The sequence below is a fragment of the Ceratotherium simum genome, chromosome 8 (assembly GCF_057802395.1).
Source record: "Ceratotherium simum simum isolate JZ-2026a chromosome 8, ASM5780239v1, whole genome shotgun sequence".
In the NCBI taxonomy this organism is placed as follows: Eukaryota; Metazoa; Chordata; class Mammalia; order Perissodactyla; family Rhinocerotidae; genus Ceratotherium; species Ceratotherium simum.
This window is the reverse complement of record NC_141907.1, coordinates 65097555-66072729: the sequence shown is the minus strand read 5'-3', so window position 1 is coordinate 66072729 and position 975175 is coordinate 65097555. Positions and strand designations below refer to the sequence as shown.

General features: G+C 36.8%; 4 protein-coding genes and 1 pseudogene across 7 annotated transcripts; 2 read left to right on the top strand and 3 right to left on the bottom strand.

The window, feature by feature from the left end:
* Positions 1-6006: 6006 nt before the first annotated feature.
* CFAP299 (cilia and flagella associated protein 299) lies at positions 6007-560555 on the bottom strand. Of its 3 annotated transcripts, none has more exons than XM_087434482.1 (6): positions 560375-560554; positions 540000-540130; positions 337730-337814; positions 83859-84001; positions 22675-22804; positions 6057-6266 (listed from the first exon to the last, which is right to left on the bottom strand). In XM_087434482.1, the coding sequence occupies exons 1-6, from the start codon at positions 560483-560485 to the stop codon at positions 6171-6173; spliced, it is 696 nt and encodes a 231-aa protein (XP_087290608.1). In that variant the 5' UTR covers positions 560486-560554; the 3' UTR covers positions 6057-6170. The 3 variants fall into 3 exon arrangements, with proteins under 3 accessions (XP_087290609.1, XP_087290608.1, XP_004430935.1); XM_004430878.3 differs by having other exon boundaries at positions 337724-337814; positions 560375-560550; XM_087434483.1 differs by lacking the exon at positions 22675-22804 and having other exon boundaries at positions 6007-6266; positions 337724-337814; positions 560375-560555.
* Positions 560556-603097: 42542 nt separating this feature from the next.
* On the bottom strand, positions 603098-623885 carry FGF5 (fibroblast growth factor 5). Its single transcript, XM_004430875.3, has 3 exons — positions 623528-623885; positions 615709-615812; positions 603098-603445 (listed from the first exon to the last, which is right to left on the bottom strand). The coding sequence occupies exons 1-3, from the start codon at positions 623883-623885 to the stop codon at positions 603098-603100; spliced, it is 810 nt and encodes a 269-aa protein (XP_004430932.2).
* Positions 623886-679347: 55462 nt separating this feature from the next.
* Positions 679348-683567, bottom strand: PRDM8 (PR/SET domain 8). 2 transcript variants are annotated; one of them, XM_087434728.1, is made up of 3 exons: positions 683348-683567; positions 682090-682321; positions 679348-681693 (listed from the first exon to the last, which is right to left on the bottom strand). In XM_087434728.1, exons 1-3 carry the CDS (start codon positions 683564-683566, stop codon positions 680072-680074), a joined length of 2073 nt encoding a protein of 690 aa, XP_087290854.1. In that variant the 5' UTR covers position 683567; the 3' UTR covers positions 679348-680071. The 2 variants fall into 2 exon arrangements, with proteins under 2 accessions (XP_087290854.1, XP_087290853.1); XM_087434727.1 differs by having other exon boundaries at positions 679348-681690.
* A 104983-nt stretch (positions 683568-788550) lies between these two features.
* Positions 788551-929849, top strand: ANTXR2 (ANTXR cell adhesion molecule 2). The gene is made up of 17 exons (XM_004430873.3): positions 788551-789461; positions 790111-790182; positions 792263-792334; positions 806754-806835; positions 807306-807413; positions 807542-807610; positions 808397-808477; positions 826190-826250; positions 828364-828462; positions 830267-830336; positions 842270-842348; positions 852733-852828; positions 867345-867389; positions 868252-868344; positions 873623-873790; positions 874088-874168; positions 927952-929849. Exons 1-17 carry the CDS (start codon positions 789310-789312, stop codon positions 927988-927990), a joined length of 1467 nt encoding a protein of 488 aa, XP_004430930.1. The 5' UTR covers positions 788551-789309; the 3' UTR covers positions 927991-929849.
* LOC106801863 (10 kDa heat shock protein, mitochondrial pseudogene) lies at positions 844241-845478 on the top strand (annotated as a pseudogene).
* Positions 929850-975175: the final 45326 nt, after the last annotated feature.

Sequence of the window (975175 nt, the reverse complement as noted above, 5' to 3'; positions counted from 1 at the left end):
TGAAAAGGTTACATACTGTATGATTCCAACTATATGACATTCTGGAAAAGGCAAAACTATAGAGACAGTAAAAAGAGAAGTGATTGCAGAAGTTAAAGGAGGTAGAGGTGGAGGGATGAGTAGGGCGAGCACAGAGGATATTTAGGGCTTGATATTCGGATATTTGCTTTGACACTATCATGGGGAACACCAAACAGTATGCATTTGTCAAAACCCATAGATCTGAACCACACAAAGAGTGATCCCTAATGTAAACTATAGACCTCAGTTAATAATTTTTCAACATTGGTTCATCCATTGTAACAAATACAGCACACTAATGCAAGATGTTAAAAAACAGGGGAAACTGTGTAAATGTGGAGAGAAGAAGTATATGAAAACTATCTGTACTTTCTGCTCAATTTTTCTGTAAACCTAAAATTTATCTGAGAAAATAAAGTCTATTAATTAAAAAATTACATTAAATTCAATATCCAATGTCCATAAATAAAGTTTTATTGGCAAAGAGAAAAAAAAAACCCTACAAACACAGAAAGCACTCTCAGAAACAGAATTGCAAAAATCCCAAATAAGATATGAGCAAACCAGTTTGGACAGTTTATTGAAAAAATCAATCAAGAAGAATTTTACCCACAATGCATCTCAAAATTTATACACATAGCATACCACGTAACTTAATTTTACTTATAATAATAATTTTGATTGATGGCAAAACTGCATTTGGAAGGAAACATTGACATCCGTTCCTGGTTAAGTCTCAAAACAAAATTAGGAATAGGAGTATACTTTCCAACAAAATTAAAATATTAATATTAAATCAAGAGTCAACATCATACTTAATGGTTTTTGGAAAGTGTGTTTTATAGTCCTAGTTTCAAGAGATTTCATAGTAGATATTTCTTGGAGTGTCTTCTCAACTCATGATAATGCCTCTTTCTCTAGAAACAGCTCTTGAGACCCAGGGTGGGACCTCCAGATGTTATGTCTACCATCTGACCTTGACCATTGCTGACTGATCCAGAGATGGACACTTTACCCTAGTGTGGCTGATCGAGTTTCCTCGCCTGAGAATTGAAATTTGGAGTTGAGAGACAGAGACTGGAGAGTAGCTGGAGCTTAGCTTTATTACTGGCAGTGCTTGACAGAGAGGCTTCCAGAATTCCTCTGTATTCTTTCTTTCCTGAGTCTTGGTTATCAACTCTTCCTTGGATTCTAGTATATTCCTCTTTCTGCTTAAATGTGTGAGATTTGTTTTTTGTGGCCTGCAAACAACAACAACAAACCTCAAGTAACGCAGACACTAGTAGGTGTTTCATGGTGAAAATGGAGGGATGTTGATCAGTGGACAATTTGTTTGGGAACTTAGGTTAAACAACCTTCTAGAGCTCTTTTTATTTTGGAACTTCTCAGAGTCAATAAAATGTCACATTGTCTCTCTAGGAGAAAGCTGTGGTATGCAATTTCACAACTTTATTCGACCACGGATTTTTTTTTTCTTTGTCAGATACTTTAAAAAGACTAGTGTGCTGGAGAACATACTTTGCGAAATACTTCCCTAGTGGTACTCCTAATAAACCAGCATCATCATCCCCATGACTTAATATGGTTCTGGAAAGTCTTGGCCAATGCATGTAGTATCTACAACAATCTATTACTAGCTGTAATGAGAAGGAAAATCAATTCACAATAGCAGCAGTAACAGCAACAATAATAAAAACAGAAGATCTCTTAGATTCCTTTTTATTTCAAGCTGGTGAATTTCCTGAGGGAAACACTTATTCATTACTGTGCCCTGGAAGCATATCTGGGTCCTTCATATTATTTCCTTTTAATTTCCTTGAGATTAAGATAGTTTATGGTTATCGTCTACTTTGTAAATCATATTATTCTGGAAGATATAATAAAAATTAAAGAAGCTGGTCCTATATCAGGTAGCTTTTGATTATAAATTGCTTATCTTAGAAAACCGTGTTATAAAACAGGAAGCATATAAAGAGACTATTCATCCAGTCACACTGCCACTGCTGTTTTTCCTTTGTTGTCACCACCAGTGAAAAGAGGAAGAATGAATTGCTGCTCCAGTGACTGAGTACCCCAGCACCCCAGACTTCTCCCTCTCCTCTCACCTACTCCATCTCCCTACTCCATTGAACTGGATGCATTGTTTTGTCGCAGAATTACCTGTTTCTCTGAAGATTCTCATTCATTCACAAGGTTATCATAGTTACTATAATTATGGGGAACATAATTCTGCACAGCCTGACCATTTTAGATTTTAAATTTTAGTGGGGGCTACACTCCTAATTGAAAGTGAATCAAGTGTCCCTTCTCTGGAATTCTGGACTTGGTAAAAAGAAAGGAGAGAAAGAAGGAGGGCGAGAGGGAGGAAGAGAGAGGAGAGAGAGAGGTGTGTGTCTGGAGAAACAGAGAGGCTGTTTTGTAGACAGAGAATAATAAGGCACAGAGAAGAGCATAGTAATGAAATAGAGTGGGAGTTCTGATAGTGTTCAAGTGTTTGATTATGATTATTCCTGAGATGCAGACATATTCCTTTCTTTCAGTTCGGGAGCTGCCCCCATATTTTTATAATAAAGGTTCAAATTGAATTTCTGTCACTTGCAACCAGAGTCTTGGATAATACACTTAAAATATCACTTGGAGAAAATTACACTTAACTTGCAAAGCTATTCTATTCACCTGAGTCTATAAATATATTAGAAAAACAGCAAGGAGAAATCATAGATGTTTTCGATTTTGAAGGAGCCGTCAAGAGCCAAAGTCTGGAGAGATAAAGTGATTTGGCCAGTTACCAACATCAGCTTGCCAAATAGTCTGGCTCTTAATGCTCTTTACTCTTTATTGCATTGCTCAGTTTCTTGTTTCATTTCCTTTCGGTCGGCTAGCTCATTCTTTGGTCCAGTGTCTTTGGCCCACTGTTCTGCTGATTCTCAGATACATTTCACATATTCCCTTTCCTTGGCCCTGCATTCAACCATTAGCTTTAGGTTAAAATTACTTCTTTAGTGTACCCTGGACTCATGCATAAAAGTTCTCTAATTGCTCTGTCTTCTTTACTGTGCAAAAGTCACCTTAATGAGCTTCCATGAAGGGAATTTCCAATAGTTGCATTAATTTGACCTTAGAACAGTGACAACAGAGCAAGGCAAGACGAGAGAGATATCCTCAATACAATCAGATGTCATTTAAATATTTATAGGAGTTGTGGCTTTGCTGATAGAAAGATTATGAAAACAATTCAGAAAGAGAATGAAACCTTACCTAGACGCACTGAATATGAATCAACCCGGGTGGGTGTTGCAAACTCAAATCAGACGAAATTAGGTAATACGATATTTGAATCCAAGGCTCTTGGACAGCAAGACAACCCACATTTGAAAGGCATGAAATTGCAAAACTCAGAGATCTAGACTTGGCCTAGCATTGGCTGCTAAGCCACACCCCACATTATAGGCAGAATTGTCTATACTTTGAGATAGGGCCTTTAAAGAGGTAATTAAGGTAAAATGAGGTCATTAGGGTATACTCTAATCCAATCTGACTCGTGTTCCCATAAGAAGAAAACATTTTGACACATGGAGAGACACCAGGGATGCCTGCACAGAGGAAAGACCATGTGAAGACACAGTGAGAAGGCTGGCATCTGCAAGCCAAGGAGAGAGACCTTAGAAGAAATCAAACTTGATGACACCTTGATCTTGGACTTCCAGTCTGCAGAACTGTCAGAAAATAAATTTCTGTTGTTTAAGCCACTCAGTCTGTGGTATTTTTTTAATGGCAACCCTAGCAAACAAATACATCTCATAACCCAACTCAAATCTCCATTCAGTATTTACTATCATCAGTAAATTCAGTTCAGAAGCTAATTTAAAAATTACTTGTGATGATATAATTAATTTTTGTGTCGTAAACCTTGGCATTAAATATAGGAATAATCTGTAAATATATCAAGTATTTTTAAATACCTATACTTAAAATATTTAAAATAGTTAAACATTTAAGAAAAACTAGCATATTTAAAGGATAGAGTATCTAATAGGTAAGCCTTACTATTCCAATTTAAAATGTGATATTTGAATTACTAATTCAGGTATGATTTTAAATTGAAATTTTATAAATGTGTAAATCATATTGAAATTGTTAAGAGAACATAAGAGTCATTATAAGTTTAATTTATTAAATTTATGAGTTATTTAAATATATATGAAAGCTTATTTGTTAGTTGAAAATTTGAATTAGAAAATCGAATAAAGTTGATAAATGAAATTTAAAATGTTTAAAGGAATTTAATTAAACTATAGAAGAACTCATGAAAGTAGTTAAAATTTCATCAAATCTATAGAAAGAACAATAAGATTTATACATTGTACTTAAAGTACAAGGAACTAGGGTTTTGAATTTATAAATGTAACAAATCAAATATTTAACTTACGTCAAACAACCTCAGACTGACAGAAAAGTTGCAAGTACAGCACAAAGACCTTTTCCCTCTGGAATATTCATCAACAATTTGCTAACATGATGCCCCTTGACTCCCAAATGCTTTAGTGTAATTTTCTACAATCAAGGATATTTTCTTATATAACCACAACATAATCCTCTAGATCAGGACATAAACTATTTTACATTACTAACATCTAATGCTCAGAAACCATTCAACTTTCACCAACTGTCCCCAAATTCCCTTTATAGGAAAAGGACACAACTCAGAATTACGTGTTGCATTTGGTTGTCATGTCTCTCTAGTCTTCCTCAGTCTTTCCCTCTACTTTCATGATCTTGACACTTATGAAGATCTCAGGCCAGTTATTTTGTATAATGTCTCTGGATTTGAGTTTGTCTGACTTTTCTCTTGATTAGATTCCGGTTATGCAACTTTGGCAGGATTATTACAAAAGGAACGCTTTGTTCCTCTGTTGCATCTTATTTGGTGGGGAACAAATTCAGTTTGCCTCATTACTGATCATATTCTCTTTGATCACATCCTGAAAGTAGTGTCTTCCAGGCTTTTCCATTGCTCCTTCTGTAATTAATAAGTATTTTGTATGGAGATACTATGTAAATATCCCATTAGTCTTCAAACTTTACATTTATTCATTTATGTAGATCAGTATGGACTCACGGTTCCCTATTTTGCGCCTGTTGTTATCATTATTTATTTTGACACCCAAACTGCCCCAGATGTGGCCAGTGGGAAATCTTTCAAGGCAAATTCTGTGTCCTTTTGATGAATCCCCTTCATTTTTCGAGAACTTTGCTTTCTGGCACAAAAAGGTGTTCCAGACTCTTGTATTTTCCCTGCCTCAGTGCTGGGATCAGTCATTTTTCCAAGGATCCCTGCTTCCTTTTGATAGAAAACGGTGTTGAGAAAGTAAGAACTGGGAGCTAGGTATGCTCATTAATATTGGATGTTGCTGATCTGAGGCCCTCTTAGTGGACAGAGCGAGGGAATATGTATGCATACCCACATTAACATATATTCTGTATCTGTTGTATATATTGAAAATGATGAGATCACACCAATTATATCCAATGCTGATTTAACACCAGTCTACTCATCCTGATTGAGATCTGACACCTCATACCAGGCCATCACCTCTCCAATGAATACATCCCTCTCACCCCCTTGGGCCTCTGACATCCTGCTCTGGGCTCTCCCACCCACACACCTTGAGCAGACTTCTACCTTGCATGGCCCCACCTAATTGCCTTACTGCTGGACTGTTTAGAAAGGGAAGAGAAGAGAACGGGAAGGAGAAGAGGAAGAACCAAATATTAATTTTCAATCACGAGTCCATTATATTTGTCAACAGCAGGACTTGGAAAATTTTTGTTTTGGAAAATCTGAGCTACAAAATAAGTCACTGATTACTGTATTTTTGAAGAGGCAACACGATTTTCTCCCATGAACTGTTGCAATCAGCTTCAGTGTTTAGGGGGAAAAAATTAGAAAAACCTCAAATCAGACTAAGAGGCTCTGTGCCACAAAAAGACAGTCAAGATTATGGTTTTCTTTCTAATTTCTTTATTAAATTTTATTATTCTAATTTGCCTTCCAGCTACAGGACTTATTTATTATTCTAATTTGCTTTTGGTTACAGGATTCATTTAAATTTAGCAAACCATCAGGGAACCATCTAACATGTTGGTAGTTAAGTCTTTCTTCTGGAAATGTGGTCAAAAATGACAGCTTGTATGTAGAGTTCTGTCTGGATAGGGGTTCTAGTAGAGTTGTCACCTGGTTGAGCCTAAAACACATAAATTATATTGTTAGTCTAGCCCACGCAAATAATTTGCATTAAATGAATTTCTTCTTGCTTCAATATTGTAGCAAACAAAAGTAAAAAGGCTGTGGCCCTGGAGACGTTTTCATGTTTTCCCCCAGGTTCTTATTCTTAAGAAGGCGATAATTCCAATCAGGAGCTTTGAGGCCCTGGGTTGTGACATTACTGAAAATATCTAGCATCAAAGCAATGTCCCAGGCTTGTGCTTGTCTAGACTCTGCTGAACCCCATGGGTCACTAACTCTGCAAAATTCTTAGTGAAAGGCTTTGCAAAGACACGTGATTGCAGGTTAATAAAGCAAAAGAATCCTATCTTGATTTCAAGTTTGTCAAATAAAATGTTTCAAGTTTGGAATTGATTCAGATTGGTGGAAGTACCTGTCTGTGGGTTTCATGAAAAGCTTCTTATCACTTTAAAAACTATTTGATCTGCTTTTTTCCCTCTTCAAATTATAATCTGTGAAAAAAGATTTGTTCCTTTTACCTTTATTCAGGATAGTCTATCATACCTTTAGGCTGCTAGGGAGCTCCTATGGGAACAAGTATTCACTAATGTGGTGTTGATGAGAAAGAAGAGAGAGATACTAAAAGAGCTAGACATTATCTACAACTGGGAAATATTAGTCATTAGGCCTTTTCTATATTTGATGTACAGAAGAGTGGTGCTACTTGTTCTCTCTTCTTTTCTTGTAGGAAGAGATGATAAGAAATTTAGGTCTGGGATTAGAGAAGCTTTGGTATTGCCTTTTCCCGAGCAAGAAAGAATATATTGGAACCATCTTTTATTAAATAGAGTCAGTAAAACTGTAAAGACTTTGAAATGGGTAAAACAAAAAGAGTAAGTGTCCTGAGTGGCTCACCCATCCAAGTTTTTTCTGCTTTTCATTGTTTTCGTGCTATTTGACAACTATTTAAGTTGTAGAAAACTGATAATAACACAAAATATTCTTGTCTACAAAGATGCAAATTAATTGTGCCCAGCGGAACGCAATTAATTATTGCTCTGTGTTGGGAGCTGCTTTGCAGCTGTTTGTAAATTAATTTCAAATTTTCTCGTTCCCTATATATGTTCTGCTCTTTGGATTTGCCTTTGAATTGCTTATAATATTTTACTGGTTCCCTCTATAATTAATAAATTAAAATAAGTATTTGGCATATTCATTTCATATCTGTATGAGAGTCATGATTATATCCTTTTCAGAAAAATTATCTTGTAAACATTTTGGAAGTTCCACTGCAATGCCCAGAGAATTCACCTGATGGCTGAGTAACCTGCATTGCTGGAGGAGTGTTATACCTCATGGATGACTTAAACCCAGGCATTTCTTTTCTTGGCTCCAAGAGGTAAATTCTCAGTAGCAACAGAACTTTCACTTTGCTGATCCTCTATCTCTTTACATATTTTCCATCTTACTATTTTTGTGTTTTGCTTTTGTTTTCGGAAACTTCAGTCAATAAAGTGTTCCCCATTGGTGACAGTAATGATTCAGAATTTGGTTTTACAGTCTAACCTTTGTGATCTATGTAAATGGATTAATAGATTATAGAAATTTATTCTTTCTTGGGTGAGAGACAACAGAGAATCTGATTTGTTAGCATTTTATTTTCTTTATTTGTCTACTTGTCTATTTTGAGCTCAAATTAAGAATCTCTTGCCCACCAGGAAAGAGAACAACTGTTTTGATGTGTGGACTGATAATTTTTTTGTGTTTTCTTTTGACCTGTGGCTAATGTGTAGATCTGAAGCTATAAGCTCTCTATGTGTCTGTGTGTATATATGCTTATAATTTGGAAAGACCTTTACGTCTTTTTGTATGAGTATATAATATTTTCCTGTGGAGAGAACTAATAAATTAGATTAAAAAGTCTCCTAAATTAAAGAAACTCTGTTCTGACTGGCCTATAGAATTCTTATGTAAATAAGTTCTTTTATAAATCAAATATTCATAAAATTCCAAGAAAATGAGGAAATTAAAGTTTTGATACTTTAAATGTGGTATACTTAAAAAGTTATTCTTACAGAAACTCAGAAATGTTTTGAAAATTTAAGTTTATGTAATTAAGGTAAATTTTTGATAAATCAGACTAGTGAAATAATTTTGGTTTTTAATACAAATAGCTTGTTCTCTGATTTATCAGTGTTAGGTATAATATAAGCATACGTTTTTTTCTACTTGTGTTTGCTTTTCTTAAACTTATTCAAATCAAATAAGCTAACATTACTCCTATACAATATTTAAGATAATGAAAAATGTAAATCTGTATTCAACAAAATCAAATCATTATTCTGACAACTTTATTTCAACAGTAATTATGTTTTTTAGTATGTCAGCCTGAATATAATTCCCAAGATCTTTAGGTAACATAAAGCCTTAGACTACTATTAAGTTGAATTGTATAATGAATATTCATTTGATATCTAGATAATTTCTAACTAAGACTACTGAAAATCTGATGCCTAATTATTAGGCATAATTTTAAGATTATATTCTTTTGCTTATATCCCATGGAAAGTTCCTATCTTTGGGTCATGTTAATGTGTTCATTCTGTCTCTTTAAAAAGGTATGTGTGAGCCTGATGGCCTAGTGGTTCAAGTTAAGCGTGCTCCACTTTGGAGGCCTGGGTTCGGTTCCCGGGGTGTGGAACCACACCACTTATCTGTAAGTAGCCATGCTGTGGCGGTGGCTCACAGAGAAGAACCAGAAGAACATACAATTATACACAACTATGTACTGGGGCTTTGTGCAGAGATAAAAAGGAAGAAAAAAGGAGGAAGACTGGCAATAGACGTTAGCTTAGGGTGAATCTTCCCCTGCAAAGAAAAAAAAAGAAAGATATGTCTGCGGCTGTAGAAAGTTGCAATATAAGCTTTGCTAGACTGTTAAAATGCTTTTGGAACACAGACAGTTGTGAATTATCTACCTCTAGTTTTCTCTATGAAATAGGAGTTACTCTGGTTAAAAACCAGAATTAATATGAATGGTTGAGATTACTATGAGTAACAGAGACAGACTAATACCACTGTCTATGTGCTTTTGTGTTCCAAAGAGAAAGCAGTTTTGTCCTATAATGGAGGTTTTATAGAAGTGGTTATATATATACATATATATATATATATATATATATATATATATATATATATATATAGTAGTGTTTTTCAGGCCTTTGTTTTTGTTTCTTCTCAGAACCCCTGTACAATCTTGGGACCTTCTGAGGACCCCAAAGAACTTTCATGTAGGTTATAACTATCAATATTTACCATATTGGAAGTTGAAATTGAGAAATTTTTAAATACTTACTTATTGATTCATTTGACCAGAGCAATGATGAACATGCATTGAAATGTTAACACAAATAACATCTTAGTAGTAACATAAAAATTATTTTGAGCTCATGAATCCCCTGAGAATTGCTGTGATATAAAAAAGCAAAATGAAGGGCAAATTTGAAAGTAAATTTTACTTGCCTTGGTTTATGGTACTTGAGTCTAAAAAGAAGCGATGAAATGTGCTAAAATTTCAGTAAAGTTTGCCCCATCTTAATGGGCTTGCTCTCTTGGCTTAGTGGTTAATTCCTTTGCCTGCTACATGAAAAGCTTCTCTTTCTTTCTTTTTTTTCCTTAACCTTCCATGTAATCTGTCTACGTAGCAAATATTCTATGTCTTATAAGAATAATTTCCTGTGCTTTATGTTGGATTTATTACATCCTTGATTAAGAAAAAGAAAAAAATAATAAAAAATAAAAGAAAGCAAAGAACTAAGATTCCTCACATAAAGAACTAAAGATTTTTACAATCATGTTAACGTCTATGTTTCTTTTTTTTTTTTTTGATGTTTTAATAGTTTGTAACATTGTGAAATTTTGGGTTGTACATTTTTGTTTGTCCATCACCATATATATGTCTCCCTTCACCCCTTGTGCCCACCCCCTACCTCCATTGCCCCTGGTAACCACAATATAGTTTTCTCTGTCCATGTGTTGGTTTATATTCCACATATGAGTGAGATCATACAGTGTTGGTCTTTCTCTTTCTGGCTTATTTCACTTACCATAATACCCTCCAGGCCCACCCATGTTGTTGCAAATGGGACAATTTTGTCTTTTTTTATGGCTGAGTAGTATTCCATCGTATATATATATATCACATCTTCTTGATCCAATCATCAGTCGAGGGACATTTAGGTTGCTTCCACTTCTTGGCTATGTGAATAATGCTGCAATGAACATAGGGGTGCATAAGCCTCTTTGGATTGTTGATTTCAGATTCGTTGGATAGATTCCCAGTAGTGGGATAGCTGGATCATAGGGTATTTCTATTTTTAATTCTTTGAGGAGTCTCCATACTGTTTTCCATAGAGGCTGCACCAGTTTGCATTCCCACCAGCTGTGTATGAGGGTTCCTGTTTCTCCACATCTTCTCCAACATTTGTTGTTTTTTGTCTTGGTGATTATAGCCATTCTAGTCTATGTTTCATTTTAAACATTTTATTGTTTTATATGTTTATTTAATTAAATAGTTAACCCAGTGTTATTTCTCTAGCACCCTGATTCTATCCTCTGACAATTTTTCTTTATTTTTGCCTTTCCATAATTGGATCCAAAGTACAGAAAAAATTAAATACAACTTTCATGATACCTTTTACGCCTAAAACCACCTTTGAGATTTCCCAGAGGGCCCCTGGAAAAATCACAAAGATTTATTCTTTCACCTTTGAAAAGAGGTGCTGGGAATAATTAGGTTTGTGTCTAGAATCTATGAGAACAGTTGTCAAATCAGAAGAGGTACTCAGCCTTACCTAGGTAAATTTGTATAGGTATAATATCATTAACATAAATATTTCAGAAATTTTATATGCTTTATGAGAAGTCCCTAGAGTTATGTCATTGCCCTTGCTGTTTATAATATGGTTTTACCCTCAGGGAAAACACTGACTGCAACTCTTGGCATTATTTCCATCAGATTTTCCTATATTTATCAGAGTTCTGGCAACAGCAGAATAATGTTATCAGTCATAATTTCAGCTACTGTTTTTAAAAATACAAATGTTTAGGCCTTACTGCAGAGTTACTAAACCTCTTGATATTCTTGGTATAAACAACTACATCTCAGGATTATTTTAAGTCCTATCTCAAGAATTTTTTGCTCTATAAAATTTTTTTCATCCATTTCTTGAGTCAGATATAGCATTTGCAGACTTCTTTTAAAATAAATTTAATCATTATCATTTGACGGTTTGTCTAATTTTGGGGGTGGGGGCAGGGAATGGCTTTATTATCTTTGTTTTGCACGCCACAAAAAGAACTAAACTTCCTTGTCTGTTGCAGTATTCTTATTATGAACCCTCATTAGACTGTTCACATTTGAAAATTATTAGTAATAAATCACTCATAGCCATTTTAAGTCCCTATCATCTACAGATAATATTGTTTTACTCTGGGGCTTCTCTGAAGTCTCTTTTTTAGGTTACAGGTAAGAATTTGTGTTTTCAACAGAGAAGAATAGTCTCAGAATCTTGTGGACAAGGACTATACCAGGTACTTCAATTATTGACACTTCAAAGCTGAGCTGACATAGATTAGATAACTTTCAGACTACAGCACGAGTGGACTGAGTTAGGATTTACAGGATCTGTTTTAGGCCAAATGAGAGGACTGCATATGAGAGCTAACCCAAGATCCAGTGGAATATTGTTGATATTCCAAAATTCTGGAATATTATTGATATTTTTGAGTGGTGCATAGGTCCTCACCCAGGATCCAAACCTGCAAACCCCAGGCCGCTGAAGTGGAGCATGTGAACTTAACCACTGTGCCACCAGCCTGGCCCTGAAACCTTTTTAAATGATATCTGATTCCCACTTCTTTCCTCTAGGATTCAGAAATTTATAGTAAGTCTCCTTACTTTCCATGGCCGCTTAGCTATTTGCAAAGGTTCAATAAGAAGCTGTCATCTTTTTTACCAGAATGTAATTGTACAAATTGTAAAACCAAGGCCTTTCCTGGAATGTCATATTTGAAAATGATGCTCATTTAATCAAGTAGGAACAGCTACTCTTTAGAGATTAAGTTTGACCTCACTTATAGAAGCAATGCTAAGAAAGCACTGGCCTATTTCTTGGCTTAAAAAATCAAGAATATTATATATTATATATAAATAATCTGAGGATATTTGGGGACATTGAGAAGAAAGAAATTTACCCAAATTTTAGGTATTTCAGGTGAAATACGGTGGAGAGTATTTCTTTGGCTTGGTTTCCTAGCCTCAGGTCAACAAATAATGGAGGCTTTTAAAAATCCAATTTGAGACTCCTTATGAAAACTTCCAGGCACAATTTAATTTATTATTTGTTCAAAATTCTATGGTTTTTGAATTTACAAAGGATACTTAAGGTGTCCATATGGTAAAATAACACTTCTACTACATCTATGTAAATTATCAGGCAAAATAATGAGGCCAGCCTTATTTTATAAGGATAATCTTTCTTTGAAACTGTTATGATAAACAGAGGGGAGGAGACTGTCAGGGTAAACTGTGAGCGACTATGAAATGGGCAAAAATCAAATAGTGGCTATCTTGACTACTCACTTATCCAGCTTTTCTCATCTTTGGTTGATATTACAACTCTGTGAGTTGTAGAAATCTGATAATAATGCAAATAATTCTTGTCTGTATAAATGCAAAGTAATTGCATTCGATGGTATGCAACTTATTTTTGCATTGATTTTGATAGACCAGTTTTGCATCTATTTGTAAATTCACTTCAGAATTTCTTATTCCCTTTATATGTCTCTGCTCTTTGAATTCTTTGAACTAATTGTAACTGGTCCCCCATTAATTAATGAGTTAAAAATCTTTGACACATGTTCATTTTATGTCTATATGAGAATCATGATTCTACCTTCTTTTAAAAATTATTCCTTAATGGGCCAGCCCTGTTCACGCCCCTTAAGGAGTTTACACACTCTGCTTCAGCAGCCTGGAGTTTGCAGGTTCGGATCATGGCTCATCAAGCCATGCTGTGGCAGACATCCCACATATAAAGTAGAGGAAGATGGGCACAGATGTTAGTCCAGGGCCAATCTTCCTCAGCAAAAAGAGGAGGATTGGCAACAGATGTTAGCTTAGGTCTAATCTTCCTCACCAAAAAAAAAAAAAATAATAATAATAATTACTCCTTAACAGTAGATAACAAGAGTGCTAAAAACAATCTCACATACACAACAAAAACAACAAACAATGCAGTTGGTTGAGAAAATTCGGCACTTAGAAAACTCAGAAATTGTAAGCATCTGCTGTGGTGGTGCATGGTTAAGAAGAGTCATGGGAGTTGACTAGTTCAACCGTTGAGACCCAAAAGAAATCACGCTCTCTTTGCATTAGAAATAATCCCTTAACTGGGGTCTTGCACTTGCAACGACTCCATGCCTGACTCACGTGTTTTCTGGTGCCTGCTTCTGTTAATCAGTTGTTTGAAATCACGAAGGAAACAATTATTTTGTTTTAATTCAATCATTTCATTCAGCCAGGAAACTAACCTTCCACTCTTTCCCATATTCCTTGTCCTGATTCGCAACAGTAAATTTTGTGAAAAAGTGAGCATGAATTTGGGTAAAAGTAAGCATGAATTTCTCTTCCTCAAATTTCTCCATTCTCATCTCCCTAGCCTACAACAGGGACCATTTCCTTTGGCATAATATTTGATTAGGCTGCCCTTCTAATTAGAAGCTTAAAACAGCAATTTTGCTTTGTCATGCATGTTTTATTGGGATATGCACTTTTCTTTTCACTGCAGATATTCAACTTGGATGGTGAAGAGTTATCATTTATACTCTCTTATTACTAAGCACTGATATACATATAATAATTCAAAATTATATATTTAATTTTTTTATTTCCTCCAGCCCATCTTTGCTGTGCTACACTTTATATATGAGTTCATACACTGGACACTTCACGACAATGTGCTTATCTCTAGGGGTTGTTCCATAATACTGCGTATAAAATTAAAATCAGTTTTCCAGGTCAAGAGGAGGGCATAGCATTTAAGTTTTAGGAGTTTTAATTCATAAAAGCCAAGCTCTGTTATATAATTTTTAATGTATTCCTCAAGGCCATTGATTTTAGCAGCAGTTAGTTGAGTAAATACCTAATTTATATGTGGTGGGCTTTCAGTTCAGGTATACCAGGTGATTGCCCAGGGGAAAAGAGGTTTTAAAACCTTCTTAGTATGTGAGTGTTTTAGGGCTATAATCAACCAAACATTCAGTAATTTGGGCAGCAAAACCAGAAAGTTGGCAAAGTCTCAGCTTTGCTTAATCACTGTGACTGCGCCACAGTTAAAATGCAACGTTTACAAGAGGCCTCAGAGGAAAATTGAGGAGCCAAAAAGGAAAGTGTCCCCTGCCCCATGAATTCAAGTTTGCATGGAGTTTCAGGGAACACTGTTGGAGACTTTGAAGAATCCACAGCCTGGCTTAAACTATTCTATTCAGTATTTTTTTTTTTTTTTAATGTCCAATAGAAAATATACCTGGGCCCTGTAAAAAGGCAGATTGTAAAATTGAGGACCTTCACTGGGTGGGTGGAGCTTCCAGAGATTAAATTTGAACCGTCGGCGGAAAGGATATAGGAAGGTTATGTGCCGCCATTTTGAGAAGAGCAATTTCAAACCTGTGACAGGCTCCGTCTGATTAAAACGCCTGCGTGGCAAGGAAAATGAAGACCAGTCAATGAATTGGGAGACAGCGCTAAGAGGGCAATTAACACCTTTCCTACTAATAGTAACAAGTGCTTAGTGGGGGGTCGCTTGGGAGAAACAGAACAGAGGAGAGGAGCTGTGAGAAGGTACTGCTGGAATCTTCCCCTAAATTAAAACAACAAAATACCCACGAAAAGGCAAAAACGTGTTTTTATTGGTAAAGTTACTTTTACTTTTAAACTTTGTTCACCTAGATATTCTTTTGCTCATAGAAAAAGAAAGTGGACTTTGGCTTTTTTTTTTCCGTGGGTATAATATTCAATAAGGACTACACATTTATTTTAAAAAATAATAAAATAATTGCTTTTCTCATTCACCCATGGACCTAACGCATCGCCATTGCCCTGGACACCCAGGATCAGCAAAGAACCCCCAGGGTTACTTCACCTACCAAGGAGAGAAAAGCACTAGAGTCAATTACTCTGGTAATTTTTCAGCTAAAAATAGTGTTAGCTCTGCATATGTTTCTAGTGCCTAAGATCCTAAAATATTTTAAAGTTAACCTCAAAAGTTTCCAAGATTATTTTTGGCCCTACTATTCATTTCTTTAGCAAATATTTAATATTCAATTTACTCATTCCACGGATGTTTACTGAGCACCTACCATATGCTAGCACTAGAGACACAATGGTAAGACAACCAGAAAGAGTCTCTGCCCCACACTTCAGTTTATGCTTAACAAGTCTCTGTCCCACATACTGTTTCATCTGAGCCTCTGGACAAACCTACCTGACAAAGTAATTCTTGATGAGGCAGTGATAGCAAGAATGGGAACTGCCAACTCCACTCTATAATGATCCAAGTAAGTGAGGAAAAATAGCAACAATTTATCAGCGGAAGGATCTAATGCGGTCAGTGGTATTACTGTGGAGGTTATCTAGAAGTCTTTGGTATATGGTTTGTACATTCTAGTTTGTGCAGTCTCAGGAATGTGTAATTTAAACTACTTAAAATTAAGACTGTTGAATTAAAATTTGTTTTGGAGGAACAAAGTTTGATTACTTTATGGACACAGAGTAAGGTGAAGCAACAGCTAATAAAAAATTAGTATGAAAAGCAGTGGATGTCAAATCCAGGTAATCTTGAGGATCATCTGGGGAGACATTAAAAATACAGATTCCTGGGCCACGCCACAGACCGATTCAGTTTGAATCTCTAGGGATGGAGCCTCATGACTGACTAGTGCGAGGAGAGAGGAAGAGGAAATATTTACTGAATTGACAGAAATTGCTCTTAATCAAGCCATAGTAGGTTGGATGTTGATAAAGCGCTCTTGTGATAACATTTTGCATTCCAAAGTAACACGTTTCCATGTCTGAGCAATCGTAATTTTCAAAAAGACAAGTCTGAACAGGAGGGCTCCTGATGTACAGTGAGGAGTATTGATATGTAAAGAGAAAAGAGAGGCATCCTGCTAAATCAACGCACAGTCTGCACTGCACACGCCTTCCAAGTTCTGGGACACTCAGGATGGATCCAGAAAGGTTTGTTCTACAATAGTGTTTTTTGGTTCATCAATTTCCTACATCTAATAGGAACCACAGCATCTCTAAGATCTTTTAACATATTTTTTTGTTTGCTTGTTTTATCATCAGCCATTTATCAAGCAACTATATTCAAGGTGTACTCTATTTAGACACTAAACAAAGTAACAAAAAGGAGACTCTGTCTTATAGAAGTTCACATTTTTCATAAGTTGATTTTCTTTTGTGTATCAATGAAGTTTGGCCAAAAGAAAAATAACATCACCTCCTTTCAAAATGGCTTATGCATTTTCACACTTAGGAATTTTCATTCTAAGTCATGCCACAAATGGTATAGATTCTCATTGAACTGTGTAGAATGGCAAAAACTCATTAGATTTGACTTCCACAGTTGGAGTTCAGTTTTCTCTCAAAACTTTTCTGCCATTACTCTCCTTCCTGCACCTGGGTCTCAACCCTGATTTTGCATGCTAAACTCACCTGGGGAGCTTTTGAAACGTACAGATGCCCTTATCTTCCACCCAGACCAATTCAACCAGAATCTCTGGAGATGAGGCCAGGCTTCACAGATTTTAAAGCCTCCTGGGTGATTCAGATGTCAGGCCTGTACTGAGGACCACTTTCTATCAAAAAGAGGTCCTCTCCCTCCCATGCAGCCCCATGCTCTGTGCTTCCTTTAATGTGATATTCCTTCCTGCTTAGAATACCCCTTCTACGCCAGTCCCTGTGTCCTCACCATACCCATCCTTCAGATTCAGTTCAGATGCTCTCGCCTCCATTACTCATTTTTTAATGCATACCTTAGGTCCAAAGTAAATTCTGTCTCCTCTGAATTCTTATAGGGCTTTTTCTGTCCTCTCAGGTCACCTTCTAGCTTGTTATTTCTGTGCATATTATATTTTCCCACCTACTCACCAATTAACCTGGAAAGTTTTTAGGGCAAGAAACTCACCTTTCTGATTCACTTTTTATAACTCACAGTGTCCAGTAGGTGCATAGTAAACATCAAACGAGGAAGAGGAAGATGAAAGGAAGAATGAAGAGGCAACAGACTTACTGACATCCATCCAGCTCACCTTTTTCTATTCTCATCCAGCACTGGTCTCCCATTCTTCTCTCTTTCTCTCTTTTCTCAAGGTTGGGGTGAAGTGAGATCTCTCAACCACTTTTTCTAGATAGATATGCAACTCTAAGTTTGGTCTTTACCTATATGATCAGTAGTTGGAATATTAAAAACATCAACTCAGAAACTTGCCAACTACAGCAGGACCCCTAGTTCTAGTCCTCTTTGCTCTTCACCTGCCTTATTGTTACGCTCTCATCTTCTCCAGTTTTTCCTCCCCAGTCTGTCCTAATCTATACTCTGTCATCTCCTTAAAACATATCTTTCATCCTGTTATTTCCCTGCACAAAAGCCTTGGCATATATCCCCATTTCCTATCAAGTCCAGTCCAAGATCTTCATCAGTCCTGCATTCAAGACTTTTCCAAACTTAATTCCCACTCTCTCCTTCTTCAAGCCAGTGCAGCAGCCAAATTGAGATATTTAAATTTTCTGTTATCTGTTTTATGCTCTTCACTGTTATCTTTGCTAATAGGCTTTATTCCTGGTATTGCCTGCTTCTCTGTCTCTATGAGCTCAATTCCTAATCATTCTTCAAGTCCAGTGGAATGATCACCTCCTCCATTATCACCTAACATTATTCCCAATGCTGTCCCCTCACCATCCCTTCTCCACTGGCTCCTGCCTCAGATCAAAAGCCGTCTCTTCTTCCACTGAATTCCCAAAGCATTGCTCTTTTGCAACATATCACTTTCTGTCTTACACTGCAGTTATGTTTTTTACATGCCTGTGTCCCTAAAAATACCATAAGCACGTAAAGGGCAAAGGTTGAAATCTTGCTCGTCTTTACATCCCCTGTGGTATCTCATAATACTTAAATTTAAGCTCCATCGCTAGATTCTACTAATAATGAACTATGTGACCTTGCGCAAGTAATGTAACCTGTTTGAATCAATTTGTTCATAAATCAAAAACATGTTCTAATTTAACAGTCTTAATTTGAGACGGTTTAAATTACATATTCCTGGAACTGCACAAGAAGACTTGAAAGCACATAAGAAAGTAAAGATTTCTGCATAAACTCTACAAGACCTAAAATTATGGCTGTATTAGCTGTTTCCACTGATAAATTCCTGCAATTTTTTTTTCTGACTTATTTGGATCAATATTGAGTGGGGTGGCTGTACCCTTTCTGGCTATCATTGCTACATCAAGTGTCAGTGACATAATCCACTCCTTAACTCTTAATTAGTGTAGCATTATGTTTGTGTGTTTGGAGGGACTCATTCATTCACTCATTTATTCCATGAATATTTATTGAGTATCTATTAACCAGGCATGCTTCCAGGTGATGAGCTCTCACATTTAGTGAATGGAAGAGAGGAGGAGAGAAAAGCTGGTGTAACTAAAGGAAGATTTTTCCTATTTTAATTATTCTATACAATCTCTCTCTCATTAGTAGATCATGAAGGTTTTAGACCAACTATGTTACGCTAAGACTCAAAGCAAACTCTCCTATGGTTAATGTTTCCTAAAAGCAGAAGAAAAATGCCTATTTTTTTCATTTGTCCAGATAATGTAGGGGAGTGAGTGCAAAGTGCTTCCACTCAATCCTTCTAAAGATAATACACTGGAAACATTTTGATGGGTGTGAATCACTCAGACAAGCATTCTTCACTCAAAAATAGAAACTTGCCTTATTTGTTCCAGATGTTATACAGCTGCAGGGAAGTTGAAGCCAGTGGTCCTGTTTTCAATGCAACCAAACTCTTATTGCATTCGGAATTTCTTAACCAATGAACTCAGATTACTTGTTCTAAGACCTGCACAATTTTCTTTTTTCCACTGTTACCATTCACAAACAGCTAAGTTTCATGGGAACCATGCTTCAGAATTAATGAGTCTACAGCTGTGTTGTACAAAGAAAATACATCCTGTTTATCACTGTCTCCTCCTTTCATTTATCTTGACTTTAATTTTAAGCATAAAATATTTCAAAGAGAGTACTTGAAGGAAAAGAAAAGGAGAGTTGAGTTGTATTATTCTTATAATATTTTAGAGCACCTTAACTATGGAGTTATAAGAAGGTGCTCATCTTAGGAAGAATTTCTAGCAAAATTATTAACAAAAATATTGTGTATAAAAATGTATTTCTTATCATTGTGCATTTGTAGTTTTAAAAACTTGACATTTTAGCGTGTTTTTTAATTCTTCTGTAGGTCTGTAAGAGCTGCCTTGTGAATGTATGAAATATAAAAGGGTCATGACTCTTTGGAGAGGGTGAATAAGTTAAGAAAATACGTAGGAGATGTAAATGCTAATTTTATATCTAGTCCATAAAAATGAAAATACTTGTGTTCTGTTTTGTTTGAGAATACTTATGTTTGAGAACAGAGTGCCAGATCTCTTGAGATTATTGTCTCTTTATGGAGAAGGTTTTCTCAAATTGTGGTTCATGGACAATCTGTAGCACAATCACACTGGCTTGTTTATGAAAATATGTACTTCTGGGCCCAGTTCAGTCCGAATCTCTGGGAGTTGGACCTGGGGCTGTAGAGGGACCCTGGAGATCAGAAAACAACAATAACAACAACACTCTCATCTTCTAGATGTGACATTAAAGCCCAGGGAGGTTAAGTGAATTTCTCAAGGCCATGCAGTCAGTTAGTAGTAAAGTAAGGCCTAGAATTTCATTTATTGGTGCTGAGACCAACATTCTTTTCCAGCAAGTCAGCTATTAATTTTTATCTTCAAAAAGATAGAATTCCAATAGAATTTAAATAAATATGAGTATCCAAATATTTCAGGTGGTCCACCCAGTAATTCTTGACTCTTATCACCAATTAACTAAATCCTTGTTTTTTCTCCAGGATTTGGAAGTACCTTTCCTTCAGACTAATCGTGAATCTTTTGAATCATCATCAAAATCTTCCAGAAAAAAAGAGGAAAATGTTATATTTTATGTGTTGTTAGCTAATTCTTTGAAATCTCATGATTGATTATTTTGGAAGTGAGTGTTTTAGTTAAAGTTATTTGAACCATGTTCAAGTAATAGTTTGCATTCAATAACGATTCCATAAAGACTATAAAAACTATAATTCGCGACATACATTCTTGAAGTATTTATATTCCATTAGGTAAAACAGAGCCCTAAAATAGTTTGTGTGATGTCATTCAAAACGTATTCAAATATTTGTTTCACACATCTTAATGGAGCTATTAATAATTTTATATCTTTTCTTTTATGTATAGTTTTGCCTTCTAAAAGGAAAAGACTCTGTGAATGCTATTTATTAAGTTTTCTGTACTTTGCCTAAACTGATAATATTTTGATGCCTGTTTAGGATAAGTAAAGAGGCATCACTAGAGAAAAGTTGTGCTGTAAACTTCCCTGGTATTCATGGATTCATAATGAATATGGCGCTAAAGATTTTCAGGTCCAGTCCTTCATTTTACTACTGAGAAACCTGAGACCAAAACAAGAGTAGTGTTTTTTGAAGGAGATAGCATTGTGTCAGAAACTGCTAGTTGTCTACCCAAACCGCTCTTCTCCCTTTCCCAGAACTCCTGTTTTCAGGAGTTTCAAGGCCACCTGAATAAAGATTACATTTTCCTAGAGAAAGCAAAATACCATATGATTTCACTCATATGTGGAAGATAAAAAACAACAACAACAACCAAACACATAGTTATAAAGAATAGACTGGTGGTTACTAGAGGGGAAGTGGGAAGGGGGGAAGGTTGAAAAGAGTAAAAGGGCAAAAAAAAGATTACATTTCCCAGCCTTTTGTGTAGCTAGATATGGCCATATGACTAGGCTTTTGCCATGAAACATAAGTGGACATTTGTGTGGTAGCTTTTGGGAAACTTCCTTAAAAGGGATGTCCTTTGCACCCTCTGAGCTTCCTCCATGACTTCTGTTTGGAATGTGGTTGTTTTGGCTGGACATCTATTTTGGCCCATGAGGATGAGGGCCACCCTGGCCCAGATGACTGTGTAGCTGCCCTTCCAACTTTGGGCTGACACTATGTAGACTCACACATGGGAGAGAAAGAAGCTTCTGTTCTGTTTAAGTCACTGTCTTGGGGTTTCTGATATTTGGAGCTGTATGTGATTGCAGGCAATAATTCATTTCTTGCTACAGAATTTCATTCTTTGAGCACATAGTTATTGAGCGCTTTTTATGAGCAAGGAACTGTACCAAGTGGATATGAAGCAAAAATCATTTGATTTTTGATTGTGAATTTCTAAAAAGTTTTTGAAACCAGAATCCCCTTTTCTTTTGGTCCATCCTTGCCCCTATCCCAGGCATAGCACACAATTTCTATCCTTTCACTATGAAGGAATATTGCTCTTGACTTTGAATTTTAGATTGATGCTGTCATGTGAGTAACGAATTTTTCAAAAGTTAAAAAAAAAAAACCTGTGCAACTCATATGATTTTAAGTAAAGTTTTAACCTTCACCCCCAAACATATGACAAGTCAAGGTTAAAAAAATCATGATTCAATGCAGTCTTTGAAAATATGTAAAATATAAATATTGTCCTTGAACAAATTCAAAATATCATGGGACATGTCTTTAAAATATTTAAAGAAAATGTATTTTCTAAGTTAACACTTCGAAATACACGAAAGGCCATACTGTTCAGTGTTAGTCACATATAAAAAGGGATATTAGAATTCTGGGTACGTATGTGAGGTGAGGGTCTCCCTTCCCTAAATGACTCATCTCCCCATTTAGAGCAAGAAGTGACTGAACATCCCCAGGATCAGAGCAAACAAATGCATTGTCCACTAGCTCCCTGATCTAATTCTGCTACTAGGTATGGAGTAGTCTTCCTACTTGTAAATTCTATTTAAATTCCTCCCAAACTCTTCCTTATTGATTTCTGACAATTTATTGTTTTGTAGTTTTTTCTTTAATAGGACATACTCTAAGTTTCAACCTAGTTTTTCATTTCTAGATTTAAAAACTTAAGTGTGTCAAATATTTAATAGATTTTTGAATAATGATAGAAATACAATAAAATTTGGAGAGATATATAAACGTAAAACTAGACTTGCCTTTGGGTCCACATTGAGAATTTTTCTGTCTCTCTGGTATTTGAAAAGTAAGCCTTCTGGATTATCAGCAATCACTTGATAATTGGGAGTTGAATTCCAAACAGCAATATGACTGTCCCAGTTGTAAAAGCTATAGAGATAAATATTTATTAGGAATTAATATGACTAATACATTAAATTGACAAATATATTTCAGAAAATATTTGGGGCAGTTCAGTTTCAAGATAAATGGATGGGATATAGTCTGTATAATCAAGTAGAACACATGTGTGATTAAAATTCTTGCAGACGAGATTAGACTGGGTTATTCTCAAATCATTTAGATACATATTTATGACTATTTTGCATGATTTCCTGGTTTGGACACTCTAGGACTAGACCCTATTCCAATATTATATTCCCAGGAAGTCAAGAAGAAAATTGATGCAATTTAAAGCTATTTCTTCTAGCTCAGGCTCTTCAGGGTATTAAGAGTATTCAGGGTATTAAGAGACTGTTTACCAGAAGGAAAGGCAGGCTAAGTCACCTCTTTTCATTCAAAACAAATTAATTTATTTCTTTCAGGCTCTATTTTTCAATAATATGTTTCCTAGGGAGTGAGGAAACTATTGAGTTCGAGAGGTTACCATAGGCCAGGCATGATGTGATGTATTCTGTCACAATACCCACATGATGTTGCTCTCATTTCACAGACAAGGCAAGTAGACTGGGGAGGTCAACTAGCATGGTTAAGGCCCTGCAACTAATATGTCATAGGACTAATATTGCAACCCAGATCTGTGTGTTTCAAAGGACACATGTGCTCTGTCTAGTGTTTAACATTGCCTGCATTTTATCCTTTGTTTTGGTTGATCTTCTATGAAAACTTTCTATTTTTTCCATGTCTTCTTTTATACCTATTTGTCAAAAGTGAATATAATACTGTCTTATGAATTGGAAGAATCCTCAAAACAGTCATGTATCACTTAATGATGGGCATATGTTCTGAGAAATGCATCCTTAGGTGATTTCGTCGTTGTGCGAACATCATAGAGTGTACTTACACAAACCTACATGGTATAGCCTACTCCACACCTAGGCTATAGAGTACTAATCTTATGGGACCACCGTCATATATGTGGTCCCTTGTTGACTGAAACGTTGTTACGCGGTGTGTGACTGTATACTTATTTTACATATATTATTCCTGTTAACACATTTCTAATATAATGTTAACATGTTTAAATATTAACACATTTCTAATATGTCTAATGTTATCCTTTTTCTGGGTATTTTGCCCTCTATGACTCCCCTTCTTCATTTTTTTTTAAAAATTTTATTTGTTTATTTATTTTTTTCCCCCAAAGCCCCAGTAGATAGTTGTATGTCATAGCTGCACATCCTTCTAGTTGCTGTATGTGGGACATGGCCTCAGCATGGCCAGAGAAGCGGTGCGTTGGTGCGCGCCCGGGATCCGAACCCGGGCTGCCAGCGGCGGAGCGCGTGCACTTAACCCCTAAGCCACGGGGCCGGCCCCCCTTCTTCATTTTGAAAGAGTAGATTTCTTTGATTAAACTCACTCTGAATTATATCATTTTCTGAGGCATCAACTTTCATGCTTTTACCTGAAAATGTAATGTTTACCCTCAAATTTCTCAGTATTCAGAAAGGACTGATTACATAGATTATATATTTGTATAATTGGGGGTCGTGTTAGTGAGAACTACGGCTCTTTTGTCCGCTAGTACTCTTTCTATGGTCAGACATAGGAGTGCCTGCCCTTTCTGAGGCACAGAGTTAGGAAAAGTGGTTTTCCAAACATCTTTGTTCAGTCGATCCTCCCCAAGAGAGCGGGAATGACTATCTGATTGGTGAATTGAGGAAAGGAACTGAGCATTCATGGTCCTCCCTTTAGCTAGCTGTCATAAGTGAAGTATATCATGGCAGGCTCAGCCTCCAACAGGGCGATGGTAGGGTAGCAGCCTATAGTCCTGGTGATAAATTCAATCAGTGGTGAAGGTATTAGGAGCCAATTTGTCTATGCACCAAGCTGGGCTCTCCAATTCAGTTAAATCTATAATAAGAAGATAATTTGACCTCCATCTTTCTGGCTGTTCAGTTAGGAGACTGTCAAATTGCAATAGGGGAAAGGGGTATGATTCTAAACCTTACACAGAAGTCTCTTAAATAATTATTTCTGAGATATATAGATATAGATAATCCCAGTAAAATGCCTGAGTCATAGCTATGCTTAGAGTGGCATGGTTTATATCACACATTCCTATCTTGTTGCTCAGACTAAAAGCGTTATTGAAGTCCAGGCAGATTTTATATATCTAGTCTTTATATAAGAAAATTAATTTGTGTAGCACATGGTACTTTTTTTTCTATTGAGGTCTTAATAGTTTATAACATTGTGAAATTTTGGTTGTATATTTTTGTTTGTCAATCACCATATACATGTCTCCTTTCACCCCTTGTGCCCACTCCCTACCCCTCTTGCTCCTGGTAACCACAATACAGTTTTCTCTGTCCATGTATTGGTTTATATTCCACATATGAGTGAGATCATATGGTGTTTGTCTTTCTCTTTCTGGCTTATTTCACTTAACATAATACCCTCCAGGTCCATCCATGTTGTTGCAAATGAGACGATTTTGTCTTTTTTTATGGCCAAGTAGTATTCCATTGTGTATATATACCATATCTTCTTGATCCAATCATCAGTTGAGGGACACTTGGGTTACTTCCACTTCTTGGCTATAGTGAATAATGCTGCAATGAACATAGAGGTGCATAAGCCTCTTTGGATTGCTGATTTCAGGTTTGTTGGATAGATTCCCAGTAGGGAGATAGCTGGATCATAGGGTATTTCTATTTTTAACTTTTTTGAGGAATCTCCATACTGTTTTCCATAGAGGCTGTACCAGTTTGCATTCCCACCAGCTGTGTATGAGGGTTCCTGTTTCTCCACATCCTCTCCAATATTTGTTATTTTTTGGCTTGGTGATTATAGCCATTCTAACGGGTGTGAGGTGATATCTTAGTGTTGTTTTGATTTGCATTTCCCTGATGATTAGTGATGTTGAGCATCTTTTCATGTGCCCATTGGCCATCTGTATATCTTCTTTGGAGAAGTGTCTGTTCATTTCCTCTGCCCATTTTTTGATCGGGTTGTTTGTTTTTTGTTGTTCAGTTGTGTGAGTTTTTTATATATTATGGAGATTAACCTCTTGTCAGATATATGTTTTGCAAATATTTTCTCCCAGCTGGTGGGTTGTCTATTCATTTTGATCCTGGTTTCATTTGTCTTGTGGAAGCTCTTTAATCTGATGAAGTCCTTAGCATGTGGTACTTTTGATGAAGCAATTTGAATTGCTCGTCAATACTTTTGTTTTCCTAGGCAGGGATGGGAAAAGTTTCATTTCACATGCCAATTATAATAGCTAACAATTATTTAATAAAGAAACTAACATGTATTTAATAAGTACCATGTGCTGGGTACTGTTCTGAGCCTAATGAATTTATAATCTCATTTAATCTTATCACCAACCCCATGAGTAGGTATAAAATTGTCTCATTTTGTACATGCAGAGCTCAGGTGATCCTGAAGTGTACTTGTGGATGAAAATGAGGGACTGGATTTGAGAAGATACTAAAAAGTGGACTTAACGGTTATGAGAGAGAGAGCGACAAAATAAGAGTGTAGGATTCCTCTCAGATTTCTGGTTTGGATTCCTAAGTGTATGGAATTACTTACTAGGATATAAAATATAAGAGGAGGAACAGATTGCGGGTGGGGTAGGCGTTCTGTTTTGGATATGTTGAACTTGAAATCCCTGTGAAACATTCGAGAAAATGAAAGCGAGGATCTTGGTTTGTGTTGTTTACTGCCCTATTTCCAACACTTCCTCTCAGTCCATGCCTGACACGTGGTAGATGCTGAATGCATATTAATTGAATAAATAAATAACGGATGAACTTCTGAACTTTAGAAAGTTTTCTAAGATCAAGTAATAGATCTGGAAGTATCAGTGGTACTTAAATTCAAAGAGGTGGCTGAGATGGACAAAGGAGAACACAGAGGCAAGGATGAAATCTGGGGACATCAATTTATAGGGATGAATGAGGAATCAGCAAAGGAGAGTAAACAACAGTGATGTGAAGCATCAGAAAGGACCATGAGAGAGTTATTTTGTTGCAAAAACTGAAGAGAGGAGAATATATCAAGAAAGAGCACTTTAAGAAAGGCTACAGTGCCAAATGCTTCATAAATTACGTAAGGTATGAAAAGAGTCCATCAAAATTTGCACTCGGAACGATGTTACAGGGAGAGCAGTTGCAGTGGAATGGTGGAGCAAAATTCAGGTTATGAGAATTTAAGGGAAGATGAGAAAAGATTACTGGATAAAAATAATTCCTTAGAGAATTTAGTTGTGAAGGGAACAAGGAAACTAGGACAGCACTAGAGAGGGGGGAAAAAATTAAAGTCAGTTTTTGTGTGTTTTTTTAAGATGGAGTATTCTTGAATATGTTTCTATGGTGTGAAGAGGGAAAAGTAGAGAAAGCAGGACCCTAAAGGGGCAGGAGCCAGCCCTGGTGGTCCAGTGGTTAAGATTCGGTGCTCTTACTACTGCGGACTGGGTTCATTTCCTGGTCAGGGAATCACACACCAGCCTGTCGGTTGTCACACTGTGGTGGCTGTGTGTTGCTATGAGGCTGAAAGCTATGCCACCGGGATTTCAGATACCAGCTGGGTCACCCATGGTGGGCAGTTTTCAGCGGAGCTTCCAGACCACACAGACTAAGAAGAAGGACCTGGCCACCCACTTCCAAAACAACTGGCCATGAAAACCCTTCGAATAATAGCTGAGCATTGTCTGATGGAGCGCTGGAAGGTGAGAGGATGGTGCAAAAAGACCAGGCAGGGTTCCCTCTGCTACACAGGGTCACTAGGAGTCAGAATGGACTCCACAGCACTAACAACAAAAAAAGAGGCAGGAGCTGTAAAAAGGCCTTATCATAAAAAATTATATATGAGAAGATGTATCTCATATGCAACAGCACTATGTTATTCCTTTATCTATGTAAGCTAATCTGATTTTAGTAAGAGCCCTGCATATTATTTATTACTACTCATATTATATAGATAAGGGAACTGAAGCTGAGAGAAGATAATTAATTTTTTTACGTTTACATATCTAATAGTACTAGAATACAGTCTCAAACCCAAACTACAGAATCTAAAACAAGTGTTCTTTAAAAAAATGTTTTTTTCTATTGTGGTAAGAATACTAAACGTGTGATCTACCCTCTTAACAAATGTTTACGTCTACCACACAGCATTGTTGACTATAGGTACAATGTTGTAAAGCAGATCTCTAGCGCTTATTTATCTTGCTGAACTGAAACTTTATGCCCATGGTTAGTACCACCCCAATTCTCCTTCCCTGCAGCCCCAGGCAACCACCATTCTACTTGATTCTATGAATTTGACTATTTTAGATACCTCATATAAGTAAAATCATACAGTATTTGTCTTTCTGTGACTGGCTTATTTTACTTTCTGTAATGTCCTCAAGGTTCGTCCCATGTTGTCACATATTGCAGAATTTCCTTCTTTCTTAAGGCTCAATAAATATCCCATTTTATGTATATATCACATTTTCTTTATCCATTCATCTGTCAATGGACATTTAGGTAGTTTCCATACCTTGTCTATCGTGAATAGTTTCTTTTAGATCACATATATTTGAGTGGGTTTTTAAAATCCATTCAGCCACTCTATGTCTTTTGATTGAGGGGTTTAATCCACTTACACTTAAAGTAATTATTGATAGGGAAGGATTTTACTTTTGCCCTTTTATTGTTTCTGTTAGTCCTGGGGTTCTTTCACGTGTCTTTTTCTCTCTTGCTGTCTTCTTTTGTGTTTTGTTGATTTTTTATTGATATGGTTTGAATACTTTATCTTTTTCTTTTGTATATCTTCTATAAGTATTTTTTTGTAGCTATCTTGGGAGTCACATAAAATATCTTATAGTTGTAACAGTCAATTTTAAGCTAATAATAACTTAAGTTCAATCACATACACAAACTTTACACTTTAACTTCTCGCCCCCATGTACTTTATGTTGTCATGACACATCTATTCATACTGTGTATCTTTTAACTTTTTTAGTTATAGTTATTTTTAATGTTTGTCTTTTAACTTTTATAGTAGAATTAAAAATGATTTACTTACTAACATTACAGTATCATAGTACTCTGTATTTGTTTATACATTTACCTTTATCGATGTTTCATACTTCCTTATGCTATCATGTTTCTTTTTTTTTATTACAGTAACATTGGTTATAACATATATATATAATCACTCCTTTCACCCTCTTCCCTTCCCCCTTCCCCTCTGCTAACCACCAATCCAATCTCTGTCCCTATGTGTTTGTTTGTTGTTGTTTTTATCTTCTATTTATGAGTGAGATCAGATGACATTTGACTCTCTCTCTCTTACTTATTTTGCTTAGCATAATACCCTCAAAGTCCATCCATGTTGTCACAAATGGTCAGATTTCGCTCCTTTTTATGGCTGAGTAATATTCCATTGTGTATATATACCACATCTTCTTTCTCCCTTGATGAGCACTTAGGTTGCTTCCAAGTCTTGGCTATTGTGAATAATGCTGCAATGAACATAGGGGTACACATATCTTTATGCATTTGTGTTTTCATGTTCTCTGGATAAATACCCAGCAGTGGAATAGCTGGATTGTATGGTAGTTCTATTCTTCATTTTTTGAGGAATCTCCATACTGTTTTCCATAGTGGCTGCACCAGTTTGCACTCCCACCAGCAGTGTATGAGAGTTCCCTTCTCTCCACACCCTCTCCAACACTTGTTATTTCCTGTCTTGTTAGTTGTAGCCACTCAGATGGGCATAAGGTGATATCTCATTGTAGTTTTGATGTGCATTTCCCTGATAACTAGTGATGTTGAACATCTTTTCATGTGTCTGTTGGCCATCTGTATATCTTCTTTGGAGAAATTTCTGTTCAGATCTTTTGCCCATTTTTTAATTGGGTTGTTAGTTTTTCTGTTGTTGAGATGTATGAGTTCTTTATATATTTTGGATATTAACCGCTTATCAGATATATGGTTCGCAAATATCTTCTCCCAATTATTAGGTTGTCTTTTCGTTTGTTGATGGTTTCCTTTGCTGTGCAGAAGCTTTTCAGTTTTAGTTCTTATAAGGCAGATCTAGCAGTGATGAGTTCTCTCAGCTTTTCTCTGTCTGGGAAAGTCTTTTTCTCTCCTTCATTTTTGAAGGACAGTTTTGTTGGGTATAGTATTCTTGATTGGTAGCTCTTTTCCTTCAGAACTGTGAATATATCATCCCCACTCCCTTCTGGCCTGCAAGGTTTCTCCTGAAAATCTGCTGATTGTCTTATAAGGAAGGGATTCCCTTGGATGTGACAAGTTGCTTTTCTCTTGCTTCTTTCAAAATTCTATCTTTGTATTTGACTTTTGACAATTTGATTATAATGTGTCTTGATGTGGATTTCTTTGAATTTATCAAATTGGTGTCCTTTAAGCTTCCTGGATCTGGATATCCATTTCCTTCCACAGATTTTGGAAGTTTTCAGCCATTATTTCTTTGAATACATTTTCTGTTCCTTTATCTTTCTCTTCTCCTTCATACATAATGGGTATATTGGTTCCCTGATGGTGTCTTATGAGTCTCTTAAGCATTCTTCACTCTTTTTCATTCTCTTTTCTTTTCGCTCCTCTGCCTTAATTATTTCCAATGATCTGTCTTTGAGTTCACTGATCCTTTCTTCTGCTTGAGCTAGTCTTATGTTGAAACCCTCTAGTGAATTTTTTAAGTTAAGTTACTGTATTCTTTAGCTCCATAATTTCTTTTTTATATTCTTTAATATTTTCTATCTCTTTGTTGAATTTCTCACTTTGTTCATGCATTGTTCTCTTGACCTCAGTGAGCATCTTTATGATAGTTATTTTGAATTCTCTTTCAGGTAAATCATATTACTCCATTTCTTTAGGTCAATTTCTAGAGATTTATCTTGTTTCTTCTTTTGGAACATCTTTGCCTGATTCTTAATTTTTCTTGACTCTGTGTTGATGCCTGCACATTAGACAAAGCAAGCATCTCTTCCAGTCTTCATGGACTGGCCTCATACAGGAGAAGACCTCCACCAATCAATCAGCCTGGCTATAGATTCTAGGGGCCTCTTCCAACTTTCTCCCTCCCCAGGGAAAAGCAGGCAGCTGTGGGTTTTGTCTGCTTGCTCTGTGATGAGCAGAGGGTAGGATCTATGTTGTCTACCAGCCAAAGCTGCTGTCTCCATTCTCCCCTACATGGATAGACTATGCTCGGCCCATCAGAGCTCCAGAACTGGCAAGATAGAGGCCAGTGCTCTGGGGAGGACCCTCAGAACACTTAGGGGTCTGGATACACAAACCAACCCCTTCCTCCCCTGGGAGAAGCTGAGAGCTAGGGAGTTTCTTTTTGAGCATAATGTGCTGTGCCAGGGGTAGGGATTGTGGCAAGAAGGTGTCCCAAACCTCTATACTGGCTTTAGTGAGGCTAGTTTTGCAATCGCCTGGGGTGCAGGAGCCTTTCAATTAGTTTCTGGATTTCTCACAAAGGGAATTGGTCTGGGAATTGTTGCTGAATCTGTGTGTTTGTAGGGGGAAGGAGGTTCCAGAGCTTCCTACTCTGTTATCTTGCTGATGTCACCAATTGAAATGCTCTATCTGCTATTCCTTGATTACTTTTAAGTGGCAAAGTAATTGTCAATGCAGAATGGATTAATGTATATTTTAACCTTAATTCCACTCCTTTTAAGCCACCTATATGCAGATCCACATTCTAGATGTTGTCATAACTCATAACTTGATTTGAATTTTTATTGTCTATTAGTATTCCTTGTTAGTTCATTTACACTACCATTTTGACCTTATTGAGGCCTTCAATTTCCTTGGCTCACTCTTTTTATCCTAATTTACAACAACTAATTTCTTCATTTCTTTATTTATCCATGATTCACAAGAAACTTGCCAATAATCACAACTTTATTGCTCAATTGACCCTCTTTATATTGAAAAACACCAGCTCTAGATCGATTCAAATGTTTGCCTTCTCTGTTCCTGCATATGGTCTTCTGACAACTCTTGCTGAAAATAACATACTGTACCATTGATGTAATACTAAATTCCAAATCTCTAACCCCAGTTGGATTCCAGACACTGCAGAGTAATTTTTACACATCTCTAGTTATCTTTCTCTATCACTTATTACATTGTTCATGTCTTCTATTCCTCTACTTTCTTCCTTATTCTCAGAAGATGACCTCACTTCTTACTTTATTTTTTTTTTTATTTTTTTTTTTTTAAAGATTTTATTTATTTTTTCCCCCCAAAGCCCCAGTAGATAGTTGTATGTCATAGCTGCACATCCTTCTAGTTGCTGCATGTGGGACGCGGCCTCAGCACGGCTGGAGAAGCGGTGTGTCGGTGCGCGCCCTGCGCCCGGATCTGAACCCGGACCGCCAGCAGCAGAGCGCGCGCACTTAACCGCTAAGCCACGGGGCCGGCCCTCTTCTTACTTTATTAAGAGAATAAAGGATGTTAAATGGGAACATGATAAACATCCTGTCCCATCACCAGCAAATTTCTTTATATTGACAATGTTCCCTACCTCCTTCCATTCAACTCAGAAGAATAGGTGCCCCTCTTCCTTTCCAAGATAAAAGTCATCTCCATGTGTGTTCTGAATTACATCCTTTATTGCCTCTTTAGTTACTTCAAATAATTATCCAAAATTTCTCTAATATAATCAAACTCACCTCACCATAAGTTTTTCCTGGGAACTAACACACACAAATGATCCAAACTAAACAAGAAGCAGAAAGCAAGAAAAGAAATAACAAAAGATGGAAAGAGGGAAAGAAGTATAAAGAAGAGGGGTAAGAAGAGGAAAGGGAAGAAGAGAAAAGAAAAGATTGAAAAATCTCCCCAAATTCAGATTCTCTCTAGGTTGTCACAGTTTTCTTCTAATACATTACACTTAAACCCATCTTCTCTATGCCAACTTACTGCACCCCGTGCTCCCCCTCAGTTCTCTTGTCTGAGCTGCTGATCCACATCACCTGCTCAAATGTACTTAATGGGATAAATCACAGACTCCTCAATCTCAACATATCAAAAATTAAATTTTTCTTTCCCACCCTCCAAACCTATTTATCCTTGTTTTACTCTCCATATCACTAAGTGGCACTCAATAAATGTTTATTGATTAAATGAATGATATATGCCCATCTCTACTATTATTATTTATGATCCAATTGATTATATTATTGTCAGTTATTATAGAATTAAAATAAATAAGCAGCAAGAAGAATTATTTTAAAAGGAAATTAAGAGAATTGATCTAGAACATTGAACTGGGACTTAGGAAATCTAAACCCGGATACAATCATTTCAAATTTCTCTTATCTAAAGTTCAGAGGTTGAACTACATATTGCAAAGGTTCTTTATATGCTATTATTCTATGATTATAAAAGCCTTCTTTGATTTAGTGAGTTCTTACATGTTATATTGATTTATGTCTCAGTGTCCACATCTTGAAAATACTTGTAGAAAAGTTCAAATGTACTATATCTACAATAGATAGAAGAATAATAAGAGATGATTGATGTAAAATGATTTAAGATTTTTGGAATAAAAGAACAATTTTCCATTTGCTCCCTATAATAAATATCCTAGAAATTGGGCATTTTATTGCATAGGTATAACAGTATACTTACGTACAACTTATACAAATAAGTTGGAATAATGAAACAAAGTAAATATGTGTAAAGTCTGTTTATTAAGTGGTAAGGAGACCTCATTATGTTTTTGGAAACAATTACCTGTTTGTCATCTATTTTACATAACTCCTGATACCACAGAAAACACTTTGATGACAGCACAGGGCAACAGAGCTTTGGACCACCAGGGGGAGTAAATTTCAAAGCCATTGTCTCCCAAATACCTTGTTTGCCCTAGTTTTGCTCAATATCTTCCTTCAAATGGAACGGAAACGGCATACTTATGAAAATTACGAAAGCACAAAAGGGACAATGTTATTAATGATTTAAAACAATTGTACTTAAAAATACATTTAAAGGCAAGCTAAGGTCTTAGGGGTGAATATAGAACAAAAATAATGATTGTAACAACTCCAGTCTCCAATATGTAAAGCATAGAGAAAAAAATGAAATCACTACCATGTTCACATGCAATTTGACGTCACAGAGAACACATCAATGAAATTGAAGCTATTATCGTCTAAGAGAGTTTCTCCATGAATATACCCAATAGTTTATAATGATTAGGAAGGAGTTTTTGTTTCAATCTCCATTAATAATGAAATATTTTTGGATTTTATACATTTGGAACAGTAGGCATTGATAGCGCCTAAGACTTGCATATGGTTATAAAGTTAAAATGCATTTCACTTGAGAGAAAAAGAAAGAAAAAGTATTTATAAGATATAATTTTTAGGATAGAGAGATATTCATATTTAAAGGAATTTTGTAGAAACGGAAATAAACAATCTATAAAATTAGTTTTTGTGAAATCAAAAGATTTTATTGAAAATGAAAACTTAAGGGATTTCATATCAATCATGGGGACATTTAAGTGTTAAACATTATTGTCTCTTTTATTTTATCCCTGTATAGATAGACAGCCTGTAAGTAGGATCACCTTATAATTTTATTGTCCAAACTAGGATCCTTCTGAGAAAGAAGGGGCTGTTACTAATAATTGTGCCAAGACAACAAGAGTAAGCCCAAACAATGCCAGGCAAACTGAGACATGTGCTCTCCACACCTACAAACCGTGTAAACACTGCCATTTTAGAGTTGATTTATCCAATGTTTGTGTAAAATGTTTCCAAAGTTTTGCCATAGATTTGCCAGAAATATGATAAAGATGTTTAAACAATGCTAAAACATGTTTTCTTATGGTTGATCCTTCTTATTTTATTTTATTGCTGTGTAAAATTATATTATATGGAATTGCAGTTGTGGTATAGAGACATGAAATTTAATCTAGAATAATAAATATCCCCATTCTTTTTCTATTTTTTAAATAATACCAAAGCAGTACAACATTCTATAACAAACTAATTTTCTGAAATATCATATTCCATGTAAAAATACACGTTTGATCAGTTATTGTGGTTGGTAAGAATATGAAATCTAAAGTTTAGTGTTTCCATAAGTTAGTTAACTTGGCTCCTATTCATGGCTATATATTGTATCTCTAATTTCAATCAGCTATTTAATAAATGCATATGCCAGTTGGAAAATATAGATAACTGTTGAACAGCCCACTATAACTACTGAAATAATTGACAACATTAAAAGCCCTAGTGACAGACAGTCAGAAGGGTCATTCAATTCAATTGAACAAAATTTTGAGCATCTATTCTGTGCCAGGAATGGTCCTGAGTATTTAACAATCAAAAGAAACAATTCTTACCTTCAAGGAACTCATAGTCTATGGGACATGAAAAATGCAAACAAAGGATTATAATACAGTGAGAAAAATGATACAATAGAAATTTATATGAGGTGTTTTTGGACAGTAGGGGTCAAAAAAGAATATATGTCTTGGTAAAATATATTTCTAATGAGATTATCCTGATGGAAACCAGCAGGGTCAAGCATTCTAGGTAGAAATGATAGTAAAAGTTAGAATAGATAAGAACTGAAAAAAGTACATACATCAGTGTTAATCATTATGAGACATTTTCAGTAGTTCAATGAGAGATGAAGCAGAGGGTAAAGTGCTGTAGGTTGAGAATTAAATGTGAAATGTGACTCTTAACTCTCTCCTACCAAAATGCAGAAATGTTGGGTGTGCCTTCCCTTTGGAGCTGGAGTGGGCTTAGAGTGAAGTAAGCAAGGAGAGCTGGTAAGGTTGGTGTGGGATCACTTTAGGGCAGATAGATAGAAGGGAGTGTTCATTGCAGGCTAGCCACTGCTCCTAAATTTTCACTTGAGTAAGAAACAGGTGGGCAGCTGTCTGGCATGGTCACCATGTCATGTGCTCTCAACCAAAAGTGTGGCATCAAGTGGAGGGACTAGTTGTGGAAGGCTCTGTGGGAGAGGGGAATGGAATATAATACCTGGGATACTTGACTAATTGTAATAGATCCTCAAGGGTAGTGAATAATGTAACCCAATGAGCAGATTCCTTAAGTCACTACCAAGGAGCTCCTTGTTCAGAAGGACTCTTCTTATAGGTAGAGGTTCTGAGGAAGGATTCCATACCTGCTTCTTTACTCTTAAACTGTAAGCTGGCCTTCTCCCTGGGGACTCTAGCCCTCCTGTGAGGACTCTGGAATGCTTCAGTGGTAGCCCCAGGCAGCGGGAAAGGGGTGGGTGATAACAGATGTACCTATTACCAGATCTCCCCATGGTAGGGCAATGGAGATAGATTTATGAGTTACATGAGTTTTTCTATCAGAGCAAGTATTAGAAACATCCTGAAGTAACTTTCAGTTGCAAATCATAGAGTGAGAACATTAAGGTCAAGCAAGAATCCACCAACTAGTCCTATAGCAATTGGGCTATGTGGCCATTTGTGGTAAAGAGACTGAAGAGGAAGCACTTTCCCAAAGCAGAAACCTGAGGGGATGGTGCAGGGATGGGGTGGGTGTCACAGAGAGCCCTGCCTTAATCTCATTCATTTTCTGATATTATCGAAACAGTTGCTGCTAATGTTTATTTTGCATTGATATAGTGCTTTGTCATTTACAAAAAGCTTTCACCTTTATAATCTTGTTTAATGTCCAAAACAATCACGTGAGATAGGTAAGGTATAAATGTATTTATTATTATTATTATTTTACAGAAGAGAAAATTGAAGCTATAGAATGTTCTAGATATTATGTAGCAAAATCAGCATTCAATCTATGATTTTAAGATGATTATTTCATTGCTTGTCTTTGCTAACTATTACCGTATGTCAAGTTTCTCGGGCTAGGCAGAAGTCCTCTATGTCATGGAAGCAATAGTGTCCCCTGAGAGCAAACAATAGGGAGAGGAAGGGAAGGAATAAACTTCAAACAGGGGACTTTTTAAGCCAAATTGTCCCTTTACAGTAATAAAGCAGCTACAATGAAGGAGGTGTTTCATCTCAGGGAGTGTACAGAGTGACTCCTCCCCAAAATTGGGCTTAATTCACCATGTGCATTAGAGCAGGATTAGAAACCTCTGAGCTTTGTTTGAATTCACCAGGCCGGGTGTATATGGGGTGTGTGTGTTAAAATCCAACTTCGATTTCCTGACTAAACCAGGGTGATGATGGAAATAAAGCCTTTCTATGCAGTCTCTTTGTCTTCCAGAGACCCTTCTTGGCATGTTATGGATAATGTAATGAGTAGATCTTGTAGCAACAATTGCTTGTGTGAGTACCAGGGTTATCACCCGAGTGAGACACAGTGTGCTCTGAGATGAACAGGACTGGTCCAGGACATCTCCAAATACATGGCATCATTCATGGCAATTTTGCCAACTGTCTAGATTAAGGGGGTGCTCCCCATATCAGGCACCATCTCCTGTCTCTCTTCCCACCAAACTAGGCCATCTGAGAGTTCTAATAACGTAAATATTTAAGTAAATAAGGCTTTTGGAGGGTTTCTGGCTTCAAAGTACTTCTTTTGTCTAATTTTTTCCTGCAGGTCAAGAGGAAAATATGTTGTCTAGTGGCCACATTACTTAGAGCGAGGCAAGGAGCTGAGAGAAGTGTCTGTGAAGTCACTTTAATTCCTTCACTCATTCATTCATTTACTTTTTTTAACTTAACATTAGTGGAGAGGATATACTATACATCAAGCACAATTTTACATGTTTGGGAAAAAATGAGGAATAAGATACAATCCCTGCCCTATTGCATACAAATGTAGGAGGAGTGAGGATAGGACAGTGCCATGGGAACCAAAGGGAATAGAAGGTATGATAAAATATCGAGGAGATTCCCCTCATCAAATAAAGAAAAGAATGAAAAAATCAAGACCAAAATTTGATGGCTGTTATTGGTAACTTGGAGGCTAGAAGGTATTTATCTTAGGCTAAGGAGATTGTATAGATATGTAAACTTTGCTGCTTCTATTGGAATTATAAGATTAAAATTCTGTTCTTTAAAAAAACATTCTTTGACTTAACATATTCTTTCTCTCCTGGAAGGTCTTGGCAACTCAAATTTCGTGAATATGAAAATATTTTGAGCTATTGCATCAGCAACTTCATCACTCATTTTTACATTGTGAATATTGAGATGTTCTTTAGGCTCATTGATCTTTCTATGAGTAGTAGCAAACTCTGCATTGTAATACCCATACTTTTCCTTCATATCTGTGGATAAATTTCTAGAATTATAATTTTCCAGTCATGACTACGTGACAAGGTAAGGATTTTCATTAAAAGAAACGTCAGTATATTAGGGAGAGAAAATCATGGTGGTATTGGGTCCCAGGGATCAGGCAGAGAAGTCAGGAAGAAAAAACTGGGGCATAGGTATGTTGTGAGGGAGACTGGCCACTCCTCCAGGCTCAGCACTGTAGTTGTGCCTTAGGGTAAAAGGGCTCTGAATTTGTGTAAACTAAAAGAGATGTGCAATTTAGAGCCATCTTATACATGAGTATTATGGCACGAGGTTTAGGCAGCATGGATCTACGAGGGAGGAGCATAACATTGGAGGTGAGAGAATTCTTTCTCTGCTCCTGTCCCTGGAGAGACATCACCAGATTAGGAGTAGAACCCCAAGTCATTAAAGTGACTTTCTTAAGTGGACAAGAGTTTTCTAGGGGGATGTATTATCAAGTTCTGGCAGTATGCTCGTCTAGGAAATGGGATCATTTGGCAGTACAAGTAAGATGATTTTGAGAAGGCTGGAGTTTCTGTGTTTAGATTACAACCCTTTAGAAATGGAAGGCACTTGAGCTGCTAGGTGGCCGGGTTTCAACAGGGACAACTTGTTGAAAGAGGACTCCTTGGCTATTGGAAATAGTTTTGTGAGTTTGTCTTCTTCAAAGGGTAGTAAGCAAGACTTACTCCCTTGGGAACAGGTAGACTTCGTAGGTAGAATTCAAAATATCTTCTGTGATCTCTACTTCTGGTGCTGCACCTGCAATATGCTACGTTGCTTGGCAAAAAGGACTTTGCAGACATAACCAAGTTTACTAATTGTTTGACCTTAAAATAGGGAGAACATCCTGGATTTTCCAGATGGGCACAAGGTAATAACAAGAGTCCTTAAAAACAGAAAACAAAGCAGAAGAAGTCAGAGAAATTCAAATCATGAGACGGACTGCATGCACTGTTGCTGGCTTTAAGATGGAGGGGCTGTGGGGACTTCAGTCCCATAACTAGAAGGAACTGAATTCTGCCAATAATCTAAATGGACTTGGGAGTGGATTCTTCCCCAGAACATCCATAAAAGAATGCAGCTCTGCCAACAACTTACTCTCAGCCTTGTGAGACCCTGAACTGAGAATCCAGCGATGCCATGCTGGACTTCTGACCTAAAGACGGTGACACAATAAATGTGTGTTCTTTTAAGCTGGTAAATTTGTGGCAATTTGTTACTCAGCAAAAGAAAGCTAATATATTAGGCATTGAAGGGGTTTTGGAGTTACTTAAAGAGAGTGTGTTGAGAAGGAGTAAACATTTTATGACAGTTGAGATGCTGGGATGGACCAGAGGCTCAAAATTTATTTTGAATATTAAAAGGAACGTGACTTCATTTTGTATTCGAGATTGGAGAGGCAGGAATATAAGTTATAATTAGAATATGCTTAGGGAGAAATAACAAAAATAAGCCTGAAACAACATAGACTAAAGCAGTGAGAATCCACATAGTAGAAAAACAACCTTAGGCAAAAAGAGGAGCTAATGTTTAACAGCCTTTGACTTTTCTCTGGACAACTTTGTATTTCTGTACATGATGTGGAAAGCTATCTTTAAAACATGCCTGTCTACCTCAACCGTATAGAGCTAAACCAAGGCAAGATGTGCTGATTCCTCTGGGCCAGAATTAAAATGGGAGCAGCTATTTGTTGGGACCTATCGAGGCGGTGGTAGTAAGAAGCGAGGAGGGAAAACATTAAGTGGAAAGAATGAGAGCTGCTTCTCCAGCTATCCTTCCTCACCTGACATATCTCCTTCTGAAGGCCTGCTTCATTTAAATAATAGAGTGCTCAATGTTTTTATTTACAAGTGAGACCACTACCTTATGCTTGTTCCATAAACTCCTACCCCAGAACTCTTTCCACTACACTACAATGCTTAATCTCAGTCTTTTCCTTTGCGATTGATTCTTCTTCTCCTTCCTTTGCCATTTTTTAATGATGAAACAGAATAAGCAATGTCTTATCATGTTTATGAGTCATAATTTGATGAATATGAGTCATCAATAAGTGACATTACTATCCATCAAGTCACCGGAAGAAGCAACGTCTTATCACATTTATGAGTCATAACTTGATGAATGAGTCATCAGTAAGTGATACCACTATCCACCAAGTCACCCAAGCTAGAAATGTGGGTCATCTCAGGCTTTTCCCTCTCCCTTACCCTGAATCCTGTCTCTCATCAAGTCTTATAGATTCCATCTCCTTAATTTCTCATATCCCTCTACTTCTCTCCAAATCCTGCATCATACACCAATTCTTATCTGAATTAATACAGTAGCTTCACCGTCAGTCCCCTCCTTTGTCTGCATCCCCTCTCATCCATCATCCCCTTGCAATCACAATTATCTTTAAAAATATCACATCAGATATTACATCCCTGCTTAAAATTCTTTTCTAACACCAATGGCTTTCTAAATACACTCTGTAACTTAGCACACAAACTCTCCAAAACCTGGAAGCTGCCTCTCTATGCACTCCCAACCCCATATTTCTCTTGAGCTTTTTCCACTATGTGCATTTCTTTAAACATGCCATTCCAGGCCCTGCCAGTGTCTCCCCACCTGTGGACTGCCCTCTGCACAATTTTTTTTTCCATCTACCTAAGTCCGACTCATTCTTCAAATCTCACATCACATAATACCTCCTAAGAGAACCTACAACCCTCAGCTAGCCTAATTCATATTCTAGTCTCCGGGCTGAATAGATACCCCACTATAGAAACTGAAGTTCTCTCCTATAACAATTGATTTACTATTTTGTCTTCTCAACTAGCCTGTGAGTCCCATAAGAGTAGGACACAGGCTTTATTTGACTATTCCTAAAGCTTGCTGCAGCACCTGGCACTTGGTTAGTTCCAACAAATGTTCAGCTTATTCCTCCGCTACCATGAGACTGCCATGAGGGATGTGACTTGATATTCATCTTCAACATCAGCTTCTCTTTTGCTCTTGTGTCTACTATCACCTTCTTTCTCCTCTAGTCCTCTCCTGTCCCCGTAAGAGCCTGTGGTCAGGAGATTATCAGTCACTCATACATTAGTACAGAATAATCTGTCCCTTCTTTCGTTTGCCAATGTCATACATCTCTCACTGTGGGAGTGCATGCTCTGTCATTTTTAAGAGGAGATATTTTTGTGTGGGAGGTGAGGCAGTTTCCTGACTCTCCTTTAACCGCATCACAATCTCTTTTGTTTGTACAAAGCATAACTCTCTTGTCAGTATGACAGAAACATTGGGCAACCCATTGGAAATTGAATAGCAGAGATCATGACAGTTGGGTAAAACACACTGCATTTAAAAATTCATTGTTTTGCCCTTAAGAAACGGGTAAGATATGCCTTTGACACATATTTGAACTTGATAATGATGATAAAACATAAAAAGGTAAACCAGCAATATTTTATTCAGTAAATATAGAGTAAGAAGATTAAGAGAGAATACACATTGAATATTATAAAGCCTCCAAAGGAAATGAAGGGGAGGATATTAAGGCTACTGTTTATTTGATTGGCACATACTGAGGGACTTTCTAAGCTTAAAAGTAATGGAAGAAATCCTAAAGGAAAAGATAAATCAATTTAACTGCATAACAATTTAAAATATCTTCATGTCAAGAGAAGTCATAAATAAAAATAAAAGCAAACAACAAATAGGGAAAATGAATTATAAAATCTCTTATAAAGTAATTTAAAAAATTTCAGTGACCCTAACTTTAAACACTGGAAGAGAACAAGAACAGATAGATCACAGAAAATAAACTAATAGCCAACAAATAATTGAAATGAGCATAAGCTTCGCTAATAAAAGAAATTTGAGTAAAATAAAATGTTTTTGCCTTTTAAAATTAAAAAGCATATAATATGCTCTACTACCTAGAGTACTGTGAGACAAGCATGCTCATTGATAGCTCTGGGAGTGCAACTTATTACATTTTTGGAAAGCAATTTGGCAATGTGCATAACAAGCCTTATAAGTATTCATATCACTTGACCTTGCAATTCCACTTCTAGGAATTATAGACAAAGATATATGCACATAAAGACTCTTCACAGAATTATTTATAACAGTGATACTTTGGAATTTGCCTAAGTGGTCCAAACACCCATTCTAGGCAATTGGGAGGCCAAATTCAGACTTAAACTAGGTCTGTAACAAGCAGGAGCAACGAGGAGTTAGTAGTGAAAAGTGCTGACTAGGGGGTGGAACCTGGAGAGGATGGTGGTTTTAAATAGCAGATATCGTGGTCCTTTTCTTTTCTGATTATTATTATTGTTTTTTCTGAGGAAGGTTCGTGCTGAGCTAACATCCATTGCCAGTTCTCTTTTTTTGCTTGAGGAAGATTAGCCCTGAGCTAACATCTGTGCCAATCTTCCTCTATTTTTGTATGTGGGTCACCACCACAGCATGGCTTCATGAGTGGTGTAGGTCTGCACCCAGGATCTGAACCCATGTACCCAGGCCACCAAAGGGGAGCACGTGGAACATTAACCACTCGGCCATGGGGCCAGCTCCTTTTTTGAATTGCAACATCAATTTGGTGAGCCACAGCCAGAATGAAAATATTGAATAGTATAGAATAGAATAGAAAATAGAGGGCACTTCACTGGGTAAAGGCAAACAACAGTTTCAGAAAACGTTTATCCAGTGTATTTATTTAGAGGCTCAGGTCATCCCCTTTTCCCCTTTTAAAAAATGCATTGTGGAACATTTCAAACATACCTAAAAGTAGAGTGACTATAATAATGAATCCCCATATATCCATTATCCAGCTTCAACAGTTATTCACAAACGGTCCATAAGTTTCATCTCTCCCCTCCCACAAACTCACTCCCACCAACAAGATTAGCAAATCCTGGACATTATATCATTTCACCCGAAAAAACTTCAGTGTGGATCTCTGTGATATAAGAAATATATATTTGAGCTTCATCCCATTCCTGGCACTGAGCTCCTAAAACCCTTGTAATTTCCTGAGTGATAGTGTGAGAGGAGCATCTTTTGTTATTTATAATAAGCCCCTTTCAACCATACCTGAGTTTATGCTAACAAGTGACTCGGTGCAGCCCTAGATAACTTCAGGATGAGGGATGATTTCCAGAGGAACCAACCTTGTGATTAGAGGTTAGAACTTTCAGACCTCTGGGGAGAGGGGAGGGGCTGGAGGAGCTAGAGATTGAGTTAATCACCAATGGCCAATGATTTAATCATTCATGCCTATGTACTGGAACCTCCATAAAAACCCTAACCAATGGGGGTTTAGAGACCTTTTGGGGTGGTGAACACATCAATGGGCCAGGAAGGTTTTGTACCCCAAACTCCACCGGGACAGAAGCTTCTGCACTTGGGTCCCTTTCAGACCTTGCCCTATGAAACTTTCCTTCTGGCTGTTCATCAGCATCTGTTATAATATCTTTTATAATAAACCAGTAAACGTAAGTAAATATTTCCCTGAGTTTTGTGAGCTGTTCTAGCAAATTTTTTTTGAACCGGGTAGCAGGGGTGGTGGGAAGACATGGTAGCCCAGTTGGACAAAAGTGTGGGTACCCTGGGGATCCATTACTTGCAACTGGCAGCTGAAGGGAGGGCAGTCTTGTGGGACTGAGCCCTTAAACCTGTGGAGTCTGACACTAACTACCCAGAGTTAGTTGGGTAGTTAGCATCAGAACTGCATTAAATTATGGGATACCCATTTGGTGTCCTGAGAGTGGGAAAACTGATGTGGGGAAAACCCTCCACACATTTAGTGTCAGAAGTATTGTGAGTAGAGAAACAATTTTCCTTTAATCTCTCAAAGATGCCTCTTTTAAAAAATATAACTACAGTTCTATTATCATACTTTATAATAATTCTTCAATATCACCAAGTACCCAGTTAGCATCCAAATTTCACCAACTGTCTCAATATCTTTTTTATGTACAGTTTGCTCAACTTAGAATCCAAATAAGGTCCATATTTTGTAGGGGTCTTGAGACTTCAACCAGTGGAGGACAGAGAGCCCTAGAGGGCACTGAAATGATTTTGAAACAATGTTCAGTAATTGAAAATTGGTTAACTAAAGAACAGCACCATAAAATGAGATACTGGCAGCTGTTGTAATTGATATCCATGAAAAATGTTCAGAGAAAAGATAAAGTGCTCGCAATATAATAAGGTTCAGAGTTGTGTTTATTCAGTGAGACAGTAAATAAATACATTCATGATCGCACCTACACATATGGTTGACTATTTGCCAGTCACTGTCACTTTTTTTTTTCCCTCCAAAGCCCCAGTAGATAGTTGTATGTCATAGTTGCACAGCCTTCTAGTTGCTGTATGTGGGATGCGGCCTGGCGGGAGAAGCGGTGCCTCGGTGTGCGCCCGGCATCCGAACCCGGGCCGCCAGCAGGGGAGTGTGCGCACTTAACCGCTAAGCCACGGGGCCAGCCCCACTGTCACTTTTGATGAAACTCTTCCTCCTTATAGTAACATCACAGTGAAAATGGGTAAATACACTCTTGAATGCTTACTGGCACTTAGAGCAGCATATATACTTTATATTATATGTTATATATACATCCTGAGATACTACAATGAAAAACAAAAGTGAAAGGTTGTGGTGGAAGGGATAGTGATAGGTGTGGTGAGAAGTTCACAGCTTAGGCCTCAGTTGGATTCAACCCCAGCTCCACAAACGAGTGAGGCCTAAGAGTGTCAGTAACCCCTCCCCTGACTGGCCGGGGCAAACTTATATTAGCAGAAGGCCTTTAAAAGCAAAGCCCATAACAATCATAAAGGAAACTCTCTCTGAGCTCCTGACTTTTTCCTCTTGGAGCAGGTTATTTAAGGAAAGTGTAAATGTTTTGCTGCTCTCGCCTTTGTTTAGCAAGTAGCAGGCATGTAGCTGATTACATAGCTCACATCTGACCTACAGTCACTGAGCTGGTGAATACATCATTTTGCCCCATAGCCAATCTCCTCTCTCTCTCTAATATATATTTGTGTGTATGTTATATACAATCATGCGTCACTTAACGATGCAAATATGTTCTGAGAAATGTGTCCTTAGGCGATTTCGTCGTTATACAAACATCATAGGGTGTATTTACACAAACCTAGATGGTATAGCCTACTACACACCTAGGCGATAGGGTACTAATCTTATGGGACCACTGTTGTATGCTCGGTCTGTCATTGACCAAAACGTCATTATGTGGTGCCTGACTGTACATGTACATATGTTATATATGTATATATTTATATATATACCTACGATATTTATAATATTTAAAAATATTTATATTTGTAAAATTTTATATTTATAATATTTTAACGTTTATAACACTTTAAGATTTTGTGTTGGGAACTTAGGAGTGATTTCAATTTTCTCTTTTATACTTTATAGTCTTCTATAGTTTACGTATTTTCCACAATGAGTATGCACTACTTTTAAATCCAAAAAGAACAAAAATGTTTCTTTTTAAATAGAGGAAACAGAAAACCCTTTATTACCAGATGTGTATGGAGCAGGTAAATAAAATACTTGGTTTTCCTTTGGTTCTAAGTATCAGTCAGAATGTGATATGCTTTGTAAGATTATATGGAAAATCTTGGACTGTAAACTGGGGTTGATTTTGAGAAACAGTATCCTTGAGGTTTTTATCTGGGACAGTAAGGATTGACATGAAATCCATGTATAAACAGTAAGCTATTTTTTTACTTTTAAGAACAATTTTTAAAATTACCTCTCAAGTTTTTAGTCATAAAATCATGGAAAAGAATTGTACCTATTTTCTTACTTGTTTATATTTTAATTTGCAAGTAAAAGTTTAAGCATATCTTCCAACTGTATATCTCAAAAAATATATACTATTGGCAGATATACAAAATAATAATAGTCATTCTTCAAAAACAGTAAACAAAGCTGGTACTCCTGTAAAAAGAACATTATCACTGCTAATGGTAGAAAGACGATCTCCTTGGATAATTTCATCTTCTCTCATTGTTTTAGTTACTACTTATATTCAAAAAATTCCATGTCTGTTTCTCTGCCCAGACATCTCAGAGATTCACACTTACTGTCTGTCTTATATCTTATATCACACTTACTGCCACACTTATATCTGTCTACTGCATTCTAGATGTGCCACTGGCACTTGAATTGCAACATGTTCAGAACTGAGTCCTTGATCTTCCCCCTGAACTGCCGTCACCTTGAATTTTCTATCTTACATTTATTGGTACCTCTGTTTATGAAGACCCCCAGGTTTTAGACTTGAAACTGTGCTCAATTCTTCCCTCTCCTCATAGCCCGTTTCCACTCAGGCCTGCCAGTTTCTCTCTCTAAATATTTCTCATCTCCGGTCCTTATCACCACGTCTCGCTCCACCACCGCCCTGATCTGGGCCCTGAGCCACAGCTTGTTTGTTTCCTGCCTCCTGTTGTATATCTGTCCAAGCCATCTTCCACACAGCCTCCAGGGGTGCTTCTCACAGATTTGACCGCGTTTCTCCTTGATGCAAATCCCTTTGATGACTCACCATCACCTATAGCATAAATTCCAAGCTTCTTAATTTGGTTTGCATGGCCCTTCTTACAGCTCCCAGCTTATGGTTTGTGCTGTAGCAGCCCTGAACTGCTAATAGTTTCTCTTTCATATGTCATGCTGTTTTTCAGTTTTATGCCCTTGTTCATGCTGTCTTCTTTGCCTCAATGCCATTTCCCCATCTTCCATGCCTGGAAACGTCTATGCATTCCTTAAGAATGAGCTCTGTCAACACCTCCTCTAGGAACCTTGCCTTTTCCCTCACACTAATTCCTTCTCTAGTCTCCTCTATCTCACTGTATTTCCATATTGTTTTATAATTGTCTCTGTATGTCTGACTTTCTACTAGACAATGTGTTCCTTGAGGGAAGGAACTGTGTCTTATTTATGTTTTATCAAATCACTTAATACTATGCCCAACACATAGTAGGTTCATAAATAGAAATTTAGAAAATAAAGTAATAAATCAGGTGTGGGAGGATATACTGAACTGTTTTGCCCAAACTTCCTGGGGATTAAGGATATAAATCTGGGCTTGGTGCTCGGCTTTGCCAATTCACGTGGGGGAAACTGTCAGAAAAATTTAGACTAGAAGGAAACAAAATATACCTTTAGCAAATAAGAAAATGGGTATTAATTCATGAGGAATAGAATAAAAGTTAACAGGTTAATAGAAGGAATTTGTGTTTTTCATAAGGACCTGGTTGAGTAACCTCCAACAGGAAAATAATATTTTATTTATAAACTGGGTTTAATTTCAGTTGCATTTAGGAAATCAGCCACAGCCCGAAATAGAAGTCCTCACTCTTATCTTAACCATATCTCAACCCTTTCTTTCCCAAATCCTGTCATGTACCCCAAAAAGTAGTAGACATTGAGGCCAGAGGTCACCCCTTCCTGCTGCTGAAAGAAGTCATGGACATTCAGGGGAATTCTGGACATTATTAGTAAGCAACAAAAAGAAACTGAAGGTCGAGGCATCACTATTTTGTAGTAAAAGGTCATGTTTCTTTGGGCGGGCTGGCTCCGGGACATCGCATGGAAAGGAGCTAAAAAGAAGATGCGTTATGAGACGGGAAAGTAGGAGAAGGGGCTAGAATTAGAAGATAAGAGGGCATCCTTGTGGCATAACCTCTCAAGACCTAAGGACATGGTGTGAAGACTTGAGTCATGAGTCTCGGCCCCTTCTGTGGTACAGGAAGCAGGTTAGGTACACTGACACTACAGTCTGGCTCGAATCCTACATGACCACACTCCCATGGCTTGGCTTAGCTTTGGTTAAATTTGGTTCAGTTAGGAAATGCTTTCATCTCCAATAGAATCCAGCATGTATTCAATGGAGGGAAGATAGGTGAGTCATGTGTAGAGTGAGGAGCTAGTAGTCTAGCTCATATTATTCTGATGGATATTGACCAATCCTCATTATGACCTATTTATCAGGAAGGAACTCTGACCAGGATTATTTGTCTTGCCCCACAAGTTTGAAAGGGGTCACATATGGGTAGAAGCAACTTTAAGGCAAGATCCTGGGGTGAGGGTAGGGGTGGGGAAATGCATCATACAAGAGTAGTATTTTGCATAGAGGAGGATTTGCAAGGCCCAAGTTTTACTAAGAATTTAAAAAAACAGGTCAGATTGGGGCCGGCCCTGTGGCGTAGTGGTTAAGTTCGTATGCTCCACTTTGGTGACCATGGGTTCATGGGTTCAGATCCTAGGAGCGGACCTGCACACTGCTAATCAAGCCATGCTGTGGCAGTGTCCCATACAAAGTAGAGGAAGATGGGCACAGAAGTTAGCCCAGGGCCAGTCTTCCTCAGCAAAAAGAGGGTTAGCTCAGGGCTAATCTTCCTCACACACACACACACAAAACAGGTCAGATAATTCTCTGAGAGAAGCTATGTTTGTGGCCTATATTGTGGAGCTGGATGGGTATCCCATATATACTAGGGGTTCGTCAAAACCCTGTCTATGCAAATGACCTGGGGTAAGCACCCAACTTTTGACACCTGGGGGAGTTGGGTTCATGCAAGAAAATTACAGCTCCTTGTGATTCTATCTGGATAGTGAGTTTTGTAATAATAGCATCTAACATTGGCCTGGAATTAGTAGACACAATAAATTTTCCTTGAATGAACTCAGTGTTCTAATTCTATGTGAACCAGATAAATTTGGACTAAAGCAATAGAAAATGATGTCCATCTAGTAATGAAATGATCCAAACATATTGAATTTGTGAGTTATGGACTCAAAAGAAAAACAGTTTCTTATGTAGCTTGGAAAATGAAAGAACTGCTTAAGTTTATGTAATGGATAATTCAGCTTTACCTGAGGATCTCACACTAATAGTTGAAAATGGAAAACACTGCAATAGCCTGAAACTATAATAGAAAATTCTATCCACTTGAATCATTATGTGCTGAGAACTGCAGATGACTGCATTTCTGCCTTAGACATGATTATGACCAGAGGCTTAATTCTTGAACTTCATGTACCACATTTGTCCAATAAGTTGAATTAGAGGGTTGCATGGTAATTTAACACGGTTATTAAAACATATGGAGGCTAAAATACTGATACAATACACTGGATTTTAACCTGTATTGTAGAATCTGGAAACCATCTAACTAGGAATATTTCATTTTGTAATTTGCTCAACTTGTAGCATGCTTTAGGAACTAATATTTAGAACCAAATGTGCATTTACTGAAATAGTAAGAAGAAAATAAATTCAGTCCTCAGGGTTTTGGGTTCAGTGCCAAACTGTGGGAACTACAGATAGTCCCTGGCCCATACAACTTACAACCAACAGTTACACATGCTGTTCTGTGGGGCTCTTCCTTTATTCTCCTGAAGGAAAGAGAGGCTCCTGCTGCTGCCAGATACCTCAGCTACCATCGCAGTCTACAGACCTTTTACTTTCACTTAGCTTCCTTACAGATGAACCCTATAAATAGAACTTCATCCTCAGAAACCACCTCCCTGAACCCAGAGCTTCCCCAGATATAGCAGCTGCCATTGAAGCAACCCAAACACCAAACTGTAAGATTTGTAAGATCCGTCAGCCTCTCTTCCCTCCCTCTCCCCGTCTCTTCCTCTATTGGAGCTGCAATTGTACAGCCTGTGCCTGGGTAGGGTAGGAAAGTCTCCCTTTACCCTTAGGGTGGGGGAAGATGTATTATTGACAACAAATGTTAGCACTTATAAAACCTTTTTTACATAAAACCAGAATTATAGATAAAAGATAGTTATCAGTTTGCCCTTAAAAGTTTACACATATACACACACAAACACACTAGAGAAGTAAGAGTATCATTGAATTTACCTAACTGTGACATGTAGCATTGTTGGGGAAAAAAATAAATGTTTCTACTTGCCAGTTTGCAAACTTCTGGAACATAAATCATTGATAAGCTAGATATGATTAGTCATAAATCAGAATCTATTATTTGTTAGCTTTTCCCACCATTTTAAAGTAGGGAGAAAATTCACTTTGTTATTCATATCCATGGAAACTAAAAATTTATCTCATAATTAGAGTCAAGGCATGTAGTAACAAAAGAGATATAAGCAAAACGCTTGTTTTAGATGCGTTGTGAAACCAACTGAATCATTGCAGGCCAATTGGAGATTACCCAGTGTTACCCAGCTGCTTTATGAGTGTAATAGAAAACCAGGACAACATAAGATACTAACATTTAAGGTGAAAAATCAAAGAAATCATGCAATCATGCTTGATTGGCATCTTCCTATCTTGAGAGGCTTTTAAAAAATGTTCGAAAAGGAGCAGAGCTAATGGGACAGCATACAGCACTGAGCATAACATCAAGAACTTTAATTCTAGTTCTAACCGTGTTATTAATCTGAACTATATCTATCTTACCAACAATTTCTACGTCTACTCAATAAAGCATCTCGAGTAGGTGACTTCTAAAGTCCCCTAGAATGCTATAATTTATGTTTTTGTCTAATGATTAATTTAGAGTAGTAATGGTGAAGAGGTTACTACCCTAGGAATTGTTTGTAGAGAATATAAAATTGTGTGATGTGTCCTGGAAGTTGTCTGTATCATGAAACAAGCAAAATAATAATCTACTGTGTTTTTAGAGCCTATTTCTGCTGTATGAAATCTTTCCTCAAAATACAAAAGGCTCAGATTCTTTGGGAAATGTGCCATGGAAAGGAAATGAAAGCATTAGCCTGGCAACTGCTGGTGGTAACTATTGAACTATTTGGAGGCTTGTTTATCTGAAGGTTAGCCAAAATTCTGGTAAAGAATATGAGCTGGAGTTCCCTCAAACACAACACTTTATGTGAGGCTTCCAATACTTGTGTAAGTAATTACACAGGACAATAGCTTCCCTTGCATTATTATGATATTTCTAATTCCTTTTCAAATCTAGAAACCAAAAGGCATTCAAAATCTAAAACAGAGAAAATATTCTTATCAGTTTTTCTTTTACTAAAGTATGATTGACATGTGGGTAGAATTTTGAACAGTAACACAGTTGAGAAGCACCTGAACTCATCCATTTTGACCACATCTCTTTTTGTCCAGACTTGGGTCCCCTGTCCAGATGTATTATCTGTGAAACAGTAGTTATCTTTCAACAGCCTCCAGGACATTCTTACTTGGATGTGCTGCCTTCATCATAAAACACGAGTCCAAAATTTACTCATCATCTCCCGTTGAAAGCTATTTTTCCTTGCCTATTTCTTTTAGTATCACCCTGGCTAGAAATCTTGGATCATCTTTGACTCTTCCCTTTCCATTTCTAATATCATTCTATGCAGCTTGTCACCATACCTTTCCTTTCAAATAATTTCTTCCTTCCAAATGTTGCTCATACGGATTAACCATTTTCTTTCTTCCTATGCTCCTCATTATTGGGTACACCTGGATTACTTAATCAACTTCCTAGCTGATCTCCTTTTTTTCTTGAATACATGGAACATATTACTTCACCCCAGATTTTATTCCTTTGTATTGTGTCAGTTACATTCTCAAAAATCAATAACAGTTCCATCTTTACTTTTGAATAAGTTGTAACTTGGCTGTTCAGCTTGATTTTCAATGTCTTTTATAACTTATATTCTCCTACTTATACAATCCCAGCAATTTTAGAATTTTCTGGAACCTGCTCTGGCTAAATTGAAGAAATAAGGAATTTATTTTAAGTATCAAAGGAAGAGTTCCCAGAACCCACACAGAGTTGGAAGTAGTTCACGTTCCCCACAGCCAGAGGGTAGATCTAATAATACATGGGTTATTGGGCAGAGTCACTGGGACAACCTAGATCTAGACTTGAGGCTGCTCTGGATTTGTCCAAACACAGCTTAGAAACAAGTTTCAGAAGGATCTTACTGATTCCATGTAACTAATTACATTTCAGGACAAAGTGTTACATTCTTTAAAGGAATACAAAAATATCCAGCATGTAATGTAAATTCAACAATGCCTGGTATCCAATCAATATACTAGATATACAAAGAAGTGGAAATATATGATCCATAGCCAGAAGAAAATATTAATTAATGGAAATAGACTCAGAAGTGACAAAGGTGATGGGACTAGTAAACAATTATAAAATTGCTAGTATATGTCTCATAAATATGCTCAAAAACATACATAGTAAGTAGAAAACATGGAAGATGTGAAAATAACCCAAATGAAATTTCAGAGAGGAAAAATATCTGAAATAAAAAATACGCTTTATGGGATTAGTAGCAGATTAGACATTGCAGAAAGAAAACAAATCAGTGAACTTGAAGACATGGCAATAGAAGCTATCAAAAAAAAATTAACAGAAGCTCAGTGAGCTAACATATGTGTAACTGGAGTCCTTGAGGGAGAGAGGAGAGAGAGGGAGGATCCAGGAGGATAGTGGAGAGGGGATCAGAAAAAATACTTGAAGAAATAAAGACCTAAAATTTCCAAATTTAATGAAAACTATAAACCCACAGCTGTAAGAAATTCAATGAACTGCAAGCAGAGCAAGCATTAAAAAAAGTACACTGAAAATTTGGAAAATACACCACATTGTGGAAAATCAGTGACAAAAAGAAAAATCTTAAAAACCAGAGAAAAAGATACATTACATGCAGATACAAAAAAAAAGGATAAGAATGATAGACAATATCTCATCAGAAAATACGTAAGCTAGAGAAAATATAGTGACATCTTTAAAGTACTTAACAAAATCTGTCAATCTAGAATTCTATACTCAGTGAAAATATCTTTCAAAAATGAAGGTGAAATAAAAACACTTAAAAACAAAGATAATTGAGATAAATTTCCATACATTTTTAAATAACCCATGGATCAAAGCAAAAATCACGAGAGCATTTAGAAAATATTTGCAATATATGAAAATGAAAACCTACATTAAAATTTGTAAGATGAGGCTAAAGTAGTGCTTAGAGAAACATAGCAATAAAAGCGTATATTAGAAAAGAAAAAAGGTCTAAAATAAATGATCTAAGAAAAAAAAGAAAATAAAGATAAAAGTATAAATCAAAAAAATTGAGGACAGAAAAACAACAGAGAAAAATCTATGAAAAAAAAAGCTTATTTCTTAAGAAGTTCAACAAAATTGATAAGCCTCCAGTTGATTTGATCAAGAAAAGAGAGAGAAGACATATCTTACAGGGTAAAAAGCGTAATGAGGGAATATTATGAACAACTTCATGTTAATAAATTTGACAGCTTAGATACCACTGACAAATTCCTTGAAAGATACAAAGTATTAAAGCTTAATTGAGGAAAGAGATAACCTGAAGAGGGTTGCTACTGGCATCTAGGAGGTAGAGGACAGGGCATGCTTCTAAACACCCTACAATGAACAGAACAAAAAATTATCTGACCCCAAATGTCAATATTGCTGAGGTTAAGAAACCTGACACCACAAACACACTAGAATAGCTAAAATTAAAGACTTCAAACACCAGTGTTGGCAAGGATCTGGAGCAAACGGAACTCAAAATGCTGATAGAAGTAAAAAGTGTTACAGCATTTTTGGAAAAAAGTTTGGCAGTTTCTTATAATGTTAAATATGAGCTTATCATATCCAACAATCCTACTGATAGATATTTACCCAAGAAAAATGAAAACTTATGTCCACACAAAGACTTGTGTATGTTCATAGCCATTTTATACAGAGTAGCCACAAACTGGGAAGAATTCAAATGTCCATCAGCTAGTTAGTGAATAAACAGATTGTGGCATATCTATACAACAGAGCACTACTAAGCAATAAAAATGAACAAACTACTGATAGACGCAATAGCATGGATGAATCTCAAAAGCATTCATCTAAGTGAAAGAAGACAGACTCCAAAGACTGCATGCTGTTTAATTCCATTCATATGAAATTCAAGAAAAAACATACTATAGTACCAAAAGGCAGATCAATGGGGCCACCAGAGTGGGGGTTGAGGATTGACTCCAAAGGAGTAGAAAGTATATTTTAGGGGGTGATGAAAATGTCCTATATCTTGATTGTGGTGGTATTTGCGTGACTGTATACATTTGCCAGAACTCATGAATTACACATTTTAAAATCAGGAATTCTATTGTATGTAGATTATATCGCAAAATAAACTGATTAAAGGAAAAAGAAAGAAACTGCATGCCAAATGATGGAAACCGCTTCTACAACTATGAGTTTCAGAACCACTCAGCCTCTGTCATAATCAGGAAGCCCCTCCTGCCCTCCTACAGTGCCAGCTCTCCCTACCTTCTCAGCCACTGTGCACACCACCAAATCGGATGCTTACCACCTGCCTGTCTCTCCATAAACACACTTCCAAATTGAAGTAGGGAAACCTATTTCTCAGTCAGAATCCTAGCTGTGATGGAGTCTGAGCAACATGGTTTTTAGCTCCCCAGATTCCATAGTACATTTAGGCAAGTTAAATGGAAGTTGGACCCGAAAACAAATGAGCCATTCCAAAGTATCCACCGCAGACCTTCAGCCTGCCTTCCAGTAGTGACTGCCTAGTCTCTTCCCTGCTTCTCACATGTAATATGTATCTTTTCTTCTTTATTATTTGGGATCTTTTCTTGGCTGCCTCCTAAACTTTCCCTCTCGCTTCCTGTCAAGTGCTTCTTTCTTCCTATCTGGATCTTTACTCTCTTTCCAAGCCTAGCCCCAGTCCTCCTTTCTGACAGTACTGCCCTTAGGCCCAGGGAAGCCAGGCTGACATCTCAGGGGCCCGCATGCTTTGGAGGGCCTTCCTAGAAAACGCCTAAGTATCCTTACTGTGATACTTAGTAGTGGGGATCGACTGTGTTATGCAGTGCTGTATGGGTGGAGAATCAGACTGCACCAAGACCTGTGTTATCCCTAGTCCCTGTTTCTCCCCTTCAGGGTACTCTCTGACCCTCCAGCCCTGACTCTTGCTTGTGGGGTCCACTAGGAGACTCAGGAGCTCCAGGACTCTTGCCTCCAGAGTCTTCCTAGACCCTCCAGCTGGGCCAGGAGGGTGGCCTGGCAAGTGGATTGCTCCCACCGGCTGTCACAGCATTTCTTTCACGGGATCACAAGAGACTGCGTTGCCAGAATGGGGCTGAAGGTTGATTTTGAGTGATTCTCACTTATGCTGGACACAGGAAGTGTTCAGGACACTGGGTTATCCCTGATGGATGTGTCAGGTCTGTGTCTGTGTTGGGATTGCAGCCCTGCTCAGGTCTATAGCACCCCATGCCCTCCACGGGCCCCACACAATGAGGGAGCAGCATTCCAGGACTGGCCACACCTACCTCCTCCAAGGGCTTTTGACACCTTTGCTCAGCTGTGCCAGTTGGCTCTTCCAACTGATGTTCTGTATTGACTCTGACTGCTATGGTGACATCGTGTTCTCCTGGGTCTGCCTTAGGCCATGTGGGCCTAGAGTTGCAACTTCCTCATTCATTCTGACCATGAGCCCCTCGCCTGTCCTGCTGTAATGTGTGGAAGGCAGGGGTGTGGTGATAATTTGATGCCTAGGTTTCCTCTAACCACAGCCTAAATGTTAATTTTGCTAGTGGAGATAGAATAAGATTTTGGAGAAGAGGCATTGTATCTTAAATTTCTTTTGCATTTTTCACTACATCTAGCTCTGTTAGGTATTAGTAAGTGATTATTGTTTGTTTGTTTCTTTCTCTGAAAGATTGATTGAAAGGCCCACAGAATACTCAATCTTCTCAATAAATCAAACATTTCATTCAGGGGATCAGATGCCTAATATTTTCTCTATAAAAAAAGAAGCTATTAAATAATGTTGGCTTATTGCCTTGAGGTCAGCATTCCTCAAATAAAGAAAAGTAAAATATACAATTTTTCTTTGGGCCATTCTAGACAAATCCTGCTTTTGAAATTGAGTTTTAAGTTTGTTATAACGTCCAAGACTAAACCATTTTCGCATAGTATGAAAAAAGACCCAGTAAACGGACACAGGTTTCTTGAATATAAAGCAAGTGCCTCTTCCTTTTTGTAAATGATTCTCCCCTTCAAGAAGAACGTACGGCATCAGGTTGATCCTGACAGAAGCAATGCTGGTTTCCTTTCTCTGGTATGTGGTATGGTTTTAAAGGCTGGCGTGATGTACTTTAGTATGACATGAAAGTCATCATGAGATTTATGGAATTGACCAGAATCTTATTGCAGCCAGATTTTTTCCTAACAACCTGAATCTGACATCACTTTGGATGATGAATGCTCTCAATTTAAATTTCCTTTTAGTATACAGACAAATAAATGGTAAAAACAATCTGCCATTTGGAATAGATATCTGGTTCCAAATCTATCAAAATCCTGTGTTAGTAGTAAAATTAAACCGAAAAATGTTTTGATTCTGTTTTTAAATCAACATTTGACAATGACCTGTTCTAATGAAGTAAATAATTTATGTAAAATAAACTGTCTATTTGGAGATAAAGTTCAGGTGTAAACTTTGCTAATCTGCTAGGCTGAGGACTTTTTATGATCAAACACATGTTTAGTTATTCTGAACATTTCCTTGCATATTGAATTTAGATGTAAATATCAATTTGTGGACTTTTTAAAGCATGAATTAACTCAAGCAATTGTTATTAAAACATAGTTAATAACAGGTTGTTTGAATTCCATTTGGGTTTAAAAAAATTCAAGTATTTGACTAAATGGAAGCATGAAAAAAAACCGTTATTGTTGCAAACCTGTCTCAGAAAAATACTGAAAATAGAGTTTAAAGCATACTGTTTTCTAAATTTTACACAGACCATTTGTTCTTTTAAAATCACAGAGATTTTATTTATTGTTTAGAATATTGAAATATTTCAACTTGTAAAAGAGAATAAGAATTTAAAAATTATAGTAAATTCTTTTCCACTTGAAGTGTAAGAAAGGCAAGGTGTAATGAAAAAAAACTTTCTCAGAATAAAAAATTTAGACCTGCAAGGCATACATTGCATATCAAATTTATAGTTTGTTTTCTGGGACTCTAAAATTACATAGTACTGATATGTATCCCTCTAGAATCAATAGATGATTATATAATAGATAAACCATTAATGTAATAGACCATTACATAAAAGAAACCATATCACTTTAGAATAGCTAATTATGAACTTATTATTAAAATTATTATTACAATTAAATTACATAATTTAATCTGGTGCCAAAGCTAGAAACTAAATTTTGTAACAAATATCTGGATAAACTCTTCTAGAAAATAGTGAACTCTTTTTTACTGCAATGATGAACCACCCCAGCACTTATCGAAGTTTGGTGACTACTGAACCAAATATAGTTGATTGTTAGCATTCAAGTGGTGGAAAAAATAAAGGCAATGGGTAAGACAGATTTGAATCTAGATTCACAGCCACCACTGTAGATATTTGTTTTAAGTAAGTGATTACAGGTTTTGCATTTGTAAAATTGGGGAGCATCATGAGAATTAATGAAGTTTTGTATGTATTTTGTAGAGTACAGAGCCTTTATTATGTTATGAGACTTTCCAGAGGTTTGGGGGCATAAGTAAGTCAGTATAAGCATGTGACTCTCATTACCTGAGGGTTCAAATCAGGTGGAATTAAGGCAGAATGTGTGTGTGTGTGTGTGTGTGTGTGTGTATGTTCATGTGCACACGCCCACATGAATGTTTGTATAATTAAAATGCATTGCCAAGGGGTCGGCCTGGTGGTGTAGCGGTTAAGTTTGCATGCTCTGCTTTGGCGGCCCAGCGTTTGCAGGTTCAGATCCTGGGCTCGGACCTATGCACATCTTGTCAAGCCATGCTGTGGTCGTGTCCCATATAAAGTAGAGGAAGACGGGCACAGATGTTAGCCCAGGGCCAATCTTCCTCAGCAAAAAGAGGATTGGCAACAGGAGTTAGCTTAGGGCTAATCTTCCTCACACACACACAAAAATGCATTGCCAAAGATTTGGATTAAATCTAGACCTATGTTTTTCACACAGATCAAGCACAAGAGTAAAGTAGTGATGAGAGAGGTGAGCACAGGTACCTAAGGATAACATCAATGAACTTGCAATTGGGTTTAGCAAATATATCAGTGGACCCTTAAATAACCTGAGCAATATTACCTGAAGCATGGTACACCAATACCAACAAGGCAATTTGGCCTGCACACTTACTTCCAGAGGACATTTTGATCTGGAGATGTAACGATGTAATGAGAAGCAGTACTTAAGGAAATGCTTTCTCTCTGATGACTTGAATGTGGAGGGGCAGATGCATCACCAAAGCAGAGTATGGAAGAGTAAAATTCTGGCTTGGATCACTTCTCCACTAATTTTTTCCAAACCTTGTTACTTAAGCAGGTAGGAATGTCATACTAAATACATATTCTCAAAATATTAAACAAAGAAGTGGAGGAGAACAAAATCTGAACTAAAAAAAATGTTTTTGAAGTTTAAACTCTACGGGACATCCTATTAGCAAAATAAATTAAGTGTTATTGAGTTTGTGTTTTGCGGCTATTTTCACAGCTCTGATAAATGTAACCCGCAGGATTTGTCCACTACCTGCAGTCAAGTCACCATGGTATACAGATGTAAAGTGTCTCACTCTAACACCACAGTTCATCACACACTCTCTAACTTAGCAACTATTTTGGACCATTGAGAGAAAAGCACAAGAGTTTATGAGGGTTGAGAAATTCAAACACCAAAGAACAAGACACTTAGGCTCCCTGAACGAAGTTTGAAAACACTTTGCATTTGTCTCTTAATCTCAAGATGAAAAGCATGATGAAAAATTGCATTGACGAGCCTTCTGCCACAGGGAAACTGCACCGAAAGCCAATGGGAACTAACAGAACTGTTCCTCTGTTGCAGCAACAAGGTAATGGGACATGGAGTCCCTTAAGCTTCCTGGCGGGTTTCTCTTGGACTTGATGCTTTTTTGGCCCCATTCTCGGGAAGGGAGATTCAGAGTGAAAACACCGTTAGGAAATTTTCTTTGAGCACTAAGAATATTACTGCTGTGCACATCCAAGTCTTTACAATTCTAGTCTTTTTAAGAAAAATATATTTTCTGGTTAAAACTATTTTAGTGATTAGAAGGAACAATGGAAATCAGCCCAGCAGTCTCAGTTCACCCTATTTATGGGCAAACTCACCAATAAGTTTGGTCTAATAGCTGTTTTCTTTTCTTCTTGGATTTTTTACTGAATGGACTAGATTCAAGTATATTGACCATTAACTTGATGAACTGAAATGATCAAATGGTGGAAATGGTAAAAACTGGCAGCCAAATAATGCATAGGTTTGCATTGCAACCAAAGAGTATTCTATTAGTTTAATTAAACTTTCTCAGTTTTTCCCAATCTCAAGAAATGAGGACCTTTAATATAAAAAAGTATAGGGAGTGGCAGTATGGTGTCTTTTAAAAGTTGTTTTATTTTAACTTATAAAATTTGGATCATATTTTTATTACAAACTCATGTAAAACTTCATTATCTTACACATACTTTTAATTCTCACAAAGCTGGATATTTGAACAAAAGTTTATCATATTACAAAACCACTTTTTATTCATCTCCCAAAATACAATACTTTTTTCCTCATATTTAGCACATGGCTTTTATTGCCTGTGACAAAGGCTTAAGACACTCGTGTTTGCTTCTTATGACACATATCATAGAGTTCCCTGAGAATCGGTATCAGTTTCACTGCACATCAAAAGGTTCGGTTCTTCTCCTAAAATGTATACATGCATGCTTTTTATTATTAGGCTTTTGTCCTAAATCTCAATGTGTTCTCTCGGGAGCTAGGCTGAACCATGGGGAGCCACCGAGGATGGCTTTCCTTGGAGCAGGTTGAGCTAAGGCCTATATCAAACATGCTGAACAGCTTCCTTGTCCCTTTATCTAGGCAGAATCGGTAATATTAGTTCCTCCAGATCTCACCACACCAATTGTAAGGAAAGTCAAACCCCAAGGAAAAGACTTCAAGGAAAATGAGGGGGAAAAGAGCGTTCCCTTTGCCAGGGTATGAAACAAAAAGATGAAATTATCCAACATAGGGATTCTTAAGAAGGGTTCCCCATAGCACCCAAGCAAAAGGTCAATTTGACCAGGACCAGGGTGAGGTGGGGTGTAGAGAGGGAGGAGTTTTTATGTCTTTATTGCAGCAGGCCTCACTCACTGACTTGCTAACATGCAATCCAAGACTCTAAAAAGAGTTGAAGCTGTTCCGAGCCTGACTCTGAACCACTGTTTGAGAGCATTGCTTGGATCCAGCATTCCCCAGACCCAAAATGTTTATTCCTCCAATCAGATCATAAGATTAAGCCAGATAACATTAGCATCATGCTTGGCAGAGAGTAATGAATATAACATTTCCAAAAACAATATACTCAAAACTCGGAAACCTTTGATTTTACTTTAAATCCAAAGACAATCAGCTAATTGCACCTCACGTTTGTTGCTCTAAATAGAATCTAAAGCACATAAGTACATTATGAGAGTTATTTTAAAATAATGTTACCTCTATGAAGTATACTGTCAAACAAACAGTGATAGATTTTCTACTGAGTGTACATGGCTTTGGGCAGTTGAGAGAATGTTTCTCTACGCTCCTGATCAAGTATGAATTTAATTTTAACTTTACTTTTCTATGATGCCCTCAATTTTGATATTGCTAATTAAATACCACCACACATAAAGGAATACTAGAGGGAAAGAAATTCAATAATAATAACTCAAAGTGGTAAAATTATGGGTGATTTTAATTTCCTTTATACTTTTGTGTACTTCCTGTATTCTCTTCAATAAAGGTAAATTATGTTTATAATTACAACCAAAATAGTATTATAATAAAAATAATTTCTTATGAAAAAGTTCTTTACATTTGATTTCAATTTTTTTCTATCTAACTAGAAAAAACTAGTTAGTGATAGAACTAACTAGTGATAGAACTAGAAATGTGCCCTTCTGGATAATAAGTAGAGGTAAACTTCTCTCTTTTCCATTCCTCAATTTCTCTGGAATTTTAGGCTCTTTGTTGGGATGGTAGGAAAAATCTCTCCTTGGGCTATGCAGACTAATGCTAGGGGCATGGCCAATACTGAGGATCTCTCATCCCTGACCCATCTGCTGACAGACATGTGATCTCACTTCTGAGGTCAGGGTGTCCCAGTGTGGCAGCAGTGGTCAAAACGAAAGATGCTTTGAAACATTCCATCCTCTCCTCTACTGAAAAAGGTAGAGAACCTTCCAATATCATCTCACCAAAGATTTAGGTTTTCCTACTCTGTTTTTGCCAATAAATTCATTTAAAAGGCTCATCTTTGATTGAGGATTTCTAAAACTCTAGTATATTATAATGACCTAGTTATACTATAATGCTTTATAAGCAGTTACACTAAAATATTGAAATAATCTTAATTTCTTTGTAGCATAATAATATTCATTGATGTATATTTATGCTATGTATATATACATAGCATATTTATGTGTATATATTATTCAATAAGTCACTACCACAATGTCCTATAAATACCATTTACCTCTGTAAAAATAATTTATTCTCTGATTTGAACAGTTATAAAATCAAATTGGAGGTGAAAAGTAGTTTATTAATTTCTTTAAAAATTTATTCAAGAAGTCTGCACTTATAAAAAGTGATGTTCTCTTGAAACAATTTCTTCTGTGGTTAGCAAACCAACCTTGCCTTTTTTACCAAAGGCTGATGATATACTGCATTCCTAACTAGAGATTCCCTAAGTCAGATTTTTAAAAAAATGATACTAAAAAATAAGAGCCACCCTCTACCACAAATTTACTCTAGATATGCAGATGATCGGGACAGCTCTTATTTCCATCCTGGCCCAAGAGAATGAAAAGGCTCTGCATTAACATCCTGCTGCTTCTCCTACCTGAGGAAAAATGTTCAAACTTTTCTCAGAGAAGAAACATAACTTCAGGGCATCTCACAATGAGAAAAAGGGAGGCACCTGACTCTCATGAAAAATATCACAATTTTACTATTTAAAAGCGCACTCTTGAACTCTTTAACTGTTTTTCAGAAAGGTTGTATATATACATGCAAAAGTGTATACTTTTAGAGATGGGGAGATCAGAGTATGGGGAGAGGGTGAACACACATTCGCTAAGCCAGTGTTGGCCAGTTCAGGAGGAAGGAGAAGAACTCAATTGGCAATCCTCGGGAAGGAAAAATGAAAACTATTCTAAAACTTTAAAAGAAGATTTAATTTAGAATTCTCTTTGGAAATTTTATGCTTAATTAAGCCTCTAGTCATATTCAAGCTAAACTAGGTATCCATATCTGAGAGAAATCAGAGAGTTGGACAAATAGCTGGCAATGATCGGGCCAAGAGGATAAAACGTTAATAATTATTAAATCTGTGTCCAGAAACCTGCTATTCTAGACAGTGCAGTGAGATGAAAATTCACATAGTGACCCAATTTAAGTGGCTTTTAAAGATCCAAGAAGATAAAACAGCTTGTCATATACCTGTGGCAATACTTACAGGTCATGAGCATCTTAGAATTGACAAAGTAAAGCCAAATATCTTTCTTCAAAAATGTTTACTACTTTGGATGATATAAGAGCAAATGACTTCTGCTCTTTTTTTACCCTTAGAAGACCTGGAATGTTTAATAAGAGTATCTCATAACACCCATTATGTCATTATACTGCTTCATCCAAAGGAGAAGAGAATGTTTCTAGCAGATCCTGAGAGCTGCTGAAAAAAATCAACCCTTTGATAAAGCAATGGATTTCAAAATTTACTTAATATGTAATATGTGTGTGTGTGTACATGTTCTAGTCTGATTCTACAAGAACAGATTCTATACCTGAAATTATGTTTTACATTGCACTAGGTATATTCTGTTTACCCCCCCACAGCCCCTCTCCACCTTTCTTCATGCTCCAAGGGAGAGTCCTGCCTCAACGCAACCTTGCCGTCTGATTGTGCATAGTTGCTTACGATTTGTGATTTTACCCATGCTGTTCCACAGCAGTCCATTTTCCAGTTTTAGGACCAAAATTATTCCGGTACTTCATACATTTTTTCTTAAAGCTTAGTTCACATTATAGATGGTCTATGAAAATTTACATTTTTACTAGCCTTCACAAATACTTTTTATACCAACTTTTTTTTTGTTCTGCTCTGTTTTGTTTTTACCAACTTCACCACTCATTGATACTCAATACTTAATGAAGTGATTAACAATGCCTTAATATATTAAGCATCTACTATGGGTTAGTTTTCATAATATGTACTTTATATGCAATACCATATTGATCATATGATCCTCCACTAATGAGGAAGATATTATTATCAACTTTTGTAAGATGTAGGAACTAAGGGTCATCGAGGTCAAAACACTTGCCCAAGATGATTCATAGAACCAGAATTAGAAATGAGGTTTGAGTGATTCCAACGCCCAGGCTCTTTAAATATAAGGCAACAACCAGACAAGGGCATTGCTATTTTAATATTTTCCTTATTATATTAATTACATAGTTAGAGAAAGTGGACATGTGTTCATGTAAGATAATAAGAGAAAAACATGAAAGAATTGGTTTAGAATCCCACAGGATGAAATGATTTGAATGCCTTTCCACTTCCTTTTTGCTCTTACACATCCTATCATAAAAAAACTCTTTCTTAGTTCTCATATCTCTTTTCCATAATGGACTACTGTTCTCATCTACCCCTACCAATACACACACACACAGACACACACACACACAATTTCTTCCACTTTCATTTCATTTCTTTCCTCATCAAACTTCTAGAGTTTTCTACTCGTGTTATTTCTTTTTCTCCACCTCCAAGTCACCTTTCAACCCTCTACAATATAGTATCCCCCTGGCCCAATACCACCATCACTTGATGGAAACTGTTCTTACACAGGTCACTAATGTTCTCCACATTTCCAGATACAATGGACATTTTTTAATGCTCATTTTAATAAACAAATGGTAACTTTAATTCTTTTTTCCCCCACCTAATTGAGCTATAATTGACATAACACTACACATGTTTAAGGTGTACAGCGTGTTGATTTGATATGCTTATATATTGCAAAATGATTGCCACCATAGTGTTAGCTAACACCTGCATCACATCATTAATATTTCTTTTTTGTGGTGGTAACATTTATAATCTCTTAGCAACTTTCAAGTATATAATATAGTATTATTAACTATAATCACTATGCTGTACATTAGATCCCCAAGACTTATTCATCTTACAGCTGGAAGTTTGTACTCTTTGACCAACATTTCCCCTTCTCCCCACCTCTAGCCCATGGTAGCTAACATTCTAGTCTGTTTGTATGCATTTAGCTTTTTTAGATTCCACATATAAGTGAGATCATACAGTATTTGTCTTTGTCTGACTTATTTCACTTAGCATTATGCCCTCAAGTTCCATCTATGTTGTCACAAATGGCAAAGTGTCCTCCTTTCTCATGACTGAACAATATTCCATCACACACACCAACACACACACATACCTTCATTATCCATTCCTCTGTTGATGGACACTTGGGTTGTTTGTATATGTTGGCTATTGCGAATAATGCTGCAATGAAGGTGGGCATGTAGATAACTCTTTGATATCCTCTTTTCATTTCTTTTGGATATATCCCCAGAAGTGGGATTGCTGGATCATAGGGTAGTTCTATTTAGTTTTTAATTTTTTGAGGAAACTCCATACTGTTTTCCACTACTTCTTCATATCTGATATACTTTTATCTCTTGAATCCCATGATATGATTGTACTCTGCTTTTCCTCCCATGCCACTGTACCTTCCTTCTCAGTTTAGTTTACTGGGTTCTTTTCCTCTTTTCAACATCTAAAATTTGGTGTTCTCACATTATATCTCTTCTTTTCCCTTCCCTAGTTTGTAACATTCCTTTCCAGAGATTTAAGCACTAACTTTCTGCTGTGCACTTTCAAATTTGTATCTCCAGACTTTTCAACTCTAGACATATCGCATAGATAACTCAAACTCAGCAGGCTGAAAAAAGTTAGTGATAATAACAAACATTTTTATTGCATGTACTATGTGCCAGTCACTGTTGTAAGTGCTTTACATACTGTAACTCATATAATCCTCACTGTAACCTTCCTAGGTAGATATAATTATTATCTCCATTTTACAAACAGGGATAATAAGTTAGAGAGTTTGTAATTTGCCCAAGATCATAAAGTAAGTAAGAGGCAAAGAGAGTTTTTAACCCAATTTGGTTCCAGAGACCTTGCTGTGTAACTACCAGGCTCTGTATGATTTCTTTGCCTAAAATCATCTTTTCCTTACTCTTCACCTTACCCTTCCTTAGGCTCATCTTTTAGGAATGAGCCTAAATTTTATCTATTCAGAGAGGCTGTCTTTGATCATCTTGTCTAGAGTAGCTCCTGCCTGCTTATCCCAAGTCTTAGCCTCATTTATTTCCTTGAAATTACTTATTAAAAGTTGTGAGTCATGCAATTTACTCATTACTTTTGTCAGACACCACAGATTGTTTGCTCAATACCCACTCTAATCCCCCTTCTGGTGTGCCTTCCTGAACTGCAGAGGTGGGAGAGCTTGACTCCACTTTTCTAAGGTTACCTTGCAGCTGGGTTTTTTCCATGTGATTTAGTTTTCAGCAATCAGAAGCTCTGACAGGAGAAACCAATTTGGAACTAAGTTATGTGGGGAGAGACACAGAACATAAGGAACAATGTTGCTCAACAGATTTTGGCAGAAAAGGCACAATTCTAGAGCTGTCAGGTGTGGCAGAAGATTCCAGATCCTGATTGTTGCAGAAGCAGCATGTTTCTGGAGCTGTCAACAGTGGTGAAAGCTTCCTGATAATGTAGGATCCTGATTGTGGTGGAGGCTGCAGCTTCTTTGTCAGCTCAGTTCTGCAGTGTGGCTTAAGTGTGGAAACTCAATCTAGATTCTGTTTCTTCAGTCTTCCATTTTGTGAACTACTTATATCCTTATTAAATCTCTTTGTGCTTAAACCAGCTTCAATAGTCTCTGTTATCTGCAACTAAAAACCCTAATAAGTACATCTAACAATTTTTGTGTCTATCTTATCTTCCAGAATATAAGTTCTCCAGAGAAGTTAACCTTTTACTGTCAATTGCTGAATTCCCAATGTTAGGTACAGCTTAGCTCATAGTAGGTGTTAATATATAATTATTGAATTTCATAACAAAGTTTTAGAAAGGTTTAGTTTCTCCTGCAATGATAGAAACTGCTTTGGAATACCCTCTAAGAACTTCCTGCCAGCCCACCTAGCTCTTTCCCTATGTGTATTATATTTCATTTCAGCTTAGTCCTAGAATATGATATATCTAGGGGACTAAGGCTGCTGAATAGGTATCAGTTACTCACTGTTCCTAAAATTTGCCATGTTTTCTCATGCTTCTGCTCAGATTTGGAACAGCCTCTCCTCCACTTCTTTACTGAGTAGACTCCTACTCATTTTTCAATGACAAACCGAATTATTTTCTTGCAGGAGCCTTTCCTATACTTCCCCAAATGATTAATTAGTCATGACTTAATTTATGTTCTTGTAATACTTTGTAGATATTTTATTATAGCATTTGTAAAGTAATAGATTATGTTTTATTATTCTGAGTCATTGTGTTATAATTACTAGGTGAAATAAAATGTATAGGTGAAGAACATTAAAGTGACCTAATGCTTGTGAAAATGTGCTATAAACTCACAAATGTAAGTTATTATCTATATTATTACATGCAGAAGCAGAGAAAAATTACTGCTTAGTTTCCTTTATTTCTCTGTCCAGGTAGGTGAACTTCTGATTTATTGCATTTATTTTCTTTTTGTGGACTGACTTGCCTTACACATGACCTGACTCTTTTAAGCCCTGGAAAGAAGAGCCTGGAAGCCTTAGGAAGCCACTTGTTAAGATGTGCAGCTAACTTGAAGAGTAGAAATCTCCTTCAGAGTAGTTCCTCAGAAAATTAAGGAATAATTCACTTTGCAGCTAGTTCATTCCTGCATACAAACATTACAGTACTGTCCTCAAACAAATAAACATAAGTGAATCATTTTTACTTCCTTTTTCCTTTCAAATGAAGAATACTCACTTTGAAAATCATGCTGTATCGCAAGTATCCCAAAATAACTACTCCTCTCGTCATTCGGAGAACTTTTAATTTTTTTTGCTGAGGAAGATTGGCCCTGAGCTAACATCTGTGCCCGTCTTCCTCTACTTTATATGTGGGATGCCACCACAGCATGGCTTGATTAGCGGTGTGTAGGTCTGCGCCCGGGATCCAACCTGCGAACTCTGGGCTGCTGAAGCGGAGCACACGAACTTAACCACTACGCTACCGGGCTGGCCCCTAAGAACTTTTTTCATAGTATTTAATATATTAGGTTACTCATATTCAAACAATATAAATGCTTATTATTTCCAATATTTTCAGTTTTCTTCTTGAGAGACTTTTGTTAGTACATGTTAGAGAGCAGACAATATTTTGTATTTTGAATATTTTATTTGAAATATTTAGCATGTATAATATTAATACTACATCTCATCCTGATTTTTATTTTATTTTTGTTAATAAACCAAAATTTACACCAAGAATAAAATAAAAAATGAAAGAGGTAATATTTACAATATTAAACATAAGCCAGATGTGGAAGCATGCTTTTCCAGATTAAACATTTACTGAGTTGGCAGGAAAAGACTTTCTTCCTCATTCACCCAAGTTAGCTTTGTTTGAAAGGATTCTAATTTCTTATCCCTTTCCCTTTTTCACCATCCTTCTGTTGCTTTGTTTACCTAATAGTGGTTTCTCCTTACCGCTGCCTTCCACAGTTCTGCACAGCTGCTTCCCAGATGAGCTAAATAGCTCATTTTCATCTTTAGACAAGTTTAAACTATGGGCTAATCTTATATGGCTTCCTTAGAAACAGTGACTGAAATCTCTTTGTGACAGTTCTCATTGCTACACACTTTTTTTTTAGGGAGTATTCAAGGGAACTTGACTATAGAAAAACACTAAACATCATTATCTGGTTCCTCATCCTTCAAATCATATGTATATTTTGAAAACTAGTGGGGACAAGGCTAGATTTATGAAGAACATAAAGTATGCATTTGGAAAAAAAAGAAAGCATACCTTTCCAGAAAGTTTCTGATTTTGTTCTTATCTACTAAAGGTTGGTTAACCAACTTCTACAGAGTATTTCACCCAAATGCCTTTAAGGTGACTTCAATCAACATGCATTGAAGAACCAAAGCAATGATTCTTGTTTAATGGACTCATTTCATGTATTCACACATGAGATGAAAAGATTCAAGGAGAAGATTGTAAGAGATATTTCAATAAACTTCAAGCTATTTTTCCCTCCTTGCTTCCTTCTTTCCTTCCTTCTTTCCTTCTTTCCTCCCTCTCTCTTGCTCTTTCTCCCTTCTTTCCTTTTTCATTTCCTTTACATGTTTATTTTCTGCGCTTTCTTGACAGTGCGTCACAGTCAAAGGACTTAGGCACCCAGTGTCCTCTACAATTTAAACAGTAAAATCCCAAAGGTTTGACATTGCAGACTTCCACTCAGATGGATGATAACACACAGAGATTATGGGAACTAATAAGAAGGTATGTTGATATTCCCAATGACTTGCCTTTTCATGTTGGATTTATTTATTGCTTTCTTTATTTGAAGGTGGGAAAGGGAAATGAGAGGCTGGATTCTGGGTTATGACTAAAGAAGCTAAACTACTTAAGAAAGTGCCATTATTTCATTTCATCAAATTTTGGCACAGAGGTGCATGCACATGTTACCAGATTGTAAGGTGTGTTCATGAATCAGAATTACACAGCTTGAGGGCTTATCTGGTCCACATTCATCTTTAAAAAAATGATTATGTAAAAAACAAGTAAAAATCAAGTATAAATATTGATAGAAAGTAAACATGCTGAGTGTTAAAAGAATAAAAATATTGATATGGAGTTGTTAGATCCATGTCATCAACAAGTTAACTTCCCTTCTGTTGTGCCTTCTCAAATTTATGGGCGACTGAATGAGTAAATTCATAAATGACTCAGAACACTAATGTGTTAACAAGCCTTTACTATATTTGTGGGTGCACATGTGTGTGTGTGTAAGAGTTTGAATATGTATGTTGTACTGCTGTTTCCATAGCTAAGTAACATCTGATTTTGCTAATGTTGGAAAGATAGGCAATCAAAGAATTATATTAATTGTTCTTGAATTCAAATGCTCAGGAAAACTGCAGTTGGGTTTGACAACTTCAGTTGAGTGTGCTTAGGACCAGGTGTGAAATTTTTATATGTTCCTGGATCTCCTTATGGAAATAGACAAGGAGAAGGCATAATGGAATCAGGATTTCTTTTTCATTCTTCTCAAGTTTGTCCATGGATACAAACTGAGGGATCATCAAATTGAACTGAATTATTTGGTTCTTTTAAAATGACGGTTTTTACTCCGAAAAGTAAGGGGTAGGGAAAATATAAAATTACACACAGATTGTTTTCTTTACAACACAATCTTTAAGATCAATTTTATTTTTCAAATTGTTGTCCTGGTTTTGAAATCTATGTGATAAATGTTTAGTAATATTTGAAAATGAAGTCAAATATTGTTTGAAGAAACTGCCTGTACTGTGTTTTATTCAACTTCATAAATTAGTAGAAATAGAATGAATTCAATTTTATTAGTAATTTGGCAGTTGAAGTTCTAAAGTTTAAGCATAAGCTCTTGTGTCCCAACTTACCACTCAATACACTACTTTTATGTAACCAATTAGAACTCAGTGGGAATTTGATAAAATAAAGTCATTTCTATACTGAAACCCAAAGAAAATTCAGAGACTCTGTACATATCACACACTATACTCTTGGATATTTATGAAAGCAATGGAAGCAAGATTATACTAAAATTTTAATTATATTCTAACTTTTACTTCATATAGTGAGATGAAATTTGATCTGGAGAACACATATAAATGTTCTAATGACAGTTTGAAATCTAGTGAAAACTCTGTCCTACCACCAAAATAAATTTTGTGAATCAATGGTACATATCCAGACTTAAAAAACAACATAATAAAATAAGTACAATATAATAATCTTTTGACAGAATTGCTATAATATTGTCAGTACAGTTTCAAAAGTATTGTGCCATACACTTAGGGTTATTAAAAAATAAATATCAACTGTTAGTAAAAGTAATATACAACTTTTCTCTTTTACTTGAATAGCCTTCCACAATGCTAAACGTTTTTTATAAAGTTAAATATTTTAAGTGAAAACCACATTTCTGGAATCTTCCACAATTGGGTTAAAGTTTTCCTTAGTAAAAATCACTCATTTCATTCAACTTATTCATGTAATAGATTTTTAGTAAGTCTATAAGTGCAGAGACTTAGGTAGACACCAGGGGTACAAATATGTTATAAATACAAACATATTCTTCTACATTTTCACAGGAGAGGATTTCCATAGGAGAGGAAGGGTGGCAAACTGATTTGAATGGTGGCGTCCCGGCTTACTTCGGGCCATGTATTCCTAGGGGGAGGGTGCATGCATTGAGAAGTCAGCACAGAGCTACTTGGAGATCTCTCTTTCTCTTTCGCACATTGCCTTCAGGAGGTAGTGGTTAATGAGATAGGGCTGCAGGCCTATAAGGAGCTGAGGAAGAGTCCTCAGAGTCTGGTCTGCAGAGCCAGCTCTGGCAGCCCTGATGTCTACTGGGGGCGGGGGGGGGGGCGGAGTAGGAGCATCCTCCTAGACCAGTGGTTCTTAGAGTGTGGTCCCTGGACCAGCAGCATCACTTGGGAATTTGTTAGCAATACAAATTCCTAAGCCCCACCTCAACACTACTAAATTAAAAACTCTGGGAATGGGGCCAGAAATCTGGTTTTAACAAGTCATCCAGGTGATTCAGAAGCATGCTCAAGTTTGATAACCACAACTCAGACCAACTGTATCAGAAAACCAGTGCTTAGAATTATTGGACTGCCATCGAGAAAGCTGATACTTGGGTTCCAGTAGCCTCTGGTTTTTCCCGCTTCTATCTTTGCTCTCTCCACAGTTTTCTCTCAATTCTGTAGACAGTATGATTGTGTAAAAATTTAATTCACATCACATCACTCCACTGCTAAAAACTCTCCAGTGGCTTCCCATTTTACTTGGAATAAAAATGAAGTCCTTACAATGACCTGTAAGGCCCTGCGTGATCTGTCTCCTGTTCCCTCTCTGACCTCATTACCTAACCTGCTTCCCTTGGCCTCTCCACTGCAGTCACTATGGCCTCCCTGCTGCTCCTCACACAGACTGCCCCAGGCCTCTGCCTACGAAGCCCTCCCACCTTGTCTCTCCGTGGCTCACTTCCTTCAGGTCTCTGTGCAAATGCCAGCCTAGCAGTGCAGTCTGGTCTTCTATGACCAGATTAATTTAAGATGGCAACGAGAAATCCACTTCCCTGCTTTATTTTCCTCCATAGCACTCATCTTCCTCTGACATTTCATATAGATATATAGATGCTGAACTACTTAACGTAAATATATGTCATATATATTTGTATATATGTATATGCATACACACATATAGATGAATAGATAGATATATTTGTTGTTGTTGTTTATTTTCTCTCTCCTACTATTTGACCATAAACGCTGTGAGAAAATACTTCCTTTATTCTGGTAACTGTTGTATCCTCAATGCCTAGATCTTGGTACATTGAAGATGTGCAATAACTATGTGTTGAATGAATCCTCACTAGGCTTTTTATATTAGTTTTTTGCCAGTTATAGCCCTGAGAACAGAGGAAGTACAGGTATTTGGCACCCCAAACCTCCAACACCATGGTTGTTCCTGTATTGAAGAACTCAGAAAGTATGATAATATCGTGTTGTAATTGATGTGAAGGAAAAGAGGTGGACGCAATGACACAGAATCACATTGGTAAATTCAGTCCAGGGAATTGAAGAGTTTTAAAAAGGAAGTCACACTTGAATTGTGTCCTCAAGGAAGAGTTCACTGGGTAGAGAAGATGGGTACAGGTACTTCTGGTAGAGGGTCATGAAAGGGCATGATGTATCTAGAAAACAGTGAGTAGTTCTTTGTAATTAAAGCATGAGGAGAGGTGGGTAGACACATGAAACAAGACAGGAAAAGTTGATGGGAATCTTTCATTTAACACTGGAAGGTTTTAATTGTCTTGAATCTTAAAAAATGTTTATCTTTAGTTGTTTAAGTAGAATTCTATGTTACTGAATGCTAACCTCAACCCTGAAGTTTGAGATAATTTTTTTAACATGGAAAGTAGAATTTCTGGGGCAAATAGAAATCAGGATGGGGAGAGAGCAGTAAATCTCTCTGTTAAGTTCAATTCCAGAATGGCTCCAGAGTTTCCCCATAGGAAGTATTGTGGATAGATTTGGATATAGTCCATGTGGTTATATTCTCCACTTTTCTTTGCATGTTAATTCAGCCACAGTCAAGGGAAAATGTCATAGCTGATATGTAATTATAGTAATTAATTAGAAAAAGTGAACTAGTTTTTGCTTATCACCTGGGTTAAGCTAGTATCATTTTAAAAATAAAATAGAGTAAAGCAAAATAAAGAGATTCAAGTCATTTGTACAAATAGAAAACTATACAGCATGCTGGAATGTTAAAAGAATCTGGACTAGGGATTAGGAGACCTAGGATCTAGTCGCACTTCTCTTACATCCATCCTTTTGTCCTTAAGCAAGCTATTATTCCTCTTTCATTTGCGAGATTTATACTCAAGCATCCTTATATTTCTAGATTTCCAATTATCACTAGATTTGCAGTGTTCCTCAAGTTATGAATATTGGATTTTGAACAGAATCTACTTGGAATGCATTGACACATATATTCCAAGAATAGAAACTGATATCGCCTGCTACTCCAGAGGGTAAGATGTGTTCCCTGAAGCATCATGTTACTTTACTTTTTGATTCTGTGGTGGCCACAGATATGGTATCTGTAGAAAGATGATCATGGTGCATCCCTACTTATTTTATTAACCCAAATGAGATGGTCATCACATAGCTGAGACAGAGAAGTTGTAGGAAGATGGAGATATTTATTGGATGTCCTCAAGTTTCTTCTCGCTATATACAACAAAATTAATTTTTCAATGGAAATAATAGGTTTGGCATTTTGTAGGGTGGCCTGGAAGACTGACAAGTGCTCTAGGAAAATGGTTTTGAGTTCCAAACAATAAATAAGTGCAATATCGGTGCACAGTTTATTTGCACATTGGAAGTTGTTTATGATTCCTGCTAGCTCTACACTATAACTGTAACTCTATTCAAATTCCGTGATAACAGGGGCAGGCCCTGTGGCCTAGTGGTTAAGTTCGGCATGCTCCGCTTCGGCAGACTGGGTTTGTGGGTTCGGATCTCGGGCCCGGACATACACCACTCGTCAGCAATGCTGTGGCAGTGACCCACATACAAAATAAAGGAAGACTGGCACAGATGTTAGCTCAGGGCGAATCTTCCTCAAGCAAAAAGAGGAGGAATGGCAACAGATATTAGTTCAGGGTGAATCTTCCTCAAGGAAAATAAAATTCTGTCATAACAAGTACCATCCTTTCTTCTAATTTAGAATATTAAGTGAAAAAACTCTGGATATCAAGGTTAATTTATTACTAATATCTTTTCTTTTAAAAATGTAGATTTTCAACAGGAAATAGACAAATAGGTTTGTATAATACATAAATGTTAGTTCATACTAGTTTAGTTATTATAAAAATTTTGCCAAAGAAATGAAAATATATCTTTTTAGAGGAGATATTTAGTAATTATTCTTTAACTAAGGGGTCAAACTGAGCATCACTAATAATAGGACAACTAGACATTAGGTGCCTCCTGATACGATGCAATATATAGCTACTCACCCATAGAGAATTCTTGCTTAAAAAATATTTACACTTAATACAATCAAGCCTTTAGACTTATTTCCCAGTTTAAAGAAAATACATAGATGAGAGAAAACAGTCAAACGAGGATACAATCAGACAAATCCAGAATGCAGGACAATGTAAAAGGCAACTGGCCTTATCTCTTTAAAAAGTCAATGTCATGACCAAGAAAAAAAATATGCTATTGGGAAGAGGAAGGGAAAGGGCCACCTTAGATTAAAACTCTTATCTTAGCATAAAAGACAGTCAAGAGTCATAAGCAATGCAGTTTTTGTACATTGATCGGATGATGGTTCACAAAACCAGCTATAAAACACATTTTGGAACAATTAAGGAAATTTGAATATGAGCCAGATATTAGATGATAATAGGAAACAATTATTAATCTTCTTATATGATAATGGTAATGTCATATAGGAGAATATTCTTATTTCTAGGAGATTCATGGTGAAACATTTAGGGGTGAAATCTGCATGCTATTTTAAAATGGAACATATACACACACACACACACACACACATCAACATACTTTAGACAGTTGAAGCAAATTTGGAAAAATGTTAACAATTGTTTAGTCTAGGTTGTGAATATATTGGTATTTATTGTACTGTTCTTTGAACTTTTCCAAAAATTTTTGAATTTCATAATAAAAAGTTGGAAAAGTTGCACAATTTGAGTGTACTTAATGCCACTGAACAGTATACTTAAGAGTGGTTAAAATGGTAAATTTTATGTTATGTATATTTTACCAAAATTTTTTAAATGTTGGAACAAATTTTGTTTAAAGAACAATCCTGTCTTAACCACAGTAATTGTCAATAAACTAGAGGTTGTCTCAGATCTCTAATTATTCACTTAAGGTTTACCCAGAGACATAATCTTCAGGGAAGCACATTCTAGACAATTAAAGAGACCAACAGATGACTGTTCTGGGATTCTAATTTTTTTTTAAAGTAATGAGCCAAACAGGGCCATAGAATAATGCAGACAGGTATTTCAGTAGGAATTCGGTAGGAACTGTTAGTCTTGATATATTTGGGTTTTATAGACAGGAAGAAGGAGGTCCATCTGAATATAGCTGTTGGGACTTTTCTTGTCCATCCTTGAGTTTTCCATGAGAGAGAGTACTTAATGTTTACCTTGGGATAAGGAGAAGCTAAAATGAGTTAAGTATTGGAAAATTAAATTTATTTGCAAAAGAATTCCAAGTAAATATTACAAAAATTATGTGAACCACAGTTTAGAGGATATGAATAGATTCTAAAAGTATCCTGGGACATAACTGAGGTTCAACAAGTCAGGGCCAATTTTCCCTAAAGACTTTTAGGCTGAAGCCACAATTAAAGGCCACTTTTAGTTCTGTCCAGAGCTCTTCCACACACAAAGCTGTGGGACACTGTAATTCTTACTCACAGTGACTGAAAATAAAAGCCTGGTTAAGTACAAAAGGCTGTTTTTTGCCAAGCTCAATGAAAGGAGGAAGTGGCAAGGGTGGGTACAGGATGGCTGAAATTCTCCAGTCTTAACTGTGGATAGCAGGATTGCTTCAAATTCTGAAAAACAATCCCAAATTAGGTCTTGCCAAGTCAGATACACATCTGCAAAAGAAATATACGACCGAATAATGACTAGGATATGGATACTCATATTCCATTTCTCCAAAGGAGAAAATGGTATTTTTTCATGACAAAGTCCTAAAGTAGAATCATGTATTGATAAAAAAAAATCAATCATGGTATTTGGGGTTCCACAGATCCCTATTTGGTCCTGGATTTCTAGTTGTGAGTGCAAATGTGTCTTTCTGTGACTTTGGATAAACCAATTAATACCTCCACAATGCATGTTCTTTGATGTTCTTCAAAATGTGAAAAAGATCCCTAACTCATAAGGTTGTTGTAAAGAGTAAGTGAGATGATGTATATAAATTATTTAGTACAGTGCCTTGTGCATAGTAAGTGCTCAGTTAATTTTTAACAGTATCATAATCGTCTTAGACGTTGACTCAGTGCAGCCTTGTTAACCACAGTGGCAAGGAGCAACCTGAGAGAGCCCAAGGGCTGAAATTAAACCCACCCAGAATGGTTGGGCAAAGGAGATCACGACTGGGCTAATGGTAAATATGACTTCTAAAATCTAAGGCAGTAATTTAAACCAGAAGTCACAAACTCAATGCCTAAAAGAATCCGACAGGTACTATAAATGAGTGACTCATGGATGATGGTGCAGATGCTGGTATGTGTAAGTGGTCAAGTCTGTGTTAATCTGATGAGAATATACCCCACCTCAGGGAGCCGCCGCTATTTAATTCTAGATTACAGTTAAGATAAGAGAATGCAGACTCAGTATAGGAAGACCTTGTAAGTTTTTAAGAGAATCTGCAAATGCAAGATATTTTATCCAAGATATTTTTTCTTTCTAAAACATTGACACAATTTTTAAATACATTGCACAGGCCAAATAAAACATGTCTGCAGCCAGACACTACTAACTGGTGATCTCTTGTCTATACCTTCCCACATCACACCTATGTAAGATCAGTATTGATCCTAAAGACTGAGATGGCATCAAACCTCTGGATTGTGGACAAATAGACCAGAACAGTGCTGTCCAAGAGATATATATGGAGATATAATGTGAGCCATAAACGTCATTTTGAATTTTCTAGTAGCCACACTAAAAAAAAAGTTAAAAGAAATAGGTGAAAATAATTCTAATTTAACCCAACATATTATTATTTTAACATGTAATTAATGTGAATTTATTAATAAAGTATTTTATATTTTTTTATGTTAAGTCTTCAAAATCAGGTGTGTATTTTACACTTATAGCATATCTTAATTTGGGGTTAGTCACATTTCAAGTGCTCAATAGCCAAATGTGGCTAGTGGCTACCCTACTGGACAGCACAGCTCTGGAATAAGCTCCTCAAACTTTAATACACATATGGAAATTTTGGGGATCATGTTAAAATAACAATTTTGGAGCCAGCCCTGGTGGTCTAGTGGTTAAGATTTGGTGCTCTCACCACCATGGCCTGGGTTCGTTTCCCTGTTGTAGAATCACACTATCCGTCTGTCAGTTGTCATACTGTGGCAGTGGCTCACATAGAGAACTAAACTAACAACTAGGATACACAACCATGCATTGAAACTTTAAAAAAATAAAAAAATAACAATTCTGATTTATTGGTTGGGATAGAGCCTGAGATGCTTTGCTTCTTACAGGCTCTCAGGTGATTTCAGTGCTACTGGCCCATGGACCACACTTTGAATATCAAGGAGCTAGGTGAGTGTGGCAAGTCTTCCTCAATCAGCATCCTTTTTCACCCAAAGCATTCCTTCCTCCTTCAAATTCAGCCAATATCTGTTGAAGAGACTAAACTGATATTCTAATGGTTAGTCACCATATTTAGATGTGGAACAACATTAATACCTTTAAAAATAAGCAATATTTTACATACCACTTGCAGAAGTACTGTGGTCATTTACTGCTTTTGTTTTTTTTAAACTTGAGAACCTGCCAATATGTTACCAGATACTTTCATAAAAATGCACTTAAGCACAGGATAAGCACAACTTTATAATTCTAACATCAGAGGTTTGGCATGTTAAACATTTTAATAAAACAGACAATGGGATTGCAAGGGAAATTTGACCATAATATCTCTCAAAGCTTTAGTATTTAGGGGAATTCCTTGGTCAAGTGTATGAATATTTCATGGACTCTCCAAAGAGCAACACACAGAAAATTTTTTCATTTCCTCCTGACCAGCCTATTTGAGGGATGGGTAGAGCTCTACTGGCAGACCTTAGATCTTTATTCAACAACACATAAACATGGAAATTTAAGCATCTAAGTGTGGGGCAGAATATAACACAAGGATTCTATATGGTGTAATCGCCCTCAAGATATAAAAGCTTAAACATAGAATAGTGTCTTGTGGGTGAGCAGTGAATTATAATGCCTAAGAACATATTCTTGCTCAGCACTGTTTGGTTTGTGAATTTTAGCCAGCAGTTTACTCCATTTTCTCCTCTCTCGGATGGTAAGAATAATGCTCGTCGAACTTCTTTCATGAAGTTGTTGTAGAGGAGTGTAAAGGAACTGGTAAACTGTAATATGCTGTTCACGTGTAAGTTACTCACAAGTATGCTTGAGAAGAAGGTACTCAACCTTAAAGACATGGTGAGGTGGGAGTCTGGACTGACAAGATGACCAAGTTCTCAGCTGCATTTCAGATTAGTTGCAGCTGTCTGTTGACATTTATATTTTTCACCGTAAAAATAGAAAATAGGATTCTAATCACAGAACTAATGTCACTTCCTACATAGACTAAAATAGCATGTCAAAAGGTAAGCAAATAGACAGAGACTTTATGAAATCTTTAATTTTACAGTCTTTGTTTTAGTTCTGACTCAAACTAAGTATGGAAGAACATATACTAAAGGTATTTTTCCCCTTAGTAACAACTGTTTGAGTCATTTATTGGCACGAAATCTCTTCAGTGAAAAATCTAAAGTTTGATTCTGATAGATGGCCTAAATTAAACTCATGTGGTAAAAGTTATCCACTAGGATCACTGGAATAGAGCTAATTTTATTCAAAAGGTCAGAAATTATCTGGTTCTATGCAGAAATAGAAGTACAATGATGTACACCTGAAATTTTTACAATGTTATAAACCAATGTTACTGCAATAAACAAAAAATTTAAAAAAGAAAAAAAAAAAAAAAAAAGAAATTATCTGGTACCAAAGAGGAAAAAAACCCAAAATGATAGGACTTTCTGACAAAATTATAAAATATTATTAAAAGACATTAAAGGAGGCATAAATAAATGTATCTACAACATGTTTATAACGTGTTCATAGATAGGAATACTTACTATCATATAGATGTCAATTAACATTGATCATAACGCAAAAGTAATTCCAATCAAAATTACAACTTTTGTGTGTGTGTGAACTTCACAAGTTGACTCTAAAATATATGTGGAAAAGTAAAAGGCAAGCATAGCCTAGATACTCCTGAAGAAGAAAAACTAAGGTGAAGGAATTGGCTTTCTTCATATCAAGAATTATTATGAAAATACACCAAACAAGCAAGATGCTATTATTTCAAGGAGACACCAACAAAACAGAAGAGTGAGCCCAGAAACAAACTAACACAGATAGAACTTAACTTGTGACACAAACGGTGTTGCAGATGTGGGAGAGGAGATGGTGGACTTTTTAACAAATGTTGCAAGGACAAATGATTAGTCATATAGAAAAACAAAAACAAGAAGTGGACCCTAACCACCATACACCATATTAAATCCAAGTAGGTTAAAGAGATAAAACAAAAAGCAAAACTACAACACTCTATAAGACAATATCTTTTTTTTTTTGCGAGGGAGATCAGCCTTGAGCTAACATCCGATGCCAATCCTCCTATTTTTGCTGAGGAAGATTGGCCCTGGGCTAACATCCATGCCCATCTTCCTCTACTTTATATGGGATGCCGCCACAGCATGGCTTGACAGGCAATGCGTCGGTGTGCACCCGTGATCTGAACCCAAAAACCCCAGATACCAGGCCGGCCCCCTATAAGACAATATCTTTATGACCTCCAGAAGGTAGGGATTTGTTAAACAAAACACAAAAAGTGCAAACTGCAGAGGAAAAGATTAATAAAATGCAATAATCTATCAAAACTTCTGACTTCTGACCATCAATAGTCAATGTAGAGGAAATGAAAGGAGAATTACACACTGGAAGATGATATTTTTTAACACATATAAGAGGCAAAGGATTAATCAATATCCAAAAAATAAAAATAAAAAGAACTCCTATAATCTACAAGAAAAGGAAGAACAGGGGCCGGGTGGTGGTGTAGTGGTTAAGCTCCTGTGATCCGCTTCGGGGGCCCAGGATTCACGGGTTCAGACCCTGGGCGCAGACCTACACACCGCTCATCAAGCCACTGCTTGGCGGCATCCCACATACAAAATAGAGGAAGATGCTCAAGGCTAATCTTCCTCAGCAAAAAGAGGAAGATTGGCAATGGATGTTAGCTCAGGGCCAGTTTTCCTCACCAAAGAAAAGAAAAGGAAGAATAAATAACCAATAGATAAATGAGGAGAAGTCTTAAATAGACACTTCATAGAAAGGAAATCTGAACAACCAATAAAAGATGTTCAATATTATTAGTAATCATGGAAATGAAAATTAAAACCACAATGAGAGATCATTTATAACTCACCATAGTGGAAAAAACAAGTTTGTTAACATCATGTGTTGGTGAGGATGAAGTTTAACCAGAGCACTTATCTAGTACTTCTGTTGGGTACAAATTGGTATAACCACTGTTAAAAACAGTTTGGTATTATCTGTATACTCTTTTGTGCTTTTGGCTTTGCATTTTTTTCATAAATTAAGGAAAATTGTCAAATATTTATTTTGACTTTCTGCATGAATTGAATTCTAGTTCAGGGTAACGAAATAAATGACGAGGAAAAGTTATTCTCTGTGCAAGAATTCTGGCTAAAAAATGCAGGATGAATAGAATTAGAAAATCACCATTATACAACCCTTAGTAAAAGCATTTAAGTAGCCTTCATTATTGTGTGCTAAAACCATTGGCTGAAAATCGATGGGGAACTTTATAATGGAGTAATCAGATTGATACCACCTGAACCCACTGATCAAGTTCACAGAGCTTCACATATTAAAAATTCTTACCTAAAAAAAAAAATTGAAACAATTTCATCATGACAGTTGACAGGAAATAGGAGGATAGAGGTAGGGTATAACAAACAGCAGCACAAGAGAGATCAGTCGCATTTAGAATATGAGACATTTCTTCGGACAACTGACCTGGTTTCTCCAACAAATCAACAGCATAAAAGATAAAACGAAGGAAGAGGGCTGTTATAAAGTAAAAGATAGAATAAGAAAACACAACATTGTTTGGATTTTGATTTGGTCAAACCAACCGTGAAAAGATAACTTTAAGACAATCAATGAAATATGAATAAGGACTAACTAGGTATTGAAAATAATAAGGACTTATTTTGTTAAGTATGATAATGTCATAATGTATTCTTTTAAAATGTTATCAGATAAAGATTCATACTGAAGTGTTTACAGGTGAAATGACATATCTTGTATTTGCTTTAATATAAACAAAGCTCTTAAGGTAATAGAATCGAGTGTTTTTAGTAAATTAGCTATAGGGGTGGTGATGGAGAGGAAGAGGTCTAGGATAACATCTGGATTTTGCCTTGGGTTGCAAGGGTGGTGCCATTTACCAAGATAGGGGATACAGAAGCAAAAGCAGGCTTCAGGGATTAAAATGAGTTACATTTGAAAATAAGTTTTAGGTGTTAATGGGACAGCCAGAAGGTTCTCTGTAGTGAGCAGCAGGATAATTGAGTCTGAAGTAAAGAAGAGAGACCTGCACTAGGGTTGTAGTTTTGAAGACAACTCCACTCCAGAACACTGATCAAATAACCCAGGAGAATGGATATGGTAAGTAAAGAAGTCCAAGGATGAACTCTGGTGAATGCCAACATGCATGAAACAAACAAGGGAGAGTTCAATGAGGGATTCAGAGAATAAAAGGTTAGAGTACTTGAATAGCTTTGAGAAGACAGGATTAATCAACATGATGATTAATCAACACTAATCAAATAATGTAGAGAAGTTATTTTTAAGAAAATAATCCATAGGATTTTGAAACTGGCAGTCACTGGTGATTTTAGCAGGAGTCATGTCATTTGCACAATGGTAGCAGAGAACTAATTACAGTGAGTTAGTGTCTACCTGAGAAGTGAGAATTGGAGACACTTGTTTTATTTTGAAGAGCTTAGCTGGAAACTGAAAGAGACAGAGGGCAATAATTGGAGTACAGAGAGGATTCCATTTCTTTAATATAGAAATGGCTTCAGCATGTTTAGGGGAAAGATAAAAGAGCCAGTTGAGAGGGTCAGTTTGAGAATCTATTAAAAAAAGAGAGAACAACAGATGAAGTATAGCCTCAGTGGAAAGAGGGATGGAAAGCATCAGAAACAAGTTGTATAAATTAGCTCTAAACAAGACAAGGAGTTTTTTTCTCTGAATCTGGAAAAATGTGGTGAGAGTAGAAGCATGTATAAAGAAATAATTCACTTAGTAAGAATGAACTATTAATTTTGTTTTCCAGAAAAAAACTGTTTCTAAAAGTAGAAAGTGGAGCCACCTGGGGTCAGACCTATTTTGTTTCAAAAATGTTACCAGAAAAGCTTGAGTCACTCTTAGGGCATATATTCTCTCATGATTCTTGGGGAAGCCTGAGCCTTGCTGTGTTGGGGGAATGTGTACAAGTTTGCAGCAACTTGGCCCTCTCAGAGGTGGGCTTAGGGACAAGATGGCATGGTGGTGTTCCAACAGTCAGGAGCAGAAATGTTCTGAATGTAGATGGTGGGCCCAGGGGCCAATGGCTGCCAGAAAGGAATTGTGACCGGCAATAATCAGAAGGGTACTCTGAGGGGGGCACTGGCTAATGAGGAAGTTGATTTTGGCTGACAGAGAGACAGATCAGTGGTAGTTTCTATGTTTAGACCCACTATTCCTTGTGAAAAGTTAGGCAAATCACATATGGAGAGGAGTCAGGATCAGCAGTTGAGAATGGTTTTGAGAGAGTGGTGAAGCTTTAGAATATTTTTAGGTAGGAGGGTAAAATTAAGAGTAGAGAAAAAGCACATAAATGGGTGCCAGAGGACCCTAAAGAGCCCAGCTGAGTTTGAGATCATAAATTATTAGCAGCAGCCATCCACACCTTTGGGAAATTTCCTAAAATTTCCTTCAGCAGTACCCAGGTCCAGCTACAGGTGCAGGCAAGAAGATGTCTAGATCAATCTACCTTTGGGGGTTAGCAGGACAGATGCAATCAAAGCACAGTAAGACATAGGCAGTGGGGCTTACTGCAAAAGAGAAGTTAAATGATATGCCGTGCATCTAGTTTGCATAGGAAAAGGGGTAAATCCATGAAAGTAGTAATGGGTTGGCAAGTCTTTAGATAATGGCGATAAAGATGAGAAGATGGCAGGGATGTCAGAGAAATAGAGTGTTGTTACCAGTGTCAAATAATGATCCGGATACAGCAGTGGAGAGTTAAAGCAGAATGCTGCCACTACTTTTGTGTTCTATGGTAAGTAAGAGATAGTAGAATAAAAAGTTTAGCTTGAGAGCTATTCAGAAGGAGATAGAAGGATTGGATCTGTAAATAGATTGACAGTGTAGAGTAGATGCTGTGTGATGGGATGAGGGCTCCAGAGGAAAGGGTAGGGGTCAATAGTAAAAAGAATGATGGATGGAAGGAATCCCAGAACAGGCCAGTGATGAGAGTAAATGACAATGAGCTAGTCAGATGCCTGTACTTTGGTTGGTGGCCAAAGAAAAGTGGGGGGAGAATGTGTTAGATGGACTGCTCTTGAGGCTTCTAGACAGACCGAGTTCCAAGCGGTGCAAGAGCCTCATGAGGTTAGCAATATTTAGGCTCTACTTATCATTTAAAAGGAATGTCACTGAGAATTTACTTATCTCATCTCTGAAGAGTTCTCTTCCTCAGACTGCTAATGGAAATAAATGCATCTATGTTCATTCCACATTTTAAAGTTTACTTATTTTTTATTCAAATCACTCTTACCACATTCCTACTCTCTATACATTAGCATTCTAAGCGCAATGTAGAACATAAAAATAAAAATCCTTTATCCTGGCCTCTGAGGAGCTTGTTCTCTTATTGAAGGTGTGAGAAATGTACAATTTACCTCATATCTGTGGGTCTTGGAAGAAGTCTTCTTTTTCCATTAAAGTAGACTTCAAAATCTTCAATCTTTAGCCTGTGGGCATAGTCAATGTATCCTGACACCTCTTGTCCATGAGAATTTCTGTCACGAATAAAGATCACAGACTGGTAGCACAGAAAAATAGAGAATGGAGAAAGTAAATGAATAAAAGTCATTTGAGTAAATTATATATGAGAATAAAAGCTACCATTATTGAATGTTACATGTGCCAGATCCTGTTCTAAGTGCTGTACATTCATCCTTACAATGATCCTACGAGGTAGGTACTACTATTTTCTCCTGACAGATGAAGAAATTTATGAAAAGTTAACTGAGTGTGCATATAATGTGCATTTATAGTAATTTTATATAATAATATCAATAAATAAGGGCAGACATTATTGTGTTTATAATACATTAATTTCTTTGCTTCCCCCCCATCCTATTGTCTTCTCTTTGTCATCATTTTTTAGATTAAAAAACTGAGAAACAGAGAGGTTGGGTACGTCACTCAAGGTCTTACAGCTAGTAAATGCAAAAACTCACATTAAAACTCAGGCTCATGTGTTTGTCCTTCTAATCACTACATTCTTCTTCCATTTGAACTACTATGTATTTCTGTCATAGAGATATAAATTGGGTTCCTTCTTCGCATTACTGTGAGAGTCAAAAAAAATCTCTTTACAAAATTAAAATCTTTTTATAATTTAAAATTGCTTAACAAAATTAATTCCATAGGTCAAAATTATATAGCAAGTACATATTTCTCATTCATATTAATTCCTTCCCAAATATCATTGACCACATACTACATGTTAGGCATTGTTGTAAGTGCCAAGGATACAGTGATAAACAAGACAGTAAAGGTCCTGACCTCTCCGCACTTATGTTCTGGTGAGGGGAGACACACAATAGACATACATGAAAAGAAAAAAAATACTTCCAGTGAGTGATAAATACCACTAAGCAAATAAAGAAGATGGTTGGCTAGAGAATGAGTTGGTGGTGAAGGCTACTTCAGGCAGAGTAATCAGAAAAGACTTGAGGAGGTCACATTTAAGCCAAGACTTGAAGGATGAGAAGTGAGCCATGTAAAGATCTAGAATAGGACACTAGCAGGCAAAGAGAACAGCTCGTACAAAGGCCCTAAAGAAGAAACAAGGTAATACAAATGGATGAATTATAATCTTTTCCCTATCAAGCCAACAGACATTGATCTCAAGTTCTAGGAGAGAAAAAGAAAAAGAAGGAAAACCCCTATTGTAATTGAAAAAGGTCTTAAAGTATTTATTTCCAAATCTAGATCAAAGTGCAGAATTTCATGGCACAATTCTCTATTTACAGGAAGAACCTATAAACAAGCCTTCCTTTTCCTCTCCAGCAATCACTGGATTGTTACTTGTTGGGTCTTTGTGTTGTCAATTACAGGAAGCACTAATATGAATTACCTTACATAGCAGAGCTTCCAAAAGGGTGGTTAGAAAACTGAAAGAGTTCTTTTTCCTGCTGCAACTAAGAAAATCTATTGCTATCAATATCCCAATTGAAAAACCAAAGAACAGAGACACAATTTACAACCAGTTGTAATTCTGCTGATGTTTCATCTTCCTGCCTACGCTGGTTGTTTGGTATTGGTGCTGAGGATAGTGTGCTGAGAAGGATTCTCAGGCACGTTCGTGGCTCAAGGGGAGGAAGTGTTGTGATAGATTAGTAATATTTCCCATAGATATGGCTGGAGAACTAGCATTCATTGTTATTCCTGTGCTCTATCTTACATAGATTCAATTCTTAGTTCTTCTCATTTCCCCCACATAACTCCAGGCTAAATTTAGATAAATTTCTCCATGCTTTTAGGCACTTATTTTTTAGTTTTTATAGCACAAATTCTAAATAGATAGTAACTCAAAGAGACTTCTTAAGACTTTCACACCACTAAACCAATAACTAGCATTGCTGCTCCCGCTTAAACAAGGCCAGGAGGTAGAGCTATCAATATTTCATATGCAGTCCTAAAGGTACTTGAAATTTTTATTCCCTCAAGTCTGCTTCTGATGTTAGGCAAGGCATGCAGAGACAGAGAGAGGGGAAAAAAGGTGTAAAGTAAATCCTCTACTTTCAAAATGGAACTCTATTAAGAGAAAACTCCTCTGTTTCTGTCTTTGTCTCTGTTTCTGTCTCTCTCTCTTTTTAAATGAGAAATGGACCAGTCTTATTTTTCCAGCAGAATGGCATACCAGACATTGTGACTGAGCTTCCTGCTGAAAACAAATACAAATGTGGATGAAATCTAAAAAACAACTTGTAACATGCATTGATGCATTGGTGAGGAAATGAGGAATACTTAAAGAGTCCCAACACTAAGTGAAAACAGGAACCCAGAGAAGAAAGCAGAGCCCTAAAGTCATCTTTGTCCTGCAGAAATGTGCCCAACCCCAGGGAATCTCAGCAAGGATTTCATGACCTTGTGGAGTGGGAGTGACAGGAAACAAGATCCAGCCTTTCACGTGGAGAGAGTAACAAAACTTAGTGCCTCAAGATAAAGCTGAGAATCAAAAAATAATGAAAAAATATCTTCAATGTGTCCAGAGAAAAGAAGAATCATTCAGAATTATAGAAGAGAAAATATATTTCTAGTGAGCAAAATATAGACATTTTGAGACAAAAAAAGTGAAAGAATTGGATAACAACAGACTCTTGCTCAAAGAAATTCTGCAGGATGTATTTCAGGCAAAAGAAAGTGACTCCAGCTGGAAGGTCAGACATAAAGTACAGAATGATAATCAAATAAAGTAGTAAATATATAGGTAAATATAAACAAATAATGACTATAAAATAATAATAATAATGTCTTTTGTAATAAAAAAGAACAGCATGTCTAAAATTTTTTAAACAAACATCTATGTTTGGAGGGAATGATCAGAGTAAAAGTGTTGGACTGTCTTGGGATTTTTTAGAATGAGGGCAGCTATATTGACTTTAGAATTTGATAAATATGCATGTATAAATCTAGCACTACCATCAACAAATTGGAAATAGTGTATATGACGTTTAAATTATTAGAGGAAAAAATAAAATGAGAAAAAGTGATCAACCAATGAAACAGAAGGCAAGAAGGAAAAGAAAAGAAACCAAATTGATCTATCTTGGACTTCTAGCCTTGAGAACAGTGAGAATATAAATTTCTGTTGTTTAAGCTACCCAGTCTGTGATATTTTGTTGTGGAAGCCCTAGGAAACCAATATAGATAGTAATAAATTAAAATAATTAATTATATTATGATAAATGTAAATGGACAAATGTTTAAGTTTAAAGACAAAGATTATTAGAGCAGATACAAAAATATGATGTAACACTAACACATAAGGTTGAAAGTTAAATGATCAAAGAATATACATAATAAAATTTTTATCCAAAAGAGAGCTGGTATCAGTATATTGATATTAAACAAACTAGAGTTTAAGGCAAAAAACATTACTAGAGAGGGAGAGTCACTAGATAATGATAAAGGATTCAATTCACAGAAAAATATAACAATCTAAACCTAAATGAACCTTTGAAAACATAGCCTCAAAATATTTAAAGGAAAAATTGATAGAACTAAAAGGACAAATAGACGAGTCATCATTGCTGTGGTAAATTTCTCTCATTAAGTTCTAAATCAAACGTAATAAATACATAAATATTATAGAATTAATATAGATTGTAAATAACTAGAAATGCAAGCTGGAACGCTTGGTTTTTACCTTAGTTGAGTACCTAAACGTTTTTACTCTTCAATGTTTTTGTGGACAGAATGATGGTCTAATATATTTGGCCATAATTTCACTATTTTACATTATTATATATAGCCCTCCCATGTGAGTTAAAGCCCCCTATCCAGGGAAATCTGAGTAAATTTATTTCAAATCTCACTTCTCCAGCCTTGTGAGAGTTAAATGTCTGCTCTGCAGTTTTTGTGAATCCTGGGGTTTTCTGAAGTTGGAGAACTTCAAGTGAGGCCTAAATGTGTGTAAGTGTGGGTCCCTCTAGTGTCACTGTTATGTCCCTGGGTGGGTTGCTCAAACTCTTAATGTTTCTCTCTCTTCATAAGTCCTATGCTCTTACGTAGATCCCTACAAAATCCAGCAAGTTTCTACCAAACCAAAACAAACATCCCCAACACCAAAAAAACATAACAAAACAAACAAAAACCCAAAATCCTGCTTGGACCTAAGCATTTAGTTAGTTAAGCCTTCTTGCAGGCTCTCCCTTCTTTCTGTTTCTCCTTTGACTCTATAGAGCAACAGAATAATCTCTTTCTTTTGTCTTGCATGGAACTACTCAGCTCACATTCAGGTGCTGTGAGTGTCTTACCTCTGCTCTATGCACTCAATTTGTAAGCAGCACGCAAATACTGTTTCTCGATGGAAATTCTAGTGATCATATGCATGATTTCTTTTATTTTCAATAGAAACAAAATGTTTCATTAAAATTTCTATAATTTTAAATGTAAAAAAGGTAATCACAAGGAGCTGTTTTCAAATCTGTACAGGGAAAATGAAAATTACTTCATTCATATCTTTCTAAGTATGGCAACATATGTGTATAAGTGTATATTTAAAAAGAACTTTTAGTGAAATAAAAAAATTGCTAAAATAAAAAATCTTCCTAATGAACAGCATTCTTCATGAAATTATTTTAAAATTTTGATTAGAACTATTGATGTGTAGTAATTGGTGATAAATTGTCAGGAAATTATAAGTCAACATTTAGTTTTAGAAATACATCATCATTAAAGCACAGTGTAGGGTCATAGGAAAAAATAATAAGACAGAAGAGGTGAGAGATAGTTGTAAAGCACTTGAGGGCTGGTTGATATCTGTCTCTTGTTTATTTTGTATTATATGGATTGTCCTAGAACTAGAATGAAGTTAACACTCTTGATTAATTAATTTAATTTATTCATTCATAAAATGTATATTTTCCTCCAAGGTGAATACGAATTACTCCTACTATTAATACTACTAGCTATCATTTATTAAGAAGCCACTATGTTCTGAGCAAAATATTAGCAGCTTTACATTCATTTTCTTATTTAATTCTCTCAAAAATGTATAACGGCTAGGTAGCATTATTAACAGCATTTTATAGATGTGGGAGTTGAAGGCATTGAGAGTTTGAGTAACCTTCCCAAGGACATGCAGCTAGAAAGTGGGGCACCCACACTCCCACTCCTTTGAAGACCACGTTCCTAACCACTGCACAATGGACACACAGATCTGGATCCAAATGCTGGCCCTGCCACCTACTTACTCTGTGACACTGGTAAGTTGGTTGCCCTTTTTTAAGATTCAATTTCCTCTATTATAAAATGGGCATAATATCTGCCTCTCAGAGTTGCTGTGTGAATTAAATAAGACTACTTTTGATAAGCACTTAACAAAGTCTGGTACATAGTAAACACTAAGTAAATATTACCTACTGCTTCTAAAAATTTTACTATTACTGTTGTTATTGTATTTATACTATGTTAAGAGTTTTATCAGTTCCTTGGGGATAAGGAAATGGAAGAATCATATCAGAATTCCATTGTCTAGGTGTGTATAATTACGTTTAAGTTGCAGTACATGGTTCAATACCTTAAGTTTAGTCATTCTCAGTTAAAACTTTGGATGTATTTTGAAGTTAAAATTTAAACAATCTTCAGCTATTCTTTAAATAATCCAGGTATTATTATATACATACAGGATGGACCCACTTGACAATAAAGTCATGATTCTGGCATCTAGAACGGGCAGAATAGGTTGAGAGCCCTCTGAAGAATTAGGTTCATTTCAGCCTGAGTTTAACATATTTTAGTAGTTGAACGCTTTCTTATTTGGAGCCCTCTATTGTTTTAATAGGAACTGAAAAATGTTATGAATAATTGTTTTAAGTTTCTCTAATAACATTTCCTTATATTTTAAAAAATATAACAGCTTTATTGAGGTATAGTTTACATAACATAAAATTCACCCTAAAGTTTTAAGTGTACAATTCAATGATTTTTAGTAAATTTGCAGAGCTGTGCAACACAATCCAGTTTTAGAATATTTTCATCATCCCAAAGAGCTCCCTTGTGCCCTTTTGCAGTCATCCCTGTTCCCACCCCCAGTCCCAGGTAACCACTAATCTACTTTCTGTCGAAGATTTGCTTTTTCTGGATTTTTCATATAAATGAAATCATACAATATGTGGTCTTTTTCATTCTAATAACATTTTTTTATCACAGTTAATTCCCCAAAAGACACATGAAAACTATACTTTATATATTTAAGGGCTCTTTTAAATGATGATGTTATGTTTATAAAAGGAAAACTTCCAAAATGCTCATTGTCCTTAGATAAGACCCTTGAATCCTCTCTAGAACACGTCAAGGTATAACCAACACAAGTATTTCAGTAAGTCAAATGATATTCACTTGAAGCCATGAATATTGGTCTACATTTATTTGCAACCTAAGCAGAAAACACTAGTTTTTGTTTAAGTAATAACAACAACAACGAAAACACAAGAACAAGCTATTGATAAACATCAAGATGCAAGTATTCCTGATAGTAAGTGGGGGCTCAGACACCAAGGAGCATGTGGAATCTGAGATTTTGCTGAGGTGGTCTGTGACCTCAAGCGTGAACCAATGTTAGTTGAAAAGACATGGAATGCTTAGTTAGGTCCTCATTACTTCTCATGTGTTGGGAAAAGATGAATTAAAGTACAATTTAGACCATTAATCTATCATTTGGATCTTTGGCTGCTTATCTTTTCCCAGAAGTGGATTAAAATACAAATTCATAAACTTGTTATGAGTTGAGTACATGAGTTGTCTGATTTTTCTTGCCAAATGCTAATGAGGAGACATAAACCTGATACATTGAAACGGGACTTTTTCAACAGTGAAGCCAAGGTGACTCAAAAAAAAAAAGCATACTAAGCAGTATGTTGCTGCACTAAACTGAAACATCCATTTCAGGGTATGAGAGCTGTGAGACAAGCTCATTCTGTGCTACCCCTTGGAGACTGTCAGCATGCTCCCTGATGCAGACAGATGAAGAAAAAATTTTTATCTCCTAGAACTTTAAAACTCTGGAATGTTTTTATGAATCATTAGCTTTAGGGAATCTTCTTTTCAATTCAGAAAAGAAATGATTTTGCAAATGGAGTCTAAGTTCTGACAAACAATTGTTTTCTAACATTTCAAAAGGTCTGTCGTTATAAATTTCTCTGAAACCAGATATTTTCTGAAATGCTTTATGCTGATCGTTATTTTAGAATTCTGTATGCTCTTATTAGACACATATCTTTTCACTCTTCACACAATTCTCGGGGTTATGTTTAAGACAGTTCTTTGTCCTTCCTGTTAGAGGCTAGGCTCAGAACCAGTACAGCTCTACTTCCACATCCTGTTGGCCAGCGCAGGTCACAGCCAGCTCAGATGAAAGAGGCAGGGAAAGTGACCTCTTTTGATGGGAAGAGCTGCAAAGCATCATTGCAAAGGAGCATGGATACAGGACAAAGTGGAGAACTGTGGCCATTTTTGCAATCTATAGTTATTTACCATAAAGAACCTAAGAGTTTTCATGTAGCTGGTTTGTCCATTCTGCAACAGTTGGAGATTTGATTTCTGAGGGGAATCATTGACTTTGTTATTATTATTGTTATTATTTTTGCTGAGGAAGATTCACCCTGAGCTAACACCTGTCCCAATCTTCCTCTATTATGTATGTGGGTCACTGACACAGCATGACCGCCGACAAGTGGTGTAGGTCCGCACCTGGGAACCGAACCCAGGCTGCTGAAGTGGAGCACGCTGAACTTAACCACTAGGCCATGGGGATGGCCTTTTGTTATTTTTTTTCTCTCCCAGTTTATGAAACATACTCATATTTGAAAAGGCTTTTTTTGCATTACCAGTGAGGTTAAGAATAATTTAAGAATTTCTGATCTCACTATTAGTATCCAAAATGTTCTGGAAATTGTAGTGAATGAAGATAATATTAAAAGCTTAAGCTCTAAATACTGGAAAGATGAAAAGAAAATTATCGTATTTGTATATAAACTGATAATTTACTTAGAAAACCCAAGAGAGTTAACTGAAAAACTCCTAAGACACCTCAATAAATTGACCCAATACAAAATATCTATACAAAAAATAATAGCTTGGTTTTACACTAGCAATAACCTATGAGCTATTGTGCATGCAATCTTTATTTGCATTATGATTTTTTAAAATTATGACATTCCTCCAAACATTTTTTATAAAAAACTTTTCTAAAATATTATAAAAAACTAAACAAAGAGGTTACATTGCTAAAGAAAAGTTATTATTATAAAATAAATGTATTGGAATTCTAAGCAAAATACTAATGGGGTATTTTTGATTACTTAAAATTTTATCTTGAAGAATAAATGGTTAACGCTATCTAAGATAATTAAAAGGAGAAATAAGCAACACAACTTGCACTATTAGATATAAAGTTACAATAATTAAATCTTACATCATTGACACAGTGATACAGGGATAATGGAAAGTAATAACTTCAGAAACACACCGCTACACAAAAATATGTATGAAAATAGGGTACATGTATTTTCATAGAGTGACATTTTCTAAATTTTCTGTGATGAATATCCACTCTTTCTTTAACTACACAATCCTAAAATCTTGTCTTCAAAGATACCATTTTCTGACCTCCATCTTCTATCTTTGTAGCTTACATACTCTGGAAGCCCCAATTCAACAACCCTTTCAGATCTTCGGAGCTGTAAATCCATTAAATCACCACGTTTCACTGGTTATTACCCTCTTTATATACTCACTTCCTTCTTTACCCAGCTTAGATTCCATGGCGCAGCATCATAACTGTTCACTTGTGTACCCCTTCAATTTCCTTGCACACATCCTTCTGTTACACTCTTTGAAAAAATTCTAACACTATTTCAACCCAACTCTCCTTATATTCTGATTAGCAACAACTGAGTTTGGCTAAGGAAAAAGAAAACTATGATGACTGGTCTCACAAATATTAATGACCAAAACCTTGATTGGACCCATAGCCCTTGCATAATAATTGTCTATGATATGCTCTTCCTCCCTCCCACACTCCTAATTTTTTTCACATCTTCCTTCGTCACACTTTCAACAATATCCTTTTTCTCACATTCAATGACTTTCTGTCTGAAAATATAAGCAACCACATCAGGACCACCTCATCTTCCTCCCATCAAATCTACCTATGCATCTTCATGTGGACCTATGTTCTTCCTTCTATCTTGTTACTAGAGCTGGAATATCTAGGCTTCTATCCAAGGCCAGCCTTTTTTGTGCATTGAACCACAGTTCCTCTCTTGTTACTCTTGATTCATTGATTTTTTACTTTCTGTAAGATCATTACTATTGACATATAAACATGCTGCAAGACCTATTATATGAAAAAGAAACAGCTAGTTACAGTCCCAAGTTTCTGCTTCTCTTTACAATTCTCATGATCTCTTTAGCCAACACAATCAGTCTTTTTCCTGGAGTACTCTGCTGAACAGCTCCATCTCTCACATCTGCTATTCCCTCTTACCAAATCCCATGGTCAATTCTCATGCTTTATTTTACTTGCACTCCCTGCAGCATTCGACACGATTCTTCACCTTCCTCTGTCTCAAAACTTTTTTTATCTGGCTTCAGTGACATCACCTATTCCCCCAATTTTTTTCGGCTTCACCAATCTTTTCTTTACTGGCTCCTTCTCTTCTTTCTGATCTCTAACTTTTGGTATTCTTCGAAGCTCAGTCCTAATCTTTTCTCTATCTACATTCACTCACCAGTTGATCTTATCTAGTTTCATGGCTTTAAGTATCAGTTCTTATTGTTTCACGAACTTCAGACTCATATGGATAATTTCTCTTAAAATCTTTAGCTCCAGCCTTGAGGTTTCCCCTGAATTTCAACATTACTGTCTACTATATCATTCTAACTGGATGTAATCCAGGCATATTGGTTTGTAAAACCATATCATCATTCTATTAATCCACTTTTAATTATGCTTCATACAACAGCAAATAGCTTCACCATCAAAATGTAGAAGTATTAACTTTGATTTCTCTTTTACTTCCCACAGTTAATCAATCACTAAATTCTGTTTATTTTACCTTAAAGATCTATCTCAAACCATGCCTTGCTTTCTATGACCATTGCCAACATCTTATTTCAAACCTCATTATTTCTCTGCCGAGCTCTCATAACTACTTTCTTTGACACTATTCATACTTCACTCCAGCCATCTTCAAAAGTATCCCAGAATTTCCTCTCTAAAACAGAAATATGGATATGTTTCTCCTTGTTTTATTACCTACTTGGAGTTCTGAAGTGCAGCTTCTTAGTACTGTAGATTATCCATAATCTTATGCCAAACTACCATTCCAGGGCCCCTCTCACCCGCTCCTTTCATGTAACCACTTTTGAGCAAAATGTTTATGTTTAATTCCATATTTACTATTTATTTGTATTAAATAATACATTCATATATTTTCTAAGACTCAAATACTACCTCAAAGCTTATCAAGAAATATTGTTTTACCTTCTTCACTCTTCCCTAATCATGATATCTGTTCCTCAAAAGAACCTCATTTAACTCATTTAGCTGTTTCTAAATAACATATTAATACTGATATTTCTTAATTTTTTAACTTAGAATTTGTTTTTAACTTTTCCTCCTCCCATCTCCCCAATAGAGCAATATCATAATTTTAGGTTAAATGATTATGCAGTGTTTATAATTTTAAGACCATTTAAATATTAGCCACAGCTGAGGCATAGAATCAGAGAGGTCAAAGTATTTATTCCCCCAGCATGATTACATTTCATTTTTTTCAACAACTTTTTATTTTATAGGAGGTTTATTGCCTTGGCTTTCCACCCCCCTGAGTTTTCTATGTACCTATCACTAATCCACTCCAGAATTTCCAGTAGAACTATCACTGTTTCCTCAATGCATTCATAATCTGTCAGTTCTTATTTTTCTTGGAGACATGCCCTTGGGAGTTCACTGTCTCCTTTTACCTGTACTTGACTCTTTCTAGACTTCCACTAGAATTAAATCATTTTGGGGAACTCTTTTCACCATCATCTTGGGAATTTCCTCTGCTTTTCACCTGAGATCCCATAAAAGTTTTTAAAATATTTCTATTTTTGCACATACTACTTTATATTGTAGTGTTTGAGGTCCTTGTAGGCTTGAGACTGTATCTTTATCTAACTTTGTTTGTTTAATCTCTCTCCTGGCTCTTGGTTCAAGGCAAGTGTGTAACCAATATGGTTTTGGAATTGAGGTATTAAACAAAGTCCAACAAGATAATCTATCAGGGTGCTATTCATTTAATCTTCGCATGCTTCACAGAGAGTGTCACCATGCAACAGAACAATAATAGTGTTAAAGGTAACTTTTAATGAGTGCTTACTATATGCCAAGATTTTCTCTCATTTAATCCTAACACAAGTTCCATAATGTAGGTACCATTATTAATCCTATTTTATAGACAAGAAAACTGAAGCACAAGGAGGTGCTAGGACCTAGGCTTATACGGTTAGCGTGTCAGTCAGAATTCCAATGACAATGGCAACATTTGTTTATTTGCACAGGGGTTAATGGATGGCATTTAGGGTCACAACAAAGGATACTGCATGAAGCCAGGGACACTAGTATTTAAACTGACACCATTCCTACCACTGGCCTCTCCCTCAACCCCTAAGTGGGAGAGTTTATAAGAACCCAAAAGGAGAGAGAGATGTACAGATTGAGAGCATCCTGGAGAAGAGCAGAGACCCTATTTTAAGGGACATAGATAGCTGTAGATAATCCCACAGAAGGAGGATCAAGAGAATAAATATCCTCCTGCTGGAGCCTCCTATTGGCCAAATCTAACTAGGGCCAGGGACCTGATACCACATCCTCCCTAGAAGAAGTCTCCTTGGGTGGAGAGTAGGGTGGAGAAGAAAGGAAGAGGATCTGACGCAGCCAGACAAAGGTACTAGGAATAGTTAGTGATAATGCTGGAATTTGTACCCAAGCATTTGGCTACAAAGCCTATACCCTTACTACTACGTTATGCTTGTGGGGTGGCAGGCAGGAAGAGAGGTTTTGTTTTCAGTTCAGATTCCAAAAACAAAGTGATTCTTATAAACAAAGGGACTTTTATTTGCTTTTCACCATCAACATTGATGGGACACCCATCTTGCAGGGAGAATACAATTTATTAGGAGAATAAGAGACAATCTTGGAACCTAGCAGAAAAATGACTGTGACATTGCACAGGCATTCTCATTAGCAGGTGGATAGGCACTCAGCACTTTGCAGAGTGTACTGGTTTGAATCAAAGGGCTTTAGCAACAGCAAAGACTAAGAAATCAGTAATAAGAGAGGCTGAAAGAATGTGGTCATCCTAGCGGGATAACAGCATCCTGAGACACACAATAGAGGATATGACCAAGGCAGAAACGAGTCTCATCAATTAACAAAACTTATTATGGGTTAAAACCACTTCCTTAGTGAGGAGAAACAATAAATTGATACCCAAACACACTACATAGGCTTTGTAATTCATTAAATATTAATGTATAGTAAATTATTTATCATTCTCATTATAGACTGGGTTTTATCAATCTCAAAAAATCCTTTCATTGTCTCCATACAATTATGAAATAAAAAACTCATCTACATCTTTTAATGTAGGCTTCTGAATAGAGTAAATGATACTATGCTTTAGATAGGCTCATTCAAATATACTTAATGAGACACCAGTGTGTAATGGGTGCTGTCCTAGGTGCTGGAGATATAATATTGTACAAAATAAGACCCTGACCTCATGGAGTTCACAGTCTAGTGAAGAAGACAAACAACTTCTCCATCAGGAAATATGGAATGAAATTCCTCTCCTTTATCATCTGAGCATTTTCTCTTATCCTTTGAAACTCATCTTCTTGGAGGATTTTGTGGACCAACTCTCCCTCCTCCATTCAGTGTCCCCACAGAACCCATTTCTTAGCTCATCCCTAAACTATCACACTGTATCTTATTGGTCTCTTGACTGCTTTGTTCCCCTATTAGATTGTGAGCTGCTTGTTATCAGGGAAGCTATCATTTGTCTTGATTTCAGGGAAGGTATCATTTATCTTGGTTCCTCCATAGTCAAGCCTCATGCCCAACACAGAAGACATGTGATAATGTTTATTGATTAAACACATAAATGAACAAAAGAAAAGAGAGAATAAAAAATATCTTTCTTCTACTTACTTCCCATACTTTAACCTCAAAATGGGTATGAGTCATCTGCATGCTTGATGATGAGAAGTATAACCATCACAATTTATTGACAATCTTCTATGTGACAGGGGCTTTACTTGCACTTATGCTAAGTAAGTTAGGCATTTATATTTCCATTTTTTTAATCATATAAGAAAAACATTAAATATTTTTCCCAAGGACCCACAGTTAGGGGCCAAGTTGAGGCTTTAGATGAAGGTTTACTAACTCAAGTCTTTGTTCCCTCTAAATAACCAGTCTGCACTTCAGCAAGTTTGGAAGAATGTTTCAAAATTAGTTGTAAATTGTTGCTATGAGAATGAGCACATTCTCTGGGAAGATGTCCTCAACCCTATGTATAAATTAGGAACATAGTGGGGTTATGAAAACTCATACTGCCATACTTCCCCTTCTATACAAGACTGTGCATGGTCTAAAGGAATGACTCATATTCTTATTTCATTTTCCCTGTTTAATCACTGGGGGCTTCCACTTGGGTTCAGGATGACTTTTTTTCTTTAACCTAGAGAGAAAATAGTTGATGGAATAAACTTTTAAAACTCTGTAATCTAATTAGGGTAAAGATCAAAGGAAGTAGCTATTTTCCTGTGGCCTTAAATAGACCTTTTAAAAATGTTTCAGTTTAGGAAAAAGATCTTTAAAATGATATCAACACACCTGAATTTACAAATTACATGTTGTTTTGGGTTGGGAGGAGGAATAATGGCAGAACTTTGATGTTCTTGAGAGGTATTAGTGTATTATTGGCTTATTCAAGTTAATCTATATTTTGTAAGAAAATTCTAATATTAAAAATGATGGGGCATGCTGAACTCTTCTTTGTTACAGCTTGTCAATGTTTATATGAACACATAGCAGTATGTTTACTTAATAATTACTGAATATACCACAAGGTATTGAGTAAATCATGATTTAATTAAGAACACCATTCAGAATTCATATCTATCATGCCTACTTTACAACAAAATAAAATTTTAAGATTTAAGAATAAAGATAGACAATCAAAATAGATATATTGTATGTCTCAATATATTACATATGTTTACAACACATATAACATAATACATACTATAAATGTATTTTAAATTTATTTATTGCTGTCAACACCTACTAGAACGTATGCTACCTGAGGGCAGAGACTTTATCCTGTTCACTAGTATATTCCTAGGCTTTGAACAGTGTATGATACACACTAGGCACTCAATAAATATTTGTTGAATGAATAAATGAATGGCTAATTGAATTAAGGAAATTAGGCATGATAGAAAATCATGTTGATTGCCATATTTTCTTGCCTAAGTTATGGGGGGTGCTGTATTGAGGGACATAGAAAATGCAAACAAGAGTGGGAAAGAATAAATACGGTTATGAAGAATGGCATGACAATGCACAAATAAAGAATGTACGGATAAAGCAATGTGAAAATACAGTTGTAGTTTGGAACTGCCCAAAGGGCATAGGAGAAATTAAAATAATTTAAAGAGGTCTCTGTGTTTCCTGGGACTAGATATCTCCAAGTGACACTGCCTGGAAGTGAGTCCCTTCTGGTGGAAACTCTAGGGTCAATCCAAGGGTTTAATAAGTATCTCACCTCTCCCTCCCCAACCCAAAAAGAGAAGTGATGGTGCCCCACTCAGCAATCAGTGAGCAAATGAACAAGGGAAGATAGCAGTATTACCTGGAAGGTAAAATGCAGGGTGACCACATGGAGAGTTAAAGGGATTATATAAAAGATAGCTGTTATAAAGGTGGCAAAATCCTAAACATTATTATTCAGTGCTGAACAAATTTCAAAGATACAGAAAGGGGCATAGGTGGAGACCAGCCTACTTTAAAGGAAGACTTCATCCCATTCATTCATTCTCGCATTTAACGAATGTTTATTGATTGGCTCTGAGAAAGTCACTGTTCTAGACACTGATGAATAGTGAATAAGACAAGGTCCCTGCTCTCAATAGATTGCTTTTCAGAGGAGAAAGAAGAATCAAAAATATGTAAACAAATAATTGCATATAGAGCTATTGTGCTGTGAGAACAGTAAAGGCTGAATCAGGCCTCTCTCTGAGAAGGAAATGTTTTAATGGACACTTGAATAATGAGAAAGCAATGGGAAGATGCAAGGCAAGAACATTCCAGCAGAGAGAACAGCAAGTGCAATGGCCCTCATACAGGAAATAGCCTGGCTTGTTCAAGAAATAGAAAGAAGGTCAATGTGGCTGGGTTATAGTAAGGGCAGAGAAGTGGGTAGGGAAGGGATAACATGAGATAAATTTTGGGATTAGATAGGAGCCAGATTCTGTAGGCAAGTGGGCTCTAAGAATGACTTTCAATTTGATTTAAATGCAATAGGAAGTCATTGAGTAGCTTTACGCAACAGAGTACCAAGGTCAGATTTTTAATTTAAAGACATCACTGGGGAACTTGAAAAGTCTCCTGGAGAAGACAATGTGGGGCTCGAGCATATGGTGCTGTGAAGAGTGGAAGATAGAACAGAAGAGATGACTGAGAAGTACAAAGAGGGTGAAGACTTTGCCCTGACTCTTCAGGATCAGAGGACTGCTGCAACCAGTATGAGCACAATAGACACAAATTCTATTTATTCCCGTTTTAGAAAGGATGTTGGCATTTAAACTTTATTATGGTTAAAGGAATGGTAGTAAGATTGGATTAAGCAAGAATACTCCAGACCCTCAACCTTATCCACTACCCACTCCTGCAAAGAGTCTGAAGGAAATGAAAACTTAAGACTAGTGAACATTCAGGACTACTTGGAAGCTTTGTTGGCAATATCTGGAGGCATAGCCTAAGGACTTTGGCTGAATTATGGGAAGGCACAATTGTTATTTAGGTGCCCAAGGTAACCCTGAGTCTAAGATTCTACCTGGCTGAAAGGCCTCCTCTTTCCACATCCCACTTAAGCTCACATCCAAGTTTTGGCTATTGTTATGAAAATCTAATATCTATTGAATAATCGATCTGGGTGATGCACTGTACAGACTGGGTCATGCACTATGCTAAACACTTTATATGCATTATTCCATCTAACACTCACAAAGAACTTACTAAGCAAGCACACTTATCACTTTCATTTTACTTATTAGAAAGCTGTGACTTAAGCAATTTTCCAAAGTTATAGGTATATGTAACAGAGCTGGAATTAGAAGCCAAATTTGTCTGATTGCTGAGCCCACTTTCTTCACCATTACACTCTACTGCCCCTCTACTGTCCTGATAGTGAGGAAAGGCTGGAGGGATCAGCCAGTGATATGAAAATGGAAAGAGGTGCCATCCATTCCCCAAAGTCTAAGATAGAACCGGTAAATAATTTGGCCAAGTTCACCCATATAGTAGGTGGTGGAGCCAGGATTAGAACCCAGTAACCCATGGATATTGCCCAACAACATGCTGCAGCCTCTTCTCACCTATATGTAATTTGTTGTTTCTATCTAGAGGAAGATCCAGCCCTCCCAGCCCCAGCAGTCATCTCCCTCATACCACCCCCAAGGAGAAGTGATGAGTCAGGATATCTGTCCAGCAGAGGCCCTAGCATGCTGTCTCTTTTCCTTGTTCACACACTAAGACTAGGGTGAATAGATTAGGCTAATTTCCTCTTGGCCTTAGAAAAAAAATCGGGCTTGTTTTCTTGCCAAGACTTTCTTATTAGACTGGTAAATGAAGATTTATTTAGAGGAGGGCTTGGGTAAAAAGGAGGCAAGAAGGCCTCTCAATCTATTTCAAGTGCCTTAGGTCACTTAAGACAAAATCTAGTACAGACAAAAAGGCATCCTTCATGTAGTTTAGCTTAGCTCATCATGGGTCTACTTTGGGATTTGGGACAAAAGTCTCATTTTAAAGAGAGCACCCATTTGCCTGGATTATTGTCTATTGGAGAAGGTTGTTGTCACACAAGTTTTAGTTGTCTGGGGATCAAATATAATTTTTTGGATTTAGATCAAAATATAATTGTAATACTACCTTAGACATAACTTACATTACCCAGTGTGATTTTGTAATTTTTCAATTACTTACTTGGTTTCTAAAAATCTTGTTAAAGAACCCTATTGTGATAGAAATTGCTGAGCCTGTGTGGACTTGTCTGCTCCTCTGGGCAGTTTAACAATACAGTCAGGGACTGTGCTGGAACATCAACTTGGACGGTCGTAAAATGATATTTGCACAGGGAACTTTGTATGATCACTTTGAGCATTAGAATTTTTAAGACCAGTGCTCTAGAGGTTGTTATTTCCTCCTAGTTAGGAGGAGTTTATGCCCTTTATTGCTAGCAAGACCACAAAATCAAGGCTAACTGAACAGCTAGGTTTCAATTAAGATGCTTATCTAAGTCAAAGATGATGCACTGATTCCTACGCCATGTGATAGAGTGAAATGAGCACCAGTCAGCAGCTCTATTATTCAATATATATTTACAAAGTGTTTATTGTTATTGCATGCTAGGCACATGGATGAACAAGATACCATCCTTGCCCTCAGTGTCCCTCCATTCTAATGTATAATTACATATTTATCCTTGTTGGAAATATTTAGTAGTCATGAATGGCAGTTTGGTATAATAGAAAGAGTCTAGACTGGGTGGGAGTGAAAACGTTAAGGTCTACTTCTAGGTCTGCCATTAGCCAGCTACATGACCAGAGATAAACAATTTAAGCTCTTTGTGACTCAATTTCCTCATCTGTAGTAGGAAGGTAGCAGAATTGATTAGACATCTGAATCTAAAAATCTAAGAGGCCAATACATTTTTTGAGGCTATTTTATGGTGTTTTCCAAAAATTCTGGAATAACTTGTGTGCTTAATAAATATTAAATAAAAATAAGATCATCTTAATCCTCTTCTTCCTTTGCTCATAAGTCCAGAGGATCTTTAAAGAACTCAAAACTCTTATGTATCATGCTAGGGGAAAAAAAAATCAAAACAAACTCTGAGAATAAGCATTAGATAAAAAGAACTTCCCTTAATCCTAAAGTCTCTGAAATTCAAAACATGCAGGATGTGGTTTAAGGGTAATGTGCAAATACAAAATTGTGATCTCAAGATCAAAAAAATAATAAATGTGTATTTATCTTTGTTATCTGCCCATTTAAAATACTTTTGTTCTTAACCATGATAATGATAACCCAGCATTTACCTTTAAGACAAAACATCAACTTGTCTACTTATATTGACATTAATTTAAAATATCAAGTCATCCAAGTCCTTTCTGCCTGTATGATTTGTTTAAGCATTTTTAAGCCCATTAAAATGGTAAACATTTTTGTTAGACATAGCCATATAAGTAGTTAATGCTATACCTTATTAACTAATGAGGATCAGAACATAACATACACACCATCTAGTTCAAGTTACATATTTTAATTATGAGAAACACTAATTTGAATGTGAATCACTCAAAAATGAAATGTTAGATTTGTGAATTTTTTATAAAAATATACTTATTTGTTGCTTTGCAACAAAGCAAATAAATTAATAGATGAACATTTTCAATTTTCCTGAGTTAAGCATCTAAAAACAATAAGCCTTTGCATAAGGATTTTCACAAAAATTATCTCATTTGCAACTCACAACAATCCTGTAAGGCAGTTTTGTCATCTGTAGAGTGGAGACAACAGTAACAGTTCAGATATATTAGACTTTAGAGTGGGCTTGGTTTTTCCTTGCTGGGACCTTGATCATTCCTTGGCTGTTTCCCAGGAACTTCAAAGTCTCAGAAGCAAGGAAGGCAAATGAGTTGCTCTAGCGTAGCTCCACAAAGCAGAACAGGGGCTTTTATTACCTTGAAACACATTCAGGGGGATTTTTAAAGGGGAATTCCACAGAGAATGTCTCTTAAAACCATTTATCCCCTTGGGAATTCTTATCTGAGAATATGATTTTAAGATGACAATGAATAAAAATGTGTTTTTTATAAGGAATTTACCTTTTTAAAATGAATTATCTTCTATTTTCTTATTTTACCCACAATATAGCCTAGTGGTGTATACAGAAAAGAAACTGCTATAGTGGCAATTTTGCAGATGAGGAAATAGAGCAATGACCGAGATGACCTGGCTTGCCTCGAGCTAGTCTGCTAGTGAAGGCCTGAAGGAGTGGGAGGCAGAGCTCCTGATTTTTTTAATCCTTTAAAATTTCCATTAGCTCACACAGCCTTTTTGTGTTCATAACTGGCCCTTGAATTCACCAGTACAAGAGACAGTATTTCCTTTCCTGCGTATGATGCAAGAAAAATATGTGTTAAGCATTTTTGAGGACATTCTTTGCTGTTCTAGACATGATTTGTCATTTCTCAGTAAACGCTTACTGATGATGCTGATAATGATGGTGAGGGTGAGGATGTGATACTGTTGACCAACCAACAAATGTACTCTACCTACAATGGGCAGAACAGCATGATAAGCACAAAAGGAATAGGAAGAAAAATAATGTATATCATTTGTCACTATGTAATTCACAATTCATTTGGAAGAAAATGTTTACCCATATAAAAAGCAATGAATAATTCAAGGTAGCTCATATACGCCAAATGAACAATATACCACATAAGCAGTTTAAGTCTTTGGAAGAAGAACCACATCACTGCGGGCTGGGATGATCAGGACAGGCTCATTGGAAGAGAGGAATTTAATGGGTTTTGGTGAATTTGTGGATTTGAGACAGGCAGAAGTGTCCACATAACTAAAAAAAATCAGCAGGTGAGAGTTTGCTAATTTTCTCTAATGTTCAGGCAACATATCCAGTCAATATGTTAAAAAAAAAAAAAATGAATCAATAACTTGGTGACAATGAAATTTAAAGAAGTACAAAAAGAATTACAGGTAAAATATGCTACCTCTAATGTTAGCCTTTTTCTCCTTTTTGACAGGTACCGATAAAACCAATCTCCATCTCAGCTTGCTAATTTACAAAAATAAGGTAATTCTTACCATTCACCTCAAAAGAGATCATCTAATGAGTTACTAAGCAGTATATTTTTAAACAATATTATTAAACATTGTATGTACCCCTACAACAAACTATAAAAAAGAGAAGTTAAGTAAACAATCCCATTTACAATTGCATCAGAAAGAATAAAATACCTAGAAATAAAATTAACCAAGGAGGTGAAAGATCTGTACACTGAAAACTACAAGACATTGATGAAAGAAATTGAATAAGACACAAATAAATGTAAAGATCTTCCATGCTCAGGGGTTGGAAAAACTAACATTGTTAAATTGTTCATACTACACAAAGCAATTTACATATTCAATGCAACCTCTATCAAAATTCCAATGGTATTTTCCACAGAAATAGAAAAAAAAAATCCTAAAATTCGTGTGGAATCACAAAAGACCCTGAATAGCCAAAGAAATCTCAAGAAAGAAGAATAAAACTGGAGGCATCACACTTCTTGATTTCAAACCATAATACAAAGCTACAGTACTCAAAGCAGTAATGGTATTGGCATAAAAATAGACACATAGACCAATGGAACAGAATAGAGAGCCCAGAAATAAACCCACAAATATATGGTCAATTAATTTATGAGAAGGGAGCCAAGAACATATAGTGGGGAAAGTACAACCTCTTCAATAAATGGTGCTGGGAAAATTAGATATCCACACACAAAAGAAGAAAACTGGATTTCCATCTTACACCATACATAAAAATCAATTCAAAATGGATTAAAGACTTGAATGTGAGACCTGAAACCATAAAACTCTCTAGAAGAAAACATAGAGGGTAAGCTCCTTGACATCGGTCTTAGCAATGATTTTTGGGATTTGACTCCAAAAGCAAAGGCAACAAAAGCAAAAATAAAGAAGTGAGACTAAATCAAACTAAAAATCCTCTGCACAGAAAAATAAACCACCAACAAAATAAAAAGGCAACCTATGGAATGGAAGAAAATATTTGCAAACCATATATCTGATAAGGGGTTAATATTCAAAACATATTTAAAAAACTCATAAAACTCAATAGCAAAGAAAAACAAAAAACAAAAAAAAATCCAATCCTATTGAAAAATGGGCAGTGGAACTGAACAGACATTTTTCCAAAGAAGATATACAAGTGGCCAACAGATACTTGAAAAGGTGCTCAACATCACTAATTATCAGGGAAACACAAATCAAAACCACAATGAGCTATCACCTCACATCTGTTGGAATGGCTATTATCAAAAGGACAAGAGACAACAAGTGTTGGTGAGGATGTGGAGAAAAGGGAACCTTTGTACACTCTTGGTGGGAATGCAAACCGGTGCTGCCACTATGGAAAACAATATGGAGTTTCCTTAAAAAATTAAAAATAAAAACTACCACATGATCCAGTAATTCCATTTCCAGGTATATACCTGAAGGAAACAAAATCACTATCCAAAAAAGGTATCTGCATTCCCATGTTCATTGCAGCATTATTTACAGTAGCCAAGATGTAGAAACAACCCAAGTATCTAGTGACAGATGAATGGATAAAGAAGATGTGGTATATATAGACAATGGAATACTATTCACCCACAAAAAAGAAAGAAATCCTGCCATTTGTGACAACACGAATGAACCTTGAGGGCTTATGCTAAGTGAAAGAAGTCAGACAGAGAAAGACAAATACTGTCTGATCTCACTTATATGTGGACTCTAAAAAAATCAAACTCACAGAAACAGAGAACAGATTGGTGGTTGCCAGGGGTTGGAGTTGGGGAGGGCAAAATGAGTGAAGGTGGTCAAAAGGTACAAACTTCCAATTATAAGATAAATAAGTTCTGGCAATGTAACATACAGCATGGTGGCTATACTTTAAAAAATTACGTATCCCTAATTTAAGAAAAACAATAGGAAAAACTATTTGGAGAATCATTATTGTTAATGTAGTATACTATACAATACATTAGTAGCATTGTATAGTATAGTATACTATAATGTAGTATACTACATTAACAATAATGATCTCAAAATAGTTCAAAGCCTAGAATTGTATTTAGCAGCATTACACAAGGTACAATATTTGGATGAGTAATGCTTTAAATAAGAACTTTTTTTTAAGTTAATGACTTTAGAAAATATAGTTGAGATAAAAAATCAAAAAGGCTCTTTTGTTTTCTAGAGCTAATATGAAATATTAAAACCTTCTACATCATCAAAATTAGGTTGTGATCAGGGCGGGGGATGTGACTACTGAAGAAGGGTCAGATAGATGCAACGTTTCTGCTTTGACTATAGAGGAAGGGGGCCATGAGCCAAGGAAAGTGGGCAACCTCTAGAAGCTAGAAAAGGCAAGACAATCGATTTCCTCCATGAGTCTGCAGATAGGAACTCAGCCCAGCAGACACTTTGATTTTAGCCTGATAAGACCCATGTCAGATGTCTGACCTACAGAACTGTAAGATAATAAATTGTGTTGTTTTAAGCTTCTAACTTTGTGGTAATTTGTTATAAGCAGCACAGAAAACAATACAGCAAGAAATTTAGATTACTCACCTTACTTTTATATTAGAAAGGTTATTCAAATATTACTTATAACCAAGGATTATTTAGAAGAATCAAATGCTATAATTAATTATACATAAACATAGTGCAAAAGTGCTGAGCCAACTAAAGAACTGCAATAGTTAATAAATTAAGTAAATAGGCCCCCTTATTGAGATACAGAAATGTCTCAATGCTAAGTATGTAAGTGTATCTAAAAATTGAAAAGTAAAATGAGAACAATGAGCAAGTTATATCATGCTGTAATATGAAGATATCTTACAAGGAAATTTTTACCCATCTCCTTCTTTACCCACCTCCTAAAAAGTGTTCTCGGAAAAGGATATGAGTCCTAATGACACTGAAGGATGACGGCTATTTTATTTAAAAAGGAATTAAAGCTAGTATATTTTTTTCCTATAGCTGCTGTGAAAATTACCACAGACGTGGTGGCTTAAAGCAACAGAAGTTTATTCTCCCTCAGTCTGGAGGCTGGAAGTCCCAAATCAAGGTGTCAGCAGGTCTGCACTTTCTCTGGAGGCTTAGAGGGAGAATCTGTTCCTTGCCTCTTCCAGCTTCCTGTAGCTACATTCCTTGGCTTGTGGCTGCATCACTCCAATCTCTGCCTCTGTCTTCACACAGCCTTCTTTTTTGTGTGTCTAATTTCCCTCTGTCTCTCTAACACTTGTGATGGCATTTGGCGATAATCCAGGACAATCTTTTTATTTCAAGACTCTAATATAATTCTATCTACAGAAGCTTTACAATATAAGGTAACATGCACAAGTTCCAGAGATTAGGACCTGATATCTTTGGGGCCACCGTTCAGCCCACTACAGTTGATTTCTGGAGTGCTGGCAATAATCTGTTTTTTCATCTGGGTGCTATACTCAGTTGTATTTGGTTTATAAAATGTATCCGACTCCAGATCTACTGAAACAAAATCTGCATTTTAACAAGATCCCCAAGTGGTTTATGTGCACATAAAGTTTGAGAAGCACTGCTCAAGAAATGTTTGAAGGTAACATTGTCATAACTTGATAAGTGATTGGATGGGGTGACTAGCAGTGAAGGAAAGTAAGGAGTATGTGGCAAGGAAGCATATAAGACTTTATCAAAATTTTTATAAATTAAAGGAATAGACTTTTTTCTTTTTTGTGAGGAAGACTAGCCCTGTGCTAACGTCTGTTGCCAATCCTCCTCTTTTTTGCTGACGATGATTGTCCCTGGGCTAACATCCGTGCCCATCTTCCTCTACTTTATATGTGGGATGCCACCATAGCATGGCTTGATGAGCGGTGCGTAGGTCCGTGCCCAGGATCCGAACCCGAGAACCCCGGGCTGCCAAAGCGGAGCATGCGAACTTAACCACTATGCCACCGGGCTGGCCCCAAGGAATAAATTTTTAAACTAAAGGAACAAAGATTTTTAGTTCTAATGAACAAATTTCCAGAATTAGAGAAGAGTGGCAGAGATATCTGGAGTCAATTTGTCATTGAAGTCTCTGAAATTATTCTCCATAGGTAGCTGCCCATTGTCCAGAGGTGCGAGTCTCTCCTTCATCCAAGTACTGATGACAAGCTCCAAGCTCATCCAAAATGTTCCACAAAATTCGGCTCCTACTATGTGTGAAATTTGATAAGGATTGCTCTGTGAATTGATTACCAAGATTAGTAATAATTGTTAGTCTAATATAATGGGCATGATATTGTTATACCTATATTCTGAATATTTGTGTCCCTTCCTCTGTCATAGCAAGCCTAAACAGAAACTAGTCCAAGGAGCCACTGAATTGTTTGGCAGAAAAGTGGCACAATCAGATTGGACACTCTTAGTAAACATTCTTTTAGTCATAAAATTCAGAGCTTTCAAAACACTTTGGCCTCACATGAAGTATTAGCAGTTATAGCATTGATAATAACATAATGATCCTTGTAACCATTAACGGTTTATTTGGTGCCAGGCACAGTCTCCTAAAGAGCTTTTTGGTCTTAAATAATCCTCACAACAACCCAAGAGGTAGGAAGGCGCTTCACAAATGAGGAGAGTATGGCCTTCCTTGCACACCTGGCCCACGCTCACTTCTTCCTCAGGAGACCTCTGGATTACTCAGCATTGTCCAGTGCCTTTAATCACAAGCCAGTCTTAGAAATATGCTCCAGCTCATGCATTCAGTAAATATTTATTGAGTGCTAGGTAATGTGAGTGAACTGGGAATACACATCCACTTTAAGGAAAACCAAAAAGCCAAAAAACTAAGCATTCTGCTTCTTTAGATGCTCATACAGTTAGCAAATAGCAACCATTTCCTGTCTGAAATGACTGAAGGAGCTTTACCTTTTTATTCCTCTCTACCTGTGAATCTAACTTGTGAACTTATCACTTCTGTCTACTCTGTAATATGCCACTATTTGGGATGTTCTCTGCCAGCTTCCATTTCTAACTCTACTCTGGGCCAAAAATTAATTCCTGGATTTCATTGAGAAGGTTGAAATAGAGTTGTCTCATGTATCATTGTAGGTGTAATGTCAATGCTCAAGAGATCAAATGTTATTTCACAAATATCTACAAAGGCTGCTTTTTCCTGTGTTAGAATAGGCATACTCTGGTAGTCAGGTTTTCCATGCAGGGTAGGTTCCACTGTTTGCTTGCATTTGAAATTCTATATTCATAAAAATATCTCCAATAATCGAGCAGTCATACCTATTGTGGGAGAGTCAGAACGGATGTATGAAATATGGAAAAAAAATCCCCAAATATACTTTCAATCCATAATGTCATGTATTTCGTTAAAAATTAGAGCTGCCAAGTGGTGACAAAATTGTCTCATTTATGTTTTGCCTCTTCTCCTTCCCCTTGTGATCTCATTAAGGCGCCTGCCTCACACATCGTGTGGCTCATAGTAGGTCCAGGACATGATACTTCTCTCCCCGCTCACAGAACGGTTGATAAGGCTATGAAATAGCAATGGGGCACATAGCTGGGTGGGGCTCATGGGTTCTTAGATCCCAAATAAGCAAGTGTTGATTTTAACTATCAATATTCAATATATTTTTAGGTCCAAAAACATTAATATATTTGTCTTCACTACAATGTTGTGAAATTAAAATGACAGTACTTCATAAAATAAGTTTATGGGCTTGTAAATTGTGCCTATTATCTGAACTATTTGACTCACTTTTGGTCACTATGTTCAGTAAATACCAAAAAATCTGTTTTGCATAATCACATGCTAATTGAATAAAGTAAAATATTGTTAAAATATATGGTCAAGAAAATATAATTACTATAAACTCACAAAATTTAAAACGTAATACTCTCTTCTGGTTATGAATATTTCACACATTCTTTTATTTAGAAGATTCTTGGATTTAGAAGATTAAAAAAGCAAAACAAGTTAAAAGTTAAAGAGAAATACTTAATGTTTTTTACGAATTAGAATGTTTTTACACTAGACATTTCTAAATGGTAATAATTATGTCAAATTTCTTGAAACATTTGAGGCATACGATCTTCCTGTTCCAATGTAAATGTAATTTTTATATTGGAATGTCTGTTTGGTAAAAACATTTACTTAATCATCACAAAAGATATTTCTGTACTAGAAAACATTCTCTAAGTGGGACCTCAGCTTTTGTGATAACAAACACTTTTGCTCTGCAAATGAATTAAAAATCATCTACTTAACATTTGCTTAAACAGCCAAGATTAAAATAATCTTAAATCTTTACATTTTAAATTAAAGCCAAATCAAGGAAAAATCAGAACTTTATATTTACATTAAATTTTACTATTTTTGAAAATTGTATACACTTTTATTGTGACCAGCAGCCCCAGTCTTTATCACTTTTTTTCTGAATCAAATTAGCAATGACATTATCTTTAATGAATACGTCTTGCTTTTCTTTTATTTACCAATGTGCTTTGAAGTTATTTTAGTTAACAAAACTACCATTTCAAGTAATGTCCATTTTTTCCGACTCGATGTAATAGGAAATAGTAAAACGAGACTTCATTTAGAATTTAAAAATTCCCTTGGGGTATAATTATTGCCTCTGAGGACTGGCACCAGGTTGCACACCATAGACCACAATATGAATACAAATGGTGGCCCTTGGAATTATGCAGTGCTTATCCTGCATCACTATACATGACAGTCCTAACAGACACACGGGAGGCCAGCTCCAGGGGAGACTTAAAGTCTGTGAGCATCACTCAACAAATATTTTGCAGCATCAAAGGAGTACAAATCCATTCATATTGTGCTCATTGTTCTGACACAGAAAAACAAACATGACACGTTTTCTGTGGAAGCCTTATTTGGAAACAGCTCCTGTAAGCTTGCCATGGCTTAGATTTATTATGAATGAGCATAGTATAGTTCTGACATGCAAAATTGTTTGGAATACCATTAACGAGTTCCAGGTCCCACTGATTCAAGGCTTTGTGTTCTTTCACACAACAGTAACTGATTCGGGAATGATGAGAAATGAAGTATTATGTTTTTTAACAGTTAACAAGAAGGAACAGAAAATTATTAGATGCTGAAATGGTATGCCCTCAATGGACAGTATCAGTGTTACACATCTGGAAGACTAATGATATAGCTTTTATTATTAAAATAGCTCTGTAATATGAATGCGGATAAATGCTGTATACTAATAGTTGCCAAAATTTATTGTATATAACTGTTGCTTGGGAAGCCAGTTAACGTGCAGTTTCTGGGCCACACTCCCAGAGATTCTGATTTAGAAGCATGCAAAGGGGCTAGAATTTGCATTTTAATAAGTGCTCCCAAATTCCTAATGTCAGCAGTCTTGCTCTCCCATTTTGAAAAACACTGCCATAAACTGTATATACTGGTGGCTTGCAGCCCTGGCATCTCTGAGAAGTTTTAGAAAAATACAGATACTTCTCCATAGATTTATTACATGGGGTGAAGTCCAGACATGCCTAGATTTTAAAAGTTCCACAAGGTGATTCTGATTTGCAGCTAGGCTGAGAAACACTGGTAAATAGAATTAACTTCCATTTCCTGTTTATTATTATATGCTTTTAATAGAAGACCTATTTAACTTGAGAGAAATAGTAAAATTTCTTTCAACATTTAGATCTTGAAACTAATAAATAATATATAACATCCATTTCCATTAAAGTGTCTTAAAAATATTTCATGATCTTGATCCCCTCCCCCAACACATCCTCTCCCATTTTTCTTCAGTAAATGGCCACACCATCTATCCAGTTGAAGAGACTCTCTAGGTAGTGATTATGAGCCTGGGTTTGGAAGTGAACAGTCCTTGATCAAAGCCCCACTTCTGCTATTTCCTACATGCAACACTGGACATGTTACCCAGCATTTATAAAATGGTAAATACCTCATAGATTATTGTGAGAATTAAGTGAGATGATTTACGTAAAGTGCTTAATGCAATCCCTGGGCAGTGATGAGCCTTTTTAAAAAGTTAGCTATTATTATCTTTCTTAACTCCCTGTTCTTCCCATAGGTAGGGATCATTTTCTCACTCTTCCATGTGTTAATTAGCTCTAGTATTCTCCAGTTGGGTTCATTCTTGTTGCCACTACCCTAGTCCAGTTACCTCTTCCCTGGATTACCACAGTTAGCTGAGTTCCTTATTTTCAGGCTTGCTCCTTCCTGCTGCAGCCAGAGACATCTAACACACCAACTCCTACTCAACTCCTTCAACGGCTGACTTCTGCCCTTGAGATAAAGTCTGAACTTCCTAACATGACTTACAAGATCTTCCTCGTTCTAGTTCCTGCCCAAGTCTCCAGTCTTATCTCTTGCTACACATCTGCTTCACACTTAATTTCCCACAATATTGAACATTTTTCATTCCTGGAATATTCAGACTTTCTTTTGCTTCTGGGTCTATGTACATATATTCCTTCTGCCTAAAACACGTATCCATCTCTCCTCATCATCTTTACCTTCCTCTGGAAGGTCATCCTTTCCTTTGACTATGCTTGAACACTTTTCTACAAACCTGTCCCCTTCATTTATTGTTATTAGTGCAGTTGAGTCCATTTTGACTCCTAGTGACCCTGTGTACAGCTGAGTGAAACCCTGCCCAGTTTTTTGGACCATCGTCTCACCTTCCTGGTGCTGTATCAGACAATGCTCTATTGTCTGCTATTCATAGGGTTATCATGGCCAACTTTTTGGAAGTGGGTGGCCAGGTCCTTCTTCCTAGCTCCATTGAAGCCTGTCCACCATGGGTGACCCTGCTGGTATTTGAAATACCGGTGGCATAGCTTTCAGCATCACAGCAACATGCAGCAATCACAGTATGACAACCAACAGACTGGTGGTGTGGCTCCCTGACTGGGAAATGAACCCAGGCCATGATGGTGACAGTGCTGAATCTTACTCACTAGACCACCAGGGCAGTTCGCCCCCCTCATAAAACATATCGTATTTTATTGTGATTATTTAGTTGAGTGTTTTTCATGCTGGAATAAGGGGGTCTGGATGGTCCTCACATGCATTATTTGACTGGGAATCCTGTAATATTTTTTAAAATTTGATGACAATCTGTAAAAATAAAATAAGCATATTCTGGAATAGCTGGATATGACTATGCATTTTAGTGTCCTATTTTCAATTTTTTTATTGTAACATACACATACCATAAAATTTGCCATCTTAGCCATTTTTAAGTGTACAGTTCAGTGGTATCATGTATATTCCTAGCGATGTGCAACCATTACCACCATTCATCCCCAGAACTCTTTTCATCTTGCAAAACTGAACATCTATATCCATTAAACAATAACTCTCCATTCCCTCCTCCCTCTAGCCTCTGGTAGCCACTATTCTACTTTCTGTATCTATAATTTTCACTACTCCATGTACCTCATATAAGAAGAATCATACAGTATTTGTCTTTTTGTGACCGGCTTATTTCACTTAGCATAATGTCTTCAAAGTTCATCCACGTTATGTCATATTTCCTTCCTTTGTCAGAATTTCCTTCCTTTTTAATAATAATAATATTCCATTGTAGGTATATACAACATTTTGCTTATCTATTCATCAGTCAATGGACATTTGAGTTGCTTCCACCTTTTAACTATTGTAAAAAATGCTGCTAAGAACATGAGTGTACAAATATCTCTTTGAGACTCTGCTTTCAATCCTTTTGGGTATATACTCAGAAGTGGAATTGCTGGATCATACGGTAATTCTATTTTTAATTTTTTTAGGAACTGTCATATTGTCTTCTATAGCAACTGTACCGTTTTAATTTCCATCAACAGTGCACAAGGGTTCCAATTTCTCCACATCGTTGCCAACATCTTTTATTTTGTTTTTTGATTGTAGCCATCCTAATGGGTGTGAGGTGGTATTTCACTGCAGTTTTAATTTGCATTTCCCTAATGATTAATGATGTTGAGCATCTTTCATGTGTTTATTGGCCATTTGTATTTGTTCTTTGAAGAATGTTTAGTTAAGTCTTTTGGTGATTTTTGAATCCAGTTGTTCGTTTTTTGTTGTTGAATTTTAGGAATTCTGTATATATTCTGGACATTGATCTTTTATCATATATGATTTGCAAATATTTTCTCTAATTCTGTAGGTTGCTTTTTTATTCTGTTGATAGAGTCTTTTGATGAACAAAATTTTTTAATCTTATGAAGTCCAGTTTGTCTATTTTTTCTTTTTTGCCTGTGTCTTGAGTGTCATATCCAAAAATCATTGCCAAATCTTATATATGAAGCTTTTGTCCTATGTTTTCTTCTGAGAGTTTTAAAGTTTCAGATCTTAAGTTTAGGTCTTGAATCCATTTTGAGTTAATTTTTGTATATGGTAGGTAAGGGTCTAATTTCATTCTTGTGCATGTAGATATCCAGTTTCACCAGTACCAGTCATTGAAAAGACTCTCCTTTCCCCATTGAATGGTCTTGGCATCCTATTTGAAAATCATTGACCATATATGAGGGTTTATTTCTGGGCTCTCTGTTCTATTCCACTGGTCTATATGTCTGTCTTTGTTCCACACTGCTTTGCTTATTATAGCTTTGTAATAAGTGTTGAAGTCAGGGAGTCCTCCAACTTTGTTCCTCTTTTTCAAGATTGTTTTGTCTATTTGGGGTCCCTTGAGAGTCTCTGTAAATTTTAGGATTAATTTTTCTATATATTGAAAAAATGTCATTGGGGTTTTAACAGGGATTGCATAAAATCTGTAGATCACTTTTGGTAGTATGAACATTTTAATAATATTAAGTCTTCTAATCCATGAACATGGAATATCTTTCCATTTTTTTATGTCTTCTTTAATTTCTTTTAGCAATGTTTTATAGTTTTCAGTGTACAAATTTTTTACCTCCTTGATTAAGTTAATTCCTGAGTATTTTATTCTTTGTGATGCTGTGGTAAATAGAATTGTTTTCGCAACTTCCTTTTCAGATTGTTCATTATTAGTGTATAGAAATGCAATTATTTTTGTGAGTTGACTTTGTATCCTGATACTTGGCTGAATTTGTTTATTAGTTCTAAGAGTTTTTTGTGGAATCTTTAGGGTTTTCTATATATAAGATCATATCATCTGTGAAAAGAGATAATTTTATTTCTTCCTTTCTAATTTGGGTGCCTTTTACTTCTTTTTCTTGCCTAATTCTTTTGGGTAAGACTTCCAGTACTATGCTGAATAGAAGTGATGAGAGTGGGCACCCTCACCTTGTTTCTGATATTAGAGGAAAAGCTTTCAGTCCTTCACCATTGAGTGTGATGCCCACTGTGGGATTTTCATAAATGGCTTTTATCATGTTCAAGCAGTTTCCCTCTATTCTTAGCTTGTTGAGTGTTCTTATCATGAAAGAATGTTGAATTTTGTCAAACGCTTTTTCTGCATCAATCGAGATGATCATGTGGTTTTTTTCCCTCCATTCTGTTAATGTGGTGTAGTATATGGATTGATTTTCATATGTTGAACCATCCTTGCATTCAGGAATACATCTCACTTGGTCAAGATGTATAATCCTTTTAATTCAGTTCGACAAAGTTTTGTAAAGATCGCAGCATTGATGTCCATATATACCTTTACTGAGATCTTTATTTCTTCACATGGCTTCAAATTACTGTTTAGTGTACTTTCATTTCAACTTGCAGGATTTCTTGCAGGGCAGGTCTAGTGGTAATGAACTCCCTCAGCTTTGTTATCTGGGAACATCTTAATTTTGCATTAGTGTTTTTAATGTGGCTCAAAATGAATATCAAATGAATCATGATATGATGTATCAACAAAAGCTTCATGAGAATGAAAATAAGAGATTTTCTTCCTGACATTTTATTATGAAAATTTACAAATGCAGAAAAGTTGAAAGAATTATACAGTGAACCCTCATACACTTGGTGCCTAGATTTTATAATTCACATTTTTGCAAGAGACTTTATTCAAATATTAGTTATGTAACTTCTTAGCTGAGTAACCTTGGGAAAGTTACTTAATCTCTTTGAACCTCAGTTTCCTTAACTAGAAAAGGGGGATAATGATAGTACTTACTTTATGCACTGCTGAAAGCTTAAATGATATAATCTATGCAGAGTACTTAACCCATTACCAGGCACAAGGTAAATATATACACTCAGTGTAAGCTATAGTAATTAGTATTTTTTGAATAAATGAATGAAAGAAGACATAATAAAATTTCTGAATCTTCTAAAGGAACTTTAATATCTATATTTCAGCTGTTGGATGTAGAACAGTGGTGTCTCTACTTAAGTGTAAGCCTTATGAAGAATATAAACACAGAAATTTTTTCTTAATAGCTGAACCAATGTACCTATATAAGAACTGTACCAGCCCAGTTATATACTATTTAAATTGTTCTGGTTACATGCAATGAAAGAAGGTCTCCAGTATATCCCTTGGATTTCTTTCATAAAAACAATAAAAAGACAATATGGGAGAAATGTTATAGTTTCTGATTTACTAATATATAGCAGTGACTACTGGCTATACTGAGTTTCAATTGTCTGCTGGAGCAAAGAGGAGAGGTATGAGGCAGGTGAAGGGCCAAACCAGGGTGAAGCAGGAAATAGAAGGACCTTGGAACAATCTTGCCAACACAAACTAAGACTAAGCCTCTTGCTCTCTCCAGGTTCCATTTCTGTCCCTGAGGAGTCCAAGGGCTTGTGTTTAGGGTGAGGGCAAGGAAGGAGGTGCTAAGTAGGTCCAGGTGGAATTCTTTAAGGCAAACTGGCTTTTCTCCAGCTTCAGATCTCACTCACATTCTTTCTACAGCTGCATTGCTGCTTAAACCACAGCTGGTGTGTTCTCTCCTGTCCAAGAATGGTTTGGACTATTCCTAAGACTTGATGTAAGTGATTTTAAAGACCATCAGAAAGACGCATTTTGCTAATGAGAAAAAAATGAGACAAAAAAGATTTTGATATACTAGAATCTCTAAACAATTTAGAGACAGTATTCAATTTTTTACTCATTTTTCTTACGGAAGGTTGCTGTTTCATTGACAAATTCAGAAAGAAGACATGCACAAGATAGGCTGCACAATATTCTAGGAAGAGCACATTTTATTAGAGGTTTGAAATCTAGTTTCTGTGTTAACTCTGTTTCTACCTGAGGTGGCCCTTAGTTTTATTATCTCACATCTTTGGGTTCAACTTTTTTCTATTCTTATGCCCTGTCATAGATCTTATCCAGTTAAAAAATACTACAGTAAAAGTGAACTGAATCTTAGGTTTTTGGAGCAGTTATAAAAATCAGGTTTCCTTTATTTCTCCTGTCATGAATAAGCATTTGTCAAAAAACACTGAGTGTACTGAATATTTAAAATACCAAGAAGTCTCCTTAAAGATGTTAATTATTGTATTTGAATGTGTTTGAAATAAGTTACTTTCATAACATGGTGAATGTTATTATATATATTCCTATTGATCCATTACCAACTTAAATCATATTTTCTGAATTATTTAGAAAAATATTTCACACTTGAATTCATGGAAGAAAAAAAGACCTTTGTTGTCAATTCCAAGAAACCCAGTTCTGAAAAGTTCTCAAATGTTAGTGAAGCCTTTTCAGGTTACTTGAATGCACCTGCTTGATCAGACCTTCAACAAAGTATTTTCATTGGCAAATATGTAATTTATGAATAAATAAGAAGTTGGATCCTGAGAGACTGGACTAATAAGCTCCATGCCTTAAAGTCTTTGTGCAAAGGCTTGCATGCAGTCTCTACCAAACTTTTGCAAAATTAATTTCAGCAAGTCCAAGGATACAAGGGGATGACTGCATACAGAGGTCTTTTCACACATTGCTCCCCACAGTCAGCGGTTCTTTTCTATTAGCTCTCTTGGCAGACCAGCAGGCCCTCAGGAGGGTCTTTGGTAAACTTGTTTCAGGCGCGCAAGTGCGTGTGTGTGTGTATATGTGTGCATGTGTGTACTCAGCCAGTGGATGGCTACCCATCCACCCCCAGTCAAAATGTTTCCCCTTGGATGAACAATCCTGCACTGTGAGTGTTCTGCAGGTGTCTCTGGGTGTCAGCTGGCCTCTGTTTATTATTGGTGTGCTGTGTACAGGGAGGCCAAGCGGGCCATCAGTAACAACTCTCTGCAAATGGGTCAAGGAAATGCAAATAAAGCCTGTGCAGCAGGAACTTTTAGGGTCTGGGGTTTTGCTGGCAAACTCTGCCCGAGTTCCTCTTTAGGTGCTACTTTAAAATTGCTCCTTGTTTGACTTGGACGAGACTTCACGTGGCGAGGCCGGGTGAGATACGTGAGGGGGGGACTAGCTGGAAGCAGGTGTGCTGTTTTTTCATCTTAGCTTTTACCAGAAGAACACATCCTCTGCTTGGTTCTGAGGCATTTCTCTTCTTCAGAAGTTTGTTTGTATAATTTGTTTTCCAAAAATGAAGGGGGAGGTACCTGTTAAAAAAGTTAGATCATCCGCATGATTTTGAACTATTTTGTTTTTCAAGTCTGTTACTCACAGTTGAGAAAAAGAAACAAGCATCTTTTAAAATTTGAAGCGTTCTCCTCCTCAACTTACGTTTTCAGTGACCAAAGAATAAGAATGGAAATTTCTTATCAAGATGCTCTGTGACGAATTTCCAAATTCCACTTAATACACGGAAGGTCACTGGTTTACCTACTAGGCTCACTCATAGCAAAGTGTATCAAGTTTGATATCTTAACACACTATTCAAAAACAATTTCTGCTGAAAGATTTGGTAATTTATAGAAGTTACTTAGCACAATTGTTTTATGATAAATCAGTTCTGTGGTCATCTTTGCCATCTTTCCCTGTAACTGCTCTAATAATATTGTGGACTCTATTCACTACAGTTACAGGGATGTGGTAAAGTTAAAAGTGGTTCTGGATTATTAGTCTGGGAATCTTTCAACTGGTTCTCAGTGCTTAAAAAAATTTCTCTCTGCCTAATGACCTATATTATTCAAAATGACAGCTTATATTATTTGAGAAGTTGCTATTTATTTTATTCGTAAAATCTATAATCAGCCATAAACATCTTCATTTATTCACTCACTCAATGAGCATTGACTGAACCAACAATGTGTGCCAGGCAATGTGCCAGGCAAGGGAAAGTGACACAAAGAGAATAATGATGTCCTTCCAGCCCTCTGTCTGCCCACCCTCCACACTGACATGAAGCAACCAGAGGGATCCTTTTAAAACATGAGCCAGATCACATCACCCCTCTGCCTATAACTGCTATGATCACCTCTAAGGCTAGCTCCTAACTCCCTGCCTCCCCTCATGCCCCGTCCCACCCCTGCCCTCACTTGGCTCCAGCAACACTGGGCTTCTTGCTGTTCCTCAAACACACCAAGCACCTGCCCCCAACTTCCTGTCTACAAATTGTAGTTGCATATTTCTCTATTATCTCTGCAGTATTTATCTCCTGATCTGATTCTGTTCTCATTAATCTCTTGCTTTGGTCTGATCTCGTTTAAGTTTCATGAGGGCGGAGCTTTTTGCTGTTTCATTTTTTTCTCTCTTGTATCCCCTATGTCTGAAACAGTCCTTCATACAGTAGAAATTCAATACATATTTGTTCGATGTAGAATGAATGCCTGAATACCTTTAGTCTAATTAGAAAGAGAGATATGTGAATAACCAATCATAATATATCACCATAAATCATTATAGTGTTATGGTACCACATGTTACAGTGATCATATACCTGTCTACATTTCTTATAATGTAAATTTCCTAAACTATAGACCCACATGATATTACAGGTGTGTTTAGAAGTCAAGGAAAGCATCGTCTGTTTCAAGCTTTCTTACTAATATTTCTTTTGGCTATTGTGATAGAGCAACTGCCATCTGTAATTCTCTTATCAGTTCTCAAACTGTCTGGAGGGCAAAAAGGAAAAAAAAAAGAGAGAAAAAGAGAAAGAGAGAAAGAAAGAAAGAAAGAAAGAGAGAAGGAAAAGAGAGGGAGAGAGGGAGAGAAGGGGAGAAAGAGAGAAAGAAAAAAAGAAAGAAAAGAAAAACTATTTTCCAAGAATTTTCAGCTGGTTCTCAAGAACTTTGGCAGGAATTTTGGAGTTAATCTTAGGAAAACTCCTCTTGAGGCTTTGACTACCCATGAGAATGGAGCCTTTTTAAAGGTCTCTAAATAGCAGGAGCATGATGTTGACAACATTGTTGTATTTGTTTTAGTGAGTTTTATATTAAGACTTTCACAGTACTTACTCAAGCTAAAAGCTTTTTTGGATTTTATGAGTTGGGATGTTTCCCAATAGATTTTTTTCAGTTTAGGTAAATAGAAAAGAAATGATGAAGGTCAGTGTTCATAGAGATGGTTCTTGTAGCTGGAAATAAGTAAGTCTATTGCTCCCGTACTTATTGAGGTCATAAGTTATACAATTTCCTCCTCCACCAGTTTGCTATTTTCTTTTTCACTTGTCTAGAAATCAAGTTAATTCTGACCACCTACCTGGCTTATTTGACCTGAACACTTAGTTATTTCTTGTGGATGTGGTTAGCTCATTAGTATAGCTTTTGTCTAATTCCATTCTCTCGACATTTTCCAAAACCTACCAGTTGATTTGATCTCATCTTTCAGCTAACACACTCTTAACACTCCTAACCAGAAGTCTGAGGTCGCCTGCACTCCTGACAATGCTTGGCCTTTAGTCAGCATTTTTATATCAAAGCTGTTCTAAAAACCTCCAGTGATTTTTCTGAAGCCCTCAGACATTTCATTTTTACTCTGAATTCTTTGTTGCCTACATGAAGCCCTCAAAAATCCTACATAGCTTCTTCTCCTAGCTGAGGACTGACTGCTCAAATGTTGTCACTTTCAACTTTCTCTTGCCATACATTAAATCAACGTCATATACGATGACTTCCTGATATACCTAAATCAAAGAAAATTACATTTCCTCAGTTCTTCTTTCATTGCACGTGTCCATCAATTCTTCTAAGCAGTATTCTGTCTCACTCTGAGTTACATTATACACTTTCCAAACCTAGCTTATAACACTGTGAAGTTAAAGGATTTTCCTTCCCCTACAGGCCATTTTTTGTTGAGAGAGAACCTTTCAGCGTACCTCCCTTCAATGTGCTTCAGTAATTTAGGTGTTTTTTCTTTGCTTTTTTTTTTTTAAAAGATATTTAGTGAGTGAGTTTTACTTAATTCAATTGAAATAATGCCATGATGACTTAATAAGCCAACATTTAAAAGGGTGAGTTAAAGGACAGCATTTCAGAACAGGAAATGTGAAGCCTGAGGGAGGGGGAGTGGCAGAGAGAGGGGATGGTTCACCCCCATCATTTGCCAGGATAGCATCTAATCTGTTTGGTTTAGTGGAACAGACGTTTTATGTGTAATATATTTCCCAATACCAAATTAGGGACTACTAGGTCATCTTTTTTTTTTTTTTTAATAAAAATTATATGTATTTAAGGTGTACAACATGATGATTTGATATAGATATACACAGTAAAGTGATTACTACAGTCAAGCTAATTAATACATTATCTCTCACATATTTACCTTTTTTTTGTGATGAGAGCACCTGAAATCTACTTTCTTAGCCTAATTCCAGTATTCAGTAAAGTATTACTAACTATAGTCATTGTGCCTGTACATTAGGTCTCTAGACTTATTCATCCTACATAACTTCAAATTTGTACCCTTTGACCAACATCTCCCCATCCTCCTCCCCAAAGCCTCTGGTAACCACTGTTCTACACTCTACTTCTACGAGTTTGACTTTTTTTTTTTTTTGGATTTCACATATAAGTGAGATCATTCAGTATTTGTCTTTTTCTGACTGGCTTATAAATTAATTGTTTCTGATTCTATTCATGCTTACAGGTTCTGTTTGGAGGACTCAAAAATCATTTTGAGGTAAATGGTACATTTCTACGGTCCTAGGTGACACTTTAATGTGACAACTCAGTATTTTTAGTTCCTCGTGCAAACTGTTTTCAAGGTTCTCTAAATCTCTAGTTTGATACTCTCTTTGATCTGCTTTTTCCAATATTGGCAAATTATTGTACCTCTAGATTTCTCTTTTTCTTTTTTTTGTGGGTGAAGGAGATTTGATAAAACAGTTCCTTATATTCCCTTGAAAGAATGTAAGAGAATCTAACGATATGTTAAAGAGGAGAACAATGAGGCACGTGTGGCTAAACTTTACTATTCTATTAATACCCAAGATGTTGTCAGATAGAGCAACAGAACCAAATATAATAGAATAGACCTAAGTACATATAAAATAATTTCGTATATGAAAAAGTAGTGTTTCAAAGCAGTGGTGAAACGACAGTTTATTCAATAAAAACTCTCGGAAAAAATTGGCAGACTATTTGGATCCAAATGAAAGAAAGTAAAAAACAAAATAGTTACCTACTAAAATTGAAATAGATTACATATAAATGAAAGATGATTAAAATATGAAAGGAAACTATAAAAGCACTAGAAGAAAATAATGGCACTAGAAGAAAGTTGGGATGTGGTGAACATACTGAACATGCCACCAAAGCCATAATTGGGAAAACTATTCCATCATAAAAACCTTTTTTTAAAACCTTGATTTCAAAACAGATAAAATTAAGAGGCAAAGAAAAATTTGAGAAAAAATATTTTGAACCAACCTATAAAAATGCTTTTGAGCAAGAGATAATTCTAATTACACACTATGCACCAGATGCCTCCTAAATGCAAATTATTGATTGTCTCTACTCTCATAAACTTTCCAGTCTAGTGAGATTAAACAAACTCTTATTTTATTAAACAAATATCCACACAGATGAATATACAGTTAGAATCTATGATAAGATCTGTGAAGAAAAACTTCATGATGGTATAAGAAATAATACCACGGGAATCTAATTCGTGTTTTGGGGTCTAGAAGACCACATTAAGGTAGCTGCATTTGTACTGTAATTTTAGTATATTCATATTAATATCATAAAATCAATTAATTTTAATTTATTTTTATATTTGTACTCATAAAATATATAGACTATGAACATTTCCATGTCAATTACATCAGTATCATTATTTATCAGCTCTTATTTTAATATACTATGTATTGTATTCTTAATATATAGAGAACGCTTCGATTTAATAGGAAAACTAGATTTAACCTGACAGACAAAAATGGGCAGCAAATGAATATGTAGCTCATCAAAGAAATTCACATATAACAAATAACCAAATGAAAAATATTCAGTCTTACTTGTTATGAAAAAATGCAAATTAAAACAGATATATTTTCAGAGCTTAATGAAAGATATCTTCCAAGTAGAGTAAGCACTCTCAAACATGTCTGGTTGCCAAATTAGTGCAATCTTTCTGGAGGGAAATTGAACAATAAGAACCTTAAATTTGTGCATGCCCTTTGCTCCGAGAATTCTACACTGAGAAAATTGTCCTAAGGAAATTATCACGAGTCTGCACGAACATGTATGCACAAGGATATTTTCTGCAGAATCATTTTAATAGCTGAATTTTTTCAAACAAGTAAAAGTCCATAAGTAAATTTATAGCGCCTTCTTTCACTGAAACATCATGCAGCAGTCCAAAAGGACATAAAGATACATAATAAGATAGAAAATATTTATAATTTATTAAGGTAAAAATAGAGATTATGAAACATTTTTATTAAATGATACTATTTTTGAAGTAAATATAATAATATATGGAAAATGTTAATAGTAGCCATATTTATGTACTTATTAAAAAATATATTTTTGCTTTTCTGCTGTATTTTTTTACATTTTATTATAAAGTTATTACCTTTGTAAAAATGTTACTTTCAATGAAAATATTTATATAAAGGAAGAAAACTGGAAAAAAGTAAATTGAATATAAAGAACTTAATAGATATAGAATAATAGAATAGAATATATCTATATAATAGATACAGAATATCTATATAATAGATATAGAATATATAGAATATCTATATAATAGATATAGAATAATAGAATAGAATGGGTTAAAAGGCTGATTGGCTTAGATTGGCTTTCCCAGTAAGCAGATTCTGAGATGAATATTTACATGGAGGAGATTTTGGGGGGCATGCTCTAGGGATCAACACCAGTGAAGGGTAAGGGAGGCAGGACCGGGCAGAGGGAGAAGTTGAACAGTAATGCTGTTGCAACAGATAACTCAACCAATGGATTACTCTGGGGAGCTCTGGAGCTGGCATGGTCTTCAGAGATGTCCTAATTGAGGCAAAGGGGACAGGTCTTTTAACCCCCCATCTCCCAATAGGGATCAGTCATTAGATATAGGCTGTTTCCAGGAACAGTGTCTTATCTGGGACAAAGCAGCTTCTTTTGGCTGAGAGCATTCTTGGGGAGAGAGTCAACTGCTGTTAGTTTGGGAAGTGAGTGCCTTGGGTCTGAAGGGGAATGGGGTGCAGCACCACAGCGTCCATCATACTGATGGTTTCTTGTTGGGAATTACATGGTATCTGCACAGAGTTATCAAGGGTCTGGAGTTTTATTCTCCTTTTGAATTTATCAATTTCTCCCTTGATGAAAACAAAAGGAATGGATTCACATTAACACGATTCATAAGAGAGTGATATACATCAAAACTCCAATTTATTAATTTTCACTGAGATATATAGCTGACATGAGACAAAATATTGTCTTGGCTGACAGTATATTCTCTACTAAGTTGGAAAAAATCTTGTGAAACCAAATTGATACTACAAGGTTTCTTGATTTGTATGGGGTCAGGAAAAAAGTGATGGTATTAAAAGATATCTGCTTTCAAATTGAGATAGTTCCATTATACCGTTTTCTATATTAGAAAGATTTATTTTCATTTACTGCTGAAGATACACTGATAAATTCTTCTTTCTCAAAATTTTTTCCAGACTTAATGTAGAGTCTACATTTTATTTTATCTTTCTTATAGTTTGTATCTTGGTTCTAGATTTGAAAGAATCTTATCTACAACTATTTACAAGTCATCTGCAAAGTGTGTTGCTCTTGGGAAAATTTCAAATATATATTATATGAATTATTATTCCAAAGATGATGTCGTTTTTTTAAAACCTTATTCTCAAATTCTGACGTACTCTACTATTTCATTGACTTTACAAGTTACTTTGTAGAAATGGTTTGTCAAATATGACTATTATAATTATATATGTAACAATTTTTTTTCTGAGTTCAAAATGTTTTTTATTGATAGAATTATCATTGGAAAGTAGAAAAATCTTTCTTATTTTTAATGTTATAAGTATTGTAAAAATTTTTATTGGAAAAAATTATTCACTGCAGTTTTTCCTTCCCTATCCCAACCCTATTTCAATTCCTACCCCAGAGGGAAACATCATTAAAAACTTGGTATGTACCTTTTTAGCCCTTTACCTAAGCATTCACATTTATACATGTGTATTTATATGCAATGCTCAAACACAGTTGTGATCATAATCTACATTTTGTTCTGCTACTTGCTATATTTTATTTTTATGATTGATTTGGAGAAATCTTCATAGCTCCACAGTATGCTTATAACAAACTGATCGATACAGTATCATTTCAATATATAAATTTAATAAATTCACATTTATTGTGATTAGCAATATGTTTGCTACCTTATTTTTCCTGCCATCTTATTAATTTTTAAACTAATGTCTCACCACTCAATGCCACTGTTTATATGATGTCTTCCTCTTTCTTGAGTTCATTCATATTTATTATTTCAACCTTATTATAGTAACTGTAAGTAATTAGAATAAAAAGAGTCCGTAGTTAGTGACTGCCTGAGACTTGACTCTGAAAACTGTTTTCAATATTGGGAATTTCTTTTTATGTCTTTGTTTATTTCTTCCCCTGCATTTTCTTAGTCTTATCCTTTTGGCACTCCTATTAGACAAATGGTAGAACTTATAAATTTATCTTTTGTGTTTCAGCTTTTCTTTCATATTTTCCATCTCCAGGTCTTTTTGTGTTACATTTTAGAGATTATTTTAGTTTGATATTCCAGCTCACTAATTTAATCCTCAAATATATCTATTTTGTGTTTTAACCCGAATATATTAAGCTGTATTACTTAGATGACCACATATCAATCAGGGTTCAGCGGCACTCGGGCTAGTTTAAGCAGAAAAAATTTAACAGACGGAATTAGATGTTTACAAAATCATCTGAAGGTCGAGAGGAGCAGTGTTTAATTGGAAAGTCCAGGAACAACTCCCAGAACATGACAGAACTGGCCAGGCAGGGGGCTGCTGCGTCTGCTGCTATGAAGATTCTGCCACCACGATTGCTGGCTCCATGTCCAAATGCCTCAGCCACGATCCAGGGAGAAGGTGCCATTATATTACATTTCTGCTGGCTACAAGACCATACAGCCTCAGTGCTGACATGTACCAGTAAACAGATGTCACATGCTGCTTCTGAATGCCCACAAAGCCAGAGAACAGACACTTGGACCTCTGCTGGAGCTGCCGCAGAAGAGCCAAATGCCTCCCTGATTGTACTTGCCAGCAGACACAACGAAAGCAGCTAAAGTGTGGCCTCCACCTCAGCATGTTCACTTCTGCCTTCCAAACCTCACACATTGCATTCTCCTTTCAAGAAGCTAGCTTAAGCCCCACACAGAACCCAAGCGGTAGAGGAGTTTGAGAAATGCAGACTTTCCAGTCTCTAGCACGCAATAGGGTATGCCACAAAGGAGTGGGAATAGAGTCGAGAGAAAACCTGCAGCATTTGCCACATTATAGTTTTAATTTTACAAATTTTTATTTCTTTTTCATAGTAGCATGACTTTATTTTATAGATGCAATATCTTCTCAACTCTAAGTACATTAAACACCAATTTTAAAGTTTTTCTCTGCTTTTACTACTAACTCTTTTTGGTTACTAATTCTTCTGTTTGTTGAGTTTGGCCCTTCTCTTTGGCTATTGGTTTTCATCAAATGTTTGGCAAGTTTGGTTTATTTGTTCATAATGGTTCTTGATAACTCTAGTTTGCCTTTGGCAAATGTAGGGGCTGATTGCATTGGCTGACTTCTTGCGACTGGAGAGAGTGTGTGTGTGTGTGTGTGTGTGTGTGTGTGTGTACTGAATATGTATTCATTTGAGATGTATGAGTGGCATGTCTTCTGGCACTGTCCTTATATCTGGGTCAGAATTTTCAATGCAGACTTTATCCAGGAGCAAATCTTGTTCCTTAATTTTTTTTTTCTCCCTCAACTGTCCTTAGGGAGATAAGGGTTACCTCGAGCTTCACCCTGCTTATTTTTCTAGTGTCAGTATTCACTTGGGAGTCCCCTCAGCCAACTGTTTAATTTATTAAGAAATGAAACCAAGATTTTTTTAACCTTTATTTTAAATTAATAGCTGAAAGCAAGTAAAAGTAACTAATTTTGCTAAATACTCCAAGGAAATATTTTAAATCACATACTCAGAGCTTAAACTAGTTGGAGACATTAAAATTACTCCCAAATTACAAAGAATCTTAGAAAAAAATCATATGAACACAAAACTCACTGGGGAGTTGATTTCTTGCATATTTTTCTATGCCATGTGTGTTCTGGCTTTAGTATTCCCCTTTCATTGAAACTATCTAAAGGCCTTGAAAAATCCACTATAAACATGGAAAAATGCCTTTCTTATGGGTTTACTGATGACATGATGACACTCACGTCTATCTCCGTTTGATTCCAAGTGCCCACATCAAGTACACTTCCAGAGCACATGCTTTTAACGAGTCTGGGGGTTTCTGAGGACCATGTGTGGATGTCTCAACAAACATTTTAAAAGGAAAGGACATCATTAGCTCACTTGTTTAAGGGAAGTGATGAAGTGTAACAGTTCAACCTGTTCAAACACACTTTACAAAGCTTTGAGCAATAGTGTTCCACATCTTAGAGTTTTGGGAGAGAGCAATGACAGAAGACAGAACACAGAAGAGGGAAAATAATTGTGCTAAATAAAACTTTCCAGTACTTTTGAGAGGTATCTTTCTAACATAGAAGCAATCACAGCAGATTGGAGCATGTCAAATAAGATATACTAACTTTTAAAAACATAGTTTATTAATTAGAAAAGGGAAAATAAACAAGATCAAATGCAGCCTATCTTTATTTAGCAGTAACCATAAATTCGGACAAACTCACCAAACTAATTTCATGATAAGCTAAGGACTTTTCAAATACTCCTTCAAATTTGCTTTTATTTTTTTCTTTTCTTTTCTGAGTAAGAAATTATATTAAATTTTTGGCTGCCTGGGGTTTTGTCTCAAATTTATATTTATACTTCTGGCAATGATTTGATGGTGTTATTTTTATCTGTTTTGTTTGTCTTTTAACACTTGTTATAGCTACTCATATATATTTTTTCCACCCAAAATAGATGTTTAAATGAACTCCAGTTTCCTAAACTTCTGAATTCTATGTGAATTTAATTAAAGTCTTGATTCATGTATGTTCTGTCTCTTTGGTATAGAGTTGATGAGCCATCAGTTTTATTCACGAGTCCAGAACGTATATTATTTGTACAAGATACCTCACTCCAATAAATACATTAGGAGAAACAGAAGAAGATGGCTTTTCTGTAAATATAGAACAAGAACTACTTTGCCCCATTGTTTACTATCTTATATACAAATTTCCTTGATTTTCACAAAAATACTTTGAAGAATTTAACATGATTTTAAGAATAAATTTCTAAACTCCGGGAAAATTCCTTTGTTCACGGGAAAAAATCTACCTTTCATAAATCTAGTTGTTAAGTAATAGAAAATTGCGTCTCAATTTATTAGGCCAAAGACCCAAGATGATAATTTTTCTCATATATTTAATGAGATTCTAAACTTTGATGATATAAACTTTTTTCTCTGTGCTAATAAGTGTACTTTAATTAAGTAGATTTTTACATGTATATCACATTTGTGCATATAGGCAGAAAAAGCATTTTATATGTCTGCTGGACACTATAATTTAATATGTGATAGATTTTCACATTATTCTTATATTATGAAGTGTTCAGTCAAAATATTTTAAAGTAACACATTTTTCCTCTAATTTAACATTTTCTAAAAGTTTATTAATAAAAAACTGTGATAGAAAATAACATTTCATGTGAAATGTCAATAATCTTTTATCGAAGCGTCCACAGACTTCAATGAGTATGCCTATAAATACATTAGTGATGTCGTCGGACTCAAATGTGAAATATGAAACCAACATGCATTGTAATAAGTAATACAACAGTCTCAACCATATTTTAGCCAGTCTTTAGGATAAAGTGATCTGAAAATTATTTATTAAATTATGACCAACTAAAGAATTTCCTCTGTAGCCATTCCATTTTTAATATGAACGCTCTATTGTTTCTAGGTAAAAGTTTTTATCAGTTGAAAGTAATGTAACAACTCTTGCTGCTAATTTGAGCACACTGATTGTCTGCACTGGACGTCAAGGTCCAGTTTAGACTGTAAAAGCTCTAAAGGTTTTTCAAGCCCTCTGCAGTGTCTTGAAAATAGTAAGTGGTTTAATAAATAACAAATGCTAGCTACTTTTCATGACAGATTTTAGTGTTTCCAACACTTTTTAGAGCTTCCTTCTTCAGTTTAAGTGTCATCTCATCTGGAACTTTCCTTGCTCAATCCCAGGATAATGGAGGGGACTCTTATGTAATGTGTACCTGCTCTGCATACAAACCTCTGTCAAAACACTTGTCGCCTGTACTTTAATACTGTTACTGTGTCTACCCACCTCTGCAGTCTCGTGGGAGGGAGGGACTATGCCTGCAGAGAAGCTTTTGGCACATAACAGATGATCAATAAATGTTGAAGGAAGAAAAAAAATCAAAGCAATCAGAAAACAGTTCATTCCAGCTGTGACTCATTGGTCAACTTATCTCACTAGCTACAGATGATGGACATATATTATTTACCATTTTTACAGGCTTAATTTCTGGAATTTTGGAATGTATGAATACATTACTCTGTCTCATTAAAAAGAGACTTCATATCCCATTGTTGATACTATGTGGCTGCTAATGCAATCTCCTTTGACATAACCCTTTGATTTTTCAGCTACTTCATATATTGCATTTTATGTATTTATTAACTTCCATAATCCTGCTTTATTCCAGATTTGTTCAATTCCCCAATTCTTTCCAAATTTCTCCCTTTGTGTTTTGTTGTGCTTTTACATCTGCTCTCCTTTCCATCCATTTCTGGCTCTGAGCCTTCAGTTTACACCAAGATGAACCTCTCAAGTCTGAAGTGCCAGATGCTGTATCTTCAGTCTTTGAAGTCCTTTACAGCCGCTTTCCAGCAATGCAGCTTCTCAACTCACTGCCCTTTGAACACAAAGCAGACACAACTGACCCAGCATTGGTAGGTCACTTCTCTGAGTGACCACAAATTTGTGAGTCAGCCAGCTGTGTTGGAGGGGATAGTCTGTAGCTGCAAAACTAACCAGACCATACGGAGATCAAACTCATGGCCTTACCCATGATCCTTAAAGCGCTAATTATTAACAACTCAGTGAAACAGTCACCAATACACCCTTATTATTAACTAGATGTCAAATCTGCGTTACATGTTTTCAAGCATGCAAACATTTTTATCTAATCAATAAAAAATGTACATGAGAAACAAATTATTATCATAGCTGTTCACAATTTATATGATGAAGTCATGTTTTAAATAGCTACACTATGATGGCTACATATTATATACAATATGTATATTTGTTTGGGGAATAAACTATATTTTTTCAATTGATGTTGGATACATATGCTTCTGGCTATCAGTGTGACATGATATCCCTGAAAAGGTATTTAAATGTACATTTTATATATTTTAAATATACAAGTTGTATACTAACAATATTTTTGTAAAAGATAATAGCAATTTAAGTGAATTGTCTACGGCAGATTTTTCTGTAAATGTAGAGGACCACATTACTTATAAAGTTCAGAGGCGATTTGGATCAATCAATTAACGTTTAGCATAGCCTACGGTCTTTTTTTTTTTTTTTTTTAAAGATTTTATTTATTTTATTTTTTCCCCCCAAAGCCCCAGCAGATAGTTGTATGTCATAGCTGCATATCCTTCTAGTTGCGGCATGTGGGACTCGGCCTCAGGATGGACGGAGAAGTGGCGCCTCGATGCGCACCCGGGATCCGAACCCGGGCCGCCAGCATTGCAGCGCGCGCACTTAACCACCAAGCCACAGGGCCGGCCCTAGCCTACGGTCTTGAAGTTACTCTAAGGGGTACAAAAATGTGTGGGGCTCAGTTTTCATCCTTACAAAGTTTATAGTCCTGCTGTGGAACCAAGACATAAGCATGTGCAAAGGCAACGAAGTAACACAGACAGGAACCAAATGAGTGGGGCAGATGGCTCGTTTCAGGGTAGGTTCACAACAGGGAGCATTTGTATCAGGATAGAGTGATTTAATCAGTGGAGATTTCTCCACATAGGTGGAAGTGAACTGGGACTTGAAAGACGGATAGAACGATGCTCACGTATTAGTTTCCTGAGGCTGCCACAACAAATCACCACAAACTGGGTGGCTTAAAACAACAGGAATTTATTCTCTCACATTTCTGGAGGCCAGAAGTCCAAAATCAATGTGTGTGCATGGTCAGCTCCTTCTGGAGGGTCTAAGTGAGAAACTGTCCCATGCTTCTCAACTAGCTTCTGGTGTTGCGACAATCCTTGGTGTTCCCTGCCTTGTAAACACATCCCTCAAATCTCTGCCTGTCTTCACACGGCCTTCTTCTTTGTATCTCTCTGTGTTCTCTCTTCTTAGAAGGACACCAATCAATCGATTTAGAGCTGACCGTAAATCTGAGATGATTTCAAGTCAGGATTCTTAAGCAATTATATCTACAAAGCCGCTATTTCCAAATAAGGTCACATTCTGACGTTCAGGATGAACATGAATTTTAGGGGGACACTGTTCAATTTATTGTAGATAGGTAGAATAACGCTCACAGAGGCAGAGGACTCTGACTAAATTCCTTCAAGGGCTGGGCAGGTAACATTAAAAGAATGTAAAGAGTAAGTTATTAGCAAGATCAGTCTAAAAAATATGAAAATTCAAAAAATAATTAAAACATGGCTTGCCAGATAATACATTTCCGAAGGAAAGATGCCGCCAGAGGATACACAGAGTGTGTCCTCCGATAAACAACAGTAATAAAAAGCAGCTGTCAATTTCTGAGCACTTACTATGTGCCAGGCACTGTCATAAGTGTTTTATATGTATTATTAATATGTTAAATTTTCATTAAAACCCTAAAATGTAGGTGCAACGGTTAGACCCACTTTATAGACGAAGATATTGAGCCCTGGAGTTGTTAAACCACTGGCCCCCAGTCATATAACTGGTAAGTGATGTGACTGGACCTCAGACTTGGACAATCTGAATTCAGGAGGCCATGGGCATTTCCAAACATGATATTGATATAGCACTACAGGAAAGGATACAGCTACAAGAGAAGTTGGGGGCAGCTTTTGAGGTTTGTGAAAGCCGGGTAAGGGAATCTGGTCTCTGTTCTATATGGAATGGGAATCACTTAAGTTGAGAGGATGTGGAACATGGTAGAAACAGTAAGGTGGGAAGATTGTGCCAATGATGAGTGTTCAGGAGAGATTGAAGAATAGGGGTCTTGCAGTCTGTTAGGAGGCATTTGCACTGAAAAGCTTTTGCAATAAATAGTCAAGAGGTGATAAGGGCCTGAACTAGGGTGGTGGCAATTATGACTCATTTCAAACATATGCTGGAGGGAATAATCCTGGCTGTGTAAAGATCCCTCTTTTCCTCTCTCTCTTTCTGTTTCATAGAATTTAAAGATTTTCTTTATGCAGTTAAGAAAAAGTAGGAAACATTATCATAGAACACATACATGGTTTATTCTGTGGACAATTTTACTTCCTCAAAGGTTTCACTTTTTGTCACCTAGATTGAAACAATGCAATCCTTCTGTTCCCACCCAAAGGATTTAGCTATAATACGCTATCAACAAAATCCTGAGCGATCTCTTCCCGTATAATTACAGGGTGTGCCACAGTGCAGATGTCTCCATGCAAAGCAGGAGTAGCCTGCAATTAGCCAGAAGAATTCTGCAGCAAATGTGGTTAGAGGCAAAAGGTTTACTCTAAATTTGACAGTTTGAGCTATAACTATAAATAGTTTGTTGGTTTTTTTTTTTTTGTCTTTGTCAAGGACATTTTTGCTTCATCTGAACATTTTCTGCAAAATAATGTTATAGCTATAGATGCCATATGTAAAAGCTGTTTTTGCTTTGGATTGGTTTCTCCCCACTCAAAATGGTCTGAATAATCCATTATGAAAATGTCTCTGCATTTCCCCTGCATCTGGAAGGGATGCATATGAATTTATAACGCTTATGTGAGGCATAAGTCAGTGGTTAATTCATCTGATTGTAAATCATGTGACCATGTACCATGACCACATTAAAACTTAACCACAAAGAAAAAGGGAGAGTGGGCTCTAACCTATAATTGTGGCTCTTAGAATCAAGACTCGCACAAGCGTTTAGTCCTAAATGTGTCACATGTAAGAGATGCTTGAAAAATCACATTAGTTAATGTCTAACATGTGCAGCACATGGAATGGTAGGTTAGCAGCTTTTGAAATACTTATTTTATGGAAAGACAGAAAGGATCACTATATACTCAATGCAAAGGCATTATGGCTGGCCACGTGACATATACTGAAATCAAAGATCTTTACTTCACAAAACTCAATAAATTTCCCTGCACGTCAGAATTAAGAACCTATTTTAGAGCATTATGAAGCCTACATTTGAATTCAAAATTAAGTTCAACACTTTCTTGTGTGTAAAATTATGGTGCTGTTCTGTAGGAAAATAAACTTAAAATAAACTTAAAATACAGATTGATAACACATCACTACATTTGCTATTTCAGGTTAAATTAATGCTTCTACCCTTATGCATGCAAATACTTTCACAGAGGTCACCCAGGGTAGCAGTATATTATGATCTATGAATGCCAAATTCCTTCTTCAAATAGAATTTTGATTAGTAACCAAAAGAACTCGGAACGAATATGGTTTTGTCATAATGGTAAACATATGCACCTTAGAAAAATTTAACAGCCAAATAAATTGGTTTAACTCAATAATTCAGTTTTAGGTCAAAATGGAAAAACTGATATGTTGTTTTATGAACTTTTGAATATTTATATATAAAATCCCTTAATTTAAGTATAAATTAAGTTTCTAAAAGTTCCATAGTATAAAATAAAATGCTTATTTCCCCTTTCTCTTCTTTGCTCCTCACTAATGGTGTGTAAATTGCTCACAGTCCATGGGCAGGTTCTCTTCTTGGTTTTTCTTGTTTGTGATATCTGCATGAAAATTTTAGAAATGGGATGATTCAACCAATGAGGTCTCCTCACTTCTCCCAACCCTGACTTTTAACTATGACACACAGTGAAATGAGTTATGTTTCTATTTTAATTCCAAGATACATCACTACTGAACTGAGGCTCCCTAGCATGTAAGCTTTGAAATGTCTGAGAAAAGTCATCAGTCAGGGAATATAGTAAATTATTATGGGAATGGTTTTTGTTTTTTGTTTTTTTAATGAACGCTCTTTGTCATGTTTATTCAATGTGAAAGCTCTTCTTTAAACCTGTTAGGGCAAAAGAACAACATTTTTCAGTAAATTGTGCCTTGGGACATTTATTAAAGATCAGATTTTAAGAGTGTATTTTCCTACTAAAGCCTCTTCATTAAAAATTGACTCATTTTATGTATTGTATTTGAGTCATTGAATTTTTTAAAGCATTAAATAAATGTCCCTGAATAATTGCTGATTTTCCTCTAGTGCTTCTTTATGATAAATGAGTATAACCTAAAATGTGCATGGTATGGCATAGTGCAATATCAATTACTCCACAGCTGGCAGATGTATGTATTAATTTTGAATCTAAACCAAATTAACTCCAAAAATCACAATGTATTCCTACCTTGTGATTCTTGAGATGGTTGTGAATTTACAACATACATCATATATTTCATTGTAAAGATAATTTTTATTTAAAATATTTGGCTTTATCTGTAGGCAAAATGGAGTGCCAAACTGTATCATATTTATTTATCACCCTCATTACAACTACTACTTTCCCAAATAAGTTTATACATTTAAGGAAAAAAAAAATCACTTCTTTAAAGTACAGAACCCTGTTTCAGGTGGATAATTTGCTTCTAAGAGAAGAAGCACTTGGTGCAACTTTATAAACTGCCATCCTTCAGTTGACAATCTCGACACCTCATGAATGAGTCCAAAGGTAATTCTTTCTTATTTTCAAAGTATACTTAACATAATTGGGTCTATAGTTTTACAATTATTAACAGAAAAGCTAACATCTTCAGATGATTAAAAATTAACAAGATACACCCTAGAGATGTCCTGGCATTTTCTACCATCTGATAGGATTTAACTTCCTTAATATCTTACCATCTAAGAGGAAGCAAGTGTTGTGTGTGAACAGATATTGTGGTACTCTGTCTCCCTCAGTGCCTTTGGAAAGGCACTTCTACCAGTGATGACCAACACCTATTTGTTGACCCAGCAAATGCCAGTGCATCCTTTGAGGCCCACCTGAATGTCCCGGCCCTCTGTAGTTTCTACTGACTCTTCACGATCACTGAAATTAATTCTCCCGTCACTGAAGTTTCAACGGCACTGGAAAATGAACTCCCTAGGGCAAGGGCTTTTTCTTATTTTGTTTGTAATGCATCTCCAGTGATGTATCCCTAGAACATTATGGTAGGAGCTCAATAACATTTGTTGAATGAATCTCTCTTTGCAAATTCCTTAGTTATGGAGGTATTCTCACATTATATTTTGGTTCTGTATCTGTTAACTGCCATTAGAAAACTCTTCAAGGACACCTTTACAACTCCAGACCATAGCACAGGGCCTGCCACATAGTAAGTGCTCAATAAATACCTAATGGATTGAAGTTTAGTAACATGGATTTAGAATGCAAGCAAAAGGTCTTTGTTCTGAATTGTAAACAGAGGTAGAATATGAGGATTAATCTCTTTAACAGGATGTTAAATAATAACATCTGCAGTATGCTCATCAATGACTGGAACACAAAATGCATTCAGTAAACCACCCATTTTCAATCATTAAATAAATCAGCATGGATACTTTTTACTTTCTTTTTTTTGGATATAATATCCTCTCATCACTCATTTTTTTTTTATTGAAGTATAATCGACATATAACATTGTATTAGTTTCAGGTGTACAATATAATGATTCAATATTCGTTTATATTGCAAAATGATCACCACAATAGTCCAGTTAACCTCTAGCACCATACATAGTTACAAATTTTTTTTTTATTGTGATGAGAATTACCTTCTTTTTAAGAATGCACAGGGAGAGGTGAGTCCACAACCTCCCTTAGTTACTATTTAGTATTTTATTGTTCTGGCATTTAAGATATCCTTTTTATAGCTAATTTATTATTATTCTACATGTTATTAATTAGTATAATTCTACCCAAGTATGCTATAGGATCCTTGAGTGCAGAGATTGTTACATTTGTTTGTATTCTCAGAATGTTATGCTCTGAATAGGTGTTCAAAACCTAATTGCTACACTATTTGCTAAATATATTCTTGCTTTAATTTAAAATCATTTATTTTGTGAATTAAAGAGATATGGTCCCTGCTTTCATGAAGCTTTATAATTCAGTGGAAAGACCCTATTTATATCACTTTCCCCTGAAGGTTTGTGATTCTTTTCTTTTTTAAAATATGTGGTGACAAAAACTATATTCTCATATGAGTTAGAGTTACAAAGAGCGTAGTGCAAATTCATAAATGTGATTTTTTTATCTCTCAATATTATCTATAACAGATCTCATTCACAAAATTTCTTTCATATATGCTACCTAAATATTGCACCCTGAAGTTTATGCTTGTGTTCTCAAAATGAAAATTTCAATGATGATACTGGACAGTTCAGCTTCTCTCTGCCTCAGTTTCCTATGTGTAAAATGGAAATAATGATAATAATGGGATTAATGTGAAGATTAAGTGATAATACAGTAAACTCTCAAACACAGCAGCTATCATTAGCATCATATTTTCTCTAAGTTTGACTATTTTCAATACATCAAGGTCATTTGGAATTTAACAGTACTCTAAGACATTATTGTTCCTTGAAGTTATCTAGAGATAAGTTATGTGAATAAAGACAAGGAACATGTAAAATAATAACAAACCAGTAGAAATAACATCTAGAGAGTAGAGAAGCATGGAAGAGGCAATGGTTGGATGATTAAATTTATGTATAACCTGCATGAAAATTTTACAAACCACAACAGAAGTCTATGTAACTATATGGATAAGAATAAGGTAAATTTTCTTAAGTTCAATCATATTTGCTAATTTACTGACAAATAAGTATGCCTCCATTATACTCACAAAATGGTTTACAATAATACCATTTAAAAAGTATTTTTCCTAGTATCTTTAATGATTCCACTATTAAATGTAAAGGTGAAAAACAGATCAGCAAATTCTCATTTATCTAGACAGATTGTGAGTGTAGTTAATTGAATATTCTGGTTATTAGTGTTATAACCTCATAATTTATACATAAATGATCAATTTTCAAGTGACTAAAGTTATAGCTAACATTCATATAATTTAATAGTATGCCATGCACTGCGTTAAGTGCTTTACATTTATTAGCGCAATTAATCCTCACCACAACCCTGTGAGGAAGGTAAGTTATTATTATCCTAATTTTACAGAAGGAAAAACTAAAGCACAGAGAAGTTAAATAACTTGCCCCAAGACTCACCACTAGTAAGTGTTAAGGACAGTATTTGAACAAAAGAAGAGTGACTCCAGAGTCTGTTCTCTTAACCCCTATACTATGTTGCACAGAGTCAAATATAAAATTCTTGAGTTAACGAGACAATCAACAATAGACCTGTCTAGATGAGAAACTATGCGTTATTCTTGGGACCTCCTCATATCCACTTCAAATGATCAATAATGTCTCTACTACCAATCCACCTTTCAATGCCACCCCATGATCACCATTTTAGTTCAAAACCCTCGTCATCACTACGTGAACCACTGCAATAACCTCTCAGCCAGTCTCCTTGCCTCCAATCTGTCCATTTTCCAAACTGCCAGCAGAGTGACACGAATCAGTCATATTATTCCCCTGCTTAAAATATATGTAACTGTCCAGAGCTGAATCATTCTGTATGGTAGTCACTAGACCTGTGTGTCTATTTAGCATTTGAAACGTTAGTCCTAATTAAGATGCGCCATGAGTGTAAAATATACATGGGAATTTTACAACTTAGTACAAAAAAATCTAAAATATCTCATTATTAATTTTTATTTTAAATGTTGAAATGACAATATATTTGAGTTAAATATATTTAAAATATTATGTATAAAATACAATGTATTATATTCTGTATATTAAATATTATTAATTTTACCAAAGAATAATTAAATATTATTAATTTTTCTTTTCTAATATAGCTACTAGAAAATTTAAAATTACATATGTAACTGGTGTTATGTTACTATTGGACAGAACTGATCCATAGGATAAACGTAAGCTTCCCCTTGCTCTAGCTTCCATCTTCCTCTTCAGCCTCCTTGCTGACCATTGAATTAGCCTGTGGTCCAGCCTGTGATCCAGTTTGATATACACTCTGTGATTCAGCGTGTGATACTCTTACACACATTTAGACTTTTAAACACTAATCTCTTTGAGGGAAATCCTTTCAATCTTTCATTTCCTTGGTGAAATCCTAGTAATATTTCACAATTTATTTCAACGGTTTTCTCTAAGAGATCTTCTCTGATCTATCTAGGTAACACTGATCACTTCTTCAATGAGGATGTTCCCATATGTATATGGATGTTAATGATTTTCCTCATTGCACTATATTGTAATCGTTGGTACACATCTATCTCCTATAACAGACTGTGAGTTCTCTCACAAACTCTAGATGCACTTAAGTGTTTGTGGAATAAATGGAATTAGGAGTCAAACAGATTTGCTTTAAATTATGCCCCCATCACTGATTCGATATGTAAATTTGAAAAATTTGGGGCCGGCCTCATGGCTTAGTGGCTAAGTGCGCGCACTCCGCTACTGGTGGCCTGGGTTCGGATCCCGGGCGCGCACCGACGCACCGCTTCTCCCGCCATGCTGAGGCCGCATCCCACATATAGCAACTAGAAGGATGTGCAACTATGACATACAACTATCTACTGGTGCTTTGGGGAAACAAAAAAAAAGGAGGAGGACTGGCAATAGATGTTAGCTCAGAGCCAGCCTTCCTCAGCAAAAAGAGGAGGATTAGCATGGATGTTAGCTCAGGGCTGATCTTCCTCACAAAAAAAAAAAAAATTTATTTAAACTCTAATATGCAGATGATGTAAGAGGTTGAGCTGAATCTGTATTTATTCTATTGCATACCATTTGATACTCCTTTAAAAAATACATCGTTTATATCAGCTTCCTTGCCATTTAACTTTTTGTCAATAAAGGATGTTTCCAGGTTTTTGTTTAAGATTAATGAGAGATTTCAGTATAAAACAGTTACTAAAATTTATACAAATCAATAATTCAAGTGCCATAATTACAATGGCAACTTTTTACATATTGTATGTTTTTAAAACATTATGCATTTTTTCTAAACTTATGAAATTCATTTTAGTTAAATGGACCTGAAGTGCTTATGGTAAAGAAAGGCCAAGTGAAAGACAGTACAATCTTTTTAAATTATACTTAGTAAGGGAGATGGAAAGAAATGAAAAGAAGGCATGGTGGGGCTCATTTCAAATATTGATCATTTTCCCAGAATTTCTTCTAAACACTGGCAGTTTCAAATATCAAAGACTGTTTTTGATGGCACAGAGGGTGGAGTGCATCTGGGAGGTTCTAAGATGGTGGAGGGAATGTCTAGAGTGCTCAGAGATGACCACTAACGAACAGACATCATAGAACTAATAGTGAAACCAGGGTAAAGGCATGTATTAGAGAACCCATAATTCTATTATTCTTTTAAAATGAAATATGATAGAATGAGAATAAGAAGTGAAAAATAAACAATACCATAATCATATACACCACAACTCAAAGCACTCATCCACTTCTAAAAACATTTTGAGTAAAGCCAGGCCTCAAATGGATAAGCCTACGTGTTCTAAAACCTCTATCCCATTGCATTCAAAATATATTTAAAATTAGTTATTTACTCCCTTTTTCCATTCCTACAATCCCTGCATCTAGTCTTTCTGTTGTAAAATAAATAAGGCATTGGGGTTAAGAATGTTTTCAAATTTGTTAATTAAAATGATGAATAAAACAATCATATTTTGACAAGTTTTAGGCTAATTCGTTGTGAAGGTTGAAATCATGTTTTGAAAAAGATAGAGTGTCTTCTTCTTTATGCTAATTTGTGACTTCCTGCTTCAACAAAAAATGGCTTCACAGAGACAACACAGCATGTTTCTCTGACATCAAAAAGTGCTTGCAAAACACTCTTGTGCTGAATTAGTTGAAAATGAACCAAAAACATAAGGGTTGTATTTCTACTGAACTTCACAAATGCTTGAATGTGAGAAAGCAAAGAGTGCTTTGGGCAGAATGGTTTTGAGATTTTACTTAACCCATTCTTGAAAGTTAGAGGCACTTCTTTTTGCAGTAAGGTTTGCCCATTCCAATTTGAATGACAATATATTTTGCTCTCCTTTGTTGATACCTCTTTGCAGTTGATGCCATAATTATACAGAACTTGAGAAAATCTACAAACAATCCCCCAGTGATAGGTGGAACATGACTGCCACCCTGTCATGATTTCTTCTGCTAATCGTGAGTCAGAAGCAAGAGATTCTGGTTTAATAACTCACAAAACTGACTTGGAACAAATACTTTAAAATACAGCCTTTATTCTCTCTTATGTATGTGAATTTAAGGAACAGCCTATCAATATCTTGCAACCATTTTTCTAGTAATGACTGACCATGCATTTCCCCCTTGAATTTTACTTCATAGATTTCACTAAAATTTTTAGAGTGAAGTGATAAAGATACCCATTTTATTGATAGAATCAATACATAACTTATACTTGTTATTCCGAGATTCCATGTCACAATGCTTTTTGGGTGAGAGGAATAACCATTGCAGATAGAAAGTTCCCAAAACCATAATTTCAAAAATTAGTCATACATTCAGCATAATGAAAATGATTTTTGAAGCTCAAAATTTGTGTTTTTTGTTGTTGAACAAGAAATAGGTGTCTCTTACTTCCATGGTGAGAAAATAAACAAATTGCCTATCATGAGATCCCTACTTTTACATGAAACATTATGGAAGTATCAAGCTCAGAATCTCCCTTTGAAGTACAGCTAAATATACACAAAACATTAGATGACCAAGTGTTCAGTTAGAACTAAGTGTTATACAAGAATATATGTTGATCTTGCAAAATTCAAATTTGCCTACACAAACTGGGTTGTGGAAGGGATAAATGTAGAAAACCTATTTGAACAAACATTTCCCAACACAGGCTTTGTTTTTGCAGGGATATAAAGAAAAGAAATTCCAGATAGGATTTACTTAACAATCTTTGACTCTTTGCCGATCAACACTGTCTCAAACCCACAATCACCACAAAAATAACTTTTAAATGAAGTAGCTTTAAAATTCATAATCACTATAATGACAGCATCAAATATCAACACTATGATTTCACCCAGAATTTTTTGAGTTCTAATGCATTTCTACTTTCTCTGAAGGTTGTTTAATTCTTTCACTATCTCTAGGAGGTATGTTTTAGTACTTACTTGTCTAGTCTATCACTCATGGTTTAGGAATTTAATTTAAAAGTATAATAAATCCTACTGAAACTCAGTCAGAAAACTCAATTTATTTATGAAACCAAATCAACTCAGATGTAATTTTGCTTTAACATTCTACCTGATGCCTGCAAAGGCGTTCCTAAATCAATAGTGTGGAATAGAGATCATCCTCTTTTTTGTTTTTTTTCCCCAAAGTTATTAAAGGTCCAACTCAGTACCACTGAGGAGCAAGATTTTTAATTTAATTTAGTTTTAATATTCATATGTAGTTAGTGACTATCACATTGGGAAATTATCTGATAAAAATTTCAAGCCACATACATAAAATTATATATAATGAGGTGATAACATTATATAAATTTTCAGATAAAATTTATCATGACATCGAGTTATTAAATTCAACTGATTTGGCGTGTTTTTTCTTTAGTAGCTCTTTGCAGAAGCTGTTTATATTTTTGATGACCTTGCTCCTCAATGTCGTCTGCCATGCTTCTAAGAACACATGTGGATAACTAAGATTTTATGCATTTCAAACATGTATTTGTCAATATTTCATCCTGTTAGGGAACATGGCCTCAACTTCCTTTTCCAGTGAGATTCTACATTTTACAATTTATGATCATTTATGTAGACAATAATACAGCTTAACTCCTTGAAATCTTTACTCTTGGCCTGTATCCCCAGACTCATTTTCTTTCTAAAGTCAGCTTGTGCATATTTAAGGGTTTGCAAAGGTGTAGTAAAGCACGTGTTACTTTTACTTTCTCCTTACCAATGACATGCTCATTCCCAGATCTGTGTTAGGTTCTAATGTGCACGGAGGGTTTACGTCTACCTTATAAAAATATATACTATATATCAGTAATTGCTATAATTGCTAATATATATTGAAGATCTCTTGTGTGCAAGAATGGTACTAAATACTTTACACGAATTTTCTCACTTAATCCTCACTACTACTTTTGAAAGTAAGTATCATTATCCCCAATGATATCCCCTTGACTAAGAATCAATGAGGTTAAATATTTGCCCAAGTTCATCCAGCTAGAAATAACAGAGCTAGGATTCAAATCCAGTGTGTCCAAATTTAAGTCCACAGACTTAAATCTTTTTTCACTGAGACTCTCATCCATAACAGGGAAATTTTATCTTTTATACTCACGAAACAAAAGGAGACTTGCTAAGTAACACATTTCCTTTCTCAAGACTAGTAATGAAACCTGAAACCTACAACCGTCAGAAAATTCAACTTAAAATTTTGTTCATATTTTTTTTTTAAGCCAGTTAAGATCTAGTCATTGAAAACTTAAGAGGTTTTGTTTTGTGTGTTTTTTTTTGGGTAGGAGGAACGTGTGTTTGGCATTATATAATTAGAAAATTGCAATGCCTCAATTATATAGATCACAGTTTAAGAAATATTCAAAAATAAGGGTCCCCATTAGAATTGTAATATGGCAACCCTTTCTGCTATTTAAGATTTTGGGAAAATATTTCTAATCTCATCATTACATACATGTTCTTTGTTCACATGTAATGGTCGTGGTACTTTTGGCAAATAAATCTCAATATATCATGGGTATTCTGATTGTGGTTCAAGATAGGTCCTAGTATCTATGAAAAAGAAAATCATTCTCTGACCATTAAGACAGAGACTTTCAAACCTTTTAGAGTTTGTGAAATCTGCCTGTGTTATCCTGTGACTATGAAAGTTCAAAGTGGTGGTGTGAACTAGAAGACAATGTAGAAGTTGCACATATTTTACCACAGATAAATTCTTATTTCAAGGAACCCTATGCATTTAAAATGGAACCTGGTAATTTTCAAACTCTTAAATAGTAAATTACAATAATGCTTTGATAAAAATTATAACACTTGATCTTACTTTATGCACAAAAGAACTATGAGAGGAATTCGCATAGAAAGGCAAAAAAAATTTGGATTTTGGGGGAGAGAATATAGTGATGTAGACTCTGACTTATTTGTTAGATAATCTTGAGCTAGTCTCCTATTGATTCCTACTAAGGAAATAAAATACCAGTAGATATATTAGTACTTACTTTTATTTGCCCATTACAAGTTGAATCTGTTAAGTGTGGAAGGCATATTTTCATTTTTTTTTAAGTCTTAGGTGATTAGTCTTAGGTGAGTAGTCTATGTCAGCAAAATAATTGGATGGCTAACAAACAAAAAGAGTGCAGCTTTAAAATATGTGAACAGGTTAATAGATTTTCATGCTTGATGAGAACAAGTTCACTGAAATGTAGTAAGTTCTAGATTAGCAGTCAGGAATTGGTCCCAAGTCTGTCTACTAATAGTTATTTTCTAGGGCAAATCTCTCTTATTCAGAGCTTCTATTTGCCTCTCTCTAAGTGATAAAAATCAGCCCTATGAAGAATAAGTGTATGTCAAAGAGCCTGAAATATAGCACGTACTTAATAATGTTTGGTTTTTCATTCACAGATGGTGAAAGTAACTGAGTGTGGATCTATATGGATGCTTAGGACAGAATAATTTATCAGAGTATTAACAAAATCATCTTCTAATAATTCCATATCAGGTAACTTTGTATTGGTAGTAACTTTTACCCAGGTTAATGAGGTTCTCTAAAGTAGAGTAGGTTAGGTTCTAACTGAAATCAATAGTCCTTTCTAAAAGTTCATGCTACTCTCCTGCCAGACCCTTACCTAAATATACTAAGAAATCAGTTTACTCTCGGTACTTAAGTCACTCCAACATAGGAGTAAGATGTTTCCAGAGGCATGCCCTGTGTTCAGGATTTCGGTGGTAAGGATAGTCTCAGTGACGTCCTGAAGACCTGACGGAAGCACCTTCCTTCCGGTCCAACACGGGTCGGAACAGAGCCAACTGTGTGTTTCTATCAGATGATAGCTGTTCACCTATACGTCCTAGAATTTAAGATTTTTTCATAATCAAAATCTCTCAGTATTTTAGTTTGCACATGTGTAAAATCTCCAGATGGAAAAGTAACCTCATACTGTATGTTAATCATTATTCAAGAACTGTTTTTCAGCAACCCTCAAGTGACTCGGCAATGTGAAGAAAGTATTAGATGTTTATGTTAAGTCAACCACATTTAATTTAAAGGTTTACCCATTCCAATGAAAACCAAAGCTTTGAAAATTCAAGAACATATTGTCTAATTCTAAAGCACTTTTAATAAACAAGGACTTTCCAGTTACCACAGAAAATCATGTCTCAGAGGTCTCTTATGTGTCCTCTCTATCTAACGGTTTTTCTCTTCCTCCTCTTCCCCTGCCCCTCACCACTGAAACTGGCTAGTATAATCTGTGCAGTTAACATGGTTAGTAAACAGAAGAGAGAGATTTTTCAAACAAATTTAGTCATAATTCTAAAGTACTAAATCATAAATTACTAAGTACTTAAGATGTACTAGCCAATGAGCATATCACTACACACACACACACACACACACACACACACACACCCCCCACATAACCTGTAGAGAGGATTATATCATACATATATGTATATATGTAACATATATGTCAATATACTTGATTTAATCTCCTCAAAAAATAACCAGACTTGGTGGGTACTAGTTTTTAATCCTTAAATGGAGATGAGGAAACTGAAGGTTTTACAGCTAAAATTAGTTACCCAAGCTATCCAACAGCTAGTTCAGCTAGTTTCTGGTACAATAAGGTAACAGAAGCATTTCTGCCTAACTCCCAAGTCTATAAGCTTTTATTTTTCAGCACTGATTGCTTAGTGAGTGTCAGGCACTGTGCTCAGGTACTGGAAGTACATATAAAGACAGGAAAGACCAAATCCTTTGCCTTCTAAGAGTTCACAGTTGAGTTGAGGAAACTACATTGTCTTATCGTTTTCTATGTTTAAATAAAACCGAGAACAGTGATTCTCAAAGTGTAATCCCTAGACTATCAAGCATCAGCTTCCCCTAGGGACTTGTTAGAAATGCAAAATCTCAGGCCCCATCCCAGATCCACTGAATTAGAAACTCCGGAATCTGTATTTTAACAGGCCCTCCAGGTTACTTTCGTGCACACTGAAGTTTGAGAAGCGGTGGCCTAAAGAGACAGGGGTTGTGGAGAAACAGCTAACTGAACTTGGAGACATGGGAGAAGGCTTACCGGAGGAACTGACACTTGAGCTGTGTCAGGGAGAATTTATAATATTTTTTTCCAGGTGGAAGGGACAACGTTGACAAACGCAGAGAGGGAAGAATGCCATGTGTCTGATATTCCTAGAAATTGAAGCTCAGAGGCAGGGGTTGGTAATGGATAAACTGGAATTAGACTCGGGCCAGAGAATGTGTATGCCTTAAATATTTTAGGCCTTGTCTCACACAGTGCTTGGTATAAGGGCACTAGCAAATAACCTCAGGGACTCATGGTGAAAAGGACCTGGAATTGATATTTCTGCAAAATTTGGCTTTTCTGTTGGCCGCCCAACTGTTACTGACTGTGGAGCTTTCTCAGGATGCTCTTACGTATTGTGAGGGAGATATTTTGCTGTCCAATAAGAGAATGCTGGGAGAAAATCAGAGGGAGCCTCAGATTCAGGTGCTTTCAGATGGGTGCAGAAGCTCTGCGACCCAACTGGGCTGTGACAAATTTAACCAAAGGTTGACTGAGTTGGAGTAAAAAGAGGGAAGAAAAGTGGTGGAAGGATGGGAAAAGGTAATTTTAACTAAAATTCAGGTTAACTTGATTCTAATAAAACACACACACACACACACACAACAATAACAAAAACAACAAAAGAGAAATTAAGATTAACCACATGGATATGTATGCAATAGCATACATATTGTTGTACAATATGTACAACATATTGTATATGTTATATACATATACAATAACAATATGTATATTGTTACTATAGATATTCAGTTCACAGACCAGGAGATAGGACATTATCTGTACTTCATTGTTATCTAAGATACTCTTGACAATGACAGGGTCAAGGGTCAACTCTGCACACTTTCTTTTATTTCTTCCCGTATCTTCACAGCAATCTGTTATTTACAAGCTTATGAGTATTATTTTATAATCATCAAACCCATCTTCTAGGGCCAATCTCCGAAAATCTTACTTGTCCATTTTATTGATAAAGTGTGTCGGAAGGACAAACTTCTTAGCAGAAAATGTATATATTCTTTGCACAAATTTTGAACAGTGAGAGATTACTTTTAAAGTAAATATTTTGTATTAATCCTTGGGGAACCTAGGTTAGAGAATGTGGCCGACTGCAAGAATTGGTAGCACTCTAGCAACCAAAAAAACACTTTCGAACTCTGGGGCCTCCAGTGGCTGAGGCACAGCTACAAATTTAGCATTCCCTCATTTTAAGCATTCCAAAATATTTTAGTGATTGTCTTGATAGGATTCCAGTAAAAAACAGCTGTCAAAATGTATCATATATTTGCAAACCTCCTACACAGCACTGTTACTATAATTGGTTGAGGTTTGTTTTTTTTTTCATTAGACTTTAAAAAGGTTGTGGAAAGCATAATTTAGGTTTGGTCAAACTTTTATTAATGTTCACAGGAAGACTATAGTCCATAATTGGACTTCAGTTTTTAAAGTATTTCATATTTAAAAAGTAAGCAAGCACATAGGTGGCAATTTTTCCTTACAGCTTCATTAATCTAAACGTTAGACCCTCTTGATCGTAGTACATAACATAGGGCTGCAAATCACCACTTTTTAATTTGTTGTATCTGCTCCATCAAATAGCCAAAGTAATTTGGTCAGCAGTGTTTTCATTGGTTTTAATATCTCCTTCCTCACCTCCTTTCCACTCCAAACTATGACTTAATTGCACTAGGGTTATCCTTTTAAAACCAAGACATTAAAATAGCCGGGAGTACTCCAGTTCTTTCTGCAGAAACCATAGTCCACTAAACAGAGGGTCTATTTCACTAGCCACATGTCTATCACAAGTGCTTTAGAATTCAGGGTAACTAGTTTACTGGTTAAATCAGAGCCAAAGACAATAGCAATTCCAAATTTCAAGATTTCTAGAAAATATGTGGAGGTCTTTTCTGACATTAAAGAAAAAAAAAACTTAAAACTTATGAGGTTTTTTTTTTTTTCATTATGCTGTTCTACTTGGCCCTGAACATTGAGTTTTATTGCCAGACTCAAGAAGGGTACCTCAAAAAATATTATTGTACTGCTCTGAATTACTTTAACTGTGTTTTGAAGCAAGGCACTTTCCTACATTGATGAAACCAATTATAGACTCTTTAAATTAAAAAAAAGTTACACTGCGGAAAATATTAACTCTAGTAATCACTGGGGAAAACATCTATTCACATAGCTTCAATAGGCAGCTTTATATGCCTCATAGCTCAGAAGCTGACGCCTTGCCCTAATTGCCTAACAATTCTTGTTATCTACAGAATATTGCTATTTCATTGTCACCCAATACAAGTTTGTCTACATAAGAGCCCATAATTCCATATTTTCACTATTTTTAGTAAATAAATGTTTGGAGTATTTAATGCATAAGCCTAATAGAGAGTCACTGAGGTGACTAGAATATGGATTGAAATTTTGGCCATGGAAATGAAAAGGAAATGGTGGATCCTAGGGATGTCCTGCAAGAATTCTAGACGTGATGGGTAAAAGAACACCTTAGCTCGGAGGAGGAAGTCAAGATGGCGGCGTAGGCAGACTCTGAACTCACCTCCTCCTGCGGACACAGCCAATTTACAACTACTCGTGGAAAAATTACCCCTGAGATAGAACTGAAAACTGGATAAGAGGAACTCCTGCAACAACGGACAACCCTGACTGAGTTGGAAGAGGCAGAGACTCCCTTCTGGAGAGGAAAAACGCCGCCTTCACAAGCTGCAGCGCCTCACGGCTGCCCGGGAGCAGCCCACAGGTACGCACCCTCGCTGGAGGCGTGGGGCCCCGAGCTGGGGAGTGCCCCCGCTGTGGGCATTTTGTGGATCCAGCACAATCGAGACAAGTGGCATAATATCTGACTTTGCCTGCTACTAAAGCATTGGGGAATACCCCCAGAAAAGCTGGTTCACAAAGAAAGTAAAACCGGCTCTTAAAGGGCCCATGCACAAACTCACCCGTTTCAGAAACCATCCTAAAATCACCAGAAAGAAAGGTGCACAGTGCTTTGGTGAAAAGAGACTCACCTGATAGGCGCTGAGTGCATCTCGCTGAGAGGTGAGACCTCTCCAGGGACTGGGACATTGGCGGCGGCCATTGTTGTGGCCCGGTGTGGGCGTGCTGACACAGACACCATTGGAGTTCTCCCTGGGGCCTGCTAGCCGAGGGTCAGCCCCACCCGCTAGAGCACCAATTTAATCCAGCTCAGCCAGGGCAGGCAGCCCACCCTAGAGACTGGCCCCACCCAACAACAAGCCCTCAGGCAACGTGTGGGCCTGCATAGATTGGTGACTGGATTCTCTACAGTCTGGCAACTGAGCCAACTTCAGTGGGGCAGGGCATGCACAAGGAGCGGGTGGAGAGTGTGGGGCGGTGGTGGAGGGTGTGGGCTCCCGCCGTGGAGAGACTGGGTCCGCTTCGGGAGGTCGGGGCGCGCACACGGGGCAGGACTGTGTTGACTGTGTGTGTGGACCTGTGGGCGGCAGGGTTTCTCAGCTGCGGAAGACTTGTGCTTCTCAAAGACCCACATAGGAGGTTTGCCCCACCTTCCAAAGCCTAAAACAATTGGGTGCTCTCGTGCCTGAGGCCAGCCCCACCCAGCTGCAATCCTCAGAGAGCTGACAAGAGACCTAAAGGCTGGAGGCTTATAGCGATTGTAAGACCCTGAGCCTAACAACCTGCCACGCTGGGGGCCTACTCACTTAAAAGAAATACTGCAACACAAATGTGGTATTAGAACTTGAAGCCAACTGTGCTGGGGCTCCCCACACCTGACAAAGAGACTGAAGGGCCCACAACAACTACAAGCAGCTGAGCATTACAACAGCTGGCCAGGAGCATAACTCGACCTCCCTGGGCGCCTACAGGGAGAGCAAAGAGGCCACAACAGAAGGACACACGTAGCCCACATAGGGGTCACCCCTGGAACATTGAGAACTGAGGGAAGCACACTGCAGGCCTCCTAAGCCATCACTTACATAAGGTCACCTATCCAAGAGCAGGAGACGTAGCTGACCTACCTAATATGTAGACACGAGCACAGGGAAAGAGGCAAAATGAAGAGGCAAAGGAATACATTCCAAGCAAGGGAACAGGACAAAACCCCAGAAAAGGAACTAAGTGAAACAGAAATGAGCAACCTACCTGACAGAGAGTTCAAACAAAGAGTGTTAAGGATGCTCACTGATGTGGGGAGAAGAATAGGTGAACTGAGTGAGAATGTCAACAAAGAAATGGAAGATATAAAAAAGAACCAATCAGAAATGAAGAATACAATACTGGAAATGAAAAATTCACTCGAGGGACTAAAAAGCAGAGTAGAGGATACAGAAGAACGGATCTGTGCGCTGGACAAAAGACTAGAAGAAATTACCCAAGCTGAACAGGTAAAAGAGAAAAGAATTAAAAAGAGTGAGGACAGTCTAAGGGACCTCTGGGACAACATCAAGTGCACTAACATCTGTGTTATAGGTGTCTCGGAAGGAGAAGAGCGAGACAAAAGGGCAGAGAATCTATTTCAAGAAATAATAGATGAAAACTTCCCTAACCTAAGGAAGGAAACAGACATCCAGGTACAGGAAGCACAGAGAGCCCCAAACAAGATAAACCCAAAGAGGGCCACACCAAGACACATCATAATCAAAATGCCCAGAATTAAAGATAAAGAGAGAATCCTAAAAGCCGCAAAAGAAAGTCAAGTTACATACAAAGGAAACCCCATAAGGCTATCAGCTGACTTCTCAGCAGCAACCTTACAGGCTAGAAGAAAGTGGCATGATATATTTAAAGTGCTTAAAGGAAAAAACTTACAGCCAAGAGTACTCTACCCAGCAAGGTTATCATTCAAAATGGAAGGAGAGATCAAAATTTTCCCAGACAAGCAAAAATTAAAGGAGTTTGTCACCAAGAAACCAGTGCTACAAGAAATGTTAAAGGGACTGATTTAAGGGGAAAAGAGAAGACCTCAAATAGGAAAAATTATCTATTTCCATGATAAGAGGGTAATGGATACAAATGCACAAAAAAGAGGTTAGATGTGACATCAAAAACATAAAAGGAGGGAGGAGGGGAGTTAAAGAGTAGAGCTTTCAGACAGAGGTCAAACTAAAGAGACCATCAATTCTGTATAGAAGAGGAAAGGAACAGAGAAGGACTACTAAAACACTGAGGGAAAAAAAAGTTAAAAAATGGCAGTAACTACATACTTATCAATAGCTACTTTAAACGTCAATGGACTAAATGCTCCAATTAAAAGGCATAGGGGGGCTGATTGGATAAAACAACAAGACCCATATATATGCTGCATACAAGAGACACACTTCAGACCTAAAGACACTCACAAACTGAAAGTGAAGGGATGGAAAAAGATACTCCACGCAAATGGCAATGAAAAGAAAGCTGGGGTAGCAGTACTCATATCAGACAAAACAGACTTTAAAACATAAACTGTAAAAAGAGACAAAGAAGGGCATTATATAATCATCACGGGAACAATCCAACAAGAGGATATAACACTTGTAAATATCTACGCACCCAATGTAGGTGCACCTAAATATATAAAGCAATTATTAACAGACATAAAAACAGAAATAGACAGTAACACAATAATAGTAGGGGACTTTAACACTCCACTTACACCAACGGATAGATCATCCAAACAGAAGATCAATAAGGAAACATTGGCCTTAAACGACACACTAGAACAGATGGACCTAGTAGATATATACAGAGCATTCCATCCAAAAACCGAAGAATACACTTTCTTTTCAAATGCACATGGAACATTCTCCAGGACTGATCACATATTAGGCCACAAAACAAGTCTCCATTAATTTAAGAAGATTGAAATAATACCAAGCATCTTTTCTGACCACAACGGTATGAAACTAGAAATCAACTATAGGAAGAAAATCAGAAAAGCCACAAATATGTGGAGATTAAACAAAATGCTACTGAACAACGACTGGATCAACGAAGAAATCAAAGAAGAAATCAAAAAATACCTGGAGACAAATGAAAATGAAAATACGACATGCCAGAATTTATGGGATACAGCAAAAGCACTTCTAAGAGGAAAGTTTATAGCAATACAGGCCTATCTCAACAAACAAGAAAAATCTCAAATAAACAATCTAAAAATGCACCTAAAGGAACTGGAAAAAGAAGAACAAATGAAGCCCAAAATCAGTAGAAGAAGGGAAATAATAAAAATCAGAGCAGAAATAAATGAAATAGAGTCCAAAAAAACAATAGAAAAAATTAACAAAACCAAGAGCTGGTTCCTTGAAAAGATCAACAAAATTGACAAACCTGTAGCTAAACTCACCAAGAAAAAAAGAGAGAAGGCTCAAATAAGTAAAATCAGAAATGAAAGAGGAGAAATTACAACAGACACCTCAGAAATACAAAAGATTATAAGAGAATACTATGAAAAGCTACATGCCAACCAATTCGACAATCTGGAAGAAATGGATAAATTCTTAGAATCATACAACCTTCCAAAACTGGATCAAGAAGAAGTAGAGAATTTGAATAGACCAACCACCAGTAAGGAGATTGAAACAGTAATCACAAACCTCCCCAAAAATAAAAGTCCAGGACCAGATGGCTTCCCTGGTGAATTCTACCAAACATTCAAAGAAGATTTAATACCTATCCTTCTCAAACTCTTCCAAAAAATTGAGGAGGGGTGGAAGCTTCCTAACTCATTCTACGAAGCCGACATTAACCTGATACCAAAACCAGACAAAGACAACACAAAAAAAGAAAATTACAGGCCAATATCACTGATGAACATTAAGGTAAAAATTCTCAACAAAATACTAGCAAATGGCATACAAAAATACGTTAAAAAGATTATACACCATGATCAAGTGGGATTTATTCCAGGTATGCAGGGATGGTTCAACATTCACAAATCAATCAATGTGATACACCACATTAATAAAATGAAGAATAAAAATCACATGATCCTCTCAATAGATGCAGAGAAAGCATTTGACAAGATACAGCATCCACTTATGGTAAAAACTCTGAATAAAATGGGTATAGAAGGAAAGTACCTCAACATAATAAAGACCATATATGAGAAACCCACAGCTAATATCATCCTCAATGGTGAAAAACTGAAAGCTATCCCTCTAAGAACAGGAACCAGACAAGGATGCCCACTCTCACCACTCCTATTTAACATAGTACTGGAAGTCCTAGCCAGAGCAATCAGGCAAGAGAAAGAAATAAAAGGGATCCAAATTGGAAAGGAAGAAGTGAAACTGTCACTATTTGCAGATGACATGATTTTATATATAGAAAACCCTAAAGAATCCACCAGAAAACTGTTAGAAGTAATAAACGAATATGGTAAAGTTGCAGGATACAAAATCAACATACAAAAATCAGTTGCATTTCTATACACTAACAACGAAGTAGCAGAAAGAAAAATTAAGAATACCATCCCATTTACTATTGCAACAAAAAGAATGAAATACCTAGGAATAAAATTAACCAAAGAGGTGAAAGAGCTGTACACTGAAAACTATAAAACATTTCTGAAAGAAATTGAAGAAGGCACAAAGAAATGGAAAGATATTCCGTGCTCTTGGATTGGAAGAATTAACATAGTTAAGATGTCCATACTTCCTAAAGCCATCTATAGATTCAATGCAATCCTTATCAAAGTTCCAACAACATTTTTCACAGAAATAGAACAAAGAATCCTAAAATTTATATGGAACAACAAAAGACCCCAAATAGCTAAAGGAATCCTGAGAAAAAAGAACAAAGCTGGAGGTATCACACTCCCTGATTTCAAAATATACCACAAAGCTATAGTAACCAAAACAGCATGGTACTGGCACAAAAACAGACACACAGATCAATGGAATAGAATCGAAAGCCCAGAAATAAACCCACACATCTATGGACAGCTAATCTTTGACAAAGGAGCCAAGAACATACAATGGGGAAAAGAAAGTCTCTTCAACAAATGGTGTTGGGAAAACTGGATACCACATGCAAAAAAATGAAAGTAGACCCTTACCTTACACCATACACAAAAATTAACTCCAAATGGATTAAAGACTTGAATGTAACACCTGAAACTATGAAACTTCTAGAGGAAAACCTAGGCAGTACGCTCTTCGACATGGTCTTATCAACATCTTTTCAAGCACCATGCCTGACTGGGCAAGAGAAACAACAGAATAAATAAACAAATGGGACTACATCAAACTAAAAAGCTTCTGCACAGCAAAGGAAACCATCAACGAAAGAAAAAGACAACCTAACAATTGGGAGAAGATATTTGCAAACCATACATCTGATAAGGGCTTAATCTCCAAAATATATAAAGAACTCATGCATCTCAACAACAAAAAAACTACCAACCCAATTAAAAAATGGGCAAAAGACCTGAACAGACATTTCTCCAAAGAAGATATACAGATGGCCAACAGACACATGAAAAGATGTTCAAAATCATTAACTATCAGGGAAATGCAAACCAAAACTACAATGAGATATCACCTCATGCCTGTCAGAATGGCTATAATTAACAAGACAGGAAACAACATGTGTTGGAGAGGATGTGGAGAGAAGGGAACTCTCATACACTGCTGGTGGGAGTGCAAACTGGTGCAGCCACTATGGAAAACAGTATGGAGATTCCTCAAAAAATCAAGGATAGAACTACCATATGATCCAGCTATTCCACTGCTGGGTATTTATCCAAAGAACTTGAAAACACCAAGGCATAAAGATACATGCACCCCTGTCTTCATGGCAGCGTTATTCACAATAGCCAAGACTTGGAGGCAACCTAAGTGCCCATCAAGGGACGAATGGATAAAGAAGATGTGGTATATATACACAATGGAATACTACTCAGCCATAAGAAACGAAGAAATCCAGCCATTTGTGACAACATGGATGGACATTGGGGGTATTATGCAAAGTGAAATAAGTCAGAGGGAGAAGGTCAAATACCGTATGATTTCCTTCATTAAGTAGTAGATAATAACAACAATAAACAAACACTTAAGAGACAGAGATTGGATTGGTGGTTACCAGAGGGGAATCGGGGAGGGAGGAGGGCGAAAGGGATAATTCGGCACATGTGCGTGGTGATGGGTTGTAATTAGTATTTGGGTGGTGAACATGATGTAATCTATGCAGAAATAGAAGTATAATGATGTACACCTGAAATTTATACAATGTTATAAACCAATGTTACTGCAATAAACAACAACAACAAAAAAAGAACACCTTAGCTCAAGGACAGTGGTAAATGGGATACCATTCCTAGGGGTGGGAAAGTAAGATGCCATATACAGATATCCACGAAAGTATAACTTTATGTTTTCAGCAGGGAACTTTTAACACACTTAAAATAAGAATCTTAGGTTAAAGCAAAATAAATAAATAAATAAAATAGATGACAAGCAAACATGAAATGATAAAGCCACAATAACAAGGAAAATATTTGAAAGAGTTTTCTTTATGTCATTAGGGTAATCACACAGTTTCTCACCGAAAAATGATACTGAAATTTGGTAGAATTTATCAGCCAACCCGATTCTGCTCAAGTAATTTTTTAAATAAAATTATTTGATACAACTTGTCTTCTTTATTAATCACAAAGCATTTACCTGTTCTGCAATATGGAACATGCCATGCAGACAGCAGAGCATAGAGATATGTAAACAGTTATTAAACTCTTGACTTTATGAACTAGGCAAAGCCTTCTTAATATACTGTTGATCCAAAAAAAAAAAAAATCAGTGTAAAAGGATGAGGAAAGACAGGCTATTTAAAGCAAGAAGAAAGAAGGAACAAGTATGAAATATTAATCGTTCAGGATAGTTTGGTTAGCTAAATTTTTTTTTTGGAAGATCCCTTAATAATGTGCTTTAAATAGGGTTATTTTTCACTTTAGTTATAATTTGCTTCTTTCCATGTAAGCTATTTACTAATTAAAAATGTAGGGATATTGAGCTTGTAATTCTCTGTTTGCCTCTAAGGAACTTCTTTGCCCTTCTCTGCCTGGCTCCATTCCCTGAAGGCTGACCCTGAATAGTGCACTCAAGGCTCCCACATTGGCTGGCTTCTGATTGGGTTTGGCCAATGAAGACACCAGGGATGTTGTTCCAAATGCCATAAAATATGTTAACTCTCTTGGAAAAAGTCTTTTGCGATGATACATTGCTTTAAGCCTTACTAAGAATTGTTATAGTTTTAAAACAAAGATATATTTCAGTATTAAAGTGATACAGACACTAAATAAGTTTTCTGTTCAATAGTTTTACATCCATTTATGAAGGAAAATGAGTTGCTGAATACATTATAGTTAAGTAATAATGGGCAAATTTTACTGAGATAGTTAACTAAAAAGCAGTGCATTGTGGTTGAGCAGGTTCTGAAATAAGACTGACTAGTCCCAAATCTTGTTCCATCAGTTTAATAGCTACGTGACAAAGTACTTAAATATTCTAAGCTGTAATTTCTTCATCTATAAAATGGAGACAATAATATCCTCTGTGTGATTAGCCACTCTCTAAGATGGCCCCCAATGGTCCCGGACTTCTGGTATTCATGTCCTTGTGTAGTCCCCTCCTACACTAAATAGGACTAACTTGTGTAACCAATAGGATGTTATGTAAGTGACATAGTGTCACTTCCAATACTCAGTCATAAAAGATACTGAAGCTTCTGCCTCTATGGGATCACTCACTTTTCCATCTTGAAAGCGGAACCTCCAGCCCCAGTCAAGCCTTCAGGTATCTACAATCCCAAATGACATTTTAACTGTAATCTCATGAGAGACTATGAGTCAGAACTACTCAAAAAGCTGCGCCCAAATTCCTGACTTAAAGAAACCATGAAATAATAAATGTAAGCTTTGGTATAATTTGTTATGCAGCAATAGATAACTAATATATCCTGCCTGATAAGGTTGTAAAGATTAAATGAGATAATTGTGTGAAGCCAATAGAATAGTATCTAGAATATAACAAATACACAAGAAGTGTTACTTATATTCCTGAGCACCAGTATGTTTTAAAAACTGGGATAGGATATATATATATATATATATGAATTGTCTCATTTAATCTCATATAGTTAGCATTCTTTATGTTTCAGGTATCAGAAGACTCAACTCAAACTGGTTTAAGCTGAATGCTTCCCACAAAATAAGGAATTTGTTGGTTCAAGTAACTAAAAGTACAACGGGAGAGCTTGTTTCACAAACTGCTAGATTCAGGGGCTTAAACAATATCCCCCTGGTCTCTCTACCCTTGAGCCTTGCTCTCCTCCCACACTGTTTTAGTTCTCAAGCTCTTCATGGCAAGATGGCTCCCAGCAGCTTCACCTTTACTATTCTTCTAGGTGCCAGTCTAGTGGGAAAGAAAATGTGTGTCTCTCTCTCAACAATCAGCAACATTCTCATTGTATCACTTTTGCTCTGACTGGACAGACAATGTCTCTGACCCAATCTCAGAGCCAGGCGAAGGAGATCATAAACGCCCAGGTTAAATCACATGCTTCCTCTATGAACACACAGACTAAAAGTGGAGGGGGTGGCCACCAGAGGAAAACTAGGGTCTTGTGATTAGAACAAGGGTAAAATGGATGCTGGGCAAAAATAATATATATCTCCCATGCCTCATAATAATTATATAAAGTAGTTGATATTATTATCACATTCCACAGAGGACAATAAAGCACAGAGCTTGTGTGGCTTGCCTAGAATTGCACAGCTATACGTGGAGGGGCCAGATTCCAGAGCCCATGTGCTGCACCACATTATTATATTACCTCTCTAAGTGATCCTATGAATCATTACTTTATTGTGGCTTGGCAATTTGAGTTATACAGACACTACATCTGTTCCACTCCCTCTATTTTAAATTATACCCCTGTCCTGTATAATCTGGTCAATTTCTTCAATTATCCTATCTACTCAACTATGAAACCTAAATGTTTGAGTCAAATAAAATACCTCAAATGGGCTGAGCTATAGAAAATTAATGTATAATCTTGTTAACTAAACCTTCCCTTATAGTTATTTGATGAACTATGTGTCTTAATTATTTCCCCCTCAGCCCTTGAAAATAGTCTTATTCTAGTCCCCAGCAGACTAGATCGAGGGCTGTGACAGGCAAGTTTTTGTTGGCTATCCTTTCTGCTCTTTATGAATCTATTCCTTGAAGACTAAATCTCAAAAATAATATATAGTTCTAGAATATTATACAAAGATATAGTTGCTTACCTACCTTCTTCATTTAATATATCAATATTTCATATATCTCTTTTGTTTGAAATTCACTCTTATCCCAGGCTCTTTTGAAGGACCACTTTAAAATTGTTAGTGATTATTAAAACCACTCTGTTAAGATCTTCAAGATCAACTATATTAATAAAACAGTTCTGATGATGATGAAATAATTTTCTTCCATGTCACCTTCCCTGAAGCAAGGAAAATGGTATGACTTTTCCCTCAAAACATGATTCTTTAAATTATTCACCAATAATAGCAGATATCTGGAGGCATTTGAATTTTCCTCTTCCCCTCCCTAATATCTCATACTAGAGCTTCTTGAACCAGATTAAATGTAAATCTCCTTTAAAGAAAACAATATGGTATAATAATGTTATCTAAACATAAAAAGATTATAATTATGTATGTGATAATTATATAATACACATTTTATACAAATTTCTTATGGTTGAGGGTTGTCACAAAGAATTAGCATAAGCATGGAAATACACGAGTTTGGGGTCCAATTCATAGGCATAGCATACTTAGGAAAAAAATCAACTTATCAACTCTTTTTTCATTAGATTTTTATTTATACCAACTACATATTTCTACCATAAACAGACTTTGTCTACTTAGTTTAGTCACTGACTGTATAATCATTGACAGGCTTAGATATTATTTTTGTATGTTTCTTTTCCAGATTCAGTTGTATAGGCATATAAGCTCAACTATTGGATTTCCATTAGCATAAGTCATTAGCAATAACTCTATGCACGTGATCAAAGATAAACATTTTTCTAACTAAAAGTTTATAGCTATAGATGTAAAGAGGATTATTGATTTTAAGAGAACTATGAGGCCAATAAGAATCATTTGCTTATCTCTAAGACTACCCAGAATTTAAATGACATTTCCCATAAACACTGAGTACATCATATAATTTCTATACCCCATGCTGTGATGTTGTAAACATTTCAGTTATTTATTCAACAAAAATGTCTTGGTGGGCCATATATGTAGTATGCTGTGCTAATTGCTATGGGAACACAAAGAAGTACTTTGCCTAAGATTATGTAGTGGCAAAGATGGGATTCTGAGAAAGTGGTACTGCCTTTCAAGAGCTTGCAATGGTGCAAAGAGACCATTGGCAGCGATAAATCCCAACACAAGGTAACGTATTATTAAACACCAAAATGATGTGTTGGTGCAGGCAAAGAGATGCTGGTGAGGTAAACAAGGTGTGGGGGTAGAGTGAGGGAAGGAGGCAGTTTCTTAGGAAGCTTTTTAGTTTGTTTGAAGAATGAATAGGAATTGCAAATGTGGAGGGAAAGAGGGAGACCATTCCAGGTAAGAATAAAAAGTATGAATCAAAGCAAAAATTGAACAACCAGGGCAACGAAAGTGGGAATGTGGGGAGGAGGAAAGGAGGGTCTAGAGGGGTGGAACAAGTTGGAGGAAATAATGTCAAAGTGGAGTAAATACAAGTAGAGGTGTTTTCAGGCTCTGTTCCAGAGAATCTGGAGCTCTGAGTCAATGGGATTCTGGAGACTATTTTTTTTCAATACATCTTACATATGGGGCCTTTGCATATGCTTTCTTCAAATATGAGTATTACTGCTTTATACCCAAATAAGTAAGTAAATACATAAATAAATAAATAAAAGCTGATAGCCAAAGATTGAGAAGATGACACTATAATAATGAGTAGGGGAATGACAAGATGAAGATTTAGGAAATGATGTGCCAGATGGATAAAAAGGATAATAAGTATCACTGGTGGGTTGAGAGTGGAGACAGGGCTGGAGAGGCTAGAGGAAGGTAAAATACATATATATGAACCGTGTCTGAACATCTGAATTAATTTTCTTGGAGGAATTCAGGTGTGTGATGACAGGGTCTGAACCTACCTGTGGTGAAATGGAGAAAAAATAATAGATTCAAGGGAAGAGAAGGCAAATAACTCTTGTTATTATCTCTCCAACACTGTGCTAGAGACTTGACTTGCCTGGTCTCACTTAAACCTCATCCTGCTCCAGTATAGCAGGATATATAGCTAGGTAGGTGCTGGCCAAGTTGTGACCTGAACTTAAGAGTCACAAAAAATAGCTTTTCTGTGACAGAACTAGATAACATATTGAATAGAGATGTTGACTTGAAGAATTCTCATTTAGTGCGCATTTAGAAAATATGGAAGAGCTGAAATACGAAGTAACTTGTCAGGGCGTACAGTGTAGAGATTAAGAGCACAGACACTGGATCAGAATGCTTAGCTCAAATTTCGGCTTTGACCCTGGTTCGCTATGTGACACAGGGGTGAGGTACTTAGCCTCTCTGGGCCTCAATTTTTTCATCTTTAAAATGGAGATAATAAATAGTGCCTGCTTTCTAAGCTTGTTCTGAGTATTAAGTGAGTTAATATATGTAAGATGTTTAGAACACTGTTGGGTATATATTAAATACTATATGTGTTAGCTATTATTTTTATAATGGTTAAGACACAGCATCTGTATAAAAACATATGAGTAAAAATGTGTGGGTTAACCTAGACACGTGGCAAAATTGCATTGAACTAAATACATATACACAAATGAATACAAGTAAAATTGAGGAAATCTGAATGAGGTTGACGAGCTGTATCAATGTCAATGTACTGGTTGTGATATTGTATTATAGTTTATAAGGTGTCAGCATTGGTGAAAACTGTGTAAAGGATATTATTTCTTACAACTGCATGTGAATCTACAATTATCTTAAAGTAAAAAGTATAATTTTAAAAAGGTGTGGGTTGTTCTCTATCCCTTTATAAATCTGTGGAAGAAACGGCTGTGTTGCAGTGCAATGGTCTATGTGAAGGGGAGGATTTCATGTGATAAGGAGAGAAAAGTTATCTATTAAGGGCTTAAAAGCAGTTTGCACCAGCAGTGTCTGTGAAGGAAGGAGGGAGTAGAGAACCAGTGGGAGGAGGAGGAAGGGATAGTAAATCAGTAATTTTCTACGGAAAAAAACCAATTCAGCTTAACTGGCAGTGGAGACTGAAAAACGGAGAAAAGATTCCATAATCCCAAGGCTGTCACTAGAGCTTGTTTAATTTGTTCCCTGCACAAGAATGCCTGGCTGAGGGATCAGCAAAGGCTGGAACCCGGACCCCAAACAAGTGGCCTCCATTTGCAGAAAGGACCTTTACTCTAATTCACACAAAGGAGCTCTAAGGACTAGGACAGGTGCACAATAAGACTTGCTGCTCTCCAAACGGGTGTACAAAGCAGAGTCTGGCCAAAGGGTTTCTAAATCTCTGTTGCACTTCAACTAGGAAGTCTTGAACCAGTTTCTACAGTACAAATTGGAAAGAAAGAGGAAACTGATTAAAAAATGATCCTGAACCTCTAGAAAGGGACTGAAACTTTGGAACCTAGAATCATTGTTTTGACTTTTCATGTTTCATGAAGAAGTAAATACCTGGGACTTAGGTATGATAAAATAATTCCACAGATACACCTTTTTTTGGTATAAATTGTAAGTTCATTTTGTCCAACTCAAATAGCTAAAGGCAATTTTTTTTCTTTTTAAAATATTGGCTTTTTTTAAAAAAAACAGAAATGTTCTAAAACACAAATGTAGATATCATAGTATAATGGATTTCCTGTATCCATCAACCAGCTTTAAAAATTATCAACATGGTGAATCTCATCTAATTTATCCATGTAGCCACACCTCCACTAAATTATATTAAAGGAAATCATAAATATCATATTATTATACATGTATAGTTTGTATATATCTCTAATAGTTAAGGACTTTTAAAAAAAACATATTCAGAATAGGATTATCACATCTAAAATTCCCCAATGGTTTCATAAATGTCTTTCTTGAGTTTATTGAAATCAGGACATAAGCAATGTTCTAACATCACATTTGATTAAAATGCATGTTACGATAATGCCTTCTTCTTCTTCCTCCTCCTCCTTTTCTCCTCCCCTCCTCCCTTCCTTTCCTCCTCCTCCTCCTCTTTCCATCTGTCATGATGATGAAGGTCATATGCCATTAGAATTTTTGACATTCTGGATTTCTTTGATTTTACACCTGATAACATTTAATATGTTCCTCAATATTCTTGTGTTTTCTGTAGTTATATTTAGAAGTTTGATCAGATTCATCTGGTTTCCATAGTTTCTGGTAAATAGCTGTCAGTCTTACTGCAGCTTCATTGAAAAAAATGTACCTTTTTATTCTTTCTCTCTGGCTGTTTTTATAATTTTTCTTGTTGTCTTAGGTTTTCAGAAAATTAATTATGGGATACATTGGTATAGCTTCTTTTCATTCATCCTTTTTGGGATTAATAGCATTTCATTAATTTGTGAAATTCTTCATTCATTTATTTTTTAAAAATACTCTCAACTAGTATCTCTTCAAATTTTGCTTCCACCCCATCAACTCTCTCCTCTACATTAGGACCCCATGACGGTTATATTAGGCCTTTTCATTGGGTCCAATGTCTTTTACATTCCTTTATGTATTTTTCATCCTTCTTTCTTTGAGTGCTTTAGCTTAGATAGTTTTTATCTGTTGCTAAATATGTCTATTGTGTTCTTAATTTCACTTTTAGAAAAAGTATTTTTCTAACAATACTTAAAAGTATTTTTCACTTGTAGAATTTTCAGTTTGTGCATACATTACAGTTCTGTGGTGAGTTATCAATATTGTCATCTGTTTTCTTGAATATATTAATCACTGTTAGTTTAAAGTCTATGCCTTCAATATCTTAACCACTTTAGGATCCTTTTGTATTATTTTTTTTTCTCTTGCTTTTCCATCATTTGTCATTTGTCCTTGTCTCCTGACATTTCTGGTAGTTATTGATTAAATATCAGACATTGAGTATGAAAAATTGTAGAAGTTCTGGATAAAGTTATGTTCTTCCAGAGAGGATTTACTTTCCTTCAAGTTGTCAGTAATAATTGGTATAAATCAAGGACTTTGATCCAGTCAAGGACTGAGATGGATCAAGACTGGGTGTTAGGCTTTGTGGAGAGTGGTCTATTTAGAGTTTGCCCTTATTCCATGGAGCATAGCCTTTCAGAAGTCTTAACTGAAACACTGGTGTGATTTCCAGGACCCTTACTCATTGGCAATCCTAAAATCCAACATTTGTCCTTCCGGCTCTGTGAGAGGGACATAAGTTCTGCTTTACCTGCTAGACAGTCTCTGATAAAATTACACAACTCTGCCACTCTTCTGCAGAAGCAGCCATAGACACTAACCAATGAGCGTGGTGTGCGCAGCAGGCGAGATCTGGCTCACCATTGCAGTTTGCTGACCACTGCTTTAGGCCATCATTTTCTGTTTCATATCAGTGCTATGTCTGAACAATTGGCTAATATTACATGGGGAAAAATGGCAGAGAAAGTTGGTTCACCTAAATTTCTCTCTGGAATGTGGGGCCCTCAAATGCTGGCTGCTTTGGTTGTTCACTGATTAAGTTTAAAGCATTGTATTTATTTATTTACCAATTTTTTTTATCCTGCCTTTATAATTATACTCAGTAGAAGGGATGGTCTGATACAGATTACTCCATAACAGCCAGAAATAGAAGTTTCGTTTACATATCAGTCTCCTTTTTGATTCTGAAACTGTCTTCAACACAACTCCAGTGTTCTTTGATAGCTTCCTTGATTTCTGGCATGTCAAGATATTCTTGGTTTATCTCCTATGTTTGGAGGGGGGCAGGTGTTGCAACCTTGATAGGTTGGCTTCACTTGAAACATAAAGACACGAAGGATGAGAGGAAATACTTACTTCTTGGGGTAGGGAGAGGGGGGAGGGAAGCAGGGAGCATTCCAGATAAAGTGAACAGCAAATCAAAAGCTTTGAAATGGGAGTTTGTGCATGACGTTTTAGGAGCAGCGAGAACGTCAGTATGGCTAAAGCTGTAGAGTAAGGGGGCAGTAGAAGGAGATTAGGTTAAAGGGTAGAGGGATGCATTACTAAGCATTTACTAAGCATTTCTTAGTTTTCTACATGGGTATAACATTATAAAAATATAAACACTGTTAAAAATTGAATGTAGAAAAGAGGGAAAGAATAAATTTATTCTAGAAAATTATGTACAGATAATCTTTTCTAGTTGTTACAACACTATGAATTAGATATTAACATTTCCATTATATAGATGAAGAAATAAATTGATGCTTTGAGATGTTAACTGAACTGTCCAAGATCATACAACTAATAAGTGATAGAACTAAGATTCAAACTTCAGTGCTTTACATCTATATGACCTGTATTTCTCCATATGCCATGCTGGGAAATTTGGGAAGGTCAGTTAAGATCAGCACAGACATAATTAAACAGAGAACCTAGCCTAGCCTGAATGAAAAGTCAAAAGCAAGCACCTGAGTGATTCAACAGAGGGTGAGGTCAAACAATCAAATATCCTAGTGATAAAAGAGAGTGGATGCAGTAGGTGTGGGGGCTGGGGTAGGAATGAGGCTACACAATTTCAGTATATGTTATGGAATTGTAGCAAATATTGTATCTGAACACATAAGAAATTATTTGCCTTTCAAAGAGAAAAAACATGTGTAATGGCTTCCTCCAAAAATTAAATAGTCTCTATTAATAGGAATGTACAGAATAGGAGAAGGATTAATCTTCTTTGGTGTGTGTGGTTAGATCACACCCAAAAATTGCAATCTAGGAACCCCACTTCAAGAAGCAATAAATGATCAAATTGGAGTGTGTATAAAAGAGAGTGGACATGGTGATGGGGCAACCAGTCAGAAATGCTTAAGAAAATGAGGGTGTTTAGAGTGGAGGAGATTTCAGGAGAAAATGGTGAATGATTTGTTCTATTTAAAGGGTTATAATCAGATCGAGTGATTAGACTTACTCTGAGTCATTCCAGAGGGTTTTTTGGGGGATAGAAAGGTAGAAATTGTTATTGTAATACCATTTTGTAACTGATTTTTCAATTACTTGATCTGTTTGGAAATGGAATCAGCTACCTCTGCAGTGGTTCTTCTTACTTCTTTTGAGGACACTGACATTTTTGGGAATTTGATTCACATATCCAAAAGTTTGCATATAATTTCAAAGTGTTATCTGATCCCTGAAACTCATTTACGCACTCCTGTGGCATCTATGACCCCAACTTAGGAACCCGGGAGAGACTGAGAGCTCTCTGGTTCTAGAAACATTCAACTAGAGGCTGGGCCTGTGGCCTAACACTGTAGAGAAAATGCAAGCATGGATTGATGAACTTCTGGCAATGGACCTAAAATAACTGTGAAAATTGCCAAATTAGCATGATATATCTGTATGTTCCCTCTCTTGGTCACCTGTACAAGTATATCCTTGTATCCTAAACAGTCGTAAAAGCCTCTACTACCTTGAAGCGTTTCATCCATTGCACCTTTTAAATTATTTCCATGGTGTTAGAGTTGGCAAGAGAGTGCTTTGAACCTGTTGGCAAGCATCTCCATCCGGGGAAAAAAAAGGAGGAAAAAAGATGCAACCTGAGCCAGAACCACCATCTACTCTACAAGACAATTTCTTTTATAAAATGCCAATATCCTCAAATGGCATCAAATTGTCATATTTATTTTGTTGACTCAGTTGTTTCCTAAATTGCAATTCAAATCACTTACTGGAATATTTCAATGTGTTAAAAATAATATCGAAGCAAACAAAGACTCATGCCTTTCTCAATTCATACGACCATTTTGTTTATGAATTTGCATCCCAGACAAACTTGTTTTATTTGGACAGCCAGTTTTTCAAAAATATTCTCCAAAATTCTCATAAGCCCAAGATTTTAAACTTTTGTACAAACATATTTGTGCCAGTGTTTTTTTTTTTTTTCCACTTTTAGTGTTCTGGTGCTTCTTTTAGTTAATTTTCAAATTATTTCTTATTTTGCAGTATAGTCTCAGGCAAAAAAATACCTGGTTGGAATTTGGACGACTATGTTCTCATTTCATTCCCCAAACTGATTAACTAGATGAGCTAAAAATACATCAACTACACAGAGCCAAACAGCAAGAAAGTAAATATGGCGCATTACAGATGGAAGAGGCCTAGTCATAAATTAGTGAATACAATGAATAAATACATAAAGTTGAATATCCATTATTTTTATTATTAAATTTTAAATCATTTATTGTTTACACTTACTAAGGTAATGCATGTCCTCTGAAGAAAACCTGGATATACAGAGATGCATAAGGAAAACATCTAAGAATCTGTAATTCTACCACCTTGAGATATTAAAATTATGTTATAATACTTTCCTATCGTTTTTGTACCTTACAAATATATCTCTATATTGCATATTCATTTTAATTAGAAGCATATTTAGATAGGTTTATATACAGGTTTATATCTTAGTTTTTCACCAAGCCACATCCTCATGTCATTACTCTGAAAACACAGTTTTTGACAGCTACATCATAGTTCACTAAGTGAAAACACTTTTTTTTTTTTTTTGTGAGGAGATCAGCCCTGTGCTAACATCTGCCAATCCTCCTCTTTTTTTGCTGAGGAAGACTGGCCCTGGGCCAGAAAGTCTGCCTGTTTTCAGGGGCATCATCCATGTATACTCATTTCACATCAGTCATTTTAGCAACAGTGTTCATTAAATAATTGCCAAATTGAAGTATGAAAGTTATGTAGTTATCTTAATATATATTTAATTGAAGGTGAGTTTGAACACTTTTCACATATTTATTAGCCATTTGTAATTCTTTTGTGAATTGGTTGCTTAAGATCTTTTTCCAAAGAAATATGCTTTTTTAAAAAAAGAGAAAATAAACCTTAACTATGTATACATATATATGTATGTATTTATATTAGCAGGGAAACAAGTGTGAAAGGATATATGCCACTGGAAGGGGGTGTTTGAAAGTGCACAAAGATTATTTAGTTTTTATATATACCTTTTGTTTTATTTAAATTGGTATTCTGTTTTTAAAAATATACGTCTAACTACACTTCCCCCTAAAAAGATATTTGTCTGTGTAAAATTTTGGTGACCTTGGTAACTTCTGTGCCTGGAAAAATTAATCATAGCTATTTGGATTCTTTAATATTAAATTTAATAAAGTCACAAATCCATAAATCTATTTTACTTAAGATTTGAAGTTCAAATTTTAAATTCTTTTATATATTTCATTATTCTTTTCATAAATTGAGTAAATTTTAACAATATCTTTCAAGAGGGCTTTTGATTAAATGTATAATCAGTCTAATGTAAACAAACTGAAATTTCTTAACAGTTTCCACCATTTACAAACATAGTAAAATTCTTTGAAACACTTTCAACTATGGCTCATGTATAAATTCATTATATTAATTTTCTTTTGAAGTAATTCAATTACTTCATGTTAGCAATTTGCTAGAGTATTTAAATAACTTCAGTAACCCTTATATATTAAACTCTGAAATACAGACTCATTTCAGAGTCTAACTAAGACTCATTAATAACATGAAAAAATATTTTATAACCTTTGACGTCCAAACTGCAAGTCTTAAAAAATTACTCAGATACACATTTAATTGGAATCTAAGGCTAATCTGCTAAATACTCTACTATTTCCAATTCCCTCCTTAAAATATTTAAAATATCAAATAAAACAATCGATGAAATTATTACCAAAAAAACCCCTCCATTTCTAGATTTAACAAAAATATAGTAAGGCTATGATGATAATTTATACTTTATCATCTATATTTGAAATTCTAATACTTCCAGAGTTTTATAGAAAATTGTCCACCAAGGAAAAAAGAAAATTGGGATCACCATTTCTGCAGAATGAAAGATAAAAAATGGACTGCTGACATCCAGATGGATTTTCCCTTGCCACTGAGGGACACATTGGGCCGTCACTATAACAACCATAGGTTCGAGTCTAAACCTTCCAAATGGAGTTGTCTAATAGCACCTGGCCTCTCAACTCAAGAAACTTCAGCAGAGATTATCTTCTGTCTGGTTTGAGTCAACAGCCTCATATCCTATTCACTTTACCACTTACCAGGATTCAATGAATTTATTCCCTGCTTCATACTATTCTAAATTTGTTTCATATTCTTCCTGTATAGCCAGACCACAATTCTTAAGGATACTTAAATGATATCTGATTACATTTCTTATATCTTTCCAAGATATGCTGATTCTGCAGTTACATCATTAAAGTCATACTAATGACAATTATAAAGAAAACAGTGCATATTAGGAAAATGTGCTTTCTCAAGTGGTTATAGACTAATATTAATCTGATTAGATATGAGACTTTAGTTTAATGATTTACATAGAGGCACTATATTGAGCACAGGGGATGAGTTCTCTGAAATTGGAGCATCATCTGAATCAGCTAAATGAGATTAATAGTACCTCTTCCCCACACAGTTGTGTTCCTATGTCCTTATACGGTCAGTCATACCCTCTTCTCTTCACATCCCTTGAAGCAATCAGATGCCTGCACCACACTTTTTTCTGGCAACTCTTGATATATTTTTGTCACTTTTCTTCAGGCTGTATTGATGTTTATAAGGTCCTTCATAAAGCAAAGGCTTGCCACTAATTTCTTATTCACCACTGATCTTCACCATCTGTTTATTTGGCTGGTACCTTAAAGATGCTTCTTTGCCCCGACTCAGAAACTTTATATTTTCATATTCTTTGTGATTCTTCTGCACTTTTATTTGCCTGCCTTTGATTAGCAAGAAATGATCGGTCAAAACTGGGCATAACCACTTGAAGTATTGGCCAAAACATTCAGAGCAGCAATTACAAAACATGTGGCAATCATTGCTAATGGTCCTCCAATCTTCATTTTGCCTTTTTTCTATAATAATAAAAATTTTTGCTGGATCTGTATTTGTTCAGCAAACACTAAATTTCTTAGAGTCCCTTTCAACTAGGGATGGCCATTTTACTAGGCTCTATAAAAATGGGATGTGAGAGGAAGCAACTTCTAGCCATTATCTTAAATAGAAATGTCCATGCCCTCTCTGTTCTTCCCCTTGTCCATGTTAGCTGGAATTATGGCAGGGGCCATAGAGGCCACCTTTGAGTTTACGATGGAAGACATGTATTTAGGATCACTGAGCAACAACATAGAAGGAACATGGTCCCCAGCGCCATAAGGCCACCATATCAGACCTAGATGCTTATAATCAGCCTGTTGCTTGAGGGAGAGTTAAAAAAAAAAAAGTCTATCTTGTGCTTTACCATTTATTACTAGTTGAATAGACTTCCAACTTAGAATATAAGCTGAGAAGATGCACAGTAATGTGCCAAACTAATTTTCATTGTTTGGGAACATATAAAAGATTTTATTCAATTGAATTGATTGGGTAGGAGAAAAAATTTAGTTATATTAACTGTACCAATTCAAATGTATTATAATTAATGTTATTATATGTAAAATGTTTCTGCACCAAGTACCTACATTTCTGGGCAAATGTGGATTTCTCTCTTCCACGATAGAAGGTAAATAAATTTGGACTAGGCCTGATACTTTAAAAAAAGCATGTATATCTATGCTGCCTTCAGCACATTAAATGAAGAAATATGCTTCAAAATAACTCTAAGAGATGGCAGTATAGCATAATATTAAGAGAAGAAGTTTTATGGTAAAAGACATTCGGATTTGGATTATGGCTATGCCACTGTGGGAGGCAGAATTCTAAATGACTCATACGATTCCCACTCCTTGGTATGCATACCTATTATAATCTGCTCCCTTTGAATGTGGACAGAACCTGGGAATATAATAGGATATCACTCCTATAATTAGCTATTAATCAGTTGACTTGGAGTTAATCAAAAGGGAGAAAATCCAAGTGGGCCAGACCTAATTAGTTGAGCCCTTAAAAAAATGACCAGACCATTCCTAAAGCCAGAAAGATTGAAGGTGTGAAAGGGCCTATGGAGGGAGAGCATGTGGCAAGGACCTGAAAGCAGCCTCTAGGAGCTGACAGTGTTCCCCAACTGATAGCCGGCAAGACCATGGGGATACTATTCTCACAACCAAAAGAACTGAATTCTGAAAACAATCTGAGAGAAGTTGGAAACAAAAATTACCCTAGTTGAGCCTCCAAATGAGTAGGCAGCTGGCTGACACCTTGATTTCAAAGAAATGTGTTTTAGAAAAAAAAGATAAAATAAACTTTAAATATGTATACATGTAATTGTATATATTTATATTAGGAGATGAAAATAAGTGTGAAAGGATACACACCTCTGGAGGGGATGTTTGGAAGTATAGAAATATTAATTAGTTCTTATACGTACCTTGTTTTGTTCTTTAAAAGAAGAAGAGAGATCTCTATAATGGCAGAATCCTTAGCAAAACTGTCTCCTGCAGCTATGTGGAAAGCTGAGCTTTTAATCAATAAACTTGGACATATAGTTGAAATTTCCAAGCAAAGAGCTGAAGATGCTGGGTTCTTCTTGTTGCTTATAGTAAAATGTCAGAGGATTCAGTCACACAAAGACTATTTCAAGAAATTAGGAGACATATTCGTTTATTTACAATAGCAAAAATATGGAAACAACTTAAGTGCCCAACTATGGATGAATGGATACAGAAGATGTGGTATATATATACAGTGGAATACTACTCAGCCATAAAAAAGACGAAATCTTGCCATTTGGGACAACGTAGATGGACCATGAGGGTACTTTGCTAAGTGATATTAGTCAGAGGGAGAAACACAAATACCATATGATTTCACTCATATGTGGAAGATAAAACAACACCACCACCACCACCAAACAAACACATAGATACAGAGAACAGATTGGTGGTTACCAGAGGGGGGTTGGGGGAGGGGGAGAAATGGGTAAAGGTAGTCATTTGTATGGTGACAGATGGAACTAGACTTTTGGTGGTGATTACAATGTAACATATACAGAAGTTAAATTACAATAATATACATCTGAAATCTACATAATGTTACTAACCATTGTTACCTCAATTTAAAAAAAAAAAGAGAGAGATTAGGAGTTGCCTCACAGACCTCAACCAAACCAGAGGACCTCTAAGAAGAGGAGCCAAAGAGAAAGAAGGGGTTATCTCATAAAGATTTGTGGGTATGGCTTTTGTCTAATGGAGTGAATGCCATGGAAATCTATGGAAGGCCCACAGTCTTTGAAACATTTATATCAGCAGAAACATTGCAAGCTTGGCCTGAAAAGGACAGAGGAAGTACAAATGAAAGAAGGTTGTCAGATTTCCCAAAATTCTACTGGCAGGAAGCAAGCTGATGAACTCCTCAAGTGCAAACTTGTGCTACTTTTCATAAAAAGGAAGGATGACTCAGAGGGGGAAACCAAGAACCCAGAGGGTGGAACTAAGAGCCATGAAGAATTATTCACAGTCCTTACAAACTAACCAAGAAACTCCCATTTGCCACCTGGATTACAGAACTGCTTTGGACCAGTGACTCCTTTTTATCTTCCATTTCCCCTGTTTTGAACCAGAATGTTTATAGCTATTATCCTTTGCCTGTCTCACCATGTATGTTGGGAGTATTGTGGGCAGATAACTTGTCTCTTTACTTTTATAGGTCCATAGATGAAGAGGAACTGTGCCCCAAGAGTTGTATTTACAGACTATAGCAGGAGCCTCATCTGTACCTCATTAAGATGATTTAGAAGGTGAGATTTTTTACTTTAAGCTAAGGACATTTAGATACAATTTTGGGCTTTACCTGATGAGATTATGAAATTTATATTTAGATGATGAGATTTTGGATTACAGCTGATGCTGTGATGGGATGAGTCTTTTGGAGACCTTGGAAGAGGAGTGAATGTATTCTGCACTAGGAAGGGCAGACCATGGTAAACAGAATTCTAAGAAGGCCTCCAAGATTTCTGCCCCCTGGTGTACGCACCCTGTATAGTTACCTCCCTTCAAAAGTGGCTGGAACTTGTGAATAAGATGGGATAGTCACTCGTTTTTAGGTTGTTTTATGCCAAATGGTTATAGGATTGTCACCCAGTGATTACCTTATATAAGACTCCATCATACCAGTCTATAGAAGGATTTAGAAGTCAGAGGGATCAGCTCCTTCTGGCTTGGAAGAAAGCAAAAACCCACATTGTGGGGAACTGCCTATGGGAGTCAGCTGGTAAGGAACTGTGGACAGCCTGTAGTTGCTAAGAGTGGTCCCCAGTCAAATGTTAGCAAGAAGACAGAGATGTTAGTCACAGCCACAAGGAAATGAATCATGCCAACAACAAATGAGCTTGGAAGAGGCCCCCAAGCCTCAGAAAAGAATCACAGTCCAGGGGCTGGCTGGCTGGCTGGGTGGCGTGGTGTTAAGTTCGCACACTCTTCTTCAGCAGCCCAGGGTTCGTGGGTTCTGATCCTAGGTGCAGACCTATGCACCGCTCATCAAGCCATGCTATGGTGGCGTCCCATATACAAAATAGAGGAAGACTGGCATAGATGTTAGCTCAGCGACAATCTTCCTCACCAAAAGAAAAAAAAAAAAAGAATCACAGCCCTGGTCCTGGTTAACACCTTGATTTCAGCTTGGTGAGACCCTGAGCAGGGGAATGAGATAACCTGCACTTGTACTTCTGACCTACAGGACTGTGAGATAATAAACGGGAATAGTTTTGAGCCACTAAGTTTATGGTAATTTGTCACACAGCAATATAAATCTAATGTAGCTACTAATGAGCTATGTTACCTTTAGTAAAAGTTCTGTAACAGACTCACTAAGCGTTAGTTTCCACATCACTAAAATAGGATAATAAAACCTATGTCATACCATAGTGTATAGAATGAAATAATTCTTATTAAGCCAAAGTAAAAGGTCAGGCACCTAGTAAGGACTTATCAACATGTATATATCATTATCTACAAAAAAATTATAAAAACCTTAAGTTTTTCCTTTAACTGACTATATTGGCATCTATCAAAGATTTAACCTAAGATAATCTAACCTGTTCTGCTCATCTCCTTATTCTCCACATTGGCAAAGCATTGCTGTACATCACAGATCAAATTCAAATGTCTCCTTCTGCCTAAAGCTTTACTTGGATCCTCTCAGACAGCATTAATCAGTCCATCCTCTGAGCAATCACAGTCTATGCTGTTTGTAGTTCTATTTAAGGCATACTTCATCCTACCCTGTGTCAGGCTGTTTGCATGCTTGTCTTTTCCTTAAATGGCAGGCTGTTTTAAGTCAGTTTTATTCTTCTTGGTATCTATGCCTTGGACCCTTGACCTCAGAATCTAACTAAGTGCCAAGTACAAAGTAGAAACTTAATCAATTTATATTGAATTGAAATGAATCACCAGAAGGAAATTCTACACGATATATTCAGTTATTACAACACTTTCAATTTCCCATAACAAAAAAAATGGTTTTCTGTATATCTGTAATGGTTAAACATTGGACCTACTTAGGCAAAGCAAACAGAATAGGCCTGGTGAATAATAAATTTATTTTCATGCTTCAAATACGAATCTATCTTTAACACTCCTACTAATTTCATGCTAGTTTTTATATAGTATGGAACAACCAGATAATTTATGAAGTTCAGTTAAATAAAATCTTTTGTTTGGTGTATATGAATATAATATCTTCCTGATAGATTGGATTTTTCATATTTCCACTGACTTTTTTCTTGTTGTTGAACAATCTCTGTCTTCTTAACTTCAGCGTAAGCCATTTACACTTAAAATAGTAAACAGACACAAGTTACTATTAGTTGATGCCTCCTTACATCTCAGGTGTATCATGTAACTTCTTGAGAACATCTGAGGAATCCTCTGTGCTTTTCAAAAGCTGTATTTTAGAATCTTAGGTGTCATTATTAAAGTTTGGTTATGGATGACTCATCCTTCCCAATGGGAAGAAAATGGGCACCAATAATGTTGACAGCACTCTGGACCTCACTTATTAAGAAGATCTCACTTGCAAAACTGAAAGCACTAAACACATTTTTATACCCAAGGCAAACAAATTGTGTACAATCTGAAATACTGCATTTTACTAGAAATTACAGCATTGGTTTTTAAAACATCAATGCTAATATTAATTTCTTTGACAAAGATGTACATAGGGCAATTAAAAGGAAATTATAATTAACTAGTGAAACAAAAAACAGAGGGTCTGTTCTGATAAAGGAGAGCTGTGTTTAATAAATAATAAGTTGAAAAAATCAACTTAAGTTCTTCAAAAGAATGAAAGCCATCCAATAACAGGGCAATAAGTCAAGTGAGAAAGTCATAATAAGGATACAATTGAATATCGAAAATAACACTAAACCACTTATTGCCTTTATTACATTATTGAGGGCTCCTAGAAATGCAACATGACTCATATCTGCTTAAAACTAAAATTTACTCTTTTAAAACACACACACAAAATTTTAACAAATTGACTTTCTAGTTAAGAGTCTTAAATCAAGGAGTTAAATAAGAATGGGGCAATGGCTTCACAGAAATTTGCAGAGCAAAATTTGATGAGATCTGGCAAAATTTCAGTTACTTAGACCTCAAACACAAAACATCATTTTTAGCATATTATCTGGCACTCACAAAATCCCAACCTTCGTGGTAGTTTGTTTTTGGGTTGCGTGGTTGGTTTTAACTTGTGTGGTATAGTAAAGAGAGCAAAGTGACTGGAGTTAAAGGCCTGGAGAAGTCACAAAGTCTCTCAGAGCCTCAATCTCACTCTCAGTAAAAAAGAAATAATATTCCTGTCCGGTCTCCCCTTAAGAGAGAGAGTGTGTGTGTGTGTGTGTGTGTGTGTGTGTGTCTGTGTGTGTCTGTGTGTCTGTGTCTGAGGGCTATATAAAAATGTTAAAATGTTGTGTTATTTGCAAAAAGATCTCATAAATGACATAAAACTAGTCTTTGGCCATTGCTAATGATTTCTCATCGTAACTGTGTAGCGAGGATAAAATTCAATTATCTTAAACACTTAAAAATGAGCAAATTATTTCCTGTATATATTCTATATTTGCATAAGTAGAATCTTATACTTAATCAAAAGTTTGGCTGAGTCTAGAATTCTAGTGTCACAATATTGTCCCTATGAAAGTTGAAGCTATGTTCTCATTGTCTTTTGATCTCTATTGTTGTGGCATTTTACAATATTGCAGACATTTTAATTTGTCAGTCTAATTGTTTTCTTTGGTAGGTGATCTGGGTAGTTTTGAGGATTTCTCTTTGGCTTTGGTGTTATAACTTTTCACTAAGTTGTGTTTAGGTGATAGTTTATTTTTACTTATCCCACTGTTAGCTCATTATGCTTCTCAAGTCTTAAGATTCATGATTTTCATCGATTCAAAAAAATTTTTAGCTCTTGTTTTGTCAAGTATTGCCTCACTGTCATTCTCTCTATTCTGTCCTTCTGAAACTTACAGTAGCTGTGTGTTGTACCATCTCATTCTATCATCTGTATGTCACAATCTCTTTTATAATTTCCAAGTTTTATATGTCTGTACTGCATTCTGGGTAATTTTTTCAATTCTATATTCCAAATTATTAATTTTCTCTTCTGTTTCTTTAATGTTATTTCATCTGTCCATTGAGATTTTTTTCTTCTTTGATTAAAATTGTAACTTCACATTAGTTCTTTTAAAATTTAATGTTTTCATAGTGTCTTGTTCTAAGGATCCAATTATTTTGTTTTTAAATCTATTCACTTAAAAATACTAATATTAAATTCTTAATCTAATTATCTTAAATTCTTGAAACCCTAATGCTTCAGTATATTTATATCTACCAATGAATCCATAGTGAATTATCTTGATGTGTTTTGTAAATTTTTATTGTGAACTCATATTTAGTAGCACTGTTTCTTTTTCCCTTTGGGAATCATTGCACCCTGGGTGGTGTAATTACCTCTTGAAAGACATTTAGCATTCTTTTTATGCCAGTGAAGTGAGGTGTTATCTCTGACTGAGGACGAATTTTATGATAATTTTTCAGCAGAGACTTCGTGAACCACATGGGTAGAGTAAATTTGGACCTCAACATGGGCGAGGCCCATATCCAGCAATTAGATTTCTCAGATAGTCTTTTTTTTCCTCTCCTACACAGGATCTTGGAAAAGACAGACAGCCCTCCCATGCCATTAGGCAGATTATCTCTAGCCCACTCTTTCACCAAGTGTACGTATCACAGATTGGGTTCTCTGGGAAACTGACTGAGAAAGAGTTTAGTGTTCAAGCCATTTGTCAGGAAGAGCTCTTGGGATTAACATCCATGGAAGGAAAAGAAAGGAAATAAGATTGGATAGTGGAAGAAGCTGAGCTGTGATGCAGTTACATTAAATGCCTCTGCTGACCCTATGTGTGGATTTGGAATTGGTATGGCCCTTTATAGATGTTTCCCACTAAGGAAACAGGGCCAGGCCTTTATACCCTTGTCAATCAGTCATTGGATGCTGGCCATGCCGGAAAAGGGGCATGGCTTTGGTGAAACAGCTCTCTTTAGCTGAGACACTTTCCAAAGGGGGCTGTCAACAAAGGGCTGTCTGCCAGTCACTCCTAACAACTGGGGTAATAAGTGCTTTATTCCTGAAAGGGGATCTAGCAGCGTATTATTCGCCACAGTAGACTTCAAGGACCCCAACTCCCTTCCTCAGGTGGGCTCTAGACATCATCTCTTGTTCAGATGAGCATTAAACTTATGCTCTAACTTACTGGCATCAAAATTACAAACTCCATTCCCACCACACTCTACCCTCTACACCAGGACCAGGTGCATTACTAGTTCATGAGCTTCTAGTTCCTGTTTACAATTACTGAAGTCATCCAAATGAAGATATGTTTGGAAGTCCAGTTACACTTGGACAGCAGGACTGTCCCAGGCAAAATGGGAAGTAGATTATTTATTTGAAGCATCTTTCTTTCTTGTGATTTTATCCACGAGGTCAACGTTTTGGTTTTTATATTTCCTCACCCCAGCTTTTCTACGTATATATGGGAAGTTTTTCAAGTTATCTTAGTCCATCAACTTGTATGAAAGGAAATGTTTTCAATTTTTAAAACTTAACCTAAATTTATCAGACTTGAATCAAATGTAATATATGCATATCACATTATATTTTATACCAAGTTAAAATCCAGCAGCATTTATGAAATAATCATTTATCCATTGATTAAAAATGATACTTTTATTATATTTGAATTCCAAACACACACAAACATGCACACAGATATTCAAACACTGAAATCTGATCTTGTGTTTTCTATTCATCTCCATTAAGCTGCTTATCTATTTCTGTGCCAGTATCACACTGATTTGATACGTGTAGATTCATAATTTATTTTATTATGCAAGACCCTCTTATGCTCTCCTAACATAGGCTAACTATTACTTAAAACAAACATGAAAATCACCTTTAAAACTGCACAAAACTCCCACTGGAAATTTGATTGGAGCTTATTACATACTTAGAACCTGCATATTTTTGTTGACTTATGTGTCTAATTATTATTTACTTCTCTAATTATATTTACTATTGAATTATTTTCCTTTACAGAGTTGACTATTGTAGATATAGAGGAAAGCTTTTGCTTTCTTTCTGTATACATTGTGTAGTCATCTACCTTATTTTTTTATTTTTTTTTTATTGAGGTAACATTGGTTTATAACATTATATAGATTTCGCCAAGCTTATTAAATCAAAAGCCTGAATTGATAGATGAAGGCTTGAAGATGGCTCCAGGCCTTGCTAAGAATTAAGTACATGGGTGTGGAGATAGCTACCTTACAAGAATTTTTTTAAACTTACTTTTGGTTTTGTAACTGTGCTATGACTGAAAACTCCAAAGATCTGACAACTGAGTAAGTGAGAAATTAACAGTTATTATTAAATAATCCATTTTCAGGACTATAGTACACTGCTATATACTGCGAAATACTCTAATCAAGCATTATAATTATTATTAGTAGTATTTATTGAATATATATTTTAGTTGGATATTTGAATCAAAGGTAAAGCATTCTCTCTTTTCCTTTTTCCATACAAATATATCAATTTTGCAGTTTTGTATAGTGCAACACATCATTGTAACTAGAGATTGACCACGCTGATAATAACCACAGGAAGTAATGCACGATTGTGGTTTCTTTAGTAGTCTAATTCTAAGCAAAATTCCACTGCGGTTTAGTTTACAGGAGAGTCCCCCTATATTTTGCTTTGTATGAAAACAAAGACCACAATAAGTGACCACCCAGAAGTAAAGGATTTGTTGCTAGGAGGATATGGAGAGAGAAAAAACGTTTGCTTAAACACATGTTCTTGTTTATATTATACTTTTAGACAAATTTAAATTGAGATTTTAAAATAAAATGCAGTTTCTATCTTTTTTAATTATTTCTAAAACATCTGTTTTGAGATAATAATACCAATTAAAACACACTCTTATCTAGGATCAGAGGAACTTTTAAAATGACAATTTTCAGATAACTGAATTACTATCAAAATGAGTGTGGGAACAGGAAAAAAATTCAATGTATTTATAACAATGTACCAAAGAAACAGTAATTTGTTCATCACAGGCTACCCATTCCTCTTGGCGACTCACTATTCGAGTTATCCTGAACTATTTTCAGTTCTCCCAAGACACCATGATGGGTCTTGGTTCTGGGGCAGTTCTCATGTTCCCTTCCTTCCCCTATTTCTCTCCCACCTCCCTCACATCTGCCCATCCGTCAGGTGTTAGTTTAGACGCCTCCTTGCCTAGGAAGGCTCCCCTGGTGAACTCTTGGGGAAGGGCCTCAGCTATTCTCTCTCCTTTTCACCTGTGCTTCTCTTTACACTTTTATTTTAATTGCTTCTTATTTTTCTGTCCCTGAAAAAAGTTGACTTTTGAGTAGAGGGGGCATTCTTGTTTAGAATTGTATCTTCAACAACTAACAAGGAGCTTGGCAAGTAGTAAGTGCTTATTAAATAATTGTGAATAAATGAATGAATATGTAAATGATTTTAAAAAAATAGCAGTGTAGTAGTTTCGTGTTATGTCAAGTTGGCTAAGCTGAAACTATGTTTCTCAGAATCCCCTTCCTCCTGGTATAACCCCTGGTTCAAGTTAGGCAAAAGCGAACTTGCACAAGGTTTGGAAATTGGAAATGAAGCAGTAGTCACTGCTCTTTGAATGTCTCTGTGATTAGACGCGGTGGACATAGACGCAGAGAAGGTGGTGGGTCCTAGTTTGTCCTTGCTCTCCCTTGCTCCATGTCCAGCTCTTCTCTCTTCCAGACCCCTAATTATTCCTCGGCTTCTTCCACAACTGTGTCCATTCCTAAACTGAGTCCATTATTCCACAATTCTAATAGTAGTTCTGCTTTCCTGATAAAACCCTGATTGATACAAAGAATAATAACCACTGTTTCTCTCTCTTTCAGATTATTTCATACATTGTTAAAAATGCTAAAGATCAAAATTAAGGTTGTGATTTAAGGTTTTTAAGGTTTTCCTGTGAGATTTTCATTGCAGAAGAAAATTGAGCCAATTTGGAAATTAAAAAAAAAAAGTCTATCCTTATGAAGAATTTATGAAAGCCATAAAATTAACTAAACCAGGGTAAGCTAAATAAAGATTTTTCACTGGCCTTGGACACCTTTCTTAGACTTGTGAAGAGGTGTCTGCAGCTGTGGGCAAACTTACCCCTAACATAATCCCAAATAAAAATTGCTGTGATGGGATCTAGAGGTTTTTTTAATAAATTTTAAAAAAGCTTAAGGAGACTAGGTACATACTGAGGTCAATAAAGTTATAGAAAATTAGGAATAAAATATGGAATAAAGTTATGGAATTAATTAGCTTACTAAATAAATTCAGCGTAAAAGTTATGTAAATCATCATTTCTATTTTTGTTAAATCCCTATTAACATTGACATCGAATAATTCCAGTTTGCTAGGTTTACTCAAAAGTCTGGACTATAACAAGAACAACAATAAAACAATTCCACAAAGAAAACAAATAATGGTGGTGTCAAAACTGCCACGGATATACAATAGTCAATACTATTAATTTGATCTTTTTTCCCTCCATTGCTTAACATAGTTGAGAATAGCGGTTGAAAGGAGAAAAATAAAACAACCAAACCAAACAAACAAAACAGAAGACAACTTTGCTCACATTTTTCTTCTATGGTTTTTAAGCACAACCATAATCATAATTGACCTCTGTTCAAAAGTTTTTAATGAGTACAGAATAAAGTTCAAACTATAACCATGGCATTTACGGTCTTCCCTTTAATCAGACCTCAAACTACCACTTTAAATCTTTTTTCTTATAACCTTAGCTAATAGACATTTGGCCATGTAGGTGTTGTCTACCATCTACATCAACTGTTGGACTGTGAGTACCCTGAGGACCAGGTCTACGTAGTGACCAACTTTGTATCCTCTTCAGAAACTACCATGGTACCTGGCATGTAAGAGGCATTTGAAAAGATTTATTGAATTAAAGTGATTTGAACCATGCTGAAAAAAAAGCCCAGGAAGTTTTAGGTACAAACATTACACAAATCAAGTTTTATGTCTTTTTGTGGTCATGACTTTCATTTTTATAAACATATAAATATATATTTTTAAATAATTTGACTAAGCTTCACCATTTCTTTTCCAGAGTTAATTTTAAGAGTAAGAACTCAGCAGAGTACAAAAAACATCAATAATACTTTCCTGCTGTTTTAATATTTAGAAGACCATAGGAATTCTTTGGCCAATACAATTTGCCCTGATTTTACTCATATTTGAGAAAGTTTACCTCTGCTTTCTGCTCATCTTTGACATATAATTCTCTCTGTTTTGCCAGCCTTAGAAAATATATCATCTTTACATGAATGATATGCATTTTCTCCAATCAAATTAACAAACACTTTGGGAAAGGAAATGTTTTTATGTCTATATTAATATCATTTCAGTCCACAAACTTATGTCATTTAGACATTCTTTATTATCCTTTCTTGTTCATATTATGAATATGTTATGGAATATATGTCTCTGAGGAGACATCAGTTTAATTCAACTGAGATTGGGAAAATAAAAAATTGACCTTGTGAAAAAGTTAGAACTAATGTTTAACAATAAAGTCCACATTATCTTGCCAATTTCTAATACTAGACTAGCAAACTGAATAATGGAATCTTAGCTCTGGTAAGAAACTATAGAAGCTTTCAGGATAGAAGTATTGTCTTGACATAAAAAAGACTATAAAAGAATATAAGTTTGGTATAAATAAGTTAGCTATCAGTAAATGTTTTGAATAAATAAATAAAAATTAAAATAACAGAAATTTCCTACTAAAAGATCCCTGAAACACTGATATCCTCATTGGTGATAAATCCAACTATTTGTGGTCATGAGAAAAACAATGTTAAAATTACCTTTTACTGAATTTTAAATGTTAAACAATCCTTTGGTTAATGAGATATTTTAAAGATTGAACTTTCAGTAGTTATCAAATATCTGATATTTTATTTCTAATTATAATTTTGCTTTTTCTTTTTAAAAAATTCCTTCCAATGACTCTTGTGTGAAATAATGAAGAGAGATTATAAAAACTGACTTGTTACAACACAAGAAAAACCAAACATTCTTGGGTTGTCAGAATAGAAAAATAGTATCTATTTCTGTGGTTTGAGTAATCATTCTTATTATTTTAAAATTGCTCTTCACATGAAATGATCAAAACCCAAACCACGATGTGTGCGTTCTTGGGAGGCATCAGTATTAGCTGCGTGTAACCACCAATGTCAAGTACATTATTTTGTAAATATGCAGTATATTTTAGGAAGTCATGAATTCTATGATAATGATGACAACATCCACCCTTTTGCATCATCTACTGTTTGGCACACTACTTTCTCCTTGAAATATTCTCGATCTTGATCAATCTGGATACTTTATATGTAGCAGTGGTCAGCAAACATTTTCTGTAAATTGGCAGATAGTAAATATTTTAGGCTTTGTGGTCCATACAGTTCTGAGACAACTACCCACTCTGCCATTATAGCAGAAAGCAACTATAAATAATTTGAAAACAAATGAGTGTGGCTACGTTCCAATATAACTTTATTTATGGACATTGAAATTTGAACGTCATATAATTTTCACCTGTCATGAAATATTATTCTTCTTTTGATTTTTTTTAATCATTCAAAAAAATGTAAAAACATTCTTAGCTCTTGAGTGTACAAAAACAAGTGGTGAGCTGGATTTGGCTTGTGGGCCAGTTTGCCAACTCCTGACAGAGTGTAGAAAAGCCCGTTAACTGATTTCAGTTGCTAAATAACAATCTTAAACTCATTGATGGTGGTCAGATATAGAAAAATAATCAGCTTAAATACATTTTTATACTTAGAGAATAAACCACACTAAGTTTGTATAAAGACAAATAGATGCAGTGACACCATGCAAAGGCAACCAGCCAAATATCTGAACCATACTTCCTTCACAGAAAAAAAAAGGAAAGAGTTGGGGCACAGAAAATAAAAAATAAAATTAACAAAGAGACACAGATTAATCAATCAGGCTATTTGATTTTCTGTTGGAGAACTATTATAATTGATTCAAGATAGGCACACTATTTTCTATATTAAAACTACCTAAACTGCAAAGAAGAGGCATATTGATTCCCTTTGAAAAGATAAAATTTTGATGGCCAACAAGGGGTCTAACAGAGGATGTGTTTTTCCCTTCATTCCACAAACTTGGGTAACTGATATTTTCTTGAAGGTGGAGAGAGAAGAGTCTACACAATACAGCTCTTAGATGTCTCTAAGGAGAGAGACTCTGGGCAGGATGGCAGGACCGCCCTAAACCTGAGACTAGCCCTTTGTTACCAAAAGCACCAAAGGAAAGAAACAGGCCTGCTTGAGCCAGTATATTTTACTTATTCATGTAAAACTACAAAAATACTTGCTAGTAAAATGAATTAAGTGGATGTTTCTGCTGGCCAGAGTTCTAATGAAAACCGTACTGCTCATTGCACAAGAATTCCAGCTTAGAGAGGGAGCCTTTGAGTTTCTTAAGCAGTGGCAAAGACCTACTTAGGATTTACCATTAATTGGATTATATTGGATTTATACTTCCCATTTAGTTCAACTCCTGCTTTCGTTATCCACTTATCACCCTGAGGAGTAAAGGGTGAACTTAATAATTGAATGGTAGAATCTTCTAAGCAGTCTTCTAAGTATTTGTTCTACATGATTTATGGTGCTTTTAACTTCATTCCCAAAATACTTGGTCATAATACATAATTGAGAAAACATTGAAGAATGGTTTCAAAGTCAATCAAGTGAAATGAAAAGAAGTACTAAATTTTAATGTCTTACAAAGGGCTTAACATTTCTCACCCATAATTTTTGTTTGGTTGTTTCTGACTCCAAAGGAGCCAATTTTGCATTTAGCCTAATGTTTATTGGTTTTACTCCTCTCTCTCAAAAAGCAGACCAAATAATGTTACATTTGATTCTTTCTATAAAACAATCAGACAGAATAATAGGGAAATAACACCCCTGCCCACTTATCTACCACTTCCCTCTTTGGACTATTATAGACTTTATTCTATCTTATTTGATTATTATTGATCTAGAAAAACCTCAGACTACTCTGATCTCCAGGACTAAGATTCTCATTGCCTCTTGACAATTAATGACTTAAAAATGAATATCTGGTTCCACACAGGAGGTAGAAAGAAGGAAAGAGCATCACTGCCACCCTTACAACAACAACACCTTCAACAATCTGTAAACACACAACTTTTCTTGAACTCATCGAAGAGTTGAAGTCACAAACTAACACAAAATCTACGGAAAGGCAGGCATCTCCACAGACAGAAAGAATACAAGCACTTGCTTACCTGGAGCAAATACCAATGAACATCTGGCAGAAGAATTCAGCTAAAATTTTTAACAAATTGCTGCAGGCTGACTGTGGGATAGCAAGAGAATAAGAACACTTGGAAACCACAGACACAAGGAAAATTCATACCAGCTCTCAGGCTCTTCTTGCAAAAAAACAACAATGAGAGATATGAGAATGCCTCTTGTAAGGTGCAAGCCTTTTGGAGTTCGAAGAGCAACCACTTTTAGAAAAGGCATAACACCCTGCCCAGATCCTTCCCCTCATGGCAACAAACACTATCAGCCTTAGGTATCTCGTGAAAACTCATTGCAAGTGGGAGAAGGGAACTTAAAAAAATCACTCTGCCCCTGGAGGAGGAGGTGGGATACATGTATGGCCAAGACCTAAATCTAGTGTTGGGACAGGGTCACTGAAATGGCCCTACTTCAATAGCCATTGACAAAGTGCTTGCCTAAAACTAGGTCTTAATCAGAACAACAAAGAGTGTCCTTGTCCCCCACCCACAGCAGGATGGTAAGCCTTGAGTAACTGCAGTCTTCTTGCTCTTGGGAGAGCAACAAGAACTTGTAGGAAGTCACTCTAAGGCACCATGCAAAGGGAAGACCTAAAGCTGAGGTGGAGCAGCCTAAAATACATATATTAGAACAGAAAAAAGGGTGAAAATCAACAGTCCCTAAGCATTTATCTCAGAGAGACAGAAAAACAACAGAAAAATAAACGAAGGAAAGTACAGTGAAGGGAATATATAAAAGATAAAAGCAAGAGAGAGGAACTTTGGAGACAAATTTGGATCTTTGATAATAATAATAAAAATATCTCTTGGTGATACTGATCAAAGAAAAAAGAAAAACAGAGTGAAAGCATAAATAACCAATACTAAGAATGAAAAAGGAACATGACTTCAGATCATAAAAGAATTTTACAAACAAGTTTATGCCAATAAATTGGAAAACCTGTGAAGATATGAAATTCCTAGAAAGGCACATCCTACTAAATTGACATAAGAAAATAATTTACTTGAATCCAAAATAAATTTATTTGAATCCATAAATAAAAATCTTTTGTACAACAAAACTCTGGCTCAGATAGTTTCATCAATAAACTTTACTAATCATTTAAGGAAGAAACAATGTCAGTCTTGTAAAAACTCTTCCAGAACATAGAAAAGGAGAAAATACATCCAAACTTGTTTTATGAGGATAAGATAATCTTGATGCCAATCTAAAAAGAACATTACAGGAAGGGAAAATTACAAGCCAATCTCACTGATCAATATAGCTGCAAATGTTTATGTCCAAAATATTGACAAACCAAATCTTAGATATAAAAGAATAATATGTCACTATCAGGTTAGATTTATTAATATTAGAAAATCAGTTGATGTAATTCAACACATTAAATAGAATAAAGGAGAGGAAAATCAAATGATCATCTCGAATAAAATCCAGAACAAAGCATAAGTAAATTTGTGATTTAAAAAAATCACAGCAAAATTAAGATTAGAAGGGAATATTCTTAATCTGATAAAGAAGATCAACAAAAAAATATAAGCAATACTTATTTTTATCTCATGTCTCATACTTAGTGGTAAATCTTTCTCTCTGGTATCAGGAACAAGGTATGAATGTCCACTATTAGCACTTCTACTCAAACTGTAATGGAGAGCCTCATCAACGAAACAAAAGAAAAAAGAAAGAAACACCATCTCTGAGTTTTACAAGGAAAAAATGATAGTCTATTTGTAAATAATATGATTGTGTATATAGAAAGTGCAAAAAAAATTTTTTACAGTAAATATGCGAGTTTAGCTGTTTGGCTTGATAGAAAGTCAATATTTAAAAAAAATCAACTCATATTTCTATTTATCAGCCACAAAGAGTTAAGGAAATGACACATTCAAGTTACCCTTTATAATAATAAAAACATTAAATTCTTAGAAATAAATCTAATGAAAACTTTAAAACATTATCTTGAGAAACTAAAAAAGTCCTAAATAAATGGAAGGAAATACCATATTCATAAATTAAAAAGGCCATTTTTTTACAGGCCCCCAATTTTCTCCAAATTGTTCTATAGAGTCAACAAAATTCAAAATTCCATCAGATTTTTTGGTGTGAAAATTGACAAAATGATTATAAAACAATTATGGATATGCAAAGGTCAATGAGCCAAGACAACCCTGAAGAACAAGTTGGCAGAATTTATTCTGCTTACTATCAAGACTTATCATAGGACTAAATTAATTCAGACAGGTGTGTTTGTGCAAGGACGGACAAATAGACCAATGGAATAGAGAAGAAAGTAGAGAAACAGAGCTACAAAATACAATCATCTCATTTACAAAAAAGGTGCCTTTGAAGTACAGAGGGGAAAGGTGAGTTGTTTTAATAAATGGTCCTGAATCCAAGGGATATCCATACAGGAGAAGAAATAAAACCTGACCTCCCTACCTCGTACTGTATACAAAAATCCATTCTAGGTGTAGGTAGACATAAATATGAAAGGTAAAGCAAGACAATATGGAAAAGTATCGGCATGTCATTAGTTGAGGGAAATGTTTCTTTTTCTTATTGAAGTATAATTGATATACAACATTATATTAGTTTCAGGTGTACAATATAGTGATTTGACATTTGTATACACTGTGAAATGATCACCCCAATAAAATTAGTTACCATCTGTCACCATATAAAATTACAAAATTGTTTTTCCTTGTAATGGGAACTTTTAAGATCTACTTTCTTAGCACCCTTCAAATTTGCAATACAATTTTATTGACTACAGTCACCATGCTGTACATTACATCTCCATGACTTATTTATTTTATAACTGCAAGTTTATATCTCTTGATCCTCTTCACCCTTTTCACCCCTCCCCCAACTCCCTTCCCCTCCAGTAACCACCAATCTGTTTTGAAACCTATGAGTTTTGTTTTGTATTTTTTGTTCGTTTGTTTTGTTTTTTAGATTCCACATATGAGTGAAATCACACAGTATTTGTCTTTCTCTCTCTGACTTACTTCACTCAGCATAATAACCTCAAGGTCCATCCATGTTGTCATAAATGGCAAGATTTCATTCTTTTGTATGGCTGAGTGATATTCCATTGTATATATATACCACATCTTCTTTATCTATTCATCTATCCATGGACACTTAGGTTGTTTCCATATCTTGACTACTGTAAATAATGCTGCAATGAACATAGGGGGTGCACATATCTTTTTGAATTAGTGTTTTCATTTTCTTTGGATAAATACCCAAAAGTGGAATTGCTGGATCCTATGGTAGTTCTATTTTTAATTTTTTAGAGAAACCTCCACACTGTTTTCCATAGTGGTTGCACAAATTTACATTTCCACCAACAGTGCAGAAGGGTTCCCTTTTCTCCACATCCTTGTCAACGCTTGTTATTTGTTGTCTTTTTGATAATAGTCAGTCTGAAAGGTGTGGTGATATCTCATTGTGGTTTTGATTTGCATTGCCCTGATGATTAGTGATGTTGAGTACCTTTTCATGAGCACCACCTGTATGTCTTCTTTCGAAAAATGTCTATTCAGATCCTTTGCCCATTTTTTAATCGGATTATTTGTTTTTTGTTATTGAGTGGTATGAGTTCTTTTATATATTTTGAATATTAACCCCTTGTCAGATATATGATTTGCAAATATCTTCTTCCATTCATTAAGTTGCCTTTTTATTTTGTTGATGCTTTCCTTTGCTGTGCAGAAGCTTTTCAGTTTGACGTAGTCCCATTTATTTTTGCTTTTGTTGCCATTGCTTTTGGAGTCAAATCCAAAAACATATTGCCAAGAGCAATGTCAAGGAGAAAATTGCCTATGTTTTCTTCTAGGATTTTTATGGTTTCTGGTCTTACATTCAAGTCTTTAATCCATTTTGAGTTAATTTTTCTGTATAGTGTAAGATAGTGGTCAAGTTTCATTCTTTTGCGTGTGGCTGTCCAGTTTTCCTGACATCATTTTTTGAAAGACAGTCCTTTCTCCATTGAATATTCTTGCCTTCTTTGTTATAAATTAATTGACCATATATGTGTGGGTTTATTTCTGGGGTCTCTATTCTGTTCCATTGAGCTGTGTGTCTGTTTTTATGCCAATACCATATTGTTTTGATTACTATAGCTTTGTAATACAGGGGAAACGTTGCCTAAACATGGCAGGAAAAAGGCACCAACCATAAAAAAGAGATTGACAAATTGGACCACATTCATGTTGGGAGCTTTTGTTCATCCAAGACACCATAAAAAGAATGAGAACACAAGCTATATAGTAGAGATGATATTTGCAACCCATGTATATTAGTTTTCTAAAGCTTCTCTAGCTGATTACCACAAACCTGGTGAATTAAAACAAGAGAAAGGTATTCACCCATAGTTCTGGGTGACTGGAGTCTGAAATCAGCATCATTGGGCCAAAATCAAAGTGTCAGCAGGCCCTAGGGGAGAATCTGTTCTTTGCCTCTTCCATCAAGTAGATAGCTGCATCAATCAAGGCTCTAACTCCTTGTCGCCTTATCTTTTATGTCTGTGCCAAATCTCCCCTTTGCCTCCCTCTTAAAATGATGCGTGTGATTGCATTTACAGTCCACTCAGATAATCCAGGATAATCTCTCCATCTCAAGATCCTTAATTTAATAGCATCCATAAAATCTATATAAGGTAACATATATACGTTCCAGGGATTAGGAACTGAAATATTTGGGGAGCTATTATTCAGCCTACTGCACAGTGTAGCCGACAGAGGGCTCAAATCTAAACTATATAAAGAACTCTTATTAATCAACAAGAGAAGGGCAATTAAATAAAAATTTAAACACACAACTTCAGAAAAGACGATATCCAAATGGCCAATAAACATATGAAAAAGCTGTCAACTCTACTAGAAATGAGGGAAATGCAAACTCACTAGAATGGCTAAAAAAGAGAATGACAGATCTCAGATTTTGCTGAGACTCTTGAGTAACTCGAAGTCTCACACACTCCTGATGGGAGTATAAACTATTAAAACTGCTATGGAGAATTGTTAATATTTTCTAGTAAATGAGAAGCTAACAACAACCTATTGCAAAGCAATTCCATTGCTAGGTATATTTCCTGTAGCAATGCATGCAGAAGTCCACCAAAAGCCAAGTCCAAGAATGTTCAGGGGCCAGCCCCGAGGCTTAGCGATTAAGTGCACACACTCCGCTACTGGCGGCCCAGGTTTGGATCCCAGGCGCGCACCGACGCACCGCTTCTCCAGCCATGCTGAGGTCGCGTCCCACATACAGCAACTAGAAGGATGTGCAACTAAGACATACAACTATCTACTGGGGCTTTGGGGAAAAAAAAACGAGGAGGATTGGCAATAGATGTTAGCTCAGAGCCGGTCTTCCTCAGCAAAAAGAGGAGGATTGGCATGGATGTTAGTTCAGGGCTGATCATCCTCACAAAAAAAAAAAAAAAAAAAAAAGAATGTTCATAGCAGCATTATTCATAATAGCTCAGGGCTGGAAACCAACCCAAATGTCTGTCAACAGCATAATGGATAAATAAATCATGGTGGATTTCTACTATGGTATATTATTTGTAGCAGATCTTTCAGTACTCCACCCATATCTCCTTGTATTCCTCTGCCATCTTCGTGGGTGTACTTTCATTTTCAACTGCCAACACCTGCATCTCTAGATCAGAAGGGTATCTTTAGATTGTGGGAACCTAATTTACCATGCACCCAGAGAGCCAGAAGTGGCTGGAAATTTATGTACCTTACGGGTAACCTTTAACCAATGAGTGACAGCTGCAAGGGTATAAGTTTTCCAGCTCCTCTACCCCTGATTCAGACACCTCTGACTTCAAGTTACACTCTGCCCAGAGCTTTCCTGTGAGATTGGGCAAATACCCATTCCAGGAACTTTGCTTTATATTGTACCCACTCTGCCTGGCCCCCAACCTTCCCAATCCCACTCCCACGGATTCTCTACCATTTTTTCCTTGGAATCTTATTAGGAATGATAAAATCACTTTAACACAAACCCTTGTCTCAGGTTTTGCTTCTGAGGAACACAATCTAAGACATTGTCAAATATAAAAATGAACAAACTATCTCTACACACAACAACATGAATGAATCCCACAGTAACAATGCTGAGAAAAATGAGCCAAACACAAAAGAATACATACTGAATGGTTTATTTATATAAAGTCCAATACCAGGAAAAACTAATCTATATATTAGAAGTCAGAATATTGGTTTGCTTTGGGGAGAAGGATAAAAAAGAAGAATAATGCATCAACGATGAAAGGGGTAAAAGGAGTCTTTCTGGAATGCAGGTGGTGTTTTATTTCTTGATTTTGGTGGTGGGTGTGTTCACTTTTTTGATAATATCTTGAGCCACAGACTTGTGATTTGTGCATTTTTCTATATTTAATAGAATACTTAAATAAAGATTTAAAAAATTAACAGCCACATATTTAACTACCATAATAGCTATAGCATGATCAAAGCTATCCATGAAATCATCTATTTTCTAATTTATATTACAGCAGATATAAAGTTCAAATTTAAGATCTTATATGTATATATATAATGAACCATTTAATATGTAATTGGGTCATATCTCAATCATAACTAATTATTCAAATCAAAGTAATAAGCTGGATGCACATATAAACTGTGAGATAAAAGACCAAATTTAGATGCACTTCTTTTGTTAACTGGCGATTTTGCCTAAATTAACCTTAATAATACTCTTAGAAAGTTCTTCTTAATGTCAATTTCAAATATGCTGAGAATTATTATCTTGGTAGTGTAACAGAACTGAGAGGTAGTTAATACATTTAGACATAGGAGAAAGTATAGACGTTGGAGAGGCAGGTACTAGAGGTAATGGGTTTCCAAAAATGTTTACAGCTGCCTCGTTCCTCTGGTCCAGAGGGGATAAAGGGGAACCAAAGACAATTCCCAGCTACTTAATAATTTTGGTTAATGAAACTACAACTTCATCACCATCATCATTATCATCCTTGTGCTAATCTACAACTTTGTCATCATCAATATAAACCAGTACTTCATATCCTTCAGTAGAGGTTCTAGATTAAATCATAGTCTGTATTATTAGGGAAAAAATCTATTAGATTTTATCTATTAAGATTTTTGTTATTTAAAAAGTTTGAAATGGCTTTTTCCCCCTAATGACAGATGCATTTCTTGAAGTTGTTCTTGGTATCCAAGTTACAGAGACATTGTCTATAATACCATAGGTTGATATTACATAGATAAACAACATAAATTTATTTCTCTTAATTCTGGAGGCTGGGAAGTCCAAGATCAAGATTCAGTGTCTGGTGGGAATATGTTTCCTGATTCCCGTGTAGCTGTGTCTTCACACGGCAGAAGAAAGAAGGAAGTTCTCTGGGGTCTCTTTTATAAGGGCACTAATCCCATACATGAGGTCTTAGCTCTCAGGACCTAATCACCTCCCGAAGGCCCCACCTCCAGAAACCATCATATTGGGAATTAGGTTTCAACATAAGAATTTTGGGGGGGACACAAATTTTCAGTCTATAGCAGATATGTTAAATTAATATGTAGAAACAATAACGGTAATTACATCAAAAATAGAATGCTTCATCTTTTCAGTATAGAAATAGTTGCAGACAATAGAAATGTAGGCTGAATTTAAACCAGTCTGATTATGTTTTACAAAACTGTAACAGCATTTCCTTTTAAAAGAAGATTTAATATGTAACAAAAATAAAGCAACTCAAATTAGAATGCCTGCCTACCTTTATAATTTTTCACTTCTCAGGTCACAACTTGTTACATTTTTTAAAACTTAAACATGATAAAAAATGGACCTTTTTTTTCTACCTTTTGAATTAAATCTACCTAACTCTTTTGCATTTCAAGTTCTTATTCCAGAGTGGTAGCAAAGAGGTAAAACAATAGGGAAATTTATTAGGGTACAGACGTTTGGAAATAATTTTAGGAAACAGTCCATGTATATTCCTATACCTAATATATACCTAAGACAATACCTAAGACAATCTTTAATATTTAATTTAATATTTAACATTTCTTTGAATTTAATGTTAATGCAGAGGGCTTGGCATGTTTCAACATTCCTCCTGTATAAATAGCAGCTAAGGACATTATACTCTTGCCTCCTGAAAAATTAATTCTACTCATACATATGACATTATTATATTCAATATATTAAATATTAATTAAAAATGTGCAGAGACCTAAAATTCAAACCTGTCATCATGTGATGACATGTATATGAACTTAAGTATATATATATTCCCTCACCATGAACCTCTCCCAAATTTCTTTGGCTGGAATTAATTATTCCATTCTTTTGGTATTCTAATTTGCTCAAAAATCTATTACAGAAATTTGAATTGTGTCCGCTCAAAATTCATATGTTGAAGTTCTAACCCTAGTACCTCAGAATGGGACTGTATTTGGAGATGAAGCTTTTAAAGAGGTAATTAAGGTAAAACGAGGTCATGTGGGTGGGCTCTAATCCAATACGACTGGTGTCCTTACAGGAAGAGGTGACTAGGACACAGATAAACACAGAGGGAAGACCATGTGAAGACACCAGAGGAAGAAGGCCATCTGTAAGTCAAGCTTGAGAGAGGCGTTAGAAAAAATAAACCCTGCTGACACCTTGATCTTGGACTTCTAGAGCCCAGATCTGTGAAAAAAGAAATTTCTACTGCTTGAAGCCACCCAGTCTGAGGTACTTGTTATGGCAGCCCTCGCAAACTAATAGAGTACATAATATACTGTCTTTAGCTAGAAAAAACTGTGCGTGAGAATACTTCAGACATTTGAGAGTGGAGAGCTCATCCTCTTCCTCTTGTTCTACTTCTTCCTCTTTCTGTCTTTTCTTTTTCTTCTTGTCCTTCCTTGTCTTTCTCTTCTTCTCCCACTCCCCTTCATGATGTCTCTCACAGTCCTTATTTATTTGTCAATAAAGTTTTTAATGAATAGAAATTTGTGGACAGAACCCTGATATTTAGAGAAGGCAGAGTAGAGAAAATAATGGAAATACTTTAGGAAAAATGAACATAATAAATATTTACCTAAAATTTTCAAAAATAAGAAAATTGGAAAGACAATTCTCTCGCTTTTGAACAAAGTTCCTCACTTACTTCAACTTGCACCATTCTAAAGGCATGCTACTTGAGAGACCTTGTGTTTGGAAACTTATCATGCTGCCTGGAATCCTTGCTTTCCTTTTCCTCCTTCCTCCTTTCTCAGGCTTCTATTATAAGTTGACAGGTAAAAGGTGCACCTAACTCCTAAAACTCTGAACACGGTATTAACTTGTAACATTCTTTATGATTTTGTCTTTTTTGTGAGTGTGTGAGGAAGACTAGCCCCAAGCTAACATCCCATGCCGATCCTCCTCTTTTTGCTGAGGAAGATTGGCTCTGGGCTAACATCCATGCCCCTCTTCCTCTACTTTATATGGGACGCTGCCACAGCATGGCTTGACAAGCAGTGCATCGGTGCGCGCCCGGGATCCGGTCCTGTGAACTCCGGGCCACCAAAGCAGAGTTCAAACTTCACCGCTACGCCACCGGGCCGGCCCCTGATTTTGTCTTTCTTAAAGAATAGTTTAAGCAGAGCCTCACACAATCCAAAGCACATTTTGTTTCTGATGTGTTCACAGCATGATCAAACCATGATATTGCCAAAGTAACTCACACATGGGCTGCAGCTTTCAGCATGACTTAAATCAAACACAAAGTCTGTTCTGTAAATAACATTAATGGTTCCAAGCCCATAAGATAATGAAAAAAAGAATATAATTAATGACCACTGTGTTTTCTTATCGGATAGACAGGTGTACTTTCACTGGTGTTGAAAAATTATGGCCGGGTTCCAAGACCATAAAGCCACAGGTGGATTCCTATTACACAAGATTTATGATTCTTATTCACAGATTTCATTGATACCGTGCATGTAATGAGCTTGATAATGGCATTATTCCACATGTAACTCAGCAATTATAATAAAGCATATCAGAATGTTACAAAGTCTAACAATGACTTAAATATTAGGAGTAGAATCCTCTTCCCTTTTTAGTATCCAAAGCACTTAGCAATTTATAATCTAGATATGTCAAGCATGTTATAAATACTTTAAAGTGCTATCCTTTGTTTTTTTAAAAATGAAATTCTAAAGGGTAGTAGAAAGACTTTTCATTATAATACTATTTTATACAGTTTGAACGATTTATCAATTTGTATAACCTATTTATACAATAATAGAAAAAATATATTTTTTTTGGTGAGGAAGATTAGCCCTGAGCTAACATCTGTTGCCAATCCTCTTCTTTTTTCTGCTGAGGAAGATTGACCCTGAGCTAACATCTGTGTCCACCTTCCTCAACTTTATATGGGATGCCGCCACAGCATGGCTTGATGAGCAGTGCATAGGTCGCACCCTGGATCCGAACCTGTGAAACCTAGGCTGCCGAAGCATAGCGTGAGAATTTAACCACTACGCCACCGGGCTGGCCCCAATGTTAGAAATTTTACATTAGTAAAAATAAGTATTAATGTGTATCATACTTTAAAATATATTTTATAGTACAAGCAATAATTTCAAATGAAAGATTTATATTCCTAGGTTTTACTTTAGTAATTGCTAAGACTTATTAATTGCTTACCAAGTGCCATGTACCATCATAAATGATTTCTTTTTTAATCCTCACAACAACCCTATCAGATAAAATATTTTTTTTTATTTCTCTGTTACACACAAGGAAACCAAAACAAGTAGCTTGAACACCTTTTACGTGGTGCAATAAAGATTCAAAACCAAGTCGTAGATTCCAAAGCCTTGTACCTAAGACTCAGTGCTGCCTCCCAGGTATGAACAGCATGTAGCATTATTATTCATGATTCCCTAACTATTCAATAAATGTTTTAATGTAAATGAATGAATATTCTTTTTGTAGGACTTTATAGGCCTATAAGCAAATGGTGGCAGAAATTTTGCTGAGCATATTGATGAGAAGAGATCTCCTTAAGGATATAATAAAGACACTGTACTTAAAATGAATTCGAGAAAATCATAAACAACATTGGTGATAAACATCTAAAACCAAAAAAATGATACTCCAGTGTAAATGAGAATGTGGAAAAGAATACCATGATACATTCTATGTACTCAATAAAAATATACTGAACCACTACTAAGCTCCAAAAAAGAAAAACAGTATGTTTTCATGGAGTTTACTATCAAAGTAGGGAAGACAGACATTTATCTAATAGAGCGATAAGAGATGAGGCTGGAGAAGTCAGAAAGACTAAATCATGCCTGATTGTTTCAGCCACTTTAAGGAATTAAGGAATTTTACCTGAAAAGCATGGGAAATCATTGAATGGGGTTAAGCAAGGGAATAACAAGTTAATATTTGCATTCTAAACAGATAGCTCTTCAATGAAAACAAAGGATTGGAGCTACAGTGTAAATGTAAGGGGACTAATTAGAGAGCAGTTGGTATAATCTCTCTATGACTTGACAGTGGCTTGAAAAAGAGAAATATTAAACAAGTAGAAACGCAGGATTAGGTGACTTAATAAATGAGGGATGATAAAGAAAAGGTGGGTATAAAGGATGATTCTCTAGAACTTGGACTAGAGGATGTATAGTGGAATGATTTACCTAGATGGAGAACATTGGAGAGTTGTAGAAAGTTCATGAGTTCCTTTTTGGACTCGTTTGATTTCAAGCGCCTGTAAAACATCCAGGTAGAGAGATTATTTCATTGGGAATTTAGAAAAGATGTTTGATCTGAAGATATAAATATTAAGTCATCTGTATATAGCCACAAATATGGATAAGAACACCTGAGAGGGAATAAACAGTGAGAAAAGAAGAAAGTCTAGGATAGTCAGCTCTATGAATTTCATTATTTCAAGTCAGATATCATAGAAGTTGGCAAAAGAGACTGAGAAGTAACAAGAAAATCAGGTAAGTACTAGCTATGTCAGAGAAGATAAGGGAAATATTAATTGAGTAACTAGTATGCAGTCAACTATGTGGAATGCTACCAAGACATTGCAGAAGATGAGAATGTAAATAACGCAAAAAAGAAACCATAGCCAGGATTATTCTTATCATTCTCCATAGCTGTCCACAAGATCTTCAGGAAAGATAAAGTAAAAATTTGTTTCAGAACTCTACTATATATCTATCTTATATATAACTATAGTCCCATATGGGAAAAGATTAACAAATTGGACTGCTTTCACATTGGGAGCTTCAGTTCACTGAGACACATTAAAGAAATGTAAAGGCAAACTATAGAGTGAGAACTGATATTTACAATCCACATAACTGGCAGAAGGCTCAAATACAAAGTGTAAAGAACACTTACAAATCAACAAGCAAAACATAATTCAATATAAAAATTTGGCTTGCTCCACTTCAGCAGCCCAGGTTCAGATCCCAGATGTAGACCTACGCCACTTGTCAGCCATGCTGTGGCAGCGACCCACATATAATATAGAGGAAGACTGGCATGGATATTAGCTCAGAGCAAATCTTCTTCAGCAAAAAAAAATTGGCAATCACTTCTACAACCTCACATAAGAGATATCCAAAAACATATGAAAAAATTGTCAACCCAATTAGAAATCAGGAAAACGTACATTAATGCTACAATGTGGTACATCTATAAACTCACTAGAATGGCTAAAAAAGAGATCAAGGATCCCAAGTTTTGGTGAGGTTATAGAACAACTGGAAGTCTCAGAAACTTTCAGTGGGTGTATAAACTGTTAAAACTACCAGGGGGAACTGTTAATATTTTCTACTAAATGTGAAGCTAACAACCACCTATGGCGCAGCAATTCTACTGCTGGTTATATATTTCCTATAGTAATGCATGCACAAGGACACCATAAAAGAATGTTCATAGCAGCATTATTCGTAATAGTTCAAACTGGAAACAACTCAAATGCCTGGTGTTTGTTTCTCTATCTCTTCTTGACTCTAATCTTTCTCTTACAAAGTTCTCCCAGTTTTAAATCATATTTTATAAGAACTATGTCATCTCTAATATATGTCACATCATACTCACTGAAATTAAGGGATTTTCTCCATCCAAATCAGAAATAATTCTAAGTAGGTAAAATTTGGTCTGAGTGGAGCAGGCATCTGTTAAGCAACACACACAAAGAAACAAAATCATCACTGGTTGGCTAATAGCTGTCTCTTGCTATCCGAAGACAAACTATAGGGCTGGAGCCTGGGAAAATCTGGAAAGTGTCATTATAAGAATGAATCAAGGAGATGCAAAAGAAAGAAAAAGAGAAAGAACAGGATAGGCATCAGTCTTTGCCTGGAATATTGTTTTTTTTTGGGAATCCAGATGAGTGCCAGTTAAATGCCAGCAACTCCATTCAATGTGATAAATCTTTATTATTCCATCCATGTGATAAATGTGTACCTACTAGTTGCTGGGTACTAGCTACTAGCTCCTTTAAACCACTCATAATCCCAATGGGCAGATTAGAAAGCTGTCAGCTAACAATTATTTAGCACTGAAGACATACCACCACGGGGTTAAGTGCCAACAGTCTCAGCACTCTACTTTTTTTTTTTAAGTAACTGCTCCTTGTCAAAGTAATTTGATGAGTAGTGAAATCACAGACTCTGTTCAGAACTATTGCCTTAGCAATGTATGTATGAAGGCTGCTTTAGGGAAACGGCTGGATGTGTGGGATGTTGTCCATAGATATGCTGATGTCATGGCATCTGGAGGGGAAACAGAAAATGGACTCATCTGTAAGCCAGTGGGGCTCTAAACACAAGGTTGTCTTTTGCTTGCTCATGGATTAATTTTGTTGAGGCTTTCTAATTTCACTAGGCTTCTTCTGAAAAAAAAATTAAAACAAAATAGAGGAAGCTAGGATCCAAGAATATTTCTCTTTTTTGTGCATGTAGCCATTCTGTCTTTTTTTTCCCACCTTTGCAAAATGTGTTCAGAAATATCGACTATATTGATAGCCTCAAAATTTATTAAATTTTTTTTTTTTTTTTTGGTGAGGAAGATCAGCCCTGAGCTAACATCCATGCCAATCCTCCTCTTTCTGCTGAGGAAGACTGGCCCTGGGCTAACATCTGTGCCCATCTTCCTCCACTTTATATAGGATGCTGCCACAGCATGGCTTGACAAGCAGTGTGTTGGTGAGCGCCTGGGATCTGAACCCAGGTCGCCAGCAATGGATCGCGTGCACTTAACCGCTACGCCACGGGCCCGGCCCCCCAAATTTATTAATTTCAATGCTGTTTTTTTTTTTTTTTGATGAGGAAGATCAGCCCTGAGCTAACATCAGTAGCTAATCTTTCCTCTTTTTGCTGAGGAAGATTAGCCCTGAGCTAACTTCTGTGCCCATCTTCCTCTATTTTGTATATGGGATGCCGCCACAGCATGGCTTGATGAGTGGTGCGTGGGTCTGTGCCCAGGATCCGAACCTGCAAACTCCACATCACCCAAGTAGAGAGCGCAAACTAAACCACTACACCACCAGGCCAGCCCCAATTTTAATGCTGTTTTGTTCTTATGAAGCAGTAAACTGTGAGACCACCAAATGAGTCTGTAATTCCTATGAGTATAATTATAATTATTATCTAGAAATATGTTCAGGTTTAAGGCTCAGTCGAAATTTGCTAACATGAGAAGAGCACATTCTTTTAACAGAAACATTAATAATACTTGCTATTCATGGCATTTTACAATTTTCTAAGTATTTTCATTTGGAGCCTATACAGGATTCAATTAATCTACACAATAATATCACTTATAGACAAAACAATTCCAACTTATACATGGTCCTGACATGAAAATGTTTATTCCAAATCATATAGATTTTAAGCAACAAATCAAGCTAGATCTCAGGATTCTGGTCAAAATACCTCTTTCTTCATTTTTAATTTTTATTTTGTACTTAATAGTAATATTTTAATGTGCCAAACTACATTCTTTACACCTTAATATAATCAATTCATTAGGATATAATAAGCAACACTTTAGCATCACTTGATTATTCAGTTTATTAATTGCATATTTTCTTTGTTATTTTTGATTCCTCTTGTTTTATTTATGGGATCTCTCTCACTCAAAAATGGCAACCCCAGTCCCTAGAGCTGGAACGGAATTATTTTGTGCATTATTAGTTATGCTCTATTCACAAATTTCATTAATTGTTGGTTTGAGATATTCCTGCCAATTGTTTTAATCAATTTACTTCTGGGTCCATCTTATACTTTGGTGTCTGGAATTGATGTGATAATTGCTATGCCCTTTTGTTTAAAATAAAATTTGAATACGTTTAGTAAAAATAAAATCATTATCAAGCTAGTATCTACATTTATTGGATATTAAATGTATATTAAATTTTAAAATTCCTTCCATACCTGATATTTTCTGAAACTTTACTTAGTAAAATTCTACAGAGCATTTTAGCCATAATACACATGTATAAAAGACTTCTATATATTGTTAGGAGCGAATAAACTTTTATTCTTATTAAATGTATTAGTTATTTCTTTTCCTCTCACAATAAATATTTATTCCCATATGAATTTGCATGTCATTTCTTTATATTCATAGCCTTAAAAAATAAGATTGTGCTTAAAGCAAAATGAAATAAGTCTTCTGTATATTTAGATATACTTTACAAATATGTGGAACCCGCTTCAGTGGAAATGTTGAAACAAGTAAATCAAACTATTCCAGGGTTTTTTTGAGATTATTACAATTCTATTACAATAATGGAGGACAGATTAGCTAAATATGAAACAAAGACCAACAAATATCCAGCTCACCCAGGCAAAGGTTACAAATCCCCTTTACATTACAGAGGATCAAATTCTGTCCATAAAGATTTCCACAGTCTCTCTGACATATACTAGTGGTGCCCTTTCCTTTTTTCCAATATTTTTCTCTGCTTCTCCATCTCACTAGACTTAAAACCATCATCCACCTGCTTCAGATAAACTTAAAATTGTCATAAATAGAGATTTCTTCCAAAACCAAATTAAATAGAAAGCAGAAAGAAGAAGCAGAGAACATTAAATTTCCTTTAGGCTCCCTGTCTAATTCTGCTTGGGCTCAGAGCCCAATTTCCATTGAGCCCATTCTGGTTTCTTTAAAGCCATGAATACAAAGGCCAGTCCTTATTATCATGATCATTCAATCTTATCTAGCTTGTCATGTTCTGAAGACCATTTCTAGTTTCTAGTTTGTTTTTCTAATGGCCTTATTTGTGCCTACAAGCTTTGAATGGGCTTGATTAGGTTACTTTTCACAAGCTAACTGAAAAATGCATTACAAATAAGACTACAGACTATCTCTTGCTATTTTCAGTATCCACTTGAATAGAAGTCTGCGAAGAAAACAGCTGTCTGTTCCAATACTAGGTTATTTTCACTGTAGAATTAACTATTGTTTGACTATGAATGTAATTTTAATCATTAGTTACTCAAGGGTGATCAGCCACTAAAGAGCTGACCGATCGATCTCTGCTCCTGACAGAAGTCATGTAAACCTGATTGATATCAACCTCTAAATTTGATGAACAACAAAATGTTGGCACTCTAAAAAACTGAATAGATTTTTACTCAGAGAAAGGGCTATGGTGTCATTCTAGTGAAACCATATGCAAAAATGTTACTTCCTTTAGGACAATATAAATTTCCAAATTAAATATTTTCACAAATTAAGTAGGCTTACTTCTCAAATCACTCATTTTTAATAGATTTTTATAAAGGCTTATTCTGTGCCCAACTTTTTATATGTAGTATCTAATAATATTTTTTAAAGCTACTACTTATTAATAGCTTAACTATGTCAAGGAACTATATCAGAAATTTAGCATGCTTCATTTCTTTCAATCTTTACAACACCCTCTAAAGCGGAAGGTGGCCCTTTACTTACGAGTAACCTGGCTCGAGGAGATTAAACTACTGGCCCAGGTACAAAAATCTAATAAGTGGTTGAACCAAGACTCAAGCATAGGTCCTTTTTGCCTTCCGTGGTATTTCCAGTTCTTTACTCGCAGAAAACCTCCAGGTCCTAAATTTCTTGTCACTTGGGGCCTTTACACCATGACTATCTCAACCGCAGTGGGACTGATGGCCAGAATACTGTAGAAAACTGGGATAGAATTTGAATTCCTTCGGAGATTTCTTAGCTCAAGACATACATCAGAAAAATGAAAATACAGCAGACAAATCTCTACTGGGCGATGTTCTGACCAGTAATCCTCAAAATTGTCAAGTCTTCAAAAGCAGGGAAGCCAAGAGGACCCTAAGGAAACGTGAGGACTAAATGTAATGTGGTATCCTGGAAAAGAAAAAGACCTTAGGTAAAAACTAAGGAAATCTGAATAAAGTGGGGACTTTAGTTAACAATAAATCAGTATTGGTTCATCAATTCTGATAAATGTAAGATGTTATTAGTGTAAACTGGTTGTGTGGGAACCCTCTGTACTATCTTCACAAATCTGTAAATCTAAATCTATTCTAAAATAAAAATTTTATTAAAAAAGTAAAAAAAAAATGCTATGCTGTAATTCATTTTTACTAAATGAGACCTATAAACACAATTCTCAGACCCAAAGCAATATTTTTGGTGAAGACTTATCGAAACATATAAAGGCAATTTTATTTTGTGCATAAATATCCATCTACAATATCCCAACCTGCAACTTAAATTAATTAAGGTTTGGTTCATATTCTGTTTGGGTCTACTGGTTATTTTAGTAATATTATTTTTATACAATCTACGCCATTAGTTTCATATTTATCATCAAAGCATGACCTTTCACCAACTCCTTAACTGGTTTCAGTCTGTTTCCTTATGTGTAAAGTGGGGATAACAATAGATAACTCCAAGAATTGAGGTTAGGATGAAACAAGATGGCAACATCAAGTCTAGTGGAAGATCTTCATATATGTAAGGTCTTAAAATATATTGCTATGCTATTCTAACATCATTTTTGAGTATAGAACATCCACTCTTGCTCCTCTGCCTGTAACCATATGAAAACTTTCAGAGGGCATGTGGAGTAGATTAGAAATATCCCTTTGAGATTTCACTGCAAGATGGGTTAAGGCACACAGAGCATCTGGATGAATCACCAAACATCCACATTGAGGTGTTACAACACAGTGATGTGCACCCACCACATCTGAAGATTTGCTGTCTCACTGCTTCTGGGTCACCTTGTTCCCTGTGACCTAATGCCTGCCTACACCGTGGAGTTGGTTTAGACACTTAGTATGCTTATGATCCTTATTTCAAAGTCAGTTTTTATCTGTCCTGCACCAGAGATGATTTGGGTTATTTTAAATCATGGAACTCACTTTCTCAAATTGAGGAGAAATTTGAGGCTTATCATTATAATAAAAAGTGGTCAAATTCTCAACAAATCAATGTATTTACTATCAACTATATACATGACTCCCAAAGAATAATTTACACGCTGGGTAGTTCTTGTGCGTTAAGAGGAATTAATAAAGTGAACAGCCTTTAAAAAGAAAAAGAAAAGGGCCGGCCCCGTGGCTTAGCAGTTAAGTGCGCGTGCTCCGCTACTGGTGGCCCAGGTTCGGATCCCGGGCGCACACCGACGCACCGCTTGTCCGGCCATGCTGAGGCAGTGTCCCACATACAGCAACTAGAAGGATGTGCAAATATGACATACAACTATCTACTGGGGCTTTGGGGAAAAAAAGGAGGAGGATTGGCAATAGATATTAGCTCAGAGCTGGTCTTCCTCAGCAAAAAGAGGGGGATTGGCATGGATGTTAGCTCAGGGCTGATCTTCCTCACAAAAAAAAAAAAAAAAGAAGAAAGAAAAAGAAAAAAACCCGTAAAAGGTAAAGGAGAAGAGGTGCTCATATGGAGAGAAGCAGGACTATTGCCAGAAATGGTGCCCTAACATGCAAAACGTTAGGGCTGACCTGCATTAGTAAAATATGTACATCAAGGTTTTTGAAAGTGGAGATGAGTGCCTATCCATCTATTTTCTACTATTTTTTGCTCAGTTCTTGTGAACCATAGTAAACACCTCTGAGCTGGCTGGTCAGGTTTGGAGGAGAATCACAAACCAAGATACAGAACACAGCAGGGATTACAGCCAGGACCTTCATTCTCCTTGGATTCTTCCTGGGACATCCAGACAACGAAAAGACAGCAATAGCACTCCTGTTAAGGTCATTATATTGCTGTCTTTGAAATGAGATGTCTCTATTGTGAAGAAACCACCATCTTATTTTCCTAACGTTTTCTCTTATCTTCTTTTACAGAAAATTATGAACATTTAGTCCTAAAATGAATTACACAAGTAATGTTATCATATACCTTTAAGAGAGAAATGAAATAATCTAATCTATAGTTTGTAGCAAAGTACAAAGACATTATCTTTATGGAAAATTCACATGTGTAAAGAGTTGCAAACAGATTGAACTAAATTTCCCAAGGAACAGCCTGGGTCCATATTTACAATCTGGCAATAATCATATTTACTATAAATGATGAAAAAGACCACTTGTGTTGTACATGTAGGCATGAAAGACCTTTAGATACATTTGCTTTTATGGCTTCTGACATGTGGCAAATTAAGTCATATTTTACAGATTTCAATTCTACTCATTCTCAAACACCACTGAGAAGCTGAATAGTCTCTTTTTAAGATCTCTACTTAGGCTGAGCCAGAGACTAGTTTGTCAAAACCAAGTCATTATATATTGTGGACTCAAAATTAAATTTAACATTATTTTATATTTATAATCATTTACCCACATATATTAATGGCCATTATCAAACACATCTCCTATTTTATCAGAGGTCAAAAGCTAACCACAGGATCAGATAAACCTATTTGGGTGTGTGTGTGTGTGTATGGAAAATAGTATATATAAATGTAAATTTATCTAAAGAATTAATTGAGTTATGATATTTAAAATTTTCCTTCCTCTTATTTTTTTTAATCATTTCTAGCAACAAGTTTTATGTCTATAAGTCATAGTTCTATAAATATTTTGTTGCTGAATGTCTCCATGCTGCTTTGAGATTGCTCCTTTAGCATTTACATGCTAGGTTACAGGGTTAGTGGAGGACATTCAAGGAATCATGTATCAAAAGTGAGCACTGCTAATATGGAGTTAAGCCTGGCTTGTAACCACGCATGACAATATATTAACTCTTTGAAATAAAGTGTATTCATGAATTGAAATGCATATTTAATAGTTATTTTTATGAGATTTGGGGCAAGGATTTAGATCTCCTCTGCAAGGAAGAAATGAGAAGTGCTTTATCTATCTATATATATGCTTTACAGAAATAATATTTACTATTTTCCTGTGAGATTTTAATCAAAATCTCACTAAATGGGAGTGAAACAGTTTGATTTAGTTTTAAGGGCAACATGTCCTCTCAAATCCAACTCTTATCTACTGGTGAAGAAAATGAAATTCTATCTTGTTTGAAAACATTACCAGCTATCTGAACTTGAAAAAGAAACCTGATGACTTAAACCCAACTTCTTCCTAGAAATAAAAATAATATCCTACTGTTTCCTATTAACTAATCACTTGCCAATCTACCTCAAAGAAACCCTAATACTTCAATGATCATTAACAAAATAATGTTTGAAAAGTGGCCTGAACCTTTCTATGACTGAAACACATTATTATACAACTTAAATGCATTGTATGTGTAAATACACATATAACTTTCAATGACATGTAAGAAAAATAAATTCGACAACAATCAAGTTGAGTCAACTTTATAAGTGGTTAGATGCAAACAAGTCAACTGATTTCACATTTCCTAGAAGAAAATTTTTTACATAATACCTAAATTCTTTTCATAAACAGTATTGTCTACATGTCTATCTTTTCAGGATCACCTTTTCATGAAGGATCAAGACAACTGAATTGCCAGACTGAGTCACATTTCCTACAATACACAATATCACCTCTGGTTCTGAGATGAATCTGTCTTGTTTTGAGCATTTAAACACAGAACATTGAGGCTGTCTATATGTTAAATTGAAATAAGACCAATATTTTTTGGCTTCCCTGGGCATCCACAGGTGGTCTCCTACATCTCACTCTTATCTAAAGTCATATAGTCTTTAAAATTATCTCACTTATAAAAAACATTTTCAGAGCTTGATATCCTCACTCTGATAAAGAGTTCTCCCCTTACCACCAAGCAAAATAGCCCACTCATTCTCTGACCCCTTGGTTCTCTCCATAGCACTTATCAAAGGCTGATATTATTCTTTTTATCTATCTGTCTGTCTGTGTGTCTGTTTATCATCAATCTATGATAGATTTGTCTATGGTCTATCTCTACCACTAGAATTTCACCTTCATGAGGGCAAGGAATTTGTTTTATCTCCTGCTACAGCCTAGTACTAGAACGACTCCTGGCACTTTTTAGAAACTCAATAATTATTTCTTGAATGAATAAGGAAATAAATAAATAACTGTAATACCTTTCATTAGAAAATATCTTTTTACTTCTATAAGAACCCTATCTATATACTTATTTTATTCCCTGTTTAATGCCCTATGTTAAGCTGAGACAATATTAGCTGTTCACTAAAATTAGCATAAGTTCAAAGAACAACTTAGTAGTTCATTAAAAGTTTATTTGCATGTCTTTATAAGTTTAATACATCCAATACCCATTCATAGACTTTCAGTTATAGTTCAGGTTGGTAGATTTATATAGATTTCAAAATTATTATATGCAGAATTTATTATTATTGTCTCAAAATTATAGCCACATACAGATGATAAACAACCATAGTCACATTACTGATGTGGGCCCAATTAATATTAATTTATAGCATACATGTATGTTCCTGAGAATTTGGAAGGTGACCCATACCAAACACTTCAATAAGGCTTATAATTCATTAAGAGTTACAAAACAATGCTAAAATTATTGTCATGGCTCTTGGCAGACGATGAAAAATTTATACTGAAGTTCCTCCTTCTTGCTTCCTTTCCTCAAAACATTTGTTGAGAGTCTATTATATAACAGACTCTTTTCTATCACAAGGACTATAGGGAGGAATGAGCTCAAAGTCTAGAGGGATACAGAAAATAATAATGCAATGGATAAGTACTCAGTGTGAGGAGCCAGGAAAGGGTGTCAGAGAAGACGTTCCTTGAGGAGACTGGTTGATCTTGAAGTTAGAAGAAGAATTCATTGGGAAAGAAGAGAAAGACAGCAACCACTAGGGACAACTGCTGCTCTGCTTCTAAAGGTTGATTTAGAACAGTAAGAATTAAAGATTATAGAGCTTCAAAAGAATTTCTCTCCAGTTACTGTTTCTTTCCTTTATTGGCTAAGTAGATGAAAACTCAGGTGCATTTTCTAACTAATCCTTGTGTATGACCTCACTGTCTTCTGTATTTCCAGTCAAAAATAAAGGTAATTTCTTAATTATTAAAAAGCTGAGGAACCAAGGTTAATGCGTAATGGAAGACAAGGCAGCAGGTCGTTCTGTGCATCTGGAAACAGCTATCAGAACTCATAGTTCAAGGTGTGTGATTCTTAAAGCCAACTCCCAGGGTATCTATAGCTTTTCTCCAAGTAAACAGCAAGATTTATGAAGGGAAACCATGAAACCAAATCATTTCTTTCAAATATTCCACCCTTTCTGGCATGTTTCCAACCAGACTGGTCTTTTTTCTGCTTAGAGTGTCTACACTCAAAACACACAATATTGTTTTTTTAATGTAGGGAAATCTTTGCATAGCATTTTAAGGAGAAATCATCTATAATAAAGAGAAAAGTTTACGGAAGCTTTTAGTAATAAGACAATTAGGGATTATATCATATCAAACACATGACAAGCTGATAAATTAAAAATGATAAATTACATAAAAAAAAATCAACAAAGGGCCACATTGAGGGTTGGTTGATGAGAATTTAAAAAGTCAGGGATTTTTTAGAATCCTATACCTAGAAAATGAACAGGTAATAATTGTGACATTATGAGAAAAAGCATAAATACTTGATGAAAATCAATTTGGCCAAAGGCTGCCATAGTTTTAGGCCAATGAAGTTAAGAATACAAGTTCACTCACTATTTGATCATGGTGAAATCAAGGAATTTTTTTTTCTTTCCATTGGCAAATTGAGCTTCCCATGGTAGTGCTAAATGAGCGAGACAATGAGGGTGAACAGATGGAGTGGGCACTGGGGTAACAGCCAGTGATAACAGGATTAAGTAAAAACAAAAACATGCTAAGAAATAGCTGCACCTGCACCCATTAAAGCTTGGTAATAGCCACTGGGCACTGACAGAAACCAGAACGCTTGACTCCTTGTAATTTGGAAGTTATTTTACAAGCCATTATTGTGCATTTCCTCATGCATGCCTTTCCTTTTATTGTCAGTAGAGGTTTCAAGGAAAATTGCCACAGGACATTTTTAAAATGCGGAAGATCTGGTGATTTTACTGTGCTTGTTTTTGTTTATCCACATATTCTAAGTTAACATTTATTTTAGCAATGTAGAACTACTTTGTACCTGTCTCAATATGTGATTTGATTGGCATTTTCAAGCTTTCAGGAGCTAAAAAAATAAAATAAACCAGGCACTTTCTACTCTCACAAAGGTTTTTCTTTGGGAGGACAAGTAAGTGTCATCTTTAAACATACACACAGAGAAAAGAGGCACATAGAATTAGGTTATTCTTTGTGAGTCAGGGTATCTCTCAAATTATTACAATAGAATGTGAGCAGTAGGTACAAAGCATAGAAGTAATACAGAAGAAGTGCTATTTAAGGTTACCACATCAGGAAATCCCCGAGTAAGACTAGAGACCAAGTGGAGATGAAGGGCAGTCTAGGAAGAAGAAAGGCATGTGCAAAGGTCAGAAGAAATTAAACAACATGGTGTATATGGGAATTTCTAAGTAGTTCAATATTTTAGCAATGCAATTAAGCTAATAGCAGCCAATGCATTGCATGGAGGTGCAACAGTTGTGAAGAACAATGTATTCATTATCTACTGTCCAAATCACCCCTAAAATTTAGCCGCTTAAAACAGCAAAAACATTTATTATCTCACAGTTCCTGTGAGTCAAAAATTTGGGCCAGGCTTAACTGGGTGCCTCTGACTCAGGATCTCTCATGAGGTTGTAGTCAAGCTGTTGGCAGGGCTGTAGTCATCTTAAGGCTTGACTGGGACTGAGGGATCCACTTCCAAGCTCACTCAAGTGGTCCTCTCCCCGGTACTGCTCACAACATGTCAGCTTGTTTCCCCCAGAGTGAATGATCTAAGAGAGAGTGCCCAAGAAGGAAGCTACAGACTTTTTATAACCCGATCTCAAGAGTGACACACTATCATTACTGCTGTATTCTATTCGTTAAAAGTGGGTCACAAAGTCCAGCCCACTCAAGGAAAGGACATTGCATAAGTGCATGAATTTCAGGAGGATCATTGGGAGCATCTAAGAGGCTGCCTACCACAAACACATGTGAATTTACTTCCAGACATGGCTTAAAGCTGAGCTGAGGCTGAGGAATCAGCAACCAAAAGAGCGTTGAGCTGACACTAGTATAAGCCAAAGCTTTCACACGGAGCCTTATCTATTGCTATTCCTATGAGACCAAACAGTGGCCTCAGTTCTGCAGGTGGCTAAGAAATTTGTGAAAGTTTTGTGGCAGCACCCAGAGCTACAGACATTTACTTTAGGTAAAGATGTATCTACCTTCTATTTTTTTGGTAATCTAAACCCCATTGAAGGGGGACAAACCAAGAACAGCAACCTGAACTCTTCTTTTTCATCTAAGAAACTTTGCCTTGGTTAATCAAACTCACTTTTCCTGATCACAGGAAAAAAGAGTTGATCTCTTTTGGTTGTATGTGGGTTGAGGGGAGCTTTTGGGCATTGCATCTTTTAAAAACTGAGTATACCACTGGTGCAAAGGGCAAAGTAAGACATTGGACTGGTAGGTAGGAATCAGGAAAGACAGGCTTTGTCTCTCAAACTACAGAGCTTAGATTTATGCTGTGGGCAATGTGTGACCTCTGAAAGAAATTACATTTTATAGAGAGCACATTGACAGCAATGTGACAGTTTGAGGGGTATGTGGCAAGGATGATCATTTCTTCGAGTCCTCATATTTGGGACTAGTGCAGGAACTAAGATAGGGGCAAAGAAGACATAGAGAAAATGAAATTGAGAGATTTTATTAAAAGCAAAATGCATGGGACTTGACGACTGATCGAATGTAGAGTGTATGGAAGAAGGAAGGGTTTAGGTTATTTCCCAGTCTCCTAGTTTAGTTGACGAGATCAATTGGAAATATAGAAGAAAATATAAGTTTGAGGGGCCGGCCCCGTGGCTTAGCGGTTAAGTGTGTGCGCTCCGCTACTGGTGGCCCGGGTTCGTATCCCGGGCACACACCGATGCACCGCTTGTCCAGCCGTGCTGAGGCCGCGTCCCACATACAGCAACTATAAGGATGTGCAACTATGACATACAACTATCTACTGGGGCTTTGGGGAAAAAAAAGAGGAGGATTGGCAATAGATTTAGCTCAGAGCTGGTTTTCCTCAGCAAAAAGAGGAGGATTGGCATGGATGTTAGCTCAAGGCTGATCTTCTTCACAAAAAAAAAAAAAAAAAGAAAATATAAATTTGAAAGAAATGATAATAGGAAAGGATAAATAGAGAATATGGCTCGGAATAGTTTCACAAATCTAAGGTCAAAAGAAAATGAATAAAGAACTAAAATAATTGTGCTACTGAAAAAAGAGTACTATTTTTCGAAAAAAGAAAATAGAATCCATAGTCACATTCTTCAGTCTATTGTTTTTTGTTTTTCCACGATATTTTTTAGTCTATTACTCCTTTGTCATTGGAATATGTGGAAAGGGCTAAGCCAAAGTTTTTGAACTTGGAATTAAAGAAAAACCTTTAAGATTAGAGAAAAGAATATTCTACAGGTTTAGAAAAATAAGGGGATAGAAAAAGGATTTTACTGTTGTGCAACAAATCATATCAGTTGGAAAATTACTTACTGAGCTTTGAATATGGAAATATTAAGGACAGTCTTCTTTCCAAAACCAACTGTAATTTTTTATTGCTATTAATTTTTCAATTGTAATGTACTGTGAAGGAAAATCCCTGACATTTGTGGTTTTACACATAGAAATTGTTTTTTGTTATTCATTAAATGCATAATTGATTTGAGCTTTTCTTAGACTGCAAATTAACTGTTGCAAAAAGAAATTCTATTTACAAATTTATTAATATTGCTATCACTTGAAAATAGTACGAGGAATTTCCTAACATATTTTACCAAATAGCTGGAATTTGTTTTCTAGACTGTTTTCTGAAATATATTTTGCTTGTCAGTGGAAGCCCAGGAAGTCAGGAATCAAGACCTAAGGTTTCTGTCCCAAATGTAACAGCAAAGTGTAATTGGGCAACATCTTAAAATGAGCTCCCTTGACTTGGTAATAATAATAATACTAATAGTTTATGATAATAATGACAATTAGTACATAACATTCATTGAGTTCTCACTAAATAACTGGACACTACGTTATGCTTTTTATGTATGTTAAGCTTTCTTTAAATTTCTTAACATTTCTATGTGGTACTATTATTAGCCCTGTCTTAAAAATGAGTAAACCAAGGGCCATGCTTCCACAAGACAGTTAAGTGGTGAAATCAAGATTTGAATTCAGGTAGTCTGGCTCAAGAATCCATTACTCTTAACCACCTCTACATGTTTTTCCAGGCATTTGTTTTCCTTAGAGCAACAACATGTGACAGTAGCATGTAAGTTAATATAATTCATACTCTACAATCTTTATCCTTTTGGAGGAGTAAAGTGAAGTACAGGCTAGTTAAATAATTTTCTGAAGATATTCTAGCCACTTTAAAACATTATAGTAGTAAAGAAGTAAATAAAATGTTCCAGGAGGAAAATAAGAACATGTAGATACCTTTGTTAAATGACCTGGAATTCTGAACTATGTCATATTTTACTAGTGAGCTGAAATAAAAATATTTTTTCTAGAAAGGATACATAGACGTTCTTTCACATTGAAAGTAAATATTTTTCTTAAAATATCTAAATGTTATCTTGGAACATATAGGACATTGCCCTAACTCATGATGATCTATTTTCTTCTATTTATTTTTTACTTTATTTTTGCTGGAAGGCTGGGGGTAGGGTGTGGAAAGAGGAAAACTTAAGAATTTTTTGTGAACTAAATTACTGAACTGAAAGAAAAACAATACAATCATGAAAAGTATTCCTAGATGAGAAAAGACCAACTGATAAACACATACCCGCATCCAGCTGATTATATACTATCTCGTGGGTGCTGTGGTAATACTGTACAAACACGGCTTGTATCTTTGAAATATCAGATTTAGTTTAAATCAATTTCAAGCCAACTACTTTATTCCACCAGTGGTGAGTAATACATCCAGTCCCCACAATGTTTAAGTTAGTGAAGAAATGGAATATCAGGGAAAGAACATATGCTCTGTGCTGATCTGTGATGGATGTGAAATGCCAAAAGCATTACAAAGAAAGATAGCTTGTAACACATTTCAGCACCAGTGAAGTGTGGAGAAAAAGTTCATCTCTTCTTGATACATTTCGTTTTTCTTTCCCTTTTCATTCTCATTATTTGATGGTTACTAATTCAACTTTGAACATAGGTTGTATATATATATTTGTTTTATTTTGAATTTAAATATATTTAAAATTAGTAAGTATAAAATAAATGGAGGCTTTTTAAGAGATATTTTCTTATCTCTTCCAATACAAGTTAAATTTACCAAGCATTAGTGATCACCTAATGGGGCAATTTTTTAAAAAGGCAAAAGAAAACCCACAAATACTTGAAAACTACAGGCAGCTTCAACATATAAATTTTAATGTTCTTATTCTAATTGTGTCATAGAGGAAGAGTCCAAGCTTCTGGTTAAATATGACAAATTGAACACACCCATTTACCTCTGCTCCCTCTGGAAAGCCTAATGAAAAAATAGTAGAGAAAGAAAAATTGTATAAACTCATAAGGACATTGAGAACTAGAGAGGAAGCAAGTAAAGAAGAGAGAAATCCACAAAGCTGTAGAAGACGTCAAGCACATTGTTGAGCACTAATTAATACAGCAGAAGAGGTCGATGCCCAAGTATTCTCTGCAGAGGAGAAAGAAAATTAGAGGCTAGCGCCAGCAGGTGCCAGTGGCTGTGGGGCTGAAATCAGGAGAATTATGTGAAAGCCTGTGTGAGGACCAGTTAGAATTACTTTCCATCCCCTTTAGCTTTGGCAGCAAAGAAAGTGTCCCTCTCTCCTTTACCACTGCAAAAGTTTGGAGAAGTTGAAAAACACAGGGTCTCTGGAACTCAGAAATCAATCAAGTAGGAGGATCAGTAGCCATATTGAAAACAAGATCATGAAGTGAAGGTCAACAAACCGGAAGGTCTGAATAAGAAGACCCAGCCCCTTTATCTACTTAGCTCTCAGGTTGGCAGTGAGATCTATTCTTGTCACCTTTTTGTTCCCACTATGGGCAGATGATTAGAGAAGTCCTTGCTGGTGAAGCTGGCCTCTGAAGAGAAAGAATCTGACTTGGGGACGGGCTCCTCTAACCAATTAGTTGCTTCTCCACTCAATACCTCCATGGTGAGATCCACATTTGTACTTTTGGAAAAAGTCAGCCATAGGATCAGAGATCTTCCAAATGGCTTTTTAGTGCTTTCTCGTCAATATAAATAAACCAAGGATCTTCAGACATTGGAGGGAAGTTTCTAACATGAAACAAAGATGATAAAAAAGCCAAACAGAAAACATAACTCAAGGGATATACAGTCGATGAAGAAAGCAAAATAAAAACCTCAAAATATATAAAATTAATATCCTTAAAGAGTTAAGAGAAAGAAGTTCATCCATGATACATAAAAGAAACATTTAAAGAATAAGGTAAAACTTTTGGGAACTAGAAAAATAATGGAAACAAAATATTCGATAGGAAATATTCAGAAAGTACTTGGAGGCAGTGGTGTATCGAGGGTGGAGCACTGGGAGTGGTCTCACCGGCGTGCAGGCTAGAAGCGGGCGTGCTGTGTGTAGAAAATTTAAAAATAATAAAACTGGCTAAAAGTAGTCTGCTTTTTGTTATTATCATGAGCCAACAATTCTAAACAATGTTGGCAATAAAATATTCTCATCCACAACAAATTTGTGTGCATCCAACTTCTAAACAGTTGCTGCAGCTGCTTTTGAGTCTAAGAAGAAATGAACCCAAGGAAACAAAGCTATAGACAGTATTAAAATTTCTGGAATTTATTGTGAAATGAGATTTTTATGTTTTAAGTTACTTACCTCTTATTATTTCTTATTTTGTATAATTTTGCTTCCCCTTCCCTTTTTCTTTATGAAATCAGCTGGTGGTTTGTCTATTTTTTTAATTTTTTTCCATAACAAAAGGATTTTGAATTACTAGTTAGGTGGACTATTTTTTGTCTACTTCATTGATCTCTATTTTTATATTTAATAATTCCTCCTTTGAGATTCCTTTGGTTTACTTTGGGGTTTTTATCTAGTTTTTCAGGGGGTGTGGGTATTTAATCCATTTATTCATTTTATTTTTATATTTTTAATAGGTGTCATTGACATACAATAAAATATGCATAGATTTATAGTGTACTATTTATGTTTTACTTGTGGAGACCCATGAAACCACGCCAACAATAAAGATAATGAACATACTCACATAAGTTTTCTTATTACCTTCTGTAACCTTCTTCCCACCTCTTGCCAATCCCTCATCCTGAGACAAGCACAGATCTGCTTTCTTTCATTGTAGATTAGTTTGCATTTTTAGAATTTCATATAAATGAAATCATCTATGGACTCTTTTATCTGACTTCTTTCACTTAGCATAATCATTTTTGGATTCACCCATGTTGTAACATGTATCAGTAGTTCACTCCTTTTTGCTGAGTAATATTCCTTTGTATATCTATACCACTGCTTCTTTATCCTTTAGCCTGTTGACATTTCGGTTGTTTCCAGTTTTGGGCTGCTATGAATCACGCTCCAATGACCACTCATGTACAAATCTTTGGGCATAGCTCTTTGATAACTAAATAGGAGAATGGCTTAAGTCATATGGTAGATATATGTTTAACTTTTAAGAAACTATCAAAAAAGTTCTCTAAAGTGATTGTAGCATTTTACATTCTCACTGGCAGAGTGGGAGTTCCCGTTCCTCCACATCCTTGCAAACAGGTGGTACGGTCAGTCTTGTTTATTTTAGACATATCAATAGTGTGTAGTGATATCTCATTGTGGTTTTAATTTGCATTTCCCTAATGATACCAGTGATGTTGAACATCTTCTCAAGTGCTTATTTGACATCCATATATTTTCTTTGGTAAAATGTCTGTTCAAATCTTTTGCTTGCTTTTACCATTGCATTGTTTGTTTTCTAATCATTGAGTTTTGAGAGTTCTTTACATATTCTGGAGATAAGTCTTTAATCGATATATGCTTTGGAAATATTTTCTCCCAGTCTGTGTCTTGCCTTTTCATTCTACTAATGGCATCATTCAAAGAACAGACATTCTCAATTTTTATGAAGTACAATCTATCAAATTTTATTTTATAGATTATGCTTATACATATGTTCTAAAATCCAAAATTTCTCATTATTTTTGCTTTAAACAGTTTATTATATTTTAAAGATATTTAAACAATTTTTAAAAATCTATTTACCAATGCACTTATCACTTCTGGTGTTTTTTATTCCTTTGTGTAGATCCAGGTTTCTATCTGGTATAATTTTCCTTCTGCTTGAATGACTTCTTTTAACATTTCTCGTAGTACAGGTCTGCTGGTGATGAATTATTTCAGCTTTTCTATGTTTGACAAAGTCTTTTATTTTGCCTTTGGTTCTTGAATGATAATTTTGTTGGGTAAAAAATTCTAGGTTGACAGTTTTTTCCTGCAATTTTTTTAAAGATGTTTCTCCACTGTCTTCCCATTTGCATTGTTTCCTACCAGAAATATGCTGTCTTCCTTAACTTTGTTTCTCTGTATATAATGTATCTTTTCTCTCTTCCCCTTCCCACCCTGCTTTTAAGATTTTCTGTCTATCATTGTTTTTAAGGAATTTAATTTTGATGTACTTTGGTGTAATTTTCTTTATACTTCTTATACTTGGGGTTCATTGAGCTTTTTGGATCTGTAGGTCTATCAATTCCAACAAATTTGGAATTTTTCAGTCATTATTTCTTCTCATATTTTTTTCTGTTCCTGTCTCTCCTTTTGAACTCAAATTACACATATATTGGACTGTTTGAAGTTATCCCTCAGCTCCCAGAATTGCTATACATTTTTTTTCGTTCTTTTTTCTCTCTGTGTTTAATTTTGGATAGATTCTATTGTTAATTTTTTTAAGTTCACGAATCTTTTTTTCCTCAATGTCTAATCAGCTATTAATCCTATCCACTATATTTTTCATTTCAAACACAATAGTTTATATCACTATACTAAGTTCAATTTGGGTCATTTTAAAATATCTTCTAACTCTTTACTTAACATGGTCAGTCTTTCTTCTAATTTCTTGAACTCATGAAGTAAAGTTATAATAACTATTTTAATCTCATTGACCATTAAGTCTATCATCTGTATCAATTCTGAGTCAGTTCTGTTGGTTGATTTTTCTCTTCATTTAATAATGTCTACTATATGTAGCATTTTCCTGTTTCTTTGTATTTTTGGTAATTCTATTAGAGTCCAGACATTGTGAATTTTACTGTTTGTAGCATAGTACCTGATATGTAGCATTTGCTGGATATTTTTTATTCCTGTAAATATTCTTGAGCTTTAGTCTGGAAAGTGGTCAAATTACCTGGAATTAATTTTATCCATTCAGTTCTTGATTTTAAAATTTTTTAAGTGGGGCCTGAGCAACATTTAGTTTAGGGTTGAGGCAAAACCCTTCTGAGTACTCTACCAGATGCTCTGTTAATTGTGAGATTTTTCCACTCATGCTAGTGGTCCTGTGTTGGCTTTAAAGATTGTTCCTTCTCATTCTTTCAGGTAATTCATTCCCTCCACTCCTGATAAGTTGCTCACACACATCACTAATATTCAGCTCAATGCTTGAGGGGAACCCTCTACAGATCTCAGATGTTGTCTCTCTTTGCAGCTAGCTCTTCTCCAGTCTACTGCCCAGTGAGCCATAGATGACTTGGCCTCCCCAGACTACCAGCTTTGTCTCCTCAACTCATGGAGACTTCCAGGCTCTGATTTCCCCCTCCCAGCATTGTAACCTAGACAGTTTCTCCGGGCAATAATTTGGAGAAATTCTAGGGGTTATCTCATTTATTTCCCATCTCTCAGAGGTCACTGCCCTTTGTTTCCTGATATCCAGTGTCATGACAACTGTGATTTCACATGTTTAATCCATTTCTTTAGTTGTTTCATGAGGGAGGTAAATCTGGCCCCTGTTACTCCACCTTGGTCAGATGTGAAAATTCCCTAACTATTTGTAAACCATCCAGGGCTGGTGTCTCCTTCATCTGTTTTTTTCCCCACTTCTCCACCTATGCACTAAGATAGCAGCAGCAAGGACCTTAATTCATTAATTTTTATTCTCTCATTTTGTTTTTTTACTAAAAATGTTTAGTGCTTTGAATTTTTTTCTGATTGCTGTTTAAATATATGCCATTGGTCCTGATATGTAGCATTTTTAATTATCATTACTGTTTAGAGATTCTGTTATTTCAGTTTATTTTTCCCTTTTCATTTGAGAGTTGTTTGATGGAAAATTTTATTTTTAATTTACAGATGGAAGGACCTTTTTGGTCTTTACTTTGTCTATAATTTCTAATTTTATTGCCTTGTGATTGAAGACTATTTTTTTTTGTAATATTTTTACTTTAGGAAACTTACTGGCGTTTTATTTGTGACCTAACACACGATTGATCTTGTAAATAATAATCTATTTTTAAGTATAATTTTTATTTTTTTGTCTTCATCTTCAATACTTTTCACACCTCCTCTCTGACTTGTATTAAATTCCTTAAAGTCCCCCTGCCACTGTTTACTCTTGACAACTGTTCCAAAATACTATATACAGACATACCTCCTGTATGTTTGCATTGAAGAAAATAATTGTTTAAAGCACGTTCTTTATTGAAGAGATCCTTTCCCCTCCATCTGTATATTCTTCAATTCACCAAAAATTTACTGAGCGTAATGTGGGTACCATAGACACCAGGTTGAAGACTTTGTCCCTGCCCTGGAGGAAGCATGGTAATATGCCACGTTTTTGCCTCCTTGAGTTTTGCTAGAATCCCTCATGGTCTTGTTTCCATATTTTCAAGTACAATGTTCCAAAGACTTACTACTGCCATATAGTGTTACTGAAATTATTGTAGAGTCTATCCAGAAAAACTATACTGATGATCACTAATGACAAGATGTGTATCATCTTCACCTCTTCATATTCTTTCTTACCTTTCCCTGAGTTACAAAGGCTCTGGCTTCAATAATTAGTAGGGCATTACTATTAGCAAGTGTAAAAGTAAAGGAGAAGCCAGAGAAAATAATAGATACCAGAGACTTAATACACAATTATAATTATAAAACATAAAATAGTAAAAAAATTATGGTGATTAATAATGAAAAAATATTTATGAAATGGGGAAAGTTGAATGTTTCAACTAGCACACAATTGCACATCTAATATTTTATAAAAGTAAAACTTTATGATTAATAGAATAAAATAAGAATTAGACTAACTTCACATCAACTTTTATTTGCACAAAATGGTGATAAAAATACCAAACTTTGGGCCAGCCCAGTGGCGTAGTGGTTAGGTTCGAGCACTCTGCTTCAGTGGCACAGGGTTTGCCAGTTCAGATCCTGGGCACAGGCCTGTGCATTGCTCATCAAGCCATACAGTGTGGCGTCCCATATACAAAAGAGTAGAGGAAGATTGGCACAGATATTGGCTCAGAGACCATCTTCCTCAGGCAAAGAGAGGAAGATTGGTAACGGATGTTAACTCAGGGCTAATCATCCTCACCAAAAAAAAAAGAAAAGAAAAGAAAAAAAACCCCAACTGTATGGGGTTGTTGATAAGATCAAAACTAATGAATGCAAAAGTTTTCCTGACACATAGCAGGCACTGGCTGTATGGTAGTTCTTGTTTTCATTATTATTAATTCATTCTTATATAGAGAAAGACATTTAAAAAAATTTTAAACAATGATCCTGGGACACAAATAACTTAAATGCTTTCCCAGGATACATTTTGAGGGAATTCAGATGTTTTGTTTACCAGTAGTTGGAAAGAAAGAGTAGTAGTCATATGTGATTTCTGCTGACCTGAGTTTATTTCCAGTAACACACAGTGGTCACAACAAAGCATTCAAATATGAATTTGTATATCTCAACTGTCATAGGAGAAGCTAGAACTACACTGGAGAAAATCATTGCCAGACGTTCTGGTTGTCTTCTCTTATTTAAAACAGCTAACTCAATTCATCCTTCAGTTTTCTGCTTAAACGTGCTCACTTTCTCATCTCCTTTAGGCTAGATTCCTCTAAGTGGTCCTACGCCCTAACCCCAATTTCCTTTATCATAATATTCACCATATTTTTTCATAGTTATTTTTAGTTGTATTTCTTCCCAGTATTTTGCAAACTCCATAAAAAGAGAAGACATGTCTGTCTTATTCATTGTTGTAGCCCCAGCATCAAGCAGACTGTGCACAACTTTGGTAACTCAATAAATATTTATTGAATAAATAAACGGGTAAATGAATAAATTCCCTAATAGATGTGTAAATTTAAATTTAGGGCCAAAGATAACTCTAGAATCTGGGCCTGAAGCAGGCACCAGAGAATATGCAAACACACTCCTCCAAAGGTTTTGACAGAGTCAGAACACGTTACTGGCATCCTCAGGGCAACCTCCCTATCATTGATGATCATCACAGACCCTCTGGGACCTTAAAGATTGGCATTGCTTTGGAACCAGCTAGGACCCCTTAATCTATAGCAACACATTGAATGTATCCATATTCAGATTCAACTAAACTAGTTTGTAGAGAACTAGCTATGTAGCAGGCTAAGAGCTATGTGCTTTACCATGTAATTTCACTCAATGCACAAACTTTAATGGGGCAGGAAGGTCATTTCTATTATAAATAAGACAACTGGCTACAAAGGGTATCATAACTTCAGCAAAGTCATCTAGCTTGTTAGTAGAAGAACCAGGATGCATATACAAGATGGAAGCTTGCATGTTGGAAGTGAATGGTTTAGGGTAAGGCACAGTAATGTGATTATGTTCCAGTTGTTTTTGCATTGGTATAGGCAGGTCTGCATGTGTCATCGATGAACTCAGTTAAAGACCAAATTAGCGTACTTATAGTATATATTAGGAGTCAGAGTTATCCTTACTGACATTCACTTGCTGTCAGATATTAGATATTTAAGCTTTCTACACTTCATTTTCCTTATCTGCAAAGTAAAAATACTATGTGCCTTGTTTCTCTCACAGCATCATTGAGAGGAACAAATAAGACACTCACATAGATGTCACACCGTCTTAATAAAAGTTTTAACGGCATTGTTAACACAGCTATCATCTCAATTTTCTTACTCTGTTTCTATTTTACTGAGCAAGGTTTGTTCTCTTCCTTATTTTCATTTGGAGCTTTATAGCCTCATAGGTTACTGCTACTGCATTCTTTCAGTCCTATGAACATTATCCTAGTAAGTTTACAAATATGATAATTATTTTCAGATTTTGATATAATGCAAATCAAAACATAGTCCCAGAAAAATAACAATTGCTTGCTTACTCTAAAGGTTTCCTATGTCATGGTTACCATTAAAATGGGTGCAAATTCAAGGTTTGATGAAAACAAAATTGGACTTGACTTTTAAACATAGCTCTGCATTTATTAGCATTGTTACTCTTAGTTTGAAATCCTCATCAATAAAATGGGGATAATAAACTCAAACCTTCTTAAAATCATCAAATGCCATCAAATTGTAAACAGCAATGTTATAAAGAGTTTATGCTGTACTCACATAGTCACTACTTAAGGAAGACATGCATTCAAAGGCAAAATGTGTATTTTCTATATTTGAAACCAATTTTTATTTTTTTAACAACAAATTTTTTGTTTCCAAAAAGTACTTACCCATAATGTTAACTAAATTGATGAGGAATGGAACATATTTCTTTGACAACACCCTGTAGACTCATTTTGGTCTTTCAGAAGTGCAAAATTTATGACGACCCTCAGGAAATTAAAAGGTATGCTATTTCCACATGAGAAACAAGAAAAATAATTTATGCCATCACAAAACACAAAACAAACTTTCTTGTGGAAAATATTGCCTGATCTGTTATTATCAGCAACAAACAGATCTAAGTATTGCCAGGATTTGCAGGGAGATCAAAATATGTCTTAGGTAAGCCAACTTGTCATTTTTTTCTCCTCTCTAAAAGATGGGTCATATAGAGGCAGCAAAATGCTTTGTGTATCTTTTACTGGGTTCCACCCAAATCACACAGCCAAGTTTCAGAACCATTATGTTTATATAGGGAACTTCAAACACCTATTTCCTAAATTGGATTGATCAGAACATCTTCAAAACATCTGCCCAACTTGGTACACTGCCCAGGAAGTCCAATAACTTTTGAGAGGAGAAAAGGAGATTTATTGGCTAAGACAGGGAACTACCTGGAAAATTATGAGGTTTAGTAAGACTGTCAGTACTCCTAACTTTGCCAAGACTCAGCCATGTGGAATGCAGTAAGAACTCTAGGCAGCTTTAAAATAAACTCCTTGATTAAATGCAATTATAAGAAATTGTCAGCTGTCAGAATTGATATTTTTCCTTGGAATAATGTAAAAAGGCATCAATATTGGAAGTACGATTAGTAGATTTCCAAAACTGGCTCAATTTTCCTATATAGTGTGGTCTGGAGGTAATGGGAAAGCCTGCTTTCTCAAAACTCTATTACCTTTCCAAGTCCTGGGATGCTTACATCTGACTTTCTAAACAGGTCTTATAAGACTTTCCAAAGGGAAGGGGCACATAGCAAGGTAAGGGTGTAACATAGGAAAACAAACTGGATTATTGCCAAACAGCATTAAAAGACAGCATTTTCCTTGAGAGATTCACCATGATTTCAGGGCTAATCTCAGTGTTTCAGATTTAGAAATTTGATTTGTGAGGATTCTGGGAATGGATTTGTCTCAGGAAGTGACTCACATTAACCAAAGCTCGTAGATATGTACAAAATAAAAGGCTATTTTAAGGATTAAAATTGAGAACTATAACTGCCCATGTATCCAGGTACTTCATCCTTTACCCAGAGCATTCTCTTCAGGCAGTCCAACCACAATGAAAGTCAAACTAGAATCAGAAGTTTGCTTTGAAGGACAGAATCTGAATAAGGATTATTAACTATGTGATTTGTATGTTTAAATTCATCATACCAGATGACTATTTAAAAATTAGAGTTAGTCTTTTTAGGAGGCAACCCTGTCCAAGTACTTCTGAAGCCTCTCTCTTTGCCTGTGTCTCCCTATAGCCCACTCTTCCTACAAAAACATCCTCAGGAGGAATGTCCCACTGAGTCACTAACAAACACAGCTGTTCAAATCAGTTTCTCAGATAACTTTTATCCCAAGAGGTGGGGGAGACAGCATTAGATGACAGATAACCTAGGAAGGAGGATAAAAATCAACAAATAAAGGTGAAGAGACACATACTGTTGAAGATATATTCCACTCCTTCATAAATTTAGTAGGGCCTGCTTTGCAGCTGACTTATGTTTGGGGATGAGCAGCCTCCTTTTCTGGAGTTCAGGCACCCACTGAAACGATGGCAAACGTGAAAGCTAAAAGCCTCTTTGAGAGGCCAGCCCAGTGGTATAGTGGTTAAGTTCTCGTGCTCCACTTTGGTGGCCCGGGGTTCGTGGGTTCTGATCCCAGGCATGGACCTATACACTGCCCATCAAGCCATGCTGTGGCAGCATCCCACATACTAAAAAAATAGAGGAAGACTGGCACAGCTGTTAGCTTAGGGATAATCTTCCTCAAGCAAAAAGAGGAAGACTGGCAACAGATGTTAGCTCAGGGCCAATCTTCCTCACCAAAAACAAACCTAAATAAAAAACAAAATGGAAAAGCCTCTTTGAAGCAACAGCAAAAGCAGTCACAAAGCCCATTGACTTTGATTACTTTAGGAGAGAAATTTATTCAGTTTTTATTCTGAAAGCCATTACTTGATTATTTATGCAAACAAAGTTATAAATTAAATAAGCTTTGTTGCATAGCATAGTAATTAAGATCATAGATCTCAAAAAGATCTGGCTTTGAGTCTCAGCTCACCCATTTCCTAGTAGTGTGAACTTCTCTAAACATGGGGATAATAAGAGTACCTAACTCACAAAGTCGTAGTAAGGATTGCACTGGAACGTGTAAAGTCTTGGCAGAGTGCCTAGTGTATAGTAAGTGCTCCATAAATTCTGGTTGCTACTGATGGTGCCACTGATGTTACCATTGTTGCTATTGGTGATGCTTTTGTGGGATTCTTCTGATATCCTCAAATTCTGCCCACATCATAGAAAACAATTCATTTTCTCTGGAATAAGAACAGCCCACTTCAGATCATCATCACCTCTTGCTTGGCCTCTTGCCTTTAAGTCTGATAGTTCTCTTCTCAAAATTACACACATCTGCCTGCTACACAACTGGATATGCTATTCTCCTGACTTCAACTCCTCAATGGCCCCCTACAGGGGCTCAAGCCCATTAACAGGGTCCTTGTAGCCAAGCTCTCACCCAACACTCAAGCCTCTTCTTTTTACTTTATGACCCATTAATACCATTAACCTTGAGTCCTTTACACATCGTGCTGTCTCTCACCTCCATGCCTTTGCTCCAGTCTCTCTGCTGTTCTGGAAATCTCTCTCATAGCCTGTCCATCAGGTTATCTCCTGCATATTCTTGAATAGTCGGTTCTTACACCCTCACCTAGCCCCCCGAACACAATGGTTGGCTCACTACTATCCCCCAGCACCCACCACAGTGCTTGGCACACTGTAGGCTCTCAAAGAATGAACAGATGAAAGGATACCCCTCAGATAGGGTACCCCACTACAGAAAGATGAGGACATGGAGGCACAAGAGAGTTTCTATTTGCAGGTTTAAAGTGCAACATTGGTTAGATTGTGAAAAACAGTCTTTATATATGTAAATATAGCAGAACTTTCAGTACCATTTTTGTTAAATCTAAAGGTCAACAGATTGTTTTTAGGACAAACTATTCACTGATTTGTTGAATTAATCCAGTTATTATGGAAGGACAAATAATTCCAAATCATTTCTATATCTGATTTTTAAAAAGTCTTTGGACCCATTATAATATATTTGGTTGTTGATCTGAAAGTTTATAGAGTTTACTCATTTTAGCGAAGAAAATAATTGAAAATTGTTAAGTACGGATCATACAATTAGTCACCATTATTGACTTACACATTTAATTTGCTCAAGTCAAAACAAGATTTTTCGTACAGTCAGGACTACAAGCTCAAGCTAGTAGCTAAAAAATGAAGATTGCCATTGTTCGTGGGTCTTTGTCACACTTTGTTATCACTTATAACCTGGATTCTGAACTTAGTACTTATTTATAGTTTGTGTTGATACATAAAGTCAAATGAAGCTAATCTACTCTATTCCAGCTGTAGTGGCTTTGTAATATTAACAGTGGTACAAATGTAGGATTTTTTTCTTAGTATGCTAAACAGTCATAATTCAGATAGTACTTAAGGAGCAGATGGTAGGAGATAATAGTTCTGAGGACTGGATGGCTACTGAGAAGTAACCAAATGCCTTGAATACATGTCATGTTGTCAAGACATGTACCTTTAGCTTTCAAGAAGTGTGGTTACCCTATAACCGCAGCCTCAGCACATGTGAACTCACCAGAAGTTTGGCTTAATTAAACTTTTGAGGAGTTTTTGAATGACATTTTGAACTAGGTAACTATCGCCTCCTCATTACTAACATTACTAACCTCATTACTAACATTAGAATTTAACCTGAGAGGATGTAACTTTAAACACTGGGATAATAATTCTAACTTCACATTTTAATCTGCTTTAGAGAGAACAGAATCAATACATAGAACTTGTCTGGGTGAAGAAGTATCTCTTAAACCTACTAGGAAGGTCCAATCTTGAAGTAGCCTCATCTTGATGAAAAGTAGCAACTCATTTTTCCAGCATAACTAGAAAATATGTCACTCTAGATAAGAACATCTCCCAGGTGACTAAATATTTCCATGTTCAGGTCTATTATTTCAAAAATAGCAATAGTAAACAATAGGTTAAGGAAGTATGGTATAATGGGAAGACCTTTGGCTTTGGTTCCAGTTAGGTGAGAATTAAGACCCTGGGCTTGCTACTCACAAGCTATGTGGCCTTAGACAAGTCACTTAGCATCCCTCATACTTGGTTTCATCATCTGTAAAGAAATATAATGTTACTTATCCCCTAAGGTTGTTCTGAGGGTTAGTCTCAGGCAGATAAGGGGAGCTCAATAATATAGAATTGTTCATTCTATAATTATGTGTAGAGACTGATGGAATTTTAGAGCTCTTCAAGAAAAAACAATAGAAAGAGAGCTGGAGAGGTCTCAAATTCAAATGCTGTCAGAGGCAAAGCAAATGCATGAGTAACGGGGACAACGGGTAGAGTAGGTAGAATTGGGGAATGTATAAAAGCCTTGTTAAGGCTTTTAGATTAAAAATCTTTTAAACACTGTGGACAAAAAAAAATCTCACTTCAATTCTTCAAATATGATCCCAGGCCATCAACCTGTAATGCTTGGTATCCCAACATAATTATTTTAAAGGTAAAAAAGTCAAGGCTCAGAGAGACTTTCCTTGTCCTAATCACCCAGCAGCTTAGTGGCAGAGTTGGAATCAGACTCTCCAGTATGTTTACTTGAGCTTCTTTCTTTCAATTGCAAGTTTGTCTCTTTTGGAATCCCTAAGAAATCGAATTCCTTTTCCGGTTTCTGCATGTTGCTTTCCTCAGACAAAATTAAAACTATTTTCCTCAGCCATTCTGGCCAATGAGAAAACAACTTCAGCTACCTCCACACTGGGCCTCAAATAATGAGGCTCCGATAAAATGCTCTCCCAGCTTGCATTCTTCTGATTTTTCAACCCTGGAGATAGCTAGCTACAGAGCTTTCCTCTCTCTTTAAGCCCCAATTTCTAATCTCACCAATTTTCTTTCAGCTATTCTATTATCACCACTGCCTTACATAATTCAATTTTGATTTATCTTTCTCATCGTTCTCAGATCAATAGCTCCCGTTGGCATTCAGATAAATTTGAGAGTTGCCTAATAGCCATGAATTTTTACTGCTTATCAGAGATATAATGAGAAGTCAATCAGTTGTGCACTACTTATTGTACACATGTAGAAGAAAATAGTAAGTATACAGGTTCTAGTGTGCCCTGGCTGAAGAATAGCTTTGATAGTTGCTAACATTCATTCTGTGTTTAATAACTGTCATAGGGACTTCACATGTATTAATTCATTTAATTCCTACATTAGAAGGTAGGTGCCAGTATTACTCCCACTTTACAGATGAAGAAGTTGAGGCATACAGACATTAAGCAATTTGCCTGAGGTCACACAGCTATAAGACTTGGAAGCCTGCTCCATAGTACATGCTCTTAGCTATTATATTCTACTGTCTCTTGAAATATATTCGCATTATTTAAACAAAAGTTGTATTAAGTTAAAAGAATTTTAAAGAAAACGAGAGTCCCCGTTATACATTGGCCCAAACTCCCTCCCTATCTAACTTCCTTCCTTCCTTCCTTCCTTCCTTCCTTCCTTCCTTCCTTCCTTCCTCCCCTCCCTCCCTCCCTCCCTCCTCCCTCCCTCCCTCCCTCCCTCCATCCCTTCCTCAGATATGTCTTGAGCTCCTACAATGCTGAAGCAATATACCAAGATTTTTGCACACTGCCACCAACATGAGAGAAATCTGGATCACTGTATGAAGTGTTGACTTAACAAAACAAACTTCTTGTTCAATCAGTCTGTTCAACCCTGTGCCTAATGACCCCAAGGACCTAGTCTGTATTTGTGTTACATTTTATCTAGCTTATAGATGACAGAATACCATGAGCTTTTGCTGAATCAGATTCTCCAGCATCTGAACTACTAGGGGGTAGGTGAAGCACTGATCCATTCAGATTAAAGAAGCAATCTAAACTTAGGAAGAAACTTTCTCAATAAATGTTCTTAGTCATAGGGGTAGTGATTTATATCAGATGAAGAAGGAGAGCAGCAATATATAACAGTGCTTCTGACAGCCCTGATATTTAACCCAGATTATTTATATGTATCACAGGCTTACACTTGTTTGCAACCTTGGCAAAATTTTCCTTTGTCTTTATACTTTACAACAGCATCATTTGCTTTCGTTTACACATACAACAGAAATGCTATAAGTCAAAATGTCTTTCAAAGGAGCCACATCCTTTAACAAATGTAAAACATGTGGAAGAATAAAACAGCTAAACTCTAAAAAGAAAAATGGGTTTTTCTAGCTACTGACTGATATCTAAATATAAAAGGATGAGTTATAGGAATATATTTGCCTTAGTTATAACATTTATTGGGCTCATTTTGGTTTAGCATACTTTTTCAAGCTATTAAAAGAAAGTCAGTGTTAATTGCCATAGTATTCATAATAGTAAAAACAGAACTGACATTTATTTTGTGGGACTTTTACAGTTTTAAGGCTGATATTCTACAGATCCGAAGGCAAATTAACCATATCCTGTTTCCCAATTTTAATCTTCAAATGTGTTTTTCTTTACTTTTGAAAACAATGCTTATAGTCATCTATTTCAATATTTTACGCTGTGTTTTTGTTTGCTGGTAAGTAAAAGTTTAAATTCAAGGACATTTACTCATGATGTACCAGCCTTAATTATTTGTTTTTTAACTACATTATTGTTTTTTTGTGTGAGCGATCATAAGCAGAGAGAATTTTTCAGCATAACAACTTTGAAAATTGCCTAAGTGACTCTCTCCATTGAAAGAAAGCTGTTTGGGCAGGTCCATATGTACTCCACCTAGCACATTAAAAATACTAACATTAAAGGCATTTTTTAATAACCATTTTACATTGATTTAAAATAGAATCCTAGTAAACCCTATAAGAAAAATACTGACAGTCTTGTAGAAGAGTATAATTTGAACTATGAATTTTACATTGAATCTAATAAAGAAAATGTCAGGCATCATGTGGAATGTTGGACTCAGTTTTACTTATATTCAGTAAAGGAGAATGAATCTGGAATACATTCACATAAAGAGCAAAAAGACAAAGAATGTGTCTGTTTCCTACTAGGATTGGACTCTTATCTGCAATGGTCTGCAATGACAATAAAAATGTAAAAGCATAAAGCATAGATTGATCAGTCCTTTCTTTCTAGTCAGCTTAAAAGGAGAAATGATTGAAATCTAACAGGAAAGCCTGCGTATGCATCAAATGGTCAAACTGCGAAAATCACACCAAATGAAGCAACTTAACTGAAAAACTTGCCAAGAGTTGGGTTTGCTGGTGAGCAGCTGCCACCTGGATATACTGGTAAAGTTACCATTCATGATTGCTATTGATACTGAGTTGAGACTTCCTAATTTGGAACCAATAGTCTCAAGCTTAAACTACTTGTCCATCATGGATGATAATAATTGAAAGTTCCTGATTTGTGTTGCCTGGGACCTTCAGAAAGCACTTCATCATATTCCTGAATTTTCCTGCCTTCAAAGACCACTTGATCTGATTCAACACAGCTAGAGTACTTGTGGCAAATAGCCACATGTACAATGGTACTTTCTTGAACTAGAAGAGAATGCTCATTTACTCCAATTTTGTGTTTGCTACACAGATAATAATAATTTAGCAACATGTGTCACTCACTCAATGAAGTTTTAAAATATTCAAAGTTGGAAATAATGGGATTACTGTCCAGACAAAACACAGAAATAAAGTTGATCTAGATTTATTTTCTATGCCTAGGACCAGAAGAGTGGGAATTAAGAAGCATTGTGAGATAAATAAATATAAGACAAGGTGAGCTACTGAGCTGTAGTAATGGTGAGGTTGTGTATGCCCTAGAAATTGCACAATTTTAATAGTCAAAATAAATGATAATTAGGTCATGGGCTAAAGTATAGGCAGTCTAAATGTCAAAGTGAAGAAAGTAGATTATTGGTAATTATAAAGATGACCAGGATAGAAAGATATGATGAACGAAACCAGATGTGTTAGTTGAGAGCACTGCTAAAATGGCTGATTAATCATTGGGGCTAAAAGAAGAAAACAAGTTACATAAGAATGAGATGGAAGACAGAATACAGTGGGGAGGAAAAACTGGAGGCTGCTATGGCAAGGATAACCATAATTAATGACTGAGAATGTGGGAAAGTTGAAAATACAGGAGCTTGTTTCACAAAGTTGATGATACTGGAGATGAAGCAATTTTGAATGACACATGGAGCAGCCTTGCAAGTGAGTAACTGCATAGTGTGGCAGGGGAACCTAAAAGAGCTGAGAAGGCCCAGAAATTGTGGGATCAGAACATTAAGACTGCCATTACATAAATGTTGAAGTTACAGAAAGTATATATAACTGACAGATGAAGAGAAAAAAGTATGTTTGCTATTAATACACTTGAGGAAGACAGATTCATTCATTCTTTCATTCAATCATCTAACATTTGTTTAGTTCCTTCTACTTTTCAATGACATTGAATCAATTCAAGAAGTAACATATCTCTTTATCTTAGAGATAAAGGTGGGAACTAAATTTATAAGTGGGTAACACGGATATCAAAAGAAACTCACAAGAACTTAATTCTTAGAACTCTTAGTTTGATATAGAATTTTATTTTATAATATCATCTATTTTTCTTATGTTTTTATTTGAAAATCAATAGATCAGATATCTACCACCCCCAGTCCTTGACTTTATGAAATATCTCCTTGTTTATAGCAGAATTGTAGGACTGATTCAGTATTTTTTTTTTAAAGTAATCTGAATTGGAATCAGTAGTTGAAATCTAAACTCAATATTTTTTTCTTTTTCTAGCCAAACACACTTATCCAAATTATTCTGCTTCCAACAATGAAAGTTATTAAATTTTTAAAATCCACCAGACAGCCTCCTGGAAATCATAGTTACTATTAAAAAGTAATAATAACTAAATCTTCTATTAGGGGATAAAATGTTTCATGGTTTTGTTTATTCTGTCAACAGGTTCTGAATACCTACTATGTCCCAAGCACAGTGAAAGAAGCAGGGGATATAAATGGGAATAAGACTTGGAGTCTGTATTCAGAAAATTCATGTTCAAGTCATTGGAGACAAGTGCAAACATGTACTATGGAATACAATGGAATACAATAATATCAAAGCTATAAGGAACCTGCTGGGGTAGGAGCAACTAAATCTGTTAGCAGAGTCAGGAAAGGCTTCATAGAATAGTTAATGGAGCTAGGTCTTAAAGGATGTGGGAGAAGAGTGCAGAGAGAAGGGGTACGTAAGAATCTTTTAGGTAGAATACTACAGGCATGGAATGCTGATAGGGCATGGAATGCTTAGGGAATGACACGAAGTGTAGTTTGGTTAGACCACTGGGTGAGGGAGTGGATCACATGGGGTGGTAGTAAGTGGTAATGACGCAGTAAATGACCTTCTCAAAATATAAGTCTATGTATGATATTATCCCTTACCTAAAACTCTTTAACAGCTTATCTTTCACTTCCTTTTGAAATGTGCAATGCCTTGAATAATATGCCTTTCCCTCCTCATCTTTTGCCACTCATTTCCTTATATGCTATGCTACACACCATAAAAACAAATTTAAAAAATATTTACTGAGCACTTACTAGGTGCTGGAGATGCTGCAATGACCAAACAGGGCCTGCCTCAGGATCTCTGCACATATTGTTCCTTTACTTAGAACTCTCTTCCATCCATTCTTTGCATAAACAGCTCTTCTTATCATTTAGGTCTCAATTTCTGTGTTCACCATAGGAAAAAATTCCCTATGCATTCAATGTAATGAAGACCCTGATCATTTACTCGTTTTCAATTCTTGCTTGTTTCCTCCCACTAGAATGTGAGCCCCAAGAGGAAAAGGGTTTTTGATTGTTTTTTTCACCACTGTATCTACAATGCCTAGAAGAGTGCTCAGCTCAGAGGAAAAAACTCAGTATTTTGAATAAATGAATGAATAGCATTAGCTACAATTTATAAATATTTTACATATTTGTTTTTTGTTTTATTTTACTTAATCTTATGTTATTTTTGCTCTGCTTCTCAAATTAGAATGAAAACTCATGAGAGCAGGAGGAACTCAACCTGTCTTGTTCACCTCATCTCTCCTCACCATGACTAACACAGTGCCTGGCACCTGACAGTGCTAAATATTTATTAGATTAATGAATGGAAAGAAATGGAGAAGTTGAAGAGGTAGGGAGGATGAAGAAGCCACACCAAAACAGAAAATTTGTGGAGAAAAGCTGGGTCATTGTGTTGGTTTTGTGTCATTCTGGGAGAAATGAAGAAATGAGTTCACTGTAGACATGTTAAGTTTGAAGGCGTCCTCCATACAAGTTTAGAATATGAAACTTGAGTTTGGAATTCCGTAAGGAATAGATATGGCGTCTTCAGTGGTCAGAAATTGAAGTAAAAGGAGTGAATAAGATTATTTTTGGAAATCATGAAGTATAACCTTCTCAAAATGGAGGTCACAAATGGAAATACACAAAGGGTAGCTTGATTTATTATTTTATTGAAGGATACCTAGCTGTATCTTGATATTGTGAGGTTGAATATTTCTTAGAGGAATGATTAGTCTGTTAATTTCAGTAATAACACAGAACTATTTTACATGCACTTCACAAGTTTCATTTTTCAACCCCAAGTTTTTGCAATAAGATAAGAAGAGTTTGATGGAAACTCTTACTAATAAACTCCCTATTTCACTCTTCCAGGCCCACTTTTGGCCTATATATGTATATACACATGCCATTATATACCTTCTAAATCCACTATCAAGTAATATAAAGAACATTAATATAAGATTTATTAACAGAAAATCCTATGTGTGCTGAAATTTCCAGAGCATGAAATTTATAATAAAGCTTAATCAACCTGAGAGCTAGAGATGTATAGATAAGCAATGGTCGAAAGAGAACTGCAAACACAAAAATCATAGAGACGTTCTTGATGAGGATGCTGTGTAGCCAGCCCTTTGTAAGATATCACTCAGAAACAATCACCCAAATATATAGACCATCACGATCATCACGGCCCCACAGTAAATTGCATGATTCTAAAGCGAGAGGTGGCAAATTTTTCCTTCAAAAGGACAGATAGTCAATATTTTAGGTTTTGTGGGTCAAGACACAAAACTGAGGAAATTATGCAGGTAATTATATAGAAATAAAAACATTTTATTGGTGAAATTCCAAGAATAAGAACAATGATAGGGTTCAACTTTTTTTAAGACAGGTCTATTAACAAGAATGGAATTCTTTGCTTTTTTAATATAATATTTGCTTAATTGGGGTTCAAATATATTGTTCCCTATCATCAAAATCAATTGCAAATGTTAATCTGTTAAAGCTGATCTGCAATGAAATTTTACATATTTCATATTTAAAAATGTCTTTCTATACAGACAGGTATTGCCAAATACTGATATCAATCCATAAAAATGATTTTAATTAAGCATATTCATTGCTTGGAAGGCACTTATAGACTTCTATTATACTCTTCTTTTGATATTTTCCTTTTAGCATGTTATTACATTGCAGATTAATTACTTCAAATGGAAAGTTATGTGGAAGCTTCCCAACTGCACAGTTAAATGGATTTTTAAGTATGGAAATTTCTTTTGTACTTACATAGAGGTCTGAAAAAAACTACTGGATCTATAGTTTGAGTTCAGAGAATATATCTGCTGCAAATTTGTGTGGAAATGGAGATCTTGCTTTTCATTTTACCTTTTGACTGCACAAGAAGTGCATAAAGCACCTTGACTTGTGTGTGGTAGGCAAAATTCTAAGATCCTCACCCTCTGATGTACACACCTTGTGTAATCTCTGGAACTGTGAGTAGGATGGATTTTATTCCCATGATTAGGCCTGACCACATGAACCCTTTAAATCTGGCCTAGAGGTCAGAGACAGAGGAAGTCCAGGATTCTAAGGATGAGAAAAATTTGATGCATCATTGCTGGCTTGAAGATGGAGAGGATCATATAGCAAGAAATGTGGGTAGTCTCTAGATGCTGAGCGTGGTTCTTGGCTGAAGTCATCAAAGAAACTTAATTTTCTGTCATATAACTGAAAGGAATTGAATTCTACCAACAGCAAGAATGAGCTTAGAAGTGGGTCTTTCCATAGAGCCTCCATAGGACAACTCAGGCTGGCTGACACCTTGATTTCAGTTAATAAATGGGTTTTGCTTTAAGCTGCCTAGTTTGGAGTAATTTGTTACTCAGCAATAGAAAAGTAATATATTTGATTCAAACAATGTAAGTTATTATTGAAATGACTTTACTCCAGTAACTATTTCACATATAAGAACTGTTTTGCTTATAAGTTCAGGTTGAATCCATTAAGAAACATTATCAAGTCTGAAGCAAAGCTAATTTCCAAAATTATTTGATATTTGAACATAACGGTTCAAGGTTGTTCTTTTTGTTCAGAAAAATTTCAGTGAGCTCTGTGTTAACAAAGAAAACTTGACTGCCATTAAGCCATTGAACCTCTGCATGGTGGGGCAACTCAGAATATTTAGTTTCTATTTCTGACAAAAATTCATGGAACTAACAATGGTTAAAGACACAAGAGTGAAGGAAGTTCACCATTGACACCATTGGTTAAATAATACACTATAGATTCAAATATTTGCCACAAAGTACCTAGTGATGGATAACACTTTAAACACCTGTTCACTTTTACAAATTTTGTAAATTTGCAAAACTCACACTTTCCCTGCTTTATACGTATTTTCAACACCATTAGTTATCACATGTTAGCTGGTTCCACTTCAGGTTGTACTGAATTAGTGTTTTCTCAACTTAAAAAATTTCTTGCCTGTAGTTGTTCCACACAGACTAGTCACAGGGGCTAATTCTTCTGTCACTTTATACTTGGCATTGGCTCCTCAAGTAAACAACACAGAGCAGTATCAGCAACATCGGTTGGCTGATCAACAGCCAAGGAAACTACTCAAAATCACTTGCTTTGTTTTTCGATTGACTATTGATGTTGCTCCCAACATTCTTAATTCTTTCAGCAACTGTTCTTTCAAAAAGGCTAAAAGTCTCAAATAAGTTTACTTTCTCTGGATAAATTCCTTCAGCTACTGCAGTGAAACGCAATCTAATTAACTCAATGTTAGCAAAGGGCTTTCCTTGCTGGAGTAACAAATGAGTGACTCAGAAACTTACTTTGGTTGCATCTTCATTTTTATTTTTTACTTTTGAGGAGAAATTCTGCTATGATGAGATATTCTATTTTAATTTTCTAATTTTTCTGACTATCGTTTTCTTATGAATTAGGAATATTGCCGATGAGTGCTTAGTTTGGTGATGTTGACATACGTTGTACTATTTTAGCACAACTACAGTGCCACTGCCTAATAAATGCAATGCTTTGCCAATGCTGTGATATGACCATATGTGTGGCACTTGAAAGACTGTAGAATTATAGCTGTGTCACTGTGATTATTAGTACACTGAGCAGCAATGTGAAGTGATGAGAGCACAACGTGGAGTCCCTGTGGTGGCTACTCTGTCACTGTAGTGTATAAAAAGCCAGAGAAAATACATAAACAGATGAGCATGGTTGTGTTCTAATAAAACTTTATTTATGGGCACTGCAATTTGAATATAATTTTCACGTGTCATGAAATATTATTATATTGATTTTTCTTCAACCATTTCAAAATGTGGAAACCATTCTTAGTTCACAGGCCCAACAAACACAGGCAGTGGCCAGATTCGGCTGACAGACCATAGTTTGCCAGGCCCTGTTCTAAAGCTTAAATGTTTCATGCTCAAGGGCAAAACAGGGTGGTTATTGATCAGGGTCTCCACAGGTCACTATAGAACTCAGATTAAATATGAATCTGGAAATGCACACAATATTTATTTCAGAAACATCATTTTGCTTAAGCCTTGATGTAAGATGCACAATAAAAGAGTCAAACATCAAAATATTCCTTGATGCGCTCCTTAAGGCAGTGTTCCTTGACAAGGGATCAAGCACATTGGGGGAAGGGGTGCTTATTATAAATGCATATTCATGCCCCTCCTCTAATCTTCCTTCATTAGAAAGCTACACTTTTAATAAGCTATCCAGTTAAGTTTTGTGTATACTAAAGTTCAAGAACAACTTCCTTAAGATGGAGATATTTTCGTAGGCATTATAAGTGACCAAATCAATGTTTCATGCTCATGTGTGAAACCAGAAGAGCCCATATGTATATCTAATTATCTATAGAAATGTTGTGAAAACTGACTGTGGCATAAACCCATGCCGTAAATATCACTCTAACAAATTGGTAATAGGACAAAGGGAAACTGGGAAACTCAGTTTTACATGTATGCTAAACATACACACATAGTGCACATACACAGACATACACATAGACACACACACAGTCTCCTGCCCTTCAGTAAGAAACAATTTAATGTATCCATAAAATTTTTATAACTTTCTCCTTATAATTATTCAGGCTATAATTTCATGTATTGATATCTATGATTATCAGCAATTTGTATAATTGCATTCTGAGAAGGTATTAGGAGAGAAGAGGATAATAATTTTAAATCTGATTTGAATTCTTGTTTTCTCCAGAAAACTTTTCCTTTGCCAAAACCTTTATTCTTTGAAACTTTGAAGCTTGTGCTAACTGGTGAGACCAAGACTTAATATAAATGATTTTTCATTTAATCCTTAGGCAATACAGGGGTTCTGGAATATTCTCATTTGTCTTAATTAAAATTTTCAATGTTTTAAAATATGCTCACAGAAACCCAACTCTCAAATATGAGAAAAAATAAACAATAATTTCTTAAGACATAGCACAGACCACACAGTAACAAAGGCCAATAATGATGACAATTTTTTAAAGAATGCATCTGGGTATAATTGCTTATGAGAGCCACATTTGAAGTCAAGTTAGGATTACAAGGGAAGTATAATCTGAATTTTGAAAGTTCCATAGCAGTCATTTAAAGATAACATATACATTAACAATACCTTACCACATGCACTTAAACACATTTCAGAAACTTATACTCATCATTAAAAAAGCAAATGTTTTTATTTATTGTATAAACAATACTGCAGCAATAGCAAAAATTTTAAAAATAAATAAAAATCATGCAAAATCCCATTACCTTAAGAAATCAATATTCTCCTGCTCCCTAGTCAAAATGCACTCATTATTTTTACAGTTGCCAATCACAACAGGGATAAAACTTTGTGTCCTTGGAAAAACAAGAATTTTCCATGTTGCTTCATTGTCATCATTAAGGATCATTTACAGTAAGGGCATTGAGTAGGTGAATTTTAATTATATTCCACAGTCTCTGAATGTTGGATAATGAACTTAATTGCTAATTTCTTAATTTTAAAAATGTATTCAAACAAAAACTAACTAGAGGGAAACCAGCCAAGTGCTCCCAATTGTTAGGTGGAGATTGGGGTGAGGTAGGAGATAGCTTTCTCTGTTAGATCAATATACCAGTTGTTGTTGTCATACATCTTACTCAGCAGTTAGTATGGCAACCGACTACGAAACAAAGTTGTTCCACACCCTTTTTCCTTTTTTCCTGGGCACACAACTAGATTACATTCTCAGCTTCGCTTACAATTAGGTTTGGCCACATGACAGAATTCTGGATAATGGAATGTTAGCATAATCAATGTGCAACACTTCTAGACTGGACCATCCAACTTCCCATTTGCCAACTTCCATGATCTTTCTCATTCTTTCACTGGAAGGAGACAATTATGCAACCTTGGAAGCCATGTCTTGAAGATGATAAGGACTCCATTAACTTGGGTCCCTGAAGGACTAAGTGGAATAGAGTATCCCCTACTTTCCACTAACCTGGAATAGCTCAGGACTGTTTTGTGAGCAAGAAATAAACTGTTAGTTGTTTAAGCAATTTTAAACGTTGTGGTCAATTTTTTACAGCAGTTATTGTTACTGTTATTATGTAATTGGGGATAAAGGCAAAGAGGAGGTTGCATTTTCTCACTTTCTTCTTTCCAAGACAAAACTGCTAGCACTCTTGTCCCTCCACTGCTTGCACCACTTCTGACTTCATTGTCATCACCACCTCTAGTTTCCACTTGAGCCTGTAGTAGAGCCTAAAGGCAATGGTTGTATGCTTTCCTATCGATACAAAAACTGGGTGAGCCTTATCCAATTTCTATCATCACTTCTAAAATGGCAAAATAACCATTTAATCCTGTAGTCTTAGTTCTTCTTAACTGACAGCTCCGATAATGTAAAACCACGCATGTCAACATTTTACAAAAAAGAATGAATTAGAATTGACTGAAACCTCCAAAAGTGCTTAGTACATCTGCAGATATAGTTCTATCTAGGACATGCATGGCTGGTAATTCATTAGATTGTTTTGGCAACCAATATTTATCCATTTAATTAAAATTAAAGGCTTGAAGAAAGGCATGCTGTTTCTGCAATTTCAGGAATGTTTGATCTTTTGCCAACAATAACACTGAAATGTAATTATGCCCATTATCTGCTATATCTATCATGAACCTAACCATAAAATGTAACTGTACAGCATCATGTCTTATTCTTAGAAACAAACAAAATATCAGATTCCTAAGTGCAACTTTCATCACCTCTGTATGTATCTAATCTTGACTAGGTCTTCAATTTAACTTTGCATTCCTTAAATTCAACTGACAACCTATCTTATTTCCTACGATAGCTCTTGCAGAACTTTTCTACTCTTCTTAAGTGTCCACCTCCAACCATGCATTTCTCATTTTCAGCATTATGTTACTGAGAAGATGCAGGCCATCATAATGAGTTCACTCAAATTCTTCACCTTTGACCTATCTACATTTTTATCTGTGTTTCTCCTTATTTTCCTTACCAGATGAATAACTTTCCAATATCTCTCTGAAGGCTTATCATATACTATACCTCCTAGAACCTAGACACACACCCACCCTTACTCTTGATTCAATTTATTTTCACCTCCTCCAGGTTTTCTCCATGAAGCTTCCTCATTTTCCCAGTACATACAGTTTTCTCTTCTTGTCTATTAAAATCTTATTCTCAGTCTAAAACAAAATTCTACATATCCATAAAGACAAAAAAAAAAAACAAAGGAAATCTTCCTCAAGGACTCTTAACATTATTCCATCTTTTTCCTCCCTTTTACTAACAAACTTTTAAAAGAATAATCTACATTCCACTCCCTTTCCTTCCCCAGCCATTTGTTTCTTAATTTGTCTTAATCTAGATTTATGAGGAAGTGGGCTGGATATTGTCAGTGGAAGATGTGCTAAGATAGCCCTAGAAATAGAAGAGCAAAAGCAAGACAAAACGACAATGTGTTTGGAGGGAAATATACTTATCTTATTGGTGGTAGAACTGTGTACTTGCAGGGCAAGAATGGGAGAAGGCTAGGAAATCAGAATATGATAGAGCATCAAGAGCCCTGAACATTAAGATCTGTGTACCATATTCAGTGATTTTACTATAGTTATTTTTAAGCAAATAAATACTTCACAACCTCTAAAACCACCAAAATATGAGAACACACATGAAATTCAGGAAAATGGGTAGTAAGGGACCTTAGCTCTTCTTCTCAGTCCCACTTCCTTGTGTTTTGCTACATCTTAGCACTTATTTCTTGCTATTATATTCTTCTGCCTTTAGACCACATCTAATTATCAATGTCCTTATCACAGTATGACAATTCACAGCTTTCTTTGCCTCTATCAGAACTGAAATTTTCATGTTATATTTCGTATAATATATGAAAGACAGTGAATAGATATCTGTGTGTATACATAAGTCATTAATAAAGGATATTCTGGTTAAAAGAATGAGAAATAACTGTTTACCATCACTTCCAAAATTTCCTATGAGCTTTTTGAAATACGATTCTTTCACAAGGCTGCTGTGACTACAATAGGGAACTTACTGAACCAGTAATTTAGCCTTACAAACAGATTTGCTCTTTTAGGAATTAAATGTATCCAGTTGTCACTGTTCCTTCTGAGCTTTCTCATGGAATTACAGTAATGGTGTTTTAATGAAGCAAAGTCCGTGGGCTGACCTGATTATGTGCATAACTACTGACAGGAACGGAAAGCTGACACGTACTGATTGCTTTCTATGTCCCAGACACTGTTCTATATGCTTTATATTTAACTTACTTAATTCTTAAACTAAGAAAGATGTCTCAGAGAAATCAGGGTTTGGGCTAGTGGAATAGGCGGGATCTGCCCAGGCAGATGAGTATCTGGCCCACGCTCTTACCATCACATCATTTCGGCCTTTCCTCGGGCACCAAAAGCTGCTGCTTATATGTACAACCTATCTTACGTCTGCTAAATCCAGTAAAAGCAGTCAGTGCAGACAACAGAGGCAAGGAGTGTTTTCACAAAAATGCCATAATTTAAGGGAAATTGACCTGAAGAAAGAGATGTTATATTTTTCCCCAATAAGAAACAAACGTGCATGGGTCAGTTTACCTGGTTTTCAGATTAGAAAGCCGATGACATTGCTCTACGATAACTAAACAGAAATTAGATTATTTTTCTGGATGGAAGGGAAGGGCCAAGATTATTTATGCACTGGTGATTACAGAGGGACAGATGGGCAGCAGTAAGGATCAGAGTCTTCTCACAGATGTTAGAGACATGAGGGGAATGAGAGAACAGAGAAGAAAGGCACAGAGACTAGAGAGAATTCTATAGCTATTTCTATACATTTCTATAGATGTTTGTTTATAGGTCTTATTTTCCCAGAGTTTAATTTAAATTCAGTCTTATTTATTAAAGTTTCCATCCTTGGTCACAAGAAAAATACTATTATTCTGAAATATCTAGTATTTAGTAGAAGGACTAAAGATATGCTGATTATCAGTATCATTTCAACAATCTAAGGGCTATATTAGCACTTCATTGTCTTTAAGGAAATATTAGGGCAAGCTCGAGTATTCTTTTTCTAGATTTTTCAGACACTGACCTTTCCTCTGGGGTAACAGAGTGTTAGTTACAGCAGCAGGTCAGCTGATCCAGGTCCAATCAAGGTCTTTGGTCAAAAAGATTTCAGCGTCCGGAACAAGAAAACTATAGATGTTAACTGGGGTCAACCTATAGCTAGCAAGACCTATTACCTTCTTTAATAAGTAGACACAAGCTATGTTTACATTAAGGGGCAGGTGTAGATTCCCCTACACTCCCACTAAGTCAAGACAGGTCATGGAAGGCGAAAAAGACTTAAGTAGCAAAGAGACAGCTGAGTATATGTTGAGCTGGAGGTTGATCTATGAAGGAGGGCATTAGCACAGTTTATTTCCATGATATCTTTCCAGAAAGTTAAGCATTTTTTTCTTCCACTGTGTCAACTTTTCCAAGGCTAGCACAGAAATACTCCACGAATCAGAATACAGACTCAACTGGAATAGTTTTGAGTTTTTCTGACGAGGCTTAATTGTTACATGATACAAGATTCTAAACCTAACTTGTAATTAACTAGGATGAAATGCTTAATATAGGCAAACTTAATTGCCACCTCATATGCTTACTCTTAAGAATATGAAATGTAAAATATTTGCGGGGATGCATTTATTTCTTACTTAGCAGAAGTTGTAAGGCAAGATGGCCAGGAAAAAAATATCCAATAAAATTCCAGAATTTACCCAAATAGCAATAACTTTAAAAGGAATAAACAAAAATAGTTGTATTGTCTTATCCGATTACAGTTTTCTAGAATGACCTAATCCCCACCCCAGACATGCAGATTAGTCTGCACTAATGCCAACATCTCAGACATGTGGTAAGGCATTTATCTCCCTTCCACTTAAGAAATAGCTCGATGCTGTATATTAAAGCAGAGAAATAATTTATTTCTTCAGCATTTCCAAGAGAAATTTTCAGTGCCATAAGTTTCTTTAAGTGATAAATGCCTTTTTAACAGAAGGGAAAAATTGAATAAACCAATCATGGATTCATGAAAGGTATGTAAAAAGAGTTTCTGAAAAATGAATATTTACAAACATTGAAATATGTCCTCTACATTGCGTTAAGCAAAAATATGTAATGAGAACTTTCTAGCCTTGAGATTCACTTCAGTGATTAAAAAAGGTCAAGAAGATTTTTGAAAGGACATTATAAAAATAAATCTATTTATGCATCTCTTCAAGCATCACTGTAGAGTTTTTCCACTCCACCTCATTCTCCCACCTGTTTGGAAAGATACGTCCTGGCAGTGGGTCTAGGACCTAATATCATTCCTAACTACATACAAATTGAATTCCAGCCTCACAGCATCAAATCTCTGGGGAATAAAATCTGGCCACATAAGAAGAACACAAACTGTTCCTTAACAAGATGGCAGGTATTTGGCACATGGTTTGGGTTTTGTTTAAACAAGCTGATTAGCAGTATCACGTTGGCAAGTTCATTGTTTATAATCATTCTATTTCATTTGTCTATAAAAAGTAGATGCACACATTCTGTTTTATAAGCCTGGTATGAATCAATAGGGATTTTTTTTTCTCTCAAGTAAATACTGCATAGCTAAAAACAAGGAGGAAAAGAGATAATTTAAGTGCAAGGGATTTTAAAGCCCACCAACATTGCTGTAAGAAAAAGGTTTCTGCTAACAATTACCCCATTAACCACACTCAAACTTTTGTGGAAAAAAAAATAGACAACACCAGTAAATCTCACTGTATTTCCGGCTTAAAATCATTGTAGATAAATGGACTCACATCTAGGATTATTACTTTTAAATATCATTTTCAAATCCTTCTTGCCAAAGAAGTCTCAGCTCTTTCTCAAGAGAACCAACACATTTAGGTATTTGTGAAAAAGTAGTAAGTTAATTAAACTTGTTTAATGACTGGTGTTTGATAACTGAATATTAGGATCCAGACATGTTTTAATACAAATAATGTCATTTCGATTTTCACAGGGGCAGAGCTATGAGAAATCTGTTCTCTATATCCTCCTACTGATTTAATATCTCCCTTTCTAACCCAACCCAAAGATTCTTAAACCATATCCTCAACTATTTGATGCTCTTGATTTTTTCATTTCTGTTCTCAATTCTAACCCCTGCTATTGTTTTTAGGATCAATATCCATTATCCCTTTTATTCCAAGTATGGAAATCGAAACAGTAAAGTGCTTAGAGACATGAACTTGAGTACACGGCAGGCCTAGGTTCAAGGCCACACACTCCAGCTTAGCTTCTCAAACCCCAAGCTGACTCATCCAGTACCCATCTTGTTTGGTTCTGAGGCTCCAGTGAAATAATGCATGTAAGTGCTTAGAACAGTGGCTAACACAAAATAAATATGTTTTTTACTAGCAAATAACTAATATTTATTAGTTTTCATTATGATTTTTACTACATATTTTTCTTTCCTTGCCCTCTTCTGGCTTTGTATAAACTCTGCCTATAAATATATTAAATCTATTCCTTTTTGTGTGTGTGTGCTGAGGAAGATTCTCCCTGAGCTAACATCAGTGCCAATCTTCCTCTATTTTGTATGTGGGCCACTGCCACAGCATGGCCACTGACGAGGGGTGTAGGGCACGAACCCTACACCAGCGGAGTAGGGACAGTGAAGCAGAGCATGCCGAACTTAACCAATAGGCCACCAGGCCCCTCTATTCTATTTTTATTTAAACTATTTTTAAATTTTATTAAAAAATAAATTCTCCCTCTCTCTGGCTACTGCCATATCTATTTTCCCTCTTATCTACAACGTCTTGAAAGAATAGGCTAGACATCCTGTCACCACATTCTCACTCATTCCTTTATTCCCGAATGCACTGGTTTCTGTTTAGTACCCCAACCCTAGCACATTTTTTTAGGTGACAGTCTTACCTACTCACTTTCTTCTAGCCAGAGCCCTTGCTAGAACTCCAGACTCATCTTCTTGCTGTATGTTGCAACCTGGACATATGACCATCACAGACTCAGTAAGTCTAAATCAAACACGACCTTAGTTTTCAAATTTGCTTTGCCTCTTCCATGGCCTGTTCCAGCTGGTGCACTACTATCATCCATCTGATAATGTTAAAGTAATAAGTATTATTTTAATTACAACTATAACAGCAATAACTAAAGCTACATGAATGTTTACGGTGTGCCAGGCATTGTTCTAAGTGTTTACAAATGTTAACTCACTTAGTGTTCACAAAATTGCTATGAAGTAATTATTATTATTATCTGATGAAGAACAAGCTTAAGTAACTTGCCTAAGGTCACACAGGTAGTAAGTAGCAAAATCAGGGATTCGGCCTTTGGAGCCTACACATTCAACCACTTTACTATATTGACTTCAGTTAGGAAGCCAGAAAAATGAAAGTCACTTTTAACTTAATTTCCTTCACTTCCTTTATTGGGTTAGTACCAAATTCTGCTTATTGTAGCTCCTATATACCTAACAAATAGATCTCTTCAGATTCTCATTTTATCTCATTATAAGATTGCTACATTCTTTGCTTCTAGTTCTTCCCAGTCCAACTTCCCTAATCCTGCCGAAATGAACTATCTAATATTAAATTCTGCTGAGTTACTTTTCCGCTTCAATGGCTCCCAATGACTTTGAGGATAAAAACTAAGTTTCACTATACACACACTGCCTACCTCTTCAGTGCCAAATCTTGTCACTTTTATCACCACATATAAAGTTCCAGCAGAATAGGGATCCCAAATGGAGTCTAGGCTGTGTCCAGGGCTGGAGTTCAGGCATGTGTGATAACCTAGCAGAGTCTATCGAGCAGAGGACTTAAGAACTTTCTAGGAGAATTCAAACCTAGGGACACACAAAAAAATCAAGAACTGGCCAATTTTGCCACAGATTACTTCCCATCTTGGGGTCTATGGGGATTCTGGGTGTCTCTGATACCGCCTGGTGGAATAGTAATTGTGCTTTCTACATCTGGAAGAAACGTGGCAGCTGATGGGGAATTGTGAAGTCTGGAAAAGCAGCCATAGATAACGTGGTATCTGTTGGAGCAGCAACGAAGTGTTGTAGAGGGAAATGTCGACAGGCCACCCACAGCCCAACAGAGGAGCCTGCCATGCCCAGCAGAGCAAATGCAGAACCTGTTTGGAACAAAGTTTTTTATAAAAACGTTTGAGATAATATTGATTAATCACAGACATAACCCCTCTAGGGTCTGGGAGCCTAGGGCACTTAACTATAAAGAAGCAAAAAGAAGCAGAATTTAAGTATCACTGTCAAATGACTTTTTCGGTACCAATAAGCTTATGAGGACTGAGGAAATTCAAATTATGCCAGAAATATTAAACACTCGCTAATTTTCCAAATACACTTGACTTGCTTACTGTTCTAACCCTTATCTGTGTTGGAATTATTTTCATCATATGTTATGAAGTCTGAAGGCAATGATCATCTAACCTGAAAGAGTGCTTAGCACGTAGTCGGCACCTAAAAATAGTTACTACACTGGGTTGAATAAAAGTTGAGGAACAAGTCCAATTAATTTAACTTATTAAGAAATTAAAATGCAGTAGATTCATTCATTTATTTACCCATTCTTTAATTCACTCAAAAACATTCATTGACTGCTAGGCACTGGGCTAGATTCTAGAGATGTAATGGTACAAAAGACAATTTTTGTCCTCTTGGAGCCCACTGTAATAGAAAACAGTAATGGCAACTGCTGATTTGGGGTACTTACTGTAAGACAGACACTATGCTAGTGCCTGCAAATGAATTATCTCATTTGAGTCTCACAAAATAATGATGAAATTTGTACTATTTTCCCCATTTTATAAGAAGTGGTCCCTCCAAGGTTAAAGTGATTTGCCAAAGTCACATAGCTAGGGAATTACAGACCCAGAATTTCAATTTTGGGGTCTATGTTAGGTCAATGCTAGCATTCCTCAGTCTTCCATCATTCAGCTATGACACTGACAATTTTTCCGATATCAGGTACTATTTCCATTTAAACATATTCGCTTGGACTTGTTTAGAGCAATGATGTCTATGAAATCCTTAGTTTGATTCGTTACTTATTTTTTTCATAATATGCAATAATATAAATATATTTCTATCAAAATTAAAAGTTTGTCCTCATACTATCCCAAATTCAGTGTCCCTTTGTATGGACACAACTTGAGGCATAGTGCCCTACGTCATGTTGTGTTACCTCACATGAAATTGGAGGGCCAAAGTGAAGCTGGGGGGTAGCAGCCATAAATCTTGCTCTTGTCTGTGACCATTGTGAGAAATCTAATTGTTATGATTCACTCTCACCTTTCACTATGATCCAAAGCCACTATTCAACAAAACCAACAGGTGTCCATGACCCATCCCAGGGAGTGGTCCCCATTACTGTCACCCAATGTCACTTCTGGGGTTTAACCTGAAATGTGTAGGTTCATAAACACAAGGCCGAAAGGCCAGGAGCCATTTGATTCTCATTTCAGTCTATCTTTTGCTGTTGTTGCTTTGTTTTGTGTACTTGTATGTATGTTTGTTTGTTTGGAGAAAGGAGTAGTTGTGGCTCTGGTACTTGTTTTAATAGACTGGGAAAGGTAAGGCAATATGGTTCTACTATAAGAGAGGCAGGGAATAAACAGACAACAAAAACAATGATTGTACAAACACATTTGCTTCTAAGCTTACCTCTAAATCTTAGACTATGCTATAAAGAAATTCGTCTTCTTCAAGGCCTCATTTAACCATGATCCCTAATTCTGAGTTGTTTCACATAGATCATTTTTCTGAAAACTGGAAACAATTGCTTTAAGGAATGGTGAATTTTTAAAGATTTAACTACTTTGATCGAAATCTTTATAAAAACACTAGTCCTTTACATGTCTCAAGTGTACTGAACTTCACCTCATCTTTTCCGTTGACGCAATAGAATATAATCCAAATTGCTTCTCTGTACAAATGGTCACATATGATTCGTGTCTGGCTACCTCCCCACCCTCATCTCATACTACTCTTTCTAGTGCTCAGCATTGTCCAAGCACATTAGATTTCTTACTGTTATTCACACACATTAAGCTCATTTATGCCTCAAAATCTTCATACTTACTGCTCCTGTACAACACTTTCATCAGTTCTTCCCATTCTTCTTCTAGCCATTCAGACCTCACTTCAAATGTCACCATCTCAGAGAAGCCTTCCATAACCACCCTTTGAAAGTTGTCCCTCACTCTTTATCACATACATTGTTTTTATTCTCTTTTATATTAATCACATGAAACTATCAAGTTGATTACGTGTTTAGTGTCTGTCTCCCTGAATAGAACATAAATTATTTAGGAAGAGGGACTGCTCTACATCTTCAGTGTCTGCTTTATTCACTGTTCTATATCCTTACTATCCAGAACATAGAAGTCAATAATTATTAAAGAAAGAATCATTTTAGAGACCAGGTGATGAAGTTTGTAGATTCACTGTACTTTCACAGAACTTGTGCTTCTCTCTTTATTTTTTCTGTCTCTTATCTTGGTATTTGATTATCATCTGTCACTTTTGACTGCTCTCACGTTGTTTTGCTCTCACATGGTGCAGTAAGACCACACTATTCTCCATAAATACAGCTTCTTTTCTTTTCTGTATGTCCACCAAACAAATGGCTCATTTGAAATTAGTATAAAGACATAGTGAATCAAATTTTTCTTCTACTCTTTTTAAAATTCTACATATATGAGGCTTTCATCTGTTTATGCCCAAGTTTTGTAGCATTTGAGATGATAAAAATAAGACCCACAGTTGTTTTCTTCTTTAGTAGAGCATGTGTGGTCTGCACCGGTTGATTTCTGATGCAGTCGACTCTAGCTATAAGAAAGGACAGAATCATTTGAGGATGTGGTGGTGGGGAACAATACAAACAATATTTATACAGATGCTCACATCCATTTGGGCCACATTCTAATTCTGAAAAAGAGCATGTAGAAGGATAGACCACAGCTTGTCCCATCTGGGTAGTAAAAGTATCTGCTGAGCACAGCAATCGGACCTCAGTGCACGTGAGGAAGCTGTTCCTGGAATAAGGTAAGTGGGAAGAAGCTAGGTGGTAAAAAACAAAACGAAACAAGAAGGCTCTTAGCAGTCCATAGATTATAACTAGACTTTACTTGGAAGAGAAAATGAATTGATTTTCTAATATGTCTAGGATTTTCCAGAATAGTCCACACTGGCTATTAGTTAACAATACATCAAATATTTCCCTAAATGAATGGTGAGGCATGGATGTGCTATAGAAATATCATCCTTACCCAAATAAGGGAACCATCTACACATTTGTATTAACTTGGCTTTTATCACATCTAAGTATATACTTAGTTTTAACGAAGCTACTGTGAGACATTTCCAAATACTACAGGGTGTATGGGGTTTGTCAGCAAACCTTAAAGATCTGGTCACCACTTGAATAATTTTAGCCCAGAAAATCTGGCTCCTGCATCTAACTAAATGTCAAGTTATGGAGTCTCATCCAACCTACGCAAAGGAAGTTTTCGTTCCTGCTTTAGATTCTAAAACTCATAATACACTTATTCTGCACAATTCAATCACAGTAGCTTTTTCATTTTATTTCAAAAAGTGTCAAATTCAAGACACAAACAAAATAAACAATTTCATTTAAATACATGTTGCAAATAATCTGAGACCTTTTTAAAATAGCAAACATGCTTTCTACCCACAATTGACATTTATAAATAATAAATTCTATGATTTCTAATGAAAGCTGAAACTTTTGACAGAGCTATTGCCAAGTTAGAATTCAAGATATCAGTTAAATGCCATTTTATTCTGGCAAGTAATAACTGAATTCACAAACACTATGCAGATATTGGCAACTCTTCCGCACACCTGTTATTATATATTACAAGGAAACTTAAATATTCAGAGTATTTGGCAAGTCATCTGCCTTGAAACTATGTTGGTAATCAAAGTTGAGAGCAGCATATAGATATATACTGTTCTTTTCTACTGAGAAAACATTACCATATATAAAACTACTGGTGCCTAGCATCTGGCCTTGCAAAATAAGAATTAAAAACACAGACTCCTCCATTCTCTGTCAGGTGACATAAGCGCTGAGCCTTTTGCTTTTCACTGGAATCTGCAGGAAGAGGGCTGAAGAACGCCTGTCTTGTGAGACGTATGTATTGACCTCAAAGGGTGAAATGCAGGGCACTATTTATTCAGGTGAAAAAATACAAAGCTTTGCATGTTGTTCAGCAGTGATCAAACAAAGAAGATTTCAAAGAATGTACTCCATGTGTGACTCAGAACTCAACTGCTGTATTTTCAATATTAAGTGGTAATGCAGAAACCCCACAGTTGTTAAGGCAGTGACAATTTTATCCAAAATAAATTTTCAAATAGAAGGTTTTTTATAATTTTTGTGTATTAACAATAGTCAGAGAAGTATTAGGAATGATTTCCTCTATGACTTAATTTAACTGTTTATGGTAGCTATAAGGGCAATAATCTACAGAGTTGTATGAATGAATTTTAGAAATTATTTTGTTGCAAAGTTTCTAATGATGGGAGCTAATACACTGTTTTGGATAGCTTTTAGATGGACTAAAAATAGTCACTATATTCTATCATATAAATGAGCAGAATATCATCATCAAATCATTTACAAAGCACCCAACACATACTTGCTAGGTGATGGGTATAAGACCCAAGCCTTGATCTCTAAGAATTTGCAATAGTGATGTCTCACCTCAGGGTAAATCCCCCCTCGGTGTATCTTTAAAGCTTTCTGCAATAGCAAGCTAGTAATTTTATCTTCCATGGGTCTCAGTTTTCTTACTTATAAAATGAGGATATTAAGATAGATCATTTACAAAGCTCCTTTTAGGTATGAAAATTCTGAGATTCCACAATAACTAATTTGAAGAATTCTGAGGCTGAAGAGATCACGGGTGGTGGAGCTGGAGTTCAAGATGGGAATGTGAAATATGGTGCTTTGATAAATAAATAGGAAGGAGGAGCACATTCCAGGGAAATGGAATTGGGCAAGCATAGGTTACAGGAGAGTTGACATAATCGTAACAGAAGTCTAGTGATGGGATGGACTTGGACGAGTGGAGACACATATTGGAGGATAGTAGGAAAGTTGACTGGTAGGTTGGGTCAGATGGTGGAATGACTTGATTATCCAGCTGGGGGTTCAGATTTTATTATAGGGACAAAAGTGTTTTCTAAGGAGAAGGCTAACTTTTGCAAGGTTCTTTCATAGAGATTTATGAAACTGAATGTATGGGTGTATTAGAGGGGTTAAGTCCAATTAGAAAGCCATTGAGATATAGGAACGGTACATAATGAGCATTGCTCAGGTAGTTTCAGTTGGAAGTGTAAAGGAAGGAATGGAAATGCTATACTATGCACATGGTCTCCAAATCACTGCACTGTAGGGTGGAGATCAGTTTTGCATACATCTTTGGAGGAAACCTGTCTATATTTTCATTTTGCAGGGCAGATGCTTCATATAACACTAGAAGTCCAGGCTCAGGAAAGGCCATACCCTGCTTAAGTGCCAAAGATATGTTTAATAATTATATTCTCTAGAAACCTTCTTGCTCCTCAGAATTAGGAATGCCATCCATGTGCTGCCACTGCACCATGAACCCCACAGTGGCTCAACAGCAGTAAAACACAAAATAGTGAGAGCTGGGGCAGCATCTGTATCCAGGAGGGTGACGAAATTTTTCTTCACATACATTTGTATGATTATAATGAACTAAAGAATTACTTAGCTCTAATGATATTTTTAGGAAGAAAATAATATTTGCAATGCAAATAAAAGCATTTTTATAACATAGCCTCAAAAAGGAGCAAAAGGAAAGCACAAAAAGCTAGAGGCATACGAATAGGGCAGAAGGTTGCAAAATTTGGATTTCACTAGATAGGGCAACAATCTAAAAAGTTCTCTGAGGGGTTGATTCTAACTGCATTCAAACGAAATTTTCATCAAAGTTCTCATGGATTTATTTAATCCTAAACACATAGGCTATACTTGGTTGGTTAGTGCGAATTTGCAATTAAATTGTGAAAATCGTTCTTAGCATGTTACCTCTGGGGTCCTTTTCTCTAACTTAGTTCCCACAAGAAGATGAAAAATATTAAGAACCTGAATCACTCAGTATTACTTGTGCCAGATACACTATGTAGATCCCATGGCAGGCATATTTAATGAGGGAGTCAATTGCTGCCTCAGTTCTAATTTGGCCTTTCCCAGTGTCCAATATGTTTCTCTCAGATGAACTGGTCCACGGGGAGCTTCAAAAAGTCAGGGTGTGTGAAGAGAAGGAACAGGAAAAATTTCAGCATTATGACAGTTTTCTGCAAGCTTTATTTTTTATAAAGTTAGGTCAATTGATTTCTATGGTTTAAATTAACCAGAGCATAAGCAACTTAATTAATCAAAAAATTCGCCTTAATATCAATTCACTCACATACCGCCATTCCACTGTGGAGTAACATATTTCTGCATTGTCTTACATATGGTCCAAATTAGCACCTGCAGAGTTCAGTTATTAAATGAAAAACAGCTCTTTACTTGACCTACAGAGTTCTTGTATACAAGAACCTATCCAACAGCATTATGTCTTCCCTTATCAGATGTGTGTGGTAGGACATAATGAATGTAACACTTCAGTGCCATTGGCAAGATTTCAATTCCCAAGCATGGGGTCACATTTCCCTGCTCAATGTTTTAAAAGCAGACATTATGCATTGGGTAGCTAATGGTGAAGCTCTGGATTTTTTCCCTCAGAGATCTCAAACCAAATCTGAGAAACTAGTAACTTAAATTTAATAACAGTCTGAAAATTCATTTGCTGAACAAGAGCTTCTTAGAATAAGTGATGAGAACCCCAGAGAAATGTGGGTGAATGTGTGGGGCCAGCCCCAAAGTCTCTTTTATCTTAAAAATTTTAAAGGACGCTGATAGCATTGCATAGGGTTTAATTCTGGTTTTGCGAATACATTTCCTATTTGTTGCTTTGATAAAGCAACATCCAGATCCAAAGTTTAAATAATTTTCTAATATATTTTAAATTACATATAATTACACAAATAATACATATCAATATTATATTGTTTATGTTTTACCATTTTTATTTTTTAAAATTTTTCTAGACTTTCAATTGGGACAAACATAATGTGTACCTACATCTGAAGTGCCTAGCCTTCAACACAAGAGAAATAAGAGTTTTAAGACTGTACAGAAAGACATAATAGAATCCACAGAAAGATGTATGTTTATTTACTCAGAAAAAGAAAAGTGTGAAGGTGATTGTAATAAGAGTTTTGAATGATGTAAAATACTAGTTATCCTGGCAAATAGTGGCTAAACCTTATCCACTGGGTAAAGAACAAGAAAAACAGAACTCATTTGGAACAGAAAGGGTCTAGTTTAGATAATAATAATGACTTCCTGCTTCTAAAAAATTAAACATGTATATAATAGAAAGATTTAAAAAATAGATATCTCAGGGTAAATGACATAAAACACACTAACTGAAATAATAACTACATGAAATAAAACAAACAAACAAAAAAGTCTTAAGATGCCCTCAAACACCGAACAATGGTCATGTATACCTAGAAGTTTACATTTTGATTAATCAGTTGTAGAACAGAAGCGATATAACCAATTTGGGAAACATTCAGAAACCGACAACTACAATTAGAAAGGATGGTATGTAGCTCTCATATAAGACTATATTTGAAACGACTGGGACTCCAGTTTAGAAAGTGAAATTTGAAAATAGGTAAGATTAAAGTCTACAAAATCCTAAAAGCTATAAAAATGGACTTATCTGCCAAATATTAAGATACTAGAACTAACGTGCACTCCTTGACATTCAAAGAAGGAAGTTTTATACTACAGAAAAGGAAATACACTAGATTTCCATGAAAACACAAAAGCTCTTTAAACAAATATTTATTGAGCATCTGCTATGGATAAGGCACTGTGTAAATAGTATATACTCAATAAATAACTCATAAATTTTGTGCCTTTCCTATTTTCCCAAACTAAAATTATAAAAAAGTTCTAAAATACTTATTTCAACCAGTTAAGTAGTAAACATATGGTACTCATTAACTTTAAAAGCTAAGCTAGAAATACAACCACGTTCAAGAGATAGTTCATTAAATTCAATGTTGGTAAATCCATATTAGGTTAGTTGAAAGAAAATAGAGACTTTCTAGGTATACCTGTAAGTTTCATGTTATAAAATAAATATCAGTCTCCCCTATTAAACATCTCTTGGTAATGACAGAATAAAAAAATATTAGATTGAATAATCAAGGGGAACTTCTGTAGGACTTTTGACTTTATGAAAATTTAGATATCAGGCACTAGATTTTATTACTAAGAAGCATGAGGACCTATAGAGATTTAAGAATTGAATGATATAATTATTAATCTGTTGGTATGGAGGAGAACGTATTGGGAGACCCTTTGAGATATTTTCCACCTTTGTGAATCTATAAATAATAATTTATAGACACTTCACATTTACATTGTATTCTTCCCACCACCATCACCACATCAGTCTACAGAAGAGCAAATTCACTCTCATATCATTTTTGAGATAGAGGTGTTATACTAGAGAAGGAGAAAATATTTGACAAAACCTGTGGACCATATGAAGAAAAATGGGCTGAATGAGAAGTAATTCACAACCTGTAAGTCAGCAGCCCTCCTAGAATGTTGAAGGATGAACTGATACAACGTAGGGAGGGCACTCTGGCAGAGGACCTCAGGGCTCTGTGCTTGGTACCAACCTGTTTAACATTCTTATCAACAATTCGGATAATGACAGTGAAAGCATTATCCAATGGCAGGCTTCGAGAGCTAGAAGAAAGATGTGGGATGACAGAAACAAGATTGGAAGGATCCCAATGGGCCAGAATTGATAGAGTGAAACTTGAAAAATGAAATCTAAGCGATATGCATAAAATGCTGCCTTGGAGTCTTAAAATAAAGGGTGGGGAAGATCCGCCTAAAAGCAGTGAAAATGTGACCTTTGAGAAAGGGACTTAACCTTCTAAGTCTCAGTTCCTTCATCTATGTGATGGAGGTAATAGTAAGGTTGTTACAAAGAATAAATGTGCTAAGGATCTAGAATGCACAATGCTTAGCATTTAGTAAGGCTCGATAAATTTTAGCTATGTTCTTCTTATTAAATATTTTGTTGAAGATAATTGGAATATGCCAAATATCTCATTGTGGCTCCAGGACAAACTATCAAGATAAAACACAATGACAAATACCATGTGCTGTTCAACGGAACACACTGCTTCTCTTCTAATCATTAAAATTTTGTGACTCTTAAGAATATAGAATTTTAGTAACATTTCAGGTTTTTTAAGATAAAAGAGTTAGGCACAATTTGGGGAGTGGAAATGTGGACTTTGAAATGAGACTGACCAGCTCTGACACTAGCTACCAGTGTGATTTGGGTCACATTACTTGAGGTCCCCATGCCTCAGTTTTCTCATCTGTAAAATGCGAATGATAAGAATAGCTAAATCATAGGGCTGTTGGGAGGGAGGATTCCAGAGATAAAATGGGAAAAAAATCTTAGCACAAGTCTGACTCACAGGAAATGCTTGATAAATGTTAGTTATTGTTATCATTAACAATGTGTTTATCATCTAAATTAATTCAAACTGAAAGAGAACTAAAAGGCCTTTGACAATACTTTGTATGTCTTCACAATAAATCTTGGTTTTAAACACAAAGAAACCAGAACTAAGTGAGAAAATATGTATTTTACAAAGCAATTTAATAAAGTTAACTTTCATTATCTACAAAATAGGTAATTGGAATGATTCATTCCAATGCTTACAAGCTCTTACAGGATATTTTATTGACAAGAGATTTAATTAGATCCACATTTTGATGATCTTAATATAATAATACTTACCATTGATTAGATTAAGAATTTATTTTATGTAAAATCCTATACTTGATGGCTTCATTAGATATTCATTACATATTAACTTCATGTCAGGGCAGGTCTCCAGGAAACTGGAAAGAAAGTGGCAGTTCTCCAGAATTGAGCTTCCCCATACTTCCTTTTCTGCTAACCCCTTCTATTCCACAACGTTCTCCCTTATCTTCTTTTCACTTTTATTTGAAATAAAAAGTTATACCTATTAAATTGTTAACATCTAATAATTTTGTGATTCTTTGATTGTCTTATGCACATTTACTTTGAACGAGAACTGAAATCTTGAAACAAGGGATTGAATTTATCAACCTGGATCGTCCATCCATTTCTCCAAAAATCATCCCACCCTGCAGTCATTTACAACTCTGTCTACATGTTCCATTCACCGCAGACACAAAAAGATGTTAGTATGAGGGAATCAAAATCAATGCATTTTCAAGGGCAAGTGTAGACATTCCTTCTTACGCTCACAAATCAAAGTAAAATAAAGTAAAAGTATAACCAAGAAATTTGAGAGTGTTTTAAGGATCCTAAGGATTATTGCACTTTAAAAGTGATAATGCTCGTTTCCCCTAATTTTCCTTGCAATTAGGCAAGAAAATCAATAAGTGACAGAATAAGCCTGCTCAATAGATGGGTGTATTTAATATCCCGAACTATCCCTCATATATTTGGAGTAAACAAAGAATATTAACAATTTGAAAATTACCTTCTTCAGACAGACAACTTGCTTGCACTTTTAAAGTGCTGTGTTTTAAATTAAAATTGAATCTGTGTTTCTGAAACTTGCATACTTGCATATTTAAAACCCATTTTTAAATGATTTAAGTATCTTTAAAAAATTTCTCTGATGGCTGCCAGAACCAGTGGGGAAATGTCTAGGAAATGAGCTCCATTTCCTTTCCTCCCTGCTTTCTAACAATGTCCTCAAACAAATCAAATTCACAGTGTTGAATATAAAAAGATAAGCATTTTCTATGCATAGTAATGAGAGTTATAACTTTAGAATGAAAAATAAAACCTTCAAGAATTAACCTGCTGTGATAGAACTGAGGGACCAGTTAGTTGGATAGTCCTTACCACCCAAGGATTAAAATGGCTTCCTCCTTGTTCTGTAATTTCTGTTCTGAAAATTTTGCCTCTATAGGATATTAAGTAAAATTTTATATCTGTTGTCTCAGAATTTGGCCAAAGACTTGACACTGAAGATAACAGTTGACAAGTGGTCCCACATTCTAAAGAGGGATGCTAGACAATAGGATTTACTGAGTAGCTGGCCAGATTCCTCCCTCTATCAAACTCTCTCTCTTCTCCACTCTGCTAACAGAAAGCTAGAGAGCATGAAGAGGAAAATTTGTAGGAGTAAAGAAAGCTTTGTCTTTCTCTTTTCCCTTGGGATGGGAAGCTAGCTGGAGTGGTATAAGAAGGTACAGCCAGGAGACTGTGATCAGCAGTGGAGCAAACTTCACTTTTCCATTTGGCAGGATGAAAATACTTCAGTTCTGGGGGGTCAAGCCTTCAGGTGGAAGGTTTGAGGACTGCCCTCTCCTCATACTTATATAAGAGGGCTGCTTATTGGGACAAGGGGAATTCAGTCTCAATAATAATAGACAATATTACATACTATATGCCAGGCACTGTTCTAAGCACTTTATATATCTTAAATTATTGTACCTAAGTGGAGGGTACGATTCCAAGTTTACAAATGGGAAGTTCAGATATCTAGTAACTTGCCCAGTGTCATGGGGTTAGTTAATCATCCATAATTTTTTTCTTTATATCTAGTAGCTTGTATAGTTAGAGAAAGAAACTGAACAGTAGTAGTAAAAAGATTACCTAGAAATTGCATCACTTGTATCAGGACACTGTATAGTGGGTATTCCCAAGGATGGGGTGGGTTGGGGGAGGTCCTCTATCCAAAGAGCCCATTAGCATACTCTATGAAAGAGACCAACTTTTGGAAACCATTCATAACCAAAAGAATTGGGTGAAACTGATGCTGAATACAGCAACACCAATCATGTAAGACCATTCTCCCTTCTTTCTCTAATCTCTCTTCTCTTTCTCCCACATGAGGAACCAGATGGAGGGGAAGACAGTTTCAAAAGAATATAAAATAAACAATGAAACAGGTCACAGCTCCCTACCCCAAATGTAAGATGAGACCTTATCTGATAATAATAATTGCATATTAGACTGAAGATTTGATTTAGACTAGACCCGACTTTTAAAAACTGAAAGCGAATTTGAATTACCATGATACTATTTTTAGTGGGTGAAAAAAAAGAGAAACTACGCCTGTGATATTTTCCAGGGAAAAAGAAGGCAGATTCCACAGAACAAATTTGAAAGCAGTGGTTGGAGAAAAATAAAATTAACCTTTTTGTATATCTCACTTAATTCAGTCCATTTAACAAGCTCATTGCTCCTTTTTCTCTTTCATATGTGTTCTGATATCACCTGTACCCCTAGTCTCTACCAGTTCCTGAGGCTGTAAATTTCCAAGGCCTTCCCCAGAGTTCTGGAAGGTTCTAGGGGACTAGTGTTCTCCAGGTTCTTGAATTCTCAAGGGCTGCCTCTGCATTGTGCTATACGGATGCAAGCTTGACAATTAGCCCTTTGTCAGTTTCCATAACCAAAATGTTTCTTACACAAAGCATTCATGAGCTTAGGGGACTTTACTGAATATCTGGCAGGTACTGGTCAGGATCACATTATGATCTTACACGTTTTGCCATCTGTTAAATTACTTTTGGCTAATCCTATGCTACATTACATTTTCTTTCTAATTTCATCCTGTTTTCATGCTTTTCGCTTCCCTTTCAACGCTTCAGGAATATTTCTCTCTTTTTCTCTGCCTCTATATCTCTAGGTCCCTGGACAGCTGAAGAAGTGGGCAGCACTAATTCTAGTTCAGACGCCTAAGTAAAATTGTTCTCTGCACCCAAGTTTCCAGCATTCCAGTCTCAAACTTTCCAGTTCTACAGGCTTTCCGCTTCCTTTCCTTCACTGGCCTCTCACAATTTTTGGCCTCCGGCGCTTACTCCTTGTGTTTCTCTTGTTTACCTGAGTCACTCCTTCTCTCTGCACACCTGGGTACAACTTGTCTTTCATCCTTTGTTAAACTTCCACCTCATTAATCTCTTGATGGATGGAACGTTAACAAACATATGCATGTACAGAATTCACAAGAGAGACTTCTCTCTGCCACAGGAGAGGATACATATAATACACATGCAATAGAGAGAAGGGTTATTTTTCATAATCATGATATTAGCTAGGAGTGGGTAGAGAAAGGGACTAAAACAATATTATGCAGAGTTTCCAAAGATTATATTTTTCACAGAATTTTAGAGTTGGAACACAACTTAGAGATAATCCATTTCACTACCCCCAGAATAAGAATGAGGAAACTGAGGCCCAGAAGGATTAAATAGCTTGCTGATGACCACACAGCTAGTTACAAGCTAGAACCAGAATCTCCCAACTTCTCAACTACTATTTCAGGGTTGTTACCATTACACAATATTGTCTTTCTTTGTATTCTAATGGTTAAAGTATTATTAATATCAAAAAATAGGCAATATTCTCCTGTGCTAAAAAAATTAATGGAATACTAATTGCTTTTATTCTTACGGCCATTTGTGTGGCTGAGCAAGGAGAGGACAAAAAATGTGGTTGATAACTAAAATTCATATGGAATCTCAAGGGACCTCAAACAGCCAAAATAGTCTTGAAGAAAAAACAAAGTTGGAGGTTTCACATTTACTGATTTCAAAACTCACTACAAAGTAATCAAACAGTGTGGTACCAGCATAAAGAGAGACACATAGACCAATGGAATGAAATATAGAACCCAGAAATAAACTCTCACATGTATGGTCAAATGATTTGCAACAAGGGTACTAAGACATTTCAATGAGGGGAAGGACAGTCTTTTCAACAAATGGTGCTGAGAAAACTGGATATCTACATGCCAAAGAATGAAGTTAGACCCTTACCTTATATCACACAGAAAAAGGAACTCAAAATGGATCACAGACCTAAATATAAGATCTATTTATTTATTTGTGAGGAAGATCAGCCCTGAGCTAACATCCATGCTAATCCTCCTCTTTTTGCTGAGGAAGACTGACTCTGAGCTAACATCTATTGCCAATCCTCCTCCTTTTTTTCCCCAAAGCCCCAGTAGATAGTTGTATGTCATAGTTGCACATCCGTCTAGTTGCTGTAATGTGGGATGCCGTCTCAGCATGGCCGGAGAAGCAGTGCATCAGTGCGCGCCCGGGATCCAAACCCGGGCCGCCAGTAGCGGAGCACGCGCACTTAATCGCTAAGCCATGGGGCCGGCCCATAAACATAAATCTAAAGCTATAAAACTCTTAGAAGAAAAATAGGGGAAAAGCTTCATGATGTTGGATTTGGCAATGATTTCTTAGATATGACACTAAAAGCATAGGCAACAAAAGAAACATAGATAAATAGGATTTTATCAAAATTTCAAGCTTTTGGGCATCAAAGGACATTATCAACAGAGTGAAAAGGCAGCCCATAAAATGGAAGAAAATATTTTCAAATCGTATATCTGATAAGGGATTAATATCCAGAATATATAAAAGAACTTCTATAACTCAACAACAACAACAACAACAAACTCAAAAAATAAGGCAAAGGACTTGAATAGACATTTCTTCAAAGAAGACATATAAATGGCCAATAATCACAGGAAAAGATGCTCAACATCCCTAATCATTAGGGCAACATAAATCAAAACCACAAGGAGACACCACTTCACACCCATTAGGATGGCTACTATCAAAAATAAACAAAAAAACAAACAGAAAATAAGTGTTGGCAAGGATGTGGAGAAATCAGTGCATTGCTTGTGAGGAATTTAAAATGGTACAGCCACTGTGGAAAACAGTATAGCAGTTCCTTAAAAAGTTAAACATAGAATTACTATATGATCCAGCAATTCTACTTTTGGCCATATACCCAAAATAATTGAAAGTAGAGACTTGAACACATATATGTACACTTGTGTTCACAGCAGTATATTCACAATAGCCAAAAGGTGGAAGCAACGCATGTGTCCATTGACAGATGAATGGATAAACAAAATGTAGTACATACATACAATGAAACATCATTCAGCCTTAAAAAGGAATGAAATTCTGACGTATGCAGCAACCTGGCTGAACTCTGAGGATGTTATGATAAACGAAGCAAATCAGTCACAAAAGGACAAATATGGCATGATTCTACTTATGTGAGCTACCTAGAGTATTCAAATTCATAGAGGCAGAAAGTAAAATGGTAGTTTGCACGGGCTGGGGCTAATTATTGTACAAGGAGAAGTTTTTGTTTAGTAGGTATGAAGTTTTAGTCCAGGAAGATGAAAAAGTCCTGGATTGTTGTGATAGTTGCATAACAATATGAAGGTACTTAACGCCAATGTTTAAACTATACACTTAAAAATAGTTAAAATGGACAATGTTATGTTATGTATATTTTATCACAATATAAAATGTTGGTCAATAATTACATTCATATCTCAGTAATCCTTAATCAAAACCACTCGGTCATTCAAAATATTTAAATATTCAAGGTCCAAAAACTCATGCCAAAAGCTGTGGGGATACAAAGAAAAATATAAACTATTTCTTAAAGAAGATTATAAAATAGTAGAGCAGAAAAAATCTTAATGTAAATAAATGATTTCTAATGCATAAAATGATAGGAGAAGTAATAGAACTTGAGTGGTCTAGGAACAGTAAGATTACATTTGTAGGGGTGAGGTTAGGACCCTCTCCAAGAGGAAAATGCAGACCTCTTGGAGAAGCAGACCACAGGAAATCATGCTTTAGGTATGAATAACAAAAGAAGCTCTGTTTGCATGTAGTACAGAGTAATGGAAGGACGAAAAGAAAATAAAGGTAGACCGGCTGAACGCCAGGCTATGGAAATTGGAGGCAACTCAGGAGAAATGTTCAATCAGTCTTCATCCTTTGGCACCTTTAATGCTAGGGACTCTGCTTCAGCTGTCCAGAAAAATCAGATGGTATCATCAAGGCTTGACAGAAGATATGATGCTTGGTGACTGTCACTACTGCTGCTTCTTGTTTAGCTCTTCCCTATTTGGTGATGTCTATGTCACATGTAGAAACCTAGTTGCAAGAGAGTCTAGAAATGTACAATTTTGTTATTTTCCAGCTTCTAGATTATGAGAAGTCAAGATGGAAGGGGGCTGGAATGGATTGAATGAGACAATCTCCTATAGGTGTTGACAGGCTAAATCCAATAAGCCTAAATGAATATTGTGGGAGATAAGGTGAGAAGGAGGACAATGTCTATAGGATGATGTCCACGCCCTTGGCTTTTTCAAATGGTGGTGTGGAAATATGGGGCTGGGATCAGGTTTAAATGGGGGAAAATGAAAAATGATAAGTTCTGTTTTGGATAAGCTGAGTTTAAACTATCTGAAGAACAACTCAGTAGAGATTTCCAGTAGTACTTGATGATATGGTTCTGGAGTTCAAGGGAGAGAGCTGAGATGAAGACAGAAATCTGTGAGCCTTGAGCATGAGATGAAAACTTGGGGGAAAAAAAAAGAAGTACCCAGGGTAGAGTAAGCTTAGTAAGAAAGGAATGTGTACAAACATGATTAAAACTCTGAGATATTTAAGAGGCTAGCAGTGACGTTAGATGCTGCTATGAAAAGAAGTATCAGGTCTAGGGGTAGACGGGGGCGTTTGAAAAAGGCAAAAAGCATAAAGGACTAATATCATCTACTGCCACAAAAAGAATCCAATCAACATAAGTCTTAGAAGTGAATAGTAGATTTAGCCACGGTAAACAATTCTAACCCTAGATATCTCATAATTTTGAGACATATAAGTAAAAATATTTTTAAGTGATATTTTTATAACTATTTAGAAAATATTTTTAAAATATTGATAATAATTCAAAATCATTTACCACTTCAAAATTCATAATAATGGGTATCAAAACAATTTTTACATTTTAAAATTTACATTTTAAATTTTCACTTTCCTTCCAAGGCATCCTTTAGCATTTAGAATCCACAAGGAATAAAAGAATAAAAAGTAGAAGAAATAAGATAACTATAGATGCAAGGTACTTGTCTTGAGCATTAGTTTAAATAGTAGGTGCTGACTCCAAATGCAAATGATAACCGCTATTTTTCTTTTTTTGGAGATTTTTTTATGAAAAAAATCTGAGCTATATTACAAACAATAAATAAAATTTAAGGCAATAGTAAGGTACCTTCAGAGACGTAACATCTTTAAAAAATTAAATTAAAAATTCCAAAAAACTAAAAAAGAAATGATTAAAAAATAGAATAAATGTATAGCTGGACAGACATAAGAATCAAATTAAAAAACAAAAACTAATAAAAAGTCACCAAGTTCTAGCACTGTTCTAATAGGGAGGAATATGTGGAAGAGAACACATTATTTCACAGGGCTTTGACGAGAGCAAATGACTCACTGACAACCAAAAACAGGATTAATAATTTTGAGGGGTAATCATTTAAAAGAGACTAAATAGAATTTTTTAGAAAGTTTGAAAAGGAAAAATTTCTCTACCTTATGTCAGAAGTTGCTAAGAATTTCTAAAGTATACAAGAAGTAACTTAAAATATATCTCAAAGTTCCCATAACAATAATCGTACATATTGTACAGTATCAAACTGCAACAATTGTTCTGCACTAATTTTTAAAAAATGCCTTAAAAATGTTTAGTGCAAAGACTGAAATAACCAAGAAGATAAAGTTACACTTTTCTTTTAATCTGTGCTGAGCCTTGGTCTATGCATATTCAAAATGATGTTGCACAATTTAGTGCAGCTGTTCATTATGAGCAGATGAGAGGAAATCATTAAAGCAACTTCCAACCACCTGACTTGCACCTTCAACCAGAAGTAAGTGGTAGAGAGCAGGGAGATGGTTTACATGCCAATAAGGGAAGAAGGAGACAAAATGTAAATTTCTTTGTGATATATGTGAATGTCTTCATAAAATGCAGTTGGCAGCTTTCCAGCTTTCCTTGTGGGGCCCCATGTTTATAATTCCAGTAGCTAAAATTCACATAATTACAATTGCAATTTCACTTTGAGAATATTGTTGAGCTTCTTTTGTGCCTGATCAACTGAACAGCTGTGTCTTCAAGTTGAAGTGTCTACTCACTGTTTCAAACACTTTAAGAAAATAAAATGAGAATCATATTTGGGACTATTATTAAAAGGAAAAAAAATATTTCTGTGCCCTTGGAAGAGGAGGGGATTGCTTTTTTATTTGTTCTCCAAGAATGACACATGCAAAGCATTTGTGAAGCCAACACAGCTGCAGGACCCACTTACCATACCAATTCTGTCTACTCAGTATCCTTTCTAGCTTTTATAGATTCAAATTTGAGACATATGCAATGTATTTCCTGCCATGATTCCAGAATATTTGTTTTTAAAATCAGTATTTCAGAGATAATGGTATCAGACACCAACAGAAGATACCTTATCTTCGTATTTTCCAGTGTTATCTTTACATCTTAGTAAATCCCATCTTTCTATCCATCATGCTAGAGAGACTGCTTAGCAAAAAGTTAGATTACTGGAAATGATAAACGCACAACTGATATGTTACCAATAATTTAATGGAGGCTCAGTATACACTTCTGGTAAAATCTACTATTAAAGATAATTGTTGTAAATCCATATTTCCAGTTATCTTTTTGCTAAAATCTAATTTAGTTTGGCCAACTTTTGTCATTCAAATTAGCTCATCACTGTTTTCATCTTCAGTGTAAATGATGTGAGCTTGTACCACATGTAGAAGTCAGCTCTGCCACTTGCGAATTGTCACTTGTTTTTATTATTAGTATTATTCCCAATCGGCAGGTTTTGTCTTTCCCTCCCTCCCTCCCTCCTTCCCCCTTCCTCCCTCCCTCCTTGCTTCCTCCCTCCCTTCTTTCCTCCCTCCCTCCCTCTCTTCCTCCCTTCCTTCTTTCCTTCCCCTCCTTCCTTCCCTTCTCCCTCCCCTCTACTTGTTTCTCCCTCCCCCCCTTTCATTTTGCAGAAATACTTCTTAGTTTCTTGTTTATTTTCTGAGGGTTAGTTTAGTTAAAACTAGATATTATAATTGGTAAATCTATTTAACCTGGCACACATAAACTGCAATACATCAATATATGCTGAAAGAATGAAAACAAGTAAAGGTACCAGTGCCTACTCCTCAAGTTTTCATCTCCACTCTTTCCTCAACATATCTTGTTACTGTTCATAACCAATGGCCATAGACTATATAGATTGAATGGGAAAAAAATCAGTGCCAATCTGCATTTTAATGCTAAGAAAAATTAATTTCTTCCTAATTTTTTACATTCAAAACAAACACAAAATGTTTTCAGCACAAGAAAGAAATAACTATGTGACATGATAGAGGTGTTGGCTAAAGCTACGGTCATAATCATATTGCAATATATAAATGTATCAAATTAACATGTTGTACACCTTAAACTTATACAATGTTATATGTCAATTATATTTCCATAAAAAATAAATATAAGTGCGAATGTTTTCTTCATGCAGTCCACTGGCTCATCTTGCCCACCCTTGAGGTCTGTGCTTTGGAGACCACTGATAATAGACATTGAGGAGACATTATAATTTTTGAACAGGAGGATGTCATCGACAGATCAATGTTCTAGAATATTCACTCTGTGTAGAGAATAAATTTGATAGGCAACATGAGAGATCAATAAGGAGGCCATTTGTTATTTTTACTATATACATAATCTAGCTGAGTAAAAATGAAGCCCTAAATTACAACAGTGAGAGGGAAGGAGAAAAGGAAACAGATGGCAAAGGTAGAGTCGCTGGAAATGGAGAGGTGAGGGAGAGGATGACTTTAGGACGCCTCCCATGAGTCGTATCTGCACCACTCAGCAGTAGCCCTGCAATTCATCAAGACATGGCACAGGAAGAGGAGGTTTGGGGTAAGTGTGAGGAATTATGAATTCAAATTTATATATGTTTGATATGTAAGTAGGGCATGCCGATGCATATAGAAGTGTGGAGCTGAGAAAAGAGGTTTGGGGTGAAAATTAAACATCACTTCCCAGTTTTAAGTAGACAGGAAAGGCACAGGGCATTGTCTCTGAAGGCCATTGACAATGTGAGGCAAAGGAAAGAAGAGGCTCTATGTCTTTTGTTAACAACTTTGTTATATTCGTTTTTTAGACTCATGATTCTCCATTTGGAAATCATGGGGGCATAAGTCTGAGACTCTGTGGCAATAGGGCACAGACAAGGTAAATAAATTGGAGGTGACTCAGTTTAGAAGTGCAAGCTCATCTGTATGCTGCTCGGCGAAAACTTACCCAGGGTATTTCTGCCAAGAAAACTCTGGACAGCCCAATAAAGGGGGGGCAGGGCATCCACCAGAGAGGAGTGACGGAGCATCAGAGGCAGAACAGAGAATCTAGAGGCATAGGAGGTCAACAGAGTGTGGGAACTTGATGGGGAAAGGGAAGCAGAATGTGAGGGAAGTGCCTGGCACACTGGACACATTCACTAAGTACTGACCATTATTGTCACTAAATATTTTTGTGATTTTTATAATTATTAAAATATTTTAATAGCTTATTCAAACAAAGCCTATGTAAAATGTATACATAAGAAATAATTTTTTTGAAAAACCTGTGTAACCACCAACAGTGTAAACATTCTCAGTGCCACTGTTGCTCCCTATTTACCCTCCCTAATCACACCCCCTTTCTCTCTCTCCCAGAGGTAACTACTAACCTGAAATTAATGTTTTCCATTTCTGGCCTTTCTCTATGGTCTTGCCAAATATATAAATACATATTTTATAAAATATTGTTCATAAAATTTTTATACTTGGTGAAATTTTACTGCATGCAGAGAATCCACTTGATGAAATATTTTTGGCACCGTTGAAGTTCTACATTCACTAACAACAGTATTTCACCATCTAAAATATACAGTGTCATTCCTAATGGGAAACATTTATTGGCAACTGTGTAGTCAGCTTTAAGTTCTCATCAGATAAAAATTTTGTTGTGACAATCACAGCCTAATTTGTCTTGAGTGTTTTGAGAGATTTAATCATAGCACTGATTTTTATCTTCTAGCATAAATGTAGCTTTTCATCTTCCAAGAAATTCTCTCTTCTGTATTTTCAAAACCACCCAAATACATTGATTTTGAGTAGAGTGTGTCCTTGTTTCTGATTGTAAAAGTAATATCTTCCTTTCAGAGAGAATTCATTAGCCCCATAACATTTTTGAGGCCTCAACCTTGCAACTTAAGTGAATCCTCAAATTCATGAATATACAGACTATTTACATAGGCTCTTTGACTTTGTCCCGAATGAAATCGAATAATATGTAGTGGATTAATATTTCAAAATTTACCTAAGTGCTTTTCCCTTTTACATGGCCATTTACTACAGCTCCACACCACACGCATGCACATACATACCCTCCCACACAAACACATGTGCACCTAACAGCCTAGACAGGGAAGCAAGATTCTTAGATTAGACTCATCAAATTATAAATATCTGCATTTCAAAAACATCATAAAATATCAAAGCAAAGGACGAAAGGAGAAAAAACCTAAATGACAAAAGCATCCATATAAATTCACAAAAAAGTACATTAACGTGCAATTCATTAAAAAAACATACAAATAGCCAATAAATGTAAAATATGTTCAACATCAAAGCAATTATTTTTAAGCAGAAAACTACAAGGAATAAAAAAATAACAACAACGCACACACAAGAAACAAACATACGACCTAGGATGGGAGAGTTAAGGGAAAGTAGGCATATAAATTAGGTAGCTATTTCAAACTATGAATCAAAAGCCTTAAGATGCTTACTGTATATGTCCCTGTACTGTCCTCTAAGAGATAGGCACAAATATTTAGGTCTCAGGCAGTTCACCCCGATGGTTACATTAGAGACAATCTGAAGAGTGTAAATGCCAACCACAGATGACTGGCTTAATAAAATATGTAATTAAAGATCATGTTTTTTTTTTTTTATTGGTGTCATAATAGTTTTTAACACTGTGAAATTTCAGTTGTACATTATTGTTTGTCAGTCACCATATAAATGCCTCCCTTCACCCCTTGTGCCCACCCCCTAACCTGCTTCCCCCTGGTAACCACCAAACTGTTTTCTCTGTCTATGTGTTAGTTTATAAAGATCATGTTTTTGAAAAATGATTTAGAATATTAAAAGATGCTAAAGGGATATGTTGAGTAAAGAAATGAAGTAAAAAAGATGTATCAATGCAATTTTTATAAGAAAATAGTAAAAAAAAGTAGTTTACATAGTTTTATGTATACTTAAAAGGCATATCCTACAAAGTATTTTTTGAGAGGGGAACAGCAAGATAAAAAGTAATTTTTTTGTCTTGTTGATGTTTCTAAATTTTTTTCATTAAGTATTAATTTAAAATTGTTACTTTAAAAATAAGTACCCTAATATACAAAAATTACAGCTCTCACTATAGGAATGCTACGAATTTTGCAAATTCTTGCAAATATTAACCTTCTCAATATATTTTAAAATGATTCTGTATATAAACTGTATTCATATTTTCTTGTACCATATGTATTACATAAGGCACTTCTGTACTATGAAGCTATTTTGTTGTTAGTTTGCTTATTTACAAGCTAACCTCTCAATTGAAAGCCAGTACAGCACTGAAAAAAATGATACAATTGTACTTCATTTCCCCTATTAATCATGTATAAAACTTAAAATCCATTTCATAAGGAACACATTCTTCAGTGATTTATGGAAGGAAACTCCTTAATGCCTAAAGAAGACATTTTTCTTAAATGTACATGAAACTGAACCATATGACAACAATTAGGAATCTTTCAAAAACATTTAAAAATCCAATTTTAGTGGCCTTTTAATAATAATATGATTTCAGCAAACATTTTATTTTTCTACACAATAAAACTGTATTTTTATTTTACTTTTCGTTTTATTTAGGAATAATGATTCAGTTTTGATTTAAAGGTTTTTTAAATTAATTTTTCCCTTTAAATTAGTCAAATGCTTCCAAGATACTAACTTAACAGTAGAATTTCTGAATATAAGGGAAAACGACTAATAGAGTAGAAGGAAATGAAAATTTCTTAATTTAGATTTCACTAATTTAGAATTTATTTTTAAAAGTTAACAGTAATTGCCTTAAAATGAAGGGAAACCGTTTTACTACATTCACGAATTATTTTATATTGCTCCATATCAGTACTGGTGTCTCTGCCTCTTCAAACAATGTTCTGTAAGTAGTCCCCAAAAATGTATTCATCAAGTCAAAATGAAGTGTCATCTCCTCTATGAAGAAGTGTCCCTACAGGCAGACTTAGTCACTGTTCACAGGTTCTCTCGTAATATTTTACACTCATCTTAATAGATGTTCCATAATTTAATGATTGGTGTCATTTTCAGAACCAAGCAACATCAGTGGCTCAAAAAAGCCAGCTTACTTAAAAGTTCCAATGTCTTGGCCTTCAGATAGCTCCTTCTCCCACCTGACTCCAGGACCAAAAGCTTCTTCTCTTCTCTATAAATACTTTCTGCTCCTCTCGTATCACCCAGTTTCTTCTCTGCAATTACCTTTCCCTCTAGCTATCTGCCTGAAAACTGCTTGTCTTTTTTAAGGCTGAGTTTAAACCACACTTCATAGGAGAAGTCTCCCTTATCTCCTTAGTGGGAAGTGGCCTCACTATCTGCTGATTTTCTTTGTGTCAATGTGACATTGTCCTTACTCTTGTTTCTTGAAAGCCCAGGCAGGGTCTGAATCACTTTTGTATACTCTAAAATAGAGCATTTGAAACATTTTTTTATAAAGAAACACTTTTCAGATGAAACCTTACATAGATTTACTCCAATATATTAAAATGTGCTTTAGAATTTCTTGCTTAGGCTTGCATTTAAATTCTTTACTTACTTTGTAGTTACTCAATGAAAACAACGAGGCTGTTTTGAGAGACATTTGAAAGGACGGGATCTGAGTAACGTTTATTTTCGTGTCTATCAGCTGCACTTTTTCACTTATTTCTGAATTTTCTTTAGGTTATACAATATCAAAAAATCATGAGTCACACAATTAAGTTGCAAATGGTAATAGATTTTTAACACCTTGTCTTTCAATCTCAAGATATTTCAATTACCTTGCCCCACAAGCATGAAAGAGGAGTAAAAGAAATGTTAAAATTGAATTATAGAAGTCTTAACTGACAGAATTAGACTAGTAATTAGTCTGTGTGTCAAAAAGAACAGTCAAGGAGAGTATTATGAAAGGACACAAATTTAACTTAATTTTTACGTAAAACATACAAAGGTCCACATACTTGCCATTTTTAAACTACGGATAAGGCCTTTTCTATGCACATGGCTGCTCCTCAGAGCTACTTACAATCCTTTTTACACAACCTTCTCCAATACTTCATCTATACACCCATTTCTTTAAACATAGGAGGAAGCTAAAGATACTTTAGAAGCAACTCGCACATGAAAATCCTCTAGATTTTTATGATTCTTTTTCCAACAATTTATAATTGTTTTTTGTACACCTGATTTAACTGTGATTTTAACCAAAACTTTCCAAAGCATTTAACTTACTTTTCTTAGAAACATTTCTTTTTGCTTCTATATTTCATCTGCTTACATAACATTCGATTCAATCACATGAGCAATTAAATATTAAATTTAATGTAATAGTAAAGAAGAGAACAACTAGCATAAACAGGTTTGGAAACAAATATCAATGGCTCTTGATTAGCACACAGCACAGCCAGAGGATGCAGGAGTGCACTGGCATGCTACCAAGTACCTCACAGACTCTGAACATCCATCTACCACGGGCCTTCAGAGGAAATGGGTCATTTCATAGTCTAGTGAGTCATGAAAGGTAGATTTAGAGGATTTCTACTGTACTAATTACTTAACAATATTTGGACTTTCTATTAGAAATATAAAATGCAGAGAAAATATAAAATATGTGTTAAAACTATCTATAATATCATCTTACTACTTGCCATTATAACATTGCTTGATTTTGTTCAACTGACTACAAAGACACGAGAGTATACCAAACAGATATGTCTGAGACTTGGCTGACGTTTGACTGAGCTCTATGCAAGTGAATTGAAGTTATAATTAATGAATTTAATTAATATTTATGGACTGCCAAAACATGCAACAAACCATGCTAGGTTCTAGAAGTATACTGATAAAAAGGTCCATTCCCTTATAGAACTTATATTCATAAGTTGTAGTCTCCAAACTTTTTGTTCACACATCTCTACCAGTAAAAATATTTGAGGATTATCTATATATATTTATCTATTTAGAAATATATACTTATCTATATACTTATATATGTATATATACACATATATGCATATTTATATGTATAATTTATAAATTATATGCATGTACATCTGTATATTACACTTTATGAAGTATGCATAGTCAACTTTGGATTCCATGGTCCTGAATGTGGTAAAATTATTTTTTACTTCCATCTTTTTACATAAGGGGATATGCACAGCAGTGAATTTTTCTTTTTAACATGACCAGTAGAAAGATATAGTCATCCATTTGATAAAAAAATTATGAGATAAGCCATATACACAGTGATTAAAAGAGAAAGTTTATTTCATGGTCTACACCAAAAACAAATATACCTGTTTTCATAAGTTAACAAACTGGTGGACACAAAAAGTTTTACAACACATGTGACAGAGTTTCAAATTATATTTTAAGGAATGTTGGTAGAGGCTCTGCAAAACCCCAGCATTCACCAGCATGTAGTTTGAAGACCACTGCTTTCTGGTCTGGAGCATCAAGTGCAGCGTTTGCCACAGAAGGTCTCTAAAATATTTATTACTTGACAAATGTTATTTTAAAGAGAATTGTTTCTGTACTTGAACAACAAACTGTATTCTTACACTTTATTTTTCAGTGCTTTAGAAATATTTATATATTCAAAGAATTGAAAAACCTAATAGAAATCCAATTTCAGATCTTTTTTTTTTAACTCTATATGCTTCAAAACCACAGTGTCAGACTGGAGAAGATATAAAGCTAAAACATTTATGACTCCATTTTGCATTTAAGTTACCTTATTAGCACAACTAAATATGGCTTATGGAAGGGGACAGGGGAAAGAAAAAGAGGAGAGGGAAGAGAGAACGGGCAGGAGAAGGGAGAAAAGGGACGGCGGGAAGAAGAACAGAAACGACATCAAGAGTTCCCACATTATCTGGCATCAGGATTGAGAGAAGACAGGGGACATCACCGATCCAAATCATCATGCATTGTTTTCCAGAAAGGAATATGATAAAGTTGTGACACATGACTTTGTTTTCTGACAAAACTTTAAGAATGATTTGGATTCCTTTTTTTCTAATCTTTTCAAGACACTCAAAAATTAAAGTGGCTCACATAGGAGATAATTAATTAAATGTAGAATTTGTAAATGTGAAATTGAGAAACTGGGAATAAAGCTTCTATTGGAATCAATTGCCATACTCTTGTTCTGCACAGTAGATCTATGGTAATTATTTGATTAAAAATTAGGATAAGTCACCAGCAATCATCAATTTAAATTGGATGCAGGAGGCCAGCACTGGCTAGGAAGTGTTCTGTGACAGTAAAGCCATGGTGAAGGAATTTCCAGGCTGACTAAATATCACATCTGGGTGAAGCATGTCTGCTCTTTTCCTTTTCTTTTATTTAACAAATATTGCATGGGATGAAGGAATGTCAAGGCTAAACTCTCTAAGACAGATGCAGAACACATGCATTTTTGCCAGCTCAAAGCAAGATTACAGACACTGGAGGCACTATTGAAGTTTGGCACTTAAAACGATCTATTTTCATTAACTTGTGGTTCAAACATACTATCACATTTAGGAAAGGATGCTGCCTTTTCAGTGACTAGTATGTTAAAAGCTAAAGAGCAGAAAGAACCACGTTTGGAGATCATGCTAAATTTCAAATATTTCAAACTGAGAGTAATCGGTCACAATAGAAACACAGGTTCTAAACAAAAATTCTTTGCAGATAATGTCTACCAAGCACTTTTCTCATTTATAACTTGCTATTGTTTATGAGGAAAGGCACAACCAGCACTTGACCTTCCAAGTCACAAAGGCCTTGGAAAATATGCCAAGTAAGAAAAAGAGCCTCACACGACAGAAGTCAAATATCTCTTCTCTGCCTCAAAAACAATCCAAGTGATGGGAAGACATTTCAACTACCCAGAGAGGTGTCAGCTCTTCCTTTTATCCTCGCTATTTTACATCTCATAAGTTAGATGGCATGCAACCCAAACATCCTAAGTTCTATAGTTATTTTCCCAACTGATTGCTGCAGGGGTGACAAAAAATTAATTAATTCAGCTTCTGAATATAGTATTACTTTAAATCAGCTATAAATCTAGGCAGTTATTTGCACTATATAAAGTCAAACCTCCTGCTCTCGATAGTCACACCATCATCTGTTTGAATAATAATATTTCATCTGTTCTTTCAAGGCAAAATAAAAGTCAGACTACCTCCAAAACATAGAGTGGAGTTTTCCCTGGCGTTATGATTTCTGGATAGTATTGATCATAAAAATCATAAGGTTTCGGAGGTAGTAGAAGAGAATTTTTCATTTTCTAGATGGGGAGACAGGCTGTAATTTGCCCAAGAAACAGAGCTTATTAAAGGTGGAGACTGGGCTGGTGCCCAGCACCTCTCTGCTCTGGGCTGCTTCCTGTCTGCATAGCTCTGGCCACACTGAACAAGCGCAGCATCAGGAGATTCACTGTCACAAGTAGCCTAGACATAAGGGAAGGAATAAGCATTACCTATCTCCAGGAACCAATTTATTTTATTCTCTTAGTCTACTAAGAGAATAGTAGAGTTTGTTTCCAAACAAACTCTACTCTACTCTACAAAGGGGAACAAAATTGCTAATATCGAACTTTCTGAAGGCTGGACTGGAGGAAAACCTGCGCCCACCCTCACTCTCGTGGCTGTTGGCAGGATGAAGTCCTTCCTAGGCTATTGGAATGCGAGCCTCTCTTCTTTGCTTCTTTCAACTTCTTTGTTGAAGTACGCCTCCACAACTGGAAGGATGATAGCTGTCTCTTTGGTCCCCCTCTTCTGCCTCTCTGTTCCACTTACAAGAACTATGAGGATTTGTAAGGACCTCAACATTCATTGGGATGGCAAACGTTGGAGAATAGTGATGGGAAAGATAAGGAGCACAGCTTGAGCAATGTCAGGTTTGAAGCGTTTTCATCTAATGAAGAAGAGGATCGGTAGAGTAGATACTATGGAACTTGGGGAGGAAGCCTGAGCTGGAAGACATAGATGTGGGTAAGATTTCTGTGGGAGAGTGTTGCATCACAGAAGCTAAATTAATAAAGTCCTACAAGAAGGAGGACTTGATTAAAAGTGACAAACACTGATGAAAAGACCAGTAAGAGTAGAGGTAAAAAATACTTCTGCATTTAATATCATTTTTTTGCTCATATTTTTGCTATAAATTAGGCATCTAAAAAAATTATTTCATTTCACATTGAAGCATGAAAAATGTTGCCCTATGAGGCTAGGCAACAAGCCCAGATTCACACATAGGCCCACTGGGGCAGCAGCTGCCTCTGACATAAAATTCTTCCAAATAGGGTACAAAGTCTACTCAAAGAACAGAAGTTGGCATTCTCTGAACATTCTTCTCATCTGAATTAGCTTTCATTAGAACACTTAGACAAATACTTATTATTGTCTCCATCACCTCAATGACCAATTGATCTGTAATTCCATGGGGATGTAGGAGAAAATAGGATAGTAGTATGAAAAGTCCAAAATATGCAAAAAGTCAACAGAGATTTTTATTTTTTTATGAAAAGAACCATAAAATGGAATTTCATGTCTGGCTTCTAGTGTCAAGTATGTTACTGAAAGATGATATTGAATGATCACAGTCACTAAACCTGTTTGCTCATTAGTTTTTAATTTTAAAAAATGTATACTTATTATCACCAATGAAACAGTGAAAAGATCTATAAAAATAAAGCTGTTAGCCCCTTCATTACCCTTTCATTCTCACCCCCAAAAAGGCAATTAATGCTAATATCCTACTATGTATCCTTTTGCATTGTTTTTTCATAGTAATAACATGATATACAAAAATACACACAAGACACATGTTTTGTTTGTTTTTATAAAATCTGGACTCACAATAAGCATATTACCTTGTAACTGGCTTTTCTCACTTGACAAAGACATATTGGAAATCCCTCCAGTCCAATAGCTATAGATCTAACTTAAATTTATTTTCTTTTTTGTGTGTGTGAGGAAGATCAGCCCTGAGCTAACATTCATGCCAATCCTCCTCTTTTTTTGCTCAGGAAGACTGGCCCTGGGCTAATATCTGTGCCCATCTTCCTCCACTTTATATGGGACGCTGCCACAGCATGGCTTGACAAGCGGTGCCTCGGTACACGCCCGGGATCCGAACCCCAGCTGCCAGCAGCAGAGCACGCGCACTTAACCGCTACACCATGGGGCCGGCCCCTTAAATTTATTTTCTAATAGCCACACAATATTCCCCAGCGTGGATGTACCATAATGCCTTCAACTACTTCCCTGCTGATGGATATTAGAGGTATTAAAACTTTATTTTAGAATTCATATGATGCAAAAATCAATATCTCATACAGATACTAAAGCATCCTGTACTGTCTAATGTTACAAATATCTTTCAAAAGGCATATTACATTGTAACATGAAATTATGCTTTTTTTCCTTTTAAATCTATAATAAAATAAAAATTTTATGATTATTGATGGGAGTTACACCAAAAAACCTCCTCATTCTCAGCCAATTTCCTTGATCTTTATTTCTCTGGAGCAAAGGATAACTGAAGCAGTAAGAACAGAACTTCCATATGTTCCTCCAATCAAACCTATTAATCTCTGCATCTGGTCCTAAAAACGCTACTTCTCCCTCATCATATAGGATGAACCATCCATCTTTCTGTCCAAGAGCCAACTCTCCAGATTGTATGCTGGATGCCAATGCCTCTCACCTACTCAAAGACATTACTCTAGAATTCTTCCTTTTACTCTATCACCACCTTTCCTTCTCTAGTGGATTTTCCCATCGATATATAAATATCCTGCAATTTTATCCACTTCAAGACAGACAAGCCAACACCCCAGGACCCCTCTTTCCTCTCTAGCCACTGGCCTATTTCTCTACTCTCATTTATAATAAACTCTTGTAACAAGTGGTATAGTTGTTTACATTCATTCCCTCTTCCTTTTTTTCTTGGTCCCACTCCACTCAGGCTTCTATCCTCACCCCTCTCTCAAAACAGTTCTTAACGAAGTAACCAACAACTTTCAACTTGCCCAGTCTAATGACCCATTGTCTTCCTCTTAATCCACCAGCAGCATTTGGCCCAGTAGATCACTCTTGCCTTCTTTCAACAATTCCTTTACTTCCATTCCAGTTTAGCATCTCTCTGGATTTTCCTATTTCAGTGTCCTTCGCTGCTTTTCCACCACTAAAATGTAAGCTCCATGAGGGGAGGGGTCTTGTTTTTGTCTGTTTTGTTAACTGCTTAATATCCAAGCACTTAAAATAGGGTCTGGCACACAGTAGACCACGTAGTAGATCTGTAGTATGCCAGCAAAACTATTGACTTTTCACTGAGTTATCAAACTGGATACTGGTAATTTTGACACTATGGACCTCAAGAGTTCCTATTAATATTTCCTATTCCTGTTTAGGTAAACAGAATTAATTATATTCTATCATAAGCCAACTTTTCTCCTGACTTTCCTAGTTCAACTAATAATGCCACCATCCATTTTTCTGGCCAACTAGATTATTCAGAACAGGACTTCAATCCAAATTTAGTCAGTTGCCAATTCCTATAGGGTTTTATGTTTACCATATCCCTTCCAATTGAATCCCTTGGTCTCTATCCTTCCATACTTCAAATTATTCTTCATACTATTAACAGATTAATCTCTCCTACACAGAAGATTGAGAATGATAATTTGCAATTTATAAATGTGGTTAACTCCCTAAAAGCAACAGATTAAATAAGAACTCCTCAGACTGCCCTTCAAGGTCCTATTAAATGCAGAACCATCCCCCTCCATTAGCTTCACATAGTTACCCCTAAATATCTGTGAAACTGAACCACTCCTTTTACTTGAAGTAGGTACATGCTTTAATCCAGCAGTGCCATTGATTTTACAGGTTCCTCTCTACCCTGAATTGACTCCTTCATTAAGTACTTGTCAAACTGTACTTTGCTTGATTTCAGCTTAAACAGATTCTCCCTCTTCCATTTGCCTATCTCATATGATACCTTTTCCCTGTTCAGCTCAAGGATATATGAATGTCCTCCACTGTGTGGCCATACAATGCTCCTTTAGGTCACATCCATATGATGCCCTTTCTAGTCTTTCCTGTTACAATCATTTGTACTCTTGTATGAAATGTAAGCTGTGGGTAGATTTCTCATTCATGATTAAATTCTGTACCCAGCACCTAGCACAATATCTTGCACAGAGTATATACTTAATTTTAAAAGTTATTAATCTAAACTAATAAATAACTCAAAATGTTGTACAATCTCCAGATAAATAGCATTTTGAAACTGGATGTAAAAGAGAGACTGTTTAAGTAGCTAAATATGCTATGATGAATATATTAACTTTACAGAAATGACTTTTAAGTTATAGATATGATGATGTTATATCTGCATAAATATAAAGATTTAGTTGTAAAAAGATGTTTTGATGATCAAAAAAAGTCTTGGAAAATAATACTCTACAACAAAATTTTCAAATTCATGTAATGCATCTGATGTCACACTCAGCAGGTATTAAAATTTTACATCTATAGTGACAAATTACCCAGAAAAATTTAATTAATGGAAATAGCATATTTGTTTACATATCACTTTAATACTTGCACTGAAATGTAAAATATTTTCATCTGGATTTTGTAGAGCAAAGTAACTGATGATATTCCCCAATGATAAACTGCAGAGGTTGTCAGTTTCTATACACAGGGGGCCACTAATTAATCTTGAGTAACCCTCTGAGACATGGAACATAAGCAATGTGCACACAGGAGAAAAATAATAATTCACCAGAATACAGACACAGAGAAAAAACAGACCACATTTAAACAAATACAGTGAGTATTATAGGTGATATCTAGTGTCACTACTGGAGTTCACTTTAGGGGAATTATGAAATTCCCAGGACTAATCCTGAAACACGATTACATGTGTTTCACAGCACTCTATGGAGGAAAATATATGAAGATGAATGTGGGGCTGCTGCTAAACTCACCACTGGCAATGGGAATACTCTGAGTTATTACTCTGTTTTCATAGGCCAATCAGTATTAAGCTCCGAGCTTGAGATAGGGTTAGTTGGCCCAAAGGATGTCTACCTGAACAAAACAGGTGGCTTATTAAGAGGACAGAAGGGTAAACCTGGTTGGGTAGGCAAGCAATACTATCTGCTAAAATGACCTGGTCTCAGTCTACTGTTCTAGCTCTCATCTCCTGCCAGCCCTGATATACCCACATACATGCCTTCGGGATTCTAGCCAGACCTGAGGGCTTACCATTTCCCTAGCATGCTGTGGATCAGAGCCGGATTCATGGGCATCTCTCCCAGCAGTCAGACAGCACCCTGGACTCAGAAGGGTCCCATATTGGTTTGTTTATTTTTTACTTTCGTAAAATACACATAACATAAAATTTACCATTTTAATCATTTTTAAGTGTACAATCCAGTGGCATTAAGTACATTTACGTTGTTGTGCAACCATCACCACCATCTGCTGCCAGAACTTTTTCATCATCCCAAACTGAAACTCTGTACTCCTTAAAAATAACTCCTCATTCTCCCCTCTCCCAACCCCTGGTACCCATTAGTCTACTTTCTTCTGTCTCTTTGAAATTGACTACTTGAGGTACCTCATATAAGTGGAATCATACAATACCTGTCCTTTTACTCATATTTGGTTTAATGCTTTACTGTCAGTGCCTTGAAAGTCTTAAAAATTTTACATCAAGAGCCCCTCCATTTTCATTTTGCACTGGTCCCCTCACAAATTATGTCGCTGGCCCTGTTGTGAATATTGGTAACTCCCTATCTATGTCTTCTCCCACCAAAAACGTGTCCACATCCTTCTCAGTTCTACTAAAATTTCATCTCTTCTGTGAGATGAAGAACAGATGATAAGGTCCACTACTCTCCTTATAGTGTTTGTATTTTGCTCACTAATGGCACTCTTCACACTGCATTGTGATCCTTTCTTTTCAAATCTGTCTTCCCTGCTAGAGGAAATGGATGTGTCTTACTTATCATTGTATCCTTCATGCCTGGTATAGCTCCTGTGCTATGGACTGAACTGTGTCCCCCCAAAATGCATACGTTGAAGCCCTAATCCCCAGTGTGGTGATATTCAGAGATGGGGCCTTTGGGAGGTAATTAGGTTTAGATGAGGTCATAAGTGGGAGAGGGGAAGCTCATGATGGGATTAGTGTCCTTATAACAAGAGAAACCAGAGAGCTCGCTCTTGTTCTTTCTGCCACGTGAAGACACATTGAGAAGGCAGCCATCTGCAAGTCAGGAAGAGAGTCCTTACCAGAAACTGACCAGGCCAGCACCCTGATCTTGGACTTCCAGTTTCCAGAAAATGTGAGAAAATAAATTTCTGTTGTTTAAGCCACGTAGTCTATAATATTTTGTTATGGCAACCCAAGCAGACTAAGACAACCTGATACAAAATGAGTGCTTTAATATGTTCACCAAATATAAGAATGGGTGCATGCATTCACCGATAGTGGCTTACCCTTGGCATTGTTATTGGACTTTAAATTTAATAGGCACTGAGGGGGAAACAATGGAACATCAGGAAATGTGATAGTTTTGGTGATTCAGAAACTCTGGTCAGGGACTTGATCCAGTCACTGAAAATGTGAACCGTAACCCAGTCCTTATATTCTCAAGAAAGTGTGACCCAAGTCTTAGACTCCGTGTTTTAAGTCATCCAATAGGCTTGTCTTGGTATTTCTGATTCTGGAAGTCTCTAGCACCTTTTCTTTGAAATAAGAAGGAAGAATAAAGCTACCTTACTTGTTTGTATCTTTCATGTCAACCTTGTATACTCATCTGGAGACCTATGACTAGGCCCAAGAAGGATGGCTAAATAGGCTTCAGAGCTTATAGTACCACAAACACACATATCAGTAAAATGCACAATAATATTTACGTGTTGAAGGAAATGTCCTCAATTGGAGCCCTTTGGCATAACTTAACTCCTTGCCATACCTCAACAAGTAAACTGAATAAAAGTTTTCCAAGGGGAAGTAGAGTGGTACTGTGCAAAGAGCCTACCACAGGAGGTTGGAGTCATTAGTTTCTGGTCTACCAGCCATGCTCCTAATCATGGTGTGACTCTGGAAATGAGGCTCTCTGAGATTCAGTTTCCTCACCTGTCAATACAAGAAGATTTGGTGAGGTGAATCTCTCTGAACTCTGAACAGTATAAATGTCACCAACTTCCCTCCCATCCAAATGCTAAGTGCAAGTAAAACGTTAATCAAAAAAGAATTTTCTTTATTGCTAGAAATCAACCAGGATATTATGAATATTTTAAGATAGTCAACTACGTGTGACAAAAGAAACACATTGTATTGACTTTTTAACAGTGACTTCTCCAGAGAAGACTGAGAAGTAAGGCACCATGACCTTTAGTTGAACTACTGGTTAGACATGTTATTTTTTAAAGGATGTGATACAGATCATATACTTTTGTTAATTATTCTTTTTGCTATTCTTTTAAGTCATCTAATAGGCTTGTTCTAGTGTTTCTGTTAGCTCCTTTTCTATGAAATGAGACTACCTTACTTGTTTGTATCTTTCTTGTCAACTGTGTGTTCTCATTTGGGGACCTATGACAAGTAAACGAGCCTGGCTGGTAGAAAGCTTCGCATAAAATGAAATGCTATAGTGCTGGGAATTCTTTAATTTCAACTTTAAACTCGATCTTTTGGTTGCATGACTGACTACCTTATTATTACCTGTACTGAAAAAGGTCCCATCAATACTGAATGACTTAGGTCCACAGACCAAAGACAAACGCTGCCATTGTGCAACATGGTATAATCTGTCAAGGAAATGCACAGGCATTGACAACCATTTCTTTCTGAAGTAAGGGACTTTCATAAGAATGAAACTGCATGTCTATCATTTCTCCTTTTTTACTGTACATTATATTATATCTATTATATCTTGCTGACAATGACTTTTTTTCTCATTTTCCCTCTATTTTGTTGGAACACAATTTAGAGAATATTATCCATACCCTTTTTATAGACCCTCCATACTAACATTTTATCTTTATTAAACATAATACAATTGGTCTTAGATTCTTGATCTTTAAAAAATGAACAAAAGTAATTTATTACAGAACTGGTCTTTATAGCATCCATGGATATCCACATTTATTTTTGATTGGAGATTCAGGGTAAAGTTTCAAACTATTTCTTTGATAGGCACATTGAACAATACATTTTTCAAAACTTCAATTTTTCTCTTTTCTAGCATATACTCATGCCTTAATTCTCTATACTAGGGGTTGGTGAACTTATTTTGTGGGCCACACAGTCTCTGTTACAATTAGTTAACTTTGCCATCTAGCAGCCATAGACAACACGTAAATGAATGAGCATGGCTGTGCTCCAATAAAATTTTATTTACGAAAATAAACAGCAGGCTGGATTTGGCCGAGAGGCCACAGTTTACCAACTCCTGCTCTGCCCTGTTCTATAAGTGGTGTTGTGCAAATGAGAAATATAGGATGCCAAGATAGGTTGATTTAGAAAACCCTTTTCCAACAACTATGTCACTTTGGGCATGTCTCTTAACCTATCTGAGCCTCTTCATTTGTAATTTGAAGGTGTTTGGTCTAAGTGAATGTTATCAAACCATAATATTTCTACAGTCACTTGAGCATTCCCTTGACTAGTCATGAACAAATGCTACGAAGCTAAATGCTAAAACTTGTGAGCAGTTTTTTAAATCTTAAACATTCTCTTTTGCAATATGTTTTATTTTTTTATTGTTTTCCTTTGAAAAGTAAACTTTTAGAATCACTCAATAAAATTTCTGGGTGGTTATAAATGAAATGCTCCATTCACCCAGAGCTGAACTTTTAATATTGAAAAGGAATGGCCTGAGGACAATCTGGCTGTGGCATCTGATACCACTTGAACCGCCAAGGTTAAAGCTGCTGATCTACCCAGCAGGGCAGATGCCCTCTTTCTCGCTTTCTAACTCCTGTCTGTACCTCTGAAGAAGAGAGTGAGCTTTCAGGAGAAAGATAGGCCTTTATTTTCTGAACCTTCTGAGGGATATTAGTGGCCATGGTACATGACAATTGAAGTAGTACTCAAAAGGTTTGTCACTGAGGTAATGATATAGGATTCCTATTAACTAGCAGATGCTGATAAGATTAGCTTTTCATGGTCCATTTCCTTTGGGTATTAGTGAATTTATGTGAAGTTTCTTCAAGGAAATAGGAATAATATAATTTCCATTCCTATCAGAATGTGAAACTATCCAATTATCAGTGGGCCATATTTAACAAAACATCTAAGATCTCCAAATTCTCTGCCGTCACCTAAGGTAGTAAAGTTGAATAAGTGAGGGCCCATGGTAAAATCCTACTAACTCACAAATGAATGCCTGCTGCTACTTTCAATACTAACACGGGTCATAAAAATCTGTTTTCTAGCAAATTGCTGTATTACCTGAGACGAATTTGAGGGCAGCTGTGGAAACGTAAATGAGCACGTAAAATAACAAAATAACCTGTTTATTTTATCTTTACATTTCTCTCTTATTCATTTCAATTCTAAGGATAAGTCACAGAGGATAAAGAGGACATAGCAGTCACTAATATATTAAACTTGTGATCAATTTTGTTTTGGAGAATTTATCCTAGCTTTTAATAAAATGCTATATTTTAACAAAATTTAAAAATATAAATCTATTTTCTTTGCGTATTATTTATTTCAGCTAGACGTAAATGAAGTAAAGTAGGAGAGTGAGTGGCTGTTAGTTACAGGACGGCTGTCTGCAGCAGAAAGAAAAAAGGAGAAGGAAAAAGCAGATTCTAGATCTTTAACTTAGGGAAGGAAGATTTCATTCCAGATTCAATCTTCTGTGGAGTAGCTCATGAAACACACCTTCTGTGGGGAAAGCTGCAAACGATAATCACTATTTCAGGTGTTTTCAGCTTAGTTCTACCTACATTAAACTCAAGATGAGCTGGAATGTCATAAATAAAAATTTTCTATAAACACGCAGAAAATTCATTTCCTACTTCATAATTCTAAGCATTACAGAGTTTTATAAAGCTAGGTTACTTTAAGGATGCCTATATAGTACCAAAAAAGTACAATTTTTGTATAATTAATTAATTCATGTATTAAATTCCCTTGAGAGATAGCATAATAAGAAATGATTTACAATGACCTCAGTGGAATACATAATGTTAATTGTATTTCACTATTCACATTTTGTTCAAGTTAGACAAAGGGTATCCTACATCCTTTATATTTTAGCAACTCTAGTTTAACTGGCATTCACTAAATGAAACTCTTTATCAACCATAACTTGAATACAACTACAATTAAATGATAGCAGGTGTTCACAACGATGCCTGCAAAGAACTAAAAATCCCTAAATGCTTTTAGAAGCTTAGAAAATTCAAATGAGGAGATCCAATGTGGTTGTACTTTTGAGTACAATTTAATGATTCCATTATAGTAGCCTACCAAAGAAAAGTGAGTTTTGTAACACTTATTCAACCTATATGCTCTAAGATCATACTACTTTATGATAACTGCAATCAAAGTAGAATGTTTTAAACAGCTAAGTGGAAAATGTTAAAAATAACAGCTAACATTAATATAGTGTTTGTAAAATAGCAGGAACACTCTTTTAAGTATGCCATTATAAATATATACATATATAATGGAAATGACACTCTGAGGAAGATACTGTCTTCTCTATTTCACACATGAAGGAACTGAGGACCAAAGAGATTGAGTAACTTGCCCAAGAGATTGGCAACAAAGCTGATTGGAACGGAGCGTGATCTGGCTGTGGCATCTGTGCCTCCACTCCCTACCACTATGCTGTGCTGTCTCAAGAGTGTTCCTCTCAGAGAGCAAGAGCTTACATTCACTTTTTTTGTTTTAATAGTTCCATGGTTTTTCACTCTGTTCTCTATATTATTAAAAATGTTTAAAAGGGAAAATATTTTTTAAATTATTTTATTGAGGTAATATTGGTTTGTAACATTGTGTAATTTCAAGTGTACATTATTATATACCAGTCTCTGTATAGATTGCATCGTGCTCACCACCAATAGTCTAGTTTTTATCTGTCACCATACATTTGTGTCCCTTTACCCCTTTCGCACACACCCCTACTCCCTTCCCCTCTGTTAACTACTAATCTGTTCTCTTTATCCATGTGTTTGTATATCTTTCACATATGAGTGAATATGAATCCAGGAAGAAAAAAATCTATCATTAAGACTATTTTCAGGAAATACTACTTCTTATATATTAACATAATTGGTATTGTTGTACAAATTTGGTCTCTGAGCAAAGTATATAATCAGTACAGTTAAAAATAAATTACTCTGCCATGAAATTCAGAAGCAAGCAAAGGGGCAAGATATTTTTTTAATGGCCAGTTTAGTTGTAATCTTAATTAGATGCAAAGAAAATTCAGGAAGGAAAGAATCTACATTCCTGATGGTATCTTGCCATATATAAAACCCTAAAGTCATGACAGAATCTGGTAAAATGTGCCTAAGAATGGAAAATTAAACCAAGTCATAAGGTCTATTAAAAGCAGCATGGTGATTTTTAAACTGTAATTTGAAAGTTAAGCAGTCATGTTTGCATTTTAAGGAGAAAAGAGGAGTCCACTAACATAATGTATATGATTTATATATTTCTCAATTTTAAGAAGAAATGATAGTGTTAAGATATTTAAAAATTTTTTCAAAAAGGTCATTTTAAATAGAAAATGATCATGTTTAATATATGTCCTTTCAGTAAATTGCGTGTGTGTGTGTGTGTGTGTGTGTGTGTGAGGAAGATCAGTCCTGAGCTAACATCCATGCCTATCCTCCTCTTTTTGCTGAGGAAGACTGGCCCTGGGCTAACATCCATGCCCGTCTTCCTCCACTTTATATGGGATGCCGCCACAGCATGGCCTGATAAGCGGTGCCTCGGTACACTCCCAGGATCCGAACCTAGGCCAGAGCGCGTGCACTTAACCGCTAAGCCACAGAGCCAGCCCCAGTAAATTTTTATGACTTAATTGTGATATCAAATAAAAGTCACTCATATAATTCATCCATCATATTGGGAGTTTCATAAACAATATGAAATTATTCATATAGAAGATAATTTTCAAGTTCTTTTCTCTGTTTTTTTATAAATCAGATAAATAGGTTTAAAAATTTTCATAAGTGGTATCTTAGGTAATATTTAAATTTCCATTCACTTGAAGATACATTTTTCTCTTAGTTTTATCATCTTTAAGTGTTGAATATGTGCAAAGAAACTTGCTTAAAGGCACCTCCTCATCAAAAAACAATTTTACTTCTCATATGCATGAAAAGTGACAAGTGTATGTATTCTCATATGTATGTATATGTAAATTAGTCTACCCCACATAAGGCATTATTCTTGATCTTTATTTCCTTCATAGTATTGTAGTTATTACTACATCTTATTCATTTGTTCATTGTCCATCTCTCCTATGGAGCATTAATTTCCATGATATCAAGAGACCTGTCAGATACTGTCCAAAGTTTCATCACCAGCACCTACCACTTGCTAGGCACAGAACTGATGCTGAATAAATGTAGATTCATTGAATGAATGAGTGAATGAATATAGAGAAAAGAGGAAATGAATCAAGTTTTAATAATAACTTGAGGCATATTTGGTCTTTGTGAAAAGAAAACCACATTGTTTTAAAAATAATTTTGACACAAGAAAATGATTTTTATCACAAAATGTTTATGCTGTAACGAAATAAATCAATAAAATTGAACTACAACATGAAACTATAGAGAAAATGGTCTGAAGAACTCTAATTTTCCAAAATGCTTTTACTATGGTTAATGGGACTAAAGCAATCACAATCCATGATGATATGGATTGAAAAGAAAAAATATTTGAAAGAAAATTTATGTAAATTGACTAACTTGAAAACAATATGTTCATAGAGACAGAATTATGACAGTACTTAAGAGGCAAAATGAAGTACCTCCTCATTTTCAAAGTGAAACATATATACTTGAACATCTGAGCTACTGGGATCATAATATGCCAAGGAGCATAAAGGAAAGGATGCTTGCTTAATGGCAAATTATTAAAAAGGAAGAAATGCATACAACTAGGAATCCCACCATATATATATATATATATATATATTTTTTTTTTTTTTTTTTTGCAGGGAAGAATTCTCCCTGAGCTAACATCTGTTGCCAATCTTCCTCTTTTTTTTTTCTTTCTCCCCAAAGCCCCCCAGTCCATGGTTGTATATCTTAGTTGTAAGCCCTTCTAGTTCTTCTATGTGAACCACCGTCACAGCATGGCAACTGACAGTCGGGGTGGTATGGTTCTGCAACCAGGAAGCGAATCTAGCCACCAAAGCAGTGAGAGCACCGAACTTGAACCACTAGACCATCAGTGCTGGCTCTATTTTTCTCTTTAATATTTAATTTTATCAATTACTAATTTCTAGCCCTGTTCTTTAGTTCATAATTTGTGCTTCAAATTTATGTGAGCATCTATTTGAAGTGTTTGCATTGAATCTCATGAAATTTATATAATTTATTAGCCAATAATATATGAAAATACAGTTAATAAGGCATATATTATAAAATATTATGTCAAAAAATATTTCATATAAAATAATAATAGAGTTTACTATTCTTATCTACTAATCTGGCAAGTTTCAATAACCACACAATCAAAACTTTTATTGTACTTTGAAATTAAAGTTAAAAAGATAATCCTAGTGACTATAACAGTTTAACATACCAAAGATTGGGCCAACTGACTTGAAAATAATGTTATTTTATAATTAACGTAAACAACACTACTCTAATACAGGAAGCAACTATATTTTATGAATAGCCCTACAACTCATGAGACTTCTTTTATGCTTTCTAATTTTAATATTTTAACAGTCTAAATGGCATCTTCCTGTCATTAATGGGAATTGGTGAGGGTCTATTCTCATTTTAAACCTAATTAATCTCTAAAAAATTTTGTGCTAAAGTAATATGTTAACATAACTCTTAAGTATGTTTGGGTAAGAAAAAAATAATTTACAAGTCTGCCTATTCTTGGCATTTATTTCATGGAAAATCTACAATTTATCAAGTACTTTCATTTAAGTACTTATAAAAATATCATGCAGCTATGGTCAATATATTACTTAATAATAGATGGACCATTAATTTCCATCTGTAATAATAATAAGTAATGAATAAATAATTTAAATTCCATGTTCTAAATAATTAAATGTATATGCCAAAAACTTCACCACTATATCTTTGTTCTTTGAATGAGTCCCATGGCCTTAAAGAAATTCATTTTGCAGGTCCCTGGGCTATTTTAAACTTTTGACAAGTTTACCCAAATAGAAAAAAAAGATCTTAAAGGAGGAAAAACAAAATTTAGAACTATTTCTGTTTCCAAAATAAAGAAAATTTATATTTTCAAATACTATACCAAGGAAACTATTTTATAATTTGTAAGGTTTGAGGAAACTATGAAAAGTACATCTATAAGCAAGCCCTTAAGTGAAAATAAGAATCCTTAGATTGCTTTATAGTTGCAATGTAGAGTGTTTGTATATTATATCTCTTAGCAAATCTAGTACTTCTACAATTGCTACAATTATTATTAATTATATAATTATTATTAATTAATAATTATTAATTCCACAATTATTAAAATAGTCCCAAAATTTCAACATAATACATTACCTAATTTGGTGGGGCTCTTTTTGAAATTTCCTTAGAAATTGTGTAATTTGGAATGTGTTTAGAGTCAGGACTATAACTGCCAAATACCATTAAACTGTAAATCTTTTGAAGTGGTAGCTATCAGAGCTTTTGCTATTAAAAAAATAAGTGTATGTCTCATATTTGCCTTGAAATGAACAAAATATGATTTGATAAATAATATGAACATTATGATTTCCACTAAGGTCTTTTCTAAAGTATCGTAAAACATATTATTTCTTAAACTCATCAATTCTTAATTTATTTAAAAATTGCATTCTTCTTGATTTAGTGATCACTCAACCTAGAGCTTTATAAAATTATGCTATTCACCAATTTATAAAGTAGAAGACAAATTTAGAGCAGGCGGTGAATTTTCCTGTTAAGATATCTTTAAAGACAGGACTTTTCTGATAACAGCTAGAATAAGTCTGGCATAGGCAACTTCCACAGATGTAGAGTGATGAAGTTGAATTTGAAGTGATTTTACTCTACTATTAATCAATGTTTTCCTTTTCTCTGCCACAAAGAAGAAATAAACAGGCACATACACAAATGTTGCTTTTGTACCATTACTTCCATTCACTTCTGGAAGTGCTGTTCAAAGTACGTTGGAGTCTCTCAATCTATCCTTTACATTTCACGGCTGTTTTACCATATTTCCCATCTCTCTGCCTCTCTGTGCTGTACTCTGGGTGAGTTCCTCAGTTCTACCCTCCAGTTCACTAATTTTCTTTTACACTATGCTCAGTAGAGAATTTATTCCATCTAGAAGTTTTACTAATTTTGATAAAAATGTTGTATTTCCAAAAGTTTCACTTGGTTCTATTCACCTCTAATTATTTTTGTTTCCTTCTGCCTTTTTTGTTTCATAATTTTTGCTTTTTATTCATGAATGTTAATATCAGACTACTCCCTTAAATTAATTTCATCTTGGATTTATTCTTGTGAACATCTGCCTAGTTTGTTGGCTGTGTTTCATAACACTAATTAGTTTGCTTACGCACTTGGGAATCTTGGCTTGCAAGCTCATTTGAATGGAAGGAATGCCCCCCGCCCCGCTCCTTTCTCTCTCTCTCTCTTCCCTGTTATAGATCTTCCTTATTCTTCTGTATTTTAGTTGTTTTCACTTAGTCCTCCAATGAATTAAGTCCAGAGCCAAGCCATAGAATAGTTCCTTCTTTATGGTGATATCAGTGATAACACAGATTCAGTCACTAAACCAATGGGAAGCTCGATTCATTTCTAATAAAAAAAAAAGTGAGGTACTGGTATTCTCATCTACTTTTGCCTACAGTGTCTTACAAAGCCATAGCCCCAGGCTCACGATCACAACCATAACTCTAACCTCCTTTCCTGAGTGGAAATGGATTAGGCAAGAGTCATTCCAGATATGAAGCAGTAAGCCCACTCTCTCTAGTTTCACCTATTGCACAGAGATTTTTTTAGACCATGTGACTCAGCAGCTAGACCCTAGCAGACAACAGCTTTAAACTCACTCAACTCTTTGTGTTTCCGGTCTATAGAGAAAGTGATCTTGCTTTTGAGCCCAGCTATATTTTTTAGATTTTCTTTGTTTTCCTCTTTCACTGCTATTGTTTAGAGCAGAGATAGTACTTTAAATATAAACTTTTGTGCTATCACAACCAAAAATGCAAGTTATTATTAGAAACATATTGATAAGAAAAATAATAAAAGTCAATGAAGTTAACATATTATGAGACAAGATGATTCTAGAAAAGATGCCTATATAAATGTCTTTACCTAAGAAAGAAAATTTTGGCAACATGAGATTTGAAACAGAATGCTGATCAATATGACTATTCTCTGGTCTAACTCATCTGGGGATGGCCTGATCCAGATAGTAGGGCCATAGTGCAGGAAAATCATTCTGTGTTGATCTGAAGATGAGAACAGAAGCTCCCTGTATGGTTCAGACTACACCTGAACTGTTGTAGTCCTACTCAACACTACTGCCCCTCTTAGTTCATCTTACATCCTCTCTTACCTGGACTATTGCAACAGTCTCCCATTATCAGTTTCTCCTTTCCATGACCAGAAGAATTATTATTCTAATAAAAATGAACATAGCAGATCCTTGCATTAAAGAATCCAATTGTTCCCTGAGCTTACAGGAAAGAGTCTGACTTCCTAAGCATGGCACCCAAGGCCTATACAATCTGACCCCAACTTATCTCTAGTCTCAGCTTATATGTGCCTTCTTCATCAGCCAAATCATTCCTAAAAGAATACTTCACTGTAAGACTATAGGTCTTTCTCCCTACTGGTTCCTCTACCTGAAATATTGTCTTTCTTCCCTAATACATTCCCCTCAGCAGTCACCATCTCCCCCAATGACCCATAAAATTCTTACTTCCCTAAAGACCCAAGTCAAATATCTTCCTTTTCTGCATGCCTCAGCACTTGGTTCACACCTCATTTGAAGCATTTATCATGTATCAATTATTTTTTGAAGCATTTATCATGTTGTATCAATTATTTTTTGAAGCATTTATCATGTTATATTAATTATTTGTAAACAAATAATTACAACTAAGATCTTCTAGAGAGAGTTCTGTCTCATTCACCCCAGGATCCTCAATGTTTAACTATTAGTAGAGCTTTTTACTCAGTGAATCCAAAAACAACTTTTAAAGAGTATGATATTTAATCTTTCATAAGTTTTCATAATATAACTGCTTCTTAAAGGTGTTGAGTAGTCCAAGCCTACTCTTCAGGAAAAGGAAAGAAGTAATCTTCAGGCTGGCCCAGTGGCATAGTGGTTAAATTCACGTGCTCTGCTTCGGCGGCCTGGGGTTCACAGGCTGGGATCCTGGCTGAGGACCTACGCACCACTTATCAAGCCATGCTGTGGCAGGCGTCCCACATATAAAGTAGAGGAAGATGGGCACGGATGTCAGCCCAGGGCCAATCTTCCTCACCAAGGGGGGAAAAAAAAGGAAGTAATCTTCAAGTGGCAACATTCACAACACACATTTCAAAGCATCTTAAATAAAGTTGAGTGTGGCTCTGCACCTGTAATTGGAGCCTAGAGAAAATATTTTTCATGATATACCAAATATTTAAGGCAATAATTGAAGGAGGGAAGTACTCCACTGAAAATATCCACTGGGGACCACTAGAAAAGGGTGTCAGTGACTTTTCTGAAGCTCACTCACTTGATGATGATGATGAAGTAGACAGAGCTGCTGAGAGAATGCACAGCCTGGAAGTAGCAGTCACAGAAATAGTAGCTTCAATTTATTTAAATACTCACTGTAGGCCAGGTGCTCTAGATACTTGTATTTAGTTTTCATCACAACCCAACCCCCAAATGCAGATATAATATCTCTCATTTTTTTTTTTTTTTGCTTGAGTAAGACTGTCCCTGAGCTAACATTTGTGTCCATCTTCCTCTATTTTGCATGTGGGACGTCACCACAGCATGACTTGATCAGTGGTGCGTAGCCCACACCCAGGATCCGAACCCATGAACCCCGGGCCACTGAAGTGGAGTGTGCAAACTTAACCACTACACCTCCGGGCTGGCCCCAATTTCTCTCATTTTATAGACCAGGAAAATAAAGTTTAGAAAGGATAAAAAGCCAAAAATCCCATAGCTAGAAAGTGGGTAGGCCAAAATTTGAACCCAGATCTACTTTATTCCAAAGCCAGTGCTCTGACTTCTTGTAGGGAACAGATTTAAGGAGACCAAAGAAGCAGGAGAGATTGTCAGTTAGTCAGTGTAAAGTTGATTAAACATGACCTCAAATAACTAATTAAATCAAGTAATGAGAATGATGACAGGAATAAGAAGACCAAACTGAATTTATCAGGATGGCATCAAAAATCAAGCCATCAGCTTGAAGCAAGAGTAACATAGTTTAAGTTCACTCAATTGTAGATCAAACACAAAATACAAAATGCAAATGAAAGATTTATTAAATTCATTTCAAAACTGTTATATGAACATCTTTGGAGACAGTCACAGTGGCTCTCAATCACAAAGCCTTTTCAGAAATCTTTGTCTGCTGTCTCCGAGAGTAGAACAACATCTCCTTCATCACCCTGGCAGCCCTGGCACCTCCACAGTCACCCTCTTTTCAACAAATTATCCTTTTCATTCTTCTCTGGAGTCATCCACTGATGAGCCACCCATAAGTGAAGTTATAGATTGTACTGCTGCTCACCAACAAGCAAGGATAATGGCAAACATCCCATCCCAAAGATTCTTGTCTATAAATTCACTGCACAGCCTTGACCACTGTGCTCTACCTGCAGGTGTCGAGTCAGGTGTGTACTGATGGGGGGATTTTTTTTTTTGCATCATTTTCCATAAATGTAATTCACAAAAATATATAGCATTCAATCTAAGAACAATAACAATGACAAATGCCTTGTATTTTGTATCTCATATTTAAAAATTGTTTTCACAACTTTATATTATCTTATTCTCTCAATGCTTCTGATTGTTGATGGTATTGTTAACTAACATATCAATATGTTTCTGTGGAAATTGGAAAATAATAATTTTAAAGATTATTTAGTCATTTTTATAGTGGAAAATGGATAGTTAACGGCGTCACGACAAATTCTCTCAACCCCAGCTTAGCCCATTACAATAAAATAAAAAAGATATTACAAAATCATTGTATTAGACACAATCACCCTGGAATATATGCCTAAATATAAACTGTATGTGTGGATGGATAGTTTACATAGGCAAATCAATCAACTGTCACAGCCAGTGATATGAGCCTGGAGAGTGAGAGGTTTCTATTTATTTATTTATTTATTTTGGTGATGAAGATTGGCCCTGGGCTAACGTCTGTTGTCAATCTTCTGCTTTTTGCTTGAGAAAAATTGTCCCTGAGCTAACATCTGTGCCAATCTTCCTCTATTTGTATGTGGGACGCTGCCACAGCATGGCTTGATGAGTGGTGTGTAGGTCTGTGCCTGGGATCTGCGAGTGCATGAACTTAACTGCTACACCACCAGGCCAGCCCTTGGAGAGTGAGAGTTTTAATAGGTGCTTAGTAAATACCTGTTTGCACTGTCTTTTGAGATGAGGGAAAATATACTACTGTATTCAGTCCTTCAAGAGTATTAAATATCAACTGAATATTTAACTACACTCTAGATACATAATATATGTTAAGGCATCTAGTTAGGTGGCTGGCATATAATACATAATAAATATATGTTTTCTTCCCTTGTTGGTTTCTTCTTTCCTTCTTTTAGAATTGAAGAGCGTAATAAAGGTCATGGAAATGAGTCATTAAATGTTTTTCAACACTAAATATATTCAGAAAATTCCATGTGTCTTAAGCAGGAAGTTCAATTATAGAATAGAATGTCAACCCTAAAGATAAGGGTTTTTAGTGCCCTCTGAAAGGACTCCACCTTGAGCAGGCCACTGCCACCTTGTGGCATTTTGATTCAATGAGTTTTGACACATGATCCATTCCTAACACACCAGAATAAAGTGTGAACTGGAGTGGGACTCTTTCCCAAATATTTACTTTGGGGGTAAACTGATTCTAGCTAAATTTTAATGTTGTAGAGATAATTCTTTTCCTATCTTACCTTGTATTTTCACAAGTTCAGACAAATCAGTTAATTACATTCTAATAAAATCAAATATTCAACCACTTAAAATTATCCCTGATTTCTGAATTGAATTGAAAAAGTGATAGGTAACCAAAGATCACTTTAATAATTGCGATGTTGTGATTTATAAGAAATATACATCTTTGGTCATTCAGATGATCAAAATACATTTCTTATAAATATTTGGTCTTCATCCATGGTTCTCAGCTCTCCAAGCTCCAAAAACTCTTGGAATTTCTTGAGCTATAAGAGCAATGGGAGCATTTTTTATTATAATATTTGGTCCCTTGTCCTCAGTTCCTGAAAATGTTTCAGAGCCATAAAGGTGAAATGGGTATCCTGTTATTCATAACAAGTCCCTTTCTACCACAACCAGCTCTATGTTAATAAAGGTGACTTTTGGAGAACACCTAAGGATGGGGGCTGGCTGCCAGGGGAATGAACTGTGACTAGAGGATTGGAACTTTCAGTCTCACCCCCCGAGTTCCAGGGAGGAGAGAGGGGCTAGAGGTTGAATCAATCACCATGATTAATCAATCATGCCCATGTAATAAAACTTCCATAAAAACTCAAAAGGAGGGGGTTTGGAGAGCTCCCAGGCTGGGGAACCAGAAGATTTTCAGCTGCCACCATGCTGGGCCCCAAGCTGCATGAGGACAGAAGCTCCCCTTTTTGGGACCTCACCCTATGTATCTCTTCATCTGGTTGTTGATTCGTATCCTTTAATATCCTTTGTCATAAATCTGTAATCTAGTAAGTAAATGGCTTTTCCTGAGCTCTGTGAGTTGTTCTAGCAAATTAATCAAACCCAGGGACGGGGTCGTGGGAACCTCTGATTTATAGTTAGTCAGTCAGAAGCACAGGTAACAACCTGGCCTTGCTATTGGTGTCTGAAGTGGAGGGCAGTCTTGGGGGACTGAGCCCTTTATCTGTGGAATCTGATGCTGTCTCCAGGTAGATAGTATCAGAATGGAGTTGAATTCTTATACACCCTGCTGATGTCTGAGAAGTGCTTGTTGATATTGAGGAAGCCTAAACACACACACACACACACACACACACACACACACAAAGGAATTGCATCCAGGAACCCAAAAGAATAATAAATATAACATATACAGATGTCACATTTCCTCTGTTTTTTAATGTATAATTTTTAGTGTGGGTTTCACATGCGCTTTAAATAAAAATTTTATTTCATTTCCACTATTGGAATGTATTTATTTTGAGTCCTTAACTAATAGTTTGTTTTATGTATAATACAATATACCCTACCATTATTATACTTAGTAAAAGTCCACTTGTTGTTAGCCACCTCATCCTCAATTAGATTAGGAAAAAATTGATTTAATGCATTTTTCAGTTTATTAGTAACAAAAATCATGAAAATAATCCAAGTTCATGTGGCTGATTTGGCTGCAAGACCCTTCAGAAAGAACTCCTTCCTAGTTCCTCAATTATTTTTATATGATTTTGATTTGTGCTTCCATTTTATCTTCTAAGACTTTACTGATATTTACTTCATATCGTTTCACCTCTAAATGATTCTTATATATAACTCTAATGTTTTTTTCTAACTCAGTAGAGGTCCTCAACTTTTTGTATCCATGGTACACTTCTGAATATAAGAATACTTGACCACAAACTTGAAAGAATTATATTGAATTATTATCAAATTACTTGCTTGGTTGTCCTTCAGTTCTATGTCTCTGAGAAAAACTGTTTACTCTCTTTCCTTACATGGTCATGAGATAAATTTTTACATATTGCAGATATTTTTTTAAGAATAGCTTGACTTTATGCAATACCTCTTACCTCTTAATTCCAAGGAGTATACCTTGCTCTACCTCTTATTTTCTCTTCAAAGATCTGAAAGAGTAAGCTTATTCCTTCAGACTTGACTTTCATCCATGACCACGAGATGCTTCATATGTTATCAGGCATTCTTAACCCTTCATCATCATTTTATATGTTTTGGGCCAGCCAGAAGGCCTGGGATCACAAAGAAGAAACACTTTGGTCTGGTTCCAGGCTTGGCACCCAAAATACATGGATGAAAGTTTACAGTTTACTTAGGAAGACACACAAACAAAACTTACATGGAAATAGGATATGATACAATGGAATACAATGTGATATTTGTTATTTTATGTGAAGTTAATTCTTGGACATCTGAGGTTGTATTGACCAATCAGAGGAAATAGCTCCCCTTTCCTGGAGAGGGTTTAATAACTAAGCAGTGGATAATTAAGACTAATTACCAGCTCCCTAGCAGCTGAAGGAATGGAGTTGAGGGTGACCCCTAGGGTACTATACTTTGAAGGAAGTATTGAGGGTCCAAATACCTACCCAGCTAAGCCTATTCTACTCCATGACCACAAGCAATTACGTGGTTTCTTCCAATAATGTCCTAAAGGTCTTGCAGAGGTTACTGAGTGAAATAAGGAAGACATCAATTACTTCTAAGCTGTGGTGGCTAGAAATATCGAGATGCATACCCACCTTAGGGTGATTCAGCAGTGTCAGTTTTCTATTCCAATGTAGACACATCGCATGCAGTTAGGTATTAAAATATTCCTAAAGCTTTACTCTGTAAGTTTGACTTCCAATAACCCATAATACTTTATTATAAATAGATGAAAATATTCAAAAAAAGTAAACATATGGTTACTTACTTTGCACTTGTACAAGTTTGCTTCCATATCACTATTTAACCAGCCAACGAACAATGTTTGACCAGTAAATAGCCAGTGATTTCTAAATTCTGCACTCTGTTTGCAGTTCCCTAAGTTCAACAGGATTCTCAAAGTCTAGTAAACTAATTTTCTCATATTAGTAAATATTAGCAGCTTCGATTCTCAGTATTTGCCAAAATTTATTGGCTAACTAGAGGGCAGGAAAGAGTTAATGCAATAAAAATATAGACATTTTCAAATAAAGTATATTATTAAAATACAAATAAAGTTCTGATACTCTTTATCACTGAGGAAATCCATAATATTATGGGTATTTTAAATATAATTAGTTGATAAACATTTAAATATATCAACGAAGAAATGGGAAACTTGAGGCTACAATTAAATATATTGATTCATAAAGTTTTGGTATAAATGCAACCAAAGGTGTCTCCTGTACACTGACATTAAAATCATGTTTTTCTTTGCTGATCAGAAACTATTTTAAAACATTTCAACTTCAAACAACATTTTAACAGCATGTATATATAATGCTTTTACAAAATTTTTGATAAAATTTTTGATAAATGGGACTAACTCATTGAAATTCAAGACTTGTAACCACATTTAGAAAGAGCCACATTGCCAGCAATTGTCAGCATTTAGTCTTCTAAGTTTAAAAAGAAAAAAAAAAAAAGCATTGTCTCATATATTCTAACTTCTCTGTCAAACTACATTTACATTGCCTCCTAACCTTTCAGTAGTGCAACCAACCTTCCAAGTAAACACATAACACATGCTTCTCCAGCAGAAAACCCGGTCCCAGTTCTTTCCATGACCCATATCAAATCAGAGCCATCTTCTCTAACTAGAGTATATGTGATGTCTATTACATCAAGGTCTCCTTTTCAATAGAAGTGCCTTAATTTAGAGTCGGCGCCTGACCACCGGCAGGGACTGTCTGCCATCTCTATTAAGTAATAGAACTACTTGGATCAGGTCATTATTAGTCACACATATGCACCTCTTAGGACACTTTCTGTTAGGAACACACTTTCTATTGGTTTTGAATCTCCCCTTGAGACTTAAAATATTCTAAGGCAGCAGTTAATTTTAGTCAGAACTCTTCCCATTTAGATAGAATGGTATAATTTCAGTACAAACTGACATTAACATTCCATTGGGGTGAATTTAACTTGTAAATGGATGATTTGTCACATATACAAAGAGGAAAAATGGAATACAAATTACAAATGTACTTAACAGATAGGACAGGGGCCCACAAACAATAGCATCAAGTAATAAAACCCAACTCCATACTAACCGAGAAACAAATGTAATACTTAAAATAATTGGAGAGAATGAATCAAGCATGTGCCTGCCTGCTCTTCTGTGGCAGAGGTACGGGCAAGAGCATAGCTAACAGTGATCAGAGTTATAAACTGAAGACAGACTTTTGTTTTCCCCGTAAATTTTTGTCTCAGTCAACAGCGTTTTGGTCAAGCATCAGTCTTTGCAGGTGCAGGTGGATTGTGGAATGCACTCAGTTGCAAAACACCATCATCTTAAAGTACAAAGGGAAATTATGTTGAAATAAAAGGCAGTGGTACTCAGACCTTATGTGCCTAAGTCCCAATCCCTGATGACCTAATTCAGCTTGCTACCACAGCAACACAGGTGATTCTCATGCAGGTGATGTGTGGATTGCATTTTGTAAAATACTGCTATGTGGTATATGTGCATATCAGTAAAACATACAAGCCAGATGAAATTGGGGTGGGGGTGTGAGGGACAAGTGCTTTTATTTGTCCTGATTGGCATTATGTATGTGACCTAATTTTAAAGAAAGAATAAAAGAAACAATGTAATTTGGGCTTATAATGAATTGAGTTGAATAAAATGAGTTATTTAAATTTATTTGAGATACCATATGTGTTACATCAGTTTTAGAGTTAAATAATTCAGGCAATGACAACAAAAATATGTAAAATAATGTATTAATTATCTTTTAGAAAATGAGAGTTTCCACAGAAGACATGATGCCAATAACTTCAAAGCTATGTATATTTTAACCATTTTTATGGATCTTCCTAAAATGAATTCTCTACTTCTTGCTCCAACAAATATACTAGACAACATTTAAACTTGTAGAGGTGACTTATGTCATCCCTGTAAGTATTCACCACTTTTTTTTTTTTTTTTTTTGGTGAGTAGATCAGCCCTGTGCTAACATCTGCTAATCCTCCTCTTTTTTTTTTTGCCGAGGAAGACTGGCCCTGGGCTAACATCCATGCCCATCTTCCTCTACTTTATATGGGACGCCACCACAGCATGGCTTGCCAAGCAGTGTGTCGGTATGCGCCCGGGATCCGAACCGGCGAACCCCGGGCTGCCGCACCAGAGCGTATGGGCTTAAACACTTGTGCCACCGGGCTGGCCCCCCACCACTGGTTTAAGGTAAAATGTCTTGAGTTAATATCCCAATTCTGCTGCTTACTAGCCTTGGGGAAATTACATGCCTTAGCGTACTTATTTGTGAAGTAAGTAACATATGTCTTGTAGGGTTTTGGGGATTAAATGTGATAATGCATGTGAAAGAGCCTAATAACATGTCTAGCAAATCACTGTTACTTTTCCTTTCTCTTCTTGGCTGTTAGTCTTTCCTTTCTCACTATTGTACTTAATTCTTATAGTTTGATGATTCTTATTTTCTAAAGATGAATAAAACAGATAAACAAGCTTAAGAATGATGTATTAAATGAAAGAAGACTTGGAATGAGAGCCCAAGGACACAATGTTAGGGTTTGGGATGTTCAGAGGCATTTTGTATTTAATTCAGAGGGTTGACAGTATTAAGTTCAACCTCTATTTAAGTGGAAGTGTTATTGGAACACTTTAAATTAAACCACAGAAGATTATTTAGGAGGAGTATTATTTGGGTACAAAATAGGGATAATTCAATTTTCACAAATTATTTATATAGATATAGAGATTTCACAAAATATAATATTAAATAATAGTAATTCATTGCAGTCTTATATATGGATGAGGCTGTTTCTATAGATAAGGATATTAGTTGATTAGACTTGAAATAGACAACTTTAGGTTTTTCTCATCTAACTGTAACGTAATCATTTCCGGGAAAATTAGATTCTCATTGTGCTTTTGAGATAAATTCTTTAGTTTAGTAAGAAGCTGAGTTAATCTATCCTTCTCACTAAGTTTTAGGCTGTTTTTAGTTTTCTGGGTTATTTTTCTCTTTAGGGGAAAGAAGAAAAACAAAGACAGACAGTAAGAAGCAAGGTATAGAAATAGAAGAATCATATATTTCTCTTCTGTTCTGGAAAAATAAAATATAATATTTTTCTAATGATTGTGCGTGGCTAATTGCACTCATGTATTCTTAGATGTATCACTAATCTAAAAACAATTGGCACATACTTCCTCCTTGAGGGATAACAACAACAACAAAAACCTTTAGAGCATGACCATTGTCAGTGATTTGTGAAGTTCGCACAATATTCATTCATTCATCTGGTTCAGTTTTAGGACATTGATCAAAACTTTTACCCTCATACTCAGGTACATCAGGCAAAACCATTTGCATTTAAAGAATTGTCTGCCTGGGACAGCGCATGGTGTGCACAGTAACGACACAACTCAGTTATTCTCATTGCTTAAGTCAAGACCTGACGTAGTGGGTGGCAGCACTACGGCTAACGTATTCAGTCTTCCAGCTCCCCTTTCATCCTTCCGTTAATGCGGAGTTAAGAGACCAAGTCCTAAAAACTTTCAAGAGAACTCAAGAGAGTTTGCTCAAGGGAGTTCAAATATCAGGCTAAAAGCAAGTTGCAATTTTGATTTGAACCCTGCTTCCTCCTAATGTCCCAACCTAGGTGTGGCCTGCATTTGATAAAACATTAACTTTGTTCTCTATGTAAACAAAATGGTGGCTGTCCAGGTGCACCTGTCGTATGGTATTACAGGCAACCACAAAGTTATCAGAGGGTAACACAGAAAAAATAAACAGAACAAGTGTGCTAAGGGGCACGTTTAGATTGCCGTTGTAGATTATGTATACAGTTAAATCTTTCTGTCAAATAAGTTTAATGCAGTTACCGAACATAATGTACAGCTCACATGGAAGCTAATTTCTCCAAGGTTCCCATATCATCCCCGATATAGGTGAATATTTTTAAAATTCTCTCAACAATTACATAACTGAAAGGTATTTAAAAGTACTATAGTGAAAGAAAAAAAAGTGTTGCTAACTGCATTTGGAATAGGCTACGCTTCCTTTTAATTTCTTTTGTGAAATGACAGAATGATAGAGACTACTGGGTACGTTTATTACTGACAGGTGTAATTTCACCCCTACTTGAAAGGCCATGACTTTAAAAGGAGATGAAAGCCTCCAGCTGACGAATGAAGGAAGAAAAGTCTGACAGGAATAACAGGACTGTCTCAGGGGAATTGAGTCATGTGGTCCTGCGGTTTACCATTTGGCCATGAAGTTACAAAGATTTACAGTGTGCTCTGAAGGGGTTTGGAACCCGTTTATTTGCATTTCCTTCTGGAGAGCTGATAGAACAACTTAGTGAAACTACAAACAGTGTGACCAGCTCATCCCACAACTGATAATGACATAATGGTTACAGGCCACCCAGAGCAATTTCACCATGACGATGAAACTCTCCTGCTAGCAAATTTCTGGGCTACTAACAAGATTTAAGATAGCGTTCTGGGTATAAAAAGCCTTTATAATTATCGCTGAACATGAACCACAGGTTTACATTTAGAAAGGGGCTTATATCACTTATGTAGATTTTATAGTATTGAAAATAAGATCCCAAAGGACTTTTTAGCTTTAGGCCCATTCTGATAGAACCTTAAGATAAAAGGTCTTTAAATTATATTGATTAATTACACCAACATACATTCTGTATTATTATTATTATTATTATTATTATTATTAAGGCACTAGGCTTCGAAACTGAGTTTAAGAAAATTAAAAACGTAATGGAGTGAAGATATGTGTGAATTACTCTAATATAAGGAAGAAGGTGAGGAGTGTCATAGGAAAGACAAGATAGAACGGGAGATAAAAACAAGAAGTAGTTATTTCTCCTTAGGCATTAAATCAACATACCGTTTTGTTAGAATTTACTTTCTTTTGGGAGAAAATATTTGCAAACCATATGTCAGATAAGAAGCCCGTATCCAAATTATAGGAGGAACTCATATAACTCAATAGCAAAAAAAAAAAAAAAAGTTTAAAAAATGGGCAAATGACCCAAATAAATGTTTTTACAAAACAACCATACGAATGGCCAATAGGTATATGAAAAGGAGCTCAACATCACTAATCATCAGGGAAATGCAAATCAAAATCACAATGAGATATCAGCTCACTCCTGTTAGGATGGCTATCATCAAAAAGTCAAGAGATAAACATTGGGGAGAATGTGGAAAAAAGGGAACCCTCATGCTCTGTTGGTGGAAATATAAACTGGTACAGCCATTAAGGAAAACAGTATGGAAGTTCCTCAAAAACATAAAAATAGAACCACCATATGATCCAGGATTCCCACTTGTGGGTATATATATCCAAAGGAAATGAAATCTGGATCTCAAAGAGATATCTGCACTCTCATGTTTACTGAAGCATTATTTACAGTAGCCAAGATATGGAAACAACCTAAAGGTCCATCAATCAATGGATGGATAAAGAAAATGTGCTATATATAACATTCCATTGTATGTATATATATTATTCAGCCATAAAATATTATTTGGTCATTAAAATATTGTTATGAAATATTATTCAGCCATAAAAAGGAAATCCTGCTATTTGCAACAATATGGATAAACCTTGAAGACATTATGCTAAAGGAAATAAGCCAGACACAGAAAAACAAGTACTGTACAATCTCACTTTTATGTGGAATCTTAAAATAGTAAAACTCACAGAAGCAAAGAGCAGAATGATGGTTGCCAGGGGCTGCAGGTGGGGGAAATGGGGAGATATTAATCAAAGGGTACAAATTCAGTTATCAGACGAATGGGTTCTGGGGATCTAATGTACAGCATGGTGACAGTAGTTAATAGTACTGTATAGTATATGCGAAATTTGCTATGAGAGTAGATCTTGTGTTCTCACCAAAAACAAACAAAAAAAGGTAATTATGTGAGGTGATGGACGTGTTAATTAGCTTCATTGTGGTAATCATTTGACAATATATATGTGTATCAAATCGTCACATTGTACACCTTAAATATATACAATTTTTATTTGTCAATTATATAAAGCTAGAAAAAATTGCTCTCTTTTCCTTAAATGTGCCTCCTTTTACTTCTTCAGTGCTATGTCCAATTTGCTGGGGGGGTGGTGGTGGACAGGACTGGAGATTCAGAGGAGTTCAGGGATATTCACTCCAGTGAAGCCAGTGTCAGGTCTTGTATGAACATAGAGTAGACTCTCACCTCCCTCCGTACCTCACTGGTGTTCATTATTTTTATTAGAGCTTCTATTAAATTAAAGAAGTCGTTAACGTGATCAGAAAGAGGCACTATAAAGGGGAATGAATCTCTTGCATTAATAAATTACTTAGAACTACTTCATGAAGTATAAAGATTAAATAAGTATGCAAATTGTCTGAAAATCCATAGATATTAATGAATATTATTCAGGTTTTTTAAAGTTTTAAGAAACTTCCCATGGGTAAAATGGTGTCCAGATATGATTCAGAGAAGGATAGAACTACTAAAATGTATTTGGTTTGTTCAAACACTTTAGAATTTTTGGCTTCTTTTCGCTTTACCATTTTGAGGGTCATTTATGGACTATTCAAACAAAATTATTATTTTGCCAGACAAAATCCATTACTAGGCCCAGGTATTTGGTCACAAAAATTCTTAGAAAGTAGCATACAAACATGCAAATATATAGACAGACTAGGTATTACTGGAAAGCTACCCAAACATACTGTTATACATAAAATAAAAATTGGAAGAAATTCCACTAATGCCATATAAACAAAAAATAGGAAAAGTTGTAAATAATAAATGTACCATGAAAAAATCATTATAGCACTTGATATTTAGCCAAAGGAGTTGAAAACTTATGTCCACAAAAACTTGCATGCAGATGCTTATAGAAGCTTTATTCATAGTTGTCAAAACTTGGAAGCAACCAAGATGTCCTTTAGTAGGTGAATGGATAAATAAACTGTGGTACATCCAGGCAATGGAATATTATTCAGCACTAAAAAGAAATGAGCTACCAAGCCATGAAAAGACATGGAGGAAACTTATATGCATATTACTAAGTGAAAGAAGCCAGTCTGGAAAGACTATATACTACATGATTCCAACTATATGACATTCCAGAAAGGGCAAAACTATGGAGACAGTAAAAACATCAGTGGTTACCAGGAGTTGGGGGCTGGGGGAGAGAGGGATGAATAGGCAAAGCATAGAGGATTTTTATGGCAATGAAAATACTCTGTATGATACTCTAATGATGGATACATGTAATTATACCTTTGTCCAAACTCATAGAATGTACCACACCAAGAGTTAACTGTAATGTAAAGTATGGACTTTGGGTTATTACGATGTGTCAGTATAGGTTCATCATTTGCAACAAATGTACCACTCTGGTGAGAGAGGTTGATGAGGAAGGCTACGCATGCCTGGGGGCAGCAGGTAAATGGGAAATCTCTTTACCTTCCTCTTAATTTTGCTGGGAACATAAAACTGCTCTAAAAAAACTGTCTTCCTAAAATAATTATATATTTCATTTTTACTTTGGCCCACTACAAAAATAAACAAGAAATGAAAATAAAATTAGCGCTTATTACTCTGGATTGCTTAAAAATTATCTGATATTAAAGAAATACTATGTTAAAAAAATTCAACATTAAGAAAAGTGAAAATCTTTACACTTTAATAAATAAACCCTATAAACCAAACCTTGAAACATTTCCAAAAGGATATCCCCCCAAACAGCTTCCTTCTCTCACTACATAGTTTCCTGACCTTGGAAATATTTATATCAACAGCATGACAAAGTTATCAAGATTCCTTAACACAGTTAAATAATATCACAGGAAAAAATACTTTAGTAATTGCGAATATTATTCAGATTTCACAGTAAAGGTTTGCCAGTGTGAATAATTACACACAAGGCAAGAGTCCTATTTATTTACAAAGTCACATTATTGAATATAATGTAAAGTTATTATTTTTTAAAAAAACAACCGGTGGCGTAGTGGTTAAGTTTGCGCACTCTGCTTCAGCGGCCTGGGGTTCACAGGTTTGGATCCCAGGTGTGGACTTAGACACCGCTTATCAAGCTATGCTGTGGTGGTGTCCAATCTATAAAATAGAGGAAGATTAGCACAGGTGTTAGCTCAGGGACAATCTTCCTCAAGCAAAAAGAGGAAGACTGGCAAGATGTTAGCTCAGGGACAATCTTCTTCACCAAAAAAATAAATAAATAAACACATTAAGTCTATTTAAAAAAAAAAAAACCTTAAGTTTCTGGACATAGTAAGGTGCTCAAACAGTAAATACATGTACACTAAAAACCTTGGAAACTTTTCCAAGAAATTCATCCACACATTCCTTCATATTGAGTTATAAGCCCTGATTTAAATGTCTCATATACTCTTTGAACCTCAAATACACAAGTAAAATAAATTTAAATGTCGGTAATCCCAAGTCATTTGTAGAATTGAATTTTATCAGGAAATATTTTCACCCAACATTTCCTTCTGTTCATCTCCTTTTCATGATCCTCTCTCTCCCTCTCTATGCACACAAAGACACACATGAATACACACACACAGTTAGCTTTACCCAGTTTTATATAACAGTTCCAACCGATTTCTAACGTGATTATTCTAACTATTATTAGTCGTTAAACCTCCTGGCTTCATCTCAGGTAACATCTGCTTTCTATCAATGCCAAGGAAGACAGGTTCTTTAAATAAACTTTCTTTAAAAAACAACAATAAAAGTGTAGGAGTTGTATGGATCTTTACAAAGTGGAAATCTAAGTTTTTATTACATCTAAAATGAGTTTTTTCTATATGAAAGCCCTCCATTTACTCCAAGAAAATCGTGGAAAATATCAACATCTGTGTATTGCAATAAAAGTACTACTTGTAACTGCCATTCATCCAGCCAGTGAGTAATTCGGAAAACAGTAGCAATAGACCTTGGAGTGTAGTATATGTAGGATGAAGCCAAAATGTTTTTCTAACTCGTAAAGGAAACTTTTCCATGAGCACTACTTTCTGCCACTTGCTTCTTCGAGGTATGAGCAGCATCAGCCTCCTGTTGATTTAACTCCAATAAATTGAGAGGAAATCCAAGCGAGACATGTTCCATATGTTAACAAATCCTTCTATTAAAGTATAATTTGAATCCCACCCTCTGGTATTATTGGAATTAGTCATCAGTCGGGCATATCGATAAGAATTAGAATATTGATAAATAAAATGAACCAAAAAAAAAGTGCAACCTGCTATCAGTTATTTAAATATTTCATTTACTTTCCTTTCATGAACCCACTTTCCAATGTTGGTAAAAAGAGACACATAGCCCAAAAAGGAGATAGTGAGATAGAAGACACAAGAAGCTTATAAATTAAATAATCTCTTTCCTAATTATTTATGTTCAACAACACTTGTGAATGGTATAAAATTTAAGATAGTTCATTTCTTTTACATGAATGTCTCCATACATTGTAATTATATAATTATATGTATGTATATATACATCAGTATAGATATATTGAAATAGATATAGAAGGGACATATAATTATAGTAGAATCAAAAAGAAATTCTAGCTAGGAAATGCTTTATAAATGTCTCCATTACATTACACTCTAATTTAAAATAAAAATAAGCAAAGCTACCTCATATAACCTTCACATTGTTACATTACATGGGCTCCTAGTCCAGCGCAATTTTTAGGATGCCGCCATTATGATGGATTCACAAGTGTAATTAAATTTCTATTCCCACAGCATTAGGTAATAGAAAGCAGGTATTTCACCTTTACAGTGATACCTTTCCCAGCTCTCTCTGCACCACTTAAATTGCAAAAAAAAACCCTCAAAACAATCTTTCCTATTCTGGAACCATGCCTTTCCAACACTTACAGCTTTCACCCTGCAATCAGAAACCAAGCTATGGTCATCAACTCCTCTAGTTTTCTGAAAAACAACCCAATGTTTCCCTGATTCTGCAGTCAGAAAATACTGAGATTCTTAAATTTCAGTGTTTTTTTTTTTCTTCCTTACCATTCATTTTTGCATATTTCTCCCATATTATAGCTCTAACCCCTGATATCATTTATCTTCTTGTCTCTCACCTTCCCTCCCTCTCTCCATTCCTCCTTCCCTTCCTTACTTTCTCTCTCTCTCTCTCTGTGTCTATTTGTTTCCAGCTCTCTCTGTTACTCTAATTCTCTCTTCCCCCACTTTTTGCTTTTAACACATGCTGAGCACCTAGACATCCTCGAGAAGCAGAGAAAACATTAACAGACAAGACAGACATGGTCTCTATCCTTAGGTGCTTCTTTTGTTTTTTCTCGGTGAGGAAGATCGGCCCTGAGCTAACATCTGCCAATCCTCCTATTTTTTTTCCTGAGGAAGACTGGCCCTGGGCTAACATCCGTGCCCATCTTCCTCCACTTTATATGGGACACTGCCACAGCATGGCTTGACAAGCGGTGTGTCGGTGCGCACCCAGGATCTGAACCGGCAAACCCCAGGCCGCCACAGCGGAGAGCGCACACTTAACCGCTTGCGCCACTGGGCCGGTCTCTCTATCCTTAGGTGATTCTTGCTTCCTGTTTATGCAAGAAGACCAACATTGAGAAAAACTGCCACTGTGCTGAAGCAGTTTAGGGTATGAGAGGGCCAGACAATAAAGATATTTAATTCTGTTATCTTTTTTCTGAGGAAGTGACATTAAAGCTGGCCTCTGAAAGATAAAAAGTACACTAAAAAGTATGCAAATAAAAAGATAAAAAAGCACAATAGAAAATTGGTGAGCAAAGGAGATCATAATCTTGACTGAGAGATCCTTGTTTTCTTTCACTTAGGTAAAGGAAACTGTCCCCAAAAGACTAGCCTTCCTGACTTCCTTCCCTTCTTCCTTCCTCCTTCCCTTCCTTCTACAAATATTCTCTGAATGTGTGCTATGTGCCAAAGACAAGAAATTTCAAACAATTATCAAAATTATTTAACAATTATTATCACAATTTAAATGCACAAATACTCTGCTAGAAATTTATTTTACAGAAAATCTCAGGCAAGAGAAAGATATATACAACAAATGTATGTTTTTTAGTTTTGTAACAACAAAAAGGAAAACAGAAAAAAGGAAATGTTTTATCATTTGGAGTATGGATTTAAAATGTATGGTATACTTATACAATGAAATATCATGCAGCTCATAAAAAGACAGGCAGATCTACAGGACCTAATATCACAAGCTAGTTCAGGTATATTGTTACATGGAAAGAGCAAGTGCAGAAGAATGGATATGGTATAATCCCATTAGATAAAATACAGGAAAGGATTTCTAAATCTAAATCTGTAATTCTATTTACAGGTGTATTTATACTTCTATATCTGTCTATAACCATATACCTATCACTGTAATGATGGCTATATATCTTTGTACACATATAGAACATTTCTGGAAGATTTACAAGATACCGTTAGTTGCAGAAGAGTGAGGTTGGAAAATGGAACTCACTATTAAAATTTATACGTATTATTAAAACTTATTTACTTGCTTACACATTCATTTATGTATTGTTTTTTCAATTTATTCATTAGCTAGAATAGTTGGGAGTTTCCTCGACTCTTCCATCAACAAGCAGAGTGGCCCCTCTTAGGATTAAAAAAGAAAGGCAATTTGGCCCCCACTGCCCAAAGAGGACTTGCGTGGACTGGCCAAAATTGTCCTGCCCCAACAACTGTGGGAAACTTCCCATGAAAAACACAAAACAACTTTTAAGTACTCAGTATATTAAAATTTTGAAAAGTGCCATTGAAAATGATAGATAACAACAGGTGAATCTGGGTAAAAGGTATACAGGTGTTCTCTGCCAGAATGAAATACCACAAGCAAAAAGCTCATTCTTGAAAACACATTCCTGACATTCGTGTCTCTTTCATTTAAAAGGTGATGTATTAAAGTCAGTAAGAGTATTTCATAATGTTATTTCCTCTTGGCTATATAATCTAGCTTTTCAGTTTTCCAGTCTGTACTTAGAGTAAGATGTTTTAGTGTAATTTGTTTTATGTTTAATAAAAAATGATTAGTAGGAAAACCCATTAGGAAAATCATTTTGGTATTTTCCTTCTCCTCCCATTAGGCAGCTTTTTACTTTTGGAAAATAAAGTCATAGACATGCTTATTAAGCATTTGGTTGAAAAGTGAATGCTGTTCAAAAGAAAATGTATTTGCACAGAAGTATCTCTTCAATGAAAATCATCTCACTTCCACTTTCTAAAATATGACTAAATTATGTTAACATGACCTCAAGTAGAATTACAAATAGCCATTTCTCTTTTAATTGATGTATGTATTTTACATAACTCAGCCATGAAAAATGTAGCTTTAAAATTTTTTCTCTATAACTGAACTGAACTTACCTTGTGAGTCCCGATTTTCACTGTTGACAAAACATGTGATCTTGCCAGTATAAAATAAACTCAGTTACATTTTTGTAAGTTTAAATATATTTTCTTTGAGGAAAATATCCGGTTGGCTCAGAATTCTCCTCCTCCTCATTCTCCTTTTGATCCTCCTAGGGTTAAATTTTTCCTTCTGGTATCACACTGACCTCAAGGGACAGGGGTTCAATCCAATTTATTGATATCTATCCACCCTGCCTTTCTGATGTGATGTGTAATTCATACTTTTGTACAATTCATACTTTGTTTTTTGATTGTTGTTCCCGTATTCGCCTTGAAACAGGGGTGTCCCTCTTTGCTTTCCAGTTGACAGTCATGAGCACACATCACCAGCACTTCACAGTGCAGATAGAACATGGGGGTTATCAAGAGAAAACTGAGAAGCAGAGAAGCAGTAGAGCACACAGCATCTCCAGCCCACAACTCACATCACCCACTGCTCAGGACTATGTGGATATAGCCAACATTTCAGCAGAGAGGGAACTTGAGTCAGTAACACCCTACATATTTATAAGGCTAAGGGGCAGGAGAATCTATGTGATCTCTAAGAGCAGAAATCTCATCAGAGGATGGCCTTGTTAGAAATGGGGAGACTCTGCACCTCAGCTACTGTCCATCTGTTGAACAAACTCACACCTGCTGAGCCAGCTCTCTGCTAAGCAACCAAGAGAGGAAAGAGGATTAGCTACCAGGGCCACTGGATTTGTCTCTCATTAACCTAAATCTAATGGTTGATTATTTTTTATATTTATATTTTTATCCAGGAATTCTCCTCTGGCAAAAGGCAAAGATCTGATATTTGGTCTTCTTACTTAGTAGTTTTCATGATTTTTCAAGTAGTTCTCTTGAACTTTGGGGAAAAAAAATGACATCATTGTCCACTATTGATTCTTTAAATTCTTCCTTTCTGTGTTTGTATATTTTTATTTATTTTGTTATATTATTTCTTAGGCTAGAGCCTCTAGGATAATCTTGCACAATTGCAGATTCCCAACATTCTGGTCAAGTAGTTGAACTTTAATAGGCGTGCATCTAGGGTTTTATCCCTGCCTTCTTCTCATTTACATTTACTTGGAACCTCTTGATTTTTTTTAAGCTGCTTTGTTCTACCCTTTACTCCTTCCCACAGAAGTGGACAAGTTAGTTGTCCTTGCTTCTCTCAACTAGGTGGAGCTAATCAAGCAAAAGCTGTAAGTGTGAAGTGGTGTATTGATCCTAAGTAAATATCTACTTGGTAGAATACACTTTCCCTTAGGCAATATCATTTTCTCATTCTATCTGACTTTAGGATCTTCTCTCAATCAATTTCAAATTTAGGTGAGGAACAGAGAAGTCATACATAATGCCCTCAAACTCCAACAGTATTTATTGCTTATTTATTCATACCATTTACATTTCAAATGCACAAAACATGGTATATTTTCTATCAAGGAAAATTCACCAAATAAAAAACTTTAAGAAGTATCCAAATCAGACAAACTCAAAATTTAGGCAGAAATAAGTTACAGTAGCACAAACTTTCCACTTTAAATAATGCCATATGATAAAAGAATGAGATTAGAAGCTTAACCTCTTCTATTTATCTTGTTAGATAATTAAGATGGATATAATAAGCTGTCACCTCTTTGAGTCTGAATTTCATCATCTGTAAACTAACAGTAACAGAACCTTTTACGTTTTTCCTAGTGGCTCCTCTCTTCAAGCATCTAGGAAGGTCACTACTTTATATAATAATCTTTGGCTCCTGCCCTGCCTCACTCAGTGGACAATGTCAGCTGGCACAAAGGACCTCCAAAGCAGCTCCTGCCCTAGAGGCCCAACCCTGCACACAAATGTGCCTACAGCAATTGTGGCCCAGGCACAAGAGGGTACACACAGCCTACATAGGGGACACACCTGGAGCACCTGGCTCTGGTGATCAGGGAGGAAATGCGCTACTAGGCCCCACAGGACACTTTCTACATAAGGCCACCCCGTCAAGACTGGGAGACATAGCTGATCTACCTAATACACAGAAACAAACACAGAGAGTTAGGCAAAATGAGGAGACAAAGGAATATGTTCCAAATGAAAGAATAAGACAAAAACCTCAGAAAAAAAGTAAACAAAATAGAGATAAGCAATCTACCAGATAAAGAGTTCAACATCATGTTCATAAAGATGCTCACTGAACTCAGGAGAAGAATGGATGAACAGAATGGATGAACATAGTGAGAACTTCAACAAAGAGATAGAAAATATAAAGAAATCTCAGAGCTGAAGCATACAATAACTGAAATGAAAAATACACTAGAAGGAATCAATAGCAAGATTAGACGATGCAAAACAATGGACCAGTGATCTGGAAGACAAGGAAGTAGAAATCACCCAATTAAACCAGAAAAAAAGAATTAAAAAAAATGGGGAAAGCTTAAGAGACCTCTGGGACAACATCAAGCATACTAATATTTGCATTATAGAGAGGAAGGGACAGAAAACCTATTTGAAGAAATAATGGCTGAAAAATTCCCCAACCTGGTGAAGGAAACAGACATCTAAGTCCAGGAAGCACAGAGAGTCCCAAATAAGATGAACCCAAAAAGACCCACACCAAGACACATTATAATTAAAATGTCAAAAGTTAAAGATAAAGAGAGAATCTTAAAAGCAGCAAGAGAGGGGCCAGCCCGATGGCATAGTGGTTAAGTTCACGCACTCTGCTTCAGCGGCCCAGGGTTCGCAAGTCCAGATCACGGGTGCGGACTGACACACTGCTTGTCAAGCCATGCTGTGGCGGCATCCAGTATATAAAACATAGAGGAAGACTGGCACAGATGTTAGCTCAGGGCCAATCTTCCTCACAAAAAAGAAAAAGCAGCAAGAGAAAAAGTAATAGTTACATACAAGGGAACCCCCATAAGACTACCAGCTGATTTTTCAGCAGAAACTTTATAGGCTAGAAGGGAGTGGCATGATATATTCAAAGTGCTGAAAGAAAAAAACTTACAACCAAGAATATTCTACCAGCAAGGCTATCATTCAGAATTGAAGGAGAGATAAAGAGTTTCCTAGACAACCAAAAGCTAAAGAAGTTCATCACCACTAAACTGGCCTTACGAGAAATGTTAAAGGGACTTCTCAAAACAGAGAAAAAAAGGCAATAACTAGAAATAAGAAAATTATGAAAGAAAAAATCTCACTGGTAATGGCAAACATATAGTAAAGGTAGGGGATCTTTCTAGCTAATTTGAAGGTTAAAAGACAAAAGTAGTAAAATCATCCATATTTCCAATAATTAGTTAAAGATACACAAAATAAAAAGATGTAAAATATGACATCAAAAACTTAAAATGTGGGGGTGGTAAAAATGTAGTGGTTTTAGAATGCACTCAAACTTAAGTGACCATTAACTTAAAATAGACTGCTAAATACATAGGCAGTTATATATGAACCTTATGGTAATCACAAGCCAAAAACCTATACAGATACACAAAAAATAAAGAGAAAGGAATACAAACGTAACGCAAAAGAAAGTCTTCAAATCACAAAGGAAGAGACTAAGGGAAAAAAAGCAAAGAGAAGAACTACAAAAGCAATGAGAAAACAATTAACAAAATGACAATAAGTACACACCTATCAATAATTACTTTAAATGTAAATGGACCAAATTTTCCAATCAAAAGACATAGGCTGGCTGAATGAATAAAAAAACAAAATTCATACATATGCTGCCTACAAGAGACTCACTTCAGATCTAAAGACACACACAGACTGAAAGTGAAAGGAGGGAAAAAGATATTCCATGCAAATGGAAAGGAAAAGAAAGCTGGGTAACAACACTTACAGAAGACAAAATAGACTTTAAAACAAAGACTGCAACAAGAGACAAAGAAGGTCATTATATAATCACAAAGGGATCTATCTAACAACAGGCTATAACACATGTAAATATCTATGCATCCAACATAGGAGTACCTAAATACATAAAACAAATATTAACAGACATAAAGGGAGAAACTGAAAGTAATGCAATAATAGTAGGGGACTTTAACACCCCATTTATATCAATGGATAGATCATCCAGACATAAATCAACAAGGAAACATTGGCCTTAAACAACACTTTAGACCACATAGACTTAATAACTATATACAGAACATTCCATTCAAAAAATAAATTTAAAAAGACTGAAATCACATCAAGTATCTTTTTCAACCACAATAGTAGAAATCAATTAGAAGAAGAAAACTGGAAAAATTACAAACACATGGAGGCTAACTAACATGCAATTAAACAATCAATGGGTCAGTAAAGAAATCAAAGAGGAAATCAAAAAATATCTTGAGACAAGTGAAAATGGAAACACAACATTCCAAAATCTATAGGATGCAGAAAAAGCAGTTCTAAAAGGAAGTTCATAGCAATACAGGCCTACCTCAAGAAACAAGAAAAATCTCAAATAAACAAGCTAACCTTACACCTAAAGAACTAGAAAAAAAAAGAACAAAGTCCAAAGTTAGTAAAAGAAAGGAAATAATAAACATCAGAGCAGAAATAAATGAAATAGAGACTAAGAAAAAAAAAGAAAATATCAGTGAAACTAAGAGCTGGTACTTTGAAAAGATAACAAAATTGACAAACCTTTAGCCAAACTCACCAAGAAAAAAAGAGAGAGAGCTCAAATAAAGAAAATCAGAAATGAAAGAGATGTTACAATTGACACCACAGAAATACAAAGGATCATAAGACACCATTATAAACAATTATACACCAACAAATTGGAAAACCTAGAAAAAAATGGATAAATTCGTAGAATCATACAATCTTCCAAGACTGAATCAGAAAGAAATAGAAAGTCTGAATGCACCAATTACTAGTAATGAAATTGAATCAGTAATCAAAAAACTCCCAACAAACAAAAGTCTAGGACCAGATGGCTTCACAGGTGAATTCTACCAAACATTTAAAGAAGAGTTAACACCTATCCTTCTCAAACTATTCCAAAAAATTGAAGAGAAAGGAACACTCTCAAACTCATTCTATGAGGGCAGCAATACCCCAGCAAAACCAGACAAAGACACAACAAAAAAAGAAAATTACAGGCCCATATCCCTGATGAACATAGATACAAAAATCCTCGACAAAATATTGGCAAACCAAATGCAACAACACATTAAAAGGATCATACACCATGATCAAGTGGGATTTATCTCAGGGATATAAGGATGGTTCAATATCTGCAAGTCAATCAACGTGATACATCACATTAACAAAATGAAGGATAAAATGCATATGATCATCTCAAAAGATGCAGAAAAAGCATCTGACAAAATTCAACTTCAATTTATGATAAAAACTAGTAACAAAGTGGGCATAGAGGAAACATATCTCAACATAATAAAGGCCATATATGGCAATCCAACAGCTAACATCATACTCAATGGTGAAAAGCTGAAAGCACTTCCTCTAAGATCAAGAACAAGACAAGAATGCCCACTCTCATCACTTCTATTCAACATAGTATTGGAAGTCCTAGGCACAGAAATCAGACAAGAAAAAGACATAAAAAGCATCCAAATTGGAAAGGAAGAAGTAAAACTGTCATTATTTGCAGATGATTCTATACGTAGAAAACCCTAAAGACTCCACCAAAAAACTATTACAACTACTAAATAAATTCAGTAAAGGTGCAGGATACAAAATCAATATATAGAAATTTGTTGCATTTCTATACGCTAATAATGAACAAGCAGAAAGAGAAATTAAGAAAACAATTCCATTTACAACTGCATCAAAAAGAATAAAATACCTAGACTTAAATAAACTTAACCAGGAGGTGAAAGACCTGTATTCTGAAAACTATAAGAGATTGATGAAAGAAATTGAAGATGACACAGAGAAATGGAAAGTATACCATACTCATGGATTAGAAGAATTAATATTGCTAAAATGTCCAGACTACTCAAAGCAATCTACAGATTCAACACAATCCCTATCAAAATACCAATGGCATTTTTCACAGAACTAGAAAAAATACTACTAAAATTTGTATGGAATCACAAAAGACCCCAAATAGCCAGAGCAATCTTGAGAAAAAAGAACAAAACAGGAGGTATCACACTCCCTGATTTCAAACTATACTACAAAGCTATAGTAATCAAAACTGTACGGTACTGGCACAAAAACAGACACATGGATCAATGGAACAGAATAGAGAGCCTGGAAGTAAACCCATGTTTATAAGGTCAATTAATCTATGACAAAGGAGGCAAGAACATACAATGGGGAAAAGACAGTCTCTTCAATAAATGGTGTTGGGAAAACTGGACAGGTACATGCAAAAGAATGAAACTGGACCACTTTCTCACACTATACACAAAAATAAACTCAAAATGGATTAAAGACTTAAATGTAAGACCTGAAACCATAAAACTCCTAGAAGAAAATATAGGCAGTAATCTCTTTGACATCAGTCTTAGTAATGTTTTTTTTGATCTGTCTCCCAAGGCAAAGGCAACAAAAGCAAAAATAAACAAATGGGACTACATCAAAGTAAAAAGCTTTTGCACAGTGAAGGAAACCATCAACAAAACAAAAAGGGGACCTACTGAATGGGAGAAAATATTTGCAAATGATATATCTGATAAGGTGTTAATATCCAAAATATATAAAGAACTTATACAACTCAATACCAAAAAAACAAACAATCCAATTACAAAAGAGGTAGAGAGGCCAGCCCCGTGGTCTAGTGGTTAAGTTCAGTGCACTCCGCTTTGGTGGCCCAGGTTTGTGGGTTTTGATCCCAGGCACGGACCTACACTACTCATCAGCCATGCTGTGGCGACCCACATATAAAACAGAGGAAGATTGGCATGGATGTTAGCTCAGCGCTAATCTTCCTCAGCAAAAAAAAGAAAAAAAAATAGGCAGAGGACCTGAATAGACATTTTTCCAAAGACATACAGATAGCTGACAGACACAAGTAAAGATGCTCAACGCCACTAACCATCAGGGAAATGCAAATCAAAACAACAATGAGATATCACCACATACCTGTCAGAATGGCTATTATCAAAAAGACAAGATATAACAAGTGTTGGAGAGGATATGGAGAAAGGGGAACCTGTGTGCACTGCTGGTGGGAATGTAAATTGGTGCAGCCACTATGGAAAACAGTATGGAGGATCTTCAAAAAAAAAACAAATTAAAAATAGAACTACCATATGATCCAGCAATTCCACTTCTGGGTATTTATCCAAAGAAAACAAAAACACTACTTTGAAAATACATGCACCTCTATGTTCACTGCAGCATTATTTACAATAGCCAAGATATGAAAGCAACCTAAGTGTCCATCAATAGATGAATGAATAAAGAAGATGTGGTATATATATACAACGGGATATTACTTGGGCATAAAAAAAAGAATGAAATCTTCCCATTTTCAATAACACGAATGGAACTAGAGGGTATTATACTAAGTGAAATAAGTCAGACAGAGAAAGACAAATACCATATGATTTCACTTATATGTGAAATGTGAAAAACAAAACAGACGAACAAAATAAAACAGAGACAAACTCACAGATACAGAGCACAAACTTGTGGCTGCCAGAGGGGAGGGAGGTGGGGGATGGATGAAATAGGTGAAGGGGATTAAGAAGTACAAACTTTCAGTTATAAAATAAATAAGTCATGGGGATGTCATGTACAGCATAGGGAATATAGTCAATAATATTGTAATAACTTTGTATGGTAACAAGTCTAGTTGCTTACTAGACTTGTGGTGATCATTTCATAATGTATATAAATATCAAATCACTACATTGCACACCTGAAACTAATATAATATTGCATGTCAACTATACTTCAACAAAAAATAATAATAATCTCATGTGTAAATCTTAAGAACTAATATTTATTAAGCACTCACTAAGTACAGACACCATACTAAACACATCACATACCCTATCTCATTAAAACACTCCATAATCTACTAAATGTGAACCACTATCCCCCTCATTCCACAGCTGAGGAAACTGAGGCACAGAAAGGGCATATCATTTTCCCAAAGCACTGCAACTAGCAAATATCAGAGGTCAACTATGAATCTAAAACTCCAACTACGGCACTTACTACAGAACGGGTCTAAATCTATTTATTAGAAACCTTCTTCCTTATATTTTGGACACTCAGAGCCATCCTTTAGGAGCTGTCCATTCTCATGAAAAAAAAATCAGAATTTTTCCATACTGAAAAGGAAATAAACAACCACAATTATGCAATAACTGTCATGAGAGCTACAGTACAGACTTGATGAAACACTCTTAATTTTGCCACTTTTTGCAGCTATAAAAGACTTTAAGACAAAGCTTGTTTTTTGTTTCAAACCTCGTAACAGCACAGGGAGTCCAGTCTGTATTATCATACATTTGCATGCACAAAAAAAATTTACACTGTCAAAGGAGAAAACTGACTTAAACAGAAGCTGATTAAATGCTTGAAAATAATTCAAGCCATTATACCATTGAAGTGATTCCAAAAAGTGACATGGATGTAATATAAGATCCTGAACTACATCAGAACTCCAGGATTTAGTAAAAGGCTAAGAGAAGAGTTCATTCACACAGAGGAAAAGAAAATTTTCTTTGGACTAGTTATATCAGATAATATGTTTGTTTAAGGAAAAATAAACAGGTGGGAAAAAGTTCTGCATGCCTAACATGGAAGGAAAGCATATTTGTGCCTAATATATTGCAGACACTGTCTTAGTACAGCTCATTCTTTCAAAAATATTACCCTCACATGGTCGCCAAGATCAGTGTGAATTTAGGTAATCTGCTATATATAAGTGCGGATCATATATGCTAAACTGATCTCAGAGGTAATCTGACATCCTACCTTTCAAAAATATTTTTTCTGTATATTATTCATGGATTACTAATTTTTCCCTTTGAGATCTAGTAATCTTTAGGTTTTTGTTTTGTTTTGTATCCCAAGTTCAAGCGTATGCTGTCCAAGTGTCCTACTGATAATCGGCAGCCTTCATTCCTTCACTACTAAAGGCGCATATTATGATTTAGTCACATGGCTTATAAAAGCATTACTGTAAATGTTTCAGGAATAAATGATCCCTTACAACCTAAACACAGGTTTCCGACCTCAAAGATTTCCTGGGAGTGTAACAGGAGTAGCCTGTGAGGTCAGGAGAAGCAGTACCTCATTTTACATGAAATTCATAACAACGCAATCAGGAGGTACTCCTAAGAGTACTGAGGCTGAACTCATTGTTAACAGGGGTCCTTAAATTCAATACCTCTGCAATTTTGAAGTTACACTGTGTGGACTAGTGAAAAAAAGCATAGGACTGGAGACGAGGTCATTTATTTTCTAGACCCCTCTGGCCACTAACCACACGGCTTAACCTCTAAAAGATTCAGTGTTCTTACCTCTCATTACCAATCCTGTGTATGACAGTAGAGAATCAAAGGTGGCTCAGAGGATCTGAATGTTAGGTACATGATTGTAAAGAGCCAATACTCTCATTGCTAGTAAGAACTTAGAAAAGCACCTTGCAACGACTTATAGAGGTGTCTTAAGAGATAGCGAAATCACAGAACATATTTTGGGAACAAATTATGCAGAAAATGAAGAAGATTATAGAGTTGTGGATTTAACAGCAATGTAAGGGACAGACCCAGAGATTATGTATAAGGTATGAGGGCATGGACCCATAATTCATTTTATGCCCTTCATAACATCTAAAATAGTGCATTGCAAAAAATAGGCACTTCATAAATGTCGCAACTGAAATGAACGCATACTCAGGGACTTCTTGCATTTGGCTGAATAAAAGCTCCTCTGCACAAAGTTTTACGTTTACACAGTTGGAAGTGGCTAGAGGCCAAATGTGACATTTGGGCATGCATCCTACCATCTTGTGGATATTCCTTTTCTCAGAGGTGAAACAATTGACACTGGAAGTAATTTACTCTGACAAGAATGTGGCCAAGATTCCAGTGTTAGGTGCCCACTGAAGACTATATCAAGTGGAAAAACAAAGAAAGAAGCCATCTCTAATGATTTCCTTACTAGAAAAGCTGAGGAACTATGACCTGGATGGCAGCAGATTAGGTATCATTGAACAGCTTTGTTCAAACAAGGTTTGAGATTGGGAGCAATGTCATCTGGAGGAGGAAAGTCTCTGGTGTACCAGTCAAAGATTTCAGGATATGATCCTATAGTATCCAATGTTTGCTGTCAGCTGCTTGCTTATGAAATCTACAAATGCTGAATGCACAGGCACATGAGAGAGAGCTAACGTGTTGGGTCAATTATTTCGGATTCCAAAATATCCTGATAAGCTTGGACAAATGACCTGAATAACATGAAAACATAAAATGTTCAAGGAAAAAAGTAAATTGCTGCTTTTATATGCAAACTAATCAATTCTATTAGTGTAGAATGAAGGACTTGACTTAATAAAAACTCACATTTAAAAAAAATGACATTCTGGGTTACCATAACATTTAATTAAGTTTATATTCTGACTTGACTGTGGCATAAGCCAACGCAATCATGGGATACACTACTGAAGGCTGTATCTAAATGACAAGGAATCTATAACACACAAAGCTCTGTATTAGTATACTGTACTCTACCCTAGCGTGTAGTGGAGTACTGAGTCTAGTTTAGAGGGAAATGTTGGAGTGCCCCTGGGCTCTGTCCTCTGTTTTCTTCTCAATCTATGCTCATTTCTTTAGCAATAGCATCAATCTCATAGCTTTAAGTAGCATTTGTACACTCAATACTCCCAAAACTTTAACTTCAATGCAGACCTCCACTCCGAAACCCAGATTTTTATATTTATGCCTGCTTAACATCTTTGCTACTATGTGTAATGAGTATCTCCATTGAACTTGACCCCTACTTCACACCATATGCAAAAAAAGTAATTGCAGATAAAAATATACATCTAAATAAAAACAATGAAACTTCTAGAAGAAAAAGTAGGAGTATATATTTGTAATCTTGGGATAACAAAATTGTCTCAAATAGGATTTAAAAAGCTCTAGCCATAAAGGAAAAGATTAATAAATTGGACCACATTAAAACTAAGAACTTTCATTAAGAGAGCAAAAAGTGAAGCTACAGAGTGGGAGAAGATATTCCCAGAACATATAATCAGCAAAGAATTTTTACCATGAGTATATAGAAAAATGCCTTAAATCAATAAGAAAAAGGCAAAAAATACAATAGAAAAATGGACAAAGGACTTGAATAAATACTTCTCAGAAAAGGATATCCAAATGACCAATGAACATGTGGAAAACTTCATCAATAATCAGAGAAAGACAAATTTAAACCACAATGAAATAACACCACACACTTATTAGTATGTCTAAAATCAAAAATTAAAATACCAAATGTTAATGAGACTATGAAGCAATAGGAACTCTTATAAATGGTTGCTTGGAATGTAAATTTGCTCAATTACTTTGGAAAGTGGCATTGTCTACTAAAGCTAAACATACATATATCCTATGACCTAACAATTTCACTTGTAAGTATATATGCAGTAGAAGCTCATGTACATATACACACGAAGACACATACAAGAATGTTCACAGCACCATGATTCATAGCAGCTCAAAACTGTAAACAATCTACTATCCATAACTAGTAAAACAGAAAAATAAATTGTGTTATCATACAATGGAAAACCACAGAAATGAAATAGCATATACTACAAATACACACAACAACATGGATGACCCTCACAGACAAAATACTGAATGAAAGAACTCAGACAGTATGGGCTATTTATATAAAATTTCAAAAATGACAAAACTGTTCTATGGTATTGGAAATAAGAATAGTGATAATATTTGGGGGTAGGAGAATAGTGACTAAATGTATACACAGAGGGCTTATTTGATATCTACAGATGTTCTTTTTCTTATTCTGGGTATTGATCAAATGGTTTGTTCATTTTATGGTAATTTATGGAGCTGTATATTTATGAGTTGTGTACTTTACATGTATGCTATACTTCAATTTTAAAAGGTTTTTTAAGGGATATTAAAAATTAGGGAGTATCAAGAAGAAATCAATCAGAATAATGAAAGTTTAAATAAAGAGTGATTGAAGGAATTAAAAAATTTAACTCGAAAAGGCCCATAAAACTTAAAAGAAAAAAATGAAACCTATCTTCAAAAATCACAGTGTGGCAGCAGTGTTATTTTATATTGTTCTAGAAGACAAGTAACTAAAAGAAAGCAGATCTTTCCCAGCACTGTCTAATTGTTAGAACTCTCTGAAATGTAAATGACAACCTACAAAGAAATAAGTTACATATCAATGAAAATATTTAAATTATTCTATCTGTCAGAGAAGCTGAAAAAAGGAATTCTCATATTGGAAAAGAGGCTGAACAAGATACATTCTGCTCTCTTCATTTCTAAGATGCTATGATAGTTCACGATGAAATTGGTATCAAATGTATCTGTCCCTCTCTCCTCCCTTCCCTCCTTCCTCTCTCCGTCCCTCCACAATCCCTCTCTCTCTCCCCTGACTTCAAAATATAATAATAGAAAATAAGATCTTTTACTTTCTCCATTCTATTTCATTCAGGTGTGTCACATAAGGACCTCCAAGTGTGATGGGAGCCCTCACCAGAGGCAGATGTAGCGTGCTATGTATACCATGCCCTGCCAACTCTGCTCTCCCCAAAGGAGAAAGTATTTTGGAACTGGATGTTCTTCCTTGCCAAATACTTTTCCAAGAATCTTGGAGAACTCCACTACCTCAGAAAACACACAAGAAAATATGTGCATAATTGCCCCTGCTAGATAACTTCATAAATATTTCATACCTGATTACAGAAGCCAAAGTGGTACGCAGCATCCTTTCAATGACACCCATCTCTTAGGTTTATAGAAACCCCCAGGACAACAGCACTTTGTTGAATTTTATATTCATTTCAGCATATCAGTTCTCAAATAATTGAGATGTCCTTTTACTTGATTACTCTTTATCTCAATTCAATAAGGTAGAAAGCATTTAGATCAAAAAGTCACCTTAGTTCTGGCCTATCAAGTAGCATCTATTGCAAAGTAACAAATACACATAAAATGTTGAAGAAGCTCCCAAAACATAATGTCCAAAGAGTTCCTATATAATTTGGTACATATACTACTTTTCCTGGTATTCCTATAAATCTTCAAAATATGGGAAAATCTGCCTTACCAAAAATTACATTAATAAATGAACAGAAAATTTTATATATGTACATATAAATTATACACACATATGAGCATAATATGAGCATATCATGCTCCTATTAAACATTAGATTCTCGGTAGTAAGGATATAATGGCATAATGCTGCTTTAAAAAATAATGATCTGCAATTGTTGAGGATTAAAATATATCTATCATTATTAATAAAGGAAGCAGGTATAGTTGGGCTTATTCATGGAAGAAGAAGAGAAGGAGGGATGGCAGGAGGGAGGAGGGAGAGGATTGCATCCAAGAAGGAAACTGATTTTATCAGCTGAGCCCTGGAGAAGCTCAGAACTCAGAACAGGCAACTGCTGCCACAGAACAAAGTCTTCCATACTTAAGAGGCTTCTGCCTATTGCTAAGCTCCCTGACCAATCACAGGTTAATGCAAAACCCATCAGAGCTCATAGTGAGCTTTTATGTGGCCTGTTTCTTAAATACGAATGAATAAGCAAGGACCACTAAAAATTTGAGAAAAATCTTGCAACGTGATAGACCACAAATAAATACAAAAAAGGTTTACCCTAGAAGACACAGAAGTAATTCAGGCAACAGAGAAAATTAAAAAACAAAACAAAACAAAAAACTCTAGTCTCCATAGAGATCTCATAAGAACACAATACTAGGATGAAAGAATATCAGCTAGAACAGTGATATGCCTGTTCAGCCTGTTGATCTCAAATGATAAGACTATGACAGTAAAGGAAGAGGAGGAATGGGTAATCAAAATTAACAAATTAATCTCAGATACTGGGGCAATCTTAGAAACTAGAAAACACCCAAATACTTGGAAACTAAATACAAACTTTTAGGTAACTCATGGGTCAAAAAGAAACCAAAAAGGAAATCAGAAAGTAATTTGTACTGCGTAAAAAATGAATTGCATGACAATGAAAACATGACCTACCAAAATATTTGCTGGAGCTAAAGCAATGCTTAGAGGGTAATTTATAGCACTAAAACACCTATATTAGAAAGGAAGAAAAGTCTCAAATCAATGACCTAAACTTCCATCTTAAGAAACTAGAAAAAAGAAGAGCAAATTAAACCCAAAGCAAAGTATGCAGAAGAAAAGAAATAATAAACAGCAGACATCAATGATATAAACAACACAAAATCAATAAAGTTAATGAAGCCAATAGCTGGTTCTATGAGAAGATAAATAAAATAGACAAACCTCAGTCTAGACAGCTCAGGAAAAAGAAGACACAAATTACCAATACCAGGAAAGAGAGTGGATGTCACTATAGATCTTACAGACATTAAAATGTAACCGAGAGCCAGCCCTGATGGCCTGGTGGTTAAAGTTCGGCACACTCTGCTTCAGCGGCCCGGATTCGGTTCCCCGGGCGTGGAACCACACCACTCGTCTGTCAATAGCCAGACTGTGGTGGCAGCTCACAAAGAAGAACTAGATGGACTTACAAGCAGAATATACAACTATGTACTGGGGCTTTAGGGAGGGAAAAAAAAAGAAGATTGGCAACAGATGTTAGCTCAGGGCGAATCTTTCCCAAGCAAAAGAAATAATAATAAAAAGAGATAATCCACTTTTCTTTAAAAAAATAAGAGAATATTATGAATAACTTTATGCTAATAAATTTGACAAATTATTAAGTGCCAACACAAAATAGGCATTTAATAAAAGATAACTATCTTAATTATAATTGTAATCGTTAACATTGCAAAGGCTCTATATTGGTCAAATATGAAAAGGAGTAGAGATTTCTAAAAAAAGAATGACAGATAAACCGATCCTTCTGAGACTTTGCCTCCATCTCTCAAGAACTAAAGCAGAGTATAAATGTATTTGGCCCCTATGCCAAGCAAGCAGGTATTCTTGCTATTTTGACTGTAATGAAGATATTGGTTCAAATCTAGTCCCTCTTCTTTTACCTCTCTAGCCAGGATGGGTAAAAATAGAGCAATGGTCAGACACGTAGATTGGTCCAAAGAAAAGCACCTGCCAATGTTTGCACTGTTTTTCTCATCTAAAGGAACACAACCTTTAGATGTGATGACCCAGCTGTAAAATATACCTTTCCCCTCGGACTCAGGAGGAGAGGGGCTGGGATAGGAAGGCTCAACTTTGTTTCCTTTTCAGTTATAGCATCTAAATAAACAGAGTACTGCTTCAAAAGCTTGGCTGTCAAGAGTACTTAATTAATTTACCACTTACTGGAGTGAAGGAGGAAAAGAGAAATCAACATGATTGGTAAATTTCTGTTTGCGATCCAAATGTTGCTGAGAGCATACATACTAACCTCTCAAAGTACTAAATTATATTCTATTGAAAAATCAAAAGAAAAATCTTTTCAATATGATGCCACATAATATTCTCCTAATAGCACAAACATTAAATTAGAATTGTTAGGTATTACAACTTGCTGCCAAATTCATCATCACATTTTGCAAACTAGGTTGAGCAATAATGTTCGCAATTTTAAAGATTAATCATTGTTATATTCCTCTTATTGCTCTCAAGGTCAGCTCTGTTATTTATTATAGTACCATTAACGTCTTCCTTAACAGCTAATTTTCACCAGAATCTTCTTTATGATTCTAGTGAAAAAAACCCTCTGCCAATTTTAGGAAGTGAAACTATCTGTTGACAGAGGAGCTATTTAATTCACTCACTTCCAATAAGGTATTTCATATATCAAGAATTTTTCTTTTCCCATTGTTTGTTTTATATCACAGTATGAAAGCCATCGTGTTTGTTAACATTAGGCAGCCAGAAGTTTGTCCTTAAAATTTATGGACTTGAAGAAAGAAATATTACTATAATGTTGCATCAAGGAGCAAATAGTCTCATGAATATAGTTGGCCCTCATTGCACATGTCCAAATCCAGAACAATCTGTAAATGTTTCCTCAGTTCTATAGACCAGCAGCTTTTATAATTTCATTACCATAAAAATTTTTAAAAATATATGCCCTTATGTATATCACCACAATCAGCATGTCCACTAATTTTACATTTTACTGGACCTACTGCATTTTGCATTGCATCTCTCCAAATTCTGTAGCAACTTTTCAATAGTTTTAATTAACTTTTAAATTGTTTTGTGACAGTAAGTACATAGAACTGGGTTTAGAGGATGTAGTAGCTTTCTTAGATGCACATAGAGCATGAATCCGTAGACTCCAACTCTACCAATGCTTTTGGAGGTTTCTTCTAGATGGAACTGGAAATAATCTGTTCCCACCAAAAAATTCTGTTAAATGATTTTCCTCTTTGTATTAGAGACAAACTTTACTGATTTTAAGATGGTAGTTAAGGTTCACCTACTGTAAGCCAAGATTTGGACTCTAATTTAAGCAAAATGGAGGATTTATTGGAATGGTCCTACAGTATCTCCCAGATTCAAAGGCAGAGTTGAATATTCAAGACACAGGAGTAGATACGTAGGCAACTCAGGGACCTTAGCAACTAGAGTTCATGGACCATCTCTTTAAAGGGGTCAGCTTCAATGACTCTTTGGCTCTGTATCTCAACATTTCTAACGTCACATCCCAACAGACAGAATCCTATTGGCCCAACATGAATTAGTCATCTAGGTGGACAGGGAAAGGCAGGACCCCTGTAGCCTCTGAAGGCCCTCTTCTGGATCTGGGTTCCATTCCCAGAGAAAAAAGAATTGTTGTAAGTTGCCCCCCCAAGATTTGCCCTTTGTGTTTGACCTCTTGGTTGCATTTTTTGCTTACTTCTTTATAAACATTTTACTAGACATAATAAACTCACTCATTTAAAATTTTTCCAAAAATATTATAATCTATGTTTCTGGCTTCCATTTATGTCTATGAAATATTTCAAACATAAAGAAAATTACAAAAAAGATTAACATAACTAATATTTATTAGCATAACCACCATAACCAAAACCTACTAGCCAAAATCCAGCCAAGCAGCTTACTCAAATCTTCACATTCTCCTACACTGGCATCATAAGTTTTAAAGAAGTAAAACATCACATAAAAGCCTGTTCTTCAATTGTACTCATCTCCCCTCTTTCCTTTCTAATTTCCTCCTACCTTGCATAATGTAACCACTTTCCTAAACTTGGTGTGTATTGTCCCCGTGTAGTTTTTATACAACTAGAACATGAGACTATCTATAAAAAGTTATCAATTATTTTGTATGTTTTTAAACTTTAGGGGCTGGCCCCATGGCTTAACGGTTAAGTGGGCGCGCTCCGCTGCAGGCGGCCCGGGTTCGGATCCCGGGCGCGCACCGACGCACCGCTTCTCTGGCCATGCTGAGGTGGCATCCCACATACAGCAACTAGAAGGATGTGCAACTATGACATACAACTATCTACTGGGGCTTTGGGGGGAAAAATAAATAAATAAAAATCTTTAAACTTTATGTAAATATTTTTAATAATGATATTTGTTGAGAATTTACTGTGTTCCAAATAGTGTTCTAAGCACTTTCCCTGTGTTAGTTCCTTTAATCCTCACACACACCCATTCTACTAACTTGACACTGTTACTAATCCAATAGCCAGATAAGGAAACTGAAACATAGAAAGGAACAGAGCTTGTCAGTGACTACAGGAGGGTCACCTGTGCATATCATTCTGAAACAGACTTTTTTCTTTTAACTTAATAAGATGTTTTAAAGATGATTCCATGTTGGTATACAGAATACATCTAGTTTTTCACATTGACTGCTGTACAATATCCCATTCTATAAATGGACCACAACTTGTTCTCATGTTTACAAACATTTAGGTTATTTTGCTATTCTAAGCAATGCTACAATGCACATACTTGTAATTATCTTCTTATATATATGATTGACAGTTTTTCTCAGATATATATATCTACTGGTTTAAAGATTATGCACATCTTTCTTTGTACCAGATATTGCCAAATTGCTCTCTGAATTGCACCTAACAATACACTCTCCTGCCATCTCTGAACATGGTTTCTTACTTCACATCCTCACTTGCATTTGAAAAGATCAGTCTTTTTAATTTTTGCTGATTTTGTGAGTGTGAAATATAACTCATTTTAATTTTCATTTCTCTGATTACTAGTACAGTGAGCATCTATCTATTCTTGCTCCAGTACAATATTGTCTTAGTCATGGTGGTTTTTTAATATATGTTATTATCTTGTAGGACTGGTTACTCACACCATTATTCTTCTTTTTCAGAGTTTTCCCATCATTTTTTGAAATTTAAACGTCATTCATTCACTAAAGATCACTAACGACCTTAGCTAAGAAATAATTTTTCTGTGAATAAGTATTTTGCTTTGGGAATATGACGCAGCAATGATATAATGTGTACACATGCATATGTGGCAGATACCAAGACCAAATGGTAGTTCATCAATCACATTTCCTTTCCTCCTGGCACTCAGCTAGACTACATTTCCCACTCTTCCCAATAGGTGTGACCCTATAACTGAGTCCTAGACAAGAGAATTGGGGCAGAGTATTGTAAACCATGTTTCTAGGCCTGGTCCATAAAGAACCTTCTGCATGAGTCTCCTCTCTCTTCCCTGAGCTGACTCTCAATATCCAGAGCATTTTCAGAAGCTCTGTAATGAAGATAATAGAACTCATCTATCAATATAGATCTTTAAATGAGTGTATGAAACAGAAAAAGCCCTACTATGTGTTTAACATGGACAAGCAATTGGGCATGAAGTAAGAGAGCAATAAATTTTTATTATATTAAACCATTAAGATTCGTTTTGTTTTCTTATACAGCTCAGTTTACCATAATTAATATTTCATATATTTATTATATAAATACAGGTTCATAATACTTTATCTGAAATCTTTGGAGCTAGAATTACTTTAGAATTCAGAATCTTTGGGTTTGGCTAAGGTAATCTGGTAGATATACATATATTAACCCATATTTCCAGGTAAGCCTAGGACAGCATCCAGTAACCAAACCCATTAATTTTTCTGCAACGAACTAAAGGGATAATCACACTAAATGAGATAAAGTTTATAACAGCCTCATAGATAGGTTTCATTGCCAAATTACTTTATTCCAAATTTTAAAAAAATCCTTTCATTATCAAAACTTTGTGGATTTTAGATTGGCGGTTAGGGGATTGTGAACTTGAAAGTTCACATAAACTTTTGTTATCAGCGCACTTGCTGTGAGTAAATCAGTGAGCTTTTTACCATTTTTTGCCCTGTGTTCATTCATGAAGAGGAGCGATGCATTCTTAAGATAGTCATACCTCTATTGATGTCTAAAGAATCCTACTACATTTCACCATTAGATAAATATCTAAGGTAACTTGTTTGCACAGAACATTGAGAATATAACAACTCCCTAATGTGGCAAAGAGATTCATTTTCCTAATTTTGGTGACCTTATGTCAGCTTTACTCTTTTTTATATTCCGCAAGCAACCAAAAGCATCCAAAAAATATTGCACTAGATCTGAAAATGCATAGTGTTTAGAGAGTACTAAACTGTATCTCCATTTGTTATGACAACAATTATTATGTACTATATTCACAAACACATCTTTTGTGAATGCACTCGGGCATGATGCTGGTTGCTCACCCATGAGTAGATTCACTGGCTTGACTCTGTCAAATCCAAACAAAACAGCACCTATTCTATATGGGATGTGTACTAGTGGAGATAACATTTAAATGGGAAAGCTTATTATATATGTAAAATTTCTGGACCTGAAAACCATGTTTGGACTACTGATTATTTGTGAATAAAGATACTTTTGCAGTAAAATACATCTCATTTTAATTCAAATGACTATGGAAATGGGACACTAAAGAAATAATTAAACTTTCATATAAAAATGATCGATAAATTTAAATATCTTAAACAAAAATATTTTTTGCCTATATAAGATTACATTATTAAAAGAGTGGCATTCTTTTCTTTCAAAAATGGCTAAAACTAAGCTTTCGCAACTGCCTTCAGTGGGGTCCCTAGGATCCCCGTTCCCAGGCTGGTGTGCTCAGCTCCAGACGCCGCAGGTGTTAATGGCTAATGGTTCACACCTGCACGCTCCTCAGAAAGGATTGCCCTTAGTTGACTGAGCCTCTCTACTCCCTCCTCCCCCAACCTCTGTGGCAGCTGATGATTAATTGATGGAGACATGAAAGGGGAAGGAGAGTGTGTTCAAGCACATCCCCCTTGCCTCAGGGCAGAACTAACTCGGATACAGTTCATGCTCCATAGCTCCCCGTGTGATCACACTGAGGCTAGACTTCCACTGAACCCACATCTCTGCCTACCTTTTTCCTCTCTACACCATGCTTCCCTGATGTCCTTAACAAGTTTCACATGAGAGAACTTTCTCATAAATCACTTGCACTAAAATCTGCATCTGAGGCTCTGCTTCTACGGAACCTGAACTAACACAGCACTTATTATTTACAATGTATTAAACATCGACTAAGGAGTAGGCTTATTTGTGCTTTAACCATTAGATAATTTTATTCCAGAAATATCTAAGCTGGGTGAAAATTATTATCGCCATATTGTGGGAGAGGAAACAGACACTGTAGAGTTGAGGAACTTGTATTTGGGTTGTAATAAGTTGGAAATCCAAAAATCAAATTCAGATAAATATGGCTCCATAACCGCTACTCTTTACAGAATTTCTCACTGCCTCTATATCATATTTTTACCCAGGAAATTAAAAATTAAAGATCTATTCAACTACACTTGTTTTAGTGAAATGGAAGTTGATGTGCATTTTATTTTCCACACATTGATGTAATTTGTTTAAAATGAAGGTAAGATTATATGAGTCATATAATTTCCATAAGGGTTTATTAGTGGACAAGCAAGGATTCAATTAAAAAGGAAATAAACATCTGTATAATACCTTCATTTTCTTGAAAGGAAACATTTTATAGAAGGTGGAAAATAGCAAGGAGGGAAAAGATCATGTCAGCACAATGTTACTGGTCATATACAACGCAATCTTATGTTTCATAGAGATTTCAACACAGGAAATGGGTATATTAGGAACTGCCTAATTCACAGGTTTTCCTGACCCACATACAGTGGTTTCTTTGAATGACTCTGAAGGAAAAGCTGTAAGCAGTGCTTTTATACCAGCTTCAATAATGCACATTTTAAAGCCCAAACTAGTCAGCCATGTAACTGTTTACATAGTCAACATTCAGTGGGAAAATAAGTGTCAATAGGTTCCACTTGCCCAGCCTGGAACAGCATGTGACCTTCCATTACAATCCTCTTGAGTCTCTGATTAGGAAGGGAATATTTTATTTTTGTTTTTTCCATTCAATAAATCCAAGATTCTTAGTTTACTACCATCTGAAAAATAACAACTCCTCCCACCTGAACCCCACCCCACCACACAGCCACTTAAAAGAGTTACATAATTTTATTACATTAGAAACACTGAAGGGAGGGCCCATGCGTTTTCCATCTTTGTTTATGGCAAACAGCAAAGTGGTTTGCACAGAGTAGAAAATTAATGAAATGGACTGTGGTTGCCTATAACAACAACAAAAAATTCCATAACGTAAAGGTGTTTTTTTAAATGTTCTGATTGCTATAATAACCTGCCAGTGACCAACAATCTTTAGATCCCTAATAATATCTCTAAATATCTGATTACCTCAAGGAACTCTTTCAACCATCTTTTCTAAAGAGAGACTCAAAACTATTCAATGCTTCCCTTAAAAGCTATCAACAAAAGTACTGCATATTTTCTACAACTTTTATTTTATTTACAATTATAGCTCTAGCAATGTTATAATTTTCTTTTACTGCAGAAATCATATTATTTATTAAATACTTGTCATGTATCATGCAGTGTGTCAAGTGTTAAATCTACATTTTCTTTTCAATATTCAATCAATATTAAGATAAAGGTACTCTTTTAATCCCTACATTACAGAGCAGAACATTGTGGCTTAGAAGATGTAGCATAGTCCTTTCGCCATCTGTAATACTAGGTAAGTAGTAAATCTGGAACTTGAGTAGTTACAGTCTACCTCCAAATCCTATGCTCTTAACCAATGAACTATACTAAATCCTCTAAAGCCAAGATCAAACTTCTCTTCCCATTAATAAAACGGCTCATTGAATCCCTCAAATAGAAACACGTGAATAGTACTCAAAAACTCCCTCTCACCATTTCCCACATCAAAACAAAGAACACGGTTTGCAGTTATCACCTCCATCACTCAAATCCATCTTTTTCACACCATTCATTCTGTCATTTCTTTTTCCTACCTTTTTATTATCTATTGTCTGAAATGTTACGATGGCCTCTTAGTTGACCTCCCTGTCTCATCTCATCCTCTACCCCTACAGACCCACGCTTATCTTCACATACTGCAGCCAGTGTACTTTTAAAATACATATCTGTAGGCCAGCCCCGGTGGCCTAGTGGTTAAGTTCGGCACGCTCCAATTCAGCAGCCCAGGTTTGGTTCCCGGGCACGGACCTACACCACCTGTCTGTCAGTGGCCATGCTGTGGTGGTGGCTCACATACAAAAAGAGGAAGATTGGCAACAGGTGTTAGCTCAGCAGGAATCTTCCTCAGCAAAAAAATAAATAAATAAATAATAACAATAATAAAATACACATCTGATCACATTGACCATTTGTGTAAACTCTTTCATGGATGCCCATCTTCTGCAGGACATTGTCCATTCTGCTAAGTACAGCACAACAGAGCCCTTAAAGCTGGCTGCTGCCTAGCTCTTTGGCTTTCTTGTCACCTCCCCCATGTTTATTTGAGACATATTTACAAAGGGAGAATTGATTGGGCTTGATGACCAAATGGATGTGAGATCTGAGGAGTAGAAGAGGAAAAGAAATTTGGTTTAGTTGTAGATTAAATGTAAGTATCTGAGGTACAGTAATGTGGAGATAAACATTGGGACATTGGGGTAGAGTTTAGGAGATCTTTTCCTCCAGCTATCTACTTAATACCTCAACAACTTCTTTTGTCCAAGACAACTCAAATTCAACTTGTCCAAAACCAGATCTATGATCTCTGTACCCTATTCCTGATCTTTGAGTGCACCATGTCTCGAAGAGTATTAGCACCGCCTATCCAGCTATGAAGGCCAGTTATCCGTGGCCACTCCCTTTGCCTCAACCTCCTCCTTAGCTGTACTCTAACTGTCACCACACCTTGCCTAGTTTACCCTCTAAATAGCTCTCAAATCAGTTCTTTTCTTCATCTTCCCTCTCATCTTCCTGGTCCAGGCTACCATCTCATACTTCTCTTATCTGGTCTTGCAATTCATTTATTAGCATCTGCTTTATCCTCTCCATAATTTATTCTCTATACCGAAGGAATATTGATCTTTTCTGTCTGAAAATCTGATCATATCATCTTTCAACCCACTTATACACAATCAGAACTTTTTGTGCTTTTTCTTCACAGCATCTATCACAGTAGCAATTTTGTTTTTCTTGTCTGCTTACTTCTTGTCCTATACTTTCTTTCCCAAGCAACTCTAACTCCATAAGGCACTTGCCATCCATTTTATTCCCAGAAGATGGTACAATGTACAGAACCAGTTACACCATTTAATGAATAATTGAATAAATTAATTAATAGATGGACAGCAAAGATCTAGGCCTCTGTTTTGGTGGTAAGAAGCACATAGTCAGTGAGTTCATGGGTCTGGATGATTCACCAAGAGAAAATGTGTACAGTGGAAGAGATGCAGGTCAAGTAGAGGTATAAGGTGGTCAGCCCAAGAAAGAGATTGAGATCAAAAGTTAGAAGAAAGTTGGGGCCAGCCCTGTGGTGTAGTGGTTAAAGTTCCATGTGCTCTGCTTTGGCAGCCGAGTTCGCCGGTTCAGATCCCGGGCATAGACTTACACCACTCTTCAAGCCATGCTTTGGCAGTGACCCACATACAAAGTGGAGGAAGATTGGCACAGATGTCAGCTCAGGGCTAATCTTCCTCAAGCAAAAAAAAAAAAAAAAAAAAAGAGGAAGATTGGCAACGGATGCTAGCTCAGGGCAAATCTTCCTCAGCAATGGAGGAAAACTATAAGATAATTATGTCATAGACACCAAGATAGGAGAGAAAGATTGGTCAATTATGTAAATACCTTAGAGTAGTATAGAAAGAAATTGGAAATTTTTGTCTCAGAATAACCCACATTACTTCTTCACTCTAATTTCTGCATAGTCTTTTCTTTACACAAGCATCCTGTGTAAAATCAGCATCTTGACCTCTAAAATTTTCCTTAGTCTCTATCATTTACATGAAATGCTCTCAAGATATTATGTCTTCATTCAAGCATCCTCTGTAATTCTACCATTTCTATCAAGATATTTCTGGAAATTGTAAGAAAAAAATACTCCTAATCTCAGCATCACTTAAATATTTAATTTATTTAACATTTTCACTGATTTTTCTAAGAAAAGGCATTTTGCAATATCTCATATATTCACACAATGTGTCAGTTCTCTTTGAATTTTTGTATGTCCACCTACATCACCATGATTTGCCTCTGATGTGAGTTTCTGGATATCTAGAACCAGATCTGTTTAATATGCTTTTCGAAGTGCTTGTCATAAGAATACACTTAATAAATGCCTCACTGTGGTGGCAGTGGTAAAAACTTTATAGTATGAGTAATCAGAAGACTACACTTTCACAGGAAACAATAAATCTGCTTACAAATGAGAAGGAAATGGTTAATAATTTTAATCTTTAAAAGATTTTTGAATCTGAAATACATGAGGCCTGAGGTAGAAATTTCATACATGAATGACTCACATTTAAAATAAAATTAAATAGTTACATTACTAGGAAAAAATACTCACTGTACCTGTCATACGAAGTACTACACAATTAATCCTTTTAAAAATTTGTACATGAATTGCACATAAGACTCAATGTTTTGTCTAAACAAAAGCATACAACATCAAAGTAATTTAAAACAGAATATTTTGAAAAGATGTAAAGAAATAAATGTGTGTTTATATATAGTGCTTGTATATGTGTATGTGTATATAATACACACATACACAAACATATACATATATTATACATAAATATACATATATACACATACACATACATATATTATACATACATATACATATATATACACACACATACATATATTATACATACACATATATGTAGTACATATTATATATAAAATTCAGAGGCATTCATTAAATAATACTGATTCTTGAATTAAATCAAGTTATCTCTGGCTTAGTACAAGCTTTTCTAAAAAAGGATTCGTCTAAACAATATCTATGTCAACAGCATGTGATCCACTGAACCACTAAAAGCTTTAAAGGAAGTACATTTTCAGGAACCTTTAATCTTTGAATAGCAGTTATATAAACTTTCAATTTTCATAAAACCCTGTTCCCTCCCAGGGCATAATCCGAGACTACTTGTCCAAGCAGTAGCTTTGTGGGAGTGTTATAAATGCATGTAATAAGCAAATAATCCTATAACTTGAGCATTGAAAATATTGGGATGGGGGCCTATGGAGATGGGAGACAGAGAAGAGTGCTATTTTCCAGGCTCCAGGCTCTATAGCAGAGTAAATTCAAGGCCTAAATGGAGAAAACTAATAAATCAATTTTGCAATTAGTTGACCAGAGGGAGAAAGAGCACACCCAGAACAAGATTCAATTACACTGAATAGCATTTGAAACCTGGGATCAGCAAACTTAAAAATAAAATAAAAACTTGTGAGTGTGGGAAAGTAACTCTAATCTTCTCATTTCCTAGCTACAGTTAAAGAAAATCACCTAGAAAAATTGCTATGGAATTAGTCCTTCAAGCCTTATTAGGCCATTCAGGTCAACTCTGCAAGTTATAGACCATGCAATAATTTTTCTAGTATGTACTTTCAATAAGATGAAACAAAAAGAGAAACAAATGTGCCTCGGGTTGAAGTTCTCCATTTATTTTGCACCCACACATTATGTAGAGAAATCCTATTGGTTAGGAAATAGTCATTTCCCTCGGAGAGTTCAGACCTCATAAAACTCACATATAATTTCTGCTGACAGCAAATTAACATAGATTCAAATCTCATGAATATTGTATATTTTATAGGATTACTTTTTAAAAAGCATATCCATTTAGTAAATGGCTTTTAAGTAAGCTTGTGATCTTAATAATTAGATCTTTCTGAAATATCTGTATTCTGTTGCAAATAGTTTGCCATAAAACCGTTTGGTGTCTGCTTTAAGACAAGACTAGGAGATAAAAAATTAAGCTTTAAATGCCACTTTTGATACAATGATGTGTATAATAATATCACAAATTCAAAGGCCCAAATAAATGACCATATGTTATTTTCAGAGTCAGCAAGCTATGAGTCTGGCAAGATTCCAGTTTCCAAACCAGTGACCACTCACCTGACATTAAATGTTAACTATTTAGCATATTCAATAAAAGTTTAATTTAGGACCTTTTCTAGGGAAAAAAATAATCATAATGATGTAATTAAAGGTCATTTTGAGCAACAATGTAGAGAAAATAGATAAACTCACAGTAGAGCTATCTCATCTTCCCAAATCCAAACCCTCCAACCCACTTGGCAGACGTGCCTATAGACTCTTTCTTCTCTCCTGCTCTAACTTTAATAGTGGCTTCTGCCCCTCTCAAAGGTAAATCATTTCCTGGTGCTCTGGATCCCATCTTCCTTTTAAGGACTTCTCTCCAGCAAGTATTCCCTTTCTCCCCTACGCCATTAATATTCCTCTCTCTACTGGATCATTCCCACTAACATAAAACATAGGTGAATATTATCCATCTTAAAACACAACAAAACAAAATTCCTGGATTTCAGACCCCAACCAGCTGTCACTCAATGTCTATGCTACACTTTACTGCAGAAATCCTCAAAAACAATGGCTTCTCCTTATCTTCACTTACACACTTTTTTCTTTTCTCTACCTACTCCAATGAGATGTTCAACTACAGCCCTCCACTGAAACAGCCCTCACTACCATAATCAATGATATTTGTCTAGCCAAAAACAACGGCAAACTTTTTATCCTTTGTTGTGGGTTGAATTATGTTCCTCTAAAACATACGTTGAGGTGTTAACCTCTAGTACCTGTGCATATGACTTGATTTAGAAATAGATATAATAAATTGTAGATGTCAATAAATTGTCTTTGTAGACGTAATAAAATTAAGATTAGGTCATATTCAATTGGGGAGGGGAGCTGATCCAATAAGACTGGTATCTTTATAAGACCAGAAGACAGACACAGACATACAGGGAGAATCCCATGTGATGATGGAGGCAGAAATTAGACCGATGTGCCTACAAACCAAAGAACACCCATGATTGCCGGCAACACCAGATGCTAAGAGAAAGGCATGGAACAGATTCTCCCCTAGATCCTTCATAGACAGCATGGTTCTGCTGACACCTAGATTTCAGACTTCTGGCCTCCAGAACTGTGAGAGAACAAATTTCTGTTGTTTTAGGCTACCCCGTTTGTGGTAATTTGTTATGGCAGCCATGGGAAACTAATACATCATTTTATTTAACCTCTCAGCAGTATTTGACATGGTGAGCATTCTTTCCTTTGAAATTTTTTCTTCTCCCATGTTTGAGATTTTTCTGCTACCTGCTACTTCTCACTATCAGCAGCTGGCTCTTCCACACATTCCAGTTGTCTAACAGTTGGATGTCCTAAAGATCTGTCATAGGACTTCACTCTTTCTACCTATACTCTCTGCCTAGTAAACTTGTGCAAGTCTATGACTTTACATACCATTTAGATGTTAATGACTTTCAGATTTATATCCTAGCCAAGACTTCTCCCCTAAGTCTCAAACCAACATATGTAAATGACCAATCAACTTCTCCACATGAGTATCAAATAGACTTCACAAATTTAATATAGCCAAAACAGAACTCTTTCATTCTTGATTCCTGAAATAAGCATTCCTCAAGAGTTCCCCTGTCACAGTAAGTGCCCCCATCATCTACCCACTTGTTCAAGCCAAAAACCTAGAAGTCATCCTAATTTCCTCTTTCTTTAATATTCCACATCCAGTCTATCAGTGAGTGGTGTCTGTTCTGCCTCCAAAATATAGGCACGATTCATTAACTTCCCTTCATCTCAACTCTGATCACAGGTTTAAGAGTGTTTTCACACTGTTTTCATCTCTTGCTAGTTGATTACAGAGCTCTCTAACTTATCTCCTTGCCTCTGCTCTAGCTCTCCTTCCCACACCTCCTCGCCTGCACAGCAGCAGAGAGATCAATCTTTCTAAAGTGTAAACCGGACTAGGTCACTTCTCTTCTTAAGATCATCCATTGACTTTCTACTACAATGATAAAAGAATAAATATAAAAATTAAAATTAAAATTATTTAAAACTTATATGATCTGGTTGCCAACTTCCTCTGTGATCTCATTGGTCTTTATAATCCCCTTCAATAACTACAGTCCAGCCATTCTGGTTTTCTTACCATCTCTTCCCTATGCCACAATTGCTGTTATCTCAGGAGATTTTAATATGCTGTTCCTTCTTCTTGGGATATCTCTCCCTCTTCAATATTTATTTAAGGGTGTCTCTCCCTTCAAATTCCACAGCTATCTTCTCCACTTCATTCAAGTCCCAACAGATGTCACCTCCTCAAAGTGATTTTCCTGTATACAGTAGCTAAAGCAACCAACTACTCTCTGTTCAATTTTCTCATTTTATATTCTCCATAGCACCTATCAAGAGCTGAAATTAACTGTTCCACTTTTATTTTGCTTTCTTATTTTCTATCTCCCTCTCTAAAATATAAACTCTTTAAGGTCATGGATTCTGCAATGCCCCAGTGTCCCATGACTAGAACAGTTCCAGGCTTGAACAGGTGCACAAGAAATACATGTTGAGTCACTGGAAAATGGATGTGAGTTGGGAAAGAAAATACATAGGCATATCATTTAGGAGGCTGTTATAGTAATTTATCTAATATATAATGGGGGGTTGAATCAAGGCAAACGATTGCTGAGATGGTGAAAAGTGAAGTAATCTGACATATCTAGGAGAATTTTGGCTTGTTCAACATGGGTGAGAGAGAATAAAGAGTCTATAATAACTGACATACTTCTGATTTGGGTAAATGAGTGGATGAGCTGTCATTCATTGTCAAAGGAAATACCAACAGGACAGAAAGGTTTAAAAAGACATTTTTGAGAGGAAGCATACCATTGTGGTCAAAAACATGGGCTTGGAGTCTCTAAGGCTGTGTGTGTTTGTTGGTGCCACTCTAACCGTGGGCCATTTTTTCAGCCCTATAGAATCTGATTTCCGTCCTTAGAATTGATGGAATTTGTTCTGGTCAAATTTTTAAAAAAATGTTTACACGTTGCCAGACACAGTAGAAGCTTTTTCAGTCCTTATCCTGTTTGATACTGATGATCATTTGCTCCTTCTTCTAAGTCCTTATCATGGATTCCATGTGACACCACATTTTTCTGCCATTCCTCTCACATTTCTAGCTGCTCTTTATATTAATGGTCGGATAAATTCCAAACTTCTCTGTTGTGATTTACAAGGCCCTCCAAAGTCTAGCCTCTTCCCATATTTCCAACCTCACCTCTTTCAAATCTCACTCAAGCTACTTCCTCCAAGAAATTTTCCCTGATTTCAAGTCCACGTTAATTCTATACAATTGTCTAACCAAGGTATGATTTTTTTTCCTCTCTAAAGTACACTGAGGATTTTGTCTGCATGTGAAATTTTCAAAGGATTTGATAGTGAGAAAAATTCCAATTTTTTAATTGAGAAAACTTTGGTAAAATAGACCTCTTATACACATATTTTTCTTTTGCATTAAATTTTTCATCATACTACTTCTGATTACTATTCTGTAAGTCACTTATTACAGTTTCAGCATGAGTATTTGTCTTTTTTTATCCTTGACTTGGAACATTTTAAGATTTACAAAAGACTGTTATCACTAATATTATATTAACAAAGAGTGAAAGCAAATATTTATTCCAAATAATTTTAGCAACTTTACATATTTGGTCTAGCACACATTTTAATAAAGCAAGAGCATGTTCTCCTTGGATGATTCAAAATCATGTCTCTCCATTATTTGGTTTCTAACGCATTTGCCAAGGTAGGACTATAGGACAGACTCTAGGACGATCTTCTAGAGGTAGCATGAAATGAGGTAGGCAGGGGGCAAAACTTGGGGTTGGGTGGATGTGTGACTTGGAGAAATGTACTAGGAGGTTGGGCTAAAAAGAGGCGTGAAGTTTCAACGTAGGATTAGCACAGAGTTGGAGATGACAACCAGTCTGCGGAGTATAGGCATTTTCTCTGCAATAGACGTTTAGAATACTAATTTTTTTCACCATTTGGCTAATTCTACAGATGTAAATTGGAATTTTAAAAAATTTCTACATATATTGTCATAATATATAGGACACAATAAGGAGCCATATTATATCCCTCATGAATTACTTTTCAGGGAAGATATTAAAAGTTATATTATTAACTGTGTATCATATACTAATTGGGTCTTTAGTGTGTACATTTTTAGCTGTTGGATGAAATGTACTCACGCTCACTTTTCCATTGCGATTGTCTTCTTCTCTCACTGCCAGGGCCTTCAGAAAATTATCTTGCAGGTCTTTACCAGCACTTGTTAATGTCCTATAAAAAGCAGTCTTCAGTTATAATATATTAGATAACAAATATACTTAAAATACTCTGGGGCCAACGGGGCCAACAATTATGCTTCTTTATTCCAAGTGACAATTTCCTTATAACACTAAAAAGATATACACATTATACACAATCATTATAAGCCATACACAATTATTATAATCTACCAGATTCCTCAATTTAATTTCACACAGTTATAAAGTCTTTATTTACAAATAATTGGAATCAAGTCTATAAATAATATACACGTCCATATCAATACCTCTGCCAGATATAGTTAATTTCATTTACATGTCCATTTTATTCTTTTTATCATGCCATGAAAATTCAATATATTTATACCCCTCACTACCCACAATAATTTTAAATTGCCTATAATTTAAGTACAACTTATTTAATATAAGAAAATTAAAATACTAGACACACAAGCCAATTCGGTTACTGAAATATAGCATTAATATTAGCTCTATAAGTAGGGATAATCAAAACAAGAAAGGAAACTACCTTGAGTTATCATGCTCAGATAAAATGGAAGCATTAAGAATTCAAGAGAGGAATAACTTTCTCTGGAAGTAAATTTTAAAGGAAATTTATCACAAAGATCTCGATCAAGCAACATTGAACCACATAATGAAAAGCGAGTTCAAGAGTGATTTGCAAAATAATAATCCTTTCTTCATATGGCAATTTCCTCTATATTGAACAAACATTTTTATTATGTGTCTACTGTGTACCAGGAACTGTACCAGGCACAAAGATAGATGAGACATAATTCCTGCTCTCAAGTTGCCTGTGGTCTTATAGAGGTGAATAGATACATCAACACTATAATATCATACCATGTGATAACTGTAATAATAGAGATGTGGATGGATATCAGAGGAATTCATAAGATAAATATCCTACCTATTCAAGGAAAAGTCACTTAATCTTAATCTTTAAAGCAATTATTGACTAAATGTTAAAAGATGAGACAGCATCAGCCAGTTTAAGAGAAGTATGGTGGAAGAGGGAGAGAGGTATCAGTAACTACAAAGGAACAAAAGAACAGAGATGTAAAACTGCAAAGTGCCCTTGGGTAATTGCAAAGCAGTCAGAAAGTAAGTGTAGGAAGTGAGGGAGAAACCATATAATATTAATAAAAGCTAACATTTTTATAGACATATTGTTATAAAACATTTAGTTAAGGCCACACCACTAGTAGGAGCAGAACCTATATTCATACCCAGGCAGTCTAGTTCTAGAACTCATTCTCATAACCACCAGGCCTTAATGCCTTTCCAGGAGGGCCTTGTATGCTACGTTAAGAAGCTTGAATCTTGTCTTCCAGGAGATGTTGAACCACAAGGGTCTTATGCAAGGAAATAAGATGGTCAAGTTCATGTTTTAGAACGAATATTCAGCAGTTGTGAGAAATACAGCCTGAAGGGAGGGCAACACTGGAAGGATTAACTAGGGCGCTATTACAAATCTTTAGTAAGAGATGATGAAGACCTAATTTAAATCTATCCCTTCCTATCCAGGATAGGAAGGGGTAGATTTGAGAAAGATTTAAGAGGTAAAATGGACCTAGTGATTTCTTTTTATGAAGAGATTGCTACCAGGTTTCATTAAATCAATATAGATGTGCACAATATGGAACCTACTGATTATTTTGTTGATCTAGAAATGTAACCCTTTAAATTGATCCTACCTAGTGTGCTTTTACATTTCTAGCTTTATGTGCCTTGGCTTGTAGCATCAATATCAACTAAAAATCCATATATCAAAATATACATAAAAAATAACCACTAATTAGTACCAATGGAGAGAATCAGATATTTGAGAAATTTTCTTATCCATTGTTCTGTCCAAAAGCAAGTTTTCCATATTACGATATATCTATGCACTGCTCTGATATTAAACCACTAAAATATCAAATTTATTTTGTCAGTTGCTTGCCCAGAAAATATGTATTGTTTCTCCATTGCTCACATGATAATCTTCTAATCATTTGGTCAGTTTCTACCTAATTTCCTACTTATGGTCTGTTTTTAAAATCAGAAATTCTCCATGAAGTTTAAACAGAGAATTCATTTTACAAGTGCATCAGTCAGGACTAGTTAGGTTATGCTTTAGTGACAAATGGCCCAAATATCAGTGGCTTACAGTTACAAAGGATTATTTTTCAATTATGCTGTGCATCAACAGCAGATTGACCGCGGCTCTTCACCTGGGAGGGATGAACTGGGAGGCTGATGAAACAGCCTCTATCAGAAACATCTTTGGTTACTGAGCAGAGGGAAAAGAGAACATGGCCACACACCAGCCCCTAGAGGGTCTAATTGTAACAGACACATGTCACTTCCATTCACATTTTATTGGCCAAAGCAAGTACTATGGCCAAGCCCGAAATCAATGGAATGGGAAAGTATAATCCTGCCCAGGGAACAGTAGCAAATATTTATAAACAGTAGCCCATGCACCCCTTGCTTCCTATAATGTAACCTAAAAAAAGTTGAGAGTAGATAGCTCAGTAAATAAGAGCAATAAAGAGAACAATTTCTGAGTGAACTTTAAAAATACAGAAAGGTTGTTAAACAATTTGGTTCACTGCAATATAACCAAGAAAGGACTCTTTCGAAAATTAAGATCAGTAATTTTAGCTCTAACACAGAACCTTCTCCCACATACCCACAGAACATTCTAAAACTTATGGTTGAAGGAATGAAATACACATCAGAATGTGTTCTTCTGTGATAGTTTAGACACCTGTTGTTTTTGCCTCCCTAACATCCCTCCCCTTTTTCTCAGTAACAGAAGCCTGATTTTCATTTGGGCAATGGTCCTCCCACATCCTATGCTTTGGTAGAACAGTCAATCAAGGTACCGGCTTACTTGCAACTCTTACTCCCAAACCTCAGCTAACGAATATGCCTCAAGCTTGACCAACATCACTTCACGTCATGGGAATGTACATCATAAACAGAGAGACACAAGAATGAAAAGCAGCTGGAGTTGCAGTGACTATCTTTAATTCTTATGACATAGCCTTATCATTCAACTTTTTCTTCAGATCTATGACAATCGGTGATCCTCCAATAAATTTCCTTTTTTGATTTAGTTCGTTAGAATTGATTTCTATTGCTCACAACCAAAACCTGTAAATGATACAATGCCTATCCAGTTAGGATACGCCAGAGTTTCTAAAGGTTTCCACGTGGTTAAGTCTACTCTACACTCCTCCCACCTCCCGAAACACATCTCATTTTGTTGTAAATCTTTGGAATATTACAGAAAACTTAAAGTCCTTTGATCACCAACCCTAATCCCACAACACCAAAGGTAACCATCTATCAGTTTTGCATGCATACTTCAAGGTTATTTTCTATAGTTTACATATATATTCGTATACCCATAAAAACATTATAGTATTATTTGGTGAGTTGTTCATTTTATTACATATTTTGCAACTTACTGTTTTATTGCTATTGTTGTTATTGTTTCTGGAATAGATGCTTATGAGAGTGCCAAGGAAGATAAAAATTATCTCCAGATATATCAGACATGAAAAGCCAGAAGAATAGATTTCTAAGTACCATTCACTAATGTGGAAGGAACTCCTAATATTCTACAAGGCCTGGATCTCTTGCTAATGACTAAGGTTTTTAGCAGATATCTCAGCTGGACAGGAGACGGAAGTAATAAGCAGTAGCATTCTTGCTGTGCATGGACACTTACTATGGCAGACACTGTTCTCCTTTCTTCCATGAAAATGAAGCCCCAGTTTTACCTGGGCATGTAGCTTCCTGGAATAAAGACTACATTTCCTAGCCTCTCTTGCAGCTAGGTATGTCCATGTGACTAACTTTTGCACAATGTGATCTAAGTGAAAATGTTGTTTAACTTCTAGGAAGTATACTTAAAGGGGGGACGATACACTTTCTCCTGAGATTGGAATGCAATATAATGACTGTTGCTCCAGCTGCCATCCTGACTTAAACTGAAGGCCACTATTATGGAGAACCAAGAGAAAGGAGCAGGGTCTCTGACACCTTGGAGCACCAACCCAGCCTTGACTGACACCATCTGGACTTCTGGAATATGAGAGTGAAAAGAATTTATATTTTGTTTCAACCACTATTTTTAACTAAATCTAATCCAAATAGATACATTCACCATATGAAATTTGCTTACCCTTCTGAAAAAAGATGTTGTGGGATTTGTTTGGTGATCAAATTGGACTTTAACCTTACCTGTAATAGCCTAAGGATTTTCCAGGAAACTGTATTACTGATGTAATTAAAATGAATTATTTTTTTAAATAGTCAGAAATTTAAATCTTTTAAATGGAACATGAGATAACAGAAATTAACTGAAATATAAGATGGGGCATCAGTCTTTAATTCCTGTTCATTCACCAACTATTAGTCCAAGTCACCACATTTTTCTGAACCTGGGTTTCATGATGGGCTAAATCATCTCTAAGCCCCCGAGCAGCTGTAAAACTTGTGATTTAAAATGATCATACTCTCATCAGTCATCAAACACCATTAATTTATAATTAGTCTAAGAAATGTGACTGTGTTACCAACAATACATTAAGATCATGCTGTCCCTTTTTTACCATTATTCAAGTCTTACATACACAGACTTATATATCTTTTCCTATAACCTCTACGAGGAAAATAAAAGTATTTTGTTACATAAACTGGGAAGAAAAAGGATAAGGTCTATAACCCCTAAGCTATTTGCAGCAAAGTAAAAAAGTTATATAAATAATCAATTATTATATCATGCTACATCTGAGAACCTGAAACTTCTCAGCAAGGGGAAATACTGGAAAAGAGAGTTAATGCAGAGTGTGTGGTAAGGAATTCTTAAATCTTTACTATGCATTACTCTTACTTAACTAGGTTTATTTAACAGTCAGTGACCTGAGAAACCTTGCTTAAATAAATATTACAAAAAGAGTTACTTCCTCAAGAAGTGAAGCAGGTCTGTTACAAAATCTTAGTGTTATAAGTTTTATAAAGGCAAATACTCCATCTTTGTTGTTTACACTCCACCACACTTTCAAAATGGGGTAAAAGTTACATGGATGAGTTAATTTTTACCAACCATGTTTAATCATTAGCTAAACGTATTTATACAATCATACATGAATGACTCTAAATATATTCTTAATTCTCAACAATTAGGCTACTTGTTTTATGATTCATGTTGTTTGTGTATCACATATATTCACATTACTACATTGACATTACAAGAAAAAGAATAAATAACAGAAGAGAAAAAATTTGGAAAACTGTTAAAATAGAAACTTATTTTCAAGAGTTATTGAGTTCACTTATTTTAAAGATTATAAAGTCTTTCAGCAAATATTTATGACTTATTAGTCATCTTAGAATTTTAAACGTAAAATTGGGAGTGTTCTAATAGGCAAAATTTGATTAATTGTTACGATGTAGTCTAATAAGCAGTTTCTGAATAATCACTAAATCAAATCTAAGATTAAATCTATCTCAATAGCAATACTTTTGATCTTTTGGACAGTCTTTGTACTAGGCTCTGTGCTAGGTATTTTGCAAATACTTTCAATTAACTTCAAATCAAGCCCTAAAGGAGGACATGTTTATTTCTACTTCAGAGATGAACTTGATTATAATCAGTTCATATTCAGTTTTTAATCTAGATACCACTGATTCCATGGCTTTCTTCTACTATACTAAAGCCTCATAACATATGAAAACATCATATTTATATCATAATATTTTCATATCATGAAAACAATGAGAATTCACTGGGGAAAAGAAACCTGAATTAGCAAGGGTAGGAGTGGGGTCAGGTATGCAACCTTCCTCTGGAGCTGCCCCCGGGAGTTATTAGAGTCTGGTAGTCTTCAGACCTCTTCGGTAAGCTAATCAACCATAATCATCATTCTGGTCTAGACTGGAATTCTGATCAACTGCTCTTTTCAGAGGTAGTTTTGATTTCTTTTAAAGCCAGTGAACTCTGACATAGCCTACATTTCATATTTCTAGAATTTAAATTCAACCCGTTAGTACTTGTTTGAATATGTAATTCAACCTCTCTGTGCCTCAGTTACCTTGAAATGATGTTTTGGTATACTCGGTTTAGAAAAATTTAGTGGAGAGTAAAGTAAAAAACAGTAGATGAGTAAAAGTTTACTACAAAAATTTGATAATATTATCTTCTTGACAAACAAGCACACATCTATGAAAAAGTAGTTTCCAGAAACAGCTTTATTTTCCATGAATAAGTTTACTAACAAAACTATTTGTATGTGTTTGTATTTGTATGGTCTCAAATAATATAAATTTGATTATTTTTAGAGGACAAAATGGAAAACTGTTCATAAACCTGATTAAAAAAATATGATTTTAGGGGCCAGCCCTGTGGCTTAGTGATTAAGTTCAGCACGCTCTGCTTTGGTGGCTCAGGTTTGGTTCCCAGGCGCGGACCTACACCACTCATTGGCGGCCATGCTGTTGCAGCAACCCACATACAAAACAGAGAAAGACTGGCACAGATATTAGTTCAGAGCGAATCTTCCTCAAGCAAAAAGAGTAAGATTGGCAACAGATGTTAGCTCATTTATATATATAATATATGTGTATATATATATGATTTTATTTATCACAATATATGGATTTTTAGACAATTTATTTCAGTATTAAATATGGGAGATATATTTTTATCGTACTTTGATATACAACACCTATTGCTTTGTCAGAGAGAGATGATCTTGTACATTTTCTCCAGGACAACACAATATCTTTTTGCTTTGTTTTTTCACATAAATTAAGAGAAAAAAATCTTACTTTTCCTTAAATAAAGTTTTATAAACATCTCTAACGTTGGTAAATCTTCACATTCCTTCTCTCAATGTATTATTGTATCTTTACTCTGTATAGTCAGTTCACTCTGCCATAACAAAATACCACAGACTGGGTGGCTTAAACAACAGAAATTTATTTTTTCACAGTTCTGGAGGCTGGAAGTTAGAGGTCAGGGTACCTGCATGGTCTGCTTCTAGTGAGAGCTCTCTCTTAAGCAATTCAGTGTGTTTGCACTGGTATCTCCTTGTGCTTTTAATTTGCATTTCTCTGATTACTTTTATGTTTTGTATGTACATACTATTTTGTCTGAATTGTATGTCCTCTGAAAGCTACATGAATACTAGAAATTGTACAGAAGGAAAAAAAAGCAACCAGAGAACAATTTCAAGTTTTTTCCTTTGAGCATCAATTCAACAGGAGAATCTACCTTTAATATCTGAGGGATTATTTTTTAAAGATCTAAGAGGGAAAAAATAGCAGAGCTAAATCCAGTGTGAGGTTTTTGAGTCTCCTATCTTTCCTTGTAAGCTATTCTTGGTGACTTTTCTTTTTTTTTTTTAATTTAATTGAAACAATGTTCCTTAGGAGTCAGGTCAGTCACAATTGCATTTAGAGAGATTTATGGTTTAGGAATTTTTACTCTACATACTGATTTCCATGGAATTTCCAGGATGTCATCAATTTATATTCTAATAACTTTCAGAAAAGGAGAAGACTACTTGAGAAATGAGATTCATTTATTGGTGAGAAGGGATGAGAATCAAATTTCTGTCGAGAAGATAAATGGCACCACTTTCCCCACCCTTTTCTATGTGAAAGAGTTTTTAAATTATCAAATGCACAGTAAAGCTATCAGCATCTCTGGGAAGAACTTCAACTGTCAGAAGCACACAGAAGAACGATGAGAAGCGCTAACATGCACACTAGACAGCTGTTTCTTTTCACTTTCTATTCTGGGGAAAACCCACATGGGAGTCCTGAAATCTGTGGTATCTTACATCAGTCAAACTCTACTCTCCCTGGATGAAAACTTGTGCTTTTCTTTGAGGGGACAAAATGGGTTGGCTTCTGTGTGAGAAAGTGTCTCTGAACTCCTCGTTTTTTTGTACATCTGGCAAGTTCTAGTTAATTTTTAAATATGGTAAGTTAAGATGTTGTCACACTTTAAGGGGGAAAAAAGGTTGCTTAGGGAGGAAACAAATGTTTTTAGTCTCTGAATGTGTTTTATTTTATTCTGAAAATAAATCAAAATAAGACTTGACTTTTACTCTCTTCTGGGAGGTAGCTAAATCTTCTATCTGATTTGAAATATACTTCCTGATCTTTTGTTTATGTTTACAGTGAAAGCCAATGAGCAAATAGAAAGCAAGGAAAGCAACCTCTTGTTTGACATGCCTGCCTGCAGACTCCTCTCTATCTGTGGGAATGAGCCTCATTGCTTCATAGAACGCTGAGCAAATAAGGCTTGTAGAAAGATGAAGGTCTTCAGGCTCAGTATCTTTGTGCTATATACACCTAGTCTGTGTGTGTGTGTCTCTAGATAACAATATTTGAAAGATTTTATATAAGGAGGTGGAGAATTTGATACAATGGAATTCCAGGGGGCAACTCCTTACCAGAGAAAAGCAGTCAAAGCAGAAGCCCATACTGCATTTCTCAACAACTCTACAAGGTGGTAGGGATTGTGAAGCATCAGAAATGGTGGGCACTTGCATGCTCAGAGCAGAGGAGTATACAAAAGAGGGAAGGGACTGTAAGGAAGAAGAGGGTATTGGTGTGGAACTGTGGGGAGAAAGATACCTAAAGAAGACTGTTAAGAAGTCTTGCTGCATGATGGCCTCTGTATAAACCCCTGTGTTACTCTTTTAATAAAACTTGCAGTACTAGGAGGCACGTTGGACCTCTAGTGATAAAGAGAGTGTAGAGAGGATGGGATAACATTAGAATGAGAGAGAGAGAGTTGGATGGAAGCATCCTAGACTGCTGTGTAGTCTAAGGAAGGTTCAGCAAGCCATATCCATGTCCTTGACCCAAAGTCAGCCAGTAAAGAGTTATGGCTCCCAGATATGAGTCCACCTTCATACCCCTGTGTCTTAACACGAGTACAACCATGTTTGGCCGCTCCATTGACCTATGGCCACCAACGCACAAAGAAATATAAAGCTGCTTTCTGTGTGGAGGGAACTGGCCTTTTCCCGGGAACTGGCCTTTCTCCCACGGAGAGAGTTGCAAGTTGTAACATTTCAAGGCTCTTGGAGCGTCGTAGCACGGGATGGACTGGCCATTTGTGCCGGGCTAGGGTGGTAACCAGAGAGAACAATGCACGTACACAATTACTGGGCTGGGACGTTAGCCAGGGGGCTCAGTGCACGTACGCCACTGATAACCATTTGTGCATGGAAACACTAAATGCTTGCTCTGCAAACTCTGTAATTGCTTACTCTGAAAATTATTGATGGTATAAAAACTGCTGGAAACTGAGACCTGGTGAGAGTTCCACCTATGGAAGGGACGCCTTGCCCAGGACGCATGATCCTTGCCCAGCCGCGTCAATTGACAGGACTCTCCCGGCAATGGGATGTAAATATTGTGAATAATTGATTTGATGTGAAGTAATTGATTTGATGTGTTCTCTTTTCGGTCAACCTGGTGTTTCTCTTTCCGGTTGATTTGTGTCATTTCTCTTCAGTCGATATGGATGTTTTCCCTTTTCAGTCGAGCTGATGTTTTTTCCCTCTTAATATTTGACCTATTCTGATCTGTTTGCAGACTATCACCTTTACTATCCTCTATATAATAAAATATACCTTCGTTCATTTGTTTGGAATGGAGAGCGTCTTTTACATCTCCGATCGAATCCCCGAACCTCTCATAACACCCTGCCACACTCAGTCATTGGGGGAAAGCAGCCCATGGGAGGCGTGGCCTTGGTGCAAACGCACAACAGATTTCAAAGACCATCTGATGGGGCCCTCAGCTAATTACACTCCCTATGTGAGATGTGTTCCCATGACAGCTGCAATCTCCTGTCATCCAAACTAAAAATCCTGAGGTTCAAAAACACCAACATAATAACTCCTTTGCTTTATCACAAATATAGTTTCAAAATAAAATTGACAATATTATCATCAACAATATGCTTATTGAAAACACTTTAAGATTTTTTGCAGATCTTTTTGCCCTCAGGGTATATCCCATGAGGGATGAATTGGCCAGATTACTATGTTTTAAAGTCACTTCACTTGGAAAAATGTCCTTTCTTTATAGCTATGATACCAGCTAGATACACAATTAGGTTCGTTTGTTGATTTTATTTCAATTTTTAAGATATTTTAAATTGTGACAAATAATCATACAAAATATTTATAGAATTCTAAATTCAAATCTACAATTCAGAGATTTAGAAAAGTCTAGCTTGCATCTTGTCCAGTTCCCTCTACCCTACTCCATTCCCTTCCTTCTACATATACCATCATTTAAAAAAAAAAAAAAGGATTAGCCTCATATTGCTTTTTAAGCTATTACTTTTAAGATAAGCATATCTAGCTAGCTATGTATTTATTTATGTAAATAGTAGCACCCTATACGCATTTACTTTAACCTTGCCTTTTCACTTAGCATTATATTCAGGGAATTACACCACAGTAGTAAGAGACATTCTCACTACTCTTTTAGTTGCACATTACTCCATTGTAGGAATATATCATGGTTTAGTCATTTAGCTACTGATGGTCATTTGGTTTGTCTCTTGTTTTTTGCTGTGATAAATATTGCTTCAGTGTATAGCTCTGTGCATAGATCACTTCATATTTTTGCAGTATATTTTTAGGATAAACTTCTAGAAGTAGGATTGCTGGTCAAAGAGTGCATGAATATTTTATTTTGTTAAATATTATCAAATTCTTCTTCAATGGGGTTAGGGTATTTTGCAGTCCCCCCTACAATTTATGAGAGTGTCAGTTTCCGCATAGCCTCTTAACAAAGCATGTTGTACAGCTTTTAGATTTTTGCTGCTCTGATAGGTGAGAAACCATAGCTTAGTATACTTTTTGTATTTTCTTATTATAAACAAAAGTGAACATATTTTCACATGTTTAGAGACAATTTGCATTTCTTTTTCTGTGAACTGTATGTTGATACCTCATTTTTCTATAGTATTATTGGCCTCTTCTGTATTTTACTCTTTAAACATGAAGAATTTTGGATCTTCTCTATGAAACAAGTTGCAAATATTTTTCCCAGTTTTTCATTTGTCATTCTACTTTGCTTATGGTGCATTTTACCAAGAAAATGTTTCATTTTTATGTTATTAAGATGATTTATAAGTGTCATCAATCCTTCCCTTATTGACTATGGATTTTGAATCATTTACAGATTATAGAGGAAATCATCCATGTTTTCTTCTAGATCTTGAATGGTTTCCTTTGTATTTAACACTATATTTCTAATTCTTTGGAATTTACCCTGATGTACTGTGTGATAAATTGATCCAGTTTTAACTTTTTCCATTTAGCTATTCAGTTATCCCAACACCAATTATTTAAAAGTCTATCTCTGGTTTTTTTCAACTGATTTGAGATGATGTCTTTATCATATAATGAATTTCCATATACCCTTTAGTCTACTTCTGTGTTTTCTATTCTGTTCCATTGCTTTGTCTGTTCATGCATCAGTACCACATTACATTGATTACAGAAGTTACATGTTTTGATATCCGGTAAAGCTAGCCCCTCTCATTGTTATTCTTTTTTAGGATTTTTGTGGATATTCTTGCTTATTTGCTTTTTCCAAATAAATTTTATAATTAAATTGTCCAGTTCCAAAAAAAAGAAAAAAACACTCAAAAACTGATGATCATTTACCAGGATTACTTTAAATTTCTAAATGTCATAGCTTGTGTTTATAAAGATAGGTGCAACAATAACTCCCATCTCACATGTTCTTTTGTAATGTAAGCTTTGCTCTCCCCCCATTAAGAACAGGAAACTATTTCTCCTCTCTTTGACCTATATAATATGGCAGGAGTGACATTAAAAAGGCCTGAAAGCTTCCACTTTTGCACTTTGGGGAAACCAGCCACCATGTAAAAAGTGCACCTACCCTGAATCCATTATGTTATATGGAAGCGTAAACCAGCTATGTGGCGAATTCACGTGAAGAAAGATAGATGTTTGGCCAGCCCCCAGTTGTTCCAGTCCTCCCTGCTGAGAAGACATGTAATTGAAGGAGCCATCTTGGCTATTCCAGCCCCAACAGATAACACATGGAGTAAAGATAAGCTATCCCCAAGACCTGCCCAACTTGCAGAAATCATGAACAAATAAATAAATAATTGTTATTATTATCAACCACTGAGTTTTGGGGAGGTTTGATTTGCAGCGATAAATAACCAAAATAGAAATGCTAACGATTTTTCTCCTTAGCCCTATTTATTTGATGGATTATATTGTTTCCTATCTCCTATTGAATCACCTTTGTATTCCTAGAATAAACTCCACTTAATCGTGATGTAATATTTTTTAATGCACTGTTGGATTTTATTTAAGATTTTTGCATCACATTCATAAGAAAGGTTAATCAGTAGATATCTCTTTAGGCATAAGCTTTGTAAGGTTTGTTAATTGATGTTAAACACACTTCATAAGATGAATTTCAAAGTTTTCCTTCTTTTTCAATGCTCTGAAATAGTCTAAGTAGCATCTGGGACTATCTGATATTTAAAAATTTGTGGAATTCCTGTGAAACTATTCGTGTCTGGAGGTCTTTTTTTGGTGGAGCTCCTTAACTACTCTGAATCAACAGTTAACCTCAGGCCTGTGCCAATCCAGGCCTGTCTAGGAGAATGACTTCTAATCCATTCTCACAGTACTGTTTTCTTTACAACTACAGAATTGAAAAAGATATGGAATTTTGTACCCGTTCTATGTGCTGTGTGGGACTGCACTGCTTGAGGGACTTTTAAGTCGAAATGCAGGCCTTGTCTAGAATGGTGTGAAAGATAGGCATGAAACTGGAGTTGCAGCTTCTCCGTGTCGTGGTAATCCACGTGCACCCTGGCTCCTGTAGATGCTGTGTACCTGAATTACTGCTATGCCTTTCAAAGAGAGGAAGATGCTCTACTTGCCTTATCTCCAGTCCTAAATTTTCTATTAAGCTAATTAAATGTAGTATTAGATTAAAATCATGTGTTTGATGACTGATCACCAAATTGAACTCATAAAAACTATTATACTGTGTGCCACCTATTCTATTTTTGTCTGTAATAATTAATCTATTTAGACAGTTAATCTCTACTGTGGCCTATTTTGGATAGGTGCATTTTTCTAGAAAACATCTATTTCATCTAATGTTTACAAATTTATTTTCATAGCGTAGTGTAAAGTAGTCAAGTTTTCTGTTTTAATAGTTAGACCCCTCCTAGTCATTTCTCATTTTACATATTTGTAGTTCCTCCCTTTTGTCTTAATTGGGTTAGCTAGTGGTTTGACTATTTTGTTGATTTTTTTTCCCCAAAGAACTAGCATTTGGATTTCTCATTAATTCTACATTTTTCTTACTCACTCATTTGGATTTTTAACATCTTACTTTTTCTTTTGTGGGGTACTTTGTAGGCCTTTTTCTACTTTTTGAGTTGGGTGCTTAATCCATTTGTTTTTATTTTTTCATTTTTTTGATATAGATATTTAATGTTATAGATTTTTCTCTGAAAACAGTTTTAACTGTATCCCATAGATTCTGACAGCTATATTTTCACTATTCTTATTTTTAAGAAATACTGCCATTTCTTTTTTTGTTTCCTCTTTGACTCAAGAGTTATTTAAACAGATGTTTTTAAATGTTCCACTTGAAAAGACTTTTTGTTGTTATCATTATTAATGTCTTTATTGAATTGTGGTCTGATAATGATCTTTGTGGTAATGGGGTGGTGAAATTAATTAAACGGATTATTTTTGGTGTACATGTGTGGGCAAGATACAGTCCAATCTGGAGAATGTTCCATGTGGACGTGTAAAGGGAAGTCTGTTATCAGAGTTTAGAGTTGACTATACATTTATAAAAATATCTTATTATTTATATTGTCTTTTATCTCTTGAGTAAATATTTGTCCATTTCCTCTGTTCTGGATTGGGAGAAATGTGTTCAAGTCTCCTATTACTAGTGTTTTCTGCTATTTATCATTTCCTCCACTGTGGTTTCTGCTTTATAAATTTGTGTTATTGGGTAATTAATTGGGCAATTATTAATAACTCTTATTTCTACAATGGTGCACTATAGCTTTAAGCATTATAATTTGTCCTTCATTGTCTGTTAATGCTTTTTGATTTGAATACAGTCGGACCCCTGTATCCAAAGGTTCCACATCCACAGAGCCAACCAGTGGAGGAGGATCCAAAGGCCTGTGATGGCTGCATCTGTACTGCACGTGTACAGACATTTTTTCCTTGTCATTATTCCCTAAACAATGCAGTATAACAACTATTTACATAGCACTTACATTCTACTAGATATTAAAAGTAATCTAGAGATGATTTAAAGTATATAGGAGGATGTGCATAGGTTATATGCAAATACTATGCCTTTTCATATAAGGGACTGGAGCATTTGCGAATTTTGGTATCCATGGGGTCCAGGAGCCAATCTCCTACGGATACCAAGAGACGACTATACTAATTTGTGCGATATCAAAATTGTAACTCTTACTCTTTTATTTGTGTTTGTCTAGAATACTTGTGTTCTTTATTTTTACATTTCTGTATTTCTTTAGTTTGAATGTGTCTTTGTATAAAATACGGACTGTTTTGTTTTTATGGTTGAACTAGATTCACTTACATATATTGATATGCTTGATAAATTTGACCTTAGCTTTTGTCATCTTGCTTTTATTATAATATATATGTCATTTTGATTCATATTGCATCATAAATACACACACACGTGCACACACAGTTTTTCACTATGAAGTCTACTTGGTTACATTTCTTTATATATTTCCTGGCATTAAGAAAGGCTTATATTTTGTTCAGATGATTACCTTTATATGAAACTCTTGTCCTCGCCCCTTTTTTTAGCTAATGTTCACTGTTCCTACTATGAAGAATACCGAAATTGGCTAGCTGTATTTTTTTCTCCCACTCTTTCATATCCCTAAATATCTGATTTGAAATAATATGCCTTTTACTCTCAGTTAATACCTATAAGGCAGTTAGTGAACTTTTTCTATTTTTCGTATACTTTCCCTTATTTTTGATAGTTACTATATCTGTATTGTCAGTGCCTATAAAATTTTATACTATACTGTCTCCCTTATATCCCATTTAGTCTTAGTTTTACAGATAAATATAAATTTAATGTTTACCACGAGCCCTTTGGTTGATGTCTTTCTGGTCATTTTGGTGGTCTGAAGCATACTGTCTAAATTCGTCAGGAAAGGCTAATGGGAACAATACTCCCCAAGTTCTTCCATGCCCATGATAGTGTGTTTTGAATCTTTAGACACGAAGTTTAGTCTGGCTGGATATAAAATATTTGGCTCATATTTTCTTTCCTTGAGTCTCTTAAATGTTACTCGATTATTTGCTGGCATAGAACATTGAAAAATCTGATGACAATCTGAATTTCTTTCCCTCATAAGTCTTGGCTTTTTTGCCTTTATTCCCAGAGACTTTTTTTTTCTTTTTCCGTAAATTCCATTTTTCTAGACCATGTCTTGTTGTTGGCTCTTCTGTGTTTTTTCCCAGAAAGGGCTTCCAATGTGTAATTGCAAGTCTTCTATTTCAGAAAGTTTCTTAAAGAATAATACTTAGTTTTAATTTTATTTCTTTGCTTTAGTTTTTCTTCTCCAAGGATTCCTATTGCATATATATGTTATCCATGTTCTTTATTCTTTTATATAGTCTTTATCTAACTCCTACTACTTTCTTTCAAGTCCTTTTAAATTCTTCATCCTGTGTAATTTTAAATTTTTTTCTCCTTTTTGTCTTCTATTCCTCCTAAAGCATTATGCATGGTGTTTATTCACACCTATGTTCATTTTAGTTTATTCTTCACTTAACAAATGTATTTTTCTTTCTAACTTTTCCTGTGTTCTGTTAGCTCTCTTAATTTTATAATAACAGGAACCCAACATGTTTGTCTATTTAATATAAGATAGAACTGTACACAAGGTGAACTCACTCTGATTGATGTCATATCCAAGTAAAAAAACAAAAGCAAGTAAAGAACACTAGACAAATGCAACATTGATGGAAATGTCTGATTGCTGCCTTTTAGCAGTTCTTGGCAGCCCATAATGAATCCAGAATGAAAAAGAAGCATTAATAACAACAGTATATAATGCAATAGGATTGCTGTGGGCTTTAAGATAATTCATGCAAGGCCCTTAGCACATTGCTTGGCACATATAAGATACTCAGTAAATAAAACTATTGCTGTTATCATTATTACCACCATTATTTGATGGAGGATCAAAACAGAAAACAGAGATAGCTGGTATAGTAAAGTTCTGGGTTATATACTTTAACATTTAAATTTTGGGTCTCTTCTATCTTCACCTGTCTCTCCCTATGCTCAGATCAAGGAGATATGTGGGCATCACTAGTTGGCCTAATCATAAATTGTCCATCTAGACCAATGCTTTTTAGAAGATTTATTGGACGTTGTGCTAGACTGTATCTTCCAAAATGGCAGCAATAACATCTCCCATCCTACACGATCTTATGCACTGTTCCCATGCCATCCCTCTCAGCAAGAGGAGTAGTCTTTTTTTCTCCACCTCCTTGAATCTGATTACTTTGAAGAATTGAATACAGGGAAATAACACTGTACTAGTTCTGGACCCAGTTTGTAATTGAACTGGTGTCTTTTCTTCCTGTCTCTTGGAACCCACTGTCTTAGAAGCCAACTGCCATGTAAGAAAAACAACTATACTGAGACCACTATGTTGCGAAAAGCCCAAGCCATATGGAGGGGCCCTGGAGAATGAGCTGCCACTTGAAGAGAGAGAGAGAGACAGACTGATAGAGAGAGCGCTGAGGCCCCAATCATACAAGAGAAGAAGCCATCTTGGAAGTGGACTTGCCAGCTCCGGCCCCCTCAGATGACACCAAGTGAGCAGAGACCAGCTGCCCAGCCAAGCCCTTCCTGAAATCCTGACTCACAGAACTGTGAGCAAAACAAATTAGATATTTAAAATTGTGGTGTGTTTTGCAGAAATAGATAACCAGAACACGTATTTATTTAGAAGGTGTGGAATGAAATTTATTTCTTGTAGAAAAAAATTATAAACCTTTATCTTTATGATCAAAATAAATAATTTTCACATTCAATGAATGGAAAGCCACATTTAATTTTACTTTCATTTCATAAATTTGTCTGTCATTCATAACTAGCTATTCATTCACATACACTCTAAGAATAAAACTACTGGATGTAGTAATAAACTCTTGTTCAAAATATATTTAAATCTTTGTAAAGTCGGCTTTCATGTTAGCAAAATATTTCCTTTTTTCTGTAATTCTTTTCCTCTCTACAGTTTCCTTTGTAATCTTCTGGACCATACAAATACTTAGGAGACATATTAGAAGATTTTAAGGTCTTGAAAATAAAATAAACCGCTCATTTCCAATAAAAGGCATAATGGCGCATGCTATTCTGGTTGAGAATTTCACCTGGCTGGCTCAGAGTTGGTGGCACAATTACATATATATGCTATGAAAACATTTAACAGGTCAGGGCCAGGGAAAAGATATTTTTCTTTTTCATTTCCATTTGAGGACACCCTCTACTTCAGCAAAAGCAGGATCTATTTATAGTTTCCTAATTACAAAAGCAATCAAGTGTGGTAACTTGAGTTAACTAGCACCATATTTCCAATTTAAATCAGCAATATTTTAATACCTTTTATTAATTGATGTCCCAGGCAGCATTTATTTGCTATGTTGCTCCAATAAAGAAAACAAACCAGATTCTATTATTTGAGTGACTATTTGTATCTAAACACTTCCTCAAAAGACACAGAATGTCATTATGTTTTTATCTTAAGTAAATTAATGGTTTCAGCTCCTTTAAAATATTAGTAGATATATTATTTACATGAAAAGCTTTCATACACACCAATTTAAGTATTAGTCGTGCAAAAAAATCTTAGGTTTAATATCGGAGGAATTGTACATGTAAATTTCCATGCATAAAACTAAAACCCACTCCAAGAAAAAAAAATCCTGATTTTAACACATGATATTATTTATAGTACAGTTAGTTGATATCTAGACTAAGAATATATATGAATTAGAAATAACAATATATATGTTATCAGAATAAACATATTTTAATTACATATACCTTATCTTTCTATCACATATTTTATTTCTAAATTAAAACTACTTTAAAAATCTGCTATACTTTACGAGAAATAATTGGATTAGGAAGTCATTTTTTTAAAGCTTAGATTGTTAGTCATTTTGACATGGTTGGCATGTTGTCAGCCGAAAAATCTACTATAAAAATTTGATTGCTACTTACATAATCTAATGTACAGGAAATACCTTTGTAAAGACCTTAATACCGCATATTTTATTGTTTAATAAAATGAACAAGTAATTGTAAAAACTACACTTACTATATGATATTTGAAACTCCACAGAGTAAATGATTTAAAAAAAATATTTTTATTGCTCACATATACTCCAGTTGAACAGTTTCCATGGTTATCAGAGTTCTGGCTTACCCTGGAATTCCACACCTGACCAAATATTGGCACGACTGCTTCAAACAGTTAACAGAGCTACCAGCAGCATGGCCCATGTTACTGATCCAGCATTAACAATATATATGTATATATATTTTAAAGTTTCTTTATCAACTTTCTGCTAAGTTTGTAAAACCCACCACTTCCAGAAAGGGGAAAAAAAAATGTAACTGAGAAGCTTTCTTATGTGGTTATAGCATAGTTCAGTATATATGAAGAGGTTATTTTTGTCCCTCATATTTCATATTCAGAAGTGTGTGTGTGTATTGAATGATACTGTTAAATATTTAGAAAATATTCTAAGTTATGTATTGCTATACCCTGAATCATATGAAAAGTTGTTAGGGACAATGTTAATATCAGGATAAGGAAGATGGAGATCAAAAGAAGAGGGATCAGGGTCAAAATCTAAGATCATTTTCAATATAATTAATGAACAATAATAAATAATAAAACAGAATCTATTTTTAAGCCACTTAAACAAGAAGATGATATTACCCAGCTAAAAATCTAAAGACATTTGAGCATTAAATTGAGACTTGGCTACAAAGAAGTATAATTTGCCTATATTAGATCAGCCAAACATATGTGGATAAATGTATATTTAAATGTAGGAAAGAAAGAGTTGGATATGGTTACTAAGGATTCAGCTGATTCAATTAAAATATAAAAAGATAACCTGTATTTAATATCAATCAATAAATATTAATATTGGTTAAAGTTTACTAGATACAATTGTCATGTCTTAATCATATTTTTATATGCCACACATGCCTAGTACACGTTTGAGCTCAATAAATGATGGTTGAATAGATAAATAAAATCTATTGCAATGGGCAAGTTAAGGCTATATTGTATGAAACCTTAAGTAGCTGCACTTTTGTATTCCTACAGTCATATACAGTAATTATAAAATATTGAAATTATAGGGCCAGACCAGTGGTGTAGTGGTTAAGTTCGCATGCTCCGCTTTGGCAGCCTGGGGTTCAAGGGTTCCGATCCCAGGCATGGACCTACACACCATTCATCAAGCCATGCTGTGGCAGCATCCCACATACAAAAAATAGAGGAAGATTGGCAATAGATGTTAGCTCAGGGCCAATCTTCCTCACCAAAAAAAAAAAAAAAAAAGGAAAGAGAAATAAAATCACTTAAACAAAAAGAAATTATAATGGCATTTTGTAGATAGTTCAATTCTGCATAATATAAAAATGAATATGTTATTTAATGAACTGGTAAAGTTTAAGAAGTTTGAATGAACAGTGGACAAATTTCACAAAGAATAATTTGTGTAGATAAATTTTCATTTTTTCCTTTTACCTTGCAGCAATGAAAAAGCTGCATTTTATCATTTACAAACTTTTTTCAATTTAATAAACGTATCAAAAATTATATTCTGCTTTCAATGTTTTTTCCAAAATCCCTTCTCCTCTCAATTCCTAAAACACATAAATACTCTCAATCAACTAAAAGAAGAATTATTATAATACAGAATTTAATATGAACAATTAAATATATTTCTGATACCAGCTCTACACAAGGTTGACATAAGGGAAGCCATATTGTAGGCCCTCCCAGCTGCTGTAAGTTTATAACTTGGTTCTTTTGAGTTCCTTAGGAATGTGATGACCCCTGAGCAGAGGGTCTATGCTGATAGCCATCATCAATGACAAGTGAAAGGTCAGGGTATAGGGCATTGCTTGGGTCTCTGATGCATATCCAGTAAAACAAAAGACTATCAGGAACTAAGACCAGATGTCTGTCCCACCAGGAGAGATCAGATGGATGCCCCCACTGGGGATCAGATGCTTCCCCCACCCGGAGACTAGCCTCCTATATAACTGTAGTCTTTGTTCTGTAGGATGCTTCTTTCAGACATTAGTCAGTCATCTTCCCCCTTGCTAGCAAGCTGTAATAAAGTCCTTTCTCTCCTACACCTTGCCTCTTGACTGTTGGCATGTTTTGCAATGGGCAGACAACCCCCTTTGGGAAGTAGCATTCCTATAAGAGCTCATTTACTTCTTTAAGCAGCAAATCACAAAATATGTTCAGTAAAAGACTAAGGCTACAAGAATTTCAACAAAAACAAGAGTTTCCATTGTTGCCCTGCTGAAAATTCACAATGCACGTTAGCATATTAAAAGCACTGAAAAGTCTTATGGTAAAGAAACCTCTTAAATTTGCCTAAACTCAGTGTTTCCAAAATTTATTTGGCCACAGAATCACTTTTTGTTATTTCACAGAACATCTATTAACATATGTGTAACCAGTATACACATAAACATAATACAATACGTTTTTGGGAATGCTACTGTAAACATTTCAATCATTTAACTCGTGTAGTCTACTTCTCTCTCACTCTTCACCAAGTCTTGCTAAGTTTCCCTCTGTAATATACCTAATTCCATTCGATTTCGTCTATCTTCTTTGCCACTATCCTAAATCCAATCCATCATCATCATTTATGTTAAATATTACAATAGCCTCTTTAGCTAATGTCTCCAATTTTACTCTCCAATCAATTTTTCTCACTGAAGATAGAGTACCCTAAAAGTGTGTGTGTGTTATTTGCTTAATTAAACCCCTTTAATTAATTGTTTCCTATAGAACTTAGAATAAAATATAAAAACCACAAATCTGTCCTAAAAGGCCTTTCAAATTTTTTCTTCCCACTCTTCTCCTCTCACTCCGTGTGGTCACTGCCCACATTGATTATGGATAGTTCTTGAAACACGTGATGCTTTTTCCCACCTCAGGTCTCCCTACAAGATGTTTCTTTTGCTGAAAATGCTACTTGGGATTTTTTTTGTCTCTCTAATTCCAGCTTATCTATAATATGTCACCTTTAACGTCATAACCTCAAAGCGCCCTCTCTGATCTCCATCCTAATTTAGGCCACGTAGTGTACCACTACGCAATTTCAATGAAAGAGAATTACAGAAGTTGAAAATACAGTAGATTAAAACTAAAATTTTATTACATATGGTAGTAATACGAGGTGGGGAGTGAGTTACGAAAATCATTATATCCTGATCAGAGTTCTAATTCATACAAACTCACACAGAAAGAGATCGTATGGCCTCAATTCCCCTCACAGGGATAAAGACAAAAACACATTGCAGCCATACAACCTGAGCTTCTTACATCTTAGAGTTTCCATAGCTAATCAGGTAGATGGATATTTTTATAACCTAGCTCTCATGTTTTACAATGGCTTTTTCTTATGTTTTGTACGAATACACCTTCTGTCTTTGATTCCCTTGTTCATCCTTGGCCAACGACTCAGTAGTGGCCTAGCACCATGATGAAAAGTAAACTACTTGGGGAGCTGGCTCAGTGGCGTAGCAGTTAACACACACTGCTGCGGCGGCCCAGGGTTCGCAGGTTTGGATCCTGAGTGAGGACCAATGCACCACTTGTTAAACCATAGCACACCACTTGTCAAGCCATGCTGTGGCAGCATCCCATATAAAGTAGAGGAAGATGGGCACAGATTTTAGCCCAGGGCCAATCTTTAACAGATGTTGGCTCAGGGCTAATCTTCCACACCAAAAAAAAAAAAAAAAAAAGTAAACGACTTGAAATTCCTACCACATTATTTTAGGCTTCCAATAAATTCACAGTGAATTTTTTTCTTTTTCTTTACAGCATTTAAAACATTTATTTTTGTGTTTAATTTTTAAATGTCTGTTATCCTCACTGGGCTGAATCTATCGAGACCAAGAATCTTCTCTATTTTGCTTAACTCTGCATAACACAATGATTAGTGGAGCTCTTCTATAAATGTCTGTGAACTAAATGAATTATTAAATGAATTATCTACTGCATCAGTTACTCTGATAAGAACTAAAAGAAATGTGATAATATAGAGTTCCTTCCCTTACAGAGTTATAAATGCAATGGGAGAAGACAGAATATCAAACAGAAAATTAAAAGAGCATTTAGAGAGAGAAGTCAAGATGGCGGCGTAAGCAGACTCTGAACTGACCTCCTCCCGTAGACACAACCAATTTACAACTACTCGTGGAAAAATTACCCCTGAGAGAGAACTGAAAACTGGATAAGAGGAACTCCTGCAACAAAGGACAATCCTAATTGAGGTGGAAGAGGCAGAAACTCCCTTCTGGAGAGAAAAAACGCCACCTTCACGAGCCGCCAGCTTCACGGCCACCCGGGAGCAGCCCACAGGTATGCAGCCCTCCCTGGAGGCGTGGGGCCCTGAGCTGGGAGTGCCCCCGCTGTGGGCATTCTGTGGACCCAGCACAATCCAGAAGAGTGGCATAATATCTGACTTTGCCTGCTACTAAAACATTGGGGAGTACCCCCAGAAAAGCTGGTTCACTATGAAATTAAAACTGGCTCTTAAAAAGCCCACATGCAAACTCATCCGTTTCAGAAAGCAACCTAAAATCAGCAGAAAGAAAGGCGCATAGTGCTTTGGTGAAAAGAGACTCACCTGATAGGCCCTGAGTGCATCTCGGTGAGAGGTGTGACCTTTCCAGGGACTGGGACATTGGCGGCGGCCATTGTTGTGGCCTGGTGTGGGCGTGCTGACACAGACGCCATTGGAGTTCTCCGTGGGGCCTACTAGCCCAAGGTCTGCCCCACCCACTAGAGCACCAATTTAATCCAGCTCATCCAGGGCAGGCAGCCCACCCTAGAGACTGGCCCCACCCAACAACAAGTCCTCAGGCAACTTGTGGGTCTGTATAGATTGGTGACTGGATTCTCTGCAGCCTGGTGACTGAGCTGACTTCAGTGGAGCAGGGCGTGCACAAGGAGTGGGTGGAGAGTGTGGGGCGGTGGTGGAGTGTGTGGGGCTCCCGCCATGGAGAGACTGGGTCCACTTCAGGAGGTCAGGGCGTGCACACGGGTCAGGACTGTGTTGACTGTGTGTGTGGACCTGTGGGCAGCAGGGCTTATCAGCTGCAGAAGACTTGTGCTTCTCAAAGACCCACACAGGGGGTTTGCCCCACATTCCAAAGCCTGAAACAATTGGGTGCTCCCGTGCCTGAGGCCAGCCCCACCTAGCTGCAAACTCAGAGAGCTGACAAGAGACCTAAAGGCTGGAGGCTTATAGCAATTGTAAGGCCATGAGGCTAACAACCTGCCACGCTGGGGGCCTACTCACTTAAAAGAAATACTGCAACACAAATGTTGTGTTAGAACTTGCAGCCAACTGTGCTGGGGCTCCCCACACCTGACAAAGAGACTGAAGGGCCCACAACAACTACAAACAGCTGAGCATTACAACAGATGGCCAGGAGCATAACTCGGCCTACCTGGGCACATACAGTGAGAGCAAACAGGCCACAGCAGAAGGGCACACATAGCCCATATAGGGGTCACCCCTGGAACACTGAGAACTGAGGGAAGCACACTGTAGGCCTCCTAAGGCATCACTTATATAAAGTCACCTAACCAGGGCAGGAGACGTAGCTTACCTACCTAATACGTAGACACAAGCACAGGGAAAGAGGCAAAACGAGGAGGCAAAGGAATACATTCCAAGTAAGGGAACAGGACAAAACCCCAGAAAAGGAACTAAGTGAAACAGAAATGAGCAACCTACCTGACAGAGAGTTCAAACTAAGAGTGTTGAGGATGCTCACTGATCTGGGGAGAAGAATAGATGAACTCAGTGAGAATGTCAACAAAGAAATGGAAGATATAAAAAAGAACCAATCAGAAATGAAGAATACAATAGTGGAAATGAAAAATTCACTCGAGGGACTCAAAAGTGGAGTAGAGGATACAGAAGAACAGATCTGCAAGCTGGACAAAGACTAGAAGAAATTACCCAAGCTGAACAGGTGAAAGAGAAAAGAATTAAAAAGAGTGAGGACAGTCTAAGGGACCTCTGGGACAACATCAAGCGCACTAACATCCGTGTTATAGGTGTCCCAGAAGGAGAAGAGCAAGACAAAGGGACAGAGAATCTATTTCAAGAAATAATAGATGAAAACTTCCCTAACCTAAGGAAGGAAACAGACATCCACGGACAGGAATCACAGAGAGCCCCAAACAAGATAAACCCAAAGAGGCTCACACCAAGACACACCATAATCAAAATGTCCAGAATTAAAGATAAAGAGAGACTCCTAAAAGCCACAAGAGAAAGACAAGTTACATAGAAAGGAAACCCCATAAGGCTATCAGCTGACTCCTCAGCAGAAACCTTACAGGCTAGAAGAGAGTGGCAGGATATATTTAAAGTGCGAAAAGGAAAAAACTTACAGCGAAGAATACTCTACCTAGCAAGGTTGTCATTCAAAATGGAAGGAGAGATCAAAAATTTCCCAGAGAAACAAAAATTAAAGGAGTTTGTCACCAAGAAACCAGTGCTACAAGAAATGTTAAAGGGACTGATTTAAGGGGAAAAAAGAAGACCACAAATAGGAAAAATTATCTAGTTCCATGAAAAGAGAGTAATGGACACAAATGCACAAAAAAGAGGTTAGATATGATATCAAAAACATAAAAGGAGGGATGAGGGGAGTTAAAGAGTAGAGCTTTCAGACAGAGGTCAAACTAAAGAGACCATCAATTCTGATAGAAGGAGAAAGGACAGAGAAGGACTACTAAAACACTGAAAAAAAAAAAAAGTTAAAAAATGCCAGTAAGTACATACTTATCAATAGCTACTTTAAACACCAATGGACTAAATGCTCCAATTAAAAGGCACAGGGTGGATGATTGGATAAAAAAACAAGACCCATATATATGCTGCATCCAAGAGATACACTTCAGACCTAAAGACACTCACAAACTGAAAGTGAAGGAATGGAAAAAGATACTCCACGCAAATGGCAATGAAAAGCAAGCTGGGGCAACAGTAATCATATCAGACAAAATAGACTTTAAAACAATAACTGTAAAAAGAGACAAAGAAGGGCAGTACATAATGATCAAGGGAACAATCCAACAAGAGGATATAACACTTATAAATATCTACCCACTCAATGTAGGTGCACCTAAATATATAAAGCAATTATTAACAGACATAAAAAGAGAAATAGACAGTAACACAATAATAGTAGGGGACTTTAACATTCCACTTACACCAATGGATAGATCATCCAAACAGAAGATCAATAAGGAAACATTGGCCTTAAATGACACACTAGAACAGATGGACCTAGTAGATATATACAGGGCATTCCATCCAAAAACCGAAGAATACACGTTCTTTTAAAATGCACATGGAACATTCTCCAGGACTGATCACATATTAGGCCACAAAACAAGTCTCCATAAATTTAAGAAGATTGAAATAATACCAAGCTTCTTTTCTGACCACAACGGTATGAAAGTAGAAATCAACTATAGGAAGAAAATCAGAAAAGCTACAAATACGTGGAAATTAAACAAAATGTTACTGAACAACGACTGGGTCAACAAAGAAATCAAAGAAGAAATCAAAAAATACCTGGAGACAAATGAAAATGAAAATACGACATGCCAGAATTTATGGGATACAGCAAAAGCGGTTCTAAGAGGGAAGTTTATAGCAACACAGACCTATCTCAACAAACAAGAAAAATCTCAAATAAACAATCTAACAATGCACCTAAAGGAACTGGAAAAAAAAGAACAAACAACGCCCAAAATCAGTAGAAGAAGGGAAATAAACATCAGAGCAGAAATAAATGAAACAGAGACTAAAAAAACAATAGAAAAAATTAATAAAACCAAGAACTGGTTCTTTGAAAAGATAAACAAGATTGAGAAACCTTTAGCTAAACTCACGAAGAAAAAAAGAGAGAAGGCACAAATAAGTAAAATCAGAAATGAAAGAGGAGAAATTACAACAGACACCTCAGAAATACAAAAAATTATAAGAGAATACTGTGAAAAGCTATATGCCAACCAATTCCATAATCTGAAAGAAATGGATAAATTCTTAGAATCATACAACCTTCCAAAACTGCATCAAGAAGAAGTAGAGAATTTGAATAGTCCAATCGCCAGTAAGGAGATTGAAACAGTAATCACAAACCTCCCCAAAAATAAAAGTCCAGGACCAGACGTCTTCCCTGGTGAATTCTAGCAAACATTCAAAGAAGACTTAATACGTATCCTTCTCAAACTATTCCAAAAAAATTGAGGAGGCGGGGAAGCTCCCTAACTCATTCTACGAAGCCGACAGTACCCTGATACCAAAACCAGACAAGGACAACACAAAAAAAGAAAATTACAGGCCAATATCACTGATGAACATCGATGCAAAAATCCTCAACAAAATACTAGCAAATGGCATACAACAATATGTTAAAAAGATTATACACCATGATCAAGTGGGATTTATTCCAGGTATACAGGGATGGTTCAACATTTGCAAATCAATCAACGTGATACACCACATTAATAAAATGAAGAATAAAAATCACATGATCCTCTCAATAGATGCAGAGAAAGCATTTGACAAGATACAGCATCCATTTACGATAAAAACTCTGAATAAAACGGGTATAGAAGGAAAGTACCTCAACATAATAAAGGCCATATATGACAAACCCACAGCTAATATCATCCTCAGTGGTGAAAAACTGAAACCTGTCCCTCTAAGAACAGGAAGCAGACAAGGATGCCCACTCTCACCATTCCTATTTAACATAGTACTGGAAGTCCTAGCCAGAGCAATCAAGCAAGAAAAGGAAATAAAAGGGGTCCAAATTGGAAAGGAAGAAGTGAAACTGTCACTATTTGCAGATGCCATGATTTTATATATAGAAAACCCTAAAGAATCCACCAGAAAACTGTTAGAAGTAATAAATGAATACAGTGAAGTTGCAGGATACAAAATCAACATACAAAATTCAGTTGCATTTCTATACACTAACAACGATGTAGCAGAAAGAGAAATTAAGAAGACAATTCCATTTACAATTGCAACAAAAAGAATAAAATACCTAGGAATAAACTTAACCAAAGAGGTGAAAGAGCTGTACACTGAAAACTATAAAACATGGCAGAAATAAATTGAACAAGACACAAAGAAATGGAAAGATATTCCGTGCTCTTGGATTGGAAGAATTAACATAGTTAAGATGTCCATACTTCCTAAAGCAATCTATAGATTCAATGCAATCCCTATCAAAGTTCCAACAACACTTTTCACAGAAATAGAACAAAGAATCCTAAAATTTATATGGAACAACAAAAGACCCCAAATAGCTAAAGGAATCCTGAGAAAAAAGAACAAAGCTGGCGGTATCACACTCCCTGATTTCAAAATATACTACAAAGCTATAGTAACCAAAACAGCATGGTACTGGCACAAAAACAGACATACAGATCAATGGAATAGACTCGAAAGCCCAGAAATAAACCCACACATCTATGGATAGCTAATCTTTGACAAAGGAGCCAAGAACATACAATGGAGAAAAGAAAGTCTCTTCAACAAATGGTGTTGGGAAAACTGGATAGCCACACGCAAAAAAATGAAAGTAGACCCTTACCTTACACCATACACAAAAATTAACTCAAAATGGATTAAATACTTGAATGTAAGACCCGAAACTATGAAACTTCTAGAAGAAAACATAGGCAGTACGCTCTTCGACATGGGTCTTAGCAACATATTTTCAAGCACCATGTCTGACTGGGCAAGAGAAACAACAGAAAAAATAAACAAATGGGACTACATCAAACTAAAAAGCTTCTGCACAGCAAAGGAAACCATCAACGAAAGAAAAAGACAACCTAACAATTGGGAGAAGATATTTGCAAACCATACATCTGATAAGGGCTTAATCTCCAAAACATATAAAGATCTCATGCATCTCAACAACAACAAAAATAACAACCCAATTAAAAAATGAGCAAAAGACCTGAACACACATTTCTCCAAAGAAGATAAACAGATGGCCAACAGACACATGAAAAGATGTTCAAAATCATTAACTATCAGGGAAATGCAAATCAAAACTACAATGAGTTATCACCTCATGCCCGTCAGAATGGCTATAATTAACAAGACAGGAAACAACATGTGTTGGAGAGAATGTGGAGAGAAGGGAACTCTCATACACTGCTGGTGGGAGTGCAAACTGGTGCAGCCACTATGGAAAACAGCATGGAGATTCCTCAAAAAATCAAGGATAGAACTACCATATGATCCAGCTATTCCACTGCTGGGTATTTATCCAAAGAACTTGAAAACACCAATGCGTAAAGATACATGCACCCCTGTGTTCATTGCAGCGTTATTCACAATAGCTAAGACTTGGAAGCAACCTAAGTGCCCATCAAGGTATGAATGGATAAAGAAGATGTGGTATATATACACAATGGAATACTACTCAGCCATAAGAAACGATGAAATACAGCCATTTGTGACAACATGGATGGACGTTGAGGGTATTATGCAAAGTGAAATAAGTCAGAGGGAGAAGGTCAAATACCGTATGATTTCCTTCATTAAGTAGTAGATAGTAACCACAACAAACAAACACATAGAGACAGAGATTGGATTGGTGGTTACCAGAGGGGAATGGGGGAGGGATGAGGGCGAAAGGGATAATTCGGCACATGTGTGTGGTGATGGGTGGTAATTAGTATTTGGGTGGTGAACATGATGTAATCTATGCAGAAATAGAAGTATAATGATGTATACCTGAAATTTATACAATGTTGTAAACCAATGTTACTGCAATAAACAAAAAATTTTTTAAAAACAGCATTTAATAAAAGCTATAAGGTACAATGAATACTGTTAAAAACACCACAGGCCCAAAATGGAGTTGCCTACGCTAAGCCTCACGTCACCAAACCAAGACTTAATTACAGTCTCGGTTCTCTCAGAAATGGAATCTTAAACCTGTCAATCAGGAATCACCTAATTAGCGCTAGTGAGGTCATCTGCCGGATAGACCGCTGCCCTCTCCTAAAGGAAAGTGACCTTGCAATAACCAACCTGCTTTTTTGCCTAGAATAACTTCCTTGTCTGTGCTCCCTTCTGCCAATAAAAATCTTTCATTTGGTACAGCTCCTCAGAGTTCCTTTCTATCTGCTAGATTAGATGCTGCCTGATTCGAATTGATTTGTGCCCAAACACTTAAACTTTTTAATATGCCTCAGTTTATCTTTTTTTTTTTTTTTTGGTGAGGAAGATTATCCCTGAGCTAACATCTGTTGCCAATCCTCCACTTTCTGCTGAGGAAGATTGGCCCTGGGCTAACATCCATGCTCATTTTCCTGTACTTTTTTTATACGGGAAGCCACCACAGCATGGCTTGATAAGCAGCGCATAGGTCCACACCCGGGATCTGAACCTTCCAACCCCGGGCTGCCGAAGCAGAGTGTGCAAACTTAACCAGTATGCCACCGGGCTGGCCCCTGCCTCAGTTTATCCTTTAACAGTACCAAATAAGCATGTAGAAACGGTATATAATACTACACCAAAAATATTCTAAGGTTTTCTTAACATATAAGGCTGAGAAGGAAGTTACTCATATAGATCTTTAACACATTTATAACTTCAATTGAACTAACCCATATGTTTCTTTGAAGAAATATTTAATCCTTATAATGGTCAAAACTACCAACCACAACGAAGCAACATGGAATAAAAATAAACTTAACAATGGAATAAAAATAAACTTAACCATGTTTATGTGGACTACACATAAACACAGAAATTATATTTCTGCAGTGTCTAAGGAAAGTTAGAAAAAAACTGCATGCATATTATTTCTCACAATTATCTTTCCTGTCATATGACACATTTATTTTCTGTTCATAGTATGTCTAAATCACATAAAATAATCTCTCTAACATATTTCTTGGAAAAAGCAAAATATATTATTAAATGTCTTAGGGGAAGCAAATTTCTCTTTTGTAACAAGGTTTTAATTTGACTAGGACACAAAGATCAGAGCAAGAATTGAATCATCTGCTTCTCTGATCCTTCTATGTGGTTAGCAGCTCTGATAATTATCAACAATGAAAATCTCCATCAAAGGAACATATGAGAGTTTTGCAAAAAAACGTTCCAAGAGTTTGTCAGATAGTTCCCTGCTAATGACTACAAAGGTTTCTTATACAGTATAGGAAAAAATTACTGGGGGCCATTTGTGGCATATTAAGAACTCTTCATTATTTCTAAGTTTCAAGTACACAATATTTACTTTACATCATGGAAATAAAACCCACATATGGAGAAAACATACACTTCATCTTTCTTATTTGAACCAGAGGTTTTTAGCTTGCTATCATGTGTAAGGGTCTGCTGGATACCCTGATGTATGATCACCAACTCTGTCTTTCCTCCCCCTACACACAAACAGACTTTGTTTTAGTTTCTAGCTAAAGTTGGTCATTATAAAGAGTCATTTTCCTCTAAATCTCTTTGTGTCATCAAAATAGTCATAAAAGTCTACATTTATAATTGCAGTTTACAAGTTAATTTCCCTTTTTTTTTTCTGTCCTTGTTTGGGATATTGAAATTATACAGTCTTGAAACATATTATTTAATTAAAGTGCTTAGAATTGCCTTCTTTCATCATATGGCACAGTAGCTACTTATGTCTCAAACCACAATTATTTTATTGATATTTATATTTAAATAAAATATTTAAGGATATTTTCAACTATTTACATGTTCTCTATTTATTAAAAGAAAATTCAGGAAAACATAGACTCCTAGAAATTCACCATATATCTCAATGTTCTTAGTTGAAAACAACAGAATCCACTCTGGCTAGGTTAAGCATAAATGGAATTTATCAATAGATCTTAAGGAGCTCACAGAACTTTGAAGAAGGTCTGAAATTCAGACTCACAAACTATTGGAAAATGCTCGATCACACTGAATTGAGTGCTTTGGCAAAAACACTATTGCTTCTACACTATTCTTTCTGCACTTGGCCAAGACACTGAAGCTTTTACAGACTCTGTAGCTTATATCAAAAATACTAAGACTAGATTACAGAAGATTCTCCACTGCTGGCCCCACTAGATGCTTTACTTACCAAAAGAAAGTATTCTCAATGTTCTTGCTTCTCTCACCTTGGACCTCTCCAAATCCAAATCTATTGCAAATGTACTGATTAGTCAAGCTGAAAACACATATTTACGGCCTAGCAGCAAAAAAAGGCTAGAATAATAATCTCCGGCTGCTGCTTTGGGGAAACATTTCGTGCTTTCTTAAATTCTGTATCTGTCTATTTGGCACCCATTAATCACAGGGCCAAATTAACAGCCAAAATTGTTTACATTTCCCCTATGATTCAGCTTTCACGGGCATATGAAGATAATATTACAAACCCTCCAACCAATTGTGACTCTATACTCCCAACCATCTCCTTTAACTAACTCTCACACACCAAGCCAATATTTCTCCTGCCCTAAATCACCCACAGCCAGGTACTAAACAACTAGAAACTACCCCTATTGCTCAGAGCCTGCTGATGTTATTCAAACTAGCCAATCCTAAGCCGTTTCCCTTGCTCTGTCTTGCCTTTCCCACGGAAAACACAATAAAGGCTCTAGGCCATGCTCTTCCCCTCACTCCTGCTTCTGCCTGCTGACAAAACCTGGCGCTTCTCCATGTGGCCCTTCACGGCACGTCATGCTCCCTTCTCTTAGGAAATGTAAGTAATAAATTCTTCTTTCAAAGGCAGTTGTCTCCATGTCTGTCACCTTACCACACCTTACCATAATTAAAATCCAGGGTACAAATTTTAGAACAGGAGTCCATATAATCTGAGGAACAGTTGAAATACAGGACAAGTGTTCCAAAGATGTTGTATAACCACAAATATGATAAATGACCAGTACGTCTAATAGGTAAATGAGATCATTTTATTAGCGGAAAGTTTCTCACTAAATTAAATTTAGTGAGAGGAATTGTAGACAAATTCCAATATAGGATACTTCCCTGGAAAACCATCAATATGTCCTTTAAACTTGTGCTTGATCTGAAGATATCTTTAGAGCTGTGAGGCTGACTAAAAACCTACTAAGGAATTCATAATGGAGAAATGTGAACTCTCTTGTTTATACAATAAATTTTAAAGTACCTTAATCTAAGAGTTGTGGAAGATGTAGCACTCTTTTATTAGCTTTTGTTAATGAAATAATATTCATCTGATGAATCTCAGAGTAGTATAATTAAAAGATTTTAAATGATACATATATATCATGATCCAGAGTTATCTGGTGGAATAATTACGTAGATTTGTTTATGCAGAACAAAACTAGAGAATTATGAAATCAGAGAATCTAAGGGTTCCTACCCAGGGTAAGAATCCACTTAGTGACATCCTTGAAAGGCAGTAGTTCAGATACTGTTGCAATATTTTCAATGGCAGGGAATTTTTAAAGGCAAGTTTTCCCACTATTGAGCAGTTCTAATGATTAGAAAATGGTTCCTTACATTGAATTGAAATTTTCCTCCCTGTAACTATCACCCATGATTCTAGTTTTGTTTTCCTAAACCCCACAATTATGTCTGTCCATCAGGTACAACTTTAACTATTTGAGGATAACTTTTATGTGACCACCTTAGAGCTCACCTCTTTATGCTAAAGATCACCAGTTCCTTAACACCTTTAACACACACAATGGTTCTAGACCTCTCATTAGCTTGATGACTCTGTTCTGAATGATCTCCAATTTGTAATAATTTCCTACAAAATAAAGTTCTCACAATTCAGAACTATACTTTCCAGGTGGTTAACTGAGGGTGCAATAGGAGGCCATTTGTGCTCTACACTTATAAGTACTTATAGCATGCTGTTGACACATATTGCCCTTAACAAACCCTAAAGTCACTTTTAACTAATTGCCAGGCATTTGCAAGGTTCAGTCACACTCCATTAAAGGTCAAGGCTAAACGAAGGACTACCAAGCTAGTAAGTTTATTGTGGGAGATCAAGATTTGGCCATCCTGAAATATATCACTTTACCTTGATTGTTTTCTCTGAGGGACATTTGACCTCCCCCACTAACTGCCTAAAGAATTTGACATGGTGGCTCCTTCCTGGAACAGATCTTCTATCATGATGGCTATAATGATAATGTAAAATAGATGTTACAATGGGAGGGGCACCAAGCCCCTTTTATCAAAAAACTCTATCTCTCCCTGACCACATTATCTATAGATGACCCTGAAAAGAATTGTCTTCTTGCCCTCTGAAGTCCCAGACCACTACTCACCCCCAACACCTTCCTCGCCTTTAGCTACAATACTTAAGCAAGCAGCTTAGACAGAGGGACGAGTTGCTCATTTCTGAGTTTCTCCCATGTAATTAAACTTGGTATTATTTTCTCCTGCTAACTTGTCTTGTTGGTTATTTGGCCAGCCATAAGAACCTTAAGGAAAAGGGCAGAGGGAGATTCTCCCTCTCTCCCGACATTATCAAAACAGGAAAAGAGTTTAAGATTCCTATTCCTGAGACTCAAGATTCTTTTCTAGTGTTAATGTCCCCCCTTCACTAAGTGTTCACCAATCAGTTGTTTATTTATATATTCCAAAACATGCTAGAGATTGACATGAAGCTCCTCAGTCTAGAGGTTCTGAAATTGAACTTTTTTTCTCATTTGGAAAACTGAGTAAGTGTCCCCTTTCAGGTCTTCCATTCTTAGAGACGACTCTGAAAACAGAATGATCATTCTGTTCAACCTCTTAACCTGTGAGTTGTGGGGGATGAGAAATGGGAATTAGAAAATATGTTTCACTCAAAACTTTTTATATTTTTGTGATGTGTGTTTTGCCCTACCCAGGTTGAAGACAATTCTTCTTAATGGAACAGGCACACACACAAATTGGCTAAACTATGAGTCTCTTTCCTCTGTCATGTGGTTATATGACATCATCTCATCTAGGACTGGTACAGGCATGGGATTAAAGTTCTCTTTTAATCCTTGTTATTTTTATTGTTTAGAAATCAAGCAAAAAACTCTGCTGAATCTAGAATTTAAAAAAACTTCTTGATATTCTTATAAATTCATCTTGGATTATTCCTATTGTCAATTATTCTTACATTTAAAAAAAGGGGGGGAAATTCATGTCCAATTAAAAATGCTGATAAGAAAATACATTTATTCTCTGTAAATTGGAGGATGCCACTCATAAATTTTACAGTACAACTCTTAAAATATCTTTGTCCTGTAAATGTGTTAATAAAAGAAAATGTCTTTATTTTAGTGACATTTCTTTCACATGAGCTCATGGTTTACTTTCTGAAACAAGAAAATGTCTTTACATTCTAGACGTAAAAGTGTAAAATTAAAAACCTTATTTTTTATATTCAACTGATTACTGCTGTAAAAGTAACAAGATCAGGCACAAGATGGAGTCACTCATGCTAAGCCCCATGTCAGCAAACCAAAACTTAACTAAGTTTCTATGCTCGGCTCTCCCAGAAAAGGGTCAACCATTCAATGCTTGCCTGCTCAGCACAAGTTACTTGACCCAATTCCAAGATGTTCCTTTGCTCCATATAAAGGAAGTAACCCTGCTTTAAGCCATCAGTAAATTGCCCAGTATAAATTCCTTGCTCCTGCTCACTTTGGTCTATAAAACCCTCTCACCTTGTACAACTCTTTGAAACTCCTTTCTCTTTTCTAGACTAGATGTTTCCTGATTCATGAATCACTAAATAAAAGCCAACTAGATCAGTAAATTGTCCTTGGAAAATTTTCTTTTAACACTACACTAAATCGTCTTATTTCTGCAGATAAATAGAACAAAAGTAAATTTGTTCAACTCTAAGAAAATCATTAAAGTCTTAAGAGATCATTTTTTATTTCTAATTATCAAGATTAACTGTGCAGGGGCCGGTCCTGTGGCTTAGCGGTTAAGTGCGCGTGCTCTGCTGCTGGCGGCCTGGGTTCAGATCCCGGGCGTGCACCGACGCACCACTTCTCCAGCCATGCTGAGGCTGCGTCCCACATACAGCAACTAGAAGGATGTGCAGCTATGACATACAACTATCTACTGGGGCTTTGGGGGAAAAAATAAATAAATAAAAATTATAAAAAAAAAAAAGATTAATTGTGCACTGTACTTAAGTACATTTAACTACTAAGACCAAGCCAGCATAAACTGGTAAAAGCTAGATGGAGATGGAATCACCTCATATAGAAATGTTATAAAAGCTACCTGAACTTTCTAAACCTTAACAAAAGTGTAATAGAAAAATTTTGGTTGATTTCTTTATAAAATGAGTTTTTTCTGTTTAATAGGTGGATAATTCATGTTTTTTAAGGAAAGATTCTTAAAAATATTTTATTGGGTTTTTTCCAATGTTATAAAAATAACAAATTCATTTTCACAAAGGTTTGAAAATCAGAGATAAACAAAAATAGAAAAATAAAATCCCCTTTAATACCATCTACCAGAAATGATCACTTTTACTGTTTTGGGCAAGAATTTTAAATATCTAGCATTCAAGATGCCAGTATCCGTTCCTTTACCTGTGACAGATATCAATAATTAATCACAGTATTCTATCCTAGTGATCACAGTATTTGCCTCACAATTCTTCTTCTGAGCACAATACTGGATCCAATCAATATTTACATGTATTCTCATTATTTGTATATAACACTATGCAACATATTGTTTTTATTTTTTATTTAAGAACTTAAGAACATATTCCCAGGTTATGAAACAGTTTTTTACAATATCACTTTAAAGGACAGCTTAGTATTCAATTGTACGTGAGTTCTACATTTTACCATGGAAAGCTTCCCAGGTATTTTGTGTTATAAATAGCTCTATGAAGAACATCCTTGGAGCACGTGTGCATATGATGTGGCATTCATTTGCATTAAAACGCTTCTGATATGTATTGCTAAACTGATTTTAGAAGCTTTTTGAAATATTTTTTTGTTTCAAACATTGAAAGTCTGTGAGAAATGACTAGAACTTACATATTTAGTCCATAGAATCTTCTCCAATCCTTTTCTAAAGTTTCCATGAGGCAGGAAACCCAGTAGCTTTATTTTGCCAACAGTTAAGGCTCTTTCTATAATTAAAATTGCAAAAGGTACCCACACTGAAAAGTAAAAAGTATTTAGTGGCAACAACTTCCTTTCTAGCTAGAGGAGTCAAAAATAAGGTTTAAAGAAGAGTCTGGCACATTCCAGTAAAAGAATTTATAAATAGGAATCCTAGAATTCTACACCTGTGCATACTAATAAATGTTAACAACATTCACTCAACTTTGTAAAGAGTAAAAGGCAGACAGATTTAGGGAACCAGGCTTGAATACAGTGTTTTTATCTTTTGTGTTTAGCCAGGTAACCACTGACAGCTTCAATTACCCAGCTACTATTATGCAAATGAAATAGAAGCCAGAAGTCGTGCACCTGTGCTTGCCTCTGGATTTAATATTTCTAATGAGTTCTTAAATCCTGTTCTATAGACAAGCATGTGAGATTGCTCAACTCAGATTACAGTACAGCAGGTGAAAAGCTTTTCAAATGGAGGCAATACTTGCAAGGAATTCAATAAGGCATAGTACCCAGAAGGTTTAGACATCGTCAGATGGGAAACAGACATGAAAAAAGTAAGATAAATTATTAAGTAGTTTGTTAGTATTGAGATGCTTGGCCCAGTGACATTAAAGTAATGAGAAGAAAAAGGTAAAGAACAGTATTTAGCTATCCCCAAGGTTTCTCCTGGTGGGAGGTCCTTTGTACTCTCTTGGTAGCCACGTTGGTGCAGCTATGTCAGATCTGTGGTCCCTCTAGCTCTGTGGAGTTTTCTTCCTGCTTTATAAACAATGGGTTCAACTCAAACTTTATTTGCGAAATTTTTCACTGTGTTACTCAAATAACATACAAACCTCTGAATATCAATGGAAATAATAACAACCACGATAATAATAGCAGTTAACATGTAATTAGCTCTTACCATGTGCCATTCATAGGCTACAGGATTTCAGGGGATTTACATCATTTACCTATATTACGTTATTTAATCCTCATGACTAACTAATAATAACTATTAATCTTACTTTACAAATGAGGAAACTGAGGCTTAGCTGGATTAGCTAACTGGCCCAAGGCCACATAATGTTTAAAGGACAGAGAAGGGGACATCCTAACTCTACCTGACACTACAGAGAAGGGAGCAAGATAAACATGGCTTTCCAATCCTACCTGCCAGAATGTTGCAAAGAAATGAACAAAAACTCAAGAAGTTTATACTGGACTAATTACTAATTTTTAATTTCATGTTCCCTTGTGACAAACCTTTTCCCAACACTTAGCAGTGAAGTATCTAGAAAAGTGCCTGATTCTTCTTTAAGCTAATTTCTCTTCTTCAAAAAACAGAAGTAATAAACAGTGATAAGATATTCTCAAAATAGCCAGATCTCTAAGACATTAAATACTCAATTGAGATTTTAAGATGGCTCAAGTCTAAGTAGGAAGAAGAGGAAAAGGCAATAAGAGAAGCGTCACGTCACCTTTGTCTCTTAAAACATCTTTCCCAGAGCCCCATCAGCGAATTCGTGCACCTGTGCTTGCCTCTTCCATTTTAACGGTCAGAATTGGGTCACATGGCCACATCTAGTTGCAAAGGAGGCTGAGAAAGTGAATATTTTTAGCTGGGTACATTGCCACCTTGAACCAAATCTGAGATCTATTTTTAATGAATAAGAGAATGGATATCAGTTGCGTCTCACAGAGTCTTTCTGGTTGTTCTCTGTAGATTTTGAAAGATGATAAAAGACTGTAATTTAGTACTATAATTTAAATTACAATTCTAAATTAGAAAATTATATCAGCTGCAGGTAGTGCCTGGTGTCCTGGAGTGACAGTTGAAAACAAATCTTTGAGCCACAGGCTAAAATATTACAAACTAGTAAAATTAACAAGCACTTGGTTTCATGCTTTAAGAAATAGTTAAAAGTGTGCTCTAAACATTAAAAAAAATTGTATAAACTAACTATAAAGGTAAAAATTTTAAATAGTTCATGATTTCTTTCTTTCACTCATATTTCACATCCAGAACATCAGGAAATTTTTTGAAAGCTACCTTCAAAATACATCTGGAATCTGGCAACGGCTTTCTATTTCCACTCTCTCTCTTTCATGATCCAAGCCATCCTCATCTCTTGCCTAGATTATAAAACTAGTCTTCTATCTAGTCTCCCCACTTCCTCCTTTGCCTCTCAACACAGCAGCCACAGCCATACTTTTAAAATGTAAATCATTTTTGCCTCTGCTTTAAACCAGCTAAAAGATTCCAACCTTTTTCAAAACAAAACTCCAGGAATGTATATTGACATACGAGGACTTACATGATCTACGCCATTACCCACGGCCTCGCCACAGATCTTGAATCTCATTTCCTCTCAGCTCTCTCACTGATCCACTCGAACCACTTCTTGAAGCACATGTCCACCTCAAGCTCTTTGCACCTGCTTTCAGTCTTCCTGCAGCACTTTCTCCTCCAAATTTGCTTTGCTTTCTTCTTCACTTTCCTTTCATCTCCTCTTAACTATCATCAAATTGATTAGGCAGTGCCTGACAACACTATGAAAAATGACAGCACACCCCCCCCTTCTCTAGCACGCCTTATCCTATCTCTCCTGCTTTCTTTTCCTCCATTGCATTTATCATCATGTAACATACAATATACTGTCTTGTTACTTGTCTCTCTCCCCTCCACAGAGTCACCTCCACAAAAGAAGGGACTTCACTTCTTGTTAACTGGTGAAGCCTTGTGCCTGGAACATTGTTGACACATAGGAAATCCTCAATAAATATTTGTTGAATGGCTTGATGAACATCATTATTTAAATAAAAAGAGGAAAAGCCTTATAGTTCAGAAATAGCAAAAAAAATACCTCAATTATGGCTTAATTAAATGACTTTCTTTTTTGCATAAGATTTCTACAAATGATACTTTCAAGAAAACACCATCTTGGTAACAGGGTACCTGTATTATTTAAAAGTACCTTATAATCATTCACTTGACTGTTTCAGGAAGAATTTGCATCTTACAAATAAAACATATACTATTTCCAATATTAACATGATAGATTTTGATACTCTTTGCATTTCAAATTTTGAAACACTATGATCATAGTCTCAGATATGTTTTCAAATATTTTTGTGATGTCATTGCAATCACATTCCAAAGCAAACATCTGGAAGTTCAAATCCCTTGTATACTTCATATAAATATTTTCACCACACTAGTGAACGTGTGACCTGCTTTGCTAACTTACACGCATTTTAAAAATTAGTATTCCTAGTCTTTAAGAAAAAATATTTCGACTTGGTGATTTATACAATTTCTTCCCTCAGGTCCCATTTATTTTTCCTTCGTTGTCCTCAAATACTGTTTCAAAACAAAAGATTAGGTGTTTTAAAATTTTTTACCCTATTAGAAAAAAAAAAAAAATCTGCTATCTTCTAATTCAGTTAATCTGTGTGTCACTCACTTTCCTTCCTTTGGGTCTACAAGTCTGCTCTATTATCTACTGCTCTATTATCTGTGTGGAGAGGCTAATGCTGTGCTCCCTTCACCCCACTAGTCTCTCTTACAACCTCCCTGTTTGCCAAGGAAAGGAAGGCACTGTGTCTAAATAGGGAGCTAGCAAGTGTAGGTAAGCAAGGAGCCCTTAGCCTCTCTCTATGCATACAGAAAAGAAAAAAAATTAAACATGTCAGTTCCAAACTAGCTCTTTAAACTAATTTTCTGCTAAAATTCAGGATAAAAATGTGTTCATGGTAGCCACTCAGAGGACTGTATTTCAGCAATGATTAAACGTCATTAGTGAGATCCAATCATCCAACTAACTCCACTATAAATGAATGAAACTATCAGCACAGATTGAGAAGAAATAATCCAGCACATACCTACAGTAACATTTAACACTTTTTTGAAAATCCATACTATGCTAGTTAATGTTTAGAAAATAAGAACATAATGTGTCTTATTTGATGCAGTATATTCTAAAAATGAACCAGGGAAGGTTTCTCAAACTGTTTACATGACTAACCTGCGATCTGAGACACGAGTCATATTCATTTTCAGGCAGGAGTTGGAAGTGAGCCTATGAGGCAGAGGAAACAGCACATGCAACGGACTGGACATAAGAGAACATGGTACAGGTAGAGGTGCAAGTGACTGACAGGGGCTTGAAAAATTCAACAAGAGAGAAGAAGAAAGGCAGGCTGCTGTCAGATCACAGAGTGTCTAGAAGTCACTGAAATCTTTCAATGTGTTTTAGGAAGATTGCTTTGGCTACAGGTAGAGAATAGGTTGAAATGGAGATATTCTGAAGGCAAATACAGAAGCTGGTAATAATAATCCAGGGAAGACAGTTCCATGCCTGAAATAAGATAGTAAATGAATAGAAGTGAATGATTTGGGGCTCAATCAAGTAGTAATGGTAATAGGAATTAGGACTTGTTCGGGTAGCCCCAGCAAGGGGTAAAAATTGTAAAAATAAGGGAGGGATATTGGCCTCTTTCTTGGGACACTGGGCAGATGGTGATGCCATTCACTGAAATTTATTACTAGAGGAAGAGTGAGATCTGGAGACAACAGGATGAAGATAGTTTAGGATCTATTGACTTTGAGGTTACTGTAGGATATTCAACGCCAAAATCCAGGAAGAACCCTTGTCTCATCTCACCCAGTCCATGAGCAAATCCTATTGGCTCTAACTTTGAAATATATCCAGAATCTGACCAGACTGCTTCTCACCATTTCCTCTGTTCCTGTCCTAGTCCAAAGTAGCACCATCTCTCTCTGGGATTATTACACCAGTTTCCTAATTGGCCTCCTTGCTTTCTCCCTTGTCGCTTTACAATGGATTTTCAATGTAGCAGCCAGAATGATCTTTCTAAACTTAAGTCAGATTGTGTCATTGCTTGGCTCAAAACCCTCCAAAGACCTCTCGGTCACACAAAATAAAATCCAGTCCTTAACAAGGCCTCCAAGGTCATGCCCCCCCCCACTTCTGCCTCTCTGATCGCATCTCTCACTATGTGTCCTTCACTATTCTCCTTGCCATTCCTCAAACAAGCCAAGGGCACTCCCATCTCAGGGCTCTGTACGTGTTCCTCCTTCTGCCTGGAACACTGTGCCCCCAGGTATCTGCACAGCTGACTGCTGTACTCAGTCACCTTCTCAGGGAGGTCTTCCCTGATGAACCTATCTACAATATCATCCTGCCCCTTTCCAGCTGTTTAATCATCCTTATTTTTCTTCGTAATACTTATCACTATCTGAAATTATATTATGTATTTATTTATATGTTGATTGCCTATATCCCTCTATGGAATGGAAAATTCATGAAAACAATTGGTCTGTTTTGATCACTATTCCTATCACTTAGAAAAGTTCCTGGTACATAATAGGCACTCAATAGATATATTTTGAATGAATTCAAGAGGAGAGATCCAACAGGCAGCTGGATATATGGGTATGAAAAGATCCTAGTCCACTTGAACTAAAGATTTGGTGGTCTTTAGTTACAGTAACTAAGGACACAAGCACAATGTAAATGGTTCCCAAGGAGAGGGAAGGCTAGCATTTAGGTGCCAGGCAACCACAAGAAAAAGCGCTAATACATAAAAGTCTCCCAAATCTATACATTGAGGTTCTGCTTCTCTCTGACAGGTTTTATTCTCATATTGCTTTGATTCTTCTAGATATCTCTACCTGACTATCACACAACGGCCCCTGCTAGTTGGTTCCTCTTTCTCACACCCCACAGTTATGAAGCTTTATCAAATCTTGTACCTGAATTATCTCAATTCTATCTCCGCCTCTCAGTCCCTCTGCCATTGCCTTCATTCATTCACTTATTCAACAAACATTCATTAGCTATCTATTACAGGCCAGATACCAAAGGAGGAGCTGGGAATGCCGAGATAAATCAATAAACATACAGTTTAGTGAAGAAGACAGGAATATAAATAATTATAATGCAGTGCATTGTGATTAAAAACACAATGTTGCATAAGAGAGGGTGTGAATTCACACTTTTGGAAATAGGGGTTGGTAGTGATTTGTGAACTGGGTCTGGAAGATAATGAGAACCTCAACACAATATAGGGAAGATGTGGCATTTCTGAGGGAAAAGGGGGAAAGTTCAAAGACAGAGTGGGAGGTGTGAAACAGCATCTCGTGTTTCTGGAAGTACAATTAACTGGGTACAGCTCTAGTATAGGATGTAAAGGAGTGAAGTGGCAGACACAGCAGAACTTAATAATTATCAGCAGAAAATAAGAAAACAGAGATTTTTTTCTAGAAGATTGGAATGTTGTCAAGAGTAGTAGGTTGAATTCTCTGAAAATTAGACTTTGAGATTCTGAGGTTTGTATGTAGGAGGCTTATTGGTGAACGCTCTCATAACCACTGTAAAGCAATGAACGAAGCAGAATTGGGCAAAGGGAAAAGTTTAACTATAATGTGGTTGCAACAAGTTCTCACAGAGCTGCTGTAGCTCTTCAGAGTTGCCCAATTTGAGGCAAAAAGGCCAGACTTTTATTTCCTAACATCAACTGGTTTTTGGATATGGGCTGCCCCTGAGGTCTGGGTAGTAGGGCTGCCATGTGAGGGTTAATCTTGAGCCAGGCAGCCTCCTCCTATGACAGCAATTCCTGGAGAAGAACTTAACTGTGAGGCTGTAACAGTCAATACTCTCCTGGCAGCTGGAGAATAAGGCCTTGATCTGAAGGTTGATTGCTATAGACTCAATGCTTGTGTCCCCCCAAATTCATATGCTGAAATCTAATCACCAATGTGATGGTATTTGGAGGTAGGGCCTCTGGGAGGTGATTAGGTTATAAGGGTGGAGCTCCCAGGAATGGGATTAGTGCCATTATGAAAAAGATCCCAGAGAGTTCCCTCACTTCTTCTGTCACGTGAGGACAAAGTGAGAGACAGCCATCTATGAACCAGGAAGAGGATTCTCACCAGACACTGAATCTTCCAGTGCCTGGATCTTGAACTTCCCAGCCTCCAAAACTGTGAGAAATAAATTTCTGATGTTTATAAGCCACCCAATCCATAGTATTTTTGTTATAGCAGCCTGAATAGAATAAGATAGGGTCTAACTATCTCTCTATGATGTCCACTACAAATTGAGGCACTAAGACATCAGACACAGAATGTTCCATGAACCATGACTATAAAGAGTAAGGGTTGGAGAGAGACACAGGAAAGGACTTGTCTTTTTCTTTTCAAAGTGGCATAAGCATGTTGTAGGGGAAGATCCAGTAAGAAGAAAGAGGTTGCAAATATAAGAGAAAAGGTCTAATGGTCTCAAAAGAGGGCTAGAGGAACTCTAAGGATTGGAATTAATACAAAGATGGAAGGGCTTCCAGTGTAAGATGAAAACTATCTAGCAGCTTTTGATCTATTCCCTCTCATTTACTTATAAGAATAACCCACAACAAAGTAGAAAATGTAACTACGCTAGAAACCAGGAATCTTAATCAATAATCTACCAGACCCCAAGAATTGTCCATTAACCAAAATGTGCATAGGGATCTGAATCAGGAAACAAGCCTAAACAGGAAGAAGTTAGCTGCGATACCCACCTACAGCCACTTGTAAGCCTAACGCAGAGATTACGTGATTTGTCAACCAGGAAAACAGCAGCCATTCTCTTCTTCAAGGTCTGAGATGGCCAAGCCCTTTAACCACCTTTTTCCAACAATTCTGTTCTTTATATAACAACATGATAGAGTATCTCCTCTTTTCAAGCATACATGCAACGTTGGCAAAAGCAATCACAAGAAGCCACAAAGACTTAATAAATTCTGAAACAGAAGGGCACACCAATCAAAGAGAAAGATGAACAGAATGCAGAGGTGAGAGTGATCCTTCAGTTTCAGTGAAATGGAGAGCAGACTAGTCCTGCTGGGGCAGCACATATAGGGGAATACTAATCATTTGGTTAAAGGTGGGGAAAGGCCTGATCATAGAGGGACCTTTGCTCTCTGATTCTGGCTTCCCACACTGTCCTCTAAACAACAGAAAGTCATTAAGGGCTTTTGTAAAAGACGAGTAAATGAGGAAGTGGTATTTTAGGAAGACTAATAAGGCCCGATGCCCTGCTTTTGCTTTTCCATTACCAACACCTACCTAGACAAACATTGTAAGGAAAGATGCAGTAAACAGGAAAAGTTCACAGATAAATTTTTATACTATCTTCCTGTCTCTTCCTACCCTAATTTGTCATGAAAACTGCTTTCAATCTGAGTAGGATAATATTTTTTACAGAAACAAATATTACTATTAAGATTGAAAATTCTTACTAGCAAGTCCCCAGTGATTTCATGACAAGCAAGCACGGTATGACAAAGAGAAGTGCATTTCTGAAAGACGATTGCTAATATTTCCTGAATATGATTAATACAAACTAAGCGTTCTATTAAGCATTTGGGTGCATTACTTCATTTTATCCTCACAATAACAGACGAGGTAGGTACTGGATGAGGAAAATGTAGCTTGAAAAATTTAAGTAACTGCTCCAAGGTCACACAGCTGGTGTCTTGCTCTCATAGACTACACTTTAGAAAGAGATGGAAAAATTTCAAAATACACTTTTTGTCTAATTAATTGTAACATCTTAAAACAAAATATTTATTATATATGTGTTATTTAATAACTGGATATGAAGCTCTTAGAATATGCACAGCGCTACACTGGGAACTAAAAGAGATATAAGACATGATGTAATAGAAGAGCTAAGTGAATCCATTTTGCTATGCCTATACATCAATTTATTCATGTTTGTTGGTTAGTTTTAATTAGAATCACAGCACATGCCTTACAAACTGTAGAATAACCTATTCACTGAAATAACACCAAACCAAAAGTGCCAATTAAATAATAGAAATACCTCATTTGATTTTTTTTTTTTTTTTTTAAAGATTTTATTTATTCATTTTTTTCCCCCCAAAGCCCCAGTAGATAGTTGTATGTCATAGGTTCACATCCTTCTAGTTGCTGTACGTGGGACTCGGCCTCGCGTTGGACGGAGAAGTGGTGCCTCGGGGCGCTCCCGGGATCCGAACCCAGGCCGCCAGCATCAGAGCGCGCGCACTTAACCGCTAAGCCACGGAGCCGGCCCCAACCTCATTTGATTTTAATGTTATAATTTGAAAATGTAGGGTTGTACAGACATAAAAAAATCTATATTCATTAAAAAACATTAGAATATTTAGAAGGTTTCACTTCCCTTTTAAAGGCTAAGGCAAAATGATATTGAAGGTGACTTACATAGATTTTTAAATTCAAATTTGATCTTTCATAAATACACATTAGCATAAATAGTAGAAAGCATGTCACCAGTCTCTAGACATTTATGGTTTTGATTTAGTATGTATTAGTAGAATTTGCATAAAAGAATTTGTTTCACTGGGTAGTAGAAGTATTTGAGGCCCTAAGGGAATAAAGAATTATTTTTCACTTTGAACTTCTGTTCTTTCTTATATAATGAATTTTCTGCTTTCTATGCCAAAACGTAGTCTTTCAAGCTACTTTCCGAATGAATACATTTTCTTAATTTCTTGATCAAAATTGCTGAGCAATTCATCTCAGTTGAAGTTTTCTGAGTGCCCTATCTCATTCTATTTGGACTACTATAACAATTATACCCCATCTTATTCTATTTGGACTGCTATAACAAAATACCACAGGCTGGGTAGCTTATAAACAACAGAAACGTATTTCTCACAGTTCTGGATGCTCCAAGTCCAAGATCAAGGTGCCAGCATGGTTATGTTCTCTGGTGAGGACTCTCTTCCTGGTCAGAGCCAGCACCTTCTTGCTGCTTCCTCACATGGTGGAAGGGGCTAGGGATTTCTCTGAAGTCTCTTTTATAAGGCACTAATCCCATTCATGAGGGCTCCATCCTAATGACTTAAGCACCTCCCAAAGGTCCTACCTCCTAATACCATCATTTTGGGGGGTTAGGAGTTCAACACATGAATTTTGGGGGACATAAAACATTCAAACCATAGTAGATCCCAAGCAGAGGATCAGGTAAGTTGTGCCTGGACTCCTGAACCACAGAAACTGTGAGATACGTAATTGCGAAGTAGTGCATGTATGTACTCTTCTCATTTTAGAATCAGTTGATATTAAAAATTAAAATATCCATATCTCCCATATAATTACAATTTCCTAAATTATCTCTCTGATCCATTATTCACCTACTAAGACAAAAAAAATTAAATGCCTATTATGTGCCAGGCATAGTCCTTCATGCTGATGCTAAATAGTAAGCAAAATCAGACACAGCCTCTGCCTTCATAAAGCTTGCTGTCTAGTGGAGGAGACAGAGATTATTCAAGTAATCATAAACTCACTTATAACATTGGAATCACTATAAATTCTAAGAGGAGGAACTTGTCATAATAAGAGTTTATATTTATAGAGGTCAGAAATTTTCTCTGTGGATGGAAGCTGGGTGAAGATGAGGGATAAGATCTTTCTATGTGAAGGAAGAAAATACACACAAAGACCCTGCGGCAAGAGGCAGCAAAGGATCTGAAAGAAGCAAAATGTCTGGAGCAGAGACAGGGAAGGGGAGCAGTGAGGGAAGAGATCAGTGATCTAGGTAAGAAATGACAAGATTATGCAAGGGCCTTGTAAGTTTTGATAAGGAGTTATATCACATTCCTAAGAGCTCTTGAAAGTCTTTGAAAAGATTTAAGCAAGAGAGGGACATGAACATATTTGCATTCCCCAAACAGATCACATTGGCTATGTGGTGGAGAATGGACTGGAGAGGGCCAGAGTGGATATAGACAAACTCATTAAAGATAATGCAATGGTCCAGGTAAGCCATGAAGATAGGTTTGAACAGGTTCACAATAAAGTTTGAGGAGGAGAAAGATGAAATTCACAGGTGTGGGTGATGGATCAATTTTCTAGTGGGGCAATGACACCCTAAGAAGACCCCCAATGAGTCATGCTCTTGTATAATCCCCTCGCCTCGAGTACAGGTGGAACCTGTGACTTGCTTCTAATAGAATATGGCAAAGGTAATGCGATTTCACTCTTTGGCTTACATTATGTCACAGAAGACTCTGTCTTAACAAATTAGAGAGAGAGAGACTCTTTTGCTGGCCTTGAAAAAGAAAATGTCACGAGGTAAACTGCCTATGGAGAGGGCCATGTGGCAGGGAACTATTGGCAGCCTCTAGGACCTGAGGACAGCCTCCAGACAACAGCCAGCAAGCAGCCATGGCCCTCAGTCATACAGTTACAAGCAAATAAACTTGACCAACAACCAAAATGAGCTTGAAGTAAATTCTTCCCTAGTCAAGCCCTCAAATGAGAGTAAAGTCCTGATGACACCTTGATTGCAGCCTTGTGAGACCCTGCGCAGAGGTGTCAGCTAAGCTGTGCCTGGACTCCAGACTCACAAACTGACATAATAAATGTGTGCAGTTTTCAGCCGCTAAATTTGTTACAAATCAGTAGAAAACTAATAACCTATAAAAAGGTAGATGATACCTAGGTTATGGTTTGCATAGCCAGAGGGTGTGGTGCTTTTCGATGAGTGAGCAAGAAATGGCAAACACTCAGATTCAGAGGCAGGAGTTCCACAATGAGTTTTGCTTTGGGCAAGCTGAATCTGAAGTTCCTTGAGACACTCAAGAGGTATATCAATTACACTCTTGTACATATGGGGCTGGAGCTCAAAAGAAGCCTGAGGCTAGATCAGTGATAATTTTGCCCCTCAGGAACATTTGACAATGTCCAGAAACATTTTTGATTGTCACAACTGGGGGTTACTACTGGCATCTAGTGAGAGAAGCCAAGAATTCTGCCAAACATTCTAAAATCCCCAGGACAGATCTCCATGTCTCCTCTCAAAAAACCAAAATGTCAATAACGCCTAAGGTTGAGAACCTCTGGGTTAGATACATAAATTTACGCATTTGTGTGTAGATGATGTATGAGTCAATGGGCATGCATTAAACTATCTAGAAAAAAGCATAAAGTGAAAAGCTGAGACAATTTAGGATTGAGCCTTCAGGAAGGTCAACATTTTACGGCTGGATAGACAAAGATTAACCTGCAAAGGAAACAAAGATGGAGTTGCAAGAAAAGTAGAAGAGTACTATATTACATAAAGTTTTGAGTTCTTCCAGAGTTTGTCTTAGGTATTACCCCTTCTAAGCTGTAGTCGCCTTTAATTATCTCATCCATTATTGAGTTTAAAGAGAAATGAGTGTTCCAAGGTTAATCCCAAGGCTTGGCTGTTGTAAAACTCAATGGTGCACGATCTGATTCCTATTACCATGTTCTCAGGTATCTGTGGATTTAGTATGAAAAAACCACCCAAGTTGATTTCCATCCTTAATTAACATGCCTAACCATAAAATCTTTCACTCAATAATGAACACATTATAGCATTTTATCATTAGTGAATATGTTTATGTTCAATTTATCAAAGTGTCCATGATCTTAGAAATTTAAATCAATTCCTCTCTCAGTCTTTACTTACCCAATACTAATCCAAAATATTTCATCTCTTCTCAAATAGAAATCCACATATCATTCTTCTTTCATGTTTTAGAGGGTGCTTGAACATAATATTCCAGGTATAGACAAAAAGAAAGTCTCCTGGAGGTGAAAAGACATCCTTGAACTTTAATGGTCTTAACAACTGCAGGAATTCAAAAATGGTTGATCAATTTTTTTGCCATGAATAAATATGTGAAAACATGCTTGACATCACTCAAAATTAACTATGTACAGGTAAAAATGTAGTGAGATACCATTTCTCATTTGGGAATTTGAAAAGATAAAAAAGAAGTCTGATAATATCCCATGGTGGTTGAGTATAGTAAATCTCATAGCCTATTTTCAGGAATGTAAATTGGTAAAACTTTCTTGGAAGACAATTTAGAAATATATATTAAAACTAAAAATATACATAATTTAGCCCAGGAATCTACTTCTCAGAATTTACCATCCAAATATACTAATAAAAGAAGAGGAAAGATATCAATATAAGGATATTCAATGTAGCATTTTGATAAAGGTGAATAATCGGGAAAAATCTAAATGTCCACCAACAGATACCTGGTAAAATAAATTATAGGGCATCCATATATTAAAGCACTGAGATAAATCTATATCAACCAACACGGAGTGATATTCAAAACATATTGGTAAATGATAAAGAAGAAGGCCACAATACTTTGTATTATTTCATTTATATGTAAAAATGTATCTGCATGTGTACATATATAAAAACTATATACATTTTCTATAAAAAGAAAATGCCTGAAAGGATAGCTACCATAATATTTTCAGTAGCTTACTCCAAGTGGATTAAGGGTGCAGACAGAGAGACTTTTGCTTTTTATTTCACACAATTTTATATTTCAACTTTTAAAATAAATATATATTATTTTGTAATAAAATATTTTAGAAAAACTATAATTCAAAAAGTCTTAATAAAACACAGCAATAAGTTCAACCTGAAAAATTCCAGTAAATAGTGCTAGTTTCAAAAACAGAGTAACCAAATTCTCTCTGTATATAGTGTATATTTAATAAAATTCCCCTCAAAAATAGATTTAGTAATATAAAATAACCTTTCCAATACAAATGACACATAGTAAATGATATAGAAAATTTAATGAATTTAAAAATTATTCCCCTTTAAAGGACTTGAATGTGGTTGAAGGAGAAACTGAGGAAAAGCCAGGATAAAGAAAAGAGTTTTAGAAAAGTACAATGTGGTTTTTGTTTTTGTTTTTTTTAAGTAAAGGGATGCTTATGGGGTAGCTTGGTGAAGAGGATTCTAGGGGCCCAAATTATGTAGTCATAATGTGAAAAAAAATTCTATAGTGGGGTAGATTTCAACACACACATGTGGCAAAAGTAGATTTCTCCCTGAATGGAAAGTAAGAGCGATTTATGAGTTACATTTTTAATAGGTTATTTTTTTCAATAATATGAGAATATTTTAATAAAATGTCATGTTTATTTTCACTATTAGTCAAGTAAATACCATTACATTCAACCATATCCACAGCAGTTACATTATATTGCCACACGTGAAAGTTCAAAATATAAAATATGAAGACACATCAAATCAGTGCAACATTACGGTAGATAAGAGTAAATGTTAAAACTCAGCCCCCAGCTCCCAGCTGATGCAGCACACATCCATATAAGTGGGATCCTTCAGGTGCCAAGTGATTGCTTCTCTCTTCCCACCCAGTGTTGCCAAAGTGTTTTTAGGAGCTCACTTGGAGAAAGTGACCAGACCAGAGCAACAAATAATGGCTCTGAGACATAAGGTACATTATTGTGAAAGACCATATGGAATTAAAAACAAGAAAAAAGCCAAGATCCAGTAATTTGCTACAATCATATATGAAGCTTGAGTTTTATGCATTAGAGTTAAACTAAACTGATAGAACAATATTTGCATTAGGTCTGTAAAATTCTTGCCTGTGCTCATAAGTGACAGAAATACTGAGAAATATGGAAGCAATTATGATGAGAACCCAAAACTAGCATGGGGTTGGGGGGGGCAGCAGTATTGCGGGTGACATGATGCCTGAGATGGTCTTCAAACCAAGTAAACAGGAAATGGACAAGAGAGAGAAACTTTTGAATAAAGATAGGATAAGACAACACAGAGATTTTAGAAAGTATGATGTATTCAAGGAAACACAGCTATAGCGGATTTCCAGAGTTTAAGATAAATAAGATTTGAAATTGGAGAGATCAAGGAAGGACTTCTCAGCCACATTAAAGAATTTGCACTTTACTGTATATATGACAAAAATTCTTTAAATATTATTAAGGAACAAACTGACAAGTCAGATTTTCAGTTTAGAAAAGCTGTTTGGCAGTTGTAGGGAAGTTATATCTAAAGACAACAAGCCTGAAGGGAGGAATTTCAGTTAGGAGCTGTTATGGGTTGAATTCTGTCCCCCTAAAAGATGTGATAAAGTCCTAGCCCCCAGTACCTCAGAATGTGACCTTATTTGGAAATAGGGTCATTGCAGGTGTAATTAGTTAAGATGAGGTCATACTGGAGTAAGGTAGGCTCTTAAAGCATTGTGACTTGTGTCCGTATAAGAGAGAGGGAGAATATCGTGTGAAGATGGAGGCAGAGACTGGAGTAATGCATCTACAAACCAAGGAACACCAAAGGATTACTGGCCGTCACCAGAAGCTAAGGGAGAAGTGTGAAATAGATTTTCCTTTAGAGTCCTCAGAAGGAACTAACCCAGCCAACACTTTAATTTCAGACTTCTAACTTTCAGAACTGTGAAAGAATAAATTTCTGCTGTTGTAAGCCACTCAATTTATGGTACTTTGTTAAGGCAGCCCTAAGGAAACAAATATTAAGGAGGTCAGAGCAGTGGATTAGAAGAGCAGAATTGGGAAAATGGCATTCAAGATGGATAGGAGAAAATGCACTCTGGAAATATTTATGAGGTAAAATTGGCAGATGTTGGCAACTGACCAGAAATTGGGAGTGGGACCGTGAGAGGAGTCCAGGATAACTCCCATTTTTCATGGGAGATGGCCGTGAACCCAAATAATATAACAAGTAATGAAGAATCTATTTCAAAGGCGACGGATGTTCATTTTTTTTAATGGATTTAAATATTAAGGTAAAGGAAAAGGTAGGGGATTCAGAAAATAAATTCTGGGAACACTGGGCAGGTGGTAGGTGTCCAGTTACTCATCCTGGGGCAAGTGATCATTAATGAGGGTCTTAACAATATTACCAAAATTCTGGGCAGACCGGCAGGCAGCAATCTTTAGCGGGAAAGCTTAATATGTTCTGGTAAGCAAAAGGCCTTAAGATTCAGGGTTCCAGGGCTGGCATCCTGTCTTAGGCCACATAAAGCAGGACCTCAGGTTGGGAGAAATGAGCACTGAGAAGGATATCACCATAGAACTTTAGCTTTTAAAGTCTGTTTTATGTGCCCTTCTGTTCTTCCTCAAGGTTATATTCTTCCTCCCATCACCCCCAGATTCTTCACCTGCTAGGTACCAAAAATGAATACTAAAAAAATCATTAGATCTGAAGATGTTAAATTTCCAATTATTAAATTAATTATTAAACTGGCATTTTAGTCTTAATAACATAAAAGCGTTTGAGACCTAAAGTGATAGTCAGGGAGAGGTTTTTGAGTAAGAGGTATCTCTTGGCAGTCTTCAGGTCATGTACTAGAAGTCAAATTTACTCTGTCTACTTAAAAAGCTCTTCATACTTATATTCCCCCCTTCTCCAACTCCTATTACTTCCTGTGCTTGCTTTAGTCTCATTTTAATATATATATATATTAGTTTAATTCTACTATCAGACAGTAAACTCCTTGAGGCTGAGAATATGTCATCTATAATTTTATTTTGAGGACCAAAATTAGCACAATGCTTTGGAGAAGCAGACATTTATTAAATATTTGTTCAATGAATGGATTGGTTTTTCAGGTTACACTGTCTAATAAATATAAGACTGGGTCAGCAAATTATCTGATATCTTATTTGTTTTGGATGAATTTCAGCTGTTTCCACAGTGACTTAGGGCATTCCTTGTAGTTTATTTAAAATGATAAATAGTCTCTAGTTTAAATACCATAATTGATATTTTTATCATTTTCTCTTTTGAAAATATATCATGTTAGGGAAGATGGATTTCCACTGGATGAGCATAAATTACAGTACAGATAGTATAGATTTGTTCAAGATTATAGCGTGATAAAAAAACAGAACTGGGCATGAGATTAAAAATTTTAGGTTCCTATTCTGCAACCACTAGACTATGAAATTTTTTCTCTTGAATTTATTGTATTGCTTATTTGTTGTATTTACTTTTTATTTATGGAAAAGTTCTGCAAGTGATAAAATAACTCTTCAACATTTTAAGTAATTGCCATTTTCAGAAAAGCATATAAAACATTTGGCATAGAATAAAAATTTATGCATGTTAAAATAACACCATTCTTACTTTTGTCACAGCCAAAGACTGTATGTCACAAAATTAATTTAAAGTATAAAAACATTTGTTTCATATAACAGAAATAGAAACCACTGCAATTTAAATCAAATAGTAAAATACTCAAGTGAACACCAATTTTGCGATAGTGACATAAGAATTAGAATAAAATTTCTTTTATTGTGCCTAGGGAAGATCTGTACCCAATCCGATATCATTGGTGAAAGTTTTACTTAGAACAATATATACAAGAGACAAGTTTTTTGTCAGTTTAATCCCTCAGAAATGAACCTAAAATCTCCGTCATTTCAGTTCTTAATATCTAACTTTTTTGTACTATTTGTAAGTTTTCAAGTGATTCTAAGATCTTATTTTATCTACATAATTGGGTTCATTGCTTTAATGGCAAAACTTTTCTCCATTTCTTTTCTCTACTTACATAATTCCTTTTTTCATTGACCGATAAAAAACTTAAATTAGTGGCCTACAATTCACATGCATAACACTCTGGTATGTGTTTTTATAGGAGTCTATTTGCTCTAAAGTATGGTTCAAGTCCAACATTTCCATGTTGATTTTCCGTCTGGATGATCAAAAGTGGGGTATTGAAGTCCCTACTATTATTGTATTATTGTATATTTCTCCCTTTGGATCTGTTAGTATTTGCTTAATATATTTAGGTGCTCAAATGTTGGGTACATACATATTTACTGTTGTTATACCTTCTTGATAAAATGGCTCCTTTATCATTATATAATGACCCGACTTTGTCTCTTGTTACAATTTTTGGCTTAAAGTCTATTTCATCTGATATAAATATAGCCATCATGCTCTCTTTTGGTTTCCACTTGCATGGAATCTTTTTCTATCCCTTCACTTTGAGCCTTAAAGCTGAAGTGAGTCTCTTGTAAATAGCACATAGTTGAGTCTTGCTTTTTTTTTCCCCTCAATGAAACAAGGTTTAATAAACCATGATTATTTAATAATGTTATGACAAACGTTACATGAATAAAATAATTTAAGGGAAACATTTTCTTGAGAGTTTTGTTGCTTATTGAACTCAGATTCTTTGAAAAGTGTTTTAAAACTTTTTTTTTTTTAATTTTTGGTTTATTGCAGTAACATTGGTTTATAACATTGTATAAATTTCAGGTGTACATCATTATACTTCTATTTCTGCATAGATTACATCATGTTCACCACCTAAATACTAATTACAACCCATCACCACACGCATGTGCAGAATTATCCCTTTCGCCCTCCTCTCTCCCCCCTTTCCCTCTGGTAACCACCAATCCAATCTCTGTCTCTATGTGTGTGTTTGTTGTTGTTATTATCTACTACTTAATGAGGGAGATCATATAGTATTTGACCTTCTCCCTCTGACTTATTTCACTTCGCATAATACCCTCAATGTCCATCCATGTTGTCACAAATGGCTGGATTTCAACGTTTCTTATGGCTGAGTAGTTTATACACCACGATCAAGTGGGATTTATTCCAGGTATGGAGGGATGGTTCAACATTCGCAAATCAATCAACGTGATACACCACATTAATAAAATGAAGACTAAAAATCACATGATCATCTCAATAGATGCAGAGAAAGCATTTGACAAGATACAGCATCCATTTATGATAAAAACTCTGAATAAAATGGGTATAGAAGGAAAGTACTTCAACATAATAAAGGCCATATATGAGTCTTGCTTTTTTATCCATCCAACTACTATAGGCCTTTTGATTGGAGAATTCAATCCATTTACATTTAGAGTAATTGTTGACAGGTAAGGACTTATTAATGTCATTCTATTGTGTTCTGACTTTTTTGTAGTTTTCTTGTTCCTTCTTCCTCTTTGTTGTCTTTCTTTGTGAACTGATGATAGTGGTATGCTCTGATTACCTTTGTTTTATCTTTTGTGAATCTACTATAGGTTATTGCTTTGTGATTACCACTGGAATACATAAAAGATCTTATAGATATAAGAGTCTCATCTACACTGATAATAATTTCACTACAATTGCATACAAAAACTCTACCTTTTTACTCCCCCCTTTTTATGTTTTTAATGTCACAATTTACATCTTTTTATATTGTTATTCATTAACAAATTATTGTAGCTATAGTTATTTTTTAATACTCTTGTCCTTTAACCTTTATATTATACTTAAGTGGTTAACACATACCATATCATAGTATTCTGAACTTGACTGTATATTTACCCTTACTAGTGTGTTGTATATTTTCATATGTTTTCATGTTACTAATTAGTATCCTTTCATCTCAACTTGATGAATTCCTTTCAGCATTTCCTATAAGGCAGGTCTAGTTGTGATGAATTCTCTCATCTTCTGTTTGTCTGGGTGAGTCTTTATTTCTACTTCATTTCTGAAAAATAATTTTGCCAGATAAGAGTATTCTTAGCTGAAAATTTTTTTCTTTCAGCAATTTGAATATATCATCCCACTGTCTTTTGGCCTATAAGGTTTCTGCTGAGAAATCCACTGATGGCCTAATGGGAGTTCCTTTATAGGTTACAATCTTCTTTTCTCTTGCTGCTTTTAGGATTCTCTCTTTGTCTTTGATTTTTGACAGTTTTATAATAATGCATCTTGGAGAAGATCATTTTGGATTGAAATAATGGGGTGATCTATTAGCTTCATGAACTTGTATATCCAAATCTCTCCCCAGGCTTGGGAATTTATCAGCCATTATTTCTTTAAATAAGCTTTCTAGCCCCTTCTCCCCCTTTTCTCCTTCTGGAACTCTAATGATTCATATATTGGTTCCTTTGATGGTGTCCCACAGATCACACAGGATTTCTTCACTCTTTTTCATTCTTTCTTCTTTGTTCTCCTCTGACTAGGTACAGTAGTCCCCCCTTATCCACAGGGTACATGTTCCAAGACCTCCAGTGGATGCCTGAAACCATAAGTGGTACTGAATCCTATATATATTATGGTTTTTCCTGTACATACAAATACCTATAATAAAGTTTAATTTATAAATTAGGCACAGTAAGAGATTAACAACAATAACTTGTTGCCAGCATGTTCTAATTGCCAGCATCACTACTCTTATGCTTTGGGCCCATTATTAAGTAAAATAAAATTTACTTGAACACAAGACCTATGATACTGCGCCAGTCTATCTGATAACCAAGACAGCTACTAAGTGATTAACAGATGAGTAGCATATACAGCATGGATACTCTGGACAAAGAGATGATTCATGTTCTTGGCAGGATGGAGATATATGGTGCAAGATTTCATCATCCTAGTCAGAATAGTGTGCAATTGCAAACTTATGAATTGTTTATTTCTGGAATTTTCCATTTAATGTTTTTGGACTGTGGTTGACTGTGAGTAACTGAAACTGCAGAAAGTGAAACCATGAATAAGGGGGCAACTACTGTATTTTCAAAGTTCCTATCTTCTAATTCACAGCTTCATTTTCTCTTTGGTCTATTCTGTGGTTGATGCTCTCTATTGCATTTTTCATTTCATTCATTAAGTTCTTCACTTCTAGAATTTTTGTTTGGTTCTTTTTTATGATTTCTATTTCTTTGTTAAATTTTTCATTGTGTTCATGTATTCTTTTCCTGATTTCATTGAATTGTCTTTCTATATTTTCTTGTAGCTCATTGAGTGTCCTTAAAACGGCTATTTTGAGTTTTTTATTGGATAAATTGTAGCTCTCCATATCTTTGGGTTAAATTACTCCAAGATTTATTGTGATCTTCTCATGATGTTATGTTTCCCTGATTTGCCATGTCCCTTTAAGTTTTGTGTTGCCGTCTTCCCACTTGAGGTAGTAGTTACCTCCTCAATCTTTAGTAACTGCCTACAGGGTAGAAAAACCTTCTGTCAGTCTTATTAGAGATTTTGAGGCTTTCTCAGACTTTGTTTTAATATACCTGCTCCATACTTCTCTTTTGTGGCAGAATTCTAAAGCTTATACGTCTTCTTTCAATCATACAATGCATCAGGCTGGCTGCTGATAGCTTCTCTTTTGTTTTCCTGAAGGTAGCCCTACAGCTCAAGTTTGTGGTTTCTCTCTGGCCCACAGACCCTGGGCTGCTTTCTGTGCCTGCTCACTAGCCTTCAACCAAAGCTCACTCAAGTAAGAGTTGGGAGCCAGCAGCGGAGTGGAGGGTGGTGTGGGTGAGGCATGCAGGGGCTAGGGGTGCCTATGGGCCAGTTGGGGGAATTCACACAAGAGGCTTCTCTAGCAGCTCATCAGCAGTCTTCCTGATGGAGCCCACTATGCAGTCAGCAAGAACTACGTCCCTTTAATGCCCTCTGAGAATCTTATCTGCCATTTTCCCAGTCTCCCTCCTCCCCATAGTCATGGAGCTTCTGATTTAGGACTCTGGATGCTGTGAGAGAGAAATAAGCCTCTTTAGCAGCATCCTGCACAGCTCAAGAAACCAAGCACTCATTCACCAGCTCTCCGTTTCTCCCATGGGAGAAATCTTGGGTGAATAGGTCTCCTTTAGCCCTAAGCTGTGCTGCTTTGGGGGAGGGGTGATGCAAGCAAAGTCAAGCTGTTCTTCTTATCCACTCCAATTTATCCAAACTCATATTTTTTTTGCTCCAACAGAGTGCTGGAACTTCTCCTCTGAAAACCTAGATTTCCACAAAGGCACTCTTGTCCCTCCGTGGGTGACTGCCCAAGTCAGTGTTCTCCTGGTGCTCCGGACCATGGCTGAGAGGGGCTGGAACTGGTTCACAGGCTACTTCAGGGTCCACGGCTGGTACCGAGGTCTGTCAGCCCATTATCCAACACACAGGTGAATGAGACTCTTTCTGGGTCCCTTGGCATATGGTGCTGGATTCCACAACTCCCACAGAGGCGCTTTTGTTCATGGATGAATGCCGACCTTTTGTTGTTGTCGGGGAGCAAAAACGAGGGACAAGGTCCTATGCTACCATGATGCTGACATCACTACCTCCTTGGGAAATGTTTTGACATTTTGACATAAATGTTTGACATAAAGGTAAAGGAGGGCATTTTAAGGAAAAAAAGAACTTTAAACAATGAGTAGATTCTTTTGGCTAGTCAAGCTAAAATATAACCCTCCCTAGTGTGTCAGAGAAGTTTATCACAGAAAGAATGCTGCTAGAGCACAGGACCTGCTGAACTCTAAGATACTGCTGCTGGATACACTCCACCTAGCTGGTACAGTCAATATTTTGGTGCTCAGAGGAGATAAAATGAGTTAAGGAATGCCCCTCCCAGAGCAGTGTTTAGCCAGGCTTATTTCCGTCTGTGCTATATGATACAATTAGACGTATCAGGTACTCAAAACAGAGTAAACACATAGAAAACTAAATAAAGAGCTTTTAAAGAGCTTTAAAAGTCAACATGTGCTTCTTTTATGCTGTCTCCAAAATATCTGTTGCTGGCTCTCTAGCGAGACCCCAAACTAGTGGTTGCCTAGAATGGAGACAGGGAGGCAGGGAAGGGGTAGAAAGCCTCTCTTCTGTACCTCTCTCAGTCCTGGCCCAGCCCAACACTCATTAACTGCAGTTCTGACACTGTATGAATCATAAAATTTTGTGCTCAGCACTCAGACTGAGGTTCCAGGTGTGGACTGACATGTAGGTTAGAGGGTTCTTACCCACTTTGCTTTTGTAACGTCTAGCATGGGACATACATTTGTGGGCCCATGATTTCTGGCAGTTGTGTGATAGAGTTGACACACATTTGGCTATGGTCAACTAAATCCCTACATTTTCTAGTCCTGAACTGCTCTTCAGCCTGACCTACCACCACACCACCACTCCCATTCTGTACTTAGGTGGGTAACTTCTTGAACATGAGGCTAAGATTGTATATTGGTCCCTAAACAATATATCTCATTGTTTTTGGCCCATTTCAGTCTGTCCTCAAATTTTCTGAATTCTAATTCAAACGTGTTAATTATTCCTCAAAGCTTTAGGTCACTGCAAATGTATTTGTTCAAAAAATATTAATGGGGAGCTTTCTATGTGCTAGTAACTATGCTAGTGAGTGGGTTTACAGAGATGAAAAATACAAAATTGATTTCTATTTAATCACCAGTATTGATAAAAATTTTTGACTCCTTTACAATCAAGCCTTATGATCTACTACTCCAGCCCACATACCCTGTTGCTCTATCCACAGTGAAATTTTGAGCATTCATTTTGCTTGAAAAGTATTTTCATACTTGTATTTCTTAGTGCATGCTATTTCTTCTGCCTGTTATACCCTCCCATGCTTCTTCTCCAAGCAAAGTACTACTCACTTTGTCAAGACCTGGCTTAAATGCCAACCTAGGCCCCAGGCGACCAATTATGAGCAACCCGAGAGTCTCATATTCCCATTCACCAAGGCAGGGAAACCTGATGGTCATGTTAAGCCAGCATGCCTCACACAGTCCTGTTATCCTTCCTTGGTCACCACTCAAGGTATAAGCTTCGTCAGTCATTTTCTCTCTCTTAAGTTCACATCTTCATACTAGTCTCTAATTCCTCTCATCTGACCAAGCATTTTGGTGTTTTCCTCCCTCTTATAACAGTATGCTCCCAAAAAGTTTCATGAAAAATAAACAGACCTGCATTCTGAACATTTTCACTGAATATTTTCTCTCTGTCCTTGCCTAAATTCAAACCTGGTTCTCCCAATATAACTCACAAAGAAAATCTATTCATTTTCTCATATTCTGTTTTATGTTGGAGTCAGGTGTAGTTATCATTATCCTAAATCCTCAATGTTGCCTCCAGATCTTTATGCCTACAGAATTCTATAAGAACCTTTGATTTTTAAAGGCTTATGTAACACTCCAGCTTTCTACCCTCTATATCTCCTTGTTAACATTTATCTATCAATCTCTGAGGCATTCCCCTACCTTCATTGAAGGTTTTTGCATCTTTCTTAGCATCATTTCCTGTACACCAATTGCTAACATCATCTTGGATGTCTTCAAAGTCCAAAAAGACAATCCTAATTTCTCAGTTCCTCTGCTTCCTCATCTTCAGTGAACCTTACGTCCACTCTACTCTACCATCCTACTCTTACGTCCATACCCTGGGCCTTGTCGTCACTTATAATTGGTCCACTGCCAAACTCTGAAACTCAAACAACTGCAGCTATCTATTATTCTAGTTCTACCACTCAGCTTTTTTCCCCCTTGCACCTGGTCTTAGATCTCAGCAAGGTAATCAATTTCTAAATGCTTCTACTTTCTCCCTATCAAATAGCCTACTCATGTCTCCACTTCATTTCCTCTCATATTCAACTCCAGAGTGCAGTGTATCAACCACTCTTGCCATGTCCTCAACTCCCTTGCTTGTCCATATAATACACCCTACTGATTTAAACTGAATGTCTGCCTTCTATACCTAGACAGCTGAACCTTGCTAGAGAAAATAAGTGGTGGATGTCAGTGTCACTATATATCTGTGGCCTCCAACATTAGGCTTCTCACCAGCGTTTCAACATACTCAGACCTTTCAGATCTAAAACAGCAGAAATCTTTACTCAAACCAGTTTCCTTCCCACTCCACAACCAAAATTTTGAAAGTGCTGCTGTACAAAGACTTATATTTAGACACCTCTCATTTACTCCTCAACAAATTGTGAAACTAGACATTTTACTAAAAAATCAGATCTTGTCAATGTTACAAATAGCTTCTTATTGCCAAATCCAATGAAAACTCATCTGTCTTTGTCTTAATTCACTCATTCATTCAATCAATATTCATTGAGCCCCTATTAAATCAAAGCTGTGAACTAGGTGCCGAAGATAGAGTTGTAAAAAAATAAACAGTTTCTGTCCTTGTGAATATGAATTCTGATGGGTTACTCTGCTAATATGTTAACTACACACTGAGAGGTACACTTACTGAAAGAACTTCTTTATACTCCCTTCCCGACTGACTTTGAACCTTGTAACCAGAGTTCCTTACAAGCTTTAAGATGGCAACTATTTTCTTGAAGGTCAGAGATGACCAAATTTCCTGCTTCCCCCTTAGGTATCATATCTTGCTCCTCTATAGTAATGCATATACTTTTGACTTTATCTTCTTTCTTGTATTATGATTATGTAAACTATCTGTCACTTATACTTAACCATAAGCTCCTTCACCAAAGGCTTTATATTAAGTTCTCCTTTTGTCCTCCAACTACATCCCAGAAGCCTTACACATAGAAGATTTCTAAAATATTGTTAAATGAACAGATGAAGAGATAAACGGATATGTGTGTCAGCACAAGAATAATGATCTAGCATTAAATCTACAATTACCACATCCCCCCCAAAAGAAGAAAGGCAGTTTTATTGGGTTCTCTAGATTCCATGAAGCAAAGGACTAATTTATATAATTTATGTTATCATAGCTTGTTTCCCTAACTCCCTGACATCATATTTTCTTTTAATTCTAATTAGAAAGTTAGGCAGAAATAAATTTAAAGTTCTTGTGTCTTAATTGTTGGCACATAAACTAATCATAAGCACTCTGATAAGAAAACCAATACACAAATATGCAAACTTTTCAAAGACTTAGGCAGGGTATTCTAAATGCTGCCAAGTTTTTGCCAATTTTTTTTCAAAGAGAAAGATTGTGCCTATAGAGACAAAATGAGATGGAGACTATAGCAATTATCTAGGAAATTAGATCAATTAAGACCAACAACTTGAATAATAATGTTGGGCTTTTCTGCAAACAATACAGTGTGGAGGACCATTTATTTCAACACCAGTCTCAGCTTTTAACATGATTGTATGTATTAATAGCCTCTATGTACAAATATATTTCTAGATGTTTTCCTCAAGCAGTCCTTTGCATTTCTCAAGAAATCTTGTTTAATACGAAAGCACTCAGTGGGGACACAGCAACAGCTGATGTCTGGTTTAAAAGCATTTCTTTGGATGCTAAAACAAATGGTTCTAGAGAAAAGAAATTTAAATCATTCTTCTTTCTCTGTAGAATAAGATGCTACAGTTTCTGCATGCAGTTTTTGATGTTTGAGTGTTACGTCAAAAGACATTTAAGCAAAGGAGTTCGTTTTGCAGGACTTTTTTCTTTTCTATTGGAATAGACATAGTCTAAGTGGGTTGAGGTGATTCTTAATATTGTGTGCCCTTTGTATTAAAAAAATGTTCTCATCAAATTAAATTTTGGAAATAAGACCAATTAGTCTTTAATAAAACAATGTGAGATATGAAATTGCTTATTTTTTTTACTTATTCCAGCAATTTCAATATGTAGTTGTGCTTTTATCTCCATTAGATTTTTTCCCCCAAAAGAACATAAAATGATACTTTTTTGTAACAAGAAGAATCTATTCAAAGAGTAGGTGAAACCAAGAGAAAGGAATCAGAAAGGCAGAGAAAGAATCCCCCGGTATACAAAGATGTAGCTGGGAATGACAAGAAGCTATAAAGCTTAGGGCTTTGATGGGATTCAACTGCAGCCTCAAGGGACTAGTGGGCTTTAAACAATCATTTTAATTTGGTAGTGGCTTGCCAGTCACCTTTTTGTAATTCACCTGAATTAGCCCATTTTTATGCCAATAATTTTCTTCCTATTGACTTGAAGAATTAAAGACATTTAAAACTCTGATCCACTCTATTGTTGGTCTTCTCTTTTGCCATCAGCTATTACAGACACTTAGAAGTTTATTGTAATTACTGGCTACCACTTAGTTAAATTACAAAATTGGCTTAAGTGTTATTAAATTCCGGAAAGATTAATAACATGATCAAAGAGCAAAGCCCATTCCTTAAAATGCAGTTCTCAAACTTTGGTTTCAAATTACTGTCTGAAAAGTTCATGGCCTACTGGTGTCCCAAGCTCTCCTCCTCTATATTAAGACGTATTTTTTGCATTGATGTTAGGCTGAAATCACAAGCCATCTCTCTGACCATGAAAAGAATTTGTAACATAACATGGAAAGTATATTTTTAAGGGGCTCCAGAATGATTATTGATAGGTTTTCAACAGTAATTCTATAGCAGAAATTCATTGGAACACCATTCACCACAAGAAATTCAATTATTTCATGGTACTCTCACCTCCATATTGTCTCTTTTCCTCCTTCGTATTTAAACATACACAGGTTAAAGTTTCCCAGTTAATATTTTACATGGGGTAATTTAATTAACTCTTGTTTACCATACATGTGTATTGTGCTTAACCTAACAAATGCGGATAGTAGTAATCAGATATTCCTCGAGTGAGAATTTTATTATTCATTGTAGCTTGTACAACTTGAAAAAAATGCCATTAACATAATAAATTAATAATTTTTTTTAAAGTTAAGAAAACTATTTATCATTGCTGCCCATTCACTCATTTAACAAAATCTCTTAGGTGCCTACTGGATAGCAGACATTACGCCCCATCCAGGGGAGCCCTTCCAGAAGCCAAGAGTTTACCTGAGGATGAAATTAACTAACAAACATGTAGCTTCCAAAAGATCTTTCCTCTACAGAATAACAACACAAACTCTTAAGTGTTGCACAAATTAACTTCTTAACAGGAATGAAATATGTTAGAAAAATATTGGACATGTATTTTAGACTGTTTTAAATAAAATGTGCTAAAAAGGAGTAATACTTTTTCAATTTAAAGAATAAGGACTGCAGGGGCTGGCCCAGTAGCGTAGTGATCAAGTGCGCGTGCTCTGCTTCGGCAGCCCGGGGTTCGCAGGTTTGGATCCCAGGCACAGACCAATGTGCCACTTACCAAGCCATGCTGTGGTGGTGTCTCACATATAAAGTGGAGGAAGATGGGCACGGATGTTAGCCCAGGGCCAATCTTACTCAGCAAAAAGAGGATTTGCAACAGATGTTAGCTCAGGGCTAAGCTTCCTCACACACACAAAAAATAATAATAAAAATAAAGAAAGAACATGAACTGCAAAATATTTGGAGGAATGCCTCATAAAGCAGCACTGGTAAGAACAACCAGACAGAAGGACTGACGCTTGCTATAACTGGACATAATTTTTACCACTATTCGTGGCTCACAGCTATTGCCTGAAAAGTTCCAGAAGTTTTTAGATTATAGCAGCAAATTCTTTACAAACAAATTCTGTTTTAGGTAGGATGTGCATATGCTTTATCAACTAAAGCACAACATTTTTGAGAGTCAAAGAGAGTATTATGAATTATTATGCTGGGACAACTGATATACTCTGAGACCATCCAGACAAAGCCACATGCATATGATCTCCTTAATATCAAGGGACCAAAGAATGTATAATTCTTCCATACATTTTTCTTTAAATGGAAATTCAGCAAAGTTTAAAAATTTGAACTCAGGTTATAATTGGAAATATTCTTGATTTACTATTTACTTTATGCCTTCAACCAAATTACTTTAAAAACATGTTATTATATAATTTCTTTTAATCATTATCATTAAGTATTTATGCGGAGAGAGAGAGAGAGATAGAAGAATCCTAAAAATGCCAAATACAGGACTATATGTAATTGAAGTTAATCTTGTAGAGGCAAGTACAAAGCATTGTTTTCCTAAACAATATTATCACTTAATCATCAAATACATTTTGTTAAACTTTCTTGGTCTTGATATTCAGAGATTATTTTTGCACCAAGACTCTAATGTAATTTCTCTGCAGTTAGACAATGAGGAGTTAGTTAAGGTATTGGTTGAGAATTGACTAAAGGTGCTTATCAGAAGGTTACATTACAACATCTGCTAAATTATTTACTTATTTATTTAAATATTATAGCCCAACTACTTCCGCCTAAAATAGCTCTTGTTGTGAGGTCATATTCTGAGTACTCTTCAAAGGACTTGTGGGTATTTCCTAGGCCTGGCTATCCCAGAGAAGGTCAATGAGACACCTCTGGGAGAGGAAAACTGGTTAAAACCCATTTGTATTGCTCTGGCTTTGCTGTCACTTAAAGTTGTGTTAGCATCATTTGTGCACTTCCTTCAGGCTGTCTCTTGGCCCCAGGAATAATGGTGCATATGTGTATTTTAGCAGTGTTGAAAATGCAGAAGTTGTGTTTGAGTAGGTTTTAAAAACTTCTCTTTCCATTATCAATTCTCATTTAAAATTCACAAAAATTCAACTTTTATTAAAAAAAAAAACAAAAACCCTCTGTTGGAGCAAGTGAGCCAAAAAGAAGTCAAAAGCAATTAGGTCCATTTCTATTTCTTGTATTCACCATGCATTTATTTAGCACCTACCCTAGGAGATACAGTGGGTAAACAAGACCCACAAGATCTGTTCTCACGTCTCCCCCTCCTCAAAAAATTATTCAAATACATAAGATAATTTTAGATAGTGGCTTAGAAGCTGTTAAGGAAATAAACAACACTCTAAGTAAGTGCGAGATAGTGACTGTAAATAAAAACCACTGATGTTTACCTACCTTAGTCTCTAGATTCTTCTTTTTATCTTTCAACGACACTTATTTTCACTAAATATTAGCACCAAGTCTATCGATTTCTCTTTGTAGTCAGCTTCACCCCAAGACGGTGTCAGCCACCTTCAATTACTCCACCTCCAATTACTCATGCCCACTAACACAAATGAAAATGCACAATTCCAATTTCACTAATCCAGGGAAGGGACACAGTTTTTTTCATCAACAGAAGGGAGGTCCATAAGGCTACTAGTCAGTCAAACCTCAGTATGCATTTGTTTATGGGATGTGGTCTCGAGTGCTGATCACATAAGAAAAAGGGGTTTAGAATTGATGGGAAGGGTACAAGGAGGCAAGAGAGTAAGAATTCATTATTTTAAAGATTTTATTTATTTTATTTTTTCCCCCCAAAGCCCCAGTAGATAGTTGTATGTCATAGCTGCACATCCTTCTAGTTGCTGTATGTGGGACTCGGCCTCAGGATGGCCGGAGAAGTGGTGCCTCGATGCGCACCCGGGATCCGAACCCGGGCCACCAGCATTGCAGCGCGCGCACTCAACCACCAAGCCACAGGGCCGGCCCTAATTCATTATTTTAATACTTCATGACAGGGCAGACACAAGGAAAGTACTAGAGAGAAGGACTTGAGACAATCAGGGTAGGCAGCTTAAAGGCATTATGTTTCTAAGAGTGGCTAAAAGGAGAGTATTGAGTACTGGAAAAGAGATAAGAGTGCAGAAAGGGAGATGGGATACATAAAAAACAAATTTCAACACTTTCTTTATTTTTCCCAGGTCACTCCAGTGAAGATGTTATTGGACGATCTGGCTTTTCTCCACTTACACATAGAGAAAGCCAGCAAAAGTAACAATGGTTTAGGAAGAAGCCTGATATGGGGATGGAAATTCTTCAGATATGCACTTTGTGTGTGCATATATACATATATATATATGTACACACATATATCTAGATACACACACATATATACACATACATGTGTATATTATAAGAGACACTCATGTCTATATACACAAACACAAACACACACATATATATATATGTAATCTTTAATCCTCACGTAAACCCTATGAAGTTAGTACGGGTATAATTTGTTTCACAGATAAGGAAACTGAGGCATAGAGAATATAAATAATTTCCCCAAAGTCAAAGTCACACAGCCAGCAAATAGATGACCTAGGATTTGAACTCATGCACTCTGGCCTTGGTGTCTGGCCACTTGACAACTATGATATCCTACAGATGTGAGTACTGGGGCTGGTGGTGGGGGCTGTTGGAAAGGTACAAATATTTACAACCTATTAGCATTTAATTTTACATTTAAATTTTCAAATTTGTACTTTATAAACTATAACTTTAAATGTTCTCTGATTGAATTTAATACAATTTTTAATTACATTGAGTGTTTTACTTTATTTAAGCATGCAACTTTTTAAATAAAAACACGCAGTACAAACCAATCAATTTTGTACTTTATTTTCACTAGCTAGCTTTTGGCATGGATTTAAATACTGGAATTGTGTTATAATGTGAATTTGGCCTTACTTCTATGCTGTCTACTTTATGTATCTTTCCATTACAGTAGTTCTGGAGAGCTAAATATTTTTTATTGTATTTAGGTTAGAAAATCTGTTCTTCTTGTGCAATGACTCTGAAGCTCGACGTTAAAGATTCATAGCATCTGGTTCCTGTTTACAATTTTTCAGTCATGGGGCCAGCCTGGTGGCGCAAGCGGTTAAGTGCGCGCGCTCCGCTGCGGCGGCTCACCGGTCGGATCCCGGGTGTGCACCGACGCACTGCTTGTCGAACCATGCTGTGGCGGCATCCCATATAAGTAGAGGAAGATGGGCACGGATGTTAGCTCAGGGCCAATCTTCCTCAGCAAAAAGAGGAGGATTGGCATCAGATGTTAGCTCAGGTCTGATCTTCCTCACAAAAAAAAAAAAAACAAAAAAACACAATTTTTCAGTCTTCCAAGATACATTATTGAGAAACATAATGAAGTAAATTGGATTTTTACAGTTATGCATATTAATATACATGCTACTTGATGTAGTCAGACAGACACGATTCTATCTAAAAATTATATGAATTATAAAATATTTCAAATTCCATATTTTTCAATAATGTAATAATAAATGTAGAAAACAGGTACCAAAGGGCAAGGAATCCTGAAACATTTTAACAATACTAATCACTCCAAGGTAGAAATAAAAATAGGAAAGTTTTTTCTTGAATTCTGTACAGAGTTTATTACCAAATAATAAAATTAAAAATAGCCAGCATTTATTGAGTGGTTGCTAAGTACTAGGCATCATTCTAAGTATAATAATTCACTTAATCCTTATAACAACCCTATCGGGTAGTTACTACTATTCCCATGTTTCAGACAAGAATATAGAGACAGTGAGAAGCTAAGCAACTTACACAGGCCCCACAGCTGGTAAATGGTAGAGCTGGGATTTGAACCCAAGCAGTGTGACTTCTTGAGCTCCACTGGTAGCTCCTTTCCTATACTACCTCACCACTAAATGGATCTAGTTGTCTTATGGGGCAGCTCACACATACAACGTAACGTATTCACTAAAAGCCCTGAGGACTGCATCCTCATCTGGATCCAAAATATATGTCAATACACTGAGTACTACCATTTAGAGCTGTTTTCCACATGTGCTCCATAAGTATGTTGCTCCATAAGTATGTTGCTCCATAAGTTGTTCTCTAAAAGTTGGGTATAATTCTTCTTTTGTAGGACACAACTCTTCTTAGCACAGCATGTTGTGTCACCTTCTCTGACTTTCTTCAACCTAGTGAATATCTAGGTAATCAATTAGGGAAGTGGCTGATGGGAAAAGATGTAGCTTTGCTGTGTGTGTGTGTATGTGTGTATATATATATATATATATATAGTTTAATATACCTAAACACATGAATAGTTTAGGTATATTAAACTCCCAAGATACTAACATATACTGTGTAAAATGTGTGCCTGCCATCACTACCAAGTAGAATTGACCTTTTTATTATTTTCCTCTTCTACTGTTGCATTTAATCTTCATTTTACTCTGATTTCATACATATAAAAGTGCTGGGAGTTGGAGCTAAACAATTTGACTTGTCCCAGTTCCTGAAAACACTTAAGGAGGGGATCCTCTATTTAAAAATCTTCTATTATAAAAGTTGATCAACAGTTTTCCAAAGTTAAGAATTTTCAAAAATCAACTTCTACGGCTCTATGAATCTCTCAGGATTTCATGTGAAATCTTAGCCTTAGTGTAGTGATTTCTACAATGATTGTAAGAGAAATTAGCTTTAAGGCAATTTCTGAGTTAATATAACGTTAAAGAGAAGAGGACCTGTTATTTTATGCTTGGTTTGACTACAGTTATTGGACATATCATTAAGATACATAAAGATTCTCTTTAGTAAATCTTTAGGTCATGTGATGGCCGGAGGTCAGGAGCTTATAAATGTCACAATACGGTTTGTTTGAAGATTCCGTCTTTAATAACATTCAAGGAAAAGAAGCATACCCAAAGTGCCGTACAATGACCAACTTCTTCATCACATCAGTGGCCACTGTCTTCATTGTTAGTAACTACTGATTTACAAAAAAATAGATATTAAAATATCAGTCATATTCACTTTAGTGGAAAAATGTGAACAAATAGTTTCGAATACTTCTATATATCACCATTACATTAAACCATGATTTTACTTCCTTATAGAAAAGACTAACCAAATTAAGAACGACGCAGACACATTCTGAGAAACGCATCCTTAGGCGATTTCGTCATTGTGAGAACATCACAGAGTGTACTTACACAAACCTAGATGGTATAGCCTACTACACACCTAGGCCATATGGTACTAATTTTAAGGGATCACCATTGTACATGTGGTCAGTCATTGATCAAAACATTGTTATGCAGCACATGACTGTATCACAAAGAAAGCTGCTATGAACATTAGTGTACAGGAGTTTACGTGACCATAATTTTCAATCTCTGGGAAAAAAGCTTAAGAGTGCAATTCTGGGTTGCATGGTAATTGCATGTTTAGTTTTATCAGAAATTGCCAACCTGTGTTCTAGAGTGGCTGTACATTCCCACCAGTAATGTATGTGATCCAGTGTCTCCACATCCTCACCAGCATTTGGTGTTGTCACTATATTTTTAATTTTTGCCATTCTGATAAATGTGTAGTAATGACTCATGGAGATTTTAATTTGCACTTCTTTGATTGCTAATGATGTTGAAAATCTTTCCATGTGCTTATTTGCCATCTGTATATCCTTTTCATTGAAATATCTCTTCATGCTGTTGTCCATTTTCTGTTTAGACTATTTTTTTACTGTTGAGTTTTGAGAGTTCTTTATATATTCTACATACTAGTGTTTTCTTGGATAAGTAGCTTGCAAATATTTTCTCCCAATCTGTAGCTTTTTTCATCCTCTTTACAAGGGCTTTCACATAGCAAAAGTTTTTAACTTTGATGACGTCCAATTTATCCAGTTTCTTTTTAATGGATCATGCTTTTGTGTCACATCTAAGAACCTTTTGAATAGTCCTAGATCCTAAATATTTTCTCCAATGTTTTTTCTAAAAGTTTTACACTTTTACATTTTGTATTTAATTCTATGATCCATTTTGAGTTAATTTTCGTATAAGGTGTGAGGTTTAGGTTGAGATTTTTTTCTTCTGCCCATGGATATCCAAATGCTCCAGCAACAGTTGTTGAAAAGGCTACCCCTCCTTTGTTGATTTTTTTTGCATCTTCATCAAAAATCAGTTAAGCATATTTATGCGGGTCTATTTCTGGGTTCTCTATTTTATTCCGATCAATGCGTCCCTCTACCAATACCACACTGTCTTGATTATTCTATCTACTCAACAAACCTTATTATTGGGTAGAGTAATTCTTCCCACTTTATTCTTCTTTGTCAAGATTGTTTTACCTATTCTAGCATCTGTGTCTTACATATAAATTTTAGAATAAGCTTATCTATATCTACAAAAAACCTTGACGGGATTTTGATAATATTTTCACTAAACCTGTAGATCATTTGGGGAGAACTGACACCTTCATTATGTTGAGCCTCCCAATCCATGAACCCAGTTGTGTCCTTCCATTTATTTAGATCTTTGATTTCTTTCATCAGCATTTTTTTTTAATTTCCAGCATACTAATCCTTAACGCACTTTAAGTATATACTATTCCTAACTTGCTAAGAGTTTTTATCATAAAAAGATGCTGAAGTTTTTCAAATGTTTTTTCTGTTGTCTGCTGATATGATCATATGATTTTTCTTCTTTAGCTTGCTGATATGATGAATTACACTGACTGATTTTGAATGCTGAACAAGCCTTGCATACCTGAAATAAATTCCACTAGGTCATGGTATATAATTCTTATACATTGTTGGATTCAGTGGCTCACATTTTGTTGAGAAATTTTGTATCTGAACTTGTGACAGATACTACTGTTCTGCAGTCTTTATTTGTATTACCTTTTTCTACTTTTTTTTGTGTGTGTGTGAGGAAGATTAGCCCCAAACTAACATCTGTTGCCAATCCTCCTCTTTTTGCTGAGGAAGATTGGCCCTGGACTAACATCTGTGCCCATTTTCCTCTACTTTATATGGGACACCGCCACAGCATGGCTTGATAAGCAGTGCGTCCGTCTGTGCCCGGGATCTCAACCCACAAATCCAGGTGGCTGAAGCAGAGCACGAACTTAACCACTGCGCCACTGGGCCGGCCTCATCTTTTTCTAGTTTTGATGTCAGGGTAATACTGGCCTCATAAAATGAGTTGGGAAGTGTTCCCACCTTAATTATTTTCTGAAAGAGATTGTATAAAATTGGTGTTAATTCTTTTTTAAGTGCTTATTAGAATTCTCTAGTGGAATTATTGGGATCTGGAGATTTCTTTTTCAGTAGCTTTTTAATGAATTACATTTTCTTAATTATTACAGGGCTATTCATATTATCTGCTTCATCTTGGTTGAGTTTTGGTAGTTTGTTGTTTTCAAGGAATTGGTCCATTTCTTCTACATTGTCAAATATGTTAATGTAAAATTGTTCATAATATTCATTCATTAATTTTTAATGGCTGCAGAATTTGTAGCGATATTCTTTATCTATTTCTAACATTGGGCTATTATTAGTTTTTGTCAGTCTTATTAGAAGTTTATTAATTTTATGGATTTTTGTTCCAATTGATTTTCTCTATTGTTTTCCTTCTTTCCATTTCATTGGTTTCTGCTCTCATCTGTATTATTTCTTTCCTTTTGCTTTGGGTTTATTTGGCTCTTTCTTTTCCTACTTCCTGAGATAGGAACTTAGATTATTTAAGACATTATCTCATTTCCAATGGAAACTCTAAACTATAAACAATTTGTAAATTTCCCTCTAAGCACCACTTTAGCTGCAGTCCATATATTTTGATGTTGTATTTTCATTTTTCTTCACTTCTATGTATTTTTTTTCTATTTCCTTTTAGTCTTCCTCTTTGGTCAATGGATTATTTAGAAGTATGTGGCTTAACTTCCACATGTTTAGAGATGTTTCTGTTATCTTTCTGTTATTAATATCTAGTTTGATTACATTATGGTCAGAGAACTATCTATGTATGATTTCAATTATTTTAAATTTGTTGAGGTTTGTTTTATGGTCCAGGAATTAGTCTATTTTGGTGAATGTTCCATGGGCACCTGAAAAGACTGTGTTCTTTTTTTGTTGGGTGAAGTGTTCTATATATGTCAATTAGATGCTGTTGGTTTGAGTATGTTGTTCAGATCTTTTTTATACTTGCTGATTTTGTCTAGTACTTCTGTCTGTTGCTGAGAGCGTGGTGTTAAAGTCATCCACTATAATTATAGATTTGTCTATTTCTCCTTTCATTTCTATCAAGTTTTTTTCTTGAATTTTGAGGATTTATTCAAGGTGCACACATTTTGGATGATTTTATCTTTCTCGTAGATTCATCCTTTGATCAATGCTCCTTGCTTCTAGTAATTTTCTTAGCCCTGATGTCTACATTATCAGATATTAATATAGACACTCCTGCATTTTTTAAAATTAATGTTTTTATGTATACCTTTTTCTATCTTTTACCTATTCAACCTATGTCACTGTATTTGAAGTGAATTTCTTATAAAGAGCATACAGTTGTGTTATGTTTTTTATCCATTCTGCCAATCTGTCTTTTGATTGGTATATTTTGATTGGTATTGTTTAGATAATTATTGATACTTTAGAACTTAAGTATGCCATTTTATCAATTTTTTTTTCTGTTTCCTTCCTCTGGAACTCATTCTTCTGTTTACCTTTTCTTGCCTTCCTGTGAGTTACTTGAATATTTTTTAGGATTCCATTGATTTATTTATAGTGATTTTAAGTGTATTTCTCCGTACAGTTTTTGTAGTGTTGCTCTGAGAACTACCATATACATATGTGACTTATAATAATTTTCCAGTATCAACATTTTTACCACTTCCAGATAAGTGTGGACACCTCACTTCCACTTAAGTCCCTTTACCTTCCTCATTTTTAAATACCATTGTCTTGTGTATCAGATGGTGTTATAATTTTGTTACAATCATCAAAATATGACTTATAAAACTCATGAAGGGGGCTGGCCCAGTGGTGTAGCGGTTAAGTGTGCGTGCTCCGCTTCAGTGGCCCAAGGGTTAGCAGGTTCGGATCCCAGGCACAGACCGACACACTGCTTGTCAAGCCATGCTGTGGCAGCATCCCATATAAAGTAGAGGAAGATGGGCATGGATGTTAGCTCAGGGCCAATATTCCTCGGCAAAAAAGAGGAGGATTGGCAACAGATGTTAGTTCAGGGCTGATCTTCCTCACACACACACACACACAAAAAACTCATGAGGAAAAGGATAGTCCATTATATGTAACCATACTTATGATCCTGCCATTGTTTCTTTTCTTCTTGCTTCTAGAGCCTCCAAGATTTCTTTTTTCATTTCCTTTAAGGAAAATCTCTCAAGCTCCTCTCATTGTAATATTCTATGAATTCAAAACCTTTCCAAGGAAACTGTAAGTTAAAAATCAGGCACTCAGAGAAATAAACATTTTTAAAGTCTAAGAGAGGATACAAGAGACAGTCTAGAGCTGAGGCTCTGACTGGAAAGACCACACGAGGAAGCTAGAGGGAAGTGTGTATCTATGAAGAAAGAGTAATGAAGTAAAATTTATACCTTCCACAATTAGGTCTTAGACAATACTACATTGAAAGAAATTTACCACTCAAATACACCATTCTAGAAAGGCCTTTCATTCAAACATTATAAGATACCTACCGTGTGCCAAGAACTGTGCTAGGTGATGCAGATGTAAAGATGAGTAACACATGGTCCCTGTCCTAATTCATGATTGATTTAGACAGGAATACCTAGAAGCAGAGCCTGGGGCAGAGATTCAGGTACTTTTGAACTGTTCAGGGAATGCTCAAAGGAAAAAAAGCAGTGAGGGTAGCAGGATAGGTCAGTTGATGAAGCAAGGCAAGGATGCAGGCTTAGCTATAGTCAACTCTAGTCTAATCCTAAGGGGGACCACAAGGAGCTCTGCACCATGAATGGCACCACACAATGATCCCACCTTAGGGCAAAGGATCCCAACTTAGGGCAAAGATACGGAGCGCTGTATCTCTGTAACAGCACAGTTGTGGGCCATTAGCAGCCAACACTCACAGCAACTAGGCCATGAGTGAACTGGCTGCTAAAAGAAATCTAGGTGGGTACCAACAACAGCCACTACAACTGTCTGGGAAAGAAAGCAGATGATAATAAAATTACAGTGTAATTTGGTATCATAGTTCAGACAGGTCCAAAGAAAGTATAAGAACAAAGAGGAGGAAAAAATAAACTCTGTCTGGGGCAGCTGGAGAAGGTTTACCAAATAATTTGTGGGATGCAGTGGAAAATAAAAAGGTGGAGCACCTTGTTCAAAACTATTAATCATTTCAAAATGATGACAGAGCATTAAACCAAGCACAGGGCCCTTCTAAATGTGAGTCTCGGTGCGAGTGCACAGGACGCTCGCCCATGAAGCTGGCTCTAATGGTGAGGAAGGAATCCGAACAATGAAGAACCAACAGGATCTTGAAGGAGTTGAGTTATAAGTTCCAATATGTATTTTTAAAAGCAATTTCTGGAAGCAGGGGAGAGGATGATCAGGAAATCAGTTTTGCGATAAAGTCATGGTGTTTTCTAGGCAACTTAGATGCCTCATCACTCATCTCAATGAAACAAAATGTTCAGTCTTCAAAATGTGTGGTGATTTTCTGTTGCTGATTAGTTAATACTAACATCTGTAGTAGTCAATTCCATATGAAGAAATAATCATATGTCCCTAATGAATAATGTTCTTCAAATTATTTATGATCTGATAAATTCTGTTGCTAGTTATGATTTTTCAGAAATAGGCAACTTTATAAGAGCACAATAGAGAGTTCCAATATTCACACTCAGAGGTCAAGATTGAAAACTTGACTAAAGAAAACTACTATGAGTGTATTTAACAATCTATTTTTGACTAGAAGCCACATTCACACGTGAAGATAACAAAAGATTTTGGTATTTATTAAGCTTTCATTTCATTTTAAATAAAAGCGTACTTCATGTAAAAGCAAATACATCTTAAAACTTTGCTTCCTCTATACGCAGAGTACTGTTGTCAATAAATACTCACATTTAATTCTGCCTTCTCTAACCAAGCTTGTTCTAAAATGCTTTCACACAAATTCAAAATTTAATAGTATATTTTAGCATGCTATAAGCTAACAAAAATACAGAGTGCCATGCTGTTACTTTTTATAAGGTGTTTAAAACTAAAATTACATAATTTCACATATTTAGAGTATATGGCAAATATGTTTAATATTTAATTTATATCAGCCATACTTAGGCATCTATGTCCAACCACACTGTATCCCGTGGTTTAAACATCTTCTTCCCTCATTCCCTTCACTAGTCACCAAGATCAGCATGGAAACTTCTGGGGTCAAGAAGTTATCTTCAGGATTTATATTCAAGAAAGGCTAAATTTCTAGAGCCGACCTCCAGCTCTAGAAGTCTGCGGTTCTTGGTCTAAAAAGTACTCTCAACCATGTCCCCTATTTCTCTGCTGGCAACTTTCATTTGGCCTGTTCTGGTGTCTGGAGAGCTGTGTTCCAGAGTAAACCTATGAACATTGAGGGGAGGAGCAATTTACCATGAACTTGGGAATTACTCAGTTTTGGATCTGGAAGCCTGAAAATCTCTAAGTGTGGCTTTTATTTTACTTATTCTTAGGCACAACAGATGGGAATTTACTTACTTGTGGTGCTTTCATATACATAACGAAGAGTATATGGATTCTCCTCTTGTATAGATCTCAAATGTTCCCAAGGTCAGGGCACTCCCAATTCTAGAGGCCCTGTAGAAATTATTTTCACCAATCAGGGCTTTACAAAGTGCTCCGTATGCCAGCCAAGTGACCTCTGGAATGTAGCTAAGTAGGGAATTATCAGCTGTCATCATCATACGATTGCAGTTGTCTATTGAGTCAAGGATACGTATTAGTTAAAACTTTCAATATGTTTGAAAAAAGAAATGTGTGAAGCAGGTATGAAGCTCCATCCACAAATTCAGTAGTGGGGAAAAAAAAAAAAACAACCCTTTATGTTTCTTAACAATTTTATTTCTAAACTCATCCAAACTCTAGCTATTTTTGCTCAGGATTGAATCTAAGTGCCAAAGGTTTTATGTAATGTTAAAACACATGGTTGGGGGTGCTCCTTGGTGTCATCTGAGCATGCTCACACCCTCTGAATTATATCTCATCTCAATTAGATAAAACACACTCGTTCAAGAAATCATTAAAAAATAAAACATCTTGTATACTACATGGTGCTGATAAATAAATTTGAATATAATTTTTTCTACAGTGAGAAATAATAAGAGGAAAGGACTTGGATGCAAAAAGTACAAACAACTCTCTGAAGTAGTTTTGCTGTAAAGGGGAACAGAGAAATGAGACGACACATAGAGTGAAATAGGGACTCAAGATAGGGATTTATAAGATGAGAAAAATCACAGGCTATTCTTCCACTGACGTGAATGACCTAATAGTGAGAGAAAAGTTCATGTTGAAAGTAGACAGGGTGGCTGGAGCAATGGCTTTGAGTTGGCAAGAGGGGATGGGATCTAGTATCTCAGCGGAAAGATAAGCTTTTAATTGAAGCACAGTCATTTCACTGATAAAAACAAGAGAAAAGACAAAGTACACGGGTACAAATGCAGATGGATGGGTTATTGCAGTGGTAGTAGTTTTTATAACTTCTATTTTGATTGTTTCTATTTTCTCAGCAAGATGGGAAGAAAGGTCATCAGCTGAGAGGGAGGATAGTGGAAGTGGGGGTGAGGGTGTTTTGAACAGATGGGAGAAGGTATGAAAAAGTCATTTAGGAAAGTGGGAAAGCAAATGGATAGTGTATCAGAATTGCCTGGAAACACTAAGAAGACACCTCGGTTAGTGATTACAAATTTAGAGTGCATTTCAACATAGCATGCATTTTTTTCTAGACATGTTCAGCTCCACAGACACAGGCACATAGTAAATAGAAAATTGGGTTTTACCAAGTCTGGGATTTCACCAGGTGAATATGAAAGAGTGAGAAAGGCGCAAGGGAGTAAGCACTGAGTCTGCAAATGAGTGGTTATAGTGATGGACCCTGGAATATGAGTGGATAACTTGCAACTGAAAACATGAGTGAAAATGTGGGAAAATGAGTAGACAGTGAAAAGGCATAAAATAAGGAATTGTAGGTCCTAGTGAGGTTGAAGAATCTTTGGAATTGTTGTCCTTGAGGAAGTGAACCAAAGAGATAAACGGTGGTTGGAGAATGGTCTCCTTGAAATTGAGATTATAGACAGGTTGAAGTTATTAACAATGATAAGGTCAAGGTTATAACACTGGGATTGAGGTACTGAGGTAGAGTGGAAGACGACATAATTAGAAGAGAGAAGACTAAGGAACTGACAGACTGAAGTAGTGGAAATACTGAAATTACCTAGAAATGTTTTATAGGAACTAATATAAGCCACAACATTCTGTCTGCAAGACCTATGGAAGTATAGATGATGTCCAGCTACTGTCTGTTGAATTAACAGGTAAAATGAAATTTTATTATATAAGAAAGCTTGAAATTTAATGATAATCCACATCAACCTTAGTCTTATCTCCCTGGTTTCTTATGGTTTCTGTCTCTCTCTCTCTCTGTCCGTGTGTGTGTGTGTGTGTGTGTGTGTGTGTGTGTTTATGTGTTTGTGTGTCAGTATACTGTTCTTCCAGTAAATTTACTTTAGGTGGTCAATTAGGCTGATTAGAGACAAAAAGATGAAGAGAGTCTGAAGACAAGGTCCACATGACAGCAGGATAGAGGCATTATGAAGTTTATACAACCAAGTTCTTCTTATTGCAAAATTTTCTTCCTTATTTTGTTTATTACATTGGACAGAAATCAAAACAGAAAAATTACTTTTATGGGACCATCCATTCCACAGAATTGGTTATAATGAGAAAAAAAAATTATCTTTCTATCACATGATAGAAAAATAATTGTGTTATACAGAACTATATCACAGAATAGTATGGTTACACAGTCCTTCTCTTTGAAGCAATTTGTTGTATGGATGCTCAATTTATTTGGATATTAATATTAAAGAGGCAGAAGTCTGGCAAATTTCAGAATATAAGTAAGTGAGCGGGAAAAAAATCAAATTCATACTAACTGCTTTCCCCAAGAGAAGTAAGACCTTTCTCAGTACAATCTAAATATAGTTTTTTTTTTATTTTGTTTTTTCCTAGGGTGCAGTAGACATGACATAATTTTTAAGGTCTCAATTATGTATTATTCTTGTATACCAGCTGAGACCAATTTTAAAAATGTATCTAGCTCGTTTAATTAAAGTTATTTTTGGTCTGACTAATTACAGTGTATAGCATGAAGACAAACTGTTATTTTAAAGTGTCATCTGTCTTTACATGGAAATCAGTTATAATTTATTATTTTTGAATCAAGGAAATACAACATAAATCCCTAATAAATGAAGCGTCTGGAAACTGAGTCCATCACAAAAGTTCCTGAGGCTTGGGTGTGGCACCCATAATGTGTTTCTGTTGTAAAAGTATCACACAGAGGGCTTGTGGAGAAGAAGAGCAGAAGTGTAAGCACCCAGACCAGGCAGGAGGCTGACGCGGTGGTTGTCAATTGGACCAAAGCAGTGGCAGTGATAATGGGCAGATGTCAATGAATTTACATAATTCACTCAATCAACATGATTTGGTGATAGATCAGATTTTAATTAAAATTGAATCTTCCAAAATAAGACTTGTAAAAGATCCAAGAAAGTAATGCTTCTAAAGCTAGTATTACAAAATTAACACAACATTCTGAATGTACTACTTGGAAAAATTGCTTCAATATTTTTTATCGGATACAGTTCTAAAGGCTCCCAAATACACTAATAACATTTTCAAATAAGTATCATCAGGACCTACCTTAGGAGCAGAGGAAGTAGGAACACTAGGTGATGCCTCAAAGAATGTCCCTCCCATCACACTGCCCAAGGCTTGTTACTCTGAAATTTCACTATTAGCAATGCCTTCAGGCATGTGTGGCAAAATGAGGATCTGAGCTGATATGAACAGCCCCTTTCCCCAACTACCCACACACAAACACATATATGCTTACTATAAACATGAAGAAATAAACCTCCAAGAAAGAATGCAGGGATGCAGCAGAATCAAAATCTCTAGAGCTGGAAATAATAGAACAATCTGAAATTGGGTTTAAAATGATGAAGAGATGGATTTCATTTAACTTAAAGTAAACTCAGTTCTCAACTAAAATGCAAATAACCATGGAAAGTATAATATCTTTATCATCTAAAAATGGACAACATTGTTAGATAGAGTTTAGTTCATAGAATTGGATTAATCACCATAGGCCATGGACAACCAGCTATTCTTCTCTTTTTTTCTTTATTTATATTATACTGAATCTCCATGAACTGAACAACCAACACTAGAACCAGAATAATGACAGTAATTCACACCTATCTATGTATTATTTTCTTATCCCATTGTCTTTAATTTGCTTATCAGATGATTGAGAGTTGAAGTTTATGAGACTGAGATAAAAAATAGCTACTTGTGATTAGGAATAGGAGAAGAGCTTTTGGGGAATAATGAAGAAGTAGGAGAAAAAAGACAAATTTTGTCAAGGGCTTCCTGGATACTTTATATCACGCTTCAGTCAAAATTTCGACAACTAATTCAAATGACAGAGAAATTAAAGTTCGTTCCCCAAATTCTCTTTTCCTGCCAAATCATGAATAGAAGTTAAAATAAGAGTGGTAGTATAAATTTCATTTAAAGCATTTCTTAGAAATAGTAAACCACAGACTTTCATTTAGCTAGTCTAGCCACAATGAGATTTCCCCACTGACAAGTACACTATCTCAACTACAGTTACCATCTTTCCATGTACATAACCCCCACTGATTCCAATAATAATCATATCACTATAAAAAATAAGATTTCCCACATCCAGGAATCTCTTTATATAGATATGTGTTGCAAATAATCTCACCTGGATTTACTATAACCAAAAATTCTTAAAATGAGAACTGAAAATACATCTATCTACCATAATTTAGTCTGGCGATTTGTGAATGGCAGTGTTTTACATTTAAAGTCACAAGCAATTAAATGTCATTTTTATCACCTGTATATAAATGTGATTTCCCATATTGAGTCAAGAAAAAAGCATAAAATAAGAATGTTCAAATTTATCCTCAAGCAGAAATTACCAAGCAGACATATTTTCTTCTGAGAACACAAAGCTATCACTCATAGAATTTCCTTTTGAGATAATAAGAAAATATTTTTTCTTCATATAGTACATACTTTAATACTTGAGATAAAATATCTTCCAAGATTTCATATTAAAAGAGGGCTATTTTCAGTTCACATATATAACTATACATGCTTATACTTTAATAGGCACCCTTTTTGTATTGCTTAGTATCCAAGTATCATGGCTGGAAAAATGAGAGGGTAATTGAACCTATTTTTGTTATTCTTCATAGTGATACTCACATTTTATAAAATACTTCCAGTTTTAAATTTTTTACAGTAATAGTCATTTTTGCATTGTTACTTTTAAGTTTTATTGTATCACTCCTTGCCTCTGTCAAAAAGAATACAACTGCACACGAGAGAAGGATGAAAGCTTATGTCACGCTCCTGTGATAACAGGACAGCATTTCACACAGCAACAAGCACTACACAAGGAAATCAATGGAGAAAACATTACTATAAAGTATACCAAGTTAGCTCTTCCACTCAGGAAAAAACTGGATTAAATTTTACTCAGTACACATATAACTTAGCAGTACAGTTCAATATTTCTCGAAGAGTATAAAAGTTGCAAATCCTAAATACCTAATCTATTACTGTTCTAGAAAAAATCACAGAAAAAGTAAGACACATTTTCATCCCTTTATATATATACACACACACACCCCTATGCTATATATATATACACACACACATATATATCCCTTCTTCATATATATATCATACATATATCCCTTCTTCATCACATAGCTCCTCTATATATACAGATATATCTTTCATACATATATACACACACATATCCTTTCATATATATATATCCATCTTCGTCTTCCTCTTCACTTCTGTTCCTTTTAGGCCTTCATAAACACTTGCTACCCTTTTCTCAACCCCTTTGCCTTGACTTTGCCAAAAAATGTCACATAATTCCTCACTTTTACAATCCTTATTCCCTATTCTCTACAAACTCCCAAAAAAATCTTAGAAATTGAGGTCTTAATAACCTAAAACTAAAATAGTTTAATGTTTTGCCTCTCCAGTAGTGCATATGTTTTAAAGAGGAAGTTTCATTTTATTCTCCCAATGAAATTTTAAGAAGAAATGATTCATTCTATTCTTCCAAAGGAAAAAAAATCTATAATGGTGGGATTTTAAGTAAATACTTAAGTAAAAGTTGAAAGTAAAAAAATAATAAAGTACAAAATTAAGTAAAAACACTAGGCAGCTGTCTACTTTGTATGCTTTTAAGGCTTTTCCTGGCTATAAGCTCCAAGAAGGACCTTTCATGTTTCCTATGTGATACTTTCTACTTTTTTTTTTTCAAATCCATCCAAGTCTCTCCATCTTCCTAACCTTACCTAACCATCACCAAACTAATAGAAATATCTCACCATCTTCCTAAGATATCAATTTATATCCTTTCCAGGCCTATCTATCTGCTCTCCACATTGCATTCAGAGAATCGTTTTTTTCTAAACGCAAAACGGATAGCATACAGTACTTAAAATGGTTTCCCACTATTCTCACAATGCAAAACATACTCCTATTCTACAAAGACCTAACTCTACTGCCTCTTCTCCTACACGTTCTCCCTTGTTCTCTCTGTCCCAGCCACACTGGCATCCCTCATGTTCGTCAGGTTCTCCCTACCACCGAGTGAATATTTATTGATGTATCTCATCTGAGACCATCTATCACCACTTCAGGAAAGCCATTCATTACCTCTCAAACCAAGTCAACCTCCTCACTATCATAAGCACAGGAAATGTCACATACCACCCCATCATAGAACTAGTCACAGTTTGAATTATACTATTTGCATGATTATTTGATTAGTATCTTTCTTAACCACATTCCATAAAATTCACAAAGGCATAAACCTTATTTCTTTGCTCACCAACTCATCCCTAGTTTCTAGATTATGCCTGGCACAGAGCAGGTGCTCCATAAATATTTGTTGAATGAATGAATGGTTCTGATGCATAATGGGAAATACCACCCCATCAGCCAACTAAAGCCTGAACTTTAATGCTTTGGCATCCCTTTCAACTCAGTCTAAAAAATATCTATTTTTTCATCTACTTTGTGGACAGCACAAAGGTGAATAAGATAGCTTCTTCCCCCAAGGGGCTGATAGCCTGAAAGTACTGGATGATGTATAATAAAAAAGTGACAACAACTAAGAAACTGACTGCTTAATCAAGTTAGCCACTGTTCTAAGAAATAAATACATATGACCTTTACAACAACCCTCTGAGGGAGGTACTATCATTAATTTGTACAAGATTACACAGGTAATTAATGGAGGAATCAGGATCCTGACTCCAGGTGGTCTGTTTTCAGAGCCACTGCTCTTAGCATCAATACAACGTGGCCTCTTGTGAGAATGATATAAGAACATAATAAAGTCATGTAAAAAGTTCTACAAAAACCCACTGGGTAGGAAAGTTGCAGAGGCACAATAATATTTCACTGGGCTTTGAATGACGAGTAAGAGATGCTCACCAGGAAAAAAACGTGGAAGAAGGAGAACAACCCAGACAAAGAGAATAGTAGAAAACAAATGACAGAGTCTTAAATGTGCACTTATGTTTAGGGGCCAACCAAATAGATCAGAGGGAGTGCTAGAAATCAGATGAAAATTTACTTGAGGCCAAGATATGAAGGACTTTGAGTCCTAGGCTAAAGGATTTTAACTTTATTCTGTAGATGATGAGATAGCATTGAAAGATTTTAGTCAGATATGGCTATTATGATAATCATATATGGCAAAATCAATTTTAGAGAGGATGCAAGAATATTCCTTGTTCTTTGGCCTCTTCATGACGTCATTTCCACCACTGCCTTCAAATTCCACCTCAACTATCAGTTCCTCCAGAAAGCGTTCCCTAACCACCTTTCCCCAACCAGGTCAGATTCTCCCTTTTACTTTTTAAAATTACTTATTTACTCTTATAGCTCCCCTGGAATTTTATTCTAACACCTACCACAGCTTGTAATTATGTTTCAGGAGTGATCCAGGGTCATGAGCTAAGAAACGGTTTGTACGCATATAAAAGTAGGAGTCATCAGTAGTTCAAGCCATAGGAATAAACGAGCTAGACAAAGAAAAACATGCCAAGTGGAAGAAAAAGAAGTAGATATGAGGGGCCAGCCCGGTGGCGCAAGCGGTTAAGTGTGCGCGCTCCGCTGCGGCAGCCTGGGGTTCACCAGTTCAGATCCCGGGTGTGAACCGACGCACTGCTTGGCAAGCCATGCTGTGGCGGCATCCCATATAAAGTGGAGGAAGATGGGCATGGATGTTAGCCCAAGGCCAGTCTTTCTCAGCAGAAAAAGAGGAGGATTGGCAGATGTTAGCACAGGGCTGATCTCCTCACAAAAAAAAAAAAAAAAGAAGCAGATATGAGTTAGCAGTAGAACACCATCATAGTAAAGTTAGGCAGAAGAAGTTGATCCAGAGGAAATACACCCCAAAAGGATCCATGGAGGCAGAAGGTAAAGCAGGAGAGAGGTGCGACATGGTAGGCAGGAGTGGAGATAATATCAAGGAGGTGTTGGTCTGGAGTGACAAATGCTATACAGAAATCAGGTTAATATGAAGACAAAAACAGCAGTGGACTTGGATTTTTCCAGAAGAATTTCAGTAAAATGGTGGAAGGAAATCAGATAGATATTTAAACACTGAGAAGTAAAAGCAGCAAACATATACTAAATCTTAAAAGAAATTCCATGGTAAAGATAACCATAAGGATGTCTTGCAGGAATCTGAGTTGAGAGTAAGCTTGTTCTGACCTAAAGGAGAACAATCCTAGTTTACCAGCTCCAAGTAATTCCTCAGGTTCTCTGTGATAACTCAGTTTAATCATTCCTACCATGGGATATGCTCTTTCAAAATCCTACAGAAAGATCTTTTACTGCACATTTTTCTCTCATACTCCCTTCAGGAAGTTAACAAGACTAACCCACCCTTTGTTCCCCCACATTGTCCACTTCACTACCTAAGCTTATGGTTCTCACTAGAGTTTTATCAGTTGTGCACCAGCTTCAATTCTCAGTAAATGAAGAACAGTCAGCATCTCTTATTTGCCTGTTTCTATCTAGAAAAGAGAAAAGAACCACCCGAGTAAAAGAAATTTGCAATTTTAACTCGCTTGATAAGTGGGTATGTGGTGAAAATCTTAAAGAAGGCATCAGTTTTAAAATTGACTTGCCTTTTATGCCTTTTATGGCATTTTACTTGCCTTTTATGGCATTAATGTAAACTATTTGATGGGCAAGTTGGCCCTGCCTACAGCTTTGGTTTTCACATCATCAATCAAAATACAAAGTATAATACTTTATTTTCCCCTTATTTTAACTTATCACCTGTTGCACTGATATCTATAAAACCTCAAAACCCTACAAGTTCCAAATGTTGATAAAATTAGATTCTGCCCCACAATGGCCTTAAATAAAATTGTGGTTTGCCAACACCACACAAAATTGACTCGTTCATCCAGGGCTAAGCATTTCATAATATAAAAATAGCGAGACAGGGATTACATCATGGCCTTTTATAAAATCAGTCATCCTTGATCAAGAATAATTAATAATGGACCACCCAAAACATGAAAGTATTTCAAATTATTTACCATGTGGTAAAATATTGGGCAGTTGGGCAAAACTGAACAGAACCAAGACACTGAATTATAACCTCAGCAAAATGATCAGAATAATTAAAATTCATCCTGAAAAATGAATAAACAATATTTTCCAAACCACTACACTTTATATGCTTTGTTTTCTCTATTATGCTATAAATAAGAAAAAATAAAAAGGATAAATATTACATCAAAACTGGTGCAATTCTTGAACACTGTAGAAATATTTTTCTGTGTTTCAAAATGTTGAGACAAGTTCAAACTGTTAAGAAATCTCTAAGAACTCTATCCAAAGTTATATGAATAGATATTTTTAAATTTTTTAATTAATTTTAATTTTAATAAATTTAAATTTTAAATAATTTAATAATTTTAAATAATTTATATATACTTTTCTTATATTTATATATAAATTGAAATTAATAAACAATACATTGTTTTAATTATAAAAGTAAGCACCTATTGAGAAAAATTGAGTCTACTAATAAGCATAATGCATCAATTCCATTTTTAGTACTTTCGTTCACAGTTTAATTTAAAATTCAATAAGAAATAACTCATATTGTAAATACAAGTGTCCAAGAGCAGTGATAAGATAACCTAGAGTTATGAGGGCTCAAGTTATCCTTCAAACTATCAGAAAGGTTGATCGTTAATACACTGATCTGTACTTGCTGTGACCATACATTTTACAAGCTTCAGTCAGCTTTATTAAAACCCCCAGTTTCAGAACAATCGGACTGAGACAGCTGTCATTTTAGCAGTTATTTGTCCACATTTTATTTAAGTAAATAAGATCCCTTTCCATTTGGTTATTCCAGCACATTTGAGTACTCAGAAGATCCAGGAAATCTAAAGTGCCACAATGAGCACGTAGGCGGCCTGATAGAGGGAAAAAAAGGTTTTAAAAAAAGAACTAAAATCACTTCCTGTGGGTAACGTTTTAGAACCTAGTCCAGAACAGTCTGTACCAATGTTGTGGGTTTGCTGGTATCTTATTTATGAGCATGGGAAGCAGACTTGCTCTGGTGCCATGCTTTGAGTAGGACGCACGTGTGAGACAGATGGAACTTGTATTTCTATCAGATGTAATTAAAGACGTTTTGAATATACTGCCAAATACCACAAATATTAAGCCATTTTAGAATAAATTTACTATTGCTTTGACAGCAGTTTCCACAAAATAGCTGGTTATTCCAACAAATGAGAAGATTGAGCATATTGAACTAGTAGAATTATTGCAATTTAAAATATGATAGTTTGATATAGTCTAATTTTATTAATACAGTACAACCTACACAGATTTAAACTTAAGGATATTATTTTAGTAAAGTACATCAGGTTCTTGTATGTGAAAAATTAGGAAACAGCTTTTAAATGAGCTCTCCCAAGGAGAAATTAATAAGTCAGAAGAGAACAGAGCCAAAGATTGAACACTGAATAAAACTACTTTCCATGCAGTGGAAGAAGGCCAGCCAAAGGAGACTGACCATTAGGATACCATTCTCTCATGGTTTCCTATCTTCTTTTGGCGTACCTTCTCAATGATCCCAAATGCTTCCAAGAGATTAGCTAGGATAGCAGTATTAAATGACCAACGGACTGATTAACTAGAAGTCACTGGTGACGCTGGCAAGGGCAATTTTAGCTGCGGTGGGGGTTCAATCCAGAGTGCAGTAATCTGAAGACTAAATGGAAGTTTAACTAAGAGTTCTCCCCAAAAATAAAATTTGAACTTATTTAAAACACAAATGCATAAGCCTGTCATTCAAACAACAAAAAAACAAAGTCAATAAAATAAGTGAGTTTCTAAATTCCTTAGAGCTAGGCTGGCTATTAATGGCTACTTCATATAAATAAAATATGGGAAATATAAAATGGCAAGGTTTAGTGAGAAGTTATGAGAGATGTTTTACCACCATACTCTAGAATGGGGGTTTTAATCAGAGAAATATTGATTTTATGCTTATTATTTATCTTTGGAAAAAAGCTACCAAGAGGAGACAGAACTAAAATGACCGAAGTAGCTCATGTACCTAGACCCCACATGCACCCACCCACTAAAATTAATACAAGTTAAACAAAAAATATTGAAAATGGGTTCAATTTCCTTAACTAGCAGAGATTTTCCACTTAGATGAATATAAAAAAGATCTACATACATCCTGTTAATGAGACATACCTAAATCAAAACACAAAAAGGTAAAAATTAAAGAGATGGAAAAGTATATGAGGCCAATGCTAGTCATTTGTACGGTAATGTAGAAATGTTAATGTCAGAAACATTAGATTCAAGGTTAAATCATTACATGGTAAAAATAATATCTATCATGTTTTAGAAAGCAAATTCAAGTTTGAAGCATATTTTATTATTATACTATATTAGAAGAAAATAATGTACCTAGTGAAACATAAAGTGCAATAAAAATCCTAAATTAAACATGGTACTTCCACGATATGATAGCACCATTAAAAATTACGTTACATGAAATCACTATCTTGAAGAGTTATCTGGCTCCTATGTTCATTGAAACATTATTCACAATAGCCAAGGTATGGAAATAACCTAAGTGTCCTTCCATGGATGAATGGACAAAGAAAATGTGGTTTATAAACACAATGGAATATTATTCAGTCTTAGAAAAGAAGGCAATCTTTGGCATTTGCAACAACATGGATGAACCTGGAGGACATTATGCTGTGAAATGAGCCAGACGGAGAAAGGTAAATACTACATGGTATCACTTATGTGTAGAATCTTAGAAAAAAGTCAAACTCCAGAAACAAAGAGATGGCTGCCAGGGGCTGGAGTGTGGGGCAAATAGGATGAGGCTGGTAAAAGAGTATGAACTTTCTATTATAAGATAAATATGGTCTGAGGATCTAATGTATAATATGGTGACTATAGTTAATATTACTGTATTGTATAACTGAAATTTGCTGAGAGAGTAGAACTTAAGTGTTCTCACCAAAAACAATGGTAAATATGTGAGGTGATGAATGTGTTAATTAACTTGATGGTGGGAATTCTTTCACAATGTATACTTATATCAAATCATCACGTTGTACACTTTAAATATCTTATAATTTATTTCTCAGTTATACCTCAATAAAGCTGAAAAAAATTATGCTATAAAGTACATCAAATCATATTGTACACCTTAAATATATAAAATTTTTATTAAAAATATATTTTATAAATAAGTTATAGAAAAATATTCAATGACTTTGAACATTGTTCATAATATACTATTAGGTTAAAAAGGAAGTTTCAAAATGGAATGTATGGTATGGTCCAAATTTTAAATAGTACATAAAACATAGATTCACATATATAAAAAATAATGAAGGGAAAGAAGTATATCAAAATACCAAAACCAGTTGGCAGAATTACAGGCAATTTTTATCATTTTCACTTATTTTTTATTTTCTATAATGAATATATATCACTTTTATAAAAAGTTACTTTTAGAATAGCAAGTATTGACTTTATCTTATTTGATAATCTATTCCTTAACTTTAAAATTAGCATGATTCTGTTTTATTTCAAGTGTCTCATTTATCAAAGCCAAGTAAGGAAATCTACATCAAAAGAAGTGACAAAAGTCACTTGTTAGTTAACAAAAATTTCATTACTGCTTTGAGAAAATTTAATTAAAGGAAAAATTTATATGAATTCTATAATTACTTGCCTAGAAAATAAAAAAAAAATTTTCTTCTAAATGAAGAGAAAAAGACTACTATAATTCGGTTTTTTCACTCACATTAAAAATTTCACAATGACCAAGAATTGGCAGCTAAAGGTACCTGTAATGTTTCTTTATATCATTTCCTAAAATGTTATTTTAAATATATAGGTAAAATTTGTTCTTGCTGCAGATGCTTTTTTCTAGGAAAGTAAGCTATGTAAGTATACATTTCAGGAAGGAAATTAGAGTTTCAGCCAAATTAAATAGTTTTTCTTCTCCTTCCTCTTGCTCCTTTTATTGTAAAACATAAATTAATACTGAATTTTAGTATTGTGGAGGAACACCAAATCCATAAAATCTAGCCTACCTATATATGCCTTAACAAAATGAAATAAAATTTAGCATATAAACTGTGATCGTTTCCTTTTAAAACATATGAGGTGAAACAGATACACATCTCTCTTTAGTTTACAATTGAGAAAATGCTGGACTTAGAGTCATTTATACTGGAATTAAGACTCATAATTGCCATCGATGATCACTTTGATTTTTTTGAGTCTAACACATACATTAATATATTCATTTGTTCCACAGATATTGACTATGTATGTATTCTAGTCCCTAGAACATAGGGGTGGGATTAAAGCAATGGAAACGAGAGAGAGAGAGAGAGAGAGAGAGAGAGAGAGAGAGACAGGCCAAGTCCCAGTCCTCTTGAGGGTTTCATTTCAGCGTAGTCAAAGACAATAACAAATGCATTAATAACTAAAGAAGATAATTATAAATTGTACTTTTTTAAAAAAAAAAAGCTGTGAAGGAAATAAAATTGACAGAGGGTAAAGGAGCAGGAGGTGGCTTAATAAACTCAGGTGATCAAGGAAGACTTCTCAACATAACTGACATTTGAGCTGAGACCTCAAGCACAAGAAGGAGCCACACATGTAGAGCAATCCAAGCAGAGAGAAAAGCAAGTTAGTAAAATGGGAATGCACTTGGGGATGTGAGGAACAGAAAGGAGGCTAGGACGGCCAGAGGGTCCTGAGCACACGAGCACAGTTAGAGTGCTATGAGATACAGGGGGAAAGCTAGGCAGTCAGATCAGGTAGGGACTGATAAGCCATAGTAAGAAGTTTAGATTTTACTCAACATATACAGGGAAGCCAAGCAGAAATTCTAAGCAAGAATGTCACCTGATCAGATATATGTCGAAAAAAAATTTGTACTGCCTATTATGTGAAGTACTGTAGGAGAGCAAAAAAGTAGGAATAGTTAGAGTACTTTGATGGTGACATGGTCTAGGATTGCGGAGTTGAGGATAATGGGAAGAGGAGCAGATCTGGATGAAGATGGAGTTGAGAATCAAGCAAACTGTTAACTTCAAGAATATGATGTAACCAGGTATAAAATGTAGCACAGAGAGTTAGATATACCAGGCTCAAGCTCAGAGAGAGGCCTGAACTGGATATAAACTAAGAGTCATCAGCATATAAGTAGTTTTAAGGCTTGGGGAATGCCTGATGCATGCAGTTAGAGAAGATAATTATAAATATTATATCCATCTTGTGGATTGGTGAAAGACTGTATAAGCATGTCTTTATTATGATGCTGTGACATCTGGAGCCTTGCAGACCCTGGGGAGGCTGCCCCTCCTTGGGCTAGCCAATTCCTAGAGATAGTAAAGGACATCCCTGAATGGGCACCCACCTTTCACGTGTAAACCTATCAATTCGAAGCCCATACTCCCAATCACCTCTTTTATAAGGCTCTCACACTTCGGGCTACTATCCTCCTGCCCTAACGACCTCAGCCCAGGTACCGGACAACTAGAGACAGCCCTATACAGCCAGAGCCAGAGCCAAATGAAACTATTCAAACTAGCAATTAGCGTTATACTATACCAAGCTGTATTTTCTTCTGGTTCTTTTACATACTTCCAAGACCCTCCACTTTCTCCTACATAAAAACTCTGCCTTTGACCTCCTACTGGTCACAATAATCTTCCCTGGATCCTCCAAAGAACTAGTTTCTCATGAGCCACTATATGCTTGTTTACTTTTCACAAGCATCCTTATCATTAATTCTTCTTGACACTGGATTGTCAAAGACATTAGCCTATGCAAGTTGGTGAGAATGAACAGAAAAGTAAGTTTTTCAGGGTTATTACACACATATATGGGCTCTGTAATATTCTGTTTACTTTAATACAACAAAACATTTCCTTAAATGGAGAAAGAAAATGGCTATATTACCCTTATGTCCTATTTATGAATGTTAACTATTGTATTTATATGTATATTATATGTGTTGTATAACATTTTTCAGATGAGTTTTTTTTAAAAACCTGAGCAAAGCTCATTATTAAGTGCTTTTATTAAATGGCATTCAGAATTCTAAGTCCAATTTACTACAACTAGCAGACATTTAGTCCTGTCCAAAACGTCCATAAGATATTTGGTCCACACCAAAAGGTCCTTGATATTTGGTCCTATCTAAAACATCCGTAAGATATTTAGTCCATGCCAAAAGCTTCTGGAAATATGGTCCTGTCCAAAATGTCCATGAGCATATTTGATCTACGCCAAATGGTTTTGGACAGGACCAAATATCAAGGACCTTTTGGCATGAACCAAAGGTCTCTACGGACGTTTTGGACAGGACCAAATATAACCAAATATCAAGGACCTTTTGGCATGGACCAAATGTCTTACGGATGTTTTGGACAAGATCAAGTATCAAAGACCTTTTGGCGTGGACCAAATGTCTTACAGACGTTTTGAACAAGACCAAATGTCCCACATGGATTTACTACCTCTATTTTTATGAACATATTAAGTTTACAGAAAACCTGGTGTCCAGCCTATATTAATTCTATTTTTAAATCATGAAATTATGGGTAATATTATTAAACGAATGATAGAAATATCATCTAGACAAAAGTGACAGTACACGGGATCGCACTCTGAATTTCCTCTCATCCTCTAATATCTGTTCATGGTCAGAGAAAAGGCAGTCAGAGCCAGTACAGATATTACTGCAAAGGGTTTAATACGTACTTTCTTATTGATCTAGTACACATTTCTGGTAAAAGGATTTCAAGCATCATAAAATCTTTCCTTAAGTCCTATATTCCCAGATAGAGTTGCCACCTGTGCAGTTATGGAGCCATTTTACAAGATTCTCTGACTCTTCCACTTTTTTTATGACTATCCAGTTTTAGATAGTAATCCTTTCTCATAGAATCACTCAAAACATGTGTGTTCCCATATTTTCAAATAATGCCATACACACCAGAACACAAAACATTCTGTCTTTTCACTTCTTGGAATGGAATCTCTAAAATAAATGTTTGATACTGAGTATTAGCCATGTACCAGCTCCTAAATATAAACTAGGCTCATACTGGAAAATTCTTAGATGGACAGAATAAATGGGGGAAAAAATACACAGTAGCACTGCTATCATCATATGTTAACTGGTAACAATAAATATATAATCGTTCAAATATATTTTCTATTTTCAGCTTTAGAAGTAGGAACACCTGTATTTTAGCCCCAGCTCTGCCACTAATTAACATGTAATTTTCAAACAAGTCATTTTTAAGCCCTCAGGGTCATGCATGGTTTGCTCAATCTGTAAAATAAGGAAATAGAGACTAGGTCTCCAAGTTTCCTTCCTTTTTAAAATTTTTATCCACATTTAGTGCCTACAGTCAGTAATCAAAATTCTCTCAAGAAAAAAATTTCATATTAACGAAATTATTTCACATGCACTTTGAAAAGCCAGTAAAACAGATGAATTTACTCTTTCAACAGAGTTTTAAAAAATGCCTTCAGCTAAGTGGAGTACAATATCTGCAGTGAGTTTCAATTCTGTTAATTTAAAAAATCAACAGCTCACTAATATATATAGATCTTAAAATATTATGTAATTTGCTGTGAGTTTTGGGGGGATTTAACTGGTGGTAATTGATAATGTTAGCACATTGTTTTGTTTTTGTGGCATACAGAAAATTTTCCAGAAACAACCAGCTATGAACTTCACAAGAGCATCCTCATTTCAGTGAAGTACTGGCATCCTTGTGTAGACTATTTGTCTTTGCAAGTCAGACCTAAAATTCTCAGAACATCTGTTGGCTGCCTGTACTGATAATAAGCGTTTTCAACAACGTGTTGCCTCTTCTTAGAAGTATCTATGACTGTGCTTTCCCAGCTGCCACGCGTGATGATGGCATTGTCTTAGAACATGCCATTTCTGCTTACATGGCTTAAAGAGACCAATAGTCTGAAAATATGTCTGTTGGGCATTTTGATACTTTTCCAGGGATAATGAATGCATTTTTGGCCATCAGTTGACCTTTAACAATAGCACTTACTTATTTAGATGATTTATGAGCTAAATTAACATAGAATGATTTTTTTACTTCATGGACAAATGTATTTATTTGCACTCCTTGTGGATTGAGTTGAGCTATAAATAATGAGAACAAACTCAATACCAGAACTTCAGGTTTTTCTATATATACTATAATTGGAAATTCATTCTGAGAGGAATATAGTATTTTGAGAAGGTACTTTTTTGAAACAATCAATCCAATGAACAACCAGCAGCATCTTCACAATATCCACTTAGACACCTTTATCCTTGAAGTATATAATCCATAAGGAGGCATGGGGATAATTTTTGAAGAAAGAACACAGTTAAAAGTTTTGCATTAATTTTTTTTTTAAAGAAAATGCCCTAGTACATGAGGAAAAGAATATATCAACTAGGTATTGCCCAGGTCCACATTAAATTGCTACAGCTGGGTATAACCATAAAAAAAAAGATCTGGATACAACCATTAGCAGATACTTGGCCAGCATAAATCAGAACACATGTTTTAGCTCTATGGCAATAGGCTGTCAGCTTTTTGTCACTTCATTCTCTTAAGGCTTCTCAAAATGTGTTAATGTTCCAGGTGTCACTTACTTCAGTTAGTACCAATATAAAGATTTTTCAACGTGTAGTCTAACTTTATTGAACTAAAAAGTTTATTGGACTAAAGTGATGTAGCTCTCTATAATGTTGCAATAAGTTCTACATGACTACTTAACATTAAAATATCCTGTTTGAATTTATTTAACTAATGGATTTTTTTACAATGCTCTCCATTATTCAAAATAGACCAGTTTTGGGCCGGCCCCGTGGCTTGGCGGTTGGGTGCGCGCACTCCGCTGCTGGCGGCCCGGGGTTCGGATCCCGGGCGCGCACCAATGCACTGCTTCTCCGGCCACGCTGAGACCGAGTCCCGCATACAGCAACTAGGAAAATGTGCAGCTGTGACATACAACTGTCTGCTGGGGCTTTGGGGGGGAAAAAACAAACAAAAAAAACCCAAAATAGACCAGTTTTCATAACGAATAATTCATTATTTTATCAGTCTATGGCAAACGTTTGCACTTTTGACCAGAAACGTGTCCTAGGATTACTTAACGTTCAAAAGACCAATTAATGATAGAAACATTTATTTAAAGTCTAATTTGGTGTTTTCCCACAGTCTGCTCCACAAAATATGTAAGTATTTTATCTGCTTTTCTTATGCACGTTAGCATATTAAATGGTCTGAGAAATTTTGCAATAAAGAAATCAGTTTGATTTTTTAACTCAATATTTCTTAAATTTATTTGACTATGGAATCCTCGTATCCCATAAAAGAGATTAACCTCATGCAGAAAGTACTTACAAGCCTTGGGATGGAAAAGATATCTCCAAGTCTTCTTTGTATACTTCATTCTAAGTCCTAAATAATTTGTTTTCAAAATTTTCAAGTCTATATTTTTTCACTGAAGTCCCCTATGTCTCTTTTTTTTTTTTTTAAATAGAGGCTACTGATAAACTGGCAACATTACCTTCAACTTTTACATAATCCAACTCAATGCAGTAAATATTCACTAAGGTACTGTGCTTGGCATTATAAAACTGGTAGATTTTCTCTTTTTTTGCTTTGATAGACTAAATAGACCAAAGCCCTACTTTTTTTTCCTTATAAATCACAATTTATACTTATCTAATTACTCTTCTGGAACCCTACCTTTTCAATAATATCTGCAAACATTTTGAACAGTGATAATCAACACTAGGCGTATCAGTCTAATTAATGTAGCATACTCCATGAATCCAGAGCCACTTTAAACATCAAGACTTGTCTGATATTACTGCAGCACATTCTCTTGTTAAAGTGGAATTCTTTGAAAATTTTATGTGAAGTCACCATATCAACACCCTCCCCCCACCCCCATATGGGTTTTTTTGCCAGGGCATTCCACTACAGCAATGTCTTTCTAAACAAAGTATTTAAACTTCATAAATAAATAATAAATTAATTAATTAAAACAAGGAGTTAAATTTTCATCTAAGGAACATGTAAGGAAATAGAATCAACTCATACCCAACTATTGCATTCAGAAACAAAACGGTTTCATTGGCTATACATATTTATCAGAACTTAAAAATTGTCAGTCTCTTTTTGACACTGAAATTCTAGTAAACTTTTTTATTCTTAGGCTTAATAGTGTTTTTCAAAATATGTAACAAATTTTTTTGCTTGGTCAATTTCTTACTAAAAATATTTGTACTGATAATTCATTAACTACTTGAACTACTAGAGGATTATCCTCATGGAAAATAAAGAATTTTTAAATTTTGATTTATATGCATTGTTATTCTAGATAAGTATTATAGGGTGATAAATAAAAAGGCTATCAAACGAAAAATTTACATTAGAATAAAATAAAATTCTGTGGGGCAAGTAAAATGGAAATACAGTCAGGAATAAAAATGAGTGATAAACATTTTCAATAGTTATAGAACAGCTTGTCTGGGTTTTTAAAAGGAAAATAGTGGACATCATCTGCTTTGGTATTTAGTTTCCATTGGATACATTTTAAAAGGTGGCATATAATACGCCAGGTGTGACATCCTTTATAATAATTTATATTATGGTAAAAATATTAGATATAAACTTGAAAATTTATGAGGAGGCATATAGTTTTTCAAAATTTTTCTGGGGGGTAAATGTACTATATGTTTGAAGACCACTGATCTAGGGAAGTGGGAGAGTAAATAAATGCACTAGGGAAATGTAGTAGGATTGCTGGAGCACTAAGGGCCCACACAGGTTACTTCTCATGGACTTGAAAAGAGAGCAGTCACTTTTGCAGGTTTTTCTCCAGCCATGTTCAGGTCTGCAAGTGCAGGTGCAGAGGCAGAGGAGAGGTGGATTTAACCAGAGTTGGAGTTCTGCCAGGCAACAATAATGAAGCAAAAAATAGAAGCAAGCGAGTTGATAATGTCTGCAAGGGAGTGATTATAATGATGGTCTGTGGAATCCGAACTAAGCAGGGAGGAAAACTGGGAGAATGGAGACTTAAGAGACAGTTTAAACAAATGGTTGGCACAACGGGCTATAGGGCTCATGGGAGTCAGAATAAATCTACAGAACTAGCGAGAGAGCTGTGGAAAGTTCAGTGGGAGTGTTGAGAGAGTGGGATGCTTGAAATTGAGACTACAGAGGGATTGTAGATATTAGTAATGCAAGATCTAGGGTCTGATGATGGGATGAGATGGATAAGATTGGTTGGTGGACAAGTCCATTGGAGGAGAGGAGGGCCAGGATCTGAGTGGCCAGACTAGAAGGTTTCTCTCCATGCTTATTGGATACCCAAGAGTTATGACAGGCATAAGGACTGGTAAGTTAATTAAATAACAGTCCATTAGATTGAGATGGCTCTGAAGCCATGGAGGCCTACATAAGTAAGCAAACCAAAATCTAAGACACAAATGCCTCAAAGCTACGAAATCATAACCCAAGGACAACTAATCACAAAAAGCCAATTAGTCTTTAAGCTATAGTCAATCAATAATTTCCTTGCTTTGCGTCTGCCTTTTCTTTATAAAAGTCTCTCACCAAGCTCCTGTACGTGGAGAGCTCCTAATCAGTTCTGGTTTGGCACTGCCTGATTAAAATCCATTTTTGCTCAAATAAACTCTTGAAATTTTTAATACGCCCTAGTTTATCTTTTAACAGTTCGAAGAGACTGACAGATCCAGGAGCCTAAACTGAAGTCTATAGATCTATAACATCATGAAACAGAGGTGGTGGAGAGTATAGTCTGAAGACATGATTTTCAAAGCTGGGAGACTGGGGAAGACAGAGGAAAATTGTCTGGAAAGAGCAGTCCCAGGGGTATGAAGGTATAAAACTCACCATCACTTGAGATGGCTGTGGGGAAGACCGTGTCCTTGAGGAAGAGACAGCTGACAGTGAGGGGAGTGATCAGAGAAGAGCTCCAGAGAGCACAGTGGACGTGATCCAGAAGTTGGAAAGAGATGGTAGGTAGAGTCAGAAAAGGAGAGGCACAAATGGAATGAAATTTTAGGAGATAAGGAATTCTGGGAATCCAGAGTTTCTGTAAAATTGACACAAACAGTGAAACAGAACATAATGAGGTTAATCCTGCTGCTATTGTGGGGAACCACTTGGACTCCCAGAGTTGGTGTAAAGATTACTTTAAAGCGAAAACATTTGAATTAAAGAAGATGCAGAAAGAAATCTTATCTGAACTTCATTTGTCTACCTAAAGTAGAGCCTCCCAAAAATACAGCTACTTTTAACCCCCCTCCAAGGGAGTCTCCTGTGAATTCAGCCACCATGAAGACAGACTGCCCATTCCCATTAGCATCAAAAAGCCCAAGAGAACTTTCCATACCTTCCCATTGAAGCCCTGACTCAACCTCCCCCCTTGTTAAGTTTGGTATATAAACCTTTTATCTCTGGCTATTGAGTGCGCATCACTTAACACTCCAGCGTGTACTCTGTACCCAGGAACACATAAATAATCTTGTCATGAATGCATAAATGAACCTTGTCTTTTCTCCTGTTGATCTGTCTACTGTCTGTTAATTTTCAGGTGCCCAATCACTGGACTCAAGTTGGAAGAGGAAAAGTTTTCATCCCAACACTGTCATGGCAGATAGTGGTGGTTGGTGAAGTTGTGAGTATTAAGGGTAAAGAAGGAATCTGGGAGGGAGGAATCTTTCTAGGAGCTTGGAGAGTTCAAGAACTCCTTCATTATTCCTGCCATTGATGCTTTAGAGATTGGAGGAGGGACAGCCTTATTAGAGCACTATGTGGGTCTTGTTTTATAAAATTCATCCATTAAAAGAATAGACCATCTGGTCTCACCAGGAACGACTAGAGTTTAGCAACCTCTTTCTTTGGGCCATCACATTCTCCTGGTTTCCACTTGCCTCACTGACTCTTTCTCAGTCTCTTTCCTAGACCCTCCTCTCCTCCTGATCTCTAAGTTTTGGAGTGGTCTAGGGCTCTGTCCTTGGCCCTCTTCCATCTCTCTCCCTGGGGGCTCTCAATTAGCCCCATAACTTTCAACACCAAACATTCATTGATGATTCTTATCTATGTCTAAATGTATAACTTAGCCCTGACTTTATGTTGAGTTCAAAACTCACATATCAACAGGTGACCTAACATTCTCACTTGCATGACAGAAGGTATCTCAATTTTAACATGTCCAAAAAGTATTCTCATTCCCTTCATGCCCCCAGAAACAACTAACTCTTTCTCAGTTTTCCTCATCTCCCCATCTCAGTAAATGCCACGACCATTTACCCAGTTGCTCAGGCCAAAAATAACTTACGTGTCTCAGCTCATTCTTCTCTTTCAATTCACTCTGCATATCAAATCCATCATTATACCCTGCCACTCTACTTCCAAAAAAAAAGATTCCTAACCCTGTCACACTCTACTTCCTCCTGGAACAAGCTCCTGTGATTTCTTGCCTGGGATACTGCAGTACCTATTAACTGGTTGCTATCTGCTTCTGTTTCCCCCTGTAATCTACCTTCCACACAACAGCCAGAGTGATGTTTTTAAATGCAGTGTGTTCATATCAACTACCCTGTTTTAGCTCTAAGTGCTTCCCAAAGTCCTCACATGGCCTCCAAGTCCCAGTCTATACAGGCGCGTGCACCTCTCTAGCTTCCACTCTTCTCACTCGCCCTCTGGCCCTATGCTCCAGCCTCACAGGCCTTCTCACCACTCGCCACACATGCCACCCTAGTCCCCTCTCCCACCCTTTGTTTCCTCTGCCAGGACCCTCCTGAATCTTTGCAGGGCTCGCTCTTTCTCAGTTTCAAGCCTCTGGTGGGCTTTCCCTAAACAGACAATATAAAGTAACCTGCACCACCTCAAGTCAACCCAGTCACCTTGTTCTGCTTCGTTGTCTTCATAGTATCAATTACCATGTGAAACTGCATTTCAAATTGATTTTACTTGCTTATTACCTGTCTTCCTTACTAGAATATAAGCCCCATGAAGACAGATACCATGTCTACCTTTTTCATCCCTATAACCCCAAAACCTAGAATGATAGCTCCATCAACAAATAATATTGCTGAATGAATTGGTGAATAAACGGTAAATTTATAAACATATTCTTTAGATTTTTGTTACCATACAAGTGGGGTTCTCTGCTCAATGAATATTAAAATCCCCCAATTATTATGGCATCAGCTTTTGAGAAAAGGAAATGCTTTATTGCGAGGTCTCCTTTATTGCAAGGAGACAGGAGACACAAGCTCTCAGATCTGTCTCCCCAGTTCAGGATTTGGGGCAAAATTTCATAGGTTAGAGAGAACAGGCAGGCATGTGGAAACACTGGCAGGGCAAGTTTTGATTGGAGGGCTTTAAGCATTTATGGTGAGATTTTAAACATTTATGGTAAGGTGTGGAAGGGGTTTTAACACCAGATCTTTCTAGACAACAGACCCTTCACCTCTGAAGAGAGTCCAACTTTCAAGTTCTGGTCATGTCCTGGTCCTTTGGTTCCATGGGGGAGAGAATCTTTGGTTTCACTGTTATTTCAGGTCAAGATTTCCTCTTCTAGCTACGTGACTTTGCAAATTTTCTGAAAAACAACTCTTAGTCACTCTGTTGACACTAGTTGGTCCCATGGTTACATTTTCATTCCTTTTTGGTGCTTTAAATACTAAATCTCAACTTCTACTGACTTACACAATTCAATTTGATTCTTCTTTGCATCCTGCAAAATATTTCTAACTGGACCCATCTCCTGTGTCACACTGTAGGATATAAAACCACATTCAAATAGTTAGCATAGTATACTGATGGTGAAATGCAGAAAATTGTTTTAAAGTCAAATTTGAACATATATATTTTCCATCCCACTCTACTATGTCAAAGAAGAAAATTGAATTTGTCTTAGATTGTTTTTGATAGATGAACAGGGCAATTATTTAATACCTTATTAAGTTTTAGGTGTTCAGAAACTGACTTGAAATTTGTTGTACCATCCAGGAAATTTCCAGGCAGAAAAACCAGATTCTAATTACAATCTTATTTACATTTTAAAAATAAGGAGTATTATTTGTCACATCAGTAACCTCACTTCTCAGCTTTTTGAAAAGATTCATAATAAGTAAAAAATATATATAAAATCACATTTATCAGATAAAATATGTACCCAAACATTATTGTTTAAATAAACACATTATTTTTCTTATTCTTATTACGCAGCATGTTCCTTTGCTTAATGAAAACACTGATAATACAAAATGGGAGAAACGTGAGACACAGTCATAACATGATGAAAAATAAAATTTATTTTTTTTCTAGCTTTATTGAGACATAATTGAATATAACATTGTGTAAGTTTAAGGTGTACAATGTGTTCATTTACTTATATATTGCAAAATGATTACTACTATAGCATTAGCTAACACCTTCATCATGTCACATAATTTCCATTTCTTTTTTTGTGGTGAGAACATTTAAGCTCTACTCTAGTAGCAACTTTCAAGTATACAATAGAGTATTACTAACTATAATCACTATGCTATACCTTGGATTTCCAAAACTTACTCCTTAAATTAATTTCATCATTAAATTAAATTTATATTTACAAATTAAATTTGTTCATTCAATTTAATTTCAATTTTAAAATCATAATTTTAAATGGTCAAAATATACTTTAAATAGTAAAAATAATGATTTGTAACAAAAATTTTAATAGTAGAACTTTTTAAATAGCAAAAAAATATTTGGTTTTAATGTAGTTTATAATCAATCTATTTTTGGTAGTTTGTTAGTCAACATTTAGACAAAATTTCTAATTTTTTTGAATAGGCTGTGCTCTTCCTGTTCTACTCAAAAAGGCACAGAATCTCTACATAAAAAGGATATTTCATGAGGGATAGTCACCCTCCCTAAAAACGTTGCACAGTGGATTTTTTTTTTTAAAGCATGGGACCGCTTAAACATATCAAAAATATAAAATTTAAAATTAAACTTTAGAACCACTTGGGCAGGATTCATGATACTGGCCTTCAGACTCATTTTATTCAGCTTGTTTTGTAGAAACACGTTTTTGGTTTTGGGAATTCACACATGCTCTGCTTTGCCTTCTGCCTAGAATGTTCTTTACCCTGATCCTTACCTGGCTGGCCCCTACTCACCTGCCAGGTCTCAGCTGGGCTGTATCTCTGTGCAGGCTTTCCTGGCTCCATCGCACCTGGATTCCCAGCACACTCTGCACTTCCCTTCTCGTATTTATATCATATTATAATGGTCCATTTGCTTCTCTCTAAGCCCTAACCAATTTTAAGCTCCTTGCGGGCAGGAACTGATTATCTTCTTAAGCATTGCCTCTGTCACAAAGCATGACACAAAGTAGTTTTTTTGTAAATCAGTGAATTGAGTACTAATTAATCACTTCAGTGACACTCACTGTACTTGAATATAGCCAGGGTACCCATTATTTCCCAAGAAATCAAGAGGTCAATGCCCTCCACTATTCATTCATCAGGTTCTGACAGCAGTGGCATCTATGTTGATGAAAAGATTAATTATGCATCAAACTTTCCATTAAAAAGGTAGCATCCAAAAAGTTTAGCTGTCACTGCAAAGGTGTGTTATTATAGATTTCTTTTGCTTTTATATATTGTACCTGAAACTTAAAAAGCCTCAAAAAAAATTATCCCCACCCCCCTTGCTGTCTACTTTACTCAATAACTAACTCATTTTAAGTGCATGATCCCTATTTTCCAAGAGTTGCAAATAGGGGGAAACATCTTAAGTTCACATAAAAGTAAAAAGTTACACGAAAACAACTCCTCCCTCCGCCTCCTGTTTAAAGTTCAACAGTATTTACAAGACATAATCGATTCCAGTTTAGGATTTAAGAAAACATCTGTGTAACATTCTAAAATGACTGAGATTCAACAAACTGATTGATATTAAATTCCGAGCTTAGGACTCCTAAGTCAACATTCTAGCAGTGCTAGCTAGTGAAAGTGCAGGGACAGTGCGTCTTGCCACGGCTGAAAGCAAACCGAAAGCTGTGAGTGAAGGATGGCTGCGGGGTCATGTGCTGCCAAGGCCTCAATGTAAACACAGGTGTGGGAAGGCACGCAGGGCTCTCTCCTCCAGCAGCTAAAGAAACACCGGCAGTCACGCTGTGGAGTCTGAATGCTCAGTTTTGAAAATAGGTCGTTCTCATAAAATTGATACATCTTATTTCACATGTTAATACATCCTCAATGTAAATGGTTCATGAAGCACACCTGAACCTCGTATCGTTTTATATTGAAAATTAAGAGATTGGAAAGCAGGTCTCCCACCCCCCCCCACCCCCACTGAGCATCTCCCCCCTGAGTAGTTTGAAGTTATTACCACCTCATTTGCTGGCATTTAGCAAGGATTCTTTTTATGGTTGCATGGAATTAATGCCACAAGAGGATTTTTCCTGCCAAAGTCTGTTAAATGGCATAGCAGTGCTTTTCAAAGATATATTACAAATATGCCATACATTATCAATAAATGTATCAATAACAATAAAATTTGTTAATAGGTTTGGATTTGGGGGGATCTGTTTTCATTTTTAGGGTTTTGCTTTTTCATAGCTATTGTTTTGGGATTTGTTTTTCTTTTGGGGGGAGGTGTTGCTTTCGTTTTCTGATATGTCTCTCTCTTGTTATCAAAAATAGTGTTTAAGGGCCGACACAGTGGCGTACTGGTTAAGTGCGCGCTCCCCTTCCTCGGCCCCAGGGTTCTCAGGTTCCGATCCAGGATGTGCACTGATGTACCACTTGTCAAGCCATGCTGTGGCAGCGTCCCACGTAAAATAGAGGAAGATGGGCACAGATGTTAGCCCAGGGCCAATCTTCCTCAGCAAAAAAAGAGGAAGATTGGCAACAGATGTTAGCTCAGGGCTATCAGAGCTTACTCACAAAAAAAAAAAAAAAAAAATATTTGCCCTAAACTTTGTTCTGGAAGCCAATATTTTCAGGTACAACACTAGATAGAGAGGGAAAACAAAAGAAGGTAGACTGAGAATCCATTCATTCATTGTTTATTCATTTATTTAACAAATAGTATCTACGTGACCAAAATTTTGTATACAGCAACTTCAACTTGTGTAGTGCTTTCTTGTTTGCCAAGCATTTTTACAGACATTTTCTTATTTGATCTTCATAATCCATTGAAGAGATGAGAGAACTGAATGTAAGACATGTGCACAGTGGCAGACGCCTATGGTTGGTTTTCCTGAATACTGGCTAGAGCTCATTTCACTATGCGGTACTAGAGAAGTATTTTTCATTATGCAAAGGAGAAGTCAAGCCTGAGAAAGATCATGACCCCAGAAAGAACCACAGAAAGAACAGAAGAGGCATTCCTTCAGTATGGAGACTTTCCTGGTGTTCCTAGCATTCTTAAGTACAGTTTTTTTGCTAAATCAAATGATACGCTTAGATTTTTTTCTTCTGTCTCTCTTTTATTTTTACTAAGAAAAAAAAGTGGGAGGAAGCTGATAATTAGGGACTTATAGAAAATAAAGTAAATTAAAAAAAATAGATGACAAGAACCATGGAAAGGAAGAAGTAAATATATTACACTAGAAGTCTTACATAATTGATGCGACTGAGTATCAAATTTGGCTCTGAACATACTTGTAGCCAAAGTAAAAATGAACACATGAAAAATTATAAAATTCTCATTAGCAGAAACGAATAATGGCACTTATTTCTTAAGGAAAAATAAGACATTTTTCCTGGTATTAAATTTTTAAAGGAAATTTCTTGCCTGTCTCTTTGATTGGATACCCATGGATAATGTATTAAATGATGCCCTTTTCCAACATCCCAACCCAACATCCTTCTATATATTGTTAGCTATTGTCAATACTATTTTTATTACTATTATATGTTTAATAATGCATAATTTTTATGGGTTTTCACACAGAATATCTTTTAATTAGATACTGGTATTATCCCCACTTAACGGATGAGAAAATGTACAAATAAGAAAACTTAGTAGCTTGCCCTAGGGTCACAAAAATAGTAAATATTCATGCATTTTACTCATAAATACTCTTGCATATCTTGTTACTCCAAATCCCATGTTCTCCTTCAGATAAAAAGACGGCACTGCATTGGCTGTAAACTCTACAGCCAGGGCCCAGAACAGCTGTTCTCAAAACGTCAGCAGGCATCAGTCACCCGGAGGCCTTGTGAAACACAGATCACAGGGTCCCTCCTTCCATTGATTTCTGATTCAGGAGATCTGAGGTGTAGCCTGAGAATTTGCACTTCTAACAAGTACCCACATGATACTGATGCTGCTGGTCAGAGACCACATATTGAGAACAACTGGCCTAGAATTTTAAAGCTTCTAAATATATACCACACTTAATAGAGTGTTTTTGCTGATTGCTTTTTCTCAGTCATCCAAATTTATTTGGCAATACAGGTCCAGTCACTGAGATAGAGAATAACGGAAGAGGAGCCTCAGACGATATTATAAATATCATCCCTTCCTAAACCACATTTACCAATGAGTTTTCTAAAGCTAAGAAAGGAACCAATGCTCACTTTGGTTCTCACTGCCTTCTTTTATTAAAGACATCTATAATGTTTGCATACTTCCTTTGTTCAATTTTATTTTATAAGTGAAAAATCTGGGTTACATATAAGGGGCTAAAAGTAAAAGGTAACATTATGCCTATGTGGTGTCAACTTTTTCTGTCAGTTGACTCATCCATACTCGTATCATATCACTTAGCATTGAGACCTACATTATTTGGTCTGTAATACATATTCCAGAGTTGGAGGGCACTTGAAAGGACAATATTCTCCCACATACTGAACCAGAGGGATGCAGGTGCAGGTAAACTGTGGACTTAGAAACCTGCCAGGTTGAGACAAGGCAAGGAATAGGGAACTCTCTCTGGGAAGCGATTCAGGAGGCAGATGAGTTTACAATAAAGGTAAACAGGGGAAAGTTGGAAAGGGGAAAAGTGGATTAGTCTGGAGAGGAAATCTAGAGCAAAATGAAGATGAGAGAAAAGGAGAAAAATGACAGGCAAGGTTTGCATTTTAGGAAGTGATTAAGACAGTGGTACCACCAAGGTATTGGCTTAGAATGGCTTTAGTGTTCCTGCCACAATATCCCCAAACCTGGCCGGGGGGGCAGGGAGCCCTAATTGATAGCATTTGCCAATATCCATGATGTCAATGCTCCCATCTTGGTCAATTTCAAGCTACCAACAGATGGCCTATCTGGGAAGAGAAGTGCCCAATCGACTTGCTAGCTTGTGAACGCTGGCTCCAGCACACTACTGCCCCAAACCCACCCTAAACGAAAAAGCAACCAAAGAGAACAGTGGACTTGCTATTCAAACACAGCTTCAAGACAATAGCTCTATAGCCTTCAGCTAGAACGTTGACCCTAAAATCCTCCTATGTGGAATCAAGAGCCATCTCCGCTCTGTAATTGATCAAGAGGCATGAAATTACCTTCTTTCAAGTTTCTAGACAAAGCCTTAGTACACAGTTATTTCATCTTTTGGTAGACATACATCTCTAGCTGCTCTCATTGCACCCTGCAGTGCGAGGGTCTGAGATGACGCAAGACTGCAGCAGCCTGGTGGGGGAGGATTTGATGGGGTGGTAAAGACTACTTGCAGTCAGCTCCAGGGGACCAGATCAGTGAAAACAGAATTCAGAAGCTGAGGGATGAAAAATGCTGTCTTCAGCTGAATCCCTGTGGTTTGGGGTTGGGGGGTGAGGGGGATAAGCCTATACCACAGTCGGCTTCAAGGGAACTAGAAGGAAAGCAATTGCCCCAGGAGTAGGAGGCCCATGACCACTCACCATAGTTCTAGGGCTGATCAACAGTCCAGGACTATACTTCAAAACTGAGCCCTCAGGTTAAACATTTCGAAATTTGGTTCTGGATACTTTGCAGCTATTTTAGATAGTTATGTATATTTATTTAAAAAAATACTTTGAGAGGAACCTTCACCTATTTCCTTTCTTCAAACATTTATAAGCAATTCATATACAATTTTTAGAACCTTAAAATACTTGGTTCTTTTTGTTTAAAAGAACGTAACAATGAATGTTTATAGTGGTATTTCCATGACTTATACTTGTTATTCCTTTTCACAGAAGGGTTTTGGCTCAAAAAAGGGCTTCTAATTTGTGCTTTATGCCATGTTTTTTTTTTAAAATTTAAGTAGATGCCATTCAAGTCTGAGATGACATTACATAAAAACTAGATTTTTCCCCCGATTATTAGCTCATATAATTGTAAATGACCAGAAAACAATTTGGTTTTTTTTAAGATAGCCTGAAGTTTTTTCAGGTATCCTCATTTAAATTAAAAAACTGCAACTGAGGACTTCAAAACGTGGAAGTTGCTATGCTCCTCTCGACCTCTGAGAGGGTCTGTTTCTTCCCAGAAATTATGGCTGCCGAGTGAAAGAGGAGTTTACATTCATCCGTGTGTGAAATACAGCTAGAGCTGCCCGGCTGCCCTCCTCAGGGCTGGGAATGTTAATCATATGAAGTGTTTATTCATTAGGTGTTCCTTTTTTGTTTTCTTTGGGACTGACTTTTCAGAAGCCCTGCTGATGTATGTTCAAGGGAAGAACAACCTGCAGAGGGTTAAAACTGAGGAAAAGCTCCAAAATGTGTTGGAAGCCTATGATTTGTTAGTCTGTGTGTTGGTTTGGTTTGGTTTGGTTTTTTATTGTCTCACTGTATTTCTTCCCTTGGTTTTCCTTCTCTTTCACTATCCCAAGGTAGGGAGAGTGGGCGACAGGGATCTCTTTTAATTTCCTTATAATATAGCAACAGTTTCGAGAGTGTGGAAGAAATGGAGGGCTAGTGGAAGATATAGAGTTGAAGCAATTGGTTCCCTCACCCCTGTCCCGATACATAATCTCAAGTTGCTCCTGGGATCTGTGAGGCATTTTGGAATCTTTGCCTCTGCAACCCTCTGCCTCCTCTTTTCTAATGCAGTAAACTCTGCCTCTTCGTCTTCCTCCCTTTATGGGGAACTAAGACCCCTCAACACCATCGTCCTCCTCTCCTGTCAGCTTAGTCTGCATCTCCGGCATTTTTATTTGAGTTATCTAAATTAAGGTATCATAGCAGATAGAAATGTCAAATTCTATTTTTGTCTTTTCTTGACTTTTGTCTGCTGGAAAATAAGGTCCAGTACATACAACAAGTAGTAATTTAACAAAATAATCGGGATCATTTAGGTTCCATACACACTCAAGAATTATAATTTTTATTCCTTTATTGATTCTAAACAAAATTTGATCAATACCTGAAAACAACTTAGCCATGGGAAAGTCATTTTTAACAGGAATTATGAAATAATTTATAATTTTCATACCATTCTTAATAAAAGGATTACGCCTATCATAGAAGAGAAAAAATACTTGTCAGTTTTATCTTGCCAGAGTAGAAAATTAAGTAGCTGAAAAAGTAAAAAACATATAAGTATTCTCTGAAGTTCACAGGATCCTTGTTTTTCTATTAATTAATAATATTCTAGGTACCTTTTTAATATGAAGCTCACTAGAAGATGTCAAAATATTATGACAAGGTAGAAGAAACTACAAAATTTCTGGAGTTTACAGTTTTTATGTCATTTGGTCCAACTCAGAAAGTTTAATACATTTAGAATTTATTAAAAATGAATTATTTTAGTACTAACTTTATCTGCAAATGGCATATGCAAAAAAAAAAAAAGTGTGTTTTAAAGGAAAGGTTAGAAAAATAACAGCAGTAAAACAAAAACAAAAAGTTTGCTCGTTTGCAGTTTATTTTTTAAGCCTTTGAAGTTTGGAATCCTGGACGATATACCTCATCTGTAAAGCTCTGAAATGTCGGGAACAAAGTTTTAAATATCGGAAAATTGAAAGACATTCATCGTTTTTAAAATTGAAAGACACTCATTGTTTTTAAAGTTCTGCATCACATGCTATGGGCGTAACATTTAGCATTGCAATGTTTTGAGTAGCCAATGAATGTCACCTTTTTTCACTTCTAGGTAAAAATCATCCATTTTTTAGTGAATGCTGAAAAGAGTAAAATGCATAGAAATTATAGCACCTAGTTTCATGTGTCTTGAATTACGCTGCTGCATTCAGTTTCCTTTAGCTTTAAGTGCTAGTAATGTAAGTAAATATTACAGTAAGCAACTGGCAGCACAGTAACTGTTAAGGATCTAGCAACCTCCCACGTTTTAGGGAATTATAATTTGGTCTTAACATTGGCTCCAAACTTAAACTTGGCTTAGAAGTTCTTGATTGGAATGTGGAATTTTTAAAATTTTTTTTTAAATTTACAAAATAAAGTCAAAATTAGTTTTCTTGTTATTTAGTCAAAGGTGGCCAAAAATAACATGATCTTGGCTGATTTAGATATTTTTATGTATCTCTACTTTAAAATCAGTTTTAACTTTAAAAATGAAATTTTGCAGACATTTGTGGATTATGAAGACCAGGTCCAACTGGCAGAGCTTTAATGTTTGCGCACGTGATCCAATGCATGGCGTAATAATATTACCAAGTAAGCAAAACATCACTTCAATGAACCTCTATTCTGTTTAGTATAATGTTATGGGCTGAATTGTGTCACCCCAAAATTCATATGTTGAAGCCCTAATGCCTCATGTGACTGTGTTTGGAGACAGCGCCTTTAGGGAGGTAATTAAGGTTAAATGAGGTCCATTAGGGTAGGGCCTTAATCGGACAGGACTGGTGTACTAATAAGAAGAGAAAGAGATACCAGAGATCCCCCTCTCTCCCTCCCTCTCTCTCTTTCTCTCCCTGTCTGTGCACAGAGAAGAGGCCTGTGAGGACACAGAAAGAAGGCAGCCATGTACAAGCCAGGAAGAGAGGCATTACCGAAAACCAACTCTGCTGGCACCTTGATCTTGGACTTCTAGCTCTAAAACTGTGAGAAAATAAATTTCTGTTGTTTAAGCCACCTAGCCTGTGGTATCTTTTTATGACAGCCCAAGGACACTAATATATGAAAAACTGGAAGAATCTAGGATTATTTCAACTAAATATTTATATTTCATCTCTTTAAGGTCATATCCTTTTGTTTGTGAAATTCTTCAGAGGTTCCTTTGATCATATCTCATGTGCTTTCTTCATATAGTTTTATAGCATTCATTCCTGATTCATTCCTACGATAGCATTTTTAAAATAGCAGTTTGCTACAGGTGATTTTGAGTTTTGCTTTTCTTCTGAATGTTTAGTCTGTTTCTTTTCTTCTGTTGTATAAAAGTTTTAATTAATCTTGTGTTAAAAAGATTTTTTTAAAAAAATTTTTAATCATTTTTTTCTGACTTAATGCTGCCAAAAGATAGGTTTTGAAGATTGTTCCTGTGCCACTCACTGTTTTGGGGGAGCAGGTAATTTCTTTTCTCAGATCTACAACTTCCCAGCACCTGATGTGCATAGCTCCTGTTCTACTTCCACTTTGCTCAGATAGCCAGCAAGTCCTATTCTGCTGTCCTTAGGAGTCAAGTTCTCTGGCCTTCACTACCTCATTCTCCAATACTCTAGACTGAAGTATATGTTGAAGAAAAAAAACTAAAATTTCCAGTATATGCTGTTATTAGGATTCTGTTATTCACTGAAAAGAAAATTTTAGGAAGAGGACAAAGATTCCCTGGGTGACAGGCTGATGAGTGCACTTTGGGACACGCTGAGTTTGAAGCATCAATGGGTCATCTAGTCAGAGACATCTAATGAACAGTTAAATAAACAGGTCTGAAACTGGGCAGGAGTTGGGGCTGTTGTAAGTTGAGAAAGCATGGGTGGGATAAGATCACTTAGAGTCTATGAAGAGAGGAGACAGCAAATAAGCACCACCAGCATTTAATAGATAAATTGATGGTGGGAGGGCAAAGGCAGAGAGATAAGAAGAAAACCAAAGTTACATGTCGGAGAAACATGTTGGGCTGGTGGTGGGGGAGTGACAACAGTATGAAATTCAGAAGAGAAATCAAGAAAACCAAGATCTGAAGAGTGTTAATGTATTTTTAATTTAAGAACTACAAAGTCTTTGCTGACCTTAGCAAAAACAGCTTAGTGGGGTAATGGGGACAAAAGTCTAGCTATAGTGGGTTGAGGAGCAAAGTGTGTATAGGCTATTCTCAGAAAGGATGCTCATGAAGAGAGGAGAAACAAAGCAGAAATTCAAGGAGTTTAAAGGTTACAGAAGTTTTATTTATTTCATTTGTTTTTCATAGGGACAAAATTGACTATATACTGAGAAGGAAAGTGTCAGTAGACAGGATGATGCTGAAAATACAAGAAAGGAAATACATTTATTTTCTCATTCAAGAAACTTGTTTTGAACACCCACTATGTGTCAGGTACTATGTTTCATGTTGAGGATCCAAGGATGGGTTAGATTAGCATGGTTGATGCCCTGTTGAGAATGGCAGATAGACTAAAGGCTCTAAGAAAAATGAGATTAGGATCCAAGTGGAGTCATTAGCCTCAAGAAGAAAGAGCATCAATTCTTTCATAGAACTGGGGTAAAGTGGGCATGATGAATGCAGACATGTTTGTAGATGAAGGTGAGGGGAGGGGAGTTTGAAGAAGTTCATACTTCAAGGTCCTTCCTATTTCTATGACATAGGACGCAAATCATATATCCAAATGAGGATGTTCACAGTAAAGACTTAATTATTGAAAGAAATGAGAAAAAGAAGCAATATGAGGCACAGGATAATCACCGAGCACAATTGATAATCCTACTAAACTTGAAGGTGGTGATTTTGGTACAAATCCACATGATGGTGTGAATTTCTCCAGTAGAACTCAGTGGCAGACCACATATGGAAGAGAAAAGACAGAGGTGTGGATTTATCTTAGGTTATTATAACACTAGCTGCCGTAACAGATTAACTTAGAAATTTCAATGGTGTAACACAAAAGAAGCTTATTTCTCATTCAATTTAAAATTCTTCAGAATAGAAGTGGGGACTTATTCATGAAGTTATTTAGGGAGTGAAACTAGTGAAGGCTCACCCATCCTCAACATGCAACTTCCAAGAACACCTTGGATGTTGTCATCCAACCAGCAGATGGGGATGGTGGAGAAGGTAGAAAGTCATGCCAGAGGTTTATACAGGCCAGGTGTAGAAGGGGCCCATATCATTTTTACTCATAGCCCATTGGTCAGATGTCAGACACATGCCAAAACCTAACTGCACGCCTCTGTGCTAGGATGAAAGAAAAAGGATTCTGGGGATCAGCCAGCTAGTTTCTGACACAGGGAGATTTTCAAAAAATGGATGGATGGATGGATGGATGGACGGATGGATGGATGAGTAGGTGGGAGGAAAAAGGAAAAGGAAAAGAGACAGACTAAGAAGTTGAGAACCTGCAAATGTAGATTTAAGTAGTAACAGAAAATGAATTTAAGCCAGAAGGGAAAGGAGAGACTTCAAGAACAAGCACTTAAGGGCCTGGAGATTAAGATTGGTGAGTAGGGGTGAGAAAGCTGGAAATATTAGAGATTGTGACCAGAAGTTAGGATAATAGCATTTTGGAGCCCAAAGATAGAGGAATCCTGGAAATGAGAGGGTCCAGGATGTAGCCATCAGCAGGTTACCATAAGAACTGTGACCTTTCAGAGCTGTGTGAACTACAGGAAGTAATGGTGAAGGATGACAGCACTTGGAGTGGCAAGTAAAATTGTGACCTAGGTGCCAAAGTCCTTGACAAACACAAGAGATGGATTAATATGCCATAGAGGGTGGAAATGGATGTCAGGAATAAGTCTCAAAATAGAAGGAGGATTTTTACTGGAAGATGCAGAAAAAGGTCCAGAAAATCAACAGGAAGCTACAAGCCCTGTGAAACAGGAGATGGATAAGCAGTCTCATTAGCAGATGGTTGCCAGAAAAATTGTGTCCTCAGCAGGGGGGCCTAGTTTCAGTTAGGGCAAAGATGTTGCATGAAGCATTCTATAAAAAATGAGTGTTACAGCAGAATGTGGTTACAGAAGGCCTGGAAGACATCTGAAAATGACCCACGGGGCTGGGAAGAACCAGCAAATAGTGTTGGCTCAGGGGAAAAACCATGAGTACAAAACTTTGGATTTTTGACAAGGATCCTAGGAATCAAGCACAAGAATGAGAAGTATGATGGTACTACATAGAACTCTTGCACATAAATTTGTTCCAGTGCCTCCTGAAGGTCACAAAAGAATGGTGTTTGTTGCCTCTAGCCACGTGAGCTCTTGGAAGCTGAAGGCTGCCCCTTGTCACACATGAGACACAGAATCTGTGGTGTGGTTGGGACCCTGCATTCTTAGGGACGAGGCTCCCTAGGCCCACAGTGCAGGGTACTGCTCTGAGGTGGGGATGGATCCCTTCCTACTCAAAAGATCTAACAAACTCTATCCTACTGAGTCAGGAAGAAAATCTGTTCTCTCAAAGGTTGGGCTCTCTTTCCCCTTCAGGACTCCAAGCAGAAGTCCTAGGAAAATAAATAAGGTAAGGAAACGCAAAGGACCAACAAATAATATCTCAACAAGTTAACTTACTATATAGTGATATATTTACAACAAATAAAGTATTCACAGCACTCTAGTTATGCAAAGAATATATTAAAAGCAAAAATATTTACTGATACTCTGCCAATCCATCCAAGCCAAAGGGATTCAGTGGATAAACATCTGTCACCGAAGTTAATTTTGCCTAAGTACGAAAACTCAGAAGAATACATTTTTAAATACCACCAACATGGCAGCCTCTTTGACTCTCTTTCCCAAACTATGGAAATTACCAAAATCAACTTTCAAAGAGATCCAGTAACTACTTCAGAGATGCTATTAGGACACAGGCAAATAACAAAGACAGTTACTCAATTTCCCATAAGTTTTATTGATGGTGATGGGGAAAATACTGCCTGTGGATCATCAAATAGTACGACCCTTGCCTTTCAATTTAGTGGTTGACTGAATAATTTCTTTTTTTTTTTTTTAATTTTTTGTTTATTGCAGTAACATTGGTCTATAACATTGTAAAAATTTCAGGTGTACATCATTATACTTCTATTTCTGCATAGATTACATCATGTTCACCACCAAAATACTAATTATAACCCATCACCACACACATGTGCCGAATTATCCCTTTCGCCCTCCTCCCTCCCCCCTTCCCCTAAGGTAACCACCAATCCAATCTCTGTCCCTATGTGTTTGTTTATTGTTGTTATTATCTACTACTTAATAAAGGAAATCATACGGTATTTGACCTTCTCCCTCTGACTTATTTCACTTTGCATTATACCCTCAATGTCCATCCATGTTGTCACAAATGGCTGGATTTCATCGTTTCTAATGGCTGAGTAGTATTCCATTGTGTATATATACCACATCTTCTTTATCCATTCGTCCCTTGATGGGCACTTAGGTTGCTTCCAAGTCTTGGCTATTGTGAATAACACTGCAATGAACGCAGGGGTGCATGTACCTTTACAAATTGGTGTTGTCAAGTTCTTTGGATAAATACCCAGCAGTGGAATAGCTGGATCATATGGTAGTTCTATCCTTGATTTTTTGAGGAATCTCCATACTGTTTTCCATAGTGGCTGCACCAGTTTGCACTCCCACCAGCAGTGTATGAGAGTTCCCTTCTCTCCACATTCTCTCCAACACATGTTGTTTCCTGTCTTGTTAATTATAGCCATTCTGACGGGCGTGAGGTGATATCTCATGGTAGTTTTGATTTGCATTTCCCTGATAGTTAGTGATTTTGAACATCTTTTCATGGGTCTGTTGGCCATCTGTATATCTTCTTTGGAGAAATGTCTGTTCAGGTCTTTTGCCCATTTTTTAATTGGGTTGGTAGCTTTTTTGTTGTTGAGATGCATGAGTTCTTTATATATTTTGGAGATTAAGCCCTTATCAGACGTATGGTTTGAAAATATCTTCTCCCAATTGTTAGGTTGTCTTTTCGTTTTGTTGATGGTTTCCTTTGCTGTGCAGAAGCTTTTTAGTTTGATGTAGTCCCATTTGTTTATTTTTTCTATTGTTTCTCTTGCCCGGTCAGACATGGTGTTTGAAAAGATGTTGCTAAGACCGATGTTGAAGAGCGTACTGCCTATGTTTTCTTCTAGAAGTTTCACAGTTTCAGGTCTTACATTCAAGTCTTTAATCCATTTGGAGTTAATTTTTGTGTATGGTGTAAGGTAAGGGTCTACTTTCATTTTTTTGCGTGTGGCTATCCAGTTTTCCCAACACCATTTGTTGAAGAGACTTTCTTTTCTCCATTGTATGTTCTTGGCTCCTTTGTCAAAGATTAGCTGTGCATAAGAATAATTTATTTCTACTCTGCTTATCTCAAAGTTGTATTTGAAGTGGCTACATCTTGCTATAATGCAAACTACTGATGCAGTATAATTCTTCCATTTTTACGTACTCTCATAGCCTCATAAAATAATGAAAGTGCTACTACTACCACTTGCAGATGAAAACATTTTATAAAAGCATTTGGAATAATTGATCACTGCCTCCTCCTCAAAATACTTTCCTCTCTTGGTATCCAAAACACCATATTCCCTTTGCTCTCTTTCCAGTTAACCCTTCTCTACTAGCTAGTTAGTCCTTCCTCACAGTCAAACCTCTATATGTTGGAGTGTTATAGGGCTCACCCCTCTGTCTTATCCACTCACATGATTTTAAGTAGCAATAGAATTTCATGACTCACAAATTAATATCTCCAACCCAGACCTCTCCACTGAGCTCCAAAATAGTTATCCAACTGCCCTCTCCATCTCCACTTGGATTTGCACATGGCATCTCTAACTTGATATGTCTGAAACACAAATTCCAGATTCTACCCCTCCCACTATCTTCTTTATCTAATTGAATGGCTATTTCATCCTACCAGATATTCAGGAAGTCATCCTTGAGTCTTTTTCTTCTTCACACATTATATCCAATCATCAGAAAAGTCTATTTTTTCTATCTTCAAAATACATCTATGTAGATTTCTATCTACCAAATACATCAAAAGAACATAGACACAACTCATAAACTACTGTTTATCATCCTAATCTGAGTGGCATTATCTCTTGCTTGGCTTATCACAGTAGCCTCTTGCTGCTATCCTTGCTTCCATTCTTATTCCCACAACAATCTATTCCTATTACTGCCAGAAAGAAATCCTTTATACCAGATTTTGTCACTCAGCCAAGTCCTCCAATGGTTTCATATCTCAACAGTGGAAGCCACAGTCTACATAATGGCTGTCATGAATCTGCCCCACCCCCTTTATTTCTCTCACCTCATTTGCTTTTAAATCACTCCATTCCAGCCACACTGCCCTCCTTGCCATGTCCCAAGCACACCAAATTTGCTACTGCCTTTAGGGTATTGGCTCATTTCTGCCTCTGCATGGAAGTATCTTTCCCTATTTATCCTCATGGCTTGCTACCTTGGTACCTTCAGCTTTTTGCTCATTTTTCTAAACAACGTTTTTCTTGATCATCCTTTTAAAACTATAACCCCACACCCAGCACCTTCCTCCTTTTCCTGCTTATTTGTTTCCCAAAGCACTTATGACCATCTATCATATTATATATTTTTGTTTTTTGATTATTGCCTATCTTCCCCAACTAAGACATAAACTCTGTGGATACAGAAATTTTTATGTTTGATCACCGTATTGATGACTCCTTGGTGCTTACAGTAATGACGGACATACAGCAGATGCTCAACAAATACCAGATAATAAATGAATAAAGCGTAATTCATAGATATGTGAATCATTGACTGTTATATACTGGTGACTACTAAAATTTATATCTGACAATATTAACTTAAAAAATGTAAAGGCATTTCAAGGAGGTGCTTATTCTCTAGGACCACATGTTACAAAATGAAATAGGTCACTCAGTGTATTTTTTTCTACTCTCTAGGAATTTCCCTCAACTCTACTTATCCTACTTTAAAAATTTTGTTGCATCTATCTTTTTTTAAATATATGAAATTTTTAAATTATTTTTAGAGCATTTGGGAAGCTTTTTAAAAATTTAGATTACTGGGTTACACCACTGACTAATTAAATTAAGATTTATAGGACAGGAGACACGCACACTAAAATTTGAGAACAAATTAATTAAAAGGATGATATATGAGAACTCACCTCTTAGTTTGAGTATTCTTAATGGAGTTTAAATGTCTCTGCCTGAAGGCTCAGAGAAAATTGTGCTGCCTATTAAAAATTGGAATGTCTGTGATAGGCAAGGTTCAGTAGACAAAAGCATGATCTCTTCTAATAATTTTATGATTTTAAAACCTTCCCTTAAATATAAATAAAGAAAAGGGGTTGAGTTCCCACTGCCTACTCTACAGCCCTGTAGAATTATAGGTGAGTGCATGTTATGTCAATCACATGGAACTTGATAAGATTGCAGTTTCTACGAGACCTACTCAGGGTTTTCATTGACTCTCTGAGTCAGGCGTGTAATAACCTGAGACAATTTTAGTTTCTCCTCTGCTCTCAATCCCTATGCAAACACCAGGGGCTGCTTTAATGTAAACATTCTTAGTACCAAATGCATCACCACGGCCATCTGTTTTTATTACCATTTCTCATGGTGTCTCTGACTTCAACTAATAAAGGAAACATCATTTTAAAATTAATCATCAACAGAGTAGTGTGAATTGTTTTAAGTTAAATTAACATCTCTGACGATGACTAATGGAAAACACCAATGTGGACAGATGTTTTCATTTGGGGAAGTGTGTCATATCCCTTCAAACAAATCCCATAATCTACTCCCACAACTTCTACTGCTTAACAAGTAATCAAGTGAAATATAATAATTTAATTACACTATTTTTCAGACTTATTGTTGCACCACATTGTTCTCATTCAGCTTGATTTGATGGCCCTTTTAATTAACAATAATTGCTTCAGCTCCAAAGGCATTAAATTTCCGTCACCTAAAATAAACCAACCATCAGATGGAATCTACAATAGTCTTTACCCAAAGAGTAGCAGGTAAACATAACTCAGCAAGTTCCATACACGACACCGCGGCTTCTACAAACCTAGGAGACCAACAAATTCTCAGAAGAAATTCTAAAAGTAATTTTTCCCACTTCTCTTTCCCAAAAATAGCAGTAGCCAGAAAAAAATAATTTGGATTCACATGTTCTATAATTTACTCTGTTGGGTGTTCCTCTATCAAGAGGAACAAGTAAAGGAAATAAATAGCTGAGGGCCTGTTTGCCCCAACAGGATGATATAGTTGACTAAAAGATACCCACAGAGCCATGCAAAGGCTACATGTTCCTTTAACGTAAGCAAAGGATTCAGGTTATAACATACAGCTTACTATATACACCCTTCATGACGGGGCAGCATTCCCAGGCAGAGGGCAGGCTTCTCTGCCTCAAGGCCCCATCAAGCATCTATCACCAGGATAATGTCTCTTCAGGGCGAAGATCTACTAAAGCTTTCTAGAAATTGCCTTTATATTTCTTTTGGTGGATTTATACTTTCTACTGCCATCAACTATTCTTGTGCCCACTAGGCAGAAATTAACAGGTAACATCCCTAGCATATTTCTGAGTGTTTACTGCAGGACCTGGTGCAAAGTCAGTTTCCTAGGAACAATTTTCTAGGTAAGAGGCACAGGCTTTAGATCTGATGGGATCCAGTCTTTCACTGAGTAATTATCAGATCAATATAGTCAGTCTTAAATGAGGCTCCATCTTCTCAAGACTATAATTTGTTTAGAGTAACGAGTGAAAGTGAGGAGGAGACTAAATTAATCTAAGCTGTCACTGGAACTTTCTATCCCTTAATTGCATACAACAGTCAAAAGAGGAATGGAAATGAATTAATTATGTTGTCAAAAGATGGAAAACACACTCTAAATCAAGCAATAAAAAAATTAATTTAAATGGAAGTAATTATTTCTGTAGATAATTAATACCAAACAGAACTATGTTTTCTTTGTTATTACTGAATAACATGAAAATCATTCCTACACTGAAAAATATAAATGCAATTACATTTTTTTAAATGACCTCTTACTATGGTCTCAATTGCATTGCTAAATCCCTATTATAGGCTGAATTGTGTCTCCTAAAATTTATATGTTTAAGTCCCAACCCCCAGTACCTCAGAATGTGACTGTACTTGGAGACAGGGCCTTTAAAGAGGTAACTAAAGTTAAGTAAATTATATGGGTGGGCCCTATTCCAATCCGACAGGTGTCCTTATAACAAGAGGAAATTTAGATAGAGAGACAACAAGGATGCTGGTGCATAGCCAGAAGGCAGAGCCTCATCTGTGAGCCAAGGAGAGAAGCCTCAGAAGAAACCAACCCTGCCAACATTTTGATCTGGGACTTCTAGCCTTCAGAAATTTGAGGAAATAAATTTCTGTTTTTTAAGCCCCCCAGTCTGGGGTACTTTGTAATGGCAGCCCGAGCAAACTAATACAACCCCCATTCACTTGACAAATATGACCTGGGCATAATCCTGGGCTGGGTGGGAGTTAACTGCTGGGTCGGGTGCAGTGCTGGGAGATTGCTCCCTGTCCAGCTGCTCGGTGCACTAGAGAAACACTTTCAGTGTGTTTCTCAACTACTAAAAAACTATACAAAAATTGACAAAGTTTTTCAACTTCCCACCAAGAACAATTATCTTCCTTAATCCATTTTAGATTTATCTATTTGCTTTTTATTCTGATGAAAATTATCCAACTCATTTAGTCCAACCTTTGTAACCACTTCCTTCTTCACTATTTTGAAAGATGCTGATTTTTTCAGCCCTTAAATCCCACCAGTTTTAACTCATTATTCTTCCCCGCTGAATTATAAAGTGGCTCACAATCTTTTTTTAATGACATACATAAAAATAAAATTTTCACAAAAGTGAATTTGGGAGCATCTATATGGGATTTAGTGGAAAAGTATTGCATTTTCTTTGTATTTTATGATTATAATACAAATCAAATACAAAGTATTAGGGAAGATTTTAAGTATTGAATATAAATGAATTTTCCAAAATTTTTTTTGAAAACTTGTAGTAAGAAACATGAAATTTCTTCTGTGGGCATCATGCTTTAGTATATGGTTTTATGTCTGAAATGGCTATACACAAATCCTTATAAAGACTTTTTAATGATGATCTCCTTAAATTTTTCATAGTAACATCAATGAAAACTTCTGTTCACACAAGCAGATGGTAGCAAATGAATATATATTGTTTGTATTTCGACTGTTGGAAATGGCTTTCTTACAGAAGTATCAGAATTCAGGTAATTCTATCAGTTTAAATTACATTTCAAAGTTGCAATCAGTCTTTAAAAATGTCTTTGTTCTTTTTTATGACGAATATAATAGTGAACATTCCTTATGGTAATGCTGATTTTCAACCCTCAAGTATTTTAAAATATTAAAGATTTTTCTCAAGCCTACACAGATGTTGCTTTGCTCATCTTAATTCTTTAGGTTTCAAACTTCTCCAGTAACTCTATCAGTACTCATTAAAACATTTTAATTAAGCTCCTCAGAAGCTGAAAAAACATCAGGCAAGTGCAATACTTTGAAAGTCAACAACAATCCCTTTAAAAAATGTGCAAAGTGAGAAACCAGCCCCTCCTCTTCCTTCCACTCCTCTCTCTTTCTCAAATAAACACACTTACACACACACACACACACACACACACACACACACACACGCTATTATTCAATTATTTTATAAACTCCTGCCTAACTCTCCTTGGGTAACCAATGCACTTCAGTATGAAGTAGTGTTCTGATCATATTTCTTTGAATAAAGTTGAAAATGGTATTTTAACAGCTTGGATTTTGTTATACTCACCATTTTTATGACACCCTTTAACGCGGACTGTAGATCTATGGGCAAACACTGACATATGTGAACATCTTTAATGTTAATTAAATAACGTATTTCTGAATTCTAGAGTTTAAAAAGAACTTTGATGTGAATCTCACATACCTTCCCGGAACCTAACATAAATGTCAGTGCCCAAAGATATCTAGTGTTTCCCTAATATTTTTGTTTCGCGTATTCTTTTACCACTTTGAACATTTTATTCTCAGCAGTTTGATAGAGAGTTTCTTTGGAATAAATAACATTCTTCCAAACACGTTTCTTCAGGGATTCTAAGCAGTGTGATATTAAGTAAGTACAGTTACTACTTTTGTGAAATCGCCTATTTTCAATGAAAACTTTTTGATGTCCTAATCTTCTGGATTCACGTTGGCTCTCTTACCTTTCATATGAATGTCAACATATTTACTAATAGCGTTATTTGAAAAGGTAACTTTTCTATTCTTTTCCATTCTTTGGTATCAAATACAGTATTGAAAAGTTTTTATACATGCTGGTAAAATTAAAGGTTTGCACTTATATGAGGTGTCCTTTTTTTCTGGCGTTAGTAATTAATTTATTCTGAAATTAGTTTCTTGGGCTTTATTTGACACACAAAATAATGTTTTTTATTTTGTGCCAACATAGTTTACTTCACTCTACTGCTTCACTGCCTATCTTTTCCAAGCAAATAAGACATTTAGGCAGGGGAAGAGAGAAATTATTGGGGTACAAAGAAGCTATTTGAGTTATTTCCCATTATGTTGCTCAATTAGTGACAAGGTAGTCTACCTTATGAATCAGATAACTTTCTAGCTTTGAGAAAGAAGTTGTACATTTTGGCAAAAAATTAATATCTATAAATATTAAATTGAATTAAATATAAAGTACTTAAGGAGATTACTGATAAACAAAGAACTTTATTGGTAAACATTGTGACTTAAATAATAACCAGACTGAGGTAGGAAAGTGAGAGGAGGAGTTCCATGCAATTATGCAAACTTTGACTAAGAATCAAAACAACATACAGAAATGTGGGTGGTACGTTTTACCCCATCGGGATATAAGACCATCTGCAAAAGGATTTGGTATAATTTGTAGAGTCTACCAGAGGAAGATGTGGAACTTCTTGTCTTGACCTAAATCTCCAAAAAGGACATAAAGCTACTTTGCCTGATGTTTTTAATTTAGTTCTGCCCATGGGGAGACAGGAGATTAGATAATCACTTGGGGTATGTTTCTGTCCCAGGATCCATAACTGCCTCATCACTGTTATACATTCAAAGCCCAGAAAACCAAGAACTCTCATTTACAAGTATGCCTGATAAGTTTCCAATTTGGATATGTCATAATTTCATTAGAATAATAAACAAAAAAACTGCAACTTGAATTCTAAGAATTACATGAAACTGAAAATAAAGTATGTTAACTGCCGAAATTAAGTGCCGAGACGTGTATTTCTCTATTATGTTCAATGTCACTAACACCTAAACACAGCAGGACACTCATGGTGTTCCCAGCCTTAGGTGTTGGTGAATGCATCAATTTTCAGAGTCAGGATCCGGATCTCTTAGCAAGAGAAGGGCAAAGAACTTTTCTAAGCATTCATGTTAAAAGAAAATTATCTTAAATGTTCAATGTCATGTTTATATTATAAGATACAAATATATATTCACCACTAAATACTGTTATATTAAATAGTATTAAAAGATAAAGTAAACCAACCATATTCTTATTTTAACACCTTCAATAAACTTCTCAAACTTATTGTTGTATTAATAGAATGATGATTCGAGTTTATGATCAGATGAATAACAGAAGACGTAGACATTCTTACACGCTATGAGTAATAATGAATCAGCAGTCAACAATACAGCTCCTAAGCTGTATTTTTTGACACTTTCACCAGCAGACACAACTCAGCTGCTGACACGTACCACAGAGAGCCATAAAAAGGTAAAGAGATCACACACATGAACAAAACACTTTATTTGATTGGGGAGAAATAAAGCCTGCAAGATTGTCACAAAGTGAGGCAATTCAAGCAGAGAGAATAGCTTGGACAAAATTACAAGATACATGGCAGGTATACAGATCCATCCTACAGAATACCTAATATATGAGGGATGAGTGACAGCAGGTGAGGCTGCAGAGATCAATAAACATCAGATCATATCAAGCCTTGTATGCCATGTTAAGGAGCTAGAACATATCCCCATAAGCCAATAGTAAAATTGAATCAGAGGAATATCCTGGTATGATTTGCACTCTAAAAAGATTAAACTGGAAGGAGTGTAGAAAACTGACTAGGAAAAGGGAGAAGGGTGTGGAGTAGGAAGATGATGTTAAAACTGAAAGAAGCTTATTAACTGATGTTAATAAAACTGTGGTCACTAAGCAACATAAGAGAGGGTAAGTGCCTAGTTAAAGGAGGTGAAGTTATTCACAGGAAAAATATCAGTAGGTAGAACTGAAAAGAAATTGGTGATTAATTTCATAGAGTGAGGTTATATAAAAGAAAAATTTCTGCACTATGACACTTAATCCTTTTTTAGATCACAAAACCCTTTGAAAATCTGCAAAGCCATGGTCCTCCCCCCAAAACACACACAATTATGAACACCTTCAGAGCTCCACATGGGAGCCTTCATGATCCACACCACACCTCCACCTCTCCCTCTGCCCAGTCCTGCTCCCCTGCCTCCCTTCCACAGCACTGCTCTCAAGTGATGTGCCCCCTAACACACTCCCGCATGCTAATCTCCATCTCAGCGTCTTTCTCCTGAGAACTCCAAACTGCAACACAGACACTGAAGGGAGGGATGCCATTTAAAACTTCCAGCAGAGTTAAAGAAGAAAAGACCTGAAAGTTCTTAAAGATGTCAACACCACACACACCCACACCCACACCCACACACACACACACACACATATCTTTGGAATACAATGGTGAGTCAGTAATGGGAACTTTATTAGTATAATAAATCATATGAACTATATCCAAAAACATTATATGATCTCAATAGATGCCCACAAATATATTTAACAAAATTCATCTTCCATTCTTGAATTTTTGAACTCTTAGTAGCACAAGCAGATATTTTCTTAACTTGCTAAAAGTATATGACTCAAAACAAATATCCACATTATGCTTAATGATGATATATGAAAAACATTCTCTTTAAAGTAAGGAACAAGATAAAGATTCCCAGGGTCATCACTATAATTTGATATTGTTCTCAATGTACTAATCAAAACAAAAGTAGACAACAGAAAGAAATAAGCCATATAAATATTGAAAGGGAGAAGACAAATTTAAAATAATTGCAAATAGTATAGTTCTTTACCAAGACAACCCAAAAGAGTTGACTGAAAAATTATCTTATATGGTAGTAAATTATAAAATTAATATACAAAAATAGGTAGCTTTTCTAAACATTGGTAAGGAATTAAAAAAGAAAAAATAATTCCACTTAAAATAGCAATTGGAAAGAAAAAAGACCTAAGCATAAACTCAATAATCAAAAAGACACATTATTGTACTTTAAATATCCATTGAAGAATATAAAAGAATATTTAAATAAATGAATTAACAAACCACATTCTTGTATGGGATGATTCAATATAATACACTTGCCAAATCCATCTATCTACCTACCTACCTACCTACCTACCTATCTATCTATCTATCTATCTACCATCTATGGAATGCAATATAAATTAAAATACCTAGAAGATTTTGAAACTGGACATAAGGATTGTATGTTTCAATTGGAAAATTAAGGGGGAAAGTCTAGAAATTTCCAAAAAGAGAAGTCATAATACTTAAAATAGCTTGTTAATTAATTAAAAAAACACAAATAGACAAACAGCTGAATGGAACAGAAGAACGTAGAAAAAAACCTAATTCAGGTAAAAATTTATTTTATGACAAAGGTAACATTTCAAATCAGTGGAGAAAGAAAGAGATTACTCAATAAATTATCTTAGAAAAACTGGATAACCTTTTGGAAAATTCTCTACCTTAATGCTTACAAATGGATGAAGTATGTCACACACACACACGCACACATTAAATCATATATTTTTAGAAGGAAAAAAACAGTAAATTTATATTGTCAGAGTTAGAATGACCTTTGGAAGCTTGACATAGAACAGAGAAACGACAGTAGCCCTCCGGCTGTTCCTCAGACACACAAGGTCGCCTCCAGGCCCAAGGCCTTGCAATTCCTGTTGGCTTTTCCTAGACCTCTTCCATCCACCCTGCCCCAAATAACCTCAAGGTTTGCTCACTTCCTTCAGGTTTTTATTCAAATGTTACCTTCTTTTTTTTTAATTTTTGTTTATTGCAGTAACGTTGGTTTATAACATTGTATAAATTTCAGGTGTACATCATTATATTTCTATTTCTGCATAGATTACATCATGTTCACCACCCAAATACTAATTACAACCCATCACCACACACATGTGCCGAATTATCCCTTTCGCCCTCCCTCCCCGCTTCCCGTCTGGTAATCACCAATCCAATCTTTGTCTCTATGTGTTTGTTTGTTGTGGTTATTATCTACTACTTAATGAAGGAAATCATACGGTATTTGATCTTCTCCCTCTGACTTATTTCACTTTGCATAATACCCTCAATGTCCATCCATGTTGTCAAAAATGGCTGGATTTCATCATTTCTTATGGCTGAGTAGTATTCCATTGTGTATATATACCACATCTTCTTTATCCATTTGTCCCTTGATGGGCACTTAGGTTGCTTCCAAGTCTTGGCTATTGTGAATAACACTGCCATGAACACAGGGGTGCATGTATCTTTACGAATTGGTGTTTTCAAGTTCTTTGGATAAATACCCAGCAGTGGAATAGCTGGATCATATGGTAGTTCTATCCTTGATTTTTTGAGGAATCTCCATACTGTTTTCCATAGTGGCTGCACCAGTTTGCACTCCCACCAGCAGTGTGTGAGAGTTCCCTTCTCTCCACATACTCTCCCAACACATGTTGTTTCCTGTCTTGTTAAGTATAGCCATTCTGACGGGCATGAGGTGATATCTCATTGTAGTTTTGATTTGCATTTCCCTGATAGTTAATGATTTTGAACGTCTTTTCATGTGTCTGTTGGCTATCTGTATATCTTCTTTGGAGAAATGTCTGTTCAGGTCTTTTGCCCATTTTTTAATTGGGTTGGTAGCTTTTTTGTTGTTGAGATGCATGAGTTCTTTATATATTTTGGAGATTAAGCCCTTATCAGACGTATGGTTTGAAAATATCTTCTCCGAATTGTTAGGTTGTCTTTTCGTTTTGTTGATGGTTTCCTTTGCTGTGCAGAAGCTTTTTAGTTTGATGTAGTCCCATTTGTTTATTTTTTCTATTGTTTCTCTTGCCCGGTCAGACATGGTGCTTGAAAATATGTTGCTAAGACCCATGTCGAAGAGCGTACTGCCTATGTTTTCTTTTAGAAGTTTCATAGTTTCAGGTCTTACATTCAAGTCTTTAATCCATTTGGAGTTAATTTTTGTGTATGGTGTAAGGTAAGGGTCCACTTTCATTTTTTTGCATGTGGGTATCCAGTTTTCCCAACACCATTTGTTGAAGAGACTTTCTTTTCTCCATTGTATGTTCTTGGCTCCTTTGTCAAAGATTAGCTGTCCATAGATGTGTGGGTTTATTTCTGGGCTTTCGATTCTATTCCATTGATCTGTGTGTCTGTTTTTGTGCCAGTACCACGCTGTTTTGGTTACTATAGCTTTGTAGTATATTTTGAAATCAGGGAGTATGATACCTCCAGCTTTGTTCTTTTTTCTCAGGATTCCCTTAGCTATTCGGGGTCTTTTGTTGTTCCATATAAATTCTAGGGTTCTTTGTTCTATTTCTGTGTAAAATGTTGTTGGAACTTTGAAAGGAATTGCATGGAATCTATAGATGGCTTTAGGAAGTATGGACATCTTAACTATGTTAATTCTTCCAATCCAAGAGCACGGAATATCTTTCCATTTCTTTGTGTCTTCTTCAATTTCTTTCAGCAATGTTTTATAGTTTTCCCTGTACAGCTCTTTCACCTCTTTGGTTAAGTTTATTCCTAGGTATTTCATTCTTTTTGCTGCTATTGTAAATGGCATGGTATTCTTAATTTCTCTTTCTGTTACTTCGTTGTTAGTGTATAGAAATGCAACTGATTTTTGTATGTTGATTTTGTATCCTGCAACTTTACCATATTCGTTTTTTACTTCTAACAGTTTTCTGGTGGATTCTTTAGGGTTTTCTATGTATAAAATCATGTCATCTGCAAATAGTGACAGTTTCACTTCTTCCTTTCCAATTTGGACCCCTTTTATTTCCTTTTCTTGCTTGATTGCTCTGGCTAGGACTTCCAGTACTAGGTTAAATAGGAGTGGTGAGAGTGGGCATCCTTGTCTGCTTCCTGTTCTTAGAGGGACAGGTTTCAGTTTTTCACCACTGAGGATGATATTAGCTGTGGGTTTGTCATATATGGCCTTTATTATGTTGAGGTACTTTCCTTCTATACCCATTTTATTCAGAGTTTTTATCATAAATGGATGCTGTATCTTGTCAAATGCTTTCTCTGCATCTATTGAGAGGATCATGTGATTTTTTTTCTTCATTTTATTAATGTGGTGTATCACGTTGATTGATTTGCGAATGTTGAACCATCCCTGTATACCTGGAATAAATCCCACTTGATCATGGTGTATAATCTTTTTAACGCATTGTTGTATGCCATTTGCTAGTATTTTGTTGAGGATTTTTCCATCGATGTTCATCAGTGATATTGGCCTGTAATTTTCTTTTTTTGTGCTGTTCTTGTCTGGTTTTGGTATCAAGGTAATGTTGGCTTCGTAGTATGAGTTAGCGAGCTTCCCCCCCTCCTCAATTTTTTGGAAGAGTTTGAGAAGGATAGGTATTAAGTCTTCTTTGAATGTTTGGTAGAATTCACCAGGGAAGCCGTCTGGTCCTAGACTTTTATTTTTGGGGAGGTTTTTGATTATTGTTTCAATCTCCTTACTGGTGATTGGTCTATTCAAATTCTCTACATCTTCTTGATCCAGTTTTGGAAGGTTGTATGATTCTAAGAATTTATCCATTTCTTCCAGATTGTTGAATTGGTTGGCATATAGATTTTCATAGTATTCTCTTATAATTTTTTGTATTTCTGAGGTATCTGTTGTAATTTCTCCTCTTTCATTTCTCATTTTACTTATTTGTGCCTTATCCCTTTTTTTCTTCGTGCGTCTAGCTAAAGGTTTGTCAATTTTGTTTATCTTTTCAAAGAACCAGCTCTTGGTTTTATTAATTTTTTCTATTGTTTTTTTGGTCTCTATTTCATTTATTTCTGCTCTGATTTTTATTATTTCCCTTCTTCTACTGATTTTGGGCTTTGTTTGTTCTTCTTTTTCCAGTTCCTTTAGGTGCATTGTTAGATTGTTTATTTGAGATTTTTCTTGTTAGTTGAGATAGGCCTGTATTGCTATAAACTTCCCTCTTAGAAGTGCTTTTGCTGTATCCCATAAATTCTGGCATGTCATATTTTCATTTTCATTTGTCTCCAGGTATTTTTTGATTTCTTCTTTGATTTCTTTGTTGACCCAGTCGTTGTTCAGTAGCATTTTGTTTAATCTACACGCATTTGTTGCTTTTCTGATTTTCTTCCTATCGTTGATTTCTAGTTTCATACCGTTGTGGTCAGAAAAGATGCTTGGTATTATTTTAATCCTCTTAAATTTATGGAGACTTGTTTTGTGGCCTAATATGTGATCAATCCTGGAGAATGTTCCATGTGCATTTGAAAAGAAAGTGTATTCTTCGGTTTTTGGATGGAATGCTCTGTATATATCTACTAGGTCTATCTGTTCTAGTGTGTCATTTAAGGCCAATGTTTCTTTATTGATCTTCTGTTTGGATGATCTATCCGTTGCTGTAAGTGGAGCGTTAAAGTCCCCTACTATTATTGTGTTACTGTCTATTTCTCTTTTTATGTCTGTTAATAATTGCTTTATTACAATCTACAATTACAATTTATTATCTACATTGGGTGCGTAGATATTTACAAGTGTTATAGCCTCTTGTTGGATTGTTCCCTTGATCATTATGTAATGCCCTTCTTTGTCTCTTTTTACAGTTATTGTTTTAAAGTGTATTTTGTCTGATATGAGTACTGCTACCCCAGCTTTCTTTTCATTGCCATTTGCCTGGAGTATCTTTTTCCATCCCTTCGCTTTCAGTTTGTGAGTGCCTTTAGGTCTGAAGTGTGTCTCTTGCATGCAGCATATATATGGGTCTTGTTTTTTTATCCAATCAGCCACCCTATGCCTTTTAATTGGAGCATTTAGTCCACTGACGTTTAAAGTAGCTATTGATAAGTATGTACTTACTGCCATTTTTTCACTTTTTTTTTCCTCAGTGTTTCAGTAGTCCTTCTTTGTTCCTTTCTTCTTCTATACAGAATTGATGGTCTCTTTAGTTTGACCTCTGTCTGAAAGCTCTACTCTTTAACTCCCCTCTTCCTTCCTTTTATGTTTTTGATATCATATCTAACCTCTTTTTTGTGCATTTGTATCCATTACCCTCTTATCATGGAAATAGATAATTTTTCCTATTTGTGGTCTTCTCTTAAATCAGTCCCGTTAACACTTCTTGTAGCACAGGTTTCTTGGTGACAAACTCCTTTAATTTTTGCTTGTCTGGGAAATTTCTGATCTCTCTTTCCATTTTCAATGATAATCTTGCTGGGTAGAGTATTCTTGGCTGTAAGTTTTTTCCTTTTAGCACTTTAAATATATCATGCCACTCTCTTGTAGCCTGTAAGGTTTCTGTTCAGAAGTCAGCTGATAGCCTTATGGGGTTTCCTTTGTATGTAACTTGACTTTCTCTTGCGGCTTTTAGGATTCTCTCTTTATCTTTCATTCTGGACATTTTGATTATGATGTGTCTTGGTGTGGGCCTCTTTGGGTTTATCTTGTTTGGGGCTCTCTGTGCTTCCTGTACCTGGATGTCTGTTTCCTTCCTTAGGTTAGGGAAGTTTTCATCTATTATTTCTTGAAATAGATTCTCTGCCCCTTTGTCTCATTCTTCTCCTTCCGGAACACCTATAACACAGATGTTAGTGTGCCTGATGTTGTCCCAGAGGTCCCTTAGACTGTCCTCACTCTTTTTAATTCTTTTCTCTTTTACCTGTTCAGCTTGGGTAATTTCTTCTAGTCTTTCGTCCAGCTCTCAGATCCGTTCTTCTGTATCCTCTACTCTGCTTTTGAGTCCCTCAAGTGAATTTTTCATTTCCAGTATTGTATTCTTCATTTCTGATTGGTTCTTTTTTATATCTTCCATTTCTTTGTTGACATTCTCACTGAGTTCATCTATTCTTCTCCCCACATCAGTGAGCATCCTTAACACTCTTTGTTTGAACTCTCTGTCAGGTAGGTTGCTCATTTCTGTTTCACTTAATTCCTTTTCTGGGGTTTTGTCCTTTTCCCTTACTTGGAATGTATTCCTTTGCCTCCTCATTTTGCCTCTTTCCCTGTGCTTGTGTCTACGTATTAGGTAGGTCAGCTACGTCTCCTGCTCTTGGATAGGTGACCTTATGTAAGTGACACCTTAGGAGGTCTGTTGTGTGCATCCCTCAGTTCTCAATGTTCCAAGGGTGACCCCTATGTGGGCTACATGTGTCCTCCTGTTGTGGCCTGTTTGCTCTCCCTCTAGGCTCCCAGGGAGGCCGAGTTATGCTTCTGGCCAGCTGTTGGAATGCTCAGCTGCTTGTAGTTGTTGTGGGCCCTTCAGTCTCTTTATCAGGTGTGGGGAGCCCCAGCACAGTTGGCTGCAAGTTCTAATACCACATTTGTGTTGCAGTATTTCTTTTAAGTGAGTAGGCCCCCAGCGTGGCAGGTTGTTAGGCTCATGGCCTTACAATTGCTATAAGCCTCCAGCCTTTAGGTCTCTTGTCAGCTCTCTGAGGATTGCAGCTGGGTGGGGCTGGCCTCAGGCACGGGAGCACCCAATTGTTTCAGGCTTTGGAAGGTGGGGCAAACCCCCTATGTGGGTCTTTGAGAAGCACAAGTCTTCTGCAGCTGACAAGCCCTGCCACCCACAGGTCCACACACAGTCAACAAAGTCCTGCCCTGTGTGCGCACCCCGACCTCCTGAAGCGGACCCAGTCTCTCCACAGCGGGAGCCCCACACACTCCACCACCGCCCCACACTCTCCACCTGCTCCTTGTGCACACCCTGCCCCACTGAATTCGGCTCAGTTACCAGGCTGCAGAGAATCCAGTCACCAATCTATGCAGGCCCACAAGTTGCCTGAAGGCTTGTTGTTGGGTGGGGCCAGTCTCTAGGGTGGGCTGCCTGCCCTGGCTGAGCTGGATTAAATCGGTGCTCTAGTGGATGGGGCAGACCCTGGGCTAGCAGGCCCCAGGGAGAACTCCAATGGCGTCTGTGTCAGCACGCCCACACCAGGCCACACCAACGGCCGCCGCCAATGTCCCAGTCCCTGGAGAGGTCTCACCTCTCACCGAGATGCACTCAGGGCCTATTAGGTGAGTCTCTTTTCACCAAAGCACTGTGCACCTTTCTTTCTGGTGATTTTAGGTTGCTTTCTGAAACGGGTGAGTTTGCGTGTGGGTACTTTAAGAGCCAGTTTTGATTTCTTTGTGAACCAGCTTTTCTGGGGGTACTCCACAATGTTTTAGTAGCAGGCAAAGCCAGATATTATGCCACTCGTCTCAATTGTGCTGGGTCAACAAAATGCCCACAGCGGGGGCGCTCCCCGGCTCGGGGACCCACTCCTCCAGGGAGGGCTTCGTACCTGTGGGCTGCTCCCCGTCGGCCGGCCGTGAGGCACTGCGGCTTGTGAAGGCGGCGTTTTTCCTCTCCAGAAGGGAGTTTCTACCTCTTCTACCTCAACTAGGACTGTCCTTTGTTGCAGGAGTTCCTCTTATCCAGTTTTCAGTTCTCTCTCAGGGGTAATTTTTCCACAAGTAGTTGTAAATTGGCTGTGTCCGCGGGAGAAGGTCAGTTCAGAGTCTGCCTACGCCGCCATCTTGACTTTGTCCCCAAATGTTACCTTCTGAGTAAAGCCTCTGTTCTCAAATTGCAACCCACCCTAATCTCCCTATTCTTTTTCCCTGCATTATTAATCTTCTCCTAAGCACTAGCCACCATCTAACATATTACATATTATTTTATTAACTTATTTATTATCTAATTCCCCCAACTAGCTGCCAGCTTCATGAAAGCAAAGGTTCTTTCTTCTGTACTGTTCACTTCTCGGTGCCTATAAGACAACCTGGAGCATGCTAAGTGCTCAAAATATATGTGGTGAACGAAGGAAGGAATCAATAAGCAGTCAAAGGAGTAAGAAGAAAGCCTAGAGAAAACGGTGTCATTGAACCCAGAATGGGGAGGGGGGTGACAATACTGCTGTAAGCTGTAAGAGACCAAATTAGATACGTAGACAAAAGTGCCCATTAGAAAAAAAATCAGAATGTCACTAATGACTTTGGCAAGAGCGGTTTGGAAGACAATTCCCCATAGGTGTCTCATTTCTACATGTGTTGCTGGCAGAGATACTGACTGTCCTTTATCCCAAAATATCTTTTTAAGTATGTTTGTATAGTGAACAGCCTTAGAAGATGGATAGCCCTGGAATAAAAGGCAGGTTTGCTTACAATTTTGGAAGACAGAGATAGTGTCTTCCCTCTGGAGCAAAAAGCAGGCATGCTCACTGCCCATTATAAAAAAAATTGGGGCTCTCTATGCTCAGGATTCTTCTCCCATAATTCAACCCACTGAGTGTGCAGGTATCAACTTGTCCTCTTTGTGTTCCCTTGTGGGAACTGGGGCTCGAGAACAAGTGCGAAAAATGCTGATACGCTGGTCACAGCTAACGCTGTGAAGAATAAATTGTCCTTCAACTCTGACCCTGGAGTCTTGGTCTTCTGCCAGCAACTATACAACTATGGCAGGCTAACATTAGTGCGCAAGTAGGGTAAAATTCAAGACCTTTTACAGTTCTAGATGGACAGATGGCAAAATGACAGGATTTTATATAGATACACTACCCTGCAATGACATAGGCATTTACTTCCACTCTATACAATACTAAATAACACCTTAGAAACATAATTCAACTTCTCTTTCACCTCAATGATATTCATAAATACATGACATTTTATAGGATGGTTCACTAAAGTCATTAACCTAGCTATTATAACTCTTAGCTACAAACAATATACACTCTCTAGCTAGGCATATAATCCCAAGAGAAGAATGAGAGATATATGAAGCAGAATTTACCAGACTACCTGAAGTATGAAACAGAACTGTTCCAACCAACCCATAAAATCATGTGCAAGAAATAAATGCTCATTTTCGTATGGCACTGATATTTTTCATATTATTTGTTATGCAACAGTAGCGGACTGATACAAGACCCAAAATATCAACACTCTCAATGTGATAAAAGTTTATTTCTCCCTTGTTCGATATTCTTGAGGTAGACAAGGCAGGGGTAGTATAGTGGCTCTGCTACACAATGTTATCCAATGACAAAAGCTCCTTCTATCTTACTGCTCTACCCTCCCTCCAAAATCATCCTTATCTCTTTTTCCAAGATAGCTCACTACCTTATGTTCCAAAAAATGGGATAGAGGAAGGGTGAGAGAAATGCAACACACTTTCCTTTTAAAAATATTCCAGATTTTGCACCCACTAAATCTCTTTACATCTCATTGGCCAGATATTAGTCATGCAGCCACACCTAACTGCAAGGAAAGTAAGAAAATTTACTTTATTTTTGGCAGTCTGCAACATAGCTAAAAATCAGGGACTATATCTCTGTGAAAGAAAGAGAGAATGGAAATTTGAGCACAACTAGCATTATTTGCCACAGTCTATTCATGTGGCAACCCAAATATTCATCACAATCTCTCTCCTTCACAAAGCATATATTCATCACCTCCACAAGGGAGAAAATTCCGAAGTCCCATTGGTTATTGCATCCAGCTAAAAGACTCTCATCTCTGATGATGTATAGCCCTTTCCATTAAGCATGAATGTAGAGCCTCATGGTTTGGCAATCTATAATCTAAAACATAAGTTTATCTGTCCCTAACACACTCGATACTCAAGGTTTGTGAAGAAAGTGCATATGGCAAACTAAACTGCCCCTACTGAGCAAAGGGGGATTGGGAAACATATAAAAGTCCCCGGGCCATGGCAATAATCAAACCCTACTAGGCAGGAGTTACAAATATTCCCTGATCCAACAATGGATTAAGTCCCATGGTTAGTCTCATCTGGAAGCCCCTGTTTCTACTTTCTGGAAAGAAATGTCCATTTTCCTCCAAAGCCCTTAGTTCTACCCTCTGGAAGATGCTTTCCGACCTTTTGTCCTCCTTTTCCATGAATCAAGTAAGTATTACAAAGATTGCTCTTCTTGGAGATTGCAATGTTTTTGTAGCCTGCTCCTTGCTAGTCCAGATTTGGTGGCCCAGGGATTTCCTAAGGGGTTGAACAATTACAGGCTTCTGCAGGCCATGTTGTTGTTCTTTAGCCATACAATTCCCTCAAAACCTTAGCAAGCTTCCAGGCAATTTGTTTTGGATTAATTCCATATGTAAGTAACTATAGCCAAAGATCTAATCTAGACATAGTCTTTAAGCCTGAAGATGTTTGTCTTTTCCTTATTACCCTGTGTGCTTTGCTTACCCCCTCTCTGGATGGAAGCTAGCTATATCCAGGCTATCTGAAACATTTTGTTTGGGTGGAAAAGCAATACTCTTAATTTGATTTTGCTTCTGGTCTGGCTCCCAAATCTGGCAGGGCATTGAGCTTATCTCCTACTAAGGCAGTGGCTTTGAAGGTACCAATTATAATTGCTTTGGTTTGGAGTACAGAAGGAGTTGACTTTTTCAACTCTTAAAGGCCTCAAATTATAAAACTCTCAGTGAAATTATTTTGCTAACCAGGCACAAAGAGCCTTTCTTAACAGAACTGCATTCCTTTCCACCTCTGCTTGCAGATGGGCTAACTCTAGCCTGAGTTCATCTCTGTCATAGGATTTTGTTGGAAGAACAAGAAGCAGCCAACACACATCAAGATTCTGCAGTTTTCATATGATTTCCTCTAACGTTATTTACAGTTATCATGTGGTCTGCCTTCTGAAATATTGCAAACAATTATATCAATGCTTTGCCTCAGCATATCAGGGATCAATCAGCTTTTCAGCCTCCAATATCTGTGTCTCTGCCCCCTGACTCCCAATGGCCAAACATATTATATACCACATATCTAGGTTGTGCCACTTTATGCATCTCACTTCTGGTACCAAATTCTGTCTTAGATAGGATGTAGGTCTGGAATGTGCAACAGAGATTCAAATACAGTACACAGAGAAAATAGAGGTTTAGTCCTTTCACATTACAGCCTGGAGGTGGTGGTCTAGGGCTCTTATGGGGGACCCGGGCTCTTTCTATCATGTAGCTCTGTCATCTCTAAGATAGCTCTTAAGCATGTGGTGCAAGATAACTCATCATCACAAACACTTTTCAAAGCAGGATGGGGGAAAAGGTGGCAGAGGGGAAACTCTTCTTCCTTTTAAGGAATGTCTGGAAGCTATACATATCCCCTCCAAGAGAGCTTGGGAAATGTAGTCTTTACTCTGTCACCACAGGTCCTGCTACAAAACAAAAGTCCTTTCATTACAGAGAAGAGGAGGATGGATACCAGAGAACAAAAAACAGTCCTTGCTACGACCTTAAAACAAGTGACATTATTTATTTGGATCTAACATGTTGGCGTATTGTGGACCAATATTTATAAACACAAGAACTAAGTTGACTAGAACATTATTTTAAGAACAGCTGCTGGTCTAATGATATTTATAGAGTATTTTACAAAGTGTAACTTCTGAAATATAAATTTTGGTAAAATAGATGTGAAGTTACAGTTTACCTTTTGTAATAAATGTCTGACACATAATAGGCATTTGATAAATAATTGTTGAACAAAAGACTGAATGAACTACCAATTGACAAATATTTATTCAGCAGTTGCTATGAGGTCACATTTGCATTACACACCAAAGAGATAAAAAAAAATATGACATATAGTTCCATAATGGAAGAAGTTGGCAGCATTTTACTTGATGATACTGGCAATATGGAGCATTGGATACATCTAATAAAGGTATAAAATAATAATAATAATATATAAATAATAAATATAATAATATAAATAATAAATAACCAAGAAATTTTCAACAAAATTCCCAATAATTGTACAGAAAGTAAAGCTTTTCTAAACTAAATTTTTTCTTAAAATAATTTTATAATTTCAAATAAAATACAAAAATTGGGTATTCTCTTTATAACTTGCTCTGAATGAGAAAGTTACTCCAAGGGCAAATGAATTAAATGGTATTTAATTATGTAATTTTTATACCAAATAGGTAAGCAGATGCTCCACACAAGATTTTAGTAAAAGTAATTACACATTTAACATAAAATTATGATGTAATTATTTGCTTAAAATTGCAATGTTTTTCAAGTAATTTAAATCAATGCGAATAAGTGAACTATTTGTTTACAACCATCAAAGCCATTTGTACTTTTATATGAAGAATAAAATAATTCATTTATAGTTTTGGGAAACTGAGAAAAGCAGAACTTGAAGCAGTACTTTTTTTAAGGTAAAGTGTTCTTCTCATTTTTCCAAACATGTTTCACTTTTCTATCCTTCCATTCCTAGAAGCAAAATTGAGTTACCACCACAGATCATTTTCAGGAATACATGGCTATAGACATTGGCATATATTGTCTATGTATTAAGGGAAAAGACTTATCTACACACATATAAAATGCTTGCTTTAATCACTCAGGTACATGACACATCCATATTGTTTCCACAATATAACACCTTAGGAGAAATGACACGACTTCAGTCTTTAATGACTCTTTTTTTCTCTATAGTTTTACATACTGGGAAACTAACGGATGACAGAATGAATTAAGGACAACAGGTGCTGGAAAACCACTGCTCAGTACCTGCCATGGCACACCAAGAACAGATATTTTTTAAAGTCTCCTTGAGGAGAGAACATTTTTGTTATTTGAGAGTGGATAAAGTCAATTAGTGCTCTATTGGGCATATAAGATGAGTAAAGAAGTTGAGAAATATTTTTTATTAAAAATAAACATGATGAAAATATTCTGGGAAAGATGGCAAGCTAGGCACACTTCTTTCCCTCCATCCAACTCCACATTCCCATTAACATGCACAAAAGTATATAAAAATAGGGCGTTCGTTGCACAAGAACTGGAAATGCTGTGCCCAAAACTATAAAGGCTTTCTATTAGAAGTAGCACAGATGGGGCCGGCCCCGTGGCTTAGCGGTTAAGTGTGCGCGCTCCGATACTGGCGGGCCAGGTTCGGATCCCGGGTGCGCACCGACGCACCGCTTCTCCGGCCACGCTGAGGCCGCGTCCCACATACAGCAACTAGAAGGATGTGCAACTATGACATACAACTATCCACTGGGGCTTTGGGGGAAAAAAAGGAGGAGGATTGGCAATAGATGTTAGCTCAGAGCCGGTCTTCCTCAGCAAAAAGAGGAGGATTAGCACGGATGTTAGCTCAGGGCTGATCTTCCTCACACAAAAAAAAAAAAAAACAAGTAGCACAGATGAAAAAATGAAAGAAAGAACTAAATGCTGACTCCCTAATATTTTATCATCGTAAAATAGTTTCCATCTTTATTTTCTTTTAGAGTTTTCTATCTATATTTACAAGTGAGATTCAGACATGCCTTCATTCATTCAACAGATACTTAATGTGTTCTGTTTGCGAACGAGGCACTGTTCTAGGCCTTGGTATTCAGAAAATACTCCTGTTTTCACAGAGCTTACAATTTACTGCCATGGAAAACAATAAACAATTCTGTGAATGTAGCTCAGCATCACAGGAAGTAGAGGAGAGCCGTCTAGAGCCATGGTGGCAGAAGGCAGCTGGGACACTTTCTACAGGAGCAAGCCACTGCCAAAACAGAAGAACTTTTGCAGCTACATATCAATGGCAGTCAATGGTTACTGAGCTGCCAGCAGCAGAATTCAAATTGGAGGGTTAAGGGGCAGTGACCCCAAAGGTGAAGAGGCTTCTCTACGATGTCCAGGCAGCCAACACCTCAGGAAGACTAGATACAGATTTCCCACATAACCAAGTGGCTGCCAATCCAAACAGAGAGCTAGAAATAGAAAACTGACCCTAACTCAGCGGCTTCTCTAAGTCTGTTAAGAAAAATGAAGAAGGAGGAGGAGGAACAGAGGGAAGAAGGAAAGAAAGAAGGAAAAGAGAAGGGAAGTAGTGAGAGAAGAAGGGGGGAAGGGAAACCCTGCAGGGATGTGGTTCCTCTGCTGCTGGAGCCTCACATTCCATTGAAGACCTACTGTGTGCCAGGTACTATTCCAGGTACCAGACAAAACAGATGAAAATTCCTGCCCATGGAGCTCATGTTCTAGTGGGAGTGAAGCTAGCAATAAGCAGAAAGTAAGTAAAATATATGGTATGTTAGATAGGGATAAATTCAATGAAGAAAATCTTAGCAAGGAACATAAGGAAGAGACAGACATTGTGATAGAAAAGGAGCGTAACTGGGGGAAAAGGAGTGTAATTTTTAAATGGATTGGTCAGGGAAGGTCTCACTGAGGTGAGTTTGGGAACAAACTTACAGGATGTGAGGGAGTGAGCAATAAGAATATCTGGGAGACGAGATTAACTCACCAAAATGGCCAAAGCCACCACTTTAAATACCATCTTCAGCTAAAAACAAAAGAAGATGTTGGGGGTAGTGGTTTGGGACTTCACAAGAGAGGAAGGCAATTCACATGGAGTTGGAAAAGCACATGTTTGGTAAACAAGTGTTTACCATGCCTTATAGAGACTGTGGGACATGGAGAGGACTTTGATCAAATGGGCCTTTCTAGATTCCTCCTTGTCTACCACACCTAGCTCATATTATACTATAGTTATCTACGGGGATAGCTCCTTCCTGGGACAGACCTTCTATCTTAAATTCTTTTAGGCAGTTAGTGGGAAGATCAAAGTTTCTTCCTGAGTCTTTTGTTCTTAAGAATAATCAAGCAAAAGAGACACATTTTGGGGTAGCAAATTTGCTCGCCTACAGGAAGGACAATAAAGAGTTTTACATGTACCAGATATTCAAGAAGATATACAGAGTAAACAATTCAATAATGAATCTGGAGACCTGGGAGAGGTCTGGGACGGAGACTAATGAGTAGGCAGTTGTCAGAGTGGGGAGTGTATTTAAAGCCATGCTAACAAATACAATCATCAAGGATGCAAAGAAGACAACAGGAGAAGAAGCTCAGGGACAGTCCTGGAGCACTTCAATATTAAGGAATGGAGAAGAGGAGGAGGAACCAGCAAAGGAAATAGAGAATGAACGGCCAGAGAAGGAAACTTGAGAAAATCCCAAAGCTAAATGAAGAAACTGTTGCAAAGGTAGAGAAAAAGATCAGCCGTGTCAAACGCTGTTGAAAGCCAAAGAAGATGAAGACTGAGAATTGCCACTGAATTTGTTTATTATTGTCTTCTCTCTGGCTGTAATGTAAACACAATATGGCAGGAATTTTTTTCTATCTTAGTCATTAATAAATTCTGAGGGATTAGAACAGTGCCTGGTACATAACTCATCTTCAATAAATTTATATTAATAAATGAATGAATCTCAGTTATGAGTATAAATATAAAAATCTAAAAATAAAACAGAAAATATTTTATAATGGTAAAATGTCTATAAACATTGTTAGATGTAAAAAATGTAGAACTTGGCTAGAAAGCTTCAGGTTCTAGATGGCACCAATTTAAATTCAAAATTCAGAAAGAATGATAGTATATAGGAAAGAAAACTTGGAAATACAACATAAAAATTTGGATTCCTAATTTCAGCTTTACCATCCAGATTACTCTTTTACCTAAACCTTGCACATTTACAAATATGGCCATTTTACACAATGTTTTGCAACCACACATTATAAATTACAGCTGTTAATCCCAAATCAACTTCTTTCAAAAGCAATATTTAATTCTATTAAAACACATTGAAGAACTCTACTAGAATCACATTAGTTATTCAACATCCCATACCCTGCTCATACTCTTAAAATCAAATTTTAGATTCATGCTATAATAATCAATCTGAGTCTATACTACCTGAATGTGGTATAAGATTTCCATAAAGCAGAGTTTATAGTTCAAAATGACATAAAATTTCAGCACTGTAGCCACCAAAATAAATTAACAAGTGAAGAATGTTGACGGCATTGTATGAATGCAACAGCAACAGGTCATTAAATGAAGTTAAAGCAGAAACATTTCTAGGAAGTTTCTACTTAGATTTTATACCAAGATTAGGTATTTCTATAACTATATTTTACCAATAATATAATTGTCTAAGATATTTCATATTCTCAGAGATACAAATTTAACATGTACATTTTCTCACCAATTTTTAGGCAAAAGAGTACTTGTGTCTTTCAATTAAATGTGCCGTATTGTTTCAACAAGGCCAATAAAGAGTCATCTTATTCAGATAAATAACTCTAGAGCAATTAGTTAGTCCCAACTGATGACTGATTTTATAATATTAGTTTAATATTAGTGGGATGCATGGAAACCTACCAGAATTTTCCTAGGCGATTTGCCAGAGAGAATTCTTGTCAAGAAAAACAGTACTGTGATTTCAACTTTGAACTCTGAACTGTACATTGTGTGAACTTGTCAAATACTCATCCTACAAATAACCTCATGCTCTTTCTGAAAATCTTGCCAAATGCAATGAATCTGATTTAGTGGAAAAAATGTTTAAGGCCAAGAAAAATACACACATTGTGTATATAGTGTCAATAATTCTGGAAATATTAGTTTACCACTATTCATGATTTCACTTTAAAAGAATGCAGTGTTGTTTCTGCTAAAATATTTTTACCATAATTAGTTCATTCTTCTCCCAAGGAAACATTTTCTTCATATGTTACTACATTTGCACATGATTTTCTTAGAGTAATTAATTCAGCTGGTTAAAACACGATGCTACTAAGGTTAAGGTTTCAGATTCTGCATCCCCAACCATTCCCCATTCCCATGCAGATCACTGAAATTATTAAAATTACACCCTGTGACCTAAATCCCACCTACATCACTTTATAGAATACAAATAAAGAATAGTCCTTGCCTGTTTTTAATGTAGAACAGACCTTTTATAATAAGATATTAGATGGATAGGGAGAGTAGCAGAATGAAAGTACAAATTTTGTAGAATTAAGAATCAAACTAGAAAAAAAAAAAAGAATCAAACTAGAAATAAAAAGACAATAATTAATGGGAAGAACTGTAATACAGAGCCAAGGAACAGCATCAGAATAGATGTCAGAAGTAACAAGAACAGGGGTAAATTGTAGGGCTGATCAACAAATGCTGCCAAAAAAGCATCTGTTCAATTTCTGTTATTTTTATTGGGCTACAAGCTTCTGCAGTGGCTTGCTGCCTAGCATATTAACTTCACTAATTATCTTCTGGGAAATGTAAAGTTCAAAAGAGGAGCTATCCCTTAAAATCACCTGATGAATCTTCGTTTTTTTTTTCATAGTATCTAATATGTGACAAATAGTAGTTATTTAACAACCATTTGTGAATTAATATAAATAGATTTAAAAAATAGACACATCAGGAATCTGAAGCAATAATGAAAAATAAAGTTTGAATCTGCTTTAAATATTAAAAAAATAGAGAGTATGACTTCCTCTGCCCTTTTATACGAATTCTAAGCATTATAGGTAGTTGAAATAAAAATAAAATGTCCTAGGGGCTGGCCCCGTGGCTTAGCGCTTAAGTGCACGTGCTCCGCTAATGGCGGCCCGGGGTTCGGATCCCGGGTGCGCACCAACGCACCACTTGTCTGGCCACGCTGAGGTGGTGTCCCACATACAGCAACTAGAAGGATGTGTAACTATGACATACAACTAGCTACTGGGGCTTTGGGGAGAAAAAGGGGGAAAAAAAGGAGCATTGGCAATAGATGTTAGCTCAGGGCCAGTCTTCCTCAGCAAAAAGAGGAGGATTGGCATGGATGTTAGCTCAGGGCTGATCTTCCTCACAAAAAAATTGAAAAATAAAAAAATATAAAATGTCCTAAATGCCTTCACCAATATATTATAACGTATCTTACTATCTTCTTTAGATATCTAAATTGCTATTTAATACAGCACCTTGATTTGCGCGGAAAAAACAATATTAATGGTGGCAACTACCTCCTACAGAAGAGTGGGACTTAATCTTTTAGGAGTCACATAACTCTTTGAAGATCTAATTTTAAAACAATGAGCCCTTTCTACAGAAATGTGCATATCTTACACAAAATGTCATACCTAATTTTCGGATTGTTCATGCCATTCATTGAAACCTGAAAAGGTCTATGGGCTGCAGGTTAAGAGACCTCCTACAGAGGAGATGAACAGTAAAGTTACAGATTTGTTATTACCTTTAAAAGACGAAGAAAGATTAATTCCATCAGTGCATAGTATAATATCCCACACAATGTAGGCACCAAATAAATTACTTTTAATTTATATTTCCCAACCTAAAATTGGTTTTAATAGGTATTAATAGACTAAAAGTTGTTAAGTGATCATATGCAAAGTACGAGATAAAATAAAATATATTAGAGAGGAATTGTGTAGTTAAATAAGCTTGGATCATTACATAGAATTATGTAGTTAAATGCTAGATTAAACAAAATTAAGCACGTATTTCTTTACTACACAACTTTTGAGAGTTGTTACCACATAAATATACAAAAATGAGATGGATTATGTAGCATTTTCTCAACTTCTTTTGATCACAAAGTCTCCCTTTCCTCAAAATACCTGTTACATGTTGTTGGAAATTACTGTGATGAGTGTGGTAAGAGCTACAATTGCTTTTATTAATACTGAATTTTGAATGGAAATAAATCTACATTTAATCTACGTTTTATTCCTCTTGAAAGAAATCAAGATATCAGAATAAAAGAAAAATAATATACCTGAGCAGATTTCTTAGAAAATTTCTTTAGAACAAAACAGGAAATTTTACATACTCATACATAAGAAGCATTATCTCTGAATTACCCGAGAGAATTCAGAGGGGCAGGGCAGGGCCACAGTAACAGTGAGGCAGTTTGAGCCCAACAGAGAAGGACTCTGCTGAGAGGGTGAGAGCAGAAAATTCAGCCCATGTATCATGGGGCTTCAACAGCTCTGACAATGGCACCTTTTTACAATTCTTCCCCTGGTGGGAGTATTTTCCTTTATTTTATTTATTTATTTATTTATTTATTTGCTGGGAAAGATTTGCCCTGAGCTAACATCTGTTGCCAATCTTCCTCCTTTTTTTTTTTCTAATGTGAGCTGCCACCATAGCATGGCCACTGACTGATGAGTGGTGTAGGTCCATGCCTGGGAACTGAACCTGGGCTGCTGAAGCAGAACACGCCAAATTTTAACCACTAGGCCATCAGGGCTAGCCTTATTTTCCTCTAATTTTTGCAGAAAGTATATGTATTAGCCAGAATCCTGAAGCAAGGATACAGACATTAAAAAACAGAAAATAATTTTTAAAATGTTATATTTGCTTTGGGAACACACTTTGCATTTCTTTGGATAAGAATGCCAAATTTCTTACAGTTCGTAACCCAAACAAAATGAAAAAGAAACTTTATGGGAAAAAAATGATAAGAACTAAAAAATTGGCTTGCTCTCCATCGAACTTGACCCTACTTCCATACGCCAGCCCTGCTGAGGATAGTAACTATTTTATAGTTCCTGAGCTCAGCTGAGTGGCATTGGTATTAGCCCATCTATAGCATTTTACCTCTGATTTATATTTTATAAGTAATAAGTGGGGCAGCTGAGTGGTAGTTAAGCCAGAGTGAAGCAGGAAAGAGGAAAATCAGCTATTAGGTAATTGATGGTTGAAGCAAAAATTATAACACTGATGTGCTTAATATATGTGTAGAGGACATATTTAAGACAATTATAGACAAAGGAGAGTAAAAGGATTACAAGTTAAGCAAGACTTCTATATTTAACTCAAACTAGAAAAATGATTACACCAGTAGATTGTAATAAATTATGTATATATATAATGAATATCTACAGCAACCATTAAAAAAGCTATGCAAAAAGACACACTCAAAAACAATATAGATAAGTCAAAATGAAATTCTAAAAAGTGTTTAAGGAATACACAGGAAGACAGGAAAAAGAGAATAAGAAACAAACAAACAGAAAACAAAAAATAAAATGGCAGACTTAAACCCTAACATATCAATATATACATGATATGTAAATGGCCTAAATATACCAATTAAAAAACAGTAATTGGCAGAGTGAATTAAACACCATGGACTAACTATATGCTGTCTATAAGAAACTCTCTTCAAATATAACAATATAGGCTAGCTGGAAGTAAAAGGATGGAAAAAGATATATCATGCAAATATTAATCAAAGCAAAATAGGAATTTCCAGATTAATATCAGATAAAATATGTTTCAGAGCAAAGAAAATTACCAGAAACAGAAAGACATATTATCTAGCGATAAAAAGGTAAATCAACCAAGAAGACATAACAAACCTAAATGAGTATGCACTAAACAACAAAGCTGCAAATTATGTGAACCCCAAACTGCTAGACCTCAAAAGAAAAATAAGTAAATTCAAAAGTATACTTGGAGACTTCACCACCCCTCTCTCAACAATTGATAAAACAACCAGACAGAAAATTACTAATGATATAGAAGCACTTAACAACACCATCAACCAATAGAATCTCAACATTTATTGAACATTCCACCCAACAACAACAGAATACACATTTTTTCAAGTGCCCAAAAAACATATACCAAGATAGACCATATTTTGGGCCATAAAACAAATTTTAACAATTTAAATGAACTGAAATCATGTGCAGTGTGTTCTCCAACATGAGAATTAAACTAGAAATAATAAGAAAGATAATGGAAAAATCTACAAACACTTAGGAACTAAACAACACACTTCTAAATAATAAATGGGGAAAAAAGGAAGATTCAAGGCAAATTAAAAAATACATTGAACTGAATGAAAATGAAAACACAACATATCAATTTGTGGGAGACTGCTAATGTAGTGCTGAGAAATTTATAGTATGAACTGAATGCTATAGAAAACAGGAAAATTCTCAAATCAATAATTTAAGCTCCCACCTCAAGAACCTAGAAAAAGAAGAGCAAAAGAAATCCTAAGCAATCAGAAGGATGGAAAAAGTAAAGAGCAGAAATCAATGAAATTGGAACAGAAAAGAGAACCCAGAATGGGCCCACACAAATACACTCAATTGACTTTTGACAAAAGTACAAAAGCAATTCAATGCAAAAAAAATTGCCTTTTCAATAAACTGTTGGACAATTAGACATGTATAAACCAAAACATGAAAGCTAAGTCTCACTCCTTATACAAAAAGCTCAAAAATGAACCACAGAAAGTAAAATGAAAAACTATAAAACTTTTAGGAAAAAACAAGAGAAAATCTTGGGGATCTAGGGTCAGGCAAAGTGTTCTGAGACGACACCAAAAGCACAGTCCATCAAAGAAAAAAATGTCAAATTGGAAATTACCAAAATTAAAAAGCTTTGCTCTGCAAAAGACTGTGTGATAAGTATGAAGAGATAAGCTACAGTCCAGGAGAAAACATTTACAAACCACATATCTGACAAAGGACTAGTATTTAGAATATATAAAGAACTCTCAAAACTTGAGTAAAAAAAAAATTCCAATCAGAAAATGGGCAAAAGACACGAAGAGACATGTCAACGAAGAGGATATACAGTGGCAAGTAAGTATGTGAATACAGGTCCAGCATCATTAGCCAGTAAGAATGCCTTAAAATCACAATGAGATATCATTATACACCTATAAGAATGGCTAAAATAAAAACTAGTAACACCCCCCCACGCTGGTGAGGATGCAGAGACTCTGGATCACTCCTGCTTTGCTAGTGGGAATGTAAAATGGTACAGGCACTCTAAAAAGTTCGGCATATTCTTAAAAAACTGAAATGTAACTACCATATGACCCAGCAATTGCACTCTGGTGGCATTATCCCAGAGAAATAAAAACTTAAATACACAAAAAAACCTGTACATCAATGTTTATAACAGCTTTATTCATAATAGCCAAAACAACCCAAATATCCTTCAATGAGTGAATGATCGAAAAAACTGTGGTACATCTATACATTAGATAACTACTAAGCAATAAAAAGGAATGAACTTTTGATACACACATTAACCCCAGTGAAGCTCCAGAGAATGACCCTGAGTGAAAAAAGCCAATCCCAAAGGTTACATATTGTATTATCCCATTTATATGACATTCTTGAAATGACAAAATTTATAGAAGTGAAGAAAACATTAGTGGTTACCAAGGGTTATTAAGGAGGGAGTTGTGGTGGGAGGGAGTGGGTGTGGCTATAAAAGGGCATCAGGAGGCATCCTTATGGAGATGGAAATGTTCTTTACCTTCACTGCATCAATGCCAACAACATGGCTATGGTGTATTACAGTTTTGTAAAATGCTACCATTGAGGGAGATTGCATAAAGGGTACATGGGATCTCTGTATTGTTTCTTACAACTGCAAGTGAATCTACAAATATCTCAAAATAAAGATTTTAATTCAAGAACATTTACATAAAGAACAATAAAGATATTATCAATTTTTTTTCCTATTATCAATAGGAAATTAAGAGATGCTTGCGTAAATTAATACATGAACCTTAGTTTCTTATATTCAGCTCCATCATCTGTCCCAGTTTTATCTGGGTTTTATCTCTGAATTTTGTCTCAACCAATCTCTTCTGCCAAAGGCCCAGTCCAATTCTGTGCTTCTAGCTTATTGTATTCCATGTCTTCTTCCAACAACGCAGTGGGTCCAGAAAGAAAGCAAGAAATTTATGCAGTTTTTAAGTATTTGCTGACCTTTCATCTTCTACTGCAAGGGTGCTATTCTAAATATTTTTTAAAATCCAGTAAGTCACCTATCAGAATGGACACGAGACCATGACAGTCCAGTACTTTCTTATGAGCAGTGGTATGCTGGTATATAAGTAACAAACAGCTCTGGGGCTGGGGGGCGGTGGGGGGTGGAGTTTGTAGAGTTTACCAATTTCAGCCCGTGAATATTACTGCCATATTCTATTTCAAGCTACCAAAGAAGTTGGAAATAGATACACACAATTTGCTCTTGTGGGTATATGATACCCAGGACTGAAAAACGAACATTAAACTCCCTAAGAGTTTGACTTTCAACCTTTAAACCTTGAAGGAAACTAGCAAGTCATTGTGAACTGTAATAAACTTATGTGATGTTTAATTAAATAAGAAGGCCAGGCCATTCGACTGAGGTGGTTCTAACGCCTGGATAGCCTACGTAAGCAAAACAAAATCTAAGCCTGTAAATGACTCAAGGTTATAAAATCAAAATGTTAAGAAACCAATCACAGAGAGCCAAGTAGGCTTTCAGCTATAGTCAATCAAATAATTTCCTTTCTTCGCTTCTGCACCTTAAGTCTTTCCCCGGCTCCTGCCCGAGGAGTGCGCCTAACCACTTCCGGTGTGGCAATGCCTCATTCCAATCAATTTTTGTTCAAATAAACTCTTAAAATTTTTAATATGCCTCAGTTTATCTTTTAACAGTGGTCGCTCAAAATTGGTCACATTTGTTTTCTAAGTACCTCTTGCACAGTAGCCTGCAACGATTAAAGGCAGGTGAGTACCAAAAGTACTTCTCTACAATTTACTACCAGAATACTACGTGAAAAACAAAGTTAGCTTCACAATGAATTCTGCCACATGTGTAAACATTTACAGCCAGGAGGCACAAACCGGTTCTATAAACTAGATGAAGTCCCCACTTGCCCTTGGGCTCTCAACAAGAGCCTCATACTAAAGACGGATTCAGAGACAAACACAGCATTCTGGGGAGCAGGATTAGCTGATCTGAGTGCCTAGCTGAATCACGCAAGGGCCCCTCCTTTAAGTATAGGGTAAAGGACTGATGGAAAGTCTACATCACTGTATTAGTCCAAAGGAATTAAACTGCTAGATGTTTCTAATTTTTCTACCCCAACAATGCAAAAGTGATGGTGCCTGTACAGTTTCTACCCCCAACCCACATATCTTGAAAGCTCCCATTTCATCAATGAAAAATTGTGTCTAATATCACTTATGCTAGTTAATAAACCCTCTCTTGCACATTCAGATAACTGTCTCTTTCAAATGCTAACTAACCTCCCTTAGCCTGTGGATTCCTGATTAGGTTATTTAAATCATTAACAGATGTAGATTAAAAATAATTTACACAAATATATCACACTTTCTATGCATAAGTATTTAAAAGTAATTTACAGACAATATAACAAAAATCACTTTAGATCTGTTGCAATATTTTACTTCAGGAAATGTTATATCTTTTTTAAATGCTGGAATATATGTGGTATAAATGTGCCTTTCCTTCAGGGAAAAACTCAAAGATTGAATTAGCTTCAAAAAACTGAAAATAGCATGTTGGCTCATTTGATTCCCACATTAAACAATATCCAACCTATTTAAACTAATTAGCAGATTTTATAATTTCTTTTAGAAAATTTATTTGAATATGTACTAAATCTTATACTACTACTAATAATAGCGAATATTTATTGAACGTTTACCTTGTGCCAGGCATTGTGCTAAATACTTGACATAGTGTACCATCTCATTTAATCCATACAGCAACCCTGTTAGTAGGCATTACAATTGTCCCCATTTTATATATGAGAAAACTGAAACCAGTGGCCAGATAGCCCTTAATGATCCTTCTTAAAAGTCATATAGATAAGCAATATGTTATCACACTCCTAGTAGGTTCTTATAGATAACATCTCTGAGGCTTGAGTCACTATGGTAACGAGTGCTTAAGTTGCTTTTCAGGAACTAGGAGTTGATTCCTTGTCCACTTCAGGCCAGCTGAGGGCACGCCCATCAACTGGGCTTATGCAAATGTTTAATAGGTGACCCTCTGACGTCAAGGGGCCCAAAACTCCACCCTCAGATCACACTAACGTCACCATTTTGTGAACATGCATCCTATGAAAAGCCATGAAGCTTGACTAAGCTTGTGTAGATCATTGATTCTTGCATAGATGATTTCAATCATCTATCCCTACAGTTCAGACCACCCTGCCCCTTCATCCCAATCATATCCCTAATCCCCATTTTTGGGGAGGCAGATCTGAGACTTGTTCTCCTACCTTTTTGCTTGGCTATCTTGTGAACAAACTTTCTCTGCTGCAAACTTGTCATCTCGGAGATTGGCATACTGTATAGCAGGCAAAAGGAGCCTGGTCCAGTAACAAAAGTGAGGCTTAGAGCTCTTAATACCTTCTACACATATATCTCGTCAAGAAGAGGTGAAATCAAGATTCTAACTCAGAGAGTCTAGTCCCAAACACCTGATCTTAACCACTACCCAGTATTTCTATGCTTAACAAGCATTCCAGGCCCCTCCTGCTGGAGATTCTGATTCAGGAGTCCTGGGGGACCCAAAAATACGCTTTAGCAAGGGGCTCTCCCAGAAGGTTCTTATGAACAGACAAGTTTGGGAAATCCCCCACTATACCATGCTGAATCTCTGAAAATTCTAACACACATGTAACCTAAACTCTAACATATATGCAATCTAAATTCTAACTTATGTAACTTAAATTCATACATTCTAGCTTTTAGATTCACTTTTTTTCCTATGAGGATGAAGAACAGCAGGTACTCTTTCATCTTCAATTATTCTCCACCTTTCAGAAAATTGTTAGAGAACTCCATATCCCAATATAAAGAAAATATCCAGAGCCTTCCAGAAAGCACAGCAAAACGTAACGTAATGGTCATATTAAAATATATAGTAAAAATAATAGCTCATAAGAATAATACCTTTTTTCCTTTCATAATTCCCTTTAAAAAATAACTGAGAGGCCAGCCCAGTGGCATCGTGGTTAAGTTCTTGCACTCTGCTTCGGCAGCCCGGGGTTCACGGATTCAGATTCCTGTTGCAGACCTGCACACCACTCATCAAGCCATGCTGAAGGCTTGGTCCCACATATAAAGTGGAGGAAGACTGGCAGAGATGGTAGCTCAGTGACAATCTTCCTCAAGCAAAAAGAGAAAGATAGGCAACAGATGTCAGCTCAGGGCCAATCTTCCTCAACAAAACAAACAAAAAAAACCTGAAATAATCTCTATTAAGTAAGCATTGAATGTGTTCAGGTAAATAAAATGTGGAAACAGCCAACATGTAAAATGTCAGACTAATGTTTTTAAAAAGTCAAATTAAAAAAATTAAGGGCTCTAGGAATTCTGTTAAACCGTCTTTGGTGGTATAGAGGAGGAAGAATAATTTTCCCTCTACCCTCTAGGTTCTTGGCTGAGAGCCCCCCTGTAATGAGAGACAGATTAACAGGAGAAAAACAAACAAAAGTTTAATATTATGTATACCTCCTGTATACATGGGAGATACCCAGGAAAACTGAATACCACCCAGAAATGGCCCAAGCCACCACCTTAAATATCATCTCCAGCTAAAGACAACAGAAGATGTTGGAGGTAGGGAGAGTCAGTTATGGGAGAATACCAGACAAAGCACAGTAAACAGGGGTAAGGTTGTTATGCAGATTTAGGTCACTGCCTTCTCCACTGATAAAGAGTTTCTAGAGATTTAGCCATCCTCTCCTTCCTGGTATGGAGAGGGAAACACCCTTAACAAATGGAGATTTGCCTTATAAATGTAAATATCCCTTACAAAAGCATAACTTCTACTCAGTTTTCAGAGCTTTCCTTGTGTCTGCTGTTTCTTAAAAAAAATAACCAGCTCAAGATAATCTTTATGCCAAAGATGCATATTTTGGGGTGAAAATTCTGATCGCCTTCAGTGGTCAATTTTATTAAATATACTGATGTTATCAAAATTTTAATATACATAGCTGTGGACTAAATGATCCCTTTCTGTGTACTTGTACAAGAATCCAACTTCATCCATACATTTAAACACACACACACTTGAAGCATTTCTAGTGAGATCAGCTTTCATCAAGTTTGTTTACAAGACTTTTTCACTTTAACTGAAGAGTCTGCTATTTTTACATAAGACTATAATCATTCCCCAGTGTAAAATCACTCCCCAGGCCATTCAGTGGCTTAACTGGCAAGCCACCCTTTTACTAACCACTCCACAGAAATGTTTTTAAACAGTGAATATGTAACAAGGCAACATGTGACTTAAATTCAATACATTATCTCTCTCAAATTTTAAGACTGCAGGTGCAGGACACAACTGTTCAGAGGCTTGCTAAGGGCAAGGTTCCTTTTCATTGAAAACAATTCTATTTATACACCTGTGTTTACAAAGACTCGAAGTGAAAAGACCTAGAAGCAGATAATGGAACAAGAAAATAACACTAAACATTATCTTCACAGAAGCCTGAATCAGTCCTTCCCCATGGAAAGGAAGGAGTGAGAATAATCCTTGATCTAGCAAAGGCATCCCCAGAGCTACATGTGTTCTCAGAAATTTATGTGTAGTAATAAATGTGTTAGATTATAAGGGGAAATATTTTTTATCCTCCCCCAATGGAGAAATAGTTACCAGGAGCAAGAGCTAAGAATCTGTTTTATGTCATTTGTTATAGAGTTATCCCTTTCAATTCAACAGGAATGTTTTAAGTATGTGTTATTCATTCAACAAATATATATTGAGAGTGTGGGAGATCAAAATTTGGCCACCCTGAAATACATCTCTTTACCTTGACTGTTTTCTCTGAAAGACATTTGACCTCCCCAACTAACTGCCTAAAGAATTTGACATGGTGGCTCCTTCCTGGAACAGATCTTCTATCATGATGGCTATAAAGATAATGTAAGATAGAGGTTACAATAGCAAAGGCACCAAGCCTCTTTTATCAAAAAACTCTATCTCTCCCTGACCAAATTATCAATAGATAACCCTGAAAAGAATTGTCCTTCTGCCCTCTGAAGTCCCAGGCCACTACCCACCCCCAACACGTTCCTTCGCCTTTAGCTGCAATACTTAAGCAAGCAGCTTAGACAGAGGGACGAGTTGCTCATTTCTGAGCTTCTCCCATGCATACATGTTATTAAACTTGGTATTATTTTCTCCTGCTAACCTGTCTTGTTGATTATTTGGCCAGCCAGAAGAACCTTAAGGGAAAGGGCAGAGGGAGATTCTCCCTCTTCCCCCGACAAGAGCCTACCATATGGGCTGGGTATACAATGTGAAAAAAAATCATGTGGGAAATTATGGGCTAGGCCTTGCAAGAGGTAAAAAAAAAAATTACTAATAAATAGAAATACTAAGTAGAGCTTACAATCCAGTTACCATTAGAAAGCATACTACACACCAACTATCCCGAGTAATACAAAGCGCTATGAGAATTCAAAGAGGAGAGGCAGGAGAGGTGCATGGATGCAGTAATGACTTGTAGAGTGTCTTCCCTATGCCTGACACTATTCATCAATTGACTTGTTTTGTATCTTTTTTCCCTCTTTTAATTTAGAAATTTAAACACACAAGGAGAGAGGGTAGTATAAGTCCCCCAAGCACCCATCACCCAGCTTCCACAATTATCTGTTTTTTGTCAATCATTTTATCTATCATCTCCCATTCTTCCAAATCTCTGAAGTATTTCAAAGGAAATGCCACACATCTTATGATTTCAGACTTATCTCTAACAGATACAGACTTAGAACACATGTGCACACATACACACATAATACTATTATCATACATAGCAATTTATTACAAAATTTAAGTTCTTAAAACAATTTAAAATAAAATTCTTTTTTACTATATAATCCTATCTTCTTGTTAACATTTTTTAGCTACTTAATCTAATGTCATATTCTATGTGGATTTTTTTTATAGAATTTTGGGTACTTGGAAGTTTCTCAAAAACCTTTTCAATCTTTATGCGATTGTGACTGTTGAAACAAGGGTGTCTCAGATCTGGCAGAGATTTCCAACTGGTTTGATTTGGTTTAGTTCTGCACAGGGTCGGGAGGGCATTCTTCCCACACCTCCACCACCTCTTTAGGTATCCATGGCCATACCTTGTGTCTTGAGTGGCTTATAAGTCCTCAGACCATTGAAAGGAGTACTGTCCCCCACAGGTAGATGGGTGCTCAGCAGTCTCCAGGAACAGATGGCACCATTCCTTCTGGACAATCCATGGAAAAAGTGCTAGCTCCGGCTGGGCTGCTCCTAGAGTGTGCAGGGCCCCTGACTATATAAACTATTGGATTAAATACTGTATTAAAAAAACTCATGAGCCTATATAATGTCTACTGATGATCACAATTTAGTATAATGGGTAGAAAAGAAGTACTTAAGTATTTTTAATTGTCCGATCAGTGCATGTGACGATTCCTCCTAATGTCTAGGTATCTCTTCTTGAACAGGTCCAGGAACTATCCCTTCATGTTCTTTACTGTCAAGTGTGCTATTCTTGGTTAATTTCCTATACTGCTCAGCAAGGAAAAGGTAGCAACAATATTATTACTCATAATGTCATGGCTCTTTGGAACTTGTTTGTATTCAAACAACATAGACCTTCTTGCCTCTGGACTTCCCTAACACCAGTTCTTTCATGCTGATTACATCATTCCTTAGGAATTGCCTCCTCCCTGGTGCCACCCATGAATGCTGGCATCCAGTGACTCAAAAGATGACACTGTGCTTTATTGATGATAAACACAAAAGCAAGTCTTACCCAGAGTATGCAGGAAAATGTGAATGATAATTCCTTTTCTGGTCATGTCAAGTGTATCTTTGGAATTTTATAATATAGAACAAACATCTTCCAATAGTACCTCTTCTTGAACTCTTTAGGCTATAATTGTTGCATTCCTATAAAGTGATGTCTTTCCATGTTGAAACTGTAACCCTATCCTCCACACACCACCACCAGTAGGCAGGTTGGGAGAAGGACCATGGATAGAGAGAGAAGAGTCCCATTGGAGCAAGGAATGGCCCTCTCTTTTCTGACATGGCTTAAGACTGACCAGGAGAATATACATCCACATAGATCAGAGACAAGAGAGGATATCCATCAGGAGGGCCCATTGGTGTTGAGAGCAATAGCTTCTAAAGTCCTTGAGGACATGGATATGACCACTCTGGCAGACCGCCTACAGAGGGGTGGGTGGCCACCCCAGATGCCAGCAGTGGGGGTCACCTGACCCTAGGGTGCAGTAGCCTGGAGGTGGCATCACAGTTAGAACACACTGACAACCCATGGGCCTACACAGGTGGTTCAAGCCTAAGGCTCAGTCAGTCTCCCAGAGCCCTGAATTTGTTCATTGTCCTACATGAGTGAAATCACCCATAATCTGTGTCAGCACCATTCTTGCAGCCTCGTCTTGACTGATCTGAGAAAGAAATACTGCACCAGTCAGAGGAGGGATCAGCTCACCAATATGCCCCTTGGCACTCCGGCCCAGCCATGGGCTGAGGCGACCCCAAAGGCACAAGTCCCAGCTCCAGGACCTCTGACTGGCTCCATGCTCAGGGTAGAGGGTTGGGGAGCTCCTCCAGCAGGAGACACAGGGCCTGCAGCCTACACAGTTCGAAACTTGCCATGTTACTCTGGAACCCACCACCAGTCTCAGCAGGTCCCAAGAACGAGAGAAGGATTTTGAATATTTGAGGAAAGGGCTTCTGACAACCAAATTTAGCTGGGTATCCTATATTTTTTTTTGTTAAATCTGGCAATTCCAGCTATACCAGGCTTTACTTGTTCCAGGGATCACCAACAGTCAACTTATTATACCATGGTTTCTCCATTATTAATTTTGATTAAATTTTTGCTCATCTGGAACAATTTTTTTGGATAGTCTGAATGTTTTTCATTGAATTTGATCCCCAAAGCTGTGACATACTGCCTTTCATAACTCTGTTTTAAATTTTCAGGGTTCCTTTTCTCCTTTTCATTCCTTTATTCAACAAACATTTGTTGAGAACCTATTCTATCCTGGCACTGTGCTCTCTTCTTTTTCTACTGTTTTCTGACTTCTTTTCTTTTTTTCCTCAGTTTTATTAAGATATAATTGATATACAGCATTGTATAAGTTCAAGGTGTATATTATGAGTTGACTTACATATATTGCAAAATGACTACCATAATAAGTTTAATTAATATCCATCATCTCATACAGATACAAAAAGAAAAAGAAAAAAAATGCTTTTTCCTTGTGATGAAAACTCAGGATTTACCCTTCTAACAACTTTCAAATATACCATACAGCAGTGTTAACTATAGTCATGCTGTATATCACATCCCCAGTACTTATGGATAAGTGCAAGTATGTACCTTTTGACCACCTTCCTCCAATTCCCCCTCCCCCCACCCCTCACCTCTGGTGACCACAAATTGATCTCTTTTTCTATGAGTTTTTGTTGTTGTTTTTTAGATTCCTCATATAATGAGATCATACAGTATTTGTCTTTCTCTGACTTACTACACTTAGCATAATGCCATTAAGGTCCATCCATGTTGTCAAAAATGGCAGGATTTCCTTCTATTTTATGGCTGAATAATGTTCCATTACATATATATACCACACATATATATATACACACACATTATATATATATATACACCACTTTTCTTTATCCATTCATCTGTTAATGGATACTTAGGTTGTTTCCACGTCTTGGCTATTGTAAATAATGCTGCTGTGGGGCAAAAGAACTATTCCTCTACTCTCTAGGTCCTTCTGGCTGGTCTAAGAATTAAATTTACATGAGACAGAATAACAGGAGAAGATCAAACAAATTTAATAACATGTATACATAGGAGAAACCCAGGAAAACAGAGTAACTCGTCAAAATGGCAGAAGCCACTACCTTAAATACCATCTTCAGCTAAGGCCAAAGGAAGATGTTGGGGGTAGTGGTTTGGGACTTCAAAGGGGAGGAAGGCAATTTACATGGAAATGGAAAAGCAAATGTTTGATAAACAAATGTTAACCATGCCTTGCAGAGACAATGAGAGATGAAGAGGACTTTGATTAAAAGGCCTTTGTTAGGTTCCTCCTTGTCTATCACACCTAGGTTATACTATACTATAGTTATTTAGGGAACAAATCACATACTGTTTCATAATTGCACACCAGCCCTTGGGACTGTTTTTTTGTTTGTTTGTTTTTTTGTGAGGAAGATTAGCCCTGAGCTAACATCCAATGCCAATCCTCCTCTTTTTGATGAGGAAGACTGGCTCTGAGCTAACATCCATGCCACCTTCCTCCACTTTATATGGGATGCCGCCAAAGCATGGCTTAACAAGCCTGTGCGTCGGTGCGCACCCGGAATGTGAACCTGCGAACCCCAGGCCGCCGAAAGTGGAGCTCGCACACTTAACCGCTATGCCACGGGGCTGGCCAGGGGACTGTTTTTATATTGTATCCCATTAAGATGGGGAAAAAAATCAACCTTGACATTCACTTCTCTAAGTCTACTAATGGTCTCTTAGCAAACTGTACTAAATGATTGTTTCTATGGCCTGGAGTTTTGCTAACAACCGTAATTTCTAAAATGAATTTACATATAGAATTTGGTTCCCCAAAAGCCTTTCCTATCTCGTGACATTCCTTGAAACGTCAGGCTAAAGCAGAAGATTGAAGAAGACTAATTATAATAGGGGGTTTTTTGTTGTTGTTTTGTTTTGTTTTTGTGTAAAAGATGCCTTTGAGAATTGGGTAAAAACTACTCACTCACCCACAAGATCTGCATATAATACCACGAAGTTCTCAGACCTTCTAAAGTCCATTCATGGAGTCCCTCCTCCAAGGAGTTTGGGGAACCCAGGTTCAAAACCTGATATGGTCTACACTAAATTACTTTCTGTTGTTTTCTTCTTCCCCTACCTATCTTTCTTATCTAAACATTTTAGGGGGAAGACAAGATAGAGGAAAATAAAAATTCATGGCAACGTAAGATAAGTAATCAGTAAGTGCTAATTATTTAGAAAGCCGCTATACCAAGGCCACAAAATGTCATAAAGTAGATATACTGGCCTCTTAATTTCTTAACTTAGAAATCAGTTTGAATTTAAACTGGTTTAAAATCTAATTTTAGTTATTCATTCCACAACTGCTTATGACAATCTACAAAGTACTATGCTAGGGATCATGAAGGAAGCAGAGAGACTAAAACATAGTCTGTGTCCTCAAGGAGGCTATAATCTAATAGATGCTCTAAAAGCCTCACATAAGTAATGATAATGCAAAACTGAATGTGACTTGTCATGAGAAGAATGCAGATAATATGATAATATGTCATGAGACTCCAGAAGAAGAGGAGAATAGGGCTATCGAGATATATCATGGATGGCCTCACGAAGTGTTCCAGCTGGGCTTTGAATAATGGATAGGATTATATACGAGGAGATTAAGAAGGAGGTCATCTTAGTGAGAAGAATAAACAGTACCTTGCTCAGAACAGGCCCCAACACGTAGTTATTCAACAAATGAACAAACAAAGTAATTTGAAAAGGCAAAGAAACAGGGCAGTCCACGCCCTGAGTGAGGCACAGGGAGTTTATTCTGGTGAAAGTAAAGATAAAGGAGAGTTGCAGGGAATTAGATAGGAAAAGTTGACTGGAGAAATGGGTGAGGGGAAGCTGTTAAAGGGTTCTGAGCTAGAGAGAAGCAAAGCCAGAACTGTATTTTAGTGAGAAGAGAACAGGACGTAAAATCTAAGGGCAGACACGAGTGCGGGGAGTCACAGAGCAGCAGGGCTCATCATAACCACTCCCTTGTCAAAACCTCCCTCCATCACAATGCATCACCCTGCAACTTGGATGTGAAACACTGGAAACACTCTTCAATGTAATGGAATATGAAATATAATTTGATTTCAAATCATGACCCAATTGTGAAACCAATCCTTCTATAACCGTAAAAATGACCTCTTATCATCAAAATAGAAACAAAACACGCTATCACCTTGAGGAAAGAGCCACCACTACAACATCTGAGTGTTTATCCTTGATCTCACATCCCAGGATGGGAATATCTTACTGTTGGTGAGCTGTTGTGACAGAACTCCTGTCCCAGTGCCTTACTTTTCCAAATGTCAATGTTATGAGCCTTTACCAAATCCCCAGACTCTAACATTTACACATGGGAGATCATTATAAATTAATCTTTAAGTCAATAATTATAACACAACGATGCAATTTATAAAATATTGTGACATATTACCTGGTTTGCTCATTATAATAGCATCTTTTGAGAACTGTCCTCGTTTTACTCAAATCAGTGATTGGCAGGATGAAGTTTATAAAGGGATCTTGAAATGTCACGGAGAAACTTGCTATATTTCTTTTATTTCTGATGGGCAGAAATGTGTAGATTTACAATTTCAGACAAATAAGTAGCCCTGCCATTTATACCTATGGTAAGACTCCATATTATCTATGTCTGCTTTTAACACATTTTCAGCTACATGTTCTAAATTATAAACCTTCAAGGAAAGGATAGCAGGTCCTTTGTCAAAACCTAACAAAAATAAAATAATGTAAAAATAAGATATATATGAGGTAAATTACAATGAGACATAGAGTCTTAAGTTTATTATGTAATAAAACCACAATCTTGGGCCAGCCCCGTGGCTTAGCAGTTAAGTGCGCGCGCTGCGCTACTGGCGGCCCGGGTTTGGATCCCAGGCGCACACCAACGCACCGCTTCTCCGGCCATGCTGAGGCCGCGTCCCACATACAGCAACTAGAAGGATGTGCAACTATGACATACAACTATCTACTGGGGCTTTGGGGGGAAAAAAAAGGAGGAGGAATGGCAATGGATGTTAGCTCAGAGCTGGTCTTCCTCAGCAAAAAGAGGAGGATTAGCACAGATGTTAGCTCAGGGCTGATCTTCCTCACAAAAAAATAAATAAATAAAATAAAACCACAATCTTAAATGGCAAAATCAAATGGCTCATCACAAAGACATCCCATAATTAAGATGTTTCTGATATAACTTTTTAATAAATCTGGGGTGTTAGGGTTTCTAAAATATGTATCAATTGGTTTTCTAGCATTTATATTAATGACAATTTGTACTTGCTTTCAGCAACTTTTCAAGGAAAGAATGTTTTTCCAAAAGCCAATAGAGAGAGAATGAGAAGACAAGCCATAGACCGGAAGAAAATATTTGCAAAAGACACTTGTGATGAAGGACTGTTTTCCAGAATACACGGAGAACCCTTAAAACTAAACAACAAGAAAACAAATGACCTGATTTAAAAAAAAAATGGGCCAAAGACCTTAACTGATATGTCCACAAAGAAGATACACACATTTCAAATAAACATATGAAAAGATGCTCCACATCATCAGGGAAATGCAAGTAAAAACAACAGTGAGACACCACTACATGCCTATTAGAATGGCCAAAATCCAAAACACTGACAACATCAAACGCTGATGAGGATGTGGAGCAATAGAAACTCTCATTCATTGCTGGTGGGAATGGAATGTAAGACAGTTTGGCAGTTTCTTACAAAACTTAACATACCCTAATCATATGATCCAGCAATCAAGCTCCTTGGTATTTACCCAAAAAAGTTGAAAACTGAGGTCCACACAAAAAGATGCACACAGATGTTTACAGTAGCTTTATTCATAATTGTCAAAACTTTAAAGGAACCAAGATGTCCTTCAGTAGGTGAATGGATAAATAAACTCTAGACAATGGAATATTCAGAACTCAAAAGAAATGAGCTATGAAGCCAAGATAAGACAGGAAGGAAACTTAAATGTCTATTCCTAAGTGAAAGAAGCCAATCTGAAAAGGCTACATACTGTACGATTACAACATATGACATTCTGGAAAAGGCAAAACTATGGAGACAATAAAAAGATCAGTGGTTGCCACAGTTTGAGGGGGGAGGGATGAATAGGTGGAGCACAGAGATTTTTAGGGCAGTGAAAATCCTCTGTATGATACTATATTAATGGATACATGTCATTATACATTTGTCCAAAAGCACAATATGTATAACATCCAAGAGTGAACCATAATGTAAAGTATGGACTTTGGGTGGTAAATGTTTACAAGAGTATTTTTTTATTTGGCCTCCTTTGCAGTATAGATTTATTTGGGGAAAAACTCAGAAACAGAAAATTAGGAGCAACTTCTAAGCCTCTTAAGTCATTTTTTAGGCCTGAACCACATATTAGCTAATTCAGAAAGACTGCCAAATTTTCATTAGATATGTTGTCACAGCCACAACTGTAATATCACCAAGTAGTATTAATGATAGAGATTATATTTTCGTTTTTAAGTAGACTTAATTCATCAAATATTTATTGTACAACCACTAGACTTTTGTTAGGTGAATTTTTTTTTAAGTGTAACATGGTCCCTGTCTTTTTAATTTTATTAATTTATCTATATTCCTTCACTTCAACTACTATTGCTTCAGCACATCTGTCTTCCAGCCAGTGGTCTGGGTTGGAAGGGTCACAATGGTGAACAAAAAGGCCAAGTCTCACTCTTCATGGTCATTAACACAAACATATATGAAACTATTCACATAAAATACACATGCTAAAATGAAGAGTACATATATATAACTAAAATAAATACGTTAAGAAAGATAAAATTCCTCTAAGTTACCCCAAGAGTAGTTTCAGGTGGGTGCTTGGGGTGGTGAGGGGGCTAGAAATAGAAGTAGAAGATGGAACCTATTAGGATATAATATATATCCTTCAGAGGATGGGGCAAGGAGGGTTCCATGCCCCTTGACAATACTTCAGCCACAGCATTCCACCTGAATCGGTTTTATCTTATGGGGTTACACAGGAAACTACATTTGCAAAAAGATTCTGCTGAAGGAAAAAAAACAAAAAACTTTGAAAATCATTGACCTAATTACAGTGCTTCATTTTTTCCTTAAACTTGATGAAAAACTACTTTAGAACTATGTAAAAATCCCTTGATGTTCTGGGAAAACTTTTAAACTGGTTTCTATTTAAAAACTAAATTTGGAATAATCTTCTTCTCTAGTTGCATTTTCCAGACATGTCCCCTACACCAGAAACACCCATCCATTTCTTGCATGCCCCTCACACCCCACTCCAAGAAGACAACTGGGGCTCCCTTTCAGAGAAGATACTCATGCTTGCTAAGAGGACAATGGACCAAAAACTTTGCTCCCTTACCCAGAAGTGATTGGATCTGGGTCAATCACAGTTTTTCCTCCTGGAAATTTGCAATTGTGACTCATGACATTTATCAGTTTCCGATTGCTTGAACAGAAAGACATATAAGGCGGCAACAGTCATTTTATGGTATAAACACAGAGAAATAGAGAAGCAATTTGTAGTTCAAGACAGAAATGAATGACAGAGACAAAAGCAGAAATGAATGACCATGACACTCTGGAGAGACAGAGAAAGTAAACTTCATTCCTGACCTTTGAGTTCCCGGGTTCTGGTGGCTCACGAGATCCAGCTATAAAATGGGCTTCTGTTCCTTTCATCCAGAACCTCTCAGGCATCCACTCTCTACCGTTTCTCCAGTTTCTTGGTCCCTTCATTGTCTCAGATTTTCCTTCCTCTTTCTTCACTCGTGTAGAGTGAGTTTCAGCCTCAGAAGACTGTAGATGCAGACAGGGTTTTACTAAAGGTAATAAGCTACATTTGCAGGTGTTAGCCCCTGTCTGCATAGCTGCAAACATCTCCAGCTCCTGAATCCCACTCTAGGAGGTGTCACAGGTGAGCTCATGCATAGTCTTGCCATCTTCCCCAACTTTGGTCCCTCTCAGGAGTGCCTGCTGCTTGCACAATCATCTAAATATGAGGCTTCAAAACTGCGGCCAGCACCACAGTCAATGCCCAAGTCACGACACTAATGTCTGGGCCTATACTTGCGCCCATGCTTGCTGTCCCATTCCACTCCTCCCATTCTCTCTTAAACCCATTCCTATTAGACTTTTACCCATATTATTTATGTCATTGCACGGGTGGCTTTGGGATGCAAACAAGAATATTCAGGTTCAATCCACCTTCTTCTCTAGCCCTTTAAATTCTGCTAATAAATCTTAGTCATAAGCCTAGAAAATTTTAAGGGTCTATTGAAGCAGTCTTTGATTGACATTTGGTTCCATTTACAAAATTAAATACCTTCAAACATATTAAAATGCATTTGTAAATTCAATATACTCAATTTTCTTTATAAATACTTCAACTGTCTTATTAGGAAAAAACTTTCCAAAGTACTTAAGTAATTTTTATACATTTAGTAAGTTAAATATATAAAAAGAGCAATCTTAAGTTCTCTTAAATGTTCCAATACAATATATAAATTTAGAAACATTTATACATAAAATCACAAGTTGAGGGGCCGGCCTGGTGGCGCAAGCAGTTGGGTGCACACGCTCCAATTTGGTGGCCCAGGGTTCACGGGTTCATATCCCGAGCGTGCACCGACACACTGTTTGTCACGCCATGCTGCGGCAGCATCCCATGTAAAGTAAAGGAAGATGAGCATGGATCTTAGCTCAGGGCCAATCTTCCTCAGCAAAAAAGAGGGGGATCGGCAACGGATGTTAGCTCAGGGCTGATCTTCCTCACACACACACACAAAGAATCATAAGTTGAAAGCATTTACTCAATTATACACTTTAATTTGAAGTTCCTAGGCTATCATTCCAAAAGGCTGAAATCTGCCCATTTTAAGCAAATACAATACTAAATATGAACAGATTCTTCCTTAACACACAAATATTAATGCTATAATTTTGAGTCTTAAACACTTTTCTATTCCATTTTAAATCTTCTTGAGATTGAAAAATGCATACGCATCAGGGAAGACTGTCACCATCCCCATTAACCGAGATTACTTTAACCAGAGAGTTGATAAAAGAGTGACTAGAGGGGCTGGCCCTGTGGCTTAGCGGTTAAGTGCGTGCTCTGCTGCTGGCGGCCCAGGTTCGATCCCCGGCGTGCACTGACGCACCACTTGTCCGGCCATGCTGAAGCAGCGTCCCACATACAGCAACTAGAAGGATGTGCAACTACGACATACAACTATCTACTGGGGCTTTGGGGAGGAAAAGAGGGAAAAAAAAGGAGGAGGATTGGCAATAGATGTTAGCTCAGGGCCGGTCTTCCTCAGCAAAAAAAACAGGAGGATTAGCATGGATGTTAGCTCAGGGCTAATCTTCCTCAAAAAAAAAAAAAAAAGAGTGAATAGATAGATGGCTGGATATGTGTGTGTGTCAAGGTGCCATTTCCTGATGTTCATAAGCCAGCAAATAATTGAAATATATATATCTACATGTTGCTGCATTCCCCAGAATCCTCAATGGGCAAGAGCTGCTGGAAAGAATGTCCCTATTTCCCATACTGCCCATTGTCTGTGCCCACATGTCTCACAGTTATCCCATTTAATAAAATCCTTTAGCTCTCTCTCCCTCACGCAAAGTCCACAGCACCACACTTGGAAAATGAGAATGAATCTCTGCCTCCTCTGTGCTTCTGGAATATGTTGTTTATACTTCTCTTATACTGCTTAGCACTTTCTGCTTCAAGAAATATATTTAGTTGAATTTATGTGTTATTCTCCTCTCTGAACTCTAAGTTCCTTAGTGAAAGGGGCTTTTTAGTGCTTAACTTTTATCCCAAAATGTGTTATGCAAAACATATTCATTTAGTAGTAGCTTATAACAAATATATATTTATTTGAATCGTAAAGGTTTATGATTGGTGTTTAACAAACAAAACAAAAGTAAGAACTGTATGTTGATTTGGACTATTAATGAGAAAGAAGGTGCAGAAAACTTGGGACGGTTGAAATACCATTATGAGGTTTTGCATAGGCAAGTGGTCTCAAATAGAGAGGCAACACAGTATGAGGCTAAAAGCATGGTCACTAGATTGCCTGGGTATGAATCCTAACTCTTTCATTTACTAGCTGAGTGACCTGGGTAAGTTACTTAACCTCTCTGTGGCTCAATTTCTTATTCCATAAAAGGAGCCTAATAAAAGCCTGTAACTCACAGGATGACTATGAGGATTAGAGGAGATAACACCTGCAGAGCATTTAGATTAATACCTGTTATACAGAAAGCAAACCACTGCATAGAATATACACACATGATGCCCTCTGTGGCCACCAATAGTGAGTGTTCAATAAATGTTATCTATTATTATTATATCAATATATAACTGTTCTCTCTCTTTACTATGAAGTAAAAGAAGTCTAAATTATGGAATGCAAAAGAGAAATTAGGCAAAGAGAAATCTTATCCTAGAAAATAACATTCAAGGGCTCTTAACACCTATTTGCCTGATACGCTTCCCAGGCAAACTTTCTCAGATGATATCATAGCAACAAAACAGTAACAAATTTCACATCTCTACTACCCTAATAAATTAAGAGTGCATGGTACATGGCCCCAGGTTCTTAAAAATTTTTCAATGAATAAATAAGAAAAGTGCCATTTTTCTAAAAACAAGATAAATGCTGTAGCATGTTAATTGCTAATTTTTAACTTAAAAAAATAGATTTTTTATATGCCTTTTCTCTATCTGGATTCTCCCAGAAATATTTTTTACTAGAAATACAAAGATTCAGATTAAGCTAACTCTAAACAAACTTTAGGCAGTGATAGAATTAAATGAAGTAATGATCGAGGACAATTAAGAATTAGTGAATTAAGCACCAAATTATCCATATACATTGCTATTTATTTAAATTTCCTCTAAAATAGTTATAATATAGTATCATTTTGTGTTTAACTTAGTTGTGGAAGTTTGCAATATCCCATATCACTCATGCCTTTCGGAAGTCCAGGTGCTCAAAATCCAAAGCTTATTTGAATTGTAAAACTTTTATGATTCACGAGGCCACCGTTCAATTGTCTTAACTACTGATTGAACAGCCAAAGGAAATAGTCATCCTTGGTTACATACAGTGCTGCTTTGGTGGAGGGGAGCAATTTAATTATGACACATATCACGAGACCACCAAATTTTACCGAAAACCTATGTCTTGGTCCTCATTCATTCAAGTCATATTTCCTTATGTTCTCCTAATGGAGATGAATACTTTTTGGAGACTATTCTAATTCTTAATATTAAAAAAAGCTGACAGTATCAATGGAGGATGCTTCTGAATGTGTATAACTTCTTCTTAGAATAGAAAAAAGAGACAAGAAGGCCAAGGTTTGAATTCTGCCTCTGTGACTAACTCACTGAAGGACCTGAAGCTAACGACTAAACTCTTTTAAGTCTCAGTTTCCTTATCTGTGAAAGGAGAAACATACCACCTCTCTGTGACTTAGGTAATTTAGCACAATGCCTGACCTTCCATATAACAGTAGCTAGTATAATTTCCTGAATTATCACTGCAGATTCAAAAAGCTCAGGGAAGAGAGACCACACAGACTACAGTTCTACAAATGAACAGGTGAGAAATACTTTCTCCTGTCTGGTCCAATCACTAATATCTATGGAGTCAGGAGATCAGAGATACTCAGGGAAACACCAGGTAGCTCTTTGATCTCTGCCTCTGCTCAATTCTAGCTTCTATCCTCAGATAAATACTCCTAACTGACTGTCTTCTAGGTAACTCCGTAAGAGTAGAAATTAACATGCATAGAATCTCAGAGTTGGAAGAGTTTCAAAAAGAGATACAGGGTAGCTCCTCGCACAGAGATGGAAGGACACTTAACCCATCCAAGGCAGATGGCTCTCTAGTCCTAGTTTTAAAGATCTCTAAGGATTGAACTTTCCCATATTCCTCGGTTACCTGTTTCAATGTTTAATCCCTTCTTTATAGTTATGTCCATCTTTATGACCAACTGAACTTTTTCTCCTGCTACAATTTAAAAGTATTTCCTTTTATTTGGTCTCCTGTGGAAGTAAAGAACATCTGTTCTGCATCTTCCATATAATAACCTTTCAAATACTTGAAGACAGTTAAATCACCCCTTAGTCTTCCCTTCTCCAAGTTAAACAGTCCTGATCCCACCGAGCTCTCTCTTAGGAGCTGGTCCCCATTCCTTACATCACTTTTGCTGATCTTCGCTGGACCTTCTCCAGAGTCTCCAGATTCTTTGCCAGATGCAAAGACCAAAATCGAACACAGCAATAATGCCAAATAAAGCAGAAGGATTACTTTTCATTTCTGTATGCCTCTCTTGATAAAACATTCCAAGTTGTGTGCTTGCCTTTTTGTCCCAAAACTATATTGCTCTTTCTAATCCTCTTTGCTTTATAACCATGTATGCTATCATCTTGTGGTACCTTTCTCCAACGCTCATATCAGATTTCAGGTGCTTCAAATAATTCCTTCGTGTCAGTAAGGACCAAATTTAGAAGTGCACAGCTTCAGAACATTTTTCTATCCTCATAAAAGCTAAAATAGAAAAGCTGAGAAAACAAAATCAAAATTCATACAATCCATGAAATAACCATCAATATTTACATCTTGATGACATTTTAGAAACATGTTTTCTTCATATGTATGTAGAAATCCATTTCCTTTTCATTTAAGAATGATGTAATCTGACATAGGAGTATCTTGTAAACAATAACAACAAAACAAATAAAAAGATTAAAATTTACAGAAGAATTTGTCAATAAATTTGTGAAAATGGTGATTCCTCAGTACATTTTAAACCTGGTTTGAGTTTTGCGATTTTAATCTATACTGTACTTTGTAATAATACACATTAAACATACATTTTCTGGCACCTGCATTGGTTTAAATGTTTGAATGTATTTATCAAGAGATATGTTTCTGAGGGTTTTAGAGTTGCCAATAACTCTAATTTTTTATTTTGAACTATTATAAATAACTATATTGAAACCAGCTGAAATTTCTCATGCTTTTTTCTTTTTTCTGTTTATCTTCATGAAGACATCTAACTATGTACAAATTCTCACGTCACAAACATGTTAAGCCAGAATTACAGAGTTCCCTACGCATATATTTATCAGTTGTTTATAATTTTAAGACACCACTTAACCATTGTATTGTTTAGGAATGGTGAAACTGAAAGACGTAAAAAGAAAAGTGTTACAATGATCTGAAGAAAAACAGTATGTTTTCATTTTAGAAATTTAATTTTTTTTAAAATATAGGGAATTTTCTTCCCAATTTCTCTCAGATCTTCAGAGCCTCTTCTGAATGTCTGCCATGCTTAACAATTCCCTCAAATAGCAGGACACAGTCTAGAGAATGTGTGGAGGAGAGGACAATATACACTCTGCTCGACACATGAGCAAATGCAAATGCAGAATTAACAACCTCCTAACCTAGTTAATCACATCAAAAGACATAGCAGGCTTCTGACAAACGAGAAATATATATGGCCAATAAACATATGAAGGGATTTTCAATTCAATACCTCTAGCGACTAGGGAACACAAATCAAAACTACAATGAGAATCCACTTTTCAAATATTTGAAAGGCAAAAATTAAACAAATTCTGACCACACAAGTGTTGGATGGGAAGTGGAGCCAAAAGATATTTTATTAATCAGTACCAGCAAATTGGTTCAACTACTTTGGAAGTAACGTTCAACATTCACATACCCTGCAACTGATACAGTCAAGTGTATGGCATATGCCCAGGAGAAACTCTTGCATATGTGCGTTAGGAGACATATTCAGAGCAGCTCTGCTCACAATAACAAAACTTATAAGCAACTCAGATCCCCAACAACAAGACTGTTTAAGACTCAACGGTGATACAATCAATAGAATGTTATACAGAAGGCAAAAATAAACAACCTATAGCAACACAAAACAACATGAATGATTCTTAGTAATAAAATACTATGTTAAAAAATAAGTCCCAAAAGAGTATATACAGCAATATAATCTCTTTGTAAAGTCAAAACAACTAAAACTTAAAATTTATTTTTAGGAACACATACAGATATAAAATTAAGGAAAGCAAGAGGATGATGAACACAGAATTCAGGATGTTGGTTAACCTGTGATTGCAAAATGCCTCCAATTATTACAAAAATGGGCTCAATTTTCCATACTACATCTACACCCTTTGCAATATAATTTTTCACCTTCTTTCATCAAGAGATGGAGTCTGCTTTTCCACCCCTTGAACCTGGACTGGCCTCATGACTTGCTTTGGTGAACAAAATGGTACAGAAATGATCGCGTACCAGTTCCAAGTCTGGGTCTCTCTCCCTTAGATCCCTGCCTCTGTCTGGAGAACATGCCCAGCCAATCCATACCCTTGTAAGATGAATAAATGATGGTTGCTTGAGGCCACTAAGTTGAGGTGATTTTTAATGCAGAATTTTCATGGCAATGCATAACTGATACACCTTGGGTTGGAGGAGTTGGGGCTGCACTCTGTATGTTCTCATTATTTTGTGTTCCATGCATTTTTAAACCTTTATTTCCATTCATTAACATTGTCCACATGCTGACAATTTTAATTGTTTTGTTGTAGTTCATCTTAGTGATACACCAGTTTACTTAGCCTCATTACTCTATCATTAGGCAGCATAGCAAAGTCACTCTGTAAAATTTTGCTATTGTCATTTATGCTTTCCCTTCTAAAACCGTCTAGAAGTGGTATTGCACGGACTTTGGAAACATACAGACCTCTTCCTCTAACCAGCTGTTTGACCTTGGATGAGTAACTTAACTTCTCTGTGCCTTATTATCATCACCTATATGATGGAGATGAGTACACTTACCTTTCAAGATTGCTGTGGGAACCAAACTGATACCGGCTCAAGACAAAGTTGACATAAGGGAAGCCATATCGTAGAAAAGAAAAACTCTGTTGTAACTTTGAATGACCTCTGACAAACTAACCCAGCTGGATATGCACCCTCCAGGAGATCTAACTGCTCTGTAGATTTTATGAACCCTACCTGTGCATGTACCTTCCAGCTGCAATAATATGATAACTCTGTTCTTTTGAGTTCCTTAGGAATGTGATGACCCCTGAACAGAGAATCTATGTTAATAGCCATCATCAATGACAACTGAAAGATCTGGTTTGGCGACTCCCAGTCTGTAACACCTGAGGGTCAACATTCCTAACCCCCTCCCCTATAACCCACCGGCTTATATAACTGCTGTAAGATTCGTGCCCCCTTAAGATGTTTTTTTTCAGACATTAGTCGGCCATCTTCCCTCTTGCTAGCAAGATGTAATAAAAAAGTCCTTTTTCTCCTACTACCTTGCCTCTTGACTATTGGCATGTCTTGCGGCGAGCAGAAGGCCCCACACTGGGCGGTAACAACATGAGATGCTCATTCACAGTTTTAACATAATAGACAATCAACAAGTGCATAGTAATATTGTGCAAGGTTTTACAAGTATTGAACTTTGAAAAATTGTTCTGTTCAGAAAAAAGTTTTTCCTTTCACATTCTGATAAATGTGAATGATACCTAACACTCAGTTTGATCTAGGAATGGATAGAGTATGAATCTGACACTCACTGGGAAATGCAAAACGTAACCAACACCACACGCCTCTACCTGAGGTTTAAGAGTCTGTTGAATTAGGCCTTTTGACATTTTGGAAGCGAACGTACAAAGTCCATTAAATAATCTGTGTGCTGAATATACTGACATCCCTATGTCTATCTAAAATCATTCCTCTTGGGTCTGGTGTGTGACGTCACCCTTTTTATTTTTCAGTTAAGACATGGCATAACCTGATGGATAGGTATAATAAAAAATATCACCCATAGTGCCATAGTTTTTGATCAGCTAATAAAAAAGCATGAGTTGATATCATTAATAACTACTACTGTCAAGGCTATATATAATAACTATATCAGGGATATAGTTAATATTTTTTCAGGAGCTGAAAAAAGGCTCTAACACAAAGAAAAATAATATGCTGTTCAGAAAATCACAAAAGAAATTCTGACACATGCCACAACATGGATGAACCTTGAGGACATTGTGTTAAGCAAATAAACCAGTCACGAAATAGACAATACTATATGATTCTACTGACATGAGGTATATAGAGTTGTTAAATTCTTAGAGACAGAAAGTATAATGGTGGTTACCAGGGGCTGGTGAAAGGGAAATAGGGAGCTTCCTTTGATGGGTATAGATTTTCAGTTTCACAAGATGAAAAAGTTTTGGAGATTGATTGCACAATAATGTGAATATACTTGACACTACTGAACCGTACATTTAAAAATGGTTAAGACACTATATTTTATGTGATATGTATTTATAACACAAATATAAAATCATAAATATACATATATATACAATTGCTATACAACTGTTGACCTGGCAATCTAACTTAGAAGCAATTTGCCTAAATATATAATTACACATAGAAGTAACTATTTAAAAGATATATGTAGGTGTAGGTTTTGGTAATGTGATTTTTTTTTAATAATGTAGGTTCCAATTGCATGAGTTAAATCACTGAAATCGGGGTGTCACTGACTAGGTGCCTCTAGAAACTCAAAGGCAGGTTTGGAAACAATTAACTGTTTTTCCAAGTTGTTTCTTTTCCTGTTGTATGTTAAGGAGATGTAACCACCAGCCATCCTGAAACTGACCAAGGCTCACCACAAGAGCTAGGCCCATGACCTTTGCCTTATTTTTAATGTAAAGATCTCTCCAGGAGGAGCTTAGGCCTCATTATGTGGAAGCATGTTCTCCAACTGAGCCTGTGCAAGTGAATACCCGTCTCTCTCTTTTGAATATTCATTCCCCAACTAAATAAAAGTTCCTGCTTTCCTTTGTTCGGGGACGCCATGACTTTGGAAATGATTCCTCCTGGCCTCCTATTTGCTGCAAATACACTGTATTTTGTGAGACAACTTCCACAAGAGAGTCTTATTTAACTCACCAGGAGGTGAACCCACTTGGTTCGGCAACAAGGATGCCATACCTAAGACTTTGTTGTCAACGCTGAATAAACATTAGTGTTGCAAATTGAATGCAAATCATCTTACTACTACCTTGTCTATAATACATCCAGCAACTGGCACTCTCAAGTCCTGAATCAAAAAGTCATTGATTCAACTTGTAGTTGAGAACCTACTATTTATCAGGTACTCTGAGTGACTGGTGAGACAGTGGTGAGCAAGAGAAAAGAGCCACCTGCTCATATGGAGCTCACATGTAGCTCAGGAGAAAGAATGTATGTATCAATTAATCAATACAAACAAACACACATCAGGTAATAAGACCTCAGAGAAAAATAAAATAGAGCAATGTTATAGCCACACTGGGTGGCTGGTTTAGATTGACAGTCTAGGAACACCTCTCTCTATTGAGAAGTGACATTGAGAAGTGACATATGGACTGAGATCTGAACAATAAAAAGGAGCCAGCCACATAATAATTAATGAGGCAGAAGGGTTTTCCAAACAAAAAGAACAGCCAATGTAGAGGCTGTGTCAGGAACAAGCTTGATGTTCACAAAGGAGAAAAATCAGAACTATCAGTTCTTATTGGGAAAAAAAAAAAAAGAGGAAAAGGATTCAAAACAGCAGAATCATTTAAACCTATGCCTGTCTTGGACTCCACAAACAAATTATTGCCTCAATTCCAGCCCTTTTTGCTTGAAGATTATTAACTTGTTACAGAGAACAACAATCCCTATTAAAAAAAAATGTTTTGCTGCACCTATGCAAACAAATTTTATTTGTTTATTGCTGTGGGATTTCTCAAAACTATTTAGAATTAGAATATTTTTAAATCACAGAAAAAAAATTTTTTAAAGGAGTCCAAATTTATTCTTAGGCTGAAAAAGTTTGTTATCGCTGTCCAAATCCAGGTGCAAAAACATTTTTGCTAGTGTTACAAATTCACTACTTAGAGAGAAAAGCTACCCAAACACACCTGCACCTTTTCAGAACTGACTTAATATTGTGTTAAAGTAAACATATTAAGGACATGAATGTTTAGCCATCAAAAAGCTCTATTGCCCAATTTACTACTTAGAGTGAATGAAGCAAGCTACTTGGATTCCGATAAAAATAAACCTGCATTTCATGACATCCTTTCCAAACCCAATATTATCAGGGAGGACATGGTGCTTATGATTTCACCTTAATATTAGCTTGGTAGTGTGGGAGATCAAGATTTGGCCACCCTGAAATATATCTCTTTACCTGGATTGTTTTCTCTGACAGACATTTGACCTCTCCCACTTACTGCCTAAAGAATTTGACGTAGTTAACTCCTTCCTGGAACAGATCTTCAATCTGATGGCTGTAATATAATGTAAAATAGATGTTACAATAGAAAAGGCACCAACAAGCCCATCTTATCGGAAGTTCTGTCTCTCTGGCCACATTCTCTGGATGGCCCTGCGAGGAGCTGCCAGACAAACACTTACATTTGTAAGGGAAATTTCCATTTGTAAAGGCATCTCCCTCTCTGTATTGGGAAGAGGGGGGATGACCTCATTTCTAGAAATTTATCAATGTGGAAGGTGAGGCCTTAAATCTGCATAATAACCTTACTTTTGTTTACTGTGCTTTAGTGGTAATCTCCTGTAACTGACTCCCCCCACCCCCAACATCCTCCTTTGTCTTTAGCTGAACATGGTATTTAAGACGAGAATTTCTGCTATTGTGTTGAGAAATGCAGTGTCCCTGGTTTCTCCCATGTATACATGTTATTAAACTTGGTATTATTTTCTTCCGCTAACCTGTCTTGTTAATTATTTGGCCAGCCATAAGAACCTTAAGGGAAAGGGCAGAGGGGGATTCTCCCTCTTCTTCCACAGTAGTATGACTTACATGATTGAGAATACATAGAATAATGTACAAGGAAGAGGGTACGTTCTGAAGACATGGGATTTAATGTCATATTTCACTGTATGAGGCAAGGGAGGGTGGTAGTTAAGAATCCACGCTCTAACGCCAGACTCCTTGGACTTTCAGCCTACTTCTGCCTCTTACTGGTTGTTTAAACTTGTATGTAAACTCTGTGTACTCAGTTCTTCCATTTGTAAAAGAATATAATAGTACTTATATCCACCAAGATGGTTGTGAACATTAAAAAAGTTAAACCATGCAAAATGCTCATCAGCATATGATAGTTACAATACTACTAATTATTATATACACAAAATACACTCAGATCAGTCTACTGTCAAACTATTCACTCCTATGAAAGTTTATGCATCTAAATACATATATCTCTCTCTCTCAACATAAAGACATAAAGAAAAAGAGAATATATAAAGTACAAAATGAAAAAAGTCATAACATTAGTCCATAAATACAGAAATTAAATTTTAATTTTAAAAATCTAGTAATTTTATGATGATAATTCATTTCGAGGATGTGCCGTATATTCCTTTAACCTTATGGTAAAAAAAAACAAACAAAACTCCTCTAGCTTAAAAGAAAATCTATGTTTTTTAAAATGTATAAGTTACGTCAAATCAAGAAATTAGCTCACATCTGGAAATTGTTTCAACACTTAAATTAAAACAAGGAATCATACTAAACAGATCACTTATAATCACCTTGATTGGGATAATCATACTAGTAGGATTATGTACGTTAGAAAGAACTTAATGCATATTATCCATCTCTAAAATTAATACTGATGCTAATAAAATTCATAGTACAAATTTTTAGAACTCTTAATCTGAACATTATAGATAAGAACTATTACATATATAACACATTTTATTTTCTCAATGGATGTTTACAATTACCCTTGAATATACGTTTGAGGTAAATAGGGATGTTTGATGTTTTGATGTTCTGAACTGACTCATGAGAAACTAGAAGAAATCCTGTTTACTCATTTCCTGGCACCTCTCCAAATTACCCATTGATTACTGGAAATGAACATCTCTAACTCCAAATGGAGCAAAGGACCACTGGAGTGGATTTTTGCCATCCTTCCCTTAGATCAAATATATGGTTTTTTGGTCATATTTTAAAGAATTTTCCCATTAAATAAAAATTAAAACAAACAAGAAAATTAATTTGTCAATTAAGCAAATTCTTTGAATACGCTGAAAAACTTGAGAGTAATAAATATGCAGTATTGTGGAAAATATCTATTGCTTTGTTTACTTACTTTACCTCAGTAGTGGCTCTAAAGAACTTAAAAGAGAAAAGAGAGGAAGAGAAGGGAAAGAGAAAGAGAGACTGTGTCTGTGTGTATGTGTACGTGTGTGTGTGTGTGTGTGTGCATGTGTAGAATATAAGCATTTCTTCAGGTTCTCTAGGCTCAATCATATACCATTTCTATGTTAACTGATTATAATGAATACAGTAACCAGGAGTTAAAGGAATTCATAGATTGTTAACAATAATTGTTACTATACTTATAAATGATTAATTCAATGATAACAAAAAATGAGCAGTTTAATGGGCTTGAATTTAGCTTTAAAACTTCATTCAAATTGGTAAAAATAGCAAAAAGCTACGTGCCACAGGTTTATTTAAATCACTTCATTTCTTTTATCAGATCTTTTATCTAGTAAAATTTGTAATAATCAAGTTGACTCATGAAACATAAACTACAAGCTTCTCACTTAAGGCGTGAGCCTTAGAAAATGTTTTAAAATCTCTCTGGTAATACATTCTTAAACCAGAAAGTCACTGTGGGCCCTGGAGCCACTCTGCCTGGATTTCAATCTTCAGCTATGGACGAGCTGAAGGACTCTAGGCATGTTTCTTAACTTCTCTGTGCCTCAATTTCATCATCCATGAAACGGTTTTTAAATTAAATAAGTAAATACTAATAAAAGCATTTTAGCACTAAATGCCTGAATCTTAGCATGTGTTCAATAATATTAGCTATTTTTATTATCAATTAAACAATGGAGGCATAAAGTAAAAATGCCCATAACTAACTCAATTAGCCAATGTGGTCCCAGAATATGAGTCATCCAGGCAGTAAATCTTGATTTCTCAATGACAGAATTAAGCCTTTGTCCTCAAATAAATATTTTCTGCCAAAGTCTTATTCTACTCATCCCTGATACCCTGGTGCAAGCTAAAATCAAAGTGTATTCCACTTACCCTCCATCTCTCAGGTACCATTAAGTTTCTGCTCTGGTTTTTGTCCACTCTAAGCACAGGCCTCTTGCCTGGACTACAGATTTAGAAACAGCTAAGGATTGCCTTGTGTTTTAGTTCTATGGGTGTGGGACCAGAGCTGTGATAATTGAGTAAGTTCTAATGAATCCTCAGACTCTTAAAATGGGACTTATAAAAGATGGGTTTAACTTCAGAGGTGAGACAGAGGGGTGGGATGGGGAAATGGTTAGAAGGTGGGGCCCTGAACAGAAGAGTTGTTTGCTATGGTGACACCAGGTAAAAGTGATTAGCAGATAATATTGGTAGAAGAATCTAAGAGACGATCCAGATAAGTTATTATTATTACCCAACTGAATCCATCAATGAATAATAAAGATAATAAACATGACCAAGTTGAGCTTATCCCAGGAAGGCAAGGACAGTTAAGTATTAGAAATTCCTTAAACATCTTTCACCACTTTAATAAAAGGGAAAAAATCATATGATCATTTATCTCAGTAAAGTGTATGCAGAAGAGAACTTTCCATGTCAAACACACACACACACACACACACCCCCTACCCCACTATAAACAGGGAAATAGTAGACACTATCCCTTTAAAATCAAAAACAACACAAGAAAGGCCACTATCAACACTTGCATTCACCCATGTACTGGAATGCCTTACAAGGCCAATAAAAAAAGAAAATTTAAGCAAAATGATTGGAAGAAAGACGATATCATTATTTGCAAATGATATGATTACCTACATTAAAACCCCACTCCCCCAAACAATCTACTAACAATTTATAAAAAATATAGTATATATAGTGCAATTCACATTTCTGAAAAATTTTAAACGATTTTTCTAGAAAGCATGTATTTAAATAAGAGTATAAAAGGAAGAAAGCAAGGGAAATAAATTAAATGTTCTTGGGTAGATATGTGAAGAGGAAGAGAAATGTGATTGTAAATGGAGGATAAAGAAGGAAAACATTACGGGGCTGGCCCTCTGGCGTAGTGGTTAAGTGCACGCGCTCTGCTGCTGGCGGCCTGGGTTGGGATCCCGGGTGCGTACCGATACACTGCCTGTCAGCCCTTGCTGTGGCGGCATCCCATATAAAGAGGAGGAAGATGGGCACAGATGTTAGCCCAGGGCCAGTCTTCCTCAGCAAAAAGAGGAGGATTGACATGGATGTTAGCTCAGGGCTGATCTTCCTCACAAAAAATAAATAAATAAAAAAATAAAAAGTAAAAGACGGAAAACATTAAAAATTTTTCATTAAACAGCAGCCTAGCACGGACTCATGATTATAATGTGCCATGGAATGAGGAGCACAATCAACTCAACTCTATGTTTCTGAGGTCCTTAAATTAAAAAGGGAGTAGGAAGCATGACATCGACTTTGCTATTTGAAACAAACACCCTCAATGTTCTTGGCTCATGTATTAATTTTTCTGAACAATCTCCTTCTCTCCCTCCATTTACATCTCCTAAATCATGCATGAAACTTTTTGTTTCATTGATTGATCACTAGATAGACGTTTTTTCTCTTGTCTCTTGAAATGAATACTACAGCCAATGCACTTCTTTCAAGCTCACCCCAGCATCCAGGTGATCAAGGGAGTTAAAAATGCAGACAAAATGACTTCTGAGGCACTAATAGTATAACTTGACAGTTTCATTCAAAAATTGTGAATGAAACATTGCTAATTGAATGCCAGACTCTTTATAAAGTCAAGATTGGTTTCCTAATATAAATATTATTCAAAACCTTATGAGTAATATAGAAACTACTGAATAATTTTGCTTTTAATTCTCAGCATAATCCTCACCGGAAGATAGAATATATGTCCCTATGTCTAGCAGGCATCCTTTATATTCTAAAAGTTAAGTGTCCTGGTCTTCTGGGTAGTAGAAAAGGTGAGTGAGCAGGTACTGGAAAAGAATATGGGTTTGATGGGTTTGATGTGTTTGTGTGTGTGTATGTGTTCGTCTACCTGTATGTGTTCAGGTAGGGAGATTGTAAATAATGAGTAAGGGAAGATGGGAGAAAAGAAAATAGGGCCAGCCCCAGTGGCCTAGTGGTTAAGTTTGGCACCCTCCACTTTGGGGAACCAGGTTTGCTGGCCCAAGTTTGGTTCATGGGTGCAGACCCACACCACTTGTCTGTCAGTGGCCATGCTGTGGTGGCGGCTCCCATTAAAAAAAAAACAAGAGGAAGACTGACAACAGATGTTAGCTCAGGGTAAATCTTCCTCAGCAAAATAATACTAATAATTCCTGAGAGGAAAAGAATACTAGCGAGGTAAGACATTTTGAATAAAATTCAAAGTCAAGCAGATTCCAGGTCTCTTGAGCCTTATAATCTAACTCTAATATGAAAACTTTGCTAAGATCTTCTACCATATTATACTGAATGTCCCCCCAGAGCAGAAACAAGTGGATATCCAAAACAGCACAAGAGCAATGTCAACTCTTGAGAATCTCTGTCTTCTTAAATTCTAATGAGGGAAAGAGAACCAGGAAAAACAGAACAATTTGGATAAACAGAAGTACAAATAGCAACAGTTCTGATAGCTATTATTAAGATAATTGCTCAACATATTTGCTTAATGAGTAGTAACAAAAGATAAATTTTGGTAGATAAAATTAGGTAATTTGATAGGGTTTTAAGTATAAAGGATAAAATTTCCTATTGATCCTATAGGACACGAGTGAATTACTTTTTTCTGTAAAACTTGGCATTATCATCATTATAAAATGTTGATGGTGATATGGTCCACTTTGTCATACTAGGTTCTCATTATGTGACTCCTTAGAGGAAAAAAGTAGCTCAGCTCTAATGGGGCTCAGGACACATTACCCCAAAATACGGCACCTTGGCATACTGAATACTTTAAGCAGAAGCAGGAAGGTCACTCTGACATTCTCCCTCCTTGTCCTTCTTCCCCTGCAACAGGTCACGTGGCGGGGAGGTGGGGGGGTGGGGAAGTATCCTTATCTCTGAAGACAAAGAGACAGAGAAGAATCCTATCAAACAGGCCTTGCTAAGTCTTCCCCAGTTTACTACATAGTACCTCATACTCCTTAACCTGTCATATTCCTCCAAGACTGTCCACTCTTCATCAAACCTAGCATAAAATACTCAGGTCTGTTTCCTTGGGTCTTTATTTCTCCATGAAGGCTCCTGTGTCACATAAAATTTATATTAAATTTGTATCCTTTTCTCCTGTTAATCTATGTTTGTCAGTTTACTTTTCAGATCCATCCAGAGACCCTAAGAGCGTTGAGAAAAATTTTTCCTCCTTTACAGCTCTTAGAACTAGGAAAATCCACACTTCTGGTCAATGGTTTCATTGTTCCAGGTGGACATAATGAATTATGTAATATAAATATTTCCCTCTTTGAATTATCTTCCCAAATCTGGCATACCTTTTGGGCACTAACCTCAACCTCAGCTTCACTGCATTTCTTCTAGTTTTCCTTCTCTCCACCTTTTAAAATCTTATCGCCATGAGATATTCATAAATCCCTTCTAAACCACCTCAAATTCTTTTATGGAAATGCAGATTTAGATAGTTGGTAGACAGAAAGAGGAAGGAATGGAAAGGGGAAGGGATGGGAGGAAGGCGATGTTTTGAAAGCTGTTTCACAGAAGCATGATCTAGCAGCTTGGTATTAGAGGATGAAGAAAATTGAGATGGAGCAATCAGGTAAGATACTGCAAAAAACCAAGTTAAACTGAAGAAAAACTGGTTTGGAAATGTATAAGAAGAGTGAAAAATGTATGAATGTAGCAGCAAGTATAAACAAAAGAGTCAACAGAAATCCTTTTACAATTGCTCATCTAGTAGATTTTGAAGACATTCTAAAATATAAAGCCTATAGAGTAAAAAAAAAAAATAGTATTACCAGCATAAAAAAATGGTATTTTTGTATGCAGAGCAGATCTATAAGATAAAAATAATGAGGCTTTTAATTTTTTTGTATTTTATTATTGGTTTGACAACCTAATATTAAAAACCAGATATGGAGCTAAAAGCCCAGGACAGACGTCAGGATTGAAGATCTAACTCAAGATAACTGAGAACATGAAAGTGATTGAGATATGAAAATAGCAGAATATAAAAGAGGTGAAAAAACCAAAGAATTGTCCTGTGAGAGAGACCCAAGTTAGTGAGAAGGAAGAAGATACAGCAAAGATACCAGACAACAGCCAACAAAGAAGAAAAACGGGAAGTTATAAGGTAATAAAAGTCAAAGGAAGGGCACATTTCAAGAGATGTAATCCCAAATTGCTGTTAAGGCATCATCAGACGTCAAGCAAGTCAGAGGAATCTGAGAAGAGGTCTTTGAATTTGCCTACAAAGGGATTATGAATGACTATTGAATGAATCAAGAAAATTTAAGCCAAGAGCTAAATTAAGAACAAAAAACAAACAATCTAAATAATATTCTGAAGAAAAGGGCTATAGCTTTTTCAAATATGTGGATTTTATTTTCACATTATTATTTTTACTCCTTAGCTGAACTATCATCAGCATTGGATTTTGTCTACATAGTCTTCTCTGTGACTCTTTTTAGATTTATTTTAAGCTCAAAGAGGCTAAGATCTATAACTAAGCGTGGCAATGGTAACGATAACGTCAAATACAAAAATAATTCATCTAAGCAATAGGTTCGCCTACTCTCTGAGTTAGAATTAATTGCACTACGAACATGTTCATATAAGTATTCAACAAAACAATAATAATATAAATACATCTTTTGCTAGATAGATAACAGATAGATAGATAGATAGATAGATAGATAGATAGATAGATGACAGATAGATATGATGTTCCTTGAAAAGATCGACACCATCTATAATTACTTGCTTGTTGGAGAGAGAGAAGGAAAAAAAGAGTGAAAGACAGGGAGAGGGAAGGAAGGAGGAGGGGAGGAAAAATTCAGTGTGTAGTCTCACTGAGGTTACAATATCCAACTAGTTGATAGTGGGCATTTACCAATATCACATAATTTGCAGACTCAGTGAGTATATTTGAAATAATCTTTTAATTTAGTCACACCCGTAATTACATAAGAGAATAGCTCCATCCAGTATTTTTGTACAAAGATCTTATTAGGAAAATATTGTATTTAAAATGATTTCTCAATAACGAGTTCCACACAAGTATTTATTTGGAAGAGTTATAATTCTAATAAACATGAAACAAAACCAATCATCTCGTAAAAAACATAATAGAAAAGAACTTAAGAGGAGACAATTTCAGCTGATAGTATTCATGCTTATTTAATTAGACATAGGAATTTAATAAGAGATTGGAAAATACTGCTCTTATAATTAGTAAGCTAATTAAACTGTACTTTATATGCATAGAGTAACAGGGCACCACTTGAGATACTTACACCCTATAAATCTAAGAGATAGAAATGATCCGTCATTCTAGATGAAAGCATATAAGATGATCATTTTGATCAAGCTCACGAAGCAGAAAATGGCAATTACCAGAACAAAAACTAAGTCAACATACGGAACGTGAAATTTCAGTCATATGGCAGATATAGAGATGAGCTGCTGCTTGGAAAAGAGCAAGAGCCTGGAGAGAGAGAAAGCCCACCCCACTGCCAAGGCACAGATGTGCAGGGACTGCTGACACTGAAGGTGATCTGAAACCTGGATTCTATATCAAACAAAAAATACCTTTCAAAAGCAAAGGCAAAATACTTTGGTCAACAAATGACAGGTGAGGAAATTCATTGCTAGCAGACTTGCACTAAAAGAAAGGTTAAAAGAAGTTATTCAGTTAGAAGAACTGCACTGCCAAATAGAAATTCTGATCTGCACAAAGAAATGAAGAGTACCAAAAACGAGAAAATGAGGGTAAATGTGAAAGAATATATTTTTACTTTGAATCACTTTAAAAGATGACAGACTTAAATGAAATTAACAATGTATTATAGAATTTATAAAATACTTAGAAGTAAAGTGTACGCAAAGAATAGAACAAACATGGGAAGAATGAATGGAACTGGGGTAAAGTTCTTACACACTATGTGAAAGGGTCATAATATTATTTGAAAGTAGACAATTATAAGCTAAAGATGAATATTTCAAACTCTATAGCAAATACTAATTTTTTTAAAGAGCAATCACTAAAAAAGTATAAAGAGGTATAAATAAGTCAATTACAAAGATATAATGGAATCACTTCAAAAAACTAAATTTAAAGGAAGGCAAGACAAAGGCCAAATTGGACAAATAGAAAACAGATAGCAAGATGGTAGATTTAAATTGTATATATAATTATCAAAACATCAGTGGTCCAAATATACCAATTAAAGGCAGTGCTTGAAGACTGAATTAAAAAAATCAAGATTCAAATATATGCTGTCCATAAGAAATTCACCTTAAATATATAAACACAGGTAAGTTAAAAGTAAAAGGATGGAAAAATATACCATGTAAATACTATTTAAAAGCTCAAGTGACTATATGAATATCAGTGTAAATAAACTTCAGAAAAGGAATTATTACCAGGGATAAGAGGATATTAAATAAATGATATAAGAGTCAATTCTTCAAGAAGACATAAGATCATGAAGTGTATGCATCTAACATTAGATTATCAAAATACATAAAGTAAAAATAATAAAACTGAAAAGATTAAAAGAAAAATCCATAATTACAGATGGACATGGCAACATTCATCTCTAATAAATTTTAAAAGAACGAAATCATATAGAATATACTCTCCTTTCACAACAGAATTCAACAAGAAATCAATATCAAAAAGATATTTAGAAAATCTCCTAATATTTAGAAGTTAAACAATAAATTCAAAATAACTCATGGGTCACAAGTGAAATTTAAAAATCTTTTGAATTGAATAAAAATTAAAACAAACATCAAAATTTTTTAAATGCAGCTACCACAGTGCTAAGAGGGAAATACATAACATTACAAGTTTATATTAGGAAAGAAGAAAGATCTAAAATTGATGTCTAAGATTCCACCTTAAGAGATCAGAAAAAGAAAAAACTAAACTCACTGCAATCTAAAGGAAATAATAAACATAACAGCAGAAATCAATGAAATAGAAAACACAAAAATACTGGAGAAAATCATTAAAGTCCAAAAGCTAGTACTTTGAAAAGATCAATACAATTAGTAAATTTCTATAGACTAAGATGAACTTATTAATATGAGGAATGAAAGAGGGCACATCCCTAAAAAAACTGTACATGTATTAAAATGATATAACAAAATATTATGAATGACTTTATGCCTATATATTTGATACACAGATGAAATGAACAAATTCTTCTAAAGATACAAACTACAAAAGCTTATTCAGAAAGAAAGAACCTGAATTTCCCTATTATCTATTTAAGAAATTAAATTTGTAGTTAACAGCCTCGTCACAAAGAAAACTCTAGGGTTAGAAGATTTCACTGGTAACCTCTACCAAACAATTAAGGAAGAAATAACATCAACTGTACACAAATCTTTCCAGCATATTTGAAAAATCAAGTAAAATTCCCCGAGGCATTTTATGAGACCAAAATCACCCTGATACAAAATGAGAAAAAGATATTACAAGAAAAGAAAACTGAAGACAAATATGCTTCATAAAAATGGAAGCAAACATCCTGAAGAAAATATTAGCAAACTGAATCCAACTAGAGAAATATATAATATAAGGAAATCGGATTTATCCCAGGAATGCAAGAGTGGTTAAACTTTTGAAAATTAATCAATGTAATTCACTTCACCAACAGACTAAAAAGTGAAAAAACATAAGATCATTTCAATAAATAAAAAAATATCATCTGAAAAACTCTAACATCTCTTCATCATAAAAAAACTCTTAGCACACTGGCAATAGAAAGGAACTTCCTCAATCTGATAAAGAGCATCTTCAAAAAACCTCTAGTTAACATCATACTTAATACTGAAAGAGAGCATGTTTTATTAGCATTGGAAAAAAGCCGAGGATGTCCACTCTTTCCACTTTTATGAAACATTATCTTGGAGGTCCTATGCAATACATGAAGGAGAGAAAAATAAAAAGCATGCAGACTGGAAAAAGAGAAATAAAAGACTTTACTGATGCTCTTCTGCACACAAAATCACACACACAAAGAAATGCTACTAGAAGTAATAAGTTTAAGAAAGTGTATGATACAAGGTCAATATAGAAAAAATCAGTTTCACTTGTATATACTATCAATAATCAATCAGAAATTAAAATTTAAAAGACAATATGATTTACAATAGCATTTAAAATGATGAAAATCTTAGGGATAGATCTACTAAAACATTTGCAAGATTTGTATATTGAAAACTACAGAACATTGCAGAGAGAAATAATGAAGACCTAAGTAAATGGAGATATATACAGTGTTCACACATCAGAAATCCTGATATGTTAACACGCCATTCCCCCCAAATTTATCTATAGATTCAAAGAAAATCCTGCCGGGACTATTTGTAGACGTTGACAAGGTTATTCTAAACTTTATATGGAAAACCAAAGGACCTAGAATTCAAAACAATTTTTAAAAAGAAGAACAAAGTTGGAGGACTCCTATTACCTGATTTTAAAACCTAATGACAGTGTTGTTTACATAATGATTGACACATAGGTCAATGGAATAGAAAGTCCGTAAGAAATAGACACACACACATATGGTCAACTGATTATTGACCAAGATACCTTGAAAATCCAATGGAAAAAGGATAGTCTTTCAACAAATAGTGCTGAGAATTAGAAATCCAAATTTAAAAACAAAACAAAACAAAACCGTTGACTCTTACCTTGCAAAATATACAAAAAATAACTCAGAATGGATTATATATCTAAAAATAAAGCCTAAAACTTTAAAAGTTCTAGACGAAAATAAAGGAAAAAATATTTTTGACTTGGAATAGTCAAATAATTCTTATATAGAACACAAAAAAAATCTGAACCATTAATAAAAATTGATAAGTTGGGCTTCATTATAATTAAAATCTTTACTATTTGAAAGACACTGTTAAGAAAAGTAAAAAGAAAAAAGAAATGTATGGAGAGGGAGAAAATATTTACAAAATATATATCTGGCAAAGAATTTGTAACCAGAATATATAAAGAGCACTTATAATTAGTAATAATAAGATATTTCACAAAGGAGAGATATGGATGGTAAACAAGCACATGAAAAGATGCTCAGCACCCTTGGTCAGTAGGGAACGATATATTAAAACTATAATCACTGATCCCACTACACTAGCTATACCAGCTAAAATTTTTTTAAACTGACAATACCATGTGTGTTGTCAAGGAAGTGGAACAATTTGAACTCTCATACATTGCTAGCGGGAAAGTAAAATGATACAGACACATCGGAAAATCATTTGAAAGTTTTTTATAAAATAAAACATACACCTGCCACATGAATCAACAATCTCTCTCTTGGGCATTTACCTAGGATAAATAGAAATATATGTCCTTACAAGACCTATTTGTGAATATTTACAGCAGGTTTATCAGAAAAGCCTACAACTGGAAAGAACCAACTATCCATCAACTAGAGAACAGAAGGATACACAAATTGTTGTCCATCTATAAAATGGAGTATTACTCAGCAACAGACAAGAACAAACACACATGCAACCACATGGTCTCAAAAGCCTTAGTGAAAAAATGGCTACATGTTGTATGATTCCATTTATATGGCATTCTGAGACAGGCAAAATTCTAGGTATAGAAATCAGATGAGTGGTTGTCAGGGGTTGGGAAGAAGGCATTAAATATAAAGGGGCATGAGGAAACTTTTTGGAGTGACGGAAATATTCTTATCCTGATTGTGGTGGGGGTCATACTACTATATATATTTGTCAGAATTCATCAAATTAAACACTTTAAAAACATCAATAATTCTGACTTTCAAAAATGAATTACAAAAATAAAGGACTTGCTGCCTCGCTTCAAGGAGTATGGTTAACTGACAGCTTCCAGTTAACTCTTTCTTGGTCAGCCTCAGCAATTGAGAAGATGTCATGTTGTTCTTGAGGTGGCCTCTACAAATCACTGATCAAGACAATGGTTCAAAGATGTAACTATTTCCACCAAATGTAGGACCCCTTTAACAGGCAGTCTTTGCTTTGCATACTCTCCATTGGTCTGGCAGAGACTTTGCCAGGTGGGCATTAAGGTCTGACAGCTCCCCCTGTCCAATCCTGCTTCTACCCTGTTCCTTTTATGTTTGCTCCTTCCCAGTTAACCTTTTGAATTCCTAACTCCATCTCTGTGCTTGCTTCCCAGAGAGGCTAGTCTGTGACAAATTGTACCTGGAGTAGCCTGAGAAAGCAGGCAGTAAGATGGGATTTGGGGACTGGACAGCTCACCATGAGTCCTCTAGTAATGAGGTCCACAGCCCTGGAGGTAAGTGGTCTGCAGAGAATCCCAGCTCTAGGTGGTAATCCAATCATTAAAATGTTTACATGTGGTAAACTGGGATGATATGTAATTAGAGTGGAATGCCCTAACCAATGGGATGATTCAGGTGTTTGAAATGCATGGGGAATGATAAATATAAGAACAATGAAATTAGACAGCTGTTGCTAAATTGCATTGATGCCCTATAGGTTGAAAATGCAAAGCTAAGGGCAATTAACCAACAACTGTAACAGAGTAAGAGAGCCAGAGAGTCTCTTTGCTAGCTTACAGAAGAAGTCCTCATCTCACACAGTAGGCAAGCATAAAATGAAGATCAAGTAGAGGATTTGATAATCACAGTGGCTAAAGTCCAAAGACAGTCAGATGCTCAACAGGAACAGGTCTGTTATACCAAAATCAGAGCTCTGATTAGGAAAACCTGGGATAGGGACAACTGAAGATTTTGACCTCGCCAGACCTCTAAATCTTCTGAGCCTAAAGAAGTGGACCACTCCTCTCCACTAAGAGCCAGCAAACTCCCACCACCAGCAGCAGCAATACAAGAAGAAAATACAGAGGCCTTTCTCCCACAAGACAACATGTGTCCACCTCAGGAGATGTCCCTACTTCCACTTCTGACCACCAGGCCTATAAGATGATGAAGCCACAACCAGGGACATGTTAGGTCTGATAAGTGTCAACTTAAAAAGCAAATTTGCCTGTTATACCCTCAAAATGAGTTTATTTGAGAATAACCAAAAGAACTTCAATTCGGGATGTGCACGCTATGGTGAAACATAGGCAAATCCAGAAAACAAAGGAGGAGAGCTGCCTTTATAAAGAAAAAGGGGGAATAGGGAGGGGCTGTTCTAAACGAAAGTCCATTGGGGGAAAGTAACAGTTCAGAGCAGCAATGGCTTCTCATTGACTGGGCTGATGCCACGTGGGGAGAGAAATCTTCCTTCAGTAGTAAAGTAGTTTTACTTCCTGTTGAAGATGAAAGCATAGGTCTCTTCTTGTTTGGTGTAATTGAAAATGTATGATAGGGCATGAGAGCTTCCCCTACAGGTCTCCCTGACTCCAATTTAGTTAAGGTTTCTTTTATTAATTTCCACATTTTCCCCTTTTGATCAAGATATTTTTTTGAAAGCATTGCTGATCAACAGTCAGGTTCTCTGCATGTAGGAGTCTTGCCCCTCGGTGCCAGGAAGGACTTTTCCTGGTTGTCGTGTCCCACATTGGAGGGAAGGTACATGGTGGGTGGAAATCATTTAGGTCACATTTGAGTAACAAGGAAGATTAGGAGGAAGAATTCTCAGGCATTTCTTATTCCAAGTCTATACCTGTCCAAGGTCATAAGTGTCGGAAATCATTTCAAATTGTTGAGCTAATATCACCTTATTAGGTATGTCTTCTTTACAAAGGTTTGACGGGTAATAGGTACAGAGTTTAACAACAAGTACACAAAGCAGGATTAAGAACAATAGAACAAGCCCAGTTTGTATGAGAGTTCTAAACCAGGAGCCTAGACCTGAAGGTAACCAGCTGCACAAATCAAAAGACAGGGGATTGTTAGGTGAAATTTGTTGTAGCCAATGTGCTTGCTCTCTAATCTTACGTAACTGGGTCTTTACTTCTCCAGAGGCATGGGAGGTGTTCACCACTGCACAGATGCCTCCTTACTCAGAAAGTAGATAATCAAGGGCATGCAATTATCCAAAACTATTTGACCAATGAGTTAAGTGACCCATTGCTGAGCTAAAATTGCTTTGGCTGTGGAGTCGGCCAACTCTTCTAGTGTCAGGGTGAGATTCCTGATCCTTTGTTTGGATTGGCACTCACTCCAATCTATGGGAAGAAAGCTCTTCCCACGGAGGCAAAACCAGAGTCATGCACACCTCCTGGAAGTTCTCATTTAGAGCAACTATGGAGATTTGATGGGAAAGACCAATGAGAGGTCTCTGTTTGGTTATACAGAGAGAACAGGACAGTGAATACAGCAAGGGCACACCATCCTTGTATTCTCCAGCTGTCAAGGCAATGAGTTGCTCAAGCATAAAGGCCATTACTGAAACTTCCACAGATGAAAATGTAACCAGAGGGTGTACATAAGGCTCCTGCATAAGTGATATCATCTATAGTCTCACTCATCAGCACAGAGGCATTAGCATTATATAACCAAGGCTCAGATACTATGTTGTTACATACTGAGAGGTTGCCTAAATACACTGACATGTTAAGAAATATACAAACAATTCAACTTACATTGATGGTCCCACAAAATTTTTCATACAAACATTCAAAAGATCTTGTTTTCCATTTCAAGGTTGGGTCAAATATAAAGCAAGGAACGAGTTTAGGTGGCCTTAGCACCCTGACTTGGTAAAATGGGCCAGCAGATCAATTTAGACAAACAACAGCACCTGGAATCCCAGTGAAATTACTTATAGGGTGAACTAAGGGGTCACTACTTCTTGGACAGACCAAAGGTTCTGATGGCAAATCCAGCCATCAGAGAGGTTTCTCCCCTTCGCAAGGGATTGGGAAATGCAAACAAGGGTCTTGTTCTTCCAGGAAAGAGAGGGAGAAAATAAAGTAAGAAACAACAGTGGGTAGAGGGTATATAGGCCTGGTCCAGTCATCTTGGGAAAGCTGTCCGCCTCAGATGTCAGATGCTTCTCTTCCTAGTCAATTTGATTTGCAGGTCTCCAGTGTTTGTGCAGGACTAGATGTCAGGTGGAGCCTTCTTCAGCTGTGAGATGTGTACTCAAGACTTGAGTACCTGAAGTTTGGTTGCCATCAGGGTAGTGAGGAGTATAGTCCCTCCAAGTCCCTTCTAAGGAGATTTCAAGGGCACTAAAATTGGAAATTTTGGAGTATTGTATCTAGGCATTTAAATAAACTAGAAGAATTTAGGATCTAGTCCAGCTTATAGGTATAATAAAACCTTAAGACAGTTAATAGGAGTAGAATGTAATATCTACAAAGGTGAAAATATAATTTCTCTCTACACAATAACCCCATTTTTATTAAAGATAATCACAATAAAACTAATCTGTTTGTATTAAACTTGGCCTGATTATTAACATAAGTGTAGCAAGAATAGTGATTGACCATATAAGCTCTTTTTTAATATTGCTTTGCTGGAACTTTGTAAGCAAGGTACTAGGCCAATTTTTCAAGTAGTTCCTTAAAGTTATCTGGTCATATGTGAGTCTATGTACATCTTTATTGAATATGACATTCTAGTCAAAGCCTTGGTAATGTAGTCAATATTTATAATTGTGTTTTGTTACAAGGAGAACAGATCTTCACTGAGCCCATGCAAATATATATATTGTCATGAAAAGAATACTTAAGAGATTCAGAATTCTGGAGGGATCAGAGAGAAAAAATAAACATTTCAACTCTTGTTGCAAAGATGCACTTTACCAAATTGCTATAAGTTATAAGTAGTTTAAAGGAGAGGAGAAAAAGAGGTCCTTTATATCCGGAAAAAAAAACATCAAAGCAATCAGTCTTTCACCCAAGATCCAGAAACTCCCACCCAGTTCAGTGTTATGATCTTAAAGTTATCAAAACCTGTACTCCAGAGTACTTGTCAAAGTTTTTTTTCATGAAGTGAAACATATTTGTAAAAGCATCAGAGTAAAACAATAACAGTCTGAAACTGACAAAAGACTTCTTTAGAAAGCAATGGGTAAATGCAATTGACAAGGAAATTTGGGTATTTTTTGTGACATATATTTTAGATAGTAACTAGAAAACAGGTAATAATATTATATTAGGACATATCTGATTTTTAGGAATTTTACACAATTTCTAGAACACCTTTTAGCAATATCCACTCATACAATATAACCTAAAAAGGTTTATTATCACTTATTCAACCATGCTTCTCATGTAATTTTTCATACCAAATAAGCCTTATTATTGTAATATCTCTCTTTTTATAAGGAGAGGAAATAAATCTTTTGAGATGTCCCAGGTGCCCTCTGGAAAATTCTAAAGTTACATCTAAGTCAAAAAAAAAAACATCATTTAGAATTTGAGTATTTTGGGAAGCTTGTCAAAAATATCAAAAGGTTTGGACGCTTGACCAAAGAGGATCACAGATCATTATGAAATAATACTTAAGTATCTATTTGACCAAAGTAACAACAGCAGGTTTCAAAGGCAAATACAGAAGATTACATGGTTGTGAACAAAACTTAACTCCTTCAATATTAAGAAGATTCCATTTTCTTAACTGATTAAAGACTTGATAGAAACAACACAGGAAATTATTTTGACAAAACACAAAACCTCTGTTTTCTAGGCATATTGCCTAAAGGTAAAGAAGGTTTCACAGTCTGTTACCAAAAGCCCACCAATAGCCCAAGAAAATCTTGTCCTCTCAACAGAAAAGAAAGCCAAATTTTAATTTTGCATCAGTTTATTTTGACATTAAAATTCATTCATTCCAATCTTAGGCAATCCTAACCACTCATAAAATTCTTTTCCCAAAATTTCTTTCCATAAACCTTTTAACACTTTCTTTTTACATTTTTTGTCTTACGTTTTTCTTTTTCCCATTCTGAAATAACCAGCCTTTCTTTAGGACAAAATCATTTTCTTTTCCCTCAACAAAATGCATTTCTATTCCTTACACCTTCCTTTATCAAAACACACATCCTACAGAGAGGTTTCGCTATTATTTCTAGTAGCTTTAGTTACATATATTAGAATTCCTAACCCTTAGAATCCTTAATTCCTAGTGAAAACTAAGAAGTAAGCAATCATGGGCTGGCAGATTCATAAACACATAACTTCTAGAAACATAATTTCTAGGAGTATATACTCTTTCGAAGAGCACAATCTTTCAATGTGGCACAAGACATAGTTACCAACATACCCAAATTTATCTTTAGTTTCTTTGCAGTAGGAAGCCAAAAGTAGATAAATCTATCTCCAGTCATTAATGTTTTAGTATTTTATCTTGTTTGGAAAATTATTTAGGCATTTAATGACTATCTATTATTTAGTTTAATCTAGTGTAAACTTTAATCTTATTTACATTTTTTTCAATTACTTGCTTTTAACAATCATGCTTGGATTAGACATTAATAACCAACCATCATCTTAAGTTACTTTTCTGCTGTCAAATTTTGTAACAGAGACAGCATGAGCCTGCTTGACTAGTAAACCCAGGCAGAAAAAGAGTTGTACATTTGCGTTACACTCAATACTAACAACTCTGAAGACATGCCTCTTTTTATTTACACCAACAACCTTAAGCTAGCTTTTATTTTTCTTTTTTTTACTGAAGATTTATTCTAGATCATGTAAACTGGAAAAGCATTTGAGTTAGTTTCTAAGATTTCTGAGATTTAGGAATACTTAAGTGTTTAATTTCAAGCCAATTAAATAGAGATTTTTACAAATCAATTCTAGCAATACCATCCAGAGGTAGAAAAATATCACATCTCTATAATATACATATATAGACACATAGGCAGACATAAACAGAGATCTCATAGCCTTCATCTTAAAACTTCTAGCCAGGTCTCAGGTACAAAACTCAAAAGAATAGTTGGATCCAAATTGTATTTCTAGCAGATGGACTAAGGTAAGGTTACTTGTTCAGATGGCCAAAGTCTTTGACTAAAAATTTTTATTTGCATGCTGTAAGGATCCTTTTAGAACTGTTTTTGCAGTCATTTTGTCTATTATCAAAAGTTTAGGGTAACTGCTATTTAAATTTTTCCTTATAGTTGTTTATTTGCTCCAGGTAACTTAGAAATAATAATTAGGGACTTAGCATAAGAATCCTCCGAGGGTCTGATTTTAGAGGCGGCAGGTTTCTGCAGAAGGGAAGAGAATAAGATGGTGTTCAGAGTGGAGCCTGGGCACAAGATGGAGCTGGGGTGAAGTCTGAGACAAACCAGTCTGGGAAAACAAACAAGATGGTCCCCGAGATAAAGAAGAAGGGGGAGGCAAACATGAGGCTTCAGAAGCCATTTTGTTCTCCCTTAGTTTTTTAGTTGTTTTAGATAATTTAGACAAGGTATCTTGCAGTGAGGCAATTTTAGAGCTTTGTGTGTATTCAGAAGCCTGCAGATACCAGTGAAAATAGACATAATACACATTTTGCTTAATTTTAGAGCTCTAGTTTGGCTTAAAGAAAGCTATTTTGGGGAGATCAAAAGTTTTCCACAATAGCCACTGCAATTCTGGACTGCTTTTGGTCAGTTTGGGCCACTTAGTTAAAAATGCCTATGTAGGGGACCCAAAGTTCTTAAACATAAACCAGGCTGAGTCCATGAAGAGGGTTTCCCTCAGAACATCTAGAGATGACTGTGATCTCATTTGTGAAATTTCCTCTGAAAACCCAAGAAAGTTACTGAGTCCTAGCCCTGATCCCAAAAGGAATCTAAAAACAAAAGAAAGTTGCTGGATTCCCAGTCCTGATTCCAAAAGGAATCTGAAAACCAAAGAAAATCTCCTGGATCTTCAGCAAGCTTGAACCCCAAAAGGAACTGTGCTACCTTCAGAAAATAACTAAGTACTCATCAGGAACGACACCTTGAACCCAAGCACAGAGCCTTGAACTGGGAAGACAAAGTCCCTTCCCCAAGAGGACAAAGCCTCTCCAGATCATGAATAAAGTCTGAGAGCTCCAAGTGCAAGGAAAGCAGAGCTCCGACTCTGAGAGGAGATCACCAAACCAAAAGCAGGCGGCAATTCACAGACGCGACGAGCACAACAGGCTCAGTGCAGGTCACTTGATTCTGGGCGTCTCCTTCTCTCCGGGGTCACCTCCTTTGGATCCCACTTTTCTGACACCATATTGTCAACTTAAAAAGAAAATTTGCGGGGCTAACCCAGCGGCATGGTGGTTAAGTTCACATGCTCTGCTTCAGTGGCCCAGAGTTCGCAGGTCGGATCTCAGGCATGGACCTACATAACGCTCATCAAGCCATGCAGCCATGCTGTGGCAGCATGCCACATACAAAATAGAGGAAGATGGGCACAGGTGTTAGCTCAGGCACAATCTTCCTCAAGCAAAAAGAGGAAGATTGGCAACAGATGTTAGCTCAGGGCCAATCTTCCTCACCAAAAAAAAAAAAAAAAGGCAAATTTGCCTGTTATTTTACCCTCAAAACGAGTTTATTCGGGAATAGTCAAAAGGATTGCAATTCAGAATATGCATGCTATGGTGAACCACAGGCAAATCCAGAAAACAAAGAAGAGGAGCTGCTTTTACAGAGAAAAAGGGGAAGCAGGAAGGGGCTGTTCTAAATAAAAGTCCACTGGGGGAAAGTAACAGTTCAGAGCATCAATGGCTTCTCATCAGCTCAGCTGCGGCATTTCTCATTGACTGGGCTTTTGCCAGGTGGGGAGAGAAATCTTCCTTCAGCAGTAAAGTAGTTTTACTTCCCCACAAAAATGCAAGCCTATTGTCTCTTCCTAGTTGGTGTAACTGACAATATATGATAGGGCATAAGAGCTCCCCCTACAGTCTTCCCAACTCCAATTTAGTTAAGCTTTTTTAAATTAATTTCCACATTACCCAAAAGGAGCTGCAAGACCTATTCAGCGAATACCAGCAAGACTGAGGGAGTACTCATGGGACTAGATTCTGAGGATTCTAAACCAGGGAAGCCAGAAATAAGACTGAATAAATCAGAGTTTGTTGACTTGCAGCACTCTCTCAGAACACAGGACACAGCATCTTGGTAAGGACCCCAACAATGGAGTCACTTACCCCACTACTAGGCTGGCTCCAACAAACCTGGAACAAGCAATGGCCCACACTGAGTACACTCGAAATGCCTAAATTGCAGAGACAGAATTTTGAGGAAGGGATTAAAAGGCCTGGGAAAATGGGCATGCTAGAATGGACATATTACGTGAGACCGGAAAATCCATAGGACTATGGTCCATGGAAGGACCCAGAGGATATCTAGTCACCAAGGCCATCAGAAATGCACTGGTCAGAATAGTCCCAGAATCACTAAGAAAGAAGTTCAGTGGTGGCTCTCCAATGCAGGCCAGGGCTGAATGTAAAAGAGTCTGTCACAGACCTAGGCTTGCTGAAAGGAATGGGAATAATAGTGCCTTGATGCAATAGAAACTAAGAGGTGGAGCTTAACCATAAGAAGCCAGGGACTTGTAGTTATCATAAAGACCAACAAGGTCAGAGTGGTCGCAAGGGTCCTAACGTGCAGAAAGTTATGGAGTTGGTTTATTGAACACAGCATGTCTTGGGGCAAAAGAGATGGGCAGTCAACAAAGGTACTACTTAATTTGCATCATAACAAGAAATCAAAATTGATGACCTGAGGTTGAAGGCAGCCATCCCAATAAAAAGTCATGATGCCTTGCCCAGTATTCATACCTGATCCAGTTTTCAGACCAGGAACCTGCTGACTGAAGAAGTTACTATGTCCTAGAGGAATAGACCTGCAACACTGTAGCAAATATCCATTGCAATGATTCCCTCTGTTCTTCCCCAAAGGGACTTAAGACTGTTTACTTAAATGAGTATACACTAAGGAAAGGGAAATACCCAGACAGTTGATAAGACTATTGGATGCAGGGTTATAGTTGAGATTAGTATCTGGAGATCCAAAGCATCATCGTGGTCCCACTATTAAAGTGAAGGCACAAGGGGGTAAGAGAACAAACGGAGCCCTGGACAAGAGTTGGTTTATAATAGGTCCACTGTGTCCATGGATCCACTCAGGGATCACTGATCCAAATGTTCAATTCAGATTTTCATACTTGGCAGTTGGTGCAATCCCCATATTGGGTCCTACAGAATGACTGTAGACTATCACAAGCTCATCCAAGTAGCAGTCCTGATTGCAGCTGCAGTGCTAGTTGCTAGGACAGATTAATATGGCTTCAGGCACATGGTATGCAGTTATTGATTTGGTGAGTGAGTTCTTTTCTATCCCAATTGGGAAATGAGGTCAAAATCAGTGAGTTGACATTAAACAGACAACAATATTCACTCACAGTTTTGCCCCAGGGCTATGCTAACTCTCTTCTCCTCTGTCATAACGGAATCTGAGCCAACCGGACATCCCACAGAACATCACACTGATTAATTCCATCGCAACATCACACTGATTGAAAGAATGAACAAGAATTGGCTAGCACACAGCTTTTATAAGACACATGCACTCCAGAGGAGGACAGATAAAGCCTACAAAGATTTGGAAAACTTCATAAATTTGGGGGGATAAAGGCTTACTCAGCATGTTCATTTCCTAGGGCTGCTGTAACTGAGTATCGCCACAAACTAGGTGGCTTAAAATAATAGAAATTGATTGTATCACAGAAGCTAAAAGTCCAAAATCAAGATGTATCAGCAGGGTCATGCTCCCTCTGGAACCTGTAAGGAACTCTTTCTTTGCCTCTCCCTTGCTTCTGGTGGTTTGCTGGAAATCTTTGGCATTCCTTGGCTTGTAGATGCATCACTTGAATCCTCCATCATTACATGGCATTTTCCCTGTGTGTCTGTCTTCACATGGCCCTCTTCTTCTAAGGACACCAGTCATACCGGATTAGGGGCCCAGTCTACCTCAACATGAACTCACCTTAAGTTAACTAATTATATCACAATGACCTTATTTGCAAATAAGGTCACACGCTGAAGTACTGGGAATTAGGATTTCAACATATCTTTCTTGGGGAACACAATTCAACCCATAACATTCAGTGATGACTTTAAACTACAGTGGGGAAGAAAAACCCTCCCAACGGGGAGAACTTCAGGTGACACATCTGATCATCCACTCTGTGTAGACGGATACGAAAAAAGAACTGGCCCAAAGGTTAGAAGAGACTCACAGGCAGTGGTGAACGGCCTGGCTTGCTGGACAGGAACCTAGAAGAAAAAACTTGGGAAGACTGGAGACTAGGAATGTCTGAGGTGGAGCCTTATGGATGGACATATGACAATGAGTACAAGTGTTAAGATTTTTATAACACCCACCAAAAATGATGAACGAACCAAGCAACTAGACAAAAGGGCTCAGCCAGTTGATGTTAGCCAGCCTTTATCAGTGCTCATCTGATGGGCAAGATGGGCACATGAATAAAGTATAACAGAGGAAGGCTATACAAGGACCCAACAGCATAGACTCTCACTTACCAAGGCCAATCTAGCTACTCCTACTTCTGAATGTCCAATTTTCCAGCAACAGAGACCAATGCTGAGCCCCTGGTAGGGCACTATTTCTCAAGAACAACTGGACTCTTGCTGGTGATTTGACTACATTGGGCCCTTTTTGTCCTAGAAGGGGCAGCAGTTCATTCCCACAGGAATAACTATGCCAGATGTGAGTGTGCCTTTTCTGCCTCCTTGGCCTTAGTTGGAGTACTTATGGAATACCTGATCCACAGGCATGGAATCAGTACAACATAGCATCCCAACCAGGGAACTCCCTTTACAACAAAAAGGTGTGGGAGAGAGCTCAAGACCATAGGATCCTCCAGCCATATCACATTGTACATCATTAGAAGCTATCAGCCTGAAAGCATTGGAATGGTCCACTGAAGGCACAGCTGGATAACCAGCTTAGAGACAACATTTTTCAAGGATAAGGTGCCATCCTTTAGAACACTCTAACTAGGGAAAACAGCAAGAGTCTCAGTGAACTACAAGCTATGGCTGCCTCATGAACACTTTGGGCTTCTTATGCCCAGGGACCAGCAGGCAAGAAGAGGGGACACTATATTGTGAAGAGTATGCTGATCAGCAGGAGAAATAGGACTGCTGTTACAGAATGGGGTAGGGAGGAACATGAGACAAACTCGAGGGACCCACTGGGGCACCTCTTGGTACTCCCTTATGAAATGTTTAATGAGAATGACAAATGCAGCAACCCCAGCCTGAGAAGAGTAGGATTACCAGGATCTCAGCCATCTCATGAATGAGACGTCGAGAGGTGATAGCTAAAGGCAGAGGATTTAGAATGGATAGTGGAAGGAGATGAGGAGAACCAATTCTGGCCCCCAAACCAATAGCAGTGATGGGGACTGTAGCTCATCCCACTAACTTTCCTCTTCTGAGTTTCCTCTCAAGGAGAGAGGCCCTCAGTGCTCTGGAGGAGTTGCCGCCTGCACACACGAAGTGGATCTGTATGTCAAAAGGGGGAAGCTGCAGCAGGCATGGAGACATATCACTCAGATACTCCTTGGAGAAAAGGCTCACTGCCTGGCCATAAGGACTTTGCTGGGCTGACAACCTCCAGCTGTTAACCCTTTCAGAGTCTGCCTCAGCTTTCAAGCCGAGATCACACTTGTCTTGCACAGCCAATGCACAGCAGGGGAAGTAGGGCCTGCCCACTTCACACAATGTGAGACTCCTTCAATGGACCTTTACTCTGGAGCTTGCCATTGTGCTGGGAGAGTCTTTGTAACTTGGGCATCAAGGTTCTGACCCTGCTCAGCCCTGTTTCCTCACTTTTCTTTTCACGGGTGTTGCTTCCCCAACAAACCTTTTGCACTCTTGACTCTCACTGTCTGCTTCCTGGAGAAGCTAATCTGCAACAAGCCACAAGTCTATATTTTTTGTTTGAGAACTACAAAACATATGAGAATAACTTTTAAAAAATATAATATTTGAAACAAAGCCAAAAGTTGAAGCCATTTCACAAAAATCAGATTTTACCTAGCAGAACACTTTAAACTTACATAAATTCATTTAATTCACAAGTATATGGTATTCACTTTTGATCATAAAGTGAATGGGATAAAGTCATTTTACATGAAACAAATTTTGGCCTTTTATCCAACTTCACCCTCATAAAATTAAAAGAGTATTCTGTCAAGTAATAGATATTTCCATCTCCTATTATGAAAAACAAATTGAAGAAGACTCCAAATCATGCCAGAAAGTAGTTGACAGATGATAAATTGGCTAGACTGGTAGAAGTCTAGCCAATTGAGTTCCAGATGTACCAGAGGATAAAAGCACACAGGAATCTCCCCCTAAATCACCATAGACAGCCTCTTCATTTAAGCAAAAAAGATCACAGGGATCCCTACACATTCTGCACCTGACTCCTCTCAGGCTAGCACAAGAAACCCTTACAAGAATTCCCAAAGGCTCATCACAAAGTCTCTCAAGAAGGTGGCAATAGCAAACCAGGACAATTACCAGCTCCATCGGGGCTATCACTTATTCCATCTATCTACGTTTCAGATGCTGTGTTTCAGTAAAATAAGGTTATTATCCCAGGAGTAGTTTTAAGAGAGACTAATTCATTTCCTAAAAAGATAAGCTGACTCAAAACAAAGACTCTGAAGATCTTACAAGCTCATCTAGGAGAGTGTTCAGCCTGAGGGATGACTCAGTTCTAACTACTAACTAGACCTCAATGTTCAACCTGTGTTGCAAATAGTCAAGGTCCATCTCTCTATCACCTCTGGAAATCAACTGAACTTCTCACTATAAATAGAAATTCTCTGGAGCTTATAATGGAAGCTACTGCAGTAAACACCACGGCCAGCCCCTGGGGGAAAGAATACTCTGTCTTGACAAAAGGACCACAAGCTAAACTACTGGCATCCCTTCTTTCCAATCTCTGCCTTGTGGCTACTATACCCAGCTGGCGTGAATCTCAGTGGAGGAGAGATGAGAGACAATGTTTACATGATAATGAAGCTGAGATGATTTTGCAGCAAAGGTTGAGAGAGCTAGGAGAACACAGAAACCACTCACCAACAACACCACCCCAGTAAATGCGGAAATGAATGGCCTCTAGCTGGCACAGCTTTAAGGGAAAAAACATCTTAGCAAGGGAACAGGTATAAATTAAGACAAAGATGTAGAGAGAATAATTTGCCAAGGAGAGCTTATCATAGAGACAAAAGTGGATGTGTCCATCTTCATACCCCTCTTTGCCTGATTAACTCCTACTTACCCTTTAAGAGTAAATTTAGCAGTCATGCCTTAAGAAGAGCTTTCCCTGTTCTTCACACTCCTCCAAATCTTGACTCAGTACTAGTTCAGGGTGTCACCACAGCATCTATCACAGCACATATTATCTTCTATTGTAATTGTCTTTTTTACTGAGATATAATTCACATACCATAAAATTCAAACTTTTAAGGTACACAGGTCAATGGTTCTCAGTATATTTACAAAGTTGCGCAATCAACATCAATATCGAATTCCATAATATTTTATCACCCCAAAAAGAGAATTAGCAGTCATTCTCCATTCACCCTTCCTTCCAGCCCTTGGCAACCACAAATCTATTTTTTGTCTCTATGGATTTACCTATTCTGGACATTTTATATAAATGGAACTATACAATATGTAGTCTTTTTGTCTGGCTTCTTTTGCTTAGCCTAATGTTTTCGAGGTTTATCCATGTTATAGCACGTAACAGTACTTCACTCCTTTTATAGCTGAATAATATTCCATTGTATCTATATACCATATTTTTTTTACCCATTCATCAGTTGATAGACATTTGGGTTGTTTTCACTTTATGGCTGCTATGAATAATGCTGCTAGGAACATTGGTGTATGTTTTGAAGTGGACCTATGGTTTCAGTTCCCTTGGATATATACCTTGGGGTAGAATTGTTGGGTCATATGGTAACTCTATGTTTAACTTTTTGAACAACTGCCAAACTGTTTTCCATTTTATATTCCCACCAGCAATGTAATTGTCTTTCATTTACCTAGTCCTCAAATTTCTTGAGGGCAGGGGTTAAGTCTTACATTCTATCATATCCCTAGCACCTAGCATAGTACCTAATGCAGTATGGTTGTGTATGAGTATTTGTAAAGTGAATGACTGAATAAAAGCCCAAAATATTTCTTTTTACCTGTGGAAATTAATAAAAGAAACCTTAACTAAATTGGAGTCCAGGAGGCCTGTAGGGAGAGCTCTCAAATCCTATCATACATGGTCAATTGCAACAAACAGGAAGAGATGAAGGCTTGCATCTTCCACAGGAAGTAAAACTACTTTACTACTGAAGGAAAATTTCTGTCCCCACCTGGCAACAGCCCAGCCGATGAGAAACACTGCAGCATAGCCAACGAGAAGCCATTGCTGCCCTGAACTTGTATTTTCCCTCAACAGACTTTCATTTAGAACGGCCCTTCCCTACTCCCCCCACTTTTTTTTTTTTATAATTTTATTTATTTATTTACTTATTTTTCCCCCCCAAAGCCCCAGTAGATAGTTGTATGTCATAGCTGCACATCCTTCTAGTTGCTGTATGTGGGACACGGCCTCAGCATGGCCGGAGAAGCAGTGAGTCGGTGCGCGCCCGGGATCCGAACCCAGGCCGCCAGCAGCGGAGCACGCGCACTTAACCGCTAAGCCACGGGGCCGGCCCTCCCCCTTTTTCTTTATGAAAGCACCTCCCTTCCTTTCTTTTCCAGATTTCTCTATGGTGTGCCATAGCATGCACATGCTGAATTGCAATTATTTTGGCTATTCCGGAATAAACTCATTTTGAGATAAAGTAACAGGCAAATTTGCCTTTTAAGTTGACATACCTTATGCCTTCTTCTTATCAAAATACCTACCAAAATACCACCCCCCCAACATCTTTAACTTTCATCTCTCCAGACTGTCTCCCCTATGAAAATATTCTAAGTAAGTGACATACTCTTAGGTGCCAGCACTTCTTGAAATAGTCGCTCTATGATTGCGAGAGCAGAGGATTGTGATCTACTTGGAGCTGCTCACCTGCACATTAGAGAAGTTAATGTAAAATAATCTGATAGTAGAATCAAGTGTTTCCAAGTTGGCACTAGTTGGCAGGCAGTAAGATGTCAATGCATATTTCCAAAGTGATCCTCCAGCAAATACAGGCACAGGACATATTTGGCTGTAGGACACTCTCTGCTGGCCCTGCTGCTAATAACACTACAATGGATCTGGCAGAGAAGGGAGCAAAGTGACTCCCACATGGGGCAAGAGGAAACATATGGGGCCCATCCCATTACAAAGGCAGCCTGAGAAGATCTGCAGATGAAAGGGCATTCCAATTCTAGCATCTTGGGGTGGGGATTAGTCTCCCATGACTGGTACTGAAGTAGCCTGATGACTTCCAGCTCTGACCAGTTAAAGAGACTATTGCATAGAGTAAATACCTACTTTGATCTTCAAACATGAAATGAGCACTGTACATGGATGAAATTTACTCTTTAAATATGACCAACTCTTCTTGATATGAAATAGGATACACTTCTAATAAAATATGAATTTACATTAATTCCTCGTAAAATCTCACAAAAATCTCTCTACTTCTACTCCTGATTCATAAACATTTATTGATACCTACAGAAAGAGAAGGCTCTTCTGATGTTTTATATAAGACACATCACATTGTACACATGTACTTTGCATTATTTCAATTTTACAAAAATAGAAGTCGAGTACAACTGTGTTGAATAAGTTATTGAAGTTTTATATAAATTACCTGTGGTAAGCAGAATGCCCCACCCCAGGGATGCCCATGCCCTAATCCCTAGAACCTGTAAATGTGTTATATTACACAGCAAACTGGACTTTGCAGATGTAATGAAGGTTATAGACCCTAAAATAGGGAGATTATCCTGGATAATCTAGATGGACCCAGTGTGATCACATGAGCCCTTAAAAGGAGAGATCTTTCTCTGGCTGGAGTCAGGAAAGACACTGCAGAAGGGTAAGTTAGAGAGATTTGAAGGGCGAGAGGATCTCAATCCACTCTTGCTGGAGGGGGACCACATGGAAAGTATGAGAAGAAATGTGGGCAGCTTGTAGGAGCAAAGACCAGTCCCCCAAATGACAGCTGACAAGGAAATGGGACCTCAGACCTACAATCACAAGGAACTTTGGCCAGCAACCTGAATGAGTGTGGAAGCAGTTCATCCTTAGAGCCTCCAGACAAGAACTCAGCCCAGACAACACCAGGATTTTGACCTTGTGAGTAGAGAACTTAGCTAAGCCACTGTACCCTGACTTCTGACCTACAGAACTATGAATAAATACATCTGTATTGTTTTAAGCCACTAACTTTGTAGTAATGTGTTAAGGCAGAAAACTAATATATTACCAAATTTCAGTATATTAAATTTCAATATTCTATGGTTCTGAAACATGATAACCACTAGGAAGACCAATTAAAATTGTACATTCCCAGAACCAATTCACATTCTACTACTAAGCATTATTTTTTATAATAAATACATGGGAGATTTCTACTCATAATTACTGGGTATTTTTTTAAATGTTATCTAATAATAATATAGTGATTTCTAAGTAACTATCCTCTCCAACATTTATAACTTGAGCATTCTTTTTTTTGTGTATGTGAGGAAGATCAGCTTTGAGCTAACATCTGATGCCAATCCTCCTCTTCTTTGCTGAGAAAGATTGGCCCTGGGCTAACAACCGTGCCCATCTTCCTCTACTTTATATGGGACACCGCCACAGCATGGCTTGACAAGTGGTGTGCTGGTGCGCGCCCGGGGTTCAGAGGGCGCGCACTTAACCGCTACACCACCGGGCCGGCCCCAATAACTTTAGCATTCATTTTTAAAAAGTAAATAGATGATTATTTTGTCAAGTCTTTTTCAAATTGTCTTAGTTTGATACAGTTCACTTTAGGTATACAGGTCTTTCATAATATATTTAACATATTTTATTACATTCATATTTCACATAACCATATATTAATCACATTAACAAAAGCCAGTGATTGTTAATAGAGTTGAATGAATCAATTTCTATAAAAATGTGAGAACATAAATGATGCCAAAGATTTATAGGCCTCAAAAGTACAAAGAATTCTAAGGCAAAAGTCACTCATATTTTTAGTATATAAATACATAAAGCCAATAATATTGAGATACTTTTTAACAGGACTTTATTGGTATGATGACCGTATTTTAGTATTTATATTTCTTAAGCTAGCAGCTCAGAGATGCATGTGAGTGTCTTGCAAGCATATCACAGTTCCTCCAGTTCCTGATCTGGAGAACACACACTTAGGATATTCCAAGTTCTACCTGCTCCAAGCAGCATTGCTAAATTACAATAATGCCAACAAAATTGGATTTTTCCAGAGACTCTACAATATAATATCAAATATAGATCTTGAACACAGAGACTTACTTTTTCTGGGTTCTTTCAGCCAACCTTGCAATCTCTATAGCTGCCTTCCTTGCTTCAAAATCTTCCCTTTTTACCACCTCTCCAGTCCCTCGGTAGCCTAGCTCCACCAACTGGCGGGCCAGGCCTTCATCCTACAGAGAAAACCAATTGTTAGATTTGCGGATGAATGAGACATCTTATTTTATCTGATATATACTGAATAATTGTTTTAAAAGAAAAATCAAATTTATTATTTAAAAATGAGACAAGATTTATTAAATATGAAAAATTAGAATTCTTTCTGACAATACTTTTATAAACATCTGATTTTTCATCCTTTTCCCATAGATGTAAAATAAAAAAAAAAATAACATCATTCACCAAATTTTCTCTAAGGGATTGCAAGACAAAAGTCTGTTGTGTTTTTAATCAATTTATGAGAACAGCTGTAGATAATTAATAGAGTAGCTTTAAAACAATAAAACTAGAGACAATAGTACCCATACAAGAAAGACTTTTTAAAAACCAATTGCACAAAAAGAGAATTGGGTTGCTTACAGAAAGTTCAACATTTCAGACTTACTTCGTTGAAGTCAATTAACTGCTGACACAGAGCATTATAACTTCAAATACAAAATAAAGAGCAGATGAATTTCCTATTTAAGGAGAAAGATGTTGTTTCCATGTACTGTTGGTACCAATAAAAGCAGAAAAGTAGAAACCCGAGAAGATGACCACAAAAAGCTCCAAATTGAAAAAGTTTCCCCACAATCCTTTAGATCCTTTATATTTCAGTTACTTTAAGAACTACCTCACACATTTTTGTCACTTGCACAGCATGTTCAGAAAAGAATGTTTCCCCATAATTTGAAGAGCTGTCATTTTACATGAAGTTACTAATATAAAGAATAAAGTATTACATAAAAATATGTATATATTAATAACGGTCCTTATATTATCATCTTAATTAAATATGAAATATCTGAAATATAGTGAAAACAGCATATATTTTATTGTTATAGACCCTCACTTAATATGTCACCCTTGAATGCAAGGACCATCTAACAGGATTAAACGAGAAAACTTAAGATACAGGGTTAATAATCCATTCAACCGACAGTGGCTATTTTAAAGTTCAAACTATTGGAACAAAACCAAAAACTTCAGACACTACCAACCTAGAAAACTTGCTACTTTCCTTTGCTAAACATTAAAAGCAAATGCTGAACCCTGTGTAGCAATGTGGATACATTTGCCAAGCTGATACCATGCAAAGCACCAGGCCTTGGGGGGCTATTTGCCTTCTTTCTGATTTGTTCTCCTGCTTACTACATTTGTTATCCCTAGCGTCCTTAGTGTGAATCACAAAACTGAGCAAATGCCTCCACCTAGTGGAATTAACATTTAATAGAAAGAGCAATGCAGATTTGGGGTTTGGCTTACAAAACTTAGATGATTTGAGTGTAAATTTTCATAAATATATTACTAAAAGTGAGCTTACGGGGAGAACTCTCAGCTAAGCGCTGTGAGACTGTGGGATTCTTCTAGCAGGATACAAATTGCTTGTGGTCCACTGAGTATTTTATATAACAAAGACTATTAAAAAGTTGCTGTATTATTTTGTATATGGAATGGATTATGCATTCCTGTGTGCCTTACCTGGGCCACCCAAAACCATTTAGATAGTTCTGCACTCATCTACACTAACGTACATTATAACAAATGACAAGACCGACTGAGAAAACGAGGAAGAAGTTGACGTTGGTTGCTTCACTTACCATTACCACGCTCTAACTAGTGGAATCATGAGTCATCTCTCCACTTTAAATGGTCAGTTATCTTTAAAGAAAGCATCTTTAAATAAACTGAGAAATAAAATATTTTTTTTATTCACATGCTTAGCATTTCTGGTGCTTTTTATTCCTTTGTGTAGATCCCAGTTTCCTACTGATATACGATTCTCCTTCTACCTAAACAACTTTGTTTAACATATGTTGTCGTGTAGGTCTGCTAACAACAAATGATCTTGGCTTTTGTTTGACTGAAATATATATATATATTTATTTCACCTTAATTTTTAAAAGATATTTTTGCTGGATTAGGGTTCCAGGGTGACTTTTTACCTTTCAGTACTTTAAAGATGCCACCCCATTGTCCCATGGCTTGTATTATTTCTGATAAGTGTTCAGTCTTTTCTGTCTTTGTTTTATTCTACATAGTGTGTCCTTTTACTTTAGATTCCTTTAAGATTTTTCTCTTTATCATTGGTTTTCAGCAATTTTAAGATATTTCTTGGCGTGGTGTCTTCGTGTTTATTCTGCTTGGAATTCATTGTACTCCTTGGCCCTATGGATTACAATTTCCACAAAATTTGGAACTTTTTAGCCATTATTTTTTCAAATATATTTTATTCCCTACTTCCCTCTGATCCTTCTGGGATTCCACTTACAATTTTTTTTGAAAGGCAAACATATTATCATTTTTTATTAAACTCTAATGGTTTTGACTATAACGGTTCATCTTAGTAAAAACAAATGATTAGCCATGATAGTATATAAATAAGGCAGTAATCTTTTATTAATTGTTAATGCTTCTTTTCTCATGTGATCATGAGTCATCAACTCTTGGATGCTAGCAGTTTGGGGGTTTTAGCTATAAGGAGGCATCACGCAAAATGGAACCCAGAGATGGCCCACCCTTAAAAAGAAGGCTTCATTACTCTACAGGAACTGTAAAACAACATGTGGAAAAGGCAGACCCGGCCCAAGTGGTCAGCAAATGTCTGCGGAAGACTTAATTCTGAAGAGACGCCTACATATTCTCCTGGGACGAATTTTAGACACCTCTCACCTGCTGGGAGTTTACACCTGGCCTGGTGGATGCTGTGGCTTGGACCTTGGCAGACGTTGGATTGGGACTCCCGGGTTCCATGCTAGAAGCCCAAGTCACTGCCCAGGCCCTATGGGTTCTTGGAAGGCTATGCATTTGCCGCTGCGCCTGAACAGTTCATTCCACATGCTGGTTTCGGGCTGTACCCTCTCCCTGCACAGCCTTTCGGCCAGAGCCCACTCCCCCCAACCTGGCTGCACCCCAGGGGCGAACTGCCTCTGCACTGTTTCTCTGAGTAGGCGTGTGGGTGAGGCACAGAGGAGGTTTGGCGTTTATGTGTTAGGTGGTGTGAGCCAGACTCCTTACAGACAAGTCTGGAACAAGAGGCATCCAGCATCTGGGGCACCAGGCGTTTCTCCCCCAAAAAGGAACAAAGAGAAAGTCTCCGGCCACTAGAATGCTTGACATTGCCCCCACAGGCTCAGTTAGCTTTGTTTGTGTCAGTTTTGTTATTGCGTTGTTTATTGCTGGAGAACAGTTATTGCTGTAGCTCAATCCTAGACTTCTTTATTAAACTCACTGATTTCTTCTAATAGGGTCCCAGTTAATCTTCTTGCATTTTCATAATAATCATACAGCCTATAAATAACACTCTGAATCCTTCTTCCAAAATTTATGACACATTTCTTTCATTGCAGCATTGCTTTGGCCAGACTGCCAATAAAAAGTTAAGAATACTAACAAACATTTTTAACAGGTTTCTGATTCAAATGCTAAACTTTCAAATGTTTAACCACTGAATATGAAGTTTACTACAAGTGTTTGCTATATACTCTTTATCAAGTTTGATATGAATGAGTTTAGAATTTTATCCTATGCTTTTTCTGCATCTATACAGATTATCAGTTTTTTTTAATTTGTTAATGTCATGGCTCATCCCTGCATTCCTATAATAAATCACACTACTCTTACTCTGATCTATTATTTCTTAAAATATTCCCGGATTCATTTTACATTTCTTTTCATCTAGTTCATAAGTAAAATTAGTCTTTAGCTTTCTATTTTGTACTACCCTTTTCTGAATTGATGTCAGGGTTACACAAGTCCTGTAGAATGATGTAAGTAAATTACATCATTTTTATTAGTTTTTAATTGTACAAGTCAGACATAAATACATTCTTAAGAAATTAAAACATGGCAGATGTAGTGAACTTGTCTTCTGTCAACTTAGCTAACCTAGAACTTAGTTTCCCATAATTTTCCTTCTTAGATAGTTACAGGTTAGGTTGGGCCACAAGAGACATTTGCAATAGATTTGGAAGGCAGAAGAGAAGGAGCAGCCATGTTGTTCTACCTCTTGCAGGATCTTCTCCTTCAGCTCTTCCAACTCCTGGGCCAGGTACATGTGTATGTTTAGCTCTGTGACTAAAGGTGCTGGCTTCCCCAGCAGTTCACCCCTATCATCCAAGTTGGAGGAGTGCAGGAGGTGAGGGCCTGTTATAAGTTCCAGTTTGTCCTTGTGAATTCTAGCTCATCCTTGCAGGTCTCAGTTCGCCCTTGCTTCCCCGACTTGTCATGCACCATTCCTTCCTAGCTGTCTGTCCTAATGACTTCAGGCTCCAGCATCAGACACCAAAGAAATAACCTTTCGTAGACTGTTTAAACAGTTCTCATAATCATGTAAGGTCAAATGTCTATTTAAAAATTATATACGTGACACACATATATATACACATATATGTACGCGCGCGCGCGCGTGTGTGTGTGTGTGTGTGTGTGTGTGTTGCTGCTACTCTGATTGAACCCTGAATGATGCATAATCAGCTATTGGCAATGGTTCCAGAGGAACAGAAATTTAAGGTTGGGTTCTCAGAATTGGTTCTGGGTTACCTGGAATTGGTTCTCTGATCTTATTAAAGGCATTAAAAGCCCTGTTTACAGTGGTAAAGAGTACACTGTAGTCCATGGAATGCAGAGGGAAAAGTTATTTAATTTATCACCTTTAGATGCCAGCATTAAGTGGTGGCAGTAAGAAATATAATAGAGTTGGTTGTTTCTAAGTGTGCTGAAGGCCTTGAAGAAAGAAAATGAGGAGCTCAGGGCTTGGGGATTAGCAGGCCACTTGGTAGCAGCTTACTTACATAGGAAAAGGGGAATCACGAAAGGGGGAAATATTTGGTATAGTTTCATGATTTTTTAAAAAATTTTTTTCATAAATGATATTATGCCATATATATGCAAATTTCATATAATTATTATTTTTAGTGTCCATATGAGAATTGCCTATTTGCTAAATTTGCTCATTTTCCTAATAGATTTTTATCTATTTCTTATTGCTTTATAGGGCTTTATTCTAGATAGCAAGTCCTTGTTGATTATACATTTTGCAAATATTTATTCTCAGGCAGTCGCTTGTCTTTTGACTTATTTATGATATATTTGTCAAACAGAATTTAAAATTTTTGGCAAGGAAATTACATACTAAGCCTTAATAAAACACATAGAAAATAATGCATCAATGCATTTGCTAGAAAAAAGAAAGTTTGAAAATAAACAGCTAACCATTCAACTAAAGAAAGAATAGCAAAATACACCGAAATCATATAGAAGGAAAGAATTAATAAAAAACAACAGGAAAAATGAATAAAATATACAAATCCAGTAAGCTTTGATTGCTTAATGAAAGCCAAGAGCTTATTCTTTAAAAAGACCAACAAAATAGATAACATTTGGCAAGACTGATGGTGGAAAAGAAAGAATACACAAACAATTTTAGAAATCAGAAAAGAGCCATAACAGCAGATAAAAGAAAGCTATATACAAGTTTATAGTACATTTAAAAATCTATATGAAAATATATGAAGCATCTGCTCAAGTTATGAATTGAGAAAAGATCTGTAAGTGGTTTTATGAGTCCTTGATTTTCTCAAAAAAAAGTATTTTACATTCCCATTTGAATGTTAGGTTATCTAGTTCATTAGTCAGAGTCCAGGCAAGAAATAGATGATACATTCAAATGGAAGAATTGAAGGCAATTGATTGGCTGAGTTAATTTACAAAGGTATAGACAGGGTTAAAAGAAATCCAAAATAATGAAGCACCCTACAGCTAGCAACAGCAGTGAGCTATTAACAGCCATTAACTCATCCAAACAAGGAAAGGGAAGGAAGCCATTAATAGAACCCGGGGAGACAGCTCTAGGACAGTTACCAGACCCTAAATTGTGGCTTGATGAAATTCTTAACCTGCAGCACAGTATGGAAGGAGTCTGAAGGAAAAATGCCCAACCTCTTTCTCCTCCTGGCTTCTAATTTCTTGCTGGTGCCTCTTACTAGCTGAACCCAATTGGCCAAAGGGAAAGGGAGCTCAGTTGAAGGAGTCAACAGAAATCAACCTCTCCCAGCACAGAGCAGGTTGGGGTAGGACAGAATGTAGAACTCAAGGGCCAAACAGAGAATACTAATACAGCCAGAATTCTAGGTACAAAATAAAATTTTCTAAGAAGTTTAAAGATATTACTCCATTTTATTCTAGGAATCACTATTGGGAATGCAAAGTCTAAGATCAAGCTGATTCTCTTTTACATATAAGTTATTGCCATTCTGAATTTTTTTTTAATTGTGGTAAAATATACATAATATAAAATTACCATTTTAAGTGTACAGTCCAGTAGTATTAAGTACATTTATATTGTTTGTGCAACCATCACCACCATCCATCACTAGAATTCTTTTCATCTTACAAAACTGAAATTCTTTTACCAATTAAACAATAACTCCCTATTCTTCCTTTTACCCGGATCCTGGCAATGACCATTCTACTTTCTGTATCTGTGAATCTGACTACCCTAGGTACCTCAGATAAGTGGAATTACATGGTATTTGTCTTTTTGTGACTGGTTTATTTCACTTAGCATAACGTCCTCAAGGTTCATCCATGTTGTAGCATGTGTCAGAATTTCCTTCCTTTTAAAGGCTGAATAATATTCCATTGTAGATATATACTACATTTTGTTTATGTTTTCATCCATCAATAGATACTGGGGTTGCTGCCACCTTTTGGCTATTGTGAATAATGCTGCTGTGAACATGGGTATACAAATATCTGTTTGAGTCCCTGCTTTCAATTCTTTTGGCTATATACCCAGAAGTGGAACTGCTGGATTATATAGTAACTCTATTTTTAACTTTTTGAGGAGCTGCCATACTGTTTCCACAATGGCTGTACCATTTTACATTCCCATCAGTGGTGCACAGTGTTCCAATTTCTCCATCCTCACCAACGCTTGTTATTTTGTTTTTTTGATAATAACTATCCTAATGGGTATGAAGTGGTATGTCATTGTGGTTTTGATTCGCATTTCCCTAATGATCAGTGACATCAAACACCTTTTTCATGTGCTTATTGGCCATTTGTGTACGTTCTCTGGAGAAATGTACATTCAAGTTCTTTGCTCAATTTTTAATCAGATTGTTTGCTTTCGTATTGTTGAATTGTAGGAGTTCTTTATATATTCTGGGTATTAATCCCTTATCAGATATATAATTTGCAAACATTTTCTCCCATTCTATGAGTTGCTTTTACATGCTATTCACAGTGTCCTTTGATGCACAAAAGTTTTTAACTTTGATGTCATCCAATTTGAATTATTTTTGAATTATCCTTTTATTCTCAGCATTCTGAAATTCTACCACTATCTGCCAAGTTGTGAAACTTTTTCATTCATCCTACTGGATAGTTGATGGGCACTTACAATCTTGTGCTTATCTCCAACACACAGAAATTTTTTTATTATTCGACTGACTATTTTATCCCTTTCAGTTTCTGTATAATTTCTTTCTGGAATGTCTATCAGATAGATATTGAGCCTTCTGGAATTATTCTTTCATATTTTCTTTCATATAATTCTTTCTTAATTTCCTCATCTTTTTTTTTTTTCCACTACACTCTGGGTAATTACATCAAGTTTAACTTCTAGATCATTAATTTGTCCCTTAAAAGTATTCATTTTCTTATTTAGCCTTTTTTAAAATGTCACCAATTATGTTTTTAACTTCTAAGGATTCTTTCTTGCTCTCTGATTGCTCCCTTTTCATACCAGTCTATTATTTTGCTTATAGATTTAACAGATACTAAAATGTGTCTGAGGTAGAAAAATCGGAATTTATTTCAAGTTCTCTCTAGGTTTTGAATGTTTTGATTGTCTGACACCAGTTGTTCTCCTTATTCATCTTGGTCCTTCTCTTTCATGCTATTGTGTTTCCTCAAACATCTGGGGATACGTATTTTTGAACAGATGACTGGGTCAACTGGTATAGTCAGTAGCATGGATTCCCTCTATAGTTGTACAGGTCTGGTTCTTTAACTGGACTCTGCTCTGAATAGGTGAACTGTGGAAGATATGTGTAACAGAGTAGAGTATGACCATGTACAGACTCCACTTGAGGGTATGTGGGCATGAGGAAGGAAGGAAGGTTGGGATATATCCCACCCTCTCCAACCTAACTGCCAAAATAAGAAGGGCTTGGCACAGTAAGTGTAACTCTTTCCAGATTTTCTTCTCTTCAGCATCTATTCTGGACTTCTAGCACTATTTAGTTACTTCAAGCTTAGTTCTGATTATCTCTTAGGCCCCTTTACCCTCTCCTGGACTCCTTGTTAACCATGTATTTCACTTTCTTTAGAGAGCAGCTCTCTAGTTTATCCTTGGGTTAAACACTGCAAGTGCCTATGCTGGGTATAGGGTATACCTCTGGCCTAGCTATGTAGAATTAAATTCTTTAATCAATTACAGGTTCTCTCTTGCACTTTGTATTATTGTGGACTCTGACTTTTCTCTAAACCTGTCTGACCTTTCCAACACTGTTCTTTATTCATTTTGGGCTGTGGTTTTCTTTATCTTGTCAATCTGATACTGTCTGCTTTCTAACATACCAGATATATGCACAATTTCTGGTCCCCTAGAGTAGCATCCTTTCTTGTTTCCTAGTGCTATTATTGATTTATTCTTTTTCATATTTACAAGGAAAATGGAGAGACTGATGATGGGTAGATGGGAAGGAAGGAAGGAAGATTTTTTGATTATATCCAGGGCTCTACAAGCCTGCTGTTGTCTACTTTAGTTCTAGCCACAATCTTCTCTTTTTTGATACATTAAAAACGCTTCACAAAAAAGTCTTCTTGCCTCTAGTTGTACACCAATACAATCCCTCCTCCCAGTGGAAGACTGAATGATTAAACTAGAAGCTGTCCATGGATTTAGTGACACACCCCTCATTTGTCACCATGGCAAGAAGAATTTCTATTGAATGATGAAGATGGAAGGCAGCTTGCAGTGGGTTGAAAAGTAGAAGATGATGAAACGAAGACAGTTAATATTTTACAATTCATTCAAGAGGAATATCTGTAAAAAGGAAGAAAAGAAAGACATAGTGGGGCAAGATAGGAGATACCTCAATGAGCACAGAGGGACTGTTGGAATTAAGGTGACAGGAGCTAATCAATAAAACAGTTCCCTAAAAATGTGAAAGGAAAGGGTGGGGAATGCAAGTGAATATCATCAGTTGAGCCTATTAGTTGCAAACAGCAGCACTTACTGTAGCCAGTCCAAGTATAAAAATGAATTATTAAAATATAATAGCTCAAAAAATCCCTGGAAAAGTGAAGTTTGATGCCTACACAGCCAGAAACAACACTCAAAGCCATACAAACTGTTTCAGCAAATATCTCTTCGCTGTCACCACTGAAAATAGATACTGCAACTCACCATGTTGACCTAGAACATTAGACCCCAGAACTTCTGCCACTGCATCAATTGAAGCCAAAAGCCTCCACCACCTCATTCAATACAAAATGGATTCCACAAGGTGCTTTCTTCCTCATGTTACTCTTTCCTAAAGAGTACTCTCATGTAGGTGTGTATGACTGGCAGTGCCTGAGTCACACAAAGATACACTAGCAGCAAGGGAAACTAAAATTAATTAAATTCCCCAATTTGGTCGTTGGGAATGATAGTAAGATGCTTCAAACTCTTAATTCCCAGACCAAGGGAACAAAGCTCAATACAAAGGTCTTTGATTCAAAGTAAACACTGCATCATGGAGCATGGCACCCCATTCTCTCAAACTATCATCTCCAAATTGGCACTTCAGTTATGCTTTCAGCAACCCATTCCCATGATCTATCTGCTGGCAGCTCTGAATGTTTCAGAAAGTACTATGAGAAGTGAATCACATGGTCAGGTCCTTACTCCCACAGCTCCTTTATGGTAAAGTAGGTCCCTCGTCTGACACAATGTTATATAGGACCCTGTGCCTGTGGATCAAATACTGCATAAGCCCCTATCTATAGATTCAATGCAAACCCTATCAAGATTCCAATGGCACTTTTTACAGAAGTAAAAAAAAAAAAAAAATCCTAAAGCTTCTATGGAAACACAAAAGACCCTGAATAGCCAAAGCAATCCTGAGAAAGAACAACAAAGTGAGAGGCATCACACTTCCTGATTTTAAGCTATATTTTAAAGCTATAGTCATCAAAACAGTATGGTACTGGCATAACAACAGACACATAGACCAATGGAACAGAATTGAGAGCCCAGGAATAAACCCATGCATATAGCATCAAGTAATATTTGACAAGAGAGCCGAGAATACTCAATAGAGAAAAGACAGTTTCTTCAGTAAGTGGGGCTGCGAAAACTGGATATTCACATGTAAAAGAATGAAACTATATCCCTATCTTATACTACTCACAAAAATTAACTCGAAAGGGAAGTAAGACTTAAATGTAAGACCTAAAACCATAAAACTCCTAGAAGAAAACATAGGAATAAAGCTCATTGACATGGTCTTGGAAATGACTTTTTGATATGGATATGACACCTAAAGCATAAGCAACAAAATAAAAAATAAACAAGTGAGACTACATCAAACTAAAAAGCTTCTGCACAGCAAAATAAATGATCAACAGGGGCTGGCCTGGTGGCAAAGTGGTTAAGTTTGCATGCTCCGCTTCAGCGGCGTGGGCTTCACGGGTTCGGATCCTGGGTGCGGACCTACACACCGCTCATCAAGCCATGCTGTGGCGGCGTCCCAGGTATACAATAGAGGAAAATTGACACAGATGTTAGCTCAGGGATAATCTTCCTCAGGCAAAAAGAGGAAGATTGACAATCGATATTAGCTCAGGGCCAATCTTCCTCACCGAAAAAAAAAAGAAGAAGAAGAAATGATCAACAAAAAGAAAAGACAACCAACACAATGCAAAAAAATATATGCAAATCATATATCTGATATCTGATAAGGCATTAATATCCAAAATATATAAAGAACTCATACAACTCAATAGCAGAAAAACAAATAATCCAATTTAAAAACGGGCAGGGCTGGCCTGGTGGTGTAGTGGTTAAGTTCGCATGCTCCACTTCAGCAACCCAGGGTTACCAGGTTCGGATCCCAGGCACAGACCTACACACCACTTATCAAGCCATGCTGTGGCAGACATCCCACATATAAAGTAGAGGAAGATGGGCATGGATATTAGCCCAGGGCCCATTTTCCTCCGCAAAAAGAGGAGGATTGGCAACAGATGTTAGCTCAGGGCTAATCTTTCTCACGTTAAAAAAAAAAAAAAATGAGCAAAGGACCTGAATAGACATTTTTCCAAAGAAGATATTCAAATGGCCAACAGATATATGAAAAGGTGCTCCACATCACTAATCATAAGGGATATGCCAATCAAAACTACAACGAGATATCATCACGTGCCTGTTAGAATGGCTATTATCAAAAAGATAAGAATAACAAATGCTGGTGTGGATGTAGAGAAAAGGGAACTCTTGTGCACTCTTAGTGGGGATGTAAATCGATGCAGCCACCATAGAAAACAGTATGGAGTTCCTTAAAAAATTAAAAATAGAACTACCATGTGATCCAGCAATTCCACTTCTGGGAATATATCCAAAGGAAACAAAAACACTGTGTCAAAGAGATATCTGCACCCCCATGTTCACTGCAGCATTATTCACGATAGCCAACACATGGAAACAACCTAAGTGTCCATCAATGGATGAATGGATAAAGAAAAGTGGTAAATATACACAATGAAATACCATTCAGCTATAAAAAAGAAGGAAATCCTGTTATTTGTGACAACATGGATGGACCTTGAGGGCATTATGCTAAGTGAAATAAGTCAGACAGAGAAAGACAAATATTGTATTATCTCACTTGTATGTGGAATCTAAAAAAAAAACAAACTCATAGATAAAGAGATCAAATTTGTGGTTACCAGAAGCAGGAGGGTGGTCAAAAGGAAAAACTTTCAGTTATAAGATAAATAAGTATTGGAGGATGTAATGTACAACATGATGACTATAGTTAACACTGCTGTATGGTATATTTGAAAGTTGCCAAGAGAGTAAATCATAAAAGTTCTCATCACAAGGGAAAAAACATATTTTTTCTTTTTTTTTCTTATATCTATATGAGACAATGAATATTAACTAAACTTATTGTGGTAATCATTTTGCAATATATCAGTCAAGTCATTATGATCTACACCTTAAATTTATGCAATTCCATATGTCAATTATATCTCAATAAAACTGAAAGAAAAAAATATTGCATGAGCCCTTAGACAGTAGAGCTGGCTTACGAGTGTAAGCAGAAAAGGTAACCCCATTACTACCATATGTGTTTATTCCTATCAGATTGAATTGCTGGCCCTTCCAAAATGGAAGGGGTCCAGTGTGATCAATTTGCCACCAAGCAGTTAGTTGGTTACCTTCAGAAATGGTGCTATATCAGAGACACTGGACTTGGTTGCTAACATGTTGGACATTCAGAGGCAGCAGCAGCTAGATCAGCCTTGGCAAGTGGGAGCCCATGCTATTGGGCTTATGCATAGCCTCCATCTGTGCTACTGGAGCCACTTCTTCCATGTGCCCATCATGCCAGCACTAAGGTGGCTAATAAAAGAGGCTAGCTGACAGCATCTGGCCATGTCATCTTGTCTACCTGGTTCTTTAGCACCTCTACTACGTAGACGCTCTCTGGTAGGTACACTGTGACCACTCCCATATGTTCATCCACATTTGCCTCTGGTATTTACCACTGCCTGTTTATCCGTATATATTCTAACAGTGGGCTGCTTCTCTGTTCACACAAAGTAGATGACCTCTGAAAGGATTTGCCTTACCACTACCTCTGAAGACCTCACCTAGGTGAGGCTGTAGTGCAGCTGCTGTCCATTTTTAGCCTGCACCCAACATACCAACCGGCTCATTTATATACCAAACTTGGACTTTTCCCTGCTCTATTAGCCAGTTATAATAGAGCCTCTGTACAGCCATATGTGTGAGCTAAGAGAAAGGTGCACACCCAATAGCAGTACAAAACTTGGAATCCAGGCTCTTGTGTTTGCAGCTGGCACACCTACCGTGTCGCCACTCATGCTCTGTCCCAGTGTAGTGCTTCCATCTGATGATGACTTGTTGCTGGGCCTGCCTGACCTTATGACTTGGTGGATTAGAAAGAACTCAGTTCATCATGGGCAGTTCCAAGCACATGGTCCCTTGGTGATTCCATGGACAGCTGCTCTGTCTCTACCAGGACACAACAGTATGCCAGGAGTTGTTTGTTAATGGATGTATAATTCTCCTCTGCATATAGCATGGACTTGCACCTGGCCTCTCCTGACCCCTTGCTGTGAGATAGCCTTTGGCTGCAATGCATCGCCTTACTTTAATGCTGTTGCTATATTGTATCCTTTTCCTGCAATAAACTATTGTTTGTACACATTGTCATTTTGGGTCCTGTGAGTCTTCTAGCAATTAAATACCGCTTAATCGTCACTGTTAATGCAAAAACCTAGAAGGCTGAATACCCAGAACAGATTAATTAGCTGACTATTTACTGATAAACTATCAAATGTTACTGAGGTTTTTCAACAAAACTACCACCTTAATTACTATATCACCCAATTTTAAATATTTCTCTTACAATTGATTTGGTCAGTCAGTAGCTTTTTAAAAACTTTTTTATTGTAAAATAAAACACAGATATAGAAACCCATGCAAAACAGATGTGAAAAACAGAGCTTACTGAATTATAAGATAAACCCTTGTAACCACCACTCCAGTCAAGAAATAAAACTCTGCTAGGGATCTCAGGAGCTCCTCCATGTGCCCCTTCCTAATCGCCACCTTTATCTTCCCCTTAAAGCAGCCACTCTCCTTTTATAGTAACCACTTCTTTGCATTTCTTTATAGGTTTATCAGCCAAGTGTGTATTCCAGCTGCCAGTTTAGTCTTGCCTACTTTTTAAAATTTCATGTGTCTTCTAAGTTTCTCTTAATTTATATCTTCCCCCCTCCATCCCTTTCCTATCCAATAAAGAACTTGTATATTTGATCTATAGTTTCCCTCCACCTGATTTTGCTGACTGTATACTCATGGTGTAGTTCAATATGTTCCTCTGTCTTCTGTATACCTTGCAAATTAGCAGCCGGATACAGAAACTTGATCAGATTCAAGTCTGAGGTCTTAGCAAGATTGTTAGTGGTGTTTTCTTCTTCCATGCACCCATACCTAGTTTTCTCCCCTTTCGTGACATTAGCAGCTGTGGAAGCACAATGTTACCAATCCTTACATTAATATTGTCTTAGTCATTTTTGTTGTCTAAAGCTAATTCTCTCACACATTGATTAGGAAAGACCCATGATAAAACTGAGTTATTGCATATTGATAACAATTTGTGCCCTTTATATCCGAAAGTCAGATTAGCTGGATATAAAATCATTGGCTCACATTTTCTTCCCTTGAGTATCTTAAATAAGTGATTCCAATTTGTTCTGGCATAAAGCACTGTTAAAAAGTCTGATGATAAATTCGTTTGTTTTACCTTATAAGTCACATGCTGTTTATGCCTCAACGTCCAAAGGATTTTTTGTCTTATTCTTTAAAGTGCATATAATTTTACTAGATACATCTTGGTAATGGTCATACTGGGTTTAAATTTTCAAGTACAGAGTGTGTTCTTCAACATGTGGTTTTGATTTTTGTTTTTAATTTCAAGAAAGTTTTCTTGAATTATAGTTTTTAGGATTTGTTCTGTTCTCTTGCTCTGATTTACTTCTTCAGGGACTCCTATTATCTCTATGCTGCATGATCTTCCTATCTTCAATAATTGTCAATTTTGCTTGAATTCCTTCTCTTTTTCTCTTTTTTTATTCTTAAAATTTTCCTCCTTTTTACCTTCTATTTCTCTAAGATATTATCTACTGTGTTTATCCATTCTTGTGTTCCTTCTAGTTCAGTTTTCATTTCTAAAGATTTCCTTTTGTTCCTAATTGTTTCCTGAATTCTGTCACCTTATTTCTGAACTCTTTAATGTGTATATCATTTTCTTAATATCTTTCAGTTTGTATTCAAAAAGAAGGTCACATTTCTGTAAGAGACTTTAGGGATGCTATTCTGCTCCTCATCCTCTTTTTTCTTACGATAACTTTGAATGGGCTTTGACCTCAATGATTTTCTACTGCTCATTTTTGGTTTTCCTGAATTTTAAAAGAAACTGTGGCTCACAGAACTTCCCTCTTATTTTGTTTCCATATAGTGTTCCAAAATTTGGCACTTCTTTCTGAGATTTCTTCCTTTTCAATTTTCTTTTTACTCCTTTGCTTTTATCTGACCCTTCTCTTTCAAATTTTGTCTCTTTTGTCCCTATCCTGCTCAATATTGATTCCACTCCTAACAGCATCTCCACAGTGTGGGGCACTGCCCAAAAGTGAGCTATGGAAGGTAGTTTCAAGAGTTCACAGGGGCTACCTTGCTCCAGCTCCTTCAGACCTCACCTGGGAACCTTCACACTCACCTACTAATGAATGGCCATAACCCCTCCCAGTTTCAGCTGCTGTTCTCAAACTGGACCACTCCACTTCAAGTACCTGCTGACTATTTTGTAGTTTCTTGTTTGGGGGTCCTTTAGATGCTCCATTGTTTTCTCTGCTTTTCTCCTGCATGGATGCTGATACCTTCTAGGTGTTGCGGCTATGGATGGTTTTTCCCCATCTGCTTTTATGCTGGGGTTTATAGGAATAACTCTCACCTAGTTTTGTGCAAATGTTGTTCATGGGTTTCCAGTTTTGCTATCCAGCTGCTCTTGCTTTTGGATCATCCTATTCTCTTTATTTCCTTCTACCTTTCTGACCACTTCTCATTCTCCTTTGTGAGCACCACCTCCATGCCCATGCTATAAGTCATGGTTGTTCTCCAGTATTTTGTCTTAAGCTCCCTGTCTTGTCTCACTCTACACACTCTTCTCGGGAATATTCCCTGCTCCACTCTTGTCTCCGCCCAGCAGTAGCTTTTGAAGTCAATATAAATAAAAATTGAATAGAACATACTTTAAATACACAAAATGTAGATTTTAGGGGATTGTTTGAGACACTGAGGATGATATTAGGCTCATAGCATTTTATTATTATGATAAAGTTTCAGAAGTATTGTGGATGTGGTATTTTCAGTTCGGTTTCACCCCGTAATCATCAGAATTCATGCTCATGAGGAAACTAGATATTTTTACTTAGGGAGAAGTACCTCTGTGACCCTACTAAAGGAAAAATATAGGACTCCTCTTAAGCAGAGAGCAACTAATTTACGCCAATTTTTTTCTACTGAATAGACAAAAGAGTATGGCTGATTCTGAAATACATGAACTAAGACATTTTATAGGGAACAGTATTTACTCTGTACCTTAATGCAATAAATAATGGAAAAATACAATGGTTAGTTGTTAGTTGGCTTATTGTATAAACATGGTAAATTATGTTACTGGATTTTTCCTAGAATCTCAATCAATGCTTGCCAAATAATTTTAAGATTATATCCAAAAAATTTAATTTGTATGATTTATTTATTTCTATTTTCTAAATAATGGGAAGATAACCTCTGAATAAAACTTCCACATTGCTAATCTCTGTAAATAATATAGCCATGATTAGGATCCATTAGTCAAAAAAATTTTTAAATAATTCTAAAAACACCCCTTGATTCCTTATCTGGGAAAAGAAACTCAGCAGGACTTTTACCTCTCCAGGGGTAACAGACAGCCTCTTAAATTAAGGGACTGTGTTTATTTAACATGGAAGAATTACTAAGAAAGAATCTGGAATATCACAGTGCAAAAATTTTCCCAAAACTTTCCAAGTATTTTTATATTGATGTTGGGGATTGGTTTAATTAGGTAAAATGATTAACTCCTAGAACAAATAATGTTATTTGGGTTAGCAGAGACGAATCTAATTGTTGATACTGTTATAATTTTCTTTTAAGGGTTTATAGGTGTCTAGTAAAATGAGCAAAGCACAGGGGACACAGAAAGAAGAGCCTCTTTTATTCTCCCTTAACCATCTTACCCCTCTCCAGCTCATCAAATAGTTAACTAATGTCAGTCTTCATTTTTTTTCCTACTTCCCTTCCTTCCTAATCAAGTATCATATAAAAACCATTGTGGTTATTGTATTCATGCACTACTTGTATACTTACAGTGGCTGAGATATTAAATGATAATATAGAGGTCAGGGTCATGGGAGGCAAATTCAAAAGAGATGATTAAAAAAAATAAAAGCACAATTTACAAAGATATGGGCAGGATTAATGGAAACCAACAGGAGATGGTGAAGCATCCTTGGGCTAACAAGAGTGGGAAGTCATTAACACCACTTAGGCCTAAAAGGAGACAGGAGAGGAAACAGTTCCTAGAACAGAGTGCTGCCAGCACCTGGAAAGAGTGCTGTAGCTGATGGAATGAGAAGTTGACCAAACCTAAGGAATGAAGCCACTTCCAAACCACAACCAGTAGGAAGATGACAGGGAATAAATTCTCTAATTACTCTCTTCCAGCCGTCTGACCTCCTACTGGCTGAAACAAACCCAAAGCCAAAAGAGCCTGGTTAACGACCACAGAGGACAGCTTCCAGGGGCACAGATAAGGGTGAAGGGTAGAGAATGAATCCAGCAAAGATAATATGGCCATTTTGTATGTCAATCAATGGTACTAATTTTTATCGAAATTAAGTGAAAACTTTTGGCAATAGAAGAATATACTACATGACAAAAGAGTACCTGGAAGATAATAAATATTTGTAAAGTTTGCTGAATATATAAAACTTAGACTGGACTGTAAGCACTATACGAAAGTTAGGTGACTAATATCAAGTCTAGAACTGATTCTTAAATTCCTAGCAATTAAGGCAATATCTACTATAGTAGGCTCTTGGTGAAGGTTTATTAATTAAATAGTTGGATGAATACATGGATGCATGGATGGACAGATGGATGTATAGATGACTCACAAAATTTTACTGACATAAAGAATCCTGAATGTAATCTAGCCCGGCCCCTTCATTTTGCAGATGAAGAAATGGAGTTTCAAAGTGGTTAAAAATTCAATAATACAGAATTAGAACCCAAATCTCATGACTCTAGGCTCTTCTAACTATAATATGCTGTCAATTACTGATGACCAAAAAAGAAAGAGCAAAAATCACCTCACAAAGCATGACCCATGACCCATGACACGATTGTCATACTAGCCATACTACTGAACCAATTCTGAGGAGCCACTTGTCTCTGTGCAACCTAAGTGGGCAATTAACTTGCATCCACAGAAAGTATTTGAGAATATAGGTTCCCAGAGCTAATGGCACTTAAAATTTTTCATTACTCAATCCAAAAATATATACACACACATTAATATCATTATTCAACCAAATCTTCATCTTATTTTTTATGAAAACACAATAAGCTTAACCAATGCCAAAGTTAAAAGTAAATTTCTTTATCATTCCCCCAAATATATTAACCATTTTCCATTTTGGAGACCTTTAAAGCTCTGACTGATGAAACACAACGTATTAATTTCTCACTTCTAATCAACATTAATGTTTTTAGTTCCTTACATGAAAAACCCTGCCTTAAAAAAAAAAAAAATTGACACCTTTCTTAATGATACTAGGCTTAATTAAGCCTGGCAATCTTCCACTTGTGCTACGATGATGATTTTATTCTATCACGATGTTTACTGTCTATATTTTATTCCTGTTTATTTAAACATTCAAAAATTTGGATGCCAACATTGTTTAGCACCATTACTTTTTTCCCTTCATTTCAGTGACGTAGATGCAAGGCACAAAACTCACTTTCATGACTTTAAATATATTATCTGTATAAAATATTTAAAAGCTTCTTTTTGAAGCCAGAAGCTATGTTAAAAATATCACCTGGATTTATTTTTTAACAGATAATTTCAGAAAGATCAAATTACTTTTCCAAGGTCACACAACTTGTTTGTGGCTGAGATAGGACTAGAAATTAGATGTTTCCATTTCCTTAAAATTATGCTCATATCTAGCACATGAATGTGTTTTGGAGGATAAGCATTTTTCAAACCTTGGAATCCACATTTAAGTAAAATCCCGCTTAACGCGATCTTTGGAGCCCAAAAATTTCAATCCAGTGAAACGCAGAATCCCATTGTTGCAGCTAAGGAGTTTAGGGAGTTGGCTGCAGGATCCAAATCCTTCTCAGGTTCGGGTGTGGGTCGCCACCACATAGTGGCGCTTGTTCTCTCCGGCCTAAGTAGGAGGGTGCAATTTGGGGTTCTGAGGCTTGGCTCCAGGACAGCCGACTCTCCAGTCAGCGCCCATTTGGTCGGCCTGGTCTGGGGCTATACCAGGGCTATAGGGACCCACTGTCCACCTCCTGCGTCTCAGGACCTGCAGCCTATTTTTTCCCCACTTATCCCGGTTCGCTTCGCACAGGCCAAGAACTCTATTCCCCCGCTCCCCAACCCATCCCCCCATCACACACACACCTTTAAGAAGCGGGGAGGAGGGCGGCTGCTGGGTGGAAGACAGAAGCCAATCCCCTTACGTCCAATTTTGCTGTGTTGCAGGCTTTTTTTAAAAATATCAACATTAGCTGTGATCACCAACTCGATAAATATGAGTCAGCAATATGCCTGCACAACGACCTGTAAAGCGTACGCGTAATTAAAGGGCTTTCTGAATCAACTACCGTAGAGTGGAAGCTTTCAGACTCAAACGCCTAAATAACACTTCCACCTGCCCTGGAAGGATACTGTTTTCTGTTCTTGACTACAAACTGGCTAAGGAAAGAGAAACGGGGTGTCAGACCTGAATTACAGCCCACCGGAAGAGTCCTAGCAGGCCTCAGAATCCAGCCACCCTCCTCCTAGGAGAAGGACTTGGGAAGGGGAGTGAGGCGGCCGCGACAGGTGTGGCTGAGTCAAGACTCCGCGGCGAGCGTGTGCGTGCGCACGCGCGTAGTTCCGCGCCGGGAGACGAGATGGGCCGCATTCTGTGCGCGCCGAGCGGCGCGGGGCGGCAAGGACCGGCGGGTCACCTCCGCCGCTGCTTGGGCGCCGCCGTCGGCAAACGGCTGGGCCTGATGACGGCGCGGCCCGCCGCCAGGGGGCGAACACCCCACGACGCGCGGGCTCGGAAGGGTCCGAGGGACGGGAAGGCGGTGGCGCCGCCGTTACCTCCAGGTAGTACAAGTCCACGGTAGTGATCTGTGAGTCGAGGAAATCCTCATAGGTGTTGAACTGAGTGACTAAGTTGTCCGCAGCCGTCGACCCCTCTTCCTGATCCATTGCAGTTGCCTTGGCCGAAGCGTCCCTAGCGACAGGAGGCTCGGGGGCAGGGGCAGGAGGTTCCACCCGCCTGGTTCCTTCCAATCAGTTGGAACCGGTGCGGAGCTTTGGACCTTAATCCCGCCCCATGTTTCGTGACTGAGTTTCAGGCTTCCGCCTAACGGCTGGTGGCACTGTCTCAAGTTACCCGCTCCAAGTTCAGGTCTGACGCAGTCAACTGACTCAGACTTCGGTGAAACGCGGAGCCACAGGGGAGATGCAAAAGGCAATCCAAAATTAAAAATTATAAGGCTGCCAGGATATGTAGACAAAATATTATAGATCAGCGCTCCTAATCTCATTCGAAAACAATGTTATGCAGGACAAAAACATCGAGGTTAGTTCTCAGGTAACTGAAGGTCCATTTTTGCAAGGGGAGTATCTCAAAACAAGTCCGTGGAAGGTCTTGTGACCAAAATCAACAACAAAATACATTAATGATTTTGTTAAATTAGTTTAAAAATTATAACTTACTGGCAAATTATTGCTAATGTTTAGATATAAGGAAGAATTTATGAATTTCCCAAAGGAAAGAAACTCAGCGAAAGTATCTTTTAAGATCTCTTTTGGCCCCAAGTGCTCGTTTCTTAAACTTTTATTTTTCACTTTTTAAGTTTTAATAAGCACACAATGAAAGACCTTGACTTACTGAAGTTGCCTTTCTAAAAGGTAAAATAGCTGTGGAAACTTACAAAGTAAGGGTTTTTATTAAGGATTTTTCCTTTAGGACAAAGTTTTGCATTTTTAAAACATGGATTTAAAGTAATCCGACTTGACAGCTGGCAAAACTTTTAAGAATCCGTTTGGATTTTAATATTCTACAAATCATCCTTGGGAATTAACACATAGTACAACAGTGAGCCTGTGGTAGTTGCTTTCTGAGTACTTTTTGAATTGATTTTGAAGATTTTCACGGATGTGCAAAAAGAAAATTTCTTTTAATTAAAATATCTGGTAAGATACTTCACTTTCAGTTAGCTTTCCCAATTTAAAAAGGTTACCTCAAAAATTAGGATGTCATAAATGTACAAATTTTAAGTGATGTAGACACAATAATCTCTAGGATATCACTGAGTTGTTTTTAAATTAATTAATATATTCTGAAATGTTTTAAAAGGCATTTTGGGTGTTAGTTTTAAATGCAAATTTAATCATTGAATTCAGGAGAACAGAAAAAGAGAAACCCTGAACACTCATAACACAACAACAACAATAATAATAACAATAATAGTAACAACATCTATTGAGTGCTCCCTGCATGCCAGGCACTGTTCTAAGTACCAACAATGGATTGCATCCTAAACTAGTATTTGTGCTAAAATTAACAACGACCAACAATTTGACATCATCTAATATCTAAAAAGGTTTGAAAATTCAAATAGCCTGAGAATGAGAAGAAATCCATGTGACTTGAGACGTTCTAACTGATAAGGGACGTAGGTCTCAGTATTCTCTACTATCTAGAGAGTTCTATAAGTGCCTCCTGAAAGAGTCATTGTGGGTGACAAACTCGAGGAAAGGCTTAGAAAAGTTTCAGCCACTTACTACATACAGAAAATATAAGTATTTGCTTTAGTATGATATTTATTAAGACTTTACCGTATGTCAGCCCTGTTCTAAATATTTTACATACATTATCTTATTTAATCACGGCAACAAATCCACTAGGAAAGTAGTATTAGCATTATTCACAATATAGAGGCAGAATGAATCCAAATGGATAGGCCAAAGTCTTAAAGATAAAAATAGTATGGGGCTGGGCGGGTGGCATAGCCGTTAAGTGCGTATGTTTGGCTTTGGTGGCCCACGGTCTCCTGGTTTGGATCCTGGGCGCACACCGACACACTGCTTGTCAAGCCTTGCTGTGGTGGCGTTCCATATAAAGTAGAGGAAGATGGGCACGGATGTTAGCCCAGGGCCAGTCTTCCTCAGCAAAAAGAGGAAGATTGGCAACAGATTAGCTCAGGGCTAATCTTCCTCACCAAAAAAAAATAATAATATAGCAACACAACTTATTACTCCCGATTTCCCACAAAGAGAAAGCAGAGGTAAATAGAGGTTTGAAGAGCCACATGGAATTAATTATGAAGATTGTTTTTTTGTGTATTAGAAAAATATATGTCAAATTGTGAAAGAGAACTTGGATCAGCACAAATACAAGGAGCAAAAGGGATGGCATATTGTGAGATGTGCAGGCAAGAAAGATCAGGTTCTGTGTAGGAAAAAGCTGCACATTGTTTTGATCATTCTGAGGGGCCCAGTATGGAGAGCAGAGGAAAGGAAGCTGCCGAGAGGAGGAAAACTGGTAGGAAGGCTTTGAATGCTAGGTTGAAGAGTTTACAAAAGGTAGTAATCACGTCCTTGAATAAGAGAGGGATACAATGAAAACGACTTTAAGTGCTGATCACAAACTACTGAAAAACATGTGTCTTACAGTTAAGAGTGCTTATATTTATTACATTTGCTTTGAAGTCCTCCTCCATCAAGATTTCATCACTTTCAAGAAAGAGTAAAGCATCTAGGGAATCTCTGGGTTCGTTAATCTGTAACACTTTGATTACAAAGACCTATATGTTAGTACAAGGTGAGGTCATTGTTTGCCTATCTATTGTTCTATTACAGTTCACTGTGATTGTGCATTTTCAGTGGAAACCTCATTAAATTTACCATTTGGTCAACAGCTCTTTGCTGAAGTAATCTCTAAAAAATATAAATTTAAACAATCATGAAAATGTTTTCAGTCAATGAGTCTAGTAATGTCTTCCAACTCAAAACCCTGAGGGGCATTTTCAACAAATCAGCTTCTCTATCAATATTGAAAGAAAAAAAGAAAATTTAGCCTTGTTCCTCACAGAAAGACTTGAATTATAGTAAGCCTAACTAAATTGTCTTTTTCTTAACTGTCAACTTAAAGTCAAAACCACTTTCAGACCTGTGCCTGAGAAATTACGTGAAAGGATGACTACAAAGAAATTAATGAGCTTCAGCAAGTTCCTATTTCCTATTGCAAAGTCTTTGTTATGCTCAGGAAATACTTTATTTTGGATAACATGCATTCTTACTTAAAGTCCAGGATTTTTGAAGATTGAAACCTGGAATTTAGCACCCAATCTCAGAAATTCCATTCTTTGCAAAAGCACCAGCAAAGATTATGTATATTCACAACAAAACTCCAAAATATAAGAGAGAAGAAACACATGCTATTTAAGAATAGCACAATATATGCCATATTTAGCTTAGTTACTGAGTAAAAAATGGCACAATGTAAAAATAAAGGTCACAAGAATGTAGGCAAAATCTAAGCATAAGTATCTCTTTGAAATAGGCTTCGGTACAGTACTTACCTGGTGGAAGTATATAAAAGAATTTCAAATTAACCTCTACACTTTTCTATTTCCAAATATTCAGCAATATACCGTGATACCTGGGAAAGTGAATAGGAAACATACTTTTGGTGTGTTGACATGATAGGAAGGGGAATGCCCTGCTTATTATGTTAATAAGGTGCTAAACACTGAATAAGAACTTGAGACTCTATTAAAATAGACTTAATACATTACCATATTATAAGAAAGAAAAACAGCAACTAGAAGGATGTGCAACTCTGACATACAACTATCTACTGGGGCTTTGGGGGAAAAAATAAATAAATAAATAAAATTATAAAAAAAAAAGAAAAACATATGCTCACTCTAATAAGATAAGAGATTTGTGTCTGATGTTGCCCAATTGCTTATTAAGTTTCTGTGGATTGCCAATGAGGACTATTGCTTAATCATCAGTCAAGGAGAGCTTTTTACACTTTGTAGTAATGACACTGAATTTGACACTGAATTTATTTAAGATGTTTCTTGTGATGAGATCACTGGACTTCCACACCATCTTAGTTATTCTAAAGTGCTGGAGTTCTGGTTCCACAGCTTCTCTGTCATGGAGACACAATGTGTTCATGTGTCATAACTCCAGAGTTTTCTCCTCCCTTGCCTATATCTGGCAGTGCAAAAGGAAGGATCCAGAAGAGAAAAAGACAAGTATAAGATGGAACTGCTCCTAGGAGTGGGGTTGAGAGGCATCAGCAGCTGATAAAGGTTGAAAACTACTACTGTGCTATGGGATAGATAGTAGGTGTGTTTGCCACAACCATCTCTTTGGAACAGAGGAACACTTGGGCTCTCCGTGGCTCTATAAGGTTTTCCTAACAATTTCACTGAAAATTCACTCAACCTCTTTGCCTATGTGGAAATTAGTCTCTACCCTAAAACATCACTTCCTCTGAGTGGCCAAACACTCTCAGAAAGCATGACACGTGAATAGATGGCCACCACTATTAACACCGAGCTGCCAGTTTCAAGTGGGTGCTCTGCACTCCCCCGAAATCTTACTAGGAACTAGAGTGAACTCCTTTCAGTTCACTCTTATTTTCTACAATGGCTTTTCCTACTTTCTCTTCTCTCTTTAATCCTATATCCTCCTGTCTCAAAGCAGATACTCTTAACTCCTACTCCCCAAAGGAAGTAAAAGTCATCAGATTGGATATCCTTCAGTCAAATATATAAGCTTACTCATGGGGCTGGCCCGGTGGCACAAGCGGTTAAGTGCTCGTGCTCCGCTGAGGCGGCCCGGGGTTCACTGGTTCGGATCCCGGGTGCGCACCTACGCACTGCTTGGGGAGCCATGCTGTGGTGGCGTCCCATATAAAGTGGAGGAAGATGGACACGGATTAGCCCAGGGCCGGTCTTCCTCAGCAAAAGAAGAGGAGGATTGGCAGATGTTAGCACAGGGCTGATCTTCCTCACACACAAAAAAATAACAATAAATATAAGCTTACTCACATGTCAATCCTTGACTTCCCTTTTGTTTCCAAGGAAGAGATTTACCTTCTCATACCTTCATTCTACACTGGTTCTCTCATTCTGCCTTCTCAAGATTTTTTATTTTGATTATCCCCTCTCTCTTATGTCATTAATTCTTCTGTCTTCTCTTTCTCTCTCTCTCTCACTCCTAGCTTCTTTCTCATTTTAAAAACAAGCAAATAAACCCCAAAACAAACCTCCCTCCACAGCACAGCCACTTCAGCTATGGGCTCTCCCGCCCTTCACAGCAAAGCTTCTTGAAAGAGTTAGCTGCAATCACCATCTCCATTTTCTGGTCTTCCACTTTCTGCCCAACACATTCCAATCTAGTTTTACACACTATTCCACTGAAACTATTTATATCCAAGTCAGTTACGACCTCCTTGCCATTAAGGACAACAGACACTTCTTCTGTCCTCATACTACTTGACTCTCAGCAGCATTTGACCCTGTCACCACTCCCTTCTCTTCAGACTCTCTCTCTTAGCTTCCATCACATTACTTTGCCCTGAGATTAGTTGGTTAGTTGACGGTTGGTTGGTTTTCCATCAGCTGTTCTTTCTCAGTTTTCTTTGCTGGCTCCTCTTCCCCTTAACTTGCTTTAAAAGTTGGAGAGTCTCAGGATTCTCTCGTGGGCCTTTTTCTGATGCTACCCTCCTCCTACCTAGCGACCATATCCACATCCATAACTTGACTTATGTCCTACATGCATATAGTTCCCAGACCTATATAACTAGCCAGGTCACTCTCCTGAGCTCTAGACCACATATCCAACTGTCCAGCAGACACCACTTGGATGTATAATGTGTATAAAACTGAACTTTTCTCTTCCCCTGCCTCCTAAACTCCCCCTCCAGTGTTCCCTTTCTCAACATACAGCCTCCTCTGCCCTCAGTGGTTCATGGCAGAAACCTGAAGACAGTCGTGAACCTTGCCTCTCCCTCACCGCTGAAATATATAGCCTGTTATTTCAGTCTCCACATACATCTCTTGAAGGCTTCAGTTTATCTCCAATCTCACTGCCATTGCTTCCTTGCCTAAGCCAGAGACTGACATCTAGACTCCAAAAATAGCCTGTTTTCTGGTTTCCTTAAATCCTTCTCATAACTTCTCCATTCCATTCTTCACAATGTAGTCAGAGTGATTGTTTAAAAATACTGATCTGATTTCATCACACTCCTCTGAAAACCTCCACTGGCTTCCCATTGCCCTTAGAATAAATTTTCTTTTCTTTTTTTTCTTTAACATGGCTTACAAGGCTGTCCACATTCTGACTGTCATCTGGCGCCTTCCACTTTCTCCATTACGTACTCCGACTATCATCTCTTTTGCTATTGGATCTGTGAACATGCTGTTACCTCTACTTAGAACACTTTTGCACAGTATACCCTCTTTCCTTTCACCTATTCATTCTTCATTATAGATACTGGTATAGGTATAGGTACCAGTATAGAGATATAGCAGTTAATCTTCTCTTATATATTCCAAGAGCACTTTCTACTCCCCGCCCCCCCCCACAATTGTTATGAACAGGTCATTTATTATAAAGTATTTGCAAAATGTCTATACTCCTTGTTAGAATCTTTGCACCTGAGGGCAAAGACTACATCATCCCTGTTCACCACTATATTCCTAGCATCTGACATGGTACCTGGAACATAGTGGGTCCTCAAAAGCATTTGCTGAATAAAACAGTTTCCTATATGTTTCACTCATTCATTTTGGAAACTGCTAGATGAAAGGCACTACACTCAGTGTGAGGAATATCAAGATAAACAACCTAAATTTTAGCTCCTAAGTTTTAGAAGGATATTTTACAATACTAATGTAATAATAACACAAGACAGAGTGATATTTTTGAAGCACTATGCAAATTCAGAGCAGCTAAAAATCACTTCTAACTGGAAAGATTCAAGGAAAGTTTAAAGGATAACATGGCCTTTGTAGTAAATTTGAAGTATTGAGACAGGGCTCTGGGGATCTGAGTAAATTTCCATGTGAATGAATCACATGTGCTAAAGTTTCAAGGTGAGAAAACACAAGATATGTTCAGGGAAGAGTGACCAGGTCAATTTGATTATAGTGCAAGATATGTGTAGAAGGGGGGAAAATGGTATGGTAAGTCAGAAGCTGACATGGTATGATTTGTCAGTTTAAGAAACTTTAACCAGAGTCTCCAAGCAAAGGAGAGCCAAAGGAAATGTTTGGAAAGAAGTGACAATCAGAGCTGTAATTTAGAAAAATTATCCTGACAGCAGTTAATGACTGGAGGGGAGGAAGGAACCTCTTAGATCTAGGAGGGAGGAGGGAAGGGGAGTATGAATTTGAGAATAGATGGAGGAGGATGAATTCAAGACCTTTGGGAAAGGAATTTTACAGAGGAGCAACTGATTTCAAGTTCAATGTACACAATTTTTACCCTCAAGTAAGATTCAGTAGATTTTCATTTTAGATCAAACTTTTGCCTGCCCAAGATAAGAAATACAACCATGTGGTTGCTTTTCTTTTCTTTTTTCTTTTTTGGTTGTTGTTGAGGAAGATAAGCCCTGAGCTAACATCTGTGCCAGTCTTCCTCTATTTTGTATGTGGGACGCTGCCACAGCATGGCTGGCGAGTGGTGTAGGTCCACGCCCAGGATCCGAACCTGCAAACCCAGTCTACCAAAGCAGAGCACGCCAAACTTATACACTACGCCACGGGGCTGGCTCCGTGGTTGGTTTTTAATGCAACCTTGATGGTACTTAATAAATTCAAATAATGAGGCACTGACTTGAAGGTAAAAAACTTCAGATGAAATTTCAGAAGAAAATAAAAAGTGACATCTTTAAAACCCCAGAGACAATGTGGAAACAGGCTGCCTCTCTGAGGAATATATTTAGCCCCTCTAAACTACTCAATGACCTCTATAGAATTCCTAAGAGGAGAGGCTTGATCTATTTTAAACCAGCATCTTCTTTCTAGCCTGTGAGTACAATGTCAGAGCTCATCAGGTACTCAAGTATTTTTGTAGCCATGGTAATAATACAACCCCAGTCACAACTAAGCTAATACAGAAAGGGGGAGAAAAGATCACTAGACTTTCTAGAAGAAGCATTAAAGGAAAGGGTGTCAATTCCATTAAGAGCTAATTCACTCATTGTACTTGCCTATGTTTCTCCAGGATATCAAACATTCTCTGACTACAGATAAATTAATCACAATAATTACAAAAGAAGATGTTTTGCTCTATCTTTCCCACTGACTCGTAACAATCGAAGCAAAAGTAAAACTTATTCACTCAGTAATAATTTAATGTAACCAGAGTCAGGCACTGTGCCAGGCCCTGAAAGTACAACAAAAGATAAAGCCTGGTCCTTTATATCTTCAAGAATATTATAATTTAGAGATGGGAGGTAGAGGGCCTGAACTTGTAGTAGGTTGAGTGAAGGACAAGAAAGAGATGAACTAAGCAGATGTGGGGAAACAAATTTGTAAATAAATGAGGAAAATAAAATTTTAGAGGAGCTAGATTAAAGTACCATGTGCAGAGTGAAATATAAGTGAGAAAAAATGATTCTATGTGTGAAGGACAGACTTAATAGAAAGAATGTTGTATTTTAAGAAATCAGAAAATTTTATCTTCTCTAAAAGAATGAGTTAGGACTGGATGATCTCTGAGATCACATCTAGCTTCAAAATTCTGATATCCTATTATATATGTTCATGAGGTGTTTGGGTTTAACCTAAAGGAAGTCTCTGCGAAGAGAGGGAAAGAGTAGAATTGGTCTCCTACAATGGACTTTGCTGGAAGAAAACACATATTGTACTAAATCATTTTATGACCACAAATCTCAGCATGCTTGGCAAGACTACCATATTGTCTTAGTGTGTCTACTTTTAAAAAGAAGTCTATTTACATCTTCTTTCCTATTCAAAATTGTCACCTTCCCTCTCCCCCCTTTTTCACCCCCCTCTACCACCACTCCCCACCTACTCACCCAATACATCCATATCTACACAGCAGTTTAATTTTTAAATATAAAACAGGTAAGATGGATACTATTTTTTGGAAAATTCAGACATCACTAATGCTAACCCTAGCCAAATAATCTGAACACTATATATAATAATATCTTAGAATGTATTAATGAAGAAAAGTGAAAAGCTTTTTATAAATAGATAGAATTACCATTTGCCAAAATGATGTGGTTAACATTAGCCAAAGGAACATGAAAATATTGATTTCAATAACCAAGAGTGGATATTTCTGGCAACTACAGTGTTTCAGCAGTAAGTACTTTAAATGTAAACTTATTTTAATGGACATACCACAAATGTGTACTTGTGTGACCATATTAAAGGATCCGCAGTTGTTGCCTTTTCTAGCAAGACCTCATTAAAATTTCTATTTTTCAGATTCTTTTTACCTTTCTCCTAAAACTTCTTTTCCATGTCTATTCAGAATATCTACTGTCATATGAATATTCCAATATATAATTACTAGCCCATATCTTTTTTTCCCAAAATTGTTGCTATTCTCAGAATTTCAGATTTCTTTGAAAATCATTTTCTCCTAGGGCACATCAGTGTTACTGTCTCTGATTTGTATTATAGAACATTGAGACAGAGGAGGCGACGGCAGCAACACAACCAAAATGGCTGTGAGTGAGTCTGTGATAAAATTAAAGTTTTCGTCTTAACCAAAACTTTAAAATGTGGCTCTATATGCATGCTTATCAATGAACCAAATGCATTAATAATGATAACTTGGGCCTCTGTCTATGATACCACATATAATGTACCATCCTTCTTAATTTTTTCCCTTTTCCATTTAGTGTTTGGTTTATTAGTCAATTATTGGATTTTGAGGGTTTTTATAAAGGGCTGATAATAAAAATTGATTGCAAAGTACTCTGAGAGCCTTTCATGATAACCAGTCTGGAGAGCAAAACAGTCTTTTACTCCATGTTCTTTCATGATGTTTCCCAATAGATTACATATTCCAGAAAGAGTATACATGTAGTATAAATTCCTGAATTATTTAAAAATGTTGTTTAAGAATATTGTCTCTTACTTCAATTAAAAATCTAGTATTTTCCTTGAAGCATTACTGCAATGGCAGCTTTCAAGAACAATGTGACTATTTGTAATCATTCTGATTAACCTAAATCACTCAGAGTTTCCAAATAATTATTAATACACAGGAGGAAATCTAATATTTAATTTAAAACAGTCTAAAATATGCTAAGTAATTTAAAAATAAAATTAAAACTTCTACTGATTTCTGGAAGTTTGGCATGCATAATTATTAAAAAGTAAAGAATTATATTATTTTTATGAAATATTTGCATGCTTTCTATAGGCCTATATAATTTATTGACCATTATAATATACATGGTTACATAACTAATTTATTCCTCCACATGTTAATCAATCATAATAGCTTTTTTTAGGCTAATATAATTTTTATGTTAGTCTTTGGATACTAACAGAAAAAAAGTCATTAAACCTTTTGTTAGGTCAGGAAAAACCTATTTAAGACACTTTTCCTGAGAAGCCAACATTTAATAAATATAGTGCTGATTAAGATTTTAGAAAATCAAGGTCCAATTATGTTTATTTAATTGGGAACAATAATCAAATCCTATTACTCCTTTGTATCTTACTTTCTCCGCTGAAAGACGGTGATAATAAATTACAATTTCCTTCAAGTCATAGTTCAACAGTGAAGTTAATTGAGAGAAATGAGCTGCATAAAACAGAGACCATATTTTCTGATTTGCATTTTAAGTCATGGGCTCTTCAAACCATGAGGTCTGCACCCAAAACATCGGATGATAGCTGGCTTCCAATCACTGTTCACGTTCTTTGTCCAGAACAAATTTATTTATTTATTTATTTGGTGAGGGAGATCAGCCCTGAGCCAACATCTGTGCTAATCCTCCTCTTTTTGCTGAAGAAGACCGGCTCTGAGCTAACATCTATTGCCAATCCTCCTCCTTTTTTTCTTCCCCAAAGCCCCAGTAGATAGTTGTATGTCATAGTTGCACATCCTTCTAGTTGCTATATGTGGGACACGGCCTCAGTATGGCCGGAGAAGCGGTGCGTCGGTGCGCACTCGGGATCTGAACCCACGTGCCAATAGCGCTAAGCCACGGGGCGAGCCCTGTCCAGAACAAATTGCCCTGCTCTATACATCATATTCCAACCAGGTTCTGACCTTTCTATTACTGATGAAGTTTGTCATTCTTCCATTTACAATCTATCTTGATCTTTCTGCTCCATATTTTACCCCAGTTTGCCGGTTATGATCTTGGCCATTGCTTCTGACCTGGAGATGAATTTTTCTTGTCTGTTGCTTCCTCTTTCCCTGAGTAATGCATTTAGCCCAACCTCTCCTGTGGGTGGCGTTCCTGCCTGAGTCTCACCAGCCTGAAAGCAGGATCCAATCGCTGCTTCTCCTGAGTCTGCCAGTGGTGTCCTGCAGGAACAGCTTTACCCACAGGTGAAGACCATAATATGGTGTGTTTGAAGGGCATCAGCCTGCCAGCCAAAACCTCCCCTAGCAGCCTACCTGAAATTCCAGCCAAGCATCATTAGTGTTGCTCCTTAAAATAACTGTTGTTTTGAATCTAAATCCTTCTAGCCCCCACTCCTACCTTTTCCTATTGAAATAGTTGTTTTCCTACATGATTATCGAGAACTCAAGGTTTCCTAAGATTTCAACAATTGTGTTATAGCAGAACAGATGATGCTTGTTAACCAAGATTTTTATGTTTCTGTAACCCATTTATCTCTCTTTTATTCTACTTTAGTATTTAGGAAAAGAAAAGTATTTTTACAAAGTTTGCCTCCTCACTAAAGACAAGAGATTGTATGCACACAAGCGGAGAGTGGCCCGGGGGTGATGGCAATGGAAATGATGGAAACTGTAACAAGAATGAGAAGAATCCAAGAGGACACATAGGGAAGACTATCAAGACTGATCCTCACCAGGTGATTCTACTTCCTAAAACCTAGGATGTTCTGAGTTTTTGTTTCGCTGTGGAGGTTGTGTTCCTTACAAATACCTTCTGAGCACGGGTAGATTTTAACAAGACTAAGCCTTTAGTTGCCTGGAAAACAGAACACGTTAATTGGTAAATGGATCATCAGAGATAATTTAACTAATTAATTAAGCTTCTTACTGCAGCACAGCACTTTCTGGAACAAATGGAGACATAGGCATGTTTATTTTGGGGTAGGGAGGAATGAGGTGAATCAAAGGAGAGAACCCCGTCCAGGTGAGGTAACCTGTTGCAGATTAAGAGCAGCCAGGGATAAAAATGGGAACATGGTGCGATTGTGATGTTGGGAGGAAATCACCAACGTGACAGAGATGCATGAAGGAGGGGCAGAAGAGACCAAAAGGAGATCTCAAGCATCTTTACCATTTTTCCCAGGGTTTACAGTTAAATTGTTCTGAAGATGTGTGCTCCTTGCAGAAGAAAGGGAGCGACCAGGGAAACGTACACATAGGAGGTTGTCTCATAAAGAATAGTTAATATCTGCCCCCAGCCCAGCCCAAATATTTGCATGATCCTTTCTCTCATCCCTGATGCACCTGCGTGTGGACGCCCCAGCCCAAAGTTTTTCTAGGCCCAAGCCCAGCCTGACCACCCTCAGGCAGGGTCCATACACGTGCAGTGTGGAGGCCCTGTTTACAGGGAATTCTGGAATCCCAGGTACCAAAGCCTAGTCTAAAAGGAAAGGATCCGGGTCCGGGTGGACATGTCGTTTTGGCCACTTAACCCCTCAAATTGGGAGGGACAGGGCAAGAAAAGGAGGGTACACTTAAAAAGATGGGCCCAGGGCTTCAGCCCCTCCTCGCCACCCCCACCATGAGGAAGCAGATTGACTATGAGCAGGACTGAAGCACCGAAGGGCAGTGTATAAAATGGCCTGTGTCCCATGATGTGACTGTGACTAAGAACATCGCCAACCACTACTGGGCTACAACCACATTGTTCCTCATGCACATTTGGTCATTTTTTTCTTGAAAAGGGGAATAAAAATAAAAGAGCAGATGGACTAGAATCCAACAATTTTTCAAGAATAACAAAATATCTCGTCGTCTCCTCTCTATTCAGACTGGAAGGAATTTCTAGCCATTTTATAATTGTGACACCATACCATAAGTTGCCCAATGTTGTGTTTATACTGGTGACTTGAGTGCTGTTTGCATACACACAATTTTCATTTAAAGTGACTTAATTTAGTTTGACACACGTATGAGACTTTATAAACACCACTTAGAAAAATAGAAAACATCTCAGTGAGTGAGAAAGCATTGTATTAAGTGTGCAAATATGGGTGAAAATTCTGATTTCTTTAGAAAAAAGGTCAAATGTGTTAATCTCTGCTCTGGATCATAGGAAAATAATCAAGTTTACAGCTTAAAGATCATGTCTCATTTTACACATAAGGAAAGTGAAATCCAACAAGTTTAGATATCTAGATTGTACTTTGCACATAGTATGTGCTTATAAATATTTGTTGAATGACGGAAATACACCCAAAGCCAGAGATAGTGACAGACCCAGTGTTAGAAGCCAGAAGAAGACCTGATTCCTGGTCCATTGTTTTTGTAGTACTCACCCTCACATTTTCCCTAGCTATAATCAGCAATGCATTAAGACATAATCGTGGTCACGTGGGTCCAAAATCCAATATGTGAAGGGAGGGGGAGAAACAAAAAGAATGCATTCCCAGTCAGAAATGTGTCTTCGTGTGCTTCTAGTTGAGGGAACCATAGTGCCAGTTCTTCTAAGGGGTAAAACGAAATGTCCTTGCCTGTTGCTCCACAGGCACAAGACCCTGGCAAAAAGGAAGCCATTCTAACCTTCTGCTCAAATGGGGTTAGAAGAAGTGTTTTAGCTTCTTTAGCCCAGATGCACACACACACGCACACAAAGGTATTGAAATATATCCAAGTGTACCTAAAAGCCCTTTCTAATAAAGAATTATTAGACAAAAGTCTGACCTACTATAACTTCCTAGATACTTCAGCAAATGGCCTGTGCTGATTTTGTTGTATAGTATCAAATATTTTATCTAAATACAGTAGTTGCTGAGACAGAGAACTGGATTCAGTTCTGAATAAATAAATAAAGACTGGAGTCTTTTATTAACAGTCCATTGTTTTTAAAAATCATTCAACTGCAGATCTGCTAAAAGCATGGAGTCATTCCCTACCAAACCAATGTTCCAAATGTAATTCCATCTGCTTGCTACTTTGACATTTTAGGTCTGGAAAAGCACACGGTGAAAGATGGCAAAGAGCAGGGAAATTTTAGTTCAGAAGTGCGACAGCTCACTTAGAACAGAGCTTTAGGAAAGCAGAATCCAAAACCACTGTGACGAATACATTTTTCAGATTTATTAAGTAGAAATGCTCAGAGGCAAAAGAAAGACAAGAGGCAAACAGAACTGGCTCTTGCGCCAGCTCTTCAGGATTCCGGTGCAATGCTCTGAGATTATTTTCATAGCTGGGCAAGAATGATAAGTTGTAAACGTATAACTCATTGGCAAGACAACACTTTCCGAAAATAGTATTTTCTACTGAGATATCAACAAAAAAAGGGATATAAGTGTTACACCAACTGTTTCTAAGGATAAGGTGCACCTGTTTAAAAAAGAAAAAAGTCTAAAGAATTTGTTCTCCTATTTCACATCCCTTGACCTTTTCAACCATTAACTTCACAATGCTAATAAGTGACAAACCAAAGTTTAAATGAATCTGTATTTTGGAAATATATAGGATGTTTATTCATCAAGACCAAATAAAGAGCTCTTCAAAAAACAGTCTAAAATGTTTCATTATTTTGCACAGGTACAACTGGAAGACCCATGTGAAAGGGCTGGATACTTAATATTAAAAGTGTGTGATTGCTGCTTCAGAAATAATACTTTTTTTGGTACCAGCTTTATTGAAATATAATTCACATACCATACAATTCACAAATTTATAGTATATAACTCAATGGATTTTAGTATATTCACAGAATTGTGCAACCAATTAACACAATCAGTTTTAGGACATTTTATCACTCCAATAGAAACCCTGAACCCTTTAGTTATCACCCCCACCCAGCTAGACTCGCCCCCCCCGCCGCCAACTAATTTACTTTCTGTCTCTGTAGATTTGCCTATTCTGAACATTTTATATAAATAAAATCTCATAATATGTAGTAATCTATGACTGACTTCTTTTTCTTAGCATAATATTTTTATTGTTCATTTATGTTATAGCATATATCAGTACTTCATACCTATTTTTGGCTGAATAATATTCCATTATATAGATATACTACATTTTGTTTATCCATTCATTAGTTGATGGGCATTTGAGTTGTTTCCACCCTTTGGCTATTATGAATAATGCTGCTGTGAAAATTGTTGTACATGTCTTTGTGTATATGTGTTTTCATTTCTCTTGAATACATACCTAGGAGTGGAATTGTTGCATCAAGTGGTAACTCCATGTTTAACTTTTTGAGGAACTGCCACACTACTTTCCAAAGTGGCTACACCATTTTACATTCCCACCAGCAGTGTATGAGGATTCCAATTTCTTCACATCCTCATCAACACTTGTTATTGTCTGACTTTTTGGTTATAGCCACCCTAGTGGATGTAAAGTGGTATCTCCTTGTGGTTTTGATTTGCATTTTGCTAATGACAAATGACATTGAACATCTTTTCATGTGCCTACTGGCCATTTATATATCTTCTTTGGTGAAATTCATATCCCTTGCCCATTTTTTTCACTGGGTTGTCTTTTAGTATTGAGTTGTAGAAGTTTTTTCTATGCTCTAGATGCAATCCCCTTATCAGATATATGATTTGCAAGTAATTTCTCTCATTCTGAGAGTCGTCTTTTCACTCTTCTTCTTTTTTTTTTTTTTTAGTGAGGAAGATTAGCCCTGAGATAACATCTGTTGCCAGTCCTCCTCTTTTTGCTGAGGAAGAGTGGCCATGAGCTAACATCTGTGCCCATCTTCCTCTATTTTTATTTGGCACACCTGCCACAGCATGGCTTGATAAGCAGTGCCTAGGTCCATGCCAGGATCTGAACCTGCAAACCCCAGGCCGCCGAAGCGGAGCCCTCGAACTTAACCACTACGCCACTGGGCTGGCCCCCTCACTCTTTTGATAGTGTCCTTTGAAGCACAAAAGTTTTTAATTTTGATAAAGTCCATTTAATCTATCATTTTGTTGTTATTGTTGCTTATGTTTTTGGTAGCGTATCTAAGAAACCATTGCCAAATTCAAGGTCATGAAGATTTATCCCCATGTTTTCTTCTAAAAGTTTTATAGTCTTAGGTTTCGTATTTAAGTCTCTAATATACTTAAAGTTAATTTTTGCATGGAGTATGAGGTAGTAGTCCAACTTTATTCTTTTCAAGGTGGGTATCCAGTTGTCCTGGCACTATTTGTCAAAAAGACTCTTCTTTCCTCATCGAATGGTCTCAGCACCTTTATTGAAAATCCGTCGATCATAGATACGTGGGTTTATTTCTGGACTTTCAATTCTATTCTGTGGATCTACGTGTCTACCCTTATGCCAATACTATGCTCTATTGATTACTGTTGCTTCGTAGTAAGTTTTGAAATTGGGAAATGCTAGTTCTCCAACTTTGTTCTTTTTCAAAATTGCTTTGGCTATTTGGGGTACTTTGGCTTTCTGTATGCATTTTAGGATCAGCATGTCAGTTTCTACAAAGAAGCCAGCTGGTATTCTGACAGGAATCGTGTTGAATCAATAGATCACCTTGGGGAGTATTGCCATCTTAACAATGTTAGGTTTTCCAATCTGTGAACACGGAATGTCTTTCTATTTCCTTAGATCATTAGTTTCTTTCAACAATATTTTGTAGCTTTCAGAGTATTAGTTTTGTACTTATTTTATTAAATTTATTCCTAAACATTTTATTCTTTTTGATGCTATTGTTAATGAAATTGTTTTCTTGATTCCATTTTTGGATTGTTCATTGCAAGAGTATATAGACTATACACTTATATTTACATACAATATATAGGTTTTTATATCTCAATCTTGTATGCCACAACCTGACTGAATTTTCCATTAGTTCTAATAGTTTTTAGTGGATTCCTTAGTATTTTCTTGATACAAGATCGTGTCATCTCAAATAGAGATAGTTTTACTTCTTAGTAGTGCTTTTTAAGTAATAATTTACAACATTTTTGCCTTGAATGAAACAGTTGAATGTTTGTCCAGATGTGATGTCCAGATGTGAAAACTTAGACAATTATCTGGATTTTTTGTTTTTGTCAAAAGCTACTTTTCACTAATATATGATTATCTCTGATAAAACATTCTTTTTCTCCTCTTTTTGTTTTCTGTTCTTTAATATAAATTGCTTAGACAATTGTTTCCTCTGATCACTTTACTTTCCCACAGTGAAACAGTTACTGCTCTGCAAAAATAAAGATGTCATTACCATTTACTCTGAAATACTTATGTTATCTAACCAATATTAGGGTCTATGATTCAATACAATGAGAAAAATTTCTTTATAAAAGATTTTACACGCAATCAAATGTACAGAAGAGCAACGTCACATCACTGTGGCAGTAGGTTTGTAGTAATATAAATAAGACAATAGAGCATCTGTCCACAAAGACCAGTTAAATGTTTAATGTATGTGTCCTCACATCACAAAATGTAAATACCTGCCACTTATGCTACTTTTCCCCTCTAACATAACAAACTATTCCTGCAATCACTTTGCAATATGCTGAATTAAAAAACTACCAGCATCTGGCACAAGACTGATAGCCAAGCAATAAAACTTAGTCAAGAATTTATAACTGATTCTGGGAACACTGTGAGGCTTTCAACACGTCTCTCTGTCTCTGTACAAAATCCATCCATCATCCACATATGGCTGTCTTCATGAGAATTATGTTTCTGGGGCACTCGTTAAGGAGCTCAGCTGATGGGTCAGTGTGTTACCACAGAGGGGACTGAGTTCAGGGGCAACCTCCTGACCCTAGGATATGGCCTCCAGAACCAAGGAATATTACAAGGAGGGTGGCCATGAGGTTTCCCTGAGAAAATATTATCTCTTTTAAGGAGTTTTATCTGGAAGTTAGAAGAGAGACACATAAAGAAAGAGAGACAGAAAGAGACGCTGCACTTAGGGTGAGGTTAAATCCCTCATCAGAAGGACATAGATTAATCTGTGATACAACTTCAGCTCTGTTCTGAGATATTTTGCATTATGTGCTTCTCTAAAGGAAATATGTATAGTCACAGGAAAGGTTTAAGCAATTAGCCTTCTAGTTTGGCTGGTTGTATTAACAATTACCCACTCACATTTTTTTAAGACCAAGCTTTAACTGTTATAAAAACAGTTATCGAATGTATATTAAAATTTGGCAGAGTTGATAGCTTAAGTTATCATTAATTCATAACAAAGCAAGCCACAAGAATGCTTACTTACAAGCGACTTATCTGAACATCCCCCCGGAAACTGTATTTAAATGCTGTTGATTTTAATATCAATGAAACACTGGAGTATCCACATTAGTAAAGAGGTAGGAAAATCAATCTAGAACTGACTCCAGAACCTTAGCTATTACCCAAAATGATCTGGATTTTAGTCTCAGATCTACCCTTTTGTGGCTATGTCATATTGGATAAATCACAAAATCTCTCCTAAGCCTATTCTCTTATTTGTAAGCTGAAAGTAACAGAGCCTGTGAGGTATTTTAAAGGATGAAATGAGAAAATGCACATAGAAAAATTTAACACAATGCTTGGCACATAGTAAGTTCTCAAATAGACTGAATTCTATTCCTGTTCTTAGCCTACTTAACTGAAAATCTTAACTAATAATTTATATGTCTCACACTCATTTATTTTACTTATAATTGAGAGCTTTAATAAGAATACACTATAATTTCATCATTTATAACATATGCATTGGCACTGTCTACTATTAATATTAATGAAACACTTTAAATTTAAAAGCTAATATATATTTTATATATACTATACATGCTATATATAAAGCATGATATTTTTATATATGCAATATATAGTATATATACCATATATATTTTATATATTTTATATATATAATTTTCCAACCTTTCTACTCAGCGTTCAGTTTATTACCTCCTTTACTTCCGGGAAGGTAGTACTCTCTGGATGGAGGACTAGCAGGTAACAAACCACAGCCAGCACTGAACCATAGGCCCACATTAATCCAACCGCTGCTAGTATGTCTAGGGTGTGTCTTTTTCAGAGGCAGTAGGCACACACTAGATGAGATATGACAAGCCCATTTCAACTATGTATCACCTAGAGATCTCAGCATAGTACCTACGAAATAGTAGGAGCTCAAAAAGTGTTCAGTGAACACAAACTACCTCCCCTACCTAATGAAAGATACGGGAAGATGATCAAGTAGATTAAAAAGCTGAATAATACCCCCACTGGATATGCTATAAACTAATATAAAAATATTTTACTCTGTTTTAATACATATTATTGACAATTATATATTAGTACAATAGTACTTTTATGCAATTCATAAATAAAGATATAAAATTTGGGGTGTGGGCTCAAATAATTTTTTATTAATAGGGTTGATTTTAAAAGGTATGGAGACTTTGGAGGGGGTGCTGAAATATTTCTCATCCATCTACCTATTAATCCATCCATTTTTTTTTAGCTTGAAATTTCTCTCACCTGAGATTTTTGTTTATATCCGGATACGATGGAAGAGAGAAGAACAGGAGGTATGACTGAGTGTCAGTGGACATAAAATGGATAGTGAGAAGTCGCTTAGGCATCTAATTCCCCAAGTCTCATAGGTACCACACAAAGTATATCATCAAAGAAACTCTACTTGTCAAACTGTTTTTTTTTTTTTTGTGAGGAAGATCAGCCCTGAGATAACATCCATGCCAATTCTCCTCTTTTTTGCTGAGGAAGACTGGCCCTGGGCTAACATCCGTGCCCATCTTCCTCCACTTTATATGGGATGCCTCCACAGCATGGCCTGACCAGTGGTGCATCGGTGCGCTCCCGGGATCTGAACCCGGGGCACCAGCAGCGGAGCGCACACACTTAACTGCTACACCACGGAGCCGGCCCCTACTTGTCAAACTCTTAATACATATTTGAAATACTTCACAATTCATAGTTGGAGAACTTGTCTTGATATATAGTTTGCATCTTTCTTGCTGAATTAAAGCAGTCACCTTCTTATAAGTCTTCAATATGATTTGCAGGGGTTTTGGTTTGTTATTTTGGTTTGATGTGTGTTTTCAAAAAAAGACTGCCCTTGCTTGTGGATGAACCCAATACCCTAATTCATCCATTTAGAATCTTTTTCATTACTAACTTTCTGTCATAGATTGTCCCTTACATAGGTGGCCTTCCTTTATAAACACGAAATATCAGTGTATTATATATGTAATACATATTATATATTACATGTAACGTGTATTATACATGAAATGGAAATTGAAAATGAGATAAAATGTAATTCACAATGTTTTAAATAATTGTTATTTATCAATATTTCAAATAATTTTGTGCTTGCTAATGTTAGTATTTTAATGGAAAGCAAGATGATTGAGTGTGTTGTTATTTTTTAAAAACTTAGTTTAGTCCTTTGTGGTACAGCAATTCAACGCTATGGGTCTAAATTCAGTATGTTTCAATATGTGATTTTAAATGGCTGTTATAACTGAAAAAGGTTCTTTATATGCTACTTAGACCTAACCGAGACGGGTGTAATGTAGGCTCTGCTTACTGAATCACAATGCCATTTTTCATTCCCATCTGCCAATTACGTAAAGGAGTTTTTGCAATCCAGCAAATATATTTCTATCTTTCCTGATAACAATCAGGTATTCTTAGGTGCTAGTTAAAAGGTGCTGTGCATCTTGAACTAGAGGAGGTCTCATTTCCTCCAATCCAGTACTTCCAGTACCTCCCTCGAGTCCTGGCCCATGTGACTGCCTCCAAAACCATGTTTTAGTTAAAGAGAAAGAAGTCGTTTTACTACTGAGGCTGTAAATGTGTGTGTGTGTGTGTGTGTGTGCGCGCGCACAACACACATATGTGTATCAAGGTTTGTTAAAAGCATGTGAGTGAAAATTGGCATTTATTTATTTATTTATTGAGGAAGATTGGCCCTGAGCTAACATCTGTTGCCAATCTTCCTCTTTTTCCTTTTTTTCTCTCCAAAGCCCCAGTACATAGTTGTATATCCTTCTAGTTCTTCTATGTGGGACGCCGCCTCAGCATGGCTTGATGAGTGGTGAGTAGGTCTGCCCGCAGGATCAGAACCAGCAAACCCCGGGCCGCCGAAGCAGAACACGCAAACTTAACCACTGCACCACCAGGCCAGCCCCAAATTGGTGTTTATTGATTGACCTATGCCTCAACAAAAATAAAAGCTTACATGAAACTCTCAGTTGAGCTTTTCTGACTTAATAATACTTGGAGATATGTTAGGTAAGAGGGAAAGAGGGAAAGTAGGAGGCAGAGAGAGAGATGGGAAAAGAGATATATCTTTTAGGCTACAGCAGAAGGAATATTTACACATTAAAATGTAAGAAGGATCAAGTACAGAAGCAATAAAGATAGAGGCCATATCTGTCTCCTTCCTAAGTACTCCGTTGAGAATCTGATCTTTGTATGGTTTCCAAACCCAGCAGTTGAAACCAACCATGATGAATGGACCGTAATAATTGTGTGATACGCTTCATATGGTACCTCTCAGAATCACATACTATCTGGAGCATCATTTATGAAGGGAAAGGCATGTGCTACAGCCAAGCTCTACTCAGTCTTAGCTTATAAGTTGGCTTCATAATAAAAAAGAATCATGAAATCAAATGTAAGCACCCCAAACAGTAGTCTAAAAAAGAAAAAAAAAAAAAGCAGCCATAGAAGCTTCTTACTTTCTATGGCCAATTCCATTTCTTTCATGAAAACTTGATTATACAGGTAACTTAACGGATTGCACCTGGTGTCTTTTGTGATTTTACAGTTGGAAAAAGTAAAGTGGACATTCTCAGATCATACTGTGAACATAATTCTGGCAATTTCTGCATTTCCCTTAGAGCATCAATCTTATTTATGGAAAAGAGAAAGCTTAACTTTAATAAATGAAAAAGCCAGAGGAATAAGACTCCAGGATTGAGATCTGTGATGCATTGGACTATGTTGTCTCTTAATAATATATAAATGCACAAGTGTCTACTTTGCCCGAAACGAAAGAGACTGAGTAAAGCTTTTATTTTAGAGCCAGGAGGAAGCTTATTGAGTAGTACAGATAAGGAAACAGGTGCAGTGCATTTCAGTTATTTCTCCTAATTGTATAGCTGGTTAGTGGCAGGGTAGACACTCCAATGTGGATTTCCTCACTCTGAGACCAAACTTCTTTCCATGGGCTTTACTGCTTTCCCCTCACACAGAGCGTGGTTGCAAAAGGGGCAGTGGGCTTTGTTTAAGGGTATACAATGCTACTTGTGTATGGGCCCAGCAGCCCTGTAAAGGCTGCTGACAGGTCATACAAGGAGCAATGGCAGTGGCCTTGCAATTTAGAAAGTCTGCTAATCACAACAGGAGCTCTGACAACTCAGCTGAATGGTAGTTGTTATCATCCAGCACTTAATTCAATTAAACTGTGCTTTAAGGAAATGTCACTAACTTTCTCTTGTGGTGTTTTAAGTTTTGCAGTGTTCCAAACTTCAAGTCTCTACAACTCAGTGATTCTCAATCCAGGCCACCACATTAGAGTCGTCTGGGGAACTCTTAAAACTTTGGAAGCCTGGGGCCCTACCTCAGGACACTGAAACAAAAATTGCTAGGAGACAGCCCAGAGTGAGTTTTTGTTGTTGTTGTGTTTGGTTTTTGGGGTTTTGTTTGTTTTGTTTTGTTTTTGGTAGTGGTAAAAACCACCTTGGAATGGTATTTTTTTTAAACACCTCCAAGTGATTCTAATGTGCAGCCAGGGCTGAGAATCACCTGCAGTTCTCTCCTGCCCTACTATCACTTTTTTTTCCTCCCCAAAGCCCCAGTACATGGTTGTATATCCTAGTTGTAAGTCATTCTACTTCTTCTGTGTGAGCCACAGCCACAGCTGACAGACGGATGGTGTGGTTCCGCAACCGGGAAGCGAACCTGGACCACTGCCAAACTCTAACCACTAGGCAATCAAGGCTGGCTCCCTACTATTACTTTTTTTTTTTTGATGAGGAATATTGGCCCTGAGCTAACATATGTTGCCAATCTTCATCTTTTTGCTTGAAGAAGATTGTCCCTGAGCTAACATCTGTGCCAATCTTCCTCTATTTTGTATGTGGGTCGCCGCCACAGCATGGCTGATGAGTGCTGTAGGTCCACGCCCAGGATCTGAACTGGCAAACCCCCAGCCACCGAAGAGGAGTGCACAACTTAACCACTATGCCACTGGGCCAGCCCCCCTACTATTACTTTTAATTCTTTTTCTGAATGACTCTACTGGGAGTGACAGACCAGAGTCTCAGCTAAAAACCTCAGGTCAAGGTACTTTCTACCCTTTTTGTACCTCAGGTCATGTTGCTGCCAGCCCAGGGATCACACTTTGAGAACCACTACTCTGGAGTTGATAAAACCCACCAGTTTCCCTCTTCCATAATGATCTTCCCCCAGGGAAGGCAAGATTCTTTGACAACTAAGTCTCCTAAGTCCCCTACTGCTTCCCTTCTGATCAGGGCCTAACCTCTAGCAAACATATTTGCCTCTCAGTAGCTTTAGTTAAGCTTCTAGCAGATTTTACCATTTGCTTTCAGTTCTCAAAGAACAACCCTCTTTTCCTCAAAACACTTCAGATACCTTTGAACAGAGTAATTTTCTAAAGAAATGATATTTTCTTATAAATGCAGCACAACTGTGGTCACACTGCAGTGTCTCTTGGCCCTGCCACGTAGACACAAGAGGACACAAGTGTGTTACATTTTGCTTCTTCACACAGTACAAATAAACCGGTAAAAATGCCGCTGATTTTCCTCCTTCTGAGTGTGTTAATTCAAGGAACCTGATGCCCAAAATCTGGAGAACGCAGGGGTAAACTTGAATCAGGAAAATTGAGGATCATTTAAAATTTAAAATAAAAAGGGAACTAACATTTACTGAAAGCCTACTATGGGCCAAAGCATTACATAGTTTCAATTCACAAGACAGCAATCTGTGTTTTAGCAAGCCCTCCAGGGGATTCTTAGGCAGACTAACTTTGCAAACCTTTGATCTAAGGAAATAAATATTTGAATGTTGGTATTTTGGAAGAAACAAACACTATGGGGTTTTATCAGGACTAGTGATGTCTCTCCTGAAAGAGAAGCACCTAATGAGGGGCACAAAACAGCTGAGAACTTGGAGAGACTGACCCTGGGGGCAGGGGCAATGCGCAGAGAAGAAATGGAGCTGTCATCTGCTTCAAGCAAGCTGTGTGTGTGCCCTATGGCCCTATTGTGGGTGCTCAGGCAGAATATGCTAGGAGACCCCTTCTGCAACCGTGGGAGAGGGATGTTGTAGACAGAGTCTGACTCGGAGACTTTCAGGATTTCTTCTCACCCCAGGGATTCCACCATTCTGAGTGTTCACAGAACTGCCTCACAAAAATATATTTTATTGATAGAGTTAAAAAAGAAATCGGGTTTGTGGGGAGGGTGGAGGGGGGACAAAGCAAGGGATGGAGAGAGAGTGCTGCCTGAGTCAGACAGATTCAGACTTAATTCTGATAGTCACTTCCTAGCTGGTGATCTCAGGCAAATTACTTAATCTAACTCAGGTTTTGTCCTTATCTATAAAAGGGGATAATCATACCTACCTCAGAGAATTGTTGTGAGGATTAAGAGATAATGACATGCTTGGCACCCAGTAGGAACTCAATTGTCCAAAGGCAGCTGGCAGACCCAGCTCTCCCTCCGGCATAATGGAAATAGTCCTACCTTTTCCTTAAGTAGAAGCATTTCTTGATGGGTTTTTACTTTTCATTATCTGCTTTGTCTCGTGTGAATAGAAGTGACCAGAGAGAAAGAGCAGAGCATTGTCCTCCCCTGAGAGTAGGTGGGAACTGGTTACACACCGGCTTGTTCTCTCATCCCAGTCTTTTCCCTCCGGCTCTTGTGTGGGTGGGGGTGGGGGTGTGGGTACCCCACAGGTTTGTTTATGTTCTCCTCCAACACTCAGCCAGCTCTGCCTGAGAATCAGTCTTAATTAGTCATTACCTATCGTAACTCAGCAAATCTGTGTTTTAAGTAGAGCCATCCTACATAGAACTTAATTTCTGTATTTCCCATTTTGCCTAAAAAGGTAAAATGGACTATTCAGGATGAAGGAGGCTTAGGTCTCATTTTTTCCTCAATCTGTCTGTTTTAGATTTGTGAATTTGGAAGTAAATACTTGTGATGCATAGATGAATTCTGCATGCCAGCTACCTGTCAAGTGTAGCGAGTACTCGGCCAGCTACTGCATTAGGTTTTGGGTTAAAGCCACTCTAAATGATTTATTGTTTTTAAATTATTTACGTGGCATTATTCCTTTCTTGGAAAACACAAAAGTGCTGTCAGGAACACCATAGGAGCAAGGTTATGAATGGTACTACAAGTAAATCAAGGTAATTAGAGGCTTCAACTTGCAGATACTGACAAGTTCTCTACCAGCCACCACTTCACTGAAGATAATAAAATTTGCATGATTTCCTGACATTATACTCACCACATATTTTCATTGCACGCTCACTGTAATTACTTAGGGCATGATCTCACGCTCATGGCAAACAGAACTCTCACTGAACCCAGCGCAGCTATTACAGATGCCTAGAAATGAAGCGGTTGGAATCAAGGGAAGAGTTCCCTACATAGCTTTAGGGATCTGTGATGTATCAACTGAATTTTGACAGCTAAGAAAAAGGGAAATATTCTCAACTATTTCTAAGCTACAATCAGGTCAAATTGTAACGAGACTAAGGCATCTCAAGGGCAGGATTTGGGTCCTGGGTTTTGTGACAATTGATTCCTACAGTTTATTTTCTGGCTCTTTGATGGAAAAAAAATCAAAGATGATTTCAATCCCTGATATGAAAGCACATCTAAGCATAACTCTAGGTGTAACTATGGAAGGAAAAATTCTGTGTTATTCATCAAAGACCAGAATGTACAAAAAAGGATTCAATACACTAGAAGACCAGTGGGCACTTCTAGATGTATAGGGTGACTAAAGCAGGTCAAATTCAATATCAGTAACCCATAGCCAACCTCTCCTTTTGTCAAGTTATTTCTCAGTGCTTGGCGCATCTCTCATACACACCAGCACACGGATTCATACCCTTTCCGTGTGTAGGCTCAGTGAACTAAACTTACATCTGACCATTTGCTTTTCTTTTCTAAACCCTAGAGCACCCCCATAGCTGTCTCAATAGAGAAGGAACAGTTTAGGTTTTGAACTAGGTAATATATAACAGAGTTTCAAGGATGAACATATTGTATAAATTAAAACTTGGAAGACAAGAAAAAAAAAAACAACCCAATTTGATTCTCAGCTTTGCCTTGTGGTCCTGGGAGATTTATATAATCCCTCAGACTCAGTTTCGTCAACCTGAAAAGGAGAAAACACTCATTTATGCGCAGTGGTTGTGAGAGCTAAAGAGATAAGGTGAAAGCCCTGAGCACAGCACCTGGCCTATAAGAAGTAAGGGTCAAGTATGAGTGAAAAGATAGAACTAATTGTCCAGAAACATCCTATCCTATTTCATAGGCCTTTTAGTAAGTCCACCTAGAATGGAAAGTCTTACCTATGGAAAGTTAGTGTCTGAGTTAAGAGTAAACTAGGAGACAGCGAGAAAAGGACCCTTATTTTCTAGAATAACACAATATCAGACCTCAAAAGAAGGTGAATTTTAGGAATGAATCATCTTTCCCCTTATCATGGAAAGCTGCTGGTGGCATAGCAATTAAACAACCTAATTGAGACAATCAGATCTTTAAATTATTGCTCCATATCACAGTACTCATAAACCCAAAGGTATCTAAAGGCAAGTTCTTAAAGTAATGACATTCATGAAGGATTCTCATATCTTAGCCCAGCTCTGGTCGAAGTTATAACCATAGTTACTGGATCTCCCTCCTCCAGGACTGTTACGATGCAGATATCTCCCTTCTTTGTATGAATACAGTAGGGAGGGAGTCGCTTTTGTAATGGTAAGGTATATGAACTTGTAGTAACATATACGAAATCTTTAGAAAAGTAGTATAAAAATCCATTGTAAATAATTTGTGTTAATTACCCTAAAAGATTACATCAAACTCTGCGGTAGGTTTACTCATCTTTAATTATATCCGTTTTTAGACCACTGGTAACTTACGAGATTTCTGGAATGTGTTTAGTAATCCACTGAGGAGACTGACTCAGTCACAGAAGAAAGATATTCAGTGTGTCCAATTGCCGTGACTGTTGACTTCTATCCTTTGTTACCCACACTTGAACATGAGTAGGGAATGCATCGAAAGTACATAGTTCAATTAGCACAATAGCAAGCATGAAGCTATTATGTAGATGTGACATATTTTACGTTGAATCACATGAGTGGTTGTAACTTCTGCTAAAAATATGCATATCATTTTTCTTCAAGTGCCCTTTCCTTTGCCCCCAACTGTATTTTGAAGACAAAACAGACTATCTTTTGTAGAATTCAGCCGTCTGCTCATTTTGTTGTTATTGTTGATAACAATAGTGTTCTCATTTCTCCCACTCAAGATATGTGGAACATTAATCTTATCAACTCTCTCAGGGACAAGATGACAAGCTTTCTGAATGAGTACCTCACCATTGAATGTGCTTATCACTAAAATATTTAAGCATCTTAATGTCATTTCCTACATGGGCTATTACCATGATTTTCCACTTTCATGAGATTTGGAACAAAGGACTTAAATTATAATTCATGTAGCAGCTGGTCAATCAATATGTTTACAACTAGTGAGTTTTATATATTTTTTAAAAGCTTAGATTTGGATAGCACCTTAGAAGCAATTTAATCCAACTTCCTGTATCTTAGTGTATACATTTATATATTTGCCTTGTTTTTTTGTCGTGTTTGTGTTTGTAACTGTTGTTACATTTTTTTCTCTCTCTCTTTTCATTTGGAAAGAATTCACTCTAAGAAAGAATAAAAGAGTCTTAAAAGAGAAATGAGCTTCTGTATCAGTAGATTAGTAGGAGCTACATTAGGAAGTATGATCTATTTTGGGAGAGTCAAGTTGAAAACAAGATTTAAATTTGGTAGGAGAGTTTAAAGGTTTAGGTTACCTCTAAATTGGAATAATCTCATCAACTCCTTCTACTCCAGAGTGGAATAATGTTAAGAGACCTTTGAGAGTTGGCCCTCACCAGCAAAGGAAGTAAAGAAATGTTTATTAATTTTTTCATTCATTCAAATAACTGTACTGATTAAACTAACCATGTCTTATTGGCATTCTCTCCTCTCCCTCAGTCATCTGTAACTGTTAAATTGATAATTTCTGAGTGTACCATGTTCAAAAGTTTCAAAGACTATGTGTTCTTAGGGAGACTTTTTCTTGTTCTTGTCTATCCACTAGGGCCTTTCTAAAGGGAGCTTGCAGAGGTCTCTGGAGTTTGGGTGGAAGAAGAAAGAACAAAGAGTTCTCCATGACACGATTTACAGTCTGAACGGAGGGTTCAGCCCTAAATGCAGCCAATTTGTAAACTGGGTTGGAGCAGAAGCAGCAGAAAATCCAGCTGTGATGGTTAATTTTATGTGTCATCTTGACTAGGCTAAGGGATGCCCAGATAGCTGGTAAAATATTATTTCTGAGTGTGTCTGTGAGGATGTTTTCAGAAGACAGCAGCATTTGAATCAGTAGACTGGGTAAAGAAGATCACCCTCCCCAGTGTGGGCTGGCATAATACAATCCATTGAGAGCCCAAATAGAATAAAAAGATGGAGGGAGGGCAAATTCATTCTCTCTGTTTGAGCCAGGGCATCCATCTTCTGCTTGCAAACAGCAGGTCATGGGACTTCTCAGCCTTCATAACTGCATGAGCCAATTCCTATAATAAATCTCCTCTTTTAGATAGATAAATAGATAGATAGATAGATAGATATAGAGATAAAGGTATATATCTATAGATATAGATATCCTACTGGTTCTATTTCTCTGGCGAACCCTGATTAATACACTAGCTCACATTGCTGAAGAATTTTCCACGTCATCAAGTTAAGCCCCATTAAGATGTTGAAGCCCTTCCAGTTAATTCATGGCAGGGCTAAGGTCAGGACACAGACTCCCATCTGCCAGTCTCAGCTCTTCCTATTACAGAGCAGCGCACCCAAATGGCTCCAAGGTTTGAAGAACTTGTACAGTAAATGAGACAACAAACATGAAACAACTAAAGGAAGAATAAGTCTTCTTTAGTCATTTTTACATATCTACACATAGTATGTGTTTGATAAATATTATTTGATAATAAAATGCAAGGGTTCTTAAAACTATAATAAAATGGTTCTTTATATATTAATCTACTTTATTTTTACTTGCTCCTACCTGTGTGATTTGAAACTGATATTATTTAATAATAAATGTATATTTGACCTACATAATGAAATGAAGCCTGGACATGAAGCAATTGCCAACTCAATTTGTTGAATCCAGTAATAAGGATACACCATTGAAAATTTCAATCTATACTGCATTGTCAATGGTAGACGCTGAACCTAAATCATCTAAGCCATATCTTTATTTCTTTTTGCCAAGGCAAATATAACCACAAAAAGACAACTTACTTTGAAGATGATCAGATTAGAGACGGTTGCTAATGTAAAAAAAAAAGGATTAATATCAGAAAATGCAGGACAGAAGCGTGCCTGGCACAGTAAAGAACACATTGTGACTTATGCCTAATCCTTCAGTCTTTTGCTTCATCTGTAAAATAAGGTCATACTTTTCTAACTCACTAATTTTTTGTGAGGATAAAAGAGTCATTTCTGATATAACCCAACATATGCATTTCTAGAGATCAACGCAATATGCAAAATTGTGCAATAAAAACCACAGGACGCGTGAGAAAATGGGGTTAGGAGCACAACACTCAGAATTGCATCAGTGACACATGAAAGAGGATAGAACCTAATAAAAATGACAACACAGTTCACACATCTTAAGTGGTTAAGAACTGTATAAATACTATAATAAATATGGCATTTTCCTTTGAAAAGGTCTCACGTTTGCTTGAACTTAGGTTTCCAATGTACTTTGTGTAACAGAGAAAGAGAGAGAAAAAAAGTGAGACAAACTTTTATCATAAAAGAGAGAAAAAGAAGAGAGAGGAAAAGTACGAAAAAGGCTGAGAGGGAAGAGGAGGAAATTGAAAGGAGGGAGGATGCTGGGCTGTGTGACCAGCATGGCTGTGGGAAGAGCTGTAGCTTGTGAATTATTGTCAAGTGGTTTATATTAGTCTGCTCCGGCTGCCATAACAAAATACTACAGACTTGGTGGTTTAAAAGCCAGAAATTTTATTTTCTCACAGTTCTGGGGGCTGGAAGTGCCAGATCAAGGTTCTGGCAGATTCAGTTTCTGGTGAGGACTCTCTTCCTGGCTTGCAGATGACTGCTTTCTCTCTGTGTCCTCACAAGGCCTTTTTTCTCTATGTATGCAGTCAGGGGAGAGAGAGAGAGAAAGAGCACATGCGCTCCGGTGTCTCTTCCTCTTCTTAGTACTAGTCCTGTAGGATTAGGGCTACACTCTTATGACCCCATTTGACCTTAATTATATCCTTAAAGGCTCTATCTCCAAATATAGTCACATTGGGAGTTAGGGCTTCAACATATGAACTTGGGGGGCACACAATTCAGTCCATAACATGGTTGAAAGAGGGTTATCTGAAATCAGGTGGAAAGTTGTAACACCAGATGAGGACAGGTGTGGCTCACTGACCTCATGAGGTATATGTAGTATATTTTGTGTATTCCCATGCAGCTTAGTTCAGCTGAAATGCCTAGAATTTCTCATAGATGAAATTGCATATGAGCAAACGCAAAACTCACATCATTCTCAAATTGTTCCCTCATATATAAATCAACTTGAAACAATTAGTGTTTTTCAAAACAAGAGTTATAGCAGAACTGACTGTATTCATTTGCTCAATCAATAAATATTGAGTGCCTCCTATGTGCCAGGAACATTGCTTGGCACCATAGATACTGCATGAATAAGCCAAACAAAGTAGCTTCCCTCAAAGTGCTTACATTCTACTGGGGGGAAACTGCAATATTGTGATTTATAAGAAATACATATTTGGTTATTCAGATGATCAAAATATATTTCTCATATATATTTGGTCTTCATCCACGGCTCCTGGCTAAAACCCCCAAAACTCTTGGAATTTCCTAAACTATAAGAGCAATGGGAGCATCTTTTGTTATATCTGGTCTCTTATCCTCAGTTCCTAAAATTGCTTCAGAGCCATAGAGGTGAAATGAGTGTCTTGTTATTCATAACAATTCCCTGTCCACCACGACTGGATTTACGTTAATGAGATGACTTTTGGAAAACACCTAAGATTGAGGCCAGTTGCCAGGGGAACCAACCATGACTAAAGGGTTGGAACTTTCAGTCCCACCTCCTGAATCCCAGGGAAGGGAGAGGAGCTGGAGATTGAATCAATTATGCCTGTGCAATGAAGCCTCCATAAAAAACCAAAAAGATTGGGTTCAGAGAGCTTCCAGGTTGGTGCTTCCAGACTACCCCCACGTGCCATCATGCTGGGCCCCACACTAGGCGAGAACAGAAGCTCCTTTGTTCGGGACCTCATCCTATGTTTCCCTTCATCTGGCTGTTGATTCATACCCTTTAATATCTTCTGTAATAAACCAGTAATCTAGTGAGTAAACTGGTTTCCTGAGTTCTTCGAGCTGTTCTAGCAAATTAATTGAACCCAAAGAGGGGTCATGGGAACCTCTGATTTTTAACTAATTGGTCAGAAGTACAGGTAACACTTTGGGCTTACACGTGGCGTCTGAAGTGGAGGGAAGTCTTGTGGGAGAGAGCCCTTAAAACTGTGGAATATGATACTATCTGCAGGTAGATAGAGTCGGAACTGAGATGAATTGTAGGACACCAGCTGATGTCAGAGAATTGCTTGTTGGTGTGGGAAACGCCCCCCTATACACACACACACACACACACACACATTGGAATTATTGGTTCCAGAAACTTTATGCATAGTGTATATTGTGTATTCCTAAGCAGCTTGGTTCAGCTGAAATTCCTTGTATTTCTCATAGATGAAATTGCATATGAGCAAACATAAAATTCACATCATTCTCAAATTGTTCTCCTATATATCAATCAAGTTGAAACGAATTAGCGTTTTCAAAACAAGATTTATAGCAGAACTGACTGTATTCATTCACTCAATCAATAACTATTGAGTGCTTCCTATGTGCCAGGCACATTGCTTGGCACCAGAGATACTGTATGAATAAGCCAAACAAGGTGGCTTCCCTCAAGGTGCTTACATTCTACTGGGGGGAGAGAGACTACATACATTCCCCTGGGGAAACCAGTAAATCCAAAAGTATACAAGATAATAAGGAGTGTGAAAATGCTCTAAAGAAAATGAGGGACTGAGATGGAGTAACTTGGGGAAGAGACTTTAAACAGAGTCATCAGGGAAGTCATCTCTGAGGAGAGAAAGAGTGGAGTTGATGAAGAACCGGGGGAAAGGCATTCCAGGCCATTGTGGTTAGAGCAGAGTGAAAGAGATGTGATAGACGAAGGAAGAAGGGCCAGACCCGTTCTAGTGGGCCAGGAAGCTACTGAAGTGTTCTGAGCAGGAGAGTGACATGATTTAAGTTTTGTTGTTGTTGGTGGTGGTGGTGGTGGTGAGGAAGATTGGCCCTGAGCTAACATCTGTTGCCAATCTTCCTTTTTTTGCTTGAGGAAGATTGGCCCTGAGCTATCATTTGTGCCAATCTTCCTCTATTTTGTATATGGGACACTGCCACAGCATGGCTTGATGAGCGGCATGTAGGTCCACACCTGGGATCCAAACCTGTGAACCCCAGGCCACCAAAGCGAAGCGTGAGAACTTGATCACTACACCACTGGGCTGGCCCCTAAGTTTTAAAAATTTCTCTATGACTCTGTAAAATCCACTGTTGTCAGAAGAAGGGAGGGCAGTTGGGAAGCTATAGCAATAGATCAAGCTACAGACGAGGGTAGCTTGGCCTAAGGTATAGAGTAGAGATAGAGAGAAGCAGTAGGATTCAGGATTTATTTTGAAGGTTTAGGCAAAAGGAGTTACTAGTAGATTGGATGAGGGTTATGAGGGAAAAAGATGGCACAAGAATGATGCCTAGATTTTTGGCTCAAGTCATTGAATAAATAATTATGCTGTTTATTAAACTGTGGAAGTCTGGAAGCTTAACCAGTTTGGGAACAACAGTTGAGTTTTGGACATGCTAGGTTTGAGATTCCTGTTAGACATCCAAGAAGCAATGTAGAGTGGGCAGCTGATTATATGAACTCGGAGCTCTGGGAGAAGTTAAGGCTGGAGATTTAAATTTGGGAGTCATCAGCATACAGAAGGTATTTAAAGCACAGGTGAGATCATATACAGAGTGAGTTTAGAGACAGAATAGAAGAGAGCCAAAAACTGAGCCCTGGGGTCCTGCAAGGTTCAGAGGTCAGGTAGAAGAGAAGCTAGCCAGTGACTAGGAAGGAGCAGCTGCTGAGCTAGCAGAAAGACCAGGAGCATGTGACACTTTGGAAAATAAGTAAAAAATGTGTTTCATGAAGGAGGTAGTGATCAACTTTTTAAGAGACTTTCACAAATGTTGATGATGTCACAAACTGATTACATTCCTTGCATAATTTTAGGAAAATATAGTCCAATGTTGAAATATGTCCCCCTACATGTTAAAAGAGATCCTTCTAGATCCTCTTCTTGTCCCCCCTGCAAAGTTTTCCTTTGTAGTTCAGGGTACTCCTTGGTGTTTACTGACCTTAATACCTTTCCCTAGAGAATGGATTTCCTGGAAACAGTGTGTGGTTGAGAGCAACACACAGAAGGCTTATTGGGGAGTGATCTTGAGAGTTACACCTGTAGGTAGGGTTGCTAAATTAAGAAAATAAAAATACAGGATGCCCATGCAATATTTGAATATACTAATACTAAAACATTATTCTTTTTTTACCTGGAATTCAAATTTAACAGAGAGTGTTGTATCTTATCTGCATCCTTACCTGTAAGGAAGTGAAGAAGGCAGAGTGGAGGGAGAAGGTGATCCTCTATATGGTTACAACAGAGGCCTCAGCTGATTCTAGCGGTGCTTTGAAGCTAGTATGGCCCTCCATATTTATCGCGAATTGTGGCAAATGGGCCACACCAATGTATATCTGAATCAGCCAGTCATTGGCCTCACAGTGCCCCTGGGAGTGGGTACAACCTTGGACAGGGCAGTTCCCTAAGGCCAAGGGGCACAGATGAGCGGATGCATCTCCAGCAGCTGGGGAATGAGTGTCACAGGATTGAAGAGGGAATCTGCACCAAGTATGCAAGATGTAAATGCCAACACTTTAGAAACTATTCATTTCCTTTTAGGTGGTTTACCTCTATATCTAATTAGAAAAGGTATCTAAACATATTCTAAAAATGAAAAGTGCTGAACTAAAACTAAAAAGTGCTGTTCAAATGTAAGGTGGTAGTAGTAATTACAGTCGTCAAGTTACTCACACTAATATTATTGCCTACTGAGCCCAGCCCCTCCCATAGCATGTATGGGGCTTATTTGTTTAATCGTCCATCTTCCCATCTAGACTAGAAGCTTCTTGAGGGAAGAAACCATGTCTTATTTATCTCTGTGTATTCAATACTTAGTTCTATATTAGACATGCAGTAGATACTCAACCAATGTCTATGGAAAACAGGCAGGAAATAAATAAGTAAGCCATCCAAATTATAATTTATAACAACCAGACCCACCTTCCATTAGGGTGGAGGGAAGCTGATATTAGACCCAAAAATCAATGTGAGACATCATTTTCATTTTTCCTTTTATTTTCTTCAGCAATACAAAACTGGCTCTATCCTCTCTGGCCGTTGAGTCTCTTATTATTAGGCAATTAGAATCTTGACCAAACCCTGAATCATTCAATTCATTACATATACACTTAGTGCTCTACTATTTTGATGCATGACTCATGACATGTTTTAAAGAGTTAAGGAGAAATGGACCCTTTCCCACTTGGGTCTCTGCCTTTTGGAAATTTTGAGAGCTTCCTTCTTAAACAGAAGACATTCTACGTTGCCTCAACCATGAAAGCCTGGTGAGAAGCACAAGAAGCCTCTATTTCTCTCTTAACTTGCAATCTCACTTCTTATGAATGTTTCCTTCCATTAACCCTTGAGTGAGTCACGCTGATGCTTGATGATAATCCTCTGGTGGACATGCTTCTCCTCCCAGAATGAGTGTTGACGTGAAGAAGTCTCCAGATCCCCTACAGCCAGACCAGTGATCCCAAATTTCAACCACATTGGATCCGGCCTGCACATCCTGCCTCTGGCTCCACACCCACCTTTACGCCCACAGCAAGAAGCTGTGACCACAGAGGCAGACACTTGCAGGGTGGTCCTCTGAGCACACCCTCAGGGCAAGAGACATGAAATATTTATTGACTGCAGGCCAATGTTACAGGAACGCTGGCTGAAACCACTGCAAGGGTGCCTCTGTAATACCCAAAGTAGACACAGCAACATTTGCCAATCCCCTCAAATGTCTTGGGGGAGGTTCGTTTGCACTAATCCTAGCAGCCCAAAACACAGCAGCTCTTCTCCAAGGGAGTCTGATATAATCCCTTGTTTAAGACCAACAGTGGAAGGTAGTGTTTTATTTTAAAAAGAAAAATTTCTAAATTGTTAACAATTTTCCAACTTCCTACAAGCAGGTAGAAAAAGAGCTGAAAAGTTAGACGAGACTCAGGGCCACATTCACTTCTTGATTTTTTGACACTTGTTTCTAACCTGTGGACATCCTTGTCTTGGGAAATAAATAAGACTCTGGGAACCATAAGTCAGTTTTTCCCATTGCTGAGCAATCCCAAAATTAATGGCGATTGATCTTCCAATCCCAGCTATTAGGTCAGTGTTGGTTATAACAGATGGAATTTGAGGGCTCCCTAGGGAAGCTTACATACTATTTTCCTATTCTCTATTGGGCCCCTAATTATCTTTTAACGAATGTAGAATAATCTTGCATCTCTGTCAATAAACAATGGAAAACATATATAAATTCCCAAAGAGAGTGCCAAAGGAATTTGTGAAGTACTTCCAAAGTATATAATGTTATCTGTAGCTTAAGCTTTTGAGTCTACTGTGATAAATAGTATCCTAATGTATTAAATTCCTTTGTCAAGAATAAGTGTCATTTTTAACTAACTGAGAGCTGGATATAACACTCAAAAGATATAATCCACTGCTGTAATAATATAAGCAAGAATGTAAGTTTTCCCCCAAACAGGTGCTGTGTTTAATTCTATCCTAGAACCCTAGCACAGTGCCAGTATATTGTCAGGGGTTAAATGAACATTGAATGTTTTTATTGGAAATTCATTAGAGATTTCTGCCGTAAATTATTAGCAACGAAGAAATCCTAATTCTTTGACTTTGAGTAGGCTCCTTTGGACCTCAGAATTTGCTAGACTGAGTTGATTTCGCGTTCAACTCCCTTGACTGGTAAAGAGATCTTGTGGTTTGTGCTCTGCACCAGCATGCTGGGGTACGTCTTTCTCTCATTTTGTCTCTTGCTCTCCAAAAGATAAAGGCTGAGAATCTCAGGCAACGTGATTTCTAAGGCGAAAACAAACTCCCTCTTGGAGCTGATTCAATTTTATTACCCAGTGATACAGCATAATGTGGCAACATAAATGGGCATGACTTTCCCTCCTAACCATAATTTACGGGAACTGCTGGCCTCAGAGGGGATTTATAGTCGTCATTGTGATGACTGTTATTCTTTCATTACTTAAACAGAAAACATGTTGTCATCCCTTCATAATGCAGCCTTTATGCAAAAAAAGAATAGACTGAGAACGTACAACTTTTAGGCTGGTTTTTGTTTCTAAAATTTAAACTCATTCTGTCCCAGGCTCCATTAGGATGGTGACTATTAGGGAGGCCTTTGTATATTCTTCTGGTACATTTAATATTCTAGTATATAGTTACACTTACTCTCAGGGGCCCTTTATTGAGGAGAATGTAGGACAACTAGTGAACTTTAAAAATTATAAATGTATGACCTGTGTCAAAGTATGGAAACAGGTTATGGAATGCATCCATCCTACAAAGAGAGCCCTATGGTAAGATGAAGTACTGCTGTGGAAGCACAGCTGTAATTGCACTTGGGAGAGTAAAAGACATCGTGCTGCATCCTCAGCAGAAATTCACCTCCCTGTATGAAAATCTGATAAATTTTCCAGTTTCTCACAGAGGGAAGGACAGAGAAGTTAACGAGAAACACATTGGAACCCAACCTGTCACTGTATGATAATGCCTTCACTAATCTCTCTGTAGGGCACGGAAAAAGTCAGTGCTCTCTGAGGGTTTATCTGAGGAAAGGGAAACAACACATCTAGAAACAAATTACCAAAAAGAAATATCTTCACTCTCCAACTGATACCTACTGACATCCCACTGGACTACTTCTTTTGCTTACAATTAGCAAAAGCACTGGAATTTGCATAGTAACCTATTTTTACGATTGCCAATGAAATTGAAGTTTCATACAATGACTAATGTATCGATACTTAAATGCAGCTTCCAAGTGCCTGATATTTTTAGTTTGGAGTCAGATTCGTGTTTGAGAATTCCAAGTAGTGTGAGAGGGGCAGCAGGTGTTCCTACTCTTGTAGGAGCCACCTCATATCTCACATGAAATTCTCTTAACCTTCATCATCATCTTTATCAAATCTTACTCAGCACCTATATCCATTCTATTAACATTTTTGAGCACCTAACATATGCCGGGGACCTATAAATATAATTATATACCAAACTCTGTGAATAAGAAGATTATCTAATAGTCTCCACAAAGTGTTTAAGTCAGAGGGACACATCATTCAAAATGGCTATCAGCTAAGAGCATTTCTTAAGTTCTTTTCATTAGCCTGAACTTGGGTTGGCCAAAGAGCAGTGAGAGCAGACATAGTCCCTCCAGAAGTTCAAAATCTGAGAGTACATTCATGTTAACATCCGCAAGGAATGCAGTGAACAAGTATTGAGCAAATAAAGGAAGGGTTCACTAGCTGAGCGCCTTGCGCAAAGCAGGATCTCAGAAAATACTTACAGAACTATTGGGAAAGCAAGGAAATGGTGATGGAAAGTTAGGTCGTGAGCTATACTTATTTGGAGAATTGGCGTCTAGACAAGATTACTCATGTTTCTTCATGAATTTCTAGAAGGCTACATGGAGAAAGTGGGATTTCAGTCAAAACAGAGGAATTCAAAAATTATGTTTAACTAAGGTCCTAGAACTATTTATTATCAACAATGATACTGCTCTGACCGTTCCCCTCCCTCTAGATTGATTCAAATTTGCAAAGTCCCTCATAAAATGCTAAGCCCAGAATTAACCCCCATTTTGTAAATCTCTTGATTCAATCTCACAGTTTTTTTTTAAATCTAAGACAAGGCCTTTAAAAAATATCTATGTTTATTACTTCATGGACAATTTTTTTCATGTGGTCATCCAGTTTTATTTAGACACAGATTTTTGGTTTTATCTGAGGAGGACCCATGTCTTTTTTTTGGTACCTCAACATTTTAAGACTCATACTATCATTGATGACAAAGCTAGAAATAATGTTAGAGATCATACGGTGGAGGACGAAACAAGACCTAGAGGGTGACTTGTGATAAATATATGGCAGAGTCAGGACAAAAGACAATTTAATAAAATAAAAAGTACGTGAGAGCTCTTCATTTCTAATCTATTATTTTTATTACATAAAATTGCTTAAATACTGATGGATGATTTGTAGCTCAATTGTCTGATGGTGTATCTGAATGTTGCGTGTGATTCTTAGATGTAAAAATGCTTCCACTGACTCAGCTCAGGTTGGGTTCCTCCTCCCTTCTCTTCGCTGAGACTTTTAAACAGGGCAGAGTGTAAGATGGAGGAGGTAATTGTTTTCTTCAACTAATACCTCATCATATGATACCCTGATTTCAAAAACGGGCTGATTTCAATTAGACTGACTACTAAAAGAAAAATAAATGTCATGTTAATTTATTTAAAAGTTTCTTTTTTTCAAAACTTTTTAAGAATATCATTGGCTTAAAAATAGATTTTACATGATCAAAATTGAGATGTAGCAATGAAGTAAGTCTTAAAGGAGGTGTAGAATTCCTTTGACAGGTTATTTTTGTTTGGTTCCCTTTGCAGCAATGTTCACAATACTGTTTTTATTTTAAAAGTTAAATGTACAAGCAATTTTCTGCAACTGTAAAAATGGTGCCAGAATTCAACTTTTTGGTTACTGCAATATTTTCTTTTCATTATTGAAAACGTGGGAAGTCGTGGCTTAGTTCCTCTCTCCCATAGAAGGGTAAAAAATATTAACATAATAAAATTACTCCGTTTTCTATTTTAAGATCAGTTTTATAGAAAATTTACCTGCCAGATTTATGGTGTTTTATTTTCAGTTACAAGAAATAAAAGCATCTAAAACAATATAATTATTAAATTTGGAAATAACTTCTGTCAGTATTCTTTATTATTGTCACACATTATTTAGTGAAACTTCTGGGCCACTATAACTCAGCTAAAAGAACTAAGGTGATTTATACACATGTTCACTCTCAAATTAATTTCTTTAGAAGGAAGTGATGGTGTATTTTGTGAAATAAAAACCGTGGTATTATTACATCTTACTGGAAACCTCCATTTACCTCTACAGATGTTCCAAATAAAGAATGTCTTAAATTAAATTAAACATAATACAATTAATAAAACTGAAATGTGAGTCTGAAGGTGTTTGTCATCTATCTTCTAGGCAAATTAGGTTCCTAAATTTTGATATAAAATTCACTGACATTTTTAGATAAACATGATCACAATTAAACAACTTTACTTGATGTTAGATTGGTCAAGTTACTTAAAAATCATCAAAAACTACATAAGCAAGGACTCCCTTAGAAAGTTGTAGGTATTAGTAAGGAGTTGTATTTATACGTTTTCTGTACATGAGTTCATTCAATTAATTAACTTAATGCTTCAGTGAGCATTAATTAAATGTAATTGTGTAGGGCCAGTAAACTAAAGATAAGTGTAATTAAAATTTTTTTTTTTTTAATTTTAGCTTGGCTTTAAATTTTGAAATTAATGAGTCCTGACTTCCATAATATATATTTAGTAGCTATCCTACTTTAACTTTCATATACCAATCAAATCAAACTAGGAATACAAGTTAAGCTATTCTTTTTTAGTTTAACGTAAACTACCAGCAGCATTAGCCTAATACAATATATGCATTAATTTAATTTGTTGTTAATTATCATTAATATCATCTTTTCCTTGCCCATTTAGGAACACGTCTACTGTTCCCTGTTTTACAACTTTAAATTTTCATATGTACTAAGAACTTGATAGACTGTTCTTAACAATATATTAGAATAAACTAGAGGATTATTTTTAGCTTTATACTGTATATATAAAGGGATATGCCAGTTGGATAATAGTTGGACATATCTTTGTTTGCAAAAATATCATTATTTCATTTAACCCAGGAGAATTTTAATGTATAAATTAAATTAAACTTTTATAGTATTTCATTTTATATTTTTTAAAAATAATGCATTAAATGAAAACAATGTTTAATCAGATTATTGGCTTTATAATAAAACACTCTACTAGAATATATGCACGAAGTTTTAATTGATGGATGGATTTTATATATAGTATATATAATATATAGGCGTATATTTTGTAACTATTAAAACAAAGCAACGTTTAAGTGGTAGTAAGTTCAATTTTGATAAGTTTCCACTTTGCATTTGTGCACCAAAATAAACCATACTTTGTTTTAAGCAAAAAAAGTTTATCAGTATTCTTTAAAATAAAAGAAGCATGCTTAAATACAAACCACAAACTGTCTATGAACTCTTCTGTTCTTCCTATGAAAAACATACTTCTAAACATTAGCTATACCTTTTTTATTGCCACACTTCTGAATATAAACATTTGTATTTCACAGAATTCCATAGAAGTGATTACCCAAGAAAATAAATAAATTTATACAAATTCCCTTAAGTTAAATTTTCTGTGATTTATGCCCAACATTCGGTATTTAGGTTGAGAATTAAGTGCCGTTTTCAATCATCAAATTCCCAAATTAAAGTTCCCATATCGCATGCCCAGCTATTTTTTTAATGTACATCAGAAAGTTTCCTTATAAAAGGGCAGATCTATTCACTGGAATAGTTACCTTCAGGATAGGAAACTCAAAGCATGTTTGGCCGAGTAATAAGAATATTTTTGACAATGGGGCTTGACATGGATAGCTGTTACACGATTCATCTCCTTCGGTTCTCTGTGTTTTTCCGTTAAGTGGGTTGCTCCCTGTGGATCTATACAGTGAAGATAGCAGAGGGTCATAGAAGAGGTATTTTTAATCACTCCAGTTTCATAGTATGCCTGATGGACAGAATGAAATGTATTCCTCCAGCTGTTCAAGAATAAGGGCAGGGGGTAGATAAAAGGAGAAGTGAAGGCAAGGCAGAATTAGATCTCAATAAATGCCTGCAAACGTAGTGTACTTGTGCCTCTAATCTTTTTCCTTATCTTCAACTTTTAATTTCATCAAAAAGTCCTTACGTTTTCTCCTTACTTCTAACCCATTAGATCCCAGCCACCAAAGGGGTAGGATTCCACATGATGTCATGAATTTACACACACACACACACAAATCCAAGTCGAGCCTTTGGTGCTGTTGATGAAAATTTAAACATTTTATGATGTAGAACTAAACTTACATTATCTGAGGTATGGTAAAAAAATAATAATAAAAAAGTGCAACGAATAAGAAAAATGAAAAAGAAATCCACATATTACAAATGGGCTATAAACACATTTATAATTCATAAACTGCCTTAAAATGGTTAAGTCATATTAATTAAAATAATAAAAGTAAGAAAATATGCTCAATGCAGAGGTACTTTTTTTAAAAAAACAAAAAAGCCAAAAACAAAAGTTAATAAAATATTTTATCTGCATCAAAATATTCTTTGGAAACCAAAAATAAAAATGTATCATGTATGTTCTTTTAGGTTGATCTGTAAAAATCAGAAAAATACGTAGTCCACGCTGTTTAACTTTCTGAAAATACAGAGCCCTAGTATGTACGAAGCATAAAGCAAAAGGCTTTCTGTCTTCCTGAACTGAAGCAGTGTGCTCCGTATATTGGTAGAAAGAATTCCAGTTGAGTTCCTATCAGAAAACACTTTTGTTTCAGTTAAACTGAAACAAATGACCTGACTTCAATACAGTGTAGGATAGCTGAAGCTGTGTCCAAAAACATTTCTTCAGAGCTCCTGAAGACACCTATAGAAACTCCTGAGGAGAAGGAATGGTTTCTCACAAGGCCAAGATGAACGTTATCCGAAGCGAAACTTGAGTCTGTATTTCACTGTGTTGGGACTCTTCCGAGGCGTGGAAAAGGGAACCTTTGGCTTGATAGGATTAGGTGGCTTTTTCTTTTCAGGAACAGTTACTGTGAAAGAAAGTTCTGGCTGTTCCAACTGCTTGAATCTTGGCAGGAAGTGGGTAGAGATGTGCTGAGGTTTAACCCGGGGGCTGCAGCCTCGCTTAGCTTTCCCTCTTTTGTTCAGGGCCACATACCATTCCCGTCCCGTTTTTTCGGTTCTGTGTATTGCTGAGGCATAGGTATTATAGCTGTTTTCTTGAAATCGCTCCCTGAACTTGCAGTCATCTGTAAATTTGGCCTAGGGAAAAAAAAAAAAGAAGAAATTTAAGTAGTCATAATATTTTCAGCATGTAATAAAAAGAGGTCTTGTACTGTAAAGAACCAAGAATTTCATTGGCCCTTGCCCTTCTACTCCGTTCTCTTTTCTAAAGATGTATTTGCTTTTCTTAAAGTTGTTTTAAATTATGATTTTCATTTCTACATTCCTACTTTATTCATCTTTGTGATGCTAACTTATGTTTACTATGTCCTTAGCGAAATAACATCAATGTATATAAAAATGATAAGACCTCAATATATTTAAATTTGATTACTGTTTTTAAATTACTTTGAAATTTGTAGTTAAAAAATCAACTTTGAACATAAGTTTTTTTTCACTCTTAAGCCATCAAGAAAATAAATAGAACTATATTACTAAGAAACAATTGACTAGTGCAACATGAATTCATGTTCAGAGAAATGGGGTCATATTATTCCCTTGAAACAAGAATACATTTTTCAGCATTATCAGTGTGATTTACCGTGCTGAGAGAGGGGTAGCATATGGTCCTATTAATATTGCATGTGTTAGAGTTCCTTAGGAAAAAAATATATCTTCACACAGCTATGCAGGAGAGCATATTTGATGCCAAAAAGAAAAAATTACTTTTTGGAGTCACTAGCAACACTTCAGCCAGATCTCTCTCTCTCTCTCTCTCTCTGTCTCTCACACGTGTGCAGATGCACACACACACACACACACACACACACAAACGTATCTGCCCTTGAAATGCTCACAGAATAGTGGAAAAAGTAGACAAGTAGACATCCGTCACGGTGCAGCTTGATAAATGGAATTATGACAGGTGTATGCCGAGGGTACATGATAGCATAGAGGAAGAGCATCCAAGAGGATGGAGGTGGCAGGGAAGAGGGCAGGGGAGTCTTCCTAGAAAAGGTGACATCTGAGCTGAGACTTAAGTACAATGAGGTATTAGCGAGGCGGGTGACGTGAGAAAGGATATTCAGGGAGCCGGAACAGTGTGTTCACAGGTCAGCACGACACTACTATGAGTAGTTAGTGTGACTTCCACTTAGGATGCATGGGAGAAGGAACAAGAGATGAGGCTGACAAAGTGGGCAGGTAGGAGCTCTAAAAAGGCTTAGTTTGCCATGTTGAGGAAATTGAAGGACTGTGGTATGGTGGGAGAGCGTGATCATGGAGTCAGACAGACATGCCATCAAATACCAATTCTGCCAACTGAGGTCTTAGCTTTAGGCTCCTTATCCACAATCCTTACACTCCATAGGGCTATTTTGAGAATCTAAATATTTTTCTAGGGACAGGATCTGTAGCTTTCATCAAACACAAAAGGGTCCATAACCCCCAAGAATTAGAATTCCTATCCTAGACCAGACTACCAGGTTTCACAATTTCAGGAAGCACCATTTGTATAGAGTTCCTGGGTTTGGGAATACCAAATCTTTTGACGTCTATATAGAGAAACACTAAATATATATATATGATATACTTTCTATATCAGACCAAGAGATATATACTGGAATTAAAAGTCCTTTTTTCTCCTGCTTTTTCTCATAATGCCAAACTTTTCTCTGCACTACAGATCACAATACTGTAATTTGAAAGTCTGAACACTGCGAGGCAATCTACACAGACCTAGTCTTGATAGCCACATGGAATTTTTTTTGTGTGAGGAGGACTAGCCCTGAGCTAACATCTGATGCAAATCCTCCTCTTTTCTCTTGAGGAAGAGTGGCCGTGGGCTAACATCCATGCCCATCTTCCTCTACTTTATATGGGACGGCCACAGCATGGCTTAACAAGTGGTGCTTCGGTGCACACCTGGGATCCGAACCTGCGAACCCGGGACCGCCAAAGCACAGTGCACGCGCTTAACTGCTTGTGCCTCCGGACCAGGCCCACATGGAATTTTTGACTTGTGCGAAGTACTGACAATATCAGAAGACAACCAATTTCAGAGCATTTCCAACAGCGCATTTGCCTTATGTATGACAGTTTACCCAAGTTATTTACACTGAAGTATAGCTCAATCAATAAAGCTCTTTATCTGGGAGCTATGAAGCTATATAATTAGAACTTCCACGAGTCTGCTGGTGATTCCTGATCTCTAGCAGGCAGGATGCAGGTGTTTTAAAGAACCGCGTCCTATGGCTTTCTCTCATCCTATCATAACCCACCAGCCTCCGTCCAGGCCAAGGGTGCTATGCTGACATCACTTTAGAAGAGCACACATTTAATGTCCCTATTTTTTATTAAAAAGACTTTCTTACAAGTCAAACATAGATTTGTCTACAGCTGCTTAGCTCTTAAAAAGGACTTAAATGCCCTCACATTTAATTACATAATCCCGAACTTTTATTTTAAAATAAAAGCTATAGCCATCTAGAATGTTTTGTGCTACATAAAAGGATAAGCGTTTTAGAAAAGTGTGAGGAATTTCATTAAAAAAGAGTAGAAGGTATATTTACCCTGCCTCAGATTTTTTTCTTAAAATTTATTTGAAAAACGTTTTTCAGAATATATAATACACCATACTTTGTCCATACGTCTGCCCCTGTTTCACAAAAATCCATTTTCCTGAAATAGAGATAGCAATGATTGCTTGATTCAATGTCGACAGTTAGGTTTTTTAAGTGTACTATGTTATTTAACCTTTTTTTCCTCCGTGACAGTGTCAAAGAGAAAACATGTCATTTTTTATTGAAGTGGCTAATAGACACATGCATGCACACACACAGCACAGTGAATTAAACCCACAGCAGTTCCATCTCAGGGTCTTCATATGAGTGAAACCCCACTGTCTCCACCTGCTAAAATTATTCCATCTAAAAACTTTCTCTTTTCCTCCTCGAGATTTGTGTTCTAAAGTTCATTCTTAAGGTGAAAGATGGTTGTTCAGGCTCTAGATTTTTCAAAGTTCACCTAACTGTCACACGGGGGGGAGATGTTCAGAATTCTAAGGACCCACACATGACTTGCAGCCCCTCAGCCATTCCAAATCCCACATTAAAACAGGAGTAAAGGGAGTCAGACTGTTTTGGCTTTCTTAATTAACCTCTAATTTAATGTTTTGTCTGAGAAATTCTTCCAGCTACGATGGAACAGAAGCATTTGAAACAAACATTTCAATGAGGTTTTTCATCAGGAGATTTGGTTTCTCCTTGAGGAATCAGTTGTTCCTGTCAGTATTCCTGGCCTTGTTCAGATAAAATGGTCACCCTAAGCAGTGCATGTCTGTCCCTAATGTCACACATGAAGCATCTTTATAGCAGAGGGTCACTAAGCAGCATAGGTCTTAGCTACAGGTATTTAACTATATATACATTTACCATTATATCTGTTTTTCAGATAGTAGATTTTCCAGGCTACTTTTAATTTTTAAAATCTCCTTTGAATTATAATAAGTCCTTTAGCAAAATATATACTTTTTAAATAATACAACTATATTATTTCCCTAGAAAAAGTGAAGTTGACATAAAGACTTTTTCTACAGTGAAGGTGTGAAATAGAGAGGGAGTCAAATTTCAAATAAGTTATTGAAATCAGGACCCCCGTCACCTCATTGCCGTTATCACCATCCACCATTACAACAAAACCAATCATTAAAATGTTTGTAAAGAACCCCTATCTTTGTTTCAAATTCAATTTTTTGTGAATTTATTCAACAGATGTTTATTGACGGTGTATCACATGCCAGAAAGACAAAGAAGTGGGTCTTAAAGCAAATTAAGCCTAAACTATCACTGGAGGCAAAAATGACAAAACCAAGGCTGTCCTTCTTTGGGTACACCATGAGAATGCAGGTTCTTTGGAAAAGACAAGAATGCTGGGAAAAGGAGAAGGCAGCAGGAAGAGGAAGACCAAATATGAGATGGATTGACTCCATAAAGGCAGCCAAAGGCATGAGTCTACAGGAGCTGAGGACAGAACATTATGGATGTCACTCATTCATAGGGTCGCCAGGTGTAGGAGCCAACTTGACAGCACGTGACCAATCACATGCCATGTGCTTTGCTAGTTGCCACTTTAAAATGAAAAACGATAAAGAACGGTCCTGGCCATGTTCTTTGCTGACTTAAATGATCTGTGTTTTTCTCTTTAATTTCTCCTTGATCTTGCAAGTGTAAAAACAAGTTCCATTCAACAAGCCATAATTGCAAAATTAAAATGAAATGTTCAGGGGCCGGCCCAGTGATGCAAGCTGTTGGGTGTGCACGCTCCACTGCGGCAGCCTGGGGTTGGCTAGTTCGGATCCTGGGTGCACACCGACGCACTGCTTGGCAAGCCATGCTGTGGCGGTGTCCCACGTAAAGTGGAGGAAGATGGGCACGGATGTTAGCCCAGGGCCAGCCTTCCTCAGCAAAAAAAGAGGAGGATTGGCAGATGTTAGCACAGGGCTGATCTCCTCACAAAAAAAAACAAAAAAATGAAATGTTCAAATCAGCTAATTTCTGCGTAATTTAATACAGTCCTTATTGAAAAAACAAATAAAACTTAAACAAACCAAACTGTTTTTGCTTGAATATCCAAATTATTCAGAGGACGGGGAAACACAGTGCTACTAGGAAAAACAAGAACTTTTGGATTAGAAGGACACTTGGCCTTGATTCTACTCATCTCTTTATACAGTGTGGGCACACAATGGATGTTTAGAAGAAAGATCAAATTCAGTTCAAAGAAAGTCAAATTTGATGAACTGGGATATTCTAGAAAAGATTAATTCTGCTTAACTGAAATCTGAGGGTCAATTAAGCCAAACAGAAAATTCTTTCTGAAATGATATTTTTTTAAAACTTTCTAAAACCTCAAGTACCAATTCTCATTATGTGCGACCATGGAAGTAAAGACGCAGTCTACGGAGGAGGTATAGAAAGAGGAATGAATTTGGACTAACAGTGGTATAAATCTTGGAGTTTGTGGAGTATTTAATCAATTTTGATTATTTCACTTTGTTTTCTTTGATTTGCCTCTTTCTCTTGAAAAAAACCTTATAAAGTTAAGAAGTAATTAACCAAATATAAATAATTAAAATGTTGTTATTGACTGGAATAGCCAGCCCTGGTGGTCTACTGGTTAAGATTCGGTGCTTTCACCACTGCCCAGGTTCATTTCCTGGTCAGGAAACCGCACCACGCATCTGTCGTCTGTCGGTTGTCACACTGTGGCAGCTGCGTGTTGCTGTGATGCTGAAAGCTATGCCACCGGGATTTTAAATACCAGTAGGGTCACCCATGGTGGACAGGTTTCAGCAGAGCTTCCAGATTAAGACAGACTAGGAAGAAGGACCTGGCCACCCACTTCTGAAAAAATTGGCCATGAAAACCCTATGAATGGCAGTGGAGCATTGTCTGATATTGCACCAGAAGGAGAGAGGATGGCCCAAAAAGACCAGGTGGGTTTCCTCTCTGCTGTACTCAGGGGCGCTAGGAGTTGGAATCGACTCAAGGGCTCTAACAACAACAAATAGACCGTAATAAAACAATTATAGAACACGGGGCTGGCCTGGTGGCGTGGTGGTTGGGTTCACATGCTCTGCTTTGATGGCCCGGGGTTCGCAGGTTTGGATCCTGGGCATGGACCTACGCACCGCTTATCAAGCCATGCTGTGGTGGTGTCCTACATACAAAACAGAGGAAGATGGGCACAGATGTTAGCTCAGGGCCAATCTTCCTCAGCAAAAAGAGGAGGATTGGCAAGGGATGTTAGCTCAGGGCTAACCTTCTTCATCAAAAAAAAAAAACAATTATAGATCAAATTGTTCTCTAAGCAATGTTTTCTTGCTGAATACATCCCTCCTTCTGGTTCCCCTTCCTCCTTTCATTGCCAGGCCAGGTGCCTTTAGCCTGGGCTGTTCTGTGTGGTTGTACAGGATATTCCCTGCACAAAGTCACCCAGCTTTGGTGCTGAGTGAAGGCTGAAAGCAAGACCCTGCTCCAATTGCTCTGAAGCAGAGTGCCCCGGTACAGGGCAGCATGCACCCAGAGGGGCTGCCTTTTACTCTTGACCATATAAGCCTCATATGGGTCAGATACAGCCACACCATGCCATCTCCAGGGCATGACCATATTTCCTGCTTGGCACTGAACATCTGTCCATTTTATATCTCAGTTCTTCATACTGAGCAACCAAGAGAATATACAAGTTGGATTTAATAATAAAGCAACCTGAGGTAAGGTGATGAAGAATACCAACCAAAGGATTTCTCCTCCCCCAAACTTCATGAATTGACTTAAAATTACTCAGGGAGCTGGTTCAAAATGCAGATTCTCCGGGCCCTATCTCCAGAGATTGTGTTTTAGTGAGTCTGAGGTGAGATCCTGGAATTGCAGCCTTAACCAGCATCCTGTGTGATTTTGATGCAGGTGAGGTGAGGCCCACACTTGCAGAAACATGATATAAGATCGGCATTTTCCCTCTGATGCTCTTAGTAAGTCAATAAAGCTGGGCTATTGAGGGCTACTATGTGCCAGGTGTTTAACATATTGCATTCTCACGATAACTCCCTGACTATTAGGATGCTATTATCTGATTTTCCAGTCAGAGAAGTAAAGAAAATTATTCATCTAAAGCTCCACATTTATTAAGTGCCAGGGTAGGCCTGTGACTTAAATCTCAGATCTTCTGATTCACAGACTCAAGCTCTTTCCGTAACAGCCTACAAACCCAAGGCCATCTCCTAGGCTTCTGTGTGTCCTACCTGTCCTGAAGTTGCTCCACGTTAAAATGCTGATGAAAAACAAGCGCCACTCCCCAAACCATCAGAGAAATGTGACACCATCTCTCGCTTTACGCCGAAATGGATTTCTAAAGCTACAAGTCAATTCACCACACCCAGATTTCCTCAATAATGTAGGCCCCCCAGCCAGATTCACATGGTATGAAATTAAGGGAAAACTGGTATTTACTGCAAAAGCAGAGCCCTGAACCCCTTTTTGAGCCTGAATTACTAGACGTTCGATTTTACTATGTAAACCGCAAGCTCTTAGAGGGCAAGAGGAGTTTCCATTCGAATGCCTTTATACAGCTCATGGTCTCGACTGGAAGAGTGGAGTGCTTAATAAGCTATTTTTTAATGATGATGATAACTATTGCTCAAGCCTCCATTTCCCCAACATGCCCAGCCTTAGGGGCTGCTGGCTCCTCCTCACTCTGCCCCCAAGTGCAGGAAGTCCAGTTCAGAGCTCATCCCGGGCAAGCCAGCTGGCACCTTCTGAAACAAGGAGAGGAGGAGTTTTAGTCCTTGTTTAGGGCTGATCAAACGCACATTCCATGCCTGTTTCGTAAACTCTGCAATTAGCTTTCCTTCCAAACATGATCCCCCTAAACCCCTGAGAAACAAAAATAATTCTGCCACATGCTTCTCGCTGGATCTTTAAATTAAACTAAAATGTTTTTCCCCAATAGGCAATGAGCTATCATGTATACTTTAGGAAGAGACAGAAGAATACATGATAACCACCTTTTCCAGGATGTACATTTTTTTAGGGAAGAAAACAAGGTACACAATAGGGCTCTGAAAGAATTATGAGATTATGACCATAGGAATTCCTTGCTTCTCTAAGAGCTTGAGCCTGAGAATTTTGCTTTCAAATTGTGTTCCTTGGAAAAAAGAAAACCCAGGAGATAAGGGACTATGGTATGCGCAAAAAGTTTGGACCTGAGGAAAAAAAGTTTAATGATAAATAGGATTTAGGGCTGGTCCAAATATCTGAGGGGTCACAGCTGCTTGACCCCCAAATCAGAAAGTCTTCTAAGAGAGGAGATTGAGGATCATCAAACAGCTGCCTGAGAGCAAATTCAGGAAGATCTTTTTTAATAGGTAAGTACAGAATACTTGCCGGGCACTACTCAGTGTTTTGTATGATTATCTCATTTAAAATGGTCAACTATTACAATAGATTGTTACCTTAATTTTCCTTCTTTTACAGCTGATAAAACCAAGAATAGAAAGATTAAGTAAAATGACACAGTGGTGGAGTGGGATTCAGGCTTGGGCAATTGAACTGTGCTCTGAACCACCACTCGAGGCCTTTCACTCTTACATCTGGACCCACCTCAGATAAATCCAGACAGGCTCTCTATGTAATTTTTTTTTTTTTTTTTTTTTGGGTGAGGAAAATTTGCCCTGAGCTAACATCCGTTGCCAGTCTTCCTGTTTTTTTGCTTCAGGAAGATTCGCCCTGAGCTAACATCTGTGCCAATCTTCCTCTGTTTTGTATGTGGGATGCCTCCACAGCATGGCTGACAAGTGGAGTAGGTCAGCGGTGCCAGGGATCCAAACCTGCAAACCAGGGCTGCCGAAGCAGAGCACGTGGAACTTTAACCACTCAGCCACAGGGCGGGCTCCTATGGAATTTTTGGTAAAGACAATAAACCTGAGGAGAGAGCAGGAACAGAGTAAGGAGGAGGCAGGAACGGACAGGCAGAAGAGAGATAGACAGAAAGAGAAGGATGTTCCACGAGGTACCTCAGCCTGGAAACGAGTTGAGAAAGAGAACAGAGGTCACAGTCAAGGCTCTGACTAACCCTCATGACTCTTTAGGAAGCAGTTTTCTACTCCTACTCTCAATGATTCCCAAGGCATTTTGGGAAGGAGAAGACCATACACCTTCATCCTTGCAAAGAACGCTGAAAAAACCTGCATGGCAGGAATTTGGTTGCATTGCATATTTCAAGTACACTAGCCAAGGTTTTAAGAGAGCTGCATGTAGATTAATATGAGCATGTGGGCTGAATGAGTGCAGGGTGCAGTGCACACTGAGGTGGTTGAAGTTCAAATAAGACTTCTCTTACTGAATTACCAAACTTAGCACACAAAGGCAACCAGCATAAATGTTGCCTAAATCTAACTGTTCTGGGCTGATATTTCTATTTACCATCTTTGTGTCCATTGACAATGAAGCATTTTCTAAATGAAGATTTTCTGTGAACAAAACAGATCTCTTTTCTGTTTTGAAAGTTCATCTTGAGACGGGTTTGGTTCCCTATGCAACTCATCATCACACTGAATAACCAACGTTTGTGACTCTGATAAGTTCTGTGGTGGACACATCCCCTCCTTTCTAGACTTTAAAATCAAGTACTGAAGACACAGAAGTAGATGGGAAAAAACAATTCCAAAAAAGAGCTTGGAATGAGAAAGAGAGAGAGAGAAAGAGAGAAACAAGCAAAATATTCTAAGGATGACCAAAGTATTCATTCTTTAAAATGTAATATGAAAATATTATTAAACCATGCAATTATTAATTCCTATTAAATAATAGGTGAAAACAATATCATTAGTTCCAAACAAAACATAATATCTCTTTAAAGCTAACTTTTACCTACTAAGCATTACAGTATTTAAAGAGAAAAAGAATTTAAAAAGGATATAGTTCTGGTTCAATCACTTGTTAACTGTGTTAACTTAGGAAAAAATTTAACATCTCTGAGAGTCTTTCCTCATCTAACTAGGTAATGAGATAATGTGAGTGAAAGAGATTTTAAAGAACTATGCAAATACATTATCTCTGCCTAGTAACTAATTTTTAATATTCTGATTGTTACTATAAAAACCAAGTTGAAAATCTACAATTATCCACGAATATTTCTTAATACACTATGGGCTTACTTTCCCCAGAATTATATGATTTCTTTACATTTTAAGCTCACATTTACTTGTAGATAGAACCTAAAAGTACTCTTTATTAATTTTTTTCCAGTTTTATTGAGATATAATTGACATATAACATTGTATAAGTTTAAGATGTAAAACTTGATGATTATATATATAGTGAAATGATTATAAAGTATTATTTAAATGCCTCTGAACAATTACTAATTTAAAACAACTCAAGAAACACATTTAATCCTAAAAGTATAAGGGTTTTTAGGCTTTTTAGTGATGATGCAATTTTGTAAAAATCAAAACAAAATCAAATAATTACATTTAAAGTTATAAGAACAATTTTTCAACACGTTTAACTAGAAACTGAAAACAGGAAAGAAACCATCTAGGCATAAAACTGATAATTGCTAGGATTAATACTATATCTAAATTCAACCTCCTTAAGAGTAAATCATTTTATAATTTAATTAGTTTTCCATCTAGAGAAAAGTGCTAATCAAAGCTCAGATAAGAGAAAGTGGGCTTGGACAATTGGTTGAAAAAGAATCCACATAATCTTAGGGCTTAATTTTTTATCCACAATTCAGCTCAAAGTCATCAGAATGACTTTCATATCAAAGAGCTTCCGTGAGTGACAAGAGCAAGACTTGCTATGTGCTGTTTAGACGTCATTATTCCATGAAATAACTTTAGCCTGCCAAGATGAGAAAGAACAACAGATGCTGTTTTTGCATTATCTGCATTATTTCGACCAGCAATCCTTAGACATTTGGGTCAAATTTCTGGAAATTTGTTACTTGCATTTGACAGAGGAATCATGTATCCTAACCTCTCGGTTTGACCTTTCTAATTGGCATCCATTTGTACTACTTTGCTTTCCGTGGCAATTTTCCTTAAGCTGGCCCAAGTTTAGTCTATTTTTTGCATGCACTAGGGCAAATTAAATATTTTAAAAATTAATATCTTCACCCAAAACAAACCAATGAGAAAAGTTTCTTTACATGCATTGCATATTATTATGATCTTTAGATTTCGAAGGTGTTTCAATCTTTTGCAACCTTAAAGTTGACTGAGGAAAAGTTATTCTGTGCAGATGTGTTCAATCGTTGTTTTCTATTCTGTATGTGGATTTTTAAAAATCAAATCTTTTTTTCATAAAGTGGCATGTCCTACTTTTCCACAGCAACGTAGAACTTTGCCCCTTGAATGAATGAATGAATCAAAGAGCAATTATTTTATGAATGCTATACTATAGCTTACTAGAATATAATAACCAGCTCAGAAAATAAAATAGGTAAATATTTTTATAATTCTTGAAATCGGTGATTAAAGAGGTAAACAAAGGTTTTCCATGTATCTTAAACTGAGATTTTAGTAGTTTATCATATTTAGATTCTATTTCGATTATCATATAATAACAGGTAATATTTACCGAGCACTTACAATGTCCAAATACTGTTCTAAAAGCTTTATATGTATTTTCTCGTTTAATCCTCAAATAACTGCTGAAATAGCTTGAATTCTACCACCTCCTCCAAGAGGCATTAGCAAACTACATTTAGATGCTAGGGAAAGGAAAATGGAAAGTCTTAAACATTGAACCAAGTGAAATTCTCATTGAATTTTTTAGAAGTCTTGTAAATAGAAATTATAAATGGTAAGTTTCAATGATTGCACTCAATTAAAACTTCCTATATACTTTGAAAACTGAAAAAGTGATATTTCTCCAATTTATTTAATAAAAATTAAAGGGAGTAAGGAATAAAGGACTAGCATTAAAGAAGAATTGCTTTTTAAAATAATTTAATGTGACAAAACTTAGTATACTACAGAAAAAGAATAAATCCCTTTTAAGTGCTGTGAGTGGGAAATACAAATAATACAAATAAACAGAATCCGTGAGTGGGAAAACTAAGCTAGATGTATTTTATTATCTTTAAAATGTTTTAATGCTTCCTGAGTAATGAGCATTTTCAGAACAAAGCACAGAAATCTATAATTTGTAAACTGATTACAAAATGTAAAAATGATCCAAAAAAATTTTTAAGTGCATAATTAGTCTCCATAGTTTTAGGAAGTATTTGTTTTTGATGCAACAAAAATCCAAGATGAGAATTCCTCAAATGGATCAAATAAAATTTTTCCATAAAAGTCAAAGTCTTCCCATTAATTGGCTTCTTCCCTCCATACTTATTAATACGAAAATGTTATATTATTTAGACCCAATTTTTGACAATATATATATAGCTTAAAAAATTAAATAAGAACCTGATCTATTAAACACACACATACACAATCACCACAAACCTGTAAGTTTAAAATGTTATGTTATTTCCATAATATTTCTCCTTACTTGGACCACCTTTAAGAAATAAATAGCGGCAATCACTTTGAGAATGCTGTTTTCAAATACACTTACTCTTAAAATTTTTTGTGGACTCTTCTTTTCAAGTAAATAAAATACTTAAATGATTACTTATAAAAACACATACAATTCTCTTGGTTAAAGGTACATATAATTTTACAAAAACAAAAAACATTAAGTTCTCTAGGCAAATTGTCCTAGCCACCAATTTGGAAAATCACTTCATTCCATTTTACAAATGTAAAATCTTCACAACACCTTTAACAAATATGAAGTGGTTCTACTTACACTTGCATGGAGTTTTCCTTTTTTTGACATCGCTAAAAATTTGTTGCTGAAAACTCCTCGTATTCCTACAATCCCCTGAGACACAGCAAATATTTCCAAAATACCTAGGATGACAGAAATCCCAAAATAAAACACAGACTCCTCTATATACCATTATTTTTTGTAGAATTAAATTTCTACATAGCTTCTTTCCATTCCTTATTACTGTGATTTTAAAAGAGTATTTAATATTCTTATTTTTCATGACATTCATTATGTAAAAAAGAAAATGCTAGCACTCAACTGTACATTTAAAATGATAAATTTCAAGATTCAAAAATTTAGTTTTGCTTCATTAGTATTTTTTTTTACAAATTATAAGTCCCTTTTAGTAAACAATGTTTCACAATAGAATCTTTTCAAGTTCTAAAAGAACTGAAAAGACTTCTTAAATGTTTTTCAAAATAATTCTCATGCATTGTTTTTCTATCAAAGATAATACATTACTTTTACTATTAAAGCACATAAAGTCTGTACTCAAGACTAGTATAAAACATTGAAAACCTTGAAAATAATACTTATTTATATAAAAAATTCCTGTTCTCAAATTATCATAATTATAAAAGTACAAATCAATATATACCATACTCAATCATTTGGTGAGTAACTCATTTAAAGATTACACATTACAAAATCCTGAAAGCATTATAAATAATTTGGGATTATTGGCTCAATGAAGTGTTTAATGGATTATGGTTTGAGATATCTTGCATTTTGAATGACCTTTCTGGAAAAAAATGTAATGAGATATTTTATTACATTATTGTTTATATTTGGTATTTCATAGTTAATATTATCAAGTCAATGTCCTTCTGTCTCCTATAACAATTTAAAAAGTCCACATCCACTGGTCAAAAGAATCACACACCCCAGTTGATAGAATATTTTAAGAAGTTGAAACTCATAGTCTGTATATAATTGGAATTCCTGCCTGCTTATCATAAATTCACATATGTTATATGAACACAAGAAAAGCGTAGTGCTTTTTGTTAATTGCCTACATCAAATTGGGGGGGGGGGGAAGGACAAAATAATATAGTTTACTAGCGGTAAAAAGGGACCTGTCCTAGAAAGCAAGGAAAGAAGGAAGTAACGATGGGAGGGAGGAGGGAAAAAAAACCTCGACATTTCAATCTATACTATTTTGAGCATATATACTAATTAAGATATCTCAGTAAGAGTCTGCTGAATAGAGAAATTCACCAGATTTTCCTGAAATAATCTCCTCCTGCAGTATTTGAAGTACATATAAAATTATTCAATTTACAAGAAAAGCAGTATATTGTGGACACACATTTATATGACATATAAATACACACATATGAATATTTTTATTGAGCACTTATGTTGCACACTGTGAGCTAATACTGATAATTGTAGCAAATACTGTCGCTTATTTATTCAACTTGATTTCTTAAAAATATTTGATCAGAAAGTTCATGGGGGGAAAAGAGTAGCAGAATTATTGTTTTAGTTATAAGCATTCTTAGCCTGGAGTATATAAAACACATCTCAAGAAAACTGCAGCTACCAATTTACTAGTGAATGTTTCTTTAAAAGGAAAAAAACTCTAAAAACTGTTAGAAAGGGGCTACTTTTGCTTTTAGAAAAAAACTTCTAAAGAAACTGTTGTCTCATAAGTTCTTTTCTTCAAAATATTTTCAAAATGCTGTCTACAATAGATTTTACTATACAGATTATTTGACTGTGATGCACACCCAAAGATTTAGAAGCATTATAATTTTATCAAATAATAACAAAGCACACAGAATGCTTTGTAAAGTTAAGTACACTACACGATGTAAATGTAATATGCTGTAATAAGATTATTAATAAAGCATGAATAGGGCCGGCCCTGTGGCTTAGCTGTTAAGTGCGTGCGCTCTGCTGCTGGGGGCCCAGGTTCGGATCATGGGCGCGCACCGACGCACCGCTTCTCCGGCCATGCTGAGGCCGCGTCCTACATACAGCAACTAGAAGGATGTGCAGCTATGACATACAACTATCTACTGGGGCTTTGGGGGGAAAATAAATAAATAAATAATTATAAAAAAAATTAAAAAAAATAGAGCATGAATAGAACATCTGATACAAAGTTATATTTCTATCAAAACTATAGAATGATATTGAGAACAGCATTAATGATTTTAGATATTTGGGAGATGGGGGATATAATTGTGACTACTGTGTAAATGCATTAAAAAAACAAAATAGGAAGAACATGAGAAATCATCTATGTGTGGAATGATGGCTACCAAAGAGACAATATGGAGTTGGTAGAAAAGAGACTTGGTTGTATATTTTCCACCAATTTATTCATGGTTCTACATTGTTAGTTTTCATTCCATTCTCTGGAAAATTACCTGGTTTTGTAAATGCAAATCTATTGTGTATTAGGAAAAAAAAAATACATGGTAGCATAAAAGACAAAATTCTCATTAAGTATATGTGTTTGCAGGCTAACATTTAAGAAGTCAAGACAAAAGGGCTTTATACATATTTATTTAATGGGAACACTGCTTTGCCTATGTGAACTATTGGTTTCTGACAACTAACATATTCTATTTTTAAGAAAGATCCATTTTGACTCATTTAACTTGTTTCCTAACACACTGTACATTCTATGTGTATATGTTATATAAAATTTGCATTGTAATGAATTTTAAATATGGGGAAGATGAAATAATATATGTGAAAGTATTATTATTTTATTACATACTGCATAGTTTCTTTTCTTGTAAGTTTCAGTATAAAAATGATGTATTGCCTAAGAACAAAAGGATTTTATAATTTTAAGAAAATTATATTTAATTGAAAGCTTAAAAAATATACTTTTACATATATCATTCTATGTAAAATTATGAAGAATGTAGGAAAGAAAAAAGATGAGATTAGATGAAATAATTGTCTTTTCACATAGGCAATTTTGGAATGATCTAAATCTCAATGTAATTATGGCGTTAAGATCATAATTTCCAAAGTAATTTCAACAGTAATATTACAATGGCTTTTCTTCTAGAGTATTGATGCAAATTCTAACGAGTCCCACAGTTCAACTTCCTGCCCCACCCCAAGAGATCACTGGCTTATTGATTTTCTACAGCAAATTTCAGTAACTCACTAAAGAATTCTACATAATATTTTAAACCCATGTGCATTAAATCACACATATATAAATCCCAGAAAATATTTCTCTAAAACTGATTTTTTTTTAATTTCAGTAATTTACGGACTCTTATCATTAGGAGACAGTAATAATAAATTTGATGGAAATTTACAATTCACGTTATGGATGCCAAGATGATACCCCTAAGCAAAATTGTGGAAGGCCAAGTTTGTCTCACAGATCATGGATAGTCAATGAACGTTTGCTAAATTGGACTGTTTTCTTTGACCATTTCACTACCTCTCTTTCTCTTTTCGGGACACCCCATACACACACAAGTATGGACACAGCACACAAGTATGGACACGGGTTTTAGTACTATCCTAGTATTTTGGCTCTCCCCTGCTTGGGGAGTGGGGCAGGAGGAGAGGATCACTATAAATTCACATTAAAGTGCTAGTGACAATGTGTTATCTTTCCTAAGGTGTTCACATTTAAAAAGATCAAAAGAAAAGGGCGATGCTTGACAAAAGGAATTATTCTCTGTTGGTGGAATTTTGAGGTTGACATCTAGGTTGAAGGAGGCAAGAACTTGGTGTCTTTCAGGTTATACACACACTGTTTAATCCACTTACAAGCACAGGCATGAATTACAAAGTAAGTTATTTCAGTAAGAAAAAATATAGCTAGATTTTTGACTTAGTTTCCTCCAAATTTTTTAATACAATAGGACTCTGTTGATGATGGTTGACAACAATTATGTAGACTTCTCCCTTTTCTTAGTGAGTAAGATATAGAAAGACACAGATATTCCATGTATTCAGAAGCTTTCAACAGCCCATCTGAAAATCTTCAAAGAAAAATAATGTAAAACTGAAGTTTCTCTACTTGCTTTCACACAACACCACATATGCTATGTCATCACCAAATCTGAGTCTTGAACTATCCAGTTCAGCAGTCTTCATTGATTATATTAGTAACATGGAAATCTTCCACTTGAGTTTTTCTATACAGTAGATACAGGTTCCGGTTTATCTAGGCTCGGAGCACTATGTAAAGGTGGACTCTACACGACACCAGAATTGATAATGAATTCATATTTTTAAAAAATCAATAAAATTGAGAGTTCTATTTAGCCAAAATACGTGATTGGAATTTTCATATTTTATGTGAACACTTTGGCTTTGTGTAGCCATAGCCTTAAACTTTTGCTCCCTAAATTAACAATTACCTGATAGTCTATTCTTCAGTGGCCCAAGATAAGTCAGCAGAAGCACTGTACTGAAACTAAATTGAAAGCATATAAATTCAAGCAAAGCCTTTATTTTTATTCAATAGTCGGATTTTATCATCTGTCTTGTAATTGTCCATCTTTCTTTATCCTTTCCAGTATTTCCATATAATAAGAGTTTATGTACAATGGGCTCAATTCCTTTTTCTGTCTTCAAAACCTAGAAGCTATGAATATATTAATTGATATACCTTAACTAAACAAATTATGTTTCAAAATCTATAGCCAGAGTCTACTTCTGATGGCAAAACTAGAAAATATTCACAGTTTACAAAAATTTTAATGTCAAATGATAGTTGTGAAACATATGTATACTGTATATATATGTTAATCTGTTCTATCTGATAAATATTACAGAAAATTAAGTTTAAAAGAGCCTGTTAGAATGCAGTCTCATGGCAAAGTTTTGACTCTTTTCTGAAGTAGCAAGCTGTGACAAAACAATATAAATTTTCCATCATTGCTAACTCACAGACAGTAGAATTAGATGATGAGGTGTATCTTCTGTGGCCCCTGACCCAGCTCTCTTGATGTCTCTTGTGAGACAAATGTTTCCTCATCTACTCTAACCAATAGTCTACGACCAATGCCTCAGTTTACATAAGCGTCAGGAACCCATCTAGGGCTGCCTTCAAAGAGGTTTATGACCAACTGCATTCAACAGGCTTCTGTTTCTCTTTCACAGCGATTTAAGGGCAAAGACCCATTTGAAATTTCCAAATTACATGGCATCCCACTAAACATGACATATTCCATAAATTCTTCCTTGATCAATATTGGGTAGCGAAATCTAATAAAGTAGCTAGCATTAGACACCAGACATCACAAAGCAGAAAATCACCATGATTTGAACACTTAAGTTATGCTTACCTCTGTGAGAAAAACCCATGGAAGGCAAAACTAAAAAAATCCTCCAGCTAACCCAAAAGTAACCAAAATATCAAGCTTGGTGAGGTAGGTATCCTATATTGGGGAATGAGTGAATGAATGAATGAATAAGTGAATGATAGCAAGCCATGTAAAAAAACACAGACTAAATGTTACTGCAATAAACAAAAAAAAAAAAAAAAAAAAAAAAACCACAGACTAAACTGTGAAACGCTGTTGTAAACTGGAATGAATTAGGAAAGTGTTAGTTAAATTAAGGAAGTTTTATCCAGGCACTGTTTAGGAATTATCCCTGTTCTTTTGTAGATATCTTTCAATGCAGATTTTAAAATAAATTGTACCTTGGAAATAACAGGTAGCCAGATGTATTCTTTGTTGCTCTGTTCTCATTTTCCCTCCTATGGTTGTCTACAACTTCCCCTCCCCCCCAAGGCCTAAACTGCAAAAATCTTTGTCACTTATGGTTTCTTCCGAGAGAAAGAGGTGAATATCTTGGGAACGAATCTGGTGTGTAGAGATCCCTAGCACACTTGAAACCCACCCCAGACAACATTTTTTGCCCCCCTAATCTGCATGCTAACTTTGGGTCTTCCCTTGGGAACCCACAAGTTATCTCTCTGCTGGTGCTGATTTCGCAGATAAACTACAAGAACAGAATAGAAAAAGTTTTCATGTGAGAGAAAGGAGGGAAGATTCCATGAAGTGAGGAATACGCAGAGTTGGGTGGGACAAAACGAGAAGGGCAAAGTGAACACGGAAATAGACGCGACTCTCACTGAAAACTCGGAAAATTCCCCCTTCCCTCCAACAAATCTTGCCCTTTATCACCAAAGATGGGGAGTTATTTGATAAGAGCAAAATGAACCTTAAAACGTGGAAACCGGTTCTCTAAGGAGCGTGCGGGAGGCCCTGGGATTCGCTGGGGCGTCGTCGCAGGGCCCTTTCTCGGGTTCGTGCTCCAGGCCAGCTCACCATGCGCAGCACGGTCAGGGGGAGCCGCACAACCCGAAAGACTAGACAGGGGCAGCGGGCGGGCGCGGACCCGCTCCTCTGCCTACGCGAACCGCCCGGTCATGCATACCCTGCCTCCTGAACCCCGGGGAGGAGGCTTGCCTGCCGGCCACCCCACCAACGTGCGCACTCCAACCCCGCTCCGGAGGCGGCTGCCAGGTTGCCAACCCCGCTGCGGCGCCCGCGCTCCTCCGGAGCGTGGGTAAGAAGAAGCCCAATGGCCTATGGAGTGGTTGGTTTGAGATGCAGCAAGTTAGGTACACCTGGGAGCTACCAGGCTGACGCTCGAGAGCCGGGTGACCGTGCGCAGCGCTATCTCCTGGCCCTGCTTCTGCTCTCCCTGGGTATCTCGGAGGCCCCGGCTGTGGTTCTATCTGGTGGACTAAATCGGCCTAGAAGAGCGATCTGTCCTGTTGAGGAAAAGCCCCGCAGAGATCGCCCAAGTACCGCTTACAACCTCAAATCATCTCTCCCCTCAGCTGCCTAGAGGCATTGAGAGGAATCCGGGGAGTGGCCGTGACCGGCTGGAAACGCAGATAAGGTGGAAGGGAAGAGGAGATGAGAAAGGAGGGAGAGAGAGAGAGCTAATGAGAAAACTCAAAAAGAAAATTTAAAACTTGGCTTACAAAAGCCTACACAATTTGCACCTGTACCGAATTGAACCTCCTCTGAGTTTCCTCTAAAGTAAAGAACTTTCCCCTAATTGTCCTTGGGGACAGAAGGCTGACGGGTCTTCCTAACAAGGTGTTGTCATGGTCTCAAGATACTAAACGTTGCTAAATCCAACTCTGGAGTTAATAATTCGAATGTCCATCACGTCGCCCTCTCTAAACGTGTCCAGTTTTCCAGATCACTGTCTTCTTCCAAGCAGGGGATGCCTGGTCTCCCTTAGAATATACATATATATTTTATATATATAGTGCAAATATATATATGCACTAGACATACATATATGTATATACATATATAAATTATATATACATTAATTTGGGGTTTATGGTGGCTGTTGGGGGGGATTCTGTGAGATCTGATTCTTCTAAAAAAATATTAACTGTTCAGTTATGGGCAGGGAATAGGGGTGCACTTTGACGCCTGATGAAAAATGCTAGCCTAGTAAACAGAAGCAGAAGGTAAACAGAAACTAAACGAGGAGAAAGAAGATTTTTGTTTTTTCTCCAGGCGCAGGCTGGATGCTCCTCTTTGGGACCGGGGCAAATTGGAGAAAAGATGCCTGTCTGTGCACCAGCCTCCGGGTAGCCTACCCCTCAGGAATCGCCATTCCTCATACCCAGGAGAGGGGTGCGCCTGTGCGCGCCGTGTAACAGCATCTCCACCCAACCCGCCCAGCTGTTTCGACGGCCAGTAGAGTCCCACGGGCCGGGGCTCCGGAAGGTGCGCCTGTGGCCCAGGGAATAACCGGCTGTCCCTCCCGAGTCTCCCGCCGCCTGCTTAGGACGGGTTTTGCAGGAGAGAGAGCAACTTACTTAACATATTGGCTTCGTGGGAGCCATTGACTTTGCCATCCGGGTAGATCTGCAGATGGAAACCAATGCCCACTCTGCAGTAGAGGCTGCCGGTCCGGCGACCCGAGGGGCTCCACTGGAAACTGCTCTGCTCCAAGCCGCTTCCTTGGCTGCCCAGAGAAGCCGCGGGGGAGGAAGAGGCAGAGGAAGAGGAGAAAGACGTCGTGCTACTGCTGCTCCGGCTGCTCCTGGCGCCTCCTGGGTTTCTATCAGTGACAGCGGGTCCGGGTTGCCCTTTGGGGGCGAGGCGTTTCTCCCCGTGAGCCCAGGCGCTGAGGATCAGGTGGCTGAGGAAGAGGAGGAGGAAGGACAAGCTCATTCTTCCAGCCGCGGGGGTCCTAAGTGCATCTTGCAGGGCTGGGCTCTGTAGCCCCCGCGCGGCTGCGTGCCTCTGGCGCTGCTCCCCTCGCCGCACCGGGTGGACATAGCCTCGGGGAAGAGAGAGGGAGAGGGGGAGAGAGAGAGAGGCCACCCGAATGGATCTCGGCGCTGGCACTGGGATATTTATAACGCAAGTGATCTCACTGCTCTGTGCACGCCTGCGAAGCTTCCCCTCACCCGCCGCTTTGTGTACTCTCCGGCCGGTGCGGGGAGGGAGCCTCGCGGCCCCGGGGGCGGGGGGTGTGAAAGAGGGAGGGGGTGGGAGAGAGCAAGTGGGAGGAGAAGCCTTGCTGAGAGAAGCTGCACCCCGACGCTGGGCGCGCGCACACCAGGGCCACGCACCCCAGCAGTTCTCACGCGCCACACGGCCACCCTGCCGGTGGCGCCAACGCAGTTGAATCCTCCAGGGGCAGCGACGGAAATGGGGGGTTGAAACATGGAAGTGAGTTCTCCTCCTTTCCCATCTCGGCCTCAAGCTTGCGTCCCAGCAATGCACCCTTGCCTTGCAACGTACCAGGACCCAATTTCCAGGTTCCGTTCCCTTTGCCCAGCCGACCCGCCTATCACAGCCCCTGCCCCTCGGGAACTGCGTTCCCCCGGGAGATGTCACTGCTTCAAGTGCTTGCGGCGGGGAACCAAACAAGGATTTGCAGCCCAGCTTGGGAAGGCTTTGGTGTGGTGCATTGGGGAGAGAAGGCTGTTTTTGTTGTTGTTACTGATTCATTAAAGAGCTAAGGAATGGGTTTATTCAGCGTTTAGAGAGCCACCCTGAGCCATTACGCCACTAATCGAGCTGCTCTCCTGTTGGAAACTCTCGGTCGCGCTAAACATTATGCCGAATTTGTTTTTCTTTCTGGGAAGCTCTTGGTCTGTGACTGGGAGGGTGAGCGCACATGCTCACCTGCGCTCGGAGCGGGGCAAGAGAAGCAGGGTCTGGGCACCAGCACATGTGACTGACTGTCCAGTTGTCCTCTCTAGCCCCAGGATCCCCTTGGCAGGAAGGATTAGCTAATGGCTCGCTTCAGCTTTCTCAGAGCTGCCACTGACTGAAGGACCCACCCCAATGAATGATTAATGATGTGTGTGCTGGATTTCAGGAAACCTGAGAACCGAGAATCTCCCTGTATGCAATACCCCTACTGTCATTTATCTGAGAAATATACCTGACTTGCATTCTTGTAATATTTTCTGTCTGAAAACATATTTGAAGCTTTAAACTACACTCTGATACATTATTCATTGGTGATTTTAATGAAAATGCCATAATTTTGACCAATAAGGTCAATTCACATAAGCCAAGGTTGATGCTAAGATATGGCCTTATCCATCACTGAGTACCCACTTAAGGATTCCTATCTCAGCAATGAAAAGCATTTGAAATGCAGGTAGATTTTTCAGTATTGGAAATATTCCATGGCTAGAATAGTTAACATCAAGGCAGCTTAAAACACAGTCGTCTGGACAACTTATTGAAGCCACTGCCGGGAAGAAAGGGTACATAGATGTGCATAGCCTGGGCAAAATGCCCCGGACACACTATATAAGATGCTGCCCTAGGCTGAACACCGCTTCTCTTTCCACTGTTCTAGGCTCAAGCTCTGTGCTTCTGGCTTAACTAGCCATGGATAGGCAGCCCCTTACAAAGCACTCCTGGAAGTGGACATTGAGAGTGCACAGGCGGTCCCTCAGAACAGTCCGCTTGACTGAAGTTATCTCTTTCCAGGGTGAACGATTGTAGGATGCTGAGCCTGGATACCATGCCCTCTGCAGGTGATGGCCTTGGGTCTGTGACAAAGCTGTCAGCCGCCCGTTGGTGCTGCTCTATGCCACCAGTAAGTTCCCCTGTGTGTCACACAGTCTACCACCCCTGCCTCAAGTGGCAAACATTTTCCAAAGCAAATCCAGTTGATTGTTTCTCCCCCTCCTCTTCCCTAGGAGTCTGCTGAAAGAGCAGGAGAGTGGCTTCTGGCCCAGGTGCACTATCAGCTCTCTGCCCAAACCTGGAAGGCCAATACCACTCTGGGGACGAGCTTCTGGAGCTGCGATTCGGGCTCTTGTCTTTTCTTCTTTCTTTCAGCTTCTCGAGCCCCATCCCCACTGAAACAACCGTTCTTGTATCCCTCTCTCCCCTGCAAGATCACAGTTGTGGTTCAAACTTTTGTCTAGGGATGACCCAGGAAGGCCAAGACACCTGGAGGGTGACGAGGCGCACTCCGACCTCCTCTGGGGTCCGAGGGTGAGACTTTAGGAAGAGCAGAGCGTTCACTAGGAGAGAAGTGACTAGCTCTTGTGGGCAGTGACCGAGTTTGGCAAACCAGACCCCAGTTTCCTTCTCAATTCTCTTTGATAATAGGGGACTAAAAAAAAATGCGAGCTTTTGGAACCAAATCGGCAGGGTGTGCGTAAGCAAGTAGGGTGGATGCCACTAAACTTTTTAAAATCGATAACAAGAGGGTCGAACATGTATTTGGGTCTTTAAAAAAAAAAAAAAAAAAGACCTGCAAAAGGTGAACAGTGAGCGAAGACAACTGCGCCTGTTCGGTGCGCTGAACTGCCAATCCCCCTCCCTCGGCGGCTCGGCAGAGAAAGGAACCAGTCGCCCCGGGCTCGCGGGCTGCGCCCCCCTGGCACACGCCGCGCCTAACCCGCCGCGCAGCCCCTCTCCGCTGAGCCTGTGTCACCGCAAATATGCGGTCGGAAAAATTCTCATTTCACGGTCTCCGCTACCCCGGGCTCTGCTCCCGTAAACTCCACCCAAAAGAGAGTGCAAGGCTGGACTATTTTTTCTCCGGTTACTTTCCCGATCATCAAAAGTCCCCTGACTGGAGACGATCCAGCGGTCCATTCAAAGCCGCTTAAAGCTTGGGCAAGGTCGCCAGGGCGAAGGCTGCCGCGCGCCCGCAGCCGGTGCGCGCTGCTGTTCTTAATTCCCGAGCTCTCCCAACCCCGGCAGCATGGTCGGGGAGAAGGTGTACGCGCCTGGCTACCTGAGGAGATAAAGCGAACAGTCCTCGAAGAATAGTGTCCACTCATCGCCACGTGACAGAGGACCGAAAACTAGCCAACAGGTTAATGGGTCCCACCAGTCCCCTAGGCGTCAGGCTCTGAGTGCGCGTGCGTCAGCTTGGGTCCCCATCCCTTCGGGTTTACCTTCCGCAGCCCTCATTCCCTCGGACTCACCTACCGCAGCGCCTCAACCGCTCGGCCTCACGTTCAGTAGCCCCACCACCTCAGGCTCACCTTTCCTAGCCCCAGTACCTGAGTCTTCTTTCTGGGCCTCCTCCAGTTCTGTGTGAGAAACCAACCTGGCAGTGAATTTCTCCTATGTCTTTTGTAGCTATAGCTGTGATCCAGTCACTACCGACAGGAATCAATTTAAAGCCAGATATAACGACCTGTATCCTCAGGCCGGCGCCCAAAAGCCCAAGGAGAAAGAGATCAGGGCTAAGTCGTCAGTGCCCAAGCTTCCCCTCACCCGAGGGACAAGCTCAATATTTACAACCTTCCTCTGGTTGTAAACACAGGCCAGAGCTCCCTGAGGCCAGCGCTGCGTAGGCAAGGCCAGCGTCTGGTCCATCCTAAGGTGCATCATGCTGCGACTGAGGGACTAAGGGGATAGAGTGAGCAACCCTGGGCAGTACAAGCCAAAGTCCCGGGAGGCCTCCAACCCGCGAACGAGGCTGCCACCGTGCCAGCGGACCTCGCACAGGCTACTGTTCAGAGTGCTTCAGGCGCGCCAGATCTCCGCTCCAGACGGTGCCCGCACTCCAGGAGGTTTCTTACAGTCGAAGGCAAGGACTGATTTTCTTCGTTCCACTCAAGCAGACAAAAGCCCAGAGGATTTCAGAATGTTTTCCTAAGTGAGCCGTTTGAACCTGGCTCTAAAGGACCCTGTGGCCCTCCCTCTCCATTCCTACCTCCCTTCCACACACTCAGAGACTGCAACCAGATAGCAGGACCACTTTTTTGCTAACTGGGTGCCTGGTGACCCCACAGTGACTTCTAGCTCTTTAGGATGTTTAATGGAGGCACAGTTGTATTGTGGGTGGAGTCAGGAGCTGACCCTGTTGGGGCCCTCAGTCCCTGTTCCTGCCAGGACCCTCTATTTCCTCCAGGCCTGGCTTCTCACCAGCCAAGTTGGCAGCAGCTATAGCAACAAATAGCCTGTGGCTAAAGGAGCGCTGAACAGGCTGGGACGAGTGGCAAGGGCCAACTCTGTGAGAAGGAAGCAAAGACACAGAGTGTACGTGCAGGGTGATGATGATGTGATTAGAAACTCTGCAGGTCCTGGGGTTAGATCTCTTTCTCTCTGTCCAGGGTCTATTACTTCCCTCTGAGGAGGCGGTTGTTGTGAAATGGCCACTGACAGCTGGTCTTCTCTGTATCTGTGGAGTGAGAAAGCAAAGCAGCCTTTGCTAGTAGAAAGAAGTCTACTCTTGTGACCTAAACTGACTCAATGAAATCAGTTCCTTTTTCTCATAAAGCTCAAGTCCAGTGACTATTTTTGTTTTAGCTTCTAGTGCATCCATGCACTGAGTCCCAAAGCACCACAGACCCTCAGTTATCTCAGCACACAATATCTGATTCCAGGGAAATAACTGCTCTTAGAGAACTAGAAGCCCCTCATCCTGTCTGTGCCTGCCATGGAAGATGGAGAATGCGGTTCCTCATGCTTGTTAACATGTGAGTGCAAAAGTCGTTTTTTAAGATCATGCCACTACCCTTTCCCCCAAATAGAGCCCACTCTGCCCTTTGTAACAGGTTTTGTTCCTGGCACAATATATGTTAATAATGTCCAGAGAGGACATTCTGAGCATATATGGACAGGTGCTGTACTTCCCGTCTTAATTCCCCATAAGAGGTGTGTTGGGTGGTGAGAAGGGTGGGGAATCAGAGAGTTTTCTCATCCATGAGAGAAAAAGAGGGTAAGTTAGAGTCGCCGCTATTGGAATAGCTCTAGCGTTCTGGATGTTTGGTATGTATCCAGAGAGACAGGCCATAAGCAAATGGGCACTCATTCAAGAAAAATGAGGGGGAGAGGATAGACAGAAAGGAGGCACAGTGTCCTCTTCTAGGACATCCTTCTTGTGCCAAATGAGACAGGGGGAAAGAGAACAGAAGTGAGACCAAGCCTGGTACCAGCGACAAACAGATAGGAAGCTGCTGAAACCCGGGGTGCATGGGCTGGCCATTCACCAGCCCAGTCAAAGGCCATTTGTTCTGAAAGTAATTTGATCAAAGCTGATTTCTCAGACTAAGTCTGAGATCCAGTCCACACAGACTATGTTTGTTTTTTTCGCATAATAAGATGCTTATTTTTCTTCAGTGTTAAAGGGGTAAGGGGACCAAATTTGGAGATGCCACTATTGGCGGGGAAGTACACAAAACTTTAAAGATGTGTTCAACAATAGCAAGCGTTTTGCTTCAGCTTAGATATTTTTTTCCCAAGAAAAGTTTAGGCAACATTCTAGAGAAATACTTCTTGCATACTTTTTCTAAAATCAGGAACTTTCTGAGAAGTCCAAAAAGTGATTTCAGCTTAACCAAAAGCTGTTTAAAAAAAAAAAAAAAAGATCCCATTCCCGTGGCCTCTAGAAGGAGAATTATTTGTGAACGGACGTTTTGTTTCTCCCTATGTTTTTTTTTACATTGCAAAATTGCCAGCTCAAAAATCCTAGACCGTCCTTTCCGTGATCACAGTGTAAAAGCATTCAATAATCACCAGATACAACAGCTAGAATTGAACTACCCACATGCCAACCCCCTCAGCTCCCAAGTAAACGTATACAAAAGAGATAAAAAATGGACCAGCAGGGGAGCTAGCCCCGTGGCCTAGTGGTTAAGTTCGGTGTGCTCCACTTCGGCAGCCCAGGTTTGTGGGTTCGGATCCTGGGTGCAGACCTATATCACTCATCAGCCATGCTGTGGCAGCGACCCACATACAAAATAGAGGAAGATTGGCACAGATGTTAGCTCAGGGCAAATCTCCCACAGCAGAAAAAAAAAAATGGAGCAGAGGGACCTAACACATATAATTTTATTTTGAATATTGTGATCTTATATACATAATACAAACATCACGTTGATAAAGTCTATGACTTCTTCTGATCTATCTGTGTCCTCACCCATGGCCCACACCACCCTTTGCTTTTCATTGCAGTAGCTGGCTCCATAAGAGGAGTGAGAGGAATCGTAACTCCTGGAAAAAGAAATGAGCGACAAATTCACGTTCATAGATTTTTTTAAAAGAGGAAATATGGAATGGAACCTGGTGCTGGAGTGAGGGTCACCACCAAAAGTACTGTGATTTGATTATTGCTTAGCTATTTCTCTTTTCTTACGGGTATATATATGGTCTCAAGTAAATCCTAAACTCCTTGAAGGCAGTCTCCTTTCAGCATACACTGCCTCTAACCCCCCAAATGCACAATAATATAAATCCTAAATGAGGATCGTTATGAGGAATGGTTTCAAAAGATGGCTGTATAATCATTTATCCACAAAAGAAGTGAGACTTTTAGCATTTAAAAGTCCATTGTAATGCTGGATGATGTGTTGTCTGTCATTTCCTCTATCCAGGGGCCAGCGGCTTTGGGGAAGTGTGAGTGCGCGTGTGTATGCGTTTTCATCGTGTGCATTACCGTGGCTCTTAATTACAGTAATCATTTTCGCAAATGGGCTTTGTTTCCTACTCTGGCTCCTTGGCTTTTGGCAGACTGCACTGGGCAAACACCTGTTGTCTGGCTATACAGAGAAACACCTGTCAGCAGAGCCACTAAGTACTAACACAGGGGCTGTCATCCGGGGTCTTGGGAGCTTTTGCAGTTGTCAGAAGAAAGGAAGGAACACCTGCATAGGGCCCAGGAGGGCTGAATGATAGCTTATTGACTTCTGACAGAAGATGTTGATGAATCCATTCACCTTCGCCTGCATTCTTCGGAGAAATGCAGCCTGGGGCCACAACATCTGTTATTGAGTGAATGAATGTGGTCAGATTGGAGGAAAATTCCTTTTTAAAGGAAACTGTAGTTTAACAGATACGAGGGCTTTGAGGCATCCAACTCTAAATAGCTTTTATAGATGAAAATCCAGTTGATGAGAGTGGAGGAAGGGAAGCAAGAAGAAAAGAGAAAGGATGCAAAGAAATATTGAGAAAGCATGAAAAATGGGACAAAGAAGTTTTTTTTCATATGATAATCTCCTTCAGAAAATCACCTGAGTGCATTGGTGATACTGGGCTGGTTCTATGTAGAGACACATATATCCAGTCTAACAGGCATCATTGGAAAAAGTCAATATCAATTCCTGAAGTAATCAATGATTCTTTGACAGTTTAGATATTTAGACATGGCTTATTCCCATCCATGGAGAAGGAAGAGAACAAAATAACAAAAAGGTCTTGGGAAGGAGAGAGAGGAGAGATAAAAAGCATACGTTTTTCAAAGATAGATTTTAGCATCGATGTTTATTTTTAGATTTCCTAACCTTTTGTTCCTCATGTCAAAGATATATAGAAATCCATGCCAGCTCAGAGAAATTTCTTGAACCTGCCTCATCCCATGAAAGATTACCCACAGAGCTGGGTGTTATAAGAATGGGGCCATCGAGCTTTTCCATCTGTATCTTTTTCCAGTTGGAACTGTTCTCCCCCATGTTCTGTGGGAGGAGCTGCCAGCCTGAATTCCTCCAGATGGATTTTCTTCTCTCTTCTGCCCCATTGTCTCTCGCAAAACCACTCTCCTTTCCTAACATGATGATTTTTCCTAGACTTGGGAGCTCTCTTGGCATTACATACAAAGAGAAAACAGAGGTGGATGAATAAAACTGTAGGTAGGAAGGAAGGCAGACAGGAGAAATCATTAAGAGAACTTTAATCTTAGAGTCATCCTTGATTTTTCTCTTTCCTGTACCCACTACATGCAATCCATCTGGAACGCCTTTTGGCTTTATCTCCCAAGTATGTGCAGAATCCAGACACTTCTCACTGTCTCCCCTGCAACCACCCAGGTTTAAGCTATCATCACCTCTCACACGGATGAGTGGTATCCCTGCTTTTGGCCTTGTCTCCTTACAATTTATTTTCAAAGTAATCATTGCAAAGATAAGTCAGTTTATACCACTCCTCTTCTTTCTACTACCAATTGCTTCTCATTTCACTCAGAATAAAAGCTCAAATCCTCCCGTCAAGGCGCTACCTGATGCCCAGGCTACCTCCATCCAAGCCACACTGGTTTCCTTGCAGTTCTCCCAGCTCAGCAGCCACATGCTCACCTGAGGACATTCACACAGGCTGCTTCCTCTGTCTGGACTGCTCTTCCCCAGAGCATTTGACTGGCTAACTCTTTCACCTTTTTCAAGGCTTTGCTCATATGTTTTCTTCCCAATGTCACCTGACTACCCTATATAAAGCTACACCCTCCATGTACTCCCTAACACCCATGCTGTTTTCTTTTTAATTTTTTTCTGCGGCAATTATTTATTTAATAAACAACTACATAGCTCTTACTGTGAGCCAGGCATTCTGGCCAGGTATTAATTCATCTAATGCACACAGCAACCTTATGGAGTAGGCATTATTGTCTTGTGTATTCAATAGGGTCATAAGAAAACTGAGGCACAGAGAGGGTTAGTAACTTACCGAAGTCACACACCTACGAATTGATGGAGCTGAGGCTCAGACTTGGACAGTCTGATTCCGGGAGAAATGCTCTTGCAACTCTGCTTTGCTGCACTTACCACTTTCTAACATTCTACAGGCTATACTTCTGCATTGCGTCTATGGTTTATTGCCTGTTTCACCCTGCTAGCGTGGAAACTCCACAAGGGTAAGGCTCTTTCTTCTGTTCACAGATATTTACCACATACTGTGAATGAGCCTTGATACATTGTGGATGTCAATATTTGTTGAATGAATAAGTGAACTTGGTGATTGAGCGTCTGCCCCTCAGCGTTACATACATTATTTCAGGCTCGTTACCAAAACAGCCACTTTTCAGGCACCTCAGTTTATCCTCTATGAGACTTCAGGTAGAGTAGAACCAGAAGAAACAGCATTCCAGTTCAGATATTTTATTTTGCCCAAAAATTTTTGGATGAGTGAAACTGTCTCAGGGATGCTGCTTTTGTTTCCCTCTGATTCTGTTTTCCCTTTACATTTCCTTTACAGCCACACACCCCCCTCCACCTCATACAAGGAGTGCGTAAATGTGAGAGGAAATAAATAAGAAAAGGAGAAGTCGGGGTTCACTCTTGTTCCTATACACACATACCAAACACCAGTTAGCCTTTTAAACGTTATTTCCTATCAGAATCTTGTAGTAATGACAGCACACAGACAGAGGGATCTGGAACCAGAAAATGGAGACTATGTGATAGAAATGCGGCTGCTTCTTCATGGGATACACACTTGAAAACAAAACAAAGCAAACCTCATACATCCAGATTTCTTAAAATTCCAGCACAGCAGAGTGGAAGCCTGCAGTGCTTCAGAACTTAGTTCGTTTTGTAAACACAGCAGGGGAAGTGGTGGAAAATACCTCCTAATGGGAACCAATGTACCTGAATTCTAATTCTGCAGCTCACCACCACATAGAAACACACACACACAGAGTATGCAGTCAAACTGTAGAGCCTCCTTTTCATTCTCTGTAAAAATAGGATATTAATTTCTGTTCGGATGTCCTGTCGTTTGTTTTGAGAAGTAAGTAAGAACACAGGTCCAGCTGTGAATGTGAAATCATTACATAAATGTAATATATAATTAAATTTACATAATTATAAAAATCATAATTGTTTATGTTAAGTTTGTCAAAATAATGCATTTCCTTAATATGCAAGAAAGGTCTAACTAATGTATGAGTATAAAAATATTTTAATCAGGAGCTGGCCCAGTGGCGTAGTGGTTAAATTCGCACGCTCTGCTTCGGCGGCCTGGGGTTCATGGATTTGGATCCTGGGCACGGACCTATGCACCTACGTTCATCAAGCCATGCTATGGCAGCATCCCACATACAAAAAATAGAGGAAGATGGGCACAGATATTAGCTCAGGGCTAATCTTCCTCAGCAAAATGAGGAGGATTGACAACGGATGTTTGCTCAGGGCCAATATTCTTCACCAAAAAAAAAAAAAAAAAAAGGATATTTAAAAAAAATTAATTAGTTCATCTTGCCTTTGGAGAAACGCAGATAGTAAAATAAATAAAATTGATGCTCTCGTATGTCATAATTTGTGGCAGAAGAGCTTGGCCCAGTAGATTTTTACAAGGTTGGATTATGATTCCCCACAGATATTTCAGCAGCTGGATGACAGTTCCAGTGAACATTTGTGAGCTTTAGGAAGAATGAGATTTATCTGCCTCATTCTGAAGAACACTAAAGGAAGGGAAGATAATCAAAGGAAAGAAGTCCATCTGTGTTTTTAGCTGTCTTCTTCAAATAGTGGTCCTTTTTATTGCCAGAACTATATAAAGGCAGCAAGAGTCGCTGGTGCATCCTCTTTTCTGACTCTAAGGCCTCCAGCCAGGGCTGCAGTTTGCGGGAAGTGAGCATCTGTCCAGATAACTTGTCCACTCTTTAAAAGAAAGGGATTTCGCTTTATATTTCCATGTGGAATAACTTTGTAGCAGCCACCCTGATGCCATGGTGGTTAAAGCCATGTGTCTTAAAATCAAACAAATCATTTCACATTGACTGAATCGAATAATCTCACAGTGGCTGAGTTGCTAGAGAAGATTACTCAGAACAAACTCTAACCCATTTTCTCCATTGGTAAAACCGAGATACAAACTTGGCAGCTTTAAGAGGTTTCCTCATATATGATTATTTTTTAAAGTTTTTTAAAAAGTATTTGAGGGCCTCTCATTCCCTTAAGGTTCATCTGTAATGTGCTTTGATTTGTTTGGAGAAAAATGAGCAACAGGACTGTATGTTTAATATAGCAAGGCATCATAGTGAATGTTTTGGGGCATGTCTAAGATTAAAAATTAAAAAGGTCAATGTGTTTTAAGAAAAAAAAAAGAATCATAAAGGGATTGTCTATTTCAATGGCAAAGACCACTGTTGGTGTGTTACCAAGGTAAAGCATTTTGAAACATTTGAAATTGTTACTAAAAATATTATCTTTAGGTGCCAGCCTGGTGGCATAGCAGTTGAGTTCGCGTGCTCTGCTTCGGGTGGCCAGGAATTCGCAGGTTCACATCCTGCGTGAGGACCTATGCACCACTTATCAAGTCATGCCATGGTGGTGTCCCACATATAAAGTAGAGGAAGAGGGCGTGGATGTCAGCCCAGGGCCAATCTTCCTCAGCAAAAGGAGGAGGATTGGCAACAGATATTAGCTCAGGGCTAATCTTCCTCACCTAAAAAAAATATTACCTTTGTATGAACTAATGAGGACGGAAACTCTTGCACTTTCCACTACAGTGGTTTCACACCTAATCTACTGCCATTGAAAGTGGGACTGTTAATGAAGCAAAATCCTGGGGGACTCCTGGTTATAGCTTCTGAATGGGAGCCACAGGAAACTACCTTCTATGTACATGGTGGGAAACAGGACGTGCTGAGGTCTTCATATGGACTGACACGAGATGCAGGCATCCAACAGGAAGAACTTGGCACACACCTAAACAGCAGCATCAGAGGCTGCGTGGGTGAATTCCTCACCATTATTCCCCTCTGCAAGCACACCTGACCTTGGCACGTAAAACCTACAGTCAGTCCTCTGAGACAGCCACAACACTCAACACTTCCTAGCCCTGAAACCTGGATCAGGTTTCTTAACTTCTCTGGGCTTTACTTTCCTCATTTGCCAAATGGAGACAGACTCTGCCTCCGAGTACTGTTTTGATTATTGTGAAAACTAAGGAGCTAATGCCCATAAATGAAGCAAGACTGTTCTTTCCTGGCACATTAGGTGCCTTAGTACCATTAACCATCAAAATACAATCCCTCTTTTTCCTCTCATAGATTTTGAAGAAGAGGGGGATTCACATTTTGATGCAAGTCTATAAATGTATCTAAATGGGCTTCTGTTTTCTGAGTCAGATTTCTTCAGTTCTCTGACAGATAAAGAAAATGCTATTTAAGCTGAGTGGTAAAAGTAACAAGGCATTTCCTTTGTCATAAATATCAGAGACAATGTCATCAGATGACACATAGAGAAATGACAGGCCTTCAATTTAACAACGGTACACAAGTTTTGTGGGCTATGAAATAATGATCTCTCCTGTCTTCCCATTACTGGAGTAATGGCATTCAGGTGCCTATATCATGTGTTCTACCAGTGACTGTAGTCATATCTCTCCTAGATAACAAAGACACCTGTCACATAATGCCAGAATAAAGTCTTCACATGACACTCCATTTGTCAAACCTGTATGTTACAGAACATATTTTTCTTCTAGGGATTTTCCTAGCCTGGCTACATATTAAAGCCATATTAAAGCATCCTTCTTGTGTTAGAAACATAAAACACTCAGACAAATAAAAACAAGAGCAAACATTCCATTCACAAGGGGAAGATTAGAGTTTCCAGGAAGCACACATAATCTTATGCACACTTATATGTTACTCGTTGCTTTTCAGCATGAAGCCAAAGGAACAACTGGACAACGGCAGTCAATGCCATATTTAATTCACATTTTGTGTTCATTTCTTCTAAAAATTTCCATACAGTAAAATTCATTCTTTTTGGTGTACTGATCTAAATTTTGACAAATGCATCGACATGTAAGCATCACCACAATCAAGATCTCAATTTGGTTTTAATTGGCCCTGAGATATATATAATGCAATATAAGTGACAAAGTGTAAGTTATTAGGTCCTTTAAATGGAAAACATAAAGAATAGGGAGAATGTTAGAGGAAAGGTATATGGGCTTCTGTCTTCCGAAATGAACCCTCTACTTCCCACAATTTCCCTTGACTAATTTCTTCTCTTTTATTCCTTTATTTTTTGTTAATATCTCAGCTTAAAAACTGCTTTCTCACAAGAGCCTTCCCCGACTCATCTCCCACCCTGAAACCAGATTAGGTCCTCCCATGATTTGTTTCCAAAGTATCCCATTCTTTTTAAAGTATCCCGACTTACCATTGTCTACACAGTCTCTTTTCTACATAGTTTTTTACAGAATAATTAGTCTAATGTTGGTCTCCCACACTACCTAAGCTGAAAAAGGAGTTGAGTGTGTGATGGGTCCTGCTAGTCTCTCCAAAAACGGCATTTGTTTCAACCATTTTTTCAGGTACTAGGTTAAAATCAGCCTAATTCTTTCATCAAATTCTTAACTATACCATAGGTACCAACCTTCCTCTAATGGTTAGATAAAAGTCGTGTGGAAGTAAAGATCAGGGTGTACAACTGAAGATCAGCAGTATGATTTATATAGTACATAAATAAAGTTAAATGTGGAAGCTTTTTTGTATGAACTTGTTTCCCAACCAAGAAATGGCACAAGACCTGCCATCAGTCTCTCTCCTCCTAGAGTTAGACTCAACAGTCAGCTACACTTCTTAGTAGCTTCCACTGAACAATAAGCTCTAAGCCAGACTGCTCCACAAAGTTTGAGGTGGGTTTGAATACTGACAAGAAAGGCAACTGAGATGCTAGCAAAAGTTGCTTTCACTTTGCTTTACTACAGAAGTAGCAATCAAGTAGAGGAAAGGTTACACACCACGAGAGTTCACAGGGGAGTGTTGTTGACTGATCATTTCTTCTTAGTTTCTCAAGCAAGTGTGTGCCAAGTGCATTGGTTTATTCAGTCCTTTAACGAACCAACTGGGTAAGAGGAGCCAAAAAAACCCCATAAGCCTACTGCCTTTTCTGCTTTTAGGCTGGAGGAATAGGCTACATAAACAGCCAAGATCCTATCAACTAGGAATTTTTGCTACTCCACCGGTAAATGTTCCCAAGTTCTCTTTCTTATGTTGTCATTGGATGTGTAGGAGCCCAGCCACAGCCTGCCACGAACTCCATGAGAGCGAGATCTCTGTCTATTTTGGTCGCTATTTGAATCCCCATTCCCTAGCATGATACCTGCAACTGAGAATGTACTCAGAAAATATTTATGACATAAGTGAAGAAATGAATGAATGAATGAATGAATGGGTTCTGGTTCTGGCTCTGCCATTGATTAACCACTTGGCTGACTAAGTTACTTACTTTCTTCATGTATCAGGCTTTCCTCAACTGTAAAATCTGTAAATGTAATTAGATTAGATAATCACTAAGATTCTTTTAAAAACAAGACAGATGTCATAAAGCTAGGATCAACAAGAAAAAATGACTTATCTCTACTATTAATCTCAGCCTTTATTGACCATATTGCAGCCTATTTCGATTAAACTACCTTAAATAACAGAAAGAGTATGTTTTAGTCCTGGCGGTGCTGATTATGGGTATGTGGCTTTGAATATATCACTTAAATGCATGGACCTACATTTTCTTACATATAAACTTAGGAGAAGAATGAGGATATTTCTAATCGTTTTTGTCACCAACAATTGATTATTCTAGTTTCTTTTATATGTTTTTGTTTAAAGTTTCTCTTTTTTTTGTGAAAATCCTTGAATCAATGTCTTTTAAATGCCCAATTTTCAATGATTCTCTTTAAAGTTGGGTCAAATTAACAAGTTCTCTAAACCCTGTAAAGAGGATAAATATCATGGAAAAAAGTTATTTCTGAAAAAGACAATAGAGAGTACGTATAAAACTGAGAGAAACAAAGCATGGGGGAAATGCAGCAGGAGATGGGGCTCATCGTACTGGCAGAGGATTAGGATGAAGAAACATGATCACAGCATCCTTGCCCCCAGAACAAGAAGAGCACTCTAACTTACAAGAGTGGATTAATCATCATTTCATCTCTCAAACTTCCTATTTTTTGTTCTCTTTGAGGCAACAATTTTGATTCAAGCAGAACAATTTTACTTCTCCCAGGGCACAAACAGCTTTCATTTCTGCAAGGATTTCTTTTAGCCTTTGGAAAAGTGCCAAAGATCCAGGATTTCTCCAGATTTCAACCACATTTCTGACATTGTGCATCCAATAAGATGTGACACATGGACATAATGGGCTCCTAGAGGTATCTAAAAAAAAAGAAAGAAAATAAAACTCACTTCTTTGATACAAGAGTAAACCTCTCTTAGACTGACAAGACCAGACAGGATCAAAATATATTTTATGATATTTTTTCACATTTGTTTTAAAGGACACTCTTTTGCATTTGATGAAATAAAGGCACAGAGAAGGTAGGGCCTTTATTCAGAGTAGTTAGATTGAGAAAAATATTAGGGGTGGCCCTATGGCCAGAAACTTGAAAGGGACAGAAGATTCTCTGAAGAGAAACTAAAACTGTATATAGTCACATATGATCCATTTAAGGAAGAAAAGATGAGACATTTTAAACAAACTTTTTGTTTATTGAAATTTCATAAGATCTCAGACTTTAAAAAAAAACAATAAAATAGGAGAAGGGGCACAGAACAATGATAAATGTAAATAAAGGACAGAAAAACAATTTTTGAAAGGATGAAGAGCAAAATGGATTAAGACAAGGGAAAAGATTGTTATTTTTGATATGACACTAATTAATTTCTAACTTTCTAATGAACGCCTTCAACTAATCTCCCAAAGACTCCTAAAACTTTATATGTCCTAAGTATTGTTCAATATCTTTATTTTAGTTTTGATCAGAGAGACAAGGATTGGGTGTAGATAGTTTATTTGGAAGATGATCCTAGGAATCAGAAAAGAGGGAGTTGAGAGAATGAAACCAGAAATAGGGAAAAAGGCAAAAAAGTGGGGAAGGGATAGATTATTGAACTGGCTACCAGCATGAGTAACTGGGGCTCAGACCCACTGGGGACATGCTGGGCATCCTGTAGAACCTGCCTCAAAATTGTCTCACAGGAGGATGGGGAAGTTGGAGCAATTATCCACTGATTCCTCTTCCTCCCACTTCCAGGCTGCATATGTGTGCTGGTTGAGGGTACCAACGCCTTAGGAGAAAGCCCCAAGGTAGAAAAGCAGAGAGGTGCCACAGTTCCCATTTGAGATGGGACTTTGGCAACACATGTGGGACTGCTTACTCCAGCAGTGCTGAAATTATTTGGACAAAGAAGAGATGGTGCAAAGCACCACAGTATCTATTAATATCTTCACTCCAAATTGCTGCTCCTCACGTACTTTTTCCATTAATGCCATCACGTTCTACCAAGTTGCGGAAGCCAGAATGCTTTGAGCTATCATATACGTCCAAACCCTCCATCCCCCATATCTAATATTGACAAATTTTGCTCTTTCGACACTTTTTTATTGTGGTACAACACACATAACATAAAACTTACCATCTTAAATAGTGTTACTTCAGTACTGTTAAGTATAGTCACACTGTTGTGAAACAGACTTTCAGAACTTTTTCATCTTGCAAAACTGAAACTTCATGCCCATTAAATAGCAACTCCCCTTCTCCCCCTCCCCCAGCCTCTGGTAACCACCGTTCTACTTTCTGTTTCTCTGAATTTGACTGCTTTGGATACCTCATGTAAATGGAATCATGCAGTATTTGTTTTTTTGTGACTGGCTCATTTCACTTAGAATAATGTCCTCAAGTTCATCCACATTATAGCATGTCACAGGATTTCCTTCCTTTTTAAGACTCAATAATATTTCACTGTATGTGTATACCATACACATATCCATTCATCCATTGATGGACATTCAGATTGCTTCCACCTCTTGACTATTGTGAATAGTGCTGCCTTGAATATGGGTGTGCAATATCTCTTCCAGACCCTGCTTTCAATTCTTTTGGATATATACCCAGAGGTGGGATTGCTGGATTGTAAAATGGTGCAACCACTATAGAAAACAGTATGGAAGTTTTTCAAAAGTTGAAAATAGAACTGTCATATAATCTTTCTACCTTTTTAATAGCTCCATAGCCCCTCTCCCTTCCCACTGCTCCTGCCTCATTGTTTCTCCATTCAGTCTAATTGCTCCTAATTGTTCCCCTACTTCTGGTTTGTTCCCCTGTAGTTTATTTGCTACAACGCTGTCAGGGATACCAAACTACAAATCTGATCATGTCATTCCCTTATGTAAGATCTGCCATGATGTTATGATTCCCCATAACCTGCAGGATATAGTCCAAAATTTCTTATCATCAATTTGGAATAAAAAGTCCTTCATGAGCTGTCCCTTGCTTATCTCTCCAATCTCCTTGCTTCGCTCATAATGAACGAATTTTATTTTCCTGAACTCCAGGTGATATTCTTTCTCATCTCCTTGACTTTCCGTTTACTATCCCTTCGCCTTCAACATCTTTCTCAATTCTCTTTGCCTCATTAACTCTTTCTGATCGTTCAAGATTCCTACCAGTTGTCTATTCCTCCCAGAAGCATTTTCTAGTCCTCTTCCTAATTTGCATAGGTATGGCTCCAATGTCTGTCAGACTGTCACACTGCCTGAGAATCACGTGTTTATTTCTATGTCTCCCTCTCAAGATAATACTCTCCTTGAAGGAAAATGACTCTGGTGAGGTCTGGGAATTCTAAAGCGGGTGGTCTGGGACTACATTATCAGAGACTCTACTGGATAAAACTTACCTTGAGTGCAACAAGATATTTATCAAAGCTCTTCATAATATGTTTGTAGACAGTATATGAAAAAATATGTCTCTGTACTTGGCTCTACTGCTCAACATTTCAGCAACTACTTTATTAATTGCATAATGTCATACTTTCAATATTTCTGGATGACCCAAAGCTTGAAAGAATAGTTAGCATATACATTGACAGCATATTCATAAGTCCAAAGAGTCAACAAGTTGAAAATAATTTGTTCAAACAAACAAGATGGAGGTCAATTTTATTTAAAATAATATGACTTTTCATTTAAACATCATTTAAAAAAATTAGAAAACTACCAAACAGGGGGGAAGGGCAAATCACCTATGATTCTAACATCTAACCATGTTCATTGACAATAATTTTGGTGTGTTTATTTTCTTTTTTATTTCTTTTAACAAGTAGGTGTATTTTTCACATAGTTTTAATCAAACTAATCATAGTTTTTTAACATAGTGAACACAATCGAATTGAAAATGGGTAATAATAAAGTCCTACATTTAGGCTAAAAAAATCAGTTGCTCAAGTACAAGATAGATGATAGAGGATCTAACATAATTTGTGTTAAAACATTCACAAATACAACACACAAGTAAAAGACCTTAGGGCTGTTAGTTTGCCACAGTCTCAGTGTAAATCTCTATTGAGATAAGGCTTATACAAATCAATTGCAATATTTAGATACTTTAAGAAAGATATGGATAAATGTTTCCAGAGCAGAATAACATATCCTAAAATAGAACAGAAAATTACAATCAATATGGTATAAAGGATCTGAGAATATTATCATTTGATACAAAGATGTGGGGGCGTTTGGCACAGAAAATAGAATTTGGAGCACTATAACTTTTTTTGGAGTTATGACTTTTTGACATCTATTTGGATGTTTTCCAAAGGTCAAGCCAAATATAAAAGTGTGTACTTAAAAGATAACAGAAGCCAGGGCCGGCCCTGTGGCTTAGCGGCCCTCGGTTCGCAGGTTTGGATGCCGGGTGTGGACAGAAGCACCACTTGTCAAGACATGCTGTGGCGGTGTCCCATATAAAGTAGAGGAAGATGGGCATGGATGTTAGCCCAGGGCCAGTCTTCCTCAGCAAAAAGAGGAGGATTAGGATTAGCATTAGCTCAGGGCTAATCTTCCTCACATACACACAAAAATAACAGAGACCTTATTGCCATAACTTTATTAAGGCCGAACAACTATTAACAGGATCCTTAATGATTCATGTATGAAAACCAAGGGTCCCTCAGGTATAAGTTTGTCACTGTGACTGGGAAAATGAGTGTATAATTTCCAAACCAGAAGAAATCCTAGAAGCATCTTCAATTTCATGTACAGTTATAGAACAGCCTAGAGCTTTACTTTTAAAAATATGTTTTGTGTTTTTAAATGTTATATAATTTAAGTTTAAAAAGGGATGCAAACTTATTCAAACAAAATGTATAATATTTCTCAAAAATACAATCAATGTTGACCTGTAGTATGTTCTTCCATGCGTTTTTCTATGCTATTTCAAACATTTATCCCCAAATATATATTTGGATTATGTTTGTTTTGTTTTTTTTTTGTGAGGAAGATTAGCCCTGAGCTAACATACGTTGCCAATCCTCCTCTTTTTGCCAAGGAAGATTGGCCCTGGGCTAACATCTGTGCCCATCTTCCTCTACTTTATATGTGGGACTCCTGCCGCAGCATGGCTTGATAAGCAGTGCTTAGGTCATTGCCCAGAATTTGAACCTGTGAACCCCGGGCTGCCAAAGCAGACCATGTGAACTTAACCACTATACCACCAGGCCGGCCCCTTTGGATCATTTTTTGTTTGTTTTAAGAAATGAGATCTTATAATACACATGATCGTACTTCCCTCACATAAAAATATGCCAAGGGTAGCAGTCTTGGATTAGATCAATACATATAGATCTAATTCATTCTCTTAAATATTTGCTTTATGTTCCATAGAATCATGTTCAATAAATATATACTCTTTTATAGTCATTTAAATTGTTTCCAGTATTTTTTTTACTGTAATTACTTACAATGCAAAAATTCAAATGTACCTATGATTTTATTTCTATGAGATTGATTCCCAAAACTGGGATAGCTGGGTCAAAGGATATGTGCAATTTTTGTTTGAATAAATATTGCTGGATTACTTATCAAAAAGTTGTATAGCTCTCCACAGACCCCTCCAGCAATGCATGAAACTCTTGACTCTCCACTTCTACAGGAATGTAGCTATTCTGGATTTTACATTTTTGTAAAGATGTCTTCAGTTATTTAAAGGGATTTGCTGATAGGATTGAACTATTTTGTACCATTCTAGAGCATAGAACTAGAATAAGTGAAATTAGCTTTTGGCTTGGTGTAGTTTTTCTAGCAATTGGAGCCGTTCATAAATGAAATAGACTGCCTTAAAGAGATCGGTTTATTGTTTCTGGAAGCTGTGTTTTGGAAATAACCTGCCTAAAAATAATCCTTATATTTGCATAATAGTTAATTGTTTATATAGCATATTCGTATATTTTAATTTCCATTAATCTTTGAATCTCCATTAATCCATTATTCTATAGATACGCAAGTTTTTTAAAATCTTGCTTTCTGAAAACTTATATTGATCCCGAATATATTCTCTCATTTTCCTTCTCTCTCTCTCTCCCACTCTCAGTTTTCTCTTTGGCATTTTGGAAAAACAGAACAGGGCAGAACAGAATATTATAGGGCACATCATTTATCCAGAAGTATGTGATATGGTCATCAATATCCTAATCGTTTATCTTTTATAGATCGTATACTAATTTAATATTCTCTTTAGAACCTAAAAGTTTAATTCAGACTTACCTGTAAACACAACAAGGCTCTTTGACTTAGACTTATTTCTATTACCCTAGCTAATGTCAGTGATGCTGGAACCAAATGTTTACAATATTTCCCTTCCTTCCTCCCCCCCAACTAAATTTTGATGTAAGAATCAAAGGAGAAGACTTTAGGAGCAAGCTTAATGGAGTCGTTTTAATTAACAGTTAGATTTTATTTTGGTAGAGGTTGCAGTTCTTAGAAAGCCAGGAAAAGAAAGTGTTCTTAGAGCAGTAAACACCACAGACCTCAGAATGTGGTGGTTAAATATCTTGGCAACAATGAGAGTAGTACACCATCTCAAGGACAGATGACATGATAGCTCCCAGATGTCACTGTTTAGTTGTGTCACTGTCCAGCAGCAGTCACTGATTAGAAAAAAATCCTTCCTCCCCTGAAGGAGCATGGCCAGCACTGAAGGCGGTAGGGGAGATGTTGGCAAGGTACCGGAACAGGTGGCAGCAGCAGGTGTGATAGGCGAGAGAAGACAAGGGCACAGAGTGTGTTGTTGGCAAGCTGTCAGTGAGCAGAGTTCAGGAACTCCTGATAGCAAAGAAATAGCAGAGATGGGGGCATGGGGATACAGGAGCAGGGCAGAACAGACTGTCGTGGCAGGGTGACAGGTACCCCCTGAACAAGCACAAACGGGGAACGTGATGAGAGTGGAAGTGGTGGCCTGCAGGCCCAAATTGGCTTGAGAGGATCACATCGTGATGACAGGGAAGCCTGTGGTCCTCCAGCAGACGTGCGAGTCACCCAGAGCTCACATGCCAGAAGGCAGTCCTCACGCTGCAGCCAGCATGGGGAGAGGAAAACAAAGAGACAGGAACCTTAGTGATATGTTATTTTTCATTTATTGTTGATGCTTTGCTTTTTTCCACTCGAGGAACAATGGTCTGAAAGGAGCACATGGGCGTCCCCAAATGCTCTAAGAATCCAGAGTTCTTAGATTGGGAATCAGAGATTAAACACCTTGTTATAGCCCCAATTCTATCTGCTCTGTAACGGTGTTGAGACCACAGATCAAGTTAGCTAATTATAGATGATTATAAAATACTTCCCTCATATGATTCAATAGAGTAAATATTTACTGATGCCAGATTACTGCATAAAAATTTCTATAAAATAGGGAGTCCTTGAGGACTGTCCTATGCTGCATTTGGCTACTGCCTTGACACTATGTGACGATACGGTGTGAAGACACCTTAATTCAATGTGATAGAATTCCATCGATATTTTAATATGTTTGCTTTGTCAAATTGTCTTACACAAGAAGCTGTGCCTCCAGGAGGAGAGGATTCCAAAGTGTCAGTCCTGCTCAGGGGAGAGTTAAGTTGCAAAGCAGAGTTTAATTTCAGCAACTCACAATGTATTATATTTTCTGGTACACTTCAATAATAATTTTTAAGGTGATGGTTTTAAAAATGTCAACTTTTAGGGGCCAGCCCCCTGGCGCAAGCGGTTAAGTGCCCATGCTCCGCTGCGGAGGCCAGGGGTTCGCCTGTTCGGATTGCGGGCACGCACTGACGCACCACTTGGCAAGCCATGCTGTGGCGGCATCCCATATAAAGCGGAGGAAGGTGGACACGGATATTAGCCCAGGGCCAGTCTTCCTTGGCAAAAAAAAGAGGAGGATTGGCAGATGTTAGCACAGGGCTGATCTTCCTCACACACACACACAAAAGTCAACTTTTAGCAATGACAAAATTTGTTTATTCATTCAAAAATTTTTTCTTAGTGCTTACTTTGTACAAGGTTCTGTTCTAGGTGCTAGAGATGTCATAATAAACAACAACAAAACAACCATGATCTTTATTGAACTTTCATTGCAGTGAAGGGAGGAAAATGATAAACAAACCACTAAAAAGAAACATTAAACATAGCATGCAGGATGGAGATATTAGGCTGAAGGATAGGATGTTGCTATTTTATATAGAATAGTCAAGGGCAGCATTTTTGACAAAATGCCGTTTGACAGAGACATAAAAAGTGAGGAAGCATGCTGTGTGGATATGGAGAGGAAAAATACTCCAGAAAAAACATGCTTGGTGCGATTCAGGAAGAACAAAGAGGCCAATATGATTGAAAAAGAGTGAGAGAGAATGAGAGTGGTAGGCAAAGAGGTCAAAGGGGAGGAGGATGCTTATCATGTGCGATCTTATAGATGATGGTAAGGATTGCGAATTTTATTCTTAGAGAAAAGGAAACTGTTGAAGGGTTCTGAGCAAAATTACATGGTCTGAATTAATTTTACAAAGGGTTGCTCTGGCTGTTGGGTAGCGGATAGACTGGAAGGGACACAAAGGTCAAAGCTGGACGTTCTATTAGGAATCTATTGAAATAAGCCAGTCCTGAGATGATGTGGTTTGGACTAATGGATTTGCAAAGGAGGGAACTGAAGTGGTTGGATGCTGGATACGTTTTGAAGACAGCAACAGAAGCTGCTGATGGAAAGAATGTGTGAAGTACAAGGGAAACAGAGGAAGCCAGAAAGGACATCAAGATTTTTGAATCAAACAACTTAGCAGAATGGATATGCCATTAACTAAGATAGGGAAGCTGCTAGAAGAGTAGATCTGGGGAAGAAAATCGAGAGTTCTGTTTTGGCTATCTAATAGGTAACCACGTGAAGATATTCAACAGATATTGATTATAAAACTCTGGTGTTAGGGAGAAATCAGCTCTAGAGATATAAATTAAACAGCCAAGGGCATATAGATGAAATTTAAGGCCCTGAGACCAAATGAAGTCATCCAAGAAACTAGTCTAGAAAGAAAAGAAGTCTAAAGACTTAAAAGCTAAGCTATGAATAAAATGAAAGCAAAAGAGACTGAAAACCCCCATCCGGTGAGGTAAAAGAAAAACTGAGAGGTGGGCAGAAACCAAGAGAAGAAACGAAGTACTTCAAGATGGAGGAAGTGATCAATCATGTTAAATGTCGATAGTTAAGTCAGATAAGAACTAAGAAATGACCATTAAATTTGACAATATGATACTCATCAGTGACTTTGGCAAGCACTGTTTTTGTGAATGGTGAGAAAGGAAGCTTGATGGCAATGGGTTCAAGAGGGAATGAGAAAAGAGGATTTGGAAAACTCTTTCACTCATTCATGAATTTTGTTATTGGGGGGACCAGTGAAATGGAAAGGTGACTAGAAGGGAATGTGGGAATGAGAAAAAAGTTTTTTAAGATAGAAGATATCAACAGTATGTTTGTATGAAGATAGGAATGATCAAGTAAGAGGAAAAACTTGGTGATATAAAAGAGGAAGGGGAGAGGTGTTGGGATGGGATTCAGTGCTCTAGCATAGGACAGGGTTTCTCAACCTTGTTGCTATTGACATATTGAGCCAGACAATTCTTTGTTGTGGGAGGTGAGGGGCTCTCTTGTGTATTGTAGGATGCTTAGCAGCATCTCTGACCTCTACCAATTAGATGCCAGAAGCACCCCTTCCCCCACAGGCAATGTGGGGGATGTGATGATCAAAAATGTCTCTAACTGGGGGGCTGGCCTGGTGGTGCAAGCAGTTAAGTGCGCGCATTCCGCTTCCGCAGCCCGGGGTTCGCAGGCCCGGATACGGGGCGCGCACCGATGCACCGCTTGTCAAGGTGTGCTGTGGCAGCGTCCCATATAAAGTAGAGGAAGATGGGCACGGATGTTAGCCCAGGGCCAATCTTCCTCAGCAAAAAAAGAGGAGGATTGGCATCGGATGTTAGCTCAGGGCTGATCTTCCTCACACACACACACAAAAGTCTCTAGAGTTTGTCAAATGCCCCCTGGCAGTCAAAATCACTGAGAACCACTAGTGTAGGACTTGGTCTTAGGTAAGGGTACAAACAGTTCATGTACAATAGCAGGAAGAAAGGCAGAGTAAATGGTCATGGATTCAGATCATCTTGAAGATATAATAGTGGGACTATAAAGAGTCACTTCTCATTGATTTTGTTTCATCTGAGAATGCGAAGGGGAAAGAGTGCACTGGAAATTGGAGAAGAGAGGAGCAGCATGTGGGAGAAGGCAAGGGTGCATGGTCTTGGAAAATGTAGTTGGAAGCAGAGAGCAAGCACTAAAGCTAGTGGTAATGAGTTTAAAGGAAACCAATTAGCATGGTTAAGGCATTGTGACTATGGTTGTGGGTGGAGGATGAGATCACTGGAGGAAAGGAGATCAAGGAACTGAGAGGATATTGAAGGATGTGTAATGCGGATATGGAAATCATTAAGAGATAGGACAGAAACAATAAATTGTATATATGAGAGATAAAGGAAATAACATCTTCAAGAAATAAGATCCAGGCATCTGTATATGTCGCCAACAAGGAGCAACAAGGGGGTTAGCAAGGGGTATAATTTGATGACATGAGCTCCAAGCCTGGGACTTTAGAAAGAAATGAGTAGCAATGATCTGGAAGAACACTTACCTCAATTCTGGCCTCAGGGTACAAAGAGCATAAGAGAGAAACACCTGTGACTTGAGAATATTGTAGGGGCAGCAGGTCATTAGAGAAGAGTGAAGATTAGTTTAGAGCAAGATGAAGGGAGCATTAAAAACTGGAGTTGAGGAGCCAGCCCGGTGGCGTAGTGGTTAAGTTTGCAGGCTAAACTTCAGTGGTCCAGGGTTCGCAGGTTCATTCTGGGGCTGGATGTGCGCGCTGCTCATCAAGCCATGCTGTGGCGGCAGCCCACATACAAAATAAAGGAAGATTGGCACAGATGTTAGCTCAGGGCCAATCTTTCTCACCAAAAAAAAAAAAAACTCCTGTTGAAGATATAATGGATTTTTCTCATGATAAAACATGAGTCTCAGATGGCACAGTGGAAAATGTTTGAGAGTTAGGCAAGAAGAGGAAAATGGGTTAGCTGAGGAAACATGCAGAGTTGTGTGGAGATGTAAGGCTTCTTCCGATGGTGCAGTAAGCTGGAACGTAGAGCGTGATGGCAATAGTCCTATAAGTCTCATGGTCCAGTATCTTGAAAACATTTTGTATTAAGAAGTGCATTTTATGTGGCTTCTAGGATATACTTTCACAAAATAATACTTAAGTTAACTGTGTGATATGTTTGATGTAATTTATTTTCTTTTTCTCATCCATTCTTTTTAAAATTTTGCAGCCTACCAAATTGATTTCACAACCCACTGATCAACCATGCTTAGCAGGTTGAAAAATACTATCTGAAACAGGTTGTGTGGAGGGGAGATTGTGAACAATTGGGGAGAGAAGCTTTTTCTTAAATGCTTTCAGTCATGGGGAACTAAGTACAATTTTCTTGTAATGGATATGAATTTCCAAATTCATAGGTGCAAGAAATGTAATTTTCTTTATTTTATGTAACAATTGAGTTTGTTTCTCTGAGTTCTTATTAGGTCACATTGGCAAAATATTGAGTTGTTCTTGGGCTTTCCATCCCTCTCTCCACATTTGGAGCAAGGTGGGGGAGATCTAGAGGGCCTTGGTTGTTAGCTCTGTGTTAATACAGGTTGACACTGGAATGACATTGTTCCACCCTGAACTGTCCCTTCAAAATTATTGAACTTGGGTTAGTGTATGCTATATCTGTGGTATGAATCCACCAGACACTTTTCTCAAAGGTCTTCTTCCTCTCTGACAATGCTGCTAGAGCCTCACAGCCCCAAAAGCCTCCTCATATATCTGCCTCCAGACTACCCTACCCACAGCCTACTTCTGCCCTTAAATCTCTAAGACGCTCTGTTGATACCTAAGAATCCTCCTGCCCTTTGTCTTCATCCACAAACCTTCTAAGGTTTCCTAAGTGTTCGGGTTTTCAGTACCCTAAAATACTTGCATGCTGTTTCTGCTTCTAACTAGCCATGTAGTTCCTCTAACTCAATAAAGTATATATCGGCCACCTGCTTGGATGGAGATCAGGGAAAGGGGAAATACAGAGATAAAGGAATTTAAATTAGTAGCTCCAAATATTACAGTCATATTGAGAAGCTTTTTGCGACTACTTCTAATAGGGAGATACCTCTAACGAGGGTCATATTTTGAAAATTGTAGATATACTTTTCTTATTCCTCTTTCTAAGTACACGAGCTTCACCAAGCTGACCCAAAATATACAACTATATGGGAAGGGGAAATGATGGTAAGGATTTGCTAGAAAACCTTAAGGGAAAGAATGAACTAATATCTTACTTCTGACATGCAAAATAGGATCAGGCAGCAGGACTAGTTAGGAATAGCTCTGCAAACCAGGCTATTGTCTTGATAGACCAGGGTTTCTCAACCTCGGCAATGTTCTTTGTTTTGAGGGACTTCCCTGTATATTGTAGGATGTTTAGTAGCATCCCTGGATTCTACCTAGAAGCACCTCGGCCCAAGTGTGACAATCAAAAATGTCTCCAGATACTGCCAAATATCTCCTGGAGAAAAAACCACCCTTAGTTGAGAACCACTGTGATAGAAGATTTAATAAATTCCTTTTAGTTCCATTTAATATAGCAAGGCAGGTCTGAAGGACTTAACATTATAGAATCTTCGCTAGGATGAAGAAAATACTCCTTTCACCTAGAGTAGGTAAGCCATAGAAAAAGGATATATTCAAATAAAGAGAAAAATGTATAATTAGGCAAAAGACTCCCTCACTTTCTTTATAGCAGTAAAAATATGCTTCCACTTTTGGTCTAATTACTATCCTCTGAAAAGAAATTTATTTATTTATTTAATTGCTGTTCCATTTAATAGCACTTCAGCTATTTGAAGACAGTTATCATGTCCCTTCTAGTTCTTCCTGTTTATGAGTTAATCATTCCCAATTCCGTTACCCAATTTTACATGCTGGTAGATTTTGTTGTGAATCATGTTCATGTCTTTGTCTCTACGAATGTGAGCAATAATGTACACCCTCCAGGCTTCTTTAGACACTCAACAGACATGTCTCTTAAGACCTTGATGGTATTCACAATTCTGTTTCTTTCATGAATGCATAATTATCTTATAATATATATTATTGGCCTCTCACCAAAAACAGGGGCACACCCTTCTAGTGTGGATTTTGGCAGTGGCAAGCCAGGATCCACTATAATGACCCATAATATTCAAGAAGTATGTGAGAGCCCCAGAATTGCCTGGGAGTGGGGACATCAGTCTTTAGTCTAAGTTCCAATATTAACTATCAGTGTGACTCTTAGTCAGTGACTTAAATAATTGGTATTTCTTCTTTTTAACAATAACTGTACCTTTTTACCTTTATCCTTAAGCTGTGACATGATAACTACCACCTGGAAGGATAAGGAGAAGTAATGATTGAAAGAATTCCAGAAACAGTTACAAGAAATTACCAAAGGAGAAAAGAATGGGGAAGAATATGCTAGAAAAGGAGTTAAGAGCCACAAAGAGGAAGGCGTGTGTATGTTGGGGGCAGGCAGAGAAAAAGCAACAGCAGGAAAGTAGCCAAAAAGTATAGGATGTGAATAGGCTTTCTCCTTCTCCTTTTTGAGAACTGACAACTCCCAGTCAGCTACACCAACCAGAAGGAAGGAGTGGAGAGGGGAGGGTATGGAAGGACCTGTGAGTAGAGAAACTGAACACCTGAGAAAGGAAAAGGAAGGAAAGTGAAGCAGCTGAGAGAGGAAGTGTGAATGTTAAAAGGTACTCCAAGTATTGATGTGTCCCCGCTGAAGGAAGGGAAAGGGAGCAGAAGGAAAAGAAAGCTGAAGTTAAAATAGAAATTGGTCATCAGAATAAAATTTAAAGAAGGCAGCAAGCAGTGAGACCTTTGTTGGAACTTACCTAAGAATAGATAGCTTAGAGGCTTTAACAAATTATCATAACTGTAAATAGAGATATATCTATACAGTATATATTGTATATCATATAATTATAAATATTATATAATATACATGAAGAATGTCCAAGAGAGTTATACAGGTGATGTAGTCAGAATAGGAATACATTTAGGATTCTACTAACTATGCTGCTATATGGACAGAGAATTTGACTCATTTGACCAGCAAAGTTGAATGGTCTTCCAAATTCTCCTAATACGTGCCATGGGAAGAACGAATATTTTGCCACAATTCTGATTTCAAGAATGAGTATACGTAATGTAAATTTTGGAGGGAGAGAAACAAATGAAATATTTTCAAGGAAATGGAGGGCTTGGGTTTGGTTTTATGATGTTTGTACCCATGTTTTGTAACAATGAAATGCTAAATGCTCCTTAACACCAAAGGCCGCTACAAAAGGGCCAGGCCTGATTACTCAGCCTCCTCTTTTACTATACTCACATTTGACCTAGAAAACAAGCACAGGGCAAATTTAAAATGTATTGGAATAAAGAATAACTTATTTTAAGGTTATTCTATTGTGTTTTTAGGCTATCACTGACTGTAGTAGGCTACCAAACCAACTGGCTGTAATGACCTCAAAATGGCTCTTTTATTTGTTTACCGTGAAACCCTGATATTCCCTCTACTAGATACTTTTTTTTCAGAGGGGGGAAGGGGGCTAATGTATAATTTTCAAAGAAGCTCTTATCAAAGTTTAAACTTCAGACTGGGAGGAATAAGTACGTTAATATGTTATTTAAAATACTATTTATTAATTTTAAAGCTAAAAAATACATTTGTGGGTCATTCCCAGGGTTGCCATGAAGATCAAATGAGAAAATATATGTGAATTGCTTCGGTAAGTATAAAATACTAAAGAAATTTAAGCTCTATTACTCAAATTTCTCCTGAAGTAAAAGTCATGGTAAATGTGCATTGCTGAATTTAACTAAATGAAAACATTAAATAATAAGACACATCTGAAGAAAGATAATTCAGTTCCTACACATTTAGAGAAAAATGAAGTTTGGAAGATACTACAAATATCCAAAAAGGAAAACCAAGGAATGTTGGCCAAAGTTTAAAGAGGCAAAATATTTTCTACTGTTACTCTTATAAGGAGATAATTGCCCTCCCAACCTGGAAATTTACTTGATTTACTCATGGGGAAAAATTTGTGTAGAAATAACTTGTATTTGTAGGATATATTTCAGAAAGAATAAGAAAAATAGACAAAGAATCATTTTGTTATAATGTGCAATGTTAATAATAAATGATTTTGTAAAGATGGAGAAGTTTGGTAAAGAGACACAGAGCTTCAGATAATTTACATGACTGGCATATAGAGATAAGTTAAAATAAATTAATACAAAACAATAAAAATGAGAGAAAAGATCAGTAAGCAATGGAAACTATAAAAGATGAGTGTAAGGAATGAAGGAAGAGTTTCTGGATAAAAGCTCCTTGAAAAATTGAGGGAAGAAAGGAAGAGGTGACACCAAGCAGAGCATGTTGACCCCACTGCATGGGCAAGCCAGGTATCTGCCTGATTGATTTCAGGAATATTTGAAATAAGGTCAGCTTCATGGGCATGAGACCTGTGCAGATGCCCAGGGCCCTAGCTCAGAAAGACTCCACTTGGCTTAATGGTCTGCTCATGCCATTTCAAAATTCTTAATAATTTTATTTTTGAAATTATGTTTTGGAAATGAAGTCTACTGGGACAATGGGGCATGTGCAAGAGCAGAGGAGCTACACGCAACATGAATGTCCACCCCTGTTCCTTGCTGCCTCATTCACATACAGTGTTTGTGATGCTCCGTGAGCATAAAATTCCAGAGGATCCATGATGCATGGGAGTTCAGCGAGGCTCAAAGCCAGTACCAGGTAAGTCTGTTAGATCTAAGACTAAAGGCTGGAGGTGAGGGAGAGTTGCTGACAGTCCTGGGAGGCCATGCTTTCTGTTTGAACCAGAGCTTACTTTGAATGCAGAAAGAAGGCAATGGTGGTGTGCTACTTTTCTGTATTGGTCAACCAGTTATGCTGAAAATAATGACATAGAAGAAAAGCAAAAGATAAGACAATCCACAATTCCTTTTCCTTTCAGTCCTTCCTTACTTATCAGTAAGCTGAAAGTAGAGAGTATTGGTAGAATGTGTGTCTATCAAGAGAGGAAGTAAAAACAGTCGAGTTAGTTTTGTGCAGATTTTCACTGGTCTGGTAAGAACAAAATGCATACGCACATGTACAAGGTACAAAATAGAATTGTGAAATTTGGTGATTCTGCATGCAACTTAAATGTTCTTATATTTATATTTAAAACTGGCATTGCACAATATGAAGATAGTAAAATTTCTGCAATAATTTAAAATTTTAATTTTTCTTTACTTAGAACAACACTAAATAGCTAATGAGTGAAAAAACAGCATGACAAATTGAGAGAGAGAAGAGGAAGAAAAGGAAAAACTCTTATATTTTAGTACCTTTAATGACATTCTTTTCCCGCTGTTCGAACAAGAGGCCTCACACTTTCATTATGCACTGAGCTCTGCAAATTAGGGAGCCAGACCTGCCTGGGGCGTCTGCACCGCCTCCCCACCGTCACCCCAGATCTCCTTCCACTTACTTACTGGGACCTCGGATTCTGGGAAAATAACACAAAGCTTGTCATCCAACAATTACAAAGCAGCTTACGATGCTCAAAGAGGTGTAAGACAGCAAGCAGTGGCCTTGACTAAAGAAGAGAGATGGAGCCCCAGCAGCTGTCACCATGCGTATTTGGGGAAGTTCCTTACATTTTTAGCCCCAAATTTCCTCAACTGTAAAATGGGCTAAATTACCTATCTGTAAGGCTGCTTCAAGCTCAAAGGAGTCTATAACTAAACCCATATTAAGTGTGTGTAAATGGCTAGATTACAGAACTCTGTGCAGATTTTGAGATTACTGGAGAAAAGGCCCTCATGTGTGAAAGGAGAAAGAATTGGAGCTTCAAGAGATTCACTGCCTCACTTTTTGTAGGACCAGCTCCATGAGTGAAACCCTCAAGGACAGGGTTAAGGAGGAAGTGAATGGAGATAGAAAACACTACTGTGGATGAAACACCTCTGTGCACCGGGCACTTCTTATGTTATTCCACCAATACCTCACATCAAGCCCACGGGGTAAGGGAAGTAAAATGATAGTGTTAAGAGGGAAGAAACTGAGGCTCAGAGGTTAAGCAAACTGTCTGAAGCCACACCGTTAGTAAGGTGGTAAGGTTTTGAACCTAGGATTGGGTGCCAATAAAGCCCATACTCTTTCCACTGTAACAGAAAAAAAAAGTTCTTTGGATAGACAATGAAATTATAAGAAATAAAAAGTTCAAAAGTGAAGTGTGCAAGTAACTTGGAGAAGGAAACTCATACTCTCATTCTTCATGGGTGATAAATCGTGAGTCAGAGAAAGATGAGGGAAGATGAACTACATTCTTGATGATATAATTATATAATTTTTAATGTTTTGAGTATCAATTGAAATGGAAATATATAAAAATCGAAGTCAAAAGAAAATGTATATTTTTAGATATTTCACAGTACTTATTTTATGCTTATATTCACATTACCTTAGGAACTGTTTTAAAACTTAGAGTTAAATAGAATAATGGCTATTGTCACTTTGAATTCATTAAATGATATTAAAATGGCATGATTGTGTTGCTACTCTTTTCTAATATTAGAGAAATTCTCTAATCCTACAATGCTTTCATTTATATTTCTAAAATATGTCCTTTGTAAAAAAGCTCAAATTAATTATGTTCATTTCCTAAGTTAATGTCCCTAGAACATTGGTTAATTTGATTTCCTTCTAGCCTTTCAATCCTAAATTGATGCAAAATATTACCGGAAAAGTTAAACTATTATTTTCAAAACACCCATAATTTCTTCAGTTGGTCCAGTGGGAAACTGAAGGCAGAGAGAACTGCTTGCCTAAATTCTAAGAGCAAGTCAGGAACAGACTTCTAAGTTTTATGTTTGTTGTGTTACACTCCGATGATTATTTCTGCTTGCTCATTCCTACCTCAACTATATAACTTGTGGCCTAATCCTGGCAAATTGATACTCAGAATATTCAGGTGAGCCAAATTAGTAAAGATTGTGTGCTGTTGCACATACATAACCTTTGACTCATTCATTCCTTGTGTCCACAGGGACACAACTGTGAACACTGGCAACACAATAGTTATTTATGGCTGAGTCAAATAGCCTTGATTACAAGAGTTAAACTTTTTAAGACTGTGAAAGAAAAATATTTTTGGTTCATTTGTAATAGAGAGCAATGCTACTTAACCAGGCTAACGGTGTTGTTCTGAGGGTTGTTCTGAGCGTTGAGTGAGATAACAAGTTGTTCTGAGGGTTGAGTGAGATAACAAGTGATGAAGAGATTTGTAAACTCCAAAAGAACCTTTTTCATTTCAAAGTAACATTACCGAAAAATCAACAAAATCACAAAGCTTACAGTTACATTTGAAATTATGAGACTGCTAGAAAATATAAAATTTCTATATTTCATTGGTTTATAGGAATAAAATGAAATTTGATATTTTCTCACAGTTTTCAGAAAAATAAACTTGGAGAAACATCCCATTGTATTATTTCCTGTGGTCACCAAATAGTCTCTATTACTCTGCTATGTTCTTCCTCTCTGAATTATAGCTAAAAATCTCCCATTCCAGAAATAATTTTATTTCTAAATCCCCTATTGACTATTTTATCTCCTTGAGCTAGAAACTTTGTTGTCTTTCCTTCCTTTCTTCTTCTGAATCCACTCTTTTCAGAATAAGACAGACGAATTCCCGCTAATAATTGAAGAAGAAATGTCAGAAGTAGAATGTCACCATTTTTCAACATTTAATGAAATAGTGGATCAAGGCAATGACCATCAATGGTCATTATCATTCCTAAATGAAACAACCAGACAAATGACTACTGAAGGATGTTCACAGTACAACTGATGAGGAATTCTGATCTAGTCTCTAGAGATCTAACTGCCAGTTTACAGGAAATAAAGGTGACAGAGAAACATGATTTAATGACACCACAATAATGCAATCACAAAAAATCTAGAGTGTAGAAAATTTCATAGGACAAATGGCCCAGTTTTTTCATGAAATAAATTGCAAGAAAAAATATAGAAAGGATTGGTAGATTTTAGTTTATTTTAACTTTTTTTTGTGCATCTGTGAGGAAGATCGGCCCTGAGCTAACATCTGTGCCCATCTTCCTCTCTTTTTTGTGTATGGGACACCACCACAGCATGGCTTGATGAGCGGTGTGTAGGTCCGCACCAGGGATCTGAACCTGCAAACCCTGGGCCACCGAAGCAGAGCACATGAACTTAGCCACTACACCACCGGGCCAGCCTCAAGGATTTGTAGATTTTAAAATGTTTAAGAGACACATAAATCAACTGCAGTTTAGATCTTAATTCACATAGATTTTAAAATTAGTATGAGACAATCAGAGAAATTTGAACACATTTCATACTGCATGATGTCAAGAAATTATTCTTAATTTTTAAAATGTAATAATTTTTTTGTTTTAAAAAAATTTTGTTTAGGGGCCAGCCCCATGGCGTAGCGGTTAAGTGTGCGCACTCCGCTGCTGGCGGCCCGGGTTCAGATCCCGGCCGCACGGGTTCGGATCCCTGGCGCGCACCGAGGCGCTGCTTGTCAGGCCATGTTGTGACGGCATCCCATATAAAGTAGAGGAAGATGGGCACGGATGTTAGCCCAGGGCCAGTCTTCCTCAGCAAAAAGAGGAGGATTGGCATCGGATGTTAGCTCAGGGCTAACAAGTGTATTCCTCACAAAATAAAATAAAGAAAAGCTACAAGACTACAACTATGATACACAACTGTATACTAGGGCTTTGGGGAGAAAAAATGAAAAAAGAGGAAGATTGGCAACAGATGTTAGCACAGGGCCAATCTTCCTCAAAAAAATAAAATAAAAATAAAAATGGAAAAGAATAAAAACAAAGTTTAAAAAAATTTTTTTTGTTTAGACCAGGGCCAATCTTCCTCACAAAATAAATAAATAACAAACTAATAAATAAATAAATAAAAATTCCTTATCTTTTAGGATTACATATAGGAGTATTTATGGATGAAATGATTTGCTCTCTGGAACTTGCTTCAAAATAATCTATTAAAGCAGACAGTGAAAAGTTATAGATGAAAAAGAATTGGTCATAAGTTAATCATTGTTGAAGTTGGGAGATAGTTAAATGAGTTTATTATTCTACTCTTTCTACATTTATATATGCTTGAATTTTCCCATAATGAAGAGCATCCAGAATTTAATCATTTACTGCCACTACCTCTACCAGCACTAGCCCAGGTAGAGCTACAGTCACCTCTCCCCTGAATTGCTTCAGTGTCTCCTAATTGATCACACTGATCTACTCTTACCCCCTTCTCCAGTCTATCCTCAGCACAGCTGCAAGAGTAATTTTAAAATTTAAGTCAGATCAAGTTACCAAAGGCAGAAAAGGGTTTCAGCAAGGAGAAGCATTAGAAGGTTGTCAGAATAATCCAGGCTTGAGATCATCATGGTTTAGACCGGGCATGTTGGTAGCAGTAAAGAGGATAAGATGTACATCACATTCTGATACATTTTGATGTAGAGCCAACAGGATTTATTGATAGATTGCACATGGAATAAGAGAAATCTAGGGTAATTCCAAGGTTTTTAGCATGAGAAATTGTGAGAATAGAATTGCATACATTTTAGGAAGAATAATCATATTTTCCAAAATCAAAAATAATTTAGTAGGAAGAGAAGCATTATTTTACATTTTTGTGTATCTCTTTACTATCTGGATGAAAAGAGAGCTGGATTTTTTATATCTGCGTTCAATCTGTTGAGACAGAGCACAGCCTGTGGCCTCTGAAACACTCCAATCCAGCATGAGAGACGGAGATTATCTGAGATAGTGCTGATGTTATAGACTTCCCCAAAAATCTCGGGGATCTCTGAACTTTCAGAACTGCTGTTGTACACCGCTGGTAAATATTTAAGTTCAAATGTCTGTTTCTACTTCTGAGATATGGGAATGACAATTGAATCAATTCCTCAGATTTTCGGAGGCATAATTTTCCTCCAAATTTCAATATTAATTTTCTATGCCTGGTACAAAATAAGCATTCTTTAAATATTTGTTGAATAAATTATAAACTCCCTGTACTGTCCTTAGTTAGAAGTATTCATTATAACAATGTCAAAACCAATATGGAAATACTTGTTAGTTCATAAATCATAACATCAGTGTTCTTAGGAAAGATCGGACAAAGTCTTGATTATATAGTTTAAAATTGTATTGTGTTTGATATTGTAATCAACGCCAGTGGTATATTCTTTGTATCTTTGGCTACAGATTTCACTGATAAGCAGCCTTAGAAAAAAGAATTTCCGTTAAGAGAAAACCTAAGGTTAGCTGTTTTACCTGCCTCAGAATATTTTTCTGGGATTAGCCCCAGCTTCTCTCACATAGAAGTCTAACAGACTAATTCGTGTTGTATGTAATTTGTTTGAAGTACTGGGCAACAAAATATTCCATTACAGCTAAACACTTTCGAAATAGTAATTATCCTGTTTAACAAGAATAATATTTTATTATGTTTTATGCAAATTTAAAATCAATAGTGTGTTTCCTAACTTAATAAAGGATGGCTGTCAAAAAACTTCAGCAGAATCATAACGATGACATATTAATTTTTTTCCCATTAAAGCGAATAGAAGACATAGATGCCCAATATTCCTGCTATTCAGCGTTTTAACTATCCTAGTCAATGCAGTAAACCGGAAAAATAAATAAGAGGTATATATCTTAGGAAGGAAGAGACGAAACTGTCATTATTGGATGATGATATGATCACTGATGTAAAAACCATCCAAGAGGATCACCCGACAAACTACTAGAATTAGTAGTTAGCATTAATCCATTCAGGTAGACAGACACAACATTACTCTTTAAAAATCTGTAACATTCTTTTACACAAGCAATTGTCAAAAATGGCAAAAGAATACAAGGTTCCTTTTACAATATCAGTAACTATAGCATCACTGTGAATAAACCTGACAAGATCAGTCTCTTAGAAAAATGTTAACTGAAAGACGTATATGACCTAAAAACTTCAGAGATACATATATTCAATGACGAGAAGACTCGAGATGCTGCTTCTCCCCAGATTAATATGTGAATTCAGTGCAAATCTTGCTTTCAATAGAACTTTTCAGTAACTTTAACAGGCCAATTCTAAAATTAACATGAAAGAGTAAATGAACAAGAATAGCAAAGATAATTTTGACAAAAATGAAGAAAAACAGGTTTTATGTGTCAGTCAGCAAAACACCTGCTAATTTTTAAAATCTGGTGTTACACAGGAATACCCTAATAATAATAATAATAATAAATTAATAGTAAAGTGCCCAGAAATAACTTTGTGAATATAAGGAAATTTACATTATCATAAAAGTAGGATTTTCTATCAGTAAGAAAATATGCACTATTCATCAAATGGTGTCAGGAATATTTGTTATCCATTTGGGAAAAAGAATAAAATGAGATTTGTCCCTCACACACAAAAACAATCCTCAGAAAATCTGAAGACTTAAACAATAATTATAACAATAAAACTATAAACGAATTAGAAGAAAATATAAGATAAATATATAAGATATACACTTGTTTTGAGGGTAGGGATGGTTTTCTTTAGCAAGATACCAACAATTTTTAATATATTATCATTATAATTTTGCTGAAGGTTTTTGACAACCATCCTTTATTCAGTTAGGAAATACAGTATTGATTTTAAATTTGTATAAAGCATAACAAAATATTACTCTTGCTAAACAAGATAATTACTATTTTGAAAGTGTTTAGCTATAATGGATTATTTTGTGGCCCAGTACTCCAAATAAATTAGATAGAAAATGAATTAGGCTGTTAGACTTCTCACGTGAGTGATAATTAAAGTCATAGGAGAAAGAATTGATAAACTGACAGGATAAAAATAAAAAATTCTTTATGTCAGAGAAATCATAAACAAAGTTAAAAACCAAGATGTGCACTGAAAATATTTTCATGAATATAACAAATAAGCAATTGATATTCAAAATATATGAAATCTCCTAGAGATTAGTAAGAAAAAGCAAATGATACAATAGAAAAATGGGCGAAAAGCAAGAATAAGCAATTCACAGAAGAGGAAATGCAAATACCCAATAAATGTATGGAGAAATGATGAGCCTAAATAGTACTAACAACTAGGCAAATAGAATTTCAAACATGAGATACCATAGAAATGACAAAAACCATAAAGTTTGATACTGCATGCTGGCGAGGGTGTGGGGTGACTGCTCTTCTCCAATTGTGCTAGTCGAGAGGACATTGGTGCCGACACTTAGAGCTGTTCGGTGGTATCTATTAAAATGTTCAATGCCTCTTCGCTGTCATCTAGCAATTCTCTTCACAATATCCACTGTGGAGGAATGCTTGATCAATCATGTATAGGAGGATAGACACAGACACATTGTTTCTAAGAAGGAAAAGGTAGAAACAGACTAACTGTACTTCCAGAGGAAAATAGGTAATTAAACTATGAACATGTCCATTCTCAAAGACACTATGCTGTAGTTCAAAAGAATGAGAGAGATTTATAGGAACCAACATGTAAATAACTCCAACATCTATTATTGAATAAAAATCAAACACATAAATGACAAAACAATTTGTTCAATGTTACATAACATTTATTTTAAAAACACACGTGTACATAAAACAAAATAGTATGGTATATATTCTAGGTGTACACACATTGGAATGTAAATGTTTATCACAAGATCTGGAAGAATACACAAAAGGAGTTATCTTTGGGAAAATCTGGAGATGAGAACTAGTAAACAATGGAGGCTGCGGCTTATCTGTAATATTTCAGTATTTTACATGGGGAAATTATTCATGTATTATATTCTGCATGAAAGTAATTTTAACAAGTAATACTATTAAAAATAGGTATTATATGTATAATGATTTAAAGCACATCTGATGTTTTAACTTTCTTATTTTGTTTTCAGATTTTAAATATTTTCTTCAATAAGATCTTTTCAAAAGTGGTAGAAATTAGGTTCAAGTGGCCTCTGTTACACTGTATCTAAATGAGTGAGTGGTAGGTGAATGATATAAAGAGGGAGACATTCTTTTGGAAGGCAAGGATAAATCTCTGTAAGTGCTTTCTCTATAAATGTCTCCATTTCATAGAGAAATGAGATATTGCACTATTTCTGAGTTTAAAAACTGCTGATTTCGGGTAAATTTTAAGAATACCTGAAAAAAGTGTTTGAAAATCAATATAGTTATGGATATAGGAGAGATATAGTGGGCATTTATTGAATGGGAAGCCAGGAAATTGTAACCTTATGTAGAAGGCTTACTAGAAAATAGGTAAGACTATTTATACACAAAGATGTGTACATATTTGTAATGTTACTTTTTATGCACAAGTAGTGATACTAACAATATAATAGCAGCTTGTGAACATTTTCATGCTAGTCAAAGCCTCAAGTTTAAGGACAAAAAGATAAAATGTCTTTTAGTTGGATAAACCAAAGTACATCGAGCATTCACATTTTATTCATTGCTTTTTAGAAAGTGGTTCAAAACTTAACTCTAATGGATCACTAGGGAAATTAAATCAAGAATAATGAAATTCAGAGACTCAATTCAACAGGCGTTGATGCTGGATACTTTTCATCAGTACCAGTGTTTGTGGCAGGGAATGGCTTGCTTCGAAGTCCTCTAAGTCTTAAGAAGGCTGTACCTCTCTGGTTCTTTCACACTAATATGGCATTATAAAGTCCATTAAAATTTTAAGAAATAGACACACGTTGTTAGTGTTCAAATGGTCATATTTAAATAATCAAAAATAATACAAACTTAATTAGGTATCCAAGAAGATCACTAAAAATGTCACAATTCTGACATTTTTAAAATATACTTTGAAAATATACAAGTATATTTTCAAAATATGCTTGAAATACATATAAGAATCTATGACCCCAGTATCAGAAAATTTTCAGAAAAAAAGTTTGAGAAACAGCAGAATTTTTTCTGGGAGAAAACAAAGTTTCCAACATTGGAAATAAAGACATGTAAAAAAGATTCAATGACAGGAATCAAGGCTGCATTTTTCCGTTTTTAAGGGAAATAAGTTGAAAAAGTGACCTCTAGTGGACTCTTAGCTTCATGTATAAAGCTGGCTCTTTTCATTTTGAAAAAAAGTTTTTATTATGAATATAAATTGCTGGGGCCATAGAATCTGGATAACGTACTAAAAACCACATTTAGTAACATAATGTATTTATTTTGATTGTTTTCAAAATTTAAAAATCATTACTTCAAAAGGAGTTCACAAATTCTCATGATATAATCTATTTAAAATAACGTAAATTTTGAAAACTACTTTTCACGTGTGGAATAGTGTTTATTGCTCAAAAATGTGTTTCCAGTGGGGCTAGGACAAACAGTGTAGATTCCTGAGAAAGGAGTGATGAGATCACATCAGCACATGCATTTGTGGGCCTGATGTTTCATTTCTTCTACCTCCCACGTTGCTGGTCAAAGGCACCTCTAAAGACCAACTGGACAGCACATGTTGGTTTCTCAAATTCTAGAACGAGAATCCTTTGCAGGGGCCCAGATCCTCTGCTGAACAAGTGCCATAAACCCGCACCAGTTATTTCCTGATTTCAGGATCTTGAAGGAAATTCATTCAACAGCACACATTGGTAACAAGACGCTGATTTACAGTATGAAATAGATGAAATAGTAAAGGCAGAAGAGGTCCTCAGTGAGTTAAAGATGAGATTTCTCTTCAAAAACACCATAAGATATATTTTTATAAAAAAAGGAGAGAGAACCATTTTTTCCCAAAGAATAGAAAAAAAATAAGATGAAATTTTTTGTATAAAAAGAAAATGTATTCACAAACTATATTTCCAAGTAAACACAGAAATTCTGTGCAAGTTCCAAAAAGCTTAGAAAATTCCCTGAATGATCATTTTACTTTCTAACCCAGGAAAAGTGTCAAATCGGTAATTATCTTGAGGTTAGATTTTTAGAAGTAGAACTTTCTACATCTTCCTCAACTAATAGAATATAATTTTAGAGGACTAATGAGGCTTTAGTAACTGTTGAAAACCTCTGCTAGTTCAACCCCACACTCGTTCAGAGAAATATTAAAATAAAATGAGGTGTGTAAACTTAGTATTACTTTTATCTACTTTTCATGTATACTTCAAACTTAATTCAGGCTGAGACTAAACTAAACAAGGATTGAATCTCTGATCTGTGTTTTGTTTTTTCTTTTTATTCAACTCTCTTTGAATGAAAACTACAGAACTATGAGTTTTTCATCCTTATTGGTTTAAATTCTTCTATCACCTAGGTAATTTAGAGAAAAAGGAGACCTAAAAGGCTATGTAAAGAGATAGCATAATTCTTTTCCAAAATCAAACATAGTTATTTGAAAAAGTTCTATATAGAATCACTTTTAGGGCTCTAATAGGATAATATACTAATAAAATTCGTGCTTTTATTCTTTTTTTGAATACAGACTGTTTAGTGACTGCTTGACAATTTGTCTCACCAGCATGTACAAGCGCTCAGAATGCATCTTACGTCCTTAAGTAGCCAGCTTATCAGGACCTCCCATGCTGCTCGCTCCAAGCATGAGTGAGCAAACAGGTCTGGCCGGTGTGCCCTAAAGGCCAGCATTCCTGGGCTCCACCAGACCACCAAGGAAGGGAGCTCTCTGGAGTGGTGAGCTTCCAAAGGAGTCTGCGGGAGTGGATTTTTACCCAAGATGTTTGGAGGAGATAAGGAATCTACTCTGCCTAGTGGAGGATACCATGGTTCAGACTCCAACTTTATTTGTCTTACTTTTCCACCTATAGTTCTCAAGAAAAGAAAGTCTGTATCCCAGGATATCTCCTTTCATAGTTTCCCAGCAATATTCTCTTCTTTGTACAGAAAGAGTACAGGTGATGCCTCTCTTCATTCACAATAGGGAGAAAAGAGTTTAAAGTTGCGAAACCACAAGATAATGGAAAATTCACAAAGATCTATAAAGGGGGATTATGAAAATAATAATTTTTAAGTATCTAGTGCCCACTATGTGACTTGGACTTCCATACTTTATCTCCAGTCTTTGCAATAACCATCTATGGTTTTCAATATTCCAGTTTATAAGGGAGGAAACTGAGGTTGAGAAGAGCAAGTTCACTTGCCAACAGTACACACCACAACAGAACGCTACCTAGTGGTAACGCAAAGGTCTCTCTGACTCCAATACCTGTTTTTGCTCCACCTCCCTACAAAGCCTAGAAAAGCAGAGAAGGGCAGTGGTCATGCCTTCAGTTATCAGTAATCTCAACATCTGAAGAATCATTCTTATTAGCCGTCTAGCCAATAATTCTAAACCCCGACTTAGCAAGTTTTGTGGCACCAATGAACTAAAAAAAAAAAAAAACAAAAAATCAATAACAAAACAAAATAAAATGAAAACTTGTGACCTTTCTCAGCCCACCTAGAAGCCAATTACATCCACTCAAGTACACACAGGTGTTAAAGATGTCAGATATAATCCCCAAATGAAGGCTCTACTCTAAGGTAGATATAGAAAGCCTTTAGGCAGCTTCTGCAGCTGTCAATTAATATACTTTTTGGAGTGCAGCAACAAGAGGACAAAGAATTGTTATGATTTGAGATATTGAAGAAGAAACAGACTTTGAAGCTCTGAGGTGTTTGACTCTTAGAACACTAGAATATTCTAGGCTGCCTGCCAAATTAATGTTTGGTTGAATAGAAATAAGCTTATTATCATGCATATGTATGTGTGCACAATAGAATTGAGGGTCAATAAAACATTTTATACCTAAGCAGACCAATATTTTATCAGAAAGAACCATTGTCAGTTTTGCCTATATTTCTAGGACATTTTTCCCTCTTAACATTCTCCGAATTCCAAGTACCGGTGGTATTTCCAAATTATTTCACTATACTTCAACTTCTTTTTATTAAGAGCCATAGAAAATGCCTGGATTTTAACATATATGAGTTTGGAAATCTTTTCTCATTTATTATGATATAAACCTTTAACTTTCTTAACTCAACTTCCCTGGAATGTGTATCAAATGAATGTGCATTTGAATAATAAAAGAAAAAAATCGATGTGGTCAAAAGAAAGTTACTTTATAAAGTACCCATTCCATGGGTCTGCACTTAGGATGCCTTCTTTAACTGAAATGGAATATTTTAATTATAGATTACTAGAGAGGGCATCATCTCATCACTACACATGTTATTTAGTACTGTTACACCACAATGCAGAAAACTGCTATCTTAAAGAGAATAATAATAGTAATCAGTTGACAGATGTATCTGTTCAAGGAACAGATATATTAAATTATGTTGAAATTTAAGTTGTAGACCAATCTGAGAGTTTTTTCAAACCTATAGAAATTGCTTCCCTAATGACATGTGTCATGACCTTTAATTTGTCCTTGTCATATCCAACTGTTGTTTCAGGCAAACAGTACCCCTCTTCCATACTTTATTGCTGAAGTTACCTACCTAATTGAGGAGTTAGAAGATATATAATAGGCTGGTCACACTGAAAATGAAAGTGATGTGAGGCAGCTATATAATCCGATAGAATAAAAAGTGTTTCACTTTATTAACTGAAATTTTTACCTCTAAAACTAGATGGATCTGGTTATTAAATTATTTGTACAGAAAAAGCAATAGATGAGAAACTGTTATTCATTCAAAGAAGGCAGGTAGTTTCCAGCTTCACATTTGGGACTTAGAACATTATTTTTCTGCTGTTTCACTTGATTGAGAAGAGAATAGGTAAAATGGGCAACGAATACCACAAAATGCATCTAAGAATCAATTATTGCTAAAGAGAACACAGAAAAAAGAGTTTCTCAGAAGAAAAAATGAGACCCTAGAAGTCTTCTATGTTCTCCTCAGTTCTCAGAAGCAAATTTCCCAGACTTTATTCGGAATAAATGTACTCGGAAAATTAACTACTTCTCTCTCTCTTTTGTTCCTTTCCCTTTCTTGTCTTTTTTTTGTAGGGATGGATAGAAAAAGGGAGAAGTAAGGGAAATTACTATAAATAATATAATTAGCATTCCTGAGTGCCGTATCTCTGGACAAAGCCTCAAACAGAAGTTTGATATCAATCTTTCCTATGCCCTCTATTTTATTAATGCACATATAAGTGTAGTTTCTCACACTTATTATTTTAAAATTGGGTGATTATAGCAAACTACCTACCTGTAGTATTTCACGGCACCTACTAATTTAACATACTTCTGTATTTCCCATAGACATATTGACATTTTCACATTAAGTACATCCTATTTGGAAAGAACTGGGCCAGCCCTGTGGCTTAGCGGTTAAGCGCGTGCGCTCTGCTGCTGGCGGCCCGGGTTGGGATCCCGGGTGCGCACAGATGCACTGCTTGTCCGGCCATGCTGAGGCCGCGTGCCACATACAACAACTAGAAGGATGTGCAGCTATGACATACAACTATCTACTGGGGCTTTGGGGGAAAAATAAATAAATAAATAAAATTATAAAAAAAAAAGAAAAGAACTTCTATCTTCACACTGTACAGAAAGAAATTGTATCCAACAATTTGAGCCAAAACAATTTGATAACTTAAGCTCCCTGAATTACTTCATCTGAAATAAGATCTTTGCAGAGGGCAGGGTTAACTAATTAAGGATTGTGACATTCTTGGGACATACCAAAGGCTATTAAAAGGGAAGTATCTTTAAACTCCCCTTCCTTCCCTGGCCTATGGTAAGAAAGACTAACCGAATTACCAAGTAGTTAATATCATCCTTCATGCTTATTAAAGGTCAGCAACAGTAAATCAGTTAATAGCAACTTCCTAAAAGTTTAGGACAGGAAACAATAAAGGATGCTATATCCACAGAGAAGCTGCAAGGATAACTTAGCTGGATAGAATGTAATTGCTGAAGTTAAAATTAGCCAGGTCACCTTACTCTTACGGAAAAAAAAAAAAAAACCCTGGGAACCTGGCAACCAAACAAATAGATAGGAACTTCCTTCCCATTAATAAGCTTCTTTTAGTTCTATGCTGAAATGTTACTCCAAAGACATACACCTCTTAACTCACCAACACTACTTCCTAAACTAAGCTTGGACACTCACCTAACGATTCAAAAGACTCTCAGGTTAATAACTATAAGTGTGTGTTACAGATACGTAATCTGATCATATTAGAAGTAAAAATGTCTTATAAATCAAAAGAAAGTTCAACCCCCTTTTTTCAGATGAGGAAACAGGTCCAGAGCTGTGACCTACCCAACCTCAGTCACCTATATTTACACTGATTGTTTACTATACTACTGACCTTCTGTGGGTGGTAAATATTTTTTATATTTACCTATAAATTCTTTTGTCACTTTAGCTAAATGCCTTTGAGAGAGATTATGTTCAACTTTATCACTCAGCATATGTCATTGCTAAATAAAAATAAAGAATATATAATTTAAAAGTCAAAAGTCATACAGCAGGGGCCGGCCCCGTGGCTTAGTGGTTAAGTGCGTGTGCTCCGCTGCTGGCGGCCCGGGGTTCGGATCCCAGGCGTGCACCGACGCACCACTTCTCTGGCCATACTGAGGCCGCATCCCACATACAGCAACTAGAAGGATGTGCAACTATGACATACAACTATCTACTGGGGCTTTGGGGGGAAAATAAATAAATAAATAAAATTAAAAAAAAAAGTGATACAGCAGCTAAACATAGAAGTTATCCTTTAATTAACAAAGCATAGTTGCTCACAATCAGAAAACGTTTTAAAACATTTCTTATACTAACCATTTCGTGGTTTAAAAACTGAATTACAACCAGATGATTCTGTCTGTTTTCCACTAGGTGGCAATATATCTTTTTCTTTACAGTCTGTTTTTCCAGAGTCTGATGAAAATACTTCTTCGAGCAGTTTCCCTTTGAGTAGACTCAATAGAAAATGAAGATTAAAGAAACCTTAAGAAATAGACATGAGAAATTAGGGATGTATTAGGATAGGGGACAGGGTTGTCTTACAAAATTCAGAATTAAAAATAATAAATTCGGCTTCATGTATGCTCATAATTAAAGTTTACATTAAATTTACATGACCACATTAAAAATTTGGTAGTGACTTTTTATTTAATTGAAATCAAGTTTGTTGCTTATGATTGGTATCAAAAAGCACTGAAAATTTTCTTAGTCCTGTCACTTAAAACATCATCCTTAAGATCAGGTCATTGTATTTTAAACTGCATTAGTTATTTGCACAGCCTATCTTCAATCAGGACTTCAAAAAAAAATACTCATTAAATCACTTTTTTTTCTAGTTTATTTGTGTCCATACTAGAGATAAGTTGGTTCTGAACTAACAATAAGACAAACACTATTTTCTTTAAAGTCAGATAGGTTTCAGTAAACTATTTGACTAACGTATTAGTTTGCTAGGGCTACCATAACAAAAATCACAAACTGGGGGGCTTAAACAACAGAAATTTATTTTCTCACAATTCTGGAGGCTAAAAGTCCAAGAGTAAGATTGGCAGAGTTGTTTTTTTCTGAGGCTTCTCTCCTTGGCTCACAGATGGCCTCCTTCTCCTTGTGTCCTCATACGGTTGTCCCTCTGTGCTATGTGTGTCCTAATCTCTTCTTATAAGAACATCAGTCATATTGGATACAGACCCACCCATACCATACAGCCTTGTTTTACCTTAACTACCTCTTTAAAGGCCCTATCACAAATACTGTCACATTCTGAGGTATGTGGGTTGAATGTGGTTGAACCCACATTCTGAACTAGGGGTTGAGACTTCAACATATGAATTTGGGAGGAACACAATTCAGCCCATAACCACTAGTAAATCTTTGTACGCAGAGTGCCCCATCTTTCTAAACTGAGGTATTGTGCTACAGAACCAAGAATCCTAGATTGGAGGTAGGAGTTCTAAAGCTAAGGAAAGAACTTAGAGGTTATCTAATCCAATGATTATTGATCCTTGCTGCACAAAAGAACTTTTAAAGCACACCAATGCCTGGTCCCACACCCAGATATTCTGATGAATTAATTTGGAGCGGGACCAGTCATGAGTATTCTTTAAAACTTTCCAAATGTTTCTAATATGAGACCAGAGTGGAGAACCACTGATCTAGACAAATATTTCCCAAAGGTGGTTAGAGAATCGCCTAGAGGGTTTATTAAAATGCAAATTCCTATACATGGGCCACTGTGGCCTTCATTCTGAATCTCCACAAATGGAGCCGGGTCCATTTATTAAACGCCCTAGTAATTCTTACGAACCCTAAAGTCTGAGAAGCTCTGATCTTGTCTAACCCTCTCATTTTACAGGTGAGAAGACTGAGGTTTGGAGAATTTAGTTCATCCAAAGTCACACTGCTGGGGAATGGCAGAGCCAGGAGACTAGATGTCAGATCTCCTGAAATCTAATCTAATTTTTTAGCAGGATTCTCTGTGCTAATAAAGAACTGTGTGGACTTTAAAATGATCTTGTAGCTCTGGCCCCAGTATTAGACTGCATCCACCCTTGAATTCAGCCAAGTCCTGACAAATCCAGAAGCCTAGTAGGGCAGGATTATTACAGCTATGTTTACATTTTAAAATGCATTCCAGGAGCTCATATCACGTTCAGGGATAATGGGCAACATCAGGGCTGATGGGTTGTTGTGAATACTGCCTTACACCTGGTGCTGCCAGGCTCTTCTGCTCTGCCAGCCTCCCCCCCCCCCCCCCAAGATTTAGACCCAAGTCTTAGGTGGAAGGAGATTGTAGTAATGAGTCAGCAAATTCAGTGAGATGAAGCCAATGGAGGAGCCTGTTTCCTTGGTACCAGTAGCTTCTGCAGCAGGAGTCTGTGGCTTAGAAGCACTCACCATCAGAAAGGGGCAGCCTCTGTGCAGGTATCGGCTGGCAGAAAAGCAGCAATGGTTGATTGGTGAACTGGAACAGGGAGCAAACTGGTAGCTGAAAAGATTTTCAATTCTGCTGCTATTATCCATTCAGAAACCACGAGTAGGGAGAATTCTTGGGAGCTTGGTATCAGAGCCTGAGTTGGTGAAGGCCGTGAATACCCTTATACAAATAAGTTGTGACATAATTTTAGAAAACCTAGTGTATCGAAATACAAAGAATAAAAAGCAAACCCCTCAGGGGGTGATGATCCATGAACATTTTAAAAATTTTCCGTAAAGATTTAGCTTAAACGGAGGCTTCCTTATGCATTTATATTTTTTTATTGTTCATACTAATGACCCAGACTTGAGTGGGAAAGGAAGAGCAAAGTGTTAACATGTTATGAATCACTAGAAATTGGAAATCTGTCTGAAACAAAGATAGAGCATCACTGAAGATTAAAAAAAAATTTAATGTGTATTTATAACACTATAATTTAATTTAGCCTCAATATTTCAGAAACATAGCAATTTTCCAGACTGAGGTACTCATGCATTTTAATTTAAGTTTCCATAGGGCTGGTTACTGTACTAAACCCTTCACAGTGTTTCTCAAAGTGTGGATCAAGAAGCACTTGCTCCAGAATCACCCAGGATGATTACTTAACAGGCAAGATTCTGGGCTCCTCATGAGATCTACCCAGTTTCTGGGGGTGCATCTGGGAATCTATATTTTTAACAGCTATCCAGGTGATTTAGAGAGACCTCTTCCTCTGGGACCTCTATAATGTCCTGTAGATGTTATTACTTTTCTTCTGCTCTGTGAGTTCTTAATATCTATCATTTCTAATGAAAATTTCTGAGAATGGGAGTCAGGGAAATTATGTTCCTTTGCAGTTGTTTCCTTACTAAATCAATGAAATTGTGAAGTCATTATCAGAGGTTCTCTCTTTTCAGTATCTTTATCTGATTTTCCAGCTGACCATGCTCCTGGGTCTCTGTACATGCTGTTGTAAAGAGCTGATATGACAGGGACTCAGAAACTGTACATATTAAACTTTAAATTTCTTATCCTGAAATGTGTTCAAAGGAAAGCCATCATCCCAGGGAAGAGAGCAATTTGTGCTATCTGAAATCCCAAGTCCCTATTTCTGAACTGTTAGAAAATTGGCTTAACATCAAAATATATGTATTTGGAATATTTAAAGGATTTAAGAAATTCAGATGTGAGCTGCTGGCAATCATGTAACTTGATGAAACTTGTACCATGCTATTATCTTTACTATGCATGGAATTAAATTTTTGAACAGTAGGTTTTCTCAATATCTTCCTGGTTTTAAGTTTAGGCATGTTTGGAGGCTTAACAAACACTTTCAACTGCAGCCTCAAAATCAAAGACTTCTAATTTGGAAGCAGTTTTAGGCATTATCACCCCCGGAGGAGAAGTAACTCTGTATACCAATGCCTCATCTTTCCTTACATTGTTCCAAAATTAGAAATTAAACCCAAAAAAGCAAATGGAGGAAAAAATACCTTCAAGTAAACTCAAATGTGAATTTTTTCTTGCTATTTATTCATACCGATGGGAATTTCGTATACCACCTCCTTGCTGGAAGGGAAAGGACTAAGGGAGATCTAATAGAGCCTAAAGGCAGGTGGCAACTGAAGATGGGAGGGTCTGAGATGGAATTCAGAGCACAGAGTAAATGTCCATGAAGATAAGCTTCATGGCATTCACTATCTACCTCCATCCAGCCCCTCTTGAGCAAATAGTTTAACTTATACTCTCTCCAAAAGCATTTTACCTCTCTTTCTAGGAGGGACCCTGCAGTGATATTGCCTTTATTTTCTTTCCTCCACCCACATTTGGCTCCAGCCCTGGACCCCGGAGCCTAGAGAAGCCTATGGATACTAAGATCTTTCTAACTGCATGACTTGCATCATTTTCTGGGCTGGGTGTCGCTGTTTGGCTATGTTTGTCTTTCTCAAAGACCCAGTGAAATCTTGCTAGAGGGGAAAACAGATCTTAATTCATTTGTTTGTCTGGGAGAAAAGAAGTCATCAAATGCTTTTTTAAAAAAAGTTTCACACTTCACAAAAAAGTAACTAAATACAGAAAAAGCTACTTTGAGTCCTACAAGTGATGGTGTAACAGCGGCACACCCATCCAGAGATGAGTCCCCAGAGAAAAGTGTAATCACGCTACAGTTTTTCCAGATTTCAACCCCCGCAGCAAGTGTGCTCCAGGATCCAGATCAGGATCCAGGTCAGGGGTGGAACTTATTTCTGAATATCCCCCCAGAAACCCACAGTCCTACTTTTCTCCAGGGAAAATGTGACAAAAAGGGATGAGAGGAATTTGGAATCGGTGGCTGGAAATCTGAAGAGAAGTGAAGGGACAAAGAACCTGTAGAGGTAGTTACTTTTGTCCCATGATTTTTTTCTTCCAAATCTCACTCCTTTTCTTGGTTTACCAAAGATCTTATTCCCTCAAGAATTCGAGAAAGAGAAGAAGATATAGTAGGCATTCTTCAAATCTCCATTTTAAAAGAGGGGAAATGTATGATAAAATAATGCATTATAGCTCAAGGTCCACTTAAAAACACTAAAAAATTTGAGCTGAAGTCAGGGGTCCCTTCTGATGATATTAACTGATGGATAAGTATCATTTACCATCACTACGATGTGCAGACCCAGAGTTGTCTTCAGTAAGCACTGAGCACCACATACCTTTCTAAGCAAGGTGCCATTTGTTACATGGTACCCAGGAAGAGAAATGGGCTACTCTTCTGCATTTTGACCATTTTTTCTACAGCAGGGCAAATTATAACTAGGACTCCTCTTATAGCTGTTTTCATTCTTGCTCTTATGCTGGCTTACCATTTTTAAGTACCGGAAACACATTGTACTTATAATTTAGGATTATTATAGCTAAGCCAAATACAACTACATACACTTGAGCGGACTTATAGGCCTGCTTGATTTTATTTCTCAAATATTTTTTCAGTGACCCTTCTATAAGTTTGGGACACAAGGAAGAGGCAGTGAGTAGTTAAATACACAGCCACAAAATCAAACCAGCTGTTACTTCTGCTTAAAAATGAGCAAAGAACATTAAAGGAAGTCAAGGCTACAAAAGATTTCTTATAGAGGTACTAGAGCATCTGACCACCTGAGGAAGATAAGTTGAGGCTAAAAGCACACCTCTTTCACCAACAGGGAAGTCAATCATGTATAATAATACGAAAAGCTTCTACGTGAATGATCTTATTTGCTTTTTAAGACACAGCTGTGTGATGAGCCCACGGGTGGTATTATTCACAAGTTCAAGTAAACTGAGACACATAGATGGAAAGGCCACAAAATTTGGAGCAGGCCTTCTGACTTCAGAGCCACTATTCTTTCCATTACACTGTATTACAAGGCATCTTTCTGTTTCAAGGTGACAGCCACACTAACCACACAATCCTAAAACCCGATGGAGTGGGACACTTAGCAGGCTTCCTCTTGAGTAGGTTGTGAGAATTAAACCAAATCATCTTATGAAAAGTGCTTAGAATAGTGCCTGCCGGTTGTGTGCCTATGTGTGTATGTACTAAAATGGCTATGTACATTTGTGTATATAAAGATATTTGTGTGTGTATATCTGTATATATATGCCATATGTGCAAACACGTATAACTACATATATACCAGTACACACGCATACACAACTTAAAAAGGATTAAGTAAATAATAATTAGCATAACCAGGTTAGCTATCCAAGTAGGACACTTTACCAGGTCTCTAAACCTAGAGATTAAAAACAAGAAGATTTTTTTTTAAAAAAAGAACCCTTTCTTTATTTTCTTCATCTTCTAGTCCTGGAGAATGGACATGCTTCTGAAAAGTTTTAAGTCTTGATTTTAAGTAAGAAAAGCAAAAGTTGCCTTAGGAATACGATCTGTGAAGCAGAGGCAGAGAGCATCCCTTCTCCGGGCCCAGCCAGATTACAAAGCCAGGAGACGTGCAGGCCCATCAGTCTGAGACATAAGTTTCTGCCTCAACATTCTAGGCCTCATGACCTGGCTGTCAACCTAAATGCATTTGGAAGAGGAAAAGGAGGTGGCTCAGCTTCTCACTCCATTCCCAGTTCAGCTTCTGGACAGGCTAAATTTTCCACATCCCTTGGAGGTATTTTTTCACCTTCCCAGGAAGAAAATGACATTTCCAAGTGAGGCCAAAAACATATATATCGGTTCAAAAGCCAGACTGGCTGCTTCCTCTCCTAGGAGGAACTGTTCAAGAGGTGGCTCTGTGTGTGTGTGTGTGTGTGTGTGTGTGTGTGTGTGTGTGTCTGTTTGGGGGAGACTGGCACTTGCTCATCTCTTTGAATCCCAGGTCGGGTGTAAGGTAGTTCTTAATGCCCAGTAAATTGACAGTGCAGTGTCCTCTTGGGCTGGTGCGACCCACACAGGTGGCGGTTGCCTGGATGGCAGAGAGTCATCAGGGGGAGTTTCCTCATAAAACTCCAGGAATGCTCTCAAATCTGCAGACGTGCTTAAGAGACGGAAAAGAGCGTGCAAGTGATTGAGCGAAGGGGAAACGAGAAATATCATGGAATGAGCCAAAATAATTCCAGAACATGGGATTGGATCAGGAGAAAACAGAAAATCTAAAACCTCCCTTGCTAAAATCAAGCGGATCCTGGCTTGCAGTGCTTGCCCCGCGCTCCGTCGGTCCGCGATGGTCCGCTTACGGGCCGCGTCTCCGCTCGGGCCGAGCGCCGAAGGCTGCAGCTGGGAGAGGGCGTCTGCGCCTTCTCTAGCGCACCTGCCCTGGGCCCCGGCAGACCGAACGCAGACTCCTCCACCTGGCTGCGCAGCACGGTCCAGGCAGGCAGAGTAGTCTGAGACGATAGTGGATGGAGAAAGAGACGGGAAGCCCCTGACCCACGAGGCGAGGCCGCCTTGGGGATTGGGCCCTTGGAATCTGGAGCGGGGGGCGCACTTCCTGGACGGTTTACTGCGTATGACTGGGCCCGGAGTCCAAGACTTCCTTGCTCAGGGTCACGCTCCCCGGGCAGGGCGTCCAAGGAGACAAGCTGCAGGGAAGTGAAACTCAACAGAGGACAGGAAGCGGGCGGCGCACCGCGGTTCAGAGACCAGTGGAGGGAGGGGGGAAATGCGGAAATCCAGCTAGACACCTGTCCCCACACCCCACCCAACCCCGCGCACCACGGCGCCCGACCGCGGAGGCACATCTGTGTTTGCAACTGGCAGTCGCGTGGCTGCGACTGCAACACGCCAGACTCTGAGCCTCGGAGAGCCGCAGAGCCTAGGAGTGGCCGGGACCTTGGGAACTTCCCCGAGATGGGTCCGGTTTCAGTCTCGGCTCTCCAGTGCCTGTGAACTGGTGCAGAGATGTGCGCGTGTCCCTTCCTGAGCCCTGTGATTTCCGCACGCCTGTGGGGGCACGCTATACTCTGCAAGCACCTCCCGGGAAATACCGGCGTGTGTCCCCCTCCCCCAGCAAACGCCAAATGCGGAGAGGGGCTCCGAATCCGCTCAGGGAGCACGCTTGGAGATCGCAAGCGCTAGGCGCAGGGTCAAACCCAGGCATTCTGCCCCTGACTGGGGTAGCAACCGGTTGGTTTCCCTTTTACCCTGTCTTTAGGACCTGTGGTCTTGCCACTCGGAGCTCAGGCCACCTGCCCGGACTTCACCGGACCAGCGCAGCTCCAAGCCTGCGTGACCCTGTGACCTTGTCTCCTCCGCAGCTGTGTGCAGACATTTACGCCCATGGCCTCAGCCAGCGACCTCAGCTGGCTCGGCAGATGGGTGAGGTTATGGAATCTTAGAATCTTCCATGTCAGAAAGCTCACACACGGAGAGAGTTAAGATACATCTGAAAGCTTGAAAATGCAGCATTGAAATAAAACATTTCTCAGTTTGCCTTGGCTGAAGGCAAAAACTCCGGGCACCCTTCCCCTACCACTTCTCGCCAAAAAGGTCCTGTGGGCAGACTGATCAGCACAGCCGCCCAGTCCTGAACAGTCTGCCATGAACACACCTACCTGGATCGCCCGGGCAGTAGCTCAGCCAAGACTGGCTTTCCTCGTGATTGTGTGATTAAGTTAATGACCATACAAGAGAAAACACAGGGGAAGCTCACCAAGCATCTACATGTATCCCTCAAAAAATATGATTCCAGGCTATGAGGAAGCCCTTTACAAAAAGCAGTATTTGCACACCTTTTTCTAGACCTAAGTTCATCTCTGAATCCCCAACGGGTAATGAAGCCACCACAGTGAAAAGGAGATTCTGGAAGGATTGGACAGAAACGAAGGGCATTAAAGTCTTTTTTGCAAGTTAGGCCCCAGACCACCTCTGTTTGTTTGTTTTCAAGAAACTTTTGCTCCAAAGATCCACTAGTGTCCCAGGCATGGACAATTTAGTAGCCTTCTCAGGCATTGTGATTTAAGGATCTCTCGAGGCCCATCTTCCATTTGCCCCCAAATATCTTTCTCACTTCTTGCCATCAAATTTGCTTCACAACAAGTCTTGGTCTTTTCTCTAGAAAGCACTCTTTAGATTTAATTGAAGCCTGATTAACCCATTAGAAAAAGCAACTCCCCAGTACTAGAAGTACTTTATAGATAGCAGAACCTGCCTCGCTTATCCTACAAAAGAGAAAACCAAGACGCAGGTAAGTCAAATGATGCCAATAATGATGAAGGGTCATACTGGTCATGAACAGCAGAGTTAGAACTGGAATTGTGGACTGTTCTCCTCATCACACTCTGCTGGGGATTAGTGTTTCAGATCATCCAACTGTTGCCTAGGAAAATCGAGAGCAGGCCTCAAAGAAATATAGCACCAAAAAGCACTCGGATGATCTTGAGAAAATCAACCTGCTTTTTCACCAACCTGGGTAACACCAAGTATACATCTCTTTGCCCTACCCTGGTCTTTACCTGCTCCCTGCCCTAATTGTAATTTGTTCTGTAGTCAAGATAATGAATGTTTTATAATCCTTTTAAGGAAAACCATTGCAAGCCTGCAAAGAGACCTTGTGTAAGTTTCCCATTTCAGATCTTTTCACAAGTGTCCTCCTTCTGACATAGGGGAGGATTGACAAGATGTGAAGGAAGGAGGAAAAAACAGAAAGAACACCTCTGTGATAGATAAACCAGTGTAGTGTCCACTACTAGAGCATCCACAGAATGACTCTGAAGATGCCCATGGATTAAGTGCATGCTATCCTAAGACTTAAGGTCATCGTTCACTTGGTTTTGCATCTAATGGTTGCTGGACATACCACATACACTTACATATATGTACATTCTATGTAACTAAAAATTGTCGTCAGGATATGAAGATACAGAGGAACTTTTTATAAGAGGAAGGACAGGGAGAGGAGGAAAGATATCAGGTTTTTCTGCATCGTAGTGCTCCAAGATTAGTTTTTTCCAGATGCTGTGCAGCTGCTCAAAACTTTAGAAGAAAAGCTGGGCCCTGCAATACATAGGCTACCGTGGTCATTTCTCCTTGCTTTCTAAAGAAACTCTCCATAGGGTCTCTTAATGGGTAACGACAAAATGCTGATGGCTTCTACAGCACAAGATACTCTTCCATGCAGGCCTCACTAGCAGAACCTAAAGCCAGCTTTTCATCTGATCTCCCTGATCCAGGCCTAAAAATGATCTCTGGCCACTTGTGAAGATGCTAATTATTCTGCTGCTGAAATAAAATGCTCACATCCCACTGACAGGTTAGCTTCACAGCAGGCATCTTTGTCTAAATGATTTGTCCTTCGATCAAGAAGCCCAACGCTTTCTTGCTAAAGATTTTTCAAATAATAAGCAAAACTTGTTTTCTCCCTTTTAGGCTCAAAATTGGCTTAGAGTAAATAAATGCAAGTGGAGCAGAGTTTTCCAGCCCTCTCTTCTGCTATCTCTTCAGGGATTCAATGAAAATAGATGGTATGTACTCAAGTGTGGCTCTTAGCTACAAAAATTATTTAAAAACACTTTCCAAATAATTGCTTTGAAGAAAATAGTCATTTATTGTCAAAGCATCCAACATACTGGGATATCTATAAAGTTTAATAAATCTTTCCAGGGATAAAAGAAACACATAACTATTCAGACTCCATTTCACTGGCACAAAATTACACTTTGTATTAAAAGGAAATACATATTTACATAATGATGACATTCTTCATTGAAGTCCATAATCATTTCATGATACATGCACTTTCCCCTGGAAACTTAAATTGAATGGTGACCCTTTTTTATTAGTTTTGTTTATTTTTGTAAGAACACAAACTGTCATCGAGAAATGCAGAAAGCATCTCAGCCTCCTCCTTTATATCTAAAATAAATTTTGCCCTTACATATAATTATTACATCTAAACTGTAAGTGCTTAATAATTTAAGTAGAAACGTATGACAAATGCATCAATATGTTGCAATATATGACATTTTTAAAAATGTACCTTTGTTTTTGGGAAAGTGAAAATGCGTGCATTCAAAAGAAAACCCGTCAAATAACCCACCCAATCAAAAATCCACCAACTTGTCTCACGTGTGTGTGTGTGTGTGCGTGTGTGTGCGTGCGCTCGTGGTCTAGGTCTCGGGTAAATATTTCAATGAGAAGGCTGGGGGGGAAGCACATGTGTGAGTGTATGTGTGTGTCTGTCTCTCTGGGTGCAATGTTTCAGATAACAAGGAGGTGGTGGATGTCCTCGCATGTTTATTCCTGCAGGTGGCTTGACTGTGCGTGCGCGCGCGTGGAAAGCTAGGGTCCTTTCCGTGTCAATTATGCGAGGTCATGTGCCTGGAGAGGTGGTGGCGCTCCCTGAAGGACTCGTTGCAAATGGGGCACTTGAGTTTCTCCTCCCGCCGCCGCTTCACCAAGGGCTCCATGGCATACTCCTTTTTGTGATGCGACCTCATGTGGTACACCAGGTCGGAGGTCATGCGGAAGGAGGCATTGCACTTGGCGCACCAGTTCTGCGCGGGCAGACACAGCGAGGTGAAGGAGGGCGGCAGCAGCGTGAGCGCCGAGGGCAGCTGCAGCTGGAGGGGCCCCGCGGCCGCCGCCGCCGCCGCCGCCGCGGCTGCGGAGCTCTTGGGCCAGAAGGCGGTGGCGTAGAGAAAGGGGCTCTGTTTGGGCAGGCCGCCCCCGCCGCCGCCGCCGCCGCCCGGCAGGGCCCCGCAACCTCCGTTCAGATCCGCCGCTCCCTGGAGCTTCACGGCCAGAGGATCGCTGGCGGCGGGGTAAAGTCTGGCGGGGCCCACACCGTCGCCGGGGTGGCACGGCTCGAGCGCGCTCAGCTTCTGGCCCAGCACCAGCGGCGACAGCTGCGAGAAGGAGCGCGCCGGCTGCGAGAAGGCGCTTTTGCGCTCGTCCGACGCCGCGCCCTGGCCGCCGCCCGCCCCGCCGGCGGCCCCCGCGCCGCCCCCCGCGCCGTTGCCGCCCGTGCCGCCCAGCTGCGGCACCGAGGTGAAGGCGCTGCCCCGCGCTGGGCTGCCGCTCTCCAGCCGGTTGGGCAGCGGGCCCCCAGGCCGCGGGGCCAGCAGCTTCTCGGCGCCTGCCGGCGACGCGGCCACGGGTGTGGAGGAGCCGCCGCCGCCGCCGCCCGCGTCCTGGTCCTCGGCGGCCGTGCCCCCGCCGTCGGCGGCTGCCTCCTCCTGCAGACCGGCCGCTCGGGCCGCCTTCTTCACCTCCACGAAGGCGCTGCGCTTCGCCTCGCCCGTCTCGGGGCTGGGCGGCGCGAAGAGGCGGCCGTTCTCCTCCAGGCCGAAGTAGCTGCCCGAGGCGCGGTACTGCTGCGGCGTACACACCAGGTCCTCCTTGGAGGCGGGCAGGGGCCGCTCCGCGAAGCGGCCCCGGCCCCCCACCAGCCCCGGGCCGCCGCCGCCGCCCTCCGCCGCCTCCTCCGGGAATTTCCTTTTCCCTTTGCTGCCGCCGGTGGCGTTGCCGTCGGGACTCAGCTCCGCCTCCTGGTGGCCGCCGCCGCTGGTGCCGCCGCTGAGGCTCCGCACGGGGGAGCAGCTGCTGCCTCCCCCGGAGTTCTCCAGCTCCCGGGCCAGGTTGTGAAAGTTCGTGGATGGCTTGGCGCTGCTGCTGCCGCCGCCAGCCGCGGGCGGGTTACTGCCTTCGGAGGAGGGGACCGGGTAGTGGTGGATGGGGCCGGCTTTGCAGAACTTGGGGCCCGGACCCAAGGGTGCCTCCTGTTGCTGCTGCTGCTGGTCCTTGCCACCTCCGCCGCCCCCGTGATCCTTGGTGCCCACGCCGCCGCCTTGCTCGTCTTGGGGGCTCATATCAGCGCTGTGAAGTCTCTTGGGGCAGCGGAATCGCAGATGCGCGACATAGGGGAACTCAAACTGGAAACGTTGGCTGCATTCCAGGCATGTGTAAGGGGACGACCCTGCTTAGTGAGCAAACACCACACACACGCACACACGCGCGCACGCACACACACGCATACCACATGATTACTCAGCATGGTTTCCAGGCCAGTTTGCCATCACCCCCTTCACAAATCCACCTTCATCTCTCAGGACCTGAGTGCCTGAGAAAAGAATATTCTGATCGACCTGATCTAACTTTCCCTCCTGATTTGAAGGGAGAGCAGTAGTTAAGCCAACTGTCCCCGATTTATCCTCACCTATCTGTCCCAGCTTCATTCCGGACTGTATCTCAGAAGCTTTCTGAGACGCCCAAAGGGAGGAGAGGCGCGCCGATGCGCCAGGGTGAGCCCCCGCCGCTCCCCTGCGTCGCTCCCCCGCTAGCTAAGGGCCCATACGCAGGTCGCGAGCCAACCTACCATTCATTTTGCTGTGGGATCTAGAGGGGCAGAGCAAGAGTAACTCAGTCAGTTCTTTCCCGTACCAAACTAGTAACTCCTCGTCTTTGGCAATCCTGCGGAGAGAGCGGTAAAACAGCTGTCCGTTTTTTATATACGCTTCAAGATTCTGCTCTTCTTTATCTCTGGCTGATTGGACCAGACGCAGCCACATGAGACCTTCTGAGGAACCATTTGCCGCTGAGGTGTCTACCTACAGTTTAGGAAAAAGAAAGAATACAAGAAGGAAGTGGGCGGGCGGGGGGGCGGAAGGGGGGAAGAGACTCTTGTGAGAGAATGAAGCCAGAGGAACCGGGGCCATTTCCTCTACGTTATTCTTTTCCAAAGAATTATCTGAGATCGAGCTTCCAAAAACTTGACCCACGTTGGCACCCATAGTCATTTTTGTAAGCAGCAGGCAAGGTAACCGTCCTTTGAAACGCTGCATCAATCATATAGATTATTTAACATGTCGTCTTTTACATATGTTGGTTGAACATTAAATGAGGAAATTTCTTCTTACAATTCAAATTAGTGTTAACCTCTGGAGAATCTACTTCTAAATTATCCTACATTACAAAAGTGTGAGGCATTTTGTTTGTTTTGGAAATAAAAAGCAAGCTTTGATCTTAGAAATTATTCTGTAGCATTCACTCATCTTCCTAATTTGGCTTAAACAATTAATAGTTTTACTTTGTAAAGAAAGAATATGAAGTGAGAAGACTTTTATTTTCAAACTCTAACATATGGATTTAATGATGTTTTATTGTCAAACCGTTAGCATTTTTATTTAAATACAAACTCTGGGCACTAGCTAGCTTTACCAGAAAGAGTAATATTTAGGGGAACAGGAGGCCTCCTAGTTTGGAAGGCAAATGCACCCAATACTTATGATAAAAGTACTTACAGAAAGTACTTAGTATGCGAATAGCTTCAACCCTAGTAAAATCTCCCAGACTTGAGAAAGTGGTGTTCATCACCAGGAAAGCCCAAAATTGAGGCGCTGATTTAGACATATCTGGCATTCCAAATCAAATTTTGTCACTTATTCCAGAAAATCAATTGACAATAATTTGAGTTTAATTTTCCTTTTCCAGTTTTTAGTGTGCAAAACAAGATGGCTCGCTTTATTCCGTTTTCCACATCCAGAACCTGTCTCAGCTTGTCATTGGAGTGATTCTTAGTCCATTTTCAACAGGACGTTACCTTCATACCCTACGCAGCATTGGCCAATACTTACCCGGAAGATATAAGGGACTGTTCTCTTGTCGGTGGACTTGAGAGCTATGAAAGCTATGCTGTCGTACAGGGAAGTATGGCTCAGGACGCAGGGACCGAATATAGCGTTCTCAGGGATGTCACAGGTAGTGTAAACGCTGGTAAAAATATCTGTCAGACATTGTTGAACCGCCTTGGCATCTCCATCCCAGATGCCTCGCTGGATGCCTGAATCCTCCATCACTGGAGATAGGTACACAGGACAACAAAGCCAGTTACATTACTCCTTTTGCCTCTAGAAATCCAGGCAGAACGTTTTAACTACTAGACAGATTTTTCTTGAATTTGCCTGATTTTTGCATAGCTCTTATTTCAGAAATAAAGCCAATGACAGATTAAATCTGGCATATTTTGAAGCTGCCAACTGAGTACTTTCTTTTCCATAAAAAAATAATTGGAATAGTTATTTATTATCTGAACAGGAGCTCAGAGTGGACTGACTGCTTGGGAGAAAGAAATATAAGGCTAGGAGAGAGGAGATCATTTTTGCATTACCTTGGGGGAGGATGGGGCAGGATTTGGGGGGTGAGGGTGGGGAGAACAATAGGATTTTTTTTCACTAGCCTAGAGACTTTTCTGACTGAAAGAAACTCTAACTCTTGGGAGAAAGCTCCTCTTCTCTCCTCTTATGTATTGAACTGGGTGCCTGGGAGCTGATTTTTTTTTTTTTTTTCTTCCAAAGAGGGGAGCAGCGTTAGCGAGCAGGCGGAGACAGCGGAGCATGGCGAATGGATTTCCAGCGGAGTGTCAGGGCTGCTGATTCGGTGTCAGCTAACCTTTCTCTGCAGCCTACAAGAGGGGACGTATGTCTGCTCATTACCATAATCCAACACTGTCCCTCCGAGGCTTTAATTAAAAGCAGCAAGCAGAGGTAATTATTTCTTTCTCGACATGCTTATTTATGGATGAGGGTGAATCCCAGTTACCTTGTTATACAAGGGGGTGGACTGAGTCGCATGTGCCTCATGAAGTGAGCAGGTACAGGGCAGGCCTGAAGTGTCCCCGGTCTGAAATACCGCGTGTGTAATGATTGGTGAATTCTCGCTCGCCAAGATAGGACCCTGTCTGGGCAAGAGGGGGCAGCCCTGCTTGAGTGGACCTCGGTGGGCTCTCCAGCTGTTTAATCCTCAGCAATTTAGAAAGTAATGTCTGATGGAGGGCTCTCTATTAAGCTGTCATAAAGAGACATCTTCCTTCCTAGGCCACTGGACACCCCTCCAAGACTTATCATTTTTAAAAAACAAAACAGGTATTTAAATTTTAAACTGGCTTTGAACTAATTACATTGTTCACTCTTTCTAATTAAAATATTCCCCAAAGTTGGTTTTTCCCTAAAAATGTCACCATAGGCAGTAATTTATGTATGTTTTGTAAAATTAAGTAGCAAGAAAATTCTTTCCTTGAGAAATTGTTCATTATAGAATAATATTAGCAATGTCCATTTTTATCTTAATGTCTATTAACCAATTAATCTTGCAAATATGATTACAAGGTGGTGCTTTTTTTTTTTTCTAGCTAATAGAGCATGAAACTTTGATCAGCCTCTTTTTCCATTCACTCTGCTACATCCCCTAAATGTCAAGAATTAGGCTGTATCTGCCAGACAGAAATAAGAGAAAATGTCCATAAAGTAGAAACTTACTTTATTATGCTAGGGCAGCTATCTATCCCTGGACATTTTTACTCCACACAAGGTAGCTGTTCTAATTCTAGTTGAAATTTAAATACATTAAAAAAAAAAAAAAACCTTCAGAACCTCTAGTCTTCTTTTCAACAGAATCCTATTCTCTCCTTTTCAATTTCCTCAATTCAGCGTTTTATGCCCCAATTTCTCTCTTCCTTTTAAAAGTCTCTTTCACACAAGCATTTCATTGTGCCGGGAGGTCGCCCCGTCACTTCGGGCAACAGCAGGGACGCAATCATTAAAATGCAGTTCTACCTAACAATACGGTGAAAAGATCCTCGCTACGCCGCGCTAATAGGGGGCCGCGTCGCCGCGGCGGCCGCCACGAGCCTCAAGCCGGTCACAATAACCGCTGGGCGAGAGCCTGGACTCTCCCGCCGGCGCGCGGTCGCCTTCGCCACCCAGCCTTTCACAGCTCTGATCCTCCTCTAGGCCCCGATTCTCATCCGCTGGGGGATCCTCCCCAGGGCCGACTGGTCTCGCCGAAAACCGGGCGCTGCCGCCCGCCGCTCGCCCTCCCCTGCAGGCAGGCATTGTCTTGGCGGCCGCGCGCTCCCCAGTCGCTTGCTGCTCCGGCGAAGTGCTGCCCACCCGCTCCTCCCTTTGTATAATTTTATTGGCAGTAGAGATTCCCTCAACAATTATTTTTTTCCCCTTTTCTGGATAATGAGGAAACGGAGGACAAAATTTTCCACCCTCCCCACAAAACCTGCCTTCCTCCCGTCGCCCTCCTACATCAATGCAAATAGACTTACCAGGAATAAGATCAGGATCGAATCGCCCAAATAAGGCCACCTGGAATCGGGAGATGCAGTCGAGTGTTTCTTTTGCCTATTGTATCAGTGTATTTCCATGTCAAGAGGTGTTGGTGTTGCAGTCTAGTAGGCTCTGCCTAAAGAGAGGAGAGAGAGATGGAGAGATTGGGGGAGAGAGAGATAAGGAGAGAGTAAGAGGAGAGAGAGAGAGTGAAAGCGGAGAGAGTTGTACAGATGGACCCGATGCAGTGAGTGACTGGCACGCAGACACACACTTTTTGTTTGCTGCACATAATCTGCCCAATGACGCGTGACAGCCCACGTCCCCTCCCTTTAACTCTTTGCTAGGCTGGGCGCTCCCTCCGGCGCCGCCAGCCTGGAAGCGGTCTTTCCGACCTGCCCGCGCCCCGCAGGTCCTGAGTGCCTTCCCCAACTGGCAACGCCTCTCTGAGCGCGGCCCCGCCCGCCTTCTCCTAAAGCTTCGACACTTTGGGACTGTTAGGAGGGGAAAATCAGTTTGGGGGTCGAAAAAGGAAGTACCAAAAGAACTGGAGAGGGCCTTTTTCCGTTTCGCTTGGCACTTGAAGAACCTCTGGCAGAGAGCTGGCCACCCAGCGCGCGCACGGACCCCGAGCGCGTTTCCCGAGTCTGAGTTCTGTGAAGGGGAGGGGGGTTGCGGATTAGCCCCGAGGGATTCTCTGGCCATTGAGCCGCCGCTGATGTTGCGCAGCTAGTTGTCCGGGGGTGATAAACCGGCTCTAGCTCACTCCAGGAGCGCTTACACTACCAATCCCTTCCGAGAACGATTCAGAAAGGATGCTCTTTCGTGAGAACTTGGCTCAGTCTTTCCGTGGAACCGGAGTAGGGGTAAGGGGAGATGGAGTGGGGACGCCGCCAGACCTCGGGAGGGGATTTACAGGGGTCTCATGGTCCCAGGACACAAGTACCTGGGCAGGAGAAGGGGTGATGGGAGACGGGTGGGAAGAACCCGGGTTCTTGGACTCAAGCTGTTCCTGCTCCTCCACCCTCTGCTTGGCGCGTTCTTGTAGTCCCGGAAGGGTCCCCTGTTGCGGGTGGCCCGTATTCTAAGACCTCTGAGAGTGGGGGAGAAGGGTGAGTCAAAGTAAAAATTATTACCGAGATGGGCTGCAGAGAGCTTTTCACGTCCAGCCGGTGGTGGAAGAGTGAGTGGATGGAGCTGCCGCGGCGGTCTCGGGAGCCTCGTTTGTGCGCTAAGCCACTTAGAGGCGCTGGCTGCCCCTTTAGTGCAGCAGCTGATACTAACGACTTGAGGTCTTGAACAGCCTGAAAGTTGAGTCCTTGAGCAGGGACCGCAACATATTTTCGCCGAGAGATCTCGGGGTTCTTTTTCGCTGTTCAACTGTCTACTCCTAAGGGAAGAAAGATCTTTGAATGATATAGACGGCCCCACTCCCTCAGCCCCACCCACACCACGATTACACTGAAGAGGGCAATCTGTTAGCTTTAGGATAAATCGGATTGTGTAGCCGGCTAAAGTAGACAAAGCAGAATCACGACTTAAGGAGGAGACAGCCTCGTTTTTATCCAGTGTTGAAAAAGGTAAGTGGATTGGGGGTTGGCAAAAAGCAGCTTAAAAGGAAAAGGTGTGTACCGCGTTAGTTTGATCCTCTGGCAGCTCAGCTCGGAGACCTCCCTCCGGAACCCAGTGGGGCAGCGAGCGAGGCACGGAGTACCTTTCCTCGCCGGCGCCTGCGGTCCAGGGAGGCCAGGGAAGGATTTTGCTGAGGAGAAACAAAAAATGTGCGAGGAATTTCCCACTAAGTGAATTCTCTTCTCCTTGGTCTCTCTCTCTCTGTTCCCTTCTTTTCATCTGGCCCTGGTCAGCGTCCCCCCCCCCCCCATAAATTCCAAGTCCTTCTGATCAGACAGAGCCGGCTGCCTCAGGATAAGCTGGGACTGGGGGAAAGAAGAGTTGCAAAATTCCCATGTATTAGGGAGGAAGGGAGGAATTCTCCCTTAATTTCCAGGCTAGCTACTGACTTTTCAAAGAAAGCTTCTTAAACTGCAGTTGTCTTTCATCTTAGCATATCATTTCTTTTATGCATGTGTGCACTTTAAATAGTTTGGCTAAGGGCGACTCATAATGACCAAGGTTCAGTGCTGAGGGTTCTCACACGTCTGTATATGAGAATCTGCATCTGTATTTAGCCACCAATTATCTTATGACTGGATGCTCCATTCATCTCTCTCACACACAATAAAGCACCCCCCCATCACATGTTTAAAGAAAGGATAGGGAAATTAGAAATGTCAAAAGAATTGCCTCAAACATCTGAAAAATAACCCACAGGGTTGAAGAATAGTGGCCAGATGCTTAAGGGAATTCAGGAAACAAGAAAAGGAAAAAGAAAGGGCAGAGGAGACACAGGTATAAACTACAGCAAGTTAAGATAAAGAAGTAGCCATAAGAGAGTTTTAGAACCTTAGAAACTACAGCCTGATAAAGCAAAGGTGTGTGTGTGGGAGGGCAGTGTCCAGGAACCTAATTCCATTAGACTATTGAACAGAACACTCCTTTTGCTGTTATTTAGAGAATTGGAAGTTTGACTTTCCCAGGAAAAGTCATCGGTCCATGCAAGCTGCTTAAAAACATCCTCTTACATTATTGTAATATATTATTCTAAATATAAAAGCATCCACCCCAGAATGTGGGCATTCAGATAAACTTAAACGCTAAGTGGAAAGCATTTTTCTTTTCCCTGGCCTTTCCTTTCTTAAATATAGAGGCACTTAGACTTTGTATCCTTTGAGGTACTGAAACCTAGACTCCAGTTTGTATAAAATCATGTTTCTGGTACTTAAGTTGGGGACAGGGGAGCTTGACCTTCTAAATCTCAAGCTAGAAAAACAGCTAAGCTTCTATACATCAAAGAGGGGAGAGATGCATGAGAATCTGGGCCTCAGATGATATTTCCTATCAGTGTGACTTTTCTGCTGCCTAATTAGATTTCTCCTATTGATTTCAGATAAAAATCCCCAAATGAAAGAATTTTTAATATTTTATGAATCCAACAAACTCTTTGTCTTATGTATTAAATGACTGACATAACATAAACCTAAATATGGGTAAGATTAAGCTTGAAATTCCTACTTTGAGGGTTTTCCAGTATTTGAAGAGGTACACATTTTGCATGGTGTAATATAAATGGTCTAAATGACAATCTTAATGGGAGGTAAAGAAAATCTACAAATTACTTTTATTTCTCTAGAAATTTATGGGCTAAAATGGTGCATAAACTACTTTGAAATCACTCTGCATTATTACTTACTGGAATTCACTGATACTAAATGAAAGGTTGAGGCATTTATTCAGCCTCAAACAGTGCTATAAAAATGCATCTCAGTCAATAGTTTTATCTAATTCACATGGAAAATTGGGTTTATGCATATATTTGGAGCTCTTTTCCCTGGGATTTTATTTCCTATTAAATGATTAGAGGGATGACAATGAAGAGTGAGGGTATGTTCACCTGGCTCCACTCTAGCAAGCCCTCTTGCAGTTATGCAAGTAAAAATACATGTGTAGACAACTGCACTATTGTTTTGGAAGAGAAGGCTAGAGAGAGGTTGATGAATGAGTCCTGAGGTGGCTTTTATGACCTAAGTGAAAGGGTGGACAAAGGGTAAGAAAGGGAATCTGATTCTTAGAGAGTATTAGAATGGAAACGCCATTTCTCCTCCCAGAGTAGAGAAATGGGACCCAAAATATCTCAACTTCTGTGACAGGAGGCAGGTGAAGTCTTTACGAATAACTCACTTAGAAGGATTATTATCCTATAAGAATGAAAACACCTTGTTTTTTTTTCTCTCTCTCTCTTTCTAGGTCCTGGTTCATCCCCCTCTAATCCTATTGCCAAAGCACTACACCAGCAAAGCCTTAATTGTCAAAAAAAAAAAAAAAAAAAAGGCAATTCATGGTAAAGGAAAACCTCACTGGAAGACAGGAGGATGCCAATGAAGCAGACAGTGGAGCCTTTTTCCTAAGCTTATTAATTTCCCACAGGGAGGTCTCTGGAAGGGGCTGTGAGGGTTGGGGGAGGCAGAGGATGGGACTTCATGGAGGGGCATCGCACTGCCTAGCCTCACCATGGAGAATAAGGAACTTTCTAAGAGATAACTTAGAGGCAGACTTCCTGAGCTGGATAAAGGTTTACAAGGATGGGGGGAACTTTGTTTTTTTTAAGTATACATGGCAATTTCCGTCTGGATCTGTTCCTCACCCTAAGTGTTACAGTTGGTTCATCAGGTGATAAATGAGTGAATGTTTCCTAGCCTGGTCCTGGGAGAGCCAGAGACTCAAAGGATGGATAATTTTGTAGGCTGGGAGGAGGGACTCCAGGCTCCCGACTGACTGCAGGGATCATCACTCCTGACTCACGCTTTGCTCTCTTCAGCTTTTCCTCTTTCTCCATAAATAGTAGCTGTTTTCAATGCTGCTGCTGCTACTACTGTTGTCCTTATGATTATAAGCTACCTTTCTCAAGTTCAAAACCTGCTCTCTGAGGGCTCTCAGGTTCCACTTGCCCTTGTGTTGGAGTTCAGCTGTGAGGTGGATAGTCTTTGAGAGCTTTGTGTAATTCATCTCCTCTCCTGGATCTGAGTTGTAGTCAACAGGATTAATGCCCTCTGAGTATGACTTCTAGCAGGGCCAGCAAACTGAGGTGATATTGAAGGTGACTACCACAGATCTGACATCAATGCCTCATGCTCCCCTGTGTGAGTGTGACTTGTGAACCAGATCCAATATCCAGTATCCTGAGCCCCTGGATTCTCCCAGCTCTTATACTCCTCCTCACACGAATATCTAGAGAGCTGGCAAGGAATATCCTGCTTTTCTGTCAAGTCTGCAGGTTACAAAGTCCTTCTCAGACTCAGACACCACAGCCCTTGCATAGATCTTTGTAGAAGGAGTAGGGTGGGGGAAAGGAAAAGTAGGCAGGGCCATAGTCAGCCACTCTGAGCCTCCTCACCCTCTGGGCCAGGCTTTCCAGGCAGACTGGGGACCAAGGAGTTTCAAATGGGAGGGAGCATCAGATTTTGAGAAAACTGACTCTAGGCCTTAGGAATGTCACCAAGTGGAGAGGTTCCACATCAAATTTATTTACCAGCCAGGAGAAGGGACATCATCCCAACACTCAGTACCTGAGTTTTACATTTTTCCTCTCTATTTTAGGCTGTATGTAGTTCTTGAGTTAAAATGAAAGGTGTTGATTGACACACAGTGGGTACATACTGGGCAGATTCTATTCCCTGGCGCCTGATCCCAGCTAGTCCTCCCAAGTGTGGACTTAGATTGTAAACTGCGCTGCTGGGGGATGAGCAGCATGAAGCATTCTTCTCCTGGGAAGGGGGTCTAGACAGAAGGCACACATGCCCAGGACTTTCTAGCTTAGAATTTGCCCGTGGCATACTTTCCTGAAGTCTGAGGAGAGAGATGGACATCTGATTTTCTCGATGGAAAAGGGAGGCCAAAACGAAAAGAAATGAAAAGGATTTGGTGAGTAGATATTAATTAGTAACCACAGCAGTGATGATTCACATTGCTTTGTTAGAGCCTTGGGAATCTAGGTTAATTTCTTCACAAACTATGCTCTCATACCCAAACTGCTCTCCTGGTCATATTGCAAACTGGACTGTTTGAGTGAAAACCATCTTTCATGATTTCAGTTCAAATGAATTGCAGGTGTTTCATGATTTAATACAGAGGTATTGATCTAGTGTCGATGGGGGAAATGTCTCCCCAAACATTATATGGAAAGCCTGTAGCTTTTAACAGATTTTCATAAACACTTAAGGACAGCCAATGTAAGTCTTTCTTCAATTCTAATACTCGGAGATGTGCTCTGTTAAAGAATTCAAAGATAAATTTGTCACAAACAATAGTAACAGCATGACTAGTATAACCAATACTGTATATACATTACAAAGTGGCAGAAATAATAGGCAAGGGGATTGAACATATGTGTTCTCTTGAACTTGCTGATTGAAAAGCCAATTCCAGACCGATTTGATAGTCTTCTGGTAATATAATATAAAGGTAACCAAGACATAATCCATAATGTCCTCTAAAGTTTTAAGGAAAACCTATATTTTAAAAATAAATAATATCCAGAATTGTCAAATAAATCATTCACAAATTCCTAAGAAGAATAAACATATTGAATGTGAAGTCCTGGATGTTGAGATTTCCTGAAGGCCTAGAATTCAATTTAGGTCTGAACAGTATTATACCTGATCAGACATGGTCGTGTGTGTGTGTGTGTGTGTGTGTGTGTGTTTAAGCAGGTTGGGGGTGAATGTGGTTGAGGGTAGCAATCAAAAAAAAAAACTTTCAGAACTGTCCTTTTCCTTGGCTGCATGTCCATAAAGTAGTCAGCGCCCCTTGTTGCATGTTTTCAGGTAAGATGGTTTTGAGGAAATAGTTTGTGTGAAGTCGTATAGGAGGGCAGTTGGTCCCGGAGAAGCAAAACTGAATAGAGTTCTAAAGAATATATTTTCTACATGAGATTTTAGTACCTGGTACCTTGTGTATGTGATCAGATGCCTCAGAGCATTATCTACATTCTAGAGTCAGTTTACCTGAGGCCCTAGGAAAGTCAATATTTCCAGACAAGTGGGATCCTCTGAACTTGGGAAAATATCCTGGGGAAAGTCAACGTGCTGAGAGTGCTGCGGGTTCCATTTCTTACTTTGGGGACTGAATTAGCTGCTCTATCCCTAAAGCTACTCATAGCTGAGTTTGGGCCCAACATTTGGGCAGCAAGGCAAGACATGGAAGTGCCTGCTAGACGCAGACACTTCCTGATGTCTGGATTCTCTGGTGTCCATGTTTCAGTAAAGGGCACCGTGACATATTGCAGAAAAAGCCAAATGACAGAGCCGGCTTTCAACGTGGGTAACGAGGTCTCTCCGGGAGAGACCCAGGGCTGGCACTACCCGATAGTATCACGAAGGGCCAACGCCGCTCCCACTTGTTTGGGATGATTCACCAAAGAGTGCAGAATGCTGACTTGGGACCCGACCTGGGCAGAACAAGACAAGCCACCTTCAGCAGGGGGTCGCTGTTTCAGAAGCAGCGCGAGCAAACCGTGAACTCGGGGGCAGCAAGAGGGCGCGCGGCACTCGGTGCGCTCCAGACACGCCCTGTACGAAGCGCCAGTTAAGGGCCCGCCAAGTTTTCTACATTTTCCAGCCTCCTACCGCCTCCCTGGAATTGTGCCAACACTTGCCCCCTGCTAGGCTACCACTCTCCGCGCGTAAAAGCATCCTAACGACCGGGCTTGGGGGAACAGCCATGATCCTTTCACCACCACCGCCATCCCCGCCCCCTGCGCACGTCCTCGCCTGGCTATACCCCCGCCGGCCGCCTTTCCCAGGGGAAGAGCGTGTTCCGATCTCTTACTAGCTGGGGTGCCAGTGGCCTCTCCCAGCCTTCGTTTTCCTCCTCGGGCAAACTAAGGCTGGCAAGAGCTGCCTCCCGGGTCGCGGTGAGGACTCAGTGAGGGAACGAGGGCAAGCGCGCACTGGAAAGCCAGTTACTGAGCAGATGGTAAGGGATTACTTCCAAGAGCTGGGGTTAGTTTCATTTCAGCCTTGGACATCCCAGAGAGGTCTCAATGCCTTCATTAAGGAACATTCTCGTTAGTTAGAAGTCTGGAGAACTGACCCAGAAGGACCAACAACTCAGGTTCAGGCCACAACTCCAACACGGGAACTAGACTGCCTGGGTTCGAATCCCAGCTCCTGACGCTGGTTATGTAATTTAACTGGTCTCTGCTCCAGGCCTTCATCTGTGAAGCGAGGGTAATAAAGGAAACTCTCTTCATCAAGTTATTGTGAGGGCCGAGTTGATATTTAGCAAGCGCAGGGAACAATGCTTGGCACATAGTAAATACCCATTTCTCTACTGGCTATTGTTACTGTCACAACACCACCTTCGCTGCTTCCTCATTAGAAAACTTGGGAATTGTATTGTGCACCCGCTTTCACAGCCACTCAGCGAAGGCTGAGGATTTCTCGATGTTTCTAGGGCGATCGGGAGGAGGTACTGGAGGATAAACTAGGCAGGAGGAATCAGGGATCCCCTCTACTGCCGAAGGAAGGGCTCGAATGTTCCAACCACAGGCCATAAGCCCGCCTAACTACTCCCCTCTTTGAGGAAGAGCGAGCAGTGCTCTGCCTGGAGGCTGCTCATGGGACTTCCTTCCCCTTCGCCCATCTGGGAGTCCCTTTTGTAGGCCTGGTAGCGGCGCCACATTAGAACCGCGGGGATGTCTGGCCGCAAGGGCTGAGGCAGTGCGACCTCGTGAGACGAGAAGCACGTGACCGCAACGCGGGTTAGCCCCGGGGCCGCGGCCAGACAGCTGAGGCCCACGTGGGCAGAGGACGCTGGCGGACCGGGCCGCCCGCCCAGATTTGGCCTCAGGGCCTGGAGCGGCGCGGCTCCTCCTCTTCCTCGAATATCCGCGGCTCAGCAGAAAGGCTCAGAGGGGGGCCCACTCCTACACGCTCAAGTCTGGGGAGGTGGCGAGACCAAGCAACGCTGCCCAGGCCCGCAGCCTCGCCTTCGCCACCCGGGCCTCGAGCGAGCCGGGTTCCACTAGGACCGCCTTTAGGCCCCGCCCCCGGCGCCGGCACGCGGGCTGCGCGCGGAGCATTGTGGGCCACCCTGTGGGGAGCAGAGGAGCCCCCTGGCGCGCCTGAGCCTCCTCCCCCCGGCTCCACGCTGCTTTCGCGCAGCCGCAGCGCCGAGCAGGCGCGCTACGTTCGCCACACGCTTACAGGTCGTTAGCGCACTCTGCGAAACCTCCCGCCCAGGTCGGGGGCCCGTAGCAGAGGTCAGTTGTAGGTTCCTCATTGCTCTTGCTTCTGAAGGTTCCGAGAGGCAGTGGTTAAGAGCTCAACATTTAGGATCCTAAACACTTATCTTTGAACCCCAGATCTGCAGTCTACTAGCTGTGTCTCTGAGCAAATCACCTAACCCCTCTGAACTTTAGTTTCCTCATTTGTAAAATAGCAAAAACAACATTATCTCATAGGGTGGCTATGAATATTCCAAGGGCAAGCCTGGATTCTGATCCCACTTGCTTGGGTTAGTTAGCCTCTGTGCTTCTGTTTCCGGTGAAGGAAGGGGATCTGTGAACTAGGGATAATACTTAACTCAAAGGGCCATAAGAATTAAACGCCATAAGCCTGGCAGAGCATTCAGCCTAGCACATAGTAAGAGCCTAAACAGTCAATTATTTAAAGCATCTCAGTGCCTGCCACTTTGAAGTGCTGGGTAAATATAATTTTTTAATCTCAGCTTTCCTGCTCCACTTTTTCTCCTCTTCAGAGAGAAACAAAGTGCAAATGTGCATGTCGGTATGAGGGGTGGTAGTGCAGGCAGAACTGGGAAGAAGTAGCTTGTGGCATAAAGTTGTGACACTTTTGGAAGCTGCATGCCTTTCCTTCTGTCCTTTCCTCTTCAGTTTCTAGGGATAAGGTTAAAGAATAGGAAAGGCAGGGGAAAAGGAGCTTAGAACATGGAAGGTGCTCAACAAATGTTTCTTGAGTGGAAAATGGCATTTCAAATATTAAGGAGACAAGGAGACTCTGGGGAGACCCGGAGGAGTTGGGATTGGCTCCCGTCTCTCTGTGCCTGGCTGCCAGTGGGCCTGTTGAGAGCATTTCTGTATGACCTTATGTCATGGCCCCTGGAAGCGGAAGATCCCAGAGAGGGGATTGGAAGAGAGAGTGGCACTGCTCTAGGGGAACAGGTTTTGGGAACAGGAGGAGCAAAGGGGTGCACTTCCCTGCATGTGGAGGAGGGATACATCCCCACAGCAGGCACAGAGCACACCTGACTCAAGAGAAGTGAAACTCAGATGAGGGGAAGAAAAAAGAAAAGATATAGGAGTGAATTATTTTGGGGCAAATTAGGCCTCCAGTGGGTGCTTGGAATCTGTACATTCCTCGAAGCTTGAAAATTCGATTTGGAGTCCAAAAGCTTACATTGACAGACGTCCCTTAGTCATCCTTACAGCTCAGACCCTTTCAGAATGTGGGAGCATACCTGCATCACCCTATGGCTCATCACTGCCCACTCCGTCAACACCACTGTCCTCCTCTGACTTTTCCAATGGGAGCACTTACATTCTTTTTTGTTCTCTGTAAATAACAGGATAATGGAGGATGATGTTTTACCTAGCAACTAACAGGACATCTGGGAAAACATGGTCCCAAACAGCATTCAAGACCATACCTTTCTGCTTCTTCCCTGAGGGCAGAGAATGCTGATGCAGCAACAACAACCTAAGGTATTTCATAAACTTCTGGCTCGTAGTCTGCTCTCCTCTCAGACCCAGACTAAAAAGTGCTGTTAGCAGAAAGGACAATAAAATAAAATAAAACCAATTCCTTAGTGTTTTGACCCCCCGGGGAAAGGAGACAAGTGGCGAGAAGGAGCTGCAACTTGGAAAAGATTTATTTTTCCTGGCCATAAATCTCTACCCCTTGTTCCTCTGCCCAATGAAGCATGATAAAGTCCTTTTCCATAAAGTATTCAGTATTAGAGCCACAAAGCTCCCCCAATCAGTAGCCATCTGCTTCTACCATAACTGCTGCTCCCGAAGCAGGGAAAGCAGCAGCAGAGAAAGGGCACCACTGTTAGGCTGCTGGACAAATGAGGAGACTGAAGAGCTTTGGTTTCCCTTGTGTATCTGTATCTATAGAGACAGGAGAAGAAAGGCCGCATTATATTGATACAACAATTGTAAAACAAAACACGGAAGAGGCATCTAAAGGGCAATATCGCATGCATCAGGGGTCTCCAGATAAAAGGGGAGCTAACAGATTTATAGAAACCTTTAATTGGTTTTCAATTGAAAGCTAAAGAGGCTGGGGCGAAGCTGTGAAGAGTGGCAAAGTGCTCTCCTTCAGCCGTCTGGGAGGCATGATCGATTTCAGGGAGGAAGAAAAGCGAATCCAGAACCCGCCCGGCGCCTCTGCGCGGGCTGCGAGCGACTCCGGGTTACCAGCTTTCGTCTTTGGCCAGGGAGTTACTGCTAGGATACAACCCCAGAATCTCTCAGGCTTTCTCTCTCTCCCTTCCTTCTTCTCCTCCTCCCATCCTGCTTCAGACTAGTAGACAAGTGGAGAGGGAAGGAAAGGATGCAAAAGGAAATCTAACTTCCCATCCCCAGAAGAAATAGACCCCGCCCGGCTTAGAAACACCTGGCTTTACACCTTTTCCTCCGCTAGTTGGGAGGCCTCTTTGAAATAGGAGTGCCTCCCTCACCCTACCCCCGTCCTCTCCTCTCTTGTTTTCTAGACTCAAACAGGAGAAGCTAAAAATCAGAGGAGACTCTCCACTTAGTACGGTCAGAAGTCTTCACTTGCGCCCACTGGGTTTGTTTCAGAGCGGAGCTCTCGCTCGGCTCGCACCGCGCGCCTTTTCTTTAACGCCCTCCCCCGCGGCCCGCAGCGCCCCCCACCAGCCTCGGGTGGCAGTGCCCACCCACACAGCAGCCGGTCCATCCGTCCGTCCGTTCTTAAGGCTAATTTATTGGCTCGGCCCTCCATTACCTTTTTCGATTTCCTAATTAATCAAAGATAAAAGGCAATGGTGCAAATTACGATTATGAGGGAACTGATAGACGGTTTTTGAATAAAATGGGAGAAGGGAAATATGATTAATTGAACGACATGATAGTGAAACCTCAAGTGCAAGGAACAGACCTGAGGGGGTCAAACCTTGACCCCTCCGTATTGCAGGTGGGCCCCTCCACCTGCCCTAGCATCATAGCAAGGACAGTTTCCAAATTAGGTCACTTGGGTCCGAAGCCTTCGGAGGAGAGAGAACTGGGTTTCCTCTCGGATTCCCAACCTCGCTAGGCGCCTGCCGCCCGCTGACTCTCCCCCCTCCCCCTCCCACGCACACTCCGCTTAGGCCCCTCAGAATTGCAGGACCTCACATCAGGAGCGCCTTTTGATTGAAGTGCACCCCATTATTCCGCTACTGCGCCGCAAGTCTCTCTCACAGTTTTCCTTCTGTCTTTGAACATTCCTCTAGTGAGGCTAACTCTTGGTGAAATTACAGGAAAACCAGTCTAGTAGGTCAAAGATTGCATTTGCTCGTGTAAGGGATTAATAGAGCCCTTGTCTGATGCTGCTTTCCAGAATTACGTTCGGGATTAAAAGGCAGACGCGGCACGGGCACACATTTTGCATTCACTGGTGGTTGTGATTAATGTTTCCGAGGGGATTTGTCCTGGGAGCTTATGGAACATGCTCTCGGGAGTCTAATGCCCGACGGCATCGGTGCAGGGGCGAGCAGAGGGGCTGTGGGCACGCGCCAGGGCGCTGTGGGATTAGAGAGGACGTCACAGGGGTGCGGGACGCCTGGTGCCGCCTGGGCCTTTTAGCGCCTCCCCATCCCTCACCCCCCGCTTCGGAGGAAAGCAGGGAGTACTGTCCCAGGAGGCGGACTTTAAGTCTTTTAGAGGTATGTGTAAGGGAAAGATGCCCTCGAGTGTCCTGACTTCTGGGTGGGAAAAAGGGGCTCAGTACCAAGCCACTGAACTTCATACATCCGTCCAGTAAGGGGAATTTCGAGCTCCGTGTTCAGAGGAAGCGCTGCTCGTAAACGCATGACTCACCCCCAAATCAGAGTCACCCGGACACCGGCGAGGAAGAGAATGACCTCAACCCCCCTGAGCCGCCATTCTCAGGGCTGCTTTTTTGGGCACCCAGGGAGGCACCTGGGAAAAGGAGCCAGCGTCTAGGCGTGAAATACAAGCCCCTTCCCACCACCCCTAGTGGGCGGACAAACCCTTCCCGAGCGGGTGAGGGGACAAGGGAGGGAGAGGAAAGTTCCAGGATTCAAGGGGGGAGGCGGAGAGAAGGAAGGGAACCCGGCAAGAAAGAAAAAAAGAGAATCAAATAGGAAGAGAGAGAAAAGGGTAGTGAGAGGAGAGAATGGGGAAGGGGGTGGTCGCAGCTGGTGGGCATTACCGCTCTCCGGCAGAAGGGGGCACCTTTCCGGCCTAGACAGTCTTCCACTGGGCTGGGGCGGATGCCCAGGCAGAGCCTGCCCTCCAGCCCGGGCTCCGGGGTGCTGGGCGCCCCCTCCTGGCGGCTGCGCCGCCGCTCCGTGCTGTCCCGCGGGTGCTCCTGGCCAGCGACTGCTCTGCCCGCGGCGCTGGGGCGGTGGTGGTGGTGGTGCGGAGAGGAAGGGCAGGAGCGGAGTGGGGATATGAGGATGGCACCGGAGCGGTCAGGCTCCCCTCTTTCCTCCCTGCGCCCTCTCCCGCGGCTTCCTCACCTGGGGCCTGCAGGGCTCCTTTGCCGAGAGCTCCGCTCCTGCTTGCCCCTCGGCGGCCGGCTCCCGCCCCAATCCGACCCTGCGGAGGAGCCCGCCCTCCTCGCAGAGCCGCCCGGTCTCCGCCGCAGCAGCTGGGAGGGAGGGAGCGACCGCCGGCTGCTGCCGGGCGGTGTCTGGGGGCCGCGAGCCGAGCGCGAGAAGCCGCCATCTGGAGCCTCGGCAGCGGGCGGGGGTGCAGGAGCGAGGGAAGGGCCTGGCTGCTCGGCCCGAGGCCGAGGACGAGGGGCAGGAGGCTGCGCGTGGAGCGGCCGAGTGCTGGGTGTGTGTGGTGGGAGAGTGTGTGAGAGGGGGTATGGCCCCTGGGGAGGAGGAGCAGAGGCCTGCTCCTCTCAAGTCCCTGAATTCCGGGGCAGTCCCGACTGGCTGGTCTAGCAAAAGAGCAAGGGACCAGCGGGGGGTTGGGGGGGGGTGGAGGGAGGGATGGAGAAGTGGGAGGGGGGAACCAAAACACTCCTACACGCGGACACACCCTCTGTCTGTCAGAAATGGTTTTCTCATTTCCCTTTCCTCCCACCTTGTCCATCCCACTCCAGGAAACATTCCTCTCCAAATGGCATGGATTTTTGGACACCTCCACACTGAGACAACTACTTCAGTCAGGACATGGGACAGGCACTGACAGGATATCACCATTGGGGATAAATACTCTCTAGTTTCCGGTGAAGGGTGGGAAAGGAAGCGGATGGGGTGAGGGAGGCTCATCCTTGCTTATTTAGCGTAGGGAAGGAGAGAATAATTTGAGAGAGGGAGGATAGGAAGTGTGGTTTCTCCTCTCCCCTCCTTTCACTTCAGATCCTTCCAATGTTTTTATATCTTTCACTTTAAAAAAACCCATTCACCTTTCTTGAGTTTGGATGAAGATGGGGGGCCAACTCAAGGAAGGTGATGAGTATGGGAGAGGGCCAAGGGAGATGTTTAGGGAACTCAAGCTCTTCAGCTTCTGCCTATTTCTGAAGGAGATGCTCTCAGCCATAGGTTTTAGCCCGATGTAAGGGGAGCTGATTGGGTGTATGGGCGGTGGTGGGAGGTCTGAATTAAGGGGGAAAAAAAAAAGAAAGAAAGGCAGACCCTCTCCCACCCCAAGGCATTAAAAATACCCCCACCCCCACCCCCTACCACGCCTCCAGCTGTCTTGTGTCCGGCAAAATGGCATTATGTAAAAAATCTGGCATGTCACCCAGTGGCACATCTGGTAGGTGTAGATGGCATTCATTAGCACAGGGCTTCTACTCTGCAGCATGCCAAAGCCCTGACAGAGATGCCCGCTGCCAATCATTCACTCGCTGCCAATCCCAGAGCGCGGCCTGGCGGGATGGCTGCCTTCCACCCTGGCACCAGGACTGGAGGAAACAATGTGCTGAGATACGAAGAGAAGAAAGCGGAGCTGAAGATGAGAGGCACCCGACAGATGTATGCCGTGAGGAGATAACGGTGTGAAGATTCATTTAGCAAGAAAGCATATGCAGGATCGCAGGAGGGAGGCTTGGGCAGGGGTCTGCCTGCCTAGGGCTGAGCTGAGGGAGGGGCAGGGGAACCCCTTGGGAAACCTGAAAGTTGAAGTTGCTTCTCTAAAAACACACAATGACCATACCCCCTAACCATAACTCTAAGACCTCCTTCTCTCTGTCTCCCTGCCCCCCAGTATGTACCTGTGTTTATCTAACTAGCTCTGGAAAGATGAACTACTCTGCCCTCCTCAAGACTTTCTGATTACCAATATAAAGAGTACCTTCCTGTTTTTAAAGGTACAGCGTTCTCTTTGCCTTGTAATTTGAGGAGGGAGGGAGAGTGTCAGGCTATCTTTATTGCATTTTAAAACGTAAAGTGTGTTGGGACTATGGAGTCGCATATATTAAAAACATGGATGAAAAAAAAGAAGGTAAAGGTCTTATTTCAATTCCTAGCCTTTCAGAGGAGATAAAGACTAACAAAGGAAAGCAGGGGAATTATTAAAATGGCAAAGGATGGATAAAAGTAAAATCTAGGACAGAGTTTGTCTCTGATGTTATTCTTTTGCTTAGGCTGGGTGGCGGTGACCTAGGTGGTCAGTGTATTGTTTTTATTTATGCCACACACATATTTTATAAATATTCTTTTTATCCATTCAATATTTAATAAAACAACAACAAAACTCAGAGGTTTGAGGATTTGTGGAACTCAGTGTTTGAGTCTCACAGCTTTTTCTCGAATATATACATGTATATATATTATATATAAAATTATGATACTCATTTTAGCAGAAGTATATACTATGAAGTATTTGAGGCACGCTTATACTGGCTCATGGTCACAAGATGACTGCTATAATTCCAGGTGTCACACCTTTGTTCTAAGCATGAAAAAAGGGACAGGGGCAAAGAAAAGTAGTTCTTTCTTTTTATCAGTGAAGGAAATACTTTCACTTTTCATTAGCCAGACCTGGGTCACTTGGCCACAGATACTTGCAAAGGAGTCTGGGAGAACTAGCTTTTAAAGTGTAAAAAGATAGGGATAAGGGGGTTGGGAATGGTTGTTGAGTTGCAAGCAAGGGTGTCTGCCAAAACACTGAAGGCAAAGAAGACTTAATGTTAGCACCATGCAAGAGCAGATTATCAAGTTTTACCATTGTTTTAAATAAAAGTCTTTTGTTTTCATTATAATATTAAAACTTATCAGTTAGGGGCACTGTACTTGAATTTAGCAATTTCTTTGTCAATTTCATGGAATTCTATTTCAAAATAAGGGCTCAAGCTTAATTGATATGTTCATAAGACAGCTGACGTAAAATCTGACTTAAATAAAATTATTCTTGGAAGAAAAGTGTAAATAGAACCTGTTTACAAATTTAAATGAAACAAAGAAAATGGCTCTCGTTAGAAGAACTACGGTTTTAATCCCAACTTGGTGACTCACTAGATGTGTGACTTTGGGTATTTTACTTGTCTAAGTCATATATCCTGTAAAATGGGTTAATAATGCCTTGCAGGTTTATGGTAAGGCTTAGTAATAATGATACACATAGGTTTTAAAATGTGATGATTGTTAGGGACCCAGCAGGAAACAGAATTCAGTCCTAGTGGATCATACAAAGAGACTACTTAGAAAGATGTGGGCATGGTTATGGGAGCAAATGAGATGATGATGCACACAGAAACAGCATGGCAAGGACCTCTTAGGAGAGGTAAATTAGTATTTCTAGAGCTCAGTAGGGACTGGAACCTTGGAGGAGGGGCCTAGTGAGAGTTAACGGGACACAGGTACTGCCAGAGAGGCAGTGGGTATAGCAAGGAGGGACCAGGGAAAAAACACCCCAGTCTTTCTCTTCTCACACCCTCCAATTTCATGTTGATATTTTCCATTGGCCAGACGCCACTGGAAACTAGTCCACAAAGTGCTAGAGCATGGTGATGAATCTGCATGGGTCGGCTTCTGAGGACACAGAGCCAGGCGTGGAAGGATGGAGAATGGATCTCAGGGAGAAATATGGAGAATATTCAGCACACAACTATGATTATTTACAAATAAGAGTCTCTGAGAACCCTGCCTGCAAACATCTTTTTGATGCACAATTCCAACTGGAAGTAAAAACTTAACAGGCTTTGTAAACCTGAGCATCCAAGTTTTTAAGAATCATCTCTCAGAGCCCTTTTGCTGAAAGATTCCTACTAGCACTCGTGAAAGATTTCCAGAGGTCTTGGCAGGCTGTGCAAGCCAAGACCTGGAAGAATTTGAGAGTACACCCTCTTGACTTCCTTTGGGTATCCCCTGGTCTCTCATCATTTTGTGGCTTCCTGTGTCAGGATCAGTCTTGCTAGGCCTGGTTAGTCATTTGCTGACTGCTGCTGTCCAGGGAGCCAGCCAGGCTTCAGCAAAAGATGACTACCTCATAACAAATCAACCCCCTACAGCAACAGGAAGTCCTAGTAATGCCTTCCCTTGAGTTCAGAGTCTGTGTGGACTTCAGATTGAGGTAACTTTTCCTCTTTCCAACTTTCCCTATCCTTTCTTCCTGAACCTGAACTAACCCATAGACAAAATGACAAAAGAGGACAGTAGTGGAGAAACATGTTCTCTTGCCTAATTTTAAATAAAAAATTATAACTAATATCAGAGTCTTGAGTGTTCACTCTGGATAATAGCACAAACAAAAGCCTCATTTCAGAATCTCCCAGAAACTGAGTTTGAAAATTTGAGAGGACTGATATAAAATTAGCAGTCACTGTTTTAATGGAGAGAAATTAACTGTAGAAAAATTGAAAATTAGAAGTGAGAAGCAAAGATGAATACTTTTGGAAGTACCACATACAACAAAACAATAACTATAAATGAAATAGATCAACTTCTGGTATGACAGCATGGGGAGGTCTGCTGACCCATTCCCCAGTGAAACTGGTGAAAATTATATATATATAAAAGCAATCATTTAAAGCCTTTGGAAATGTTCCTAAAGGCAAACAGCAAATGAAGAAATATCTATTCAAGAAAATCTACGCAAATTTGTTAAGAAAGGTGAGAGTCTATGGTATTTGAACCAAGACCACTCCTTTCCTTCCCCCTCCCAACTCACTGAGGCATAAACTCAACTGCAAATTGCTGCAGCCAAGAACACAGGGCTCCCTCTGTCCCTTAGGTCCCAACTGGAGGGTTTTCTTTCCAATAGAAGCAGGATTTTTGCTTTTCTCATCCTGCCCCTAGCTGCCTGTTGCTGAGGCACAGTCTCAGATGAGTGTGGCCAGGAGGTAGGAGCTTCCTTCTTCTGCTCAACCCTTACTTGTGGAGTGGAAGTTCTACTTGGGTGTGGTGCATTGAGAATCCTGGGGCCCTGGTAGCCCTTCCCCCGGTTCTTGAGGCAGAGGTTCATGCCAGGGAAAGCAAGCTGAGAGGACTGCAGGCTGCTGCCACCCTCCCCCAACCAAGTGCTGGGCTCCTAGATTAGGAGTGTTACTCAGAGAGAAGCTTGTCATTGTTCCCACCCCCAGCTCCAGAGCCCTGACTCAGAAATTTTGCCTGTGGGAGGAGGGGAGAGACCAGGTCATGAAGCAGACAGCCCCTAATCTCTTCCTGAAAGAACTGACTTCGTTTGCAACAGAGTGGTGAAGGTCAAACCTAAGGGTTACTTTCAAGAAGAGTAGAGATTGTAGTAAAAGGCAATCAGAGAGGAGATTTGTGGATCTACTGAAGATATAGCCTAGACTGTAAGCCAGCTGATTTGTATGAGAGAACCAAAGAATAAGAGCTGGGAGGAGCCCTGCTGGAGTTAGTACAAATATCAAACACTGACCTCAGAAACTGTTCTATCCAAGGAGCCACAATATGATTGGGTTAGTTTGTAGAGGACTTCTGCTCCTGGAAACTGTTTTTTGTTCTTTTTAAAAATTTTTCCCAGCTTTATTGAGGTATAATTAACAAATAAAATTGTATATATTTGAAGTATACAAGGTAATGATTTGATATACCTATACACTGTGAAATTATTATCATAATCAAGTTAACACATCCATCACCTCATATAGTTACCTTTTTAGAAATGAGAACACTTAAGATCTACTCTCTGCAAATTTCAAGTATACAATGCAGTATTATTAACTATAGTCACCATGCTGTACATTAGATCCTCAAAACTTATTCATCTTATAACTGAAAGTTTGTATTCTTTGACCAAAATTTCCCCATTTCCCCCACCTCCTCATCCCCTGGCAACCATCATTCTATTCTCTGTCTCTATGAGTTTGACTTTTTTTTTAGATTCCATATATGAGTGAGATCATATAGTATTTCTCTTTCTCTTATTTATTTCACTTAGCATATTATCCAGGTTCATCCATGTCAAAAATAGTGGAATTTCCTTCTTTTTTTAACGGCTGAATAATATTACATTTTATACACACCACATTTTCTTGATCCATTCATCCATTGATACACCCTTAAGTTGTTTCCATATCTTGGCTGTTGTAATACTGCAATGAATGTGGGAGTACAGATATCTCTTTGAGATGCTGATTTTGTTTTCTTTGGATATATACCCAGAAGTCAGATTGCTAGATTATATAGTAGTTCTATTTTTAATTTTTTGAGGAACCTCCGTACTGTTTTCCATAATGGCTGCACCAATTTACATTCCCACCAGCAGAGTACAAGGGTTCCCTTTTCTCCACATCCTCACTGACACTTATCTCTTGTCTTTTGGATAATAGCTGTCCTAACAGGTGTGAGGTGATAGCTTATTGTGGTTTTGATTTGCATTTCCCCAATTATTAGTGATGTTGAGCATTTTTTCATGTACCTGTCTATCAAGCATCTTTTTGTGTACCTGTGTATTCAGGTCCTTTATCCATTTTTTAACTGGGTTATGTTTTTTTGCCATTGAGTTGTACAAATTCCTTATATATTTTGGATATTAACTGCTTATCATATAGATGGTTTGCAAATTTTTTCTCCCATTCCATAAGTTGCCTTTTCATTTAGTTATTGTTTCCTTTGCTGTGCAGAAGTTTTTTAGGTTGATGTAGTCCCACTTGTCTATTTTTGCTTTTCTTGCCTGTGCTTTTGGTGTCATATCCAGAAAATCATTGCCAAGACCAATGTCAAGAAGCTTTTTCCCAATGTTTTCTTCTAGGAATTTTATGATTTCAGGTCTTACATTTAAGTCTTTAATCCATTTTTGTGTGTGTGTGTGTGAGGAAGATCAGCCCTGAGCTAACATCTGATGCCAATCCTCCTCTTTTTGCTGAGGAAGACTGGCCCTGGGCTAACATCCATGCCCATCTTCCTCTACTTTATATGGGACACCGCCACAGCATGGCTTGACAAGTGGTGCATCAGTGTGCACCCAGGACTGAACACGCAAACCCTCGGACTGCTGAAGCAGAGCTCACGCACTTAATTGCTGCGCCGCTGGGCTGGCCCCTCTTTAATCCATTTTGAGTTAATTTTTTTGAGTGGTATAAGATAGGGGTCCAATTTCATTCTTTTGCATGTGATTATCCAGTTTTCCCAAAATCATTTATTGAAGAGATTATCCTTTTTCTACTGTGTATTCTTGACACCCTTGTCAAAGATTAGTTGACAGTATATGCATGGGTTTATTTCTGGGCTCTACATTCTGTTCCATTTGTGTATGTGTCTGTTTTTATGCCATTACCATACTGTTTTGATTATTATAGTTTTGAAATATAGTTTGAAATCAGGGAGTGTGATGCCTCTAGCTTTGTCCTTCTTTCTCAAGAATGCTTTGGCTATTCAGGGTCTTTTGTGATTCCATGCAAATTGTAGGATTTATTTTTCTATTTCTGTGGAAAATTTGAGGGCACTGTTGAAAACATTAGAGCAATAGACTAGGAATTAGTAGAGTTTAACATCTGGGTGTAGTCAAGGAAATGGTGGAAGAGAATCCTACTAGAACCACTGTTATCCCAGAGTGACTATAGGCTGTGTCTCCCTGATCAGAGAGCATCAGAAGCTTAATACTGTGTATGTGTATGTATTTGTGGGGGGATAACAATAACAAGCCTGATGCAGGGGACTAATTCCCAGAGTTGCTACAATGTGTTATCTAAGCTGTCTAGTTTCTAACAAAAAATTACAAGGCATGAAAAGGAACAGGAAAGTATGACTCATATACTGGACAAAAAGCAAGCAACTGAAAATGCTGGTGAGAATGACCAGATGTCAGATTTAATAGAAAAAGATTTCAAAGTAGCTGTTATAAATATGTTCATAGAACTAAAGGAAAGCATGACTAAAGAAGTAAAGGAAGGTATGATGGCAATGTTGTATCAAATAGATAATATAAAGAAAGAGATAGAAATTAAAACAACAACAACAACAACAACAAACAAATGGAAAGTCCAGAGTTAGAAAGTGAAATAACTGTGGTAAAAAATTCATGGAGAGGCCTAACAGTAGATTTGAACTGGCAGAAGAAAGAATTAGTGGACTTGAATATAGATTGATATAGGGTACACAAGCTGAAGAGCAGTAAGAAAAAAAGGAGAAAGAAAAATGAACAGAACCTCAGAGAGGTGTAGGGCACCATTAAGTAGACCAGCATGTATGTAATAGTAGTACCAGAGGGAAAGGACAGAAAGGAGAGGAAAAAAGTAGGAGAAATAATAGCTGAAAAATCCTCAAATTTATTGAAAAAAAGAAAATAACCTACACATCCAGGAAGCTCAATGAATTCCAAGTAGGATAAATGAAAAGAGACCAATAAATAGACACATCATAGTAAATACAGTGAAAGTCAAAGGAAAGGAGAAAATCTTGAAAGCAGCAAGAGAAAAATGGCATGTCACTTCTAAGGAACCCCAATAAGATTAACAGCTGACTTCTCAGCAGAAACAATGGAGGCCAGAAGGCTATGGGATACCATATTTGATGTGTTCAAAGAAGAAAAACTCTGCTTGGTTGAGCCTGCTCCCTGGGAGCTACTCCCGTATGTCCCCTTGAGTGGCATGCTGTGACTCCCTCTTCTAGGTCTGTGAGTATAATAAATCTCTTTCACTTTTTCATACCTCTCCATGGTGTTATTTTGTGTCCACACCTGAGTGATCATCAAAAAACCCCATTTCAAGTAACATAATTATTCCTTACAATACAACATCATACACAAAATTTAACTCAAAATGGATCAAAGACCTAAATGTAAGAGCAAAAACTGTAAAACTCTTAGAAGAAAACATACAGTTAAAATCTTCATGGCCTTGGATTTGGCAAAGAATTCTATGATATGACACTAAAATCACAAGTGACAAAAGGAAAAAAATAGATAAATTGGGAATTTGCAAATCATATATCTGATGAGGGTCTTGTATCTAAAATATACAAATAACTTTTAGTACTCAATAGTAAAAAGATAAATAATCCAATTAAAGAATGAGCAAAGGATTTGAATAGCCATTTCTCTAAAGAAGATGGAAAAATGGCCAATGGGCACATGAAAAGATGGTCAGCATTATTAGTCGTTAGGGAAATGCAAATCAAAACCACAATGAGTTACTACTTCACACAGTAGTGTGGCTATAATAAAACAGACAGACAATAATAAATGTTGGCAAGTGTGTGACAATTCCTCAAAAAGTTAAACATAGAGTTACTATATGATCCAGCAATTCTACTCTTAGATATACATTCAACAGAATTGAAAACATATGTCTACACAAAAAGTTGTACACACATATTCAAAGCAGCATTATTCTCATAGCTAAAAAGTGGAAAGAGCCTAAATGTTTATCAGTTGATAAATGGATAGATAAGTTATTTTATATTTACACAATGGAATAATATTTAACTATAAAAAGTAATTATGTACTGATAGAAGTTGCAACATGGATGAATCTTGGAAACTTATGCTAACAGAAATAAGCCAGCCATGAAAGGACAAATATTGTATGATTCCACTTATATGAGGTAACTAGAGCAGTTAAATTCATAGAGATAGAAAGTAAAATAGTGGAGGAAGGGGGAAGGGAGTTATGGTTTAACAGGTACAGAGTTTCATTTTGGGATGATGAAAAAGTTCAGGTGATGGATAAAGGTTGCACAACAATGTGAATGAACTTAATGCCACTGAATTGTACACTTAAAAAGAGTTGAAATGGTAAATTTTATGTTATGTATATTTTATCACAACTCAACACACTGCAAATGAGAGAACATTTTCTGGTGGGGTTTTCATTGTGGGAGAGGGTAAAGAAACACATATGGTTGTAATATATCTATAGTCTACTTAAACTGGTGAAATGCTCAACCTAAGTAGTCTGTGAAAAGATAGCTAGTTATCTTATAATCCTTAGAGTAGTTGCTGAAAAGCTATACAGAGATATAGACAAAAACACTGTGGATAAATTGACGTGAATACTCAAAAATGTTTAAATAACCCAAAATAAGTTAGGAAAGGAAAAATATAGAAACAAAAACTAGATAAATGAACAAAAACCAAATAATAAAATGGTAGACCTAAATGCAAACATACAATAATTACATTAAATGCAAATAGTCTGAACAGAGAAAATACAGAGATGGTCAGAATGAATTAAGAAAAAACAAACAAACCATGAACTAAATTTATGTTGTCTATAAAACAGTCATTTAAAATATAACTATATAGATAAATTAAAAGTAAAAAGATAAAAAAGGATGCATGAAAACATGAGTCAATAGAAAGCTATCATGGCTATATTAATAGCGGACATAGATTTCATAGCTAAAAAAATACCAGGGATAAAAGAGATTATTATATAATGATAAAAGAGACAAATTATCAATAATTTATAACAATTTTAAATCTGTATGCACCTGATAACAGTGCTTTAAATTACACAAAACAAAAACTGACAGAAGTAAAAGGAAAAATAGACACATATACAATTATACCAGAGACTCAAAAACTCCTCTGTCAGTGATAGAAGAATGAGTAGAAAGAAAATCAGCCAAGGTATAGAATAACTGAACATCACCATCAAAGAGCTGAATCTAATTTTCATTTATAGAACACTCAGCCAAACAACAGTAGAATATACATTCTTTCCACATGCACATGGAACACTCACCAAGATACATTATATCCTAGAACATAAAACATAGTTAACAAATTTAAAATAATCATAATAATATTAAGTATGTTCTCTGATCATACTAAGCAAGACACAGATATCGGAAAGATATTAAGCAAGAAACAGATATCAGAAAGTTAACAGGAAAATCTCCAGACACTTAGAAGTTAAACAACACATGTCTAAATAACCCATGCATCAAGTAGGAAATCTCAAGAGAAATTAGAAAATATTTTGAAACAAAGGCAAATAAAAATATATACAATTTGTGGAATGTAGCTAAAGCAGTGCTTAGTTAGAAATTTATAAAATTAAATGCTTATATTAGAAAAGAAGAAAGGTCAAATCAATAATCTAAGCTTCCACCTTAAACTAGAACAAAAAGGGGTCAATAAACCCAAAAAAAGCATAAGAAAATAAATAATGATGATAAGAACAGAAATCAAAGAAATTTTAAAAGGAAACAATAAATATCATCAATCAAAACACAAGCTGGTTCTTGGAAAAGATTAATAAAATTGACAAGCCTCTAGCAAGACTGACAAAGAAAAGAAAGAGAAGGCACAAATTTCTAATATCAGGAATGGAAGAGGAGATATCACTACAGACTCTATAGACATTAAAAGGATAGTAGGCCAATACTATGAAAAACTTGACAAATCCAACAGATTAGATGAAATGGCAATTCCTTGAAAACCACAAACTAGCAAAACTCACCCAAGATAGAATAGATAACCTGAACAGTCTTATAACAACTAAATAAATTGAATTCATAGTAAAAAAACAGTAAAACAAAAAATATTTCTAAGAAAGAAATCCCCGTGCTTAAGCAGCTTAATTGGTGAATTCTACCAAATGTTTAAAGAAGACATAACACCGTTCTACACAATTTCTTCCAGAAAATAGAAGAGAAGGAAATATTTCATAATTTATTTTATGAGATCAGATATGAAATCCAGCAAAGGCAATACAGAAAAAAAAAATCCCCCAGATCAGTATTTCTTATGAACATAGACACAAAGTCCCAGTAAAATATTAGTAAATTGAATCCAACAATATATAAAGTGAAAGTGACACTAAGGAAAAATGAATTTTATCCAAGGCTTGTGAGGCTGGCTCAATATTTGAAAACTGATCAATTTAATCTACTGTATTAACAATCTAGAGAAGAAAAACCCACATGATCATATCAATTGATCCTGAAATATTATTTGATAAAATTCAACATCCATTGTTGATAAAAACTCTCTGCAAACTAAGACTAGAGAAGAACTTCTTCAACCTGATAGAAGACAACTACAAACAATCTACTTTTAACATTGTACTTGCTGGTGATAGAATGAATGGTTCCTATGATTGGAAAAAGGCAAGAATGTCCACTCTCACCATTACTACTGAATATCATCCTGAAAGTCCTAGCCATTGCAATAAGGCAAGAAAAAGAAATAAAAGATGTATGGTGTGGAAAGGGAGAAATAAACTGTCCCTATTTGTAGATGACATGATTTCCAACATAAAAAATTCCCAGGAATTTATTTTTAAAATCCTAGGACAAATATGGGAATTACACAAGGTCACTGAATACAAGTTCACAAAGCTAATACACAAAACATTCATTCTGCATACTAGCAAAAAACAATTGGATATCAAAATTTTTTAAAAATTGCAAAAGTTTCTGATAAAAAAGGGAAATATCTATGAATAAATCTAACCAAACTGTGTAGGATCTATATGCTGAAAACTAAAAAATGCTGATGAAAGAAATCAACGAAAATTTAAATAATGGAGAGATATACCTTATTCATGAATTGGAATACTCAATTTAGGAGAGTTGTCAATTTTTCCTAAATTAATTTATAGATCTAAAAATTATAATCAAAATTAACAGAGGGATATTTTGTAGATAGAGACAAGATGATTCTAAAATTTACATGGAAAGACAAAGGAAATGGAATAGCTAAAAAAATTTCGAAAAAAATAAATTTAAAGAATTTATAGTACCTGACATCTAAACTTACTATAAAGCTACAGTAATCAAGACAGTGTGGTATTGGCAAAAGAACAATCAAATAGATCAAGGGAACAGGATAGAGAGTCCAGAAATAGATCAATCATTTGATTTTTGGCAAAGTGGCAAAAAAAAATTAAATAGAGAAAGAAGAGGGTTTTTTTCAATAAATGGTGTTGGAACAATTGGACATCCATATGCAAATAACAAAATAAAAAAATGAAATCTCACACTTTATATCAATGTTAATGCAAAATAGATCATAGAGCTAAATGTAGAACCTAAAACTATAAAACTTTCAGAAGAAAATATAGTAGCAGATCTTCTTGACCCAGGGCTAGACATAGAGTTCTTAGTCATGATGTCAAAAGCATGATTCATAAAAGAAAATAATAACTTGGACTTAATAAAAATTTAAAACGTTTTCTCTCTGAAAGGCACTATTAAGAGAATTGAAAGACAAGCTACAGACCAGGAGAACATATTTGCAAATCATATATTTAACAAAGGACTTGTATCCAAAATAGCAAAAGAACTCTTAAAACCCAACAGTAAGGAAATAAAGAGCCCAATTAAAATATGGGCAAATGATTTGAGCAGATACTCACCTGTGAAGATATATGGATGGTAAATGAATACATGAAATGATGTCCAACATCTTTAGTCACTACAGATATGAAAATTAAAATTACAATGACTTTTAATATTAGAATGGTTAAAATAAAAACTACTGATGATACCAAGTACTAGTGTATTACTTTGCTTGGACTGCTATAATAAAAATACCATTGACTGGGTGGTTTAAACGACAGAAATTTATTTCTCACAGCTCTGGAGGTTGGAAGTTCAAGATCAGGGTGCCAGCATGGCCCGGTTCTGATGAGAACCCTCTTGCTCATTTGCAGATGGCTACTTTCTTACTGTATCCTTGTATGGCAGAGAGAGAAAGATCATCTCTATCTTTTCTCTTCCTATATGGACACTAATCCCATTGATGAAGGCTCTACTCTCATGACCTAATTATCTCCCAAAGGCTTTACCTCTAAATACCATCATATTGTGGATTAGCGCTTCAACATATGAATTTTGGAGGGAACACAAACATTTAGTCTGCAGCAACTGACAAGGGTACAGAGGAATTGAAACTCTCATGTGTTGTTGGTGGGAATGTGAAATTATCCAGTCGCTTTGAAAAAGTTGAAAAGTTTTTTTTTATAAAGTTAAACATATACTTATATGACCAGCAATCCCATTGTTTGGATATTTGCCCTAGAGAAATGAAACAAAATCTTATTTGCTAATATTCATAGCAGCTGAATTCACAATTACCAAAAACTGAAAACAACTAAAATGTCTTTCAATGGGTGAGTGGATAAATCACTTTGGTACTTACATACAATGGAATACTACTCAGCAAGAAAAAGGAATGAATTACTGCTATATAGAAAAATTTGGATGATTTTCAAAAGCATTAAGCTGAGTGAAAGAAGCTATAATCTGAAAAGGTTACATACTGTTTTTATTTATATGACATTCTTAAAAAGACAAAACTGTAGTACCGAGAAGTGGAGTGCTGCAGTAACATACACTTAAAAATGTGGCAGTGGCTATCCCATCCTTGTCCCCACTTGTAGGGGTTTTCAGATATTGGAGGCTGATCACAGGAAAAATATGATCACGAGGTGGTAGTAGCACAAACAGGCTTTATTTGGGCAATGCTTTGACAAACTTGCATGTCAGGTGAAATGCCTCACAGCGTGAGACTGTCCAGAGGCTACAGTGTGGGCGCCACCACTCAGAAAGGGAGGAGCGCAAGAGGGGTTAGGAGAAATGATGTGGCTCAGCAGCCCAACAGGGGTTCTCTAGAGCAGAGAGTTCCAAAAGACAGCAGCAGTTTAGGGTCTTTACAGCTCCAGAGTTTATATCATTTATGGCTAGCAGATATTGTGTGCAATTTTATGGAGGTATGCAAAGCAGGCAGGCTTTACATGGCTAAAAACCTGCTTATTTGGGCTAAGTTTAAAACAATTGGATGTGTGAAAATTTGACTTTGACACCAGTGGGATTTTGAGCTAATGGGTCTCAGCCTGCTGCAAAGAAGTAAACAACCTAGAGACCAATATACAGAGGCCTTCTCTGGCTCATTTATGTAACAATTGGGTAATGGATAGAGGCTGGAGGAAATTTGAGGACATAATAGAAAAAGTCTAGATTGCCTTGAGGAGACTGTAGAAATACGGATGTTAAAAGTTCTGGTAAGGACTTAGACGGAAAAGAGGAGCACGTTATTGGAAACTGAAGGGATTTTATATATAACTGGAGGAATTGTTATATAGTGGCAGAAAACTTGGGTGCATTGTGTTCTCCAGTTGTGGAGAAAGCAGAAATTGTAAATGATGAAATTGGATATGTTGCTGAAGAGGTTTCCAAGCAAAGTATTGAAGATACAGGCCAGTTTTTTCTTTCTGCTTAGTAAAATTCGGAGGAAAGAGATAAATTAAGGAAGGAACTGTTAAAGCAAAAAGGAACCAGCACTTGATTGGGAAGTTCTTGGCCTATCCAGATGTCAAAGCATGCTAATATTAGGAGACTCACTATTAAGGAAGTGTGTTCTGGAGAGAAGGCCAAGGATATGGCTGGATAAACTTTTGCTGAAACAATTAGGCATGTGACTCATGGATTCACTCAATCATCTCAGCAGAAGGCAAGAATACAGATGGGGTTATCCAGGAAATATCTGTGGAAAACTCTCCTGTCTAATGTTGTGGACCCTTATGACATACATGGGAGACCCACAAGCTTTTTGAGAATGTTATATCAGCAGGAACGCTGCTAGCTTGGACTGAAAGGGACAGAAAAGGACAAAATCAGAGAAAGCTGTTGGGCTTCCAACATTTCTCAAGCAGGAAATTGCAACTGCAAACATATGCTACCCTTTAAGTAAAAGTAATAATGATTCCAGGGGTGAAGCCACTGCAGGTTGTTCAGAGGCCTATGGAATCTCAGAGGGCAGAGCATTAAGACATAGAGTATTATTCACAGGCCTTGAAACCTAATGGAATTTTCCCTTATGTATTTCAAACTTACCTAGAACTGGTGACCCCTTTATTCCTTCCAATTTCTCCCTTTTGGAAGGGGAATGTTTATTCTGTCTATGTCTAATTTCTATGCCTATCCCACCATTGTATTTTAGAAGCAGATAACTTGTTTTCTTGTTTTACATGTCCACAGAAAGAAAACGTTTGTCCCAGAGTCTGATCCATACTTTATGTAGATGATGAGATTTTGGACTTTTGAGCTATTTTGGACTTAGAGTTGATGTAATGAGTTGAGACTTTGGAGGGTGTTGGGATAGTGTGAATATACTTTACATGTGAGACAGATGTGAATTTTGGGGGACCAGAGAGTGGACTGTAGTGGGTTGAATGGTGCCACCCTCCAAAAGATACATCCACATTCTAATTCCTAGAATTTGAGAATGTGATCTTATTTGGAAAAAGGGTCTTTGCAGATGTAATTAAGTTAAGGATTTTAAGATGAGATCATCCTATATTACCTGAATGGGCTCTAAATCCAATGACAAGTGTCTTTATAAGAGATACGCAGAAATGACACATAGAAAGATGAGGAGAAGGCCATGGGAAGATGGAGGCAGAGACTGGGGTTATGCAGCCACAAGCTAAGGAAGGCCTGGAGCCATCAGAAGTTGGAAGAGGCAAGGAAGTTTTCTCCCTTACAGTCTTTGGAGAGAGCAACACCTTGATTTTGGACTTTTGGCCTTCAGAACTAGGACAGAACTCATTTCTGTTGTTTTAAGCCACAGTGTTTGTAGTAATTTGTTATGGAGGCCCTAGGAAACAAACACACCTACCTTGTTATGGTCTTAGATTTAGAGCTCTGTCAAGGGAGGATTACACTAGTATTACAGAAGAGCACTAATATACATTTGATTTCTTTGTATAAGTTTGAAAACCTGAGATTCTTGGTTCTGGAGTGATTGGGATGTGGAAAATACAGCCCTAAGTTTACACAGACTTCTTCATAGGCCCTAAGCAGAGAAAACTCTTAGGACAAGCTTAAGATTCTATGTCACATCCAATTTTGCATCTTATTGGGCATATGCATTTCCTCTGAAAAAGGTATCTTGTTTTCAGTCTCCTTCCAATTTGTGTGGGATTACTTCTAGAATAGGATGCAATTCCAATATATAGTTAAGACATGGTAATAAGAAGCTAACCTTTCTGAGCTGATTTTCTTATCTGTGAAATGGGAAAGCACTAATGTCTAACTTGCAGAATTGTTTATTTTTTTTCGAGGAAGAATATGAATGTGCTTTTAAAGCTGTATAGTACTACTTGTGATGGTTAGTTTTGTCTCAATTTGACAGAGCCATAGGGTGCCCAGATTAAACACCATTGCTGGATGTGTCTGTGAGGTTGTTTCTGGATGAGATTAACATTTGAATTGCCGGACTCAGTAAAGTAGATTGCCCTCCCCAATGTGGGGAGCATCCAATCTTTAGAGGTCCTAAACAGAACAAAAAGGAGAGGAGGATTCATTCCCTTCATGCCTGCCTGCCTGCTTCAGTTGCAACATCAGTCTTCTCCTGCCCTTGGACTAGGATTTACATCATTGGCTCCTCTGGTTCTTAGGCCTTCAGACTAGGACTGAAATTACACCACTGGCTTTTCTGAGTCTCCAGCTTGCAGATGGCGGATTTTGGGACTTCTTAGCCTCCATAATCATGTGAGCCAATTCCTCATAATAAATCTGTCTATCTGTCTATCTATCTATCTATCTATCTATCTATCTATCTATCTATCTATCTATCTATCCATCTATCTATCCATCTATCTATCTATCAATCATCTATTTTGGTTCTAGTTCTGTTTCTCTGGAGAACCCTGACTAACATACTACACAAATCTACTTTAAAATTATTAATATTATTAGATGATTTTAAGCCAAAATATTACCACTTTTATGCTTTACATTGTCAAGTTTTTTTTTTCCTTACTCCTTACTCCATTAGACTCACTCATTCAATCACTGAGTTGGGTAGCCTAACTTATCAGTTTCCACAATTTTGGATGACTTGCCTATGCCAGGCTGAATTCAGACCTAAGCATTTTGTGTCCAGTTTTTGAGACTATTAAAATGAGTAAAATTTTCTTGGGAAAATAGTAAATAATCAGTTTTCTCCTGAGAGTAATATATTCACCAAGTTATTCCCAATGGGCTATCACTTACCTGTTACATACTAGAGCTATCTAGTTATTTTAAAGTTTTTATTATTGGTAAAATGTTGGTCTTTTGGGTTTCTGGGCCCAATTCCAATGTGTGTGTGTGTGTGGAGGCTTCCCCATACCAATAAGCAATTCTTGGACACCAGCAAGGTATCCGAGAATTTACCTCAATTCTGATACTATCTACCTGGAGGTAGCATCAGATTCCACAGATAAAGGGCTCTGTCCCCCAAGACCGCCCTCTACTTCAGATGCCAATTGCAAGCCCAGGTTGTTACCTATGATTCTGACTGACCAACAAATTGGTGGTTCCAAGGACCCCCCTCTAACTCAGGATGCCAGTAGCAAGTCCAGGTTGTTACCTGTACTTCTGATCGACTGGCTATAAATCAGAGGTTCCCACGACCCCCTCTTTGGGTTCATTTAATAAAGTAGAATGGCTGACAGAAGTTGGAGAAACATTTTATTTAGTAGATTAGTGATTTATTACAAAGAATGTTAAACAGTATGAATCAACAGCCGAATGAAGAGATACATAAGGAGAGGTCTGGAGCAAAGAAACTTCTGTCCTGGTGGAGCTTGGGGCCCAGCATGGTGGCACACGGTAGTGTTCTGGTTCCCCAGCCTGGAAGCTCTCCAAACCCCCTCTTTTTTGTTTTTTTATGGAGACTTCATTACATAGGCATGATTGATTAACTGATTGGCCATTCGTGATTGATTCAACCTCTAGCCCCTCTTCCCTCTCTGGAAATGGGAGGTGGGACTGAAATTTCAACCCTTTAGTCATGGTTGCTTCCCCTGGCAGCCAGCCCCCATCCTTAGGTGCTCTCCAAAAGTCACCTTCGTTAACGTAGAGCCAGTAGTGGTGGTTAGGGCTTGTTATAACAAAACACTCATTTCACCTTTATGGCTCTGAAGTGATTTCGGGAACTGAGGACAAGAGACTACATATTATAACAAAAGATGCTCCCATTGCCCTTATCAGGAAATTCCAAGGGATTTAGGAGCTGTGAGCCAGGAACTGTGGATGAAGACCAAATATATATGGGGAATATATTTTCATCATCTGAATGACCAAATATCTATGTTCCCTATAAATCACAGTACATGGGATTTTTTTGTTTCTCTGTTTTCAGAGAGCCAAGTATTCAATTACGATAATTTTAGCTTTAAAGTCTTCCTGGGTCTAAGAACAAAAAAAAAACCTAGATGTTAGCTGAAAATCTCAGTCAAAAATCTAAGTAAACATTGCAAAATAATTCCTGGTATTTGAAATTTTTTGTTTTAACCTGGATTTTAGATGTCACCGACTGTAGCCTTCATGTTAATTAACTTCAATCACATGGAGACTATGATTTTAGCAAGAAATGTCAGAAAGAGTAAGATAAGAAAAATATGTCAACCCTCACTATTCATGTTGCAGCCTTTAGTTCCAAAATAATAGAATGAAAGGCTATCTAAATTTATTCATGCAAAACGATTACTTCTCATATCTGTTTCATTACCATGTAGCCATGTTAACTCATGGTAGATTCATTTCCTTTATTTGCTTTCTCTGAAGGCATTTTTTTCACTTTACTGTTTACTGCTTGTCCAATATTTTGTTTTTTCTAGTATTCTTTGTTCAAACTGCAAAAATATGAAATAAAAATATAATATAGAAGTATAGGCATCAGCTAACATTTTCTATGGCATATGGTACCTCAGATGCCATATGTACCAGTGTTTAGTGATTCTGGCGAGGAGGCATAGAATGGTGGAATCCAACTGCCAGGATTGCTGAAAACAAATATGTAAATGCTCCAGGGCTTTTGTTATTCATAACATACCTCTAACACAGCACATACAATATGCTGTTCATTCTGTAACTAGTATAACTAATAAACCACATTTTCCTCTCTTCTTTTTTAAGGCTTCTCCAAGTCTGTGTGGTCTTCTGCTTCTAACCTTGAATCCCAGTACTGAACTCTGCATTTCATGAAGCTCATATTGATGAAAGAGGCCTAGGGGAATACATTCATCCTTTTTCAAGGGCGTTTATTTATTTTTCAAATTAAAATCCAAAGTCTTTTACAGGCCTCTTCTGTGAAACAAAGAAAACACGCTGGGCATGTTCTCTGGACAGCACATAGTCATTAGGGGAAAGCAGCTAACACCAGGAAAGGCAAATTTGGGCAGAAGAATGGGAAAAGTTTGTTTACTGTGAGGCTGTTCAGTGGTCTTCTCAACAGTGAGGTTGAGAATAATAATGTGAGAGGAGCTCTGTAGATAGAATTATTTTGAAAATGGGAAATGATCATTTTAATAATTTTTAAGCTGCTGCAAGCATTCAAGCCCATGTAAAATGATCATAATTTAGAGAATAAAAGCTCACCTTATTTTGTTTTGTTGGTTTTATTCTGCTGATTTAGGCATAGATGATGGAAGTATCCTAATCTCATCCTTTCTGTTTCATAGATAGGCAATCCACACACATGGAAAGAACAGACTAACAGCTAGAATACTTAGAGGTCATTACTTTCCATTTGTCATCAGGCAAGCCGTTTAACCTCATTGAGCCTGTTTCCATGTGTACGATGAGGATAATATCTTCCCTGGGGATATTACTGTGAGGATAATATGATATAATCTTTGTGGAAGTGCACTTATCTAACATTATTATTATTAAAAAGAAAGCATCTGTAGATTTGCTGGTAGTTTAAAGACCTAAGGAGGCTTGTACTATTTACCACTGAGTATTTTTCTGTGCACACAAAACCTAGAAGGAATATTGGAAATGGAAAGTTGTGAATGTGCCAACAAGATGCTCAGCAATGAAAATGACTCCTTCTGGGTTTAATTCTTTTAGGTTGAATCAAGTGAAATTGCCATTTTTATGGATCAAAAATAGTCTAATATAAGAAATTTCATTTGGTTCTCCTTAACTCTTTTGATGGATTCCCCATGATAACACATGTGCACACACACACACACACACACACTCAGTCATACCCACACTCACACCCTTTCCTTTTAAGCAGTAACTAGTAACTAGAAGAGCAGTCTGATTTCTATTTCTGCTTAATAGCTTCTTTCTTTCTATCACCCCCAAGTAGTCACCAAATTATTATGATTGTAACTCTGAAATGCCTCTCTGAGGTGAATCTCTCATTTCCACTGCTGTGCCCCAGTCCAGGTCTTCATTTCTTGTTTCGATTATTGAAATATTCTTCTGTTTAATATTCCACCTAATAATTCTCTGGGGTAGCAGCAATGGTAATTTGAGGGCATTGGGAAGGGGAGTGGGAATGTTGTCTGCAGGATCAGGAAACTGTCTCCAGGTTTTGCTGAGATCCAAGATATAATTATGAAGAGATGCTAAGGACATTAACAAAAGGTTGGGAGGAGAAACTGAATGCTTAGGAATTGGGTACTAAGAGCTGTTCCAAAGAGGGAGATAGGATCAAGAATCAGGGAGCTCTAGGATAAGACAACAGAATTTGCATTAGAACAGTTATTAAAATTAAAATTGCCTCTTCTGTAGTCTCACTCTCAGCCACTGGGATAAACCTCTTCTTACCTATAGGTGAAAATCATCTGGAAGGATTGTTTCTCTGGGAAACTTGAGAACTTGGTCTCTCTATAGGAAAAGTAGGTGGAGTTCTGTTAGAGGATCCCCTATGGAAAAATTTTCAAGTGGGACCTGAGGTCCCTGGAATGTTACCATGTAATAACAACTTTTCTTTCCAATGGCTGCAAGTAAGATTGGTAAATTCTAACTAGCTCTTTTTTTGAAAAGTTCTGTCACTGAATTGTTTAGGATTATACTTGATTAGTATTTTGATATGTATATATCCACATATAAAATAGGGAAAACTTTGTCTCTGAATTCCAAGCAAGACAAAAGGAAGTTACAATTGAGTGTCATTGCAAGTGAAATAGTTCCAAATTTCTGCTTGGAAAAAATGATAAAAAACACCAAGTATAACAACACTGTGTCTCCTTCCAGGTATGGCATATTGGAAAAATATGCAGAGAATCAGCAATTGAGAACAAGTAATCTCTCTATCATTGAGCCCCAATTACTGAGGAAATAATACCAATTCTGGGACCATTAACAATTAAAATTTTTTGTCTTCAAAAAGAGATATCTGGCTTAGAGAGGAAAGCATCCTCAAATTCAGCAGAAACTGTGAAATATTGTTTTCCTGATTTTATTATCGACCTAGGAGTTGTAGATATATCTGCTCTTCTAGAGAAGTTCTTCCATCAGAAAAAAAAGATAATAGTGGTGATGAAAGCTTTCAAAATAACTTATCTCTGATTACTAGAAGGAACCAACGCAACACAGACATACTCCAGAGAATGGTGTCATCCAACAATGATGATAACAATTCTCAAGTGAGACTAGATTATGATGCTTGCTTAGATCTTAGGTAAAGGAGATAGACTTTAAAAGAAGTACAACCTACCCTCATGAACTTATAGTAAGTACATTTTGAAAAATTCAGAAAGGACAGAGAAAAGTGCTTCATAACAAAGTCAGGCTCCCAAGAACAGTAGAGAACTTAAGACAGACATGTTAATCGATGGATCAATCAATCAATTAATCAATTCAATACCCTAGAACCAGATTCTATAAGAGACACTGAGGATAGAAAATAATTATGATAGAGTCTCAACTCTCAAAGAGCTTATAGTCTAATAGAACAGGAAGAAGAGAAAGACTAAAAGACTATACGAGACATAACTGTGGCATGAGGTAGGGAGAGATTCTTTATGCTTGGATGGTCGAGAAGGATTTACAGAGGGAGAGTTATCTGAGCTTGGTCTTGAGAGATGAATAGTAGCCTGCCAGAAAGGGAGGGAGGACCTTGCAGTTGGAGGGAACAGCATGTAGCAGATTTAGAAGACCTGAAAGAGTCATATTGGAAAGAGCAAGAAATAAAAGATTGGGGTTTATGGAAAATATGGGTTACAGAAAAGATGAACTAGGGAGATGAAGAAAAAAATAGAGATTTGGGAACTTGGAAAATGCAGTAACTAGATTTTATTAGTAATGTGCAGAATAAGGAAATTAATGATGATCCAGTTATTGTGCTCAGTCAGCTAGCAAGTGCAAAGCATAAACTAGCTTAAAATTGGCATAAATTGGGCACACTGCCAAGTGACAACAGGTAGTCATATATCTGTAATTCTGGTTTTTCCTCACCTTCTTATCCCTTCATTCCCTTCATCTCCTGACCCTCATGTCACTAAATATCTCTGTAGCTAATCTACATGGTGCTGTGGTATGGCTAAATAGCCGGGGGGTTGAGAGCGACTAATTTTATCACAGACTGCTGTGCGTGACTCCAAGAGTGACACCTGGACTATTTCTTAGATGCCCCCAAGTTGCTGACTATGCCCTTACTCCAGCCTGATTTTGCCCATTCTTGAAATAACCAATATGCAGGTGAATTCTGATCAAGAGAAAATCTAAAGAAGGGCAGTGGCATCATTACTCCTTTAGATGCAAAGAGAGAAATGAACTGAGTAAACCTTTTGTTCATCTACTGGAACAATGGAAACATTAATATTCTTGTATTTTAAAATATATCTTCTATTTATACTATGACTGTACTTATTCTTGTGGATCACCTTCTAAGACATACAGAGTTGATGCTTGAAAGTGCCTTTTAAATAGAGATAAATGCTGTAGTGAGGAGGTAGGATCTCAGCATTATTCCGCCAACATGATGTATTTTCTAAATAAATAATTATTTATCATTATAACAACTCAGGTACAAATGTTGCTGTTAAAGAATTAAGAAAATATCTCTATATATCCATCTATATCTGTGTATTTTATAGAATATTTCTATATACATACATATGCACATGTGTGCACATGTACTCACACATGCACACACACACACACACAATGTACTTTAGAAAAGAGCTAAACCCCTTTATGACAAATTTGCCAACAGAATAAACAATCTTGAATATAATGCGAAGCTTGCCAAGTCCTGTCAGAAAACTCTTGTGGCTCAATGCAATTCTAGGATGGCAGAGAACCACTAAAATAACCCCTTCACTCAGACTCCTGTGATTCCCTGCAGGGAGCTTTCATTGCAGTTGTCATTGTGAAGAAGCAATCAAATTTAACGTATAGACACAGGGAGTGAAGGCAGGGGAGTGTGTGTACGTGTGTGTGTGCTCTTCTGCATGTGTGTGTATGTCTGTCTATAGAGGGATAGCTGAAGTCTTACTCTAGTAAAATATATATGTATGAATAATTGACAGATGAGGTCTTTTAGGATTTCAATGTTTTTTTTTTTTCACTCAATCGAGTTCAAATTTTATTAGAGCTAATGGAGATTTTCATTCATGTTATATTAATGGATTTTTAAATCCACATCTCATAGGACAAAATAGTCACATAGAGAGTATTTTTCAAATCATACGTTGTGATCCAGTAGGAGGTTATGAAATTAATTAAGAGGGTTGTGACCAGAATTTTATAAAATGAAGTTGAATAGAATAGAAAACTATCAAAGAGTATATATAGTGTATAGTAAAAGTATTGTTTTCTTTTGAAACCTCTGTGTGTGTGTGTGTGTGTGTGTGTGTGTTCGATCATGATCTCCCCTTTAAAATGTAGGTTATAAAAAAAAAAGGTTGAAATTTGCTAACCGTATTAGTCTACCCAGGCTGCTATAACAAAATACCATTGACTGGGTGGCTTAAACAACAATTTATTTTCTCACAGTTCTGGAGGCTGGTAGTCTGCGATCAGGTGCCAGCATGGTTGTGGTGAGGGCTCTCTTCTTGGCTTGTAGTCAGTTGCTTTCCTCACATGGTAGGCAGAGAAAGAGAGCAAACTCTCTGCTGTCTCTTATAAGGGCACTAATCCCATCATGAGGGCCCCACCCACATGACCTCATCTAAACCTAATTACCTCTGGAAGGCCTCATCTCCAAATACCATCATATTGGGGGTTAGGGTTAGGGCATCTCCCTAAAATTTAGGGAGATGCAACTCAGTTCATTGCACTGACGTAGAGTTTATATCTTAATTTTGTGTTCAGTTTACAGTGGTCTCATGCTGGAGACTGTGAACTCCCTGAAGGCAAGTATTACATGTATTTCATCTTTATACCCTCCACAGCCCCAGGAGTGTCATGCACTTACTGGAAAATCACCAAAATTGTTATCAAACAAATGTTGAGAGCTTCAGATGCTTGTCTTTAAAAGGATAATAAAGATAATAGTTGGCATTGATATGCCACTTACTACTTTTCAGAGTGCTTTCCATCAATGATCTCATTGATAATTCAGAACTATTTTGTTGGAAGGAAGCATATAGAATGTTGTGTTAATAAGTTTAATTATCTCCTATGCTCCACAGGAGCATACCACAGTATGCTCCACATTACAGTGGTACACAATAAGACATTATTTAAGTAGACCCTAAAATTTGTGTTTGGGAAAGACCCAGGTTTTATGGGGCCTGAAGCTTGTACAATTTTGGAGAACTTCATTAAGAATAAGAATACAAAATGATGAATAAAAAATTAGGTACAGTAGTGAATATTTATGTAGAAGGAAAAAAGAAATTTCAACAATTATAAAAGTTGACAAATACCACAAACATCCCCAAATCTAGAAAAATATAAATAACATGAGTTTTTTTAGTCACTTGTTGACATCTCTATAATACTTTCTTCCTACTTTTTTTGTTGCATATACTTTGATTGCCTCTCATGATAAAAGTTTTATAGTATCATTTTTAATAAAGAGAATAGAATGTTTCTTTACCAAAGCTAATTGAAATTTCTCTTTTATTATTAAGTGAGATGCATAGAATGTTTGATTTCACACACAGTCATACTTACTATTTGAAGTACTGCTACAGATTTCTGCCGATCAAATACATGGATTCTTATACATTCTATGCAGCACAATTCCATTAGAAAAGACAAAGAGTTATGATGGGTTTATCATTGTATAAACTGCACTATTGAATATATTTCTAAATGGAGATAACTTCTATTTTTATTAAGTATTGATGAGAATTAAATCCTCTGTTTACAATTTTACATATTGGATATTTAGTAGAGTTTTCCACAGACTAGTTTCTTGCTCAATACATTTTAAACTTTATTTCTTCTCTATTATCGTCTTACTCATGATGCCAAATATCATAGGACATTCCCATTTCATGCTACAAACTCTAGCTCTGTGCTTTCATGTCACAACCCCAGGTAAGTCAGCACATTGAGTGGTGGTATTATGGGAAGACTTTCCTACAGTGGAATGGCTAGAAATAACTTAAACTAAATATAGAAGTGACTGTGAACATAAATATATTTTACCAAAGTCCAAGTAAGTGGACCCCTACTCAACTTTGTCTTAGCCAGATCCCAAAAATATCAAGGACAATATCAATCAGGGAAGTGAGATGGAAGGGAGGTTGGAGTGGAAAGATGCAAAAGTCTTAGTCAATTGCATTTAAAGTATCTTTCTTTCTATTGGCCTAAAGACAGACATATAGACCAATGGAACAGAAGAGAGAACCCAGAAATAAACCCATGAATATATAGCCAACTGATCTTTGCATATCTGTATGCATATATAGCTAATCTTTGACAAGGGTGCCAAGAATATGCACTAGGGAAAGGATAGTCTCTTCAACAAACGATGTTGGGAAAACAGGATATCCACATGCAAAAGAATGAAACTGGATTCTTATCTTACACTATAAACAAAAATCAACTCAAAATGGATTAACAGCTTAAATGTAAGACCTGAAACCATAAAACTCCTAGAAGAAAACATAGGGAAAAACTTCTTGACATTGGCCTCAGCAATGATTTCTTGGATATGACACCAAAAGCACAGGAAACAAAAGCAAAAATAAAGTGGGACTATATCAAGCTAAAAGTTTCTGCACAGCAAAGGAAACAATCAGCACAATGAGAGGCAACATATGGAATGAGAGAAAATATTTGTAAGCCATGTATCTGACAAAGGGTTAATATTAAAATAAGTAAGGGTCTCCTACAACGCAATAGCAAAAAAACAAATAACTTGATTAAAAAATGGGCAAAGGATTTGAATAGATGATTCTCCAAAGAAGACATACAAATGACCAACAGGTGTGTGAAAAAGTGCTTAAAATCACTATTCATCATGGAAATGCAAATCAAAACTACAATGTGATATCACTTCACACCCGTTAGGATGCCTGCCATCAAAAAAACAAAGATAAGTGTTGGTGAGGATGTAGAGAAATTAGAACCCTTGTACACTGTTGGTAGGGATGTAAAATGGTGCAGCTGCTATGGAAAAAAGTATAGAAATTCCTCAAAAAATTAAAAATAGAATTACCATATGATCTAGCAATCCTACTTCTGGGTATCCAAAAGATCTGAAATCAGATCTTGAAGAGATAACTGCACTCCCATGTTCATTGCGCTATTATTCACATTAGCTAAAATATGGAAACAACCTAAATATTCATTGACAGAAAAATGGATGGGAAATGTGGTATATGCATACAATGGAGTGTTATTCAGCCTTAAAATAGAGGGAAATCCTGCCATATGTCATGACATGGATGAACCTGGAGGACATTATGCTAAGTGAAATAAGCCAGTCACAGAAGGACAAATAGCTTCATGATTCCACTTACATGAGGTATCTAAAATAGTCAATCAGAGAAACAGAGAGTAAATAGTAGTTGCCAGGGGCTGACGACAGAGGGAAATGGGGAGTTGCTGTTCAACAGGTATGAAGTTTCAGTTATTCAAAATGAACATGTTCTAGAGACCTACAGTACAACCTAGTGCTTATAGTTAACAATTCAATATTGTACATTTAATAATTTCTTAAGAGGGTAGATTTCATGCTGTTATTACCACAAAACAGATAGACAAACAAATAAACAAAGGGGCAGGAGGATACTTTTGTAGGTGATACGTATGTTTATCACCTTGATTGTAGTGATGGTTTCATAAGTATATGCATATCTCCAAACTCATCAAATTGTATACATTAAACATGTCCAGTTTTTTAAATATATTAGTTATACCTCAAAAAAGCTGTTTTAAAAATATCTTTCTGGGGCCGGCCCGGTGGCCCAAGTGGTTAAGTGCACGCGCTCTGCTGCGGTGGCCCAGGGTTCGCTGGTTCGGATCCCAGGCGCACACCGACGCACCGCTTGTCAAGCCATGCTGTGGCAGCGTCCCATATCAAGTGGAGGAAGATGGGCATGGATGTTAGCCCACGGCCAGTCTTCCTCAGAAAAAAGAGGAGGATTGGCAGATGTTAGCTCAGGGCCGAACTTACCAAAAAAAAAATCACAAATTTTGCAAAAATAAATATGACCATATGAATATGTTTCTAAAGCTCCTCCCAGGACCTTGGAGGGGGCTTATGCTAGTGAGGTGTCTTGAAGCTTAAAATTCATTACCTTCCTGGGGCCAGCCTGGTGGCTTAGTGAAGCTCACGAGCTCCGCTTTGGTGGCCCAGGGTTCGCAGGTTCGGATCCCGGGCACGGACCAATGCACCACTCATCAAGCCATGCTGTGGTGGCATTCCACATACAACATAGAGGAAGATGGGCACTGATGTTAGCTCAGGGCTAATCTTCCTCAGCAAAAAGAGGAGGATTGGCAATGCATGTTAGCTCAGAGCCAGTCTTCCTCACACACACACACAAAAATTCACTAGCTTCCTGGTAAATCTGCCTCTGTTTTTGTCAGACTTAGAAAGGATCATTCATTCTTTCTGTGTATTCAGTATAATTTGTTATAGGACTGCTCAACTATACTATCCTTTTCCTGTTGTAGCAGGATAGAGTCTCTGCTTACTAAGGTCTACATAATTATTATCTATTTCATTTATCTCATATAAGGAGTATGGCTGAGATGGCTAACTAACCACCAGAGGTCCATGCTCCCTTTAGTGCTGATTATTTGTCTGTTTGCTCTTCCTTGCTCTGATCTATAATGCAGGGGGGTGGTATTCCTTATCAACTGAGAAATGCACACTTACATAACATCTCATTCTAGTTCTATCAACCACTCTATGACTTAAATGTCATCATATTTCCCATTTTACACATGAGGAAACTAAGTATTAGTAACTTGACTAAGGTAAGAATAATTTGTCCAAGTATACAGTGAAATTGGGATCTAATCTTAGACAATTTGACTCTAGATTTTGTTCTCTTCACCATAATACTCTACACTAAATATTGGTTCCCTTATAATAAAAAATTATTTAAAAATTATATGTAAATGTCAGGATTATTAAGAAACTCTGACAGAATGCACAAACTGAGCATTAATTTCAAGTCTTAGCATTGCTAATCAAGCCAGTATCGATTATCAGCTATGCATTTTCTGGAGTCAGATGCCTTACTTATGATGAATAATCACTGAAAAGAACTTTTAGGCATTCTCAGAAGATTCCTATACAGAATCTTACCAAATCTTATGGAGCATAGTTTCTCTCTTCTATGGAGACTTTTTTCAAAATTATTCTAGTTATTCTAAGTTCCTTTGCATGAAAACTTAAGTTCTAATAGAACTAGAAATCGTCAATTTAAACAAAAAAGACTGCTGAGATATTGATTGGTATTCAGGTGAATATTTAGATCAATTTGAGGAAAATTGACATCTTAACAATATGGAATCTTCCAGTCTGTGAATATGGTATATCTCTGTAATTATTTAGGTCTTTTAAAATTTCTCTCAGCAATGTTTTATAGTTTTCTGTTCTACAGTTTTCCATCCATTGCACATTTTTGTCATATTTATTCCTAAGTAGTTTGTATTTCTGGACATTATTGTAGCGGTATTGTTTTCCTAATTTCAATTTCCAAATGTCTATTGCTAGAATATAGAAATAAAATTGATAAATGTAAATTGACCTTGTATCCTATGGCTTTGCTTAGTTCACCTATTAGAACTAATAGGTTTTTGTAGATTCCTCAGGATTTTCTACTAAGACCATGTGTCCTCTGTGAAAAAAAGAAACATTTTCAATTTCTTCCTTTCCAACATGAGTTATGTTTATTTTTTTATTGCCTTATTTTACTGGCTATGATCTCCAGGGCAATGTTGAATAAAAGTGCTGAGAGTGATCGTCCTTGCCTTAGTCCAAATCTTACGGATAGTAACCAATCATTCACCACTAAGTGTTATGTTTTTTAGATTTTTTATAGGTATCTTTTGAATTGAAGAAGTTCATTTATAGCTATAGTTTATGTAGAGTTTTATCATAAATAGTTGTTGAATTTAGTCAACCAATTGTTTTGCATCTAATGAAATGATCATTTCAGCAATTTGATTAATCACATGTCACTTAATGTCAGGAATCCATTCTGAGAAATGTGTTGTTAGGCGATTTTGTCATTGTTCGAACGTCATAGAATGTACTTACACAGACCTAGATGGTATAGCCTACTACACACGTAGGCTATATAGTACTAATCTTATGGGACCACCGTCCTATATGCGATCCATCATTGACCAAAATGTCATTATGCGGCACATGGCTGTATTGTTTTACCGTATTTTTCTTCAAATATGTCCTGCCTGGGGTTCATTTAGCTGTTGGATATGTAGGTTTGGTATTTTCATTAAATTTGGAATTTTTCATCCATTATTTTTTCAAATATTGTTTTCTGTCTCCACCCCCTTCTCTCCTTTTGGGGCTCTATTTACTTGTATGTTTGAGCAGATCACTAATGCTCTGCTCACTTGTTTTTCAGTATCTTTTTCCTTTTGTCTTTCATTTTGGGAAATTAATACTGTTATGTCTTCAAATTCACTGATATTTTCTTCTCTAACATCTAGTCAGCTGTTGATCCCATTCCATGACTTTTTTGTTTTCAGATATGATATTTTTACATCTATAGAAGTACAGTTTTTTTATATGTACCTCCCATTTCTCCCCTCATCACAGTCATATTTTCCTTTATCTTCTTAAATATATGGAGCTTTTTCATGTTAAAAGTTTTAATATTCCTAACTGCTAGTTCCATCATTTCTGTCATTTCTATGTGTGTTTCTATATCATTTGATTTTTATTCTGGTTATGTGTCATATTTTCTTGTTTATGTGCATGTCTTGTAATTTTTGGTTAGATGCCAGACATTGTGAATTTATATTGTTGGTTGATGGGTTTTGATTTATTCTTTTAAGTAATGTTAGATTTTGTTCAGGTGCACAGTTAATCAGTTGTATCCTTTCAAGGTTTAATTTTTGTTTGTAGTTATAGAGAACCCTTTAGTCTGGGACTAATTTAGCCCTACTATTAAGGTGATGCCCTTCTGAGAATTCCATCTGATGACCATGTATTATGAGATATTTCCACTTTGACTGGTGGGAAGACAAACTATTTCCAACCTTGTGTGAGCTCCAGAATTGTTTTGCCTATTCCTCTTTGGTATTCCCCCCATTCCCGACCTTGCAGTTTTCTCTTACACACATGCAGATCAATACTCAGCCAAAGACTCTGCGGGATCCATTGGCAGATATATGGAGCTCTTTCTATATAGAGCTCCCTTTTCTTCATTACTTTGCACTGCAAATTATAGCTGCCTTGAACTCTATCTCTATCTTCTCAACTAGGCCATACTGATCATCTTTGTATGGGTTCTTTCTTCCTGTTCTGTGGATTGGAAAATGTCTCCATGCAGTAAGCTGGTGAAAACGTAGGGTTCAATTTATTTGTGTCCCACCTCTTAGGGATCACAGTCCTGTGCTACTTGTTGTCCCATGCCTGAAAATGGCTTCTTCATATATTTGTCCATGTTTTTAGTTGTTTAAAGTGAGAGAGTAAATCTGGTGTCTGTCATTTCATCTGGTCAGAATTTTAAGTCTATAATATTATTTTTAATGTCTGCATAGTATTCCATTTTATGGATATACCATAATTTAACTAGTTACCTGTCATTGGATATTTACATTTTTCCAATCATAAAAATTCTTATGCATAAATATTATGAAAATTATTTTATATACATATTTCTACAGTTATTTAAAATTTTTTTGGACAAAATGTCTGGGTCAAAGAATGTAAAAACTTAAGATTTTTTTTTTAATTGTATGGATATTACTTATCCCATTTAAAAATTAAGTGCTGGGATTCCTTAGGAACTCACTAAATAGCAGTTTTCTTCACTACCCAATTTTTGAACAAACATACATAATACAAACGATTGTAGGTATGGGACAAAATAGCACCTTTGTTGCCTAGAGAAGGTAAGTTAGATCATGTGAAGGCTAAATAAGCCTGCTAACTGAACCCAGGGTGAGTAGAATTGCCCATGTACAGATAATACTGGGCCATGGGGAGCTTCACTATAGGGACAGAGTCTGTCTCTTGAGGAGTAATGGGTGGCGTGTTCCCAGTGGAAGGCTGCTAGCAACATGTTCCCAGGAGGAAGCAGGAAGGAACTGAGCTGACAACACTTCAGTTTATTCTTCCCAAATCTACCAATCAGATAAGTCATTCCACTTTGTGGGGCACTTAAAGTTGTATAAAAGACACCAAGAGTTACACTAATTAAGGTTTCTCAATATGGAAGAAAATATCAGGAGGGAGTGAGAAATGTTTCCCTGCTAATAACAAGTAATAGTTATTGATGACTTACTATATGCCAAATAATAGATTTATTTCATTACATCTTTACCTTAACCCTAAGAAGTAGGTACCATTTTACAGAAGAGGCTGAATATCTGTACTGAGGAGGACCTATAATTACTCAGCAGAGTTCACAGTATTTCTCAGAGTGTGGTTTGCAGGCCACCTGCATCAGAAATACCTATGTAGCTTTTTAAACTGTAGTAGGTAGTACAATTTCCAAAACATGCAGAAATGTATAACTTTCATAAAGTTTTCATATAACTGAATATAATTTCTGCCTAGAGCCACTATTCCCAACTGATGAGGAAAATATTAATCTACTGACATTCAGTTAAACCCCAAAATCCATGGATTGTTTTGTCATTGTAGGTTTAAATTTACTCAAATTCGGACTTCTACTCCACCCCCTTTTCCTGAGGTTATATCTAAGTTCCAGTGTTATTTTTTTTTTAATGATTCCATGGCATCAGAGGTTTGGTCTTAACTGTCCTCTAAACTTCTTGATCTTTGCTGGCCAGGAATTTCACATTCACACCTAATTCTGTTCTCCCTCTGCAAGGTTCCTTTTCCTTTAGTTGGGCAAACTCCATCTATTCCTGGGCTGGGGGTGGGTGGGAAAATGAATGAGATGTTATCTGACTCTGCCCCAAATCCATTGTCTGTGGTATAATCCTTGGATTTTGCTGTTCAAAATCAGCCTTTTTTCCCCTTTCAAAGTTGCAGGCTGTGGAATTGAAATTTCTATTGAAAACTAGTAATTAGATTATTGTTCTTGTTATTTTTTGTCATGAGAAAATGCTGCTTCTGACCGAATAGGGAAAGAGCAACATGAAAATTTAGTAATATGGGTGATTAATGGGGAGAGAAACCTCAGATGTTATCTCAAAATATTAGCCTCTTTTGTGAAAATGAAGAAGGATATTTTGAATCAGAAGCTCTGGGCATGGGGCCTGGGAATCATCATTTTAGGAGGTTCCCCAGATTGGCCACTGATCTCAGATGGATTCCAGAGGATGTTGAGGAGGCTGGAGATGACCTAATAGGTGTCATAATGATGTGAATAGTTGGCTGCTTGGACTAAACATAAAAATTTACTCGAATTTATCAGAATGCGTGAGCTAGAAAGTCAAGAAGCCTTCTGTCAAGTATTTTGTCTTTCACCCTTCTTTCTGCACTTTTCCCTGGATCTCTGCTTTTTTCCTCTGTACATTCAGTCTTATTTTCCCAAGGTTCCACGCCTTTGCTCTCCTAGATGTGGGGAATGAGTTTGAATGGGGTGGGAAGATGAATAGTTATTGGGCATGTATGATGTTCCTGAACCTTTATATGATCTCAGTTAATCTGCACAACATTCAATTAATTCTCAGAAAGGTTAAATAAATTGCTCAAGATTGCACAGGTAGCAGATGACATAGCTAGGATTAAAATCCAAGCCCATCTGGTCTCAAAGCTGGTTGTTAATTACTTTTTCTTGCTTCTGGTCTTGACAGAGGCTTTAGTGATACCCCTGACTCCCCCATCATCAACATTTCCTGTACTTCCTGGCCATATGGAAGGCCTAATCCTCACTTTTTCTTTTTCCCATACTAATTATCAGATTGAATCTCTCAAAGAAATTTCATGTGTTGTATTGTCTTTTCTGTTTGAGATTGGCAATAATAGTTCTCTTGTTTATATGGCACTTCACAGAGTACCCTACAGAGTTGTGATTTAAGGCATCTTGATTAATACAGACGTGGGTTTGAAGCTCAGGCTAACAGTTGTGTGGACGAGTTACACTCTGAGATCCCTACTTTACTCTTTTTTGGGTTTTGGTGTTAGGACCCATTTCATAGAGTTTCTTTTTCTTTTTTTTTAAATACATAAACATACTTCTTCCTCTGAATGAACTTCTTCGGGTCTAAGGTGTCTAAAGACTTCCTTTGTGTGGGATTATCTTTATTAATGGCATTTAGGTTCAGAATTAAGAGAAGATAAAGGAGAGCTACGAGGGAAGTGGGAGGACAAGAGTTTGCAGAGAGAAGTAGAAGGGACAGGGACAGTTGCTATTTGCTTTTTGGCCTGTTGGCCTTTTCAGGTTCCCTGGGGTCCAGCATGCTTTCATACACAGCCTCACCTCTTTCCTGGTCTCAGGTAGGTGTGGCTGGCTGCACCCAAGAACTATCCTGTATAGCCTTCTGTGCTGATGCACTGCCTTTCTCTTTCTCTACATCAATGGAAAATGTAAGTGTATTCATATACTTCCTGATGTATTCCAGGACTGCATATTTTAAAAATTAGATGTTAAAAGCATTTTTCCCTTAATACATGAGGGAAAGTGTGGATTCCATTACTCTCTGAAGACATTCAATCTATATAGTGGGGGTGACTAACATAAAAATCTTCCTCTTCAGCCCTTCTTTGCAGGCTAGTGTGGATTGTGCCTTGGCAGAATTTAAACTAGCCAGTTGAAATGATCTCAGTCTCTTGGTTTAAAACAGTCCCACTTTATATAAATAATCAGACATTCCAAAATTCAGCTTTCTCCTATCCTGCTTGAAAGATGATATATGGATTCAAGAGGGCTGTGTGTCCTTATGGTCATAGGAAAAAAGGAGATTTATTGATGTAGGACTTTGGATTTTCCCTGGATTCTGGGCGATGCCACCTGTCCTTCCTCCTTATAGGCATCCTAATGGAATCACCTGCAGAAGTCTGAGGCTAATGAAACTTGGGGTCTGGGCTCCTGGTACGGCCGGGGCATAGTGATCCTCCACTTACAGAAGTGACTCCACCTTGATTCTTGGTGCAATTGCTGACCCTCAGTAGCTTCAGCAGCAATGCCACCTCATGTCTCTTCTCCTGTTAACAGGCCTTCTGGCTCTCAGCTCAGTTACTTCATATCGGAGTTTCTAAATCTCTTACAAATCTCCCAGAAGAAGACACAAAAGGTGCTATTCCTTGCCCCTTTCTGTGCCTAAGTGTTGCGTCACAGTTTCTAATCTCCATCAGATGTCCTGTGTTGATTATGGGCCAGTTAGGTGATGATCTCCTAGAATTCCAAATGGGAAAGGGAAGAAAATTTTACTTCCCATTCTGCTTACTTGGATATCTTAATATGCATTCCTTCCCAAAATCAAATATTTGAGCGGACATATTTGGGAGAGGATCTGTAGAAACACCAGTAGGGGAGTGGGGAAGTGACACCAGGAAAAGAAGAAAGCCAGAGGCTGGCCCAGTGGCGCAAGCGGTTAAGTGCGCGTGCTCCGCTGTGTCGGCCCTGGGTTCGCGGGTTCCGATCCCGGGTGAGCACTGATGCACCGCTTGTCAAGCCATGCTGTGGCGGCGTCCCATATAAAGTGGAGGAAGATGGGCATGGATGTTAGCCCAGGGCCAGTCTTCCTCAGCAAAAAGAGGAGGGTTGGCAGATGTTAGCTCAGGGCCGATCTTCCTCACAAAAGAAGAAGAAGAAGAAGAAAGCCAACAAAGAGTATATTATCAAGCAGTTTATGATGTGGTTTGAAACAGAGTAGAACATAAGCCTCAGAGCTATCCCACCCAAGGTAGCAGGGAATTGGGGTATTTATACCATGTCTACCAGTCATTGGTTGAGTGTTGATCTTGTGGGGCATTCATTTTCAAAAACTCTCTGTCTGCTGTGTGTGGAGGCAGAGCAGGCTTTGATGGCCAAAGTAAGCCATCAGGCAAAGAGATGAAGGTGCTGCAATCGAAAGTCAGGCTGGCATGCACAGATGGTAAGGGCTGAGAGGATATGGCTGCGGCATCAACAGCGTCTGCTACAGTCTACTCCTGGCACCAGTTAGATACACTCATGACCCATGATGAGTTTACTGTGTTCTGTCACTGATTCTTCAAATTTGTGGCTGGTCACAGCTTCAAAAAAGCAAAACAATACTAAAACCCCAAATAAACTATTTAATACAAGAGGGTTAGTGGGACAAATTATAGACTCCACTTCTGTAGTTAATGCTGTAGTCGTAACTGAAATTCATATATTTTCCTTCTCTATTACACATTGTAGATGCTCCTCGCCCAAGGACAGCACTTCTACTCATCTATGTTGCTCACTCAAGTATCCCAAAATTTCACCCCTGAGGAGTCTGAGCCCCAAGTGACTATGCCTTTGTCTGGCTGTGGTTGCTGTAATTTTCCACTTTTTCCATTTGTGGTTACCATCAGGAATGTAGGCACTAAAAGATACTTTAGTGAATTCCTTGAATTCCACACATACTTCTCCCAATTTTATGTCAGCCAGAATAGTGATTGAGAATGATAATCAGATAGAATATTAACTTTTATCTGCCGGAAACAACTAAGTGGCAGCTGCTGCTTTAGGTTTATTGGAAAACTTACTATATCTCCTTGTAGAAGGATTCAACCCCAGGGAATCATGAACTCTAGTTCTGCAGAGCTTAAAATTGTAGAATGGGAAACACAGTTCCCTCAAATAAGTCACTAGGAATAATGGTGTGAGAGGCCATTGCTACTTCCATCTCTTGGTGATGAATTCGGTACCACATAATGACCATTGTTTCAGAGTATATAGCCCATCTTGAAGGACAGCACCTGGTGTTCCAGGGTGTCAATGCTAGCTAGCAATTGGCTTCACCTTTAAGAGGTCATTCCAATGTTCTGTCAGGCTTGTGGCTTCTGAATGATGCTGTGTATGGTAGGAGAGAGGATCCAGTGGTCATGTGTCTTACTAACTTCATTATAAAATGTTTGCATTGTGTTAGTATCTCAGTCTTTGTATCCAACAGCCCTGTAAATATTTGAGTATTCCACTTTTATCAGTGTAAAATTTCTCTCATGGGTGCTTATGGGTCACTCTGGGAAGGTGTAAGGGGGATCACTATTGTATATACTTGTAGTATGTGGGCTCCTTCCTCGAGTAGATTGACTTCCCCTTTGAACAATGGATTCTGGGTCTGAGAACTGGCTGAAATCTGGAAACTGGGTGAAGGATCATGACATTTAATTGCAATGGCTGACACCAACCTTCTGCTTACTTGCTCTTGATCTTTTTTGGTTATACAGGTGAAACAATACGCATATTGTCTGTCAAGTTTGCGTCTTGGAACTCCAAGGTCTATTAGTTATTGTCATATGGTCTCTGTGAGTGAGGATCCCAAAGTCATTCCAGCTTTGCTGCCTATGTCCATCTTGCTTCAGGAAGTTAGGTCTACCACTTTACCTCTCTTATTTTGGAATCCTATTTTCCCATTGAAACTAGGCGACCCAGTTCCATAAGAGCATGCCCTGTTGTCAACTCCGACTTAAAGAAGACAGCCACCTCTACTCAATGATCCTGGTGCCTTCCTTATTGCTTTAATGAAGGGAGTATCCTTTGGGCCCCCCTGAGGAACATAGCTTATGGGTTCTTTGGTCATGTGTAATAAATCCATTTTAACATGTTCATTTCTCTGAGCCTTCTGACTCTATCAGTAATACTTTGCTTAGGCATTCTATCTCGTTTTCTATAGGCCACTATCATCTCTACAGTTCAAGGAGCTATCCCAGCAGCATGTTAGGATTGGCTCAAAGCATCTTTGTTCCCAGTGTCCTGAGTCATGGGAGAGTGATCAGCAAACTCAAAAATGCTTTGTATCTTCTCCTCCATTGTACCCTCAGATCCATTCTTGGGCATGTTCTCTTTGTTCCTACTGGTACAAATTAGTCAGGTTCTGTAGTTAATTTGATAAATAACCTTTCTTTCCAGGAGAGACAGTACTTCCCTAGTCTGGGATGGGCTGAGAGTTATTCCTGATTATTGTTCTAAAACAGTGGTTCTGAAAAGGGTGGTCTCCAGACCAGCAGCATTAGCATCACCTGGGAATTTGTTAGAGAATCAAATTCCCAAATCCCATCCTGGACCTACTGAATCAGAAACTCTGGGGGTGGGAGCTCAAAAATCTGTGATTTAACAAGCACTCCAAGTGATGCTGATGCATGTTCAAGTTTGAGAGCCGCTTATCTAGAAGCCATGAGCAGAAATGGGGGAAGATCTTGAGGAAGGCAGACATCATCTTGTGGGGCATCTGCCTTAGGTGAGGACTTTTCATGGTCTCCAGGCAAGGAGAGGCTCTTTCCTCCAAAGAGGAAAGAGTTGCTTTTGCTACAGAGTTTTAGGAGATTTAGCGGTTCAAGATTCTTATGTGTATACACCTATATGTTCTTATTCCGGATTTTAGATCCCCTTCTTCCCTATCAGGGCCATGAATTTAGCATAGGGCCTTGCCAGGGGATTGTAAATTCAGCTTTTACTTGTAACTGCTACTTTTCCAATAGGATCCATAGCCTGGTTTTCAGCACAGTTTGCCTTCTGGCTGCTGAGGATGAGGGTCTCTTTAAATACTGCCATAACAGACCAATGGCTTTCACACTATGTTTTGAATTGATAGCCTGATATGACCTTGTGATTTTCTTCCTTCATCACTTTGATGGCCCAACTACACCCAAATACGTCCACTGTCCACTTGCCTCTCAAATCTCAGAGATGTTACGTAGACCAGTGCATCCTCTTCCACATGAATCCCATCCCAATTCACTATAGATAAGACTCTTATTGTGTTGCTATAGTACGATAGGAGTTACCACCATCTCATTGCTGTCTTAGTTTGAGTTCCTCCAGAAGAATATTCTAAGACAAGCATTCAGTGGCATATACATTTAGCAACTCCCATCTCATTGTCCAGAACTATGACACATGGCCTAATTGTATTATTAGGACTATTCCTAATGTCCTGGACTATTCAAGAATTTAGTTTTCCTACCCACTACAGTGGAAAGCAGCAAGAGAAGAGGGGGATGGAAGTGGATATTGAGTGGGCCAAACAGCAATGTTTGCCCCAAAAAGCACGTATAAAACGTTATACACAAACGTGCACATTCATACATGTATGTAAATGCATATGTATTTTATTCTAGCTTCTGTTCATATAATAATGTACATCTTTTAAAGTGTAGAATGAGTAGCAGAATGATGGTTGGTAAAAGAGATGGTAGAAATGACAGAAAGTGAGAATATTAATCTGTTTTTAGGAGAAGGGTTGGAAATGGTGGATGTACTTCTGCAATATCAACAGTAGTTTATGGGATTGGAGAAGTTCTGTATGGATTTCTTTTTTCACTTAAAAGCAGTTTTAAAGCAGGCAAGGGTTTAGAGTGCAAAGCATTTGTACAATAGATCACTGAGAAGCTGCTAAATCACAGAGAAAAAAATGCAATGCACAAAATTATAAGAAACAGAGAGGGTTCACATAAAGATTGCTCAATAATGTTTATTGACCAGAAATGAGTTTGAATTCTTACTATTCTGTACACCTAGGTTGCTTAGGCTAAATCAGGAAGTTCTTCATTTCCACTTTAGGAAAGTTCATGTCCACTTTAGGAAACTTATTTTGAGAGGTTCGGTGGATTTGATCGGAGACGTAAAGAAACTTTCCAACCCAGACGAGTGGACTGAATGTATACTTTATCATATAGGGAAGGGTAAGAGCAAAGGCAGCAAACAGATCCAAATAGGTCAAATAACAAGAGGGAAAAACCTCAGGTCGATCAAAAAGGGGAACATCAAATCGACTGAGATAGAAGCAGATCTGAATATGTCAAATAACAAGAGGGAAAAACATCAGATCGATCGAAAAGGGAAACATCAGACTGACTGAAAAGAGAAAACATCAGATCGGGTACTCACAACATCCATGCCCTTTGTTATGAGAGGTTCGGGGATTCGATCGGAGACGTAAAAGAAACTTTCTACTCCAAACAAATGGACTGAAGGTATATTTTATTATATAGAGGTTAGTAAAGGCGATAGTCCACAAACAGATCCGAATAGGTCAAATAATAAGAGGGAAAAAATACCAGCTCGACTGAAAAGGGAAAACATTCACATCGGCTGAGATTGCAGCAGATCCGAATAGGTCATATAATAAGAGGGAAAAATATCAGATCGATCGGAAAGGGAAACACCAGATCGACTGAAGGGAAATGACACAAATCAACCGGAAAGAGAAACACCAGGTTGACTGAAAAGAGAACACATCAGATCAGTTACTTCACAGTAAATCAATTACTCACAACATCCAGGCCCCACTGCCGGGAGAGTCCTGTCAATAGACACGGCTGGGCAAGGATCACACATCCTGGGCAAGGCGTCCCTTCCACAGGTGGAATTCTCACCGGGTCTCAGTCTCCAGCAGTTTATATAAGCAGTTACAGAGTTTGCAGAGCAAGCATCTAGTGTTCCCATGCACAAAATGGTTATCAGTGGCATACGTGCACTGAGCCCCTTGGCTAATGTCCCAGCCCAGTAGTTGTGTATGTGCATTGTTCTCTTTGGTTATCGTCTTAGCCTGGCACAGATGGCCAGTCCATCCCATGCTACAACGCTCCAAGAGCCTTGAAATGTTACAACTTGCAACTCTCTCCATGGGAGAAGGGCCAGTTCCCACCATGCAGAAAGCAGCTTTTATATTTCTTTTTGTGCTGGTGGCTGTAGGTCAATGGAGTGGCCAAACATGGCTGTACTCATGTCAAGACACCCTTACACCAGGGAGAGTCCCTTGAATTGACATGGCTAGGCGGGAGTTTCCATCGACAGTGGTCCTGGGCAAGGTGTCCCCCCTACAGGTGAGATTCTTGCCCAAGCAGAATTGTGAGTTGCTTTTATGCATGTTTTTACTTAGAGACCATCTCTATGGGAACATTTGACATTTTTCCTTTTCACCGTTATCACGTGTGTATGTGCACTGTAACTCCCGGTACTTATCTCGGACTGACCAAGATAGCCGGTCTGTGTCTGTCCTTGACATCCCGGGAGTTTTATAACCTAAATAATTGTAGCTAGTATTGTGGGAGAAGGGCCGGTTCCCACCACAAGCAGCTGCTCTGCGTTTTTTCAGTGTGGCTGGTTTTCTAGGGTCACAAAGCGGACAAATATGGCGATACTTATGTTAAGTCAAAACTGAATGGTGAGGTTTACTTATCTGATTGCCTTTTGTGCAGTAAAAATTCTTAGTGGTTTGCAAAACCCCATTTTAAAAAAGTAGGATAAAACAACATAATGTTAAATTAGGAAAATCAATTTGAAACTTGACTCTCAAAAGGAATTTTTTTCCACATATCTCTCTCTAAAATTTAATAACAGTATTAGAAGTCTTTCCTCCAATAGCACAAACATATACACTCCTAATGCTTAGAATTGTGTTTCTGATACTATTTTCCACTGAAGGGAATCACATCTCCTTAGAGGGTGGCTGTTTCAGTGTCTTAAAGTAGGATAAAGTTAGGATTGGAAATAGCAGATCTGAAACATACAGATTTGTCAGAGAGCAAAGATGTTTTAAAGAATGTTAGGGGGTAAAGACTAAAAAACCTATCTAATGAAGTTCAAGTTATGAAAATGTGAGCATCAAAACCCAATAATAACTATTTTCAATTGACATAAATTGAATGTATGAGAGCCTATGAATTCATAATGACACGCCAAAAAGAAAAAAGTTATAACTATGTAAAGTTTGAACACAAAAAAGGAAGAAAATATAGCAGAATAGGATTATATTTTTAATTTATTTTAATAAGTAGAGGAAAGCTTTGTTCCTTCTATTAAGTATACAAATTTTATAAATTATAGTTATATTGTTTCTCTCGGAGTAAATAGAGAAGAGTGAATACAGAGAACAGTGAGTAAAATAAATGATCAGCACTGGTGGTTACCCACAATACTGGTGTATGACTGGTCGTTATGCACAATAACCAAGTAGCAAAAGGCTTTACCTGTGTATACCGAGATGACAGATTAGGAAGTGTCCTATGAAGGACATTTATCTTCATATAATTTACTCTTTAGCTAGGCGATGAGACTTCTAGATGGCTCTACTGATTATACTGAGATACAGCTAATATATCAATTAATTTCTAATTGTTTTACACAGTTTTCTAAGATTTTCCTTTCCTCTTAGTATTCACATCCTTGTGTAATCCCCTCCCCTTGAGTGAGGGCTGGGCCACACTCAAATGAATACATCAAAAGAACAGAATATAGCAAAGTGATGAGATATAATTTCCTAGATTAGGTTTTGAAGACAATGACTTCCATCATTCACCATCTCTCTCTGGCTTTATTGGCTTGCTGGCTCTGATGAAGCCAGCTGCGCTATGGAGTTCCCAACAGCTGATGAAGAACTGAGATCTTCTGTTCTATAGCCCAAGAGGAACTGAATTTTACCAACAGCCAAATGAACATGCTTGAGAGGTCATTCAGTTGAGCCTCATGATGACAACACCTGATTGCAGCCTTGTGAGAGACCCTCAACCACAGGACCCAGCTGAGCCGTGCCCAAATTCCTGATTCACAGGATCTGTGAGATAATAAATCGTGTTGTTGTAAGCCACTAAGTTTCAGAGTAATTTCTTACATGGCAATAGATAATTAATACACCAACAGTGATAACGCCAAAGAAATGAAGTTTAGGTGCATCCTTGTCCCATGTCCCAATCAGGAATCTATTGGCAGATGATCCGGAGTTTGCTACCTGAGCTAGAAATAGAACTCTTTCATTTGTATGTGTTGAGATTTCTGCTAGGAAGATATGTCTGCTAAACTCATTGTAAACCGTACACAAGAATAAGAACATGCATTAGGATAAGAATAGAGCTAATAAAAAAAAAATGCAAGGATTTTAAGTACCAGAAAAAATTTAACTGATTTTAGTGTAAGTGTAATAAATTCAAATCACTGTTATTTTGTGATGTGTTTTGTCTATTTCTTAAGGAGTTTAAGACATTAAGAGTTTCTAATATAGTAGATTCTAATATAGTATATTAGATTTTAATAGCAGTGGAGTACAGTATAAGAGATTGTAATAGTAGTAGATTTAAATCGAGTTTTGGATAGTTTGAATAAATAAGTTTATGTCAATGTTCAAATGTTTGGGGAAATGTTGATTTATTAATTATGTAAATACAGTATAGATAAATACAGGAACGTTAATTTTTAATTCTTGAAGGACTATTACATTTAATATTTTCATTGGATAAATAAATTGGACATTAGGAGTATTCTTCTTGATATCCTAAATCTCTTTGGACGTTAAGGAATCTATCGATATTGGTTATTAAGTGAGGGACTTCTAAAATTTTAAATGCCTGTGAACTGTCCAAGCCTCATTAAGCTTCCTTCTCCCATTATAAGTGAGAGTGACTTCTAATGACTTTCAATGTTACACTTTCATTTCCTTGTAACACATATTCATATCTAAGATAATTTCTGAATTATTTTTTAATGGTAATTATTTAAACTAGATAATATCAACTATTGGTCAAAAATCAAAGAAGAGTTTCTTGGATATCGGGTGTGTTGTTGAACTGGTTATTGCTATGGGTGACTAGAGCCCAGTCCTACCGGAAATCCTGTGCAGAATCGTGTAGAATACACATAAACTTGTCTCTCTGAAGGACAGGAAGCCAAGGCTTTTAGCCAATGACTATCTCCATTTGGTTGAGAGTTGTACTTGGGAATCCTTGCACTTCTGGCTGCTTAGGAACTCTAATTCAAATGAAAGAATTCAGAATAACTCATTCTTGAGTGATTTTTTAGTTAGATAATAGTGGCCTATATTTACTTTGCAATCTCCCATGTTATATTCAAATTCACTTTAACAAATAAATACTTTTCTTTCCTCACAGAAACTAGAAGTAAACAATGGCAAGGATTGTAGAAGATTGTGTGATATTTCAGATAGTGACAGATCCAGAGAAACTTCTTCCCAATCTCTTGGGGGTGGATATTTTTCTTTTTGGCAGGTATTTAATTTGTGTGACATTCGTGGCCTCTGCCCATGCCTTTGCTCCAGCCCTAGAGAAGAAACAGTGATTTATTTGATAGTTGAGTTTGGAAGGAGAAACTAGGCAGCATAGTTTATTCCTCTTGCCTCTCATTTCTCTTGGGATTTAGCGGTACAGAGAAAACAATTTGACTCCTCCTGCCATAAGTTTTACAGGGGCAGGCCCCTCCACTCAGGATGCCTGTGGTGGTAAATTGTTCCCTGTGACTGAATGAGCAAGTATGAGGAAAGCTGCTGGTCTGTAAGCCAGTCTAAGTAATAAAGGTGATATTTTGATTTCTGTCTCCTTGATTCCTCTTTTTCTCTTAATTAGTACAAAATGTGGTTATGAAAATAAGGATGTTATCTATTATTCCTGTCCCAACATTGTCCTACTTTGAAATCGGAAACATAGTTTGAAACTTCCTGACAGACTTTTCCTATTTCGTATATAGTCACTCACAAATGACGATTGTAGTGTTACGTAACTTCTTGTCGTGAATGTAGTTCCTCTTCCATAAATCTCACGTCTACAGTTAGATTTGCATTTTTTCTAAATCAGGCATATATTTCCACAACTTTGGTAGAACTGTGATATACTTTTAGTCATTCTGTGATTTTACTTCCTCACAAAATCATTCTTAATAGACACAAGTCATTTTTCTTTGATTTATTAGTAACATTCATGCTGCCTGTGGTTAACATTGCTAATTGTTATTATGACAAATTGCCTTTTTTTTTAGGTATTAAAATGGACTGTTCAATGACAAGTGTGTTGATAAATCTGATGTACAGATACTATGCATAGATGAGACAAGCACTTTGGGTGCTGCTAGTTTATTTGCCTGGGGATGGGGAGGGAGTTGTGGTTAGAGGTTAGGAGAGTGAGGTGGGGAAGGAGGGACAGTCTATAAAAGATGTCTTATTGAGTTGGTTTCTGTTATGTGCAACTGGAGCTCAATCCTACTGGGGATCCTCTGAAGAACCATGTAGAATGAACTCAAAATTGTCCCTCCAGGTCAGGTCATTTGTGTAGAGAAATCTCCTCAATTGATTGAGAGTTGCTCTTGGGAGAATTAACTACTCCCAACTTCTGGGCTGCCCCTTGTGCAAGCAGAATGAAGAAAGGTAGAGTGACACAGTAGGGACTTGAGGGCGGTGGGGATACTTGCAGCTTGCACAGGATCTGTCTACCGCAGCGGCAGCTGAAACCCAAGGTGAACTGAGGGGGTGTAGCACAGGGCTCTAAAAGTGTCTGCTTCAAGTATTATTCAGAAAATATTCAAAAGAGAGCAACCATTTACTACACTCATCCCATCAACAGTACCTTAACTGTTGACCTGGTATGGCTAAATAGTTGTTTGCTTTTTCACAAATTAAAGGTAAGTTGCTTTGAGCCCTTCCAAATTCCAGAGCCAGTCAGATAGATATATCTATATCTTTATCTATATCTATCTATCTCTCCACTGATCCAGTCAAGATTTCCTTTATGTTGCACTGACTTTGAGTTAATAATGTGTATTACTTGAGTAATAATTGTGTATTGATATTAATTCTTAAATAACATTAATTGACAGTTAATTAAATTGGTCTTTGTAAGGAAATTGCTCCTCCCTAGTCTTGTATGTGTGTTTCTCTGGTACAAAGCTTGAGATTGTCTTGTGATTTCAAGATGATGACTATCCTTTTGTGACTTACTTTACAAGAGTGAAGTCAGGGCTTCATAGGTCACAAGGCGCATTACCTCTTGAAAGGTACCATTGACAGGGAAAGAGGGCCGTCCTCAGGGAGGGAACTGAGTTTGAAAGCTTAGGTTATTGAGTGGTGGGTGCTGAAGAGAATCTCTCTTGGAAGCCAGCCAGAATCCGGATAGGATGAGCAACTTAAGCTTAGAGAAAAAAAAAATCATAGTTTATAGTCCAGATTCTCTAGATCCAAGTTTCTCTCTGTGGATATTTTTCTTTTATTGTCTTTTGGCATTAAATAAAATCTTGTTGAAATGTTTTAGTCCATTCCCCATCATGCTCCTGGATATTAAATGAAAGATTTGGTGTTCACAATTGGCTCTTAGTGTTAAGGACCAATAGCATCCACGTCTTGTGTCCTGGTGGTGGTTTATGAATAAGGGAATCTCCAATCCATTGGGGAGATTTCCTCCCTCTTTGTCTTTTGTTAAAGAAGGTAGTAGTTTCCTACAGTGTCTCGCTATGAATGGGGTCTCCTTAACTATTGTTTCACCTTCTACAATAGTTGATTTAATTCATCTGTCTTCTAAATCACGTTGATTCAAAGTGGTCTTTTGCACTGAAATAACAAATGTAGGGTTTAATTCTTCTCCATATATTGTTTCATATTAGTGATCTATTTGACCACTTAGTATTAGGGATTGGTTCAGAGGCTGGTCTTATTAACATCTTTATAAACGATGTGGAAAGGGAAGTGTTCAGAATGAAATTCCCAAGTTTTCCAATGACCCTAAGCACTTCTGGTTAATGAAATGCCAAACAGGTGGGGATAAACTGCAGGAAGACCTCATGAAGCTGCTTTAGTGGACATAAAGTTGACAATTGAGCCTCAGAGAGGACAAAGGTAAGATAATGAGCCAATACCTTTAGAAAGAAAATAATCCAAACTATACTTGCAGAGTAATGGGCTTGGAGCTATCCCTTACAACTCAGGGATCATTATAGACTCTTCTCTGAAGACAGTGACGAGTCTATTAAAGGCTGATAAAATTCTGACAGTCACCAGGAAGGGAAGGGAAAAAAATAAAACACACTATCCTCCTCTTACAGAAAATCGTAGTGCAGATGTGCTGTTATTTATGGTTCTGATCACTACATTCAAGGATATAATGAAAAAGAATGCACTGAAGAGTAAGACATCTGAAAGAACCAAGAATGGCAATGCTGCCATGTAAATGGAGACTAAAAAGATACAAACTCCAATATAGAATGGCAAAATTTGAGAGAAAATAGAGCCAAAACCTTCAAAATCCTTAAGGATTCTATTTCTTATGTGAAAACTAGGTAACTCTCTTAAAAGAGGTAAAACAAAAGGCAAAAACCAAAGGAATTTTTAATTGATAGATTCAGCAGAGAGTGGATTTATGAAACTTATTTCCTAGAGAGATAGTTCCTGATGAAAGTAAAATTTCCAAAAAGAATTTAATAAGCTCTTGTAGTATGCATTTTAATTGTTATTGAAGGGGGAAATAATAATTGTGGATTTATTTCTAGCTTTCTAAGCTGAATATCGGGGTGTGTGTGTGTGTGTGTGTGTGTATACCTGTTCTTATTGTCTGTCCTTTGGTGTCCATCAGAGACAGAAAATAAAGCAAAAAAAAAGCACCTCCTTAGAACCAATAGTTTCATGAGTTGAGAAGTTAAAGATGGAGATGTATAATTAGTACATGAGTTTCTCACACATCTGTCACATCATATTGTTTAGTTACTATTGAGACAAGGCAGTGAACATCTAACAGATTTAATCTTTGTAAAACAGAAACATTTCTCAACATTTTTCTTTCTTAAGAAAATTAATGAATACTCATCTGGGGGAGAGTAGCCAGTATTAGCAAAATCCCTGCTGAAACAACCTGAAACCTCAGGAATTTCTTCATGATTTGAGTTTATGTGTTTCAAATAACTGGACCACAACCTTAATTGTTATAGTACTATTGATTTTCAATAACTAATTAAGAGTACCCTGGGGTAGAATCAGTCAGGTATAGTGTGATTGGCACTTGATATTATTCAAAAACAATCATAGAATGATTCATTTGACAGCCATGCATAGACCCAGTCTACTTCTAAGGAAATTATACTTTGCTGGCTAAGATCTATTTTCATTTGTCTACTAGATTTTTAGGGATGAACAATAGTAAAAAATTATCTAAGATAGGAGTCAGCAAACATTTTATGAAAAAGTCTAGATAGTAAACATTCTAGGCTTCCTGGGCTGTGTGTTCCCTGTTACGGTTACTCAATTCTGCTGTTGTAGCACAGAGACAGCCCTAGGCAATACATAAACAAATAGGTGAGGCTATTTGTTCCAATAAAACTTCATTTCCAAAAGCAGGCACCATGCCTGATTTGGCCTGTAGGTCAGCTGGCATCTAAACTAAGGGGGAGAGGATATTAATGAAACATAACTTATGCACGCTTCGCAAAGTAAAAACATTCAATTAAAGCATCTATTTCACAGGAATCCCCTTTAGTTTAACTTGTGTATACAGCAGGCCTTTACTTTTCAGACCTGTTCTGCTCTGCCCAGGGTTTTATGTTGAAAAGAGTGTGGGATTTGCAGACAGACGGCCTGGGCTCAGGTCCTGTTCTTTTACTTGCTACCTGTGTGACCGTGGGCAAGGGGCTTAACTGTTCTGTTTTAGTTCTTTCTTCATAAAATGGGACTATAATAATGTTTAGTTGTGAGAATTAAATGAGATAATATTAACGAGAAGGATTTTGTAAAAGTCACCTGTAAACTCTTAAATCCAGTAGCAGATAGTTACTGCTATCACTATCCTGGGTCATTGCTTAGCAAGTACCATTTTCCTCCCTGTGAGTATCTTCACAGGCTCATTAGCTCTGTGTACTTTCCCTAATGAGAAGTAGGCTAATCCAAGGAGGATCTTGCAATATAATATACTTCACTAAAATAATTAAATTACCCATTAATCATAAGGTTTTAAGAAATGCACATTTGCAGAGACAAAGAAACCCTAATGTTTGTAAAAAATAAGAGAAGTGGTAGTAGCTAACATAAATAATAATAGGAATTTAAGATGGTTAGAGGGTGAGAAATTAGAGAAAATAAAAGAAATGGAAGATGAAAGATAAATCCAGGGGCAAAACCAAAATAAGGCTAACAATGGGAGTTTAGGAGGGAAAAGAATTAAAAGGGTAAAGTTAATGAAAATAGGTCTAGTTCAAGGTAAATATCAGAGTCGCAGGCAAAGCACTGAGTAGGAAGTTTGCAGCTCTGGGTTTATCTGTCCCCATTGCCAGTGTGACCGTCTAACTTCTACACTTGTGTTAGTTATTACACTTGAGACCTTCCCATTTGTATGTGTGTTTACTGACAGGCATCCAAAGATAAGGACCAGGGAAACATTTAAAATAATAGCCCACAGTTCTATTGGTTCTGCATTTCTAATCAGAGAAAGCTTCCTTAGGAAAAATGACGCCCATGTGCCCTGACTACAAAATGAGTTAAATGAAGATTAAATAACAGACTTGTTAATCAGGACTTGGGGTAGACTTAAATTTTCACAGTCCATTTTCTCGTTCTCACTTTCTCGCTCTTTCAAGCCTGTATTCCTGCTTATACATTCTCACAACACACATCCACACCCACGCACGCCTGTCATACTTTCTCTACCCAGATGGATAAAATGGACTGAAGTTGGGTGCACCAATGTGTCTTTTATAATCAGTATTCACTGTCTCAGAGTCAGAAAAATGAGGGGAAAATAAAAAGCATACTTTTTTTTTGAAAGCATAGAGAAGTGACATTCCTACTTTTCTTCTTGTTATGACTCAAACTAACCTATCTAGGTACCACGTTCATATTAAGTGAATACTCAGTTCCACCATCTGGCAAACAGAAGGTTAAAAGTATGACTGTTTAAGGAGAAACAAACAGTTTAAGAGGGTTTTTATTTTCACCTCAAAAAAGAAGTATTTGAAATATGTCTCCTCATCCCCAAACATAGTTATTTTCAGTCACTGGATTATATGTGGACTTGGCTATAACAGAAAAAATGTAAAAACACAGTGAAGAATTGTATCTTTTGTTAATTGGGAGTTTTAGTGGATTTGGAAGTTTTGGCTCACTGGTAAAGAAAGAACAACTACCTATGGGGAACAAGGAGAATGGGAGTGGTTTGATCTGTGAGAGAAACGAATTGATTGAGAAACACTGAAAATTCTATGAAACACTACCTAGGGTCCCCAAAGAGAGAAAATCTTCTCAGAAAAAATTTAAGGTCAGCATATTAATGACATTTTCATATTTTTTGTGAGTTTAAGAATGGAAGAGAATGTGTTTTGGATACTTCCTAAATATCCAGGGAGGAAATACACGTTCTGGTGGTAGTACCATCTCTCTTTGTTTCATTTTCAGCAATTTAGGTATTATTCTGTAATGAAAAGCAGAATTTAATAGGACTTTCCTCCAAGCCCCAGATCCCCCATCTTAATAAGATAAATCATTCTGTATTCTTTTATACAACTTCTTTCTTTCTCTGATTCCAAACTTATTTAAGCCCCTTCCAGGAAAAGGAAAGAGACCTCTAGGACTATGCTTACAGTATATGTTCTTCCAAATCATAGTCCATCTAAATTCTTTTATTTTTAACCCAATTGATAGAGAAAGCAAGGAGACGACATAAGCGTAACAGGTTTCCCCCAGAACTCTCCTAACTCCAGGTCAGTTGTGGCTGCTACCATCAAATGGAAATAGATAACATAGGTATATGCCGACTTTTTAATTTTATTTTTACTATGGGTTCTCATCTTATCTCTATCATCCCAATATCTCTATGATCTCACTCATAGAACAGTAGTTTCCAAACATAACAGGACCGAAAGGCATGAAGACTTGAAGGAATGACCTGAATTGCATTGAAATTGCTTATCTCTAGATTGCTTTTTAGATAATTATAGATACCTGAAGTAATCAAAAACACGCACTTAAGCTTTGCAGAACAGCTTGTCAAAGTCTGTTTGCTTAAGAATGCCCTGTTTTTGCTCTTTTTTTTAATGCATTACAGAAGAAACACTCCACGATGGTAACATATGATGAAAGTGACACTGATTTGGAATGTAAATATATGCATGGTGTTTTAAACCGACAGCATTTTGTATGTAAAAATACTTTTAAAAGTATAGATTATATTTGAAATTCAATAGATAGAGAATAAAACAATAACAATCATTCTATTCTAATTTATTTTTGCTGAGGCAGATCAGCTCTGAGCTAACATCTGTTGCCAGTCTTCCTCATTTTTTTCTTGAGGAAGATTAGGCCTGAGCTAATATCCATGCCAATCCTCCTCTACTTTATATGTGGGTCACTGCCACAGCGTGGCTGACAAGTGGTGTAGGTCTGTGCCTGGGATCTGAACCCATGAACGAGGGCTGCTGAAGTGTAACGCGCTGAACTTAACCACTATGTTATGGGGCCAGCCCCCATTCTATTCTAATTTTTAAAGTGTACATTGGAAGAGGATATTCACCAAGGGTGTAATTTTTTACTTCGTAAGAAAAGAGTGAATATGTTAGTTATTTTTTAATACTTGGCTATAAAGTGGAGCTGGTTGAAAAACTGGCTTTTTATTAGATGGAATTATATAGAATTTGTGATATTCAAATCTTTTAATCTACACATACGGTAATTTCACATGGTTTAAGCTAAAATATAGGGCTTCCTCAAAAGAACGTCTCTCCAAAAAGGATTCTTTTAAAAACAGCAACTCTCACGTTTCTTATATTTTGAATAGCATCTTAAATTTTGCAATTATACCACTTGTAATTTATCAGATAAATATTTGTTCCTGCTATTTCCCAGGGCTATTTCCTGGAAATCAGGTGGAAACATTTAGAATCCTCATGGATTTAAGGCTCTAATCTATATTTTTGAAGTCTTGAATATAGCCATTGGTTTGCCAGGACAATTTAATGAGTTTTATTACATTTACATACTCATGCATCTGCCACCACAATCAAAATGTAAAACATTTCCTTCATCTCACATTATTCTCCTTTACAGGCAATGCCCTCATACCCCTAGGCAACCACTGATCTGATTTATATCACTATGGATTAATTTTACCTTGCATAGAACTTATAAAAGTAGAATTATATAGTATGTGCCTTTTTGTTCCTGGATTTAGCCAGCATAATGTTTTAGAGATTCATTCATGTTGTTGTGAGTATCAGTAGTTCATTTATTTTTATTGCCATGTTGTAGTAGTTCATTGTGTGGAATATACCATAATTTTGTTTATCCATTCACCTGGTGATGGACTGTTATCAGTTTTTGGCTATTATGAATAAAGATGCTATGAATACTTGTGTACAAAACTCTGTGTTTTCATTTCTCTTTGGCAAGTACGTAGGAGTGGAATTGCTGTAAATGTATGTTTATCATATAGTAAATGTATGTTTAACTTTTTAATAATTAACAAATTGTTTTTCAAAGTGGTAATACCTTGATTTTTGTTTCATGGCCTCTTTATTAATTTTCTTGTTGCTGCTATAACAATTTCATAAATTTAGTGGTTTAAAACAACACATATTTATTATCTTACAGTCCTGAGGGTCAGAAGTACAAAATGAATCTTCTGGGACTACCGTCAAGGTGTTGGTAGGGCTGGTTCCTTATGGAGGCTGTGAGGGGAGAATCCATTTCCTTGTCTTTCTCATATTTACCTGGATAATCGAGGATGATTTCTTATCTCACAACGCTTAATCACTTATATGCAAAGTCCCTTTTGACATGTAAGGTAACAGTCGCAGGTTCTGAGGATTAGGACCTGGACATCTTGGTGGGCCATTATTCAGCCTACCATACTCTCTAACTTTCTAATCAAGTAATTTCAGCTAAAATTACTCATTTAGCCAAAACTCTAAGGTGCATAAAAGTTCTTTGCATGACTTCCCTAGGCTTACTAGCTATTAGCAATTGGTGGTTACTATGTGCCAAATACTGTTTCATAGAGTTGACAAAAATGCAGGATGATATAGGATCAGGGTCTTTTTTTCCATCACTGAAAGGAGATGAAAGTCTGATCAGCTTGGTAGGGAAGAGGAAAATCTGAGAGGGCCCTACTGGTGCTTTAGTGGGGCCAGAAAGGGCCCTGCTTACTTCTGTTCTTTGGAATCTAAAGCCCGGAGGGAGGGCAAAAGGAAGTCCAGTTAAGTGTGTGGGGATTGCAGAGCAGATGGGACCATGGTAGAGCTTCGCAGGGTGCGGCCTCCAAACTGCAAAGTTCAGAGAAGCCCCAAGTGCATCATCATGCCTGAGTGGTAGATTGACCATGCTGAAGATGTCTGATCAGTAGGTTCAGGATAGCCTCTCAGAGCCTCATGCACTCTAGTGGGAGAGACAAGAGCTAAATGTAGGCCAGTAATCCCAAAGAGGGCTAGTGGTTTATTCACTGATGACCAGAGACTATGACAGGACAGGCTTGTCAAAGTCAGGACAGGCATCAAGCGACAAAGTGGTACTCAAAGATAGAGCGAACAAAACACTCAGCATTGCAACATTGGCCAGTGAGGACCGAGGATGTCACACTTCATAGGCATTCCTGGCCTGATGCTAGAGACAAGGTGAGCCTCACAGAACTTAGATTATCCTTGGGGAAATGGGGAAAGAGAAAAGCATGAAATAATAGACTTTTAAACCCAAAGAGATTGAGGCATATCTGGAAGTGACTGAGCCACCTAGAATTAGGAAGATTAAGTTTTCCATTAAAGCAAATTTGAGAACTAATTGAAAATGAGTTATAGAAAAAAAAAGTTACATTTTAGCAAACCTGACTTGTATTGCCTGAGAGCCTCATGCTCCTTATATAGAGAGAAGGTATACAAAAATACTTTAACAAAGGTAGTGTAATTACCAGGCTTGACAAAGATTACTGGGCCATAAATATTGATCTTTGAGGTTTCAGATGCCTTGTTATTAGGATCATCAGGAATATTAGACCTAGAGATTTTTGTAGAGAGTAATCTTAGAGGTTAACCTTCCTTAAGATCACTGAGAAGATTGTAAGGGTTGGTATGTGTGAAAAGTTAAAGGAAAGTTTTACTTGCATGTGAAAGACCGTCATTTTTATTTTTTAAATGGCAGAGCCGTAATCTCTTAACTGCAGTATTTCCTTTTCCATAATATCATATACATTGTCTTCCATTTCATGAATTCTCCTTTCCTATCCCGACTACTATAAGATGGCGGTATCAGATGATGGTGAAAAGAAACATGTTCAGGTTCTTCAATCTTCAAGTCACACAAAGCAGGGCAATCTTAGGTGTCTGACTAGTTGTTAATAACAGCTTGAAAATGTGAGTGTCACTGGGCTGTATTTTCTGCAGTTCATCATTTTGGCAATTGAATGTGAGATATTTTATAGGGGAGGGGTGGGTAGGAGAAGTTGCAGATCTAGCCTCCATTTCCTGTTGATTGTAATCACGTTTGTCACTCACCTGCTTGAACTGCTGAAACTCTTCAAGAGCCTGATTGTGCAATCCTCCTGTTAAGTGGAAAAAAGTCTCCCCTGCCTCTTAGCAAATCATGGTAAACATGTCAACACATTGTGGGATGTGGTAAACTTTTGAATATGTGAATATCTGATGAAGAGATCTTTTTGCTGGAAACTTTTGTGTTGGTTCAATAGGCAGGACTAGCTATCTACTTTGTTTACCTTCAGGTATCTGAGACGATTAGACACACATGCTGGGACAGGGGTCAGCTCTCTGTGAAATGCATGGAAACACATTGAACACACAGGCTTTTGAGCTCCCCCCAGCCTAGTGTTTTAAAACGAGAGGTCCTGCCTCTAGGATGGTGCCTACATGTTCCAAAATAGATACACTAATTTCAGTACAAAGTGTGGTTAGATTTTTTTTTCTGGATGTTTGCAGCACATTTGTACAAGTTGTTAAAAGACTTGTTTTGCTGAATTTTCATTAGCACATTCTTAGTGAGATGGTAACATTCAATATCACTGACAAATATATTGGGCATCTCTAATAGGAGTTTTTCTAATTATTGGATGTAGATTTGCAGGAGATGGTAGAAATTCTAAATACTGATAATTTAATAAATCCAACGATTACTGTGATGACCCTAATATTCCAGCTAATACACAGCTACACTTATCGAGCACTTATTCTGTTCCAGGCATTGTTCACAATGCTTTCCATATGTTACCTTATTAATCACAACAACCGTATGAGGTAGGTATTACTATTATCCCCATCTTAAAGATGAGGAAACTGAGGCACTGAGGGGTTAACTACTTTACTCTAGGTTACATAGCTAGTGAGTGGTAAAGCTGTGTTGGAAATAGAGTCACTCCAGCTCTATAACCAGTATTCTTAATTGCTATGCTAATTATATTCCACTTTCTTTAGTCTTTTTTTCTAATTTTATTTTTTATTGACTTTATTTTTTTAGAGGAGTTTTAGGTTCACAGCAAAATTGAAGGGAAAATACAGAGATTTCCCATATACCCCTGCCCACACACGTGCATAGCCTCCCCCCATTATCAATATCCCTCATCAGAGTGGTACATTTGTTACAACTGATGAACTTAACATTGATACATCATAATCACCCAAAGTCCATAGTTGACATTAGGGTTCACATTCTATGGGTTTGGACACGTAATGTATAATGACATGTATTCATCATATCATTCAGAGTATGATACCCTAAAAATCCTCCGTACTCCACTTATTCATCCCTTCCCTCCCAACCTCCCAATAACTGATCTTGTTATTGTCTCCATGGTTTTGCCTTTTCCAGAATGTCGTTTGTTAAAATCATACAGTCTGTAGCCTTTGCAGATTGGCTTCTTTCCCTTAGTAATATGCATTTAAGTTTCCTCCGTGGGATCTTAATTTCCTTTTAGCTCTGGATAACACTCCGCTGTCTGGAGGTACTACAGTTTATTTACCCATTCACCTACTGAGGGACAACTTGATTTCTTCCAAGTTTTGGCAATTATGAATAAAGCCACTATAAACATCCATGGACAGGTTTTTGTGTGGACATAGTTTTCAACTCACTTGGGTGCATACCAAGAAGCATTATTGCTCGATCTTATGATAACAATGTATTCAGTTTTGTAAGAAATCACCAAACTGTCTTACAAAGTGGCTGCACCATTTTGCATTCCACCAGCAATGAGTTCCTGTTGTGCCACATCCATGTCAGCATTTGGTGTTGTCAGTGTTCCAGATTTTGGCCATTCTGGTATGTGTGTAGTGGTATCTCGTTGTTTTATTTTGCATTTCCCTGATGACATATGATATGGAGCATCTTTTAATATGCTTATTTGCCATGTGCATATCTTCTTTGGTGAGATGTCTGCTAAGATCTTTGGCCCATTTTTAAATTAGGTTGTTTATTTTCTTATTGTTGAATTTTAAGAGTTCTTTGTATATTTTTGATAATGGTCCTTTACCAGATGTGTCTTTTGAAAATATTTTCTCTCACTCTGTGGCTTGTCTTCTCATTCCCTTGACATTGTATTTTGCAAAGCAGAAGTTTTTGAGTTTAATAAAGCCCAGCGTATCAATTATTTCTTTCATAGATCATGCCATTGGTGTTGTATCTAAAAAGTCATTGCTCTACCCGCAGTCTTCTAGGTTTTCTCCTATGTTATCTTCTTGGATTTTTATAGTTTTGCATTTTACACTTAGGTCTGTGATCCATTTGGAGTTAATCTTTGTGAAGAGTGTAAGTTCTGTCTCTAGATTCATTTTTTTTCATGTGGAGGTCCAGTAGTTTCAGCACCATTTGTTGAAGAGATTGTCTTTGCTTCATTGTATTGCCTTTTCTCATTTGTTAAAGGTCAGTTGCCTCTATTTATATGAGTCTATTTCTGCACTGTCTATTGTGTTCCATTGATCTATTTGTCTGTTCTTTCACCAATAACACACTGTCTTGATTACTGTAGCTTTATACGAAGTCTTTTTTTCCCCCTCCTTAGTGCTATAATAGAGGGGGACATTTGAGCTTGATAAAGGTTAGAATGTGAAACTAATATGATTTTCCCCTCTTCTTTTCTTTTTTTCCTGCTGTGTCCCTTAGTCTTCTGCTTGAAGAGACTTTAGAACACTGTGGATATCTGATGAGAAAACTGTCCTGAGGCTTTCCTACCTAAAATTCACTATTTTGAGGCTACTCTGCCAAATTGGTCTTGGCCTTTGGTAAGTAGTTTCTTTGCAAGTATCTTCCCATCATCAGAGAACTTAGGTTCTGAATTCCAGTCAATGTCTGAGCCATTTACATTCCCAGAGTTCCAACCAGCCTTTCCACAAAGTTTTAACAGGGTTATCACCTCATATCAAATGAACATCCTGATGATAATCTAGTCTTCATCTGATGCTGAGAACTGACGCTATCTAGAATTTTTATGTACTCAAATATCTTCCTGATTTTTTTCTGTCTCAGCACTTAACATACATCTAGACTCAAAAATTTGAGGACAGAAATAGTGTCTTCTTTACAATTGTATCTCTAGGACCTAGTAGTATTGGTTGACTAAATGAAGACCTGTATCAGGTAAGACTCTTTCAACTGCTAATGACAGATAACCCAACTCAAACTAGCTTAAGCAAAAACCAAAAAATCCCCCAGCACATTAGTTCCTGTAACTGCAAGGTCCAAGGCTCAAGTAATGTTATAAGGACCTCCTCTTTTTGCATTTTTTGTTCTCCTCTCTGCTATGCTTGGCTTCACTCTCAGGCAGGCCTTCTTTAGATGGAGGCCGTTAGTACAGCAAATGCAACTTTTAGTTTTGATTTGTCCCTACTGAAGTCAGGTAGCGTCAGTCCTCTTGTTCTTCTCCTTCAATATCATGTTGGCCATTCTAGGTCTTTTGTCTCTCCATATAAACTTTAGAGTTAGTTTGTTGATGTCTACAAAATAACTTGCTGATGTTGATTGGGATTGTACTGAATCTGTAGATTGAGTTTGGAAGAACTGAGTCTTGACAATATTGAGTATTCCTATCTATGAACATGGACTTTCTCTCCATTTATTTAGTTCTTTGATTTAATTCATTACAATTTTGTAGTTTTCTTCGTATAGATCTTGTACCTATTTTATAAGATTTATACCTAAGTATTTCATGTTTTTGGGTCCTAATGTAAATGTTATTGTGTTTTTAATTTCAAATTCCATTTGTTCATTGCCAGTATATAGGAAAGTGATTGATTTTAACTTTGTATCCTGCAACCTTGGTATAATTACTTATTAGTTCCAGGAAGGGTTTTTTTTGTTGATTCTTTCATATTTTCTACATAGACAATCATGTCATTTATGAATAAAGATGGTTTTATGTCTTCCTTCCCAATCTTTATTTCTTTTATTTTTCTTTTCTTGTCTTATTGCATTAGCTAAAACTTCCAGTATGAAGTTGAAAAAGAGTGGTGAGAGGGGACATCTTTGTCTTGTACCGTACCTGATCTTAGTGGGAAAGCTTTCAGTTTCTCATCATTAAGTATGATGTTAGCTGTAGGATTTTTGTAGCTGTTCTTTATCAAGTTGAGAAGTTCCCCTCTAGTCTTAGTTTACTGAGAGTTTTTATCATGAATCAGTGCTGGATTTTATCAAATACTTTTTCTGCATCTATTGAGATGATCATGTGATTTTTCTTTTTTAGCCTGTTGGTGTGATGTATTACATTAATTGATTATAAAATGTTAAACCAGCCTACTTGGTTGTGGTGTATAATTCTTTTTATACATTGTTGTGTTTGGCTAAAATTCTGTTGAGTATTTTTGTATCTATGTTCATGAGAGATATTGGTCTGTAGTGTTCTTTTCTTATTATGTCTCTGTCTAGTTTTGCTATTAGGGTAATACTGGCCTTATAGAATGAATTAGGAAGTAGTCCTTCTGCTTCTATCCTCTGAAAGAGATTATAGAAAATTTGTATAGTTTCTTCCTTAAGTATTTGGTAGAATTTACTGGTGAGCCCATGTGGCCCTGATGCTTTCTGTTTTGGAAGATTATTAGTTATTGATTCAATCTCTTTAATAGATATAGGCCCATTCATATTGTCTATTTCTTCTTGTGTGAGTTTTAGCAAATTATGTCTTTCAAGGAATTAGTCCATTTCATCTGGGTTATCAAATTTGTGGGCATAGAGTCGTTCATAGTATTTCTTTATTATCCTTTTAATGTCCATAGGATCTGTAGTGATATATCCTTTTTTATTTCTGATATTAGTAATTTGCATCTGCTCCCTATTTTTTTAGTTAGCCTGTCTAGAGGCTTATCAATTGTATTGATCTTTTCACAGAACCAGCTTTTAGTTTTGTTGATTTTCTCTATTGATTTCCTATTATCAATTTTATTGATTTCTGCTCTAATTCTTATTATTTCTTTTCTTCTGCTTTGGATTTAATTTGCTCTTTTTTTTTTAGTTTCTTAGGTTGAAACTTAGATTATTGATTTTAGATTTTTCTTCTTTTCTAAAATATTAATTCAATACTATAAATTTCTGTCTAAGCACTGCTTTTGTTGCATCACACAAATTTTAATAAGTTCTATTTTCATTTTCCTTTAGTTCAAAATATTTTAAAATTACTCTTGAGATTTCTTCTTTGACCCATATGTTATTTAGAAGTGTGTTATTTAATCTCCATGTATTTTGGATTTCCAATTATTTTTCTGTTAATTTCATTGTGATCTGAGGGGAGACATTATATGATTTCTATTCTTTTAAATTTTTTAAGTTAGGTTTTGTCACCCAGAATGTGCTCTATCTTGGTGAGTGTTTCATGTGAGCTTGAGAAGAATGTGTATTCTGCTGTTGCTGGATGAAGTAGTCTATAGATGTCTATTGATTGATGGTGTTATTAAGTTCAACTATGTTCTTACTGATTTTCTGTCTGCTAGATCTGTCCATTTCTGATAGAAGGGTGTTCAAGTCTCCAACTATGATAGCGGGTTCATCTGTTTCTCCTTGCAATTCTATTAGTTTTTGCCTCACATAGTTTGATGCTCTGTTGTTAAGCACATACATATTAAGAATTGGTATGTCTTCTTTGCAAATTGACCTCTTTATCATTACGTAATGCCCTTTTTTATCTCTGATAACTTTCCTTGCTTTGAAGTCTGCTCTGTCTGAAATTAGTATAGCTACTCCTGCTTTCTTTTTATTAGTGTTAGTATAGCATATTTTTCTTCATTCATTTACTTTAAATCTATGTGTCTTTATACTTAAAGTGGGTTTCTTGTAGACATAGTTGGGTTGTGTTTTTTGATCTCCTCTGACAATCTTTTTTTTTTTGTTTTTTTTGGTGAGGAAGATTGGCCCTGAGCTAACATCCATGCCTATCTTTCCTCTACTTTATACGGGACGCTGCAACAGCATGGCTCGACAGGAGGTGCCTCAGTGGGCGCCTGGATCCGAACCCCGGGCCACAGAATTGGAGCGTGCGCACTTAATCTCTTTTGCCACCGGGCCGGCCCTCACTGACAATCTTTTTTAATTGGTCCATTTAGATCATTGACATTCAAAGTGATTATTGATATAGTTGGATTAATATCTACCTTATTTGTTACTGTTTTCTTTTTGTTACCCTTTTCTTTGTTCCTATTTTTGTCTTCCACTTTTTTTCTGCCTTTTGTGGTTTTAACTGAGCATTTTATATGATTACATTTTCTCTCCTTTCTTAGCATATCAGTTATACTTTTTAAACTTATTTTTAGTAGTTTCCCTGCATTTATAGCTAATTCAAGTCCACTTTCAAATAACACTATACCTCTTCACAAGTAGTGTGAGTACCTTATAATAACAAAATATGAATTTTGGTGGGTACACAAACAGTCAGTCTATAGCAGCCCACCAGCATGAACACTTTTTAATATTGCCTCCAATTATCAATAAATGACGAATTTTTTAGTGAAGCCATTAGGAAATAAGAATCTTTTTTTTTTTTTTTTTCCTGATGGAAAAGCTCTGAAAAAGAATAAGAGACATAGAGCGACTAGAAAGGAAGAGAAGGGAAGGCAAGATATAGTGACAATTGAACAGGAGAAAGGGTGATAATATTAAAAATAACAATAATTAATAATAACATTTGTTGTGTGTTTCTTCTGTGATAGGAACTCTGTTAGGCAACTTGTATATATTACTTCATTAAATCATCAAAAATATCTGATAGGTGCATGCTTTTATTTTATCTATTTCTATATGAAGAAAAGGGCATGGAGAAGTTAAGCAACTTGCCCAACATTATGCAGCTAATACCTGGCAGAGTTAGGATTTGAACTCAGGCTCAAATGTCTTTTTTCCTCAGCCACCTTACTAGAGGGATTGAAAAAAAATCTCATGATGATAATTTGGGATAAGGCTATCCGTAGAGGCACCAAGTTGGTCTTCTTTTGGGATTGCCAACATTTTACTTGCAGTTTAATAATTATAGTCTAAATGATCTATATCACTCCCAAGAATTGTTATTGAGAATCACAATGTCAAGCATAGATTAGGAGGTTAATATGGGGACAGCTATGTTAAAATTTTAATAGTGGGGCCTAAACTTGTAATGTTTTGACAGCCTTAAACACCATTCTCCCCTCATCCTGCCCCAGGAACACGTAGTTATAAATGAGTGAAAGAGGACTGTGATGCTAAGAGTCAGGAGGAGTCCTTAGCAGGAGAGTGGACACTATGACCCAGTATAACATAACAGAATGCTGAAGGACTTTTTGGAGAGAAGAGATGATGGAAACACAAGAGTTTCAAAGCATAGAAAGAGGAAAAGCTGGGTTTGGGGGTCAGGGAACAGCAGCTTGTAGTGGATGTGGTTATGGCATCACTGTGGCTTCTACCTAAGTCAGCTCTCTATGGTTTTAGATAGTGTCAAAGATGAAAGAATCTTAGTCTCCCAAAGATCCAGAGGACTAGAGGCCAATACAGAGCTGAAAGTAGAAACAAGATGAGTGGGAGCGGAAGAGACTGAGATCAAACTTCATGAACTAGATTAAGGCCTATCTCTTGAAAGAGCAGTAACCTCTGGTGGGGATTGCAGAATTCTCTGAATCCTTGAAGAAGCTTGGGTCATGTGGAGTGGTTTGCATGTGGAGTGACTGACTACACAAGATCCCAATTATGAATACCCTCAGGAGAAGTTATTCTCACATGTCAGCAATATTAATTTGTTTGCTCAACAAACATTTACATTATCACACTGGCAATAATGAGATGGAGAGAGAGACTGAAGGAGGTTAGACCAGAAGCAAGAAGACCAAATGTCAAGATTAAAAATATGAAGATAGAGATCTTTGTTGTCATCAGCATTATGGTCATTTAAAGATAAAGCATTTATCCCCAATTTTCTAACTTTTGCTGTTTGCCAAATTTGTGCCTCATTTTTAAAGAATCAACTTTTGATTTGGCTGATTCTCTTTATTGTATGTTTGTTTTCATTTCATTAATTTTTTTATGTGCTTTCTTTTCTTTTTTTTTTCTATTTTATTTAGGCTGTTCTTTTTCTTTACTGAAATGGAAAAGAATGCTTAGGTAATTGGATTTCAGCCTTGCTTTCCTTTGTGTGTTCATTTAAGGTCATAATCTCAGCTTTAACTGCATCTCACAAATTTTGATAAGTAGTATTTTCACTATTATTCATTTAGAATATTTTCTAATTTCAAGATTGTGATTTCTTCTTTGGCCCTTTGATTATTTAGAAGTGTATTTATTAATTTTCAGACGTAATTTTTTTATTATTGTTTTAGTTTATTTCCATCGTGGTCTACTTTGTACAGACTTTGTACACAATTTCAATTTATGGCCCAGTATGGTCAGTTTTTGTCAGTGTTCTGTGGGCATCCAAAAAGAATGTGTATTTTGCAATTGTTGGATGTAGTGTCTGGTATATGACAATAGGTTATATTTGTTAAATATGTTGATAAAATCTTCAATGTTTTTATTAATCTTTTGTCGGCTTTTTCTATCAGTTTCTGAGAGAAGAATTGTTGTATCTTCCTGGTGAATTGGGCCTTTTATATTATGAAATGTCTTCTTGAGCCCTAGAAATGCTTTTTGCCTTAAAATCTAGTTAGTTTGATATTGATATGGCTATACCAGCTTTCTTTTGGTTAATGTTTGCAGTATATATCTTTTTTCTTTTATTCTTTTACTTTCAATCTTTCTGTATCCTTATATTTGCTTGTTTCTTGTGTAGGCTGTAAATAGTTGAGTTTTGTCTTTTTAATTTCACTCTGACAATCTTAGTCTTTTAATTGGCACAATAAGCCATTCACATTTAATGCAATACTGATATATTTGGATTTAAATCTACTATATTTCTATGTGCTTTCTATTCACCCCAACTCATCTATTTTTTCTTTTCTTTCCTTTTTTAGATTGATTCAGTATTTTTTCTATTTTTCTGATGTCCCTCTTTATTATCTTAGTATCTTATCTATACATTCTTTTACTATTCTTTTAGTGGTTACACTAGAGATTAAGGTATGCATCCTTAAATTATCAAAATAATGTAAATTAGTACTCTTTTCTTTTTCTGAGTGATACATGCACCTTAGTACACTTGAACTCTGTTTATCCCGCTCACAATTTTTATGCTATTTTTGCCATCTCTTTTAATTCTTGGTAAATTTTAAAGTTCATAAGACATTATTGCTATTGTTTAAACAATCAATATTTATTTAGAATTACCCACATGATTACCATTTTTTTACCCTTATTTTTTTTCTTGAATCTCTGACATTCTGTTTGGGATCATGGCCCCCCAGCCTGAAGAATACTCTGTAGAATTTCCTTCAGTGTGAGTTTGAAATCAACAAATTCTCTGTTTATAATTGTCTTAAAATAATTTATTTATCCTTAGTTTTTGGAAGATGTTTTCCCTCAGTGGCACATTCTAGGTTGACAATTTTTGAAGCTACTGTCAGCTTTAAATTTCAATTGCTTTTATCAATTTGAAGCTGTTCCATGGTCTTCTAGCTTCCATTATTTCTATTCATCCTTCCCAATTCTCTCTTTTCCTGCCTTTTTTGGTTGTCCAGTTACACATATGTTAGATTTTTCTTCAGTGAATCTTCTGTCTTTAACATGTTTTTCTCTATTTTCCATAGTTTTGTTTCTCTATACTTTGAATCTTTTCCTCTAACTCACTTTCAAGTTTATTAATTATCTCTTTACTTTATCTAATCTGCTCATAAACCTGTTGCATTGAGCTCTTAATTTTGGTTATTGCATTTTTGTTTTCCAAAATGTACTTTATTTAGCTCTTTGTCAAAATTCTTTGATTTCTTTTCACATATCAAGCATAGTTATTTTAAAGTCACTGTTGACATTCCTGTGGTTCTCTTTTTATTTTCTCATGTTTTTCTTGTTTTGGTCAGGTTGTTGTTTTGTGTCCTCTTATTCCTCTTCAATTTGGATTGCGTGTCTGACATTGTATATGGAACATTGTAGAGATAATTTGAGGCCTAAGAGATGGTATCTTTTGCCAAAGGATTTTATGTTGGCTTCTCAGATTTAGGGACACTCTTCTATGCCTTTAATTCAGTCAAGGATTGGGATAATTTGAAGCTTGACTATAAAAGACCTATTTTCCCTTCAGCCATCACTGACATTGTTCTAGTATTCTGAAAACAATGCTTTAACCCTCACCCCACTGCCTGCCCCAATTCTTTAATGGCTATCCATTGTCCAGAGCTTAAAATTTTAAATTACAGTGCTGGTATTCACAATTCTCTTAAATATGACTCCTATCTACCTTTCCAATCTTATCTTCCATTATTCCTCAAAATGTGCTCCCATTTTGTGAAAATAATTTATCTAGTGCTCCAGCAATATACTCATCCACTTTCTCATTTCTGTACCAGCTTTCTCATGCCTAGAAAGCTCTCCTCTGTCTTCCAAATCATTATCCTTGTCACCTTCTAGACCTACTCCAAATTTTAGCTCATTTATGAAGCCCATTTTTACAGCCAAACTCATAGCATTGTTTGCCTTCTATGGATTTATCCCTCACCTTTTATTTAGCACGTTTAATGCATTGACTGTAGTGCTAGTTATGACAACAAGTGATTTATTTACCAGCTAGGTGTAGTTTTCCTTATAACAGGTACTTTGATTCTCTCACCTCATTATTTCTGCAGCATCCAAAAAATTTATATACGATAGTTATGTATATAATAGTTGCTTGAACAATACAAATGTATTTTAAGCCTCCATGGTTTTCTTGATATCTGGTAAGGCTGTTGGTCCTGGGTGCATATTACAGCCTGAGTCAATCTTTCTCAGATTTAAGTAATGTGAGAATTCCTTCTAGAAGGGCTCTTATGGACCCTGAGAGATGAATTAAATTATTTTATTAAAATGATTCTTAACTAATTAAAATAAAAGTGTTGGGAATAAATTCTCTATGCTTATGGTTCTTATATTAATAAAAGCAAACTTACCCATCAAATATGAACAAAATAGGAAAACCAATAACATTAATTTAATATAACAGATGACGTTTTGCTAAAACTGAAACACTCTTTGGTATAGATTTCTGTGGATCAAATTTTTCAGCGTTCAAAGTGCTTATACTACAATATTTTGGGATGGCTTAATTTCTATCCCTTTTCTCTATTGAAACACCACAAATACTTTTTAGAGCATGCCATGACATAACATAACTTTCACTTGTCAAAAATATTAAAGTCCTCTATTTTCTTTTCTTGTTAGCCTAATACTTATCATTCAAATAGGATTCGTACAAAGTCAACTTTAAATATGAAAGAAATTCTATGTTTTGGGCATCTCTATCATAAAGAGTTCATCAAGATGATCCAGGGGCCGGCCCCGTGGCTTGGTGGTTAAGTGAGCGCGCTCCGCTGCTGGCGACCCGGGTTCGGATCCCGGGCTCCCACCGGCGCGCTGCTTCTCCGGCCATGCTGAGGCCGCGTCCCACATACAGCAACTAGAAGGATGTGCAGCTATGACACACAACTATCTACTGGGGCTTTGGGGGGAAAAAATAAATAAATAAAATCTTTAAAAAAAAAAAAAAAGATGATCCAGAATTTGCTTACTATGTGTATTCTTCAAACCTGTGAATTTTCAAAAGACATGTTATCAGACTTTGAGAAGTTGTCTACAGATTCAGCCTGAGAAACACTTGCTTACTTGTTCCTTTAGTATCAAAATGTTATACATTCTCAATCTTTTATAAAAAGCTATACCTGATTGCATGCGCACAAAGTACTATTCCAGAATTCCGGTATTTCCTGATTTCCAGAAATTCTTCTAGTTTCAGTAACTGGAAGAATAAATAACACTAATATATCTTGATTTTCTTTTGTTTTGGTGGAGCAGGTGCCTTGGTTCTTTGTTTCACATCCTCTCTGCCCACGTCTAATTATAGCTGTTGCTACCATGTTTAGTTCCGTGTAAGCTCAGATGCACCTCATATTGATATCATTTACTATCCTGTGTCTTTCCACTTTCTTCTTCAGGGCCTTCTCCAAAGCTATGGGAACCCACTTGTGCTTCTTGGAAGTGTAAGGATATTAACACTCCCAGGGTGGCCCTCTATCAATAGAGCCCACAGATAAATGTTCCAGCCTCCTGTTTCTCAAGTGGACAGTTCTGTACATAGCTAAGACGTTCTGGGGGTGTTGAGCTCCTATCACCTAGAAAGAAAACTGATTATGAAACCTTATGTTGGCCTTTTCTCCTCCCCTAGTTCGTTCTCCCTCATTCCTGCGTCCAGAGATCACCTTCCATATAAAAGACCTCAATCTAAGTCCTTGTCTGATGCTCTGTTTTGGGGAACCCAAATTAAGATAGTTAGATAGTTCCTTTATGAATCTAAGGATGGACTACAACTATATGAATTTAACAAATATTTACTGAGGCCTACAGTGTTCCAGGCACCACTCAAAGTTCTGCTGGAAATGCAAACTGAAGAAAACAGACACAGAATCTCCCTTCATCCAGCTTATTTTGTAGTGCAAATCACAATCAAGTCCTCAAAGTTCCTTCATAGTGAGTGAATCTGGATTAGGTTTGTAAAGAGGAAAAGTAGGTAGGATTTGAGAAACATTGGAAAGAAAGATGCAGAACCTGAGGTAGAAGAGCTGGTGCTGATTCCTCATACAGAGAGAAATAGGAAGCCACTAGATTCCTAGAGGGAAAGAGAGACAGTTACAATTTGTTAAAAGTTCAAGATGGGAAGGGGCCAAACTCAAGCTTTGCCTCTGTCACTATTTTTCATAAGGATCAGGCATAGTTAATAAATAGTTACTTAGTAAATAATTGTTGATCTACATACAACTTGGAATTTAAGTCCTGGTTCTGCTGCTTACTTTGAGCAAGTAATTTAACTCCTCTGTACTTATATCTGTAAATAAGGATAATGACAATTGACTTCATAGAGTTGTTGTGCACTGTAAATAAAGGATTATAAGTGAAAAGCACATTTTAAAGTGTAAAGCAAATATGAATATCAATTGTGGGGTCAGAAGTGCAAAAGAGTATTTATATTAAAGTCACATTAGCAAATGCCCCTTTAAGTGTGCCAGAGAAGTTCAAGGCTCTTATGGAAGGTTCTATGACTATTGGATCATTCATTGTTGCTTTTTCTCCTCCAACTAACATACAATTGGTCAAAGCACCTCAATGGTCAAGGTATTTGTTAATTTTGACATCTGATATAGGTATTATCAATTTGCTGTGGCTTATTGTCCATGCCTAATTATAAGTGGTGTTGAGTTTTTTGTTGATAATGACATTGTAAGTGTAAACACAAGTAAAGCAAGAAAACTGCCCTTTCAAAAACATCCATATAATGGTATTCTTTTCCTTTGTAGACCATGGTGGAAAAGCCTAAGCCTCATTGATGTTAAACAGCATGGCTCTATCACTATGCATATTTTCTCTCTTTTTTCCCCTGCGTGCTTGAGAATGCCAAATTAAAAAAGAAAACAGCATCCACGTGAGCCATTGTCCTCAAAACTATTAGGCAAACGAATGAGTATTTCATAGACTTAACGTGACAATGAATTACACGTCCAAAACAGGTTGTGTGTGTGGTTTAGCAAAACAAAATTAAGAGTCATTCTAGGAAAGGACATTGCCACAGCTTTGGCATAATTAGGAATCATCATAATCAAATACAGGAAATTGGCACATCTGCTTTTCAGGCTGTTGATCCAACTGCGAGGCTGCCTGTGCACACTGGCACGGGCGGTTCTGATGCAGCTCGATGTGTTCTGCAAAGCTGTCTTTGCATAAATATTTACATAATTTTCTCCAAACACCACTCTAAGCAGTTGTTTTTTATCATTTATTCTCCCTTGGGTTATTATTTCTTCCCATCCCTACTCCTGGTGAAGGAGCAATCACTTGTTATTTTAAAGATTTCTCTCTCTTCAAGAGAAGTTTGGAGGAAAATCTTGGAACCCGAGAGTTTTATAAAATGACAGTGTAGCAGTCCATTTTATTTGGTATATTTTTCTAAATATTCAAAAAGAAAAGCTAGACCCAACTCAGCTGTGGGTAATGCAAAGCAGAGAGAAAAGTTGGAGAGACAATCCACTCAGGGTTTGAGATTGATAAAGAGCAGAAAGTAACATTAGGTCGGGTGGAATAGCATGGTCTTAAAGAAATGATATGCCCACCCCATTTCCTTAGTTATTAAAGGTTAAAAAAGTCTTCTACGGAAGCATTGGTTAAGGTGTTCTTTCACTTTTAGTCACTTAATAATTCTGATAGTTTCCTTCTTAAAATGATCTAAAGGATCTCTCTTGTCTCCTCCAGTTTTGATGTTCTATTTTACATTGTTGAAATTACACGTATTTTAAAATGATACATATTTTATACCTTTAAAAATTCAATAGAAAAATCTACTATCTTGTCTATTTTCTAAGCATTGTTTTGCTTACCAATGTGCATGTGTCCTATTTTTATTATTGTAAGTTTTATTAATAACATCTAAATTGCAATAGATAAAATATTTGATAATATTCTAAATATTTATAAGGAATCTCCAATGTAGCAGGTGTATTTGTTCTATGTTCATACGAACCCTTTGCCTTTAATGAAGACTTTTGCTGACGTATCCTAGTGATTGTGGGATTTGTACATCTGAGGGTGTAGGATACATTTTCACAAGAAAGTAGTTGGAGGATTTACATGGGGAAAGGTATGTTCATTTTTTCCTTCCAAAAGCAATAGAAAGAGGCAACTTTTCAACAATTTGCAAATAAAAAAAAGGAAAGATTTCCAACTAGGAAGAGGCAAGAAATCTCCCTTAATCATATGCCCCACTCCGACCTACATTAATATACAAATTATGAAGTATTGTCAGTTATCAGTTGTGTGGTTAGTTATGTGTATATATGAATGCTGGAATGTGAGTGGGGTGTCTGTGTAAGGTGCTTATTGTGAACTTTTTAGTGAGCTTTACATAGTTTGATTACAGAGTATAAATCACTTCTTTTCAATGAATTCTTCTGTTATATTAAACCGTATTGAATCATAAGAATCTCTTCAAGCAATATTAAAAAAGGTTTTTCCTCTTTTCACGTTGTCATCCTCAGGGTGTTGCTTTTTGTTCTCATGCTTGTTTCTTCATGGACCTCAGGTATCTGCTGCAGCACCAAAAAACACAAGTTAGGTAAAGGGTGAGAAGAGGGTCATTTGATGGCGCCCTCTGCTGAGGACCCATTTCTGCTCTCGTTTGTTCTCTTTTCTCCTGGTATCTGTCTTACTCTTCTCACCTCCCACCCCAGCCTTCTTGTCCCTTCAGTTTTCCAGATGAGTTGATGATGGCTCCATGTCAATAAATAGGTCCACTGGGTGCCTTCATTTTGCCCATGGGAGGGCTCTGGGAACATAAGTACTCGAATGGTCCAATGAGTCAGAGTCAGATTTAGGAGTAAAATCATGTGTCTAGTGTTTGATCCATAGTCATCTTGTACTGATAACTCATTCAACTTACATAACTTTAGAGTTTATCTAGACAGAATGTTTTTGTATAATGCACCCATGTACACCCATGGATATTTTTAAAACCCTAAAAACTCTTGCATATGTATGATGGTGTGTGTGTGTGTGTGTGTGTGTGTGTGTGTGTGTATTTACAAATCATTCTTGTCCGTCTATTAACAAGATGTTATAAGTTTCAAATTTTCTCTTTCTGTCTAAGTCTGGTAACTCTCTGGATTTTTCCTCATTTTTTTTGCCAAGTCCTAGGAGTAAACACCTGTGTTATGTCTTTAACTGAACATGGTTGTGATCTGACTTAAAAGCTGAGGAATTGTCAGCAACTTCTTTGATCATATCTATATCTCACAATCAGCTAGCAATTTTAATTTTTTTCTGCTTGCATTTATCTAGGGCAAGATTTTTTTTTAACTCCACATATGTCTTAGCATATTTGCATTTTATAAGATAGTTATTATCATCCCTATCTCTACTTAAACTTACTCTGGAAATATAGAATACATACTTCAAAGTTTGGGAGATGGTGTTGTGTGGTGAAAGGAGCTCTTTGCCTAGAATTTAGTGTTCGTATCCAGAAGCCCAAGTTTCTCATTTGTAAGGTGAGGAAATTGGACTAGAGAAAATTTAGTCAACACTTATTGAGTACTTACTACCTGCCAGCCACTGTTGTAGGTGCTGGTGACAAAAAGGGACAGACTCTCAGTTGGAACTTATGATATTATTGGAAGAAGAGTCAACTCATCAGCAATTACAATGAATTATAAAAAGTCTCCATTAGGAAATGCACAGAGAACTAGGGTACAGAGAGGGTGCATTTATTTTTCTTCAGAGGGAGTCAGGGAAAACTTCTTGGAGTAAATTATGTTTAAGATGAGAACAGAGAATAATAAGTAGCAATAAGACAAAGAGGTGCAGTAGTATTTAAGATAGAAGTCCCCTATGGTATAAAAATGCTATTATTGGGTCATCTCAGCTACATTTATATGATATAATAGTTGAGAGAGTAGGGTTACTTACCTTTTATAAATCTGGAACTTTGGGCTTGATCTGTAATGATAGACCCTTAATTATTTTTAATTTCCTGTTATATTTTTCTTCTTCAAGAGTTCCCTCTGGGCCTGCTAGTTCAGAAAAGGAATATTCATAATTTGAGCTACATAATTGAAGTAATAGACTGTTCAAACTGGGAAGAACCTACAAGTGTATTCAGTCCCGCCCTCTTATTTTGCAGAATATTTCTTTAAGGCATAGAGATTAAGCAACACATCAACTAAGTTCTCATAGCTGGTTAGTGGCTGAGTTTGCACTAAATGTAGTGTCTGATTCCTGGTTTAGTGATGGCTCAGCTATCTCAGGATGTCTTTTCATAACACGAGGATAAATAAACGTACATTTCCTTAGCATTTTGTATCCAAGTAACAGGAGAAGAAACTATAAAAAGGAAGAGAAGCAGAAATGGAATGGGATAGGTTTTTTGTTTGTTTTGTTTTGTTTTTGTTTCTCTTGTTAGTGGTTTCACCATTTTGGTAGTTATGAATGTGTTTCTAAAGTTTAAAAAAAATGAACCTATTCACTCTTGCTTTCTTCAGGATACATTTTGGTGTTAATTATATATCTGTGCTAGTATTTTAATTGAGAAATAAATATTATGTTAACTTAGAACAGCTAATACGAGTCTGAATTTCTCTTTTTCCTAATGACATCTAATTTTCTGCTACTATCTTAAATTACAGATTACTTTATAAATTCTTGTATCAATTTGGTTGGCCGAATATGACAGTGGTTAAGAGTTCAGGTTCTGGTATAATTTTTGGTTAATTCTGGACTCAGTATTTGCAAGTAATGTGACTTTAGGCAAGTAATATAACTATTCTCTATAATTCTATTTGTTTATCTGTAAAATAGAGCTGAGATTGTGATGAGGATTTAGTGATATAGTTTATGTAAAACATTTAGCCTAAGCCTAGAAAAAGGTTCACTGTATGTCAGTTGTTATTATTGTTATGATTCATAAAAAGTCAACTTCTCAGTAAAAATAGTGGTTGGAGGTGGTCTCCAGAAACACTGCTTGTAGGAGTATTTGTCACAGCAAATAAAAAACAAATTTTTGCATTTGTGGAATGGACGAAACCAGTTTTGATACTGATGTTGCCACTGCTGTTGCTGGAAACCAGATTTAGTTTATGGGCCTTGGCTGCCAGATGAATGAAGCGGAGAGCCAATTTTGTTAAAGTGGGCCCCATATGATTCCTGGGAGTGTCCGGAATGTGAGGAAGGAGCAATGTGTGTTCCTGCTGCAAGTCTCTCTTCCTGCCAGGAGTGACATTATCCGGATAGCTTGGCTCAGCCTCATCATCCCACCCTATTGGCAGCAGGACAACTGTGAGACAGAAACAGACAGCCTGGGCCAGGCGCAAGAAACCACTGGGGAATGTGGGAAGGGAGTGCAGAGAGCTGGTGGAAAGACAAATAAGAACAAGGAGGAAGTCAGGGCAAGGATGTGATAAAATAAAAACTGAAGTAGATCAACTCCCTGGTATTCCAACTCAAAAGGGTGGGATAATATTTTTGAGATATTAATCAAAATTTTCTTGGCATTTTGCATTCCCTCTGTCCTTCCTCCTGAGCTCATCCTCCACCCCCTCTGCCTTGGCGGACTGAAGCTGGTTGGCACACGCCATGTGGACAGATGACACCAAGGACCAGATTCTACCTGTCCTTCCTCCACTGCTTCCGCGTTTATGAACACCTTGGTACTGAAGAAGCCCCTCTGATTGTAGATGCACCCTGAAAAAGGGAGTGAGGGGTCACCGGGATTGACTGAGATTGTTTAATTACTTTGGGGACTTTCTACCCCAGGAGAAATTTAGTAGTTTGAACAAAGGAAATAATATTAAATTCTTGAACATCTGAGTTTGATGATGAGATTCAAATATGAAACATATATACATTATATATATTTTTCCCCTTGAATCTCCAATTTCTATCCAAAGTAGTCATTAGGTAGAATATCTTAAGAAAGATTCATATTCTTGCAATACTTGTGAACAAGGAAGTACGAGCAAGTTTCTCATGAGGATTTCACTGCTGTTTTCTATAATTATGAACCAATATTGATGCAATATAACTCCATTTGAAAACAGCAATGACAGTAAACCCTAAAACTTTCTTGCTAAACTACTACACCTGAGGGGTAAGTATTTGTGTTCGTTGTTTCAACAAATATTTATTGAGCACAAATCATAGGTCAGAGAGCGTGCTTGGCACTGGGGATATACTGACAAAAAGCATATATGGTCCAGGAAGAGGCATTATTTGCAAGCAGACAAGCTATGATTCTATGTGAAGTAGTAGTGATGGGAGTATGGTTCTTACAAGTAATTTTCACATAAGGTTATTTAATCATAGACTTAAATGGAAATTGGATAATTTCCTCTCTCAACCAGCATTCTCATTCTCTAAATAGCTCTGGAGAAGACCAGGATACTGAGAACACTGTGGCTTGCTAATTCAAAGTATAGGACCTCACCTCTCAATTACTCACTTAACATTCCAGTACATTTTTGGAACAATGGATAATTTTGGAAGCTTCCAAGCAGATGGATGAATGGTAACTGACTTAGCAGATCTAGGAAAGCTGAAACCTAAGCCTACCAATAAGCTAATTAAAACATCTGAACCCTGGAGATTCTCCTGAATTGAAACCACTAGTTGCTTCTGAAGGTGAGAATGCAGGGTAGGGTTGAAAGCAGAGAATAGGTTGAGAGTGTTATAAGGAGGAGTTGTCTTTCCTCCTTATTCCCACCCCTCCCCAAGTAGAAGCCTGGAGGTTAAGTGGTTGAACCAAAGATGATCTCCTCTTGGAGATACCAGATACAGTTAAAAGTGGATACACTGGGGAGATCTCATAATAAAAATGGGGAAAATGTGAAAGTCTACACTCTGAAAAACGAGACCCTCAGAACCCCTTTCCCTGAGATTCCTAACATGCAGACTACTGGAGGCCAAATTTGTATTCTTCAGGCAGGAGATTGTAGGATTCTTCTCTGGAAGAGAAGTGGAAAACACAGAGACTGGAAAACATAGTCCACGAAAAAAGACCCATAGATATTGTCAGCAACACAGCTCTTCTGGAAAAATGGGAGGAGGGCAATGTCTGCATGTGGGGCAGTGGTATAAGGGAGTTAAATATTATATTTTATAGCATGTAGTCATTAGTGAAAAATCAGGATATGTCACAATAAGCATGTTATTTGTTATTACATAGTATTGGAAATATAGAGATAATACCAAAAAATGCTACTAAAGTATTTGAAAATGGATTTATCCATTTTCCTCCTCCTATCTAGGATTACGAGTGGGGAAAAACATGAGAAACATGTTACTTTATAAAAAATAAAAATATAAAGACAATCAGTAGAGCACCATGGAGTCAAACATATCTGGAGTTAAATTTCAGCTTCTCTACCTATGAGCTCTGTGACTTTGGTCATGTTGCTTAAATTTTCCGAACTTCAGTCTTCTTCTTGGTAAATGGAAAAATGGGACCAAGCACACAGTAAGCATTCAATAAATAATATCTACTTCTCAGGGTTATTTTGAATATTAAATGAGATAAGTATTTTAGTACTTAGTATAGTACTCAATAGAGCTTAACTAATACTATTATTACAATGCTTTGTGAAAGATGGGAAGACGAATCAACCCAGAGTAAGGAGAGGATTAAATATTTGGCTGTGAGTACACATACACACATACACACACACACAACATATATATAAAAAGAAGGGGAGGTGAGTGAGGGGTAGGCACAGTAAAGCTTATAAGGGGCAGTTACATTTGTCCTTTATGTTTAAGTTAAAAGAACCAGATTAAAAGAAAAAATGCCAATTCTAGTGAGGAAGAAGAGAGATAAATTTCCTAAATAATCTTTCATTGACTCGCCTTAACTCCTTTGTGGAACAACGTGGCATATAAATAGATCCAAAAGATCTACTGAGTACCTACAATGTGCAAGGCACTAATTTCAATTATAAAATTACATCATTGTTATATTTAAAATAAAAGTACTTTCTCTTATATTCTTTCACTTTATTTTCATAATTGCCCTGTGAAATAGGTAGAATAACACTTTGCAGTTGGTTTTGTTAGGAGGTAAGAAATGGGGAAGAATGGTAAAAAGAAAAGGAAACTCTAGAAGTTGCCTAAATGTTAGAATAGCTGTGGAAGCAAGAGAGAGATGATAATTTTGTTAAAGGTACCTATTTTTATAACTCAGTGTGACAATTTGTTGATTAATTTTCAGTGAGAAGTACAACTGCCAAATGAACTAAAATACTGATATCACCTGGTTTGCACATTCTCTCCCCTGTAAAAAAATGTTGCCATGGAAATTCAAATTGGTTGGTAGAAATGCAATCAGAGTACAGTTATGGGGTGATCTTAATGGCTGATATCATCGAATTATGACACATGACGTGCCCCAACACACTCTAAGGCTGTATTTGCCAAGCAACCAGAATGTCCTTGTCAGCTGGCCAAGTCACCTTCATCTCTGGGTCGAAACTACACTGACAGAATTGTGTTCTTCGACTTCACGCAGACCATCTGTTGACACTTATTCTTCAGCTATATTTCAGTACAGTTGGTTAGGTTAAGCCTTCTCTTATATCAAGTCACATTCCAGGCATGCCTTCCTGATGAGTAGTAAACATTTTAAATGACAGTTGGAAAGCTCAGTTTCTGTAGGGGTTGAAAATGAGTACTGTATCCATATGGTTTTCTAATATTCTTATAAGTGAGTAAGAGAAAACCCAACAATTAACTAAAATGAACTTGAGTTTATTTTGATAAGAATGAAGCTAAAGATGATTAATCTATTGGATTAAACAAATATGGCATTAGAAGCACAGGTGCTAATGTCAGAATATAGAATGCACAGTCTGTGATATTCTTTATATTGTGTGTACATTTAAGATGCTATCAAACTCTTTTTAATCACTACCCTTATGTTAGAAGGTTTGTTTGTCTTAGCTAGTGAAATGTCACTTCAACAAAACCAAAAGAATTTTAAAAAATACCCACATGCTTAGAAAGCAGAAAATAGCAAAATGTGGGAAAAAAGTCATCTTTGCAAGGAAAGGTCAGAAGAAACATATGGATCCCAAGTGAAATTAAAATAAGGTTTCTGTACAGACTAGATATTGTGGCAGATAACGGTGCCACAGGCCAGACAGAAGGTTCCCAAGGCCCCAGGCTGCTTTCTTACTTCTGCTTGGCTGAAGACTACATCCAACATTATTTTGTGATAACACTTGTTATACATCCTCTGGATCCTCAGATGCTAATCATCCTGTAATAGACTTTATCCAGGAAACCTAAAGGCCAGCCATATTTCCTCATTTCTTAAGTTTCAGTGATTATAAAACAGCCATCTGCACATGTCTGGAAGCATATTTTTATTTGGGTTATTATTTGATAATGTACAGATAATTCAATCTCTAATCCTCTCTAATGTATCTATTTAAAATAAGTCCATAGGAAATTTTTAAATATTTATACTTTAAAAATTCGTATTTTATTTAGTTGAAATGTACATGAGACTTCTTGCATCCATATTAAGTAGGAAGAGAATGAGTAATTACATGGAAGAATAAAGAATGTGTTCATTGAAAACTATTTTACTATATTATCTCATTGAATTTTTTTTTATTAAGCAAACTGCCCATGTGCTTAGAGTTGGAGACCATACGTAAGCATCCTACGTAGAAAGTCCTCCTGGAACTTTCCATGTAAAGCACACTGTTAGTCTTGTTTAATATTAATGTATTACCTATCAATTTTTATCTATTAGATGCTTTTACCACCAACCAGATTCAAAGTAGGGAGAGATTGAGCTAGATGCTATAAAGGTAGCTTTGAAAGTCAGCTCTAGCCAACAACTCCTCCCCTTAACTACAGACATTTGAGCCTACCTGCTCAAAAACATCTGACCCTAAGCCACCTGCAACAGATGCTGGCATTCTGCGTTTAATCTTTGACGTTAGGCGAACATGCAAATATCGATGATCAGCTTGGATATGGGGTAAAAGAAAAGGTAATACATTAAATATTTATTAGTGATGGTATGTTAGTGTGAAGGTTTTTTTGTTTTGTTTTGTTTGTTTGTTTTTGTTTTCTATCAGGGCAAGAACTGTAGGAATAGGTACTTTAATGGGAGCAAGTGAGAGAGTGGTTGAGATGGAGCATGGTAGAAATGGAAAGTGGGATGGAAGTTAGTGGAGAGGGGCAGAATGCTGTTTAGGGGTGAGCATTACCAATCTGGTTCCCAGCAGGAAACAGATGGAAAACATTCAAATTGGATCATCTAATGGAGAGGTGGTTTACAAAGGATGAGGTAGGAATAGATCAGGAAGGAGTAGGTTCTAGAAGCAGAGAGCTGTGAAGAGAGGGCTCCCTGATAGAAGCTGTGCCTTTTGATGGGAAGACCCTGCAGAACAAGGGCCAAGGCATAGTGGAAAGAAAATTACATAGGGCATCCACCAAAAGACTTGAACAGAGGTGTCTGTTCTGCAATGTACTAGCTAAGTTTTGATTCTCTGTGCCTCAGTTTTCTCATCCAGAAGATGTAGTATCTTTTCCAGAAAGTAATTGGGAGGGTCAGATGATATCATTTATATAAAAGCTCCAACTATAGAGCCCTACAGAGAAGGAAGGTTGGAAGAAATGAATGTTTAATCTCGAGGATGCAAAAATTACAGGCGCAGGTAAAAGGAAATGGAGCCCTTCTTTACCTGGGGCAGGTCCTCAGGCTGAGACAAGGGAGGTGATTAATCTACATATACGTACTCACGACAAATGTTTCAGAAACATATGTGTAGAAATATGGGATCAAGGGGTCAGCCCCGTGGCATAGTGACTAAGAGTGTGCGCTCCACTTAGGCTGCCCAGGGTTGGCAGGTTCGGATCCCTGGCACGCACAGACGCACCACTTGCCAAGCCATGCTGTGGTGGTGTCCCGTATAAAGTAGAGGAAGATGGGCATGGATGTTAGCCCAGGGCCAGTCTTCCTCAGCAAAAAGAAGGATTGGCATCAGATGTTAGCTCAGGACTAATCTTCCTCACCAAAAAATAAATAAATAAATAAATAAGGGATCAATAAGTCAGCAAAATTAGGAAGAGAGGGAGACTGAGATGGAGAGGGAAAATACCAAATAAATATCTAAAACTTTCCTGAATTATTAGGATATTTAATTAGGTAATTAATATTTAATTAATTATATTAATATAAGAATATTAATGATCTATTTTAATAGATGGAGTCTATTGGAGGTCTGACTAAAGAGACAGCCAGTAATGCAGACATAATCACAGGGTCCATCGCCCCATATACTGAAAATGGAAAAGCTCATAGCTTTCAGCAAAGGAGTGATTGCAAATATTTTGTCAAATTTATTCAGAAATTTATTTCAAACTCATATATACAGTTTTAGTCTGTACTGTTAACTTTCTTAGTAAACCACAGCAAGGAAAGTTAAAAACACGCTTTTCTTTCTCATGTTTCCCTATGGAACTAGCTTTCTGTTAAAATCCCAGCATATAGTAATGTATGAAGAATGTCAATGCACTTTATCTCCTACCCGATACTCTTGTAAGAAAAATTACTAGTTAAAAGGGATGATACACTTCTCAACTCTGCATCAGGGAAAAGAGAAATTATTTGTTTGATCTCCTGAGTTTGGTATTGTGTTGTGATACCATCTAACATGAATGCAGTTTAAAATTCTATGTGAAGTCCCTCTGTTTTGACTGTCAGTTCAGGGTGGAAAACCATTTTGTTAGAAGTGTCAAGGATATGATGAACGGTGAAGACATCAACTTTGTAAGCTTATTTTTTTGACTGCCACATGATTCTTCTTGTACTATATCATGTATGAACAAAAAAGGCATTAATTCAAAGACTAGAAGTTCAATGACTTTTAAACTAATCACCTCAAGGTGCAATGAATTTATCTGCAATATCCTCTGCATATTGATGTTTGTGCCTATGCAGCTCCCTTGGTTTATATTCAATATTTGTGCCACAGAAGGGAAATCATTAATGAATGTCTTTAAAATGCAAATTTGTCAAGGTCAGAGTTTCAAAAACAGAAGCTTGTTGGTTGAACCATGCGCTGCATTTTATTTCTCTTTAATAGTTGGTTAGATTATCAATCAAAATGTTGACTCTAATTTTTTAAAAATTCATTTATAAAAGTCATTTTTCAGCCTTTTCTTTGTCTAATAGAGCTTCATGCGAGAGAAAAATCTTTTGGACAGAGAGGAAATGGGAATATGATCAGTATCAACAATACAGATATTGTACTCTATGGAACTGAAGTATCCCACAGAACTTGGCTGTAAGTAGAATTTTTTGTTAAGTGAATATTGCTCCCTCAATGACTCTCTTTATAAAACAGGGGCTACATTTCTTGTGGAGGACATCTTTTGAGGTATCTTTCTAGTATATCCTCTCTAGGTAATGTCTTTCTCCCCACCAGGGGTGGGGCCCTGTCTGCCATATTTTGGTCACATATTCGTGCCTCTGAACTTGGGCTGCAGTCAAAGGTGGACACTTGATCCAAACCAAATCAATAAAACAAAATCCTCTTTCCCAGGAATTTGAAATTAGAACCTGGACTTTTCAGGTCAGACTCTAGTCCCATCTGTAAGTGCCATCACAGCCCTCTCCTGAGTTTCCATGAGACACTCTATTAATAATGTTCCCTTTTGTCTTTACCTAGTTCATATTGGTATCTGTTACTATAACCAAGTTTACTTCTTCTGTGGGGTGAACCCTATGGATTGAATTGAAGTCTTTGGTTTAGAAATGGCAGGCTTGCTATCTGCTGTCAAGACCCTATTCCAACAATGAGATTTCCCATGTGCCGTTTCCTCTGAAACTTCCCTCCCACAGCCTCACGCACAGCTGCCGAGTCTCCAACCTTTTTCAGGCATAGCTTACCTCCTGATTCCATGTATTTCTCTGAGGCATAGAAATTTCCTTACCTTCCCACTCTTTGAAGTGTCATTCTTTTGATTTTACTGTTAAATTTACAGTTTTGAATCAATCTAGGCCTTAGCATTTCATTGAACACAAGATAAAAAGCAATAAAATAATACCAAATCTTACCTATTTGAAAATAGTTTAACGTGTTCTTAGCTCCTCGGTGTCTTTTCTCTCTAATTTGTCTTGCCACAGCAACCCAATTATCCTTCTAAAAGCATAGCTCTGTTTAAACCACTCTGATGTTTAAAATTTATTGTTATCTTCATGAAAATGTTCATACACTAAAAGGTTTTTATCTAAGGCCTAGGTTGGCAAACTTTTTCATTAAAGGCCAGATGTAAATATTTTAGGCTTGTAGGCCATATGGTTTCTGTCTCAACTATTCAGCTCTGCTGTGGTAGCACAAAAGTAGACCCAGACAACATGTAAGCAAATGGATATGGCTGTGTCCAATAAAACTTTATTTACAAAAACAGATGGTGGGCAGGATTAACCTAAAGCCTTCTACATATTTGACCTTACCCAGCTCTGTCAACTTTACTTTCTACTCTATCCCTTCATACACTCAGGGCTACACTGAAATTAAGTTTCTTCCTGTGCGCATTAGGTACTCTGTACATTCACTACTTTATGCTTCTGTTCTCTTGGATGGGGGCTGGGGTGGGGCACAGGGAGACTGTCGTTTTCCCAAGCACATTTTCCATAAGAGGTGCCTTTACATCAACTTTCAGGTAATATTTGTTATTTGTTAAGACTATGAGACTATATTCTGGAGAAAGCATAATAAAATACCAGGTTAAAACACAATGTTAATACTATGAGACAGGTAATACTACGAGACAGGTAAAGAAAGCAGTCAAAGAGTTGTGCCTTTTTAAAAAATATGCTAGCTCTTCTACCCATCTCAGTTAATGATGCCTTCCTTTCACAACCCCCACCCTCAAGTAGAAACTGGTTATTCCTTTTCTTTCTCCAAGGTTTTCTTCCCTTCATCTATGCTAATCTTAAAAGCACTACCCATTTCTCGAGATGCAGATTAAATGCTCTGTCCTTTATCAATTCTGATCTTTCCAGCTACGAGTAATTTCTCACTCTTTGGAATTCCTATTACACTCCATCACATCATTTTAATCTTGGTATTATGGTTATTTAAGTACCTTAGTTCAATAATTAGAATATCTAACTAGAGTATCTCTCTTAATAGACTCTTTCAAAGAGCACAGAGAGTAGGCGTTAAATAGTTATTTGATTAATAAATTTTTAAAATCCATAAAAATGGATTTCTTCAAATTGAAGCTCCCTTTATTTGATGAAGAAGTGTTAACTCTGTGTAAAGATCTGGGTCAAAAGCAAACCTCTGGTTTACTAATCTTTAAAAAATATCCTCAGGTACTTGTGGTCCAGTGTTGTTGAACTTAAGTTGGTATTTTCGCTAGCCAAATTTGCTACATATGAAACCCATTGGCCATTTGGGGATTGACAACTTTCCTACTGCTCCTTTCAAAGAACTTCCCAAGAAAACTGGGATAGATAATCTATGTGCCATATGTGCTGTTAAAATAAAGTTGGATATGCACTAATCAAGCGGTTTCCATGAGAAACGCAAAGACTTCAAAATATGAAAAGTCTTTTTAATTGTAGTACTTATGGTAGGCACTCCAAATAGCAAAATTACATTTCAAACTTTCTTATCTAAAAAAAATAGTTTATACCAAAGCTTAAATATCTTGGAGCAGAAACACTGTGGCTGTTTAAAATGTTATATAAACAAGTTTGAAACAAGCAAAAAAAAAGTTTTCTCTTTCATGTTGCCTACAAAGTCTTTAAATTACTGCTTAGCTTAAAGGGAGAGGTCTTTTTGCTGTTTGAAAACGATGGAGACATAGGTACAGGGTGCCCCTCTCCCATGGCGGATTGCAAGCAGGAGAAGAAGGATAGCCAAACTTGAATTCCCTCAGCTGAATGGATTGGCTAAGAACATCCTCATTTAGGCATCATCCCTAGGAAAATCCAGTATTTTTTATCTGTTTGTTTCTTTTGCAGAAGATGATAGATAAAGAGGAATTAAGATTGAATACTGTTAATTTTTAATGCACCCAGCATCAAAACCCAGCTCGTTGAAAACTGGAGATGTTTATCAAAAAGACAATGTAGACAGAAGTACCTTCAAACTACAAATTGTTATCCAAATTTATTTCTATTATTATTTTCCAAGTTTTATATTATTATCACACCATATAATAAAATAAGTATTAAAATGATATTTTAATTCTTTTAAGTTATTCTGTATAACATCTTGGAAGTAGGTATGAACATGGAATTTTCATGTTTAAGGTAATCTGGGAGTAGTAGATTGAAAGATTACTTATGTCCTGTGCCCTTTTAATCATTCTTAGCTGTGACTTGTTTCCTCTGCCTTCTGAGTTGTCTGTTTCTATCTACAGTCATTCACATTCTTTGAATTTTGTTATCTAAAATTGTGACTTCTGTGTCCATAGGTAGCTGAAAAGATTTGTACTTGTCTTGCAATATCTCAAAGAAGTAGATTGGACCTCATCCTTGTTCTCCTTCTCCTTCTCTTTCCCCCTCTCCCTCTCCCTCCTCCTCCCCCTCCCCATTCCCTTCCTTCTTTTTAATTTGTAATTTCTCTTTTTCTTCCTGGGTATCTGAGTTTACCAAGAAGAGGAATGACACCAAATGAGTGCAATGGATAATTTAAAAATTCACAATTTCTTATCTTTTCTCTTCCATTTATATACCCTTTATCATAATTATAAATTCCGACAAAATGGCTAATTTAAGGTTCATAGAGATTATAGAATGTTAGGACTTGTCAGGACCTTTGAAAACAGAATCTGTTCTAGCTACCTTAGATGAAAGGGATTTATTAAGGAGGATAAAGGGCTCACAGAGTCATTTGGATTGCTGAAGGAGAGTGAAGGCTGAGTGTTCAGGAACAACTTCCCAAGTAGACTCCAGCACTGGGCTGCAAGGGAGCTGCCTGCCCTGCTGAGATCAGAGAGGAGGTGAACCATGAGGCCACCCAATGAGCCCCAGATGCTTCCTTCCCCACACAGCCTCTGTGATGACCTGCACCGGCAAAAGGACTCTCCACGCCCTGCCTCTCTCCTCGTGTAACTCGGTTCTGATTCAAGTCTGGCATGAGCATATATGGGTGGATTCTAAACCATGAGGAAACCTACCTGTAGGGGAGTTTAGGAAATGCCCATTTTAAGCTTTTTCTAGCAGGCAGAAAGACATGGTAAAGGGGAGCTGGATTAGTGTTGGGTGAGTTTATTCATGGTGTCCACCATTTCAGGCAACTTTTATTTTCCATTTTCCTTGATTCCCATCTCTCCTCCAGCTGGGTTGCCGATAAACAGCAAAATGACTAGAATTTGAAAAACGGCTTATGAATCAAGTTGTGTTAAGATGCATCAAGGATCTATGAGAAGAATAGCTATTTACCCATTTTCTTACTTGTAATTTTCTCCTCTGATGGTGAAAAACGTGGCTCCCATTATCTATATTTACTTAATTTATCTATCCCTCTGTATGTAACCACTTTCTCATCACACTGTCACCTCTCCCCAACACTGATTCCCTCATCCTGCAGGAGGTCTGACACTATCACCACCCTGCACCCCTACTCAGGCTCTGACGCTCCATACTTGACTGCCAGCCTGTTCCGGCACTTTCTATAACCCATCTGGGCTCTGATGCCCTGTGGGGGGTGACCCCTGAAAGAAAGCCCTCCATACGTTACTTGGGTTTCAATATCCCATGCCAGACTGCTCGCTGTTCTGAAGCTTTCCTTACCCTGCTTGGGTTCAGCCGCACACCAGGCTGGCTACCTCGTGCAGAATTCCTCTTCACGCTGCTTGGAATCTTATATCCTGCACGGTGCTGCCCCACCCCCTACTCACCCCACTCACCCTCCAACATTCCGGACAGCTTTCTTCCACTGTAGACTTTTTCCTCTACCTGTTTATATTCTGACGCCCTGTGCTCGGGTGACACCCCCCGCCCCTCCCCCACCGCATGGAAGTCTGTGCTTGGGCTCCAACTACTCCACAATGAGCTTGCCTCTGTAAAGAAGGCCTCCTCCCCTCACTTAGCCTGAGAAACCTCACATTGGGCGGTGCTCCCTCTACACACATACACACACACACACGCACGTAACCTCCTCACCTGCCTCGTTCTTTGACTTCTCATGCTGCCCTCCGGTGTGGATATCTCCCGCCCCCTTCTTGGGCTCCAATACCCCATGCCAGGCTGCCCTTCCCTGCACCAGGGGGATGCTGTCTTCACTCTGCTTGGCCTCTGACACTCTGCTCTGAACTACTATAGCTCTTCTCCACCATGACATTTGTTTGGCCCCACCTAATGGCTTTTGACCTGAACTGTTCAGTAACAGAAAGGAAGGGAAAGGGAGATAGATGGTGTCAGGGAAATGGTGGTATAAAATTAGATAAGACCCAAAGGTATAATTGTGTTTATGAGGGACACAGTGACTATCATGGTTTTTCTGGAGCATTGAGTACATGAAGGGACTTAACTTGTTAGAGGTGAGGATACAGAGCTAATTTGTGATGCTGTTGTGGAGGGCCTTAAGTTGTTAGGAAATGATACCTCAGCGGCAGTCATTAGGTAGGTGATTAATGTGACTAGCTTTACACTTCAGAAAAATAAATCACATTGAAGTATGTAGGAGGTGTGGGAAGATAGAATACTATTAGCATAATTCCACTGAGAATTGAGAAACTGCGCTGGACCAGGTCTACAATAGAGGGATGAGCAGAGGGGATGCAGTTATATGACTTTATCAAGTAAACTGTAAACACTGCAGGATTCCGATCTGAACCTGAGTTGGTTTGTGAAGGTCTGATATTGCACGTGACAAGGCTTTCATCAAACAAGCTGCCAGGCTTTTTGTGAATGTTCTGGGTGCTGTGGTTGCATCACGTAGATTCCTCCTTCAGGACTGAGGCACTGGTTCCCCACAGCCAGGACTTTGGCTGCTGACAGCTCACAGCTGAGTTCCTGCCTATAATTGCCCTAAACCAAAGGAAGCTGCCTTGCCTAAGGTTAGGCTCCTTCTAAAGGGGCAGCCCACATTTAATGACTAGTCCATGAGGGGACACAAAACCCTGGTTCTGCCTCACTTAGTTCAGGACAACTGTGAAAGACCATTCCCGATCCAGCACTACCACTGGGGTCTGCCAAGGCCTCCTTTGCAATTGCATCCTGGTTCAACTTTCCCTCTGACCATTCCTGCTTCCCTCGCCCCTCATAGGCTCTGCTCCTGAGAGCGTGTTCCAGTATACCTCCTACATGCAAATCGCAGAGTCTCACGTCTGTTTCTGGGAAACTGGATTTAAAACGTTCAGTCCCAAATGCAGAAGCTGGTAATCATTCTCTGTCATTGGTTGACATCCCCTGTTGTCATACGTAAAGATGTTAACTTAGAAGTAATTGCACCTTCCAAAAGCATTTCGTTCACTCCCAGGAACTAGTTCAGACATTGGGGAAATCTAGTTCCTTAATGACTATACCTGGTAAAAGTTTAAATAAGCTTTGTCACCTATAGGTACTGAAGATTTATTCTCTTCCTCTGAATCACTGTAGATATCATAGAATGAATCACTCCATGTGTAATGTGAATATGAATCACTTCCAGTGTGGTACTTAACTTCCAGGAGAGTCATGTTTGTCATTGTAGATGTCATACAAAGATATCTACTTGTAAATAATACAGATTATATAATTTTTTACACATAAAGGATACATTTATTTTGTTTTCCTATGTTTATTATTGTTGCTTATTTGCCCCTTCTGTTTGTTATTTGTTGGGGTGGAGGGAGATAGAAGAAAATTAGTGATAGGGTATTGGAAAGCTACCCCTTCTGAGAGGAAGGGGTATAAGATTTGTGCTTAGAACGTTACCAGATAACTAGTAGGTATCAACAAGTATTTGTTAAATAAAAATCAGTAAATAAATAATGAAATTAACAAGAAGTCCCTGGGAGCTCTGCAAGTAGAAGAGATAGACAGTGATCGAGGGCCTGGTGAAACACTTTTAATCATCTGGTGTCAATCACAAACTATTCTAACTGTGTTAAACTGAGTTTAAAATGGTTTTGGATTTATTAGCAAATTTTATGTCATGAGGTGGTTACCTCTAATACTGAACTAGAAGTTTGGTTTGATACCAAGAATAATTTTCAAAGAGTAGAGACTTGCATGGATTGTGAAGCAAAGTACTTCAGCAGAAATCCAGATAATTTGATCAAAGAGCAATATTTTAGATTTATTTATTTAAATAATTCTGTCTAATCCTTTTCTCTCTGCTTAAAAATCTGCATTCCCTGTCACCTTCTTGATTTAAAATTGGAAATTAGACAGAGTCCCAGCACGTCTGTCATGGTACAAAAGTCAGTTGGAACCTTACGTGGCTAGAGTCCAGCTGACACAATGCCCAAGTGCCGCCACCTGATAAAGGGGAAGAGAAAGTGTTGCTGTTGTTACTGTTCCTTCTTCAAGGCTTAGTGAGATTCCCAAGTCTGCCCCTGCTTTCAACTTCCCTTATTACTCCTTGGGAATAGGGTGACCAACTGCCTTTTTTGCCAGGCACTATCCAGAGACCGCCCCAGTTTTAGCACTGAAAGTCCTGTGTCCCTGGACACCCCTTGGTCTGGGGCAAATCAGGATAGTCAGTTGCCCCAGTAATTAATGACCTTCCCACTAATTTTTATTAGATAAAGTGAGTTGATTAATTATTGGTCTGTGCTATGTGAGGCCACTTCCCTGCTTTGTTGTACATCTTATGTGAGTAAGTGAGAGAAATGAGAAAAGTTCCAGAACTGGGCTGAATTAATTACCCAAACAAACAAATAAACAAAAGAATGGTAATATGCTTTAGTATGTCAGTCACCTCTGCTGGCCTTGTAGTCAGGAAAGAACTGAGTGGGAGCACTCGAGGAGGGTCTGGGAATTTTAAGGAAGAACAAGATTTAAGTTCAAGATATTTTGCTTTAGTTCGGGCCTAGGACAAGATGGATTCTTAGATCAGTTTGTGGGGTTGCAGAAGATGAGCAGGCCATGAGTCAAGAAGCTAGGGGAAAAGGAAGCCAATAAATGTGAGTTTAAAATACTTCATCGTGAGGATAAAGTACCTGGTTAGCATCATGTCTCATATTTCTTCACCTTCTGTCCCCTTCTCATTTTAAACCAGTTGTCATTACTTTTTGGCAGATTTTTTTCCCAGATTTATTCAGTCATACACTGATATGGTATTAATTGCTGAAGATATATGATATCTTCAATTTTGTCTTGATTAAAACTATAGTTGAAAATGGAGACCAGTTTTAAACAATAGTAAATGATAAAAACCTTGAAAAGAGAGTTTAACAAGTTTCCTGAAAATGTCAGCCTGTTTCAGCTTTGTTATGGGACGTCAGAGAGATTAATGTGTCCACCGTTGGGCCCAAATGTGAAATGAGAAGTGGCAGCACATCTTGGAGGCCTGATGGCTGCAGAGGAATCAGCATTTCAGAACCTCAAGAAAAGATGAAGACAAGGGGGAGAAATTAGGATGCTTTTAATATAGGCATCCCTCTCCTTGGACTTGTTTCTAGAGCTCAATTACCTGAAAACAATGGAGGGTTTGTTTTTCTTTTTAAGATAAGTGTAAGTTATCTTCCATTCAGTTGGCCACATGCCGCCTCAGTACCCTCCCCACCCCCTCAGATAAGAAGTGGTGGATCCAGTGGATGGTAGTGGAATTTCCATCTCTAAGGGGCAGATATTTCCAAACTGGGGGTCCGTCCGCATTTATTGAAGCTCTCATGCCTTTATATCTCTCAGTTTAGCTGCTATAGGGATGATGGCCCAAGGTACCATTTTATTGTGCCCTGATACTGCAATAGTCACCTAACTGCTCCCTGTGCTTTCATTCTTGCTGCCTCCAAAGCCATTGTATCATATCAGCCAGGATGATCTTTGAAAAACTTAGATCATATCACTTTATCCCATCCCCCACCCCAGGGGTTAAACTTCTCTAATGGGCTCCTATCACACTTACTATAAAATATCTGAATTCCTTATGAGAGTTTACACAACATCACATAATCTGGCCCCTGCCTACATCTCTTACTTCATTGTACCCTCAGAGCTCCAGCCATACTATTTTTCTTTCTGGTTCTTGAATGTGCTAAGCTAATGCCTATGGAGAGGTGCAGTAGCTGGGAATGGTTCCTCTTTTAGCTGATCCTTTTTGTTAGTCATCTAGTCAGTCATTTTCTATCATACCACCATATTTTAAATCTCTGAAAACTACCTTCTAATATGGGCATTTACTTATTTACTTTTGTCTGTTTTTCCTCTTCAAGCAGACTGCAAGCTTCATAAAAGCAGGGGCTTGTCATCTTTTCCTGTGCTTTAACTGTAAGTCCTAGAACAGTTCCTAATAGATGGTTGGTACTCAGTAAATCTTGGTCGAAATGAGTGGTTTCTATCCTCAAAGAGCTTACAATTCTGGTTGTATATCAAAGATAGTGTAAATGAAAAATTAAATACAGAAGACAACAAACAGAAGAGATGCTAAAAAGCAATATGTGATTAAGTACTATATGAACTTTTTATCATCAAGTATTGATTTATTTAAAATATAAGGTGGAGGTGACACCTCATATTACCATCGATCATTATGTATACCAGTGAGATTGTAAGTTCTAAAAGCCAGTTTGGGCAAGGGGAAGGCAGAAGTCAGAGGTGGAGGTAGTGGGGAGGGGAGAGGTGCAGAATCAGTAAGCAGAGAATCTGAATGCATGCAAACTTCAGCCCCTGCACAAGTTTCACAAGGGTGACCTAGCTTGCCCCAAGATGAAATTCTTAATATCTGGAGTTTGGGTTGAATGACAGTGGGATGAAATATTTTGAAGTACAACTTTCCACTCCTAAAGCGTTTGCCCTTTCTTGGCTTGGTGAAATGAAACTACAAAGTAGGTTTTTAAAAAAAGAGGAAGTTGCCTTTCTTAGGCAGGGGTGTGGCAAGTAAAAAGCATGTACTTGTGGTGGTGGGGGTGGGGCAGAGAGAGGAGGCTGTCACCTCTCTTGGAATTGCTGGACTTTCGTCTCCCAGTCACACAGAGGGCTGTTCTGCACAGCTGCTGAAATAGGCCAGGCCTGCAGTATATATGGGCATGTTTAATTTCTAGAGGACGTTTGTTTTTCTAAACTCCTTTTCCCCTTTCCAAAATCTGGCAAGCGTTAGTCATCTTCAACTCGGCACGAACCCACAAGTGTGCGTGTGTGGCTCGGCGAGCTTCAGATCAGGCCCCGCCCTCGCCCTCAGGGGCACACTGACACTTATACGCAAGACTTGGCCAGATCGCGCTCTTGGCCTTGGTTGGAGTGGCTTCTCTAGAGCCACTAGTCCCAGGACCGGCTCAGCCTCCTCTCCTGAAGGGGACCGCCCGGCTGCGCTGTGCCAGAGCGGAGCACTAGGAAGAAAGTTTGGAGTGCCGGGCGGAGTTGGGCCGCCGGAGGAAGGGAACCAGAAGAGAGGGATCTCCACTCCAAGTTTGTGCGGCCATCGCCGCGTCCCGGCGCCCCTGCCCCGCAGCGCACCGCAGCAGCCGGACTTCAGTCCTCCCGGCGGAATGGGACTCTCGGTCCGGGTCCGAGGCAGGCGCTAGAGGCTCGGCCAGAGGCCGGGGGGAACTTCTCTTTCGAACTGTCGCCGTGGGCCCTCATTGTCTGCAGGAACTCTCAGGAATCCGGAGGGGGAGGACTGGATCGCGCTTCCACTGGGATTCGTCAAGAGTTCCGGCGGCAGCTGCGACGGTTGCAGAGTCTCCCTTTGTCCTTCTAGGACCTCCCTCCCTCCCTGTCTCCCTCCCTCCCTTTCTTTCTCCCTCTGTCAGTTAGTGGTCCCGCTGCCCCAGGCGCCAGCGCCCTAGCTGCTCGCTGTCCCTCACCCCACGGTGTGTCCGTGGTGGCTCCTGCCACCTTAGCGTCCCCACCGAGTCGAGCTGAGGGGGCTGCGAGCAGGAGGGAGTCGCAGGCCCCTGGCAGCAGGATGGTGGCGAGGCTGTCCCCGGCCCGCAGTCCCGGGAGCTGGCTGGTCCCCGGGCTGTGGCTGCTGGCGCTCAGTGGTCCTGGGGGGCTGGTGAGCGCCCAGGAGCAGCCCTCCTGCACAGGAGCCTTTGATCTCTACTTCGTCCTGGACAAGTGAGTGCCGGAGGGAGGTCCAGGGTCTTCAAGTGAGGGGGGCGCTGGATGAGCTGTGGCTGAGGAGGCTGAGAAGTGTGTGCGCCCTGGGGAGGGGTGTTAGAAACCGGATGATGGGTGCCCTGTTGCTATCTGTCCGAAGGGCAAGCGCTGTAGGATCTGTGCGGGCTGGGGGGTGATGGGAGGAGCCCGGAGCAGCTTGGCTCTCTGGGGAGGTGGGGTAGTCACTGCTTGCCAGTCATGGGGGCGTCTTGGGAACTGGGAGTGCGGCCGCTTGGGTGTAGCCTTCTGCATCCCTGGAACCCAGACAGGACTCGTTCTCGGCCCCTGTGTCCTCATCTCACGCTGGCTAAAGTTTGCCTGATTTTATCCTGATCACAGCGCTTTCATTGCAGCCAGGAAAAGCCTAGGGTTAACAAACCCAGTGTGGTTTGCATTTCCGGCGAAAGAAGGCTGTGTTTACTTTGAAGAGCCAGGATCCTACTTCAAACAATTAGCGGGCAGGTGGTCCCCAAAGATGGGTTGACTTCCTTGATTCTTGTAGCACCGAAGTTTCAGCTACCGATACTGTTCCTTTGCTTGAAGAAGAGGCTAGGTAACCCGCATGTAAATGTTTTGTTTCTCTGATCAGTTCAATTTCATTTTTCAGGTCTGGGAGTGTGGCACATAACTGGATTGAAATTTACAATTTTGTCCAGCAACTTACTGAGAGATTTGTGAGGTATTTCTCCCACCTTACTTTTCTAGGCAGGGAAGTTTGAGGTGGAGGGAAGTAGAACAAAGTGTAGGGTCTCTATCTCTCTTTTTTTTTCCCCAACGTTTTGCAAGGAAAGCCTTTCCTGAAATGTTGATTTTTAAGTGCCTCAAGGTCATTATGACACACAAGCGGTTATTAGGACAGCCCCTCAGTTGTTGAGGGCTTATTTCATTTGGATCCCAGACACTTGGCTCAGGCTCTGGGGAAGCATCTTCAAATACTATTCCAAACGTCTTTTCCTTTCTGAATTTTCATCTGTTTTGAATTTCAGTTATGCTTTCTCATAATTTATCACATTAAAAAATTTTATGCTAATAGTATCCATAATATATTTTCCTTTCCACACGACGCTTAGCATTGTAGAGGTCCTCATTAAAAAAAAAAGTGTTGGTAAACTTCAAATGAACATGTGTTAATAACCCACTACCAGAAAAGGCACTTGTGTGTGTGTTTAAAGAAACGACTTGTGTTTACACAATGTGTGGGTGTGTGGCTGGTTTAAAATTTAACTGTTCTATATATGCAATGAGTCTTACTAGGAAAGACTGATTTCCTCTCCTATAAAAAGCATAACTGCTATGAAATCCAGCTTACTCTCTTATTTAGAGGTAACTAGGAATTAGTGGCATTCCCGTTTAAAAATAACCCCAGGACACCAGGCTTTAGAGGGCTTTTTTTCTCTCCTCTTTTGTAAAAAGAAAAAAAAAAAAAATGCAATGAGCAAATGCAAGTTTATCAAGATAATGGAAAGGACACAAAAAAGGAGCTGTATCATTAAATATTGCTTCTTTCAGTCTTGTTAGCCCAAATGTTTTCTGTAAAACAGGCTTGGATGATCAAAACATTTTGAAAGTCATGTTGCAAGTAACTTCAAACAATCTGTAGAGGCCTAGGCAATCCTTGCTTTCAGTTATTGGCAGCAGTAAACTTATCCCTATAAAAATGTATGCTTGTCCGTGTTCAATCATCAGTCGCCTGCTTAAGAAGCCAAGTGTAACACTCTCATTTCTGAAGAGGGTCTGAGGTAAAACTGTCTAGGAAAGAAAAATAAACAAGGCCTTATATCTTTAAATGTCAAAGGCAGAAGAGACAGTTGTTTGTAAATTTTCTGATTTAATCCAAGAGTGTGCAGAGAGTTAACACATAAATTTTGATCAAAAGCAATGGATTATTTCAATACAACACTTTTAGGAAGTGGTGCCCTTATTTATGTGGTCTAGTTTGCAAGTTAGAATTCTATACTACACAGTCTCTGGCTCAAGTTTAGTTGCTCAGTTACTAACTAACAATATGTCATAGGAAGTGAATAAAAGGTGATTACTGAAGAGAATGACTTTTAAAATATGTATAAACATTTGAGATCACTCTGCCCTTCAGTTTATAGATCTTAGTTTTATATTTTCAGTTTGAGTTCTTAGTAATAGTTGCGTAGAGTGTCTTAGAAATAAGAACCATTCTATGAGATAAATGCTTAGAGCTTAAAAGATGTAGCTAACTGGGGCAATTGTTGCCGATTTTAAGTATGATGTTTGAAACTTGGAAAACTGAAAATGCCTAATCAAATATGGTTTGTTAGTCTCTTTCACATTGTGCATGACACTCTTTAAGTATTCTTACTTCAGGATAACATTTGTATGAACTCACATCGTAGTTGTCATTAAATCAAACAGACTGCTCTCCAGCCCTAAATATTGCTGGGGATAATCACTCTGAAGGGTTTGGCCTTCTTTAAGGAGATGAGGTGGAACACCAAGGGAAGAGGCATTCTCTATAAAAGAATTTTACGTTGGCCTAGAATTTATCTTTCTGGTTAGTCTCTTCCTGAATGGCCCTGTGGTTCATGGAGGAGTGTGTGAGTGCTGAGAAACACTGACTACATCCAAAATGATATATGCAGTAATGCTGAGCAGAGTTAGTGTCTCTACTAAGGGAGTTCCATTTAAAACTGCCTGGACCATTTAGATGAGACTTTCTAGCTATACATCTGTATTTTATCAATATTTCTTTTAAAAATGTTTTAACTGCCTCTTTTCTTGTTTTGCAGCCCTCAAATGAGATTATCTTTCATTGTGTTTTCTTCTCAAGCAACCATTATTTTGCCATTAACTGGAGACAGGTTAGTGCATTATCATTTCACTGCAGGCTTTTAGTAGAAACTAATCTTAAAGGAGTGATTGATATTTCCAAGTGATGATTCAAGTCTCTCAGTGGAATCAAGCAAATGCACAGACAATTCACTTTTCTTTACTAATAGAGGGGAAAGGAGGTATGAGTACTATAAAAGAGCAGATCATCTGAAGATCAATATCGTTCATATTGGCTGTGGAATGTACAGTGAAACTCAGATCTCTGCCTTAGTTGTATATTTACTGCTTCCCACCTTTCCCCCTCTCTGTTACTGTAAGTAGTTCTACATCTTTCTAGTGTAGATGTAATAGATTAATCAACTAGGAATTTGAAGAACATTAGGGAGGAGAAAGCTATGGATGTATTTGGACGATTTACTAGATTCAGCAGACATCCTGGATCTCCAGTCTTACTCTGAGGTCCATTGATGCTGAATATTTTTACCTTTATAAAGGAACTTGCTTCCTATTTTATTTATATATCATAAAAGATGTGGCTTTTTCCAAGCCAATGTCACAATATTTCATATGACCATTTCTCTGTGGGTTTGAACCCATTGTGGCAAGTTAGAAGTCGTCATTGACATACTTTAAAGAATGGCTGCTTTCCATGGGATCCATTTTGCTTACTATACTTGAGTTCCATAGTGGGAAGGGAGATTTCCTTCATTTTTGTAACTGCTTCATTTAACACAAGTATGCAAGATATTGCTCACTTGGTTCTTATTGAATAAATGAATGGGTTAGCATTATTTTGAAATCAGATTTCTCCAAACTGTAGTTTTAACAGGGGAGGCTGGTATACTTTGTTTTGCATAATATGTGGATTTCTGAAAAGTTATGTGTGAATATAGTTGTTTTTATAAGTTAATTTTTTCTTTAAAAATGTCAAGCATAATATTTAAAGGGACTCAGGGAGGCAAGTTATTTATAATTCACAGAATTGATTTGGAAAATTATATGTATATAAACTTTTAATTTATTTGTGCTTTAAGTTTTACTTTTCCTGGAGAGGAAGTCTCTCTGTAGGTGAGGAGTCCAGCTTGTGACCTCAGTATTCTCACTGATACTGCCCTTCTGGACTTTCCTGTGTGCATCTGGGTTTCATCAAGGACCAGAGCAATAGTAGTCCCTTACTATCCATATACAACAAGCATGTATACCCAGTGATAGAACAGGCCTTGCCTTCGTGAAAAGAAATTTTCTCCATTGCCCAGTTTAATTTCTGAAGAAAGAGCTTTGGATCCAGCCTATCCTTTAGGAGAGAAAAGGAATAATGTTAACATTTATGGAGTGCATATATAGAGAAAAGCACTTAGCATGATGCCAGACATATAGTAGACTCAGTAATTGTCACCTGCATATGTTGTGCCAGGTTCTCTGTTAGGCACTTTCCATATGAGTCCTCCAGCGCTGTGAAGATGAAGTGTAGTCCCTGGTTGACAAGACTGGTACTGCTTAGACATGCACAGAATGGGTTTAAATTGTTAAACTAAATTAGAGATTCTTCCCTCTGCATTGGTTGAGTCTAATAGGGGAGAGGTTGGAATGGGCTAAAAAGGTTTCTATTTCAAGAGGCAGCATAATGTTGCAGTTAAGAGTCACTGAAACGATTTACTAGCCAAGTGGTCATGGACAAGTTACTTAACCTTTTAATGCCTCAGTTTTTTCCATCTGTATAATGATGACGATAACAATACCTACCTCATAAGATTGTTGTAAGGATTGAAGTCAATGAATGTGGAGAATGTAGGATAGAGTCTGGCACATATGTCTTCAAGAGCTGAAAGCTCTGTTGTTATTATTACTATCTGGAGCTGGGGAATATGTGGTATTTTAATGATCAGAGAGGAATTATACTTACATAAAGAGATTACTGTCCTGCTTGAGAGGATTTATAATATTCCAGGAGGATTTTTAATAATGTTACTTGCAACATATTTTATATATAGTTGGTTCCTCTGTCTCTTTTTAAATAGAAACACATTCAGTTTTAACGAATTGCACTTTTTGTGGCATGTTGAGTTGGTTCGGGGTGGCAGAAAGCACACTAAGAAGGCCTGGGTTAGACCTCCAGTTTTGCCACTTACTGATTTAGAGACTTGGAGAAAATCATCTACTCAGTGTGTCACTTTTTATGTCTATAAACTGCAGCCGTAATCTGCTATGTTTTCTTAAGAGAGTTGTTGTGAAGATCAAAATAGACAATGCATAGAAAAGAACAATCTCCATTAAAGGATATTATTTTCTGTTCTGAGTTATTTTTTTACTACTTTTATTTAATTACATCAGTAACTTCTCAAATTTCTATGGTCCTCGTATTTGGATATGAGGTCACTTTTCATCCATTACACACTTTCAAGTATGTGGAAACAATTCACATATTTAGACACAAGATCACTGAACAAATGTTTCTACAACCATTGTGGATCTTTGTTTCAAAGCCGAGAAATTGGAATTCTGCATATAAACTTTCTTGATGTCATAAATCATGCTGACAAATACATCTGAGTGCATGAGAAATGCAAAGGTTAAAGTACAACAGGTTTCACAATTTTGGTTCTATTACTCATAATTCTTCAATACCTTGGTAAATATGAGAAGTACCTCTTTCGTGTTTCTCAGAGTGTTGCTAAATGTTTTCAGTAGAGATGAAGCAAGATTAGAAGGCAGTTAAGTCCTCATGGCAGGGCCATGTCTTCTGTTAGGGTTTCAGTATGGTGTCTGGTTCTATGTAAATGCATGAGTAGAATAATAAACATGGCAAGAAATGATCAGTTATACATTTTTATGTACTCATCATTTAAAAACTTTATTCTTTTAAATATTTCAATTTGAAATACTCTCTTCTTTTCTCTTGGCCCCGTGATTTTTATCTTCCATATACCTATCAGTCCTTTCATCCACCACCTACCTACCTGCTTGCCTACCTCATATACAATGTATTGAGCATTGTGGGCTCTGGGAGTAACACAAAGATGAATAATCTAGTGTGTTTGAGAGTAGGGGGTGTACACATATGCATAAATATCTCCGGGCTATATTATAGGATCAGGTAAGAGGAAAGTGATGAGTGTTGTTTCAATATGGAAATATCTAGCCTCTCAGTATTAGAGAATTTGAATCAAGAATAATTTTGAAGGATATGTTTAGTTATTATGTTGCATAATTGGGGATAGTGAATTATGCCCTGTTCTGTTCAATATAATCTTAATGATGTAAAAGTGATGTACTTGAAAACATTTAATGAATAATTATTATGTGCTAGGCAGTGTGCAAAATGCTTTCCATTCATTACCTCATTTAATCCTCATATCAACTCCATGTAATACATACTATTATTATCTCAACTTTACAAATGAGGAAACTGAAGCTAGGGAAGGTAATGTAACTTGTCCAAGGACACACAATTAATAAGTGGTGAGCAATATATTAGCAAGAACAGTCAAAGTATAAAGTAGATCATGCCACTCTCACGCTTAATCTAATGGCTTAGAACAGAACGCACATGTCTCCCAATTGCCTAAAAGCCCTACCTGATTGCCTCACTCAGTCCTCTCCTGCAACATCATGTGCCACAGTCTAACCCACTGGCCTTCTTTCCATTCCCTGAATAGGCCAAGCTTGTTTCCACATTAGGAACTTTGCTCTTATTCTGCCCCAGGTCTTCCCCTAGCTAGCTCATTCTTGTCATTTAGGCCTCATCCCACACATCACCTCCTCTGAGAGGCCTTACCTGGTCATCAAGTCTAAAGGAAACATTGCCTGCTGCTCCTCCCCAGTAATCTCTCACAATACTCTATTTGGTTATCACGTTTTGAAATTGTTCTGTTAATTAATCAATTTATTTTTATCTCCATGACCCTAATGTAAACTGCATAAGAGCGGAGGGGTCTCCTTTGTCTTGTTCACCCCTATATCCAACACCCAGAACAGAGCCTGGCACACAGTAGATGCTCCATAAATATTTGTTGAGTGAATGATTGAGTTGATCTGACTCTATTAACTGCTATCAGATATTTTCTCTCTTTGAGAAATGATAAATTATGACATATTTGCAATTTTCTGATTCCTACTTTTATAGATTGGTTATAAACATTTCCACCTCTCTTGTCAATATATTTGTCCCCAAATTGGAAAAAATCATATAATTGTTTGACCTGAGCACAGTAATCAATTACCTAGGAAAAAATATTCCTTAGGCAAACTTGTAAGAAATTAAAGAGAAATCATTTGATTAAGTTTAGATAATATATGCATTTCTATTATTTGAAAGGATTTGTTCTAATTCCTTAAAATCTGAATTAAAAATTTACTTGTGATAAAATAGTCCTTTGTAAGAGTTGGTAACTTATAAATTGGTTCAGTCAGGGGCCGGCCCAGTGATTAAGGTCAAGTTCTCTCCTTCTGTGGCCCGGGGTTCACAGTTTTGGATACCGGGTGCAGACCCATGCACCGCTCATTAAGCCGTGCTGTGGTGGCATCCCACATACAAAATAGAGGAAGATTGGCACAGATATTAGCTCAGGGACAATCTTGCTCAAGCAAAAAGAGGAAGATTGGCAATAGATGTTAGCTCAGGGCCAATCCTCCTCACCAAAAAAAAAAAAAAAATTGGTTCATTCATTTTGCAGAGAAATTTGTCAGTATCTGTAAAAATGTAGAAGGTTTCTATCAGCAATTCTACTTTCAGGACTATGTCCTACTGAAATACTAGCACCAGTGTACAAAGATAGGTGCATGCAAAATTAGACACTATACCCTTGTTCATAATAGTGAAAATTGTATTCAATCTAAATGCTCAACAATTGATGATAGTATAATTAAATTAGAATATATACATAGAATGGGATACTATACAATCATTAAAAGAATTATAAAATCCATATATATTGACATGAAAATATATCTAAGATATATTAATTGAGAAAAACAAGTTGCAGAACTCTCTGTTAAGTATGATTTTATTTTTGTAAAATAAAGACAAAAAAATCTTTATTTTTATGGTGGATGTGTGTGTGATCATAAATGCATGGAAAAAGTCTGGAAGATATGCAACAAACTGCTAAAAATGATACTATCTTAGCAGTGAGAGTCAAGGTGGGGAGAGCCTTCATATTTTTAATTTCCATACATCTAAGGTATTGAGTTTTATGTCAATGTTAATGTAATTATTTGTAAAAAATTAAACAAATGTGTAAATTAAAAAGAAATGTTACTGACTTCTTCTGTAGCCAGAGGTAGCTGTCTTGGAATCAGAATGAAATTCTGGGGTTGGAAAGAGTAAGCATTAGGAATAGAACATATCCAACTGTTACCTTGAATGTCCTGAAGGCTCCTTGTTAAAATGAGAACACCAGGTTTGGACCTTGGGTCAAATAGACGTAGGAGCTATATACTAGCTGTGTGACCTTGGACAAGTTACTTCACCCCTTGCTGTTCAATTCCCATGCCCCTTAAAAGGAGCTAATCATTCCTACCATATAACAACTTTGGGACAATTAAATGCGTATAATGCATAAGAAGGCCTAATTGATGACAGGGTGGGAAGGAGACTAAGGTTGAAATGGGATCTGGAGTTTATCAGTGTACGTCGTCATCATCATTTTCATCATGTGCCAGGATTCTAATAGAAGTTTAGAGAAGTCAGGTGACTTTGCTCAAAGTGACACAGCTAAGTAGTTAGAGCCAGGATTCCTGCCCAGGTCTAACTCCTGAGCATGAGCACTTAACCACTGCATTGCCTCAGTCTCTCTGTTCCTCCTTCTGCAGTTTTCACAATTAGTCAGAATTTGTCATAGTTCAAAGACATGTTCATCCTCTAAATTTACTCTGTTCTCTTACAAACCAGTGATGTGGTGAGAGGAAGTAACTATAGTTTTATTGTATTTTTAATTCTATTAGGGACGTAATTATCCTGTTTAGAAAAGTCAGCATTGGCCACACATTGTGCTAATCCTGAGAGGTCCCGGCATGGCAGCAGCTCAGATTCTAGTGATGGATATGTTAATAGTTACTTTCAATGAAGTCCCACATCTGCTTTATGAGTATGTTCTAGAAAATTAAATACATTGTTACTCGTGCCTGGGAGACAAACCTGGCACACTGAAGTGCTAAAAGACAGAGGTCAATTTCTCCTGGCTCAGTCAGGCATTCAATGGGGAAATGGAGTAAAAATATACAAAATGCAGCAGGTATGGACTTCAGGTGTGATCTGTGTACCACACTTTGGTAAGTGTAGTCTAAACTGGAGAAAATTTTTTCACAAAACCCAGATTGTGCAGAGCATTTTGTAAGCAGATAGTTTTGAATCCAGGACCACTACCTGGGATTCGTTGGTCTGGACTCTGGACCACAGAGATCTTGGCATATGTTGGTCTTACAGTGACATGTTAAATAAACAATAAGCAAGTTTTTATATAAAGTACAATAAGAGATAGCCAAACCTGTTAGTTCCTAAGATAATAGAATATATTAGCAATGTTTGTGTTTAGAAAATAATCTTTCAGGCTTTTGAAACCTTTACAAAATTTTTAAGTTGAGGAGCTAGTAGAAAACAATTATTTTTTTGAAATTTATCCTTCATGCTGTATGTAGTAAATAAAAAGTAAATAAAAAAAAAAGTAAATAATTAGAGTGGGTATATTTGAACCAATGAACAGATTTCCCCTCATATAATTTTTTCTAATTTGGTCAATCTGGCTAATATTGTGGTTTATTAATGGAAGGAGACAATAAAAGTAGTAGATAAAGTTCATTGAGCACTAACTATGTATCAGACATTTTGCTAAATGCTTTATATGCCATAGCTCAGGTAAAGTACTATGCTAAGTGGATTATAAATCAATTAGTAATTTTGTGTAGACATAAATAACATCTTGAGAACATTGTTTAGTTTCATATTCTACTGAATCTACTAAGTTTTACTTTCTAAAAGAAACATTTAATTATATTATGTAACTGGCTAATCATTATACGATCCTTGTGTATTGCTACATTTTGTTTGCAGTTACTGTTTATTTCAAGGACTAACGATCTGGCTAATAATCTCTTGAAGAACTGAATTGGCCTATGATAGAAATACTTATAACATTGATGGGCTTATGCAATTATCTAAATTGATATTTGGTAGCATAGATGTATGAAGCTTTTAGCTTTTGTGGTAGATTGTTCTTCTGTGGCCTCCAATATATATATATATGTACAATATATACACATATATACAATATATACACAAATTCATATATACAATATATACATATATAATACAATATATGTGTATGTATAATTATATATGTAATATGTGTATTATATATAAAATAAATATATATATTTAAATATATAATTTTAAAAATCTGGGCTGGGCCTATGGCTTACTTTAACCAATAGAATGCAGCAGACATAAATATGAAACTGTACCAGTTCCAGCCCTAAGCCTTAATAAAGCACGGGAGTTTCCTTTTTTGTGCTCTTGGTAGCCAGCTGCCGTATAAAAACTCTGACTACCCGAGACCACCACGGTAGGAGGAAACTCAACCTAGCCATGTGGAGAAGCCACGTGGAGGAGAATGAAGACTCAGGTCAACAGTCCTAGCTGAGCTCCTAGGCAATAGCCAGCACGAACACCAGTACCAACTTGCCAACCATGTGGGTGAGGTCATTTCAATACTTCTAGCCCTTCCAACTTCCCAGCTGATGACATGTGAAGCATAAGAAACGCCCATTCAGTGAACATTATCATGAGAAACAATAAATTGTGTTTACACCACTAATTTCGGGTAGTTTATTATGCAGCAATAGATAACCAAAATAGAAATTGTGACTAGGGTGGGAGCTAAATGACCTTAAGGAGATTATAGTAAAGACTGGAAGGGCAGTGAGCAAGTTGTTACTGGAAGCTGAAGCAGAGATGACCATTGTATGTAGTGGTGGAAAGTTTGTTGGTCATGTGGAAATTGGAAAATGTACATAATGAGCTTGTGGATATAGCTAAGGAGATTTCCAGGAAGAATGTTGAAGATGTCAGTTGGCTTGTTTCAGCTACATGATGGCATATGAAAGGCATGAGATGAGATAAAGGAGGAACTTTTCAGTTTTTAAACAAGATTTAGAAGAAATATAAAGAGCCAGGATTTGATGGATTTGAAAACAAAACTCTTTCTCGTCCCATCTTCCTTGGCAAAATACGCCCCCAGTTTAAGAAATGCCCTTAGATCAATGATCAAACCCAGATTTCTGCCTGTGAAATGTGGCACCAGAGGAAAACTAAGAGAAGAGTGCAAAGATTTTTTGTTATGACTTCAGGAAGATTTAAGATAATGTCTTGTAGACCCTCTCATCTAGGCAAAAAGGCTTATGAGAATCTAAAAGATGTGCCTCCTACACACTCTCAGGTAAACATAAGGCTTCTAAGAATCTTTTGGGTATGTGTCTCACCTGACTTACAGCCTAAAGTAGAGAGGAGCTTCTTTCAAAGAAATTTTGTGCATATGGCTTTTGTCCAACAGAGTGGCTCTTATTTGATACATAAGAATCTCACAAAATCTTTTTTACGAGATAAGAGTTTTTATTCCTGTTTTGCAGATAAGAAAACAGCAACTCAGATCCCCAGCAAGTAATGTAGGAACTTCGATGGGAAACACTGTGATTCCCAAGTCTTAACCCTTGCCTCCCCCATACTGCTCTGAGGACTGAATGTTGGCTGAACCCTGGCTTAGCTCCTGGGGTAGAGGAGGAGTTGAGGAAGATGCTCTTGTTTGGTTCCATCTCTTCTTGTGTCTGAGTGTTCTAGCAGGTGCTGGGCCACATTTGTCAATGGAATCTGAGGACTTTGTTCTTATTTTTATTTTTTTGTGTGAGGAAGATCAGCCCTGAGCTAACATCCATGCCAATCTTCCTCTTTTTGCTGAGGAAGACTGGCCCTGAGCTAACGTCTGTGCCCATCTTCCTCCACTTTATGTGGGACGCTGCCACAGCATGGCCTCCCAAACGGTGCGTCGGTGCGTGCTCGGGATCCGAACCCGGGCTGCCAGCAGCGGAGCACGCACTTAAGCCCTATGCCACGGGGCCGGCCCCTTATTTTTTTATTTTATTGAGGTCACATTGGTTTATAACATTGTGTAAATTTCAGGTGTACATCGTTATATTTTGGCTTCTGTATAGACTGCATTGTGTTCACCACCAAAAGTCTAGTTTCCATTTGTCACCATACATATGTGCCCTGTTTCCCCTTTCATCCTCTCCCTTCCTCTTCCCCTCTGGTAAGCACCAATCTGTTCTCCGTATCTATGTATTTGTTTGTTTATCTTGCACATATGAGTAAAATCATATGGTATTTGTCTTTCTCTGACTTATTTTGCTTAGCATAATACCCTCAAGGTCTATCCACGTTGTCACAATTGGCACAGTTTCATCTTTTTAATGGCTGAGTAGTGTTCCATTGTGTATCTCTATGTGTGCGTGCGTGTGTGTGTGTGTGTGTGTATGTGTGTATACCACGTCTTCTTATTCCATTCATCTGTTGATGGGTACTTTTGCTTCCAAGTCTTGGCTATAGTGAATATTGCTGCAATGAACATAGGGGTGCATATATCTTTTCGAGTTAGTGTTTTCACATTCTTTGGATAAATACCCAGAAGTGTAATAGCTGCATGATATGGTATTTCTATTTTTAATTTTTTGAGAAATCTTCATACTGTTTTCCATAGTAGTTGCACCAGTTTGTATTCCTACCAGCAGTGTACAAGGGTTCCCTTTTCTCCACATCCTCTCCAACACTTATTTCTTATCTTTTTAATAATAGCCATTCTGATGGGTGTGCGGCGATATCTCATTGTGGTTTTGATTTGCATTTCCCTAATAATTAGTGATATTGAACATCTTTTCATGTGCCTGTTGGCCATCTGTATACCTTCTTTGGAAAAATGTCTGTTCATATCCTCTGCCCATTTTTTGATCAGATTGTTCATTTTTTTATTGTTGAGTTGTATGAGTTCTTTATGTATTGTATTTTAGAGTTTTAAAGATTATCCTAGTTACTCAGAGACTCCTTCAATAGAAGGACTGGAAAAATAGATAAGGTAAAGAGCATTCCAACAACATGGAAAGGTTTTTAAATTAGATTAGATCGGAAGTTCTTAATTCTGGCTGCACATTAGAATACTCTAGGGAGTTTCCAAAAAATACCCTGACCCCATCACAAACCAAGTAATTAGATCTCTTCAGTGAGAGCCCGGAAGAGATTTTTTAAAACACCCTTGAGGCGATTCCGGTCTGCAGCCAGGCTGGAGAACTATGCTGTAGCTGTAGAGACGTGTGTGAGAGTAGCCACCGGACTATGTGTTAGTCATTCTCATATCACCGTATAGAATCACAGTGTCTACATGTGGTAGGTGCTCATCATATATGTGTAGATTGATTGACTGAAATCTAGAAAGAGCTTTGAAATCTGGAAAGTTAAGATGATGTGCATTGGAAAGTTCAAGTACTATACGGATACATTGTATAAACATGCATCCTTAGTCAGAAGCAGAAGGAACTTAATTGTGTTATTTGGGCAAGTCAGAATTCTCTGCCAACCATTTTATTATGCTACTATTTATAAAAATTTCTTTTTTTTTTTTTGTGAGGGAGATCAGCCCTGAGCTAACATCCGTGCTAATCCTCCTCTTTTTTTGCTGAGGAAGACCGGCTCTGAGCTAACATCTATTGCCAATCCTCCTCCTTTTTTTCCCCAAAGCCCCCCAGTAGATAGTTGTATGTCATAGTTGCACATCCTTCTAGTTGCTGTATGTTGGACACGGCCTCAGCATGGCCGGAGAAGCAGTGCATCGGTGCGCGCCCGGTATCCGAACCCGGGCCGCCAGTAGCGGAGCGCGCGCACTTAACCGCTAAGCCACCCGGCCGGCCCTAAAAATTTCTTTACTTTAGTTATGACGTCATGTACATCTTCCACAATCCAAAGTATTGCATGGATGGAGATAAGTCATTGATATGGCATAGTGGATGGCAGTTGTAGTTGCTATGTTTTCTTCCCTTCCCTTCCCTTCTCTTGTCTTCTTATCCTTTCCTTTTCCTTTCTTTTCCTTTCCCTACTTGGCAGAGAAAAATTTGGGAGATACTAAGAGCTGAAAGTGTTCATTTTATAGATTAAAAAAATGTCAGTGTGTTTTTGCCTTCTCTCTCTCTCTCTCTTCAAACAATACAATTATATAGTAAAGGAGAAAGAGTTGATTATAGAATTTGGTCCTCTGATTCTCAACAACAACAAAAAAAGAATCGGAGGTTTAATATCCCATTTTATTTGTTTGGATTCTACCTCTTTTCCAAAAAGTATTTGAAGCTGTACAGAACATAATAACATTGCAGAAAATTAATAACATATAAAAAGAAAAGCTAAGATCTTGGAAAAGAGGAAGTAGCAACAGGATAACCATAGGAACTCTGCAGAATTTTGTGAATGAGTAAGAGATTTGCTGTGGGCTTCCCAATAGTGAGGGCAAGAAACAGTTTACTTAGTTGTAGTTAGCAGAAAGGAGGAAGTGTATAGCGATTACTCAGGGATGACAAGAAACTTCTGCCATAAGACCTTATAGGGGACATTGTGTGTCATGACAGCAGCACCCTTGACGACGGCTTCACAACAAATACCAAGTAGTTTCAATATTGCTATTCCTTGTAGTTGAAGACATAACATTCAAGCCAAACTCACTGAGGTTGATCTTCTAAGGTGATGTTGGATTTGTCCTGGTCTTTATAACATGAACATTTTTTCTTCTTTTATTTTATCATTTTCCCCCTTGCTTTCCTTTAGAGTTTTCTTTAAGTCACAGTATAGATGAACAAGTTCTGTTTTTAACCTACTACATCCTTTTGTCTTCCTCCAGTTAACTGTTTAATAATAGAGAAATTTAGAACTTATTTTTAGTTGCTTAGGATCTTTCGAAGGCCTGTCCTTTGAAGGATCTGTCCTGTCTTGTTTTAGTTTCTATTTTCCATAAAGTGACACTTGTTGATGGAGGAGAGGCTGACAGACTGTGTAGTTATGCTGGAAGGAGACAAGACCAGGACTCACGTGTGTTGATGTTATTGGCTGTGGGCAAGGAACACTTTTCCTCCTATGACTATGCAGCTGCAAAAGTAATGATGGGATTCAGTGCAGCTTACAACATTATGGTGGCAGGTATGAGTATGGAAAGCTAGAGGTGCTCTGCTTCTTCCAATGAAATAAACTAGCAGAGACCTACCTGCCCAAAAGACTCTGAATCCCACATTTGGCAAGTTTCTTCAGCTTAGAGTCTTCTGCTGGTGTTGACTGGTCCTCAGTAATAATGAGCTGAATCTGAACTGAATGGAGAAGGTGATTTTTACCATGCAAAATCTATTTGCGTAAACTTGAATTTCAGTTGTCTTTTTCATTTCTCTTTTGGCAGCAAACACTAATGCTTGAGGACATGCTGCCACTCATTTCTGGAAAGCACCAAATATTTGGTTTTTATCTGTATTCAGACAGAATCAGTTTCAAGTTGTTTCTGTAGATACTAGACATAAATATTTAGATAAAACAAGCTTATAAATTATGTAATTTACTCCATCATCTGTGGAATTATGAATTTTTTTCCTGTGGTAGATTGAAAAATTTATTAAACATTTACTTTGCAAAAGGCATTATGATAAGTATTAAGTGCAGAGTAGGGGGATATATTATAAATAATAGGTATGGTGATAGCCCACTGTAAACTTCCAGTCTAGTTGAGAAGTGAAAATATTAAATTAAATTACATTAGTTAAATTATTTTAAAGTAGAATGTTTTTAAGAGATGAAATTATTCACTGTAGTAAAAGTTGAACATAGATATATCTGGGGCATCTTAGAAAAAAGACTATAATGAAGTTAGAGATAGGTTCAGAATAGGGAGGTTTTAAACCAAGTGCTAAAAGAAACAATCAATATGGTGCTAGAGATGACTGAATCAGGAAAGGGAAAGACTAGGATCATACTTTGAAAGTTGTCTTGTGTTTTCTGGAAACTCCTTGAGTTGGAGAACTTCTCTGATAACTATTTTCATTACAATATTAAAATATAATCAATAAGTTACTTTTAAAATGTGAGTGAGGCTCTGGTGAATGACTCATTTATTTCAAGTGTTTGAAACACAACATTGGAGCATGACAAATTTTTTTTACTATTTTTGACATATATTTTAATAGTGTATGATATATACATATATGTGTGTATGTGTATGTGTATATATATATATATAATTTTGTGTTTGACTCCAGTAAGTTCCTTGATGTTCAAATGATATACTTATATATAATTAATCTCCTTTCATCTATCATCCTCAGTAGTGTGAGTGCTCTTCATATTTTATTTAAAGCATTATACTTCAGTTTACCATTTCAAGACTTTTTTATTTTGAAAGGTATTTTTCTTTGTTTCTGTTTAAAAACTAAAATTCTGAAAACAATATATTAAGAAGATCTCTCTTCTGATCTTTTAAATTTGAAATTTTAAAAAGAAGTTTTGAGTTTATTTTGGATTGTTTTTGCAACATTATTGTATTTCTCTCTTAAGATTCTTGTGGTTTCTTTATTTTTAAAGGGGTCACTGGAACCTATATTAAAAACACTGAAAAATGGGTCTTTTCTTACTCAAACACACAAAATATCTCAATATGTAGTCATACTTCATTTAGACGTATCCCACTGGGACAACTAATTAGTCATGATGAAAAAGATTATTCTATAATTTTTCATCTTTTTCATTCATATTGCCTCTCTCAAGAATCCATTATCATCCATCCATCCATTTCTTTTATTTGTTCATCAAATATGTAGTAAGTACCTACAACATTCAAGAGAATGAGCTGGTGTCTGGATGAGTGAGAAGATGCTCAAAAATAACTAGATCATGAGACTCATGACTTTGGGGGAATAACTGTTAATTTCTGTCAGTAAAGACTAAGTAGTGCTTTAGGAATTTGCAGATAACAAAGAAAATTTCCAACATGTAAGGAGGTGCGGTGAGAGCTTCAGAAATACTTTTTCACTTAAGCTGACCTGCTCAACCCATGGGTTTTTTTGGATGAAGGAAAATGTTTTACTTAGCATTTAGTAAAACAAATACTATCAAAGATATCTGTTCTCAGCTCAAAACACCTATAATATGCTTAGATTTTTAAAGACATTTCACACTGTTAGTACTTTTTTTTGTAGTTAAAATACAGATGTTATTAAATATTCATTAAAATGACAAAAAGTATGTGGAGCTATCTACCTTCAAAATCCATGTTCTTTCCTTCTTACTGAAGAAACCTTAGTTGTAATACTGTCATGTTTTTTGAGAATTGCTTATTGTGATCTTTGCTCATTTTTCTTTTGTTTAATATTATAATACATTATTTTCAGAGGCAAAATCAGTAAAGGCTTGGAGGATTTAAAAAGTGTTAGTCCGGTAGGAGAGACATACATCCATGAAGGACTAAAGCTAGTAAGTTCTTTTACATTTATGATTATGGGAGAGAATGTTTTCTTATTCTGTAATGAAATAAATTATAACTCTCTAGTAAAACTCCTAGACCCCATTACATGTTTATCTTCAAAAAATTTTTTTAATGCTTTTAGTGTTTCTAGGGATGAGACTGATAGAAAACATTATTTACTGTGGTGATAAGAAAAGTTCGTATGGCATTTTGCCTTTTAAGGAATTTTTCATTTTCTCTGTGCTTATATTCAGACTAATCAACCAAAGCTAAAAATCTATATCATTTAAACCCAGTGGTAACTACTCTATAATGTGAATATATGCATATTTCAAATGAAATAGTTAACAGAAAACTCTGTTTTAAAAGCCAGTCCATAATATTTTGATTTTATCAGACTTCAAATTCAGCTTGATGGAACACGCGGGTTAAAAGTTAAGATTAAATTGTGAGTTGGATAATTATTCTTCATTTTCAGGCAAATGAACAAATTCAGAAAGCAGGAGGCTTAAAAACCTCCAGTATCATAATTGCTCTGACAGATGGTAAGTTGGACGGTCTGGTGCCATCATATGCAGAGAAAGAGGTGAGTATCGAACTGAAACTCTTCTTTACACCCCGGTGTACTTTGCTGTGTATCTCTGCATGTATAGCCTGATATTTGAATAATTCACCCCTCTCTCTTTCTTTTTCTCTCTCCCCCAATCTCCATAGGCAAAGTTATCCAGGTCACTTGGGGCTAGAGTTTATTGTGTTGGTGTCCTTGACTTTGAACAAGCTCAGGTGAGCACAGCAGGTCTGCAAACTTTAAATCACATAATTGTCTTAGGGATAGTTTATCAACTTGTTTTCACTGATGACTTATTATGACACTAATCAATTGTTAAAGATTTTCTATAAAAATGGCTGTATGTCTGGAGCCCTACATTAATAATGTCTGATTTGAAAGGTGTCATTACTGAAAACAAAACTTGAAATTTCTTGAACACTTACTTGGTTTGGAGACACTAATATAGGACAAACATTTGGATTAAAATAATGTGAATACTCCTCTTCTTTAACTCAACTGACAAGATTATTATGACAGTCTTATTTAGATGTTTTAATTTGTATTTGAAACTCAACTCCTAGGAGTGCAGGGATTTGGGAATTTCATTTAGGAGAAATCTGTAATTATTTTCCTTCCAAAAACCAATTTTTTTCATGGTTTTGAGGGTTTATATATTAATTTTTTTTTTTAGTCACAAAACGATCTTACATTTAAATTTTTGGTTGAGCATGACTAAGACTCCTGTGTTTTCATGACATTTACAGCCAGTAGAGCTTGGCACTGTTTTGAAATTGAAACTTGAGGCCAATGTAAAGGGGCTGTGACCGATCTTAGGTCACTTTGTTGTGATCCATTTAGAGTAACACTAAGACCGTTACCTTCAATTCCTGACAGGCTATGCGAGTGAATTAATCCTGAGGTATAAGTTTTCAGATGAACATAACTGAAATGTGATGAAGTGTATAAAGTGTTGTATGTCTCAACCACCCCTTACTTAAGTTTTCCTCCTTTTTCTAAAGCTCGAAAGAATTGCTGATTCCAAGGAACAAGTTTTCCCTGTCAAAGGTGGATTTCAAGCTCTTAAAGGAATAATTAATTCTGTGAGTATTTCTCTGGGGGCAGGAAAGCCTCGTAATTTTAGATATATTTTAAATTGTAAGAAGTAATCTTGATATCCAGTTCAGGTGGCCGTTATCTTGAAGAAAGGGATTAAGAAGGAAGTTGCTTTGGTATTGTGAATACAGTATAATTCTAAAGATCAGGATTTTGTTTGTAAGTGAGATTTAGTGTTACTTCTTGCACACTGAGCTCCGTGAGCCTGGGTTTGTGATTTCAAGTTTAAGATTTTCATAAACAATCTCAGACACTTTCATCCTTTGAGCATGGAGTTCCTCACTGTCTTGATATCTTGAAAGTTTTATAGGTGTTATAAGAGAAGTATAAAATAAAAATTTGGATTGGAATGTGCGATTACTGTCTCCTCCAAATATGGTATTTCTTAGTGATTAGTCAGGCAACTTGAACCAGCGGCTGAGTGTTTGACTGCTGTTCTTGTTCTTTCCATTTTAGTGATTAATAGTTTCACTGGAGCTCATAGTATTTCTGTTTGGAATTCAGTTGAGCTGTCTCTGGTGATCATTAGAATCTGAGCTAGCCTAAACAGGGCACGGAGAAGTGGAGTGATGAGATGCAAAGCAAACTCCTGGGGTTTATGTTTCATTTTACTGCCTTTTGCTAGAAGCACTAGGAACAGTTGCTATTAAGTATTTATGATATTTTGGTAAACATCATCCTAAAATGGAAGTGAATAATATATATTCTCTAAGCCAAAGCTTTTCCTTTAATCTTTAGGTGTTTATTGAAGGAAAAAAAAAAATCCAGTTTCTTCTGACATTTGGTTCTAGCATTTAAAATTTCTCTTTAAAGATTGTGTTTTTCAGAAACACAGAATGAGATTTATTGAATTTGTTTTTAGTAGCATGTAGGTTTTTTCCCCTAATTAATGTGGAGCTTTTCAGAGAAAACATAGAATTTGGTTCTATCACATATCAGTACTTCTAGTGGACAGGCCAAATAGAAATGCAGAATGGAACAGAGATTCAATTATTTAGAAGTTTACATATATTATTGTGTTTAGTTTTTACGAAGAAAATTGCAATGTAAAAATTAGTAAACATTTTTATAGCTGGATTCAAGGTAACTACTCTAACTGTGGTTTGTTTTAAAATATAGAAAAATGAATGGACAATGCAAAAGAGAGGGTAATGTGACCTTATAAATAAACCAATCAGTGGATTATATTTCAAATAGAATTTTATTGTGCTTGGGCATTTGTAATTATTTTTATAATTATACTGGGAAGGAGAAAAGACCTCTCTGGGTTATTCTGTTTGGAATTTTCTTTTTCTGTTTATAAAAAGTTTAATTCAAAATTCTCCAGGTGACTAGTTGGCTTTTCAAAAACTCTCTTTTTATGGGTTATGACTACAGATTTCTTCTTCAAGAAATTTGTAGTTGACTACCAGAGGAGATAAAGGTGGTATTGTTTTATTATATTTATTCACTAAACTTCATATTTTTATTTGTATTAGGGAAACTGTAGAATGGAATTTCTAGCTACAATTTTTCTTGCCTGAAGTTCTTGGTGGACTTCAGCTTGAGTAAGTTATATTGAAAGATTTAGCATGAAATTAGACAGATTTTGTTATTTTAGCTAGAAATATCAAAGAAAGCCTCTTGAGTTTCATCTGGAGGGGGCTGATGATTATAGCTTTCATCTCAATATAGTTAAATTTCAGCTATTTTGTCACAAAAGGAGGAGGAAATTATCCTCAGGGAAGCCAGGCTCTGGGGAAACACTGGCAGTAACATGGCAGAGTTGACGGGCAGACAAACAGAGCCGGTACAACCAAAGTTGATCTCTCTAATGGTTGAGGTTTTATCAACATGATGATAGCTTGGGATTTTTGCCCACTTTGTACAAATTTAAGGCAATTCAAGCACTTTATCTCTCTTTAAGGCAGAGATTGCTCTACCCCGATAATATACAAAAGCTATATACCATCTTATCTTAAAAAAATTGTTTGGTATTTAAAACAAATATAGTTTATCTGTTTCAGAGTAAGGGCAGAGAGAAGAGAATATCTCTCTATTCTTTATAATTTACCAAACTAATAGATAAAATTGTACTGTGGAATATATTCATACAAAGCTATGCAAATGGAAGAAATCAGAAAATGTTTTAAAGAAATTTGGTACTATGAAGGCAAAATAGTTGTTAAATTGATAGATCATTTATTTTTCCTGCTAGAAGTTATTTAAATACATCTGGCCTTAATTTCAGTGCATTAATTTCTTTGAACTTAATCTTTAATTGAGAAAAATTGATAATATGGTTTTCTTTGTCCTCCCTCCCCTTCCTACCAAAATCCAGAGACCTAGATGGTCTGGTCCCCTTACTGTATCAGATACCTCATTTTGTTAAGACATAGTTTGTCTAGAATCAGCTTCTTCACCAGCAAGGATAGGAGCTTCCTTTTGGAGCCTTTCTTCATTGTAGTTTAAGAAAAAGGAGAAACACTGTAGTAGTTCTATCTCTTATAACTTCAAAAGCAAAGGACTGAAAAAGGCCTTTGTTATGAACATTTTGCATGTTAACAATTTAATGCCTTTTCTAAAATTTATTTGATTTCAGAAAATAATTTTAACATTCTATTTTAATTTGGAGGGAAATGCATCATATCAAAATTTTAAAATTTTTATCCAGGCAAACATGATATACAACATTTTTTGGAATATTGGCTTAACCTCCAATCTTAATTAGTACATATGAAGGTTTAATATCTCAAGTAGGTACTGGTGAAAAACCTTTCTTCTTTTTCACCCTTCTTTTCCCATTATCTAATTTATTCTTTCATTCACTCACTTTTTGATCTCTTCCTTTGCTTAGGGTATTGTGTTAAGCTTGGAAGAGGGGACACAAATAACACAAATTCTCTGTTCTAAAGGGAATTGAAAATAATGGTGATTTGAGGTTTGGCATATGTAGTATTGTAGTCCCCTGCAAGAATTACAAAGTGGGGGGATTTGGAGGAGGGAAATTTCAGTGAGTCACCCTATGTGATGCAATTTGTGTTAATAAAGAACCCTATAATGCAATTTGTGTTAAAATGTCAATATGGCTAGAGTAAAGTTGACAGAAGGATGGGGTAAATTTCGTTATGTGAAGTCATGGAAGGCTTTTTGTGGTGGGATTTGAACTGGGCTCTGACACTTGGGGTAGATTTAATTAGAAACAGGGAACAGGACTCTAGGAACAGCCTGGGCTGAGTGGCTGAGGCACAGGAGAGAGTGTGGCTTGGCTTGGATTAATGGAGAGATATGGGGGATAAATGTTAATAGGTTGGCTGGATTCAGATTGTGGAGACCCTCAGATGTTTGGATGGGGAATTGGTACTTATTTCATAAATAATCAGGGAACCATGGAAGATTAATTTAGAGCATGAAATTTGTGATAGCAGTGAACATTTAGGAAGAATACTACTCTTATGGTAGTGGATAGGATGATTTGGAAGATGGAAAGGTGCGTTATATGTCTCTTGCAATAGTCCTTGTGAGACATGGTAAAAGGAAACCTAATATAGTGGAGACAGTATGAGATTGGGAATAGGAAGACCTGAGTGTGAGTTCCAGCTCTGCCACTGCCTAGCCATGTGAACTTGTGTATGTCCTATAACGTAATCTCTCTGAGTTTGAAAATTCTCATCAGTCAAATAAGGATAATAGTATCTATTTCATTGAATTGTTTTGTGAATTAAATGAGATAAGGATTAAGAATCATCTGCTTAGAAGAGCTGGGCTTTAAAACATTTGGTAGGAAGCTAGGAATGGCAGGAAGGTAGGACCATGCAGGATGGGGTTATTGATCCTTCTGTAGGGCAGTGCACTGAAAGAGATGGCCAGCATTCTAAATGTTCAATGACTTAGGTCTAAAAGGCAATGGCGTTGATATATGAGAGGATCAGATCTAGCAAGTGGGTCATAACAACAAGGGTTTCTAGATGGTGTAGCTACCCAAAGTCAGGTATTTGGCTGTGCCTAGTTCCAAATCTTGAGGCTATGGGACTAGGACCCAGCCAACAACTGGGAAAGGAGATTCAGTATTCCCATGACAAAAGCTATGTAGAATTTCAGGACCCTGCATTCAGAAAAAAGCTACAATTCTTGTCGGGGAACTCCTAGTGCTAATTAGTGATTCAAAGTAGAAACCTAGTTGTTAAGGGGGAGACAGCATACCAAATGGACCATAGTTGCTCAGGGCTTATTTCAGGCACTGGGATTCTGGGTCTTTCACAATTAAACTAGGTCAAGGACCTCGAGGGAAGCACCTAATAAACTCTCTGCTCTGGTCGGAATCATGTCAGGAACAGGGTGGGGCTGAACCTCTGGGTATAAAACCGTTTTCTCTTGCCGAGCCAGGCTCTGAAGGCTTTGGAAAATATTAGCTGGCAAATATTAGTTGCTTTTATTATTATTGTGATGGCAGTGAAACTGGAAATAAAAAGGTAAATTTGGGAAGCTTTAAAAACTTGATAGAATCTGAGAGCTCACTGGACATAGGATGCAAAGGACAGGGAGGGGAATCAAATGTAACTTGGGCATTCTGCCCTGACGAATATGAATAACTGGAAGCAGCGAGAGGGAATGCTGTTTTTACAGAGGGGCCCGGAGAGTTAGGGCAGCAGGGCGGAGAGAGAAGTTGAATTGGGCTTGGGAAGAAGTCCTGGTGGGGGATGTCCCTTAGAGAAGTGGAGGTCCAGTGGAATGTTCGTCAGAAAACTTCAAAACTGAGTCATTGTTCCTACTCTAGTTCTTTCTCCCCCTCCATTGCCCACAAGTCCAAGACTATAAAGCTTCTATTTTCCACTTTAGACCATCTTTATGATCTTAGAATGTTAAACAATTATTTTTGGTTTCTTGGAAAGACGATTGCAGGACTTTTATTTGAAAATGAAATTTTATTCAAACTAGTGTAGGTCAGACTGACATGTGAGTATCACGTTGTTTCTGGTTCAGTGTTTCACAATGTAGTGCTGTGGAAGAAAACATTAAAAATAAAACAAAACCATGATTGGTGAATAACATGGAAAGAATAAAAATCAAAATGCTCTGTGGAACCCCTCCCTCCTTTTTTTCTAAAAAAAAACACAAAACCATGTGATGTTTTACTCTTTGCAATTATTTCCACAATTTTTTTTTTTTTTTGGATGGAGTACCTCTGAAAGTATTAAGCAGAAGAGATGAATCAGCCATAAAGCTGGTTTTATAAATAATCCTGATCCAAAAGAATTAAGAACACTACATCCTAGGTGATGGCAGCTAATGCCCAAGTTCCTAAGTACCTAATGGGGAAGTGTCAGAGCATAAATAGGAAGGAAGGATCACTCATACGTGTAGGAAATGTAAATAAAACTGTAATAGATTGTTTACAAAGGGAAAAAAGTGCAATATACATTTCAAAAAGTGACTTCATTCATAATGCTGGAAATACAAGCTTCATTTGAGTTTTGGAGCCAAATTGTTTTTCTCAGTCGTGTCTGAGTTGTTATTTTTTTTTGAAAAGTATCTAAGAAAAGTGTCTAAACTATGTTTTAATGGAATGAGAAGACATTGCACAATCATTTTCTTTACAGGCAAATCATTTTCATAGAAGAGCATACCTAATAAACATTCTGATAAGACCTTACCTTAAGTGATTTTAGCAGGTTCTGCTATGAATGTTGACTGCTTAGTTGTGGAAATCTCTATTTATAAAATCATGATTTGATGAAAAACCTAAAGTGTGAACTAACTATAAAGATATATTTACAGGAAAAAAACCTCAAACTGGTAGGACTTACTCAAAATTGGAAATCAGTTTCTAGGACTCCTTTTAAAAAGCACTGTCTATAATGTGAAGCTCACTATAAATCAGATTCTTCTGGGCTTCTGCTTATCCAAGGACCTTTAGTACTGAATGTAGATGAGGTGCCTCATTATAACATCTTTCACATTAATGGTAGGAAGATTGGGACCGTATTTCCCCCTACTCCTTTATTTGCCTAGTGGCTAGTATAGTGTTGGGTAAGTAGTCATTGCCTAATTCATATTTATCAATGAATGAATAAATAAATCAATGCTTCTTGAAAATACTCTTATATTTTTATAATATAGTTATGGTGTATTTAAGCATTAAAAAAATCAACTTCTTTTTTCTTTTTTGCCAGAAAATACTTTATTTTGAATTGACTTCTGATTCTATATAACTTTGATTTCATCCTCTTATTTATATTCCGCTGTATTAACACTTTTGGTTACAAGTGACAAAAACAAAGTTCATACTAGCTTAAGGAAAAAAAAAGCAAATTGGCTTGTATAACTGGGTGGTCTGGAGGAGGAAATTGGGTACAGTTAGATCCAGGGAATCAATCCATGTTCTTAGGGTCTTCTCTCTTTGTAAATTTTGCCTGTGATTGTATTTCCCTCATTCTCTCCTTGTTCAGATGAATATCAGATGAAGGTAATTGCCCAAGGTTTCAGGCTTACCTGGGCCTCGATTAGCAAACCCATTGGAAAGAGACAGCTATTGTGTCTAGACATCAGTATACTTGGTTCCAGATAAGGACTCTGGTTGACTCAATTGGGTCAAATACTTGCTCTTGTAACAATTATATTGTCAACATATTTGGACCAGCCTGAGTAACATGCCCACCCCCATGACAAGAGGTTGGGAGCAAGGTGGAGAGGAGGGAGGCATCCTGATTGATAGCATCACTAGGACCATGTGAAGTTGAGAACAATTTCCCCAAAACAAAGGGAACACTGTTCATAGACATGTAAGGATGAAAAGGCGTTCTGGGTAAGAAAACAAAATCAATAGCTATTACAGTCCACTATATTCAAATACATTTTATTTTTGACATATATTCTTTTTTTTTTTTTTTTAAAGATTTTATTTATTCAGTTTTTTCCCCCCAAAGCCCCAGTAGATAGTTGTATGTCATAGGTTCACATCCTTCTAGTTGCTGTACGTGGGACTCGGCCTCACGTTGGACGGAGAAGTGGTGCCTCGGGGCGCTCCCGGGATCCGAACCCGGGCCGCCAGCATCAGAGCGCGCACACTTAACCGCTAAGCCACGGAGCCGGCCCTTTTGACATATATTCTAATAAGGCACTTCATTCCTTGTAAATTCCAGTTAACTCAAATATACAAACCGAAATTTGCTTTAAATTATTCTTTTTATTTACTCAAATTTTATAGTCTTATCTTGACATCCATTGTCCAATGCGCTATTTGCATTTGCTTGGTAATTTTACTTAATAATAACATTATTCTTTTATTTTTCTTTATTTGGTTGGGATCATAGTTTAAGGAAATCAAATCCACATTGAATAAATAATTACAGCTTTGTGATATTTTGTGAGAAAATAAAACTTATGGCATTGGGTTATATAGCCAAAATTAAGTGCCAAATGTTTATTTCTTAACATTAATCTGTTGAGCTACAAAAGGAGATGACCTTTAGAGGCTCACTTGTTCTTGAAAGCAAATTCAATTGAGTAGAAGGACATTGAAAAGGAGGATAAAATGGTTAAGATTTATGACTAAATGTACTATTAGTGTAAATTGTTTTTTTTTTTTTTTTTTTTTTTAAGATTTTATTTATTTTATTTTTTCCCCCCAAAGCCCCAGTAGATAGTTGTATGTCATAGCTGCACATCCTTCTAGTTGCTGTATGTGGGACTCGGCCTCAGGATGGACGGAGAAGTGGTGCCTCGATGCACACCCGGGATCCGAACCCGGGCCACCAGCATCGCAGCGCGTGCACTTAACCACCAAGCCACAGGGCCGGCCTATTAGTGTAAATTGTAATGGGTAAATGCATGATTTCTCAGATATATCTCATTTTTTCCCCAAATATGATAATTCCTAATTTATTCAGAAGCGTTTTTGGAATACCTACCGTGTTCAAGACCCTTTTGTGGTGTTGGGTTACAAAGATGAGTATGGTGCCCTTGACTTTTCTGAGTACGGTGCCCTTGACTTTTCTGTTTTTAGGCCTGTGTATTTTATTGTAAAATTAATAAAAGAACTGAGATAGCTTTTTTTTCTATTCTTGTTGCATAGGGAAATATTTTATTTGCCACTTCGGATTTTTGAAAAATCAAATAGAACAAATATAGACCTAGAATCCTTGGCAAATCTATTTCATGTTTCAGTTAATAAAACAAGAGAGTGGGCAAATAGGACTAATACAAAATAGTATATGTATTAGAATGAAAAAATACGTTGCGACTCAATTTCTTTAGATTCTGAAACAAATAGTACATTTATTATTACTTTATCCCATAACTTCAATGCACTTTTTATGGAAAGTCTATTCTTCCTTTAAGAAAGCCTTAAATAATTATTCTGAATTTGTGCTGACCAAAAGAAAAGAAAAAAAGTCGAGGCAGATAAATTTTGTTTCAAATCACAATCCATTTTTGGCATATTTCTAGGTTGTAGTGAGAAAGGAAGACCTGCTAATATGATTTGTTATGCAAATTGCAGTTGTGCGATGTAGAGGAACTTAAATGTCATTTGGGTTTTTTGTTTCAAGATTTGTGATATGGGCATATTTTTACCAACAGTGAAAATATTCATCTATTATGTTTGGAGCAAAGAAGAGTTAAAGGCAATGATTATAACTTACAGTCTTCCCTAGATTTCTTAGAGTAAAAGTTTGTTTAGAAATTTGTCATTTGTGCTTATACTAGCTGCTTACTTGCAAAGGAAGAGAAAATCCATATTTAGAAATGGGTCGGTGCAGAACACGCTGTATTGAGCAAGTGGTATTTTGAAGCTCCAGGCATTTTTAAAAAATGAGCTTAACCAAAACACGTGATTACAAATTACAGCTGTTTTTCTTTGAAGTATTACCTCTTAGAGAAAAATATATTTGGTAGGGATGTTTGGCAGCCAGAGAGAAAACCGCACATCTGAATATTGAAAGGTAAAAAGCAAACAAGAAAAGATTGTAAGAAACATCTTTCCAATTGTTTTAGCTGCTTATTTTATGCACATGCATGACTAATTACTAAAGCTTCCTTTTGTTGGAACCCTTAGGACTAATGCCATTCAGTGATTTTTCCTCATGAGATTTGAACTCGGCATGTTTCATATTTGGGATGAACTCCTGTAGTGCTTAAAGCTGCTCAATGAGTCAGAAAAAAAAATGTTTTCGGGGGCCGCCCCATGGCTTAGCAGTTAAGTGCTCGCGCTCCGCTACTGACTGCCCGGGTTGGGATCCCGGGCGAGCACCGACGCACCGCTTCTCCGGCCATGCTGAGGCCGCGTCCCACATACAGCAACTAGAAGGATGTGCAACTATGACATACAACTATCTACTGGGGCTTTGGGGGGAAAAAGGGGAAAAAAAAACAACAAAAAAAGGAGGAGGATTGGCAATAGATGTTAGCTCAGGCCTGGCCTTCCTCAGCAGAAAGAAGAGGATTGGCATGGGTATTAGTCAGGGCTGATTTTCCTCACCAAAAAAAAAAAAAAAAAAGCCTGCTTCTTTAGACTTTATTATTATCCTTACTGATATTTTCTCACATGCCATATGTCATGGAAATTAGTTTCTATCTGTTAAGGTCACACCTAGGGTGCTTGTAAATTATTTGTAACGTTCTGTTGTAGGCGGTGTTCTATACCCAAAGTCAGTGTTAGAAAATTATTGCTATGGTGAATATTGTGAACTTTTAATTAAGTTTTAAAAATGTTGGAGATGTATGGGTAGTATATTGAATTTAAGTGTAAGGAAATAATCTATTTTGGGGGGAAAAATCCGTGTTATTTAGAATTGACCTTAAGAAACGAAATCACAAAGGAAACCATTCAATGGGATTTGATATCCGTTTTCTCTTTTCACATGTCTATCTAGAATTAGCCCTTTTTAAAGAAGATAACATATCTTAAATTTATGTTTCTTTTTGTGTTTTTTTCTTAAAAAAATTTTTTTTTGCATCTGGCTCAGTGCCTCATGGGTGTCATTGATTACCAAAATTTGAACTACCCAAATAAGTTTTCCTTTCCCTCTGTGTGACTGAAGTTGTGATTTTATTAATTCAAGTAGCCCCTCATTAAGCTCTGTATTTTTTTACATGCTTAACTGTTCAGTGTTACATATCCCATTTATTTGTCTTATAGTCAAAATGTTCATGCTTTTTATTAGAAAGTTTTACATTTACTTTTCAGTTAATTCAATAAACATTAATTGAGCAGCTGCTATTTATAACATATTATGCTATATACTTTTTATATTAGATTGATTTTGAATATGTGGTATTATCATTCATTAAAAAAGTATTTACCTAGTTTCTTCTAGAATGGGCTCCATTCTATTTTCCAAACATAGCATCCTTCCCATTGTCATTTAAAGACTGGAAAAAATCTGGATTTTAAAATCTGTGTTGGCTTATATTAGTTGTAGGAAGTGTTTTTATTTTTTTTTAACTGGGTGCTTGATCTTCAATCGTCAAATCATAAGGCCTAGCTATTTCTCCCAAATTCAACATAAACTTCAAAGACATTGTAGGTCCTAAATAGTATATTTTTTTATTGAGGTATAATTGACATATAAAATTATATTAGTTTCAGATGTATAACATAATGATTCGATATTTGTATATATTGTGAAATGATCACCACAGTAAGTCTAGTTAATATCTGTCCCTGTACATAGTTACAATTTTTTTTTCTTGTGATGAAGACTTTCCTAAATAACATTTTGACTTCATCTCCTTATCTTAACTAATTCCATGATAAATACTATCTTGGATATATCCCAACTGCAACTCTCTACTAATTAATCCCATTTTATCTCTTATGCCAGAAGAAGGCCACAGCTATAGCCATTGTATACATTTTTCAGGCCATAATACAGCTTTTACTACTTCTTGCAGGTCCTATATTTGTTATTGTAACATATGTCCATTATGTAAACATGTTCAGGAACTTGCAAGATCGTAATCAAAACATGGTTTCATATGTATCTTAAAATCTCTAGGAAAGAAGAAATCAAGTCAAGATTCTCACAAAGTTCGTACTTCATGACGCTATCTGGTTATGTCTGCTGTAGATGGCTCCTTGATAATACTGTCATTTTACCTGGTTATTATTCAGTAATTATAAAGGTCTGATTATAACCCTACAGACAAACAAGATAAGAAATCACTTTTAACCAGTGGGATTCTTGGAAGAGTTGTGTCTCTGACTTAGCTGTGGTTCTCACACCCCCGTAAATCTTGCCAGTTCTGGATCCAGAGTTCATGTCTGCCACTTGTTACCTCGTATGCAAATTTGGCCTTCAGTGAAATCCTGCAATCTGACCACATGACACTAGATGTAGGCTCAATACAAATTAATTTGCCTGGAGTGCCTGGAGTGAGTACCCAGAGTGAAACACCATTCTGATACTGCATTCAAGTTGGGCTTCAGAGAAGGGACAGCACAGTGGAATCTACTTTCATCTCCTGCCAAACATCTGTAATCTTAGAGAGGCCAGCAGGCAGAAAGTCAGAGCTGAGTCCTAAGGCTGCGTCCGGTCTTACTGCTAACCGAAAACTAACCCAGAGGGAGACATAAACAACCTTATCCTATTCTACCCCGTCCCTTGACAAGTAGAGAAATTCCATGAAATTAGTGTTTGCAGTGTTACTGAACTATTGAGAGTATTCTGATGATCTGAATTGTACAAATAATGTATCAAAATTGAATACAACCAGTTAGAAGCAACAGAAAATAAGTAATTATAATTTGTAGGGGTGAATGCTATTGTTGCATCTGAAATTTTGTCCCAAACAACTCAGAAAACAGAAAGTACTTGGATTTTGACTTTCTTATGTTAATATATGGCAGGCTTTTTACCATACATATTAAAGGAGGCATTCAAGACAAATACATTTCAAATAGGACAGGAAGTTTTGATAATGAGAAAGGACAATGACTGTTACAGAGATTAAATGTATAAAACCATCTTTAGATATTTAATTCACAGTTTGGGACAACATGCTGGAGGGTAGAATTTTTACACAAAGTACCAGAATTTAGAATTTCATGAATTTTAACTTCTTATCTATTGTAAATTTTTACTGGCTTATAAACACAAGTCTTTGCAGATGCTCTTATGTATAGCAACAGCTCCTCTGTCTAGACCTTTCCCTCCTGGAAATTCACACCTTTATCTCCTACCCAACCTGTGCCCTGTGGGTACAACTATAGGTTACAAGGTTTTAAAGACCCCGCGGTTCACAAATACAGGAGGGAAAGAAACTAAGAAAAAGGACATCAGAGGAACAAACCTCCCTCAGGCAGACATGTAGGCAGATCTCGTTTTCCAATGTTGGCATCCCATTTTAGGAAACATTTTCCCACATGCTGCTTGCATTTCTTGCTTTACTAATGGTTATGCTGCCTGAATTTCCATGTATGGGGATTTTTGTGGCTTAAAAAAATCCTCTTGAGGCTGTAATCCTACTAGGTTGTTTGAAGGGTCATCAGTTCACATATTCACATTCACATATTAGTATGAATGAGTTCGTGAAATGAGAACAGCTACATTGAAATGGAATATTTTGGGAGGTAGGGCAAACCTGGATAGTGATTGTGTTTAGAAAAGGAGTGTCTATGTGTGTCTAGCAACCTAGGAGAGACAATGAGGGAGAGAGGGACAAAGACTAACTTATTCTATGTCAAAAATTTGCCTAAAGTCAGCTCCACATCCAGAAAAAATGAGAAAAACAAAAAAATCCCAAACTTCTGTCTCCTGGCTCTGAATGTCCTTTCTGTTCACAGGACTCAGGCAAGTTCTAGGGTTTTCAAACTATGAAAACTAAATGCCATTGACATCATTACTTTTATGAAAAAAATGTGTTTAAGATTGAATAACAAATTAATTTTTCTAAACAGTTCGACTTTAGTTTTCCAAGTGCTTCAAGTGTCCCCAAACCAGAATTAAGATCTTTGATAACTTTTTCTTCTGGTTTGGCTGCTCTTGTCTTTTGGGTTCTGGATGATGCTGAGAAGTAAAAAGTATAAGTGTTTTATCTGTACAAATAAATTTGAGATAGATAGCAATAATAAAGTAAGACAATAGAGAAAAAAGTAAATAAAAAATGAGAGGGACCTAAGCATTTGGGTGTCTTATTACCAACCCACAGGGAGATCTCAAATTATAGTTTATTAGGGGCCAGCCCTGTGGCTTAGCGGTTAAGTACCTGTGCTCTGCTACTGGCGGCCCGGGTTCGGATCCCAGGCGCACACCGATGCACCGCTTCTCCGGCCATGCTGAGGCCGCGTCCCACATACAGCAACTAGAAGGATGTGCAACTATGACATACAACTATCTACTGGGGCTTTGGGGAGAAAAAGGGAAAAAAAGGAGGAGGATTGGCAATAGATATTAGCTCAGGGCCAGTCTTCCTCAGCAAAAAAGAGGAGGATTGGCATGGATGTTAGCTCAGGGCTAATATTCCTCACAAAAAAAAAAAAAAAATTATAGTTTATTCAAAGTCAGTGGTATGGGGAATTTTAAAACAAACCTATAAAATCCCCAACAAATAGAAGTGCAAGCTTAGTGACATACTTTTGAAGTTAAGAAATAAGCCAGATTTTAGATTGTTTTCGATAGTATAAAAGGAGTCCAGGCAAAACGGGCAGATAAATAGCACTAGTGCGTTAGCTACTCGGTTTTCTAATGGTCAGACTGTCCATCACAGCCTGGAGTGTGGTCGAGTGCACTGGACTCCATCAAACCTGGAGAGAGCTGTCTCTGCTCTTTAAAAACTAACTGTTCTAGGGCAATTTTTAAAAATCTTTCTAAGCCCCAGTTTCCTTATCTATAAAATGGGGATAAAAATAATATATATTCATAAGACTTGGGAGGATTGACTGATGAAATTCAGAAAAGTGCTAGCACGGTTCCTAGAATATAATAAGTACCCAACAAATGTTAATTATTATGACCATTGTTAGACATTCTTTTGAATTTTTAATTACTGATATTTGTACTAAATTTAGAAGGTTTGACTTTTGTCATCCATATTAATATTTGAGGATTTCAAAGTAGGGATTAGGTAATAGTGTACATATTTTCATTTATAAATCTTCTTTAGTACTAATAGTACTTTTTGAGTGAACAGATGCTTCAGTAGTAGACTTTTTTCATGGTGAGCATCAAGTACTTTTCTAATTTATATGTATATAACTGGACTCTAAAATCTCAAATCATGCAATTTTGCATCTAGTGTGTGCATGACTTAAAGTGTCCTGGTTTTATTAATAGCATTTGGCTTGTCTTTAAATTTGGTCTATGGTGCTATTAGCTCTCTCTGATGTCAACTAAGGCCGACCTTTGGTAGAAACCATTTTCTGTTTCTATTGAGATATAATGAAGACAGATGGCAACACATATTCGAAGAAACATCCTTACAAGATCCTTTGTTGTACACATGATGGAAGTGCAGAGGATGAAAGATAAGGCATCAGTTATCATAGATGGGACAGCTGATCCAATGTTCAATCAATCAATAACAGTATTTAATTTGGTAAAAATTAACTACAGTGTTTAAAATATTTGTCCTCTTTGTCAGTTGTCATTTGGTGATGACAATTTTAATAGACTCATTTTGATATCTTGAACATTTGAACTTATGCAATTACTTGGTAAGAATAGATTATGAAATATTTTTTATTTAGAGAACTGATTGATTAAAAAATTTACAAACATTAAATTTTTTTGACTTCTAGTTGTTGTTTTCTTAATATAGGAACATGGTAAACTCGATATAGAAAAACCAAATTTAGAACAAATTTTATTTTCTAAAAATGCATGCACTTTCTTCTCTCTCTTCTCTCCCCACCGCATTCTCTCTCTCTTTCCTTGATTCTTTTTCATTTGGAAATGGTTTTGGTGAACTTAGCCTCAAATTATGGGTTTCTAGATTTCCAAAATTCACAATTTATTGAAGGACTAGCTGCTTTTTCACGTAAATTAACTTTATTCTGCCTTATCTTGGTCCTAATATGATTGTTGATTTGCTTACTAGCTAGACAGTTTTAATATTCTCATTAATTCATGCAGTCTGTATTTCCTATGCATTTATTGGTTGTACTGTGTGTACAAAACAATGTGCTACTCCTAAAAGGGTTGTACAGTACAATATGATCCTATTTCTGTACTTAGTTTGTCTTCTAATAGAGGAGGTGATTCATACACTCAAATAATATAATATAACATCCAAAGAAGTAAAAAAAATCAAAATAAACTATAGAGAAGGGCAGGAAATGTTCTGGGGGAATTCAACTGGATTATATCAGATAGTGATGCCAATTTTATGACTCATGGTCTAAACTCCTTGCCTTTCAATGAATGTGTTACCTAAGTCACTTTTCCATTCAATAAATCATTTCTATAAAACTCATTTTATTAAAATAATTAAGTACAAATATTAAACTAATGTAAGTGTATTGTTATTTATAAATGTATATTATACAATTTACTGAAAGATATAACCAACCTTTACTATTCTTAATCTCTGCTTCATCTCAGACTTGAGTAGAACATAAATTGCTAAATCATCCTGAACCTTTTCTTTAAAATCGAAGTACCTCACAGGGGATAAACAGGATTTGGCTTCAGAGATGTACGCCATCAAGTGTCCTTGAAGCTGTGTATTCTCCAGTCTTAAGGAAAGCTCCACAAGGAAAATCGCTCATTTTATCTTGCTATTGGAACTATAATTTTAAAAATGTTTTGATGGATTACATCAAATTAAATTAAAATAGGAATTCAACATACACACATTTGTCTTAAATATTATGTGATCTGATTTAATTATGATCAATATTGGTAGGAGAGAGAAAACCAACATAACTGCAGAAATTCAGACAGGTCATTCTGGGATGCATATTCTTTGATGTGGCCTTTGTAAACTCTCTTTGTAATTTCTTGATTTACCTTATTCTAAGGAATTTTTTTAAAAAATGATTTCTATTTCCAATAGATTCAATCTTTAAACCTCTCTCATACTTTTCCTTGGTCTTTGAAACGTTTTTCAGTAACGCTGATAGAGGTGTGGCTAAAATAACTAAGAAAGAGATTGTAAACTGAAAGATGCAGTCAATCTCCTTAATAGGATCTGTTTTATGATAAATTCCTTCAGAACTGCTGGCAGATGAAATAGATTTGGGGGCTTTGTGTTTTCCTTTGACCTTCCATTTTTGTGGCTCACTGGTCTCCTTTTTATCTCAGATCGGCCAAAGCTAAAGCTATAGTGCTCCTTTTTTTTTGGTAGTTAGAGCCTTTTTAGCTCCATATTCCTTTAGCAAAACTTATCTATTTTGTTCCCTTCATAGTCTTGTTATCTGAATTATGTCAAAATATTTAAAGATGTTAGTGATTTGAGCTACTTCCCCTCCAAGAGGGCACATTAACCTTTGACAGTGGTCCTCAATGCTTAATTGAACAGTGGTACTCACTCCTCAGAGGAGTGAGTGTTGATTATAGGATGTAAAATTGCAGACCAAGGGGAGGTTTTTGGGTGCTGAAAGTTCTTTGGGTGACTATGGAAACTTTTTGGTCATTTCCGAGTTTAAATAGACCTCATGTGGAATTTCTCAGATATAAAACTTTATTATATTTGTTTCCTAATCACTAAAGCCTCAATGGCTTTGTGAAAAGTGGATTCACTGGGAAATGATCTTAAAAAGTACAAATAATGCCCCTTTTCAGAGATGCATATTCGGCAACATAAATTCCACGATCGGACACAGCTGATTTTTAGAGTCCAACAATTTGTATTTCCACTGTTGTTAAAGAAAGCACGGAAAGGGTATTTCCTGCTACAGTCCTTCCTTCCTGTTCTAGTTGTGAGCAGGAGCGCTAGAAACCACTGTGCATCATCTGTCTTCAACTTCTGTCAAGAAAGGAATGTCGTTGAGAGATCATCTGGAATCTGTCTGACTTTGATAGTGTAGTGCAGAGCAGTTCTAAAAATAAAGACGGATTGTTGTGTCCATGAGGAACAGCTTAGTTCTTCGTAGTTGTTTTTCACTTGCAGCCTTGTGCCTTGTATGGTGGTTTCTACTTCTCGGAAGAAGTTAAGAAGAGCCATTCTGTTCCTGTGCTCTGGGAATGCTGGAGTACAGAGTCTGTGTTTTTGAGAATAATATTTGGCTCATACAAGGAACCTGAGGTCTGCAAGTGTAATGTTTGATGCATATAAGGAGGATTAGCATCCATAGGAATTGAGGCTGAGAAATCTAATAGAAATGCCACAGTCACATAAAGAAGTGTTTATTTATTCATATTTTATTGAACCTCTTAATAGAAAACAGATCACAGTAGCATAGTTAAACAGGAGGTCTGATTTGCTATCTTGTTTTTGCCTGATGGGGAAAGTCAGCATTGATTTTATGGCCATCAGGAAATTTTAGTTATCTTTTTGTTTCCAAGGCTACCAGACTTTGAGGCAGCACCCACTTTATCTGTGCTTATCTGTGTTTACTCTAATCAAATAAGGATTCCTACAGAATGCAATCTTAGAATGTAGACTGAGAGACAACACAGAAATTTCCTAAGAGCTTGGTAGCTGTATACGTGATAGTTAATAGATTTTCTCTGCCATCTCTTTAAGTTAAGGGGAAGACCTCAAGATTATTAGTAATCTTATAATTCGCTTTACACGTTATAATTTAGTTCTATATCTTGGTCTTTTTTTTTCCTTTTTAGATACTAGCTCAGTCATGCACCGAAATCCTGGAATTGCGGCCCTCAAGTGTCTGTGTGGGGGGTAAGTGGTTAGAATTTAAAAATACCATGGAAGAAATTGTATTTTTTTTCTAGTTAAAATATATGATTTGAAACTCATGTTGGAAAGAGAATAGCAAAATTAACTTTTTTGGCATCTTTTTCTGTAAGAATTTTTAAATAATTCCTTGAAATATTTCTATTTTAAATTCAAATTTTTAAATTGGAGTGTTATTTTAGATAATGAACATATTGTGCGACAGGCTTTTAGAATCTTCTATATATTTGGTTCATGTTTGAGACCTTTCCTATGACAAGTAAAATAAAATATGAAATTTTTTCTTTTGTCTGATTATACAGTCATGTCTTTATAGCCTTTGAGCTCCATGCTTTGGTGACCTGGGCAAAGTACAGTATTGACCAGCCCAGGGCACATGAGGAAGTGACTCATGGGTGGAAGGCAGGAAGGAAGCAGGTGGTTTCATCAGCTGGTGCTAAGAACTGACTCAGGTTTTAGCACTTCCATCCATTCTTACCTAAAGAGAGTGTGATTCTTGCTGACCTGTTATATGTCTTCTTCAAGTTTGTTCTGGAGTTCATTTTAACCTGACTTTATTAGAAAAGGAGAAATATTGGGTCTGGTGGAGAAGGAAATGTGCTGTGCAATTTATCATAGAGCCTCCAAACTGCTGGACATGGTATTAAGTTCTGCATTTTTTAGACTCCCTAATTAATGATTATTGAGATGTTTAAGAGGAATAGTGCATTCAAATATCCCAGAGCAGGACTGGGTTCTTTGCATTTGTAATTTTACTTAATCCTTATAACAACACTATTTGACAGTTTTATAATCCCTGGTTCACAGATGGGGAAACTGAGGTGGAGACAGGCTCAATACTTGCTATTCATTTTCTTTTTTCTTTTTGGTGAGGAAGATTCGCCCTGCGCTAACATCTGTTGCCAATCTTCCTCTTTTTTTGCTTGAGGAAGAGTAGCCCTGAGCTAATATTTGTGCCAATCTTCCTCTATTTCATGTGGGGGTCACCGCCACAGCATGGCTGACAAGCAGTGTAGGTCCGCGCTGTGATCCGAACCTACAAACCCAGGCCGCTGAAGTGGAGTGTGCCGAACTTAACCACTATGTCACTGGGCTGGCCCAGTACTTGCTATTAGTAATGGTCCTATTAGACTCTTATCTGTCTGACTCTAAAGCCCATGCTGTTTTTTTTACCGAGTCACATTTTAAGTTTTACCTGCACTTTATTTTAACTTATAAGTAATTCTTTTCATAACACACTTAATGGAGAGTAGCACAGCAGTATTTTCTTCCACAGTTAATTACTTATATGTATCAGATTATGTTAGATAGGAGGTGTTTGAAAGGATTGAGAATTAATCACTGTTAAAATAGTTAATATACCATCTTGCAGCTAAGCAGCAAACATTTAGTTGCCAGTCAAGATATATGATCAGTTAACATTTCTTCTAGCATATTATTTCACTCTTTAACATTTAGTGACTGCTCCTCCTATATAGAATCCAATAAGTTAAGTCAACTTCCTTTAGTGACTGGCCATAGATTATTATTAGTCCAAAATGAGTGACCTCTGATGAGTTATAAGTTTGTATGCAACAGGAAATGAAACCGAGATTAGTAATGTGAAGAAGCTGTTAAAGAACTCTGTATGGGTGTCATAGATTAAAGAAAAAACAACACGTGACTGTTCTAAGAACCAAAGAACAGGAGTAATTAATTTTCTGTACATTCCTATACCTCAATACCTGAGAGTAGGAAAAAAACAAAGAGGTTTCTTTCCTGCTGATATTTTCCTAAGAACAGAATTTGGGGAAGTTTGAATGGTATCAGTCTGGGAATGACAGTTATGTTTCAATTCTAATATCTTGGTCACTATTGGAAAACACTTTGAAAAATAAAATAATGCCTCCCTATATGGCAGTTAATGGTATCTCCACTGTATTTCCTTAGAGGGTCTAAGAAAGCAGGTAGAGTTGGAAATAGAGCCGTGTCTTCATTGTTATTAGTTGGCTGAATAGTATGAAGAAATTCATTCTATGAGCCTTGATACTTTCAAATGATGTCTTTTTTTTTTTTTGTAAACAATGATTAAAATGTTTATTTTTCCTTTTACTTCTAGAGGAATTTCAAATTGTTTTGAATGGGAGAGGATTCAACTTGGGCAGTCGGAATGGCAGTGTCCTCTGTACTTACACTGTGAATGAAACATACACAAAGAGTAGGTTCCCCACCGTCGCAATATTGCTTTCAGATCTGCACAGCATATCACCATCAAGCGTTTTCCTCTTTTTCCTAACTGAAACCAACTATGCCATAGTTTTTCATCAAAGAAGAAAGAAATGAAGTCCAATGATAATACAAATAGTAGTAATAATTATTTAATAGTTATTTAACGAAGGCAACATTTGTTCATAACTTAAGAAATGCTGGACCCTATCCTAAGTAGCCTCATCATACAGATGATGGTCTTGTGGTTGAAAGAGTCAAATGACCTGCCTGTGGTGACAGCTAATAATGGGCAGAGCTGAGAGTTACACCCAGTTTTCCTGACCTCCCTCTGTACGGACTCCATCAACTGCCTGATTTAATTGCCTCTTTCTCCAGATTTATTTCTTGTCACTCTTGCCTGAAAATCTAACAATCTTGGACTACTCTACTACTTATTGCCTTATTTTATTATCACTTGTTTTCTTTATCTGATTTCCCAATAATGTGTCAGTCAGTTGCTTGAAGAAAGGCTTTTTGCCTCATAGATGTTTTATATCTCCAATACGTACCCTGCACAGTGTTTGTTAATAATTATCATATTTATGGAATGAGGTTTTATTTTCTCTAGCTTGGCTTTCACAAAAGCAGATGAGTATCATGTTTTTGTCTTCATTCTGAGAAAACTCCTCCTTTTAAATGGATCTTAGTATTCTGAGCATTTTGGGTCTCATGATGACATTTTTTCCTCATGACAATTATATTCTAAAATGTTATACTGTGAGGCAGATGCTATGGCTATGTGAACTCTGGTAGAATTATTTTTTCAGAGGTTCATCGACAATTTTGCTGTTTATCTGATGGTACTAAACACTCCAATTAACACAGCTTTGGCTACAGACATAGTAACTGTTCAATATGTGTTTGTTGAATTAAAGTGGCGAGGATCTCAGCATGGTAAATGTCATAATTAATTCCTCTCTTTCCTATTAAGATTGTCATTTTGGTAAGGCAAGACAATAATATTGTAACCAACTCTCTTCAAAGTAGGTTCCACAACTGAAGAGGACAAATAATTTTATTTTTATTCAGTAGTCATCTGTATCTAAGTGTTAGCTTTACCTAACTCCTTTTGATTACATATTTGAGTTGATCATAATATAAACATATTTTATACTTAGTTGCATAAGATTAAGTTTATTAAAGTAAATCCTCAAACAAATAAGTTGAGTCAGTTTGTATTTTCACAATTCACGTTTTAGGATTATCCATCTGATTATGTAACTTTTCTGAATATTTATAGTATGGATCATTTTTCTCATACATTATTAAAATTACAAGGGGAATTTAAGCATTCAGCTTTATAAATAAATATGTTTTATAAATTGTAGACAATTATTTTATTAAACTCTTGAAATAAATTCATTCTCCTTTGGACATACATCTTTTCTCTATCATTTTTAAATTATGCTTTTAAAATATATATCATTTGTCTTTAAAAATCTAAGATATTTGCAAAATTGAGGGGGAAAAGATGATAATTTTGTGGTATCTACAAATGTATCCAAATAGTCTAAGTCAAAAAACTCATAATTTATAATTTACCAATACTATGTATCAATGAGGCATATAATCTCTATTTTTCGTTCTCTTTTCCTTCTCCTCTTCCTTTAGATGAATATCTTTTTAGTTTTTCATGCTGATATATCCAGTGTTCCACACTTGAACTCTGATTGCCTCATCCTCTTCCTGTTATTAATGAAATTGTGTGAGATACATAAAACCCTTTATTAATTCAATGGCATTTTATTTTCTAGGTGTACAGCCAGTAAGTGTGGAGCTTAATTCTGTGCTTTGTCCTGCACCTACCCTGAATAAAGCTGGAGAGTGAGTATTTCATTAAAAACAGTTTTAGAACTTTTTAGCTACAAATTATTAGTAAATGGTGACAGATGTATATTAGTTGTTTTATTGTATTTTTCTTGATGTACAGATTGAATAAGAACTAGTAAGCCCTAGGCAAACCACTCAAGTTAGCACTTTAACTATACTCTTTGTAGGTTGAAATGGTAAAGCCTGTTTCGTTTTGTTTCTTAAATATTGATCAAAAGGCTCTGTAAATATTTATCTGGATGGGTTTGAGAACTATTGTTAGACCCCTTAAGTAATCAGAGCCACAGCTATTATTTTGAACTTGAGAGTACTGAATTTACACATGCACAAACACACACATACATGCACGCGAGTTCCAGAGTGAGATTTTGACTAATTACTTAGAGTATTTACGTATTAAGATTAAAGAGCAAAAGGAACGTGCTCAATAAGGCACACTTTGAACTAGGAAATATTTGTGCTTTAATTTGTGTCCCAGTCCTGTTGAAATCTATATTCTCATGTTCTTTGGTGTGGCAATAAACCATAAGGATAACTGGTTAAAATAAGAGATATTTAGTTTGGAAAAGGGGCTTTTATTTGAATCACCTATACACAAATAATTTCGCTAGACTATCAGAATCTTTTTTCTTTCTATTGAAAAAGTATTCATTTTCTGTATTATGTAATACTCTAGTGTTATTGACAACATGCTTATGGCTAAATTAGACTGGCCTTGGAATTTGAGGCAGGTCCATTTTGCATGGAGCCTTAACTCCAAGTGCACAGTGGGACTCAAAGGCTTTCTGAATAATCATGTCTTGTAGCGTCATGCGCTGCATAACGACATTTCGGTCAACAACTGACTGCATATTTGATGGTGGTCCCATATGATTAGTACCATATAGCCTACGTGTGTAATAGGCTATACCATCTAGGTTTGTGTAAGTACACTCTATGGTATTCACACAATGACGAAATTGCCTAATGACACATTTCTCAGAACACATCTCCGTCATTAAGCAACACATGACCGTATTAGCAATGATATATCTATTAACTTGAAGTTCAATCCTAGTTTATCAAATCTATAGTTCCACATCAATTCTCCTGATTGTTCCCCCCAGTCTGCTCCCAGAGCTGTCTTCTCTATCTTAGTCATGGGCAGCGCCATCCTTTTTGTTGTTCAGGTCAAAAATCTCTGAGTCATTATTGATTTCTCTTATATGCAGTCCATCAGCAAATATTCTCAGTTCTAATTTCAAAATATGTTTAAAATCCAATCCTTCCCCATCACCTCCACTGATACCAGACCAGACCAAGCTACTGTCATCTCTTGCTTGGTTTATTAGCCTCTCAACTGGTCTTTCTGCTTCTGTCCTTGGCAGGAATGATCCTGTTAAATAGATCGGGTTATGTCACCCCTCCACCCAACATCCTCGATAATGAGTTCCGCATTCCACTCAGAGTGCAAGTCTAATCATTGCAATGTTCTACAAGGTTCTACAGGATCTGGCCCCTCACTACATCTCAGAATCCATCTTCCTTTGCCCCTTCTGTTGTGGTCACAATGGCCTCTTTGCTGTTCCTTAACACATCAACTTACTCCCACATCGGCACTTTTACACTTCCTGTTCCCTCTGCTTGAAATGCTCTTCCCCTCATAGCTCACTTTATCATCTTCAAGTCTTGTTCAGATGTCACCTTCTCAGTAATCCCTTCCTGGTCACCATATTTAATCATACAAACTTCCCCCCTCCCTTGAGTTTGGCACTCTCTATTCCCTTTACATTTCTCCCAAGCATTTATTTGTTTGTTACTGTCGGCTTCCTGCTAGGATGAATATTGTTTGTCTTGTTTCTTGCTGTACCTCTAGCACTTAACACAGTGCCCGACACATAGCAGATTCACTAAATGTTTGTTAGATGAAAGGATGAATACATTTTTTTCAAATATTTTGTTTTATTAGTTACATAAAGAGCTAAAAGAGTACATTTGATTGCTGGAGGGCAGGGACATATATCAGGTAGGAGAAAAATGATCAGAATCCTATTTGGAGGGCATGCCATTTAAGAGAGCAGAAAACTGTCTTGGCTTTTTAATAGTAGTGACTAGTTAAGGAAGATAGTTTACTTTCTTCTCCAAAGTAGTTCATAAAATGCAATATGCCTGCTCTATCCCAGATAGTGAATTTGTTTTCTCTAGAATTTGCCTTTGGGCAAAGTCTTCTTTTGAAGAGACTACCAAAGAGACTGCTGATATTCTTTAATGATTTGTAGATGGGCTAAATACTCAGCAGATGTGATTTTTAAAAATCATATAAAGCATAATAGATATCAGACATGAGAAGTCATTGTTAGTTTGGTTTTGACGTTAATGTTCTACCTACAAGCAAACTGAGAATATTTTGGGAAGATCTGTCTAAAATAATTCCTTTTCCTTTCCTTTTTGTTCTTGTATCAAGTACATGATACCACTGAGACAAAACTTGACAAGATTTTATTTGTTAATGTATTGGGTATTTGGGGACATCACTATTTGTTCTCCTAAGTATGTTGCAAGTAATTTGGACCTTTCCTTTGCCTTGAATTTTCTTCAGATACTTTTGTAGGTGATGAGCTCTCTTATGAGACTGGATTAAAATCAACACAACTGAAACAGTTTAGCCTTGTAAGGTGACTGATGCTTAATATGTTTGCCTAATTAGCTTTTGGCTAAAGATTCAAACCCATTAAGTAGCTAGTTAGTCTATGTTTCAAATAAACACATCTGGCCCAATAATGAATGAAGGTTTTTCCTGTGTGAGGGTGACAGATGTGGTGATGGTTCCCCCTGTTCTCTCACTTAAATAATTAACAAGACGCTGGTGAAGTAACTCTAGACAGACAGCCTCAAAGCCAGATGCAGAGTCTCAGAGCTGGATTCGTGGACATGTGCCTCATCTCATTAGACTGCTCTATCAGTTCCCTTCTCCTCTTTATGTTACTTCCTGAATTATGTTTTGTTTGAGGATTATTCTTTTAAAAACCTAGGGCTTGTGAATTTTGGTTTGAAAGAGCGTTAACCTGAAGATGTTTACTTGGAGATGGGGACTAAGAATGTAGCAGAGCAGCTAGGACTTAGGTTTGTATTTGGAAATTGATGTCATGGAGTAAACAAAACTTAAAGCCATCTGGGAAAGTCTCATCCAGGTATAGAATTGTTTAGCCTTGTTGGAATGGGTGTTTGAAGTAATTTCTTTGAGAAAGATCGCTATTTATTAAATTTCTTTATTTGACATAGCTTTTTAGACTAAGATGAACAAATTCATAGTATTTAAACCGAAAGACTGTAAAGGTGGTAGTAGTGAGGTTGTTCTTTTCTATTTCTTTCACTGGACACCATTTAATTTTAAAATGTCATATGATTAAGCAAATTGTATTACCAAGAAAAATCTGTAGATTGTTTGGGAATTTATTTCTGCCAGAAGTTCATTTGTCTTAACGAACACCCAAAATGTCTTAAATTTGAATAGGAAGGACTCCGTGAAGTTCTTTGAATCCTCCCCATTCCAGGGCAGTCACATCATGGTGTCACATGCAGTGTCATCAGTACTTGCGATAGGGGCTTATTCTCTGACCCTTGTTTAGTGAGACATCAACAATAGCATAGCTGCTCTGCAATAGTTGAGATAAACCTGTAATTTGGCAAGAAGAACAGAGCAAATTGGGTAAATATATATAAACACATTGTGAAGAAAGAAAAACAGAACAGAATGAACCAGAGCCTTATCTTACAGCTTGTTTGATAGAGATGATTTAAGGAGGCATATGGTATAGTTAAATGTGCTTTCAAAAACATTGGCCAGAATCTTCTGGCAAATATGAAATAAATATCTAAATCAGATGAAACTGATAGTATTAGTTCTCTTAAAAGGCAGTGTGGGAAGACACTTGACAGTGTTTTGAGTGAGAAGTGGTGGGATATCAGTGTATGTGGAAAATTGTAAGCATCTGATACTGAAGGATCATTGAGATGGATGGTGTGGCAGGCTTGGGTTAGAGGCTGACTTGGTAATAGAATCTTTTTATTTTCCTCAACATTGTTATTTTTTCAATGTAATTGATTTGCCTGGAATAAAATTGATTAATTCCATTTCTCTTTCTTGGTTGGACAAATTCTGCCTTTAGCACAGCTTCTCACATGAATATTTCTTTTCAAAAATATACCCATGTATTATGTGTATGTGTATCTATACAACCACTAATTCCATTATCTTAGTAGCAGGTGATACAACCACAACTTGATTCTTTCTTCTGCTCCTTATGAGGAATGAAACTTGATTTATTTTTTTTATCATGGATACAAGGACATTAGTTATTTCTTTATTTTGAATATAAACATTAGAATCTTGGTGAGATGGGTTAAGGCTGAGGACCCTCTCTGTTTCTCTGTTTCGCTATACCTCTCCCCTCAATGGTGGAACATATATCTTTTCTTTCATATGGTGTATTGCTTTCTGATTATACCTATAAATGTGATAAATTTAGCTAATCTGTATTGCATCTCCATCCTAAGTACTATATTCAGTTCTGAAAATTGTCATTTAAGAGAAGCAACAATCAATTTGAGCACATCTAGAGATGGCCAACAAGATATTGCCAAGTATGGAAATGTTAAATAGGATGCAATTTAAAATACTGAAAAAGATGATTCAGGTGTGACACGTCAGCTCTCTTCAAACATCAGTGCTGTCATGGGAAAGATAGATTTGACTTATTCTTCATTGAATATTATATATACTTATACATACTGTATATTATACTGAAGTATATACATATATACTTATTCTTTATTGAATATTATTCTTTATTGACCCTATTATCCAAGGAAAGGAGAAAGAAAGAATGGAAAGTAAAGGGAGGCACATTTCAGCTCAATATAAGGAAGATCTGCCTAACAATTAGAATTATTTAGTGAGTGTTTTGGTAACTAAAAGTGTTCAGAGGGCCAGCTATATGATGAGGTTGAGGATATCCTTAAATATGTGTTTAAATCCTCTTATATATCTGTTTATAAATTTTATGCTATCAAAGTTTTTACTATTACCAAGACGTTTGACATTTTTGGATGAAAGACACTAAAAATTGAGTGATTATTTCCAAGTGTCTTTTTAGTATTTTATTAAAATATGCAATGCAATTAAAAAGAGGTTCTTTTTGGTGTAATACCGAAAACATTTACAATACAACTTTAAGTGTGATGTTCAGTACATCTCTGAATGTAGCTTTTTTTTTAGCAATCTTCCTGACTGCAGTGTTTGTTTTCGTTGTACACATATATTGAGATAACTCAAAAAGAAATTATTCTATTCAAGAATTCTTTAGCCACTTTGAAGAAAATATCCTTAGACAAAACATTAATTTACATGTATACTCATAACTAGAAGTGGAATCTTTAAACTACTCACAAATATGAAACCTTATTTTTCAACTTGTAATCTTTATTTTGCATAAAGCTAACTTTTAGAAAGCTCCACACAGTATTAAACAGTAGCACTTGATTTGAAAATATCTTGTCACTATAATTTTAATAACTTTTTGAGTAGTTGCCAGTTTAATTTTCACTATGTGCAAATTAGAGGTAAATTATTTATTACTTCCAGCAAATGTCTTTCACAATTTTATTTAATTTTTTCATCTTTTTTAATGGATCATAAAATGGCAATCTTTTATTGGATATGCATAAAGCCAGTAGCAAGTGAATACTTTGCAAATAGGTTACTGTGGATTGAAATGTCAATCATATAGTTCATGGAGTATGAAATTTCTCAGATCAGAGTAGCTCTGACATATGGCACTGAGCTGTTCTCCTGTTTTGGAACTGTCATACAACTTTAAACATTAAATAATAGCACTGTGACCATTAGGACTGATTCAATTTTATTTACTTCATTATATATCACAATACTATTTAACAATTTCTCGTGTGAAATGAATTTAGTTTTATCAGTGTTAATTAAATACCAACTGACATTAAAATGCACTTCAAACAATCTTTTTGTTATGTTATGCTGTTTAGGTTTCTTCTATCCTTCTACTTTGGAAAAAATATTCTAAGGATGGAGCAAAGAGTAGATTAAGATATTTATAAGCCATTCTAAACAATGTAGAACCAATTTATACAAAAGGAAGTTGAAAGAGTTGTCAGTTCTCAGCCTTTTCTTCCCTGACTACCCTGCATTATGTGCACTTTGGGCCAGTCCTGTCTCAGAAGGTCCTTCCTTGCCTTTCATGACTTCATGTTCTCACCTCCCTGGCTGTTTCTTCTCAGAGGTCAGCTCAGGCTCCTCTTTTTCTTACAGTCCTTTAACTCTTAATTTTTGCCAACTCATGGTTGGATTCCTGACCCATGAACCCATCTTCTTTAAGCCTTCCTTTTCTTGCTGACGTGCTCCAAATCTCCAGCCAAGATCTTTTCCTTAGCTCTAAACCCACTATCTAAATGTCTACTAACTCACTAGGATTTCCATAGGCACCTTAAACTTGAAGTTCCCAAATTACACTCATGTACTTCTGTTCAAACCTGCTGCTTCTCCTGTGTTTCCTATGCAAGATTACCCACCTATCTGTGCAAGACAGAAACTTTGAAGTCATCTCTGACTACTCCTTCTTCCTCACCTCCTACATCCAGTAAATGTCCAAGTCTTTTTTAGTTTAATTCTTTAATATCTCTCAATTTTCACTTTCACATTACCCTCATTGCCACTATTTAATTCAATTCTACTTTGGTTCTTATTTGAAAAACACTAAGACATTCTTGACTGGTCTTTCTACTGTAGAAATTTACTCTTCCAACCCATGCTCTACACTGCAACTAGAGTGATATTTGTAAAACACAATTCTGACCATATTTCTATCTAGTTTCAAGACTTTTAAGGTTAATTCTAAATGTCTAAAGAGGGCATCCTGGGTTTTTCATGATGCTTTCCTTACTCTCTTTTTTAGCCTCAAGCCATATATTCTCCCTCTCACACTCTGTGTTGCTGCCATATTGAATGGCTTTTAGTTCCTTGACTGTTCTGTGCCTTTCTTGCCTTTCAGCCTGTCAAATAGTGCTCCATCTTCTTGGATCCCTTTCTAATCTCTTTTCCTAACTAACTCCTAATGATTCTTTAGGTTCATCTTAGAGGTGACTTCCTGCAGGAAACATTTGTTGATGCCCCCTTGGCAAGGCTGAGTCAGTTGTGTCTCCCACACGGTCCTCTAATACCCCTGTGCTTATACTTATTTTAGTTAATATCGCATTCTATTGTAGATGTTTGTTGATGAGGCTTCCGTTCAATAACATTGTAATGCTGTGTTTTATTTGCTATTGCAGTCCTAATACTAAGCACAGCATATCTTGGCCTGTTGTAAGCAATTTATGATATTTGTTTAATTAACTAGTAATAGAATGATTGACTGATTGAATGAACTGATTGGCAAACATTCATAAACCAATTTGGAGTGCAGTTTTAGGTTTTAGGTTTAAGCACACAGCTCAACATAGCTATAGTGTTAGGTTTAATCAAGATAATGTTTTGTAACAGGAAGGAAATAGCAGTAAAAAAACTTTTTACACTAACCTGCATGATGTTATATACTAGGCATTTTTTTAACAATTTGGCTTTTTATATGCTTATATGGTAGTAAGTAGAATAGAAATTCTTTAAATTAAACAAAAAAGCATTAGGTAATTATGTCATTGCTGCTCTACATTCTTCTGTATTATCTGTGTTGTTTTTTTAACTTGGATCTAAAAGGTTTGTATAAAAGTACCCTGCTATTCTGAATAATCTGTTAGACAAATAGTCAGATGTTACAACAATTTCTAGAGTACCTGCTGTCTTCCAGGCACTGTACTGGACATTTTATGTACATTATTTTATAAGCTCTCCTCCCCAAAACAACTCTGAAATAGGCACAATTTTCCCCATTTTACAGATTGAGAATGCAGGATTGAGAGTGATGTGACTAGAATTCAAACCCAGAACTCCTGATTCCCTAACATGTGGGCTGAATCAGTCCCCTTTTTCAATTTTATTTGATACTTGGGACAAATAAAGATGAACTCTCACCTCACTTCTCACTTATGTATGGAATTAAGTAAAAACAACATGGCTTTAATACTTTTTTGTTCATAATAAAGTCTCTATAACTGAGAGTATGGGTTCAACTGTCATAAATATACTAACCAGAAGTAGAAATTATATAGCAATAGGAATGAGAAATCCATAGAAACTAACAGAAGTGACATAAAATATTAAATACATATATCGGAGTCTTGGGACAAAGAAAGGTCAAGGTATTGAGTTTGGATTAGAGGGTGTGATAGCTTTATCAATCTGTGTGCCAGCAAGGGAGTAGCATAGTTTTGGACAAAGGTGTCATCTCATGACAGTGCCAATATTGTACCAATATTGTACCAATAATTTCAAAAATGTTTCCCTAAAGACACAACAAAATTTAAAAGCAGAAGTAACTTTTAAGTGTGTTTTTCATGTTTTTAACACTTCTGAAAAATTTTCCCAGCACAAATAAATACCGTAGCATCTAGTAAATGCCATTATAGTTAACCTCGAGAAATATGTGAATATAGTAAAAAATTGGAGGAGTGATACTAAACTCTTGCCAATGAAAGACATTTAAATATAAGATCCTAAAATACCTATTGAGGATTAAGGTATAGTATGCAGAAGTGAAGCACTTTGACTACAGAGTCAGAGAAGTCCAATATTTGGGCAGGTTACCTTTGTAGGCTTCAGTTTCCTAATTTGTAAAATGGAGATAATGCTACTGCCTACCTCAGTGGGTCATTGTAAGAACTAAATGAGAAGGTGAGTGTTATGTGTCTGGGTCTGAGTAAGGAATCGATAAATGCCATCGATATTAGTACAGTTGTTGATGGTAATGTTTTGATTGGCTACTGTTACTCTCAGGAAGGTAAAGATTATATTGTTTCAGTGGAGTCCGTGTGTCAAAAGAATCATCAGGTGGCTTTCCATGACTGTGGAGTCTTAACTCAGTTTTTTTTTTTTTTTTTTTTAATTTATTTTTTCCCCCAAAGCCCCAGTAGATAGTTGTATGTCATAGTTGCACATCCTTCTAGTTGCTGTATGTGGGACGCGGCCTCAGCATGGCCGGAGAAGTGGTGCGTCGGTGTGCGCCCGGGATCCGAACCCGGGCCGCCAGCAGCAGAGCACACGCACTTAACTGCTAAGCCACGGGGCCAGCCCTTAACTCAGTTTTATTTGACACCAGCCACATTACACTAGACTGAGATTTTGGGGATAACACGCAGTTATTTTGGTTGCCTACAAGATCTCATCAGCACCCATTTCTACTATAGGAAAGAGTGAATTTTGTTGTAAAATATATCTTCTCTTCTATTCTATTTGAATAAGCATTAAAAGTTTTGAATATTTCCATCATTAATTAGAGAACTGGTTTATTTCTGGTGAATTCTAAGTGCCAGATTATAAACAGCTTCAGTCAATATCTAATGATCTCTTAAAAGTTGAATCAATAAGATTTCTTGCAACAATCATACATTATTATGAATCAAATAATCTTTCCCCAAGCTAAAATGATGCCTACCATGTCATATGCTTTCTGGTACGTGCTTTACTCTTTTTTTTTTTTTTTTTATTGGTTTATAACATTGTAAAAATTTCAGGTGTACATCATTGTACTTCTATTTCTGCATGGACTACATCATGTTCACCACCAAAATACTAATTACAACCCATCACCACACACATGTACCAAATTATCCCTTTCACCCTCCTCCCTCCCCCCTTCCCCTCTGGTAACCACCAATCCAATCTCTGTCCCTATGTGTTTGTTTATTGTTGTTATTATCTACTACTTAATGAAGGAAATCATACGGTATTTGACCTTCTCCCTCTGACTTATTTCACTTTGCATTATACCCTCAATGTCCATCCATGTTGTCACAAATGCCTGGATTTCATCGTTTCTTATGGCTGAGTAGTATTCCATTGTGTATATATACCACATCTTCTTTATCCATTCTTCCCTTGATGGGCACTTAGGTTGCTTCCAAGTCTTGGCTATTGTGAATAATGCTGCAATGAACACAGGGGTGCATGATCTGGTACGTGCTTTAAAGTGGAGGAATTAGGAACTAGGAAAGATTATTTTTGGATTCAACTATGCTTAGTCTTCAAAACAAAACAAAACAAGGCACTCAGTTCTGCAGAATAAGCAATTAAGTTTAAGTTTTCTTTCTTAAATAAGCCACTTGGCATTCTGTGTTGGAATAGTTCAGAAGTTCAGTTAAGTTGATATAAACATCCTAAGTTCTCATTCTTTTCTGGATTTAGCTAAACTTTTTTTTTTAAACAAAATGTTTTGAAGGGAATATTTTATAAGAAATATTTTTAATAGGACTATTCCTGAATTTTGAAGAAGAGTTTAGCTAGAAGTTTGTTGGTAGTATCTTTCCTGGTGGCTCTATTCCTGTCGAATCCAAACGAAATATCACATTGAGAAAAGAAACACATTAGGGACTTTCAGTTCATCAAGCCTCTGTGGTATGATGGAAAGAGTTCAAAATTTGTTAGAATCCTGGCTTTACCACTTTGGGCAAGGTAATTAACATTCTGGGCCTTATGTATGCCATCTGTAAAACTGTGAAACTACTTACTTTAAGGGTTATTGTAAGGATTAAGTGAGATAATGTCCATAAAATGGCTAGAACAGTGTCTGGCACCTAGCAGGGACTAAATAATATTTCCCATCTTCCCTCTCTGACATCATTATTGAAAATTTTACCAGTGGCTTGAGATTGCTCCTGTTTTATCCTAACTCTCCGTAACTAATAGTATTTGGCATTCAATTCAAGGCATACAGAAGAAATCTTCTAAATATAACAAAATTTTACTAATTCAGGGTATTTAAGGCAAAGTTTCTGGCTATTAATTCTAGGAATTTAGACTATTTTATGAGAATTGGAGCATGGCATCATATAGAAGCCAGGTCAACAAAATGTTACTTCCTACTTTTGCTGTAATGAATGGATAGCTCTGGTTTGTTGGCATACCGATTATTATATGATAATATACTTTGTAAATTCTTTTGAAAAAGAGCTGTTTAATCCTTAATACTTTAAAATCTCCATGTCATTTTTTCCCTTCAATATCTTGTTAGAGCTATTAAAAAGTACTAACTCTTGGCTGACTGATCCCAAATAAGAAATTACTAGAAACCGAATTAATGAAATTTTAATTATTATTAATTGTTTTATAATTTGAAATCATCTTTTCAAAATGAAAGCTGTATTTTAACTATGATATTTCTTAGCCATGAACAAAAATTATCCTCTCTTTTTTCTACCTTTGTCAGGATATTTTAATATCCTGGGTCCATCTATAACAAATGCCTACAAATAAATCATTCTTTTTTTTTCTTTAGTTTATCTCTGTCTTTCATTATCACTTTCTCTATATTTTTTCCCTGCTTTATTTTTTCCAGTTTTATATTCTTAAACAATGATCTTGTGATGATAGTAATGTGTAGAGACAGGGAAAATAAGCTAAATGGGATCTAAGGATTTTTTCCCCTTTTTCGGTTTTTGTGAAACTGAAACAATCTCAACATTTCTTTGGATTAAGGAAATTTTTTTCCTAATTTATTTAAACTAAAAAAATAACAACAGGAATTCTTAATGTTCCTATGTACATTAATGCTTCTTTTAGGAACAACTAGATCACTCTAGGAATTTGCCTCTGGCTACTGAGTAAGGATTAGAACTTAGAAAAAAAAAAGCTGGGATAACTGATCAAAAGCTTTGACTTTTTATGTAGACTTTCTAGCTGGTTTTGAATTATGTAAGGAAATAAAAATCTCCCACAATACTCTAGTTTTTAATTTATTTTTAATTATTGTTTCTTCATTTTCTTTCAGAACTCTTGACGTGTCAGTGAGCTTTAATGGAGGAAAATCTGTCCTCTCCAGTTCATTAATAGTCACAGCCACAGAATGTGTAAGTAAAAAGTTTGCACAGGGTTACCTTTTAAAAATAATTCTATCCAGAAATAGTTATGGATCCTCAGTGTTGTTGCATACTACAATAAAGAAAGTATAAACAATAACACTGAGATTGTTACAAGGAAAAATCTGTATAAAATTTATTTTAGGTTATTTTGTTTTTCCCTTTAGCCTCCTTTAAAAGGAATTTTAAGATCGTATATATTTTATTTTGATATTTATAAAATTAAAAAGTCATATTTAAAATCAAATTAAGATAGCAGAATGATTTCCAAATGAAGCATTTGTTTTCTTAAAACATTTTTCTTAAACTATTAAATATGTAAATGGAATAACGTTTTTCTGTTATGAAGGTTGCATTATAGTATCCAAGACATTTATCATATTTTTGAAAATATTAGTGCATCTTAATGAGTGAGGTTATTATTTTGCCCATTTTAATATCAGTGCTTTCTCATAAGGTAAGGAATTTGATTTTGATATCTTCATAATATCTTAGTTTGAAACTATATTTTATTTGAGATGATTGATTTGCATTACCTAAGATGCAATATTTTGAAATATAAATTGCATTGATAAGACTGTATTTTCCTTGTTTTTTGGGGTTTATGGAAAGTTTTGATGTTAGATTGTTGAACATGAAAACAGAAAGATAATAAAAGGGACTGATCACATGGCTTTTTTTTTTTTTTATGAGTAGATTTTCTTTGTAAAAAATGTATAAATCAAAGCAAAAAAAAATTCCTGTCCTTCAAAAGACCAAAATCCCAAACCTAAAAATTTTCTCACATCTCATGGTTTCATGGTCTTATATTTTGATTTTTTAATGTGAAAGACATCTTTCCTCCAGAAAATAAAACAAAGCAACTCAATATTATCAGTGTAGAGATAGTTGTGTTTCTCATTGTAAGAAAACGTTACAGGGACAGAAGCACCCATACAAACCCTGGAGTCACTATTGAATTCCCTGGATAACTCTTTATCAACACCTAATGTTTCTAGTTTGAAAATAGCTAGCTTTTTTTTTTTCTTTTCCTTTTCATCTGTAATTCATGTTGCAATTTGTAGTCTTGTGGATGTTGCAATTTGTAGGTTTTCTGGTCCCTCAGGATGTGGTTGAGATTACAAACATTTGTGGTATATAGTTTCTCAGTGTTTAGCCACTGAAATGCCATTCTTCCTCCAACCTTCTTCCCATTCTGCACCTCCAGCTGTCTTTTTTCACCTCTCTTCCATGCAAGCAGGAAAACAAGTCTTTGTCTGTATCCTGTAACCATGCACAATTTCAGTGTGCAGGGATGCTGAGGTTAAATGATTCATCCGGAATTTACAAGTTGTGTGCTTTAAGGAAGTCTTCCTAGAACTTGCTAGTTCTCAAGAGAGCATAATGTGACTCAAGGTGGTTTAAGAGTAAGGTGACTTCAGAAAAAGGGACACTGATTGTGTCAGAGATGGAGAGAGTGAAGCGGCAAGTTGTAATATTAAAATAAATAAGGGATCAAAGTAAATTTCATTGAGAAAAGATTTGAGCAAAGACTTGAGGAAGGTGAGGGAGTGAGCCCTAAAGACCACCAAAGGGAAGAGTGTTTTACGCAGAAGGATGAGATAGAACAAAGAATAAGGTGGGACTGTATCTGACAAGTTTAAAGAAGAGCAAGGTGGCCAGTGTGCTGGAGTGGAGGTAGCTGTGGGGAGTAGGAGTCTCAGGATGAGTAGGTGGGAGTGGGGGAAGGGGGACTGATCACGTAGGGTTTTGTAAGTCACTGTAAGGACTTGAGTTTTTCTTCTGAGTGATACAGGGAGACATTGCAATGTGCCATGTTTTAAAAAGATCATTCTGGCTGCTGTGTAAAAATAGACTTTGCAGGTAGGGGCCAACATGGAAACATGGAGATCAATTCTGTGGCTATTTCAGAATCTAGGAGAGGGAACGGTGGCTCCACTAGGGAGCTGGCAGTGGAGATGGTCAGAAGTGGTTGGATTCGAATATATTTTAAAGGTGGAGGCTATGGGATGCTGAGACAGATTAGATGTGGGGGTGAGAGTAAAACATTAAGGATAGTTGCAAGCTTTTTCACCTGAGTAACTAGAAGGATGAGTTGTCATCAGGTAGAGCAGTTTTTGGAAGAAAATAAGGAGTTCTGTTTTGGAAATGTTGAGTGAAAGATGTCCATTTAGTCTTCTCAGTGGAAATGTCAGAAAGGCAGTTGAATATAGAATCTGGAGTTCTAGAGAGAGGTTTGGATTGGAGGTACACATTTGGGAGCTGTTGTATGGAATGAAGTAGTCAATCAAATTCCACATGATTTTTACTGAAGAAAAAAAAAAATGTAGCTTTCAGGAAGTAGAGCAAGAAGGGAAAGAGTCCCAGAGAAAGTTTTGTATTTATGGAGGAACCAAGATAAACTGGGTCTTAAAAGGAGAGCAAGACTTAGGCAAGGAGAGAGGAGAGGAAAGCACTTTATAGATAAATAGCAAACAGAAATTGAGAGTAGATATATTTCGTTGGAGTGAAAATAGTGGAAGGAAAGCTTGGAAATAGAAAATTGAGACCAGATTATCAATTGCCTAAAAAAAACAAAACAGAGTTTAGAGTTCATCCTACAGGTCTGTGGTTCCTAAACTCCAGTAAACAGAGTTGTCAGTGTTGAAATGAAAGAAAGGAAAGAAGATCTCCCGCATTCACATGTCCCGGGGGCCAGACTGTGGGTCTCCCCTTGCTCCTGTGGTGTGAGAGCAGAGTACAAACTTGGGCGGCCCAAGTCACGGCGGACAGGCATTTAGAAAGTGTCTTCCCCTCTTTGAGTACTAGTTGAAAGGAGTGCAGCTGAACCTGCAACCAAAGGAGGCATTGTGCTTCCAGAAAAATCTCAAGGAAAAGTATTGCAAGCAGCATTAGTAGCTGTTAATTGGGCTCTAAAGGCAAGGGTGGAGAGATTCAACCAGTTAGCCTGAAAGTTAGAGATAAAATTCTTCTCCTAGAATGTGGAGGCACCAAAGTAGTTCTGGACAACAAGGATTATTTCTTATTTTGAGATGGTGACACTCTTGGAAAGTATGTAGACAGAACTAAGTCACTCTTGAAATGGCATCATGTGAAGCTGTCCATTCTACTAAAGTTCTGAAATCTTTCATGTAAATAATTTCCATGTCTATCTTTTATAATAAACTAATAATATCTAAACTAAGAAAAACAAAGGAAAGAAAATGGATTACATTTTTCATAATGCTAGATTTATTCAGCTTGAAAGAATGCTTTTATTCTAAAATTGTTCTTTCTTCCATTTTAAATTTTAAAATATCTTTTGATTAATGATAACTATAATAATTTGTTAAGTCCTTGCTTCCCTCCTTCCTTTTTTTCCTCTTTCTTCCTCCTTTTCCTTTCCTTCTCTCCTTCCGTCCTTTCTTCTTTGAAGTGGGAGGAATACATTGTGATAAAGAAAAATTGCACTGGACAAAATTAAACAGGTAAGGAAAACCTTTTTCAAGACTGTTACAGTAGAGGAGAGAGATTGAACTCAACTGTGCTGAGACAAAGGGCTGGAGAGTTTTAAGACCTGGGTTGGAGGGAATTGCAGGCACCTGGATCTGCTAACTGGCCTTACCGGAAGGAAAAGTAATCTTTCTCCTCTCTTCCTGACAGGAGATAGTGTTACAGCTTGGGGCAAGGCACCATCAAAGTTAGGTCCCTACCCTGCCACAGAGACCACAGATGGGGCACCACCTTCTTTCTTGACTATATTTCAAAGGGATGGCTCTCAGGCGGAGAAAGACATTCTCCCTGGAATCTGAAACACTGGAAAGAAACTTTAAGGGAGATTTATGTACGTTTCAGAGGCAGAGAAAGATTTTGCAATTTATGTTTTCTAAAGTAGATTCTCTAAAAAAAGGGGCGTCAGGGAGCTACAGTCAGGAGGAAACCTGTTTAAAGTTTAATCGAGCTAAGGGAAACTGTAAGGTGGTTTTGGCCAATAGAATCAGAGAAGGAACAGCTCAAGAAATGGGAAAACCAGACCCTTACCATATAAAAAAGCCAAAGGAAGATGGAATTCCAACATGACAAAAAGGCAGCATTAGGTACGTCAGAGAGGTGAAGGAGAAAAGGTCAGAGGGTCACAGTGACCTTGATGCTTCAGCCCAGGTTGGTGCTTTGTAGTCTTCTGTGTGAATTTTATTATTCCACTAATAGTTATAGAGTAGTAAATACTATAATCTACTTTATCATATTGATAATAATCATAGGATAATTCTTTTTTCTCATTATACTTAACCATTATTTTGTATTCAAACTCAAATACCTCTGGTGTGTGGTAGTAATATTACCATTTTGTAGATACAAAAAGTGAGACTGGAGATGATGAGATGTGCCTGCTGTGTGTGCATTAAATCTCTATTACAACAGAAGAGGACAGTTGGGTAATATTGTGATAAATACCCGGGCATTGTATTTAAGTGATATCCAGTCTTTCAGGCATATTTGGATGTGATAATTAGGTGAGATGCAGTTAGTAATATTACTCATTATAGGATGATGCTTTTGGCTTTCACAGGTATTTGAAAGCCAAACAAAATAAAACACCATTATTTAGCAATTCATTAATCTTTGTGGAAATCCCACAAATAAAGAAGCCCCTCTCTGTGCTCTGAGAGCATCCAGGCTCAGTCCTGTTAAGGCACTTACGTCACTGGGCTGTAATTTCCTGTTTACTTCTGGGCCTCTCTCAGCCCTCTTGAGACATTGATGGCAGGGCCTGTACCTTGCTCATTGCCTCCTTCCCACTGCCTGGTCCTTACAGAGGGCAAGAGCTCTAAAATCATTTTTTAAATGAATGAATGAAAGTACTGTATGTCCAGTTTAAAAGTGGGGAAACTAAGGTTTAGATATAAGAAATTTAAGATCAGAGTCTGAGGAGGGTTTATCTTTAGGCAGTCTTTTCTCTTCATCTATCTCAAGATCTCCTAAATTTGTTTCTGCAAAATGCAGTAAAAGATGTCCTTTTTCCCCCTGGAAACCACTGCTCTTCTTCTGACTCTTTTGGAATAATAATATCAAGGACATGTTTTCCGAGCATTGTGTTAAATGCCAGACACTGTGCTAAGCACGATACGTGTGCTAAGCACTTTATGCCTTCATGTAATACTCACAACTCAAGAGGAGGCTATTACTATTACCTTAATTTTACAGATGAGAAGACTGAGGAACAGAGCCGCCTCCAATCTTCAGTGCACATTTATGCAAACACGTTAGGAGGTGCTTCCTCTGTTAGGTGGACCCAACCCTCAGCAGGCTCCAAGGCTTGATGAGCGGAATATTGGCTGATTTCAGACCTCACTGCCCTGGATCGGGGGGCGAGGGGCCTGGACTTGGAGCATGTAGGCTATGGAAGTTAAATTACTTGCTCAGTTTCACAGTCGAGTAAATACTAGAATTGAGACTTCTCCCTAGCCTGAACACTTGCACAATCTGCCATTAGTAACCAGGTCCCAATTTGATTTATATAGGACAAATTTTTTCTGTAAAAGGTGAGATAGTAGATATTTCAGGCTTTGGGGGCCATACATTTCTGTCACAACTTCATACTTAACACTGCCATTGTAGCACACAAGCAGTTATACACTTTATGTAAACAAATGGGCATGGCTGTGTTCATCAAAACTGTATACACTAAAATTTGAATTTCATGTAACGTATTTTTCTTTCGAGTTCAGCTATGTAACAATGTAAAAAAAGAAACAATTCTTAGCTTGCCAAGGATCTTATGAAATGAGCTGATTTGGCCTTTGGGCCATAGTTTGCTGATTCCTGATACGGAATATTCCAAAAGAATCCAGTAAATGAAATCATCACCTATTCCATGACTATTTTTTCTTTCCCTAACTCTAAATTCATGGAAACAAAACTGTGGAGACCTAGTTCCCCTTTTCTGTGTCTAGTTTATTTTAATGCGGTTGCTGTGATTAATTATTTTCTAGATAAATTTCAACATGTTATTCACGTAGTTTTGAAATTTTTGAGTGACTCCTCTTTCCCATAGTTATTTTGCAAGTGCAGTAAGTGACTCTGATTTCTTTTTATACTTCTATGATTCTCTTAGCTAGAGTTTCACTTATATTTGGCAGAGTAAAGTTTTTGATTGTACATTATAACTTGCTTTAAATGAAGAAAAGGAAATTAAATGCAGATGAAGTTCAAAAACTTAATGTGTCCAGGGCGACTAGAAAATATATTCCTTCATCAATGTTAAGGGGCTGGTATGCCCCTAGTTAATCCTTAAAAGAGTTTTGGCTTCACAGCCTTGACCAACATCTGAGTACTAAGTCTCCAACTGGACTCCTTGGTTTACTTGTCTTCGCAAACATCTGAAAATGCTACTTGTTCAGAACTATAGTTAGGAACAATTGATACAACAAATGGCCAGTTGAAAGGTCATCCAACAAATGTACGTATAGTGTTGTGTCAGTGTTCCTAATAGAGGCATTTTTTGAGCGAGAATGAAGAATTTTAACTGCCTATCGTGCCAGCCCAACTACTTTATAGCAATATGATTTTCCTAATTTCCTGCTCATGACGCATTCATAGAAAGAAAAAACTAACCACTAAACTTTAGCATATTCGTACCTGCTAGCTGCATATCCTTACTTCTGAACACAAGGTTTGAATTCTAAGAAAAGGGGAAACCAAATGTTCATAGAACTCTTTTGAAAGTTGTATAGCACATAGAAATGGCAAGCCATTTCCATGAGTGCTGTGGCTAGATCCTCATGTGGGAAAGGTCTGGTGGGGAATATTGTATTCATTCCATACAGGAACAGTCATAGATTGGGGGTATCTTATACAAGGCCTTATATTTGAAGGTGGGATCATGAATTTGTACATTTGACAACAGTTCTCCCATAGAATGTCACAGTTTTCTATGTATTTCTTTGACATTCTTTTCCTGTTATATTCTTGTTTGCTTAGATTTTAGAGCTTGGTGTAATCAAGCCTGTGGAGAGTTGCATGATTTGTTCATGAATGTTTAGAATTCTGTGTAGAAAGATGCAGTTTGAGTATTTTCCTAAGAAGGCGGATGTACGTGCTGAATTGTTTTCTTTGGTTTTAAGAACAGAGAACTTAGATATTTGCCTGGAAAATTTCTATGACGTATTCTCTTTCTCTCTCTCTGTCTCTGTCTCTCTGTCTCTCTGTCTCTCTGTCTCTCTCTCTCTCTCTCTCACACACACACACACACACACACACACACAGAACTTTCTATGTGCAAGATGCTAATTTAGATGTTTAGGATACATCAATAACCAAATGTTGAACTTACATTTCATTCTATCAAACTACATCAAGAAGTTGCTAGATGAGTGCATGTCTTCTTATTTCTTATATTTTAAATTAATTCTTTATGGTAAATATTATGTACTAGCATCTTCAAGTGCCTTAACAATGGTCTACTAGTAAATGGTAGAGCTCTATGAAGATTGTGTGTGTGTGTGTGTGTGTATGTGCGTGTGAAGTTTTTGTAGTTATTTTCATTGTCTTCTGAAAGATAAATTAAAAGAAATGATCGAGGATCCTACCTGTTTTGGTGGTGTCTGTTTTGGTTAATTTGCAACCTCAGCTACACAGATAGTTTGGGTGGTTATTCCCTCTTATATCAGATGCAAAATTAGAAATCAAAGGATAGATTTAATTGTTTATGTATACCTCATTCTTAATCTTTTTCTGAAAGTTTCTGAAATTAATGAATATTTTATGGTCTATGCTTCTCTGAGAATTATTTTAAAAATAATTTTTAAATGGATTTATGAAAACGGAAAGGCTGCTAGTAATCAATATCTCTGAAAATTGATTTGTTTTGAGATAGTTTCCAAGCCACTATATGGTAATCTCTTTTTCTTTTTTTTCCATTGTGGTAATAACAGGTCATAGAGGGAAACCACACACATTTCAAGATTTTTTTGATTAGCTAAACCAAGTATATGTTGCTAGCACTCCCTTGCTAATAATTTTGAAAACTATCTCCTCTTCTTTTTTCAGTTATTTACAAATAACTGTTTGCATAAAGATTATCATCTCTTTTTGTGCATAGGCCATTGTATGTTATATTTCAAATTTCACTATAAAATGTTCTAATTAAATACTACTACTTCTGTTGCTTAAACATCAAAACGTCTATTAGTTTTGATCAATCCTAACATTTCCCAAAGTAGATTCTAGGGAATCCTAGTTCTACAGGATATTGAAAATGTTATGAGAGAAATAAAATGGTTCTGTGCTGATATGAGTTGGACTTCTTTACCAGAAAACCATTCAGAGCTTTATAAATTTGTTAATGTGCACAGTGATGGTCTAAGAGAGATATAATAGTAATGGCTGTCCCCACAATGAGTTTCATGCTTTGGGAACAACTGGTTTTCTTATTTTGTGGATTAGAAAGTGAAAGCCCTGAGAAATTAAACAATTTATTTAAAATTAGACCCCTAGATGAATACTTTTAATACAACACCTTTCTGAGATGGATACTAGTAGGTTCTCCACCTCTGTCCCCCAGTCTCTCTCTCTATCAGCTCTTGGGATAAATGTGACTCTCACCCTGACTTCTGGGCTTATACTTCTTATTTGTTTTGAATGACAGGAAAGGTATCTCTGAAAAGCTGCCTTATAAAGTTCCAAATTTCCACCCAGACAGTATATTGATTTATTTACAGGTTTTTTTTCTTCTCTGAATTCTTTCCCTTAAAACAAAATTACTACTAGGGATCCCAGAGAGTTGGGATTTGGGGACACACCTTGTTTCGTTGGAAACTATCTCTACACTAAAAATTCAGTAAACACACTTCTTTGTGTTTGTGGCTTTTGTACTCATTTCTTTAGAGTTCATTCTCTTAGTAAATAGTTTTAAATGCCAAGCATGGAGTATACATTGGTTAGTAGGTTGGACATGGCCCCTGCCTTCCTAGAACTCACAATAAATAGTGGCAGAAAAGAGAAATTAAATAAATAATCACAATTCATCATAAACAAACAAAAAACAAATACATTGTGATAAGTACTAAAGATTAAAGTATAGAGAACAATGAGTTATATAGTAAGGAGGGACATTTTCTAGCCAGAGGATGCAAGGAAGGCTTCCTGGGGAAGTGATTTAAACTGAGCCTGTAGGATGAATAGGTGATTGCTAGATGAAGGGAGGTGGAGGCAGAGCCCAGAGCAGAGGCCTTAGGGCTGGAAGAGCTCTGCATTAGGAAGGGAAAGAACAGCAGTGTGGTTCTTGTGTTGGTAGTGCTTGAGCTGCAGTGAGAGATCTTCTGATACATGAATGCATGAGATTGCACTCTTGCATTGATGCATATATACCATTTGCCAACAAGAACCATTGTCGTCGGTGTAGCAGAGAAAGAAATTTTCCTCTACTCTTCTAGGTTCTTCTGGCTGGTCTAAGAATTGAATTGACATGAGACAGAATAACAGGAGAAAATCAAACGGTTTAATAACGTGTATACATGGGAGAAACTCAGGAAAACTGAGTAACTTGCCAAAATGGCCAGAACTACCACCTTAAATGCCATCTTCAGCTAAAGACAAAAGAGGATGTTGGGGGTAGTGGTTTGGGACTTCAAAGAGGAGGAAGGCAATTCATATGGAGATGGAAAAGCACATCTTTGGTAAACAAACGTTTGCCATGCCTTGCAGAGACAGTGGGACAAATGGGTCTTGCTAGGTTCCTCCTGTCTACCACACCTAGTGCATATTATACTACAGTTATCTACAGTGATAGCTCCTTTCTGGAATGGGCCTTCTATCTTAAATTCTTATAGGCAGTTAGGGGGAAGGTCAAAGTTTCTTCCTGAGTCTTTTGTTCTCAAAAATAATCAAGCCAAAGAGACACATTTTGGGGTAGCAAATTCTGCTCCCCTACATTGGTTTGTCACCTGCTTGGTGATTTTTAATACTCATCTTGTCGTATCATTTAAATATACAAAGTAAATAGTCTTTCATCATCAAAAAGTCTGCATAAATTCTGCCTAGAGGTGATCATGCTTGTAACCAAAATAATCCTTTCCCAGAGACAAAAGATAGCGACTATAGAGACCATTCGTATAACCTCAAATAGTGATTTTTCCTACATTCCTTTAAGGTATAATTTAAAACAGTCTACAGCACTTTGAAAGATTTTATATTTATTATTGCCTGTCTTAACATAACATACATGAAATAGAATATAAATGAATTTATAGAATTTAAAGGAACATAATAGAAATCTAGTTTGACATTATTATGCTTTTTGTATTATTTTCTGGTGTTTCCTTAAAAATATATATACATTTGGGATTTGACCGTAAGCTTTGCTGACCACTTTGTTTTTGTCTTCCGCCTCCTCTAGTCGACTGGCATCGCAGCCCTCATTGCTATTTTGGTGTTACTGCTGCTCCTGGGCATCGGTTTGATGTGGTGGTTTTGGCCCCTTTGCTGCAAAGTGGTGAGTAAGAAGGATGTGCAACTCTACTCTTTTTTTTTTTTAATCAGTGAGATGTAAAGTAAGGCCTGAAATGTAGATCATTACCACTTTGTTCAACAACAGCAAAGTTTCAGTTAGCAAATTGAGTTTTAATGGTTTTCATCACTGTAATAAATTCTAGAAAATGTGCATACCAATAAATATTTACTATAAAACTTCATCTAAAAAACATTTCAAAATCAGATTTGGAGGAGGAGGAGAGAGAGATGTAGGAGACTTAATAGCAGTAAAGAGTTTTACACTCAAGTACAAAAGAATTTCAAGTAAACTGAATGATATTTTCTGCTGGATTCATTGGGAGAAGTTGGGAATCTGTCAGGTGTTTTTTCAGTGCTTACTGAATCTTTCACTATTACCTCTTTGAAAGATCTGCTCTTTCAGGACCTTCTCTGTTTGCCTTTCAGAAAAGCATTTTAGAAATAAGTCATGAGCAAATGTTAGGGTATCTGATAAACAGTCAGTTTGACGTTGTGACAGTTGGTTTCAATTCGTGTCATTTTTCATGTTTGACTAAAACCTCTGAAAGAATATGGGTTTATATTAGTATTCTATTGCTACTGTAACAAATTGCCACACAGTTGGTCACTTAAAGCAACACAAATTTATTATCTCACAGTTATTTAGTCACAGATCCAAGATGGGTCTCACTGGGCTAAACTGTGCTAAAAAGTATTGGCAGGGATATATTCCTCTCTTAATGCTCTAGAGGAAAATCTGTTCCCTTGCCTTTTCCAGCTTCTATAGGCTACCCACATTCCTTACCTCATGGGTCCCTTCCTCTATCTTCAAAGCCAGCGACGTTGCATCTCTTTGACCACTCTTCTGTAGTCACATCTCCTTCTGACTCTGAACCCAGCTGGGAAAGGACCTCCAACATTAACCATGTGATAAGGTTGGGTGATAATCCAGGGTACTCTCCTATCTCAAGGTCCTTAACCTTATCACATCTTCAAAGTCCCTTTAGCCTGTAAGGCAATTTATTCACAGTTCCAGGGAATTAGGGTGTGGATGTCTTTGTGGGACCATTATTCTGCCTACCTGTGGGTGCAACGTTGAGTAATAAATTTCAGCACATTTCAAGCAATCCAATTTGGATTGTTCAGGTTTCATAGAAAAGATTATCCTGAAGAAGCACTCACTCAAAGCATGCCTACTATTTATTTTGATAGTATTCCTTTTATTATCAGCACATTATAGAGGACTTGATATTCTGTGGATCACAGAATAGTGTTTTACATATATTATACTAGACTGCCTTTATCCCCCTCGCCTTTGCTGACTGATTTCAGCTTCCTTGCCACTTCAGGCAGTGCTTTGTATTAGTCCTGCACTTATTATTAATGATACTTCAGTCTGCTTTCATGAGGTGACTTTACAATCCTCTTTCTCAGAGCAGTTGGCCCATGGAGGAGGCACAGAATTAACTCAGACAACAGTAGAGATAAGAAGCATCCTGTCTTTCTGCTGAACTAATCAGTTTCCTGCCATCGCAATTGATGTTCAAACGGTTTCCTGTTGTAGTCTTGATTATTCTAGATATGGCTATCTTAGGGGAGCTAGCACTCTCAAGTCTCAAATTAAAAAGCAAAAAGGTGCCCTAATGTGATTTGTGCTCCTTGGCTTTTTAATTTAAACCTTGCAGTGGTGGATTTCCTTCTTTCATTACTTTGGAATTTCATTTATTATTGACCAGAGGGCTCAAAAGTGTCAAAGTATATGATTTTTTTAAAGACACGTGAAAACTGAAATGGACTTCTTTGGGAGATTGCTAGATGTGCTCAAATACAAGTCTTGACCATCATTTTGGATGTTATGGAGAGGATTCCATCATCAGGTGGTGAGAATGGATCTGTTCTAATCCCAGGACTCTGCAGATTTCAAATCTCAGAGTATATTTCTTTATGTAAGGCATAAAGGGGCCCCTTTAAGGTGTGCTTTCAGGATATCAGGAGGGCTTGCTATCCTCAGAAACATCATGAATGCTTGCTAGTTTCTGCAACTTATTTAATAGAGAGAATCACCTTTATTTTACATTTAGAACTATAGATTAAAGAGTAGCTAGCCCTGCGTATGAACTTATTTTTATAACTATGTATAAATGAATCACAGCAAATGTTTCCTAAAGGAGGTTTTAAAAAGCAGGGAAAAAGTAGAGGCAAAATTCTGCATTCAGCCCTTGGCAGTCTAATATGTGCCAGTACTGTGCTAGGAACTGGGGATACAGAAATGACTATAATGTGATATGGAAACTCACATTTTAATATGGAAACACAGAAATACTGGCAAAGTGGAAGTGGAAGGTCATGAGTGCCCCAGTAGCAACATATGTAAAGAACAGTAAGAAAATGAAGGAGGAGAGATTTTCCAGAGTTAAGGGACTGTTTCAGAGAAACCAGACTGAGCTGATGACTCCAAACTGAGTTTTGAATAATGAATAAGATGTTGGCAGTTGATGAGGGACGTTTCGGAGGAAGTGTGTGTGCAATTATGAGTTACTGTGGCATGCTTTGGGACACGCTAGCTGAGGCTCACCTAGTGTGCCAGTGGAAGGAAGCAGTGAAAGACGGCTTGGGCTTTAGGCATGAGCCCCATAAGGGAGGGCATCCTCTGTCTTTTAGGAAGTTCAAAGTCACCCCAGGGATGGTGAGAAGCCACTGGAGAGATTTGATCGATATAATCCCCTGAAAGAAGCTTTCCTTGCTTTACAGTGGTGCTGAGGTCTGGTCCTAGTGGTGATTAAGTGTATATCCAAGTGAATTCCATCAACAATTGAATGGAAAGCCAGTGACAGACAGTGCACCTTAGATATGGCTGGAGCCAAAGTTTCTCCTCCAAGTGTGGAGAGTTGGAGTATAACATGGAAGCTACACGAGCTAGAGAAAAATGAAGAGGTGATGTGAAAAGAAGGGGCAAGGAGACCATAACATTGTGAACAAAAAAAGATCTTGAGTGTACCAGAGGGTGTTATAGTACAATGGCAGGGTATTTATTTTATTTTGTTCCTTCTAAAGAATCTATTTGTGCAATGCTGGTATTAAAATGTGGTTAGTTGAATAATTCTTAGCAGCATTAAATTATTAGGGATCAATTTGACTATCATTACCAGCAATATTACTTTTTAATGGGAAATGAAATGCATTTATTTTAGTTTGGTGTTGTACAAATTTCTTTTTGTTTGAGTGTGTTGTAAGTACTAGTGGGGCAAATATTTAAATCTAATCTTTCAACTGAAACATGACTAAATAGCTTAAAATGTCTGTTCTCAGGCAAATTTAGATTATGTCAGTGATGCACCTCTTTGGGAATCGTATGCTCAGGAGCTCTTATCAAGATAGAAAGCCTGAAAAAAAAGCCCTGAGCAGAGGCACCAATATTTGTCACACATTCTTCATTCAGTCATTTCATATTTTATGAAAATACGATATGAAATAATTTAATCATTCATTGTTCATAGATTAAAATTTCACAGATATCTAATCAATGACTCAGAGATAACAGTGTTATTTATATTATATACTTATATTTTCTGCCCCGAATTTCCAAAGGCTTTCCGAGCAGTGGCCATCAGATTTCCAATGGTGGCGGTTTTCCCTGAGGGGAGAGAGCTTTGTGGGACATCTCCAGGGATTAATGCAGTTTGGAAAAGCCCCCTGTCATAGGCTGAATAATGGTTCCTAAAGATATCCAGATCTTAATTCCTGGAAACTGTGAATGTTATCTTACATAGCAAAAGGGACTTTGCAGGTGTGATTAAATTAAGGATCTTGAGATAGAGACATTGTCCAGGATGACCTAGATGGGCTCCAAATGTAATCACAATTGTCCCTGTGAGAGGGAGACAGAGATAGATTAGACTGCAGAAGGGGAGAAGGCCGTGTGACTGTGGGGGCAGAGACTGCCGTGACGCAGCTGCTAGCCAGGGAATGCTGACGTTTGCCAGAAGCTGGGAGAGGCAAGGAACAGATACAGCCCGGGGGCCTGCAGAAGGAACCAGCTCTGCCAACACCTGATTTTAGCCTTGTAAGACTAAATTCAGCCTCTTGACCGCAGAAGTGTAAGAAAATAAATTTCTGTTGTTTTCAGCCACTAAATTTGTGCTAATTTGTTACAGCAGCATTAAGAAACTAATATATTCCTTAAATGATTCTGATATTCCCCAAAGTTGGGAATCATTGCTTAGGGCTATTGATTTTGGGAATTCTTATGTAATGTGTTTTCAGATCAACTCATTACAAAAACTGTTCGTGGAGTTCAAGAGGTTGTAAGATGGGAGACAATGAAATATTCTGCAAAATGTTTGCAATATTTCCAAGGCTAGTAAAATCAATATGCAGTTTTTAAAGTTAGAATTACCATTTTGTTTTGGGTAAGTGAAGTAAATATGCATAATACTTTATATATTGCAAAGAATTTACTTACTGTTTCAGAGTGATAAGGAATTTTTGGAAGAAATAAGTTTCTAATTTTCAGAAGTATCCAAGGCATGCATGTTATTAGAACCATCTGACATCAGGGATCCATGGACAGCTTTCTCATGGTGCTTGTGATTTGCTAGAAAAGGCCAGTACAATCCTCTTCATATTCAGATATTGAACTATTGAATCCTCTGAAAGCTAGAAATTGATCTTTTTACTCAGCAGGGAAAAGCAAAGAACTTGAACATTTAACTAAATACTGTGTCTGTGAAACTACCACATATACCACATGTACAAGGTATATGTCATATTTATGACACATCAAAGTCATAAATATCCCCTCTAGAATATTTCATATTAAAATTTTAGCCAAAATCCTTAAAAAATTACTGTCAGGTTAGAAAATCATATATTTTTTGGTGATACTTACATGAAATTATGATTAAACAATTATTTATGTGATTATTTGTTGAACATTTCTCTCACTTCATAGTCTAATAATTTCATGAAGGCAAGTATTGTGTGTGTTTTACCCATCACTGTAAACTGGGCATGTTGTACAGCAAACACTTATCCTTCTTGAACCATCTCAATTCTTAAAATTGAGACACTAGAAGACAACTTCAAAATAGGGTACATTTTTGCTAATTTTAATCAAAATTCTGCCAACTATGGGGAAGTATTGTTGCATGAGGGGATTCACGGTAAAATCGTAGTTCTTTGTATGATTTTCATTGACTTTATTTAAAATGTGTCCCTTATAATGTATATAATATATACAATATATATAATGTATGTAATATATACAATATATATATTGTATATATAATGTATATATACAATAGAAAATGTGGCCTTTGCAATTACATGCAATAGGAACTAAGATACAGTTACATAAGAATTTTCAATTGTAATAAAACTCTGAAGTAGAAGCAATTTAACTTTTGTCTAGTTGCTTCTACATATACCCCACAGGGATTTCTAACCTGAGGATTGTGAACTTGAACAGAAAAAAAAAATCTTTATTTTTACTTCTAACTGAAATTTGTCATTTCCTTCATTTATGAATATAGGCTACTGTCCAAAAAAGTATTAGCAGTTCTGAAGATTTTGTTACCAATCGTAATCACGGATATCCTATATCACATTTATAGTTGTTTAGATATTTTTGAAATATCTTTTACACAAATCGCTGCTTCAAAATTATGATAGGTCCTAGACTTACTGTTATATCTCATTATTTAGTGATATAATCAACAAGCACATATTTCTACATCACAGACTTGGGGCTTTTTTTCTAACAGATTTGATAGTTGTATTGCAATATAATTGGGTTCCTTTAAATCCTGTGTATTTTAATTTAGCTTAATTATTCTGGGAAGGGTTCCATAGGTTCAACAGATTGCCAAAGAGGGGCACAGAATAAAAAAATGTTACGAAAAACCCCTGCAATAGAATATCTGGCTACCAAAGGTGCTTTTAATATGAGACTATTATAAAATTTTAAATCTTCCAGTTCATTTTAATGAGTATTTTCAAGGATAAAAGAGAGAGATGTCATTTAAAATGTGGCAGAATTGTGTCCTCTGTGTGCCTGGGCTTTCCATGACAAATAGAAATCGAAACCAATGATATTTGGAGAACTAGTAATAATCGTAATAAAGGAGCCCTCATGCAAAGCTGAAAATTTTAGGCACTACCATTAGTGAATTATAGAGTGTGTTGAGTTTGCAGACTATTCCCTAAGGGGAAAAGTTCTCATTTTTGTGGGAAGTTATTTCTCACCATCTGTTAAAAGTCTGTATCCTGCTCATTGAGTGTCCTCACATCCATCCTTCACAACTGCTTTTCTTGAACAAAGACATCAGTGGGATCCTTCCCTTTTCCTTAAATTAAAAAGGGGTCAGGAGAGGTTAAAAAAAACTTAGCATATATTGAATCATAAGTGAAATATCAGAAAATATGGATGTTTTCATCCTTGCTTAACTTAGAAGGTATGTTGAGTTTGTTGCAGATTTGTTTTACTATCAGGATGGCAGAAATGATGGTCCTATAGTTGCATCATTTGGAATAACCAGACACTCCACAGAATTACAGATGTAAGGCTAATGAGGTGGCAAACAAAGGCTTTCTGAAATGTTGTCAATTAGAGTGTGTTATACAGCTGCAAATAAATATCTGAATATGCTGGAAATGATAAATGTTCACTTTTCTCTATTGTCCTTGGCCAAAGTTCTCCATCATCCAGGGAAAATCGCAAGCTCGTTTTTCCTTAGTGCATTTAAGACATTACATAAAGATCTCATAAATCTTAATTTAAAAAAACCATTTTAAAAAGTTATCTTTTTTAAAACCAAATTTGCTTATAACTAAGTTGAGCTTTTGTGATGAGGATATATCTGACTGGATCTCTATAGAATGATTTCCTTAGCCAGCAACAGCTGTGCTGTTCTTTCTAAATAGTAATAAATGCTTCCACACTGCACTTGTTTTTTATTGTTGAGGAGGGCTCTTAGTGCCTTTATTGAGTTACTTTGAGAGCAGCCCAATTTTTTTTTTTTGGAATGCACAATAAAACAGAAGTAATTTAAATTTTAATATGGCTTCCTTGCACCATTAATTAAAATGATTTATGTTTGGTTGCCTCCTAGAAACAGAGTGTGATGTTAGTACTTATTGCTTCCATGGTGATGTTTTCCAACAGAGCATCATTTACAAAACAGGGTATCAAACTCTTCCTGGTCTTAGTTTATTTGCTTTGACAGCAGCACTTTACTTAACTCCTGGCAGAATACACTCTCACACTGTTCTGCCCAGTCCCTCTTTGGCATTTTAAATTATATTTATTGTCCAGACTTCCCACCAGTTATTTATTTATTCAAAGTAAGAATCTTTGAACATTGATGAGTCTGTCAAGGAGGAAAGGAAAGAGAAGATGAGATAACCCTGACCCTATTTTGGTCTGGATGTTGAAAGCATCTAACTTGGTGGGATTCAGAAAAGGATTTTCCATATACTCACGTAAGAGAACTTTGTGTTTACACACTTCAGAGGAAAGGCACCACATTTGCTTTCTGATCTTATCAAAAATAAACGGGAGAATGAAAGGAAGACACACATATATTTTAAACAAATTTTTGTAAACATTAAGAATGATTTCTCTCTTGTCTGTGGGCTCTTAGGTGGGCTCTTAGATGACATTGCTGATAAATCGGGCATTTGCTTTTGTCACTGGCAAGAATCAGTTCTGAAATACTACTTGATCTACAGTCATTGTACAGTATCTTTTTTTTTTAATTCAAGGCAGTTCACTGTTGACAGTTCTTTTCACTCTTTTCTGAATATCGGAACATATGATTGCATCAAGCTGGCTGCAGGCTCCCGTGCTGACATTTTCTAGTGCAAAGAATGCCCACATCACTCGAACATTTGAAAAGTGTTAATGAGCAGATCAAAAGGACTGTTGCCTGAAGCAGCTAAGTTTTTTTTCTTTTAAATAAATCGGCTCTCCTCCAAACTGAAATCTTCATTCTAGCAGCTAAGTAGATGAGATGTAATCCTCCCCGATGATGATAATAACAAATGAAAAAAAAATTGGAGAAGAATCAAACTCTGCATATGGTTCATAAAGTGGTGAAAGTGTTTTCCAGAATCTTCAATACAGAGCTGAAGGATGCTAAGTGGAAAAAGTCCTGGCAACTAGGCAATATTATGCCTTTTAAAATCTGCAAATTCTCATAAAATATGGTGCATATGAATACATCCTTTTCTGAAATGAATGTGTTCTTGCACTATTTAATACGAGAATGGGATTCTCATGACTGTTATTTTTAATGTATCTGGACTAACAGTAAGATTTCCTTTTCTCCTGCACTAGTTTACTGAAATGTAGGAATATCAGTTTTTGCCATTTTTGGCTTTTGGACTGAAAGGCTTCAGATTATTTTCAATTTCCTTTGTTACTTATGAGGTTGTGTGATAGAGTGGAGAAAGGGAGCATTTTGAAATGTCACCAAAAAAAACATTTTATTTCCTATTCCAACATTTCTAGGGCAGTGATGTTGGGCATATGAATTAACATGTTATATCTCTGTAAAATGGGGATGATAACCTCTATCTCACACAGTTACTATAAAATTAAACTCTATCTATCTATCTATCTATCTATCTATCTATCTATCTATCATCTACCTATTTATTTATCTCTCTATCTATCCATTCATCCATCCATCCATCCATCCATCCATCCATCCATCCATCCATCCATCCTAGCAAGGAACAACTACTCAACAAATCTTAAGTCTTTTCTTCTGTACCCTTTCCTTTGTGGTCCAAACCTTATTTTAAAAGGATGTCATGTGGCAGAAGTTGAACTCAGAGTTTGGAGGTAGACAGACCTGGGTCCTGGGTTTGAATCCTGTTTCTAAAGTTTTCTCTTTGTATATCCTTGGGCAAGTTATTAAAGTTATAGCCTCCCTCTCCCTATTTTTAAAATGGAGATAAGCATAGTAACTGCACAGAGTTATTATGAAAATAAGAGAAATATAGAGTGTGTGGCATATGGCAGCACCAATAAAAGGTGGTTACTGTTAATGGTAATGACAGCATACGGATGAGCCTGAGTCCTGCTTCAGTTTCTGAAGGTGCTGTTATGTGTTGTGGTGGTGGCTGTGTCTCTTAATTTAATACATCAAAATTTGATTTAGGTAGAATTTTAAGAGCTTTGTTTCCATTGTTAACAATATAGAAAATATACTTGCCAGGATTTCAAAATCAATTTAAATTTATAATAAGTCATGCATTTAGTCATACATAAGATTAATTACACTTTATTGGAAAAACAAACCCTAATGTTCTTTTCTGGAATAAGGTGAATACAAATGCATATGACATATGGCCTACTTAATTATGGGAAGGCATAGAAGCAAAAAACCTGGTAGAAATATTGTGATATGTATTTTGTTTTATCATTCTATTAGAATTTTCATGTTGGAAAGGACCTACAATTAATCAAATTTATTTCCCAGATGAAGAAACTTAGGATGGTCTTACATCTTCCCATTTGCCACTGAGTTCATTAGTTCTCTGACTTTATTGGTTGAAAGAGAAATTTGATGCTTCAGTTTCTTTGGAAGTAGCAATATTTTAGTTTCGTGGAAATCTATCTCTGTTTATCATTTATATATTTTTTTCTCAGTATTTTTCTTATAAATTTAGAGGTTGGCTATGAGCCTTTGTGAATATTCTCAGCTAGTTCCTTCAGCTCACTTTCAATCATATTTTTAGTATCTGCAGTTTGTAGAGCACTTTATTAGGCACCATGATATTTATAAAGAAGGAGAAATGATTATTGCTCTTAAGAAATCTACACTCTTAAGGGGTAATTGAAAAACTCCAAAATAAACATATAAACCCAAGCTAATGAAGCATGAATGGTTCAATTGTGCAGCAACTATATTTTTAGAAGTTTTAAAGCTTCTGGATAAAGAAATAGAAAGTTGGTGGACTACTTCGTGAAGGCTGGACGGGAGTTAACATGGAAACGGTCATTTTATTTGGGGCAAGCAAAGGGATCTTCAGTCAGCCTGAAGTAGAGGTGCATGTAGAAAGATCTTTGTAGATAGGACGTTAGGGCAGAACTACACCATGCTGAGGCATTTGAACAATGAGAATAGAAGAGCTGGCTCATGTAGATGTATGGAAAAGGAGCTTTGGTTTGCTAGGTTGTGGCTTATGATAACAGAAAAAGGGTCTCTCATAAATAGAAAGAATGCAAAGATACCTCTCATTATCCTGTTGTGAGCGTGTCAGCAGTGGTCATATGAGGATTTTATATTGAAACTCAGTTTGCTCATATCAATGCTAAAAGTAGATGCTATGCAGGATAATGAGTATGACAAGTATGACATAAAAAAAGGAAGAGTCATGGAGGGGGATGTTCAGTAATTCTCAGGAGGATATAATATAGAACAGGGCTGGGGATATTATTTATGTCCTTAGAAATTTATATACCAGTGCAAGATGTACAGGTAATAAGCAGAGTAAATTTGAAATCCTCACAAGGAAATGAAAGTGAGTTCAGATACGTTATACTCAGACTTAGTGGAATGAAGGATGTACCCTTGGTACATTTCTAGTAAGATAACTCTAGAAAGAACTTTATGGTAATTTGCAAAACTAAGAGTGGAAGCATGCTTTGTAAGTTTCTTCCAATAAAATTTAGTAATTCTTTGGTTTCAATTGTGGTCACTGGAACCATTGATCCATTTTGACCAGAGAAACAATTGATTAAGCTTCTGTTAGAAAAATATTGACTTGGCTACATAGGTTAGAATGAGGGATAGGCTAGAGATAAGACAATAGATAAGAGCTAGATGGCAAATTTAACTACAAGTAGAGCATGTAAACATTGATGGCAAAAAATGCTATGGTAATTAGAGACTATCAATCAATGGTATCCATATGTTATTAATTAAAATGCATAGAATGGGAGTGAGCACTGCTGGAGGTGCATCTCTTTTGTCTGAGCACCATTCATTTAATTATAATGGCTTGGCTACACTTAAAATGCTATTATCAGTTCTGGAAACCACACTTTGAGATACTGGTCAAATGAATATATACTAAAGAAACTGACCAAGATGATCAAATAACTCAGAATCATTGCATGAAAAAATGGTTGTGATGTTTAGCTTCCAGATGCATAGGCTCAATAGATATGTGGTTATTATCCTAGTATTCGAAAATAGGAACTGCTCTCTTCTGGAAGAAAAATTAGTTGTGTGTGTGTTTCCACACTCTAGGATAAGGACTAAAGAGTGGAAACTACAGAGAGGGAAGCTTTGGCATCATTTGTGGGAAAAACTTTCAAATGCTGTGAGTTCCTTGCCAGTGGAATGAATTGCTGTGTGAGTTAGTGAATTTCTGTTTATTGCAGAAATTCAAACATAGTTGGACTACAGCTAGGCGAGAATTTTTCAGAATATTGAAGTTTTGGTTGAATGTGCATTGGAGAAGTTGAGAAATGTTGTACTAGAGATTATTAAGGTCCAGAGAATCTTTGAGTTTATGATTTTTAGGTGGGGATAGTGGGAATGGAATGCAAAGAATCCTTCCTTCTTCCCTTGTTCCTTCCTATCTTCCTATCTTCCTTCCTTCCTTCTTTCCTTTTCTCCCTTCCCTCCTTTTTTCTCTTTCCCACTTTCCTCCTTTTCCTCTTTTCCTAACTTCCCTTTCTTCCTTCCTTCCATCTTCTTTACAAAATAGAAAATCTATTTTGTGCCCGATACTTTACCAAGTACTGAAAATACAGTGAGGAGCAAAGCGGATATAAACCTCTCCTCAGGGAAGTTACAGTTTTTTGGAGCTAGATAAAATGATCAACTCTGATCAATGCTAGGGAAGAACAAAGGCAACTATGCACATCAAGGGAATCTGAACTGCTTTGGGAAGATGGGGGAGTTCATGGTGGGAGGGGGGAGGGAGAGAGAGAGAGAAAGGGAGAGAAATATTTCAAAGAATCTCTTGGACATGGTAAATGATTTGGGGAAGTTATTTAGAAGTGAGGAAGAAATTACAGATTATGAGAAAAATTTGAGGCTGCACCTATAGTGATTTACTTGAAAGAAACAGAAAAGATAGGAAGAAGAGTTGGTTTTTAAATGAAGATGATTAGGTTGGTTTTGACCCTGTTGAGTGTGAAATGTTGATAGATCTGGTTTTCCTTGATTGATTTTGGATAAGCAGATTGATAATGATATGAGGTCCTTCGTTTTTATAAAGGAAATGCACTTGTAGCTTGATAACCTTTATTTTATTTTACTACAGTATTATTTTAAATCTTAATCCTCCACTGTCATTTGTTTCTGCACTAACTGGAAAAATTCACAGATTTTTATCCTTCAAAACTACTAAAATCTGGAATTTTATGTTTATTGATAAAATAAAATTGGATTAAATAAAAGGGTTAAATAGAAATAACAGCATTTCTTGTAGCATTCAAACTGAATTACTGGCCAGTTATATCTATGTGGCTGTAGTTTCTGTGTATTTTTTCCTGAGATTTAGATCTAAATTAAAATTTGAACAATGAAAATAATATATATGAAGAAAATTATGAGTCAGTTCTCTAAACATTATCAATAACACTAAAATTTTAAAAACCTTTCATCATGGAAAATTTCAAACATATACAAAGAGAAAGAGTAAAATAATGAATTCCCCATGTCTCCTTTACTCAGCTTCAATGATTCTCAATTTATGGCTAATCTTACTTCATCTGTAACCCCATCCACTTCCCCACCCCAAAGTATTTTGATGAAAATATCAGAACCATATCATTTAACCTGGAAATATTTCAGTATATATCTTTAAAAGATAAGCAGTCTTTAAAAAACAAAAACATATCCATGGAGCTGGCCCGGTGGCGTAGTGGTTCAATTCGGTGGCCCAGGGTTTGCAGGTTCAGATCCCGGGCGCACACCGATGAACCACCTGTCAAGCCATGCTGTGGCGCTGTCCCATATAAAATAGAGGAAGATGGGTACGGATATTAGCCCAGGGCCAATCTTCCTCAGCAAAAAGAGGAGGATTGGCATCTGACGTTAGCTCAGGGCTGATCTTCCTCACACACAAAAAAACAAAAACAAAAACGTATCCATGATAGTAGTAATATACCTAAACAGTAATAATAATTCTTTGATGATATTCATTTTCAAAGTTACTATTGTTTTAAACTTTTGAAAATTTAATAATATAATTGAAACATTTGACATTAGATGAAGTGAAGCAGCTATATCTTCAAACAGTTTTTTATTTTCTTAGTATAGAGACTTAGATGTGTACCTTAATTATCAGAAGCCATTGGCACTCGGTCAGTAATTTTCTATCATGATGGTGTGAAAAGTCCAGATACCCCTGTACCAGTAAAGGTCATCTAAATTAGATCTCAGGCTCCATTCCCCTCACAGAAAGAATTAGCCATATTAAATTTCATGAAAGAATATATTGAGTGATGATTCACAGAAAAGGAATCTTGGCTAAAAAGTTGACTTGTTTCTAGGTTAAAGGGTGGGGAAAGAGAGTATGTTAATTTCCCTATCATCTCATCCAAATCAGGCTAACTTTTGTATTGTCCATTGTGAAAAAGTCAATAAGTCATAGCAGGAGGATTTTGCTAGTAAATTCCTACTCTATTTGAGGGGACATAGTGAAAAATGTTTGCATTTTGACATTAGAAGAACCACTTAGTGAAACTTCATGCAAGGTATTTGACAATTTTTGTTCTTGTTATTCACCTGAAAAATGAAGCTAATAATATTTCCATATAAAGATAAAATGAATGAATGTGTGTGAAAGAATTGAGTGAGTTTTTAGGTGCTTGTTATCTAGTGCTGCCTAACAAACGACTCCACAGCCTAGTATCTTCAAACAACAAGTTAGTGTCTTCAAACAACAAGTTAGTGTCTTCACGGTTCCGTGGAGACTGGCTCAGCTAGGAGACTCATTCTGGGGTTCGCTCATGCGATTGCAGTCAGATGGCAGTTGGGTTGGAGTCATCGGAAAGCTCAACAGGCCTTGATGTCCAAGAGAGATTCTTCTCTCATGTGTCTGCCACCTCAGCTGGGATGGCTGACATAGCTGGGGGCTAGCCAGGTGCTTCTCTTTCATCACCCAGCCTTTATATAAGGTTATCCTGGGCTTCCTCACAGCTTGATGGTCTCAGGTAGACTTCTGACATGACAGCAGGCTTCCCCCAGAGTGAGTGTTGCAAGGGTATCAGGGGAAGTGGAAAAGCTTCTTTTGACCTAGCCTCAGAAGTCACATGGCACCACTTCTACCTCATGCTAGTTAGTCAGAAGCTAGTTAAAGGCAAGCCCAGATTCAAAGGGAGGGGCATACATATTGGGAGATAAGGCTCACTGGGGACATGTTTGGTGCTACCACAATATTTTACTCATCTAATTATTATAGATTATAAAATAATCTAATTATTTTTACACATCCTTATTGTCTCCTCCCTATTCCACCAAAGTTTTCACATTTGATTTTTTCTTTGGACAGGTTATTAAGGATCCTCCTCCACCACCACCCCCTGCACCAAAGGAGGTAAATGAGTGCCTTATAAGTGATGTTGGTGTTTTTTTTTCTGTATTTAGATATTATCCCCAAATTTGATCAATTACATTATTGTCAGATACCTGTGATACCTATGTATTGACTTTTGAATTTATGAAAATCAATTATTCTTTGTCACCTTAGGATTTCTTCCATGTGCTAAAGGAATGAGTCCTTCTCACATTGATAAACATACCCTGGCCATCAGAATCAATAGTACATAGAGATTTAATCTACTTTTTATAGCACTATATCAATAGTTCTGATGTCACTTATTTTATTTACAAAAAGTTCAAGATCCAAACTGGCAGTTTAAAGATGTTATTACTTTCTTCAAAATGATTATTACTTTCATATTACTCTGTTAGTCAAAATTGTATCAGCAACATGAATACAGAATGTACGGGTGTTGTACATTTTCAAAGCTTCCTGACTACCTATCTTTTTAGTACAAATTTCGCAGAGTTCAAACTTACACATACATTGATGCTTTAAATGATTATTGAAATGGTGTCCTAATTTTAATGCTTTATCTTTTTAAATATGAAGTGATGAATAGATTTTGAACAAACAAATGATACTCATAGTCAAGGAGCAGCTTTTGGTAACCTAGTGAAATAAGGGCGATTCCTAAAATTGTGGAAGGGAAAGAGTCCTCAAATTCTGTGGAACTCCACTTGAAATTTATGCATGGAAGCATAAATGCACCCACATGCTCTATTATATAATTTTCACTATATTTCTTCCATATCAATGGCATTATTCAGAAAAATGTTTAAATGTGAGCCAGTTCTGACTACACAAGATTTTAAGAATTTAATTAAACCCATTTAAAAAAATTGTATCTACATAGGAGGAAGAAGAACCTCTGCCTACCAAGAAATGGCCAACTGTGGATGCTTCCTATTATGGCGGTCGAGGAGTTGGAGGAATTAAAAGAATGGAGGTTGGTATCTTTAAAAAGAAATAGAAGCTGCTAATCTGGAAAATATATTTCTAGAACAATTAAGCCATGGAAACTCTACTTTTCATAATTCAATATCACAATAATCATCCATTTTTACTTAACACTGGGTCTTCTGTGGATAATTTTTTTTCAATGGAATCATCCTAGCCATTTCAAAACTGTTCAAGAACTGACTTCATTAGACAAAGAATTGCATTGATAAGATGTCTCAGTTCTAAAGGGCAAAAACAAAGTTAGAGTTTTTGTTACTATTTTGGAAAAAATTACCTCAGAGAACATCAACTTTGAAGAAGCCAGCCACTTCAAGTTACAACAATGCTGGTCTTTGAAAAGATCCAGTAGTTATGTACTATTTGAGAGAAAATGTTAAAATATTCAATAGTATGGCTATGACCTTATCACAGATGTAGAGGAAGCACATTTAAGGCTTTTTTTTTTTTACAGCTTTTAGTTACCACTTATGAATGATAATTAATATTAAGTATCATTTATATAATTTATTGAATTTTTTGACTGGCTCAAAATGTGGATTAAATTGAACTTTAACATTATATCTTAAAAATCAAATGAGGTCTTCTTACCACCACAGAAATATTTTTCAAAGTGATGGATTAATTAATAATAAGCAATCATTGCCAGCACGGAGCCCTTAACAACAGTTTAGACAGGCCAGCATCTCACCCCAAGGAGCAATTGGAAGACTTTTCTCATTGATATATTGACTTTATTATTAAACACAGATCCTGGTATTTCCTTCTTATTAGTCATCCTTTAATTTTACTTCTTGATAAGAAGGAGATTTTATGTGTTGTGCAATCATTGTACATCTCCTACTGTCATATCTGCTTTGTCCCATTACTGCCAGCAAAAATCAATAAGCTAATTAACAACCTCACAACTGTTGCAATTTTCTCTTTTTATACATTTCAATAAAATTCAGATTCCCATGGAAATCTTCCTCTGTTCAGAATAAATTTCAGTATTCTTCAAAAGAAGCCCAGGCCTACTTAACATGGTTGTCATTACCAAAGTGGTTATTCAAGTCATCTGATAGTGATTCTCACTTTCTTGACCATATTCGATCTTAAAATAATGCACATTTTCCCTAAGAGTTTGCCACTGTATTGCTGAAATATCCTCTGAGACAGGTACCTCATTGCCAATAAGCCGTGGAAAGTACTAGAAGCTATTAAGTTTATCTGTTGGAGAAGGTACTGCATGCGTGTTTGCATGTGGGTAATAGAGAGTATCAAGCAGTAAAGAGAACATGGCTAGGCTAGCTCTTGTTGCGTGGCACATAAGGAAGGTCTTTTCCTTCCCCTTGCCTTTGTTGTGTCATTCTAGGCTTGGAAGGATGGGGAAAGAGTGGATTAGGTGTTCCAATGTATATAAAAAATATACTTGTAAATAAAATTGTTACATATAGATACTAAATATGATCTCTCACAACTTAGTTTATTTAGCCTTATTCCAAAGTGTGTGTAAAAAGATGTATGCAAGGGGAAAAAAGGTTTGACAGGATTTACCACAACATGTTATTAGTTTTCTCTGGATGGAGTGATTTTCAATTTGTGCTATATATTTCCCTATTTTTCCTAACTTATTTGACAATGAGCATGCACAACTTTATATCCAGAATAATAAATTTAATTCCATTTTAAAATCCATATGTGTAAAATATCACATGATAACAAGATACGGATATATTAGTATATGATATATTAGCATATTTTAAATGAATAAATAATGCTCATGCTGAAAACACTAGGAATTATGCCAGATTTTTGTTAGTTCAATATTCCAGTGTTCCAAATATTGAGATCTCTTTCTAAAGAAAAGAAAAGCATAGGCATGAACTCCTGAACGAGTACTCAGTTAAAAGGAGTATTATTGGTTTATGCTCAAGACAGCCAAGGGCTTGTGCACATTCTTTTTTTTTTTTTTTTTTTTTTTTGGTGAGGAAGATTGGCCCTGAGCTAACATTTGTGCCAATCTTCTTCTATTTTGTATATGGGATGCTGCCACAGTATGGCTTGATGAGCAGTGTGTGGGTCCACACTCAGGATCTGAACCCATGAGCCCCTGGGCCGCCAAAGTGGAGCTTGGAAACTTAGCCACTATGCCACCCAGCCGGTCCCTCGTGCACATTCTTGAGTAACTCACATTTCAAGTTTTGTTACTGACTCTTAATATGTGAAATTATATCACCTGTCCTTTTCAGTTGAAGAAAATTTATGAAAAGGATTCGCCAACTTTTATTACATTGGAATCCATTTTAGCCTTGGATAATTTTAGCTACATTTTATGGAGTATTCGATCAACAAGATGGAAATGGGAAAGAGAATGAGAAAAAAAAGTGAGATAGTAAATGTGGGCATTAAAAGGGGAATTACAATACATAAAAATACACAATAAAAATTGAACTGAGAATTAAGCATCATTAAACTTTCTCAAACATGAACTTTTTTAAACTTAGGGAAAATAGAATACATAATCTTTTTAAAAATCAGGCCTATTCAAACCTAGAAAGTATTTCCCTTTAAAAAAAATACCATAAACTGGAGAAAGTAAAAGGCATTATAGAAATTATGAGCACATCTGAATTACAGAACAAATCTTCATAACTAATGTTATTTTAAGCCAGTATAGGGATTTTACCTGGAAAGTTTTTCTTACTCCTCCTTTAAATTAAATATTTAAACACTATGATAATGGCAATTTACAGAAAGCTGGAACCGAGCTGATGTTAACAACAGCTGTTAGCACAACTGATCCACAATACCTAATGACTTCAAATGTGGGTTTCTGCCAATTCAGCGTGAAACCGTTTTTGTTTCTTTTCTTGATTCTGAAATTGCTCGTTTATGATACAACCTCCTAGTTGTCCAAATATGCTCTGGAAATTATGGAATTTCATTGTTTGTATTGAAAGCCAACTACAGTTGGAAGAATTTAGCTATAAAGCTTGTACTTGTTTTTTTCCATACTAAAAACATCAGATGTGTTAATTCTGCTAAGGTTCCCTTTCCACAACCTATTCTTGTTATTATTTTATCCTTTTTGACTATCTCAATGTGATCAAACTAAAATATTAAAATTTATACATATATATTTAATTGATTTTAAGAGTTTTAGGTAAACTCTATAAAGTATTTCCTAGTTTTAGACTTTGAGACTGAGAATTGTTTGTTGTGTTGTTTGGTGATGGTGATAACGATGATGAAACAGATACCTCGTGAACTAACACTAATGCATTTATTTCCTGAATTTCCTTCAGACTTCAGCCACTACATTTCATAAGCATAGTCCTTTGATGGGTGAGTCCCTAGTAATGCCACATTGGTCAGAACTCAAGTTCAGCTAGCTTGGTGTTCTTTATCTGAGAATGGTGCCCGTGATACTTGGAGGAAGAATAAGATTACCATTACCTCTACCATATCAACTGTGAAGGCTGGGCTAGGGAGCTATCTAAGATGAAATCTATAATTTCTGGATCTAAATTTTGTCTACTTATATTTCAACTCTGAATTGCTTCTCTGAGTTATGACATTCATATGTTTACTTAACTGTGTATCTTGTTTTGTTTTTTGTTTTTTCCCTTAAAATTGAGACTTTACAACTGCAAGGATATGTATCTCGGTTTTAGAGTTTTTTAGTTCAATTTAGCTACATCTAAATATTTTATAAGTTCTAGTTTATCTAGGTGAAGACACTATGATTTGAAAGAGAAGGTCATTTCTTTAGAAAGAAAGCCAACTATCTAGCTCTAAAGGTTTAATGGTGTTTAAAACAATTTTAACAACCTCATAAAGAACATTCTAGTACCACTGATAACACTGAAAGATACAGATACATTTTAATGCCTCAACAGGGTCCACTTGAAATTGAAAGCCTATTCTAAAATTGTAGTTAAAAAAAGGTAAAAACATCAAAGTAAGCCTTATCAAAAAGCTGTGAATAGTTCTTTCTATGAACAGTAATCACCTGTAACCCTACCCACTAACTCAGGTCATTAAAATGCTTTAAAAGATATTTAATCATTCTTCCTTTGTAGAAATCACTTAACTCTGATGAGTCCTGGTGAGCCCTGGCCAGGCTGTCCTGTTTCTTTGCAGACCTTCACTTATCTTTATCTTCTCTGGTAATGTCCTTAGTTCTCAGACTTCTCCACTGTTTCTGGTTAGACACAGCCTTCTTCCAGGGGCCACATCCTGTTCACATGCCCACATGTGAAAAAATCTGGCTCAGATTTAGCCCTGAACTCCTGTTCTTCGAAAAATAAAGAAAATAATCATTTGACCTGTGGTTTTTCAGTGTCCCGAGTTTTCAGAGAAGGGAGTTCCCTAAAATTTGTGGAATTCCCTGGTCACTCTGAATTTTTCTCTTCAAAGCAGTCTTTCGAGAGTTGCCCTCCTCAATGAAAAATTGGTAGGTCAAATGACCATATTCAAATGAGCACAGGAACTAAAGACTGAAAAGCTACTTTACAACGTCAAGCTTTACAAAACTAAAGAAAATCATATATCATTATTTTACTTCCAAAGGCTAAATGTTTAAATCATACTTTTTGCCTTAATCAAACCTGAAGAAAAGTTTGGAAGGAATAATTAATTCCTTATGTAAAATACATTTGTAAAATTCAAACCTATTTGAAACTTATTCCCCAATTTCAGACTGCCTATATTCAAATCCTGCCCTGCTACTTACTAGCTGTGTGGCTTTGGGCATGTCACTTAACCTCTCTGTGTTTAAGTTTCCTCATCTGAAGGGAAAAAATATAGTATCCATCTCATTGCATTTTTGATTGGATTAAGTGCAGATTGGCACATGGTAATCATTCAATAAATGCTAACTATCACTATCATTATCATCTATTTCCTCCAGTACCATCAGTATTTATGGGTATTTGTTTAGCTGGAAGGGGAACATACCTAATTAGAGAACAGACTTACACACTGTCATGCATTTCATATGTGAACCACAAATTAACTCCTTGTTTGAAACAGTGGAGAGATGGTTGCTTCAAATTTAATTGACTCCAGATTTTTACGAAGGGTCTTTTTTGTAGCATCTTAATGTTAAGTAAGGAGCGGTGAGAAACCTATTAAATCTCAGAAGAGGAGGAATTTGGAGTTAGTATACTTACCCACCTTCTTTTTACTCTGAGGTGGTGACCCAAAGGACCGTCGGCTAAATAAGAGCTTGTTCTTCTAGGATACTGCCTGTCTGATAAGAGTAATTCCCCTCTGTCTGAAAGGTTCGTTGGGGTGATAAAGGATCTACTGAGGAAGGCGCAAGGCTAGAGAAAGCCAAAAATGCTGTGGTGACGATTCCTGAAGAAACAGAGGAGCCCGTCAGGCCCAGACCACCTCGAGCCAAACCCATGCACCAGCCTCCCCAGACCAAGTGGTACACACCAATTAAGGTAACTGTCCGAATTTTGTGTAATTTAACTGAAACTTCCTCAAGAAATTGTAAGTCTGGAGAAACAGTAGCCCCCCACTCCCCATTATCTGAAGCAGGACCAAGGAACATCAAATAGCAGACATTCATTTTACATTATAACAACTGAATACTTTCTCAGCAACAAGAACCTCCATTTTTGTTATTTATTAGTTTAATTTATGAAAGAAATGAGAGTAGAGAATAAGGCTTTACCTTTATTCAGCACATAGAGGTTGAGAACATTCCCTGGGAATTTACAAATCCTGTGTCCCTCTAGGGTCGTCTCGATGCGCTTTGGGCTTTGTTGCGGCGGCAGTATGACCGGGTTTCCCTGATGCGACCTCAGGAAGGAGACGAGGTTTGTATGTGGGGATGTGTTGGGAAAGGGCTGACCTGAACTTCTGGGTCCGTATAATGAAGGTACTGAAATAATAATCAAAAAGAATATAAAGCCCTCATTACACTTGAGGAAGTAATTATTATTGTCTCATGCAAATTCCCATTACATAGGATGCTTAATAAATTATTATTGATTGTTAGAATTCATCTTCAAGCCGCAGTTTAACAAAAGTCCCTTTTCAAGTAATACATAAGAATTACAGTCCATTGTACAAACACTTTAAGAAGCACACTCATTGCTTCGGCCTTTGACTTGGACGACCTCGTGTTCTGAGATTTTACCCAGTGGGGAGGACAGACTGGGCATTAGTGGTTGAAGTCTTTCTATAGCATCTACTAGCAGTGTGGCCTGGGGAATATGCCTCAGAGTCTCTGTTTCTTTAGATATAAATATGTATTTCCTAGTTGATTTAATCTAATATCTTGAATATATGAAAGTGTCTTTAAAGTTATAAAGCGTTGTAGAAATCTGTGATGGTGAGAATATATATAGATGTATGTATAAAAACACATACATACACACACACATATATATGTGTATGCATTTTCCCTAAAAAGAAAGACATTTGAGGCTTTTTTGTTTTGCGAAATTTGGCTAGAATTATTGCAGTTTTATAATTTCCTTAATATATTAGCACTATTTCCTATTGTATCAGTGTAAGAAAAATCATTTAAAACCTTTTCATATGTAACAATGGGCAGGTTTGCTTCAGAGACAACACTGTTAGTAATAACAGGATCGTTTCATTGTGTGTCAACATGATCATCATTCTATTTTAACAAGTGCATGAACTTCACTCACTTCAGCTTCAGAGGACTTGAGGTTCATTCATGTCTGATAGGCTACTTTGTTTAAGGATGAAATAATTGATGAGATTAATATTTATTTTATAGGGCCAAGCTAAGTTATATTTAGTGTTATATGATTGTAGCTTGGTGTTTAAAATACAAAAACATCTAAATCTTAAGCTTTTACTTCTATGAGATGGGGTAATTTTGGAAAAATCTGAGTTCAATCATTTAGGAAATCCTATTTGAGAAAATATTCCTGGAATATTCCCAACAGATCATTTACCCTTTGCTAGGACCATAGGTAGAGAGAACCAGGTGGTTTATGAACCAGCCTCTTTCATTACCAGACCATTGCGGTTAATAGAAAGTTTTTATATTTAATGAAATTTGTGCCTCTGTTTAAATTCATGCATGATCTAGAGTTTCACTTCTGGAATAACACGTAGCAACTCTACTTACTCTTCAACATGCTAAACTTGCACTTTACCTGTTTTAAAATTGTTTTCATGCATCGTCTTAGTTTTCTCTCCCCTAGATTAGGCATTAGTTATCTGTTCAATAATTTTCATCTTTTTTAAGTACTGGGTATTGTGCCAGCGCTGAAGATACATTAGCCAGCAAAAACAGACAGTGGTTCCAGCACTTGCCAATACTTTATATATTCTTTTAACTCTCATGATTAAAATTTAGTTTTTAGCCTGTATCATTCCTACCAATTTTGGTTTAATTCAATAATTTTTGGATTATAAATATCACAAGTAATGTATCAGGTAATGCTGGGGGTGGGGTGGGGTACAAACTATAGCCTTTGCCCTTAAGAAACCCAAAATTTGTTTGGGAAACAAGACACATACAAAAATAATACTTATTCTAGAATGTGATCTGGGCCATATTATAGGTATGTATCAAGTACTATTGAGTACATAGAGGAAGAGAGATGAACTCTCCCTGGAGGAATTTGAGGATGCTTCTTCAAAAATATAGGCCTTCTGTCTTTGAAAATGGGTAGGGTTTCATCAGGTGGAGTTCAGTGGAATGAGCATTTCCGTAAATGAAGCATCTGAGCAAAGTCACAGCCAAGAACAGTGATTTGTGGATTACAAAATAGTTTGGAGTTGGGGGTAAAACCAGGTGATAGGCTGGGAATAGAAGAGAAGAAATATTTGAGTTTGGATAAATTGATATATTTTGTTTTTTATATGATGCATTACACTCATTCTTTCATTCATTCAACAAATATTTATCTAATGCCTAACATGTACTGAGGACTTTATTAGATATCAAATAAATTTAATATTCTTCTTAAATTATAGTGCTAGAATATTCTACATGTTGCCCTAGCAGATTAAAGCATTATCTTTTCATGATTAAAGAGTACTGCTTCCATTATTTTGACCAAGATTTTCTTTGTTTTTTAGTAATTTGGTCACGCTTTTGTCTAATATAGTCCTAAAGCCCTTTATTCTAACCCTTGAGGTTAAACTGTTTCAAAATTCATAATTTTTCAGATTTTAGGACTATATAGAGTCCTTATATCATATATTATGTAAAGCAGCATCTCCTGATCACATTATTTGGACGTTCTCCTACAGAAATATTAATTGCTACAAGTGGATAAATATAGACTATAAATGGTCTCAAGTTAGTTCGGGTCAGGTTTTGCTTCCAAGTGACAATGTTTGGCGACAAACTTAGCACAAAACTTTCAGTTTTCAAAGATTTTGTATTTCAAAGGTATAAATAAAACACAGTAGACCTTTATCGTGTGTTAACTAAAACTCCAGTTTTCCACTCTTCACCTGTGTATGCTCTCTATGATTTTTTCATTTATTTGTTTTTATTTAAATGCAGGACTTTAAGCTTAGTAAACATCAATTGTTGGTTCAATTAATTGATTTGTTTTTCCATCAAATATATATTATGATTATATGTGTGCCTGATACAGTCTGACAATCTTTCTTCATAGTAACTTTTTTTTTATTATTATACAGAATTGCATGCGATTTTCATAGTGAGAGTCAGATTGCAAGCATCTCTTAGCATTTGCCTTTCTTTTTTTTTTTGAGGAAGATTGGTCCTGAGCTTACATCCGTTGCAAATCTTCCTCTTTTTCTTTTTTCTCCCCAAAGCCCCAGTACATAGTTGTATATCCTAGTTGTAGGTCCTTCTAGTTCTTCTATGTGGGATGCCACCTCAGTGTGGCTTGATGAGCTGTGAGCACGTCTGTGTCCAGAATCCAAACTGGCGAACCCCAGGCCTCTGAAGTGGAATGCGTGAACTTAACCGCTATGCCACCAGGCCGGCCCCAATAACTATTCTTGATGGCTTTACTGCTTCCAACATTTTGTCAACTGCAAATTTTGGTCACTTATTTCAAACCACTGTTAAAACCTCAATGTGGGACTACTCCATGAGAGCCTTTCCCACAGGTTGACACTCCACAGTTAATTGACATTAATATGGTAAACCTAGGAACCCACCCAATAGTACATACTCAGTTTACCATCTTATTCACAAGGATATTTAATAAATTTTGTTAAATAATTGGCTGAATTTAAGGTATAATGTATTTTTTTATATTTTTAATTAAATTAATTAATTAATTAATTAATTTTTTTAAAAATTTTTTGTTTCTTGCAGTAACATTGGTTTATAACATTGTATAAATTTCAGGTGTACATCATTATACTTCTATTTCTGCATAGATTACATCATGTTCACCACCCATATACTAATTACAACCCATCACCACATACATGTGCTGAATTATCCCTTTCGCTCTCCTCCCTCCCCCCTTCCCCTCTGGTAACCACCAATCCAATTTCTGTCTCTATGTGTTTGTTTGTTGTTGTTGTTATCTACTACTTAATGAGGGAAATCATATGGTATTTGACCTTCTCCCTCTGACTTATTTCACTTTGCATAATACCCTCAATGTCCATCCATGTTGTCACAAATGGCTGGATTTCATCGTTTCTTATGGCTGAGTAGTATTCCATTGTGTATATATACCACATCTTCTTTATCCATTCGTCCCTTGATGGGCACTTAGGTTGCTTCCAAGTCATGGCTATTGTGAATAACGCTGCAATGAACAGAGGGGTGCATGTATCTTTACACATTGGTGTTTTCCAGTTCTTTGGATAAATACCCAGCAGTGGAATAGCTGGATCATATGGTAGTTCTATCCTTAATTTTTTGAGGAATCCCCATACTGTTTTCCATAGTGGCTGCACCAGTTTGCACTCCCACCAGCAGTGTATGAGAGTTCTAAGGTATAATGTATATTTATGTATTCCCGCATCCAACAAACCAATGATGCAAAATTATTTGATCATGGAAATCAGGTAAGCTTAGCACGATTTGCTCTTTTGCTTCTGTTTCTTGCTAGTGATCCTTTATAATATTTATTATTTTTTAGACTGGGGTTTGATGTTAAGTCTGTAGTTATCAGCATATAACTTTTTTCCTTTAGACAACTTGGGAAACCTTTGCCCTCCCCCCTTTTCTATTTCCCATTTCTCCATTTTTCATGTTTCACAAAGATGATTAAGAATATCTGAGTTTCTGTTAACTCTACATCATCAACCTGATCCTTTTCATTTAATAAAATTAATTCCAATATAAACTTCCCATCCCACACACATACTTAACTATAACCTGTATTTTTTCAAAGATTAAATTATAGAATTACACAGCAAGAATCATTCCAATACTTTAGCAGAATCAGTGTTCTATACATTATTAGGACAACTGATGAGTCCCTATGTTTTTTATAGGTTTGCATTATGTTTCAGGAAGTCATCATATTGTTTTGGTTGCATGGTCTTTAGAATGCGTTCCTTCCTTCCTTCCTTCCTTCCTTCCTTCCTTCCTTCCTTCTTCCTTCCATCTTCTTTTTCTCTCTGTTTCTTCTCAACCCTTCTCAACATTTATCTCCACAATGCTTTCACTTTCCGGTTTTCTAATTTCTTATACCAGTTTATGCATTTCTTATATACTATGCTAATTTTCTTCTTGGCTTCTTCTTCTGAATCAAGCCTTTTAATTGCTCTATTCTTATTCTCTTGAGAGAAGTAAATATCGTCGACAAGGCCAACCATGTGACTCTGTGATACTTGTGCCCAAACGTATCTACACCAATCATATGACACTTAATCATAGTAAATATTTGGTGGATGTTATTTAAAAGTCTTTAATAACTGAAATATATCAAATATTATTATCCAAAAAAGTAATATTTAATTATCTGTTTAAATAAAATCATGTGTGCCTCGTGCAGCAGCATAATCTGCACTGACACTCTAACATCCCACAAATTTTATTAAAAAAAAGAACACATAATATTTCTTAAATTCTAGTACTTGTTTGCTTTAGAGTACCTTTGATTTGAGAAACAAAGTAATTTACCTGGTAAGAAAATGAGGACCTAGACGCAGAAAGAGAAGGGATTTAGAGCATGTTTGGCACAGCTGATTCTGATGTATGATATTAAAATAGGATGATTTGCTTTGGTAATGCTTTATCTATGCATGAGAAGACCATGGCTCACCATTACCTTCTACTTATTGTGGCTAGTTAAGCCCTCAAAAATTAAACTGTCTGAACTCTATGGTTTTCACCAGTTTAATTTCTATAGACATGGTTTGTCTCATAGGATTACATGAAGTAGAGGAAATTTTAAATTTAGGAGACTGAGATGCCCAAGTGGCAGTGTTGTCTACTTCTCTGGCTATTCTCTGTGTTGAATTTTCTAGGCAAACCAGGGCATAATCACTGGATGAGAAAATTAGTCTTGGGGTTCTTTTGAAAGCTTTAGATAACCACACTCACCTGTGATCGGGCTCCACCTCATAGGAAGGGTGACAGCCCGTTGTCAGCCTTCTCCCCTGAAACCAACTGATTAAACTCAGTTAAACGTTGAACTTAAATTACCCAGACTACGCATAACAGATTTCACACGTGTGTACTATACATATAGTAGATATTCACTGTCCTTTGAAACTTTGTCACTTTTGTATCACAAATCTATTTTTCTAATTAAATTTTCCCATTAAAAATTAGGAAATTTGTAAATAGTATTGTATCAGTATTGTATTATGTACACTGATTCCTCCTGAAAAGGTTTGTCTCTGCATATCAAATAATTCATTGGAACAAATGTTATTAGTTATTCAAGGCCAATTCTTTTAAAAAGAAACTTTCTTATCAACATATAAATCAGTCAATAAATTTTGCAAATAATTTTGTTATTTTCCTGTGCTTGCAAAGGCTTGTGTGGGCTTACTTTTGATTAGGCGTCTTATGAAGTATTCATATAATGGTATAGGAGGGGTGTGTGTGTCAATATGTCAGTATCAAGCAATTTGTACATTGTAGAATTTAGGAAGGCTTTTGGAAAAATTTTCTAATCATTGGACGTGGATGCAGTTTGTTTTATATTGTCAAGAAACAAATTAGAATACTTTCTCATTTCTGAATTTTGAAGGAAGTAATAGTCATTCCCTTTTTTTTGTTTAAAGAAGGCAGAACAAACTTCATGCTGCCCGAGAGACAACAAAACACAATTGTTTTCAGGTTGTGGCTCATGGTTCCAAAATAACAGAACCTCTGCCTAGTAAACTGTATGTTTTCTACCTTGGAAAACAACTTTGTCATTTATTTATAAATTGTTTACTGCAGGTTCTGCCTCTTGAGAGTTTAGTTTAATAAACAAATCAGTGTACATAGAAGTAAACCCAGAGTCACACGTTTACTCTGCAAGTCCCGTCACGCTGAATTTCAAGCCAAATACTCTCCTTTTATGGCTCAGAGGCCTCACAGGGCTCATTTGCAGAAGAATTCACAGCTGAATTGAAGTCCTTGATCAAGTAATTGAAGTTCAGGCATAAAGTATCAAAGCGGCGCGAGGACTCTCTCGCTCTGCGCCTGGCTCCCGCTCCCTTTCCGCGCCGCCGGCTCCTGCCGGGGTGGCGGGGTGCGCGGGCTGCTCACGGCCCAGGCCCAGGCCCAGGCTTTGATTGTGGCGGCCGCTCCTCCGAGTCATGAATGTTTCAGCGCGCGGCGCCGCGCTTAGGGCGGCGCGTCCAGGTGTAAGCTAGCAGGTTGTCGCCGACATCTGTTTGCAGCGGCGGCAGCGGCCTCCCCAGCGCGCAGCGAGCGGCCGGATTGTCAGCGGAGGTAGTGGAGAGCGGCAGAACCGTTTTGGTCTCACACTCGCTGCCTGGAGGCCTGAAACACCAAAGGTAGGAGTCGGGGTGGACACAGCTGCAATCCCAAACTTGCCTTAGGCACAAATAAAGAGATCTAATGCAGTTTGACTCCGTTGCGGTGGGGAGACAGGACAGAAAGCCACTTCAGAGACAACTTAACGCGGCAACATCTGCCGCCAAGTTTCCAGGGAGTGACGGGGGACAGCAGGTACAGATCGAAGTCTCCACATAAACAGCCTCCATTAAGCCATGGACTCTTTTGAAGGGCCTCCATCAAACATGCTGGAGTTCGCAGCAGGAGTTTGGTTTTCAAAGCAGTGTTTTGTTTTTGCAATAACAAGGTAATTTATAAATGATGCATTACCATGCGTTCTCCTTTTTTATATGAAAAGAGTGAGTTAGAGAAGCAGAAAGGCAGAGAAAGAAGGAAGGGCAGCACTAGTTTTGGAGTTGTTCCACAAACCAGTTAAATCTCCAAGGAGCTTCTTGGCTGTAATCGAGGTTATGTTAACCTTCAGACCGCAAGCCCTCCTTGACCACCAAGCAGAGATAAATTTACATACTGCAATAGAAGAATCCTAGTAATAGTAACACCCGTGAAGTAATACACTATTTGTTTTTAAACTTTTATCGTAGGGCTTCTTATTATATGGAGGTGAAATGGAATTAGATTTTTTTCAGATGAATGTGATTTTTTTAGTAAAACAAAGTTTAGAAAATTGCGTTGACTTTAATTTTCTTCCTATTTATAAAGGCTTCATACCTATAGTTGGATATTAAAAGTAAAATTTAAAGTTAAAGGTAAGAATTACACGTTCCTTTAACATTTTTCTCTTTTGAAGGGCTTTCCTCCTCTACCACCTAGATTCAGCCCGAAAAAAAATTCAAGAACGTGTGTAATTTTCACTAGGAATATTGCAAAAACATGATTGTGCACACACACATATATGACATAATAGAATGCGTTACAATATTAGCCTGACAAGTAAAGCTCCAGGGCATGATAAAATAATAAAGATTCGATGGTAATGTAAACTATTATCATTAATAAAATTTCGGCTCCCTCCCTTGAGGAAGTGTCTGCATGACCCCTGTGAGATACAGGAAGGCATCCTTTTGGAGTGGGAGTAGGGAGGGAGCAATGGCCTGGGGAGAGATGCTAGTGTGTGGTAACGTTTTCATCAGTCAGTGGTAAATAAGCAACATAAGAGAATAGTGAGTTTCCAATTAAGCTAAATTTATTATGTTGAGAGGACTTTTGTTAATTGTGCAGATATAATTTTCATTTTTTTGAAGTGATTGATAGTAGCTGCTTAAAAAAAAAGTCCATTCTGACAGAATTCCATGTCACTCCTCCGATTGTTAAAAAATCTACAGGAAAAAAAAAAAATCTGAGAACATAGGCAGCACAGTTTCCTTTAAATGGCACCAGAGAGGCCTCAGTGGCAAATAATTCAGGCTAGACCGCCAGTTTACATCTCTAGTTCTAGATTGTGCTCCCTCCTCTGCCAGTCCTGCTTCTGAATTCTCATGCTCAAAACAAACTGGCCTCACCCTCTTCAATGGCAGCTTCTTCAATGATTCTAACCCTCCCAAGAATCACTCGGAACTCCATTGCCTACAAATCATCCAGTGCTCAGTGCTGTTAAACCACTTCATCTTCAGACTGAATAAGCATCTTGATAGCAGAGGTTTTGTACCACACTGCCTTTAAGTTCCCCATCACATTTGTAAAATGTAAACCGTTTCTGACCAGATTGAAACTGTCACTTAAGTGATTCAAGATTTCAAATGTTTTTAGTGCTTAGAATTATGCTGCTAATGACTGCATTCTTAAACAATTTTTAGATCCCATATTAATGTTTTGTGTCATATAGCTGGACTTTGTAATAAATTTTAAAGGCTGTAAGAAAACCCTTTATTTTAGGCTAATGGAGTCAGTCCTATTGTACACAAAATGCCCATGGTATCTTCAAACCTTTCCTTTTTTAATGCTTAAATGAAAGAGTAGAGAAAAATATCAAAATGTTTTAAAACTGAAAATTGCTTACCTTTTATTTCTGTAAGATCTGAAATTTTACATGGTCCTTTAGGCCAGTTATGATGTGACATCACTGGGAAAGAGTACCACTAGACTTTCCGACTACCCTTTGTGTTATCACTAGTACCTTTTCTTATTATTATCTCTTGTCTTTATATTTCAGGGCAGAACTTAAAGTATCTTAAGTATCCTGTTTAAATTAGTAGAAGCAATTAACTTTGGTTTATATGTATTTGAAAGATAAGTTTTTGCTAGAAAACACGTGTCATGAACATGCCATTATTACTACAATCCCACTGACTGATTTGTGAGTGTGTGTATAGGTATATATGTATGTGTGTGTATAATATGTTTACTATAAATATAAATGTGTATATATATTCCTATAGAACACATTTCCTCATCATCTATATCATCAACTAATGTCCGTTATAGTGGAAAATGACAAATTCATAAAAGAGTGCTTTTTTGATACCATTTCTTAGCTTAAATAAAATCATCTCTTAATTATGTATATAAGTTGGCAAAAGTGTTGACGCACTTTGGTTCCCTAAAGTGAAATACAGAATATGTGAAAATTAATCATTTAAGTTACCAAAAAAGATCTAATTTTTCAAGGAAAGTATAAATAGAACTTGGATATTTAATTGTTTTACCCCCCAATCCAGACATAATTTGTATTTAGTGGCATCATATACATTTTATGTATTAAATTATAAGTTTAGGTAGAGGTATTTCTTGGTTAAAATTGATCAGCAACCTTTTGATAATCAAGACAAAAATTCTTAGTGTAGATATCCTCTTCTTGAATTAATGCACTGATTTTAGAAATAAACTTGTTTATTCATCGCTATTGAACTTTGACACACTAAAAGAATACTTAAAGAATATCAAAAATTAACATTGGTTGAACAGGGCTAAACATTATTTTCTTAGGCTCAATAAATAGCTTTGATGTAGAGCATCCTGAGAACATCAGTTAAATCATCCAATTAGGAGCAGAAATGTCAGCACAGATACAATTTTTAACCTTATTTTCCCTATTTTTGAGTACTTTATGTATAGTCTTTATATATTTTTAGTTACAGAGGATTAAATATATACTTATTTAAATAAATCACTTTATAATTTCCAGTTAACAAAAATCTATATTATTCTGCATATGACAAATAGTCAATTTTCAATTAGAACTCTAAGGACTCTGTCCAAGGGAAAAAAAAAAGTGCTTTTTTTTTTTTTAGACAGTTTATTATTTTAACAAAATGCATTATGATGGTGCCTTTACGTCTCCCAGACCCCCATTTATAAGTTTAGTTTAAGGAAACCTTCATAACCCAGTTAAGGAAATTGGCTTGAGTAGCAAGCTTTTATGGCCCCCTTACTCTTAAAAATGAATTTATGTTGACACGTTATACAAATGTATATTTTTAAGGAGAAATAAATGCCTTTTTTTGCTAAGTATCTTTCCTTTTTTATTTCTAAATAAAATACGTGGATTTTTGTAATATATACTTATAATTTCTAAGTAAATCCTCTTTAAAATTGCTTCACATAACCTTTATTTATATTTTCCTAATTCTACTCTGAATCAAATTGTAGCCTTTAACATTTGAGAAATTTGAAACTGATATAACTTTGAGGTATAAAATAAAAATGATTCACTTTTCAAAGCTTGCAAGAAATTGTGTTTAAGAATACCAGTGGACATTTATTTGTTTACCATTTTATTTATCTAAATCTGGATTAAAAATTAACTTTTTATTTCAAAAGGTTACAAGAAAGTTCTTGTTTTTTCTCTTTATGCTTTTTTTAAAAAAATTAATGTGGTTGGGATAGTTTTTACAAACTCCTGTTACAAAATCATTTTATTCTCTGATATACCTCATATCTCTCTCTTTAGAGAGCTCTTTTCACTTGGAAAATGTGGGGAAAAGATGCTTCTAACTTCCTAAAGTTTAGATTCCCATTATGCTCCTTAGCAAGCAGGTAGTATACTGAAAATAATACATAGTATATATATGTTTTTTTCATAATCTTGTCCAGTGCTAAGCATGTTTTGATTTAAATCAAAATTAGAGATTTCTAACAGTTTTTTTTTTTTTTTGGTGAGGAAGATTGTCCCTGAGCTAACATCTGTGCCCATCTTCCTCTACTTTATGTGTGGGACGCCTGCCACAGCATGGCCTGATAAGCAGTGCCTGGGTCCGCGCCTGGGGTCCGAACTTACGAACCCCAGGCCGCTGAAGCGGAGTATGCAAACTTAACTACTATGTCACCGGGCCGGCCCACTAACAGTTCTTTTTTAATCAAACACTGTTTTCTGCTTACAATAAATTTTCTACTAGATCCATTTCTTGACACTAATGATTTCTTAACAAAGAATTTATTATGAATTTGATATATTTTATTCAAATAACATTAAGATCTACCCTAGTGAGAATTGCCTACACACACAAACTCATACATAGGATTATATGGATTTGCAATTATACACAACACACATATATATCATATCATATCTTCCTTGCCTAACAGAGTTAGTAAATCTAAAACATATTTCAATAAAAAATTCAAATAGCACATTTATATGCATAGTGTAAAAAGTTCTTGATAGAAGTTCTAGAGTAAAGAGAGATTACTTTCTGACATCTTTCTCTCTTTCATTTCTCTCCCTTCTCCCACCTCCTAACATTTGGTGGTTCCTGAGGTTTAACCCTTGATCATATGTTTTTCTCACATCTCACTTTTCTTGGAGAACACAGACTTTCACTGCTCTGCTTGCATCGTTAGGTACATCATTTCTAGACAATTCTGTCCTCCCTCCTAAATTCTACTTGCATGTCTCTGAAAGCTTGTGTGAATTTTCCTCTTGGATGTCCTATTGTCACCACATTTTCTGTGTTTAATTGGACTTGATGCCATATTCTTGATGTATGGCCTTCAGATTTTAGTTATGTAACTTTTGTCTCAGTTATTCTCTGTACCCTTCACCTGATGTATCTAAGCTGAGGTCCAGCAGACCTCACGGTTCCCACAACACAGTGAGCAGGGTCAAGACGTCAACTTTCTAATTCTGGGTCCGATGTCCTATGCCAACAAATCACAATATCGCCCTATAATGCGCACAAAATATTCAGTGAACAAAATTGTGTACTAATATCTCTCTTAGTTTTATTATAATTGATTAAAAATAAAAATGAGCTATTGAGGAATATATACATTAGCCTCTAGTGATTCTTAAGAAATATATCATTTTGACTTTGTGGAATTTTAAAGTTTTTGTTATCATAACTTGAGTTTACCTTCATGACTCTTCCCTGAAACTAAGCTGCTGACAAAATTAAGACATCAAAGCAATTCTGAAATTTGAAAATTTTGAATTATTTCTTATAAAGGTATGACTGAGGATGTTGGTACATAAAAATGTTATTTATATGGAGCAAGATTTATCATTTTTGGATGGTGATTAATTTTTAATTTATAATTAAATCTATTAAACATTTTCTGAGTTATAAAAGCATGACACAATCATTTTCCCTTAGGTTGAATTCTGAAAAGGTGAAGCCTTATAATTTTTATTAATTCTCTTGCATAATCATCCTCTGCACAGGCCTGTATGTGGCTTATGCTAGCTCTGAGTGCCTCATTAGTGCAGTTTACAGAAACGCTGGCTCTTCTCAACTAGCAGTGAGAGGGGGGCTGATGACTGAATTCAGTTCCTGCTCTCTAGAAGAAGTGTGACGGCTTTATCTGCCTTCTGAATCCAGATTTATGAACTAGTCCTATGCTCTTAACTAGATTAGTTCCTTTCCCATTAACTACTTAAAGTAGGGCAGCTGTCCAAGCTGTTGGTTGTAAATTTGCTAATGTCTACTTCAATGATCTCAGATACAAAAGGCAGCAGATAACAGGATCAAAGTTTCAGGACGTGGGGCTTTCACAGTCTGAAATGAGCGTGGAAGAGTCTCCAGAGCGGGGAAGTGAAGAGATGGGAGGAAGTGCTACGCTGGGGAACAGGGGGTGACTTCTGTCATTGATCTTAATTAATTGCCAAGAGTTCTAAATCTGAGATATTAATACTGAAGTTAAGCCCTTAATACACTGTACATGCTTTGGCATCAGATTCTCCTTTATAAGATAAGAGGTTTAAGAGGGAGAGAAGTGTGTGTGTGTCTTACATAAATGTTTTCATGTACATCTTTCAAACATTTCCCTGAGTTAGTATTCAGACCTTCACTTTTTGACAGTTACTGTAGGGCAGTTAGGAATTATAGACAAGTAACAATAAATCCAAATAAAATCCCTAGGTATAGCAACAGCAGTAAACCTGAATAATATTACTTTCATGTTTACCGGCATACAAAATACTTGACTGAAGGGAAGATGTCAGATTATGGGCTGAAATAGAAAGAGGGACCATCAGGAGCAGAAAGGGGACAAGAAGGGAAGAAAAAGGAAAAAGAAATGAGGAATGGGGAAGAGAGATTATTCTTCTGAAAAACTTGCATGCAATAGGAGAATGAAGTATTTGTTTAAATAATAAACTACAAATTATGTTTGTAAGCTTGCAGATTCCCCTATTGCAGCCCTAATCATTTGGAATTAAACAAATTGAACCTTGAAATGACTAAGCAGTCTTTTCTTAAAATCTCTCTTTTTTCCTCCCCCTCTGGCTGTTCCACTCACGTTTGTCAGGTCAATCTCCCTTCACTGTTAAATCTGTGTTATGTTGTGATACTTTTCAATGTGAAATTGCAACTAACTGTATTAAGTATGAGTATTTTGGCTATGGAAAAATGGCTTGCAATTCTTCCAGAGGAAATCTTTAAAAAGCAGATAAGTTTTGAAACTTCACAAATATGATTTCAGGCTTAAATCTCATGTTCTCCATGCATTTTGGACAAAAGAAAAAGTCTGTAATTGAAATATACAACACACTAAATTAATTAATTTTTACATGTATATCTGACTTGTAATGACTGTGAACTGAATTTCAATAGCAAATTATAGTCAGTGGTTTGAATATTATTGTCTACAAATTTAAAAGCACAAATTTGGCTTTGAGATATATGTTTCTTCTAATCCTTTTATGATTAGCTTTAAATGTAAATGGGAAAAAACATGAAAATGAAATAGTATTTGTTTATTTTATTTATCCACCTATTTTTGTGCACAGTAACTAATTATTAGACAATGCAAAAATCTGCAGGTGTTGAGTTTAGATTTTACTTTATAGACAGTGGAGATCTAGTAAAGTTTGAGTGCTGGGCAGTAACATGATTAAATGAAATTAGAATTAGGCTCTTGGAGGGGCCGGCCCCGTGGCTTAGTGGTTAAGTGCGTGCGCTCCGCTACTGGCAGCCTGGGTTCAGATCCGGGCGCTCACCCACACACCACTTGTCGGGCCATGCTGAGGTGGCGTCCCACATACAACAACTAGAAGGATGTGCAACTATGACATATAGCTATCTACCGGGGCTTTGGGGAGAAAAAGGGGAAAAAAAAAAGAGGATTGACAAGAAAAAAAGAGGCTCTTGGAAGTTTCTCAAATAAATATGTGACAGGAATGGAGATAATATCTGTTTTTCTGTGTAGCTTAACCCTGTATCAATGTTTTTATCTTTGTATATAGTCTTTCATCATGAGTCACAAAAAGAATCACATAAGAATTGGGTCTGATGGATTGTCAAATGGTCAAGTGGTTTCTTGGATAAAATAACACTTTTTTTCTGATAGAAATCCCATCTTTTTTTTTTTGAACACCAACTTAGATTCGTTAGCTAAAAAAAAAGCCAGAGTTTTGTGGCTTCAGATATTTTTTTTGATTTGTCAGGGGTCTTCCCTGCTTAGGAATATTTAGATGGATAACTGAAGCTCAGGTTTATACCACAGATGTGAGTGAAAGCAGGTGTTTGTTCACAGGTGTGTGTGTGCATATACATGGGGAGTGTTGATGTGTCTGATGGGGGTGACAGGGCACTGTAGTTGTTGAGGGCACTCAAAATATCAGGAAAGAGGGAACACTTTCTTTTCATAGAGAAGATTTAGAGCTCAAATTCAGCTAACAGTCATTGAGCACCTTGTCTTAGGTGTGTTCAATAGGTATGTTCAACTTCTACAGTGCTGAAAGGGAGGGGTCATATTAGTCCCATTTTACAGATGAAGAATGTGAGACTCAGAAGTGTTTAGTGAATTTCTGAAGGTTACATTGCTGAAAAGTAACAGAGCCTAGATTCAAACCCAGGTTTTTATTTCCAGTTCAGTGAGCGCTCCATTTTGCCATGCTGTCATTTTACGGTGCAACCCTTGATTCTTCTTGTTCAGTCAGTAACTGACTGAATTAAGGCTCTTATCAAGTAGAGAAGTACTTTTAAAATTTCAATTTTGAATCTGATTCTCCTGGTGTCAAAATTATCAATTTTGTATCTATGTCTGTTTCGATAAATTGTTTTAGCATGTATTCAGAATGCATGCATATTACTCTGTTACATATGTATGTATACATATATATATAATGTACATTTAATTTTACATGCATCTATAAATAAAAGATACTATTTAGAAGTGGCAATAAATTCCACAGAAAGTTCATAAACTGCACGGCAGAAGGAACTTTTGCATCAAGGGACCTTAGAAGTTGTGTAATTCAACCCCTTCCTACGCTGCAGCTTCCAGCTCCACTTCAATTCTGTGCCCAGAAAGAAGAGCGTGTTTGAAGGCACAAGAGGGGTGAAATAGTTTGCATATTCCAGGATTTTCAAATAGTTTTCTAGGCTGGAGCAAGAGACTGGGAGCTGGGGAGGTAAGTTATGGGAGGAAGGCAGAATTACAGTAATTCCTAAAGCCCTTGGTGGTATATGGGTAAGATCACTACATTGGGAGTCAGGACACTTGGCGTCTCTGCACTGTCCTTGGTTAGCTTGAAACCTGGCACAAATTTCCTCATTTCTCTTGTCCTTGTTTTTCTCATTTGTGTCTAGAGAAAAAAATGAGTACAAAGATACCTTTGAATTCTAGCAATTTTGCCTTTTATCTAGTTCCAACCAAGCCAGCTCTATGAAGAGGGGACTTTTCCTGTTAGGTTCACAAGGATGTCCCCAGGATCTTATGCGTTGCCTCTCAGACAGTGGGCTTTAATAATCTTTGATGAATGAAAGAATTGAGGTAGGTAGAAAGTTTGGTCCATTGTTTACAAATCTGCTTGAATTAATTCATACTTTTTTAGTAATTAGATATTTCATGAGGCCAGCAATAATTAATAAATACATATAAACATTTTACAAGTTACTATAAGAATTTAAAAATGGTGAGGCCATCCTGGCTGTGTAGTGGTTAAGTTCACGTGCTCCGCTTTGGCGGCCTGGGGTTCCCAGGTTTGAATCCTGGGTGTGGACTGACAAACTGCTCATCAAGCCATGCTGTGGTGGTGTCCTGCATATAAAATAGAGGAAGATGGACACAGATATTAGCTCAGAGCCAATATTCCTCAGCAAAAAAGAGGAAGATTGGCAACAGATGTTAGCTCAGGGCGAATCTTCCTCACCAAAAAAAATAAATAAATAAAATGGCATATATTCCTCACAATATTCTGAAACATGTTTGCATAACTATAACAATACTATATTTTGCTACTATTATGCTTTAAATAAATTAAAAATAACTGCATATGGAAGAAAGTAAAGAGGATACAGATTTAAGAGAGCAGTATATATAAATTTTATGCCAGTTTTCTGTCTTTATAAGATGTGTCTATTTCTTGCTGCTTTTCTTCTTTCAAAAAAAGAGAAGATATTAATGTGTGATATTGTGTTATCTCCATTGTCATTTTGATCTATTACAATTTGCTGCCTTGTGTCACACTGCAAAATAATTTAAACACGAAGTTTGTTTTATATGACACTATTACAAGCAGTGAGGTACTAATGTCTTCCAGTCATTAAATATATATAGCTACATGGAACTGTTCTTCCATTGGGTCATTCTGAAATTGATTTTCCAACTTGGGCTAACGATAGTGGACAAATGTTAAATGAAAATCAATAACTTTGATTTAAATCAGCTAAATACACTCCTTTTATTAAGAGGTCTTTTTCCCTACAGTTAACTAGATGACAAATAACACTTGTGGTGACCTCTAGCCTTTGAATGCTTTTAACATAAACCTATGTTTTATGTTAAGCCATATGTCAATGTCTTTGACATTATCATAATTGATCATAATTTTATTCTTGATCATAATTTTATTATATTAGAATTATCTTACTCTTGATCAATTAGATAAAAGTATATTTTAGATATTATTAATAAATTAAAAAATCCTGAATTAATATTATTTTAATCACAAATTCTTAGACTTTTATTATTTCAAATGTATATCAGAAATATTTCAATACAAATACAATGTGGGTAAAAATAGTAACACGTTATTGGGACATACAAGGACCTAAAAAGACATGGAAACATAGCAACTTTTAACTTCATTTTTAAAACAAGAAAAGATAAAAAATCAGGAAAGACCCCAATGTAACATATATGTTAGATAATTATAGTGATGTTGGGACAGTGTCAGGATCCAAAACTGTGATGGCCAGCATAGAAAGTCAAAACTTGAAGAATATACTTAACTAAAAAATTAAGGATATAGTTCTCTGGAAGTCACCATACATTACCCTCATTTTTAGTATCATCAGTAACAGAAACTAGCATAATCTGCAGAGCAGCAGCTATGTGCCAGGCACTGTACTAGTGACATTACATATGTTCCTCTAATTCTCAAAGCAACTCACTGCAAAGTACTTTTATCCCCATTTTATGGATTAGGAAACTGAGGCTCAGAAAGTTTAGGTAAGTTGCTAGGGTCATGCAGGTAGGTGGTGAGTTAGTGGTATTAATTTTGTTTGAACTTTAAATAGGTTATTAGAAAATTTAGTTTACTATTTGCATTCTACTTTATGTTTCAAAATTAACTGGCCAATTATACAGAAAATGCACAGCTGTTTAGAATTCAGTGTTTTAGTTGTAACTTATAGGCCCATGTGTTGAATTAAGAAAATTATAACAATGAAATTAAATTGAAAATGCCGGCATAGAAATGGAAATTATTAGTAAACTATTTAAACATCATAGGAATTACAAGTGACTATTTAAATATAAAATATCCAAAACATAAATGTTAAGTATTTTAAATAATCACATTATTATAAATATTGGGATCAGAAAATTATTTGTGGATTTATCTTTGGACACCTATAGATATTATGCAGGGGCCAAGGCTTAGGAACTATTATAAAACATATATTTTCCTTTGAAAAAGGAATAATATATAATTAGTGGTAAAAAATATATCAACAGGTTACTCTTAATATTAAACTTTTAAAATCGATTGTTCTTTCTAATCTATAAAATCAAACTAAAAAGACGAGTTCCTTCTGGAGGCTAAGATTATGACACAATCCCAAATTATATTTTCCAAATATGCTTTATATCAAAACTCACTGTAGAAAAGCCATAATTTTTAGTTTAGGATACTGTTGGTACAGTCATATAATTTACTGTTTATAATCCCTCTTAAAATTTAGTTTTCAGAATATTTCATCATCATTTTCAACTTCAGTTAAATTTATATTGAATTTACTGTTTGTTTCCCCGATCATTCTCTCTTGCTTGAGCTCCAAGTTTGATCTATGGAGCAACTGATTCCACTTGTCAAATTTATCCCTCGATCTAGCTGCAAATAGTGTGCCCAAAATTAATCCTGAAAACCCCCACTGAAATGGTTTTTAATGTGACTCTTCAGGTACATTAGTGAAAATTGAGGCCAACAGGCTGCCAGCCATTACTTTTCAGACAAATCCTTAGCGTGTAAGTAGTGGGAAGTGAAGGTTGAACATCTGAAGGTCTGCCTCCTCTTCCATCTACCTGCCGCCAGCGCTGTGGTCCGCAGTGGTCCGCTGTGGTCCTTACGTTCCTTATGTATCACATGAGGAGCCAGGGGTTTCCGCATGATGGAGCTGTCCTTGATCCTATTATTTTGATGAGGCATCTTGAAAGACTTGCATGGCATGGCATGCTGACATTGTTGTTATTTTGCTGAGAAAATACCTTTTACCAAACTGTGAGAAATAATGTCTCCCTTATTCCCAGGGTGTCATTCTGTGTACTTCCTCTCATATAAAAATATTGATATGAAAATTAATAGTAATAATAAGACAATTTATGTAACTGAAGTCGTATAAACTATATTTTAAAGCTTAAGTTATAATATTTATAGTAAAGTTTGTCTAATCATTTATGAACGTTTACTGCTTTGTTTCTGAAGTCATAGGAATAAGAAACAAGGAAAACACTGGAATAATTCATGGTATTAATGAAATTATAATATTTGGTCTCTAGGATTATAGGTGAATATCTATTTGAACTTGAAAATTATTAATGCTAGAATTTTCCTTTTTGGTGTGTTGGAAGACACAGCCCTTTAAACACATTTCTGACTTCTCTAAATTTTTGGTTAAAACATTTTTCAGTAAAATTAGAGTGAGAGGAAAATGAACTATAATCTTGTCAATAGACTCTCAATTCAGAGAAATAAACTTTCAAAAAGTTGAATCATAACCAGATAGTTCCTACCTGCTAGGAATTGATGATCTAGTTGGAGCAGGGGATAAAGTAAAGCCTCAAAAATTATAATGCAAAGCAGAGCAAGCAAAATTCAATTAACAAATAAAAACAAAAAATAAAGCCAATTGTACAATCTAGATGGATTCTAATTCCTAATCCAATTTTCAACCGTTTTATGTCCTTGAAATCTGATAGTGCTACTATTGATAAATACTGTATTTGGGAGTATTAAAATAATATTTTTGCTTTATATTCTTAGTAATATGTACACAAATGTACTACAGATAATCTGTAATAAGCATTAGACAGCAAGGAATGGTATAAAATATATATACACAATTATAAATCAGCATCAAACGATCATTTAAAAGAATGAGCTAGAATTAGGACATGGGAGGCATAAAAATAAAATAAAATTAATCATCTTTTCTTGCACCCACTGTTTTTAAGCAGTCTTTGAGACCCTAAAATATTTAGTACATAGTCCTCAATAAGTTGATAATTGACTCAAAGGACCAAGAATACACATAAAAAAAATAATGAAATATTTAAATACCAATTCAAGGCAGTAACAAGAGATGTCGCAAAAGCGTTGCCTAATTAATTTCCAAATGAATGATCTAGACATAAATTGCTATTTGAGTTATCAGGGAAGAACACTTCAGACTAGAAGGTAAGATGACAGTTTACAGAGGGAGAAAGATTGGAGTTAACTTTGAAGGATTTGTCCAGGTAAGAGAAGGCAGGAAAGTTCACATTTGTTCCAGGAGAGTGGCTCAACTGTTTCTTTAGCAACTTCCAAACTATATGTGAGAAATAATAGGGAATAAATCTAGGTCATATCTAGTTCTGGAGGGTCTAGCATATTAGACTAACACTTAGCAATCAATATCCAGCAAATATTTATTGCACTGTTTCTCAAGCTTTTTAAACTTTTGCCCCATCAGACAAAAATATTTTATTGTATTTTCTTTTCTAGTTTTGTATTAGGACCTCATGAAAACATTTTTAAAAAAGTATTAGCTTGGTGACAAACAGTATGCTCTTGGATAGATTGAAGGAAAGAACAGAAGAAGGCTGGACTAATGCAAGAACCACCCAGTGAGGACCCCCAGGAGGGCCAAGGACAATGGGAATGGGAAATACTAGTTGAAAAGGAGCCCCTAACCGGACTTGACGACGAAGTGGAGCTAGATGTGTGGCAAGGAGGAAAGGAGGAAGGCGGAGCACTTGAGGATGGTGCCATGGAATTAAACTTGGAAAAAAAAAGTTGGATATGCTCAGTAGGAAGTTAGAAATATTGGATTTGGTGAAAAAATGAGACCTGGACATGGAGACTGGAGAGGCTCCTTATTTGAAACTGTGGGAGTGTTTAAAAGACTGAGAATCAGTCTTCTTCTACTTTAATATTGGATATTCTCTCTTATGGGTCAAAAGCAGCATCTGTTTTAATTTTTGTTAAATTAGAAATAGCATCCTGACCTCTCCTTGGCGTAATGTTCTTGTTTTCGAACTCTTTCCGTTTTTGAGAACATGAAAAACTGAAGTATTTGAATAACCCACAAAGGAGGGTGTATGGGTAGAGAGAATGGGGGAAGGAGGGAGAAGAAAGAAGAAATAGTAGCTTTGGTTTATAAAATTCTGAGGCTATTAACTTGCTACAGCTGTTTTCAGCAGGTTAATTCCTTCAAGAGAGAAAGATTTGTAGCTACTGGAGATGTGGCCTTGGTTCTTTTAAAGCAGTGTGAGTTTCATGAATTGACACAGGTAATAACTGAGACATGAGGGTCTGCAGGGTCTTGTAAACCATTGTATCTGAAAAAGAAGTGTTAAAGAATGATGTGAGGACGATATTTGATGTTTTTAAAGGAATGGTACAAATAGTAACTATTGAAGTCTTAAATACACTGGGGAAAGAGTATGAATGAAGATACGATAAAGAAATTTTTGGTTATTTTCTCTATTGTTTCTAAGATTGATGATCCATCAAAGAGTCATGATGACTGTTTAGTTAAAAGGAATGTGAACAGATACTGAACAAAATAATCAATATTGAGTGAGAATTTTTTAAGAATGGGAGTTTTCTAGACCATGAATCTTTAGAGGATAGCACTGGTAGATAGCTGTTCTAGTCCTTTCCTAATCATAAAATTTTGAATATAGTCATCAGCTGTATGCCTTATTTTTAAAATATTGCACCATAATTTGTAAATTGTAGTATTTTTAAATTGATGTATTTTCAGCAAAACTTTGTAAGAATGACCCATGTTCACTAACAAAGCAATTTTAGTCAAGATTTGACTGGCTCGTTCAGTGGCTTAGGAGAATCTAAAATTTATCCCATACCTTCTATGTGCCAGCTGTGTTACATTCATTTTTTTTTAATGTAATCTTCATAAAATGTGGGTTCCTTAGTATGCACATAGGAGGTTAACAAAGGTCAAACAGCTGGTAAGTGGTGAAGTTTAAACTTAGAGTTTGGTGATGCCAAAGGCTTCACTTACATTACCCTGGAGTTAGTGACTTGTAAAGATATAATCTACCAATGAGTGAATTCTTGGGGCATTGAGGACACTGAGATTTTATGTGTATGTTTCTGTATAAAGTTATTATTCTTTATAATTTTTAACTTGCTGTATTGGCCTGCACTTTCCCAGGAAGACCTCCATAGAGATAAGGGTTATGGCAGTAAGGTCACCCACCTGGGACGATGACAGCTGCTGCAGCTGAATCCAGCCCTTGTCATCATTAATGATCTGCATTTGACACTTTATCCCAGCCATCCTTGTGTAGTGTACAATGTACTGCATTAGAATAATTACTACCTGTCATCCTCTATTTAACAGACAGCTCTTAGTCATCCCAGACATGTAAGTGTCACATGATAATGGACCAAACCCATGTTAGCTCCTGTGCTCTCGTTCTGTGTGTGGGTGCCTGTGTCCTCTGTCTTTCCTTTTTACTTACAATGTTCAAACACATTTTATAACTATATTGAAACATTTTCATTCTGTCACTCATATTGAAAGGATTCATCACCTTAGTTTTTCAATAATAGCCAGACATTTATTAAGCAATAATATTTTCTGAACGTAAAGCGTGGTCAATGTATTTAGAGTCTCTATTCGTCCTGCTAAAAATACTGGAGAGCTAAAGTAGAAATCAGAGAACGGAACAGTAGTGCTGACTCAAAGAAAGGATGATGACCAAATCCAAAGGGTATAAATCATGTACAGAGGGTATTATAATGCCTGTATTAAAAACTATGTTTTAATTTGAAGATCTGAGTTATTTCCAAGGACAGTTTTCTTTTCTTCTTTCTTTATTCTTTTCGTTCTTTTTTCCTTCCTTCCTTCATTCCTGCCTACCTGCCTGCCTTCCTTTCTTTCATTTAGTTTGAGAGAGAGAGACACAGGGGACTCACTAAATTACTGAAATGAAAGACACCTCCACCGTGATTTTAAGTCATCATAATGTTGTTGCATATTTATTGAATAGGTTTAGAAATTCCTTTGTCCAAGAGAGTGACTTTTTTTTTAGACTTGTATTATCTTTGTTTTGCTTGAGTCCCTGCTCATAGGCATCTGTTATGGTTTATTTTACTTAGGAGAGTTAATCTAAAATGGGCTACTGAATTTCTGTGTATCTTAATTTGACACTTTAAGAAAACAAAATAAGTCATGCCTGAAATTTGGAATAACACATGCCTTGTATTCATTATATGATTTACCCCAGCTTAACTGTCAAAAGTCCAGGTTCACCTATGAACTTTTGAATTTACCAGCTGATTGGCCTTGAGCAAATTATATAACCTCTCTGAATCTTTTTTTTTCTTTTAAACACAATTTTTCAACTGAGGCTTTTATCTGAATCACAGAACAGAGAAAATAATTTAAGGGACTATTTTCTAATTCTCCTAAGGGTGCTACACAACTAGCATAAGGCTTGGGTGAGAAGTTAGTTTATCATATATGATAGATGCCTCCAGAGGTCTTAATGCACTCATGGAACCTGGTTGAGAAAGGCTAACAAGGATAAAAAAAAATTTTTCCACTTTACGTATTTTTGCCACTATTTTTCTCATTAATTGAGAAAATGCTTTGGTTTTGCAAGCTAGAGGTGAGTGCAGTCAATTAGCAATGTATTTCCTTTAGTTCTCAGATTATTAATGAAAAGGAGATTTCTCTGAACCTAAAATTGCTTTCTCAAATATGTACCTTCTGGATAAAGTATAATTTTATAACAATAATGAGTAGAGAGGGCAGAAATCTGTTTTTAGATGGGCTTATTCAAATCTATATTTGTGATATTAACTTTATGAATACATTATATTACATTTGCAATGCAACCTTTTTTAGAGTTTTGTAATATTTGCGGACAAGATACTTAACAGTAGATAATAATTATTGTTCATACCTGTACGTTTTTGCAATAAGTTTTACCGTCACTCGAAAGTGACCTTGTTAGGTGAGGGGGAAGGCAAGAGAGACATACAGTGCCTCCTGAGAGCAAGTGGAGTGATGCGTATCAGGAGAAGACACTAAAGATTTATTGTCTGTGGCAAAGGAAACACAGCTCTGTGCTTGGGCAAGAAGTGTTTTTGACATCACTCTCAGGAAAGTGGGATTGGAAGCTGTAGGTTAGAAAATGTTCTGCTGGAGCAAAATAATAAACCTTTTTATGTTGTTGTTTGTATTATGAGCTTGTCTCACTGTTTAGTCTTTGTAGCACTTAAAACGTGAATCATGGTCATGCCAAACCAATCCTTGTTATAAATAGGACCTTGCTACTCAAATAATGAAACTTACCTAATTGAACCAACATGCAAGAACAGATTTGGTTATAAGAGGAGGTAGCAATGCAGAGCAGCATAATTATTATTTTCTCTTCCAATTTCATATTTTGCTTGTGAGAACTTTCTTCCCTGTTTACATATGCTAGTTTAAAATAAGACAAGTGTGAATGATCCACTTAGCCTGAAATTTGAAGGAAGGAGAAAAATTCTAATGGGAAGAATTACAGATTTTGGGCTAGCTGTTCTCAGTAGTCTTAAAACAGCTCCATCTGGCTGAGAAGTAGGGATTACGAATCAGTTACTGTGGTTGGTTCCTATTTGCTTCTGGCCAGAAAAAGCAGGCATCTTACACACAGAAGAGATTCATAACAGTTTGGAATATTGTCTATGTGGTTTATGTAAATCTCTACTTTTCTAAGAAAGGAAATAAAGCATTGTGCTCTTTTTATTTTGTATGGTATCTAGATCCTAAGATTTGAGGATTAGGACTTTAGTTTATAAAACTATCTGGTACATATGTTCAGGTAGTAACTATCCTAAAAAAATAAATACCTTCAATTAAAAACAAAAACAGAGAAGGTTTTGTCGCTCATCACCTATTCTCTTTCTTCTTCTTTTTTTTTTTTTTTTTTAAGTTGGGAAGTTCATGGGAACTATAGGAAAACTGTATTTCCTGTGATGGTTCACATTGGATGACTGATTGATGTGGGCATGCACAGGCTTGGCCTTCTGCCTCAATTCAGAGCAACTTGAATGGCCATTCTAGTTTCAGAGATCCCCATGGAATTTGTTGAGGCCTCTGCTGAAACTGCAACACAATACAAATCCTTGCTTTGCCCAGTTCTACTTCCTTCACAGAAACTAGGGTTTCTGAAAGCACTCCGTAATAAATGTTTTGCACACAAATATTCATCTTAGAGTCTGTTTACAGGGCCACATGACCTAACTTAGTAACCCGTCACTGTCTTATCATACCTGAGTTCCATTCCTGATGGTACTGTTTACTAACTCTGTGCCCTTAAGCACATTCTTATGTTATCTAAAACTCATTTTCCTTGTTTAATATTTAAAATGGAAATTGTTATATAATAGCACTTACCACACAGGTTGTTCGAACAGTAAGTGAAATAGTAAAGCACATAGCCCAGCGACTGAAACTAAGAAAGTTCTTAATAAATATTTGCTATTTTTTTTTACCATGTTTATTATATTTCCAAAATTGGTAGTCTCTATTTCACAATTTCACACTCACTCTACATTTTTACCGCTTTACGTATTCCACTGTGGAAGAGCTTGCTTTCTCTGCTTTCAGCTTTTTTAATTTTTATTTTTTTAATTTTTAGAGCATTATGAAGTGGGCAAATCTGGGGTATATATTTATGTGTAAGAACACATATGTTAAAGTAGGGCCTGTTTGTGATGACCAAAATAAATTTAATTTTAGATTGTAGTTGGCATAATTCAGATTTTTTGGACTGCATGGGGCTCCTTCATCCGTTCTTGCTATGTGAGTTGGGATGGCTAAATCTGGAGGAGTGCCAAATGAACACCACAAAATGAATCTGAATGGCTGTGGCACCAAGGTACTAAGGAAAACTGAGTATTTTGGTTTCAATTTGTATTAGGGATCTCAAATCAATAGATAGTAGGTTTATTAAGGCAGAAAACATAAAATTACCTCCCTGGCTTTATTTTATGTCATATAAATACTCTGCTTCATTTTTGTGAAGATGTGTGAGTTAATACATGTGAAACACTTAGAACATTGCCTGGGCATAGAGTAAATGCTCAATAAATGTAAACAAATGTTTTAGCCATTAATAGCAATACATAGGAAATCAATGCCTTTCTTCCAGTAAAATAATGTAAGATGGATGATGGATGATATGAAAATCTGGAAGCTGAAATTGTTAATGAGAATTTTGAGGAGTAAGATTATTCCATATTTGGGTTAATTACTGCTATCTAAAGAAACTTTGGGGCATATTCCTAAAAAAGAGATTTCCATATTGGATTTTTGTACATATCACTTAACATATTAAGTTGTCATCTAATTGGGCAAAGAATCTCCACATCTTTGCTCTCTCATTATTACCTTCACTGGGCAGTTCTCCATGGAAGGATTGTGGAAGGATGGTGAGAGAACTTCATGCTCATCATTTTAGTAGCTCTCGTGAGGACAAGTCTCTCTCCAATAAAGCTGCTTGAAAGTAAGCCTAGATTCACAAGTTAAATAATTCAGGTAAGGTGTTAAAAACCAAGAATTATCTGTTTGAGAAGGCTTTATGTGGTGTCATTAGGCAATTACAAAACAACTCTGTAATTTCAGTTGAATTTCTTTATCTTCCTGTTGGCAGGAGTCACTCTACTTGCTGAAACCTCAAGCTCTAGGGAGAAAACACTGGTCTAGAAGGAAGGAGAATCAAAGGGGCAGGAGAGTCTGGCAGCAGTGGTGGACATGCTTAATGTATTTAAAAGATTAATAGGCTATTGAAATTAAAATTGCCTACACAAAGCACGTTATACCAAACTCACAAATGTGTGTGTAACAACCATATGGGCTACGGCTTAGGCCAATGGCTTGCTTTTATATCATGACAGGCATAGAGCAGGCCTTTCTATATTGTGAAGGCTGGAAAAAATACCTTTTATTTGTCACACAATTAAAAATATACACTTAAGTACAAGAACTCATGTTCACATTTTTTTCCCCCAAGCAGCACAGTACATCACTTTTTTGGTGTGATGCCAGAATACGATGCTGTAAAAATCTGAACATTTTTCCCCTACTGCCGCAGTTTAAAATGGTCTTGTGATTTAGCAGTTTTTAATGAGTATAACAGTAGTAATTATTCCTATATATAACACAATATATTAACCACCATGGATAACAAAGTAGCAATACCTAAGGTAATGCACTACTTTTTCAGCATTATTCAAAGTTTTCTGTAGGGACTGAATTGATTATAGAGAGCTTGGCAGGAAAATGCAGGAGCATTTGGATACATTTAATGGTCTTGAATTCTATAGCTCTCTTCTCTTTTCTGCATTTCCGTCACTGTTCTGCAGTTCATAAAGATATCGTCTAGAGTAAAATCTTTGTAATTTGTGTGAGTAGTACTACCAGTGATGTTAGGCTTTGCAAAGCTTCTGGCAGGTTTTAATTAGCTTGATTCAAACTCAGAAGTGAATGACACTCTGCCTTCAGACTTAGCAAGAGAACTTGCCGTTGCATTCAGTGTTCTTTCCTTCTGACCATCTCTGTCTAGATGGGCAATAGTTATGTTTATAACCAACCTCATGAGAGCTTTTGCAAAGAGTTGAAACAACAAATTCCTAAAAATAAGGAATGGGTAAGGCAGTCATTTATGAGTTAAAAACTAGAATAAAATAGTAACCAGATGTCAAAATATCATTTCTTGTTTTTACTGAAGAACAATGAGTTATTCAATACTATTAAGGGGTTTTAAAAACACCAGCACAGTGCTAGGTACATGGTTGATTCTTAGTGTGACTATTTGGCTCAATTGATACTTAATTGCCCAAGTGGTACTTTGTTAGTGACACACAGCGTTTTACGATTTGTTTCTAGGTTAGATAATGAAACAGAAATCAGTTGTTTGAGAATGGCGCAATCTAAGCAGTATCTCTTTCAGGGTAGATATAAGTTGCAAATTAGAGTTGGGAAAAAATGGCCTAAGTGAGTGGCAGAAAGAGTCACTTGCCGATAGACAACATCGTGCGGATGGACTGCAGTGAGAATTTCAATGAAGATATGTTCAAATGCAGATAATCAGAAAATGGCCACACTTGCTTAAACTTTTATGGATATTGCAAACAATCTTCCAGAGAATTTCTTCTTCTGCTCTGTTTTGTGCTAGTATAGATGGTTCTATGAGATTGGTTTTCAAGGAGCTTAATTGAGCCAAATCTGAATCTGTTGAGGTTTTCCTGTAACTAGTAATTGCCTCATTAAGAAACTGAAATGGGCACCTTGTTTTCTTAATGCTACTGTTGAGACTTATAGTCTCAATTGATTCATATTCTTTATAACTGAATTAAAAGCTTAATTAAGTTTATGGGTGTTTTTAAACTAAAAAATTAGGGCTCCTTTGTTTATTAATTTCTTAAGAGTAAAGCAAAAAAAATTATCATCAATACATTTTTTCTTCTTTGTAACAAAGATTAAAATGAGAAATGCCTCCAAATGATTGAATGAATGCATAGTCAAATTATTCCTTACTTGCTAACTTTGTGTCTAGAATTGTGTGAAAGAGAGAAAAAATAGAAAATATAAGTATAGTTCTTACCCTTGATTGGAACTAGATAGGAATGATTATAAGTGCAAAGGTCATTATAATCTCCAGTGCAATAAATAACCAGAGCTTAAAGTGAATTGTTTTAAACATTGTGCAATAATTTTTAATTGCTTTCTGATTATTTCACCTGTTAGTTTTTCTCTCCTTCACTGTCTTGTAGGTTTAGTAAAGGACTTTTCTTTCTTTTGCATCATTCTCCAGTCCCTGAGACCAACTTGAATACTGTTGAAATATTGCACTATTCACTTCCATCAGCAATTACACCTGAACTTGTGTGGGGAAGTGAATTATCTCAAAAGGAAAAGAAACTTTGATAGAATTAGAAAAATGTGAGAACATTTTGGCTGTTCCTTTAGGTTTTGGATGTGAGTTTAAGGGGAAAACTTCTTGGACGGGATGTCTTGAAGTAGGATTCTGAAGTCATGCTACCAATTCTAGTGCTGATTTAGGAAAGAGAATGGTAATAGTTTTGAAGGAGAATAGCCAAGTTCTGCAGATAGATGATCTTAAAATAGCACAGTTAAATAGTATTGTGTCATTTTAAAATTTATCTGAATAGAGGTTGATTAAAAATCCAGCAAAAAAGAATGCACCTACAACTAAATAATTGTATCATTTGTAGTACTTATTTAAGAGTGATGGTTGGAACAACTGACTTCCTTTAAAAAGTAGCATCATCATAATCCTGGCATTGATGTATAGTTACTCCCTACGTTAAGAACCATGAATAATATCTTAGTATTATAATATGTCATCTGTATTCAGGTTGTACACATGTCAAATCCTAATAAATCCCATTTTCTTACAACTTGAGAGTAGGATCATAGTTCTTGGTACTTTTATTTGGAAGAAGCATTCATAGTTTAAGAAGATAGATTCTACTGGAAGCTAAGTCATCTCCTGAGAGTAGATTAACTTGTGTCACTCTTTAATACGGCTATACAACAGCTAGGCCACAATCAATAGAAATGCACTACATATTAATGCAGTGAATGTGAAATAGTAAAAGTTCCTTCCAAAAACAAGTAGCCAACTTACAAATGGGCACAGCATATTTATCCCTAATTCACCTTAGATTTCCAAGTCCTGTGATTGAATTCTAAACGTCTTAAAATTTCTTCGCATTACAAGATCTGTTGCCGAAAGAAATGATTTCTTCCCACTTTACTCCACATACCGCAGGCACATGAGCACGAATATCAGTGAGCTGCCTTGCACTTTGGTTCCTATTTTTCTTCTTCATATTAGTGTTTGACCCATCCTTCACCCTAGTCACTGTTCCCTTTGGCATTTCCCCAGTTTTAGGTCCCTTTTTTCCAGTCCAGCTGGCTTTTGAGCTTCTCTTTTTATGTTCAGTATTTCTCCCCAGATAATCTGCCCCCAGCTCCTTGTTGTCACTACTTCATTTTCACATTCGTGGTCCATGGTGTACCACCACAGGTCTGATTCCAGGAATGCTGTTTCTAGCTGAGCAGATTGTGTCCTCTGTAAAGATGGAAAATGAGGGCATAATGCAGTGGTCCCTGAAATCTAGCCCACTTTGTGCTGGCCAAGCTGTCAGCCTGGAGGAAAGGGTGCTTGTTCTAATTGGCCAAAGTGGTGCCTTTTTAAAAAGAGGAACACGTAATTTTTAAACTCTCCACGTTGGTAGTGGGCATGCACTTTAATTTTAGGAGCATGTTACAAACCTGGCTATTCTTAGCAATGGCCAGCACTATTGAGTTGTTTTCTTAATAGAATACCCAGAGTCAGTCCTCTGAGAGCACACGAGATCTCACTCCAAGGACTAGTGTGTATCCCTCATGAGAGAACCACTGAATGGATAGGTATTTCTTTGGTTTGGAACTTGGCTGATGAAGTTGTTGTGGTTTTTTTGCTCCAATATCTACTTTGAAGTTTTATTTAAAACAATTCTATGCATCAAACTATTCGCCAGTTGATCTCTGTTAGACAGAAACAGTAGTAGGAATACATGGCATTTATAGTTTTTATCATGTGTCAGGCATTGAGCATTACGTGCATGCCCACAAGACTCCTACTAGCTATGAGGCAGTGCTGTTGTTTCCACATTTTATGAATGAGGAAAATAAGGTGGAAAAGACACATTCCTCCGAGTCAAATGACTCCCAAAGGGTAGCTTTAGTTTTCAAAGACAAAAAGAGCCCACATTCTTGACTACTCCTTTCATCTTATTCAAAAGCATTGGCAGTCATTTACTGATACTCTTGTCACAGAAATTCTATCGTTTTTTCCATACACATTTTTTCTGTGCCACAGTTTCTATCAGAGAGAAAACTCAAAATTATTAACAGCTATTTAGTTTCTTCCAGTAATTTGATTCAATGGTAAGATTACAGATGAGAAAAAGTAACTTCAATTTTTCTTTTCATGGAAGAGGTGGGGCAGAATAAATAAAGTGGTAAGTTTTGTTTTCATTTTTTCTTATTACAAAACAAGTACTTACTTAAAGAAAAATTGTGAAAGTTTCAGGACAAAGAAGAAAAAATTGTCTTCGTATATCACACAAATCGAAACTATTAAAGAAAGTATTACTCAAAATATTTTCTGAGGCCGTTTTTAAAATATAGTTGAAATCATACTATATAAATACCAATTTCTATCCTGCTTTAAAATTATATCATTACTGTTTTTTATATTGTTACATAGGTTTCATGATAACAGTCACATAACATTTTATCAAGCATTTTACTATAGTCAATGTGGGAATCCTCTGTGCTTGGATATTTAATGGTTTTTCATGATGGGAAGGGCACCATTATAACTAGTGCAGCAATGATTACTTTTGTTCCAAGCTGGGTATTTTGGAAGAGAAAAGAAATAGGTTGATAATGAAGAATTAGGAAGGAATATCTTTTGCCAAGAAAAATGCATCCCTCCTTTATGCCATTAAGAGTTGTTGTGAGCCATTTAAATAGTTAAAAGGAAATCCTTTCTGCACTGCTGTTGCTACCCTTCTGGAAGGCCTCCTTCACTAATCTTCCTCCTCTCTCTGAACTGAATCAGACATTAAATTTTTAACCCTTTCCTCTCATTGGTGGCATTCTTCATGAAACAAACTTAACTATGGGGTAGGCACAGGTAGGATTACTAAACAAAGTTAATTTTATTCATGTTTTGCTTGTATTTAAAATTTAACTAAATATGAATATTAAAGGACTTAGTTAATTGCTGTATATAATGGACATTTTGTGGGCATTCCAAATTTTGACTATGCTGATAAGACTTGGTCTAAAAAAAAAGACAGGAAAAAAGATTACCCTCAAAGTAACATATCAGCAATTTACAATAAATTTGAGTGTATATCAGAATAGTTAATATATGCAATATTTAACACGTAAGCATATGTATGTATGAAGGCTAGTTTACCTCTAGCTCAGGAGACAGAAAACAAATATTTAAAATAACTATGGAATGTGAAGTCCTATGAAGAGATATATGAGTGAGAGTAACTGGAGGAGACATATTTGGTATATTAATAGGCAAATAATGATACTTTCAGGTAACAAGAGCTATGAAGAAAACAAAATGAGGTAAGGAAATAGAGAATGAGTGGAAAGAGTCTCCAGATCCTCAGATACACATGAATATGTAAATGCATTGAGACAGTTGCACAAATCGGATTACCCTCATTTAGTAGTATTTCTACGGATATACCATTTATCTAAATAACATCTAAATTAATACATTTGTGGCAAATAAAACACATTGAAGATGCTCATTTGCTCAGGGATTTCTATTGTTGATCTGGGAACAAGTCGTGAGCTCTTACAGTAGCAGCTTTAACCTTGCCCGTCACAGCCTTCCTGTAAGTGCACTGCAGTTATTTGGAACCTTGTCTGGGTTGGCGTTGGCATTCTTTTGCTAGATTACATTTATGCATTAGGACCATCTGTGCCTGCTGTACCTTCTGTGAGTTAGCCCTGGCCAAATGACTGGCATTTATCTGGAAGTGGGGAGAGAGAAAGGGGTAGGGGGGAGAAAATGAGAGAGATCCTAGAGCATTTATTTTGCTCGCTGTTGGCACAAGTGGAATTTAGGAAAGGAGGCACATAGGTAAGTAAAATATTTGCAGCTGGTGTCCCTGACTTCAACGCTTATAAAGTTAACTCTATTCATTTGCTTTCTCTTAAAAAATACATATATATATACATATATAAATATATAATATCTATTTACTTTTAGCCTGTGATATGCAAAAGAAGTTAAAACCAAGCATTTAAATAAGGAAATACAACAAAGCACGTTTGCAACATTTTCAAGTTGGGGAAAATTACATGCAATTTGAATATGTGTGCACTTCTTATATGACAGTGAATATACATAATGTAAGTTTGGTTTCATTGATTAGATTTGGTAGAATGCTTGAATTGGACTCTATTTTGGTGAATGTGTTGAAATGTAGACTTAAGAACATTGCAATCATATGTAGGAAAAGTATGGCTCTATAGTCAACATTTAATCAGGGTTCTAAATTTATTCTGTAAGATCTTTATGAGATTATATTATTTTAAAATATATGGTATTGCAAAATAGATCAGCAACTCCCATACCTAAAACACACTCTAGAGCTGTAAATGGAAATAGATAAATAACTCTCTAATCAGTAAAAATAGATGTCAAAGGATTCCAGCTCATTTATGTTATTATGTATTTTTATCCTATACCTACTTTTGTGGGCTTGATTATCTGGCCTCCATACTTGTGGCAAATTAGAAGCAGTACAATAGAATGGGGGTGGGGGGGTTGCAAAAGATGGACACAACACAGTAATGAGAGGTAAGAGTTGCAAGGAAAAGAATGAGAGAACTGATAGACACAAGACTCAGACAAACACTGCCGTCTGGGGTCATGTAATGTAAGGAGAAATAGCTCCACATTCCCCAGAATGCCCTGAGGACGTTGCTGGATTACATTCTGGTATAATAATCAATATTCATCATTACAAAGCTTTGTCTTCGATATGAGAACACGTGCAGACAACTCAGTTTAGGAATCTAGAAACGTGAATACATTCTTGAAAAGAGTTTCATCATAAATGGAAAATATCACATTTGAGGGCTTAATGTAGTTAATCCACCCCTATCCTATGTACTAGCTTGTATTGTGCTTTAAGTACTAAAGATCTGAGTTCACTTTCTGTGGTCTCGAATAGGTAAGGTCTCTCTCATCTAAATTCCCCTAATACATTTTGTATTCCTTTTCATAATGTTCTTCAGACTTAATATATAATGTATTTAATTTCTATATTCCCACTGGGTTTAAGTTTCATAAAAGTTGGCATTTTTTTCCTGTCTTCCCATCCAATACTATTTCATTATCTCTAATGTAATTTTGAAAGATCTATACAAATATCCAAGGTACAGAATTTTTTTAGTGCCATAGTGGTGATTGGAGGTGATTATGGGTGTTGGAGGTTGACTGTCCTGGGTCCAAATCCTGGAGCTGCCATTTACTTGCAATGGAATTTTGAGTAAATGAGTAAATGATTTGCCTTCTCCAAGTGTCGGTTTCCTCATCTATAAATTTGGGATACTAATACCTGCCACATAGGACCGTTGCGATGATTAAATAATCTCAGTGCTTATAAAGCGCTTGGTATATAATAAGGACTAAATTGTATAATGGTTGGTCATAATTATTGTTGTTGTTGTCAGAAAACTATTAGTTAAATACTGTGGAATATAGCTGGTTATGATTCAAAATATATTTTTAAAACATGATCGTAACTGGTTTCTCTGCTTTACTATTTTGTATATATTTAGCTATGTATCGGTTTGGAGAGGTGTTCAGAATCCCAGTGGTATTGTGATATTGGCACTAGGAGAAAGAAATGCCATAGCATTTGCTCTGGTCTTCAGCACTGGGGCCTGTCTCAGTTGGGGAAAGTAGTGGTGGCAGCAACATTAAGAACAGCTGATGAGAACTTTATTCTTTCATTAACAACAGTTAGAATCTTTACATTTTTGTCTTTGATGACCAAGTCTGAAAGCCCAGTAGTGGTCACCCAAGTCTACCAGACAGTAGGCAGTAGGGGAGAAGACCTCTACGGGGGCCACCTCGAGTCACTGAGGGAATGGAACAGAGGCTGGGGGAAAATCAGCAGCTCCTTTGCCTCCCACTCTCAATTATCAGGATAATTGTTCCACTCTAAATAACTTATTCCCAACTATTACATATAGTTAAGATCTTGTTTGACTCTGTTAGCATTCTATTGAGATTAGGATAGCAATATAACTAAAATAAAATTTTGAGTTAACTTTTGAAATGTCATATTTTCTTGGCTATATGTCTTTCAAAAATACTAAGCAATAATTATTTCTTTTTTATGTGCCATCGCTGACTAGCATGATAGATAAAATAATCATGATAAATATACATTGAGAGAGAACCACATATTCATAATTTACAATAAAATTCTGTTATATCTTTTAAAATGAATTAATAAATATTTTTATTTAAACATATCTTCTATAATATTCCTAACTTATTACTGATATATGGGGATTTTTTTTATTTTTTTATATCTTGAATTCACCTTATCAGTGTAATCTATAAATTTTGATAATATTGCAGTTGATTTTAAAATCCTATAAATGATAATTTTTTCTTCTAGTAAAATATATATATATAACATAAGGTTTACAGTTTTAACCATTTTTAAGTGTACAGTTCAGTAGCATTAAGTACAGTGAATTTTGCAGCCATCACAGCTATTCATTTCCAGAATTTTTTCATCACCCTAAATTGAAACTCTGTACCCGTTAGACAATAACTCCTCTTTCTTACCATTCCCTAGCCCCTGGTAACCATTATTTAATTTTCTCTCTGTATGAATTTAAATATTCTAGGTACCACATAAAAGTGGAATCATACAGTATTTATCCTTTTTTGTCTTATTTCACTTAAAATGTTTTCATTCATATTATAGCCTATATCAGAATTTCGTTCTTTTTAAGTGTAATATTCCATTGTATGTATATACTGTATTTTGTTTATTCATTCATCTGTTGATGGACATTTGGGTTGTTTCCATTTTTTAGCTATTGCAAATAATGCTGCTATCAACGTGGGTGTACAAATATCTGAGTCCCTGTTTTCAATTCTTTTGGGTATGTACCCGGAAGTGGAATTGCTGGATCATATGATAATTCTATGCTTACGTTTTTGAGGAAGCACTATACTGTCTTCCACAGTGTACCATTTTACATATCCCCCAGCAATGTATGAGGATTCCAGTTTCTTCACAGCTTCTCCAACACTTGTTATTTTCTGTTTATTTATTGTTTGATAATAGCTATCCTAATGGATATGAAGTAGGATAATGACAGGTTTTTTTAGCTTCTCATCTACTTGTTTTTTCACATGTAACCAGGTAGTATCTACTTCTAACTCAGGCATTTTGCTTAGCAATGGTATACAAAGATAAAAGACTTACGTGATAAATTATGGTAACCTCAAGCAGCTTTCCCATATAAGAAACATAGTTGGACTTCTTAGTTTATTTAAAAATATCTACAGACATGTTATGTTCAGCTGTTTCCACATTTGATGAAATCAATTTATTTTTAAAATAAAATAGTAACTTTCACATGTAAGTCTTTATGAATCCTTATAAATTCTCATTTTCCTTACTAAGCTTAAAAATTAAATCTCTTTATTTGATTAAACATGGCAACAATCTCATTCCTCTTTCCATCCACATAATCTGACACAATTTTCCGGCTGGGAAGTGGACATGTAGTCTGTAAAATGGTAAGGTTAGAACTAGAACCTTCTGACATCAAGTTAGACACATTCCTATCTCATTGGTAATGTGGTATAATAAACATTTTTTTTATAGACGTGATTGGGATTGCTATGTTTTGGTAAGTTAAATATTCTGGTTAGTTAAATTCTCAAAAACATGCACAAGAACATATGAATCTTAGTTTATTCTTAAAGAAATTAGATTGAAATTGTCATTCAAGAATATTGATTTATTCAACATATATTAATCACTGTTAATTCAGCAGACCTGTGGCAATCTCGAAAGTTTTCCAAAGCCATCACTTTAAATCAATTGTTAGTTGACAGTTCTCCCAAGGTAAAGAACATAGGACATTGAGTTGATTGTTTAAGAACACACGGATTGGTGGTAAATAATTTATAAAATCATTTTGTTGGGTATAATTTGTCTTTTTCCCGTAAAAGTGAAAAACAACAAAAGAAAAATGCCTTAAAAATTCTTCTTGTCTGGAGAACAGCTGAATGATGTTAAATTTTTCTTTGCCGGATTTGGTTGCTCAAGAGTTACTTGTTCAGGTGGACACCACCTCTGTGATAATGTTAAGTGGATAAATGGCTGTTGTCACACTGATAGTACTCACTGGTTGCTGCTAATTAATTTATTCACTGGCTGACTTGTAAAGGTGTTATTTTTAATATTGCCCAATAAGAAATGACCCCAAGTCACACAAAGAGAAGGACTCTCTAGATATCATCCTTTCAAAATCTGGGAATGAATTTTGTAGAACCTGAACAATGCAATTTCAACTGTGGAAATTTTAAGTCCTAAAAGTTAGTATGATTACAGCAAAGAGATTATGTTTCTATTAGTTCTGAGTCTTAATAATTGCATGATTTGAAATTACTGTAAACTAGCTTTTCAACCAGTATTTGTGCCTGGAATTCAGATTTGCTTTTTCTTATTTCCATATGCTCTGTTTTAAACATATGTTAAGTTGTATATTTAAAGCTAGAAGTACCAAAAAGCCCACATAAAAATATGTTTTCTTCATTAGCAAAGGCTTCAATGCCGTCATCATTTGGAAAAAAAAGAAACAGTGAATATAATTTAAGTCTGTAAAACAGACTTTTAATAGCACCAAATAGAATGAACATCTGGCTTTCTTTTTGCAAGGTGCATTGATGTTGTCAGAAGAGACTGAATAAAAATGCCGATACGGATTATCCAGGTTTGGGATTTGCCAATACAAGAATATTTTATTCATTCAGTCTCCTGTAAGTTCCAAAGATAGATGTTGACTTTGATGAAAAAATACAATGATATATATTTAGAATGACCAATCTTTCACATTTAAATCTAAAAAATGTGCTGCTGCAGTTGGATTTTTCTCAGGGATGCCATTCAAGCAACACATTACGTTGTCATCTCACATAGCCCTTCTATCTGTGATGACAGGATGCTAGGTGAGAGTATGACAGCTTGGCACAGCTTTTATTATGGCATTGTACTGACGCTTGACTATGAGCACCTCTCTTTTGTTTTGGTCAAAGAAATATTTTCAAGTGTCAAGGTTTTGAAGTTGAATTTTCATTGTCATATTTTAAAAGTGTACCAAAGGCTGAATTTAAAGAAAGCAAGCTTTATGGACACTGGATTTTTTGCAATTGCAAAAGGCAATTACTTGCCTTTTCCTTTCACATTCCTGACTCTAAAGAACGTTCTGTGCTCTAGTCCTGCCGTAGAATCAATAATTTTTCTAATAATCTCTCACCAAAGGAAGAACAACTCAATGTAGATTAAGGACTTTTTCATTAATTTTAAAAGATGTAGTAATTAAAATTGATTTATCAAGTTATGTTTTATTCTTTTTAAGAATGTTTTCATTCTTTTTTTTGTTTGTTTGTTTTTTGTGAGGAGAACTAGCCCTGAGCTAACATCCGATGCCAATCCTCCCCCTTTTTTTTTTTCTTGAGGAAGAGTGGCTCTGAGCTAACATCCGTGCCCATCTTCCTCCACTTTATATGGGATGCCGTCTCAGTATGGCTTACCAAGTGGTGCGTCAGTGCGCGCCCGGGATCCGAACCTGCGAACCCCCGGCTGTCGAAGCGGAGCGCATGCACCTAACTGTTTGCGCCACCAGGCCGGCCCCTGTTTTCATTCTTTTTAAGCCAAAATCTTTACTTGTTGATAAAGAGTCCAGTATCAACTAAATCTTAAACTTTCACATGTAACAGCATATGCCATCAATTTTGAGAGCATTTTAAAAATATATGTTTTGGGAAATCTGCATGAATTGTGCTATATTGTTTTCAAATTTAATGATGTCAATAATTAATAAATGTAGAATAATTCCTCCTTCATACATAAGTTGGTGTCTGGAATTTTATTGACACACAAAGATAGAGCAAGTGATATGCCACTTGTGTGAAGAAACATCACGTTTCTTCAGATATTGATTTCTTTGACATGGAATAACAGAGGCATAAAGGAAAATAAACACGCACGAAATCAACTAGGCACTGATTTAATGTTTCTCTACTTGATGATATATTTCCACGTGGTTAGGTTGCTCATAGTGCCCACTTCCTGCTTGTGAAAACGTGTTGTATTTAGATCTAAGAATCATGGTGGATTTAGAACGTATACTTTTATCTTTATCTTCTCTGTCTGTTGATGGTTTCAAGCATGGAACAGACCTCACTTCCTCAAATCTGCTTTCTATTTAAAATTGACATAGAGTTCAGTTCTTCTCTGATGCCTACTTGTTTCCCAGCTTAGAACACTTCTCTCCTGCAGTTCAGCCATTTCCCTATTATGCTTAGCCATTGGGCCGACATATAGGAAACGGGACATCCTAGAACTGCTTGAATATTCATGTCACAAAATAAGCCAGGAAGACTTTGGCCATGGAATGATTGCCACTATTGCTTAATTACAAGTCAGTTAGCAAAAAGCAAAGTGTAGTTTTGTAGTTTTGCAGTTTTGTGTTTGTATGTTTAGACAGGTAAACCATTGTATTTTATTTTGTATCTTGCTAATCATTGTGTTGCTAGATTGAACTATCTTAATATTCATCCAAATATCAATATCAATTATATGTTTCAGAGAGATATTAGCTGCATAGATCAAATTTGATATTTCAAACCCAGTAATCATTCATTCAGCAAATATTCACCTATAAAGTGAACACTGTTTTAGGTATTTGCAAAATGGTAGGGGAAAAAAATCATCATGGAGCTTACAGTCTAGGAAAGTAGAGTTTAAACAAATACTTGGATTTGTTTGTTTAAAGAAAATAGAAGAGTTGTTATAATGCTGAACAAACTTTGCTCTCATCTAGAGTCTAATTGTATTTTCTGTAATAGGGTAAGATATTAGGCTAATTGTATTATTTTTGGTTTAAAAAATCATTTTGACTTAAAATATCAGAATTTGTTTCTCTAAGATAACTGAAAATTGACTCTTTATATCCACATCTGTATATCTATCTTCCTATCCATCTGTCTGTCTATCTATCTATCTATCCATCTATAAATCTTCTTCTTTGCACTGCCATTAGACCCAATACTTGACTTGTGGATAGACCTAAACTCCAGTTTCTGGTTCTGGGATTTATGTTGAATAATTACATATAGACAATCAAATGGAGATTAAATAATCAAAGCCTATCACTTTTTGTTATTTGACTCATAAATGTACATCAGCATTTTTTAGTTCTATAGAGCAAGAAACCAACTGTCCTTTGTACATAGAGGTAATTTATTACACATGAGTAAGTAATGAGTATTCTGAATTATCACAGTTTTGTTTACTTATTTGAATGTATCTATATGCTTGTGTGTGTATAAATGTTTAAACTTTGAAAGTTCATTCTTTCCAGTTGAGGGGGATTAATTATATCTCTGGGGACGGTTTAGTATTTCCACAATTATTTTAAGAGTCAGTCTTGTTAGTTGATAGGTTATTTAGACTAAGAATGCCTGTATTGGTGAAGGGACAAAATTAATGCATGTTCAGTTTCTTTTCAAACTGTGGGCAAGGGATTCCCATTAAATGCCATTGTATAATCAATCATTGATCAGTGACATGACCTCTGGGTCACAGTGGCATCTATCTTTGCAGTAGAAATCCTCGTGGCTGTATATGAAAGGCGTGTTGAGACTTGCATCTGCACATAAAAGCAAGGATAGTCTTCATGCTGTTATCGGCCTAATTTTAGTATATACGATTTAAGGTGCTTGAGGTTTTTTTCTCCATGGTATAAATTTAGCAATAAATGTAGTCATTTGGCTGCTGCTCTAGCAGTTTGAATGTAGAAGTATAATGTGAAGAATTTTAATCCACATTAGTTATGTGTTATAGAAGAGCATATATCATTGCATATCATACGTCTAAATATTAGTCTATAATAAATATTCCAAATAAAATCCTGACTTTGGGGATGTGGATGTCTTTTTATTAGATATAAAAATGACTTCAGCAATTGTTTTCTCCAAATGTGATAAAAAATATCTAAAGCATAAATTTGTTGTTCAAAAATTGAATACCTACATACGTCTTCTGTTAGGACTGAATGCCTGGACTGTGTTCACTAAATATTTGCTGTGCTGAAAGAAAACAGTATCATAGTAACTAATTTTTCAGCTAAAGCTTTAGGCAGATTTTTCATAAAATTTTTTGTCTTATAATATAGAATGTAATGCATACTTGCCCTTCCAAGTGAAGCTTTAAAAACCGTTGAAGCTTTAAAAACTGTGCATTTCTATAAAGTATTTTAATTGATATTATTGATAAAATATCAACTTGAAAACTTAAAGTGAAGTTTTTAATATTTGTTTTTCTTTGAAAGATACTGTTGAATAATTGTTCTTAGTCTCAAATTAGCTGGGAATTTAGCTGTCTGACAAACAGCCCAAAGAGCTGTGGATACTTTCAAGTAGAGACAGCTAATGAAAATCAGTATGAATCAAGTGCAGGCTGAATTCATCAACACATTTTTAGTTGTTAGTTTTTTGACTGGGATAGCATACACCGTGTTAGGGTCCCAAAAGTGAGGATTTAATTCTTAGAAACTTAACTTGGCTAAGGATAAATCATTGCATCCCTAGGGTCATATACATTAGGAAAATGTTTTATTAAATGTTTTGCAGCGCTAATGATATACAAGCATTCAGGATTTCTCTTTAAATGTGCACTTTGATGAGACAAATGAATTATCTCAATGCCTAATTTTCTATGAAAAAATAAGGAATTGCATATAAAATTTTTGCTCTGTGACATAAACAATGGAGGTTAAAATTTTAAGTCTAGAAATACTCTAGTGAAAATTAGTATTTTCATGCAGCATTCCTCCATACTGAGTAAATTATTCTATTTCCCACCTGATTAAACAGTAGTGATGTAATATGCCTTTCATTTGGATAGTTCTTTTCTGGATGTGATTGTGTACCCAATTCATTTGTTTCAGTTTATTTTCAGTTCTTACATCTACTGTATTTGATTTCTATTTGTCTTATCCATTCTTTGTTCTCCTGTTTCTCTTTCTGCCCTATTTTGGTTTTAATGTAGTATTTTTTTTGTAATCCATTGCATCTCCTCTATTATCTTTTTTAGCTATATTCCTGTACTGTTTTAGATACTGTTTAGATACTGTTGCTCTAGAGACAACAGTATATTTCTTTAACTTTTTACAATCTGTTATCAAATAATATTATACTAGTTTAAGAACAATATGTGAACATTACAGTGGCCTAATTTCCATTTCCCCCTCCACCTCTGTGTGCTCTGATTGTCATATATGTTACTTCTACATATGTTATGAATTCAATAATATATTATTTTTTGCTTTAAGTAATCAATAGTGTCATAGAGAAATTCATTTATTTATTTATATTTCTTGTTTATTCACATATTTGCCTTTCTCTTTCTCTTTATTTCTTCCTGCAGATCTAGGGTTCCATCTAGTGTCTTTTCCTTCAGTTGCAAGAACTTCTTTTAGCACTTGTTGTTGTCAAAGTCTGTTGCAGATAATTTGTGTCAGGTTTTGCTTGTCTTAAAATGTCTTTATTTTGCCTACATTTTTAAAGGGTGTTTTCTCTGGATATGGAAATTCAAGTTGATTCTCTCCCCCCGACAACCCCCCTGCCACACACATTTAGTATTATAGAGAGTCCCATTGTCTCATGTCTTCCATTGTTTCTGATAAAAAGTTGGCTGTCATGCTTGTAGTTGTTTTCTCAGTGTATAACGTCTTTGGTAGGGGTAGGTGATGAGAGACAGAGAGGTATGCGTTTATGATATTCTTTGGTTTTCTTAAGTTTTACTATGTGTTCCTTGATATGGTTTTCTATGTATTTATCCTGCTTGAGGGTCACTAAATTTCTTTGATCTGTAGGTTTATGCCTTTCATCAATTCTAGGAAGTTCTCAGCCATTATTTTTTCAATTTCTCTTCTCCATCCTTTCTCCTCTCCTTCTGGGACACCAATTACTATATGATAGACCATTAGATATCATTCCACAAGCCTCGGATTCTCTTTATTTTTTTATCTTTGTTTTTCAACTTGAACAATTTCTGTTCTCCTACCTTCACGTTCAGTGAGTTTTTCTTCTGCTATGTCCAGTCTACTTTTACATGAATCAAAAACAATCTTTATTTCTGATATTTCAGTTTTCCTCTCTAGCTTTTTCATTTTATTCTTATTTATAATTTCCATATTTCTGTTGAAATTTGTCATATTTTTAGGCATGCTATTGATCTTTCTCACTAGAACTTTTAATATTTTTATCATAGTTATTTTAAAGTCTTCATCTATTTACTAGATTTGGCTATCTTGACTGTTTTCCATTGATTATGGGTCATGTTTTCCTGCTTCTTCATGTGTGCCATAATTTGTGATTTTATGCTGGACATTGTAAATTAAAAAATAGAGACTAACCTAGATAGCATTTACCTCTAGAAACATACATACCACTTCTTCTGTCATGTTGCTACTTTGTGGTTGAGCTGGGTCTGGGTTTGTTGCCATCTTAGTTATTTTTAGTTCACTACCGGCTTCAAAAATTTTGAGGGCAGAGTCAGGGATTTTCCTTCAGCAGAGCTCTCTCTCACTATCTGCTCTGCAGCCCACCTGTGAGCTCTTTTGTTGCAGGGGACTCCTCTTTGCTCTCTCCAGCTACCAGGATCCCACTCCCCATCTCCACCCCCCACCACTTTCTGTACCTTGAGAAACCTGTTGCCGTATTATTTCCCTGCCTATAGCCTTTGGTTGGCCAATTCCTTGCACTCTCAGAAGTCCCTATGAGCCTTGAAGGGATCTTTCTCAGTTTGCCTGCTCCCAGGTTTCACAGGCTGCTGCCTTGTGGTTCAAGAAGGCCCTGGGTCCATCAGGGCTATTTTTCTCATTCCTCTTGCCATGCCCCAAACGTTCAGTGGGCTGCTTCCTTTACCTTGGGGAAGGCCCCATGTGTCTTTGAAGAGGGAAATAGTTCTCTACCCTCCTGCCTTTCTCCCAGCTTTCGGATGACTACTTCCTTCCTCTCAAGGAAAACCTCATGTACTATGGAGGGATCTCTCTCAGCTTTCCTGCCATGTCCTCAGCTTTTGGCAAGGTTATGCCTTGCACTTAGTGAAGGCTATTTTAGTTTGTAGAGATTTCTTTTTATTACGTAACTTTTTGTTTGTAAATGTAAAATATTTACATGGTTGCATTTGGTATCATATAACAAGATCTGTTCAGAGATATCTTATTTACATCCTCATCCACTCCACTCTGTGCCCTCCCTCCACCTATCTGTAACTAATTTTGTTTTCAAAGCAAATATTTTTTTTTTCTTTCTCTTTGAAAATATAAGTATATATCAATTCCAGTGTATTTTCCTTCTTGTCATATGAAATATAGCATAGTGTGTATACCCTATACACCTTGGTTTTTTTCCCTTAATAAATCCTGGTCATCATTCCACAATAGTGTTTGCAGATATTCCTCATTCTTTATAAGACTGTATATTATTTATAATATTCCGTTATCTATCTGTATCTTACAGTTTATTCATCTTGTCCATTACTGATGGATATTTGGGTTGTTTTCAATCTTTTCTTAATACTCGTAATGCTACAGTGTGCATGTACAAAACTTATTTTCTGTTTTTCTATAGCTTTAAGTTGTACTTTTAAGTAGTTGGGTTTTTACTATTGGTTTAAGACCTAAGACATAATTAGTACTCTAATTGAGATTAGAAAGAGGAAAATCATTCCTACGCTACCTATGTTGTGTCCAACAAAAAAAAATGTTAACCAACTACAAACAAATACAGAATTCTGTTCTGATTTTACATATATGTATCTTTTGGGCATCTACTTCCCATTATGACTTATATGAGATCCAAGAGAAGGTATTGCCTACAATGATTTCTAAAGAACTGTCAAAATATATATATTGCTTGGAAGTAATAAGTTAGAAGAGTCAATTTCGTATCTTCATTATGAGGTATGGGCTAGATGTTTCATTAACTTCCAACTATATGCCTGAATCTCAAGAAAAATTAAGGGACCTGGATAATTGCAAAATAAACGTTAACAGTATGTGTAGAGTCACTAAAATTTTGCAGGTTACAAAACAGAATGAAGAGAAAAAGAAACATTTGAAGGTAAATTTGTCAGGCAAACTCAGCACTTCCTTTCATGACATCTACTGAATATCCATATGGTGTGTGGTCTGCACTGTAAAATGGGATGTTTATTGGTTGAACTTCCATTAGAAAAATGTATGTGGAATTTATTTTTCAGCTCAAAGTCTTACAGTTTATTTTTAGCAGAGGATAGCCCAGAGTCTCTCGTATATTTTATTATAATATTATATATTCATATATAAATCTCTATACCTATCTCACACATATAGATAGGTCTCTCTCTCGTATATATAAGAGAGAAAGATGATAGTATATGCCCTCTCCTCAGTCTTGTACCTCCAGTTGCTGCAGAAAATCTCCACTCAAAGAGCCCATTGTGTCCCCAAGGAGACATTCTTTCCTGATATTTGTGATTTTCTGGACCTCTTGAATTATCTTGTGTCTGTTCCTATGTGTATCTGTGCTTTGTATACAATTTTAAATTTGAATCACTGTTTACTGTTGCACAAAGTGTGAAGGTTTAGTAAACTCTTTTTAGAAGTGGAGATATAAATAAATCAGCTATCTGTGTTTGAAAAGTCTAAACTAAAGTGCAGTTCTATGCTTCAGCTTGTCAATGGATATTTATGAGGTGAGCATAGTGCTATAACAGTTCTAGCAGTGAAATATCTCCTGTGCAGATAGCTAGTAAAGGAGCTCACAAGCGTTGATGCCAGCAGAATTTTAATGCTGAAGAGATGAGAAACATGACTCTTGCTCTGGTTAATGCTGCTCATACTGGGTCTGGTGAAAATGAATGGGTGAAATCAGTTTTCAAATATTGCAACAGAGTTGGGGTCTATATACTTAATAATAAATGTGAGTTCCTACTATTGTCTTGTTTTCATCTCTTGGTTTAGTTAACTGCAGAGCAGTAACATTGCACCAGACAGTTTTATTTTGGGCATCAACTTCCCATTCCTACTTATTGTGAGACCCAAGAGAAGGTATTGCCAACAACAATTTCCGGAAAAATGTCAAGGAACTTCTTACTCTAAGAGATACTTGTTATTGCCTGAAAATAACTTAGGTAGAGTTAAAGCTGACAGATTCTAATTGTGAATTTAGCCTTTGTTATGACCAAAGTTTTGTTTGTGAGTTATCTTTGATACATTCTATTCCTTCTTACACTGAGGGAAAGTGGGTAATGGAGTAAAGCGGCTGCACAGAGCTCTGCTCTAAGAGATGAATTGGGATATTAATGTATTTCTAGTTTTTAAAGAATCATATTGTGCCTATTTTTCCTAGCAGCCAAAGAAAATGAAATTAAGCATTCAGTCTTTAGACCTAGGAGATTTATTCTTGTAGAAGAACTTTGGGGATTTTATGAAGAATAGTATCGTTTCAACATACTTAACATGTATAAACTTCAAGTTCATATTAATTATCTATGTTAACTTAGTTCAGGTTAACTTCAAATTAATCATCATTTGACATCAGCTGTCTGCATAGTACTTCATTAAGGCCTACCATATTAAGAAAAGGCAACAAAGAAGGGAAGTAGACATGATATAATCTTTTTGCATAAGGTAGAGATTGAGCTAATATGTTTGTTTGAGAGTTTTAAAGGTTTAGATGGTTTGGAGTCTTTATGATTAAGAAGGTTGAGAATTAACAAAAATATATATATTAGTTTAAATTTACTTATACCTAGTCTACTTCTAAAGAAATATTGAGAAAAAAATATATACAATAAGACTTCAGAGTAAAAATAAAGAAATAATCATGGGCCAATTCAAGGTATAGCTGAACCAGAACATGTGCCCTAAGGATAGCAACTGCTTTTAGAACATCTTATAAATCTGAGCTTTTTGAAAGTCAAGGTACAAAGAGAAAGGCTGAGTTATATAGTTGCCGTTATATAATAAAGGGAAGCACATGAGCTTACCAGAAGTGACAAGCTTTTTCCTAGGTACCTCTGAACTCCAAGAATTGATCCCTTAATATCAGTGTCCTCGATAGCAATTTTCCAAAATGCAAAATTCTCTTCATGTGACCAAAAGTTGAAGGGATAATACTGTAATGTCATAAATCGAGGAAGGCATTTCTAAGGAGAAGTAAAGAAACCAAGTTCAGGTAGATAGATTGTTTATTGGTAATCTGGCTTAACGTAGGCATGACTAGCTTGAATAATAGTTATCAAACTACATTTTTAGTGCAAATGTATACTGAATTGCAATTTTAAAGGCTAGATGAGGGTGGATCTCCTCGGGTCGAAGGAGGATTGAGAGGCCTGCAGTGTGTCTGCTTGCTCCCTTCTGTGTACCGCTCCAACTATAATGGCCCCTGAGACACCTTGTAGAACCCACAGGACTTCAAGGACCACAGTATGAAAAAAACCACTGACCTAGAGAAATAGATGGGTAGGATTTCACTTAGAACTTCCCTCTCAAAGATAGTTTTGCCAACTGATCTGGAGGGAAAGGATTCCAAAGTTATCACTGATAAATATCTGAGGTATAAATATTCTGTGTTGTTGATTGAATAGAGAAATATATGTCCTAGATACTGGGCATGTGGTTAGAAAGTTTGATGTGGTGTGAAAATTAAAGAGCTTCCCTTATATTTATTTAAATATAATCAACTCCAGTATGTACAGGGCTTGAGGTGGGCTGTGTACACAGGTAGGCACATGTATACACAAGTACGTGCACACACACATGCATGCACATTTAAAAAAATTAGATCACCAATTGTGACCTGGACAAATGTGTGAACGGGCATTTTATGCAAACTCTTAGACTTGTGTACCATAAAAATGAAAATGTTGACTGTGAATTATAAGATTTATTAATCATTGGCTTCTACCATACCTGTACACTCTTGAGTAGAACTGTATTCACATGGGTCCACCAGGGTATTAACTATAAAATACAACCCAATAAGCAAGTTGACCTATGGGGGCACTGAGTGCTGAAAAACTTTGGCATAGTTGGTAGTTGGTGGTGATTTGAGAGAGTGAGTAGTCAAACAGCTTCCTGGGCTGACTTTTAAAAACATATAAATACAGATGTTTAGAAAAGATTGCATTTTTGCTGATTAAATTTATTCTTTAAAAACTAATTTTTTAAACTAACAAATATATGAATATACAGAAAAGGTATAAAATAGAATGTAAGAAATCATATGCAATTTCATTGCTCATAGTATGTTGGTGTATTGTCTGTTAGTCTTGTCTTTTACTCTTTAGACATATTGCATGATTACAATTGTGTATATATACACGTTGACTTTTTTTTCACTTACAGCTTCCCTACATTGTTAAAAAGATTTTTAAAATTTTCTATTTTAATGGCTACATAATATTTAGCTAGGTAGAGGAGTCATAATTTATTTAACTATTCTCTGATTGTTGGACAGAAATATAAATTAACTAATTATATTTTTCATTATTATAAAAATCCGATGGTAAACATTTAAAAATCTTTATCTAGATATTTTATTGGGCTGAATTCCCAGCATGAAATTACTGAGTCAAGGAATATAAGCTTTTAAAGACTATTATTATATATATTGCTTACTATATAGTTTTTGCCAATTTATACTTTCACTAGCAATGCATGAAAGTTCTTTTCTTGCCACAGAAGCTCGCGAATTAGGTAATGTCATCAATATAAGGTTGCATAAGACAGTACACCTTAAAAGGAAGGAAGTTTTATTCCTTTTAAGCAATAATTTTTATTAGGCAAATAAAATGTTGTCATACCAAGATCGGAATATAGTGATGTCAATTATTAATATACAAATACATTTCTAATGTGCTACAAAACCTAAGTTGGTAAACATATCCAGAGTACTCTTGTTTTAACTCAGTTAACTTAGTACTCAAATTAACTCTGTTAATTGGCCTGATTGTTTAATATATTGAGAAGGTAAACTATAGCGTAGTCAGACAATATGGAATTATCACAATTTTGAAATTAATGTATGTTAAATGTATTTGGCTGTAATCTAAAGTCAGTAAATTCTCTTTGTTCTGCCTTAATTTCTTTAAATACTTAAGAAATTTTCCTCCTAATCTCTTATGTCATACAAAATGAATAAATTTAACAATTATTTCATTGCATCCAAGGAACGCTATATTCCCAAGGCAAAAGAATGGAACACGTTCATAGTTCATTTTTAAATGAATGTAGTTCCAAGATAGTAATATAATTCAATTTTATATTGACTATACGTTGTTATTGTTGAAGTTTATGAACTAGTGACTTATAAAGCATGATACTAAATTCAGATAGATTATATTGATTGCCTAATTGAATAAATACTATGGGTGTTGCCTAAAGCATCACAACAACAGTATACTTGGATTTTACCCATTATCTAGATGCGTGATTTTAAGTCAAGAAAATTATTTGTAAAAAATATTGAATTAAAAATTCAAGAAATAGAGAAAATTTAATCTTATTTCTTCATATTAATAATTATAATTTATAATGTAATATTACATGTTATATTATTTTGTAAGTATGCCACCTGAGTTCAAATTTCTTGAATTATTTTACAAAATATAACAAGCGTAATATTACACATTTAACTCTTGCTAGCAGAAATCTTGTGTTCATCAATTTTACCATATTACAATTTTAGAGGTTTATTTTAAAAATTGTGTTGTCCTGTTACCTGATACTAATATTAATCTATTAATTAATTAAGAATAAAGTATTAAAATTATAAGCATATGTGTTCTATATATTTCTATAAATTTAGGTTACATTGACTAATCTTTTATTAAGCCATTTAATTAACTTTTTTTATTTTCAGCACTTGTATTATTTGTCATAAAGTGAAATATTCTCAGAAAAATACACGATTAACTACTACTATTTTCCATTCTGTACTATTCTTTGATGAGTTTTATGTTCGAGCTATCTTATAGTGCTTTGCTTGTTAGCTTGATAACATACCTTTGTTGTGTAGACATTATAAGTATTAGGATATGAAGTTCTGTAAACCTTGTCATATCTCATTTCCTGCAAATAAAAATTGCTCTGCAGTGTTCTGGCATAGACTGCTTGCCATGATATCAACGGCAGCCCAAACATTCATGACCTTAAACGTGGTTAGCATTATCACGATGGGTTTTGTAAGACAAAAGTATCAAGTAGTACTCAAAGGGCCACAGATACCTAATCACAGCCCCTTAGAGCCAGAGTATGTTGCCTTGATTTTAGAATATTCTGGTAAATGGATGATAGCAGCTAGCATAAAATAATCTCCTGGGAGTGAGATGCCTGATGGAATACTGAATAAAAATTTCCTTCTGGCCAATAGGTTTTCTTTTTTCTTGATTATTCCTTTTCTATCTTTTCTCCTTGAGGCTACTCTCTTCTGTTTTCTCCATATTTTCTTCTCTCCTTTTCCACTGTTGTATTTTTCTCCTTTGTAATCCTCTTATTCTCTCTCAAATTCATACTTATTCTATATTCCCATTTTTGAGGTCTGACTCCTCCACCAATGGAAGTCTAAGTCATTATATATTCCTTTATTTATACATTCATCATCCATCCATTTGTGTCTAAGTACATATTTGTTACAAGTCTGTTCTATGTTAGATACTGTGCAATGATGTTGCAGAGAGATGGATAATAAGTACCTATTTTTTATTGAGAATTTACTATATGACAGGCACTGTTCTAAGTGCTTTATATATATTAACAGATTTCATCTTTATAATGGTCCTAAGAACATGTCCAATTTTTAATCCTGATTTTCCTGATGAAGAAACTGAAGTACACAGTAGTTAAATGTTGCCCATGGTCACACAGTTCATAAGTGGCAGAGCTGGGACACATACTCAGGCTTTAGAGCCCTCAGATTTAACCACTGTTATCTTCCCTTTTATGTATTTGAGCAGATAATTAGGGTATATTAATGTGGTTTGGCTGTAGTGGAGATGCAATGAGATCTTTGAGGGAAGGAGCCCCATGGCTGGGAGAACTAGGTAATGCTTAGCAGAGGAAGTCACTCTTGAACAGAACTCCTCCAAGTTACCAGCTTTTAAATTTCTGTAAAATAGGGCCGTGGCATAGCGGTCAAGTGCGTGGGCTCCGCTGCTGGCAGCCCGGGTTCGGATCCTGGGCACGCACCGACGCACTGCTTCTCCGGCCATGCTGAGGCCGTGTCCCACATACAGCAACTAGAAGGATGTGCAGCTATGACGTACAACTATCTACTGGGGCTTTGGGGGAAAAATAAATAAAAAATTAAAAAAAAAATAATTTAAATTTCTGTAAAATAAAAGTATACCGAGACATTATCAGCTCTTGATAAAAGTGAAAAACACTGAGTCTGTGATCAGAAGGGGAGAAGACATTTGGTTGTTTTTGTTAATGGGTGTATGCTAAAACACAGGGATGTATATTGCATTTAGCAGGGGGTTTTGGTACTTTAATCAATAGACAATTGGCAGCTGATGATCAATACCTAATCCTGTGCTTCGGAAGAATTGAAGTAAGGACCTCAGGGTGAAAATCAATAGAACTTTTTCGTTTGAGTTTCTTTGTCTGTAATTAAACCACACCAAATGAAATAGAAAATAACTTAGATCTGGAATAATGTAGGTGTTGAAGTGATTTTGGGAATTCAGGTGAACTATGAATCTCACCTTTTAAACTATCCAATTGCTTCAAGTAAATGAATCAGGGTCACCAAGATTAATCTGGTGTGTAGAATAGAAGTGGTTGGGGAAAGAGCCTTATGTCTAACTCTCGTTAATTAGTTTTGAAACTCAAGTAAAAGTAGAGATTCATGATAACTTCTTTTCAAAATTATGCAAAAGAGAGCAAAATTTTACTTTTTTGGTCCATAAATATTCAAGAATTAATTCATATCTTTGCTGTCATAATGTCATTCCTCATATATTTGGTTCTGGAAAATTGCCAGAAGATAATATTTTTAATGTTCATCACTGTTTTAATATGCATAGTTAAAATCTATTTCTTATTGCCTGTGTAGTTACACTATTGTAGCTTAGAATCACTGCTTTATTGCTTTGCTTAAATATTTGTTAATTATGCCATTTTCCCTTCTGCCCCTCTTGGAAAAAAAATGTTTAGAAAACGAATATGTCATGAAAATAACATTTTTAATTTTTTTTTTTTTTGGCATTTGATGTCATACTTAGCTAATCTGGAGAAGAGCATCTTTTCCCTTAGTGTTCATTCTAAAGATCTTGTTTGAAAGTTCTAGACAGTACAAAAACACAGTTTGAGTATATGACCTGTGACCATTGCATTACCAAGGAATTTTGACCTTTTTCTAAGGTGGTTTTTCTTTCTGCTTTTCTCCCAGTTCGTTTTGCACAGATATTATTTGTAGACATTAAGCACAAAGTAAGTAATAAAATTGACAATTGTAGTAATAATGTTGCCTCCAAAATTACTTAGAAGACAGATAATTTGATGAATGTTTGCCTGTTAGGCAAAAGCTAATGGAAACTAGTTTGCGTTTATGCTTTTCTGTTTCTTCATTAATTTCAGAAGTTTTCAAGTTTATTGAGCAGTCATTTTTGAGAGGAAAATGGACAAAAATCCTCTTTTTATGTTCCAAGCTTTCTTCTCCACCAATATTTGTTGTTCCTTTTGAATATTACCGTGTATTGGATATTTAAAACAAATTTATTGTTCACATTTAGAAGGAAATAGAGAAGTTCTAATATCTGAAATTAGCAGATATTACGAGAAATAGAAAAATCTCAATAGGATGATGATCTTGACCCTAAACTAGAGAGCAGTATGCTAGCTTTTGGCCTATTGAGGAATCTGGACATGATTTTTTAGTATAGTGTATCAACAGTGTCATTCCAAGGAGAGGGAAGGAGGGGATCTTTTATCACTAATTGGAAACTTTGTTTTCAAATGATTCTTGGATTATGTGTAATTACATATGAAACAATGTATCTGCACAACCTTCACTGAATTGCTAAGGAATTGGAATAGCAAAGTCTCTTTGGAAATGGGCAATGCAAATAAATGGTCACTATTTGGAGAGTTCACGGTGGTGTGCAATTGTGAGAAATGGTCAACAACAGTGGACAAGATCTTTAGTAAGTCGCTTGCAAAAGCCTTTTATAAAGTAGAATCACAAAGGGATGGCATCTCTTCCGTTTCTCCTTGACTCTTTATCCTCAATCTCTTCCTACTTCTTAAAGACACTCCTCATGTGTACATTTTAGAAGCACCAGGTTGCATAAAGGAATACTTTCATTTTAATTCATTATAAAAAGAAACATATAAGGTTGTGGCTTTGATATTTTATTGATAATTTGAAGGATAGTAACACTATACTTTAAACAGCAATAACATAGTTCTGATTTCCATAGAGTTTTTTCCACTCTAATGTTGCCCTATGCTTGTGTAAGTGAACTTGCTGTGGAAAAGATCTGAATGAACCGTCATGCTTTGACCCAAAGGAAAAGAACTTATGACTTCATATTAGCATTGACCTTACCTTAGGTAACTGTTTTTATATCATCGGAGGAAAACGAGGTGTTCTTATGCTTTTATAGAATCATTTTAATACTTCAATAACAATTTGTTTCTTTCCTAGGGCCGGTGCATAAACTTCTCCCGAGTTCCATCTCAGTAAAAGGAAATCAGGAAGACCAAGAAGCTATGAAGATGGTACATATTCACACTGCTGATTTCCAACCAAAAGAAAAAAACATAAGTGCATTTCAGAAGTTTTTGGAAGAGCAGCTTTATTCCTGTCAGTCAGGAAATGTTTTCTCTGCCTCCTGCTTTGCTTGCACCAAACCTTTCAAACACTTGTTCTGCCATCTACACCAGAGTTGATGGAACCCAGTGGTAACTCGTGATTCATGACGTTGAAAGTAAAAAGGAACGTTAATCTACGTGCTATGGCTTATACAAGAAAGTTCATTTGAATGTGTAGAAGAGGGAAAAAGCGAAAACAGCATGAAGATATCAAAACAGGGACCACAAAATAACTGGCCATGATGGATCTTTAATGGAGAGAGGAGTGTTTAAAGTGGAAACATGGCACTTGTTTTTTTTTATGTGGCAAGATGTTTAGCCGCAGGCAGAGTATGAAATTTCCCACCAGGCTAAGCAAATAAAGGAGTCCATTGCCTTGTAGCTATGTCAGATCACAAAATCTTTCCAAGTGCCCTACCACAATGTGCCTTACGGGAAGCTTCTGACTGGAAAATCTTGTCATTTTAGCACTGAAAAGTGAACACGCATGACAAAATGTAGACAGCATGCCTCAAGGTATTGGTAGCAAGCAAGATTTTGCCCTTTAGTTTTGAAGACACCTTTCTTTCATTATGCACTCGGGAAAAGAAGAAAATTAATAGAGCGTTATTCCACAGGAAGACAGCTTCTAACTAGCGATCCTGAGTGGAGTTTAAGGGACTCATGATTTGAGAACTTGTTCCTGTGATTGGTAGATTTACCCTCTTTCTATGTGTAGGGTTTAGTAGTGCATAAAGCATTAATATCTGTAAACATACCTAGGAGTTTGTTTTGTTTTTAATTTAAGGGAAGCAGTAACCACAAAGCTTCCGCTCAGGGTTTTTTCTTCCTCCAAGTCTCCAAGGGCTCTTCAGCGTCACAAGCCAGCAACTCTCTTTGCATGAAAATTTCAAAGTTTAATTAATATAATTAAAGGCAACAGCAAGCAGCAGCCTGTGAAGATTTTGCTCATCTTTTTTATGCCTTTTGACATTGAATGACCTATTACTGTATGCGCATTACTTGGATTTTGAGGTAACTCTACCTTGGTTATGATTCAATAGGGAAAAAAGACCTCCTCTCATCAATTTATAAATGAAATTTTCAGGAGGGTCGGACACCACGAAACATCGAAAGTGTACGTGTGATAATTTTTTAGAAAAACCACCGTGTCACGTCGACGATGCCAAATTATGTTAGCGTGAGCGGAAACACTGTGGGGGAGGAAGAAGGCAGCAGCTGAAGGAAAAAGCTCAAATGATCTAGTCACTTTCGATACTGTACTTCAGATGCGAAATGGATATTCGACTCGAAACCTGACAAAGCGCGCCTGCTTTGATGTGAACTGGTATAGACAATGACCAGTGGCTGGGTCAGTGGGATGTCTTTCTGTGAGCACAAAGGCTTATCAAATGACACTAAAAATAAGTTCAACAACCATCACATTGGAAAGGAGAAGGCGGACATTTCATGTTTGGCGGGCATGTGAGTGCACAAGATGGAAAGAGCGATTTGGAGCATCCCAGTATAATTACCCCCGTTGTGCTCTTAATGGAAATTTCAAAGGACGGAAGTGATTCTGTTGGTTGTTGTCCAGATTTGTGGCACTGCTCCAAGAAGCCTTACACACACAAATATATATATGCATATGTATCCTCTAGCTAGAATCTTTTGCTCAAGTTTATTTATGTCACTGGCTGGCTGGATCCAAAGTCATGTGTCTACATATTCATAAATAAAATTTTACCTGTGCCTCTGCTACCATTTTCTTTAAGCTCACATAAACTCAAGCCTTGTTTGGTTGGGTATATATAATTGTCCTGGTTAGTTTCAGAGAAGAATTATATTCAGTTCCAAAATGTCCCTTATGTTCATAAATAATACTGTTGGCAGTAATTATCCATGTGTGCAAGTGTGACTTGGAAGCCGGATAGACACCCAATGAGTTGTTGTAGACTTTTGCATCTGGGACAGGGCCTATTGCTATTTTCTTAAATTGGTGCTTCATTTCTGATCAGTGCACATCCCTAAATGATATTTACAAGCATCAAGGATACTACAGAAGCTAAGGCTGTTTCTTTGGTAGTTACTTTGAATTTGTCTAGTATCAAATGGCATTTGTATGACATTTGCATTTTGCTACATGAGCGATGTAAGTAGACCTCTGCCCTTAAATGGCAAAATTCTAATGCAAATGGATTTCCAGTTCTAATACCACTAAGAAGAACTCTCAATGAAGAGGGAGAAGTAATGGTCTATATGTAGACTAAAAACGTACTGTTCATAAAGTTCAAAGACGACAGACGGAATTTCATTGCACTTAAAGACATGAACCAGATCTATGTTATGATTATGCTAAACCAGTAAATGAGAAGAATTTCTTTAAAGAGTACTATTTTCTCACCAAAGGAATTAAATTAAAAATCTCTATACCTTTCAACCAGGAAAATAAAGGGTTAGAATAAAGCCATTTCTATAAGTTTAATAATATTTTATATTTTACATAGAGAAATAGTTCCTGTTTAATTTTTGGACATTATGTCAATCAAGATCTACTTTCTGTGAATGAACGAGTAAGTCTTTATCCATAATCCATTTGTGTTGCATAAGGTTGCAAAAACAATTAAGTGGGAAATGACTCCTAACTTATGTGTCTACTCTGCCTGGAAAGAAAGTTTTGAAGGCATCTATATATATTTCATAACAATGTCTGTTCTTTATGGATTTGATCCATAAATATTTATCTATCTGAAAACTTTGATACTTGGAATGTTTTCCTTAAAGCATTTGGTGCTCCAAGAAAAAACATTTGGTGCTAAGAGTTGCAGCACTGATGCCTTTCCCCAAGTTAATTCTATTTTAAAATTTTGTATTTCCTTCCCAATGAGATGCAGAGTAAAATTTGAGACCCTCCATTAAGTAGGGAGCAGCATCTGTCATCTACGGATAATTACTATTTTGACAAAAATATATAAGGTTTAAACTTCCTATATTTCAAATTGTTGGAGAAGAAATGATTTTCTTATATTTCTCTTGAACTTTATTCTAACCACTTTAAATCATAAATTATTCAATATTAGATTTTCTAATAAATCCTCACAGGGTATAAGATCTGGATGTCTCTGTGAACTTAATAACTTTATTATCTAAGTATCACTGACCATTGTTTACTGCTCAGAGGCAATTTATTTTATTTTTAAAATTAAAACACAATCTATATTATGGTCAACAAACTATCTAAAATGTTTTTTATCAGCTTATGTATATTATTTTTTAATTTTAAGAGGGCAAAATAAAATTAGGTCACATTTACAAGAATTGTAAAGCCTCCATTGCAAAGCCTTGTGTTTAACTTTTACTAGATTTTTTACAGCATCACATTACTTTAGGAAGTTTATTAGTGTTTTGTTACTACTGGAGAATTTTGGTGGGCGTATGTGCACAGGAGAGAAATATATACATTTTTTATTTTAATATGAAAGGAGATATATAATTCAGAAAGATAGAATCACTCTGGTACATTTGTTGTATGTTTAAGGAAAGAAACAAGCAAGTGAGCCTAGAGAATGTTCTCTCTTTGCAGGTAATGATGTGAGTGCAGCCATGTATTCTGGTCTCTGAGTTAGATTAGTATTTCGCTTAGTGAATTTCTATGGCATGTTTCTGAGAACACTTTAATTTTGGTATATTTCTACACTTACTAGAATCTAATTCAGTCAGTTTGATACAAGAAAGAAAAATTTCTTTTCTTTCTCATAATGTAGCAAGCCCTGTGCTGGCTTTTTTATGAACTTTATTTTTGTGCTCTTCTGCCAAAAGAAAATGCTGATACGAAAGTACACAGTATAAGATGCAAATGTATATTAAAATGTGCTTGTTCAGATTGCTTTGCAAGAACTATATTAAGGAAAGCGTGTGTATGTGTGAAAGAGAGAGAGAGGGAGAGATTGACTCAGTGTGATGTATTACAGATTGTCTTGACTTAGGAATTAGGTGATGGGGAAACTAGACCATAGACCTAGCCAAAATGAGCTTGCTGAAATTGAACAGATCAGCTTCTCAACCATAGACTGGAGATGGACTGAAGATATCTAAAGTTCCTTCCAACCCTGACATTTCTATGAAATATAGTCGTATTGGGAGGTTTTATTATTTATGTATCTCATATTTTTAATGACCAGCTTTATTTGTAGAACACAGTAATATTAGCTCTGTAAACTGCCATTTAGTTACAAAAAAGACATTGAACTCTAGTACATAAATTTGATAATTAGCCATAATAGAGTAATTTCTCAGTTAATTTCTTATAACTAGAATTTGTCAAAGAGGCAACTGATAATAAAGTTTATATCTGATGAAACCTCTCAAAAGATGAGTAAAATATTGGGAAATATATTTTTGTATTTCAGTCTGACTTTATAGTCTTAGCAAATGTCTCAAAGGCATACATAAAAATGTACAGAAATTGTTATGAGATATTTATGCTACCAGTTTTAGTGATTGAAGTACTTTGTACATTGCAGAAATTTAAATTATTAAATTCTTCTTTCCTTAGTCAAAATTGGAAAAAAAAAAAATCTTAATTGGCAGTAACTATGCCTATGTTCCCTATAGCAAGTATTCAATGAAGAACATTTTACTGAGTAATTTGAACACAGCTTAGGATATGTAGTATATTAGAATTGCTAACCTTTCACAAAGTTACCATTGTCTTATTGTGGGAGAAAACTGTGAAAGTAAGAATTAAAAAAAAAAAAAAAAGGACCCTTAGCATGGTCTCCTAATTACTGTAAAGTTATTTGTATCTTAGATGAATTATATTTGCAAGATTGTAAATGTCAATGGATAATCCAAAATAATTTGTAAAAGTTATTAAAATGTACATTTAAGTAGATTTCAATTGATTAGAAATTTCAAGAGTTAATCTTCTAGAATGTAGACTATCAAAAAGATGTGCCTTGCCTATGCACTAAAAGACAAGGTAATTTTAAACAATTTAGATGGAAAACAAAGGAACTGAGAGCTTCCAAAGTCATAGATGCTAGAAAAAGGAAATTGTTACATCATGTGCTAAATTAGAAGTGAATCTTAACCTCTCAGCATGCTTTTGTCCTCCACCATCTGATTTGTAGAAGTAATTGGGGAAAGAAAAACTCACAATATAAAATAAGATTGACTAGTTCTAGCAGATGACACCTGTAAATAGAATTTTCTCTAGTTGAAATTCTGATTTGAGATGAGACAATTATCATTATCACACTGAAGTTTTCTTTTTGAGTTCTTTTTTTAACATCCTCTAATTCTAAAAGTCTCTGTTAATTAAACAGAGCAATGACAGACCTTCATCTTCTTTGAATACTTTGTTTGTGTGAGGCTGTCACATGGAAAGAAAGATTATATTTTAAACAATATGTTCAAGTGTAAAAAATCTTCAACAAATTCTTAATATTTAAAAAAACGGGAAAAAGTTCCAGGACTTTTGTAATTAACATCTTGAGATTCTTCATAGGGAGCTGGATATTTCAGGAAGTTGGAAAGAATTTTAAATAAATTTTTTAAAGGATATCGAAACTAAATTATGTCCTGGAATATTCAATGTCCTTTTTTTTTTATTTTAGGGGATATTGATATGATTAGAATAACATAGCACAACTCTAAAAACAAAAAAAAATTACAATAGCCTAAGGATTGTTCAGCATCTCTGTGTTCCTGTCACCACCCAGAAAGGACTGAAATGGTATATTTATCTCAATGATTTTAAAAATTTTAATTCAAAACGATAAAGGCCAATTCATAAGTGATTTCAAAAGTATTAAATCTGTTGAGCTAGTAGAGTAAAAATAGTGTACTCTTCAAATTCTTTTAAAATCATGGATAAAATGGCATCACTTTGCTTTGAAAAATGTTTCCTTCAACTCTTCAAAAATCCAACAAATCTCAACCCAAGGTCATTACTCGTATGCTTATAATTTCTAACTTTGAAAAAATACTTTTAATATCAATTAAATTGAGAAAAGAGGGCCTGTATTAGTTTTCTATTACTGTTATTGCAAATTACCACAAACTTAGTGGCTTAAAACAACACAAATTTATTCTCTGACAAGTCTGAAGGTCAGAAATCCAAAATCAGTTTCATGGAGCTAAAAATTTAAGGTTTGAGTGGGGTTGGTTCCTTCTGGAGGCTCTGAGAGGAGAATTCATTCCTTTGCTTTTTCAGCTCGTAGTGGCTGTCTGTATTACTTGGCTTGTGGCCCCTTCCATCTTCAAAGTGTATCACTCTAACCTCTGCTTCAGTCATCACAACACCTTTTGTCTCTCTGATCTCCTACCTCCCTCTTACAAGAACCATTGTGATTACATTGGGCCCACTCAGATAATCCCTGATAACCTCCTCATCTCAAAATCCTTAACATAATCACATCTGCAGAGTCCCTTCTGCCATAAAAGGTAAGAATCACAGATTCTGGGGATTAGGACATGGAAATCTCGTGGTGGGGGGTGGTTATTATTCAGCCTACCACAAAGGTTATAATAATTTTCCTTTCATTAAATATTTTCCTTGTATCTGACACCATAAGAAAATATACAAGTTGAGTTCAACTTTCTCCATTAGATCCTTGCCTGCCCAAATTCTTTAAATCTTATCGTTACACGAGTGATTTTGTTTTGGGAGGAATTCTATTTGTCCCCATTCTCCCACTTCATATTTTACTTGAGATTTTTCTCAGAAAAGGAAAAATGCCAGAGGATAAATTCTTGGAAGACTTTTGCCAGATGATAAACCTTGCATAAGGCTGAGAAGCATATGGGTGGTTTTTCATTGCCTCTGGAGCATTTACCTGGTCTGTCTGCATACGCCCTGCAGTGAACCTGGATTTAGTCCTGCAATACTTGCTGCTGTCATACTGAAAATCTGTTTAGAAGGTATTGGAATATCACCACAGACAAAGGAGAAAAATAAGTTGATATTGTAATGCTAACATCAGCAATAGACATATAAAAAAGAACTCGATTAAACATTTCTTAAATTATTGTATTAACTATTTTGTCTTAAATTATGTGGCATTCATACATGACACGACCTGTGTTTACACAGGTCATTGATTCTAGTCTTACCACTCAGCCATGAGGTTGTGTATATATAGTCTGAGTTATATTGTTTGGTTCCATATATGATGTCACTCCAAAACATACATTTCACAACAGAAAATTCAACAAATGATTATTAAATGCCTACTGAGGACTAGGCAATATGTGGATGACTAGGGAAGTGCTGATGGATAAGTTGAGCTTACATTCTAGTCAAGAAAAAACACCTTAAGTAAATAGGTGACAAGTGGAATGAGCATTTTGAATGTGTAAGTGTTATGGTTGCATATAACGAGGATTTAAACAGGTCTAGGGTTTCAGGGAAAAATAAAGAAGCAACTTTGAAGGATAAAGACACAAAAGGAAGAGGAAAGAAGAGTGTTGCAGACAGTGGAAAAGCATGCCCTACGATTAATAGAAACTGAGGCTATCTTTGAGGATGGAGAGATGTGAATTACAAAATAAAGAGCCAGGGAGAGTGGAAAAAGATGGGGCAGGATGGTTTAGGAAGGGATCAGAAAGTGTGGGGCCACATTCACTGTTTTGACTGTATCTTCAGGATGAAAAGAAGTCATTCAACAAGTGTTTGAAGTCCTGACGCAGGAAAGCAATATTACCAGGTTGACATTTTGAAGCAATCATAGATTAGAGAGGAGACTTAAAGGAAAGGGTATATCACAGGTAATCCAACATCCCTCCCCAAATCTCACATCATTGTCCATTGTCTGGATGTTATATTTCTGAGCTTATCATAATTCAAATTCTCTTTGAATTATGGGAGCCTTTATTTTCTGCTACCTCGATTAAGTCATGTCCTCCTTGGTTTTAAACAGATGTCAGGTGTTTAAAGTTAGAACTAGTCATTCTTGTTTCACAGTTGTATTTTTTTCTGTTACTTTTAAAGATTCAAAAGGAGTATTCTAAATAATTTGGCATAGTACTACCCTTCCTCCCCTTGGCTCTATGGGACTTCTCACCACTGTGCCTCGTGCTCTGGGGTCTGACCTCCACCCAGGTCTCTTGTTGCCTCTCAAAATTCTTCTCCTTATCCTGCCATTAGCTAGAGGTGACCTGCCAATGCTAGTGCTACCAATTTTACAATATCAGCGTGTCCTTCCCAGAAGAGCTAGTATAATGCACATTAGGATGTCACCCCTATTAAATTATTCGTGACTTTTGGGGCTTCTGCTGCAACTGAGACCAAACAGGTCCCATTTTAACATAATGTTATAATTTATTAAAAAGGCACCATTCTGGGTGCTGGGGAAATGGTAGTGAAGAGGGACAATGTCTCTGTTTTTGCAGATTTTATATTTAAGAGTGGAAATAGAAAATAATGGGACTTCCAGATTGTTGTTCTCCTAAGGTGTCAATTATATAATATGTATCATATATGCTGTGAAGAAAATAAAGCAGGATGAGATAAAAACTGAGTGGAGAAGGATTGATAGTTGAGGTGGTCAGGGAAGGTCTCTCTGAGGAGTGAGGATCCCCCCCTCAGAGGCAAGAGCATATTTCCAGGTCCTGAGACAGAAATGAGCTTGGTAAGAACAAGAAGTTGAATGGAGAAGGGCAGAGGTACTGAAGAGAGAGAGAGTGTAATAGGAGAAGAAGGTGAGGTAGCAGGAGCCAGAGCATATGGGGTTTTGAAAGCCATGTAAAGAGATAGGATTATACTCTGTGATAGGAAGCCAGCTCTGGGAGGATTTGAGCAGGACTGTGATATCTTCTGCTTTGTACTTGAAAAAAAAATGACTAGCTTCTGGATGGACAGTAAGCTTTAGGAGGCAAAAATGGAAGGAGGGAGACACATGTGAAGTACTAAAAGATCCTGTAGGGGAGGAAGAAACTTTCCCTTCTGGGAGATTCTTCTGGCTGGTCTAAGAATTAAATTGACATGAGACAGAATAACAGGAGAAAATCAAGCAAAGTTTAATAACACATATGCATGGGAGAAATCCAGGAAAATGGAGTAACTTGCCAAAATGGCTGAAGCCACTACCTTAAATACCATCTTCAGTTAAAGACAACAGAGAATGCTGGGGGTAGTGGTTTGGGACTTCAAAGGGAAGAAAGGCAATTCATATGGAGATGGAAAAGCAAATGTTTGATTAAACAAGTGTTTGCCATGCCTTGCAGAGACAATGGGACATGGAGAGGACTTTGATCAAATAGGCCTTGCTAGGTTCCTCCTGTCTACCACAACTAGTTCATATTATACTATAGTTATCTATGGGGGTAGCTTTGGAAGGTCAATATTTCTTCCTGAGTCTTTTGTCCTTAAAAATAATCCAATGAGACACATTTTGGGGTAGCATATTCTGCTCCCCTACAATCCTCTGTTCTTTAAAATTCTGTGTAAGTGTAAGATTATTTACATATTTTTCAAAGAACAGTGATTAATAATATAGAGAAACTATATTTCAAGTTGATCATAAGATTATTAAGAGAAATACCAGGAAATTAAAAACAATCTTGTCCTCTAGCTACTTGTGTACCTGAGTAACTGGAAAAATAAACTGCCTTTCCTCACCCCCTTTGTAGCAAACAAAAGAGCATGACAGCCTTTGTCTAACAACTTAACTCAGTGAGGAGGGGCTCTGGAAAATCATACATTCAAAGCTTCAGCTGACTTCTTACATGTGAAGTGGATCTCAGATCTGAGTTCTGCACTAGTGGCTGAACAAAACTGAATTCCTCTGCATAAAACCAATCTTGGAGCGATTTTGTTTTTCTCCCTGAAAAGGAAGGGAAATAAAACTGAGTAAAAAGAAGAGAGAGAGGAGAGCTGAGCAGCATCATAGGAGGTTAGACGATAAATTGAGAAAATGACAGAGGAAGTATTTGTGTTTTTATGAATGGAGATACCTGATATTCCATTTTGAATTGCATGCATTCCTGCAGTGTAAATCCTTCCACCTCATAATTTCAGTTGTCTGCTAACTCAGTTTTTGTGTCACTTAAGGGAGTTGGCTGAGTTTGAGAAAAGCACTCCAGGGGTGGTAAAATGATCCTTAAATTAATATAAAAAATAAATCTCCCTGAAAACTTGCAGAAATATTGAGGACTGGCCAATCCAAAACTGATGAATGAGTTTAAGGTAAGATTATATGGATCTTAAACAGCAAGTTGACTCCACTGCTTTTTCCAAGAATAAAAAAAACTATATTTATCTTGAAAGAAAGGAGAGTAATTTTCAAGTCAATAAAACTAACATCTATTTTAAATATTGTTCAAGTAGTAATCTTTATTCTTGCTTTTCTTTTTGTGAGGAAGATTGTCCATCAGCTAACATCTGCTGTCAATCTTCTTTTTGCTGAGGAAGATTGGCCCTGTGTTAACATCTGTGCCCATCTTCCTCTATTTTGTATGTGGGATGCCGCCACAGCATGGCTTGATGAGTGGTGCATAGGTCCATGCCCAGGATCCAAACCTGCGAACCCCAGGCCGCTGAAGTGAAGAGCATGAACTTAACCACCAGGCCGGCCCCTCAAGCAGTAATCTTGAACAAGACATCAATAAAATTGATAAACTCTAAAATGATAGAAATAATAGGGATCAGATTCTCCAGCTCGATTTCCCCTGAAATATAACATCATGTGCCAATGGACTTTGAGTTCTTAGAGACAAATTATTAAATTCTATACATGCAATAGGAATAGTATTCACATCTCTCATATTTTTTGTTACTTTATATTGCTACACACACGCTTTCTAGGAAGTACCTTTATATTAAAAAATGCTGTGAATGACTCACAATATGAACGTTTACGTGCTTCACGATCCTAAGGACATCCCTGATTATTCATGTGAAGCAATTTGACATCTGAAAATGATTTTTTAGCATGTTTAAAGAAAACCAGGAAAATCACCTAACATTAATAACTTGCATTTATATATCATTTTATAATTTTCCAAAGTATTTCCACATGTATTATTCATTATTTTTATTTAATAAATATGTGCTGGCTGCATACTGTGTATACAGTGCTAATTTGGCCAAGACCTAGGCAAATTTAGTGTGAAATTGTGGTGTGAGGGTATGGGAGGAAGGTGGAAGAAACGGCCTTCCCATGATACTCCGTAAAATAAAGCCTTACAGCATGAATCCTGAGTGGCCCATTTAAAAATAAACCCTGACCACATAAAATGAGATTTAATGCTAAATGAGACCTGTTTTATATGGGCAACCCTAGATAAACTCTGTGCTGCTGAGAGTATCTCATTTTGCTGCCACACAATTTCCCATGTATATTAACAGCCTTCCCGAGGAAGCAAAATACTTTTAAATCACTTTATTTGTTGCAAAACATTACTTTGGTCTAACTCACAGATAAGTTAAGCCACATAAAAATTTAATATCCCCTAAAGGTAAACAAAACAAAATACCATAAAAATGATGAGGTTAAGAAGGTTGACATGATTCCTAGGAAAAAGGGAGGTTTCTGTAGGAAATTGTTTTCAGGGCCAGCTGAAGGATATTGCGATAGGGATCATTGCTTTAACATAATTTCAAAGGCAGTTAATGTTGAACAAGAAAGGAAAGAAAACCCAAGACAGTGAAAGGATAATTAATTCAGAATCTTAGTTTTAATTTCCAAGGATCATATGGTGAAGTGATCCTTCACAACGGAAAACTGAACAACTAGATTTATATTTTGCTTTTTTACTTTGTGATAATTCACTGTTCCTGGTATTTATTCTGTTTTGACATCAGTATTGCCCCTTCATTTAACCAGCTGACCTCCACAAAGCAAGTAAAGAACAAGGCTGCTTAGGGTGAAGCCAGGCACCACCACATTTCAGCCACCCGCGTCCCGATTTTCTGACAGCCCCTGAAGAATGGTGGGGATGATATGTCTGCAGTGGAGTCCCGGGAGTAGAGGAGGCTAGTTGTGCTTAGCAGCCAGGAGTGTCCAGACCCTCCGGATGAGTGCAACCTTCCTTAGAAAGATGGTTAAAGTCAGGGAGTTGGTTCTGTTGCCAAGAGAAAGAAGCCAAAAACTGACCAAGGTAAGAAGCCATGCAGCAACTCTACAAGGGATGAAAAGCAATGGTAAGAACAAAGCCGGAGAGAGGGGAAATGTCTTAGGTTCGCACAGTCATTAGCTTAATTAATGAATATTGGCGAATGCCTACATTGTGCTGCTCTCTGCTCTAGGCCATGGGATACTGCAGTGAGAAAGACAAACTGGTCTCGGCAAACTTATCAGCACATGAGGACAGACACTGAACCAGAAAATGCAAGGTCATGAGTTCTTTAAAGGGGAAAGTGCCTGTAATGGGAATGGACTAACCTAGTCTGAGTCATTAGAGAAGGCAGTGACGTTTTTGCTGAGACCCGGAGGATGAGTAGTGTTTCCTTCCCTCCCTCCCTCCCTCCCTCCTTCCTTCTTTTCTTTGTTCCTCCTTCCTTCTTTTCTTCGTTCCTCCTTCAGTCCTATTCATTAGCAACATAAATATAACATAAAATAGCAGAGTGCCTGCGCAGAATAGGCTCTCAATGAATGTTTGTTAATGAGTTAGAAAATGATTATTCAGACTTCCAGTTCCTCAAAGACTGAGTAGTCGCATTCCTCCCATGTCCTCCCTATTACAGCTAAAAATGCCTGGACAGAACACAACAAAAACATAGGAAGTCTCTGAAAGGTGGAAAGAAGAAGGCAGACTGCTTAAGACCCTGGGACTTGAGGAACGACAAGCAGGTTGAGTCCCTGTGTTTCCTTATTGCCTTATCCTGGAAAGGCTGCTGCAGAAACTTCCAGCTGGGAACATCAACAGGCACAGCCACAGCCACAATGAAAGCCTCTTTCCCCCAGCCAAAGGATGAGGAAAGGGGGCCTATAAACAGAAAGCCGTTCTGGCAATACTTGATCAACTCCAACCAAACAACAACAGAAAAATAACACCACCACCCCACCCCTGTGGGTTCAGTGGGGCTGAATGGGAAGCTGATGTTCCAGGCCCCCAGGCCTTCACCACCCATCCCCTTCACCACTCCATGGAAGCAGGCAGTGAGTTCCTATTCACCTGCCAGATTCCATCTCCTACCCAGTAGAAACAAGTGGCAGTGAGTTGAGGTGCCACCCTCAATTAGCAGCAATGAGACTTAAATAGTTGTTGCAAGGCTGGACTAGTCACCACTATGCTTCTCCCCAACCCCCAACCCCCTGTGAATGTCAGCAAGGTCCAACTGAACATCTGCATCCATCCAGGAGCCATGAGACTAAACAAGGCAGTACAAAGCAGGGCTAATGGCACTCCTGTTCTCCCACCTTCCACACGGATTTCAATGGGGCCCAGTGGGGAACTGAACTTTCACCCCCTCTCGAAATCAACAAAGTGGAATAGGGTTGTGTGAAGTAGGGCTAGTTGGCACTCCACTCATGACCCTTCCTTCCCCTCATGTCAATGGGGACGTTAGGAAAACTGAGCTTCTGTGTCCCGGTGCAGCAACAAAGTGGTGTGATTTAGCCTTCTACTATCTCCTCCTGGCAACAGAGGACCTAATGGAGAGCCCATCTTATACCCCCACCCAACTTGGAAGCAATAAGGCAGTGCAAGTTGATGTCCCACTTTTGCTGAAAAAGTGTCAGTGGGGACAAGAGGAAAGTAAACTTCCACCCTACTCATCTACAATGAAGCAATATGTCATTGTCACCCAACTTTTGCTGGGGTGATATTGTCAGGGTCCAGCAAGAAGCCAAACAAACACACCTTTGGACTACATCTCAACAGGGGATTGCCTACTGAAAAAAGATTGAATAGGATCCAGAGTCCAGAGTCTCATAATATCAAAAATGTCCAGGATGCAATAAAAATCATTTGGCATACCAAGAACCAGAAAAATCACAACATGAATGAGAAAAAACAATCATCAGATGCCAACACTGAGCTGAATCATAGCTGTAATTATGTGACAGGCATTTAAAAGCCACCAGCATAAAAATGTTTCAACAAGCAATTGTAAATTCTCCAGAAACAAATGGCATAAATATAAAATTTCAGCAAATAAATAGAAGTCATATATATAAAACCAAGTGGAAATTATAGAACTGAAAAATACAATAACTGAAAAAAAAAATCCTCAGTGGTACAGTGGGGATGACAGATGATAAAATCAGTAAACTTGAGGATAGGTCAATAGAAATTGCCCAATCTAAACAACAGAGAGAAAATGGACTGAAAAAGAGTAAACAATCTCAGGGAATTGCTGGGCAAAAACAAAAGAGCTAATATATTTATAATTGGCATCCTAAAAGAGAGAAGAGAGTGAGAGTGGGACTGAAAAAATATTCAAAGATATAACAATTGAAGCCTTCCCAAATTTGGCAAAAAACGTAAACCCACTGATTTTGTTGGGAAAGTCAGTCTTATGCATGCAGTCTCCCCCCGGCCCCCGCCACTCAGCCGTATAAGCATGAGCCTTCAGCTTGGAACACTTTTCTTGCCAAAAGATAAAGGGCCCACGCAGCCTGTACTAGGCTTATCATCTTGCAAGGAAATATCTTTCCTTATGCCAGGCTCAATGAATACTCTTTTGTGTCTGCTTAAAGTGTGTGCATCTTATGGAAACTGCCAACCTCACTGCTGTATCCGTCCTGTGTGAGGAGGGGACAGGGTCCTTCTACTGCAGCACAAGGTGGGTGCATGTAGGCAAATTTCCCTGCCCCAAGGAAAGACTCATTGGCCATGGGGGACTGACACTCGCTATTGAAGCTGATCTTACTCTCTCTCTTTTCTGTGTAAGTAAAGTATTGTCCTATCAAGGGCTTGTCTGTATTATATTTTCCTTGGTGACCCCAATACCAAAATGCAATGGGCAGAAGTGTTTAGATTCTCCCCTGAGAACGGTAACTGGTACTCTGCTAGACAGATTTTTTTCAATTTTTTTTTTTATTGTGGTCAAATACACATAACATAAAATTTACCATCTTAACCACTTTTAAGTATATAATTCAGTGGTATTGAATACATTCATAATGTTGTGCTATCACCACCACCATCCAACCCCAGAACTCTTTTCATCTTACAAAACTGAAACTTTTCTCCCATTAAACAATAGCTCCCCATTTCCCCCTTCCCCCAAGGCTCTGGCAACCACCGTTGTACATTCTGTCTCTATGATTTTGACTACTCTAAGTACTTCATGTAAGTGGAATCACAGTGTTTGTCTTTTCATGACTGGCTTATTTCACTTAGCATAATGTCCTCCAGGTTCACCTATGTTGTAGCACATGTCAGAATTTTCTTCCTTTATCGGGCAGAATAAGTTCCATTGTATGTATACATTACATTTTGCTTATCCATTTATCAGTCAATGGACGCTTGAGTGGCTTCCACATTTTAGCTATGAACATTGATGTACAAATATCTCTTTGAGACTCTCCCTTTCAATTGTTTTGGGGGATATTCCCAGAAGTGGAATTGCTGGGTCTTATGGTAATTCCATTTTCAATTTTTTGAGGAACCACCATATTGTTTTCCATAGCAGCTGTACCATTTTACATTACCATTAACAGCATACAAGTATTCCAATTTCTCCACTTCCTCGTTACCTTTTGTTATTTTCTGGTTTTTTGTTTTTGTTTGTTTTTTAATAGTAGCTATCCTAATGGTGGAAGGTGATATCTCGTCATAGTTTTGGTTTGCATTTCCCTAATTATTAATGATGTAGAACACCTTTCATAAGCTTATTGGTCATTTGGATACTTTCTTCAGAGAAATGACTATTCAAGTCCTTTGGCCATTTTTGAATGTGGTTGTTTATTTTTTGTTGTTGTTACGTTTTAGGACTTCTTTGTATATTCTGGATATTAATCCCTTATCAGATATATGATTTGCAAATATTTTCTCCCATTCTGTAGGTTGCCTTTTTATTCTATTGATAATGTCTTTTGATGAACAAATTTTTAAAATTTTCATGAAGTCTACTTTATTTTTTCTTTTGTTGTCTGTATCTTTGGTGTCATATCCAAGAAATCTTGCCAAATCCAATGTAGTGAAGAATTTGCCCTATGTTTTCTTCTAAGAGTTTTATAGTTTTAGTTCTTACATTTAGGTCTTTGATCCATTTCAAGTTAATTTTTATATGTGGTGTAAGGTAAGGGTCCAACTTAATTCTTTTGCATCTGGATATCCAGTTTTCCCAGCACCATTTGTTGAAAAAACTGTTCTTTCCTCATTGAACAGTTTTGCACCCTTGTCAAAAATCATTTGACTGTATATTTGAGGGTTTATTTCTGGGCTCTCTATTCCATTCTATTGACCTACATGTTTGTCTTTATGCCAGTACCACACTGCTTTGATTACTGTAGCTTTGTAGTAAGTATTGAAAGCAGGGAAGTGTTAACGCTCGTCTTTGTTCTTTTTCAGGATTATTTTGATTAGTCAGGGTCCCTTAAGATTGCATATGAATTTTATGGACAGATTTTACTATTTTTGCAAAAAACATAATTAGGGATTTTGATAGAGATTGCGTTGAATCTGTAGATTGCTTGGGTAGTATTGACATTTTAGCAATATTAAGTTTTCTGATCAATGAACATAGGATGTGCTTCCATTTATGTATGTCTCTAATTTCTTTCAGCAATGTTTTATAGTTTTCATCGTATTAGTCTTTTACCTCCTTGGTTAACTTCATTCCTAAGTATTTCATCCTTTTTGATGCTATTGTAAATAGAATTGCTTTCTTAATTTCTTTTTCAGATTATTCATTATTAGTCTATAGAAATGCAACTGATTTTTGTCTGTTAACTTTGTATCCTGCTACTTTGCTGAATTCATTTATTAGTTCTAACAGTTTTTTTGTGTGTATATAATCTCTAGGATTTTCTACATATAAAGTCACATCATCTGCAAACAGAGATAAACAGAACATTTTGTTTCTTCCTTTCCAATTTGGATGACTTTCATTTCTTTTTCTTGCCTAATTACTCTCTCTAGAATTTCCAGTACTATGTTGAATAGAAGCGTCAAAAGCAGGCATCCTTGCCTTGTTCCTAATCTTAGAGGAAAAGCTTTCAGTCTTTCATCATTGAGTCTGATGTTTGCTGTGGATTTTCATATATGCCTTTTTTTATGTTGGGGTAGTTTCCTTCTATTCCTAGTATTTTTGTCATAAAAGGTTGTTTAATCTTGACAAATGCTTTTTATGCATCACTTGAGATGATCATGTGGTTTTTTCTTTATCATCTTAAATAAATGTTGTTCTATTAAGTTTTAAAGATGTATGACTTAGAGAGAAGATTAAACTTCATCAAGTGACTTTTATTTTCAATATTATATCTTTCTCTCATTTTTAAAACTTTTGTTTTAAAATGTATTACACAGTAATTTTGACATTTTTTGTGAGTGTGCATGTGTGTGTGCACAGTTCTATGAATTTTAATACATGTATGCATGTGTGTAACCATTACCACAATCAGAATACAGAACAGTTCCATTCACATCAAAAGACTCCCTCAAATTACGCCCTAGTAGTCCCACCATCCCCCCACGATAAACCCCGACCAGCACGTATTTGTTCTCCATCATGATAGTCTTATCTTTTTGAGAATGTAGAATAAATGGAAGCATACAATATGCAAACTTTTGAGACTGGCTTCTTTCACTCAGCCTAATGCCTCAAATTTCATCCATGTTGCAACATATATAAAAAGTTCATTGTTTGCATTGCTGTGTAGTATTCCATTGTATGAATATACTACAATTATTTTATCCATTCGCCTGTTGATAGACATTTGTGTTGCTTCCAGTTTTTGGCAATTATGGAGAAGCTGCTGTGAACATTTGTATGCAAGATTTCGTGTGTTTATGTTGTATGAACATATGCATCTTTCTTGGGTAAATACTTAGGAGTGCATCATTTGATAGGTGTATGTTTAATTTTTAAAGAACTACCATACTGTCATCCAAAGGAGTTGTAGCATTTTTACATTTCCAACATTTTGTTTATTTCTGACTTGTAGCCCTTCAATGGCTCCAGTTTGTCCATAGGTTAAGAAGTTTGAATGCTTTAGCATGCAGATGTGTCAGTGAAGTACTTAGAGACAAGCAAGAGAAATGGATTCATTGAATTTGGAAGAAGGATATGAGTAACTTACAAAGCACTGCTTCCTGAGCCTGCTTTTCTGACTTGGGTGATTGGGTGCCTAGCAAAGACAGATGAAAGGCCCAGATTTGGAGGAAAGATCACCGTGTAGGATGGAAACAACCAGGCTGAGAAAGCAGACATATAAATAGGGAAGATTTGGAGCCAGAACTACAACCAAAAGTCCTATAAGAAGACCAGTCTGGTGTGGACACTGCTCTTGCCACAACCAAACATGTGGGCTTGCCTTCCTCTAGATTTAAAACGTGGTGAAATTCCCAAACATATTATTGGGGCTCACATGTTGTGCAATCAAAGTGTTGCAAAATGTCCACTAGAGCATATAATACTTTTCATGAGCTAGACTCTGGCTCTCTACAAATCTGGTCACCTGCAATCTAAACTCAAGTCACACAAATAAGAATTTTTGGAATTGTTGCAACATTCAAGTGGTTTGACTACTTTTATCATTTTTACAAATTGACTGATATGCCATTACCTTCTTTTTTTTCTGATTATAGCACAAGGGTTAAGCTTTCCTTTGCAAAAGAGTATAATTAACACATTTGTGTGTGTGTGTGTGTGAACATCCTTTTGAACTACTTTAACTTGTTCATTCAGACTCAACATTAAAAGGCCTCAAGGCCACAGCTATAATGAGATTCACATTTTGGAGGCTATGTTTGCACAGTGATGCATTTCATGCTGTTGTTCCATAATTTGCCTAATCAAATAAAATGAGATCAAGCATTACATTGGAAGGATCCAACCTCCCCATTCATACAAAGTTGTATTTAGCTAATGACATAAGAAATTACTCTTTTCCCAGGGTTTTGTTTGCATTTTTAAGCTAGTTAGAAGTCAGAATTTAATCAGTGTATTCTATGCCTCTCCTAAAATCTAGCAAGACAATTTACCCTGCTGGGTAAAGCCAAAATAATGACGACAATGTATGGGGCTAAATTAATTAATCAGTTAATTAGTTAAATCAATAGATATTTATTGATTACTGGCTATGTACCAGTCACTTCGTCGGTGACTTATTCACAGCAATGAAAAGGACAGAATATGACCCTTGCCTTTATGAAGCTTCTTATTTCTAATTTTAATAGTTTTCTATTGCTGTTGTAATAAATTACCACAACTCTCATGTCTTAAAAAAACACAAATTTATTATCTTACAGTTCTGTCGGTCAGAAGTCTGACTACATTCCTTATGGAGAGAATCTGTTTCTTTGAGGTTATAGGATTGAAGTCTCTGGGTTTTTGTGGCCTGTCAGCTGACTGCTATTCCCCGCTACCAGAAGCCACCCACATTCCTTGGCTCATGGTTTCCTTCCTTCATCTTCAAAGCCAGCCATGGCAAGTCAGATCTTTCTCACTTTGCATCTCTTTGACCTATTCTTTTGCCTTTCTCTTTTGCTTTTAAGGAATGATTAGATTGGGCCACCTGGATAATCCAGGATAATCTTCTCATTTCAAGGACCTTAATCTTAATCACATCTGCAAATTTCTTTTTGACAAGTAAGGTTACATATTCACAGGTTCTGGACATCTTTGGGCGAGGGGAGCATTATTTTGCCTACCACACTAATATAGAGAATGAATTTAAGAGTTAGGCCTGTAAAAATATTTTCTTGAAATAAGTTTATTTCAAGTAACAGTTTAAATTTATATCATATGCTTAGAGAATGGAACTTAAATTAAAATTACTCAAATTTTTATAATGGCATCTGAAAATTTATGTTAGTCCTAATTTCAGATCAGTCCAATTTATTGAAACCGAAGTGGAAAAATTCTGTTTTTCCTCTTGGCAACTGAAGTCTCTTTTCTAATAATTTTGAAAGGCTCAACATTTTCAGCTTCTTTGTGAACTGGCCACACCCACCATACAAATTCCTAATTCTGAACTACTGCTTTCAATTTTCTTGTTCCTAAAGAACACTGCTGGAGGATATTGAGTCAATCACCAATTGCATCATTAAAAAAATTTTTTTTCCAGTATTGTATATATCTCTACTGCAGTTGAGAATAAACTCTTTTGGAAGGCAATTTTGAAATCTGACATAAAATTCTTAACATGTGCATTCTCTATAATCAAATAGGTTCGCTCTATGTTTCCTAACAAAGAAAAAAAATCAGAGACATATACAAAAACATAGCCATATGATTGAATATTGCAGCGCCATCAATAATAGTAAAATATTGGACCCCATCTAAATAACAATAATAGGGTATTGGTAAAATAAATTCTGGTACACATGACATATTAAAGAAGAATACTTGATCACATGGGAAATGTGCATGCCATATATATACATACATATGTGTGTGTGTATATATATACACTTGTTTAAAAATACTAGATTAGAAAAATTTTGGTACACTATGATTTTCATCATAAAAACAATTAAAATTACATAATAGAAATAAATGCAGATAAATATTTAGAAATATAAAATTTAGATATAGCAATAGATGTATACAAAAAGGTTGAGTAATAATACTGAATGGTGGCATTTTAGGTAATTTAATTTTTAAAAAAATTATGACTTCAGAAGCAAATATATTTCTAATTTAAAAATTCCATTTGGATTGCAATCTGTGACGCAGCCATTTGTAAACATCCATAATAAAAGAAAAGAATGAAATTAAAAGTTAATAATGTGAAATACAAAGAATACAGAAGTGAGATGGAATTGAGTGAGTTAAGGTAGAAACTGGAAAGAAACTAAAATCTTAATAGCTAGATAAACAAAAATCAACATTATCAGAACAGATGCTATAGTATAGTCACATAGAAGTATAAACATAGAGAAACTTTTAAAATTGAGAAAAAATAGATAAAAAACAACAATGATGAGGAACTTGAAAGACCCTGCCCTCCAACACACTCACCTTCCTTAATCTGGTAACTATTAAAAGAAAATTTTCCACAGACAATCTACTGATCAAGTACGCTTTTATTCAGTGAAATTCACGAATGAGCAGCATCCAATCTAGCAAATAGAAAGGAACTCCAAAGAGCTGTACAATCTGAGAAATTTTTATAGATCAAAGTGAGCAGGAGCGAGGAAGTTATTTGGGCATTTACTGATTGGTTAAAGCAGGGTTACTTCCCTTATATGGAGCAAAGTCAAGTCTTGGAACTGGGGTCAGGTAACTTGTATTGAGCAGGCAAGTGCTGATTGGTTGACTTAGGCCTTCCTTTTCTGGGAGAGTTGAGCATAGAAACAAAGTTTTGTTTGCTGATGTGGAGCTTAGCACGAACGACTCTGTTTTGGGCCTACTTTAGATATTTTAACACTATTACTTTCATCATCAGACAAGTCTTGAATTGATTATCATTTTCTCTTAGAAACTGTCTCTAATCCTTCAAGTTTGGGTTTATGTGCTCCTCTCATGTGCTCCTTTAGTGCCCTTTACTTCTGCTGTCATAAGTCTCTATTGCGTTTTCTTAGTTTCTTATCTATTTTCCTCTGCAGAACTATAAAAACACGATCTCAGGATTTGTGTCATTCTTTATTTTCCACATATAGCACAATCTCCTAAGAGGTATTTGTTAAATGAATTAAAGATATGAAAATGAGTAAGACAATGTATGGAACAACTGAAAAATGAAAAAAAAAAAACAAAAACAAAATGAGAACAAATAGAACAAAAGCAGTAATCTAAGACATATTTGAAGAGAACTTTTTTGCTCCAAGACGAGATCTGAGTATGCAAATGAAATGGCCTTATCACATTCTTGGTAAAATAAATAAGTAAATGAATAAATAACTAAAAAAATGATATACAGCTGAACATTTTTTGAATTATGAGGTTAATAAAAAAATTATGGGTGTGTCTAGGCAGGAAAAATCCAGTTAAGACATAAGAAGAAAAGTCATGTTGGCTTCAGAATATCTTCAGAGTTTGATGGGAAAAACTTTGGTAACTTGATTTATAAACTTCAATAGGCATGTTGTCCTAAATGTGAAAAAAACAGTAAGCTATGAAAGAGCTCATAAACTATAGCATCCACATTCCCTTCTTGAAAATTCCTTGAGATATAAAGAAAATTAAGTGCTTAAGAAATGGAAAGCCAAGGAGCTAAGAAACTGGTGATAATGAATTCAGTTACATTTTAAAACTAAATTATTGTAAATATAATTATAAAACTGCATTCAAATGTACAAATAATTATTTAATGTAATATATAACGTAAAAATTTAGGGAAACCTGGAAAATAAAGAAGACAATATCATACTTTAATAATCTTGTTATAAAGGAGAACTGCAAAATTAATATGAGTTTATTCTTTTGAAAAGGATAATAATTATAAATAAATAATTATTTAAATAATAAATAGATATATTATATATAAATAACATATGAATCCATGATTTATACTCATAAAGCTTTCAATTGTAGTGTGGAGAATTATGAAGTGGAAGAAATAAAAGCACATTATATCTTTGATTTTACATATGGCAGAATAAAAATGTGTAAATTATTTCTTGAGTTTGATATTTAGAGCCATTTATGTTGAAACTTTCAAAAACAATTCAAAAGTAGGAATTTTATTTCTATAACTAATATGCAAATAAAAGTAAAATTTAATAAATCTAATTAAATGACATGAGAATGTAATTAATGGAATAGCTTAAACTTCTTAAAAAATTTAATGGCTCATGTTGAGTGAAAGAAGACTCAAAATAATGATTCCTCTCACATCATGTCCAAGGACAGGCAAAACTGAACTACAGTGACAGAAATCAGGAAGTGGTTGGAGAATGGAGGGTTTGTGGAACATTGGATTTACTGGAAAAGAGAAGAAAGGAACCTATTGGAGTGATGAAAATATTCTATAATCAGCAGCTCTTGAAGTGTGGTCCCAGACCAGCAGCATAAGTATTACCTGGGAACTTACTGAACATGCAAATTCTTGGGTCCCACTCCAGACCTACGGAAACAGAAATAGAAATTTTGAAGGTGAGACCCAGCAATCTGTATTTTAACAGCCTCTCCAGAGATTTTGATATATGCAAACATTTGAGAATCAGTATCTTGTTTGGGTGGTAGTTACACAGATGTAATAAATTATCAGGAGAACTAAATATTTAGGAATTGTTTTATTTTAAGTAAATTATACATAATTTTTTTTATAAAAAGTCAAATATAAAGATTCAGTGTTCCAAAAAAAAAATCAATGGTTTACATTTGTGGGTGACAATAAAAATAACATAAAAATAAAATCCACCAAACAATATAAATGCCATAAAAACATAAAAAATTATCAAAGAATAAGTAAAGTTTTATGAGGAAAACACAAGTGAAAATAGAGGAGTAGATTGCCAGGTGGCATCTGACATTAAGGAAGTGTGATGTCTCATCACACATTTAATTACTCAAACCTAAAGAAAACTTAAATGGCTTATTTCAGAAATGACTACTGATTAGTATATGATATGAAGTTGACATAAAAAGGAAAAATGCAAGTCAGTCTTATTAAATTAATTGGATAGAATTCTGTATAATATTTAATGCTCTTCGGAGAACATGAGATATCAAATATCTCTTAAAACAGGTTTCTTCAATGCCTTCCTCAGGGATTTGGCTTTAAATCAAGGCCGAGTTGTATGGAACAGGGAAAGTCTTTATATTCATATAATTAACCAATTACTGGGCAAGTGCTAACAGCTGTACTCCATTATAGACAAAATATGAACTCTAAGGTAATCCACCATACTTAATATATATGTGTGTACTCCCTGAATGCCTATTTACAGGTTAAAGTGTAGTAGTCTCAAAGGAATGTATTGAGGCATTTAAAGAGTGGTGTAGCAATGTTGTCAAAGTGGGAGTTAGGGTCATATCATTCAAAGAGGGAATTTAAAAATGCTTTTATGTCCTTCTGGGCAATTTTTTAAAAATTCAAATGCTCGATATAAATTTCTATACATTTCTCTGTATGGTACCGTGATGATTTTTTCTTAACGGTAAATTTAATCCACAGGAAAAAATATATACTTGTGAATGGGGAAAACAAACCAACAGAAACAATTGATTTTCACAAAACACATTTATTTTAAATATAGCATAAAGACAATGAGAATCCAGCATCATTTGGGATGCTTCTCTATACTAAACAGTTGAAGAAACAGGGAAATTTATGAAGAAATATCTCCCGATATAAAGGCAAGCTATAGAATAGAGTTTTTGATATTAACCGTGGACAGTGACTTATGAAATACCCACCAGGATGTACCACTTTCATCTCACACTCAACAACAACAACAACAACAAGAACGTAAATCTTTCATATTGACTTCTACATAGCTTGGCATTTCCTATGTCCATCAATTCATCAACCAATCATGACATCTAGAATTCATAATCAATTCCTTCCTCTCTTTATTTTTCTATTTCTTACTAATGCTAGTTTTTCCTTTCTCTTCTTTGCTAGTCCTAGTCCAATCAGTTTAATCTTAGGCAGTGCTGTCCAATAGAACTCTCTGAGATAATGGAAAACTTCTATAAATCTGCCCCCTTCAATATGGTAGCCACCAGGCATATGTGGCATTGAGCACTTGAAATATAGCTAGAGAGACCGAGAAACTAAATTTTTCATTTTATTTAATTTTAATTAAACCTAATTATCTATATGCTATGACTAGTATCTACTGTGTTGGACAGCACGGATGGAAGGCTTCATAAACTCACTTCATCCATACACGCATTTAGTCATCTAAAAATATCTTTTGGAGGAAACCCTTTTATGTTCCCAGGCATAGTGAAGATTCAAATTCCCAAAGGTTCTAGTGGCTGAGAAAAGAAAATGATAGAGGTGTATGCACAGGGTCTTATGGTAGAATGGATAAATACCAACTAGGTGCTGAGAATAGACTTCTTGAAAAAGGTGGTGCTTGAAATGAGACTTAATGGGTAAAGAGTAAAGATGAGAGGAGAGCATATAGAAAGGTATGTGTAATGTTAATGAGGCAAAAGAGAGCCTGGTCCATCAAGGGGGAAATTATAAAGTTCAGAGTGGCTGAAATCTGAAATTTAAGTAGGAAAATATCATGAGATGAGCTTAGAAAGTTAATCAAAGACCTCAGTGTTGTGTCTAACTTTTTTTTTTTCTATTTTAAGGTGCCTATAACATAATTAGCAGTTAACGGACTAATTAAGGCTATTTTGTCTTTTTGTTTATTTTTAAGCAAAAGATAGATGTAATTAGATGTCCATGTTAGAAAGGTTACAAGAAGTAGGATGGAGAATGAGATGGAGGGTGGAAAAATTGTGAGGATGTCAGGTGGGAAATTGTTGCCATGATCTTAGCCTGTAAGGGCAGTAGAGAGAGAAAGTAAAATATATAGGAAAATAAATGTTATGGAGTTAGAATCAACAAGATTTGGTGAGTGATTACCTGTATGAGGTTAAGGGAGTCAGAGAATCAAGACACCCCATAGGTTTCTGGCAGATTTGGCTTATAAGAGACTGGTGATGTCATTCATTAATGTGGGAAGGTTTGACATGGGCTAAAAATCATTTCTAAGGTGACTCCTTCATGTGCCTGTTGGCAGAAGACCTCAGTTCCTTGACATATGAACCTCTTGATAGAGCTCCTTGAGTGTCCCCATGCCATAGAAGGCTTCATCCCCCAGAGTAGGTGATGAGAGAGAGACAGAGAACACAATACTTTTTATGCCCTAGTCTTAGAAGTCATGAACCATCACTTATGCCATATCATATTTGTTAGAAGTGAGTTACTAAGAGCAGCTCACATTCAATGGGAGGGAATTAGGCTCTATCTTTCGAAAAGAGGAATGTCAAAGAATTTGTGGACATATTTTAAAACTACCACACTAACATAGGGGAGATATGAGCTTACCTATTAAAACAGTTAACTTTGGTCTAATATAGAGAAACTATGCACTTAGTTCTGGCCCCACTAGTTTATCTCCATGAAATATATAAATGGCAATTTTTAATAGACTGTCAGATGTATGATTTATTATCTCAGGAGAGATATTGGTCGAAGCCATGGAAATGGATGAAAATACCTCAAAAAAAAGTTTGGAGAATGTAAACAGAAGAGGGTCAAAGACAGGACCTCTTCTAGGAAATCTCTTCTAGGGAACCTCTTGTAGGGAATACCTACAGTAGGAGGATATTGAAGGAAGTGGATCCCAAAAATGATTCTAGAAACTAATAGTCAAACTATGTGCAGAGAACCAAAAAAGAGTGATGCACATACGTCAATGAATCATGGTATTTTGAAAAGGAAGGAGTGGATATATACACATTGACTTTAGTTATAAGTTACTCCTGGAGAAGAAGAAATGGGGAAAGGATGGGGACTTTCAGGTATCTCTTATGTTTTATTTATTTTTTAATAAGATAGAGTTCAAGAAAAGATGGCAAAATGTCTATATTTGTCTAATCTGAATGGTAAGTAATGAGTGTTGTCTTTGTTAAATGTATTTTTATATTTGAAACACTTGTATATTTGAAGTACTTATAATATTAACAAAATTAACAAAAGGAACTGATTAACATTGCCAAATCTTGCAGAAGTTCAAGTAGGGCCAAGAGTGAAAAATGTCCATTGGATTTAGTAATAAAGTGGTCACTAGGGACCTTGATAAAAATAATTTCAGTGAACTAGTGGTGGTAGAAGCCCGATTCCATTGGGATAAGAAGTTAATAGGGAGGTGGCTGGAATGGTCAGAAATAGGATGTTGTATGATCAAAAGAAATTATTGTAGATGTCACTATACTTTTGTCATTGTTTCCTTCAAAAACAAGGTGACAAATTTATTCATAGACTAAGAGGAGAAAAGGCTTAGAGAGGGAAGGCGTGCAATGCCAAACTAAAACCCCCAAAGAGCAGAACAAGATCCAGAATGCAGATAGAAGCCTTGTTATAAGAAGGCCATGGGCCTTTCTCTTTCTTTTTGTGTGGTAAGGGAAAAAAGGAAGAAGGGGAAACAGAGGTTCATGTCACAGCAGGAAAGTGAGGGAGCCACTGAGATAGAGAGGGATGGGAGGGGGCAGGGGCTTTGCTGAGAGTGATAAAAGTCTGGATATGCGTTTCAGGAATCAGACACTAACCTATCACTGAAGTATTTCTAGTGACTGGAGCAACTGCCTGAGTTACACAGGCTGGGTCCTCAGAAGCAGATGGGGAGATGGAGTTTGGGGTGCAAATGTTTGTTGGGGATCAATACCTACGGAAAGTGGAAACTATCTAGTGATGTTTTGTGGCCCACTGCGGATATAAACTGTGGGTCATTCGTATAGTTAAAATAAATGTATCAATATGGATAAATCCCAAGAATATAACATTAAGTGAAAAAAGTACCAGCCAAAGGATATCAGCCATATGATAAAATTTATGTAAATTTTTAAAACACACAAATCAATAGTATATGTTATGTTATGGATAAATGGAGAAAGAGTAAAAGTAAAAGTACAACAACCACCAAGGGAATGATACAAATCAGCTTGGTTACCTCTGGTAGGCACAAAATGGGAAGGAAGGGGAGGTTCTGTGAGGCAAATATGTCGACCTTATGCTCTACACACAGTCAACACTATAAGTGTTAGCTAATACAATAATGAAACATGTTAACAGGTTTACTCTTATTGAGGTACATACAGGTGTCTGTTACGTTATTTTATTTTCTTGTATGTTTGAAAGCATTCATACTTAATGATTTAAAAAATATGAACACCATCAGGGACAATTTCCTAATTATGAAAGGCCAATAATACTAATTTCCAACATGATGTGTGACTTTAATCTCAATTTTCTGAGGCACAAACCCCTATGAATTGGTGACCAAGTGAAATAGTCAAGTCAGTCACATACTATTTGGCTGAACATACACACATGCACCCAGGCACACACATGTACACACGCTGAACATACACACATGCACACAGGCACACACATGTATACACGCTGAACATACACGCATGCACACAGGCACACACACGTACACACATGACCATCCTCTTGGTGTAACATAAGCACCAATAACCTCATTTAAATGCTAAGGCCGAGCACATTTGTCTTTTCTCTTTATCTGATGAATTCTTCAAGGGAGAGGACTGTGTCCCTTTATGCTCTGCCAGCCGTCCCTGGCATACTGTGAGCACTCAATAAATAATAATTAATTCAGTCCATTAATAAATAATCATGCATTTACTCAATAAATAATAATTAAAGATAAAGAAATGACTGAAAAGAATGGCAAAACTCGAAAAAAGTTTTAAATGAGGTATACTTGTTTGAATCTAATTAAATGTAATTTTTGTGGAAGATGTACTTAGAACTCGAGCTCTATGAATTTGGTGTGGGTGTTTTACACCTTAGAATTTAGGATACTCTTGTTCTTTTACTTCATATTGTCCCCAGTGTCTCAGCTGTATTCACATACATTTATATAAACCTGTATTATGCATGTGTGTACATATATGTATATATACATAGTCCTATATATTCCTATGTATGTATATATACATATTTGTATATGCATAAACACAAAAATTTTCCATTTTGATCTATACACCACTGACTTCTGGCAAGTCTGTGAGGCATTACACTTACCTTCATTGTGGGAAGAATCCCCCCACTGTATAACACTATTGGCTCTGTGGTGGCCTATGTGTGCCTCAAATCTTCTATGCCCATGTCCTCAACTATCACAGGTGTTAGCTAATACTATTACTATCAGATTACTATTTAGTTAAATCTCAAACTAATTGTAATGAGGTATTAGTAGCTCAATGAATTACTTTCTTATTTTAATAAGCATCGTTGATACTTTCCTCTGGAAATGTGATTAACAGTGTGAATTCCAGACATAACTGTGTTGGAAATACAATTAAACAGGATCCTTTTGGTGCTACACAAATTATGGCATATTTACATACTCTTGCTACTCAGTTGAAGATGGCAAGTGAAAAATAATTTTCACTCAGTCATTTGTTTCCAGAAATCTGGCTTTATCGTCAAACAGATGAAACTATGCAAAATATTGATTTTGCATTATTTTACTTTACTTTTAGGTTGTGTAGACATAGTCTTATTAAAATTTAAACCAACTTTCAGAAGTCTGTTTGGTAAACAGAGCAGCACATTAAAAATCATGTGACATGTTGTAAACCAATCTAAGTTCATACGACCACAATCATCTATCGAATTTCCAGTTTCTTTTCTATTTGGACATCTTATCTGAGACTCTTATTCATTTACTCTTTTCCCCTCCATAACGGAAATTAAATACTGTTCAACTCATTCTGGATCCAGTATGTGCCTCTCAGAAAAATGAATGAATCTCTGCCCTTTCTGTGCTGGTTCCATAGGGCATTACGTAGAGTGAGCACCACATTCAAAGAACCATGTAAGTGAGCACCACATTCAAAGAACCATGTAATTCAGACAATGTTTTTACTGATGAGAACAATTTTGCTAAAACATGAAAGCTTTTTTAAAAGAGGATAACATAAGAAATAGGTGTAATAAAAAGAATGAGCCTTTAGATAATAATGGGGTGATAATAAGCTCTTGATGCCGTGCTTATGAGTTATTTTGTTATTTTAGTCTAATGGCCTGAAAAATCCTTTAAAAATAATCTAGGTGGATATATATTATATGGTTGTTTACATTTGACTTTACAATAAACTTCAAAGTCAGAGAACTTTCTGTAGTATGTTGGATTGTCAAATTATGTACTTTTTTTTTTTTTGTGAGGAAGATCAGCCTTGAGCTAGCATCCCTGCCAATCCTCCTCTTTTTGCTGAGGAAGATTGGCCCTGGGCTAACATCCATGGCCATCTTCCTCTACTTTATACAGGACACTGCCACAGCATGGCTTGACAAGCGGTGCATCAGGGAGCACCTGGGATCCGAACCTGCGAACCCCGTGCCATGGAAGTGGAGCGCACGCACTTAACCGCTGCGCCACCGGGCTGTTTTGAAAGGCATGGTTTTCATATGCAAAATATCCTCCCAACATGTGCATGTTTTAAAAAAATTCTTTCACTTGAAATGTAAAAACACAAAAATAAATATCTTAATTCAGCCAGGGAAATTGGTTGATGAGTCCCCTAATGGATTAATGAATCAACTCTGCCCCTTTAAAACTCACCTTTGTCTCTAACGCCTGAGCCATCACTGAAGATTAAAGACAGGCTTCAAGGAGGGCTATTCTTCATATTTTACCTGCTCATTAAATGCCAAGATAGTTTTTTACTCAATTATACATCTGCCAATGAAAACGGTGAGCAAAGACAACATCAAGGCCATGTTTTCATTTTGATCATTGTTCCCTAGTGAATTACAAGGTTGTGAGTCCTCCTACAACAATTTATATTGACCCAGGCTTCATAAATCCGGTACAGTAGACTGAGTTGCTGAGCTATATGTTGTGATCATGTCTTTCTACTAACAACATTAATCACTCGCTCAAGAGGAAGTAGCCGTTCGAGAGTGTTCCGTCTCATGCTCTCAACAGAAAGGACATCTTAGAAGGTTTTAATGTCACCCTTTCTCCTCAAGGGTTTCTATGCTCACTCCTCTCTATAGGTTTTCAAGCTCTAACCTATCTGGTACTCCTTAGTAAGCAATGTCAAAATGAACAAAAATATACAAAGAATTATATAACCACGAGAAAAATATTCTGTTTATAGGACACAATTTCTAAAGATGGAGATAAAATTAAAAGGACTCGAGATGCATTTGCATGTGAAAAAACTAATCTTCCATGTCTAGATTCACTCCAAGTTGGAGATATATTTGAGATACAATGATTTTTATTTTTGCCCTTGTGATGGACTGCTTCTAACTCAATTTTAAAACAAATAATTTTCTCCTTACGGAAATACTAAGCTTAACCGAAAAGCAGCCAACACATCTGTCTCTGAAATGTTCCAGGGCAAAGATAATAACAATGAGTCTGGTAGGTTATGCCTCTGGCCACCAACATTTTATGTGGAAAAAAAGGAGGGCTATGACTAATATACAGGAAATTATTTTATTTGACATTATACTACATTAGAGAACAAAACAAAACAAAAAATTGGGCTGGTATGAATGAGATGAAATAAATGGGATCGTTTTAGGCATTACATACTGTAATTATGCCGTTTCTTCTCACTGTTTTAGTGCATAAACAAAAGCATCACTATATATGTTTTACTAAAGAATTACTAAAAGTAAATGCATTATATGCCCTCTTACAATCTGATTTTTTATTTGCCTTCCAGTCACTGTTATTAGGTAACTCTTGTGGGAGATTTAATTTGTTTTATGTGAAAGTAATTTGTAATCAAGTAGTTGATAATTTTAAAAAGTAAGATACAGTTTTTTGAACACTATTTTCCCTGACACTACTGGCTAGTCCATAGAACATTTCTTTCTTTCTTTCCTTTATTCTCCTATTTTTTTTTAAACTTCCATGAAGTACGAAGTGTGTAGAGTGTGTAGGGCACACTTAGTTTTAGTTCTTAATGCAAATATGATGGTATTTTATTGGGAGAGACAAAGAGAAGAGTTCTCAGAATTTATTTTTTTCTTACCAATGTAGATCATGTTACACTTTCAGAAAATGTTGTCCCCATCCTTCGTTCCATCATTTATGATAATTTTAGAAAACCATTTAAATAAGAGTTTAATTGTGTACAATTTATCAGAATGATTTTTTTCATATTGCTGGCAGTTTTAATTACTGTTGATAATATTGATTTTCCAATTATGCTAAGTCTAGAAATAGGAAGGTCAATTGAGTTGACTTTTTAAAATATATAAAATGGTAATAATTTTCCCCAGCCCTTTGTGCAAAAGACTAAAGTTTTAATCTCATTTCTGCCCACTAAATGGCAGCTTATAAAGCCATGGATTCTCTCAGCTTTTTCTGTATGATAAAGACCATTTTTAATACTACAATCTCATGATGGATATAGGACCAGATTACTGAAAGATTTGTTCACTGCTTATTAAGTCATCTTTAAGCCATCTGTACCCGGATGACATTTTGCTTACAATAAAATTAAAATGAGTCTGTGGTAATAAAGACATTTAAAGGAATATTGGATAATACAATTCAAAGTACTAAAAACAATACCATGCTAATACTATTTTGTACAAATACAACACAATATGGTAGTAAAACCACTGTATCAATAATATTTATATATATGATGTAAAATAATGCTTACAAATCATAAAAGCACAAAAAACTTAAAGAAGGAAACAGTCCCTCATGATGTTAGAGGGATTAACATTCTTTTAGAATACTTCCACTTTTTTTCTGTTCATACACTACTTTGTATTGAGTGCAAATTTACAAATTATGTCGTCTGTGGAATCCTAATCTATACTGAAGTAAAAACGCTTTCCATGATCAAGAAACTCTTCTTGTACACATGAAAATAATTTAAACTACCTAAAAGAATATTTTAAAAGGTTATTTCAAAGAGCAGGTTTTTGACAATATCTCTCCTCCTCAACCGTAAGCCTGGTTATTTCACAAAACTAAGATCAAGGTCTTTCAATATTGAAATATCAGCAGGTTTTGAGAAATTAAACAGTTAAAGGGAAGGACTGCGATTACGATAGGCATTTTGAGATTTTCATGTAGATGACTATTTTAGATTTTTTCTATAGAGAGGCATTAAATGACAAGAAATGAAAGCAGCTGCCTCCAGCAATAGCATGGCAATTACCACAGTATCGAGAAAATTGAGTTGATCCATCTTCAAAAAGCTAATCCAATTAGCAAGTACAGAAAAAACTTGTTAAAATACTTAAACCACATTCTTCCTGGAAGCTCTTGCAATATCATCCAGGTGCTAAAGAGTTTTAAACCTTTGCCTCCAGTGTGGTCTGTCTCCTCATTCCACATTAGTGCACCCAACTGCCCCGAACCGACCATTGGGATGGTTCAGAGTCAACTTATACCCAACATATCCAAAACTGAACCTAGCACATTTTGCCCAAGCCAGAAAACAAAGGGGAAAACCCTCTTCCCTTCAAACTCCAAATTCAATCAATAGTCAAGTCCTCTCATCATACTATTTAAACATCTCCTGATTCTGTTTCACTTCTCTCTATCCCATGATGACTCCGTGCATTCAGACACCATTGCCTTTCTTCCAAATACGCTACAATAGTCTCCTAGCTAGCCCGCTACTCTCCTTGTTCCTCTCCAATCCACACTGCAGTAAGAGAGAGAGACAGCAGGAGGGGAAGCATGGGGAACTAAGTGAAACTCTGATTTTGACTCATCTTTGATAAAATCTTTAAAGATTTTCTGAGTCTAAACAACTGAAAGTGGATTACAGTGGCTCTTACGACCTGGTTCTTGCTTTCCTCTCCAGCACCATCTCTCAAAACCGCTTGCCTCAAACTTGAAGTCCCAAACTAACTGAAGTACTATTCTTCAATGCAACATGCCCCTCTCTTCTTGAATCTCTGCACTTTTTTGCCATTGCTTGAATATTATGTTCCTACCCTTTCCCTGGCTAATCCCTACTCATCTTTTTGATATCATCCCTCAGCTGACTTTCTAACTGTAGCCTTCACTGGCCCCAAAGCCTTGGTTAGACACCCCCTCCAATATGCTTCCAAAGCACCTGTGCTTTCCTCTTCAGAGGACCTACCATACTGCATTGAGATTCCTGGCTACTTGTAAGATATAATGGTAGGAATTGTGTCTTTTTAACCATTCTATCCCCAGGCCTATATTTTCCAGATTTCCTCCAGTTCTCCCATCTATGCGCTTTGGCTCCATCTAGCTGGACCGTCCATAGCTTGATGAACCTGCCCTACCATCCTTCCTCTCTCCATTATTTTCCCTTGAGATCACCCACATTTACCCAAATCTTACTTGTTCTTCAAAGTCCAGCTCATTTGGCACCCTTTCCATGAACACTTTCCTGGTTACAAAGTGCAGAACTCCTCAGAGACTTTGTAACAATTATGTAACACTTAACTGGTCTTGCATGTTAGATGCGTTTTTGCCTGTCTTCTTCTCTTCCTTATATTACATAGGCAGAGACTAAATATTATATATCTGTGTACCTTAACCCCTACCGGTTAACACCAGTAACAGGAAATAAATGTTTGATGTATAAATAAATGTCCATTAATCTCCAAGTTTAGAAGCTTACATGCCAGGTGTACTAATCTCTGTCTTGGTGTCTCTCTTCCTGGCAGGCCTTCTCTTTTTCCTCTTTGAAATCTATCTGTCCTTTTCCTGATTCGCCTCCTTAGAGAGATATTTCAAACATCATATCTTCCAGAAGCCTTCTTGAGCTCACCTGCCATACTGTGACTTCTCCCCCATTCTCCTTTTCCTGTGTATTTCCTTAAGATTTCATTTTATTTTTTAGAGTATTACTTTGTAGATGCTAACATATCATGTTGGTTGTTTTCAGTTATCTCAAAGATATTTATTTTGTTTCCTGAAACAACTTGTAAGTTTTAGAGAGGTGCTTTCCAACAGGACTCTCTGCTGTGGTGGAAATATTTTATATATTTGCTATCCAACAAAATACTCACTAGACGTATGTAGCTATTGAGCACTTGAAAAGTGGCTAGTGTAAATGAGGAACCAAAATTTTAATGGTGTTTAATTTCGTTAATTTAAATGTAAGTAGCTACATGTGGCTAGAGGCTACGATATTGGACAATGCAGTTTTCAATGCCAGAGACAGTATATTTTAAATTATTACTCTTCCCTAAGGTGTCTGGTACCTAACAGGAAGCAATGCCTCATGTTTATAAGGTACTTTACAGTAAATATATAAAATACAACTGATTACAGAACCCAACTCAAGTTTCAGAATCACTCTTTGATGCAGGTAGGATAAATATTATTATATGCATTTTTGAAATGTAGTAACCAGGAGGCTAACTGACTTATTCAAAGTTGTATGGAAACCACTGGTAGGTTAGTATCTGCCCTTTTTTTATTACCCCAATCCTTATGCTATTATCCTGCCCTTTTTAATGTTATGTTGACACCTAATAAAGTCTATCAATAAACTGAATTCTTAAAGTAAGAATCTTATTGGGCCTGCCCTGTGGCATAATGGTCAAGTGCACGTGCTCCGCCGCTGGCAGCCCGGGTTTGGATCCCAGGTGTGCACCGATGCACCACTTGTGAGGCCATGCTGTGGCGGTGTCCCATATAAAGTGGAGGAAGATGAGCACAGATGTTAGTCCAGGGCCAATCTTCCTCAGCAAAAAGAGGAAGATTGGCATGGATGTTAGCTCAGGGCTGATCTTCCTCACAAAAAAAAAAAAGAAGAAGAATCTTATTTAGAATCTTCATTAACTGGTCAGTCATTCACAAAATATTTATTGAACCCCAGTAACAAGCCAGGCTTGCAAGGAACTAGCAATCAACTGGTGAATATATGGATCCTTGCTCTGAAGGGGCTGACTCTGTGTGTTGGGGGGCAAGGGGCAGTAAGTAAGTAAGTAAATAAATGAATAAATAGGCAAATGGCTACAGATGGAAAAAAGTGCCATGAAGAATATAATCTGGACGATGAGGTAGAAAGTAACTGGGGAAGTCTCTTTCGGATAAAGTTACCAGAAGAGAGTTCTCAGAGGAGGTAACATGTGAATTGAGATCTAAAAGATGGGGAGAACTGGAAGAGAATTCTGGGCAGAGGGAACAGCAAGTCGTGGTATGGGAGGGATTTGATGAGCTTGAGGAACAAAAATGAGGCTAGTGGGGCTAGAGCATGGTGAATACAGTAGGGGGGTGCCTTAGCCTGCTCGAGCTGCCATATCAGAACACATACACTGAGTGGCATAAACAGCAGAAACTTATTTTCTCACAATTTTGAAGGCTGGAGGTCTGAGATCAGAATGCCAGTATGGTCAGGTTCTGTTGAGAGTTCTCTTCCTGGCTTGCAGATAGCCACCTTCTGGCTAAGTCTTCACATGGCCTTTCCTTCATGCATGCTCACGAAGAGAGAGAGAGAGAGATCTCCCTCTCTTCCTCTTCTTATAAGGCCTCCAGTCCTTTTGGATTAGGATCCCACCTTTGCGACCTTGTTTAAACTTAATTATCTCCTGAGAGTCCTATCTCCAAATACAGTCACACTGGGGATTAGGGCTTCAATATATCATTTTGGGGGGATATGATACAGTCTATAGCAGGGGCATGTTATAAAGTAAGGTTAGAAAGAGAAGTGAACTATATCATGCAGTGCCTGGTAAGGAATTTGGGTTTTATTTAGCGAGCAAAGGAAAAACATATAAAAATGGGAAAAGCTTAAGTATTAACTCAGTTTTCTTTCAGCTTCTAGAAAATGTATTTATCCAGTGGACATTTATTAAGCTCCAGTGTAAGAGAGACACTATACCAAGTTTTCTTTCAGCTTCTAGAAAATGTATTTATACAGTGGACATTTATTAAGCTCCAGTGTAAGAGAGACACTATGCCAAGCTCTAAGATTACAAAGATAAATCAATCGTAGACTATCACTGAGGAGCCGACAGTTGAGGAGGCACATAGGTGAAAAATAAACTCATGGGAAAGGAGAGTATTTTCAACAAAGGGTTTGGGAACAATTTTGACTCCTATCTCACAGCTACACAAAAATTAATTGGAGATAGATCATAGACCTTACCGTAAAAGGTAAAGCTACAAGGCTCATGGAAGTAAATAGGAGAATATCTTCATGACCTTGGGGTAGGCAAAAAGTTTTTAGACTGGACAAACATCTATAATATAATGCATTCATTGTTAATCAATTATAATAAAATATACAGTATAATATAATGCACATTACAATTACGATACAATACAGTATAATTATAATACAAATATACAATATAATACAATAATTAAAAATTGAACTTCATCAAACTAATAAAAACTTTTGTTTATGAGAAGACAGTGTTAAAAAATGAAAAGGCAAGCAACAAACTAGGAGAAAATATTCACAATACATTAATCTGTTAAAGGACTTGTATCCAGCATATATATAAAAAAAGTCTTACAACTGAATAATAAAAAGACAAGCCATAAAAAAATGAGCAAACAGACAGTTCATAAAAAAAGATATATGCATGATCAATAAGCACATGGGAAGATGTTCAATATTATCAGCCTTCAGGGAAATGTGATTTAAAACCAGAAAGAGGTACCCATGTGCTCACTGGAATATCTAAAATAAAAAAGACAGGCAATACTAAATATTGGTGATGATGTGGAGCAAGTCAGCTCTCACATTTTTAGTGGAATTGTAAAATGGTATAAACACTTAGAAAAACAGTTTAGTAGATCCTCATCAAGTTAAATATATACCTACCCTACAACCCAGCAATTCCACTCCTTTATATTTACCCAAGATATATGAAAACACGTATCCAATAAAATCTTGTACCTGCATGCCCATAGTAGCTCTATTCATAACAGCCAACAACTGGAAATAATCAAATGTCCACCAACAGAAGAATAGATACCAACTTGTGTTATATTCATTTGATGGAAAAATATTCAGTAATAAAATTGATACTTTCAACATCAAGGATGAATCACAAAAATGTTATACTGAGCAGAAGAAAATAGCACAACAGAATACATACAGTGTGATTGTATTTATAGGAAATTCAAGTGCAAGCAAAACTAATCTATGGTAACAAATACTTTAAAAAATAGTTCCAGGATGGGTAAGGATGGGAGGGAGGTATTGACCAGAGAGGGAACTTTCAGGGAGTAAATGAAATCTTCTATATCTTGATTTGGTGATAGTTACACAGGTGTGTAATTTGTCATAATTCATCAAAATCTACATGTAAGCTCTATACATTCTATTACATGTAAAATATATTAAATAAAAACAAAAATAAATTTACTAGTAAAATGTGATGAGTGATAAGAGGGAAAGGCAAAGAAAGGAATAATTATGCCTCAGAGTCTGACTGAAATGTAAAGGGATTGGGAGTGAAGTCTGTAATCTGACTTATTTGGGAACCCATTTTGGGCCCAGACACAGAAGATCGGACTTACTGGACAATAGTATTTCACCCTACCAGGTGCATGGACCAAGCTCCATGGCTGGATGCTTCTTCCTTTTCTTCCTGTCTTTTAAATCCAAACAAATACTCCAGGAGATTCCAACCTTAGTAAGAAGGTAGATTGAAATTTGTGATGAGATATGGATCCTCCCATTAGCAGAACCATTGCCTTTGTCAGGTCTAGAGTTTGGACTCTCTAGAAGGGTGGAGAATACTCCATTTTGGAACTCATTTCTGTTGTTATTCTGTTGCAGCTAACCTCCAGGCCACAGGCAAGTCTCATCTGTTTAGTCTCATTATTAAGGGAAGGGCGGTTCAGCTTTAGCCTCTTTGGGAAGGGTGGGGATGCAATTATTTTTATGCTTTTACTTCTTAAGTTTAAGTACATGCAGAAGGCAAGTGGTTGAATACTAGCTTTAAGTTCAAAATCAAAATGAGACAAAATTAATAAATCCAAGACTGCAGATTAAAAGATGTACAGCTTTTTTAGAAAGATAAGGAAAATAAAGAAAGATTAACTTTGCACAGAACTGGATAAATATTTAAATAAGCCCTTTCTTCTCGATACCCATTTACACTCCTTTTAAAGGCCCTTTTATATGTATATGTTTCCCTGACATGCTTCCTCTTCACCTACCATCTCCTCATATCCTCCTGTCTGCTGTATTTCTGCTGCTAAGAGCTCAACTTATGAAGCCCAAATACCAGCATACTATCTCTACATTATCATTGAATCTATACAATAACCCATGATGTATGCACTCTTATTATGATGTGTACAGATGAAAAAACAAAGGCGTGGAAAAGGTAAGTAGCTTGACCAAATTACATAGCCTGTAAGGGAGTCAAGATTTTAACTCAGTCCAATAGCGATGAGATGCTTAACCGTCAAGCTAACCTAATTGTCATCTCCTCCTTGCTCCTTTCTCCCTCTTCCTCAGGCACCAACTTTGTGCTTTCACATACAGTATCTAATTTAATCCTTGCAATGACATTGAAAAGTAGGACTTAAAATCTTTACTTTACAGATAAAAAAACCAAAGCACTAAGCTTCAAAAGGTTGATTAACCTGCCCAGGTTTGCACAGCTAGAAAGTGTTGATGACACCTGAATTGGATCCCCTATCTATCTACTTCCAGAGCTGTGAGTCTTTCTACCTAAAAGGCAAACTTTTAACACAGAATTTCTTCCAGGCCTATTTGTGTTTAAATAAATTGGTAATCTATAAACTGTGAAGTTTTGGGCATCTGAGGAAATTATTTGGGAAGACAGTTTAGAGTGAAGGCTCCTTAAGTAACATTACATAGTGGCTACTTGTTCCCCTTCTTGTAAGGCAGGTGCTGTGCCCATGGAGCCTAAGCAATGGAGAGTTGTGGCCACCTCTGTCCTCTTCTACGTGCATCACCCAGTAGTCAGCGTCTGTTTGGCATATGGTGACTGTTATCTACACTTGGCACTTTACGTTTTATTGCCTGGTCACTTTATAACATTACCACTCTATCCATTTGGAGATTCTCTAATTTTAGTTCTTCCTTTGGTCTGACCTGGACAGTTCAAACAAGGTGGCTCATTGACTACAATGTGATCAGTCTTCAGAAAGTGCTGTAGAGAAGGGATTTTCATCTTTCAAATACATTTCAGGATATGGTTTGTCTAATTAGGTTTTACTTAGACTCATTTTAAAAGTTTGCGTTTGGGCAAATATACATGAAGGGAACCCAGAAGTGAGTTGGAGGTCAAGGAGAACCAGGCAGTGTGGATATAACTGAAACGGTGTGGCATTCACACATATTGTATACGTGTTTTTCAACATCTTGAGACCCCATTACTCTTCTTCTAGTCAATATAACATGTTAAAGTTCCCTAAGCCTTATTTTCCTTATCTTTAAAATCAAGACATTGAACCCGTTGAATTTTAAGATCTTTTCCTATAAAATATTTGATATTTTCTATACTATAATATGCCATGTCTATATATTTTTGAGTTTTTAAAACATGGAGAAGAGGGCCGGCCCCGTGGCTTAGCGGTTGAGTGCGTGCGCGCCACTGCCGGCGGCCCGGGTTCGGATCCCGGGTGCGCACCACCGCACCGCTTGTCCGGCCATGCTGGGGCCGCGTCCCACATGCAGCAACTAGAAGGATGTGCAGCTATGACATACAACTATCTACTGGGGCTTTGGGGGGAAAATAAATAAATAAAATTATTAAAACATAGAGAAGAGTAAATAGGATGGATTCATTATTTTGTGTATTCATCTGTTTTTTTCATTCCCCAAAATTGACTGAGAGCTACTAAGTGCCAGGCCTGCATTGACTCAGGTGCAACAAAGAAAAACAAGACATAGTCCCTGCCCTGGAAGATATCTATGCATAAAATTGGATAAAGCTATATAGAAGGCTCATAAAATTCTCATGGGTGACAAAATTCCCAGAGATGACAGATGACAACGGCTCTTCTTTTCATCACAAAATGTACAAAAGTTCCACTTATTGCGCAAGCCGACTGGCACGTGTCATTCTGGCGCTGCTCCTACCTTCCTGTAACCTCCTCAGAACCATGAAGGTTTTTTTTCTTCTTCTTCTTTTTTTTTTTGGTACATAAATGAATAATATAGGAGACAACCAATAGCCAGTTTATACTCCCTACTGTCCTTCCAAAGTTTCACAGCCCAAAATAAAGGTGCTGCGGAGGTGGAGAACCCAATTTCCATTCTCAGTTTCACACAGTGGGTTTCAGTCAATTAAAATTTCTGTTCCTAAGATACAGTTGCTTATGGAGGCAAGTAGCACCCACATTTTTTGGAAATAATGATCTCAGTCTAGAAGAACTGTCTTCCACCAATACCTACTGAGACCCCAATCAAGGGATTCTGTTCAGCTGCTGCTGGGGTGTCATAAAGCCAATTTCTTCTCCTTTCCCAGGCATCAACTACTTCTTATACCTGGGTTTTGACTCCTCTAAGCAACACAACAAACATCTTAGGGGGGAAACAACATGTTTGTCATTCTTTTTATCCTCACTAATGCATTGGAACTAGGCCATCTGGCTGCCTTTTGGGTAAATCCATTTTATAACAAGATTTTTTGTGTGTGTGATTCAGTAATTAAACCCCTTTGGATAGAGTTCAAGATGGACCTGCCTTATGCTGAATTTTGCTTTATAGCAAACTGTTAGTCACAGGTGCCAGTGAATTTATAAATCAGGATGAGAAATCTCTTACAAATTTCAGAAAGTTAGTCATCTCCCCCAGTTTCCTTTGACCTTAGGTCCACTCTTCTTCAAAGGTGAGCAAGGTGAGAATGTGCTTAGAATTGCCCCTGATCTAGCATTGTGAAGATTCTTATCCACCATCTTTATCCTAAATCTAACCTCCTGGGGCTGCAATGTTGAAATTAAGACGGGAGAGTCTTAATGTTGTTACTCATTGCTAAAGTATAGACACCATAATTGACTTATCTCTTCACTCATTCATTCAATATGCATGTGCTAGATGCTCAGCTGAAGGTTCAGAAACAACTAGAGAAGTTTGTGAGCTCAACTTCGTTAGGACATGATTCATTAGAGACCCAATATTCCTTTCCTGTTGTCATTGTTACTTGGGGCCTACAAACATCAAAATTTGATTTCACATAACATCATCTTTGGAATATTTTTCTGAGAATAATTCATTTTTTGGGAGCAAATCATCATGCCATTTCTTAAACTCAAAAAGTATAAATCAATTCAAAAATGTGGTTAAAAGTCAAATGATCTGTCATGTTTTTCTTGATATCTCGTGGGGAAAATTTCAGCTTCTTGGCTAGTTGTACTCCCAATTTCTTTTGCCATGAGTCATGGAAAGTTAATATTCAGTGTGAAAATTTTCTTGTGGTCCCTGATTCACATGAAAACCCCTTTGCAAAACATCATCAATTTGATTGGATTCCTGCTCTCTGCTTTCCTTCTTGCTCTCTCCTTTGTACCCACTTTCTGATTGGTGAGATGAGCCATCTCTCACCATGCCTATGTATTTTCTTAGCTATGATCTAGTTATAACGTCATTCATATCAGCAGCACTGAGAGCTTCTTTGACAAGGAAAGCAAACCCCTGTGACAGTTAATTGGGTAACAATTCACTTTTATATCAAGCTAAATTGTTTGAATCTTTTAAATAGATAATGAGCTTGGAATCTCTCGTCAGGCATAAGAATAGCTTGCCTTGGGAGGAGTAGGCTATTTGAATTCTGACATTTTCTTGCTTGGGCATAGATTTGCTTTCCTTTTTGAGCCCCTGTGAATGGTTACTGTAGTCCAGCCTCCTTGAGTAGAGACAAAATGTTCCTAAAGTCCTGGAAATTCACCAGATGGCACCAGACTTCAGAAAACAAGGTGACTTTGACCTCCTTGTGGCTACTGTGTTGGCTGACGTAAACCACACCCCACTAATGGACAGCTGATGTTTGCAATTAGAAAAGAATGTGCTGTATGGCTTAGATCTTGACTCTGCAAGGACTAAAGGGGTAACTTAATGGGTTTGGGGCACAAGACCCATTGTTGGAATTACATTTGGAGTCACACTTGGGAAAGGTTTTCATCTTGCTCTTACTGAGGTTCTTAAAAGCTGCTTATACAATTGTAATTCACTTTGAAACCTCTTGAAAACAGACTTCATCATGAGATTTTTAAGGCATTTTCAGTTCTGGTTGGGTCTCATACTGTAAGAGAAAATTATCTAAGTAGAAGCCAAGACATGCTGCCATCCAGACATGTTTACAGAGAGGCAAATTACTACAGGTGCAAGAATCTCTCAAGAGCTCACTGAGTTTAGATAAAATTAAAAATAGTTAATTGCAATATTGTGAAATGTATTTTTGTCACACATTCTTGTGAATACTATGGCATGATTATTTCGAAGGATTATCAAACTGATCTTGTATTCACAGGATTTTTGTGTGGTAGTGATTTCTTTTGGCTTGCAGGTTTTGTTCTTCTTGGCCACAGTGGAACGTTCTCTGTATAATGTATGGATATTGGAAGGGACCGAAAAGCATATTGATGAATTTAACAACTTGCTAGCTGGAAGCCCTCCTGATTAGTGAGGGGTAAACTCCAAACATTTCCCTGCTGAGAATAAAATCCTGAAGACATGTGCGTCCTCTGGCTGCTGTAAGACAGCTCTTGCAGACTAAGGCGCCTAGTGTTAATGATCCAGGTTTGCATCTGTGACTCCAAGCTGAAGCCTAAAGTGAAGAGGGGTAAGAGGCACAGTGACTATTTGGAACTGCAAACAGAGAATGTGCATCAGGAAGATTGCCTGCGCTGGTCAGATTAGCGACCAAAGCAATGAGGTGTGTCACTGTGTAAATGAATTACCTGTTTTTTCCAAGAGTCAAACCTGTAAGTACCACAAGGGGAATGGCAGATGGGGTTCCAGGTAAAGGACCAAAGGAGACTTTTTTTCTCTAGCAGAGTTGGCAGAAATTCTGCCATTGGTGGAAAAGTCACTACTGCATGAAGAAGCCAGGAGTCTTTGAGGGTTAACAGATTTTCAGTTTTTATCTGTTTTCTTACATACATTAAACTATGCATCTTAATTTTATTTGAATTAAATATGTACAGAGATTTTATTTAAACGAGTCTTCACCTATCATACCCATTCCCCACCCCTGAGTTCCACTTCCCAACATGAAGCCTTTTAGCTGTTTCTTCTGGTATTCTTCTCCATACGTCTAAATAGCACAATAATATTGTTATTTCTTAACTTAAGAGTTTTAGAGATTATTGTTTGATTTTTACTACAGATAATAAGTCCTTGTCTGTCTTGGATCCCACATTGCTGGCTTTCAGGTTTTCTGCATTATTGATTCACTCTCTAATTCTATTGGAGTGCATCCTCCAGTAGATTTCTGAGAAAGATTGCATGAGAGATTGATGTTTGAAGCACTGCATGTCTGAAAACATCTCTATTCCATTTTCTCAATCCTTGGTGCTTTGGCTGGCTATAGGATTCTAGATTGTACATTTTTTTCCACTGTCTTCTATTTTGGGTCCCAGTGCTGCAGTTGAGAAGTCTAATACTGTTGTGTATTGGTTTTATTTCTCTGAAAGCTTTTGCAATCTTTTCTTTATTCCGTTTTTTATTTCCTCAGCTCTTGCTGAGAGCCTTAAATCTGAAATCACAAACACATCTTAAGTTCCAGAAAATAGAAAACTTACTAGTATTTTGTCTTCAATAATTTCCTCTTTGACTTTTTTTAAAAAATTATTTTTCTAGAATTTCCGTACGTTGGAAGTCGATCTCCTGGATTGATCCTTTTGCTCCCCATTTTTTTTGTCTTTTAGTTTTACTTTCTGAGTCAATTCTCCAACTTTATTTCACAATATTCCTATTAATTATTTATATTTCTTCCCTCATATTTTTAAGTTCCAAAAGTACTTTCTCATTATTTGAAAGTGTTCCATTTATGTTATTGTGTTCTTATTGCATGGCTTCAAACTCTCTTCTTACTTCTGTGAGGATATTAATTATAGAGTGTTCTTCTTGTTTTATTTTTGCTTCTATCTTTTATGTTAGAGTCTTTTCTCAAATGTCAGCTTTCCTTTTATATTAAAGAGATGAGATGTACACCTCTTTCTGGAAGTATGGAAGATTAGATATTCTAATTGTTCTTCTTAATTAAAAAAAAACAAAATTCTGGATAAATTTTATATGAAATTTTAATTAGATGCATTTTGGGCCTGCACAAAGAAAGAGTGCACAGAGATGAAAAACAAAGTGGAGAAGAAACCCTTGAAGATACCACACACCCAAGCCTGCCTTTATCCTTAGGAATTCTAAAGCGAGAAAGAGTCAATAAGATTGCAGGATTAGACGGGAGGCTGGAGTAGTAATTCCAGCAGTATCACTCTTTAGATACACCTTTAAAAATAGTTTATATCATTTCTCATTGCCTTAAATTTGACTTCATAACATAAAGATTTTTTCCCAGAATTATACCATTGTGTAAGGCTATGAGAGGCAGATGGATGGAGTGAGGTTATGAAAGAGAGGCAAATATCAGCAGAATTCTTGGTGGATAGGGTTTCAGAGACTCTTAGTCTTTCAGGAGCGAGGGAAAACTTTCTACCATTATCAACAGAAACTAAGTGGACTAAGAAATATTTCTTTTACTCTTCTTCCCCTCCAAACTTTTCTTAGGGGTAAACTGAATTAGGTTTTCCATAATTTTCTCATTTTCCAACTGGAATATGTCAATATGTAATATCCATGTTTCAATATGGATTTTTTGTTATAAGGTAATAATCATGAGACATTTCTTTATTTAGTGTTATATCAAATCTCCTCTCTGATGCTTGTTCAGACCTTTCTTAGTAACTGACCATGTCGTACTTTCCAATTGGGATGGCATGGCTAAAGCAGGAAGCTTTTCTTTTCCTCATTTTAATCGTAGGTCCCTATCGAATTGATCTTCTAATATTTTTCTTTTAAACAAAATGTAAGATGTTTTATTTCACAAATGGGCTAAGAAAAAGACAAATTATTCCTCATCCTTGGAGTGTAAAAGAATAGTAACAATCTAATACTGAGAGTCTTTACAATAGTGTCTAGCTTAAATGTATTTCAGAAACACACATGCTAGAAGAGAGGGAAACATATGTCTCAGTAAGCAGGTGGCTGTACAAGAAAAGGAGCTCTATAATGGCTGGTCCGCATTTCTGGAAGCTTGGAACACTGCACAAGCACAGCCTTAATATAACCATGACACACAGCAGGGTGTGACTTGATCAAAAAATAAAGAAAAAATGAAGCTACAGGTGTTATATGGTGAGGCACGAAATGGAAGCCATGAACAATGGAGCAGATTTAGCCAAGTAACTTCAGCACTTCTGCAGGATTTTTAAATGTCTGGATTGAACTAAAATCTTTTTTAAAAAAGAATTTTTTTTAACATGTTTTACTTAGGTGTACTCTATCTGTTATGATAGAAGTGATTTCTAATTGGCTGATAATCATCCATTCAGTTATTTACTTAACAAACCTTAATTGAGTGCCTATTCTGTGCCAGGCCTCATACTAGGCACAATGAATGCAAAGATGCCCCGATGTTCATAGTCTAGTGGTAGAGACGAATGGCAACTATACAATTACACTACAGGATAATGAGTTCTGTGATGAAAGGTAGCAAAGGATGCTTTGAAGGAGAACCACCTAACCTAGCCTAGAAAACTCTCAGAGGGAGCTGATATTGAGGCAAAGTGAGACTAATTTGGAAGGAGGGTCCTTCTAGGGAGAGAAAGAAGCACGTAGAAAAGCATGAGAGGTTTGGCTCAAATCAGTAATTATGAGTTGAGTATACTGGGATATAGGGTGCAAGGACTGGGCAGGTAAACTTAGATAACAGTATGAAGCAGCTTGCCTGAAGTCACTGGGTAGCCATTGTAGGATTTAGAAAGATCAGACTGGTGGCAGTGTGGCTGATAGGTTAAAGGGTGAACTTAGGAAGACTAGACAAAAAGGCTTTTATAGAAAACAAAGTGAAAAATAATAAGGTCCTAAATCAAGGTAATTACAGTTGATATAAGCAAATGTCAACAATTTCAAAAATGTTTTAAAGAGTAGAATTAACTGAAATTGATGACAAAACTGAGGGGAGTAAGGGAAGGTGATGGGTCAAACACGATGTTCAGGTCTGTGAGTTGAACAATGGGTACAGGTGCTGCCATTCACCTAGATTGGGTAGTCTGGGAAGAGAAGTAGATCTGAAGGGAAACTGATAGGTTCAGTTTGAGGTGGGTTTCATTTACAGTGTCTTTGTAGGCATCCAGGTGGGAATTCCCATAGGTGGTTGTATAAAAAAGCATAGAGATAAGGAAGGACATCT

Excerpts from the sequence above, each read along its gene's own strand:
- CFAP299 (XM_004430878.3), bottom strand. The coding sequence starts at position 560,485 with ATGGATCAGGAAGAGGGGTCGACGGCTGCGGACAACTTAGTCACTCAG. Across the intron at positions 84,002-337,723 it reads ATCGCAATGGAAAAGTGAGC|TCTGTGATCTTTATTCGTGA; the intron begins GTGAGTACATTT and ends CTGTGCTACCAG. Across the intron at positions 6,267-22,674 it reads TTCTCAATGTGGACCCAAAG|GCTCAACCAGGTGACAACTC; the intron begins GCAAGTCTAGTT and ends TATGTGTTTTAG.
- FGF5 (XM_004430875.3), bottom strand. The coding sequence starts at position 623,885 with ATGAGCTTGTCCTTCCTCCTCCTCTTCCTCAGCCACCTGATCCTCAGC. Across the intron at positions 615,813-623,527 it reads CCACGAAGCCAATATGTTAA|GTATTTTGGAAATATTTGCT; the intron begins GTAAGTTGCTCT and ends CTGTCATCCTAG. Across the intron at positions 603,446-615,708 it reads AAGGAAAACTCCATGCAAGT|GCCAAATTTACAGATGACTG; the intron begins GTAAGTAGAACC and ends TTTTTTCCCTAG.
- PRDM8 (XM_087434728.1), bottom strand. The coding sequence starts at position 683,566 with ATGGAGGATTCAGGCATCCAGCGAGGCATCTGGGATGGAGATGCCAAG. Across the intron at positions 682,322-683,347 it reads CAGTCCCTTATATCTTCCGG|GTAGACACCTCAGCGGCAAA; the intron begins GTAAGTATTGGC and ends CCTAAACTGTAG. Across the intron at positions 681,694-682,089 it reads ATCCCACAGCAAAATGAATG|CAGGGTCGTCCCCTTACACA; the intron begins GTAGGTTGGCTC and ends TTGCTCACTAAG.
- ANTXR2 (XM_004430873.3), top strand. The coding sequence starts at position 789,310 with ATGGTGGCGAGGCTGTCCCCGGCCCGCAGTCCCGGGAGCTGGCTGGTC. Across the intron at positions 790,183-792,262 it reads CTTACTGAGAGATTTGTGAG|CCCTCAAATGAGATTATCTT; the intron begins GTATTTCTCCCA and ends CTTGTTTTGCAG. Across the intron at positions 808,478-826,189 it reads TTAAAGGAATAATTAATTCT|ATACTAGCTCAGTCATGCAC; the intron begins GTGAGTATTTCT and ends TTTCCTTTTTAG.